The sequence below is a fragment of the Ambystoma mexicanum genome, chromosome 1q, assembly GCF_040938575.1.
Source record: "Ambystoma mexicanum isolate Mex_15411 chromosome 1q, UKY_AmexF1_1, whole genome shotgun sequence".
Lineage (NCBI taxonomy): Eukaryota > Metazoa > Chordata > Amphibia > Caudata > Ambystomatidae > Ambystoma > Ambystoma mexicanum.
In genome coordinates, this window is record NC_090922.1 from 634,159,960 (window position 1) to 635,313,392 (window position 1,153,433).

At 47.5% G+C, this 1,153,433-nt stretch overlaps 1 protein-coding gene across 2 annotated transcripts; it reads right to left on the minus strand.

The window, feature by feature from the left end:
* Positions 1 to 14,345: 14,345 nt before the first annotated feature.
* ABCD3 (ATP binding cassette subfamily D member 3) lies at positions 14,346 to 963,429 on the minus strand. 2 transcript variants are annotated; one of them, XM_069641211.1, is made up of 23 exons: positions 963,247 to 963,429; positions 866,400 to 866,439; positions 818,888 to 818,986; positions 786,490 to 786,578; positions 720,426 to 720,495; positions 648,438 to 648,535; positions 564,348 to 564,471; positions 515,360 to 515,416; positions 439,539 to 439,681; positions 373,771 to 373,840; positions 371,500 to 371,569; positions 314,610 to 314,707; positions 314,432 to 314,523; positions 263,107 to 263,198; positions 262,949 to 263,021; positions 262,752 to 262,815; positions 260,978 to 261,055; positions 229,941 to 230,006; positions 229,757 to 229,846; positions 222,408 to 222,527; positions 124,071 to 124,175; positions 38,280 to 38,336; positions 14,346 to 16,128 (listed from the first exon to the last, which is right to left on the minus strand). In XM_069641211.1, exons 1-23 carry the CDS (start codon positions 963,357 to 963,359, stop codon positions 16,051 to 16,053), a joined length of 1,986 nt encoding a protein of 661 aa, XP_069497312.1. In that variant the 5' UTR covers positions 963,360 to 963,429; the 3' UTR covers positions 14,346 to 16,050. The 2 variants fall into 2 exon arrangements, with proteins under 2 accessions (XP_069497312.1, XP_069497310.1); XM_069641209.1 differs by lacking the exon at positions 866,400 to 866,439 and having other exon boundaries at positions 15,674 to 16,128; positions 963,247 to 963,423.
* Between the last annotated feature and the right edge of the window lie 190,004 nt (positions 963,430 to 1,153,433).

The window sequence follows — 1,153,433 nt, forward strand, 5'->3', positions numbered from 1 at the left end:
ACTAATGCAATGCTTGCTTGCAGGCCAGAGAGGCATCACTGGAATTCCCCATATTTTGGCCACGCAAATAACCATTGCGCTTCTGCAGTACACAACCATGGTTACAATCAGGTGCAATTAAGAGTGCCGGGTACCTGGCAAAGGGCTCAGCTAATGCCCTTGGAACGTGCATCTGTTACTGGATGGGATTACACCAGAATCATTCTGAGGTCAAATAACAGGACAAACTCAAGAAGATGGCAAGTTGCTGTTTAATTAGCAATTATCTAAAATGGGGAGTTACAACGAACATCAACGGACGTGCGCTCATTCTCTGCGATTTCCACATGAAATACAATTATATACTCTCTTTGTGCATAAGAATGACGTCGTGCTACATGGCAATACTAAAAAAAAAAAAAATCGAGGGTCGGGATTGGTTAAGGGACACATCTAGATATACAATCATATAGGAGGTAGATTTGACAACTCATGAGTAGCCTTTTATATGCGTCATTTAATAAAAATCAGTTTCACAGTGTTTTATTGGTTTCTCAAGCTATAAGGTCCTTCGTTATACGCACTAGTACAATTGGTTTGGTATGCTTGTGCCATGTCTGGAACATTTGGTTCAATTAGCAGCACATACGCCAAGACCCAGGTGCAAGTAGATAGTACATGAAGCCACTCTACAACCCAATTAACCCAACATCTCTCATCACCCATGCCTTCTGCCATGAAATTCTCTTTGTACTTGGCCTTACAGAGTATTCTTGTCCTAGGAATGCAACAGGAGTGAGGGCACTCGCTATCGTGTCTGGAACTCCAAGTTCAAGCCCCATTTTCAGCCTCAACTTGCGTGACAAGAGACCACAATTCTTTTCAATCTGCAAGCGTTTTAATGAATTAAGGCTTGGCATCTGCTGAGTTCTTTCTTGCACCTTTCTGAGAGGATTCATCCTCCGCACACATGTTCCTCTTCAGCGTAAAGAGCAGACCCCAGACAGCCTTCCAACACAGTTGCAACAACCTGCTATTCTACTTTTACACAGTCTTTCCTTTGCTCTTCATGATTATTTGACTTAATTATTTCATGATAGCAATGTCCAGTTTCTGTACAATGGAGTCTCTGCCTGCATTCTATTCACTACTTGTAGCTAGCCTATACGATGACTTGATCCATCTTCTGTTTCAGCATATGTACTTCAGATTTCTGTAGCACTTTTCACAATGTAATCTTTTACACTTTTAAGGTTCACTCAATTTTTTACTTCGTCATTTCTCCTCTAGGATTCATACATTTTCTTCCTTCAGTATTTCAGGACTTTGTGCACACTTTATGACGTCATCAGCCCATCTTCTTAGCTCTCATATTTCTTCTTTTCTTACTTTAGGAAACTTGGTTAACCTCACCCTTTGTTTTGGACCGATATTCTGTGATTTCTCATTTACCCCTCCCCTCCTAAAGTGGGTTGTCCCAAAGGTCGTCTATGCATTGGTGCCAAGTGTGAGCACTCATTAACCACGTTCACTGGGGTGAAGGAACATACAAACTTTCTTGCTGCTTTGCTGCCCTGGATTTCCCATCGCTCAGGTGATACATTGGTGGCAAGTTTGGATGATCCTTCTGGGGGTAAACTACTTCAGAACTCATGAATGTGCTTAGAGACATTCTCCATCTATGGACCACCAACTCACGCAAGGGGTGAATAATTCTATCGGTTTATTTTTATGCCAATTGCTCCCGTGATCTATCCAGATTAACCCCAGGTGTGCATGCAACACCGGTGGTGAACAGGGAAAAGAAATGGCTGGATTAATTAGCTGAATTCGAGTTATCCCCTTTAGTCATCAAGTCTACCCGACTCATATTTTACCTGTTCCAACGGTATATATAGCAGTTGTATAGATTTCATTTTTGTTAACCAGATAATCCTGGACCTGCTTCCTGAGCTTCAGACTTGCCGCATCGAAATGAGTGATCATGTAATGATGAAAGTGTAATGTGGTCACAGCACCAGCCTATGAAAGGTTGACTTGTAATCCAGTGATGAATTTATCAGCGAATAGGCTCTTATGGTCTAGTGTCAACATAAACCACCTTAATGATTCATTAATGCATTGTGGGAAAACCTGTGGTGAAATTATGCGGGCCTGTCATTGGAATTTGAACATCATGATGGATAATATATGGCCCTATAAGTATAGGCATCTTGTTACTAGTAAGCATGCAGGTAAAGCGGGGCCTCGTTTGACAATCGGTATTGTGAAAAAGAAGAGAGCCTTGAATACAACGCTGCGCAGGATATAGAGAAGTGGGTTGTTGTCAGACATTGATAAAAAGATAAGAGTAACCAGGGCAAAAATCTTATATAAGCACTTGTTACGTGATCACCAATTTAAGGATTCATCAGCTAGATGGAAGTTTATCATTGTACTGATAAGAACACATGACTCTAAAAATGTCATCTGTTGCGCTCCCTTAGAGCTGGTCCGGCGGCCACAGAAGTCTGTGGCATTGCAGAAGACGAGTGGGGATCTCATCTTCGTGAACAGTACTGGGACAAAAAGGAGATTAGCCTCAGGGGTACAGTGAGATCCATGGCTGGCTCCCCCGTATTGTCTCATGTAAAAGAGGCAGACCTGATGGGAACAATTGGTAAAAGCAAAGCATCTCTGGCTGTTTATCCTGATAGATTGTGTAATGTAATTCTTAAAAAAACATCCACAGTTTTGGGGCCCCCCTCTTAAAAGAGCTCTTTCTACAAATATGTGAGACTGGAATAATTATGTGTAAATGGCGAAAATCTATCCGGATACCAGTATTTAAGCAGGTCTCATGTCTTCAGCCGGCTTGTTACAGCTTACTGCCCATGCTTTATTGCAGTGCCAAAATCTTTGCCAACCTCCTATTAGATATGCTCTCAGCCTGGACTTATGCCAGCCACTTACGACAGGTTTTAGGAAAGGTTTCAGCACCACCCACTCCGTATGGGTTCTCCTCACTTTAATGTCAGATACGTATCACAACCCAGAAACTTCACTGTACCTCTGCTTTGTGGATTACAGTGCAGCATTCGATAGTGTTATACGTTCTAAATTATGGAAAAACTTGGAAATGTGGGGAATAGGCCCATCTTTGCTCTACTTCATAAAATCATTGTATAGTGACACTAAGGTTAGAGTCGGGATGTCACAGGAAGGTACACTTTCCCAGTGCTTTTCTACAAATTTTATGCTTTAGCAGTGATACGTCCTTGTAAACCTGCTTTTTTTTATTTATTTTTTGCCGATTTCGACTTGGTGTTGAAGTTAGTGCCAAACCATCCACCCCATTTTGGGAGTGAGGACATTACCTGTCTAACATATGCGGATAATATTGTAATTTTGGACAGGACCTCAGTAGGTCTACAACATTCACTTAATGCCCTTTATTTATACGTGAAAACGAACTGTCTGCTTCTTAACACTGCTAAAACTAAAATCATGACCATTGACAAGATGGCAAATGGTGGCAGCTCCCACAATTGGTAACTGGGCGATACTTGATTGGAGCAAACCAATATGTATGAGAACCTGGGTATCCATATGAAGGCTTCTCCTTCCTTCACGTACTTAGCAGACATTATACCCCGAATGTATGGAAAAAGTGGATGGCAATTACAAAGGTCATCAATAACTGGGGAGGTTGCTCGACAGAGGCAAAGATCATGGCCTATAAAGTCTCTATTACTCCGGGAATCCTCTACGCATTAGAAGTTTTGCCCGAGAAAGACATCTCTTGGCTGCCTAAGCTAGAAGCTAAAAACCTCCGCTCCTTGCTGGGTCTCCCGTGGTCAGTCCCTGTGGAGGCCATCAGACTAGAATCGGGCTTACAATCGCTGCTCTTCTTATGACAATGTCGGTATGTAAGCTATGGATCAACAGTAACTGTAGAAGTATCAACGACCCATTACTGCACCATTTGGTGGATCACGCTCAGCGCTATTCTTGCAGTTCCTGGTATAAGGTTATGGAGAATTTGGTTAATTCTTTTGTCAGACTATCGACTTGTTTTGCTTATCGGCACAAGAGATGCCCTTGTTCCTAAGTAAGTTGGGTCTAAGAACCGGTATTCATGACTGTATCCATTCCCTAGCGTTTGGCTGAACTACGCAAAATAAACTGCTTACTCACAACAGGGGATGTATTGTGAAGGCACAAGTATTTATTACAACTGTGCACACCAGCTGTGATCCGTTTCATCTTGTACTTGCGCTTTGACATTCTACCAGTGTTAGCAAACACCGGAGCTTGGAAGGGAATCCCCAAGAACGAGCAGATTTGCCGCCTATGCAAGCTCGAAGTGGAAACAAGTGTGCCACATATTGACGCAATGCATTGTTCTCAGTGCGAACTACAGAAAAGGGTATGCCAAATTCAAGCCGCATGGGTCAGACCAGTTTTGGAGCATGCTATTTGGTGCAGAATTGTTTGTAGTGTCACCCGCTGCTTATCATATATGGCTCAACGACAAAGTATTACTGTAAGCAATCCCTAGGTAAACCAGCTATGGGATCTGGCTGGGTAAGGGGTAAACCCCACTTTTTAATATTTCCTTATTAATTTGCTTCTTTTGACTTTTTTCACATAACATTTGTAAAAATTGAGTTTTTATGTTTTAATTGGATGTGAATATGCACATTTGTATTGTTTTAGATGACTAAACGTATCATGTAATTAACTGTTTTGATATTTAAGCATGGGGGAGTGGTCAAGGCTAAATTTCAGGAGAGCGAAGTGGGGGCCGAGGTCCACAATGAGTCCACACCGTGAAATGAACAATGATTCTACTAACAGGTATCAAAACACTCTATTGTAGACCCAAAAACAATCTATAAAAATGAATGAATCGGGTAATATCACACAACCTTCTAAATATAAAACATATGCACAGTTGGTTAATACAATGCATACAATCCGTTTTTGGCATGATTCATGTGCTCCTGTTGAGGGGTTTGAGTGTTTTTTTCAATCATTTTTTGACCAGTGTGCGCTATTCTGGTGGGTTTCTCTTGTGTTTGTGGCTTCTCACCCAGTTTTTCTGAGCTGGCCTGCATCTAGAGTGTGCAGTCCCTGGAGTGTAGTCCTTTGTCTCTGGCTTTCTCCGAGTCCCTGCCCTCTACCCCTTTGCAATTGGTTAGAAAAGTCAGGTGCGTCTCTGCCTTGCTCCTGGCAACCATTTACACTTGCCTCCTGGACTTTTCCATTTCTCTGCCGCTCCTGTGTGACCCCTCCCTTGCCCATTGTCTGTTATTGGCTGTCTCCCTCCAGGCGGCAGGCTCTTAAACACACCCCCTGCCCGTGCAGCCCCATGGCAAAGGTCGGCCTCCAAAGAAGCAGCTCCAGACCATGTTAGCCTGTGGTGCCTGCAGCCATCAACCAGTAGCGACCGACAAGGTAGGAGACCAGCACTTGATGCTCCTCTGTAAATTGGCCAAACTCACCGAAAATCATTCTAACCCCAGCTGTTGGGTCCTATCAAAGTTAGATTCGACCCGTAGCCAAATAGTGCCTTACGTAGTTTGCCCACAATAGCCATATTCTGCATCTGGTTAGCCTGTACCTCTTAGCCATATATTGCTCTAAGAAAGACTATCCAAACATTGGTTTCAGTAGTTTGTACCTCAGCCACATGCACCAGATAACAGCCTCTCACATTTAGCCTGCCTGTCCCAGACAACCTGACAGACAGACGTCTATCAGAACTGGTCAGACTGTGCCAGCTAGCACCATTCAGGAATTTAAAACTGAGTCGTTCTGATTATTACCTGCCTTTGTGTTACTGTTACTACTGCTATTGTATTTACTGCTGTCCCCCCCTTGTTAGGCCCTTTCTCCCTCTATCTAGGTGTCCCAAATCTAGGTGTTTTAATTACTACCTGCCATTGTGCGAAGACTAGGCCTTTCCCGTTGTTTAGGTGTCTCAAATCTAGGTGTTTTAATTATTGCCTGCCATTCTATGAGGACAAGGCCTCTCTCCGTCTATTCAGGTGTCTCAAATCTAGGTGCTTAAATTACTGCCTGCCATTCTGTGAAGACTAGGCGTTTTCCTGTTTAGGTGTCCCAAATCTAGGTCTTTTAGTTACTGCCTGCCATTCTGCTAAGCCTTTCTCCTTTCGTCTAGGAGTCAGGAATTGAGGTGTTTATTGCTTGCCATTTGCCGAAGCCTAGATCCCTCTCCCACCCTCTGATATCCTAAAACTACAAGATTACTATCAACTGCCTGCTTGATAACAAAATGCGTCCAAGCAAACAGAAAAACCAAAAGAGGTGGCGGACTGGCAATAATCCACAAGGAACACCTGGAAATTAAACTGGAAGACCCATTAAGCATCGATAACTGCAAATTTCTAGTCTTTCGCCTATCAACAAACCTGAAATTCATACTGGTATACAGACCACCAACTTACGATGTGACCTTCATAGATACCTTCACCGAAGCAATCACCAACCTAGCCATCGAGCACAATCACCAGGTTATCCTTGGTGACTTCAACATCTGGTTCGATGAAGAAACCACAACCACACAAAAATATCTAGCCAGCCAATTAGCAACAATGAAATGACATCAACTAGTCAAAGGAGAAACCCACACGGCAGGACATACACTAGATGCAATCTTCGCCAACAAAAGAATTACCACAGCGCCACCAATTCGGATTCTCTGGAGTGACCACCTCATCATTCCCTTCATAATCAAACTGGCCACACCAATAATCAAGCAACGGGACAAACCACCAATCATCATGAAAAGTAACTACAGAACCATAAAAAACTACAACATAACTGAACTATTGGAAATCAGCAAACCACAAGCAACAACTATGGACTAAGCTGACCTGGACAAAAAAATAGAACTACTTCACAACAACAATAGACGAGATCGCCAAAGAAAAACCCTTTACCCCATCACGCAAAAGAGCAATGCAAAATGGTTTGCCCCACTACTCAGCGGCATGAAAAAAAAGAAAAATGAAAACTTGAATTCCAACAACATACCTACTCAAGTATTCTGAAGGGTACCTGGTTACTGCCTAGCTCTGCCCAGGTTGGTACAATAATATCAAAAAACGAATGAGCAAGGTCAGGTCAATCTCTGCTGAAGAGTAAGCACTGAGTGGGTGACCCCTTGTGTGGGTGGTCACAGAATTCTCATGAAACTGTTCTTCTGCACAAAAGGGTTTTATTTTGAAGTGCAGTGGTGCAGTAATACACTGGTATTTTTAAAAAAACATAGGACATTCACATTTGAGGACATACAAAGTGTAGTACCTAAGTACGAATGATCAAGTAGTCAATATTTGAGAAATCTACTTGTGCAGTTTGTTCATTCTCTATAGGTTCCTTGGGAAGGAAGCTTAGAGAATTCAGTGGAATCATAAACAGGTGGGGGGGCCCATAGAGTGTGGGCACAATCAAGAGTTGAACAACATATAATACATGTCAACACGACAGTGTTTCGGCCATTTTGCGTGGAGCTAGGTGAGCTCTAATGGTGTAGAAGCATTCCCCTCGTAGGCCTCCTTGATGGCCGAAACCATCCACTGTGCACTAGAGGCCTTGGGTCCCTGATACCCGGGCCTGGATACCCCAAAGGTGACAAACAATGCGTCCCACTTGTGGAAGCCCTTGGTCCTGTCTAGATAGAATTTCATAGAGTGCGACATCCAGACAGTGCAAGACTCTCTGAGCCTCGTCCTTGGGGTCAGCAAAAAATGTAGGTAAGACTATTTCCTCGTCTAGATGGAAATTGTCTTATTTCCAGGACCACTTTATCCGTGTGAAAAGTGGTATAGGGTTCTGAGGCCACCAGAGCCTGGATCTCACTGACTCTGCGAGCAGAGGTGAGGCCCACTAACAAGGCTGTTTTAATGGTGTCCAGCCTGATGTCCGCGGATGCCATTGGCTCGAAGGGCTTGTGCGCCAAGGCGGCCAACTCCACATTGAGGTCCCACATGGGGTGTGGTTTGATGGGCGGGTACAGACTGGATAGGCCCGCCAAATGTCTCCTGACTATTAGTCTGGAAGAGGAGAATACCTCCTCCGAATTTCTGTAGGCCTCTATGGCTGCCAGATAGGTGTGACATGTGTCCACCCGAGTGCGCAAGGTGTGCCGAGAAGCACAGCACATCATCCAGCATGCACTTAAGGGGGTTGGGGAGTCGATCTCAGAGTCCACCCAATGACAGAACCTAGTCCATTTACTCTTGTACTGGCTCCTGGTAGCCTTGCTCCTCGTGCCCGGATTGATTTCCAGGTTAGCCTGTGATAGGCTCAGGTGCTTGAGCAAGACCTGCTCAGGAACCACGCTGCAAGGGCTAACTTTTCTGGGGCAGGGTGGATGACTGCCCTCCTGCTGCACCAGAAGATGAGCTGGCTCCATCGGAAGGTGAATGGGTGGTCTGTGCGAGGCTTAGGAGAACCATGGTCTTGCCGGCCACCATGGAGCTATCCGAATGACACTGAGGTGACCAGATTCCTTTATCTTGCGGATCACGCTGTGGCCCAGGGGTTTGGGAGAGAAGGCATACACTGTCATGCCATCCCACTGAATCTGGAATGCCTCGCCCAGGGAGCCGGGGCCCTGCCCCTGCCAGGACGCACACCGCTGGCACTTCCTATTGTCCCAGGAGGCAAACCGATCCACCTGAGGATGCCCCCCATCTGCTGAAGATCTCCAGCAGCACCTGGTCATTCAATTGCCACTCCTAACTGTCCGCTCCCAGTCTGCTGAGTCTGTCCGCCTCCAAGTTCAACACCCTTGGGAGGTGGACGGCTCTGAGTTAGATGTTGTTCTCCAGTGCCCATTCCCACATGCTGACTGCTAGGCTGCACAGTGGAGGGGACCTGGTACCCCTCCTTGCTGACACAGTACATGCTGGTGGAGTTGTCAGTCTGAATAAGGACCGTCTTGCCCCCAATGAGTGGAAGGAAAGCTTTGAGATCTAGCCAGATTGCCTTCATCTCCAGCAAGTTGATATGAGACTCCTGCTGGGTCCAAACTCCATGAATGCTGTGGCTGTCCAGAGTGGCTCCCCAACCTTCGAGGGACGAGTCCGTAGTGATGGTGACCTGCGGGGCCGGCTGCCGGAAGGGCTTGCCAGTCCGAAGGTTGCAGTCCCTGGACCACCATGTGAGGTCCAAGTGCAGAGAAGGAGGGATGCTGACCGGCTCCGCTTGGGAGCCCTTCTCCTGATTCCATGAGGCTGCAACAGGGCCAGTAGGTCCGCTGCCATGATACCTAATAAGTGTTGTTACCACCTGGCCGAGGTCACTACTCTGGTAAGGAAGTGAGTAGTGGCTCTCTTGAAGGCCGTGATCTTGTCCTCTGAGGGAAAGACTCTCGGAGCTCCTGTCCCAGATGAGGCCCAGGAAGGTCAGGCTCTGCGTAGGCTGCAGCTGAAACTTCTTGAGGTTGATTGTAAACCCCAGGTCATGGAGTGTGTTCATAAATGCGGAGGAAGTGTGGAGAACCGCCTCGGGAGATCTCGCCCTGACGAGCCAGTCGTTCAGGTACGGGAAAATACCCTGGGAGCTGAGTTGAGGCCAAAGGGTAGCCCCTTGTATTGGAAATGGCAGCCCATGATCCTAAAGCGCAGGAAGGAATGATGTGGTTGCCAAATCGGGAAGTGTTGAGAAGCGTCATTCAGATCCAGGGAGCACATCCAGTCTCTCCTGTCTAGTGTCTCTGCAATGAATGCTGGCAAAGTCATCTTGAATTTTTGAAGAGGGAGGGAAGAGGTTGAGGGTGTAAAGGTCCAACACCTCTAAGGCCAGCCTGGTGGTTCTTTTCTATGGTGGATACCCTGGAATAGAAGCCCAATCCTCTCTGGGAGGCTGGGACTTCTTCCACTGTCTGGCTCTTGACGAGCGACCGAATTTCCGCCAACAGAGTTGCCGTCCCAATCTGTGGAAGGGGGGGGAGGTAGGGACCGGTAAGCGGTACCCCGAGGATACTACAGAGAGGATCTAGTGGTCCGAAAAGTTCTGGCGCCAAAAATGCATTTGAAAGGCGAGCCTGCCCCCCCCCCACCGGAGAAACATGGACCGGAAGGGACGCGTTATGCTTTATTTCCCTCTGAGGCGGAGGAGGAGGAGGGAGACTGGACAAAGTACCCCTCCCCTTTTGTTGTTTGCATCAGTGCAGACTCTGAGAACAGTCAGGCTGCCTCGACCTCCATTCCTGGAAGCCCATGAACCTGCTGAAAGCCGACCCCTTATTGGAGCGTTGAAGAGACTGGATGTATGCCTTGGGCGTGGCCTTCGATAGGATAAAGACTTTGCAGTTTGGGAACTGCTCTTCTTTTTATCTAATTCCTCATCGGTGGTAGAGTGAAAGATCACTACCCTCGAATGGAAAGTCCAATATGCATTCCTGGACGTCAGGGTTAAACTTAGTAGGCCGAAGCCAGGTAGTCCTCCTCCTGTCCGTGGCAATGCATATGGCCTGGCCAGAGGTATCAATGTGGGCCACGGTGGACTCCATGATGTCCTGCGCCACCGGTTTTGCCTCTGCAAGCCCTGCCTTGAAGCGTGCTTGGCTCTGCACCAGAAGCTCTGGGAGGAAGTCGGCTGCTTCCTGCCAAAGCCTTTGGTTAACGGCTGTCAGCATGGCATCAGCACTGGATTGACGCAGGTGCAGCGAGGTGTTGGAGTACAGCTTCTTCCTGTATGCCTCCAAGATCTTCTCCACCCAGCCTAGCAGTGCAGAGGACTAGGTGGCCGAGGACGACTGAGGCCTCGAGTAGAGTGATGTCGCAGCAATCACCCAGGAGTGTGTTTGAGGATGAGGCGACAGTAAGAGTAGATCCCCCTCCATCTGCCTATATTTGGCATTGAGGCGCCGATTGACAGGCTGGGCAGAGTGTGGCTTGAGCCACCTCTTCTTGGCCAAAGCAACAACATCCTTCTGCATCGGGATCCCCGTTCTATTAGGGGGACGTAGAGTGAGGACTTCTGCCAAACTCCTTCATCCGGCTGTTCGACCTCTGGTTGAGGAAGCCCCAAATATTCTGCCAAACCTGCAAGTCGTTTGTGGAAGGCCTTGGCTGACGATGGCTTGACAGGGTCCTCCTCCTCATCTGTGTCCACCAGGGTTTCCGGCTGCTCCAGCGCGGGTGGAGGAGTACTGGGCGCCGTGGGCTGCAGTGTAGGAACCGGAGCCGGTGGCTGTTGCGGAGAGTGGTACGGAGTCGCCTGTACTGTGGGAGGTAGGGGAGCCGGAATTGAAGGAGCCGGCTGGGGCAGCAGGAGGTGCATTGCCTCGGTACCCTTCGAAGACCTAGCCTGTTCTTCAATGCGTGTGGAGTAAGTGCAGAACAACCTTGCCAGGTGTGGTTGGAGCCAAGGCAGCGGAGGCAAAGAGTGGGGGTCGGACATAGTGAAGACCGCCTGGCAGGCTAGACACCTGCTGAAGCTTGCTGAAGTCGACATGCGAGGTGGCGGAGCCTGGCACCGGAGGACCGCGTACCTGATTGACAAAAAGATAGGAGACAGTATCCGGGGAAGAGCGTACGGTATTACATAGCAAAATAATAATTTACCTGCTAGATCTATTGTTTAGAAAAAGAAACCCTATTTACATTCACTTATGAACCACATATTTCAAATGAGATGCACATTACGGAATTGAAATCAGTGTCAATTTTAAAATATGTATCTTTTTTATTAAGATGTATAGGATTATGATAAAATAAAATGCATTTTTCTTTGTTTATGTAGAATGTAGTGCTTCAATTAAAACTCCATAGCAACACTTTTTGGAGGTGATGTGTAACACAGAACACCAGTCCTTTGCAATATATTTCCTCACATTTCGCACACCCAAATTCTATAAATGTTATTCTGCAAAATTTTCTTGGTGGAGTCTCAATCATTTCCAGGGTGGCTAGCTAGCAAAGTTTGTGTGCTTTTCAAAGGCTCCACATTTGTCATTTGCAATTGGGAAAAAGTCCACCATATATGAAGAAAGCCAGGCACCAGTCTGACCACCTCAAGCACTGACTTAGTTGGTATTGACTTTAAACCCCTCCTTTGCTGACTGGAGGCTTTGCGCCAACGGGCAGAAGAGTGGACGGCTAATTAGCACCACAACCTCTTCATTGTGGATACTGTTTGCCTGAGGGCGCCTATCCTCTATCAGGCTGGGCGCAGGAGAAAACTCCCCCGCACTAACAGAAGCTCAGGGCTGCTGAACCGCTAGGCCCAAGGACTTAACCGTGGCCTTGAAGGACTGGAATCTCAGTAAGGAGTCGCCAGCCTTTGTCCAAAAAAAGGTTATACTCAACATGCTTGTCCAGGAGCTTCGTCTGAACAAACCCAAGTCCTCCTTACTACAGTTCCAGTGGCCATTCCCTATGTCGCAGGTTGACATGTCCAGGTGGGACTGGAAAAATCTGGCGAGCTGTCTCCAGTCCTTCCTGAGCTAAGGCACAGAAGCCCTCTCTTATGCCCGCAGCTGGCAGCCATTCAGCAGCCTCTGCAATCGTCGACCAGAGGCTAAAAGAAAACTTGGCCAGGGCAAAGGAAGCCTTCGACCATCTTGGGGCAAGGCTGCCAAAGGCAAACATTTTCCTTTCCCCGAGCATCCATTATCTTGCTCTCCCTGCCACAACAGAGTGAAATGTGGACGTCTTTAGCTTGGCTGTCGCAGCCTAGACCACCAAGCTCTCTGGGAGAGATCATTTGCTGGATCTAAAAGCATTGGATAGTGCTGCCAGGCGAGGCCTCAGTCTATTGTGGTGACAGATGGTGGATTCTCCCAAGCCTCCATCACTGGGTTAAAAGGAAGTAAGAGCCCCTCTTGGCGGACTCTCATCATGAAAGTCTTTCAGTTCAAACGGATTGTCAGCTTCTGAAAGGAAGCATGAGGCTTTCCCAAGGTCGGTGTCAGTAAGAAGCCACCTCCAGGGAGGTCGTCTAGGCTGCTGGTATCGTACAATAGGCTAGCTCCAACAGATCCACTCCATCACCCGTAACATCCTCTGGAAAATCCCTTACTTCCTTTGAGCAAAAGGGATTCAAGCCCAAAAAGGTCACCTCCTTGTCGAAGATTGTAAACATCTTTGGCATTCATAGGCCCATAAGGAGTAGAGTATACTCCTGAGAAATTTGGGCACCATCGGTCAGTGCCTGAGGACGGAGTGGGCTGACGGAGGGCCAGATCATAGTCCTTAGGAAACGGAGCCAAGCCCGAAGACATGTGGTTGTGGTCCTGTGGGGGGTTCTTCTAAGCATGGTGGGATCCATTAGCCCCAGGACCTTGGCAAAGAGGTCAAGCAGCTTCAGCCTAAAGGAGTCCCATTGCTTGGAGGAGGAGGATTGGGTGGGAAACTGTACCTGTGGAACCATATTTTCAGAGATGTTCTTGCAGCGGAGGCTACTTCTATTTAAAAAGGAAAAATAATAGTGCTGAAGGGGAACTGCTGAGAGATCTGGACCTATTACAATGCTATTTCTTAGCCTTCTGAGTGGGGACCGGGGCTCTTCTTCCTTGTGCTTCATGCCCCATGATCTTGATTGAGTTCCGTCACACCTTTTGCCAACCTAGTTGCAAAAGGTAAAGCGCTCTGTAGCAAGCTACAAGAATCTCTTCTGATGTATAGACCGACATGACAAGCTATACTGGGGTTTGTGTTCCTGCCCCAAATAGTACTGACATATCCTGTAGGGATCAGAGACAGACATCTGTTGTCCACAGTCCACGCAAGCCTTGAAGCCTTAATGGGATTTGGCATGATACAGTAGCACATTTTCAAAAAGAGCATTCTTGAAGAGAACAGAGTGCACAAAAAAAATGAACTGAGGTAATGGGGTACAGCGCCTCTATATCCTGGCCCTACATTCACCTTTGGCGCTTGGAGGCATCAAGTGGAGCAGACACAGAGCTGCGCTGCACCTCCAGGAAGTGGCAACATTTCCAAAAATCAGCAGGGCTGGAGACAGAATATCAAAGGAGGAATCTGTGGGAGGAAAGAATCCACTAGAAAGAGCAGCGGAAATGCAGCAACCCAATACACATTACTATATAGCCAGGAAATAAGAGGAGAATCTGCGACTGATTCTGGTAGGTGTTCCTTCGAAGGCATAAGAATGACCAATCGTCTGTCATGTTGAGAACTGAGATACTGAATTAAATAAGGCTGATTTGTTTGCAATAATAACGGTCAATCAAAATAACAGAGCCTGGACCATTCAGATCACAGAATCTCCAGTTCCAAGTTAAAGAGAACTCTCAATGTCCAGTTTTGTTAAATAACTTCTGTAAACATACGTACATTTTTCTGATATCTTAATTTCAAATGTAATGACAAGTGATACTAAACTTAAAAGATTCAAAGTACAATTTTATTGCCTATTCAGTGCATGCCTTCATGGAGTGCATTCCTATATTACATCATGTCTGCGACCAGCACCATAGTCTTCATTGTATGGTTTACTACATTTTACAAATGTTTTCCAATTTAACAGAATACAAATCTTAGTAAATTATTCACTTTCTGTAAAGAGTTGTTCATTTCATTACTACAATCATAGAAAAAATATTTCAAGCAGGGTTGGTGGAGATCCGAATGGGGCAGCCCTCCAAGGGCAATAACATTTTAAATCGGCTTGCATTTCCATTTCGAGTGACCATGTATCAAAGGAGTTTGAAATTAGATGAAATTATTATGCAAATAATTATTGGTACCCTACTACATTTATAGCTAATGGATCTAAATGGACACCAGAGACAAGAGGAACGTTAAAGTTGTCCATGGTCACCTCGAATTATTAACGACAAACTGTCTCCTTTCTGAATGTTCGAGTCATACCACGTTGTCCATTTTTTTTTTGGATCTGATATCTTATGGCATAGCAATTATATCACCCTAGCAATGTCATTACCATTTTGAGAGTGGTTTGGCAATACTACAAACGAGAAAGGACAACTGTCATACATTATGTGGGATGAGGACATAAGAGCATTTTACCTGGTCCCAGCATCTTGATAACCCAAGCGTTTATATGTAATGTATATGCACAGACTAATGGGGACAATGCAGGAAAGAACCGTATTGTTGATATAGACACAATGTTTCTCTCAGTCCTCATGCACAAAGATGCTTGGTATGCCAAGACATCACAGATAAAAACTCTGCTCAGCCCCACCCTCCTAAGGGAATCAAGGATTGTATATGCTGCATCTCCCAAGATACCAAGAATAAGTACGAGAAAAAAAAACACATCAGCTGTGGTTACACTGCAGTAGTGAAAAACAATGTGCATACGGCAGTAGTCACTAGTGTCATGTAACAGTCAGAAATGGAACTTTAACTATATGCAATGGGAATAACCCACACAATACACACTGTTCGACTGTCCATTCTCGGCAAGAGCTGCAGGAATATGTTTCAAGTTACCCTACAAAAGTAAGCTTTTAAAAAACAGCATGGGATTAGGACAAAGTTCAATGGAGTAGAAAGAGAAAGAAACAAAGGGAGAAAAAGACATCTGCCACTATGGCAAATTATGGGACAGAAAATAAATATTCAGACTAATGCTCATTGGACAGGACAGTAGGTTAGACTTGCCCACCCATTCCTCACTCAAAGGTTTTCTCCAAGAGCCAATATTCAAATATACTGAACAAAAGGAGACAACCCAGACTCTCTTTCAGGAGGGAAGTAAAGATGTTAATCCAAAGCACATACATGTTCAAGGAAGTAAAATTATTTGACTTTAAACAGTTCACATTCCAAGACTAATATGCTAACAGTGATCTGAGTCCAATTCAATGTAGGCAGGTTTCTGACCATAAAAAATAAAAGACATTCTTAGTACAGTAATAATTAAGGTGCCAACATATACACAAATTAACAGTATTCTACATATTAAACCTTTACAGAACAGGAAATGTTCTGAATTATTCTATATTTAGTTAAATTATTAAAAAACAAGTTTTATTAGATTTACAAAGTGTTCCAGACTTTTAAGTGTTCTCTGCAATGATCAGACTGACTGTTCCGTTTGCATAGTCAGTTGCTTTATTTAGGAGCCAAATTCAATTGTTTCATCAGTTATCTGCTTGAAGTCATAGTTGCCTCTGCCATCCATGTGTAAATAATACTGTACAATGAAAAAAAGATAATTAGAGGCCGTTTTGCATAAAACTATCAGAATAATTTCATAATAGATAATTCTCTATGCCAGCACTTTAGCTCTAACTGATTCCAGCAATGATTGAAGTCACATGGATATCAATCCAAGTGCATGCCCAGCCCTACCTTTCAACCATGCCTAACAACTGTTCCCACCCACAGTTACATATATTTACTCCAACATGCACAGATGGGATGGTAGAAGAAATGACTTACCTCTTGGTAATGTTCATTTTAATGGATGTTCCTGCCACAGATTCCTCATCTATGATATCCCTACCTGGGCACAGCTGTTATCTGGAAACTTTCTGCCGCAAGGGGGCACAGCACGGCTCAGTGTCAGTTCAGTCCGATGCCTCTACGCTCCAGTGCCGGATAGAACATTGGGGCCAGCATATATAGCGGTGCAGTGCCCCATCACCTCAGTTCCACCTTTTCCCCCCCAAGCAATCTGAAGCTGAGGGACCGTAGAACTGATGGTGTACTAGCTTCCTGCAACAGGGGCATCAAGGGAGTGCAATTAGGAATTCGTGACAGGAACATCCATCAGAAAGAACATTAAATTATTTGTTCTTCTAATGGATTATTTCCTGCAACGGATTCATCATCTATGGTAGGCACCCAAAGCAGTACGTAAATCTGGAAGAGAGGAAGTAAGGTCACCAACTAAATCCGAAAACTCTCGAGGACTGCCCTCCCAAATCCAGCACCCTGGCCCGCAAGAGAATCCAAGAAGTAATAGTTAGCGAACATGTGCAGTGATGCCCACTTAGCCACCTGGAAAATGTCCAGGGCAGAGGTGGCAGCCACTCCTCTGGTAGAATGAGCCCTGAGGCCCTCAGACACATCCTTCCCAGCCAGACTGTAGCATTATGAGATGCAGACAATGATCAACCTGGACACGGTCTGTTTGGTCACAGCCCTGCCAGCACGAGCACCAGCGTACGCAACGAAAAGCTGGTCATCCTTCCTAGCCTCTTAGTATGAGAGACTTACAAATTCAGGGCCTGTACCAAGTCCAGTCGATGGAAAAATTACTCTGCATTGGAAGGGTGAGGAGGAGGAAAAAACACAGGAAGATGAATCTTCTGAGAGAGATGGAAATCCGAGACCACCTTTGGCAGAAAGAAGGGTCTCGCTCCCAAAGTCACCTTCTCTTTGGAAAAAAACAAATTGGGAGGTAAAACAGAATGCCTGGAGCTCACTCACCAGTCTCGCGTAAGTGATAGAAACCAAAAAAATCACCATAAGGGGCAGCAATCTTATAGAACTGGAAATAAGAGGTTCAAATAGAGTGCCAATAAGAAGCGCTAAAAACTAAATTCAAATCCCACGCCGGAACCACAAACTGAAAGGGGGGAACTGGTTACACAAACCCCTGAAGAACTGCATAACATTGAGAATAACGAGCCCTGTCCTGGTGACCTCTTGAACACAAAATAGCAGCGAGTTATAACTTCAGTGCTAATCTGCAGGCCCCCGCGCTAGGAAAGCAGACAATCCAGCACAGGGGACAGAGGCCAGGATAAAGGATCCAGTTACCTCTTACGGCACCAAATCGAAAATGTACGCCCCTGCAGGCATAATTGGATTTTGTAGGGGGCCTCTGAGCTGAAAGGAGCACATCGAGCAGGTTGTACAGTCCCACTCCTTGTATCTCAGCCTCTCAGTAGTCAAGCTAGAAGACGCAGGCTGCTGAGGTTCGGATGAAGGACCCACCCCAACGATTGGGAGAGCAAGTCCACTGTCCCCGGAAGGCACCCAGTAGGGCAGATGGACATTTCCAGCAACTCCAGATACCCCGTTTTCTGGACCCAGTCTGGGGTGATCAGGATCATCATGGTTCTGAACAGACACAATCTCCTAGGAACCAGCGGAATGACGCAGTTTGGAGGGAACTCATTAAGGAGGTTGAAAGTCCTCTCAACCGTCAGTGAGTCCCCCAAAGCTCCCTGATGAGGAAATTCCTTGCAGCAGAACAACTCACACTTCCTGTTGGCAATGGAAGCGACGAGGCCCACTTGAGTTCCCCAAAAACAAAGATCACCTCTAGAACCTGCGGATAGAGCTCCCACTCGTGGGAGGCCGAGTTCTCGCTGCACAAGACATCCGCTGTGACATTCTCTCTTCTGGCAGGATGTGCCACCATCAGAAACGCCATTCCTCAGATCCCCAGAACCACAGTCTTCTTGCTTCTCTGCACAGAGGCAAGGACCCCCAAACCACCTTGTGTGATGAGGTAGTGCATGGTCAGTGTGTTGTCTGCAGAATCAGCACAGTCTTTCGCTTCACAGAGGGTAGTAAAGCGACCGGGGGCTGTCTGATCACTCAAGCCCAGCAAGTTAAAAGGGCCTTGAGACTCAGCGGGAGACAACAGTCTGCTCACTGTTGGGTCTGACAGGTGAGCACCCACCCAGTCAGAGGTGCGTCCGTGATCCCAGTCACCTGGGGCCAAGGCTGATGAAACAACGCAGCTCTCACGGCCCACCACGCGAGATCTGGGCCACCTGACTCAAGACCAGCGGAACGATTTAGCATGTGGCCTTGGAACTGCGACCATTGGCAACCGAGAAGCCACTGAAGTGATATCATCCCAGCACCACTAAGATGAAGGAGACCATGAGGCCCAAAAGGCACAAGAAAGCTGAGGCAAAGACTTGTTCCAGTGATTAGAGGACATTGACCATCCGAAAGATGTTCGCCACTCAATCCTCGGGTGGGAAAGACCTGCCCAGGTGAGTATCCAAGAGTGCCCCGATAAATCAGAACCGGAGGCTTTTTGAAGTTCAGGGAAAAGCCCAAAGTGTGCAATAAAGTGCATGTACGGAGCAAATGCTCCAACAGTAGCTCCGGTAAGTGAGCTTGGATGAGCCAGTCGTTCAAGTACGAAGAAGACATGGCTGTCTTCCCTCCTGAAGCAAGCCGCTACCACTGCCAAAACCTGGATGTCGACGAAAGACTGAATGGCAGAAATCATCAAGTGCAGGAGCAAGAGAGCTGATATTGTCCCCAACAGTTCTGGAGGAACAGGGTGAGACCTGTTTGGAGGAGACCTTCATAGTGTAGACAACTCTCATTGGATGTGATGGGGGAGAAGGAGGAGAGGGAGAGGCAGAGGGAGGATGGGAGGCCAAAGGTGGCAGGGGGATGGGAAGAGGGGAGGTGGAAGAGTGCTCAGGATGTCCTGAATTTTTGAAGTGAAGTGTGTGGCAAGTGCATTTCAGAGGACCTGAGGGGGAAGAGGCGAGGTGGAGATTGTGGAAGGGTTGGCTTGTTCCTTGCAGATTTGAAAGAGTTCAGCCGTGTTGTTGGATGCACCAGAGACGCAAGCCTGGATGTGGGCCCTTTTCTTGGAGCGAATGGAGAGTCGTTATTGCCTTTGGAGAAGGCGGCAGGCCAGTTTGTCAGAGGGTGAGCCTCAGGTCTGTCACTTCCGTTCGACTGCCTTGTGTTTCAGGGCTGCAAGTTCAGAATCGTACCAGGTGTTACGCTTGGTGGCATGTTTCAGGCAGATCCTCATGACCGGGGCGAGAATGTCAAGTGTGTTAGTGATTGTAAAATGGCAGTTTCTGGAAGCGGAGTCAGAGGTAGAGTCTGCAGCAGGAGAGGGGGGATGAAGGTGGATGCAAAGGAAGCAGCTGACACTCGCTTCATCGGGCGAATGTCTGAACGAGGTTGGCAGAGCTGGGGAGGTGCAGTCAAAGGACAGAGGAACCAGGTGAGAGGAGAGGAGGGATTGGTCTGACCAGTAGAGTGGGGTGGTGCGTGGGGAGAAGAGAAAAAGATCAGTGCGGTTCAGGGCATCAAGGGTGTCCAGCAGAGTATGTAGGACATGGGGGGAGAATGGAGGGAGAGCGAGGTGCAGAGGTCAGAGAAGAGAGTGGACACTGTGATTGAGGAATCAAGGTGGATGTTGAAGTTGCCCAGGAAAATGTTTAGAGGTGGATGAGAGGAGGAGAAATCAGCCCATTCTGAGATGAGTGGGAGGGATGACCAGCTTGCAGACCAGGCTCTGGAAGGAGAAGTATGGGTGGGTATGAGGGAAGAGGGCACCCACTCAGGAAAGATCAGGGCAACCCCATCACAAGCACGGTTAGGGCGGGGCTTGGAAATTATCTTGTAGCCATCAGGGAGAAGGGAGTCAAAAGCAGTGACTGAGCTGGCATTGAACCATGTCTCGGTAAGAGCGAGGATATTGAGGTCAAGATCTTCAAGGAGGAGGCAGATGAAGGCAGCGTGTTTGATAGCAGAGAGGGTATTAAGCCTGGCTAGATGCAGCAGGCCACCGCCTTTGAAGCTTTTCCAATGAGGGGTACAGGGACATGGTACACCAGTCGGAGGAGGGGGGGGGACAGGGAGAGAGGAGGAAGGAGTAGCAGGTGCAGGAAGTAAGTTCATGAGGGACAGCAAACGCCAGTCCAGGAGGAGGTTGGGTTGAGGATCCTGAGCCATGATAGTACCATTGCGACAGACATTAATGATACACCTGGATGAGAAGCCCGCCAAAAGTACTTCCCATCTAGTGCCACCATTAATGGGAGAGGATGTTGGAGGTAAGAGGTGAGAGTAGAGATAAGACGAGGAGTCCAAAGTTCTGGAGAGGGAACAGAAAAGAGGATATCAGTGACAATCTGTTTGGAAATTGCACTGAACTAGGCGTCTGCAATGGGTAGACCAGGGTTAGTGGTCAGTATGTCATTCTTTATATTTTTCCTTACGAACTTCGTGAGGAGGATAGGTGATACTATAGCAGTTAGAATAGATAGGGGAGATAGTGAGTGCCATATGGGTGGCAGAGAGAGGAGAGACTGCACAGCACCAACAAAAACTCACCAGGCGGCCTAGTAGCCAAAAAGCGAGAGAGCTGCAATAGAGGCACTTTAGTACCAAATACATTACTTTGTGGTAATTTACTTAATTGCAATCACTTTAAAAATCTAAAAATAGAAAATTCAATGTATTTTTTGTTGGGGGCAGGAGGTTCTTTCCCTTTCCCCTTCACTCCCACACCTACTCCCAATCCCCCAAGCTCCCTGTTCTACCCCTTAACCCTTAAAAACATGAACACATTTCAAAGTAATTCGAAGTGTTTGCAACAAGGTAAATCACCAAACAGTAATTTACTTGGTTGAAACAGGCGACCGTTTGAGGCGTGGCGTGGACACACAATGTGGACTCCATCTCATGTCCCACCACCACCGTCATGGAATTCTTTTTCTTTGGCCCTAACAAATAGGCATGGTCAAAGGCTTTTTGGCGGCGTTGTCCTTGTTTCCGAGGACACTGGATCAAGGTTCTTTCTTTTCGATCCCGATGATGACCCAATTTCTGAAAAGCCTTGTAAATATGTTTCTGCTATTTAGTGGCACTGAGATTGGCAGAGCAGAATATCCTCTGGCACTAGGTGACAATTCGACCCATGGTGAAAAGGGAATGAGACCAAAAGGGCCTGATGGCAGTGGAGGCAGAAATCTAAGGAGCGGGCCTACTTGAACTCCATGACTTTTTGGGCCCTTGGGTCTGTGACCGGTAAGAGGAGAAGATGAGGCATTGTGAACAGACTCCGGTATGAGGCAAGACACCCTTGGAGAAGAGGTCCCTGGAACAAGACTTCTGTGGTGTTCTCGGAACGATGTCCAGTCCTAGGGAACGGTATACCTTGGTCCCAGGTTGCTGGATCCGGGCCCTGGGTGGTGGGCCTTTCATTTTGGGGGGCAGTGGGTCTCCCTCCTTTAATCCATCCTCAATGCCACACCAGGTAACACTTGTCCTTGTGCAGATCTCGATAGCCATGTGTCCAGTTCTCCAGCTCGTCGCCACTGTTAAATAGGATTGCCCAGACAGCAGGTACATTGTTGTAGGTTCCTTTTATTCAGATGGTAGGTTCCTTTTATTCAGATGGTACAAGGGTAGGAGCTTAGATGAGGGGCTGGGCCCCAAGAGGGGAGGGGAAGGGAAGGGAGGGACGTAGACCCACTGGCACCCACCACCCCGGGTTACATGTTCAATCAACTGCCAGTGGTGGAACCAGTGGAACACCTTTCACACACACATTTCAAGCACTCAACATTCTGAATGACCTCACGTTCTCAGGCACAAAGGGACAGAGAATGAAACACTTACTCTCTTAGACCTGACATAGGACTTGAGGTGATCCGGAGCCTTCATCTGCAAGATGTCCTACCTCTGCCTCAGTCAACTTTTGAGGAACCTGAAGGAAAGTGCATCCACAGCGCACAGGCGTCCCAGCGATGGAGCGGGCCCAAAATCGCCACACAAAGAGCGTGAGTATCCACCACTGGGAACGACCCGTGACACCCATTCACATGGTGAAACCCAGCTTTGCCCGGCATAAAGCTGACAGTAGAATGAGAAGAAGCAACGATAAAGTATTTAAGCTGTCACAGGAAAGTGGCTGACGAAAAAATAGGAAGAAAGTTGTGCCAGGTGTGTGACCCAGAGAAAGGGACTGAGGAAGGAGCGTGCGTGAGAGGTGGGGCTGTGTGCATAGTCCCGCTATGCGCACGTGATCCGTCCTGCGCGCTAAACTTTAAAGGTGAAGTGCACTGTGCTTGCTAAAGGCTCCAATTCCGTCCCTACGGACAATCCCATAAGTATAGAGGAGAGGTAACAGGACATAAGATGGCAGGTTTTTAGTCATATTATGGCTGATTTGGAATGTCAGTTTGAGAGGTCATTGAACCAGTCTTTGGTTTTCATTCCACTAGGTGCTTTATGCAATTAAGATGATGTGATCACTGAGGCGTGCAGTAAATCTTCTGAAGAGGTGCTCAGTGTCGCATGTGACGAATCACAGGATTTCATCACTTATCCCCAGAGGGGAGCCCTTCCTTGTGAGGCTAGGGAGGTTAGCCCACTACACAAAATTCCCCTTAGGGGTGGAAGAAAGCAGCACCTCACACAGAGATTCCCTCTTGGGGACATGGACTCCCATTCGGTCAAGGAACTCCCTAACCCTCCATCATATGAGCCCCTTGCATCAGCAGGGCCCCAGGACATACAACTCTAACAAACACTCAAATGAAAATTAACCATACTGTGATGAAGAATAGAGGAGTAATGCTGATCAAACCATCATTGAAAATGTAAAATAGTGTGAAGGGGCAGACTAGTAGAGTGCTGAAGAATACTTAATGGACAGTGAAAGAGGACTATGATCCTCCGTTGGGGAGGACCCAACTAAGCAGCTCAAAAAGAGAAGAACTCCTGTCAGAGAGTCAAGGCCAGGAAGGAGAAGCCCAAGACTTTCAAACCTGCTTTGCAGGAACAGCAGAACGAAGCGATAAACCCTTGTGTATAGGCGCGTTACAAATGCCATATCATATCAAGTCCTGCGCCCTGTGAAGGCAACCAGCAGGTGTACGGAGGAAGTACTGAGGGAGCTGGAACCAGGAGAAGGAAGGGGAAGAAAACCTCAACAGACAACCTGTCATGAGTGGTGGTGTGACTCAAGAAGAGTGGACAGTGCTGTCCGTGAAGAGCACCAAGACCTCCACGACCGGGACTAGGCGGAACGAGTGTCGAGAGAGTAAGAGGGTCGGAAAAGACAACAAAGTCTACCTACCACAACAAAAAGAATTCCAGTTCTGAGAACAGGCCCAGTGATTCCAAACCCCTGGAGACAAGGTAACTGGGACAGCGGGAGACCTGGGAAGGATGTCAGAACTAACAAATGTGTAAATCATACTTGTCTCAGTGGATATGCTGATTGGAATTCAATAGTAAACCGTTGCTGGCCCAAAGGGTGAAATTCCAATTATAAGGAATTGAGAGATATCAATGAGAAGAATTATCTTTGTACCAGTGAAGGTGGGGGCAATCAAGCGGGTAGTAGAATAATAAGTGAAGAATACTTGGGGACACCGCCTACTTGTCCCAGTACAAGAAGAAGTGAAGAATACTTGGGGACTCAGATTACCCGTCCCAGTAGAAATATCAGTGAAGCGTGCTTGGGGACTCGGGTCCCAGTTTATCGATAGCAAAAAATGAAAACAGTTAGATAAAGAGTTCACAGAAGAAAAGTTGATTTGGGTCAGAAATAGGAAAACTGGATACAGGGAGAGAAAAAGAGCAAGTTGCCAACAAGGGGAAGGGTCAGAACCCTCAATAACTAAAAGAACTGGTTCAAGAAATCACAAAAAGCTATTTAAAGATGAGCAAGCCTGTCCAGGAGAAGGGAGTCACTCCCCTGGGCCACTTTTTTGTTGTTTTGTTTAGTGGTAGAGTATTACGCTCACCTGATATCCCCGGGGCGTCTGGAAGGCTCTGAGACCTGGAACCATGGATGCATGATATGATATGGCATTTGTAATGCGTCTATACACAAGTGTTTCAAGGCGCGACGAGGCAGGAGGGGGGCAACAAGGGGAGACAGACAACAATCCTACTAGGCCAGGTGTCATTCAGATCGCGCAAGTGCAAGGGTAGGGGGACTGGGAAAAGTGCAAGGGGAAGGGGAGAGGGGAAGTGCAGTACATGGTTAGTATAATACAAGATAAATAATAGGGCCAGCTGGTGGCAAGTGCAAGGAAAGTGCAGTACATGGTTAGTAGAATACAAGATAAATAATAGGGCCAACTGGTGGCAAGTGCAAGGTAAGTGCCGGGAGAAGGGGCTGTAGGATACAGCGACAGTCCCGTAGTGCAGGTAGGCAGTGCAGGGAAGAGTGGCTGGGCCAAGACCGAGATCGGCGAGTGGCCCAGTTGCAGATTCAGTGCAGGTTGAGTGATTTTAGCAGGGGAGAGAGGGAGAGAAAGCAGAGGCAAAGAGGAAGGTTTTGAGGTGCTTCCGGAACCGGAGATGGTTCTCCTCAAGTTTCAGGGAGGCAGGAAGGCTGTTGCAGAGGGAGGCCCCTGCTGCGGAGAGAGATCTACCCCCAGCTTGTTGCTTGGAGAAGCGGCTGACCCTGAGGTAGTTGGAGGTGGATGAGCGAAGAGCTCGAGAAGGCAGATATTCAGGAAGAGAGAGTTGAAGGTATTTTGGCCCAAGGCCCCAGAAGGCCTTGTGGACAATGCAGAGGGTTTTGAACTTAATCCTCGCAGCCACTGGGAGCCAGTGTAGCGATTTCAGTCCTGGAGAGATAGGGTCCCTGGGCTTGAGGCCAAGGACAAGTCTCGCAGTCCTGTTCTGGATAAGTTGCAAAGGGCGGAGAGTAGAGGCAGGAAGCTTTAGATAGAGGCTGTTACAGTAGTCCAGCTTCGGGAGAACCATGGCTCTGGAGACAGTGAGCTTCTGGGGGGGGGGAGGAAAGGAAGGATACCTCTGAGGAGGTGCAGCTGGTAGTGTGACTTCTTAGAGATATCAGATATGTGAGGAGAGAAAGAGTGTGGAGTCGAAGATGACCCCGAGGTTTTTTGCCTTGCAGGTAGGAGCAGGAAGAGGGCCAAGGGAGGCCGGCCAGAGAGCTGCAGGGAAGGAGGGAGTGGGTGTGCCGATAAGTAGAATCTCAGTCTTACTGGCATTAAGGCAGAGGTCGTTGGCGGCACACCATTCCTGGTTAGCAGAAAGACAGTCGGAGATGCGGGAAGGGGAAGAGGAGGCCGAGGGTAGCCTGAAAATGAGCTGGGTATCATCCGCATAGCACTGGAGGTTGGGACAGAGAGCAGCGATGCGGTGAGCAAGAAGTGCCAGGTACTGGTTGAACAGCCAGGGGGAGAGGTTAGATCCCTGGGGGACACCACAGGTAGAGAAAAAGATGTCAGAGAGGAAGGAACCCAGTTGGACATGGGAGGGTCGATTGGAGAGGAAGGAGGTCAGCCACGCCAGAGCTTGACCAGTGATACCCAGGTTATCACGGAGACGGTTGAGCAGGATGGTGTGGTTGACAGTGTCAAAGGCAGAAGAGAGGTCGAGCAAAATGAGAACACATGGGGTGTTAGAGTCAAGGTTTGAGAGCAGGTCCTTCGGATGTTCAGGAGAGCAGTTTCCGTGCTTCTGGCAGCTCTGAAGCCAGACTGATGGTCATGAAGACTACCAACAGATTCAGCCCAGATGGTTGCCCAGTGCTGAATAATGAATCTGCAATTACAGAAGGGAGGATTTGTAAACACTGTCTCTAGTGGGTGAATCTCCCACCTCCCTCTGACCAATCACCTTCCCACTGAGTCTTTCTCACCTTTGTTATTTGTAGGGTGAGCTATCCGTCCTGCGTTTCTTGTGCAAGGGCGCTTGATGTTTGTTGGGGAGCTGCCCGAGTTGCTTCACTGGTGCAGTGCGCCTTCCTTGGGCCCAGGCCTATTGTGACCCAGACTCTGCTAATAGGCAAGTAGGTTTATTTTAAGTCTTTGTTCTGTTTATGGTGGGAATTCGTTAAAGTCTTTATCTCCTTCTTTCAGGTGTGAAGGTCTTGATACTGGCGTGCCGGATGGTGAGGCACGTTTTTTAGGTAAGAGAAAGCGTGGCGCCTTTGTCTTTTAAAGTTAACCTGTGTTTTCCTCCTCTTCTCCTCACAGGCTGCTGTGATGCTGCGAGTGGATGAGTGTGCGATGAACAAACTGGCCCTGGAATCCGTTAAGGTAAGTAAAGCGATGTGCGATTATTCAATATTGCAAGCGAACCTGAACACGTCTCCTTTTGCAAGCAAACCTGAACACGTCTCCTTTTCCTTTGCAGGATGTTGCTGTGGTGCTCCGGATGGCAGCGTGGCTTAGCGTGATGGAATTCAGGTGAGACTAAGGGAATTAGATGTTTTGGAAGTGCGCTCATACTAATGTTTTTTCCTTTTCTCGTTAATGCAGGTCACGATGTTCGAGCAGCAGCTATGGTAGTGGTTCGCCAGAAGTCCTTACGCTATTACTCACAGGTGAGTGATGTTTCTTCTTCTCTTGGTTTCCACAGATTGAAGCCCGGTTGAGATGCTGAGTGTTGGATGGTGAATTCTCAGGTAAGGCAGAATTAACTTGTTCTTGTAGGAAGTTGCTGAAGACCAGGAGCTGGACACGGTGAGCGTCACACTGCTAGATGCAGAATAACGCAAAGCGTGTTCTGCAGCCTGGGTGTGGTTTATATAGCCCCTGTAAAATAGTACCAGGTTAAGTAGTTCCAGGCCCCAGCCACACCCAAGACACTAGACTGCACGGTTTGGTTCACAGGAACGGAGCCATGCGGTTGCATCCATGTTGGATTTAAAGGACCCTGTACATAAATGGGACCTAGTTTGAACAGCCCTTCCTTCCTACATATGAGCCTGGTGCCAAAGGCGCCAGGACTGGCTCCAGGAGCCCTTTTGCAGTGGTTTTAAGGTCCTCAGGGTCCTGGTGGGAGCCTGCTTGTGGCACAATATGTCCCCCCTCACAGTGGTCATGATAGAGTCAGGATAGATTTGTTTGGGACAGAGGACCTACTATTGTTTTTGGACAACTCTATTGACGACAAACACCCTAGTTAGTTTTGTAGGGAATACCCTTAGAACAGGTATAGATAGACCTTTTTCTTATTATTTAAATGAAGTTGTACTACTGAAATGCTGTAATCAGTAATTGGGTTGCCCAGTCCACAGTAGTAGGGCAATAACAATCATGAAAACAGAAAGTGTACCACTGGGATACATAGCATAAAGACGGATTCCGAGTATAATCTTTGGTCATCGTGAATGGGTTACTTAATTTAGTTATCCCATCATTGTTGGTCCGCTTGAATGCACTCAACACCCATATACTGATACAGTGTAATTAGTGAAAAAAAGTCAATGAGAACAAATATTGGGAGATACTGAGATTCTTACCATATATAGGTTTTGGTTTGAATTCTTTTTGGAAGCAAATGCTCTAAAAGGTCAACTCTTGTTCATATAAGGAACAAGTTACTTACCTGTAACTGTTGTTCTCCAGCATGGGTCTGGCATGGATTCACATGCTCATGAATATTCCCCGTCGTCAGGCTGGGAATCCTCGGTAAAGAAAAAATCAGCATCAGTTTCGTTTCTGATCTGTCTTTCTTAGTAGTAGCCAATCACTGATCTCTGGGTCATACTGCCCCCAGCCAATGACTGCCCTCTCCCTAAGCCCCTCCCCTGGCAGCCATCCTCAGATTTGGTAGCACGTAAAGTGGCAGTATGACCAAGTGAAGAGCCGCAGAGGGGTAGGAGGGAGGGTTCGCATGTGAATCCATGCCAGACCCATGCTGGAGAACAACAGTTACAGGTAAGTAACTTGTTCCTTCTCCAGCATGGGGTCTGGCATGGATTCACATGCTCATGAATATAAGAATACATAGGAGTATACACATGCACAACCACGGGAGGTGACAACAGGCTTAACATTAAGCAATACAACAACTCAACATTAAGCATCTCTTACCTCCTCACCAGGCTCACCTTAAGCGAACAGTTTGCGCAGCACTGCTTGGCCGAACCTGGACTCCTCCCTGGAGTCCCGATCGATGCAGTAGAATCTTGTGAAGGTGTGCGTTGACCTCCACGTAGCAGCCCTGCCAAGCAGGGGCACACCAGACAGGAACGCCGTGGTAGCAGCGATCGCTCTGGTCGAATGAGCTCTCGGACGGCTGGGCAGCGGTCGGTTTGCCAACCGGTGACAGTGCATGATGCAGCCAGAGAGCCATCTGGAAATGGAAGCCTTCGAGAGAGCCTTCCCTTGATTCACAGGTCCAAAGTTCACAAACAGCTGTGATGTCTTCCGAAAACTCTTTGTGCGGGCCACGTAGAACTTACGTAGAACTAGCTATGTCCAGCGAGTACAGAGTCCTCTCGGCCTGCGACGAAGGCGACCGGAAGAAAACTGGCAAAACCAGGGGCTCGTTGAAGTGGAAGTCCGATGGCACCTTGGGCATAAAGGAGGGGTGCGTCCTCAGCACCACCCGCGTGTTTTGAAAAGTGAAGTATGGAGGCTTGCAAGATAGGGCCTGGATCTCTCCCACTCGTCGTGCAGAGGTGATGGCCACGAGAAATGCTGTCTTCCACGACGGGAACTTCAACGGCGCCGAATGCATGGGCTCGAATGGGGCCCCCATGAGCCTGGTCAGCACCACATTAAGCTCTCACACCGGGCAGGGGCCTTCACTGGTGGGAACAATCAGAATAGGCCCTTCATAAATTCCTTCACCAGGCGATGAGACCACAAGGACGCCCGTCCTGTAGTTCTGGTGTATTGGGAGATGGCAGCCAGGTGTATCTTGATGGATGCGTGAGCCAGTCCAGCTTTGGCCAGCGACAGTAGGTACGGCAATACTTGAGGGGCCGTAATCCGCAGAGGGTTAATCTTCTGTGCACGGCACCAGACAGAGAACCTCTTCCACTTATGTCTATAGCACTTGAGAGTTGAGGACCCCCTGGCTTTTGCAAGAACCTCTCTGCAGTCAGCCGGGATATCGTATCCTCCAAATTCTAGTGCTGCAGGAGTCAAGCCTGCAAGTTCAGCGACTCCGGGTCGTGATGAAGAATGGCGCCTCCTTCGCTATAGAGAAGATCCGCGTCCGTCGCCAGCTTCATAGGTGGGGACGTTGACAAATCCAGAAGGTCCGGGAACCAGATCTGTCTCGGCCATGCCGGTGCGACTAGGATCATCCTGCACCTGGACCTCTTGTGCTGGTTGATGTGACGGAGCAGCAACGGCAACGTGTACAGGAACAGGCCGTCCCAAGGGATCGAGAAAGCATCGCCCATGCTCCTCACCTGTGTGAACCTGCTGGCGAACCTCTGGCACTTGGAGTTTGTCGCCGTCGCGAACAGGTCGATTTGGGGTTTGCCCCATCGTTGAAAGAGCCCATTCACCTTGTCCTGGCGTAGTTCCCACTCGTGGCACGAGCGCAGCTCCCTGCTGAGTGAGTCGGCGGTGGTGTTTTTTATTCCTGCCTAGTGGAAGGGAACCAGAACATCCCCTGGGCGACGGCCCAGTGCCACAGATCCTGGGCCTCCTTGGATAGGGCTGGGGATCTGGTGCCTCCCTGCTTCCGGATGTAGAACATCGTGGTGGTGTTGTCGGTGAAGATCCTCACCACTTTGTCCTTGAGGGATGGAAGGAACGATTTGAGAGCCCAGAACACGGCTCGCAGCTCCAGGATGTTGATGCGGAGAGACCTCTCCTCCGGGAGCCAGAGGCCTCTTGCGTGGAGATATCCGGTGTGAGCCCTCCAGGGAGGCGTCCGTCGTCACAGTTTCCCGATACGCCAGGGTCTGAAAGTCAGTGCCTGCCATGAGGTGCACACGGGTACCCCACCATAGAATAGCCCGACGGATCTCCTCGTCGAGCGGGATCCTGTCTTCGAAGCTGCCCGCTGCTTGAATCCAGCAGGCGTCTAACTCTTGTAGCGGACGCATCTGAAGTCTGCAAAGGGGCACAAGGTAGATGCATGAGGACATCATCCCGAGGAGGGACTTGATGGACCTCACCCTGGCCACATCCGTGGCTAAAAGGCGCCGCACCTTGCCCAAAATGGCCTTCGTCCTTTCTTCCGACAGAGATGCCAATCGCTCCACTGTATCGAGCTTCGCTTCCAGAAACAGTGCCACCTGCGACGGAACCAGGTGGGATTTGGGGTAGTTGATGGCGAATCCCAGTTCCGTGAGCAGGCGGACAGTCCTCGCGGTGTGTTCGACGGAGAGTTCTCTGGACCTTGCACGATTAGCCAGTCGTCCACGTAGGGGTAGACGTGGATCCCCTGCAGGCGCAGCCGCGCCGCCACTGGTGCGAGGCACTTGGTGAACACCCTGGGTGCCGACTTTAATCCGAAGGGCAGGGCTCTGAATTGGTAGTGATGGCCATGGGCTACGAATCTGAGGAACTTTGTGTCCTTTTAGAATGGGGATGTGGAAGTAAGCATCCTCCAGGTCCAACGACAATAGGAAGTCGCCCTCCTCCAGCTGTCCCAGCACGTGCTGGAGGGTGACCATCCTGAATTTCTGCGCCTTGATGTACTTGTTTAACCGACGCAGGTCCAGGATGGGGCGCCAACCGCCTGTCTTCTTTCTGACGAGGAAGTACCTTGAGTATACTCCGGAGCCTCTTGGGGACGAGCTCGATGGCACCTTTCTTGAGCATCACCTTTACCTCCAACAGCAGTTGAGGGACGTGATTCTCCTTCCTGGACACGGGAGGGATGCGAGGACACTTATTTTGTAATTCTAGCGAGTGTTCGCGGGCCAGGGTGTCCAGCACCCAACGGTCGGTGTAGATGGACTCCCACACGCTGATGAACTTCGTCAGCCGGCCTCCCACCGGGGTGCTTCGGTAGGGGCCCGACACTACGGCCGGTTCAGTCCTGCTTGGAAGAGGCCTTACTGCCTTGGTCTCCTTGACGACGGCGGTGAGACCCTCCTTGCTTGCCGCGACCTCTGTAGGTCTCTGTACGTAGAAGAGCCACCGCTGGATCCCTTGGAGGCTCCCTGTCTGCCTCCGGAGCTCCGAAAGGGGCGCCGTTGCTGAAGGACTCCTAGAGCTCGGGCTGTCTGTGTCGGTCTTGATGGCCTGGAGGGACTCATCCACCGTCTTCTCAAACAGGTTGTTGCCATCGAACGGCATATCCAACACTCTGGTCTGGGCGTCCTGGCAAAAGTCCGTCGCCTTGAGCCATCCTCGTCGTCGAATGCAAACCCTGTTGCCCAGCTGGCGAAATCCGGTATCAGCAATGTCTGTTGCCACCGTTATGGCGTGATCCGACGCCACCTCACCTTCCTGCAGAATCTGTAGGGCCTCTGCCCTCTTGTCGTCTGGTAGGAAGTCTAGCAGGGGAGCTATCTTGAACCAGAGCTCCCTGTCGTAATGGGCCACAATCGCTAAGCCATTGGCCGCCTTAATCGTCGTTGCTGCCAACGAGATGACTCGTCGTCGCTGTCCGGCGGGGAAGTGGAAGTTGAAGCCGCTGCACCCGCCGCTTTCTTCTTGGCCGCTGCCGAGATGACCGAATCTGGCGTAGGCTGGGCCCTGAGGCACAAGGAGGCGGCGTCGGGGGCCCGGTACTTCTTCTCGTACCCGTCTCTTTTGGCGGGTGTCGTGGAAGGGTTCTTCAGGATAGCCAGCCCTTCGTCCCAGATGTCGTTGAGCAACGGTACAGCGAGGACCGTCTTTCTCTTGGCCTCCCGTCGTTGGTAAAGAAAGCCTTCCTTTTTCTGTTCCTCAGGGCAGAGCTGGAAGAGCTTGGATGCCCTGACTATCATGGCGTGGAAAGAGCCAATTTCGTCGGGCAGAGAGGCCCGACGGGGGGCGGAGGGGGTTGATGAAGGAATGTCCGTTGTATCATCGCCACCGTCGTCGTCCGTCCCTGTATCCGTCGCCGTATCATCCCGAGGGTCCGGCGAGGGGGATGAGGGGTCCACAGGCCTTGTGGGCACGAATGGCGGTGCGGGGTGGACTCTCCTCCGCTTGTCCAGAGGGCTTCCCGACGGTCCAGGTTCTGGGTCTTCCGTCGGGGTCTGTGGTAACCTCGTCCTTATCTCAGTACATAAGGATTGGATCGCCAACAAAATGGCCGCCAAGCTATCCTGGGGCTCGGGCAATGGCTGCGACGGGCGGGATGGCTGCTCCACTGGGCCCTCATCGTCGCCATCGTTGCTATCTTCGATCACATCAGCAGGATCCTTCCCCTGGGATCAAACCTTCTCGAACCTCTCGTTGAGGCCTTTGACGGTTTCCACCAGATCCTCCTCGGAGGCTGAATCCGAGTCCGTAATGGCCACCGCCCCCCCCCCTCTTTTTCCAACGGGGCCTTAACGATGGGCTGGAAAGAGGATTCCCTCCACGGTGGCAGGGAAACTCTGGGTCCCGAGGCCGCCTCCACTGGTGTAGTCTCTGCCGGCTTCGCCAGGGCCGCTGCGACAACCTTGATGGAGGCCTTTGCCAGTTGGATCAAGGCCCTCACCACCTTAGGTGCGTCCTGGGCCTTTGCTTTGGGGGGAGGGTCATCGCCTCACTCCCCCTCGGCTCCCTTCGAGATCGACCGGGGCCTCTCCAGAAGCTTACCTGGGTTCTCGGACTTCCTCTTCCCCGAACAAGAGCGCTGGCTCGTGGTTGATCGTGCCGGGGAAGTCTCGCCCTGCTTGGCAGCCAAAGAGCCCAACCTTTCAGTGCTCCCGGTGCCCGCGGACTCACGGTGCTTGGCCTTCTGTTGGGCCCCAGTCGCCGGGGCGCCCTCACAGGACTTAGAAGACCGCTCAGACTTTTTCTTCGCCTTCTCACCTGCTGTGCACTTCTCCAGCCAGGCGGCGAGGCGGGAACGACGATCTTGCTTGGTCCGTTCCGAAAGGTTCTTGCAGAACGCACAGTCCTTCTCCACGTGCGTCTTGTCATCATGAAGGCAGTAGAGACATCTCGAATGCTCGTCCTTGAAAACATTTTGCAATCCACATCCTGGGCAGCTCCTGAACAGCTTGGATCCGGGCGTCAAGCTTCCCTTGTCCTGGGCTATGTCCGCTGAGGTAGGCCTCAGATCTTCTGGAATCCTCCAAGAAGCGTAACTCAACGAAAACTTCACCCTTGAGGGGCGTAGAAGAACTCCGAAACTGGTCCCCGTTATCGGAAGTAGAAACGGTGGAGCTTGAGGCTCGATTAAACCGAAAAAATTTGAAAATCTCCTGAAAAAGCGTGAAAATGCAGTAATAGCTCGAGAGCTAAAGCACCAGGACTCCCAACACTTGAACGTGCGGTACAAATCTGAGGATGGCTGCCAGGGGAGGGGCTTAGGGAGAGGGCAGTCATTGGCTGGGGGCAGTATGACCAAGAGGTCAGTGATTGGTTACTACTAAGAAAGACAGATCAGAAACAAAACTGATACTGATTTTTTTCTTTACCGAGGATTCCCAGCCTGATGATGGGGAATATTCATGAGCATGTGAATCCAGGCCAGACCCCATACTGGAGAAATAAGAATATTTTTATTGGAAGACAAACACCTGTATGAAATAAAGAAAGGTGTATTAAAATTATAAATAAAGTGAATTTCCTATTGGGATGTATACAAGTAAATACATATGCAAATGAATGTAGGTGAATTTAGAGAATGTACAGTCCAGGTATCTTGAAGAAAGGGAAAAAAAAAAATCAGATGGAAAAAAATATAATTGGCTCCCAAGGCATTCCTGACAAACAGTGTTGGCAAGTCTAAGGTAAAAATGAGGCGAAAACGAGGGAGAGCCAGGAGGAAATAAGAGAATAGAGAAATGTAACCAATAACAAGTGGTTGGGCACATAACACTGCCCGTTCTGGCCAAATCGATATGGGTTTTAACACTGGCTAGATGTCAGTTCATGGGGTCTGTTTGTATTATTGAAATGCCACCACTTTGTCCGCCTCCTTCTCTTCACCTACCACAGATAACTGAGATTTTGCTGCAGTGGATGGTTTGGAAAAACGGTTAAAGTTGTTTTTTCAGTAATATGTCCTGGTGTGTGGAAGTTTGTCAGTGCTGAGGTTTAGAAATAGGTGATCTCTTTCTTTCAGGTATTGAATATTGTAAAATGGTCCAGCCCTTGCTTTAGCAGTCCCTGAAAACTACCAGATTCTTAGAGCAGACAGACTAGACGCCAGAGGAGGCGGTATCGCCCTCATTGCTAAATCAAATCTAGCAATTAGATTAGCTCCTTCACCTTCAATTAAATCATGTGAAATACTCACAGCCAAAGTACCCATCTCCAACTCCTGCACCTTAACTATCTACCTAGTAAATAGACCTCCAGGACCCATTGGCACCTTTGAGGAGGACATCTCTTGCATTTTCTCAAACAATACCAAAGACTCTTCACAAGTACTACTGCTGAGAGACTTTAACCTTGGATTTAACGATCCTGCTGACAAAAATGCTCAGACAATATCCAACATTCTCTGAGAACAGGGACTCATCCAAAGAGTGTCTCAGCAGACCCACGTCCAAGGTTGAACGTTAGACCGGGTGGCCCACATGAACTGTGACAAATCTATCACACCACAACCTTGGACAGACCACCTCCTGATTGCCTTCACTTTAGCAATAAATAGGCGAGTGTCCTCAGAAAAAGATAGAGCTCCACCTATCCCTACAAGGAATAAAAGAAATATCACGGCAGACAGGATACTACCTCATATCCTCCCTTCCATGAACTCACTCCTGAGCCCTTCTGACCCGAACATTCTAGTCGAAGCTTACAATAGTACTAGGTTTAATGCTCTAGACATCATCGCGCCGATCAAAATGTGTAAAAGTAAACATAGGGTGCACTTGAATGCCTGGTTTACACCACAACTAAAAGCCCTTATATTAGAAAGAAGAAAACTGGAAGCCAGATGGCGACACACCCCATCCGAAGAAAACAAGACTAACCTGATTAACTTCGCTGACAACTATAAAAAAGAAATAATCTGTACGGAAAAAAAACCCTATACAATGATAGGATTACTAAAGCAAGTTCCAATACCAAGGAATTATTTACAATCCTATGAGAAATGGAAGCTCCCATTCCTCTGATAGACAACGTTGCAAAGGACAAACTCTGGTGTACAAACATACAGCATGCCTTAGCAAATAAAATAGTACTCCTTCAAAATAAGATTACTGACAAGAGATTAACCTTACCTAGCCAGGACACACAAGTCACCATTCCTAATTAATTGACCAATACATTAGATCAATTCAATTTTTCCAAAGTCTCCACTCTTGAAGTTGAAAAAATGATCTCCTCCTTGAAACCGTCAAGGTGCCAGGCGACAACTGCCCTGCCCAGATAATCAAAGATGCAGCTAGAGACCTTGCACCATTCATTTCCAAACTAATCAATGCCTCCTTCTCAACAAATATTGTCCCAAGTAACTTAAGAGTCATGGGTCTTATCTTTGCTAAAACATTTTTTTTTAAAACACTGGACCCTACCATTCCAACCAATTACAACAGTGCCCTTTCTACTTAAAATACTTGCCAAAGTAGTGCATCATCAAATACCTGAAGTACCTCAAAACTAACCATCTTCTAGGTGTCCGCCAATCAGGCTTCAGGCCACAACATGGCACTGAAACGGCACCAATTGACTTAAAAACACAAATTGATGAGCTTAAGGACAGGACAAAGGGAAAACCGCCTTGCTATTCCTCCTTGACTTGTCAGCCACCTTTGACTTTGTGGACCGTGACGTTTTGTGTAGACAACTTGCCTCGGCGGCTCACTTCTCTAAGGACGCAATAGCATGGGTCCAATCCTTCTTAAATAACAGGACTATGAGAGTCTTCTCCGCATCAGTATCAGCAGACCCTATCCAGACAACCTGTGGCAAACCACAAGGTTCACGCGTCTCGCCAACAATGTACAATATATTCACAAAGCCGTTATTCGACAAATTGGAAAGTCTGGTTATCATCTACACTAATTATGCAGATGACACCCAGATCCTCATACCCCTTTCGGGTGATTACCATAAGGACACAGTTCTTGTGAATAAAATCTGCCTTCTCATTCAGGCATGGATGGCAACCTATGGCCTCTTCATGAATGACGACAAAACCGAACTCCTGACTCTTGGAATGAATGCCAACCTGAAAAAAACTCAACACCAACTATTCTGCCTTCAACATTGATGGAAATACTATCAAGGTCGTAAAGAAAGTAAAAACTCTAGGTTTCTACCTGGACTCTACATTAACCTTGAGTAAAAATGGCATCAGCAATAGCCTATACGTGTAAATTAATTAGGGCCTGCAGATCATTCCTCTCCAAACAAGTTGCATTACCCTAGCCAAAGCCCTCATACTCTCGGAATTGGATTACTGCAATGCCCTATCCATGGGTGCTAGTAAGTACATCTTGAATAAATTTCAAATCCTACAGAATAATGCTCTTAGAACTGCGCTAAATATTCCAAACAGAGAGCATATATCTGAGCTAAGGAGACAAAATCGCTGCCCGACGATCAATGACAGAATCCTGCTTAAAACCGTTTCACTTACTTTTAAATGCCTCAACAAAGCTGCATCATTATATCTAACCGAGAGAATAGTCAGGAAAACCTCCAACCGCCCTTCCAGAACTGTTAACGCCTTCTGCCTTAACATACCCAGATTTAATCTAACAACATCGGGAGGTAGCAGACATGGAACACACTCAGACTTGCACTTAGAGAGGAACAATCCTACCTCAGTTTCAGACGCAATACTGTGAATTGGTTGAGAACGAACTATATTTCACTTTGCTGCATTCCATCATTGTACATGGTATGATGTAACATAACTACTACTTGCTGACTACTCTTCTGACTGAATTTTTGTACTCACCACTTCTCTATGCATCACACACGTTGCCACTTTTACCTGTCCTGTGAATTCTTATACTCTGTAACTCAAGCCTAAAGTAATCTTGTATCTCTTGCGCCCAGTTACCTTTGAGTTTGGTGCGCCATACAAATAAACAATACATTTTACGTCATCGGCCCAAAATGCTAACTAATAAATGCTGAATGCGCAATCACTGCGCATTCAGTGGTAAAAAAAATCCCAAATCCTGTTACACCAACTAAGGGGCAGGGGAGTGACCCCATCTTCCATTACATGGATAGAGGGGGACAATAAAATACAAATTAAAAAAAAGGAGGAAAAAGGACCCTGGGGCAGCAGTTACGGTCCACGTTATTGGAAGGGAACTGACACAGCAAGGATAGAAAAGAGTTGGTGGCACACACAGAAGTGTGCCGCCAAAAGGTATATAAGGAGAGAAAGGTGAAGCACGTATGTGGGGTGCAGGCAAAAGTAATGTATGCGATCACTGCGTTTTGCCGTTTTTGTATTCAGCCTTTTATTGGTTGACATTTTCAGCTGAACAGTGATCACATAGATCCAGTTCTACTAGGTCTAATATATTATTGTCTTGAACGTTTAACTGTGCAGAATGTGAATAGTGCCATTTTTGCAACATATCTTTGTATAATGTTAAATAGATAATGAATCTAAGCAGAAATGCAATAACCTCGGTAAACATAAATGCCGGGAATGTGCAAAAATTGCAAACAAACATTTAAAAAGAAGAACATTGTAAATTATCTTTATTTCACAACCATATTTGATCAAACGCATACCACACACAAACACATAATACGACAATATGATCTCAAACACTGAAGAGTATTAAATCTAACCACAACAGAAAATATTTATATTGTGCTAATTTGCCACAAAACAAACGGATGGAATCCATACCTCATGATGCTTCCAAAGGGACTTTCGGTGAGATACAGTAAACAGTGTAATGCCAACCTAAACATACAAAATAATGTTAATGAAACAAATGTGGCCCCGTGAGTTTTCCCCACTTCAAATAAACTCATCTTACATTGTCAACTACAACTGTTTTTCATGGTTTTGATGTAAAAACATTTTTATAGATGTAAGCATGCCTGTAGCACCATGTATGTGTGGCATGCATACGCAGCCACGAGGACTTGAGTGAACCAACTAAATTGATTAATAACATACCATGTAATGCAGCATGTAAAAATGCTTAAAGAGTGTTCACCTCTTTCTCTGCTTAAATATGCTTGCTAAATCAATAAACACAGATCTAAAGGAAAGACAGTTATCTAGTAACACCTGTATTTTGATGCTAAAGTAGGCAAAGGCGATTGATTAGTGTACAAAATCCAAATCACTTACATTTGAAGGTTCTTCATATTTGTACCATTCGCCCAGATTGTGAGTTTGTAAGAAGCAGTTACTGAGTCCCTTTAGAGGTAACACATCTCAGGGGAGTGCATATCCACTGCAGCGAGAGCAAACCAGCATTATGCTATTCGATAAAAATATTGAACTATGAACACAGCAGAAACGCCACTTTCTACTAGGTCAACAGAGTATAGATAAGATGCCAGTCTTTCCTCCGTATTGACATAGAAGAAATTGAAGTTACTCACTGTAGTGACTAGAGTACTCATCGTCCTTCGTCCCCTTCCCTCCATCCTTGTGTGCGTCGCCAGAATGGAGACAGTACCAGAACCTTTAGCAGCGAAAAATGTGAGCTACCGCTTTAAATTTAGTACGCAGACAGGGCGCTGCCCCGGGTGTAGGAACTCCCCGAAGGCCCCGCCCTCCTCACCTCAGGGTGCCTCACTTCAGTCCGCCCATTACATATCGGATGATTGTAAACCTGGCTGTACTGATAATTTTAGCCCCTGGCATACTAGCGGGGGACAGTGGGTGGGACGTACGGAGGCAAGGAGACTAAGGACAATGACACCAAAACATGACAATTGCGTGGAGCTGTGACCACATGCCTCATACTTCGAAGCAAAAAGGTTCCCCGGAACCGCCTGACCAAACTCTGCCTCGTGCCTGGCACTGGTATCCAGAGAATAGTGTTTACAGAAAGCAGATGGAGTGGCCCACATAGCCGCCTTACTAATGACTTCCCAAGAAGCATGCTTCTGAAAGGTGACCCCAGTAGCCCAGACCGCATGAGCATGGATTCCCACGGGCACCACTGGCCACATAAGCTTCTGAAACTGTCTGGACCATCCAATGGGCGATGGAGGCCTTGTAGGTCTGGGTGCCACGCCCCTAAATGTGACAAACAGCGTTTCCGACGTCTGGAAAGATCTTGTCCGGCAGAGATAGAACTTGAGCAGCCTCCACAGATCCAGGGAGTGCCACACCCTCTCAGCCTTTGACTGTAGATTTGGGAAGAACACAGGCAAGCATATTTCCTGGTTTAAGTGGAATGGTGAGAGCACCTTGGGCAAAAAGTTTGGATGTGTGAGCAAGATTACCTTGTCGCTGTGGAAAGTAGTGAAGGGTTCACACGACGACAGCGCCTGCAGTTCACTGACTCTACGTGCAGAGGTGAGAGCCACCAGCAAAACCGCTTTGAGTGTAACCCCACCTGATGTCTTCCAACACCATGGGTTCAAAATGTTTATGCTGTAAGGCGGCAAGAACCACATTTAGGTCCCAGATGGGATAGGGCCTATGCACGGGTAGGAACAGTTTGGTAAGCCCTTGAGGTGGGCCTTAACCACCAGGTTGGTCACAGAAAAAGTATGATCCGGCGAGCTTTTGAACACCCTGATGGCCGGCAAGCATCTACCTGGATCCCTGCGAGGGCCAGGTGTGCAGAAAAAACACCACATCATCCAGGGAGCAGGAGAGGGGGAGGTCAATGCCCTCTACTTGTGCTCAGTGGCAGAACCTGGTCCACACACTCGTGTACTGAGAGCGAGTGGACAGCCTCCTGGCCTCCTGTATGATCCCCCATTATTTCAGAGAACAGCAAAGGACGACATTTCAGCTGATCAGGAGCCTGGCAGAGAGTGCCAGTTTGGCCGGGTCTGGGTGTTCCACCGCTTTGTGCTGCTGAGTGAGGAAGTCCCTGCTGGGGATCAGAAGATGGGCCGGACCCAGTGACCGGAGTTGGAGGAGGTCCGATAACCACCCCCTCGACGGCCAGTGGGGTTGAGGGGGTCAGGATAAGGCTACTGCCCACAGAGGCCTGAAATTTGCAGAGGTTCCACTGGAGCAACGGAGGAGGAGGAACACATCCCCCAGTGACCCCTGGCCTGGCCTCCCATGATGCAAAGAGGGGGCATTTGGAGTTCGGAGGGGATGCGAATAAGTCCAAGAGAGGTAACAAGGAGTTGGTGTGTCATTCCCACTCATAGGTGTTGTACCCCAAGCAGCAGAGCGTGCCCATCCCTGCATTTCTGTCACCTGGGAGATGACCCATGGATATCCAGATCCCCTCCGACAATGCACACTCCCAGATGGACACCGCTTCCATGCAAAGGAGGGGACACCATGTCCCCCCCTGTTTGTTCAAGTAGAACATTGTTGTCAAATTGTCAATCCTGACCAGAACCGCCTTGCCCATGATGATAGGCAAGAAAGCCTTGAAAGCCAGGCCCACTGCTCTGAGCTCGAAAAGATTGATATGAAGGAGGGCCTCTGACCATGAACCATTAAGCGAGTAGCCGTCCATAGTTGCTCCCCCTGGCCCAGGAGGAAGGACTCTTGTCACCCCCATGGTTGGCTCTGGCTGAGAGAAGGGGGCTCCCACTGCTACACTGCTGTCTAGGAGCCACCAGTGACAATTCCGGAAGAAGGCTGGGGGAATCTGCAGCCTGTCTGACGGCCCCCCAGTTTCCTGGACCCAATTGGACGCCCGATGGAGCTGGAGGCGTCTCATCTTGTTTATGTTCTATGTATCATGTTGTTCCATGTACAGCGCTTTGGCGTAAGGCGCTTTATAAATCAATAAATACAAATCTTGAGTCTGGCGTGCCGCACCTAGACACGTATGAAGCCATGATACCGCACAGGTGTTGGAACCACCACGCTGAGCTAGTCGAATTGGCCAGAAAGTGGCAAACTGCCCTCGTGAGGGACAATAGCCTGTCGGCCAAGGGGAAAACCCTCTGCACAGCCGTGTCCCACCTGATTCAAAGAAACACAAGATCTTGGGCGAGGTTGACAGAAAAACCCCAGTTGGTGAAGTACATCCGCTAGCCGGAATGAAGGGCCCCCTAGGTAGAACTGGCCCTCACCAACCAATCGTCCAGATAAGGGTATAGGTGGTGGCCCTCCAAGTGAAGACACGAGGTGCCGAACTGAGGCTGAACGGCAGCACTCTGTATTGGAAGTGGTGCGTAAATCATGCACTGCAGGAATTCTGGTGCGGTTGGAAGATGGGGACGTTTAGGAACGCATCTTTGAGGTCTAAGGTACACATCCAGTCCCCTGTGCACAGTGACTCCACTATGCGAACAGGGGTGATCATCTTGAAGCATTCGAGGGGTAAAGACAAGTTGAGTAGCGAAAGGTCCAGGACTACCCTCAGGCCCACCTGGTTGTTCTTAGGCAGCGCAAACTTCCTGGAATACCTTCCACAGGCGAATTGTGGTTCCTGACCAAAATGTCATTGCTTTTTGCGTTAGAGGCAGGAGTGGAGGAGTGGGTTTAAAAAACAGCACAGCAAGGTCCTTTGCTGCTTCCTCCTATGCTTGCAAAGGTGACTTGTCTGGTTTGCAAATGCTACAGTCGCAAAACTCCTTGAAGGTGCCGAAGGAGCACAGCTTGAAGAACGACATGCCCTAACTCTGTGGAAAGCATTTCCCGGCTTCGTTAGGCTCGCCAATGACTTTGCAGTCTGGGTAGACATCTTTGTTTTGTTATTTAGTCATCTGTTGACAAGTGGAACAGAACAGCTCCCTAGAAAGGGAGTTTGAGGATCCTATCCTGCATATCCAAGGAAAACTGTTGCGTGCATCCCAGCTGTCCACTTCATCTCGACGCCCAAGCAGAGGGCCCGGCTAGTTGTGTTGATATGGGAGATCGGGACTCCATAAGAGCATTTGCAACCGCATGCCTCTCCTAGACCCATATTGAAGGAGGCCTGACTCTCCAGGCGTAAATCATGTAAGAAAGTCCCCAATCTCACTGCCACCATTTCTGGTTTAAAGCAGTAAGGACAGAGTCTGTGTTAGCTTGGCGTAGATGAAAACCAGCGTTGAGATAACATCTCCTGCCAAAAGACTAGAGTGCCTTGTCCTTTTTAGACAAGCAGTTGGAGGTGGCACTGTCTGCAGAAAATTAAGAAGACTTTGAATATAAATATGCAGCCGCAATGAATGAAGAGTGGGGCTGAGAGTGGGACGCTAGGAGGATTCCTCCCCCTCCAGGAGCCAAAAGCGGCCATCCAGCTTCTTGTTGATCTGAGAGCTCAGTCGAGGCCCAAGCCTTCCTGGCCAATGATAGGACATCTTTTTGCAGAGGAATGCCCGAGTGGCCCATGGCGCACAAGGCCAAAACTACCGCCAGCACACCTGGCTCTTGGGGGGCATGTCCAGGGTGAGGCACGCCTAAAAACTCTGCCAAGCCCTGTAGACCGTCATGAAATGCTTTAACAGATGCGGAAGGCTCCTATGCGTCGTCATTGCCCCCGAATCCCTGTTTACATCAGGCAGAGGGGATTCTGGGTTCTGCTGCAGCAGAGACGGAGGACCCCCCCCTTGAACCGCACGCGGAAAAGGTTGCGCAGGAGAAGGGGGGGGGCGGAACTGCCATGGGCTGTGGTACCAGAACCCCTGGTGGAACTGGTGGGGGGCCCAAAGGAGGCCTTGGAGGCAACACCTGGAGGACCACCTCTTTGATGAGCTCCCTGAGCAATCCCGCCATCTGATTAGCACAAACAGAAGAAAGCGCTCAAAAAAAAGGTCCTCGCAGGCCGCCGGTTCGCGTGAGGAAGGAGTATGGCCCTCTGACGCACAGGGCCTTCCGTCAAGCTCAATATGCAGAGGTACCCTGTGGGGACCATGTGCCCAACCCCTGAGGCCTGGAACTGCTCCCCGAAGGAAGAGGACTGAAACCACCCTGCGCCGCCGTTTCTGAGGGTGATGGTGCTGCCGGGGGCCCAATGTCAGAAGCCAAGATGGCCACCCTGGGAGGGAGGGCACATAGGCCCTAAACCCCGTGCTGAGTCAGACATAGCCGAGTACTGTTTGTGCCCTGACCCTTAAGCAGAAGCGCCAACCTCAGAGGGCTCCGGTAAGACTAGGGCTCTCAGCCAGCAGGCTGGAAGTTGATTTGTTCCCCTGTGCTAAGAATTCGGAGTGAGCTCCGGGAGGCATTTTGCCCTCAGCCGCCAGGCTGGTAGACGTATGGGACAGGGCCTCAGGCTTGCACCTGGAACTGAACCTCAAAAGTACCTTGCAGCCCCGGTGCAGAAGAAGCAAAGCTGAAGCACCCCTCTGTGGCTGGCCTTGAAGAACTCCTGGGCTCCTCAGCAAGGGAGCTGGTAGCCTTGCTGGCCTCGAGCCTACCACTGGTGGTAGAGCCGGGGGAGCGATCCCAGCCAGAGGCCATGGGAAGGAGTCTCCAGGTTGGGGTGCCTTCGAGAATAAATGATAAGTTACTCACCGTAGTGACTAACGTAGTCCCCTTTCCTCCATACTGCATGGGCGTCCCTTCGCTTTTCACCAGAAAGAAACCTTCTTCCCCTTTAAATTTAGAGGTGCACAGGGGTGTGGCTCAGGGAGCATGCGCTGCCCTGACTCCGCCCTCCGGCACCACACCTCAGTCCTCATTGACGCGTCGACAATAGATTTAACATTGCCTAAAGATAGCAGTATTATTAGAGGGAGGTTGGTGGGACGTATGGAGGAAAGGGGACCAAGGACCAAGAGTACGTTAGTCACTACGGTGAGTAACTTATAATAACTCTTCCATCCAAGCCCCTTTCCTGCATACTGCATGGGCGATTACAACTGAATGTATCCCCAGGGTGGATAGGAGACCCTCCTTGAGCAAAAAGGTTCCCGAGAACCGCCTGTCCGAAAGCCGCATCAGATCTAGAGCCGGCACCCAAACAGTAATGCTTGCAGAAAGCCAAGGGAGTGGCCCAAGTGGCCGCCCTGCTTATGACTTGCCAAGGGACATGGCGCTGGAATGCAATGGCAGTTACCTTGGCCTTGACTGCGAGGGCATGCATGTTGGCCGGAATTGCTTGTGCTGGCCCTCATACGCTTCTTTGATGGTGGAGACCATCCAGCGGGATATGGAAGCATTGGAGGCATGATCGCCTGGTCTTGAGTCGCCGAAAGTGACAAACAGGGCGTCCGATTTGCAGAAGCCTTTGGTCCTGTTCAAGTAGAATTTCAGGGCACGCCTGAAATCCAGGAAGTGCAACACTCTCTGTGCTTCGTCCTTGGGATCGGGGAAAAAAAACATAGGAAGGACTATTTCCTCATTCAAGTGGAAAGCAGATGGCACCTTGGGCAGAAATGCTGGATGTGTCCGCAGGACAACTTTGTCCTTGTGAAAGGTAGTGTATGGTTCCGAGGAGACCATCGCCTGGATTTCGCTGACTCTACGAGCTGTGGTAAGGCCGACTAGTAAGGCTCACTTAATGGTGACCAGCCTGATGTCCGCGAACACCATTGGCTCGAACAGTTTGTGCGCCAGGGCGCCCAAGACTATATGTTAAGGTCCCACACAGGGTGCAGACTCTTGACGGGCGGGTAGAGCCTTGCAAGTCCCGTCAGATGTTTGACAATAGGATTGGAGGAGGAGAAGATGCCTTCCTCCGAGTCCCTGTATGTTCCGATGGCTGCGACGTATGTACGGCAGGTGTCCACCTGCAAGCAGGGGTGGGCTAGGTGCGCCGAGAAGGAGAGCACGTCGTCCAAGGTGCACAACAGTGTTATCGATTTCCTTGGAGTGTGCCCAGTGGCAGAATCTGGTCCATTTGCTTTTGTACTGGGCCCTGGTAGCCTTGCTTCTAGCACCCTGTATGATCTCCAGATTGGCCCTTGAGAGGCTGAGGTGCCGCAGCGTTACCTGCTCAGGTAACGCACTGAGGGCTAGTTTCTGTGGCGCTGGGTGGATGACTCTGCGCCCCTGCTGTGCCAGAAGATGCGCTGGGCCCTTCAGGAGGTGAATCGGGGGAAACTCAGACTGAGCAGCTCTGAAAACCATGGCCTGGCCGTCCACCATGGAGCTATTACAATGATGAGGAGTTGGCGAGACTCCTTGATTTTGCAAATTACTCTGAATCCGCGGCATAGGCGGAAAGGCATAGGCCTTCATGCCGGTCCACTGGAGGTGAAATGCGTCGGCCAGGGAGCCGGGGCCTTGTCCCTGACAGGATGCAAACTGGGGGCACTTCTTGTTGTGCCAGGTGGCAAAGAGATGCACCTGGGGGTGACCCCACTTGTTGAAGATCTGAATAACGAGGTAGTTTAGCTGGCAATTGTAATTATCCGCTCCCAGCTTGCTGAGCCTGTTCGCTTCCAAGTTGGATTCGCCGAAGGGGTGGTCTGCCGTGAGGTAGATGTTTTCCAGGGCCCACTCCCACATGCTGATTGACAGTCTGCACAGAAGGGGGGGGAATCTGGTGCCTGCTTGTTGACGTAGTACATGCTGGTCGAGTTGTCTGTCTGGATGAGGACAACCTTGCCCCTGAGAAGTGGTAGGAATGCCCTGGGCGCAAGCCAGATGGCGTTCAGCTCTAGCCCATTGATGTGGTATTCCTGCTCCTGTCGAGTCCAGGTGCCATGGACCGGGAAATCGTCCAGGGTGGCTCCCAAGCCCTCGAGCGAGGAATCCATGGTGACGGTGGCCTGCGGAGTGGGCGGCCCGAAGGGCTTGCCCTTCCGTAGGCTGCAGTCTCTGGACCACCAAGTTCGGGTGGAGAGATGGAGGAACGTTGATCATCTCAGATTGAGAGCCCAGCTCATGGTTCCATGAGGCTGTGAAGTGCAGCTGAATCCTCCTCATCCTTAGTCTTGTGTGCGGGACGGCTAATAGGACTGCTGCCAACAGACCCAGGAGATGTTGGTACCACCATGCCGAGGTCACTTCGCTGCTGAGGAAGTGGGTGGTGGCCTTCTTGATGGCCGAGATTTTGTCCTTCGAAGGAAATACCTTCTCGGAGCATGTGTACCAGATGAGGCCCAAGAATGTCAGAGTCTGCGTGGGATGCAGCTGCAACTTCTTGAGATTGAGCGAGACGTCCAGATCGTGCAGTGTGTTCATAAGGGCATGGGAAGAGTGGTGAACCGCTTCCGGAGATGTAGCCCTGACGAGCCAGTCGTTGAGGTATGGGTAGATGTGGAGGCCATGCACTCTGAGGAGGGCCGCCACCGCATTCATGAGCTTGGTGAAGACCCTGGGTGCAGAGTTGAGGCTAAAAGGAAGGACCTTGTATTGAAAATGGTAGCTCATGATCCTGAACCGTAGGAAAGAACGATGAGGCTGCCAAATCGGGACGTGTAGCTACGTGTCCTTCAGGTCCAGGGAGCACATCCAGTCTTCCGTGTCCAATGTCTCAGCTATAAGCTGGCGTAACCATCTTGAATTTGAGCTGGGGTAAAGAGAGGTTGAGGGTGGAAAGGTCCAGCACAACTCTCAGGCCTGCCTAGTTCTTCTGAATGGCAAAAATCCTTGAGTAAAAGCCAAAGCCTAGCAGTGCCGCAGAGGAGGCGGCTGAGGACGACTGAGGCTTGGAGTATAGTGATGCCGCAGAGATCACCGAGGAGTGTGGCTGAGGATGGGCCGAGAGCAAAAGTGTATCCCCCTTCACCTGCCTGTACTTGGCATCCAGGCGTCGATTGACCGGCTGGGCCGAGTGGGATTTGAGCCAGCCCTCCTTGGCCAAGGAGACTACATCAGTTTGCATTGGAATCCCTGTCTTGGCAGAGGGGCGTCGCGTGAGCACTTCTGCCAGAACCCCCCTCTGCCGGTTGCTCGACCTCGGGTTTGGGTAGGTCCAGATACTCCGCCAGCCCAGCAAGACGTATGTGGAAGGCCCTGGCTGAGGATGGCATGTCCAGATCCTCATCCTCATCCGTATCCTGTGGATCAGGGGGATCCTGTGGAGGAGGAGTAGTAGTAGTAGTAGTAGTAGGCAGCATCGTAGGCTGAGGTACAGGGACCGCAGCCGGAGACTGAGGAGGCGACCGAGGCTGGTACGGAGCCACCTGAGTCGTTGGCTGGGGTGCCGGAGGAGGCAGCTGCGCTGGGGCCTGGGGTGCAGGCAGAGGCGTCTGTGATGCCGCTAGCATTGCGGAAAGGACTTCCCTGATGGCGTCTTTGAGGATAACCCCCTCCTGAGGTGACGTCATGAGGCTGAGGAACCTCTCGAAGAAACCCTCTTCACTGGTTTAGGAGGTGGCAGAGGGTGCTGACAGGGTAGCAGGGAACTGCTGGAGCCGCTGCATACCCTGACCATATGGACACAAAGAAAAGCTGCCCTGCGCAAAAGAGGGGTAGGCTGTAGGCCAAGTACTTGGTTAAGGCCAGTCCCACCTTGACACTCGTTCGTCTGCGAATTCCTGGAATGGCATCGGACGGGTGACTCTGGCGCGGTGGCCACTGTCGAGCTGCCTGCCATGTGCATGAAACGTGTTGCTGGGACCGGCCTCCTCCAAGACGCTTGCGTGTGGATCACAAGGTCTACCCTGCTCCTCGGGCCTAGGCCCGGTAGGTGTGACACCCTCGACCCGGTGGTCGGTAGAGCTGCGTTTAGGCGCCCCCTCAGACTTTTTACTGGTACTAGGGCGTAGCCCCTCTGCCATGGTGTTTGTACAAGCGTGGAACCCCTCAGGTGAAGATCCAGTGAATGAGCCTTCCGGTCCCTCAACACTGTCACTGAGAGGATCCAATGATACCTCAGGCCGGAGGCCGGTAGCTGCAGCAGCCTCGGTGCACGTGCTGGTAGATGGACCTGACCGGTCTCTCCCACGCAGGAGAGTCCCTGGGACGGGGTCTCCCTTGCGGGGTGAGACAGAGAATATCGGCCCTACCTTGGTTCGATGTTTCACGAAGTTCATGAGGTCCTCTGGAGGCGATTTCTGGAAGAGCTCCCTCCACCTGGCTAGTCTGTTCTTCAGCGCTTTTGAGGACAGCGAACCGCACGCTGAACAAGCTTGTCAACCGTGGTCTGGGCCAAAGCAACGTATGCAGAGGGCGTGGGGGTCTGAAGTTGGGAAGAGCCCGTTGCAGGATGGACACCTGCTGAACCCTGTGGAAGTCGACCTGCGCCGGGGAGGAGCGCGACACCTGAGGACCAAGTGCCTGAATGATAAAAAGACAAAAAGACCAAGAGAATAAGTATCCACATGTGGAATTACATGGCAAAGCCAAACCCAAGTACTGGTGAATTCGGCCCGTTCCTGTCTATGAGGAAAAGGGGACTGAGGTGTGGCGCCGGAGGGCAGAGTCAGGGCAGCGCATGCTCCCTCGGCCGCACCACTGTGTGCCTCTAAAAGGGAAAGAAGGTTTTTTCTGGTGAAAAATGTTCCGTCTCCCGTCCCTTGGAAGGGATGCCTATGTGGTATGGAGGAAAGGGGACGGGACGTAAGAGTAAGGACCTAGCTTCTTGTGACGGATGGTCTTACCCACAAAGTCAATCATATGACAGGGAGGTGAAGTGTGGAAAATCTCCCTCCAATGAATGAGGACCGAGAGAACTGCAAGACACGCGCACTCACGTCCCAGCGATGGTCGGGCCCCAACCACTCAACACAAAGTGCCTGGCGGTCCGAGGCCGGGACCAACCAATCGCAGGATGCGCATCTCATGGAGCCTCCTACTGCAACATACACTGGGGGAGGCAAGGCACGGAAGGAAGGAGAAGAAATTGAAAAAGAAAAGAATGGCGAGCACGTGGAAAGGCCAAAAAGTGTTGGTGCCAAGCTTCCAGGGCCACCACTGTCCGTGCGGAAAAAGGGACTGAGGTGAGGCGCCGTAGGGGTGTTCGCATGCCCGGGGCATCGCCACCACACGCTATACTAAATTTAAAGAGGTAGCTCACATTTTTTGCTGCCAAAGGTTCTGGTATTGTCCCCGTGTTGGGGGATGCCCACAAGAATGGCGGAAAGGGGACGGGAGAGTATGAATATCACCAGAAACACTTATCACAACAAGCAATAAGAGGGTTCAGTGCTGAACTACACACCATTAAGAAAAACAGTAAGCTACAACAAGTATGGAGGAAACAGAGGAAAATGTGCAATTATCCAGACAATGTAGTACATCAGCGGCAGATTCCAACACTACAAAGCAGAAGTTCAAAAGGCAAACAAACTACACTGAATGCAACTCGCCCCAGAAAGATGTTCACAATCATAAACAGAATGATAAATCCCAACTCACACAATGCTGATAAATCACCCAAAAACGAGATTTTTTATTTTTTTTTATTAAAATGATATGGTTCAAATTTTAAACCTTTCATCTTTTATACATTCCAAAACAGAAAGAAGGTCTCTTTCTTAGACCATTTCCTTTCCTCTATTAGATTCAAATAATACATTAAAAAAAGCTGACAATTGTACAAATGTCTTTCTTTGTGCCACCGTGTAGGAATTTCGCCCATCGATCTTCTGGTAAGAGTTTGATTGTAGATGGGAGATGCATGTCTCTAATTCGGAATTTGGTTTCATCAAGTGCTGGACATAAGGAAACTATGTGCTGTAGAGTTTCTAGTTCTGTTTGTTGTTTACAGAACCGACAGAAGGAATTTCCCTTGGTTAGAAGTTGCCTGGATTGTAGCAGTTCTCGTGTTGGTAGTAAATGAAAACGGAACCGTAGGAAAGTGTCTGTGACAGAGGCAGATGGGAAACATTGTAAATATAACGGGAGACCATTTAATGGGTGCATGTCCAACTTGCATTCCTGGTTAAGTTTTAATTGTCTTTTGGCTTCGATAGCTGCTAGCCAATCGTTGCACGCAAGTTTTTGTTTTGCTTTTACTGGACGTTGAGTTAGCTGCTCCATGGATATGTCTGCCGTTATTGTAGTATTTTCCATATGATTCTTCCAGGTTTGTAGGGAAATTGCGTGAGTTGTGAGTTCTTTTTGATGGAAAATATGTAGCGCTGGAATATACAAGTCAGGGACGATTTTCCTGTAAAGATCTAGTTTTCGTCATGTTTGAAGTGAGGTGAGAGACTGAAGTGCCAGTTCGTATCGGATACGGACCATTGGAAACGATTGAGGTAAAGAGAGCACTTTCCGCCAGAACATGCCTTCCAGCCGCAGCCATATAGATCTGTCGATGTTAATCATGACTTCGCTTCCATAAAGTAAAATCGCAGTGACTTTTTGTCTGTAAAATGATATAATTGGTTTAAATGTGAATCTTCAATACTTCAAGTGTAGAACTCGACCCTGACGGGCTAGAGATAAAGCTTTTGCCAATAGATAGCTGGACCAATTTGATTCAGTGGGTGATTGATTCATCCAAATCCCCAAGTATTTAACTGTTACTTGTTCAAGGGGTTGATTATTAAGGAGAAATGGTTTTGGCTGTTGCGTTCTGTGGGATGGCGCCAGGAGCATTATTTTGGATTTGTGTGTATTTATTTTAAGTCGATTTATCTTAATATAGTTTTCTAGGTTTAACAAGGCTATTGGAGGCCTCCTGGAGTTTGTGAACACAACACAATATGGTCAGCATATATCAGGCACGCAATGGTTGTGGCATTTAATTTCGGTGGATTTGATAATGGCGAGTTTGTCTCGGTTTCGTAGTCTGATGTAAATAAATTGAAAATCGTTGCCGCTAGTGGACAACCTTGTTTGAGTCCATTGTTAGTTGGGATGGAGTCAGTTACTGTACCGTCTTTTGACAGTCGGACTCTAATCGAGGTTTCCCCATAAAGTAACTTTATCAGTTCCAAGATATCATCAGGACAGCCCCATTTCCGCAATTTCGACCATAGTAGTGATCTATTGACTAGGTCAAAGGCGAGCTTCAAATCTATGAATGCTGCATATATTTGTCTTTGATTGCGGATGGCCTCTTGCTTCAGCAAGTGAAGTAGGAGTAGGTTGATGTTGGTTCCCATATATTTAACAAAACCTGTTTGTCTTGGTGCGTGTATGTTGTTTGCTTTGGCCCAGGTGTTCAATTTGTCCAGAAGAGAAGTAGCAAACATTTTTCCTAGGGAGTCCAACAAGGCAATAGGCCTATAATTGGCTGGATCTTTTGCATCTCCCTTTTTATAAATGGGTATCAAAATTGCCATCTTCCAAGAAGGTGGAATGGTCTTGGTTTTGTTAATAGTTTCATAGATGTTGGAGGGAAAATGTGCCCATAAGGTTTTGTTGGCTTTAATAAGTTGGTTTGAGAGGCCGCCCGGTCCCAGGGCACGTGAGGGGTTCAAGTTGGTAATGGCTCGTTCTAGATACTCTAGTTGCCATGTGACTGTCCAGGTGTGATGTTTTGTAGTCTTTAGTGTGTAATTCAGAGTTTATGTTGTAAAGCTTCTGAAAATGTGAAGTCCATCCTTGCTAGTCAACATCAGTTGTCATTTTTGGTAGATTATCTGTTGCTGGGGACAACAGTTTCCACAGATCTCTGGTGTTGCGATTTTTTTAAAGCATGCAGCATTTGTTCTGCATCATTTTGCCCTTGAAGTGCTCTGTTGGATCTCATGCAGTTTTAATACTCGAATTTGGTCATAATCCTTGCGTGTAGTTTGTTGTATATTCTTAATATCTTTCCTCAGTTTTTTTTTCCTTTCTGCTATCATAGTTGAATAGGCATGTATATGACAGTGTTTGTTCAGAGTATTTGTTGTTCTGGATAACTTAAATGGCAGCAAGAGTTGTGGATAATGTAGGCGTTTGTCGTCTGTCATTGTTGACGAGGTAATTTGGTATGCTAATATCACCAGGGCATTTTGAGAGATCCTCGGTCTAGTCTGGTTCGAATTAACTACTAGTTCTGGTAAATTTACTTTTGGTTTCTGGGGGTTGTACATTTCCCACGTAATTATCATTAATGCATGATCACTATGATTTGTTTGTATGCTTTTTTTCTGTGTTATCTTCAATGCAACTTGGTTTGATGTATAGATGTAATCTATTATGGCATTTGATGTGCCACGAGTCCATGTATTGAGCGGCTTATTGGTTTGGGTATCAGGGAAGGGCACTCTAATGAGTCCCCTAGTAGATGCTTCTTTCTGCCATCGTCGAGCTCTTGGGGACATGTTCTGGTTTAGTTCAGTCCCTCCGCTATCATAAATATGTATGTTAAGGTCTCCACATTCTATTGTTTGAATAACAGGGTATTGTAAAGTAATATCGTCGATACATGTAAAAAAGGTGTCAATATATAACTCATCAGTAATGGCCATTGGATTCCAATAGGTATTGATAATGCCAAAAATGTCATGAGTTAATGGTATTTTGGTTTGGACTGACTGGAGTATCGTGATTTGAATCCAGTCATTTATTTTGAATGAGTCAATGACTATAATATTGTTTGACATTTTAATAATGGTCAAAAGACCTGTAGATGGACGTCCTGTTTTGTTTTTTATTGCAGGGACCATCAGAGTTTATATCCGTCACAGATTGGCTGTGTTGTGATCCATGATTGCTGTATGCAGATGATGTCATACTGCGAAAGATCGTATGACTGTTTGCGAAAGAGATGACTATGTCATTGAGTGTTCCAGGAACATAATGAAATTTCAGATCTAATAGGTTGTAATGATGGTTTAAAAGAAGAGTCAGCACTTTCTGATGTTAATTGTGACCCTTCCATTACTCTCCGTATGTGATGCATGGTGTGATCTGGGTATTTATTGCCGATTTTAGGATCAAATTGTTGGGTATTTTGCATCTGCCATTCCTGTGTATTGTACTTTACATCTTCTGTGCTCCTGCGTTTGCTATCTATGTGCTGTTCTCGTTTCTGTCGTTCCCGAGTATTATATTTTACATCTTCTAAGGTCTTTTGTTTGTAGTCTATCCGATGTTCTTGTTTCTTTGAAGAACCTTTCCTCCGTAAAGTTAATTCCACCTGCGCTTCTGTTTTGGAGTCAACAGATTGTATGTCAAATCCCAGTGTGTTTAGATTATTTTTTTCTTTCATGATCTGATCTTTTTCGTTAGCGGAGTTGAGGAGTAGATAGATTTGATCCAGATGCTGTTCATCTACATCCACTGTGAGGATCTCTTTCGTTCTTATCTTCTATAGTTGTGGTATGGCGCTGAATAAACGTAGAACATTTGATCTGTTCATTATCAGCTCTTGGGTATCAGCTTCTACACGTCTCAGTAATACCGCTCGTGAGAGTGTAGGTCTCCTTGGGTTAGCAAAAATTGGCTGAGTTAGTCTGATGGTTAATGGATTTTTATTTTGAGGACTACTTTGCGTCTGTGGTTGAACCGAGTCATTGCGTGGGTTGGTTACTTCGTCGATCCATAATGATGTGTTTGAGATATCTTCAAATGTTAGACTCATTTGAGAGTCTTGGTGGGATTTAGTTTGTTCATATTCATCCATAACGATGAGTGATGCTTCGCTTGGTTGTATCTGGGCTTCTTCTGAAATGTCTAGGTCAGCGTCTAGATGTTGTGATAGGTTTATTAGAGCGTTAATTTGGACATCATCTGAGGTTTCATCCAGCATGTTTGCTCCCTGAGATGGTAAGGTTCTGGTTTCTGCCACAATATCAGTTGGTATAGGGACGACGGCTGGCCCAATTATGTTTTTTGTTATTGATTTTGGCGGCACTGGTTTAGGTTTTGTCAGATTGCGGAGAAAGGCTCTCGATCCAGTCTGTCTTTTTTTTTTGTTTTAGGTTTATTTTGTAGTTTGGTATGAGGGGCGGTTGGCAAAACAATGGGGTAGGTATTAGCTCCTAAAATGGGATTGGGTTCCATAATTTGAGGTTGAATATTTGCTGATACACTTGCGATTGGTGGAATATGATCTGCTAGGATTTGAGGTCGATCCACCCCAATTCCGGCAGTTTGGCCTTTTATCGCCATATCATTCGTGGTTTGTAGGGGCCTTTGAGCCAAGTCATTTGACAGAGGATTGCTTGGGCAGTTCATGGATGACATCATGGTGATTAAAGCCGAAGTGAGCTGTGTGTTGTCTGCCCGATCTTTTCTGGCAATATAATGACAACCAGGATTGAAATATTTGAGTCATTTCGGCTTCATGGTCCAAGCGATCCTGGATCTTTTGAACAAAGGCTTCTATAAAGATTTGTTTTGCGTGGATAAGGGCTAGTAAAGTTGCCTGATCTTTACTCGCATCTACGCACGATTCTTGCATTTTTACGAATGGTATTGTCTGAGATGTCACTGCTATTAACATATTTTGAAGATCTTGCATAGTGGTTGGAATATACGGCATATTGTCTGTTTCTTGCATGGATGCATTGTACTGACAAGGCTGAGGTTTAATCTCTTTGGTTTCAGTAGAGAGATTGGATCAATGGTAAAATTGGAGACGTGATGTTCTGCTTTGGAGGCTCCATGTTAGATGGAACAAAGTTCCTCATGCTATCCAGGTTACATATTGTTGGCAGCGGTAATGAGGTATAATTTGAATGGCCAAAAACTGCTTTACGCTTTTCCTGGTTTGACAAGAGTGCTTCAATCTCGATCATGTCCAAAGAGAGACGGGCTATCTTTGGATTTCGTTGAGCTATGGGAGAATTTGCTATATCGCGTGAAAGACGATTACTTTCGTAAAACGATTGCCATCGTCTTTTAGCTAAGGCTGCTTTATCCCGCTGTGTTATCACCGGCGTGAATTGTGAGTCAACATCCGTATTCCAGGGTGGGAGAGTGGAATGAAGAGCTTGTGAAGTGTCAGTTAGCATGTTTTGAATGCTCAGCAATTGGTGGAAAAATAAAGGCAGGCAACTCACTCTCATGGGTTGTGATGTTCTGTTCATAAGAGGAAGTGTTATTTAGGTGCTGCATTTCCATGCTATCTTTTGTTTGTACCAGGATGGTTCTTGTAGGTGAAGTTGGGCTAGTGAGCTGGATGTGACCTTGCAGTGATTGATCTTTGATTGCCAGATTAGTTATAGGCGTTGCAGTGGGAAGAGTTACCAAATCCTTTGAGCTACTAACGATCAAGTGTGGCAACACCGGTGGTAAATTCTCTTGTGCTTGCAAGGTCAGGATAGCCAAGGGGGAGTGAGAAATGTCAATCTTTTGATTAGGCTTTGTTATTTGTGAAAGCTTTCCTTGTTCTATTTTAGCACGTTGCCTCAAAGGCAACAGCCCGCAGTCCTCAGTGCGTGATGATGAAAAGGGACTGAGTAAGTAGTCACACTGAGTCAAAGGCAACAGCCCGCAGTCCTCAGTGCGTGATGATGAACAGACTTGTGGGATTTTTGCCCCCCTTATTAATGAACTCCACTTAAGGCAAGTCAAAAGAGGTTAAGTATTCGCAGCAGAGGTAGGAGAATGAGTATAGATTGAAATACCTTAATCCTGTAGCCGTCGTTCATAAATGAATGATGTTCTATTGCAAGACGGGACAGCGGCACAGCAAACAGCCAAACGGGCAGCACAGAAAGCTCTCGCCCTTGACGCTTCTCGGGCTTAACGCCGCAAGGGCGGATGGAAGTCTTTTTGATCCTACTTCCTGAAGAGGGCGAGGTCAAAAAAGGGGCGTGTCCTTCGCAGGCGTTGCTTGTAGTGAGCTGTCTTTGGAATTGTGCACGGGTTGAAAGCGCAGCGCTTTCAAAGCCAGTAGACAGACAAATGCAGGCAGCAGGGCAGCAGGGGTTCCAAAGGGCTGCCCTCGGTGAAGACACAGCCAAACAGTCAGCACAGAAAGTTCTCGCCCTTGACGCTTCTCGGGCTTAACGAGATTTGAAAATTAGAAACCCCTTCTAAAACACACCAACTGCATTGCTTAACCAATTCAAACCCAATACCGAAGTGGAATTCTTCAATCAAATAAAGGAAAGCAACTGGACCGGCTTGGCTTGTCAACCAACCCTTGCCTTTCAGCCATCTACAAAGACATTTTTAGTAAGGAAACACCATATATTTTCTACTAGGAAAACAAATTTGTCACTGGCAACCACGATTGAGGTTTGGCGAGATGGATTAATTTCGCTCAGTGGAGAGATTTGCTAATTCTAGGTCAAATCTCTCCACATGCAAAGTGGGTGGAAATTGCCCATTTTAGGTGTTTTCAAACATGTAATTCCGTCCTTGGGTGCTTTTTCCAGAAAATACAGCCAATTAAGGAGCTGTGAAATGAGCAGGCTTCCTAAATGGAAGACATCTTTGCTATAATCACCCAAAAACAAGACACGGATAGAAAAATGAAATTCGCCCAGCAGCAGCAGACAAACTAATCTGCTCCATTGGCGAAGTGGAACTGGAGGTGAATTTCACCTATTTCGCTTTTTCAGCAGCAATTTTGCCCATCTCTAACCAGGACAGTTGAAAGCCTGAAACAAGTACATTTTAACACATCCTTAAACCACTCCCGGATTGAGGCCATTTAACAGAATCAGCACTAAATTGATATGGGACAACCTAAAGTTCAATGCAGACACCACTTGTGAACAAGTGCGGTATAAATAAAATATCAATATCACTTCAGCCCTTATACTTCTAGAAATCTTAGCAGAATTTGCCACAGTAAATCACACATACATAATAAAGAGACAACAGTACACAAGCTACAATTTGATGAGGCAATTCCTTACAAACAGGAAATTCCCATATTGCTACCCCCTAAAGGTAAAACTTAAGCAACAAAACCTGCAGAGCACTGCAAGGATCAAGCTGATCACCTCAGCTCTTTTAACATAACATAACATGCCTACGCTCATGGGACTCAGCAAGACACAGCCTTGCTTACTACAAATATGCAGACAAAAATCGTTTTTAAAATTACAACCAGCAACAACAGATGTTGCCCTCATGGACTGCCTCACTCAAGTGATCAAATGGATTATGAAAAAAGACTCAACAAGCACATCATGATCCCGCCAGCCAACGCTGCCACAGGGGCAACCCTCCCATGCACTACAGAGATGGCTAAACTGCCCCAGAACTGCAAAAAAACAAAAACATAGGAATTAGATTGTACAACGGAACCACAAATTAACTATGTAGTTAAGAAATTCTCCTACCATTTAATATTATTCAGGCTTGTAATGTCCTTCCTCCCCTTCCCAAATAGAACCCTCATGATCATATTCTTGTTCTCATCAAGACTACGTCAACAGCATAAAATGCAACATGCCGAATCACCTCACAAAAACTATAACGCATTCCAGAACACAGTCGCAAGACCACTACTCAGACTAGACAGGAGGGAGCACATCACCAGTACTAAGATCATTCCACTGGCTGCCTGTCAAGAAAAGAAACATTTCAAAAGCACCCTGCATGACTCATGTTGCTCCTCTGATCTGGGGAGCCAAATTCATCCAACAAAATATTTTATACCAACTAGAGGGAAACTGAGATCCAACAACAACATACTTCTAAAAACCAGGTAATACACCAGAAAATACGAGGATCACCCTTCTCCAATATCAAGTTAAAGTTCTGGAACTTGCTTCCACAAGGAATTCACATAATCCAGTATGAACTTACTTTCCAGAAAACAAAGAAGTCCTGGCTTTTTAACACTGAACAACCAAGGCCCATCATTAAGCTCTAACTGGACTGCACACCAAAGTGCAAACACTAAAGCAACACAATGGCATAGCAACAAACCATCGAGGGACCGTGCAATGGACCATGCCATACGCTATCGAGACTACTGCATCGGCGTGTGTAGCAAAGAAACGTATTCCCTGAACTTCAAACCAAGATCCCACCATTAAAGCTAGACATAACACCAAGCCACTGTTCAACAATGTATAGTCAACACTGGATTTTACATCAAGGGAAGATAAGCACAGCGCTGGATTTATCACTAAAACATGGTTACCTCTCCAAACTACAGCACTGGCAAGAATGTATACTAACAAGTCTCCTTTCAATCTCACTACAAGGAAGGAGGAGGTACCTGTGCAAGAATGTTTGCATAGTAATTGAACCCCTCTGACTTGGCTCCTGAAGTTATGTGCTCTGTATGGATCCCAGATGCTCAACTGTGATTTGTGTATTTCGTTCTTACATATGTTACTGCAACCATGCCAATTTTAAGTCTCTCGAGAGTCCCCAGCAGCTCTATGGTCACTGTGATGTGTCTGTTGCCATCGATACTCTGAGCTTGCATGGCACAATTACGACCCCCCGTTTACCGAGTACATACACTTGCAGGCTCCTATGCCTTTCCTCGACTCCATATTTTCACACTTCCTTTCAGAACCAGTGAGTTCACGTTGTCCACTGCCAAATACACCAGCACTCACTAGCGTGCCTCAGGACATCTCACAATTACATTAAGCAATGGCCACTACTGCCGAGACATGGTCGAAGGGGTGACCCTAAAGAGATGGCAACACAACCACACCAGATGGATGTTCCAAGTCTAACATCAGGACCACCACTAACCTCACCTTCAACTGACATTCTTAACCGCTACTCTCAAACACTCTATATGCACACCAACTGGGCAACTCGCACAAGGCAAATGAATACCCCCGCTAACAGACATCACACATTGGCATGTTGCACCTCTCGTACCAGCCTAAATATCAGTCCTGGTCAATGCATCCAAAGGCACACAAGGCTCTCCTTTGGACACAAATGACTGCCCTCAACAAAATGCAGAGAATCAGACATGAACGCAGTAGACGGGTACTTCTGAACTGCACACATCAGCAAAGCTACCTTGCGTTTCCCCTTCTTCCAACTAACCAAACTGACCCCCCCCCTCTTCTTTTGAATTTGCCAAACTGCCAAAAAGTCATTCAAATCAAAGCGCTTTACCGTATAAAGCCCAATAACATACCATCAATAAGATAAAACCTCAGCAAACAACAACCCTTTTAATATATTTATTTCTTTGGTGTTCTATGATAAAGTACCATTATTATGCAAAATTCTTTCGACCACAAAGCACAAGTAATGGTCTGACACGACACCTGTGGCTATACGACATGCCATGAGCAACATTAGAAGAACAAGTTACTTACCAACTGGTAATGTTCTTTCGACTGGATGTTCCTCCAACGTATTCCTCATCGCCCTCCCATCCTACCCCTCTGTCAGTTACTTGTTCTTCAAATGGATTGTGTCCCCCAACATATTCCTCATCTTAGATAGACTGCCAAAGCAGTGTAGAAAGCCCTCTGGAGGAGGGAGTAGATTTTTAATATTATATGGCCGAATATAGCATTGCTTTACCGAAAGCAAGCTCTTTAGACTGGGAAGCATCCAGACTATAGAATTTAGAAAAAGTGTGCAGCGATGACCAAGTTGCTGCTTCACAAATAGATTTTATGGGAACACCTCTTTGAAGGGCTGTCGAAGAGGCTATGCCTCTGGTGGAATTGGCCTTTAAGCCTCCTGGTGGGTGTTTGCCCGTCAATCTGCAGCATTCTGAAATGCAAAGAACAATCCAACGTGATATGGTTTGTTTTGACACTGATTGACCCAATTTCCTTATGGTGTAGCCAATGAAAAGTTGATTATCCACTCTAAGCTTGGAAAGCCTAGAAATGTAAAAGCTTAGAGCTCTTCTCGGATCCAGCCTGTGCAATCTTTCCTGCTCCTTACTGGAATGAGGTGGAGGGTAGGACATGGCCAGAATCATTTTCTGACTTAAATGGAAATCAGACAAACTTTTAGGCAAAAATGAGTGTTTAACCCTCAATACCACTCTGTCCTTGTGGAACACAGTATAGGGTGGCCCAGAAGACAGTGCCTGCAATTTGCTTACTCTTCTTGCAGATGTTAAAGCAACCAGGAAAGCTGTTTTCAATTTTTATAATATTAATGGACAAGTGTGCAAGGGTTAAAAAGGGGCACACATTAAACATTTTAAAAACAGATTAAGGTCCCAAACTGGGACTTGGAAAGGGTAAGGAGGGAACACATTGGTGAGTCCCTTTAAGAATTGTATCAAAGGAATTTTAAAGTAGGCACATTCTTCTGAAGAGCGCTTGAAAATGGAAAGCGCTGCAAGATAACCTTCAATGGTCCCAACATTTAGTTGTCTATGTGCTAGGGATAAGCGAGGACAACACTTCCGGGATAGGACATAGAAAAGGATCAACATTCTTTTCTCTGCACCAATTGCAAAACTTTTTGTTGCTGGCCTTCTTGCCGAAAGCAACACCTCCATGATGTCATCTGGAAGGTCCCAATCCTTGTTTCTCACCCTTTCAGATACCAAGCATGAAGGTTGAGAGTCTTGACCTCTGGATGGAGAACCTGGCCCTCCATTTGTGAGAGAAGGTCCTCTCTCTGAGGAAGACATAACGGAGGGCAGATGGACATGTCTAGAAGGTCCGGGTACCACGTTGTCCTGGCCCAATCTGGGGCAATTAGGAATGACGGGAATCGGAAGAAACGCGTATAGTAGTGGGAAGTTAGACTCTACCACAAACGCGTCCCCTAGGGCTCCTCTCAGGGGAAATTCCCTTGAGCAATACGTTTCGCATTTCTGGTTGATTCCGGTCACAAAGAAGTCTAATTCTGGGGTTCCCCAAAGGGTGAAGATCTCCCGAAGGACTTCCTGAGCCAGTTCCCACACGTGGGATACCGTGCTCTGCCTGCTCAGAGTGACCGCCGTCATATTCTCCTCCCTGGCCAGATGAATTGCCGTTAAGGAGATTCCTTCTTGAATTGCCCAATACCAGAGCCACATTGCCTCTCTGCACAGAGGTAGTGACCCTACACCTCCTCTTTTGTTTAGATAATGCATGGCCACTGTGTAGTCCATCATTATCAGGACATGTTTTCCTCTGATAGATGGCAGAAAAGCCTTCAGCGCTAGTCTGATTGCTCTCAGCTCTAAAAGGTTGATGTGTAGTTTGGACTCCGATGGAGACCAACAACCGCTATTGTCAGATCGTTGGCATGAGCTCCCCACCCCATGAGTGAAGCGTCCGTCACTACTGTAATCTCCAGCCATGGTTGCCAAAAATGTTCTCCTTTTAGGATGTTCTCTGTGAAAGTCCAGTACAGAAGATCCTGCGAACCTTGTTCGGAATCTGAAGGATATCCATCATTTTGCTTGAGAACTGGGACCATTGAGTCTTTAGAGCCCATTGAGGGGATCTCATCCTCAGTCGTGCCTCTGGCACTAGGAAAATGCAGGATGTCTTGAGTCCGAGCAACCTTAAGAAGTCGTATGCCTGGAGATTTTGGGCATTTTGGAATTTGTAAACCATCTGAAGAACGTCTTGAGCCCTCGACTTGGGAGGCAAGCTCTTTCCCAAGGATGTGGCTAATACCGCCCCTATGTACTGGAGCTGTTGGGAAGGTGTCATTTGTAACTTCTTGAAATTGAGGGAGAAGCCCAGTCTGTGGAGGAAGTGGCAGGTGACTTTCAGATGATCCAGAGCTTGTTCAGCACAACGTGTCCTGATCGACTAATCGTTCAGGTAGGGGTAGATGTGATTCCGCACTCTCCGGAGGTGCGCTGCCACCATTAACTTGGTTAAGACCCTCGGGGCGGAGGTCAAACCGAATGGCAGGACTTGAAACTGATAGTGTGAGTCGCCAACTACAAACTTCAGGTATTTTCTGTGCTTGAGATGGATTGGCACATGAAAATAAGCATCTTGGAGGTCTAAGGACACCAACCAATCCTGAAGCTGAAGGACCTTTGACCATCTTGAACTTGTCCTTCCTGAGGAACTTGTTCAAGCTTCTTAAGTTCAACATGGAGGTCAGTCCATTGTCCTTTTTGGGAATCAAAAAATACGGGTAGCACCATCCCTTGTGCCTTTCCGCTACAGGTACTGGTTCTATAGCACCTTTCTCCAGCAGAGTTAAGACTTCCTGCTGTAAGAGCGGATCTGGAAACTTCCAAGAGTGTCTCCTTGGTGGATTGCTTTGAGGTTGCGTTAGAAAAGGAAGGCAGTAACCTTGGGCTATTATTTCTAGAGCCCAAACATCTGAAGTAATGGCTCACCATTCTTGCAGATGCTGTGAGAGCCTGCCTCCCACAGGCGTCTTGTGTTGCAAGTCCTCAAAGTGGTTTTGTGGCGGTTGCTGCAGCCGCTGATGGTTAAGAGGCTGCAGCTGGGGCTGGGGCTGGCTTTGCATGTTTTCCTCGTCCACCACGAGTGGCTTTTTTCTGGCCTCTGTGTCTGGCCATTCCTCTCGCCTTTCCATATGAGGAGTAAATAACGATAGGATGGTCCCTTCCAAGATTGTCCTGATACACGAAATGGCTGAGGTTGCCCAATGGCAGCTCCTAAAGATTTGACAGCCGCTTTTTAGGTCTGCAACCTCTCAAGGCTCTCGTCAGCCTTGTTGCCAAAAAGGTGAGACCCATCAAAGGGCATGTTCAAAAGATGGTTTTGCACATCCGGTGCACAACCAGACTTTCGCAACCATGCAAATCTGCGCATTACTGTGCTAGTGGCCATGGACCTGCTCACACTATCTGCAGTGTCCAACCCAGACTGAAGGGATTCTGCATGGCCTCCTTTCCATCTCCAACAATGGCTAGGAATCCTTCCCTTTCATCCCCTTCTGGTACGTGCTCCGCCGCCATTGCAATGCACTCCCACAGAGTGTATGAAAATTTTGCCAAGGCACATGTGGAGTTGGCCAATTTTAACACCATACCCCCAGCTGAAAATACCTTGCGCGCCCAACCATCCACATGCTTGTGTCCCTATCCGGAGGGATGGAAGGGTATGCCACCGTATTTGAAGCTGTGGCTGTCTGGACCACCAGACTCTCGGGAGTAGGGTGTTTTGACAGATAGCCGGGGTCGCTACTGGAAGAGCAGTATTTTGAAGTGAGGGACTTATTCACCGGAGGAATAGAGTCCGGGGTCTCCCAATTTTTGGCCACCCTATTTTATAAGGCTAAATGGGAGGGTAAAATCGGATCTTCGGTGGGGCCATGATCCAATATATCAGTCAAATCATCTTGGATTAACTGAGTTGGTGGTCTAGCCCATCCTAAATATTCAACCACTTTTGTCATTAATTGCCTGTATGAGGGATTGGCATGTTCCCCTGGTTCTGGCCTGGCAAAATCTGTTTCAGGTGAAGTATCAACTTGCATTATGCAAGGTTTCCACCAGATCCCTCATCCTGCTTTCCTCAGAAATCAGGCAATCTGGGACATTTGGGGTGCCATATTCCAGTCCAAACGGAACATCCTCCTCCTCAGACCTCTCCTGTTCTCCAAAAATTGAAGTTAAGGATTTGAAATATTCTTTCCTCGGAAGAGGTTTAAAAACCTTTTCTGGGAGAGGTGCATCAGTGGAGCCTGAAGGCTTAACAGCGTTTCAGGCCTTTTCTTTTGCTGTTATTTTGACAGCTTCTAGCTGAATTGGAGCCTTTGGGACATTTGGCACCGAGGGCTTCGGGGTCGACGTCGACAAAGGAGTTGATGGTGCCGACAAAATAGTGGTAGTCAATGGAGCTTGCTTCGAGGGCGTCGAGGCGCTCTTTGAAGGCTCACCCTTCGAGGTGTGTCGGGTTCCGGATGGCGTCGGTGACCTCGAACGGTCGACTCAACTGGTCTTTTTCGCTCTCCGTCCTGGAGGGTTCCCGATGCTGTCGTGTCAGAACGGTAACGCTCCCGGCCGGCTTCCAAAGAAGCAGACGACCGAGGCTTAGCCTTTTCAAACACCTCCATCATTTGTATTCTAAATGCTTACCATTCTTGGGAGGAAGAATGTTTTGTGGGGAATTTAATTATTTTGGGGGATTCGTCCGAGGACAAGGTGGAAGGGGACCGGTGGCGTCTTTTCTTGGAGTTTTTCGTCAAAGACGAAGAGTGGTGTGAACCACTTCGGGACCTAGACCGAGGCTTTTGCCTTTCGCGTCGAGGAGATTTCTCCTCACGGGACCTAGACTCGACGCTAGAGGCTTTTCGGTCGAGTTTTCGACCTACCTGCAATTTTCTCTCCCTCTCTCGCAAGGCCTTTCCAGTCATTGCCTGACACTTCGTACAGGCCTTCATGTCATGGCCTTCACCGAGGCACCACAGACATTCTCGGTGCGGGTCCGCGATGGACATTTTCGAACCACAGGATTTACACTTTTTGAACATCGAACGCGGGGTAGTCGGGGTCGATGACGAGGACATTATCATATATCTTCTTCAGTAACTACGTCACAGAACTACTTAAAGCGCGCCGAATCTCCAAAGCAAAAGGTACTGTGGAAAAACAGAACTGAGGCCAATGGGCGCCGCGCGTGCTACTTGTATACCTGATGACGTCACCCTCGACGGAGGCCTCCGAGGGACCTTGACTCAACAACATCGATGCACTCTGCCGAGAAAAAAATTCCAAAGCAGCTAAAGCTGGATGGAATACATCTAAGATGAGGAATATGTTGGAGGACACAATCCATTAGAAAGATTCTTACTACCTTCCTTCCAGTTGTATTTTGCATTTTTTGTATTTATTTGGATAACAAGGAGAACTCCAACAAGAAGCTCTGAACATAAAGTGTTCGGAAAGGTTTTCTTTTTGCCGCTTTCCCTCTATAGACGATGGAACCCCCAACGTTTTTCTGTTTTTAACGTGACCTGACTTTTGAAAGCAAGTAAAGCCTTTTTGCTTTACTTACACACTGTATGCTCATATGTTTTGGGCGGCAATGATCAAACCCTATGGCTATCAGTGCAGAGGCGCTCTGACCTCCATCATGAAACTCCCCGCTTGTTTTGGACTGGCCACCTGAGCTTACACTGAAATTTAGTGGGGATACTTTGTATCCTTTTCTCTTTGTTTTTAGTAACGTTATGGTTATTTGCATGATGTGTCAGGATGAAGTGATGGCAGCAGAGATTTGTCTGTTTTTTCCATTTTAACCTGCACTTTTGCATTTTACTGCATAATGCTTTTTATAGAATCACACTCTAAAATGGTTGGGCCACTTAACAATTTGCGCTGTCAACTGGCCATCTTGTCTTCTGACCTTCGTGTCGTCTCAGGCTGGATTTGCCATACATGTTAAACCCTTTCCCGGGAAAAGCAGTGGTGTGCGTTTGTGGTCTAATGGGGGGGGGGGGGGGGGACTCCCTGGTCCCAGTCCACATCCTGGCAAAGTTTGGTTGTTGCTGGGTAGATGTGGTGGCTGTCCAGGTGGACACTCCCTGAGTGTCCATGGTGCGGATCCTTAGCAATGGTGGGCTCAGGGGTGACTCCTGCTCAAATTTAAGATAAGCGGACTCCTGCAGCCATTCTTCTGATCATCATTGGAGCCAAGACCCCTTTAAAGAGGAGCATTTTGATGAAGACCTGGAACTCGTTACTGCCACCCAGTATTATCGTCAACTGTCCTGGTGAAGTATTGCTCCTTTGCGGATCAGTTTCAACAGTGCATTCACCCTTGGACCTGTGGAAACAACCAATCTAGATCACTGATGGATGTTCCTTCCCTTGGAAGACTTTGGAAGTGTCCCGAGAACTAGCTTGTGGGTTGACCAGCTTCCTCTGGGGCTACCTTGGTGCATCGATCACTCACCAGAGTTCAGACCTGGGACTCTGCAGACGCTAGACTTGTGAAACAAAGGCCTCCCTCGGCAATTGCAGCTCTACAGCATGAACAGGTGCCTTGCAGGACCAGCTTCTTTGTTTCTGACAAAAGGGTCGACTTCTGACGTTTCATAGTGGTGGCCACCTCCATTGGGTCCTGGGGTTACCCCTGAGGTCATTGACAATGTGGTGGTCCTTTCTTCATCATGCCATGAGTCATCCAGCTGTCGAGTTCAGGAATCGTCTTACCAGAGTGTGGAACCGCTGAATAACTGGATCTAAATTCGGAAGCTGAAGACCAGCGACCTCTGGGCCTCCCCAGACAGTACCAAAGCATGAAGCAAGTGGGCACAGCGAACTCGGGAGCCTCAGAAGTGGTCCTTGAGAAAACTGGAGTACAGGGGGTGATTTAACATACCTGTTTCTACTCCCCCTAACCCGAAATCCATACGTTTCCACGGGCATAAAGTGCTTACCCTACTTCTTTCGATCGGTGACTGTCATGGATGCCCCTCTGGGCTTTCCCTAAGGTGGTGGGATTGGGAGAGGGCCTCCTAAAAACTTTGCGTCTACTTTTCTTTACTTCTGAAACTCTTACAAACTATCTGTCGGCTTAGCCCACAATTCTTCAGCCTACTTTAAAGACTTGTTGATTGGGGCTGAAGACGAAGGGCTCCAGGCCCCATGTCTTCTAGCAAGAGGTGGTCTTTCAATGAACAAATGACTTGCCTCAGTCATTTTCTGGCATGAACCGCAATCCTAGACAACATGATCGGTAGAGAGGCACCACAGACAAACATTATGGTCTGTACACTTTTTGAAACCAGAAGGTTTCGGATTCAATATATTTGTCGTGCAGATGAAAATGTATCAAGTGCATCAGAGGAAATTCTCTGAGCTGTCGGAGTTGGTTCCCGAGAAGAATGTGGAGCATGCAATAGACACGGGGCGCTGTGCGAGCTATTTGTGTCAACATCAATGTCACGTCCGGACTAGACGACGAATAGCTCTGAGGAACTTCAACACTCCCTGCTGTCAAATGTTTAGAGTTATGCTGGTGCAGGAAGAACAAATCTAAAATGAGGAATCTGTGGAGGTGCGGGGGCCCAATCCATTGGAAGTGTAGAGCCTTTTATTTCTAAGACTGTCTACAGAAACATTTACTCCTTTTATCGACTACTGTACTTCTAGTCCATGGTACTCTTTATGGTGTCAGTGACACAGGGATGGAGCTGGAGCCTTTTGCACAGCAAAAAACAACTTCCCCTTTAAATTTGTTGCAGGTAAGGGCAAACCTGGGTCAGCCGCCAATGTTTACTGTTCCCACCAGACTTGCACGTCAGCCCTTGAACACTCGACTACTACCGACTGATTTACAGTGTTACAGTGAACAGAGTATGGATCGAAAGGAGGAAAGAGGATCATATACTAGGAGTACAGGAGTCAATATGGCTAGTAACGGTTTTACTTATATATCCCATCCCCGTTCCTCCATAATGATGGGAGATTCCACAGTAATAAGATTTGGGGAGGGGGCAAGATCAATTGGCTAGCAAATAGGTTGCACAGGACAGCCTGTCCAAAACTGGCATCGGCCCTGGAAGTTGTGTCCAGACAGTAATGCTTACATAAAACCAAAGGTGGAGACCATGTGCCAGGTCTGCTGTGCTGATGACATCCCAAAGGGCATCATGCTGAAAGGCCACAGCTATGGCCTTTGCCCCGATGGCATGAGCATGAAAGCCTTTAGATGGCACATGCTTTTGCATGGTGGAAAAGTGATCGTTGCCCGAAACTAGCCAACTGGCAAAAGTGGCCTTGGAGACTGTGAGCCGGGATTTTGGCCACCAAATTTAATGATAAACGGCATCTGATCTCATGAACTCCTTAGTTCGATGCAGGTAAAACTTAAGCTCTCTACTAACACCAAGGGAATTAGGAGAAATGCCTGCTGTAGATTGAAATATTTCCATCTTTTTGGCCGATAACCTGAGCGGGCCTAGCGTGAGCTGCTCATGAACCATGCCGCTAAGCACAGTAGTCGAGGGAACGCGTGGAGAACCCTACCCTGCTGTTGCTGCAGGAGATCATGAGCCACTGGAAGGAGAATCAGTCAGCCCCTCGAAGTTTCCACAAGAGGGGAGAACCAGAAGCGAGCAGGCCAATGCAGGGCAACAGGTGAAAAAAAGCATACAGAAACAGGGGGTGCCATTGAATTGGTAATGAATTGCCCAAAATGTTCCTTCCCACTCCTGCCTGGAAGCAAAGAGGGGAAATTGCCGTGCCTAAAAGGTCTACTTGTGGATGAGCCCCACAGTGTAAAAATGGCCTCCAGGACAGAGTGCTAGACCTCCCACTCATGATACAAAGAAGGCATACTGGTCAGCAGGTCTGCTTCCACAGTGAGCACTCCAAGGAAATGAATGTCTTTCAGGTAATCTGTTGCATGATGCTCCCAAATCCTTATTGCTAGCTGGCAAAAAGGGGAAGACCGAATTCTCACCTGGTTGTTCATGTATAACATGGAGGTGTAACTGTCGGTCTTAATGAGGAATCTTTTACCTCTGAGGACTTGAAGGAAAGCCTTGAACGAGTTGAAAATTGTCTGAAATAGGAGGATGTTGATGTGGAGAAGGCACTGCTGCTGGCATCATAGACAATGGGCTCTGAGAGGTCCCGTGATCATGGCCCCATCCCTGGAGAGAGGTGTTTGTAGAGAAGCATTCCTCAAGGTCCTTTTCCTGAAAGAGCACACTGTGCATCAGATTGCTGAGGAGACTCCACCAAGTCAAGTCCTGAACCAGAGAAGGTGGAATCAGGATACAAACTGTCTGGCCGTGGATTGGTTCTAGGAGCCTGGCAAGTGCAGCTGGAGAAGTATCATTTTCAAGTGTGCCAGCGGAACACAGCTTGCATGAAGCAATCAAGCAGAGGGACCTCTGGAATCAGTAGGTGGAAGTGGATGGTTTGCGCTGTAAGTGGCTTGCTGTTGAAAACAAATCTGTAATCCTTTTCTGGGATGGGATAATCATTGCAGCCTGGGAGTCCAATACAAATCCAAGAAAGGTCAATCTCTGATGAAGGGTCGACTGATGGTTGACAGAAATGAAAGATTGAAAATTGCATTGATGCAGCCGCTTGAGGCGGAAAAAAGGCCTGGACCAGCCAATCGTCTAAGTAGGGGTAGGCATGTATTTTAATGAACGCCATCCTTATGTCCCTAAAGCCAGAAAAACAGTCTCCCTTTGTCCTCCAATCGCTTCACTAGGTTCAAATTAAGTGATTGCCTGAATATTGTGAGGAAAGCCAGTGATTCCAACTGTTTTAATGGCTGTCAGGCTCTATCCCCCTTGGTGCCCATAGACAATTAGTACCTCCCCACTCCCTGCAAGCTTAAAGAAAAGAACAACTAACAAAATCAACCAATAAAACCAGTTCAGACCAGCTTATAGTTCAGGCTATTTAGGACATATTAAGACACATACTGTCCAAACGTGAGCTTTATTGAGTCAGTGGTGGTGAATAGGAGATACATTTCATGTGGGCCCCTTTGGAGACCACTGAATCTAATGAGTTATGTAGTTTTAACATGGAGGGCTGGTATCCTGGACTTAGCTGAGATTCAACTACCCCCTATTTGCAAGATTGAGAGTTGCCTGTTCTTTGATTGGCTGGCAAGTTCTATACAAACTAGGCAGTTCTTGGTGTTTCACTCCCTTATTCAAGACCTGCAGTAATTCCTTGACTTTTGCTCTGCACCTGGAAGACACCAGCACTGCCATCTGAATGCAAAGAGCTTGGAGGACACCAGAAGTCTTGCTGCCTGGAGAAGGACTTCAAAGGAGCACGGATGACTGCATCTGTATGTCAAAAGACTTGCTGAACCTGCCAGGGAAACATGGTGCCCTCCCAGTGTAACCCTGGACTCAAAGGTCCCGATGGACTGGTCACAACCTCCTGGACTAGCAAGAACTCTGCGGAAGCACCCAAAAGGCCCTGAGCTGAACCCTACCAATGGCAAAGCATTAATGAAGAGTCCAGAAGTAAGGATATTGCTTAGTCCCGCTAAGGACTTGAGCTGCTGCTCCACCCAGATTGGAAGTGAATCTCTCTCTGGCAGACAAGGGACTGAAGCATTTCTGAGCACAGTTTCAGTAAGTTTCATTAAGTTTCACTATGCCTTGAGGATCAGTGGAGCAGAGCTGCCTGCCAGCTGATGTTTGAGCCTAGCTACCATTTCAAAAGGATCATCAGCTACATGAGGATTTGGCAGTAATACATCTTGGTACTTGGACTTAAAACATTTTTTTCTGTTTTTGAATCCTATACTTTAAAAAAAAACATTTTTATTGATTTATAAACACAGCCAAACAATACAAACCAAACAAGCAGTGCATATTTCAACAGTTTCATAATGCTTCCTTAACTGCTATCTACTGCTTCCCTTATCCCACCCCCCTTTACAAGCCTATTACATTACACATTCTGTACCCGCATCCTGTGGTACGGTCTCCCTATCTACAGGTTCTACCGGGTCACTTATTGACCCAAACAGCTCAGCTATCAATGATTTCCAGGCCATCAGGGACTCGGTCTCCCCCCCGCCCCCGTGCTGCTCGCTTCTTGCCATACCATGGTTTCCGCTTCCGCCCATTTTTGTAGGTCTCTCCACCACGCCTCCACTTTTGTGGCATGTCTTCCAACCCATGGCAATTCTCCTTTTTGCAAGCACATAAGCCAGATCCTTCAGTTTACTCACATGCTTGAGTTTCTGTGATCTTGGTAACCCCCCCAACAGACGAGCCCACACTGTGTCCACTACAATCTTGACCCCCTTTTTCTCCAGTTTCCCTTTCACTTCCCTCCAGAAGCGTTCTATGACCCGGCAGGACCAGAACATATGCACCATGCCCGCGTTCTCATCACACTTGGGGCATGCTTGCCTTCCTGCGTTCTCAAACCTCGATATCCTCCAATGTGTCATATATGCCCTATGCGTTATATACAGTTGGATCCGTTTCAGTCTCGCATTTCTAAATACCTTCTTATGATACCCCTGCGCCCGCTCCCATATCCCATCCTCCATCGGGGCTCCAACTCCCGTTTCCAAATCTAGTCTCAACTGCGTGACCTCCTTCCCCACTTTAAACATCAGCATTTCATATATTCTGGAGATCTCATGGCCCTCTTCAGCTATGGCGTATATCATATCTATGGTGGCATCTGATTCCTCCTCTAGCAGAGTTTCTGGCCATATTCTTTTAATTCTCTGTAACATTCTATAATATGTAATATACTGGCCCTCATGCAACCCAGTTTCTTCCCGCAACCCCTCAAAAGTAACACTAGAGCCCTCCCGCCAAATGTCACCCATTGTTGCCACCCCAACCGGTTCCCAGCGGTTCCTAAGTGTCATTCGTAGCTGCACATCTGTCCCTGTTAGTACAACCAATGGTACCTGCGGAGAGCATGTGGACGGGTTCTCCATCATCTGACATGCCCTACGCCACATCTTCCACCCTAGTAGCATCATTTTAGGGCGCCCCATCATTTCCGCCCTGGGTACCCACATCATCTTTTTCAGATAAAATGGTGCACAATCGCGCCCAAACAGCCAAAATTCCGAGGTCTCCTCATCAGAGAGCCATTTGGCAACATATTGTAACTGGCTTGCCACGTAATACACCTCATAATTGGGCAATTTTATCCCTCCTTTGTCATGGAAGTTCTGTAGCTTCCATAATGCCACTATTTTGCGTGCCATGCCACAAGAAATCCCTACAACACGCTATTCAGTTTGGTGAAGAATTTCCTAGGGATCAGGTATAGTATATTCCCAAAGTAGTGTAGAAGCCTTGGCAGAACCACCATCTTTAGCATTGCTCCCCGCCCCATCATCGCTAAAGGTAGCTACGCCCAGAATTGCATGCACTTCTCAATTTTTCCAATGGCTACTTCTGTATTGCACCTATGCTCCTCTTGCACTGTGTGGTATATATTTATCCCCAGGTACCGAAATGTGCTGACCGCCCAGGGTACTTGCAATACAGGCAATCGCTCCGATGGATCCCTATGTACCTCCCCAATGGGAACATGCTGGATTTCTGGGGGTTCACCGCTATACCGGACAAGGAACAAGTTACTTACCTGTAACTGTTGTTCTCCAGCATGGGTCTGGCATGGATTCACATGCTCATGAATATTCCCCGTCGTCAGGCTGGGAATCCTCGGTAAAGAAAAAACCAGTATCAGTTTCGTTTCTGATCTGTCTTTCGTAGTAATAACCAATCACTGGTCTCTGCGTCATACTGACCACAGCCAATGACTGCCCTCTACCTAAGCACCGCCTCTGGCAGCCATCTTCAGATTTGGAAGCACATGAAGTGGCAGTATGACCAAGTGAAGAGCCGCAGAGGGGTAGGCGGGAGGGTTCGCATGTGAATCCATGCCAGACCCATGCTGGAGAACAACAGTTACAGGTAAGTAACTTGTTCCTTCTCCAGCATGGGGTCTGGCATGGATTCACATGCTCATGAATAAAGAATACATAGCAGTACACACATGCACAACCACGGGAGGTGGCAAAGGCTCAACATTAAGCATTACATCAAACTCAACATTAAGCATCTTACCTCCTCACCAGGCTCACCTCAGGCGAACAGGTTGCGCAGCACTGCTTGGCCGACCCTGGACTCCTCCCTGGAATCCCGATCGACGCAGTAGAATTTCGTGAAGGTGTGCGTCGACCTCCACGTAGCAGCCCTGCATATGTCCAGCAGGGGCACACCAGAAAGGAACGCCGTGGTAGCTGCGATCGCTCTGGTGGAATGGGCTCTCGGACGGCCAGGCAGCGGCTGGTTTGCCAACCGATGACAGTACATGATACAGCCGGAGAGCCATCTGGAAATGGAAGCCTTCGAGAGAGCCTTCCCCTGATTGACAGGTCCAACGTTCACAAAGAGTTGTGACGTCTTCCGAAAACACTTCATGCGGTCCACGTAGAACTTCAGCGCTCTAGCCACATCCAGCGAGTGCAAAGTCCTCTCAGCCGGCGACGAAGGCGACGGGAAGAACACAGGCAACACCAAGGGTTCGTTGAGATGGAAGTCCGACGGTACCTTGGGCATGAAGGAGGGGTGCGTCCTGAGCACTACCCTCGTGTCGTGAAAAGTCAAGTACGGGGCCTTGCAGGAAAGGGCCTGGATCTCTCCCACCCGTCGTGCGGAGGTGATGGCCACAAGAAATGTTGTTTTCCACGACAGAAACTTCAACGGGGCCGAGTGCAGAGGCTCGAACGGAGGTCCCATGAGCTTGGTCAGCACCACGTTGAGCTCCCACGCCGGGGCCGGCGCCTTCACCGGCGGGAACGATCTGAACAGTCCCTTCATGAACTCTTTCACCAGACGATGAGACCACAGGGACGTCCGGCCCGTGGTTCTGGTGTATCGGGAGATCGCAGCAAGATGAATCTTGATGGACGCGTGTGCCATTCCAGCTTTGGCCAGCGTCAGAAGGTACGGCAGTACCTGGGGAGCCGTAATCCGTAGAGGGTTAATCTTCTGTGCGTGGCACCAGACAGAGAACCTCTTCCATTTGTGTCCGTAGCAATTAAGAGTCGAGGACGCCCTGGCCTTTGCAAGAACCTCTCTGCAGTCGGCCGGTATGTCGTATCCTCCAAACTCTAGCGCTGCAGGAGCCAGGCCTGCAAGTTCAGCGATTTCGGGTCGTGGTGGAGGATGGCGCCTCCTTCCCTGGAGAGAAGATCCGCGTCCACCGGCAGCTTGATTGGCGGGGACGCTGACAAGTCCAGAAGGTCCGGGAACCATATCTGCCTCGGCCACGCAGGTGCGACGAGGATCATCCTGCACCGTGACCTCTTGAGCTGGTTGACGAGCCGGATTAGCAGTGGCAAAGGAGGGAACGCGTAGAGGAACAGGCCCTCCCAGGGGAACGAGAAAGCATCGCCCATGCTCCTCGCCTGGGGAAACCTGCTGGCGAGCCTCCGGCACTTGGAGTTCGTCACCGTCGCAAACAGGTCGATCTGGGGTGTGCCCCACCGTCGGAAGAGGCGATCCACTAGATCCTGCCGTAGTTCCCACTCGTGGCACGAGCGCAGCTCCCTGCTGAGTGAGTCGGCGATGGTGTTTTTTTATCCCTGCCAGATGAAACGGCACCAGAAACATCCCTTGGGCGACGGCCCAATGCCACAGGTCCTGCGCCTCCTTGGACAGTGCTGGGGACCTGGTTCCGCCCTGTTTCCTGATGTAAAACATGGTGGTGGTGTTGTCGGTGAAGATCCTCACCACCTTGCCCTTAAGGGACGGAAGGAAGGACCTGAGGGCCCAGAACACTGCACGGAGCTCCAGGACGTTGATATGGAGGGACTTCTCCGTCGGGAGCCAAAGGCCTCTCGCGTGCAGATTTTCGGTGTGTGCTCCCCACCCTTCCAGGGAGGCATCCGTGGTCACTGTCTCCTGGTGGTCTGGGGTCTGGAAGTCCATGCCCGCCGTCAGATGCACGCGGGTGCCCCACCACCGGACCGCTCGGCGGAAACTCTCGTCGAGTGTGATCCTCTCCTCGAAGCCGCCCGTCGTTTGGATCCAGCGCCCGTCCAGGAACTCCTGCAACGGGCGCATCCGGAGCCTGCACATGGGAATGAGGTAGATGCAAGAAGACATCATTCCGAGGAGGGACTTGATGGACCTCACCTTGGCCGCGTCGGAAACCAACATCCGCTGTACCTTGCCCAGGATGGACCTGGTCCTTTCCTCCGACCGGGAGGCCAGAAGGGACACTGTGTCGAGCTTCGCTCCCAGAAACAGTGCGTTTTGCACGGGTACCAGGTGGGACTTGGCGTAGTTCACGGAGAATCCCAGGTCCGTGAGAAGTTGGACGGTCCTTGCCGTGTGCTCCACGGCGAGCTCCCTCGTCTTGGCTCGGATGAGCCAGTCGTCCAGGTAGGGGTAGACGTGGATCCCCTCGCGGCGCAGCTGCGCCGCCACCGGTGCGAGGCACTTGGTGAATACCCTGGGTGCCGACCGTAGTCCGAAGGGGAGGGCTTTGAACTGGTAGTGACGCCCTTGGACCACAAACATGAGGAATTTTCGGTGCCCCTTTAGGATGTGAATATGGAAGTAGGCATCCTCCAAATCCAACGACGACAGGAAGTCTCCTTCCTCCAGCTGACCCAGGACGTGCTGGAGGGTGACCATCCGGAACTTCTGCGCCTTGATGAACTTGTTCAGACGTCGCAGGTCTAGGATGGGGCGCCATCCTCCCGTCTTCTTCTTCACGAGGAAGTATCTCGAGTAAACTCCGGAGCCCCGAAGCCTCTTTGGGACGAGTTCGATGGCGCCCTTCCTGAGCATCTCCTTCACCTCCAGGAGAAGCTGAGGGACGTGAAGCTCTTTCCTGGCCACGGGGGGGACGCGCGGGCACCTTCTTTGAAACTCGAGCGCGTGGCCCCGGGCTAAGGCGTCCAGCACCCAACGGTCGGTGGAGATGGACTCCCACACGCTGACAAAGCTCGCCAGCCGGCCTCCCACCGGGGTGCTTCGGCGGGGGCCCGACCCCACGGCCGGTTCAATCCTGTTTCGACGAGGCCTTGCCGCCTTGACCTCCTTGGCGACGACGGCGGGGTCCGCCAGACTTGCCTCGTCCTCTGTAGGCCTCCTGAGACGACGAGCGGGCCGCTTGACGGTAGGTGGAGAAACTGCCGCCAGAACCTTTGGAGGCGCCCTTGCCTCCGCTGCTCCGAAAGGGCGTCCGTCGTTGCTGCAGAACCCCAAGGGCCCGGGCCGTCTCAGTGTCCGCTTTAATGGTCTGAAGGGAATCGTCCACTGTTTTCCCAAACAGGTTGTTCCCATCGAACGGCATGTCCAGGACTCTGGTCTGTACGTCTTGACGGAAGTCCGTAGCCTTGAGCCATCCACGCCGCCTAAGGCACACGCCGTTGCCCAACTGGCGAAACCCAGTGTCGGCGATGTCCGTCGCAATAGTGATGGCGTGGTCCGACGCCACCTCACCTTCCTGTAGGATCTCCAGGGCATCCGCCCTCTTGTCGTCCGGTAGGAAGTCCAGCAGGGGAGCCAGTTTGTACCATAGCTCCCTGTCGTAGCGGGCCACGATAGCCAAGGCGTTGGCCGCTTTAATCGTTGCCGCTGCAGACGAGATGACCCTGCGTCCCATAGCGTCCAATTTCTTTCCCTCGCCGTCCGGTGGGGAAGTGGATGCGGAAGCCGCACCCCCCCCCCCCGCTTTCTTCCTGGCCGCCGCGGAGACGACGGAGTCCGGGGTAGGCTGCGCCCGGAGGCACAGGGGGGCCGCGTCCGGGACCCGGTACTTCTTCTCGTACCGTTCTCTTCTAGCTGGCGTCGTGGAAGGGTTCTTGAGGAGGGCGAAGCCCTCATCCCAAATGTCATCCAGTAGAGGCACCGCGAGGACCGTCTTCCTCTTGGCCTCGCGCCGTTGATAAAGGAATCCTTCCTTTTTCTTCTCCTCAGGGCAGAGTTGGAAAAGCTCGGATGCCCTGGCGATCATGGAGTGGAACGATCCAATCTCGTCGGGCGGAGAAGCCCTGGTGGGAGGTGACGACGGTAGATCCTCGTCGTATACCTCGTCGTCCGTACCCGTCGCTGCCGTGTCAGTCCCCGTATCATCCCCTCGGGTGGACGGGGAGGAGGGCTGGACGGGTCGCGACGGCTGAAAAGGAGGTGGAGGGTGAATCCTTCTTTTCTTGGGCGGGGGAACACCCGAAGGTCCCGGTTCAGGATCCCCCGACGGGAGAGGTTCCTCCGTCGGCAACGGTAGTCTCGTCCTTATCTCTGAGCATAAGGACTGTATAGCCAACAAAATGGCCGCCGAGTTGTCTTGCGGCACTGGCAGAGGGGAATCCGACGGGCGATCAGGGGCCCCGTCGGCACCCTCGACGATGTCGTCGTCACCTGCGTCGGGATCCATCCCGACGGGCCGGTCTTCATCCACGCCAAGGCCGTGGCTTAAGACCTCGATCAGCTCTTCCTCCGAGGTTGGAGCCGAATCTACGACGACGCCCTGCCCCCCTTTTTCTTCCCCGCCGGGGATTTCACAGGGGTCCTATCGATGGGCACAAAAGAGGACTCCCTCCGAGGTGGCAGGGAGACTCTGAGCCCCGAGATCGCCACCACTGGTGTAGCCTCCACAGGCTGAGCAAGGGCCGCCGCGACAGTATCGATAGAGGGCTTAGCCGGATGGATTAAGGCCTTCACCACCTTAGGTGCGCTCACCGCCTTATCCTTGAAGGGGGGGGGGACACTGCCTCGCTCCCCCTCCGATGGGGCCTTCGAGCTCGACCGGGGCCTTTCCAGGAGCCTCGCCGGGTGCTCGCCCTTCCTCTTACCCGACCCAGAGCGTTGGCTCGTGGCTGAAGGTGCCGGGGAGGGTGCGCCCTGCCTGGCGCCCGTAGAGCCAGACCGTTCGGCGCTCCCGGTGCAAGCGGACTCGCGGTGCTTGGCCTTGTGTTGGACCCCCGTCGCCGGGGCGTCCTCAAAGGTCTTAGAAGACCGCTCGGATTTCTTCCTCTTCTTCTCGCCTGACGGGCTCTTCCCTTCCAGCCAGTTGGCGAGGCGTTGATGGCGGTCTTTCATGGTCCGCACCGACATATTGCCGCAAAACGCACAGTCCTTCTCCACGTCCTCATGTAAGCAGTAGAGACAAAAGGAGTGTTAGTCCTCCTTAAAGACGTTCTGCAGCTGGCATCCAGGGTAGACCCTGAACAGCTTTCCGGGCGTTGAGCTTCCCTTCTCCAGGGCCATGTCCGGGCCTGAGAAGCTTCTGGAGTCCTCCAAAAATGTAGCTCGACGAAATCTTCACCCTTGAGGGGCGCAGACGAATCCGACACGCTCGAGAGCAATAGCACAAGGATCCCAACACATGAACGTGCGGTAAAAATCTGAAGATGGCTGCCAGAGGCGGTGCTTAGGTAGAGGGCAGTCATTGGCTGTGGTCAGTATGACGCAGAGACCAGTGATTGGTTATTACTACGAAAGACAGATCAGAAACGAAACTAATACTGTTTTTTTCTTTACCGAGGATTCCCAGCCTGACCACGGGGAATATACATGAGCATGTGAATCCATGCCAGACCCCATGCTGGAGAACGCAGTGTATCTCTCCATGACCTCTAGAATGTACTGGAGATTTTCTTCTGGGTATCGCAAGTACAGTAGCATGTCATCCGCATATAGGGAGATCAGATGTCGCTCCCCTTTCACCTCGATGCCTATGATGTCATATTGCTGTCTCAAATATATTGCTAGAGGTTCCAGAGCCAGTATGTAGAGCATTGGAGACCACGGACATCCCTGCCTGGTCCCCCTGCTAACCTGCCACTTTCCCGATATCACAGATCCTGTCTGGTTTGTTATACAATATTTTTGCACACCTTACATATCCAGGCCCTAACCCGTAGTGCTCCAGGGCCGCAAGCAGCCATGGCCATTTAACTAAGTCAAAGGCCTTAATTGTGTCCAAGGACAATTGCCATTTCATCATCACTTTCGCTGCTGCACTCAATTCTTTGAAGTGGTCTATGGTTATTGGTATATTTCTAATTGGGAAATAGGCCGTTTGATCCGGGTGTATTAGTTTGCCAATAACCTTATTTAGTCTATTTGCTAAGACAGCAGTCAATATCTTGCAGTCTTGATTTAGCATCGACAAGGGTCTGTAGGAACTGCAGCTGTGCCCAGGCTTGTTAGGTTTAGGGAGCGGTATTATGACGGCCTCTCTTAGTGACTCTGGTAAGCTTCCCATCTCAAACGCTTCGTTTTAACATTCCTAACAGTGGGGGAAGGACCTCCTCCATGTATACTTTATAGAACTCACTTGGGAGTCTGTCTGTCCCCGGGGTTTTGCTAGTAGGCGACTCCCCTAATTCTTCTAAGGTAATCGGGGCATCTAGTTCTTGTCTCTCTTCCCCACTTATCTTGGGCAGCCCTATGTCCTCCAGCATTTCTCCCATCCCAGTGTCCTGCCGCTTCCGTTTACTGCGGATCGACCATGGACTATGCATTTTGCTCATGCGCTCAATATTCTATATTCCAGTCCGCCACACAAAAATTCAGTGTTCTCTTAGTCCAGTTGACCCTACCTATCCTCATCTGTTCATCACTGCCTTAAACAAACCTCCAATGGAGTACCCCGCAATGCTAGACATCGATATGCAAACAACCCTCCAATCACTTATCGTGCTCCTTCTGGGCCCATGCAGCCTCTTGTTCCGGGCAGCCCTGCAAATCCAACCATGCGGCCGCTTCCTCCGGGGTGTCAAAAAAGAACATTCCACTTTTAACAACACTTTCAGTCTAGCAGGGTACAGTAGCATGTATTTGATGTTGGCCATCCGCAGCCTTCTTTTCACCGCCACGTAGCTGAATCGTTGCCTCTGGACCAGCATTGTGTAGTCTGGGTATGCTGCTATGGTAGCCGCGGCTCTGTCAATTGTTCCGCCTTTACAAAAGTATTCCAAAATCTTCTCGCGGTCTTTATAGTTTAATATTTTAGAGATTATTGCATGGGGTGGGGGGGCTCCGGGCTTCGGTTTTCTCATGAGGGCTCTGTGCGCTCTCTCCACCGTGAAACCTTGCGACAGTTTATCGGCCCCTATTTCCTGTAGGATCATATTTTCTACATAGTCCGTAGGGTCCTGGCCTTCCTCCCCCTCCGGCAAACCGACCACGCGAATATTGTTCCGTCTCGCTCTCCCTTCAGCCTCCTCCGCACGGTTCTCCAAGTTGGCCACTTGCTGTTTCAGTATGTGGACCTCTTTTGCATTTGCAGTTCTGGTGTCAGTGTTGGTTTTGACCGCGCTCTCCAAGCTGCTCGTTCTGTTTGCTAGCGCCCTGAAGTCCTGGCGCAGCAAATTGACTTCTATTCCCACTGCATCTATCTTTGTCTCTAGGCAGGTCCACAGATCCGCCATTGCAATCCCCCATGAGTCTCATAACTCCGTTATGGCTGTTAGTATTTGGCGATTCTCGGCCCCCAGGGGACTTCCAGTGGGCATGCTTGCGCCAGTATGCGTTGGAGCCGCTGGCGACTGCTGAATCTTGGCAAATGCATCCATCGTGGGCTGCTTGCTTTTACCCTTGACCACTCTCTCCGTCATCCTGTGCGTTTGGTCACTTGACGAAATTGCAAGTCTGTTCCTCAAACACGCTGTGGCACTGGTATGTCACTCCAGGTCTGGGCTGTTCCTCTCAGCGTAATCTACATAGGACCTTGTGTGTTGTGCCACGTTTTCAAGTGAGTTATGTCCTCCCACGTTTTGGAAGGCTCTGTTTACCATGGCTCATTGCCGAACTTCTTGGGGCAATCAGGCTTGTCGCCTCTTTATATTATGTGCCCCCTATACCTGGTCACTGAGGCAACACACCTGCCAGCTGCCATCCAGCCCAGCTTTATGCCTCGTTCTTTGAAATGTGAACACTGCCTCAGGCAGGGCTGGGGGCCGCCACCTTTCGCCTTGTCCCTGCCCCTGTGTTTATTCGCCGTAACAACACAGTGTTCAGTAGGGCACTGGGCGCTTCGTCTGGTGTCCACTGATTATTACATGGAAAAGTGCTTCCGGTCCTGTGTTTGAGGTTATTTACGTTGTTATTTATGATGTTATTTTATTCCCCTCCTCCCCACGTGGAGGGAATACTAATTGAGCCTCTCTGTTCTCCCTTCTAATCTTGTTAGCCTCCCGGTGTCCATGTCAGTGTGTGAGCCCCCATTCAGCAAATCAGCTCACACTGGCGCTCCTGCGCACAGCGGAACGCTCAGGGCCCAGTCTCCGGGCCCCTGTCCTACGTTCTCACGGGCCCGGCCACCGCCTTACACACGGGCCGCCCGCACACTCTCCGTCTCCCGTCTTGACGCTCCCCGTCTCCGCAGCTCGTTTCACTCGGAAAGCTCACACAATGAATCCTATACTTACTTGCAAGGGAACCCTCCAACAGGATATACTTAAGCTTCTCTGTTTTTTCTTGTTAATTCCCTTTTTACTTTCTGTTGGCCCTCCGCCACCAGTCTGTCCTTTACCTTTCTGGCACTGTTCTTATTGGCTCTGGTCAGGTTTTTTCCTGAGGCATAGCCTGGACTTCTGATGGACCTTCACTGACTTATTTTGCCCTTCCCCCTTATTTACTATTAAGACCTAATGGGATCCACCAATCCCTGATGATGTTTGATCAACCTGGGACATTGTTGGAGGGCCGTCTCCTTGGAATCAAGTAACATGCCCAATTTGTGCTAGACAGACACATCCACTTGTAATATTATTATACATTAAGCACAGATGCAGTACACGTAAAGCAGAATATCTACTGTCACTAATCAAAAATGTCAATACCAGAACATTACATCTTCAACAACCAAAAAGAGAAAGTAAAAAGCATCATGTTGCTGTATATTTTGGTAAAGAAATGAAATGAGTTTAGGAATAAAGGTTTTCTCCTCTGCAATTTACATGTAACAAATCTGCAAAATGGTTTGTATTCTTAGAAGAGGTGAGTAAAAGAGGTGTTACCAGCCCACCATCTGAAGTGATTTTCAGACGCATGTGCAGTTAGACGTTTGGAAGTTGATGTTAACATGACTAACAGTACCTAAACCTGCAGGTAATGTGTGCTCTATGTCCTGCCGCCATCCCAATAGCTGAAGAAGATGAAGATCAGTTCAGTCACACTACCAATGCCCACAGGCCAGTGCATTAGCTACCTGTCAGACAGGGTTAGAAACGGAGTGTACGCCTCCCAAGTGACAGCCCCAACTTGATCAAATGTATAGAGACAAAGCTGCTCATGAAGACAGTGAGGCTTCTCTCACTCATCCCTAGTCCAATGTACCAGTTCTTCATAAGCCCAGTAATAACTACCCTTGATCCCCATGAAGTGAGACTGCTGTGGAGTTCTGGAACTGCGTTGGAGACTTAATTTAGAGACATTCAGTCATGGAGCTTGGGCTCCAGATGACAAAACGTCTGCAGTGTGAGTAGAAAGACAGGATGGCAAAAGTGTTCCTCACAAGCCTGGTCATCATTTCCTGTCAGGAGCAACTTAAGGAGACATAATGCTGGAGTGCTCGAGGCAGCCCAAGCTGCCAGGGCATCACAGAGCAATTTCAAGACTACAGGGTAAAGAAACGAGAGAAAACCTGAGAAAATAAAGAGGAAAAGCATGGAGGGACCCCGAAAGAGTGCTGAGATACCCTCTAAGACAATGCTGTGACAAGGGGGTCCCAGAGAACAGCAAGGCAAGGAGGGGCTAAGATACAGCAAGGCAAGCGGGGCAAGAGGGAGAGCCGCAAGTCATTTGGGGTCCCCCTGAGAGAGCAGAGAGGCATGGGGCCCTGTAGAGAGCAGCGAAGCATGGGGGCCCCCCCAAAGAGAGGAGTGACGCATGGGGGGGGCCACCAAAAAAAGCAGTGAGGCAAGGTGAGCCCAGAGAGAAGCGAGGCAAGGGGGCCCCTAGAGACAGCAACAAGGCAAGAGGGGATCACCCAGAGAGCAGCAAGGAGGACCCCAGAAAGAGCAGCAAAGCAAGCCCCTGCCCCAAGAGAGCAGCAAAGCAAAGAGCGTCCCATAGAGGGCAGCGAGGCATGGGTGGCCAATAGAGAGCAGCAAGGCAAGGTGGGTCCCAGAGAGCAGCAAGGCGGGCCCAGAGAGCAGCAAGTTAAGAGGGCCCCCAGAGAACGGCAGGGCAAGGGGGCCCAGAGAGACCTGAACACATCTGGTTAGCTGGTAGATGGGTAGTACTTTGATCAGTAAAGTTCATACCAATGGACATCTTTATGCTATCCATTAGTGTCCAATGCACAATTAATTTGTTGTTTCATTAGTGCCCTAGCATATGATAGGTTATTTATAATGCGCTTAATACCCAGAGGTTTCTAAGCGCGGACCCGGGGATCGAACCTGTGTTGCTCGGTGTCGTCTTGCTTTCAAGGTGAGCACGTTGCCCCTGAGCTATCCTCCCAAACAGAGCCCAGGTGACTCGTTCAGAAAATCTGAAAGCTGTATGGGATTCCTTTAGAATCAACATCGCCAAAGTTTGCCCACAAAGAAGACCAGAAGTTTGTATGCAACAACATTGAATGGCTGGCCACCAAACGTTTAAATGGCGCATGGGTGTGTGAATGGAGGTTAAGGTCAACCTCTACCTTCCTTTTTGGGCATAAAAGTTGACCTTCTTAACCAGTTATTCATCAACTCCTACAATTTGATTCTAAGGCATCAGATAAACAACTGACAAGGAAACATAGAAGCTCTGCAATAGTATATTTTGGACCCCAAGAAACCAGACAGTGAAGCTGTTTCTCTGGTTAACAAAAGGAACCTTGTACGGTGCTCCACTCCCTTGACCTGGCATGACCAGTTAGATCAGTTCTTCTGAAGGTGTTTGTTCCTCCAACTACCAGGACAGAGTCTGTGCCGCTTGTAGCCAGAATCAGAACACTGTATCCTGGCACCGCTATTGTAGGACCTTTTGTTTGATAACTGAACAGCACACAGGGAGCCTTGAACTGTCGTCCCAGCATGGAGATCTCCAATGGAGTTTCTTGTTGCACTTTGTCCCACTTCTGATATGTGGCCCCTGGTTAGGATCATTATTCTTTCTCTGATCTGAAGTTTTTTCACCTGGTAATAGGGGTCCCTCTGACTGCATAAAGGCTCTTTGGTCCGTTACTCCTGGATCAGGGTCTTTGTTGCGCACCTTGCTCATCCAGCTGACAACCATGGGCTTTCATGCTGCTACTCCAAGAATTCCTCTCTGTAGGCTCAATAGCATGTCTCTGGCATTTCAGTGGTTCTTTTCAGATTCAGGGGTTTGATGCAGAAATGTTTTGCTATTTTATCTAGGAAATATAATCAATTCCCCACAATTCAGCGGTTCAGTGCTCAACTGTTTTATAATGGTACCTGCAAGGCTGCTACAGTTTGTCTTCCCTTTGTCACTTGTGTCAGCGTAACTTCCTTTCTCCTCTGCTCGTTCCTCTTCCCCCAAGAGGAGATTGCAGGTTTGAGCTTCCCATCTGCGATCTGAACTCTTACTGGTCTCCTGCTTCTTGGTCTCAACCCCACACCCTCTTGAGGATCTGGCTTACACAATGGGAACGACCCGCATCAGTCCCCTTTGAACACATCAGATGCTTAGATACCTGGCGCCTCTTAGTACATATTATCCCTTGGCAAACTAGCGGGGGAAGGAGGGTGGGACATATGGAGGAACAGGCACTATGAGTACTCTAGTCACTACGGTGAGTAACATTAGTTACTCGTACGTCACGTCCCATTTCCCCTGTCACCTTTCCTCCATCCTTGTGGGCGATTCCACCGAACAAGAACATAGGAGGGAGCTGACCGCCTGACCAAACTCTGTACCGTGCCTGAAACTGGTGTCCAGTGAGTAGTGCTTACTGAAGGCCAACTGAGTGGCCCAAGTAGCCACCTTGCTGATGGCATACCAAGAAGCATGTCTCTGAAAAGTGACAGCCATGGCCTTGGCTCTGACCACATGGGCATGAAATCACCTCAGGAAGAGGTTTGCTCATGGCCGTGTATGCCTCGGAGATGGCTTGAACCATACAATGGGTGATGGAAGCCTTGTAAGCCTGAGAGCCAGGGGATAGGCCCCCAAATATCACGAACAATGCCTCAGACTACCTGAAGGATTTCATCAGAGAGAGATAAAACTTTAAGACCCTCTTGAGGTCCAAGGAATGCAGGGTCTCCCTCCCACTCACACTGCGGGTTCGGGAACAACACCGGCAGGCAGATCTCTTGTTTCAGGTGAAATGGAGAGACCACCTTGGGCAAGAAGTTTGGGCAAGTTTGATTTTAGATTTTGAGGAATTTATTACACGCACCAGACAAATTAAATTGTATTCGGGCGCAGATGACAACTAGCAATCAGCACATGATAAAGGAGTTGGATTGTGATCAAAAGTTCAATTCATCTAAATGGAAAGGTTTTCAACCTTTTCCTAAAAAGGTCCAATGTCTCACACGTTCTGATCTGCAGTGGAAGTTGGTTCCAGATTTTTGGCCCGAATACTCCGAATATTCTATCTCCTCTGGCGACACATTTAGATTGTTGAACACAAGTGAAAAATGAGTCTCCGGAGCGGAGCTTCCTACTTGGGAGTGCAAGATGGCCATTTAGTTGTGAAACATGGTGAAGGGCTTGCACGAGGACATGTGAAGCGGATGTCCACAGGGGTCATCGGCTTGAAAGAACAAGTTACTTACCAACTGGTAACTTTCTTTCGACTGGATGTTCCTCCAACGTATTCCTCATCTATCACATGTAATGTCCACAACAGTGCTGCTTCAGAAATTATTTCGGCAGATGGCGCCCTGAGTCGATGCGTCGGGTCGATGTCCCTCTATGGCCTCAGTCGAGGTTGACGTCTTCGGATGTTATAAGTAGCACGCACGGCGCCCGTAGCCTCAGTTCATGTTTTCCCCCTCACAACATGTGGCGCACGTGCCAATAACCCAGCACCGACTGCACTTGGCCTTGTTGGAACGAAAGCTGCAATGGCATGGGAAATTCTTGAGAGGGGTAGGCTGGGAGGGCGATGAGCTGGGGCCCTATTCACGGAGCAGGGAATCAGAACCCGCCAATGGTATTCTAACCATTAGACTCAAACACTCTACCAATATTTAATTTATCCTCATATGTCCTCAGCTCCACCAAAGTGGACCTCCTCTCTAAGGGGATGTCTTATGTACCCGTTACCAAAGCAGACCCCTTAAATATAGAGTTAGAATTACATAATTTCTTCAGAAACATAAGGCTGAAACCTTTTTTTGAAATCTATCTGCCCAGCCAGAATCAGGAAAAACACAGGATGCACCATAGGCAATCCAGCAGAGACTAACATCACGGGCTTGAAGACAAGATCTAACTTCAACCCTCCCGACACGCATGCCCCCGGAAATCATCACTTTTGAGAACAGTCACGAAACAGGTGCTAGCAAGCATGAAAAAGAAGAATTACCATACTGACAATCTGAGTAGAGATGAAAGGACATGTTTAAAAAAAAAAACTAAGCACGATGGAGTCTGACCATCAAGCCGGCAGACAAAGGAGGGGGGTATTGTGATGGACCCAACAAAATATGAAATAGAATGCCTCAGATTCCTGAGTGACACCAATTAATTTAAGAAACTTGACCACGACCCTACTGAAAGACTCCAAGATGAGACTAAAAGGCTTACGGCTCATGCTCTACAAGAGGAGTGGATCTGCACAGAGGAGACACTATTCCTCAACAAACAATATCCTAAAAAAGCAGCATTTTATATATTGCCAAAGTGCATAAGAGACTAGACAACCCACCAGGCAGATCTATTGTGTCTGCCATAGATTCCCTACTGGAACCACTGTCCATTTACAGTGAGTTTTTCCTAAAACCCTTTGTTTTAGCGATGCCATCCTATATTTAAGATACGACAGACATGATTAAGAGCTTACAGGGGCTTAACATCGAAGAGGGAGATTTGCTAGTCACCATGGACGTCGAGTCACTTCATACGTCCATTCCCCAAATGAAATGTCTCAATGCTCTTGCAGAATTTCTGGACATGCGCAATATACCCCATAAACCACCTACAGGGTTTATACTAGAATGCTCCTGAATTGCCATGATGGAGAATTTCTTCCTTTTTAAAAAAGAAATATACAAGCAACAAAAAGGTGTGAGCATGGGGGCAACTTTCGCTCCTCATGTAGCCAACCTGGCTAAATTTGAAGCTAAACATTTAATTGAAGTCCTATACAACACCACCCATGGACACCCCGGAATCAACAATCAGTTAAGAATATGGCGACGTTACATTGACGATGCGTTCATCTGGAGAGGCGAAAACACATCCCTCCTAGCCCTTCATAAGTGGCTCAACACCTGTGACAATCATTAAGTTCACCATCGAATGGAGCCGAGACCAGATTAGTTTTCAAGATCTCATGATCAACTAAAGCGGGCGCACGCTAGCCACCTCACTGTATCGTAAATCCAAAGACAAACACTTTACTACATTACTCTAGCTTTCACCCTGACGGCCTGAAATACAATCTACCATACGGACAATTCTTATGGATCCGACAGATTTGTATGGCTAGAGAAGACTACGATGAACACGCTACACAGCTGAAAGAACGGCTACGTAAGCGGGGCTACCCTAACCAGATAAAAAACAACATGAAGAGAGCTGCGAATACCAACAGGGAAATAAGCCTGACAAGCAAAGATAAAAAGTCAAACGACAGACTGGTGTGTGTTACCACATACAATCCGGTCAGTAATGACATCAAAAAAATCATCAACGGAACTGGGGCCTAGTTAAAAATCCAGGCTCCCTGTTTAAGCAACCGATGTTTGCCTTTAAGCGCAACAGTAACTTACGACAACTAGTATATACGTATCGGGAAAAACCGAAGGAACAGACCATTCTCAACCAATGGGGGTTTCCCCTCATAATTGGACATCACAAGTGCGGGAGCTGCAGCGTGTGTCCCCTTACAGAAACCAAATATGTATTCCATTATGGGAACAAGACATGGACACTAAGAAATCACACCAATTGCCGCACCAAGAACGCAATCTACATTATCTCGTGTCCCTGCAACTTACTCTACGTGGGCAAAACCACAAGAGAGGTTAGAGTGAGAATAGAACACCGATCCTGTATACGCAACCGTGTACCGGACAAACCTATAGTAGACCATTTTACCAAAACAAACTAAGGATGTTGACCTTAAATGGTTTGTACTACAAACTATCAGAACACAAACAAGGGGCAGTGATATGATATGGTGATATGGCAACCGCTCTCCATCGTTTGGAACAGCGTTGGATTTATCCCTTAATACAGTACGCCAAGGATTAAATCTCAGTGGAATGGAACAAACTGAACACCAAATAATTCCACTTACGTCCCATAGGGGTCTGTTGTGTACTTTACATGTCTGACAATTCAGTAAAATACAGGCTCTCTTGGCCGGGTGATCCGCATGGTTCTTTCGTGCCCCGATACAATTTTACATGCTTGATCACTGTGAGATACGGCTTTTAGAGCGGGGCGCAGATTTTACTTTTACTTCCATTTATTGATTCACCATTATGTGATCCCATCCTTGAACTACATCTACCATAATGCTGTGCCACCACGTGACACGCAACCAATCTGCTTCTTACACGGCGCACGCCGTGTTTACATCAACTCCCTTGACGATGGTGCGCGAAACTGACTACACTGCAGTCAGCCTGCACACGCGGAACGTGGCCGCGCGGGGATTAAAGCGGGACCCTTCTAAGACGGTAAGAGCTTTATTCACCTTTCATGTTCCGCGGGGAGGGGGTTTCACACACTTTAGCATGCATTCCTCTACCTGCGAAGAACTACACGGGCAGCGAACTTTACGATACGATCGTATAGGGACAGCGCATTAATACCGCTCTCCTTTTTCTGCAGATCCCTGCCATCTGGGATTTTTGAAAGCACACGCCTATGAAGAGCTTTGTGAATTCTGCACAGGAGCATAAATCACAAGTGAGTGACTGATCCACGTTTAACCTTCACCATAGAGATTTTTTGCTGGACAGCATTAGCAATAGGCAGTATTTATATTTGTTTCTTCATATGCAGGTGGGCACACTTTTCTTTTTCGCTGCTCCACGTATTTATAACATAAAGTGGCCAAAGTCGCCATCAAGTGACCTGGCGCCCGACACAACTAATGCCTAGCTGGATAGATGTTCTCAACTACGGATTACAACACTGGGAGTGAGTACCAAAAACTTTTGGATCATTCTCCTATATTATGATCTACATAACCTTGTGGCCCTGTAACGCTCACCTGGTATCCACGGGGACGTCACTCAGCCTGTTCTGGCGACCTCGAACCCTTCCCTGGAGGCTATTCGACTGGAGACAGGGCCTGAAACACAGGATTGGTAGAGTTTAACTCCCTATTGTCTCTGTGTGCTTGAACCCCTTCTTCCCCAGGGTCCAACCCCTCTCTTTGATCCACAGCTCACCTTGTTTTCTTGGATAGTGTACTCTTGTCCTGCTTTAAGCGCAGGGGCGCGTCGATTGATGCGGGCTCGTTGCTGCCTAGTTACTTCACTGGCAAGAGTCTGACACGTAAGTATAATGAGTCTTTTGAACAGTTCTCCAACTTCGTTCCTTTCTTTCCTTAGATGATGGCCGGCATCCGGGGATGGCGGCATGCTGCTGAGATGAGTAGCGCTGAAGGTGAGTGAGAGCGCTATGCACGATGCACCCCTTTGGTATTTGCATTGAACTGAGTTCTTTTTCTGTGTCTTTTAGGTGCCGCAACGTTTTCAGCGTGGATGCCGGTTATGAAGAACAAATGCGGTGGGTAAGCGCGGTATGCGGCGCCTCTAGATGTTTCCACGCTAACCTGGTGTGTCTTTTGCCTCTTGCTGATGGATGAGAAGTTTCAGAGACAGTTCCCCCAGAGTGGCTGGGATTCAGGTAAGCGTTTGATGCTCGTACAGTATTTAAAAATAAGTGAAGATTTGCAGAATGCTTACTAATGCATTTTTTCTGTTCTTTTCCCTTAGGAAGCGGCGTGCCGGGATGGGAATGACATTGCCGAAGATGCCCGCAGAACAGAAGGAGCGATGAATGATGGGCGGAAGCGCTGCAAGGTAAGGCTGTTCCTAACCGTGTTCTTGTTCTTGCAGGAGCTGAGCGCAGAAGAAAGATGCAAGCCTACTGGAGACCGATCCGAATACGGTGAGTGTCACGCTGCAGGTGCAGAAAACGCAAAGCATGTTTCTCAGCCTGGGTGTGGCTTAAATAGTCTCTGGGTATCCCAAGTGTCTCTGGGCTGAACCACACCCAAAAGACTAGACCGCACATGCAGTTCTGGGAACCGAAATATGTGGGGGCATCCATTTTATCCCCATCAATGCACTACAAGTCCAGTCCCCAATGTTATCCTATGGGAGTGAGTGAGTCTGGTGCACAGGCGCCAAGTCTGACTCCAAGTGGGTCTTTGGAGGGATGGAGAGGCCCTTGAGGGCCATGTAGGTGATCGTGGCCTGGCTCCAGCCGGACATCTTGGAGGGCTGGGGACATGAAGAGCAGGAATCATGACAGGCACTAACCACAGGATTGTGCCTGTTCATTTTCTTTATTCTGTAGGAGTGGGTACAACTTTGCTATACACCACGATTGACAGAACACACATTAGGGATCTCCTCCCACTGCTAAGCCACCAGTTCCTGGAAACCCAGAGGAGGTGAGTTTGCCAAATGCAACAGACAGAAAGGTTGCTTCTGACACCATTAAATGTTCTTTAATAAGGAAAAGATGACAGATTTCTTTACTAAACAATAATTTAGTTCATCTATTATTTTTTAGAGTTGAGGCTCCATCCAGCTTTCTTGAAGAGGCAACGTGCACTCGACAGTTGCACTCCGTCCTGAGGAAGGTTAATCAGAATAATGGGGCAAGGGGTAACCTGCCCATGTTTGAAACTCAACCGAAACACGCGTCGACGATTGCCAATAAACCCCTGGAAACAAACAGAGGGTCACATCTACAAATACTAGAGTGTTAAAGTGACAAGTATCTGCTGGATCATGATATGGGAATATAAACTTGCCCAATTGTTGGAATGTATGTTGGTATGAAAATGGTATGTAGTAATGAGTGAACAAAGTGTGATGGGATAAAACTTCTTTTTTTGTTGAGCCTGTTTTATTAGGATTGTTAACTTTTGCACTGAATACGTGTAATAAATATGATGCATTATTAAGATTTGAAAACTGAATCAGAATACTGTCATCATTGGTCTAGTTGGTCCATATCCTTCCTTTTTTTGTTGGGAGGGCGATGAGTAATACTTTGGAGGAGCATCCAGTCGAAAGAACGTTACCAGTTGGTAAGTAACATTCTTCGAATGGATTGTGTCCTGCAACGTATTCCTCATCTATGACAGACTCCCAAAGCAGTATCCATGTGTGGAGTAGGGAGAATCATTTAGACATAACCAATTCAATGGCAGAGTAAAGCACTGCCTTCCCAAAGGCAACACCCTGAGCATGGGAAGTATCCAGGGAATAATGTTTCACTAAGGTGTGTATGGAAGACCACATTGGAGCATCACAGATGTTCTTTACCGGTACACCCCTCTGCAGGGCCGTCGATGTAGCCATACATCTGGTGGAATGATTTGCAAGCCCTCGGGAGGGTCCTTGCCAGCCAACCTGTAGCATTCCGAAATAGTGAGGATGATCCACCTAGACACAGTCTGCTTGGAAACAGCCTGGCCCAATCGGTGACCAGTGTACCCCATAAACAGCTGGTCGTCCACTCTGACCCTAGACATTCTAGAGAGATAAAAGCTCAATGCCCTCCTACGATCTAACCTATGGAGTCTCTCCTCGTCCTTATTAGGATGCAGGGGAGGATAGAAGGCGGGGAGCACCACCTTCCAACTTAAATGAAATTCTGTCACAACCTTAGGCAGGAAGGACGGATGTACTATCAATACAACCCTGTCCTTATGGAACAAAGTAAAGGGTGGTTTAGAAGACAGCGCCTGCAACTCGCTCACTTTTCGAGCAGAGGTAACTGCAAACAAGAAAACAGATTTATATGTCAACAATCTCAACGGACAAGAGTGCAAAGGTTCAAACGGAGAACCCATCAGAAATGATAAGTTACTCACCGTAGTGACTAACGTACTCTGGGTCCATAGTCCCCGTTCCTCCATACTGTATGGGCATCCCTTCCAATGGACGTGAGACAACCTTTTTCACCAGAAAAAAGCTTCTTACCCTTAAAATTTAAAGGAGCGACCCAGGGAGCATGCGCTGCCCTGACTCCGCCCTCCGGCGCCACACCTCAGTCCCCATCGAGAACAGATCTAACATTGCCTAATGACACCAGTAGTATTAGGGGGGAGGATGTGGGACGTATTGAGGAAAGGGGACTATGGACTAAGAGTATGTTAGTCACTACAGTGAGCAACTTATAATAACTCTTACGTCCCGTCCCCTTTCCTGCATACTGTATGGGCGATTACAACTGATTGTAGCCCCAGGGTGGAGAGGAGACCCTCCTTAAGCAATAGGTTCCTGAGAACAGCCTGTCCGAAAGCCGCATCAGATCTAGAGCCGGCATCCAAACAGTAATGCTTGCAGAAAACCGAGGTAGAGGCCCAAGTGGCCACCTTGCTTATGACTTGCCAAGGGACATGGCGCTGGAATGCGATGGCCGTTGCCTTGGCCCCGACTGTGTGGGCATGCATGTTGGCTGGGAGCAGCTTGTGCTGGCCCTCGTACGTTTCCTTGATGGCAGAGACCATCCTGCGGCATATGGAGGCCTTAGAGACCTGATAGCCTGGCCTAGAGCCTCCGAAAGTGACAGAGCGTCCGACTTCAGGAAGCCCTTTGTCCTACCCAAGTAGAATTTTAGGGCACGCCGGACATTCAGGCAGTTCAGCACTCTCTGTGTCCGTCCTTGAGATCGGGAAAGTACGTAGGAAGAACTATTTCTTCGTTCAAGTGAAATACAGATGGAACCTTGGGCAGAAATGCTGGGTGCGTCTGCATGACTACCTTGAGAAAAGATGCACTGATACTTGTTGGGAGCATACAAGCAAGTTTTATTTCATAATAAAAGCAGCACACTAAAGACCCCCAACCTTCCCTCTCAGTCTCCCAAGCCAACTGTCCTCCTTCAACCACAAACATTCCCCACAAAGAACTAAATGACATCATCCTCTCATAACATTCTAAGCATTGCTGTCATCAGCAAAGGAGCTCTACATAACACATTTCCCTCCCTTGGAGAAAAAAAAATGAACTGCAACAATAGTTCTTTTATGGCTACCTTTCTGTCACTACCACACACACCAGCCAACCTAATGGCATCCATGATGCTGAGGTTCAGTCTCTCAACCATGCCATTGCTTGGAGACTGATATAAGGCAGTACATTTATGTTTCACACCACATCTCTCCAGATATTCTCTGAACAACCCTCCTATAAATTGTGGCCCATTATCAGTAAGTATCGTCCTGGGCAAACCCTCTTTCTCAAATATAGTCTGGAGGAACTCTACCATACATTGACCCGTCACATCCCTTACAACCTTGAACTCACTCCATCGCGAAAAGGTGTCGATCAACACAACCACAAATCTGCCACGTCCTCTCCCTAATTCCATGGGACCGAGAATGTCCATGGCAAGATCTTGCCACACACCTGCTGGCACCTCTACTTTATACATTGGCTGCAATTTTACCTGAACATTTTTTCCCCGAACAAGTGCATTCTCCACACATTCCAACTAACCTCTCCACATCACGATCAAAGCCTGCCCAACAATAATCTGCCCTGATTATTTCCTTAGTTTTAAAAATCCCAATATGACCTTGATGACCTACTTCAATCAATTCGGTACCACTAGGCAATCCCAACGGTACAACAATCCCTCCTTCAAACTCAACTCCAATCTTACTTCCCGCAACGCCCTTTCTTCACCACTTAACAGTCTCTTCTCAGGCCATCTATCACCCACGAATCCTACAATTTGTCTCCACATTTCATCACTCTCCAGTGCTCACCCACTCCTCCCTTGGTTATTACACCTTTGCAAGTGGCAAATACCAGGTCTGTAGTAATCTGACTCGCACTATTCGTAGCTCTGTTACTGTCATCTCTCAACCTCGAAACATGATCTGCCTGTATATTCTCTTTGCCAGGAATCACTTCAATTTTAAACTTATGGCATTGCAATCTAGTCACCCAACAAGAAACTTTTCTTGATACTTTGTCCAACCCTTTACTTTCAAAGATTTATTTTTTAGCAGTTTGTGGTCGGTCCGTAAGATGAACTCCTTACCCCACAAAATAATTCTTCAATTTCTCGATGTCCCAATGGCAAGCCAGAGCGTCCTTTTCAAGAACTGAATCATTTTGCTCAGCCCCTCTCAACATTCTGGAGGCATGCGTTACCACTACTTCATTCCCATCAGTGCCCACCTGTGACAAAACAACACCTATAACCGACTCACTGGCATCAACAGCCAAAACAGTTTTCTTGCGCGTATCAAACATGGACAAAGCCTTCAACATGTCCATTTTCCTTTTAATCTCCCGAAATTCATCCTCACACTCACCGTCGCACTTAAAATCCACACCCTTCTTCAGCAGACTCCTCATTTTACACACACCATCCACAAAATTATCAACAAATCTATGATAGAACTCTAGTACCTAGAAAAGACCTCAATTTAGCTTTGTCCCTTGGTGACCGTATTCTCTTGATCCCCTCCACCAGATCTCTCTTTGGCTTGAGCCCTTCTTCAGAAATTTCATGACCCAAATAGTCTACAACCTTAGTAGAAAACACACTTTTCTGCTTGAAGAGTTATTCCCTCTCCACATTCTTTTCAAGTTCATCTTCATCCTCACCACATATCAAAACGTCATCTTGAAAACACCACACCTTGCTCACCCCACCTAAAATTCTGTCCTTTACTTTCTGGAATACGGACGAGGCGGATATTAAGCCAAAAGGCATGCGTCGAAACTGGAAGATCCCATTGTGCGTAATGAATGCAGCAAGCTTCCTAAACGCCTGATCCAAATCAACTTGATGATTTGCACTAGCCATATCCAACTTAATAAACCGTTTAGCATTGCCAATGCGACTAAGTAGTTTCCCCCATATTAGGTAGGGGGTGGCGATCGGCAACCACACATTTATGTAACTCTTAGGTCCACGCATACCCTCAATTCACCACTGGCCTTTTTCACAACCACCAACGATGAGACCCACTCAACTCCCTTAGCTGGTTCAATAACGCCCGCTTTCTTCAACTTTGAGTTCCTCGTGCACAGCATTCCACATATACAAAGGCACCAACCGTAACTTGGAACAAACAGGCTTACTATCTCTCTTCAACACAATCCTGTGTACCATTCCTCTAACGCAACCCACTATCGGTAAATACCTCCGGGAATTTTTCTATCAAACTCAACCTACCTCCCACATGAAGAACTTGTTCCTCCGTGTTTGGATCCAACCTTATTCTTAAACCTCCTTGCTCCCCTCCATCCCAAAAGCGTTTCACCAATCTTTGTGATATACACCTTCCCTTGGGAAGCTCTACCCTTAAACACAAAGTCTGCAACACAACATCCTATTACCTCTATCTTGCTACAATTGTACCCTCCTGGCCTCTTGTCTGATGGGGCTAGATCCTTAACTTTCCCCTCCAGAACATTCTTGTACAAAGCCTGCAACATCAATGTTATTTTGGAACCAGAATCCGCCATCATCCTCACTGATCGTCCATTCACACCAATCTACGCAAAGGGGTGCTCACAATCATCCTCCTCCTCACACTTCACCATGTTGACAGTTACCACCTCAACCTTTCTATCATCATCGTCATCAGACGAGACCCTACTATCCTCCCCAACATACATCACTTTTCTGCCATCGCCAATCGAGTAATTTTGAAAGTAATTGTCAAAATGACCCCACCTTCTGCACCTTCCACCTAACACCTTCCTCCCAGGGCAAATGGGCGAAGTGGACAAATTCCTAGAACTGCCACATCGGAAACAAACGGTCTTCCCGTTTTGAACCTCTCACACTTGCATCTATTTGAGGTATAGGAGCTCCGCTACCACCCCTCTGGGCCAGTTTAATTTCCCTTCACCCCTTATCTTTAGACGACTTCTTATTGTTGCGAAAATCCTTCCTTTGATCGCCCACTCTCAAAGCCTCACTTACTGGAGGTCTCGCCTCCTTGACAGCTAACCTAGCAACACACTTTAGAGTATGCTCGACTCTTTTCGCTATACTTATAACTTCGAGATCGGGACTGTCTTTTAGCCAGATCTCTTCGCGGATTCTGTCATTTGAACAATGGAATTGATGTTGAATATGCTCGTCGAGCTTCATTCCAAATTTACAATTTATAGACATATGCCTTAAAGAAATGACAAACTCCTCCACAGTTTCCCCTTCCTGTAGCACTCTCATGCCAAAATGATAACGTTCTAGAACTGTACTAATCTTGGTTTCAAAATGCTCATCTAATTTCAACAGAGCCATGTCAAATTCATTTAAACCACCCTCCATATCCAGTTCTGCAATATCTGGCAGTGTGTCAAAAATCCTCTGCCCCTCATAGCCTATGAAGTGCATCAACATTGACAGTTTGTGTTCAGTAGAAATGCCGTTTCCACAGGCTGCCTTCATATAATGAAGGAAACCCTTTTTCCACGGTCCCCATTTGATCTTGGGTGACCCTGGAGTTGGCATAAACATTTGGGGACCTGGAACACCAATCTGTACAGTTAAGAGTCAGAGGGCTACTCCCTTCCGTCTGTACCCTTACATCTGTAACACAATCTAGACAGAAGAGTTTTTGTTATCAAGTTATTGATGTGGCTGAATCCCTATGACTAGCTTAATCACCGTGTGTTTGTACCTAGTTCGCTACCGGTTTGGTCAATCCAGCCCTAGCATATGCTGGTGTAACGACTACAACCGGAGTGTCAAGGTACTCACCCTATCCCCACTCACTACTTTCCCAAGTCTAAAAATCAAGTGCACACTTATTGGTGGTCGGTTCCGAGCTTTATTTTTACTGCCTCCAATTTGTGTGTCTTGTTAATAATTATTCGACCCCTGTGGGGTGGATAATAAATAAAATGGTATACTACTAGCAATCAAGTATACTTTCTACTGTTTGTACCAAAAAGGATGCTATATCTCTGTCGAGCCCTCTTATCAAAGTATAATGGGTATCGGGTTTGGTCATCACCTGCCAAACTTCTTGTGGTTGTCAACCAGTTTCAGCGGTTTTATTAACTGGCCGCTTTCTTCAGGACAAATAATGCCTTTACTGCATTATGTATGCTCTAGACACAATTTCTTCTAAATTCTCCACGTCGTGGGTTCTTGGAGGGTTTCTCCGGGTTTCTAACGGACGGGATGGTTTCTCCTTTCCAGACCCTGTGGGGTTAAAAACGGAAAAAGGGGGGCATCATCAATCTATTGGTCATTCCGATTTTGCTTAGCACTTGTAGGGACATTTTTGGGAGGCATTAACGTGTAGCGGTTCTCCCTCACCTGTCTTCACGTATGCCTCTTCCAGAGCTTGTTTATTACTACTGGATCCTCCTTTCATGAGTCTTTTTTTGTATTGGTAGTTTTGTTCAGTCAGGTGCTTCTCTTGTAACTTGCATCTATGAGTTAATTAAGTTAGTGTTATTTATATGGCCAGAGTATGCCATGTTTTATTAGCTGTGGCTGATAAGTATAAGGGAGATAACCCTTACCTGCTGCTTGCGAGCACCCTTATGCTGTTGGTATTTACGTTCTTCCTCTGTTAATTGAGCCTGGCGCCTGGTGCGTTCTAATCTTCTCGGTGTCTGGGTTCAGGATATACCTATAAAGAACACAGCTCGTCATTCCTCTAGCATCTTGCTTGGGGTTCGTATGTATAGAGCCTTGTGCATGGTGTTCGTACATCGTTTACAGTACATCCTGTTTAGCTACTGGCACCTGCGGTCTAGGCAGACCCGCAGGTTAGAGATTCTTACTGCAGGAATGTCCACGGACACCATTGGCTTGAATGGTTCGTGCGCCAGGGCGCCCAAGACTATGTTAAGATCCCACACAGGGTGCGATCTCTTGATGGGCAGGTAGAGCCCAGCAAGACCAGTCAGATGTTTGAGGATCGGGTTGGAGGAGCAAAAAATGTCTCCCTCCGAGTTCCTGTAAGCCCCAATGGCTGTAAGGTATGTACGGCAGGTATCCACCTGTACGCCAGAATGAGCGAGGTGCGTCGAAAAGGAGAGCACGTCGTCCATTTGCTTTTGTACTGGGCCCTGGTGGCTTTGCTCCTGGTGCCCTGTATGATCTCCAGATTGGCCTGAGAGGCGATAAGGTGCTGAAGCGTTACCTGCTCAGGCTAGTTTCCCTGGCACGGATGATTCTGCCCCCCTGCTGCGCCAGAAGATGTGCTGGGCCCATCGGAAGGTGCACCGGGGGAACCTCTGAGAGGCTGAGTAGCGCCAAAAACCATGGCCGGCCACCATGGAGCTATCAGAATGATGAGGAGTCAGTGAGACTCCTTGATCTTGCAAATTACCCTGTGGATCAGGTGAGTAGGCGAAAAGCGTAGGCCTTCATGCCGGTGCACTAGAGGTGAAATGCGTCACCTAGAGAGCCAGGGCCCTGACCCTGCCAGGATGCGAACTGGGGACACTTCTTGTTGTGCCAGGTTGCAAAGAGATCCACTTCGGGATGACCTCACCTGTTGAAGATCTCCTGAATAACGAGGTTGTTTAGCTGCCACTCGTAATTGTCCGCTCCCAGCCTGCTGAGCCTGTCCACCTAAAGGTTGGAAGTGGACTGCCGAGAGGAAAATGTCGCTTTCCAGGGCCCATTCCCATATGCTGATTGCAAACCTGCACAGAGTAGGGGATCTGGTGCCTCTCTGCTTGTTGACGTAGTACATGCTGGTCGAGTTGTTTGTCTGGATGAGGACAATCTTTCCCTGAGAAGTGGTAGGAATGCTCTGAGCGCTATCCAGATGGCGTTCAGCTCCAACCAATTGATGTGGTATTCCTGCTCCTGTCGAATCCAGGTGCCGTGGACTGAGAGATCGTCCAGTGTGGCTCCCCAGTCCTCGAGCAAGGAGTCTGTGGTGATGGTGGCCTGCGGAGAGGGTGGCCGAAAGGGCTTGCCAGTCTGTAGGTTGCAGTCCATGGACCACCAAGTTAGGTCCGGGTGGAGAGATGGAGGAACGTTGATCATCTCGGATTGAGAGCCCAACTCCTAATTCCATGAGGCCGCGAAGTGGAGCTGAATCCTTCTCATGCTTAGTCTTGTTTGCGGCACGGCTAACAGGACCGCCGCCAGTAGACCCAGGAGATGTTGGTACCACCATGCTGCGGAAGTGGGCGGTGGCCCTCTTGATGGCCGAGATTTTGTCTTCCGACGGGAAAACCCTCTCGGAGCACGAGTCCCAGGAATGTCAGTCTGCATAGGGAGCATCTGTGACTTCTTGAGGTTGAGCGAGAAGCCCAGGTCGTGCAGTGTGTTCATAAGGGCATGGGAAGAGTGGTGAACCGCTCCCAGAGATTTTGCCCAGACGAGCCAGTCGTCGAGGTATGGGTAGATGTGGAGGCCCTGTGCTCTAAGGAGGGCCGTCACAGCGTTCATGAGTCTGGTAAAGAACCTGGGGGCCGAGTTGAGGCCAAATGGAAGGACTTTGTATTGGAAATGGTAGCCCATGATCCTGAACTGTAGGAAAGAACGATAGTGTCATATGCGACTTCTTGAAATTGAGGGAGAAGCCCAGTTTGTGAAGGGAGTGGCAGGTGATGCTGAGATGATCCAAGGCTTGTTCGGGAGAACTCGCCCTGATCAGCCAATCGCCAGGTAGGGGTAGACATGAACCCCCCACTCTCCTGATATATGCTGCCACCACCACAAGCTTGGTGAAGACCCTCGGGCGAATGGCAGGACCCAAAACTGATAGTGCGAGCTGCCAATTGTGAACCACAGGCATTTCCTGTGCTTGAGATGGATCGGCACATGAAAATAATCATCCTGCAGGTCCAATGACACCAACCAATCATGAAGTTGGAGGGCCTGAAAGGTCTGAGGAAGATTGACCATTTTAAACTTGTCCTGCCTGAGGAACTTGTTCAAGTATCTTAAGTCCAAGATGGGTCTCAGTCCTCCGTCCCTTTTGGGAATTAAAAAATACAGGGAATAGCATCCCTTGCTCCTCTCTGCCACAGGCACTGGTTTTATAGCGCCTTTCTCTAGCAGGGTCAAAGTCTCCTGCACAAGGTGCGGATCCGGAAACCTCAAAGAGTGCTTCCCCGGTGGATTGTCGGGAGGCCGGCGTAGAAAAGGAAGGCAGTAGCCATGGGCTATTGTTTCCAGAGCCCACACATCTGAAGTAATGGCTCGCCACTCTTCTAGATGCTGAGACAGCCTGCCTCCTACCGGTGACAAGGAGACAAGGCCCAAGAGTGGTTTTGCAGTGGCAGCGCTTGATGGCAAAGAGGCTGCTGCTTGAGCGACTTTGGCACCTCTACCTCATCCACCGCAACAGGGTTTACGTTGGCCACCCTGAATGCCTCTCGCCCTTCCAAATGAGTAGTAGCGAAAGGAGCCACCCCTCCACTGCTGTCCCCTAGGATGAAAAGGCAGAGGTTGTCGAAGAGCTGAGCCCAAAGATTTGGTAGCTGCTTTGGAGGTCTGCAACCGCTCAAGGCTCTCGTCAGCCTTGCTGCCAAACAGATGCAACCCGTCAAAGGGCATATTGACAAGACGGGCCTGCACATCTGGTGCAAACCCGGACTTCTGCAACCACGCAAACCTGCGCATCACAGTGCTCGTAGCCATGGACCTCCTGACACTATCTGCAGTGTTCAACCCAGACTGAAGGGATTCACACATGGCATCCTTGCCATCCTTCACAATGGCAAGCAAGCCATCCCTTTCTTCCCCTTCGGGAATATGCTCAGCCGCTAAAGAGATGCAATTCCACAGAGTGTGCAAAAACTTTGCTAAGGCACAGGTGGAGTTGGCTGATCTCAACGCCATACTCCTAGCAGAAAATAGCTTGCATGCCCATCCATCCATGCGCTTATCGTCCCCATCAGGAGGGATGGTAGGGTACGCTGCCTGCTTTGAGGGGGCCTTAGCCGCCTGAACCACCAAACTCTCCGGAGTGGGGTGTGTGGACAGGTAGCTGGGGTCGCTACTGGATAGGCCGTATTACTTTGTTAGTGACTTGTTCACCACCGAAATACTCTCCGGGGATTTCAAGTAACAGCCACCCTCTTTTCAACACCACATGAAATGGCAAAACCGGGTCGGACCCTGATCCAAAATATCTGTAAGATCGTCTTGATCAAATTGCATCAGAGACCTGGGCCAGCCTAGGTACTCCACAACTCTCAACATCTATCTCTGATAAGAGGAGTCGGCATGATCCCCCGGATCCGGACGACTAAACTCCATCTCCAGGGAAGTGTCAAGGCCACTGGTGTCATGCAAGGACTTACACAGATCCTCCATCTGACTGTCCTCGGAAATGACACACTCCGGAACACCAGCAGTACCATATGGAAGACCAGATGAACCAACCTTCTCCTCAGACCTTTCTTCCCCATAAATGTCCTGAGTGACTTAAAGAAGTCCTTCCTAGGGAGAGGAGTATACCTCTTCTCAGTCTCAGTCTTCATAGACTTAGAAGTAGACTTCCTCAGAAGGTACAGAGTCAAAGGGACCTCCCCCAGGAAATTGGACCACTCAATGCCTTGTCCGAACGAGTCCTCGAAGGTGCCTGATGTTTATCACGCCGTCCACCCGGGCCCAAAGGCGTGCGAGTATCCGGCCGAGACCTTTGCCTGACGGCTTCGTCAGAAGGCGCGGATGGAACTGTACCTTTGGACTGAAACAACTTCACCATCTGCACCCGGAAAGCATCCCACTCCTCCGGGGTCAAGGATTTGGTGGGGCAGGTCAGCTTTTTCGAGAAGGCGTCTTCCAAAGAGGACGAGCAAGACTAACGGTGATGTCACTTCCTGGACCACCTTGACGAAGTGGCATGAACCGCTGCGGGACCTAGAGCGCTTGGAACTTTTCCGACGGACAGTCCCCTCTCGACTGGCCGGTCAAAAGACCAGTCGACTTAGATGTATGGGCTTGGATACCCTGCCTACCTTTAATTTCCCCTTACGTTCCCGCAAGACCTTGGCAGTCAACGGCTGGCACTTCGAACAGTCATTCGTAGCATGGTCCTTACCCAGGCACCACAGACAAATTCTGTGCGGATCCGTAATCGACATCTTGGAGCCGCAGTCCCAACATTTGAGGCGAGATCGCGGGGTCGTCGGGGTAGAGGACATAATACGGTAACTTAACAGTAACCACGAGGCGCGCCGAGTTTTACCAAGCAAACACGTTTGCGGAAAAACGGAACTGAGGCTACCAGCGCCGTGCTACTTATAACATCCAACAATGTCACCCTTGACAGAGGCCTTCGAGGGACATCGACCTGACGCCATCGACACAGGGTGCCCTATGCCGAAAAAATGTCCCAAGTAGCACGGCTGTGGACATTCCATGTCATAGATGAGGAATAAGTTAGAGGACACAATCCATTCGAAGGCTTGCGCTGCAAAGCTGCAAGAACCACATTGAGATCCCAGATTGGGTGTGGCCTATGCACCAGTTGAAAAGTCTAGACAATCCCTTAAGGTGGCCCGTAACCACCGGGTTGGCGGCAGAAAATTTGCTCTGGGAAATTTTTGTAAGCCCCAAGGGCTGCCAGATAAGTGCAGCACATATCCACCTGAACTAAAGAATGAGCCAGGTGTGCTGAAAAAGACAGTACATCATCCAGAGGACAGGTGACCGGATCCAGACCCTTGTCACTAGCCCAATGGCAGAGCAGTCCATTTACTCTTATACTGGAACCGAGTAGAGGGTCTCAGTTGTCATCTGAAAATGGAGCATGCCGAAGCCTCAGCTGGTCAGGAACCAGGCTGCCAGCGCCAGCTTGCCCGGGTCCTGATGTTCCATCGCCCCGCCCTGCTGCCTCAGGAATCCCCTGCAGTATATCGGAAGGTTGACAGGACCCTGAGAGCACAACTGCAGCAGATCCGAAAACTAGGGCCTTGCCAACAGATCTGGAAGACATCTCCCAGACCCTGTCCTGCACATGAAGCAAACTGGGCACTTTGAATTCAGATGGGATGCGAACAAATCCAGATCGGCGAACCACCAATGCTGGAACAAGGGCAACTCTCACTCGTAGATCTTGAAACTCAAGCAGCTCTGCCGGTCCTCTTCTGCACTGCTGTGCCCCAGGAGGTGGTCTGCTGAAATCCAAACTTCCAATCCTAGATTGAAACCGCCTACATGCAGGGGAGGGGTTGGGGGGGCGTGTGCCACCCTGCTTGTTCATGTAAAACCTAGTAGAATCGTCTGTCCTGACCGAAACAGACTTGTCCCTGATGAGGGGCAAAAACATCTTGAGGGTCAGGCCCACTGCCCTGAGATGGAGCAGATTAATATGCAGGAGTGCTTCTGTCCTGGACCATACTCCATGAATTGCATTGCCTTCCAGAGTAGCCCCCTAGCCCGAAAGAGAGGAGTCAGTCGTCACCAGGAGGGTAGGCTCTGGTCGGGTGAAGGCTGCTGCCACTGAAACATTGGAATCCATCAGCCACCAGTGAAGATTGGCTAGTAGGAGTGGTGGTATTGGGATCCTGTCTGAATGAGACCTGGTCTCCTGATTCCAATTGGCTGCCTTGCGGAGGGACAGAAGCCTCTTGGGTTTAGGAAACACCTGCTGATCGGTAGTATTCCAACCAACGCACCCCTAGGAAGACCAGTTCCTGAGAGGTGCACAACTGTGACTTCCTCTGGTTGAGGGAGAACCCCAGCTGATGGAGATCTGCCAATCTCTGGGAGGAGTGTACCACCCCTTCGGGTGACGGCGCCCTCACAAAACAGTCTTCCAAACAGTCGTAGAAATAAGGGTACAGTTGATGGCCTTCCGAGCGGAGAATAGCCGGTGCTGTGTTCATCAACTTCGTGAAGACACGCGGAGCCGAGTTCAGGCCGAAGTGCAGCACCGTGTGCTGAAAGTGGTACAAGATAATAATCGTGAACCGCAGATGGGAACACGCAGGTACGCATCATTGAGGTCCAGGGAACACATCCAGTCCCCTGCACACAGACTATGTGCACGGGAGTAATCATCTTAAAGTATTCCAGCAGTAAAGACAGATTTATAAATGACTGGTCCAGGACAAGCCTCAGGTTAGCCTGGTTTTTCTTGGGTACCGCAAAAATCCAGGTATAGTACCCGGAGCCCCTGTCTAGAAGTGGAACCGGTTCAATCATCTGCATCTCCAAGAGCGAAAGGATCACCCCCGTAAAAGGACCCTATCTGACAAAGAGGTGAAGAGGATGGTATAGGCAAAGCAAAAGGAAGGCTGAAGCCCATGGAGACTATGGACAGGATCCACAACTTGCTGAAAAGACACTTCTGCTGTCCTGCAACCAAGCCAAATGCCCCCCCCCCCACAGGCGAGCTGTTTTCCCCGACCTGGACGTCAGAGGCGGGGGCAGAAGAAAGGGAGCAGAAAAACCTGTGCAACGTCCTCTGCTGCTTCCTCACGTTGTTGTTGGGCGACCTGTCAGGCCTCTGTGTACCACGGTCCTGGAATCCCTTGAAGCTGGAGAATGTGCAGGGCTTGTCCTTGTTCCTGCCCTGGGACTGAGGGAAGGATTTCTGACCTAGTTTTGTCAGGATGGCCAAGGACATGGCGGTTTGAGTGGAGGTTTCCTTCTTTGTCAACTCGTCATCAGTTGACGAATTAAAAAGATCCACGCCCCCAAAGGGCAGATCCAGGATCCATTCCTGCATGTCAGATGAAAACTTAGTGATGTGCATCCACGCCGTTCTTCTCATCTCAACCCCAAGGCAGAGCCCTTTGCTGGCTGTGTCGCTGTGTGAGACTGAAGACTCCAGGAGCTCCGGGCATTTGCCAGCCCGACATTGAAAGAGGCTTGCTTGTCCGAAGGTAGGTCAGGTAGACATTCCCTGAGCTCCCGGCCACATCTTCTGGTTAGAAACGGCCAAGAGGGCGTCTGCGTTGGCCGTAGATGCAGTCCTGAGCCGCAGATACAGTCCTGCGTTAGAATAACAGCGCTTTCCCAAAAACCAGAGGACTTTGCCTTCCTTGGAGAGGCAACTGGAGGTGACTCCTGTGGAGGAAGACGACAGACGATTGTTTAGAATACAAGGAGGCCGCGGCCACCACTGAGGAATGCGGCTGCTTGTGGCAGGCAAGGGGGATTGGCTCCCCATCCGTCAGCCTAAACCTGCTGTCCAACTTCTTGTTCATCTGGGCGTTGGCCCTGGGCTTCTCCCAGACTTTTCACGCCACTTGCTGAACATCCTCCTGGAGAGGGATGCCAGACTGGACCGTGCTGCACTTCCAAGAACTCTGCTAGCACGCCTGAAGCCTGGGGGAGCTTCCTCAGGCAGAGGGAACCCCAAGAACTCTGCCAGGTCCTGAAGGCTGTTATGAAAGGCCTTAACAAATGCTGAGGGTTCATCGTCCTGGGAGTCATTGTCATCATCAACCCCCCATTCCCCTTTTTCACAGACTGAGGGGAATCTGGGCCCTGGGACATAGGTGCCAGCGGGGTCCTCCCTAGGTCCGGAGCCGCAGACTGATCCAACGGCTGTTGAAGGGAGGCATTGGTGGTACAGGACGAGATGGAGGGGTCAGAACAACCAGTAGGGCCTGGACCAGGGGAGGAACCCGCAGTGCTGGAGGAACAGGAGGTGTGCCCAGAGGAGGAGGAGGTCAGAGCGGTGCCACCTGCGGTATGACCTTCACAATGTCCTTCAGGAGCCCGTTCATCTGAGGGGAAGGCATGAGGAAGAGGAAGCGCTCGAAGAGGCAGTCCTCACAAGCCACTGGGTCCCTTGGGGCCCGGCCCTGCGAGGTGCTGGGCCTCCCAACCTGGTCGACGTGCCTGGTGCGTGTAGATGTATCCCTGAGGAGACCAGAAGCCTGCACCATAAGATCTGCTGCCACTTCCAGAGGGAAGGGGGCTGGGATCATCTTGCAAAGCCCGTTCGATGGGCGAAAGCACTGGCAGGCCCTGACCCTGATCCAAGATGTCCACCGGCCTGGCAGACTCTGCAATGTTCCTCTCTGCAATTTTGAATCCTTGCACCACATCCTGGATGGGAGGGCCCGGAAACAAGAGAGGATACTGCTTGGGTCTTGCACCCGAATCAGAGTCGTCGACCTCAGAGATAGGCACTGAGCCCTCAGTTGGACAGCCGGTAATCATAACGCCTTTACTCATGACATTGGAGCAAGCACCGGTAGGCTGGATGCCCTCTGCACCTATGCCGGTAGCCGCGTTGGATCATGCTGAGGACAGACTCTTGGCGTTGGCACTCAACGATCCCTTACTCTCTGGGGTAGAAGAGGACAAACTTGATCACCCTTCCGAGGGCAGCCTGGTAGGGCCCAAGCCCCTCAGCTTGGGATCCGGTAGCCAGGACGGCCTCAAGTCTATCCCCGAAGCACCCAGAAGAGACACTGTGCACCTCGGCTTGGGAGTTGGTAGCCTGAGAGGCCTTTGGCCTGCCAGAACCTGAATTTGACGAAACTATCTGTGGGAAGCCTGGGGAAGAAGTCGCTGTGCTGTGGAGCCGTGCTCAACAGAGGGCCTACATTGTCTTGACGAGAGGTCCTAGAGACAAAGTATTTAAGGTGGGTAGGAGAAGTATGGAAGATCTCCCTCCACCGCAACAACTGATTCTTCAATACCCTGTGACCAAGAGCGCTGCTAGCCAAACATGTGTCCCAGCAGCGGTCGGGCCCTAAACACTCAAGATCGAGTGTGTGGAGGTCCGAGGCAGGAAACGAGCAGTCCCATGAGGCACATCTTGTGTATTCTCCTGCGGCCGACATGCATCGGGGGAGGCGAGGCACCTAACGGAAGTTAAATAAGATTGAAAAAACAAAACGGGGAGCAAGCGGAAAGCATTGTGCTGGCTTCCAGGTCAGACACCGTACATGTGGAAAAAGGGATTGAGGTGAGGCACCAGAGGGCAGGGGCCTCAGTGGGACATGGCCCTGCCCCTTCATGCGATACTAAATTTAAAGATAAAGCTAAACGTTTTGCTGCCAAACATTCCAGTACCGTCCCCATGTTGGGGGATGCCCACCAGGATGAAGGCAAAGGGACGGACGGGCGTACGTACGGACGGGCGTACGTACGTACGTACGGACGGGCGTACGTACGTACGTACGTACGTACGTACGTACGTACGTACGTACGTACGTACGTACGTACGTACGTACGTACGGACGGACGGGCGTACGTACGTACGTACGTACGTACGTACGTACGTACGTACGTACGTACGAGTATTGCTGTGAAGAGGCTGCCTGCTTTGCTTTCTCAATCACCAAGCGGTACCTCCCAGGGTGGGATGACTTCCTGAGCCAGTGGTTATGGACCCGGGGGCCATATGGGGAAGACCTCTGGTCTCTGTTGCATGGCAGGTAATAGCAACAGATACCCCTTGTATGGACAACTTCCCCAAATGAGACGCACAACTCTGGAAAGGGAAAAAATAAAAACACTTTGCTTGCATTCATACGCCATTAGCAACAATAGTTCCAATACAGTTAGACGCCAACCTGCGCTTGATGCAATATTTCAAGCTTGTGGTTTATTTACACTCCCATGCCACTGTCTCCTGGCAGAGCGCTTCCCTTGCAGGGGGATACAATCATGCAAACCCACCACAAACTGTCAATAACAGTACATTCAGGGAATTTTAAAAGCTTACCAAGAAGGAACCAGAAAGCTACACTAGGGAAAGAGTAATCCAAGAAGGCAAACAGGCCAGATGAAAGTTTGACTATGCTGTCTAGACCCAAAGTGAGACTAGGTGCACCCGGGAAAATAGCCAAACCAAACTTGCCCCATTTATAAAACATGGGTGACGGCCACTAATGAGGAGCCCAAACCCAGGACAGCATTTTAAATCATAGACTCCAACCAGTTGGGGTGGGTTGTTGGCGAAGGTGTTGTGACAGGTGATTGGAGAGCAATGGAGAGAGATAAGAGGGATGTATAGGAGTTGGAGGTGCTGGAGGCAAGAGGGGTATAAGGGAGAAGAGGTGGTGGTAAAGTTTGGAGGTGAAGGTGGTACAAAGGAGGAGTAGTTAACAGGCCATAAGACTGAGAGGGAGGCCAGTCCCTAAACCCCCGGTTGGAGAGGGCAGGCTCCAGAACAGCCCTAATCAGGACCAGATAATGGGAGGAGGAAAGATCCAGGGAAGGAGGCCAGAGGTGGAATAAGTAGTTTGATAACAGAAGGGAGACAAGCACCATGGGAAAAAAGGGGTGGTCTGAGGCAGGATAATTGCCCCTGCGTGCCATCTTATCACACAGAAGAATCTATATCAGCAGTTATGCAAGGTAACCACTCAATTGACCTAGATACATTTGTGGTACGAGAATGGTAATAAGGTTTGGGAACCCTGGGAAACCCACAACACCATTGGGGAGGTGAGACAGTATTACACCCAGCACGAGAGACTTGGTTTGATTTAGTCATTGTTCTGGTTTCCCATTTTTTTGTTCTGTGTACATAAACCTAGTGAACCACACTTCCCGAGTATAGTCATTAGTGCAGCCTTTGTGGGCTTGCTGACACTGCATATGGAAAAAGTCTTTTTGCAGATGCATTTAATTGGGGTGTTGAAGAAATTAACATGGGGTGTGAAGGACAATATAGTGACAAAGATGACAGCCAGGTGTCATGCTTAAAGAAAAGGGGTTTGGGAAGCCCTAGAGCAGCAGGTCAATTGAAAGTATGAGGCGCCAGAACACCTTTCAAGCAATCTGTTCAGGGAGACAATTATTCAACCACAACGAGAATGCTTTGTGCACAAGCCTTCAACTATCTCTGGAATCTTATTATAGTAGGATATGTCGGTGGGTGCTGTCAGCGTACATGTTGAATTTTATGTTTTCGTTAGATTATTTTTGCTAGAGGGACTCCACAACTGATCATTGACACCTGTGGTCCCAGCTTTAATTTGATCAGTACAATCTGCAAGGAAGGGCATAAAAGACGCAAAGGGCATCCCTTTAATTTCACATGTCTTCCAGCCAACCTTGTAAGAGATTGTGATTGCTGTTGAAATACATTGACAAAGCCAGTAACCATTTCAGATATTTCTGTCCAGAACTCAGAAGGAGGGCAGGGAAGAAACTTCAATCATTTCTCTTCAGGGAATGCAAGAGGGAGAGGCAGTTTTGGCTCCGAAGTCTTCAATTTGTTTAGAAAAACTGTATTGAATCTTCACATCAGTGTTACAGTGCAGTGGATGAAGATTTAGACTGAGGTAGATACTTTATTTCTCAGAGGAACGCTAAGGTTTGTAGAGGGTTATCAATATTTCAATTCTGCTTTGCGGATAGGCTTCTTTGGCTCTTCAGACTGCCTTTAACCACAGATGAATCTGGTCAAATGGACATTTGTACAGCACTTAGTTGGGTTGGTTGGATTTTGGTTAGCCCCATTTGAAAGAAGCATCTGTATTCAAAGCCTGGGTGCAGTCATTCACATGCTTCCATGATGCCTAGGGGTGCACATTTTCTATAGAGAACGTGTGTCAAAGACTGCAGATATATTGTTGAAGCAGAACTTCCCGTCTGCTGTACTTTGAGTTTGTCAATCTGTAGACAAAGGTGTGATCAGACCAGGACAGTGCTAACAGTTTGAAGTCCATATTGACGTTCTGGGTAGAAAACATGTGCAGGCTACGCCTGGCCGCAAGTGTGGTTTGTTTAACGTGTTGAGTGAGACCAGAAATCAATCATGTGCTAATGTGTGATGTGATTGGATAACATGCAGAAAATGCCTATGGTACAGAATTGTTTGGATATGGAGAGGAAATGGTGGGCTAATTCTATTTAATGAGAGAAGATTGCACAGGGTGCTCTGTATGGACGAGATCGCACTAATTGGAGACAATGAAGAACACAGTTTTGATGTCAATCTAAAAGCAACGGGGCATGACAGTTTTTCTTTCATCTCATTACTCCTCTGTTTCTTTTCATTGTTATGCCTAGAAGACCTAGAAAGTGACTGATAAGAAGATTATCGGTACAAAGTCCAATACCAAATAACAGATGAGGGATCGAGTCCTGCTGTAAATAAGTTCAGTTGCTGTACGGTTTACCTTTGCTTTACGTGGGCATGTCAGAGATAGCATAAAGTGGAAGGAACAAGTTACTTACCTGTAACTGTTGTTCTCCAGCATGGGTCTGGCATGGATTCACATGCTCATGAATATTCCCCGTCAGGCTGGGAATTCTCGGTAAAGAAAAATCAGTATCGGTTTCGTTTCTGATCTGTCTTTCGTAGTAGTAACCAATCACTGATCTCTGAGTCATACTGACCACAGCCAATGACTGCCATCTCCCTAAGCCCCGCCTCTGGCAGCCATCTTCAGATTTGGTAGCACATGAAGTGGCAGTATGACCAAGTGAAGAGCCGCAGAGGGGTAGGCGGAAGGGTTCGCATGTGAATCCATGCCAGACCCATGCTGGAGAACAACAGTTACAGGTAAGTAACTTGTTCCTTCTCCAGCATGGGGTCTGGCATGGATTCACATGCTCATGAATAAAAGAATACATAGCAGTACACACATGCACAACCACGGGAGGTGGCAACAGGCTCAACATTAAGCAATACAACAACTCAACATTAAGCATCTCTTACCTTCTCACCAGGCTCACCTTAGGCGAACAGGTTGCGCAGCACTGCTTGGCCGACCCTGGACTCCTCCCTGCAATCCGGGTCGCCACAGTAGAATTTCGTGAAGGTGTGCGTCAACCTCCACGTAGCAGCCCTGCAGATGTCCAGCAGGGGCACACCAGATAGGAACGCCGTGGTAGCTGCGATCGCTCTGGTGGAATGGGCTCTCGGACGGCCGGGCAGCGGTCGGTTTGCCAACCAATGACAGTACATGATACAGCCGGAGAGCCATCTAGAAATGGAAGCCTTTGAGAGAGCTTTCCCCTGATTGACAGGTCCAAAGTTCACAAAAAGTTGTGACGTCTTCCGAAAACTCTTCGTGCGGTCCACGTAGAAATTCAGCGCTCTAGCCACATCCAGCGAGTGCAAAGTCCTTTCAGCCGGCGACGAAGGTGGAAGAAAACAGGCAACACCAAGGGTTCGTTGAGGTGGAAGTCCGACGGCACCTTGGGCATGAAGGAGGGGTGCGTCCTGAGCACTACCCTCGTGTCGTGAAAAGTCAAGTACGGGGGCTTGCAGGAAAGGGCCTGGATCTCTACCACCCGTCGTGCGGAGGTGATGGCCACAAGAAACGCTGTTTTCCACGACAAGAACTTCAACGGAGCGGAGTGCAGAGGCTCGAACCGAGGTCCCATGAGCTTGGTCAGCACCACGATGAGCTCCCACGCCGGGGCCGGAGCCTTCACCGGCGGGAACGATCTGAACAGTCCCTTCATGAATTCTTTCACCAGACAATGAGACCACAAAGACGTCCGTCCCGTGGTTCTGGTGTATCGGGAGATCGCAGCAAGATGAATCTTGATGGAAGCGTGCGAAAGTCCAGCCTTGGCCAGCGTCAGTAGGTAGGGCAGTACTTGAGGAGCCGTAATCCGTAGAGGGTTAATCTTCTGTGCGTGGCACCAGACAGAGAACCTCTTCCATTTGTGTCCGTAGCATTTAAGAGTTGAGGACGCCCTGGCCTTTGCAAGAACCTCTCGGCAGTCGGCCGGTATGTCGTAACCTCCAAACTCTAACGCTGCAGGAGCCAGGCCTGCAAGCTCAGCGACTTCGGGTCGTGATGGAGGATGGCGCCTCCTTCCCTGGAAAGAGGATCCGCGTCCACTGGCAGCTTGATTGACGGGGACGCTGACAAGTCCAGAAGGTCCGGGAACCATATCTGCCTCGGCCACGCAGGTGCGACGAGGATCATCCTGCACCGTGACCTCTTGAGCTGGTTGATGAGCCGGATCAGCAACGGCAATGGAGGGAACGCGTATAGGAACAGGCCCTCCCAGTGGAACGAGAAAGCATTGCCCATGCTCCTCGGCTGTGGAAACCTGCTGGCGAACCTACGGCACTTGGAGTTCTGTTCGCGACAGCGACGATCGATCTGGGGTATGCCCCACCGTCGGAAGAGGCGGTCCACTAGATCCTATCATAGTTCCCACTCGTGGCACGAGCGCAGCTCTCTGCTGAGCGAGTCGGCGATGGCGTTTTTTATTCCTGCCAGATGAAACGGCACCAGAAACATCCCTTGGGCGACGGCCAAATGCCTCAGATCCTGCGCCTCCTTGGACAGGGCTGGGGATCTGGTACCGCCCTACTTCCTGATGTAGAACAAGGTGGTGGTGTTGTCGGTGAAGATCCTCACCACCTTGCCCTTGAGGGACGGAAGAAAGGACTTGAGGGCCCGAAACACTGCACGGAGCTTCAGGACGTTCATATGGAGGGACTTCTCCGTCGGAAGCCAAAGGACTCTTGCGTGCAGATTTTCGGTGTGCGCGTCCCACCCTTCCAGGGAGGCATCCGTGGTCACTGTCTTCTGGTGGCCCGGGGTCTGGAAGTCCATGCCCGCCGTCAGATGCGTGCGGGTGCCCCACCACCGGATCGCTCGTCGGAAGCTCTCGTCGAGTGTGATCCTGTCCTTGAAGCTGCCCGTCTGGATCCAGCGAGCGTCCAGGAACTCCTGTAACAGGCGCATCTGAAGCCTGCACAGGCGGATGAGATAAATGCAAGAAGACATTCCGAGGAGGGATTTGATAGACCTAACCCTGGCCGCGTCCGCAACCAGCATCCGCAACCAGCATCCGCTGCACCTTGCCCAAGATGGCCCTCGTCCTTTCCTCCGACGGAGAGGCCAGAAGCGCCACTGTGTCGAGTTTCGCTCCCAGAAACAGTGAGTCTTGCGCGGGCACCAGGTGGGACTTGGCGTAGTTTATGGAGAATCCCAGGTCCGTGAGTAGTTGGACGGTCCTCGCTGTGTGCTCCGCGGCAAGCTCCCTTGTCTTTGCTCGGATGAGCCAGTCGCCCAGGTAGGGGTAGATGTGGATCCCCTCCAGGCGCAGCCGCGCCGCCACCGGTGCGAGGCACTTGGTGAACACCCTGGGTGCTGACTTCAATCCGAAGGGAAGGGCTCTGAACTGGTAGTGACGCCCTTGGACCACGAATCTGAGAAACTTTCGGTGTCCCTTTAGGATGGGGATATGGAAGTAAGCATCCTCCAAATCCAACGACGACAGGAAATCGCCCTCCTCCAGCTGACCCAGGAAGTGCTGGAGGGTGACCATCCGGAACTTCTGTGCCTTGACGAATTTGTTCAGTCGTCGTAGGTCCAGGATGGGACGCCATCCTCCTGTCTTCTTTACGAGGAAGTACCTTGAGTAAACTTCGGAGCCCCGAAGCCTTTTTGGGATGAGCTCGATGGCGCCTTTCTTGAGCATCGCCTGTACCTCCAAGAGAAGTTGAGGGACGTGATGTTCCTTCCTGGCCACGGGGGGGACGCGCGGGCACTTCTTTAGAAACTCGAGCGCGTGACCCTGGGCCAGGGCGTCCAGCACCCAATGGTCGGTGGAGATGGACTCCCACACGCTGACGAAGTTTGCCAGCCGGCCTCCCACCGGGATGCTTCGGTGGGGGCCCGACCGCACGGCCGGTTCAGTCCTGCTCCGACAAGGCTTTGCCGCCTTGTCCTCCCTGGCGATGACGGCAGGGTCCGCCGACTTGCCTCGTCCCCTGTAGGCTTCCTGTGACGACGAACGAGCCGCTTGACGGTAGGTGGAATATCCGCCGCCGGAACCTTTGGAGGCACCCTGCTTGCCTCTGGTGCTCCGAAAGGGCGGCCGTCGTTGCTGGAGAACACCAAGAGCCCGGGCCGTCTCTGTGTCCGTCTTGATGGCTTGTAGGGAATCGTCCACTGTTTTCCCAAACAGGTTGCTCCCGTCGAACGGCATGTCCAAAACTCTGGTCTGCACGTCCTGCCGGAAGTCTGTTGCCTTGAGCCATCCACGCCGTCTAAGGCACACGCCGTTGCCCAGCTGGCGAAATCCAGTGTCAGCGATGTCCGTCGCTATCGTAATGGCGTGGTCCGATGCCACTTCTCCTTCCTGCAAGATCTCTAGGGCCTCCGCCCTCTTGTCGTCCGGTAGGAAGTCCAGCAGGGGGGCGATCTTGTACCACAACTCCCAGTCGTAGCGGGCTACGATAGCCAAGGCGTTGGCAGCCTTAATCCTCGTTGCTGCGGATGAGATGACTCTGCGTCCCATCGTGTCCAATTTCTTTCCCTCGCCGTCCGGGGGGGGGGGTGACGTAGAGGCCAAAGCCCCCCCCCCCCGCTTTCTTCCTGGCCGCCGCGGAGACGACCGAGTCCGGGGTCAGCTGTGCCCGAAGGCACAAGGGGGCCGCGTCCGGGACCCGGTACTTCTTCTCGTACCGATCCCTTCTCACAGGCGTTGTGGATGGGTTCTTGAGGAGGGCGAGACCCTCATCCCAGATATCGTCCAGTAGAGGTACAGCGAGGACAGTCTTCCTCTTGGTCTCGCGCCGTTGATAAAGGAAACCTTACTTCTTCTCTTCCGGGCAGAGCTGGAAAAGCTCGGAAGCCCTGGCGATCATGGCATGAAACGATCCAATCTCGTCGGGCGGGGAAGCCCGGGGAGGAGGTGAGGACAGAAGATACTCGTCGTAAACCTCGTCGTCTGTACCCGTCGCGGCTGTGTCCGTCCCCGTATCATCCCCACGGGTCGTGGACGGGGAGGAGGTGGAGGATGAAGCCTTCTTCTCTTAGGAGGAGGGCTCCCAGAAGGGCCTGGCTCCGGGTCCCCCGTCGGGAGCGGTTCCTCCGTTGGTGGTAACGGCAATCTCGTCCTTATCTCCGAGCATAAGGACTGTATAGCCAACAAAATGGACGCCGAATTGTCTTGCGGCACTGGTTGAGGGGATTCCGATGGGCGGTCAGGAGCCTCGTCGGCACCCTCGACGTTCATCGTCTCCTACGTTGGGGTCCCTCCCGACGGGCTGGTCTTCTTCCACGCCAATGCCGTGGCTTAAGACTTCGATCAGCTCCTCTTCAGAGGTTGAGGCCGAATCCACAACGACCTCCTGCCCCCCTTTTTCTTCTCCATCGGAGGTTTCAGGGGGGTCCTGTAGATGGGCTTGAAAGAGGACTCCATCCGCGGTGGCAGGGAGACTCTGGGCCCCGAAGTCGCCACCACTGGTGTAGTCTCCACAGGCTGAGCTAGGGCTGCCGCGACTGTCTCGATAGAGGCCTTGGCAGGGTGGATCAAGGCGTTCACCACCTTCGGTGCGCTCACCACCTTCTCCTTGGGGGGAGGGTCAACGCCTCGCTCCCCCTCCGATGGGGCCTTCGAGCTCGACCGGGGTCTCTCCAGGAGCTTTGGCGGGTTCTCGGCCTTCCTCTTACCCGAGCCAGAGCGTTGGCTCGTGGTTGATGGCGCCGGGGAGGATGCGCCCTGCCTGGCAACCGTAGAGCCCGACCGTTCGACGCTCCCGGTGCCAGCGGACTCGCGGTGCTTGGCCTTCAGATGGGCCCCCGTCGCCGGGGCGCCCTCAAAGGTGTTAGAAGACCGCTCGGACTTCTTTTTCTCGCCCGACGGGCTCTTCCCTTCCAGCCAGTTGGCGAGACGCAGATGGCGGTCCTTCATGGTCTGCTCCGACATATTGCCGCAAAACGCACAGTCCTTCTCCACGTGCGTCTTGTCCTCATGCAGGCAGTAGAGGCAAAGGGAGTGTTTGTCCTCCTTAAAGACATTCTGAAGCTGGCATCCAGGGCAGACCCTGAACCGCTTTCCGGGCGTCAAGCTTCCCTTCTCCTGGGCCATGTCCGGTATGGGCCTGAGAAACTTCTGGAGTCCTCCAAAAGCGTGGCTCGACGAAATCTTCACCCTTGAGGGGCGTAGAGGAATCCGACACGGGTCCCCGTTGATCGGATAAAGAAACGGTGGAGCTTGAGGCTCTTTTGACCGAAAAAAGAGAATTTTCCTATGAAAAAGCACGAAAACGCACTAAAGCTCGAGAGGAATAGCACGAGGATCCCAACACTTGAACATGCGGTAAAAATCTGAAGATGGGTGCCAGAGGCGGGGCTTAGGGAGATGGCAGTCATTGACTGTGGTCAGTATGACGCAGAGATCAGTGATTGGTTACTACTACGAAAGACAGATCAGAAACGAAACTGATACTGATTTTTCTTTACCGAGGATTCCCAGCCTGACGACGGGGAATATTCATGAGCATGTGAATCCATGCCAGACCCCATGCTGGAGAACATGTGTGCACTGCACCAGTTGTGCATTTATTTTTATTTTAACTGCTTTTAAAGTAGGGTTTCCATGTTCGTGACCACAAAAATTGAAATAAGATAAAATCAGACATAAAAGGACCAAATTCACAGTGTATCTCCGAAAATGTCCATCTGCTGGAGGAGGTGGTGGTGGGAAAGGATGACGAGTGTTGCATTGGCAGGGTATGGCCCAATGTTAGTACTGCTGGCAGAGAGATGCATGGGGGCCAGTGCGGTTTGCTCCCTTCGGTGTTGTCCCTTTCAGAACTGTTAACAGTTGTGTTAGATTTGATTACCAAAGTTTCAGGATCCTGATTCGGGTGCTTGTGGAGTGGTGGCGTGAGGGGTGGGAGAGAGGAAGAGGAGTGAGGGGAAGGGAAAAGAAAACATGTGCCCCCCACCCCCACACCGCCTCTATCCACCCTGCCCCATTCATGTACATTGGTTGTTCTGGGTACTGTAGAGTTCCTCTTCACTATCCCATCCTATATATTTCAAGTTCTCCTTCATATATTGTGGAATCCAATGTCACTTTAGAGCCAAAGAGCTAACATGTCTCAAAAGATACAGCGGGCTCCTTAGAAACATCAACATATGATACCTGCTGAATGTTAAGTGCCAGGATTTTCTTCTCCCATTCTCGAGTCAACATATTGAATCTTTAATTTGAACAGTGGAGTACACTCAGTTTCAATCAATTGAGCCTTCTTGCAGCAATCATTTTTGGATTTGTCAGTAGTGTCATTATGGCCATGCAATACAGCTTTCAAACACTAAAGTGGTGGGAAAAGCTTGATCTTGGACTTGAACTGTGAGGGAAGAGAAAATGTTTGCTCGGATTTCATTGATAAGCTTCCAAATGGGTGACCAGTCTTTACAGATGTCCACCTTTTTGGTGGTCTTTATAGGCGTTTGTTCATCGGGGAGTAGACAGGGTCACTTCAAAGCAACTAAAACATACAAACAAAAAGGAAAACAGGGTGAGGAAAGCAGTATAGGGGCAGAGGAGAGGGGACAGTGGGAGTTTTCAGCACTGGCTTTAAAACAAACACAGTAAAGAAGGTCACTGTAGCACAGATGGAAATGCACCAAAATGGCGCCCTCCGAATTCCTACTCCCGAAATTCCAACCATTTATTTTTTTCGACCCCCTCATACACCACATATATATCTGGGCTGGGGGGTATGGGATACCCCTGCATATGCATCTGGTGTAAAGGGGGTTGAAAACCCCCCCAAAAAAACAAAAAAGTTGGCATTTCCCACCGTTGGAATTATGGCCGTCATAATAATCACATAAATCCGTACAGACCCACTAGTTAAGAAATGGAACCTTGGTGTGCAGGGCAAACCCTCAAGTAACCAGTTTATTCAACCCCTGTCTGATAGTTTTTCAAATGAAATTTTACTAGACTTTGCAGTGAAATGAACCCCCCCAAAACATCCATGCAACTGTAGACATGGCTGTGATACTATTCTGCACGCCAAAGTGGGACAATAGCTGTGCAGTACTGCCTTTTGGCATTGAAAACTTTGCCCCTTTCAAACCATTCTTAATTTATCTTACAATATTTCTCACTACTATGAAATAAGGTTTAAATTACTTACCTGTAACTATTGTTCTCCAGCATGGTTCTGGCATTGATTCACATGTCATGAATATTCCCAGTCGCCAGGCTTGAAATCTTAGGTAAAAGAAAAAGCAGTTTCATTTCTCTTACAAACTGTATTTCTCCTTTAAACCAATCACTGTCCTCTGGGTCATATTGCCCCATCCAATGACAGTCCTCTTCCTAAACCCCTCCTCTGGCAGCCATCTTCAGATCAGGCAAGTACGTAAAGTGGCAGTATGACCAAGAAGAGCTTCAGAGGGGCCGGAGGAAGGGTTTGCATGTGAATCCATGGCAGAACCATGCTGGAGAACAAAAGTTACAGGTAAATAACTTAACCTTCTCCAGCATGGAATCACATGCTCATGAATAACGAATACATAGCAGTACATTACACAACCACGGGAGGAGGCAAGGCTCAAAAGAGCAATTATAATTACCCCTGGAATAGACTCACCCCAAGCAAACAGGTTGCTTAGCACTGCTTGGCCGACTCTGGACTCCTCCCTACAATCCCTGTCGATACAGTAGAATTTCGTGAAGATGTGCGTGGACCTCCAAGTAGCAGCCCTGCAGATGTCAAGCAGGGGCACACCACACAGGAACGCTGTTGTCACAGCGATCGCTCTGGTAGAGTGGGCTCTCAGGCGGCCGTGCAGCGGTCGGTTAGCCAACCGATGACAGTGTGATGCAGCCGGAGAGCTATCTACAAATGGAAGCCTTGGACAAGGCCTTCCCATGGTTCACAGGACCAAAATTCACGAACAGCTGTAAAGTCGTCTGAAAACTCTTTGTGCGCGTCACGTAGAACTTCAGGGCACGAGCAATGCCCAGCGAGTGCAAAGCGCTTTCAGCTGGCAACTAAGGTTTCGGGAAAAAAACAGGCAACACCAACGGCTTGTTGAGGTGGGCTTCCGACAGAACCTTCGGCATGAAGGAGGGGTGCGTACGCAGCACCACCCTCGATTCATGGAAAGTTAGGTATGGTTGCTTGCAGGATAGGGCCTGGATCTCACCTACCCTTCTGGCAGAGGTGATGGCCACAATGAAAGCAGTTTTCTACGAGAGAAACTTGAGCAGGGCCTGATCCCCCATGAGCCTTGTCAGAACCATGTTGAGTTACCACGTCGGGGTAGGAGCCTTCACCAGCGGGAAAGATCTGAAAAGTCCTTTGAGAAACTCCTTGACGAGTTGGTGGGACCAAACTGAAGATGTTCCTGGTGACCTGGTGTAGCAGGAGATAGCTGCCAGATGTACCTTGGAGGAGTGCGCTAGTCTGGCCTTGGCCAAGGATATCAAGTAAGGCAGGATCTGTGGGGCCGTGACCCTCAAAGAAGTAATCTTCTGAGACGTGTACCACAGAGCGAAACGCTTCCACTTGTGACCGTAGCATTTCAAAGTCGACGACACACTGGCTTTGGCGAGGAACTTCATGCAGTCCACTGGCAATGCATATCCTCCAAACACTAGGGATGCAGTAGCCAAGCCCTCAGGTTCAGCGATCCTGGGTCGTGATGCAGGATTGCGCCTCCTTCTCTGGTGAGAAGATCCTGAACCACTGGCAGTTTGATCGGAGGCGACGCTGACAGGCTGAGAAGGTCTGGGTACCAAACCTGCCTCGGCCAAGCCGGGGAGAGGAGTATCATCCTGCACTGACATTGTCAGAGTGTGTTGCTGACTCATAGGAGGAGAGGGAATGAAGAAAACGCATACAGAAACAGCCCTTCCCACGGGAAGTAGAAAGCGTTCCCCAGACTCCTCGTTAGTGGAATCTGCTGGCAAACATGTGGCATTTGGAGTTCGCCGGTGTCGCGAATAGATCGATCTGGGGCCTGCCCCACCTGAAGAAGATCCGGTCCACCTGATCCTGCCGAAGTTCCCACTCGTGGCACGAGCGCAATTCCCTGTTGAGGGAGTCTGCAATGGTGTTCTCGACTGTCGCTAGGTGAAGAGGGACGAGGAACATCCCTTATCCGATGGCCTAGTGCAACAAGTCCTGCACTTCCTTGGATAGCGCTGAGGATCGAGTTCCTGATGTAGAATATGGTGGTGGTGTTGTCAATGAAGATCCTCACCATCTTGCGCTTCAGAGACGGAAGGAACGACTCGAGGGCCAAGAACACAGCCTGTAGCTCCAGGATGTTGATATGGAGATCCTTCTCCTCTGGCAGTCACAGGCCTCTGGCGTGTAGACGTCCGGCGTGGGCTCCCCATCCTTCCAGTGTGGGATCCCCATCCTTCCAGGGAGGCATCCGTGGTGACGTCTCCTGGTGTGGGGGGTTTTGAAATCCAGTGCCTTGGGCGATGTTGGAGCAGATGCCCCAACATCTGATCGCCCAACAGAACTCGTTGAGGAATCATGTCCGTGAAGCTTCCAGAGACCTGTATCCAGAGGGCATCCAGGAAGTCCTGAAGCGGTCACATTTGCAACATGCAGAGCCAGATGAGGTAGATGTAGGACATCATGCCCAGCAATGACTTGTTGGCGCTCACTGTGGCCGTCTTCGGGCACGAGTCAGCCAGTCATCCAGGTACGGGTATACGTGTATGCCCTCAAGATTCAGATGGGCCGCTACTGGCGGTAGGCATTTTGTGAACACTCTGGGGGGCCAACATCAAGGCGAAAGGTAAAGCCTTGAACCGATAGTGCTGTCCCTGCACAATGAAATCTTGTGAATGGGGGCGAGGAAGTAGGTGCCCTCCAGGTCCAACCATGTAAGGAAGTCTCCTTTTCCAGTTGTCCGAGCACGTGTTGCAGCACGACAATCCTGAACGTTTAGGACTTTAGGTAATTGTTCTGACGTTGTAGGTCTAGGATGGGCTTCCAGGCCCCTGTCTTCTTTCTGACACAAAGTATTGTTAATAGAATCGGGAGCCCCAGAGCCATTGGGGAACTAGCTCTACCGGCCATTTTCGCAGCACGGCTTGCACCTCTTCCAGAAGCTGACGGATGTGCTGCTTCTGACGGGAAACCGGAAGGATTCGCGGACACCTGCGCTGAAACTCCAGGGTGTGTCCCTGGGTGGGAGATTCCAGCACCATCTGTTGGTGGTGATCTTCTTCCACTCCATGACGAACTTCATCAGCCGGCCTCCCACTGGAGTGCACGAGTGGGCGTCCGACGTCCTGGCCTGTTCGGGCTTGATTCTGCGTGGGAATCCTGCCCTGCGGGTGACAACAATGCTGTCCTGGAAACGGCCTCTGTAGGCTTCCGGAGTTGAGGACCTGGAGGGCTGATGGTACGAAGTGGAGAAACCTTTGGAAGACCTGTTCGACTTTCCCCTGGAGAAGCGACAAGAAGAGCAATGCTGCTGCAGTACCCATGGAACGGGCTGTCTCTGTATCCGCTTTGATGGCCTGAAGGGACTCGTCGATGACCTTCCGAAATAATTTCTCTCCGAAGGGCATGGCCAGCACATTCGCCTGGATCTCCGGACGGAAATTTGTGGCGTTTGTTTGTTTGTTTATTTATTTATATAGCGCTCTTGACCCAGAGGTATATGTGCGCTTTGAACATCAGGTTACAAATAACAGACAATGGTACAGTAGTAATAAGCCATAGGAGAGCTGAACAAGAAGGCAGAAATGCATAGATAATAGTGGTCAAACAACATAAGTAAAATTGGAGATAGGGTGTGCATACATATGTGGTAGGACAGTTATTTGTTGATTAGCCAGGAGATGACCTTAGTTCTGAAGACCTTAGTTCAGCCTTGGCGACAGAGGCAGACACTGTTCAACATCTGCCGGAATCCCGTATCCACGACGTCCAACGCCACTGTGATGGCATGATCAGATGCTACTTCGCCTTCTAGGAAGAGAGCGATTGCGCCCATTCTCTCATCGTCGGGGGAAGAACTCCAGAATAGGCCCAGCTTGTACCACAGCTCTCTGTCGTACCTGGCTAGGATTGCTAGCGCGCTGGCCGGCCAGATAGTGGACGCCGCAGTGAAAATCACCTTCCTTCCCCTGGTGTCCATCCTCTTCCCCTCGCTGTCCGGAGGGACTGAAGACAAGGACAGGTTGGCCGGCCGTTTCCTCGTGGCTGCCGATACCACCGAATCTGGTGATGGTTGAAACCTCAAGCACTTCAGTGCAGAGTCCGGCACCCAATACGTCTTCTCCAGACTATCCCATTTGGCTGGAGCAGTGCAAGGGTTCTTCATGAGGGACAGGCCCGATTCCCACACAATGTCCAGAATAGGCACAGCCATAATAAGTCTTCCTCTTGGCTTCGCGCCTCTGGTACAAGAAACCATCCATCCTGGTTTCCTCGGACACAAGCTGGAATAGCTTGGAGGCTCTGAAGATCATGGGGTGGAACTATCCCACCTCATCCAGTGGGGACAACCTATGTGGAGCATCCAAATGCAGAGACCCGTCCGCTACGGCGATGTCCTCGTCATCCGTTGTTGTGGCCGTATCCGACCCCTTGCCAGTGTCTGGGTGTACTAGGGGAGAAGGGGCCCAAGGTGGAGGTTATCATGGGGGTGTCAAATGATACTTCCTCTTCTTCGTTGGAGGCTGATCAGAGACCTGGGGGACCACCAGGACCGGGGGTATCCTCCTTTGGATCTCTGACATCAAGGTGTGCAGGGTCGACAAAATGTCCAAAAAAATGGCCCTCGGCTGAAATAGCAGGACTAGGCCCTGCACAGTCATCCTCCTCCTCCTCCTCCTCCTCTTCCACATCCTCATGGACCATGTATAAGGACTCCTGGTCATCGTTGTCAGTGGACCAGATCTCCATGGCTTGGGCCACAGCCTTGGAGGGCTGTTTCAGGACCTCCACGCCCCCCCTTTTTTCTCCCCTGCGGGTCTTGAAAAGGGGCCTGAGCCCATTTCCACACTTCAGGCGTGGCAGCAGACTTTGCCAAAGTCACTGCGGCGGTGTTGCGCCTCGGGGGCGGGGATACCTACTGCACTGCAGGGGCTACCTTCGCAGGGTCAGCGCCCGTAGCCGCCGTGGTAACAAAGTACTAGCCTGTGCTGATTGGGCCTGCATGGGCTGTTCGCTGCTTCTTGGATTTCTCCTGCAGTTTAGCCGGTATAGATTTCGTTTGAGGAGGGGCTCCATTGCCGAGTGGCAATGGAGGCGGAGGGTGATGAGGATCGCACCCTATCCTCCTTGGGAGCTGCTTCCACAGCAAACCCGGTGGACTCAGACTTACAGTTCTTGGCCTTGTCTTGGGCTCCCACAGACGATGCGCCCTCAAAGGACTTCGAAGACCGCTCCCCGAACCGGCCAGTCCTGGGTGAGGCATGACCCTGTTGGGAGCACAGGTCAAAGGCCTTGGCGTTAAGCCACGCTGCCAGTCTACTGTGTCTGTCCTTGGTCTTCTTGGAGAACCAGAGGCGTATCTCGTACTCCCCTTCCATATGGTCCGGATGCAGGCAATAGCGGCATTGCAGGTGCTTGTGTTCAACAAACACATTCCATATCCTGCATTTGGTGCAGGGCTTGAAGAGGGACCTTCCCTCCTCCCCTGTCATGGTCGGAGGGCACGAAGTAGGCCTGATGGCCTAGAATCTCCGACGCTCTTTGCTCTTGAGAGGCGCTGAAATGCACCGACAAAGAGTCTCTGCTGGTGGCAGATGGAGAAAAGAGCACACCGGCTCCTTTGGAACATAAATAGAACCTTTTTCTGTCGTAAAACAAGAAAAAGTAGCTCGAAAAGCAAACGCAAGGCCTCCCAACACTGAAGCGTGTGGTAAAAATCTGAAGATGGCTGCCAGAGGATGGGCTTAGGGAGAGGACTGTCATTGGATGGGGCAGTAGGACACAGAGGACAGTGATTGATTTAAAGGGGAAATACAGTTTGTAAGCGAAAGTAAAACGGTTTTTCTTTTACTGAGGATTCCCAGCCTGACGACGGGGAATATACACAAGCATGTGAATACATGCCAGACCCATATGCTGGAGAAAAGCAGAATTGATTAGCTGCTGGTCAAACTTGCTTTGTTGTTACTTGTTAGTACTGGACTTTATGGCACGATTTCCACCTAATTTCAATGCAACCTCCTGAACCATTTCCTCAGTGAAACTGTGCATACCTGAATCGTCTGCTGTGTCTTCATTCTGCAAAGACAACAATGGGTAAAGAGCTACCAAAAGTGAGGAAGGTGGCGTGGCACTTCATAGTGCATGTACATGCAATGTCACTGAAAGCCACCTTAAGCTTTGTGGCACTCCAAGCATAGCAACCTAATGCAATTGTTTTAAGCATTCTGGGAGGCAGCCAATGCAATCATAAATGGGTGTTGCTATTTGAGAATGTCCCTTTGCCTTGATTGCAAAGGCACAGTGGGTTAAATGTTTTGATACATAGGTGCAGATTGTAGATCATGGGGAATGTTTCTCCCTAAATGCTACGCAGGTGTGTTTGACCAGTCATTTCACTACAATAGGATACGTAACTTAGCAGTGAAATATAAAAAAAACATTTTGAAGAAATGGAACTTAACATGGTCAAATGTAAAGCATGGAAAGGTTTCTCAGCTGACGTTATTAAGACATACCTTCCTGCAGTGGCTGTAAATGTAGCCTTCCACATCAACACTAACAGCACTGGTGCATTCATCCAAAATGGCAAACTGTGGTTTATGGTAGAACAGCCTTGCCATCTAAACACAAAAGAAAAGAAGATCATTGCATGACATTCACACATTTGACAAACACTAAGACTTACATGTGCACTGTTATATGCATAGAGACAAAAATAGTCAAAGGATCATCTACTTACTGGTCAGAAAATGTTTGATATCATTTGCCCCATTCACAGGTGCCCTTTCCCTCAATCCCCCAAGCAGCCTACAAGATGCAGAAGTTGCATTCAGTAAGTAAAAAGCAGAGTGTATGGGCCTCATTATACAATATTGAGCATCCTTGGGGCATGGTAAATCCTCCTGCCAGACGGAGTGTGATGCCAATTGCATTTAACTCAAGTATGGCGATACAAAAAAAGTGGCCTATTTTACCTATAATCACACAATTTGATCACATCGTCCACATGATGGGTGGAAGATTTTGAATTAATCTCAACAACTGGCAATGCTCTTGCCAGCCTTATGAACCACCATTTTTAGCCCGTCTCCACCATTGCACAAGGGACGAACAAGCCATATGCAAATCAGTTTAGTACTGCCACCAATGTGCTTAACGATACGTTGACTCTCCCAAAATGTATACATTTTAATTCTTTTTAAAAGACAGTCATGTTCACTCTTTTCCAACCAAATAAAAACCCATTTCCTAAATGATTGTCTTGCTTTATTAAGCTAGTATTGTCTAATCTATGTGTGAGCAACGTTAACATATTTCTGTTGGGTGCTGCTCATCATACAATGCGGTTTGGAGAATATCTTTCATGTTGCAGTTTATTTTTCTTTTAGTTTGGTCCCTTCACCTCTACTGTGCATGTACTGAACCACTTCTGCATGCTGGGAGCCGCCAGTCATGGGATGCCTTTCGTGCAATATTTCTGCAATTTTTGCATGACTAAAAAGGTGTGCGTTGCTGCCTGCGGATGTTTGTGTACTTTTTGTTGTGTTTTTCATTCCATTTGTCCATGCAGGTCAACTGCATATGTTCGGAAATCTCAAATGTGTTTGGCTTGTCAAAAATCCAGGGAATTTGTCCCCTCTCCACAAGGCGGAGCCACCCCCGCTTGGACTAGGGAGACAAGACTGCTAAATCCAACACCCTCTTGTGGGGAGGGCTAGCGGGATCCCACTGGGGCTTACTCCCCTTACCCACTTTAGCGAACAGGACATGCCTTAACAGGGATTATGTGTTACCCTCCCTTGTCTCAGGAAGCCATTGTCTTTATAGGCTATATGGTGATTTCACAAGACGACTGTGTGAATAGACAGAAGTAGCTGGAATGTTGTCTGACCCCTTTACTTTTTCGACCTTTGCATGGAGCGCCAGACCAATGTAGTGTTCCATCCTCTTGCAGAAAGGTACATAAAGGTTTTGCCAAACCAACATGGCAGAGAAGGAGAGTGAGAAGGAAGCCTACAGGCTAACATTGAGGAGGGGGTACATCCCCCTTCGAGGAGGATCCAGGAATCAGTCGCACGCAGATGGCGTGGAACGCTGAGGAGCGCCATCTCCTGCAAGTAGGACAGGTGCTGGAGAAGTTTGGCCCTGGAGAGAAAATCAACATGATCGCACTGAAACTTGTCGATCAAAGGCTGCTGGAACTGACACCGAAGCCCTGTCATGAGCTGAAGGAAAACGCGGATGCCTGAGAACAGAGCGTAAAACGGGGGCAACTGCCGAGGAGGTTGCCTCCACCGGGCAACGCCGCAGCAAACCAAGTACGCGGTGCGCCCAGGGAGGAGGGCGGACAAACCCTGGCTATACCCCAGGAAGGGGTGAGGAACGCAATAGCACAAGAGAGGCTGAGGAACCAGATAGGCCAAGGTGGGGTGAGAATCCATATACCCCAAGCCTGGGTGAGAAGCTAAATAGTCCAAGCGGGGCTGAAAGGCAAGAAATCCCAAGAGCGAGGTGAGATTTTCGAGACCCCCCCCAGGACAGGGTAAGAATTTGTTGGGCCCCAGAGTGGGCCACAAGCAAACTAACCCCAAGAGGGGGTGCAAAAGCCGAGGGTGGAGTGAGAATCTGCCGAGCCCAAGTGGGCCACAATCAAGCCGACCCCAAGAGGGGATGTGATACAGACATCGCAGGAGTTCCGAATCGAGCCATAAGAGGTGAGCTAACCAGAGGCATTTGAAGAAACTTTGCTTTATACAAGACTTGAACTGTGTAGGAGGTCAGGAGGCACAGATACTCCCTATTACCTTGTAGATCAGGCGGGAGGCCAGAAAGAGTTATTTTACATTCTTACGTGAACTGTGAATAGGGTGAAAAACCCAGAGACATTTGATGGTGATCGGATTGAAACCTTGTTGAGGGCGAAAAGACTTGTCTATTCTAGAGACTGTACATCGGATTTCAGAAACCAGCTAAAACTATCATTTGGCTAAAAGGCCCTCAAGATATTTTTGTGTTAGAGACAAGTATCAGGCTAGGTTTCTAGGCGGCAGACAGACTATTTTGTACAACATCCTGACGTGTTTCAGCGTAGGGAACAGAAGTATAAGTTTAGTATAAGGTTTCGGCACTTGAATAAAACAATCACTGTACAAACCATGACAAATTGTCAGTCGCCTGATTCTGACTTACCACAGCCCTTCGAACATAAATATCTCGAGTTTGGCAGATTCGATTTTCCAATTTTTTTGCAGTATCCACAACTAGGCCTTGATGTGTGTCAAAACTCACAAAAAATCAAACGCAGAACATTCTGAAACATTGTGGGGTAGATGGAGCATTTTCCAGCCCGTGTACTCTCTATACAGAGAGTAACAGATATGCAGGTTTCTGCCACTTTTTAACTCCTGCACTGCTTTGCTACTATGTTCAGACCAGAGAACTCGGTGGATGCCACAGAGAGGAGCTCTACTGTTGTGTCATCTGATTTGAAGAGGGCTTACGATTACAAAATAATATCTTTTAATTCATGGCAATTACTGGCACAAGGAAAGCGAGTTCTACACCAAGAAAACCTGCGTTTTTAAGTGGGATGTATTTTACTTGCCTAAATATAACCCAGTTTTAATTCATAACTACTTTTATTACACCCTAAAAAATGTTTTTACTACCAAGTTGCAAAAGAAGGGAGTAAAAGACTGGATGGTAGCCTGGAAATCGCCATACAAAATTTCATTTTCAGTAATAATTGTAGACATGAAAACGTTTAAGAAACGGTGCCAAATCTCCCTCGATTGTTTAGATTTGACCAGATCAGTTACCTGAATAATTCAGTGATTTATTTGGTTCAGAACAAAAGTTAGAGGCAAAGAAGTGCGAGGTAAACCTACAGCAGAATGATATAAATGATACATTGATATTATGCTATTGAGGCAGTAGAGTGAAGGTCATACCAAACTTGCTAAAGGAAAATGCAAAAATATTTTCCTCAAACATTTGTGACTGTCTATGTAAGTTTACCAAATTTTACAGCCGAAATCTGAACACACTTGACACATTTTGGGTGGAATTAAAGGTTTCTTGCTGAGGTGGAAAAATTCACTATTTAGCCTATATTAGCGTATTATTGTCCACCTGGATTTTTGAGAGATTTCTTCTGGCCTTTGTCTGAGGTAGCGCGTGTCGCAAAAAACTGAAAAACTTCACACAAACAAGGAATGTTAACTTTTAAAAAACGTTTTTTTAAAAAAAATGAAACAGTCATTTGTAAACATGTGCAGAGGGTCTGTAGAGCCAAACACAATGAAGTCCATAATGGCCAAACATGTGCAGTGGATGCAGACTGCAAGAAGATGGCATGTATAGAGCTCAAGTAGTTGCGACAGAACATACTTTAATAGATGAAAAATAAATCTCCCAACTACACTTTGGCATGAGAACTAGTGACCACAAACTGCAGGGGCCCAAAAGGACATCTGAATATGTCACAAAAAAGAATAAGTCCTACAACCATAAACCAGTAATAAGCTAAAACCGCATGCACGTGCGACAAATCTCAGACACGCTACATATACTTACCACACGAGTGTAAGGAACACAAAGCAAAAAAGGAAAACACACCAGTCAATCAAATCAGCATCACATTACAGATCCACATATGCTTTTAGACACGGCCTCCAGACTTCGACTAAGCATCCAATCAAATCCTTTCCTTTTGCAAACTGCGATTAACAAACCAAGTTTGGTGATGCTTCAGACTAACAAACAAGAGGGGCGTGGGAGGGTTTAGATTTCTTAATGGTTGGAACTGCGTTCTTCCCAAGCAATATTTTAACACGAAAAGACAAGAGGGGCAGACCACCCACTAGACTAAAAGTGTGTGTTGGGCATGTATAATGCTATTCAGTGATAAAACGTTTTGAATAGTCTCAAAGGTGAGACAGACAGAGGCAACTAGTTACCAAAGGTCATATCTCTAGGAGAGCAGTGCGTCTTCATGAAAAGACAAACTTTGACTACTCAGCTGTTGTGAGCAAAGAAGGGAAAAAAGGGGGACAGAAGGTTCTATCTAACCCTACATCTCTATACCACTACCCCTTGGCTGCCCTGGTGGGCTGCCTATCTAATAGTGGATAGAGGAAGGAAAAATAAAAAAAGAGAAAAGAGATCTCGATTTCTAGTTTTCTCAGTTATTTATATTCTGTATCTGATTATATATACACACATCTCTAACTGCTATAGCGCTTGCTTTTTCTAAGTAGTTGTACTATTGACAGGAGAGCCAGTGTTGGGCGTATTGTGTTGGTAACTAAAAAAAAAAGGGAAGAGAGACAGAGCCAACCTAAAGGGCAAATCTCTACCAGCACTTTAGCAAGGGTCACTTTATTGGCCACAGGGTGAATATGCCTTAATTAAAAAGGTACTCTCATTTGTGTTATAAGATGCTTCAGACAACACATCTTTATCATAAAACTCACATACCCTTTCTGTTGCAAATCACTAATGGAAAAATTACTTTCCTGAACAGGACTCAGATTTTGAAAAATTGCTGATAAAAAAAAAAAAAAAAGAAGATTTCGATTAACGTAAACATCTCGGTTTGAAATTGAGAGGGCCCGAGATGCTTTTTAGCTCCTGTTTGTAGCCTAGAAGAGCCTGGATAGCTTAAAACCAACAGCTACCAGGAGCTACTTTTGGGACCCCAGTCCAACTGAAGCAGAACAAACACCTATGTGAATTTAACTTTGCGTTTGGGACAATCTATAAACATTAGGGCATATCTATACATCATTTAAAGTATAAGGGGTCACAAATAATAGACAATTATATTTTTGCATCTTATATGCAAGTTAAATTTACAGAAGGCTATGCACCAACTCCTTGCCCCGCCGTGGTAGCTCCTGGTCACTAGTTAATTCTGTATTCCCAGAAGCTGCTTTTGGCTCCTGTTTATCCAATCTTAATTTCGATCCCATAATCTGTAAATCTATTAAAAAAGGTAAAATACATATAAAACAACACTACTAAATAAAACTCATTCACATAAATATTTAAGGTAAAATACATATAAAACAACACTACTAAATAAAACTCATTCACATAAATATTTAATGCGATGAAGGGGCCAAAAGTGAAGCCAAACAATAACAAGTGCATACTAATGCAAACTTTATAGATTTAGTAACCTAGGGAAGTGCAATTATCAAGCTCAAAATGGATACCAGTTTCACAGGGTGTGAATAAGGTACACATTTCAATCTATCAAGAACCTGGCATGATCCATGTACAAAACCAAGCCGTTAGTCGCGGACTAACATTTTCGGATTCAAAAGATAACAACCGAGCCAGACAAATATCACACATGCAAATGGTATCAAAAGTCGCAGCAGCACATAAAACAACGGACCAATATGTAATGCAGGCAGTATAAACTAAAACCCACTTTTCAAATTTTTGGAAAATGACTCATCTACACAGAGGTGACACTATATTAGGAAAAAATAAAATATACCCAAGTAATCCATTTGTGGAATGAAACTGTAGACATTAAATTCATAGCAAAAATCCCTAATAACACACAAGTAACACTTTCAAATAGAAAAACAAATTATTAAATTAAATTGGACTATCATTGCCAAAATTAAACAGTCAAAGAAAAACACTTGCATAATAAAACTAACTTTACATATTTTGCAAAACATGAAAGCACTACTAGTAAAACTGAATGTTTACTCAGTATGTAAGGTGTTGTGCAGCAAAAAGTAAACAGCATGTGCACAGAAATAGCTTGCATTGAATAAAATGCAGCACTTCAACAATTGGATACACCGTTTCAAAATCAAATGAAAAATACCATGAATAAAAAGATGGGAAATTTATTGTAGCCCAATTATAAAACCACAAATGTCCCCATATTAGCTGCAAAAAAAGAATCCACAAACAATAACTTGGTGCAAGCAGTACAAAACTAATATGCATGAAACACATATGCAGAAACAAAGAAGAAGAAGTTACTTCTTACCTGGTAACGTTCTTTCGATGGGATGTTCCTCCGACGTATTCCTCATCTTTGATAGATCATCTCCCAGCTTGCTGGCCTCGGACATCATTTTCAGTAGAGGGCGCTGCGCGTCGACGTCCCTCGAGCCGATGTCCCTCGACAGCCTCCGTAACGGCGCCGTCATCACGCGTATAAATAGACTCGTGCAGCGTCCGTTGCTCAGTTCCGTTTTGACGTTAACAGTTTTAGATGAATTGGTTATTGACCTTGAAGGAGCCTAAACTGCAACCACAAGGGCATGGATGGGAGGGGCGATAAGGAATACGTTGGAGGAACATCCCATCGAAAGAACGTTACCAGGTAAGAAGTAACTTGTTCTTCGAAGGGATCGTGTCCTCCGACATATTCCTTATCTTTGATAGACTCCCATAGCAGTGGTGTGCAATTGAAGGTGGGAGTAAAACGCCATGTTTCCTTTTAGGTATGAACAGAATGTAATACGGCTTTGCCAAACCTAGTCTCTTGACTAGAGGAGGAATCCAGGTTGTAAAATCTTGTGAAGGTATGTGCGGACGACCATGTGGTAGACGCACATATGTCTCGAACCGGAACCCCTCTTTGGAGGGCAGAGGAGGCTGCGATACCCCTGGTTGAATGAGCCCTAAGATTTTGAGGAGGCTCTTTCCCTGCTAGTTTGTAACATTCCAGAATGGCCAAAATAATCCATCTGGAAATGGTTTGTTTTGTTATCGGTAGTCCCAATTTGTGTCCTGAGTAACCTACGAACAGTTGGTCTGCTTGCCTAATCCTAGCAAGTCTGTTGTAAAAGCTTAAAGCCTGCCTTGGGTCCAGCCTATGTAGCCTTTCTTCCTCTTTCCCCGGATGGGGATGCAGATAGAATGAAGGTAAGGTATTTTCTGAGTGATGTGGAAATCAGAAACCACCTTTGGGAGGAAATTCGGCTTCACCTGTAGGACAACCTTGTCTTTATGAAAAATTGTATGAGGGGGTTTACAAGATAGAGCTTGTAATTGGCTCACCCTTCTAGCAGATGTTAATGCCACTAATAAGACAGTTTTAAGGGTGAAAAATCTTAGCGAACAAGAGTGGAGTGGTTCGAAAGGAGTACCCATCAGGAAATTTAAGACTAAATCTAAGTTCCATAAAGGAACCTGGAAAGGTCTTGGAGGGTAGACATTAGTTAACCCCTTTAGAAATTGTATTACTAAGGGTAATTTCAGTACTAGAGCTCCTCTCGGGGGAAATTCCCTTGTACAAAACAGATCGCACTTCCTGTTGGTACTGGTGGCGAACAGATCCACTTGAGGGTTTCCCCAAAGGGCGAAGATCTCCTGAAGGACTTCCTGAGCTAGTTCCTACTCGTGGGAGACTGTGCCCAGCCTGCTCAGAGCGTCCGCCGTCAAGTTCTTCTCTCCGGCTAGATGAACTGCCGATAGAGAGATTCCTTCTTGAATTGCCCAAAACCGGAGCTGCATTGCCTCTCTGCACAGTGGCAGTGATCCTGCGCTTCCTCTTTTGTTGAGGTAGTGCATGGCCACTGTGTTGTCCATCATTATCAGGAAATGTTTCCCCTGTACAGATGGCAGAAAAGCTTTCAGCGCTAGTCTGATTGCTCTCAGCTCTAACAGGTTGATATGTAGTCTGGACTCCGATGGAGACCAACGACCGCTGATGGTCAAGTCGTTGGTATGGGCTCCCCACCCCGTGAGGGAGGCATCTGTGACTACTGTTATCTCCGGCCATGGTTCCCAAAACAGTTCTCCCTTCAAGATGTTTTTCTGGCAGGCCCACCACTGAAGGTCTCGAGCCACCTTGTCGGAACCTGAAGGAGGTCTGTCATTCTCCCTGAGAATTGCAACCACTGAGTTCTCAGTGCCCACTGAAGAGATCTCATTCTCAGGCGAGCCTCTGGCACAAGGAAGATGCAGGATGCCATGAGGCCTAGCAACCTCAAAAAGTCGAAGGCTGGGAGACGTTGGGCATTTTGAAACTTGGTGACCATCTGCAGAATATCTTGAGCCCTCACCTCTGGTGGCGAGGCTTTTCCCAGGGATGTGTCCAGGACCGCTCCAATGAACTGGAGTCTCTTTGATGGTATCATCTGTGACTTCTTTAAATTGAGGGAGAAGCCCAGTTTGTGAAGGAAGTGGCAGACATAATCTAGCTGAATCTGAGCTTGTTCCGGAGATACAGCTCTGATCAGCCAATCGTCCAGGTAGGGGTAGACTTGAATCCCTTCCCTCCTTAGACTTGCAGCCACTACCGACATTAGCTTGATGAAGACCCTCGGGGCGGAGGTCAGCCCAAATGGCAGAACTCCAAATTTTTAATGAGAGCAGTCAATTGTGAACCTTAGGTATTTCCTGCGTTTGAGATGGATTGGCACATGGAGATAAGCATCCTGGAGGTCCAGAGATACCAGCCAGTCCTGGAGCTGGAGGGCCTGAAGGATCTGAGAGAGAGTGTTACCATCTTGAACTTGTTCAATTCTCGTAAGTCCAAGATAGGTCACAGTCCTCTGTCTTTCTTCAGGATGAGAAAGTAGGGGGAGGGGGGAGTACCAGCCCTTGTTCCTCTCCGCTACAGGTACCGGTTCTATTTCCTGCAAGAGGAGCGGATCTGGAACTTTCAGAGAGCTGTTCGCAGGTGGATGACTCTGAGGGATGCGTAGAAAAGGCAGGGCAGGCAGTAACCTTGGGCAACTGTCTCCAATGCCCAAGCATCTGACGTAATAGCCTGCCATTCCGTCAGATGTTGAGTTTACCTGCCCCCTACTGGTGTCTTGTGAGGAGAGTCCTGAGAGCGGTTTGGAGGCGGCTGATGCAGATGCCGAGGGTAAAGAGGGACCTGCTGCGGCTTTTGTATTTTTACCCCGTCCACCTCGTGTGAATTTTTGTCCTCTGCCTCTTCCAAATGCGGAATAGAAGCGAAAGGACTTAACCTCTCCAAGAGGTTCCTGAGGGGCGATATGGTGTCTAACGGATTGCAGCTCCCAGGGATTCGGCTGCTGCCTTTGATGTTTGTAGTTTTTCTAAACTGTCATCCGCCTTCTTAACAAACAAAGAAGAGCCGTCAAAGGGCATATTCAAAAGTCTGCTTTGCACATCTGGAGCAAAACCAGACTTTCGCAACCAAGCAAATCTCCGGGTTGTACTTGCCGCCATGGCCCTGCTGATGCCGTCAGCAGAATCAATGCCAGTTTGAAGGGATTCGCACATAGCACCTTTTACCATCCTTGATGATGTTTAGGAACGCTTCCCTTTCTTCTCCCTCCGGGAGGTAGTCAGCTGCTAATGAAGCACACTCCCAAAGTGTGTGGCTGAACCTTGCAAGCGTACAAGTAGCATTGATGGATTTCAACGCCATGCTACATGCCATTACCTTACCACCATGCCGAAAATTTTTAACAGCTGTGGTGATTACTGTCAAAGATATGGAATACGTCGTGAGACCATCCCATCGAACGAACGTTACCAGGTAAGAGAGTAACTTGTTCTTCGAGGGGATTGGGTCCTCCGACGTATTCCATATCTTTGACAGACTCCTAAAGCAGTACCAAAACAAGGAGGTGGGAAAAGAATTTAGAAGACAAATTTAGCATGCCCAATCAAATTGCGGAATAAAGGACTGCGTTGCCAAAGGCCAGATCCTGTCCTCGGATGGAATCGAGGGAGTAGTGACGTACAAAAGTATGTACAGAAGCCCAGGTGGCAGCATCACAGATGTTACGAATAGGAACACCCCTCTGTAGGGCAGTAGATGCAGCCATACCCCTCGTAGAATGGGCCCGCAAGCCAGCCGGTGGGTCCTTACCCGCCAAGCGGTAACACTCGGAGATAGCCAAAATAATCCAACGAGACAAATTCTGTTTCGTCACAGCTTGTCCCAAACGCTTCCCAGTGTAACCAATGAAGAGTTGATCGTCCAATCTGACCAGGGACATGCGTGAAATATAAAAGCTTAACGCTCTCCTAGGATCAAGCCTATGGAGCCTCTCCTCTTCCTTACCAGGATGCGGAGGAGGATAGAATGCCGGAACAACCACCTTCTGGCCCAAATGAAATTCTGAAACCACCTTCGGAAGAAAGGAAGGACGAACTCAAAGGACTACCCTGTCCTTATGAAACACAGTGAAGGGTGGCTTAACTGAAAGTGCCTGTAACTCACTCACTCTGCGAGCGGAAGTACCCGCAACCAATAACACAGTTTTAAGAGTTAACAGTCTCAAAGGGCAAGAATGCAAAGGCTCAAACGAAGCCCCCATAAGAAACTTAAGAACAAGGTTCAAATCCCAACCGGGCACCAGAAAAGGTGACTGAGGGAACACATTAGTGAGCCCTTTCAAAAACTGAGAAATTAAAGGAATCTTAAAATAGGAACATTCTTCAGACGAGCGCTTAATTATGGACAGCGCCGCCAGGTAACCTTTAATGGTACCCACTTGCAAGCCCCTGTGGGCCAAGGAAAGCAAAAAAGACAGAACCATGGGAATGTCACATTCAAAAGGATCCACATTCTTACCTCTGCACCAGTCGCAGAATTTACGCCAATGGCAACGGTACAGAGACTTTGTTGCCGGCCGTCTGACCGAGAGCAACACCTCCAACACGTCTTCAGGGAGGTCCCAATCCTTATACCTCAACCTTTCAGAAGCCAAGCGTGAAGGTTGAGGGATCTGACCGCTGGATGGAGAACCTGACCCCCCCCCCCTCCCATGAGAGCAGATCGTCTCGGCAGGGAAGGCGACGTGGAGGGCAGATGGACAAGTCGAGAAGGTCTGGGTACCACGTCCTACGGGCCCATGCCGGAGCAATGAGGATCATCCGGGAACCGAACCTCTAACCTCCGCAGTACTTGCGGGATGACGGGGACTGGAGGAAACACGTACAGCAGTTGGAATGACCACTCCACCACAAACGCGTCTCCTAAGGCTCCTTTTGGAGGAAATTCCCGCGAGCAGAACCTTTCGCACTTCTGGTTGACACTGGAGGCGAACAGATCCACTTGAGGGGTCCCCCAAAGGGCGAAGATCTCCAGGAGAATCTCCTGAGCCAGCTCCCACTCGTGAGAGATCGTGCTCTGCCTACTCAGAGTGTCCGCCGTCTCGTTGTCGTCTCCAGCCAGATGAACAGCCGAGAACGAAACTTCCTGCTGGAAGGCCCAGAATTCGAGCTGCATCGCCTCCCTGCACAGAGTAAGTGACTCTGCCCCCCCCCCCCTTTTTGTTGAGGTAGTGCATGGCCACTGTGTTGTCCGTTAGAATCAGGACACTCTTTCCTCGCACAGTCGGCAGAAAAGCTTTCAGGGCTAGCCCGACGGCCCTCAGCTCCAACAGATTGATATGAAGTCTGGACTCCGACGGAGACCAACGACCGCTGACTGTCAACTTGTTGGCATGAGCTCCCCATCCCGTGAGGGATGCGTCCGTCACGATCGTCACCTCCGGCCAGGGCAGCCAAAATGGGGCCCCCTTCATCAGATTGCCTTAGACGGCCCACCACAGAAGGTCCTGGGCGACCGAGGGCGGCACCTGAACAAGGTCAAACATCCTGCCGGAAGAGTGCGACCATTGCATCTTGAGTGCCCACTGCAAAGATCTCATCCACAGATGAGGCTCTGGCACCAGAAGAATGCAGGATGCCATGAGGCTGAGCAACCTCATCCGAACGCCGGGAGCGTCTGGGCAAGTTGAAACTTGTGCACCATCTACTGAATGTGAAGAGCCCTCACCTGGGGAGGAAAACACAGCCCCAGGGATGTGTCGAGCACTGCTCCGATGTACTGGAGCCGCTGTGTTGGCGTCAAATGGGACTTCTTTAAAATGAGGGAGAAGCCCAGCTTGTGAAGGGAGTGGCAGGTGACGGACAGATGATCCAGGACTTGCTCGGGAGAGCTCCCCCTGATCAACCAATCGTCCAGGTAGGGGTAGACGTGAACCCCCCCTTTCCTGAGATGCCCTGCCACCACCACCATGCGCTTGGTGAAAACCCTCGGGGCGGAGGTCAATCCGAACGGCAGGACCCGAAACTGAAAGTGCGAGTCGCCAACCGCGAACCTCAGGTACTTCTTGTGCTTGGGATGGATCGGCACATGGAAGTAAGCGTCCTTGAGGTCGAGAGACACCAACCAGTCCTGAAGTTGAAGGGCCTGGAGGACTTGAGAGAGAGTAACCATCTTGAACTTGTCCTTCCTGAGGAGTTTGTTCAAACCGCGCAAGTCCATGATGGGTCTCAATCCCCTGTCTTTCTTCGAAATCAAAAAATAAGAGGAATACCATCCCTTGTTCCTCTCCGCTACAGGCACCAGTTCTATGGCGCCTTTCTCCAGCAGGGGTCGAATTTCCTGCGCAAGGAGCGGATCCGGACTCTTCAAAGAGGATATCAGGTGGATTGTCGTGAGGCCTCTGCCAAAAGGGTAGACAGTAGCCGTGGGTTATGATCGCCAGAACCCACACATCTGAAGTAATGGCACGCCACTCTACAAGATGCTGCGCCAGCCTTCCCCCAACCGGCAAACCATGGGACCTGGCCTCATGACTGAGTGGTAGCGGCTGCGGTGTTGCCTGAGGGCAAAGAGGCAACTGCCTGAGCGGCCTTAGCACCTCGAGTACCCTGTTTTCCACCTCTGGCACTTTTACGGTGGCCTCTTTGACTGACAGCTCTTCTTGCTTTACTGACGAAAGAGTAATAACAAAGGGAACCTCCCCTCCATTGTTGTCCCCTAGGACAAAAAGGCGGAGGTTGTCGAACTGCAGCTTTAGAGGTCTGCAACCTCTCAAGGCTATCTTCAGCCTTGCTGCCAAAAAGATGTTCACCGTCAAAGGGCATGTTGAGGAGCCGTCACTGCACATCAGGAGCGAACCCCGACTTCCGCAACCACGCAAACCTGCGTATTACGGTGCTCGCCGCCATGGACCGGCTGACACAATCTGCCATGTCCAAACCCGACTGAACGGCCTCACACATGGCATCCTTGCCATCCTGAACCATAGCAATGAAACCATCCTGTTCGTCCCCTTCGGGAATATGTTCAGCCGCTAATGCAACACAGTTCCACAGAGTGTGTGTGAAACGAGAAAAGGCACATATGGAGTTGGCCGCCTGAAGCGCCATACCTCCTGAAGTAAACACTTTCTTCGCCCAGCCATCAAAACGTTTGTTGTCCCTATCCAGAGGGATGGTAGGATACAACGCTTGCTTTGCCGGGGCCGTAGCCACCTGCACCACCAAACTCTCCGGAGTGGGGTGCCTGGACAAGTAGCAGGGGTTGCTACTGGCTGGACGGTATTTTCGCGGCAAAGACTTGCCCACTGCCGGGAGACTCTCCGGAGCAGTCCAAGCCGCCGCCACCTTTCTCTGCAGCGCCATATGAAATGGCAGTACCGGGTCAGTGGGGGGACCAAGATAGAGGATGTCCACAAGATCATCCTGAACAAACTCCGACCATCCCAAGTACTCGGTGACCCGAGACATAAGGCACCGGTGCGAAGAATCAGCACGAGTGCCAGGCTCCGGCCTACAAAACTCCACCTCCTGAGAGGTGTTCAGTCCACTGGCATCATGCAGTGACTGCCTCAGGTCATCAAATTGGCTATGGCCCGAGAGAAGCTCATCTGGCACCGTAACCAGAACCAAGCCCTCATCAGAGCCCTCATCACCCTCTGAAATGTACTCCAGGCGGTGAGAGGAAGACACCTGGGGACCAAAGCTATGCCTGACCTTAGCCAGAGCCTTTCTAGGGGCTACCCCCGTGCCACAGGGCCCCTCCGACACCACCGCCTCGAAAGGCGCTGAGGGCGCTGAACAAGTCGGCGCCGGCGTCGAGAGAATCGGCGTTGAGCGAATCAGCGTCAACGTCAGCCGCAGCGCCGCCAGCATCGGCGGCCTCGACACAGGCCTCGAAGCCAGAGCTCCGAGCGTGTCCTTCGACGACCTAGGCGCCGACAGCGTCGACGACCCCCTCGGAGGTGGAGCCTCGAGAGAGGTTGTCGACGACCTCGGCGCCACAGGCGTCGACATCTTCCGCGAAGACAGCACAGGATCACGCGGTCTTGAGCGCGTCGAGGACCGGGACCTGGAACGGGCATGGCAAGAACGGTTACCTTGTCCGAGCGGGACCTCTCCCGTGAACCGTGCCGACCACCTGAGCCCGAAGGCGTGCGAGCTGTGTCTCTCGACCGATCACGAACGACCCCACTCGGAGGCGCGGACGGACCGGTGCCCTGCGATTCGAGAACTGAGGCAACGGGCGTTGTGCGTCCTACTTATCACATCGGGTGACGTCGACCGTCGGAGGAGGTCCTTGGGGACGGCGCACCGACGCAGGAGCCGAAAATTTTCCAAAGCAGCACAGCTGTGGTGATTACTGTCAAAGATATGGAATACGTCGGAGGACCCAATTCCCTCAAGAAGACTTTTTTGGCCATAGAGTCATATCTCTTATCATCCTTGTTCTGTGGAACAGTAGGGTAAGCTGATTCACTACCTGATGAAGTAGCTGCCTGAACAATCAGACTCTCCGGAGTTGGGTGTTTGGATAAATATTCAGGGTCAGCAGAATACACCCTATATTTAGCTGATAATTTTTTGTTAACCGCCGGGATTACCTCAGTTGTTTCCCAGTTTGCCAATATTCTCCTTTGTAATGCCGCATGAAATGGCACCACAGGATCCTCCTGTGGACCTTTGACCAAGATGTCTGAGGTCGTCTTGCTGAAAAGCAGGTGAGGGTGTGGACCTCCCCATAAACTCTATTATCCTTGCCATCAAGGTTCTATAAGGGGTTTAAGCATGTTCCCCTGGGTCTGGTCTGGCAAATTCCACTTCTGGGGAAGTGTCCAACCCACTTGCTTCCTGTAAGGATTCTTGGAGGTCTTTCAACCTACCTTCCTCAGAGGTAAATTCCTCAGGTACAGGAGTTGAAGATCCCTGCAACTCAAAAGGTCTTTCCTGATCCGAATCCTCCCCTTGTTCATAAATAGAGGATAAGACTCTGGAGTGATCAGGTCTTGAAAATGGTATAAATCCCATTTCCAGAGCAGAAGGGGCCAAATTCGTCATGATTGGCTGAGAAAACGTTGACGTCGTCGACGCGGACGTTAAAGGCTTCGAAGCCATCGAAAAAGGCGTTGAGAAAGGTGGTAGAGGCCTTGATGAACGCGAGAGTATTAGGATTCTACTCGAGGTTGTCGACAACATTCTCATGATCGAGGCTCTGGGTATGGCCACTGGCTGTGAGGTGGCCGTGGGTTTGTCCTTTCTCGGCGTCGAAGACGGTGTCGACTCGACTGACCTTTGCATCGAAGAACCCTTCGATAACGGCGTCAAAGATGCCGATCTATGCGTCAAAGGGATCTTAGACGACGGCATCAAAGACGCGACTTTGCCTTTACTCGAGGGTTCGTGACACTCTCGAGTGGCTTCTTTCGCCGGGTGCTGCAACTCGCAGCGTTTTGATTTTTCGGGTCTTTCACCCAGAGTATCACCCTCAGCAGTCTTCAAGGGGGTCGAGGCTGCTTTCTCGAAGACGGTCAGCATCTTTTTCCTGAATTCCTCCCACTCAGCCTGAGAGCTATGTTTTGTGGGGCAGGAGACCCTTTTTGGGGAAACGGAAGAAGACAATGAAGGGGTTCTTTGACGTCTCTTTTTTTAATGCTTAGATCTCGAAGAGTGATGGGAACTGCTTCGAGACCTAGAACAAGAATGTCTTTTGTGATGGCGAGGAGACGAATATCTAGACTCCGCCGAGGAAACTTTCGAAGAAGTTTTAACTGCCTTACCTCTCTCGAGCTTCCCATTACGCTCCTTCAAGGCTTTCGCCGTCATGGACATGCAGTCCTCACACTCCGAACAATGGTGCTCGATTCCCAGGCACCACAAACAGATCCTGTGAGGATCCATCAACGACATTTTCTTTCAACAGTCTTGACATTTTATGAAGCCGGACCGTGGAGTCGTCTGTTCGGGTGAGGAAGCCATAGAGTACGAGTCGGTATTCACGAGGAATAATGAAGTATATTTGACTGAAGAACTGAGCAACGATATTCCGAGGCCCCACGAAGCGCGGAAAAACGGAACTGAGCAACGGACGCTGCGCGAGTCTATTTATATGCGTGATGTCAGCACCTATACGGAGGCTGTCGAAGGACGTCGACGCGCAGCGTCCTCTACTGAAAGAAATTTCTGAGGCCAGCAAGCTGGGAGATGATCTATCAAAGATAAGGAATACGTCGGAGGACACAATCCCTTCGAAATGATGATCAACATCACACCCACATGCCGAAAATGTGCTGCAGGACATTTTATATGCACATGCATTGTACAGAAAAAAAAATTCTGTTACTATCTAGATCAAAAGAACATAACATTAAGATATATTTCTCTCTCCACAGTATCTTAAACATTGCAATGTGAGATTGCCAATAAGAAAGATATGCAAACAAGGAACCCATATGAGAAATGGAAACAGTACACTGCAACCTGCAGTTTAGCATATGCTCACTCACCCTTGCCCTTCATTCACAGAAACAAGCAGACCACAGTGGAATAACTTTGCTGGAAATGTTGGGGCGGACATGACATCTGATGAAAAGGTTCCCCAGCCAAATGAATAGGCACAAAATGGTGTGCCATGAAAGTTGGGGGCGACAATCACCCCTGTCCCCCCCTAAAATTACACTCATGGCAGACCAAAATGTATTAAATCAAGCTTGGAACACACAACAAAAAACCTTGAACAAAAAAGTAAATTAGTAGCCACGGGACGAAGTACTAGAACTAGTATATATCTGCCAAATAATCCCCAAAAAATGATTATTCACCACTTCCTCCTTCCCAGTACATACAGAGACAACTAGTAAACCAATAACAAAGAAATCAAGCAAGTCATAAATAAAAAGGTATGCACCAAAAAACTCGAAGAAAAAAAAGATTACAATTCAGTTAACATTCACAGCAAACATTTCCCCAACACATACATCAAACCCAAGAAAATCTGGCAAACTCCCCAACTCAACAAAATAACTGCAGATGAACAACAACAAAAAAAGTTACGTACACGCAATACCCACAGCTAACAAGCAAGTCGAAATGTACAACCAATTAGTGTATGTAAAGGAGTCCACCAAAAGCACAACACATGTAAAGCTGTAAAACATATACATTTATGGCAATAACAGAAAATAGGAAACTTAATTAGCATACGCAATACCTGTAAAGGGAAAATTGGGTACATGAAAAAGCTAATTATGTGCAAGTTGCAGACGACAAAGCATTCCAGGCCCAAAATAAATTCCGGTACACAGGGAACGGTTTACTGGGGAAAAGGTTCATCAACTTGGCGATAAGGGCAAGAAAAAACAACTAATGAGATTAGTATTGACCGTTGTCCTGTTCTCTTGGACACAGGGTAAGGAGCTGGTCTGGTGCAGGATGGGAGTGGGGGCAACCAGCACTATTATGTGAAGAGTGCGAGAAGGGGATTAAATCTCGTATTCTTAAATCTAGACAGCTAGAGATGACAAGTGCAAAAATGGAGGCATCGGGATGGTCATGTAATTTTATTTTAACCTTGATGAGTCGAAAGTTCCTTGCAAAAGGGTGGTTGCCCGGAGGGTGGATTAGGTGATACCAAATTATCACTAAAAATGCACTTTCCCACTAGTTATGGGATGGAAAAGCCCATGCTTTCTGTGTTTTTCTCAATTTCATGCAGTAACCCCTTTTGGTCTTGGGGGTATCATAAAATGTTGTGGTGAAGCCACAACAGGTGAGGTCGACCGGTTTCGATGGTTCGTGAGTGATTACCGACCATCTTCTTCAGGACAAGATCGATCTTCATGTGCTACTGAATAGTGTCTGTCCTCTTAGTAGGGCAGCGGTAACAGGCTGCAAGGGGATCCTGGAATGGGAGACACAAAAAACATAATTGCAGAGAGGGCATGAGTTGGCCTCTAGCTGCAATGTTGCAACAATGGTACATCCAGAATACAGCTAAAGAACCTGTTGCAAGGCAAGTGAATGCTAACACAAACAAGGTGCTCACCAAATCAGAGCAAAAGGCCACTGCAATGGTGGCTAAAAACATAGACAAGTCAACCCCGTGGGGGAGGGAAGGAAAAAGTGGCAAGATCTGTGCACGTGAGGGAAAAGGGGGGGGGGGAGGGAGCCGTGGGGTGTGCAGGGGGAGAAAGGGACCTACCTGGAAAGGATGGCTGGGCTGTCCAGGAGATCCACTGGGAGCAATAAATGAGCTCTCTCCAGTGGCGTACCTGCGGGGAAAGCGAAGCTGTGAGGGACTGGATGGGCCTGGAGTGACATAGAAAAGCGAGGGAAATTGCATACCTGAGGAAATTCGAGGCGGGCACAGAAACAGCTGCAGCCTGCTCAGTCCCAAGGCTGTAGGTATACTGAGCGGCTGCAGCGGTGGATATCTGCCGCGTCTGACGCTGCATGGGGGCGTGGCACCGCCCGTGATAGGCACGTGAGCCAATCGGCGGTGAACACGTCACGGCCGTGTCAGTCGATGGATGGCCTATCAGGGCGCAGCCCTGGCGGAAGTATGCACCGCGGGCGGCCAATCGGAGCACACACTACAGAAGGTGTGTGTGCTGCCGGGCTAAGGCTAAAACGGGAGTGGTCACATAGCGAGTGAGACGGCTGAGGAAAAGCCGGACAAGGCGTGGCCCGTGGAGTGATGTGGGCGCGCGCGGAGCCAATCAATGCTCGCGCACCGGTGGGTGTGTGTATGTTGAGGGAACTAGGCTCGTGATGGAGCAGACAGGAGGAAGGGAGAGTAGGAAACCGAATCCTCGCACACTTCCACTGAACAATTCTTGGTTGAAGAAACTTACATGATAATAGCATAGTGTATGCTTCCACTGCAATAGACAATACGTTTCAATGCACAAGTGGAAAATACTAGAAAATAATTTAAAAAAAACACAAGATTGCACAAGATGAAAAACAAACCGACGATGATAGACAGAATTGTAGGAGTCTGCCACGATACAAGAGTTAAATGAATACATGCAGCGCTGGTCATTGGGCCAGCTCTTGCCGGATCCGAGATTCGGCACCAGATGTGTGTCCGGATCTAACGATCCGGCCAGAGTCAGCCGCTGCAAACCCCAAACCCATGCTCTGCGCTGGGTTACTTTGAAAAGAAAAAAAAAAAAAGAAAGAAAAAAAATGCCTGCGACGGCACGGACTTGGGGGGCGGAGCAGCTCATTGCCGCCATAAGCGCTTTGCTGGCTCTGACTCCCTACGTGTACAGAGCAGGACTTTGATACAGGTCACAGCTGCAGGAAAAGCAAACTAACTTCCACTGGTGACCCTGTGCAAGGGGTCACAAGAGGAAGTTACAGTCCTCAGCCACGACCCAATTCTCAGACACGACCCAGTTTATGTATTTATTTATGCAATGTTTGTTAGATACATGGACCCACATTATTTATTTGTTTATGCAATGTTTGTCGGATGCCTGTATCCTACAAACATTGCATACATAAATATACAGGTATCCAACAAACCTTGCATGACTAAATAAATACCCCTATTAACACTTAAAATATCACACACAATGCAGCCACCCAACTGCTTTCAGAGGGGAGCTCCAGGAGCTGTGCCGGGTATGGTTCAAGTAAAAGAAAACGTTGCATATGGCAAACAGAAATCATCCTGTTTGTATTTGTATTTATTGTTTTTATACAGCGCTTTAATCCAAAGCGCTTTATAATTTAACAAGAATAAATTGAACATGAAACAGTAGAAGCAAATAATATATATGAATCAAACCAGTAAAACAGTATGTAGAGCAATTTGCATATGAGGATGAAGAAGAGGAGGGGGTCGGGAAGGAAAGGAAGAGGGAGAATAGTAACCAATTATTTTTTTTTTTAATAAATAAAAAGGGCTGCAAATTAAACATTTTAAAGAATATTTACTCAGCAACCCTGGTCAAAACTATTATCTGCATAGTAAAGTAACTCATCAGCAGTGTCATGAAAGTGGTTTAACGCGGAATTTATAGTTTGGAAAAGAAACAGCATGAAAGAAATACCGCCGTTTTAAACTATTATATTGGACATTTCCTTTGATCGGAGGTCAACTGCCAGCTCCGCCCCTAAAACTTGCCCCCTTGGGCACCGCCCCCCAAAAACTCGCCTCCTTGGGCACCACCCCCCCAAAAACTCGCCTCCTTGGGCACCGCCCCCCCAAAATCCGCCCCCATTCCCACCCCCGTGGGATCCCCCCCCAACCAATTTCTTTCCATTTCCACCACTGAATACATGTAAAACAAAGTGCATGTGTAGGTCTATAGAAACTTAAAAAACTGAGGTTTAAAACAAGTAGTTTCCTTACAAATATTGTAGCACTATGAACAAGAGTAAGCTCAACATCTTTCAAAAATATTGGTATAATCGTGCATGCGACTAGGATCAAAGTAAGCTCACATCGAGTTACTTCCAGCACTAATGAACGATGCAAAAGGTACATTTTCGGAACATTAGGTTAGCTGCTTTCAAAACATTAATATGTGATTTGGTATGCACAATATATTTGCAACGCCAGCCAAATTGTCAGATTAACCAATAGATAATATGGAACAAGTCATAGCAGAAAGCAGGGCTTTAAGCGGGCCAGGGACTGCCGACGCTGGGCCCCGGCAGCCTCCGAAATTTCGTTTTGAGACTGGGCCCTGCGGGGCTCATTTATCTCCCCTGGCAGCCCCGGCCACACTACTCGAAAAGGCTTTTGTCTTCTACTGCCTGAAGCTCTCGCACACGAGCAAGAGCTTCAGGCAGTAGAAAAAAAAGCCTTTCAGCTATAACGGTGGCGCAGCACCTGCGAGGCATCCCTTTAAGCAGGGACGGCCTTAAGGGCAGCAGCGCCCTGGGCGAATTGGCGCACCCCCCCCCCCTGCCCTTTGCACACCCCTGGTTAGCAGGGGGCAGGGCGGAAGGGGCGGGCCACTTTTTTTTTCCCTTAAACCTCCTCGCTCCAGCGAGGTGGCAGTGGTGTGAATAGGGCGTAGCACCCAGTTGTCATTGAATGAGCCCGCCGCCGCGAGTTCATTCAATGACAATGAGGCCTCTGCCACGCCTTCTGCCACCACGCCAGCTCCGAGGAGCCTTTGAAAGACTCCCCCGAGCTGACGTGGTGCGGGGCCAATGGTGCCTTTTTGCTCTTAAAGGCACCCGCGATGGCGGGCACTTTCAACAGCAAAATGCTGCCTGCCGCGCCTTGTCCCATAATGCCAGCCCGGGGGAGCCCTTGAAAGACTCCCTCGAGCTGGCGTGGTGGGGGCTTATGGCGCCCTGGGGTGCGTGGCGCCCCGGGCGGTCGCCCGGCTCGCCCCCGCCTAAGGCCGGCTCTGCCTTTAAGCAAGAGATGCCCTAGGCCGGTGCCACCATTATGGAGAGAAACATGAGGCCGCTGGAAGCAGAGGCCTTGTTTTCAAAATCCTGAAGCTCCCACGCATTTGCAGGAGTTTCACTCTTTAGTTAAAAGGCCTCAACTTCCAGCAGCCTCACCCTTTCAACCTTAATGGTGATGCTGCCCCTCCCCAGCTGACGAGGGGCAGCGCCATCATTAAGGCTGAATAGGCGCGGCGCTATCCTCTGCCAGGCAAGCCTATAGAAAATAAAATGCAGAGATCAGCACCCATGTCTACAAAAGGCTGCCTGGCATGGGTGCCAGTAGCGCATTGAGCCAAGGCTTGTCAGGGGGGCATGGCCTAACGGGCCAGCAGGACTCCACAGTTAGGCCACACCCCTTGATGAGCCCCGGCTCATTTTGTAGTGCCACTAAAGGCACTGATATAAATGCACGAAGGTACTCCAGCACGTTTCCATGGGGTTGAAATACAATAAGTACCCACCGAAAGCACTCGCACATTAAAGGATAGTTCCGGGACTTTTTTTTTTTTATTGTCCCTACAGTTCGGCCATGTGTTTTTAAGCATAACTCGGTAGATCGTAGAAAACTTTCCTATGGACCTTACCCGACTTTTCGTCCATTAACGCACTCGAAATCAGCCGCCATTTTCTGATAATCCTATCATTTCCCCCCATCGCCCTGGCTCACCTGCTTTTGCGGCACTAAATCAAATCCCCCGCCCCTGAAACAGACTTTATCAAAACATTCATATTCCCCGCCTCTATCCGTGACGTGACTGAGCTGCGTAGGCAAACGCGCCCAGGCGTCTTCTACGCGACTCCACACAGAACCCGGAAATCAACACAGATGAGCTCACATAACACAGCGCGCCACAATTGGGAATATGAAACTGTACTTTTAAATTAAACTGCAAGATTGTAAATTTGGTAAAGTACATTTATTTGACATCAAATGTTTTGAGAATATTCAGCGATTTGCATTTTTATTTGCTCACGTTCCAAAAAGTTTGTTTTGAGGCACGCGATGTTCCTTTGCTGTACACAGGGTCTTAGATCATCTCACAATACAGCGCCACAATTCGGAATATGAAACTGTGGTTTAAAAGCAAACGGCAAGATTGTACATTTGGCAAAGTACATTTATTTGACATCAAATGTTTTGAGAATATTCAGCGATTTGCATTTTTATTTGCTCTCGATCCAAAATAGTTCGTCTTGAGGCAAGCAATGTTCGTGTGCAGTATACAGGGTGTTGGTTTACGATAAAATAAGCTCTTCGGTCGCACTGATAATCGCATGGCTGTTCCACAACGAGGCACTAGGCCACCACAACGGTCTGTATGTTGCATCTAGCCGTTAGTACCGCGTAAGGGCATACTTGTACTTGGCGATCGTCCCATAAAATGGTCAGGGTGGTAACGTTGTTCACGCGGAGAAGCAACTGGCGGTTAAAAAACCCATCCGCCGGTGTCTGGTACTCGTGACACATGCAATAATGGATGATGTACCTGTTTGAAAAACATAAAAAATGAAATTAGTCTCACCATCAGATCTTCATTAAAATTATTCATTTTATATATTAGGTCGGGAAATTATTTCATAGCTAGGACAGTGCAACTGGGTATTATACGTCAAGGGGGGGCTTTAGGATACTGAGACAGTCCCCCAGTGCAGGGGTTGACAGGGAGGCAGTGCAGGTGGAAGGGCCCAGGACCGAGGTCGCAGACAGTGGACCAGTTGTAGCAGGGGAGAGGGAGAGAGAAAGCAGAAGCAAAGAGGAAGGTTTTGAGGTGCTTCCGTAAAAGGAAATGGTTCTCCTCAAGATAGTGCGCGGTACAAAACAATATGCCACATAGAACGAACAAGTACAACTTAACCCGTCTTTAAAGCTACTGTATAGTAATTAAATTGCGGTATAAACTCATCTAAAGAGTTACTTACATTATATTTGCATTTCCATTGTGTCTGTGCGTAGGGCAGCCCCGAAATACCACTCCTTCTATGCCGATGTTATTTCTTCTAATGAACGAACATGAAATGGCTTTCGTTTCTGAAATTATATTCATTATCGTTTCTTACGTTATTGCCCCACACCCCCAAAAAGAAGTCTTTCGGGATGGTCCCGGCCTGTCAAGGTCAAATAACAATAGAACCTTATACTGAGTCGTGGGCCATTCCGGCACCCGAGCAAAAAATCAAAGCAGCTGACCTTCACTTTGAACGAGCACACATTCCTAGTTAGCTACATTCAGTGTAAGGCCATCTCACAGGACTTGAAATTTACACTCCATCTTTGAATTTTGTCTGCGTGCTTTGCAGCCCCAGAGAACCATAAATACGGAGACATTCTATATTTTTTGAAAAATGATTTATATTACTGTTTGGTTTAATTTAATGCGCAAATGAACAAGGTTGGATAGACACATTGCATGTACACTGAGCAATCACTTTTATTTACACATTACATAGATACACATATTCAATGGGCCTGCGACATGAGGAGACTCGAGAGAACAGACAATCAAATTACAATCATTTAAACCGTGATGTGTATTTCTCAATGAGCTCTTCTTTAGGTGGACATGGAACAGAGGCAATGTTGGGTGGCAATGCAGTTGTCCCCTGCACAGGTTCGTTCACAACTCCATTTATGTGCCTATCTAGGACGTCAACAATAAGTCTCTCAATAAACTCATATTGCATATCCTCAAACACTGGTTTGATCACCCATTGTTTACTTCTTTTAGTGAAGGCCTTATTGTAGCAAAGCGTCCCTAAAGTTCCGGTCGTCCTACTTTGTTGACGGCCAACATTATGGTTATGTGCCAAGACCGCTAAAAGAGTCCGATTTATCATGCCCTCCATGCCAAAATGCAATCGTTTTGGCCTGTACTTTAGGCACATATTGTGGAACACCTCCAAATCTCCTGTGTGGCAGAATTCCGTGAGTCCCCTCAAATCTCTTGTTATAGTTTTATCAAATACAATCTTTTCAATGGCTTTGTGAGTGGGTGATGAAGGAATCAACCACTTCTTCTTCCGTGCCTCCTCTGTGGACAAATGGCCATGTTCACAATTGTGGAAATGTTGGTTTGTGTTCCAACGGTGAACGTTGGTACAGTGTAGCATTACTGACCGCCATTTTTCCAGTAGAATTTCCAACGACCATACACATGTTTTTGAGCTCCACCAAAGATGGTTGCTGATTGACTTGGACCACTGTGAAATACCTTGCATATCTTTTTTTTTTACCTGCAGCCGACATTTTTTTTATTGATTGTTTTTGCAAGATGCCAAACGTCAAATTGGTGATTTATATTTTTGTACTCTTCTCTCATTGTCTTGGCAATTGAAACGTGTCTGCCCGTGGCTATCAGGTCGATCACCATTCCCCGCGATTGTAGTTCTTGCAATGATGCTACAAAGCCAACTTTCTCCATGGCCACTGAGGATGTACTTTGTGACACCTGCACGACCACCGAACTCACAATTTTCTTACTTTCCATGTCCTGAAAGTGGTAGGTGCAGTACTTGGCTGAAAATCCTGGGCTGTCGCACTGTCCATCACCGGCTAGCCTGAACCGTTTGCCCGCGAATGTACTATCAATAGACATTTTTTCCATTCTCCAAGCTTCGCTAATGGCTGGAAATAGATAATCGGTTTGGTATTTGTAGAACTGAGTTTTCGCAATGAAATGGATGTACAGGGGCCATGTATTTTAAGGTTAGTGCCTCGAATTGCACGAGTCACATTAATCAATGGCTCCCCACATACTTCCCCACCAACCGAATGCCCACATTTCATCCGAATAATAATATCAATCAAACAACTATCGAATACAATGAATTTGGCCTCTTTCCTTATACTGGTACTCTGCATCCCAGCTGGTTCGGCCTGTAACGTTGAGGACATGTCACTCACATGAAAGGTAGAATCTCTGATATCGTCTTCCGCTATGTTCAGTGATATTGATGGTGTTTCATTGTCGTCCACTTCATTCTCTTCCATTGCAACATCTGTTCCTTCTCCGGCGATGGGTGAATAAGACAATTTCTTCAACTTTCTCGCGGTCTTAGTTTTTGCGGGTGTGGATTCTGTGAACTGATCTCCGACTGCATCCGAACTACCAGGAGGACATTCACTATCAATGGCTGGATGTGGTATAGCTCCGTTGTCAATCACTTCATATTCTTCCCATTGGCACGATGCATCTCCAGTCTCAAGTCCCTGCCAAAAGGTTTGACAAGCAACATCTCTCGTTCGCTTCACTGTCTGTGTAGATCTAGTTCGTACACCCACTCGCAACTAGAGGAAGGATTGGAAAAGGGATGTTCAGTTTAAACACAACTTACAGTATTGAACTATTAACAGTGAAAAACAACATAATATAGTGACCAGGACACTAACCTTCTTTTGCTTTCTTTTCTTTGAAACTTTCTTGCCTCGAACTTCAACATCAGGACGCTGTTGCTCCGACTCGTGTGTGCATGTCTCCACTTCCTCTTGCGCTGCAACGACTATATTTTCATGATAAGCACATCCATCACGCACTGACGCTCCATCGACTCCCTGAAACATAGAACTTTCATTAGTATGTATAATAATATCGAAAACACAAAATGTACTTGGGGACCAATACCCACGTACATCTCAATAGCAAAACACGAATGAACGCTTTGTGTAGAACATTCAAACGACAATTATTCACGCATAGTTGATCTAGTTAGATGGAACTGTCAAGATCCATACCTCGGGCACCTCATAGACTTCCATTGATGATATTATTGAAGATGATGCTTCAGTAACTCCCTGAAACACAGTAATTACATTAGTATGGTTTTCTATTTTGATAAAAAGAACAGAAACTTTGTGCAGGCGTCAACGGCTCATCTAAATAGACCTGCACAAATGATCAGTTGTCTAAAATAAATAATGGATATCTAAATATCATTCGATTTGCTCAATCGTTGGAAGTGTCACCACCCAGAGGTCTGCATCAACTACTAGGGGTGATGTTCTTGTAGAAGAAGCTCCGTCATCTCCCTGAAACATAGTACTTGCGTTAATAAAGAAGGAAGTATAGCGGATGTAATCACGTCATATGATTTCGCTTGATCGAACTGTCAGGATCCATACCTCGAAATGCATAAGAACATCAAGGGACGATGTAACTGCGGTGCACACTTCTGCAAGCTGTTGCGCCGACCCGTAACTGCATGCTCCCCCTTCTTCTTGGACTAATGCTCCATCGACTCCCTGAAACATAGGACTTTCATTAGTAATGAACACAATATTGAAAAAAGAAGACACAGGAGGGCGACGACAGAAGGACATATCAATGGCTAAAAACGAAAGAAACATTGTGTGTAACAATCACGCTACAAGAATGCAAGATCTGATGATCTCCATCGATGGAACTGTCCGGAAACGTACCTCGAGCATCTGAGTGACATCAACGGTAGTCGTCAATACGTTGGACTCCTCAGCATCTCCCTGAAAGACAGTACTTGCATTATTTTGGATAACAATAATTATAACTGAAAAGAAAGACTAGAGAACGAGTACAAGGGTGTACCATTAGGTAAAATAATTACACGATAAATTAAAACTATTGATTTACATGCCTAAAACAAGTCAGTGGCAGAATAGCCAAGTAAGATTACCCGATAGGCGCTTGAAGTGGCTGATGACTACAATAACGACACGGATGGAGAATCTTCCGCCTTCATATTGAGTGGATACATAAATGGGGAAATTATTGTTAGCTAATGCTACACACTACCGCAAGGCCGAGAGATAAATACGTAAACTTGACTCACCAGTGGAGGGATGTGGACGAATAGAGTGGGAATAGCGGTTGAGAGCAATTTTCGCGGTGTGTTCTTTATTAGCAATGATGTGGAGTACAGGTCAGAGGTAAAGTGCCAGCTGCAGATGCGGTATCGATCACCCCTCTTGTCCGCAAAGACTTCTAGGACTCTACTTTCAAGCTCAGACGGTGGATATCCGCAATATCGGACCCATTCTCTTATCTGATCTATTGTCTTAGGGAAAACATGCATTATAGTACCTTCAGATTTATTATGGGTCTTCGAAGGGCAACCGCCAATGGAACAGGCAGGCATTGTGGAAAGTTCTGAAAAGTAAAGATCAACAATTCTCTATGAATACGAATGTAAACTCAGAACATGTGACTAGTTCCTTGCATGTACTGTCTTGAACGAAAAGAAATTGGACGCAAAATGATTATGGTACATGGCCTTACCTTGACGAACAAACAGTTAGATGCAGGGATCAGAGTAGTTTCTTGTCGTAGAACAGGGAGCAGTTCACAGGTTGCAAACTGAGGAGTTTCCTCGAAGTGGTCACGGAAGTTCACAGAGACGAAGAGCAGATAACCAGCACCTTCACGGGTTGACTAGCAAAGCGCAAAGAAGTGCTCATTAGAAATATGAAGTGGGTTATAAAGAATTCGAAACAGGGGTGTGTTTGTGAATGAATGACGTGTATATGTCGTGGCATTATGCGGTTTGCAGGGGGCCGTCCAGCGTGAGGGGGGATGCTTGGCAGGAGACACGGGGTCTGGAGGTAGACATGGGAACAACAACCCATGCTCTATAGACCACTTTGAAGTGTACATGGTCTTTGGCACCTCTTGGCCTTTATCGCTCCCTGACAGCTCCACTTGCCAGCGCAAGAACCCCGGTGCGAACTGCCTTTGATAGGGGGGGGGTGTGTGGATTAGGGCGCTGGTCGTGCAGACAAGACTCGTTTGCCGCAGGGCCTCACCAAGGAGAGGCCATCTAACTGCATGTAAGAAGCAGGCTGAAGGATCTAGTACATGGAAGGCAGGGGGTGAGTTTATAAATACCTCAGCCTCCCAATAAACATTACACATTGTAAAGTTCCGGTTGCAGCACATCCAGGGAAAATCCGCGGTATTGTCTAATTGCAAGTACCGCACAGGCAGGTATTACTCTCCGAACGCGGTGTCCGAGCCTCCCGTGAAGCCACCAAGTGAAGCAACGATAGGCCACCAGCCTGTACCACCTGTGAAAATGAAAGATGCAAACTGTATTAAAATGACAAAACTTTCTTATCACTGTCGATTCAGGTAAAAAATGTCATTCTGCTTTGAAAAAAATTCTATCTAGAAAATGCACAATATGGAACCAATTTACATGCATTCGAATGATATGTAGATGTAATTTTATATGTGGGAGACGACCATGACATAGTAGTGGCATCACTGACATCAAAACCAGAGTATACTTACTCGTTACTCGGATTACGCGGACGAACAGTGCCGCAAAGTTCGTGCATAAGCACCATCATCATCCTCAACACGGTCCGTGAGAGGCAGGCTTCCCTGAACTCTGGCAGCTCGGTTATGCATTGCGGACTTGGCTCGCCTTCCGAAATGTAGGCCAAGCACCCGGAATTTTCACGGCAGCAGCAGTTCTCCTCCTCAGTTGGCATTAGCTCGCACCGATTGCACGTGCACCAGGTGGAGACACAGTCCATGCGACATGGTCCATCCGTTGACTGGTCCTCCCAACTGCCGTCCGAATCCCCATCGTTTTCGCGTGCTTGCCTTTCCAGTAGTTCTTGCTCGGTGAACTCGGGCTCGTACATATACGGCATTATTGTAGCCATTGTGTGGTAAAGAAAGTAAAATAATTTACAGAGATGGTACAGGTGTTCACAAGGCCTAGAAGCGGCGAAGGTAGCTGACCAGAGCACAGAAACGAGTCACAGAATACTCAAAGTAACACCGAGAGAGTAATGGAATCGAAAATCTGCTGCTGTGTGTTGTGAAACGGTGTGTTTATACTTATTGAGGAAAGAGGCGTCCTGCCATTTCCATGGCGTCACGTCATTAGCTGAGGCGCAGCGATTGTTGACACGAAACGTGCTTTGGCGTTGGGAAATGGGCGGTACGCGTCTGCTGATGTCAGGCTCAGGGGCGGGGGATTTGATTTAGTGCCGCAAAAGCAGGTGAGCCAGGGCGATGGGGGGAAATGATAGGATTATCAGAAAATGGCGGCTGATTTCGAGTGCGTTAATGGACGAAAAGTCGGGTAAGGTCCATAGGAAAGTTTTCTACGATCTACCGAGTTATGCTTAAAAACACATGGCCGAACCGTAGGGACAATAAAAAAAAAGTCCCGGAACTATCCTTTAAGTGAAAGACTACTAAATGACCCAAAAGGCATAAAATAAAACACAATACCTGCTAGATCTGTGTCAATGTTGTCAACACATATTTTACAGAAAATAAAAACACATTGTAGATGAAAACAAGGTTTATGTGTGTTTGTGTTGATCTCATGCTCTTCAACGTTCTCGCCTTCCAAACGGAGTCCGCCTAATATCTTGCATTCGAACCCGCCCCTTTTATCCATTCCTGCCCCATAGAGCTGGCTGTCCCAGTCTCCTTAATGGGGCTCGACCCACATGCCTCTGTTCTTCTGCAGCCTCGCCAACCCACCTGCCGCACTCTCGTGTCGCATTTCGTAAATAAGTGCCTTACGAGGCAAGGCTGGCTATTCAGCCCAATGCATACATAACAACCTCAACACGTGTTAGTCATAACATTGAGAACACATTATTGCTCATTGTAAATTGAGATTCAACCAAAAGAAAAATAAATCGGCAAGAACAAGGCACTAACATACTTAAAATAACATAATGACAACTAGACTGAAAACGTAAAGGCACACTAACATAACCGTAAAGTAAGAAAGAACAAAACGGGTGCTCAATTTCCAATCAGCCGAAAATGTATATGAAGACTACAGTACCTGCCAAACGTCCGTTTTAATATCGGCCAACACTCTAAGCACCCTTTGTCCCAACGGGAGAGCCATTGTCTTGTTGAGAGACCTCTGATTGTTTGCTATCCCCGCTATGCCTTAAGAGAAAGCAACTCCACAGGGCTAAACGGAAACCCGCTGGCCATGTGCAAGGTTTGCCGCAAGCCAAGCGCATAGTTATATAAGGGGATATGACTGTTAAAGATCATCCACACTTCTGCAGACGTCACTCGCAGATCATTGGTTTGGTAAGTGGATACAGTATGGGTCCTCCAAACGGGCAGTCGTGAAAGCAGGATTTGAATACTACCTTCAGCAATGCCTTTCTGGAACTGGCCTTCTTAAAATGTTATAGATCACAGAACCACAGAATTAAAATAGGTAGACTTCAATAACATGTGTGATGCCCGTCGTAAGTGCTGAAACTGCCCCCCCCTCACCCCTCACTCTTGCTCATCTTCCATCTCTCCAGACCGTTACACTAGAGGTCAAGTGGGACATATGTCAGTCTGCAGGAAGTTAACATGTCCACCAAAACTCAAAATGTAAAGTTCATGTAAGAAAGGCAACACATGCAAGCACATCTCAAAGAGCAGCACACGTTTCAGTGAAGATGTTAAATCAAAAATACCCTTCTAGGTCAAGACTGGAGATGAGCATTATGCTTAAACGTCTTATTTCTCTTCAGCAGATTCAAATTTTCACTCTTTAAAACTATTTTTTCGGTAACCCAATAAAACTGAACTGAACTACACATCAAGGCATCCTGAGTCTCTGGTAATTCATATGCTCATTTCCTTCTCTCGAGGCCCTCTAAGTCACTTCCTGCCCAGGTTCTTGCCTCTTCTTTGTCTGCTCTTCACAAAGTTAAGTGCTATCTTTCCTTGCTCCATCATTTGGGAGATTAATTCAGTATTTATTGCATGTTTTCTCGGATCAATATGGATGCTTGGTCATGTGCAGGGTTGTTAAACTGTTTTATATGCAATTATGGGTGTAGAACAGCACTTTGTGATCTACTACCCTGCCCCCCCCCCCTTCTGCAGGAGTCTGTCCTGATACATTCTGGTTTCACCATCACCGTCTTGTGGCCAATGCTGGATTTGACCTTTATGGACTTCATTGATTCAAGGTGCGTCACTCTTTCTCAACTCTCATTCTGGACTTCCTTTGCATCTTGTACTCATGGTGGCCCTGAATCATGCTGTTTCCATCTTCATCTTGTATCCTGGCTGCAACATTTTGTGGTACTACTGACTTCTGCAATTATATTTGCTCTCCCCTCTTGCTTCTCGACTCTTTTTGACTGCCTACTCTGTTCTCTCCACTTCTCCCTTTCCCATCTCCTCTCCTTACTTTCTTCTACGCACTTACTCTATCAGAATCATCCCTGGACCTAATATGATAGCAACCTCATCTGTCTCCTCCACCCTCCACTTACTTGTTCCCTCCTCCCCCTCCAGCACTAACTGAAATGTCGTCAGGCTTAGGAAAATAGTCGCCTGGCTGTTTCCATTTCCTTCCCACTCTCCCCCTCCCTTCCTTATCTATGTCTTGCTCTTGCACTATCTGAAATGTCGTCAGGCCGAGTAGGATAGTTATTTTCACATCCTTACTGTTCATGGCCTGTTAGAATGTCATTGCATTTTCCCTTGTTCCCTCCCTTGCCTTGAAGCGCTTTGAAACACATTGTGTATAGGCGCTATATAAATAGACTATCATATCATTTGTTGCAGCACGCTTAGTGCAGATTTAATAGACGGGGGCAGTTTTGTCTTGTGCAGCATCAGCTTTTTTCTTTCTGGTTCGCAGCCGGACTTGTATCGAGCCACCAATGAGGGCCTCCGGCAGGCGCTCCATTTCATTTTGTGATCTGAAGCAACATGGCAGAGTGTTGAGGGTTTACCAATAGCTTCTGGGCCGCGCACATCTCCATGTGACGTCCTGCGAGGCGGCGAGAATACTTGTGCAGGCGTGCAGAGATCAGATCCTCTGCTGGAGCAAAGGCAGGAGTACTCCTCAGCCTGGCCTGGCGGATAATTTAGAGACGTTACATACTAAAACCTGAGCCATGTAGCGGCAGGCACCGTCCTGCTTTCGCTGCAGTGGACACAGTTTGGAAAGTGAGTAAAACGGCGCAGCGAATGGAACACAGCGGAGCGCCACCTATATCCAGAACCCCATACTACTCCAGACAGAGCAGACTGGAAACGGGCAAAACGTTCCTGCGAATGGAACAAGGTGCAGTAGAGAGCTACTCTTGCATATGCAGGAGCCCATGCAAGCGCTAGTCAAGGAGCAGCCTGCAATTACAAGATCTAGTGGACCACAAGGAGCTGGACAGCAAGCGTATTAAATCATCCCACTGGCTTCCTTAATCACAGTTGCACAGGGCGTGCCATTCAACCTGCTGTGTTCAGGTTCCCAGGGACATTTGTTAGTTATAATTGAGACTCACACTATGGAATCTAATGACAGCAGTGAACAGAGCCAGGATCAAGTATTGGTTGACGCAGACACAGATCTTACCCTCAGTTTTAAGAGGGTATTGGAGGACTCACTGGTCAATGCAGTAACTAAAGGGGTGCGGCCCCCTGAAGGAGTGATTGGAAGCACTGGAGTGCTGCTTAGGGATGGCCTAAATAAAAAAGGCACTGCGGTTAATGACAGCACATCCTCTAGTCAGCCTCATAAAGAGGCGCTTAAGGGGAGAGGACAGACCTGCAAGATGAAGGCATCTTCGACTCCCCCCGGGTCAAATGGAGGCTACCAACACTTTTGACAAGCTTAGAGATGTTTTCATGCAAAGGTCGACCGTGCCGAGCCTCCTAACCCACTTCCCCTGGGGCACAGAATATGGGTGACACGACTCACTCAGCAGATTCCGATATATCAGATTTACACTCCTTGCTCAGATAAGAAGAGCGGCAAAAGAAGAACGTAGAACAATCCAAAGGAGAGATGGCAGACATTCGACCCAGAACTGATAGTACACCAGAGATCCAACAATTGGTTGCCATCGCCAAGAGCAGCTTCATACATGGCGCAGACGTTGCACAAGCCGATTGAAAAGGAGATAAGGATGTGTTGCGGTCAGAATGTCCCTTGCCGGAACTCCCAGGAAAAGTGACAGATACGCCAGCGCTTGAGCCCAGGATGATTACCTTTGTATCCAAGGCTTCCAGGGATCTCAGGAAGGGCATGGCTTGTGCCTGGAAATGATGTCAGGAGAAGGTGTTGGACCTGGCAGGGCTGGTTGCAAAAATATGGATTTGGCGGAGAGAGCGAGCAACACTTTGGAACCGGTGGATGACAATGCACTGGCAAGCTGAGCTCAGAGAGCCGTGTGCCTTCTAGGCAACACTGAGCCCTTTCGTCCGAAAGGAGGAGTGGCCTATTACTGATTGCAAACTGGGGGAATGGGCCTGACACAAAGCGGGCGACTGCGCAGGGATGGCTATTCACCGAGGCATTTGCCAAAGAGATGGGGAAATTCGTGGGCACATATACAGAAGGAAAGTATATTTACAGCTACTAAAACAAATGTATGTCACAAGAAAAAAGCTCCCCATCGCACTTTCTTATGCAGCAACACATACATCACAACGATTAAGCTTAGACTACGAGCTAGGTAGCATTATCTAGAGTACGAACACCTGAAATTGGAGGGGTAGTTGAAGACGACATTTACGAAGAATACACAAGGCGCGCCGAGTTCTCGAAGCAAACACGTTTGCGTAAAAAACGTAACTGAGGCTACGGGCGCCGTGCGTCCTATTTATAACATCCGGCTACGTCACCCTCGACTTAGGCCTTCGAGGGACATCGGCCCGACGCCATCGACGCAGGATGCACTCTGCCAAAAAAATTCGGACGTAGCACAGCTGTGAACATTACATGTCAAAGATGCGGAGTACGTTGAAGGACACAATCCATTCGAAATTGAATTACTGATGTTATCTACTCAAAAGTAAAAGCCCACATACCATTCTCACATCCACAAATTAACATCAGAGTCTATATATGAGCCACATCTCCCTCCAATTGATATGCACAATACAGCATAAAAAACGAAACTACAGAACAAAAAACAGCATCATCAAATGCCACCAAAAATGTAAGTATCTCTACGCAGAAAAAAAAGCTATCTAAAAGGAAACCAGACATTGCCATGCTCTTACAAAAACAGTATTCATGAACAATACAGTAGTTAACTACTGTGCAAAAGTATCTGTACAGTACTTTCCCCTACAAATTCATCCTTTAGTACAACAAATAAAAAATGCAATGCAACAAGTACAATACTCACTGCTATCGACAACTCCTTCACCACATTTTTACAAATTGTGAACAAGATAGTTATGAATTGTTATTTTCACTAAGCTACTCCTAACAAGTAAACCAAATAATCCGTATCAATTACACCTATGCAAACGAAAACAACTTTTCAAGCAACTCGCCTCCAACCTATAATAAACGAAAATGTCATTTTACTTCATATACTAAATGTTACAAAGATCCCATTTGGATAAATATCGAAAACAAGAGAATGTGTCAACAGTGGCATTGAATTTTAACAAAAACATTCCATTTAGTACAAATGCAAGGAATATGTAACAATGCAAAGAAGACCTCTCTGGCGTGTATATATTTTAAAAAATGTTATACAGTTTTACAAAACAACTTTTAATAATTAATTCCAGCTCTATTTCATAAAACAAAATCACTTATTCAAACAGTACATCAAGAATGGAAACCATTTACCTCCAGAGCATAGAAAAGTGATAAATACAGCCCTCCGAATTGCCTGCCATAAAAAGCTGCCATGCCTCGTCGGGCGGGAGCAACACCTGTATGCCCGCCCTTCTGAGCGCAGTTAGCCATAGGGAATGAAGCACTTCAAAACCCAATAGGTGGTGTCTTGCAGTCTCAACACAATCTTCTCCACATAATCGGCATTGCCATTGATTCCAGGGGATATTTTGCCAGGCCCCAATTATCTTGTGTGTCTTTACGCTGTTGAACTTGATTTTAACGTAGTCCCGGTGTACCAGTTTGTATGTGAGAAAATATTAAAGGAAGCCTGATGCCAGAGATTTAGTCGCAAATTTAATTATGCATTGCTTGTGTGCATCTGAGCACAAAACCGACTTTATGTGCTTCTTAAATTTGCCAAGTGGCCAGCTCAAGGGCTGCACGAGTGCCCTCTACAGCCAGATGTTACCAGCAGCTTTAACATTCAATATATTACTATTTTGCATGCGCCTAGTTCTGGTTTGAGTGACCTTGTGCAAGAAACCCAAAGAGGAGTCGTTTGGTGCATTGCGCATTTTCCAAAAAAGTCACATGCATCCCATTTGCAGCTTTACATTAACAGGTGTTGGGTACAACTCCAGATAGGGCATTTCAATAGACACATGTGGGGGGAGTCGAAGTAGTCTCCTAAGAGACTTTCATTCTAATCTTACAATACCCTCCACGTGAGATAGTGCCCAAATCGCTGCCACATAAAGGATAGATGACACAATCTTGGCCTGGTATAATCCCAAAATAATCTTTAGGGAATATCCACCTCCCTTGCTAGCAAGCGAGCCTAGCAAACCAGCTGCAATAACAGTTTTCAGTCTGAAATTTTCCAGGTGACAGGTCGCCCGCAGCTCTACGTCTAAATAAATCCCAAGATACTTAAACTCAGAAAGCACCTCGACAGTTGCTCTCTGCAAGGACCAAGACACCCCTTTTATTCTCCTGTCCCTCATGCCAAAGACCATAATTTTGGTTTAATCAGTATTGATTACAAGACCATTGTCTTCCGCATAAAGTGCAAGCCTAGTCAGGGTCACCAACAGACCCAGGGGGTAGAGTTGAAGATGACAAAATAGTCAGTGTAACCCAGCCATTGAATTGAAGCATCTCCTAATTTCGGTGGGTTCGCCGATTGATTTACATCCCCCCCCCCCCAAGGTCTACTAGGTGAAGGTTGAATAACATGGGTGCCAGAATGCACCCCCGTTTGAGCTCCTTGCTTGTGTGAACCCAACCAGAAGTCTTCCCCGACTCATCAACGCGAACCTTCACACGCGTGCAGTCCTGTAATTGAATAATCATTTTGAGAAGTCCCGGATATATGTTCCAATTACTCAGTTTATTGCATAATTTAGGACACACACACACACACACACACACACACACACACACACACACACACACACACACACACACACACACACACACCCCCCCCCCCCCCCCCCCCCCCAATTCCACTAGTGATCAAAGTTCTCATAGTGAGAAACGTTCCGCCCATCGCAGCAGACCGCAGAGATCCAAATCTCCACTGCTTCCCAGCCTGAAACATCAGTCACATGGCACAGCCAATTCCTCCTCTGTACCTGCCCAGACAGACCTGCAGAAATCCAACAACCGTGCTCCACAAACCCCGACCCTGCAGCTCCAAACTTGGACCGCCCGTCTGGCAACCCGCATCGTCCAGGATGCATAAATCGTGATGATAGTGCTCGGTGATGCCTATGACCCACAAATCCATGAACGCCAGCAGGCACCGTTCCTAGGTCACCAAGCAAACTCTTGCGTAATAGCGCAGAACACGCAAGGCATTCAAATCCCCTTCTGCGTTCCACCTCTTCACGCTGGAACGTACTACGATGACGGACCAACGTCATCATTCTGCCCGGGACTCCGTAGGAGACACATCGCGGCTTCCGGGAAACACTGGGCACACGCCCCCCAATCCATGGGGACGTAGCATGAGCCAGTCCGGAACCCTCCATTACTTGCTGGCACTGCCTCCCAACAACAGCATACCTATCGCGGCTCGGACGTTGCTGCACCAGTTGCCCACGCTGTTTCCAGCTACCGCACCTCCATGACAGACAGGACGCTGCCACGACCCTGGCTGCCCCTCCTGGCAGCTCGGATGCAGGTGCGCCCCCAGGTCCTGCTCCTTACAGTCCACAGCACCTCCATGGCAGCGCGTACACTGCCGCTCCACCTGCGGGTGCTCCTGGCACTTGGAAGACGCCGCGGCATGCTGAACTGAACACTAAGCAGTGCGATGCCAGGCACCTGGACACCTCCAGGCTGCACCTGTGCTATACAGGACAAGGTTGGACAACAATTTCCAAGGGGCACTCCTTTACCACCAGAGTCCATTATGCGACACTCCTACCAGCACACCGAAATTGTGTGCCGACTCAAACCCCTCATTCAGCAACACCCGGCCTGCTGAAGAGGTGTTAGCAGCCCAAGTAAACAACTCCGGGCACTACTGATGCTAGCTTTAAAAAAAAAAAAAAAAAAGAAAAAGAAAAAAAAAAAGCACATGGATCAATGGAGGGCAATGTTTCCCGGTCCTGAGCTGTCCCCTCCTCGACAGCATCCCATCCTCGTCGCCAGTGTAATATCTTGAAAGCTGATGGAGTACTGATGTTTTACGGATAGACCAAGCCTGCTGAATAATTGGAACCAAGGCAAAGCTATTAATTGTGGTGTCACACCCCTTGTGGAAGTCGGTCTGGTTTAGCGGGATAATGTTTGCCGCCACCCAGTCTTCTAGTTCTACCATAATTACTCAGGCAGAGATCTTTGCTGGAATATACAGCATCGCCAGTAAGCGATCATTTTTTAGGCTCCCCAGGCGTGCCCTTCTTAAGGATGGGAACAATTATGATGTTGCTTCATCACTCCGGGATAATCTGCAGTTCCCCAAACCAGCTAAACAACCAATGAAGGGTTTCTGCCCACACCACTAGGTCCAATTGGAGCAGTTAGCTGCACACCCAGTCAGGGCCCGGCACCCAGGATGATTTACAAGACTCAATTATATTCTCTATGTTGCTGTTTTTCGTGTACGACCATACAGCATCAGTGACGTGATCTGGAATCTTATAGGACCCCTCTCCTGTGAAGTGTTGTGCCACTAACATTTATCAGCCTTCCTTAGAAACCCTGTTTAAATCTCTGTTTTGGAGATTTATCATTTATTGTTTTCCAAAACAACACAGGATCATTTGACTGGGACGACCAAACCAGAAGGCGCAATTTTAGGCATTCCTTTTTAAGTTTGTGTTTCTTTAGCCAAATTGCATACAAACTTTTGCAGAACCCTGTTCACAATGTGGTCTAGAGACTGAAACGGTTATTCATTTTCTGCTCTTTTGCATGTGATGCTGTGATTTGAGGAAGATGTTTTTGTTACCATTGTTCAGGAAAGCATCTGTGAAAACTACGCAAAAATAGATTAATTTATGTAAATCTACATCTGTAGTGAACAATGTATATTTCGTAACCAAATCCATCTATCGTGCCTGGTTGCGTAGGGTGTTGCCTAAGTCAACTGATCAATTCATGTTGGCTTTCAGCTTTTTGCAGGCTCTATAACGATATTTTATGAACTGCATATTTTATATGGATTTTTATCATGAATTGATAATTGTTTATGTAATCCATATTATGATGTATTTTATGTGTGTGCTAAATGCAAATTTGCTGAATAAAGCTTGCCGACTGAATTTATTTGCTATTCTCACTGCCCCAGCATGTACAGCAGCATATTGCTCCCTTTGGGAAATGGCACACTTTTCCTGGCGCAAATATCTTTTCTTGGCCCAAATTTCTTTATCGTGTGTGTGTTGAGGAGTCTCATGATAACACATGCCAGTTCTTTTGAAATGTTTTGGTGGACCTTCCAAGCTAGACTTAATACTCCATACAAGCTTCAAAGTGACTTGTAACGGCAGGATGTTGTAATACAATTATTACCCCAGACTTGACAGAAACCATTAAGTCTAACCCATACCTTAGCTGAAGCCTTCCTAAGATTCTCATCATGCCAGGCTATCTGGCTCAAGGCGCTGTTCACCAACAGCGGGCCAAGATCCACAAAAGCCGGTTTAGCCGGGGTGCAATTCAGTTTCACAAGCAGCAGAGTGATCACTCTCCCTCCAGTCCCCCACACACATATCCAGAATTACATTGTTGGGTTTAGAGACAAATACATAGTCAATTATACTACTCGTCACTTTCCCCACCCTTGTGAAACTCGCGGGAATGTTAGAGGGAAAGCTTCCATTGACCATTTCAAAATTACCAAGGTATAACAGACTGGCCCAGCTGGCTCCACCTTTACAACCTGTGGTCAGTCTGACCAACCGTCCTGCAGATGTAAAATCTAGGAGATTACCAGTTACTGCTTGGAACCTATTCGGGATCCTGGCATTAAAATCCCCGCATATCGCGATCAGAGAGCTGTTACCCAACTTTGTAAGGATCGTTTTAACAGACTTCAGTACGCTCGTATGATAGTTCTTATACGGAGGGTCATATATGTTAATTACATGCAAAACCTTGTTAGGAAAACAGGAAGAGGATTCAGTGAAGGAAAGTCTGCCAACTAATGCATCCTTACATTCAGGTAAATACCAGCTCAATTCCCATATCATTCTAGACACCCAGTGCCAGGCCCTCTTTTGGGCGACCCCGCTGGCCCTGAGATGCCAAGGACGAAAGGACATTCCAGCTGTCTATCACTAGTGGGGAGATAAGCCAGGTCTCTTGTAGGGCAATTATAGCAAATGTATCAATGTAAGTCAGTAATCCTCCATGTTCATATAGGTGGGAGTTGCCCAGAGTGTTCCAGCTGAGTAAAAAAACACAATGTTTCGGGACTAGGCCTGCCATGTTGGTCCACCTAATTGGCGAACCAGGACCAATGCCCCCCCATCACCACGATTTCCGAGTTGCCTATTACCAGTAGGGCGAATATCCTCAGACACTTTCTACTCCATCCTTTTGTAGGGTGACTTGGTTGCCTCAGGATTATCAGAGCTTTCCACAAATGTATGGTCATAGACCCCAACTGCCATACAGTCGTAGACCAATTTAAGCAAATTTAAAGCGGTCCCATGTTATGTCCCTGCAAAAATGTCTCTTGACAAAAAAGTCGCTGTTTTTTGCAGAGACATTATTACATTGAACGTGAACGTGGGGGGCACTGCCCCCAACCCCTGATTTTTAAAAATATTTTTTGCAAGGGGAGCAGGGGATATACCCTCAACCCGCCCCATACATAATGTCACCATATATAATGTTGCCAATGGCTTTTCCCGGTGACGACATGTATGGGGACATTATTACCGGTTACCTTTAAAGCCTAATTTAAGCAAATCTTTACGATTTGTTCCAGAACATAGAACCGTGTTCCCGCTGTATAAATAAAAGACATTGGAAGTTGCAGTTTCACCCCCGCCTACAGTGTCACATATGTCTACAATGCGTATATCATTTGTGTGTATGAATTGGAGGGGTATTACAGAATGGACTAGCTCTAGAACCAGACAACGATTCACATAAACACACTTGCCCCGCCCAAATATACTCCGGATTTGTAGTGCAGCTATCTTGGGCTTAGTTGGCAAAACAGGTGCTGCAGGGGCCAAGCTCACGCCTTTTTGCAGAGAGATACTAGGTCGGTTTGCACTGTAGAGTTGGACACAGCAGCCACTGACCCACCCTCAGATTAAGGCAGATGTACTTGGAACAGCCCTTCCAAATTAAAGGTTATTTCTCCTTTATTTTTATTATTCCAAGCCCCGGGCATCTTGGTATGTTTTTGACTACAATTTTGCTTAGTGTTGGGTTGTCCCCTACAGGTAACTTGGTTCAGATTCGAGGCAAATGCCAGCACTTTTGAGGATGTTACTCTTTCCTCCAGCGTGGCTCTCTGGCAATTGCTCCATTTGCATGGGTGCCATGGCTGCGCAATTTGATAGACATGAAGACTTTTCCAATGCACCAGAAGGACCAGGCATCACAGCTCCAGTAGTGTGTTTCGCAGTTTGTTTTCTTGTGCGTGCAGCATTACAAGCCGCGCTTACAACTCGCTTTTTCTTTGCCGTTGACAGATCTTCATACATAATCGCATGTTTCAGTGACAGCTTCTTTTTGGCAGATAAGTCCAACTTGCTGAATAATGGACTTTCTTACTAGCTCCACTAGAAGAGCAGAACATTTGTCCCGAGCTTTAGCAAGTACACAAACGACATTAAACAGGTTTTCAGCACAAACCACTGAATGAGAGAGAAACCTGGACCTTCGCCAGGGTAGCCGCCATGGTATCACAATTAGAGTGAAGACTGTCTGGTACAGTTTCCAAAATGTTAAACATGACAGCTGAGGACACACTCGCACCACTCACGACTGTCTGGTTCAACTCCTCCATGTGTCTTTCAGTACCCTGGTGTATGCTTATGGTGACTGAACCAAATTGTTCCAAAAACTCCACCTGGGCAAGCTGGACCATAGATGTGTCCTCCGCCGAGGGGGCAAAAGGGGGTGGAGGTAGAGATAGAGTCCTGAATGGAATGAATAAGGTCATCTCCGTTGGCGCTGCCACAGCCATCGACAATGTGCGCTTCTTTAGAGGAGATCCCAGCTTCCATACACTTGGCACGCACCACCTCAATCACCTCCATCGGCACCATATCCCTCATGGTCACCACGATACTTATGGACAGTGTGCAGGGGTGCAGAGTGATGTGCTTGGGTGAGCTATCCAGAAACAAAGGTGGGGCACTAGTACCTAAAAATAACATCTTGGTCCAAGCTAGGAGTGATTAATGCCTTCACAGCATGCTCAATTGAATTGAGCTTAGACATGGGAGAGCTACCAACATCTTATTTAGCAATTCAGATCCAAATTCAACAACCCCCCACCGCGGTAGGTCATTCATATAGTGCCAATCCAGGGGGATGGCTTGGCCTGGTTGTCCAGTTTCAACCGTTGGGAAGAAATCAGTCATTTTGGCAACAGGTGTTGGGGTAGTTAAGGGTCCCACGGGTAAATAAACGTTTGAATTGCATTGCTTTATTGGTGACTGGGGTGACATTGATGTTGACATAATGTGGCTATTAAGCATGAATCCAGTGTAGCTAATGGGAATGAGACATGCATTATTTTTAGTGTTTTGTGTTTTAGTTGATACATTTATTTTTTATTTCATGCGCGCAGCATTATAAATGTCAAAACTGCAGATACAATATAAACGCAGCGAGGAGCTCTACATTTGCATGCAAGATTTGCAATGGAAAAAAACTGAGGGGATGCAGTAGTCCTGAACATACATGTATAGGTACACATACATGGGGGTCTATAGGGAAATAGGTTTTGAGCAGTATGAATACACATATGTGTTTTGCAGCAGAGTTCTCTGACAAGTTAGAAATTGCGCTGGCTAGAAACCTGTGTTGGGCAATTGAACTCTGTGTGACTGAGAAACTAGTTTTACAAGGTTGGGGAAGGGCAGCAGCAGTTGCGATGAATAGCAGATGGTTAGTTTCGGGCAGGCCTTTTTTATGGCCTAGGTGCATTGTGAAGGGGAGTTGTAATCTCTAACTATATAGGAGTCTGTTATGGAACCACGGGCGGATTCCGGCCACCGGCATGTGTTGGAGAGTTTTCTATTGCTCTTGCTGAGAAGCAAGAGACCTCCGTTTGTGACATGGGGTCTATCCATATTGTGATCATGGAGGGGTTCCTAAGTGCTGCCTGTTGGGATGGTGAATTTGTTGGTTGGTTGTGTGTGATATGATTGGATCACAGAGAGCGAGGATGGTTAGAGTGAAAAGTCACAGTGTGCATAAATGCGGTGTGCCCTGCCGTGTGTTGATACGAGCGTGGGATTTTAGCGGGTAGGTTGAGGATGAAGGCATGAATTGTGTCCCGGATCAGTAAATAGAAGTGTTGAGTTTTCGTGGATGCGTCCCAAGGGGCTGTCCGTATGGCGAATGATACCATGGGTCGCCCGTCTGTCGGGTGAGGCGTCACAGAGAACAGTGCGGCAGGTTAAACTAGAACAGACTATCTGAAGATGCCGAGCAATCATCTTGAAACACCAGAATGCTATGTTAAATTGAACAACAATCCAAAAGGAGATCTTCGAAGGCTTGAATGAGCCAATTCAAGAGTGGAACCAGAAGAGGTATCTATGGATCAAACAAACAATTTTGCCTACCATTTACTTTCTACCGAAAGTGCACAAGCCTTTTTCTCGGATACCGGAGGGAAGACCAATAGTATGCAGTATTGGATGGGCCACTGAGAACATGGCCGAATACATTGATACAATTCTCAGACCCAGAGTTACTCAAATCAAGTCATATTTGAAGGACACGACAGCAGTCAATCCCAGAATTGTGGGAATCCAATGGTCCCTTAACTACTTACTAGCCACCTGGGACATTAAGGCCCTATTTACATGATCTGGCCGTAGCAACCATCAGATTTTTTCAAACAGATCAAAGGATTCGCCATGGGCGTGAAGTACGCACCAGCCCTCACTAATTTGTTAATGTCTATGTTCGAGGACAAATACATTTACGCAGATCGAGCATACACCACACATGGGGTGTGGACAAGATATATTGACAATGTCTTTTTGATCTGGAAAGGAACAAACCATGAAACTAGGAGTTCATGGCAGGAATTAACCTCAATCCATCAGGAATCCACTGGTATGAGCAGCAACACAAGTATAAGTAGATCTGACCATTTTCATATCAGAGAACAGAATACTAACCAAAACATATCGGAAAACGACAGAGGTGAACTCCACTCTCTATGCCACCAGCTGTCACCACAAACCTGTAAAGAGGAATATCCCCAAAGGTGAATTTATTAGAGCGCGAAGGAATTGTACTGAGAATAAAACTTTTCTGGAAGAATGCACTTCTGACCAGAAGGTTTAAGGAAAAGGGGTATACAGATAAGTGCATAAAAATAGCACGTAATAAAGCTCGGAAGATTACAAGAGAGGAGACCTTAATATAAAATGGTAAAGAGAGCAAGTACCCATATAAAGTACAGTTCATAACTACTTATGCCAATAATCATCAAATAAGACGAGTTTTGAAAAGGAATTGGCATTTGCTGAAATTGGATTCACAAATTGGAGTTTGTTGAAGACGTTCCTTCCATAATCTATAGGAAGGCAAAAACTCTGAAATCGAATCTTAGCCCTTCAATACTACCGGAGCAGAAAGAAGAACCAACTGATACATGGTTACATCAAGACAATGTTGGGTTTAGAAAATGTGGTACCTGCTCCATGTGTAGACATGCTGTAGAGAGTACACATAATTTCCAAGACCTCTATGGAATTGAAACTAAGATTGTTGGGAACATAAACTGCAAATCCAAATAAGTGATCTATGCAATCATCTGTACATGTCATCAGATTTATATCTGAAGTACAATCCGCAAACTACGGATAAGAATTTGCAAACATTTATCTCAAATCAGCAGCCAAGATGTTTCTTTACCCCTAGCCCACCAATGACAACAGAAGCACCAATTGTGCGACAAGAAGAACATAAGGTGTATTGGTCTCAAGAAGATTACACTAGGACCAAGGGGGGGCGAAAGGGAACGACACCTGAGACGAGAAGGGAAAGTAATCAGTCGATTCAGAACAGTGGAAAGAGCACTAAACACCAACAATGAGATGGCATCTTTTTTGTGAACAAATGTGATTTATGTACTTAACGGTTGCACACATTTGAATGCATTGGCAGTCTTTGTCTGGAGGTCACTTACACATCTGTCACTCTGTGAAACTTACATGAGCATTCTAGGCAATGAGGAATTAGGAGAATGGACTACGAATAAGGAAAACTTACTCTATGCACACTACCTGGGGAATTTGAGCACTATTGCAATAAGACATTCTTTGTATTTTCACGAATAATGTTTGGGACCTCACATGAAAATATGATTGAGTGATTAAAACTGACCCAATTTAGTTAATACTGTTAATATAACATGACTATTGTAACCAAGCAATCTAATAATAGAAGAGGGATGTGCCCTGATAATAGCAATATAACAGGCATTATTAGTGACAAGCCGTACCTAATATATATAGGGACTTGTTTTAGCCACTCTATAATTGTAGGCATTTGCACCCGATTTGATTTCGCGTACATTGGTTTGTTTAAATAATTTCGGGACCAACAATCTAAAAATAAAATTCTCTTCAGTTTATCACTCATTAAACTGTAACAAGGAACCTAGAAAACAATCTCTAGATTTGACTTACAGCTTAAGAATTGTAAATGTACCATAGGAATCATGGTACTATGGCTACAATGGGCTTTAACCCAAAACATGGCGGCCGAAATAGAAACCAATGACGGTCCCCGCCGGTTGCCACAGCAATGGACCACAAACAAAACTATGTGCTTTTCGGCCCCATGTGAACAGAGACGCGTGACCGCTGAGAAGAGACGTTACACTTTCAGTTAAGCGTCACATTTTCCCAAGACTCCTTAGAAGTAGTTACGGTCTTAGAAGCATTAGTGCCTCGGGCCCTTTTAACAGGGGCTTACAACCGTGATGCACAAGTAACATCTAATACGATTTAAATACTCAAAAAACAGAAACGAAAAAGGTTGTATCCAATATACAGGGACGCTTTTGTAAGGCACACCACACATGACTAGGGCGATGACCTATTCACAATGAGTTTTCAAACGAAAGTGGAATGTTTTACGAATTTAGATACTGCTTAAGGCTAAATAACGACTTAAAGTGAAAGTGCGCTTAACATAGGAATCACAAGTTTTTAAAGGAATGAGGGTTCTATGAAGACGGAATTTCGGACATGTCGGCAAAGTAAATAAACAAGGACGTTACATACTCCAATTATACTACAACACGTGTTGCTCCATCACGTACTGTAACTGACATAAGAAATGCTTTCACCTAGGAGGAATTTTCACTTCTGTTCCAAAACTATCAAGGACCACATCAACTCCCTGGCTCCTACCCTGGCTGATTTCTGTAATCACTCCTTCGCCACTGGAGTCTTCCCATCGCCCCTGAAGCACTCCCTTGTGCACCCTCTTCTTAAGAAACCCTCTTTCAACCCCTCCTGCCCGGCTAACTATCGCCCTATCTCCATCACTCCCTTCCTGGGCAAGCTCCTGGAGAAACTGCCCATCTCCCATCTTAATCTCCACACCGAATCTGTTGGTTGTCTTCATGACCATCAGTCTGGCTTCAGGGCTGCCAGAAGCAAGGTAACTGCTCTACTGAACATCCAGGAAGACCTTCTCTCCAACCTTGACTCCAACACCCCGTGTGTCCTTATCTTGCTTGATCTCCCTTATGCCTTTGACACTGTCAACCACGCCATCCTCCTCAACCGTCTCTGTGATAACCTGGGTATCACTGGACAGGCTCTGGCGTGGCTGACTTTTCCTCTCCGACCGACCCTCTCAGGTCCAACTTGGGTCCTTCCTCTCCGATATCTTTCTCTACCTGTGGCGTACCCCAGTGTTCTAACCTTTCCCCTTGGCTGTTCAACCAATACCTGGCACTCCTTGCCCACCGCATCGCTGCTCTCTGTCCCAATTTTCAGTGCTATGCGGATGATGCCCAGCTCAGGCTACCCTCGGCCTCCTCCTCTCCTTCCAGCATCTCTGACTGTCTGCTATCCAGGAGTGGTGTGCCGCCAATGACCTCTGCCATAATGCCAGTAAGACCGAGATTCTACTCATCGGCACACCCTCTCCCTCCTTCCCTTCAACTCTCTGGCCGGCCTCTTGGCCCTCTTCCTGCTCCCACCTGCAAGGCTAAAAACCTCGGTGTCATCTTCGACTCCACACTCTCCTTCTCTCCTCACATCTCCGACGTCTCTAAGTCACACTACTAGCTGCACCTCCTCAGAGGTATTCTTCCTCTCCTCTCCTTCCTCCAGAAGCGCAACGTCTCCAGAGCCCTGGTTCTCTCCAAGCTGGACTAGTGCAACAGCCTCTATCTAAATCTGCCCGCCTCTACTTTCCGCCCTCTGCAATTTATCCAAAACAGGACTGCGAGACTTGTCCTTGGCCTCAAGCCCAGGGATCGTATCTCTCCAGGACTGAAATCTCTGCACTGGCTCCTAGTGGCTGCAAGGATTAAGTTCAAAACCCTCTGCATTATCCACAAGGCCTTCCGGGGCCTGGGGCCGCATTACCTTCAACTCTCTCTTCCTCAATACCTTCCTTCTCTGGCTCTTCGCTCATCTGCCTCCAACTCCCTCAGGGTTAGCCGTTTCTCCATGCAACAAGTTGGTGGTCGATCTCTCTCTTCGGCAGGGGCCTCCTCTGGAACAGCCTTCCTGCCTCCCTGAAACCTGCCTCCCTGAAACTTGAGGAGACCCATCTCCGGTTCCAGAAACACCTCAAAACCTTCCTCTTTGCTTCTGCTTTCTCTTCCTCTCTCCCCTGCTGAAATTCCCTGCCGATTCTGCACTGGTTACCTGGCCACCCCTTCGGATCTTGGGGCCAGGTCCCACCTTTTGCACACCTGCCCTGCCTTCCTCCCCTGCACTTAGGGACTGGTTCTGTATCCCTACAGTCCCCCTCCCAGCACTTATGTCTGCTCGTACCTTGCACTTGCCACCATCAGCCCGTCTTATTTAGCGTATTTATTCTTCTATCCCATGTACTGCACTTTCCCCCTTTTCCTTCCCCCGGCACTCTTCCCTTTTTTCCCTTCCCTCGCACTTGCGCGATCTGAATAATACCTGGCATAGTAGGATCGTTGTATGTCTTCCACTGTTTTCCCCTCCCTTGCCTTGTCGCGCATTGAAACAATTGTGTATAGGCGCGTTATAAGTGCCATATCATATCATATGACGAAATGGGAACTTTTTCCAGAAACTGAGTTTTGCAAGAATGCGATTATGGTAAGAGGGGACACCCCACCACTGATACATATCAACCAAAAATATATTTGTCTATTTTCTTTTTTTCTTTTTTAAGATATAGCCAAGGAGAGCTAATTGTTAAATGCAAGCCTAATACATTTGATACCCTAGGTCCTACTTTTAATACAGTATGTTCAATAACGGAATGAAAGTATGGTCGCACAAAGGATGTTAGAACAATATTAGCAGGCAACATATTAGGGTAACAAGTGTTTTGCTATATTACCTAATATACTAACAGAGATTTCCTGTGTTTTCTTTTTGCATTTTTCAGCCTTTCTTTTCTGAATATCCTTAATCTTCCTACCCTGACCCCCCCTGCATCTCTGTGGACCAATCACATGTGTGCTTGATGGGAGTAGTTTCTTACCTGTAACTCCATTTCTCCAGCGTTGGTATCTTTCATGGATTCACATGCTTTGAATAGTCCCCGTCAGGCTGGGAACCTCGGTCCTTTTTAAAATAGCGTTTTCACGAAAATGGGGCCGTCCTTCGTTAGATCTTTTTGCCACTCGAGAGAACAGAGTGCAAGGAATTTGCCAGCAGGTGGCCTCAGAGGGGGTCTCTGGGGGATGCGTTCTCTTCCCATGGACGGGCAGGTTCGCGTACGCATTTTCACTCATTCGGCAGACCCTCCAGTGGATTCATAAATACCCATGCTGTGTGATTCCGGTGGCCCCGTACTGGGCCAGGCAGCCATGTTTCTCAGAGCTACTCCATCTATCTGTAGCGGAACCGGTTTGGTTGCAATTGACGCCGGACATTCTGTTTCAGGACAAGGGCGCAGTCTGGCACCATGATCCAGGCTCTCTCAGCCTGACGGCGTGGCTCCTGATTTCTGAGTTTGGCCTACTGAACATTTCTGGTGACTGTCGCTGCATTTTGGAGAAAATGCTTGACACCTGCTGTTCCTTCAGCTGCCATTCGTGGAGTTGGTTAATTTCTCTGCTGAGCGAGTCCGCCTGCACATTCATAACCCCGGGCAGATGAAACGCTACAATATTGCTCTCTTGTAACAGGGACCAAAGCCAAAGTTCCTGACCCTCTCTCGAGAGCACCCTGGAATGAGTGCCCCCCTACTTCCTGAGGTAAAACATTGTGGTGGTATTGTCTGTCAACAACCTCTCCACGGAGCCACGTATGCGCAGCAGAAACAATTTTAGAGCCCAATGAACATCTCTCAGTTCCAGCACATTGATGTGAAAACTCGATTCGACCGGAGACCACAGACCTTGAACCTGGAAGCTCCCCAGATGCGCTTCCCACCCTGTCTGAGAGGCCTCCGTCACAATTGTAGCTTGAAACTCTGGCTCCAGCAACGGCACACCTCGATCCAGATTGTCCGAGAGTTGCCACCATCGAAGAGCGTCCCGTAAGTCACTGTTGACCACCACCTTGTCGGACCACGATCCGCGACTGAGCCCACCTGTCCGCAAGAAACTCCTGCACTGGCCTCATTAAGAGACGACAGTTCTTCACCAATGGAATGCATGACGCCATGGCTCCCAATAGCGACATGTATGCCCTGATCGACACTCTTGTTCAGACTTTCCACTCTGCCGCTTTCTGCTTGAGTTTTTGAATTCTCTCAACGGAGGGCTTCACCAGGCCTAGTTGAGTTTGAAATTCTGCGCTCAGAAATACCAAGCTCCTGGAGGGAGATATATATAGGACTTTTCGAAGTTGACGGCGATGCCCAGTTGTTGCAACAGCCGCATGGTAATGTTGAGACTTGCCTGCGTCGCCGCCGGCGACGAGCCTCGTATCAGCCAGTCGTCCAGGAAAGCGTAGACGTGATGAACTTTTCGTCAGAGCCACGCCGCCACACATTTCGTAAATGTCCTGGGGGACAATTTCAGACCCAACGAGAGCACTCAGAACTGGTAATGATCTTGACCCACTACAAATCGCAGGAATTTTCTGTGTCGTCAACGCATGGGTATGTGGAACTATGTGTCTTGCAAATAGAACGCCGCCAGAAATTCCGCTGGCTGTACCGACCGAATGACTTCTTGAAGTGTGAGCATCTTGAACTTCAGGCGTTGCAGAGTCTTGTTCAGTGCCCGAAGGTCCAGAATGGGTCGCCACTTACCGTTGGGTTTCTTCACCACGAAGTAACGGGAGTGAAACCCCTAGCCCCTTTCGGCCACTGGAACCAGTTCTATAGCACCTTTGAGTAGCATAAGTACAACCACGTGCTGTAAGATGTAAAGATGAGGTTGCACAGAATACATGGGAGGAATGGGATCCCCTGTGCTTTTGAATTCTAGAGAGTGGTCCAACCGTACCGTGTCTAGTACCCAATGGTCTGATGTAATTTTGTTCCATTCGTCGACGTGTAGAGCTACTCTGCCCCCCAGCACATTTCTCCGAAGACAGTCATTGTTGTGATTTTGTTTGTTTACCTTTGGCGGAAGAGGCCTGTCCTCTCCTTCGGGATGCCTGAAAATCTTGGCTTCTTCGCATAGATTGCACTGCCAGTCTAGACCCTTGTGAGGTGTATCCAGACCAACCGTAACTCTGGTCTCTGGAGGCAGCAAAACAGATGTTTCCCGACGCTCCACAGAAGGGGCGAAAGGGGTGAAACGACCGCCTGCTTTGCAAAGCTCCCAATGATCTTGCCGTATCGGAGTCCTCTTTCATGCCCTTGAGGGCTTCGCTGATTTCTTCTCCAAATAATTGTTCCCCCTCACAGGGCATGTCCAGTACCTTGTAATGAACCTCCGGCCTAAAGTCTGTGCACTTCAGCCAGGCCTGCCGACGTAGTACCAAACCATTATTAATCTGTTTGAAACCAGATTCTGCTAAATCTACAGCGATGTTAATGCTGTGACTTAACGCTTCCTCACCTTCACGCACCAGCAACATGGCAGCCTTTCGCTGTTCCTCGGGTAGGTGTTCTAACAGAGGGGCCAGCCGATGCCACATCTCCCGGTCGTAGCGCACCATAATAGCCAACGAGTTGGCTGCTTTCACTGTCGTCGCCCCCACCGTTAAAACCTTCTTTCCGAAGGCATCTTGTCTTCTAGCATCGCTGTCATGAGGTGTGGTGCATTTGTGCTTTGTTCTGGCTTTCCGGCTAGCCGCCGCTGACACCACTGATTCAGGGGTGGGTTGTGAAATCAAACACTTTGGCATAGAGTCTGGGGTGTTACATTTTTTCTCTAATCTCCATTTGACTGCTGGTTCTAAGAAGGGATGGTGCATGGTGCGTAGGCTTTCTTGCCCTACATGGTCCAGGATTGGAACGGAGAAAACCACCTTCCTCCGCTTGCCCATGTGGTCCAACAGGAAACATTCTTTTCGTTCTTCCTCTGGGGTCAGACCAAACTTAATACAGGCCTTTGCCATCATGGCATGAAATACCCCAACGTCATCCGAGGGCGACGGTTGCGCTGGACTCCTAGGAGCTTCCATTTCCACATCAGACTCCCATGTCTGGTCTTTCGACGGCAAAGAGGAGACAGTGGAAATAGAATCCCTGGGCTCATGGTCCGCATCAGAGTTCGGTAGCTCACCCTCCTCCGGATGGGAATGAGGAGGCTCTGTGCTCATCGGCAGGGAAGCCGGCAACTCGGCCATAGACGCTGAACGCAGAGGAACACCTGCCGCGTCGTTGATAGGTGTGAACGGGGGCGTACCCAAAGGAGGCAATCTTTAATCTAGTTAACTCAACACAGACTGCAGTGTAGATAAGACCTGGAGGGACAGCATTGACTGTGGGTTCACCAGAGGATAAGTGGATGGACCAGACTGTACTCCCACCGTCGCCGAAGGGCAAACACACTGTAAACCGGGGCCTGTTGGGTTCACCACTGCCTGTCGTTCCTCCTCCATCGACGACACTGAAAGGGCCGACTCTTGCTGTAGCAAAGTGTCTGGTAGAAGGGCGTCATATGCCGAAGGCTGCCACGCCCCACCCGCTGGTAGCAAGTTGTCCGTCGGCGACGAACACCTCAGGCCTTCGTCGACCGCAGTCACTGGGGCCGACGACACAATCGTGGAGGCAGACACCGTAGCCGGAAGTGAAACAGTCGATGACGGGACTCCCGTCGACGGAGCCGACAGTTGTGACGCAGTTTTTTTCAGGCGATCCTGCCTGTTTCGACTCCCTGGATGGATGTTTCGAAGACTCTCTACTGGAGGATGACCTACGATGTTCTCCTGAAGAGGATTGTTTCGAAGAGTCGAAAGTGTCCTGAAGAAGACATTTTTTCAGTCTTTCCCTCCGGCCTCTGGGACTAGTCAGACTGACCATGCTTAGACGACGAAGGGGCCCCTTTCGTCAGGTTTTTGCTTGAAGCGGGGCGACCGCTCTTCTCAGCACCGGAAGGCCGAGACCTCTTAGCCAGGGGTTCAGCCAACACTGACTGACTAGGAACTGTAGGAGAAGGTCTCTCAGATGCTAGGCTGCGAACCGATCGCACCGCAGATGGAGGGTAGGCACCTTCGTTTAACCAAGATACCAACCACCGATTGCGGTCCTTGAGTGTTTTCTGAGAGAAACTTACAGATGTGGCAGGAATCGGCAGAGTGATGAGGGTAGAGGCAATAGAGGCAGTCCATCTGGCCGTCCACTTCATATACTTTCTTCAGCCCGAAAGTCGCGCAGGGCTGAAACAAAGCTTTTCCCGAAGACATTGGGAAAAAAACGCCCACAACACACTAAACGTGTAGAATCAAAACGAGCCCGAGGTGATCCCGACACTTTGGAGATGGTTGAAATCTGAAGGGAAGCCACGGGGGTGGGTCTATTTATAGCCTACATCCTATTGGGTGGTAGCTAAGCACCCAAAAAGACGTTGATAGGACACTAAAGTGTTGCAGTTTTCCAAGTGAAAATGCCATTTTAAAAAGGACTAAGGTTCCCAGCCTGACGACAGGGAATATTGAAAGCATGTGAACCCATGGAAGATCAAATGCTGGAGAACAACAGGTTACTTTCTTACCTGGTAACGTTCTTTCGATGGGATGTTCCTCCGACGTATTCCACATCTTGACAGTGATTACCATAACTGTGCTGCTTCGGGAAACTTTCTCGGCATAGGTGTCCTGTGTCGATGACGTCGATATGCTCGAGGACCTCCTCCGACGGTGGACGTCACCGGATGTTATATATAAGACGCACGTCGCCCGTAGCCTCAGTTCTATTTTTTTCCCCCAGAACGTGTGGCACCAATCTTCTGCCAGTAGTACTACAGAAAACCTTGCAGAAACGGAAGCTGCTATCGCATAAGAAATTCTGTAGATGGCTGGTAGGTAGGGTACGATGTGGTATACGTCTGAGGAACATCCCATCGAAAGAACGTTACCAGGAAAGAAAGTAACTTCTTCAAGGGGATTGTGTGTCCCCCGACATATTCCACATCTTTGACAGACTCCCAAAGCAGTACCAACATAAGGTGGGAAAAGAATTTAGAATATTTTGAATGCCCAATCAAATTGCAGAATAGAGGACTGCCTTGCCAAAGGCCAAACCTTGCCCATGGATAGAGTCCAGGTAATAATGTTTCCCAAAATATGGACAGAGGCCCATGTGGCTGCTTCGCAAATATTGCGAATCGGAACACCCCTCTGTAATGCAGTGGAGGCAGCCATACCCCAAGTAGAATGAGTCTGTAAGCCTACTGGAGGGTCCTTTCCCGCCAAACCATAACATTCCGAGATCGTCAAAATGATCCATCTAGACAAGGTCTGCATGGAAACAGCCTGACCTAAATGCCTTCCAGCGTAACCAATAAAGAGCTGATCGTCCACTCTGACCCGGGACATCCGTGAGAGATAGAAACTCAAAGCTCTCCTAGGGTCCAACCCATGGAGCCTCTCCTCTTCCTTACCAGGATGTGGAGTAGGATAGAATGCCGGAAGAATTACCTTCTTGCTCAGATGGAATTCCGACACAACCTTCGGAAGAAAGGAAGGCCATACCCCAAGGACAACCTTGTCCTTCTGGAACAGGGTGAAGGGTGGTTTGGCGGAAAGTGCCTGCAACTCACACACTCTGCGGGCGGAAGTAACCGCAACTAAAAATACAGTTTTAAAGGACAATAGTCTCAATTGACAAGAATGTAAGGGCTCAAACGAAGCTCCCATTAGGAACCTCAAAACCAAATGGATTTTAAAATAAGAACATTCCTCAGACGAGCACTTAAATATGGACAGCGCCGCCAGGTAACCCTTAACGGTACCTACATGCAGGCCCTTTTGGGCTAAAGAAAGCAAAAAAAGACAAAACCAAAGGAATGGAACATTGGAAAGGATCCACATTCTGTACCCTGCTCCATTCGCAGAACTTCTTCCAACGGCAACGGTACCGGGATTTCGTTGCGGGCCTTCTGGCCGAAAGCAACACCTCCATCACATCTTCAGGGAGGTCCCAATCCTTATATCTCAGCCTTTCAGATGCCAAGCATGAAGGCGGAGAGACTTGACCTCTGTATGGAGAACCCGACACCCCTCCCGTGAGAGCAGACCGTCTCGGTAGGGAAGACGACGTTGAGGGCAGATGGACATGTCTAGACGGTCCGGGTACCACGCTCACCTGGCCCATGCCGAAGCAATGAGGATCATCTGGGAACCAAACCTCCGCAACACCTGCCGAATGACGAGGACTGGAGAGAACGCGTACAGCAGTGGGAAGGACCACTCCACCACGAACACGTCCCCTAAGGCTCCCCTTGGAGGAAATTTCCGCGAGCAGAATCTCGCACTTCCGGTTGACACTGGTGGCAAAGAGATCCACTTGTGGGGTTCCCCAAAGGGTGAAGATCTGCAAAAGAACTTCCTGAGCCAGCTCCCACTCGTGAGAGACCGTGCTCTGCCTGCTCAGAGCGTCTGCTGCCGTGTTTTCGTCTCCGCCCAGATAAACTGCTGAGATCAAAATTTCCTGCTGGATGGCCCAGAACCAGAGCTGCATCACCTCTCTGCACAGTGGCAGTGACCCTACACTCCCCTCCCCCCTTTTGTTGAGGTAGTGCATGGACACTGTATTGTCCGTCATAATCAGGACATTCTTCCCTCACACAGATGGCAGAAAAGCCTTCAGGGCTAGCCTGATAGCCCGCAGACACAGATTGATGTGGAGTCTGGACTCCGATGAAGACCAACGACCGCTGGCTGTCAGCTGGTTGGCATGAGCTCCCCAACCGGTGAGGGATGCATCCGTCACGATCATCACCTCAGGCCACGGTTGCCAAAACGGAGCCCCTTTGAACAGATTTCCTTCGACGACCCACCACAGAAGGTCCTGGGCAACGGAGGGCGGAATCTGAATGGGATCCGACATCCTGCCGGAGAACTGGGACTACTGCATCTTGAGTGCCCACTGCAGGGATCTCATCCGCAGCCTGGTCTCTGGCACCAGTAAAATACAGGATGCCATGAGGCCAAGCAATCTTAAGGACTCAAACGCCGGGAGGCTCTGGGCACGTTTAAATTTGTCCACCATCTGCAGAATGAGCCCTCACCTGGGGAGGCGAACACTGCCCTAGGGATGTGTCTAGCACTGCTCTGATGTACTAGAGCCGCTGGGTAGGTGTCACATGGGATTTCTTTAAATTGAGGGAGAATCCCAGCTTGTGAAGGGAGTGGCAGGTGATGCTCGGGAGAGCGCGCCTTGATCAACCAATCGTCCAGGTATGGGTAGACGTGAATCCCCTCTTTCCTCAGATACGCTGCCACCACCACCATCAGCTTGGTGAAGACCCTCGGGCTGGAGGTCAATCCGAACGGCAGGACCTGAAACTGAAAATGCGAGTCGCCAGCTGTGAACCTCAGGTACTTCCTGTGCTTGGGATGAATCGGCACATGAAAGTAAGCATCCTTGAGGTCGAGGGACACCAACCAATCCTGAAGTTGAAGGGCCTGGTGGACTTGAGAAAGAGTAACCATCTTGAACTTGTCCTTCCCGAGGAGCTTGTTCAAACCACGCAAGTCCATGATGGGTCTCAATCCTCAGTCTTTCTTTGGGATAAAAAAATGGGGAATACCATCCCTTGTTCCTCTCCGCTACAGGTACCAGTTCTATGGCACCTTTCTCTAGCAGGGATAGGATTTCCTGTGCAAAGAGTGGATCTGGACTCTTCAAAGAGAGCTTCCCCCGGTGGATCGTCGTGAGGCCTCTGCCCGAAAGGAAGACAGTAGCCGTGGGCTATGATCTCCAGAACCCACACATCTGAAGTAAGGGCACGCCATTCTACAAGATGCTGCGCCAGCCTTCCCCCAACCGGCGAACCATGGGACATGGCATCATGACTGAGCGGAAGCGGCTGCAGCAGTGCCTGAGGGCAAAGAGGCAACTGCCCGAGCGGTTTTGGCACCTCGAATACCTTGCTTTCCACCTCTGGTACTCCTACGGTGGCCCCTTTGACTGAAAGCTCCCCTCGATCTACCAAAGGAAGAGTACTATCGAAAGGAACTTCCCCCCTCCATTGCTGTCCCCTAGGCCGAAAAGACGGAGGTTGACGCACTGCAGCGCTCAAGGACTTTGCTGCAGCTTTGGAAATCTGCAACCTCTCAAGGCTCTCGTCAGCCTTGCTGCCAAAAAGATGGACACCATCAAAGGGCATGTTGAGAAGCCGGGACTGTACATCAGGAGCAAACCTCGACTTCCGCAACCACGCAAACCTGCGCATCACGGTACTCCCCGCCATGGACCGGCTGACGTCGTATTTTTTCGGCAACGACTTATTCACTGCCGGGAGACTCTCCGGAGCAGTCCAAGCCGCCGCCATCTTTCTCTGTAAAGCCATATGAAATGGCAACACCGGGTCAGTGGGTGGACCTTGGTCCAAGATATCCGTCAGGTCATCCTGCAGAAAATCCACAGGTGGAGCAGACCACCCCATATACGCTGTCACCCTCGACATGAGGCGCCTGTACGAGGAGTCAGCATGTGTACCAGGCTCAGGCATGCCAAACTCAACCTCGGAGAGGTATCAAGACCACTTGTGTCATGTAAAGATTGACGAAGGTCTTCCAATTGGCTATGACCCAACAACAGGTCCTCAGGCACCTCAGGAGGCACAACCCCCTCCTCATCAGACCCTTCCTCTACCTCTGAAATGTACTCCAAGTGTTGGAACAAGTCCACCCTGGGAGGAGGAACAGAGTATGGGCCAAACATAGGCCGCACAGACTTGCTGAGCGGCTTCCTTGGAGCTTCCACAGCTCTCCGGGGCACCTCTGGCAAATTTTCCTCAAAAGGCGTTGAGGGCACCGATGGGAGTGGCGTCGACGTCGACCGAGGCGCTGACGACTTCGACAGTGGCTTTGAGGCCGGAGCCCCGGCCGTGTCCTTTGACGGTCTCGGCGCGATAGCGTCAACGACTTTCTCGGAGCCGGAGCTTCGGGCAAGTCCCTTGATGGACATGGCGCTGATGGCGTCGATGCCTTCTTCGAAGGCCTCACAGGCTCCACCGGTCTTGACGGCGTCGAGGACCGGGACCTGGAACGGGCAATGTAGCGATCATCCTTGTCCGATCAGTACCTCGACGGTGCCCTATGATCGCGCCAACCGCCCGAGCCCAAAGGCGTGCGAGCGGTGGCTCTAGAGCGTTCCTTGCCAACTATTCTCGAAGGCGCGGACGGAACGGTGCCCTGCGATTCAAAAATCACCATCATCCGCCGGCGGAATTCATCCCGTTCAGCCGGCGACGAGTGTTTCGTGGGACAAGCCACCCGCCGTCTGGCGGAGTCCACTGACAAGGACTGGGAAGGCGACCGGTGACGGCGCTTCCGTGAATGCCTGGAAGAGGCAGAGGAATGGCGGGACCCACTCCTAAAACGAGACCCCCTGGACTTACGCTGTCACGGAGAGTTGCCCCTCGAATTGTCGGTCTAAAGCCCAGCGGATATCGACTTACGGGGTTCGGAAACCCAACCTACCGACAGCTTCTTCTTCCGCTCCCGCAAGGCCTTTGACGTCCAAGACTGGCATTCGTCACAGTCATCGGTGGCGTGGCTCTCGCCGAGGCACCAGAGGCAGACGTCGTGCAGGTCCGTAAGAGACATCTTGGAACCGCAGTCCCGACACTTCTTGAAGCCCGACCTCGGGGTAGCAGAAGACGAAGACATCTTACTCAAACAACAATCGAAGAACAGATTCAGCAAGAGAACCGAGGCGCGCCGAGATTCCGAAGCGAACACGTTCGCAGAAAAAACAGAACTGCGGCTACGGGCGTTGTGCGTCCAATATATAATATCCGGTGACATTGACGGTCGGAGGAGCTCCTCGAGGGAGTGCATTGACGCAATACGCCTACACCGAAAAAGTTTTCCGAAGCAGCACAGCTGTGGTAATCACTGTCAAAGATGTGGAATACATCGGAGGACACAATCCCCTCGAAATTATGATTTTGCATATGGACATTAACAAATGAAATGCAATGACTTGAATTGTGTTCACCAAACATTTATATGTCACATTTTTGTGTCTAAGACTTGCCTTGATTCGAAAAAGGCAATGTGTTTGCCAAAAAACGTGTAATCACAAAGGGCTAACAATCACCAATATTACACTTTCCAATTAAATCACGAACTGATCAAACCGAAAAATAGTGTGAGAATACGGATTTGTTATGGCGCATGTTGAACTGCGAAGTATACTTACCTTTGGCAATTCAAAGGAGGTGAGGAACCAAGGCTCCGTTTCCCTTCACTTACAGGCGACAATCCAGGGAAACAAGAAAATAAGTAAGGGTACAGTGGTTTGTAAAGTCAGTATCCCCACAAGAGTAACTCTTTTTTCTCACCTTAAGCTAGAACAAAAGTGCCTGAATTTGAAGTTGCGTCATATAATGGAATGCAGAAAGATTAACTCTGCTGAGGTACGGGACATGGTGATTTGTCTAAGTTAATAAAGAAACAAGTGCCTAGGGCAGCGCTTAACTGTTGCTTCTCGGTCACGGTGTTGCGATAAGGTGAGTGATCTCACTGCCACCCTGTGTTTGGTGACTATTTGTGCACTGTAGCGTTCTGTTACTGCGCATGTGCTCTGCTGTAAAGCTCAAATGTGCCATCTGACACATGGTATGTAAAGCATGTTTTGTTAAGTTCCACCTGGAAAAAATAACAATAGCTGGCCCCAAGCACTTCAGTCGGTGCGGGGGAGAGAAAGTTAATGTATATGTTATGCTTGGGTGAAGATTATCCTACCCGGTTGGGGCTTGGTTATAACAGCATTAAGGTACATTTTTCAGTAAAATCAAGGTGCGTGTAGCACGTAGGCTGAGGGGACCAACAAAGGGGGAAGGGGGTGTTGTTTGCCTATGTTGAGGTAATTGAAAATAGCATCATGGGGAATGAGATGGTCTAAGATTAGGAGGGCAACCCTTGTCTTAGGTGTCAGGAGTATCATATAGGTCGGAGTTATGTGGTAAAGCAGGGATGGTTACCTTAAGGGCTTGTATTCAGATAAAACCAAGATAGCGTCATTCGTGGGGAATGAAGGTCTAATTTAGGGAAGGAAGCCAAGGTCTAGGATGTCTATAGTACCTATTAGGTTGGAGTTGTGTGGTGAGGCTGGGATGGTTGCCGTGTAGGCTTGTATTCAGGCTGGAACAAGTTTATAGGACACAAAGTCATGATCAGAGTTTAGTTCATTTTTAACACATCTGAAGTGACATATTAGTTTTGCTTCGCCCTGGCAGAGCCTGCGTTCTCGGATGCCACCCCTTGGTCCACATTTGATGGTGCGTAGTCCAACAAACCAAATCTTTCACTTTGTCTATTTGATGGTACGTCTGCCAATGGTTGATCAATTGGACACCAGGACACCTTTTTCTGTGAAGTGGTGTTAAGCCGATATGGCAGCAAGGTGCACCTCTAAGGAATTAAATACTATGCCAGAGTCTAGTAAGTAAAGCATGTAGTGTAGAATGTTAGCTGGAGAACATTCTAATGGGCTTAATGATTATGACGTGGACCATATCACAAATCTTCCCACTTAATAACGGTGCCTTTAAGGATATCCCTACACCTTTGTGGAAGGTTTAAGGGCCCAAACTCTAGGACTTCAGGAGCCAGGCTGCTAAATTCATTGATTGTGGGCGTGGGTGGAGGGATACCCCCTTGTGTTGTGTCAACATGTTGTACGGGCACGGGAGCTTGATTGGGTCACACATCACCAGTTTGTGCAGATGTGGAAAGCAAGGCTGTGTCGCCCACATAGGAGGGATCAGGGTTGCTTGTTCCTGGTGCATCTTGTGCTCTATCCTGCTGAGGAGTAGTGTTGGGGGGAAAAGCATAAACAAATTTCCCTGACCAGTTCATCCACAGGGGGGTCCCCTAGGACCCAGGCTGGGGAAACCTGAATGCAAAATCTAGGTATTGTGTGTTTTGCTTTGTGGCGAACAAGTCTAATGAGGGGTAACCCCAAAGTGAGAATATTGTGAGAATATTGTGTCTAGGATATCTGTCAAGTTGCCACTGGTGTTCTTCTGGCAGTGGGTGTCTGCTTCGAGTTTCTGCCAGAGAATTGTGTTTCCCTGGAACGTGTTGAGATGTTCCGTTTGAGTGCCCACTTCCATATATTTTGGGATAGCTTGGACAGACTTTGAGAGAGCGTGCCTCCCTGCTTATTCAGATAGAACATGACTGTGATGCTGTCTGTAAGGGCCTGACCCTGTAGATGTTTATGAAAGGGCTGAAGCGCTTTGAGGTCTGCCAAGAGCTCCAGGAAGTTGACATGTCTGTCGGCAGTAGCACATGTCCACTGTTCGTGGGCTGTGTGGTGTAGGAGGTGTGCCCCCAACCGGCGAGTGGGGCATCTGTAGTTAGGATTGCTTGAGCTGGTGGAGTGCGAAAAGGTTTTCCTTTCGAAAGGTTGTCCTTGGACTATCAGTGAAGAGCGTGAACCAGGGTTAGCAAAACCACCACTAGATCGTCCCACTGTCCGCTTGCCTGAGATCACTGTTTCGCCAACTATTCCTGCATTGGACGCATGCGCAGGAACACATGAGGAACTAAATAAATGCAAGAGGCCATCATCCCTAGCAGGCGCATTGCTTTGCATACCGTTATTTGGCGACCGACCTTGTGTTGAGGTACCTGCAACAGCATATTTTTACTCTCTCGTTTGAGGGGCAAGACAGCTCCTCCTTTGTGTTTAGGACAGCCCCCAGAAATAGCTTTATTTGGCTGGGGACTAGACTTGATCTTTTCTCATTGATAGAGAAACCCAGAATGAAGAGTAGGTTTATTGCCTTTCGCATATTTAACTTGCAAATTTGAGGAGATTCCCCAGTGATTAGCCAGTCGCCCAGATAAGGGTATAGGTAGGTTTGTGTTATATATATATATATATATATATATATATATATACACACATATACACAGTAGTGGCCATGTAGTTATGGTTAAGTTGCTAAACCCATAGGAAGAGCACTTTTTGGGCGGCTTATAACTTTGCTCCCTCTGGACGAATCCACACCAAACTTTGCAAAAGAAGTATATGGCCCACTCTGAATATATTTTTGCAAAGTTTGGTGAGTTTTGGTCCGGGGGTGGGAGGGCCAAAGTTATAAGGGGTGTCACAAAAAATTATTTCTTTTCCACATAGACTGAATGGGGAAAAAACTTTGCTCACGCCTACAGCCCAAACCACTGGATGGATTTTCACCAGGAGCACCGGCTTGGTCCCGAAAGCGTGCTTTTGTAACTTTGGTGAACATCCGTCCAGTAGTTTTTTAAACAATGACCAAAAAGTAGGTCACAAAACATTTGTGATATCTATGTCCACTCCGCGGACACACTTCCCTGCTCGCTCTGCGGACAGGACACCGATTGGTTAATCGGCTTACGTCATTGTCTGCAGACATGCAACGTGTTCGCCGATGGGATGGTGAAGAGTGTGAATAGCGTCAGATTTTTGGAAACGCCCGCCATCTTGGATTTGCGGACACCGGCCGCTGTCCGCAGACATCGCGGTAAAAACAGATTAAAAAACAACATTGCACTTGTCAGACTTAAGGCGGTGAGAGGTGATGAGGATGGGATGGGATATGGCTGCAAGAAGCAAAAAAAGGGTGTTTTTTGTCGCGAAAGTCCGCAAACAGTTCGGATGTTCGCGAACAGTCTTGAGAAGTTTGCGAACACCTCGGCATTACAGTGTTGGTGAAATGCAGTTCTTGGATGGCTTGTAACTTTGACACTACTTATTAGGACTGCATGAAATTTTGCATATATATTTCTGACCTGATTCTGAGTGAGTATGCAAAGCAGGGTGGGATTCTGTCATGAGGGGGCAAAATTAGAGGGGGGTCCCAAAATAATGTAAAGGCTTATAAATGAGGTGCCATTTGACGAATCTACACTTCATTTGGCAAACTGATAATAGATCTAGATATACATGCTTTTGCAAAGTTTTGTGGGATTCTGTCAAGAGGGAGCAAAATTAGAGGGGGGTCCCAAAATATTTTAAAGGCTTATAAATGTGGTGCCGTTTGACAAATCTACACAAAGGTTTGCAAAAAGATTATAGATCTGGATATAAATGTTTTCGTAAAGTCTGAATGGATTTTGTCAAGTGGGGGCTAGGTTATATGACTATTGTATGTGCATCATTTGACACTTTTGAAAAAACAAAACATGGGTGGATTTCCAGCAAACTTGTGTAAGGAGCACTGAGAAGGACCTGAAAGCATGGTTTTGCAAATTTGCCCGTGTTTTATTTTTTGACAAGTGTCATAATGTAGGTGCAAAAAATAGTGATATACCTTTGGTGACTGAGGTGTAGCCTGTGGCCATGTGCAGTGGCCAGATTGTCCGGGTCATGGAATAAGGTAATGATCCAGACAATCGGGCTACTGGCCATGACCACGAGGTACAATACATGGGGTTAAAGTGGCCATGTCCACCTGGGACTGGCTTTGTGTTAAAGTTATTCGAAATTGGGATAGGTTTGAAAGGGAAGAAAAATGTGCTTGTGGTAATATGGTCATGGGGTTCTCTTTCCGCCTTTTGCAGGCTGCATAGAAAGCAAAGAGGGGCCCGGTACGGAACCCCGCCTTCCCTTTATATGGTGGCCATCTTGGAAAAGGATTTTCCTTCCTACACCGGGACGCTGCAGACGTCCCGTTGTAGGAAGAAAAATCTTTTTTTTTAGCACCCCGGGTTCCCACTTTGGGAACATAGGGTGCTAATTGCCTTCATCCCCCATTACATGGGCTGGAATGGGGGGATAATGGTCCAGAGACCTTGTCATCCACCCTCGCTTTGCTTGGGCTGATAACTTGGGCTGCCAGGGCGGTATCCACTGTTCCATCCCTGGAACGGGGGATAAACGCCATAATATTGCCATTAGCATAACACAAAATGCAAATGGAAATGTACGAAAATCTTATTGAGTATGTACTTTACTGAGAAATATAAAGTAGATGGAGTCTAAGTTTTTTTTTTTGTTCTATTTTTTAACTGTGAAAGGTGGTTCCTAAAGGAACATTTCTTTTATTGTTTTTTGGATGCATTTTATTTTGGCAGGAGCGCTTAGAACGAAAGGTGGGGAGGGAAATGAAGGGAAGAGGCACCAAACACTAATATGGAGGGGCAGGTGGACAGGGGAAAATGTTGCACGTGTGTTATTTCTAAGGTAGGGTGCAGTGTTTCTCATGCTCCTTGATTACAGCAGTGGTGGCATCTCTTGGGGAGGAGGGACGGCATTAGCCGATTCCATTTTAAGATAAATAGCAGTTTTGCTAAACGTATGTATTGTGTACTAGATTGTTAATGGATAAGTAGGAATTGGTGTTGGAACTGTGCAAGGCAACTTTGAAGTTGAAAGTTCCTAGATCAGTAGAAAATGCAGTTCCGAACTGTCCGCGAAGCACGGATCTTTTTATGAAGTGCAGACGGGTTCTTGGACACGTCATCATGCCGTGCGCCAGCATATGCTCATGTGGCACTCTCTGGAAGGTCTGCAATGATGTCAGATGTTTGTAGACATTATGGCTAAGTTGCACTAATAATAACCTATGAAATTCAATGAAAAACTTTAAGGGGATGTTATAGTTCCTAGTAAAACTGAAAAACCCCTTAAATTCGCCAGTTATGGTAAGCTAAGCAACCATAGCTCGCGCCACCACCGTGCACTGCTAAGACTAACACCCAGGACATCAAAGATGACATGAACCTTCTCACATCGCACCTCCTTCTTCCACTGGTTCAAGGTTCATGAGCAAATAAATGTCTTAGAACCGCTTGTCCCACTTGTGTATCTGTCTTGGAATGAGTGTCAATGCAGTAGTGCTGAGTGAAGGTATGTACAGAGCTCCATGTAGCTGCTTTACAAATACTGTTTAAGGGGACATTTGCAATGAAGGGCAGAGTGGCTCCTGTATCTCTTGTGGAGTGAGCCCTGGGCATAAAAGGCAGTGTTTTATCTGATAGGGAATAGCACAGTTGGACACATCTGACTATCCACCTAGAGATGGCATTCTTAGAAATGCGGTCACCTTCTCTGCCTGGCGCTATGGAGACAAACAACTGATCGGTTTTCCTTAGCGGTCCGGTCTTGTCTACGTAGTAGAGGACCACTCTCCTCACATCTCACATCTAGTGTGTGGAGTTTTACTTCAGCTGAGCTTTTAGGTTCTTGAAAGAAAGCCGGTAGCTCAATTGACTGGTTTACATGAAATTTGGAGATTAATTTAGGTGAGAACCTAGGGAGAGTATGTAAAACCAGCTTGTGTTTGTGTACAACAAAGAAAGGATCCTGCACTGACAAAGCTTGAATTTCACTGACCCTTCCTTTGGAAGTGATGGCCACTAAGAAGGCAGGTTTATAAGTCAGGTGTTTGAGACTAGACTTGTGCATAGGCTCGAAAGGGGGTCCCATGAGCTTAGCGAGTACCACATTGAGGTCACACCCTGGCTGCGGGTTAGAAATTGGAGAGTGGAGTCTTTATCCCAACCATAAATGCTTTGATGACTGGTACATTCCACCATGAGACTTTATTGTGGGAGGTCGTGTAGGCTGACAAAGCCGCCAGGTGGAACTTTAGGGAGTTCAATACTAACCCCGCATCTAGCAAATGGAGCATATAAGTTAGAATGTCTGATGGAGTACATTCTACAGGGTTGATTTGTTTAGTCTGGCACCAAAATTAAGAATCCTCTCCATTTGTCAAAATAACAGTGCCTAGTGTTTGTTTTTCTTTATTCTTTCAAGATATCCATTGCATCGCTGTGGGAGGTTGAGATGTCCGAACTCTATGACCTCAGGAGCAATGCTGCAAAGTTCATTGAGTGCGGCTGCGGGTGCACTGTTAGTCCCTTGTGCTGGGTGAGTAGGTTATACTGGCACAGGAGTTAGATGGGATCGCACATCGCCAGTTTGCGCAGATGTGGATACCATGGTTGTCTTGTCCACATAGGAGCAACTAAGATGAGCGTCATCGGTTCCTTGAGTATCGTGTTCGCCACCTTCCTCATTAGAGGTGTTGGTGGAAAAGCGTAGGCAAATATCCCTGACCAGTTCATCCATAGGGCGTTCCCCTTCGAGCCTGGCTGGGGGAACCTGGATGCGAAGTCTGGGCATTGACTGTTTTCGTTTGTGGCGAATAGGTATATTGTGGGGAAACCGCACTGAGAGAAGAGGTGTTCTACGACGTCTTCATGTAGTTGCCATACAGGTTCCTCTGGAAGGAGATCTCTGCTCAGAGAGTCTGCTAGCGAGTTGAGTTCCCCTGGAACATGTGGGGCTGACCGATAAATCTTCCATTTGAGTGCCCATTTCCAAATTTGCTGGGCAAGCCTGGACAGATTTTGAGAACTAGTGCCCCCCTGTTTTTTTTATGTAAAACATTGCAGGTGTGCTGTCTGTAAGGACCTGCACTGGCTGGCCCGATATGAGGGTTTGAATGCCCAAAGCACTCTGAATACTGCTAGAAGTTCCAGCAGATTGATGTGGTTCTGAGCAACCTTGCAAGACCAGAGAACCTGAGCTGTGCGGTGAAGGTAGTGAGCTCCCCACACTGTTAATGAAGTGTCTGTTGCGACGACGGCCTGAACCTTTGGGTCGTAGAAGTGTTTTGCTTTCGTTAGATTTTCTCTCGTCCACCAGCGAAGATTCTGTACTAGTGTTGGCAAACGACCACTAGATCGTCCCACTGACCATTTGCCTGAGACCACTGCTTCGCCAACCACTCCTGCATGGGTCGCAGTCGCGCATGGGCAACCAGGTAAATGCAAGACGCCATCATGCCTAGCAAACGCATTGCTTTGCGCAACCTTATTTGGTGACCGGCTTGATAGAATTTGCAGCAACATATTTCGAATTCTTTCCTCTGACGGAAAGGCCAACCCCTCTTGAGTATTTAGGACAGCTCCTAGGAACTGTTTGGCGGTGCTTGGCACGATGCTTGACTTTTTCTCGTTGATGGAGAAGCCCAATTGAAAGAGTAGGTTGATGGTTCTTTGGGTGTTTTGTCTGCAAATTAGGGGGGACTCCCCTGTAATGAGCCAGTCGTCCAGGTAAGGGTACACTGGGATTGCCTCCCTGCCCAGGTGCGCTGCCACTACCGCCAGTACCTTGGTGAATACCCTTGGAGCCGAGGCTATTCCGAAGGGCAGCACCTTCAATTGGTAGTGCTGGTTCGCTATCTTGAAACGCAAGAATCTTCTGTGCACTGGGAACATTGAAATATGAAAATAGGCATCTTTCATTTCCAGTGTTGCCATGTAATCCCCCTTTTTTAGTAGGGGGATTACCTCTTGTAGCGTAGTCATGCAGAACTTTTGTGGCTTGACATACTTGTTTGCAGGGCGCAAATCTAATACTGAGCACTTTGTGAGATCTTGCTTTGGCACAAGGAAAGAAGTTGAATAAATACCCCCATTTACCTGATAGCAGAGTTGAGATCTCCTCGAGGAGGATTTTCCGATGTTCCTGCGAGTGTACTTACTGTCGTGAAGGATGGTCGTGGGGGCGCTCTAGTAACTCGATGCAGTATTTTACGGACACTGGACAGCACCTCTCTGTCCGAGGTGATCCCCCTTCCATGCGTGGGTGAAGTTGGTAATGCGCCCCCCCCTACTGGGGATGCATGGGAGGGGACCTGAAGCGGAACGTCACTGTTTGGCAGGTGGCGTACCACCTCTCACGGGGCTGCCTCTTCCATGCCCACGACCTCTGCGCTGCCCTCTTGGGTAGCACTGGGAAGATTGTGACTGGAAATTCCCCCACGATGAGCCCTGGTTCTGGCTATAGTTTGACCCTCTCTGGGAATTTTGGCCTCGAAAGTTGCAAAAATGACTGTTTCCCCTCTGTCCAGAGGGTTTGTTGGTGAGTTGACCAAGGGATTTTAAGGTGTCGTACTCATCTTTCACCGTTTTGAGTGCATCTTCGACAGCTTTGCCGAATAATACGTTAGGTTCGACCGGCATGTCTATCAGTGTCACCTGAGTTTCCGGCTTGAATACTGATAGTCTTAACCATGCATGCCTCTTAATGATCATACGTTCAGCGATTATTCTACCAGCATTATCAGCAGCGTCGAAGTTAGTTTTCAAGAGGCAGCCCGAGACTGCCCTCTGCCTAGCTGCCACTAGCGCTAACTGGGTCTTTAAAGGTTCAGGTACGGAGGAAAGCAAAGCAGATACTTCCTCCCACTTATGGAAATTATAACTTGCTAAGAGGGGGCACTGTTGGCTATCCTAGCCCGATAAGCCACAGATGAAACAACCTTTCTCCCTACACCATAGATTCTTTTGCTTTCCTTATCCAGAGGAGCCTCTGAGGAAGCAAGTGGGGTTCCCGCTCTCTTTCTAGTGGTGGTAACGACCAGGGAATCTGGTTTTAGTTGTCCCCTGATAGATAAAAGGTCAGAGGGAGCAACGTGAAATAACCTCTCAACATGTGGATTTACTGCACGTGTGAGGTTAGGTATCTGCAAAGGAAGCAGAATTCTGCGCTGAACTGATTTTAGTAATGGGATGGACTGAGTTACTGCCCTTTTGTCTCCCAGGATATGCTCTATGAAATCCCTGTCCTCTTGAACTTCCTGTGTATCTGGAAGTTTTCAGCAGCCTTAGCCAACACCTCATTAAGGAGAGGCTGGTTATCAACTGGAGAATCCTTAACAGGAGGGTACTTAGGAATTGGGGAGTCTAAGGTGTAAGTTTCAGTCTCATCTTCAGCCTCCTGGTCCTCATGAACCCTGTCATAGTAAGGGTCAGCAGCCTGCTCCTCCTCGAATTGAGGGTCAGGTTCTTCATGGTAAGAATATGGATCATAAGGCTCCACTACAAAAGGGGTCTGACTAAATCCTGAAAGGGAGTATCAGAGCGAGCCCTCTTAGGAGGGGGTTGAGGAGACAGGAGTGGCCCTGGAACCAGAAGGAGCTGAGGTAGGAGGGGTGTTCCTATAACCTAAAATAATTTGGATCTTTTCATAAATATCTGCCATAAAGGTCATCCCTTTCATTACTCTGTCTATATCCTGAGAGCTAAGTATGGGGTAGAGAAACCCTCTTTTTTGTTTTCGAGGAGCCTGTGTCATGAGGGATAATACAGTATAATAGAAAGAACAAAGGGTACCTGTCCCTTTCACACTTGCAGGTCTGCTATAAACCATTTCAACAGATTGCTAAATTATTCTGTATTTCTCATTTAGCAGATCACCACTTTTTTTATTCCACAAAAATCACAATTTAATTTGTCATCAAATATTAAAAAAGCCTACTGCAGGCTCTCAGGTTTTTGACATATGCAACATTTTTACTATCAATTCTCTTGGTACCCACAAAGAAACACTATATTGCAGTGTCAGATAATGCTATTGTGGGGTGCTAAACACGCAGTGATAGGTGTTAGTATGTATAGTGACTCAGTGTTGCTGCTATTCCAATAAACATTTCAAGTCGACACTTTGTGTTTCCAGCATGAGGGAAATCTCTACTTTTGTAGTAGCTGTTCTCATGCTTTCCTCAAAACTGGTAAAGAGAAGAGGGGGACCTTGAGGTTGTCTTGCTCATTCATAAACCTTCTTGGTTAAGTACTACGTCTGCTCTTGTATTTTCGGTGTACCGTGACGTGTTTCTTGCGTTAGGTGTCTTGCGTACACAACAACCTATTTGTCTATGCCTTTTCAGGTTGTATCAAACTTCCATATTGCTGATGACTTGGTTTTTTTATCAGAGTATTTCTGTAGAAAGATTACTATAGGGATGACAACCTTCACACGTGACGTCACCGACATCATACCACTGACTGTTGCTCGCGTGAGTCGCGTCCGGCAGCTGCAGCCCACGGTCGAACCAGCGTGTCAAACTGTTGATTCAGGCCACGGCCCCTGTTCTGCTCCATTTAGGTGCTCAACAGCGGACTTACTCTGATGGCTGCATGACCCCTCTGCCCGGCTTCGGTCTGATTGGAACGCTTAACCTTCAACTACACCCCAAAATAGTTTGTGACTTTAAAGAACCTTGAACTACCAGAAGTGTGAGTAGAACAAGTTACTTTCTTACCTGGTAACGTTCTTTCGATGGGATGTTCCTCCGACGTATTCCACATCTATGACAGACTCCCAAAGGAGTACCAACGTATGGAGGTGGGAAAAGAATTTAGAATTTTAGAATGCCCAATTAAATTGCAGAATAGAGGACCGCCTTGCCAAAGGTCAAATCTTGCCCATGGATAGAATCCAGGGAGTAGGCGTTTTACAAAAGTATGGACAGAGGCCCATGTGGTTGCTTCACAGATGTTACGAATGGGAACACCCCTCTGCAAAGCAGTAGAGGCAGCCACACCCCTAGTAGAATTGGCTCGTAGGCCTACTGGAGGGTCCTTACCAGCCAGATGGTAGCATTTAGAGATTGTCAAGATAATCCATCTGGACAAGGTCTGCTTAGTAACAGCTTCACCCAAATGCCTTCCAGCGTATCCTACAAAGAGCTGATCGTCCACTCTGACCTGGGACATGCGTGAGACGTAGAAACTTAAAGCTCTCCTAGGATCCAACCTATGGAGCCTCTCCTCTTCCTTACCAGGATGTGGAGGAGGATAGAACTCAGGAAGAATGACCATCTGGCTCAAATGAAAGTCCGACACAACCTTTGGAAGAAAAGAAGGACTGACCCCAAGGACAACCCTGTCCTTATGGAACATCGTGAAAGGTGGCTTGGTGGATAGTGCCTGCAACGCACGCACTCTGCGAGCGGAAGTAACCGCAACCAAAAATACAGTTTTAAAGGTCAACAGTCTCAAAGGACAAGAATGTAAGGGCTCAAACGGAGCTCCCATTAGGAATTTCAGAACTAAGTTCAAATCCCAAGCAGGCACCTGGAAAGGAGACGGTGGGAACACATTAGTTAGCCCTTAGAGAAACAGAGAAATCAAAGGAATCTTAAAATAAGAACACTCCTCAGACGAGCGCTTAAATATGGACAGTGCCGCCAGGTAACCCTTAATGGTACCCACTTGCAGGCCCCTGTGGGCTAACGAAAGCAAAAAAGAGAACCACAGGAATGGCACATGAAAAAGGATCCGCATTCTTTACCCTGCACCAGTCGCAGGACTTTCTTCAACGGCAACGGTACAGGGACTTTGTTGCAGGCCTTCTGGCCAAAAGCAACACCTCGACCACGTCTACAGGGAGGTCCCAATCCTTGTACCTCAACCTTTCAGAAACCAAGCATGAAGGGTGAGCGACTTGACCTCTGGATGGAGAACCTGACCCCCGCCCCCTCCCGAGAGAGCAGATCGTCTCGGTAGGGAAGACTGCGTGAAGGGCAGATGGACATGTCGAGAAGGTCTGGGTACCACGCTCTCCTGGCCCATGCCGGAGCAATGAGGATCATTCGGGAACCGAACCTCCGTAACCTCCGCAGCACTTGCGGAATGACGGGGACTGTAGGAAACACATACAGCACTGGGAAGGACCACTCCACTACGAACGCATCCCCTAAGGCTCCTCTTGGAGGAAATTCCTGCGAGCAGAATCTCTCGCACTTCCGGTTGACACCGGTGGCAAAGAGATCCATTTATGGGGTCCCCCAAAGGGCAAAGATCTCCAGGAGAACCTTCTGAGCCAGCTCCCACTCGTGAGAGACCTACTATGCCTGCTCAGAGCATCCGCCGCCTCATTTTCATCTGCGGCCAGATGAACTGCAGAGACCGAAATTTCCTGCTGGATGGCCCAGAACCAGAGCTGCATCGCCTCTCTGCACAGAGGGAGAGACCCCACCCCGCCTTTTTGTTGAGGTAGTGCATGGCCACTGTATTGTTCGTCAGAATCAGGACATTCTTCCCCCGCACAGGCGGCAGAAAAGCCTTTAGGGATAGCCTTATGGCCCTCAGCTCCAACAGATTGATATGGAGCCTGGACTCCAACGGAGACCAACGACCGATGACTCAACTCGTTGGCATGAGCTCCCCATCCTGTGAGGGAATCATCGTCACGATCATCACCTCCGGCCAAGGTAGCCAAAATGGAGACTCCTTCATCAGATTGCCTTCGACGGCCCACCACAGAAGATCCTGGGCGACCAAGGGCGGCAATCCGACATCCTGCCGGAGGCTTGCGACCACTGCATCTTGAGACCCCACTGCAGAGATCTCATCCGCAGCCTGGCCTCTGGCACCTGAAGAATGCAGGATGCCATGAGGCCGAGCAACCTCAAGAACTCGAATGCCGGGAGAGACTGGGCACGTTGAAACTTGTCCACCATCTGCAGAATGTGATGAGCCCTCACCTGGGGAGGCGAACACTGCCCCAGATATGTGTCGAGCACTGCTCCGATGTACTGGAGCCGCTGGGTAGGTGTCAAGTGGGACTTCAAGTTGAGGGAGAAGCCCAGCTAGTGAAGGGAGTGGTAGGTGACCGACAGATGATCCAGGACTTGCTCAGGAGAGCGCGCCCTGATCAACAAATCGTCCAGGTAGGGGTAGACGTGAATCCCCCCCTTTCCTGAGATATGCTGCCACCACCACCATGAGCTTGGTGAAGACCCTCGGGCGGAGGTCAATCCGAACGGCAGGGCCCAAAACTGAAAATAAGAGTCGCCAACCGCGAACCTCAGGTACTTCTTGTGCTTGGGATGAATCGGCACATGAAAGTAAGCATCCTTGAGGTCGAGAGACACTAACCAGTCCTGAAGTTGAAGGGCCTGGAGGACTTGAGAAAGAGTAACCATCTTGAACTTGTCCTTCCTGAGGAGCTTGTTCAAACCACATAAGTCCATGATGGGTCTCAATCCCCCATCTTTTTTCGGGATCAAAAAATATGGGGAATACCATCCCTTGTTCCTCTCTGCTACAGGCACCAGTTCTATGGCACATTTCTCCAGCAGGGATTTGATCTCCTGCGCAAGGAGCGGATCCGGACTCTTCAAAGAGAGCTTCCCTGGTGGATTGTCGTGAGGCCTCTGCCGGAAAGGAAGACAGTAGCCATGGGCTATGATCTCCAGAACCCACACATCTGAAGTAATGGCACGCCATTCTACAAGATGCTGCGCCAGCCTTCCCCCAACTGGCGAACCATGGGACATGGCCTCGTGACTGAGCTGAAGCGGCAGTGCCTGAGGGCAAAGAGGCAACTGCCCGAGCAGCTTTGGCACCTCGAGTACGTTTTCCACCTCTGGTACTCCTACCTTGGCCCCTTTGACTGGCAGCTCCCCTCGATCTACCAAAGGTCGAGTAGTATCGAAAGGAACCTCCCCTCCATTGCTGTCCCCTAGGATGAAAAGACAGAGGTTGACGAACTGCAGCGCTCAACGACTTCGCTGCAGCTTTGGAGGTCTGCAATATCTCAAGGCTCTCGTCAGCCTTGCTGCCAAAAAGATGGTCACCATCAAAGTGCATGTTGAGAAGCCGGGACTGTACATAAGGAGCAAACCTTGACTTCTGCAACCATGCAAACCTGCGCATCACGGCGCTCGCCGCCATGGACGGGCTGACACCGTCTGCCATGTCCAGACCCGACTGAACGGATTCACAAATGGCATCCTTGTGTGAAAGAAAACCATACCGTTCCTCCCCTTCGGGAATATGTTCAGCCGCCAAAGATACACAATTCCACAGAGTGTGAGTGAATCTTGCCAAGGCACAAACGGGGTTGGCTGCCTTTAAAGCCATACACCCAGATGAAAACACTTTCTTCGCCCAACCGTCGAAACGCTTGTCATCCCTATCAGCAGGGATGGTAAGGTACGACGCCTGGTTCGCGGGGGCCGTAGCCACCTGCACCACCAAACTCTCTGGAGTTGGGTGCAAAGACAAGTAGCCGGGGTCACCACTGGCTGGACGCCACCCTTCTTTGTAAGGCCATATGAAATGGCAGCACCGGGTCAGTGGGTTGACCTTGGTCCAAGATATCTGTCTGGTCATCCTGCAGAAATCCTCAGGTGGAGCAGACCACCCCAAATACTCTGTCACCCTCGACATGAGACACCAGTATGAAGATTCGGCGTAAGTACCAGGCTCAGGCCTGCCAAATTCAACCTCCGGGGAGGTGTCCAGACCACTGGCGTCATGCAAAGATTGACGCAGGTCTTCCAACTGGCTATGACCAGACAACAGTTCATCAGGAACCTCCTGAGGAACTAGACCTTCCACATCCAACCCTTCATCCACCTCAGAGATATAATCCAGAGGCTGGAACAAATCCCTGGATGAGGGCACAGAAAAAGGCTCAAACACAGACCTCACTGACTTACTCAGGGCCTTCCTCAGTGTATCCACCGGTCTCTCCGATAAAGCCTCCTCAAAAAGCAACGAGGGTGTTGACGGAATCGGCGTCAAACAAGGCGCCGATGGCTTGGACAACGGCTTTGAGGCCGGAGCCCCGAGTGGGTCCTTCGACGGCCTCGGCGCGGATTACTTCCTCGGAGGCGGAGCCTCGAGAGAGAGAGTCCCTCGACGGACATGGCGCTGATGGCATCAATGTCGTCTTAGAAGACCTCACAGGGTCTGACAGTCTCGAGACTGTCGAGGACCGGGACCTGGAGCGGGCATGGCTAGAGCGATCTACCTTGTCTGATCGGGACCTCGACGGCTCCCACTGATGGCGCCGACCGCGTGAGCACGAAGGCGTGCGAGCAGTGGCCCTAGCGCGTTCCTTGCTGGCTTCTCTCGAAGGTGCGGACGGAACGGAGCCCTGCGATTTGAAATTCGCCATCTCCTTGTGAAATGCATCCCAGTCCGCAGGAGAGGCATGCTTGTTGGGCCAAGCTACCCGCCGTCTGGCAGAGTCCTCAGATGAGGACGGGGAAGACGACCGGTGACGGCGCTTCCGTGAGTGCCTAGAAGAGGCAGAGGAATGGCGGGAACCACTCTGGGACCGAGACCCCCTGGACTTGTGCCAATGCGGCGAGTCGCCTCTCAAATCATCGGTTGAAAGCCCAGCGAATTTCGACTTTTGGGGTTTGGAAACCCTACCTACAGATAGCTTCTTCTTCCGCTCCCGCAAGGCCTTCGATGTCAAAAACTGGCAATCGTCACAGTCATCGGTGGCGTGGTCCTCGCCGAGGCACCAGGGGCAGACGTCGTGCGGGTCCGTAAGCGACATCTTGGAACCGCAGTCCGGGCACTTCTTGAAGCCCGACCGCGGGGTAGAAGAAGATGAAGACATGATTTTTCACAAAAACCAAGAACCGATTCAATCAGGAGAAGAACCGAGGCGTGCCGAGATTCCGAAGCGAACACATTCCCGGAAAAAACAGAACTGAGGCTACGGGGACGTGCGTCCTAGTTATAACATCCGGTGACGTCGGCTCAATGCAGGACGCAGACGCTGAAAATTTTCAGAAGCAGCACAGCTGTGGTGATTACCTGTCATAGATGTAGGATACGACGGAGGACACAATCCCCTCGAAGTTCGAGATTCCCTCAAACTGGTTTGAACATTGCTAATTATACTGAGATTTAGAACGGCGGCCGGGCCTGAATCAACAGTTTGACACGCTGGTTCGATCGTGGGCTGCAGCTGCCGGACGCGACTCATGAACAGTCAGTGGTATGGCACCGGTGACGTGACGCATGAAGGTTGTCATCCCCACAGCAATCTTTTTACAGAAATACTCTGCGATGATAAAAAACCAAGTCAGCAACAATACAGAAGTTTGATCCTACTTGACAAGGCAGACAAATAAGTTGTGGTGTACGCAAGACACCTAATGCCAGAAACACGGCCCGATACAACAAAAATAAAAGTCGACATAGTACTTAACCAAGAAGGTTTATGGATGAGCAAGACAACATCAAGGTCCCCCTCTCCGCTTTACCAGTCCTGAGGAAAGCATGAGAACAGCTACTACAACAACAGTAGAGATTCCACTCATGCTGGAAACACGAAAAATGTCCACTTGGACTGTGTATTGGAATAGCAGCAACACAATGAGTCACTATAAATACTAACCCCTCTCACTGAGTGATTAGCACCCCACAAGAGCATTATATGATTGTGTCATGTAGTGTTTCTTTGTGGGTACTTAGAGAATTGATTGTAAACATATCGCATGTCAAAAACCTGAGCCTGCAGAAGGCTTTTTAAATATTTGATGACAAATAAAATTGTGATTTTTGTGGAATAAAAAAGTGGTGATTGCCAAATTATTCTGTAGTTCTCATTTAGCAGATCTGTTGAAGTGGTGTATAGCATAGGGAGGGGTAGCCTGTGTTCTTTCAATCTATATATACTTAATCCTGAGAGCTCAATTCTTTGGAGCTTGGTATAGTAACAGAATGAGGGGTAAGGCCCATGTCCTCATCTGTGGGAGGTGTAACTTTGGTCTCGGAGGCGTGATCCGACAAGGAGCGTTGAATTTCGGGTGTAGGGTTAGATGCGGAGCGTCCAGTTTCAGTAGTGGGACGAGACACAGTGTCTTTGGAGGACCGGGCCTCGGCGGCGGTTTGATGGACAACACCTTTTCCGCCCGAGGACGGGTGGGCCTTGTCATGAGGCAACTGCGATTGGGAATAGCCAGAGGACAAGGATTTGGTGGACCGCTCTCTAGGTGACGACTGTTTCTGATCGCTTGACACGCATGTCGATTCTTGGCTGGGGCTAATGTGCTTGGTGGTGGATGTACGTATTGTGCTTTTGCTGCCGGGTGTGGTCCCCACAAGATGGCCGCCGGCCAGTCCTACAGTCGGGGGTCTGCGCATAGGTTGCTGAAGCCACCCTGTCGCCCTCCGATTGGCGGCGTTGCTGCCATCGCTGACTACGCCCTCTAAGTCCATGGCTTTGAGCTGCCTGGCGTAGTGAGCCCAGCGCTTAGTGGGGAGGTCCTTTGGGGTTTTAGGCTTAAATAGTCAGTAGGCACGACAAGATGCCTCAAAGTGGTCCCAAAGGAGACACAAATTGCTAACAGTATGTTTATCCACCATGGGGAACTTTGGTACATTTGGGGCAGAATTTAAAGAGTACTCTCCATAAGGTCAAGGTATGGCAGCGGGACGAATATATGATACATTACTCACCGTAATCGTATTTCTGATGCTTGTATCTGCTTAGATTCACATGCTGTGCATAGGCCGATATCTAGTGGAAGCTGCGGATTACTACAGTTTGTTTTTTGAAACTCGAAAATGGGTGCCGACACAGACCGTGCCAGTAATACTATCCCTAGTATGACGTCCACTGTACCCATGATCCCTCACGCGTGTAGGACCCTCAGATTGTATTTTTTCTGACATGAGGTAGCATGAGGAGTAGCGCGAGTACAGATTACCAAGCAGATAGATAGAAAGATAAGACTACAAGCATCCATGTGCCTTCTCTCAGAGGGGAGGAAGGGCGGGCGCATGTGAATCTAAGCAGATACAAGCATCAGAAATACGATTACGGTGAGTAATGTATCCCTTCTGAGGCTTGTGGAATCTGCTTAGATCACATGCTGTGCATATATTAGCAAGCAGTGTTAGAAAAAGGAGGTGGGATGTGAGAAGGGTCAAGAGCAAATACATGTCTTCGAACCGCTTGTCCCACTTGAGTATCTGTCTTGGAATGAGTATCAATGCAGTAGTGCTGACTAAAAGTGTGAATAGAGCTCCAAGTAGCTGCTTTGCAAATGGTGTCAAGGGGTACATTTGCAATGAAAGCCAGAGTGGCCTCAGTGCCTCTTGTAGAGTGGGCTCTTGGCGCAAAAGGCAGATTTCTTTCAGAAAGGGAGTAACATTGCTGGATACAATCGACTATCCACTTCGAGATGGCACCTTTAGAGACGCAATCTCCCTCTCTGCATGTAGCTACGGAGACAAACAGTTGGTCTGTTTTCCTTAGCAGCCTGGCCTTGTCTACATAGTAGGGGACCGCTCTTGGCACATCTAGAGTGTGGTTTCACCTCAGCACAGCTTTTGGGTTCTTGGAAGAAGGCCGGAAGCTCAATGGACTGGTTAAAGTGGAATTTTTAAATGAACTTAGGTGAGAACCTAGGGTGTGCTCGTAGAACCAGTTTATCCTTATGTACAGTAAAGAAAGGATCCTGCACTGAAAGAGCCTGAATTTCACTGACCCTTCTTATGGATGTAATGGCTACTAAGAAGGCAGTTTTATAGGTCAGGTGTTTGAGACTGGCTTTATGCATGGGTTCAAAGGGTGGGCCCATGAGTTTAACAAGCACCACATTAAGGTCCCATCCTGGTGGTGGGTTAGAAATTGGAGGGTGGAGTCTCTTTACCCCTTCCATGAAGGCTTTAACCACTGGTACTTTCCACCACAAAACCTTGTTATGGGAGGTGGTGTAGGCTGACAGTGCCGCCAGGTGTACCTTGAGTGAGTTAAATACCAACCCTGCATCCAGCAGGTGGAGCATGGAACAAGTTACTTACCTGTAACTGTTGTTCTCCAGCATGGGTCTGGCATGGATTCACATGCTCATGAATATTCCCCGTCGTCAGGCCGGGAATCCTCGGTAAAGAAAAAAACCAGTATCAGTTTCGTTTTTGATCTGTCTTTCGTAGTAATAACCAATCACTGGTCTCTGCGTCATACTGACCACAGCCAATGACTGCCCTCTACCTAAGCACCGCCTCTGGCAGCCATCTTCAGATTTGGAAGCACGTGAAGTGGCAGTATGACCAAGTGAAGAGCCGCAGAGGGGTAGGCGGGAGGGTTCGCATGTGAATCCATGCCAGACCCATGCTGGAGAACAACAGTTACAGGTAAGTAACTTGTTTCTTCTCCAGCATGGGGTCTGGCATGGATTCACATGCTCATGAATAAAGAATACATAGCAGTACACACATGCACAACCACGGGAGCTGGCAAAGGCTCAACATTAAGCATTACATCAAACTCAACATTAGCATCTTACCTCCTCACCAGGCTCACCTCAGGCGAACAGGTTGCGCAGCACTGCTTGGCCGACCCTGGACTCCTCCCTGGAATCCCGATCGACGCAGTAGAAGTTCGTGAAGGTGTGCGTCGACCTCCACGTAGCAGCCCTACATATGTCCAGCAGGGGCACACCAGAAAGGAACGCCGTGGTAGCTGCGATCGCTCTGGTGGAATGGGCTCTCGGACGGCCAGGCAGCGGTCGGTTTGCCAACCGATGACAGTACATGATACAGCCGGAGAGCCATCTGGAAATGGAAGCCTTCGAGAGAGCCTTCCCCTGATTGACAGGTCCAAAGTTCACAAAGAGTTGTGACGTCTTCCGAAAACACTTTGTGCGGTCCACGTAGAACTTCAGCGCTCTAGCCACATCCAGCGAGTGCAAAGTCCTCTCAGCCGGCGACGGGAAGAACACAGGCAACACCAAGGGTTCGTTGAGATGGAAGTCCGACGGTACCTTGGGCATGAAGGAGGGGTGCGTCCTGAGCACTACCCTCGTGTCGTGAAAAGTCAAGTACGGGGCCTTGCAGGAAAGGGCCTGGATCTCTCCCACCCGTCATGCGGAGGTGATGGCCACAAGAAACGCTGTTTTCCACGACAGAAATTTCAACGGGGCCGAGTGCAGAGGCTCGAACAGAGGTCCCATGAGCTTGGTCAGCACCACGTTGAGCTCCCACGCCGGGGCCGGAGCCTTCACCGGCGGGAACGATCTGAACAGTCCCTTCATGAACTCTTTCACCAGACGATGAGACCACAAGGACGTCCGCCCCGTGGTTCTGGTGTATCGGGAGATCGCAGCAAGATGAATCTTGATGGACGCGTGTGCCAGACCAGCTTTGGCCAGCGTCAGCAGGTACGGCAGTACCTGGGGAGCCGTAATCCGTAGAGGGTTAATCTTCTGTGCGTTGCACCAGACCGAGAACCTCTTCCATTTGTGTCCGTAGCATTTAAGAGTCGAGGACGCCCTGGCCTTTGCAAGAACCTCTCTGCAGTCGGCCGGTATGTCGTATCCTCCAAACTCTAGCGCTGCAGGAGCCAGGCCTGCAAGTTCAGCGATTTCCGGTCATGGTGGAGGATGGCGCCTCCTTCCCTGGAGAGTAGATCCGCGTCCACCGGCAGCTTGATTGGCGGGTTCGCTGACAAGTCCAGAAGGTCCGGTAACCATATCTGCCTCGGCCACGCAGGTGCGACGAGGATCATCCTGCACCGTGACCTCTTGAGCTGGTTGACGAGCCGGATTAGCAGTGGCAAAGGAGGGAACGCGTAGAGGAACAGGCCCTCCCAGGGGAACGAGAAAGCATCGCCCATGCTCCTCGCCTGGGGAAACCTGCTGGCGAACCTCCGGCACTTGGAGTTCGTCGCCGTCGCGAACAGGTCGATCTGGGGTGTGCCCCACCGTCGGAAGAGGCGATCCACTAGATCCTGCCGTAGTTCCCACTCGTGGCACGAGCGCAGCTCCCTGCTGAGTGAGTCGGCAATGGTGTTTTTTATCCCTGCCAGATGAAACGGCACCAGAAACATCCTTTGGGCGACGGCCCAATGCCACAGGTCCTGCGCCTCCTTGGACAGTGCTGGGGACCTGGTTCCGCCCCGTTTCCTGATGTAAAACATGGTGGTGGTGTTGTCGGTGAAGATCCTCACCACCTTGCCCTTGAGGGACGGAAGGAAGGACCTGAGGGCCCAGAACACTGCACGGAGCTCCAGGACGTTGATATGGAGGGACTTCTCCGTCAGGAGCCAAAGGCCTCTCGCGTGCAGATTTTCGGTGTGCGCTCCCCACCCTTCCAGGGAGGCATCCGTGGTCACTGTCTCCTGGTGGCTGGGGGTCTGGAAGTCCATGCCCGCCGTCAGATGCGCGCGGGTGCCCCACCACCGGACCGCTCGGCGGACACTCTCGTCGAGTGTGATCCTCTCCTCGAAGCCGCCCGTCGTTTGGATCCAGCGCGCGTCCAGGAACTCCTGCAACGGGCGCATCCGGAGCCTGCACATGGGAATGAGGTAGATGCAAGAAGACATCATTCCGAGGAGGGACTTGATGGACCTCACCTTGGCCGCGTCGGAAACCAACATCCGCTGTACCTTGCCCAGGATGGACCTGGTCCTTTCCTCCGACGGGGAGGCCAGAAGGGACACTGTCGAGCTTCGCTCCCAGAAACAGTGCGTTTTGCACGGGTACCAGGTGGGACTTGGCGTAGTTCACGGAGAATCCCAGGTCCGTGAGAAGTTGGACGGTCCTTGCCGTGTGCTCCACGGCGAGCTCCCTCGTCTTGGCTCGGATGAGCCAGTCGTCCAGGTAGGGGTAGACGTGGATCCCCTCGCGGCGCAGCTGCGCCGCCACCGGTGCAAGGCACTTGGTGAATACCCTGGGTGCCGACCGTAGTCCGAAGGGGAGGGCTTTGAACTGGTAGTGACGCCCTTCGACCACAAACCTGAGGAATTTCCGGTGCCCCTTTAGGATGGGAATATGGAAGTAGGCATCCTCCAAATCCAACGACGACAGGAAGTCTCCTTCCTCCAGCTGACCCAGGACGTGCTGGAGGGTGACCATCCGGAACTTCTGCGCCTTGATGAACTTGTTCAGACGTCGCAGGTCTAGGATGGGGCGCCATCCTACCGTCTTCTTCTTCACGAGGAAGTATCTCGAGTAAACTCCGGAGCCCCGAAGCCTCTTTGGGACGAGTTCGATGGCGCCCTTCCTGAGCATCGCCCTTACCTCCAGGAGAAGCTGAGGGACGTGAAGCTCTTTCCTGGCCACGGAGGGGACGCGCGGGCACCTTCTTTGAAACTCGAGCGTGTGGCCCTGGGCTAAGGCGTCCAGCACCCAACGGTCGGTGGAGATGGACTCCCACACGCTGACGAAGCTCGCCAGCCGGCCTCCCACCGGGGTGCTTCGGTGGGGGTCCGACCCCACGACCGGTTCAATCCTGTTTCGATGAGGCTTTGCCGCCTTGACCTCCTTGGCGACGACGGCGGGGTCCGCCAGACTTGCCTCGTCCTCTGTAGGCCTCCTGAGACGACGAGCGGGCCGCTTGACGGTAGGTGGAGAAACCGCCGCCGGAACCTTTGGAGGGGCCCCTGCCTCCGCTGCTCCGAAAGGGCGTCCGTCGTTGCTGCAGAACCCCAAGGGCCCGGGCCGTCTCAGTGTCCGCTTTAATGGCCTGAAGGGAATCGTCCACTGTTTTCCCAAACAGGTTGTTCCCATCGAACGGCATGTCCAGGACTCTGGTCTGTACGTCTTGACGGAAGTCCGTAGCCTTGAGCCATCCACGCCGCCTAAGGCACACGCCGTTGCCCAACTGGCGAAACCCAGTGTCGGCGATGTCCGAAGCAATAGTGATGGCGTGGTCCGACGCCACCTCACCTTCCTGTAGGATCTCCAGGGCATCCGCCCTCTTGTCGTCCAGTAGGAAGTCCAGCAGGGGAGCCAGTTTGTACCATAGCTCCCTGTCGTAGCGGGCCACGATAGCCAAGGCGTTGGCCGCTTTAATCGTCGTCGCTGCAGACGAGATGACCCTGCGTCCCATAGCGTCCAATTTCTTTCCCTCGCCGTCCGGTGGGGAAGTCGATGTGGAGGCCGCACCCCCCCCGCTTTCTTCCTGGCCGCCCCGGAGACGGCGGAGTCCGGGGTAGGCTGCGCCCGGAGGCACAGGGGGCCGCGTCCGGGACCCGGTACTTCTTCTCGTACCGGTCTCTTCTAGCTGGCGTCGTGGAAGGGTTCTTGAGGAGGGCGAGGCCCTCATCCCAAATGTCGTCCAGTAGAGGCACCGCGAGGACCGTCTTCCTCTTGGCCTCGCGCCGTTGATAAAGGAATCCTTCCTTTTTCTTCTCCTCAGGGCAGAGTTGGAAAAGCTCGGATGCCCTGGCGATCATGGAGTGGAACGATCCAATCTCGTCGGGCGGAGAAGCCCTGGTGGGAGGTGACGACGGCAGATCCTCGTCGTATACCTCGTCGTCCGTGCCCGTCGCTGCCGTGTCAGTCCCCGTATCATCCCCTCGGGTGGACGGGGAGGGCTGGACGGGGCGCGACGGCTGAAAAGGAGGTGGAGGGTGAATCCTTCTTTTCTTGGGCGGGGGAACACCAGAAGGTCCCGGTTCAGGATCCCCCGACGGGAGAGGTTCCTCCGTCGGCAACGGTAGTCTCGTCCTTATCTCTGAGCATAAGGACTGTATAGCCAACAAAATGGCCGCCGAGTTGTCTTGCGGCGCTGGCAGAGGGGAATCCGACGGGCGATCAGGGGCCCCGTCGGCACCCTCGACGATGTCGTCGTCGTCACCTGCGTCGGGATCCATCCCGACGGGCCGGTCTTCTTCCACGCCAAGGCCCTGGCTTAAGACCTCGATCAGCTCTTCCTCCGAGGTTGAAGCCGAATCTACGACGACGCCCTGCCCCCCTTTTCCTTCCCCGCCGGGGATTTCACGGGGGTCCTATCGATGGGCACAAAAGAGGACTCCCTCCGAGGTGGCAGGGAGACTCTGAGCCCCGAGGTCGCCACCACTGGTGTAGCCTCCACAGGCTGAGCCAGGGCCGCCGTGACAGTTTCGATAGAGGGCTTGGCCGGATGGATTAAGGCCTTCACCACCTTAGGTGCGCTCACCGCCTTATCCTTGAGGGGGGGGGACACTGCCTCGCTCCCCCTCCGAAGGGGCCTTCGAGCTCGACCGGGGCCTCTCCAGGAGCTTCGCCGGGTGCTCGCCCTTCCTCTTACCCGACCCAGAGCGTTGGCTCGTGGCTGAAGGTGCCGGGGAGGGTGCGCCCTGCCTGGCGCCCGTAGAGCCCGACCATTCGGCACTCCCGGTGCCAGCGGACTCGCGGTGCTTGGCCTTATGTTGGACCCCGGTCGCCGGGGCGTCCAAAGGTCTTAGAAGACCGCTCGGATTTCTTCCTCTTCTTCTCGCCGGACGGGCTCTTCCCTTCCAGCTAGTTGGCGAGACGTTGATGGCGGTCCTTCATGGTCCGCTCCGACATATTGCCGCAAAACGCACAGTCCTTCTCCATGTGCGTCTTGTCCTCATGTAAGCAGTAGAGACAAAAGGAGTGTTCGTCCTCCTTAAAGACGTTCTGCAGCTGGCATCCAGGGCAGACCCTGAACAGCTTTCCGGGCGTCGAGCTTCCCTTCTCCTGGGCCATGTCCGGGCCTGAGAAGCTTCTGGAGTCCTCCAAAAGCGTAGCTCGACGAAATCTTCACCCTTGAGGGGCGCAGACGAATCCGACACGGGTCCCCGTTGATCGGATGGAGAGTCGGTGGAGCTTGAGGCTCTTTTGACCGAAAAAAACGAAGTTTTTGAGAAAAAACGTGAAAAAATAGCACTAACGCTCGAGAGCAATAGCACGAGGATCCCAACACATGAACGTGCGGTAAAAATCTGAAGATGGCTGCCAGAGGCGGTGCTTAGGTAGAGGGCAGTCATTTGCTGTGGTCAGTATGAGACCAGCGATTGGTTATTACTACGAAAGACAGATCAGAAACAAAACGGATACTGGTTTTTTTCTTTACCGAGGATTCCCGGCCTGACGACGGGAAATATTCATGAGCATGTGAATCCATGCCAGACCCCATGCTGGAGAAGAAGGTGACAATATTGGAAGGAGTGCAATCAATCGGGATGATTTGCTTATTCTGGCACTAGATAACACATCTCTTCCATTTATCAACAACAGTGCCTAGTGTTTGGTTTCCTAGATTGCTTTAGGATGTCCATGCACCTCTGTGGTAAGTTGAGATGCTCAAACTCTATGACTTCAGGAGCCATGCTGCTAAGTTCATTGAGCTGGGTTGAGGATACACCGTTTGACCTTGGTGCTAGGATAGTAGGTTGTGCCAGCACGGGAGTCTGATGGGTTCGCACACTGCTAGTCTGCGTAGGTGTGGGAACCACGGTTGCCTCGCCCACATGGGAGCAACTAGGATGAGTGTCATTGATTCCCTGTGCATCTTGTTGACCACCTTCGTCATGAGAGGGGTTGGTGGAAAAGCGTAGGCAAACATCCCTGACCAGTTCATCCACAGGGCTTTCCCCTTGGAGTCTGGCTGAGGGAACCTGAATGCGAATCCTTGGCATTGCCGGTTTTCGCTTGTGGCGAAGAGGTCTTTAGCGGGGAAACCCCACTGTGAGAAGATGTCTTCTATGACTTCTCTGTGTAGACACCATTCATGTTCTTCTGTGAGGGGATCTCTGCTTAAAGCGTCTGCTAGTGAATTGAGATCCCCTGGAACATGTTGAGATGACAGGTAAATGTTCCGTCTGAGTGCCCATGTCCAAATTTTCTGGGCAAGCCTGGACAGATTTGGCGAACGAGTCCCTCCCTGTTTGTTTATGTAAAACATTGATGCCGTACTGTCTGTTAGGATCTGTACTGACAGGTTCAACAGGTGGGGTTCGAACACCCGAAGCGCTCTGGAGACTCCTGTTCTAGCAGACTGATACAATTCTTGGGCACTGTGTGAGACCAGAGACCCTGAGCTGTGTGGTGGAGGAGGTGTGCTCCCCACCCTGACAGGGACGTGTCTGTAGTGACTACAGCTTGTACCTCCGGATCGAAAAAGGGTTTCCCCTTTGACAGGTTCCCTCTTGTCCACCAGTGAAAACTTTGTACAAGTGTTGGTGAAACGACCACTAGATCGTCCCACTGACCACTTGCCTGAGACCACTGATTCACCAACCATTCTTGCATGGGTCGCATGTGCAGGCGCGCATGGGGGACCAGGTAAATACATGACGCCATCATGCCTAGCAAACGCATCGCTTTGAGCACCCTTATCTGGCGACTGGGCTAATAGAGGAATTTGCAGTAGTAGATTTCAAATTCATTCCTCTGATGGAAAGGCCAACCACTCTTGAGTGTTTAGTACAGCTCCTAGGAACTGTTTGGAGCTGCTTGGCACCAGGCTTGATTTATTCTCGTTGATAGAGAAACCCAATTCGAAGAGGAGTTTGATCGTTCTTTGGATGATTGATCTATTACTGGGGTCTCCCCCGTGATGAGCCAGTCGCCAGGTAAGGGTACAGTGGGATTGCCTCCCTGCGTAGGTGTGCCACCGCCACCGCCAGTACCTTGGTGAATACCCTTGGAGCCGAGGCTATACCGAAGGGCAGCACCTTGAACTGGTAGTGCTGACTGTTCACCTTGAAGCGCAAGAATCCTCTGTGCGCTGGGAACATAGAAATATGAAAATAGGCATCTTTCATGTCCAATGTTGCCATGTAATCCCCCCCCTTTTTAGGAGGGGGTATTACTTCTTGGAGAGTAGTCATGCAAAATTTTTGGGGCTTGACATACTTGTTTGCAGGGAGTAAGTCTAATACTGGGAGCATTGTCAAATCTTTTTTTGGTACAAGGAAGTAAGTTGAATAGATACTCTTGTTTACCTAGTTGCCCAGGACGAGCTCTATCGCGTCCTTTGCGAGAAGATTGACGATTTCTTCTGGTGGTCCAGTGAATGTATCTTTTGTCGTGGAGGGTGGTTGCGGGGGGCGCTCTAGCAGTTCGATGCAGTATCCTGCGGATACTGTGGACAGCACCCATCTGTCCGATGTATGTGATCCCTTCCCATGCTTGGATGAAGTTGGAAATGTACCCCCCCCCTTACTGGGGATGCGTGGGAAGGGACCCTTAGCGGAACGTCACTGCTTTGCGGTAGGCGTACCTCCTCTGCCGGGGATGCCTCTACCTCTACCACGGCCCCTCTTGTTACCTCGGCCCTAACTTTGGGTAGTCTGCTAGTTGCCACCCCATGATGTACCCTTTCCCTTTGCATAATTGGAGCCCCTCTGGGAATTTTGGCCGCATGAGCGACGAAAATTACTATTCCCTCTTTGATTAGTGGGCTTATTTGTCAATTGTCCCAGGGACTTTAGAGTATCATACTCGTCTTTGGCAGTTTTCAGTGTGTCCTCTACCGCTTTGCCAAACAAGACATTCGGTTCCACCGGCATGTCAATAAGGGTTGCCTGGGTCTCGGGTTTAAACCCTGACTGTCTTAGCCAAGCGTGCCTTTTAATGACAGTGCTCTCTGCTATGAGCCGGCCTGCATTATCTGCGGCGTCAAAGGTCGTCTTCAGAATGCATCCGGACACGGCTCTACCCTCCGACGCGATCTGGGCCAACTGACCCTTTAGTAGTTCAAGGGCGGAGTCAATGAGAGCAGCTACCTGCTCCCACTGGTGGCAATTATAGCTTGGTACTCACAGTATTTTTAGTGAAGTGGGTAGGGATGGATACATCTGTCACTGAACTCACAAATGCAAGTAAGTACACTCCATCGTGCTAAAAAACACAAAGCCGATCCCGACTATATGTGTGTCTGCCATTTTCCGGATGAAATTCTAAAATCTTTAATGAGCTTTCTCCGTTCGGCAGGTGCAGGAATGTCTATAAAAAAGACTGGAGAGTGTGCATTATATTCTCCAGTGGGTTCCTCTTTTGCATCTGAGCATTGAAGAATCTTGTAGGGTCCTTGATATTTGTTTTTCAGGATCCTAATAGGGAAGACCCTGCCTGTGCTGTTTACTGGAGCACTAGGTCAGGTCTCCCAATAGCCGACCGGTTTCTGTGGTATGAAAGTGGTTACACCACATTCCTCAGGGCTTGAGGAGGCACACAGTTAGGTTCCTCCTAGTTTTCAGTGGCAGCTTTGTCTGCATTATTCAAGGCCCTCTCCCTGTAGGGGTGACAAGAGGGGAGGAGAGAAAAGAGGGGGGGTGGGGGGCAGGTTAACATATTCAGTGCCTTACCACCTGGATGATCTGGTCTATAGTTCAATTTCGACATACTGCACGTGTTCAGTATAAAAGGAAGGGGATTCTTACCCTTTCTATGTGGTAAATGATTCTATGCACGGGTGGGTGAGGCAGCCTGAGACCTAGGGGCCAAAAACGCAATGAATAGCGGGTTAGGGTACGTGCTTGCACATGTGTAAGTCAAGTCACAATGTATGCTAACATCGTGTACATTCGTTTCAAACTCATTAATTAACCAACAATTGCGCCAACTTTTTATGCGTATGGCCGCGCGAAGGCGTGCCATGTCCCATTATAGATTTCCACATATAGCCCGGGGCCGGGCATATATCGTGTGTGTCCGCTAATCGGAGGCGAGCGTCTGGTGCTTGTTGTATGAGGTAGGGGCTTACCTACTGCTTTTGTCTGTAAAGAGGTCTGGCGGGCTGCGCGCGGCGTCTTCTCTATGCTGCCGTCCGCCAAACCTCTTTATGTTGACGATTGTCCTGACGCCGCCGCATTGGGCACGCGCGTGTTGGACAACATGGCCGCCTGGGGATGTCTTAGGACGGCCATCTTGAGGTCAGGCTTCACATCGGACTATCTATTGACACACCAGGTTTTTTTGGAAAAGCGAGATCAAGTGTACGCCTAAGCAGTGGGCTTTCATCTTATCTTAACACCAGGCTACGCAGTGTACATGGTGGAGCACATGAATGGCTGGAACTAGAGGTCTAGTCATGTATACAGATACTGTCCTACTGCATTCGCTCGTAGGATGCTATACACTCAAAGGTCCCCATACATCGAGACCATCTCATTCACACACACATCCTCATGGTTTCTAGTCCAAATAGCCAAGGTCATGGGTTGATGTTCACATAGTGGCGAGTGTTTGCCAACTGGTGGGTTTGTTCAGTCCGATCCGGTCTGTTTTCAAACGAAAAATCCACAATTGTTCTCTTCTGTAGAGGAGGTCATGGATGTTACCTCCTCTCGTGGGTATCACCATTTTCTTGATAATGGACCAAGTGAAATCTGCTGGATTATGTTGATGTTCAAGGAAATGTTCCACCATTGGTGCAGTTAACTTTTTAGTTTGTATACAAGATCGATGTTCTGCAAGCTGTATTCCGACTGGTCTTGTTGTCATTCCTACATAGCGCTTGGTACAGGGGCATGTTTTGATGTAAATTACATTGCTGCTGTTGCAGTTTGTGAGATTCTTTTGCGTCCATGGGAAGTGCCAGCCAATATCAATACTAGTTGACCTTTTGGTGCTCGAACATGCACTACATGATCCACAAGGTGTGTGGCCTGTTGCTTGGGACGTGTTCCAAAGAGTATTGGTTCTGGGTGTTGTATCCTTATATGAATGAACTAAGGAGTCTCTCAAGTTCTTCCGTCTTTTGATGGCAAATCTAGGGGTGTCCAGCATTTGGGAGCCGACCCACATCCCTACCCACTTCACTAAAAATACTGTGAGTTCCTAGTGTGACCAGAGTATTGGGCAACCCACAGTCGGAATACCCAAAACAGTCCCTTGTGTTTTACATACAGCAATTATAGCTTGCAGGAAGAGTGGTGGTGTTGGCGATCCTTGCCTGGTAAGCGGAAGTGGAGGCTACTTTCCTTCCTAACACAAATTCTTTTGCTCTCCTTGTCTGGGGGAGCCTCAGATGATAATCGAGGTGTCCCCGATCTTTTTCTGGTGTTTGATTACCAAGGAGTCGGGCTTCAGTTGACCCCTTATGTAAAGAGGGTCTGACTGGGCGGCCCTGAACATCTCTCAATTCTGGGGTTCACAGCTTTGGTGAGATTAGGAGTGAGAAGGGAAGGATCAATTCTACGTGGGATTGATTTGAGAATAGGAATGGCTTGAGCAATGGGTCTTTTGTCCCCCACTAGCTCCTCTGCAAAGTCCCTCTCTTTGCCCCCTGAGTATCTATGTGGAGGTGCTCTGCAGCTTTAGCCAAGACCTGATTTAGAAGGGGCTGGTTATCTATAGGTGAGTCAGTAACCTGTGGTTCCTTGCTAACCGGGGAGTCCATATTGTAGACTTCCACATCGTCTTACTCCTCCTCATCCTGGCCCTCGTCATCTCCATAATACTCGACACCAGTTTGGTCGTCCAGCACCAGTACATCTGGGACATCCTCATACTGTTGGTAAGTCTGAATATAGTAAGGGTCTGAAGACAGTCCCTGAGCTGGAGTATCAAGCCGAAATCTCTTATTAGGAGGCTGAGGGTCCTTGGATCCTGGAGGAGTAGCATTGTCAGGGGTATAGCTAAGAAAATGCTGTGGATTTTTTTCATACAAATTAGCTAAGGAAGACATTCTCCTCATCACCCTGTCTATGTCCTCAGTGCTCCATTCTCTGGAACAAGGGATGACAACCTCCTGTTGAGGTTCATCTTCTAATCCCATATCGTAAGGAGTGGGTGGGATGAGCCTGGGTGTAGTGACAGGGACAGGGGTCTTAGATTTGTCTTTATCTGACAACCTGTGTTTGTCCTTGTGTACCTGGGGTGCAGAAGTTGAATGTGTAGATTTTCCTGCTATTTGTCCCCTTTCCCGTGAGTGGAAGAGTTTTTCCCTGACGGTTTGGCCTTTTCGGAATCTTTCAACGCCTGGCGCCGAGATTCAGGGTTACTCCCTCTCTCTTGAGTGCACACGTCGGGCTGCCGGAGCCGACTTTGGGTGTGCGGCTTGGGGATGTAGGTTGGATTCGTCTTCTGACGAACGTACCTGTGTTACTGTAGGGAGCGAGGCACTCTTGGCAACTGTGGACGGTTGCCGTGTGTCGTGCGGCGATCTCGACCTGGAACGTCCAGAGGACACCGATTCGGTGGACCGCTCTCTTTGTGCCTTTTTCTTCCGTGAACTCGACACACGTGTCGAATCTCGGTTGGCCTTAGTGTTCTTAGGTGTAGAAGAAGATTGGGTAGCGCTCGTGTCGCCGGGTGTGTTCCCCATAACTGCCCTGCCGGACAATCCTCCGAGGTAGGGGACTAGTGCTTGGGTGTCTTTCGACAACCCTGTACCCTCGCCATCCGAAAGGGTGGTGTCGCTGCCATCACTGAAGGCACCCACCGCTTCCATGGCCTTGAGCTGCCTGGCGTAGTAGGCCCAACGTTTGGTGGAGTGGTCCTTGAGCATTTTTGCTTTAAAAAGCCTGCACGCTCTGCAGTTAGCTTCGGGGTGGTCCCTCGGCGAGCAGAGATTACAGGTGGCGTGTTTGTCAACCCAAGGGTACTTGCGGTTGCACTTGGGGCAAAATCTAAATGGAGTACTCTCCATATGTCACCTTATGGCAGAGGGCTAGTGTGTGTAGGAAAATAAAGAGTAGAGTATGTTTCCACCCCCCACTCTCCCTACTTGCAGGGCCGAGGCCAGATGCCTTCCGAGGCCCAGGCCGAGGCCGGAGGCCTTCCGAGGCCCAAAGTCCATCGTGCAGCTCTCAACGGTTGTTTGTTCTTTGGACTGGCGTCGATCTTCGATGTCTCGACGTAGGAGTGAAAGAACGGGGAAATTAATATTGATTTTTGGCAAAATGGCTTAAAGCCAGGGAACTCCGCGCAATGCTTCCGACAAGTATGGCGGAAAAAAACAATCCGAGGGTCCTACACGCGTGAGGGATCATGGGTACAGTGGATGTCACACTAGGGATAGTATTACTGGCATGCCCTGTGTCGACGCCCATTTTCGAGTTTCGAAAAACAAACTAATACTCTGCAGCTTCCACTAGATGTCGGCCTATGCACAGCATGTTATCTAAGCAGATTCCACAAGCCTCAGAAATATATATGACTTTCTGTGCAGGTGTGCTGCCACTAGTGCGAGCACCTTGGTGAACACTGTGCCAAGGCAATACCAAATGGGAGTACCTTGAACTGGTAGTGTACTCCCGCCATCTTGAAACACAGGTATTTTCTGTGCGCAGGGTGCATTGAAATATTAAAGTATGCATCTTTCCTGTCCAATGTCGCCATGAAGTCCCCCCGTTTTCACAGTGGAATCACCTCCTGAAGCGTGGTCATGCAAAACCTTTGTGGTTTCACATATTTGTTCGCAGGGCGCAGATCTAGTACTCTGTGCATGGTTAGGTTTTTTTCGGCACAAGCAAGTATGGTAAATAGATACCCTGGTCTACCTGGTTTGCCGGGACGATTTCTATTGCATCCTCCTCAGCAGTATGGCGGTTTCTGAAGCAACTGGATGCAGTAGCCGCCTACCACTGTGGACAACACCCACTTGTCCGATGTTATCCCTTCCCATGCGTGGGTGAATTTACTGATTCAGCCTTCTACTGGAGTGGCATGGGAGGGGACCTGAAACTGCGTGTCATTGTTTGGGAGGGGCTGAGTCTCTCAGGTGAGGTTCAGCCTCTGCCTCCGATTCCCCCTCCAATAGCTGGATGAGGTACCTTGGCCTTGAGACTCGTTCCAGGACGAGAGCTGTCCTCACTGAGAGTAGCCCTGAGAAAAGTTGTCCACTCTACCCCGAAATCTCTTCGAGTTTGGCAAACCTCATTGGGAATAAGGTCTGTTAGTCAGCTGCCCAAGGCACAAAAGTGTCATACTCGCCCTTGGCACTTTTAGGGCGTCATTTACGCCCTTACCAAATAGTACATTTGGCTCTATTGGAATGTTCAGGAGGGTTGCTGGGGTCTCTAGATTAAACCCTGACTGCCTAAACCAGGCATGCCGCTTAATGAGCGTCCCTTCCACTATGATGCGTCCTGCGTTGTCTGCTCCATGAAGGTTGTTTTTCAGGATGCAGCTTGAGAATTGGCTGCCTTCTGAAACAGTCTTAAGTAGTTGGGCCTTTAGTGGTTCTGGGACGGCTTTTGGTTGTTCCAGGTCGTCCCATTTGTGGCAGCCGTAACAAGCTAACAGAGTTGTATTGTTAGCGATTATTGTCTGCTACGCTCCAGAGGAAGCTACTTCCCTACCAAATGTATACATCTTTTTACTCTCCATGTCTGGCGGGGCTTCTGCTGATGCCAGGGGAGTGCGTGCCCTTGTTCTGGTGGTGGTAACTACCAGAGAATCTGGTCTGAGATGGCCCCTAATGCATAAGGGGTCACTAGGCGCGGGCCTGAACAGCTTTTCTATCCTTGGGATGACCGCCCTTGTAAGATTAGGTGTTGTCAGCGATGGTTGAATACATCTCTGGACTGACTGCAGGAGAGGTATGCATTGTGTGGCTGCCTTCTTGCCCCCCAGGATGTCTTCCACAAAGTCCTTATCGACTTGTGACTCCTGAGGGCCAATGTTGAAATGTTGTGCCGCCTTCAGTAACAATTTGTTGTACTGTAGTTGGTCAACTGGCGTGTCAGCAACCAGCTGGTCCTGATGGTCTGGTGACTACTATGTAGATGTCGTCATCATCGGTCCCCCCGAGACCCTGCTTGGTCATCAGAATCAGTGTCTTGAGATGGGTCTTTGCACTGAGCGGCATCTTGGGATGCCGAGGCTGGAATGCCTAGAGCAGAGGTGCTTGGCTGTGGCTCAAGGAGAGACTTCTTGGCAGTGGGTGACTCTGCTGATGTCCCTGGGTGTGAGGCATCTGTAAGTACCGTTATTTGTTTGGTGTGTTTGTCCATGAGGTCCACGAAACAGGACATTCTCACTAAAATGATATTAAATTGTTGTCGATTAATAGGACATTCTAGTGGGAAGGCTGAGCTGACGGGGCCCTGGAAGGGGTTGACATCTTTAGTCGGGGTGGGCTTTGAGGGAGTGCTATCCTTATGGCGCATAGCCCCAGAGAGGGTGTCTAAGGGAGTAGAAAACTGTCTGGTTGACCTTGGGTGTTAAGGGCGTTGAAATTCTATGTTTTTTTGGCAACCTTGCTTTTAGTAGAGAAGCACTAACGTGTTTTTTAATTAGCGCTTGTATTTCCGGTGCTTTTTTAAGAGACGCTGAGGTGTCTTTCGACACCCGTTATTCAGCGCGCAAACGGAGGGCCTTTTTATATGCAGTGTCTGAACCGACCTTTGCTTTCAGTTTTCAGGAACTGTCATTAGGCAAAAGCATGCGCGATGGCCCAGAGGACAGTGAGGAACCCGAGGTTTTATCTGCGGTCACTGCATGGGCCTCGATGCTAGACTGTTTCATAGAGTCGCCCGTGCGGTAGGTCTTTAGCATAATCTGTTGTGTGTGCCATGACCGCCAGGTGTCTTCGCCTTCACAGGACCACCGGCCTGCTTCACAGAGTCAGGGGCCTGCACTAGGGGTCCCGACGTATTCCCAATCGCCCTTGGCATCACTCATGACTCCGTAACTGCCCTCGCTGGAGTCTTCCGTCACATCTATGGAAGCCTAAGCCTGCATGGCGTGAGCGGCTCAGCGTTTCGTCCGCCGATCCTTTAGGGTTTTAGGCCGAAAAAGTTGACAGAATTTTTCAGCGTGATCCCTCGGGAGACAGTGGTTGCACACTCGGTGCGTGTCTTTCCACAGGAATTTACGGTGGCAGAAGGGACAAAATTTCAATGGGGTTTTTTGTCCATTATATTGTAACAGGGCAGTTGGGCGGAAATAGAAGAAAGGGGATAATGAGATAAACATTCTCTAAAAGGTGTCAGTATAGGGAACCTGTCTCCCTAATGTAATGGACTGAAGCCCGAAAAGGGCCGTAAGGCCGAGTCAGGGCGTCAAAGCCATGGGTGTTCGTCAAGAACCATCGAGTGGATGAGCAGTCGTGCAGCGAGGCGAACAATAAAGGAAAGGAAGAAATTCTTCCATTATAACTTTAGTAAATCAAAGGCATCAGCCTGGAAGAGAACTCTACAATTGCGACCGACTTCGATGGCGGAACAAAACAATCTGAGGCACCTCGACGCGTGAATGACCATAGCTACAGTACACGTCACACTGGGGATAGTATTACTAATCATGTCATGTCGACGTCAGTTTGAGTTTTCGAAAACACATCTTGTAATCCTATGCGACTTCCACTAGATGTCAGACTATGCAGAGCATGTGATTTAAGCAGATCCACAAGCTCCAGAAATATATATATATATATATATATAACACGGATGCCTACTGTGATGAATCTGAGGATATTATACCTTCTTCCCTAGGGGAAAACCTTTCCCATGGGGCTACGGTGGCGCGTCCACAGTACGATAATCCACCTGGGGTGGTGCACCGAGGTAGGATTGCATGGGGAGGGAAGTCCCCTATCTAATTGGGGACAATTGTTCTCAGAGAATGTGGTACTCATCCCCCTTAATACAGAGTCACCTCCCAGATAACCAATTATGCCCCCCCCCCTTTGTAGGCCGAAACAATATACTCTGTTGCATGGTTACAGACTAACATACTTGAAAACCCTCACCTATTAGATTATCCCGAGTGTCCTGCCATTTGATGACAAGGTTGCCTTAGAAGCTTCCCCTTCAACGCGTCTCATTGGTCCCACAAGAGATCCTGAAGCAGTCTGAGACCGAAGTAGGTCTGACATGCTTCTAGAGAAATAAAATCGCCAACAACATAATAGCCACTGAAGTGACCTCATGCCCACCTGAGACCCTGGCACTAGAAAGACGCAAGTGGCCATGAGGCCCACGAGGCCCAGGAAGGCTGGGGTTGGGATGAGAGACTGGTTCTGGAAGATGCTGACCATCTGAATAACGTTTGAGACCCTGTCCTCAGGGGAAGGCCTTATCCAAGCAGGGTATGATTTATCGAGCTCTTGCTCTGAAGAAAGTACTTACCTCCAGGAAAAGATTTGACAAATATATGTTTAGCTGGGACTTTTATCAGTCATTTACGATTTTTGAGCTCTCTGAAGCCGTTGGCTTGAGAGCTGTAGCTTTAAGGTAGGGGTCTGCAAAATGTGGCTCACCAGATGTCTTGGATTACAACTCCCATGATCCCTCAAAATTGACTATGCTGGCTAGGGTTCATTTGAGTTGTCTAAAACATCTGGAGAGCCAAAGGTTGCAGACCTCTGCTTTAAGGCTTAAACGCATAATGTTGCAGATCTTGTCACAATAAAAAATGGGTGTAAGTATACTATGCACTAACATCTATTCCACCCAATGTTTTAAAAGGGAAGCTTGTGGGTTTAATCAGTCTATACGTTATTATGTTATTAGAACATTTACGTTAACAAAGAAAATACTCCTGTAACTCAAGTCCGCCACTGGACAACGAAGGCTTCACAAATCACATTTTATTTATACATTAGAGTATTTCTTGAAACAGTTGGGTTCAACCATTTATTACATGTGTGAGAGTATTCTTAAGCATCACCATTCACTAAAATCTTATATCAATGCTTTGATGTGCTTTCCAAATAAACTTAACATGATCTTGACCTCTCATAACATCGCTTTAAAATAAGTTTCAGAAAAATGACGGTTAAACTACTTACAAATCGAAACATCTCAAATACAAAATATTCTTGCTAGCTGCTTTCTAGGTGAAATACATGCCCACCATTAGTTTATCAATCTAAAAGAAATATTTAGAGCAAACTTGTAGTCTTTCATGCCAATGGTTTTTTAAAAATATATCGGCCTTTAGCTGTATAACTGCTTCTAAATCGTTCACGTCAGCTCTTTTAGAGTGCAGGCTAGTTTGCATTATTTTATGTGCAGCGGTACCTAGTTTTTGCAATTAAAATTACCTCAGGCCTAAACCATCTCATTAAAAAAGACACTGCTAATCTTCAGACAAGCTGTTTTAACACCACATATGCAAACACCTGCCTGTCGTTTTCAAAGCTGCTACCTCAATTATAGATGCAGAAAAAAAACATCCAATTCTCATACTTCAAAACTGAAAGGAACCCATCTTACTTTAGACACAGGTAGAACAGAACCTCATGCTGTAAATTCAGACCCGGGACAAACGTAATCATAAGCCATGCCCCCGTCTTTATAATAGAAAAGCATTATAAATCTTGTGCAGAACCTTCGTGCTACATTAAATTAATGCGACACACCAATGACCTGGGACTCCCAACTAGGCCTTTATCTGCTGCCACTAATTAGCGGCTCCTGCATTCCACACAACCCTTTCGGCTCAGCCTCTCCCTCTGCCAGGCGTCTGAACCTTCAGTGTCGTCCCGTTTTTCAGAATCTTCTCCAAAATAATGTATACCCTGTATCTCCAGATCTTTTACTCGGAATGAAAGTGTTATAGTTTACTTATCCCAGGCGATCGTGTCTAGCGCGATTTGAAAAAGGACCAATCAAAATGGAAATAATTACTGTAGCACATGGTAGTTTGGCATGCAATCTTTTGAGGCGTGACTGGGGCATCCATCTAAATTAACTACACAATGCAGTATTTCATCTTGCATCTTGTGGAACACTGCTATGGCCTTTTCTGTCCGTTTTGCAAAAGTCAGCAATATGCATCGTCTAGCTGACTAGCTCTGCTGCCTGGCGTGCCTTTGAGTGGAGGGATAAAAGCATTCCAGGTTAACCAAGTGTGTTCGTAATGCAGCCTGATTTGATAACATGGGCCTTTCGCAGTCACAATGTGTTCTGCTCTCAGTAAACAATTATACTCCAATATGCATCCACATATCATACAATCAATAAGATTCAAAGTGCTACATGCAGTGAACCAGGGTACACAATGTGTACACACCACCAGCCATTCGCTAGTGATAAATGACTCTTGGAGAGTAAGAAATGATGTGCTGTTCGTATGTGGAGAACTGAAGTAGCGAATACGTTTTTATGGCTGCCTAGTAGCTTGTAATTTGAACGTTCCACCCGAGCAGTGAAGAATGAGGTTATATGTGCTTCTAACCAACGTCTCGGCGGTTTTTAAGTGTGAATGTGCTAATCCTGCTGTTTAAATGAGGCTCGTTAGTCCATCTTTGAGTTGCATATAAATTCACATATGTCTTTTACATCTAAATTTTACTCGGGTGTGATATGCACTTCTGATGTTAAAACAGGGAGTTAGGGGGCCTAGATGTCTTGTTCTACCTCAACGAAACAAAGATACACAACAATCTACATTGTTGGCCCGTAGGACCCTTCCCAGGACAGAAAGGGATGCAATGGAATGAAATGTGATATGGAATAATTCTTCGGCAATGGTCGCGTGATCCGAATCCCTGAAAGGAGTTGTCTGTTCCATATAAAACTGCATGGCATCCTAAGATGCAGAGAATCAGGTAGGGGTTAAACAGGCAGAAGGATTTCCTTAGGACACATGCATACACATCTTAAAAAGGGGCGTGTGGAGGGATAATTTGTGGATGCTGAGTGCCGAGCAATACAGGTCAAAATCTATTTGAAATGTATAAATCTCATAGCAATGAAGGGGTTAAGGTAGAGATCGAACACAATCTGTACTAGAGAAGGGATAGTGCAGAGTTCCACTTTGTCAGCATGCATGCAGGTAAGGTTGTCAAAGAGCAATTAGTTCATCAAGTCTGCAGCTCACTTATTTTCCCAGTTGAAGCAATAGTACCCACCTATGTTGCTTTGCATGCAAGTAGATGTAACCCACAAAGCACCTCGAGTCCAGAGAGAGCGCGCACAATACATTACAAAAGCAGAAGACTATGCCACCGAGGTGTAGGGTCCTGAACTGAGGGGTGATGGTGCAAGAGTCCGAAAAACGGACACATTAATGATTCATTTTTATAAAATCACTAGATCATTTGATCGGTATGAATAGGCTGCAGTGATAAAAAAGTAGTAATTACAAGGATCCTGCATGAAGCCACTGTTCAGAAAACCAGCCAAGGAGGAGATGGCAACCCTACTGGTAGTGAAACAAGAAATACTGCAATTATGGAGACACCACACACGTTTCAGATGCACCTTCTATCAGCAAGTTAACTTAAAATGTAAGTAAAATTAACATATGTAAAAAGACCTACTGCCATCCTCTGTTTTTCCCCTCCACTGAGTACATCCATCCAGTCTTGCACTATGTCCCAGCCTCCTTCACGGTCCAGGATTTGGCCCAACTGAACATTATCCAGGTATTCTTTCAACACCTGCCATAAATAATGTTCACTGTTAATATAATGAACACGAATGAAGCACATCAATGCACATTTTTACTATAATGAAGCATGCCACTCTCCCATCATGACGACAAGGGGCTGCTTGAAGAATTCACACATTCTCCAAACGGCATTTGAACAAGGTTAACATGTTAAAGCTTGGCTGCCTGTGTAGGTATTGTCATGGTTAGTGTCCAATGAGACTGCATTGTGTGGGATGAATGGTTATCAGATTAGTGAACATTTCTACATATTCAGCTTCACATTTTACCTTTTTATTCTACAGGTGGAGGACGCAATGAGTAGTTCAGACAAAAACCAAGTATTGCAATATGTCCTTCCATAGCAGGAAAGACCAGTACATCTTACTATACTGCTGGACCTCAGTGCTGAGCCGCGAAATCCAGATCAAATATCTGCTCATTACAGCCCAGGGGTCAGGTGGGGGTGGGAATTAAAGACCCACTACACTTTATTGGAACACTGCATTTAAGAAAGCAGTGGTCTGCCACCTGCATCTTTCCAAAAGTTTTGGTGTGCAACACCCATGATCTCTCACCATTGACTGTGATGGTAAGGGCTGATGGGAGATGCTGCTAAAACAGCTCCCTTTTGGGATAGGGTTAAGAATAATCGGCATATGGTTGGCGCTCTACTGCAGTGGCACAGAGAAGCTAAAAGAAAACCATGGGATGAAATTATCGAATAATACCCAGTAAGTAAATAAAATGGGTTCTGTGTGATTTGGTCAAGATTGTTTTTCCAAATTCGAATTGAGTCTTTTAAAAATGTTTTTACATTTGGCCCTGCAGTCATGGACTCCCTTGCCCTGACTTCCCCCTATCTTAATCACCACGATGACTCACCGCAACACACATTTTCGGCCAAATTCGATTAAAAAAAACCAACGAATTAAACAAAATCTCCTACGTTGTAATCTTCTTATCCCCAAAACATGTATGTGTCCGCATTGAACAAGTTACTTTCTTACCTGGTAACGTTCTTTCGATGGGATGGTCCGACGACGTATTCCATATCTATGACAGTAATCACCACAGCTGTGCTGCTTCGGAAACTTTTTCGGCGTCTGCGTCCTGCGTCGATGACGTCGCTGCGCCGCCGTCGAGGACCTCCTCCGACGTCCGACGTCATCCGATGTGATAAGTAGGACGCACGACGCCAGTAGCCTCAGTTGTAGTTTTTTCCCCCAGAACGTGTGACAATAGTCAACTGCCAGTCCGACACAAAGCCTTGCGGAACGTAAGCTGCAAACGCAACAGAAATTCTGCAGCGGGGAAGGCAGGGCGGGAGCGATATGGAATACGTCGTCGGACCATCCCATCGAAAGAACGTTACCAGGTAAGAAAGTAACTTGTTCTTCGAGGGGATTGGGTCCTCCGACGTATTCCATATCTATGACAGACTCCCAAAGCAGTACCAAATCAAGGAGGAGGGAAAGAATTTAGAAACAAAATTTAGAATAGCCAATCAAATAGCAGAGCAAAGGACCGCCTTGCCAAAGGCCAGATCCTGCCCTCTGATGGAATCGAGGGAATAATGCCGCACAAATGTATGCACTGAAGCCCAGGTGGCAGCATCACAGATGTTGCGAATAGGAACACCCCTCTGCAGGGCAGTAGATGCAGCCAAGCCCCTGGTAGAATGGGCCCGCAAGCCAGCCGGAGGGTCCTTGCCCGCCAAGCGGTAACACTCCGAGATGGCCAAAATAATCCAGCGGGACAAAGTCTGTTTCGTCACAGCTTGCCCCAAGCGCTTACCAGCGTAACCAATAAAGAGTTGATCGTCCACTCTGACCCGGGACATGCGAGAAACATAAAGGCTCAAAGCTCTCCTAGGATCAAGCCTATGGAGCCTCTCCTCTTCCTTACCAGGATGCGGAGGAGGATAGAATGCCGGAAGAACAATCTTCTGGGCCAAATGAAATTCCGTCACTACCTTCGGAAGAAAAGAAGGACGAACTCGAAGGACAACCCTGTCCTTGTGAAATACAGTGAAGGGTGGCTTAACAGAAAGTGCCTGTAACTCACTCACTCTGCGAGCGGAAGTAACCGCAACTAAAAACACAGTTTTCAAAGTCAACAGCCTCAAAGGGCAAGAATGTAACGGCTCAAACGGAGCACCCATAAGAAACCTAAGAACAAGGTTCAAATCCCAACCGGGCACCAGGAAAGGCGACGGAGGGAACACATTAGTGAGCCCTTTCAGAAACTGTGAAATTAAAGGGATTTTAAAGTAAGAACATTCTTCAGATGAGCGCTTAAAGATGGACAGCGCCGCCAGGTAACCCTTAACGGTACCCACTTGCAAGCCCCTGTGGGCCAAAGAAAGCAAAAAGGACAGAACCATGGGGATGTCACATGCAAAAGGATCCACATTCTGAACTCTGCACCAGTCGCAGAACTAACGGCAACGGTACAGAGACTTAGTTGCGGGCCTTCGGGCCGAAAGCAACACCTCCATCACGTCTTCAGGGAGGTCCCAATCCTTATACCTCAACCTTTCAGAAGCCAAGCGTGAAGGTTGAGGGATCCGACCTCTGGATGGAGAACCTGACCCCCCTCCCGTGAGAGCAGATCGTCTCGGTAGGGAAGACGACGTGGAGGGCAGATGGACAAGTCGAGAAGGTCCGGGTACCACGTCCTCCGAGCCCACGCCGGAGCAATGAGGATCATCCGGGAACCGAACTTCCGTAACCTCCGCAGCACTTGCGGGATGACGGGGACCGGAGGAAACGCGTACAGCAGCGGGAACGACCACTCCACCACGAACGCGTCACCTAAGGCTCCTTTTGGAGGAAATTCCCGCGAGCAAAACCTTTCGCACTTCCGGTTGACACTGGAGGCAAAGAGATCCACTTGAGGGGTCCCCCAAAGGGCGAAGATCTCCAGGAGAATCTCCTGAGCCAACTCCCACTCGTGAGAGATCGTGCACTGCCTGCTCAGAGCGTCCGCCGTCACGTTCTCGACTCCGGCCAGATGAACTGCCGAGATCGAAACTTCCTGCTGGATGGCCCAGAACTCGAGCTGCATCGCCTCCCTGCACAGAGGAAGTGACCCTGCCCCCCCCTTTTTGTTGAGGTAGTGCATGGCCACTGTGTTGTCCGTCAGGATCAGGACATTCTTCCCTCGCACAGTCGGCAGAAAAGCCCTCAGGGCTAGCCTGACGGCCCTCAGCTCCAACAGATTGATATGGAGTCTGGACTCCGACGGAGACCAACGACCGCTGACTGTCAGCCCGTTGGCATGAGCTCCCCATCCCGTGAGGGATGCATCCGACACGATCGTCACCTCCGGCCAGGGAAGCCAAAACGGAGCCCCCTTCATCAAGTTGCCTTCGACGGCCCACCACAGAAGGTCCCGGGCGACCGAGGGCGGCACCTGAATCGGGTCCGACATCCTGCCGGAGGACTGCGACCATTGCATCTTGAGTGCCCACTGCAAAGATCTCATTCGCAGGCGAGCCTCTGGCACCAGAAGAATGCAGGACGCCATGAGGCCGAGCAACCTCAAGAACTCGAACGCTGGGAGCGTCTGGGCATGCTGAAACTTGCGCACCATCTGCTGAATGTGAAGAGCCCTCACCTGGGGAGGAAAACACTGCCCCAGGGAAGTGTCGAGCACTGCTCCGATGTACTGGAGCCTCTGCGTTGGCGTCAAATGGGACTTCTTTAAATTGAGGGAGAAGCCCAGCCTGTGAAGGGAGTGGCAGGCGACGGACAGATGATCCAGGACCTGCTCGGGAGAGCTCCCCCTGATCAACCAATCGTCCAGGTAGGGGTAGACGTGAATCCCCCCTTGCCTGAGATGCGCTGCCACCACCACCATGAGCTTGGTGAAAACCCTCGGGGCGGAGGTCAAACCGAACGGCAGGACCCGAAACTGAAAGTGCGAGTCGCCAACCGCGAACCTCAGGTACTTCTTGTGCTTGGGATGGATCGGCACATGGAAGTAAGCATCCTTGAGGTCGAGTGACACCAACCAGTCCTGAAGCTGAAGGGCCTGGAGGACTTGAGAGAGAGTAACCATCTTGAACTTGTCCTTCCTGAGGAGTTTGTTCAAACCGCGCAAGTCCATGATGGGTCTCAATCCCCCGTCTTTCTTGGAAATCAAAAAATAAGGGGAATACCATCCCTTGTTCCTCTCCGCTACAGGCACCAGTTCTATGGCGCCTTTCTCCAGCAGGGCTTGAATTTCCTGCGCAAGGAGCGGATCCGGACACTTCAAAGAGAGGTTCCCCGGTGGATTGTCGCGAGGCCTGTGCCGAAAGGGAAGACAGTAGCCGTGGGTTATGATCTCCAGAACCCACACATCCGAAGTAATGGCACGCCACTCTACAAGATGCTGCGCCAGCCTTCCCCCAACCGGCGAACCATGGGACAAGGCCTCATGACTGAGTAGGAGCGGCTGCGGCGTTACCCGAGGGCAAAGAGGCAACTGCCCGAGCGGCCTTGGCACCACGGGTACCCTGTCGTCCACCTCTGGTACCCCTGCGTTGGCCCCTTTGACTGCCAGCTCCTCTCGCTCTACCAAAGGACGAGTAATAGCGAAAGGAGCCACCCCTCCACTGCTGTCCCCTAGGACGAAAAGGCAGAGGTTGGCGAACTGCAGCGCCCAACGACTTCGCTGCAGCTTTTGAGGTCTGCAACCTCTCAAGGCTCTCGTCAGCCTTGCTGCCAAAAAGATGTTCACCATCAAAGGGCATGTTGAGGAGCCGGGACTGCACATCAGGAGCAAACCCCGACTTCCGCAACCACGCAAACCTGCGTATCACGGTGCTCGCCGCCATGGACCTACTGACGCATTCAGCTAAGTCCAAACCCGACTGAACGGACTCACACATGGCATCCTTACCATCCTGGACCAAAGCAAGGAAACCATCCCGTTCGTCCCCTTCGGGAATATGTTCAGCCGCTAACGCAACACAGTTCCACAGAGTGTGCGTGAAACGTGACAAGGCACAAATGGAGTTGGCCGCCTGAAGCGCCATACCACCAGAAGAAAACACCTTCTTCGCCCAGCCATCAAAACGTTTGTCGTCCCTATCAGGAGGGATGGTAGGGTACGACGCCTGCTTTGCCGGGGCCGTGGCCGCCTGCACCACCAAACTTTCCGGAGTGGGGTGCCTGGTCAAGTAGCAGGGGTCGCCACTGGCTGGACGGTATTTCCGCGACAAGGATCTGCCCACTGCCGGGAGACTCTCCGGAGCAGTCCAAGCCGCCGCCACCCTACGCTGTAAAGCCATATGGAATGGCAGAACCGGGTCAGATGGGGGACCAACATCAAGGATGTCCGTCAGATCATCCTGCACAAACTCCCCTGGGGGAGCAGACCATCCCAGATACTCAGACACCCTAGCCATAAGGCGCCGGTATGAGGAATCGGCATGGGAGCCAGGCTCAGGCCGACCAAATTCCACCTCCGGAGAGGTGTCCAGACCACTAGCATCATGCAGCGACTGCCTCAATTCGTCAAATTGACTATGGCCCGAGACAATGTCATCCGGCACCTGACCAGGAACCAGGCCAACCGAATCCTCATCCGCCTCCGAAATATAATCCAAGTGGTGGAAAGGCACCTGAGAGTGCCTGCTCTTAGCCAGAGCCTTCCTAGGGGGTACACCCGAGACACGGGGCACCTCCGACACGAAAGGCGTCGATGGCGTCGAGCGAATCGGCGCCGCCGTCGAGAAAACCGGCAACGGCGCCGAGAGGATCGGCGTCGACGTCGAGGAAATCGGCGTCGACGTCGAGGAAATCGGCGTCGACGTCGAGGAAATCGGCGTCGACGTCGAGGAAATCGGCGTCGACGTCGAGGAAATCGGCGTCGACGTCAGATGCAGCGCCTCCAATATCGGCGGCGTCGACACAGCCCTCGAAGCCGGAGCCCCGAGCGTGTCCCTCGACGACCTGAACGTCGACGGCTTCGACGACTTCCTCGGAGCCGGAGCCTCGAGAAAGCCTGTCGACGCCCTCGACGCCTCAGACGTCGATGTCTTCCTCGAAGACATCACAGGTGCACACGGTCTCGATCGCGTCGAGGACCGGGACCTGGAACGGGTACGGCGAGAACGAGCCTCCTTGTCCGAACGGGACCTCTCCCGTGACTCGTGCCGACCACTCTTGCGAGCGGCGTCTCTCGACCTCACACGGCCGACCCCACTCGGGGGCGCGGACGGTTGAGTACCCTGCGACTCAAGAATCGCCAACATTTTCTTCCCGAAGGAAGCCCATTCCTCCGGCGTCGCACGGCTGGTGGGATAACCGACGTGCCGGGCAGAGTCCTCGGAAGAGGACCTGGAAGGCGACCGGTGACGGCGCTTCCGAGAACGCCTCGAAGAGGCAGAGGAGTGGCGAGACCGACTCCTAGAAGAAGACCGACGAGACCTCCGACGATGACGCGGAGAGTCACCCCTCGAATCATCCGTCGAAAGCCCCGCCGACTTCGACTTCCGGGGCTTGGACACCCGACCTACCGACAATTTCTTCTTACGTTCGCGTAAGGCCTTGGAAGTGAGCGACAGGCAGTCGACACAGTCATCCGTGTCGTGGGCCTCCCCGAGGCACCAGAGGCAGGCGTCGTGCGAGTCAGTCACCGACATCTTGGACCCACACACCCCGCACTTCTTGAAGCCCGGACGCGGGGTTGAAGACGAAGTGGAAGACATCGCTGCGAAGGAATATTCACAAACGAACAGGCTCGAAGAACCAGAAAGAACAGAACTCCAAAGAGTCGAGGCTAGAACCGAGAAACACGAAGCAACACGTTCGCGGAAAAAACGGAACTGAGGCTACTGGCGTCGTGCGTCCTACTTATCACATCGGATGACGTCGGACGTCGGAGGAGGTCCTCGACGGCGGCGCAGCGACGTCATCGACGCAGGACGCAGACGCCGAAAAAGTTTCCGAAGCAGCACAGCTGTGGTGATTACTGTCATAGATATGGAATACGTCGGAGGACCCAATCCCCTCGAAATCATTTTTTAGTGTTTTTCTGGCCCATCTAATATTGAAAATCTCATTCAATATAGGGACACTCACGTTGCCTATGACCTTCACGAAGTAGGAGTGGTGGATGTGTTCTCCTCAACTCTTAAATCACAAGGTCAAAGCTTGGATCGCATGCTGTAAATCGAGGAGGCACTAAACCCAAAGACGAGAAATGAACTTGACTGGCAAATAGCATATATGTAACCTTTCTTACCAGATCAGAAATTCCTTTCTTCCTCTGGTCTTCCACTGTATCTGGATAAATCACTTGGTCTCGAAGTGTACCCAAAGTCATGTATGGCCTCTGTTGGAGAAAATATCAACAGGCAGCTATAATTGATTTCCATTCAAATCAGTGACACTATGGACAGTAGACATGCAATTACCACAAGTAGTACCTGAGGCACATAAAATAGTTTTCCTCTTTCAGGTTTGGTTAGACGTCCGCCAAACAGGGGCCAGAGCTGTAGAAACAGAATATTGTTTAGAGTGAAAACATTCCAATGTAAATATCCTGAATGTGAATGCAGAATCACTTCCTACCATTATGCTCTAGAACAGATTTCTATAGAGGAAAAAAGGGGCATGATTATTCATGGTAGCCTATACTTTGCAATTGTGTAACTATTTCACAATTTGCTTGCCATCACAACAAATGCGCAACACATTAATTAAAAACAAACTCTTAGGTTGACAACATTCCGAGCAGCTTCAGTGCAACATCAATTCAAAGCTTAAAAACCTGTTCCTTATTGTGGCAGTTTTATATGACAATGCATTACTTACCGTAAAAGCATTTCTGATGGTTGTATCTGCTTAGATTCACATGCTGTGCACAGTCCGACATCCAGTGGTCACTGCGGAGTATTGCATTTTGTTTTTCGTAGTCGAAAAGGGGACGTCGACAAGGCGAGTCTGTAACACTATCCCTATAGTGACGTGCGTTGTACCCACAATCCCTCACGCGTCGAGGTCCCTCTGTTTGTATTTTTTTCTGCCCTGAGGGAGCCTTCTATACGTGAGTGAGTACAGAAAAGAGAGAGATGTAGAAAGGTGTCTATGTTCCTTCCATCCGAGCGGGGAGGAAGGGTGGGCGCATGTGAATCTAAGCAGATACAACCATCAGAAATGCTTTTACGGTAAGTAATGCATTGTCTTCTGATGTTTGTTAATCTGCTTAGAATCACATGCTGTGCATAGACTAGCAAGCAGTACCCGGAGTTGGCGGTGGGTTATGAGAAGGAACAGTAGAGAAAATATGTCTTAATACTGCCTGTCCCACCTGGGAGTCAGATCTAGAGTGTGCATCTAGACAGTAGTGTTTTGTGTGGGATGTTTTTACCCATGCATCCAAGCCCTACAAGAAAACTGTGCAGTACTGGCATGGAAAACATCATGATGGCCAGAACTCCCCAGGGAGTGCACAGGGAAAACATGAAGAATAGGCTGCCACCCATTTTTGCCTATGTTGTGAGCACAGGAGGGCACTGCCTAAAACCACCATTGGGCTACACACACAGTAGCCTGAAACCATTGGGAATGGCAATGCTGATTGTCAAAAAAAGCAACCCAGCACTGTGGGGAATTCATTTTCTTAATCCCAAAAATGGTTGCATTACCAGTACTCACCACTATCAGAAAGCCAGCGTTTTAAAACCACCAGACTTTGGTGTAAAACTGAACAAATGAAACAAAACCAGACCAAAGACTTGCTAAGAGGTGGATACAATGTAAAACTATATTCTGAAATGACGTGAAGGAAGTAATTATTTAATGTATATGTAAAAATTGTAAGTGATTTAAACTGGGAACAAAAAGTGACATGTAGCTGAAAACTGGCTTAGTGAAACTGGATTCTGCCTGACAACTACCCCCGACAGGAGAAACCTGTTCAGCCACTCTTCCCAGGCTTAGCTGCATCCTGCTGCCCCTTGCCAAAATAAGTTGTCACCTCTCTGATTAGATTAGGGGTGGAGCACCTGGGAACTGGAAGGAACAGAACAATGCAACTCCCTTGACTCAGGCAAATGTTATATTGGGGGCGTCGTAAAGTGGCTTCCTCTTAGGGGAACTGGGAGGGACAGTGCCTCTGCTAGCAGCTGAGCTTGGGGGAAGTGGATAAACCAGTTATTCCACCCTGTGATGTGGGAAGCCACACCCCTTTTTGACTAGGGCATAATTTTAAAAAGATAGATAACTCATAGTGCGGACTTGTCAGAATTATATAAGTAATATCATTATTTTTGTGATTTTTCTGTGAACATTTTGAGAGGCGTTAGGACCCTGTGGTGTATTCTGGGGGGTTGCTAGCGGAAAATAGGGTCTCACCCCAAATGTCTGCATGTTAAAAATCTGACACTTCATCAATTAATGTCCATACTCCTTGCGCACATGTGTGTAATTTTGGGTAAATGTCCGATATTGCAAAACCAGTTAAAAAGCGCAAAATGTTGTCATTTTTGAATGCAAGCCCCCAGGAAGATCAGAGGCGGACAAGCATGGACCATAAGGAATATATAATGTGCACATGTAATTTCAACAAATTGTATATCTGGGAAAGATGTATTTGAATCAAATATAGATTTGTGGGCAAACTGACCAGGGGAGGATCCTCTGACCCATAAACAGACCTCATCATGATGACAATCCATTTCCTTCCCCCAATCATGGGAGAAGGGAGAATTGGGCCAATGACAAGTAGAGAGGGGCAGGCTTAGCTAGGCCCAGGCACACACCCATTTCCAAAACACATAAAAAGACTGCTGGGACAGGTAGAGACATTCAATTCCATTTGCTGCGGAGCATGCTGACCGACGTCTTCACATCCAGAGATCCAGACTTCAAATCCATCAATCTCCAAAGACCAGAACTTTACTTCAGAACGTAAAGCAAGGGCCTAAACCCACAAACTGAGAACTCTTCTCAGCAGGCCGCAGCATCCTTAAAATCATTTGCAAACTATTCCACAACCGGGCGAGCTGTTTGAATTCTTTGGCCAAGAACAATTGCCAGAGACCAGACCAGAGATCCAGAGTGACCCAGACCGCTGTGAGCAGAACCAGAGAGCTGACCCAGATCACTGAAGTGCCGAGACCAGAACCTGACCAGATCTGTGACGAGGCCTAGTTCAAATTTATATTGTGAGTACCTAGCAGAACTGTGCAGAACCAATCTCTTAGTTAAAATAATCTAATCCAAACTATTTTAACCTAAGTAGAACTGCCTCCTAGAAATTGTGTCATCTGTCATTTTTAAAGCTGCACAACTGTCACCTGTCAATTCTGAAGCTGCAAGCTGTCACCTGTCATTTTGAGTTTACTTTAAATCCGAAAAACTACCTTTATTTAATCGTCCATATCTCTGGAACCGTTTGGGCTAGGAACCGACTTCCTACTCCTTATACTTTTTCGGCAATCACGATTTACGCACTCGCGAAATTTACCGCGATTTGCGATTTTGGCTCAATTTCTCCACTTGCCAAAATAGCAGCTCCATTCTTTCTTTTATTAAAATCCGTTTGCAACTTGGTAATAACTCATAGAGCATTGCTAAAGTGAGCCTGAACTAATACCAACACGCATCTCCCACTCACCCTGAATCTCTAGAGGGAATTAAAATCAGTTGGCACATTTTCCCATCCATTGCCATCACATTTAAAAAGCATTTTGGGCCTGTGTTTCAAACTCCTACCTGTTTCCTCGAAGCTTGCTGGGGGGGAACTGAATTTCGTATTGTATTTGATTGCATTCCTGAGAACTGTGTGCTCCTCTTTCCATCTCCTTCCATTTCTTACATTGCATAGGGGAGGGGGGTGAATTGCCAGAGAAAAAGTGATTATCTTATCTTTTGCTAAAATCATATCAAGTATTTCTGTACTGCATTTTATTTCTCATTGCTTTTCCCTTGAAATCCTAAAAGTATTTTTGCTATTTTATCCATCCTATACTAACTCCTCATGGATTATAAAGAAGTGTGCTAGTGTCAGATTACCCATTGTTGATCAACATCATATGTCTAAGTGTACTATCAGATATTAATTTATTATAAAAGTGTGACATACAAAACAAACCTACTTCTTGGGTCAGGAGGTTTCTAAGAGGGGGGTGTTATACAAGGGTTGTCATCCAGAGTACTGAACTGATTATAAAAATACATCAATAAGGGTTTTCCTCAGCATCCCAGACTAGGCATTGACTTAGCTGTAGTGTTGATTGAATATCGTTTACAAAAGTGGGGGCTCGGAGCCGGGGTATTCTGGGTTAGATTTACCATTTGTGCAGATTAAACAGATTTCTGGCCTTGCAGAAGGAGTACCAAGAAGGTTTGGACTCCCTTCTGCAAAGCCAGAAAAAGCTGGAGCAACAACTGGACTTCAACAGGGCATGCACAGAGCAGGTAGCCACCCTACACATTCGATTAGACAGAGAGAAAGAGGAAAGCAATAAATTGATTCTGAAAGACCTGGATACCCAGGCAGAGTTTGATCAGGAGCGCCAGAAAGCTGGTGCCTTCCAAAGGCAAAGGGACGACCTGGCGGCACAGATGCAGGCTCTTAGTCAGGAAAGGGATACCTTAGGCCAGGAAGTCTGCCACTTAAAAAGGAAAATGTAAGAAAACACCTGGCCCTCCAGGGACTGGGTGACCTCCAAAAAGAACACCAGAACTTGTTAGAGCACACCAGGAGGGTGGAGGATGCTCTGGCAAGAAATGATCAGGCCAAAAGGGACACAGCTCAGGGGGTAACCCTCCTGCAGCAGAGACTGGCCCAGTACTCCAGGACCAATCAGGAGGCACAGAGAGAAAATGAGGCTCTCTGTCAGCACAATCATAGGCTCCAGCAACAGGTAGCGATGCAGGAGAGACAGAGTCTAGTAAGGCCTTAACTGAGTAACTGAAAGCACAGGCTCTTGCAATGCAACAGGAAGCAGGGGAGGATAGAGATGAGGTTCGCTGGAAAAGAGAAACTCCTGAGCATAACCTCAGGAGCCCTAGTACCAGAGGCCTTCATCTCTCCCAGTCCCTGGACTCTGCCACCCCCATGTCCCCTGGCGCACATGAGCCCAGGGCCACGGGGATGGCAGATTACTATCCAGCTAGAAGTATGGGGCTCATAGGCCAGTACCTCCCAGGAATGGATGTGCGGGTATCCGGGTATGGGCACCCAAGCACAGTGCAATTTAGTGGGGAACCCCAGGAGAGTAGGCCCATTAAGGGCATCCTGAAAACCTCTGCCCAGTTAGGTCAGTAGGGGGGATACCCAGCAAATCCTGGTAGCAAGGAGGGATCTGAAGACTCCTCTGAGTGTCACAGGAGACCAGGTCCCCACATTCTGCCAGCCATTCCTGGCTCGCAGAATCCGGGAAAACCTGGAAGATCAGACGGGCACCTCTGGGAGCAGTGCTTCTGAGTCAGAGGATGAATGGACCAGGTTTACCCGAACCAAAAAGGCCAATAAGGCAAAAAGGGCCTTGCTTAAGGACCCATTGAAACAAATAAAGGCAATCAGGAGTGTCATCACTCCTTATCATAAGAACGCCAAGTATTCCGTTTGGGAACACTTGGAGCTCTATGAGCAAATGGAGACTTTCCATTTGAAGGACAGCAGTAGCTGCATCCAGTACGTCAAATGGACATTCTCCCCAGAATACTCCAGTTTCTTTGTGGGGCTGGAGGACCAAAATCATTTAAGATGGTCCACCTATAAGGCGGCCATCTTGAAACATTTTTCTGTTCGCAGAAATCCTCAAGAGGCTCGCAAGGCAGCCTATAATTTGCAATGTGGGGAGGATCAGGCCCCACAAGAGTTTGTGCAAGAATTAAAACGTGCTTTTGCGCAGACCACCAGAAGGGTGCGCACGGATAGCAGAGAATTTATCAATAAGTTTTTCCATGCCTTACCCAAATACATAATGACGTAGCTCGTGAGAGATTTTCAAGAGAAAAGATCTTTAGACTGGGTCATTGAACAGGCTACCCGGATCTATGAGGTGGAGAAGCCTATGGAAAATAAAAATAACGCGCCGAAAAACCCCAAAACCAACAGCACCCCTGCTGCTGCCAAGGTGGCAGAAGTAAAGGTAGCCCCCGTTTTAGATTTGGAGATGGGGGGCCTAAAAACCTGCCTGCACCAAATAATTCACAGCCAAGAAGGCCCTCGGGCCAGTCACAGACAGGGAGTCGAGGAGGTAATCCCACAAATGGGGTCACCCGCCCGCCTGACTATGCAAGTCCCCGCTACAAGGGAAACTGACCAATCCTGGGTTATGTGTGGACTCCTCCAGCCCAAGGGGGGGGGATCCAGCCAAGCACCTGACCCGGGGAACTTCCCTCCCAACTTCCCCCAGGAGGGCAGAAATTCACCAAATCCTGGGCAGAACTTTTTCCCCAGGTATCCACCCAATTTCCAGCTCCAAAATCATTCATCCTTCTTTCCCCAATTCCCTGAGCCCAGACAACCTAATCCGGGAGAGGGGAGGCCAAGGGTGGAGGGGTACCAAAATCTTCCCAACCAGGGGTACTACCAGAGAAGGGATAGCTACCCTTCCCGGGATCAGCCCAGGGGAGAAAATAGAGCCCCATAGCAGTCTGAGCGGGTTTCACAACTTGAGCGCCAGGTCCAAAATATGGCACGAGATCTGGGTCACATACTGAGGGCCCAACAGAACCCTCAGATGAGCATGCCACCGCAGAATGCCCCAAACTCTGGACCTGGTGCTCCAGAACAATGACGGGGCAGCACCCCGATAACCCACCGGTTCCCAGGGAGGAGGCACAAGGGGAAAGGGGGTGTAAAGCCTTGGAGGAAGCTTCCTTCCCAACTTGTAAACAGCCCCTGGAAAACCAGGAACCGGAAACAAAATCTCCTGCCCCTGAAAGCCTGCCTCCCAAGGAGCAGAGGGGGGGTAGGAGAAACAAAGGACCCAAACAGACCCACTTTGTGGAGGAGGTACAGGTCTTCCAATTTGAGGGAGAGGGATCCTCAGAAGACCCTGGGAAAAGGATCTTCTCCTTCAGAGATAGGGGAACTCCTCCCAAGGAAAAATGGGTCCCAAGGGATTCCAATCCAGACTGGGGAGATGTGGAGACTGAGCTACCGCCGCCCATCATCTCATCCCAGAACCGACAATACCGAAATCCCCTGGTTCAAACCCATCCTGGTGACTGCCTCCAAAAAGGGGGGGGTGGACCAGAACCAGAACCAGGGGAACCCACAATGGCTCTGATCTCCAGTTGCCAACTTTTTCTTTCAGATTCCCAAGACTCTCCACAGAATCCTGCCCAAATCTCTTCTCCCGCCATGTCCAAAACCAGAAAGTTATCCCACCAGTTGTCCAAAAATGTGCATTATCTGTGCCCCCTTGAGAAGGAGGGAAGGTATTATGCCCCGGTACAAGTACAGGGGCAGGGGCAGGGTACAATGTTGGCACTGGTGAACACTGGATCCCAAGCTACCCTTCTGTCCAAAAGGGCCTTTGAGGAACTAAATGCAGGAAGGGGGGAGGATTACCGTATTCCTCTCACCTCTCTTCCTGGACAACTGCAGAACTTTGACGGGAAGGAAATTCCCGTTGAGGGGACTGCAGACTTTGACATTAAAATTGGGCGACACAAGGTAAAACACCAGGTCATAGCAGTTACTCCAGAAGGCACCCCTTGTTCACTAGGGAATGACCTCCTGAGAAGGTTGTCACCTCTAATAGATTGTGTAAACAAGGTCCTCTGGACCCAGACTAGCCGACCAATAAAATTAAAACAGAGTGTCAACCATGTTAGTTTAAACGGCACCTGCAACATGGTTGAACAAAAATCTGACCAAGTAGAATTTCACTTCCAGAACAACCAAACTCCAGACGTGACAGTAATAGCAGTAGGACAACAGACTGGTGATGGGGGGTCCTCTCTATTTCTGAAAATCAACCTTCCTTCCAGTTTAAGGTGGTATTCCACACTGGAAGGAAACACCCTGAAATTCTTTACCAAACCACAATCAGAAACTCCCACTCTTATAGTCCAGAAAGATATAAAATCAGCTCAGAGCCTGGCTGATATTCAGCAAATTGGAGAGCAGTTGTTCATCCCTGTTCAGTTAAATGATGGGAAGGACTCTGTTCTCGCTCGAGTGTGTGTGAACAACGGTAAGAGCTTCATCAGCGAAGCCATGTTCCGCCAACTCCCAAAAGATCCAGCCATTCCCACATTCAAACTGCTAGACAAATGGGAAATGGACCTGGAAGCACCTAATTCCAAACATCTCCTGCCAAGCAGGTGTATGCTTAAAATCTCCATTGGCAACAAGAGCATAGTCCATAATTGTTGGGTTGTGCGAGACGTCACTGCCGCCTTTTACTTAGGCAGTGACATTCTCAATCGCTTTGCCATTAGTTTGGACCTAATAAACCTCAAAGCTTGGTCCCAATTAGCGGATAATCCCATGGGCTTTGAGGATTCAGAAAAAGCATTTAGGTCAGCTCAATTGCTACCTTATGCAGTTGAAATTCAGATTAAAGAGGAAGTCACCATCCCAGAAAGGACCCGACAATTCTCCCTGGGAGTGAAAGCTAAAAGAGGACAAAAATTGAAAAACCCTGATGCTTATATTCATCTAAATGCTTCTCTCCAAAAGCAAGGGTTGGGGGTAAACCCAACACCATTAGTCAACATAGAACATGACACCATTCCAATAGAGTTGGATAACAGCGACTTAAAGAGTATTACTCTAGCCGCAGGCACCATTATTGGAATGGCGATTGATGACCGACATTTCTCCATTGATTTAGGAAATGAACTGTTAGGACCAATCCCCAAGGACTGTTTTGACAGTGACAGTGAGGACAATACAACACCAGACAGGATTGTCACCCGGCATGGGGGGAACTTCCTGGTGTACACTTCTTGCCCTTATGGTAAGGAAGATGTGACTTGTGACTTCAGGAGGGATCAGGTGATTTTCCAGGTCCATGAGGGCTGCCTTTCCCACCTGAAGCCTCCAGTCCAAATCAGCACTCTGACCAGGGACTTCTCCACCCAGCTGGAGGAGGCCGCTGAGATAGCCAAACCAGAAGTCTTTCCAGGCTTCAGGCAGGTGGTGGAAGAGAGTCAACCTAGCTGATGCCTGTGTGACTCTGGAACAGAAGCAAAAGTTGAAACAAGTTTTCTTGGATTTCCAAGATCTCTTTGCGATAGACTCATATGACTGTGGTCGCACCGACATCCACACCACAACAATTCCCACGGACCCTGGAATGACTCCAGTGTTTGTGAAGCAATATCGCTTGCCTCTCGCATCCATGGAGTCCCTTACTGAAATAATTAAGAACCTTGAGTCCCGGGGAATAATCCGTCCAGTCCACAGCACTTTCAATAATCTGGTGCTGGGAATATTGAAGCCAAACGGCCAGTGGAGACTCTGCGCCGACCTTAGGGAGCTCAACAAACGGGTCCATACTTCCCGATGGCCTCTGCCCTACATTGACCAAGGGCTGGCCCAGATTCAGGGGTCACAGGTATTCACAGCAATAGACCTGACAAATGGATACTGGACCGTGCCTGTCAGTAGGGAGGACCAATACAAACTGGCTTTTACCTTTGGGGGCCAGCAGTACACATGGACCCGGACTCCCTTCGGATACCTCAACTCTGGCAATGAATTCAACATTTTCCTACATAAGGCCATGCCCGACCTGGGTGCGAGGGGTAACCTGGTTTATGTAGATGATGTCCTCATCAAAAGTTCATCTGTGGAGGAACACAGAGATCCGTTATGTTCTGACACAGTTGAGGGCCGCCGGAGCAAAACTTTTCTTTCAGAAAGCACAGTGGTGTAGAACCCGTGTTAATTTCTTGGGGCATGAGATTACTCCTCAGGGTGTCTGTCCCTAAGAAAAGAAAGTGGAAGCACTCCAGAAAATGAAAGACCCCACAACTCTGCGGGAACTAAGGAGCCTCCTTGGACTGACTAATTACAGCAGAAAGTTCATTGAAGGCTACGCAGAGATCACTAGACCCCTGATTCATCTCTTGAAGGGGGGGTCAAGTGGGAATGGGGTCCAGAACAATCCGAGGCGGTAAGACAACTCAAAAGAAGCCTCTCACAAGCGCCTTGCCTAGCTTACCCTGCCAGAAACAAGGAGCTCTACCTGGAGACAGGGTTCTCTAATACGTGCTTGACGGCAGTATTATACCAAAAGCATGACAAGGTCAATAAAGTAATCTCCTATGCGAGCAAAACTTTATCCTCTGTGGAGGAAAAATTCAACGATTGTGAGAAGGCACTCCTGGCAACGGTGTGGGCATTGAAGAATTACCACCCGTTTATCCAGGGGGAACACATCATAGTGGAGACTCCACACCAGTCTCTGCAATATCTCCAAAGTGACAGAATCCGGGCCGGAAATGTGAGTAATTCCCGAATTACTTCCTGGATTCTGTCAATGCAAGGCTTTCCTGTGGGGGTCAGATATGGCCAAAACAAGAAGAGTCCCCTCACACAAGGTCTGGCTGACTTGCATGATTGTGCCAGAGAAAACTGTCTCGAGGACGGAAGTCTAAAAATCAAGGACAACATGGAGGCATACCTTAATTCCCCACACAAAGTCTTTGAAGAAGACAAGTGTGAGGGAATGCCCACTGTCTATGTGGATGGATGCTCTTACCATGTTGACAACGACGGGGAGAAAGAACTGGTGGCTGGTGTAGGGAATGCATGGGTGAAGGAGTTTCCAGAACCCTCCGATGGATACAAAATTGGTCCCGAAGTAGTCAGGTGGCAGAATTGATGGCTGTGCATCAGGCCATCCTCACTTCTGTCCAACATCAACTCCAAGAACTGGTCATAATCACAGATTCGGATTATGTACGGAACGGGTTCGTGGAGCACCTGGTTAACTGGAAAACCATAGGCATGTTATGTGCTAGTAACAAACCCTTGAAAGATGGGAAGTTAATTCAAAACATTGATGATCTGGTCACATCGAATGGGATGACCATCTACTGGAAAAAGATCAAGGGTCATTCCAAAGTAGAGGGACCAGACAAAACTGGAAATGCCTTAGCTGATCAGTTGGCCAAAACCGGGGCCATCCAAGGGGATCTAATCGAAATAGAGTCCCTGTTGGGGGAAATCCAGGTCACCGCTATCACTAGGTCCCAGACAAATGCTCACAATGATCTTTCAATTGCACAATGGAGTAAGGAGACCCCTGATGCTGATTTAATTACAGCTCAGAAGGGGGATCTAATAATTGGTAAGTTTTACCAACACATTGAGGACCCTGAGAACTTTCCCTTGATGGATACCGATTACATTGGGAAAGAGGACCTTAGAGTGTTGATGAAATGTCCAAAGATGTTCCGGATCCAAGACTGGTTGTTGGTAAGGAAATCCCAAGCTGGCCATGATCAGTGGGTGGTTCCTACCTCATTCCGAAGCCTGATGTTAAGTCACGCCCATGATGCGGCCACCGCCGGTCATAGGGGGTTTCATACAACACTTGAAATCTTGAGAGAGGTTGCATACTGGCCACACATGGGCCAGGACCTCAACCAATACTTGAAGGGGTGTCTTGTGTGTGCACAATTTCAGCCATCATCCCTCACACACCGTGCGCCTCTCCAAAAGAGGGGGATGACACTGCCATGGTCAGATTTGCAAATCGACTTTGTAGGCCCTGTGATTCGCTCGTCTAGAGGAAACAAGTACATGTTGACCATTACATGCTTGTTTACCCAGTGGGTGGAATGTCTCCCAGCCCCAAACTGCAAGGCAGAAACAGCAGCTGCCCTGATGATTAACCGCATCTTTTCCCGTTTTGGTCTACCTCAAAGGATTGAGTCAGACAGGGGTAGCCACTTCACCAGTGAAGTAATGACAAAGATGTGGGAGATACTGGGGGTTAAAAGGAAGCTACACATTGCTTACAGGCCAGCTTCTTCTGGAGCAGTGGAGAGATATAACCGAACCATTGTGAGCATCTTAAAAAAGTTTGTGGCAGATTCTGGGCCAAGTTCGGATATCTGATTACCTCTGGTCCTAATGGCCATCAGATCTACCCGTTCATCTGCAACTAAAATGTCACCATTTGAGTTGATGACGGGGCGCAAGATGGTGCTTCCCCAGCATTTGCTCTACAGGACCTAAGAGCAGACACTGATAAATGCCTCCACAACTCATGAGTATGTGGAGAATTTAAGGAAACACCTTCATCATGCTTTTGCCTATGCTCAGGGGAACCTAGAAAGATCAGCCGAGAGCATGAAGACCCACTATGATTTAAAAACTACCCGAAAGGAATATAAGGTGGGTGATCGGGTCCATCTATACAATTTCCAAAGGAACCAGGCCAAACAGCGAACATTTTTGCCTACATGGAAGGGACCGCTTGAAATTATAGACAAAATCTCCCCTGTGGCCTACAAGATCCGCATCCCCAAAGGCGGTTTTGGCAGAGGGGGAAGACAAGTGGGTACGTATAAATCAGCTAAAGTGTTGCCATCCCAGGCACACTCTGCAACAACTGGAGGAATCCACTGGAATCCCAGAGGGGGCCGCTCCAGAGTAATTCAATTCCAACCCTAAAATATTCCACATATAGCATATAAAATTCTGTGATCCTTGTATATATACATGTTCTTGTCTCCTAAGTTAAAAAAGAAAATGTATATGTTCATATCTTCTGTTCATATCTTCTGATTCATAAAATGTATACGTTCGCCACACCATTAATAGTGGTGGAAAAATGTCTAGGAATGTGTATTGCCGCTTTGCTTTATCATCCTAGGAGAGATGAAACCATGGAGACTGACCAAGGAGGACGACCGGGGACTGGGAGCAGAGACCCGAGGGGCCCGGGGTACCGCCCAATATTCCCATCAGGACCGGCGACGAGAACCGATCGATCTAACTGGATGGGGGAAAAGATGCTGAACTGTGCCATCTACCGGAAGAAGATGAGGAGAACATCCCAGATCTTGCGAATTCCATCAGCGAAAGGACAGAATGGCGATCGCAAGAGGGGGGGCTTGTGGGATGTTTTTACCCATGCATCCAAGCCCTACAATAAAACTGTGCAGTACTGGCATGGAAAACATGATGGCCAGAACTCCCCAGAGAGTGCACAGGGAAAACAAAGAATAGGCTGCCACCCATTTATGCCTATGTTGTGAGCACAGGAGGGCACTGCCTAAAACCACCATTGGGCTACACACACAGTAGCCTGAAACTATTGGGAATGACAATGCTGATTGCCAAAAAAAGCAACGCAGAACTGTGGGGCATTCATTTTCTTAATCCCAAAAATGGTTGCATTACCAGTACTCACCACTATCAGAAAGCCGGCGTTTTAAAACCACCAGACTTTTGTGTAAAACTGAACAAATGAAACAAAACCAGACCAAGGAAAGACTTGCTAAGAGGTGGATACAATGTAAAACTATATTCTGAAATGACTTGAAGGAAGTAATTATTTAATGTATATGTAAACATTCTAAGTGATTTAAACTGGGAACAAAAAGTGACATGTAGCTGAAACCTGGCTTAGTGAAACTGGATTCTGCCTGACAACTACCCCCGACAGGAGAAACCTGTTCAGCCACTCTTCCCAGGCCTAGCTGCATCCTGCTGCCCCTTGCCAAAAGGAGTTGTCACCTCTCTGATTAGATTAGGGGTGGAGCATCAGGGAACTGGAAGGAACAGAACAATGCAACTCCCTTGACTCAGGCAAATGTTATATTGGGGGCGTCGTAAAGAGGCTTCCTCTTAGGGGAAACTGGGAGGGGCAATGCCTCTGCTAGCAGCTGAGCTTGGGGGAAGTGGATAAACCAGTTAATCCACCCTTTGATGTGGGAAGCCACACCCCTTTTTGACTAGGGCATAATTTTAAAAAGATAGATAACTCATAGTGCGGACTTGTCAGAATTATATAAGTAATATCATTATTTTTGTGATTTTTCTGTGAACATTTTGAGAGGCGTTAGGACCCTGTGGTGTATTCTGGGGGGTTGCTAGCGGAAAATAGGGTCTCACCCCAAATGTCTGCATGTTAAAAATCTGACACTTCATCAATTAATGTCCATACTCCTTGCGCACATGTGTGTAATTTTGGGTAAATGTCCGATATTGCAAAACCAGATAAAAAGCGCAAAATGTTGTCATTTTTTAATGCAATCCCCCAGGAAGATCAGAGGCGGACAAGCATGGACCATGAGGAATATATAATGTGCACATGTAATTTCAACAAATTGTATATCTGGGAAAGATGTATTTGAATCAAATATAGATTTGTGGGCAAACTGACCAGGGGAGGATCCTCTGACCCATAAACAGACCTCATCATGACGACAATCCATTTCCTTCCCCCAATCATGGGAGAGGGGAGAATTGGGCCAATGACAAGTAGAGAGGGGCAGGCTTAGCTAGGCCCAGGCACACACCCATTTTCAAAACACATAAAAAGAGACTGCTGGGACAGGTAGAGACATTCAATTCAATTTGCTGCGGAGCATGCTGACCGACGACTTCACATCCAGAGATCCAGACTTCAAATCCATCAATCTCCAAAGACCAGAACTTTGCTTCAGAACTTAAAGCAAGGGCCTAAACCCACAAACTGAGAACTCTTCTCAGCAGGCCTCAGCATCCTTAAAATCATTTGCAAACTATTTCACAGCCGGGCGAGCTGTTTGAATTTTTTGGCCAAGAACAATTGCCAGAGACCAGACCAGAGATCCAGAGTGACCCAGACCGCTGTGAGCAGAAACAGAGAGCTGACCCAGATCACTGAAGTGCCGAGACCAGAACCGGAGTCCAGTCCAAAACCTGACCAGATCTGTGACGAGGCCTAGTTCAAATTTATATTGTGAGTACCTAGCAGAACTGTGCAGAACCAATCTCTTAGTTAAAATAATCTAATCCAAACTATTTTAACCTAAGTAGAACTGCCTCCTAGAAATCGTGTCATTTGTCATTTTTAAAGCTGCACAACTGTCACCTGTCAATTCTGAAGATGCAAGCTGTCACCTGTCATTTTGAGTTTACTTTAAATCCGAAAAACTACCTTTATTTAATCGTCCGTATCTCTGGAACCGTTTGGGCTAGGAACCGACTTCCTACTCCTTATACTTTTTCGGCAATCACGATTTACGCACTCGCGAAATTTACTGCGATTTGCGATTTTGGCTCAATTTCTCCACTTATCAAAATAGCAGCTCCATTCTTTCTTTTGTTAAAATCAGTTTGCAACTTGGTAATAACTCAGAGCATTGCTAAAGTGAGCCTGAACTAATACCAACACGCATCTCCCACTCACCCTGAATCTCTAGAGCGAATAAAAATCATTTGGCACATTTTCCCATCCATTGCCATCACATTTAAAAAGCATTTTGGGCCTGTGTTTCAAACTCCTACCTGTTTCCTCGAAGCTTGCTGGGGGGTGGGGGGGAACTGAATTTTGTATTGTATTTGATTGCATTCCTGAGAACTGTGTGCTCCTCTTTCCATCTCCTTCCATTTCTTACATTGCATAGGGGAGGGGGGTGAATTGCCAGAGAAAAAGTGATTATCTTATCTTTTGCTAAAATCATATCAAGTATTTCTGTACTGCATTTTATTTCTCATTGCTTTTCCCTTGAAATCCTAAAAGTATTTTTGCTATTTTATCCATCCTATACTAACTCCTCATGGATTATAAAGAAGTGTGCTAGTGTCAGATTACCCATTGTTGATCAACATCATATGTCTAAGTGTACTATCAGATATTAATTTATTATAAAAGTGTGATATATAAATATATTGTTTAATTTTTCAAATAAACCTTTTAATTTGCAAAACAAACCTACTTCTTGGCTCAGTGGGGTCAGGGGGATTCTAAGAGGGGGGTGTTATACAAGGGTTGTCATCCAGAGTACTGAACCGATTATAAAAATACATCAATAAGGGTTTTCCTCAGCATCCCAGACTAGGCATTGACTTAGCTGTAGTGTTGATTGAATATCGCTTACATTTGTAAAGGTGTGCACAGAACTCCAGGTTGCCGCTTTGCAGATGGACTCAAGGGGAACATTTGCAATGAATGCTATGGATGCCCCAGTGCCTCGAGTAGAATGTGCTCTTGGCTTGAAGGGTAGTTCTTAGCAAGAGAGAAACAGAGAGTGATGCATTGAACAATCCATTTAGATATAGTGGATTTTGAAACTGCTGCCACCGAGACAAAGAACGGATTAGTCTTTCTCAGTGGTCTGGTTGTTTCCATGTAGAACATAGACAGCTCTGCGCACATCAAGTGTATGCAGACTTTTTTCTCCCGAATTGGAAGGGTTTTGAAAGAACGTTGGTAGTTCTATTGACTGGTTTACATGGAATTTTGAGATGAATTTCGGTGCAAACCTTGAGTGTGTGCATAGAACCACTTTATCTCTGCGAACTGTTACAAAGGGGTCTAGAACAGAAAGAGCCTGTAGTTCACTTACTCTCCTAATGGAGGTGATAGCTATTATTTTTTTTTTTTTATTTATTTATTGTTTTATTGGTTGATCATAGGTAAACCTTTAACAAACCTCAAATAACCTCAAATAAGAGTCCGAGAAACAAGAGTCCAAAGTTCCTCTACTAAAGTATTATGTGAGTTCCAATCGGTTTAGTTATCCCTCCAATGGAAGCCTTTTACCGTAACAGCTGCACTCAGTAGTGTTTAGGGCTCCTATCTCTCCTCCATTTCCATTTCTTCCTGGTCCAGATTTAGGGATTCGACAAACTTTAGTGCGTCAATAGTTCGACCCACCTTATCCGCTGTTAGAAGGCGTTCCCAGTATTCTTCTTCTGTTTCCATCGTGATGTTGTTTATATAGTTGCCCAAAAACGCTAATCGCTTTGGTACCAAAACCGGACATGTTAGCATCACGTGTCGCACTGATTCAAGTTGGTCCTTCATTTTGCAGAACCTGCAGAACGCTGATGCTTTTTCAATGAACCGTCTTCTCAGCTTAACCTCTCGGGAATGCCAGATATTTAATCTACATCGTAATAGCAGATCTCTATAATGTTTAGATGGGAATTTCTGAAGATATGGTGGGAGAATATTTAATGCTTTGCGTTCCCAGACGATGTTGTGGGCCCAGTTTCCTGCCAATTTAATGGCCTGGGTTTCCTCCCAGTCTTTTTCCCGCAGGATTCTTTTGGCCTTGTCGGGATTACACTTTAGAATTTCCAGTGAGATACCTAGATGTTCTAAGGTATCCTCACATCTCTTCTTCCATTCTTGAAAAATTATATCTTCATTGGGCATACCCGGTCTTGCTAAAACATTAAATGGCTGTGCCGGTTTGTCCAAAATACACTTCCGAAATTATGAAAGAGATTTCCACACCGTGATTGAAACCATAGATTTAAGTCTAAGTTCCGATCTTATCAGAACTAAGGGCAGTGAATTCGGAAGATGTAAGATCCTTCGCCAAAAGTAGGCCTCGCACAGATTCCAGCTTTCCCATCTCAAAGACAGAAGTGCCTCTGCTCCATATGTTAACACTGCAACCACCTTTTGCTTATAAAATGTGATAATTGGCTGCAGTGAAAATTTTCCATATCTATAGTGCAGTAGGATTCCTTGATTAGTTAGCGCTGCGAGTTTCTCACGAATAAGGGTGTATTGTGCTTGTTCATTGCAATTTTTATTTATCCTAATACCCAGGTAGATGGAAGTATCCACTTCTTCAAGTTTCTCTTGATCCAGCATCCATATCTGTCGTTTCCCTGCAGGTTTTTTTCCACGACTCGATTTCATGCACAGTATCATTGATTTCTTTACATTGATTTGCATGTCATTTTCTTTCAGGTATTTGTTGAAAGCTTCAATTCTACGTTGCAGACCAATAGGGGTCTGATCTGCAAATACCACATCATCTGCGTATAACATCCACGGGACTTCCATACCGTTCACTTTTGGAGGGAACGCACGGATCCTTTCTTGGGATGTCTTCATATCCGCCATATAGAGAACAAATAGAAAGGGAGCCAGAGCACATCCTTGTTTGATTTCCCGAGTGGTATAGATTTTTCTAGATAACCCTCCATTAGCAGTAATTTGGACCTGGATTGAGGTATTAGTATACAGCGCTTGGATTGCTGCCAACAGGGCGTTCGGGCATCCCCAGTTTCTCAATTTCGTCCATAGTCGCTCTCTGTTGATACTATCAAACGCCTGTTGAAGATCAATAAAAGCCAGATAAGTTGTTGCATTGTCTTTCAAAGCCTTAGCTTTCAAAAGGTTTAACAAGAACAGGTTTAGAGATGTCCCCACCCTGCTTATAAAGGCAGTTTGTCTTTCATCTAGGATGTTGATTCTTATGGCCCATTTTTTTAAGTTCATTAGTAGAATGGCCGCAAAGAGTTTCCCAATAGAGTCTAACAAGGCTATTGGCCTATAATTTTTGGGGTTAGATCGATCCCCCTTTTTGAAGATCGGAACTATATACGCCTCCGTCCATGTTGTTGGAATTTGCCTTTTTTTTGCTATTTTTTTGAAAAGGGCATAGATCAAATCAGTCCAATCTCCGCAGTTCTCTTTTAGCTTTTTGTTGGAAATGCCATCCGGACCAGTTGCCCTGGAACTGCTGAGCTTTTTAATAAGCATCCGTATATCTTTTTTGTCGAATTCAAAATCCCATGCTGGACTCGTATTTCTTTTTTCTGGAGGTGTACCCATGGTTTTCCCCTTAAACAATGCATTATAGTGCCGATACCAGTCCTCCTCTGAGACTTGATTTACACCAATTGCCGACTGATTTAGATCTCTATTATTAATTAAGTCCCAGGTACTTCTTGAGTTGTTGGTAGATAGTGCCGCCAGCATTTTTTCCGCGTCTCTTTGAGTTCTTAAGAAGCGGGTCGAGCGCAGCCAGTTTTTATAGGTTTGCCGGCATTTCCGCAGGAGGATCTCTTTCACCGGGGAATATTCTTTTTTAATACGTTTAAGTTCTGCTCTATATTGCTTCCTTTTAGTGACCACAGAATCATCGTACGCATGCTTTCTTTCAATTTTATTCACTTTTGCTGGATCATACTTAATTACAAATGCTTCCAGGAGCCATTTATATTCTACTGTCTCATTGCCTTTCTTACCCGCTTCTTTAAAGTCTTTAACCAGCTTCGGTATAACTTGATTTTTAAGTCTCAGTCGGTTTCTTCCCCAGGATACTTCTGTTTCCTTCCATTTTTTCATCGATGATGGTAATGTGATATTCCATGCTAGTTCAGTTCTCAAGAGGCTGTGATCGCTATTTGCTTGTTTGATTATTGTAAATGTTTTGATCCAGGGTAGCGTGTTGTTTCCGACAAAGCAGTAATCTAAACAGGCCCCTGTTTTACCGCTATGCCATGTATTCACACCCATTAGATCACCTTGGGTCTGACTATTTAACATCCTCGTATCACGAGTACACATTTCCTTTGTCCAGAGACTTTCTTTACCTCGTAGATTTTCTATATCTCTTATTTTACCTTTCTTGTCAAGGAGTTTGATATTCAGATCCCCATTTAGTAAAATTAGCCGTTCTTTGTCTTCAATCATAGATTTATCTATTGCATTCATGATGGTTTTTAGATAATTTTTCTGGTTCGGCATATTTTCACTCCAATAGGTATTGATTAGAGTCATCGTCGTCATTTTTTTTTTGTGTTGATTATTTATAATATTCTCAGAATTCTCCTTAGTGTCTTCTTTAAGGTTGATTGTTAATATCTGCACATAGGGATTTGGGATCACATGTTCCAAAACTTGTAGTGACGAGTCCAATTTCTTTAATACCATGAGGCCTGCATAAGGTCTACCTCTAGGGCCTTTCTTAGCCGGATTAAAGTAGACTTCATAGCCTTCACACATAGGTGCTTCACGCAGCCACGACTCCTGGATCGAAATTAGGTCGTAGTCAGCCAGGAAATCACTTTCCTTAGAGAATAGGTGTTGAAAGCCTCGGGTATTCCATGAGGCACAGGAGACCGATCTTTGCTGGGCCTCCTCACTCTATTGCTTCTTCTTAGTGGTGCTCGTATTCTTTGGTTCAGGCCGCTCATTCGCTTTCAGGCCTTTTTTGTTCAATGTAGAATTACCCTTCTTTGGGTTATCCGAGTTGTCCACCGTAAATCTCAGATTTTTCAAATTCTCATCTGAGAACTTCAGCGAGGTGGCATTTGCTTTCTGAGATTTAGTATCACTCTTTATTTCCACCTCCTTCACTTTGTCACTTAGTTTTCTGGGCCTTTTCCCCAATTCCTCCATATCTCGTCCTTTATTATTATAGTCCTTCACCATATATTTTTTATTATTGCCGTCCTCCCTCCCCACTTCCATGGGTCTCCCTTTGCCCCTTGTTGTTTCTTTTGAATTCTTCAGTTGACTACTGCAATCTACGTCCTCCAGTCGATAGCCCTTTTGTTTAAGGCAATCTTCAGCCTTTAGGAATTTTTGTTTGACTTCCTCTGAAACGAGATGTAATATTACTTGATCCATCCTTCCTTCTTTTGGGAATTCCACAATTCTTATATCGTCAGCTGAAATCGCTCTGAGCGCTGGAGTTTGTTTGCATAGAGACATCACGTAGCATCTATTCAAAAGGACCTTCCTCTGCCCCTTCGATTTAGTTCCCAGTTTCACAAAGTGGTCTTTGGAGGAGGGTGTTTGCTTATCAGTTAACGACTTTCTACTGTTCTTACTGCCCATACGATCTTTTTCTCTACTGTGACTTCTTTGTTTTAGAATATGCTTCCTTGGTTCAAAGTGGACGTTTTTTCCCTTATAAGCCAACTCCCTCCTTTTTTCTTCTAGTGTTTTAAACCTCGAATATTCTATTTCCATGTCATAATCATTCCAAGGCGAAATCGTACTTTTTTCTGTTTCTTCCCTAGGTTTACTATATCGATCCTTTTTCTCAGTCTGCTTGTCCTTCAGATGGCAATTCAGCTCGTCCCTATCCCAGTTGTCAATTGTTTTCCATTCTGACGGCGTGATGTTTCCCCACCCCTCTTCATCGCTGTTATTTGAGAGAAGTTCGATTAAATCACTCAAAACGGCTGATTGTTCCAAGTCCTCCATTTTTTCATCTGCTGATGCCACAGATGTTTTAGACGCAGTTTCCCCCTCGGCTTCTATGCAATCCATGACACCCATCACGAGTTCTCTTCTTGGCTTCTTGGTACACTGTGGGTTTTCCCTTCTCGGTGGTGTTCCTAGATTCCTCAGGAATGCTCTTGATCCATTCACCTTTCGTTTAAGTATTTTGTTTTTGGTTTTTTTCCCCTTTTCTTTAAAATTATTTGCAGGCAAAGTTTCAGGTTGATGTTCCTTGGATTTATTACCCGTACCTGCATAGATAGCAAAGCTCAATTGCTCTTTTATGGGTGAATTGTCTTGTTTTTGGCCCTCCTTACTGCTCGGGGAGATAAGAATTACATCTCCACATCGCTGTTCTGGTTCGATGGGCTTAGTGACTTTTCCTTGTTTCAATTTCATTGGCCCGTTACCTCGGTTAGGCTGTTCTACAACTTGCAGGTCCAATTTACTTTGTTTGTGCTGGGATCTCATCCATTTACAGTCTTCTAATACTGCTTCCATAAGGGGTGATTTATCACTAGCATCCCTTCTGGCCAAGTCACCCAAACGATTTTGCCAAGTCTGAGTTTGTTCTGCTTCTTTATCTACTCTTGAGTTTAAATTCTGTAGAGAGAGACCCGTTTGCCGATTTGCTTCCTTAATTTGCAGAATCGTCGTGGTTACCTCTTGGACTGAATCTTTAATGACTTCATAAAGTTTCAGAAAAGGAGCCAGTGAAATATTCAATGAGGTCATCACCACTTTTTGAATATGTTCACTGTCCTTAGCTCTCTCGATTGCACAGGCCTCACTGATAAGTTGTATTATTTGATCTTTTTGAAGGAAAGCTGGCGGTGTCATTATCTCATCCATTATTGATGTCTGTGTCATTTCTGATGCCCTATTTTGATCGTTGATCATTGATTGTCCCTTAGGGTCTTGATGTCTCTTATCTGAAATGGATTTGGTTTTCTCGAAGCTGGTCCTTTGCAGTTGATTGATGGGTGACTGGGAGTTCAAAGTAGTCTCCACGTCATCCATCATACAGGGTCCCCCTTTGGTTTGATCCCTGTCCAGAGCGGCCATCCTCTCATTTATTAGGGAAAAGCTTCTCCTTTTTTCCCTTTCAATTTTCCCCGTCAGTATCATGATATCATACTTGATTTTATTTGCCAGGCTTAAGTTAGTCAATTTTATAGGTGATTGCATCAAGTTGCTGCTAGTCCCCGGAGTACCTGGGAGGGTCATCCCTTCCGTTTCCATTGGACCTCGCTTATCTAGGCAATTCTGTGGAGGGTAGTTCTCATTATAAACGGGCACTTCAATTGATAACTTTTCAAAGTGCCCGTATGTACAACCCCTCTCGGTGACTTCTTTTCGTTTTGAGTCTTGGTGGGCTACCTGGTTTCCATCTTGTGTTCTCTGAATACTTTTGGCCTTAGTTAAGGGAACACAGTTATCTTCTCTATAAGGTTGAAAAATGTCAAAAGTTTCTAAATTTGACCCCCTTGGGTTCAATTGTGATATTTTCCCCTCCTTGACAGTTATAGGATCGACGTGGGCTTTTTCCCATTGTGCCATTTCATGGTCTTCCCAGTGACCTCCAAAGTCCTCAAACACTTGAGGATCCTTGCTCATGTAATTGGGTGTTTCCCTCTCTACCTCCAGATTATTTGCTGATTCTCTTGGTAATTTAGGGGAGGTACTTATACATGGCTTTTCCCCAACCTCTTGTGAGCCTTCCATACTTACCTCAAATTCAATGCCTGTTTGATTAGATCTTTGTATCGGGTCAACACCTAGTTCACCCGAAAAGGGGGTCTCTTCGCTAGGAGGTCCCGGTAACGCCTCTCTCACCTCTAGGTTGCTTTCGGGAACCTGTCCTTCGATTATTTCCTCAAGTCCCATATTGTCTAGGTTATCCAAGGTCTCCCCTGGTCTATCTTCCAGTGGGAGATGGGGCTCAGCTGGGTTCATAGTATAATCATTAGGAGGAGTGCCCCTCTCACATTGGTGGTTTCCATCTGGCTTCCCACTAAGGTGCGAACATCCTTTTACATGATCTAATGACCTTTTGAGTGTTGTAGGTTGAGCTTGACTTCCGATTGTCTGTGGTGTTGGCTCCCCAAGTGAAGGAACCGTACAGGCCATTGGTTGAGTCGGCGTATTTGGTACTAATAAGAGAGTGTCTAATTTTGATCTTATAGGGGGGCTAATACTCCCCATGTCTGTGATATCCCCCACAGAACCGCTTTTTCGCTTTTTACAGAAAGGTAGGCGAGTCTGTTTCATCATTTGCGATTTTTGGGGATACTCATTACTCTCAGTCACCCCTGGGAGTGACGCCAGTCTTTGCCTTACCTGCAGCCTTGTTCTCAACCCCGTCTCCGGTTTATTTGAAGCTGCAAGGAATGATTTCATCCCAGCAACTATTTTGAGTGGGGATCAGGTGTAGGGGTATGCGCAGTCACCACGCCACCAACGCCGCGAGGGTGCGCTGTCTCTGCTTTTGTGGCAGAGGATGTCACGTGAGCGGTCACGTGAGCCACAAAGCTCTGCCTCCTCCAGGAAGCGAGTAGTTGTCTGTGGCTGCCTGTGGGTGCGCGAGTGATGACAACTCCCAGCGCTTACTCCAGGCACAGGCGCAGCGTCCTGCAGCTCCCAATGGTCGGGAAATGCGCGATTCAAAGGTTCGTTTTCAAGAATGAGAAATGCGCCGATCGGCAGCGCTGTCTCTGCTTTTGTGGCAGAGGATGTCACGTGAGCGGTCACGTGAGCCACAAAGCTCCGCCTCCTCCAGGAAGCGAGTAGTTGTCTGTGGCTGCCTGTGGGTGCGCGAGTGATGACAACTCCCAGCGCTTACTCCAGGCACAGGCGCAGCGTCCTGCAGCTCCCAATGGTCGGGAAATGCGCAATTCAAAGGTTCGTTTTCAAGAATGAGAAATGCCTATAGCTATTAGGAAAGCGGTCTTAAGAGTGAGGTCCTTAAGAGTTGCTTTGTGCATGGGTTCAAAGGGTGAGACCATGAGTCTGGTGAGTACCACATTCATGTCCCAGCCGGGAGCTGGGTTTGCTATCGGAGGGTGTATTCTCTTTACTCCCTCCATGAATGCTTTGATAACTGGGACTTTCCACCACAACACTTTAAGCTGGGAAGTGGTGTATGCAGAAAGTGCCGCTAGGTGGACTTTAATGGATTTGAACACTAGACCTGAGTCCAGTAAATGGGTCAGGTACAGGACAATGTGCGTGGGGGAGCAGTCAACCGGGTTGATGCTTCTTCTTCTACACCAGATGACAAATCTCTTCCATTTGCTAGAATAACAGTGACGAGTGTTAGGCTTTCTAGCCTCCCTGAGGATGTCCATGCATCTCTGCGGGAGTTTTAAGTGTCCAAATTCTATGATTTCAGGAGCCAGGCTGCTAAGTTCATGGTCTGAGGGCATGGATGCAGTGTCCTGCCCTTGTCCTGTGACAGCATGTTGTGCGGGCAGGGAAGTTTCACTGGGGGAGATCGAGACATCTCCATCAAGTGAGCGAACCATGGCTGCCGGGCCGACATAGGGGCCACTAGTATCATGGTAACTTGTTCCTGGGGTATCTTGTGCACAATCTTGTTGAGAAGGGGAGTCGGGGGGGGGGGGAGGCGTAAGCAAATTTTCCTGACCATGGAATCGATAGACCGTTCCCCTTGGATTGGTTCTGGGGGTACCTGGAGGCGTAATCTTGGCATTGTGAGTTCTCCAGAGTTGCGAACAGGTCTATTTCTGGGAATCCCCATTGTGTGAAGTAGTCAAAGACGATGTCTTCGTGCAACTGCCATTCATACTCTGAGGGCAGAGGGAAGTCTCTGCTGAGTTCATCTGCTAGCAGATTGAGTTCCCCTGGTACATGTTGCGACAGTAGGAACATGTGTTTGAGAGCCCACTTCGATATTCTGGGACAGCTTGGACAGTCCTGAAGAGTGGGTGCCCCCTTGCTTGTTGAGGTAGTACATGGCTGTGGTGCTGTCCGTAAGGACCATCACTGTCTTCCTTTGTAGGTGTTCCTGGAAGGCTTTTAGTGCCTTGAACACGGCCAGTAGCTCCAGTAGGTTTATGTGCTTGGATGCTACGCTCGGAGTCCACACTCCGTGAGCAGTCTGATGGGATAGGTGAGCCCCCCATACTGTGAGGGATGAGTATGTGGTTAAAGTGGCTTCCACTGCGGGTGTGACAAAGGGTTTCCCTCTTACCAGGTTTTCCTTTGTCCACCACCGTAGCGAGAGAACCAAGGCCTGCGAGACCACCACTAGATCGTCCCATTGTCCGCTGGCCTGACACCACTGGCTGTTGAGCCACTCTTGCATTGGGCCCATGCGCAGGCACGCGTGAGGTACCAAATAAATACATAACGCCATCATTCCTAGCAAGCGCATCGCTTTGCGCACCATCACCTCTCGACCTGCCACATATTGGGGGATCTGAAACAGCATGTTTTGGACCCTCTCGTTGGAGGGGAAGACAAGTCCGTCCTTTGTTCGAATTAGAGCCCCTAGGAATTGCTTGGTCTGGCTGGGGTCTAAGCTGGACTTCTTCTCGTTGATGGAGAAGCCCAGTTGGAACAAAAGGTCTACAGTCTTTTGGGTATTGGGTAAGCATGTTTCGTAAGAATCCCCTGTTACGAGCCAATTGTCGAGGTAAGGGTATACTGGGATGGACAACCTGCGCAGGTGGGCCGCTGCCACTGCCAGTACTTTCGTGAATACCCTCGGTGCAGATGCTATGCCGAAGGGTAGCGCTCTGAACTGGTAGTGTTTGCCCTCTATCATGAACCTGAGGTATTTTCTGTGCGCCGGCAACATTAAAATATGAAAGTATGCATCTTTCATGTCCAGTGTTGTCATGTAATCCCCCCTGTGCTAGCAGTGGGATCACTTCCTGTAAGGTTACCATACGAAACTTTTGGGGCTTGACAAACTTGTTCGCTGGGCGCAGATCTAATAAAGGGCGCATGGTTAGATCCTTTTTGGGTACAAGGAAGTACACTGAATACCTTCCGTTACCTGAGATAGAGGCACGGCCTCTATAGCCCCTTTTTCCAGTAGCTGGTCCACTACTTGGAGAAGGATGGCGAGGTGTTCTGGTGTCATGCGTCGTCCCTTCGGGGGTCTGTATGTTGGGGAACTGTTGAATTCTATACAGTAGCCGCAGGCTATGGTGGATAGTACCCAGCGGTCTGATGTTATTCCCTCCCATGCTGGAAGAAAGGATGTTAACCGGCCCCCGACCGGCGATGCATGGGAGGGGACCCGAATCTTTGCGTCACTTGGTGGTGTTGGTGGCTTGGGAGCCTCTAGGGGTGGAACCCCGACCTCTCCACTTGCCACGGCATTGACCTCTTTGAATGTACTGGCCACTATTGCTTTGGTAGTTGTTGGCAGAATATTTAAGTTGTTGATTCTGTTGCTGGCGTTGGCCACAAAAAGAACACTTGTTGCCAAATCCCCGCCTGTTAGGGGGCTTTGAGATTTGGTCCAAGGTCAAATTCTTTTTTCGCATTTTCCAGTGCGTCGTCCACTGCCTTTCCAAAGAGGTTAGACTATTCAATAGGCTTGTTAATGAGCGCCGCTTGCGTTTCCGCCTTAAACCCGGAATTGCGAAGCCAGGCGTGGCGCTTCAGCAGAATTCCCTGTACCAAAGAGTGGCCAGCTGTTTCTGCTGCATCAAGGGTATTCTTAACAATGCTTTGGTTGACCAGAGACCCTTCATTAACTGTAGCCAGCAATCGAGTTTTTAGGGGTTCAGGGACTTCCTCGATGTCCTGCTTAAGCTTTCTCCATTGCGCATCAGCGTAGCTTGCCAGCAATGTGTTATTATTGGCAATCCTAGTTGAGAACGCTGCCGAGGTGGTAATTCTTTTGGCTAGGGCATAAAGCTTTTTCCCCTCTTTATCCAGGGGTGCCTCGCTGGTAGACAGTGGAACCCCAGCCCTTTTCCTAGTGTTAGTCACCACTAAGGAGTCCGGGATTGAGTGACCCTTAATATATAGTGGGTCTGACAGAGAGTGAGAACAATTTTTCGATTCTTGGATTAACCCCTCTTACTAGTGCAGGGGTGGCCAGTGAAGGGTTGATTCGTCTCTTAACAGAGGCGAGTATTGGAATTGTTTGGCTGGTGGGGGGGGGGGGGTTTCTTTGATAATCCTTTCCACGAAGTCAGTGTCTGGGGTGACCTCCCCAGTTTCGACCTCAAAATGTGCTGCTGCCTTCCTCAGCAGCGCATTAAAGGTGGACTGATCGTCAACAGGCGAAGGGTTCCTGACTGGTGTGGTCTGAGGAGACCTGATGTCTATAATGTCTGGCTCTGTAGACCCTGATGGTGACTGCCAGGGATTTGGGTCACCCTCAACTGGGTCTTCCTCGTACCCTTCCTCACTTATGTTAGTGTCCTCATGGGAGCCTTCTCCCTCTTGTTGGTTTTCATCATTAATGAACTCCTCTCCTTCCTGGAAGTGAGTGTCCTCTTCGGTGAGGTCGTAAGAGTTCATCTCCTCCTGTAAGGGGTTATAGAACAACTTCGGGTATTTAGCCCTTGGACTTTCTAGGAGTACCTCCCAAGGTCTTTTAGGTGTCCAGGTGTCTGGGGTGACCTCCCCAGTTTCGACCTCAAAATGTGCTGCTGCCTTCCTCAGCAGCGCATTAAAGGTGGACTGATCATCAACAGGCGAAGGGTTCCTGACTGGTGTGGTCTGAGGAGACCTGATGTCTATAATGTCTGGCTCTGTAGACCCTGATGGTGACTGCCAGGGATTTGGGTCACCCTCAACTGGGTCTTCCTCGTACCCTTCCTCACTTATGTTAGTGTCCTCATGGGAGCCTTCTCCCTCTTGTTGGTTTTCATCATTAATGAACTCCTCTCCTTCCTGGAAGTGAGTGTCCTCTTCGGTGAGGTCGTAAGAGTTCATCTCCTCCTGTAAGGGGTTATAGAACAACTTCGGGTATTTAGCCCTTGGACTTTCTAGGAGTACCTCCCAAGGTCTTTTAGGTGTCCTATCTTCTGGAATGGCAATGAATCTGTCTAACTTGTCCATACAGGACTGGAACTTCTCTAAGGTCCACTGAGGTAGGCCAGAGTGGTCTGGGAGTGAAAAAGGAGTTTCTTCTCCTTGCATGATGCCTAGATCTGTCCCATAGTGTCGAAGATGAGGTGCCTTCGCCTTCTGAGAAGTGTTCTCGCTGGCTAGGGCTTTCCGTCGACGGTGGGAGCTGTCCCAGCCTACTTTCTGGCGCCTTCGCTGTTTCTTTGGCCTTGTGCGCGGTTTTCGGCGTGTCACTTGTCGCCCGTCTCTGGCCATCCCTAGAAGATTTACGCGCGAGGCTTTCGGCGTTCATTCTCTCTGCCGAGGGATCGCTCGCCGTCACGCTAGGTACCGTCGAGTCTTTACTGGCAACGTGCGCACTCTTATGAGGCGCGTCGCCGCCTGAGGATTTGGTGTTAGTGCCCTTATTTCCATAGTGCCCGGTCGCCTGTCGCGGAAGCGGTGGCGGGGAGGGCTGGCGACCCTTACGGTCAGCGGAAGACGCCGGTGGGACCGGCGCCTCCGTTGGCGCTATGGCTGCCTTCGTCTTCGACGAATGCGTGCCGTGGGGTATGTATTTATGAGATTTCTTGTGTGCGTCCTTGTCGCCAGGGTGTTCATCCCCATAAGCTGGGCGTGAGCCGGGCTTGTCGGGGCCGGGGACTGACGAAGAGGAGCGAGAACACTCCCTCGAGAGGTCTACAACCTCTTTTACGGGGGCCGTGTAATCACTGTCCTCGTCACACTCGGTGACAGTCGTCCTCCTTGTGATCGAGAGGCAAGCAACGGTTGCACCGTTTGTGCTTGTCCTTCAGGTATATTTGCCTTTGCAAAGTGGGCAAAACCTAAAGGGTGTCCTCTCCATAGCTGAGGGCAAGAAGTGTGATTACGACCTCGAAAGAGAGGGAGGGGAAAGAGAAAGGCATTCTCGGAGTGAGAAGAAAAGATCACACAACCCCACTCTCCCTACTGTGTAAGGCCGGCGAGGCCAGGCCACGTGTTCGGCGGCGCCGAAGGATCTCCTCCACTCGTCCTTCCGTCGAAGATCTTGCTCGGCAGAGAAACAGCTTGCAGCTTCATCGAGGGAGGGATCTATGTGTTAGATATCAATAATAATAAACGACCAAGGGTCAAAGAAATGATTTCGCAATGTCTCTCGAGGAGCTCCGCATAGAGGTGACCAATAACTGGGTGGAAAAAAACAATCTGAGGGACCTCGACGCGTGAGGGATTGTGGGTACAACGCACGTCACTATAGGGATAGTGTTACAGACACGCCTTGTCGACGTCCCCTTTTCGACTACGAAAAACAAAATGCAATACTCCGCAGTGACCACTGGATGTCGGACTATGCACAGCATGTGATTCTAAGCAGATTAACAAACATCAGAAATGTATGTTCCAGATTTTGTAGGTGGGTTTGTCGGTTGTGCAAACCAACCATAGTGATAATAAGCACAGTTGAGGGTCCAAATAAAGAAACATTTTACTGTAAACTTGCAGGAATTGTAAGCACATTTCCTTCTCATGTTGTACTTCTGCTCATCTCCACACAATGGCAGCTATAAATGTTTGAGAACTGATCTGAACTACTGACCTTTGCAAGTGTATTTCAATCTCCCTCGTCACCTTGCACTGTCGCATTTAAAAAACCGTGCCCCACATATAGGCAGGGAGGAGTATCCTCTGTAACCCCCACCCGTTAGACAGCCGATAGCTAATTTGCAGGCCCTCAAATTGCTTCTTGTGCCTTATTTTGGTCAATTTCATTGTGCACATTAACTCACCGGTTGCACTTCACAGCATAACAAAACACAACATTAGGTAGTGATTCTATAAGAACAATGCACATCTGGACCATATAGGTAGCTAACCAGACCGAATAGTGTGGGGTGTAATTAAGGACACAACATGCAAAGAAGAAATTAAATATATGAACCGTACAGCTGAAATTACGTTTTTTGGGATACATGGTCAGGAAGCAGACCTCACACTGCACGGACTACAACATATTGTGCTAAGTGTTTGTGACAACGTTTAAAAACATATCCCAAACCTGTGTGCTGATGGTCTGGTGACAAATGTAAAAACACTTGCTGTTAATGTTTACATTTTGAAAAAAATGGATGGAAGAGACTCCACCATATATTCTTAACCCTACATCAAATTAGTAACTTTCTATTCTTTCCTTGTCTGCCATCAAATCACATAAGGCTTTTCATAAGCACGATTCTGTTGAAGCATTAAACTGACATTCCTATTTGTACCAAATCATGCCATTTGGTTTATGCATGCAAATATTAAATAGATCATCAAACATCACAGACAACCTTTTTTTTTGGTTATGCCACCTATGTCTATTCAGATCTCTGGCAATGGTTGATGCCATTGTCTTTTCCACAGAACTCCCTTAAAAATCTACAGTTTGTGACTAGCGCAACACTTCGTAACTGAGCTATCTCCTAAAAGTTATACACATGGTTCTTAGATTAGGAGGCAGGAATCAGAGCAGAAACTAGCTGAGAGCCATTAGGAATGTTGGACATACCAGCAAATATTGCCTGGAAAGTCTCAATCGTGGCTGGTTCTCAGGAATTCTACGTTCTACTCTAAAGGACTAAACTTTCTTTTATTCTACAAAGGCAAACAAGGGGCGAATGCTGAGATTTACAAATACTAAAATAAAATAAATGCTGTTGGTGCTGATATAGTCAAACATAATGCCGATGGAGGTCTTCCCTCATGCCATTCCTCATTAGTAGTGGAAAGAAAATTAATACGAAGAGGTGAGAAGACAATGTCCAGGGTTGAAGACATTGAAGTACCTGGCCAACATAGAAAGGTTAGACTTGCTATGCAGTTCATGAAGGTATCCAATGATATGTTAAATCTGCAGTTTGAGACCAATCAGACTGGTCAGGTACGAGCAGGAAACGGAATCTTTCAGTATATTAAAAAGCAGATGGTTAGGTTGTCACTTTGAGGGTATTTGTGTAGTATGGGCCCAGAACACCTAATAAGATGTTTGAAGCTTTTACTGCCTGAACTCGGATCCAGAAATTGTATGTGCATTGTCTCAGGGGTTCCTGGTTGATACACAGTGTAGGGTTGCAGTGAAAATAATGTCTTCTGCAAATAATGCTTGCCCTACATTCTCACTTTGTGGTACGCCTGCAGCATTATTAACAGTTGCCTGAATAATTGTTCATGTTCTTAAACATGTTCATGCAGAGCAACTAGAAAATGAAAGATGCTTGCCAGTATGAGACACTTTGATACTGTACATCCTAATAAATACTCACCTCTCCAAGAACACGGAAAAGAGAACTCTTTCCACATCCGTTGGGACCGCAAACTAGGACGTTTGCCCCAGACGTCACCTAAAAACACAAAATTTAAAACCAGTTCATTTTCAGAAATCAATAATGATCTAGTGCATTTTTAGTGCATTTTAAGCTTCAATGAGGGAAACAAATGTAGAATTTAAAACTAATACCACCCATGGCTCACCCACGCCAAAGGAGGAACTGTAGGAATTGTATATGCTGTTTCAAGAAACCTATTTTCAGATAATCTGTTTAGTTAACATTTCTAAGTATCAACACTGTTTAAAAATAAAGATGACTTTCCCACACAGGCAGTGCTGCAATCTCTGCTCTTTAAAGAACACAAACTTTAAAAATATTGTTTTATTTTGTCCAGAGTCAGAATTATTCCCAATGTTCGCAAAGGTGTGCAAGCAACCACTGCAATTCCATAGAACTGGGCTATGTTCAATCACATCCAAAATGGACTACTTGTCTTCAAAGACATCTGTCCAGGATCGAAGAAAAAGTGTCAGAGCACCTTGTATGAATGACATGCCATCATGTAGCTAGATAGGATTACTCCCACAGAACACTAGCAACCAAGCAAGCACCCATAAAAGGCCCATACCGGACATGGAGAGCTTGGGCATACCTTCAACTGAGGCACCAGTCAGTGTTTGCATCAATCACTCGTGACTGCTTGATTCAATGTGTCTTGGAAAACCCTCTCCCCACCCATACCTGCATTTTTCAGTTATTATCTCCTATGTTTTCCATAGGAATGTCATCCTTTACAGAAACTCAAACAGATACTGCTTCAGGTCATAGAACAAAACGTCCAATGAGGCATAAAACTCAGTTAAACAACAAAGCAGTATTGGATGGATAGCATTCATTTGGTCCTATCATTCTGAACTCTACTGGGGTGCTTTCACTGCATCGTTTCTTAGCTGCATTGTGCCAATAGCTATAAGCAAATCTGTTTTGGTCTAAACACCCAAGGGAAGCCATTCAGACTAAAACACTTGACCATGACCCCCTACTGCATGGGAAACCAGGCATGTTTCGGGGCTTGATGGTTCTCCTCAATAAGGAGCTGTTCTGTTAAGTTGCAGTGAGCAAGAGACCAATATCCCAGGAAAACCACACTATTATGTTATAATGGATTGATTAAAATATTTGCAACTACTGGGACCAAGACAGAGTTGAACAATTAGATGATGCACAATCTTATGCACCAAAAGATCCAGCAAGGCTGGCTTAGCATTTCATCTTGAATTAATAAAAATATTCACCAAATATTGAATAGATATGAATGCATAAAAACAGAGCTTCTGATTAAAGAAGCCTCCAATTGGTGAACGTTGGCACCAATCTGAACACAAAACACACTAAGCACTTGGGAAATAAACCAAAAGTGAGCTAAGATGAATGGATGCTTTCTTTTTATAGACACCGAGCACAAGTGCAGTATACTCGCCTACCGACTTGCATACACTGTTAACTTACGAAAAGAAGATTTCCTAGTATCAACAATGATGAAAGAATAAACTCATCTAGGCTACATTTACAAGCAGTGCTACGAAGAATGCACACAACTGAAAAAGTGAAAAAACGATTATGGTTTGACATCAGCATGCACCAATACGTCTACTTTATTCCAAATCACGTGTCTGAGGCAATGTGTCGCTATAGAAGCACCTTAGAAGCGCAGTGCCGCTTCTCGATGCTCAAAGGCACAATTTGAAAAAATTGAGGCAATGCCTACCTCAAAATTAAGATCCCGAATCAAAATGTCTCCATTGGGTGTTGCCAGAGGAACATGATCAAACCTGTTTGCAAAGAAAAGTAACATGTACGTAAGGTGTCAATCATCATTGAAGCATGTTCCTTCTTTATTAGGCTTTGAGATTTAAAGAGTACATTCAATGTTCATATTGCAACGTTTGGGTTTTCTGCACATACTTAATGATATGATCAGCATTGATGATTTGTCCACTGCCAGGTTTCAAAATAATATCCTGCATTCCTTCTGTCTCTAAAAACAAAAATAAAACTAATTTAAAACAGGCAGTTTTGCTCAAGCCAAAGCATGATTCATGAATATCAATGAGAATAATTGCCTTTGTCTTGCTGAGAAACCATGGTGCGTTCGTATTTGCCCCGATTCAAATCTTTCAGTACTTGCGTTAACTCTGTAATTCGAGCTGTAAACCTAAAAACAATTACAAAAAATTGGGTGTCAAATTTGTACTTTTGAGAACCTAACATGAACATGACTAGACTACAAGTTGAACAAAGCCTTCATGTTAAGTTAGTGAGGTAAAGTGTATATTGATCAAGTCTCCTAAAAAACAAAATCTAAGCAACTACAGTTGATGTTGATACATACAGTGAAGCCCAAGTAGCATGGCTTGAAGTAACACTGAATATTTCAGTCCCTCCCATTAACCCACATTGCAGTTTTAGACTGGGTACCTAAAAAATAAAATAAAATAAGGAACAAGTTACTTACCTGTAACTGTTGTTCTCCAGCATGGGTCTGGCATGGATTCACATGATCATGAATATTCCCCGTCGTCAGTCTGGGAATCCTCGGTAAAGAAAAAACCAGTATCAGTTTCGTTTCTGATCTGTCTTTCGTAGTAGTAACCAATCACTGGTCTCTGCGTCATACTGACCACAGCCAATGACTGGCCTCTACCTAAGCCCCGCCTCTGGCAGCCATCTTCAGATTTGGAAGCACGTGAAGTGGCAGTATGACCAAGTGAAGAGCCGCAGAGGGGTAGGCGGGAGGGTTCGCATGTGAATCCATGCCAGACCCATGCTGGAGAACAACAGTTACAGGTAAGTAACTGGTTCCTTCTCCAGCATGGGGTCTGGCATGGATTCACATGCTCATGAATAAAGAATACATAGCAGTACCCACATGCACAACCACGGGAGGTGGCAAAAGCTCAACATTAAGCATCACATCAAACTCAACATTAAGCAATCTTACCTCCTCACCAGGCTCACCTCAGGCGAACAGGTTGCGCAGCACTGCTTGGCTGACCCTGGAATCCCGATCGACGCAGTAGAATTTCGTGAAGGTGTGCGTCGACCTCCACGTAGCAGCCCTGCAAATGTCCAGCAGGGGCACACCAGATAGGAACGCCGTGGTAGCTGCGATCGCTCTGGTGGAATGTGCTCTCGGACGGCCAGGCAGCGGTCGGTTTGCCAACCGGTGACAGTACATGATACAGCCGGAGAGCCATCTGGAAATGGAAGCCTTCGAGAGAGCCTTCCCCTGATTGACAGGTTCAAAGTTCACAAAGAGTTGTGACGTCTTCCGAAAACACTTTGTGCGGTCCATGTAGAACTTCAGCGCTCTAGCCACATCCAGCGAGTGCAAAGTCCTCTCAGCCGGCGACGAAGGCGACGGGAAAAACACAGGCAACACCAAGGGTTCGTTGAGATGGAAGTCCGACGGCACCTTGGGCATGAAGGAGGGGTGCGTCCTGAGCACCACCCTCGTGTCGTGAAAAGTCAAGTACGGGGCCTTGCAGGAAAGGGCCTGGATCTCTCCCACCCGTCGTGCGGAGGTGATGGCCACAAGAAACGCTGTTTTCCACGACAGGAACTTCAACGGGGCCGAGTGCAGAGGCTCGAACGGAGGTCCCATGAGCTTGGTCAGCACCACGTTGAGCTCCCACGCCGGGGCCGGAGCCTTCACCGGCGGGAACGATCTGAACAGTCCCTTCATGAACTCTTTCACCATACGATGAGACCACAAGGACGTCCGCCCCGTGGTTCTGGTGTATCGGGAGATCGCAGCAAGATGAATCTTGATGGACGCATGTGCCAGTCCAGCTTTGGCCAGCGTCAACAGGTACAGCAGTACTTGGGGAGCCGTAATCCTTAGAGGGTTAATCTTCTGTGCGTGGCACCAGACAGAGAACCTCTTCCATTTGTGTCCGTAGCATTTAAGAGTCGAGGACGCCCTGGCCTTTGCAAGAACCTCTCTGCAGTCGGCCCGTATGTCGTATCCTCCGAACTCTAGCGCTGCAGGAGCCAGGCCTGCAAGTTCAGCGACTTCCGGTCGTGGTGGAGGATGGCGCCTCCTTCCCTGGAGAGCAGATCCGCGTCCACTGGCAGCTTGATTGACGGGGACGTTGACATGTCCAGAAGGTCCGGGAACCATATCTGCCTCGGCCACGCAGGTGCGACGAGGATCATCCTGCACCGTGACCTCTTGAGCTGGTTGATGAGCCGGATCAGTAGTGGCAATGGAGGGAACGCGTATAGGAACAGGCCCTCCCAGGGGAACGAGAAAGCATCGCCCATGCTCCTCGGCTGGGGAAACCTGCTGGCGAACCTCCGGCACTTGGAGTTCGTCGCCGTCGCGAACAGGTCGATTTGGGGTGTGCCCCACCGTCGGAAGAGGCGATCCACTAGATCCTGCCGTAGTTCCCACTCGTGGCACGAGCGCCGCTCCCTGCTGAGTGAGTCGGCGATGGTGTTTTTTATCCCTGCCAGATGAAACGGCACCAGAAACATCCTTTGGGCGACGGCCCAATGCCACAGGTCCTGCGCCTCCTTGGACAGTGCTGGGGACCTGGTTCCGCCCTGTTTCCTGATGTAAAACATGGTGGTGGTGTTGTCGGTGAAGATCCTCACCACCTTGCCCTTGAGGGACGGAAGGAAGGACCTGAGGGCCCAAAACACTGCACGGAGCTCCAGGACGTTGAAATGGAGGGACTTCTCCGTCGGGAGCCAAAGGCCTCTCGCGTGCAGATTTTCGGTGTGCGCTCCCCACCCTTCCAGGGAGGCATCCGTGGTCACTGTCTCCTGGTGGCCTGGGGTCTGGAAGTCCATGCCCGCCGTCAGATGCGCGCGGGTGCCCCACCACCGGATCGCTCGTCGGAAACTCTCGTCGAGTGTGATCCTCTCCTCAAAGCCGCCCGTCGTTTGGATCCAGCGCGCGTCCAGGAACTCCTGCAAAGGGCGCATCCGGAGCCTGCACATGGGAATGAGGTAGATGCAAGAAGACATCATTCCGAGGAGGGACTTGATGGACCTCACCTTGGCCGCGTCGGAAACCAACATCCGCTGTACCTTGCCCAGGATGGCCCTGGTCCTTTCCTCCGACGGGGAGGCCAGAAGGGACACTGTGTCGAGCTTCGCTCCCAGAAACAGTGCGTCTTGCGTGGGTACCAGGTGGGCCTTGCCGTAGTTCACGGAGAATCCCAGGTCCGTGAGAAATTGGACGGTCCTTGCCGTGTGCTCCACGGCGAGCTCCCTCGTCTTGGCTCGGATGAGCCAGTCGTCCAGGTAGGGGTAGACGTGGATCCCCTCGCGGCGTAGCTGCGCCGCCACCGGTGCAAGGCACTTGGTGAATACCCTGGGTGCCGACCGTAGACCGAAGGGAAGGGCTCTGAACTGATAGTGACGCCCTTGGACCATGAACCTGAGGAATTTTCGGTGCCCCTTTAGGATGGGAATATGGAAGTAGGCATCCTCCAAATCCAACGACGACAGGAAGTCGCCCTCCTCCAGCTGACCCAGGACGTGCTGGAGGGTGACCATCCGGAACTTCTGTGCCTTGATAAACTTGTTCAGCCGTCGTAGGTCTAGGATGGGGCGCCATCCTCCCGTCTTCTTCACGAGGAAGTATCTTGAGTAAACTCCGGAGCCCCGAAGCCTCTTTGGGACGAGTTCGATGGCGCCCTTCCTTAGCATCGCCCTTACCTCCCAGAGAAGCTGAGGGACGTGAAGCTCTTTCCTGGCCACAGGGGGGACGCGCGGGCACCTTCTTTGAAACTCGAGCGCGTGGCCCTGGGCTAGGGCATCCAGCACCCAACGGTCGGTGGAGATGGACTCCCACACGCTGACGAAGCTCGCCAGCCGGCCTCCCACCGGGGTGCTTCGGTGGGGGCCCGACCCCACGGCTGGTTCAATCCTGCTTAGACGAGGCTTTGCCGCCTTGACCTCCTTGGCGACGACGGCGGGGTCCGCCTGATTTGCCTCGTCCCCTGTAAGCTTCCTGAGACGACGAACGGGCCGCTTGACGGTAGGTGGAAAATCCGCCGCCGGAATCTTTGGAGGCGCCCTTGCCTCCACCGCTCCGAAAGGGCGGCCGCCGTTGCTGGAGAACCCCGAGAGCCCGGGCCGTCACCGCTTTAATGGCTTGAAGGGAATCGTCCACTGTTTTCCCAAACAGGTTGCTCCCATCGAACGGCATGTTCAGGACTCTGGTCTGTACGTCTTGACGGAAGTCAGTAGCCTTGAGCCATCCACGCCGCCTAAGGCACACGCCGTTGCCCAACTGGCGAAATCCAGTGTCGGCGATGTCCGTCGCAATAGTGATGGCGTGGTCCGACGCCACCTCACCTTCCTGCAAGATCTCCAGGGCATCCGCCCTCTTGTCGTCCGGTAGGAAGTCCAGCAGGGGAGCCAGCTTGTACCACAGCTGCCTGTCGTACCGGGCTACGATAGCCAAGGCGTTAGCCGCCTTAATAGTCGTCGCTGCAGACGAGATGACCCTGCGCCCCATCGTGTCCAATTTCTTTCCCTCGCCGTCTGGCGGGGAAGTCGACGTGGAGGCCGCACCCCCCCCGCTTTCTTCCTGGCCGCCGCGGAGACGACGGAGTCCGGGGTAGGCTGTGCCCGGAGGCACAAGGGGGCCGCGTCCGGGACCCAGTACTTCTTCTCGTACCGGTCTCTTCTAGCCGGTGTCGTGGATGGGTTCTTGAGGAGGGCGAGGCCCTCATCCCAAATATCGTCCAGTAGAGGTACCACGAGGACAGTCTTCCTCTTGGCCTCGCGCCGCTGATAAAGGAAACCTTCCTCCTTCTCCTCAGGGCAGAGCTGGAAGAGCTTGGATGCCCTGGCGATCATGGAGTGAAAAGATCCAATCTCGTCGGGCGGGGAAGCCCGGGTGGGAGGAGACGACGGCAGATCCTCGTCGTACACCTCGTCGTCCGTACCCGTCGCGGCCGTGTCAGTCCCCGTATCATCCCCTCGAGTCGTGGACGGGGAGGAGGGCTGAACGGGGCGCGACGGCTGAAAAGGAGGTGGAGGGTGAATCCTTCTTTTCTTAGGAGGGGGGGCTGCCCGAAAGGCCTGGTTCCGGGTCCCCCGACGGGAGTGGTTCCTCCACTGGTAACGGCAGTCTCGTCCTTATCTCTGAGCATAAGGACTGTATAGCCAACAAAATGGCCGCCGAGTTGTCTTGCGGCACTGGCAGAGGGGAATCCGACGGGCGTTCAGGGGCCCCGTCGGTACCCTCGACGATGTCGTCATCTCCTGCGTCGGGATCCCTCCCGACGGGCTGGTCGTCTTCCACGCCAACGCCGTGGCTTAAGACCTCGATCAGTTCTTCCTCAGAGGTTGAGGCCGAATCCACGGCGACCTCCTGCCCCCCCTTTTCTTCTCCGTCGGAGGTTTCACGGGGGTCCTGTCGATGGGCATAAAAGAGGACTCCCTCCGCGGTGGCAGGGAGACTGAGCCCCGAGGTCGCCACCACAGGCGTAGCCTCCACAGGCTGAGCCAGGGCCGCCGCGACTGTCTCTATAGAGGCCTTGGCCGGATGGATTAAGGCTTTCACCACCCTTGGTGCGCTCACCGCCTTCTCCTTGAGGGGGGGGGAACACTGCCTCGCTCCCCCTCCGCCTTCGAGCTCGACCGGGGCCTCTCCAGGAGCTTCGCCGGGTGCTCGGCCTTCCTCTTACCCGACCCAGAGCGTTGGCTCGTGGTTGATGGTGCCGGGGAGGGTGCACCCTGCCTGGCGCCCGTAGAGCCCGACCGTTCAGCGCTCCCGGTGCCAGCGGACTCGCGGTGCTTGACCTTATGTTGGACCCCCGTCGCCGGGGCGTCCTCAAAGGTCTTAGAAGACCGCTCGGATTTCTTCCTCTTCTTCTCGCCGGACGGGCTCTTCCCTTCCAGCCAGTTGGCGAGACGTTGATGGCGGTCCTTCATGGTCCGCTCCGACATTTTGCCGCAAAACGCACAGTCCTTCTCCACGTGCGTCTTGTCTTCATGTAGGCAGTAAAGACAAAAGGAGTGTTCGTCTTCCTTAAAGACATTCTGCAGCTGGCATCCAGGGCAGACCCTGAACAGCTTTCCGGGCGTCGAGCTTCCCTTCTCCTGGGCCATGACCGAGATGGGCCTGAGAAACTTCTGGAGTCCTCCAAAAGCGTAGCTTGACGAATCTTCACCCTTGAGGGGCGTAGACGAATCCGACACGGGTCCCCGTTGATCGGATGGAGAGTCGGTGGAGCTTGAGGCTCTTTTGACCGAAAAAAACGAAGTTTTTGAGAAAAAACGTGAAAAAATAGCACTAACGCTCGAGAGCAATAGCAGGAGGATCCCAACACATGAACGTGCGGTAAAAATCTGAAGATGGCTGCCAGAGGCGGGGCTTAGGTAGAGGGCAATCATTGGCTGTGGTCAGTATGACTCAGAGATCAGTGATTGGTAGCTTCTACGAAAGACAGATCAGAAACGAAACTGATACTGGTTTTTTCTCTTTACCGAGGATTCCCAGCCTGACGACGGGGAATATTTATGAGCATGTGAATCCATGCCAGACCCCATGCTGGAGAAATGAAGTGCCCTAGGTCAGCTATACAATCAATAATCAAAGTTCTATCCTGAAGTATTGATCAAAAGTCTTCATTAGAGTTGGTAACAGAGACTTTTAAATGGTAGCTCATGTAACTATGCTGATAATATGATCAACAATTCGACAGGATTCTCCAACTTTCAGTTTGCTAACAATGATTTTGAAAGACCGACCACAAGGTTCACTTTTCACATACATTGTTTATCTACATGCATGCAAACACTGAAGCTTTCACAAAACTGAAGTTTGCACACAAGTGGAAATATTGTTTACGAAACTCACCAGTTCAGTAAAGAATATCTTAGTCTGTCAACCACACAATATTATAATTAAAAGAGCACAAGATATTTGGAGTGGTGCAAAGTGATTGGGGTGGAGGCAGTTTAATTATGCATAGTCAGATTGCCCATTCATCTTTGTGAGCAAACCCCTTTGATGATTAAAATTCACTAAGCAATAAGAATGTACTGGTTTATCAGTTTGTCAAGGATCGTGAAGAACAAAGTACTTGCATTTCGGTAATGTTCTTTTTGATGGACGTTCCTTCTACATACTCATCTATGATATCTATCTCCCAGTGCCAGCTGCTCTACTGACCCTTTTCGGCCGCCAGGAATAGGCCAACGACTACTCCCACCAGACATGTCGGGGGCAGTATATAAAGCGGCACCAGGATCTCAGTTACGCCCTTTTCCCTAGCACTCCCACGCTGAGGGACTGCAGAACTAAGGTGTACTAACTACCCCAAGAGGGGAAGATCAGGAGGGCGATGAGGAATCTGTGGTAGGAACATCCATCAGAAAGAACATTACCGAAAGATAAGTAATTTGTTCTTGTAATGGACTCCTCCGTCCCATGGATTCCTCATCTATGACAGAATCCCAAAGCAGTACAATGACTTGGCAGAAGGAGGGTAGCAAGGACACCACCTAAACCAGAAAACTCTAAAGGACAGCTCTGCAAAACAAGTGTCCTAACCAGACACAGAATCCAAGCAGCAATGCTTGGCAAATATGTGCAAGGAAGCCCCTGGAGCAGCTTGGCCAATATCCAGAAAAAGCAATGCGTGTTGCAGAGCAGAGTGGCGGCTAACCCTCTGGTGGAGTGAGGACCAAGACCCTCAGGGACCTTCCGAGATGCCGAGAATGGTCCAAAGATGCAGTGTCCGTTTGGTAACAGCCCACCAACTAGGGCACCCGCGTAACCAATGAACCAAGGGTAATCAGTCCTGTTCTCCATCGTCCGAAAGACGTAGAACTTGAGTGTCCGCACCGGATGCAGCCGATGGAAACGCTCCTTTGCCTTGTAAGGATGAGGTAGAGGAAAGAAGTCAAGGAGATGGATATTTTGAGAGCGATGGAAATCAGAGACCACTTTACAAAAGGAAGGAGGTCTAAGCATAAATGTCACGTTTTCCTTAGAGAAAACCAAGTAGGAAGGATTAACAGACAGAATCTGGTGCACACTCACCCATGTAGCTGAACTGATGGCAACCAGGAAAATCAACTTAAGGGGGAGCAGTCTTAAAGAACAAGAATGAAGGGTCTCAAACACAGCATCTATTAAAACTGACACTTCTAGATTTAAACGGGCCGAAGACAGCAGAAAATGCAACACAGAGGAAGAATAGCTAGTAAAAGGGTCCAGATCCCTCTCCAGGCATCAAACCGAAAAATGTTGCCACCTGCAGGCATAAATTGGGTTTGGTGGCGGTTTTTCTAGCAGTGGAGAACATCCAGAAAGTCATCCAACAAATTCCACTTCTTATACCTCAGCCTTGCAGCCAGCCATGAAGGTTCATACTGTGGAGGTTCAGGTGCAGGTCCCTCCATCCCAAAGCGGGAGAGTCGGTGCATTCTCTGCAGTAGACGGCACGGAGGGGAGATGGCCATGTACAGCAACTTCGGGTACCATGTTCTCTGGGCCCATTCGAGAGTGATCAAGATCATTGAGGACCTCAACAGACGTATTCCCCTGGGAACCAGTGGAATGATCAGGATCGGAGGGAGCACAGAGTAGGTCGAAGTCCCTTTGACCGTGAAGGCGTCTCCCAGAGCATCCAGTTTAGGAAATGCCCTGGAGCAAAACCACCTGCATGTCTTGTTCGCACTGGAAGCAAAGAGGTTTACCTGTGGAGAATCGCAGTGGGAGAAAATGTTCTCCAAGCTTCCTGGCAGTGCTCCCACTTATGGGAGGTTGTTGACTGTCTCCTCAGTGCATCCGCTAGAATTTGTGCTGCAGTCAAAGACACGCCATTCTCAGGGCCCCGAAGCACAATCACATTGCTTCTCTGCAAAGAGGCAAGGAACCCACACCAACACTCTTGTTGATGCAATGCATGGCTACAGTACTGTCTGTTTGGACCAATACTGTCTGAGCCTTCGCAGAAGGGAGGAGAGCGACCAGGGCCAGCCTAGATGCCCTTAGCTCCAGCAGATTGATGTGCTTCTGGCACTCTGATGGGGACCACAGTCCACACACCATAAGGTCTTGGAGGTGAGCGCCTAGAATTGGAAATTACAGTTCCCCACTTTGATTCTCAAATACTTCTTGTGGATAGCCACATGGAAGTAGACTAGCCAGCTGTTCATCACATCAGAGGCCTGGAGGATCTGGGCCAGAGTGACCATACTGAACTTGTTCTTGTGCAAGTACAAGTTCAGAAGCCACACATCCAGGATGGATCTCAGACCTGCATCCTTCTTCGAACTAGAAAGTATATTGAGCATCAACCCCAGCCTTGTTTTGGGTAGCTTACCATCTCTATGACCCCCTTTTGCCAGAAGCAGATGGATCTCCTCAAGCAGGAGAGGTTCTGGAGGCAAGGGTTGGCGGTAAGGGGGGTAGTATAGCGAGCGAGAGGCAAAAGGATGGCAGCATCACTGCTGGCCGACCTGTAGGGTCCAGGTGTCAAAAGTGACATTTCTCCATTCCTCACCAAACTAGCATATTGTCCCTCCAACAGGGGATAAATGGCAGCATTCCACCTCAGAGAGGCTTCGCACCGGGGGCTGAGGAGGGCACCATGTACCACAGCTACTATTCCCTGTAGGGACAATGTTGTCCTTGCCTGCCTAATGGTGCTTGGCCTCTATACCTCTCTGGGCATAAGTGGCAAAGGGGTGAAAATCCATGCCCACCGGGCTCGCAGGTCGCTGCATCGCTAGCCCCAGCGACTTGGCGGTCCCTTTGGAGGCCTGAAAGAGCGACTAGTCTGTCTAGACGCCAAACAAGTTCATGCAATCGAAGGGCATGTCTAGAAGTTTCTCATGGACGACAGTAGCTAGCCCAGCAGTCCTCAGCCAAGTAAAACATAGCAGGGCAGTGCTGGTGGCGATCATCCTTGCAACACAGTCTCCAATGACAATGCTAGACTGCAAAATCTGTTGGGAGGTTTCCTTGCCGTCTTTAACAAAGGGTTCAAAACTGTCCTGCATCTCCCCCTCAGGTATGTGCTCAGCCACCTCGGCCATCACGGACCACAGGCCAAAAGAAATGTGGCGGCCAAGGCACAAGAGGTGTTGAAGCTTCGCAGACCCCTATTCAAAGAACCAGAAATCTTGCTGCCCACGCGTCCAATCTCTTGCTCTCCCTATAATGGGGCAAAGACGGAAATGACGTGGTCTTAAGGTTAACCGTATCAGCCTCTACCACCAAACTCACTGGGGAATCATGGGCAGAAAGAAACAAAGGGCCCAAAAGGGGCCGGCCTATGCTTCATGGCCAGGTTGAGGTTGACCGTGAGAACTGACACTGGCTTGCCCATAGTTCCTTCACGGCCCCCTCAACTGCCTGATTCGAAGGCAGCAAAGTCTCACATTCCATTTAGGACCCTCATCCAAGATGACGGTCAGGTCATAATGCACCTCAGGACGTGAATGGGCTGATTGACCTAAGGTGTCAACTATCTTCACCATCAGATGCTGGAAAACTGCCCGTGGTTTGCCTGGGGTGGCAGCAGGAATCATGTCGACCTCTCCAGGAGTCCAGGCCACTTTCCTCCTGTTAGTCGGCTGCCAGGTCCACCAAGACACCCTGTTCTCCATAAAATTCTTCTGGGTAATCTCTCAATTCACTGGGGTGGAAGGGCTCCAGCCCGAAAGGAACAGTATCCCCTTATCATAAATGTCCTCCAACTGGGACATATATGCCCTTCTGGGAAGCAGGAAGAACTCTTCTGCGACTCTGGACCCAGAACCGCTGGGGCTTTGGCAAAGATATCTAAAACTTTCATTTGGAATGCCTCCCAATCCTCTGGAGTAGAGGATTGGGTAGGAAAAGGTACCTGCAGGGCCACTTCCTCACAGCCCTCCTTAGAGTGGTGGCTCCTCTTCTTCGAAGAAGAGTGATGCTGCAATGAACCACCGGGTGTTCTCGTTCTCTTGCAGCGTTTCCTCTTTTGGAACTTTTGGACAGGGGACCGATCCTCAGTTGTGCGGTCCATGCCCGGCGACCTCAAACGGGTCCACTTGTCGCCTTTCTCCTTGTGAAGGGAGGTGAAAGGTTTTCTTCATGTTCTCGAAGCATCTTTGGAGGCATTGATTGGCACAACGTGAAGTTCTGCATGTCGTGGCCTTCAGCAAGGCAGTAGAGGCATTTGCGGCGGGTCTGCCTTACCACTGTTTCAACAATTATATGCAGGCCTGAGTGGCACAAGGTATGCTGAACTTCTGAAGAGGGGATGGGGAACACTCTCAGCCAGAGGTGCCAGACCTGCCAAGGTGGAAGTTCGAGCCGTTCCCAACTCAGAGGGGAAGGTGGCAGTTGGCAGGGTCTCGGTTCCTGTCCCCTCCTTAAATACCTATATGTGCTTGGACAGCAGCACTCTTAAGCACTCCATACATCTGTATTAAGATGCTGGCTAGTCTTTCTTCACATTTCAGGCAACCACAATGCCAGCAATTCCTAGCGGCTGAAATGGGAGTGGCCGGTGGGGGAAGGGGGCAGGTGACCTGGCTGAACGAGGGATTGATGAACAGCTGCATATTAGTGAAAGTGCAGGTGATCAGTTCCCTGCGCTATCTGATGAGGCACTAAAATCGTGTGAAATGGTACAAACATATGAGACAAACTTAGACAATCTAGATGAAACAAATGCCAGTATGATGAGCATCTCATTCACTGCTATGCTTGAGATATTTGAAAATTGGCTGACTAACCTGGTTAGAAAATGCGAGCGAATGGAAAAACTCGATGTCCAGTCGGTATTACTGCATAAGAGTATCAATCAAACCAGAAGAATGTATAAAGATAGTTGCATGAATATTGAAAAGGTGGTAGTTGACAAACAAATAAATGCAAATACTGGAGTTTTACCTGAGTTAAAAGCGCTACTAGAAATGTGAGGTGACCAGGAAAATGCTGTACAGGCACTAGGGTATGGAGTAGTTATGCCTAGCACCATAGCCGAAAAAAATCAGTGGTGATTATAATATAGCAGAAACTAACAAAGATCAAACGCAACATAAAACTCTGGAAAAAAAAAAGGGAAAACTACGCAGAAAATAAAAAAAATACATATCACAAGCGGCCATTTACAGTCTGAAACAAAAAACGAGAATGGTAAACGGGTGCATTACACACAATAATGCAAATTCACTCCATATCGTAAAAGATTTAGGGTGTGATAGGCCTGAAAAATCAATGGTAGTCTCGGACCTTGGTCCCCATAGCATCATGCAATCCAAAGCTGGAGCCACTGCTCACACAGTGATTGAAATACATCATGATGGCAGTAACTACACCAAAGAATCGTCCCAGTCCAATGATATTCACAAATATCTGTGACCTCATAGGCGAGTCTCGACACTAGAAGAGTACCCAAACTACTAGTAACCCAGCTGACCAGACAAAATCTTGTAAAAAGAAAAAAAAAAAAAAGAAATCGGACAACTATAGGTGTAAGACTGTTTTAGAAGCTGTGAAGTGTATGTTTGTAGAGGCAGAAGACCAAGTGAAAAGTGGTACTTGACAGGGCACATATTGTTACTGCATCGATTGAAAATGCCAAGGAAACTAAGGAGAAACACAGCACAAGGACACCCGTCCAGCTAAGCTCTAGTGCCACGAGCAGAAACACGGTGGCAGACAACTTAGCTAAGCAAAAGAAAAGTTCACAAGATCAAAATGTGGTAGTTAAATATGATACAACAAGGGCGCTGCAGATGAGGTCTGTATCCGGTATTGATCGCCATCCGCCATTGAATAGGGTTACAGTGCTGCATATTCCACCTGAAATTGTTCCTCTTCGAGTGATAACGACTGAAGACAATATCAAGATGAGCTATTTAAACTAGGCTACTGTTGCAAAGTGATACATATGAGTAAAGTAAAATATTAAACTTGTCCTAAGGAGACAAGTATAGTTTCCAATGTTGAAGTAACCACAAGAACTACAAATATACCCTCGACTATGAGCGCCTTAATGACCAAGAGAGTTTCTACCGTGCCTCCCAGAAGAGCTGAAAATGTGTTGCAATATGAAAAAGAGTGACAACGCTGGGTATTGTGAATGACTCCCAAAAGTCTCCAAGGCTCACTTCTTAGAAATAACTCGATAGTATAACGTGGTCCTGGAATACCAGGATTTTCGCCCATCTATCTGCAGCAGATGGACTATTTGCAAACATTGATTTGTTTAGTATTGTAGCATTTGACAGAGACCTAGGTGACTGAACTTAGATAGATAATCTAAGTACACTACAGGCTTTAGTAATCACTGTTCGACATCCATGGCGCCTACTAGATACCCAGTGGCTACTTCCATGATACAAGCTGTAATAATTTGCAATTAGCTGCAATTTTTGCAAGGGCATGATAAACTAGTCTTTATTAATGTGTATTACCCCCCCAACCTCTGGACACCCAATGCAGTGGCCACCAAATCCAAAATTGCGACAGTAAGAACCATTCTGCAAATGTCCAACTTCAAGGTGCCCATCTTAGTCTTGGGTGATGTTAATGCAAGAATAGGCATACATAAAGTTCAGAGTGAGTCCTGTCCATATAACGCTGCTGATACAAACAAGCAGGGTAGAGGTTCGATGGAGCTGTTTAATCTCTTTAACATCACTATGTTAAACGGGCACTGTGAGGGGGATGCAGCAAAAGCACACACTCGTGTTAGTGGGAAGAGTGCCTCTACTCTGGATTATGCATTTGCTAATGAGGTGGGACTTAGTATTATTCGAGCTATGGCCATATTACCACAGGAAGAAAGTGAAAACTTTCCTGTCTGTGTGTTGCTGAATACATGCGTCAGAGACAACTGCTTTGAATTGAACTGTGGCATCTTTTTAAATGTGGTTGCAAATCGAATATGCTGGAATCTTGTTAATTTAGAGAAGACTAGAGATGTAGCTGAAAAACTCATCCCTTGCTTTGCAAAAAGATGGCAAAATAAGAGCAAAACTAATGGTGTAGCAATGTTCGGCGGATTTTACTAAAGTGATTGCTTCCATCAAAGCGGCCACACAGCAAAAATGTAGCTTTAAGTCCCATAATGAGTTTTGGAATAGGAACCACAATGGTAGTCAACAGTACAACCACATAATACAAGCAGCAAAAAAACAATTGTGGAAGGACATCGCCCAGGCACTGTATCGAGGAGTGAGAGATATGCCGACTGTTTACATCCCTAAATATATTAAAGCCCTTAAAACAAATTATCATGGATGGTTGAGGCATCATGCAAGGAGCAAGCGTGGGTGCGCCTAGCTCATAATGCCAGGACCAATAACACTGCAGCTATTTGGTCCACCATCTACCAATTTATAGTGTGCATGAAGAGAACTGGTGTACCCATATTAGGAACACATTGGGGGCTATGATACCCAGCGATGAATTACAGCCTCAGATCAATCAGAGCTGGGTCTGTAAACCAACAGTCACCAACATCAAACAGATTATTGCTAAATTACCGACATCTCATGCAATTGGCCATGATGGCACATGTAATGGTCTCCTGAAGTTTTCCCCAAGCATTTGGACCAATGTATTTCATCCCTTATTTGTATCGATTGGGATCCATGGTGCATTACCTGCTTCCAGGAAAGCGTACTATTCTCCAAGTTTACAGAAAAGGTTGTTGGAAAATCCCATCTAACTACCAAAGGTTGACTATGCTGGATATACCAGCGAAACGTTTTGCAAGAGTATTGCTGAATGAAATGAATAAGTGGATCACTGAAAATAATATCCTACCCCCTAATCACGCTGGCTTCCGAGCCAGATCCATCACTACACACAACCTTCTGTCTTTGACGACTATCATTGAATATGCCTCGAATAGATGCCAATTGCCAGTGTATGGTGCATTTATCGATTTTAGCGCACCGTTTGACGCGGTCATGAGGAATAGACTATGGAACAAACTTGTTTCATGGAACATTCCTCGTGGCCTGTTAAATATGATTAGGCAGCTACATACTGATACAAAGGTTAGAGTGAGGCTGAACGGTGAGGGCTGTGTGTGATGACTTAACAACGTGTGGAGTTCAACAGGGTTGTATCCTTGCTGCCACCCTGTTTAATTTATATCTCGCCAATCTAGCTGAAGCCTTAAATCTGATGGAATCATGCTCAGATAAAATTGGGGAACTTAAAATTGGATGGCTTGGCTATGCGGACGATTTTCTGCTCCTTGATTTTACCCCAAAAGGGCTCCAACTTATGTTGGATGCCCTAGGCAAGTATGCCAGTGACAATGGCCTCAGCATCAACATCAACAAAACAAAGATTGTGACATTTAGGGAAAAAACAGAGTAACAAAATCACTAAATCAATATGGAAGGTTGCTGAGAAGGCAGTTAAATGCATATTAATTGATGAATTGAGTTCATTTCAATGGACAGAGAACAAGGCTAACTGCATGAAAATCGCACACGCCCGAGCCATTTCATCAGCAAACAGGGGTTCCGGAGGGGGATGTTCTATTAAAACCATACTACTGCTACATACATATAAAATAGTCCCTTACATGATGGTGTGGAAGTGTGGGGAACCAAATTTAGATCCGAGTTAAATAAATGAGGCCAAAATCATGCCAATTTTATTCAGAATGCTAAATGTTTCACTCACCTGGTATCCACGGGGGCGCCCAACGATACTGGATGGAGGTCTAAGCGCTATCCCGTACCCCTCTCTGCTCGATTATGTGCCAGACGTTTGGTAGCGACCATAACAGGAGAATGGAGGGTTAGGATACTGGTTCTGTGATGGGTGGACTCCGACCTCCCTCTGTTCCCTAACTAGGTCACTTTTTGTTTTCACAGGGATGGTTGAGATCTCGGAGTTGCTGCGCCGATGGCGAAGACTACTGTGAGTTAGTGATGCGCTGAGCGTTACGCTGTTCATTGGTGTTAATTGCTAACCTGTGTTCTCGTCACTTCTTTGTACAGGTTGCAGTGATGAGCGATGAAAGCGCTGCTTGCTAAGTTAAGTGCTTTGTTAATGCTGACCTTGTTCCTTCTCCCTTGCAGGTTTGCTGTGAAACCCGGAGATGGGCGAGGTAAGAGAAGCACAGGGTGCTTCCGGGACTCGCTGCTTGCCCAGGTAAGAATTGTTATTAATGCTGTCCTTGTTTCTTTACCTTTGCAGGTTGCGGCGAACTCGGGAGATGGGCGAGGTAAGTGAAGCGCAGGATGGATTCAAGACCGGTTACTTCACAGGTAAGTGTTCTTGCTTGCTAATGCTGTTCTTGTTCTTCCAGGTTATTAATGGAATCCGGATCTAGAGCTTCAGGATCGGGCCGCCGGAGAAGCAGATGAGCGGGAGCTGGACACAAAGCGTGTTCTGCTGTTTGGGTGTGGTTTAAATAGCCGAGGTAAAGTAGTTCCAGGCCAAGCCACACCGAAAACAATAGACAGCATGGCTTGGTTCTAAAGAACTGAGCTGTGTAATAGGCTTCCATGTTGGATTAAGGTCCAAAACTGGTATTGCTTTATTCCCGATAATGAGCCTGCGCCAAAGGCGCCAGGACTGACTCCATGTATGTTTCTGATGGAGTTTTAAGGCCCTTGGGGCCAGTGTGAAGGGCTTTAGCCCCACTGCTGCCAGGGGGCTTTTATACCTGAGGGGGTGAGGGGCATGGATCGTGACACTAAATTACTGTCAATTGAATATATTCTGCTAGAATTTGATATCATGAAAATAACTGGAGTAATCAACAACAGACTTGCAATGGGTTATTGTTATTGTTATTTTGCATTTATATAGCGCCTTATATACCATTGGTATGGTCTGAAGGCGCTGGTAGGTTGAACGCCCTTGGGAACCGAAGTTCATATCAGTAGAGAGAGAGAGAAGAGAGTCAAAAAGGTGCGTGTGAGCACCAGGTATGTGTACAGCTCGTGCAGTATCAGTGTAATAGCCGCTTTCTAGCGGTAGGTGTGGTGGTTGAGAGGTCAGAAGTATGTGTTCGTTCTGGCAGGATTAATCCAGATCGGATGTGGCTGCGTTAGGCCTGAGGAGAACGCCTTGCTGGGGGGTGTGTAACCAGCAGTGATTATTTAGAATGATGTGGAGTGAGCAGCGAATGTTGATATGAGAACAGTTATACCGAATGGTGTCATAGTATCTCTGTGTTCTAGTTGAGTGGTGATGTAAGGAGAGAGTCAGCGTGTTGGTGAGATATGATGGGTTTCATGCCCTTTCAGAGACTTCTAATTCACAGGGAGGCTATTGGGGACACTTCTAAATTCAACTTCATAGAGAGGCTATTGGGCACATTTCTAAATTCAACATTTCACAGCTATTGGGTGCACTTCTGAATTCAACTTTCTAAATGTACTTCTAAATTCAACTTTCCACAGAGAGGCTACTGGGCACACTTCTAAATTCAACTTTTCACAGAGAAGCTATTGGGTAACTTCTAAATTCAACTTTCTACAGAGAAGCTGTTGGGTACACTTCTAAATGCGACTTTCTAAATGTACTTCTAAATTCAACTTTTCGCAGAGAGGCTATTGGGCACATTTCTAAATTCAACTTTTCATAGAGAGGCTATTGAGCGCAATTCTAAATGCAACATTTCACAGCTATTGGGTACACTTCTAAATGCGACTTTCTAAATGTACTTCTGGTTTCAACTTTTCACAGAGAGGCTATTGGGCACATTTCTAAATTCGACTATCCACAGAGGAGCTATTGGGTACACTTCTGAATTCCACTTTTCACAGGGAGGCTGTTGGGTACACTTCTAAATTCGACTTTCCACAGAGAAGCTATTGGGTACACTTCTAGATGTACTTCTAAATTCAACTTTCCACAGAGAGGCTATTGGGTACATTTCTAAATTCAGCTTTTCACAGAGAAGCTATTGAGCACAATTCTAAATGCAACATTTCACAGCTATTGGGCACACTTCTAAATTCAACTTTCCACAGAGGAGCTATTGGGTACACTTCTGAATTCCACTTTTCACAGAGAGGCAGTTGGGCACTCTTCTAAATTCTACTTTTCACAGGAAGGCTGTCGGGTACACTTGAGAAAATGAGAAATTGCAACACCTCCATAATGGAAAAATCATGGGTGATGTAATAGTGGCATACTCGGCAATACATGAGTACGAGAACTTTGGCACGCTTGGTAGCTTATGGTCAAAACATGACGCCTGAACAAAAGCATTTGAACACAATAAGACAGTACACAGGCCAAGCTGAAAGGATGGATCAAGAAAATATTATACAGTTTGAATCAGGAAAATGATCTTGTTAGCTTGGCATCTAATGTTAACAGTGGCCCCTTTATCGAATAGTGGATAGAGCGAAAAAGCGGTCAGAAATATATTGAAGCCTATCCCAACAGTGCCATTAGAAAAAAATACCTTTTGTTGAAATTCTATCACACACAGGTATTTGAAATAGAAGGAGCAAAAGTGGGCATACCGCAACTATAGCAACCATGATGCATGTGCGGCGAGAGCACAATAGAAACAATAGAACATATCATGTGCTGCTGCAACAGCTTGAACGCTATAAGAGTAAAACCCATGACATCTTATAGCAATGTACTAAATTGTGATAACGTGTTCTCTCTATGGGTCCTGCTACTGAAAGGCAATGATGTTAATCCTATCTCTCATATTATGACATTTTATGGACTATGTATGATGATTCTGGAAGAACAGCAGGGATATGCTGACTTATGTTAAGATGTTTGAAAAATTCAAAATGTTGCATTATAAAGATGAAATCATTTTGTATAAGTAATTTAAGATTTATGTTTTTAGTAATTGTCATAAATGTGCTATATACAAAGTCAATGATGGATGTATGTACATTACATTAAAAAAATGCATCATCGTAATCAAATAACACTGAAAGTATCATTTATCCCAATCACATTAAATACACACATTTTTGTGCCAATTTGTAACATTACGTCAACATTGCCGTCACCCCAACCCCCAATATGGCACATGCCATTCAAACTTCTATCTACCTGTGGGACCTCGATCTAACTACCCCAACATCATTGAAATCTTTTTTGAACAAAACGAGGATTCGATTCTATACACAAAGATTGAATGAGTTATTGAGAAACCCGTTAACAGTTTTTTACGAAATTTGATCGGAAGACAATGAAGCACATCTGCCGGAATAATCTCGGTTTCCCGGAATTGCAAATACATGTCTGGCCAAAGTCCTATGTGGAACAGGTGGCCTCAGGGACTATCACAACAAAACCGGTTATGTTATGATGTTTTTATGCCGTGCAACCTTTGCCAACAAGGTAGCCTCTTCGCACTGTGAATAACAGTCTGCTTCTTTAGATTCGTTTCAGAAAAAGATTTTTTAATGAAGATTCTTCTGATGAATCTTTAATGGGTCCATGTTGGGAATTATTTTTTTAGCAACTTTCCAATCTTTCAATGGGACCTCTAGCATATCTGCTGACTGATTTGTGGTCCTAACCTATTTTTTAGGTTAAGTTACTTTAACTTCTCTCACATGCTTGCTAATCCGATTTTGTGTTGAGGGCAATAGTCAGTCCTTAAGGCAACCAGTGCAGATGGACCCACTCCACATTCGAGGTCTGTGTAGCGCTACTGCTTCCCTTATGGGCAGTAGTGCAGGGAACCTCGAAGGGCACTGTCCATTATTCAGCATAGCATTGAAAGACTAGGGCAGTGGTACCTCCTTTTACACTTTTTAGGGTGCGCTCCTGTTCAACTTTCTTTATGGCAAAGTAGCCATTATATTACTGCAGTGACTAAAATTGCTCACCTCTTGTTTAAGCCATGTCTTTTTGGCTCACTGTTTTAGTTGGCAATCTTCCTTTCGGGCCAGTGGTAAGAAACGGCCATGTTTTTGTATTTCTCACTGCAGGCTCTTATCCGATCCCAGAAAGTAGTCTAAGTGCTGGAAAGTGGTTTGGGCTGGCAGGGAATGCTTAACACTGCACTCCACCTTAAACCCATGGCAAGGTCATGACTGTGGCTGACCTGGCCATCCATGATTGGATAGACTCAGAATTTTAATGTTGCAGATCCACTGATACAGGGCTGCTCTCCATCAACCAGGGGGAGGGGTCTACACAGTTTATCCCTTCATCAAGACAGTTCTAGCAATGGTTTCAATGTCCTGCACCTTATTGGACATCTCCTGGAAGCTGTGGGTCTATAATTTGCCTGCAACGTCTGGAATGGGGACTCCTCTGTGCCCAGACAATGTCCAGCCCCCCCCGTGCTGCACAACTTGCTGAGAAATCTAATCAAGGGACTCCGACTTTGTGGCTCTTCTGTTGCTCGTTAGGGCAAAATTCCATTTTGGAGGGTTTTGAAGTCTGATTTTATGGGACCCCTGATCCATTTGCTTGTTCCTCCCTTGTTTTTTTAGGATTGGCTACTTATATTTGTGGTCAGAATCACCTGTGTTCCAGTTCGGCTCCGGGCCGCTGCAGCAGCTCTCACTGCGTCTAGCAGCTCATTCATCTCTCTGGTGTTTGCTGGTTGAGTTTCTTAGTCACATCCTGTGGCAGTGCCCTGCTGGAGGCAGCTCCAGGCACGGCCTGGACTTCCCTCGACCGTCTAGCGAGGCTGTCGGAATTGCGTAATAGCTTGTCTAACGCACTGCCTGCTGTTGAGGCGCTGGCTGCACGCGTTCCATCGAAAGCATTCATTTTCAGGCTCTTAGATGTGCTGTGTAAACGCTAGTCTACAACTGCTTTCATTTTCCTTATTGCTGCATCTTTTATTTTGCCTAGGCTTTTGATCTGATAAGCAGGACCTTAACTCCCCATATCTGTTTCATTTGCTCTTGATGTATTGTAGCCTACCAATTGCTGTGCATTTTTGTTTTTGTTTTATTTTCTGGGTTTTTATTCCTAGTTTGCATAGGCTCTTGCTTTGAAAAGTGAGATCTTATGTCCCCGTATATTTTTGATTTTGTGTTGATTTAAGTTGGACTTGATCTACACAGCTTTTTCTATGTCTGCAGGGAGCGACAGGACTACTGTTTCCAGAATCCTCTAGGGGGGAGAGGTATTTTATTATTCTGACAGGTGGGATTAGCTTTGGCGTGTAGGTCTTTACACTGACTTTTCTACATCATGTCAAATATAGATATTGCTAACGTATTGGCATTGACTACATGCTCTCCAAGATTGTTCAGCCTTACTGTGCCTCCCACGACACATGTATTTGCTAAAACCCTTGTTTTCAATAGTATTATTAACAAATACCTTGAGGCTGATTATGTGCCAGACCCTTTGATTTTTAAGTATCCCTCTAGTCTCAAACCCTTCACAACTGCCCTAACGTGGCTTCACCTTCAGCCCCATTACGTCCGAGCACTTTCATGGCTCCGACTGCCCTCTTAATATGGAATCTACTGCTCCTCCTTCTCCCAAGGATGATGCAGTTCATAAGCATGATTATACTGTGCACAGTCAGGCTGTGTCAACCCTCTGCAAGCCATTCATGGCTTTTCCTAATTGTGCTGTGCTCAGTCCCCCTTAAGAATACTATGTTCTCTTCTAATAATTTTAACTCGGTGTCTGCGCCAGATACTCTCGCGCCTTGCCATTGTATTAGCCTAGTTATATGATGTGATATTTTATTTATATCCCGCTCATACACAAGTGTTTCAGAGCGCGACCAAGCAAAGGGAGGGGAACAAGGGAGAACAAAAATATGATGTTACTAGGCCCAGAGACATTAAGAACGCGCAAGTGCATGGAAAAAGGGGAAATGCGCGGAGGGGGAGAAGTGGAAAGTGTGGACAGAGGATAGAACAGAATAAATAATAAGTCGGATGAATAAAAAAATGCAGACAAAAAGGTAGTGCAGCCAGACAACGTGGCAAGTGCATGAATAGGGTATATCTGATAAGTGCAGAGGAAGAGTGGGGGACTGTTATGGGTACAGATACAGATCCCAGTGCCAGGGGTGGCCGGAGGCAGTGCAGAAGGAAGGCAGGGTGCGCAGGTACCTGGGCCCGAAGGACAAAGGGTGGCCAGGTGCACGGTGCTGAGAGAGAGAAACAGATCAGCAGGGGAGAAGAGGGGCAAAGGCAGAAGAGGAAGTTCTTGAGGTGCTTCCGGAACCGGAGATGGTTCTCCTCAAGTTTCAGGGTGGCCCGGGAGGCTGTTCCAAATGGAGGCCCCAGCCAAAGAGATCTTCCCCCAGCTCGTTTCCTTGAAAAACGCCCGACCCTGAGGGAATTGGACAGAGGAGCGAAGGGCTCGAAAAGGTAGGTATTTACGGCGGGATAGTTTAAGGTATTTCGGTCCCAGGCCCCAGAAAGCCTTGTGGAAAATGCAGAGGGTTTTAAATGTAATCTTTGCATCCACTGGGAGCCAATGAAGGGATCTGAGAGCTGGAGAGATACGATCCCAGGGCTTGAGGCTGAGGACAAGTCTTGCAATCCTGTTCTGGATTAGTTGTAAAGGGCGGAGGGTGCAGGCAGGTAGATTTAGAAAGAGGCTGTTATAATCTTCCAACTTGGAGAGAACAAGAGCTTGGGAGACTGAGCTTCTGGGGGAAAGAGAGGAAAGGCAGAGTACCTCTAAGGAGGTGCAGTAAGAAGTTTAACTTTTTAGAGACGTCAGAGATGTGTGCGGAGAAGGAAAGGGTGTAGTCAAAGATGACCCAGAGGTTTTTAGCATCGCAAGCAGGGGTAGGAGGAGGGCCAAGGGAGGGCGGGGAGAGAGAGGGGAAAGGATGGTGAAGGTGTCCCAATGAGGAGGATCTGAGTTTTGTTGGCATTTAGACCAAGATCATTGGCAGCAGACCAATTTTGAATGGCGGATAGGCAATCAGAGATGAGGGAAGGCGAGGAGGTGGCTGAAGGAAGCCTGAAAATTAGTTGGGTGTCATCAGCATAGCACTGGTAGTTTGAGCAGAAAATGGAAATGCAGTAGGCGAGAGTTGCCAGGTATTGGTTGAAAAGCCAGGGCGAGAGGTTAGACCCCCGGGGAACACCAAAGGTAGAAAGGGATAAAGCGGATAGGAAGGACCCAAGTGTTACCTGGGAGGGTTGATCAGAAAGGAAAGAGGTCCGCCAGGCCACAGCCTGATCAATGATACCCTGGTTGTCACAGAGACTATTGAGCAGGATGGCATGGTTGACCGTGTGAAAAGCAGAGGAGAGATCAAGTAGGATGAGGACAGAGGGAATGTTAGAGTCAAGGTTAGAATGCAGGTCTTCACGGATGTTCAGGAGAGCAGTTTCCGTGCTTCTGGCAGCTCTGAATCCAGATTGGTGGTCATGGAGAGAGCCAACAGAGTCAGAAAGGAGGTTAAGCTGGGAGATGGCCAGTTTTCCCAGGAGCTTTCCCAAAAAGGGAGAAGTAGAAATTGGGCGGTAGTTAGCCGGACAAGAGGGATCAGTTGTGGGTTTCTTGAGGAGGGGATGCACAAGGGAGTGCTTGAGGGGGGAGAGGGAAAGTTCCAGAGGCAAAAGAATGGTTGCAGATATTGTCAAGGGCCGGAGCGAGGGTATCAATGTGGTCCTGAATGGTTTTAGAAGAACAGGGGTGGACCTGTTTTGACGAGGCTTTCATAGATCGGACATGTCTAGCAACCTCATCCGGGGAGAAAAGAGGAAAGGAGGAAAGGAGGAGACAGAGGGGGGGGGGGGGGGGCTGAAGGAGGGTCAGCAAGCCAGGAGGGAGAGGGGAGAGGAGGAGAGGTGGATGAGAGGGTGGACAAGATGTCTTGGGTTTTGGAAAGTGAGAGGCAAGGGCATTGCAAAGAGCCTGGATGGCAAGAGGGGAATGTGGGTCGGAGGGGGTGGAGACTGCAGCAGGGTTGGCCAGCTCCTTGAACATTTTAAAGAGTTTGGCCGAGTTGTTAGATGCCGCAGAGATGCAGGCTTGAATGGGCGCTCTCTTACTGGAGCGGAAAGAGACGGTATTGCCTTTGGAGCAGGCGGCAGGTCAGTTTGTCAGAGGATGAGCAGGAAGCCCTCCATTTCCTCTCAGCAGCCCTACACTTGCATTTGAGTGTAGATAGGTCAGACTCTTACCACGAATTACACTTGGCTTTGGACTTCAAACAGATCCTCATGACATGGGCAAGAACATCAAGAGTAGAAGAGATTGAGGAGTAGAGCAGGGACAGGGCTGTGTCAGGGTGAGAGTCAGCCTGGGGAGGGGGGAAGGCGGCAGCGAAAGCCTCAATTGACTTCATGTCATGATCTCTGCTTCCAAAAGATCAGGACTTGCCCGACTCCCTTGGAAGCAGACCCATAACCCCGGTTCCGAGTGCCAGCCAGTCCCAATTGGGACCTTTTGGACCCTGTCCTGGCACCAGTGGCACCAGGCTCAAAGATGCCCAGTCCCAGCGCTGGAAGCGCCGGGCTCATAATGCTTGGGTGGACTTACCTGCAGCAGACCATGCTGCTTACTTACCTGCCAGTTGAGCCCCTGATCCTCTTCTGTTTGGGACTACTTTTCCTGTTGGGTGGGGCAGGAACCACTCCCTAGTTTCAGAACACTGGAACTCTTCTGGAAAGCAGGAACTCTTTTCTCACCTAGGCGAGGCTGTGGAAGGAGACACCTAAGCACTACAGGAGGCTATTTAAACCACACCCGATGGATGAATCTTGCTTTGCGTTATTCTGCATTCTCTGCAGCAGAACGCTCATCGTGTCTTCTGCTTCTGATCCTGGGCCTAAGGGAACAAAGGCTTACCATCCTGGAATCCAGTCTTCAGCAGCACCTGTAAAGACAAAGAAAGAACAGGTTAGCACTACGGTCTTCAGTGGCAGCGCATCTCTTACCTGGTCCATCGGCTGTCACCAACGCCTCGCGCTGCATTCCGGCATTTGAAAGACAAAGGCTTACCTACTCTTCGCATGCTCCGGAGGTCTTCGCACTGCATTCCGGCATCTGAAAGACAAAAGCTTACCAGCTCTTCGCACGCTCCGGAGGCCTTCGGCGCTGCATCCCGCATCTGAAAGACAAAAGAAGGTGCTTTTAAAGACATTGGGCAACTTTATTACTCACGTGCCATTCCTCCTTCCCACGCCGAATCCAGTGGGTATTCCAGCACCCTTCAGCTTCTCTAAAGCTCCGAACTTGTACCTGCAAGATAAAAGGGACAGTTAGTGCGCATCGTGAAGCAGGCTACAAGCGCTTACTTACGTGCTTCCAGGCGCTTCTATTCCTCACGCGGGTTCGATCCTCAACTCTCATCAGCCCGCCATCCTCCATCGCCGGAACCCTGCAAAACAAGAGATATCATTACAAAAGACTTTTAAAGACATTTGAAGTGCCCAGAACTTACAGTTCGTGCAGTTAACGACGGACAGCAGTCCTCTGAGGTCAAGAGGCCTGCACCCTTATCCAGTGAAGAAACTGGTTACGGCACCCTGCCCCGAGGCAGATGGAGAGCTCGGCGTTCACTTACCTAAGGTGAGGGCGTTAACCTTTGGGGTTCTACAGGAGAAGAGAAAGGGAAGAGGAGAGAGGCACCCAATAACCCCAGTTCATTAATCCCATATTTTCTATCTGCAGACATCTTACTCTTCGAGTCAGACATACACAGTGCACAGAGGTCCAGCCCAAAGAGCCAACCGTGTGTTACACATCACCTTTGAAGATACGGCATTCACCCAGTCAAGATCGGCGCCTCTGCGGGAATCAGGTGAGCGTTACACTTCATGGGCCAGATGTCTGAGAAGGTGGGTGGCACTCTTGGGGGAGGCTTGGCTTGGGGGGAGGAGATAGACAGATGGGAGGAGAGGAGGCAATGATCACTCCAGGATAGAGGTGTGGTGAGGGGAGTAGAGAGGGTGAGGCCAGAGGAGATCAAGACATCAAGTGTGTGATCAGCAGTGTGAGTCGGGCCAGAGGGGAAAGTGAGTTGCAGAGGTTGTTAAAGACCGCAGATGAAGAACAGGGAGAATCCAGATGGATGTTGAGATCACCAAGAAGGAGGAGTTGAGTGGTTGAGGCCAGGAGGGAGGAGGTGAGGTCTGCCCATTCGGAGAGAAAAAAAAAAGTAATTTGCCCAGCTCTAATAAAGTCCTCCGATATACCATCATCTTCCAGGCAGGAATCCAACAAGGCATACAATAAGCAGTGTTGCATAGCAATTTGCTATGCAATTATGTAGGTTTATTAATTAAATGGACACTTGCGTAGCAAAGCTAGCTACTTCCGTTATCATGTTCAATGAAAACATAGCTCAGCTGGCATTCCTCTCTTGCCCTCAGGGCTCTCACCACCCTCTTTTCTCTGTTAATTGCAAGTTCAAAGGGTCTAATGGAGAGATAGTGGAGCAGTAATAATCTACTCCACTCTTAAGTGTCAAAGGCCTGTATGGGAGTGCTCAACAAGATTGTTTTTTCCTTTTTTACATAATACAAAACAGAGGTAATGAAGGAATGCCCCTGTATGTTCAAACCTGAAAAAATACAACCCGCTACGGAAGAAGACCCAAGATATGCTTGCAAAGTTAACAATTGTTTATTTACACAAAACAGAACAACATCAGCTAAGGACTCTGCTGCACGAGTACGCTCTGGGCTCTGGGAGCATATGCAGTAACTTATAAATACAAACCACATCACTCATGACGTCATACTATACAGTACAATTCTACCATCCCAATTGGATGGGCACTACACATATAGGATCTGCTCCATGTGAGATGCCAGGCCATTGGTCCATCTTCGTCTGTCCATCTCTGTCCACGTGGGTGCTGCTGGGCACGTCACGTCATCTGTGGTGAGTTTGGTCTAACAATTAATTGGCTACTCTGTTATGCAATGTTGCCTTATCATTGTTGCAAACACCTGCCAGACATATCGATAGGCTGTATGAGAGTCGAGATCACACTAACATGCTTCACTCATTCCCAAGCAGCTCAGCAATTCCCAAGGTCCTCCAGCTAGGTTCAGGGCTATAATTCAGTAGCTACCCTGCACCTGACTGTACAAATCATGTGACCCAGTTCTGAAGGCACAATAGTCTTGCTTTCTGATCTTAGTGATCGATTGAGGGGTGTAAAAGGTATTATGGTAAGTGGTCTGCGTTTGGATGATACGGAGGCATGCAGGGGTCTCAGAATAAAAGCATTGCAAAGCTGTATTCTTTGTGCATTGGGGTTAAGGGGTCTAGCTATCCGCCCTGTGCTGCAGTACTGCCAAGAGGCACGCTGGTCCCTTCTCACGACCTTGCAGGGGCATTCTTTCCTGTGTGCGAGGGCCTCTAAATCTTTGGAACAATGGATTTCATGGGCTGTGTGGGACCTGGCTGGGGGTGTTCGTGCTCATGCAAGGGACCTTAATATTAAAGTGCCTAATACTGTTGGGCCTACATTCCAGGATGGCTGCCATTTGTCTAGTATGGCGCTCGCATTTGCGTTTGTTCTTTAGCACCCAACACATGCATTACAGTGATCGTTCACTGTGCGCACCCTCCTCCCGCTGCTTATTTTTTTTTATATATAAAAGTTGTTTATTAGTTTGATTAACAAACATTTTACAACATCTTGAATAACATTACAACTACTTAAAAATTTAATTACAGAATATTCACTTTACATTTGCTTTGCGTAATAAAGGATGTACTTATGGATACTTTTGAGATAGACAAAACATTTCAGTGTCAGAAACTTGGATTTGATTTACATTTCATTCTGTGGAATAATAATTTTAAATACTTTTCAACCAAATAGGTGACATCTTGTCAGTACATAAAAAAATGGTACCTCTTTAGTATTGAGATTCCTTTGAGGGCAATTCCAAAACTAGTTTCTCAAGAAACCTACATAATCATAGAACTATAACCCAACACAACGGTGCTGTCTCCCATTGGATAGTGGTTGGTGCTATACCGTGATCAGATCAACAGGAGACGAGGTGGCAAGAGCAGAACCGTCTGCCAAGAACTCAGTGCAATAGAACCATTGCCCCATACTGCAAGACACTCATGTGGTAGTGCCTCAGACCGCCAGACACACATGCGGTAATACGACACAGGGACTGTGGCAACCCACTGCAACCACGGCACACTGACACTGCAGCCTAAAAATTCTGTACCAATAGGTGTCCAATACAATGGCAACCGACAGTGTCCCAACGGACAGCAGCTTGACAGTCTATAAACACCCTGGGTCGGAGTGCGTCGCCACCAGCTATGCCTACCTACACCCCACTCCAAACAAACAAGCAACGGCATATCCACTATCACTTTTCACCATGGTTAAGTACAAATCGAAGAAGGTATCTACACAAAACATAATAGACCAGTACGCTACACCCACACTGAATACCCCTGTTGACCAGGAGCAATAGGAGAGCATGGCAGAGGCGGACTACAGCATTTCCCTAAAAAGTTCTGAATGCAATCGCCAATTCCCGTGCCTCCATGGAGAAAAAGATTGATAGCATCAGTGCAGATGTTTCACTCGTCCGACATGACCTGCAAAAGCTGACATTGCGCACGGGGGAAGTGGAACAGTGCATTTCAGGGGCAGAAGATGGAATCCAAGGCATGGGACAACAGATGTCCAGCATGCTAGCACGCCTAAAGACGGGGAAAGAAAGAGTGGACGAAGGGGAAGGAAGATCGCGACATAACATCTGCATACTGGTCTGCCAGAGAAAACCAAAGGACCGAACAAGGAACTATTCCTGGAGCAGTGGCTATCGGACATGTTCGAACCCAAAACATTCTGCAAATTCTTCTCAATTGAGTGGGCCCATCGCATGCCTATGGGACGGCCAATGCCTGGCGCACCCACACGCACAGTGATTGCAAAACTGTTAAACTCACCCTTCTCAGACTTCCTCCTGAAAGTCCTCCTCCTTGGAGAACAATGGTTCAAACCCAAGGGGTACCGGGTACCCCTCCTCATCGTAGATAGCACACATCTACATCTTTGACATATAGGGTGTAAACGGAAGAGGAGCATACTACCCGGAGGTTCTAAGGTCCCTGCAGAACAGAGCCGGGGTGAGGACAAAGTCAGATCAGGTCAGGTCTTAAGATCTCGACAGCTGAAGACAGAGTGAAGGAGGGGTACGGGGTACCTTCCCGCTGCTTAGCAAGGCCCCAAATTCATAGGCATGCAAAAGTGGACCACAGTGGGCACCCTGCCAGCCGTGGAAGAATGGGTAGGTCCCGCCAGCTCCAGGGTCAGAGACGCCAAGCCTGCACCTTGTGGCGAATTGGTGCCATTTCTCCAAAGTGGAGGATTGGGTAGATAAAAAAAATGCAACTTATCCGGCTCCGGTGAATGTCTGGACCATTGGTGGTTCTTCTTGGAAGAGGAGGAAGAATGCTGGTTTAATATCCACTCTAAGAGTGGGATCTCTTGCAATGCTTCTTTTTCTTTTCCTTCATCTGACAGGATCTCTCCTCGAACTTTTGCGCGACATCACACTTCACCTTGTGGATGAAAGTAAAAGGTTTTGCTTCATGTTCCCCCAGAGTGCCTTTGGGTGCATGGACTGACACCCCGCAATCCTGGTGTCATGTTCCTGGCCCAAGAGTACAAACAAATCCGGTGTTATCCGAAAAAAACATCTGCCGGCCGCAGTGCACACACGATTTGAACCGCAAGGCCATTGCAGGGTTGGGCTGGCAAGGACAAATTTGGAAACTCAATGTGTTCTTGAAGCAAACGGAGTGCATGGAAAAAAGAACTGAGGTTATGGGGCGTGGCACCTCAATATATACTGGTTCCAACATCCTGTCTGGTGTGTAGGCGTCAGATGCAACCCTTGATGGCAGAAAAGTTTCCAAAGAGCAGCTGCTCTGATAGAATATCATAGATGGGGAATCCATGTGAGGAAGGAATCCATTAGAAATTCATGACTTTTGTGGCTGCCTTTGCAGTTTATTGCTTCCTTCCGAAATCTAAAGTGTGGGTCTGTAACTGGCATTTTCAAAGGTTGAACCACAGTGAATCAACCAGCACTGAGATACAAAATGCATTTCCCGCTTGTCTGGGTTTCTAGACAGATCAGACTTTTCTTAAAGCGAGAGGCTCCCACATTTGAGTCTGCTTAAAACCCTGGAATGATTATTTTATAGTAGTCACCAGGGATAAGGGTCTAGGCCCCTTGCTCAGTGTGGGTGCCCGGTAGGTGTAGAGATTACATGGGGACTACTATGACTTCCCCTTCAAGTATCTATGTTTTGCAAAAGAGTGGCAAGGGCAGGTGAACATCCCTGTGGCTGCTCCCACACCCCTCCTGGTGCTCCTACATATCAGCATGGGTGGTGAGAGGGTGAATGCTGTATTAACTATTCCCTGGGGGTCGCTGGATGCCGGTAGGAGCAGTGGAGGGGTGACCGTTCTTGGGAGTATTCCAGAGTATACCCATCTATGCGGGTGGGAAGGGTACATGTGCTCTAGTGAATGCACCATGCCTTAGTGCAGGGACACAGTTGGTTGTTCTCAGGATACCTCAAACTTCCTTTGGGTCCAGCATTCAATAGCCCGGGGCAGCCCCTGGATCCTTGTACCACCCCCACTGTCCATCCCCAATGTCCGGTAGGTGACTTTATTAAGGGCTATGTTATGAAGACATGTAGTCACACACTAAGGTAAGTACTTTATGTTCAATTAAAAGTACTAAATACAATGGCTAAAAAAGACCCTACCCATGGTTAAAACTAGTAGAAAAAGGCTTGTGTACAAAAGCACAATATGATCTACTTTGAAAGGCTTCAAATGAGAGTTGCAGTGATTAATCATTCAATAAGACACACAAATCCCAGGCAATCAGTAAAATTACACTGAAGGTGTCAAAAACATCTCAAGGCCGAAAGGGGAAGGAACAGATGTAGTTTACATGCAAGTAAAGGTCAATGACTCATTTAGGGGCAAACTGAATAGTTTACTCCCTGTAACAGTGACAATGTATCCACATACTCAGATAACAGAAGTGAAGGAGAAGGCAATCATCCAGCTGGGGTATCTTGGTGACCCACCAGAAGACAAGCAGACCTAGGTCGGATGTTCTGACCCTGCTTTCATCAGAAAGGCTGCCAAAAAGCCTGATGCGCAGTTCTCAGAGATTTTTAGCGCACAAGGGAAACCGGAAAAATAGGCTGCCAATCCATTTTGCCTATGTCAGTGGTAAAACAGGAGACCACACTGCCAAAACCTGTCATTGGGCTGCCCACAGAGTGAAATAGAACTGCTTGAAAAGGCATTGCCAGGAAAACCCAGAAGTGCTTTACAATCCGTTTTTCCTTGGCTGTTGAAATTGCAAAATCCTGTTCCCCAAACAGCAGAGAAGATCCAACATCCTTGTGGAGTGTTCACCATCACCTTATTTAAGGAATCCCCATAAGCACAATGTCAGGAGAAGCACCTTTCATCGCAAAAATATCCCCATTGAAAAGGGTGCTTGCCTGGAAAAACCTGTCGGATACAGGCGCAGTACCGCCGCACGCCTGTGTCAGAGCTGTCATTTACTTAACCTCAAGTTTAAACCTGTACATTAAGATCAAATTGTGGAAAAGAAGAGACTTGCCATCAAAAGCAATATAGGTTGCTCAATTCAATTTCTATGTTTTAAAAAGACTGGAATTAAGAGATCTGTGTGTATATTTGTTGAAAATGTAAGGTTTATTTTAGCAAAAGACAATTTAGAACAAAGTATTTTACAGTGAACTGAGGCCAGCCACACTGGACTTCAAAGGCACATTCCACAGTTTGCCCCAAACAAAGGTGCCTTTCCTTTTGTTCTCTGCCCAGGAAATCTCAGTTGGATGCTAATTAAAAAAGGAGATTTTGATCTGCTTCTCTGGGAAGAGACAATAGGCTTCCTGGACTGAAAGGGAATGCAAATTCAGGTGTCAACAGAAACCAACTGCCAGCAGGAAGAGAGCCCCGACTGCTCTGGGCCCAGCAAACCATGGAGGCAGGACCAGACAGATGTGTATCTGAAACTGTAGAAAATATCTTTTTGAAAAAGACTCAGAAAACGGTGCAAAATTTGTAAAAATCTGTAATTTATAGGTTGTCAATATGAAAATGCTGCTCACCGTTTGAAACTACTCTGAACTGTGTGCGATGTTCAGAGACAGGACTACCGAAATTTTGATGATGTAGCAATTGTGATAATGCTAGGAATATGAAATTTTACAGGATTATGCCCAGATGTCATGCACATGTATGGAGGAAAATGTCGACAGATCTGACACTGGGTACCCAACCAAAAGCACGAAAAACTGTCAATTTTGAACCGAAGCTCTCACTGAGTTGGGACGCCGACAGATACGTGCTCTATTAAATCTGTGATGTGAATATGTAGTATTAGCAAGTTGGTGACATTGTAAATATGATTTATGTGAAAAATAGATTTACTGTACAGAAACAAAGGGTAGGTACTCCCTGGATTGTAAAATACAGCATCACTATAACACTAGATTTCCTTCTCAAATCAGGAGAGGGGAAATACTCTAACCAATAGGATTCCTAGAGGGTGTGCTTAGTATGATTTAGCCTACCCACCCCTTAGGGAAATACATAAATAGGGACCGTTTAGGACCTAGAGACACACAGATTCATCCATCAACTGATTTACTGCCGAAGCGCTCTGCAGGAGGAACCCAGATCCAAGACTCCAGAACTCTGAAAGCAGAAGGCCCAATTCCAAAGCAGAACCCTTCTCAGCTGGCCTTTAACATCTTGAAACCTGATTTTAACCCCAGACTTCCAAGGGGAACACAACAAAACCAATAGAACAGCCGGGCTGTGCTGATTCTGTTTTCTTGCCAAGAACTCTTGCTAGAACCCAGAGATCCAAACCAGTAGAGCAGAGCTGTAACCTGATAGCTGCAACCCAGAACCAACCCGCCAGATCCAGTCCAGAGGCCGTGCAGAGTCCAGAACCCTTTGACCAGATCCTATTCCAAACCATAGTTGTGAGTATCTATAGCATAGAGTTGTCCATAGCCAGTATCTTATCCTTAAGTAATCCTATCCAAACCATTCTATAACATCCAGAACTGCATTGTAGAATCTCTTGTCTTTTCTGAATCTTTCCCTCATCCATATAGTCCTATAGTGATAATGTCATCTTTGCGCGAATATATTTGCTGAAGAAAAGACAAGCGTCTCGGCAGGTAGAACCATCTGGGGGCGTCACTGGATCGGTGGCTGTGCCGTCTTGTAGCTTCATAGACTCCCTAGTGTAAAGAAATCCTTGTTTGTCATTTCAGAAGCGCATCTTTCATTTGTAAATCTTGACTCTTTCTAAGAAAAAACAACCTCTACTAAAACCTTCATAACTTCTGAACCGTGCATGCTAGAAACGCAATTTAAGTTTCAAGTTGAAGCTAACATCCTCAGCTTTCCAACGAACATAACACTGCATTCCAACTCCTTGTAGGTTTTCTGTAATCGCGTGCTGAAACGTTTGCCGCTGATGTTTCGTTTGGCTCAATTTCCTCACGTGTAAAATAGCTATTCTTCGCATTTGACCTCAGAATTCAGTTTTCAATCTGCTAGTTATTCATCATTGCTAGTGTTGACCTGAAACTACACAAAGCGGCTCCCACTAGTTTTGAATCCAATTTAGAGAATGAAATCAATTTTTCAGTATTTTCATTCAAAACCACATTCAAAAGCAATTGACCCGTTTTGAAATCATTCCCGTTTCTCTCTATACTTGCTGGGGGGAATTGGGACTGAAACTGTATTTGTTGTGTTTATTCCTGAAACCGGTTTTCTCTCCTTCCATCTCTTTATACTGCATATTGGGGGGGGGATTGAGTAGCATGCAGGGGGAAAGAGTGATTATATAGCATTTGATTGAACACACAAAAGTATTATTTCTGTGCTGCATTAATTTCCTATCATTGCATTTGACTAAACCCACACAACGTTTTATTCTGTGCGGCATGATTTTTCTCATCCATACTCCTTGTTGATCAGAACATCACCCCTTGGTGATTTTTGTATAAATATTAAATAGTGTGATATATATATATTGTTCAAATCCATAAAATAAACCTTTTAACTTTGCAAAACAACCTGCTTCTTGGTTCAGTGAGACCGGGAGGGGGGGGATTCAAAAAGAGGGGCGTGATATAAGGGTACATTATTCAGAAATAAAAGAACATAGACACAAATATATAATTAAGGGTTCCAGTTGTGCATCACACGCTAGGCATTGACTTAGGTGGAGTGCTGGGTTGAAATCACTTACACCTACATTCGAAGATCACAAGCCTGCTGACTGATGGTAACCAAGTGGATAGCTATCTCACTGAAGAATCCGGTCACTGTCGAGGGGCCCGGAAGATGGATTTCTAACACAGCCCAAAGACCCACCAGAAGAGGACCGACAAACAGAAATGATAAGTTACTCACCGTAGTGACTAACGTACTCTTAGTCCTAAGTCCCCTTTCCCATTTCCTGCATGGGCGTCCCTTTCAAGGGACGGGAGACTGAACCTTTTTCATCAGAAAAAACCTTCTTCCCCTTTAAATTTAGAGGCGCGTGGGGGTGCAGCCCAGGGAGCATACGTTGCCCTGAATCCGCCGCCACACCTCAGTCCCCATTGACACATCGACAATAGATTTAATATTGCCTAATGACACCAGTATTATTAGGGGGGAGGATGGTGGGACGTATGGAGGAAAGGGGACTAAGCACTTAGTCACTATGGTGAGTAACTTATAATTACTCTTACGTCCCGTCCCCTTTCATCCATACTGCATGGGCGATTACAACTGAATGTAGCGCGAGGGTGGAGAGGAGATCCTCCTTAAGCAAATAGGTTCATGAGAACCGCCTGTCCGAAAGCCGCATTATATCTAGAGCAGGCATCCAAACAGTAATGCTTGCAGAAAGCTGAGGGAGTGCCCCAAGTAGCAGCCCTGCTTATGACTTGCCAAGGGACATGGTGCTGGAATGCGATGGCCGTTGCCTTGGCCCTAACTGCGTGGGCTTGAATGTCGGCCAGAAGCGGCTGGTGCTGGCCCACGTATGCTTCCTTGATGGCCGAGACCATCCAGTGGGATATGGAGGCCTGATATCCTGGTCTTGCGCCTCCAAAAATGACAAACAGGACCTCCGATTTGTGGAAGCTCTTGGTCCTGTCCAAGTAGAATTACAGGGCACACCTGACATCCAGGCAGTGCAGCACGCTCTGTGCTTCGTCCTAAGGATCGGCAAAGAACGTAGGAAGGACTATTTCCTCGATCAAGTGGAAAGCAGATGGCACCTTGGCAGAAATGCTGGGTGTGTCCGCAGGACTACTTTGTCACTGTGAAAGGTAGTATATGGTTCAGAAGCGACCAGCGCCTGGATTTCGCTGACTACGAGCCGAAGTGAGGCCAACTAGTAAGGCTGTCTTGATGGTGACTAGCCTGATGTCGGTGGACGCCATTGTCTGAAACGGTTTGTGCACCAGTGACAATGTCCACCTACACACAAGAGTGGGTGGGGTGCGCCCAGAACGAGAGCACGTTGTCCAAGGTACATGTCAGGGGGTCGATTTCCTTGGAGTCTGCCCAGTGGCAGAATTTGGTCCATTTACTTTTATATTGGGCCCTGGTAGCCTTGCTCCTTGCGCCCGGTTTGATTTCCAGATTAGCCTGGGAGAGGCTGAGGTGCTGCGGAGTTACCTGCATGCTGTGAGAGCCATTTCTGTGGTGCAGGGTGGATGATCCTGCCCCACTGCTGCGCCAGAAGATGTGCTGGGCCCGTCGGGAGGTGAATCTGAGGCATCTCAGAGGCGGAGAAGCTCCCAAAACCATGGCCCGGCCGGCCACCAGGGAGCTATCAGCATGATGTTGAGTTGGCGACACTCATTGATCTTGCAAATCACTGTGAATTAGCAGTGAGGGTGGAAATGCATATGCCCCCATGCCGTTCCACTGAAGCCGAAATGTGTCCCCTGCTAGGATGCAAACTGAGGGCACTTCTTGTTGAGATTCACCAGGGGATGACCCCACCTGTTGAAGATCTCCTGAATAATGTTTAGCTGGCACTCATAATTGTCCGCTCGCTCCCAACCTGCTGAGCCTGTCCACCTCCAGGTTGGATTGCCCCGGGATGTGGACTGCCATGAGGTAGATGTTTTCCAGGGCCCACTCCCACATGCTGATTGCTAGTCTGCACAGAGGAGGGGATCTGGTGCCTCCCTGCTTGTTGAAGTAGTACATGCTGGTCGAGTTGTCTGTCTGGATGAAGACAACCTTGCCCCTGAGAAGTGTTAGGAATGCTCTGAGCGCTAGCCAGATGGCGTTCAGCTCCAACCAATTGATGTGGTATTCCTGCTCCTGTCGAGTCCAGGTGCTGTGGACCGAGAGATCGTCTAGGGTGGCTCCCCAGCCCTTGAGCGAGGAATCTGTGGTGATGGAGGCCTGCGGGGTGGGCGGCCGAAAGGGCTTGCCCTTCCTTAGGTTGCAGTTCCTGGACCACCATATGTTAGGTCCGGGTGGAGAGATGGAGGAACATTGATATCGAATTGGGAGCCCAGCTCCTGGTTCCATGAGGTAGCAAAGTGCAGCTGAATCCTCCTCAATCTTGTGTGTGGAATGGCTAATAGGACCGCCACCAAGAGACCCTGGAGATGCCGGTCCACCATGCTGAGGTCACCTCTCTGCTGAGAAAGTGGGTGGTGGCCCTCTTGATGGCTGAGATTTTGTCCTCCGACGGAAATCCCTTCTCAGAGCACGTGTCCCAGATGAGGCCCAAGAATGTCAGAGTCTGCGTGGGCTGCAGCTGCGACTTCTTGAGATTGATCGAGAAGCCCAGATCGTGCAGTGTGTTATAAGGGCCCAGGAAGACTGGTGAACCGCTTCTGGAGATGTAGCCCTGATGAGCCAGTCGTCGAGGTATGGGTAGATGTGGAGGCCCTGTGCTCTGAGGAGGGCAGCCACCATATTCATGAGCCTGGTAAAAACCCTGAGGGCCGGATTGAGGCCAAAAGGAAGGACATTGTATTGAAAATGGTAGCCCATGATCCTGAATCGTAGGAAAGAAAGATGGGGCTGCCAGATCGGGACGTGTAGGTACACGTCCTTCAGATTCAGGCAACACATCCAGTCTCCCTTGCACAATGTCTCCACTTTAGAAGCTGCCGTAACCATCTTGAATTTCTGAAGAGGTAAGGAGAGGTTGAGGGTGGAAAGGTCCAGCACAACTCTCAGGCCCGCCTGGTTCTTCTTCTGAATGGGAAAAATCCTGGAGTAAAAGCCCAAGCCTCGCTGGGAGGCTGGGGCTTCCTACACTGCCTGGCTCTCTACGAGCGACCAGATCTCTGCCAGAAGAGTTGCTGTCCCAAACTGAGGGAGTAGAGGGGAGGAGGTAGGAGAGGCTGGGATAGGTAGGCGGTACCCCGTGCATATTACCAAGAGGATCCAGGGGTCCACAAATTCTGGTGCCAGGAATGTGCATGGAAAGCAAGCCTGCCCCCCACTGGAGACACGTGGACCTGAAGGGGCTTGACATGACTTCTTCCCCTCTGAGGCTGTCGCGGAGGAGGCGGGACTGTAAAAAGCCCTTACTTACCACCCCCCCCTTTTTGTTGCTTGTGCCGGTTCTGAGACAGCGAGAGGTCCGGCTACCTGGATCTCCGTTCCTGGAAGCTGCGATACCCTCCATACGTACGCCCCCTGTCAGAGCGCTGCTTTGACTGGTGTACGACTTGGGCATGGTCTTTGTCAAGATGGATAAAGACTTGGACGTTTGTGACTTGTTTTTCTTCTTGTCCAGCTCTTCGTCCATGGTGGAGTGAAAGAGGACCCCCACCCCCCCTCCCCCATCGACCGGTAGATCTAATATGCATTCCTGTTAGTCTGGGTTGAACTTTGTGGCCGGAGCCAGGCTGTCCTTCTCATGTCCGTGGCGATACAGATGGCACAGCCAGAGGTGTGGATATGGGCCACAGTGGATTCCATGAGGTCATGCACCACCAGCTTGGTCTCTGCCAGCCCCGCCTTAAAACGTAATTGGCTCTGCATAGGAAATTCCAGGAGGAAGTCTGCAATTTCGCGCCATAACCTCTGGTTAGCGGCAGATAGCATGGCATCGGCGTTGGCCTGACGAAGATGCAGGGGCGCGTTGGAATAGAGTTTCTTGCCATACGCCTCCAAGATCATCTCCTCCTTGCCTAGTAGAGCCGCAGAGGAGGCGGCGGACGACTGAGGCTTAGAGTATAGTGATCACCGAGGAGTGTGGTTGAGGATGAGCCGAGAGCAAGAGTGTATCCCCCTCCATCTGCCTGCACTTGGCAGACAGGCGTCTATTGACCGGCTGGGCCGAGTGGGGCTTAAGACAACCCTTCTCGGCCAGGGAGACTACATCGGCCTGCAGAGGAATCCCTGTTTTGGCAGAGGGGCATCGCATGACTATTTCAGCCAGAACCCCCTCTGCCGGCTGCTCAACCTCGGGCTGGGGGAGGCCCAGGTATTCCGCCAGCCCAGCAAGACGTTTGTGGAAGGCCCTGTCTGAGGATGGCATGTCCGGATCCTCCTCATCATCCGTGTCCTGCAGATCAGGAGGATCCTGCGGAGGTGGAGGAGTAGCTGGAGCCGGAGGCTGGGGTTGAGGAGGTGGTGGAGGCTGGTATGGAACCGCCTACAGAGTCCGCTGGGGAGCCGGGACCAGCGGCTGCACTGGGGCCGGGGGCGCTGGTGGAGGCCCTTGTGGTGCTGCTAGCATAGTCAGGAGGACTGCCCCGATAGCATCCTTGAGGATAACCCCCATACGAGGTGACTTCATGAGGCCAAGGAACCTCTCGAAGAATCCCTCTTCACAGGCCGTAGAGGTGGCAGGGGGGGGTACTGACAGGGTAGACAGGAGCTGCTGGAGCCACTGCATACCCTGCCCATATGGACGCAGTGGGAAGCTGCCCTGTGCATAAGAGGGATAGGCTGTAGGCCACGTACCTGGTTGAGACCAGTCCCACTTTGACACTCGTTCTTCGCAGAATTCCTGGGACGGGTGCCTCTGGCGCAGCAGCCATCTTGTTGAGCTGCCTGCCACGTGCTTGCGACATGTTGCTCGGCTCGCTAGGCCCAGCCTCCTCCAAGACTCTTGCGTGTGGATCACAAGGCCTACCCTGCTCCTCGGGTCTAGGCCCGGTAGGCGACACCCTTAACTCGGGGGTCGGTAGAGCTGCGTTTAGGCATCCCCTCAGACGTACTGCCGGTACTAGGGCATAGACCCTCGGCCATATTGCCAGTACAAGGGCAGAGCCCCCCCCCCCCTCAGATGACAATCTGGTACGAGAACCTTCTGGTCCCTCAACAATACCACTGGGAGGATCCCTCGGCCCAAAGGCCGGCAGATGCAGCAGCCTCGGTGCACGTGCCGGTATAAGGCCCTGACCAGTCCCTCCCGCATGGGAGAGTCCATGGGAAGGAGTTCTTTACAGGGTGCGATGGAGAATAGCGGCCCTACCTTGGGCTTGGCTCGATGTTTCACGAAGTTCTTGAGATCCTCTGGAGGTGATTTCTGGAAGAGCTATCTCCACCTGGCCAGTCTGTTCTTCAGCGCTTTCGAGGACAGCGAGCCACATGCTGTACCAGCTTGCCAACCGTGGTCTGGGCCAAGGAAGCCTAGGCTGAGGGAGTGGGGGTCTGAAGTTGGGAAGAGCCCGTTGCAGGATGGACACCTGCTGAACCCTGTGGAAGTCAACATGCGCCGGGGAGGAGCGCGATGCCGGAGGACCGAGTACCTGAATGATTTAAAGACAAAAAATACAAAGAGGAGAAGTATCCACGCGTGGAATTACATGGCCAAAACAAAACCCAGGAGCACTGGTGAATTCGGCCCGTTCCTGTCTACGCGGAAAAGGGGACTGAGGTGTGGCGCTTGAGGGCGGAGTCAGGGCAGCACATGCTCCCTGGGCCGTACCCCTGCATGCCTCTAAATTTAAAGGGGAAGAAGGATTTTTCTGGTAAAACATGTTCTGTCTCCCGTCCCTTGGAAGGGACGCCCATAAAGTATGGAGGAAAGGTGACAGGATATAAGAGTATGGGAAGTGTGCAGGAGGGTCTCAAGAACCAGCAAAGACTATCCAGGCTAGGGATTGCTGCAGTGAAGGCCCAAGGAGCGTGGCTTTGGGAATGGCTAGTCAGCAGTTAAGTAATTCAGTTCAGATGGCAGTGTCTCACAAGGTGCCAGAACCCAAGGAAAAAAAGACCAATAAAAAGGAGGACCTCTTCAGGATGACCCAGGATGAGAAGCAGCAACAGTAAGAGCAATGGTGACCCTAAACAGCAAGTCACAGGTGGCACAGGTAACGAAAGGCTGAGGGCAGGGAAACAGGCATGGTCCTTTGTCGAGCAACAGCTACAGGAGTGAATGGCTCAATACCCTACGGTGGAAGAAAAAGAAAGATCTGATGGAGCAGCAGGTTTTCAACTGAGGTCCAGTGATTAAGAGGACAAGAAGTCTTCAGGAGAGATCCAAACCATGCAGACGAACAAGTTACTTTCTTACCTGGTAACGTTCTTTCGATGGGATGGTCCTCCGACGTATTCCATATCTATGACATGTAATCACCACAGCTGTGCTGCTTCGGAAACTTTTTTCGGCGTCTGCGTCCTGCGTCGATGACGTCGATGCGCCGTCGTCGAAGGCCTCCTCCGACGTCCGACGTCATCCGATGTGATAAGTAGGACACACGACGCCCGTAGCCTCAGTTGTAGTTTTTTCCCCCAGAACGTGTGACACTAGTCAACTGCCAGTCAGACACAAAGCCTTGCGGAATGTAAGCTGCAATCGCAAAAGAAATTCTGCAGCGGGGAAGGCAGGGCGGGAGCGATATGGAATACGTCGTCGGACCATCCCATCGAAAGAACGTTACCAGGTAAGAAAGTAACTTGTTCTTCGAGGGGATTGGGTCCTCCGACGTATTCCATATCTATGACAGACTCCCAAAGCAGTACCAGAGCAAGGAGGAGGGAAAGAATTTAGAATTAAGATTTAGAATAGCCAATCAAATAGAGCAAAGGACCGCCTTGCCAAAGGCCAGATCCTGTGCTCGGATGGAATCGAGGGAATAGTGACGTACAAATGTATGTACTGAAGCCCAGGTGGCTGCATCACAGATGTTGCGAATAGGAACACCCCTCTGCAGGGCAGTAGACGCAGCCATACCCCTGGTAGAATGGGCCCGCAAGCCAGCCGGTGGGTCCTTACCCGCCAAGCGGTAGCACTCCGAGATGGCCAAAATAATCCAGCGAGACAAAGTCTGTTTCGTCACAGCTTGCCCCAAACGCTTTCCAGCGTAACCAATAAAGAGTTGATCGTCCACTCTGACCCGGGACATGCGTGAAACATAAAAGCTTAAAGCTCTCCTAGGATCAAGCCTATGGAGCCTCTCCTCTTCCTTACCAGGATGCGGAGGAGGAAAGAATGCCGGAAGAACAACCTTCTGGGCCAAATGAAATTCCGTCACTACCTTCGGAAGAAAAGAAGGACGAACTCTAAGGACAACCCTGTCCTTGTGAAATACAGTGAAGGGAGGCTTAACTGAAAGTGCCTGTAACTCACTCACTCTGCGAGCGGAAGTAACCGCAACTAAAAACACAGTTTTCAGAGTTAACAGCCTCAAAGGGCAAGAATGTAAAGGCTCAAACGGAGCACCCATAAGAAACTTAAGAACAAGGTTTAAATCCCAACCGGGCACCAGGAAAGGTGACGGAGGGAACACATTAGTGAGCCCTTTCAGAAACTGTGAAATCAAAGGGATTTTAAAGTAAGAACACTCTTCAGACGAGCACTTAAAGATGGACAGCGCCGCCAGATAACCTTTAACGGTACCCACTTGCAAGCCCCTGTGGGGCAAAGAAAGTAAAAAGGACAGAACCATGGGGATGTCACATGCAAAAGGATCCACATTCTGAACTCTGCACCAGTCGCAGAACTTACGCCAACGGCAACGGTACAGAGACTTTGTTGCTGGCCTTCGGGCCGAAAGCAACACCTCCATCACGTCCTCAGGGAGGTCCCAATCCTTATACCTCAACCTTTCAGAAGCCAAGCGTGAAGGTTGAGGGATCTGACCTCTGGATGGAGAACCTGACCCCCCCCCCCGTGAGAGCAGATCGTCTCGGTAGGGAAGACGACGTGGAGGGCAGATGGATAAGTCGAGAAGGTCCGGGTACCACGTCCTCCGAGCCCACGCCGGGGCAATGAGGATCATCCGGGAACCGAACTTCCGTAACCTCTGCAGCACTTGCGGGATGACGGGGACTGGAGGAAACGCGTACAGCAGCGGGAATGACCACTCCACCACGAACGCGTCTCCTAAGGCTCCTCTTGGAGGAAATTCCCGCGAGCAAAACCTTTCGCACTTCCGGTTGACACTGGAGGCGAAGAGATCCACTTGAGGGGTCCCCCAAAGGGCAAAGATCTCCAGGAGAATCTCCTGAGACACCTCCCACTCGTGAGAGATTGCGCTCTGCCTGCTCAGAGCGTCCGCCGTCACGTTCTCGACTCCGGCCAGATGAACTGCCGAGATCGAAACTTCCTGCTGGATGGCCCAGAACTCGAGCTGCATCGCCTCCCTGCACAGAGGAAGTGACCCTGCCCCCCCTTTTTTGTTGAGGTAGTGCATGGCCACCGTATTGTCCGTCAGGATCAGGACACTCTTTCCTCGCGCAGTCGGCAGAAAAGCCTTCAGGGCTAGCCTGATGGCCCTCAGCTCCAAAAGATTGATATGGAGTCTGGACTCCGACGGAGACCAACGACCGCTGACTGTCAGCCCGTTGGCATGAGCTCCCCATCCCGTGAGGGATGCATCCGTCACGATCGTCACCTCCGGCCAGGGAAGCCAAAATGGAGCCCCCCTCATCAAGTTGCCTTCGACGGCCCACCACAGAAGATCCCGGGCGACCGAGGGCGGCACCTGAACCGGGTCCGACATCCTGCCGGAGGACTGCGACCATTGCGTCTTGAGTGCCCACTGCAAAGATCTCATCCGCAGGCGAGCCTCTGGCACCAGAAGAATGCAGGATGCCATGAGGCCGAGCAACCTCAAGAACTCGAACGCAGGGAGCGTCTGGGCATGCTGAAACTTGTGCACCATCTGCTGAATGTGAAGAGCCCTCATCTGGGGAGGAAAACACTGCCCCAGGGAAGTGTCCAGCACTGCTCCGATGTACTGGAGCCGCTGTGTTGGCGTCAAATGGGACTTCTTTAAATTGAGGGAGAAGCCCAGCCTGTGAAGGGAGCGGCAGGTGACGGACAGATGATCCAGGACTTGCTCGGGAGAGCTCCCCCTGATCAACCAATCGTCCAGGTAGGGGTAGACGTGAATCCCCCCTTGCCTGAGATGCGCTGCCACCACCACCATGAGCTTGGTGAAAACCCTCGGGGCGGAGGTCAATCTGAACGGCAGGACCCGAAACTGAAAGTGCGAGTCGCCAACCGCGAACCTCAGGTACTTGTGCTTGGGATGGATCGGCACATGGAAGTAAGCATCCTTGAGGTCGAGTGACACCAACCAGTCCTGAAGCTGAAGGGCCTGGAGGACTTGAGAGAGAGTAACCATCTTGAACTTGTCCTTCCTGAGGAGTTTGTTCAAACCGCGCAAGTCCATAATGGGTCTCAATCCCCCGTCTTTCTTCGAAATCAAAAAATAAGGGGAATACCATCCCTTGTTCCTCTCCTCTACAGGCACCAGTTCTATGGCGCCTTTCTCCAGCAGGGCTTGAATTTCCTGCGCAAGGAGCGGATACGGACTCTGCAAAGAGAGGTTCCCCGGTGGATTGTCGCGAGGCCTGTGCCGAAAGGGAAGACAGTAGCCGTGGGTTATGATCTCCAGAACCCACACATCTGAAGTAATGGCTTGCCACTCCACAAGTTGCTGCGCCAGCCCTCCCCCAACCGGCGAACCATGGGGCATGGCCTCACGACTGAGTGGGAGCGGCTGAGGCGTTACCTGAGGGCAAAGAGGCAACTGCCCGAGCGGCCTTGGCACCACGGGTACCCTGTCGTCCACCTCTGGTACCCCTGCGGTGGCCTCTGACTGCCAGCTCCTCTCGCTTTACTGAAGGATGAGTAATAGCGAAAGGAACCATCCCTCCACTGCTCTCTCCTAGGACGAAAAGGCGGAGGCTGGCGAACTGCAGCGCCCAACGACTTTGCTGCAGCTTTTGAGGTCTGCAACCTCTCAAGGCTCTCGTCAGCCTTGCTGCCAAAAAGGTGTTCACCGTCAAAGGGCATGTTGAGGAGCCGGGACTGCACATCAGGAGCAAATCCCGACTTCCGCAACCACGCAAACCTGCATATCACGGTGCTCGCCGCCATGGACCTACTGACGCATTCAGCTAAATCCAAACCCGACTGAACGGATTCACACATGGCATCCTTACCATCCTGGACCATAGCAAGGAAACCATCCCGTTCGTCCCCTTCGGGAGTATGTTCAGCCGCCAACGCAACACAGTTCCACAGAGTGTGTGTGAAACGAGACAAGGCAGAAATGGAGTTGGCCGCCTGAAGCGCCATACCACCAGAAGAAAACACTTTCTTCGCCCAGCCATCAAAACGTTTGTCGTCCCTATCAGGAGGGATGGTAGGGTACGACGCCTGCATTGCCGGGGCCGTGGCCGCCTGCACCACCAAACTCTCCGGAGTGGGGTGCCTGGTCAAGTAGCAGGGGTCGCTACTGGCTGGACGGTATTTTCGCGACAAGGATCTGCCCACCGCCGGGAGACTCTCAGGAGCAGTCCAAGCCGCCGCCACCCTTCTCTGTAAAGCCATATGGAACGGCAGTACCGGGTCAGTTGGGGGACCAACATCAAGGATGTCCGTCAGATCATCCTGCACAAACTCCCCTGGGGGAGCAGACCATCCCAAGTACTCAGAAACCCTAGCCATAAGGCGCCGGTACGAGGAATCGGCATGAGAGCGAGGCTCAGGCCTACAAAACTCCACCTCCGGAGAGGTGTCCAGTCCACTGGCATCATGCAGTGACTGTCTCAATTCGTCAAACTGACTATGGCCCGAGACAATTTCATCTGGAACCTGACTAGGAACCAGGCCATCAGAATCCTCATCCGCCTCTGAAATATAGTCCAGGTGGCGAAAAGAAGGCATCCGAGAGTGCTTGCTCTTAACCAGAGCCTTCCTAGGGGGTTCTCCCGAGCCACGGGGTACCTCCGACACGAAAGGCGTTGATGGCGTCGAGCGAATCGGCGCCGGCGTCAAGAGAACCGGCATCGGCGCCGAGAGGATCGGCGCCGAGGAAATCGGCGTCGACGTCAGACGCAGCGCCTCCAGCATCGGCGGCATCGACACAGCCCTCGAGGCCGGAGCCCCTAGCGCGTCCCTCGACGACCCGAGCGTCGACGGCTTCGACGACTTCCTCGAAGCCGGAGCCTCGAGAAAGCCTGTCGACGCCCTCGATGCCTCAGACGTCGATGTCTTCCTCGAAGACTTCTCAGGTGCACACGGTCTCGAACGTGTCGAGGACCGGGACCTGGAACGGGTACGGCGAGAACAAGTCTCCTTGTCCGAACGAGACCTCTCCCGTGACTCGTGCCGACCACTCATGCGAGCGGTGTCTCTCGACCTCACACGACCGACCCCACTCGGGGGCGCGGACGGCTTAGTACCCTGCGACTCAAGAATCGCCAGCATTTTCTTCCCGAAGGAAGCCCATTCCTCCGGCGTCGCACGGCTGGTGGGGTAAGCGACGTGCCGGGCAGAGTCCTCCGCGGAGGACCTGGAAGACGACCGGTGTCGGCGCTTCCGAGAACGCCTCGAAGAGGCTGAGGAGTGGCGAGACCGACTCCTAGAAGGAGACCCACGAGACTTCCGACGATGACGCGGAGAGTCACCCCTCGAATCATCCGTCGAAAGCCCTGCAGACTTTGACTTCCTGGGCTTGGACACCCGACCTACCGACAACTTCTTCTTACGTTCGCGTAAGGCTTTGGACGTGAGCGACTGGCAGTCGATACAGTCATCCGTATCGTGGGCCTCCCCGAGGCACCAGAGGCAGGCGTCGTGCAAGTCCGTCACCGACATCTTGGACCCACACTCCCCGCACATCTTGAAACCCGGACGCGGGGTCGAAGACGAAGTAGAAGACATCTCCACACGAAGGATTTGCACAAAACGAACAGGTTCGAAGAACCGAGAAGAACAGAACTCCAAAGAGTCGAGGCGTGAACCGAGAATCACGAAGCAACACGTTCGCGGAAAAAACGGAACTGAGGCTACGGGCGTCGTGCGTCCTACTTATCACATCGGATGACGTCGGAGGTGGCCTTCGACGACGGCGCATCGACGTCATCGACGCAGGACGCAGACGCCGAAAAAAGTTTCCGAAGCAGCACAGCTGTGGTGATTACATGTCATAGATATGGAATACGTCGGAGGACCCAATCCCCTCGAAATATAGTGTATAGCACCAGTGGCTAGCAGGAAGACTTGGGTTGCTTGTGGTCAAGATACCCTAAAATAGAAGGGGAAGAGAAGCTCAACAGTAGGGCCAGTATGGCAGCAGGAGGGTCCTCCGAGACAGCACATTTCCAGCTTCTTCCAGGTAAATTCAGCAATGAATCTCCAGAATGGCCTTGCAGCAAGTTTATGACAATGGACCAGCCAAACTCATACCCACACAGATGTTGCAGCAGCTGGGAGACCCTGACCTGGCAAAATCTGCCCACATATCAGTTACACATTGGGTACCTTGGTATGCTTTATGAAGAGCCAATGTAGGTAAAAAGGAAATGTTGGCCATTACTTGTGGTACTCACAAACACCACAAAACTAAGGGCAGATCACCAGAAAGAAGTTCCAGGGGGGATTTCAGCACAAGTCATTTAGACTGTGAAATAATGCCAAAAAACCATAAAAACTAGCACATGTTTTAAGGGACTCAAGAGATGGCAAAAGGAACCCCAAAATGGAATTCTATCCTTGGCACCTGTAGAAACTTGTGTATAGGTACCATACAAATTTCTAACAAATAAAAATAAAATAAAACCCTGCTCTCACGTGCCAGTCATCCAAACAGAGTAGATGTGTATACCTCTCTGAAAAAAGGAGGCTCCTATCAACTTGGAGAAAACTCTGGGGGCGGAACGGAGCCCAAAAGAGGATGTTGAACAGGTACAAAGAATACAGGGGGGGCAAAGCACAGATACTTGCAGTGCAGAGGCCAAATGGGAATGGGCATATAGGTGCCCCAGAGTTACAGGGTGCAAAGTCACTTCATCTCCTTCCACGGGGGTCTGCTGGATGTCTTGGGGATGGCACGAGGCTCTTTAAAAAGGGATTACAGGGATTGATTTTGATAGAATATAAGATACAGCTTGGGCAGGGGCTGGGGGAGGAGGCCAGAAACAATATTTTTAGTCAAGGGGGGGGGGGGAAATCGGCTGAAAGGTTTGAATACCATTGCCTTAAGTTCTTAAGGTGTTGAGTTCAGAACATGGGCATACTTTTAAGGAGAGAGGGGGAGTTTCCCCCAACCCCCTACTTTTATGGCACACCATTTGGTCCCACTCATTTGCAGGAACCCCTTCCATTTAGATGTCATGCCCCCCACCCATTTTCAGAAAAGTTACTCCACTGGTCCCGAAGCACCACCCGAAGCACCACCCCCCACCATGGCCGTTAGGTGGCTTGGAAGTATCAACATTTGGTTTTTCAATAGAAGAGACCATGGTGCCTCTGAAGAATCTTAGTCCTCTGGAACTTCATCTGTGGGCCCGCGGAACAGTTGCACCAGTCTTAGTATGGTAGCATGCCTGAAACGGGTTTGCCCCCATCTTCATTCTGAAAATAGGTAGAGAAGGTTTGATAGTGAGCTCACTGCCCACAAGTCAGGTGACATGTCATGCATGAAGCTCCAAACACAGGGCATGAGTGGTTTTGTCCAGGTGTCCAGCGGCTAATTCTAGGATATCATGATTTGTAGCTTTAGCCTCAAATCTGAGCCAGGAACTGGTCCTTTCTGTCAGCTGGGTGGTTGTAATGAACTCTACCATCTTACGCCAAAGCTTCCGATTACAAACCCATAGAATGGCATCCGTTTGTCACAGATTCAGCAGAACAACTTGAAGATGGTTTCTGTAGGCTATGTACACCTTCCCCCAATGGTTGAAGGGGGCTGCATCTCCAGAGGACGTTGATGAGAACTTAGGTCAACCCAGGGCTGCTAAAAGCACTGCAGATTGTGCTAAATGGTGCAACAGTATCCAGGACTTCTTCTCTGGCAGGAGACTTCGAGCCTGACTCACAGAGAATTTTTCAATGGGATTGCACTGTTAAAAAAGGATTTTGTGAATCAGGCCCTTAATTTGGCATAGAATACCCTGTTCCTCGGAATCACCAGCTGGGGGTTAATGGGAGTTTACTTGGCCTCCTTCAGCATATCTGACTGAATGGAGAGATTCTGTTTTTGTCCTGTCTCATGCCAATATCTCTGCCAGGAAACCTTCTTTCGACATGAAGGTAGGTGGAAACCAGAGGCTTGGGAAGTCCATAACTCATGAATTATCTCACAAAAAATGTTCATGGACAAGGGAAGGTCTTTTAGGTCTTCCCCCTCCCCAAGTTTGCTTTGGTGTTCTCCAAAATATCTGAGGCGTCTGTTCCCTTACCAGTGCCATACCGGAGATGGGGGGCAAAGGTGCTAGCTGCATAGGTGAGCAGACCAGTGGAGGAGGTCATGGAGGGGCAGATAAGGGTGTGATCACCTGTACCAGAGATGCTGTGGTTGAGGGCAACAGCACCTTGGACACAGAGCATTTGGAGGATGACGAGGGCAAGTTAATGCTGAGCAAGGCACACCCGTAATCAAGGTAATAACCTTCCCAATTAAGTCTGCGAAAAAAGTTTAAAAATACCTCATGGAAGGAAATTCTGATTCTTTCCAGCAGCTGCACATCCTGTTCAGAGCTAAAGTGCATTGGCTAGTCCTGTAAGGGACATCTAGACCAGGCCCAGTAATGAATGCCCAGGAAAAGGTACAAAAAACCTCCTCGGAACAGTGGCATGATGATGCACCAGTCCATGATGCCCGATTAGTCCTGAGAGGGGCCTCTGGATCAAACCCAGGAGGGTAGCAGACCACCTCAATTTAGCTTTGGGGGACCCTTTGGCAAACTGGGGTGGGGGAGGCCTGCTGACCCGTGAAAGCTCCAGAGGGAATGTCTGAATAGTTCCCCCTCTGAATAGTGCCCAGGAACTATGTCCTAGTGGCCCAGGAAAGGGTTATAGGGCCACTCCCTGCTCAGGAGAACGTCAGCAATGTGGTCCCAGGCCTCAGTGTCCAGCTGAAATCAAAAGAGGGCTTAACCTTCTCAAAGTCACTAAGTCCTTGATGTGTAGGACTTCCTCCAACTTTGCAATTGCTTTTTGAGCAACCTATCTGGAAAGGAATCACAAGACACACAAATGGCCCAATCATAGTGTACACTGAGGTATCCAACCAGAGCAAGTGTGGGTCTGTGGTAGAGAAGTACCGTGAACAAGACACATCCCTTAAACCCACATAGACATGGTCCATAAGCACAAAGAAGGTCACCCAAAAAGAAAAATAATTTGAGTAGCTGAGCTAGAGAGGTAAGTGGGAAGGGCCCATATCTTATCCCCCGGGTTTCCTCCCTGCCACATCAACCCTATGCCAACTCACCTAATACACAGGCACAATGACCTAGGAAAGATCTGCAGTAGTGCAGAATAAAACTGTAGGGAGCGGTAGCACAAACAAAAATCTGCACTTGCACAACAGTTTGCTGCTTGTACGCTCGGGTCCCTAAAGAATGAGAACATCATTTGACAGCAGCAGACAGTCTTTTGGCCTGTCTGTACAGACCAGCAAAACTACAGCTCCAGCTGGTTGCCAGAACCATTACATCCACTGGACTTCACAATAGAGGTGCAACATTTGAACCATTTGGAGAGTCCCATTAGTTACAATCACAAACGGGGAATTATGAATATGTCACAATGGGAACCACTTAATAAAGTGAGAAAAACACTGACCAGAGGGAACTTCGACCAGGTTATAAACAAGCAATAACTAATCCAGGGATATGGCAAGGGAGGATGGGAGGGATAACCCATTAGAGATTATACTGGACAATCAAAATCAACAACTTCATATAAAAAAGTACCAGATACTTGAGGAGCATTAAGGAATGGGCTACCATTTTGGAGGTAAGGAGAGCTAAGAAGCGAAGCAGTCCCTGGAAGAGACCAGAGGATGAAAACCTGAAAGAGAACGCCAAGAGCCTTCTGGGGGCTGTGTATCAGACCCTGCTAGAGACTGAACACAGAGCAAGAGGTAAACCAGAGAGCCCAGAGTTATACAATTAAGATGCTGGGACAAGATTAAACATGGCGAGAGATAATAGAGGAGGACCTTGGCTCAGGAAGGAGCACCCAAGCAGTTGGGCTAAAATTAACAACCAGTTTAGACCCTATACAAGGGGAAAGGCATATGTGCTGCTGGATTCTGTACAGGTATTTCAGTCCGGGAGTGAGACCAGCACCTTGAAATTGAGAATATTCATGCAACATTACATCCCGTCAAGCGGGGGGTGGAAAATTAATTGCTGGTAGGTAAGGTCAATAAGCAATCTGTACTATAAATCTGAAAGTTTCCAAAAGCATGCTGGGCGTTATATTGCCGAGACTGTGCCAATTGGGGAATAATAGAAAATACTAACTCCCATAGATATTTCAATGATGCACTGCTATTCCCACCAGACACTTTAGTATTGTTTATGGAGGGATTTCACTAGAGCTTACATTAAGTTAGCCTTAGTCATGCTGTTGTAGTAAACAAAAGTGTTGAATTTCACTAAACATTGCGCTGTGTTTTGTTAATCCTTCAATCACACTAATCTAATTTCTCAGTTACTATTCGATATTTTCAGGGTAGCATTAACCCCTCCGCCCCAATACCCCTATAGATGGGATCAATTTAAGTAGATGCTCTTGAAATAGGAAGACAACAAAGGCAAACAAATGGGCGACCTAACAAGGCCAAGCTACCAGTCAATTTACCAGAACCGTCCCACCTTCAAAGGTAAAGTAGTACATAAAGCTTGCACACTGACAGGAAGCTTCAAGACACATTCACCCCTTGACATCAATGAAGACATGGCCCTCCCCTTTCTATTGAACTCTTGAGCTTCGTGGGCTAGCACATTAGCTTATCCATCAAGGGTTAGGTGGACGTTACTGACTTGTTGAAGCTTGTTGAGTTTTATGATGGTCTCGTGCTCCGATATGGGGAAAAATATGCTGTGGCCTTTAAGCTACATTTGTTTTTTTCAAAGCTGTGGCCCTCAGCAGTGCCTTCCTAGAATTGAGGTCAGTCAGAATCACCAACTTGTTATTGGATAATGTACATGTACAAATCATTTCTTTCAAATGCAGACCATAGACAAAGTTTAAATGACACCTTTTTAGTTCTTGTTAAACTACGCTTACCCAGCCAAGCGAGTCATTTCACGACCTGCCAAGACTATCCTACCGAGAGCTTGTGACATTCTGAGCAACATTCTTCCACTTTGGTAATAATCCTTAAAAGAAAAAACAGCAATTAGTGACTGAAAATACAAATCATCCAAATCATTAGATTATTCAAAGTTCTCAAATATTTGCTTACCTCCAGAAGTTCGGAATGCGTACTTTTTTCATGGCGTGGGTGAGAAAGGCTTAAGAATGGACGGCTTACAACCAGGTAGCCAACCACAGTGGCGAGATCTGTAAATATTAAATTTATAAAGGACAAATGTGGGTGGTACATCAAAATCTGTCTTTCAAGCATTTATGATCTTGCATATGTAAGAAAATGTCAACATCTCCTCATAGTGTCCTGGGCTAGCAGTGAAAACCGGAAGAGTAAAATTTGCAACATATTGGAACACCCCACTTTGAGAAATGTGGAGACTTAACTAGTAACATGAACCAGCAACTTTAAACACTCACATCACAGGGTGGTGGATTGGCCACTGGGTCCTAGGGGATGTTCACAGGAATCTATTCTAATTTAAACTACCAATGGCAAAGAAACGTTTTGGCTTTTGCAAAGTCAATCAAGACAGCAAGGTCCCACAAACCAGCTTCCTATCCTTTTCACTAAGAGCAAGTGCTCACAGATACCAAAGTATTAAGTCATGATAACCCCCTACTCAAAAGAAGGCCGAATAACCATGTAGTTTATCAAACAATATATACATATTTTAATTTTTTAGTATTTTCAACATATTGTACTCAACAATATTGTACTAAAAACAATTATACAACAACATTTGGAATTCATTTCTCTGTTTATATATGACTTGTCTATCTGGACTAGGAAGTCATATCGAAAACCCTTTCCGTGCCCCACTAGGGGTCTGTGTGTTAACCCTCAATGATATTATTTATGCCCTTCCTAATTTACATGGGCAAGGAGAGTGTGCCAACACTGTGTTCATGTGTTTCTAGGACCAGCATAAATCTTAATTGCTACAGAAATATATATACGGAATCATCCCCAATACATATTCAGCTGGTTCTGTCTTCAGGGCACTTGTATTTTCTAGTGTGTCACGTGTAACATTGCGTGGTACCAGCCATGGTTCCAATAATTCTAGAAATGCCTTCGTTCGCCAAAAAGTTGGGCGGTCTGTATACTATATCCGCCCTCAGCGAGAGCCGTTCCTCTGTGTCACCAGAGTGGCTATTCTTGCTGTGTGAATTTGGCCTCAAGCCGTGTAATTCGGTTTAAAGATTTTCAAGATCTATCTGGGTGTAACTAGCTCCACGCGGGAGACTCCACTTTCTCAGTGAGTTCTCGCTTTACGTGTGCCGGTAGTCTTAATGCCTCGTCCGGGAAAAGCGTGCTCGCACTATTCTGTCCGTCAGTGGGTACACCTCCAACGTCTCCAGTGCTGTGTGCACTACGTGATAAACTACATGGTTATTCGGCCTTCTTTTGAGTAGGGGGTTATCATGACTTAATACTTTGGTATCTGTGAACACTCGCTCTTAGTGAAAAGGATAGGAAGCTGGTTTGTGGGACCTTGCTGTCTTGATAGTTAACTGTCCTCACCCACCCAGCCCCTAAAAATCTGTAGCTCATAAGGACGGATTTTGCAAAGTCAAGCCAAAGGGTTGTGCAAGTAATTTCCCAGGTCCCTGGTAAAGGGATCGGGGAGGAGGCCAAACTGGCCAAGGGAAACACAGGAAAGGAGTGCAGTGTCCCTACATGTGCCCTACCCTGCTGCCTCCAGTTGTACTGCCAAATGCAAAGGAGTTTTCTATTGCCTACAATATCACCCAATCCCCATTGCTTGCCATCTAAGGCTAATGTACATCAAGTGCATAGGTACTGGCCTTATTGTCAATGGCTGCCAAGAATGACCTGGCTACCTACAAGGCTACCATCAAAAACAAAACGTACATTTTGAACAACTGCATGAAATTGCTATCAACTGTAGAGGGACTCGTTTCATTACTAGGGATTCCCATCTAATGCCCAGGGACTTAACTCACTGGCAATTATGCCTTCAACCACCTACGTGCTTGCTCCATAATCAGGTATTGCAATGAAATAGCCAACAAACGTTCTATATTTACAAGTACTACCATACACTGTTTGTGAAATCACGAATATCCATGAAATACCCAGCTAATAGCCTCACTTCAGAGGATTACCATGAGATGGCCATTTACACACCCTAATGTCATCAACTTTCTGGATGCTTGCTCTATTGCTAAGGATCAAATACCCAGAAGCTTGCCTCGTTGTCAAGGATTGCAAAATGCCCAGGTACTTCCCACGGTCATGGATTACCAACACATTGCCATGGATTAACTTCAACTGCACAGTTACTTGGCACATTGTAAAGGGATGCATTCATCTTCCCATGTTTATCCATTACCCACTTCACAAACCATCCAGTCCCCTGCTACTCTAAATTGTTTGCCATTACTTCTGAGGAGATTGCAGATTCTCTCCATGCGCCAGTCTCCTCTAAACTGCCACCATTAAAGCGTAAGCAGCAGTGGAGAAACAGGCAAGGTTGCTTCCCTCTTATGGCCCTCACCACATCCCTGAAATGACAGGGAAAGCAGGCATACTGGGGAAGTGCTGTGACAATCATGGCAGTGAGCTGAGAGGCAGGCAGAGATGCTTGTGTGGGTCTCTCAGAATGGACATTGGAATTAAGGTGAAGAACATAAGCCCCATGCATTGGTCATCTTGAAGATGCTTGAACTAGTAAGATCTTGTTTCTCCTGCCAATGGCGTAACAAAATGTGGGGGACCCCTGTGAGCCATGCTGAGGGGCCTCCCCCTCAACTCGGCAACAAATCACGGGTCGTGCCATACTATGGGCTGGCTTAGATTATTGCGCTTGCACAATACGCACAAACGTGCTGCTGAAGGGGTATGCTACCCCTAGGAGAAAGATATAAATGGGCCTCATTAGGGGACTTGCGGTAACTCTGCCGGTGATACCAGCGGGTTGCCACCAGACCCACAAAATATTACAGCCACCTGACTTCCCTGCAACACCGGGGTATTACAACCCCAGCAGCCGTTAATTCTGTAAATCCCCATTCCATAGAGTCTATAGGCACAACAACTCAGGCAGACGCTTAGTGTGCCGGTCCGGTAACTACGGTCCTGGTAGGCTTACAGGCACCGTTGTTACCAGACGGGCACACTTGTAATGAGGCACAATATTTGTTTTAATGCAATATACAGCACACTTGCTGAGAAAAATTGGCTAAAAAGCAAGAGTGTTTGCAATTGTTTTGTAGGGTAACACCAATCCAATACAATAAAGTCACCAACAGTGCACAGGAACATTAATGCTATGCTATAAAAAATGCCATGCACATTGAAAACATGTCCCACTGGCTGCACAATGCAGACCAGTGAAGACACGTAATATTACAGTAAAGCATGCCAAACCACATTTAGACATACCTAGACTGGTTGCACCGAAATGCCAGTTGAAGCAATAATACTAATCAAGAAGAGAGCACACATTCAAGCACGGGTCTCTGCGGCCTCTAACAATACTGCCAAACTCTTTAAAATGTGCAAGGAACTGGTCAATCCTTTTGCGGTCTCTACCTCTCCTGTTCCCTCTCAGGCCCCCTGTATGGCTCTGCCACTCACCTCTCTTCTAAAACTCAGGACATCCTATCCTTCATCTCTTCTTCGTCTCTCTCGGCCCCCCTTTGGCCATCTCGACCTTTCCTCCTCAAGTCAATCTTAAACAGGTTCTCCCCTGCTCCTCCAGAACCATCAAGGACCATATTGAAACCCTTGGTCCAGCCTTGGCCGATTTCTGTAATCACTCTTTTTCCACTGGAATGTTCCCCTCTCCCCTTAAGCACTCCCTTGTGCACCCACTCCTCAAGAAGCAGTCTGCCGATGCTACCTGCCCTGCAAACTATTGCCCAATCTCCATCAGCCCTTTCCTGGGCAAACTCTTGGAAAAAAATGGCCATCTCCCAGCTTACTCTCCACACTGAATCTGTTAGTTGTCTCCATGACCATCAGCCTGGCTTCAGAGCTGCCAGAGGCATGGAGACTGCTTTCCTGAACACGTGTGAAGATCTGCTCTCTAACCCGGATTCCAACATTCCTTCCGTCGTAATCCTCCTCGATCTTTCCTCTACTTTCGACACAGTCAACCACACCATCCTGATCAGTCGACTACGTGAGAACCTGGGCATACTGGATCAGGCCCTGGAGTGGCTGACCTTCTTGGACTGCCCCTCCCAGGTCCAACGTGGTCCCTTTCTCTCCGCCACCTCTCTCTCTCTACCTGTGGCATTCCCCAGGGCTCTAGCCTCTCACCCTGGTTTTTCAACCTCTACTTGGCCCCTTTGGCCACCTGATCTCTACCTTCTCCTCTAACTTTCAGTGTTATGCAGATGACACTCAGCTTTCCTTCAGGTTCCCCTCCTCGCTCGCTCATTCATTCATTCATTTCTGACTGTTTATCCACGATTCAAGATTAGTGCGCCTTCAACAATCTCTGTGTTAACGCCAGTAAGACAGAGATCCTTCTCACTGGGACCCCTGCACATGCTTTCTTTCTCACTCTGTCCATCCACCTTGGGCCCTCTTCTTTTGTCTTCCTGCAAAGCAAACAACCTTGACGTCATCTTCAACTCCACTCTCTCTTTCTCGCCTCAAATCTTGGGCATCGCCAAAGTCCCACTACCAGCGGCTCCTCAAAGGAACTCTTTCCTTTCTCACTTTCCCCCAGAAGCTCACTGTCTCCAGAGCCCGGTTTCTCTCTAGCCTGGACTACTGCAACAGCCTCTTTCTCAATCTGCCGTCCTCTACTCTCTGCCCTCTGTAACTAATCCATAAAAGGACTGCAAGACTTCTCCTTGGCCTCAAGCCCAGGGATCTTATCTCTCCAGCCCTGAAATCTCTCCACTGGCTCCCAGTGGCTGCAAGGATCAAGGTAAAAGGCCCTTTGCATTGTCCACAAGGCTTGCTGGTGTCGGGCCCCACACTACATCCAACGCTCTCTTCCAAAATACCATCCTTCTCGTACCCTCCCACCAGCTACCTCCAACTCTCTAAAGGTTAGATTCTTCTCCAGGCAGGGAGTCGGCGTAGATCTCTCAGCTGCAGGTGCCTCCCTCTAGAATGGCCCAACTGCCCCTCTCAAACTTGAGCGGACAACCTGAAGTTCCGGGAAGCAGCCCAAAACGTTCCTCTTCTCCGCTTTCTCACTCTCCCTCCCCTGCTGACCTACCTGATCTACCTGTCTGCTGTACCGACTGGTTGCTTGTCTACCCTCTGAGTCTCACTGAGTCCAGGCTCTTGCTTGATCAGTCACCCGTGCACTTAGGGGCTTTAACTGTAACCATACAGTCCCTTGTTCTCCTTGCTCTACCCAGCGCTGCGTTGCACTTACTCAGAGCATTTTTGCCTTGTTTTCCCCTCCCCTCTTCCTTGCACTCCCCCCTCCCTTTCCCCTTGCATTTCTCGTTCTCGCACTTACATGATCTGAATGACAAGGCTTAGTAAGATTGCTGGTCTTGTCCTCCTTCTGTCTTCCCTCCCTTGTCTCACCTAGAAACACTTGTGTACAGGCGTGTTATAAATGACTTATATCATTTAATCACAGATGCCTAGAAAAATATACAATGCCGCAGTAAGAAACAGCTAGACTGGCAGTACCCAACTGCTAGTCTAGCCAAGTAATTACACTTAGCAGGACTGTTTTATCAGAAATGTGCAGTAAAAAAAAAAAAAAGTCATACTAAACTGAGGAATGACTAGACTGACTTCATCAAAATGAGTAGCCACTAATACCACATATCATGCCTGCTTAGCCAGGACATGGACAACCATTAGGACTGATCGCAGAATCCCACCCACCCCCACATCTCTTCCTCCCACCCCCTACCCCAACCTCCAAAATCAACTCCTTGGCCCAGAATTACCTTCACATCCCTCTTCCTTGTCCCAGAGCTTAGGTGTGAGGCTCCTTGCCTCATAGGTAAGTACTGGGATGAGGAAGAGTGAGACTAGGAGTAATGAAGATTACAGGTAGCCGAGTCTCATTACCTCCATGCACCTCTACCTCATTCCAGTACTTGTGTATGAGGCAGAGTGCTTCATACAAAATATTGCCTCATACAGAATTACAGGGACGAGGAAGAATAGGGCTAGGAGTAATGATGATTACCAATAAGCAATCAAGGGATTAAACACAAGTAGTGGCGAAACACCATTAGACTGGACTTCAGCACTCCCCCCACCCCCGCCTGTCCCCCCCTGAAATGTTGGGTTATGTTGACTCAAACTGGCTGACCAGAGCAGTTGCCGGACAGAGCAGGACACAGATGTTAAACGGCACCTGGGTTTCGCGGTTAACAAGGGCCCAGCAATTACTAACAAAGCATTTCACACTGATAGTACCTGCATTCAAATACCAAATTGTTTAGGCAATTTAAATCGTGATGTGGGTTTAGTACTTGTATGCCAGGGGAGTGATTGGAAGGGTAGAGAGCGAACAGGAGACCGCTCATTCTCACAGCAGTCCATAAGTGGGTGCTTTCAGACTTAAAGGAGAGAGTTAACTGCTTGTAACATTGAAGTTGCACTAGAATAGGTTCATTAAAATGCGTGAAGAAGTTAGATGTCACCACACAAATAGGTTTGCCCCTCCCCAACTGCCCGTGAAGTTAGCGCCTCTCCCAATATTTAAGGATCAGCCCCCTTGAAATGTAGGTTTTGTAGTGCCCCGGAACACAGGCACACACACACCATATACACACACGCACACCCAACCATCCATACAAGTGTGCACTCTTTCACCATACAGGCACACCTAGTGTGCACCCTTTCACCATACAGGCACACTCAGGCAGCCACCCTAAGTGTGCACCCTTTCACTGTATGTGCATGCACGCACACCAAGCCACACATACATTTGTGTGCACCCTTTCACCATACACTCTCACAGGCAGCCACCTACACTTTTAAGTTTACACCCTTTCAAAATATACACACACACACACATATCATGGGGTTGAGGGGAGCCATATTACTTCAAAAAGAAATCGTTTCTTTTTGAAGTCCCTCTGACTTCTTAAATAAATGATTTATTTTTGAAGTCATAGGGCTCCCTCCACCCCATGACATGGAGGCCTCCAGCCTGGTGTCTTCCATGTCATGGGGTGGGGGTGCCCTCAGACTTCAAAAAGTATGTTGTTTTTTTAGGAAGGTAGAGTGTCTACAAAAAGAAAGTATTTCAGTTACAGAAGAACAAGTAACTTTCTTACCTGGTAACTTTCTTTCGACGGGATTTTACTGACGACGTATTCCAAATCTATGACAGGTAATCACCACAGCTGTACCGCTTCGGAAATTTTTCGGCGTCTGCGTCCTGTGTCGATGACGTCGATACGCTGTCCTCGAGGGCCTCCGTCGAGCTGACGTCACCGGATGTTATAAGTAGGATGCACGACGCCCGTATCCTCAGTTATAGTTTTTTCCCAGAACATGTGGCACCAATCTTCTACCAGTAGGACCACAGAAAGCCTTGCGGAAACGTAAGCTGCAATCGCATAAGAAATTCTGTAGCGGGGCAGGTAGGGAGGGAGCGATATGGAATACTTCGTCGGACCATCCCATCGAAGGAACATTACTAGGTAAGAAAGTAACCTGTTCTTCGAGGGGATTGGGTCCTCCGACGTATTCCACGTCTATGACACACTCCCAAAGCAGTACCAACGTATGGAGGAGGGAAAAGAATTTAGAATATAGAAACTTAGAATGCCCAATCAAATTGCATAGTAAAGGACCACCTTGCGAAAAGCCAGATCCTGCCCATGGATAGAATCTAGGGAGTAGTGTCTTACAAAAGTATGGACCGAACCACTTGTGGCTGCTACACAGATGTTATGAATAGGAACACTCCCTCTGCAGAGCAGTAGAGGCAGCCATACCCCTAGTAGAATGGGCCCGTAAGCCTACCGGAGGGTCCTTACCCGCCAATCGGTAACATTCAGAAATTGTCAAAGTCAGCTTAATAAAAAAAAAACTTCAAGCTCTCCTAGGATCCAACCTATGGAGCCTCTCCTCTTCCTAACCAGGATGCAGAGGAGGATAAAATGCCGGAAGAATGACCTTCTGGCTTAAATGAAATTCCGACACCACTTTCGGAAGAAAGGAAGGACGAACCCCAAGGACAACCCTGGACTTATGAAACACTGTGAAGGGTGTCTTAACAGAAAGTGCCTGCAACTCACTCACTCTGCGAGCGGAAGTAACCGCAACTAAAAATACAGTTTTAAGGTTAACAGTCTCAAAGGACAAGAATGTAAAGGCTCAAATGGATCACCCTTAAGGAATTTTAGAACAAGGTTCAAATCCCAACCGGGCACCTGGAAAGGTGATGGTGGAAACACATTAGTGAGCCCTTTCAGAAACTGAGAAATTAAAGGAATTTTGAAATAAGAACACTCCTCAGACGAGCGCTTAAATATGGACAGCGCCGCCAGGTAACCTTTAATGGTAAGCACACTGAAAGGCACAGGAAAACCCCACACCCTGGACTAGGGTATTAGTGTAACGCAATCTACTGAAAAAATGTCCAGAGGTTGTTTTATTTTTAAAGGTATCAAAAATGTATTTATTAAGATACATTATTTTCAAAAATGAATTAATCATTAATTAATACACACACATTAAATTACATTAACATTGCAAAGGAGCACAAAGCACCAGGTGATAAAAACCTAACACAACCATCATTCGCCAACAGTCAATCCATCATTTACAACTCAAAACAATCAACCTCATTCACTCACAGTAGAAACTTTTATTTGACTAAACTTTTTAGTACAATCCATATGTGGTAGCACATGAATTAGCCCCACATGGTCTTGGATAATTCATCTTGTCCACATCAAATGTGTGTCAGCACAACCATTGACAAAAAATGTGCTCTATTCCACGGAGTGGGTACATTTAACAAAAAATGATGATAAGTCCCATCCCCGGATCTTCTTTACCGGTTTCGACGTTTTTGAGAAAATATGAATGGAATAACGTCTTCATCAGGAGGACCACTTGATACAGTATTACCACAAAAAAACAAAAAAATACCACATTTATATATACAAAAAACTGCTATCTATACTTGCTGTCTTGAGCTACCAACATGCAATTGTTTATACCATAAATGGAAAGAAGACTATTGGGGGCACCGTGTTGTGACGAATCCCAAGGTGTCCCTATTGAGTGTCTAAAAAGGAGGGTTTGTGGGACCCTAGACCAAAACAGACCACTGTATCTCAAGTGGGATCATGCCACCACCATATGAGAAACCAGACACCACCAAGGGCCCAACACTGAAATCGTGGGACCAAACTGACCTGACTCCCAATGTCATGTGCTCAAACTCGTCAGGCCCATTAAATCTGACTCCAGGGGATATCACAAAGTTTCAAGGAGAGCTGAAATGACATATTAAACAGCAAGATTTGAAAAAAACATGAATTCTATGCTACCTAAGAGCATCAAGGTGTCAGTGCTTCGCCACTCACCTCAAGAAACAAGTCGCGCTACTATTGCTGACGTTGGTGTTGCCTCAGTACACGTGACTTTAGATGCATTTTAAATCTGAACAAGAGAAAGTTGCAAGGCAAAAAGGAGAAAGGTCATTGCAGACAATAAGGCGGGCATGGCAAACTGCAGTAAGTGTTTGGTAAAACATGGAACGTAAGGACATTTACCACTTGTAAAAGTAAAAATGTGATATATGCGATTCAATGCCCGTGTAATAAATTTTACATAGGAAAAACAACAAGAGAGGTACATGTTCGTATTAACGAACACCATTCCAAAATTCGAACTCGCAACCTGAATGCCCCTATTATAGACGTTACTCCATTCATATTTTTTCAAAAACGTCGAAACCGGTAGAGAAGAAGATCCGGGGATGTGACTAATCATTTTTTGTTAAATGTACCCACTCCGTGGAATAGAGCACATTTTTTGTCAATGGTTGTGCTGACACACATTTGATGTGGACAAGATGAATTATCCAAGACCATGTGGGGCTAATTCATGTGCTACCACTTATGGATTGTACTAAAAAGTTTAGTCAAATAAAAGTTTTTACTGTGAGTGAATGAGGTTGATTGTTTTGAGTTGTAAATGATGGATTGACTGTTGGCGAATGATGGTTGTGTTAGGTTATCATCACCTGGTGTTTTGTGCTCCTTTGCAATGTTAATGTAATTTAATGTGTGTGTATTAATTAATGATTAATTCATTTTTGAAAATAATGTATCTTAATAAATAAATTTTTGATACCTTTAAAAATAAAACAACCTCTGGACAATTTTTCAGTAGATTGCGTAACCTTTAATGGTAGCCACTTGCAGGCCCTTGTGGGCTAAAGAAAGCAAAAAAGACAAACACAGGAATGTCCCATGAAAAAGGATCCACATTCTTAACCCTGCACCAGTCGCAGAACTTTCTCCAATGGCAACTGTACAGTGACTTTGTTGCAGGCCGTCTGGCCGAAAGAAACACCTCCATCACGTCTTCAGGGAGGTCCCAATCCTTATACCTCAACCTTTCAGAAGCCAAGCGTGAAGGTTGAGGGATCTGACCTCTGGATGGAGAACCAGACCCCCCTCCCATGAGAGCAGATCGTCTCGGTAGGGAAGACGGCGTGGAGGACAGATGGACAAGTCAAGAAGGTCCAGGTACCACGTTCTCTGGGCCCATGCCGGAGCAATGAGGATCATCCGGGAACCGAACCTCCGTAACCTCTGCAGCACTTGCGGGATGACGGGGACTGGAGGAAACATGTACAGCAGTGGGAAGGACCACTCCACCACGAACGCGTCCCCTAAAGGCTCCTCTTGGAGGAAATTCCCGCGAGCAGAATCTTTCGCACTTCTGGTTGACACTGGAGGCGAAGAGATCCACTTGCGGGGTCCCTCAAAGGACGGAGATCTCCAGGAGAATCTCCTGAGCCAGCTCCCACTCGTGAGAGATCGCGCTCTGCCTGCTCAGAGCGTCCGCCGTCTCGTTTTCGTCTCCGGCCAGATGAACTGCCAAGATTGAAATTTCCTGCTGGATGGCCCATAACCAGAGCTGCATCGCCTCCCTGCTCAGAGGAAGTGACCCTGCCCCCCCCCCCTTTTTGTTGAGGTAGTGCATGGCCACTGTGTTGTCCGTCAGAATCAGGACATTCTTCCCTCGCACAGTCGGCAGAAAAGCCTTCAGGGCAATCCTAACGGCCCTCAGCTCCAACAGATTGATATTGAGTCTGGACTCCGACGGAGACCAACGACTGCTGACTGTCAACTCGTTGGCATGAGCTCCCCATCCCGTGAGGGATGCGTCCGTCACGATCGTCGCCTCCGGCCAAGGAAGCCAAAATGGAGCCCCCTTCATCAGATTGCCTTCGACGGCCCACCACAGAAGGTCCTGGGCGACCGAGGGTGGCACCTGAACGGGGCCCGACATCCTGCCGGAGGACTGTGACCACTGCATCTTGAGAGCCCATTGCAGAGATCTCATGCGCAACCTGGCCTCTAGCACCAGAAGAATGCAGGATGCCATGAGACCGAGCAACCTCAAGAACTCGAATGCCGGGAGACTATGGGCATGTTGAAACTTGTGCACCATCTGCAGAATGTGACGAGCCCTCACCTGGGGAGGGAAACACTGCCACAGGGATGTGTCGAGCATTGCTCTGATGTAGTGGAGCCGCTGAGTTGGCGTCAAGTGGGACTTTGTTAAGTTGAGGGAGAAGCCCAGCCTGTGAAGGGAGTGGCAGGTGACTGACAGATGATCCAGGACTTGCTCGGGAGAGCGCGCCCTGATCAACGGATCGTCCAGGTAGGGGTAGACGTGAATCCCACCTTTCCTGAGATACGCTGCCATCACCACCATGAGGTTGGTGAAAACCCTCGGGCGGAGGTCAATATGAAAGGCAGGACACGAAACTGAAAGTGCGAGTCGCCAGCCGCGAACCTCAGGTACTTCTTCTGCTTGGGGTGGATTGGCACATGAAAATAAGCGTCCTTGAGGTCGAGAGACACCGACCAGTCCTGAAGTTGAAGGGCCTGGAGGACTTGAGCGAGAGTAACCATCTTGAACTTGTCCCTCCTGAGGAGCTTGTTCAAACCACGCAAGTCCATGATGGGTCTCAATCCCCCGTCTTTCTTCGAAATCAAAAAATAAGGGGAATACCATCCCTTGTTCCTCTCCGCTACAGGCACCAGTTCTATGGCGCCTTTCTCCAGCAGAGATTTGATTTCCTCTGCAAGGAGCGTATCCGGACTCTTCAAAGAGAGATTCCCTGGTGGATTGTTGTGAGGCCTCTGCCGGAAAAGAAGACAGTAGCCGTGGGCTATGATCTCCAGAACCCACAAATCTGATGTAATGGCACGCCATTCTACAAGATGCTGCACCAGCCTTCCCCCAACCAGCGAACCATGGGAAATGGCCTCATGACTGAGCTGAAGCGGCTGCGGCAGTGTCTGAGGGTAAAGAGGCAACTGCCCGAGCGGCCCTGGCACCTCGAGTACCTTGTTTTCCACCTGTGGCACTCCTACGGTGGCCCCTTTGACTTGCAGCCCCTCTCAATCTACCAAACAAAGAGTAGTACCGAAAGGAACCTCCCCTCCATTGCTGTCCCCTAGGACGAAAAGGTGGAGGTTGGCAAACTGCAGCACTCAACGACTTCGCTGCAGCTTTGGAGGTCTGCAACCTCTCAAGGATCTCGTCAGCTTTGCTGCCAAAAAGATGTTCACCATCAAAGGGCATGCTGAGAAGCCGGGCTTGCACATCAGGAGCAAACCCCGACTTCCGCAACCACACAAATCTGTGCATTACGGTGCTCTCCGCCATGGACCGGCTGACACAATCCGCCACGTCCAGACTCGACTGAAGGGATTCACACATGGCATCCTTGCCATCCTGAACAAGAGCAAGAAAGCCATCCTGTTCCTCCCCTTCGGGAATATGTTCAGCTGCCAAAGAGACAATTCCACAGCGTATGAGTGAAATGTGCTAAGGCACACACAGAGTTGGCTGCCTGTAAAGCCATACCCTGTGAAGAAAACACTTTCTTTGCCCAGCCATCAAAACGTTTGTCGTCCCCATCAGGAGGGATGGGAGGGTACGACCCCAGTTTTGCCAGGGTCGTAGCCGCCTGCACCACCAAACTCTCCGGAGTGGGGTGCGTAGTCAAGTAGCTGGGGTCGCTACAGGCAGGACGGTATTTTATCGGCAAAGACCTGCCCACTACCAGGAGAGTCTCCGGGGCAGTCCAAGCTGCAGCCACCCTTCTTTGCAAGGCAATATAGAATGACAGTACAGGTCAGTTGGTGGACCTTGGTCCAAGATGTCTGTCAGGTCATCCTGCAGAAAATCTCCTGGTGGCGCAGACCATCCCAAGTATTCCGTGACTCTCGACATGAGGAGCCGGTACGAGGATTCAGCATGCGTACCTGGCTCAGGCCTGCCAAACTCAACCTCTGGGGAGGTGTCCAGACCACTGGTGTTGTGCAAAGACTGACGCAGGTCTTCTAACTGGCTATGACCAGATAATGGGTCATCAGGAACCTCCTCAGGAACCATACCATCATCAGACCCTTCATACACCTCAGAAATATAGTCAAGAGGCTGGAATAAATCCCTGAATAAGGGCATGTGTTTGTACTTGGCCAGAGCCTTCCTCGGGGTTTCCACCAGTCTCCGGGGCACCTCCGGGAAATCTTCCTTGAAAGGCGTCAATGGAATCGGCGTCGACTTCAAGCGTGGCGCTGATGGCTTCGACACAGGCCTCGAGGGCGGAGCATCGAGCATGTCCTTCGACAGCCTCGGTGCCGGTGGCTTCCCCGGAGGCAGAGCCTCGAGAGAGTCCTTTGACGGTCTCGACGCAGAAGGCGTCGACGTCTTCTTCGAAGACCTCACAGGCTCTGACAGTCTCGATGGCGGTGAGGACCGGGATCTGGAGCGGGCATGGCTAGAGCGATCCACCTTGTCCGACCGGGACCTCGAAGGTTCCCGGTGATCGCGACGACCGCTTGAGCTCGAAGGCATGCGAACAGTGTCTCTAGCACGTTCCCTGCCGGCGTCTTTCGACGGCGCGGACGGAACCGAGCCCTGCGACTAAAAAATATCGCCATCATCTCCTTTTGAAATGAATGCTTGGTGGGATAAGCAACCCGCCAACAGGTGGGGTCCTCGAACGAGGAAGGCAACCGATGATGGCGCTTCCGTGAGTGCCTCGAAGAGGCAGAGGAATGGCGGGACCCACTCCGGGATCGAGACCCCCTGGACTTACACCGACGATGCAGAGAGTCGCCCCTCGAATCGTCAGTCGAAAGCCCAGGGGATTTCGACTTCTTGGGCTTGCACACCTTACCGACAAAGCTGCTTCTTACGCTGCCGCAAGGCCTTCGAAGTAAACGACTGGCAATCGTCACAATCGTCCATGGCGTGGTCCTCACCGAGGCACCAGAGGCAGGCGTTGTGCGGGTCCATCAGCGACATCTTGGAACCGTAGTCCCAACACTTCTTGAAACCCGGCCGCGGGGTGGAGGAAGACAAAGACATGACAATCTTCACAAACAAACTGGTTCGAGGAACTGATGGAACAACTCAGAAGAACCGAGGCGTGCCGAGATATCCGAAGCAAACACGTTCGCGGAAAAAATGGAACTGAAGCTACAGGCGTCATGCGTCCTACTTATAACATCCGGTGATGTCGGCTCAACGGAGGCCCTCGAGGACAGCGGATCAACGTCATCGACGCAGGACGCCGAAAATTTTCCAAAGCAGCACAGCTGTGGGGATTACCTGTCAGATATGGAATACGTCAGAGGACCCAATCCCCTCGAAATTTGTTTATGAATGCAGAGTGAATTCAAAAAGAAATAACAAAAACTTGAACATTTTTTTTCAAGTTGGGCCCCCTCCCAAGACATGTGCTAGTGGGTTCCCATTACGCCAGTGTCTCCTGCTGCTTCTGACCTGCTAGGACGTGCCCAGGTGGAGAAAACCCATTGCAGCACAATCTTACAAAGACCAAGACTTGCTGCCATTCTTCCTCCAGGACATCAAGGAAAAAGAAAAACAATCACAAGCATGTGTCCTTGCAAGACTGATTAGTGTTGCAAGGAGACCTATACAAGTAAGTGCATTATTAGAAGACAGTAGCTTTCATTACTACATCTTGATGAAAGCCTTGTCAGGTAAAATGCTCCTTTTGAACTCCTCCTCACTCATAACCTCTAATATTTAAATATTTATCTCTTCTTTGCACCAACTATGTATTGCACATTATCCACCTTGCGCTTAATCTCATTCACATTTAACATTAGTTTCCATTTTTTAAATGCATAACTCGCAAACTTAATAGCCTCTAAGATTAACAGTCCCCTCCAAGAAGGCATTTAAAAAAGTTATACAAAATCTCAAATGTCACCAAACATTGAAAGTAGCTCCTAGTGGGATCAGTGAAACAAGGTTGGAACTGGATGCATGCTTCACAACCTAAAGGTCAGCTGCAGCTGTATGCCACATTCCGATACTTTCTAACTGATGTATCAGGTGAGCAGTCCTATTTTAAATCCATCAGCTTCCATGGCAACAATATGTTTTCTATCTGAACAAAGGGCAGCACAAGACATAGTTCACATATCCTGAAAAAGACTTTCAGCCAAAGCACCAATTTGTGCCTCGAGAAATACAGATACCAAAGAAGTTTCACTTTTTTAAAGAATGTGGCATCCAAGAGCTTAATGGGATGGAGTGTTATGTAATGAATTAGAAAGTGAAGCTCAAGAAGCCAACATCCAGCCTTCGATTAATTCAGCTTCAGATAAGAGAATCCCATTGTTCCCTTTACTTCCTGCAAACCTATGGGCATCATGTACTCCAGTGACATGCAAATTAAGTGATAATGCAGGGCCCAATATCTAATCAAGTAAAACAGTGGATGTACAATAAGGTTTAGAGAAGAAGGTGCAGTGGGGTTACTTGTGGCACCAAAATTGTCTGGGTTAGATTTGAAGTTGTCCAGCATCCTCATCTGCCTAACAATATTTGAAGCCAACAATACCCTTTCCGTCACACCAAAGGAACGCCCATCCAGGTTGACTGAACTGGAGCCTTTACTCCACAGCAAAAAGCCTGCTTTACCTTTTTAACATGGCCTGAGTTCACATTTGAGTGCAAGCACCTGGTCCTACAATACCCAGGCTCTGCCCCGCCACTCCTCTTCTATCATGGCCAGGATTATAAATAGACACATTTATCAGGGAAGCAAAGAAGGCATATGGAGACAAGGGGAAAATGGTTCCAAGCACAGTAGTAAATATGGTGAGCAACTAACTTATTCTTACAACTCGCCCCCTTTCCTCCATACTAAGGGGAGATTTCACAACCAGAAGGGAGGTTGGACCAAGCCTAAAGACAGTTTATGCAGAACCACCTACCCAAAATGAGCATTCGCTCTAGAGTTTGCATCCATACTAACACAAAGCCTGCACAACTGCTTTACATAATCGGTACAAGTCTCAGGCAGAGCAGAGGAGCCCCCCTTAACCATAGATGAATGGACAGATAGACCTATTGGGACCAGCGAGTTGTGTAATTTTTTGATATTTTCAGAAGCAGGAGACCACACAACTAGCAAAGAAAGAATCTGCTGCTCTCCTCAGTCGGTGACAAACGTTCTGTCCTTGAACTATATATCTTTAGTTTGGTCAAGAAAGCATTTCAAAGGTCAACTAGGACAGAATGATTAAATATCTAGTTTCATATGGCAAGAAATTTGGATGCGTCAGGAGCACTACCTTGTCTTCATGGAACACAACATAGGACTCACAAAAGGACAATGCTTGCTATTTTCTAAAATGCCTAGTATGAGTGAGTACAACAACACATTCCAAGTTACCATGCCCAACAGGATGTGACAAGCCAGCTACAGAAAGAATAGCCACCTGAATGGAGGTAGGAATCATAATGGATCCCTGAGCCAGTTAAATCTGATTCAAACAAAAGAATGACAGCAAATGTATTTATTTCACTCCTTAAAGCGCTGCTCACACAAGGGCCTCAGAGCGCATATGAAGTCTCAAGATGGTTAGTGTGCTTTTATATGCTCCAATGGAATAATATGAGAAGCTTCCTGCAACAGAGGTAGCATGTCGAAGATAACATAGCCGCTTGAAGAATATCAAAATTGGCTTGCCATAGTTCTGACCTTGAGTCAAATACTCAGGAACCAGGCTGCTAAGTTTAAGGATCAGTAGAGAGGTGAAGGGAGTAGCCAAAGGATCCGCCCACTAATGAATTTGGAGGAGAGAACAAGCAGACAATCTCTAGATTTGTGAGTTTGAGGCAATCTGCATCACTGGTGCTCTTCCTCTGGACAGAACATTATGGGCGGTATATTTGGTGCCCGATGAGCCCTATGACCTCCTTTCTACTCATATCCTCATATTGAGATGTCTGGGGAGCCCAGGAACTGATACAGCTTAGTAACACAGGGAAATTGAATACTGAGAAGTAACATTCCCAAATGTATTTGTTTCCCTTCTAGTGTATTGCATCATCCCATATACTCCTCCTTAGAATGTCTCACAATGCAGTACAGAATCTGGAAGAGGGGGGAGTGTGAGGAACCAACACCTAAACCACTGGGGCACCAGGCAACCAAAACAAGCAACTGATGTGTGCAAAGACGCCCACATAGCAGCCACCTAACAGATGCCAAAGATAAGGACAAAACTCTACCAGGCAAAGATAGTAACAAGGTCTCTGGAAGAAAGAGCCTAAAGAACTGCAAGCATCTAATTCTTTACCATATCACAGCACTCAGAAATTCACAGAACTATCCATTTGGGCAGAATATTTGGCTGAGATCACTGCATGCTGATCACCAGCAAAGCCGGCAAAGATCTGATAGTTATGGAAGTTGTTTGTGTGATACAGGTAAAACCTTAGCCATCTTGGGGTCCAAAGGTTATGATCGCTCCTCCATCTTGTCTAGATGGAGCAAACAGAAGATGAATCTTCTGGGAAAGAAACCTTTCAAAATTGCAAGACTAGCTCTGGCTAAGAAAAAGTTTTCTCTGCTGTCCTCAAAAAGATTGAAACAGCACAGACGAAAGAAAGCAGAAAATCAAGCACTGAGGTAGAGCAAGACAAGGGATACAGACCGGTCTACAAGCAACAGCTGGAAAACCAAAGTCACCTGCAAGCTTACAAAAACTTTATCAATGCACTTGCCAATAGTACCACATCCAGAGCCTCAGATTTGTACCATTCATTGTTCCTTGCCTTTCAGAAACCAAGCATGTATGTTGAGACTGCCCAAGTTTGGATTCAGGACTCTGCCCTCTGGCTGGGAGAGCACGTCCACTCTTGTTGGGAGGCACCATGGTCTTCAAATGAGCATACCCAGATGTTCCCAGGATCATGTCCTCCTGGTAGACCTTTCACTATCTCAGTATCCAGAATACATAGAGAGATTCCAGTTCTACTCTACAATCATGCCTCTGACAGCACAGACAGCAGGGGAAACTTCCTGGAGTAGAACAACTTGAACTTCACATTGAGGCTGGGAGAGAAGACGTCTACCTGAGGGGTTTCATAAGCGACAGATCTCCTCCAGGACTTTGTGCCTTGCTTCATGATGCCTACATAAACAGACAACAGACTTAAGATTCAAACAAAAGATATTTATTAACTTAAATGTCAGGATGGTAGAAGGCCTAACTTGCTAAGATGGGATTTCCCTGCCTGAACAAAACAAAAGGAAAGCCGGAGTCAAAGAATTCAACTGAAAAGTGTGTCCAAAACCTATACTTGCATTCACAACTAAAGCTAAACAATCTGTATGGGTGTCCACAATCAAAGAAATGGTGATCAACGTAAGGTTCTGAGCTTCATCCAGCTCTTTGCGTCCTTTTCATCTCCCTTTCCCCAAAAGTTCCACAACAGTCTCATAATTACCTCTCTCCCACTTAGGGTAATATAGTTACACACAATCCTCGAGATTCCCTTCCCCAAGACTTCAAGCAGCACAGTTCAAATGAAAAGATGGCTTATCTGGACTATGGGCCGGTGTCCTGGATATTCCACAGGTGCCACCATGGCGGCCTCTTTCGAAAACTGGTCTCCTGCTGGTCTCCTTCCTACAGGTCTCCCGGTTTCTTCTGTTACTGTCTATTTTGTCTCCCTTTATACGCCTGCAACCCTTTGACAGGATGCAGGTGTGGACTTCCAATTGGATTTGCCCGACCATGATTAAGAGGACATGCCTGACCTCCACTATACTTTGCAAGCATCTTCCTCTTACCAGTGCTAAAGTGGGGACATGGCATAATGTACATTGTGCTCAGTCTCCTCTTCCTCAGCTCAGTACTGTCAAGTGTCACATGTGGGGAAATGAGGAAAGCTGGTTTAAAAATCGCCCATAAAGGTCGGGGGAGGGTTAGGTTGGTTGTCAATGGGAAAAGGGGGATACCTTATCTTGCCCATCTTACTCAATCCTTTTTCACCCTCTTTCTGGTGCGCTTGGCCTGGTGATAGCTCCTATCATTTTCTTGGTCAATGAGACATGGATAACAATATCCCATAACAACCTCTGAAACAAAGGGTTCTTCCTGGAAGGAAAATGCAGAATACTGCGTCTCGCCTGAGGACATCTCATTCCTAATTCCCAATGACCCTCCACCCTAGTGTCTCTCCCTCACTTCTCCAGCCCCAGGGGTCAGGACCCAAAAGCAATGGCATTTCCCTTGACACTTGAGAGGAGGACCGAGAGGAGTAGATGTGAGGATGCCCTCAGGTTTCTAACAACTTACACACAGCTCCTACTAGTTGGAGATTAAACTGCTACTCCAGTCATCTGCCACAACTTTCTCTGTCCCAGCCAAATGAGTTGCTGACAGGGAAATGCAGCTTTCCTGAGCAACACCACACCACCGTTGCTTTTTGCGGTAGTGCATGGCCAGTCTTATCCATCAGGATCACCATACACCAGCAGTGCACCCATGAAAGAAGAGACACACAAGCTAATCTGGTGGCACACAGCTGGAAGAGGTTGATATGATTCCCAGACTCTATCAGATTCCAAAAGCCATGTACCATCAAATCATCAAGGTGAGCACACCAGTCTTTTCAATAAGGCATCTGTGACCCCTCAACTGACGCAAAGGCAGCAGTAAAGATTCTAATTTCTGCAAGTTGTCCCTAAGAGCCCACCACATCTAGGTTGAGAACTGTAAAATGTCTATTATGCTGTCCGTGACCTTGGACCTCTGGCAGCAGTAGTCACCGGAGCAACCTCAAGTGCAGCACGAACTTCAGCAACAGATAAGTATTTCAAACCATGAGACCCAGGAAGCAGAGAAAAGAGGCAGGGAACCAGAGCTCGGTCTATAATTTCTGTGCCATCTGAAGGATGCTCTAAACACGGTCCTGGACGGAAAGACTTCTGTGGAGGTGCCAAGGACCACCCCAATGACCCAAGGGCTGGGAAAGGGAGAGGTGTGAGACTTTTTGAAAATGAGGGAAAAAGCCAAGCTGTGGAGCAGGTGGAATGTGTGATACAGGTGGTCCAGGATTCTTAAAAGTAACCCTGAATGACAAAGTCGTTCAGATAAGGAAAGACATGAATTCTTTCCCATTTTAGATGAACGGACACATGAGACAGCCACTAGGTGAACATCTTGGGAGTGGATTCTATACTGGCAGTGGGTGCCCCCAAACGTGAATCTCATACTTATGGACTTGTGGTGCATAGACATGCAAAATAAAAAAGCATCCTCAAGGCCCTGGGGCAACAGAATGGGCTCACAGCATGACCTCCTTTGGTACAAAAAGAGAATGGGGGGGGGTCTTTGTCCCTTACCCCCTTTCTGACACCGGTACAAATTCTATGGCTGCCTTCTTTAGGAGTTGATAAACTTCCTCCAATAGTTGTCTCATTCAAGGTGGTGACAGGGTTGTAGTGGGAGGGGGTTGGGGTTTGTCTGAGCATCTTTGGAAGGCATTATTTAGGTGCTGGAGATGGTGTTCAGCCACTAAAGAGGTTTTGAGGCGGGATGGAGAATCGATTCAAGCAGGCACAAATGTTACCTCTCCCTTAGCTAGCAGAGGCGAGGGGCCGGGGTAATGACCCCCCCAAAAAAGGACACAGGAAGGTACTGCACTGCCAAAGTGGAGTGTCTTGTCTGTGGCCTTTTATGCCTAGAATTTAATCGGCCCTGGTATGAAACAAATTTGGCCCCATCAAAGAGCATGTCTAAAAGTATAAAGTGGACGTTGGGGGGTGAACCGCGAGGTATGCAAAGTGCATTCATACAACATCATCTGAGCCCATTGAAAACACTATGCAGTCTGCCATGTTGAAACCAGCCTGTAACATCTGCTCTGTGGCATCCTTGTCATCCGTCACCAGCTTAGTGAAAGGGCTTGGGATCTGTGACCACATCGCACAAGAGTACGGGAGGCATTCACTGTTCACAGGGTCAAACAAGCATAGGGAAATAAAGTCCTCCTGCGAGTACCTAGTTTCCTTGTCTCCCTGCCAGGGGTTAAGTTCGGGAAGGTTGCAGCCTTGTCAATTGTGGGAGTAGCCTGCATCATTTCCAGAATATAGTCAGCATACAATAATACAGGGTCAGAAGGCACAGGCCTATAATTCTTTGGTAGGTCCTCAAAAACAGCTAGGGCCGAAGCAAGCTCTTCCCCCACACAATGAAAGCATGGGTCTAGAGATGGACGAACTGAAAGGAATTTCTGAATTCGGGCTCCTGTAGGGGGACCTATTCTGCCCAGGGAGGCTACTTCTAAACACAGATACAATTGAACAGGTCAAAAAAAAGGGAACACCTTCACACTCTCCTGTGTACCCTGTGGTCTAAAATAAATAAACAGACACTCAAGTGATGGTATCTTACTAAGAAGATTGTTTGGATTGTATTCTATCAAAAATCGTGAATGGCATTGACTGATGCGTCCACATTTCTTTTTACCAAACATTGTTTTTTGTAACACACATATAGACCAAGGAAGCAGACACCAGTGATGCCAGTGAATGCTTGCGTAACAGAACCGAGGACAATTCAGTAATCATCACAACATAGTGAACAACATATTAGCGAGTATAAAACAAAAAGGACATAGTGTTCTTCATGCAAAACAGTGATGTTTACACTGTGGGTAAAAGGTGCGTCTACACCGAGGTGTTTCTGCCGTCTCAGGGGGCTAGATGGGCCTCGTGTCTACTACGGCATTCATCAGGATGTGGTCTGTGTGGGGGTGCTGTAGACAGAGAGAGGGAATATTGTTTAGGAGAGAGTTCCAGTGAAATGATTTCAAAATCAACTTAATGGTTAGCTGTACCATGTATATAATATCATGGAGGGAAGACAGCTTACCTGAGTGGAAGAAATTCCACCCGGTATTCGTATGTGGGGCCGTCGCTGGAACAAGCCAGTCAGGGATCCTAGAGCAAGAGAACGGAGGCATTAGTCTCCTAAAACATGATCATGCGTGAAAAGTCAACACCTGCAGCAATAAGTGGTTGTGCCGCGTGTTACATTAGTGTAATAAAATCTTACCTCACGTGCAGGACTGGGATCCGCGAGGATTTCGTGTGATACACAGTCCTGCAAGAGGTCACTGAGTCAGTACCATGTTATAAATACAAGCACCACTATCAGGGAGAACAAAGTTGCAGCCCTGTGAGTGTACCTGGCGGCAAAGCGTGAGCGATGCTCCGTGCAGGCTGAGTTCTGCAGGGGTCTGCAAGGACTGCTGAGTCACTCCAAGCCCGAAGGAAAGCGAAAGATGCGGCGTAATGGATGCCGTCGCTAGGCAGCCGGTCATTAAATACCGGCGGCCATGTTGGAATGGTTTAATGGCACCGCGGATACCAAGTTTTACCCGGCGGTAACCTAATAATCTAAAAGGTGTGGAAAGGGGGTCCATACCATAAGGGCAATTGAAACAGGTGAATGTAAAGTACAGATACGGGATTAAGGTGGGACCAAAGGAGAATGTTGATAACGGTTGTCATGGTAACAAGTCAGACGTGCTGTAACAGCAAAATTCATTATGCGAAAGCGGAAGAAAATGCAAAATTAACTAGACATATGGCTAGGCATCACTTGAATACATGGAAATACACAGTATTAAATTCCTGACCGTAGTGTGTATAGGTAGAATCCTGCGTGTGTTCTCACATAGCTAGAATATATCCTAACATGTTGGTAACGCATAAGCTGGCGCTCCCTAATGTGTAACAAATCACTGTACGGTGGTGTGTCTCAAAATCTAGCATAGTCTGCGTCCCAGAGCCCTCTGCATATAATCTGGACGGGTGCAGGCATGAAGTAGTACAGACTAACACCTGGGCTACACAACATGTTTGTGTTTATAAGAAAGACCTCCACTCAAGTGAAATTTTGAGTCCTGCTTGCACTGTGTCTAATTTATAGACCCATCTTTGCTCAAGTTGGGTCAGGGTCTTGTTTAAATCCCCTCCCCGTTTGGCTGTGGTCACCTTCTGCAGTATAAAGCATCTGAGGTCTATCTTTGTGTTTCGCTTTCTTGAAGTGTTCCACCAGGGGTTTGTCTGCTATCATGTTCCTAATGCATGATAGGTGCTCAGAAATCCGCATCTTTATTGGGCGAATGGTCTTGCCTACATATAGTAATCCACAGGGGCACTGTATGATATATACCACCACTTTGGTGTTGCAATTCGTGTGTTCTTTCATCGTCCATTTGATTGTATTATGTTCAAACGATTTCTTCTGTAGGGTGAGCGGGCATGCAACACAGTTCCCACATTTGAAATGTCCCTTGGTGGGTGGTAGATCCCAGAGAGTGTTTTCAGTTCTTTCTGGTGTGCCAATGGACGTATGGACTAGGGAATCCCTCAGGTTTTTGTTTTTCTTAAAGGCGAAACATGGTGTTTTGCTCAAAGTACCTGGTTGTTTGACCAAGTGCCAATTTTTCTTTACGGTTTTTTGTATCAAATGGCTCAATGGTCCAAAAGTGGTCACACATACTAGTCTTCCTAGTTCCTTTTTGGGCTTATTTTCAAGACAGATCTCCCTCGGTGTGTTCCTTGCTCTCTTATTAGCTCGCTTTATGGATTTCCGTGGGTATCTTCTCTCAATCAGGCGTCCTTGTAGATCTTCAGCATGTTCCCTGTATCTTTCGACATCGGTGCAGCTTCTACGGATACGCAGGAACTGTCCATTCGGTAGGTTATACTTTAACCCCATGGGGTGGTAACTGCTGTAGTGGAGTAGGGTGTTACGATCTGTCGGTTTTCGAAAGAGTTCTGTTTTGACTTGGTTCGCCGTTTTGTATATGTGCAAATCCAAAAAAATCGATCTGGTGATGGTCCCAGTGGATGGTGAACATTATGTGCGGGCTACGTGGAATGCCTGAAGTTCGTTGGGGGTGCCATCCCAGATGATCAGGATCTCGTCGATGTAGCGTTTCCAAAGTGCAATGTGCCCTCGGAAGGGGTTCACTTCCGACGACACATTCTTCTTCTCGTATTCAGCCATGAAGAGGTTGGTGATGTCTGGGGCAAATGTTGCCCCCATGCTCACTCCCTTGGTTTGTTTATAAATTTGGTCCTGAAAGAGGAAGAGGTTCTCTGACATGGCCAGTCTCATGCATTCCAAGATAAAAGCAGTGGGTGTTGTGTCTACATTTTCTCGGGTGTCAAGGAGGTCACATATCGCCTGAAAGGCCCTCGTCCTGGGGAATGGATGTATATAGTGCCTCAACATCCATTGTGGCAAAAAGGCTGTCATTGGTGAGGGAGATGCCCTTGAGCAAATTGATGGTACTGGTGGTGTCCTTGAGATATGAAGGCATCCTGGCAACAAATGGTTTTAGAAGAAAATCGGTGTAAAGAGACAAGGGTTCCAACAATGACTCACACGCGGATACTATCGGTCTTCCTGGCGGTGTCTGTGTATTCTTGTGCACTTTTGGTAGGATGTAAAAAGCTGGAATTCTTGGGTTTTCTTGATTCAGGAAGGATTGCTCATCCTCACAAATCCATCCTTCAAGAGCATGTTGGGTGAGGCTCTTAATCTCGGCTTGTAAAGTCTTGGTGGGATCAAACTTAAGTGGTCTGTATGACGTAGTGTCGCTAAGGAGACGTAGGCATTCGGTGTTGTATTTGGTGGTGTCCCATACAACTATGCCGCCGCCCTGGTCTGCCGGCTTGATCGTGATATATAGATCTGTCTTGAGTATTCTCATGGCTGCTCGTTCTTCTCGGTCCAGGTTGTCTCTGTAGTAGTTTTGTTTAGAGAAGCCGGCCATCAGGGTTTTGGTGACTATCCTCTCAAATGCTTCAATTTCACATGGAATCAAGTTAGGCGGTGGGTAAAAAGTAGATTTTTGTTTGAGACAAGTGATATTGTCTGATCTAGATTTGGAATGTTGATCTTGTTGTTCCGCCTCTCTCGTTGCAGGTAGGTAGAATTCAAAAAAATGTTTGAGACGTATGTTCCTATAGAACCTCCGAAGTTCCAGCTCGATTTCGAAAGGTTGAGCTTTCTGGGCTGGGACAAAACTGAACTGGACTGAACTGAAAGGAAGCATGATCTCCTTGGGTGGACTTTATTCCACCATCTCCATGAAAGTGTGCTACTACTCTGCAATCTAGGAAGCAGTAATTCCTAGGAATACCACAGCCTTATTCACAGTGTGCTGAAAAGGCACAGTTACATATGTGGAGTAATAGAGAGTGTCTAGCATGAAATCACGCTTCAAAGTAGTGTCTAGACCACTGGTGTCTTGATGATCGGTGGCCAGGTTCTTTAGTCCCACATCCTGGTCATAAAACTCTTCAAAGTCATTGAGTTTTCCCTTTTCCATAAAATGTGGCCAAATCTATCCAGCTATTGGTGCCTGGCCCCCAGAGGAATTTTTTGTCTTCCTGTGCCAATGGCATGCAATCAGCAGACAGGAACGGTACACAGCACCAGGGCTGCGACCCCCAAAGGCTAGCAGTGAAGCAGGGTAGGGGGATGGACACATTTAAGCCCCACACTTAGGACGGAGCTCACTGGTGTGCAATGGCAAGCAACCTAAAGGTACTCCCGTTTTTCCACCAGATCAGAAGCCAAAGTCATTAGCACCAAAACCTGGAAATGATGGCAAGCATCTTTTGTATGAATTCCTCGCATTGCTCGGTGTCCTCCGCTCCTAGGATTAGAGATTGGTTCTTTTGACTCCACTGCCAATTCCCATGTTCGGGAGTGGTGGCGCTGCCTCAGAAAGGACAGAGAAAGTGGTTTTAGAAGAGCACTGAAAAGAGAGATAATGGGAGTCTTTTTGTCCTTATCTGGTTTTTGACTGGGTAGGGGATTTGCCTGATTTGTGAAGGGCACTAAGCACCCTAGTGACATGTTCCTTCACAGCCCATTGTGTGATGGCTGGCAAAAGCTACATTTGGTGATTTGATCTGATCTATGCCAACAAATGTATTACTGGTATGCATTAAACAGCCTTTGCACAGCTTAAAGCCCAAGTTCATGGGGCGAGACATAAGGCTGTCACAAAACGATAGCAGTGGTGTTCCAATAGCACTGTAGGAGCAGATCTGTGGTCATGGGGTGCAGCAGTTTCTGTACAGTTCCCATGGGGTCACACCTGAAAGAATGAACACCAACAACACTGAAAACTCGACAGAGCAGCAGTGCACCACCCAATTGATAAAGAAATGTACACAGCAAGACTTTGGTAAACATTTCTGAGAAGAGTACTCAGAAGAAGGACTCCATTAGGAAGATCTATTCCAGCAAATGGCAAGTCCATAATCGTTCTTGTAGATTCACAGTGAATTTGGCTTTTCACACCTAGACATCCCAACACATGCCCAAACTCAGATATCCCTTAGCCATTGTGACTATTTGATGGAGGGATGCTTGCATTCTATAACCCGCAAACTGCTTGGCTTCTGCTAAGACCACCAAAAACATTAAGGTCTTTTCTCTGGACTGTCTTTATAAATACATTCTCCCCAATTCACTGTTAAGTGCAACAGCATTTGCTGGCCTGAAATCGAAGGCCACATTTTGGTACCCTTTTCTGACCAAGCTCTGAAGCAGCGTGTCCTGCTTAGTCAGAGCTCCTGATGACAATATGGCTGACAAGGCCACAGCTTTACAACAAAGCTGCCACTACAACCGACAGCCAGGACTTAAGTTGCCTAGCTAAGTGGTTCTGGAAGTACTGTTCTGTAGCCAATATCAATTTACTTGTTTGGAGCAGTAAAATTGATCTTCACCCATATTTTATGTACCTCCTTTAAAACATCCTAAAATGCCAGCTCTTGTATTAGCTTTGGACAAGAGCAACAAAGCCAAAATTCCCTAATGTATAGCATGGCCCACTAGTGCAGGAATCCTGTACATTCCATGCATGCATGCAATCATTCTATTGGTGATGGGACCTCTTCCTCTGGATCATCCCACAATGTACCATCATTTTTAAGAGTGTCACCCAAGTCTCTAGTTATAGAGTGGCCAAGTGGAATAGGATGGTGGTTGATGAAGTACCCGTTGGATGAGAGCGCTGTGGCACCACAGGATTAAATGTTCCAGAACTTGAGTTGGAGGCTAGGTGGTAGGAGTTAGTGCTGCTTCTATATCTGGAAGTTCAACAGCAGCCCAATTCTTTGATTAGGTCCATGAAGTTGCCTTTATCCATATATTTCAAGGAAGGCCACCTGCTACTGGTCATTACGATTCTGTGTACATGAATGTATAAGCTCCAGCATGGCAATAGTGGAGGCCATCCCAAGGAGAAGACATGTTTTAAGCCATCACAAAGAAAAGGGGACAACAGGGGGTCAACCAGAGAAAGAACATTCCTTTATGAAATCTGTGGTCCAGTGATACATCCTGTTGTCTCACAAGGGGCCCCCTTGTAACTTCAAACTCACATGTGTTGTCGTTGCATGATCTGGCATCAAATTCTAGATCATCTGAATGGTGTCTGACAAAACCAATGACCCAGCTTGAATCACCATCTTGCGTATAACTAGCAAATACATGATCAGAAAGTGTCAACATTGTAGGCATAGAAGTGCTCTTCGGAATCCGAATCTCCCTAAAAGAAAAGAAAAAGTGAGCCACCCCCCCCCCCACCTCCATTGGAAGCCTTACGCCAGGAGATTGGTACCACAGGCGACTGTCTGAAAGGCTTGAAACACAAGTGCTGATATTAACCTCTGTGTGGGAATCCTCCGAATTGCCCCCAGTACGATGGTGTCAATCCGCCCTATAACCTCTAATGTCCCTACCAGGCTGATGACAGTTAAGCAAGCATCACTAGAGCAAGGTACAGAGAGGAAAAAATAGAGGGCTGCAAGAGGAGGATGCTTGAAGATGGTCTCTCAATTAATCAGATGTTCACCTGCAGCCCTTGCAGAGTTCACGTTGCATATAGCGAAGACATGCCATGTGTCATCTAGCCTCCAATATGAAACAGAGAATGCATAGGTGAGCGGACAAGATCTGCCTCTTGCTGCAGGAGGAAAAAACGCAGCATTAACTGTTGAAGCCAGGACTCAAACGTAGGTCAAAACATGCAAAAATAAAGGAGAGAAGAATTCAAGTTTGCATACACAAGTTATCCACTCCAGCTGGTACAGAAAACAGAGTATGAACAAATAATCAAGAGGGCTTTTTGCTGTTAAATGAAGGCCCTGGTTCGTCCCCTGGGAGGAACAGGGGATTCGACTTAAGTGGTTGACAGAAACCACTCAGGGCTTCTCATGAGACAATAGCAGTAATTTTAAGAATATCAAATTCAACCAAGATTTAGCATGATTAGTAGGCAGAAGGAACCTTTTTCAGCCTAAGCAAGATTAGCCTTACAACATGTCATCAGTGCTATCCTCATCCCATTACTAGGGTGGACACCGGTTGGCAGGCACCAGAAAACCCTTCCAGCTCTATAAAATACCTCCAACTACTTAAACATGCATCTCCAAATTCATGCAGCCAAGGAAGGCTTGTAATATGTCAATTGGAATTGAAAACCGCTGGCTCGAAGGGCAGCTTATTCAGCACATAGAGGTCAGCAGGGACCGTTTCAGTGCTTTGGGGACCTCACCTGTGTCAGGAAAAATTTATGAAATTGGGGGTCAATTGAACTATAATATCAAAGTATTCTTTCCTAGCTAAGGCAGCAATTACTTAATCTATGTCACAGATATGTCGAAGTAGGGCCAAAAGAGGCAAAATGTAATAAAACACGTTGAAACACGAAGGCTTGACGTGTCGCAACTGCTGTGCCAACATCTTGAAGGAAGCAGTTTACCTCATTCTTTAGAGACCAAAAAATAATCAGAAGTTTTAAATAAATACTTTATGCCTAAACTGCTTCTACGTCTTGCTATAACATTTTGTCAACCAGACACAGCTCTTGTTGGATTTTTTAAGTTCGTTGTATGGATAAAAAGTTGGCCACCAAAATACTAACTATCCACAGCTGTGAACTTGCAGTAAAACTAAGACTTGTAATTGTCAAAGTCTACTGCTGAAATGTCAATGTGGCAAAATCAGAATTCTTTGCCATACTTTGTGCCATGGAGAAAAAAGGTCACCGCTCCATTTCGTTCCATTTTACGAAATCATTGTAAAACGATGTGAGCTTTTAAATATGCACTCCATCCCTCTGAAGTTCACCAACTCCACATTTAGGCAAACGTCTAAAAACATTCAGACATCCAGCATCCATGCTTGCCTCCTGACATCTAAAACTTCCCTACCCTTGAAGCTGCTATAAAGCAATCAAATGTACTTAATGTTAGCACTTAACAGCAGCTGTGGGTAAAAATAAGAGAACCTGGTGGCTAGATGAGACTTCATTATGGCTGTTCAAAACAGGTGGACCTTAGAGGGGTATGTTAGTTTATAAGTCTACCTTCCAGAAGACATACAGCCAGTGTTAAAGCACAAGTTACACAAAATGAACTAAAAATGCACATGTTCTCCAAAGAATCAAAATTAAAGTTTCCTTTGTTACTGAAAATTACTCCCTGACAACGTAACTTGTCAAACAAATGGAAATGAATATATACTTTTAATGAACTTCATTGTGTTTGTCAACATTTATTGGAGAAAGGGTTAATGCGGGTAGTCCACAAGCATCAACATAAGATGACATTGTAGTGCAGGACAGAGAGCAATGCTAAAAGGAAATATGCCGATAACGGCCATCAAGAGTCCACCTTTTGATTAAATTGAGAAATTACTTACAGTAATGATCTTTCTATAGATTCCTCTCACACAGATTCCTCATCTGATAGATATCCTCATCCAGATCAGCTGCTTGGAAAAATTTCAACAGGGGCGTAGTGGACCTCGACTCAGCCATCAATCGTTATCCCTCTTGCTCTGTGCTCGATTGCCGGCTCAGGACGTGACGTCAGGCATCATGTATATGGGATACATTACTCACCGTAATCGTATTCCTGATGCTTGTATCTGCTTAAATTCACATGCTGTGCATAGGCCGACATCTAGTGGAAGCTGCAGAGTATTACAGTTTGTTTTTCGAAACTCTAAAATGGGCGTCGACACAGGGCGTGCCAGTAATACTATCCCTAGTGTGACGTCCACTGTACCCATGATCCCTCACGCGTGTAGGACCCTCCGATTGTATTTTTCTGACATGAGGTAGCATGAGGAGAAGCGCGAGTACAGATAATCCAAGCAGATAGAAAGAAAGGTAAGACTACAAGCATCCATGCGCCTTCTCTCAGAGGGGAGGAAGGGTGGGTTGCATGTGAATCTAAGCAGATACAAGCATCAGAAATACGATTACGGTGAGTAATGTATCCCTTCTGAGGCTTGTGGAATCTGCTTAGATCACATGCTGTGCATAGATTAGCGAGCAGTACCTGAAGGAGGTGGGATGTGAGAAGGGTCATGAGCAAATAAATGTCTTAGAACCGCTTGTCCCACTTGGGTATCTGTCTTGGAATGGGTGTCAATGCAGTAGTGCTGAGTAAAAGTGTGAATAGAGCTCCAAGTAGCTGCTTTGCAAATGGTGTCAAGGGGGACATTTGCAATGAAAGCCAGAGTGGCCCCAATGCCTCTTGTCGAGTGGGCTCTTGGCGTGAAAGGCAGAGTTTTTTCAGAAAGGGAGTAACACAGCTGGATACAGTTAATAATCCACTTAGAGATGGCACCTTTAGAGACATGATCCCCCTCTCTGCCTATAGCTACGGAGACAAACAGTTGGTCTGTTTTCCTTAGCGTTCTGGTCTTGTTTACATAGTAGAGGACCGCCCTACGCACATCTAGGGTGTGTAGTTTCACCTCAGCCGAGCTCTGTGGGTCTTGGAAGAAAGCCGGAAGCTCGATGGACTGGTTCAAGTGGAATTTAGAAATAAACTTAGGTGAGAACCTAGGGTGTGTGCGTAAAACCAGTTTATTTTTATGAACTGTAAAGAAAGGATCTTGCACTGACAGAGCCTGAATTTCACTGACCCTTCTTATAGATGTAATAGCTACTAAGAAGGCTGTTTTATAAGTCAGGTGTTTGAGACTGCTTTTATGCATGGGCTCGAAAGGGGGGGCCCATGAGTTTAGATAGCACCACATTAAGGTCCCATCCTGGTGGTGGGTTTGAAATAGGAGGGTGAAGTCTCTTTACTCCTTCCATGAAGGCTTTAACTACTGGTACTTTCCACCACAACACCTTGTTATGGGAGGTGGTGTATGCTGACAGAGCTGCCAGGTGAGCATGTATGTGACAATAGTTGAAGGAGTGCAATCAACCGGGTTGATTTGCTTATTTTGGCACCAGATAACTAATCTTTTCCATTTGTCAAAGTAGCAGTGCCTCGTGTTTGGCTTCCTAGATTCCTTTAGGATGTCCATACATCTCTGTGGTAAATTGAGATGTCCAAACTCTATGACCTCAGGAGCCATGCTGCCAGGTTCAATGAGTTGGGTTGAGGATGCACCTTGTGCCCTTGGTGCTGGGACAGTAGGTTGTACCAGCCTGGGAGTCTGATGGGTTCGCACACTGCTAGTCTACGTAGGTGTGGGAACAACAGTTGTCTTGCCCACATGGGAGCAACTAGGACGAGTGTCATCGATTCTCTGTTCATCTTGTTGACCACCTTCCTGATGAGGGGAGTTGGTGGAAAAGCGTATGCAAACATCCCTGACCAGTTCATCCACAGGGCGTTCCCCTGGGAGTCTGGTTGGGGGAACCTGGATGCAAATCCTGGGCATTGTCTGTTTTCGCTTGTGGCGAATAGGTCTATAGTGGGGGAACCCCACTGAGAGAAGATCTCTTCTACGATTTCTCTGTGTAGACACCATTCGTGTTCCTCTGCTCAAAGCATCCGCCAGAGAATTGAGATCCCTTGGAACATGTTGAGATGACAGGAAGATGTTCCGTCTGAGTGCCCATATCCAAATTTTCTGGGCAAGCTTGGACAGATTTGGGGAACGAGTCCCCCCCCTTGCTTGTTCAGGTAAAACATGGCTGTAGTGCTGTCCGTCCGGATCTACACTGACAGATTCTGCAGGTAGGGCTCGAACTCTTGAAGCGCTCTGAATACCGCCAGAAGCTCTAGTAGGTTGATAGGATTAGAGGCCACTGAGTGAGACCAGAGACCCTGAGCTGTGTGGTGGAGATAGTGAGCCCCCCACCCTGTCAGGCATGCATCGGTTGTGACTACCGCCTGTATCTCGGGATCGTAAAAGGGTTTCCCCTTGGGACAGATTTTCTCTTGTCCACCAGTGAAGGCTTTGTACAAGTGTTGGTGAAACGACCACTAGATCATCCCACTGACCACTTGCCTGAGACCACTGTTTCGCCAACCATTCCTGCAAGGTACGCATGCGCAGGCGCACGTGGGGGACCAGGTAAATACATGACGCCATCATGCCCAGCAAACGCATTGCTTTGCATACTGTTATCTGGCGACTGGCCTGATAATGCGGAATTTGCAGTAGTATATTCCGAATTCTTTCCTCTGATGGAAAGGTCAACCCCTCATGAGTGTCTAGGATAGCTCCTAGGAACTGTTTGGAGGTTCTTGGCACCAGACTTAACGACTTCTCGTTTATTGAAAAACCCAATTCGAAGAGGAGGTCGATCATCCTTTGAATGTTTGTTATGCAAATTACTGGGGTCTCCCCCATGATGAGCCAGTCGTCCAGGTAAGGATACACCGGGATTGCCTCCCTGCGTAGGTGTGCTGCCGCCAGTACCTTGGTGAATACCCTTGGAGCCAAAGCTATCCCGAAGGGCAGTACCTTGAACTGGTAGTGCAGACTGTCCACCTTGAAGCGCAAGTACTTTCTGTACGCTGGGAACATGGAAATATGAAAATAGGCATCTTTCATGTCCAATGTTGCCATGTCCCCCCCTTTTTAGGAGGGAGATTACCTCTTGGAGAGTAGTCATGTGTAATTTTTGGGGCTTGACATACTTGTTTGCAGGCCGTAAGTCCAATACTGGGCGCATTGTCAAATCTTTTTTTGGCACAAGGAAGTAAGTTGAATAAATACCCTTGTTTACCTGGTGTCCCGGGACGAGTTCTATCGCGTCCTTCGCTAGCAGATTGACAATCTCCTCGAGGAGGATCTTCTGGTGGTCCAAAGAATGTATTTGTCGTGGAGGATGGTTTCGGGGACGCTTTAACAGTTCTACGCAGTACCATGCGGATACTGTGGACAGCACCCATCTGTCTGACATGATCCCTTCCCAAGCTTAGGTGAAGTTGGAAATGCGTCCCCCCTACTGGGGTTGCGTGAGAAGGGACCCTGAACGGAGCGTCACTGTTTTGGTGGAGGCGTGCCTCCGCCTCTACTGGGGCTGCCTCTACCTTTACCACGTCCTCTTTTATTACCCCTGCCATAACCCTGGGTAGACTGCTGGTTGTTATTGTTCCATGGTGTACCCTGCGCCTGGGAATAGTTAGATCCTCTCTGGGAATTTTGTCCGCGTAGGCGACGAAAATTGCCATTCCCTCTCTGATTAGGGGGTTTATTGGTTAGTTGGCCTAGGGATTTGAGTGTCTCATACTCATCCTTGGCATTTTTCAGCGCATCCTCGACCGCCTTACCAAACAGATCCGGCTCCACCGGTTTATCTAACAATGATGCTTGGGTTTCAGCCTTGAATCCAGACTGCCGTAACCAAGCTTGTCTCTTGATAACAGTCCCTTCTGCTATCAATCTGCCGGCGTTATCCGCAGCATCAAAGGTTGCTTTTAAAATGCAACCGGACACGGCTCTTCCCTCCGCGGAAACCCGTACCAATTGGCTCTTTAAGGGTTCTGGGGCGGAGTCTATGAGTGCCGCGACCTCTTCCCACTGGTGGCAGTTGTAACTGGCCAACAGGGTGGTGGAGTTGGCAATCCTTGCCTGGTAGGCGGAAGTGGAGGCTACCTTCCTGCCCAACCCATATAGTTTCTTGCTCTCCTTGTCGGGAGGAGCTTCGGACGATGACAAGGGTGTTCCCGCCCTCTTACGGGTGTTTGTAACTACCAGGGAGTCCGGCTTCAGATGCCCCCTTATGTATAGTGGGTCTGATTGGGCTGCCCTGAAAAGTTTCTCAATCCTTGGGTTCACTGCCCTGATGAGGTTGGGATTTACAAGTGAAGGGTCTATTCTTCTCTGAATAGACTTAAGGATAGGGATGGCCTGCGCAACAGGTCTCCTTTCTCCTACTAACTCCACGGCAAAGTCCCTCTCTTCCTGAGCACCCTGGGTGTCAATGTGGAAGTGTTCTGCTGCTCAGGGCAGAACTTCATTCAGGAGAGGTTGATTGTCGACAGGGGAGTCGGTAACCGGGGATTCTTTCTCTGCCGGGGAATCTACTCTGTAGGTTTCAGGGTCTTCCTCTTCTTGGTCCTCATCATCCCCTGAGACGGCTTCCTTTGTTTTTTGCCCCCCTCGCCGTGAGTGGAAGAGTGTTCTCCCTGCCTTTTCGCCCTTTCGGAGCCTTCCGATGCATGGCGTTGAGGTTCGGGGGTAGTGTCCCTATCTTTAGAACGTGGAGGTAGGGACTCGGGAGCCACCGTTACGCGGTCTGCGGGCGCCGACTCCTGGAGCGCGGTCTGGGGATGGAGTCGGCTTCGTCTTCCGACGATCGAACTTCCGTTACCTTGGGGAGCGAGGCACTCTTGGCAACAGTGGATGATTGCCTGGAGTCATGCGGCGATCTAGATCGAGAACGCCCAGAGGACACCGATTCGGACCGTTCTCTATGTGCCTGTTTCCAAGAACTCGATGTGCGTGTCGAGTCTCGGTTGGACTTCATGTGCTTTGTGGAAGTGCTGTGGGTAGCGCTTGTGTCACCGGGGGGTCATCCCCATAGCCGCCCTGCCGGACGACCTTCCGAGGTCGGGGACTTGCGCTCTGCTGTCTCTTGACGCCACGTTTCCCTCGGGTCTGAAAGCACGGCGTCGCTGCCATCGCTGAAGGCGCCCTCCGCTGCCATGGCCTCCTGACGCCTGGCGTGGTGGGCCCAACGCTTGATCGAACGGTCCTTATGTGTTTTCGGTTTAAACCTACTACACGCTCTGCAGTTCGCCTCGGGGTGGTCCCTTGGCAAGCAGAGATTGCACGTGGCGTGTCTGTCAACCCAAGGGTACTTGCGGTTGCACTGGGGCAGAATTGGAAAGGGTATCTTCCATACGCACCTTGTGGCAGCGGGCTGGTAAGTGTAGGAATATATAAGAATGTACCTATATACCAAAAGAGTGTAGAGTATGTCCACCCCCCACTCTCCCTACTTGCAGGGCCGAGGCCAGAGGCCTTCCGAGGCCCAAATCCGTCGTGCAGCTCTCGGCGGTCGATTTCTTCTCCGGACCGGCGTCGAGTGTGGAATTTCGGTGACTCGACGTTGGGGTGAAGAATGGGAAAAATATATATAACCATATTTTGCAAAAGTATGGCTAAGGCCAGGGAACTCCGCAAAGTGCTTCCGACCAGTATGGCGGGAAAAAAACAATGAGGGTCCTACACGTGTGAGGGATCATGGGTACAGTGGACGTCACAATAGGGATAGTATTACTGGCCCGCCCTGTGTCGACGCCCATTTTCGATTTTCGAAAAACAAACTAATACTCCGCAGCTTCCACTAGATGTCGGCCTATGCACAGCATGTGATCTAAACAGATTCCACAAGCCTCAGAAATATGGGATACATTACTCACCGTAATTGTATTTCTGATGCTGGCATCTGCTTAGATTCACATGCTATGCATAGGCCGACATCTAGTGGAAGCTGCAGAGTATTACAGTTTTTGAAAATCGGAAAGGGGCGTCAACAGGGTGTGCCAGTAATATTACCCCTAGTGTGGCGTCCACTGTACCCATGGTCCTTCACGCGTCAAGGTCCCTCAGATTGTTTTGTTTCTGACATGAGGTTGCATGAAGTGTAGCGTGAGTACAGTTGTATTAAAGCAGTTCTATATATTAGCTAAAGCTCAGATAAAACATCTATGCACCTTCTACTCCAAGGGGAGGAAGGGTGGGCGCATGTGAATCTAAGCAGATACAAGCATCAGAAATAAGATTATGGTGAGCAACTCATGCAGTAGCTGTTCAATAACCAACCACCACGGATGAAAGCACGCACTTGTCCGAAGTGATTCCCTCCCATGCGTGGATGAAGTATGATATACTAAGTCCTACTGGAGTGGCATGGGAGGTGACCTGAAGCGGGTGGTCATTGCTTTGGAGGAGTTGCTCCGCTTCTGGAAGAGGAGGATCTCCCCCGGCTGCAAGATCTTCACTGGTCCCTTTGGAAGCCTCAAGAGTCTTGTCCTTGATTGGAACCCCAGGATGACCCCCGATTTTGGCTGTATCCAGAACCCCTCTGCGAATATTGTCCCCTGAAGCAACAGAAATTGTTTCCCCTCTTTGGCCTGATGGTTTGTTAGTGAGCTGGCCTAAAGACTTAAGAGTATCATACTCTTCATTGGCACTCTTTGACGCATCCACAACCGCCTTGCCGAACAAGACATTAGGCTCAGTAGGCATATTGAGGAGTGTTGCCTGCGTTTCCAATTTAAAACCTGATTGGCGCAGCCATGCATTGCGCTTTATGAGTGTACCTTCTGCGATGATTCCAACAAAATGATCTGCTGCATCAAAGTTATTCTTTAAGATGCAGTTAGATGCTGCCTTTCCTTCCGCTACTGCGAGGGACAAGTGAGACTTTAGAGGCTCTGGGGCTGAGGCCATTAAAGTTTCAATCTCTACCCACTTGTAACAGTTGTAACTTGACAGCAAAGTGGTGGTGATGTTGGCAATTCTTTTTTGATATGCCGCTGAGGTGAGCACCTTTCTCAGAAGAATGTAAATCTTCTTGCTCTCTTTATCCTGAGGGGCAGGGGCTTCTGATGTTCCCGCCCTTTTCCTTGTCGTGGTAACTACCAGAGTCTGGCTTTAATTGAACACTGATGTAAAGGAGGTCTGTAAGCGCAGAGCAGAACATGTTCTCAATACAAGGGTTTACTGCCTACAAAGGGTTGAATTCTTCTCTGTATTGATTGAAGAATGAGAATAAATTGAGTTACAGCCTTTTTGTCACCCAATATGTGTTTGACAAAATCCTTGTCGAATGGTGTTTCCCGAGTTTGAATCTGGAAAAAATATGCTGCTTTCATGAGCAGGTCATTAAATTGTAGTTCGTTATCCACCGGTGAGTCTGCCACCGGCAGGTCTATGTGATCTGGAGAAGGTAAGACGTAAACGTCTTCTTCATCTTCATCATAATAATGATGATCTACCTCCCCCAGGGTATCCTGCTCCTTATAGTCTGTATTAGGATCATAGAGATAAAATTGGTCTGGGTTTTGCTGAGGGGTGACTTGCAGGGTGTCTGGCCGTGCCCTTTTTGCTGGGGGTTGTGAAGATGTGGGTAGTTCGTGCCGTGTTTTGTAAGCTATTGCTTGTGGCTTTTTTTCAACAAAAAAAAAAAAGAAAGAAAAATAACCATAAAAGACATGTGTCTCATTACTCTATCGATATCCTCAGCAGACCACTTTGAGGAACTTTGGATAGTTACAGGAGTGGCAGGTAATTCTGGAGCAGGCTGCCCTTTGTGTTTCATAGTTGCAGCCATAGTACCCTCCCCCTGGGATACACTCTCTTTATGTGATGTACTCTCTTTCTCCCTTTGGGAATGGTGACTCTTCGAGGAGTGTTTTTACAAAGTTCTCCCTTTAAGAAGTGTTTCAGGGACATGTTTTTGAACCAGATGAGCCATTTTCGAAGTCAGCTGGCGTTTTGCCGAATTTTACGTTATTGAAGATTGTCGAATTTCAGCAGATGGGCGGGCCTGAACCGCGTCTTTCGACGCTCGGTCTTTGGCTGCTGCATTGGACACAGCGTCAAAGTCGGATTTATCTAGCAACTTTGGGGGCCTGTCGTGAGGCAAACGTGATCTAGAATGCCCAGTGGACATGGAGCTAGAGGACCGTCCCCAGGACGCTGTGTGCAGCCGTGTCGATGGTGTTGCGACTTCTCTCATTGGGATACACACTTTGTGTGAGATGTGTGTGCCAATGCTGCCGGGTGTCGTCCCGGTAACAGCGCTGCCGGCCTGTCTGCTGGGGTCAGGGGCTAGCACGTGGGAATCCGAAGATTCCCTATCGCCTTCATCATCCGAAAAGACATCGATGCCGTTGTCGCTGGAAGCTCCCTCCAAGTCCATGGCAGTCTCGGTCTGCATGGCGTGGTGGGCCCAACATTTTGTTTTTCAGTCCTGTCTTGGATTTAAAAAGCCGACAAGCTTTACAGTGGCCCTTGTCGTGATCCCTCGGAAGACAGGTTGCACACCTGGTGCTTGCCCTTCCAGGGACATTTTTTTTGTCGCAATTTGGGCAAAATTTAAAAGGGTGCATTTTCCATGACTGGTTGGAAAATCAGCTTGGCGAATATAGAGGTGGAAAGGGGAAATATGCATTCTCGTAGTAGCTTAAGATTTAACCACCCCCACTCTCCCTACTATCTGGGCCGAGACCCAGAGTGGCCTTCCAAGGCCGAAGGAGTGTCGTTGAGGCAAGTTCTGCATCAACCATGTTTGTCCTTGAAACCGTTGTCGAAGAACGGGGATATAAAGGACAGAAAGAATAACTAGCTCCAATTACGCTGTTAATCAATGGCGTTAGCCTGAAAGGAACTCTGCATTTTAGCATCCGACAATGATGGCGGAAAAAAACAATCTGAGAGAACTCGACACATGAAGGACCATGGGTACAGTGGACCTCACACTAGGGTAGTATTACTGGCATGCCCTGTCGACATCCCTTTTTAAGTTTCAAAAACAACTGTACAACTATAATAATCTGTAGCTTCCACTAGATGTTGGCCTATGCATAGCATGTGATCTAAGCAGATTCCACAAGCCCCAGAAATATATATATACTACGTCACTAGACCCCATACCTCAGGTCCCCCTTTTTTCCCCCCGTGCCTGAACGCTTCAGAGAAAAATATTGGGAGACAAGACTAACCAGTCTGCTAAATACTTGACAATGGGAAACACCCCAAAGAGGTGAAACCCCAAGAATCAGAAAAAAGGATTTTTTTTTTTGTTATTTTTTTTTATTTTAGTCAAGCGACTAGTTAGAAATGAGCAGTCACCTCAGAGCCAATACCAGGCGTCCTTTTGCTTGGACAGATGCGCCAAGTCACAAGAACTTTCTGAGCAGGGATAGAAGGGCGGGAGCCATAAGGAATCGGTAGGAGAAGAATCCATAGAAATATCATTACGGTAAGTAATTTAAGTCCGGAGGCAGATTTGAAGTGGATGCCGCAGGTCTTGTGGTAATTGTGGCTGCCTCCACAGCAAGCCCTTCTGGAGAAGGGTGAGAAGCCAGGAAAGATGGATCTCCTCTTGCAGGCCTGTACTCCCCTAAAGTTAAAGCTGACCGGGGGAATGGAGCAGGGATGTTGCCAAAAGGAGGCTATGGGGTCTGCAATTGCCGAAGTGGCATGATATGCTCCGTCACAGGACCTTCATCTAAGAGGTCTGTTAATTTGTAGCCCTGCACAGGTGCTGAAGAGGACTTCAAATCCAGGGTGTCTACTACCCTTTCTAGTAAGGCCCTAAACTTAGCATGGATGTGATTGTAGGGCTGACCCTGCTGAAGTTCAACGTTTGGAGACATGTCCAGGCTGCTGGAATCCTGTAATCCTTGGGCTAATACCAACAGATCTGCTTGGTTGTAAAAGATTGACACTTCCCCATCCTGTACACATGGAATCGATGTCCCCCTGGCCATCGTCTTGGTCGGCGTCGAAAAACAATGCCGTGGACTAGAAGAATACGGACCTGTAGAGCGGGTCAAGGATCTGTCGCCGATAGTCAGTGGCAAGGGTTTTTCTTTCGATGCCAATGGAACAGCAGTCACCGCTGGTCTAGGCTTGGGTATTACTGTGACGTTAGGAACAACAGCCTCTCAATGCTCTCAAGAACGCCCGGCGGCCGATGGGTTCTGCCCTTTTTTTGGCATAGAGCACAAAGGCTTCTCCGACGCCGTCAACAGTTTGTCATGCGTGGGGTCGGGAATGCCGAGCCCTGATTTGCAGACGATGCTTGCTGTTCGGGGTGCAGGTGTACCCGCACCAGCTGCAACCTGTTTAAAACATGTCTAACATTTATTTTTTAATATTTTCCCACTCTTCACAGTGGTCGGCCCAGCCGAGTGCTTAAGTTTTACCGACGAGCTGGGCTTGTGTCGATGGCAGTGGCGCCTCTTTTTCTTACACAATGAAGACGAGGAAGAGTGGCTCCCTAGTGTGACAGTTTCTAAACCTTGCGCCAATTCTTTTCCTTCTCCTTTTTGGAGGTGAGCCCTTCTGTCTCGGCCTCGGAGGACCAGACGAGTGACCGCGCCTGGGATTTTGGGGACAGTTAGCCCAAAGCAAGTTTTGTCTCACAAATGGATTTCAAATTTATCTTGGGCACGACGCATATCCCTCCATGTCGTGATTCGTACCAAGACACCACAGACATTTTAGAATGGCGGTCGGTACACTTTTTAAAGCCTGAAATCCAGGGAGTGGACATAGTAGTTGAGGTTTTAGCTCCATCTATCTACCTACCATATTTTTGTATTGCACCAAACACCCATGGGCCTCAAGGCGCTCACAAGATGAAACAACAAAAACGCAGGAAAAAAAGCATTTATCAAAGTGAAGGGAGATCCATGTCAGTGTCAATGGCAGTGTGGTAAAGGAGAGGCCTAGCCCAGATCAAAAAGATGTGTTTTAAGTTGTTTCCTGAACTGGGCAGTTGACTCACAGCTCTTGGGAGCTAGTTGCAAAGAGCCAGGCCCAATCATGAAAGCCTGAGCTGCCAATCCTCTTCAGCGAGATTCATGGTTGCTGAAGAATGTCTTTGTTTGAGTGAAGACTTCGCCGAAAAGGGGACTATAGGAATTGTAGCTGATAGATAGTTTGGAGCTTTACCTATCCAGCAATCGTGGACTAACATGGTACCCTTAAATCTTAGTCTTTGGTTAACTGGCAAGCAATGCAGTTTTCTGCAGACGTCAGAGACATGGGTACGTCGACCAAGGTTGCAGACTGCTCGAACTGCTCCGTTTTGGATCACTTGAAGGCTTTTTAGATTTGTCTGGGGGGAACCAATAAGCAGGCTAGTTTAGCATTGATAATGGCTACTGTAATCATAGCCCGATTCGTCTCTGAAAAGGTAGGGGCCAATTTGCCACAAAAAGTGGATAGAAAAGGAACATGAAGATTTAAGATGGAGAACATGTTTCTTAAATGAAAGATGGGACTCAAAGTAGTCGCCTAGAGTTTTCACGTGATCAGAGACCTTGATGGTATTACCTGCAACACAAAAGCTACCATAAGAAGGATCTAAATGGTTACGTTTGGCTGGTGTACCCAAGATTAGCAACTTGGTTTTCTTGTTATTGAGTGCCAAGGAATTTTTGGCCATCCAGAGTTATATAGAATGAAAAATTGGGTTGACCTTCTCCATGTCCTTACTGTAAAGCCTGATAACCATCACAATCTGGGTGTCGCCTGCATAGTTTACAAAACACACACCCAGTGAGGACAGAAACATTAAACAGCAACGGCGACAAGCAGGATCCCTGAGGGACCCCACAGGTCATCATCACCTTAAGGGACTGTGCATGGTCCTTGGTAACAAAGGCGGTTCGCGGACCGAAGAATGATCCGAGTCAGTTAGCTGCAGAATTAGAGCATCTGCCCACTTCGACCAGCCCATCAGCCAAGATGGCATGATTGACTAGATCAAAAGCGGCTGAGAGATCCAAGAGAAGGGGCAGCGCCTGACCACCTTTATCAATTATCTCGACAAGATGGCTGAAAACTGGCTATGCCTGAATGGGGACAAGACTGAATTACTTCTGCTTGCCCCCACTGACTCATGAATCGCCCTTGATGCAAAATACCAATCATTCACCATCGACAACTTCACCATCCCAGTCTCCCACTCAGTCAAAACACTCAGAGTACACTTAGATACCAACCTAACCGTGTCCAGACAAGTAAGCGCAATCGCTACCTATGCAGCCTACTACTCCAAACTCATCAGTGCCATCAGACCGTTCCTACACACCACCAACTGTCTGACAACTGCCCGAGCCATCATAGGCTCAAGGCTAGATTACTGTAATGTACTATTTACAGGAAGCCCAGCAAAAAACATGGACAAGCTACAAACCATTCAGAAGAATGCCCTCTGTGCAGTATTGGGCATCTCCAAAGTAGAATATATCTCTGCAGCCAGACACAAGCAGAGCACTGGTTGCCTGTACTCCAGCGCATCCTGTTAAAAACAGACCACAACCCCAGAGTCCATCAGGTGGGCAGGAGCCCAGCCTACAATGACCTGGCTGCCTGAGAATTACGGAAACACCTGAACGTGCATCTGGGTAAAGGTGCATTCATTTAGCATTGCTCACTTTAGACCCATCACCCTGCAAGCACATGGAGTTGCCTACTGGGCTGGAAAAGTGCCATTACCTCCATTTACAGTATTGAAACCATGCCGGAGACACGAGGAGCAGAAAGAGCCATCGGAAAATGGCTGCTGCAACATTTGTTGTTCCCGTCGCCTAGCAACAGCAGCATTGCTTACATTGGGCCACCCACTCCATTTCCTGCGGGAGGCTGCACCGGAAGGCATCAGCCGGTCTGCCTACAAAAGGCACGCTACTAAGGCACAGGCCTGTCTGTGCCTGGCCTTCTGCTTCTGCCAAGTTAGGCTGGCTGCTGGACCCTCTGGAGTCAACCGTTACAAACATTAACCATTATTGCCCCCTCTTCAGGGTGGCGTCATCGCTTTAGCCACACAGCACCAGCCCCTGGACTTATTTACAGCAACCGATTCCCGCATGAGAGTTGAAATGTTCCGATTGCTTAATACAAATGCCCTAACCCACTGCTAATATCATTCATTGTTACTCTCACTGTCTGTAAGCTAATGTAGCCTTCGGATGGTATATCCAAATGTATGCTTTCAGCATAGAATCAGCTTTGCACATGTACTCGGCAACCACAACCACGCTCTATGTATGTATCCTATGTACGCCGTAAGCACCTTGTCCTTGATTAGCAGTAACACATACTGTTTAACTAGATCACTATATGTACTATACTAGTGTGCTAACAGCCTATCCACCTTACCTGTTTTTGTACCTACTACATCAGATATCCTATAACATCTGTCTCCTATCCTGACTACCAATGCTTCAGCTTTCTATAGTACTAGATCTAAAGTAACCCTTACATGTTTTAACATAGAACTACTGCCCACACTGCTCAGTAGCAACAGACCTCTGTAATCACCACTGCCTCTCCGACTACCTATCGTATCTCTACCTGACGTGCATCTGCCCCAAACACTGGATTCCACTAGCCTATTCTGCGGTTTAACCCTCTGCACTGAACCGCACCAGCCTATGCCTGTTGATCACCCTTACTGTTCAAGCTGCATCAGCACTTGCCTGGCATATTGTGCTTGCAGCCCACTACTTAGAACTGCATTAGTCTTATACCTAACAACTATCTTACTGTTTTGTTTTGCTCCTGCTCATGCCTGCTGACTAGCCCACTGCTCAGAATTACATTAGCTTAGGCATGATGATCATCATACCGCCTGAACTGTATTAGCCCATGCCTGAGGACTAGCCTTTGGCTCCGCATTACACTAGCTTGTGCTTGATAACTAGCTACTGTCCTGATTTGCATCTGCCCGCGTACTGCAGCATTAACCCCTGGTTGACTACTAGTCCTCTGCAGTCGAGCAACTGAGTAACTGAGCTACTAAGAAATATGCTCCCTAAAAATATCCAGCTGTCCCTACTATTTATTTCTGTAGAAATAATTACCCTGCAGATCACACCATAACAATGACCTACACTAGGTGTTCACCGTGCCCCCTGTCAGACACACCAGACTCCAGCCCAGACTACCTTGCATCTATGAGCATCGGAGTAATAATAATATGACTTCCACGCCACAACTACAACAAAAATACCCCTGGGCTCGCAACCGCATTTAATAGACACCGAGACCTTGCCTAGAACTTTGAATTCAGTATCCCACCGCACTCGCAAAACTAAAACCACTCCACCTAAACCGCCCCTCACTAGATCACAGGATCCTAAAAACAGGACCACGATATCTGGAGCATTAATCAACGCTAGATTGTTAGTGGCACATGCCACCGAAATAGCAGACCTGATCTCTATGGAGGGCCTTGACATCATAGCTGTCACAGAGTCATGGTTGCATGACGCAGCTGGCCCAGCCCTCACGTTAGCAGTATCCGACAACTATTAAATAATTAGAGCAGATAGAACCAATGCCAGAGGAGGCGGATTAGCCCTCATAGCTAAAGTGGATCTCGTTAGAAAACTCATGCCATCTCCTCCTATCAAATCATGCAAAATGCTCACTGCCAAACTCCCAATCTCCAATTGCTGCACTCTAACTATTTACCTACTATACAGACCTCCAGGCCCTATCGGTACCTTTGAGGAGGATCCATCTAGTATTCTTGCTAAACACACCAAAGATTCCTCACAAATATTACTGGGTGACTTTAAACTGGGATTTAATGATCCTGTGGACAAAAATGCTCAGGCAGTAGCCAACAACCTCTTAGAACAAGGACTAACCCAAAGAGTATTCTCACCGACCCACGTCAAAGGAAGGACCTTAGACTGGGTGGCTGACCAGAACTGCGAAACCTCTATCACCACGGTAAACCCACAACTGTGGACTGACCACCATCTGATTGCCTTTACCCTAGCTATATCCAGACAACTGGCTAGAGATAAAGTCATGGCACCACCCCTCCCTACTAGGTGCAAAAAAAAGAAAATATCACAGCGGATACATTACTACCACTTATCTTACCATTGCTTAACTCACTCCCAAGTGCCTCTGACCCTAACCACCTTGTCGAAGCATACAATAATACCATGTCCAAGGCTTTAGACATTATTGCACCTGTCAAAATGCGTAGAAGCAACAGCGCGCACATCTCAATGCCTGGTTCACACCTCAACTCAAAAAGCTTAGACTACAAAAAAGAAAACTAGAGACCTTATGGCGCCACACTCATTCAGAAGAAAATAAACTGCACCTGACCAACTTTGCAAATAACTACAAAAAGGAAATAATCCAAACTAAAAAAGACCTTAACAATGAAAGAATCACCAGTGCCAGCCCCAATACTAAGGAACTATTTGTGATCTTACGAGAAATGGAATCCCCCATTCCTCCCACAGACAACGTGCCTAAGGACAAACCATGGTGCACAAGCATACAGAATGCTTTAGCTAACAAAATAATATTACTTCAAAACAAGATTGCGAATATTAATGCCACCTTGTCTAACCTTGAGCCACAACCTACCAGCCCCATTGAATCCTGCAGCAGCCTAGAACCAGATTTTCTAAAGTCTCCATCTATGAAACAGAAACAATTATCTCATCATTGAAACCTAACTACCAGGGTGACAACTGTCCCGTCCAAATAATTAAAGAGGCTGTGAGAGACCTAGCACCATTTATCTTAAAATTATTGAATGCCTCCTTCACAACCAATACTGTCCAAAGTAACCGAAAAGAGTCCTGGGTTCTACCTTTGCTAAAAAAACAGACTCTGGACCCCACCACCCCAACTCATTCCAGGCCTATTACCACAGTGCCCTTCCTCCTCAGAATAATCGACAAAGTAGCGTACTTGCAAATACAGAACTATCTCGAGGCCAATCATCTCCTAGGTTCCCACCAATCCGGTTCCAGCCCACAACATGATACGGAAACAGCAGTAATGGACTTAAAAACCCAAATTGATGAGCTCAAGGACAAAAGGGAAAATGGCCATGCTACTCCTCCTCGATTTGTCCGCCGCCTTTGACCTGGTGGACCACGAAGTTCTGTGCAAACACCAGGCCTCGGCTGCTCACTTTGACGCAATAGCCTGGGTCCAATCCTTCTTAAATAACAGAACAATGAGAGTTTTCTCCCCATCAGCATCCGCTGACTCTATCCAGACAACATGCAGCGTTCCACAAGGTTCATGTGTATCGCCGACCATGTACAATATATTTACAAAGCCTCTGTTTGACAAATTGGACAGGCTGCGTGTTACCTATACTAACTATGCAGATGACACCCAAATCCTCACTCCCCTTTCAGGCAATTATGGAAAGGACACGGCTTTGGTCAATAAAATCTACCTCCTCATTCAGGCATGGAAGGCATCCCATGGCCTCTGCCTGAATGATGACAAAACGGAGCTCCTAATTCTTGAAACAGCCGCCAATCTAAAAAAACAGAACCCCAACTACTCTGCCTTCAACATAGACGGAAATAAACTCAAGGTATTTAAAGAAGTGACAACCCTAGGTTTTTACCTTGATTCCACCATAACCCTTACTAGAGAGGTAAATTCCTTGGCATCATCTGCCTACATGTGCAAACTAATTAGGGCTTGCAAGCCATTTTTATCCAAGACTAGCTACATTATCCTTGCCACCGCATTAATATTCTCTAAATTGGATTATTGTAATGCCCTATACCTAGGCACTAATAAGTATATCTTAGACAAAATCCAAATCTTACAGAACAATGCGCTACGAACTGCTCTGAACATACTCAACAGAGAACATGCTTCAGAATTCAGAAAACACCACCACTGGCTGAAGATAAATGACAGAATTTTGCTCAAAACAGTCTCCCTTACCTTCAAATGCCTAAACAATGCAGCACCCCCCTACCTAACAGAGAGATTGGTAAGAAAAACTTCTACCCGCCCCTCTAGAGCGGATAACTCCTTCGGTCTGAACATACCCAGATTCAAGTTAAAAAAATCTGGAGGAAACAGCTTCCCAGTGAAAGCTGCCCAGTCCTGGAATGCACTACCCCACTCTCTCAGAGCCAACCAATCCTACCTCAGCTTTAGACGCAACACGATGAACTGGCTGCGATTCCAATGACATTTGATCTCTACTGTACTCATACCTGTAATTCCTTTACTCACCAGATAAGCACCACCTACTGTATAATTCTTATTTATTCCTCCTGAACAATTTACTGTACTGTGGCACAGATTATTTTCTCGCTCACCTGTTATTTGCCACTCTGTATAATTCTGATCTATTCCTCTGAAATAATTCATGCAGCCTTTCTTTCTCTATGTAACCTATCATAGTATGTAACACAAGCTTTAAGTATCCTTGTATTTGTTGCGCCCATTTACCTACAGGTTCGGTGCGCCCTACAAATGAATAAACAAACAAAACACTCGCCATCACGCATAAACGCATCCACCACACTGCACCTTCTTACCTATCCCACAGTCATCCTGCCTCCAGTTGCAAGACCCATCAGAACGCCATATGCTAATCTACTGCCGGTCCCAAGAATCAAACGCGCAAGAGCTAGGGGCGCAAGCTTCCTATTCATTGCTTCTAGATACTGCAACTCACTGCCTCATTCCATCAGAAGAAAATCCTCTCACCTCGCCTTCTGCAAGGCCATCAAAACCAGACTCTCTAAACTGTAGACGAAACCGAGAGGACCTTCACGCCTATAAAATTAATGAAGGGCGATTGAAATGTGCCACTCACCCAGAGAAACACAAACAAGACTTGTTGTTGCGGGCAACTGTAACCTAACCGCCCACCTATGTGAAGTAATTAAGACAAGATCTTGTTACAGCGCCTCAATGACCCTCGGCTGTGTGAGCGCTTTATAAATGCAAATAAATAAATTAAATAAATAAGATAAATAAGATTAGCTTTAAGGTCGAGGAGGGCAGTCTACATTCTGTGATTAGCACGGAACTCAGACGGACCAATGGCGAGGATGTCAATCTGTAGGACCAAATCCTGATATTAGTTGAACGCGAGTTTGTCCAAGATCTTTATCAGTTGCCTCACACTGTTGGACCCCAGTTCTGTCTGCGGATGAGTTGGTTGAGGGGATGCCCATGGCCTTTTCCTCCTCCTTTTGAAGAACAATTCCTGCAGGCATCATGTTTCCGTTGATTGAGCATGCAAGTAGGCTGCAGGAAGGAGCCTTCAGTTCCTTGATCCCAGAGGGAATGTGCAGGAGTGAAGCATAGAGATCCTATATGTTACTCCCTGCTATGTTCAAAATCACATGGGATTTGTCCCCCCTGTAATAGTGGCTTCCAATTTAGTGTTAAACATAAGCAGATGGAACACAGAAGTACCAGAGAGCAACCAAATAGATGAAAAAATGCCAAGCATCAGGTTCTGCGTGATAAACAACAAAGGGCAATATAAACACAGAGTACAACCCTGCCCCCATTTATGGTAGTTTCACGTACCAAGTCGAAAACATGGTATTGTGTGACCCCATCATGATACGGACCTACGAGAGGCAGCATTCTGAAATCATTAACCATTTCCACTACAAATCAAACTGGTGGGGATGCTGCTGTTAATTTGCAATTGACAGTTCAAGTATGCTTTATATAAGTCTCTAATCTAATCCATCCTGATGGCTTGGCTAAACGTCACTCAAAAAGCAGCAGTCCAGCTGATTTGTTGATTCAAGCAAAGCACTCATGAAGGCTCATAAATTGTCCCAAAGCTACCAGTTAAGACCAAGATTAAGGTTAAGCCAAGTTGCTTACCTACAAATGCCTTGAACGCGGCATCTCTGGAGCAGCTAAAGGAAAAGAGACGTCTCATCACTCTGAAGTGCAAGTCCAATTCTCCTGCCGGTCCATAGATTTTGTAACAATCAAAGGGAGAGCAAGTGAATGGGGTTGTGACAAATAAACTTTCAAATTGTTTTAATGGTAGTTAGGATGTGGTTGGGACAAACACAAAGGAACTAGGGGTTTATCTGCAACTAAAGTGAGTGCTCCCATCTTGTTATGCAAAAGGTATAGGGTCGGTCACACTATAAGGTGTCGTGTCGTATTCGCATTATGTACATCTACAATGCCATTGGGCTGAGGTCATCCCTCTCTCCAAAGAATGATTTGAATACGATAGTTTCTGTTTTGATCAGGGTGATCGGGGGGGGGGGGGGGGGTGAAACACCTATGGGGTCCATAGGATCTCTATACAAGAAGAAATGGAGCTCCAATCCTAGAACCAGCTAAGCAAAAGTGGTCAAGCTGCACTAAATATAAGTGCATCAGGGTCTAATATCCAACATGGATACTGGGCACCTCCCGTTGGTTCTCTATTTTAACAGTGTCAGGGATAAAGCACCCAAAATTCTTCATTCTCAAGATCCTGGAAACATGGATACAGTGCCCAGACATTTATTAACTCAAATCACAGTGATCGAGATATAGCGCTCCGCTCACTTACAAGTTCTCAAGCAATCAATGCTATAGCACCTATCGCTTCTCTGCCCAGTTCACGTCACACCGATATAGCACTGAGTCTTCTTTTCTCAATTCAAATTAGTGATATAGCACCCAACTCACCATTTGTAATCCATTCAAGATATTGCTTGGCCCAATTTGTCCCGTTTCACAGATATTGGCCCTCATTACGAGTTTAGGGCTATTCTGGCAGTAAATCCACTGAAATATCACCAAACGGAATTAGCGTTACCGCAACTTGGTCCGGCAGATTTACCGCCGGATTACAAGTAGTGGTAGGCAGAGGAGGAGCCTAAATATTATAATACACTGCCATAAAAGGTTGCAAATATTGGATCAAACCAAAATGAATAATTTGGATTCTAAATAAGGGATATGAGCAACTTCAAAATAGAAATATACAAGAAGCCCAGAGGATCGCACTAGGGACTGCCCATGTGACCTCTACTTCTGGGCTACTTTGGGTATATAAGCACTGTCATTTGGACGCCCAGAGCCATGTGAAGACGCAGCTGAGGGTTGCTGCCAGATCCTTCTCCATTTCATTGTGTTCTCCATTAGCTCCTGTTGGTCACAGGGTGCACACAAAAACCTCACATACAGCACAAAACCAGCCAAATCAAACTCCAATACAGCACTCCATTAAAACTAATTGCATACAACTGCTTTCTTCTCAACTGCCATTCTGCAGCTGCACACACACAGGACATTAATGTACTCATTAGAACACACTCCCAAGATATACTCTTCCATACAGACACATGGCTCAAACCCCACTACACACCTATTCTACATGACATGCCTCCCCGACACTCTCTCATCCACAGCAGAGACCACCCACACAAACAAGGTGGTGGAATTGCTATCATAAATAAAGACACACTCGTACTTAGCAATCCCACACACATCCCATACACATCATATGAAGCACTAAGACTTGCCCCCCCTTCATCATACCCACACCCAACCTTTCTCCACCTCATGTATCAACCTCATACACACAATCCCAACTTCCACACTGAATGTACTGACTGTACTGACTTCACTATTAACAACCATTCCTCCGCCTGGGGGCCTGGCCAGGGTCCATGCTGTGAGGATGTGCCTGGCGTGAGCTCCCGCTCAGATCCACACATCGATCCTTCCAGCGATGCATTTTAGGTTACTGCTGCATGAATGTTCATGGTTGTGGCAGTGATCCGCCAACTTTTTGGTGTCCTTTGAAGACTAACGGAGCTCTCTGGAGACACTGAAGCGAGCTGTTTGCTTTTGTTTGTCGGATCCAAGACAGCAGCTGCGGCTCACGGACTGAAGGAAGAGCAGACATGAGGTGGCGAGGGTGCCGCAGCCTGCTTTGGAGCTGGGGAGAGGAGTGGGCACCAACGGTGGGACCTGGCGACCTGTGCTGGAGTCGGAGGGCCCTCCATGGGAATAAGCTGGAGGAGCGTCTGCAGGTGCGCCCGCTGGGCACCCCATGACGGTAGGAGACCAGCGCTGCTACAATGTCGCAGCCATGAGAAGAGACGTGCTCGGGAGGAAACAGTTGTGCTGCGAGCCGGGCCGTGTGGCGGTGACACACTACCCCGACAGTTTTAGCCCCCCGATATGCTGGCCCAGTAGAGGAGGCCTTATTGATAGTTGAGCACACAGAGATGCTGACCGGTTTGAATTGGGCTGCAGCCCAATTTAGCAAATATTCTAGGAGGGATATTATATATTATCATCTCCAATCCTAGAATATTTTGGAAAAGTGTTGGATTGTCTGGAGGGTACTTTTTAGTAAAATGTCACCACTTGGCAACCATTTTCACAGCGACATTATCAGTGGATACATCTCTTACATGGTACTATCCCCACTGCACTCAAAACTGGAAAAATCTCACCCCTCCTCAAAAAACCATCTCTCAACACACTCCATGAAAACTATTGCCTCAATGCTATCCTACCATACCTCACCAGAATCATGCAACGCTCTGAAGAGTAGCGGTTTCAGTGCTGTGTCCAGGTTGAAAGAGAGATTGAAAGGGGATGAGTAGGTTGTCTGTGGTGATGTTATTGTAGTTTGGTAGTTACAGGTTTGTGGTATTTCGGCAGTAAATCTGCCAAAATACCACAAAAAAAATTTACTATTACTGCCACTAAGTCTGGCGGAATTACCGCAGGATTACAAGTGGCAGTATGGAGGTGTTAGTCCCCATTTATGGGGAATTCAGTGGAATTACCGCCAGTGGTAGTTCTGCTAAAAAGGCCACATTTTGGCAGTAAGATGGTGCAATTACTACCTGCATTTCGCAAGAGGTTTTTCCTCCACCCCATCGCCAAAAACATAGTTGGGCAGTGCGGTAACACTGTTACTGTCACATTGCTGCCGACTTTTCCTGCATCACCCAACTTGTAATGAGGCCCTGTATCTAGAAGAGAGATAAAGTGGGAATCCCCGAAAGCTGTATACACTTTTCCCAAAATCCTAATAGAAAAAATGAAGGCAGAACCCAAACCCTGCGCTGAGCTACAATTAAATCTGAGCAGGATCAAAAGTTAAGTGGGTCCAATGGTGTTAGTAGTGTACACTATTTGACTGTCTGCCCCAGTAAAATTGTAAAATAAAGTTGATTCAATAACGTATGGCTTCAGAATCACCATTTAATCAAACAATAGAAGCTGCGGGTTTTGAAGGAGTCCAAAATGAAACAAATGTACTTAATCAAATGTAGGCCAGTAAGTGTTTGGCAAATTTGTTTTTATTTCAATGCCATAGTATTTAAATATTAAAATAAACATGAATTATTCGATCCTCCAGTTTCACAGAGTTGACAGATTATTCCAAAATCTTAAACCTCAATCTATTTAATATGAAGCAAACTTGGGATCTGCAAATTAGGTATTAATCCGATACCTGGGTTTCAATTTGGGGATATCATTGGCAGATCTATTCTGCAACAGAACATTTTTTAACAATCTCTTGCAAACTCTCAAATGGAATGATTGACTAGTGTATATTCTAAACAAAAAATGAAATCACCCATTTATGTTATTTGTATTTATTTGAAGAGGGATATCAATTTTGTGCAGCAATTACATACAATAACAGATTTACAGATGACTGAAGTGTTCCCACAAAACATTCCTGTTCAATACCACAAAGATGAGAACAGGTGGTGAACCTGCTTATGAGGGTGTAAAAAGTGGCACATATTACAGGGATAAAACAAACAGAAAAATATGCATCCGAAAACAGGTGACTTACGAATGCAACATTCACAAAAGGGGGCAAGTGCTTCAAACTAAAGAAGCTTACTCTTTAAATATACAAAATTACATTGTTAAGCATCACAAAGGAGTGGTGAGGTCAGGTAGGGACGATGGAAGTGTGGAAAGTAAGTGAAGTTTAAACCAAGCTTTGAAGAGATCTAAAGTTGAGCAGGTTTTGATTATTATGATCAGTGGCGTGGAGTGGGGTGACTAGGGAGAGAGCGGAAGCGACAGGGGGCACAGGGATGGTATGCAACAGTGAGGTTGAGTGAAGAGAAGGATTGGAGAGAATATGATGGTGAATAAACAGACAGGTACTGAGAAGCACGGCCAACAATAGCTTTGTAGACTATGAGAAGGAACTTGAAAAGAGTTGTGGATTAAGAGCCAATCAGCACGTTGTCAGTTAGAAGTGGGGAGGGTCTGGGTAGGTTGTAGAGAATATGGGTAGCAGAGTTGAGGCTTTTGTTTAAAAGGAGGAAGGGTTAGAGAGAAAGGCCAATGAGTAGGCTTGAGCAGCAGTGCAGTTTGCTGAGCAGGCTAGTTGAGATTACAGTTTTGTAGAGTAGTTAGTAAGAAAAGGACTAATTTTCAGCATGTTGAGGAGGTCAATTTGAGCAGCACTGGCATTGGTAGTAATGACTTTTTGCAGTGTACGGTTGCTAACAAAGGATCCCAAGATGGCAAGCTTTAGATGAGGGAGCAAGAAAGTTAGACTGGAAGGAGATGGGAGAGGTTAGGGATGGCATTGGAATCCAGGAGAAAGAGGACTTTTATTTTTGAAGAGTACAGCACGATACAGCAGAGAGCCATCCAGTGACAATTTGCAGTGAGACCGTTCAAAATCGGTTCAAAGATGACTGCACTGAAGGAGGGAAATGAGAACAAAATTTGAGCATCATCAGCAACAATGTGATGGTGAAAGCCAAAGGATGAGATGCATCTTTCTGGGGCAGAGGTATAGTGGGTGAAAAACTGCATCTCCAAAGATCAGTCCAGTCGGCAGAGAGCCAAAACAATGAGAGGAATGGGAGGGAGGAGTTGAATAGTGACATTTCAAAAGAGTTGATGTCAAATGGGTTTAGAGGGGCCATGTGGAGGACCTTATTGATATGGAAATCCACACTGCTGCCCTTCCCAACAGGTCAGGTAGAGTCAGAGAAAGTAGAGTCAGTGTGGAGAGCTGCTACTATAGCAATGTCATAAGGGGAGACGCAGGTTGCTGTGATAGCAGGGTATCTCAAATACAGAATTTCGAGAAAAGTAAAGAAATGTTTGGGACCACAAAAGCAGATACATATCCAAGCATACAGCTTCAACACTGAACTGTGCAGAAATCCACAAGACAAGGAGACTCCAGGGAGGACTTTGATGAAGAGCACAAGCATACTCGGGTGAAAAATCGAAACAGAAAAGACTACATATTTTGATAAAATGCACAAAAACATGAGAAAGAGCAAATGGGTCCTTCAATTGCATTTAGCTAAAAGATGATTTGCCCAAGATTTGTTTGAAGTGGCATCTCACACCACAGAGATTTCATAACATATTTACCTGAACAAAACCAGAGAGGATGTCAACAGGTGGGTTCTACTCTACTAAGGGACCCCAATTCAGTCCTAATGGGAGTGGGTAGGGGTCAATGGAGGAGTCAGACAAACAAGTTGTTTACCCAATGAAATCCACAATGAGTAAATTGTATGACGAATCTTCGGATTCAGTCACTTCTCCCTGCTATGCAACATTTCCTCTAGTGGTGGCGGTAAGCGGGATCTCACAGGGAGAGACTCCACTCTTGTGACTAAGAACTCCCTTTTTATTATCCTCAAACACCCAGTGCAACCTTACCAGGTGACGGACAACTAGACTCCTCTTACAAATGTTATTGTAATGACAGAAGAAAAGTATCCGCCAAGTACTGTGAGGAGTAAGAACATAGGAGTGATAAAGAATGCCTGTCAATCACTGAGATGAAGAAACCTAAAGGAGTTCTGAAGAGTACAGCCCCAATACAAAGGAAGGACTATCCTAAGAAGCTGGGGAAGCAAACCCCAGAATTGCATAATAAAAGTGGGAGGAACAACAGAGTGTCGGAATGAAACCCGGGAGTTACAAACCAGATGGAGATGTGAAACTGACTCGGGGGGGTGGGGGGGGCTGCTTTATGTGGCTACAGGCAGCGTGCAAGAAGAAGTGCCTGCAGTGCACGAAGTGGTAAACCAAATGGAGAAAGTAGGTCCCACAGTTTTCAGTTCCAGAAGGGATATCCACGAAGGGGTGAGCAGAAGCCCCAACATCAAGCTGCTTAGAGTAAAGCACAGTGAAGACAGACGCTGGAAGTTCTGCCTACCAACAGAGGAAAGCAAAATTAAGGAAACAGAAGTGCATGGTGGCGTGAGAACCGAAAAACTCGCACCCTCGACTCGCTGATGCCACAAACAGACCAGAAGGCGTGTCCAATGAAGTAGAGTGCGCAGACCGAAGAGCCGTCCTGACTGAAAACCGAAGATGCTGATATGTTGACACAGCCCCAGTACAACAAAGGTAACATGGATAGAGGGAAACACAGGGCACAGGGAATGTGTGACAAGCATACACAAGCAGAGAGAATATCCAAACATAACGATTGGAGTGAGCCTACGCATCCCAGAAGTAAGCAAATCATATGTTAGTAAAATACTCGTCCAAGTGAGTGGCAAAATCCTAAGAAAAGTGAGAATCATTTGTAGATTCATCATACTCGTGCCGGTGAATGGCTAAATAAGAAGAGCAAGTGTCAAACATGGACTCAACCTACTCGTCTGTGAGGAGATAAATAACCAAAGGAAAGAGTTGTTCAGAGAATATAATTGTTGATCCTAAGGAAGAAATTAGGGTTATGCAACACAACACATATTCAGAGACTCATTCAAGAATCAAGGAACGCCGAGAGAGGAGTTTGAAGTGTCAAGGGAGCCAATATAAAAGGGATTGGAAAACACCCTTGAAAGAACTGAAGGACTTATTACGAGAAATAGCAAAAGGCTATCTGAAGATCCCATATGGAGGAGACCTTTGCTGATAAGCAATCCAGGAGAAGGGTGTCATTCTCCTGGTCTTTTGTTGTGTAGCAATAGTGGCAGAGTCAGCATCAGTTAGTTTTGGATGGGGGACAGACTTTTTGATTGTGGACTTCACCAATTACTAGCACCCTAGTTTAGTTGTGTAGGGTAGAGAAACCCTTAGGATAGGGATAGTTAACAATTTTCTTTATTATTTTTCAATAAATCATTTTGAAAATGGCACGTGTTACTCGGTCCCATCCTTCTGACATACCACAACTTGTTAATCACTGGTTGGTGGGGGCCAGGATTTCAATTACAAGAAAGAATACCCACAATTTAAGTGTTCAGGGATCCCTTGCTAGGCTACACTGACAAGGACCAGAATATCTTTTGAAGTGGCAAGTGATTTCGCTCACATGCAGGGGTATGGGAAGTAGGGTGGTCATCCAGGAGTTCACAGACCTAAATGAGATTGTCAGTGGTAGGTGGATGATGTGCCATTAACTGATCTGAATCCCCACCAGCTCCACAACAGATAGAACATATCCATATGCCTTGATAAAGGGTTTGTCTTCCTAAGTGGAGCTCTTTACTTTACGCCCAATGCCCTTTTGTTTCTTTTTTGGGTTATTCTGTTAGTGTGCATTACTTCAGACTTTTTTTATTCTCAGATATACTAAAATTCAAGAGGACCATGTAAATGGCTTTAAAAACAATAAGCAGATATTTCTTGAGGGGGGAGCTGGCAATTACTTTTGATCACTGAATTTGTGATAGTTTTGAAGTTGCTACGTTTAGAATACTTACATTTGGCGATGATGCTATCTACAAAACCCATAGAAAATCGGAATAATATGAATTTATGGAGGTGTTCCACCTGTTGAAATAAAAATGAGAATGTACATTTAGCGGAAGACTGCTGCTCAATTACAGGACATTGACTTCACATATGCAAGCAAGCATCTGTACTTATTACTTTTGAAATGCACATATCCCTATAAAAGGGGAGTGAAAAAGGAACACTACATTGACTTACTTTTTATTTTTAAAGTTTGTTAAGGCAACCAAAGTCAGACAAATGTTGCAATGTACAATTATAGTGTCTCATAACATTCTTTGTGAGTTTGTAATGGGAGCAAGATGTGTGTCCATGATTGAGAATGAGAACAAGTTAAGTGCCCAAGAGTGTGGATCAGTTGAAAACTAAGAAACGGGGTCAGCAATTACCTTGTAGTTCTGATTAAGTTGGGCTTCCTACAGGAACAGCCTTCTTTGGGAGTCTACCACTTTTGTGTTACCATTTGACAAATCAGCATGCAACCTTCCAAAAATACAGACTTGACTGAAAGTCAGAAGGGAGGAGTTGCAATATGTACGTATTCCTATTCAATCTCGATAGAGACACAGGCCAGCAGCCTGAACTGCCTAACGAATGTGCATCAAAAGTTCGGGAGATGCTTTGGTGGTTCAGCAGAATACTACTATTCCCTGGACCTAGTCTGCATGTCACAGCCCAGTCCATTGCTCTTGGCGAAGCGTGGGCCAGTCTGAGACATTGGGCCTCTTACGAGTCCGGCGGTAAAACCGCCTGGTTACCGCCAGACTCGTATTACCATTCCGCCTCTGACTCCCGGAATTACCGGGGCATTACAACCCCGATGTCCCGGGAATTATGTCCCGGGAATTCCGGAGGCGGAATGGTGTTAATCCCCATTCCCATTGAGTCCGATAGGACTCAATGGGGATGGGGATCATGGAAACACCGCCACCATCGTGATGGTGCTAGTGTTTCCTTGTCCGCCTGCAGGCGGGCGGTGTTAAACCCGCCAGGTCAGACCTGGCGGGTTTGACGCCTCCGCCTGCAGGAGTTGTGATCGCCCGGCATGGAAACAACTGTGGCGGTGGGTTTACCGCCACCGTTGTTTACATACTGGGCGAGTTATAATGAGGCCCATTGTCTTGGCCTTCATGGCCAATTTGGTTTCATGATTAAAAATTCTGGACTGTAAATAAACCCCTCATACACCACATTCCGCTCCTCTTCCCCGTCTCCCCCTTCATTCATAGGGTCGTGGATCCCCCAGAATCCTACAAATTGTCTGAGTTTCACTTTCTCAGCTCAGGGTACACACAGGACCCTACTAAATGTTCGCCATCCCCAATCACAGGCTCTTGAAAACATTTTCAAGGCCCCAACTGATCAGATTGACTGTTTATAACTAGCCAATTTGGTTGCCCCTTACTAAATTTGCAAACCACCCAGAAGAATATTTGCAGACCAGAGTCCAGAGTAGCCAATCTGTTTGCCAATATGCTATTTGTTAACAGTCTCTCAAATAGATTTTTGCCTACTTTTAGATATTTATAAGATAAACTCCTGGATGAATTTGCGCCAAATTTGTGAAATCAGTTTTCAGGACTAGACTCCCACTCCGCTCGAAGGTTTGACGCGTATACATCCAGCGGTTCAGCATGAGCAAAAATGGGTCTACAGAGAATGTAAGAAACACATTCCTTTTAGAAACCGTGCCTTAAACTTTGCCACCCACTCTCCTTGCATGACAAAACTGCATGAAACTTCCCCCAAAAATTCAGAGCCAGGTTGATGATATTTTGTCGAAATTATGTGACAATTCATTGAATAGCGTAGTTATAAACTGCCCAAATAGTGCTCTTCCTATTGCAAAGACAATTTAACCAATCTACAGTGTCGCTACTGCCCTGGTACTTGTTCCATGATTAAGACAGCAAATAGACTGTACAGACACAATGGTTCTCTGAATGTATATTATACTGAATGGAAAACCCCATGAATCCTCTGATAGTCTTGTCAACTGAATCTTAAGTATTCACTTGAAACCACACGCTTGCATGACAAACCTAAACTAGGATTACACAACATTTGTCAAGAGGTAAAACGTTTGCTTACTAAAACTCCACAATGTTTGCCTACAATGATTATTTTGTAAAGAATGTGGAATTCGAACCGTAAAGAAAATACACGGTGTCCTGGAAGCACCCTTTATTTACAAACATGCATGCACGGCTCTGTATATACAGTATTGCTTGTTGTCTTACCAATTTATGGAAGGCTGTGTGAATGGTTTGCTTCTCCCTCACATTTCCATTGTAAAAAGCAATTTCTTCACTGAAATAAAAAATAAAACCGTTACCAACAGGTGACATTTTAGCTAGTTATTATTCTATTTTAGCGATTACAAGGTATAGGTAGGGTTGTAATGTTGCCTAGACCTCTGAGCTGTGTTGTTGGAGACTTTATTTGTGATGGTTTATAACGCACTGGTAGGTTTATTGTTATAGTGCATGATTGAATATAATTTTTCTAGATCGTTTGCCGGTATTAAGCACTTGGAAAGGTCATAAGCTATTTTTTGGAGGCTGCACTATTGCATTAGACAATTTTGCATAGTGAACATGTTTGCAGTAGTGTTTGGGAGTGATGTGGAAACACAACCTTTGGTTTTCTGTAGAGTCAATGGGACCACAACCCCAAGTGAGACTGCACTGTGGATTTGCGGTGGGAATGAAGTTGGCTGTTGATGGATACCTAGACTATAGCATTGGCCCCTAAATTGGGAAATTAACCATCTCCCCGAGTTGCCTAGAGTGGGTTTAATGAATCGCTTTCTATAGTCGCCTATTACACAAGGCTACTAGAGATAAAGGGTCAAAATTAATGTTTTCTCTGAACAATGCTTAAGCGAGTTGCAGATATTATTTAATACGAAATTTAGAAGTATTCCAAAATGAGTTACAGTAAACGTTTATTATGAAAAGGTCTGGTCCAACAGTCATGGAGCCACATTGAGGAACACATCTGAAACTTTGCAACTGTAATGTACCGTCTAAATCACCTGTCTTCCAACAAGAAGACCAGTGAATTGGAAGGTGATTTAAATTAATATGGGGGAAAATCCAACAGATTATATGGAGTAGTTGTCACTGAGAAGGAACTATGGCAGGGAGTGCTCTACTGGTCACACAAGAGCCAGTCGCTAGGACACCTTGCACTGTTAAATGTGTAATGTTAAGTATATGGCAAAATAACAATGGAATAGCCCCACTCCTTAATTCTTGCTATCCACACCTTGCTCACACAGAATAGTGTGGTGAGGTCAAACAAATAGTATCTCATAAGCACTCCTTCTGCACAGGTAACACACACATCACTTTAGTTGTATCCTACAACATTTGGTGGTGACAAGGAATGAAGAGACTGGCCAAGTGATGCCACAGTGGTTGCTATAGACTTATTAAATGATAAACCAAAGCTATCTATCCCTAACTCTAAGGGGATTTCCCTACGTAAACTGAAGAAGCTTGGGTGCTTGTCAGAAAGCCTGTGCCAGTTAAAACAAAAAGGTACTGCCCCGGTCACAAAGGCTCCTACTCTATTACCGTCTCTACAACAAAACACCATAAGGTCCAGCTACTGTTTGTAATCCAGGAGAATGACTCACTTCTCCTAGGTGGTTACCCACTATCTTTCACAGTTCTTAATAAAGTTTGTAGCTGCCTAAGGGACGTTTTCATATATCTCTAGGTTTTGCACAATTCTTGATCTGCCCCAACTGGGACGATGTAGCTGTTCCTGGAGTCCCTCTCGATTCTCCAGTACCCCACTTCTGTGGAACTGTATCACAAAATGATTTATGGTTTTCTTCATTTCTTTATAGTTCAAAGTCTCGTAACTTCCAGCCCCCTCCTGGACTTGTGCATGTTCCCTTTACCTTCTCCCCGGGAACTCTTCACTAGTTTTGGCAGGGGTTGCGGGACCATATTTCTTAGTTCAACTTCTTCCCTTAGTAGTCCTCCGCGTCTATTCTCTCTCCATGTCAAGTTATTGTGGACAGCCTCGGCATAGATTGTCAGACCCCTCTGTCCCACCACGACTCGTGTGGTCGTCGTGGTCCTCCTCCTCCTCCCCCCACCCACTCAGCTTTGCTGTAGGCTACAGTAGTTTGTCTTAAAACCGGTGACGGAACCTAACGGTCCAACCACTACAGGTCGTGCCACCACCTCTCAGTCTTTGCAAGTTTATCCCACCGGTTCCCAACTGACTCATAAGACACTTCGCAGCCTTGGATATGAGCCTCGCTGCAGTCTCTGGAAACCCTGTGCCAGCTGTCCAGGCTTCGATGCGGCCTCGTCAGTCGCCAGGTTCTCCCTCTGGTTGTGTCACAGCTTCCAGCTTGCCAAAACTGCATTGGCCAATACCGGCCGGGTCAGAGAATGAATAAGAACAACCTCTTCTTCCAACTTCAGGTTCCCAAGTCGAGTTGGTGAGATGCCCGTCCCTCTGCACAGTTCTACTGGCTTCCCGTCACCAGCTCCCAGGTTTGAACTCTTCGGATGGCAGTGTCCACATGCTGCGCTCTCTTCTCTTTTTGCTTCACACTTTTGTCCCTTCTCTGTCTTTATTATAGATAGCTTGGACCGCCCCGGCATAATGTTTGGATTGACAAATGTGGTGAAAGCCCTCTTCACGCTTCCTTGTACTGGGTTCGTTCTCTTCTTCATCTCAGTCTTTTCAACAATCAACATTTGTTTTGTCACTGCTCTTCTTTCCAGTCCATTGTGTTCCATGGATCGAAGTACTGTTAACAAAAAGGCTAGAATTAGGTAGCCGCTCTACCTTAGGCTTCCCAACAACATCATGAACAGACTTGGAAGAAAGGATAGGGCAACAGTACACATTGGCACTTTTAGAAGCGCTCTTAATCGACCTTATCAACTTTAGGGTTTCAAGGGTGAAAGAGCGTTTAGGGTCCATCATGGTACGAGAATTTTTGCCCCCAGAAGGATCTTGTGTTATCGGCTAGTGGGGTTGGGGTGTTATGAGGCCTCGATCCCAACTTGGCACCTTATCCCCAGGAGGGCAGATCCTCTCCATGAGGTCCTCCCGCTTGTTTCCACCCCTAGGGGAACTATCGGTTAGCAGCCTTACCACCCTAGCATCATGGAAAGGGGGTCCCCTCTGGGAACAAGTGACGAGATTAGGTGAATTGTCACAAATTACCATTTCATTACTATGTCTTTCAGGTGTGATGAGAATATTGTGCAATAAGGGAGAAATGTGTTAGGAAAAACGAAGGGTGCATTTTTTCAGACCTGAAGAGACTACTAGGGTATCGTGATCAGTGCTTGCAACCATTTCTATGTCCCCAAGGAGGGAGTGACACTATTGTTCTGTACCACATTTTCAGACAAGACGAGGACGGTTTTCCATTTCTTTTACATGTATTAATAGGGCTTCTGAGTAAGCAGAAAGGTTGTGTGTGGCAAAGGTAACTGGGGTTTTCTTTATCAGGAACCAGGGACTGACAGAGGTATATACTGAGAAAGATCATTTTGAGTGTACTAGCATCTGCAAAACAATGTCTCCATTTTATAGATTAGGGGTCTGAACCCTTTAGCTCTATAGATGTATTGGACTTCACCTCCCAGCAGCCCTGTCCAGCATAGTCAATGGTGCGGGATCATGGAAGTCAAGTTTCAAAACATCTGGAGAGCCGCAGGTTGCAGATCCCTGGTATAGATGGTTCAGTGCTGTAGTCCTTATGCTGTTTGCCAGGAGCCTTTGGGGAACTGGTTTGAGCCAGCTTTAGTAATCCACTCTATAAAAAGGAGGAGGCATGGAGTGTGCAAAGCTGAACCCCTGATTGGCTGATGAATGAGAAACATGCAAGAGACTAGTAGGAGTTGTATGCTGCAATTCGGCAGTGCTGAACTGAATGATATTGAAGCAAAGGCTAAGCCAAAGACCAGACTGAAGTATGCATTTGTGACCGATATGGAATAGGGTTACTCGGGATAATGTATGTACTTGATATGATATAATGGGTTGTTTATAACATGCTTAATACCCAGAGGTTCCTTATCACAGACCCGGGGATCAAACCTGTGGTGCTCCGTGTCGTCTTGCTTCCAAGACGAGCAAGTTACCTCTGAGCTATCCTCCCGACAACTAAATTCTTAACTATAGCAAGGAACAGATTACTTGGGCTCTATTCAAACGGTACCTATATCCATGGTATTGTCCACCGCACCCATGCATCAAGCCTGCCATACATGATTAGGGTATGCCAGCCAGAAAACACAATATGAGACGGTTTCAGCAATATTACAATGTCAATTGGGGGCAAGGAAACCCAGACAGGAACTGGAGAGCCCTTAATGCCTCATGTACCACAGTATACAAGAAATTCAGTCAGGAAAACTGCTAGAGGGCGTGGAGCAAGATAGCCACGTAGGAACGGAGCTCAGCACCCCACCCCACCAGCATATGTTAGACTGCCCAACCCCCCCTAGCCACCCAAGGTGCAGTGCCGAGACCCTGGTCGGCGGAGAAGCAGGAGCGAAGAGCAGGTTAGCCCTCACCATGTTGAGCAGAGGTTGCTGGAAAAGCAAAACGCTGTAAGGCTTTCAGCAGGCCGCAAGCACTATCCCGAGCCATGCCAGCAAGAAGCGGCTGGAGCGGAGGGGAGCCCCAGGGCTTCGCTGCTCCGGAGTTACAGTGCGCGGAGGGTCCCAGAAGCCAAGAGAGGAGGGGCTGGGGACACGGCAGCGTAGGAATAACAGTAGCGACCCGGTAGAGGTGAGCCCGGGCAAGAGAGCAGTGAGCAGGTAGCATGTCCCGGCAGACAGGGGTGAACCTGGGCGCAAAGACAGTGAGTGCAGAGGCTCCACAACAGTGCTACGATGAGCCCAGGCATGAAGGTGGCACAGGCTCCAAGAACTAACACGCACCAAGGCACGTCCGGGCTTCAAGGGGGTGAATTAGCAATACACTGCCACAAACAGTGGCAAACCCGGGCTAGAAGGCGGTCATGGAAGTGCGAGGTGGAGTGTGGCAAGGAACGGTGCGGATCCTAGGGGGAAAGGTCACCTTACTGGTGCAGGAGGGATAGTTGCACCTGGAAGGCGTTTTAAGAAGCGCTTAGCTGCGTTCTGTGCCGCAGCGAACCAGGGAGGCAGGGAGAAGGAGCCCTGCCTTTGGACCCCAAGGGCAGTGGGGCCCAGACGTGGTACTTAAAGGTGAGGGCGCCATGGCGGGAGGAGGTCTGGGATCCAGATCAAGGAACTTGAGAGCAGGTTAAGTGAGCTCCGAAGCAAACTGGATGATGTGGAAAACCGGGAGAGGCGGAACAATCGACGGATATGGGGCCTCTCGGGCAAGGACTTGGAAGCCACACTGTCAGGGGTGCTGAAGAAGCTCATAGGCGAGACTTTGACAAGAAAATACCTTTTGACCGGGTCCCCCGTGGGCAGGGGGAGCATAAGGGCCCTGTTTGGTCATGGCGAAGTGCCATAACTAGAGAGACAAGGAGGACATCCTAAGGAGGGCCCGAGAGGTGGGCAACGTCGAATGGGAAGGGGCAAGAGTAAGGATTTACCAAGATCTGTCGAATCACACGCTGGAGCAGAGGATAAAGTGCAGACCCCTGACACTGGCTACAGGAAGAGGGGGTGCGCTACTGCTGGCGCTTCCCCTTCGCCCACTCTTTTGAACACAGGGGGAGCAGTAGGAGCTGAAGCCTGGGGAGGAAGCAACATGGATACTGGCGGAGCTGCAAAAGTAGAGGACTTTCAAGCAGAAGGATGCCCAACGTAGTTTGGGAGAAGGAATCAACAGCGCCTTTGCGCAACCAAAAAGCTGTAGGAAGGAATCGGCCTCCAGAAAATCCAAGAAATCTCAGGCGAACCAGTCAAAGGCCCCAAGTAGAAAAAGGGGGCTCACGACGAAATGATTGAATGGAGGTGAAGGGTTTGTCTGGTTCATAAAATTGATGTTGGGGGTGCTCGTTGTCACTCTAGTTACTTGGGGATTCCCAGGTGTCTTGGAGAAATGGGGTTGGAGGCCCCAGTCGGGCGCAATTGTCCAAACATGCTTGAGGGTGTTTACAAGGTGACGGGGGGAGTGGGGTTACATGCATAGCACAGTCGCAATGGCCAAAGGGAGGTGGTGTCATCTTAGGGGTGCAATGGTGGACCCAACTGCAGCATGACCATGAAGGCGGCCACACTTAACGTAAAGAGTCTGAACTCCACAAACAAGGGGTCATTAATGGCTGGCTTGTTTCGTAAGGCCCAGCTACAGGTCCTCTTTCTACAGGAAACCCATTACAAATGAGGAGCGGAGCGGGCACTGAAGGGGTGGATATAGACAGCTGTATTGGGCTTCCCACAGAGGCAGTTAGAAGGAGTGGGTGGGTATTGTCCTAGAGCGCTCTGTGCAGCTGACGGAAATACAGGTACAGAGGGGTTTAGGGGGATAATTTGTGGTGGTGAAGGGTCACCCGATTGGGACTATGATCACTCTGGCGTCTTTGTATGCCCCCAATGTGCACCAGCTGGGCTTTTTTAGGAACATGTTCTTATTATTGGAAGAGTGGGGTGCAGGGCGATCATGGTGGGAGGTGACTTCAATGCTACAGTGGACCCGGCTTTAGATTGGTGGTCAACATGGGGGGACCGAGACAAACCACAAGGGAGGGAGCACAAGGCACAGACACAGCTACTTCAGAACCACTTCTGGGAGGATGTGTGGCGATCCAGTACGCCACCAGGTGGTGGCAATACCTTTTTCTCGTCCCCACATCAAACCTACACTGGAATTGTCTTCCTGCTGGTACCCAGGGAGCAGATGGCCATGGTAGAGTCCCTGACAGTGGAATCAGTAACATGGTTGGACCACGAGATGGTGGTAGTGGGGTGGTGGGTGGAGGAAGAGCAGCGGGGGACCCTAAGTTGAAGGTGTAATGATTGTCTCCTCAAGGACACAGTCTTTAGCGAACATCTCCAGAAAGAGATTGGGCACTTCTTCGGAACCAACACCACAGGGGAGGTGCCGTGGAAAGTGGTATGGGAGGCAGCCAAGGCCATGTTTAGGGGCCTCCCTATACAGGAGGGCGCCCGGAAGAAGAGAGAGGGCTGCTTGAAGGGAATTTGAGGGGTGACCTTAGAAGGATGAGGGTGCAGCTTACGTGACTAAGGGGTGGACCGAGAGAAATTGCTGGCAGGGATGCGAGACGAAAGACAGGAGCTACATTCACGCTTGATCAGGGAAGCGTTAAAAAGATTGTGTTACGCAAAAACAGTGATACTATGAAAAGGGGAACAGGGTGGGGACACTCCTAGCTAACAAACGAACGAAGGGTTGAGAGAAGAGTGGCATGTACACAAGGGACAGAGGGGGACCTTTTGGGAGGTCAGGGCGACATTCCTGAATGTTTTGCTCAGTTTTACAAGGGCTTATACGAGCAGCCCCTGGGAGAAGTGGGGTGGACAATACAGGAATACTTGGGGGGCTTCCGATACCAAGACTGACCGATAGCGAACAAGCCACGTTAGAGGCGGAAATTACAGGAAAGGAATTGGTAGGAGCCATAGCCCACCTTAAGCCGGGATAGGCGCCAGGGGAAGATGGTTAAACCTCTGCCTTTTACAAGCAGTTTCAGGAACTGCTAGCGGGCCCCATGGCTAGTCTCTTTAACTCGATCCAGGACGTGTCGGATATCCCTCTCCTTTCTGGAAGCACATATAGTGTTCATACCTAAACAGGGTAAGGACCCTACATATTGCGGTTCTTACCGTTCCATTTCCCTGCTAAACACTGAAGCCAAGGTATTTGAGGGGATACTGGAATCGCGGATGGAGGTGCTTATGCCACAATTGGTGTATGCGGACCAGTCAGGATTTATTCAGACTAGACAGGGCTCGGACAATCTGTGCAAAACTCTACACATATTACATGCCATGGAAGTGAGGAGAGAGGTGGCAGTGCTCCTCTCCCTCGATGCCGAAAAGGCTTTCGACCAAGTCAACTGGTCTATCATAATGGGGATCCTGGGGAAGATTGGAATGGGGGCCCTTTGGATAGGGTAGGGGTGGGCTGTACTCCACTCTGCGTGCCAGAGTGGCTGTCAATGGAGGTGTCCCGAGAGCGATCAACCTGAACCGGGGCACCAGGCAGGGGGGGGGTCCCCTCTCCCCCCGGTTATATGCATTAGTGATGGAACCTTGGGCAATTGAGCTAAGGAACAATCCTGAGGTAAAGGTAGTCTGCCTAGGGGAAGAGTACAAAGTGAGTCTGATCGCGGACGATTCACTCCTCTTCATTAAAGAGCCAAGGACATCGATCCCAGAGTTCTTCTAGGGTCTCCAAACGTACAAGGAACTGTTGGGGTACACTGTCAACCTTTAAAAGCCTGGTATTTCGGGTTGGAAATGGGATGGGAGAGGATGGGGACTTCCTGAGGGGTATGGGGTTCAAATTACAACAGGAGTGATTTTGATACCTGGTAATTGAAGTCACAAGGAAAGTGGCGGACCTCCGACAAGAACTACACCCCACTCTGGGATAAAATACAACTCGACCTACCTCGCTGGAGGAGGTTCGCGATCTCCTGGGCAGCACGTCTTAATTGTATTAAGATTACAGTCCTTCCCAAATTTCTGTTTTTGTTTCAGATGCTACCAATAGTGGTCCTGGCCCCTTCTTTGGCCAAAATCCAGGCGGCCTTGCTACGTGTCCTAGGGCAGGCGCAAGTCCAAGGGTGGCATATAGAAACACTGGTCCAGCAGGGGAATGAAGGTGGGGTGGGTTTTCCCGACTTGGCTGCATATTACATGGGCGGTGCAACTACGGATCATGGTGGACCACTTAGACGTGGCCGTGGAGAAGCAATGGGTCTACATGGATAGTCAGGCCTTGGCACCGGTCACAATAGGCGAATGGTTCTGGGTGCCGCAAAAAGATATACCCCGAAGGGTGCAGACACATCCAATCTTGGCGGTATTTTGGTAGGTGTGGCGGTACTCGCTAGCTCTCAACGTGGCCATAGCCACTCCGCTGTTTATGGGCATCACCCCTGCGGCTCTAGAACTACCAGGCTTGGTACGAGGCGGGATTGTCGAGAGCAGGACAGTTGTAGGAGGGTGGTGAATTCATGCCCTTGGCCAGGCTGGAGGAATGTCTGTGTATAGGGAACCTCTCAGTCTTCCATCATCTACAACTTGGGGTGATGGGGAGACAATGTCCACAGGGAACAGACTGCCTCTGAAGGGATCCTCCTGCAGGACAGTGGCACCAAAGGGCGTATATCTAGACTATACGCCGAACTGTGGAGGGACGTCTGACTGCATAACGGCAAGGGAAAAGTGAGCCAGGGATTTGGCAATAGACATACAGACCAGAAGTGGGCGACCATCTGTCGGGGGAGTTCAGAAAGTCCACGCGGTCCTTGCAATATAGAACACAGGCCTACAAGATAATCCACCTTTTGCAGTACCCACCGGCACGACTTGCAAAAATTATGCGGGGCAGACTTCAGATGCTGGTGATGCAACACCCGCAGGTTGACTATTAACACATGTGGTGGGGGTGTTCCTATATACAGGGATACTGGACGGAAGTGTTGTCTTGGCTTAAGGGCTTGGATGGGATACAAAGGGAGCAGTCACCAAATTCGCTGCTGTTCGGAGTAGAGGTGGAAAATGAGGATGCGGGGGCGGCGAGTCATATGGTGCGCACTCTGTTGGTAGCAGCACAAAGTTGAGCGGCTCAACAATGGAAAAGGGGGGGCTCCATGAGTGCGGAAGGCAGGAACAATATATGATATGGAATACCTTATGCACCTGCTCGATGAACCTTTCAGACATAGAAGGCGAGTGGCTTCCCTTTTTCACCAAGTATGGACACTGAACTGTTTGTGAAAAGATGAGGGTTAATGGAAGTGTAAGGCTGATGTGACTGTTACAGTGGTTGTTCTGTGTTATGGACTATGCATGGCGGAGGGGAAAAAAGGAGGTGGGCATTTCGAACACTGACATGAACCAAAGGTTTTTCTATTTAGAGTGTAACAGATTAATGCTGATTTGATGTGTCACAAAAATGACAGTAACATTTGATTCTCAAGAAGAAATTCAGTCTCTACTACCTGTGGGGGAAAAGGGAAGCATTCCTGGTAGTTGGTATTAGAAAAGATCAAGAGAGATTGAAGGAGGGGCCTGGAGAGGTGGAGTGATAACAAGGACAACAAGAGCTGGAGAGTGATATGAGGAGGGTCACCGGAGAGCAGAGCCAGTGATGACATGGGTAAGGAAGTAGTCCCGTTGAAGGCCTGAATAACCAAGCCTCCATCAATGAGTGCTAGAAAAATTGCTGAAGCAAGTGATGGGCTCCATTATCCCCTTCAATTATCAATACCATTGTGTATAGACGCATTATAAATGACCAAATAAAATAGTGTGGGGTTCAGATTAGGGTGGCACAGAACTGGCCATCAGCACTACTGCAACACCCTAGATCTAGTACCAAGGAAGGGGTGGGGGGAGAAATCCTATCCAGCCTAGCTTCGGCAAGAGGGTGATGCCTACAGACAAGAGACCCCCTGGGGCAGTAGGGGGAACCAAATACTTGCTCAGTTCAAGTCCACACCCACGAGGAAAGTGGTCTAATTACCACCAGCGCCATATCAGCCCAGGAGGAGACATGGCAGAGGCACAGAAGACAGGCTAAAACCAGGGTCTTGGAGGACCAGAACCCATGATGATGAAAGATGTGCCATGGGATGCTATTTTCGTAGGACATAATAATTTTGTTGAACAGTATCCTTGGAGGGAATCTGGAACCTTTACGTTATAGAACAGAGCCTGGACCTTTCGACTCAGGGCAAGGTTGGTAAAGCAACCCTGCGGTCCCATACATGTTATCATAACCCTGAACTTCTGGTGAGCTCAACCTCTGCACAGAGGAAAGGAGCTTCCCTCAGAGCGAAGATTACAGTAATCCTTGTTATTACCAGAAGTATTTCTATTCCATCCCTCACCCTACCTGAGAGATTTCAAACACTGAACGTAAAATGTTGCAAACCCAGCTGTCAAAAAAATGAGTTAGTCACTGTAGTGACTCATAGTCCATAGTCTCCTTTCTTCCATCCGTGTGGATGTCCCTCAACATGGGGACGGTACCGGAACCCGTGGCAGAGACACATTGAGCTTCCCCTTTAAATTTAGTATAGAGTGTTGGCGCGCGGCCTCGGGCGTGGGAATGATCCAGTAAGGCCCCGCCCTCCGGCACCTAACCTCAGTCCCCTTTGAACATATCGAACGCTACCCGGCAACTCGTAGCACATATTAGCCCTGGTCATACTAGCGGGGGAAGGCGGGCGGGATGTATGGAGAAAAGGGGAATATGGACTATGAGTACTAGTTACTACGGTGAGTAACTTTAATTACTCGTATGTCCTGTCCTCTATCCTTGTGGGCGATTCCACCGAAGAAGAACACATGGTGGAGCTGTGATACCCAGCCTTATCTAGGACCAAGCTAAAAGGTTCTTCAGAACCGCCTGACCAAACTCTGCATCACGCCTGAAGCTGGTTTCTAGTGAGTAGTGCTTACAGAAGGCTGACGGAGTGGCCCAAGTAGCTGCCTTTCTGATGAAATCCCACGAAGGTGGTCTCTGAAACGCGACGGCTGTGGCCTTGGCTCTGACCGCATGGGCATGAATCCAATCAGAAACAGGTCTGCCCATGGCAGTGTAAGCCTCCGAGATGATCTGAACCCTCCAGCAGGTGACTGAAGCCTTGGAAGCCTGAGAGTCAGGGGAAGAGCCCCCAAAGGTCACAACAATGCCTCGGACTACCTGAAGGATTTTGTCCGAGAGAGATAAAACTTGAGAACCCTCTAGAGGGCTAAGGAATGCAGGGCCCTCTCTGCCTCAGACGCAGGTTCGGGAAGAGCACAGGGAGGCAGATCTCTTGTATCAGGTGAAACGGAGAGATGACCTTGGGCAAAAAGTTTGGGTGAGTGCGCAAGATGACCTCATTGTTGTGAAATGCGATAAAGGGCTCGCATGAGGACAACGCCTGCAGCTCACTAACCCTGCGCGCAGCAGTGAGAGACACCAGAAAAACTGTCTTTAGTGCCACCAAGTGGATGTCCACAGAGGCCATCGGCTTGCGCTGCAAAGCTGCAAGAACCACATTCAGGTCCCAGACCGGGTGCGGCCTATGCACTGGCGGAAAAAGCCTAGACAACCCTTTAAGCTGGGCCTTAACCACCGGGTTGGCCGCAGAAAACACATGCTCAGGGAAATTCTTGTAAGCCCCAATGGCTGCCATATAAGTGCAGCATGTATCCACTTGAACTCCAGTAAGAGCCAGTTCAGGTGTGCTGAAAAAGCCAGTACATCATTGAGAGGACAGGTGACAGGGTCCAGACACTTGTCAATAAGCCCAATAGAAGAACTTAATCAATTTACTGTTATAGTGGAATCGAGTCGAAGGCTTCCTGGGCTGCTGAATGATGTTCCAGTTGTCATCCGAAAATTGAGCATGCTGAATACTCAGCTGGTCAGGAACCAGGCCGCCAGCGCCAGCTTGGCTGGGTCCGGATGATCCACCGCCTGCCCTGCTGCGTCAGGAATCCCCTGCTGGAGATCAGAAGGTGGACAGGACACTGGGAGCACAACTGCAACAGGTCGGAAAACCAGGGACTTTAAGGCCTGTGAGGGTCAATCAGGATGAGGCTGCAACCCACCGAAGCCCAAAACTTGCAGAGGGCCTGTTGGAGCAGAGGGGTGGGCGGTAAAACCTGCAGCCGTGCCAACAGATCTGGAAGGCATCTCACAGAGACCCTCGACCCCCCCCCATAAAGCAAACTGGTGCACTTGAAATTCAGAGGGGATGCAAACAAATCCAGGTCAGTGAAACCCCCCCCCTACGCTGGAACAGGGGCAACAAGGAGTTGGTGTGCAAAACCCACTCGTAGGTATTGAACCCCAGGCGGCTTAGCTGGTCTACTTCTGCATTGCTGTCCCCCAGGAGGTGGACTGATGAAATCCAACCTCCCTCCGTCAGGGCCCATTCCCAGATTGATGCCACCTCCATGCAGAGGAGAGGGGAGATGGAGGGGTGAGTCACAGATGGGTGCCACCCTGCTAGTTCATGTAAAACATTGTAGTAGAATTGTCCGTCCTGATCAGAACCGACTTGTCCCTTGAGGGCCAAGCCCACTGCACCGAGCTCGAGCAGATTGATATGCAGGAGGGCTTCCGTCCTGGGCCATACTCCATGAATCATATAGTACTCCAGAGTAGCCCCCCCTACCCCGAAAGAGAGGAGTCTGTAGTCACCATCAGGGTAGGCTCTGGTCCAGTGAAGGGGACTCCACTGAAACACTGCCATCCATCAGCCACCAGCAAAGATCGGGCAGTAGGAGCGGTGGTTTGGGATCCTGTCTGACTGATCCCAATTGGCCACCAGGTGGAGCTGGAGGCGCCTCATCTTGAGGAGAGCGTGCTGTAATGTAAGCACTCAGGAGGTCATCAGGCACAGCATGTGCTGGAATGACCATGCCGAGGTGGTCGTGTTGGCCAGAAAGTGCCCCACCACCTTGCGGAGGGACAGAAGCCTCTCAGGCATAGTAAACACACGCCCCTAGGAAAACCAGTTCCTAAGTGGGGCACAACTGTGACTTCCTCTGTTTGAGGGAGAACCACAGCAGATGAAGGCGATCTACCAATCTCTGGCAGGAGTGTACCACCCCTTCAGGTGACCCCGTCCTCACCAGCCAGTCGTGCAAATAAGGGTACGGATGATGGCCCTCCAAGTGGAGAAGATCTGCCACTCTGTTCATCAACTTTGTGAAGACACGAGGAGCGGAGTTCAGTCTCAAGGGCAGCACCTTCTTCTGAAAGTGATAGGACAATCATGAACCGCAGAAACTTCTGATGCTGTTGGTAGATGAAAACAATCATGTATGCATGCTTGAGGTCCAGGGAACACATCCAGTCCCCTGCACACAGAGTCGGATATGTGCACGGGAGTAATCATCTTAAAACGTTCCAGCGGTAAAGACAGTACCAGGACAACCCTCAGGCCAGCCTGGTTGTTCTGGAGTACTGCAAGAATCCTGTAATAGTACCCGGAGCCCCTGTCTACAAGTGGATCCGGTTCCATCTCCTGCGTGTCCAAGAGTGAAAGGAACTCCCCTAAAAGAGCTGGGCACCTGATCTGACAAAGAGGAGGAGGGAATGGTAGAGGCAAAGGAAGAGGTAGAATAAAGCCCGTGGAGACTACGGATAGAATCCACGGGTTGCTGGAAAGATGCTTCCAGGTGTCCTGGAACAGAGTCAAAAAGCCCCCGACAGGAGAGCTGTGTTCCCAGACCTTGACATCATGGCTTCTTGGCGTCAGAGGAGGCAGAGTGGAAAAAAGTGCGCTATGTCCTCTGCTGCTTCCTCCCGTTGTCGCGGGGTGACCTTTCATGGCTCGGAACCCCTTAAACTCGAAGGAGGCGCCGGGCTTGAACTCGGTCCTGCCCAGGGACTGAGGGAAGGATTTCTGACCTGGTTTTGTCAGGATGGCCAAGGACTTGGCAGTTTGAGCTGAGGTTTTCTTCATTGTCAACTTCATCGTCAACTCATCTGTTGACGAATGAAAAAGGTCCATACCCTCAAAGTGCATTTCCAGGATCCGTTCCTGCACCTCAGACAAAAACCTTGTGGCATGCATCCACACTGTCCTCATCTCGACCCCAAGGCACAGCCCTCTGCTTGCTGTGTCAATGTGGGCGACAGAAGACTCCACACGCAATGGCTCGGGCATCTGCCAGCACGCTTGAAGGACGCTTGCTTGCTTGAAGGGAGGTCAGGCAGAAATTCCCTAAGATCCCATCACAGCTTCTGGTTAGCCACAGCCAGGAAGGCATCTGTGTTGGCCTGCCGCAGATTCAGTCCTGAGACTAAATAACAGCACTTTCCCATTGACTGAAGTTCTTTGTCCTGCTTGGAGATGCAACTGAAGTGGCTCCCGTGGAGGAAGACAATGAAGACTATGGTTTAGAATACAAGGAGCCCGCAGCCACCACCGAGGAATGCAGCCAGGAGGATTGGCTCCCCGTCCGCCAGCCTAAACCTGCTGTCCAACTTCTTGTTCATCTGTGCGTTGGCCTGGGCTTCTGCCAGACCTTTTATGCCACTTGCAGAACATACTTCTGTAGAGGTATGCCAGACCAGATTGTGGTGCGCTTCCCCAAGACCTCTGCTAGCACTCGCGACGCCTGGGGGCTTCATTGGGCAGAGGGACCCCAAAGAACTCTGCCAGGCCCGGAAGGCGGTCATGAAGGGCGTTAACGGATGCAGAGGGTTCATCAACCTGGGCTTCGTCGTCATCTCACCGCATCCCCTCCTTTTTAACAGACCAAGGGGAATCCGGGTCCTGGATCACAGGTCCCAGCGGTGTCCCCCTAGGTCCGGAAGCACAGACAGTAACAATGGCTATTGAGGGGGAGGCGTTGATGGTGGAGGGGTCAGAACAACCGGTAGGGCCTGGAGGAATGGGAGTAGTACCCAGAGGAGGGTGCCAGGGCGGCCCCACCAGCGGGATGACCTTCACAATGTCCTTCAGGAGCAACTTCATCTGAGGGAAACACATGAGGAAGGAGAGGCGCTCGAAGACATGGTCCTTGCAAGCCACTGGGTCCCTAGGGGCCCATCCCTCCAAGGTGCTGGGCTTCTGGTACTGGTCAAAGCACTGAGGCGCTGGTGCGTGTAGCCTTAAGGCTGTGATGGGTAAATGTATCCCTGAGGAAACCAGAAACCTGCCCCATAGGATCCGCTGCTGCTTCCAGAGGGAAGGGGGCTGGGATTATCTTGCAAAGCCCATTCCATGGGGGAACGCACTGGCAAGCCCTGAGCCGGATCCAAGATGGCCACCGGCCTGGCAGCTCTGTCACATGCCTCTATGCCATTTTGAAGCCTTGCGCCATGCCCTGGGCGGGAGGGTCCGGAGGTGCTGAGACAAGAGAGGCCTCAGACCTTGGAGGATACAGCTTGGGTCTTGCACCCGAAGCACAGGCGTTGACCTCAAAGATCCCTCTGGTAGGTGTTGAACCGTGAGCCAGACAGCCGGTAGTCGTAACACCCTTACTCACGACCTCAGAGCAAGCTCCGGTAGGCTGTATGCCATCAGCACCTGTGCAGGTAGCCGTGTTGGATCATGCCAAGGACAGACTCTTGGAAGTGGCACTCGACGATGCCTTAATGAGGACCGCCTGGTAGGGCTCCTGAGCCCCTCTGCTTGGTAGCCAGTAACCAGGGCGGCTTCAGGTCTGTCACCGGTTCACCCCGGAAGAGCCCCCAAGCCCTTCGGGTTGGAAGCCAGTAGCCTATGAGGCCTCGGGCCTGCCAGAAGTTGAATTCGTAGATGAACCCAGATCTGTGGGAACCCGGGGGAAGGAGTTGCCACGCTGTAGAGCCAAGCTGAACAGAGGGCCTACCCTGTCTTGACGAGATGTCCTTGAGATGAATTCCTTACGGTGGAGAGGAGGAGAATTATGGAATATCTCCCTCCACTGCGACAACCAATTCTTCAATGCCCTGTGACCTAGAGCGATACAAGCGGAACATGCGTGCCAGTGGTGGTCGGGCCCCAAACACTCAAGACAGTGTGTATGAGAGTCCGAGGACGGGAACGAGTGGTCACATGAGGCACATCTCGTGAATCCTCCTGCAGCCGACATGATCCGGAGGAGTCGAGGCACCAAAGGGAAGTTAAATAAGATTGAAAAAACAAAACGTGGAGCAAGCAGAAAGCTAAAAAAGTCTCAGCGCTGGCTGCGTGGTCCGTCACTGTCCATGCAGAAATAGGGACTGAAGTGCGGTGCCCCACGTGCTATACTAAATTTAAAAGGGGAAACTCAATAATTCACTGCCAAAGGGTTCCAGTACCATCTCCATGTTGGATGCCCACAAGGATGGAGGAAAGGTGATGGGACATACGAGTATAGAACGTTTCTTTTCGGGAATCAGTGATGTAATTGTGATTTTCTACTTCCTTTCTCTTGTACCTTGATTATATGCTCTTCCTTCTGCAAACACGAGGGGCCTTTCTAAAAAAGCCTGTTCATGAATATTTTATATCTGCACATCTACAACGAATATTCATTTTACTTCAAACAGTAGTCTTTCCAAAAGCAAGGATATCAAGTTGGTGTATAGAATTATTAAAACCAGCTTCACATGTTCTTCAACCATCACCATAAAATCAATGCATCCAAAGCTCTCAACCTTTACAAATCCATTATTTACTAAAACCATTATAAGCATTTACAATTTTACTGCTAACAACTTCAAATTCATTTTTTAAAAAAATCTGCCTGGTGTACGTAATTGGATTACGGGTGAAGTTGTTAATTGTTGTACTACTGTATATGCTGAAGTGAATACAATCACTTCTTCAAAATCAGTTCATGAAAAAATGTTCAGATATAACTTATCTGGCAGGTTAAACCTGAATCCTTGATGCTAAAAAAAACTCATTCTTAGGACTAATTTAATGTACCGGTCAAACAAATGCAGCTCACTTTCTGTGCTTCTACACTAGTTCAGTATACAGGGTAATCATTAATGCAGTGGGTGTGCGGGTAAGGGGGTTCCATGTGTTAAAATCGTTGCAAAAATGGCTGTGGACACAAAATATTGCGACAAAAAGGCTGTGGTTTTGCTGCTGCAATCCATGTAAAGGATGCGGGGGACACCCCTGCAACCCCCGGACCCATTATACCATTCAAGGGTAGCGGGGAGACCCCCGAACTCCTTAAATGGTGTAATGGGGTACACCTTTAATGGGTCAAACCACAACATTTCTTGCGCGATTTTCTGTACAGGCAGCATTTTTTCACTGCATACCGGTGAGGAAGAGTTTCTCATAGTTACATTTAAAGGTTTCCTATGATGTTACCGAGATGTGAGCAACTATCTTGTGCAAGTAAAGAAACCATTGAGAACACCAAATTCCAGTGTCTGGGTTGTTCTGCTGCATCCTATGACATTATACATACAGAAACGAAGGAAGAGAATGACAACAGATACAAAAACCCAAATTTCATATGAAATTATTAAGAATGACAAGATTCTCCTACAGGGGTGTAAAAGAGAAGACTTTATCACAACAGCATTTCCATCCTTGCCTCTTGGTTTCCCATGTCTGCCGGGAGATGGTTTGGAAGGATAGAATAGCAGTTCTATGTGGATGGAGACATTGCTCCATGCCGTTCTTAATTTGTTTGCTCTCATGTGGACTATCTGGGCTAGCGATTCAAGGGCTCAGGCTGCAACTGAAGTGGATCCAGTATCCTGTTACACAAAGCAAATAGGTGGGAAAGATTCACAGAAAGTTTACATTTACTCCTCTGCCATGATCACTGATGTGGAACACCCCACCATGGTCTTGTACAGTGTTGGGACCACCGAGCTGGCCAGTGGGACAGCCTCATGAACGGCAGCAACTTGGTTCACAGCATGTGTCGGCAGGAAGAAACAGAGGGGTTGGTGATATCTTCCAGCTTCCTGAAAGTTTGGCCTGCAGGAAAGGGGGGCTGCTTCTTAAGTTTAATATGACAATGCATTACTTACCGTAAAAGCATTTCTGATGGTTGTCTCTGCTTAGATTCACATGCTGTGCATAGGTCCGACATCCAGTGGTCACTGCGGGGTATTGCATTTTGTTTTTCGTAGTCGAAAAGGGGACGTCGACAAGGCGTGTCTGAAACACTATTATTTTGCTGGGGTGTGGAGCCAGCTGGACTCATAGGACGAGGATGATTGGCAAGCTTCAGGCCAGGCCTAATTCTGCTGCTCCCTGCTCCAGTGCTAGGATAACAGACTAACGCCACCGAAATCTGCTCATTTGCGGTACTAAAGAAAAACATGATCTTTCTTGCATGCCCCATTTGCTGAAAAATGCAGAGTTGTCCACTCATTCACTGTGAACAGAGTGCTAGATTAATATGAAAACTGCCCTGTAGAGCAGACTATCAAGCTTTCCGCCAATGAACGATATCCTTTACGGGTCCTCGTGGTGATAGTATTATATGAAGAGGGACGGATAGTGTCTGAGGATGCCCTGTGTTTACTACTAGCAAAGTGTACAGTGTGTAAGGAAGCAGAGGGTCCGAAGCTTCATGACAGTGCCACGGAGGTGATGGTGGCCAGGCAGTAGTAGCCAGCAGGTGCAATATGAAGGGGATATGCATTAAAGAAACACATGCAAGACAGACTGAGCTGTATCTGGAACACTGTGCTATGATCCCCAAGGTTTTGCAGAACTCACACCATAGTTCTCTTCCTTTAAACAAAGTATCTTTATTGTCAAAGGCTGCAGAAGGCCCTGGAGTCACCCTTTTGGGAAACGGTGCAGCCTCCGCAAAGTGCAAAAACTAATCATGGAGTGAGAAAGTCATGACTACCACAGAGGTAACAGAGCATTGCCTTTCAGTGACAGCACTACAAAAAGGATAAATACTCCCCTTGCCCCCCAACCAACAATACACCAGGGAAATAAATCAAAGGTTTTAATTAAAATGTAAACGTTACTCACCATAGGGACTACTATTCTTGCAGCCCACTTTCCTCAATACTAGTGATCATCTATGGGAGCAGGACCAGAACCTTTGCGCATCAATAACACTCAATATATTTGAAGGTGCCCCAAAGGACCAGTGTGCATACATGGAACAGGCAATGCTACCGTGATCCCACTCTCTGGCTCGATTGAAAGTCCCTTTCCATCTGCCTTCTCATTTCTATCACATGGCTAATCTTAGAAGGGTGGCGGGAGGGTGTTTTGAGGAAGAGAGACAACCTAGGCAGAAGTAATTACAGTGAATAACAAACGTCTTTGCTCCTTTCCTTCATACTTTTGGAAGATTCCCAAAGCAGGAGTTCTGTTATGTTACCATTACTTTCAAAGCGCAGGCTTACTGCAACAAAGGCATCTTGGCGCTAGAAAAAACGCAGAGAACCTAGAACAAATACATTAGCAGGTGACAACGGCACAACAGATTTTCCATAGCTTGAAGAGACCGAGGAAGCTCTTTACATAATATAACTGCGGCCACAGAAAAGCCCTGGCCCCCGATTCTTAAAGCGCGGGACACCAACAGAGCATCTTTAGAGCAAAGAGACCGAGATGGAACATAGGGTTGAAATTTAACCTGAAGGTACTCAGCACCAGTGCCATAAAAGGGTTGGACAATACATCGCAATTTAAATTCAATACGACTTCCAACAGGAAGCCAATGTAGAGAACGCAAGACCGGAGAAATAGAGGCCCCATATGGAGACTATGTGGCTGCTCTAGTAGCAGAATACTACAAAACGTGCAGATGCTGTAACAAATGCTGGCTCTGCCAAAAATAGAGTTACAATAATCCACAATACTGAGAACAGAGGATGCCACAACAGGGACATACAGGCGATCAGGCAAAAAGGCAAGGGCTTTCCAAAGAATCTTTTCTTTACAGTGACCCGGTTGACATGCAGCACTCACTTGTGCTTTGGCCGACAACAAGGCTAACATCTTGCAGCCCAGATCTTTTACCACTGGAGTAAGCGTAGGAAAGGGGTCAAGAGAAGGGAGTCAAAAAGAAGTGGCTGATGGAGGGCCAACCCGCAAAACTTTGGTTTTATCAAGCTGAGTGAGATCTAAACAAACTACAATCGGAGTATCATCTGCATATGAGCAACACTGTATACTATGGAACTGAGGGCTGGATGCAAACATTAAAACAACAAAGGGGAAAGAGCAGACCCTTTGGTGAACCTGGAGGTGGTGGTTACAGGGGCAGATTGATAAGGAGAGAGAGGGAGAGATTGTGACAGAACAGCCAAAAAAACAGAAGCAAGCCGATACAGAGCCAGAGATGCCCGCCTCAGCCCGACGATTATCAAGATGGAATGATCAATGGTGTAAAAAGCAGCTGACAGATCAAGTAAGATCAGTGCTCTGACACGACCCTGGTCACAAAGCCATGCAAGATTATCGATTACAGAGACTAATACTGCCTCGGGAACCATGTCTGGGACAGAAACCAGACTTAAAAGGTCAAAAATAGAAGAATCCTCGAGAAAAGAGCTGAGCAAAGAGGTGACCAATGATTCAAGGAGTTTCATTAGAAAAGGGAGGAGAGACATAAGGTGGTAATTAGAAGGGGAAAGGGGATCTAAAGAGGGCTTTTTTAACAAATCACCAATGCATGCTTAGAAGGAGGATCAAAACCAGTAGTCTAAGAATGATTAACAGCATAAGAAGAAGCAATAGCGGGCATAACATTTTTCAGGACAGAGAGCGAAATCAGATCCAGCAGAGATGCAGATTTCATTCTGTTTGTAGCCACCAAGATGTCGGTGGGACCAAAAGAAGGGAAGGAGGACTACGAATGAAGCCGATCAGCAATAGGAGCCAAAATTGCCAAAGCAATGGTTCAAGAACTGGAAGAGATTTTCTGGCGAATGGCAGACATGTTCTCAATAAAATAAGTGGGGCGAGTGTCAGAAAGCCCGAGAGGGAGAAACCAAGCTAGAACAGGAACAGAAGCGAGCGACCGCACAAGTCTAAATAACTCTTTAGGTTGATTCAAAGCTGATTCAACGAAGCTGGTGTAGAAGGTTAGCCTTAAAAATGGCTTTGTGATGGACAGAAGTAGCCTCCCGCAAGAAAGTCCTGGTGAGTGGACAATGGGCTGCCTGCCATTTCCGTTCAGCCTACCTGTGATGAAGCTGTAAATCAGCCAAATGGGATGTGAACCAAGGCTCAGAGGGGCAACAGCGCGGCTCAGAGGGCTTGAGATGGTCCAAAACGTCAGTTGTGAAAGACTGAAAGCATGGCCACTTCTATAGTAGTCGAAGGAGCACGAGACTCAGTAATTTGGGCAGAAATATCCAGAATGTCAATAGTTTGCCATCTGTACCAGGGAGGGCAAGGAGAAAGAAATTAGGGGAAAAGGAACCTTCATTTGTAAAAGGTATAATAAAATGATTAGTCCAAAGTACATGCAAAAAAACAAGCTGCCTGGTGATCCGAAGGATCATTCGGTCTCAAATTAAAATCTCCAACTATAATCAAGTTGTAGAAACAAACCATCAGGTTGGCCGCCATTACCAAAGAAAGCAGCATCAAAAGAATAATCAAAAGGAAGAGTATGGTGGAGTATCAACAAGTGCAGAGTTTTAGCAGCGGATATAGAAACGCAAACCAACATAGCCTCCATGTTGATGCTATGGGTGAACGGTAGCATTGAACAGGCAAATAAAGATTGGAAAATTAGTGCAATTCCCCCTTCTTGGATTGACAGATACTCCGGCCAAACAAACAATGCTGTAATTAGGTGGCAGAGCCTGAGCCAAGGACCGACCAGAAAAATTGCGCAGCCAGGTTTCGGATAGAGACCAAATCCGGCAAGTACTCTTGCACCAGGTCATAGCATGACCCACCAGCGAGTGTACATTGAATAAAAAAGCCCCTCACATGGTTTAAAGAATAAGCTGGAGAAAAGTTATTAAACCCACGGCGTGCACCGGCCCACAGGAGCAAACGAGCAGCTAGTTGTGAGAAAACAGTTGATGGGAAACGGGGAGGTAGAGCATGGGAAAGTAGTAGTACCATGCAATGGCTGGTGCAATCCAGGTATAAAGCCCTATTGCAGGTGTCCTTGCAGTATTGCTTGCAGAATGATCATTTGGATGCTCAAATGGCAGTCTTCCAATTCTCATCCATTTTAAAATGCATTTGAAAGGCCACATGAGCATCTATGCTCCAACAAAGCAATACTACGTCAAGACTTAGTGGTTAGAAAGAAAGCATCCAATACGGTTGAACCAAAGTCTGATTCATCACACAATTGTCTACACACAACAAGCTACTTTGAAAATGGTTAGCCAAACCAAACATCTGGACCTGATGTAGTGGGACAAGATCCAATTGAACTTTGTAGCTCAAGAATCAACAATGGTCTTCTCTAAAATTCTAACAACCAAATACACAGCATAGTCAACAGGATCACTTTAGACCACCTGCCTCGTCTTGGTCTACCACTAAACCTCTAGGTTTCCACAAGTGGGTCTGCTTTATTATGTGCATCTGTGTCCTTAACTAAAGACCTAGAAATTGGCAACCAACAGAAAGGCACCATTCAACTATCAATTGTAAACAAACACTGCGTAAAAGTTATACATTTCACATGTAACAAAAAAGGTATTTGGGGAGCACCATTCATTTAATCCAAAAAACAGAATCCAGGAATATCTCCCAGCAATAAAGTTTGCCAACATTAGTTACCCATTGGCAACACAATGGATGGAATTACATCCATCAAAAAAGTTTGCAACCATTAAACCCACAGGACAGGATCACCTCTTAAGCAATGGAAGAGGTGGTAAGCTTTAAGGTATTGAGAGAGTGACGCCAAAGGAATCTACCAAATGCAAAAAAATGAAACACAGCCTGACCATTGACAAGAAGCAGTCTACTTTTCTGTAGACAAATTAGTGTTTATACGTTATCTACATGACCTATGCTTCTATACTACTAAGCTAGTAAATACCCATAGATAGTGTTGCCTCCTGGATGTGAATCAAAGTATTATTCTTTTGTCACAAAACCAGCCACAGTTGCATCCCCTTGTGCCAAAATTATTACTGGCAATCTACGTAGAATTCGGTTTTTAAATAAACTAAGGACTGCACAGCTCAACCAATAAAAACACTGATTTGGCTTCACAACACATTTTCCACTAAAGGAAGCCATTATGAAAAATACAGATCAGTTACACACTGTGCCCCCACTCCCATCACCATCACTAACAAAATACGCAACCCTCTCTTTAAAGCATTGCTCTCAAAATGGATGATACAAGCATCAATGCTTTCTCGCAAATCCATCTATGCAATTACAGGAACTTTGAAATGATGCCTTCACTGATGTTGATTGTCAAATAACTCTCGGTCATTTCAAAAGTGTTGCATGTAGAACCTCTGTATCTAAGCAAATGCTGGAAAAAACCAATTATCGTCCCGTACCTAGCCGACGCGCTCCTCCAGTCTCAACCACCTACTTGCCAACTCAGTAAACAACTAACCCCTGACGCCTTTGACTCATGGCTCAATGCATCTCTGATGCGCCTCACACCCTCTTGCAAACCATCAGCCCGCCGTGGTCTCTTCCCCAAATGGTTCACCCCTGAGTTGAAGACCACTAAACAACTATATAAATACCTAGAACGCAAATGGCAGAAAGACAAAACCCAGGAGAGCCGGGACACCCTGGCCCGAAACCTTTATCAGTACAAGGCCGAAATCCAGAAAGCAAAAAAAGCCCACTACAAATCCCGAATCCTAAACTCCAAAAACCCGAGCAAAGAACTCCACAAAATCATCTCCGAATTCACCAAACCGGCTTGTACCACAACCGTCCCGACCGCCTCGCAAGCAATGTGTGACTCACTCTCCCTCCACTTTTACACCACAGCTCTCGAAAGAACAAATACTCTAGCCACCAAACTGATGCTCTTACATCCACCAGGCAATACTCCCCCATACCGACCTGCCAACCAGCTGCAACCACTACGCAACCAACTTTCGAATCCTTTAGTCCAATATCATCAGAGCAATTTCTCAAACTTCTATCTGCCCGCAAACTATCTGGCTCGCCGCTAGACCCTTGCCCAGCAACAACCCTCAAAGAAATCTTCGCTTCCACCTGCGCAGGAGAACACGCAAGATCCATCATAAATGCCTCCCTTTCCTCTGGTATCTTTCCAACTCATTCAAAAAAGTCCATGTCAAACCCCTGATTAAAAAACCTTCCCTCGACCCGGTCGATCCCAAAAACTACCGCCCCATCTCAAACACCAGGTTCCTTGCCAAACTCATTGACCGAACCGCCTACTCCCAACTAAATGCCTTTGTCGAAGCCAACAATCTCCTAGACCCCGCACAATCAGGTTTCAGAGCCAGTCACGAAACTGAAACCACCCTAACCTCAATCTGGGATGACCTTAAAATGACAGCAGACTCCGGGGGATGCGCCGCACTAATCCTTCTTGACCTATCCGCCGCCTTTGACACAATCAATCACTCAATCCTCCTAGACCGCCTCCACTCCATAGGAATTCGTGGAACCGCTCTTAAATGGATAGCGTCATTCCTCAAAGAGGGGTACCAAATAACAATACTCTCCACCTATACCTCCCAAGCCCGACCTGTCGACACGGGAGTCCCACAAGGAGCATGCCTATCCACCCTCCTGTTCAATCTCTCCTTGATCACCCTCCCACCAATAATTCGTTCACACAACATCCTGTGTTACAACTACGCCAACGACACTCAACTAATTCTAAAACTCCTGAACTCAAAACCCAACTCCCGACTTGACCTGGCCTCTTGCCTCCTTGACATAGAACTCTGGATGACCCAAAGCCACCTCTTGTTAAATCCCTCCAAAACGGAAATCATGGTTTGTGGCAGCTCCGATCTTCTTCCGCACCCACTACCCTGGCCACCAGCCATGGGCAACTCACCGACCCCCTCCAACTCAGTGAAAAATCTTGGATGCACCCTAGACTCCGACCTAACACTCTCGCCAAGTCAACAACGTCTCAAAGTCCTGCCACTACCACCTTAAAACCCTTAGGCGCATATTTCCACATCTCTCCTTTCCCAAAAGACTCTCCGCGGTCCAATCAATCGTTATATCAAGACTGGACTACGCAAACCCCCTATACCTCAGAATCCACGCCTACCAACTGAATAAACTCCAAAGGGCACAAAACGTGGCAGCCAAAATGCTACTTCCGCTCGGCCAAGAGACATCTCCCCAGCCCTTAAGACGCTGCACTGGCTTCCTGTAGCACGAAGGGTGACCTTCAAAACCTTATGCATCTCCCATCGAGCACTGCATAAAAGGAACAAGTTACTTACCTGTAACTGTTGTTCTCCAGCATGGGTCTGGCATGGATTCACATGCTCATGAATATTCCCCGTCGTCAGGCTGGGAATCCTCGGTAAAGAAAAAACCAGTATCAGTTTCGTTTCTGATCTGTCTTTCGTAGTAATAACCAATCACTGGTCTCTGCGTCATACTGACCACAGCCAATGACTGCCCTCTACCTAAGCACCGCCTCTGGCAGCCATCTTCAGATTTGGAAGCACGTGAAGTGGCAGTATGACCAAGTGAAGAGCCGCAGAGGGGTAGGCGGGAGGGTTCGCATGTGAATCCATGCCAGACCCATGCTGGAGAACAACAGTTACAGGTAAGTAACTTGTTCCTTCTCCAGCATGGGGTCTGGCATGGATTCACATGCTCATGAATAAAGAATACATAGCAGTACACACATGCACAACCACGGGAGGTGGCAAAGGCTCAACATTAAGCATTACATCAAACTCAACATTAAGCATCTTACCTCCTCACCAGGCTCACCTCAGGCGAACAGGTTGCGCAGCACTGCTTGGCCGACCCTGGACTCCTCCCTGGAATCCCGGTCGACGCAGTAGAATTTCGTGAAGGTGTGCGTCGACCTCCACGTAGCAGCCCTGCATATGTCCAGCAGGGGCACACCAGATAGGAACGCCGTGGTAGCTGCGATCGCTCTGGTGGAATGGGCTCTCGGACGGCCAGGCAGCGGTCGGTTTGCCAACCGGTGACAGTACATGATACAGCCGGAGAGCCATCTGGAAATGGAAGCCTTCGAGAGAGCCTTCCCCTGATTGACAGGTCCAAAGTTCACAAAGAGTTGTGACGTCTTCCGAAAACACTTTGTGCGGTCTACGTAGAACTTCAGCGCTCTAGCCACATCCAGCGAGTGCAAAGTCCTCTCAGCCGGCGACGAAGGCAACGGGAAGAACACAGGCAACACCAAGGGTTCGTTGAGATGGAAGTCCGACGGTACCTTGGGCATGAAGGAGGGGTGCGTCCTGAGCACTACCCTCGTGTCGTGAAAAGTCAAGTACGGGGCCTTGCAGGAAAGGGCCTGGATCTCCCCCACTCGTCGTGCGGAGGTGATGGCCACAAGAAACGCTGTTTTCCACGACAGAAATTTCAACGAAGCCGAGTGCAGAGGCTCGAACGGAGGTCCCATGAGCTTGGTCAGCACCACGTTGAGCTCCCACGCCGGGGACGGAGCCTTCACCGGCGGGAACGATCTGAACAGTCCCTTCATGAACTCTTTCACCATACGATGAGACCACAAGGACGTCCGCCCCGTGGTTCTGGTGTATCGGGAGATCGCAGCAAGATGAATCTTGATGGACGCGTGTGCCAGTCCAGCTTTGGCCAGCGTCAGCAGGTACGGCAGTACTTGGGGAGCCGTAATCCGTAGAGGGTTAATCTTCTGTGCGTGGCACCAGACAGAGAACCTCTTCCATTTGTGTCCGTAGCATTTAAGAGTCGAGGACGCCCTGGCCTTTGCAAGAACCTCTCTGCAGTCGGCCGGTATGTCGTATCCTCCGAACTCTAGCGCTGCAGGAGCCAGGCCTGCAAGTTCAGCGATTTCGGGTCGTGGTGGAGGATGGCAGCTCCTTCCCTGGAGAGTAGATCCGCGTCCACCGGCAGCTTGATTGGCGGGGACGCTGACAAGTCCAGAAGGTCCGGGAACCATATCTGCCTCGGCCACGCAGGTGCGACGAGGATATTCCTGCACCGTGACCTCTTGAGCTGGTTGACGAGCCGGATTAGCAGTGGCAAAGGAGGGAACGCGTAGAGGAACAGGCCCTCCCAGGGGAACGAGAAAGCATCGCCCATGCTCCTCGCCTGGGGAAACCTGCTGGCGAACCTCAGGCACTTGGAGTTCGTCGCCGTCGCGAACAGGTCGATCTGGGGTGTGCCCCACCGTCGGAAGAGGCGATCCACTAGATCCTGCCGTAGCTCCCACTCGTGGCACGAGCGCAGCTCCCTGCTGAGCGAGTCGGCGATGGTGTTTTTTATCCCTGCCAGATGAAACGGCAACAGAAGAACTAGTTACTCTTACCTTGTAACGTTCTTTCGATGGGATGTTCCTCCGACGTATTCCTTATCTTAGATAGAAATCCTTCAGCTTTGCTGGCCTCGGAAAATTTTTTCGCCAGAGGGCGCTGCGCGTCGATGATCGCCGAGTCGATGACCCTCGACGGCCTCCGTGCCGACGTCGACGTCATCCTGCCTATAAAGGCCGCGCGCAGCGTCCGTTGCTCAGTTCCGTTTTGTAGTCCCCAGTAATGTTTTTGGATTAGACTAATCACCTTGAAGGAGCATAGGCTGCAAACCCACAGGAAGTCATACTGCGGGGATGGATGGGAGGGTCGATAAGGAATACGTCGGAGGAACATCCCATCGAAAGAACGTTACAAGGTAAGAGTAACTAGTTCTTCGAAGGGATTGTGTCCTCCGACGTATTCCTTATCTTAGATAGACTCCCATAGCAGTGGTATTGTGACTGGAGGCGGGAGTAATAAAAGTTATGTTACCCTTCCAGAATGGACAGAGTGTAACACAGCCTTGCCGAATCTAGTTTCTTGACTAGAGGAGGAATCCAGGCTATAGAATTTGGTAAATGTATGTGCGGACGACCATGTGGCAGCCGCACATATATCTCGAATTGGCACCCCTCTTTGAAGGGCTGAGGATGTTGCGATACCCCTGGTAGAATGAGCCCTTAGATTTTGAGGAGGCTCCTTTCCTGCCAATTTGTAGCACTCCAGAATGGCTAAAATAATCCATCTGGAGATGGTTTGTTTTGTTATTGGAAGGCCCAACTTATGTCCTGCATAACCTACAAAGAGTTGGTCTGCTTGTCTGATCTTAGCCAATCTGCTGATATAAAAGCTCAAGGCTCGCTTAGGGTCCAGCCTGTGCAGTCTCTCTTCCTCCTTCCCCGGATGAGGGGGAGGGTAGAAAGAAGGTAATATAATCTTCTGAGTGATGTGAAACTCCGAGACTACCTTCGGGAGGAAGTTAGGCTTCACCTGAAGAACAACTTTGTCCTTGTAAAAGATTGTATGTGGAGGTTTACACGATAAGGCTTGCAACTCGCTAACCCTTCTAGCAGATGTCAATGCTATTAGCAAAACAGTTTTGAGGGTGAGAAGCTTCAATGAACAAGAGTGTAGTGGTTCAAAAGGGGCACCCTTTAGGAAGTTTAAAATTAGGTTTAAATCCCATAAGGGAACTTGAAAAGGTTTCGGGGGATAAACATTAGTTAATCCTTTTAGGTATTGTATTACCAATGGAATTTTGAAGTATGAAGGCTCCTCTGCAGTGCGCTTAAAGATTGATAGCGCTGCGAGATAGCCCTTAATTGTGCCAACCTGTAGGCCTGAATTAGCCAGGTAAAGTAAGAATGACAACACCATAGGTGTACCACAAGAAAAGGGTTCAATATTCTTTTCTCTGCACCAGCTGCAAAATTTGTTCCAACGGCAGCGGTATAGAGTTTTAGTTGCCGGCCTTCTGGCCGAAAGCAACACCTCCATAACATCATCCGGAAGGTCCCAATCCTTGTACCTCAACCTTTCAGACACCAAGCGTGAAGGTTGAGGGTCTTGATGGCTGGATGGAGAACCTGACCTTCCTTCTGCGAGAGAAGATCCTCTCTGTATGGCAGTCGAATTGGAGGGCAGATGGACATGTCTAGAAGGTCCGGGTACCACGTTCTCCTGGCCCAATCCGGGGCAATTAGGATCATGGTCTTCCGAAACCTTCTCAACCTCCTGATCATTTGAGGAATGACAGGGACCGGAGGGAACGCGTACAGAAGTGGGAACTCCCAGTCCACTACGAACGCATCTCCTAGAGCTCCTCTCGGGGGAAATTCCCTTGAGCAAAATCTGTCGCACTTCCTGTTGATACTGGTGGCGAACAGATCCACTTGAGGGGTTCCCCAAAGGGCGAAGATCTCTTGAAGGACTTCCTGAGCTATCTCCCACTCGTGAGAGACTGTGCTCTGCCTGCTCAGAGCGTCCGCTGTCAAGTTCTTCTCTCCGGCTAGGTGAATTGCCGATAGAGAGATTCCTTCCTGAATTGCCCAAAACCAGAGCTGCATCGCCTCTCTGCACAGTGGTAGTGAGCCTACGCCTCCTCTTTTGTTGAGGTAGTGCATGGCCACTGTATTGTCCGTCATTATTAGGACGTTTCTTCCCCGTACAGACGGCAGAAAAGCCTTCAGCGCTAGTCTGATGGCTCTCAGCTCCAACAGGTTGATATGTAGTCTGGACTCCGATGGAGACCAACGACCGCTGATGGTCAAGTCGTTGGCGTGAGCTCCCCACCCCGTGAGTGAGGCATCCGTGACTACTGTTATCTCCGGCCATGGTTGCCAAAACATTTCTCCTTTCAGGATGTTCTCCCGACAGGCCCACCACTGAAGGTCTCGGGCTACTTTGACCGGGATCCGAAGGAGATCTGTCATCCTTCCTGAGAACTGTGACCACTGAGTTCTCAGTGCCCACTGGAGGGATCTCATTCTCAGGCGAGCCTCCGGCACGAGGAATATGCAGGATGCCATGAGGCCTAGCAACCTCAGAAAGTCGTAGGCTGGGAGATATTGGGCATTCTGAAATCTGATGACCATCTGCAGAATATCTCGAGCCCTCACCTCTGGTGGCAAGGCTCTTCCCAGGGAAGTGTCCAGGACTGCTCCAATGAATTGGAGTCTCTGTGATGGTATCATCTGTGACTTCTTTAAATTGAGGGAGAAGCCCAGCTTGTGAAGGAAGTGGCAAACATAATCTAGTTGTCTCTGAATCTGTTCCGAAGATACAGCTCTGATCAACCAATCGTCTAGGTAAGGGTAGACATGAATCCCTTCCCTCCTTAGACTTGCAGCCACAACCGACATTAGCTTGGTAAAGACCCTCGGGGCGGAGGTTAGCCCAAATGGCAGAACTCGAAATTGATAATGAGAGCTGCCAATTGCGAACCTCAGGTATCTCCTGTGCCTGGGATGGATCGGCACATGGAAATAAGCGTCCTGGAGGTCTAGAGATACCAACCAGTCCTGAAGCTGGAGGGCCTGAAGGATCTGAGAGAGAGTCACCATCTTGAACTTGTCCTTTCGGAGGAATTTGTTCAATTCCCGTAAGTCTAAGATGGGTCTCAGTCCTCCGTCCTTCTTCGGTATTATGAAGTAGGGGGAGTACCAACCCTTGTTCCTTTCCGCTACAGGTACCAGTTCTATGGCACCTTTCTCTAGCAGGTCTAAAACCTCCTGCAAGAGGAGCGGATCTGGAAGCTTCAAAGGGTTGTTCCCCGGTGGATGACTCTGAGGGATATGTAGGAAGGGCAGGCAGTAACCTTGGGCCACTGTCTCCAGAGCCCAAGCATCTGACGTAATAGCCTGCCATTCCGTCAGATGGTGAGTTAACCTGCCCCCTACTGGTGTTCTGTGAGGGGAGACCTCAGAGTGGTTTTGAAGCGGCTGATGCAGTTGCCGAAGGTAAAGTGGCTCCTGCTCCTGCGGGTGCGGCTTTCTTTCCCCTACCCCGTCCACCACGGGTAAATCTTCCTTGGCCTCTTTGAGCCGGTCGTCCTCTGCCCTTTCCATATGAGGAATAGTAACGAAAGGACCGTCCTCTCCACGATGATCCCGAAGGACGAAAGGTATTCTGACGGATAGCAGCTCCCAATGACTTGGCTGCTGCCTTGGACGTTTGCAGTTTCTCCAAACTGTCATCCGCCTTCTTTCCAAAGAGGGTAGAACCGTCAAAGGGCATATTCAAAAGCCTGGTCTGCACGTCAGAGGCAAAACCAGACTTCCTCAACCACGCATGCCTGCGGATTGTGGTACTTGCCGCCATGGCCCTGCTGATACTGTCAGCAGAATCTAGGCCAGTTTGTAGGGTCTCGCACATCGCATCTTTACCATCCCTGATGATGTTTAAAAATGCGTCCCTTTCCTCTCCTTCTTGGAGGCAGTCAGCCGCTGATGAAGCGCACTCCCAAAGGGTGTGGCTGAACCTAGCGAGCGTACAGGTCGCGTTAATAGACTTTAACGCCATGCTACAGGCAGAAAAAACCTTCTTAGCCATGGCATCATACTTTTTGTCATCCCTATCCTGCGGAGCAGTGGGGTATGCAGATGTGCTGCCTGATGAGGTTGCAGCCTGTACAACTAAGCTCTCAGGAGTAGGGTGTTTTGACAAATATTCAGGGTCAGAACTAGCCACCCTGTATTTTGTTGACAGTTTTTTATTTACTGCCGGGATAATTTCCGGCGTTTCCCAGTTTGTCAAAATCCTTCTCTGTAGAGCAGAGTGAAATGGAACCACAGGATCCTCCTGTGGGCCCTTGTCCAGTATGTCAGTGAGGTCATCCTGCTGAAAGGCAGGAGAAGGTGCAGACCAACCCATAAATTCTATGATTCTAGACATCAGAGCTCTATATGGAGTCTCCGCATGTTCTCCTGGGTCTGGTTTGATAAATTCTGCTTCAGGAGAAGTGTCCAAGCCACTAGCTTCCTGAAGTGCATCCTGAAGATTTTTTAATCCTCTTTCCTCAGAGGCGAAAGTCTCTGGCTCTGGTGATGTGGTCCTCTGTAAATCAATATCTTGGTCTGAATCCTCCCTTTCCTCAAAAATCGAGGTTAAAGGGGGATACTTTGGTTTTTGGAATGGTATAAACCCCATTTCCAATGCAGAAGGAGCCATCATCACAGGCCTTGAAAACGTCGATGTCGTCGACACCGACGTGAAAGTACTCGAAGGCGCCGTGAAAAGCGTCGAGAAATGTGTACTAGGCCTCGAGGAACTCGAAAGGATCGGAGTCCTGCTCGAGAACGACGTCGACGTTCTCGGCGTCGAGTCGGAGGTCTTTTGTCTAACCGTTGGCTGTGGAGTAGCCGTGGTTCTTTCCTTCACCGGCGTCGATATCGGCGTCGACGTCGGCGTCGACTCGATCGACTGATGCGCCGATGAATCCTTCGACAACGGCGTCGATGGCGCCGACCTCTGTTTCGAAGGAGTTTTCGACGATGGCGTCGATGATGCTTTATCTCCCGATGGCTCGAGGCGCTTTCGGGTTGACTTTTCCGCCGGGTACTGCGACTCGCGGCGTTTAGATTTTTTGGGTTTTTTACCCGGGGTATCACCCTCAGCTGTCTTCGAGGGGGACGAGGCCGCTTTCTCGAAGACGCTTAGCATCTTTTTCCTGAATTCCTCCCACTCAGCTTGCGAGCTGCGTTTTGTGGGGCAATGAACTCTCTCAGGAGAACTCGACGAAGATGACGAAGGGGATCTCCTACGTCTCTTCTTCGAGTGTCTCGATGTCGACGAGTGGTGGGAGCCACTTCGTGACCTAGAACGAGAGTGTTTTTTATGGTGAGGAGACGAACGTCTCGACTCTACCGAAGTTAAAGTTGACCTACCTCTCTCGAGCTTCCCCCTACGCTCCTTCAAGGCTTTCGCCGTCATGGAAAGGCATTCCTCACACTCCGAACTCTGGTGCGTGATTCCCAGACACCACAAACAGACCCTGTGAGGGTCCGTCAACGACATTTTCTTCCCGCAGTCTCGGCACTTTTTGAAACCGGACCGAGGGGTCGTCGGGTCGGAGGAGGATGCCATCGATATCGAGGTTAGATATTATATACGTTATCTGACGAGAACTGAGCAACGGTGTTCCGAGGCACAACGAAGCGCGGAAAAACGGAACTGAGCAACGGACGCTGCGCGCGGCCTTTATAGGCAGGATGACGTCGACGTCGGCACGGAGGCCGTCGAGGGTCATCGACTCGGCGATCATCGACGCGCAGCGCCCTCTGGCGAAAAAATTTTCCGAGGCCAGCAAAGCTGAAGGATTTCTATCTAAGATAAGGAATACGTCGGAGGACACAATCCCTTCGAAACATCCTTTGGGCGACGGCCCAATGCCACAGGTCCTGCGCCTCCTTGGACAGTGCTGGGGACCTGGTTCCGCCCTGTTTCCCGATGTAAAACATGGTGGTGGTGTTGTCGGTGAAGATCCTCACCACCTTGCCCTTGAGGGACGGAAGGAAGGACCTGAGGGCCCAAAACACTGCACGGAGCTCCAGGACGTTGATATGTAGGGATTTCTCCGTCGGGAGCCAAAGGCCTCTTGCGTGCAGATTTTCGGTGTGCGCTCCCCACCCTTCCAGGGAGGCATCCGTGGTCACTGTCTCCTGGTGGGCTGGGGTCTGGAAGTCCATGCCCGCCGTCAGATGCGCGCGGGTGCCCCACCACCGGATCGCTTGTCGGAAACTCTCGTCGAGTGTGATCCTTTCCTCGAAGCTGCCCGTCGTTTGGATCCAGCGCGCGTCCAGGAACTCCTGCAACGGGCCCCTCCGGAGCCTGCACATGGGAATGAGGTAGATGCAGGAAGACATCATTCCGAGGAGGGACTTGATGGACCTCACCTTGGCCGCGTCGGCCACCAACATCCGCTGCACCTTGCCCAGGATGGTCCTGGTCCTCTCCTCCGACGGGGAGGCGAGAAGGGTCACTGTGTTGAGCCTCACTCCCAGAAACAGAGCGTCTTGCGCGGGTACCAGGTGGGATTTGGCGTACTTCACGGAGAATCCCAAGTCTGTGAGAAGTTGGACGGTCCTTGCCGTGTGAACCACGGCGAGCTCCCTCGTCTTGGCTCGGATGAGCCAGTCGTCCAAGTAGGGGTAGACGTGGATCCCTTCGCGGCGCAGCTGCGCCGCCACCGGTGCGAGGCACTTGGTGAACACCCTGGGTGCCGACCGTAGTCCGAAGGGGAGGGCTTTGAACTGGTAATGACGCCCTTGGACCACAAACCTGAGGAATTTTCGGTGCCCCTTTAGGATGGGAATCTGGAATTAGGCATCCTCCAAATCCAACGACGACAGGAAGTCTCCTTCCTCCAGCTGACCCAGGACGTGCTGGAGGGTGACCATCCAGAACTTTTGCGCCTTGATGAACTTGTTCAGACGTCGCAGGTCCAGGATGGGGCGCCATCCCCCCGTCTTCTTCACGAGGAAGTATCTCGAGTAAACTCCGGAGCCCGAAGCCTCTTTGGGACGAGTTCGATGGCGCCCTTCCTGAGCATCGCCTTTACCTCCAGGAGAAGTTGAGGGACGTGAAGTTCTTTCCTGGCCACGGGGGGGACGCGCGGACACCTTCTTCGAAACTCGAGCGCGTGGCCCCGGGCCAAGGCGTCCAGCACCCAACGGTCGGTGGAGATGGACTCCCACACGCTGACGAAGCTCGCCAGCCGGCCTCCCACCGGGGTGCTTCGGTGGGGGCCCGACCCCACGGCAGGTTCAATCCTGCTTCGACGAGGCTTTTCTCCTTGGCGACGACGGCGGTGTCCGCCAGACTTGCCTCGTCCTCTGTAGGCCTCCTGAGACGATGAGCGGGCCGCTTGACGGTAGGTGGAGAAACCGCCGCCGGAACCTTTGGAGGCGCCCTTGCCTCCGCTGCTCCGAAAGGGCGTCCGTCGTTGTTGCAGAACTCCAAGGGCCCGGGCCGTCTCGGTGTCCGCTTTAATGGCCTGAAGGGAGTCGTCCACTGTTTTCCCAAACAGGTTGTTCCCATCGAAGGGCATGTCCAGGACTCTGGTCTGGACGTCTTGACGGAAGTCCGTAGCCTTGAGCCATCCACGCCGCCTAAGGCAAACGCTGTTGCCCAACTGGCGAAACCCAGTGTCGGCGATGTCCGTCGCAACGGTAATGGCGTGGTCCGAAGCCACCTCACCTGCCTGCAGGATCTCCAGGGCCTCTGCCCTCTTGTCGTCCGGCAAGAAGTCCAGCAGGGGAGCCAGTTTGTACCAGAGCTCCCTGTCGTAGTGGGCCACGATAGCCAAGGCGTTGGCCGCTTTAATCGTCGTCGCTGCAGACGAGATGACTCTGCGTCCCATAGCGTCCAATTTCTTTCCCTCGCCGTCCGGTGGGGAAGTCGATGTGGAGGCCGCACCCCCCCGCTTTTTTCCTGGCTGCCGCGGAGACGACGGAGTCCGGGGTAGGCTGCGCCCGGAGGCACAGGGGGGCCGTGTCCGGGACCCGGTACTTTTTCTCGTACCGGTCTCTTCTAGCTGGCGTCGTGGAAGGGTTCTTGAGGAGGGTGAGGCCCTCATCCCAAATGTCGTCCAATAGAGGCACTGCGAGGACCGTCTTCCTCTTGGCCTCGCGCCGCTGATAAAGGAAACCTTCCTTCTTCTCCTCAGGGCAGAGTTGGAAAAGCTCGGATGCCCTGGTGATCATGGAGTGGAATGATCCAATCTCGTCGGGCGGAGAAGCCCTGGTGGGAGGCGACGACGGTACATCCTCGTCGTATACCTCGTCGTCCGTACCCGTCGCTGCCGTGTCAGTCCCCGTATCATCCCCTCGGGTGGACGGGGAGGAGCGCTGGAAGGGGCGCGACGGCTGAAAAGGAGGCGGAGGGTGGATTCTTCTTTTCTTGGTAGGGGGAACACCAGAAGGTCCCGGTTCTGGGTCCCCCGACGGGAGAGGTTCCGTCGGCAACTGTAGTCTCGTCCTTATCTCTGAGCATAAGGACTGTATAGCCAACAAAATGGCCGCCGAGTTGTCTCGCGGCGCTGGCAGAGGGGAATCCGGCGGGCGATCAGGGGCCCCGTCGGTACCCTTGACGATGTCGTCGTCACCTGCGTCGGGATCCATCCCGACGGGCCGGTCTTCTTCCACGCCGAGGCCGTGGCTTAAGACCTCGACCAGCTCCTCCTCCGAGGTTGAGGCCGAATCTACGACGACGCCCGGCCCCCCCCCTTTTTCTTCCCCACGGGGGATTTCACGGGGGTCCTATCGATGGGCACAAAAGAGGACTCCCTCCGAGGTGGCAGGGAGACTCTGAGCCCCGAGGTCGCCACCACTGGTGTAGCCTCCACAGGCTGAGCCAGGGCCGCCGCGACAGCTTCGATAGAGGGCTTGGCCAGATGGATTAAGGCCTTCACCACCTTAGGTGCGCTCTCCGCCTTATCCTTGAGGGGGGGGGACACTGCCTCGCTCCCCCTCCGCCTTCGAGCTCGATCGGGGCCTCTCCAGGAGCCTCGCCGGGTGCTCGGCCTTCCTCTTACCCGACCCAGAGCGTTGGCTCGTGGTTGATGGTGCCGGGGAGGGTGCGCCCAGCCTGGCGCCCGTAGAGCCCGACCGTTCGGCGCTCCCGGTGCCAGCGGACTCGCGGTGCTTGGCCTTATGTTGGACCCCGTCGCCGGGGCGTCCTCAAAGGTCTTAGAAGACCGCTCGGATTTCTTCCTCTTCTTCTCGCCGGACGGGCTCTTCCCTTCCAGCCAGTTGGCGAGACGTTGATGGCGGTCCTTCATGGTCCGCTCCGACATGTTGCCGCAAAATGCACAGTCCTTCTCCACGTGCGTCTTGTCCTCATGTAGGCAGTAAAGACAAAAAGAGTGTTCGTCCTCCTTGAAGACGTTCTGCAGCTGGCATCCAGGGCAGACCCTGAACAGCTTTCCGGGCGTCGAGCTTCCCTTCTCCTGGGCCATGACCGGGCCTGAGAAACTTCTGGAGTCCTCCAAAAGCGTAGCTCGACGAAATCTTCACTCTTGAGGGGCGCAGACGAATCCGACACGGGTCCTCGTTAATCGGATGGAGAGTCGGTGGAGCTTGAGGCTCTTTTGACCGAAAAAACGAAGTTTTTGAGAAAAAACGTGAAAAAAATAGTACTAACGCTCGAGAGCAATAGCACGAGGATCCCAACACATGAAAGTGCGGTAAAAATCTGAAGATGGCTGCCAGAGGCGGTGCTTAGGTAGAGGGCAGTCATTGGCTGTGGTCAGTATGACGCAGAGACCAGTGATTGGTTATTACTACGAAAGACAGATCAGAAACGAAACTGATACTGGTTTTTTCTTTACCGAGGATTCCCAGCCTGACGACGGGGAATATTCATGAGCATGTGAATCCATGCCAGACCCCATGCTGGAGAACCGGACCTCAATATCTTGAAGACAAGCTAAAACCCTATCACCCCCCACGCACCCTAAGATCAAGCTCAGCCGGCCTCCTAGTCATACCTAAGACAAACTCAGTCAGGTTACTCGGATCATCATTCTCAGCCTTGGCCCCCATGCTATGAAACTCACTTCCACCGCGCATCCGCCTAACTGAGGATTTAGCGTCTTTCCGCAAACTGCTGAAAACCTGGCTCTTCCCCTAAAATCAACCTATACCAAACTAACCCAAACAGACTAACAGGATCTCAATGACACCAATCCAACAAACTAACTGATGCGAGGAATTGACAGCCAGTAAACCCCTAATATAAACTAAAATGACAATCAGAATTAACCAAATAAAATAGATCAAAACAACAAAGTGGTTAATACGAACAAATCAGTACAGAGACTTAAACTCCTGAAATGGACATAATGCAAGAGGAGTGAACGAAATGAATGGCGTGGGTGAAATAGTTACAATAGATGAAGTGTGTGGACCAGATGAATGCGTTGAATGGAAGAACTCACGAGTAGAAGAACAGATGACACTATAATTTGAATGAGCGTATAGAATGGAGGATCAGGCTGAGCGGTTGCGTATGAAGAGGATAAATGCATAGAGCGCCTGAGCGTATAGAGCGCCTGGGCGTACGGAGCAGATGGGCGTACGGAGCAGATGGGCGTACGGAGCAGATGGGCGTACAGAGCAGATGGGCGTACAGAGCAGACGAATAGATGGCACAGGATTACTGCGTATTAGAGAATGACTTTATAAGGCTGATGAGTGCATATTGCTGTTGAACGCGTGGGGACCGGATGTGCGTGGGGAGCGGATGTGTGCCGGGGGCGGATGCGCGTGGGGAGCTGGTGAGTTCAGGGAGCAGACAAGTGCAGAGAGCATGTGATTGCGCAGGGTGGATGAATGCGTAGAGCAGATGAAGGTATAGTGCATACGAGGGGATAAAGCGGACAAATGCCAAGAGCAGAGGAGTTACTTTGACCGGGTGAGTGCGCAGAACGGATAAGCATGTAGAACGGATGAGTGCGGAATGCATGCAGAGCTGATGAGGGCGTACAATGGATGAGTGTGGTGAACTGATGGATGAGCGGAGCGGGGTGGATGGGCTGAGCAGCAGAACGTATTGAGTGGAGGGCCGCATAGAACAGACTAGAGTGTAGGGCCGACAAATACATAGATCAGACGAGTCCATATGAGCAAAAGAGGGCATATGAAAAAGGGGTGCGTAGAAGGGGATGAGTGCGTAGAGGGGCTGAGTGCATAGAGGGGCCGAATGCGTAGAGGAGACGAGCGCATTGAGGGGGCGAGTGCGTAGAGCCGATGAGTGAGCAAAACAGGTGAATACGTAGTGCATGTGAAGGCATAAAATGGACGAGTGCCTAGAGTGGAAATTACCTGTTACTAGAGCGGACGAGTTGCGTAGAGATACTGAATGCGTAGAGTGGATGGATCGAGCGAAGTGGAGTGCGTGGGGCTGACAAGAGTGCATTCGTGGGGCAGACTAGAACGCGCAGGGCGGACTGGAGGGCGCAGGGCAGACTGGAACGCATGAGTGCGTCGAGCGAACCGGAGTGCGTGGAGGAGATTGGGATGCATTGAGTAGATAGGAGTGCATAGAACGGACTGGAGAGCATAGAACTGTGTGACGTATATAGTATGGTCTGAAATGCAGAGAACGTTTTGAAAGAGCATATAACACATCACACCACCACGCTTACTCTCCCCTCTACACCACCACTCAACTAGAACACAGAGATACTAGGACACCATCCCATACCAACATCTGCCGCATACTCCACAGCATTCTAAGTAAAACACTGCTGATAACACCCCCCCCAGCCAGGCGTTCTCCTCAGGCCTAACGCAGCCACACTCAGTCTGGATAAATCCTGCCGTAACAAACACATACTCCTGATCTCTCAACCACCACACCTACCGCTAAGAAGACGCTATTACACAAATACCGCACCAGCTGCACACATAGCCGGTGCTCACACGCACCTTTGACTCTCCCTACTCTCTCTACTGATCTGAACTTCGGTTCCCAAGGGCGTTCAAACTACCAGCGCCTTCAGACCATACCAATGGTATATAAGGCGCTATATAAATGCAAAAAAACATAACATAACATAATTTATGTTACTTTTTAATGCATTTATAGTGCGTCACAGTTCACTGCAACTTTTCACACTCATGTAAAACTGTCATTAAGCAAGAAAAAATACAAAATACATTATATCGACCTATCTTATAAAACTTATTTCATCCCCATCTATCACCAGTGAGAAATACAGAATAAAAATCAAATTCATCAAATCGAAATGTATTAAAAAGGCATCAAATGTAATTAGGTTCACAAAGAAAAAAGCACATACAAACAAATTGCATCATCTTAAGCTATTTACGATTTCCATTGATCTCTGCTGATGCGACCAATGACTTAAGTCCACAGCCCACATAGTGAATTTGAACACATCATCGATGTCCCTGATATACAGAACAACCAGAAAGCATCCAGTTCTAGATGTTGTGTATGTGCGGAACAAGTTACTTACCTGTAACTGTTGTTCTCCAGCATGGGTCTGGCATGGATTCACATGGTCATGAATATTCCCCGTCGTCAGGCTGGGAATCCTCGGTAAAGAAAAAACCAGTATCAGTTTCGTTTCTGATCTGTCTTTCGTAGTAATAACCAATCACTGGTCTCTGCGTCATACTGACCACAGCCAATGACTGCCCTCTACCTAAGCACCGCCTCTGGCAGCCATCTTCAGATTTGGAAGCACGTGAAGTGGCAGTATGACCAAGTGAAGAGCCGCAGAGGGGTAGGCGGGAGGGTTCGCATGTGAATCCATGCCAGACCCATGCTGGAGAACAACAGTTACAGGTAAGTAACTTGTTCCTTCTCCAGCATGGGGTCTGGCATGGATTCACATGCTCATGAATAAAGAATACATAGCAGTACACACATGCACAACCACGGGAGGTGGCAAAGGCTCAACATTAAGCATCACAAACTCAACATTAAGCATCTTACCTCCTCACCAGGCTCACCTCAGGCGAACAGGTTGCGCAGCACTGCTTGGCCGACCCTGGACTCCTCCCTGGAATCCCGGTCGATGCAGTAGAATTTCGTGAAGGTGTGCGTCGACCTCCACGTAGCAGCCCTGCATATGTCCAGCAGGGGCACACCAGATAGGAACGCCGTGGTAGCTGCGATCGCTCTGGTGGAATGGGCTCTCGGACGGCCAGGCAGCGGTCGGTTTGCCAACCGATGACAGTACATGATACAGCCGGAGAGCCATCTGGAAATGGAAGCCTTCGAGAGAGCCTTCCCCTGATTGACAGGTCCAAAGTTCACAAAGAGTTGTGACGTCTTCCGAAAACACTTCGTGCGGTCTACGTAGAACTTCAGCGCTCTAGCCACATCCAGCGAGTGCAAAGTCCTCTCAGCCGGCGACGAAGGCGACGGGAAGAACACAGGCAACACCAAGGGTTCGTTGAGATGGAAGTCCGACGGCACCTTGGGCATGAAGGAGGGGTGCGTCCTGAGCACTACCCTCGTGTCGTGGAAAGTCAAGTACGGGGCCTTGCAGGAAAGGGCCTGGATCTCTCCCACTCGTCGTGCGGAGGTGATGGCCACAAGAAAAGCTGTTTTCCACGATAGAAACTTCAACGGGGCCGAGTGCAGAGGCTCGAACGGAGGTCCCATGAGCTTGGTCAGCACCACGTTGAGCTCCCACGCCGGGGCCGGAGCCTTCACCGGCGGGAACGATCTGAACAGTCCCTTCATGAACTCTTTCACCAGACGATGAGACCACAAGGACGTCCGCCCCGTGGTTCTGGTGTATCGGGAGATCGCAGCAAGATGAATCTTGATGGACGCGTGTGCCAGACCAGCTTTGGCCAGCGTCAGCAGGTACGGCAGTACTTGGGGAGCCGTAATCCGTAGAGGGTTAATCTTCTGTGCGTGGCACCAGACAGAGAACCTCTTCCATTTGTGTCCGTAGCATTTAAGAGTCGAGGACGCCCTGGCCTTTGCAAGAACCTCTCTGCAATCGGCCGGTATGTCGTATCCTCCAAACTCTAGCGCTGCAGGAGCCAGGCCTGCAAGTTCAGCGACTTCGGGTCGTGGTGGAGGATGGCGCCTCCTTCCCTGGAGAGTAGATCCGCGTCCGCCGGCAGCTTGATCGGCGGGGACGCTGACAAGTCCAGAAGGTCCGGGAACCATATCTGCCTCGGCCACGCAGGTGCGACGAGGATCATCCTGCACCGTGACCTCTTGAGCTGGTTGACGAGCCGGATTAGCAGAGGCAAGGGAGGGAACGCGTAGAGGAACAGGCCCTCCCAGGGGAACGAGAAAGCATCGCCCATGCTCCTCGTCTGGGGAAACCTGCTGGCGAACCTCCGGCACTTGGTGTTCGTTGCCGTCGCGAACAGGTCGATCTGGGGTGTGCCCCACCGTCGGAAGAGGCGATCCACCAGATCCTGCCGTAGTTCCCACTCGTGGCACGAGCGCAGCTCCCTGCTGAGTGAGTCGGCGATGGTGTTTTTTATCCCTGCCAGATGAAACGGTACCAGAAAAATCCCTTGGGCGACGGCCCAATGCCACAGGTCCTGCGCCTCCTTGGACAGCGCTGGGGACCTGGTTCCGCCCTGTTTCCTGACGTAAAACATGGTGGTGGTGTTGTCGGTGAAGATCCTCACCACCTTGCCCTTGAGGGACGGAAGGAAGGACCTGAGGGCCCAAAACACTGCACGGAGCTCCAGGACGTTGATATGCAGGGACTTCTCCGTCGGGAGCCAGAGTCCCCTTGCGTGCAGATTTTCGGTGTGCGCTCCCCACCCTTCCAGGGAGGCATCCGTGGTCACAGTCTCCTGGTGGGCTGGGGTCTGGAAGTCCATGCCCGCCGTCAGATGCGCGCGGGTGCCCCACCACCGTATCGCTCGTCGGAAACTCTCGTCGAGCTTGATCCTTTCCTCGAAGCTGCCCGTCGTCTGGATCCAGCGCGCATCCAGGAATTCTTGCAACGGGCGCATCCGGAGCCTGCACATGGGAATGAGGTAGATGCAGGAAGACATAATCCCGAGGAGGGACTTGATGGACCTCACCTTGGCCGCGTCGGCCACCAACATCCGTTGCACCTTGCCCAAGATGGTCCTGGTCCTCTCCTCCGACGGGGAGGCCAGAAGGGACACTGTGTCGAGCCTCGCTCCCAGAAACAGTGCGACTTGCGCGGGCACCAGGTGGGATTTGGCGTAGTTCACGGAGAATCCCAGGTCCGTGAGGAGTTGGACGGTCCTTGCCGTGTGGACCACGGCGAGCTCCCTCGTCTTGGCGCGGATGAGCCAGTCGTCCAGATAGGGGTAGACGTGAATCCCCTCGCGGCGCAGCTGCGCCGCCACCGGTGCGAGGCACTTGGTGAATACCCTGGGTGCCGACCGTAGTCCGAAGGGGAGGGCTTTGAACTGGTAATGACGCCCTTGGACCACGAATCTGAGGAATTTTCGGTGCCCCTTTAGGATGGGAATGTGGAAGTAGGCATCCTCCAAATCCAACGACGATAGGAAGTCTCCTTCCTCCAGCTGACCCAGGACGTGCTGGAGGGTGACCATCCGGAACTTCTGCGCCTTGATGAACTTGTTCAGACGTCGCAGGTCTAGGATGGGGCGCCATCCTCCCGTCTTCTTCTTCACGAGGAAGTATCGCGAGTAGACTCCGGAGCCCCGAAGCCTCTTTGGGACGAGTTTGATGGCGCCCTTTCTGAGCATCGCCTTTACCTCCAGGAGAAGTTGAGGGACGTGAAGTTCTTTCCTGGCCACGGGGGGGACGCGCGGGCACCTTCTTTGAAACTCGAGCGCGTGGCCCCGGGCCAGGGCGTCCAGCACCCAACGGTCGGTGGAGATGGACTCCCACACGCTGACGAAGCCCGCCAGCCGGCCTCCCACCGGGGTGCTTCGGTGGGGGCCCGACCCCACGGCCGGTTCAATCCTGCTTGGACGCGGCCTTGCCGCCTTGACCTCCTTGGCGACGATGGCGGGGTCCGCTAGACTTGCCTCGTCCTCTGTAGGCCTCTTGCGACGACGAGCGGGCCGCTTGACGGTAGGAAGCGAAACCGCCGCCGGAACCTTTGGAGGCGCCCTTGCCTCCGCCGCTCCGAAAGGGCGTTCGTCGTTGCTGCAGGACTCCAAGGGCCCTGGCCGTCTCAGTATTCGCCTTGATGGCCTGAAGGGAATCGTCCACTGTCTTCCCAAACAGGTTGTTCTCGTCGAAGGGCATGTCCAGGACTCTGGTCTGGACGTCCTGCCGAAAGTCTGTAGCTTTGAGCCATCCACGACGTCGAAGGCAAACGCCGTTGCCCAGCTGGCGGAACCCAGTGTCGGCGATGTCCGTCGCCACGGTGATGGCGTGGTCCGACGCCACCTCACCTTCCTGCAGGATCTCAAGGGCCTCCGCCCTCTTGTCGTCCGGCAGAAAATCCAGCAGGGGAGCTATCTTGTACCAGAGCTCCCTGTCGTAGCGGGCCACGATAGCCAAGGCGTTGGCCGCTTTAATCGTCGTCGCTGCCGACGAGATGACTCTACGTCCCATAGCATCCAATTTCTTTCCCTCGCCGTCCGGCGGGGAAGTTGATGTGGAGGCCGCACCCCCCCCCCCGCTTTCTTCCTGGCTGCCGCGGAGACGACGGAGTCCGGGGTAGGCTGCGCCCGGAGGCATAGGGGGGCCGTGTCCGGGACCCGGTACTTTTTCTCGTACCGGTCTCTTCTAGCTGGCGTCGTGGAAGGGTTCTTGAGGAGGGAAAGGCCCTCATCCCAAATGTCGTCCAACAGAGGCACTGCGAGGACCGTCTTCCTCTTGGCCTCGCGCCGCTGATAAAGGAAGCCTTCCTTTTTCTTCTCCTCAGGGCAGAGTTGGAAAAGCTCGGAAGCCCTGGAGATCATGGAGTGGAAAGATCCGATCTCGTCGGGCGGAGAAGCCCTGGTGGGAGGCGACGACGGAAAATCCTCGTCGTATGCCTCGTCGTCCGTACCCGTCGCTGCCGTGTCAGTCCCCGTATCATCCCCTCGGGTGGACGGGGAGGAGGGCTGGACGGGGCGCGACGGTTGAAAAGGAGGTGGTGGATGGATCCTTCTTTTCTTGGTGGGGGGAACACCAGAAGGTCCCGGTTCTGGATCCCCCGACGGGAGAGGTTCCTCCGTCGGTAACGGTAGCCTCGTCCTTATCTCGGAGCATAAGGACTGTATGGCCAACAAAATGGCCGCCGAGTTGTCTTGCGGCGCTGGCAGAGGGGAATCCGACGGGCGAGCAGGGGCCCCGTCGGTATCCTCGACGATGTCGTCGTCGTCACCTGCGTCGGGGTCCATTCCGACGGGCTGGCCTTCTTCCACGCCTAGGCCGTGGCTTAAGACCTCGATCAGCTCCTCTTCTGAGGTTGAGGCCGAATCTACGACGACGCCCTGCCCCCCCTTCTTCTTCCCCACGGAGGGTTTCACGGGGGTCCTATCGATGGGCACAAAGGAAGACTCCCTCCGCGGAGGCAGGGAGATTCTGGGCCCTGAGGTCGCCACCACTGGTGTAGCCACCACAGGCTGAGCCAGGGCCGCCGCGACCGTTTCGATAGAGGGCTTGGTCGGATGGATCAAGGCCTTCACACCACCTTAGGTGCGCTCACCGCCTTATCCTTGAGGGAGGGGGCACTGCCACGCTCCTCCTCTGCCTTAGAGCTCGACCGGGGCCTCTCCAGGAGCTTCGCCGGGTGCTCGGCCTTCCTCTTACCCGACCCAGAGCGTTGGCTCGTGGTTGATGGTGCCGGGGAGGGTGCGCCCTGCCTGGCGCCCGTAGAGCCCGACCGTTCGGCGCTCCCGGTGCCAGCGGACTCGCGGTGCTTGGCCTTATGTTGGGCCCCCGTCGCCGGGGCGCCCTCAAAGGTCTTAGAAGACCGCTCGGATTTCTTCTTCTTCTCGCCAGACGGGCTCTTACCCTCCAGCCAGTTGGCGAGACGTTGATGGCGGTCCTTCATGGTCCGTTCCGACATGTTGCCGCAAAACGCACAGTCCTTCTCCACGTGCGTCTTGTTCTCATGAAGGCAGTAAAGGCAGAAAGAGTGTTCGTCCTCCTTGAAGACGTTCTGCAGCTGGCATCCAGGGCAGACCCTGAACAGCTTTCCGGGCGTCGAGCTTCCCTTCTCCTGGGCCATCTCCGAGACCGGGCCTGAGAAGCTTCTGGAGTCCTCCGAAGCGTAGCTCGACGAAATCTTCACCCTTGAGGGGCACAGATGAATCCGACACGGGTCCCCGTTGATCGGATGTAGGATCGGTGGAGCTTGAGGCTCTTTTGACCGAAAGAATCGAAGTTTTTTGTGAAAAAGCGCGAAAAATAGCACTAACGCTCGAGAGCAATAGCACGAGGATCCCAACACATGAACGTGCGGTAAAAATCTGAAGATGGCTGCCAGAGGCGGTGCTTAGGTAGAGGGCAGTCATTGGCTGTGGTCAGTATGACGCAGAGACCAGTGATTGGTTATTACTACGAAAGACAGATCAGAAACGAAACTGATACTGGTTTTTTCTTTACCGAGGATTCCCAGCCTGACGACGGGGAATATTCATGAGCATGTGAATCCATGCCAGACCCCATGCTGGAGAAACATATTTACACACGAAATTGGTATACACAATACTCAAAGTAAGGCATTGTGTTAATAAATGTCTAGTAGCTTATAATTCTGATTAAGAACCACATACTCTGCAAAAATGTTCTGCTCTTCAGCTATTTCGTCTGGGGCTCATGCCCATAAGCGACGGCAATTGGTTAATTCTCAACAACATTATGAACCTATGAAGTCTATCATTCGGGATTACACTTAAATGATTTGCGGACACAAAAACTTGAAACATTGCTTAGCATATTCGCCTAGTGTAGCTGTAGTAGCCAAGTAATTGACATGATTCTATGGGTCCCATCAAAATGCCTTAGTTTTTGGTTGCTCACTCAATTGTGTGAATCCAAATACGAAATACACTATCAATCAATGTTAGAGTAAAATGTCTTGCAAGCTTGAGAAAATTAATGGAGGGATTTAAAAAAAAAAATTGTCTTAATAGGCAGCCGAAGAGACTCTTAATTGGGGTCATCAGAAACCGCATTTTAAGATATAGTATACTTCTCAATCTCCAGCATCGTTTTTACCGAAATAGGTCAGAGCTGCAGCCTGTTGGCCTGTATAGGAAAACGTTGTCAGATGGCTAATGAGGATCTCCAAACCTTCCCTTCAAGAGCCACCAGCCATTTAAATTTCACTGTCATATAGGTCCTAGCTGATTGCATTTGAAGGATTATGCTGGTATTATAGAATTGTATTAACCTTGTAAGGGAGAACCCACTGGTAGAACTGATACATTTCTTAGCTGCCATGAATTTGCTCACTGTTCTTGTACTAAAAAGAGTTTGTACATTAGTTTGAGTTGTTATAACTAATATTGGTCCATCAGTACTTAAAGGTTTTTACCTGTTCAATCTTTAGTCTGTGTGTAGACCACATCAGTTTACTTTTCCTGCTGTAATTTCCGATGAACACAATTTACATTTTTTGGTCATTTGTTTTTTATCCGTTAGACAAGGAGTAGGTGGACAGAGCATTTAGCGAATGTTGTAATTCAATCACTATTTGTCCAATGATCACAATGTCATCGACATATACCAACCATGGGATATGCCTTTCCCGTCATTTTCAATGAAAATTGTGAGCCATCATTAGGGCATCATCTAAGTCCGCTGAAGAGGAGGGGTGCCAGCACAGAGACACACATGTGTCAATCCCTTATTAGTTATTATAGGTTTAAGCAGGTTGCCATCATTGTCAAGTCTTACTTTGACAGAAGTTCCAGTGTACAATTGCTGCATCATACTTATTCCTTTGGGGAGGTCCCAAACATTGGTTAACCGTGTCAAGGGTGCCTTGTTGTCCAAGAAGGCCAAGAATAAGGAATGGCCTGGGCAATTTATAGTTGTTTCCATCAACTGTTGTACTAACAAAGATATTATGCAAGGTTCCACAACCTGGTCTGAATCCTGGTTGAAAAGTATACAGCAATCGTTTTTCCTTTACCCAATCTTTAGCTCGTTTAGCAATACATTTGCAATGATATTACTAGGTCCATCTAACATGGCCAGAAATCCATAGTCATTAGGGTCGGACCTTGGTCCCTTTGTGTGATCCGGTACTATATACGTTTCTTCCAAGAATTAGGGATTTCTGTTGTAGAGACAACCCTTTGAAATATCTTATGCAATATAGGGGCCTAACGCCAAGGATCCCTTTTTAGGACTGTATTTGAAAGACCGCCAGACTTGCAAATTCAATTGGGGTAACAATGTCCTTCTCTAAATACTGACAGTTAAACTAAACTTTACGACCTAGTAGAGTCGCCTTATCGAGTTTTGGACCAAAGAAAGTAACACTGATGTGATGCGTCCAGCTTCATTCGGATATAGGATTGATGCCATTTTTATTTGTGCCTCACATATTTGTTATATAGCAACATAGAACAAAGATGCCCCAGATAGCTACCCCTTGGTGTTGCACAGTGGGTTGGAGACCAAAGTTAGCAACACAAAGCGTGGTTATACCATCTTGTCAAACAAATATCAAGAACGGAAAGGATCAGGTGTCTGAAATTATATACAAAGATTTATTTTTAAAAAAACATCATAAAAGCTGGCCAAAAGTGGTCAAATTAAAACATATAGAGAGCACAAATACAGCAAACAAATGTAAAAGGTTTCATAGCAATTTCCTAATCTAATTTGACTGCTCTAGGTGACTTAGCCACAGCCAAAGACAATAGAGGTGATCTTAGTAGCCTAGGGGTGACTTTGTATTTGAGGTCATAATTTTATGCATGTACAAATAGAAAATGCGCCCCCAAATAACAAATGCTTACAATGTCCTCTCCCATTTAGCCCCTTCCAAAAAAGAGGACCTCTCTATGTGCTCTTCGAGTATATACTGACTTTGTTATATAGCAGCCAACATTTTTTGTGTCATTTTACCTAATGAGGTTATACATGAAATGCCATTGCGCTTTGTGCAAAGATGTTTTATGTCTGCATACACGATTCCGATGCCTCCTTTTCAATATGTGTATAGATTCAGCTTGATCAATTTGAGATACACCCTTGTCTTTATCAAGTCTTCTAATTGCACTTCATAGCATTGTTTTGTGAGACAATGATTGCATTATAAGGAACTGATTGCTTTTGCAAATTAAATAATACCCTTTTAATGCCTTTTACTTCCATAATACATGGTCAAGTCTGATATGGTCTCGATAATGCGGTATAGACTTGAACATTCGGCAGATAGCAATAGCATTTGCTGACCTTTCATTAGAGATGTGCTAATCTTTTTAGTGTTGATATTATTGCATGTGATATGGTTGCCATTGACTGATTGCATGAATGCATTGGAAACGTGTCCTCGCCTCAATCGTCCCCATTTCTATTTCGAAGGGCAAGGATACATGATCGCTAAGTGTATTAAATTAATCATGGAAATTGACAATCAAATGCCTAAATGATTCACCAATATAAATATAATCAATTGTACTAGGTTTACAAACGCATCTCAAAGTATAATCTCTGCCCTTGTTCACAGTGGAAAGAGTAATTGTGTTCACTAAATTCTACGAGGACATAAAATCAGCCAATATTGCTCCCTGAACAAGTGTAATACACACACATGGTCTGGCCATGTGACCAATGAGGCTATCCTCACTAATCTCTACTTGTACATCCTTCGGATTACAATGTGCATTTAAGCAACCTCTTATTACAATTACCGCCTTCCGATTATCCCATGTCCAACTGCTGATTGTTTCTGCTACATGGGTCATGGTTTTATCTGTTTGCATACCTCTTGGTGGCCTATAAATGTTGACTACCAACACAGCTTCCCCCTTATTCTGAAAATTGTGTGTTAATACACCACACAGAACATGATAATTATCATTTGTAATATTATACTGACTTCTGAAAATTGTGTTGTAATTATTAGTCCACCCAGGGTCGGCTTGTTGTCCCCTTTCGTGCAGTTCTACATAATGTGGATACTTTGACGAAATCTTGACTATTCGTCCCTTCTCACCAGAGGTGAGCCACCCACTTTGAGGCTATGGCGGTAACTATTCTCAGCAAGACCGTCCCCTACAGGTCTGGGCAAGTGGGACCTCACTGGGAGAAACTCCCCTCTTGGGGCAAGGACTCCCATTCCCGCAAGGAACCCCCTGTGCAGAACACACATCTGCTTACATGGGAATCGGAAACATTTTTGCTAACCCTTTTTTGGGTTCACCAAATAGTGACATTTCTTCAATCCCTTTGGCTTCAGGTAATGCTGGATCTCGCCTGAACTCCACAGGAAGAGGTAGTGAGGAGGGGCGGGGAGAGGCACAAACCCCGACTCCAATTGGGTATTCAATCTCCTTATCCCCACGATTAAAGGAGACAGACCTCCCCGATTGTCTTGGGTAGTTCCTGATAAAGACCATGGGCCTCATTACAAATCAGGCGGTCCGGAAATAACGGTGGCGGTAAACCCGTCGCCACCGTTTACGGACCGCCTGATCCCGACTCCTGCAGGCGGGAGATGATGTTCCCGCCAGGTTTGACCTGACGGGTTTAACACCGCCCGCCTGCAGGCGGACGAGGAAACGCCAGCAGCATTATGAGATGCTGCCGGTGTTTCCATGATCCCCATTGAGTCCCATGGGACTCAATGGGAATGGGGATTAACGCCATTCTGCCTCCGTGATTCCCGAAAAACCGGGGTCGTAATGCCCCGGTAATTCCAGGAATCACGGAGGAGGAATGGTAATACGAGTCCGGCGGTAACCAGGCAGTTTTACCGCCTCGGTTACCGCCGGACTCGTAATGAGGCCCCATGTTTTATGATCAGATGGGATACAGGCAGAAATCTGCTGCGCAAGGGCCCAAAATATTGATTGGCAAGGCCTCAAAGGATTTGCCACAAACAGCCATTTTCCAAACTGCCAAGAAAACAGGTGCATGTCTACCACAAGAATAGTTGCAGATAGTCTTTGTCCGGCACAAAAGACTGAGGAGCCTTCGGGAAAGATCCAGGTACAATGTTTACAGTTTGACTTTCATAAGAGCACAACTGATGTCACCAACATGAGCAGGTAGAAATAGAAAGACGTATGAAATAAGGAACTGGGCACATGTCTTGGCATTTCTTTGTTTGGTTCCTCTCCCCACCCTTGCCTGTATGCCTTTGACATCGGTGGGGACCTGCTCCATGTCGCCACCAGTTAGACAATGCTTTGAGTTCTTGCCCGTTGTCGGGCTTGGTCTTGGATTAGGAATAATAGACAGGATTTACCAGCATGTAATAAACGATTCACCTGCGCTCACTGGCATTCACATACTTGTGATAAATTATTATTTTTCTTTCGCAGTCCTGCACAAACTTCTAGACAGTTAAATATCTCCAACTATTTTGTAGTCTTGCAACAAATAATTAAACTTCTGTCTCAATCATTTATAAACTTGGGCCGGCATGAAAGTTTCCCAATATGCAATGAATGATTTAGTACCTCCATCTTGTTTTTATAGACTAGGGCTGGGAGTTAGACTGTTTCTCATTAGCCAAGAAATAATTCAGGTTTCCTCTCCCAGTGTGCGTTAGACTTTCTGAATTGGCAATAAATGATTCAAAAGCTACTTCAGTCTTTGTTTGGAATGTACTTCATTTCCAAGCATGCAATAAATGACAACTCATCTCTTACAATTCATGTCAAGCTTGGGTTGAGGAATGGCATTAATACCCAAACGTGCAACATGTGTTGTAGTTCCTTTCTGAGTGCCGTTTTCCTTCTCTCCTCTGTGCTCATTCTCTTAATGTCTCTTGTCCGGTCTTCCTTTCTTTGCATTTGGCATCAGGTTTTTGACTTTAGTACATGGCATTCCCACCATGCTGGTTTCATTACTCTTGGGACCACTCTATGCGTCCTCCAATAGATTAGCCATGTCTAATTCACAACCAAGGAGCCTTCCTCAGGGTCTTCGCTTTTCTCCTCACCAGAACACTGAGGGATTTGTGAGCTCTTGCTCTGCTAAACCTCACAGGGATTTTCTCCCCCTGTAATCTCGTCATTCTGCTACATCAACCTAAAGTCTGGACCCACTGAGTGACCTGGACAGTCCCGAGATTGGCAGCTCTCATCCTCCTCCTAGCAAGCAGCTGCTGCTTCAACCCCCAACCTCATTCCTCTTTCCTTACTGCTACTACCTTTGAAAGACATGAAAATATTTGGGTATGGTAACTGTATGAATCATGGAAAACAGACTCCAGAACGTCCTTGCAGAATATATCAGGAATAGGCCTTTTGCTACAGCAGGAAACCTTGTGAATGACCCAGTAAAAGGCAGGGTGCTCAGAGGAACTTGGTCCGTATTTTATTCTTTAGTGCAGCCTTGGGATGCCCAAGTGTCATTGCAGGGTGACCTGTGGTGGAAGACTCAAAAGAGACTAAGCTTGAAGTCCGATGGTGGCCCCAGTAGAGGAGTCTAAGCTGCTCCTACTGTTACAGTGGCCAAGAAAACTGAACACACGGATTGCTCCTGGAGCCAGATACTGCATGGAAGTCGTCTCTGGGGTGTGTTCTTGTGGAAAATGTGGAACTTTGCTTATCTGCTTCAATATCCTTTTTCTTTTGCTTGTATTTGCCCGAAACATCTTTTTCCTGAAAAGAAGGTAAACTGGTGAAGAGGCTGGTGGAGGGCATCAAACAATCAGTTGTCAATGTTTAAGGTGTTCTCTGAGAGAAAGCACCAGCAGTATGTTCCACGGACAGCATTCCAAGACTGCCCATGCCCAAACAATCTGCAGAGCTTGAGGGTACATGCCCGAGACCTCTTACATGGCCTGCAAAGAAAATGGGATTGATGTGGGCATATTGCACAGGGAAGCTTCCACACATCACATGTATCCTCTACTTATGCCCTAAAAAACAGCACTTGGCCACAATGAGGGAAAATAACATCTCCAGGATTGCAACATCTGGGCATGTATAAATGACTTGCTTGCCTGCTCATCGTTTGCCCTTACCTCCATGTTTGGCTTTGAACGGTACTCGGTTTTTATAAAATGGGACTTAAAAAGTAAGGTATTCACACAAATAAGTCCTTACAGTAACAGGTTAGGCAACAATTGTTCAATTGTGGCGTTATGCTTCTCCTTGAATGGACACTACAAATACCAGAATGCAGTTCAGCAGAAGGCAAACTATGGCCTTTGAGTTTTGAAAATGTACTTTCAAGATCTAAGACCATTGTGAGAAAAGGTTACTTACATGTTTGTGTTTCAATGTTTGACAAATAAAGGCTTTATATATGGTGTGATGAAAATATTACATATTACCAAAAATAAATGTTTTGGTGTGTTAAATATGAACATCTGAAAATAATGTAGTTCATTTAAAACTGCTCTGTAAGATATATTTTAAGTGGCTTGGAGGAGGGTGTACATTTAGGCAGCTAACTGATGCTTTGTGTTTGCTTTTAGAATAAAAAACAAACATTTGCATTTCTCAACAGTGAAACGCCTTGCCCCAAACAATGGTCTCTTAAATGAGCCAGGACGTGTACATTGCTGCTTCTTTAAAAGCTAGGCTAGAGCAAAGAACGTGACTAACAGTAACTATGGGGGCTTGCAGGGTCTGATGGGCCAATGGGAAGGGGTATTTGTCTTTAGAGCATCAGAATGGTTTGGGAGGTGACCCCCGTGGCCCCTCTTTAAAATAATGTGGCCTTGCTATAATCGAGGCAGGCACGGGTGCACGCGAGCCTGTTGGGCAGAAACCTCTCCAGTTCCCTCTGGGACCACTGCAAAAGATTTAGGACTACAGGTGTTTGGTAGTAAAGCCACTTGGTAGCAGTCTGTACCACACAGATTCACTTGGTAGCTGTGGCTGAGCAGTCAGACTTCCCTCAAGAAGAGTTAGGCAGTATACAGAGTATTCACAATAGGTCAAGAGCACACAATAGAACAAGTAAACACTGACCAGGGCTTGGTGTAAAAGAGATAATTATTTATTTAAAACCACATCTAGAAAAACATACAGGCACTAATAATAAGCGATTCAAAAACACGGTCACTAAAAGATATACACTCCCTTAAAAGAATATTAGACAAGTCTTAAGTAAAGCCCCACTTATTTTCAGACAGTGGTGAGCGCTTAACGTAGATGGCACTCTAACAGTTCGTTTTAAAAAGGAGGGAAAAGCAGAGAACAAATTGAAACAGATCCCAACACTTTTTCAAGAACACAACAAGGGAGGAAGGCAAAGTAAAACCGTGAAGTTAGAGTTCAAGAGGCCGGATCCACTTTCAGAGGATCCAAACGAAATGTGTCCAAGATCACACGGCTGCAGTGCACAAAAGTCTTGTAAAGGTTCAAAAAGGAGTTGGACCACAGAAAGGGACCAGTTAGAGGGTCAAGGCGGCCAGCCCAGTCCAGAAGGTTAAGGAGTTATTATTACCTTGTAGCAATCTTTAGAAAGGGAGGCCTGGCGGACACGGTACCTTAAAGTGGTGAGAACGCTACAGCGGGGGGGGCAGTTGTTCCTGGCAGCGGGTGCAAGTCCGTGCTTCGTCCGGGGGAAGAGAGGATCTTGTCGTGGAGGAAGACAGGAGTCCGTTGCACTGCCAGGGAAGAAACCAGCCGCGGAGTTTCTCAGGTACAAGGAGCGGTCCGGTGATTCGCCGTTCAGTGGTGAGTGGCTATCCGGCCGCTGGGGTGCTTGGCACGGGCAGTTCGACCACAAACCGGGCTGGGGTGCGAAGAAAGAAAGAAAAACTGGTTGTGCCCATCAATCAGGGGAAGAAGCCTCTCCAGCCGGGAGATCTTCTCTGTCGTCGGGAAGTGGTGAGTTGGTTCTGCAGGGCTCCACTGGTGGTGTCGTCATGGTAGGTCGGCTCAGCTTCTCCCTCGTCGGATTCTCAGGTCCTGTGGCGACTTCTGAAGTTCCAGTCCCCAAAGCCCTGCTTTTATGCAGAAAACCCCAATTCACTCAGCCTAGCTGTCACTCAAACATGCTAAGTGGGGCAATCACACAAGAGTGCGACCTGAGCTACCAATGTAACTCGGTCCAGGGTGCCTAAACCCCCTCCCACGCCCCCTGTGCTACCCAGACAGAGTGGCACCACTTTTGGAGGCTTCTGTGGAGAAGCCTGCCAAAAAAGTGGAACAAAGGGCTCGACTTGGGTTGGAGTCACAGAAGAGAAGGGAATAGTTTCTTACCTGTAACTCCATTTCTCCAGCATTGGTATCTTTCATGGATTCACATGCTTAGAATATTCCCCGTCGTCAGACTGGGACCCTCGGTACACATATATAGCCTTTTCCTATAGGAAAACGTCCGACACTTTTGTGTCCTATCTATGTCCTTTTAGGACCGGCCGTCCCAGTATAAGAGGCCCGCCCCCGCGGCTCCCCTTCAGATTTCGGCCCCTCCAAAGTAGGAAGAGTTAAACTTATCAAGCAAATACATTGCATTCCGGGGAGGCTGGGGGGGCGCATGTGAATCCATGAAAGATACCAATGCTGGAGAAATGGAGTTACATGTAAGAAACTATTCCCTTCTCCAGCATTGGATCTTTCATGGATTCACATGCTTAGAATAGATTGTATAGCAGTAACACCTGAAACGGCGGTGAGAATGTAATGTAATATACCCTCACCATAATACACAATGCATATGTACAGCAGGAATAAGTTAACTCATATAACCTTACCCACAAAGTATACTGTCATCAAAAGGTAGAAAACCGACTCTCCACAGCTTGGAGCTTACCTTACTGAAACAGATGGCGCAGGACAGCTCTCACCATCTGCACCTCGTCCGCATGCTGCCTGGCAAGGCAGTAGTGGCGGGTAAACGTGTGGGGCACTGACCATGCCGCAGCCTGGCATATGTCTGTTAGCGGAATTCCTGCCCATAATGCTGCGGAGGAGGACGTTGATCTTGTAGAATGGGCTCTAGGATGCCCTTGCAGCGGCCTTCCGGCCTTGGAGTGGCAAAACGCAATCGTCGATGAGACCCATCGAGCCAATCCTTGTTTAGAGATTGCTTTTCCCCTCGTCGACGGACCATATGCGATGAACAGTTGTCGAGTAGACCCGAGTTCCTGTGTTCGATGTAGGTAAAATTTCAGAGCCCTCTTAACGTCCAAGGTATGAAGAGCTTTTTCTGCTGCCGATGATGGGGTCGCGAAGAAAGTAGGGAGAACAATGGACGAGTGTTTGTGATACACTGTCGGAACTTTTGGGGACGAACGTAGGATTAGTTGCCAGGACCACCTTGTCCTTAAAGAATCTTAAGTATGGCGGGTCTACGACCAGCGCTTGCAGTTCCGAGATTCTCCTAGCTGATGTGATAGCAATTAAGAATGCCAACTTCCACGATATGAATTTCATGTCCGACGTGGCCATAGGCTCAAAGGGCGGTTTCATTAAGCCTACCAACACTGTTGAGACTCCAAGTTGGAGGGAAACGTTTTACCAGGGGAAAAGTTCGAAATAAACCCCTCATGAAGTGTTTCACCAGTCTGTCGCTGAATAGAGGAGACGACTGTCTCTTCCTCGTGAACCTCGAGATGGCCGCCAGGTGCACCTTTATCGATGCGAAGGATAAACCCCTCTCCGCCAAGAGAAGCAGGTAAGGTAGAACTTGTTCCGGCGTCACCGTCAACGGTTGTAGGCCTTGCTGTCCTCGACAGCATTCACAGAACCTCCGCCACTTATAGGTGTAAGATTTGTTGGTAGAAGGGGCTCGAGCCGCCTGCAGAATTTTTTGACAATCCTCCGAAACGTCTAAAGCACCGAACTCCAAAAAGTCAGGAGCCAGGCTGCAAGGTTGAGACTGTCCGGGTCGTGATGCCACACCGTGCCTTTGTCCCAGGATAGTAGGTTCGCGACTCTCCGAAACGCTATTGGATGTTCCAGCGACAGGTGAAGCAGGTCGGAGAACCACAGTTGCGGCGGCCAATACGCTGCCACTAGAATTACCCGGCAACTGTAACTGCGTATCCACTGTACTGACCTCCATATGAGGGGGAACGGAGGAATAGCATAGAGGAACATGTCCGTCCATGGGAAGGAGAATGCCTCACCCATGGAACCCTCCTGAGGCCATCTGCTTGCGAATTGCTCGCATTTCTTGTTGTCCTTGGTTGCAAAAGCATCCAGAGGGGGGTGACCCCATTTCTCGAACACTTTAATCAGCTGAACTGTGTCCATTTCCCATTCGTGTATCTGGGCCATGCTTCTGCTGAGGGAATCTGCTTGCGAATTCCTCACTCCCGGGAGATGGTGAGCCACGATGGAAATCTCGTGCTTCAATGCCCAATGCCATGTTTTCTGGGCCTCTATGGAAAGAGTTCTTGATCGCGTCCCTCCTTGTTTTCTCAAATAAAACATGGCCGTCGTATTGTCGGTCAGTACTCGTACTCACGATCCCTTGATGTGTGGTAGGAATGCCTTCAAGGCCCATCGTACTGCTCTGAGCTCTAACAAGTTTATGTGTAGGAGTGACTCCGTTGGAGACCAGCGACCTTGCGTTTGAAGAGTATCCATGTGAGCTCCCCATCCGGTTAGGGACGCATCTGTGACTATGGTTCGCTGAAACTCCGGTTCCTGTAGGGGTACACCGTTGTTCAGATTGTGGAAACTCTGCCACCACTGAAGGGTCCGAAGCAGCTTGTCGTCGTCGATGGTTATCTTGTCTGACCACGATCCTTGGGCCTGCGTCCATCGGTCCGCGAGGAATTCCTGGACTGGCCTCATGAATAGGCGACAGTTTGCCACCAGATGGATGCAGGATGCCATGGCCCCTAGGACCGAAACGTATTTCCTCACTGAGAGCCTGGTGGTTTGTCGTAGTCGGCTCGCCAGCTGATTGAGTTTTGAGGTTCTGTCGAGAGAAGGCTTCACTAGCCCTAACTGGGTCTCGAACTGTGCCCCCAGGAACACCAACGTTCTCGATGGCCGTAGAGAGGATTTTTCGAAGTTTATGGCAAATCCCAGCTGTTGCAGAAGCTGCATGGTGGCTTGCAAACTTGTGTTGGTCGACGCAGTCGTCGAGGAATGGGTATACGTGGTGGCCTTGCTTCCTTAGCAAGGCCGCTACTGGGGCCAGGCATTTCGTGAACGTTCTGGGGGAGGTCTTGAGCCCAAAGGGAAGAACCGTGAACTGGTAGTGAGTCCGCCCTATTACAAATCTCAGGAATTTCCTGTGTTTCCGACACATTGGAATATGGAAGTACGCGTCCTGTAAATCCAGGGACGCTAGAAAATCCCCTTCTTGAACGGCGCGGATCACTTCCTGCAGCGTGAGCATTTTGAATTTTAGGCTCTTTAAAGACTTGTTGAGATCGCGTAAGTCTAAAATGGGACGCCATTTGCCGTTCGGCTTTTTTACGACGAAGTATCTTGAGTAGACTACTTGACCTCTCTGTGATGTTGGAACTAATTCTATCACGCCCTTTGCTAACATGAGTGTTACCTCTTATTGCAGTATCCTCAGATGGGAATGAGCGGTGAACGCAGGTGGAATTTGTGGAGGGCTGTGCTTGAATTGTAGAGAGTGCACGTTCCTTATAGTGTCCAGCACCCATTGATCCGTCTTTATTCGTTCCCATTCGTTGACATATGCTGACACTCTTCACCCCAGAACGGTGTGTTGTCTGTCACTGCTGATCTTTATTTTGCTTGTCTCTCGACGACGACGGATAGGATGGTCTCTTCCTGGACGTCTGGAAGTTCCGGCGTCGGTTTGCCGTTTGGGAAGCACACCTGTACCCCTGGGAGGGATAAGCCACCTGCCAAAGGATCTGTCTCCAGACGCAGAGAATCTGGAATTACCTGAACCCCCTCTAAAGGGACGAAAAGACTTGTAGCTTCGGCCACTCTGGAGGGCACCCAATGAACGTGCCGTGTCCGAGTCCTCTTTCATTCCCTTTAGGGCCTCGTCTACCTTCTCTCCGAATAGGAGGTCTCCCTCAAAAGGCATATCTAATACTTTGTATTGTACCTCTGGTCTGAAGTAGGTACATTTAAGCCATGACTGTCGTAATACGACCCCATTATTGACTTGCTTGAAGCCTGACTCAGCGAGGTCCACCGCGATGTTTATTGCGTGATTGGAGGCTACCTCGGACAAGTAACATCGCTGCCTTCCTATGCTCTTCCGGAAGATGATCCAGCAACGGCGCTAGCCTGTGCCACATCTCTCTGTCGTATCTGGCTACAATAGCCAGAGAGTTTGCGGCCTTTACTGTGGTTGCTCCCACGGATAGCACTTTTTTGCCAAAGGCATCCTGGCGTCTTGCTTCATTTTCAGGCGGAGTCGTGCACTTGTGCTGGGCCTTCGCCTTCCTCGCCGCTGCCGCCGACACCACCGATTCTGGCGTTGGTTGGTAGGATAAACACTTGGGGGTAGACTCTGGAGCCTTAAACTTTTTCTCGAGGCGTCCTTTCACTGCTGGCTCCGAAAAGGGGTGACACATTGTCTGCAACCCCTCCTTCCACACGTGGTCTAGTATTGGTATTGAGAACACAGACCTCCTTCTCTTACCCATGTGGTCGAACAAAAAACAGTCCTTTTTCTGTTCTTCCTGGGACAAACCAAATTCCTTACACGCCTTCTCCATCATAGAATGGAATGATGCAATGTCGTCCGGAGGGGACGGGTGAGCTGGGCTTCTTGGGGTTTCTAACTCCACCTCTGATTCCCAGGTTGGATCCCTGGAGGGGGACGAGGAGATATCCAACATGGCTCCCCTGTCAGACTCCGAATCTGGCAGCTCACCTTCCTCTTGGGGTGCCAGTGCTGAGATTGGCGTGCGTAGGTGCGTCGGTGGACAGGACGGGCCCGGCTCGTCGACGGGTGACTGTGGCAGGTTTACCTGAGGTAGTCTCTGGTCCAACGACTGTACCAAAGACTGAAGCGTGGACAGAATTTCCAACGACAAAACAGATTGAGGATTGAGAAGAGGGGCAGATACCGGTATACCGGATCCCCTCGTCGACGACTTGTCAACCACTCGTAGCCCGAGGTCTGCCAGGCCAGCTATTCTCCCGCTCTCGTCCTCCCCCGAGGACAGCGTCACAGCCTGTTCTTGCAATAAAGTATCCGGGGGGATCGGATCAAAAACTTGAGGCCTCCATGGCTTCCTGTAGAACCCCCGTTGACGAGGCCACCGTCGCAGTCGTTGTCAGTGGGACGGTGGATACCACCTGCGTCAGTGGCAGGGTGGAGGCCGATGACTGGACCGCCGTCGACGACGGTGACTTAGCAGGTGGTTTAGGCGGTCCCGCCTTTTCCACACTTGGCCTGCCTTTACTCGACTCTCGACTCGAGGTCGATCTATGGTGATCGCCCGAGGAGGATTTCGGCCTTTCCTTGTCATACTTTTTTGATGAAGATGACGATTTTTTCGACGAGGATTCTGTAGCTGAATGACTCCGAGATGACTTTTTCCGTCGGTCGAGATTTCTTCGCCGGTGGTTCCGACGAGGCAGCACGGTGTGATGTTTTCGCCGATTGTGTGGAGCCTACCTCCGAAGGGGGGTATGCCCCCGCTCCATCATTCAGCCATGCCACCAGCCGTCAATTTCGGTCTTTGAGGGTCTTTTGAGAAAACTCTTTGCATATGTCGCAGTTATCAGCCGAATGATGAGGGTGGAGGCAGTATATACAATCCATATGTCCGTCCCCCTCGTAAACTTTTCAAGCCGCACGTCGCGCATGGACGGAACAGCGATTTTCCTGACATGGAGGAAAATGTTCCTCGAACTCCAACTCCAGGTACACAACCTTGTACAAAATAGTAAGACGACGCGAGGAGATCCCATTACTTTGGAGACAGTTGAAATCTGAAGGGGAGCCGCGGGGGCGGGCCTCTTATACTGGGACGGCCTACGGAGCATGCGTAGGCGGGTCCTAAAAGGACGTAGATAGGACACAAAAGTGTCGGAAGTTTTCCTATAGGAAAAGGCTATATATGTGTACCGAGGGTCCCAGTCTGACGACGGGGAATATTCTAAGCATGTGAATCCATGAAAGATCCAATGCTGGAGAACACAAACGCCATTTTAGAATCGAGTCTTGGCAAAAAATACCAACCGGGGAATTAATATTAATTAAATAAACTGGCGGTATGTTCAAGGCTATGAGAATTAAATAATTAAAGTTGGTAGCCTCGAACAATGGGAAAAATCCCATAGGAAAATATTCGCGGTCTAATATAAAAAGTAGTTTCCACTGCCACCAGCCAAAACTCGATCAGGGGGGACGGGGACGTGCCCCCTTGACTAACAGACCCAGGGGCAATCGAATTGCCCCAACCAGTACGTCCACAATATGATGGTTTGTACTGGTTTCTGTTAATAATGTGGGACTAGCAAAGCCAATGGTGACTTTACATGCCCTGGAAGACAGTAGTCAGTCCCAGGGTATGGAGTCTATGGTGGGGTGTCACTATGACACCCCTGTGTTAGTGCACGGGGGGTGCTGTGTAACACATAGGAAAAACACATGAGACCTTATGGAGTAAAGGACCCCGTAGCCCATAAGACACATTACCAGTCAAAGAAATACCATTAATCATGTCCAAGAGTGGGAGGAAGAGAGTCTGACTCTTGGCAGGAGGAAAAAAAGAAACTCCAGAAATCCAGCAAAGCTGCTGGGGGACTCACTAGGTTAGGAAATTCAGCCTAAAGAGAGAATTCTCCCTAACAGAGCCCCCTCCCCCATGAGAGCAGGGCCCTGTGCCACTGCACATGCCTCGGGCCGGCTCTGGTCAGTAACAATGATAACTGCTTGGCAATCAGCTCCCGGCAGCTTAGCAGAGAGAAAATCAAGTTATGTGGTCCCCCTGTGAGCTCGCAGCCCCGTCTCTTCCAGCCTAGTCAGCTGCATTGAGCATACAGTAACCAGCAGCCCAGCTTCAGCAGATGAAACCACAGCCAACGCCACCGTGCAGTACATTTTGTAAAAATATTTTGTACATTCGCCCTGAGAGATGACAGGTTGAGAGGTATGAGAAGATCCTTCTGTTGGTGGGGGAAGGTTCTGGGTTCGGGGTGACTGTGGATCTGAACGTGATGGGTTCCTTGGGGGGGACTGTTGCAAATGCCTTGTTTGCATGGAGTAATGGAAGGTCTTTGGTGTCTAGTGCAGTTTGCTGGTAGTACAGAATTGATGCAAGGTTTCTTACATAAGGTAAGTTCCTTTTAGTTTGGGCACATGGGTGTCTCAAATAAGCCAAAACTATTGCATTGCAGTACAGATAGGGAGGAATGGCATACGAGGAGGGACACCAAGTTTTTAGTTGTTTATTTGCCCACCCATTGGCTAGGCATGTTGATCCCTATGGCCATTCCCGCCCAGTTCCTACCCCTCCCTGCCCAAAACACCTAATCGTGGGAAGTTGTTGAGCTCGCTTTATTCCAGCTTTACCATCAAACATTGTGTACAAAGTGCCTACCAGTGTTTTTTCAAAGCAGCCATGTGAGAATTAATGGCATAACCTTTAGTTGTAAACCCACTATTGGGGCAATAAAACAAGGTCTGCTTGAGCCACTCCATTTATGAGCACTGCATGTCCTTCTCTGGAGTCTTGTTACCAACACTGACAAACGCCAATAGTTTTGGCTAGTGTAGAAGTATTAGGCATTTGGCAGGTAACAAAAGCCCAAGCTATTGGCATTGGCAATGTTGGTTTTTCTTTAGTTTGGTTGGCAGGGACCTTCTTGTTCGCATAGGGAAAGACGGGCGTTTATCCCATCCTTAATGGCAAACCCATAAGACTTTCCCTTTGTGTCTGTCTCGCATTTCTGACCTCACCCAGTATATACTATAAATGTAAAGAAGTTCTATATACCAACAAATAAATTAATTACTACTGTACGCTTTTCAAATATCATTTCTTTGCTATGCTGGACTCTCATATTGGACACAGGTTAAAAATGTTGTTGGGGGGTGGGAGGGTGGAAGAAGTTTGCCGATTTAGTTACCTCTTGGTGTAACCACATTTTGATCTTTTTATAGTAATATCCAAAAGGTCACTTCAAAGAGTTTCAGTTGTCATACATAAATTGTCACAAATAAGGGAGACAATCATGATTTTGAACCCGTGGGACCACGTCACTTCAGTCCTGAAGCCTTTTCCCTGGCTCAGGTTTCCTCCTGCATCAAGTTTTACATCACAAATAAAACTGTCCATTGATTAGCCACCAGTTCTTTCAGGACAATATCATTTAATAGAGCCCAAATAGGAACCTTTGCTGCTTGGACAGCTTGCTGCAAGAGTGGGATGAAGAAAAGTTGACTTTCCAAAAGAATCTAAAAACTCTTATTTTAACTTCCTCTTACTAAACACCTCAGTCAGCAGCAGGCTCTTCCTTTGCCCATCTGTGGTGCACCTTGCGCTATTCGCTTGAACTCTGAATCAAACAACAAATGGGGATTCAAAGATTGCAAATCTATCTTTATCTGAACAATAGTGATTTAAAAAAGGCAACGAGTATCGTTCATATAGGATTCTGCGTTTGCTAGCCACTTTGCTACAGACACTTGAGATTTTAGCCTCCAAAAAAAGTAGCAGAGCTATTCTAGCTATAATCTTTTTGCTAAAGTGTTTTATCAGCAACATATAGATCAAGAAAATACACAAAGAACTGAACAGAAAGCAGTACTTCTCAATTAATGCCACAGATGTAGAATTACTGAAATTACTTCCCAACAATCAGCCTACACTAAGCAGAACATTCTCCGATATATCCAGCAGGACTTACCCAGATGCTCTCCCAGAACTTCTCCCCTGCACCATTATCCCCATGAATGTGTTCAACACATCCTCTATATACCAGCTACAAGCAATGTAAAAATCCCTGATACTGATGTGAAACACCCTGCTGTTGTTCGGCCCGATATGCACCTGCATGCCACTATGACCATGACTTCTCTTGTGTTCTATGAAAGCAAGTGACCTGGGTGTGTCCATACAATAGCATATAGTAGGAGAGTGAAGTCACTGATTAAGTGAATTCTTCCAATTTTTCTTCAAAGCTCTGCATATAATACAGTCCCCAACAGTGAACTTCACCAACAATTTAAAGTGTAGAAACCCTAGCCTGGTGCATGCAAGCTTGTTGAGATGACCCATTATCCTAAATGAAAGTGAAAAGAGGCCAGAAGGCGACTGGGAGAGCAGAAGTGGGGGAAGCCTTGCGACCGACTAGTAAGCCACTGTGACTGAACACAGTATTTTAGTGTGGGAGCAGAGGATGTTCGACGCAACAGAGTCCACTGGGGATCAGAAAGGCCTTGCAAGCCCCCCCACTTATCAACAGTCTCTACCCTTGATTCCACTGCCTTCGTGCTTCCCCCCCCTTCAGCACCCATCATCTACCCTTCTTCCTTCTTCACAATCTAATTTACTTCAGAGGTTTCTACCATATTCCCACTTCCAGCACTCAATTAGATCATGTGCTCCTTCTCAATACCATCATCACTGTTCTCTAATGTTACCACTTCTTTCATCTCACCAGTATTCGCCATCTCCCTTCCCTCCGACTTAATATCACTTCTGCCACGTCATACTAGAACCTCCTTTGGCCAAATACCAACTGCGCTCTTCTCGTCTTTGCGCTTTACACCTCTATTCACCAGCCTTCTTTCACCCTCTTTATGGTCCCTCGAGTCTACTGTCTCTCCAGGTTCTCCTTCCTACAATCTTCACTCCTTGCCAGCCACCTCCAAACTCCAGTCTTCTTCTCTAAATGTTCTGTTCCATCAACTCTCTCCACACACCCCCAGTTCCTCCAAAAATACCCTTAACTGTCACTGTTTCCTTAATTCTATAGTGCTCCACCACCTCACCCCAATTTGGGCTCTCCAAGTTTTTGCACCTGTGTATAATAGTTTGCTGCTCCTACGATCACCTGTGCTCATTCCGGGCTTTAGGGGCAGGGCCAAGCCTACATCTGGCTGCCATCCTTTCTCTCTCCATTGGTGTGCCGTGCCATGCATGTACAAGCTCCAGTCCATATGTACCTGCAGTGTGTGAATCTGAAGCAAGAAAGCCATCAGTGCATCTTTAATACTACGAAGGGAAAAGGATTTGTAACGCTGTTCCCTCACTGAGGGCATTTTTGTTTGGGCAACAATGGATTGAAACATTTAAGTCTTGTGCATGTGAACAATCTGCAGAAGGAACGTTGATGGCAGCACTGTATCACACAGAAGCAGGGGGTGGGTGGTTTGAACCCTCTGAGGTTTTCCATGCTTCGTCACATGTGGTTTTACACACTTTGCACTGATACTGAAGGTGAACCTATGTTAATGGAAGACCTTTTATAAAAATTGTGTTTTACATTTTTCTGTGAAATTACTTCTTTGTTGGGGAATGCTCAAAGCATGCGTCCATTAACCTTTTTTCTCCCATATTTAATCCTGCATGTTCTAAATTCCCAGTGGATTTAAGGCTGATTAACTTGAGGAAGCTTATGTCTTTGTTGAGTTTCTCTCCTTGCTGAGAGATCCACAAGAGTTCCTCATGTAATTATCCGTTGGTAAGCGATGGAGAATAGGGGACGCTAGCAAGGATACTCCCCAGGCCCATCATGCACCAGAGCACTTGGGCACCTGCCCCACGATTGTCACCTCAGGTCAAGAGTACAAGAAAAGGGACCTTGTTACACTATGGCAAAGAAGTCTCACCATTCTTCACACATTTCATATACAACCAGTTTTCAGGCCATTCCTCACACATTTAAAATGCTGAAATAAAAATGACCTCGTAGTTATTCTACGCAACAGTAAGTATGCTGAATGCAGAAACAGATGCGTTTCTTGAATGTTTGACGCCAGTATCATTCACAAAGACAAAACACTGCAATTAGAGAAACAGCAACATGGTCCAAAACACTATAGGTGTTGAGAAAATATTTCATAGCATCAATGAAATAAAGACATGTTTAGCAGGGCACTGGCAGTAAAACACTCCAGACATTAATACCTGTTTGTAATAAGCCGTGAGTTGACATATCTGTACTCTCCTTCATATCTTTGCTCTGTAATGGTCATTTTCCCAATCGGTCTTCTCAGGTGTGTAAGGAAAAGTCCTGATACAACCAAATAGGCCATCATACTAGCTGGCCCCTACAATAGCAAAAGAAAAGATTAAAGATTTTCATACTCATACACATCATCTAGAAGTGAAAATAGTTAAAAAAAGACTCAGTTAAAAAAAAAATTGGAACACATGGAGATAGTCAGGTTGCGTTAATAAGCAAATGCATTATGCCACTTTCATTTATTATTGCAATAATTGCATTTAGGCTCCTTTCAAAATAAGAAATATAGAAAAATACAATTTATTAAGAAGCAAAGTAAAAAGCCACCAAATAGTGGTCTTCAAAAGACACTTTTGTAGATGTGGGATTTGACAAAAATTGGATTGTGTCGTCCACTAACTATGAACAGTACTGTATCATATGATCAACTGTACAAAAATGAAAATAATGGATGTGTCCCTTATATACTTGATTACACATGAACTATTTGTTTGATTTTCTCCGATTGATCCTCTTTTGAAGACCACTATTTGGTGGCTTTTTACTTTGCTTCTTAATAAATTGTATTTTTCTATATTTCTGGTTTCTACCGTCTTTGATATATGTTAAATCCCCGACTATTGTTACATCCAAGGGTAGCCAACTGGGTCTTTGCCTTGTACTTACATTTTTTGTCCTCTCCCAGGTTGCCCCCCTATACAAAAGAGGACCCCCTTATACATGCTTGTTTAAGCTATGTACTCCTTTCAAAATAAGAATTTGAAAACGGAATCATAAAAAAGTGTATGACAAAGGACTAGTATGTTAATTCAAAATGCAATCAATCGAGCAGCATCTTTTCACATGATGAACAATTTGACACTTGGATGTCTCAGACACAAAGGGAACGTACTTCGCAAAATTGTTAACACTGCTTTTCAATTGAAAGAAAAAGTATAACATTATGGTTAAAATAATTTCTATTAAAGTATGTGGGGCAGAGCCACCCATGCAGCATAATGGTTGCATTCCAAGAGCTACAGCGCCATCTTTCTCTCTCTCCGGGACCCCACAAACCACTGAGAGCATTTGCATGCCTACAAAGGGGAAAGTGAGCACTCCCTTTATGAGCCAGAGATGAAATTTAGAGAGCTGCAAGGGACAGAGATCACCAGAGCTTCACACTTCTACCCCACTCAACCATCCTCCCCCATGTCATTGGGGTTGGGGGTATAAAGTTGATGCCTCTGACCTGTCCAAAGCTCTGAGAACGGCAGCATGCTTGTCATCAATGGCAGAGGTAGGGGTTTTCAGTTTGGGTTCCGGCGTTGAGCAGTCGCTTGGGCCTAGCAGGTGATGTGCTTTGTTAGGACACGATGCAGTGTCAAGCTTGTTTATATGCAGTGCAATACTTCGGCTAGCTGGAGAAACGCAGACACCAGTATCAGTACCTTCCCTATTGTTCAGGATACAGGTAACACAGGAGTGACCGGTTATGTGTGATAAAATGGGACACTCCGGCTGGTCTGGCCCGCTGGTTGCTGCAAGGCCTTCGCTAAGGTCTGAAGGACTTAAGGACTCATGGAAAGGATACTCCTCCAGTTCAGGGTCTGCTTTTCTGGCTCTGAAGATCCATTGCAGAGTGGCTGGTCCTAGTCCACAGCACTGGTCAATCCCGATGTTTCCGGGAAGTGGTTAGGGGACAGATCTTCCTTCTATCTTGGATGGCTCCTTCACCTCAGGCTGAGGGATTTGGACAGTGCACCTGTCCCAATGGTAGTCCAGGTGAGAAGGTTCAGAACATCTCTTCAGCCTTAAAGGATCCTGGAGAAACGGAGGGAATTCTGCTGAAGGGGTCAAAAACCCCTTCAGCAGGGCAGAAGTACACTATGATTTTGGCATGGAGTTGCGACAAAGGGGAGTATCAGGTTAGCAGAGTACCACTTTGGAGAAGGAATCACCCACATCTTTTCTCATACAGGGCTATGCACCCTTGCCAGATGGCAATTCCTTACAGCACCGTGCCCAGTGACCTCAGTTCTACCCTTTTTCCTTAGCACTCGGATGCTGGCAGACCACAGAACTAAGGTGTACTTACTCCCAACAGCGTCAGGTAGGGAGGGCGATGAGGAAACTTTGGGTGGAAAATCTATCAGAAATAACATTACAGAGAGGTAAATCATTTGTTCTTCTAATGAACTCCTTCCTCCCATAGATTCCTCATCTATGTTGGACTCCCAGCAATACAATGACCTGGCAGTGGGAGGGTAGATAGGCCACCATCTATACCAAGAATCTCTGCAGGACAGCTCTGTTTAAATTTGGATCCTGACCATACATGGTATCTAGCAGAACCAGAGCTGTGTATTGCTACAGAGCAAGCCCAAATGCAATCCAAGGGGAAAGTAATCCCTATACACAGGTAAATATCTCAACTGGATTTCTGGGTAATCGAGTACCTGGTTATATTCATACACTTAATATTTAAAGGAAAATAGAAATTTCACAGTAGCTAAAGAATATAACATTTAAAACATCAGTGAAGAATGTAGATATAAATCAGAACCTGGATTATAGACAACTCTTGAATTTTTAATCTGTCAAATCCAACGAATTATTAGAAGTGATAGGATCAGATTTACATAGTGTCCTCTATTTATCCATAGAGAACATATTTGTCCATGTCATATACAATACATAGAACCTTTTCAAACATAGAAAATGCCTTACAACAACTGGCATTGTGTAAATCAGCCACAAATCTCTAAAAATGTATCACTTCACAAATCTAGAATCAATAGTTCGAAACAACAACAACTTCCAGCGGAAAGTCCCTTTTTTGGATGTTAAACAAAGGATGACCAACGCGTTTCGGTTCGAAGAGCCATCTTCAGGGTATAGACCTTCACTGTTCCTATTTCGCACCAATATTTATAACATGGACCCTGTAGGGTAATCGAGAAAGAGCACTATTCAGTATAAAGTCTTATATTCTAAAGAGTCTGTTAGGGGTGTAGAGAGGATAGAATACACTAACCTTGCTGATACGAAAGCGAGGCGTCCAGCCAGCCTTCTGGTGGACAAACCAAAGGACAGGGCGAAGGTAGAATGCGGCCAATAGAATATCTAAAAAAACAGATCAAGGAAGACCCATGTGTCAAAAGCAGTTTCCAACCTAGCAGGGACAATAAAATAGTCGGTACAAAATAGTGAAGGGGGGGAGGCTAAGCATGTAGAATAATGCCATGTGCACGGCAATGCCACGCCATGGGCAGTGGAGTTGTTGGCTGGATACAGCGTAATAAGGAGGCAAAGTGGCAACCTCACAGGCATACGTCCGTCCATCAGTGAGAGGGGCCGGAATTACAAAACGGAAGAAACCCGATGTAAATGCAGCAGCATTTACTTGGGATGGGGGCAAGTGAAAAGCAACGTACATGCTACTCAATCCTTACCTCAGTGTTCGAGAGTCTCTGAGGAGTCTGGCCGCAGCAAAACGCGCGTTCAGACTGGAAACTGGCGTTATGCGTCGTCCTGGCAACCCCGCGCATGCGCGCAGTTCCCCAGGGTGACGTCCATCTTGGAGTGGGCAGGAGGAGGAGCTTAGTAACCACGGCAATGCAGCATACACTAAGAGGGATCTCAACTCAAAGAAGAAAATAACTCTGTAAGTAAACAAAATATGAATGCACAACAAGGGGGCACGGGCGCAGCACACAGGGGACCGCTGGGCGCTCACAAAGTGCAAAAGAAAAGTATGGGGAGATCGCGAGCGCGCATGGGGGCACAACCGCAGCTCAAGGAGAACTGCGGGGTGCCCCATGGCGCTGACAGGTAAACATGGACAGCCACCACAGATGGCCGCCGTCAAGGCAATAGAGTTAAATAACGGTGAAAAGTGGTAAGAGGACCAATAAGCCGGTGAGTGCAGGGGGTCCTGCAGGTAGATCAACCCAGGGAAGCATGGTCCGAAAAGGAAACCGTCCAAAGGGGCATTGGGGTAGAAACTTAAGTAAAAGCGGCATCTAAGCAGTAATGTTTCACAAATGTGGGCATTGGAGCCCACATATCCGCTTTGCAAATATCCAGAACAAGCGCTCCACATTGGACAGCCGAGGTGGTGGCTGCTGGTGGAGTGAGCCCAGAGACTCTCAAGGACCTCCTTGCCAGATCCTAGCATTCTGAGTAGGGATGTAACGGTATAACGGTATACCGTTAAAGATACCGTGAACAACTTTATTGAACAATAATAACCGTCACGTTGTTTATACCGGTATACCGTTAAGTGTGCTTTTCGATCTGATTTGGAAAGGCTGCAGTAAGCAAGTGCTGCGCAGTCTTGGTCTTGCACTGTTGGATGTGCCGTCTGCAAAGGGGGCCTTGTTTGGCAGACAAGCGCATTGGGAAAGTGAGGCCACATTAGTAAATGCAGCTTTGCTGCTGTGACCGCTCTTTCTCTGATTAGCAGAGTCAGGTCAAAGATCAGCCGACTTTGCGCAAATTGTGTTGAAAGCTGCCGAGTGCCTGAACCTTTGTGTTCCCCATGCAAAGCTGGTAACGATGAGCTGACTGACTAGTTCTATAAGCATACCGGAGACTCCAGTTCATAGACTCCGCCAGACCTGGATTTCATGGGCAAACTAGAACAAAGTTATTTTGTTTCAGGCATTATTTGAAAGGATGCATACAGATTTTAAACGTTTTTACAGTCATGCTGCTCCGCGCTACAGGTCAGATCATCTATGGTGATTGTCCCGATTTTCAATTTGCAATTACCAAGACCACAAGGACATCACGAGGGTGAGCTGAGGGCCTGAACTGAAGTGAGCATTTTATTTTTCCTTTTGTTTGTATGTAAACAAATGTAATAAAACGTCAGTGACATGCAAAACAGTGGAGCTAGGAGCACTTTGCTTAGCAACCACTCAACCAGCAGGAGCAGAAATGCATCGATTCAGCCTGGCCCGGCATCATGTGCCATTAGTTCAGGAAGTCAAGGTCCTACTGCACTGATCAAATACACATTGGAACAGCTCTTGCTCTGGCTGTGCAAATTGTAAAAAAAAAAGACAGCCAGTGAAGTCATGCATATCAAATTACTCCCCCCAAAGTTTAGATTCAATGAACTTAAGTTTCTCATAGTCATGGATCGGATAGCCATCCAGTTCTGTTTTAGCTTAGAATTCCGGGATTTGTAGTTTTCCCACCAATTTGAAAGATGGGGAACTACACATCCCAGAATTCGAAGGGGGGAATTAACTGGATGCCCTGCTGATGCATGTCCACAAACAACTTTAGCTCTGTAGACCAGGCATGGACTGGCCTTTAGGGCAATAGGCCCGTGGCCGAACCAAAAACGCAAAATGCTTGTGTGGTCCCGTTTTTTGGGTCAAAGTGGGGCACTTTTTTGACCAAAGAGGGGCAGTTTGATGAGTGACTTCCCTATGCAGCTAATAGTTTTGACCACTTTTGCTGGATAAATATTCTTTTAAATGTACAATTTGCATCACATTTGATCAAAAATCACCCCCTTGGGTACTATTCAAACAGTGTTCCAATATGAATGAGTTCCCATTTGCAACTGTGGGCCTCTTTTATGTTGGTGCCCGAGAATGTTATGCCCCAGTCCGACCCTGCTGTAGACTGCGTGAACACTGGGCCTATCAGTGCTTTCTGCTAGTAAATACACGCCCCCCCCCCCCCCCGACTGTCCTCTGTGTAGATTTGCACATTGGCACTAGAGTTGTTGCTTCACTTTATCCTTCACCTACCTGCCCTCTGCATATGGCACTGGACTCAAGCAGGCAGGACAGATTCTACATTCAATTTGAAGTATCCAGAGCAATGGGGGTGAAATATTTCTTAGGTCTATTCTCAATTTGTGACACCACCCATGAAAGCATTCCTCCCACTGAACTCGCATCACAAGGGTCCTAATGCACTCAGACCTGGAGAAACGGTAATGATGGGGCTGTGGTGAGGTGGTAGCCTAGGTCATATTTGTGCCGATATGTATTTTAACTTTGTCATTTTGAAAGTTTTTTCTTTGCCACTATCTTTAAGAAGGTAAATGAACATTTATTGCAAGAATCAAGACAGAAATCAACAGCGCCCACTGAATGCTGTCCCTTTAGGATTACATGGGCAGTGGTGACTCCGACATCAGACCTTCATAATACACCAGGCAGATGGTAAACAAGCTATAGTGATTAGATCACTATGCAACCTTTCGGTGCATCTGTGTTGGCTATGACATTTTGTCAAAAGAAACACAATGACATGGGCTTTGAGACTGCACATGAGTGACTTTAATGAGATAAAGAGTTGTCAAAACAAACTTTTTGTCGCAGCGAGGGGCCATGATGCCCATGCCATGTAGTTCCAAAAAAATGTAAATCGAGGCCTATTTTCAAAGCGATGACCTGTAACTGAGCAGCAAGCTCATTGCTCAAAATGTGCATTATAACACTTCCACTGGTCACTTTTTCATTCAAGGTGATCACCGAGTGAGCGCCATGAAAGACCAATTCTGCAGCCGCCTTAGATTGCTGGAGGATCAGCTAAATCTGTGCAGAGACAAGTTTCAAAATGCTACCTTGCTACAGCTTGAAAATCCTGCCTGCGTATTCATAAATTAACTATAAAGCACTGACTTAAAGGTAAGTTAAAGAAGTTCAAATGCAAAAAGGCAATGTAAAAAAAGTTTTTTTGGTACAAGTAGTTTCAGTTGGAGCAGTTTTTAATGCCATTCCATAAACCATACGTGCCTGACACAAAATCAATATGTTAGCAATAGGAAGAATAAATACAGTGCCAAGAAGGAAAAGGATTTACTTTGGTATGGTGGCTTTGGGTTTTATATATTTATAATGGATAATGTTTTCTAAACATATGACAATGGGGGATTTCCTTGGTTCTATCATTGAATTTACATATAGTAAGTCACACCGCAAAATTCAGTAATCTCTGCCGGTATTCCCTGCTGCCATACCAAAGGGTAACATGTCCGTGATTACTGAACACCTTTTGGCCCGCAAGTAAACTAAAGGCTGTAATGTAAAGAAAGCGTGAGTGAGTGAGTGAGTGAGTGAGTATATATATATATATATATATATGCGCACAAGCGCATACTATCATCAGCCTCCACTGATCTGTGGCATGCAGATTATCAAGATGGCAACATGTTCATCTTCACGAGTGGGGGAGCTAAAAGCCTAAATGACCTTTTCAGCAAAGCTATTAAGTTTGCTTTGCCAGTCGCAGCAGGGCTCCCCCCTCCCCCTCCTCCTCTCCAAACGTGTGCTTGTGTTTTTTGGTGAAAGCAAGGGGTGGCATTTCAGTGGAAAGTATGTTGAAAAGCCCAATTCTCACCCTGGATGCCTGGTTTTGTTTATGATGATCAATCTGAGAATGTATGACCTTTTAACAAATATTTTCTTAAGATTAGTTAACTCCACCTGCTATACTGCGATAACCATGATATACCGTCATTTGGCAAGAAGGTTATCGTACCGCCATAAAAATAATACCGGGACACCCCTAATTCTGAGATGCATAGAATTATCCATCAAGACATGGTTTATTTACTAGCACCCCTGCCTGCTCTGGAACCCGAGTTACGAAAAAAAAAGAAATGGTGATCATCAGTCCGGTGCATCCTTGCCCAAAAGATTTAGAACTTGAGGGCCTGCTCTGGATCCAGCCAAGAGAAACGCTGCTCTACCTTTGAAGGATGAGGCAGAGGAAAGAAGACGGGAAGATGGATCTTTTGAGATAGGTGTAAATCACAGACCACTTTCGGAAGGAAGGAGAAAACCAAGTAGGGAGGATTAACAGACCAAGCCTGGAGCTCACTCACCAATCTAGTGGAAGAAATGGCAGGCAGGACAATCACCTTAAGGGTGAGCAGTCTTAAAGAACAAGAATGAAGGGGCTGAAACGGAGCAGCCATTACAAATGTCAATACGAAATTTAAATCCCACGCCGGAACAAGAAAAAGAAGTGGGGAAACAAATTGAAAAGACCCCTCAGGAACTGAATGACTGGGGATCGGTTCCATGTGTTAAAATCGTGGCAAAAAGGCTGTGGTTTTGCCGCCGCAATCCATGTAAAGGATGCGGGGGGACACCCCCGCAACCCCGAAACCCATTGCAACCCCCGTGCCCCTTAAATGGTATAATGGATCACACCTTTACCGGGTCAAACCACAGCATTTTTGCCACGATTTTTTGTAAAGGCGACATTTTTGCAGTGATTTTATTACTGCATACCAGGGGATCGTGAAAAGGAGCCATGTTCCGGGGGGCCCTTTTAGACTGAAAGACTACAGGCAGGGCAGGTGGCCATGTCCAGTAACTCCAGGCACCATATTCTCCAGGCACGTTCGGGAGAAATCAAGATCATTGTGCACCCAAACAGATGCAGTCTACTGGCAACCAGCAGAATGACAGGAATCGTCAGGAAAGTCCCATTTGACCATCAATGCATCCGCAGAGCTCCCTGAAGAGGAAATTCCCTGAGCAGAACCACCTGAACTTGCTGTTTACCCTGGAAGTGAAGAGGTACACCGGGAGTACCTGTGAGTGAGAAAATATCCTCCAGAACTTCCTGGCAGAGCACCCACTCGGGAGGCTGATTACTGTTTGCTCAGTGCGTCCACTAGAATGTTCTCCTTGCCGGCGAGATGGGCTGTCAGAAACACACTGCTCAATAGCACTCAGAACCACAAATCGCATTACTTCACTGCACATAGGCAAGTAGCCCACGCCATCTCTTGCTGAGATATTGCATGGCTACAGTACTGTCGGTCAGGATCAGTACCGTCTTGCCCGTCACAAAGGGGAGGAAAGTGACCAGGGCAACCCTGATCGGCCTCAGCTCCAGCAGATTGATGTCCTCCCAGCAGTCCCATGGGGATCACAGTCGGCTCACCGGAAGGTCTCGGAGCAGAGCGCCCCAGCCCTTCAGGCACACAGATGTGACTAGGAGTAACTCGTGGCCACATTTGTCGAAAAAGAAACCCCTTCAAAAGGTTGTCCTTCATGGACCTCCATTGTAGATCTCCAGACACAGTCTCTGAGACAAGTTGGTCTGAATTAAGTCCCTGAAACTGACCATTGTGAGCTCAGGAGCCAGTCTAATGACCTCATGCGAAGGACGAGCCTCAAGATGCATGATGCCGTAAAACCCAGCAAGCACAAGGCTGAACAGTCTGTTGGAAAACCAAGACCATCTTAAAGATGTTCGCCTCTCTGTCCTATTGTGGAAACCCCCAACACAAGCTACATTTTAAGACCACACTGATAAATTGGAGGGACTGGAACAGCGAAACCTGAGACTTCTTGAAGTTCAGGGAGAAGCCCAAGCTGTGCAATAGGCTGCAAGTCCCGTAAAGGTAGTCATCTAGGCAGGGAAAGACATGAATGCCTTCCCCCTTGAAGCAAGCCGACAATACTGCTAGTAGCTTGATGAAAACCCTGAGTGGAGAAGAAAGGCCAAAAGGGAGGCCTTTGAACTGGAAATGACAGTTCCCCACCTTGAATCACAGGTACTTCCAGTGGATAGTGTGTCAATTCCCAGGATCTCGTCATTTCTCACCAGAGCCATTCCCTGTGAAACTAGAGAGGTGTGCCCACTACGCAAAGGTCCCACTAGGGGTGGCGGAATGCACTTGTCACAGCAAGATACTTGCCTCATGGGAACAAGGACTCCTGTTCCGTGATGGAGCTCCCTAACCCCCTTATCTTTGAGATCATGCAATCCTCAGGGTCTTCCAAAAACTAACCTGAGAAGACTGCTGTCTTATTGTAATACTCCCACCTTTCCTTATATAAAACATGACAACAACAATACAAGGAGAAACACACAAAGTGATCATGAGCCATCTCCCAAAAGTATTGAGAAGAGGAAGATTGAAGGAGGGATGCGACTACTTCTTTTCTAAGTATTGATAGTACTGAGAAGAGGTGGGCCCAAGGGAACATGAAGAATGTCTCAGATAAAAAATAGGGACTCTGGCACTCAGCTGAGGACCCAGCTACAGACCAGAAAAGCAACAAGGTACTTACTGAAAAGACAACCTGGGATGCAGAAGGTTCAAACCTGGGAACCTGGGAACGAGGAAGCGAGCAGAAGCAGGTAGTCCTTGGTCATGAGGACGTTGTGGAAGGCTCGGAAGAACTGCCCCCTTGTGGAGCAGAGAACCAACATGTGCAGGCTAAAGGTGGCGTGACCTCAGGGAGGAGGACCGTGCAGTCCTTCAACTACGCAGACACTGAAAAGGCTAGTAAGCCGCAGACGCACGTGGTACAGCAAGGAGCAGTGAGGCACACAGAGCATTCAGCGATAAGACAAGAGACCAACACCCTGGGAAGAGCCGGTGACCTTCCTCATGAGAAGGAAGGGGACAGGAATCACGGAAGATTCGGTAGTGGTTTGGGCAATACTGTTGAGTACTTTGGGAGTAATCTCCCTCGTCACAGTAACTGCCAAAATTACCAAGAGTAAGGAGGGCATCAAGAGTAACATTCCCCATCAGAGTAATCGAAAGGAAGATTTCAAAAGTGAAGAGTTCCTCAGGAGAAATCTCCCTCGTCACAATAACCATAAGAGAGATTGAGAATCAAGGAATTTACAAGTAGTAGGCTCTTTAACAATAGTGCTGTTAAGAATAGTGGAAGAAGCCAAGGACACTTGGAGTGATCTCCCTTGTTTCATTGCTCAAGGTGAGAACCAAGGAAGCCTGCGACTGTACGTTGTATTGAAGAGGAAGAACTGTTGGACAATTGCTCAAGCAAAGGGCGGGCCCTGGGAGGAGCTTCAAGGACTCTTGAAGGATGTCCCCAGAGACTATCCGAAAACAGCCTTTAAGACTAATACAGTTTAACCCAGAGAAGGGAGTCATTCTCTTGGTGATGTTTTGTTTACTGAATACCTTTGGTTAGTTGTAGGGCCATAGTACGAACGTTTTCAGACAGAGGATGGACACTTAACCACCCTGACGATGAGCACAGAGTTAGAATTCAGTTAGGTAGGTCAAACCCTTTAGGTATAGGGAGAGAAAGTCCTTTTCCTTTTTGTTAGATAAAAATCCTTGAGTTATAATGCCACCCATTTGTCTGACTCCTGACTTGCCACAATAGCCACATGGAAGAAGGCATCCTGGAGTTCCAGGAAGATTAACCAGTCGTTCACATCAGGTCTTGGAGGATCTAGACCAGAGTGACCATCTTTAACTTGTGCTTGCACAAGTGCAAGTTCAGAAGCCACAGATCCAGGATGGTCTCAGACCTCCATCCTTCTTGGGCACCGAAAAGAGTACCAAGCCCTGTTCGTATGAGCAGGGTACCACCTCAATGACCCCTTTTGCTAGAAGCGGACGCATCTCCTACAGCAGGAGATGTTTTGCAGGCAAGGAATGTTGGCATAGGAGATGGTCTGGAGTGGGAAGCAAAAGAAAGTCTGCATCCCTTCGGAACGACCTTTAAGATCCAGGCGTCTGAGATGGAACTTCTCAATTCCATGCCAAACAGATATTATGCCTCCCGCAGGGGATAAATGGCAGAAGTCCACTCCAGAGAGGTTTTGCTGCAGGATCTGTGGATGGCACTGTGGATGTGGAAGCGCCTCCTCTAGGTGCATCGCGGGCCCGACACCTGTAGGGACAACTTTGTCCTTGCCTGCCCGAGGGTGCTTGTCCTCTCCCTCTCTGGGAATAAGTGGTGAAGGGGCGAACACCCCTTCACGCCAGACGCACAGGAGATTGTTTGCTGCACCACTAGCCCCAGCAACTTGGCTGTCACCTTAGAGGCTTGACATTTCTGGAGAGACCTGGCAGCCTTGGTGCCCAACAAGTTTATGCCCTTGAAGGGCCTTTCCAGGAGTTTCTCTTGGATGTCAGTAGCGTATCCGGATGTCCTCAGATAAAAAAGAATTATAATAATAAATAAAAACACAGCAGACAGTGCTAGTGGCCATCGTCGTTGCAATGCAGACGGCAGTGTCCATGCCAGACTGCTAAATCTTCCGTACCATCTTTAATAAGGGCTTCAAAGCCACCCAGCATCTTCCCTTCGCTCAGCCCCCTCGGCCATCACTGAAAATGTGGCCACGGCACAAGAGTAGATGCACCAGAGACCTAGGTTCGAAGAGAGGTAAATCTTCCTTCCTCATGTGTCCAACCTTTTGCTCTCCCTATCCGGAGGCAAAGAAGGAAATGAGGTGGACTTGAGGTACGCCATAGCAGCCAGTACCACCAAACTCTGAGAGGAAGTGTGGGCAGAAAGAAAATATGGGGTCTGACTGGACTGGCCTGTACTTCTTAGCCAGGTCACCGACCACTGAGGACGGACGCCAGTTTGGCCCACAGTTCCAGTACAGGTCCCTCCAATGCCGGATTCAAAGGCAACAATTTCTCCCTTTTAGGACCCTCGTTCAATATGTTGGTCAGGTCATAGTGACCCTTAGGCCATGAGGGGGCCTAGGGTGTCGACCACCTTCACCATCAGGCACTGAAAGCTACCTGTAGTTTGCCATGGGTGGCAGCAGGGATACTGCAAGTTGGCCACCAGGTCCACCAAGTCACCCTGTTCCCCATAAAACCCATAGGGAATTCTCACTTTCCTGGTGTGCAAGGGATTAAGCCCGAACCGGGACATATATGCCCCTCTTGAGAGTGGGAGGAACTCAGATTCCGGCATCATAAGCGCCACTGGACTGGGACCATAGGTCAGGGGTCCGAAGACTGAACAGTGTGGTGTGCCCTTATGTTGCATCTCACTGCAGACTTTTAAAATTGCATTATCACCTATCCCATGTGCCACTGTCAGTAAACTTGTACACATCTCACCAGCTTATCTTCAAAAGTTAATGCCATTTACTCACTGCTGACTAAAGTTACAAGTCAACTTTTGTTTTCTCTGCATCCTTCATGGTCATTCAGGAGTAGAGAGTTATTGATGTGGGGCTTTCCTTTTCATACTCGCGCCTTAAATCCCATTGCCACACCTTACAAGACACTAACTGGCTTACAGTAAATGTTTTCTTCTGATCTGCACTCTGCACCTTTGGATTCCTTGCCTCCCCTTTCACAAACGTCTGCTCCATCCACTTATAGGACAGAGTGTCCAGAGGCTGCCAAAATGGCAGACAGTGTAGGTAAGACATATCACTGCACAATTTATAAAATCAAATACATTGTTCATTTACGTCTTTTTTCTTTCCAAAATGCACTGCAAGTTGTATGGCACTGTCTAAAATAGGATTTGAGATCTTCGAGCGGTCTCAACTCAAGCGTTACTGATTTACACATTGAGAAAGGAACAAGTTACTTACATGTAACTGTTGTTCTCCAGCATGGGTCTGGCATGGATTCACATGCTCATGAATATTCCCCGTCGTCAGGCTGGGAATCCTCGGTAAAGAAAAAACCAGTATCAGTTTCGTTTCTGATCTGTCTTTCGTAGTAATAACCAATCACTGATCTCTGCGTCATACTGACCACAGCCAATGACTGCCCTCTACCCAAGCCCCGCCTCTGGCAGCCATCTTCAGATTTGGAAGCACGTGAAGTGGTAGTATGACCAAGTGAAGAGCCGCAGAGGGGTAGGCGGGAGGGTTCGCATGTGAATCCATGCCAGACCCATGCTGGAGAACAACAGTTACAGGTAAGTAACTGGTTCCTTCTCCAGCATGGGGTCTGGCATGGATTCACATGCTCATGAATAAAGAATACATAGCAGTACACACATGCACAACCACGGGAGGTGGCAAAGGCTCAACATTAAGCATTACATCAAACTCAACATTAAGCATCTTACCTCCTCACCAGGCTCACCTCAGGCGAACAGGTTGCGCAGCACTGCTTGGCCGACCCTGGACTCCTCCCTGGAATCCCGGTCGACGCAGTAGAATTTCGTGACGTGTGCGTCGACCTCCACGTAGCAGCCCTGCATATGTCCAGCAGGGGCACACCAGATAGGGACGCCGTGGTAGCTGCGATCGCTCTGGTGGAATGGGCTCTCGGACGGCCAGGCAGCGGTCGGTTTGCCAACCGGTGACAGTACATGATACAGCCGGAGAGCCATCTGGAAATGGAAGCCTTCGAGAGAGCCTTCCCCTGATTGACAAGTCCAAAGTTCACAAAGAGTTGTGACGTCTTCCGAAAACACTTCGTGCGGTCTACGTAGAACTTCAGCGCTCTAGCCACATCCAGCGAGTGCAAAGTCCTCTCAGCCGGCGACGAAGGCAACGGGAAGAACACAGGCAACACCAAGGGTTCGTTGAGATGGAAGTCCGACGGTACCTTGGGCATGAAGGAGGGGTGCGTCCTGAGCACTACCCTCGTGTCGTGAAAAGTCAAGTACGGGGCCTTGCAGGAAAGGGCCTGGATCTCTCCCACTCGTCGTGCGGAGGTGATGGCCACAAGAAACGCTGTTTTCCACGACAGAAATTTCAACGGAGCAGAGTGCAGAGGCTTGAACGGAGGTCCCATGAGCTTGGTCAGCACCACGTTGAGCTCCCACGCCGGGGCCGGAGCCTTCACCGGCGGGAACGATCTGAACAGTCCCTTCATGAACTCTTTCACCAGACGATGAGACCACAAGGACGTCCGCCCCGTGGATCTGGTGTATCGGGAGATCGCAGCAAGATGAATCTTGATGGACGCGTGTGCCAGTCCAGCTTTGGCCAGCGTCAGCAGGTACGGCAGTACTTGGGGAGCCGTAATCCGTAGAGGGTTAATCTTCTGTGCGTGGCATCAGACAGAGAACCTCTTCCATTTGTGTCCGTAACATTTAAGAGTCGAGGACGCCCTGGCCTTTGCAAGAACCTCTCTGCAGTCGGCCGGTATGTCGTATCCTCCAAACTCTAGCGCTGCAGGAGCCAGGCCTGCAAGTTCAGCGATTTCGGGTCGTGGTGGAGGATGGCGCCTCCTTCCCTGGAGAGTAGATCCGCGTCCACCGGCAGCTTGATTGGCGGGGACGCTGACAAGTCCAGAAGGTCCGGGAACCATATCTGCCTCGGCCACGCAGGTGCGACGAGGATCATCCTGCACCGTGACCTCTTGAGCTGGTTGACGAGCCGGATTAGCAGTGGCAAAGGAGGGAACGCGTAGAGGAACAGGCCCTCCCAGGGGAACGAGAAAGCATCGCCCATGCTCCTCGCCTGGGGAAACCTGCTGGCGAACCTCAGGCACTTGGAGTTCGTCGCCGTCGCGAACAGGTCGATCTGGGGTGTGCCCCACCGTCGGAAGAGGCGATCCACTAGATCCTGCCGTAGCTCCCACTCGTGGCACGAGCGCAGCTCCCTGCTGAGCGAGTCGGCGATGGTGTTTTTTATCCCTGCCAGATGAAACGGAACCAGAAACATCCTTTGGGCGACGGCCCAATGCCACAGGTCCTGCGCCTCCTTGGACAGTGCTGGGGACCTGGTTCCGCCCTGTTTCCTGATGTAAAACATGGTGGTGGTGTTGTCGGTGAAGATCCTCACCACCTTGCCCTTGAGGGACGGAAGGAAGGACCTGAGGGCCAAAAACACTGCACGGAGCTCCAGGACGTTGATATGGAGGGATTTCTCCGTCGGGAGCCAAAGGCCTCTTGCGTGCAGATTTTCGGTGTGCGCTCCCCACCCTTCCAGGGAGGCATCCGTGGTCACTGTCTCCTGGTGGGCTGGGGTCTGGAAGTCCATACCCGCCGTCAGATGCGCGCGGGTGCCCCACCACCGGATCGCTCGTCGGAAACTCTCGTCGAGTGTGATCCTTTCCTCGAAGCTGCCCGTCGTTTGGATCCAGCACGCGTCCAGGAACTCCTGCAACGGGCGCATCCGGAGCCTGCACATGGGAATGAGGTAGATGCAGGAAGACATCATTCCGAGGAGGGACTTGATGGACCTCACCTTGGCCGCGTCAGCCACCAACATCCGCTGCACCTTGCCCAGGATGGTCCTGGTCCTCTCCTCCGACGGGGAGGCCAGAAGGGACACTGTGTTGAGCCTCGCTCCCAGAAACAGAGCGTCTTGCGCGGGTACCAGGTGGGATTTGGCGTAGTTCACGGAGAATCCCAGGTCCGTGAGAAGTTGGACGGTCCTTGCCGTGTGAACCACGGCGAGCTCCCTCGTCTTGGCTCGGATGAGCCAGTCATCCAGGTAGGGGTAGACGTGGATCCCCTCGCGGCGCAGCTGCGCCGCCACCGGTGGAAGGCACTTGGTGAATACCCTGGGTGCCGACCGTAGTCCGAAGGGGAGGGCTTTGAACTGGTAATGACGCCCTTGGACCACAAACCTGAGGAATTTTCGGTGCCCCTTTAGGATGGGAATATGGAAGTAGGCATCCTCCAAATCCAACGACGACAGGAAGTCTCCTTCCTCCAGCTGACCCAGGACGTGCTGGAGGGTGACCATCCGGAACTTCTGCGCCTTGATGAACTTGTTCAGACGTCGCAGGTCCAGGATGGGGCGCCATCCCCCCCGTCTTCTTCTTCACGAGGAAGTATCTCGAGTAAACTCCGGAGCCCCGAAGCCTCTTTGGGACGAGTTCGATGGCGCCCTTCCTGAGCATCGCCTTTACCTCCAGGAGAAGTTGAGGGACGTGAAGTTCTTTCCTGGCCACGGGGGGGACGCGCGGACACCTTTGAAACTCGAGCGCGTGGCCCCGGGCCAAGACATCCAGGACCCAACGGTCGGTGGAGATGGACTCCCACACGCTGACGAAGCTTGCCAGCCGGCCTCCCACCGGGGTGCCTCGGTGGGGGCCCGACCCCACGGCCGGTTCAATCCTGCTTCGACGAGGCTTTGCCGCCTTGACCTCCTTGGCGACGACGGCGGGGTCCGCCAGACTTGCCTCGTCCTCTGTAGGCCTCCTGAGACGACGAGCGGGCCGCTTGACGGTAGGTGGAGAAACCGCCGCCGGAACCTTTGGAGGCGCCCTTGCCTCCGCTGCTCCGAAAGGGCGTCCGTCGTTGTTGCAGAACTCCAAGGGCCCGGGCCGTCTCGGTGTCTGCTTTAATGGCCTGAAGGGAATCGTCCACTGTTTTCCCAAACAGGTTGTTCCCATCGAAGGGCATGTCCAGGACTCTGGTCTGGACGTCTTGACGGAAATCCGTAGCCTTGAGCCATCCAGGCCGCCTAAGGCAAACGCTGTTGCCCAACTGGCGGAGCCCAGTGTCGGCGATGTCCGTCGCAACGGTAATGGCGTGGTCCGAAGCCACCTCACCTTCCTGCAGGATCTCCAGGGCCTCTGCCCTCTTGTCGTCCGGCAAGAAGTCCAGCAGGGGAGCCAGTTTGTACCAGAGCTCCCTGTCGTAGCGGGCCACGATAGCCAAGGCGTTGGCCGCTTTAATCGTCGTCGCTGCAGACGAGATGACTCTGCGTCCCATAGCGTCCAATTTCTTTCCCTCGCCGTCTGGTGGGGAAGTCGATGTGGAGGCCGCACCCCCCCCGCTTTCTTCCTGGCCGCCGCGGAGACGACGGAGTCCGGGGTAGGCTGCGCCCGGAGGCACAGGGGGGCCGTGTCCGGGACCCGGTACTTCTTCTCGTACCGGTCTCTTCTAGCTGGCGTCGTGGAAGGGTTCTTGAGGAGGGTGAGGCCCTCATCCCAAATGTCGTCCAATAGAGGCACTGCGAGGACCGTCTTCCTCTTGGCCTCGCGCCGCTGATAAAGGAAACCTTCCTTCTCCTCAGGGCACAGTTGGAAAAGCTCGGATGCCCTGGTGATCATGGAGTGGAACGATCCAATCTCGTCGGGCGGAGAAGCCCTGGTGGGAGGCGACGACGGTACATCCTCGTCGTATACCTCGTCCTCCGTACCCGTCGCTGCCGTGTCAGTCCCCGTATCATCCCCTCGGGTGGACGGGGAGGAGGGCTGGAAGGGGCGCGACGGCTGAAAAGGAGGTGGAGGGTGGATCCTTCTTTTCTTGGTAGGGGGAACACCAGAAGGTCCCGGTTCTGGGTCCCCCGACGGGAGAGGTTCCGTCGGCAACGGTAGTCTCGTCCTTATCTCTGAGCATAAGGACTGTATAGCCAACAAAATGGCCGCAGAGTTGTCTCGCGGCGCTGGCAGAGGGGAATCCGACGGGCGATCAAGGGCCCCGTCGGTACCCTCGACGATGTCGTCGTCACCTGCGTCGGGATCCATCCCGACGGGCCGGTCTTCTTCCACGCCGAGGCCGTGGCTTAAGACCTCGACCAGCTCCTCCTCCGAGGTTGAGGCCGAATCTACGACGACGCCCTGCCCCCCCCTTTTTCTTCCCCACGGGGGTCCTATCGATGGGCACAAAAGAGGACTCCCTCCGAGGTGGCAGGGAGACTCTGAGCCCCGAGGTCGCCACCACTGGTGTAGCCTCCACAGGCTGAGCCAGGGCCGCCGCGACAGTTTCGATAGAGGGCTTGGCCGGATGGATTAAGGCCTTCACCACCTTAGGTGCGCTCACCGCCTTATCCTTGAGGGGGGGGGGGACACTGCCTCGCTCCCCCTCCGCCTTCGAGCTCGACCGGGGCCTCTCCAGGAGCTTCGCCGGGTGCTCGGCCTTCCACTTACCCGACCCAGAGCGTTGGCTCGTGGTTGATGGTGCCGGGGAGGGTGTGCCCTGCCTGGCGCCCGTAGAGCCCGACCGTTCGGCGCTCCCGGTGCCAGCGGACTCGCGGTGCTTGGCCTTATGTTGGACCCCCATCGCCGGGGCGTCCTCAAAGGTCTTAGAAGACCGCTCGGATTTCTTCCTCTTCTTCTCGCCGGACGGGCTCTTCCCTTCTAGCCAGTTGGCGAGACGTTGATGGCGGTCCTTCATGGTCCGCTCCGACATGTTGCCGCAAAACGCACAGTCCTTCTCCACGTGCATCTTGTCCTCATGTAGGCAGTAAAGACAAAAAGAGTGTTCGTCCTCCTTGAAGACGTTCTGCAGTTGGCATCCAGGGCAGACCCTGAACAGCTTTCCGGGCGTCGAGCTTCCCTTCTCCTGGGCCATGACCGCGCCTGAGAAACTTCTGGAGTCCTCCAAAAGCATAGCTCGACGAAATCTTCACCCTTGAGGGGCGCAGACGAATCCGACACGGGTCCCCGTTGATCGGATGGAGAGTCGGTTGAGCTTGAGGCTCTTTTGACCGAAAAAACAAAGTTTTTGAGAAAAACGTGAAAAAAAATAGCACTAACGCTCGAGAGCAATAGCACGAGGATCCCAACACATGAACGTGCGGTAAAAATCTGAAGATGGCTGCCAGAGGCGGGGCTTGGGTAGAGAGCAGTCATTGGCTGTGGTCAGTATGACGCAGAGATCAGTGATTGGTTATTACTACGAAAGACAGATCAGAAACGAAACTGATACTGGTTTTTTCTTTACCGAGGATTCCCAGCCTGACGACAGGGAATATTCATGAGCATGTGAATCCATGCCAGACCCCATGCTGGAGAAAGTAGAACAAATGACTTGCCTCTCACTAATGTTCTTTCTGGATGGTTACTCCAACGGATTCCTCATCTATGAAAGCACACATGTACTTCGGAAACATTTCAAACACCAGGGGGCGCAGCGCAGGTACACTTCGGCTCTGCCCGATGCCTCTACGTGTGTCACGCACCAGACATCCGCCGGGGCAGTAGATATAGGCGCTGCATCATGTGACCCTAGTTTCACCTTTTTACCTAGCACTTGTGACACTAAGGGACCGCAGCACTGAAAGCTCTATTATCTATCCACCAAGTAGGGCAGAATGGGAGGACAGTGAGGAAACCGTGGGAGGAACATCCACCAGAGAAAACATTAGAGGTAAGTAATTTCTTCTTTTAAGGGACAATGCATTCCTTATCTACAATAGGCTGCCAAAGCAGCATGGAGAGCTGGAGGAGGGAACAGAGCAAGGACCCCACCTAAACCAAAAAGGTATAGAGGACCACTCTACCAAAACAAGCGTCATCTCCCAACTGGCAATCAGTCATGTTTGGTGAATGGGTATAACAAGGCCCACGCAGCTGCCTGGCAAATGTCCAGACTAGGGATTCTCCTCTGCAGGGAAGAAGTGGGAGCCAGTCATTTGGTTAAATGAGCTCCGCGAATGTCAGGTCCTTTCCAGCCAGATCGTAGTAGCATTCTGAGATGCAGAGGATGGTCCAACCTGACAGGGTCTGTTTGGTCACAGCCCTGCAAGCATGGACAACAGCATAACCAACAAAAAGCTAGTAATCTTGCCTGACGTTACGTGTCCAACAAGCAACGTAGCCGAGAGCCTGTACCGTGTTCAGATGATGAAATTGATACTCTGCCTTTGAAGGAGTAGTATCAAGATGGAGATGGATATTTTGAGAGAGATGGAAATCCGAGACTACCTTCGGAAGGAAAAAACAGCCTCATGCACAACATCACCTTCTAATTGTAAAAAAACAAATAGGGCGGTTTAACAGACAATGCCTGGGGCTCACAATCGCCCACAGAGAAAGTGATGGCAAATACAAAAAAAAAAAGAAAAAAAAATGGACACAAGTTTGAGCAGCTGTAAAGCTGTAAAGGACACAAATACAAGGGCTCAAAAGCACCCATAAGAAATGTCAACACTAAATTTGAATCCCAAGCCGAAACAAACTGGTGTGGGGGAAACTTGTTGCACAATCCCTGCAAAAATTGCTATGGCTGTCTATCGTAGATGAGGAATCAGAGGGAGAAAGGAATCCAATAGAAAAAAACAATGCTTGCCTTTCAGTTATGTTCTTTCTGATGTATTAGTCCTTTCAACACTAGATTCATCATATTGGATGAACAAATTGCTCATCTTGGGAAAATTCTTTCTGATGGATGTTCCTGCCACAGATTCTTCATCTATGATATTCGGGGGGGGGGGCACAGTGAAGCGCAGTCTTGGCTCCACTTAATACCTCTAGGCGCTGGACATGTCGCGGGGAGCATATATGAAGTGCAGCGCCCCGTGAACTCAGTTCTACCCTTTTTCCATAGTACTCTGGCAGTGACAGTGGAACTAATGTTGAACTAACAATCTGAAGGAGGCAGGTTGGGAGGGCGATGAGGAATCAGTTGGGTGGAACGTCCATCAGAAAGAACATTACAGGGAGAGGAGTAATGCTTTCTTCTAATAGATTCCTTCCACCCACAGATTCCTCATCTATGATAGACTGCCATAGCGTTACACGGATCTGGAGGAGCGCAAGAGGATGCCACTTAAAGCAGAATACGTTGAAGGACCAGCCTGCCGAAAAAGGATGTCCTGCCCTGAAAAGGAATCCAAGCAGTAATGTTGGGCAAATGAATTAAGGCAGGGGGATTATTAATCTCCCTGATTACAAGCAAGAGGAACTGGGTCGAGGAAATCCCCTGCACCAAAAACAGAAGAGTCCAGCCATGTGACAAAAAGGTTACTGTTTATTGAAAAATCATCAACAGGGATCAAGACGTGGACAATGCAGCATTCTCCAATACACTCTCGTCGATTAGAAGCTTGTCTAGGTGTTTTAAGGCACCATGGCATCACAAAACTAAAGATACATCATAAAACCCAACCTAGAACGGGATTGGTTAATAAGGTAGAGTACATATATATGGCATAGGGGATTAGTACATTGATTGGGTAAAATAGATCTGCTGGCTCCTCCGCCGACCACTTCCTAAATGTTGCAACTACTCATATTTCAGGTTAGTGTGCTGTGATTGGGTGATGCAACAAAGTGTAAGCTTAGCGTTGAAGGTGAATAGGGATTGGGCAAAGCAGGTCTTCTCGGCATTGGAGCTTTTGAAAGTGAAAAGGCCATGTGCAACTAATCAAGGTGGTGGGACCCCGCCCCCCCCCAAAGGTGCTAAATGTTGTTTAAGTTACCATCTCCGATCACCTAGGCCTTGAGACATAACATTCAGCTTTGCACCTGGTATTACGTTTATATGATTCTGCCTTTGGTTGGATGGGACCAGCTACCTTAGCCTGGCTCAAATTAATAGTCTCTGTCTTGAAGGATCAAATCGTGTGTGTGTGTGGGGACCACAAGCTTGATTTCTGCTGCTTGCATTGATGAGGATTTGCAGCTTGTACTCTTGCAGGTGTCCCATATCACTTCTGTTAACTCCAAACCTTCCCTCTCACGGTGTCCTTGGCAAGGCTGCACCGACAGCCTGGTCTGCACGTCTCAGTCAAGTCAGCATGTCACGTCTCCCTCTGTGCTCTTGATCCCTTCCAATGTCTTTCCATTCATGTGGCTGTGGCTTTCATCTTTGTTTTCATGGCTGCCTATGTTAATTGCATTCAAGAATCAGTAAGTACTTCATATGTATTCTTGTGCAACTTGCGGTTACTGCATAGCAAGAGTGGGTCTGTCCTCTAAGCAAGTCATAAGCATGTTCTTCACGTCTGCCAGCAACGGCCACGTTTAGGTCTCCCTCTTCAATCTCCCCTCCGGTCGATAGATTTACCGCATTTCCTTGACTGTTCTCCCTGTTCATGTGCAGCTTTGGGATCCATACCTTCGCCATTCCTCCCAAGTGATTGATACTTCACTTGTTCGTCTAAACTCCAGGTCATATAACTGCAGTCTCTTTCGGGCTTGAATCATACCCATTTTCCCTTACAGTTGTGTGGATCTAGGGGAAATGTGAACTTTCTCCCTGGAGGAAAGAGGATATTGCTTCAGGTGTGATTGTAACACGTCAAAAGTCTGACTCTTCGTCTTCTTTAGTTTCTTCGTCCAACAGTGTTTTCACCCCTATTGTCTTCTCAGTGGTCTTCTTGCACTTTGGTATAGCTACTCTAATGACACAGAATGTTAGTAGTACTAGGCATCTATGAGTAACTTCAGTCCGCTAGTCATCTATGATGGTATCCAGGAAAAGATGTAGGTCAGACAATCTTCATCTTCTCCTACTGTACAAGTCACCGCCTCCACCTTGCTATGTAGGTCTGATAATTGCATTATTGCCTCCGAGTGTTCCATTCTTTCCATCATGGGAGGAACATATGTGCAGCAAGACTGTCCCATTTCTGTGCACACGCCTACTTCCATGGCTGTGAGGGGGTCCAGAACATATCTGTTCTGTAGGGTCAGTCAGGTAGCTCTCAGTTCTTCTTTGATAGCATTTAACCCCTTGATTGTCAAATTTGTTGTCTGCAACAGTTCCCATCTGGTGATCTGGAGCCATTTGGCATTCGAGTTTGCCTGGACCCCTGGAACAACTGATGTGAAGAACATTTTAGTTCTGCGTCTTTGTTCTGCTGGCATCAGATTGAGTGCTTTTTCGAGGAGATGTAGTTTCCTCTTTTCACTCGTGAGCTCCACGGATCTCTTCTTCCTTTGTTGCGCCTCCATTTTGGGGAACGCAGCTACTTGTATGTCTTTTCGAGGCACCGCTAATGCGGTTGTGTTCAGCTCTACTAGAGAGCATATTCATCCCCAATTTGGTGGTAGTTGCATGTACGCCTTGGACCCACAGGCCAAATAGTGATCCATTATCACTGCGGTACAGACTATTATACCCGGTATCATCGATGTTAGTTTGCATCCTATGTTCACTCCAACTTTTAACATTCTGGAAACACGGGTAAGCATTCTCATGTGGAATGATTGCCATAGGACCAGCTTCATTCTCCACCCACGTGAGCAACTTCGTGTTGCCCCCCATTCCTTGAGACAATCGAAATTTTCCTTCTGTACCACCTCTGCTGGATATGTCAAAAGTGCATGTGCTTTGCACCCCACTATCCATTCCATCCATCCATCCATCTCCTGTGAATTATTGTCCATACACTAGTAGTTGGTCTCTTCAAGTAAGTATCCTGGCAGTCCTCCGTCTCCATTTTTCCTTTCTTTGGCCATTGCAATTCCTTTTGTGTCACTATTCTGGATTATCCTTTGTTTGAGCCATCCAAAATGTATTTGATTGTTTTGTCTGAACTCCAATAGTCATATATCATTGCTTCAGTCTTGATGTAGCCATCTTCATACGGTAAAGTCTTCTGGGACATCCTTCGCAATGTGACCCAGCTTCCTTGGAATCACCCTCTTGTTGTGGAGAGTGCTAGGGGCATAAGGCATTGTGCTCTGGCTGCTGGAATTTCTGTGGCTATGAATGCTCCAGAAGCACTTATGGCATAGGGGATGAGAAAGCACACTTAGCTCTCCTTCATTGCTTCTCTCCCCACTTTGATTTTGTGTTGATACCACATGTTAGTTACGTGGGCTGAATCAGCTAGATCGGCATTTACATGTTCAAAATCCATGTCTGCGCTTCACCTGAGCAGTTTCACCTCACGGGCAGCGCTGGTGACCTGCTCAGATATGGCTTCAATGGTGACAGGAATGGGGGTTGTGTTAAGATATACGTCAATGTGTGTGTGAGACATAAAACCTTTTGCAATGCAAAGAAGATAAAGAGGTAGAGAGAGCAGAATGCAGAAAATGTCAATACAACAGCTGTGGTTGCAGATAGCTGTGTGCTTCTGACTCTGTTCTTTTATTTGGCATAAAGGCTTACCAAAACTCTTAATGTTCAATATCATTTGTTGCAATAATTAAACTCTTCTGCGGTAATATCCTGCTACAGTCACTCAAAAAGAAACTTCTGGATCACCAAGCCAAGTAATAATGGGCATGTTGCTTCTTGTTAATATTGGATGTGTGTGTGCAACATGGAGAAGAAAAGCATAGACAAAGATCTTTGCTGGTACCATCTACTCCGAGGCCATTATCAGTTCATAATGTGCTTTTCAATGTTCATGCATGTGTGAAATTACTTGTCGAAAGTCAGTTCATGTATTTGCAGCAGCCAGCTTGTGTGAAGAAATAACAGTGTGCCTCATCTAGCTTTCAATATGCTCTTGTCTAACTCTAACAAAGTTCTTCAAGAGAACTTTATCCCTGGATAAAGTAGTGGTTGCTTAACCAGTTAAGACTGTTCTACTGGTGTGTTGATCATTCATCTTCGACCTCCGCACAGAAATGTTGAGATAACAGAGGCACTAGCCATCATCGAAGCAAGATATTCACGCATTTCATCGCGCCGAACAGTGGCAACATTTTGAGAATCTGTCAGCGTTCTAGTGGGAGGAGCAAACGCAAGCTGCATGCATCGTCCTGTCATCACCTCATGGGGAGTAGTCAGATGCAGGTCGATTGTGCAATGCGAATAGTGCCAAGGGCAGGAAATGGAGTCATTACTTTCAGTGTTGATTTGATCTTGGTAATTTCTTATTTGAGCAGGCCATTGAGGCGTTTACAAATCCCATCCACTTTTCGGTGATGAGCGCAGTAAAATGTATGCTTAATCCCCAGTAGGGTTGTGATATCGCTCAAAAACTTCATTTACGAAGTGAGGTCAATTGTCTGAACGAAAGGACCTTGCACACGCCCCACCGTGGGAACACCTCTCTGCTGAAGCATTTCGCCACACTGAGGGCATCGGGATGTGAGCATGGACCAGCTTCGATCCAGCAGGAAAATGGGCGCACTACTACAATCATGCACCTGTAGCCATTACATACTTGAATCATGTGCACGTAATCAATGTGGAGATGTTGGAAGGGTCCATAAGGGCGCAGTTTTGCTCCTCACGCAACGTGTAACCCGTGTTGAACTTCTGGCAGACAATACAATTATGCATAAAGGTGGCAATATATTCCGCCAAGTTGGGACAGAGCCAGTCTTCCCCTATATGTGCTGCAAGAACATCCTTTCTAAGGTGGATCAGGTAATACAGCGGCATAAGAACAATCTGCAACAAATCAAAGGGGATAACTGTTTATCTGGTGCTTTCCTGTCATCACAGTCCATCTGTGGGAGATATTGACCATCCTTTCTTTATCCACAACTCTTTCTCCTCTGCTGGTGTTCATCCCTGAAATTCTGCTATTTGGGTGACAGGCAATTAACAAAATCCCTCTCGCAATGTCAAGGTAAGCGCGCATATGCGTTTATTAGGTGGGTTGTCAAACTCATTTGTTTCTGTTAAGTATGCTGCTCGCTTTGCGTCTGTGGCTTCGTTGCTGCGTGAGATTGCATCTTCCCCCCTCGTGTGGGCGTGGCACTTCACTACCGCTATGGCTGATGGAAGCTGCAACGCATCTATGAGTCTAGCCAATAAGTGCGCGTGCTGTACCTGCGTACCGTCAGCACATCGATAGCCCCTCATTTTCCAACGTGGCAGTCCTGCATGTACTGTAGACGTTGCGTAGGTGGAGTCTGAGTCCACTGATGATCTCATCCTCATGCGCTTCAATTGACATAAGAACTACCAATTCTGCCGCTTTGTGCTGAAAAACACGGGGGCAATTTCACGCTTACCACTACTTCAACTGTCCCGCTCTGCTTTAGCTTTACTACTGCTGTCCCAGTAGGTCTCTCTCCCGTCATCTGGTCAATGGTTGAAGACCCGTCAATATATAGTACCTCCCCTCCTAGAGGGCATTCCTCCTTGCTCTGTGAATGTCATCACAATTTTCTGTGTACGGGAATGTCATCATAATGTTCTGTGTATGTGGTAGAGTCATGTACATAATCTACTGCTTCTGCTATGAATGTTGCTGTGTTTACACTCTAAACCTTAATACCGATAACACCGGATTCAGGATAATTGCCTTGTACCCAGACGCTTGCTGCGTGGTCAATCTGCTTTTGGGCTTTTCAATTATGGCAAAAAGGGCATGATCCACGTACAATGGGGTGCTACAGCCCATTGTGACATTTACTTGACTTCTTTACTGCAAAGGCAGTAGCAGCCAATGCTTGTTTGAAAGGATAATGACCTCTAATTACTGGCTCTAAATGCTCACTGTAGTGAGCTATTGGTTGATAACCTAGGGTCACTTTCTGTGTGAGCACTGCGGTCATCACCACTCCACTGAGTGCGAGAACAAGTACATATTCTGCATTGTAGTCTGGAATCCCCAACACTGGAGCTGTGCATATTGCCCCTTTCAGTTCCTCAAATGCTTCCATCATCCCCTGTGTCCGTGTCAGTTTACCGTCCCCCCCTATGGGCCTTCCTGAGCCTGCTTAGAAGAGGTCTAGTGTATGTGCTGTAGTCAAACACCCAGGCCCTGCAATAATTACAGAGACCTATAAATTGCTGCATTTCCATCACAGTCTTTGGTGGTGGTGTTCCACCCTGTCACCCTTTTCTGATAGTACTGTCAGCAACTGTACCAAGTCCTTCCGACAATGCTCTTCTGACCTGCTACATATCAAAATGTTGTCTACATACTGAATGATCATGCTGTCCAAATGTATGTTACCTAGGTCCATTTGAAGGACCCTATTGACATAGGAGGTGATTCACAGTGCCCTTGAGGAGGTCTTGTATGTTTCCACTTTTTCTTTCTATATAGAAATGTCAGATCCTGTGACTCCTCGTGAAGTTGGATAGAGAAAAAAGCTATCAGCGTGAAATGAGTGGCTTCCGGCGGGATACTACACAGTGCTGTCGCCATTTCGGGAACTCTGCTTCAACAATGTTGTTCAGAGGGTTCAAATCCTGAATGTAATGCCACAATCCCCATGTCGCCATCCTCACCGGCTACAGTCGTGTTACGCTGATTCTGATGGCACCAAAATCCTGTGCTGCACCAGTGCAGAAATTGTCTCGAAAATGGCTTTGTCGGCTTCCCTAGATAAAAGATATTGTTTTCCCATTGGTAAAATCACCCCTTGCTTGAGCTTAATTTTGATAGCTGCCACCCCTGTCAACAAGTCAACGTCATACAGGGGCTGTTGGTCCATAATATTTCTAGGTACCTGCTCTAGGTCTTCAAGAAATGGCGCTGGCACCTTTTTCCATTAGTGCCATTCTCTGCGGGACTTCCCTGTAATGAATTCTCACCCAATAAGTAATTGATAGGATATCTATAATGCGCCTATACACAAATGTTTCAAGGCGCTACCAGGCAGGGAGGAAAAAACAGGTGAGAACAAGAAAAACGATTTTACTAGGCCTAGTATCATTTAGATCATGCAAGTGCGGAAACAAGAAGGGAAGGGGAGAAGTGCACCCAGTGGAACAGTGCCCTGAGTTAGGTGCAGGAAGACTGGGCCTTCAAGGGGAACATGCCCAGGAAGATCAAGGAAGGAAAGTGCTAGGGAGCAGGCGGAGGGCAAGGGGCGGGGGGGGGGCAAGTGTGCGATATGACTCAGAGGGGCACCAGGAAGCCAGTCAACATGACAGCGGAAAGAAGGGCAGGATAGCAGAGGGAAGTGTGAGAGACCTCAAGGTGTCTCACCCACTAGACACCAGGGATCTGTCATCCAGGTCGCCAGGACACGGCCATCGCTATTGGATCCGGTTCCTGGGGGTGGACCAGTGCAAGAGGATCACCTGGATGTGTGGGGGGGGGGGTCCTCAGGGAGTGGAAGTGGGACACCACTGGTGAGACACAGTATCCCCTTTTGTATAACCTCTTTTCCCCGATCCTACCCTGTAGGATATTTTGAAACTCTACCCCTCCCCGCTTTCCAACACAAACACTTTTTTTACACCACAAAAGACAACCGACAAACACGCAAGCAGTTTACCTGACATGGGTAAAATCTCTCTGGGCTCAGTCCGGAGCGATCAAAATCATTATGACCCAAACAGGTAGAGTTTCCCCGAGAATCGGCAGTCTGACCGGGATCGGCAGGAACACAGTAGGTTGAATGCCCACTCAACCATCAGTGCAGCCCCCAGAGGTCCATGTCAGGGATAATTCCCAGGCCCCAAACCACCTGCACTTCCTGTTCACACTGGCAGCCAAGAGGTCTAGCTGAGGAGTCCCCCACGAATATCTCCTCCAGAATTTCCTGACAGAGTGCCCACTCATGCTAGGTGAGCTGCCGTCAGACACGTTTAGTGCCCAGCACCACAGTTGCATTGCTTCTCTGAACAGAGCCAAGCATCCCACACCACCCTGCTTGTTGAGGTAGTGGCATGGCTACTGTGTTGTCCAGTAGGACCAGCACAGATCTGCTCTGTACCGAAGGAAGGAAGATGACCAGGACCAGCCTGATCCCTCTCAATTCTATGAAATTGATGTGTCCTTGGCATTTTGACGGAAACCAAAGGTCGTTCGCCATCAGGTCTTGTAGGTAAGCATCCCAGCCTTTCAAAGACAAGTCAGTGACTGGCGTCAGTTCAGGCCACAGTTGTTGAACCAATGCCCCTTTGACTTGCCTCCAATAGGAAAACTCAACAGGAGTTTGACACAAGCAAATGCTCAAGGTTTCTAGCTCTTCCTCTGGTTCTTCCCATTCTTCACCCTTCAAACATCCTATTTCCATGGGCTCGGCTTTTATATTCTTTGGACAGTAACTAGCTAGATGCCCTGTTTCACTACAAAAAAAACAGATCAGAGGAGGTGATCTACATCCTTTGAACTCCTTTCTACTTTCAGCCTTAGCTTTTGGATCAATGTTCCTACTTTCTATTCTTTCTCGTGGTATTCCTTCTTTGATCCGGTGTCCCCCCCCCCTGTTAATATACTCCTTGAGGTTGAATTCGATGGATGGACTTGTGGTCCTTCCGTTCATCCCATCGATTGGTCAAATGGAAGTGTTTAGCTGAATCCGAATGGTTCTGGGCAGTCTCAATGGTCGTGGCTAGAGTAGGCCGATTTAACTGGAGGACAGAATTTCTAAAGGACTAGTTATTAATCCATAAGGCCACTGTGTTTTTAATGCGTTCACCTAGTACTAAAGAGGTTTATCCTGGGTTTAACCTTATGGCCCGTAATTTTTGTCTGTAATAATGACACGTCTGCACCACTCTTTTTAGTAACCCTTCTTTGATAAATAGAAAGGTGACTCCCTGTGCAAGGTTAAGTAGCTGATAGGAAGTTTGGAGTTCGCCTTTCAATAAGTGTCCCAAGTAGCATCTTTGCAGGTTTTCTTCCCATCCCAGATGGTCGGCCAGGTATTCAAAATGTAGGGAAAATATTTCCTAAATCTTCACCTTCAAGATATAGCTGAAGTACACACTGTGGTAGTAATGGCCTGAATTGTAATTCAATTAACAGTTACAATTTCTTGGAGCCCATTTTCTGCCTATATCTGATGGGCCGCTAATTGGGCAATGACGTTGGCTAAGTTTACCATTTCTCCCAGACGTGTAAGGGTTCCTTCTGTGGAATCTGAATTTGAAAAGAAACCTGTCTTGATTCCTTCAAATAAGGTTTCAGAATCCTCAGAATCGTCTAAGTCTGTCGAAGGAGTAGGCTGGGGAAGATTTGTTGTTAACCCTGTGGGTCCTGCAACAAATGAAGATTGGGCCCCAACATAAAAAAAGGTTCGGCGGAAGGGGGATTCAGAGCACTAGGTCAGATAAAGAAAACACAGGTCGAACTTTCAGTATTATTCGGTATCAAGGCTATGTGTTGTAATGGGAGAGAGGAAGCGTATCTAATAACACTTGCGTTTTAAAGAATAGATCTTGTTGACTAGGTGGAATGCACAACTGAGAGAACAGCACTTCTTTCAGTGTGGATACGCAGTCAGATACTAGGAGATCAACTACTTATTTTCCCCTTCCAGAGGTACCACAATTATCAGCATGGGTTTACATTTTTATCAGTTGGATCCTAACCCATGCCCGACACCATATGTAAGGAACGCATGGTGGCAACAGAAAAGACAGACAAGTGATCACAGTTCAAGGGTGTTTATTACACTGTATAGGAATGTTGGGAAAACACCTAATCTAAACCTAAATTTAAGATGGAAGCCAGCTACAACCATCAAATAATAATAAGGAAGTCCTAGTGGCGTCTTGTCAAACAAAAAGGGCCTATACTAAGAAAAATCTATTGCCAATCCTTACGCTAAATACAAAGAGTGAGATGGTCACAAGAAAGAAAAGAAGTGTTCACAAATAAAACTTCAGGATGCGGTAGGAAGGGTCTCTCTTCCCCACTTTATGAGCACGGGACAAGGTGGGATTCCAGAGCACAGAACACGCTTGAGCTTTCCCAGCACGAGACAACAGTTCCACTCTCAACCACCAAAGGCTCTAATAGTGAAGTCTCTTTCCTACTAAAGGTTTCTTTCCTCCGGGGACCTGATGTTCTCAAAATAATAAACAAAAGAGTTCCTTTCCATATGGTTGCTGGTTGACACCCCCGAGTCCCCCCTCTTCCGGGTTCAGATCCACAAACTAGTTCCTTACGAGATCGGGTCCTTTGGTGTTTAAATCTCTTCTTTCCGAGGGCCTGGTATATTAAAAATGTACCAAGAACAGTTCCTTTCTGATTGCATTCAGTGTGATGATGCTTCACCCCTGGGTCCCCTTCTTCCGGGCTCAGACCCTTCGCGAATTCAAGCCTCCCTCGGTCAGGTTTACTGTGGCTTGTATTCAAAAGATTGTCATATTCACGTGTCGTTGAGTGATGATTTTTCCTATCTGGGCCTGCCCCCTCTTCCGTGCTCAAACCCTTCTCACATATCAGCATCCCCTCCGTCTGGCTCACTACGGCCTTAACACACAATCTCTTCTTTGAGATAAAAAATCTTAATGTCTTTTTAAAGAGTTGACTGTGGACATCCCTCTGCCGGTTTCACTTGTCAACACACTGCACATGGGGAATTCAGACTTTGCCCCCCGTTTGTTCATCGACATCCCTCCATCGGGTTCACTCTTGCCAACTTTTCAATCTCACACAGTGCTGGATTCACTTCCCTTAGTTTTACCTTTATTGCCGGTCAAAGACTTTAGACTGTACAGTGGATTTTGCTAGACCCCTGTATGACCACTTTGAGCCTCTTCGAGCCTTTTCCAAAGCCTTCGGTTAAAAGTAGCTTCAACAATAGGGTAATTGCCCAGAGTTTCCCAGATTGAGCACCCATGTAGTACCACACTCCTCCATAGCTGGTTTTCCCCTTTCACATTAACAGTTCCTTGTACTTTCTTCAATTAGCCGTTTGCTACTTTTGTTCAACACAGTTTGGTTTGTTATAGGCTCTCAACTCGACTCAACAGCTGTGATGTACCCCTTGGCTTTTCTTGTCTCTGGAGACGGTTTGCGATCGTACGATTCCTTCAGTGGAGGTTTCACAGGCCTGGCTCGGAAAGGGCAAGGTCGCTTCTCTCCGGGTCAACCTCTCGGTTTGCGCCATCTTTCTCCTCCTCTTGAACTGCCGTGCTGCGTTAGTTCTCATTGTGTGGTCTGCCTTGCTTGTATTGTGCTCTCGTGCTCCACCTTTTATCCCTGTGGGGAAGGGAAAGGGCTGTCAGGTGTGTGTTATTCCAGTCAATTGCCCGACTTTGCTGGACCCTTGCATTGGGACATGTCAGGTGAACGGCTTTGGTGTTGGTCCATCGTCTTTTGCGGTGTGAAAACATTTGTGTTGGAAAAAGGGGGATAGAGTGTTAGTGTATTCTACGATATAGGATGGGGAAAAGGTGTTATAAGAAGGGGGATACTGCATCTCACTCGTTGGCGTCCCACTCCCAGAAGACCCCCTCCCCCCATCCAGATGATCCTCCCTCACTTGCCACCCCCAGGAACTGAATCCAATAGCAATGGCCATGACCTGGCCACCTGGCTAACCCATCTCCGGGGATTAGCAAGCAAGACACCTTCAGGTTTCTCACACTAGCCAGTCCTGCAGACTGAGGGCTTGAAGGATCTGAGCAAGAGGAACCATCCTGAATGAAAGCCCCCAACCTTTTTCTGCACCATCAAGAATTTTAATTATCTCAAACGCCACCTTAGGTCTTGAAGGGGCTGACAACTAAGGTTTCAACCACCTTAGCCATCAGGCATTGCAATGAAGCCTGAAGTGTTCCTGGTGGTAGGTGAAGGGAGCATGCCAAGCTCTGGAGAAGTGTCCAAACCACTTGCCTCATGAAAGATAGCAACAAGATACAGCAAGTCTCCATTCAGCAAGTCTCCTTCCTCCCACTAAATTTCCTCAGCGAAGTCCCTTACTTCTCTGGAGTAAAAGGGGTTCCAGTCTAACGTTTATGGGATCACCTTCCGAAACGCAAATGTCTTCCATTCGAGACATAACTGTCCCTAGGTAGCGGGGCATATGCCCGACGAATTTCAGCACTGGTGGCGTTGTGGTGTGATGCACTAAAGCCAAAAGACAGACATCAGCAGAGAAAGCAGTGCAGCATATTTTATGTTTGCATTTATAAAGAGCGCTGGCAGCCTGAAGGCATCGAGGCGCTGTTACAGGAAGATGACTTAGTTACTTGGAGCATTACAGGTGTTGCATGAACGATATTCCTTGGGATTAGGTATAGACAAGTGGTGCTTTGCATGACATGTTATGTACGATGGCTAAACAGCCGGCAGGTTCATACAAATAAAGTTTTGATCGCTTTGCAGAAGGCTAAGTGGGGTGTTACTCCTTGAAGGTTAGGTGGCAGGGAGTTCCACTGAGTGGCAGCGATGAATGGGAAGCTGGATCCTCCAGCCCTAGCTCGTTTGAATTTGGGCACAGAGTAGGTTTGCATATGGAGTTCTGGTTCAGGATGAACTGCTAATTCTTTGAGTTGGGTATTGGGGGCAGCATGGTTAATGCATGACATGCATTACTTACCGTAATAGCATTTCTGATGATTGTATCTGCTTAGATTCACATGCTGTGCATATGGTCCGACATTCAGTGGTAACCGCAGAGTATTGCATCTTGTCTTTCGGGCACCGAAAGGAGACGTCGGCATAGACGCGTCTAACACTATCCCTATCGTGACGTGTAGTGTACCCAAAATCCCTCACGCGCACTCTGATTTTATTTTTTCAGCCATGAGGGAGCCCAAGTCTATTGTGAACGAGTACATGGAGAAGAGAGAAAGTAGTAAGACGTCTATGTTCCTTCCACCCAGAGCGGGGAGGTAGGGAGGGCGCATGTGAATCCAAGCAGAAACAATCATCAGAAATGCTATTACAGTAAGTAATGCATGTCTTCTGATGCTTGATAATCTGCTTAGAATCACATGCTGTGCATAGAGTAGCGAGCAGTACCCAGAGTTGGAGGTGGGTTGTGAGAAGGGACAGTAGAAAAAAGATGTCTTAGTACTGCTTGTCCCACCTGAGAATCAGACCTAGAATGAGTGTCTAGGCAATGGTGTTTTGTAAGGGTGTGTACAGAACTCCAGGTTGCCGCTTTGCAACTGGACTCAAGGGGAACATTTGCAATGAATGCTATGGACACCCCAGTGCCTCAAGTAGAATGTGCTCTAGGCTTGAAGGGTATTTCTCTCTTAGCAAGAGAGAAACAGAGTGATGCATTTGACAATCCACCTGGAGATAGCTGATTTAGAGACAAGATCCCCTTCTCTACCAGCTGCCACTGAAACGAAAAATTGGTTTGTTTTCCTCAGTGGTTTAGTTCTTTCCAGGTAGAACATGACTGCCCTGCGCACTTCTAGTGTGTGTAGGCTTCTTTCAGCCCTGCGAGTGGGATTCTGGAAAAAGGTGGGTAGTTCAAATCGATTGGTTCACATGGAACTTTGAGATGAATTTAGGCGCAAATCTGGCGTGAGTGCGCAGAACTACCTTAACTCTGGACTGTAACAAAGGGGCCTTGAACAGAAAGTGCCTGTAGTTCGCTAACCCTTCTAATAGAAGGGATAGCCACTAGGAAGGCTGTTTTATAAGTAAGGTCTTTTAGACTTGCTTTATGCATTAGCTCAAAAGAGCCTGGTCAAAACCACATTTAGGTCCCACCCGGTAGCTGGGTGAGAAATGGGAGGATAAATCCTCTTAACCCCTTCCATAAAGGCCTTAATCACCAGTATCTTCCACCACAACACCTTTTGTTGTGATGTGGTGTAGGCTGAAAGAGCAGCCAGATGAACCTTTAGGGAATTAAAGAACAACCCAGTGTCTAGCAGATGGGTTAGGTACAGCACAATGCGTGTATGTGTGTGTGTGTGCAATCAATGGGATTGTTGCCCTTGAAATTACACCAGATGACAAAACGTTTCCATTTGCTGGCATAGCAATAACGTGTGTTGGGTTTTCTATCTTCCCTGACTATGTCCATGCACCTCAGAGGGAGCTCTAGGTGTCCAAATTCTATGACCTCAGGAGCCAAGCTGCTAAATTCAGAGTTTGTGGGCATGGGTGTAGGGTCTCCCCCCTGTCCTGAGACAACATGCTGTACGGGCAGGGTAGTTTTACTGGTGGGGAGAGGGACATTTCCATCAGACGGGCGAACCAGGGTTGGCAGGCCCACATGGGGGCCACCACTATCATGGTAACTGGTTCCAGGTGCATCTTGTGCACTATCTTGCTGAGAAGAGGAGTCGGGGGGGAGGGGTTCGGGGGGGTGAAGCGTAGACAAATTTCCCTAACCATGTTATCCAGAGACCGTTCCCCCTGGAGCGGTTCTGGGGGCACCTGGAGGCATAGTCTTCGCATTGGGCGTTCTCCTGTGTTGCAAACAGGTCGATCTTTGGGAAGCCCCATTCTGCAAAGACGTTGGACACAATGTCTTCATGCAGATGCCATTCGTATTCTTCGGGCAGAGTAAAATCTCTGCTGAGCACGTCTGCCAGAAGATTGAGTTCCCCTGGAACATGTTCGGACAACAGAAACATCTTGTGCCCGAAAGCCCATATCCAAATGGTTTGGGACAGCTTGCATAGCCCTGGAGAGTGAGTGCCCCCCTGTTTGTTCAGGTAATACATGGATGTAGTGCTGTCTGTTAGAATCAGCACTTTTTCACCTTGTAGTTGCATCCGAAAGGCCTTTAATGCCTTCAACACCGCTAATCGCTCCAGCAAATTTATATGGTTGGACGCTACTTGAGGGGACCACACTCCATGTGCTGCCTGATGAAGCAGCCAGTCGTCGAGGTAAGGGTAGACCGGGACTCGATCATGAACCTTAGATAGATATTTTCTGTGCACTGGCAACATTGAAATATGAAAGTATGCATCTTTCATGCCCAATGTTGCCATGCAGTCCCCTGGTTCAACAGTGGGATCACCTCCTGTAGCGTTTACCATGCAAAACATCTGAGGTTTTATGAACTTGTTCGCTGGGCGCAGGTCTAGAACAGGGCACATGGTGTGGTCCTTTTTGGGTACAAGGAAGTACACTGAATAAATACCCTTGTTTACCTGAAGAATAGGGATGGCTTCTATGGCGTCTTTTCCCAGCAGCGCTTCCACCTCTTGATTCAGGATCTCCAGATGGTTCGATGAAAGGTGCCATGAGCGCTGTGGTCTGAATTGTGGAGGTCGGGTGAATTCCATGCAGTACCTGTGGGCGACCGTCTTTATGACCCACTGGTCTGAAGTTATCCCCTCCCATGCCGTGAGGAAAGATGTTAAGCGCCCCCCGAACGGGGCGACATGGGAAAGGACCTGGATCTGATGGTCATTTCTGACTGGAGGCTGCGGCTCCTCTAGGATTGGGGCCTCTACCTCTGGCTTTGCCATGTCGCTGACCCCTTGGAGGGTATTATGCGGGGCTTTCTGATGTTTGTCCGGCAATAAGGTTTCCCATGCCATAGTTGTTCTGACTTGCACGGGACTGCCCTCAAAAGGACCGCCGAGAATTACTTTGTCTCTGGGGGGGGGGGGGGGGGGGGTCTTTGAGTGATTTGTTGCAGAGAGTCTCATGCTCTTTTCTGGCTGTCTCTAGGGCCTCATCAACCGCCTTTACGAAGCGGTTAGCTTCTTCAATTGGTTTATTGATGAGAGGCCTGTGTTACAGGCTTAAACCCTAAGGTACGGAGCCAAGCGTGCCTTTTGAGTAAGGTTCCTTGGGCCAGAGACCTGCCTGCTGCTTCAGCCATGTCCAGAGTGTTCTTTATTACATTCTGGTTCACTTGCCTGCCCTCAGCCACAATAGTGAGAAGCTTTGACCTGACAGGCTCTGGGAACTCGGAGACCTTCCTGTACAAGGTTCCATTGAGCGTCAGCATAACTCGTCAATAGCGTAGTGTTATTCGCTATGCGCGTGGTATATGCGGCAGCCGAGGTAACCCATTTACCTAGGCCATATAGCCTCTTGGATTCTCTATCTGGAGGCGCCTCCCCCGTAGCAAGGGGTACTGCTGCACGTTTCCAGGTGGTAGTCACTACCAGAGAATCAGGGGTGGTGTGCCCTTTAATGTATTGAGGGTCCGAAGGAGCTGGCCGAAATAACTTCAACTCTTGGGTTCACTGCCCGGGTTTGAGCTGGTGACACCAGGGAGGGAGCCAATCTCCTCTTAATAGAATTAAGGAGGGGAATGGCCAGGCTAAAGGGAGGTTTCTCCTTAAGAATATCTTCTACAAAGTCCTGTACAGGCACTGCCTCTTGAGTAGAGATTTGAAAATGCTCTGCTGCCGCCTTTAACATGGTATTGAAGGCCATCTGGTCGTCTACAGGCGAGGCCAGGCGAGCCGGGGTGGACAAAGGGGAATCCAGGAACAATACATCAGTGTCCTGATCTTGATGGGGGAGAACCCATGGGTCCATCCCCACTTGCTGGGTTTCTTCCCAATTGACTGTAGCATCCGCCTGGTCCTCATTGTAATTCTGTAGGAAGGAAGGTTCTTCATCTTCATTGTAAATGTCCCTATAAGTATCCATCTGGATGATGTCTTCATGATAGACGGGGACAGAAGGCAGATCATCTTGATGTGAAGCAGATTGAAGGTTAGGCTCTCCACAAGATCTTGTTGGGGAAGGATGATCAGAAAAATTGATAATTCTTTCAAGACGGTCCATACACCCTTCAAATGTATCCCTTGTCCGTTAAGAGGACCCAGAAGGGCCTATGGGTGGAAAAGCGTTGTCTTCTGCTCTTTGGCGTCGAAAATTGTCCCTAAGGGTGTTGAAAAGAGGATCTTGACTGTCCTCAGATATTGTGAGAATCGGGGAAGCATGGCGTATCTAAAGATTTGTCCGCGGCCTGCCCCATGTTTTTCGGCAGAAAAGGAATAAGCCCAACCGCCAAAGTAATTCTTGCGATGCTGTGTTCGATTACTGCCGAATATGCGTGAGTTAATGGGTCCGAAGAACTATCAGTAGACTTATTGCCTTCCACAGTGTTAGAGGGCCTAGCGGTCGGTTTTTAGCCTTGAGGCCTAGTTGGATTTTTTCGCCGTACCGCAGCCTTCGGGACCGTTGTAGCATCGGATTTCCACGCTTCGACGTGTAAGCCTGATTTAGGGGTAGCGCCCTTCTTTGTTCTGGAATGCCCAGTCGCAATACGCTGCTGCGGATGCGGGGAAGGCTTCAATTCTGAACGATCTGTGGAATCAGCTGAAATTTGCGACACCCCTGCTGGCGCTTTCACCTTTTTCGACATACCCGTCGAAATCGGTGTAGGGGCTGTGTGTTTAATTTAATGTGATTGTACGCCCTTTTTGCCGGGTGTTGTCCCTGAAGCGAGACCAGAGTCAGGTCTTAAAGGGTCGAGGACAGGCATGGTGGACCTAGAAGTGTCCGTCTCGAGGTCTATCACATCCGCAACTGATGCACCCGCGACATACTGTACTCGGCCTACCGCTTTACACTGCGCTCCTTAAGGGTCTTAGGCCGAAGGAGTTTATAAGCCGCACACCGCTTCACGTCGTGATCTAAGTGGAGAAAGGAGTTGCACGTCCTGTGTAAGTCCTTCCACGGATATCTGACTCTGCACTTAGGGCAGAACCTAAAAGGAGTCCTTTCCATAGCAAAAGGGGAAGATGACCAGACCTACAGGGTAAAGAGGGGGAAAGAGGAAATATGGCCACCCCACCCCACTCTCCCTCCTGTAAAGGCCGGCCAGAAGGCCCGGCCACGTGGATGCTTCAGCCCCGGGATCGCAGGCACCGAAATCCACCGCTGTAGACAAGTCCCCCATAGTCTTCGTCGAAATTGTTCTTGGCTTCGAAATGACTAAAGGGGGTTGGGGGGGGGGGGGATAACCAACAAGTCGGTTTAGGATAAACAATGTCTCTTATGTAAGAGTTCCACTATAGGGCAATCAGTTATCTGGGCAGAAAAAAACAATCTGAGGGACCACGGCGCGTGAGGAATTTTGGGTACACTACACGTCACGATAGGGATAGTGTTACAGACCGTCTATGCGACGTCTCCTTTCGATGCCCGAAAGGCAAGATGCAATACTCTGCGGTTACCACTGGATGTCGGACCATATGCACAGCATTTGATTCTAAGCAGATTAACAAGCATCAGAAGAACAAGCTACTCTCTTACCTGGTAACGTTCTTTCGATGGGATGGTCCAACGACGTATTCCATATCTATGACAGTAATCACCACAGCGGTGCTGCTGGGGAAAATCTTTCGGCGTCTGCGTCCTGCGTCGATGACATCGTCCTCGAGGGCCTCTGTCAAGCCGTCGTCACCAGATGTTATAAGTAGGACACACAACGCCTGTAGCCTCAGCTGTAGTTTTTTTGCCCAGAACGTGTGGCACCAAACCACTGCCAGTGTGACCACAGAAAGCCTTGCGGAAACGTAAGCTACAATCTCGTAAGAAATTCTGTAGCGGGGCAGGTAGGGAGGGAGCGATAAGGAATATGTCGTCGGACAATCCCATCGAAAGAACTTTACCAGGTAAGAGAGTAACTTGTTCTTCGAGGGGATTGGGTCCTCCGATGTATTCCATATCTATGACAGACTCCCAAAGCAGTACCAACGTATGGAGGAGGGAAAAGAATTTAGAATATAGAAATTTAAAATGCCCAATCAAATTGCAGAGTAAAGAACAGCCTTGCCAAAGGCCAGATCCTGCCCATGGATAGAATCAAGGGAGTAGTGACGTACAAAAGTATGGACCAAAGCCCAAGTGGCTGCATCACAGATGTTCCGAATAGGAACACCCCTCTTCAGGGCAGTAGAGGCAGCCATACCCCTAGTAGAATGGGCCCATAAACCTACCGGAGGGTCCTTACCCGCCAAGCGGTAACATTCAGAAATTGCCAAGATAATCCACCTAGACAAAGTCTGCTTAGTCACAGCTTGTCCCAAACACCTTCCAGCGTAACCAATAAAGAGCTGATCGTCCACTCTGACCCGGGACATGCGAGAAATGTAGAAACTTAAAGCTCTCCTAGGATCCAACCTATGGAGTCTCTCCTCTTCCTTACCAGGATGTGGAGGAGGATAAAATGCCGGAAGAATAACCTGGCTCAAATGAAATTCCGACACCACCTTCGGAAGAAAGGAAGTACAAACTCTAATGACAGCCCTGTCCTTATAAAACACAGTGAAGGGTGGCTTAACTGAAAGTGCCTGCAACTAACTCACTCTGCGAGCGGAAGTGACCGCACCTAAAAACACAGTTTTAAGGGTTAACAGCCTCAAAGGACAAGAACATAAAGGCTCAAAGGGAGCACCCATAAAGAATTTCAGAACAAGGTTCAAATCCCAACCAGGCCCCTAGAAAAGTGTCGGCGGAAACACATTAGTGAGTCCTTTGAGAAATTAAAGGAATTTTAAAATAAGAACACTCCTCAGACGAGCGCTTAAATATAGGCAGCGCTGCCAGGTAACCTTTAACAGTACCCACTTGCAGGGCCCTGTGGGCCAACGAAAGCAAAAAAAAACAGAACTACAGGAATGTCACATGAAAAAGGATCCACATTCTAAGCCCTGCACCAGTCGCAGAACTTTCTCCAACGGCAACGGTACAGGGACTTTGTTGCAGGCCGTCTGACCGAAAGCAACACCTTCATCACGTCTTCAGGGAGGTCCCAATCCTTATACCTCAACCTTTCAGAAGCCAAGCATGAAGGTTGAGGGATCCGACCTGTGGATGAAGAACCTGACCCCCCTCCTGTGAGAGCAGGTCGTCTCGGTAGGAAAGGCGACGTGGAGGGCAGATGGACAAGGTGGGAAGATCCAGGTACCACGTCCTCCGAGCCCAAGCCGGAGCAATGAGGATCATCCGGGAACCGAACCTCCGTAACCTCCGCAGCACTTGCAGAATGACGGGGACTGGAGGAAACGCGTACAGCAGTGGAAAGGACCACTCCACCACGAACGCGTCTCCTAAGGCTCCTTTTTGAGGAAATTCCCATGAGCAGAACCTTTCGTACTTCCGGTTGACACTGAGGCGAAGAGATCCACCTGAGGGGTCCCCCAAATTGAGAAGATCTCCAGGAGAATCTCCTGAGCCAGCTCCCATTCGTGAGAGATTGTGCTCTGCCTGCTCAGAGCGTCCGCTGTCTCGTTTTCGTCTCCGGCCAGATGAACTGCCGAGATCGAAACTTCCTGCTGGATGGCCCAGAACCAGAGCTGCATCGCCTCCCTGCACAGAGGAAGTGACCCTGCGTCCCCCTTTTTGTTGAGGTAGTGCATGGCCACTGTGTTGTCCGTCAGAATCCGGACATTACTTCCTCGCACAGTCGGCAGAAAAGCCTTCAGGGCAAGCCTGTCAGACCGCAGCTCCAATAGATTGATATGGAGTCTGGACTCCGAAGGAGACCAACGACCGCCGACTGTCAACTCATTGGCATGAGCTCCCCATCCTGTGAGGGATGCGTCCGTCACGATAGTCACTTCCGGCCAGGGTAGCCAAAACGGAGCACCCTTCATCAGACTGCCTTCGACGGCCCACCACAGAAGGTCCTGGGCGACAAGGACGGCACCTGAACGGGATCCGACATCCTGCCGGAGGACTGTGACCACTGCATCTTGAGGGCCCATTGCAAAGATCTCATCCGCAACCTGGCCTCTAGCACAGAAGAATGCAGGATACCATGAGGCCGAGCAACCTCAAGGACTCAAACACTGGGAGACTCTGGGCGTGTTGAAACTTGTGCACCATCTGCTGAATGTGAGGAGCCCTCACCTGGGGAGGAAAACACTGCCCCAGGGATGTGTCGAGCACTGCTCCGACGTACTGGAGCCGCTGAGCTGGCGTCAAATGGGACTTCTTTAAGTTGAGGGAGAAGCCCAGCTTGTGAAGGGAGTGGCAGGTGACAGACAGATGATCCAGGACTTGCTCGGGAGAGCACGCCCTGATCAACCAATCGTCCAGGTAGGGGTAGACGTGTGTTAGGGAGAATTCTCTGTTTAGGCTGAATTTCCTAACCTAGTGAGTCCCCCAGCAGCTTTGCTGGATTTTTGGGGTTTATTTTTTTCTCCTGCCAAGAGTGAGACTCTTTTACCCTCACTCTTGGGCATGATTTGAGTGTGTTTCTTTGAATCTAGATGTGTTTAATGGGCTATGGGGTCTTTTACCCCATAGGGCTTCATGTGTTTTTGTGATGTGTGTTACACAGCACCCTCAGTGCAGTGACACAGGGGTGTCATAGTGACCCCCAGTATAGACTCCATACCCTGGGACCGACTACTGTCTCCCAGGGCATGTAAAGTCACCATTGACTTTACTAGACTTAAATTCTAAACAGAATCAGTACAAACCATCATATTGTGGACGTACTGGCTGGGGCAATTCAATTGTCCCGGGGTCTGTTAGTCGAGGGGGCACCTCTCCGTCCCCCCTGATCGAGTTTTGGCTGGTGGCAGTGGATACTACTTTTTATATTCAACCGCGAATATTTTCCTATGGGATTTCCCATTGTTTTAGGCTACTATCTTTATTGAATTATTTACGGTAGCCTCGAACATACCGCCGGTTTATTTAATTAATATTAATTCTCCGGTTGGTATTTTTTGCCAAAACTTGATTCTAAAATGGCGTTTGTGTTCTCTTCTGTGACTCCAACCCAAGTCGAGCCCTTTGTTCTACTTTTTGGCGGGCTTCTCCACAGAAGCTCTCCAAAGTGGTGCCACTGTGTCTGGGGTACTTAGGAGGGGTGGAGGGGAATTTAGGCACCCTGGACTGAGTTGCCTAGGCAACTCAAGTCGCACTCCGTCCTGATTGGCCCAAGTGGTGAGCCGGCCATGTTTGAGTGACAGCTAGGCTGAGTGAATGGGGGTTTGCTGCACAAAAGCAAGGCTTTGGGGACTGGAACTTCAGAAGTCACCACAGGACCCAAGAATCCGACGAGGGAGAAGCTGAGCCGACCTGCCACGACACCACCACCGGTGGAGCCCTGCTGGACTGCCTCACCACTTTTCCCAACGACAGAGGAGATCCCCCGCCGGAGAGTCTTCTTCCTTTGACTGGTGGGGATAACCAGTTTCACCGTCTTTTCGCTTTCCCAACGTATCTCGTGGCCGCCTTGCCCGTGCCAAGCACCCTGGCAACCGGGATACCACGTTTTACCACGACCGCGAGACAAAGGTACCACCTTTAACCGGAAAACTCTGAGGCTGGTTTCTGCCCTGGTAGTGCAACGACCTTCAGCTTTCCTCCAAGTCGAGATCTTCTCTTCGACGACGCAACTTGCAACCACTACCAGGAACAACTGCCACCGCTGGAGGATCCTTCCCACTTAAGGTACCGTGTCCCGCCTGGCTTCCCTTGCTACCGACTGTACGGGGTAGATTTAGCCCCCGGCTTTCGAACCTGGGTTAGCGTGGGACACCTTGGCTAAACTTTTCTAAGTCTCTCCCAACGCTTTTCTGAACCCTCTGCAAGACTTTCTAAGTCTAGTGTAACTGTGTGATCTTGGGCGCATTTGTGCTCTGCTCTCTCTAAGAGTGGGCCCAGCCTTTGGACTTTGACTCACCAGTGACTTTTTGCTCTCTGCCTTGCTAACAGTGTTCTGGAATCGTAGAGTGGTGTGCCTCTTCCTTTTCTGTCTTTTTCCCTCCCTTTTTCACAAACTTATTAAAGTGCAATCTAGTTAAGCGCTCACCTCTGTATGAAAATAAGTGGTGTTTTACTGTGATTTTCTAATAGGGAAAAAGGGGTGTATATATCATAATAGTAATTGTGTTTAGAATATTTTACAATAAGAGTGCTGGAGTGTTTCAACTGTGTGTTTTTAAATAAATAATTATATACTTTGATACCAAAGCTCTGGTCAGTGTTTGCTTGTATTATTGTATCTGAGTGCCTATTGAGTATACTTTGCATAATGCCTAACTCTCTTGAGGGAAGTCTGACTGCTCAGCCACAGCTACCAGGTAAACCTGGGTGGTACAGACTGCTACCAAGTGGGTTTACTGCCAACACCTGTAGTCTTAAATCTTTTGCAGTGTTCCCTAAGGGAACTGCACAGGTTTCTGCCTAACAACGTGAATCCCCCCTTTCCTGAGATACGCTGCCACCACCACCATGAGTTTAGTGAAGACCCTCGGGGCGGACGTCAATCCGAACGGCAGGACCCGAAACTGAAAGTGCGAGTCGCCAACGTGCTTTGGATAGATCAGCACATGAACATAAGCGTCCTTGAGGTGGAGAGACACCAACCAATCCTGAAGTTGAAGGGCCTGGAGGACTTGAGAAAGAGTAACCATCTTGAACTTGTCCTTCCTGAGGAGCTTGTTCAAGCCGCGCAAGTCCATGATGGGTCTCAATCTCCCCCCCCCCCCCCCGTCTTTCTTCGGGATCAAAAAATAAGGGGAATACCATCCCTTGTTCCTCTCCGCTACATGCACCAGTTCTATGGTGCCTTTCTCCAGCAGGGATTGAATTTCCTGCGCAAGGAGCGGATCCGGACTCTTCAAAGAGAGATTCCCTGGTGGATTGTCGTGAGGCCTCTGCTGGAAAGGAAGACAGTAGCCATGGGCTATGATCTCTAGAACCCACATATCTGAAGTAATGGCACGCCACTCTACAAGATGTTGAGCCAGCCTTCGCCCCAACCGGCCAACCATGGGACATGGCCTCATGACTGAGCTGAAGTGGCTGCGGCAGTGCCTGAGAGCAAAGATGCAACTGCCCGAGCGGCCTTGGCACCTCGAGTATCCCTTTTTCCACCTCTGCCACTCCTACAATGGCCCCTTTGACTTGCAGTTCCTCTCGATTTACTAAAGGATGAGTAATATCGAAAGGAACCTCCCCTCCATTGCTGTCCTGTCGGATGAAAAGGCGGAGGGTGGCGAACTGCGGCGCTCAAATACTTTGCTGCAGCTTTGGAGGTCTGCAACCTCAAGGCTCTCGTCAGCCTTGCTGCCAAAAAGATGTTCACCATCAAAGGGCATGTTGAGGAGCCGGGCCTGCACATCAGCCGACTTCCCCAACCACGCAAACCTGCGTATAACGGTGCTCGCCGCCATGGACTGGCTGACACAATCTGTCATGTTCAAACCCGATTGAACGGTCTCACACATAGCATCCTTGCCATCCTGTACAATAGCCAGAAAACCATCCTGTTCCTCCCCTTCGGGAATATGTTCAGCCGCCAATGAAATACAATTCCACAGAGTGTGCGTGAAACATGACAGGGCACACACGGAGTTGGCTGCCTGTAAAGCCATACCCCCCTGAAGAAAACACTTTCTTCGCCCAGCCATCAAAACGCTTGTCGTCCCCATCAGGAGGGATGGTAGGGTACGTCGCTTGCTTTGCTGGGGCCGTGGCCGCCTGCACCACCAAACACTCCGGAGTGGGGTGCGTGGTCAAGTAGCAGGGGTCACTACTGGCTGGACAGTATTTTCACGGCAAAGACTTGCTCACTGCTGGGAGACTCTCTGGAGCAGTCCAAGCTGCAGCCACCCTTCTTTGCAAAGCCATATGGAATGGCAGTACCGGGTTAGTTGGAGGACCTTGGTCGAGGATGTCCGTCAGGTCATCCTGCAGAAAATCCACAGGTGGCGCAGACCACCCCAAGTATTCCGTCACCCTCGACATAAGGCGCCGGTATGAGGACTCGGCTTGGGTGCCAGGCTCAGGCCGACAGAACTCAACCTCCTGAGAGGTGTCCAGACCACTGGCGTCGTGCAGTGACTGACGCAGGTCTTCAATCTGGCTGTGACTAGACAAAATCTCATCAGGCACCAAACCTTCCTCAGATCCCTCATCCCCCTCAGAAATAAAATCCAGAGATCGGAAAGAGGGCACAGAAAAAGGGACAAAGACATTCTTAGCCTTGGCCAGAGCCTTTCTGAGGGGTTCCACTGTGCCACGGGGTACCTGACAAAGCAGCCACAAAAGGCATCGACGGAATCAGCGTCGAGCGAGGCGCCCACAACTTCGACGGTGTCGACACAGGCCTCAAGGGTGGAGTCCGTGTCCTTTGATAGCCTGGGCGCCGATGGAGGCGGAGCCTCGAGAGAGTCCCTCGACGATCTCGGCGCCGCAGGCGTCGATGTCTTCCTCGAAGACTTCACCGGCTCACGCGGTCTCGAGGAACGGGCATGTCTAGAACGACCATCCTTGTCCGACCGGGACCTCGAAGGTGCCCGGTCGTCACGACGACCGCTCGAGCCCGAAGGCATACGAGCGGTGTCTCTAGCACGGCCGGCGTCCTTTGACGGCGCGGACGGACCGTAGCCCTGCGATTGAAAAATCGCCATCATCTCCTTTCGGAGGAATCCCATTCCTCAGGAGTGGAATGCCTGTTGGGACAATCAACCCGCCGACGGCCAGAGTCCTCGGAGGAGGACGGGGAAGGCGACCTGTGACGGCGCTTCCGTGAGTGCCTCGAAGAGGCAGAAGAATGGCGAGACCGATTCCTGGACCGAGACCCCCCAGACTCACGACGACGATGCAGAGAGTCGCCCCTCGAATCGTCCGTCGAAAGTCCAGTGGATCGCGACTTCCGGGGCTTGGCCACCTTACCCACCGACAGCTTCTTCTTACGCTCCCGCAAGGCCTTCGACGTAAGTGACTGGCAGTCGACACAGTCATCCATATCGTGGTCCTCCCCGAGGCACCAGAGGCAAGCATCGTGCGTGTCCATCAACGACATCTTGGACCCGCACACCCGACACTTCTTAAAACCCGACCGCGGGGTAGAAGAAGCCGAAGACATCATTTCAATACACAAACAAACAGGTTCGAAGAACCGAAAGAACAAGATACAGTAGAACCGAGGCGCACCGAGATCTCCAAAGTGAACACGTTTGTGGAAAAAACTGAACTGAGGCTACGGGCGTCGTGCGTCGTGCGTCCTACTTACAACATCTGGTGACGTTGGCTCGACACAGGCCCTCAAGGACAGCGTATCCACGTAATCGACGCAGGAAGATTTTCCGAAGCAGCATTACTGTCATAGATATGGATTACGACGGAGGACCCAATCCCCTCGAAATGTGATTTAGGGCAAGTGTTTTAAAGATCACAAGTTATTTGATGGGTAGCCAATGGGCTTGTTTCCTGCCAGCTGATATGTGGTCATGTCTAGGAATGCCGATGGTGGCATGGAGAGCACTGTTTGTGATGGATTGGAGTTTTTCAAGATTTTTAGTAGATGTGCCAGCAAAGAGGACGTTGTAGTAGTCAAGATGGGATTTAGTTATGACTCTGGCTATAGTGAGGCCATTTTGCTTAGTCAAGAAGGGTCTGGCTGCATTAAGCAGCTTAGATTGGTATGCTGTGGAAGACTCAATAGCGTTTACCTGCCTGGACATGGAAAGGTTAGAGTCAAGGTAATCGTCAATGGTGAAAACTCAGTATTGGTGGTTTCTTTAGAGTTTCAGTGGATCCAATTAGGAGTAACACTGTTTTGTCTCAGTTCAAGCACAACCAGTTCTCTGCCGTCCAGGCTTGGATGCTAGAGTAGGCGGCGTTGAGGGATTTAGCATCAGACTCAGTTATCGGATAATAGAAGGAGAGAAGGAGGACTGGTGTGTCGTCAGCGTACTTCGTATATGTGATGCCTGGCGAATCCTGAATGTTTAAGATTGGTCTGGTGAAGAGGTAATATAGGGTAGAAGATATACATGAACCCTGTGGCACTCCACATTGGATGAGGTCAGGTTTTGCGCAGGCTTGGTCACAGAAGACTCATGGCTCTGCCTTGCAGGAATGAGGCGATCCATGCTGTGGCGACATGGGAGAAGGGAGCTGATGAAGAGAGGTGGTGGCAAAGGGTTTTGTGGTCAACAAGGTCAAAAGACGTTGATAGGTCGAGGAGGAGTAGGGCTGGTTTGCCAGAGTCCCTGACGTCATCCATTTGGTTTTTTAAATCAAGTAGGGATGTTTCTCTTCCGTGGCCTCGGCGGCGGAGGCCAAGGAGGCTATTGGCTTTGAGGAACTGTTGTACTTGTAGGTAACCTGCCTTGTCCAGGATCTTTAGCAGGAATGGAACCGTGGTTATGGGTCTGTAGTGGGTGGTCGGGTCAAGTGTTTGATTCTTTAGGAGGGGACACACCCACGCTTCTTTGAGGCAGGCTGGGACAGACCGGCCCAGAAGGAGGCGTTTATAAAGGCAGTAAGGAAAGGAGCGAGAGTGGTAGCGGAGTCTTTGATGAGAGGGGCCAAGCACAGATCTCCTTTACAGTTAGAAGGTGTAATGGTAGTCATGAGGGCAATGACTTCCTGTTCATTGACATCCTTTAAGGAGAAGAGGGGTATGTCGCTGGTGTTATGGGGTGGGAAGATTGGCATGGGTTGACGCATTGTTTGTTGGTTGGATTTGATTTTGCTGTACAAGGTGTCTAGTTTGTTAAGCATGGCTAACTGAATACCATTGCACCAGGCTTCATCTTTGGTGTTAGCCTGTGGGGGTGGGGGGAAGGAGTAGGCGATTCTAATTTCCTGAAAATGGAGAAGATCTCTTTGGTATCTGATTTGGCGTTCACAATCCTTGTATTGAAGGAGTCAGCTTTCGCTTTGACAATTGCTCCTTTGTAGTCTTTAGCAATTTTGCTAAACTGTAGCTCGGCTGAGTCGCAGTGATTTGCTTTCCAGGTGGATAGTGCAGCCCATTTTTTGGCACAGAGTTCTAGTAGCTCAGGGGAGAACAAGGCGCTAGTGTGCTTGGTAGGTTTGGCTTTCCGGGATGTAAGATGGGCAATGGTGTCAACTGCTACTTTCATGGTGGTGTTAATGTTTGTGCTAGTGTTTCAGGGTCTTTGGAGAAGGGTGGCCTGAAGGCAGGAACTAGCAGGTGAGGTAGGAGCCCATCTTTAGTAAGCTGACGAGAGCTCCTAGTGAGAGCAGGAGGGAGGAGCATCGCAGGCTGGTGCACTTTCTTATGGGTGGCGAGGTCGAATAGGATGATGTGAAGGTCTGTCAATGGGAGTGAGGCGGCAGTTGTGGTGGGCTAAAAAGTCAACGGTGCGGCCCTTGATAGGTGTGGGGTAGGTGATAGCATGTTCGAAATCTAGAGTTACAAGCGTTTTATCAAGTTATTTGGCAGAGGAGTCTTTGAGGCCAAGGTTGAGGGCTCCTAGGAGGATGGACTTTGTGTATTTTTCTAAATTGTCGGAGGTGAGGTGCATCACGGCTGCCTGGAAGTCAGATATGGGTCCAGGCGGGCGATATACAATATGGAGTGTAATGGTAGAGATTGGAGAGGAGTTAAGTTTGAGAAGTAGGTAGTCACTATTGTTCTCAACTGTCCTGTCCACCTTTTTGATGGGGATGGATTCTTACGCTATGCGGGCAACACCCCTTCCTTTCATGTGCGGGCAGTCCTTTCTGAATATGGTATATCCTAGGGGGAGTGCTAGGGATAGGGCCATGCCAGAGGCTTCTTGGAGCCAGGTTTCAGTGATTTATGAGGAGATCAAGATTTTTGAGTGGTAATAAGGTCATGTATATCAAGGGCGTGTGCAGGGAGGGATAGTGCATCAATAAGAGCGCAACTGAGTGGTGTGCTGTGCCCTCCTGGTGTGGGCGGAGTAGGGTGTTTTGTTGGGAAGGGGAGTAGTAGTTTCATTAGGCTTGTGCCGGGTCGCTAGCACTTGTGGGTGTCAAAAGGGTCCCAGCAGCATGGGGAGAAGCCAGGGGGCAGGCATCATAGGGCAGCGACTTAGGGGTGCTAACAGTGTGCGGTTGAAACTGGTAGAAGCAACATGGGTTATGTTCACCACATTGGTCGACATGGGAGCACTTGCATCATTCAGCATGTTAGTTTCAAGGGATCCCTAATAAGGTGCATCAGGGGATCAATTACAGCACTAGGCATGTTAGGAGCAGAGTGCATAAGAGGGGCACCTGCATCATTAGACAAGTTGCCAGCATGTTATATCAAGGAAGCAGGTGATACATAATTTGGCATGTTGGCAGCATGGTGCTTCAGGGGATCACTTACATGATTAGGCATGTTAGTGGCGTAGTGAAGCAGAACACATATCTTTAGGCAGGTTCACAGTAACATGCATCAAGGGAGCAGCAGTAACAGCATTATGCGCATGTCCAGCAGTAGGCATAGTCTTGGAGCAAGCTGCGACAGGCGTAGGCGTGGTGTCGGCATTGCAAAAAGGCACCATGGGTGCGATATTGATATTTTATTTCTATCACGCTCGTACACAGGTGTTTCAGAGCGCGACAAGGGAGGGGAACAGGGGAGAACATAACAGCGATCTTACTAGGCTCAGTCACATTGAGAACATGCAAGTGCATAGGGGAGGGGAAAAGTGCGTCCAAGGTGAGAGAAGTGGAAAGTGTGAAGCAAAGGAGAAACAGATGAATAATAAATAAAAAAATAAATAAGGCAACAAACAGTGGTAGTGCAGCCAGCAATTTGCACATGCTAGGTTTAAGGCAGCAGACAGGGTAGGTCTGTTAAGTGCAGGAAGAAAAAGCGGCGTGGCTTTATGGGTACAGATACAGCCCCCAGTGCAAGGGGTGGCCTGGAGGCAGTGTGGGAGGGTGGCAGGGTGAGCAGGTACCTGGGCCCGGAGGACAGAGGGTGGCCATGTGCACGGTGCCAAGAGAGAACAGATCAGCAAGGGAGAGGGGGATGAAGGCAGAAAAAAAAAAGAAAGAAGGTCTTGAGGTGCTTCCAGAACCGGAGATGGTTCTCCTCAAGTTTAAGAGTGTCAGGGGTGCTGTTCCAGTGGGAGGCCCCAGCCAAGGACATTTCTACCCCCAGCTCGTTTCTTTGAAAAACGCTTGACCCTGAGGGAGTTGGAGGTAGAGGAGCGAAGAGCTCGAGAGGGGAGGTATTTTTTTTTAATTTATTTTTGTATGGTTTTTACAAACCTATAAAAAGAGAAAAAGTCTGATCAATTTAAGCAATCACTTCGGTATGTCCAGTTCATTCAAGAATTTACGTTTAAAATATGTGCCGTTTTTAAGGATAGACTATCCTTTAGGACACGGAGAAAGGAAACCAAGGCGCATAGCATGGCTCTGTTTGAACCATCAAACAGTATTCTCCACCAATCTTCCGTGTTTAGGACCTTAGATGTTTTGATTACGGGCCCAAAAATCGTGTTTCTAAGTTGTTCTAGTCAATGGCATGTCATTAGGTGCTTAAGAGTTTCGTTAGTGGTTCCACAAAACCGACACAGTAGATCTGACTGATCGGAATGAGCCCAGAAACTTAAACGCTCTTTTGTGGGTAGTGCGTTAAGCCTGAACTGCATGTATAGTGATCTAGACCACTGGTCCGGGAAGCAGGTCAAAAAGTCAGAAAGCAGGCCATATGCTCTCGCCTCTGCCAGAATTTCCTTCATTGATCGTGAGTTAGTTCTTAAGGTACATGTATTGATCCAGTCAATTCTCCACATCTTTAATTTTGCAGCGTCTGGATTGTCAATCAGTATTTGCGTCGAGATATCGTATGTATTTAATACATCAAGGCACAGGGCGTTCCATTGAAACAAGGTTTGTAGGGTTTCGGTCTCAGGATTTTGAAGTATTGCAATTTGAACCAGCGTGTTCATTTGGATCGTTTTTCTGTAGAGACTTAGGAGATTCCAGGCGATTCTTGCTTGGATTGAAATATATGCAAGTTCATATCTTATACAGACCGTTGCGGTTCCCTTCGGTAAATGTAAAACTTTTGACCAGAAGATATTTGAGAGAATTCCACACTTCGTGGCCACAGCCAAACACATTTTCTCCGCCGTATATCAATGCAGGCACAACTTTTTGTTTGAAAAAAGTTATTGTGGGTTTTAAGGAGAATTTTCCATATTTTTTGTTGATCAAAGACGCCCGACATGCTAATTGCCGACATTTGCTCTTCACTGCTTCGACCCAAGGTGCGTCATTTCTACTAGCGCTAATTCGCATCCCCAGGTACGAAGTGTTCTTCACAATCTTAATTGGTTCCTTGACCAAATGCCAGTTGAATTTTTTCAGATTCCCTTTATTACCCTGTAGTTTTTTAAAATACCAGGATTTCACATTTGGCCTTGTTGATGGTTAAGCCATTCGAGGTTAGATATGCTTCAACAGAGTTGAGTTTCCGTTGAAGACCTATCGGCGTTAAATCCAAAAGGATCAGGTCGTCTGCATAGACAAGGTAGTCAATGTGGGTGCCGTGTATTTTTGGCAGGAATGTGATTAGGTCCTTGAAAATCTCTCTGATATCAGAAATAAACAGGTTGAAAATGCTTGCTGCCAATGGGCAACCTTGTTTAACGCCCCGTGCGGTGTCAATTGGGGCTGAAAGAGTGCCCTTACAGTCTAATCTGACCCTGATTGGGTGTTTGTGTGTAACTCGCGGAGGGCAGCTAGCAGGCTGGGTGGGCAATTCCATTTACTCAACTTTCGCCAAAGTAAGTTTCTATTTATACTATCAAAGGCTTGTGACAAGTCTATTTAGTGCCAAGTAGGTCTTAACTTTTGTCCGATAAGCTTCCATCTTTAATAGATTTAACAGAAAGAGGTTAATGCAGCACCCAACTCCCTTAACAAATCCTGTCTGACGTGGGTCGATTCGATTGTATTTTGTAGCCCACACCATGAGTTGTTGCAAGAGGGTGGCATACACTTTCCCCAGCACGTCAAGAAGTGCAATAGGTCTGTAATTTTGTGGATTTCTTTTGTCACCTTTTTTAAAGATTGGTACGATCACGGCTGTTTTCCAAGAGGTTGGGGTGTGACAACACTTAGTAATTCTTTCAAACAAAGTGTTTCAAAAGTCTGACCATTCTTCCGGGTGGCGTTTGAGGGCACAATTCGTGAGCCCGTCGGGTCCAGGTGCCCTAGACTTGTGCACATTTTTAATTGTTCGCAAAATGTCTTCTTTGTCGAATGAAATCTCTCAACTTGTTAACTCGAGGTTTCTATTCTTGAGTTGATTCGTCTTTGTGGTATAGGTCGGAATAAAAGGATGTCCATTCCGCCTCCAAAACCAAGTTTGCTTGCAAGGCGTGTTGTGGGGCGAAATTATTGTGAATTAGTCTCCAGTAGTCCGCTGAGTTATTGTTTGCCATTTTCGACAGCATGAGCTCAGCGTCATTCTGTAGCATAATGGCTTTATGAGATTTGAGACAGTTCTTATAGGCTTGTTTGTATCTTCGTCTTTGTTCATAAGCGTCTACAGTAGTATTTACTTTCACTTTCCGCAGGTTCTGGCGAAGGGATCTTTTCTTTTGCAGAATTGCAAGGTCAAATGTGTTTAGAAGTAAATTCAATATTTCTTAAATTGTGTTTCCATTCCACATATTGGATTAACAGATGATCATATTCCAGGTTTCCAGAGTTCAGGAATTTTGTAGAAATGGAAGTTACTTCATTAGTGTCTAAATGAAGACGAACACGACTGGCCCCCGTTCTAACTTGGTGCGCCCAATGCTCTTGATTACAATAAGGGGAGGAGTTAAGTTCCAATATTACCATATTATAGTCACTGTGAGACATCTTTTTGACTTTTAAAGAGGTCGTTCTCAGATGGATAGATCTCGCTACAAACATGTAATCGAGCATGGAACTGTAAACTCCTCTACTCCACGTTGGGGCAGCCGGGATGAGGTATTTGAGGAGGGATAGCTAAAGGTATTTTGGACCCAGGCACCAGAAAGCCCTGTGGACAATGCAGAGGATTTTGAATTGAATCGTTGCATCCAGCGGGAGCCAATGAAGAGATTTCAGAGATGGAGAGATAAGATCCCAGAGCTTGAAGCCAAGTACACGTCTTGCAGTCCTGTTCTGGATTAGTTGCAGAAGGCAGAGAGTAGAGGCAGGTAGGTTTAGAAAGAGGCTGTTACAGAGCTTGGGATACCACGAGCTTCTGGGGGAAGGAGAGTAAAGGCAGAGTACCTCTGAGGAGGTGCAGTAGGAAGTTTGACTTTTTTTAGAGACCTCAGATCTGGGCGGAGAAGGAAAGGGTGGAGTCAAAGAAGACCCTGAGGTTCTTAGCCTCGCAGGCGGGTGTAGGAGGAGGGACAAGGGAAGTCAGCCAGAGAGTGAGGGGAAAGGCTAGTGAAGGTGTGCCAATGAGGAGGATCTCCGTCTTGCTGGCATTTAGACAAAGATCATTTCCGACACACCAATAATGAATTGCAGTTACGCAATTAGAGATGAGAGAGGGAGAGGAGGTGGCCGAGGGCAGCCTGAAAATGAGTTGTGTCATCAGCATAGCACTGGAAATTTGAGCAGAAAATGGCAATGCAGTGGGCGAGAGTTGACAGGTATTGGTTGAAAAGCCAGGGGAGAGGTAAAACCCTGGGGAACACCACAGGTAGAGAGGAAGATATATGATAGGAAGGATCCAAGTTGTATCTGGGAGGGTCAATCAGAGAGGAAAGAGGTCAGCCAGGCCAGGGACTCATCAGTGATACCCAGGTTTTCAAGGAGACGGTTCAGCAGGATGGTTTGGTTGACCGTGTCGAAGGCAGAAGAGAGATCGAGGAGGATGAGGACAGAGGGAATGTTAGAGTCAAGGTTGGAGAGCAGACCTTCACGGATGTTCAGGAGAGCAGTTTCCGTGCTTCTGGCAGCTCTGAAGCCAGACTGATGTGCATGGAGATAGCAAACAGAATTGGAATGAAGGTTAAGCTGAGGGATGGACAACTTTTCAAGGAGTTTGCCCAGAAGAACAAGTTACTTACCAACTGGTAACGTTCTTTCGATTGGATTTTCGTATTCCTCATCTTAGATGTATTCCACCCAGCTTTGCTGCTCTTCGGAAATTTTTTCGGCAGAGGGCACTGTGCGTCGAGTCGATGGTCCCTCGAAGGCCTCCGTTGAGGGTGTCGTGATCGGGTGTATAAGTAGCACGGGCGGCACCCGTTGGCCTCAGTTCTGTTTTTACCCCTTTTTTTGCCCGTGATCTTGTACTGTGTAGATTGTGCCGGCAGACAAGTATCAGCCTTGCGAGATTTGAGATGGCAATAACCCGGAAAAATCTACAGAGGGGTAGGTTGGGAGGGCGATGAGGAATACGTTGGAGGAACATCCAATCAAAAGAAAGTTACCAGTTGGTAGGTAACTTGTTTTTCGAGTGGATTGTGTCCTCCGACGTATTCCTCATCTTAGATAGACTCCCAAAGCAGTATTTTGCATACTTTCTGTGGAGGAGGGGTCAGATTTTTTCCCCACCAATGCCTTTAGATGGCGGAATAAAGCACTGCTTTTCCAAAGGTCAGCTCCTTAGACTGAGAAGCATCCAGGCTATAGAATTTTGAGAAGGTGTGAAGTGAAGACCAAGTTGGTGCTTCGCAAATGGACCTTATTGGGACACCTTTTTGAAGGGCCGTGGAAGAGGCGATGCCTCTGGTGGAATGAGCCCTTAACCCTTCTGGTGGGTCTTTTTGTGCTAGTCTGTAGCATTATGAAATGCAAAGTACGATCCAGCGTGAAATTGTCTGTTTTGTTACCGATTGACCCAGTTTCCTTCCTGTGTAGCCTATAAACAACTGGTTGTCCACTCTAAGCTTAGAAAGTCTAGAGATGCAAAAGCTTAAAGCTCTTTTTGGATCCAGTCTGTGTAATCTTTCTTCCTCCTTAGAAGGATGATGTGGAGGTTAGAATGAGGGTAAAACTATTTTCTGACTTAAATGAAAATCAGATATTACTTTTCGTAAAAATGAAGGTTTAACTCTCAATACAACTCTGTCCATATGGAACACAGTATAGGGTGGCACAGAAGACACCCTATACTGCAATTCGCTCACTCTTCTTGCTGATGTTAGAGCAACTAAAAAGGCTGTTTTCCAAGTTAGTAATCTTAATGGACACGTGTGAATAGGCTCAAAAGGGACACATTAAGAATTTTAGGACTAAATTTAGATCCCAAATCGGTACTTGAAGTGGGTGAGGAGGAAACACATTAGTGAGACCTTTTAAGAATCGTGTTATCAAAGGAATTTTGAAGTAGGAGCATTCTTCCGATGAGCGCTTGAAAATGGAAAGCACCGCAAGGTAACCTTTTATTGTTCCGATGTTCAGACCTCTATGTGCTAGGGTCAGAAGGAAAGATAGTACTTCCGGAATAGAACCTATAAAAGGATTGACATTCTTTTCCCTGCACCAGTTGCAAAACCTTTTCCAACGGTATAGAGACTTTGTTGCTGGCCTTCTTGCCGAAAGCAACACCTCCATATCATCATCTGGAAGGTTCCAATCCCTGTATCTCAGCCTTTCAGATATCAAGCATGAAGGTTGAGTGTTCTGACCTCTGGGTGGAGAACCTGACCTTCCATTTGAGAGAGAAGGTTCTCTCTCTGAGGAAGACATACTGGAGGACAGATGGACATATCTAGAAAGTCCAGATACCACGTTCTCCTGGCCCAATCCGGGGCAATTTGGATCATGCGGTTCCCGAAGCGTCTCAGCCTCCTGATGACCTGAGGAATTACTGGAATCGGAGGGAACGCGTACAATAGTGGGAAATTCCACTCCACCACGAACGCGTCCCCCAGGGCTCCTCTTGGGGGAAATTCTCTTGAGCAATACCTTTCACATTTTCGGTTGGTACTGGTTGCGAATAGGTCTACCTGGGGGGTTCCCCAAAGGGAGAAGATCTCTTGAATGACTTCCTGAGCCAGTTCCCATTCGTGGGACACCGTGTTCTGCCTGCTCAGAGCATCTGCCGCCATATTCTCTTACCCGGCTAGATGAATTGCCGTTCGAGATTCCTTCCTGAATCGCCCAATACCAGAGCTGCATTGCCTCTCTGCACAGGGGTAGTGACCCCACACCACCACTTTTGTTTAGTTAGTGCATGGCCACTGTGTTGTCCGTCATTATCAGGACATTCTTTCCCCTGACAGATGGCAGGAAGGCCTTCAGCGCTAGTCTGATTGCCCTCAGCTCTAAAAGGTTGATATGTAGTTTGGACTCCGATGGAAACCAACGACCGTTTATTGTCAAATCGTTGGCATGAGCTCCCCACCCCAGGAGTGAGGCGTCCGTCACTACTGTGATCTCCGGCCATGGTTGCCAAAAAGGTTCTCCTTTTAGGATGTTCTCTGTACAGGTCCACCATATAAGGTCTTGTCTGACCTTGTTTGGAATCTGAAGAAGATCCGTCATTTGACCCGAGAACTGGGACCACTGAGTCTTCAGAGCCCATTGAAGGGATCTCATCCTCAAGCGTGCCTCTGGCACCAGGAAGATGCAGGATGCCATGAGGCCGAGCAACCTTAAAAAGTCGTAAGCCTGGAGATTTTGGGCATTTTGGAATTTGGAAACCATCTGAAGAATGTCTTGAGCCCTCGTCTTGGGAGGCGAGCTCTTTCCCAAGGATGTGTCTATTAAAGCTCTTATGTACTGAAGCTGTTGGGAAGGCGTCTTTTGTGACTTCTTGAAATTGAGGGAGAAGCTCAGTTTGTGGAGGAAGTGGCAGAACGCGCTCTGATCAACCAATCGTCCAGGTAGGGGTAGACATGAATCCTCCCCTCTCCTGAGGTGCGCTGCCACCACTACCATTAACTTGGTGAAGACCCTTGGGGCAGAGGTCAACCCGAATGGCAGGACTCGAAACTGATAGTGTGAGTCGCCAACTACGAACCTCAGGTATTTTCTGTGTTTGAGATGAATCGGCACATGAAAATAAGCATCCTGGAGGTCCAATGACACCAACCATTCCTGAAGTTGAAGGGCCTGAAGGATCTGAGAAAGGGTAACCATCTTGAATTTGCCCTTCCTGAGGAACTTGTTCAAGTTTCTAAGTCCAAGATGGGCCTCAGTCCTCTGTCCTTTTTGGGGATCAAAAAATACGGGGAGTACCATCCCTTGTTCTTCTCCGCTGCAGGTACTGGTTCTATGGCACCTTTCTCCAGCAGGGTTAGAACTTCCTGCTGTAGGAGCGGGTTTGAAGACTTCAACGGGTGTCTCCCTGGTGGATTGCTTTGAGGTTGCTTTAGAAAAGGAAGGCAGTAGCCTTGGGCTATTATTTCTAGAGCCCAAACATCTTAAGTAATGGCTTGTCATTCTTGCAGATGCTGTGACAGCCTTCCTTCTACAGGTGTTTTGTGGTGCAAGTCCTCAAAGTGGTTTTGTGGCGGATGTTGCAGCCGCTGATGGCAGAGAGGCTGCAGCTGGAGCTGGCTTAGCATGTTTTCCACCACGAGTGGCCTTTCTTTGGCCCCTTTGACTGGCCATTCCTCTCGCCTTTCCATATGAGGTGTAATAACGATAGGATGGTCCCCTCCATGATTGCCCTTGTGCATGAAAAGGCTGAGGTTGCCTAATAGCAGCTGCTAAAGATTTGGCCGCTGCTTTTGAGGTCTGCAACCTCTCAAGGCTCTCGTCAGCCTTGTTGCCAAAAAGGTGAGACCCGTCAAAAGGCATGTTCAGAAGGCGGTTCTTTACGTCTGGTGCAAAACCCGACTTCCGTAACCACGCAAACCTGCGCATTACCGTGCTAGTGCCCATGGACCTGCTTACACTATCTGCAGTGTCCAACCCAGATTGAAGGGATTCCAGCATGGCTTCCTTTCCATCTCCAACGAAGGCTAGGAAACCTTCCCTTTCTTCGCCTTCTGGTATGTGCTCCGCCACCATTGCGATGCACTCCCACAGAGTGTACGAAAATGTTTCCAAGGCACATGTGGAGTTTGCAGATTTTAATGCCATGCTCCCGGCTGAAAATACCTTCCGTGCCCAACCATCCACACGCTTATCGTCCCTGTCTGGAGGGATAGACGGGTACGCAAGTTTGTTGGAAGCTGTGGCTGCCTGTATGACCAGACTCTCGCGAGTTGGATGTTTTGACAGATAGCCGGGGTCGCTACTGGCTGGGCGGTATTTTGATGCGAGGGACTTATTTACCGGAGGAATGGAATCCAGAGTTTCCCAATTCTTGGCCACCCCGTTTTGTAAGGCTACATGAAAAGGTAGTACTGGGTCTTCAATGGGACCATGGTCCAATATGTCTGTTAAATTGTCTTGGACGAATTGGGCTGGTGGTCTAGCCCATCCCAAGTAATCTACCACCTTGGTCATTAACTGACGGTAAGATGGACTGGCATGCTCTCCTGGATCTGGTCTACCAAAGTCATTCTCAGGAGAAGTGTCAATGCCACTTGCATTATGTAAAGACTCCACCAAATCCCTCATTCTGCTTTCCTCCGAGATCAAACATTCCGGGACATTTGGCGTGCCATATTACAATCCAAAAGGTACATTTTCCTCATCGGATCTCTCCTGTTCCTCAAAAATTGAGGTCAAGGATTTGAAAAACTCCTTCCTAGGGAGAGGCTTGAAAACCTTCTCTGGGAGAGGAGGAGTAAGAGGTGTAGTACCAGGCTCTTAACTTTCTCCTTCTCTTTTTCTGGTTTCCCTGGCTTGGCTGGAGCCTTTGGCGCCGAGGGTTTCGGCGTCGACATCGATAAAGGCGTCAATGGCATAGTGGTCGTCGACAGGGTCTGCTTCGAGGGCGTCTAGGCAGTCTTCGACGATTTTCCCTTCGAGGTGTGATAGGTCTCGGACGGCGTAGGTGACCTCGAGCGGTCGACTCGACTCGAGCGTTTATCGCTCTGCGTCCTGGAAGGTTCCCTATCCATCCTTTTACGATCACCCGGGCTCGAGGGCGCGCGAGTGTCGGAGCGATGACGCTCCCGGCCGGCTTCCGAAGAAGACGCGGACCGAGGCTTCGCTTTCTCAAACACCTTCCCAATCTTCGGAAGACGAATTTTTCGTGGGGCATTTCATCCTTTTCGGAGACTCGTCTGACGATGAGGTGGAGGGAGACCTGTGGCGTCGTTTCTTCGATTTTTTTGATGAAGACGACGAGCGATGAGAATCACTTCGGGATCTAGAGCAATGCCTTTCGCGTTGAGGAGATTTCTCCTCATGCGGTCTCGACTTGACGCTAAAGGCTTTTCGATCCTTCCGACCTACCTGTAGCTTTCCACTACTTTCTCGTAAGGCCTTCCCCGTCATCGCCTGACACTTCGAACAGGCCCCCATGTCGTGGCCTTCTCCGAGGCACCACAAACACTTGCGGTGCGAGTGGGTGATCGACATTTTTGAGCCGCACGACTTGCATTTCTTGAAACCCAATCTCGGGGTCGTGGTCGGCGTCGATGACGAGGACATATTTCTTATTATATTATATTTCTTCACAGAACTCGAGGCGCGCCGAATGTCCGAAGCAACGTACCTGCAGAAAAACAGAACTGAGGCCAACGGGCGCCGCGCGTGCTACTTATACACCGATGACGTCACCCTCGACGGAGGCCTTCGAGGGACCATCGACTCGACGACATCGACGCACGGCGCCCTCTGCCGAAAAAATTTCCGAAGAGCAGCAAAGCTGGATGGAATACATCCAAGATGAGGAATACGCTGGAGGACACAATCCACTCGAAAGGGAGTAATGGAAATTGGGCGATAAGTTAGCCGGACAGGAAGGATCAGCTGTGGATTTCTTGAGAAGAGGATGCACAAGGGAGTGCTTCGGAATAGAGGGGATGAATCCTGAGGCAAAGGAGTGGCTGCAAAAAACAGCAAAGGCCGGAGCGAGGGTGTCAATGATGGTTTAAGAGGAACAGGGATGAACCTGTTTTGACAATGCTTTTATAGATCAGACTTGTCTAGCAACCTTGTCAGGGGAGAAAAGAGGAAAGGACGAGAAGGATGATGGGGGGGTGGCTAAAGGAGGATCAGCAAGCACAGATGGAGAGGGGAGAGGAGGGGGTAGAGAGTGCGGACAAGATGTCCTGGGTTTTTTTAAATGAAGTGAGAGGCAAGGGCATTGCAAAGAGCCCGGGAGGCAACATGAGGGGTAGTGGCTGCAGCAGGGTTGGCCAGCTCCTTGCAGATTTTAAAGAGTTTGGCCGAGTGTGCACCGGGATCCAGCACTGGCGTGCTTAATTGTACAGGTGAGGGATAGGCTTACACAGCGGCGTGAGGGAGTATGCGCTGGGCGCAAGGTAAGCAAGAGGGTGGGACCAGAGGTCAAGGTTTGGGATCTCTGGCCGACCTGGTAGTTTCGGGCGCTAATGGGCTTGGGTGAGGATGCGAGGAGCATCGGGAGGGTGAGCGCACAAAGGCGGGCCAACCTGATGGGGAGTGAAGGGGCCATGAGTGTGGGAGACAGAGCATGCCTTGGGCTCCATTGGAAGGGGGGTGACTTGTGGAGCCAATGCCTTGCAGGGCAACATGTGGCTTACCCGATACATGACAGAGCTGGGGGAGGCCAAAGATGGTAGGCCGCTTTGGCGAGCAGCTGAGAGTCTAGAAGGCCTTTGCCCACGGCCTTGGCTACACGGCTTTGCCTGCCGGCCAAGGTGCCATGATTTTATTGGCTGGTATGTTGAAGGCCAAACCAGGCCTGCGGCAGCGAGTTTCATGTTGCAAAGGACACAATGTCCATGCGGGTGGCCATCTTAGGGGGGCTTTGGTCCTCTGGGAAGCCGCTTGCTTTCCTGGATGCAGGGAAGCACTCCTGTGCTCCTGAGGTCAAAGATGTGTGCAGCGGAGCACAGACTGTTCCTCGCCCGTTGGAGCCGTGGGCAGGCTTAAGGGCGTACAGAAAAAGGATTTTGCAGGGTCTCTTTTGGCTTGTTTGAGTGCAGTGGACCAAAAGATTTACCATTCCTCTGGTGTGGAGGATTCGGTGGGAAAGGGTACCTGCATCCCGAGAGGGGAAGAGGAGCGCAGCCGAGAAGTTTGCTCTGGTCAATGGTCATGAAGCCTGACCTGCCCTCGTCAGATGGGGCGCTGAAAGAAAGAGGGGAGCTCTAGCATGCCAGACAAGGAGTGTGCTGCGTGCCCCCTGGGCCACGCAGACAGCAGAGGAGAAAGAGCAGGCCTGGCCCCAGCTGATGCGTGCTGTAGTGCAGCAGCGACAGTGGTGTCCCCATACCAATGGGACAACTCCAAAACAAATGATGTGCAACAGCCCCGCAGGCCATCGTTAAGAATGAATAGTGTGTAATAGACGTGCAGCAGTGTTGCCAGTCCCCTCAGAGGAAAGTCACGCCAGGAGAACAATGATTAGAAGGGTGAAGGGGTTCTTGGATTTAGTGTTTTATGGTTATGGTGTTAGTTAAAAGAAAATAGGGGTTCAATTTCAGGTTCGTTGGTGTCTGTGTCCTGTTGTGAAGAATAAGGGAACTCACGGCGTATTCCGACTCCTGGCCTAACATCTTTTCATTGCCGGTTGCATAGCACCCCTTTCTCTCCAGCAGGTCTGGGGGTGGTTACAGGGAGGTTCATTCCAGGTCTAGGGAAAGGAAGGTTCACCCTTGCCCCGGACTACGGTCAGAAAACCTAGCAACTACAAAGACGTTGCGTAGCTCCCTTGAAAGCATTGAGTATAGCACAGTTTAAAAAAGAAAAGCAGGATTTGAGAACAGTCAGTCAATTTGAGGTCAATTTCTTATCAAACTGAATTCCAAGACTTCAGACGTTGGCCATCAGAGTAGATACAATTCCTAATAACTACAAAAAGGAGACAAAACTGTTGTGTCACAAATTCCTACTTCCATGTTCTTGCTATATAATTTCAGGTCATTTGCCAGCACCAAACTATGAAAGGTTGCCAGAAAGGAGTTGACATCGGAGGTGATTACAGCGTGGCCAACAAACAAAGTGGTGTCCACATAAGGAAAAAAAAGAACATGCTATGCTGGACACAATCTCCTTCACACAAATCACTCATTTGATGCAATAGCTCTCAAGCAGAAGCCTCACTGCAATATGGTGCCAGACTTGTCACACGCATAAAGGGAGGAGCACAAGCCTCATGACCTCAGTTCCACCTAATTAACCTGATATCATGTGACATGGAATGGTAGAACTGCTACAGGTAACTTGCTATCCCTAAGAGTGGTGGTATAAGAGGGTTGGTGAGAAATCTGTGGGAAGAAGATATCAATTAGAAAGCTAAAATGAGGCACCTGTATTAATAGCCCTGGCTGTGAGTTGTTAGAAGGGGCGCTATGCTGACATTTGAGGAACTCAGCCGCAAGGGATTTATTTAGTCTGGCCTCTTCCCCAAGTGCACACTAGTGGGTGGAAGGAGTGGGATCCTGCAGGCTTGCCACCCACACCAAGGTGTCATATTTTCCAGCCATGGGTTATAAAATCTGAACTCCCCAATGGAAGTATCAAACAGAACCCAGTATGCACTGCTCGATCAGTGGATATGTCAAGCAGGAGGAATACCTGAACATGCTATGCACTTGCTCAGAGAAGCAGAGCTAGTGGATTCTCTCAGAAACAGTTGTCCAACTTAGCGGTTGGCAGAAAGAGGAAAGCAGGTGACAAGCAATGCAATCAGATGAGGCTGCTGCAGTTTAAGTCGGTGGAGAATGTGGAAGGCCACATACCAAAGGGCTGCAAGTTGCAAGAATCCAAGATGGCATGGACGTCAAACAATAATAAAGCCATAAAGTCACAGAAATTCCAGGTGAAAGTAATAATTAATCGATGTGCAGAGGCGCATTATCACAGATTAAAAAATCCATTTGGAGAAGCCAAACTAAAAGACCAACCCAAAAGCCCAAGACAAATCCTGAACAGGCCCAACCAACCGCAAAAGCTGACACAGTTAAAGTCTTTTAACCGCTATAAGAATGGTTGGATGAGCCCAGTGAAGGCAGTAGCAGAAGTTAATTCCACAGCAGACCAGGAGCATAGAGACGTGTTCCCTGCCACTTCTGCCTGGAGCGGGAAGACAGCAGCCTGGTAAAAGGTGGCAATTTTGCTGGTGAAACGGTGTCCCAGAACCGGATGCAAGAGTCTAGAGCTTACCAGAGGGCCCATTTGAAGGGCACTTCAAGGGCAACATTAACTGTTCACAATGTGGGTACTTTTGTTCTAGCATAGGTACAAACACATTTTTACAACAGCATCAATACGACAAGACACAGGAGTTTTTTTTTTTTTATAGATTAAGTACATAGATCAGTAGCAGTATGAAAAAGGGACACAAATCCCAGAATGGATTTTGAATTTTAGTTAATCACATGGAAAGTACATATAGCAAAGCATGCATTTTGATTCAAGAGTTTAGAAGCTACAAGGAAGGTTCATGCCGCTGGGGCCAAAAGAGCACTGACTGGAAGCCATGAAAAAGGTGTATGTGCTCTAGCACAAACACAGTTTAGGAATTGGAGAGAATGAGGACAGTAATCACAGACCTATCAAAAAGGTAAGACCGATATTAGCAATCTCACAGAATGTACCAGTGCTCAAGCATTGATTCAGCCGACAGATTAGAAGCAACAAGGAAGGCACACATACCACAGCATAGGTGATGTTATGGATTATAAGCTGCCAGAAATGTGCAAGTATCCTAACCGACAGATTTGAAGAAGCCATAGTATTCAAGCAGTGTTTGCCATGAACAAGCCAAGTAAAAAAAAAGGCTGGGGTCTTAATATGAATGGTGAGCATTTACTTAACGGTGTTTTAAATTTCTTGCAGTACGGCAAGAGTCACTTATTGTGAAGGTTTGATTTTCCAGAACTAAAATACTATTTCAGATCTAAATTGGAAAATACACAAATTGCATATTAAACCATCATAATATATATCACACGGCCCGCTTATGGTTAAATTGCTAAATTCATGGGAAGAGCACTTTTTCGGAGGCTTATAAGTTCGCTCCCCCTGGAGGAATCCTCACCAAACTTTGCAAAAAAGTATATGGCAGGATCTGAATTTTTTCACCAAGTTGGGTGAGGTTTCGTGTAGGGGGGGGGGCGCAAAGTTGTAGGGGGGGGCGCAAAGTTATAGGAGGGGGGTCCCATTTTTTTTTTTTTGGTTACATAGACTGAATGGGGAAAAACTACACATGGCTACAGTCCAAACGGCTGGATGGATTTTTACCAAATTTGCGGCAGGAGCAGGGGCTTGGGTCAGAAAGTGTGCTTTTGTGTGTTTGGTGGAAATCGGACCAGTACATTTGCAAAGGACTGAAATGTACGTCCCCAAATAATTAGTGATATCTGGGTGTGCTCTGCGGACCCATTACCCTGTTCGCTCCGCGGATGGAAGCCTCATTGGCCTGCGGGACGCCGTGCTCTTGGCGAACAGTAGACGCAGCCAGTGGTTGACTGGAGGGAAGCGTGCTGTGCGTTAAAGGTTTTCAGGAACACCGCCATAGTGTATCAGAGGAGGGTGCGCCGGCGGAAGGGTCTGGAAAATATACTGTACGACATGTGTTGGCGGCAAGAAGGGAAGGACAGGGTGGGGGATTGAGAAGTGATTCATGTGAGATATGTGAATAGGTGGAGGAAGAGGGAGGAGTGGCTGGAATATTCGTGCGTATTGCGCCAAATCGCGGGTACCTAGACAGGCAACTACTTTGTGTGTTGATTGGAGGCAGCTGTCATAACAGCCCGATAGCTTGTGCCGCAACCTGTTTGCGCCGATCTCTTTCCATGGCGAGTGGTAGCAGGTGATTTTCAGAAGGGGAGTGATGTCCACATGACATAGGTTGGGTGGTAGCGTGAGTGGCTGTGCGGATGGATTGCGGTAGTTGGGCACATGGTGGCATGCATGGGTGCATGAAGTTGCGGTGGTCTGTTGAAGGGTTAGACTATTGGGTGCATGGCCCAAGGCCGTAGGCATGCAGTCAAGAGCCCAAGCCTTCAGCACACCCACTGCAGCAATCATGTCTTACTCTGCATTCGGTAGAGTGTGGTGCTTCCATAGTGGGGTGTGTGCAGATAGGTTGGAGTAGGGCCAATGTTGCAAACAGTATGTGGGTAGGGTGGCAGTGACAGAATACTTTGTGAATGGAAGTGGGTACGGCCATAGTATGTGAATGAAAGTACACAGGGGGGCAGGTGACCGTTGTTTCTTTCTAAATTATGGTAACGGTCCCACTTTTTTGCTGCATAGCTCCACGGCTGTGCAAATGTTGGGTAGGGGTGCTGGTGGCAGTGGTGTGTATGTGGATTGTCGTACTTGGTGACCTGGTGCATCCCTGCCGAAGGCCATGAACTGAAGAGCTTAAGGCTTGAGCACACTCATGGCAGTAATGCGTTTGTGACGGTGCATCAGTTAGAGTGTGGCAACTTGTACGGAATGCTTGTGGAGCACATTTCAGATGCACTAGAGCACCAGAAGTGAGCTGCCATTCGTGTACGTTTGGTTTTGCAGGTGAGGTCACTGTTAAAACATGGTAACGTTTTTCCTGTGTGGTTGGAGATGGTGCAGTGAAACGTCACAAAGTGTGGGCACTGGGTGCAGTGTTTGCATATTGACAGTATGGAAGAGGGTATGGTTTAAGTGTAGCTTATATGTGCTTGGAGAGTGTGCTGTGTGCAGATTGCTTGGAGTAGGGGCAATGTTGAGAACAGTTTGTGGTTAGGTTGGCAGTGACAATACTTTGAGTGGCAGTGGGTAAGACTATAGTATGTGAATGAAAGGGTGTAGGGTTGCCGGAGACAGTGTAATGTTTGTAGAATATGGTAACTGTTGCATTTAAGGCTGTATATATCCATTGCGGTTCGGAGGTTGGGTAGGAGTGCTGGTGCCGGTGGTGCGTATGTGCACAGTGGCAGCACACCCACTGCAGCAATGCAGGCTTGACAGTGCATGAGGCACAGGGTGGGGATCTTTAGAGAATGGGTGTGGAGCACATTGTAGGCATGCTACAGCAGCCTACAAGAGAGTTGAAAAGCGTTTATTGTGCGTTCCATGGTTGTGGCGATAGTTGCAACATGCTACAGTATTTGGTGTGCGGTAGGAGATAGTGCACTGAGAAGGTGTGTAATGTGGCCACAGGGTGCAGTGGGTATATAATGTGAGTATGGAAGAGTGCAGCTTAAATGTGCTTGGTTAGTGTGCTGTGTGCAGATTTGTTTAAGTAGGCCCGATGTTGTGAAGCTGTTGTGCTTAGGTTGCCAGCGACACAAGACTTTGTGAGCGGCAGTGGGTAGGGGTGGTGCAGGCTGTGGTATGTTTGTGGATTCTGCTAATTGTGACAGTTTCGTGAATGGATGTTCTACGGTGTGGGTCAGTTGGGTACAAGTGCCAGTATGTATGTTACGTTTGTCATATTGTTAGCTGCCCACATGGTTGGTTGCATGCATGTATCCATAGTGGTGTGATGGGTGTGGGCAAGGGCTGCACTGTTGCGTGCATGGCCAAAGGTGTGCTGGGTGTGCCGCAGGATCTTTGGTGATGCTGCAATCGTGCATTCGTTAGCAGAAGTTTCTGGTGGAGGGGTTCTAGAATTAAACGGAATGTGCACTGACAGTGTCTAACGGTAAATATGGAGTGGTGTACAGAAATGATAGTGTGCAATGCAGAGGTTTTTTATGTGATAGGTGCATGCGTGTTTGATAATTTGACAGTATTCAATAAGGGAATGCTGCAAAAAATGCCACTGCAAAGGGAAGAAGTATTGTGCCTGCTTTACTGCGCCGTGGCCCTCACTGTAGATGGGAATGCGCACGTGGCACATCCTGCTATTATGACCTTTATACATCTACGATGGAAGACTCAATCCCCTACCCAGTTTGATATTGCTTCCCCCGCCACCCCGCCTCACTATCACGAAAAGGTAGCAGATTCACTTGTACTTTCAGGATTACACGTGCCACATTCTGCGGATGGAGAAATCGTGCATACCTTTACTGAAGTTTGCAGTGGACGTGCTCTGGATTGGCACACTTGTACTGTAATCGTGTAACGGTATATTTGAAGTGTTGTACAGGACTGACAGTGTTGGATGATGGCAGCGTGTGTCCCTATGTAAGCATAACCCAATGAGGTAGTGCTGCAGAGAAGATAGTGGAACGGGAAGAAGGACTGCTCCAGTTTTACAGGGGTGCGACCCTCGCTGTACTTTGGGAAGCGCACGTGCTACAATCTGCCCTTCACACCATGTTGCCCAACTGACATGGGACTGTGGGGATTGTCGAATCAGATGATTAGGGTGTGCAGCAATAGAAAGGAGGACTCCTGCTTCACTCGGGCCCGGCCTTCGACGTTCTTGGGGAACCACACGTGCCACATTCTGCGCTTCTCGCCATGCTGGCGTATGGGAATGGGACTGTAGGGATTGTCCTATCAGGTGCTCAGGGTGTACGTCATTGGAAAGCGCACCAATAGGAAGAAAGACTCCCGCTTCACTGGGGCGCAGACTTTGCATGGTTCGGAAACTGCATGTGCAACATTCTGCCCTTATAAGCATGCTGGTCAATGGGAATATGATTGTGGGGATTATCCAATTAACTGCTTAGGTTCTGCCTCACAGGCAGGGGCGGTAACAAATCCTTACTTTACTTTGTGTACTCAGACTGGTAGAAATGGAGAGACGCAGAGTGCTGTTATTGGGTGATGCCTTCGTGGAACATTTGCACAGGTATGCCCAGGAAAGAGACTTGCATGGCAATTTCGGGTCAGAAAGTGTGGAGTAATGCTGGTGCGCTGTCAATGTCTGCATGTCATGATGCCTACCCCCGGAGCACCAGGCCAGGCCCAGCACCCCCGGAAGCAGGCATCATGCCCTCGGGTAAAAGCTCAGCGGCCCCTTATAGGGGGCCTTTGGACTCAGTTCTGGCGCATTTGGCGCCAGGCTCATGTTGGACATCAGTCCTGGCGCCATAGGCACCAGGCTCATAAAGGGAGTTTTGTGCACTTACCTGATGCAGACCATGCTGCATGCTTCAGGCCTCCCTGAGACCTGTAAGGGACTATTTTTTCATAGGGACTATTTTTTCACTCGAGCGTGGCCAGGGAAGGATACATACCTAGTTGGGGAAGGATACATACCTGGTACTTCTTTGGAGGCTATTTAAGCCACGCCCAGACAGCAGCTCAAGCTTCGCGTTGTTCTGCTTCCTGCAGCTTAACGCTCACCGTGTCTGCTCCTGCTCCTGGACTCCAGTCACACCCGCCTCGAACCTGGAAGACCTGCAAGGAAGGAAGAGAAGAGAAAGGTGAAAACCAAGGACTATTTCAAACTTCTTACCTGCATCCGGAATCTTCTCGCCAGCATCCCTGAAGAAAGACTTCCATTTAAAATCATCGCGTTGCTCGCTGCAGCACCACGCTTTACTCACCTGTCCTCGAGACATCTCCCGGCTCCATCGCGGCTGTCAGCATCGGACGCCACATCTATGCACCTAGGGGAGAGAGGAAGAAACAAAAGGTGAGCAGAAGGAACACAGAAGGAAAGCCTGATTAACAGCCATAATACTTACCGGCTTTTCTTCCACATTTCGGGTCGGCGCCGCCCCGTTGGCAGGTACCGTACCCCGGCCCCTATGGGGAAAGGACAAGAGACATTTCTGGGGAATGATAAGGACATTTAGAGGGATCGCCCTCATCACTACTCACCTCAGCAGTTTAACCCCTCGACGCATCGCCTTCATTCTGCACCTGAAATAAAGGACAGATCACAGGTTAGAAAGACAACATAAAGGGGGCCTCACTTGAACTTTGAACTTTCATACTTACGGCGCATCGCTCAGGAAAGTCAAGTGGATTTTGCCAGCGCCATACTGAAAACCAGTGAAGTAACTGGACGAACGCGCGCCCCTGCACCAGAAGCAGGATGGAGAGTTCATCCTACCAAACCATAAGGTGAGCTTAAACCGGGGTTTGGAGGAAGTTAGAGAGGAACGAAGGGGGAAGGGGGGAGCTAGCACACTATTCTGCAGACTGTTAATCCCCTTTCTCATCTGCAGAAGGATATTCCTACGGGCCAGGCAAGCACGATTTGGAGGTCCTGTCCATTCGGTGTTCCGGGTCCTGCGCATCAAGCTAGAAGAGGCCACAGCAATCCAGACTAGACCAGCGCCCCCGTGGGAACCAGGTGAGCGTTACACTGCAATTTCGGCGTGGTCATTGACCTTTGCAAAGAAGTGGTCACTTTCGTGCCTTTTCATGTTGTCTTGGTACAGTATGGAGCTAAACATTTGGGTTACACGCCTTGTTCATATGTGTTGCATCAACTCAAGAGATTGATGAAAGCAGTGAAGCGTTTATTTCCCACTCCGATAATTCTACCACGAAGAAGAGGATGGGACTGTTCTAATGCAGTTTGTTCACACCCAGAGGGTGGAAGGTGTATTAATGGAAAAATTGCTACATTTTTATGCAATTCTGGAATGTTCTCCTGCAACACTGACATCATTGCTTGTAAAAATGTGATTTTCTTCCATGACAATGGCATTTCTTTGTCCAACATTGGCAATGGTATTTTGTTGCTCCATCTACAAGATGCGTTGAAGAACTTACTGTAAGAATGCGTGGAGTACAGGATAAGAAAAATCTGTGTAAAAAGCGAAAATCCTTTTCTTATCCATACCACTAAGAAGGAGTATGCGCCCGTTGTAATGCAGTTTATTCACAGCGAGAGGGCTGAAGGTGTATAATCAATGGAAGCATGTCTACGTTTTAGTATGATGCTGCAATCTTCTTCAGCAACAATGACGACATTGATTCCAAAAATGCAGCCTTATTCCATGACAATGGCATTTCTTTCACCAATATTGGCAATGGTGTTTTGTTGCTCCATGTACAGATGCGGTGAAGAGCTTACTTGTAAGGTTGGGCAGAGTGCAGAAAAATAAAAATCACCACAAAAAGCGTTTCCTTCATCTAAAAAACAAAACCACAAAATGCTCCGTTTAGAGCCACCACTACATATGAAATCCACTGTCCGGGTTGAAATGTATTCCGCCACGCCCGCACACAGCAGGTAAAGTGCACGGACACCGCATTACTTCAGGGATTCCATGTGCCAGATCCGGCCCATTTGCAGAATGGCGCGCATGGAAATGGGTCTGTGGAAGCTAAGAGATTGTGCAATAAGACTTCTGGGCGTGGTGGGAGCAAGGATGTGTTGGAAGCGTAACGTTTGCAAAATAGTCACCAATTAAATATTATAGCCTTCAGAAAGTGTTCCGGGACTACCCTGAGGACAGACCAGCTCATACATGGGCTACCTAGATGCACAAGTGCTGTCCCTAGACCACACCTGGGACTCCACAGACCCTTGCCTAGTGTGACAAGAGCCCTTCCCCAGCAGTTGCAACTTTCTAGTACTAAAAGGGGCCTTGCAGGACCAGCCTGTGTCCTGTGGTTATCCTCCGGTCGTCAGTAACTTAGTGGTCGGTTATTCATCGTGCCAAGATCACACCACTGTCCAGTGCAAAGCAGACCTAAATCCGGACCCCAAAAGTGAACCCTACATCAGCGACCCCTAAAACCCTTCCAATGAAACCAAAATACACAGTAAGTGGGCCTAGCAGATTCAAAAGCCTAACAAGTGGCTTCTGACAGAATCGGAGTACAGGGAGTGTGATAACATATCTGTCTATCCCCCACCTCATAGGGTTTAACAGTGTAATGTCCTACACCCAACTCTCCCTTCCCTAGTTGTGATCGGTAGAGTTGTGGTCAATGACACTCCCCCTCCCCACGGGCTTCCCCTAAGGTATTAGGAGAGGTCCTCCTAAAAACCTAGCATGCTTTGTTCTTCACTACGAAAGACGCGTACACCTACAAGAAGACTCCCAACTCCCTGCAAAGGGTTACGTTTGGGACGGGACTCTTATGGCAGTAGGCCCCATTTCCTTTTACAAGTGAAGGTCTGTGTATTGTATTTCTGAAATCTTAACATTACTACCTGTTCTCTACTTTGTTTTTTTCACATGCTTTACTATTACTATACTACAATGTTCTATCACACTGATCTAACTGTATGAAAAATAAAGTGTTTGTGCTGTTTTGCAAGTTGCAAGAAGACCCCAAGGTTGATGTGCATATGTTGACAGTGAATGTTTACTTACCTATGAATTTAACTGCTAAGAGTTTGTCCAAAACCTAATAATTAGAGTGTTTCATATACTCTGCCTAACTTGAATTATTAAAAAAGGGATATCTGTGTTCTTAACTCAATCTTATTACCCTCACACACTCTTACGTTTCAGTCACACTGCTAAACCGCACAACCTTTCTGGAGTTTGGCTAGATATTAGTGTCTTTTCCAATTTACCAGAATAGGTGGCCTCTTAGAATTGATCCCGGCAGCAACTAGGCATGTGGAGAAGCTGCCCATCATATTTGGATGGCATTACTTGAGCATTTGAGGCTGTTCTTGCATTTGATGGCAGCACCTGCCTGGTGCTATGTGAAATTTTGGAATATTGAAGGCTGCACACAAAAAAAGAGTTTTTTTCTGGCCTATTTTGGTGCAGCTTTTAATATTCTGAAATTTTCACTGACCTCCCCGACAACCTACCCTCACTCATTAAATCTGGGAAGGGAGATCCCAACAAACCCCCTTTTGTTCTCCCACCCCGCCCACTTTAACATCCTCACACACCTCGCAGACAGACACGCACATACTAACAGAAGCCAACACACTTACTTGCTGCGCCCTTTGCTTCAGTCCGGCCTGGATGTGCCCGCCAATCCCTGCGGAAACTCGCGTGCAGCAGGGCCATGACCGTTTGTTTCAGAAAGACTGCACGGAGCAGTCTTTGAATGGTCTTTCTAAATCTATGTTTTGTATATTTGATTAAGTGTAAAAGGGATTTTCACTTAACACCCACCTGTCCATGTAATACAGTGCCTATAAAATATAAAATACTACTCCAGTGGCAACCCAAAAAGAATAACCAATTCCAAGAGGTACTGGAATGATCCCATACAATCTGTTGTAGATTTCAGAGCATACATCGAGGTTGAATCCGTCCTGCCGACGAGTCCTTCAACGTTGATGCTGGGGCGACTGAGGGATGGAGAAAGGGTGCTGCCGGTTAATTGAGTCGACGTGGTTTGGAGGACCTTTCAAGGCAAGCTTCATAGTGGGTCTCTTAGGCACCGAGGTCCTGCCAGCTTTTTTGGTAGCACAGCATATTTTTATTTTCTTGGAGAAAATTAAAATATTGGCAAAAATAATTCTGAGGTGGAAAACAATCGTTCTGAAAGGGTGCCGAACATGTGGAAAGAAGAAACCATCATGGTGCATGGTATGGGCTATTATACAGGTGCCAAAGTCACATCCGGCCTCAAGGAAGTAACACACCGAGGGATCTCGACATCAAGGTTGCATGAGGCCCCCCCGCTGTCGAAAAGGTTTCCCAGCTATCTAAAATGAGGAATCTGAGATAGGGCACACTCCATTAGAAGCTCTAAACTCATCAAGACGGCCTGTTACAATTCTCAAAAATGCAGTGCCTGGCTTTGCAGCAGAGACAGAGCAAAGGTGAGGCCAGGGCAAGGGAACCACAGAAATGTGTCTGCAGGGTTAGACTAGTATCCTTGGCACAGAGGATGACCTCTGAGGTGTCGGAAGTAAGAGACTGAGCCTTTATTTTGGTCAAGGTCTACTACTACTTCTACTTCCGTAGACTTCAACAGGTACTCAACCCTAAACCACTGGCTTCCCCCAGTTCCTTATGGGTCTCCTACTCTTATCTCTGGTTTGTAATGCTACACTAGGTGTTGGTTCTACCATAGACTTCCAATGGGTTTTTGTGGTCTCCCTGCGCCTTCCCAGTCCACCTCATGCCTTGGTGCTTGGTCCATGAGGGTCCTGGTTCTCGGCCGCTATGGTAAGCATCTACAACTTCTCCTGGGCTCTCGGGTCTTACTTTGATGGCTTTCCCAGCTGCTATCTTCCAGAGCGGATGTCTGCTGGCACCCTCATTCCTTTGCAGGGTGCACTCAGATTCCAGGCTTCCTTAGATCGCCACAGACTGCTGGAGACCAAAGGCTCCCTTCTCTCTGGATATGGTAGTATCCACAGCACCTTCTGCTCTTGCACAGGATTCCAGTTTCATGCTCTTCTAGGGAAGGCTTGAAAACACTTCCTGTTTCTCGTCCTCTATTTCTATTGGGAGGGAACCAATAGGAAATCAGCCACCACTACAATGTTTAAAGTGGTTCCTGGAGGTAATCCTTATTCCTCTGTTCTTCTCCCCCATGCCAGTATCTACAAGGTAATCTTCAGGAAGTCAGGTTACTTTCTTCCTCGCATCAGTTCCTTTTAGGGTAACGTCAGGGTGACCACTACTCATACGTTTATTTGTGAAGAGGTTTCTAGGGTCGGGAAAAGAGCAGGGATACTGCTTCCTTTTCGGGATACCATAGCAAGATGTTCCTACCCTTTTCAGAGTGGCAATGCCTTGCGCTTCGTCACACCTCCGGCCACATTTAAACAAAGCAGAAGATTACCTCTTTGCCACCTTTTTTGTAGTTAAATGCCAATTCTACCATGGTGAAGATACGTTAAACCTTTAGCAGCTGAATTTGAAATGCTATCAACCGAAGTATAGGGCAATCATTACATTTATGCTTTGTAAACAAAATGTGTTCAGACTTCCTTGCATCAGGCTGCCAAGTGTCAGCCCTTCCCAAAGGGGAGGTGCAGCAGCTGCACCGTTTGCCCACTTGTTAGGATGTTTCTGCTTCCAGGTTTTGTTCAATCCCTAGTTTAGCCACAGGACTAACCAGTGAAGGGGTCCCGCCTGGGCATTCCAAGTAACAACTTTCAAGTCAGCATCCTCTGCACCTTGCTCTTTCTATCCCAAGTCTATGACAACAGCTGAGCCCTGAGCTCTTATATAGTGCCCTCTTGTTCAATAAAGATTGTGATTGGTTACACTGTGGTTTTGTGTCTTCCCTCTGAGTGCGATTGGTTATTCCCATTTTGTGCTGGTTCTCCTGTTCTCATAAGGGCTATCTGGCTGCTGAGGACTGTCACCCTGGGAGTTATAGAACCAATTCTGGAGCAGTGATTGGCAAGGGTTTCAGAACTGCATCTGTCATCTTGAAGTCAGGTGTAAGAGGAGCATTGAATTAGCAGCACTGCAACAGTTCAAAGAGCCTCCCTGCCAAGCTTGTACTTGAACACAGTGTTGCAGGCATTTTCCTATTTTTCATCCACTATTTAGACTATAGGTGGGTGGCACTCAAAGGCAGGTGTTCCTAAACCAGCACCAATAGTCATGCTTGCCAAACGCCCTATGAGGGCCATTATGTGTGGAACAGAACACTAGGTCAAGGAGGATGGGAACAAGCCTCATACTCAAGTAGGAAACATTGAGCACAATCTTCTTTTGAAACCAAAATATATATATGAGGAAATGGGACCTGCGTAGCTCTGATGAATCCCCCATTTACTTCCTACAATTGAGATGTTGCGCAACAGGTGGGAATCTTTTGTCCCTGGAGCCCTTCCAACTCCGAAATGAGTAGGCCCCATATAACTATCACGGCTGCATGTGTTGCTGGTTATCATTCAAAACTTTCATTGATCTCTTTGTGCAGGGTTGGCCCTAGTCTTAATTTCCCCTAGGGCCTGGCAAATAGACCTTTATTTGCTATCATTAAGATGATAGGGGGGGGGGAAGATAGCTAAGGGGCAAAGCATTTGTCTTGGAAGAAAGGCAACAGTGCAACACAGGTTTGAATCCTGATCCCGCGCTTAGAAACCAATCTCTGGTTTTAAGTGTGTTATAAAAGAAGAATTCATTTAAAAAAAGAATTATTATGATCAAAGTTTACTAGATGGTAGACAACTTACAAGCATGAATTTGCAACATATTTGCGTATACATAGTCATGTTTTCACAACGGCTGGAGTGATGGGTTAGATTGGCAATTTGAAAGATTTATTTCCAATGGCGTTTAGACACCAAACATTTTAATATGTTACTTATATGGATTTATAAGATCCTTTGAATGATACAAAGTCTAAAGAAAAGATTTGCAAGTTGACCTCAAATTTGATCACACATGAACACGGATATGTTTCTAATTAGATCTAACATTAAATAAACAGGTTTTACTTCTTGGAAACAATGTTTACTTCTAGAATAATGTTAGGCTTCCAATAATATCAATGCTATGAACTTCTAATGTAGAAAACATACCTGAGCTCCTATGGCACTTGTTAGCTTGAATATATACAGAACAATATCGAGAAAAGGCTGAAACAAAGATGAATAAAATAAGCAGTCTGTATGTACATCTCAAAAGGATTACAGCATATACCACAATGAATTCTGGTACAATAAAATAGTCATTACCGCAGTTCAAAGCAACAGTGCAGCTATTAGTCTTGTGTACCTTATCTTCTTTATAGCAGACATGTATCAGTAAGGTTCCATATATTTGCAAATGCTTTATTTCAACCAATCTGTACGTTTATGCAATTGCTTTTAATGTATATTGTTATTAGAATTATTGTATGCCAACACTTGGTCTGAACATTTCAGTAGCCTTTTGTTCAACAGAAGCCTGGTAATAATTTGAGGTCAAACACGTGTTCAGTCCAAGCAATGGGTAAACCTAGCGCAGGTTTAATTATCCAAAGGAGACCAAGCCCTCATTCCCTTCCAAATGTGGTTAAGGACAGACCACCACTCAAGAAGGGATAGTGGGATCAACCCAAACCCCCCCACCCCCAAAAAAAAAAAAAAAAAAAAAAAAAAGTACCGTTGCAATTTTTATATTTAAATAATACTTTACAGTAACGCCATGACTTAGTTGGAAGCTCCTTCAAAATTATATTTCAGAATATATAGAGGATATGTCGGATTACAGTTGAAACATTTACATCACTGGGTGCTATTTTATAATTGTTTACCTGGAATCAAATAACAGAATAAGCATTGGGAACAGTCTCACGATGTACCACACAAAGCAACTGTGCAAGCACAGGATACAATTCATCAATATTCAACATCACATGAAATTCACTAATCCCCCTCCTCCCTCAGAATCTACCCCCCCCCCCGCAATCATCAAACCTATGGCTTAGCACTGGCAACATGATTTGCACCTCCCCCCGCGCTACCCGGCTGCATTTAATGCTACCCATCTGCTCTATTACTCGCATCGCCAGATTGATCCGAGATGGTTTGCTGCAGCTGTGCCTGTGCCCTTATGTATTAAGCCCACAACTGCCACCTGCTTGAACTCATGAAATATGTTTCAGCACAAGGATGTTCCAGTATGAACAGTATTTCATGTGCAGCCTTTGTCGTGACTGGCATAGGGGCACATTCACATGAATGAAAATACATTTATCTGCAATTCTTAGTCAGTCAGAGCCAGCAGCTCTATGAAACTATTCACATATTTACCACATAAGTCTCAAGCTAAAATGGTTACCCCCGATATTCACGGTCCTGTAAAACCAGAGCATCAAAATGCACAAATCTATGCTGCAGGTCAAACTGGAGAGTGAGTTTAAAGGCATGTTTTGAATAATAGTAATTTTTCATGCTGAGGTCCGGCCTGTCCACCTGCCAATACAGATTATCCCTCCATAATGTGCAAGGAGTCTTGATTCTATTAAAGACACAGAGGCAAGCATTATGCGTCAACTTCTTTAACACTACTGTTCAGCAGTTTCAACAAAATAACTGAAAATGACTCCATCTTCTCTTCCATCTCTTCTGTTTTCTCTTTCTGAACCATATGTCCCTCTCATCTCACTCCTTCTGCAGTTCCTGGTATTCCCTGCCTCTGTCTATAGGTCACTTACCGTCCTTTGCGCCACCTCTTTTCCTACTCTTCAGCAGTGTATTCGCCACTCTTTCTGTAGAGCGACATAGCATTTGCATAACGTACAAGTGTTAACAGAAGAAATGTTCAGAATGCGTTGTAGAGTGTTCATTTTCTAGTACACTGGCATCTCTAGCAGAAAGAGTGCTGTGTTCATTTATTTACAGAGCGCGGCATTGAGGGAGTTGCAGGCAGCGCTCGTAAGTGAGGCAATGAGCGTATTGGAGGAAGCATGGCTGGCGCGCAAGTAGCAAATCCTGCGGGAGTCTAACGGGACACGCCTCTGTCTATAGGTCACTTTGTGTCCTTTGCTCCACCTCTTTGGATGCTCTGAACTGATCCACAACAGTAATTCCAACCAACTCGAAAAATCAAATGGTTCCTGAAACTTTCCAACTCCACTTGGTATAACCTGGTATGGTCATTCGCGCCAGCTCCCCTGCGCTGTAGCTGTCCCCCTTTCCTTGCTCACTCAGTCTTCTGGTCCTCTCTGTGAACCAGAAAGAAGGGATTGGCATTAGGGTGGAGAAATGCACTGTCCTATGCATTATAACAATAACAGTTCTTGCAGTCTGTGAGACAATACATGCGCAGGGCGGGAAAGTAATGCTTGCCTCCTCTTTAATAGAATGAAGACTCCCTGCGCAGTATGCAGAAGTAATCTTCTTTCTATTTCAAGACCAGAGGCGGGCATTATGCTTGTTTGAACTACTGCTTCCACTATTGACGGAATCGGTTTAAAGTAAAATGTTTTAATTGCGCCATCACTAGCTCAGTCTGCCGCCTTTAACATATCCTGCAACGACACCTCTGTTGCAAAAGCTTTAGAGGCCATAGCGCCTCTCACTCAATGTGCTCCAAAGTTATCCAGAGCAATCGCTGCCAACTGCATGATCTTGCGACCCCATCTGGCAATGGTGGCTGTTGCTACTGCTTTTTAGGGCTTCCAGCGCACGATTAAGAGCTGTGAAACCCCTGGCGGCCACATCTCAGCTGTCCAGAGTTCATACTCCTTATACATGCTGCAATGCACAATTTCGTTTGTCCGGACAAATAGGGGTAAGAAATCGACACAAAGTTAGTCTTCGTCCTCCTAGAGAGCGTGAAGGTAACTCCATCCCGACCATATGCCTTTCTGTCCACGTCTAGGGCCTTAACGTCCGAGACTCGGCTGCATGACACTAAGCATAGGAGCATAGCTAGTTTACCCGATAATTGCTTCAGGGACAGACATCTGTTCATCGGCCGGCTTGTCAGGAAACAACACTATGGTTATGTCCCATAGCTGAGAATATTTCGGACTCTGAGGCAATCTAAATCAGGCTCCCTTCATGAGCCTGACCACTGATGGGTTCTCACCCAGTGGTGCCCAGTCTACGTGCGAATGCCCAGCCGAGATCGCAGACATATACACTCCAATGGCCTGAACGCCTTACTGTCCTGTAACAGAGGCCAGGAAATTGAGGACTGCTACTACAGGGGCAGAAACAGGATGAATACTACTCCTTTTGCACCAACCGGACCATTTGTTCCATGCTGTGTCGTAGAGGGGGCCTACGATTCTGCGATAAGCTCAGCAGCCTGCTCTGAAATCCCTGGCAGTGGCCAACGCTCCCAGATACGTTGCACGCCATCAGGGGAAGAGTTCCCCTTCACTCTCATAGGGTAAATCGACCCATCTGGGTCCGTGAGCAGGTGCTTTCCTGACGGGAGAATCTGTGGGAAATTTATGGAAAGTTCCATCAGTCGGAAACCACACTTGTGACTTCCTAATGGGGGCCACCACTATCCGAGTCATTTACTCTCTGTGTATCTCTTTGCTAGTACCCTGCTTAACATGATGAATGGGGGAAATGCATAGTGCAGCTTCCCGCTCCAGTTCCGCAGGAATGCATAAGAACCCAGAGCGGTCGGATCTAATCTCCAGCTGAAATATCTGCACTTCAGCGCATTCAGTCTGGAGGCGAACAAATCTGTGTGTACTGGCCCCCAAAGTTGCTCTAACTGCTGGAATACCTCCCTTCAGTTTCCAGCCACTGGAGTCCATCAGGTGACGAGAATTCCAGTCTGCCGCTACGTTGAGTGTATCTGCCAGATATTCTGCCATTACTGCGGTCCCTGTCGGCAGGCAGTAATGCCAGAAATCTTTTGTTAGTTCTGCTAGGAGTCTGGACTCCCACCTACACGATTTATTAGACTGCCAACATGTTATCCATTTTCAGCAGGAGGAGGCACAAGTTCACCTCGCCCTTCGTGAATGCTTTGATAACAAAGGACCCAGCTAAGAGTTCGACAGTTTTTGTTATGCTGTAACTCTTCTGCACTCCATTTCCTGCCTGTCTCTAGAGCGCTGCATCAGGCACTTCAGCCTAATCTGCTGGCGTCTGATTCCATCACTAGCGCGGGCCGGTCTCCGAAGATGGCACGCCCTTTCCAAGTATCCATATTCTGCAACCACCACTCTAGTTCTGTAATGGACTTGTGATCTAGGGGGATTGTTTGATGGTACTTCAGCCCCTGCTAAAGGTGTCTGATCTTCAATCTCTGAAGGGCCCGGTAATGCGAGGGCCCGGAAATATGACCCGAATGTGTGACGCCAATGTGCCCACCACTCTCGCTAGAGCACTCAATGAGATTGCTTGCTTATCGAGACATACTCTGATCTATCTTTTGATGTCTTGTATCTTCCTTGCTGGCAACTATAACATCGCCTTCTAGGAATCCACTACGAAGCCCAGAAAATCTAGCCTTTTCGTCTGGTCATGTCAGATTTCTCTTGATTGACTAGGAATACTAACAACCTCAGGAGCTCTTTCATCCTTGTTGTCCCATATACTAGTGTTTCTCTGTCATCTGCCAATAGCTGTAGATTTTCTAGATATGCGATTATGCAGATGCCTTTCCCTCAGATTGATGCTACCACTGGTCTCATAAGCTTGTTGAATGCCCGTGGCCAAGATGCTAGCCTGAAAGACATTGTCTTGAACTGCCAAAACCGCCCGGCCCAAGTTAACGCCAGAAACAGGCAGAATTTGGCTTGCACAGATAGTGAGGTACGCGTCCTTCAAGTCTATCCTGGCTAACTAGTCCCCTTGTCTCACGATATCTCTCAGCTGGTGAATACCCTCCATCTAGAAATGTCGGTATATCGCCCAGCCGGTCAGTTCTTTCAAGTTTATAACTGTTCTCACTTTCTCTTTCCTGTGAAGCAGAACATACTGCTCACGAACCTCTGAGTCTCTGTGCATGGCTCGACAGCCTCTTTCTCCTCTGGCTGCCTTAGTTTGTTGTGAAGACTCTCCTTCTCTGTCTGCACCATATAAATAGGGTGCAGGATTCACTCTTGCTTCGGCTTCTGCATAAAATCTATCTGTAAGCCTCTGGTTGCTTGCAGCACCCAAGCATCAATGGAAAGCGCGTGCCTGTTCTGCTAGAACTGCAATGTCCTCCCCCCAATGGTGGTTAAATAAAGGGTCTCACATGTGTTAGGGCCCTGCGCTCTTCCTGCACCCCTGCGACCTCTGGGGAATCTTCCTCTGGAGAGTAAGAAGGAGTCTGGTTTGTTTTCCCAGCGGGCTCTGCTGTTCTGAGGTCTCCTCGCTGACTGGAACCGACCGACCGCTCGACCCCTATAGCGACCGTTCCTGGCAAAAACTCTGCCCAGAAAGATTTTCCTAATGGAGGCTTGTGCCTTCTATAGGGAGGTGTAGGACCCTACAAACCTCCCCATTTCCTTGCCCAAGGTCTCTCCGAAGAGGAGACCTTGTGCTGCTTCGCCTTCTTCGTAAGTGGCTAGGTCACTCAGTTTGCATCTATTTTTATTAGAAGGCTTCTTCTTCTCTCAGAAGAGATTGCACAGTTCACGTTACCGAGCCGACAGACTGCTCTCTGTGCCCAATTTTCTAGTGCGTCTGCGTCTATCTTCTCGCCGGCGAGCTCCACCAGGTCCATAATCTTAGCTAATGGGCCCGTGAGGCCTAGCACCTTCTCTTGACAGCTTCTGCAAGACCCATCCATGCCTTTGCGCAGGTCTTTAGCTGTTTTGGTGATGAGTTCTAGCATCTTGGGATCTAGTTCAGGTGCCTCTGCCACTTTACCTACCAGGTCTGGCCGTGGGCACTCTGCCCTCATGCAGTGTCTTGTTTCTTTGCCTAGTGCCTTCCTAATTCTCTGTGCCATATACTTAAACACCCTAGGTGAAGGCTGCCAGTCCGCAAACCTGGGGTTTCTGATATTGTCCGGATTGAACATGTCCTCTATTTCCCCTTCATGCCCTTCAAGGTTCTTCTCCTTCCGGGCTCTTTTGCTCCTGGTGGGCTCTTCCAAATCCTCCTCAGGCGTGCCATCCTCATCTTGCAAAGACGTTGTGGCTTCTGGTGACTCTTCTTCTGAGTCTATTGCCTGCATCTACCATACGGTCTTCCCCTGGGGAAGGGGGGCAGGAGGCCTGGCACAGCCGATTTATGCAAGAAAGCATTTTGCAGCTTTCCAAAAGCATCAGCTGCCTCTGGGAGTATCCTTATTCGCCCCGTAATCACGTCTCAAGGGGTTATTAGAGGGTTTCCTCTTGTGGGTTTGGTTACTCCCCTGAAGGGCGTTGGGCCTGGCGGACAGGATCTTACTCTTTTCAGTGCTTTTTTGCTTTTTTGGCATGGGAGGGATTCTAGGTAGCCAATTTGTCTTGCAAGGGCTTTACCCCTTGAGCCATTGCATCCACCAATGAGCTTCCCAGCACCTCTTTGAAGCTGAGCGCTGGGTCTTGTGCCTGCTCTCCCTCGCTCCACTCGTACTCCGACATTCTTTAGAAGGTCTGGGTGCTTTGAACCAATACCTGAACTAGCAGGTTTAATTGCACGTCCACCACTATGTTGGTTATCAATACAGTCTAGTTAAATAGATTTAGTAGAGCTTCACTGCCATATGTGAGAATAGCTATTTTCTGTCTGTAAAAGGCAATGATTGGTTTCACTGAAAATGTAACAAACATTATGGAGTATCAGCCCTTGTCCTGCCAGAGACTTCACCTTAGCTTTTAAATGGTCCACCCATTCTTTTTCAGATTGATTGGTTTAAGCAAATTCCCAAGTATTTGATTGACTTCACCAGTTCTAGTTTTTTTTCCTTATAGAAAGATTACAGAGTTTATTTTTTGCCTTTTTTTGGTGTGTCAAGGGGATTTTTTGGTATTTATCTTCAGATCATTCACCACTGTGCAGTTTTCAAATTCTTTCAGTGGCCCTCATTAGGACCCTGGCGGTAAGGGGTTTACGCTAGCGTTAGCTGCGCCGACCCCTTACCGCCAATTCCGAGTTCCCAGAGCGCCATGGTCATTTTTCCGCCCGCTTTTTGCGGGCGTAAAAATCCATGGCGCTATGGGAACTCGGTGTTAATTACGCCACCGTAGTGTACGGTGGCGTAATTAACACCTTCCCCACTCCCATTGAGCCCTATGGGGCCGAAATGGGAATGGGGAAGGGTAAATGGGTCAATGGGGAATTACCGCCCCGCCGACCTCGGAATGGGGCGGTAAGTCCGCCATCCGCCATGGCGTAAAGGGACTTTGCGCCATGGCGGAAAAGTCCGCCGATGGCGGAATAAATCCGCCAGGGTCGTAATGAGGGCCAGTGTCTTTTGTAATCCCACTTGTGTTTTGTCCAATATGACCAAATCATCAGCATACATGATGTACGGGATTTGCGTGGCGTTCAATTTTGGTGGATTTGTTAGTATGACTCGTTGATTGTCCAGTAAGTCTGAGGTGTATAAATTAAACGGCGTCGCTGCCAAAGGATAGCCCTGTTTTAGGCCATTCCATGTTTGTATCTCTGTGGATATGACTCCCGTGTGCAATAGTCTAATTTTGATCAATGTATTTGTATACAATGCCTTAATCGGTTCAATGATGTTGGATGGGCATTGCCATTTCGCTAAATTAACCCACAATTTTGACCTGTTACCAGTGTCAAAGGCAAGTTGCAGGTCAATGAACGCTGCATGAATAGGTGTTCTCTTTTATGGCCTCCAATTTAATAAAATTAAGGAGCATCAGGTTGATGTTAGTACCTACATTCCTAATGAAGCCAGTTTGCCTTGGATCTCGTCTTCCATTTTCTTTTGCCCAATCTGTTAATCTCCGTAGCAATAATGCTGCAAATAATAGGGCTATTGGACAATAGTTGGTAGGCAGTTTCCTATCGCCGTGTTTGAAAATGGGTATTCTTACTGTTTTCCAGGTTGTCGCGATCACATTAAGTTTCAGCAATCATCACGAATATCTGCATAAACAGGTTCGCGCCCATGCTTCAGGCTTCTGTTCAAGAACTGCATTACTTAGGCCATCAGGGCGGGGGCCCTTGATGTGTTTAGATGTTGAATATGTGTAAGAAATTCTTTGTATTCCCAAGCAATGTTCCAATTCAAATTTGTATTTGGAGACAGATCTTTCAAGGTCATTTTGTTTCTTGTATTAGGCAAAGAAGTGTGCTTTCCAGTCTACCTCTGAAACATCAAGTATGAGACATTGATATTGATGGTTTCCATACAAGAGGTTCCATAGATCTTTGCTGTATTTGTTTTTCAATGCTAATAGCATATGCTCTGCATCGGTCTGTAGCATGGTCGCCTTTGTTATATTGATTCAAGTCTTGTGATGCTTATTTAGAAGTTTGGTCCTTTTCTCTGTCATCTTGGCCCAATTTTGCCGCAACTTTTAGATTTTTCTGCAGTTCTTTTTTTTGTTGCTGCTATTTGTGCATCATATACGTGCAGATGCTTCCCATCTATTGGTTTGTCTGTTCGAATTTAATTGGTTAAATGGTTTCAGCAGCCATTCACATTACAATTTCTCCCTCACAGTGTGAGATGTTTTGCGGAACGTTTCCTTTAAACCAGCCAGTTGATCGGAAATCCTCAATCTGGAGTTTGTTTCAAGATGTGCAATTGGGGCCTTAGCTGTCAAATATGAGTTAGTCATCCATTTGATTGAAATTTTGTAATGGTCACTATTTCTGAATGAACTGTTAAGTTTATGATGTCATCCTTGATTCCAACAGTTGTTTAAATATAATGCAAAACTGGGCTTGAAGTACCCCTCGGCCAGGTTGATTTAGGTGGTCTATCATCTGTCAGGGTACCATTGATTATTGTCCTGTTTCTTTTGTCACCACTTGGCCCACATTTGGGCATGCATTGGCAACTTTTCACAAGGGATTTCCTTTCCATTCCGATCAAGCAAATTAATGTTCAGATCTCCACAGATGATGAATTCTGTCTGTTTTATCTTTTTCCCATGAGGCATCCATAGATGTTACAATGTCAATGAATAGATCATTCATGGCAACGGAGTTCCAATAGAAATTTATAATTCCAAGTTTCTTCCTATTCCTTTTTCGCATTAATTCATTTTTCTGTTGATCATTCTTGGTTTTATATTAAACAATGGTCATTTGACTCCAGGGATTAAGATTTCTTGTCTCCACTAGGTCCAAACTGCCATCCATTTTCATCAAGGTTAATGGGCCAGACAAAGGTCGTCCTTTTGTTCGATTTATTGCAGGGTTCATGCATCACAAATACCCATTGCAGACTGATTGATTGTATAGCCATGTTTCCTGCAGACAAAGTATCTGATGTTCTGCTAATCATCATTTTCAATTCCAAACAAATTAGCTGATCCTCTGGTATTCCAAGAGCAGAGGCTGAACTTTGTATTTTTTTTTGTAGTTTATGGTTACAGTTGTCTGTGTTCTTGTAGATGATTTCCGAACCTTTGATTGTCGTAATATTTGTCTCTTAATTACGAATGATCTATCTCCTTTTGTGTTTGTTCTTATTATTCGACTTCTCGTCAAATTATTTTCGTAGGACTCGATCTCTGTTAATATAGAGTGCTGGTTGCATCTTCCTACTGATGTCATTTCCAAATGATCATGAAACGAAATATCAGATAGATCCATCCCGGCAATATTCTCTGCACACTCCAGTACAGCCAAATCCCAGTTTGAGAAAAAGGCATGAACTATCCATCACTTTTTCTAGACTTTGTTGGTCTCTAAATTGAATCCATACTTTATCTGCGATTATTTCATGAATGAACTCCAACAAGTTAATATCCTCTGATGTGATGTGTTGTAATTGCGGTATCACATGGAAATTAGTTCTATTTAATATTAGACCGTCATTCTTTTCTTCAATTCGCTCCATCTTTATTGTATTCAATGCCTCATTATGTCGTGGATCGACATAAGATGGTAATTTAAGCCAATTTTTCTCCTCCTCCGATGATGGTCTATCCGGATATTAGGTTGGCATCCAGATCTTGTTAGATACTGTCTGATGCACTGCAAGATTCTTCACTAGATATGTCCAATTCATTGTCTGAAATATATTTGCAAGACAATTCGAGTGGCTCATTTTCTAGTGCATGTCCTTTATATTCATTGACAATGAATAGGGAGGCTTTATCTTCATTTAGTGATTTTATCAGAGAGGTTTCTAGATCTTCCTCTACATATACGGAAAGATTTATCAGTATTTCATTTTGGACTCTTTCCTCCAATGTCATTCTTTCAGTGCAATCTCTAGCAGATGTTTCTTGTTGCTTCATTAACAGCTGTTCTTTTTTCTGGGTCACCTTGTTTTTGGGTTTATGTTGGTGTTGTGATAACCGGTGTAAAATTTATCAGGAACGCCCTTGAAACTCTCTTCATTGGTTTCAGCCTTTTGCCAGGCATGGACCCTCTCTTAGATTGACTGCTATCTGTTTTGAGTTGCATGTTTTTTTGATCTTTTTTATGATGTTCGAAAATCAGCAAAGTTTAATTTCCTTGTGCAGATAGACGCACTTTCTGCTTTATTCTTTCCTGTATTTTTCCAGGGATTCTCCGGTTTGGGTCATCTTTCAATTGAATTTTTTTAGATGCTTTTATATTTCCTTATTGTTTCGGGACAAATTCGTTTTTTTTTTGCATACTCAATTTTGGATCCTCTATTACACTTTGTTAATTTTCTTCTGTTTTAGATTCAACAGCTGCCGACGGGGCACTGCCTCTCCTTTGTCTGCAAATTAGGTTCCTGTGTGGTGGGGCCTTGCTTTAAGTCAGTATCTTTGTCGCACATATTTTGCGGGTGCGTGTTCCAGATCATCTTAATCAGTGCTGATGTCATCAGTGCTTTGTCCGACCTATCATTTCTTGCAATATCGAATAATTTAGTTTGCCGCTGGTTGCCTCGGCTTCAGTGTCTAATCTAGCTTGTAGTTTGGTGGTAAAAGATTCCAAGTATATTTATTTAGTATGAATGCGTGCCAATAATGTCGCTTGGTCTTTCATCGTTTCGCGAATTGTTTCATATAATTTAAGAAATGGCACAAGTGTGTGGCTTGAGGCTGCCATCAGCATGTTTTGTAGTTCAATCATTGTAGTTGGATCTACTTCCTGTTTGTCTGGTGTCGGCTGATCCTTGCGCTGTTTATTTGATCGCCTTCTATTGTTCTGGTGTCATTCGCGTCTCCATGATATCAGTTTCATCTTTTATTGGGCCCATATTCAGCAATAGCAGATGCCTGCTCGGTGGTATTCGTGTCACACAGTTTCCTATGGGATGCATAGGTGTCGAGGTCATAGCAGAGTTCGGGAGCTTTCATTTGGATGATAACCGTTTGCCAAAAACATAATTACGTTTTTCATGGCTCCTCATTAAAGCTTCAACCTCAGTAATATCAATTGACAGTCACGCCAATCCCTGTTGTGTAAGGCTGGTGATGGAACCAAAGAAGGAGCAGTCTTATTCCTTTCGAATTTTTGTTGCCATAGTTGTTTCACCTGCGTGGCTCTCATTTTCTGTGACAATTGAGGTGTTGCAATGCTCTCCATCATATGGCCGCTTCTGTCATTATCAGAGATCTTTCTCTTCTCATAGTCGAGACATAATTGAAAGTTCTGTTTTTGCGTCAATATTTCTGAGTCACTCTTTGTGGTTTTGTCCACTAGTTGTAAAGAACGTGCAACCTTTTTGTTACTCTTGTCATTCTTCATCTGTTTAACCGTTACAGCCTCATTAAAGAAAGTCTGTACCGATTGTTGTGTATCAGGAAGTGAATGGAGAAACACTTCCTCTTCTGCATTCCCTTCAGTCACTTTGGATATCCCTCCACCCTCCTCAGCTGGCTAACCCATTGATCGCGCATGGACTCATTTTGCAGCGGCGCGTATGCACGCAACTGGTTGTGCAGTTGCCGCTCCGAGATCACAGGAGACTTCAGTTGCCTCTGTTTGCATTTGGAACAGGACGCTTCCAACAGGGCGGGAGAAGGGGTGTTTGATGGAGGTCCGTTACCAAAAGAGTCTTTGCTCTATGTTTTGTACGTGGGCCGGTGGAAGAGACCATGTTCACACAGACTGAGGCGCTAGATTCCGCCGCCAAGATCATGATTGGTACAGAATGAGTATGGGATGAATAAAGAGTCTCACGGTGCTAATGCCTCCTTCAGCCTCCCAAAGACTCCCAAAAACTCTTGAAGGCTCTGCGCCGTTCCACACGGCAGCTGAGTTCTTGAACATGTAGCCCTGCCTCCAAGGGGTAAACAAGACAGACTTGTTTCAGCTGCAAAAGTTAAACACTCGTGGAATAAAGCTGGTCTCCTCAAATCTCCTCAAGACTCTGCTGACTTCGCAGAAAGGCCTTAACGGATGCCAAGGGTTCATCAACCTGGACGTTATAGTCCCCCCCATCCCCCTTTCTAACACTTGCGGAATGGCGGGGACTGGAGGAAATGCATACAGCAGTGGGATGGACCACTCCACCACGAACGCGTACCCTAATGCTCTTCTTGGAGGAAATTCCCGCGAGCAGAATCTTTCACACTTCCAGTTGACACTCATGGCGAAGAGATCCACTTGTAGTGTTCCCCAAAGGTCGAAGATCTCCAACAGAACTTCCTGAGCCAGCTCCCACTCGTGAGAGACCGCGTTCTGCCTGCTCAGAGCGTCCGCCGCCACGTTTACGTCTCTGGCCAGATAAACTGGCGAGATCAAAATTTCCTGCTGGATGGCCAAGAACCAGAGCTGGATGGCCAAGAACCAGAGCTGCATCGCCTCCCGGATCAACGGGAGTGACCCTGCCCCCACTTTTTTGTTGAGGTAGTGTATGGCCACTGTATTGTCCGTCATAATCAGGGCATTCTTCCCCCACACAGACGGAAGAAAAGCATTCAGGGCTAGCCTGAGGGCCCACAGCTCTAACAGATTGATGTGGAGTCTGGACTCTGACGGAGACCATCGGCCGCTGGCTGTCAACTCGTTAGCATGAGCTTCCCCAGCCCATGAGGGATGCGTCCGTTGCGATCGTCACCTCCGGCCAAGGTTGCCAAAACGGAGCTCCCTTCATCAGATTGCCTTCGACGGCCCACCACAGAAGATCCTGTGCAACCGAGGGCGGAATCTGAACGGGATCCGACATTCTGCCGAAGAACTGTGACCACTGCCTCTTTAGAGCCCACTGCATTAAAGATCGCATCCGCAGCCTGGCCTCTGGCACCAGGAAAATGCAGGATGCCATGAGGCCGAGCAACCTCAAGAACTCGAAAGTCGGGAGACTCTGGGCACATTGATGTGGTGCACACTGCTCCAATGTATTGGAGCCGCTGGGTAGGTGTCAAATGAGACTTCTTTAAATTGAGGGAGAAGCTCAGCTTGTGAAGGGAGTGGCAGGTGACGGACAGATTATCTAGGTCTTGCTAGGGAGAGCGTGCTATGATCAACCAATCGTCCAGGTGGGGATAGACATGAATCCCCCCTTTCCTGAGATATGCTGTCACCACCACCATCAGCTTGGTGAAGACCCTCAGGGTGGAGGTCAATCCGAACGGCAGGACCCGAAACTGAAAATGCGAGTCGCCAACCGCGGACCTCAGGTACTTCCTGTGCTTGGGATGAATCGGCACATGAAAGTAAGCATCCTTGAGGTCGAGAGAAACCAACCAATCCTGAAGTTGAAGGGCCTGGAGGACTTGAGAAAGAGTTACCATCTTGAACTTGTCCTTCCAGAGGAGCTTGTTCAGCCCACGCAAGTCCATGATGGGTCTCAATCACCAGTCTCTTTTCGGGATCAAAAAATAAGGGGAATACCATCCCTTTTTCCTCTCCACTGCAGGCACCAGTTCTATGGTGCCTTTCTCCAGCAGGGATAGGAGGGGATCCGGACGCTTCAAAGAGCTTCCCCGGTGGATTATCGTGAGGCCTCTGCCGGAAGGGAAGGTAGTAGCCGTGGGTTAGGATCTCCAGAACCCACACATCTGAAGTAATGGCACGCCATTCTCCAAGATTCTGCGCAAGTCTGCCCCCAAACGGAGAACCATGGGAGATGGCCTCATGACTGAGATGACGCGGCTGCGGCAGTGCCTGAGGGCAAAGAGGCACCTGCCCGACCGGCTTTGGCACCTCAAGTACCTTGCTTTACACCTCCTGTACTCCTACGGTTGCCCCTTTGACTGGCAGCTCCTCTCGATCTACCAAAGGAAGAGTAGTACCGAAAGGAACTGCCCCTCCATTGCTGTCCCCTGGGACGAAATAGCGGAGGTTCATTTACCACAGTGCTCAAAGACTTTGCTGCAGCTTTGGAGGTCTGCAACCTCTCACGGCTCTCATCAGCCTTGCTGCCAAACAGATGGACCCCATCAAAGGGCATGTTGAGAAGCTGAGATTGCACATCAGGAGAACACCCCGACTTCCACAACCACGCAAACCTGCTATCACGGTGCTCGCAGCCATGGACCGACTGACACAGTCTGCCGTGTCCAAACCCGACTGAACGGCTTCACACAGGGCATCCTTGCCGTCTGGCACGAGGGCTAGAAAACCATCCCGTTCCTCCCCCTTGGGGAACATGCCCAGCTGCCAAAGATGCACAATTCCACAGTGTGAGTGAATGTCGCCAAGGCACAAACGGAGTTGGCTGCCTTCAAAGCCATACCCCCAGATGAAAACACCTTTGCCAACCATCAAATCCCTTATCGTCCCCATCAGGAGGGATGGCAGGGTACGCAGCCTGCTTTGTGGGGGCCGTAGCCGTCTGCACCACCAAACTCTCCAGAGTAGGCTGAGTCGACAAGTAACAGGGGTCACTACTGCCTGGGCAGTATTTTTTCGGAAGCAACTTATTCATTGCCGGGAGACTCTCCGGAGCAGCCCAAGCCGCTGCCACCCTTCTTTGCAAAGCCATGTGAAATGGCAACACCGGGTCAGTGGGTTGACCTTGGTCCAGGATGTCTGTCAGATCATCCTGATCAAAATCGACAGGTGGCGCAGACCACCCCAAGAATTCAGTCACCCTCGACATGCGACGTCTATAAGAGGAGTCGGCATGAGTCTCTGGCTCAGTCCTGCCAAACTCCACCTCCGGAGAGGTGTCAAGACCACTGGCGTCATGCAAGGATTGACACAGTTCCTCCAACTGACTGTGCTCAGACACAGTCATGAGGAACATCAGGAGGCACAACCATCTCCTCCTCAGACCCTTCCTCCACCTCCGAAATATAATCCAAAGGTTGAAACACATCCAATCTGGAAGGAGGAACAGAGTACGGCTCAAAAACAGGCCTCACAGATTTACTGAGAGCATTCCTCAGAGGTTCCACAGCCCTCCTGGGCACCTCCAGCAAATCCTCCACAAACGGCGTTGAGGAAATCGGCATCTATGTCGACCGAGGCGCCGACGGCGTTGACAACCTCTGTGAGTGCGGAGCCTCGAGAGAACCCCTCCACGGACACGACACCAATGGCATTGACGCATTCCTCAAAGGCTTCACATGTTCCAACGGTCTCGATGGCGTCGAGGACCGGGACCTGCACCTGGCACGGCTATGGCGATCTCCCTTGTCCAAGCGGGACCTCGATGGCTCCCGATGATCGCGCCGATCACCGAAGCCCAAAGGCGTGCGAGTGGTGGACCGAGCCCGTTCCTTTCCGGCTTCTTTCGAAGGCGCGGATGGACCTGTGCCTTGCGATTCGAAAATCCCCAACATCTGCCAGTGGATTGAATCCCATTCGGCCGGCGACAAAGACTTGGTGGGACAAGTTAACCGTCTAGCGGAGTCCTCCTCTGACAAAGACAGGGAAGGCGACCGGTGACGGCGCTTCCTAGAATGGCGGGAACCACTCCTAGACTGAGACCACCTGGACATCGCCGACGCTGAGAGTCGCCCTTCGAGTCATCGGTCAAAAGCCCAGCGGACTTTGACTTATGGGGCTTAGACACCCTATGTACCTTCAATTTCTTCTTCTGTTGACGCAAGGCCTTAGACGTCAGGGACTGACACTCCTTGCAGTCGTCTGTCGTGGCATTCGCCGAGGCACCAAAGGCATAAGTCGTGCGGGTCCGTGATGTACATCTTTGACCCGCAGTCCTGACACTTTTTAAAGCCCAACTTCGGGGTAGCAGAAGAAGACAGACATATTTGCACAGAAGAATCGAGCGTGCCGAGATTCCGAAGCAAACACGTTGCAGAAAAAATGGAACTGAGGCTATGGGCGCCGTGCATCCTATAAATAACATCCGGTGACATCAACCCTCGACAGAGGCCCTCGATGGACAACGTATCGACGTCATCAATGCAGGACGCCCTCTGCCGAAAACATTTCCGAAGCAGCACAGCTGTGGACATTACCCGTCATAGATCTGGAATATGTCGGAGGACACAATCCCCTCGAACTGCCTTTTTTAGACAGATTCCCTTCTCTCTTAGGGTGGGAAATCCCAAGAAGTGAAATGGGAAGCATGAATATAATTGGCAAGATCTTAGTCTCCATTCATTGTTGACTGGGATCTTTGGCAGGAGGAGATCAAAGATCAAGGAGAGAGGAGGGGGAGGGCAAAAGGGGCAGACAGAGAGAGAGACACTCACATAGGTTTAAACCAGCTAGATTGAGTGTTTGGTATTGAGCAGAGAAGGAAAGAAGTGAGTTGGTTATATATTTGATTTGCGTGCATTACATGTAAAGAAAACGGCTTGAACAAATAACATCTCTCGGTAATGTTCTTTCTAATGGATCCCTTCCTCCCACAAATTCTCATCTGTGACGATATCCCTATCCACAACATAGCTGATCTATGGAAACCGTTCAGCCACCACAGTGCACCACACAGCTCCTCCCGACACCTCTTCAGCAGACATGATGTCAGCACTAGTACGTACCGCGGCGCCATGCCCCGTGACCTCAGCTCCACCCTCCCCCCCCCCCAAGCACTCTGATGCGGAGAGACCATGGAACTGAAAAGGAGTACCAGCGATATGCCAAGAGGAGCAGTTTGGAAAGGCGATGAATCCGTGGGAGGAACATCAGAAAGAGTGTTACCTGGAGGTAAATAATTTGATCTTCTAATTGAGTCCTTGTTCCCTTGGATTCCTCTTCTATGATATACTCCCATAGCATAATGTGGATATAGAGGAGGGAGGAGAGCACAAGGCCCCACCTAGAACAGAAAACTCTGAAGGACCGCCCTGCAAAAGCGTTTTGCCCCAAAGTATTGCTTAGCAAACGTGTGCAGAGAAGCCTAGCAATGTCCATGACAAAGACTCCCATCTGCAGGGCAGAGGTGGCAACCACCCCTCTGGTAGAATGAGCTCCGAGCGGCCCTCATGCATATCCTTAGCGGCCCTCAGGCAGATCATAGCATTCCAAGATGCAGAGAATGATCCACCTCGGCAGGGTCCTTTTAGTGACAGCGCTATCACCCTGGGCACCAGCCTAACCCACAAAAAGCTGGTCATGTTTCTGGACGTCCCTTATCGAGAGACGTAGTTGCTGAAAGCCTGCACAGGATCCAGCAGAAGGAACTGTTCCTTTGCCTTGGAAAGATGGGGCAGTGGAAAAACACAGGAAAATAGATCTTTGGAGAGAGATGGAAATCCAAGACCACTTAAAAGAAAGGAGGGGGGGTCTCATGTTCAACGTCCCCTTCTCTTTGGAGAAAACCAAATAAGGGCTTTGAAATGAATACCTGTAGCTCACACACCAGTCTATTGGAAGTGATGGCGACTGGGAAATTTACAGTAAGGGTGAGCAATCTTAAAGTACAAGAACAGAGGCTCAAACAGAGCTTCCATAAGGAATGTCAACATCCATTTCATATCCTACGCAGGAACCACAAACTGGCGTGGTGCAAACTGGTTATACAAACCTCACCAAGAACTGCATGACTGTGGGGATTATTAAGAATGAGCCCTGCTCCGGGGACCTCCTAAAAACCGAAATAGGAGCGAGGTACCATTTCACAGTGCCGATCTGCATGCCTGATTGGGCCCAAGACGGCAAACAAATCCAAAACAGGAAATCAAGCACAGGATAAAAAGGGTCTAGATCCCTCTCCTGGCACCGAGCTAAAAATGTACACCATCTGTAGGCATAAATAGACTTTGTTGTGGGTTTCCAAGCTGCTAGCAGTACATCAAGGGTGCTGTCCAACAAGTCTCATTCTTTGCATCTCAGCCTATCAGCAACCAAGCGTAAAGGTTCATACTGCACAGGTTTGGGTGGAGAAATTGTCCTTCCGACTAGGAAAGTAGATCGTGGCGGCACCAGGAAGGGCAGATGGACAAGTCCAGCAACTCCAGGTACCACATCCTTCAGTCCCAGTCCAGAGCAATCAGAGTCAACATGGTCCCCACCAGGGGCAATCTTTTGAGAACCAGCGGAATGATCAGAATCGTCAGGAAAGCATAAAGGAGGTTGAATGTCCACTCAACCGTATATGCGTCCCCTAGAGCTCCCTGACGAGAAAATACTTTGCACCAGAACTTGCACTTACTGTTCACACTGCAAGCAAAGAGATAGACATGAGGAGAAAAGCTCCTCTAACATTCTTGGCAGAGCTTTTACTGGTGGAAGGCCGAGGTTTGTCTGCTCAAGGCATCCGTCATGACATTCTTTCCGCCAACAAGATGGGCCGATGTCAGAAGAACATTGTTTCTCCAGAGTCCAAAACAGCAGTCGCATTGCTTCTCTGCATAGCGGTAAGGTTGCCACTCCACCTCTTTTGGTGAGGAACGGCATGGACACTGTTGTCCATCAGGACCAATACAGTCTAGCCTGTCACAGAGGGGAGGAAAGCAACCAGGGCCACCTTGATCACCCTCAACTCCAGCAAATTGATGTGCTCCCGATACTCAGAGTACAACAAAGTCATCAAAGCAAAGTCCGACAAGTGAGCACCCCAACCCACCAAAGATGTGCCAGTGACCACCTTCACTTCGGGTAAGGGTTGCAGAACCAATGTACCTCTCAGCATATTGTCTCTCATGGACTACCACTTAAGGTCTTGAGCCATCTGGCTCGGTACCTGCAGATGGTCTGGTATACAGACCTGAAACTGCGACCACAAAGGAGCCACTGTAACGCTCACCTGATTCCCGTAGAGGCGCCGGTCTTGACTGGGCGGATACCGTATCTGCAAAGGTGATGTGTAACACACGGCTGGCTCTTTGGGCTGGACCTCTGTGCACTGTATGTCTGACTTGAAGGGTAAGATGTCTGCAGATAGAAAATATGGGATTAAGGAACTGGGTTATTGAATGTCTCTCTCTTCTTCCCTTTCTCTTCTCCTGTAGAACCCCAAAGGTTAACGCTCTCACCTTAGGTAAGTGAACGCCGTGCTCTCCATCTGCCTCGGGGCAGGGTGCTGTAACCAGTTTCTTCACTGGATAAGGGGAGCAGGCCTCTTGACTTCAGAGGACTGCTGTCCGTCGTTTACTGCACGAACAGTAAGTTTCGAGTAATTCTAATGTCTTTAGAGTCTTTAGTAATGATGTTTCTTGTTTTGCAGGGTTCCGGCGATGGCGGATGACGGGCTGAAGTGAGCTGAAGATGGAGCCCGTGTGATGAATAGAAGCGCCTGGAAGCACGTAAGTAAGCGCTTGTTGCCTGCTTCACGATGCGCTCTAACTGTCTTTTTATTTTGCAGGTACAAGTTCGGAGCGGCTGCAGGGTGCCGGAATACCCACTGGGTTAGATGTGGAAAGGAGTAATGGCACGGGAGTATTAAAGTTCCTCAATGTCTTTAAACGCACCTTGTTTTGTCTTTCAGATGCGGGATGCAGCGCCGAAGGCCTCCGGAGCGTGCGAAGAGTTGGTAAGCTTTTGTCTTTCAGATGCCGGAATGCAGTGTGAAGACCTCCGGAGCGCACGAAGAGTAGGTAAGCCTTTGTCTTTCAGATGCCGGAATGCAGCGCGAGGCGTTGGTGACAGCCGATGGACCAGGTAAGTGAAGAGCTGTCACTGAGGACCGTAATGCTAACCTGTTCTTTCTTGTCTTTATAGGTGTTGCTGAAGACTGGATTCAGGATGGTAAGCCTTTTTCCTTAGGCCCAGGATCAGATGCAGAAGACACGATGAGCGTTCTGCTGCAGAGGATGCAGAATAACGCAAAGCAAGATTCATCCATCGGGTGTGGTTTAAATAGCCTCCTGTAGTGCTTAGGCGTGGCTGTGGAAGGAGACACCTAGGCAAGAAAAGAGTTCCTGCTTTCCAGAAGAGTTCCAGTGTTCTGAATGTAGGGAGTGGCTCCTGCCCCACCCAACAGGAAAAGTAGTTCCAAACAGAAGAGGATCAGAGGCTCAACTGGCAGGCAAGTAAGCAGCATGGTCTGCTGCAGGTAAGTCCACCCAAGCATTATGAGCCCGGCGCTTCCAGCGCTGGGACTGGGCATATTTATGAGCCTGGTGCCACTGGCGCCAGGACAGGGTCCAAAAGGTCCCAATTGGGACTGGTTGGCACTCGGAACCTGGGTTATGGATCTGCTTCCAAGGGAGTTGGGAAAACCCTGACCTTTTGGAAGCACAGATCATGACAGCCACTGGCGTGATCTCAAGCTCAGCCGGGGCTGTGGAATCACCAGAATGCTAGAAGGCCCAATAGGCTCAGAAAGGCTGAAGCAGGAACCTGCCCCTTTGATTGCAGGAAATGGACCTTCCAGGATATGTTTGCCACTCGGTCCTCAAGTCGGCATGCCCTGCCCAGGCGAGTTCCAAGACCACCCCAATAAACCAGAGGGACTGGGACAAGGAAACCCAACACTTTTTGAAGCGCAGGGAAAAACCCAAGCTGCGCAATCGACTGCACCTGCTCTGTACAGGCATCGACACCAGGTCGGAGGTGCCAGTCGGCCAGGTAGGGAAAGACATGAAGGCCCTCCCTCCAGAGGTGAGCCACTACAACTTCCAGCAGTCTGGTAAAAACCCTGGGAGCTGAAGAAAGACAGAACAGCAGGACTTTGAACTGGTAGTGATGTTGGCCCACCACAAACCTTCAGTACTTCCTGTGCTTCCCATGGATAGGCACCCTGATGGTTCAGTGATACCAACCTGTCTGGAAGATTGAGGAATTCCAGGATCTGAGCTAGATTAACCATATTGAATTTGTTCTTGCATAGGAAGAAATTCAGCTGCAGCAGATCCAATATTGGACCCCCACCCTGTCATTTGGCAATAGAAAGTAGGTGAATATTCAGAGTGTGGCACCAGCTCTATTGCGCTCGAAGAGGTTGGGCTCTGAAGCCAAAGGGTGTGATTGGGGGTCATTGTCTATGGTGTGTTGCACGGAAGGGAGACAGTAGCATCAGACATTATCCTGGACCACCACAAGCTAGACAGGGAGAGCCTCCCCCTAACAAGGGATTTGGGGCAGAAAATCACAAGGGGTTTGCAACTTGCAATTCAGAAGGGAGAGTGGCTGACGCTGCTCCTCCTCTGAGGGCACCTCTTCCTTAATGAATCTCCTGCCTTGCAGTTTTCCCGGGGCTGCCTGGCCTCCTCTATGCAAGGCATATGAGGCCGAGGTACAAAACCGTGGTCCCCCTCCACAGTAAGAGCAGAGGGGTGTTGCACAGCCAGATCCAAGGACTTTGCAGTAACCTTTGACGATTGCAACTGCTGGAGGGTGTCATCAGCATTAGCCTCAAACAGGTTATGATGATGGGATAAGATATTTATAACGTGCCTATACACAAGTGTTTAAAGGCACTACGAGGCAAGGGAGTGGGAACAGAGGGAAGACAAAGACAACGATCTTACTAGGCCAGGTAACATTGAGATCACGCAAGTGCGGGGGAGGGGGCAGGGCAATAGAGATTACAGGGCATGGCCCCTCAATAAATACTGGCCCCAACGTCATGTCGGACGCGGGGCGCATTAAGGGGGCGTGACGGAGCCAATGCAGAGCTGCGCTGCGCCCCCTGGCTGCAGAAAGGTTTCAGAAGAGCAGCTGTGCTGAGCAGGATATTATAGATGATGAATCCATGGGAGGAAGGAATCCATTACAACAAAGAATGTGCATAGGGACCTAGGGACCGAGCTCGAGCTAGAAGAGTGACAAGCTGTTTGACACTGACCGTAGGTCGGAATGACTTGAAAGAAAAGCCTTCTAATGAAGACAGGAATTATTTAATGAACATTAAGTTGTCATTTGAACATTTGCTATACAAGAAGAGGACACTGAACATTCTCCCATTGGCACACCGAACAAACCTGTGGTTTAAAGCAAGGACCGATACAAATCCCTCCAGCATTTCCTGATTGTTTGACCCGTCTATTCCAAGATTCGCCAGCACAATTTGAATCACTGCATCATGAACCATGGAGTAAGACTGTTGGCTGATGCAGTAGCACTGTGCAAAGGTACCTCGCATCTGGATGTGGTATTTGCCACGTCAGGGCCTGGAGACGGAGGAATTTAAAATTGTCTCAAATAGAATGATGGTTTGAGAGGGTTCTACTGAACTCTAGGCCTTTGTGGAATGTAATTAGTGATGACCGTCCAATATTGAACCATGAATTGTATACCAGTTATATATGTGCTGTACTTATTTTAGGTTTACTGCTTTTATGGCCTTTGAGCAGAAAAAAAGGATTCTTTTTGATTGATTAGAAAAAAATCTCTCTCTCTCTCCCTCTCTCTTTTTTTGAAGGGCAATAGGACCCTGCACTTTCATTTATGCAATATATATTACAATATATTATAATAATATATATTTAGGCTCAAATATTAGTATACACAGGATTTCTGTGATGCTTACAGATTTCTCCAAATGAGTTACCTATAGGGCGACCCTGCCGTGGGATCTCCTAAAGTTCTCCAGGAAAGACTCCTACCCCTCACGTGGTGTGATCTCAATCAATCAGCACTGTTGACTGTGGGGCATCACCTCTTCAAATCAAACAAGGAGCATAAATCAAAATACACTTGGACCCAAGTGACAAGCTGCCACTAATAGTACTAAAAGTAATAGACTTCACCTCACTATCTGGTTCCTGTCACAATTTGCTTTGGGAGGCACTGGAACGCCTCTGGTTACAGGGCGATTGCCACCCCTAAAATCCTTTCTTCATACATTATCCGTTTAATTTTTAACACTGCATGCCCTACTTGTCAGTCAGTATTTCATCAATACATAATGAGGACCAACACCTTTTCCCAGTTGTCTCACCCATGCCAAAGCATATCAGGTAGCCCCTCTCCAGACATCGCTGTCATTATGTCTTAACCCACAGAATCCAAGTTGTCTTGACATTGTGTGATATTTTCCTCCTGCTCAATAGCAGATTGGACTGTTTACAGCACCATCTAGCAGATAAAACAGTGTTCCCCTTCTCTGCCTCACCCACTCTCTTCACAGTTAGCCCCCGACTCCCTGTACTGTCACAAGTCCTTGCAGTCATTGGCTGAGTCAACCGTCCGACATGAAGTCACTAAACTGGCCACTCCCTTCAAACCTCCATGTTGCCACCTAGAGTGCAGAGTCACACAAAGAATGAACAATGAGCAGGCCATCACATCTGGAACTACTGATCTGAACAGTTAACCTCAGACCCCAGGCAGCATTTTGCCCATTGACTGGTCAGGTAAACAGCCTGCCGATCCTACTGACATGGATGTAACACTAACTTAATGTTTGTAATGTGTTTTCAGGCCATCTGCTGCCTCTTAACCAGCCCAAACAAATTCAATGCACACAAAGGCTACTTCCAGTTTCTGGCCAGGTCCCACGACAAGGAAGGCCCATAAAAGGCCATTTCCATTCCCTAGTCAGGAGAAAGACAGACAGACACATTCACAGTGAAGGTTTTCCAACAGCACCAAACTCCTAAACAAAGTAACACCATCAACAGAAAGACAGAGGTTGGAAGAGACCCTTACCGGAAAAATATTGGAACACGAGACAGGTGAAGCATTACAAATGGGTACAGCACACGAAAGAGGATAACAAAAATTAAAATTCTATGACATGCCACATTTACCGCATTTAGGTGCTGCAAGAACCTATGAGAGAGCCATAATGGAATAGCAGAACAAGTTACTTACCAACTGGTACTGTTCTTTCGACTGGATTTCCTCCAAGGTATTCCTCATCTTAGATGTATTCGTCCAGCTTTAGCTGCTTCGGAAATTTTTTCTCGGCAGAGGGTGCCGTGCGCCAAATTGAAGCCACTCGAAGGCCTCCGTCGAGGGTGACGTCATCAGGTATACAAGTAACACACGCAGCGCCCGTTGGTCTCAGTTCTGTTTTTCCCCTCTTGCTCTGCTGCATAGAGAGTGTAGGTAGCCAGGTGTCAGCCTTGCGAGAGGTGAAGTGGTAATAACACTGGAAAATCTACAGAGGGGTAGGATGGGTGGGTGAAGAATACGTTGGAGGAACATGAAGTTGAAAGAACATTACTAGTTGGTAAGTAACTTGTTCTTCGAATGGATTGTGTCCTCCAAAGTATTCCTCATCTTAGATACACTCTCAAAGCAGTGTAAAGGTTATTTGGAGGAGGGAGTAGATTTGCAATATTATATAGCTGAATACAGCACTGCTTTACCAAAAGCAAGCTCTTAAGAGTTGGAAACATCCAGATTACGGTATTTAGAAAAGTGTGCAGCGATGACAAAGTCGCTGCTTCACAAATAAATTTGATGGGAACACCTCTTTGAAGGGCTGTCGAAGAGGCTATGCCTCTGGTTGAATGGCCCTCAAACCTTCTAGTGGATCTATGTCCGCCAATCTGTAGCATTCTGAAATGCAAAGCACAATCCAACGTGGTAGGGTTCGTTTTGACACCGATTGACGCAACTTCCTTCCGGTGTAGCCAATGAGAAGTTTATCCACTCTAAGCTAGGAGAGCCTAGAAATGTAAAAGCTTAGAGCTCTTCTCAGGTCCAGCCTGTGCAATCTTTCCTCCTTGTTGGGATGAGGTTGAGGATACAAAGCGGGCAGAATGATCTTCTGATTTAAACGGAAATCAGACACAACTTTAGGTAAGAATGAGGGTTTAACCCTCAATACAATTCAGTCCTTGTGGAACACAGTATAGAGTGGCCCAGAAGACAGTGCATGCAACTCGCTCACTCTTCGTGCAGATGTTAAAGCAACCAAGAAAACTGTTTTAAGCGTTAGTAATCTTAAGTGTGCAAAGGTTCAAAAGGGGCACACATCAAAATCTTTAGAACCAGATTAAGGTCCCAAACAGACTTGGAAAGAAGGAGTAAACACATTGGCGAGTTCCTTTAAGAATTGTACTATCGGAGGAATTTTAAAATCGGAACATCCATCCGAAGAGCGCTTGAAGATGGAAAGCACTGCAAGATAACCTTCAATGGTCCCAACATTGAGACTTCTATGTGCCGATGATAAGAGGAAGGATAATACTTCTGGAATAGAATACAGAAAAGGATCAACATTCTTTTTCCTGCACCACTTGCAAAACTTCTTCCAGCGGCAACGATACAAAGGTTTTGTTGCTGGCCTTCTCGCCGAAAGCAACATCTCCATGACGTCCTCCGGAAAGTCCCAATTATTGTATCTCAGCCTTTCAGATACCAAGCATGAAGGTTGAGAGTCCTGACCTTTGGATGGAGACCCTGGCCCTCCTTTTGTGAGAGAAGGTCCTCTCTCTGAGGAAGATGTAACGGAGGGCAGATGGACATATCTTGAAGATCCGGATAACAAGTTCTCCTGACCCAATCCAGGGCAATTAGAATAATGTGGTTTTTGAACCCTCGTAACCTCCTGATGACTTGAGGAATGACGGGGGATCGGAGGGAACGCATGTAGCAGTGGGAAATTCCACTCCACCACGAACGCGTCCCCTAGGGCTCCTCTCAGAGGAAATTCCCTTGAGCAACACCTTTCACACTTCCAGTTGATTCCAGTCGTAAACTGGTCTACTTGAGGGGTTCCCCAAAGGGTGAAGATCTCTTGAAGGACTTCCTGAGCCAGTTCCCACAGTACTCTGCCTGCTCAGAGCATCCGTCATTCTTCTCCCCGGCTAGATTAACTGCTGATAAGGAGATGCCTTCCTCAACTGCCCAATACCAGAGCGGTATTGTCTCTCTGCACAGAGGTAGTGACCCTACACCACCTCTTTTGTTTAGGTAATGCATGGCCACTGTGTTGTCCGTCATTGTCAGGACATTTTTTCCCCCTGACAGATGGCAGAAAAGCATTCAGCACTAGTCTGATTGCTCTCAACTCTAAAAGGTTGATGTGTACTTTGGACTCAGATGGAGACCAACAACCGCTGATTGTCAGATCGTTGGCATGAGCTCCGCACCCCACGAGTGAGGCGTCCGTCACTACTGTAATCTCAGGACAACATTTTTGGCAACCATGGCCGGTTAGGATGTTGTCTGTGCAAGTCCACCACAGAAGATCCTGCCGAACCTTGTTCGGAATTAGGAGATCTGTCATTTGTCCTGAGAATTGGGATCCTTGGGTCTTTAGAGCCCATTGAAGGGATATCATCCTCAGGCATGCCTCTGGCACTAGGAAAATCCAGGGTGCCATGAGGCCAAGCAACCTCAAGAAGTCATAGGCCTGGAGATTTTGGGCATTTTGGAATTTGGAAACCATCTGAAGAATGTCTTGAGCCCTCTATTTGGGAGGCGAGCTCTTTCCCAAGGATGTGTCCAATACAGACCCTATGTACTGGAGCTATTGGGAAGGTGTCATTTGTGACTTCTTGAAATTGAGGGAGAAGCCCAGTCAGTGGAGGAAGTGTTGGTGACTTTCAGATGATTCAGGGCTTGCTCAGCAGAACGCGCCCTGATCAATTAATCGTCAAGGTAGAGGTGGACGTGAATCCCCCCTCTCCTGAGGTGCGCTGCCACCACTGCCATCAACTTGGTGAAGACCCTCAGGCAGAGGCCAACCCGAACGGTAGGTCTCGAAACCGATAATGTGACTCGACAACCGGGAACCTCAGGTATTTTATGTGCTCGAGATGGATTGGCACATGAAAATAAGCATCCTGAAGGTCCAATGACACCAACCAATCCTCAAGTTGGAGGGCCTGAAGGATCTGAGAAAGAGTAACCATCTTGAACTTGTCCTTCCTGAGGAGCTTGTTCAAGCCTCTTAAGTCTAAGATGGATCTCAGTCCTCCGTCCTTTTTGTGAATCAAAAAATATGGGGAGTATCATCCCTTGTTCCTCTCCGCTAAAGATACTGGTTCTATGTACCTTTCTCTAGCAGGGTTAATACTTCCTGCTGTAGGAGAGGGTCTGGAAGCTTCAAAGAGCATCTCCATGGTGGATTGCTTTGAGGTGGTGTTAGAAAAGGAAGGCAGTAACCTTGGGCTATTATTTCTAGAGCCCAAACATCTGAAGTAATGGCTCGCCATTCATGCAGATGCTGCAATAGCCTGCCTCCTACAGAGGTCTTGTGATGCAAGTCCTCAAAGTGGTTTTGTGGTGGTTGCTGAACCTGCTGATGGTAAGGAGGCTGCAGCTGGGGCTGGCTTAGCATGTTTACCTAGTCCACCACAAGTGTTTTCTCTCTGGCCTCTTTGACTGGCCATTCCTCTCACCTTTCCATATGAGGAGTAATAACTATAGGATCGTCCCCTCCAAGATTGTCCTGATGCACGAAAAGGCTGAGGATGCCTAATGGCAGCTCCTAAAGATTTGGCTGCTGCTTTCGAGGTCTGCAACCTCTCAAGGCTCTCGTTAGCCTTGTTGCCGAAAAGGTAAAACCCGTCAAAAGGCATGTTCAAAAGATGGTTTTAGACATCTGGTGCGAAACAAGACTTTCACAACCACAAATCTGCGTATCACTGTGCTAGTGGTCATGGACCTGCTCACGCTATCTGCAGTGTCCAATCCAGACTGAAAGGATTCCTGCATGGCCTCCTTTCCATCTCCAACGATGGCTAGGAATACTTCCCTTTCTTCCCCTTCTGGTATGTGCTCCGCTGCCATTGCAATGCACTCCCACAGAGTGTATGAACATTTTGTCAAGGCACATGTGGAGTTGGCCGATTTTAAATGCCATACTGCCAGCTGAAAATACCTTGCGTGCCCAACCATCCACACGCTTGTCATCCCTATCCGGAGGGATGGAAGGGTACGCCACCTTCTTTGAAGCTGTGGCTGCCTGGACCACCAGACTCTCAGGTGTACAGTGTTAGGATAGATAGCCGGGGTCGCTTCTGGAAGGGCGGTATTTTGAAGTGAGGGACTTAGTCCGGGGTCTCCCAATTTTTGGCCACCCTATTTTGTAAGGCTACATGAAAGGGTAAAATCGATCTTCGGTGGGGCCATGATCCAATATGTCAATCAGATCATCCTGGATGAACTGAGTTGGTGCTCTATCCCATCCTAAATAATCCACCACCTTTGTCATCAGTTGTCTGTATGAAGGACTGGCATGTTCCCCTGGTTCTGGTCTGACAAATTCTGTCCCAGGTGATGTGTCAACTCCACTTGCGTTATGCAAGGTTTCCACTAAATCCCTCATTCTTTCTGCTTTCCTCAGAAATTAGACATTCTGGGACATTAGGGGTGCTATACTCTAGGCCAAAAGGAACATCCTCCTCCTCAGACCTTTCTTGTTCAAAAATTGAAGTCAAGGATTAAAAAAATATTGCTTCCTTGGTAGAGGTTAATACATTTTTTCTGGAGGAGCTTTTACAGTGGAGGCTGAAGGTTTTGTAGTCTTTGCAGCTTTTTCTTTGCTGTGATTTTGTCAGTTTCTGGCTGAACTGGAGCCTTTGAAACATTTGGCACAGAGGGCTTTGGTAGAAGTCGACAAAGGCGTCGACGAAATAGTTGTCAAGGCTCGTCCTTCGAGGTGTGTCGGGTTCCGGACAGCGTCGATGACTGTGCGCGTTCGACTCGAGCGATCTTTATCACTCAGGGTCCCGATCTTTCCTCCTACGATCACCCAGGCTCGACGGCACGCGAGTATCGGAACAGTAACGCTCCCACCCGGCTTCCGAGGAAGGTGCGGACCAAGGCTTAGCCTTTTCAAAATTCTCCATCATTTTAACTCTAAATGCTTCCAATTCTTCGGAGGAAGAATGTTTTATGGGGCAATTAATTTTCTTGGGGGATTCATCAGAAGACGAGATGGAAGGGGACCGATGGCGTCTCTTTTTAGGGTTTTTCGTCAAAGACGAAGAGTGGTGGGAACCACTTCGGGACCTAGACCTATGTTTTCGCCTTTCGCGTGGAGGAGATTTCTCCTCATGGGATCTCGAATCGACGCTTGAGGCTTGTCGGTCGGGTTTTTTACCTACCTGTAGCTTTCCCTTCCTCTCTCGCAAGGCCTTGCCCGTCATTGCCTGACACTTCTTACTGGCCTCCATGTCGGGGTTTTCACCGAGGCACCACAGACATTCTTGGTGCGGATCCGTGATCAACATTTTGGAACCGCAGGTTTTACATTTCTTGAACCCCGAATGCGGGGTAGTCGGGGTCGACGATGAGGACATCTCAAATATCTTCTTCACAATAACTGCGTCACAGAACTATCGAGGCACGCCGAGTCTCCGAAGCAACACGTACTGCGGAAAAATGGAACTGAGACAAACGGGCACTGCGCGTGCTACTTGTATACCCGATGACGTCACCCTCGGCGGAGGCCTTCGACTCGACGACATCGACGCACGGCGCCCTCTGCCAGGAAAAATTCCGAAGCAGCTAAAGCTGGACGAATACATCTAAGATGAGGAATACGTTAGAGGACACAATCCATTCGAAGCTCAATGTTGCAAATGTGATGGTCAAGTTTATAAAATCACACTTATGTGCTGCAAGAGCATATAGGATGCTAAAGTATGATGTGATGTTAGGAAAATAATCACTGCCAATTTGATTTCCCACGTTTACTAAATGAAATTAAGTTTTGCAAGTGCCAATAACAGACTAGTAAACCTGAAGCAAAGCCTTGTTCACCAACATGAGGTTGTATATTGTGAACCACAATGAAGTGCTTCAAGAGCAAGGCTAGAGAAACTGAACGAAGAAGAGTGCCAATATAATGTGTTATGCAACACAATGAAGATACCAATGAAATATCATAAAAATTGAATAATATTTATGCCAACAATAAATGAAGAGAGATGCCTGTTGTGGTAAAGGCGGTGTGCTATATTGATATATGTTATCTATAACCCGCTTAACACCCAGAGGTTTCTAAGCGCTGACCAGGGGATTGAACCTGTGGTGCTCTGTGACGTCTTACTTCCAAGGCAAGCATGTTGCCCCAGAGCTATCCTACGGAGACAATGTTTGATCTTTAACACCAAATGTCCCGAGTCCCTGAGATTTAATACAAACTCCCTAAAAACTGTTTGATATAAAAGGGGCCCACTTAATGTGTAAAAGACTTCTGGCTTGTATGCAACACAATCCAGTCTGTGTGAGACTATGAAATTACCACCACTGTTGTGGCATTTCCAAAGCAGAACAATTTAAAGAAAAGATATTTTGCCTTGATTGCTAAAGCAAGGACTATGGCCCTAAAACGGGAAGCAGTAAAGAAGCCACTAGCTTAGAAGACCAATGGGAAAAGACCACTGTGGCCTATCAGAGACTACTATGTTAGTTTTGCTAACATCCAGACTTCAACCTTTGTTTTCAATATAAAAAGTTTCTTTTGGAACATATTTAGTCTCCAGCTTGATATTTACTCCGATCACAGAATGGGGTCACAATTGGGATCCAATCAAACTGACAGCACTCCACTTCAAGATTTTAAAAAATAAAATCAGAAGATTGACAAATATTGCAGTTGCAGAGAAAGCATGCTTCCCTTCTCCGGGGTATCTTCTAGGAACTAGATTCAATCTTTAAAGCTCTGTATTCTATAGAAGACTTCCACAAGAACGAGCACTAGTCAAGACTATCCGCCAGATAAGCCATTAGGGTATTATGCCAGGATAGCCCTTTGGTCAGGTCTTTTCTTTAAACGCTTTTTGGATGCAGAAGCAGGGATAATGGTTCAGGCAGTTGAGAAGATGTGGGAGTACTTCATCTCAACTTGGTAAAAATCCCATCCCAGTAGAAACAGCAGAGGAGTTTGCACAACTAAGAGAAAGCGGGTTATCAGTTGGTGTAAGAAGTTGTCACGATCAATTATGCACAGCGTAATCCAGTGTTTGGATCTATATGGCATACCCAAAGTACTCCTTCACTGCAACCCAGACCTACCCAGGATACTGAATTAAGGCAAAGAGGACCAACTAAATTAACAGATTTTCCTACATTGCCTCCTCACCAGATGTTGATACATCTCAACATGAAGACTCATTCAAAAGAATGCATTTGAAAACATACTACCCAATGATGAAGGGTGTGTGAGGAGCCAGGAATGAGACACGGACACAAGTATTTATGGTTATAGACTTATTAAATGACAAAGGGGTTGGAAAATATCACTGTCCCTACTTAAGAGGTACTTCCCTGCCTCAACCAAAACTAAGGGTCTTTCCAATGTCAAGATGTCCAAAGCAAAACAGTCCTGTGTTCGAAATCCTATCCTTGCCCTTAGATTCTAAAGTAACTCTAATGTGCAAATGGGTAATATCTCTAGTCCTGAAAGGTGCAGAACTGTTCAAGTTCAAAAGAAATATAAATGTATTCCAACCCAAACGTTCCCAATGGATAAGGTTTACAGTTCAACAGGATGCTCCCTTCCCCACATTGCTGTTCAAGGATGTTTGGAGTCCTAGGAAATCTTGGAGGTTTCTTGGTCAAACACTATGTATTCCAAAACTGTTTTAAATAAAGGTAACTTCCTTCATAGTCTTGGCGTGTTCCTGTGAAAGGACCCCTTTGTGTGGTCTATTTTCTACAGTTGTAAGCTTTAGCTTTGGCCTGGTATACTCTCCTGCCAGGGCTTTCAACATGGTTTACTTTACACACACTTGCAGTTATGACAAAAGTTCCCAAGGTAAAGACTCTTGTTCCCTCCCTTTAATCTCTCTCTGCTTTTGTTTCCCTTGGGTACGGGTCCGGAACTCTTACCCGTTATGCTTTTGCAAAAGTTTACAATGTCAAGGGTCCCCTCCCTGACCTCCCTCGACCTCTTTCAAGCTTTGCCTCCCAATTTGATTTGCTTTCATTCCATTCACAATTATTTAGTGTTCTTCAGTATCGTTGCAAAGTGCCCCGGTGTCGCACTCTCTCTCCATGACTCATCGGCTTTTTGCAGGACGCTTCGGTTTCCTTTTGGTAAGCAGAGCAGCATTTTGGTGCTCCGCCTACAGCTCACAGGTCCACGTCCTCACTTGCTGTCTTGACTCACCATGGTTTGCGGTTCCCACCTTGCGGTTAAGCCTCTCTCTGTGGCTGAGGTGATGCACCCCAGTTCCCGCGGCCACCAACTAGACATAACTTCTTCCTCTGGTATGGTCCCAGCACGGCGCACCGTTTGCTGCAGCCTTCCTCCATCTTCCTTTAGCTGCCTGGCTCCACGGATTCCTCTGCAGCGGTTTGGCAGTCCCTCGATTGACCTCAAGGGAATGAGGCTTCCCCGGGTAGCTCACACTGTGTTCATTTAGGTTCTGCCTTTTAAATCTCCCGACACTTATCAAACGCTCTTATCTACTAGAGCACATTCTGTAGTTCCCGGAATCGTGGATCTGCATTGCTCCTTTCAGGATCCTCGTCTCTGTATTCTTATATATATGGAAACGTTTGGCTTTCCTAGGTTTTCTTTCTACATTATTACTGGAAGGGGTAAAAGGAAGGAACTTTTACAATAAGCAATAAAAGCTTGAGACACAAAGGGGACATCCCTAAAAGGGAAAAGGGTTTATGTGTCGATGATGCCATAGTATCGCCCCCCACACCCCACCCCGAGGGTCACCTGACCACATGTGTTTCTCCCTCATATAGCAGCCCTCAGGGTCAGGATCACGTAGCAGCTGCCATTCCCCAGCCACATGCACACCTGGTTTTCACAGAAACGCAGCAATTATAATATTGAGTCGTCCAAGAGCACAAGAGGGATAGATGCCCTTTTCAAAGGCTGTAATCAAACTTGCCCATTCACATTTAACAGAAACTCATACAAGGGTGATGAAAATATTGAGCAGATTCTAATGATTGCACTTGAAAATCTGCTTCTGTTAGACACGTGGAATCTGTCAAAAAGAAGCGATGCAAATGTTTCAAAACACCCTTCCACATCACCAAGGTACGCTCAGGTTGCTATGGACCTCGTAGGTCACTGGGAACCATCGATAACGGTGAAACACAAGAGCAGAGAGTTTTTCTCTTTTCCTGCAATTCTTTGTATGGTATGCAGCAAGTGGTATGACCAGAACATCATGTCTTTGTTCAAATTTTCATTGTACAACTTTTTAGAGTGTTTAAAATCACATATTGTAGTTACAAAAGTCAGCACGTTTCATCCCTAAACACTGCAGCGTTATGTTAAATATAACAATCAATAGAAGACACAACTAGATGAGTCAGTGTGTTTCTGAAAGTTGAAAAAGAAAATAATATAGGCATCAACATCACCAAGGTATTTTTTGTTATTACATCTGTCCTATTTTGGACATTATTTTCTCCTTTGCACCGCTACATTCGTAATGCAATGGTTAAAGGTAACATGCGTTTCATGACTAAACATTTCATCACAGCTTTATATTAAATCTTACAATCTGCAGGTGGCGCAGCCGGGCAGTGGATAAGATGGCTGCAACTCTGAGGCTCGCATCCCGGAGAGTTATACATGTACAGCTGACATATTGACTGGAGATTTCACGGATGCACCACTGCAGAGCAGTTGGATGGTCCTGGTGATTGGGAGGGAGCGAAGGGAAGTGCGAAGTGCCATGTGTGAACGGCCTGGAGCCTGCACCCAACGCTGGATACAACTGCAGAACTGGACTTTTCCCTGTGTTCCCGACCGCTTGCCATTTACTTGTTGACATTACTGGGCCCCCACCCCTGGACCGTGACTGCAGCTCCTGGTCTTTGGACTGGTAAGGAGCCGAGTTGGTGCCTCTAACTCATCTGGTGGGGCACATTGCGGGTGTGCACTGGTCACTGTTTGGCTGTGTCTGGGAGTTTCAGCCTCTCCTGGGGCAGTGATGGTGCACTACAGGGTGTGTGCAGGCCCAGGCAGTACAGTTTAAGCTGCCCTAGTCTTATGGATTGCCTCGAGGGGGTGGGGGACCGGGTCAGTGGGGACGTGGCCGGTGCCCAGGCGGCTTTGCATGTGCCATGGGGTTTCAAGACTGGGATTCCTGTCGTGCAGATTAAAAATAAAAAAACACAACCACCACAGTCTGTATTCTTACACAGAGGAACCTGGGTTGATGGTACTCACCGATAGTGCATGCTACGCAGGCATGGCTGTGCTCCTGTACCCCCTGGGCAACTCTAGATGCCAAACTTCCTGCTAGTTTCTGAAACGCTCCCGGAGCTGATCCTTCTCCCTAGCTTAAGGTATACTGGAACACCTCTGGGGCTAAGTCGAGTAGGATGCAAGTTTATTATTTACAGCCTACCATCTTATTTAATAAAGGTCCATGAAAACCGCAGCGAAACAGGACTGGACATCCCAGTCGGCTCCTGGGGACTGTCTACAGCAGACTCTGCTCTCTTTGGAACATCAGTTACACCATAAAGAATTGGTTAAGCCACTAAATCAGAGAAGAGATGACCAAAATGTGCCACAAAGAAGCAGGGCAGCAAATACGTCTTTCCAAAAACAGTTCCTAGAGCAGCGGCTACAGATAAACATGGCGGGCAACGACTTAACATCAACAGGGAAAACATCCGAATTACAAAGGGTTCTGGTTGGCTTACAATAGGGATTTTTCCACCATTAATACTCAATTATATGATAGAACAGCAAATATCAACTCCCTTAACTCGAAACTCAAGAAAGCCGGAGAGAGAATTACAGATGCTGAGACAAAGATAGGTGTAATGGAAGACTGTTACTAAACCGAAAACCGACTTGACAGGTCTCATGAAAGAGGTGAAAATATCCCAAGCAAAGTGTGACTAAATTGACCCGATGTCACACTGCACCATTCGCATAGTGGGAGTCACTGAGAACATAACGAAAGGTAATAAAAAAAAAGTCTACATAGAGGAGCTGCTTGACAATTCTGGAAAACCAAAAGTCTTGCAAAACTTTGTAGAGGAACAGGCCACGAGATCACTGACCCCACAACCTAAACCACGAGCAGCATCAAGGACCATCATTGAAAGAATCCTTAAATACAGGGATAGAGATGTTCTCCATGCAGCAAGAAATAAGGGTGAAACCAGACTTGGATTCAACAGAATATACATATACCCGGGTTTCTACATTGTCGTCCAACAATAATGCAAAACATTTGTGGGTGTGAAGAAACTGCTTTGCGAAAGGTCGATAGCCTATACCCAGTGAAGTTAAGATTTGAGTTTCAGAATAAGACCTATTTCTTCACCATAACAGAGCAGGCAACTTAATTTATTGAAGCGAATATCCCAACACCTGGGGTGCAGGCAAAACTGCCCTCTATGGTATGATGCACAATGTTTTGGTAATATTAAGAAATGTTTTTCTGTTGCTTTGCCTGCAATAGAGTGGTCTTATTAATAGGAATATAAATGTTCATTAGGGTGCAGGTTTTCAATATCTAGTTGTTCGTATATGTTAAGCTGAGGGAAAGAAAACCTGGCCAACTCCAAGCTTTCAGGAGACCCCATGAAAAACTGCCTGTTCATTCATGTTGGAAGGGTGGGAAAGAACACTGCCAGTGTTTCCAAGGCCGCGAGGATGAGCGAGGGGATACAAAAGGGAATTTATAGGCAAAACCCATACTTGGCTATTTCGGATTATTTTTGTATTGTGTACAGCAATGTTATTGCACTTCAGGGTGTAAAAATCTGGTAAAACCCCAGACTACATAGTCACTCCGAATCACAGCCTAAATAAAAAAGGTGTGGTGATTTTTGTAGGAGTTGGAGCATTCAGGGCATGGGTAACCCAATTATAGTATGCAAGATGCTAACATCCATTGACTGGCATAAAGATAAAATCCCTTTTTTACAGGTAACACATGCAATGGCTATGGTTAATTTGAGTTTTGCTAGAACATGGGGAAACAACAAATACTATACCACCTATTCTTCACAAGCTAGAGGTATTCTGGCAGTTATACACAAATACATCCCATTCCAATTAATCAAATCCTTTATTGATCCCTTGGGTTGGTTTATTATACATGGACAGTTGGAAGAGATTAAAAACCTCCTGGCTAACACCCATGCTCCATACAGAAGTCTTTATTTTCCTTCTGTGCACTTTCAGAATCTTTTATGGATCCACAAGCAGATCATCTTCTATTTAGAAAGTAAGCTTTTCCCTTCCCATCTTATTATGCATGCCTTAACAACTGAGACACAGACTCCATTTCCATCATCTGTTTTCTTGTCTTGTGGGTTCAACAGAGAGTTATGTTGATGAAATTGCATGCAGTCATGAAACACATGCATACTTTACCATATGTGACTGCCTGGTATGATTTTACAAATTGGAATACATTTTATTTAACAACATCAACTGATTGGAAACATATAGAAACCACCTAAAATGGTGTTGCCATTATAGCCTAGCAATTCTGAATTATGCAACTGAATATCGCAAATAATTTCCCCTAAGAACCAAGTACTACTCTTCTACTTCACTCTGCTCAAGGAACAGACTGACCGACCAAGGAGCTCCTTTAATCTCAAACCTGATCAGTGTTATGATGTATCAAGAACTTATGTACCTCCTTCCATTCCCCAAAAGGACAGATTAGTGTAATGTTTGGTTAAAACATTGTAACACACTCAGAATGTCTGTGGACAAGATGGCAAGAACTGGTATATAGTATGTCCCTTGGTCCCGTTTGCTCAAAGTAAATTCCACAAGATCTGCTGGATATGTTTAAAGAAGAATGGAAAGAACAGGATCAGACAGTCGACAATCTAAAAGAGTTCATCACAGAACACAGAAAAGGATACACCTAGTATGAAATATGGTACAAGAAAACCTGGAAATTAAGCAATCCAAACCAACATGGTTGTGTAACCCTGGGGAATTGTAAGATCTTTCCCCGGGATCGATTCAATGCCCATTATACTGCCCACCAGTGTACATCAAATGACCCCACGCCATTATAGAAGTAATTGCTGAATCACAAGACAAAATACATCAAACTGATGAAACAGAATCATGTACATTGGTTAAAGACCTGGCAAGCAAGGGAGGAAGAAACAGCATCTGTGTTTTCATCACCAGAAAGAAGAGGATCTGAAAGCCCCGTGGAGCCCATCTTGCAAAGGCTGGCCAAAAAGTATTCAAGACCATTTACAAGACCATTTAGGAAGGTTTTCATTACTTCTCTTCTGAGATACTGGGGAAAGTTAGTATCTTGTGTCATCAAGTCAGAACAAAACCAAGAACGATGGTTTGCCATAAGCCCTACATTTTGCCTGAGGTTATAAAAGAGGTAGTCAGTCATAAAATGTAAAGTTAAAAATGGGGGTTATTGAAAAGTCCTTCAGCAAGTGAGCCTTCAATTACTTTAGTGTCCAAGTCTGATGGATCATTGCATTTTTCCCTCAGTTTGATGCTTGTCCTATACGTACGATTCAACCAACACACTCATGGACGCCAAGTACATTACCACTTTAGGTCTCACCAAGGGGTAACAGCAGGTTCTGCTAAACCACATGGAATTAGAATAAACTGTCTTTGTAACACACGCGACCTATTCCAATGGATGATCCTGCCAATCAAGGTGTGTAGGGGGGAACTTTGCAGCACATACTGGTCGATCTTCTATACCCCAACCAAGAATCTGAAGGGGCATATCTTGAGAGCATTATCCGTAGTAAAAACTAGGTGGGGAGTTCAATTGATCAAGTTGGGTATGGTTTGCAAGAGAGTGGATGATGCTGGCATATCTGCTACACTGCTTGAAAAAAAAAAAAAAAAACAATTTGATGCAAGAGTCAAATACCTTCAAAGAGACAATAGACCAATGTCATTCACTTGACCTTTAAGTTAAAGGCAAACAGAAATCTAATTTCGACTTTTTAAAATAAAGATGGGTATTTGAATATTTTCAAATTAAATGCAAACATTTTTTGCAGCATGGGGTTTTGGGCGAGTCAGCCACACGTGGGCACATACAATAAGGGTGAATGCCAAAGCCTAATTTCACCAGTGAGAGGCAAACCTAACATGCAAATATGTCACAGTCTGATCTACCTGTCACTCATGTTGCCCGAGCCCAACAATCATGGTGAGGTAACAATGTCACAATTGTCTATCAGCTAGCGCGTGATGAATGAACAACATTTATATGAAGGTGAAACATTGGAAAAAATAAAATCCTTTAGCATGGTTCCTCATTTCTCAAAAGGTCATTTGAGGTTTGGCAATCAGAAAAGTTAGGCATAAGCTTCCAAGTAGCTGAGAAAGTAAATAGCATTGGCGTGGAGTTCAAGAACTGGCTTTAGCCGCTCAGGTTGGAGAAATCTCAAAGGTTTATTCAATCTTGAGTGTACAGATAAATGTTCTTGTTTTTGTCCTTTTCTGCAAAGGTGAACGTAATGATTAAATAAGTCATGTCCCACCTAGACTTTCCCAACAGCATTTATCAAGGTCTCTCAATACAAGATGGGTCCTAAATGCTGCAGTACATCTCAAAGGACTCTGAAGAGGGTTTGGGGGGGATGTAGCTGAATTTCCAAACTGCATTGGTTCCTGCTGTAAGCATATACCCCCTTTAAATCCTGCTGTATAATGTAGAGAAGCTATGATCCACCAGAAGCAAGGACATGTGCAGACTTGAAATATCCACCAGTGCAGGAAGTAACGAACAGGAAGTCTGAATCTGGAACCTCCTTCACGGCACCACCAGACCTGCCCCTTTGCTATGCATTACAGGAAGGAATTGAAGACCCTCCTCTTCAAGAAATGGTTCCTACCAAATACATTTGGTCCATACACCCTGCAATCCTGACCTAATCTGAGAATGGGCAATCTGCTAACCCTACAGTTCCCTCCCCTACTGGCTTGTAGATCCCTTACAGCCAAATTGCCCACCCTACCCATTCCCATTGTTAGCTTGTATTGATCGCTTGTGATTTGCTTCCCCTGCTGCGTTTTTTCCCCCTATTAATTGTAAAGCACGCTGTTGTATGCCGTAGCTAGGTCCTCGCTCAAATACCAGAATAACAACAACACGATGAGCAAACCTCAGATTTTATAGCTCTGAAGCTCATCTTTTGCTGTATTTATGTAAAAATGAAGCATCCCTTTCCTGCTCTGGCTTCAGTACACTGGCTTCCTGTTGGGTCAAATAATGTGAAATATAGAACCAACATCCCACATTCCATTCAATATAGATCTCTACACTCTCCACAAGCTCCTTCCCTCATTCTCCAAGGATGTTTTATCACGTGTCCATGAATGGGAGGCTGAACATTCTCTGCCTTGGCCCTCAAATTATGGAATTCTCTCCTTACCATTCTGCACTTATTCCACATCGCTGGAAATGTAGGAAATAATGAAAACATTCCTCTTTGTATGCTGATTCAGTAATTCCGAGGCAGTAATCTCTAGGGCTGAGGGGCCACACTGTGTTGACTGTCCCACTCTACGAAGGACCATATAACAATGTTTCTGCAGTCACTAGCAAAATACGTGACTGACACTGCAAAGCACTTGTCACTTGGGAAGCCAGATCTGGATGTGAGCCCAGTCATAGAAGCACACCAAGAAAAAAATATAACGGCATGAGGGCAAAAGAGGTCTAATGCAATGTGGATAGACCCACCGGTAGACAGGAACAGGAAAACACCGGAGCAGACCAGAGTGCAGCAGGGGAGCCCAGCGGAACTGCTCACAGTAAGTACAGGGGTAAAAAAGTGAAGTTGCAAGCTATTAGCCATTCATAAAGTTCTCCACATGCACACCGTGCACCATTTCATACTCATCAAGAGTAAATGATTACTCACAACTGGTTAGTGGCAAGTCCAAATTCTGACGTCTGCCAAGTGTGTGGAATGCCAGCAGAAAAAAGAGGGAGACACAGAGCGCCATCCTGCCTGTGAAGTAGAGGACAGACCACAAATGGTGTTTCCCAGGATGCAGAGGTCCAGCAAGAAAGACGTGAGTGAAGAAGACATAAAAAAGGCGTGCAGATGGAGAGGAACCACCCCCCTAGAGTCCTTAGCAATAGTAATTAAGTAATGCGTCATGGGATGCAAAGCCGAGGTCAGAGAGAAAATATTTTGGAATGGACCCCTGAATGGACAATAAGGAACAAGTTACTTACCTGTAACTGTTGTTCTCCAGCATGGGTCTGGCATGGAGTCACATGCTCATGAATATTCCCCGTCGTCAGGCTGGGAATCCTCGGTAAAGAAAAAACCAGTATCAGTTTTGTTTCTGATCTGTCTTTCGTAGTAATAACCAATCACTGGTCTCTGCGTCATACTGACCACAGCCAATGACTGCCCTCTACCTAAGCACCGCCTCTGGCAGCCATCTTCAGATTTGGAAGCACGTGAAGTGGCAGTATGACCAAGTGAAGAGCCACAGAGGGGTAGGCGGGAGGGTTCGCATGTGAATCCATGCCAGACCCATGCTGGAGAACAACAGTTACAGGTAAGTAACTTGTTCCTTCTCCAGCATGGGGTCTGGCATGGATTCACATGCTCATGAATAAAGAATACAGAGCAGTACACACATGCACAACCACGGGAGGTGGCAAAGGCTCAACATTAAGCATTACATCAAACTCAACATTAAGCATCTTACCTCCTCACCAGGCTCACCTCAGGCGAACAGGTTGCGCAGCACTGCTTGGCCGACCCTGGACTCCTCCCTGGAATCCCGGTCGACGCAGTAGAATTTCGTGAAGGTGTGCGTTGACCTCCACGTAGCAGCCCTGCATATGTCCAGCAGGGGCAAACCAGATAGGAACGCCGTGGTAGCTGCGATCGCTCTGGTGGAATGGGCTCTCGGACGACCAGGCAGCGGTCGGTTTGCCAACCGGTGACAGTACATGATACAGCCGGAGAGCCATCTGGAAATGGAAGCCTTCGAGAGAGCCTACCCCTAATTGACAGGTCCAAAGTTCACAAAGAGTTGTGACGTCTTCCGAAAACACTTTGTGCGGTCTACGTAGAACTTCAGCGCTCTAGCCACATCCAGCGAGTGCAAAGTCCTCTCAGCCGGCGACGAAGGCGACGGGAAGAACACAGGCAACACCAAGGGTTCATTGAGATGGAAGTCCGACGGTACCTTGGGCATGAAGAAGGGGTGCGTCCTGAGCACTACGCTCGTGTCATGAAAAGTCAAGTACGGGGCCTTGCAGGAAAGGGCCTGGATCTCCCCCACTCGTCGTGCGGAGGTGATGGCCACAAGAAACGCTGTTTTCCACGACAGAAATTTCAACGGAGCCGAGTGCAGAGGCTCGAACGGAGGTCCCATGAGCTTGGTCAGCACCACGTTGAGCTCCCACGCCGGGGACGGAGCCTTCACCGGCGGGAACGATCTGAACAGTCCCTTCATGAACTCTTTCACCAGACGATGAGACCACAAGGACGTCCGCCCCGTGGTTCTGGTGTATCGGGAGATCGCAGCAAGATGAAGCTTGATGGACGCGTGTGCCAGTCCAGCTTTGGCCAGCGTCAGCAGGTATGGCAGTACTTGGGGAGCCGTGATCCGTAGAGGGTTAATCTTCTGTGCGTGGCACCAGACAGAGAACCTCTTCCATTTGTGTCCGTAGCATTTAAGAGTCGAGGACGCCCTGGCCTTTGCAAGAACCTCTCTGCAGTCGGCCGGTATGTCGTATCCGCCGAACTCTAGCGCTGCAGGAGCCAGGCCTGCAAGTTCAGCAATTTCGGGTCGTGGTGGAGGATGGCGCCTCCTTCCCTGGAGAGTAGATCCGCGTCCACCGGCAGCTTGATTGGCGGGGACGCTGACAAGTCCAGAAGGTCCGGGAACCATATCTGCCTCGGCCACGCAGGTGCGACGAGGATCATCCTGCACCGTGACCTCTTGAGCTGGTTGACGAGCCGGATTAGCAGTGGCAAAGGAGGGAACGCGTAGAGGAACAGGCCCTCCCAGGGGAACGAGAAAGCATCGCCCATGCTCCTCGCCTGGGGAAACCTGCTGGCGAACCTCCGGCACTTGGAGTTCGTCGCCGTCGCGAACAGGTCGATCTGGGGTGTGTCCCACCGTCGGAAGAGGCGATCCACTAGATCCTGCCGTAGCTCCCACTCGTGGCACGAGCGCAGCTCCCTGCTGAGCGAGTCGGCGATGGTGTTTTTTATCCCTGCCAGATGAAACGGCACCAGAAACATCCTTTGGGCGACGGCCCAATGCCACAGGTCCTGCGCCTCCTTGGACAGTGCTGGGGACCTGGTTCCGCCCTGTTTCCTGATGTAAAACATGGTGGTGGTGGTGTTGTCGGTGAAGATCCTCACCACCTTGCCCTTGAGGGACGGAAGGAAGGACCTGAGGGCCCAAAACACTGCACGGAGCTCCAGGACGTTGATATGTAGGGATTTCTCCGTCGGGAGCCAAAGGCCTCTTGCGTGCAGATTTTCGGTGTGCGCTCCCCACCCTTCCAGGGAGGCATCCGTGGTCACTGTCTCCTGGTGGGCTGGGGTCTGGAAGTCCATGCCCACCGTCAGATGCGCGCGGGTGCCCCACCACCGGATCGCTCGTCGGAAACTCTCGTCGAGTGTGATCCTTTCCTCGAAGCTGCCCGTCGTTTGGATCCAGAGCGTCCAGGAACTCCTGCAACGGGCGCATCCGGAGCCTGCACATGGGAATGAGGTATATGCAGGAAGACATCATTCCGAGGAGGGACTTGATGGACCTCACCTTGGCCGCGTCGGCCACCAACCTCCGCTGCACCTTGCCCAGAATGGTCCTGGTCCTCTCCTCCGACGGGGAGGCCAGAAGGGACACTGTGTTGAGCCTCGCTCCCAGAAACAGAGCGTCTTGCGCGGGTACCAGGTGGGATTTGGCGTAGTTCACGGAGAATCCCAAGTCCGTGAGAAGTTGGACGGTCCTTGCCGTGTGAACCACGGCGAGCTCCCTCGTCTTGGCTCGGATGAGCCAGTCGTCCAGGTAGGGGTAGACGTGGATCCCTTCGCGGCGCAGCTGCGCCGCCACCGGTGCGAGGCACTTGGTGAACACCCTGGGTGCCGACTGTAGTCCGAAGGGGAGGGCTTTGAACTGGTAATGACGCCCTTGGACCACAAACCTGAGGAATTTTCGGTGCCCCTTTAGGATGGGAATATGGAAGTAGGCATCCTCCAAATCCAACGACGACAGGAAGTCTCCTTCCTCCAGCTGAACCAGGACGTGCTGGAGGGTGACCATCAGGAAATTTTGCGCCTTGATGAACTTGTTCAGACGTCGCAGGTCCAGGATGGGGCGCCATCCCCCCGTCTTCTTCTTCACGAGGAAGTATCTCGAGTAAACTCTGGAGCCCCGAAGCCTCTTTGGGACGAGTTCAATGGCGCCCTTCCTGAGCATCGCCTTTACCTCCAGGAGAAGTTGAGGGACGTGAAGTTCTTTCCTGGCCACGGGGGGACGCGCGGACACCTTCGAAACTCGAGCGCGTGGCCCCAGGCCAAGGCGTCCAGCACCCAACGGTCGGTGGAGATGGACTCCCACACGCTGACGAAGCTCGCCAGCCGGCCTCCCACCGGGGTGCTTCGGTTGGGGCCCGACCCCACGGCCGGTTCAATCCTGCTTCGAGGCTTTGCCGCCTTGACCTCCTTGGCGACGACGGCGGGGTCCGCCAGACTTGCCTCGTCCTCTGTAGGCCTCCTGAGACGACGAGCGGGCCGCTTGACGGTAGGTGGAGAAACCGCCGCCGGAACCTTTGGAGGCGCCCTTGCCTCCGCTGCTCCGAAAGGGCGTCCGTCGTTGTTGCAGAACTCCAAGGGCCCGGGCCGTCTCGGTGTCCGCTTTAATGGCCTGAAGGGAGTCGTCCACCGTTTTCCCAAACAGGTTGTTCCCATCGAAGGGCATGTCCAGTCTGAACGTCTTGACGGAAGTCCGTAGCCTTGAGCCATCCACGCCGCCTAAGGCAAACGCTGTTGCCCAACTGGCGGAACCCAGTGTCGGCGATGTCCGTCGCAACGATAATGGCGTGGTCCGAAGCCACCTCACCTTCCTGCAGGATCTCCAGGGCCTCTGCCCTCTTGTCGTCCGGCAAGAAGTCCAGCAGGGGAGCCAGTTTGTACCAGAGCTCCCTGTCATAGCGGGCCACGATAGCCAAGGCGTTGGCCGCTTTAATCGTCGTCGCTGCAGACGAGATGACTCTGCGTCCCATAGCGTCCAATTTCTTTCCCTCGCCGTCCGGTGGGGAAGTCGATGTGGAGGCTGTACCCCCCCCGCGCTTTTTTCCTGGCCGCCGCGGAGACGACGGAGTCCGGGGTAGGCTGCGCCCGGAGGCACAGGGGGGCCGTGTCCGTGACCCGGTACTTTTTCTCGTACCGGTCTCTTCTAGCTGGCGTCGTGGAAGGGTTCTTGAGGAGGGTGAGGCCCTCATCCCAAATGTCGTCCAATAGAGGCACTGCGAGGACCGTCTTCCTCTTGGCCTCGCGCCGCTGATAAAGGAAACCTTCCTTCTTCTCCTCAGGGCAGAGTTGGAAAAGCTCGGATGCCCTGGTGATCATGGAGTGGAACGATCCAATCTCGTCGGGCGGAGAAGCCCTGGTGGGAGGCGACGACGGTACATCCTCGTCGTATACCACGTCGTCCGTACACGTCGCTGCCGTGTCAGTCCCCGTATCATCCCCTCGGGTGGACGGGGAGGAGGGCTGGAAGGGGCGCGACGGCTGAAAAGGAGGCGGAGGGTGGATCCTTCTTTTCTTGGTAGGGGGAACACCAGAAGGTCCCGGTTCTGGGTCCCCCGACGGGAGAGGTTCCGTCGGCAACGGTAGTCTCGTCCTCATCTCTGAGCATAAGGACTGTATAGCCAACAAAATGGCCGCCGAGTTGTCTCGCGGCGCTGGCAGAGGGGAATCCGGCGGGCGATCAGGGGCCCCGTCGGTACCCTAGACTATGTCGTCGTCACCTGCGTCGGGATCCATCCCGACGGGCCGGTCTTCTTCCACGCCGAGGCCGTGGCTTAAGACCTCAACCAGCTCCTCCTCCGAGGTTGAGGCCGAATATACGACGACGCCCTGCCCCCCCTTTTTCTTCCCCACGGGGGATTTCACGGGGGTCCTATCGACGGGCACAAAAGAGGACTCCCTCCGAGGTGGCAGGGAGACTCTGAGCCCCGAGGTCGCCACCACTGGTGTAGCCTCCACAGGCTGAGCCAGGGCCGCCGCGACAGCTTCGATAGAGGGCTTAGCCGGATGGATTAAGGCCTTCACCACCTTAGGTGCGCTCACCGCCTTATCCTTGAGGGGGGGGGGGACACTGCCTCGCTCCCCCTCCGCCTTCGAGCTCGACCGGGGCCTCTCCAGGAGCCTCGCCGGGTGCTCGGCCTTCCTCTTACCCGACCCAGAGCGTTGGCTCGTGGTTGATGGTGCCGGGGAGGGTGCGCCCAGCCTGGCGCCCGTAGAGCCCGACCGTTCGGCGCTCCCGGTGCCAGCGGACTCGCGGTGCTTGGCCTTATGTTGGACCCCCGTCGCTGGGGCGTCCTCAAAGGTCTTAGAAGACCGCTCGGATTTCTTCCTCTTCTTCTCGCCGGACGGGCTCTTCCCTTCCAGCCAGTTGGCGAGACGTTGATGGCGGTCCTTCATGGTCCGCTCCGACATGTTGCCGCAAAACGCACAGTCCTTCTCCACGTGCATCTTGTCCTCATGTAGGCAGTAAAGACAAAAAGAGTGTTCGTCCTCCTTGAAGACGTTCTGCAGCTGGCATCCAGGGCAGACCCTGAACAGCTTTCCGGGTGTCGAGCTTCCCTTCTCCTGGGCCATGACAGGGCCTGAGAAACTTCTGGAGTCCTCCAAAAGCGTAGCTCGACGAAATCTTCACCCTTGAGGGGCGCAGACGAATCCGACACGGGTCCCCGTTAATCGGATGGAGAGTCGGTGGAGCTTGAGGCTCTTTTGACCGAAAAAACGAAGTTTTTGAGAAAAAACGTGAAAAAAATAGTACTAACGCTCGAGAGCAATAGCACGAGGATCCCAACACATGAACGTGCGGTAAAAATCTGAAGATGGCTCCAGAGGCGGTGCTTAGGTAGAGGGCAGTCATTGGCTGTGGTCAGTATGACGCAGAGACCAGTGATTGGTTACTACTACGAAAGACAGATCAGAAACGAAACTGATACTGGTTTTTTCTTTACCGAGGTTTCCCAGCCTGACGGGGAATATTCATGAGCATGTGAATCCATGCCAGACCCCATGCTGGAGAATGGACCATTAGAGCGGAGTGAAGCCTCACAGATGGGTACACAGTACGAATGACAGAAGCTCAAAGAAACTAAAAGGACCATTGTTGCAAGTGCGGTATGCCACATTTATGAACAGCTGCCAAGTGCTTTGAATGCTCAAGAGAGGCTAGAGAAGCTGAAAGAAGATTTCTCTCATGAACCATGATTTCAAGTGTAATGTAACATGGTCAAGATAGCAATTAAATATTTTGAAAAAAACATGAACACTTATTACAACTAAAAAGAAAGTAGAGAGCTTCCAGTTTTGGTGAAAAGTGAGACAAGGTTTGCCCGGAGTTGTCTCACTGATCTGTGATATGCAATAACGAGGCTTCCTGAAGTGTAAAATACTCTGCTAAACTGTGAAAGTCAAATTACTGGGAATAGCCCACTTTTAACCAGTGAAATGTTAGCAGCTTGCATAACAAAGTCCACTTAGTGAGCTACTGTATGAAATAAGAGATATTGTTCTGTTTTCAGATCAGAATAATTTAAAGTAAAGACATTATACCTTGACAAAGACTGGAATACTAACTTCTTCAAATGAGAACCAGTAAAGAAGCCATTTGCTGAACACCAATGAGAGGAAAGCATCACGGCTAATCAAAGAGCACGTTGCCCAATTTTGTCAGTATCCGATTTACAATTTGGTTTCCGGCTAGTTTCTTACTCTGATCGCCTGACTATGTTACTGCCACTGGAACCATCTATATTTGAGACCTTCTCCTGGAATATTTCCACGCAGTTTGCTATATTCTGAAGTTCCATGGTGGTGTTAATGGGATGGGGCTGGGGAGACCCTGGAAACTGAGGAGCAGTTAATGACAGGCAGTAGTGACCACCACAGTCCGCACTGTAATGTCAAAATAGATCGTTAAATAGTCTACGCTGGCAGAGGTGAGTCAGGGTCCACCAGCCAGTTAGTATTAAATGCTGAATACTTCTCTGTGTCCTGCACTCAATCAAAATGAATGCGTACACGTGGTGCATAACCTAGGGTCCTTGAGAAATCATGCATCCCCAAAGGTCATTTAGATGGAGTACAAAAGGAAACTGGAATCAGGAAGACAGGGAACGTAGCGAGCTGCAGCGAATAGTGTGCGACCGTGCAAATAAAAAAAGTGAAGAGAGGAAAGTGGCGGGCGGGGGGAGGGGGGGAGCCAGAGTCAAAAGGGGTGGAGGGAGAGCCAGAGTCAAAAGGGGCAGGGGGGCCAGAGTCAAAAGCGGTTGGTGGGCAGAGCCAGAGTCCAAACAGGGCTGTGGGGGGAGGAGCGGGCGCTAGAGTCAAACAGGGTGGGGTTGTGGGGGGATTTTGTGTTGCAAGTCAAAAGCAGAGGTGGACAGTGCTAGAATCAAAAACAAAGGTGAAGAAGCAAGTCAAGAGAGGAAGTGGGGAAGAGAAAAGAGTGGCCATGAAAGGGGGGGGGGTCAGTCAAGAAACCTAGAGTGAAGGTAAAGTTTAGAGAGGGGGACTTGGAAAGTGAGAAGCAGGTGGATCAGGAAGGATCCAAGAAAGGGGAAAGGAAGAGTAGGGGCTCGTCAAGCCCTAGGATTCTGGAAACCCTCCCCACCCCACCCCATATAGGAGTACAATCAAGCACAGAAAAGGTCCAGACAGCCTGGAGGAGGGGTTCGAGTCGGACCCCCCCCTCCACCCACCCAAGGTACAACACTTACGTCGGACATCCAACCCACAACCAGCCAAGTATTCAAGAAGATCTGGCGATCTACCGACATCTGGATTGCACTTTAACCTCAGGGACTAAGTGACTGGTCTCCCCGCTGAGAAGGTGGCGTTAAGGGAGTGAGGAATGAAGAACCTATTCCTAGGAAAAACGAATCAACCTTCACTTTATGAATCCCATCCTGTGATCTCAATTGAAAATGCACCATATTTTAAATTTCGAATAAAATAGGTTAAGCTTAGTCTCTTTGATTTGAGGGTTTTAGTGATCCCTTTAGTTACAACTCTTAGATCCAGAGAATTTCAAGCCTGTACTTCACCTTATGCCAACCTATCTAATGAGCATGCCTCCTTGATTTACTACCATGGCTGTGATACCCAATTAGGTCTAATTATGCTCAGTACGTGTCAATTTCCCCTTCAGCCAGACTCCCCACAAATCTTATTCGTTTGCACTCTTGATTTATGATTAAAGAACTGCATCAATAAAACCATCTCCTAGTATACCGTGTAAAGCCATTTTAGATTATTCAGTCTTGTTTTTTTTTTTATTGTACCCTAAGAAAAAGCCCAGAAAACCTGTAAGAATTGATAGGCAGACCATAATCAGTTGGGTAGTAATAGAACTTCAATTCTGACACGCAATGTATTGTCTCTGCTATTATAACCTAACCAGGCACAACACTTCTATGCATGTTTTTCAGAGGTAAAATACTATACTTGCAAAAACAGGAAAAAGATGTGCCCTACTCCCCTCAAATATAAGGAGGAAGTTAACATGAAAGGTATTTGTAAGTATGCACGGGCAAAGGAAATATGTGGGTATAGCGCAGTGCAGTGGTGTACATATAGCTGTATATGAGATTATCCATTTATAACAATGACTTTACTTGTGAACATCAAATAAACTGTCATATATAAATGATGTGGATCACTGTACCATATTAGCAAATAACAAAACATCGAGACTTATAAATTCACTCACCTTGCTAAGGTTTGAATACACATCTACTACACTGTTGCAGAACCTTTCTACATCTTGTGTAAGCAGCTGATCCGCATTGGCTATCCTGTTGTCCAAATTTCCCATTTTGTAATATGTATACGATCTAAAGGGAAAAATTTAAAATGCTTTTAAGTGATAATCTTAAATACATCATATTTGCACATTACATTTGTACAAAAAGGCTTGCAAAGAAACATTTTCTGGGTAAAGGATGGACCAGAAGGCCCTTAAACATGCAAAATAAGAACTGTCCACTTCACTTACCAACATTTCTATTGTATTTGTGTGTTAGTGTCTAAACATTTTCTTTTAAAAAAGACTCTAGTTCGGGTTATGCTGGGCCCCTAAGAGGAAGAGCACATTCAGTTGCTCAAAATGTTGGCTTTTTCGCTGTAACTACGTGAAACTGGAATCAAATATGTACATCCAATTCTGGAATGTTTTGTTCCATTCAGGGATGGGTTACGGGTTAAAAGTTAAATTCCCTAGAGCAGGGATCAAAATTCAGATTCAGCTAAAAGCTACTCTTGGGCATCCAGCATTAATTAGTGAACATGAGCTACCACGGAGCTATTACATAGGATTCCGCAAATTGAACTTCCACCCACATCATACGCATAAATATCATTATGTCCATTATTTATAACCTCTTATGCTTTAAATGTTGTATAAATGTGTTCTAGTGTTTATTTATTTACTGTCCCAAATACAGCACAAACACACCTATGTAATTTTAACTCTGCATCAGTTGGCCATGGGAGCCAAACATTGCTCCTTGTACCGATTGGTATCAAGCTAGCCAGGCTCTTCTAGTCTGCAAGCAGGTTAAATAGCTCCCAGCTCCTCTCCATTTCGAACCCTGCTAGACTACATGTTACTGTCGCACAAAGGAAAAACAGAGCTTATGGCCCTTAGGAACGTGCATATGTTAATGGATGGATTACACCAGAATAATTCAGAGTCCAAATAACCGGACAAATTCAAGAATATGGCAAGTTCTGTTTTATTAACAAGTATCTAAAACAGGGAGGTTACAACAAACATGCGCTCAGTCTCTAAATGATCTCCACACAAAATATGTTCCTTATACACAGAAATGCATCAGAGTGACGTCATACTATGTGGCAATAGTGAAAAACCTATCAATGGTCGGGAATGGTTAAGGGAAACATCCAAGTATAAATTTCTATAGGAGCTAGGTTTGTTATTGGCTGGCCGTTATCAGATGAACAACTTATGCCTACTTCGAAAAACATGTAATTTCAGAAACATTAGATACAGTTTCTCATTGGTTTTCAAACTAGAAGGTCCTTCGTTTTACAGATTATAATTGGTTGGCATGCTTGTGCCATGTCTGGAACATTGGGTTAATTTAGCAGCAGGTAAGCCCAAACCCAGGTGCAAGGAGATAAGACATGAAACTACCTCACCGCACAATTAGCCCATCATCTCTCATCACCTATGCCTTCTGCTATGAAATTGTCTTTGTACCTGGCCTTGCAGAGTATCCTTGTCTTAGAGAATGCACGGGAGTGAGGGAACTTGCTATCGTGTATGGAATTCAAGTTCAAACTCTATTTCCACCCTTGGCTAACGTGACAGGAGACCACAATCTGATCTATTTTACAGCTTTTAAATGCTCTAAACAAATTAAAACTTGGCATCCTTTGTGTTCTGTCTTGCACCTTAACGTGAGAATGTTCATCCTATGCACACTCCTTTAGAGTAGATAGCTGACCTCGATTTCTAGAATATGGACTTCAGACCAGGCAGCCTCGCCACGCAGCTCTATGAGCCGGCTATTCTGCTGCAACACAACTTTTACCTTCCTGCTTAATGGTTTCTGGCTTACTTAATTCATGTTACCCATGTCCAGATTCTGTACAATGGCGGCTTCACCTGCATTCTATTCACTACTTATAGCTAGCTTCTATGATGACTTAATCTACCTTGTGTTTCAGCTTCTGTACATTTATTGAACGTTTGTTTCCTACAACACTTTGTGCACATGTCATTTTCTTCTTTTACACTTGAGAGTTCACTCGATCCTTACTTCATCATTGGTGTTCAAGATGTATACATCTTCAGCCAGTATCTCAGGACATTGTGCACACTTATGACGTCACTGGCTCCTCTTCTTTGCTCCATCTCATTCTTTCACGGAGTTCCTCTTGCAGGTTGTGGTCACTTCAGGAGCACATTCAATAAGGTTCTCTCAATGGGTATCTTCTTCCAGACACTTGCTGCGGTATTGGGACAACGTCTGGTGTAAAACACTGCAGTCTGTCTCCAATACAGATGGACTGGGGGGGCAGGATCTCCTACAGATGAACAAGTTACTTCTTACCTTGTAACGTTCTTTCGACGGGATGTTCCTCCGACGTATTCCTCATCTTAGATATCTCCTTCCAGCTCTGCTGGCCTCAGAAAATGTTTTCTCTCTAGAGGGCGCTGCGCGTCGACGTCCTCCGAGTCGATGTCCCTCGACAGCCGCCGTATCGACGTCGACGTCATCCTGCCTATAAATGCCGCGCGCAGCGTCCGTTGCTCAGTTCCGTTTTGTAGCCCACAATAATACTTTCTGGACTAAACTAATCACCCTGAAGGAGCGTAAGCTGCAACAACAAGGGAAGTAGAACTGCGGGGATGGATGGGAGGGTCGATGAGGAATACGTCGGAGGAACATCCCGTCGAAAGAACGTTACAAGGTAAGAAGTAACTTGTTCTTCGAAGGGATTGTGTCCTCTGACGTATTCCTCATCTTAGATAGGCTCCCATAGCAGTATTCTATTATCGGAGGAGGGAGTACTGACTTCACGCTGTCTTCTATTGATGAATAGAATGCAGTACAGCCCTTCCAAACCTAGTCTCTTGACTGGAGGAGGAATCCAAATTGTAAAAACGTGTAAAGGTATGGACAGACGACCATGTAGCGGCCGCACATATGTCTTTAACCGGCACGCCTCTTTTGAGGGCCGATGAAGCTGCAATACCTCTGGTCGAATGAGCCCTAAGGTTTTGAGGGGGCTCTTTCCCTGCCAGTTTATAACATTCCAGAATGGCTAGAATGATCCATCTGGAAATGGTCTGCTTAGTTATTGGTAACCCCAGCTTGTGACCTGTGTAACCTACAAACAGCTGGTCTGCCTGTCTTATCCTGGCTAGTCTACTGATGTAAAAACTTAAAGCCCTCCTAGGGTCTAGCCTGTGTAACGTCTCTTCCTCTTTCCCCGGGTGAGGAGGAGGATAGAAAGATGGTAGGGTAATCTTCTGAGTGATATGGAATTCAGAAACCACCTTTGGGAGGAAATTAGGCTTCACTTGCAGGACAACTTTGTCTTTGTGAAATATTGTGTGAGGGGGTTTACAAGAAAGAGCTTGTAATTCGCTCACCCTTCTAGCAGATGTAAGTGCTATTAATAAAACAGTTTTAAGGGTAAGGAATCTTAACGAACAAGAATGGAGAGGTTCGAAAGGTGTACCCATCAGGAAAGTTAGTACTAAGTTTAAATCCCATAGGGGAACTTGGAATGGTCTTGGGGGATAAACATTGGTTAACCCCTTTAGAAACTGTATTACCAAGGGTCATTTGAAATAGGATGGTTCTTCCGCAGTACGCTTAAAGATGGATAGCGCTGCGAGATAGCCCTTAATGGTGCCAACTTGAAGGCCTGAATTTGCCAAATATAGTAGGAAGGACAAAACCATTGGTGTACCACATGAAAAAGGGTCGATATTCTGTTCTCTACACCAGCTGCAAAATCTGTTCCAACGGCAGCGGTATAAAGACTTTGTTACTGGCCTCCTTGTCGAAAGCAACACCTCCATAACATCATCAGGGAGGTCCCAATCCTTGTACCTCAGCCTTTCAGAAGCCACGCGTGAAGGTTGAGGGTTTTGATGTCTGGATGGAGAACCTGACCTCCCTTCTGTGAGAGTAGGTTCTCTCCGAGTGGAAGTCGAATTGGAGGGCAGATGGACAAGTCTAGAAGGTCCGGGTACCACGTTCTCCTGGCCCAATCCGGGGCAATTAGGATCATGGTTCGCCGGAATCTTCTCAACCTCCTGATCATTTGAGGAATGACAGGGACCGGTGGGAACGCGTACAGAAGCGGAAACTCCCAGTCCATTATGAGCGCGTCTCCCAGAGCTCCTCTCGGAGGAATTCCCTTGAGCAGAACAGGTCGCATTTCCTGTTTAGGCTGGTGGCGAACAGATCTACCTGAGGGGTTCCCCAAAGGGCGAAGATCTCTTGAAGGACTTCCTGAGCTAGCTCCCACTCGTGGGAGACTGTGTTCTGCCTGCTCAGAGCGTCCGCTGTCAAGTTCTTCTCTCCGGCTAGGTGAACTGCCGATAGAGAGATTCCTTCTTGGATTGCCCAAAACCAGAGCTGCATCGCCTCTCTGCACAGGGGTAGTGATCCTACGCCTCCTCTTTTGTTGAGGTAATGCATGGCCACCGTGTTGTCCGTCATTATCAGGACATTCTTCCCTTGTACAGCTGGCAGGAACGCCTTCAGCGCAAGTCTGATGGCTCTCAGCTCTAACAGGTTGATATGTAGTCTGGACTCCGATGGAGACCAACGACCGCTGATGGTCAAATCGTTGGTGTGGGCTCCCCACCCCGTGAGTGAGGCATCCGTGACTACTGTTATGTCCGGCCAGGGTTGCCAAAACTGTTCTCCTTTCAGAATGTTCTCCTGACAGGCCCACCACTGAAGGTCTCGAGCCACCCTGCCGGGAACCTGAAGAAGATCTGTCATTCTCCCTGAGAATTGTGACCACTGAATCCTCAGTGCCCACTGGAGGGATCTCATTCTCAGGCGAGCCTCTGGCACTAGGAAAATGCAGGATGCCATGAGGCCTAGCAACCTCAAAAAGTCGAAGGCTGGGAGACGTTGGGCATGTTGGAACTTGGTAACCATCTGTAGAATATCTTGAGCCTTGAATATCTTGAATATCTGGTGGCGAGGCTTTTCCCAGGGAAGTGTCCAGGATCGCTCCTATGAACTGGAGTCTCTGCGATGGTATCATTTGTGACTTCTTTAAATTGAGGGAGAAGCCCAGTCTGTGAAGGAAGTGGCACACGTGATTTAGCTGGATCTGAGCTTGTTCCGGAGAAACAGCCCTGATCAACCAATCGTCCAGGTAGGGGTAGACGTGAATCCCTTCCCTCCTTAGACTTGCAGCCACTACCGACATTAACTTGAAGACCCTCGGGGCGGAGGTCAGCCTAAATGGCAGCACTCGAAATTGATAGTGAGAGTTGCCAATTGCGAACCTCAGGTATTTCCTGTGTTTGAGATGGATAGGCACATGGAAATAAGCGTCCTGAAGGTCCAGAGATACCAACCAGTCCTGGAACTGAAGGGCCTGGAGGATCTGAGAAAGAGTGACCATCTTGAATTTGTCTTTTCTGAGGAATTTGTTCAATTCTCGCAAGTCCAAGATGGGTCTCAGTCCTCCGTCTTTCTTTGGAATGAGAAAGTAAGGGGAGTACCAGCCCTTGTTCCTCTCCGCTACAGGTACCGGTTCTAGGGCACCTTTCTCTAGCAGGTCCAAAATTTCCTGCAAGAGGAGCGGATCTGGAGCTTTCTGAGAGCTGATCCCCGGTGGATGACTCTGAGGTATACGTAGGAAAGGCAGGTAGTAACCTTGGGCAACTGTTTCCAATGCCCAAGCATCTGACGTGATAGCCTGCCATACCGCCAGATGTTGAGTCAACCTGCCTCCTACAGGTGTCCTGTGAGGGAAGTCCTCAGAGTGGTTTTGGGGCGGCTGATGCAGATGCCGATGGTAAAGAGGCACCTGCTGTTGCTGCGGCTTTTGAATATCTACCCCATCCACCTCGGGTAGTTCTTCTTTGTCCCCTTTGAGCCGGTCGTCCTCTACCTCTTCCAAATGCGGAGTAGAAGCGAAAGGACTTGCCCCTCGCAGAGGTTCCTGTGGGACGAAAAGGAGTCTGACGGATTGCAGCTCCTAGGGATTTTGCTGCTGCTTTTGAAGTTTGCAGTTTCTCTAAACTGTCATCCGCCTTTTTCCCGAACAAAGAAGAGCCATCGAATGACATGTTCAAGAGCCTGGCTTGCACATCTGGGGCAAAACCAGACTCTCAACCAAGCGAATCTCCTGGTTGATGTACTTGCCGCCATTGCTCTGCTGATACTGTCAGCCGAATCAATGCCCGTCGGGAGGGATTCGCATATAGCGTCTTTACCGTCCTGTATAATATTCAGGAACGCATCCCTTTCTTCTCCCTCCGGGATGCAGTCAGCCGCTGTAGAAGCACACTCCCAAAGTGTATGGCTGAACCTAGCAAGGGTGCAAGTAGCATTAACAGATTGTAACGCCATGCTACATGCTGAAAAGACTTTCTTTGCCATAGCATCATATTTTTTATCGTCCCTGTCCTGTGGGACGGTAGGATAAGCCGCCTTGACATCGGTAGAGGATGCTGCCAGACTTTCTGGGGATGGGTGTTTAGACAAAAACTCCGGGTCTGTAGAAGATACCCTGTACTTTGTAGACAGTTTTTTATTTACTGCTGGTACTACATCTGGGGTTTCCCAGTTTGTCATGATCTTCCTCTGAAGAGCTTTATGAAAAGGCACCACAGGATCCTCCTGTGGGCCTTTGTCAAGAATATCCGTGAGGTCATCTTGTTGGAAAGATTGTGAAGGTGCAGACCACCCCATGAACTCTGTGATCCTGGCCATTAAGGCTCTATAGGGGGTTTCAGCATGCTCCCCGGGGTCTGGCCTAGCAAACTCCACCTCAGGGGAAGTGTCTAACCCACTTGCCTCATGTAAGGAATCATGAAGATCCTTTAACCTGCGTTCTTCGGAGGAAAATTCCTCTCTAATTGGGGTTACAGGTCCCTGCAACTCAAATGTGTCTTCCTGTTCAGACAATTCACCCTCTTCTAAAATTGAGGACATAGTTCTCAATTGTTCTGAACTCATTAAGGGAGTAAATCCCATTTCCAAGGCAGAGGGTGCCGAACTTGTCATTATCGGCCTCGAAAACGTTGATGTCGTCGACGCCGACATCGAAGGCTTTGAGCGTGGCGTCGAAAACAAAGGCGGAGGCCTCGAAGACCTCGACAGAATTGGAATTCTACTCGACAATCTCGAAGCCATCGACGTCGGGGACCTGGGGATAGTCACTGGGTGTGTCGTAACCGTGACTTTTCTTGGCGTCGACGCCGGTGTCGAAGCTGGCGTCGAGTCGACAGACCCGTGTGTCGAAGGTCCCTTCGACAACGGCGTCAAAGACATCGACCTCGGCGTCGACGGAACCCTCGTCGACGGCGTGCACGGAACCTTCGAGGAAGGTTTGGAGGTCATAGTCCTACTCGAGGGTTCGAGACACGCTCGAGAGGTTTCCTTCGCCGGGTACTGCGACTCGCGGCGTTTTTGACCTTCGGGTCTTTCGACCAGAGCATCGCTCTCGGCAGTCTTCGAGGGGGTCGAGGCCGCTTTCTCGAAGACGCTCATCATATTTTTGCGGAATTCCTCCCATTCAGCCCGGGAACTATGTTTCGTGGGGCAAGGGATTCTTTTTGGCGAAACAGAGTTAGAGGAAGACGGAGAAGGGGATCTTCGACGTCTCCTCTTCGAGTGCTTCGATCTCGAGGAGTGAAGAGACCCACTCCGAGACCTGGAGCGCGAATGGTGACGAGGAGACGAGTGTCTCGACTTCGTCGACGAAGAAGAAGCTTTAAAAGTCTTACCTTTCTCCAGCTTCCCCCTACGCTCCTTCAGGGCCTTAGCTGTCATGGACATACAGTCCTCGCATTCCGAACAATGGTGTTCAGCTCCCAAACACCACAGACAAACTCTGTGAGGGTCAGTCAACGACATCTTTTTCCCACAATCTCGGCATTTTTTGAAGCCGGATCGAGGAGTTGTCGGTTCCGACGAGGAAGCCATCGAGTACGGATCGAATGACTCGAGGTAAATAGGATTAATCTAAGAACTGAGCAACGGTATTCCGAGGCACTGAGTAAGCGCGGAAAAACGGAACTGAGCAACGGACGCTGCGCGCGGCCTTTATAGGCAGGATGACGTCGATACAGCGGCTGTCGAGGGACATCGACTCGGAGGACGTCGACGCGCAGCGCCCTCTAGAGAGAAAAAAATTTCCGAGGCCAGCAGAGCTGGAAGGAGATATCTAAGATGAGGAATACGTCGGAGGACACAATCCCTTCGAAATATATAGCTGCTCATCTACATTCCCCGCCCTGGTCGAGTCCTTGACCACCTCAAGTTTTTCTGCCCCCTTGTATCTTCTCTTGAAGACATTTTTCTTGGGTGTCCTTATCTTCATCACCCCCCTCAGGGTGCCCGCTGTTTTGATGTGTTCATCCACACGCCAGGTCATTTAACTACATTGTCCATTCGGTGTACAGTAGACCCAGTGTCCCACGTACCTTTTATGATCTTTTGGATACCAGAACTTTGTTCCTTTCGGCGCTACAATGATTGCCTTTATGTAATCTCTAATGGCATTGTCAGTTAGTTTTTTGGCTTCTGGCTCATCCTTGGTATCAATCATGATCTTCATTCCTACTACTTTCTTTGCCGTTTTCTTACATTGTGCCATTATCCTGATTATACAGAATCCAAACATGATCAGTACCAATATTGCTCCAAGAAACTTGAATAGATTTGCCATCCAATGAGGAATCCATGACAACAAGAATGCGAATCAACCGTCATCTTCAATGCCACGGTCTCTTCCTCCATCTTTGTATGCAGGTCTGTCAACATTGATATGGCATCAATCAAGGTCCCATTCTCACTGTCGTGAGAAAACATAGGAGCTCTTCGTTGAGAGCATTAAGATAATCAAGACCTCAAAAAGAAAAGTAAGATACAAAAAAATAAAGAGAATACACATGCATATGAATATCAAGCATAGAAGTCTGGAGAAACATTTGGTGTGCCATCCCAACACTTGTTGAATTTGCGCTCTCTCTACAATCACATTAACCGCCCCGCGAATCATTTTTAATACAAATTCGATTGATGTCTCTTCTGACAAGAGTAGTGTAAGACTGAAGTATCACCAGAAAGATAGCAACCACAAGTCAATGTTTGTCACTGTAAACAGGTATCATGTATTTATCAGATTGTCCATGAAATGTTACGCTCACCTGGCTCCCACAGGGGGGGCGTCGATCCGAACTGGACAGCTGCGGTCTCCACCAATGTGACTTGTAGTGCCGAGATGACAGACTGGACTGGACTGGCCCACCCAGGTTGGTTTGCTTGGCCCGTAGGAGTATTCTTCTGATGGCTTGGAAGGATGAGCTCTCCATCCTGCATCGAGCGCAGGGGCGCGTAGATAACCAGTTGCTTCACTGGTTGAAGGAATTGGTGAGTTTCAGAACATTGTAGTTCGTAAGAGTTCGAATGTCTGACTTTCACTCTTGTCCGATTCCTTGCTGTTTGCAGCTTGACCCCAGCGAAGAGTTCCTCGTGGTAGCTGACGAAGTTCAGGTAAGGATTTGTCTTATCCAACACAGTTTCATAAAATAAGGCCAAAATGTAACCTGTTGCTTTCTCCCTTATTCAGGTGCGGAGAGAAAATATGGAGTTCGGTGAATAATGCCTCCGGCGGTAAAATTAGGTAAGTCTATTGTGGTGAGAAGGATTCCCCTTGCTTGTCCCTTTGTCTCACCTTGTTGTCCTTTTGTTCCCCTTAGGGGCCGGGGTACGGCGAGGATGCTATGGAGACTGCGCCGACCTGTGAAGAGGAAAAGTACCCCCGGCGGTAAATCAGGTAAGTATATGGTAAGTATATGGGGGTAGTTTCTATTGCCTCCGTTTATTCTCTTGGCTCACCTTTGCTGTTCTTGTGTTCCCCTTAGGTGCCGGAGTGCAGCGGGAACGTGCAGAAGGATGCGGTGGATCGTGAGAATGCTGTGAAGGCCGGTAAATTCAGCGCGGCGCTGCAGCAGGTGAGGCGGCGCGCGTGAAATACTTCTTTCTTCCAGCTCGAAGGCACAGTGGATCCGGAATTCAGGTAAGGATCGAAGGTATTGCTCTTGTTCTAACCTTTTCTCCTTCTGTTTCCCCCTTTTTTCTAGGAGCTGCAGACTCGAGGCGGGCATGGCAGAAGACTGGATGCAGGCTTGCAGACACGGTGAGCGTTACGCTGCTGGATGCAGAATGACGCAGAATCTTCGGGCGTGGTTTAAATAGCCTCCAAAGTAGCCCCAGGTAAGTATTCCTCCACAGCCCCACCCGAGTAAAAAATAGTCCCAAGGTAAAAAGTCCCTACCAAGCCTCATTTGGCTTGGAGCTCTTGCAGCATGGTCTGCATCAGGTAAGTTCTGATCTATGAGCTTGGCGCCTATGGCGCCAGGACTGACTCTCCATAAGAGCCTGGCACCATAGGCGCCAGGACCGCACCCAAACAGCCCCTAGCAGGGGTTTTTGGGCTTGCTCAAAATGACTTGATGCCTGCTTCCGGGGTTGCTGGACCTGGTCTGGGTCCCCGGGGGTAGGCATCATGACATGAAATGAATCTGAATACTGATCTTTCTTCCAATTTCTAATCAGGAACTGACGGTTAGGCATAATACTGATGCAATTTTATTCCTTCAACGAATTTCTAAAAGTTTGCTTCAGCCTCTGCAATTTCTCTGCAAGTCTATGCACGTCCTGCTAACATATACAAGAAGTAGTAGTATGTGCTAATAACTCGCTGTTTTATCATCTTTCTTGGTCATTGATCGAGTCTGCACATGTAGAAATTCTTCTGGTTTTGCTTCTTGGTCAGCAACCACTGGAGGGAGGGTCTCGCCTTTGAAGATTGTTACATCACATAAATGTAGCCATGCTCGTCTTCCCGATATCTTAACTGCAGAAAGGGAGACTTCCTCAACACTAAAGGGACCATTAAATCTCATTTCATGCCCCTTTCGAGTAACATTTTTAATGAGAATTAAATCCCCAACTTTGGCAGTGGCAATAGTTGACTTGAATTAGTTGCTGGACTGTCCTTTTCCTTGTTCCTAGACCCCTTCCTCCGATGCTGGACTTGATCTGAAAGGAAAGAAACACTGGTAGGCATACATGTCAAATAATAGTGCATCTCATCACCTAGAGTCTTCGCTACACACTGGGCATCCACTCCTGACTCTAGATGGAGGCGTAAGAGATGTTCTCATACAACACCCCATCACTAACTTGTGAGGGGTGAGGTGGTGGTCAGAACCTGGCTGATTCCAAAGGGCATATAAAGCTAGGGGTAGGCAATATAGCCATCTCTTCTTGAAAGTCCATTTAATCTTGGCAATCCTCTCTTTGAGGAGGCCATTACGTCTCTCACATATTCCGTTTGCTTGTGTTTGATAAGCAGAAGAAAACATATGCTTTATGCTCAATAGAAGCCCTATTTGTTCGAACAACTTATTGACAAAATGTGGCCCATTATCGAATCTTAGTTCTTCGCACACACCCCAACACAGGAAGGTCTTCACGCACCAAAATCTTTTCTGCACAAGTGGCATCGGGGTGTGTACACTGACCAGCTTCGATCCACATAGAGAAGGGACACACCACCACTAATAGATAGCTATATCCATCACATGTCTGCAACATAATCGATATGTAAATGATGAAGGACTGCTCCTCCGATTGTTCTCAGTGTATGCCCAGCAGTAAACTTATGACATACAATGCAATTCTCCATGAACTGTGCAACGTGTTCCAGTAAACTGGGGATGAACCAGTCTTCTGCAACTGTGCCAGTAAGACTTTCTCTGGTTATATGCGCGGGGTAACGCAATTGCTCAAGTGCGACTTTCAATAATGCCGCTGGCATTGCTGGCTTTCCAGAGCTTTCCTGTCTCCATAATGCTTCCGTGGGGGATAAAAACCAACCCCTACGTTTCCATAGTCCTTGATCCTCTTGCAGGGTTCTTCCCTGAATTTCTATCAGTTGCGTAATCGACAGCATATTAAACCCTTCTCGTACTAGCATGCTTCTAGTTAATACTTCTTTAGTATCTTCAGTGTCAAAACTCGAAATGTCTGGAGGATATGCAACCCTTTTGACTTCTACGCCTGCGGCTTCGTTTCTGCAAGAAATAGTGTATTTGTTTAGTATGCGTTGCCCATTTTATGATCGCTATGGGCAGTGGGAGTTCTAGTGCCTTAATGAGCCTGTCCAATAATGGCACATGTTGCACTGGAGTGCCATCTGCGCAGAGATAGCCCCTCCTTTTCCAACGTGACAGCCCTGCATGTACGGTTGATGTCAAATAGGCAGAGTCACTGTGCACCGTCACTTCCTGCCCTCCGTGTTTATCTAGCGGGATAATAAGCACTAGCAATTCTACTGCTTGTGCTGAAAAATGAGATGGTAGTCTTACACTCGCCACTAGCTCAAATTCACCATTTAATCTGTGTCTTACAACTGTGGAGCCTGAATGCCTCTCCACAATAGTCTGGTCAATTTTTGAAGACCCATCAATGAAAAGAATTTCCCCTGCCACCAAAGAATTTTCTTCACATGGGGTATGTCATCATAGAATTTAACATAATCTGCACAGTCATGCACATGATCACCTTCTCCAGGTGTAGCTACATATGTGGCTGGGTTCATTATTTTGCACCCAACCATTTTATTTGCTGGGTTAGAAATCATTACTTCATAAGCTGAAGCTCTTTGTGACATCAATGTACCCTTGGGTTTCTTTAAAATAGCAAATATGTGCTCCACGTGGACTTCTAAATAGCAAACGCAGCAGAAAGCCAAAGATTGTTCGCATGGAAAATGTACTCTCATACATGGGGCTAAAATCCCACTGTAGTATGACAAAGGCTTGTACCCAAAAATTGCCCTTTGTGTGAGTACTGCTGCCATTACTGACCCATGTGTGTGTGAAAAGTAAATTCCTCGCTATAGTTGGGAATCCCTAAAACTGGAGCTGTAGAAATTGTTCTTTTTAACTCCTCAAATCCCTTTTCCAATTCTTCATTCCATTTTTTCCTTACCAACTTGAGCTTCTTTAGTGCTTTCAACAGTCGTTTAGTGTACATGCTGTAATCAAATACCCAGGCCATGCAATTATTGAATAAGCCCAACAACTGCTCCATTTGTCTCACTGTGTTTGGCTTTGGTATTTTCATAATAGCCTCAGCTCTTTCCGGTGTCACCTTCTTGCTCTCAAGTGAAATTTACTGACCTATGTTCAATACTTCTTCCTGACAATACTAATTTCTCCTGGTCTACCTTGTATCCTTTGTTTGCTAATATAGTCATTAACTGAATAGGGTCTTGTCTACTGTCATGATGCCTACCTCTAAGGAGCCAGGCCGGGCCCAGCAACCCCAGAGGCAGACATCATTTTCCCCAGGGAAGTCTCAGCGGGCCCGAGTCGGGGCCCTTTGGACTCAGTCCTGGCGCCTTAGGCGCCAGGCTCATAGCGGACCCCAGTCCTGGCGTCTTAGGCGCCAGGCTCATAGAAGAGGATATGTGTTTAAGTGCTTGGGTGCACACTTACCTGATGCAGACCTTGCTGCTTCATCCAGGCCCTCTTGAGGCCTGAATGGGACTACTTAACCTGTAGGACTACTTCACCACCCGGGTGTGGTCGGGGAAGGATACATACCTGATTGGTGGAAGGATACATAACAGGAACTTCTTCCAAGGCTATTTAAACCCCACCCGAACAGCCACACATGCTTCGCGTTGTTCTGCACCTAGCAGCTGGACGCTCACCGTGTCAGCTCCTGCATCCTGACTTCAGCCACGCCTGCCAGCACCCTGGAACACCTGCAAGGGGAGAAAGGAAGAGAATAGGAGAAGAAAAGCCCTTACCTGCTAAATCTGCATCCCGGAGTCATTTCTCCAACGGCCCTGAAAAGGAAGACATCATTTTAAAGGCATTTCGTTTCGATCGCTGCAGCGCTGCATTTTACTCACCTTTGCAAGGCGCTTCCATCTTCAGCAGCGATCTTCCGGATTCAGCTACGCCCCGGCGCCTAGAGGAAAAAAGACTAGAACAAAGGTGAGAGGGAGAAAAGGAATAAGGAAAGCTCAGTTTCCTTTTAAGTCTTACCTGTTGGATTATTCCCACTGCATTTCGGGTCCTGCCACTTCCTGGCATCTCCGGACCCCGGCCCCTATGGGGAAAAAAGACAAAGACATTGAATGAGCGAATGCAAAGACATTACCTGAGCGCTCATCCAGAACTGTTTCACTTCGGGTCGGCGCCATATCTCCGGCACTCCGAACCCCGGCCCCTAAGGGGAAAAAGACATAAGCATTAGCGCTTGCTGCAATTAGACAACAAACATTATTATTAAGCTTGAACTTTTGAACAGAACTTTTACAGCGCCTTACCTGAACAGTCAAGCTTACCTGAACTCTCCTCAATCCAGTGAAGTAACTGGGTTTCAACGCGCCCCTGCATCAGAAGCAGGATGGAGAGCTCATCCTTCCAAACCCTAAGGTGAGGCTTCACGGGGTATCGTGGAGGGTTGGAAGGGAGTGGGAGGCTTGAGCATTGTTCCACAGTTGGTATTACACCCTTTTCACGCACAGGAGGGTATCCAACGAGCCAGGGAAGCCAGAATAGAGGGGCCCTTCCTGTCCATCTTCAGAGTTCTGCGCCTTCGACGCCGCGCCTCCGTGGGAACCAGGTGAGCGTTACATCTACACTCATCCTCTGTTTTTGATGACCTACTACAGGTTAGTAGGTCATCTCTGTATTGAATCATTGCACGAGTTCAATGTTACCAAGATCCATCTGTAGGACCCTGTTAAAAATCGATGAGGACTCACTATACCCCTGAGGTGAACGAGTATGTTTTAGTCTTTTTTTTATCTTAACGTAAAGGAAGTAGGGTCTTGCAAGTACTTGTGCAACGGGATCGAGAAAAACGCATTCTTAAAATCAATCACTGTGAAATACTTAGCTTCAAATGGGATACAACACAATATTGTCGCAGGATTAGGAACTAATTGAAACGCTGATTAAGAGGGCACGCATCCTGGATAAATCTCCACGTCCTTCGTTTAGATTTTTTAATCGGATACACCGCAATGTTGCACAGGGATTCCGATGGTACTAGAATTCCCCGATTCATTAGTGCTGAAATCAGCTTCTCGGGACATAGCGTACTGTTTTGCTCGGGGTAAAATTGCTCCTGGCTTCAGTTACCTCCCCTATTCCCTTCAATAGACTACGTCAGAGGCCCCTAGTCTAAATAACACTTTGCACCTTTTCTAGGTCTTCCTGAAAGAATGCGGGTCGTTGCTGCATTATCGCCATTCGCTGTGGGATCTCATTTTTCGATCTTTATCCAATATGTAAAGCTCATGAAAAAAAAAGACCTTACTATTGATACTTTCTTCTCTGAACATATCTTCATCTGTTAAATCAGTCAATCTGTATCCCTCTTCAAGAGCTATTATCGTTCTCCATGATCTACCTTGGTCATCCACCACTTCAAGCATTACTATTTCTCCTCATACTTTAGCTGCTTCCAGTTCTATAGGAATAGTCTGTCTGCCTTCCTCATTCATAGGGATTTGTGGTCTAAATAAGAACTCATCAGGTATCCTCACTCTTCCCTACAAGCCCAGATAGCCAGGTCAATAAAATGCTCACCCCATACAGGAAGACGGATTCGTGTCAACACCATCTTCGGTCGCCAGCGTCTGCAGATAAGATCGGCAGGGTGGCCATATGTCCTGGGCCTTGCAACCGGATATCTGCAGAGAGGTCCAAAGCTCCTCAGTATCTGATGCGCATGCGACATCGCTGAGCCATTGCTGTATTGTGGGGGAGGCCAGTATGAGCCACAGCAGGAGCATACAACGTACTGCAAGAAGCATACAGAGACTTGCAAGTTTACGACCGACTCCGTGAAGCGACGGGAATACATGGAATAGGCAGTTAATGGGGGTCTGGTCTGTAGTCAGAGTGACACCTGGGGCAAAGTGGCGAGTGGTCTCAGGACATGATGTGAACTCTGGAAGGGGTGTAGTGAAACCTGTGCAAGACCTTGAACTGAATCAGGCGAAAACTAGCATTTAAGGAAACCTCACTGGCGCGTCCACACATGGCCTCACAGTACACACTGGTTATGTCGACACTTATGTCCCTGCCCCATGCCTCCCTGAGCTTAGTAAGTAGTTTATTGATCCAATCTTGGAGTTGTCTATAAAGAAATGACACCACCCCTGCGGGTTCCACGTTTCCCAATACCAGCGCTAGCAAAGGTTTGTCTGGGGCTGAGCGGGGAACTTGGGCCATGCCATCTTGACTGCACACCGAAGCCCTGCGTACTGCAGCCATCTGGAGGACCACCTACCTGGCTGCCCATGTAGGTCTGGCCAAGGCACAAAGGAACCCTTTGTGTACAGATCACCTAAGGTAGAGTAGCCGTCGGCAGCCCAGCTGGCCACCGCGGACCTGCTTATCCTGGTGAACCCGGAGATGTGGTGCCACAGAGGTAGGTCACTGTGAAAAGCGTGGGGGCGCCAGTCAGCCGCCTGATTTTCTTCCAAGCCAGTGCAGTGATGGCCGCTGGACTGGGCACACCAGAGTACTTCAACAGGGGGCGGGGGTAAGGGCAGGGAGCAGAGTCCTCTGGGACTGGTACCAAGCCGCTCAATTTCCACATGTGGCAGGTGTGGGCCCTCTGTGGCCAATTATGCCGTGCATTGGGCCTGGGTTGCCAGCCAGTATTTCTCAAAATCAGGGACTGCTATTCCACCAAGATTATCTCGGGAGAGCCAATTAGCCGTATCCCCCTGTGTGAGTGTTTATGCTGCAGCAGGTCAGTTAAAGGTTCCCCAACTACTGCAAAGATAAGTGGAGAAAACAGGCACCACTCTGTAGTACCCCTGCCCTGTCGTGAGAATCGGCCATTAGTGCAGCCACTGGCCACAGGCCTGGTGTAGAGTAGTTGTACTGTACCCATGACACAAAGCAGGGACCAAAGGTGCATTTCCTGAGCAGCACCCAGAAGAAGCACCAGGAAACAGAATCAAAGGTCTTCTGAACATCCAGCAGAGCAGCCACACCTCTAACCTCAGGATCAATTTGGGCTAGGATGTTAAGTGTTGGAGATTCAGGGCGTGCAGCGGCCGGGAACGAATCCGGACTGATCAGCATGCATTAGGTGTACCATACATGGAGCAAGTCAGCAGGCGAGCACTTTAGTGAAGATTTAACGTCACAGTTGATCAGGGATAAGGGTAGATATGAGCCACATTGCGTGGCAGATTTACCAGGCTTGAGAAGGACCGTTATCACTGCCTCTCGAATCCGCTGGGGCAACTCCTTTTTAATACAGGACTCATCCCATAGGGCAGCTATGTGGGGAGCAAGGATGGATTTATAACATTTGTAAAAAGTCTATGGTGAGTCCGTCAGGGCACGGGGCCTTGTTGGAAGGCAAAGCATTGATAGTACGAGATATCTCCACTACTTCCATGGGACAGTCAAGAGCATCTCTGGAGCCATCTGAGAGTACTGACAGTGGTAAGCAGTCTAGGAATGCATCTATGGCTGTGTCAGGGGCCTCGTCACTGTTAGTATAAAGTGTTGCATAGAAGTTACGGAATACCTCATTCCCTTCTGCTTCCATGTGGACCAGCCTCCCACTGGGATCTTCAACTAATGGGATGTGGCGACCACCGTCCTCATCCCGCACCTACCTAGCTAGTAGATTGCCCAAACGCTTGCCCTCCCCATATTGCCTAGCAGCTAATGGATTAGCAAGGAATTCCTGCTCCCTCTCTGCTGCCTCTCTGAAGCCGTCAAGCAACTCCTTAATTACACCTGGCCCCGGAAGCCGGCTCCGTAGCATATGTTTGAGTTTGCTTAAGAGTGGCCTCGCGATTCCGAATGTTCCTACGTATTGCCGTCAGGATCCCCACTTCCTTGTCCAAAGCCATACCCCGACTAGATGCGTTAAAAGCATCCCATAAAGTAGCCAGGGAGCCCACAGAGCCTGTATTGATTTTAAAATAGTCAATCACACATTCCCAAAGTTCAGCCTTGAATACAGTGTCTAGCAGTGCATGAGGCTTAAGCCTCCAGGGTCGCCTAGGGGCCTGTCGTTCATACCAGATTAGAGACAAGGTGATAGAAGAGTGGCCCGAGTATGTCCTAGGAAGTAGGTCTATGTCTACAATGTGGTTAACCAACTTCCCAGCTATGAGTCACAAGTCTATTCTAGAGTGTGAGTCATGCATAGTAGAGTAAAATGTGGATACCGGGAGTGGGGGTGTAGTAGTCTCCAGGCATCAACCAACCCGAGGCCGGCCTGCTTGTCCAGGACATGCGAGCAGCTCCCAACAGCATACAGGCGTGTTCAGAGTTCTGTATGGATTGAGGTCCAGAATGGTGTTAACATCGCCTCCACACAGGACCGGTATTAAGGGGTACCTGGCAAGCATGTCTTGTCTGCGTTTAGAATTCAGATTTGTCAGTATCGAGCCCATATATATTGAGTAATACCACCTCTAGTCCAGCCAGTATGCCATGCGTCAGTACGTAGCGTCCCAGGGGGTCAACTTGTGTGGCTATAGTTGAATAATGGAGCGATTTGTGAATCAGGATCATCACACTCTGGCTTTGGGTTGAGTATTGTGTATAGAAGTGCTGTGTTCCCCAGCTCTTAGCAAACCTTTCGCATGTCCATGTGTCTCCTGCAGGAAGAGGATACACGTACAGTTGCAGTCCACGCATCTTAGCATAATTGCCCAGGGCTCTAGTATTCAAACTCATGCACTTCACCGTGTCAGCCGCCATCTGAGCCCTGAGAGTAGTAATAGGCCACGGACCCTTGGCGGGCCCATGTGTGAAACCCCATGAATTTTACTACAAAGTGTTGTAGCCATCTGACAGTCTTGCTACCCAAGTCAAGAATTTCTGTACACTGTAACCCATCATGCCCCCTCGAAATATGGAGATAGTTTGGGGCTCTCCAGCAGGGAGAGGAGAGCGCGTGCCACGAAGTCCTCCATGGGACAGGAATGTTGTCCTCTGGGATCCCGATTATGCATATGTTGTTACGTCATGACCTAAACTCCAGGTCCTCGTTCTTCTGGTTGACCGCCTGGACCTGTTTGGTGAGGGCAGTCAGGTTGGATCTGAGAGAAGAAATGTCATCCTTCTGCCGTTCCAACTCTGGTTTCCTCCTCAGCAACACAAGCATCGGTTTTCTCCATGCAGTCCTTTTATGGTGCTAATCGTAACGCTCATGTCATCTATCTTGGTATTAAGCGTAGTCAACCCACCCGCATGTAGTCCATCTTCTGCAACTCTGTGGGTTAACCAGTAGTAGGGGGCAGGAGGTTCTGACACAGCCACAACGGCGTCCCCAGGCTCCCTGGGTGTAGTTTTTGCAAACCTATTCATAGCACTCTTTTTTGCCTCCTCCCTTGGTCATGGTAGTGCACCCAGTCAGAAGGGGAAGAGGATTCAGCAGGGTAGCGCTGGCAGGCCGAGGAGGGGGAAGGCACGAGCCAGAGGGCATATCCGTCAGGTTGACCCCACACTTCACCACAACATAGGAGGCAGTCTGTAGAAGCGATGCCCTGGTCGCAGCTGTTACGCTCACCTGGTATCCACGGGGACGCCACCCAGCCAGCTGGTCGCTGATGCCCTTCCTGATGGTTCCCCTGTGGTCTCGGTGTCAAGGGAATTCTGCCTGGAAAATTAAGACTGTCAGGACTGGGCGACCAAGGTAAGCAGTTTAATCCCCACCTCCTTGTATTTCCAGCCCCTCCAGGTTCTCTTCTCACCTGGTTGCCGGAATCGGTGGGCTCTCTGTCCTGCTCTCTGGGCAGGGGCGCGTTGGCTTTTGTGGGCGCTGGCGGTCCAGTTACTTCACCGACTGCGGCCCTTGTGTCTTTCAGGTAGGTCTTATTGCAATTAATGGCCTTGTATTTTCTGCATGCCTTTTGTCTGTTCTAATGTCTCTTCATCTCCTCTAGGGGCGTGGAGTGTCCACTCGGAGAACGGGATGTGCTGGTTCTCACCGGGAGATGATGGCGCGCTATAGCGCTATGATGCGGTAAGGAGGCGCTTTGCGAAGCGCAGCGATGCCTTTCCTCACTGACCTGCGTTTTTCCCTTTCCGTAGGTCGCGGAGAGTACCTAGGGCAGATGGGGTTTCCGGAGCAGTGCCGGTCAAGAAGTAACCAGCCAGGTAAGTCTTTAAGCGCTTTTATGGTTGTAATGTCTCTAGTACCTCCGTTAATAATGTCTTTCTCCTTTTCTCAGGTCCCTCGATCCGGGCGGCAAACTCCTCCAACAGAGATGCCCAGGGTTCGCGAGAAGCTGAACACGGTGAGCGTCACGTTGCTAGAAGCAAAGTAACACGAAGCGTGTGTTCCTGTTCAGGTGTGGTTTAAATAGCCACTGTAAAGTAGTCCAGGTAAAGTAGTCCCTAGGCCGCCACAACCAAAGCACTAGACTGCATAGCTCGGTTCTAGGAACCCAGCTATGTGGATGCCTTCATGTTGGCTGAAAAAAAGGCGCCAGGACTGGCCCCAAGAGGGCTTGAAAAGTGGAAGTTTGGTCTTATTAAAGATCCGAGCCCGGATTCCACCTGGCTTGTGGGCTTGCCAGTGGGGGTCAGGGCTGAGGGTCGTGACAGCAGCAAAGACACCACGGGGTGTCTGGGAGAATACAGCAGCAGTATATTAGGAGCTGCAGGGCTCGTATTATGCCAAGATGAGAGGCCAAGGCAATCCAATTCCACCCAGTTGTAGTGACACAGCTCGGGAATCCGCCCCACCAGAGTATGGGTCAGGAGACAGAAAGGCTGGGGACCAGCTGAGTGGGAAATGGGGAGGGGGGAAATGGTATTCACTTGGCAGGAGTAGTTATGTGTAAGTGGATCAAGGCCACAAGGCACATCGACACTGACCTGGTGCCCGGTGAGTGGGTAGTCCGACAGATCTGCTGGCGAGGGTACCCGCCACGAGGCGCTTCAGTACCTCAAATCTGGGAGGCGTAAAGGCGGTAGACAAAGTCAGAAACGTGACTTGTACCAACTACTTGATGGGCACCAGCAGTTCCAGCCGAGGGACACCACACTTCCCGGATGCTGCCGGCTGTCCCCTGCAGCAGGTAGGAGTTGAGTGTTAACAGTAGAGAGTGAGACAGTATCCCAGTTGCATACACACAGCTGGCCAGTGAGTGTACAGCTGGGAGATAAAGGCTGCCAGGGATGTAGTCCACACCATCAGCAAGCGAAGCGAGCAGCCGGCCGCCACAGAGCAGCGGGCCACCAAGAGCAAGGGCAATGGAAGTTGAGGGTGAACCAGGTGAATTTGCGCCTACGGTGCCAGCACAGGGTTGGGGAGGAAAGCGGGAACGGATGGCGCAATCCGCTCAGAAGAGGCACTCATAGGCACATCTGTATCAAGGCTCAACAGCACCGCAGGACAGAGCTTCCTTGTATCCGGAGCCCTGCATGTGTCAGTGCAAGGATCGGCAGAGGGGGGTGTCCCTACAGTGATATGGGGCAGAGTGCAGATCGGCAGATGTTGAGCTGCATTTCAGTCTTGCCTGACCCAGTAGTGCGAGGGCATCCCCAGCATCAGCAGAGATCGACTATCCATCTTCACTTGCAACACGGGCACTGTGGGTCGGGTGTAGAAAACACTGATCCAGGGATCACGGCACATGCCATAGCTGCTCGGAGGAGCGCCGGGGTAGGCGGCGGATCAAATGAGGCAATACGCCATCTCCTATGGCCGGCGGACACAAAGGGTGCACATCAAGCACTTGGAGCGGCGGCCAATGCCAGGAACGATGGGTGGAGGTGTGCCTCAATAAGAGGACCGCAGAGGCGCAGGCAACGCCCCGCTGCACTGCAAGGCTCTGGTCTGGTCCCTCAGCGCCTGCCCCCAGAACACCACCAGTCCTCAGCGCTCAGGTGTATCATGCAAGCCAGGCAGTCACAGCACGCTCTCATGCATCCCACAGTGGCTTTATGGGCGCTGTGGTCACTAGGGTGCTGCTCCAGCATTAGTCATGTCAATGCATGCCAGGAGGTGTGCAAATGGTGCCGTGATGGAACCTCGGGCTGTGGAGCCGAACGCTCAAGCAGCCATCTTCTTGGCACTCAACAGCGCCCCCCCCTTCCTAAGATATTATCTGGCATCTGACCTGAATATAACAAGGGGACAGTCATGTCACATTGCTCTATAAAAACAGGCAATTTATCAGTAAAGAACTAAATTTGTAGCTCCAGAGAACCCTTGAGCATTCATGGCGATACCCGACAATTGGATATTTTCCCTCCCGTATACAAGAGCGAGTCGCCTCAGTGTCTACAAGAAAAGAAAAAGATTTGCCTCCTATCGTTACATCGACCCTTGGTTTCTCTTGGGGGCCTGGTGTCACAGATAGTACTGACATCACATCACCCAGTGAGCTGTCCTATTGAGGGTATAAACTCATCCCGTCTCCGTGAAAGGATTTTCTCCTACCACAGTGACACCCCTACCCTAGGTGTCAGTATATGCCCTGTATTTGCATTTTGTTGTGTTTGCATAGGTGCTTGTTGTGACTGCCCTTGTGGTGGGTGCATTTGCACCAGTCCCTGCTGTTGTGCTTGCTTTATTTGTAGTGCCTGTGCCTGATCAGATGTGTGATCCTGGGCAAACCCCTCTCAAGTTTGTGTACTTTATGGTGGTGTATAAGCTATCCCCCCAAACCCTCTTGAAGATTGTCAATTCTGTTGCGTTTCCTCGGCTCCTACAAACGTGCGCAATATGCCCTGTCATTCCACAAGTCCAACATGCTGGGCGTGACCCTCTGGCAACCCCCATTTGATTATATCCTCCTCGAGCGTTCTAACTCCCATTCTGAGGGTTCTGAAATCCACCTTGGGTGCTGTGAAATCCAGCAATCGCCTTCATCTAAACCTTGAGCTCTACCTCGTGGCCAGAACCCACACCCACTCTGATCCATCGGGTGTGCATTATTCACCGGTGATGTACCCATGGCTTCTTGCATTCCTACTCCTCCACTTGCCAATACTTCCCCCTCTATGGCAAACTGACAGTTTTTTTTAACTTACTTGGCTTCCTCAATCTTTCTATTCTCATCTTTCTTTTTATTCTTCTCTTGTAGTAACCGACAATGATGCACAATGGTTAACTGTAGCTCAGCCCATGGCTTAACATCCATCCCCACTTGTTTTTTCATCTGTCTCTTTACCGGTTCTGGCAATCCCCCACACAAAATCTGATAAAATAGTGCCACTGTTTTTCCCATGGCTCACGCGTTTCAAGGTGCCATTTCATTGAATATCCTGAATATAAGCAATATGGTCTTCATTGTCCTTCATTTTACGTGTCATAATTGCACCCATATTTGATATGTCACGATACTGCCCCGAAAGCCCTCCAAACATCTGCCCTGCAATTATTAAATGGCGCTCCATCATGTGCTGTGTTTTGTGCTGTCACACCTCCATATCCCGCTCGTCTCCAAAAGTCGTCAGCTCTCTCCCCAAGAACAACCACCAATAGACCCTTTATATCTTCTATGGCCAGCGTATTTCCTCCTGTTATTTATTCTAATTCCTATATCCATTTCCCAGCCCCCGAAATTAAATTAGGGAGCTTGCACTTTAAATTATCCTTATCCATCTGGGGCCATGGAACATATTGTGGCCTTCTTCCCCTTTCTCTAGCAGGGGGAACTGTGAGAACCCCATCGCGTAGTCAGATCCCGCTATTCATGTAACCTAAAGCAGGGGGTGATCGTTCCTATCCGTCTTTGTGCTGGTAATGATCTTAAACTACTCACATAAGGTGGAGATCCTCCTCTCTCACTACACGATAGTCTTCGGGAAGCTCAGGATATATGGTATAGGATCTGGGGTTCTTTCCTTAGGGTGCTCCAGATCTGACCATTTTACCCACTTATCCACGATTGGTTTCTCACCCTCTCGCTCTGTCCCATGACCTGATTTCTCTTTCCACATCCAAGATTGCTAATCCCCAACTGTGTGACTATCCTCCTCTTCTTGGTCTAAATCTAGCCTAGTTAAGGACAATGCTCTATGTTTGCTATTGAGCATATTTTCCTCCTCAACCCGTGATTTCGGTATTGGGCATTGTCCACTGCTTCCTCTGATCCCATACTCACTATCCTGTCTCAGTTGTTGGTATACATTGATGCTTTCTGCATCACATCTTTCTTCTTCCCATGCTACTCTAGGTGTTTGACGTTATTCCCTCCATCGGCGGAATCTCTTGTTCTATCCCACTGTATTTCCTCGCTTTGTCTCATTTCTTCCTTAAGAATGAAACTAGCATCCAGACTTTGTAGCCTTCTATTCGGTTTTATTTCTTCGTCTACTTCCCTTTGGTTTCTCTCATCCCTTCTTACCCTCTCTTCCTCTTGCCTTAGTTCCTCCCTCATCACTCCGTCTTTGTTCTTTTCTGTAATCTTTTGTCCTTCACCCTTTGTGCTTCTTCCTCTCTTTCCTTCCTGTATCTTTCGTCAATCACTCTTTGTCTATTGTCATGCTTTGTTCCTGCACCCAGTTTTTTTCATCCTTTTCTTGTTCTCTATATATCTGTTCCCGTCTTTCCCTGCTTTTACTTCCTTCCTCATTATTCCTTAATCTCTTCTCATTCCCGGTCCTTTTCTTGCTCGTCCTGGTCTTCTCTCTTCCTAACATCCTTGATGCTTTTCTCATCTAACATGAGTAGTATCTGTCCTCCCATCCATTTGTTCTTCATGAGCATTACTTCATCAGCCCTATCCTTTTCCCCTTTCCAGCTCTTGATTTCTCAGTCTACATCTGTGCCGATCTATTCAATCTCTCACCTTGTTCTTCCTTATCTCGTATGGGCTTACAGGCATCGTCCTTCCTTTTGCTGTCTTCTGAACTGTCATTGCTACCGTTAGCAGGGGGTTCACATATTGGGTTACTATGCACTACCGCCGCTTTCAGTTACTTTAAAGGATAAACTCCCATCTTTTCTGCATTTACACTCTTAATCCCTGACAAGGTGATAGAAGCCGAGGGCTCAAGGCTCTCCCCCTTATGCTGATTAAGCATCCACTTCTCCGGTGGTGGATCTTTTTTCTCCTTTTGGTACATTTTCCAAAGTCCTGGGTACGCAGCGTGCATGTATGTGGTCATATGTTGCAATACCGCTTTTGACAATTATCCCCTTGTGGCCCTGGCATGAACATTTGATCAGCACTAGCCTTTACCCATTCTGCATTGTACTGTTTCAGCTTGGGAGCATGTTTTGGTAGTGTTTTACGAAGTTGCACGAGAGGAGTGTCCTCCATAATGACAAGTCGCAATTGACTATCAATACTTACCAGATCGTTAATAAAATCTCGATCTCATGGCTAAACCACCACCACTTTTAATCTTAAAAACAACAAATATGAGCCAGTACCATCAACCGCCACACAATCTTCTTGTTTCAACAATCTGTATTTTTATTGGCGCCAATCGTTTACTACATCTTATTTAAACCAACATCACTTCTAACCTTCACAGCTTGTTTTTTCGTAAAACTTCACACAACAAATACTCAAAACAATAACACAACACATTAATATCCCTCGTGATCACCTTCCCTTATTTATAACTGTTTATAATAAGAGGTATACCTCTCTCGCCTCCACTATTTTTACCTTCCACAGGGTTTAAGACGTCACCTTTCACAGTACTGACTGTGTGTATTCCCTTTCTTAATACTCACGTTGGTGTGAGAGGTCGTCTTCCATCTCCCTCGAAATAGAATTACTTAGGCGTTATTTTATATACACAAGATTTCCCGTTAATCAAAATATCACAATCCCGCCCGTTTATATTGCCATTTCCCTTAGTCTACTTGCATCCATTAATCAACTCGAGGCCTTCGGTATTGTCGACTGCTCCAATCCGACCATTTTGCCTTCCCTAAGCGCAGCGCCCGTGGAAACAGAGCAGGGATTTCTTCAAAGAGGGACCTGCATACCGTCTCGGTTCTTCTTGAAAGTTTATTTCTATTGGCCGCTCTCTGCAGGAAACTCCACGATCTTCCAGCTAATGGCAGAACTCTGCATTCAGACTCATTTGGATGTGAAACAATCCTTTGCTACCACGTGAGTTTATGCCCCTTAGGAACGTGCATATGGTAATGGATGGGATTACACCAGAATAATTTGAGTCCAAATAACCGGACAATCTCAAGAATATGGCAAGATCTGTTTTATTAACAAGTATTTAAAACAGGGAGGTTACAATGAACATCAACGGACATACACAGTCTCTCAATGATCTCCACACAAAATATGGTTCTTATACAATAAAATGCATCAGATTGACTTCATACAACGTGGCAATAGCGAAAAACCTATCAAGGGTCAGGATTGGTTAAGGGAAGCATCGAAGTATATATTTATTTAGGAGTAGGTTTGTTATTGGCAGCAGGTTATCAGGTGGACAATTTATGCCTACCTAATTTCAGATACATTAGATACACAGTTTCTCAATGTTTTTCAAACTATAAGGTCCTTCGTTATAAGGACCAATATAATTGGTTGGCATGCTTGTGCCATGTCTGGAACATTCGGTTAACTTAGCAGCACTTACGCCCAGACCCAGGTGCAAGGAGATAGGACATGAAACTACCTCACCACCCAATTAGCCCAGCATTTCTCATCACCCATGCCTTCTGCCATGAAATTGTCTTTGTACTTGGCCTTGCAGAGTATACTTGTCTTTGCGAATGCACAGGAGTGAGGGCACTTGCTATCGTGTATGGAACTCAAGTTCAAACTATTTCCATCCTTGTCTCACGTTTGCAGCTTTTAAATGCTCCGAATGAATTCAAGCTTGGCATCCTTTGTGTTCTGTCTTGCACCTTAACGTGAGACAGTTCATCCTCGGCACACTCCTTAAGAGTAGATAGCGGACCTCCATTTCTAGAATCTTGACTTCAGGTCAGGCAGCTTCGCCATGCAGCTCCATGAGGCCGCTATTGTGCTGCAACACAACTTTTCCATTCCCGCTTCATGGTATCTGGCTTAATTCATGATACCAATGTGCAGTTCTTGTACAATGATGGCTTAGCCTGCATTCTATTCACTACTTCTAGCTAGATGACTTAATCTACCTTGCGTTTCAGCGTCTGTACACCTATTGAACGTTTATTTTGTACAACACCTCGTGCATGTGTAATTTTCTTTTTTACACTTGAGAGTTCACTCATTCCTTACTTCGTCATTGGTGTTCAAGAGCAGCAACATCAACTTCAGCCAGTATCTCGAGACGTCGTGCAGACTTTCATGACGTCACTAGCTCCTCTTTTTTGCTCCTTCTCATATTCCTTCATGCAGTTCATCTTGCAGGTTGTTACTTCGGGGGTACATTCGATAAGGTTCTCTTAAAGGGTATCTTCTTCCAAACACTTTCTGCGGTATTGGCACGACGGCTGGTGTCAAACACAGCACTGTTGCATGTCTCCAGTACAGGGGCGGTACGGGGCGGGATCTCCCGCGGATGTATTCAGCTGCTCCTCTACAACAGCTTGCTGGACGGATGTAGGTCATATCTGCACAATCAGCTTGAATTTGATCAAACTTTGTATTTTCACTTGGTTCAGTGAAAATCTGGCCAATTTTATTTAAAAAATGAAAAAGCTGAAATATAGGACAAAAAGGGTTAGTGTTAGTGATATTTCGAAGCTCACAGACTAATTACAGAGACTCCCATACCACCAAAGCTGAACATATTTGATATGGACCCATGGGCTCAAGACTACCAAAAAGAGGAATTTGATTGGTTAAGAAAGGAATATTGATTGGTTAGTGAGAGGGTGTGAACATTGTTCAGTTGGTTGTCATGGTGGACTGCAACTTATGTGCTGAAGCAATTTGGAAAAGGGGTATACTCCTCACCATAACAAGGAGTGGTTTAAAATTGAATTGTTCGATTAAGTCTGCAGAATCATCAAATTGATTGCATTGTAGGATATTTTGCAAAGAAAAAGGCATTTATGGTATGGGATCGGGACAACTTGTGCAAATGATCTGAGCACAGTCTAGCACTGAGATTATGTTTGTCACAATGTACAACAAACATTGTAGGTCTGTACGAGTTGCTTGGCTCGTGGGCAAAAACCACGCCTCGGGCCAAATGTGAAACGTGGACATCTTTTCTGTGCACGGGAATGGTTTTATGCACTGCCAATGCACATTTATCACTGGTTCATGTCTAGTAGGCACTGTGGGAGTGATCACTGTTCCCAGGAATTGCCTAGGCATCTTGCCTATGGAGCATCGCCAAGGGTAATTCCTAGTTGCCACAGTGTTTTTCAAGGGTGCCACGCAGAGTGGCCGATACAACCCCTAAAAACAGCCACTAAATTACACCCTAATAAGATACAAATACTCCCTACAAAAACCATTGGGGAGCAAAATCACTGTCAAGAAAAATAATTGGAAACAAAGCACAGTCTTCCATGAACTTCCATCCAAATAGCTCTACAGATATGTTCAGACCATTGCCACAGGAAGGAAATTCACATCAGTGTTGTACCTGAAGAAGAATCCTAGAATACAAATGCATCTTAGTTTCTTCCATGAATTAGAAGGTACAAAGTAGTATGAATGATCAAAAGATAATCAATTTAGAGTTAAAATATGTTTTTGCATGCCTAGACAAATACCCAATTTGGGAATGGGAATTATTTTAGGAAAATAATTGTATTCCCAACTTAACAAACAAGGTGTAAAATACTCACCTCAAAATCCTATGTTCTGTCCTGGCCTTAATCCTGTCAAGGAAAAAGGTTAATGCCCTCCTGGCGTCATAGCCATAGAATTTGCTCAGTGCATTTCTAGCAGAGTTTGGAAAGAATGATTGAAAAGTGGGCATTATTGCAACCCAACTCAAAAAACAATTTTTCCTCATGGCTTCAACATTGGGTCCCTTTGGGGTGCCCTGGAGATTTCGTGGGAGGGCATGAGCATGTCTGCATTGCCCTCCATCCATGTGATTGCCCAAGCAATTCTGAAATGTCTTGGTTGTCAAGACAAACGGATGGGTCCTGAGCACCACTGTGCCTTGTGAAAGACTGAAGGACTGATACCAGACGGCCTGCAGCCCTTAATATAACCAGTACCAAAAGTGCTGTCTTCAAGTACACTAGTTTGAGATCCGACACAATAATGGCTCTAAAGGTTTATGAGCAAGAGCAGTTCGTACTAGATTTAGGTTCAAGGAAGGTTGCAGGACCTTCCGCAGAGGGTAGAAATGCCTTTTTACCAATGTATTGCATAGAGAAAAGGAAATTGTGCTGAATACCTACATATGTCCAATGCAGATTGGTGTGCTTGGCAGGGATCTACTAATAAGTCTTTGCTTGCTAGTTTGTAAACAAAAAGCATGTTGTGAGAGGTAGCACAATCGATTAATGGACATTTGCAAGCATCAGTGGCAGAACTGTGTACATGTATTCATGTAATGTGTCCTGGTAGAATCCATCCTAGCTTCTTTAATGAGTTCCAGGTTTTCCTCAGAGCAACCCAAATGGTACACTGGTGTGGTGTAGCCGCCAAGGCCGCCAAGCACAGATTATGAAGGTAAAGGATCTGATGCCCCAGCTGTGTCCGTAGATCGCGTCACTCTTGAAGCTGAATCAGGGGGAAAGAGCACCAGGTTCATCAGAACAGAGAGCCTGATCCTGGCTGGCCACCATCGGGTGACCGTAATCATTGAGCAAGACATGGTCTCCTAAAATGTTAGAATTGCTTGGGCAATCAAAGGGATGGAGGGCAATGCAAACATGCTCATGTCCTCCCACAAAATCTCCAGGGCACCCCACAGGGACACACTGTTGAAGCCATCAACAAACATTGGTTTTTGAGTTGGGTTGTAATAATGCCCACTTTTCAAAAGCCAGACTCCTGAAAGAGCAAGAGGAACGTTTCCAGATGAAGATCTGACTCATGATTCAACCCGAGAAATGACAAGTCTTCCTCCTCATTTCAGTTCCCTCGCGACGATGAAGGGGCAGTAGATGAATATTGTGTTGGATAGCCCATTCACTGATGTCTAATAGTAGAAGCACTAGCCTCTGGGGTTTTATCATTCTCTACCTATTCAGGGAAAATATAGTGGTTGTGTTTTTCAGGAGTACAAACCGCACCAGCCCTGCTATATTTCAGGAGGAATGCCATGAGGGTGTTATTAAGTTCCAGCACCTTTATGTGCTGGAGTATGTTCAGCGAGGACCATAGGTCAAACATGGAAGTTGCCCAACATCGCAGCACTATCTAGAAGGCAGGCATACTTTGTTATTGTGCGTGCTTTGGGGCAGTAAGATATGGCAGCCTACTAGCAGTTTGACTTCCTGACACAACCAATTAATTCCAGTTGGATATCTAGCCTTCCAAACATAGAAGAAGCTGGTGCATTTTGAGAGAGGCATGTAGAGCTGCTAACACAAAAAAAGCCAGCAGACCTAAAGGTCTCTGGAACCTCCAGGCTGACAAGCAGCTGTTTGATAGTTAAAAACTGCAGGTTTCTGGAAGGTCTGCCACACTCTCCAGTGTAGTAAAAACACAGCCTGCTGGTGTGTTACACTTAATGCCAATGAAGGTCAGGGTCTGTGAGGCAGTCAAAGAGGACTACTTCTGGTCCACAGGGTGGTGCAAGTAGAAAAAAGTTGCGAGCAGGAGGGTGTAGCTCTACCAGGGAGCAAAAGTCTGGATCAGCCCATCAGGAAATTACGGTAGATGTGGATTTTCTGCAGGTGCAGAAGTGGCCCACTGCTGCTATTGTTTTGGTAAATACTTGAGGTGCTGGGCCCTAAAGGGAGAACTTGTTACTAAAATTGTCCATTGTAAAGCAGAGGAAGCAGTGGCATGACTTCCTTATCAGGATGGTGAGGTGGGCATCCTTTGGTTCTAGAGTGTATATTTAACCCCCTGAGAAAGGGATGGCCTGATCGGAACAGAGTGATTATTCTGCTGAAGATTCAACTGGAAGAGGTCTAGAATGGCATGCAGTCCCACCTGGTTCATTTTCGGCCCAACAAAAAAACCTTGAAAAGAAGCTAGATTCTACCTATGGGGAAGGGCAATGGCACTGGTTTCAGTCCACATGAGCTTAACTAATTTCTGAAATAGGGATGTGGACCCTACCTGAATGAGGGGGCGGTTGGAGGAAGAAGGAAGACTAGCCACAAGCGATGAATAGCTCTTTTTGAAGGACCTGACCCCAGCAGAAGTAAAAGACACTTTGCGATTCCTTTAGTGAAAAAATCTTTGCTGGATTCCTCTATGCCAGCAAATGTCTGCCCTATTTTTCATCCTCCTTTTCTCATGAAATTGCTTGAATCTTTAGTTTGCCCTCTTCTCACGTAGTTTCTGGAGGAATATTCCTTCATTCATCCATCCATCTCAATCTGGGTTCTGGCCAGGTCATGGCAAGGAAGGGATTCTGGTCTCAGTTGTGGATGACCTTGTTTGCCTGCATGATCAGGGCGGCATGGGAGATTTTATTTTGCTCGCCCTCCCTGCTGCCTTTCATACCATCGATCAGGCTGTCTTGCTTGGTCGCCTCACTGGGGCCTGTCTCTCGGGTGCTGTGTTGTCCTGGTTCACTTCTTTTCTTTCTGATAGATCCCAATCTCTTTCTCTTCCACCCTATCAGTCTCCCCCACCCCCACTACTCTATCCTGTGGTGTTCCTCAAAGTCCTGCTATCTCCCCAGTTCTGTTTAATGTATATGTTCAGCCACTGACTAAGCTAATTTTCTCCCACGGCTTCTTCTGTTATTCTTCCATGGATGATACCGGTGTCCGGACATTTCGTCAAAAGACATTTGGTCGACGGAATTTGGTCAAAAACCAAATGGTCGAATTTTTTTTTAAATTTATCTATATATATTTTTTAGGTTTTAGTTTAGGGAAAAAAAGGTTTTTTTTAAAAAAAAGGGGGTTGGGTGGGACCCCCCCCCCCCTAACCCCCAAAAAAAAAAAAAAAAAAAGTGAAAATAAAAAAATCAAATAAATTCGACCATTTGTCTTTCGACCAAATGGTTTCGACCAAATGTCCTGTCGACCATTTTTTTTTCGACCAAATGTCTGGTAACCGATGATACCCATGTTCTGGTCTGGTTAGATCCCTCTCTGCCTGAAACGGCATCCAGACTTGGGGCCTGCCTTGAAACCATGGGGAATTGATGTGCAACAACTGGCTCAGGTTGAACGAGTTGAAGACAGATTCTGGTGGTGGGTTCCTCGGCTGCTGCTGCTCTTTGGTCACCTCCCTTTTGGCCTTCTTTGTTGGGTTTATGTCCCACTACAGTTCCCATGGTTAAAGATCTGGGGATTGAAATCATGTTGTCTTTGCCATGGCTGCTCAGATTCGTGGGGTTTGCCCGTCGGCCCTTTTGAAGCTGAAAACTCTTCGCAATGTTCTTCCTTTTTTACCTCCCCCTCTTTGCGGTTTCGTCTCTGGCTTTGTCCTCTCTCAACTACTGCAACTCTTTGTTTCGGGCTCAGCCAGCTTACCTAATCCAGCATCTGCACATTTTGCAGAACTCTGAGGCTCATGTAGCCACATCCACCCCTCACGGCGCTCATGTTTCTCCAATTTTGCGCAGCTTGCACTTGCACCCAGTAGCAAAGCTTATGAAGTTTAAAGCACTTTGCCTAGTGCATCAGGCTTTGCATGGTTCAGGAGCTGTATATCTTCAGGCTAAATTTGGATTCTACATCCCTTGCCGTGCCCTATGATCATCTGAGGCCTTTTTGGTGGGGGTTCCACGATTTAAACTGGTTTGAATTGGCAGGCTGACCTCTGTGGCAGCCGCCTCATTGTGGAAATCCCTTCCTCGCGCCCTTCAGGCGGTCGATGAGTATTTGTATTTTAAGCATTCTATCTATTTTAGTGTGTCTTTTCCATCTTGCAAAGTTAGCAGCAAGATGCCTTCGGACACACGCCGCGCTTTACAAATGTTGATAAAAATAAACCATGTCCCGTCATGGAATCCACCTATGCATCTGAAGAAATGGCCCTCCAAGATTCCAAGTGGTGTGTCACCCTGCCCCCACACAGCAGTGTTTAAGGTCCGAACCCCCAAATCATTCTTTGGGCTTTTCAGGATACAAAGATGGGAAGATTTGATTGAAGAACACCTCACAGGCAAGTCCTTTGCAGTATCTTCCTGAAAGAACTTGGAGATCGGCATGGTTGGGATTAAAGCCTCTCAAGGAGCCCTGAACAATCTAAAAAGGAGGAGAATGCAACTCCCATCATTTCAGCAATAGACCTCTAAAGAGCTTGAAGGAAGAATTAGTGTAAACACATTTTGTGGTTTGAGCGATTTCTGCAGGTCAGCTTTTAATACATATATTTGTGGAAATATATATAGATTTTTCTACTGCGTATACAAGTTGAATGTTGTTGCACACACATCCATCCTTGCCACGTAGCTTTCGCATTGAGCAGCATTCTTATGTTAGGCGTATCGATGTGATTAGCCTCAAAGCCCCAATCTAAATCACTCTTGCTTGACCACAGGTTTCATTAGTTTAAAATCTGCTAATGTCTGCCACCGTTTTTATTTAATGCTGCCTGCAATCCATCAGAGTTAGCTCGGCATTGGTGAAGGGCTGCATTCTGGCAATGGCCTCAATAAGTAAAAGTGCAGTTAACACAAAAGTAGACAAATTCCATCCTGACGGATGAAGTGGAGGTAGTTGAAGTGATACAGGCGTTGCCGAGGAGGCCATCAAAGTTGGTTGCAGAGACTGAACTCTGTGTTAGGAGCACCATTGGTCCACAAACTAAAGAGGAGGAGCAGGCTGTGGAGCAGCCATGAGTGGAAGAAACATCCTCATGGGAAGGGAAACATTCCATCCAAAAACGGGTCCCTGTCCAACGAGGCACTATGAGAAAAACAGCGAGTCATCCCTCCCTGCATGCCAACAATAGAGGCGTCCCTGCCAGCTCTAAAATGGCTCCTGAAATTTCCCACTCTAGCGTCATCTGCCATTTTCTGTTATAAAATAAGGAACAAGTTACTTATCTGTAACTGTTGTTCTCCAACATGGGTCTGGCATGGATTCACATGCTCATGAATATTCCCCGTCAGGCCAGGAATCCTTGGTAAAGAATAAATCAGTATCAGTTTTGTTTCTGATCTGTCTTTCTCAGTAGTAACTAATCACTGGTCTCTGGGTCATACTGCCCCCAGCCAATGACTGCCCTCTCCCTAAGCCCCGCCTCTGGCAGCCATCTTCAGATTTGGTAGCACGCAAAGTGGCAGTATGACCAAGTGAAGAGCCGCGGAGGGGTAGGAGGGAGGGTTCGCATGTGAATCTATGCCAGACCCATGCTGGAGAACAACAGTTACAGGTAAGTAACTTGTTCCTTCTCCAGCATGGGGTCTGGCATGGATTCACATGCTCATGAATATAAGAATACATAGCAGTACACACATGCACAACCAAAGGGAGGTGGCAAAGGCTCAACATTAAGCATTACATCAAAAACTCAACATTAAGCCATTCTTACCTCCTCATTAGGCTCACCTTAGGCGAACAGGTTGCGCAGCACCGCTTGGCTGACCCTGGACTCCTCCCTGGAATCCCGGTCGACGCAGTAGAATCTCGTGAAGGTGTGAGTCAACCTCCACGTAGCAGCCCTGCAGATGTCCATCAGAGGCACACCAGACAAGAACGCCGTGGTAGCAGCGATGGCTCTGGTCGAATGGGCTTGGACGGCCAGGCATGGCCTGTTTGCCAATTGATGACAGTGCATGATGCAGCCGGAGAGCCATCTGGAAATGGAAGCCTTCGAGAGAGCCTTCCCTTGGTTCACAGGTCCAAAGATCACAAATAGCTGTGATGTCTTCCGGAAACTCTTTGTGCGGTCCACATAGAACTTCAGCGTTCTAGCCACATCCAGCGAGTGCAAAGTCCTCTCGGCCGGTGACTAAGGCGACGGAAGAAGAAAACAGGTAACACCAAGGGCTCGTTGAGGTGGAAGTCCGACGGCACCTTGGGCATAAAAGAGGGGTGCGTCCTCAGCACCACCCTTGTGTCGTGAAAAGTCAATTATGGAGGCTTGCAGGATAGGGCCTGGATCTCTCCCACTCGTCGTGCGGAGGTGATGGCCACAAGAAACGCAGTCTTCCACGACAGGAACTTCAACGGTGCCGAATGCAGGGGCTCGAATGGCGCCCCCATGAGCCTGGTCAGCACCACGTTGAGCTCCCACGCCGGGGCAGGGGCCTTCACCGGCGGGAATAATCGGAACAGTCCCTTCATAAATTCCTTCACCAGGCGATTGGACCACAAGGACCCCCGTCCTGTGGTTCTGGTGTATCGGGAGATCGCAGCCAGCTGTATCTTGATGGAGGTCTGAGCCAGTCCAGCCTTGGCCAGCGACAGTAGGTACGGTAGCACTTGAGGGGCCGTGATCCGTAGGGGGTTAATCTTCTGTGCATGGCACCAGACAGAGAACCTCTTCCACTTATGTCCGTAGCACTTGAGAGATGAGGACGCCCTGGCCTTTGCAAGGACCTCTCTGCAGTCAGCCGGGATATCGTACCCTCCAAACTCTAGTGCTGCAGGAGCCAGGCCTGCAGGTTCAGCAACTCCGGGTCGTGATAAAGTATGGCGCCTCCTTCTCTGGAGAGAAGATCCGCGTCCGTCTGCAGCTTGACTGGTGGGGACGCTGACAGGTCCAGAAGGTCTGGGAACCAGATCTGCCTCGGCCACGCCAGCGCAACGAGGATCATCCTGCACCGGGACCTTTTGAGCTGGTTGACGAGTCGGAGCAGCAACGGCAACGGAGGGAACGCATATAGGAACGAGAAAGCATCACCCATGCTCCTCGGCTGGGGAAACCTGCTGGCAAACCTCTGGCACTTGGAGTTCGTCGCCGTCGCGAACAGGTCGATCTGCGGTTTTCCCCATCGTCGGAAGAGTCGATCCACTTGATCCCGACGTAGTTCCCACTAGTGGCACGAGGGCAGCTACCTGCGTAGTGAGTCAGCAATGGTGTTATTTATCCATGCCAGATGAAAGGGCACCAGAAACATCCCTTGGGCGACGGCCCAATGCCACAGATCCTGAGCTTCCTTGGAGAGGGCTGGGGATCTGGTTCCTCCCTGCTTCCGGATGTAGAACATCGTGGTGGTGTTGTCGGTGAAGATTCTCACCACCTTGCCCTTGGGGGACGGGAGAAAAGACCCGAGGGCCCAGAACACTGCAAAGAGCTCCAGGATGTTTATGTGGAGTGTCTTCTCCTCCGGGAGCCAAAGGCCTCTCGCGTGAAGTTCTCCGGTGTGCGCTCCCCACCCTTCCAGGGAGGCATCTATCGTCACCGTTATCTGGTGGGATGGGGTCTGAAAGTCTGTGCCCGCCGTCAGATGAGCGTGGATGCCCCACCACCGGATCGCTCGTCGGAAGGTCTAGTTGAGCGGGATCCTGTCCTCAAAGCTGCCGGTCGCTTGGATCCAGCGGGCGTCGAGGAACTCTTGCAGAGGGCGCATCCGAAGCCTGCACAGGCTCACGAGATATATGCAGGAGGACATCATCCCAAGGAGGGACTTGATGGACCTCACCCAGGCCACGCCTGTGGCCAGCAGACGCTGCACTTTGCCCAGGATGGCCTTCGTCCTTTCCTCCGACGGCGAGGCCAGACGCGGCACTGTGTCGAGCTAGGCTCCCAGAAACAGTGCGACTTGCGACGGGACCAGGTGGGATTTGGGAAAGTTGGAGAATCCCAGGTCCATGAGCAGCTGGATGGTCTTCGCTGTGTGATCTACGGCGAGCTCCCATGTCCTTGCTCGGATGAGCCAGTCGTCCAGGTAGGGGTAGACGTGGATCCCCTGCAGGCGCAGCCGCGTCGCCATCGATGAGGCACTTGGTGAACACCCTGGGTGCCGACTTCTATCCGAACGGGAGGGCCTTGAACTGGTAGTGCCGACCTTGGACCACAAACCTGAGGAACTTTTGGTGTCCTTTTAGAATGGGGATATGGAAGTACGCATCCTCCAAATCCAACGACGACAGGAAATCACCCTCATCCAGCTGTCCCAGCACATGCTGGAGGGTGACCATCCGGAACTTCTGTGCCTTGATGTACTTGTTCAGTCGTCGCAGGTCCAGGATGGGGCGCCATCCTCCTGTCTTCTTTTTCACAAGGAAGTACCTCGAGTTCGATGGCACCTTTTTTGAGCATCACCCTTACCTCCAATAGCAGTTGAGGGATGCGATTTTCCTTCCTGGCCAAGGGTGGAATGCGGGGGCACTTTTTTAGAAATTCGAGGACGTGCCCCTGGGCCAGGACGTCCAGCACCCAACGGTCGGTGGAGATGTACTCCCACACGCTGACGAACTTTGCCAGCCGGCCTCCCACCGGGGTGCTTCCGTGGGGGCCCGACATCGCTGTCGGTTCAATCTTGCTTGCTTGGAGGACGCCTTGCCGCCTTGGCCTCCGACGGAGCGATGGGTGACTAGGACCCTCGCCGGTGCCGCCATCACTCTCGTCGTCACCTTCGTTGGGATCCCTCCCGTGGAGACGGGCCTCTTCGACGCCCTCGTCGAGGCCCTCCAAGACTTCTACCAGCTCCTCCTCGGATGCTGTATCCGTGTCCACAATGGCCACAGCCCCCCCTCCTCTTTTTCCACTGGGGTCTTCACAGGGGTCTTTTCGATGGGTCTGAAAGAGGCTTCCCTCCGTGGAGGCAGGGAGACTCTGGGCCCCGAGGTCGCCTCCACAGGCTGCGCCAGGGCTGCCCCGACTTCCTCAATAGAGGCCTTGGCCGGGTGAATCAAGGCCTTTACCACCTTGTGTGGGCCTGTGGCCTTCACCTTGGGGGGAGGGTCACTGCCTCGCTCCCCCTCAGCCGGATCCTTCGAGCTTGACCGGGGCATCTCCAGAAGCTTTGCCAGGTTCTCGGCCTTCCTCTTCCCTGATCCAGAGCGTTGGCTCGTGGTTGATGGCGCTGGAGAGGGTGCGTCCTGCCTGGCAGCCGAGGAGCCTGACCGTTCAGCGCTCCCAGTGCCCGCAGACTCATGGTGCTTTGCCTTCTGTTGGGCCCCCGTCGCCAGGGCGCCCTCACAAGACTTAGAAGACCGCTCGGACTTCTTCTTCTCACCTGACGGGCTCTTTCCTTATAGCCAGTTGGAGAGACGAAGGTGTCGGTCCCTGATGGTCCGTCCCGACATGTTCCTGCAAAACGCACAGTCCTTCTCCACGTGCGTTTTGTCCTCATGAAGGCAGTAGAGACATTTCGAGTGCTCGTCCTCCAACACATTCTGCAGCTGGCATCTAGGGCAAACCCTGAACAGCTTTCCGGGCGTCTTTCTCCTGGGCCATGTTCAGGTAGGCCGCAGAAACTTCTGGAATACTCCAAGAAGTGTAACTCGACGAAATCTTCACCCTTGAGGGGCGTAGAAAAAAATCTGACACGGATTCCTGTTAATCGTATGTAGAGATGGTGGAGCTTGAGGCTCTATTTGACCGGAAAATGAGAAATCCTCTTTGAAAAAGCGTGAAAACGCAGCAAAAGCTCGAGAGCTAAACACGAGGATTCCCAACACTTGAGCGTGCGGTAAACATCTGAAGAAGGCTGCCAGAGGCATGGCTTAGGGAGAGGGCAGTCATTGGCTGGGGGCAGTATGACCCAGAGACCAGTGATTGGTTACTACTGAGAAAGACAGATCAGAAACAAAACGGATGCTGATTTTTTCTTTACTGAGGATTCCCGGCCTGACGGGGAATATTCATGAGCATGTGAATCCATGCCAGACCCCATGCTGGAGAACATGTTTTTCACTCTCACTAGATGGGGGTTTTGAGCCTTTTGTGTTTGGGTCCTCTAGTCGAAGAATCAACCCAAAGTGTGTTAGCTATAGGCATATTTAGGCTTTCTGCTGACCTAGGCCCAACTATGTGCATGCACCTCCTCTTCAACTTTACTCCACCTCTGCCAGACTCTGCACCTTCAATAGATTCAGCCAGGGCCATTGTCAGCCCCTTTAGCTCCATTTTGTGCCCCACATTTTGGCTTCAGAACAAAATAAGGGCATTTAAGTCCATGTAGATTAAAAAGTTATTGCTTCCACGCTATTCAAGTCTGTTATCTTCTAGGTTATGTTAGTTGATGGGGTTTTCAGTTCTCTGATGCTTAAGATTTGGAGAAGGCAGTGTGTTCCACAGCCGAGTACACTAGAGGTACTGTTTAGGTCAATTGTCTACTTTCAGTTGCGTCAGATGGCAATCTTTAATAGAAAGCGATCAGAACACATGCAGTCTAAACTGGACAGAGGTGAGGGAAGGTTGGAACGGGGAATTTCGGTTTCAGCGCTAATACCTGGTTTATCGTGTGTTGTTGCAGTCAACATACATTTCTACATCCGGTCTTGTCAAATGGTAAAGTTTACACATGACACATGAAAGTAGTACACGTGCATCTTATAACATTTTTGAAAAAAAAGCAACTCTTCATGCTTACAGCTCTTGTTTTAGCAGGTGGCAAATGGAAATAAGGCAAGTTAAACACCCATGTATCTCCAATCCCTTGGGCTGTAACAGTAATTAAAAGATGGCAAAATCACAAGTGAAATTTGGACACATTGCCTGGGCATAAACACTTCAGTAGAGTAGAGACAGTTGGAGAATTTCTTGGAACCTTTGGCTATGCATCCTCATGGTGGAGTAATGGAAAAGGACGACCCTGAACATTCCTAGGTGGAAAGCAATCGCATTCCTGTTAGCTGCGCAGAGCAGGCATCTTTTATATCAAATGAAGAGATCCATACTGTTTACATGAGTGCCGTTTGTGCCTGTGTCCAAAATACCCAACACTCCAACAGTAAAACTGAGTCATGGGTTGGGCGTTGCAGTACAACATTACCTTTGTGGGTGTTCTTTAAGCTATGGCTGTTACCAGCTTGAGTTTATGGTAATTTGAAATGTTTTATTTACTCCTTGGTTGGACTGAACAATACACAGAGAAACATTTTGAGATCTGTGGGTTATAGATCAAGATTTCCTGCTATTGTTAGAGGTACTAACAGCACAAATCCTACCTTGTATTTAAAATCGAATCGAAATAAAGGTTACTTATAAACATAACGTATGCACTGTACGCAATACTTTGCAGTTGGTTCTCCTGGTAGTACAGAGTGTGCATCTGAATGTCAAAGACATGTGACAAACCCATCACCTTAGTACTCGGAAGCTAACAAAGAAAGATGAACGTACATCTTGACGGGACACCACAGACCTTTCTTCTTCAAAGCTGTAAAACAGAACCCTCTCATCCTACTATGTCTTTGGGTATCCTTTTGCAGATTTCTTGGTGCACTTGCGCATATAGATTTAATCTTCACTATTTTAATTTTTGTATAATCTATTTCATGCCAGCACCTGTGGGTCCAAGGAGGGGAGCATCATTTTTAACCTTTACGTTTCTGAAGGGAAATTCCTTATTTTTTGCAAAGGTTTGAAAATTGCAGGTCATGTATTTGAACATAAAAATGATTGCTCAACACAGATGTGTGTCTTGATTAGAAAGAACGCCAATGATGATGACACCAGTAAAACCAATTGAGTTTGCCTGTTTTGCTTATTAATGAGCATTTTGGAAACATGAATGACCAAAGAGCTTTATATCAGTCATATGTATGTGAGAGATCTATGACTAAATCACTAAATACCTAATATATGCCGAAATTGGTACGCATTTCCTTGTTTTTTCAGTTAAACAAAAGTTGCCCTAACAACGCTTTGGCAAATATCAAGCATATATACAGGGTAATTCATGGAATAAATGTGTACCGAAAAGGGGAGCGCAAGCGTGAAAATCGCAGCGCACGCGTGCCAAAGCCACGCACACAGCCGTTCATTGATTCATGGAATGCGCTGCGCAAGTAAAACTGGGTACTGGCACCAAATCTGTGGGTGGCGCACACGTCACTAAACATTGTGCGCCACGCGCACAGGGAAAGCACACATTTTGTAGCGCACACAAGAAAAGTGGGCGGAACATGGGGCGGAACACGCGGAATGGGGAACAGCGCCGTGAAAATGTGGGCGTTACGGGGAGAAGTACAGGAGGTAAATGCTTGCAAAGCCAACACGCGCGCTAACACATATTCATGGAATCGAACAGGGGAAATCTGTGCACCAAAAAAGACGCGCTAATCCGGAAACATTTACGCCAGCAGGAAGCAGGCGTAAGCGGGCCCGGGCAGCATAAAGGTGCGCGCAAACAACAAAAGCTCAGACGCTACGATGGATATACCGTTCCTAGCAGCAGTGGTCGTGGGACACCGCAGGAGGTGGAGGATAGTCAGGCCCCGCATTTTTTCACCCAGGACCAGCCTTTTTGCGATGCCTGATGACCAGGTGTATGCGAGGTATAGGTTTCCACCACACAATCCAAGAACTGGTCAGGGAGTGGGAGGATGACCTCACATCACCCACCCTGTGCTCCCAAGCACTGAGCCCCTTCGAAAAGGTGCTCAATGTACTGCACTTCTTGGCTACTGGTTCATTTCAGCGGAAAAGTGCCGTAGTGGGGGGTGTGTCACAGGCCACGCAGTCACGCTGCCTACACCAGGTGTTGGCCATCATGACTGCCCTCAGTCCGCAGGGGCACATACATGCCCAGACACCTGCAGAAAGGCAGGGTGCCACACTTACCAAAGTGCTAGGTGCCATTGATTGCACCCATGTGGCTCTACGGCCTCCCAGGGCCACTGAGCATATCTATCGAAACCGCAAGCACTGGCATTCCATCAACGTGCAGGTTGTATGTGATGCCAAGGAAACCATCACCTCAGTATATGCCAACTATCCAGGGTTCAGCCATGATACTTTCATATTCAGAATGTCACCCCTAGACCGGGGACCTGGAAGCTGGCCGGCATGGCGAAAGATGGCTAATTGGTGAGTATAAATGCCTCTGCACATGCATGCATGTCAGAGACAGAGAAATGTGAAAACCCCACTAATGACAACCATTATCATCTCCCCGGGGGACAGTGCCTACCCTCTGAGCACCTACATGTTAACGCCAATTCGGAACCCCACCACACCACCCGAGGTAAGATACAACACAGCCCATATTGCAACCTGGGGCATAGTGGAGCGCACATTCGTCCCTGGACCGCTCTGGGGGGCAGCTACTATATGCACCCCCAGTAGTGTGCAGGATCATAGTGGCAGCATGTGTCCTGCACAACGTTGCAACCCGGTGGGGCATGCCGGTGGACATGGTGGTGCCCCTGCATCTCCAACCACATGCACGCCCGCTGCGCATGGGAGGCGAAGGGGCATGTGGTGCGGCAGCCCGTACCCAGCTTGTGGCAAATTACTTCACCTAAAATCCCCACCCCTACGGAGTGCACACAGGCCTGACACATACCAGCTCAAAAATCAATGATGGTGACAAAAGGGACAGTCGTCTGTCACAACCATACCAGCCTGAGATTGTTCACATCGAAGTGCTAGATTGTGTGCATCCCTAGCTACTCAAAGACGCCCAATGCTGTGTCAGAAAAAGGCACACATTCTTGCAGCATGAAGGACTACCCCCTTGCAAAATACCACATCAAAATAGTTCCATGTCACCAAACCCCTCCCAATCTCACCTACCCAACACACCATGGCATGGCATGCAATGTGAAAGCAACCAAATGAATGCACAACACATGACGAGTGTCACAAAGTGCACTGTCCCAAAAGGAAACAGGCCACAGACAATTTGCTCTCAATAATGAATAAAAAAAGCACACATGAACAAATACTTAGCAGCAAGAGAAAACATCAGTACATGATTAACCAGGTTACTCACCGTAGTGACCACCTTACTCCTAGTCCATAGTCCCCTTTCCTCCATACTTATGGGACATCTCTCCATCCTGTGGGACGGGACCAGAGCACTTTGTAAAAAGCATCCAAACTTTTTTTTCAAAAATTGACTTCCTCTCTTTCTTGCGCGGGGCCTGGCACGCTGCCGTAACCCCGCCCACCTTGGCTCCGCCCCACGCATCAACCAGCAGTCCTTTTCTATCGCTAGGTCAAAGACCTATTAGCAATAACAGAGGAACCTTATTAGAGGGGACGGCGGGTGGGCGTATGGAGGAAAGGGGACTATGGACTAGGAGTAAGGTGGTCAACTACGGTGAGTAACCTGGTTATACTCCTACGTCCCGTCCCCTTTCCTCCATACTTATGGGAGATTCCCAAGCACTCCTAACAGGAACTACGGGTGGATGGAAATGTCCATTACTGAAAAAGGTTCTTCAGCACAGCCTGACCAAACTGAGCTTCAGCTCTTGAGCTCATGTCAAGACAATAATGCTTACAGAAAGCAGATGGAGAGGCCCAAGTAGCTGCCCTAGCAATGGACTCCCAGGGGACATATTTCTGAAAAGCAACCGCGGCTGCTTTGCCCCGCACCAGGTGTGCATGAATACCTTTAAGAGGTTTCAGCCCTTGGACGGTGAAAGACTCCGTAATGCAGGCGGCGATCCACCGGGAAATAGTCGCCTTAGACGCCTGCTTACCCTGAGGGTTACCAAAAGTCACAAATAGTTGAGAAGAACTCCTAAGCTCGGATATTCTGTCCAGATAGAACTTAAGGGCCCTTCTGACATCGAGACAATGCAGAACCCTTTCTGCCTCCGAGGTAGGGTTCGGAAAAAAGACCAGAAGGGAGATCGACTGGTTCAGATGGAATTCAGTTACCACCATTGGCAGGAAAGCAGGATTTGTCCGTAGGACTACCTTATCCTTGTGAAAAGCCAAGAAGGGATGCTCCACCGACAAGGCCTGGAGCTCACTCACCCACCTTGGTGACGTAACTGCGACCAAAAAGGACACTTTCCAGGATAGGTACTTGAGGTCCACCGTGGCCATTGGTTCAAAAGGCTTATGGCACAACGCCGTCAGGACTACATTTAGATCCCACGGCGGGTGCGGACTACGAACTGGAGGGTAGAGGCGTGTCAAGCTTGCAAAATGCCTCTTAACCACTGGATTACACAGAGAGTAAGAACATTGGTCCATAGAAAGATAAGCGGAGACCGCTGAAACGTAAGTTCTGCATGACAGAAAGTGAACACTCTGCTAGGAAGGATACGAAAGACAGCACCATGTCAATCGTAGCCCCCATTGGGTTCAACTGTTTTTCCAAACACCAATGACAGAACCTGAGCCATTTACTTCTGTATTGGGATCTAGTGGAAGATTTCCTGGCTGCCTGGATAATGCACATGTTATCCGCAGACAAGTTAAGATGTTCTAAAGAGTTGAACTCAGGCACCATGCCGCCAAACTGAGCGATTGTGGAGAGGGGTGCCACAGCTGCTGTTCCCCTTGATGAAGAAGATTGGGGGTCACTAGTAACCTGATCGGCGGACACATCGACAGGTGTTGAAGTTCTGAGAACCAGAACCTGGCCGGCTACCACAGGGATATCAGTAGGAGGGAACAGTTCACTGAGCTCTTCAGCTTCCAAATTGCCCGATGGACTAGTGGCAGAGGCGGGAAGGCGTAAGCTCTCATTTTGTGCCATGGAATCTTGAGAGCATGCCCCAGAGAGGCGGCTCCCAGCCCCCCTCTGGAGGTATACTGAGGAAGCTTGTTTGCCGCCGTAGCGAAGAGGTCCACTTCCGGTGTGCCCCCACGCAAGAAAATCCATGAGAGGACCTCTGCCTTCAACTCCCACTCGTAGCGGACCACTGTCCGCCGGCTGAGGGCATCCGCTGTGACATTCAGCTGGCCCGGGATGTGCACTGCAAGCAGCCAAACACCATGAAGCACCGCACACTCGCAAATCTGGATGGACAGGTCCACGAGGGAGGGATACTTGGTTCCCCCTTGTTTGTTGATGTGGTACATCGACACCACATTGACCGTGCGTATGCTGACCACCTTGATGGCAATGATTGGTCTGAGCGCAAGGAAGATCGCCAGAAGCTCTTGATGATTTATGTGGAGGAGCTTGCCCTGAGGCGACCAGAGATCCGAGACCTGAAGAAGATCTAATGTCACTGTAGGGGCAGGGTCCTGAAACCCTACACCCACCGACAGGTTGCTCAGAGTCGACCACCACTCCAGGTCCACTCTCATGGAAGCCAGAATCATTATCAGTTTGGAATCCGGGTCCACAGCCTGATGCCAAGAACTCTGAAGAGCCATTTGGGTCCGCCTCATCTTGAGACGAGCAAGAGGAAGAGCCAGCACGAGGCCATGAGGCCCAGAAGCCTCTGGAACCACCAGGCCGACATGCTCTCCGACTGCGCAAACATCTGACACGTGGCTAACAGATCTGCCATCCTGTCCCAGGTCAGGTACACTCTGCAGTCGATCGTGTTCCAACGAAAACCCAGGAAAATCAAGTCCTGCGAGACCGTCATGGATGATTTCCACCAGTTCACCGACAGCCCAAGATGGAACAGGAGCTGAAGGAGAGACTGAAGATTGCCCGCTGCTTTCAACGGACAAGGGCTGCGTAAGTCAATCGTCCAAATACAGATACACATGGATACCCTGCAGACGAAGATAGGCTGCAATCACCGACATCATCTTCGTGAAGACACGCAGCGCCGAGCTGAGGCCAAAAGGAAGCACTCGAAACTGGAAGTGCTCCTCTCCCAAAGAGAAACGGAGATATCTCCTGTGTGGATTCCAAATCGGGATATGCATGTACGCATCCTGAAGATCCACCACACTGAGCCAATCACCTATCTGCAAGGAGGACCCTATCTGGTTGGGTGTGATCATCTTGAATTTCTCTTGGGGTAGGAAAAGATTAAAATGGGAAAGGTCTAGGATGGTGCGCAGGGCAGCCTGGTTGGGTTTGGGCACCGTAAACAGCTGGGAGTAGAAGTCCTCCCCTCGCTCCCCGAGGGGACCGGGTTCCACAGCTCTGAGGCCCAGAAGTTTTGGAACCTCGGCTTTGAGAGAGGGCGAGCCAGACAGCTGAAAAGGAGGGTTGAGGGGTGGGGTAGGGGGTAAGCGGAAGCCCGCCCGAGCGACTGACAAGACCCATCTCTTCGGTGATGGTTTGCCACGCCTCCCAATGAGACACAATATGTCCTATCACCGGGGTCGCGTGCGAGCACGGAGAACCCTCATTTAGTAGGTTTTTTGGTGGTGTTACCACCTGAACAGGAGGAGGAGGCTGAGGAGCAGGAGAAAAACCGAGTCCGTTGTTGCCTACGGCGGTTATTCCCTGAAGGGGTATACACTCTGCGAGATTTCCGGTCCAGGAAGCCCCTAAAGCCAGAGGAGGGCCGGCTTTGGGACAACGGTCTCTGGGTTTTGAAAGGGGCCTTAACAAGGACCGACAAGGACTTGGCTGTCTGAGTGCTATCCTTCATCTTGGTGAGCTCTGCATCCGTTGTAGAATGAAAGAGCTCCTTACCATCGAACAGAAGGTCCAACACCTTGTCCTGCACTTCTTTTGAGAATTTGGTGGCATGCAGACACGCCTGCCGTGAGGTATCAACCCCCAGGATAAGGCCCCGAGCCGAGGTGTCTACATGATGAGCCGCAGCCTCGAGGAGATCCTGGGCCAAGACCCTGGCGTCAGATAAACCACCCTTAAAGTCCTCCAACTTCTCGACCGGGATGAATTCCTCAAGCTCCAACAGACCTTTCCACATCCGCATTTAGGCCCCCGCTAACACCAGTTCGGCAGTGGCCTGCCTCAGCTGCAAGCCCGAGTTAGCAAAGATTTTTCTCCCAAGGGAGTCAAGGAGCTTGTCCTCCTTTCCCAGAACCTGCGTAGCCGTCGTGGAAGAGGATGCTGCAGGCCTGGACTGCAAAGTGGCCGCAGCCACCACTGTGGAGGAGGGGGGGGGGGGGGGGCAGACAAGATGACGGGGCCACCTCTTCCGAAGAATGCAGCCTGTATCTCGCGTCAATTTTCTTATTGACGAAACGTCCAGAGTGTGGCTTTTCCCATACCCTGCAGACCTCGGCCAGCACGTCCTTCAGCAAGAACAGGCTGGTACGCTCCAAAGGAAACAGGGTGAATGCCGCAGAAAGCACGCCCTCCTGCAGAGCGGGTGCCTCGGGCACCGGAACATCTAAGAAGCACATCAGGTCCAGTACCCGGTCATGAAACGCTCTAATAGTGCGGGGCAAGTCCTCGTTGTCCTGATCGCCTAGGGCATCATCTGACAGGTCAGGATCCTGCTGAGACGTGTTAGGCGCTGCCTTGTCCACGGAGGACAATGGGGCACAGGCGGAAGAGTCGGGGAAGGCGCCGTAGGCAAGGGAGGCGCCGGCAAAACCACTGGAGGAACGGGTGGGGCCGGAGGCTCAGACGGACAGATCTCCCTAAAAAGCCCTTTGAAATATTCCCTCATGGGGTCGGTACGCATGAGCGTTTGAAATTTACCGAAAAAGGGGTCCTCCAGGGACTGCTTTGGAACCTGAGGAGGCCTCTCATGAGGTGGACAAGTCCAGGGACGTAACAGGGACAGGTGCCAAAGTGGCCCCTCCACCGACAAGTCCACGTAAATCAAAGGCACCGACCCCGCAGGCAATGAAACATTGTGCAGAAGAAGCACACGGGCATTCCAATCATAAACTGGCCGATAAGGATGCGCACAAGGGACTCTATGTTCACCCAAGGAACCAAGCCCTACACCTGAGGCCGATGGCATAGTTGCAGGGATAGCACCCACAATGTCACTGCGGTCATGGCGGGAACGGGCTCCATTTTGTCATCGCCTGAGGGGAACTGCGGCATGTGAGGAAGTGAGGCAGGGGTCCCGGTCGATGGATCAGGGGTCTTAACTTTAGCCTTAACATAAGGAACCTCAGCAGAGCCGGTACTATGAGGCCTGGAATGTTTCTGCGACATACCAACCGCCAAATTAGCCTTCCCAGGAAGGACCTCGGCACTACCGGTAAAAAGAAAGAACGTTCCTTCTTTGCCCCCTCAACAGATCTGGCATCGCCGCAAGAGCGGGAACGATGAGAAACAGCCTTCACCGGTAAGGCCTTGTCAGGCCTCTCAGAAATGTTGGTAGCTTTAGCCTCTGAAGGAGGGACCTCGGACCCACGTCCGGTGACAGCCTTATCTGCGCAGGCCTCGAACATCCGTTCAGTGACAGCAAGCCCCACCAAGGCCTTAGGGCACAACCCGGTCTTATTTTTGAGGGAAGCCAACAGAGAGGCCTCAGAGTGAGCTCCGGTATCCCACGATTCAGTAGAACTGGGTCTATAAACAGCCCCCTAACGGAGACCCTCGGAGAAAACTCCGGTACAATTATTAGGCCCAACAGGCACCTCAGGGCAAACCCCGGTGACAGAGCGATCAACGCTCCTCCCGGCCCGAGAGGAACCGGAAAGGTATCCCCCGGCCGGGATGCTCTGAAAAGTAAAGAACTTACCGGGCGTTGTTTCTTCTCATCGATGAACGCCTGTAAATGCGAAGGAGGAGTTTGTCGGAACACCTCCTCCCACCGCTCCAACCGACGAAGTGCCCGGACCGAAAGGGAGTCGCAGTAAAAACATAAGTCCCAACGGTGATCTGGACCCAAACACTAAGCAAATATGATGGGGATCCACCCTCGCGAAACGACGGTGGCACGATGAACAATCTGGAAAGTCTAGTTTGAATGACAGACAGACTAGTACACGATCGCTAGCGAGAGCCAGAGAGGAAAAAGGGGAAGAAAATCTTTGAGGATGCAAGTGCGGCCAGTCCTGAACGAGCGGAGAAAAGGTCTGATGGGCGATGCCTGGGCCGGAGCCAAGGTGGGGAGGGTTATGGCCGCGTGCCAGGCCCCGCGCAAGAAAGAGGAAGGACAAATTTTCCAAAAACATTTTTTGGATGCTTTTTACAAAGTGCTCTGGTCCCGTCCCACAGGACGGAGAGATGTCCCATAAGTATGGAGAAAAGGGGATGGGACGTAGGAGTACAAACAGTGGCAATATATGAGAATAAAAAATAAAAGTAATGCAAGTGTCACAACCGGACTAAGGCAGCACATCGACCCCTTCCAACTGCAGATCGTCGCAGGAAGGCAAATGTATCAGTGTACTGCATACAACATGAACTGCATCTGCAAAGTAGATGGGCTTGTTAAGACATGAAGAAGGTACATGCATCTAAGGAAAAAGTCATGGATGTAGAACCATACATAAATCCACCATGCAGTGGAGATTTCTACAACAATACCCACTAGGGATGTATACACAGTTTTGACTACTGACTGTCCACACAATTTGTGGGAGCCCAATGTCACTGTGTAAATTACTGTCACTTGGTCACACCCTTTGCAAGCCCATGGAAAAGGGAAGCAGGAAGAGTGTGTGTGTGTCAGGAACCCAAGTATCTAACCCAAAGACGGGACAAGCCTGCATGTGCCCAGCTGGAATACACAGTGGATGCCTACGGAGCCACACAAAGCAACACACTGTAAAAAAAAAAAAAAATACTAAAAAAAAAAAAAAAAATGGCCATGTGTGGTCCGGGGAGGGAGGGGGTGGTTGGGTGGGGGAGAGGGCCACCCAGGAGGGACGAGGTACAGGGTGCACCCCAACATCCACATGCGTGGATGAGAAGAAAAACCCTCCATGGGCTCATGGCCTGCACGGCTACGGTACAGTGGGAGAACTGCCGTTGCGGTCATCACCCTCTGGTGGTACATTAGAAGGTGGCCATGATATGGGAGGCAGACCACGCAAAGCCCTGGCATGCTCCTCCATGGCAGCAAGCATGCAGGTCTGAAAGGTTTGGTTCTGCAGGATGATGGTACGGAGATCCCCATGCAGCGCCTCACGGGTAGCACACATTTCTGTCTGCATGGCCTTGCGTGATGCCCGGATCTCCTGTGCGTGTCAGCTGCTCCAGCTGTTCTGCCCTTGTACTCCGGGACACCACAAGTTCACACAGAGTATCTCTGAGGGACCCATGTTTCAACCTAAGGGCTTCCCGGTGGGCCTGTGACTCTACAGATCTGGCTGTGCGCAGAGTCTCCAGTCCAGCCTGTCGCTCCCTGTCGGACGCCAACATGTCCTCCCTGTGTGAGTGGCAAATGGACTGTTGCCTGCTGCTGGAGCTCCATCTGCCTTTCAGGGGGGAGAATGAAGTGGCCACCCTATCCATTGCCTGAGCCATCATTTCACACAATGCACCCTGTTGTGCTGCTATAGTGTAGATGGAGTTCTCCCACACAGTATTGCCTGGTGGCGCACGGCCACCGCGTTGGCGGGCACCACACCTGTTTGGGGCAAGGTGATGTGCACCTTGCTGTGCTGGCACTGCCCGAGGCTGCAGGACTGCATTCCTCCTTTGATCTGCTGGCCCAGGAACAGGAGCAAATATTGTGGAGTGTGACCCTGCATCCGTAACCGCCACAGCCATAGGCAGACTTTCCAACACTGAAATCCCCATAGAGGTGTCTACCCCCGGTGCAGGTGGGTTGGACAGAACAGGATCCCTGCCAGAAACCCTCACCTGCGATGGAACATATGTCTCAATGTCCGATTCAGCACCTGATTCATAGAGGTCCCTGGAGGTGTACCCAGAGACACCTGTGGAAAGTATGGTCTGTAGGAGTAGTGGGTTTTCACCCACCACCACCCCATGTCCTACACTGGTGCCCAGTTGTGGCTGTGAGTCCTCCTGGCTCTGAGCCATCTCCACCTCAACAGCATCACCTGCAAAAACATAAAAGAAAAGTAATGAAAACAGGCATAAGCACTATAGCTAACAGACATAGGTATAACGAGGCAGACATCCAGTACATAAATGACACATGTCACATGACAATAACTCTGGCATGCATGCACTGTCAATGAGTTGGAAGGGGAGGCAAAAAGCAGACACTGAGGACTCCAAGATGGAAAAACACCACATGTGCTGCATGCTGGATAGCACTGGCATCACACATTAGCCTGTGAGTGGCATGGCCAATACACATACATGACACATGCCAGCACACAGATGGCACATAGCATAGCCATGGCAGATTTCACAAGGACACCCTGATGGTAGCAAATCAGTACTGCCACCCATCCATGTGAGATGGACATAATGAAATAAAACATGCAAAATAGTGTGACAAAACATGCATGTGCCACACGCTGCAACAAAGCCAGTGTTCACTGATGCAGTGATGTCAGGCACATGGATACATCAATGGTTGTTCACTTCGACATGACGGAAGACAATTGTCATGATCAACATTCAAACAGGGCCCCAAGAAGATTGTGTGCAGGCTATGTGTAGGTGCACATTACTGAATCAGCCTGATTGGTCTAATCATTCCCATAATAAGGTAATAAATGTGGGCCATTGTGGGGTGTAACCTATGACTGAAGTATGTTACGTTTGGGGCAGTAAGGTACAAAAATGTGTGGTAAAAATGGTAAGGATTTCATCGATCAGGCAGAATGAACAGGAAAACAGTATGAACAATGTTGTGGCAAGATGACAGTCGAAGGGCAAGGGCAGTAATCAAGTGCAAATTGTCAACTGCGGTCAGAAGGGATATGTTGAAACCCAAGGCCAGGGAATGGTTTGGAGGGACCACATGGGTGACCCATAGCAGTCATGACTACACAGCCTCACCTGGCACTCAATCAGAACACATCACCCAAGCAACATACACATAGATTGCACACACATGCATGGGCACTCACCTGAAATTGCTTTAAGATCTGGTAGGTCTCCCACGTCTTTGATCCAATCCTCTGTGATGACGGCTCCAGCGATAGACTCATGTTGAGTGAGTTGTTCCTCCTCTGGTGGAGACCCACCTGCAGTCACTACAGTAGAGGCATGATTGGAAGCCAGCTTGTTCTTTGCTCTAAGCGGTGGAATGACCTGAAACGCAGAGCAATCAGCTGTGCGCCTCACAAATCCAAGGGAACTAATGTGGTCCGTGATGGTCTGCCAGTGGACCCTACGTTGAGCAGGTGTAGTCTTGCACCCTGCAGTCACCACCATTTTGCGACCATTGGCCAACACGTAGCCCACAAGTGCATCTAGTTCGGCATCATTGAGACTAGGCTTCCTTGATGTGCCGGAGTGGGTAGCCGTGCCTCGGGTCCCTGCCTGTACCGCAAGAGCACCCTTCTTCCTCTTGGAAGGTGGTGCGGACCATGAGTGGCTTATGCCACTCTGGTTGGTATGGGCTGAAGCGCGGGTGGACTGGGCACTGGAAGTAGCCAAAGGCACGATGACCAAAGGTCTCAATACAGGCATTGGCTGCTGGGTGATGTTGGCAGGACCAACATCGGTGTGATGGACTTGGACGAACACTGTCCCAGCTGGGAGACTGGGAGCTGGGGTGGATTGAGCTGCAGCTGCCCCTGCAGCCTCCTCACCCTGCCTACCTGGGGCAGCAGATGACATTGCTGCCCCAGATCCATGGGGCCTGGTGACAGCAACTTTCACTGCCACATGTGGCTTTGACTTGGTGACACGGAAGTCAGCCTGGGAGTCATCCTGTGCCGGTTCAGTTGACAATATTGGGGGGGGGGTAACTAGGCCTGAGCTGGGATGGTGTCAGCTGCATCTCCCCCTCCCATTGGTGGGGGGGGGGGGGGCATAGGTGTCCCTGATTGGTCCTCCACACACTGGCCTCTTGGGCCACCCTGCACATCCTGGCCACGTCCCCTACCGCGCGCACCTCTTGCAGGTCGGCCACCTTTGCCTCCCTTACCGCTTGGTCACCTCCCAACCATGGCACTGATGATGTGCGAATGGGAGTTGCAGTAAACAATTGTCCTGGGTAATTGGGGTAAAAGGGGTAGGGTACTAGAAGGAATACGTCTTAGCACCTTAGTGCTCTAGCAAGGCTGTCTGACCCCTGGGGGAAGATGATGGGTCACGCAACGCACAGGCACCCTGAAAACAAAAATTAACCTGCATGTGACCCCTGGTAGACCACGTGCGTGGAATAAAGAACCCGCACTACGCTGTGGCACCCAGAAACACAAAAATAAGTGTACGCGTGGTACACGCAGCCTGCAATGACCACTGAATGGGTACGCGACACACAGGGGCAACCACAGTTGGAAAAATACAAGCGCGACTCATCGTCTGCCTGGAAAAAGAACGTGAAAAATACATCCTACGCGTACCTTTTGAAACAGCCCATACTTGCAACGTCCCTTAAGCGTGTACGCGCTAAGGGACTTTCCTCCAATTACACGCATTAAGACGCATACGTGCTGTTTCTTCATGTGCTGATTCACTATGCACTTGTCACGAGGGAAACGCCTGCGCACGTAACGTCACAGATGCGCTAAGGGCCTTTCCTCGAAAAACACGCTGACATGCACTCTTTTCACGTGCCAAGTCACTCCGTATCAAGCTGGCCATGCGACAACATACAGAAGACCACGCTCCCGCCCTGACGGCTATTTTCCTGCCCCCCAGAGCCGCGAACACGCTCCCACCTGCCATCTGCTGCTGCTGCTGCCTGCCTGCCTGCCTGCTGTCCACGTGCCCTGCTATCTGGTGCCTGCACGTCAGCCATCTGCAGGGGTCCAGTTGCTGTGACCACCCCTGCTGGAACAGAAGACTCCCGACTGGTGTACCATTGCTCCACAGCCCAGCCCCAGGACCCAGTTGCCCACCCACACCCGCCTCGGGGGTTGCCATGTCCAACACAACACCATCTGGCACCCGTGGCAACTCCCCCAGCAGAGAGGTAGAGGGCTGCCAGCTTCAGTGCCAAAGAAGTTGGCATTCTGGTGGAGCAAGTCCTGGGGCATTATGATGCCCTCTTTGGAAGTTCACGCGCCAACAACGAAGGACAGAAGGGGATCTGGAAGGACATTGTGGCTGCCATCAACGTGGAGGGGGTGGCAGCCCGCGACCTGCAACACGTCCGGAAGCGCTGGGAGGATTTCAGGTCCAGGCCCCTCAAGTCCCGGCACCTCTTGAAGACAGAGGGGTGCCGGGTCCGCCTGAGCAACATCCAGATGAGGGTCCTGGAACGCACAAACCCAGCGCTCCACTGCCAGATCCTTCAGAAGCAGACCCCATCCTGAGTGAGCGGTAAGTGTACATGCGTACTGATTGGACGCAGTGCATGTTGAGGCATATCAGGAGTGTGCAGGTTGGACATATGTCTTGAAAGAGCCATGTATGGATGTGTATGTACAGAGACATGTGCCTGCTGCATGTGAGTCCAGTCATGTGTGAGGCACATCAATAGTGTATGTGTTGAAATGCATGGTGGCCAAATACATGTGTCAGTACACACATGCTTTGGATTATGTGTATGTACTGTGGCATGTTTGTCGTGTGACACATGGAAGCTGGTTCCACCTTCATGTATGTTCACAATGTACATGTGTGTGTATTTGACATGTGTGCCACTGTGATACACCATGGATGCATGTGACACCGACATGTAGGAGGCTGATTGGCAGATGTGACATGGATGGCAATGATTTCACTGCGACAGGTGGTGGAGATGTACATATGCATGTATGTCTGGTGGCATGTGTGCATGTGTTCGGCACTCCCCGTGTTGCATGTGACGTCAGGCTAACCTTTGGATGCTCAAGCTGTTGTATGTGTATGGATGCTGCTGCCAGATGCAACAGTCCTGCTAACTTGCGCATGTGTGTGGGTCGAAATGATGTGTGTTGGTGAGTGCGATGCCATCTGTGTAGTTTGACACTGCCACACATGTGCAAATGTCATGTGTGTATCGGACCATTGTAGAGTGCCCTGATGCCTGTGTTTTGTCTCTCCCTGTCTGCAGCGTCAACTGATGAAGAGGGCGGAGACGGTGCTGTGGAGCAAAGCGGCAGGGATCCCACCGCCAGCCAGAAACGCAAGGCCCAGCTCCCCTCCCAGGTTGTCATCTCTGTGGGGAGTGAGGAGTCTGGTGCCGCGTCCGCAGCTGCCGAGGGGAGGTCCAAGAGGGGGAGGTCGGAGGTGGTCTCCTCGGCAGCAGTAGGGGCAGCTGAGCCCTCACAGGGGGCTATGGAGTCATCCAGGTTGGTGGAGGGTTTGGTTGAGGAGGACGCTGTGGAAGGCCCACGCACAGGGCCTGGAGGTGAGGATTCCACCGGTGGTAGTGGTGCAGTCCAGGGGCAGGGACAAGAGGCAACACAGGCCACCGCGGAGGTGCCTGTGTGTAATCCTGTCCCCAATCCTGTGACTGCATCATACCGCACCACCAGGGATGCCTACATCCAGACCCGTTCTCAGGGAGGGGATCCGCAAACAACAACTGGCCTTCCTCTCCCTGCAGACGTGGCAATTCGTGACTGGGTTGAGCCTGTCCTAGCTGGGGTGGCGTTGCGTCAATGTGGATTACGGGATGACTTGCAGGCTTCTCGTGAGGAGAAATCAAGTAATTTCGAAATCCTCATTGACCGCATCAACCTACTGGGACAGGTCACCAGCACTGGGTTCCTCCATGTGCTGGGTCTTCACCCGACTGCCTCCTCAACTGAACCCCCTATGCTCCAGTCGTCCTCTCTGCCATCTACCTGCCCAAATGTCACCGGGCAACCCTGTGGAGCTGCCCCCGAGCATGCAGCCAGGCTGGTGGAGGACACATCCCAGCCACAGTCGGGAGTCGGAGGTCCAGCAGGGGTGGCCACCCCAACAACTGGACACCAGCAGGACGACGACATGCAGGTATCACAAGGCAGGGCACATGCATGGCAGCAGCAGGGTCAAGGTGGGAGCGATGATGGCTTGGGGCCATCAACATCAGAGGGGCAGGCATCGGCCCAAGGGCAGGAGGACCCTGGATTGGGAGTGTCTTCCGTGTGGCAGCGGTTGGGCCAGGCAATAGATGCAGAGCGGCGGCAGGCCTAAGAGGCACGGCTCACTATGGTCACGGTGGAGAACTCCATGCGCAGGGCGCTGAGGCGGGCTGAGTGCCTCGAGGGAATTAGCAGGGATTTGGAGGTGAACATTGAAGAGGAGTTCGATGATGCTCTGGACCGGGACATCAACAAGTGAGCCGTTGGACTTGTCTTCCACCATTGTATATAGTTCATTAGTGCCAAGTTTCCTTTCTATTTTTCTTTCATTCGGGGTGCATGGACTATGCTCCACATTTTTGTATATAGTTATTTATTATTAGGTAGGGTTTTTTTGTAGGTTTCCTTTGGATTGTTGGGCTCATGGACCCTGGATTTTTCAATTGTACATAGTTCCGGAAAGGATTTGAATTGTTTGCATTTTTTTTTACCCATGGAGCAATGGTTTTCTAAGTTTTTTTTTTTACCTTTGGATTTGGTTTGATGGATGTACCCTTTGGAGCCATTTTCATTTGGATTTATTTGCATTCTGCATTCATATTTTTTTTAATTAATTTTGGACATCCAGCCTTTTTTTTAATTTAATTTTTTTCTTGATTTGATACTTAATTTGTGAGGTACTCTCTCATTTGTTTTGTGCATGTCCCGATGTGGGTTTTCACATTAAATTGCCCCCATTTTGTGTGTCTGACGGACATGTATTTATGTGCTGGGTGTTTGGACTGGGGTCGGGTGGGGTGGGATTTGGGTGGCCTTGAGGGCCATGAGTGTGGATCATGACGACGTGTGGGAGGTGGGGGGGACATGAGTCGGGGCCTGCTGGCAGGTGCCCATCACTGCTGGGTGGGCGAGTGGCTTGGGGGACATGAGTCGGCCTGCTGGCAGGTGCCCATCACTGCTGGGTGGGTGAGTGGGGGGGACATGAGTCGGGGCCTGCTGGCAGGTGCCTGTCACTGCTGGGTGGGTGGAGGTGCAGGGGGACAAGTGTCGGTGCTCACTTCTGCATGGTGACATGTGGGCTGGCTGGGAGGCATGGCCAGGGGTGCAGGGTAGCCCCTGTGTTGTGGGCGGCCTGCAGGGCCTGGGAAGTGGGAGGGGGAGAGGGCACACCTGGGAGGACACACTGCCAATTTGCGTTGGTGCACCCTTCAGAATACACGTACCCCGCTCGCACAAGGCCTATCGTGTGTGTGATCCTTCCCACGCACCACCCCAAATACACTGTACTGGCCCTGTGAACTGGTACAGGGTTAGCACGGCCCTTTGCGCTGCATTGGGGATTTCAATGCCTTATCCTTGCGCAATGGGCATTCTAGTGGGCATAACTGCCACTGCGGAATGTTCTGTGCCAGCACTCAAAATGGCTTTGATATTCCATGAATACGCGGTGCGCCAGAATGCTGTTTAGCGCACATGGCTGGCGCACGCTACCTCTCTGCTCTGCTCGCGCTGAGATCTATGAATTACCCCGATAATATATACAAGTTTGGCTAGCAAAGACTTTAGCTGGCAGGTTGGAATGACTGCTCACCGCTCTAAATCAACCATGCATTGTTGTGAATCAGCGAGACTCCAAGAAACAAAATGAACCTCAAATTTAAAAAATGAAAACAAGCGTCTAAATGTCTGCTACACTGCGAGTAGGTATGTTACTGACCAATTTTCCAGACATAAGGCACATTGCCATGAATAAAACATTTTTGAAAATAGGAATAAGCAAGTACTATAACATTACTGATTATGTGATCTCTCGCCAGAGCACAGATACAGAAGTCTCCAACCCCCTCCAGACCCACTCAGAACGGATGTCAGTTTGGTAGCAGATCCAAAAGTGGAGTTGTAGAACACAACCACAGAGACTTGCGTCTGTTTTACTAATCTTAGATTTCTTGTAAATCATTAGCATGATGTTCAGAGATTTTAAATAAATGTGATTTAATCCATCCAGTTTCCGGAGGGTGGAATTTGACATGAGAAAGATTTCCAATTTTCGTTGAAGAAAATTCAAGATGGAATTATATTTAAATAGGTAGGCATTCAAATATATGATTTAGAACGACAGTGAATTGAAATTGGACAACTGTCACAAGTCATACTATAATTCCATTATAGGCAGTGATCAATATACCCTGACCACGATTATTGAAAAAACAATTGAAAGAAGACCCATGTCACATCCTAGCCAGGTGAAATAATTCTTATATTCCATATAAGGAACAGACATACATGTACATATTGTGTGATATTAACACTATGAAAACAGAATGAACTTGTTTGAATTTACTCTGCAGATACTATTTGAAACTTTTAGAAGAACTATTAAACAGCTCCCGAAGAAGGGATTCTCCCGAAAAGCCAATTTTAGGTTTGAATTATTTAGAAAACTGAATACCATTTTATTTTATAATTAATTAAATAAGACTGTGATCTTTTGAACATTATGCTTTAAGATAGTTTGATAAGAATTAACACTAACAATTACAGGATCGATATCAGAAATGTTGACTGCCATTATAGACAGTAACATAAGTGGGAAGGGGACGGGAGTGTCCATCCAAATAGGACACTGTTCAAAGTTGGTATCAAGGTGAAAGTGTCAGTCTACGACAGTCACAGGTGCTCAGTGGGAGCATCTAATAAGGATTATAAACATAAATATCTAACCCTTGTGAGAGAGGAAGAGAAGTAACTAAAGATAAGCCTTGACAAAACTATATGGGGTTTGCCTTTTTCTTTTGTGTTAGCACCAAGGTAGCACTTCTCCTTTTAAAGCTGCAACACTGCATGTACAAGTGTTGCCATCAAATGCAATGCAAAGCCTCAAACACCTCAATAATACCATCCAATTCCAGTTAATGCCTCACATGCAAGGTATACAAATGTGTGTTCTTATGTGTAGTTCATGTCAGATATCTCCTGCTTCTAAGCCAATAGTTGTCATTACTCATTTGAGAATACTCCATTTACCAGCTTTTAAAGGATGAAAAGCTAAGTCGGCTCTGCCGGGGGAAGCAGCAATGGGCAGGTTGGTTCCATTTGAGAGGCAAGCTAATTTACACCCGAGTTATCCACCAGACAGCTCTGATGGTTATGCATGAGGAACTGTACAGCCTTACGCTGGTGTGTGCTTGCACCATTTGCCAAGAAAAGCACAGCCTCTAAAGCAATGCAACCCAAAGAGAGTTAATTCCTTATATGCATGGCACTGACCCAACGTGCCTTAACCTGCATGGTATTAAAAAACCCATCATGTTTTTTATCAGTGTAACTGTCTGAAGGTATTTCATTATTTGGCAGTTTTCTTTCACAATTAGTCCTTGTGGCACAGCTACCAAACATCCTAACATCCGTTTAGAAGCTTTCTTTCAATAAAAATGTTTGCCATACGATTTTGTGTACCGAAGTGTGCTCTACTGACTTTCTGCTGGTGCAATTTACTTTAGAGTGCCCCCTCTCTGAGGTGAAAGTTCTCTTCAGTCTCTCCAGTGTTTCACCTGCTGTGAGTGATTTATGAAGTGATCAGATTACAGGTTGATGCATTTTGATTAACTCTCTTTGGAACACAGCAGATGCTTTGCATTTTAAGTGGAGTACAGTTTGTCAGAGTTTTTTATTGGGACAGATTTGAAGTAATGTACTTAATTGTTTGCGAGTGCGACTTGATATGATATTTCAGTCCATGAAATGTTATTAATTACCAGCAGTTTACATTAAAAATAAGTTGAACCAATTCCGCTGAAATGCCAGAGTAAAATGGTCAGTAAAGGTGCAGAGGAACATGTGAAAACTGACATCTGCAAAGTGCTTATTTCCAAAAAAGCTCTTCTGAAATGGAAAGTTCAAAGTGTAGGTATTCTATGGTAATGTACATAGTGTGCATGTACAACTATAGATTGGGATTAGTAGTGTTTGAAGGCACAGTTCATTCACAGATTGCCATTGTCACACCTCACCCATTAAGGTTTCTGTTTTCTCACACATACCAAGTGACACAGAGCAGCATCCACAAATGCCCTATTCTGGGGGTAATTGTAGTCTCTCAATGTGTTTTGAAAGAAAGGAGGGAGACCCAACGAGCCATATATTTGGTTTCCAAACCCACCACAATAAGGCTACATTCGGAAAGTAGGGGGAGCTGAAAGCTTGCACCCGTTTGAACGTAAGCAAACGGGCTCCAAACAGCCCACACCCATTTTGATGGGTTGAAATAAGGAATGTTCAGTGTTAATCTGCTTTCAAGCTGGCTGTGCTTGGAGCATATCATGAGTTGTGTCAACATAATATGCTAAAGGCCTCTCCCCATCATGCTGATCGAACACAAATAAGATCAAGTCTGTTCCAACAAGGTATGCCACTGCACGTTCTCAGTGAAAAGATGTTTTTTTTTTAAAGATCTTTACCCTGAAAGTTCGATTTAGAAAGACAGCTCAGTGACCACGTAAAATGGGTTTTCGAAATCACGCCCCTACCAGGCATCAGTGCACATAGAGGCTGATAGGCTCTGTGGGACCAGGAAGCGGAGGATGAGGAGAACGGGTGAGAGTGAGAGAGTGAGAGAGAGAACTTTTTTGGATTAGGGGTGGGGGTGGGGGCTGGGGCTGAAATCCCATGGTAAGGGTGGAGGGGACAAAGAGGGGATAAGGGGGTGAAAACCCCCAAATCTTTTTTAAAAAGCAGCATTTTAAAGGTCTCAAGAGACAAAGACCTTTACATTGCCGTTTTCACCATCAATCGTTTTTTTAAAAACATTTTTAAAACAACAACAAAAAAGCAGACATTGCAGATCAGTCTTTTTCTTGAGACCATTAAAATGACTTATTTTCACATAGATCCATGCCAGTATAGTCACAGTAAAACAAATGTTCATGTTAATGGTGCCTAAAGCAGATATTTAGGGCTAAGACAATTTAACTTCAGTGTTGCCCCCCCTCCCCCTTCTCCCTCATGCTGGTGGGGCCAAAGGAAACCATAAGGCTTGTCTAAACCATATATGCCAGAATTTAAACTGTTAAGCACATTTGCATGCGTGAACAAAGCAGATCATGATGCCTGTCAGCACAATGCATTAGATATTTAAAGCAAATCTATAAAATATCATTGGACGATGATGGTGCACTACAAGAGATTAACCATATAAGGGGGAATCCTAGCAGAATCGAGATCCCACCTCAGCAATGCTGGAGTCAATCTTGTTTAACTTTGAGAATTTTGAAGTTCACACAAATGTAAGGAATTTTTATAACTTCAAAAATTGGGGATAAGGCCCATCGGCAGCAAAAGAGATGTCTGTCCCATGGATATGGGAGACATCTCGGTAATGGAAATGAAGGAATCAAGGGCTCTTGAGTTAGCACCTTCTCAGAACGCAGCTAAATCGAGACCGATTGATATTCCATAGCCTTTGGCTCCTATAGAACTGGAGAAGGTGTTACCGAATGTACCAGGCGTGTTGAATGTAAGGTCTAATGCACGGCTTGGCTTGGTCTCCCGCTTCGCCTCCAAGGTTGGGAGTGGTAGATCTATCTGCTGCAGGGGTATTGGTTGTTAATGAGGTAGTTAAAAAGGGTAAGGTTATCCAGGTGAGGAAATCCAAAAATAGAAAAAAAAAATTCCTCCTGGAATAGGCCTAAACAAACATCAAGAACATGCTTTTACACACTCTAGAAGCAGCCTTCTATTAAAGCTAGATTAGGAAAACCAGCTGTTGCAATTCGTTCTATTTGTTGGGTTTCTAATTGGAGTGTGGCTGGTGCAGCTATAAATGAGGACTGGGTTAATCATGATCCTAAAGCTGGTTAGGAAACAAAATTAGTAGGGACGAGTGCTTTGAAGAAGCCATGGGCATCTTCCTCAACACAATCTGATCCCTTGGTTAGGACTCATGAGGACAATGATTTGGCTATTTTGAAGCAGAAATCAGTTCAGTCAGCAGACCTGGGGAAACTATACATTCTGCATTCTATCCAAACAGAGCACCTGACAGATCTCTATGTGGCAGCAAATTCTTCAGGCGCCAATCATTGTATGCCTCCTTGTTGTGACGTAACTTAATTCAGGTCTTTATCGGCCCTCTTGTGGCTCAAATTGTACTGAGAGACTAATGCGATCAGGGGAGCCTAGAGATAATCACTGGATGACATGATCAGGGTTCAAAGAAACCCAGGAATGAAACATAACATATTCTTAAGGGTTCTAAGCGCTCAGAGATAAGCAGTCATTTATTGTTTAATAGACATCCCAAAGGTCCTTTGCCTAAATATGATTTACCCCAGAACTATGATATTTCAGGATATGGTTCCACCCCCCCAAACCACCTTTAAAGTACTGGTGGAAAGTATTCTGCCTGATAATCGCCATTTGTGTTAAATAGAACAAATATCTTGAGATTTTTTGGTGAAGTTCCGAACTTGAGGGCTATCTCAAAAAAGGACATTGAAAGGTTCGACTTCTGTCCAGTGTTTGTAAATGATCAGGCTGTTATGGACATTGGATACAAGGTTATTCTTGGTATCATCTTAAAAGGAAGCCCAATGTTTACGACCGGTGGGCTCAATATCACTTTATACTCGCACAGAAGGAATACTAGGGGGGGTTGCTAGGGAACGTTGGATGGAATCCCTGTCCAAAAGACTTTACTGTCTAGGTTCATTTGGGAGTACAAGGACCCAAAGCGATGCAGACAATACAAAGTTAGGTCCAGTTACCTGGGGCTGATCTTGAAGATGTGTCAGACTGGTCTTGGCTCGCTTGAACTCTTCAACAGTCCGGACCAAAAATATACATCTTTAGTGAAGCCATTAAGCCTTGTCGCTTGGAATACTAGGGGCAATATACATCTCTTTACTAATCCTGGTGTTGGTACATCTTTGGTGAAGCATAATATTATTCCTTTTCAGGAAACATGCATGGATTTGGGTTGTTGTACCGTAATGGAAAAAACTGCGGCTGGAAAAAAGTAGTGGTTTTAGCTGAAAATACGGTTGCGTCGTTACAGTAAAACAACCCAAATCAAATACATTACCTGCTACCACCCACCCACCCCTTAGTTACCTTGCGGCGGCACACTTTGCTGTGTGCAGCCGACTCGCTGTGTCCCTACAACACCTTTTTTTCCCATTCACTTCTGTGATCGGGAACCAGCGCTGCAGGGTTCTTTTCTTTTAAAAAAATGTTTTTACTTTATGCACACTATAGTGAGCAAGGTTGCAGGGGACACCCCTGCAGCTTCCAATGCCCTTGTTCACTACAATGCCACTGAATGGGGGACATTTTCGGCCGTGCAAACTTTTCGTACGCCTGAAATTCGACCAAATCTCCCATTCGGGTAATTTTAATTCAGTCATTTTGGGTAAACCCCTTGGGAGTGGTCCTAGTTGCCTCTGGAATTTATTGTGAAGATTCTGGAGGGCGAACTTTGTGGGTTTTAATTGTCAACCCTGATGGTAATAGACTGTCATGGAATTTGAACAATTCAGGCGAGTTAATTATAGGCTGGTTTTATATCTTAAAAGGTACCTCTTTTAATTGGAAATATTTTACTTTTAGTACTAATCATTTTGAAAAAAGTAGTAGGAGATACTGTACAATACATTTTAGGTAGGCCTAAGAGTGTTTTTAGCTTAACGCTGTAAACATTTACACGCTTATGATTCTATTTTATGGTGGCTGCTAAAAAGAAAAAAAAAAAAAAAGGGGGGGGGGATGCGTGAACCAATATTAGAATTCAGTTAACGGCTGGGCGTCGCTCTGCAGATATAGTTGAGAAGATTATTCAAGTTAAGAGGTCATTTAAAAATGGGTTAAGACTAAATTAGGCCTCTAAGGTACAGGGTGATCCTGAATATATTTTTGGACTTTGGGGAATAAAAACTCATTGTCCTTTAGGAAATTAATAAAAGTAGGTAATCCCCAGTCGGATTCTCAGCTTAATGCCGAGTCTGAAAAATAATGGCGTACATACAGGGCTTAAGTCGAGGGTACATGCAGGTAGACAGCGAGTCCCCACACTTTTTTCAGGAGTCCCCACACTTTAAGAGGACACCTTAATATCCTAATTTCTGGTGATGGCACATTCAATTAATATGTTAAGAAGTCCCCCCCACTTTTGTTAGGAGTCCCCTCCCTACCCCAGCACCCCAGAGCCCCCAGAGTACACACCTTGAGGCACTGTATGTCAAGTGTGACATGTAAACTTACCAGGCAGATGAGGGACTGTCGGAAGTGTCTGGCAGTTGCAAACTGCGTATTGATCAAAAATTCATGGAAGTCTTGCGCCCTGGGTCCAAACAAATTGTCAAATGCCCTTTTTTAAGAATACTGCAGTATGGTCAACTATACTAACTTTTCTGCTTAGGAAAATGGCTGACTCCTGTACTTGTCCTTTGTTTTAGAGAACTGTGTTTGGGCCCATTTTCAAGAAGGGTCGTCGCTCAGATCCAAAGAACTACCGCCCTATATCTAAAGTGGATGCGGACAGCAAGGTGTTTGCTTCAGTGCTGCTGTCTCATCCAGAAAGCTGGGAGAAAGGTTGGAAGACTTGGAAAATGGCAAACTGGCTTCAGGAGAAACCATGCAACAACACTCAATGGTTGCATCTTGAAATGTATTCAGAGTCAGGCGGTTTTTGTAGCAACCATTGAGTTAAAAGGGGACTTTTATGGATTAATTTGAGTGGATGGGGAATTCCAACTGGGCTGCTTAGGTAATTGTGGGCCTCTATGAACATTGTAACATTCAAATCAAGCCTGATCAGAATGGGGCTTTGCCTCGAAAGATTCAGACCTATGTGGTAGTTAGGGAGGGGCGTATTTTGTCCCCCTGTCTTTATTGCATACGTTTCAGACGTAGGAGATTATCTGGATCAGTTGTATTTGTCCCCCCGAAAATGTGGCCATGTTAAATTTATTTGGTTGGCTTATGCAGATGACTAATTCTTGACTATACACAAAAGGGACTTCAGAAATTGATTGATACTTTTGCTAACTATGCCTCGTCAAATTGTCTGCAAATCAATCCTAAAAAAACTAAGATCAAGCAAAAGAAAGCTATCAAAATTAAAATGGCAAATATCGCCCAATACATTGGAAAGAGTTGATAGCTTTGTTTATTTAGGCTTTCCGATTAATGAAAACTGCACAAATCACAGTTAAAAGATAGGTTTTTGAATAACATGGTTACTCTTACTAATCAAATGTGCTGGATGGAATCAAAATTCAAAATTCAGGAACTTTTCCTTAGTTCCAACCCTTCGATTCTATGAAGGGAAACTGGTCGCAAAAATTCCTTATTGTGTGGAATTGAATAAAATTGTGTGCGTTTGATTTACCTACATTGTAAGGATTGATCTAGTGTAGACCTGAAGATCGTGAATATGGTTCCATTATCTGCTAGAAGATAAAAATTGGTGATAAGATCACTTGTTAGCATGGCGCAGTGCAAAGTTTTGTAATTGTATTATAGAATGCTTTCTCCTTTGCCAGGTCCCCTGTATGAAGATTTGAATGATATTAATAGGCTGAATGGTGTTCTACTTCGGAGGGACCTACCTGTGTTTTGTCATAATCTATTGAGTCAACTGGAGTTCACTGAGAAACTTATTAAAAATCCTTTAACGATAAAGAAATCTTTGTATAGGATGAGATCTTCATGGTTATAGGTTCTTGGTTCATCTGAGTTCTGACCATAAAAAGAAGAATTTCGGCTCTGTATCTGTAGATACACCAGAACAGATTTGCTCGAGGCTCCTTCCTCAGAATTAGATGGAACCGGTTTCATATGAAGCAGATTCTAGTTGGATATGGCATGATAAGTGAAGATAATCTGTAGACTCCGTGATGCCAAAGAAATGTAAACTGAAGCATCTTTTAGTTTTTTGCCCTGCTTTACATGGCAAGCGAATAGCATCTTTTAAAAAATGTGTATATTCTAATGTGTCAATGGATTGTGAAGAATTTTGAGATATTTGTATGAAGGGGCAACTATTTCGATTGTATTGGCTGTGGTGGATTTTATGAAATGTCTTGATTTGGAATTCATTTTATTAATCTTTTTCTAATTTTATACAATTGATTGTATGCATTGGATATATTCTTATTGGATTTGTGCCCGTTTGCTTTTATCGGTGTAAGATGGGCAATATGCTTGGATCTAATTATTGGGGGTATGATGGCTTTGTATTTTATTCCATTTTTCTATTGATCTGTTTTTGTTTCAGCTTTTCTTGTCAAAGGTTTATTAGCGAATGACAACAACATTAAAAAAAACAAAAACAATCAAGGTTTCAGGAGAAAGATTCTCCACACGTCAATGTTTGTTATTGTAATGTCACACTAGCTCACCATCAGACAAACATACTGGGACTAAGATGATTGAGCGAGTGAGGAATAACGCTCATAATGAGAGAGACAAAGGACTACGAGTCTCTGCTGGGGAGGGATCAGTACTTTCCCTTAAAACCAGAAGAAGCACCAACGTATGTTGTTGGTGGAACCCGGTAGGTTCAAAGCCGCAAGAGACCAGGGAGCTACGGGAAGTCCTCGGCTGAGAGAACGCTGGCAACCATGAAGCAAAAGAAGCACTAAGAAAGCACAAAGAGCCACATTGTGCATGGCCAAGAACAGGAATTGAGACAGTGGAATGACCCTGAAGAGGTGGACTGTCTGGTTCTCAAACAACGCTCAGACCGCAAATGGAAGTGGTCAGCAGAGCCATAAACTGGTGCTAGGAGAGAGAGAAGGCACACTGGATGCGCAGAAGACACGAGAGACAGCCTGATCCCCAGAGAAGGACCAGTGATGCCAATCCATCAGGATCGTGGTAACAAGAGCAGCGGGAGACCCGGGAGGGGAACACTGTAGGTAGAGCCTCAGGGGACTATTCATACTAGTCCCAGTGGTTGTGAATACCTTAAAGAGGTTGAACGACAGTTCATTAAGTGAACGGAGTGATTGAGATACAATCCAAAATTAGAAAGCCATTAGAAAGCCATCTAGAGGCCGTCAAAACCCTAATGTAAGAAACCAAAGAACTCTGTTGAAAGATTAAAGGATTTGATTCACATGGATACCAAGAACGGTTTGAAAATAGACTATTAAGGCCGGAAGAAACCTGTTCAAGAGAAGGGGGTCATTCTCATGGGCCCCTTTCTTTTCCTTGGTATGTAATTAATGGTATAGAATAATGGTAGAAAACGAAAGATTTTTGATGGATCATTACTTTGAAACTTTGAACTGCCATACTGACAGCCAGGCCCATAGTTATGTTATGTAGGCCAAACCTTTGCGATAGAGATGGATAGGCCTTTTTCTTATTTTAATCAAAACATTTTAAGACTACCCACATTGTGTCTGCTTCCTTCTGACCTATTTGCAGATGGGCCTTAAATCACCTTATTTCAAAGCAGACCCACCACTTAAAAGCTAGTGCACCTTTGTACATAAAGCAAGTTTATTGTACAATCAGCCCAGAGGAGCAAGATGATGCTGTAGAGTCAATCTAACCAGAGACTCACTGAACTACACAAGTTGACACATTATATACCTTTTTGCAACAGTTAAAACACTCCCATTTATTTTATTACAAACCACCCCCACACATGATTGGTCAAAATATATACCAAAGAAATCCAATCTTTCTTCAATTCCCCCATTCTCATTGGTCACAATTATCTAAACTACCATCTTCAGCTCATGTGTACAGCATGTCTCATTTTAGGATGTGTCTGTGGTAGGTCATGACATCACACAGTTAAACATTCACAAACAAACATAATTCATTACAAGTCCCAACTGGCCCGAAACCTCCTAACCCAAGAGGTAATTGCACATGGTTTGGAAGAGTACTTAAACAATATGGGGAGGGGAAGAATAAAAGGTTTCTCTTTGTACAGGTAATAACTATCTCATCCACTCTGACTTGCTGGCATCCTCGAACCCTGTAATCTAAATGACTACCAATTCAACACGCATGTCACACACCGAGAAAACAATCTAAGCACATGATGTATCTGTCAACTCTGGACTTGGGCGTCCTTCCCCCCCCCCAAAGTTTTATTGCTGGTCAAAAGCAAATAGCCGGACCCCCTGAACGACGAACAAGCTCCCATGCACTTAAAAGATTGCATCTTCTTTCTGTGATACTGCCAAGCAATAAAAACCCTGTGCCGGCCTGTTGGCTGGCCATCTGCCTAATGTCACGGTTTCTTAATACCTTTCCTTTGGCCTCCAAACCCTGCAAAACCAGTTTTTCCCAGTCACTCAGAATTCACCTTGCAAACCCGGCCTGCAGAGTTTAACAAATGTATGAAAAGCGCAAACTGCATATAGATTTGTAAATTCCCCATGTACGTATGTCAGTGCATGCATGTTTAATAACTACTGTGTCTTCACAGTGGGTTCTTTGTAACAAATCCCCTTCCTTGCACGCGCATTACGAAGCTCCTCGTTGCCCAGCTTCTAGGCGGTTCGTGGCACACCATAGCAGATGGTATTTATATTTCATTGGCGATTTTGATATTTATTTTGCAGAGCGCATGCAAATCTTAAATTTATCAACTAAAACACAAAGTAACTCTTAAAGGAACACCTATCCCATTCTCATTAACTACGCTGGATACATATAAAATTGCAACATTGGGCCAACGTCACTGCTCCTCCAATCACAAGTATGGTGCTCGCAACTTGAACCCCTCTTTCTCATTGGGACCTTTCCCGACCACCCAAACACCTTCCACAGTGTACACAACTAAGGTTATGATTGCTTTTATTTTCCCAAATGGTTTTTTCAATATTCAATTTAGCACATGTTCACTAGATTGCATAGGATTCCATTGGCTTGTTGCAATTCATTAATGTCTTTAATGTCCACTTTTGTTGGGCATCAGGTTCACTTGGTTAGCATTTAAGGTATATATAGAAGCTACACTGTCTGCATGAGTAACATCAGTCTCTCCATTGTTTTGTTCCAATAGTGCATCTTTGTTAATAGTTCCTTTTGCTAGACCTCTTAGTTAGCTACTTTGAAACTGTTCCTTACAAATTGAACCTGGTCAATTTATTAGTCTTGTAGTTAAAATCTTGTCTTACTTGAGTTTGTTTTCAACATTGTCGAACCTGAAAAGGATCCCTCGGTAGCTTCAGATGGCTTGAATTATACCTCAAAAAGCTCATTTCTTTTTGTTTGTTTAAAGTAAACCTAAGTATAAAGACGCCCATCTTGTTGGCCAATAGTGACATCCAAAACGTAACTGTCAATCACAGCAGAAATACATTTCACATGCAGATTGGGGGTATTGATCCACTGATGGCACTTTTCCATTGTTTTTTCTTTATCCCTTTTCCCAGGTCAGGGATTTCATAATAAAATGAGGCCCTGGATAAATACAATGTTTAAGGTCTTCATGGCAGGGCAAGAGAACCATTATACACTAACTATATAACTTGTTGGTGATTTCTGCCTCTTCCTTGCTGTCACAATCAAAAGAACACTGGTCAGACTGATCATTTTGCTCACTATCATGTTCAAATAGAATGCCATTACATATGGTATTTCAGCCATTTGTGTTTTTATGTGCCTAAACAAATCCAGCACAGGAAATCAAAAAAATTACAAATGTGTGACAGAAAACTGCATGTATTTTCTAGGACTGCAATATTTAATTTACCTAAAGACGAGAATCAATGTTACAGTTTAATTGTTTATTTGTAGAACACTTATACACAAGTGAAGTGCTTCAAAGCGCTTTAAGGCAGGAACAAGGGAGTACAATCATCATTCTTAGGCCTTGAATATTCCGAATGATTTACAACTATAGCTAGCATGCTAGGCCTGAGGCCTATATACAAGTGAAGTGCAGAGTGAGGGGGAGAAGTAGAGGCGCATACAGGGCAATAGAACAGTACTGACCTGGCCATCATTTCGGGATTGCTTGGTAGTTGGTCATCAACGCTCCTATGCATGAGTATTTCAAGCACGTCCCAGCTAGGGAGGGGAGACAGAGGGGGGTCCAGACAGTCTTACAAGGTCTAGAACAATCAGGGTCAAGGAATGTGCAAATGTGCAAAACAGGACGTCCAAGGGAGCGGAAGGGGGGGGTGTGGGGCTGGGGGGTGGTCGGACAAGCGTGCCCCGTCCAGCAGGGGCCCGGGTTAAGTGCAGAGAGGGTGCCCCTCTGATGGAGCATATTGCAGCAGAGGCCCAGAAGCAAGTGCAGGACTGGCGGGGGAGCCTGGGACCTGAGAGGTTCTGGAGGTGCACCAGGAGACCACTCAGCTAACTGAGCAGGCTGGGGAAGAAAGGAGGGAGGGAAAGAAGCGAGGATAAAGGATTTCAGCATGGAAGAGTGAGAGAGAAGTACGAGGAGAAGAGTTAGGTCTTGAGGAGTTTCCGGAACTTAGGGAGGTCAGACTCAAGCCAGAGAGCGGTAGGTAGGCTGTTCCAGAGGGAGGCACCTCCAGAGGATAAGGATCTACCCCCAAATCTCTGTTTAGAGAAATGGTTCACCAGCAGAGAGTTGGAGGAGGCCGAGCAGAGGGCTCTACAAAAAGAGTATTTGGGAAGAGAGTGTTGTAGATAGTAAGGGCCCGAACCCCAGAAAGCCTTGTGGACTATGCAAAGGGACTTGAACTTGATACTTGCAGCCATGGGGAGCCAGTGGAGTGATTTTGGCACCAGAGAGATTGGGTCCCTGGGCTTGAGGCCAAGGAAAAGTCTTGCGGTTCTGTTCTGGATAAAATGCAGAGGTCGGACAAAAGAAATAGGAAGATTGAGAAAAAGACACTTTTGCAGTAGTCCAGTCTGGAGAGAACCAAGGCTCTGGAGACAGTGAGCCTTTGGAGGAAAGTGAGAAAAGGGGCCATGTAGACATTGAAAAAACCAGGGGATAGATTAGATCCCTGCGGGACACCACAAGTAGAGAGAGAGTGATGGTAGAGAGAAAGGAACAAGTTCCACCTGGGAAGGACAGTCAGAGAGAAAGGATGCAAGCCACGCTAGGGTCTGATCTGTGATGCCCAGAGTATCCCGGAGACGGGTGATCAGGATGTTGTGGTTTACTGTATCTAAAGCAGAAGGGAGGACAAGGAGAATGAGGACAGAGGAACAGTTGGAGTCGAGGTTTGAGAGCAAGTCTTCAAGGGTGTTCAGAAGAGCAGTTTGTGCCGCAGAATGCTCTAAAGCCAGACTGATGGTCATGAAGAAAACCAACAGATTCAGTGTGGAGGGTGAGATGAGAGAGCCAGCCAGGAGTTTGCCCAGGAAAGGAGTGATGAGATCAGGCAATAGTTAGCCAGAATAGAGGGGTTGGCAGAGTTTGTTTTTAGCAGAGGGTGCACAAGAGAAAGCTTGAGGGAAGTGGGGAAACCCCCAGTGGCAAAGGAGAGGATGCAAAGGTCTCCCAAAGCCGGAGCTAGAGTGTCAATGTTGTCCTTGATGGTTTTGGAGGGGCAGGGTTCCACCTGTTTGGAGGAGGCTTTCGTGGACCAGACTAGTCGAGAAACCTGCTCTGGTGTCTCCTCAGGTGTGACAGGTGAGAGGGAGGAGAGAAGAGGGGGCGTGTTCGGGGCAGCCCAGGGGGGCCCAAGAGATGATAGTGCATGAATGGGTGCGGAGGAGAGAGAGGAGAGAGGATGTCTTGCATTTTGGCTGTGAAGCGCATGGCAAAGGGCCTGGGTGGGTGCAATAGAGGATGAGGTCACAGTAGGGTTTGCCAGCTCCTTACAGACTTTGAAAAGTTTGGCCATGTTGTTGGATGCCGCATAGCTACGGGCTTGAATATGGACTCTATTCTTGAGCCGAGTGCTGCGTCTATATTACTTTGCAGAAGGCAGCAGGACATCTTGTCAGAGGGTGCACCTGAAGTTCCCCATTTCTGTTCCGCTGCCCTGCACTTGCGTTTAAGGTCAGCCAGATCAGAGTTGAACCAAGAGTTGTATTTTTTGGGAGGCTTCAGTCGGACCCTCGTGACAGGGGCAAGGAAGTCTGGACAATTGGAGCTGAAAAGGCATAAATTAGAGAGGGCTGTGTCAGGGTGGGACTCAGCTGCAAGAGTGGAAGGCGGGGAGAATGCAGAGGTAAAGCCAGCCACTGACATTTTTCATGGGTTGAAAGACCTTGAGGTGCGAGGCGGTGCCAGGTGTGCCAGTGCTAAAGGAGAAGAGGGCTCCAAGTGAGAGAAGAGAAAAGAGTGGTCAGTCCATGAGAGTGAAGTAGTGAGAAAAGTAGAGAGAGGGATGTCTGGAGATGAGAGCATCCAAGGTGTGTGTTGGGCCACAGGGTAGAAAGGCGAGAGGGTCGCATAGGTTGAGAAAAGCTCTTGAAGAGTCAGGAGAGTCAAGATGGATGTTAAGATCCCCCAGCAGGACGAGTTCTGAGACAGAGGAAAGGAGAGAAGATGCCAGATAAGCCCATTCCGAGAGGAAGAGGGTGGACTGGCCTGGCGGCCGATAGAAGGTGGCCTAAGAGAGGAGATATGAGAGAGAGAGCATGCAGACCAGGCATTCGAAAGAGGAATAGTCGTGAGTCGGAAGTCGGAATAGTAGAAACAGGGAACCACCCTGGAAAGATCAGGCCAACCCCCACCCCACCCCAGGTCTGTTGGGCCTGGGCTCAGAGAGGATCTTGTAGCCTTCAGGGAGAAGTGTGTCAAAACTTGTGACAGAGCTGTCCTTAAACCAGGTTTTAATGAGAGCAAGAACATCAAGGTCCAGGTGTTCAAGGAGGTGGCAGATGTCAGAGGAGTGCTTGACTGTGGAACGAGAGTTAAGTGTGGCAATGTGGAGCAGATTACTATTTTTGAAGGACTTATTGGGGTGGGACAGGGGTCCCCACCGTAAGCAGTGAGTGTGCCAAAGAGATAAGGGCAAGAGAAGCCAAAGAGGCCGAAGGGAGTTTAGGCAAGAGAGCCTGGGCAGTAGTAGATGGCAAGGGGGCCAGTGAAGGAGGGGCTGCAGAGGGGAAGGGAGCCCCAGATGACTCGGCAGTGGGTGGCAAAGGGACCAGCGTGGAAGAGGCTGATAGGGATGTTAGTGATGAGTGTGAGGGCCAGGGAGCCAGGGTAGTAGAAGACGTCAAGGGTGCCATAGTGAGACAGGCAGTGTGGCCAGGTGCAGGCAAGGAAGCCAGGGAGGCTGTAGGAGTAGTTGGCAAGGGAGCCAGTGGTGAGGAAGGTGGGAAGTTGATAAGGCGATGGAAGAGCCTATCAAAAAGAAGGAGGTTGGGTGGAGGCCCTTGTACCAAGACATGACATTTCGATAGACATTAATGATGACCCTAGGGGGCAAGAAGGACCTCCCAGCAGGTGCTGCCATTGATGTGTGAAGAAGAGTAGGGGGAGAGAGAGCAAAGCAACCATATGAAGAGTCCATTGGTCGGGATACAGAACGACGAAGAGGATACTGGTGAGAGTCTTTCTGGCGCAAACACAGACGTAGGTGTCAGCGATAGGAAGGCCTGTGCTGGAGCCAAGTGTGTCCTCCTTAAGTTTCTTCCTGCCAGACTTGGTGATGGGTGAAGGATATGAGAGAGAAACCTTTGGTGAAGACAGGAGAGATGGGGAGTGCCGTGAGGGGGCAGAGAGCATGCTACACTTAACCCAGATGAACAACTGAGGCACAGGGGAGGGAGTTGCGAGGAGGGCGCAAGTGAACAAGGAAACACAATAGGAATGGGAAGAAACAACAGGAGCTAAAGGGGGGTGGGGCTACAAGGGAGCAAGATACAAAGAGCAAGTGGAGTAAGTAGGATTTTAGCTAGCAGAACAAACAAATGCAGGATGTGAGCACACCTACATTTTATTTTTTAACAGTCACAATCAATGCAAGTGGAAAGCACACCTACATTTGATTTTTAACAAACAGTGACAATCAATGTAAGTGGAAATGAAATGTATTCTAAAATATATGTGTACTTGCAGTTCTTTCATTGGAGATTTAAAATGGCATTCCAGAATCTGGTGATTAACATTATTCAAAACTGCTGAGAAATAGAACTGGAAACACTGTGTCCTTAGATTTCTAAACATGGTCAGATTTCAAATCAAACCGTCTGGTTGAAACTTGTTAGAAAATTCTCAAGGTCAGACCATTTAGTTTTTAGCCACCCTGCAACATTGAATTGAAGGCTGATTTTCAAAGCATACAAGGACAATACATTTGCTTCAGGTACTCCTTATTAACACAAGGCTTCAGTTTCAAAGAGAATCTGTAACCCAGTTTACCATTCATCAAAACTGAATTAGCCATGAAAGGTAAATAGAGGAGATGAATGACATTCAGATGCCTGGCACCAGATATCTGCCTTGGATTAGTCCATGGTGAAAGGTCATTGAGAATATGCACACCAAGAAAATTTACATTGAATAGTATAAACATAGAAGGCAGGGGTCAGAAATTCAAATTCAAGAAGCAGGAGCTGAAAGTAGCTCCTGGATGTCGAGGATTTCCCTCTGACCAGGAGTTATCCACCCGACACAGGAGCAGTTGAAGTCTACAACGTGGTTTTAAAAATATCATGAGCTACACAAATCTGCAGAAGATCATAAACTATTCAGGAAAAAAAATCTTCACAGGTGAAGGCCATCACTCACTTTGAAGTGCCTGAAAGACGGTGGAACTTGCTTTTATTTAATCTGTGATAAGCACCCAAAAATACATGCAACCCACCCAACTTCTTCTATTGTACTCTATTGCCGACTGTATGTGGATTGTGGCCTCGAACCAGGTTTTACTTTTCTTCCACTTTGATTTATTCTTAAGGCAGCTTCTCTCTCTGTTGTTACCTTTCTCCTAGGCCTTTATTTATGTCTGCCATGACTCTGCCACTAGATCACCATTTCTGTTTGTGCATCTGACTGGCACAGCTGTCTTTCTGCTGCTGTCTTTCTCTACTTCCTTGCCCTCTCCGGCCGCTGCTGTGACTTTTTGGTGAAGGTATAGGGTAAGGTTTTAAAAGTAACTCTGGTTGCTCTTCTGTGTAATACTATAACGCATGGGTTTATGGTGCAGGAACTGAATGTAAAGTTAGTGAGATGTGTGCTACAGTATATGGAGGTACTAGATGACTCGATCCAAAATCTATCGCAAGGGTTAGTCAACCAACTAAATAACAGTGCATTTTTTAAATGAACTTGGGAGAATGAATGGCTGAGTCATACGTGTTGTGTTTCCAACCTGGGACACATGGATTATTCTTCAGACTTCTGTATAAGATGCATTAACCAACTAAACAAAATCTCCTGCTAACACAATGTATGCAAATTAGTTTATCGCTCAGCATGTAGCTGCAGACAAATGGCAACATCATGTATAAAAAGGCACCAACATATTTATTTAAAGTATTTTGATTTTAAAAAGGCAAGTAAGCTAATTTAATTATGCAATTTCTCTGTGGGGCTAGATACAGCATGCATGCAATGGAAAGTTTTGTGGATCACAGACAACCTGTTGGAACATGTTGCTCCAACATTTAAACTCCGGTTCCACTTGACATTTTTATGCCATATATTGGACTGAATGCATATTTTCGAGAGGCACAGAAGTACAAAGGCAAAGTGTTTTAAAGCAGCTGCAATGCTTTTCAGGCTAGAACACATATCTACAAAGGGACAAAGGGGAAGGCAACTTAATTACCAAATCATTTCTAATGTTATAGTGAAAGCTCAAATTAAGGCAACTGCATGGCTGTAAAAAGAGTCTTAGTTTGTAACTGGTTTGAAATGTATACCGTCTGAAATTCATGGTGAATTAAGATAATCTAAAAGTCGATGTACATTGGTAATGTTCTTTTTTTTAATCTTATCCATTTTAGCTAGAGACTTTTACAAAGAAGCGCAATATGGCTGCTTGCAGTATTACTTGCAATGCCTTTTGTAGCAGTTCAAGTTCTAATTTTAAAGCCTTAAGAAAGTGTTGCATGAAAATGTTATAATAACTTCTAATAGCTCTACATGAAATCTCAGTATTGCCACTGCTTTCCTGCGAAAGAAAAAAGTGAAACTGACTCCACTTTCGAAAGCAGAACTAAAAAAGGAAAAAGGTTTTAAATTGTACAAGCATTTTAGAAAGGAAAATGTCACCTATGCAGGAGCTGTTACTACAATTTGTGCAGTGTTTTGTGATGCTTTTAAAAAGAGTTCAGGTGGCACACTTGTTCTGTTTAATTTAGAAGTAAATTTTGTCTTAACTCATGAGTGAGGCTGACTGGAGTGATGTATGCACATTTCCATGGGGCTAATCAAGCAGGAGCTGAAACCAGCGCCTGCCTTGGACTTTCAAAGAGATTTCCAGGAGCACTCTTAGCGTGGCCAAGAACGAAATGGGGCTCAGCGACCCTCAATTTCGATCCATGGAAAGGGAATATCTAGGGGGTCATATTGTCTTGCCCTTTGGTGGAAAACTGCTGCAATTGCACACCAAAGAAATAATTGCATTTAAAATTAAGAGAAAAAAATGTAAACTCTGTAAAACAAAAATCTGATTGACACCATATTTGGACACTTTGTAGAGAAGAGTAAACTATCAGAATCTGAGAAATTAATTATATGTTGCTGCATTAAAAAGTGACATAAAATAAAAAAAATATGTAAAAGCTTTAAAAAATAAGAAATCAGAATTTAATTATCCAACATCTCAAAATGTTTTCCCCGAATCACAGAATCTAAAGATAAACGTTTTTTCAAGGTACACATAAGATTCAGAAATAGTATAAAATCTAAATTAGCCTTACTTCAGAAAGAGCAAGCTCCATCCCACCTTTAGTCAGATGGCTGGCAAACCACACCTCTGAAAACCCAATGGTCGGGTTAGAGTCCATAGAAGGACAACCAGCCAGCACAGAGGAATTGATTCCCCAATAGGTCAATGCCTGCCTGACTGGGTCCCTTGCTCGTCCTCCCAAAATCAGAAGTTACATGTAAAGCTCCATCCCCCAATTGTCGAATTTGCTCAGGGTAAAGGCTGGGAAGAGAAAGGAGGCGGCCATTTTGAATACAGGGACACAGATGCTAATATCCCAATGTTCTATGTTCCTTATATACCCTTTTTTTTAAAAAAAAATCTGAAATGCAATATTCACCCTTCTGGGTTCTGGATATTAGAGCTACATTTTTGGTTTTCCTGGGCCTGTCTGCTATCCTTCATTTGACCCTGAGGTAGTAGGGGGCCAGTCTCCCATGGGCGCTCATCAGTTGCTTTCAGAACTTCCATAAATCAGTCGGGTTATTGAAATATTTGGACAGTCCTTCCGATATCATGCTGACCATCTTTGCTGGTTCAATGAGCCCATATCGCACACCCCTTCAGAAAAGCTTCAGCCTTAAGTGGAGGAATTCCTTCCTTCTGGACATCAAACACAGAAATCACAGTTAATGAGAATCTATCTCCTCTCAAAGCTTAAGGTTTTTCCTTTTGATTTAGCTGCATCAGTATTTGAGCCACCTGCAGATACTTGCCTAGATTGCTGCAGCCTGCACGAACTGGACAATGCAATAGGAGTGCTCAGACGTGCCAATACTTGCCTTTATTGGCATAGCTTGCAAGACATGTTTTTCAGCTGTATTATTTCAGATATTATGGGCAAAGCTGATATTTATATAACGCTGGAATGTAGGAGCACAGCTAGCATTACTGGCATTATGGGCAAAGTCAACACAAGTGTTCTTAAATGCCGGGAATACTAGCATTTATTGGCACAGCCAGCATGATCTAGTCCTTTTCCAATGGCAATGCCTGTATTAATGGGCGCACCCAGCATAAAAATGTTTTCTTGCACAGGCAGAAAACTGGTGCGTTATATGGGCAAAGGCATCAAGTAAATAGGTTGGGAAATGTTGCTGTGTACAGCTAGTGACCGGACCTTTTTTTTCTCACAAAATGTGTGCAGTAAAATGCATCATTTTGGCGCAATTAAAAACAATTCTGAAGAAGGCTAAAGTGCAACCCTTGTTGCCTGGAATTCCCTAGTTTTTTGTGTGTTCTCTTGCTGTGCTTGATTGCTTGTGCAGATTTGCGGTAAAAACATTCATGCCTCCAGTGAAAATTCACCAACCACCACTACCCAAGTGTCTATTCCATCTTATGACAGTGTAGCCATTTAAACTCATTTAAAAATAAGCATTGCCAATGCCAACTATTTTGGCTTTTGTATACGAATGGGAAAGTCAGGCCTGTGAAGGATATGCATTATTGCAGATAGACCAAGTCGCTAAAGGCAGACCCTTGTTAAGACATTTTTATTACGACCTGCAGTTTGTTTACAGCTCCAATGAAGTCATTGGGCCTCATTACGACTCAGGCGGTAAGGGTTTTACGGCGGCGTAAACAGCGCCAACCCTTACCGCCTGATTCCGAGGTCCCTTAGCGCCATGGAGGTTTTAACACCTGCTTTTAGCAGGTGTTAAAATCCATGGCGCTAAGGGACCTTGATGTTAATTACGCCACCGTAATTTACGGTGGCGTAATTAACGCCTTCCCCACTCCCATTATGCCCTATGGGGCAAAAATGGGAATGGGGAAGGGTAAATGGGGATTGGGGACTTACCGCCCCGCCAACCTCGGAATGGGGCGGTAAGTCCGCCAACCACCATGCCGTAAACATAGTTTACGCCATGGTGGTAAAGGTACGACCCAGGCGGTAATTTACCGCCTGGGTCGTAATGAGGCCCATTAACTCTCAGAAGAGTGCTTTGAAAAATCACTGGCAAGCACTTTGAGCACACAGTTTGATGGTAAGGCTTTAGAAGCCTAGCTCAGAAATCCCAGGAGGTTATCTTCTCGGCAGGAAGTAAGTGAGAACAGCCATAGAGATTAGCATGCTATGGGCAATCAATGAGTGGGTAGATTACCAAACACCACCTACAAATGTTGTGTCCATCCTCATATGCCATTACTCCCTAGCTGTACTCCAATGTAAGTTCCGGCTTATAGGTGGTTCTTTAGCCCCACCTAATAGCCAAAACTAGTTAGGTGACCCCAAAAATTATAAACAAGAGAAAACAGGCATATGTATCCTTTGCAATACTTGCCCCAAGAATCCTGACGTGTAAGGCCTGCTGGATGCAGACGAAGGCCAGTGGGGCCAGCAAATCTTACTTCCATCAATGGATTGTTCCTGGGTAGCGAAGCTTCCCTTACATTATTTTTTCACTCCCAAGAATCCTTTATAGGACAGAGGGGATGAGGGAACCTAGTCACCTACTATGTATGTTGGGCGGCATATGAGTGCCAGGCACCCAGCTCCTTTGAAGGTGTCTAATTTGTGAAACTGGTAGCCATCGAACAACGTGGGGGCAACAGAAAGCTCTGCTGTAGTTTTCCCAATGATATAGACCGGGACCAAGGAGCAGGCAGGCAAGCTGTATGAAGTGAAGTAGCTCTGAATGATGGCTGCAGTATGGGCTGCTTTTGCGTTGCATGTAAGGCTTAACAGAATGAGAGACACGCAGCAGAAACTCAATGCCCCCTCGTTGAAACTTTCTGGTGTGTTCTTTTTTCCCTCTTAGTTAGTTTTGGCTAGTAGGTGGCGCTGAAAACGCCATCTTAAGCAGAAACCATCGTCATTAAAATAAGAGAGCTTTAACATAAGAGATTCAAATAGAGGCTTTGAATGAGGGTCTCTAATGCTTTTCAATGCAGATGACATATGAGGATTGATTTGTGTTTTATGTGTCCCACCCATTTAACGCCCATCGCTAAGTTAAATGGATATGATTTTACACCCATTCCCACTCATCCCCACTTAAAACCACACTCCTTTGGCACTAAGCATTTGTATTATGTGCAGAGGTTGTTAGCCATTTTTACTTTGAAAATGGCTACCGCTATAGGTTGTTATGAAAAAGTTATTTGACTTCATTGATGCTTTAAAAAATATTTACTACAGTTTTGAAGATATGTTACACATTTTTATGTTTTTTGTATTGGAAATAAACAAGTTACTGTAATAGTTACGATTTGGTCGAAAATGCCTCTAAACATGTTCAAATACTGATTTTTGGTGGGTTGGTCTAGTGTTTTTAATTTAGGCAGCACCAGATTGCTGTGCAGTTAGTGATGTCAGTATGTTGTGATTGGGTCTCCAGTCTGTGTTTGTTTGCCCAGGGAAGCCATTTTCTTTCAGCATTGGATATTTATTTTGTTACAGCATGCGTGCACTCAATCTCGCCGTGCTCTGCACAAGTATGGAATTCTGAATAAATGTACATTTTGTTTATCCAGCCCAAGGCCATTCCTATGTAAAGTAAAGTTCGACCAGTGCCAGCATTTCATGCAAGAAAGCCTTTGTTACAACAACGAAGCCATATTGAAGGAAATGATAATTGCACTTTATTTTTCAAACTCGCAGAAGCATTGCAGGAATGTACCACACATTTCGTTCTGCGACTTCAGTGCGATAATATTTTGTCTTTTTTTTACATCATTTTTCCTGGGGTGGACATGTGAGGGAGGATCACCTGAGTGGAGGGTCACAAGGGATTGGGAGGAGGATACCCAAAGGAGAGACGGGGTATGCCCCCCACTCCCAATAACACTCCAACCTACTCTCCCTCAGCGTTCATGGGGTATTTTCAATCCCACCGTCCCCATTTCCAACAAATACTGAGACGAGGAGGAGGCAACTAAGAGCAGTACATATTAACCATAGAAACAACATGGGGAAAGTAAGGGAAACCTACCATAGAGAGAACTCAAGCTGCCCCACTAATAGAGTCAGGCAGGATCAGGCATATAGTAATGACCACTCACACCCGACCCCTCTGGACTATTTTCTCCACTATAAAAAGTGTGGTTTCACACAAAAAAGTGAACGAGCTGGGGATGCAGTCAAGACGCGAGAAGCCAGGGTGCAGGGAGCAGCAGGAGAAAGAGCCTGGAGGAGAACAGCGTGCAGAGACACTGGCCCGGTGTTTGAGAGGGGTTGCAGCATGGCTGCCTCCAAGGAGCCGGAATAAAGCAGCCTGTATCCTGCTGGTGGCCTATGGGAAAATGTTAATTCCCTTGCAACGTGTGCTGTTCCCAAAGGTGTCTGAGGGGCAGGTGGTGAGACCCTGACCTCAACCCAGTGTAACCAGTGGAACAGCTTTGTCAACGCGATGCTACCCAGTGAGTTAGAGAAACTCAGGAGTGCATTTGACTGAAATGAAGCGGGAGAAAGACAATTGGAAAGCAGCACGGAGCTGAAAGGTTTGAAAGTGTGCAAAGGACAGAATGTATCAGAAATAAGCAGGAGAAAAGAAAAAAAGGGAGAAAGTTGTGCTGGCGGCGGGGAAGAAGAAAAAAGCAAAAGAAAGACGTGAAGAGTTTAAAAGCGTTTACAATGAAGAGAAGTACAAAGCGTGCACAGTAAAGAAAGGACAGTGCGTTACGCATGCAGGAGAATGATAGAGAAAGAAACAGACAAGTGCAAGAGTACACAGGGAAACAAAAGGATGTGAGATATGCAAGAGGCACGATAAGAAAGTAAAGGAAAGTGCAAGAGTGGACAATTAAATAAAAGGAACACAAAAGGGAAAGTGCAAATGTGCACAAGCAAGAAGCAAAACGAAAACAAGAAGGGGTGCTGGAAGGTTTAAGATAAGAGCAGGAATTAGAGGGGGGTTGCAGATCAGAGTGGTCACAGTGTAGTGCGTGTGTGCAAAATGAGCTAAAGAGAACATGCCGGTGATGCGCAGCCATTTTAGACATTCACTTCCATTACCGCAATGAAAGCCTGTGGTTTTGTGGGCTCAGTAAGTAGACGTGCATTTCTGCAGCGGAGGCAAGGTCACATAATGATGTCAGCTGAACTAACTGTGGAGATAGTTGTTGCATTGTCCGCTGAAGGAAGAACCAGAAAGGGAGTCCGAGCATTCTGCAGGTGCAGTGATAAGGGGTACAGGGAAAGAATGCAATGCAGAGAAGCTGGGTTTTTCCACTTCTAGCTGGAATTTTCCACTCTTGGCTCCTCATGCTTATTGTCTGCACTTCAGCCGAGGGCAGTCTGGTAACCAATGAGGGGCGGGGATCCCCCCACAAAGAGATGCCATTCCTCTAGGAAAGCAGATAGAACTGGACCCCCGGGTGATGTAGTCTCGATGAGAGGGAGGACACTCGGCTCCGGACCATGTTAGTACGAGTGATCTCTTTGCCTACATGCTCTGGGACTAAGCAGTTCTGTGGTGGCCGATATGAAGGCATCTTTCTATGTTTTTGTATAATTGACTATATGTTATGTGTCTATATACAAAGAGTGAATAATGGGCCTACAACAAGCCTTTTTGTTTTCATATAACTAGTGGTCTAAGTGTAATTCCTTGCCTATCTGAGTCCAATAACGTGTTTTGCTAAGGTCTAGCGGGATGTAATTCTGAGGTCGCTACACATGGCCAAGAAAAAGCAAGACACATGCCTAGGAGGAGCAAAGAACCAGGCGGTTTCGAAGTGTGTGTGAAACAATTGTTTAAAAAGGAAAGGTGCATCCTGAGAAGTTGAACTTGTATTTGAAACCAAAAAGGGGCCTACGCTTGGGGAAGCGATCCCTGCGAGGCCTACCAAATAAAGCAAAGTGCATCCTGACAAAACTGAATTTGTGTTGGAAACTGAAAGGGGCCTGAGCTTGGGGAATGGAACCCTGAGAGGCCCAACCAAGTTGGAGACTTATTGTTTGGTAGTGTTGAAAGGATTGAAGCTTGGAGAAGGGAACCCTGAGAAGCTTCAAAAAGAACTGCGTTAGATTTCTTTTGTGGTGTTTGGAACTTGAACAAGTTGAAGCTTGGGGACGGCAAACCTAAGGATCCCAATGGCACTGAAGGTATTTGAAACAACTGCAGGGGCTCTGTGGAGAAGGTCTTACGAACAGCTCTTTTTGACTGAACTCATTTTTGTGACATTGACCAAACTACACCTGGGGAGATGACCACCTGAAACAGACCTTGGTTTCCTATTTTCTGTTGAACCACTATTTTCTTTTTTTAAAGACTTCCCATCACATTTTTGTAAAGAGTGAGGGCAAGCATACGTTTAGACACAGACTGACATTTATTTTGGACTATTAGACATCGACAGCATTTAGAAACATCAGTTAAGGGAACTATCCCTTTAGAGTTGGGATCAGCCAGGCATTACACCATCCCAGGAACCTTAGTAAATAAAGGTTTTAATACCAGCACCTTTTTTTAGTCTGTGTCTCTTGATACCATGCCTGTCTCACATGCCTCTACTTCTCCATCCACATTGCCCCATCTCATCGCTCTCTCGCTCCCTCCCTCCCTCTCGCCCCCCCTTGTCCTTCCTCCCTCCGTCCCTCCCGCTCGCCCTCTGTCTCTCACCACCTCTCTCTCGCTCGCCCCTCACCCCCTCTCTCTCGCTCGCCCCCTCTCAAGACTTCATAACAGACATGTTTTACTACAGTGTTCACCCCATAGTGTGTGGTCATCCCAGCACGTAGAACTTCATTTTGTATTATATAGACAGGGGCGCTAATGGGAAGAGGGGCCTGAGGCACCCCGGCGCAACCACAGAAAGAATGCAGTTCTAGAATCAGAATTGTTTGAGCAGTTGGGTAAATAAAGCCCTACAGACATTAGAAAAAAATGCCTACTACAACGCTAGATAGATAATGATGTAAACGTACATGTACAGGTACATTGTTTTTAACTACGTTTCCCAGAGAGTCCCAAACGGTAATCAGTATAAAAATAGGAATTCAAAAAAAGTTCCAATGCTGTGAAACTTGCACTTACTTTCAGATATAAAGCAATACCACAGAGCACAAATATTTACGTTTTTGTGGATCTAAACGTGGCGATTAGAAGTCCGGTTTCCTGCAATCATTTGTACAGGAGATTAGCCATACCAATGGTACAGCAGGAAAAACGTTTTTTTAGCTGGTACATATACAAGACTTGGCAGCGAGGGAACTATCATATTTTATGATAGTTAAAATAATTTTACACACAGATATATACAATTCTTTTATGATATACAAACTACAAGAAATGTAAACGGTTTAAAAGGATACACTATTTATACAACAATGTAGTTCTTTTGAGCTCTTCCAACAAACAAATGGAGCAAGTGGAAGGATTCATTTGGAGAAAAGGAGAGGGGAAGGGAATGGAGAACAAGCAGCTGGATATTTGCCCAATCAGAAGGTACAGCACCTTGCTAGCCAGCTGAGATTCCCAAATGTTGGTGCCAAAAAGGGCATTAGAGAAACCTGTACATAACATGCCATGCAGGATGTATTCTCCGAGAAAATGTACAAACAATTTCAAGCAGATCCAAGTTCACTTCATTAAGAATTGTATTACAATAAGATAGGGAATGATACTTACTGCAAATATTCATCATATAAGTATTTTGTCAGTCTTTCACGGAAACACAACTTCAGTTCATTTAGCCCGAATTTCAAAAAATTATTCACCAATGAGATCTAAGAGATCAATAAAAAGAAACAAAAACACTCTGGTTATTGCTATGTAATCCGAAAATGATAACCAACACCACAAGCTGATGACCATTTGAAGTAATAGACATAACTGATAATTTCAAGCTGCTGTAAACTGCTTTGTTTTCCACTTCCAACTCATATTTAACATAAAACCAGAATGTATTTGTATAGCTGTTAATGCAAGTTAATTGATATACCTTCTTCAAACACTATGTACAATTAAAACGTGTGGATTAGTCTTTAAATAAGACACAATAGCACAAATAGTAGATTGTATGGTAAAACTAAGCTACTGACTTAATATGTCAATATTTCACTGTTTTTTGTTTTGTTTTATAAGGCAATAATCATGCACAGAGCAGTTTAGTATCATCCCCAGAACAAAGGAAGAGGGGAAAGGGAATTCGATATTTCCTGGCCTTGTGGAACATTAAGATCGGAGTAGTAGAGGGGGGCAGAGGGTTCAAGAAGAGATTAATTCAGTGTAAGTGCCAAGCCATTACAAGTGCATGGAACATGCGCACAGGTTAGTGCACAGTAATGCCAAACAGTAGATCACAAGCGATTAGAGGTTAGTACCTTTCAGGTATAATAGTGCAGACATTTAAGGGCAGTTCTAAAAGGCGTGAGGCGGGGACGGGCCAATATTGGCTTATCAATTTAGGCACAAGGATTTCTTGAATAGAAAAGTCTTCAGTCTTTTAAGGAAGTGGAGATGCTTTTCTACTTCTTGAACGGTTGAAGGAAACATTGTCCGAATCCTCCAGCTCAGCGAGTTCCCAAAGCCAGTGCACATATAGGGACGCCTTTTCAGGCTTTTTGCAAGAAGCCAGGCAAGGTGCATGAAGAAAGTGGACTCCACACAACCTGACAAGGTAAAAGGACAGCCAACAAAGGACACGCCATCTTGAACAGGACTTAAAATGTGCATAGAGGCCATTTTGAGTATATGGTCCTCCAAAGTACATTATTCCAGCTAAAATGGCAGTGCGGGGCAATATACCCGCAAAAAGGGCATACACATAATGAATGCCACCAGTATATAAGGAGGGTGACATCAAAATAGCAATATGGTACTTAAGTGTAAACATAAAGGGGGGGACACAAAGTATCCCCAGAGCACTCCATGTAGGATGGCTTGTAATACAAAGGTAAAAGCACATGTCATAAAATGGAAAGGATTGCTCCTGCACTGACAGACCTATGGGCTACCCAGTGAACCAAAACGACATTGCAAAAGGGGCCGTTAGTGCCTTGGGAAGCACAACAAGGTGGGTGCGGCTGCCATAGGACAAATATGGATGCTGAAACCAAATGGAGAGCGGTCTGCCCTCACTGGAAACTTAAAAATAGAGGGTCCAGTTACACAAAAACAAAAGTGAATGCATAAGGTCAATTAAAAAAGTCTTGATTGCGTTCAAAGTCAATGAAACGAACTCACCGAGTCCAGCTGCAGCGCCGAGTCTCAGGACAGAGGATAAGATTTGCAAACAGAAAATCTGCCTAAGACCGCAAAACAGAATTTTCCTGCCAAAAACTCAAATTTGGGGGTAGAGCAAGCAAACATGCGAAGAGGGTTGGCGGGGGGCCTTCGGCACACATTAGCTGCGCCCACCTGCAACACTGGTTGGTCCCTTTTTTCACAAGCGTTAGACTATATCTGCATCTTTTTAGGAGGATGGACGGTAGAGGTATGGAGAAAAAAGGGGAATATAAACTAATAGTACAGAAATCACTATGGTAAGCAACTTTTATTTACTCTTATGTTCTTAAGGAAGATTACCAAGCACAAATCTCATTGGAAGAACCGAGTTACATCAAGCAAAGAGATTCTGCAGAACAGCCTGACAGGCCCTTGTGCCCAAACCTCAGCTAGTGTACATACAATAATAATATCTGCAGAACGTCGACTGAGAAGACCATGTAGCCACTTGTACAATCACATCCCAAGGAACATGCCTCGGGAAAGCCACTGAACCAGTCTTAGCTGTACTTGCACAGGCACGCACGCATGCCCTGAAGGGGCAATTTGACGATTAGCGAATAAGACCCATAGTCTAGCTATAAGAGATGCAAATTACTGTGGAACGAGCAATGGATGCCTTGGCGGCCTTAGTCCCTGGCTGCAAACATACAAATAAGAACACAATCTTTACTAAAACATCTAGGCTATGCTGTACTGGGACCAAACTTTCTTGCCTTGTGTAATGCTGGCACTACCTTTGGCAACAACTGTGGGTGACCCCTGTCCTTGTGGAATACTGTTTAAGGTTCTGGAGAAAAAGCCTCTGTCTGATTCTTCTAGCCGAGGTGACCACCACCAGGAACACACCATTCCAGGTTACTAGACAAATAACTACTGAGGGTATTAGCTCACAAGGCTTATAAACAATGTGTAAGGAAGGCATGGTATCAAACAGTAAGACAGACAAAAGTGATCATAGTTCAAATATGGGAGCAAGTTACGACCATCAATAAAATAAACCAGTCCTATTGGTGTCTTTTTTTTTTGACAAAAGGGCCTATACTAATAAACCTATTGCCAATCCTTACTTCTAAATACAAATCGAGTGGGAAACAATTTTATGCAAAAGAAAAGTGTACAAGAAATGTCGGGACAAAGGAGCACACTCAAGCTTAGCAAGGTCTCGGGCTTCTCGAGCATGAGGGTGCAGTCCAAAACTTCATCATGGCCTTCTGTGCCAAAGACCCTTTGCCATTGAAAGTCTCTTTATCAGAGGCCCTGATGCAACACAACAAACACCGAAGTTCCTTTCTTCTTAGGATTTCACATGTACAAATTCTCAGATGATATTTCTGTTCACCCCGGGTGCCCCTCTACCGGGCTCAGACCCACTTTAACACAAAGCTTTCAATTGATCTCCCTCTGCCGGACTCGGGCCAACTATCTACGTTGCCACAAACATTATTTACTATATCAACATCGAAGACTTCCGATTGTGCACAGGATTTTGCTCGACTCGTCGCAGGACCACTTTGATTCACAATTCTCTACAACTCATCCACTCCTACCTCACAGAGACATTCGATTGAGAACATACGCGATGCCGGACTGTCAAAGGTATCATATCTTGGGTTCAAAGTTCAATAACTCATCAGCAGTTCAACTTTACTTGTGTCTATCATCACACATATTTCAAACTAGGTTTGTTACAGCGCTCACAATACAATGTTGCCGCTTGCAACCTTTGCTTGAACACAGACCAGTCTTGTATCGGTCTCCCCACCTCACCGGCTGTGTTGATTTTTGCTGTGCTCAAGTCAATGGGTTGCCCTAAGGCTATCTTGGGGGAATTAAGGGAGTTACATACAGACAACAGAGCCAACGTGCGATATGGACGTGGAGGAAGGTACACAAGAGTATTTCAACATATGGTTGGGTGTCCAGCAGGGGTGTGTGCCCGCCCCATTACACTTTACGTTGTATATAAACAGCTTATTGCAGGCCCTGCTGAATACTGGTGCAGACATTTTGACACTGGAGGGTAGGCCATTCCCAGTATTAGCATATGCGGACGACAGTCCTATTGGCCAGAACCCCCAGGGCTCTACAAATTCTGGGCGATGCTTATGCCTCTTTTATGACAAAAGTAGGTCTTAAAGTCAATACGGCTAAATCGGCAGTGATGGGCTGTAAAGAGGGAAGGAAGCTCATCAAGATGCATCTGATAGTGTGTTGTGGGGAAGTTATTCCAAGAGTTACTGAATATGACTAATTGGGGGTAAGGTTTTCCGAGACCATGTCGGGCAGTGCTCATGTGAAAAAACAGTCCCTGAAAAATAGCCAATATTTGAGGGGCCGACAATGCTTTTTAGCAAGGTGTAAGGGACAGCACATGCAATCAGCTCAAGGTGTATTCCTCACGGATTAAGGCAGCTACTCAATATGCATTGTGGGGCTATTGTAAGCCTGGTGAGTTACAGAGCAAGGAGAACAGGTTTTTTAAAAATCTCTTGGGGTTTCCAGCCTAATCATCATGTGCCTCAGTCCACAAGAAACTGGGGATGGCTTTCTGGGAGGATGATTGGGACGCCACCCTGAGAAAGCTATGGTTGAGGCTTTGGGGAAACAAGAATGCAGCTATGCCGCTTTATTATAAGCGGCATGCTGAACAGAGACAGATGGTCCAAAATCCCATGGTTAAGGGTGGTTATGGACCTTCTGGGTCAGTGTGATGTTCCTACTGAGTTTCCCCCCGGCAGCAGGGTTACTGCTGGCAAAAGTAACAAGGAGGCAGTGAGCCGAGGCATTGTTGCTAAGCGTGCCCTGATTGCACAGGTGACTCATGCTGAATTTACAACTGTATCTTGTCTGGGCTGGGAAGAAGTACCATAGCTGGCTCATTACCAGGGCCAGAATCAGTGCTGAGAGGAAACACTGAAATGGCCTGGCTATCCAAATGACCGCAGCTGCCCTGTGTGTGAAGCCCCCAATGAGAATCTGAGTTATTTTATTTAATTTTGCCCAGGCTATCGCGAGATAAGGAAACGGACACTATTACAGATTTTAGGGATATTCGACAGTATAGACCAGCTATGACGTTCCTTCGGTCAGCAGGAACCAAACTGACGGCATGGGCCCTTTTGTCCTACTTGAAGGCTGCTATGAACAGAAGAAAGGTTTTTTTTTTTTGAATGGAGATAGGATGCTGTATTTTTTAATAAAATGTATGTGAAGCTTTTAAGTTTACTTCATGAGTTTTATGAACATGTTATGGTATGAGTATTATTCATTATGCATACTATGTTTTATGTATGGCATGTGCTCGTTAAATTGATGTTTACTACATCCAAATAAACGTACTACAACAACAGTCTCCCCAACTGTGTTGATTTTAACTCACGCTGCTTTGTTCTTGGAGCCAAGGACTGTACCACTGCGGCTCGTGGTGCTCCCTGCCTTGATATAGACGCAGGAGGGCCCCAGGTATTTCCGACAGACCATGCAGGATTCTTCAGCCCGTTTTCCTGGTCTTACGCTTTCCAATCTGGAGGGCTCATGAAAGAAGCTGTTGCTTGTCGAAAAGGTGAAGGAACTTCCCTCCTTGCAATCCCCTTCGATTTACCAGTCCTTCTCTCAATAATCTGCCATCTTGGAACTGGCGTTTCCTTGTGTGCTTTGCCTCGCTCAGAGTGTGCTCTCGTGCTCCACCTTTTATCCATGTGGGGAAGCTTAATGGAAGTCAGGTGTGTGTGATGGTCAGTAATTGCCTGACCATTGTATTGAGACACGTCCGGTATACAGCTCGGGTGTTAGTCAGTTTTTTCTCATAATGGGCTGTCCGTGAGAAAGTGTGTTGTAAAGGAGAGGGGGGTGTTGAGTTCCTAAACATCCTATTTGGTAGGATGGGGGTAAAGGTGTTACAAGAAATGTAATACCACGTCTCACCATCTGGTGTCCCACTCCCCGAAGACCCCTCACCCAGTTGATCCTCCCGCACTGGTTCACCTCCAGGAACTGGATCCAAAAGCGATGGCCATGTTCTGGCCACCTGGATGACAGATCCCCGGGGACTAGTACGTGAGACAGCTTCTCGTTTCTCACAAATGACGGACAAGACCAAGTTAGGGTCACACAAAGGGTGTAGTATCTTCACAGGTGGAAACAGCCAGAGCAGGCCCTCAATATGTCAGACAACTGGGTTAGAGTTCGAAAAGGACAGGTCAGTAGCGTTTCTGCATGCCCCTATAGGTAGTGCAACAAGATTCCACCACAACTCCCATCTCTGCTAGATGAGTTACATTAGGGTGGTTTAGAATCTCTGTAAAGACCATTGGCAACATCTGAGCCACTTGCGTATGTACTGAGATAGTTGAAGGTTTTCTTGTTGTCTGGATAATTTTTTTTTTAATTACTGTCCAAAAGCCGGGTGACAGCTCTTCAGGAATCAGCTGATCAAGCTCAATGATTGAGGGAATGGATGAAGAACACTCCCACCCTGCTGAAATACAATCTCCGGAAACACCAGAAGAGAGAACGGACCCTCTGAGATCAGTTCCATCACATATGAACCTTGTCCTGGCTGGCCAATGTGGTCATCAATATCATTGAGGATTTCGATGTTATGCGCCATTTGGCTACCACCTTGCAGATGAACAGAATGTGGAAACAACTAAATTAACAAATTTCTCAAGAAATTGCAAGAGCATCGCCCAGCAATCTGAAGTTTTCCTCCGTTTCCCATGAAACAGTCGTTGCACTTTTGGTCGCAGCGGTGAACATACCTGTAAGCAAGCGACTGCGCCACTGATAAAGATGTGGACGAACCAAGTAAGGGAATTACCATTCATGATTGGAGTTGCAATCTGCTTTGCTTCTCTACCTCCATATTTTCCACTCCGCCAAGGTGAATGGCTGTGAGGGAGAATTAGTTGATCAAAGGCCCACTCCCAAATGTCTACTGCCAGCCCACATGGGGTTGGAGATCTAACACCTCCCAGTTTGTCTTTATAGTACATGTAAGTCAACTTGTCTGTCTGAATCAGTATCAGATTGTCAGTGATTGAAAAGAGGAACTCAGTCAGGACCAGGAAAATCACTGAGTTCCAGCATATTGATACGTTCCATCTTTTCTAGTCAGGACCAGAGCCTATGAACCCAAACAACATTCAATAAAGCACCCAATCATGTAAAGGAGGAGTCTGTTAGAACCGTCTTGTGGGGTGTGAAGGGGAGTTCTGAAAAAGACACTCCCTTCAAGAGATTCTCCAGTCAGCTCCACCATATGAGAACTTGAACATTGGAAATCTGAATATGAGCAGAGTGCTTGTCCAAAGCATTGTTCAAAGATCATAACAGATGTAATTGGAGGAGCCTCATCTTTAAACTGGCCAGAGGCAATGACTGAATGTACCAAGCCATAAGCTCCAGCAGCCACGGAAATCAACAAGTTGAAGATTGGTCTTGACTAGAAACAGCTGAACAGTCGCCATGATGTTTTTTTTTTACTCTTTCTGCTGTAGGGAATACAATGGCTTTGTTGAAGTCTCACTGAAAGACAACAGTGAATGTTCTGAGTAGAGATCATCTGGGCTTTCTCTTGATTGACTGAGAATGCCAGGTAGAGCAGCAATTGTAGCAATTTTTGGAAAGCTGCTGAGGCTTCCTTGGCTAAAGGTCATGGAGAAGCCTATCGTCTAGGTACTAATATATATATATATATATATATATATATATATATGCCCTCCTTTGCTGAAGATGAGCTCCAATGACAGACATGGGTTTCGTGAAAATTCTCTAGCTGCATTTTGTAAAGAAAGTATCACCCTCTATTGGAAGTACACATCATGTAGAGACAGGCAAGGAACCTCCTGTGAAGGCATCATTAGAGGAAGTACATGTATGCGTGCTTCAGGTCCACTGCACATAAGGCATGGTCATCATGATTTTCTTTTATACAATACTGTTATCAGTGCTGCGCGGTTCCTCTTTGGAACTGTAAAACACCATAATGTCTGGGAGCTTCTGTACCTCCTGCAGGCGCACAGAAGAGCAAACCTGTCAGAGGGAGAGAGGGGGAGAAAACAAAGAAGGTAGAGTAGTCTGTAATCCGTGGAGAAGACGATGGAATCCTCTGAAAATTGGAAGCATCCTGCTGCAAATTCGAATACTGGACAGGAGCTTTGTGGGCCTGGGCTCCAGCCTCATTTTTTCTTCTCCTGCATCTGGGAGGTGCTGAGCAGGATTGACTGAAGAAGCCCTTAATTTGAATCCTCTGTTTCTCACTGTGAATACTTGAAGAGCAATGAAATGGTCTCTGCCTCCTTCCAAGAGACTACCTAAAACCTCCACAAGTTCTTGACCTAAAGTCCTGTCTTGCAACTGATGACTGGAATTGTTTCCGACAGGCCTTAGTAATAATAGCTAAGGATTTTGCCATAAGTGTGGACATTTGCTTTTTCAAAGGGGAGGTACAAGATATTGTTCTTGTACAAAGTTAAGAGGGTCACAACCATGGCCACGAGAGGAGCTATGTCGTAATGAATACAAAACCCCTGAAATTCAGCTAAAGGCACCTTAACTTCACACCGCCTATTGTCCAACCTATGACCACAATGATGACATGACAGTTGACATCCCAGATGACATCACTGATGGAACCACTGGTGACATCACTGTTTACATGACTTCGAACACCACTGATTACACTCGTACATAGCTACCCACAGTAAGTCCCACACCGGCATGCTCTAAAATGAAACAAGGCACTTACTGAAGTGCCTTGTCCCGTTTGGAAATTTGGCCCGGCATCTTGCGTTCCTCGTGCTGACTTATTCAAATCGCTGCTTCAGTAGCTTCAGAGCGACGGGGAATGGAAACGTGTACAGGGTCCGAAATGCCCTGTAAACAATAGAACGGCGTGTGACCATCGTGCTTGCTTCTGGAGCAGACAATGGTCGCCCGCACCTAGGGGTTTGAGCCATCCACCTTGCCAGAGCCTTCGTTTCCCTTTGACTGGCTGTGTTACATTTGCCAATCGTTATCAATGGGAGGAGGGAGCCAGCCCCACCAATCCAAGGCCTGCATCAGGCCCTGGACGAAGTGCGCATACATCACGTTGCCTGCAAAAAACAGCTGGTTGCACCGGAGCTCATTTCCGGGAATACAACTGGCAGTGCAATAAGTCTGCCCCTCTCCAGGCAGCTTCAGGAAGTTAACAACCTCAGTGGGCAGAAGATCGCCTTGCAACGCACCCTGTTTGTCCTGATAAATTATCAAAGTGTTTTTTGGGGGAAATCGCTAGGGCTTTCCGTGCACAAAATAATGCTGAACCTTGTCTGGCTAATGGCTTAACATCTGCCCTCCATCGTGATTTACCAGGGCTGTAAAAACTGTTTGTATAAACAGCTCACAACCTCATTTCAAAAATAAACATTTGATCTTTTCAGAGGTGGCCGTACACACCTAGGACTTCGAGACATCGAGATTGCCAGAGCCTTTGTTCCCCCTCGATTGGCTGGCTGCACTACATTTGCCAATCGTTATCACCGGGAGGCGGAAGCCAGTCCGACCAAAACAAGGCCTGCATCAGGTCCTGTCTGTTCCCATGTCCATTGCGTGGCAGGGTCTGGGGGCCATCCAACCCTTCACCATTATGAAAAATGGAGACCAAGCTAAAAACGCATGCCTTCCGAGTCCACTGAACACTATTGGTTCTCTACTTGCCTGAAGATTAGCCTCCATAACTACTCATTCACCACTCCTCCTCCTCCACCCCTCTCACTGTTTCAGCATTCACTCTGCCTCACCTATACTTCTGCTCAGATTACCCCAGAAAAATCGAATTTAGCTGTGCCCAGTTGCAGCATTGTGCCTCACGCCGTTTCTGCTAAACTCAAACTTAGCTGTGCCCAGTGGCTGAATTGTGTCTCACCCTGTTTCTGCCAAAATCGAATTTAGCTATGTGCACTCCCCTCTATCCTCCGCTCCTTGTGTTTCAGTCCAGCACCCCCCATCCTCCCTGTGCCTCAGAAAATCATTCTGGGAAGTGTTCTCCTCAGCACTGCCACTAGCTATGAGACTATCTCTCCTATCTTCTCCAACTACTTCTCTATCTCCAATCCCTCTCCTATCACTAAATCTTGCTGGAAGAAACTTAAGGACATACTGGGCTCCAAGCCATGCCTTCCTATTGCAGACACCTATGTCACGGGTTCCGCCAGAGAAACTCTGCAGACATCCTCTTACCTTAACTCACCTGACCTATGGACTCGCTACATGGTCTGCTTTATCTCCCCCATCGCCTCTTCTCCCAATAATCATGGCACTCATTGGGAGGTTATCGTTGACCACTTCGCGATTTCCAGAGTCATCATTAATGTCTATTGCAATGAAACCATAATGGTTCAGGGTCCTCAACCCAACCTTCTCTTTGACAGGCTTCTGCCTCGCCTCTCTAACCTTACCTCTCCCCCTCTGGCCATGCTCCCTTGCCTTCTGTGCTCACTTCCTCCTCTGCACAGGCTCCCTTGCACACTGGCTGGGCTTCCCTCCGCCTCTGCACAGGCTCCCTCGGCCACTGTGCCTTCCTCCTCTGCACAGGCTCCCTTGCCCACTGTGCCTTCCTCCTCCTCTGCACAGGCTCCCTTGCCCAGTGTGCATCCCTCCACCTCAGCACAGGCACCCTTGCCTTGCAGCACTGTCCCGGTTCCCTTGTCGGCCTTGGCACCACTGCCATCCTCCACTATCCCTCTGGCTCACCTGCCACCCTCGGAAGACCTTAAAAACGCGTGTCTAACATCTGCACCTCCTTGAACGTATGGACCTTGATATGCTCACCATCACAGAGTCATGGTTCAGGGACAGCTCTGTCATGAGCTTCGACACGCTCCTACTTGAAGAATACAAGATCCTCTCTGTGCTCAGGCCTGAGGGATCAGGGGGGGGGGGGGGGATGGGGGGATAGTGGCGTTGATCTTCCCAGACTGGATACCTGTGTCCATCATCCCCTCTCATGCCTACCCCTCCTTCGAGTTCCTAGTCTGCAGGCTCTCACTCTCCTAAAGGCTCACTCCAAAAATCCTCTCTCCTTATGGCCACCTTCTATCGATCACCAGGACAGTCCATGCTCTTCCTCTCAGAATGGGCTGACCTGGTCTCCTCTCTACTCTCCTCCGCCTCCTAACTCATCCTGCTGGGTAACCTCAACATCCATCTGGACTCGCTTGACTCCTCAAGTACTGTCCGCAACCTATGCAACTATATCTCCCTCTCGGTCTTACCCTCTGGCCCTATGCACATAGCGGCCCACACTTTGGATGCACTCACCTCCACCGACATCCCTCTCTCTATCCCTCTTACTACCCCTCTCTTGAATGGACTTCACACTTCACACTTCACACTTCCCTCAACTCTTGCATACTCATGAGGGTCCGTCTGAAGCCTTCCAAAAAGTGTAACTCTTGGTACGCTTCGGATTTGGTTGCCCTTAAACGAAAGTGTAAGACAGCTAAGCGGAAATCAAATTCATCAGGCATACACTCGGACAAACTGGCCTGCAGCCTCCTTCAAAGGCAATATCAACTGTATCCACACCAAGAAAAGTCTTTATTCAAGCCTGCATTTCTGCTGAATCAAACACGACCAAACGTTTCAAAGTCTGTAAGGCACTGGCCAATCCTGCAGCAGCCTCCTCTACTATCAGACCCTCCAGGACCTTGGGTCCTTTCTCTCTACTATCACTCTCTCAACCTGTGGCGTTCTCGACCTCTCCTCCGCCTCTGACACGGTAAATCATAACATCCTGATCGCACGTCTCCGTGACACCCTGGGAATCACAGGTCAGGCTCTTGAGTGGTTAACCTCCTTCCTTTCCGACCACCCATCCCAGGAGGAACTTGGGTCCTTTCTCTCTACTATCACTCTCTCAACCTGTGGCGTTCCCGAGGGCTCTAGCCTGTCCAGCTGGTTGTTCAAGGTTTACATGGCTGCCTTGGCAGGTGTGATTGCCACTTTCATCTCTAACCTCCAGTGTTATGAGGACGACACGCAACTATCCTTCAGGATACCCCCAGCCACCTCGCTCATATACGACTGTCCCCAATTCAGTCATGATGTGCTGCAAAAGACCTCTGCCTCAACGCCAGTAAGACAGATTGTTCGCATTGGGACTGCTGCTCCCGCTTTTCCACTCTCACTCTGGCCGGCCTCCCTTGGACCTGCGCCTGCATCCACCTGCGAGGCAAAAAACCTTGGGGTCATCTTCGACTCCACTCTCTCCTTCTCTCAGATTTTGCACATCTACCAGCTTCACCTCCTCAGAGGTACTCTTCCTTTTCTCACCTTCCCCCAGCGGCTCACCATCTCCAGAGCCCTGGCTCTTTCAAGGCTGGACTACTGCAACAGCCTCTTTCTTAACCTCCGTGCCTCTGTGCTGCACCCTATGCAACTAATCCAGAACAGAATCGCAAGACTTATCCTTGGCCTCAAGCCCAGGGACCGCATCTCTCCGGTGCTGAAGTCCCTCCACTGGCTCCATATGGCTGCAAGGATCAACTTCAAGATCCTTGCATTGTCCTCAAGGCTTTCTGGGGCCTGGGACCTACCCATCTACAACAATGCCTTCCTAAATACTGTAGTTCCCTAGCCCTCTGCTCCTCTACCTCCAACCTCCTGCGAGTGAGCAAGTTCTCCAAGCTGAGATTTGGAGGGAGATCTTTAGCCTCAGCAGGCGTCTCCCTCTGGAATAGCCTCCCTGCCAAAGTCCGTCTTGAGCCCGATCTCCTTAAGTTCCGGAAACTCAAGACATTCCTCTTCGCTTCCTTTTCTCTCCCTCTACCCTCCTAACCTTTCTCTCTGCACTATCGCTCTCTCCCTCCTTTTCCGTACAGCTTGCTGACTGGCTGCCTGGTGTACCTCAGTCTCACAGTTCCCCGGCACCCTCGCCAGTCCTCTCACACTTGCCAAGAGAGGTCATCTCTCTGCACTTACCCCAGCCTTCACCGACTGAGTGCCCTTGGTCCCCCCCTCTCCCCCTGGACTTGTCCCCCATCCTCCACCTTCCCCTCCCCTATAACCATCTGTGCACTTGTACGATCTGAACTGTACCATGCCTGAAGATGGTATGTCTGCTTTCCCCTCGTCTTTCCCTCCCTGCAGGATGGCAACATATGCACTTTAAAAACTGCAGAATCGTCGTCAGACCATATTGCTGTTATCTCGACTGTCAATCTATTATATGCACTTACTCTGCCTGCGCAGACTTGTATTGTTTCAGAATTTCAAGGGCTCTGAACGACTGTTTTTCCCCCTTGCTCCCCCCCCTTGAGTGCTTTGAAACACTTGCTTTGTGTATAGGCGCTATACAGATGAACAATACCATGAAGACCTGCAAGTGTTTGAGGAACAGAATGAAAAAAAAACTGCTCCCAGCACAAAACGTTTTTCTTCAACGTCCAGTGCGACAAGGAAATCGCAGGCTGTGCATGCATCGGAGTATAGCTGTGGTTGCGACCCAAACACCCCAAGCACAGGGGAGTGTGGATCTTACCCTTGTACTGCACACTGAAAACTCTGTCTTTAGACTCAACATAAACTGGGGATGCCTGGTGAGTACTTGGAGGACATGAAAAGGGCGCTGTGATGAATCATGACAATTCATTCCAGAGGAGAGCCAGCCCCTTTGAGGTGAGGGAGGTGAACCCACTATGCAATACCCTCACTAATGGCTCTTGGGGACAAGGACTCCTATTCCAGAGCAGAACTCTCATAAATGGATGTGGAAAAAACTTAAATATCTCCTTAAAAGACGGTATTCTACGAAGATCCTGCTTTACATGTTTTGGCTACTTCCAATGCTGAACACAGCCAGAATGCCATTGTCAGCGAAGGACATGGTCTATTTACTCCTGTGACGTGTACAAGAGAGGAAACTCCTACAGAGGAAAGGAAACCACTATGCAGAGGTGTGCCTTCCCATCATTGACATCCTGGAGGGGCAGAGCCCTGCTGGGTTGTAGAGCCAGTGGGAGTAAGAAGGGCGGGCAAGCTGCGAGCCAAATGCCTGAGAGTTGGCGTTCTACCCGACCGAGGAGCTGAGGCGGGAGGGGGGTGGGGGGGAGAGTAGAGGCGGGAATCCCCACATCTCATCTGGTGGCACGACCACGAACGAGCAGTGGTGGGCCAGTAACGGAAGACGAGACCGGATCGTATGAGGGAGCCAGAATCCCAGAGTTCGGCACACGCCAGACTATGTACAGCAACAAATAGCTGCTGGGACAAGTAACCGCGGGGATAGCCAATGAGGTTACGGGAGCTTGAGAAACCTGATGGAGGGCATATCCTTAGAAAGTATAGACATTGTGAATAATGGCTGGAAAAGCCATCAACGTTACAAGAGCCTAAAAAACAGTCTGCAAATACCCTACGAAAGATGGAATCGGGAAGAGATATGAACCCTTTGAATTAAGGCTGAGAAAGCAACAGAAGGTATAGAACTCTGATAGGTGAAACAACTTGGGTGAAAGAAAATAACTTGTATGAGAATAACAGGACTTTGGGGAAGACCCAACGCCTGGAAGAAGGACTTTTTTGTTAGTTTACAAGAAATACTGGAAGAATGGAAATGCTCACAAGATACAGTTTTCTTTATTAAAAGGAGAGAGTGAAACCCATACTTTGATACAAAGACTGGGAAAAAAATCCTGTTGTGTAAAAAGGAATTTTGAAACCCCAGAACAAACCAAGTATAAATTGGCCCAGGCAGATGCCCTGCTGAGTCTATGGTACTTTCCCTTTTAGTTAAATGGTTTTTCTCAAGTGGTAGGACCAGCTAGTTGGATAGCATTTGGACCAAAGAACTTTATTTTAGACTTTAAAGTGCACCCTAAATTTGACTAGGTAGGGAACGTCCCCATAGTTACAGGTCTAGATAGACATTTTTGTTCTTTAATTTTTATAAAACTCCTTGAAAATTACCTCTAATTGTCAGACTACTCTTTATGGTTCACCACAGCACGTAATGCTATACTGTTACTGGCCCCAAAAAATGAGAACTGGCAGGCTTTGCCGGTGGGCAGAGCTACCATGCACAGAGGTCCTACCATAGTAGAGCGTTGCCCCTACATTTTTATATTTTGGAGGACAATATGCAAAGGTGTGCCAGACAAGTCCCAATGGGACTGACCCCCCACCGCCCATAAGTATGGCAGAAAAGGTAGATAAGGGGGTGAGAAGTATAAGCATTAATTGCATCCATCCAGATAAAAATAAAAGGTGCTGAACTTTCAAATTCGGACACTAGTGTGTTCCGTTGATCAAGTGTCACAACTATTTGAGACCTAATGCCATCTCTGATCAATGTTAATATTAAAAGGTATTTATATAGCGCACCGTCACCAACGGAGTTGGTCTCCAGGCGCTCAGGCAGATCTGTAAACAAAGAGGTGGGGTTCGGTTAGTGGGTGATGCGGGCTTAGGAAGGTGGGAAGGTGGTGTCCTGTTGGCAGCGTCAGTTCGGTTTTCACCATGCGCTGAGCTTTGGTGTGAATATAGGATTGAAGCGAGTCCTTGTGTGCTCTTATTGCGATCTATGTGTTGGATGTTTGTTGTTGCGGTGCGGTGAAGTGCGTGCGATTTGCTGCGAGAGAAGTGGTTGTGTAGGTTTTTGTGTGAAGTATGCAAAACTTTGAGGTTTGGTGTGTGAGTTATATGTCTCTTGTTCCTGGTTTTGTTTAATGCATCAGGTTGTAATACTGGGTAGGTATATTCTTTCTTTTCCCTTTCGTGACTGTCTGGTTTCTAGGGAAATGGCGAGGTTGGTGCCCAGCTAGGTTACTGAGCTTAGTACACTCGGGTGGGCGAACATTATCCCTACTTGGCTAGTGGTGTTATTTGATCATTCCCCACTCCTTCCTCTCCATATACTGGCGGTGGCCCCTTGCTGCCGTTGAATATACCTTTGCTTCCTTCCCGATTGATCACTCTCAAAATGCTACAGGGGTCAGACATCTGGTGTATATACAAGGAGCAGACCTTAGATCAAAAGGCCGAACTTTGAATTGGTAGTGCGGTCCAAGAGTTGACTAGTTTTGGAGGTTTGCCACTTTTGGTTTTCAGGAATTCGTTTTGGGCAGATCAGGGAGTGACAACGGTTCCCCAGTTTTTCTTTCGTAGGACATGTGGTATCAATGCCATCACTTTTCTTGGCATCAGGAACTCATTCAATGATGCGTCTGAGGGGTGATTATTTCACTTTCTTTTTGAAGACTGCAAGTTGTTAGTTCAAGGCCAGCAAATGTGAAGCACTTGAGGACTATAGGTGAGCTCTAGCATATGTCCACAATGAAGAATGAAATGCACACATTTGTTTTCTTTGCCCATTGATGTCTGCTAGCTATTCTCCCCCAAGCTAGGTTCCAAATAGGTGCATAGTTACACTCTTCAGAGTCAGGCCTGCTTTGAGGTCATGATTTTGATGGAGGCAGTTGGTCTGGGTTTGTCTGTGAAACAGCAGACAAAGACCTTTTCTGCATCCTTGATGGAAGTGACCTAAGCTACGATGATTTATCTAAATGCCACTGTTGTGGCTTTGAAGTGCTGTTTGGCATACCGAAGTCTGACCAGATGTTAGGGAGAATTCTCTGTTTAGGCTGAATTTCCCTACCTAGTGAGTCCCCCAGCAGCTTTGCTGGATTTCTGGGGTTTAATTTTTTTCTCCTGCCAAAAGTGAGACTCTTTTACCCTCACTCTTGGACATGTTGAAGTGTGTTTTCTTGGTTAAACCTTGTGTTGAATGGGCTATGGGGTCTTTTACTCCATAGGGCCTCATGTATTTTTGTGATGTGGGTCACACAGCACCCTCTGTGCCGTGACCCAGGGGTGTCCTAGGGACTCCCCAACATAGACTCCATACCCTGGGACTGACTACTGTCTCCCAGGGCATGTAAAGTCACCAAAGACTTTGCTAGTCTTGAATCCTGAACAGAACCAGTACAAACCATCATATTGTGGACGTACTGGCTGGGGCAATTCGATTGCCCCAGGGTCTGTTAGTCGAGGGGGCACGTCTCCGTCCCCCCTGATCGAGTTTTGGCTGGTGGCAGTGGAAACTACTTTTTATATTCGACCGCGAATATTTCCCTATGGGATTTCCCATTGTTTTAGGCTAACACATTTAATTATTTATTTACGGTAGCCTTAAACATACCGCCGGTTTATATATTTATTTTTATAACTCCGGTTGGGACTTTTTGCCAAAACTTGATTCTAAAATGGCGTTGGTGTTCGCCTCTGTAACTCTGACCCAAAGTGGAGCCCTTTGTTCCACTTTTGGCGGGCTTCTCCACAGAAGCCCTCCAAAGTGGTGCCACTCTGTCTGGGGTACTTAGGAGGGGTGGAGGGGGATTTAGGCACCCTGGACTGAGTTACCTTGGTAACTCAAGTCGCACTCCGTCCTGATTGGCCCAAGTGGTGAGCCGCCCGGCTCACCACTTAGCATGTTTGAGTGACAGCTAGGCTGGGTGAATGGGGGTTTGCTGCATAAAAGCAGGGCTTTGGGGACTGGGACTTCAGAAGTCGCCACAGGACCAAGAATCCGACGAGGGAAGAGCTGAGCCGACCTGCTTCGACGACACCACCCGGTGGAGCCCTGCTGAACCGTCTCACCACTTTTTCCCGACGACCGAGGAGAACTCTTAACGGAGTGGCTCCTTCCCTTGACTGGTGGGGACAACCAGTTTTCGCCTTCTTTCCGTTCCTTTGAGGTATCTCGTGGCCGCCTTGCCTGTGCCAAGCACCCCGGCATCCGGAATACCACACTTTACCCCCATACCGCGAAAGTCGGTACCAACCCTTTAACCGGAGGACTCCGCGGCTGGTTTCTTCCCGGGCAGTGCTACGACCTTTCTCTTCTGCTCTTCAGCGAGATATTCTTCTCCCCTGACCGACGTCGAGCCTTGCTGTCACTGCCTGGAACAACTGCCCCCGCTGGAGGATCCTTTCCGCTTAAGGTACTGTGTTCCGCCTGGCTTCCCTTGCCACCGACTGTACGGGGTAGATTTAGTCCCCGGCTTTCGAACCTGGGAGTGCCTGGGACACTTTGGCTAAACTTTCTGAGCCACTCTAAACTCTTTTTGACTCTTTGCAAGACTTTGAATCTCTAACTAACAGTGTGATCTTGGGCACATTTTCGCTCCGGCTACTCTAAGAGTGGGCCCTGCCTAGTGACTTTTGCTCACCTGTGACTTTATTCTTCTTTAAGCCTATTGCAAGTGTTCTGGACCTTAGAGTGGTGTGTCTAACCTATTTCTGCTTTTTCTCTCCCTTTCTTGGAAACTACTAGAGTGTCATCTAACGTTAAGCACTCACCTCTGTTTTAATTAAGTGGTGTTAACCTAGAGTTGTCTAGATAGGAGAAAGGATTGAATTTACTTTCATTATAACTGTGTTGAAGTGTTTTTACTATATTTTTGCTAGAGTGTTTTTAACTTATGTGTATTTTGAATAAATAACTATATACTTTTGAAACCAAGCTCTGGTCAGTGTTTGCTTGTGCTATTGTGTTTTGGTACATATTGTGTATACTTTACATACTGCCTAACTCTTCTTGAGAGAAGTCTGACTGCTCAGCCACAGCTACCAGGTAAATCTGGGTGGTACGGACTGCTACCAAAAGGGTTTACTGCTCTACCTGTAGTCTTAAATCTTTTGCAGTGTTCCCCAAGGGAACTGCACAGGTTTCTGCCTAACACCAGAGAAACAAGAAACAGCATTACATTGCATATGAACAGTAACATTTCAAGAGACTATTAGCAGACATTAGCAGCGATGACTAACATGTTGGCATTATAAATGCTGAAGTTAATGGAGGATTCAGGTGTCGTGTAGAGTGCTATGTAAGGGATTATCCAGCAGCTAAACCAAATTGCTAGCCTGCTTTATGTTGCATTATATAGGGTGCAGCACTAAAGGTGACCTGAAGGCTAGTAAAAGTCCATCAACCTCATGGGTGACTGCCTAGAATGGAGGGCTCCGATCTACTTTACACGTACACAATAAAGTACATGCAGTCACATCCAAATTGCACACACATTTTTCAGATACATCAAGATACTTTCAATGCATGGCAACTTATCAGGCAGATGCACAATCCCAACATCGTGTGAAAACCGTCAGACAAACTCAAGAGACATAACAGTTTTACACATGGTAGAGCTTGTATGGTATGATCGTTTGAGGGCCTGGGGTTAACTTTTATCAGTGAGCTTGGGGCGAACCCCACTAACAGGCTGAATATCTAGGATTGGCAAAAAGAACTGTAGCAAAATGATAGATTTTAAATTTTTTTTTTATTTTAATTATTTTTAAATGTCCTTGTAGCCTGAATTGCTGGCTAAGTGTGCCTGGCCCCAGGGCACTCAAAGGCTCAGCATGGATGCTACTGTTTCTTTTCATTCTTCGCATGCACTGACTTCCTGAGTCTGCCTTCTACCTCTATCAGGCAAGACAGCAGATTGGCTAACGTAATACCATGTGCCCCTTAATTGGACTGCTCACCCGACAGCGCAGCAGGCGAGAGCAACAGAAGAGGGCCTCACGTGCCGAAGTCGCGCTAAAGTCAAGCCTGTGTGCCCGTCCGGGCCGGTCACTGCAGCATTCGCGTAAAACCATTCTGGATCTGGCACCACCTACCACAGTATTTCCGGAGGGATGGGATGTGCTTCTCATCAGCCCTAAACACGTGGATGTTGACGACTGTGATGTGTGCCATGCTCCTGAATACAAGATCTTTGCAGGCGCATGCACTCTCCATCGACATCTTATTGAGCAATCGCTCACCAGATTTTCTATTTCTAACGGAAACCGGGTTGACAGATTCGTCAGCACCCACACTAGCGCAAGCTCTTCCACCTGAGTATACAATACTCCATCTTGACGTCCCTCCGCGCATCTTGGCGCAGGGGTGGCGATAATCTTGAAAGCTATCTATAAGGTGTTACAGATTGACTTACCGGAAGGAGTGAGCCGGCCTACCTCTGAAGGAACTCCTCAAAGGCGCAGGCAGTCCGCTACCCCACTCTGATGCTTGGTTTCCCGTGGGAGGGCTGGAGCCCATCTCGCCTCTTCGTTACTCAGAGATTGCCTTCTGGAGAAGTATAACACCTCGCCATCTGGGTCCATCTGAAGCACCTTAATTGCAATGTTTCCAGCCACTTGCCATCTGAGGTATTTGTTTTGCCCAGCTGATCTCCATGCTCCTTATGTCGGAGCATTGAATAATATGAAAATGTATCTTGCACTGTGTGCAGCCTGGAAAATGCCTGCCGTGACTTTGTTTAGCTGCTGCTAAGCAACCAGCCGCACCGTCCGATTGGAGGAAGCCCTGCATTTCTTTGCCCAGCCTCCACCGGAAGGCTGAGCCGGCCTGCCTCTGAAGGCACCCCTCAAAAGGCACCCCTCAAAAGGCACAGGCCTTTGTGCCTGTCCGGGCCGCTACGGCCACTCAGCACCACACTCTGTCCATATCCCCGCGCATTGCTCCATCTGGAACACTGGACCCCCGCCCTACATGACTGCTGTGGAACCTTTGTATATGAAAACCATTCCAGGAACTGTTGAACTTTGCTGTTCTCCCAGGAGACTATAGTACTTGGTAAGCGCACCAGTACCATGCTGCATCTTTTGTTACTCTGACGTTACATTTCTGCACCAGTTTTAAGCAAGAACATATGCAACCCTCGATTCCTTTATGTTTAGCTAGATGAGGATTTAATTTTTGGTACCCATAATTGAAACCGATTTGCCGTGCACTTTGTTCCTCACTGCTCCTACTTGAGCTAGCACAATTGCAAGCCCACTTGGGTTGATGAATAGCCCTTGCTTAAGCACCAACGGTATAAATGTCAATTACTGTATGTCATTAAAGTAGAAATATTAGATAGCACATTACCCACCCACGCAAGTGCTGCGTTCTCCGCTCCAATGTTATGCCACGCCATTTGTACGCGGTCTAATGCTTGTGCTTACAATAAGATGCTGTCCAACCATGCCCATAATTTCCCTCTGTTATATTTGTACTGACTTCTTGTGCTAACATCTGTTATACTTGTCTGCTATACTTCTTTTACACTTATCCAGACATCTGTCCCCCTGCACCTTAGCTCTTCACTTAGCCAACAGGCCGTACCTCACTATTATTTAATACGGCGCTGGACTTATCAAATCATTGCTTAGCAGGCACCTTGTACTACCAATTGTGGGCTTACTCCGGCTTTGCCGCACTGTGGGATTACAACGCTTTTTGCTCACTCCATTTCATTTTTGCTTAGTGCCAATATCTACCCGGCTTCGCTACTTAACGCTATTTAACACCATTTTGGTGGCAACGCCCCCTTGAAGGTCATTATTTCAAGAACACTGTGCCGCAGTGTACTATTACGGCTCTCCTTTCAGCATTATGTATGCTGCTGCTCACCTGTTGACAAAACTATGGTTTGCCCTATTGGTTGCAGGCCTCCAGGCTACAGCAGTAGGCTCATACCACATTGACCATCAATACCCAACTATCGAGGAGTAAAACAAGGGTGTCCCCTGACCTAGATCATCTTTAATCTTTTCATCTCAGACCTGGGCGATGCATACAAAAACGCAAACAGCTTTTTGCCAAAAATTACTGGAAAGGAATTTCATTGGCTATTGTACACGGACGATCAAGTCCTCCTGGACTTGACCCCAATAGGTCTGCAACGAAAACTTGACATTCTAGCCCAATACATCCGCCTAAATGGCCTTCAAGTGAACACGAAAAAAATCAGAAATTCTGATATTGCAAGATCTGCAAAAGAACAAAGAACTTGTTGAAAAGAAAAAGTTCACTAGGAAAATGGGTGAAGGCACGATTCAACAAAAAAACAATCAATGTACCTAGGTATGCTTTTGAGTTCAAACATCAATGACGCCCCATGCGTGGAAAAAGTCAAATCTAAATACAGGCAACTGACAGCGCAAGCCTGCATTGTAAACATGAAATATGGGAAACATTCATTAATACCAGTTTTGACTTTCTATAAAACGAAGGTCATTCCAGCCCTAATTCACGGAGCCGACTGTGCCTTTGGATGTCCTGCAGAAGTCTGGGCCTCAATCGAACACTCTTTTGGGTCCAAGGTATTGCGGTTACCTCCAGGAGTTCCAACCGCCTGTATAAGATTTGAGCTTGGCCTCCTATACATTAATGGGAGAATCACGTGGAATATGCTAAATGAATATTGCAAGGCCACAGCTGAGAAGCCACAACTACAATACAACATCTTAAAAGATTTAGCCAAAGAGTCTGGCGATAGTGTCCTCTCATTGTGGGTCCATCGTTGCGAAAAAACCTTCAGCGACATTGGAGCAGACAAAAGTATGCTCCTAAAAATCCAAATAAGGTCAAATCATTGTTTTGGACACAAGACTGGATCGACACTGGTGATACGTGCAAAAAACATAGAATTATGACACTGATGCCTAATGAAGAAAGAAAATTGAATGGGATTATGCCATATCTACAAAAATTCCCAGACAAAAATCGAAGGACAATTTTCATGAAATATCGCCTTAATCAATTGCCCACTCGAGAAAATTTGACCTTATGGAAAGCTGTTTGCCCAAAGTCTCAAATGTGTCGCCTTTGTGATAGACATTGAAACCTTGAAACATCTAAGTTGACACAGGAACGCACAAAGCACCTACGAAGATTCATTTTAGCAGGACCAACGATGTCCATTGAAGACTGGTGGAAACTACTTTCTCAAGATTCGGATCAAAGTTTAACGTTTGAGCTAACCTTTTTCCTGGAAGCAATGGTGGAAAAACTATTAAAGGCAGAAGCGAATCCAGAATCCAACAGCCAAAGACACTAGAAATGGCTAAATCATGTAGCGCATGCCGAACATATTGCTGACTTCTACCTGTTTTGGGAAAACATGCTATGAACTTCATTTTCACTATTTGGTGGAATGCTTAACTATCTTGAAAAATGTTTCCTGCAGGGCTTCTGGCGCACGGTAGATGATGGCCTTACGTTTGTTTCTGCCCTTTTCCTAAGCTGCTATTCAAATTTTGTTTCTTTTTGTACTTTTGTAACTTTACTTTTTTAAAGGTTTGTAACAAACCAATAAAAATAAAAAAATAAAATAAAAATACCCAACTATGGCTAATAAAACCTGTAAACGACTGGAAATCAAACCCACCACATTCCTCCCACTGCTTAAGTTATACAGTCAGCCTTTAATTATCAAACCCACTAGATTCTTACCTACGCTGAAACTAAATTTACCCAAACACAATATACTTATGTCATAGGCCCTAACCACCTGCTAACTACCAACCCAAAGACCAAGTGTGCCATTATCAAAACAGATATACCTTGTTCTACTACCGTCAGAAATAACAGACTTTGCGCCATGTTAACTAGACGTCATGAACTACCGAGCAGCACCTCAACCAAAAAAAGCCTTCCCAATATGGAGCACAACAAGAATACAATTAATGCCAGAAAGAAAAATAATCCCACAGCTACTAACCGAAATTCAAATGTGAGAGTAAGTCAGAACAATACCTGCTGCCATTCGGACTAACGCCAATACCCCAAACATCAAGGCTTCATTAGTTAATGCTAGATCATTGGTGACGCATGCTACTGGAGATAGCGGACCTGATCATAACTGACAACCTTGACTTTCTAGCAATAACGAGTCATGGCTACATGCAGCTGCAGGCCCTGTGCTTCTACTCGCAGTTCCCGACAATTACAAAATCTTGAGAGCAGACAGAGCTGACTCTAGAGGCAGAGGCATAGGCATAGCTATCATTGTTAAGTCTAACTTAGCTATGAGGATAGCCCCTTCTCCAACTATCAAATTATGTTAACTACTCAGTTAAACTACCGATATCCAACTCCTGTATTCTAACAGCCCACTTAATCTACAGACCACCCGGACCAATTGTCTCCTTCGAAGAAGACATATCCATAATACTATCTGATAAGTATCGTCCCAAATACTACTGCTCTGGGATCTCAACCGTGACTTCATTGATCCCAATGACCCACATGCTTTAGCAGTATCCAATGTGCTCACCGAATTTGGACTCATCCAACAAGTGACCCAGCTACCCATGACAAAGGCAGAACCTTAGATTGGGTGGCCGACCTCAATTGTGAAGCATCCATCTCCTCCATTACTCCTCAAACTTGGACAGATCACTTCCTTCTGTCCTTCACCCTTTCAATCAACACCGCTCCCACCAAGGCTAATCCCATAGCACCTCCACTCCGCACTAGGAATAAAAGGAATATCACAGTGGACAACATCTTACCATACATAATCCCTAACCTTAACGCACTGCCAGTTTCATCTGATCCAGACACCCTAGTAGAAGCTTACAACACTGTTATGACTAAAGTGATAGATGTAATTGCCCACTTAAATTGTGGAAAAGTAAACCAAGGGCTCACCTGAACTCTTGGTTCACTACTCAATTAAAATCCTTGAGAACTGAAAAAAGGAAACGGGAAGTCCTTTGGAATAGGGATGTAACGGTAACGGTATGCCGTTAAAGATACCGTGAACAACTTAATCGAACAATAATAACCTTTACGTTGTTTATACCGGTATACCATTTATACCGTTAAGTGTGCTTTTCAATCCGATTTGGAAAGGCTGCAGTAAGCAAGTGCTGCAGTGTGTTGGTCTTGCAATGTTGGATGTGCCGTCTGCCAAGGGGGACTTGTTTGGCAGACAAGAGCATAGGGAAAGTGAGGCCACATTGGTAAATGCAGCTCTGCTGCTGTGACTGCTCTTTCTCTGTGTATCAGTAGAGTCGGGTCAACGATCAGCCAACTTTGCGCAAATTGTGTTGAAAGCTGCCCAGTGCCTGAACCTTTGTGTTCCCCATGAAAAGCTGGTAATGATGAGCTGATTGACTGGCTCTATAAGCATACCAGAGACTCCAGTTCATAGACTCCACCAGACCTGGATTTCATTGGCAAACTAGAACAAAGTTATTTTGTTTCAGGCATTATTTATTTGAAAGACAGCATAAAGATTTTAAACGTTTTCACAGAATCCTGCTGCTCTGCGCTACAGGTCAGATCTTCTACGGTGATTGTTCCGATTTTCAATTTGCAATTAGCAAGACCGCAGGAACATCACAAGGGTGAGCTGAGGGCCTGAACTAAAAGTGAGCATTATTTTTCCTTGTATTCGTATGTAAACAAATGTAATAAAACATTCAGTGACTTGCAAAAACAGTGGAGCCAGGAGCACTTTGCTTAGCAACCACGCAGCAAGCAGGAGCAGAAATGTATCGACTCAGCCGGGGCCGGCATGTGCCATTAGTTCAGTAAGGTACGGTCCAACTGCACTGAGCAAACATACATTGGTCTGGCTATGCAAATTGTTTTAAAAAATACATAAATAAAAAAGTACAGCCAGTGAAGTCATGCATACTGAATTACTCTCCCCAAGGTTTAGATTCAAGGAACTTAAGTTTCTCATGGTCATGGATTGGATAGCCATCCAGTTCTGTTTCATCTGAGAATTCTAGGATTTGTAGTTTTCCCACCAATTTGAAAGATGGGGAACTAAACATCCCAGAATTCAAAGGGGGGATGGGATGAACTGAATGCCCTTCTGATGCATGTCCACAAACAACTTTAGCTCTGTAGACCAGGCATGGACAAACCAAAAAATGCAAAATGCTTGTGTGGGCCAGTTTTTTGGGTCAAAGTGGGGCACTTTTATGGCCAAAGTGGGACAGTTTAATGAGTTACTTCACTATGCGGCTAATAGTTTTGACCACTGTTGCTGAATAAATATTCTTTTAAATGAACAATTTGCATCACATTTTATCCCATTTGCAATTGTGCGCCACTTTTATGTTTGTGCCCGAGACAATTTTATGCCCCAGTCCGCCATGCTGTAGACTGTGAACAGTGGGCCCATCATTGCTTTCTGCTAGTAAATAAACTGCCCCCCCCCACTGTCCTCTGTATAGATTTGCATATTGGCACTAGAGTTGTTGCTTCGCTTGATCCTTCACCTACCTGCCTTCTGCATATGGCACAGGACTCAAGCAGGCAGGATATTCAATTTGAAGTATCCAGAGCAATGGGGGTGAAATATTTCTTAGGCCCATTTTCAATTTGTGACCCCACCCATGAAAGCATTCCTCCCTCTGAACTCACATCACAAGGGTCCTAATGCACTCAGACCTGCGGAAAACGGTGATGGGGCTGTGGTGAGGTGGTGGTCTAGGCCATATTTGTGCCAATATTTATTTGAACTTTGTCATGTTCAAAGGTTGTTTTGCCACCATCTTTAAGAAGGTAAATGAAAATGTATTGCAATTATCAAGAAAGAAAACAACAACAGCACCCACTGACCGCTGTCCCTTTAGGATTACATGGTGTTATGCTTGAACTAAAATGGCGCTGGTGCGCAGTGTATTCTGGGAGCGCTCGGAGCCATGATGGATATTTATCATGCCGCAGTGAAAAGCTGCACACATTTTGCCGAGTGTTAGATTCACGTTGCTGAGAAAAACATGCTTTCCAAACCTGGTATGCGGTCAAGGACATTTCTGCTGGGAAAGCTAACTTTGTTATGGTTTGCTACTGTTCTCCGTGGAGCGTGTTTTTAGAGAAGGGAGGCACTCTGCTTCTTGGGGGTAGCTCTCGATTGACCCAGCTGGCAACCGACGGCTGCTCATCAACTGCGCAAGTGCAATTTCCAGAAGGTTCGAGAATTGACACCCCTTTGTGGAGTGTGTATATATGCGGAAACCCGGAGTTGGTCAGGTGAGACTTCAGCCGGAGAAGGACGCTTACGTCCGGCACTCCTGTGAGCTGTGGTGCTCTCGGCCTGGCTGTTCCCGGGGTCTTCCAGCCGCTTCTGGGCGAGATGAGGAATCCTGTTACGCTCACGGTGATGTATTTCCTTTTGAATTCTTTACTTCTTCTGTGTTTTATGTCTATATTGCTTCTGTGAGTTATTTCTATGTTATTAGTTGCTTGTAAGCTTTGAATAAATAGCCGTATAAGAGCCAATTATCTTCTAAGAGTGTGTGGTTGTGAGTTATTGCGTCTGTCTACGTTCAAAGTATTTGCTCTGTAATTGCATTGGTGATTTATGTTTTTCCATGCACTCTGGGGAGAGCAATACACATGGTCAGTGGTGACACCAACATCAGACCTTCATAATACACCAGGCAGATGGTAAACAAGCTATAGTGATTAGATCACTATGCAAACTTACGGTGCGTCTGTGTTGGCTGTGACATTTTGACATAAGAAACACAATGACATGGGCTTTCAGACGGCACATGAGTGAATTTTCTCCCTTTCATGGGATAAAGAGTTGTCAAATCAAACTTTTTGTCGCAGCAAGGGGTCATGATGCCCATGCCATGTGCTTAAAAAAAAAAATGCAAGTCGAGGCCAATTTTCAAAGTGATGACCTGTAACTGAGCAGCAAGCTCATTGCTCAAAATGTGCATTTTAACACTTCCACTAGTCACTCTTTCATTCAAGGCGATCAACGAGTGAGTGCCATTAAAGACCAATTCCGCAGCCGCCTTAGATTCCTGGAGGATCAGCTAAATATGTGCAGAGACAAGTTTCAAAATGCTACCTTGCTACAGCTCAAAAATTCTGCCTGCATATTCGTAAGTTAACTAAGGAACAAGTTACTTACCTGTAACTGTTGTTCTCCAGCATGGGTCTGGCATGGATTCACATGCTCATGAATATTCCCCATCGTCAGGCCGGGAATCCTCGGTAAAGAAAAAAATCACTATCAGTTTCGTTTCTGATCGGTCTTTCTCAGTAGTAACCAATCACTGGTCTCTGGGTCATACTGCCCCAAGCCAATGAGTTCCCTCTCCATAAACCCCGCTTCTGGCAGCCATCCTCAGATTTGGTAGCACGTAAAGTGGCAGTATGACCAAGTGAAGAGCCGCAGAGGGGTAGGAGGGAGGGTTCGCATGTGAATCTATGCCAGACCCATGCTGGAGAACAATTATTACAGGTAAGTAACTTGTTCCTTCTCCAGCATGGGGTCTGGCATGGATTCACATGCTCATGAATATAAGAATACATAGCAGTACACACATGCACAACCACGGGAGGTGGCAAAGGCTCAACATTAAGCATTACATCAAAACTCAACATTAAGCATTTCTTACCTCCTCACCAGGCTCACCTTAAGCGAACAGGTTGCGCAGCATTGCTTGGCCGACCCTGGACTCCTCCCTGGAATCCCGGTCGATGCAGTAGAATCTCGTGAAGGTGTGCGTTGACCTCCACGTAGAAGCCCTGCAGATGTCCAGCAGGGGCACACCAGACAAGAACGCCGTGGTACCAGCGATAGCTCTGGTCGAATGGGCTCTCGGACGGCCGGGCAACGGTCGGTTTGCCAACCGATGACAGTGCATGATGCAGCCGGAGAGCCATCTGGAAATGGAAGCCTTCGAGAGAGCCTTCCCTTGGTTCACAGGTCCAAAGTTCACAAACAACTGTGATGTCCTCCGAAAACTTTGTTCAGTCCACGTAGAACTTCAGCGCTCTAGCTACATCCAACAAGTGCAAAGTCCTCTTGGCCGGGAAAAAGACTGGTAACACCAAGGGCTCGTTGAGATGGAAGTCCGACGGCACCTTGGGAATGAAGGATGGGTGTGTCCTCAGCACTACCCTCGTATCGTGAAAGGTCAGGTATGGAGGCTTGCAGGATAGCGCCTGATCTCTCCCACGCGTCGTGCGGAGGGGATGGCCACCAGGAACGCTGTTTTCCAAGACAAACTTCAACGGGGCCAAATGCAACGGCTCGAATGGCGGACCCATGAGCCTGGTCAGCACCACGTTGAGCTCCCACGCCGGGGCTGATCGAAACAGTCCTTTCATAATTTCCTTAACCAGGCGATGAGATCACAGGGATGACCGCCCTGCAGTCCTGGTGTATCAGGAAAACGCTGCCAGGTGTATCTTGATTGAAGCGTGAGATAGTCCAGCTTTGGCTAGCGACAGTAGGTACGGCAACACTTGAGGGGCGGTAATCCGCAAAGGGTTAATCTTCTGTGCCCGGCACCAGATGGAGAACCTCTTCCACTTATGTCCGTAGCACTTGAGACTTGAGGACACCCTGGCCTTCGCCAGAACCTCTCTGCAGTCGGCTGGGATATCGTACCCTCCAAACTCTAGTGCTGCAGGAGCCAGGCCTGCAAGTTCAGCGACTCTGGGTCGTGATGAAGAATGGCGCCTCCTTCTCTGGAGAGAAGATCTGCGTCCGTGACAGTTTGACTGGTGGGGACACTGACAAGTCCAGAAGGTCCGGGAACCAGATCTGTCTCGGCCACGCCGGTGCGACAAGGATCATTCTGCACCGGGACTTCTTGAGCTGGTTGATGAGTCGGACAGCAACGGCAACGGAGGGAACGCACATAGGAACAGGCCGTCCCAAGGGAACGAGAAAGCATCGCCCATGCCCCTCGGTTGGGGAAACCTGCTGGCGAACCTCTGGCACTTGGAGTTTGTCGCCGTCGCGAACAGGTCGATCCGGGGTTTGCCCCATCGCTGAAAAGAGTCAGTCCACTTGGTCCTGGCGTAGATCCCACTCGTAGCACGAGCGCAGTTCTCTGCTGAGTGAGTCGGCAATGGTGTTTTTTATCCCTGCCAGATGAAACGGCACCAGAAACATCCCTTGAGCAACGGCCCAATGGCAATGGCACAGATCCTGGGCTTCCTTGGATAGGGCTGGGGACCTGGTTCCGCCCTGCTTCTGGATGTAAAGCATTGTGGTGGTGTTGTCGGTGAAGATCCTCACTACCTTGCCCTTGAGGGACGGGAGAAAGGACCTGAGGGCCCAGAACACTGCCCGGAGCTCCAGGATGTTGATGTGGAGCGGCTTCTCCTCCAGGAGCCAAAGGCCTCTCGCGTGAATATCTCCAGTGTGCGCTCCCCACCCCTCCAGGGAGGCATCCGTCACCGTCACCTGGTGGGTGGGGGTCTGATCATCTGTTCCTGCCGCCAGATAAGGGCGGGTGCCCCACCACCGGATCGCTTGACGGAAGGTCTCGTTGAGAGGGATCCTGTCTTCGAAGCTGCCCTTTGCTTGTATCCAGCGGGCGTCGAAGAACTCCTGTAGAGGGTGCATCCGAAGCCTGCACAGACGCACGAGATATATGCAAGAGCACATCATCCCGAGGAGGGACTTGATGGACCTCACCTTGGCCACGTCCGTGGCCAGCAGACACTGCACCTTGCCTAGGATGGCCTTTGTCCTTTCCTCCAACGGTGAGGCCAGACACGCCACTGTGTTGAGCTTGGCTCCCAGAAACAGTGCGACTTGCGAGGGGACCAGGTGCGACTTGGGGAAGTTGGAGAACCCCAGGTTTGTGAGTAGCTGGACGGTCTTCGCTGTGTGTTCCACGGCGAGCTCCCTTGTCCTTGCGCGGATGAGCCAATCGTCCAGGTAGGTGTAGACGTGGATCCCTGTAGGCGCAGCCGCGCCGCCACTGGAGCAAGGCACTTGGTGAAAACCATGGGTGCCGATTTCAGTCTGAACGGGAGGGCCTTGAACTGGTAGTGCCGTCCTTGGACCACGAACCTGAGGAACTTGGTGTCCTTTTAGAATGGGGATGTGGAAGTACGCATCCTCCAAATCCAATGACGACAGGAAATCGCCCTCCTCCAGCTGTCTCAGCACGTGCTGGAGGGTGACCATCCGGAACTTCTGTGCCTTGATGTACTTGTTCAGTCATCGAAGGTCCAGGATGGGTCGCCATCAAGAACCTTGAGTATACTCTGGAGCCCCGCAGCCTCTTTGGGACAAGCTCAATGGCACCTTCTTTGAGCATCGCCCTTACCTCCAATAGCAGTTGAGGGATGTGATTTTCCTTCCCGACCACGATTAGAATGCGTGGGCACTTTTTTAGCAATTCGAGAGCGTGCCCCTGGGCCAGGGCGTCCAGCACCCAACGGTCAGTGGAGATGGACTCCCACACGCTGACGAACTTCGCCAGCCGGCCTCCCACCGGGGTGCTTCGGTGGGGGCCCGACACCACGGTCGGTTCAATCTTGCTTGGAGGATGCCTTGCAACCCTGGCCTCCCTGGCGATGACGGCCGGGTCCATCCGACTTGCCTCATCCTCTATAGGCTTCCTGCAACGAGGAGCGGGCCGCTTGGCGGTACATAGAGGAGCCACCGCCGAATCCCTTGGAGGAACCCTGTTTGCCTCCGGTGCTCCGAAAGGACGGTCTTCGTTGCCAGAGAACACCTAGGGCCTTAGCTGTCTCCGTGTCCCCCTTGATGGCTTGGAGGGACTCATCCACTGTTTTCCCCAAACAGATTGTTCCCGTCGAACGGCATGTCCAAAACCTTGGCTTGTACGTCCTGGCGGAAATCTGTCGCCTTGAGCCACCCTCGTCGTCTAAGGCAAACGCTGTTGCCTAGCTGGCGGAAACCGGTGTCGGCGATGTCCGTTGCCACAGTTATGGCGTGGTCCGACACCACCTCGCCTTCTTGCAAGATCTCCAGGGCCTCGGCCCTCTTGTCATCTGGTAGGAAGTCCAATAGGGGGGGCAGATCTTGTACCATAACTCCCTGTCGTAGCGGGCCACGATCGCGAGGGCGTTGGCCGCCTTAATCGTTGTTACCACCGATGAGATAATCGCTGTCCCATTGCGTCCAGCTTCTTACCTTCGCCGTCCGGCGGGGAAGTTGACGTTGAGGCCGATGCCCCCCACCCGCTTTCTTCTTGGCCGCCGCTGAGACGACCGAGTCAGGGGTCGGTTGTGCCCTAAGGCACAAAGGGGCCGCGTTGGGGACCCGGTACTTCTCGTACCAATCCCTCTTGGCAGGCGTCATAGACGGGTTCTTGAGAAGAGTGAGACCCTCGTCCCAGATATCATCCAGCAGAGGCACGGCGAGGACCGTTTCCCTCTTGGCCTCGCGCCGTTGGTAAAGGAAACCTTCCTTCCTTCCTTCCTTCTCTTCGGGGCAGAGCTGGAAAAGCTCCGATGCCCTGGTGATCATTGCATGGAAAGATCCGATCTCGTCGGGCGGGGAGGCCTGGGCTAGGGGCGATTGGAGCTCCGTCGCGTCGTCACCGCCGTCGGTACCCGTCGTGGCCGTGTCGTTCCCGTGTCCTTCCTGTGTCATCCCCAAGAACGGGGGACGTGGGCAAAGGTTGAGTAGGCCGCGAGGGCTGAAAAGGCAGGGCTGGATGGATCCATCTTCTCTTGTTTGGGGGGCTTCCCGCCGGGCCTGGCTCTGGCTCCTCCGTCGAGCCTGGTTCCTGTACCTCCGTCAGTGGTAAGGGCAATCTCATCCTTATCTCCAAACATAAGGATTGTATTGCCAACAAAATGACCGCCGAGTTGTCCTGCGGCTCCAGAAGCGACGCGAGCGACAGGTGACTAGGACCCTCGCCGGTGCCACCGTCGCTCTCGTCGTCCCCTTCGTCGGGATCCCTCCCATGGGACCGGGCCTCTGACGCCCTCATCGAGGCCCTCTAAGACTTCTACCAGCTCCTCCTCTGATGCTGTGTCCGTGTCCACAATGGCCACCGCCCCCCCCCTTTTTCCGCCAGGGTCTTCATGGGGGTCTTTTCGATGGGTCTGAAAGAGGCTTCCCTCCGCGGAGGCAGGGAGACTCTGGGCCCCGAGGTCGCCTCCACTGGTGTAGCCTCCACAGGCACAGGCTGCGCCTGGGCCGCCGCAACTTCCTCGGAAGAGGCCGTGGCCGGGTGAATCAAGGCCTTTACCACCTTCTGTGGGCATGTGGTCTTCACCTTGGGGGGAGGGTCACCACCTCGCTCCCCCTCGGCTGGATCCTTCGAGATCGACCGAGGCCTCTCCAGAAGCTTCGCCGGGTTCTTGGCCTTCCTCTTCCCTGAGCCAGAGCGTTGGCTCGTGGTTGATGGCGCTGGAGAGGATGCGCCCTGCTTGGCAGCCGAGGAGCCCGACGGTTCGCTGCTCCCAGTGCCCGCAGACTCGCGGTGCTTTGCCTTCTGTTGGGCCCCCATCGCTGGGGCACCCTCACAGGACTTAGAAGACCGCTCTGACTTCTTCTTCTCACTTGACGGGCTCTTTCCTTTCCGATGAAGGTGTCGGTCCTTCCTTCCGACATGTTCCTGCAAAACACACAGTCCTTCTCCACGTGCGTTTTGTCCTCATGAAGGCAGTAGAGCCATTTTGAGCGCTCGTCCTCCTTGAACACTTTCTGCAGCTGGCATCCAGGGCAAAGCCTGAACAGCTTTCCGGGCATCGAGCTTCCCTTCTCCTGGGCCATGTTCAGGTAGGCCGCAGAAACTCCTGGACTCCTCCAAGAACCGCAATTCGACGAAATCTTCACCCTTGAAGGGCATAGAGAAATCCGACACAGATCCCCGTTAATCGGATGTAGAGACGGTGGAGCTTGAGGCTCTATTTGACCGCAAAAATGAGAAATTCTCTTTGAAAAAAAGCGCGAAAACGCAGCAAAAGAGGATGGCTGCCAGAGACGGGGCTTAGGGAGAGGGCAGTATGACCCAGAGGCCAGTGATTGGTTACTACTGAGAAAGATCAGAAACAAAACTGATTTTTTCTTTACCGAGGATTCCCGGCCTGACGACGGGGAATATTCATGAGCATGTGAATCCATGCCAGACCCCATGCTGGAGAAAAAGCATTGTTAAGTTCTTTTTTTTGGTATAAGTAGTTTCAGTTGGAGCAGTTTTTAATGCCATTCCGTAAACCACACGTGCCTGACACAAAATCAATATGTTAGCAATAGGAAGAATAAACACAGTGCCAAGAATGAAAAGGATTTACTTTGGATTGGCGGCTTTTGGGGTTTATATATTTATAATGGATAATGTTTTCTAAACATATGACAATGGGGGTGATTTCCCTGGGTCTATCGTTGAATTTACATACAATAAGTCACCCTGCTGCCATACCAAAGGGTAGCGTGTGCGCGCGTGTGTGTAAGCGCATACTACCATCAGCCTCCATTGATCTGTGGCATGCAGATTATCAAGATGGCAACATGTTCATCTTCACCAGTAGCCGGTGGGGAGCTAAAAGCCTAAATGACCACTTAAGAAAAGCTATTAAGTTTGCTTTGCCAGTCACAGCAGGGATCTCCCCGCCCCTCCTCCTCTCCACACTTGTGTTTGGTGGAAGCAAGGGGTGGCATTTCAGTGGAAAGTATGTTGAAAAGCCCAATTCTTGCCCTTGGTGCCTGGTTTTGTTTGTGATGGTAAATCTGGCAATTTAAGACCTTTTAAGAAAATATTTGTTAAGATTAGTTAACTCTACCTACTATACCACGATAACCATGATATACCGTCATTTGGCAAGAAGGTTATCGTACCACCATAAAACTAATACCATGATACCCCTACTTTGGAGACACCTACCCACTATGGAAAATAAAACAAACCTTACCAATATTGCTGCCTTCTACAAAAAAGAAATAATTTGTACTAAACAAGAAACCTATAATAAGATCCACAAAGCCAGCTCAAGCACCAATGAACTCTTTTCCATTCCAAGAGAAATGGAAGCCCATATACCTCAGACTGACGACTGCCTGAAGGACAAACTTTGGGCTACTAACATCCAGAATGCCCTTACTAACAAAATCACCCATCTTCAGAACAAGATTAAGGACAAAAGAGCTAACCTACCTAACTTCGTGAAGCACGCCACTATGCCGGCTCTATCCTCTAAACCTCCTCAACGTTTCAAATTCTCACAAGTCTCTATTCATGAAGTAGAAAAAAATGATTGCCTCCCTTAAACCGTCAAGGTGTCAGGGAGATAGTTGCCCAGCTCAGTTAATTAAAGATGCTGCTAGAGACATGGCGCCTTTTATCTCTAAATTAATCAATGCATCCTTCTCATCTGGTATGGTCCCTAGCAACTTAAATGAGTCTTGGGTCCTACAAACTATCCTTGGACCCCCCCCTCCATTCCCTCCAATTACAGGCCGATTACTACTGTACCATTCCTACTCAAGATACTAGATAAAGTGCCTTACATCCAGATACAGGAGTATCTACAGTCTAACCACCTCCCGGGAGTCCGCCAATCTGGTTTTAGGCCACAGCACAGTACTGAAACTGCTCTGATAGATCTAAAGACCCAGATTAATGAACTTAAAGATAAAAAGGAAAATTGGCTTGCTACTTCTCCTCGATCCATCCGCCGCCTTCGACTTGGTGGATCACAAAGTATTATGCAAACACCTCGCCTCAGCGGCACACTTCTCAAAAGATGCCATCAATTGGATCAAATCCTTCTAGAATAGGACCATTAGAGTTTTCTCTCGTTCAGACGCCAATGACCCGATCCCAATAACTTGTGGTGTGCCACAAGGCTCCTTTATCTCAAAAACACTGTATAATGTCTTCACAAAGCCACTGTTTGACGATCTGGACCATCCTGGTGTCACCTACACTAATTATGCAGATAAAACCCAGATCCTCATACCCCTTACCGGGGATTACAACAAGGACATGGCCTTAGTGAACAAAATGTACCTAATCATTCAGGCATGGATGGCCACCCACGGCCTATGCCTGAATGAAGATAAAACTGAGCTCCTGATACTTGGAACTGCAGCTAACTTGAGCAAACTTAGTACAAAATACACCTCTTTCAATATTGATAGGAACAATATTAAAGTGTTAAAAGAAGTAAAAACCCTAGGCTTTTACCTCGACTAAGCCCTCACACTAAGCAAATAAGTAAATGCCATGGCCTCCTCTACAGATCAGGGACTCTAAACCTTTGCTCTCCGAAGAAAGCTGTACTAGGTTAGCTAGAGCCCTCAACTTTTCCAAGATGGATTACTGCAACGCGCTGTACCTGGGTGCTAGCAAGGCAAGTACATTATTAATAAAATCCAAATGCTCCAAAATAATGCTCTCAGAACAGCACTCGGCATACCCAGAAGAGAGCATATATCGGAGCTGAGGAGACAGAACAAATGGCTTTCCATTAACGACAGAATCATGCTTAAAAAACGGTCTTCCTTACCCAAAAATGTCTTAACAAAACTGCCCCTCTTTACCTGTCGAAGAGAATCGTCAATAAATCCACTGCACGCCCGACTAAAACAGTCAACTCATTCTGTCTGGTCGTTCCGAGATTCAAACAAAAAAAAGCAGGGGGGCAGGGGGGTAGCAGTTTCCCCTGTTATGGCACGTAGTAGTGGAATGCCCTCCCTCTCTCCTTGAGAGGGGGCCAACGATTCCCCAACTTTAGGCAAAACACCATAAACTGGCTCATGGCCAAAGACCTCCGACACACCTGATGGTCTAAACCTGCTCAAAAGTCGATATAGGAGTCTCTGGCAATGTAACCACTGCCACTGACTTATTGCATACTCCGCTGCACCTGCATTGTATTATCTTGTGTATTACTGTGTGCATACTTACTGGTTTCATTAAGTATAAATGTGTTGTAATTATTCTCACTCAATTGTAACTACTGTAACTAATGCTGAAAGTATACTTGTAACCATTTGCAAATGCGCCCGGACACTGGTTTGGCGCACAATACAAATCAATAAAACAAACATACTTATAGTTCCTAAGGAGGCACTGTTGGTACGATATGTGGCCTCGGCCTCCGGGTCTTGGCATTTTTTTGTCTGTTATAGACCCCCTGAATCAACTACCGCGTTTCTTGATCCATTTGTAAATCTTGTTGCAGAGCTGCAGGTGAAATTTGCTCGCCTTGTGATTTTAGGTGATCTCAATGTCAAAATGAACGCCCCACGAACTCCAATCGTTAGCCAGTTTTTTTTTAATGGTATGTTAGAGAAGGGTCATAATCAAATTGTAGAAGAAGCTACTCATAGATTGGCCAACATATTAGACCAGTTCGCAAAACTTGACAATTTGAGGATTCTATTTATTGAGCCCGTCCTATGATCAGATCATTATCTGGTCTCTTAAGATTCAACTCCCTAAGCCACCACCTAAGATTCCCTTACAGATATAGTTGCTCCTTTGAATAGTGTTCGGACATGCAAGCGTCTATCAGAACCATGGTTCTCTGCTGAGTTAAGGCTGCTCGCCTTGTCTGGAGGCAAGCAGAGCGACAATGGCGGGATGCCTATGGAGAGGCAGAAAAAATAGCCTGTAAACAGTGTATTAGGGACTATCATGCATTAATTGGGGAAACCAAAAAAAGCTTTTGACTCACAAGATTGATAAGGCACTTGGCCAACCCAGAGAGCTTTTTGCAGTGGTAAAATAACTCTTCGGTGTCAAACTCGGACAACCCAGCGATTTCAACTCAGGAATTCTGCAACATGATAATTTTTTTACCAGCAAAATTGAAAATATTCAGTCTAATATTAAGGCTAATCTTGTAGACGGTGATCTCCCGACCAAAGCCCAGGAGGAGATCAGTCTTGAGCCCCGTTCTACTTGGGCGCATCCCTTTGTCTCTGAAGAGATTGTCAGCAAGGCCACTGAGCGCCTAAAGTCAGCAACCCCCTCCGACCCTGTTCCCCTAATGATCTTGAAAGATATTTCCTCTGGCATTTTACCTTGGATCTGCAAAGCAGGTAATGTCTCTTATCAGACCGGCTATATTTCTGACGAGCTAAAACAAGCAATTATCCCACTGCTTAAAAAGCCATCCCTTGACCATTCACTTACCTCTAGCTTCCGGCCTATCTCTCTCCTACCTTCCTTCATGAAGTTATTGGCAGCACTGGTGTCTCCCCTTCTGTCCTCTTTTCTTGAGTCTGTTGGTTTCTTTGACCCCGTTCAGTCAGGTTTCCAGCCTGGCTGGGGCACGGAGAGGATCCTGGTCTCAGTGATGGCCGACATGACCAGACTGGTTGATAAACGTGGTGTCGGGGCCCTGATATTATTAGATCAGTCGCCGGCCTTCGACACAGTCGATCATCCTACCCTCCAGTCCTGGCTATCTTCTGCTGGCCTGGAGGGAACTGTCCTGGCCTGGTTCATTTCCTTCCTGGCTGACAGGGGCCAAACAATCTCTTAGCCTCCATTCCTCTTACCCCTCTTCACTTTCCTGTGGTGTTCCGCAGGGTTCTGCCTTGTCTCAGATACTTTTGAACATCTATATTCAGCCTCTACAGGGACTCATTCGCTCTTGCGGCCTCAGGTGCTGTTCATATGCCGACAACAGACAGATCCTGGTCCGTTTAGATCTTGACCATGCAGAGATGTCGTCGTGCCTGTGTTGGCAGCAGTGGGAGTTTGGATGAACCAGAACTGGCAGAAGCTCAACGGGGACAAGAAGGAAGTGTTGGTAGTGGGTGCACTGGCGGGTTTTGGCCATCATCGCAGGGAAACCTCCCTACTCTAGCTTCTGTAGTGAAAAATCTGGGGGTGACTTTCTGCCACCCTGTCCATGACCCAGCAAGTGGCAGCAGATTGTAAATTGGGGCATTTCCAACTCAGGATTTTTCATAAGGTACTCCCTTTCGTTCCTCCCCATCTTCATCCACCAATGGTAGCTGCCCTTATCTTTAGCAAATAGACTATTGTAACTCGCTCTATGTAGCCCAGCCAAAGGGTGTGATCCAGCGACTACAGCGGCTGCAAAACCTGGCAGCACGGGTAGGCACTAGCTCCCCGCTTCAAGCCCATATCACCCCCATCGTTCGAAGCTTCAATTGGCCGGTGTCCAAGTGCAATGACTTAAAATCACTGTCTGGTTCACCGGCCCTGCTGGGTCTTGGGGCTTGTTATTTGCAGGAAAAATGTGCTCACGGAAAGCAGGCCTTCTGGTGATCCCTGCTTAATGACGTGCTAGGATGGGGGTGTGAGGGCAGTAGAGCATTCTTGGCGGCAGCGGCCAGATTGCGGAATGCCCTACCAACTGCATTAAAACAGATCAAGGATCATCTGGAATTTAGATGGTCCCTGAAAACCTTTCTATTGTAAAGCAGAATGAGGTGGACTGTATTGTGGTTTCCTGGCGCCAAGATGCTTGTAGCGGTAGTGTGATCTATAAATCCAGGCATGTGAACATTCATGGCGTATTAATGAATTTTACTTTGGAGCTGGTAAAATTACAGAAGTGTGGTTTGTTCTGGTGGGTACACTGATATCAGGCAGTATCATTGGATGTCACCTTCATTTGGCCTCACTCTGAAGAATGTACACTTTGGCTAACTTTGTCTCCCAAATACAGCTCCATAAAGCAACTGTTTCAAGCCAATCTGGGCATCACCGCAGCGATAACAATAGCACGGTGAGCTAACCTACTTTTAAGTTATCACAGACCTCATTTTCTTTCTTTTTCGCCAGCAGGTATTCTAACAATGTGGTCACCCTTTTCCACATTTTCCATTATAGCGTGACAAAATGACTACAAAGTGACAGGTTTTACCATCGTTACTCCCGTAGAGAGCACCTTTTTACCAACACCTTTAAGCCATGTTGCCCTTACTGTCCCGTAGGCACCGAGAATGGTGCTGAAGGGCAGACTTGACTTCAAATGTAGACCATCTTAAACATTTAGTGATATTGGGGGGGGGGGGGGTGAAGAGTTAAACTTTTACACTTTAAGATGAGAAGGGAAAGGGTGTATTCATACTAGGAAGCATCCTTCGCATTTCTGCTCCAAGACAGAAATGGTTACAGTCTTCCACGGCTTGTCTATGAAATTGAACAGGAAGTTGTGTTTTCCAGTGGTGGAATTTAAAGGATCAGATATGACACCCCCTTCCTTAAGGTCTGTGTCTCCCTGGCTGAATGTTCTGTTGCTGTTTCGTTCAGAGTTTGAAGTCCTCAAACTCATCACTATCGGAGTTCTGTAAAGCTATACAGGAGTCACATGGGTCCTGACCAACTCTACAATCATCAGATTCAGCAGCAAGTATTACCGTTCTTCATATTGTGCATTGACAAGACATTTTTTGTGTCAACTCAAGGCCTCGCAATGGAGCTGGCTGGGATAGACTGGTGTGTTGGAGTCGGATGCCATTGACGAGGTTGCCTTTTGTCCAGGTTCATCACAAGTCTGTAACAACCTTACTAAGGACCAGATCTGCTAGCAGCTTGGATATTTGTGGCACACACCAGAGAGAGATTTAGCCAAAGGCACAGGGCTAAATACCAGAGTTTAACTCAGTGGTGTAAGACCTGAGCCCTTGCCATGGGTGTCTCATGAACATTTTCATTTCATACATTGACAAGTCGGAAACACTGGCAGGATTGTAATCCCCCTCGGAGAACACTCCAGCAGCCCTTTGAAGTGTATGTAAATATGATACTCCAGAAACTCATTAAGCAAACACCCACTTTCATAATAGGAAAAAATGAAAGTTATGACAGGGTCCATGACTGTATGCCATCTGACTGCAACAGGGAACCCTCCAGACCTGAGGTAGGGGGCCTACTACGGCTAACGTCTACGCCAGAGGTGGGGCGAGGATATACAGGGCCCACCCCTGAAATCCCCCTTGCATGCCTGGGGTGTAAAGTGGGGGTACCACTTGATCACACAATGCCTCTTAGTAATTGTCGTAGACAAAGTTTTATTTCGTATTTTTCATGACAAACTTCTAGAATGAACCAGGGCATAACCAAAACAACCTATACTGGAAATAAGGGAATGTAATCGATATCAGAAATGGAATAGACTGGGAAATTTCTTGTCAAACAGAGATGAGATATCAAACACCTGACCTCTCGATCCCAGGGAAACGGTGGGGCCACAGAAAACAGAGCAGAAGGGATTTTTATTTTGTTTAAAGTGCAAACCTAGCTCGAGAGCACTGGAGTGCTGTACAGGGTGAGGGGTACCCAGAGTTTGGGTTACCATTTATTAACAATAGCGCAGTACTGTGAGTTACGGTATGGCAGTCCAATGGGATTAGTCCTTGGCTTTGAGAGATTTGAATAATTGGAGAATTGAGGAGGCATTCCAAGCCAATACCTAAATCACATTTCAGAGAGTGGGTATGTAACAAGAGAAGGATTGTTTGCTCAGAGGTGGAATGGGAAAGGGCACTGCTCTACACCAAGCAAGTATCAAGCAACACCAGGTTCAAACTCACCCAATTGTATGTCCCTCACAGAGCGTATATGATTCCATACAGTGCGTCTCGTGGCGAAACGGGGTGACCAGGCCTGTCCAAAATGCACACAGGCGAGAGCGGACCTGATGCACATGTTTTGGGTGTGCCCAGTAATGCAGACATTTTGGGGGGGGGGATGTAGCGGGGAGGATGGCATCTAGATGCAGCCGTGGACCCCAGAGTACTATCTATTGGGATTGTTCCCTAGGGCCAGGAGACAAAAGGCTCACTTGACCCAAATGAAGGATCTGGTATGTGTATTAGCAAAAAGAAGAATTGCCAAGGCGTGTAAATCATCCGAAGGTCCTAAAATAGAAGCCTTGTGGGCGGATCTGAGGCGATGGTCACAAGCAAAGTCAGCTGTAGGGTATAAAGCGCTTAAGGGCATGCATGAAGGGAATGAAGCAATCGAGGCGTGGAATGCCCCGGTAAAGAACATGTTCAACCTGGGAGAAGATTAGAGACTGTATATGTCCCCGGGGGGGTGGGTTAATGTAGGAGTTGGGAGGTACTGACGTGATGGGGGAACATGAAGTTCGGTGGGCAGGAATTGTGGTAGGTGGCTGACCTGCCGGAAAGCTGAGACTGAGGAGGAACGATTACCCCCCCCACACCCACACTCCCCGGGGAAACGCCTGAATTGATATATGCCTGTATCACTGGAATGACATGGTGAAGCTGGTCTTTATTTGTTTGTTGAATAAAATAACATGTAAAAAAAAAAAAAGTATTGTTTGCTGGTTCTTTCTTTGCAAACTAATTGTGACTCAAAAGATGGTTTGTCGATTTTCGGCGTGAGGAGCAGGTGCCACCAGATGTGTAGCTTAGTCACCAGGTACTTGTGACTGCTTTGCAGACGATGCATGCAGTCTTGAACAGTATCCTTGCTTGAAGAGGAATCCAATGTAGTTCGCGTAGGATAGTGGGTGGTTCGGTCATATTTCTGCACATCGGTAATAAGAAGTTATGCAGTGGGGTAGACTGCTTTTAGGGGAGACAAAGAAGCAGCTGGGAGGCTTGTCAGGAGAGCATTTCCCCCACCAATAGGCGGGACCACAATGGCCTACACTATAGTCCATGATGAGCTGCAAAGGCATAAAGGGTTTTATTTGTCTAAGGGCGGAGATTTTGAACCAGCCCATTTGGGCCTTCTTGGCTATGCGTTTCCGGAAGGACAAACAGTTGTCAATGGTGAAGCCTAAGGATTTTGCTGAAGCCGAGCGATGCAATCCTTCTAGGCGCATATCATTGGACCACTGTTGGAAAAGTTGTTGTTTAGCGGGGGGTCCGATGAGGAAGAATTTGTACTTGGATGGGTTAAGTTTGAGGTAGGCAGTTGACATCTAGGACAGGATGATGGCGGAGACGACGGCTGTTCCTTGGGCTTTCTACTCAAATGCACAACTGAGTAACATCCACGTATTGGTGGATGGATAGATCAGGATCTTTGAGTAGCTCCATGAAAAGGTTGAAAATTATCAGTGAGAGGATGGAGCCCTGGGGGACTCTGCAGGAGGTTGGGAGTCTGTTAGAATACAAAAGGCTCATCTGGATGACCTGCTGTCTGCCCAAAAGGTAGTAGGCATACCAATTCGGGACAGTGTCAGATAATCCCATCCTGTCAGCGAGGAGGAAGGGGAGGATACAGGGGTCGACAAATTTAGCAGGGAGGCCAGCAAGGCATGAATTGCCCTCATCTGTGATTTGGAGGACATTGTCCACCACCTGAATGGTGGCAATCCCGGTGCTACACCTAGGATAGGACCGCAACGGATAGTTGGTTAGGAGGTACAGTTGTTAGATTATGGCTAGTAGTTGTGTAGCAACTACTTTTTCCAAGATTTTGCCAATACATGGGAGGTTCATAATGAGCCAGTAGTAGGGCAGGTCCATCTGGGTCTAGGGTCTGTTCTTTGAAGAGGTTCTATGAATGAGAAGAATCTTGAGAGGGTCCAAGAATGACCCTTCTGTGATGGAGGCATTAATGATGCATGCATATGCATTGAGCACCCAGTCCATCAATTGATTAATGATCATGATTAAGCCTGGGATGATCTTGTCAATAGGAAGTAGGTTTGAGGGATGTGATTGTTTTAGGTGGTCTGAGGGAGGAGAGTATTCAGTTCAGAAGGGCAAGGTGCATGCTGGAGTGCAGGGGTGACAAATGCTGTTGGAGGTAGATTTTATCATTTATTGTATTTGGTCTATTTTTTTCAATAAACTAGTTGTTTATTCTGTTGCATTTTTCCCCCAGGTGGCTGGCAGCTAGGGGGGGGGCAGGGGGGGTGGGGGTTTGGTATAATGCTTTACCACTTTTAAGAGGGCTTTGCTCCTGTTAGAGGCTGCTGCGATAGAGGTGTGGTATTAAGCAGCTTTGGCCTCGGTAATCAGAAACCTATGGTTGAAGCAGAGAGATGAGGTTGGCGAGATCTCCTGGGTTGGGGTTTTTGACCCACAGTTTCTATAGAGGTCAGACTGAGCATTGTTGGAGGAAGCCTTGAGTGTACCAAGGGGCAGATTGTTAGGTCTTAGCCCGGCTGGTTTTGAGCGGAGCATAAGTGTCCACCAAATTCATGTTGGAGCGGCTGAATAATTCTAGAAGGAGCAAGGCATTCCCTGTGGTGGGGGATGTCTGCAAAGGTTGCTTCTAGCTCATTGACCGGGAAGGTTTTGAATGAGCAGGGTTGAGTGTGGGCAGTGGACGATTGGGTGATCAACAGTAGGCTGTGCATGGTCAGTTCAGTGCGGAAACATCTGCGCAGGTCTTGGGTGGCGGGGGGGGTGATGTACAGACTAAGTTTAGGGTGTTGCCGTTGTGCGTGGGAGAGTGCACAATTTGCTTGTGGTCCATTGATCCAGTCAGTAGAAAAAACATGCTTTGAGTGTGGTTGTCTGTTTAAGACTCAGGGTTGTTAACATTTTTAATAAATGCATTATTAGTGTGAGCCAATTTGGCCGAGGAGATGTTGGCAATGAAAGTCACTCCTGTGAAAAGGTCTGTAGATGAGTTGGAAGGTTTGAGATGAATGGAATCGGCAGGCGAGTGATCCGAATGAGCTAGTTCTAGAGAGGGGATGATGGGAGTATGGTGATTGCTTCTGTGGAGGATTGCCATACCAACTCCTGCCCTTTCTTGCTGGTTGACTGTAGGACTGATTTTCTATACTCTGGCCTGGTGGACAGATGTATAGAAGACCAACCTAGTTTAGTGACGGGGATAACTCCAGGGACCTGTAGTCGAACCATTTCAAAGTAGCAAGGAGAGTGATCGAGGCGAAGTCTCAAGATGTGGTGAGCCTGTAAGGGGTCCTCAACAAGTACACAGTGAAAAGCCAAAGAACACACGCAGACAATCGGTTATAAAAATATATTCATTTATGGCCATATAATACTACGAGAAAGGACTACTACGATGTAATATAAGGATTAAATAAAAGATGAAATGCATTAGTAACCGTAATAGCATTTCTGATGATTGTATCTGCTTAGATTCACATGCTGTGCATATAGTCCGACATCTAATGGAAATCACAGAGTATTGCATCCTTCTTTCGAAGATAGAAAGGGGGCGTGGACATAGGCGTGACTAACACTTGACGTGTAGTGTACCCAAGATCCCACACACGTCGGGATACTTCTGGTTGTGTTTTTTTCTGCTGAGGAAGCCTTATAGTAGCGTGAGCGAGTACAGAAGAGAGAAGGTCTATGTTCCTTCTAACTCCACGAGGGGTGGAAGGGTGGGCACATGTGAATCTAAGCAGATACAATCATCAGAAATGCTATTACGGTGAGTAATGTAGGTCATTTGATGCTTGTGAATCTGCTTAGAAATACATGCTGTGCATAGACTAGCAAGCAGTACCCAGAGATGGTGGTGGGATTTGTGAAGAAACAGTAGCAAAGAGATGTCTTAGCACTGGTTGTCCCACCTGAGAATCAGACCTAGAGTGTGTATCTAGGCAGTAGTGTTGTGTAAAGGGGTGTACAGAACTCCAGGTTGCTGCTTTGCAAATGGAATCAAGAGGAACATTTGCAATGAATGCTATGGTAGCACCTATGCCCCGAGTAGAGTGTGCTCTGGGCGTGAAGGGTAGATCTCTCTTGGCAAGAGAGAAAAACATTATGATGTAGTTTACGATCTGTTGACAAGGAGAGGAAATTACTGACGGGCCCGTTGGTCAGTACTCCCCCTCGAAAACTAGTAATACAAGATAGCTGCACCATGCGAGGACAGAGTGCAGGATTCACATACTCCAGCAAGGTTCAATAATCAGGACTCAGTAAATTGGCAAAAGGAAGTCCATTTAATGATACATACATCAGTTTATGGAAATCAGCAACATCCCGAACACCTGCCTTACCCCGACTTCCCCGAACTTTAGTCAAACAGCCTCTTTTATGGGCAAAATCCGTCATCATTGACGTCTAATTCTACAAAAAATCATCATGCAATACAATTGGTTGGGAAAGGTGACTTAAGTATAGGTGCTATATCTGTATATGGAAATAACGCAAGTGGATTGGATAATTCTTATCGGGTGGGCGTCTATGCCCTTCCCTCTACAACACACGTGATTGACGTCACTACAAGTACGATGTCTCATTGGTTCCAGTGTCTATAGGACCCTAGATTACATGATCCCTTGTGTTTGGGCAAGTTACACCCCTAAACATAAATCTCCATTTTAATTAGCAGCATGCAGAGTAGACACACGGGTGCCTAGTGTCCCAAGATTCACCTTTCCTCCCTTTCATCAATCAGTGTTTTAGGGCTATGTGTCAATTAGTTGGCTGGGTATGGCCTCGGATCTGTAGTCTCTTATCAGTAACAGTTATGGCACCCTTTGGTTCTGGATGACATCAGGCGGTGGTACATCTTCACTCCTGTCTGGTCACGTGCTGGTCCACAGTGAATCTGCTTCAGTTTCCAACCTTTTGTGCATTTAATTCTGTGTGCGCTTGGCCACCTGCATGGGCCTCTCTTATCTTGACCTTCACGGGCGGGCTGGTATTCTCTGTAGTTGGAGTCTCGTGAGCTCATGCTCACCTCCCCTTCCCTTCTCTGGTTGACCTCAATCACCCCGGCATAAGCCTCCCTTTGTTGAGTTTCGATTCCGCTCCTTCTCTGGTCTTTGCTGGGTTTCTAAACTCGGCCTGTCAGGCCTTTGCCCGCCTGGGTACATTTCAGCTTTCACAAAATGGAGTTGCACGTGTACATTGTGCAGTATTGAGGTAGATATATGGTTGGCGCTTGCCGCTCTACTCTTCTACTAGGCATTTCAAGCAGTATCGATTTCTTAGCCTCTTGCATTTCAAGCTTATTTACACACATTCAACAGGGAGGTTGCTTCCATCTTGTTTTATGGCACCATTCTCTTACGTTTTAACAGTGTCTCTCCCCTGCATCCATTATCATTATCCTTGCAGTTACTAGTAATGGCATTTGTGCTTTCAGTAGCCAATTCTGTTTGTTCTCGGGGCTGCTCGGGCCCTTGGTTTATTTTCATTGGCCTTCCATTAAGGCTTTACGGGTCTCCTCGTGGACCGTGTGCAGGTATTCCTCATTTCGTATCAATGGCTGGTATGGCTGTCTGATAGGGTATCGTGCTGCTCAGGGTTGTCGTGTTATGGCTGCTTCAACCGGTATTGATCTCCTTACGTACAAGGGGCAGAGTCCCAGTGCGGCTCTCTGTTGGTTCATTTGCTCCTCATACATCACGTACCACGCCGAGTACCTTACTGGCAACTCGCAATGGGGGGGCAGGGGTGCAGGTCATATCTGGGACCTCCTCTACAGATCCCCTTGGAGATAGCCGATTTAGAGACAGTGTCCCCTTCTCTACCAGCTGCCACTGAAACAAAGAACTGGTTTGTTTCCCTTGGTGGCTTTGTCTTTTCCAGATGGTAGATAACAGCTCTCCTTATATCCAGTGTGTGGCGGCTTCTTTACGCCACGTTAGTGGGGTTCTGGAAAAAGGTGGGTAGTTCTATGGACTGGTTTACATGGAACTGAGATACATGTAGGCGCAAAGTGAGGGTGTGTACGCAAAACTACCTCGTCTTTGTGAATCGTGACGAATGGGTCCTGAACTGAAAGGGCCTACAGTTCACTAACTTTCCTTATAGAGGTGATCACCACCAAGAAGAGTCTTGTAGGCAAGTGCTTTAAGGCTAGCCTTGTGCATTGGTTCAAAGGGAGGCCCCATTAGTCTGGTAAGACCATTCAGCTCCCATCCGGGAGCTGGGTTGGAAATTGGGAAATTAAGTCTCTTTAGCCCTTCCCCAAAGGCTCAATTACAGGAATTTTCCAACATGAAACCTTGCTCTGGAATGTGGTGTACGCCCAAAGTGCAGCCAAGTGGATCTTTAGAGAATTGAAACCCAGTCCTGAATCTAACAGATGGGATAAGTACAGGACAATCTCTTTAGGTGAACATTCAATAGGATTGATGCCCTTGCCATTACACCAGATGACAAAGCGCTTCCATTTGCTGGAGTAGCAATGCCTGGTGTTAGGTTTCCAAGCCTCTCGGAGTATATCCATGCATCTCTGAGGGAGTTGGAGGTGCCCAAACTATGACCTCAGGAGGCAGGCTGCTAAGTTAAGAGTTTGCGGGCAAGGACGTAGCATTTCCCCTGGTCTTGCGACAGCATGTTGTACAGGCACGGTAGCTTCCTGGGAGGCGAGAATGACATTGCCATGAGATGGGAGAACCAAGGCTGGCGGGTGCACATAAGGGCCACCAGAACCATCCTGACTGGGTCTTGGTGCATCTTGTGCACTATTCTGTTGAGCAGGGGAATCGGGGGGTGGGGGTGATGCATAGACAAATTTCCCAGACTTTGTTATCCAAAGACCGTTCCCCTTGGAACAGTTCTAAGGGTACCTGAAGGCATAATCTGAGCATTGTGCGCTCTCCAGAGTGGCAAACCAGTCTCTCTCTGGGAAGCCCCATTCTGTGAAGACGTTGAGTATAATGTCCTCCTGTTATCTACATGTAGGGGGAAGGCTCTGCCGAGTATGTCCGCCAGAAGATTTGTTGTGAAAGGAGGAACATGTGTGAGAGCCCTCTTCCATATATTCTGGGACAGTTTGGACAGCCCTAGAGAGTGAGTGCCCCCTTGTTTAAGTAATACATGGCCGTATTACTGTCCATGAGGACTAGAACTGTCTTCCCCTGGAGGTGCTAGCAGTTCCAACAGGTTGTTGTGATTGGATGCTACTGCTGGGGATCACACGCCATGTGCCATCTGTTGAAGGAGCCCACCCTGTCAGAGATGTATCTGTGGTGAGAGTGGCTTCCACTGCGTGGTGGTGAAGGTTTTCCCCTGCAGAAGGTTTTTCCTTGACCACCACTGCAGAGACAGAATGAGTGCTGCTGAGACAACCACTAGATCATCCCACTGGCTGCTGGCCTGGCTCCAGAGACACTCTTGCATGGGGCGCATGTGCAGACGAGCGTGAGGAACTAGGCAGACCCAGGAAGCCATCATCCCTAACATTCACATTGCCTTGCGTACGGTCACCTGGCGACTGGCTACATAGTGAGGGATCTGGAACAGCATGTTTTGGACCCTCACGTTGGAGGGAAAGACAAGGCAGTCTTTGGGCTGGATTAGAGCCCCCAGAAAATATGACTTGATTGGGGTCTAGGCTGGATTTACTCTCGTTGATAGAGAAACCTAGGTTGAAGAGCAGGTCTACCGTCCTTTGGATATTTGTTTGGCATGTTCCGTACGATACCCTTTATGAGCCAGTCGTCAAGGTAAGAATAGACTGGGATGGACTATCTGCGCAAGTGAGCAGCTACTACCGGCAGTACCTTTGTGAAAACCTGTGGCGCTGAGGCAATGCCAAAGGGAAGAACCTTGAACGGATAGAGGGGGTCCTCTATCATGAACCTGGGGTACTCTGTGCGCCGGAAACATTGAAATATGAAAGTATGCATCTTTCATGTCCAATGTGGCCATGTAATCCCCAGTGCAGCAGGTGGATTACCTCCTGAAGTGTTGTCATCCTGAATTTTTGAGGTTTGACATACTTGTTTGCTGGGCACAGGTCTAATACAGGGCACATGGTGAGATCCTTTTTGGGTACAAGGAAGTACACTGAATAAATACCCTTGTTTACCTGGTGAATGGGGATGACTTCTATGGCGCACTTTTCCAGAAGGACCTGAACTGGCGTCTGCTCTTTGGTGGGTGGTATCTAGGTGGTCAGTGAAACTCGATGCAGTAGCTGAGGGGGACGGTCTAACACCCACCGGTCTAATGTGATCCCCTCCCAAGCGTGAATGAATGACAAGCGACCCCCGACTGGGAGAAGCTTGGGAGGGGACCCGAACCGGCGAGTCACTTTGAGGTGGAGACCGGGAAGCATGTAGGAATAGAGTTCCTGCCTCTAAGAGGACTTGTTGATATTGGTTGTTAGAAGAGCCTTGGCCGGAGGACCAGGGGGTACTCCTTGAGCCATATTATCCATGGGAAGAGCAGGAAAAAGACTGGCCACGAAAGGACCAGCAAGAGTTAGAGCACCCACGCTGGTCGAAGGGCTTAGCCATGATCTGGCTGAGCGACTAATATTTTGTGCTCTTTTTTCACGGTCTTCAGGGCGTCATCAACAGCTTTCCAAAAAAGGTTGGGGGTCCAAGACTGGTTTGTTGATAAGGGACGCCAGAGTTTCAGGTTTAAAGCCGGTGTTCTTCAACCAGGCGTGTATTTTAAGTAAAGTCTGCTGGGCTAGGGTGCGTCCAGCGGTCTCAGCAGAGTCCAGAGTATTATTTAAATTTGCTTTTATTGGTTTTATCATATACAGCAAAGAAAAGAAACAAGAAGGAACAATGAAGAAACATCAAGATACATACGAAATAATGCACTGGTTGACACAATTAGGTACGGAAAAGAAAGAAAAAAAAAAAAAAGCTTAATGTCAGCTCACAGTGTCTTACAGTTATCTCAGTACTCAATGAAGGTGCATTTCCTAATACTCAAAAAGAAAAAGAAAAAACAACTCCCCTTCCCTCCCCCCCTCACTTAACTAGGCACCAGTTTGTTTTTCGCAATTAGAGCGTCGAGACGTTGATAGGGCAATGTTTCCGACTCCAGTGTCTGACCACACAGTGCTCGCTTGTATCAAGAGATTTTCCCTTTTTTTTCTTTTTTCTAGTCACTGCTACCTGGGCACTGGATTTCCATTAGATCTCCTCAGGTTCATCTAATAGGGACTCATTATCTGGCGTTAGGTGTCAACTTTTAAAGTCCATCCATAGGGTTTCACATTGGGCTGCCCTTCCATGCAGAGCGGCCGTTATGGTTTCCATCAGGTAGATGTTGGTGGCTAGGGCAATCCATTCACTCTTCCTAGGGACTGTACTGGATTTCCATTTGATCGCCAGGAGGGCCCCGGCGGCCAGGAGTAGATTGGGGGTCAGGCACGTCACTCTGTTCCACTCGTCCGCATCTCGTTCCAAGGCAAAGAGCACCAGGTAGGGGTCAGCATCTCTCCGAATACCATCAATTTCCTTGATCCACCCCAGTACTTTGTTCCAGAAAACATTGATGCGCGGGCAACCCCACCACATATGCCAATAATTAGCCGTTTGCCCACATTTCCTCCAGCATGTCGGACTCATTGACAGACATTTTGGATAGTCTGAGGGGGTTGTATTGCCACCTATGCAGAAGTTTGATGGGATGCGATTTGTACTGACACGATAGCGATGTTCTAGAGGCAGCCTTGCACATTAGGTTCCATTGCTCGAGGTCTATTTCTTCCCCAAAGTCATTTTCCCCACCTAGCCTTCAGAGGATCCGTGGAGCCGTCTCCCGCTGCTATTAGTTCCTGGTACATTATTGATATGAGACTTTTCCTCTCCACTCTAGAGTCCAATATTTTCTCGAATGGGGTCAATTCTCTGTTCAGTTTGTCCTTCCATTCAGCCTTCGTCAGGACCCCTTTCAGTTGGATGTATTGGAATGTGGATAGTGTACCTATGCCCAATGCTTCTGTCAGTTCCGGGAGGGAGATATAGGAGTCCTTCCTCTGGAGCTGGCCCACTCTCTCTAAGCCAGCCTCATACCAGGATTGGTATCTGCCAACCTCTGGTATGCGATTGTTCATGCCAGGAGACCATAGATGGCTGAGAGGGGATGGCCAGGTGGTGATCCCGTGCATCTCCCGTTTCGCATGCCATACACTCCAGATCGTGCTCAGTATAGGATGGCCCTTGATTTTCCGTAGTATCCTTTTGTGCGGGGTCCATAGCAATTTTGATACTGTGGCCGGTGCAAAGTAATGATTGTCCATTTGGACCCATTGGAGGTCATTGTGTTCTCTGAGGTGGGGAATCATGACTCGTAATTGGCAGGCGATGTAATATGATCTCAAGTCCGGGAGCCCAACCCCTCCTCTGTCCTTGGGGAGTATCAATGTGGTGTATGCAATTCTAGGTTTCTTACCCTGCCATATAAATCTCATCAAGATCTTCTTGGCTTCCCTGAAGAACGATTTGGGTATTTCGATTGGTAGCATTTGGAATGGGTACAGGAAGCGTGGAAGGCATGTCATCTTAACCGCGTTGATGCGGCCAAGCCAAGAGATCGTACGATTTCCCCATTTCGTAAGGTCTGCAGTGAACCGCTGGAGGAGTGGAGGGAAGTTAGCTTCAAATAAGTCATTCAGGTTCCTAGTGATCTGTATACCCAAGTATTGTAGTGTGAGGTGTTCTAGCTTAAGACCTAGCGGGCGAAACTTTGGGTCATTTTCTGTCCTAGTTCCCTGAAGGGGGAATAGAATGGATTTTGCCTTGTTTACTCTAAAGCCGGAGAATTGGCCATACTTGTCCATTAGTCTAAGGACTTGGGGAATTGACTCTGTGGGATTGGTCATGTGTAAGAGAATGTCGTCCGCATATAGCGCTATTTTATATTCCACCGGGCCTAGTCGGATCCCTTCTATCGCAGGGTCAGATCTTATCCTTTGTGCTAGGGGTTCTAATGAAAGGGTGAAGAGGATCGCGGAGAGGGGACATCCCTGTCTAGTCCCTCATAATTCAAACCAACGGGCCCATTTACGGCTATCGATGCTGTAGGAGATGTATATATCGCCCGTATGCCCCTCCTAGTTTTGGGGCCTATTCCAACCTTCTGCAGAACAGCTCCCAGAAAATCCCACTCGACTCTGTGAAAGGCCTTTTCGGCATCAATTGATAGCAGGACGGGGTCCCCAGGGAGGTCGCGGGCCACATGAATGAGGTGCAATGTTTTGCGCATGGAGTCTGCTCCCTGTCTCCCGAGTATGAACCCAACTTGATCTGAATGGACCAGGCGGGGCACTAGCGTTTCTAATCTAGCCGCCAATACCCTGGAGTAAATTTTGGCATCTAGGTTGAGAAGGGAAACAGGGCGATAAGATCCGCAGCTTTTTGGGTCCCTACCCTCTTTGGGAATCACTGTTATCAAGGCTTTTTTAAAGGAGTCTGGGGCCTGCCCTGTCTCTAATATTACATTAAATAGAACCGAGAGGAAGGGGGCTAGTTGTTTGGCAAAGGTCTTATAGAAACCGGCGGTATAGCCATCTTCACCCGGGGATTTACCTAGCGTTAGCCTTTTGATCGCTTCGTGCACTTCCTGTTCATTAATCGGGGAATCCAGAAACTCTGTTTCTGCGTTCGTTATCGTGGGCATAGGGATTGAAGATAGGTAAGCTGATGGGTCAGGTTGGCCGGGAATTATCTCAGACGTGTAGAGTTTCTCATAAAATTTGGCAAAGGATTCTGGGATATTGGGCGGGGTATGGGGAGGGGGGGACAGGGTCCTCGATTTCGTTCACTCTACGATCAGCTCTCTGTTCCCTAAGTCTGGCGGCCAATAAGGCGTCGGCCTTATCGCCTTTCTCATAAAATTTCTCTTTTAAAAATTGCAATTTACGCACCACTTGATTGTGCTCCAAGAGCCTCAATTCTTCCCTTTTCAACTGCTCAGTTCAATTTGTCAGGGTCAACTATGCTCTTTTTTCATCTCCGCTTCTAATAGACCTATATCGGCCCTCAACTTTAGCTCTATAATTTTACGTTCCCTTTTCTTTGCGGCCCCCTCCCGTATTAGAGTCCCTCGCCATGTGGCCTTCCCTGCCTCCCAGATTACTTGTTTGGAAACTTCCCCATCGTCATTAATTTTAAAGTACTCTTCGATTTCGGTCTCCATAGTCGCTTTGAAAACCGGGTCCTTCCAGAGGGTTTCATTGCACCGCCATTTCCCTCCCATGGTGGGTAGGTCCGCCCAAGAAATGTCAGCCTGCACCATGTCGTGGTCCGACCAGGTTATTGGAATAATATCTGAGTGCTGTGTGGTTGGTATGAGGTCGTTCGACATGTATATATAGTCAATGCGCGTAAAAGTGTGGTGGGGATTTGAATAGGTGGTGTATCCAGCTACACTGGGATGCATTATTCTCCATATGTCCCCCATGTTGTACAGGTCCATTATCTCGACAAGGTTGGTACGTCCCTCTTTAATCTGACTCCTTGTGTCTGGATTCCCCGGTTTCCAATCAATACCTGGGTCTGCCCATTGGTTGAAGTCACCCCCCAGAATTACGTGCCCCGTTGCCTCCATCATTATTTTTGGGATTACTCTCTGTAGGAATGCAGTCTGACCAATGTTTGGGGCATATACAGTGGCAATAGTCACTTTTACTCTGGCTATTTTCCCCGTGATCAGGAGGGCCCGACCTGCCACATCAGACCATGTCTTTTCTACCTCAAATTGGATGCCCCTCTTGAGCAGGATGCCAACCCCACCTTTTCTCAGCGGGCCTGAACCCCAGAATTCCAGACCCCCCACTTCCGGATGATGCTCCTCTCCTCCCCCTTGGCAAACTTGGTCTCTTGCACGAGCATTATGTCAATGTTGGATCTGCGGAATTCCCTTGCTACTAATGACCTCTTAGTTGGAGAGTTCAGCCCTTTTACATTAATGGACGCCACTCTGAGTGAGTCTTTCTTTTTTGGGTCATCAAAAGACGCCATCTTCGAGTGTCTCTGAGGTGTCTCTCAAGACTGTTGGCCAGACAATTGCTGCTTTCATTATTCCCACATCCCTTTCCCTCATAAGTTGTTGAGGCTCAAGGAAGCCCAAGAACTGAGGGTGCTGCATCAGCAGCTTTTGGCGGCGTCCGAAACAGACTTGGTGACAGTGTTCCGTCCATTGTCGGACCATCAATGGGGACCGTTACCTCACGGTCCCATTCAAATTTTCCATTGCAACATAAGGGTGAGCCCCCTTCCCACTCCCCCCCCCCCCCCTCGCTTCATGTAATACAACAGTGGAAACAACAATAATCATACAAAGCTATAACAATAGAACGTTACATGCATTCCTGGGGTCGTCTCACTCGGGTTCCTACCCCCTCTTCCTTCAGAGGGGTGTTCTACTTCCATCGTCCCCCGAGCACTTGACATCCCAGCTCTCGGTCTCCATACGACCAGCGTCCCGTGCTTCAACCATGGGTACTAGTGCTTCTGGTCATGGCATTCAGGAGGAACATCCTCACTTTTCGTTATCGGGTGTGTTATTGGGGCGTCAGTATTTTCTGGATCCTTTTACTCTTTTGCACCTAGGTCCCTGTTGTTCCCATTGCATTCCGTCTCGTCCGTCATCCCCATTTTCGTTGTCTTTCGTGCCTGTATTCAGAAGGTCGGCGATGCATTCTTTTATGTCATCCTCTGATCTAAGGACGATTTTCCTACTTCCGAGTTCAAAAGTTAGTGAGAACGGGTAGCCCCATCTGTATCGTATGCCCTGTTCCTTGAGCCATTTTGTCAGGGGGCTGCAAAGGCGTCTAAGTGCTAACGTAAGCGCAGATAGGTCCTGAAAGATCGTAATTTGAGCCCCTCCCATCGTGAGTGGGCCTCCGGATCTGGCCTTCTCAAGAATCCTAGTCCTGTCCTGGTATCTATGAAATTTGGCCAGGACCGAGCGGGGGCCACTGGGGGGTCCACCAGCTTGGTGTATTCTTTCAGTTTTGGGCTGATCGATTTCTTCATCGGCCGTTAGAATTTTTATGATATCGTGGATTGTGTCCTTGAGATCCTTTTCTGTTTCCCCTTCACGTTCCGGGATTCCAAAGAAGTGCAGGTTATTCCTTCTTTCCCTATTTTCTAAATCGTCCATTTTAAGGCGCATCTCCTCTTCCTTTTTCTCAATGTTCCGTATCCTCATGTCCATTTGTATCTCAAGTGTATCGATCGACGTCCAATTGTTTGACACCCTCCAATCTTTCTTCGAAGCTGTCCATTCTCTGGGTGATCTTATCGATTTTGCCACCAAGGTTGGAGCCCATGCTTTTGATCTCACTTAGTAGTGCCGCAATGTCCCCTCCTAGTGGTCGCGGCTACCGCCTCAGAGGCCTCCAGCGACATGGTGGAGATGTTTCGAACAGTCGGAGAGGATGGGGTGTATGCGAATCTGGAAAGTCTATGTTGCACGTTCATAAGATGAATCCACCGTCAGAGGAGGCACACGCACCTGGATCGGGGCCTTGCCCTCTGTGGGGTCCTAAGAACAGGACAAATTCGGATGCTTCGCTTGTGATGTCGGGATGGTCTTCAGTGCGGCTTGGGTTCTGCGTATCACCAGGCCGCGGTTCCTCTTCCTCAGGCCGTTGACTCAAGCAAAGGGCGCTCCTAACGCGTATTCAATGTGGGGCCTAATAGTGTCTGGGTTCGGGGGTCTAAGGCACAATGGTAGTGTGGTGCCGTAGATCTTTGTGCTCCTCGATCGGGGCTTGGGTCCGGGGTGAGAGGAGGCACACACCCCTGAGTCGGGGGCCTTACCCTCTCCAGTGTGTCACCGGCGATTAAGTTCCGGGGGCGTTCATACACTGATACAAGGCTGTCATTCTAGGTGGCAAGGCAGGGTGCCAACTACTAACTCGGATCCTCACCCTGTAGCCTGATGTTAGGGTTGGGCCACAGTCTATGACCGGCAAGAACGAGGGTTTCTGCTCGGGATTCTGACGGCACGGTGTTCCTGGGGAACGAGCGCGCTAAAGTGGCTGGGCCCTCTTTAATTACTACGTTCCGTACCCGAGGGGCACATCCATCCACATTCAGCGGGGGCTGGGAGATTCGCCTTCCAACCACCGCCCACATGATTAGTGGGCGCAGGAAGTCTTCTGCCGGATTTCCATGACGCGAGGGCGCGGTCTCACTGTCGCTGCAGGGCCGCCTTCGGGCCTAGATGTTCACACGGTGGTATCTCCGCTTCTACGGTCCGATTTTGATCGCGTTTGCTCCCAGGTGAGGGGGGGGCCCTCATACAGCACCTCAGCACTTCTCAACTGGTGGGGGGGGTCGTGAGACGGGGGCTCAGGTCGCCTCAGGGACCATGGGTGCTGGAGCTCACGCGGAGGTGGTGTTCATCGGCGCGCCCCCTGGTGGCCAGTTCCCAGAGTATTATTTAATATGTTGTGGGTAACCTGTCTGCCCTCAGCCACGACCGCCAGCAGGCATGATTGGGTGGGCCCGGGGACATCTTGAAGGCCAACCTGGACTAGGCCCCACTAGACATCACTGTAGCTTGCCAGTAGAGTAGTATTGTTTGCGATCCTAGTAGAGTAGGCCGCAGCGGCAGTGACCAGTTTACCCAGGGCATAAAGTTTCTTACAATCTTTATCTGGAGGGGCTTCCACCGAGGACATTGGAATGCCCGCCCTTTTCTGAGTGTTAGCAACCACCAGGGAGTTCGGTGTAGCGTAACCCCTTATGTATAGTGGGTCAGAAGGTGATGGGTGGAATAATTTTTCAACTGAGGACTGCCCGTGTGAGAGACCATGACAACAAGGAGGGGGCTAGGCGTCTCTTTATAGATTCGAGTAAGGGGATGGCTTGATTAGTCAGAGGCTGCTCCTTGAGGATATCCTCAACAAATTCAGAGCCTGTAGCTGCCTCGTGTGTTGCAATCTGGAAATGATCACCTGCTCTATTTAAAAAAGCATTGAACAACATTTGGTTATCCATAGGTAAAGAATCACTCTGTGGGGGTGAAGGGGGATTTAGACAAATTATGTCCGGGTCAGGTTTGTGTGTTGGTGATAGCCAAGGGCCCCGATCCCCTGACTGATCTGGATCCCAGTCTGGGTCTTGATCAGCTGTTTAGTTTAGTTTCCTTATTTGTACCGCGCAACGAACCCTCAGGTAACTGTGTCCTGTGCAAAGGGATTAGCCTCATACGTCTCCTCCTGTGATGGGTCCTCTGGGACATCCAAGATATCCTCGTGGTGTGCCTGGGCAAAGATGGGGAATTTCTGCTGTTTATAAGGAATAGGGAAGAAGTCCTATTCCCTGGGTCTCTTAGGAGTAATATACCAGTCAGAAAAGTCAATAAATTGGGCCATTTTGTCCATATGTCGTTCAAATCTCTCCCTAGTCCATAGGGAAGATTTAGAAGGGTCTGGAGATGGAAAAGGTTGCCCAGAAGGGGGAGAGTTTCCTAATACGCCCTTCAAGAGAGGGTTGGGGGCTTCAAAATACTCCTCTTGATGAGAGGGGGTGCCCTTGTGCTCTGTAGCTGCTGAAATGATAGCCATAAGGCTTTTGTGGATTTTCGTCGGTTGAAGGACTCAGCGCAGGCCGTCACAGTCGGCGACTCCACCGAGGCCTTATGTGCTTGAGCGCCCTTGGACGGTGTGTCGACAACTATTTTTTTTTTAGGACGAACGCCCTTACCAGATGAAAGCCCAGTCGCATGCCGCGAAGGCGGTTGCGTGGAGGGCGTCAAACCACGAGTTCTGGAAGGCACTGAAGTTTTCGAAGGCCCGGTTGGCGTGATGTGCTTCTTCGACGACTCTGTCAAAGAGGCGTTAGGGGTTGTGTGCTTTTGTATTTATGGTGCATGGGTGCCCTCGTCGTCACCGGGGTGTGAACTCCCCATAACCGAGCCGTCAGCCTGTCTGCAGGGGACAGGCATTTGGGAGCCTGAAGACTCAGCTGAAAGGTAAATGGCTTCCAAATCTGAGCCATGGCTGCCGATGGATTACTCGTCGTCCGAAGCGTCGGCACCATCAGGGGAATGGCTTTCGGCCTGCATAACTTAGGCCACACAACGTTCAGTCCACCTGACATTCAACGTTTTTGGTTGAAAAAGAGCTTACAGGACTTGCTTGAGCGCTCGTCTTGGTTTCGAGGCAGACACCGATTGCAACGCCGATGGGAATCCTTCCAAGTAAACTTCCCGTTACACGACAGGCAAAATTTAAAGTGCGTGTTCTCCATAGCAAAGGGTAACGGCAGCCAGACCAAGAAGAGAAAGAGAGGGGGAAAGGAAATACATTCTTAGAGAAGAATAAACCCAGGGCCCCACTCTCCCGAATGGAATGGCCTGGCCGGAGGGCTGAGGCCACGCAGTCGCTATAAGTGCAATAAGCGTGTTCCTTTTTCTCGGCTTCTTTATAGAAAATGTAACCATTTAAAACCATCTGTTTTCCTCCTTTTTGTGAGGTGATATATTCCACCTTGTTCTCCATGGTTTACTCTAAAAATAAGGAGAAAATAAACTGTTTTATCATTCCTGTCACACATTTTCTTTATGGTAAGATACCTTAATGTTTAGTTACATGTTAGTTATGCTAATATTACCTGTTTTATTCTGAAGTAACTCTATTCAAGTTCCTGCAGTCCGATCTCAAGTGTGGTTCTGTCAGGTAATGACGGTTTTCCACAACCGTTATTCGTTCCTTGGTACCAAGGCAAGGTTTTTACTCGTGGTTGTCACCTATGTGCTTAACCCTTTCTACCTTTTTGTGTTGTGTATGAGGGGTGAGAGGGTGGTCCGGGGGCACAGGGGAGGGTTGGGGGTGGGGGGGAACCCCCCCTTTTAAATGGTACTATTGATGACATTTTACATTGGTACATTACTATTTGTCGACTTTTTTTTCGACATTTCTTTTTCGAAAAATTGATTCTGTTATATGTATATTTTTTCGACATTTTTGTAGTTCGACATTATTTTTTCGGTATTATCACTATAAACCTTGGAGGATAACAAGGTACATCAGAAAGGCAAGTGGGTTGAGTCCATCTTAGCAGGACAGGGTTGGGAGTCTTCCCTCACACATGTGGTGTAAATGCAGAAAGAGCTGGGAAGATAACGCTACAGTGGAACATCAGTGGGTCTAAATAAGAGGTGAAGAAAAATCTGACTTTTCTGCAGAGGCCAAAACTCACCAAGGTGGACAGTCCGCCTGGTGGCTAACACTGCGAGACGAATTCTGGAGACAAGCTGGAAGGTCTTGACGGACGTTGCAAGGGCTTAACCGTAAATATCAGCAGTCACAAGTAACAGACTGGCACAGGTGGACTAGGTCTGGGATCATGACGGCCAACGTGATACCAATGACACTGAAGGCGGAGACCGCGAGAATGGGGCCAGATTTTGTAGATAGCAATTTACATAGGTGGGCTGCATCTTCTGTTGAAAGGGGCACATGTGAAAAAACATGCAGAGCCGATTCCCGATAAGTGCAATTTTGAAGATATTGATAGACTATATCAGGACAGGTAATATTAAAAAGGTATATGAAACTATGAAAGATCCTGTGCTGGAGAAGAGAAGTTTCCTATGTTAGTGCCTAAAAGCTATTTTTCTTAAGGCATTTTAAATTATAATTACAATTTAGCCTATGCCTTCCCTTTCTTCTTCTTATTCTCTTTGTGTGGATGGTTTCCACTTTTAGTACTGTTGGAAAGTAGGCCCGGCTAGGCACTGAGACCTGAAAGTTAGCCCAGTGACGGTTCTACGTGTGTCCGGTTGGCAAGTGGACAGACACGTATAAACATCAGTAGGCTAACTGCCAGGACTCAATCCCCAGCCGGTCCCACTTCCCAACAGTCCAATAGGACTAAAAGTGGAAGCAATCCACCCCAACCAGCCATCCAGATTCACCCAGCCCACCGGTCTATGTGAACTTACTTATTGGCCTTGGTAAAGACCCCGAGAGGCCGAAACACGTGTTGGATGACAACCAAAATCACCAACAGAAAGTAAAAAACCTATAACAAAGATGTAAAGAGTAAACTAGTACTAATCCTAACAGGAGGTGTGGAAAACACCTCCACAACCTGTGACCTCGCAGCCAACTAGTCTTAAAAACTCAACAGAAATTACTACTGCAACACAAGTGGATTTAAAACTCAGTGCCCAAACATCTCTAAGTATTAAACAAGGTGCCTCATTTAAAAACCCCAGGACGCCAAAGGGAAAAAACAGAACATAGGCAGTTTACTAGTAAGAAAAAGTCAGGGGGCGTGGCCAGCAGCAATCGGATGCACACTTCTTGAATCTGGGCTCCGAGGCAGCCAGTTTAATTTCCTGAGAACCATCCTTTCTAGAGTACTCAGAACTACGCTCTCCTACTGATCAAAAGGTTCATTGTCTGTTGCGAGACCCAATATCCAGCCAAGATCAAGGTGTGACAGCCAAATCTAGCAAAGTATGGCATTGGAGGGGTGGGAGGCGCCATTTTCATTGACGCGGTGTGGGGCGTCCTGAGGCGGTCCCAAACAGTCCTGGAAAGGGACGGCCCAGGGAAGTTGAGCTAGAGAGACAAGGAGAGCCGCAAAAGCTGGGCAACCAGGCGGGAACGAACGAGCGGACCAGATACGCTCAAACAGTGTTGACACTGGGGACGAAGCAGCAGTGCCCGTGAGAGGAGAGGAGATAGTGGATATGGGTAGGAGATTAGGCAGTAATCAAGGGGCTGGGCCGGGCAACACCTGCAGCAGTTTTGAGAACCCCCCACACTCCAACATCAGTGGTGAAGGGCAGAACAGTGGAGGGTACATGCACCTGGGAAAAGTAAGCGGCAGACATTCAAGCGCTCAGGATGACCGTGGATGCTTGCACTACTTTGGTCCAGTGAACTGCAGCTGCTGCACGGCGGAGCACTGTGGGATAAAGACACTGGGCTGTGGGTCCATACAAGTAGGCATTGGAAGTAACTAATTCAGGGTGCATGGCGGCTTAGCAGAGTCAGCCATGCAATGCAGTATAGGGATCCCGGTCTGTGGCGCTCTTTTGGAGCTCCTGCCCTCATCTGGTGGGATCCAGGTGCCGCAGCAGTATAAGCAGCAACTGAGCTACCGAAATTAGTCTTGTTGGAAAAGTGTGCAGGTGTTGTCACCTCTTTCCTCTGCATATTTATACGAGGAAGGGACAGCATGGTGAAAGGGCAGCAAAGGATGGAACAGTATGTGGGCGCCAAACCCAAGCAAGGCAAGCATGTGATGGTGGCAGCGGGAGATATAGGTCACAGCACCACTGGTGGAGTCACGCTGAAAGGTTTGGTGACCAATTCAAGACCCAGGACGCCTCTGGAAGGCTAAATCAAGGAAGTGGGGGGTGGACGTCACATTAGTGAGCCGATTTGCAGGATTGCGAGACAGTATCAGAGGTGTAGCAAAGAGTGAGCATGATAGAAGACGAGCTGACGGAGTTTTAAAAAAAGAATTACTAAAAAATGAAAAGAAATCAGTAATAAGGCTGGGTGGGAGCGATAAAGACCCTAGAGATGAGGGCAGAGGACGCAGAGGGTCATTCACGCAGATGCAACGTTTGGTCGTAGTGCCAGAGGGAGAAGAAGGTCAAAGTGCAGAGTTGTATGTTGGAAAATTGATTTTGGAGACACAGCAGCTCAGAGGCTATTCCAAATTATTCACGGTGGAAAGGGCACAGAGTACCAGGGAGGCCCCCACTTCCACGGGGTCACCCAAGAGTGATTGTGGCCAATTTGCTGATGTTTCAAGACAAGGATGCAATCCTGCAGGAGTCTCGCAAAGCAGGTTGCTCTGAAGTGGGTAATTCCAGGATTCTCATGTTGGCACTCCAGAAGCAGAGGAAATCATTTGATTCAGTTCATAGTCGCCTACGTGACGCAAATTTGAAAAACAGGATGATCTTTCTTCCAAAGCTAAAAGTACTTGTTGATGGGAAATCAAATGTGTTCACATCCCCACGAGAAGCATTGAGATGGTTAGAGAATAGATCGCAGAACTCTGCCGTGCAGAATGGGCAGAATGGGGCAGATTGAAGGTCATCACTGTACCGACATGTGCTGTGTCCCATGAGACGGGCACAGACAGTTTGGTATCAAATAACCAGGATTTTGATCTTGTTCTGAGTATGGCAGGGAGAGAGTACAGATAGAGATATTAAACGGGTTGGCGGGGAGCACAGACTGGCTTCCTTCCGGGGGCCTCATTCCAGCATCCAGGATTGGAGTGATGGGGTTGGATGGAGGGACCGGCTGGTCATACAAATGAGGTAGTTGGGTGGTATGGAAAGGACTTGGATTAAGGATGAGTAGGAGTGTAATGGAAAGGGGGACTGGGACGGGGCAGAGTGACAGTTGAGGGAGGGGATGGTTTGAATCGTTGGAAGTTTGCAAACGGTTGTAGTTATCTTCATGTCTGATCGAAATGAGAGGAGGTATAGGTGGAACAAACCCACTGAATGTGCACAACATACTAATGTTCTCACAGGGTTACCTGACAAGATAAATGGGAAGTAGCTGCTTATAAAAGGGTATGTTGAAAGTGCAAGGTGTGGGAAAATGTTGAAGGTGGGGAGGTTTCTGAAACATAGGATGCATATAGCGTTGCTCCAGGAGACACTTGCAGGGAAGGGATCTGAGGTGTCTGAAGAGCACATTGGGGGGTGGGGCAGGTGTTTGGTTCCTCGTACTGCTCTTTTTCTAGATGGGTTAGGATATGGGTGGCTCCAGGTGTACCCATCAGCATCCATAAAATAATAGGGGACGATGAAGGTAGAACTATTGCGCTGGTGGGCAACTTGGAAGAGAGAGACATATGCATGATGAAGTCATATGCCCCTAATGTGGACGATGGAAACTATTTTCCCCTCAGTGTCAAGATTAGTGGGACAGTATAGATCCAATGTTTAATTGGGGGTGGAGGGTTGCACCACAAACAAGATCAGACAGGGAAACCGGGCCCCACTAAGTAACATGCTTCAACTTCATTGTCAGGTCGCCACAGAACTGGATCTGGTGGAATTATGGATGGAATCACAAAGACAGGTGATGGGTTACTCATACCACTCTAGCGTTCACAACTCATACTCCCCACCATATTTGTGGGAAGGAAGCACTTTCATTGGTCTGTAAACACAGAATATTTAGGGAGGATCAGATCACTCCCCTCAGGTGACAGTCCTTCACGGTCCATTTGGGAGACTGGCAATCTTGTTCTGGAGGCTTCGGGCAGACCTTCGAAGATGTAGCCTTTCATACAGCGTTACGGGAGGGCAAATCCACATTCTTTTAACTAAACTGAGTTGTCTCTGGAGGATATAGGGATACAGTGGGAAGTGTTTAAAGTGGCTATGAGGGGACAATGCATGTCCAATAAGACATGAGTTAGGAAATTATTAGGCGACTCCCTGAGTGAGTGTGAATGAAAAATTGATTCAACATTTAGAGGGTGAGTTGGCGAAGGGGTTCTGAGTGGGGAAATTACCTTGCGAGGGCATGTAAGGTCACACCAGGAGACGCAAGACTCGCCATCAAGGTTTGAGCGAAATTAATATACTCACAGGCTACATGGGGAGGGTGATAAAGCGGGTCGCCTTTTGGCATGGCTCATAAGACAAGAGCACCAAAAGACAGTGATTACTCAAATTCAGGACCAAGATGGAAAAAAAGGTAGTGTCTCAGCAAGGGATAAATTAGGTGTTCCAGGTCTACTTTAAAAGGTTATATACAAGCAAAGGTACTTATTCAGAACTAGAGTGGACAAACCTGGTGGACTTGGTGAAGTTGCCGAGATTAACCGGTGAATTTAAAGAAGAGCTAGTTGCATCGATTGAGGAAGCAGAAATTCGGCATGCTATTAAATCCACGCAACAAGGCACCAGGGAATGATTGGTTCACAGTGTGTTTTATCAGAAATTCATAGAGATCCTTGTACCCCAACAGAAGAGAGTCTATAATGCATGTCAGACGGGCATTACGCCGGAGGAATTAAGACAGGCAGTGATTAGGCTCCTTCTAAATAAAGAGGGACAAAGGTCATACTCACTGTGATTCGTATTGACCCATCTCATTGTTAAATGTGGATGCTAACATGTTAAGTAAAGAGTCTGAGACTAGCTAGGATAGCGCCGGGTTTGCTACACCCAGACCAATGCGAGTTTGTGGGAGGACGTAATGCAACAATGAACCTGTGATGCCTGCACCATGTCTTGGATCTAGTGAAGCGCTCCCAAGAGGATCTGGAATTCACTTCGCTGGATGCGGTTAAATTGTTTGATTCATTAAAATGGCAAATCCAAGGATAACATCCCTTTTAACAGGCAAGCAAACACTGCTCCCTTGGTAAAACCCTACTCTAAATACTCATGGCATATCAACTAGGGTACTTGTGTAAATCTGAACCAGTGACATGTGTATATAGTACTGGGACAAGGAGGTCCCTTGAGGATGTGATGAAGAGACTAGGGAAGCACCATGAGTGCTCTAGTCTTCATCCTACAGTTGAAAGTGGAACAAAAAAAAAAAAGGGAAGACTGACGTGAGTCAGGGTGAAGCATTAGTTGGAGCAGGATACAAAGTGAAAGCAATAAGACACTACCGAGAAACACAAAACTTGTTCAGTCGGTCCACGGCCACTAGAGAGGAGGAAATATCCAGCTGAGAACAGAGAACAGATTCCCCACATGCCGCCGATGTGGGGGAACATGACGAGACTTCCCAGCAAACAAAAACCTGGGGGACTACGTGGGCACGACGGGCAGCTCTGGGCAGGAAAGTAAACCTAGACTGCCGAACGGAGAAACAATAAAAGTTGTATCCCGGCAAACTAGAGTTCAAGAACCTCCTTGTGATTCTAGTGAGGGGAAAGGAGGAAAAGATGACTTTGCAGGCGAGTAAACCAAGTAAAGCCATAAAGCAGAGGACGAATGATGGTTTCTGCATGTGTTCTATGAAACCCATTTATGAGAAAATACCTGAAATACAAAATTAGTGAAACTTTATTTTTACTTTCATTTTTTAATTATAAAGCAAGGATGCAGCTGGCCAGTTAAGAGACAGGTTTTCAATTTTTTCCCCTTTTATTGAGTTTAGTGAGTAAGTGTCAAATTAGGTTTTGGACACAGGAAGGAAGGAGAACAACTTTTTCAGATTCTGACCCTAGTTCGTTCTGACACTCTGGCATTAGTTTGTTTTATTGAGGCAGGGGAAACCCCTCTTCGATTTAGTAAAAGATAGGAGTTTCCCCAACCACGTTTTACATTTAATAAAAATGTAAAACAACCAATTGACCACTCGTGTCTGTCTCATACTTCCACACCCTTGAGCTATTTAAAGTTCTAGAGGCCTTAGGGTTGGGTAGGAATTATAAATTGGCTAAAGCTCCTATATAATGGCACAATGGCACACGTGAAACACTGAGGATTGGTTATTGTCACATTGTTAGTAAGAGGAAAAATAAAAGGTGTCACATACATTACATTATTCTCAATGTCACTAATACCCTTAACCTGATATTTCTGAACACATTCGAGCCCCGGGAATTCAAGTAGGAGGCGTGATGCACATCATTTCATTGTACGCAGATGGCATTTAGCTGTACCTGAACGATCCAATGGAAAATGTTGCAATCATTCTGGAGTTTCTGGACAACTTCAGGAAACTGTCAGGGTTTTCAAATTAATAGGGACAAATATGTTTCCCCCCCTGGGGAGGTTATGTACTAAAAGTACAGGAGCCCTTCCAGACTGGGGTGGGAAATGTGAACTGGAATCGTTGAAATACTTGGGGTTCCATATATTTAATGAGTTAGAGGTGACATTTGTGTATAACACAGGTCAGGCACTGGCAGGTATTGTGTTGCCTCTCTCTCGGATGTGTAGGGTGGCCCTATCCAAGATGGTGGTGCTCCCCGGGCTATTGAATTTTTTTTGCAAATATACCATAAATGATAAAGGCATTCTTCACAATGTTAAATGAGAAGCTAGGTGAATTATTATGGAATACAGGAAGGCATGGGGTAACACAGGGGGGACAATGCAACACACCCATGAAGAAGGGGGTTAAACTTACCGGACTGAGCTATACTTTATGGTGTGGCAGTTGTAGTCAGTGGACATGTGGGACACATCCCCGGAAATCAAGTGTTTGTTGTGCAGTATCCCGACTCACAGACAGGGAATTGAATTGCTGTGGAATCCCATAGGAGGAAAAGGCACCAGAAATGTTTTTCAGGTGGTGCGGGAGGTATGGAGGAGGTTATTGACTTAACTGAACGTTAAGGGTCTGTATCGTGCAGACTTGCCATTTGGATTCGATTCAAAGGTTCTGGAGGCATGGCAGTGTTTGGGGTAGGCTGCTCTAGGGGAACGGAACTGTAGGTTACTGGAAGACTTCTTCGTGAGAGGGCAGTTAATGTTTGATCAAAGAAAGATATCATACGGAGTCTCGAGTGGTCACATTTTCACATATGCCAAAATGGTTAGGAGACTGGCTGAACTACGGGGCTGGAGCCAGAGGCATGCTCAATAACAAACAGTACTGACGTCAGGGGTGGGGAGAAAGAATTTCCAGGTTATATGGTGCCCTGCAGATTGAAAGACAAATTGGTAGTCAGACTTGTTCACTAATCTTGATTCCAGCTCTCCTATCCTCATTCTTCTTGACCTCTCCTCTGCCTTTAACATGGTCAATCATGCCACCCTGATAAAGCAGCTCTGTGACACCGTCGACATCACAGACCTGGCTCTGGACTGGTTGGCCTTCTTTCTCTCTGACCAACCATCCCAGGTTCAACTGGGCTCTTTCCTCTCCACCATCTCACTCTCCACCTGTGGTGACCCTCAGGGCACCATCCTCTCGCCCTGGCTCTTCAATATTGTCTCTGGAGGATACCTCAGGGGCAACACATTTGCCTTGGAAGAAAGACGCAGAGAAACACAAGTTCGGTCCCCTCTGGGTATTAAGCATGTTATAAATAACCAATTACAATATCTGCCTGGCCCCCTAGCCCATGTGATCTCCACCTTCTCTCCCAATTTTCAGTGTTCTGCTGATGACACAGCTTTTTCAAGCTGCTCTCCTCTACCGCCTCTCCTTCCTCTCCCATTCCTGACTACCAGTCTGCTATTTAGGCATGGTGCACTACTAATGACCTCTGCCTTACGCCAGTAAGATCGAGATCCTTCTCATTGGGACCCCTGCTCCCCTTTTCCCCTCCCACACTCTGGCCACCCCCCTTCTTGTGGTATGCAATGATAAAATCGCGGCAAAAATGTCGCCTGCACCAAAAAAAAATTGTCATGGTTTGACCCAGTAAAGGTGTACCCCATTATACCATTTAAGGGTCCGGGGGCTTCGGGGGTGTCCACTGCTCCCCTTAAATGTTATATGGGTCAGAGGGTTGCAGGATTGTCCCCTGCATCCTTTACATGGATTGTGGCGACAAAACCACAGCCTTTTTGCCACAATATTGTGCTAACTGCTATTTTTGCCGCGATTTTAACACATGGAACACTTCTTGGGCCCCCTTGCCCTCGCGCAAAGCCCAAAAACCTTGGCGTCCTATTCGACTCCTCACTCTTTCTCTCCTCATATCATACACCTGGCCAAGAAGGCCGACATTCAGCTACACCTCCTCGGAGGCATTCTCCCCTTCTTCACCTTCCTCCAGAAACGTAATGTCTCCAGAGCTCTGGTTCTTTTCAGGCTGGACTACTGCAACAGCCTCTTCCTCCATCTGAAAAACGCCTCTTCACCCTACAACTAATCCAGAATAGGACAGCAAGACTTATCCTTGCCTCAAGACCAGGGACTGCATCTCTCCAGCCCTTAAATCCCTCCACTGGCTCCCGGTTGCAGCGAGGATTAAATTCAAGACCCTCTACATCATCCACAAGGCTTTTCTGGGGCTTGGGAGCACACTATATCCAACTCTCTCCCTAAATACCTCGGCAGGCCCTTCGCTCATCTAGCTCCAATTTCAACTCTCTGCAAATAAGACCATTTTCTGAGCATAGAGTCGGAGTTAGATCCCTGTTCTGCAGTTGCCTCCCTTTGGAATGCCCGCTCAGCTAGATCTTCTTAAGTTCTGGAAGCTCCTCAAGACCTTCCTTTTCTCTTCCTCTTTCCCCTGCCCACTCCCCAGCTAATGTCCCCTCTGCCTAAGACTGGTGGCCTGGTTCCTTCAGAGTCTTACAGGTCACCAGGCCCTCCCCTGCCCAGTCTACCATTGCACGTGTTCTCCCGTGACCCCGCCCTACCCTCATCCTGCACTTGACCTCACAGGCCCACTTGGCTGGTTGGCTTTCACCTCTGGGTGCCATCCCATCCGCTTAACTAGCACTTAGTTGTGGGCCCCCCGCCCCTCACTCATATCCTCCACTTGGCCCGGTCAACCTGGCCTTCCTGGCACACTACTTAAGGGTGCTTCCTCCCAGTTCCAGCACTTCCCCACCTCCCCTCACAGATGCACTTCTCACTGCTGTTCTTGCACGATCTGAATGTTGCAAGGCCAAATAGGATCGCTATTTTTCTCCTACCCGTCCCCCCTCCTGCATTGCTGCGCCTTGAAACACTTGTTTAAAGGCGTATAACAAATGAACAATAAATAAATTAATACAAAATAAAGAAAAGGATGTGGGATTTTCCATTTCAGAAACAAGAAACACAATGGTTCGAGGTGGGTGCAGGAAAATAAGGTGTCACAGAATGCACAGTTTTCAATTAATTCAGTTTAACTATCTACATAAGAGTGTATATGACACCAGCAAAACAGCATATCATAAATCCTTCCATATCACATGACTGCCCACGATGTGGAATGGGTTTCGCAGGCTTCTGGCACATGATTTGGGAGTGTCTGGTTATGATCACGCATTGGGAGGGGGTGGGAGGAGGTTATGGAGCGTCTTAAGGCTTTACCAGGCAGCAATTACACATGCACTCTGGCAGTCTGTCTATGGGGGTTGATCCCAGGGAAGAAGAAACACAAAAAGGATTGCACAATTTATGATGGCCTTAGCTAAACGAAGAGTAGTGATATTCTGGATTAGGTCAATGGCTTCAGGATATACAACGATGGGGGCTTGCAGAAGTATCGGTTTTGACGACGTTTAGGAACCCAGGGGAGGAAACGTTGGTAGAGTTGGATTGGGGACGGTTGTTGAATGAATTGGCTTCCTCCCCGGACTTAAAACCCCATGAAATGGATGGACACTAGTAATGACAGGAATGGACATTACACAAATGATTGGTGGGTAAAGAGACTGTGTTAAGGGGAATGACAACGAGGGATATGAACTGCTGACTGGGGATATTCAGAACAGTACTACTCTGAGGACTCAGATGGGAGGGAGGGGAAGGGGAGTCATGGAATGGGAGGGAATATGGGGAAGACTGTATACATTTGTATGTTGCTAGAGGACATGTCACGTTTGGAGAACTATTGAGAGCAATACGTTTTCCAGTAATGATTGGACATGGTATGTTTATGTTCAGCCTGACGACGGGGAATATTCATGAGCATGTGAATCCATGCCAGACCCCATGCTGGAGAAATACAAAGCTTAAAAACAAATATCAAGAAAAAGTCAAGTCAATGTTATTTTTAGAGAATTTTAAAAGTGCAAAAATGTTTGTCCATTGGACTCACGGGGACAAAGTCAATTGTTACTATGTGGTTATTGTGAAAGATCAGAAGTTTACACTAAAGGTCCCAGGAGTCTGCAATGATCCAGCTGAGAACCCTTGGGAAGCGCACCAAAAGCAAAGAAGATTCAAAATAGATGAGCAAAGACTTGTTGAGGGATGGGTGCAGTATGGACCACTGAAAACAGATTGCACACAGCCACAAGACCCCCACCACCAGAAGAGGACCATCGGCAGAATGGGGGTCAGAAGAAATGAGGGCTGACCAGCACAAAAGGTACCTGCAAGGATGAGCAGCGAGCATGGGTGCAAAGGTCACCTTAGATGTCAGGATTGGGTTTGACTAGTACATAGTTCTGTGCTCTGATTTGGTTTTCAGAGTCCCAGGATGTGCCAGGATCAGAAACAGAGCAACCAGGACAAAGGAGGTCATCATTCAGGCGACACAATGAGGAAGGCAGAGCAGCAAGCATAGAAGTCACACAATGCACAGGCAGCACAAGTGGGGGACAAAGAACTTGGCACAGGCAGCAGTTCTGTCCCCTGAATAGGAGCTGCACGTAGGTGAGCAGAGACATCCCACAACAGAACCAAAAAATTGTGAGAGCTGCAGCAAGGAATAGTTGATTTCAGCACAGCAGCAGAGCTCCCACTTCTATCTGCTTTATTGAACGAGGTACAAAGCACTGTAGTGAAGGAGGATCCCAGAGGGACAGGATCGCGTAGCTAAGCCTTTTGAACATATCGAGTAAACAGTACAGGGCCCCAGTAAGGATCTTACCATCTTCCTGCTGAGCTGCAAGGACGTGATTCTACATAGAATGTAGGGAATGGCCAAATGTGTGGTAGCTCGTCTATTGAGAATTGACACGGCCAGATATGCTGTTCTACGGGGAGGTTCCCACTCAGAAGTCTCTACAATGTCATTTTAGATCACTGTATTTTTCCCAGGAAAAAAATATCCATTTGCTTATCAGTGTGGTCCCACACAATAGTCCAGCACGGAAAGGGAATGCCATTTTCTTCTGAACAAGACTACCATCATTAACTGCAGACACATGTTTCTGCTTCGTTGGGCATCAGTGTGGTGAAGATGAGCCTCTCTATGCAAAGTGAGCAAGAGGTCCAATTATCCAGGTCTGTATGACCCTAGGTAATATTGCCTCCTAAAAATTGCATACATTCTGCCTTGCACCTGTTACAAACGGAATTATTGAAGGCAACAAGTCTCTCTAACCATAGGTATTACTGATTATTTTGGAAAATGCACAGTGCCCCATTAAGCTTTTGGCTGGTTTCATGCTGCATGAATAGTTTAAAGTACAGCTTTTCGTTGTAAACAAATAATAAAAACCAAAGATGCACAATTCTGCAAGACTCCAAACAAAATACAAAATTGCATTGGTCCTACCTTCTTTTGCTCTTAGAGCCATGCATTGAGAGTTCATTTTTTAAAACTACAGAGGCCTATAAAAGAGGAGAAAAACTGGGACATATATAAATATTGTAATACACATGCTTAGAGGGAAACAATTACATTAATATGCAAAACATCAGAGCCTAGGCGTAAGGTGGGGGGCGTCCTGCTGAATTATTAAAAAATACAATATGCATTTCTACAACTAACAAAAGAGTTGAGGGGTATTCAAGAGGTTTCTGAAATAATCAAATGTTATTTCTTTCTTCATGAATAAACCTATATAAGATACTAATCTAAGAGATGGTTTTGTGCTTTTTACTCAACATTTACAATAGTTAATTGGGACTGTAGATGCTTCCAGATCACCATGGCAATATGCAAATTGAACTACATTTTAGCAAAACTGGTACATTTCTCATCAGCCTACTTAGTGGAACGGTGAAAACATTTAATGAAATTAGCAAAATGGTCATGAAAACAAATTCTTCCACAATTAAGCTTTTTAAAAGGTGCTTTACGGCTTGGTTTTCAGGCACAAAACAATTACTGATTTGTTATGGGAACAGGACGATGACAGGTCATATGTGCTCGATACCAGGTTGACGGCTTAGATGCTGGAGGAATCTGGCATGAAGAACTCAATAAATCACCAATCTTGGACATTTTACTTCTCTGATTTCTATGCAGTACACATGTACAACAGAGTTACAGAATAGCCCTGCACAAAAGTCATCTTTGGCACAGTATCTTCTCCAAACCTTTACATTCATGCCGAAGGCTATACCATAAAAACGACCTGTAAAGAGTGTAAACCAATTTGAAAATTCTGCAATTTCATGAAAGGGGGAACCCGTATTCGGCTAGGTGAATTAAAATGTGACAACACATTTAATTAAAACAGGGCAGTTGGCCTGTTCATCTAAATATTGACTCATCTTGATGTGGATAATGTATTTATCACTTATCTGGAAAAATCTTTGAAAAACACTGCTTTGTCAAGGAAGAAAAAGGTATTCACAAGGTCGAAGCTGCAATACAGAAATTCCCCAATCTCTGGTACATCACTAAATAGTGCTGCAGCCTGGGGAACAAGAAAACTGCAGACCTCTCTTCAATGCATATCAACTATGTATTTCATTTACATAAAGCACAATACATTCAAATATCAACAGTTACAAAAATACAATAACAAAAACACTTACAACTGGCATTGCCGCGATGAAGTTGAACAAGTATCTTGTGAAATCTTTCCTGCTGCGACCAATGATAGCACTGCAACCACATGCATAAGGAGGTTAGTAATGAGACATGCTTCAAGCCTATTTGTATGTCACTTCAAAACTCAGCATTCACGTCACATCAGGAGAATTACAACAACACAAAAGCATGGCAGAGTAATCTATGTCAAATCAATCATTTAGGTTTTAAAAACTGTCTGCAAGTGACACTGAGAAATCTACTCTTTCAAGAGCATGCTAGATTAGCGATATAAAAGCCAGGTGCAAATAAAGCAAAGATTACTAGTTGTTTCTAACTTAAACGGCCACTTTCATGTTCAGTGACACCAAGATGTCGAACAATCCTAACATTGGTCAAGGTAAAAGAACCGACATGCCATTTAAGAAAATAAAGTTATGCCATTTCCAAGACTAATTTTTCATTGTGCAAAAAGATCAATTGTATACAGAAAGGAAGCTTTTGAGATTATGGACCATAGATTCAAGGATTGAGGGGTGTTCAGCAATGTGACTAGGGACATCTTCGAGGACAATCCTCCTTCACAAATCACCTATGCCTTTGGCAATTGCAGAATTGTCGCCAACAAGACAGCACTGGGAACAATACATTGTAGTAAAGTTTAGCAACCACCAGTTTTATTGCAAAATGCGGTGCTGGTTATTAGCTTTGAGCGGTCGATTGGCACAGTTTCCAAGTTGTAGTTGGTATCATCAAGATCTTCAAAATGGTAAGCACCAGAACAACCATGGCTGTTCCTGTAGACTTACCCAATTTTTGAAGTCCATCAGTTTTCTCATGATATATGCAGAAACAAGTACACCTAAGGAATCCGTGAACATCTTTATTCTGAAAACTTAGATACTTAGTGGGTAAATAATAATAATAATAATACTAATAATCTGGCATTTATATAGTGCTACGAACCCTCAGGTATCTGCTTATTATTACCCACGGTGTGTGGTGCTCATTTATCGACCTCGGAAGGATGAAAGGCTGAGTTTGGCCCTGCCGGGATTCGAACCTGCGTTAGCAGGCTCTGCACTGATGTCAAAGCGAGCGCTCTACTTGCTGTGCCACTTGACCGGCTTTCCTGCAGGCTCCCCTCAGCCTCCTCTCCTCTCTCGCTCATTCCCATCTATCTGTGATTCAGGATTGGTGCACCTCCAATGATCTGTTGGTCGTCTCCATGACCATCAGTCTGGCTTCAGAGCTGCCAGAGGTACGGAAACAGCTCTCCTGAACACCACTGAAGATATGCTCTCCAATGGTATGCAGTGTTTATATCGAATATTTTATAACATTTTTTATAGGGAATGCATTTAGGGGTGGGGTAAAGGGATAAATATATAGTGCATGCTCTATAAAATGTTTTGTTAGAAAATACCCTATATTTGTTCATTCTTTATTAAATATTTAGGTATAAAGACATGTAACCCTCTCGAATCTCGATTCCAGCATTCCTTCTGTCCTCATCCTCGATCTTTCCTCTGCTTTCGACATGGCCAACCACGCTTCCTGATCAATCTACTCTGAGAACCTTGGCATCACGGATCAGGCCCTAGAGTGTCTAACCTTCCTCTTGCACCGCCTTTCCCCAGGTACCTCTCTCTCTTTCTCTCTCTCTCATGTTCCCCAGGGCTCTATCCTCTCGGCCCATTTTTTCAACCTCCTCTTGGCCCCTTTGGCCCACCTGATCTATACCTTCTCCTCGAACTTTCACGGTTATGCGGATGACACGTGGCTTTCCTTCAGGCTCCCCTCAGCCTCCTCTCCTCTCTCGCTCATTCCCGACTGTGATTCAGGATTGGTGCACCTCCAATGATCCCTGCCTTAATGCCAGTAAGACAGAGATCCTTCTCATTGGGACCCCTACCCCGGCTTTCTCTCACTCACTTTGGCCGCCCAACTTGTGCTCTCTTTGTTCGCCTTTCTGCAAGGCAAAAAACCTTAGCGTCATCTTCGACTCCACTCTCTGTCTCTCCTCACATCTCGGACATCGCCTAGAAGTCCCATTATCAGCTGCATCTCCTCAAAGGGACTCTTCCCTTTCTAACTTTCCCCCAGAAGCTCACTGTCTCCAGAGCCCTCGTTCTCTCTAGGCTGGACTACTGCAACAGTCTCTTTCTCAATCTTTCTTCCTCTACTCTTCACCCTCTGCAACTAATCCAGAACAGTACTGCAAGACTTAGCTATGGTCTAAAGCCCAGGGAAAGTATATCTCCAGCCCTGAAATCTCTCCATTGGCTCCCGGTGGCTGCAAGGATCAAGTCCAAGACCCTTTGCATTGTCCACAAAGTTTTCTGGGGCTGGGGCCCGCACTACATCCAACGATCCCTTCCAAAATACCTTCCGTCTCAAGGCCTTCACTCAACTAACTCCAACTCTCCAAGGGTTAGACGCTTTGCTAGGCCGTGAGTGTGGGGTAGTTCTCTCTCTCTCCTCAGCAGATGCCCCTCTCTGGAATGGCCTCCCTGCCCCCCCCAAAACTTGAGCTGGACCACCTGAAGTTCCGGAAGCAGCTCAAAATCTTTCTCTTCTCTGCTTTCTCTCCCTCCCCTGCTGAGCTACCCGTCTACCTGTCCGCAATACAGACTCGTCTCTTGGCTACCCTCCGTGCCACACTGGGTACCAGGCTCTTTCTTGATCAGTCACCCTTGCACTGCCTCCAGGCCTACCACGTACTTTGGGGCTGTAATTGTAACCCTACAGTTCCTTATTCTCCTTGTACTACCCTGGCTGCACTTACTCAGAGCATTGCTGCCCTGTTTTCCCCTCCTCTCCCTTGCACTCCCCCATCCCTTTCCCCTTGCACTTCTTGCTCTCACACTTGCACGATCTGAATGACGAGGCTTAAAAAGATAGTTTGACTTGTCCTCCCTCGGTCTTCCCCGTCTTATCACACCTAGAAACACTTGTGTGCAGGCGCGTTATAAATGACATACCACATATCATAATCTAGTCCACATGTGCAGCAACGGATACCTTTGTATTATGCTTAACCTTCTTTATTCCACTCTTTCTACAGAAGCCACCAAGCACAAACAAAAAAAATCCAACATTCAGTGAAAATACTAACATTTCTATGTGGCTTTATGTTTTGGAGTAGCTCAGTGTGTTCAAACCAATCAATCAGTGTCCGAGGGAATAGCCAACCCCTGTGAAGTAGACCATATCTCCTACACCCACGAAAGGGGGCACGGCCAAACTGCGCCAGGTGTGGCCTAAAGGAGGGGTAGGTGAAAGGCAAGGTGTGCCTGCCCCAAATAAACATGGGGTCCTGCAATCTACTATGGGCCACTCAGCATGGCCTCAGATCGTCATTTTTGGACGCAGTCTGCATTTATTATATACACACATTTGGAGAGGGCTATCATTTAGGAGTTAGGTGCCGACTGTCCACAGAAGGCATGCCAACAACACTCCCAGGCTCTCGACTTAAATTGCGCCAGGTGCTACTCATGGGGAACTGAGCAAGCCCCTGCAGTGCCCGGGAACAAGGACAGTTTTTGGACACTGTACGAGTGCTGCCCAGGCTAGCACTCACAAACTTAAATCCCTGCTTCTACACGGACTAGAGTCCCTACTACTTCCTTGCTGCTCCAGCAAGATACATACGTCCATCTAGTGCTTACTACTTGGTCTGTGCCTTCAAGGGTATCAATGGAGTTGATGGTACTTGGATTATATTCCTCGACAGGGAATTATGTTCTTGCTCAATTGTTTCCTTCCTTCAAATATGGTAATGGGAGATGTGCCTTTTTCAGGTGCGTAATGCATAGTTTTCTGCTTGTAAACATTTCACTTCCAGAGATATTCGTTATGTCCAGCATGTATTTTTTTCTTTCTCTCCTACGCATAGTATCTTTCGATCAGCACTGGCAGGGCCGGTCATAGGAGTAGGACCCAGCAATAATACAAAGTACTGCTCAGAGGGGTGAGAGCATGAGCATCAGAAACTCCCATCAGTTTTCTTCTTTTGCCTGCTGTAGATATATGCAGAGCCCCGCAAGTAGTTTGGTGTCCACGGAGAACCTCCTGCCCCCTGGCAGCATAGATATCAGGTGGCAGCACCAGGGCACTGATTACCCAAGAGACCTGCATCTTAAAAATGGTCACTGCAGAACTAGCTGTACATGCAGCAATCAATGTTGTAGTAACACCAATAATTAAAAAAAAAAAAGTTTCTACAAGCTGGACACGGAAATAAGAAAGGGATTCCTTTACAAAGGGGGCATAGCTTGTCAAGAGCTTGAATTGTGGCATCAAGGTATAAGCTTAACAGCTTAGTTCAGTTTATCATTCACTGAACAGCTTGGTATTCAAACACAAATGATATATGTACAAGAAGTTCATAAACCAAATACAGTATTACAATATGCTGTCAACAAGACCCCGCAAAGACCTTAAAATCATAGAGCAAAGTTTAATAGGTGGTGCCTTCTTAGCCAATGCTCTGTGCAAATATTGTGCTACCCCATGGACTCTCAGTTCGTCATCAGTTCTGTCACACATAACCATAGCTTCAGTGGTGGTTCTTATCCTGGCTCTTAAGCAACTAGTTCTCAAACAAATTCTTCTTAAATCGATGTACACAGGGCATATAAGAAATAGGATTCCCTTTCTTGTAGAGATCGACAATGGTAGTATTAATCGGAGGCACCAGTATCCCATGCTAGCCGAAGGTTACCTATCCTGAACTTAATAGTGACGGCATGAATTTGGGTTTTAGCTCGTCCAGAGACCCTTCCTATCCTTTCAACACTTTCTTATTCTAGAACCTTTGAAGTAACGCTGAATTCTGTGTTTTCTGTAAAGTCTTCGCCTCTTCAAGGGTATGGAATGCCTTTTTATTAATTGCTTTTGTCAACCAATTAATTCCTTGAGATTTGTAATATGCACACACCACACTAGTGATTGCCCTTTCTCCTGGGACAGTATGTCACTCACAGCATCTCTATGTTTTTAGCTCCAGAGTGCCCCACACTCTCACCCAATACAATAGAGATGTAAGCTTAATTTCGTAAGCCATACCATGCAGATTGACCTCATTAAGCAGTGGATTGTGGTAGAAGTTACTGGTAGACCTAATATGTTTTTAAAGAAGCCATTTTTAAATCGTAGAATGTGCATTTGTTTTCATAAACTCCCACAGTTCAGCACCATATAAGGCTGCCTGTCTGGCTTGCATCTTATAGGCCCCCAACTTGCAGCACCAGGCCCACAGGATATCTCAAATGTTGATATCGACTCACTGTATCTAGTCATAACCACTCCATGTTTCTCAATATGAATGTTGTAGTTACCTTTTGAAGATTCTCTCATCGATTACCTTGCAAAGGTGCAAACCTGCTCTACGGTTTCTCCCTCAACAGAGCATGTTAATTTGGGGATCTTTCTTCTCCTCGTTTAGAGCACCATTGTTTTTGAATAGTTAATGTGGAGCCCATTGTCGTTCAAAAAGTCTTTAAATTCAGAAAGGGGCCCAATTCTCACAGTTTTAAGTACCGAAAACGTTGAAAGGGTTTGCGATATTTTCAGTGCTTAGCACCTATTCTGATGCTGGCGCATTATTCATAAGTAGGAATGAATGCACGACTTTTGGAATATGTGCGCTGGTTGCTAGGATGCAAGGAAGTCATAAAGTGGCACGCATACACAGTACCTCTTTGGTTCAAGTGTGGGTTCGGTGGTGTGGAGGAGTGCCACAGATAGCACTGGTAAGTATACCCACGCACCATTGTGCGTGGTGTGTGTAGCACACAAATCTATCACGCGAGATATCTATATGCATGTATATCACACAAGATACATATATTTTACTGTTGCTTATATCACACGTGATATTTTACTGTTACTTTTATGCTATTTAGGCAAAAAAATAGGGCTGTTAATGTAATGCCTAAATACAGGTTTGAAATGTGAAGCTAATGCGGGTAAACTATGGGTGCCGCTATCTAACAGAAATGCTGGTGAGACTTGCAATCCACCAGTTATCTGTGAAAACAGGCAAATTGCAGACAATACACTAGTGGACTGCGCTGACGCTCAGGCCCACTTTAGAATAAGCATGGTGCATGGGCGTCAGGAAAAGGTGCAGCGAAGGGCGCTGTTTAGCATGCTCACCGCCCTTAAATGAGAATCGGCCCCTGGTGTTATAGAAATAAGGACTGCATTGAGTATTTATCCTTACCCAGGGAAGGCGTGTCCATGTCAATGGTCAGCAGTTTAGCTATAACTTGGGGTACACCTTTATCTATTTTGAATAGACCCAAGTTCTCACCGTTGACCCCACCCCCCCCCCACACCCCTCACCGATCTTACTGTGGGCTTGTTATTGCTGTACAGTAGTAGGATAGCAGAAAGTAATGCTGGTGATATACGCAAGCTTCTTAGAAAATTCCATTCTAAGATCTACAAACATTGTGTACAAATTAATTTTCTGTAGGGTTAAGTATTTATCTACAAGTAAATGTAAACTTCGGTATTGATCTATAGTGCTGATTCCCAAATGGAACAATCCCACTGTCTCCAACCCATGCCTTCAGGAGTTTTAGGACTGACCTCGCAAATATTTTATCCCCTGAATCAAACACTGAGATGGGTCGAAAATCTGCTGGATCCTTGTGTCCCCCCTTTTTTATATACTGGAATTATTTCTACTCTAGTCTCTGTGGGAGGATCTATATTAAATACTAAAATTGCATTAAACAAATGGGTAAAATATGGAGCCCATATTCCTGCCTCAGTCTTAAATAGGTCCAATTTTGAACCTATATCCTTCAGGGCCTCATTAATTCTAGATTCCAGAAGGGGTATGGTCTGTACTCAACCTTACCTAATGTGGGTTAAACATAAAATCATTGCTACATTCCAAGATGTTGTTTCAATCACTTGGCAAACTACAACTTGTAAGGGTTTAGTCAGCAATAATTGGATTATTTCCATATTAGCTATACATAGTTCAAAAATCTTTGTCTTGGCTGGTTCCCCCACAGATTAGATTTATATATAAAACTTTAAGATGATGGGTGATTCTCTCAAAGAGGCAGTCTTAGAAGGGCTTGAAACCAACTCGGGCTAGAAGCCTTGTAGTCTCTTCTATGGAGCAGAGGGGGCAAAACAACAAGGAAAGAAGGCTATGCTGCCCTGGATGAGACACTTGACCCCACCCAAAGCGAAAACAATATGGGTCCACAAGTACCGCAGTGCAGACATTAATCGCAGAGGTGGGCACCACGTCTGAAGGCAACATTTCTCCTTCAGAAGGAGAATTGTCAAGTGGCAAAAGACAAATGACAAAAAAAAAAAGAAAAGAAAAATAAGACAAGAGGGACATGTATGATCAATCCCATCATGCACCCCAGATCATTGGAATGTAAACCCTTCTCCAGGGTTGCAGAGTACAAGAGGTCAAGGCCCAGAAATCCTCTGGAGAAGTGAGATGGCGCATGAGGGAACCATGTCCTAGGACTGTACTCTAAGGCAGGGCTTCGGAGGGTCTCCCTCCCCCCCATCCTGAACTACAAATGTTTAAGTTTGTAACAAAGACACAAAGTCCTGAAGAAGGGAATGATCCATTCCTGTAAGTTCTGCTAGGACAAACACCTGGACATCACCAATTTCATTCTGCCAATGAAAATCCTAGACCTGGCAGAGAGTGTCAAGGAGATATTGGTGCTGGTTTATCTGGAAACCTGTGCCTAAATTGAGCACAAGAAAAGCCTGCTACTTAAAATGGACCAAGTTGGGGGGGAGGGGGGTCTAGTTTCCTATGAACACTCTTTTGCAAGGCAGTCTCTTAAGAACATGCATTCCTCTGGATAAGGGGCAGCCCTCTATTCAAGACATTCTCAACAACGTTTTTTAGAGGGAGTAGTGAGGCACGAGGAGGGGGGTCCATTGACCAGTCGATTCAACGGTCAGCAAAGCCCTCAAGAAGGAAGTTGTGACACTTAACGGGTGGGGGAGGAGGGTGTGACATGTTTTTACACCAATTAATGTATCTTTGTGCATTTGCCACAGTTTGTCTATTTTTTGTTTTAGGGCACAAGAAAACCGGTGTTAAAAAAACAAAAACATATAAAGGGATATACAAAAAAATAAAGGAAGCGCATATCGAGAGATTGTTCCCTTTTAAAATAAGTATGCTTTGCACAGATGTAAAGACATGGAACCGTACTAGATTTATGGTCAACGCAATACATTCTTCCCCGCTCATGGACACAAATGAGGATGAAGATGGAGCCCTAGCCAGAAAATCACCCTTTACCTCGGGTGAGAAGGGGCACAGTGAAATATCCTCCAGTGGTAGGTAGAACAGCACTGTTCTGCAAAACCCAAGCCTACCTTGATAGTTTTGCAAGGGAGTAATGGGATTTGAATTAGAAATTCGGCAGTACCCCTATAGAAGTTAAGCATCCACTTTTGTACTTCTATTTCAGCAAAGAAAAAGCGCCTCTTCACATAAGTGGACAGCATAGTGAGGGAAGGACCTTGACAGTAGGCCATCATAGGTCTGGAGAGTTGTATTGACCACAACCTTTCTGGTACACAGGTAGGGAAAAGTTCAGCCTTTGATAAAACAGCAAAATGAGTGGATTTTGTACCATCATTTGAAAATGTAAGAAATTCACCTACTCAGACATAATGAAAGGTGGCATCTGTCTAGTGAAATTGGATCTCGAGGGCACCACATTAACGTGCCTATTTTTAAAGGGGCACAGGACATTCCCGCTGTTTGCCTGGAATGGGCAGTTTGTGAAGTCTGGCCAGCCAAGACAGTGTGATCTGCTCAATCATTCATAAGCGGAGTCGGAGTAAAAGTTGTGCCAGCAAGTCTTTCCTGGTGAGATTTTTCTGGATCCATTTACTTTGTTCCAGAAGGCCCGCGTCATTTTAAGACCACATCCTAAGTTCCTCCCCAAGGTGCTGTCTGAAATGACACTCACTGAGTGCATTGTTTTGCCAACTTTTTTCCAGAATCACGCTTCTGAAGCAGAAAGAGCATTACATTCTCTGGTCGTTTTATCATAACCAGCACATGGAAAATTGCAGCAGACGAAACAGATGCAGGTGCTGCAATAAGCTTAATTATTAAACCTAGCCCTATGGCCCCAAAATGGCTGTCCTTAGAACCCTATTCAGGCATTATCGACCAGGCCAAATCATTGAAACATCCCATTGTCAGTGAAAACTGTATGAAATCTTAAACACACTGTTGATTCTGACTCCAGTAATGAGAGTTAGTGATGCAAGGGGAGCATTAACTGCTTCAATAGTCTTTCTTTGTTCTTATGTGAAGAAAATGATGCTCGTGTGCACTGCATTTTATAATGAACTCGCACTGCAAGCAGTATGGTTTTGGTCTGTTCATTCCATGAAAAATAATGCAATTGGATAAACAGGGCTTTACCATCAATCAAGGTCTTAATAAACTGTCAGGGCAAGGCCCACCTTTTGTCCCTGAGCAATGGCCATCCTGGAGTGGAATATGTGAAATACGCCACAATATGTTGGGATATTGTGTGTACCATTTCAATACGCATCAAACACGAAACGTTTAAAGCAGTGGGGCTGTCACTACGCACCGCCCAAAGGGGGGCCTGAGGGTTATTCAGGAAGGGGGCACAAAGCTCTTTAGATAAGGATTGAAATGGCTGTGTTTAATAGAAAATATAAGCAATTATTCTTTTTGGGGGCCTGGAAAAATAGTTGTACTCATGGAGGGGGCTGGGGGAGGGGTTGGTATAAAATTTTTTGAATACCTCAGTTTTTTCAAATAAAAACTTTATTTAATAGCACTGTGAACTACATTAGTAATCATGGAAGCATGTCTTAGTTACTTAACTGTAACTGTATTTATCCAGCATTGGTATCTTTCATAGATTCAGATGCTTGAATATTCCCCGTCGTAAGACTGGGAATCCTCAGTGATAAAAAATAATTATTATTTTTTTTTAATACACACATTGCTACATAGCAATGCATTAACATATCCCATTATGGCCTATGAGCCATTCTATTGTGTAGTCCCTCCACCTCCCTTTGGTCCTTTATGGCCCCAACCAATGAGGTGGCAGGACTTAAGCTCCGCCACCGGCAGCCATCTTCAGATTTTGAACCGTAGAAACTACAGTGTGATGTATGCTGAGCATAGGAGCAGCCTCGCAAGAGGCAGGCGAGCGCATGTGAATCTATGAAAGATACCAATGCTGGAGAAATACAGTTACAGGTAAGTAACTAAGACTTCTCCAGCATTGGATCTTTCATAAATTCAGATGCTTGAATAGAATACCAAGCAGTTAAAACATGCCACCATCATACATATATGCATAAATACAGAAACACCATATTTCTCAAACCTTTACCATGCAGCAACACAACGGTTACATACTCTGGGAAAGGTGGGAAAAGGAGGTTGGTCCTACCTTATGCAAAGAGATGACAGAGCACTACCTGTCAAACAGCAGTTTCTTTGTTGGCATCTTCAGCCAGGCAGTAGTTTTTCGCTAACATATGCAGAGTGCTCCACGTGGAGGCTCTGCATATGTCCTTCAAGCCAACCCCTGCGTGGAATGCTGTTGACGCCGCCCTCCCTCTGGTGTAGTGTGATGATGGTGGTCTAGTCAGAGGGTCGCCTTTCATCTGATGGCAGTGGGTGATGCAAGACAAAACCCAGCTTGACAGACTTTTTTTTAGAGAATGCTGTCCCTTGGTACGCCAGAGAAAGCAATGAACAGTCGGTTTGAGGAGCGGAACTCCTTGGTTCTCTGCAAGTAAAACTTCAAAACTCTCGCAACGACCAGAGAATGTAATGCTCTTTCTGCTTCAGAAGCGTGATTCTGGAAAAAAGTTGGCAAAACAATGCGCTCAGTGAGAGTCATTTCAGACAGCACCTTGGGGAGGAACTTAGGATGTGGTCTTAAGATGACGCGGGCCTTCTGGAACAAAGTAAATGGAGGTTCAAATGACAAAGCTTGCAACTCACTGATCCTTCTGGCTGAAGTGATGGCTATCAAAAAGGCTGTTTTCCAAGACAAGAACTTCACGTCGCATCTGTGTATGGGTTCGAAGGGAGGTTCCATGAGGGCTGTTAAGACGGTGCTCAGGTTCCAGTTCGGGACTGGTGTGGGCGTAGGAGGATAAGTACGCATCAGCCCTTTCAGAAAGGCTAACCGCTGACAAAGAGCAAGGATTGCATCTCCGGAGTTGTTGTGTAAGTCGCTATGGCTGACAGATGGACCTTAATTGAGGACAATGAAAGCCCTGTCTCAGCTAGGCACAATAAGTAGGGTAGAACATGGTCAACCGAAACAGTGAGGATCGATGGCAGATCTCTCGCACCACTTGGAAAATCGAGTCCACTTCCTGGTGTAGGTGACTCGTGTCGACGGGGCTCTCGTGGCCCTGATGATATCCCAATATTCTGAAGGTAGCTTAAGATTCATCAGTTTACGCTGCTCAGGAACCATGCCTTCAGAGATAGGCTCCTCGGGTCGTGGTGGAGGACCTTGCAGTTCTATTGCGTCAACAGATATTGATGCGCCTTGAGGCAAATCGGGGGCCGTCGGGATAGATACTTCAGAGTCAAGTACCAGACTTGCTGCGCTCAATCCAGCACAATCAGGATCATTGAACAATTCTGTTCCTTCAGCCTGCTTAGTACCCTCGCAATGAGGGTAATGGGGGAAAGGCATAGAGGAACTTTCCTGTCCAAGCCACTGATAAAGCGTCTCCCAGTGATTGATACTCCAGGTGCCCTGAGGCGAACCTTCGGCACTTCTGGTTGTCCTTGGTGGCAAAAAGGTCGATCTGCGGATGGCCCCATAAGGCAAAAATCTGTTGGGTTTCCTTTTTGTCCAGCTCCCACTCGTGAGACAACGTGTATTCTCTAGCTTGTCTGCTAGGACATTGTCCACTCCCGGAGGATGCTCTGCTTTGATCTGCACTCTGGAGCAAGGCCCATGCCCATAGCTGTTGGGCTTCTTGCGACAGGATCTTTGACCTCGTGCCTCCCTGCTTGTTTGTGTAGTGCATGGAGGTCGTGTTGTCTGTCTAGACCGTAAGTACCTGTCCAGGTACCACCAGCAGGAAAGTCTTCAGCGGCCACCTTATGGCCCTAAGCTCTAACACATTGATGTGGAGTTGGGACTCTTGTGACGACCAAGTGCCCTTGGCTTGGAGGTCCGCAAGGTGAGCGCCTCAGCCTGATAATGACGCGTCCGTCCTCAGCAAAAGGGTCGATGTCGGTGCTTGAAACGGCATCCCTTGTAGAAGATTTCGCTGAACATTCCACCATCGAAGAGCCTTGTGTAACGTCAATGGAATCTGGACGACATCCTCCCAATATCCGAGAGCTTGTTTCCATTGATGGTCCAGGGCCTCCTGAACCAGTCTCATGCGAAACCTGCAATTTGGTATGAGGAATATGCACAAGGACATCATGCCCAGAAGGGATTTGTAAGAGCGTACAGATGTTGTCTCTCTCCAGGAAGCACGAGGTTGAGAGTAGAATCGCGGCTAACCTTTCTGCCAATGGTCTCACTGGGGAATGCTGGTATCGAACTCGGCGCCCAGGAAGAGAGCTGTCTTGCTGGGAACTGGGCAGGACTTTGTGTTGTTAATGCATAAACCTAACTCTTTTAGGAGGTAGATCATCCTTAAAACTGCTGAGTGAGCCCTTGCTGCGTAACATGCCTTTATCAACCAGTTGTCCAAGTATGGGAAGACTTCCGTTCCTGTCCTCCCGAGTTTTACAGCTAATGGTGCCAAGCATTTTGTGAAAACTCTCGCTGCCGATTTCAGCCCGAACGGGAGCACTCTAAACTGAAAATGAAGCTGTCCCACCGTGAACCTGAGGAACTACCTGTGAGCTGGATGGATCGGTATATGGAAGTATGCGTCCTCTAAGTCTAAAGTGGCCAAGAAGTCATGCTTGTTTAACCACAGAAGCACGCCTTGCAATGCTATTGTCTTGAATGTTATGCGTTTTATATATTACTTGAGTGCCCTCAGGTCCAAGATGGGTCTCCATTGAACGTTTTTCTTTTTGATGAGGAAGAAGCGGGAGTAGAAACCCTTTCCCCTCTGGGGGTATGGGACCAGCTCTACCGCTGCTTTCTGGAGCAGTTTTTGAACTTCAGACATGACCTGCCTTAACATATGCACCCTGCACAAAGTTGGAGGCAGGGACGGAGGTTGGTCTAGAAATTCTAAAGTGTGACCCTCTCGGATCATCTGCAACACCCATTTGTCCGATGTAATTGACTGCCAGCGTTGGAAGAACTGTATTACCCTTCCCCCCCCTCACCGGGGAGTGACGTTGAGGGGGAAAGAATTGGATAGTCAGTTTTGTTTAATTTGTGACTTCCCCTGGACGGAGCCACGCCTGCATCTATGGGAATATCTGTTGGAGGATTGGTACTTGCTGTCTTGGTACGAGCTACCTTGCGCCTTCTGACCATAAGAGGGGTGGCCGTACCCTCTGTACGAGATGAGCCTCTAAAGCGGCGAAAAGAACGGCGGTCCTTATCCTTGTCCTTTAAAGAACGGATGGCTTGGGCTGTGTACGTGTCTGACTTAATTCCCTTCAAGTGGTCGTCTATTTTCTTTCTGAAGAGATCTTGTCCATCAAAGGGCATGTCCAATATCTGCACTTGGACTTCAGGCCTGAAATTAGTAGCCTTCTTCCAGGCCTGTCTTCTGAGTACTGTGCCATGGGCCATCTGTCTGAAGCCCAATTCGGCCACATCAACCGCTGCGTCGATCAAATGATCTGAGGTTGCTTCACCATCTGCGATTATCGATCTAGCCTTTTCCTGGAGCTCTGGTGGTAACTGTTTAGCCAAATTGGACATGTGGAGCCAAAGCTCTCTATCAAATCTCGCAGTCATGGCCAGCGTATTACCCGCTCTGATAAGCGACGTCCAAGCAGATACCTTCCTGCCCATGGCTTCTAGCTTACGTCCGTACTTGTCCGGTGGTGCCGACAGCAGCGAAGCGGGATTGGCAAGCTTCTTCCTAGCTGCAACTGTGATAACCGAGTCTGGTTATGAATGACTGTAAAGACTGGTAGGGGGTGTCTGTACTTCCGCTCTCTAGATGGTAGAGGGGAGGCACAGAGGACCCCAGCCAAGATTCTCTATAAGGTAGCAATAGACGAGCAATCAAGGCCTAGCTTCCCAGTAGCTGATGCGGGCTTGTTCTTAAGTACAGTGTAGTCCCCGAACCCCCACAAAGGGATGTCCACACACTATTACTGAAAACACAGTCTTTATATAATTAATATTCAAAGGTATGTACACGATCACAATAACGCACTTTGTACTCGGAAGTCAATAATGATAAATATATACAATTCTAAAGTGGTACCACTAATGTTATCAAATCTCATTAAAGTGCATCAACTGTACGATTAAAATGTCACACAGATTAATAATGAGGAAACCAGCAATAGAGAGAGGCAGGAACGTAATATGGTTGAAACAATAGGCAGAATGCTGGCCCCGTTACCTAGACACAGTTCTGTGTGGCGATCCCGCCACCTGGGCAACCTGTAAAATAAGATATATCACACAAGCCCAGTCCATATGTTGAATAGTCTCACTTCTTCCTATTAAGGTTTTACCCCCCTCCCCCAATGTACCTGGTGGAGTAGAGTTCTCCGACGATGCGTCGACCGATCCTTCTTGAGTGCCTCCCTTTCAGGCGGGAGCCACGGATCGTCGAGAGGTGTCAGGGAACTTGGTGTTCGGTGTTGGGGAATCGACGGCCCTTCTTGAGTGCCCTCCCTTTAAGGCAGGAGTCACGGGTCATCGAACGCCCAACGGTGAACAGGGTGAACTACGGCAGGGAAGTGGCAGCTTCGTTCCTAGCGGTGCTCGTCGATGACAGAGCGTTAGCGTCCTGCAAGGAAGAGGCGTGCGGGGCACGTTGGTGACAATAGTTCTGGACGGCAAAGAGATGATGAAGAACTGTGGCCCAGCAAGGGCGTCGAGTCGTCGGCGTCTCTGTGGTCTTTAGGTGGCGGGAAACCCACCGGTGGATACTCGTCGACGGTCGGGCCTTCTCCAGCGGGAGACAAGCAGATGAGACGATGCAGGCGAGAGCGTCCGATGATCAATTGAAGTTCTTAGGCAAACGGGAGCATGGCGGCTCCGGTCAGCGACGGCGGTCGTCGACCGTGGCAGACAACAGTCCGAGTGCTTCTCCTTGGAGTTCCGCAGCAGTCCCCGTATCGGGTCGGCAGCCTGTCGAAGGTCTGTCTACCAGGGAGCGTTGGCAAAGATCAGCTGTGCACAATGGTCCCTCGTAGCTCGGGAAGAGGGCGCCTTACCAGGTCCTCTCTGGGTCAGTTCTTGCAGGCACAGCAGCTTTCAGATTGCGAAGGAGAGCAACAGCAATTCTTCTCGTCCAGCAGGGCTTCAAGGTCAAGCTTCAGTTACTCCAGTTAGTCGTAGTGGACTTCAGCTTCTGAACACGATTCCTAGCAGTGAGAGGTCCCCAGATATACTGTTGATCTCCCATTCATTCCGCTGGGTCACACTCAAGCATCCAATCACGACTAAGGGCATTCAGGCAGGCAGGCAGCCAGCCAGCCAATCAGGCACACGAGGTATTCAGGCCATTCACTTCTCTCCAGACACTCACAAGTTATGTGTATTGGGACAAGTACCGAGCCATTCAACACTCCAAGCTGCATTCATACCTGTTTCGGGAAGGGCTGTCTCAGTCATTGTGTCAACCACCAGATACTAGACACCCACAACACAGAATGCATATTCGTCACACACTCTATTCACCCAGGTCCCACCCACAGGAGGTACCCACAACATAAATCACCGGGAAGGCTCCAGCTAGTCTGGCCGGGCCTTCAGAACAACACCATATATGGCATTTCCACCCAACAGCCAGTCAGGGGGAAGGGACAGAGTCAGGGCTTCCCAGGACTTTGGGAAAACAAGGTAATGGGTAATAGAAAGCAAGAGGCCAGGGGCCATCTTGTTTTCCATCAGGAATCAACGGATCCCAATGGCAGGGCCGGGGTATCCCAAAATGGAGGATACTCCGCACACCTGTCAAGTTCAGCATGGAGCTGCCACCAGCCCATACCCTGCTCTGTGGGCCACCCACAGGTGCCCAAAAACATACACTATGGGCAAAGGGTTTTACCCCCACCCATGGGTGCCATAAGGGTATCCCAGGGGTCTGTTCACCAAACCAAAAGAGCTGCACCGCCAGGAGTCCCATGTGAACTCCTGCGTGGAAAACACGACAGAACACACGATAAAAAGCATTAAAGGACAAGGATACAGAGGCCCTGTCCCTCCGATGCATTTCCAGCATCACTATGACCTCTCAGACAAAGTGGTGCAAACTCGGGCGCTTTATATTTCTTCTCTGGTCTGGACACCAGAGCCGGAGTAGACGAGGGTGCAGACAAGATCTTGGATCCAGACTCCGAGATGGGTGTCGAGGAGAGGAATGGTGGTCACCATCCTCCTGCATTTGTCCCTGTGTTCATAAAGCACCGATTTCTTTTCTTCTGATGTAACCTGAATTTTGAACAATTCTGCAGCCTTGCCTATTATGGTGTGGAAAGAAACCAGATCATCCGGAGGTGAAGCATCACCTGGGGAATCTCTCTTCCTGGGCTTCTCGACGATGTACTCGTCCCACTCACTGGCCGCGTCAGGCTCCTGTGTAATCTCTCCTTCTGAATCAGAGAATTCTCTAAAAGGATCCTCCTGCCAATCTGAGACTGAAACGGAGGACGGCACCATTGTTGGATCCCTATCCGGAGATCGAGGTGGTGGTGATGGGACCCTTGTCTGTGAAGCACCGAGTCTTGCTCTTAGACCTTCGAGCAGGCTCAGGTAATTGTGTTCTCTTCTGAGGTCTACACTCCTGTGAGGTGAACTTCTTGATGTGCCTGGAATTGGAGACGTGTCTCTCCAACGGGTTTCCGGTTCTATGGAATCAGCCGGCCTGCTTGGTTCCCTTTGACGCCTGTAGAACACATCCATGATCCGCTGTATGGACAACATCAGTATTGGGTCATGATGATAGTCAGCCTCTCCTGTAGAAGGCTGCCAAGGGGGACTGTGTTGCTTAGGGGAAGGACAAGGTTGTTCCATTGGTTCAGCAGCTTCAGCAGTCTCAAGGAAACCGTCCTCAATGACAGGCGTCACCCTGGTGTGAGCAGAAGGCGCCTCGGGCACCAATTCCTCCGTAGATGCAGGAACTTGCGGTGTCGCCGACGGTGTTGTAGTCGATGGTACCTTCGTCGACAAGCATCCCGCCGACGGTAGTTCGTCGGCGAATGTGTTTTGGATCCCGTCAACGAATGTGTCTTGGGTGGTCGCTCCCCTGTTGATGAGTGCTCTGTGGACGAGTGTTTCATGGACGAGTGCCTCGTGGACGAATGGTGCGTTTCCTTCGTCGACAACCGTTTCATGGACGATAAATCAGATGACAAGGATCTTGCCGTAGATGATGTCTTATGGGTAATCGTCGATGAGGGTTCCGTCGACGGTCTGGCCGACGACGGGCCTTTATCCTTCCCATCCATCGTGGACGGTTTTCCCCCCCATCGACGAATGCTCCGCCCCCTGGTTTTTTGCAAACTCCTCCTTACCTTTGCAGGTAGATTTTGCCAACGAATGTGACTTCTTCTGGCTCGAGGAGTCCAGTGGAGGTAGAAAGGGTATTAACTCCAGCTTCCTCTTACTTTTGGCAATGTGAGAGGAACTCCTTCACACTGAAGAGGACCTTCTCTTCGAAGTTCGCCTCTCAGATGGAATGCTGGAGTGGAGAGGAGCTGTTCTGACAGACTCTTCGCCCGAAGATTGATCCCTGGCTTCCAGATATAAAAAGTCTTCTGTGCCTGTCCTGAAGGGTCTTGTTGGAAAAGGTCTTGCAAATATCGCATTTCTGAATGTCATGCGGATACAAGCAGTAAATGCAATGTTCATGGGGGTCCTTCATGTCAACTAACTTTTTGCACCTTGTGCAGTCCCCGAGTAGAGAAGGCTTCTTGATAGCTTGAAATACAGCCACTCTTAAGGTTTACAATATGATTTTGGGTCAAAAACAACAGCTATTTGTCCCAAACATTATTTGAGGCCAAAGCCCCTTAGCAGGGGAACAAAGTAGAATATATTTGAAAAATATATTCCACACAAAAAGTAGAAAAAGAATTGAAGAGCTCAGAGAGCTTGAGGATTCCCTATGTCTGTTAGACTGCGGTGAACAGTCTGAAGATGGCTGCCAGGGGCGGAGCTTAAGCCCTGCCACCTCATTGGTTGGGGCCATAAAGGAGCAAAGTGAGGTGGAGGGACTACACAATAGAATGGCTCATAGGCCATAATGGGCTATGTACATGCATTGCTATGTAGAAATGTGTGTATATTAAAAGAAATGTAATAATCATTTTTATCACTGAGGATTCCCAGTCTGACGTAACCATTCGCCCATAGCTCCCCCCTTTCCTTCTACATTGTCATTCAAGTTCATAACATTTTAACGGTTATCTAACCAAACCTCCCGTTCTTCCCTTCTCTCCTCCCCCTTCAAACCCTTCTTTCATTTGGGTGGTGTTTCAGGGTTCTCCCATCATTATTTAATATCCAGTTCTCGGGTTTCATTTCCCATTTGCAGGGTCAGCGACATTTCCTTCTGGTTGCCTTTACAGTACCAAGTAGTTACGGAGCATCGTGGGCCTTAAGTAGATCTGTTGTTTATCTGCCACTAATTTGTTAAATGGGATAAGTTGCCATAAACCTGTGGTATGTCCCATTAGCCAGGTTTGAGTAACCAGAAGGTGTCTCAATTACTTGTCCCTGGGATCTGTCATCCAGGTAGCCAGGACACGGCCATCGCTATTGGATCCAGTTCCTGGGGGAGGACCAGTGCGGGCGGATCACCTGGATGGGTGGGGGGGGGTCCTCGGGCAGTGGAGGTGGGATGCCGACGGTCGAGAAGCAATATCGCTCTTCTTAGAACACCTTTCCCCATCCTACCATGTAGGATGCTCAAATACTAACAACCACCCGCCCCCATTCTCCGACACAAACCCTTTTGGACACCACGAAAAACAATGGACTAACACCAGAGCCGTTTACCTGCATTGTCCCAACACAAGGGTCAGGCAAAGTCAGGCAATTAACCAGAATCACACCCAACGGTCCTTTCCCTTCCCCACAGGGATAAAAGGTGGAGCATGAGAGCACAATACGAGCAAGGGAGACTGCACGACGAGAGCTATGCAAGCAAGGCAGTTGAAGAGGAGGAGAAAGAACCAAAAGGGTGACGAGAGAAGCGACCTTGCCTTTTCCGACCTATGCCTGTGACACCTCTGTGGAAGAAATTGTAAGACCGCGAACAATAGCCAGCGAGTGTTGCAGCAGATGTCAACGGTAGACAGGAACCTCCACCGCTGATAACCTAGCCAGGGAGAGACACCTGCTACTGTGGCACCGTCCTCTACTCCAGAGACCTGAAAAGCCAAGCGGTTCATCACAGCCAGTGAGTCGAGGGGAGAGCCGATAAGAAACCGAACTGCTTTGAACAATAGTAGCAACTAGAGGGGAAAACCAGCAACAGATGGGTCCGGCACCAAGAGGGTGTGGACACTCGAGAAGATCTTGGTGAATACCCTATTGATGAAACTACTGTTACGAGAAGGCATTGGAAAGGAGCGAGAAAAGGGCCAAAGTGGTCTACAGGAGTCTAGCAAAATCTGCCATACAGTCGAAAGTCTTTGACCGGCAGATGAATGTAAAGCTAAGGGAAGTGAATCCTGCACTGTGCGACTGGCAAAAGTTGGCAAGAGTGAACCCGACGGAGGGAGGCTGATAGAAAGGGGTGAAGCCTAAAGTCCAAATGAACAGTGTGTTAACAAAGGTGAACGTGTCAGAGGGATGTCCACAGTGAACGGTTTAAAAAACATTAAGATGTGAAGGCCATAAGTGGAGTGGATTTGAGGAAAGCTGTAGTGAACCCGACAGAGGGAGGCAACAGTCAAGAAGGGTCTGAGACTGGAAGAGGGGGGGCCCAGGGGTTAAGCATCATCACACTAAATGCAATCGGAAAGAAACTTTTGTTAGTAATTTTGAATATATCATTCCCTCGGAAGCAAGAGATTTAAACACCAAAGGTCCCGATATAGCTAGGAACATTTTGGGGATCTAGCCCGAAAGATGGGGGATCCAGGGGTGAGAAGTCATCACCCAAAGTGCATATGGAAAGGAACTTTTTGTTTATTATTTTGAAACACAAAAGGTTCTCAAAGGCAAGAGACTTTTGTGAGAAAAGAGACAACCACCGAAAGTCCTGATAGCTGAAAACTGGAACTGTCGTCTCATGCTGGGAAAGCTCAAGAGTGTGCTGCTCAGGAGTCCTGCCTTGTCCTGTGCTCAAAACATGTGGAAAGGAGAGCCCCCCGCTAGCACAACCTGACTTATTTTGCAAACACTTCCTTTCTTGTGAACACTATCCCACACTCTTAGGATTGGCAATAGGTTTTTCTTAGAATAGGCCTTGCTATGTGACTAGACGCCACTAGGACTGCCTTATTAACTGATGGTCAAAACTAGCTCCCATCTTAGATTTAGGTTTAGATTAGGTGTTTTCCCAACCTACTTATACAGTTTCATAAACATCCATGAACTGTGATCACTTGTTTCTGTCTTACTATTGCCACCATGAGTTCCTTAGATAGGGCAGTCACTTTCTCCATTGCCATAATACTACACATTCTTACCCACCACATGGCCACAATGGGACCCTGTTCATTCTTCCACCCATGGGCTAGCATGATCCTTGCTGCAGCGAGCAGGTGATTGATGAGGGAAGCGCGATTCCCCTGGTGTCATATATACCCTCCGCAGAGGCTGAACTCTTTCCTCTCCAATGACCCTCACAGGTCCAACTTGGGTCCTTCCTTTCCTCTATCTCACTCTCTTCCTGTGGTGTTCCCCAGGGGTCTAAACACTGTCCTTGGCTTTTCAACCAATACCTGGCAGCCCTCGCACACTGCATTGCTGCTCTCTGCTGCAACTTACAGTGCTATGCGGATGACCCTCAGCTCGTTTTCACACTCCCCTCTGCCACCTCTTCTCCCTCTCTCATCTCTGACTGTCTGCAATCCAGGAGTGGTGAGCCGGCAACGACCTCTGCCTTAATGCCAGTAAGACAGAGATCCTCCTCATCGGCACTCCTGCACCTTCCTTTTCTGTCACTCTGTCCGGCCTGCGTTGGCCCTCTTCATTCTCCCACCTGTGAGGCTAAGAACCTCTGGGTCATATTTTCCAAAATACTTTCGACTCTCCCTTCGGAAATACCTTCCTACTCAAGCTCTTCGCTCCTCCACCTCCAACTCCCTTATTGTCAATTGCTTCTCCAAGCAATGAGTTGTGGTAGATCTTTCTTAGGATGGGGCCTCCCTCTGGAACAGCCTCCCTGTTTTTCTGAAAATTGAGGGGAACCATCTTCAGTTCTGGGAGCACCTCAAGATCTTCTTTGATTTTGCCTCCTCTCTCCCACCCCCCTGCTGATTTGTCCATTTCTGCACTGGGCACCTGGCACCTGGCTACCCTCTGAATTCGGGCCCAGATCGCTGCTCACCCAGCTGCATGCCCACACTGCCTGCTGGCAACCCTTGCACTTGGGTCTGTATATGCAACCCTACAGTCCCCTTACCTGCACAGATTAGACACCCGTTGTCTGCCCCCAGTTCTTGCACCTGCCACCTGCTGGTCGCACTACCTATTGTTGTTATGATCACATGTTCAGCACTTCCCACTCCTCCCCTTTCGCTTGCACTTTACCCCTTCCCTCTCCATTGCACTTGCAAGTTCTTAATGTCCCTGAGCCTAGTAAGATCGTTGTGTTGTCCTCCCTTATCACTGTGCCTTGAAACACTTGTGTATGGGGGCACTACTATAAATAAAATATATCATATCAATAGTATTACTGCTGGGTTGAGGGGCAATTGAACATTTATTATGCCCTTAATATGGCTCAAAATGTCTTTCCAGAAGATGCTTGCCTTTGGACAGGACCACCACATGTGCCCCAAGTCCCCAACCTGCCCACATTTCCGCCAGCATAAAGGAGAAGGAACAAGTTACTTATCTGTAACTGTTGTTCTCCAGCATGGGTCTGGCATGGATTCACATGCTCATGAATATTCCCCGTCGTCAGGCTGGGAATCCTCGGTAAAGAAAAAACCAGTATCAGTTTCGTTTCTGATCTGTCTTTCGTAGTAATAACCAATCACTGGTCTCTGCGTCATACTGACCACAGCCAATGACTGCCCTCTACCTAAGCACCGCCTCTGGCAGCCATCTTCAGATTTGGAAGCACGTGAAGTGGCAGTATGACCAAGTGAAGAGCCGCAGAGGGGTAGGCGGGAGGGTTCGCATGTGAATCCATGCCAGACCCATGCTGGAGAACAACAGTTACAGGTAAGTAACTTGTTCCTTCTCCAGCATGGGGTCTGGCATGGATTCACATGCTCATGAATAAAGAATACATAGCAGTACACACATGCACAACCACGGGAGGTGGCAAAGGCTCAACATTAAGCATCACATCAAACTCAACATTAAGCATTTTACCTCCTCACCAGGCTCACCTCAGGCGAACAGGTTGCGCAGCACTGCTTGGCCGACCCTGGACTCCTCCCTGGAATCCCGGTCGACGCAGTAGAATTTCGTGAAGGTGTGCGTCGACCTCCACGTACCAGCCCTGCATATGTCCAGCAGGGGCACACCAGATAGGAACGCCGTGGTAGCTGCGATCGCTCTGGTGGAATGGGCTCTCGGACGGCCAGGCAGCGGTCGGTTTGCCAACCGGTGACAGTACATGATACAGCCGGAGAGCCATCTGGAAATGGAAGCCTTCGAGAGAGCCTTCCCCTGATTGACAGGTCCAAAGTTCACAAAGAGTTGTGACGTCTTCCGAAAACACTTCGTGCGGTCCACGTAGAACTTCAGCGCTCTAGCCACATCCAGCGAGTGCAAAGTCCTCTCAGCCGGCGACGAAGGCGACGGGAAGAACACAGGTAACACCAAGGGTTCGTTGAGATGGAAGTCCGACGGTACCTTGGGCATGAAGGAGGGGTGCGTCCTGAGCACTACCCTTGTGTCGTGGAAAGTCAAGTACGGGGCCTTGCAGGAAAGGGCCTGGATCTCTCCCACTCGTCGTGCGGAGGTGATGGCCACAAGAAAAGCTGTTTTCCACGATAGAAACTTCAACGGGGCCGAGTGCAGAGGCTCGAACGGAGGTCCCATGAGCTTGGTCAGCACCACGTTGAGCTCCCACGCCGGGGCCGGAGCCTTCACCGGCGGGAACGATCTGAACAGTCCCTTCATGAACTCTTTCACCAGACGATGAGACCACAAGGACGTCCGCCCCGTGGTTCTGGTGTATCGGGAGATCGCAGCAAGATGAATCTTGATGGACGCGTGTGCCAGACCAGCTTTGGCCAGCGTCAGCAGGTACGGCAGTACTTGGGGGGCCGTAATCCGTAGAGGGTTAATCTTCTGTGCATGGCACCAGACAGAGAACCTCTTCCATTTGTGTCCGTAGCATTTAAGAGTCGAGGACGCCCTGGCCTTTGCAAGAACCTCTCTGCAATCGGCCGGTATGTCGTATCCTCCAAACTCTAGCGCTGCAGGAGCCAGGCCTGCAAGTTCAGCGACTTCGGGTCGTGGTGGTGGATGGCGCCTCCTTCCCTGGAGAGTAGATCCGCGTCCGCCGGCAGCTTGATCGGCGGGGACGCTGACAAGTCCAGAAGGTCCGGGAACCATATCTGCCTCGGCCACGCAGGTGCGACGAGGATCATCCTGCACCGTGACCTCTTGAGCTGGTTGACGAGCCGGATTAGCAGAGGCAAGGGAGGGAACGCGTAGAGGAACAGGCCCTCCCAGGGGAACGAGAAAGCATCGCCCATGCTCCTCGTCTGGGGAAACCTGCTGGCGAACCTCCGGCACTTGGTGTTCGTCGCCGTCGCGAACAGGTCGATCTGGGGTGTGCCCCACCGTCGGAAGAGGCGATCCACCAGATCCTGCCGTAGTTCCCACTCGTGGCACGAGCGCAGCTCCCTGCTGAGTGAGTCGGCGATGGTGTTTTTTATCCCTGCCAGATGAAACGGCACCAGAAAAATCCCTTGGGCAACGGCCCAATGCCACAGGTCCTGCGCCTCCTTGGACAGCGCTGGGGACCTGGTTCCGCCCTGTTTCCTGATGTAAAACATGGTGGTGGTGTTGTCGGTGAAGATCCTCACCACCTTGCCCTTGAGGGACGGAAGGAAGGACCTGAGGGCCCAAAACACTGCACGGAGCTCCAGGACGTTGATATGCAGGGACTTCTCCGTCGGGAGCCAGAGTCCCCTTGCGTGCAGATTTTCGGTGTGCGCTCCCCACCCTTCCAGGGAGGCATCCGTGGTCACGGTCTCCTGGTGGGCTGGGGTCTGGAAGTCCATGCCCGCCGTCAAATGCGCGCGGGTGCCCCACCACCGTATCGCTCGTCGGAAACTCTCGTCGAGCTTGATCCTTTCCTCGAAGCTGCCCGTCGTCTGGATCCAGCGCGCATCCAGGAATTCTTGCAACGGGCGCATCCGGAGCCTGCACATGGGAATGAGGTAGATGCAGGAAGACATCATCCCGAGGAGGGACTTGATGGACCTCACTTTGGCCGCGTCGGCCACCAACATCCGTTGCACCTTGCCCAAGATGGTCCTGGTCCTCTCCTCCGACGGGGAGGCCAGAAGGGACACTGTGTCGAGCCTGGCTCCCAGAAACAGTGCGACTTGCGCGGGCACCAGGTGGGATTTGGCGTAGTTCACGGAGAATCCCAGGTCCGTGAGGAGTTGGACGGTCCTTGCCGTGTGGACCACGGCGAGCTCCCTCGTCTTGGCGCGGATGAGCCAGTCGTCCAGGTAGGGGTAGACGTGAATCCCCTCGCGGCGCAGCTGCGCCGCCAACGGTGCGAGGCACTTGGTGAATACCCTGGGTGCCGACCGTAGTCCGAAGGGAAGGGCTTTGAACTGGTAATGACGCCCTTGGACCACGAATCTGAGGAATTTGCGGTGCCCCTTTAGGATGGGAATGTGGAAGTAGGCATCCTCCAAATCCAACGACGATAGGAAGTCTCCTTCCTCCAGCTGACCCAGGACGTGCTGGAGGGTGACCATCCGGAACTTCTGCGCCTTGATGAACTTGTTCAGACGTCGCAGGTCCAGGATGGGGCGCCATCCTCCCGTCTTCTTCTTCACGAGGAAGTATCTCGAGTAGACTCCGGAGCCCCGAAGCCTCTTTGGGACGAGTTCGATGGCGCCCTTTCTGAGCATCGCCTTTACCTCCAGGAGAAGTTGAGGGACGTGAAGTTCTTTCCTGGCCACGGGGGGGACGCGCGGGCACCTTCTTTGAAACTCGAGCGCGTGGCCCCGGGCCAGGGCGTCCAGCACCCATCGGTTGGTGGAGATGGACTCCCACACGCTGACGAAGCCCGCCAGCCGGCCTCCCACCGGGGTGCTTCGGTGGGGGCCCGACCCCACGGCCGGTTCAATCCTGCTTGGGCGCGGCCTTGCCGCCTTGACCTCCTTGGCGACGACGGCGGGGTCCGCTAGACTTGCCTCGTCCTCTGTAGGCCTCTTGCGACGACGAGCGGGCCGCTTGACGGTAGGAAGCGAAACCGCCGCCGGAACCTTTGGAGGCGCCCTTGCCTCCGCTGCTCCGAAAGGGCGTCCGTCGTTGCAGGACTCCAAGGGCCCGGGCCGTCTCAGTATCCGCCTTGATGGCCTGAAGGGAATCGTCCACTGTCTTCCCAAACAGGTTGTTCCCGTCGAAGGGCATGTCCAGGACTCTGGTCTGTACGTCCTGCCGGAAATCCGTAGCTTTGAGCCATCCACGACGTCGAAGGCAAACGCCGTTGCCCAGCTGGCGGAACCCGGTGTCGGCGATGTCCGTCGCCACGGTGATGGCGTGGTCCGAGGCCACCTCACCTTCCTGCAGGATCTCAAGGGCCTCCGCCCTCTTGTCGTCCGGCAGAAAATCCAGCAGGGGAGCTATCTTGTACCAGAGCTCCCTGTCATAGCGGGCCACGATAGCCAAGGCGTTGGCCGCTTTAATCGTCGTCGCTGCCGACGAGATGACTCTGCGTCCCATAGCATCCAATTTCTTTCCCTCGCCGTCCGGCGGGGAAGTCGATGTGGAGGCCGCACCCCCCCCGCTTTCTTCCTGGCTGCCGCGGAGACGACGGAGTCCGGGGTAGGCTGCGCCCGGAGGCACAGGGGGGCCGTGTCCGGGACCCGGTACTTTTTCTCGTACCGGTCTCTTCTAGCTGGCGTCGTGGAAGGGTTCTTGAGGAGGGAAAGGCCCTCATCCCAAATGTCGCCCAACAGAGGCACTGAGAGGACCGTCTTCCTCTTGGCCTCGCGCCGCTGATAAAGGAAGCCTTCCTTTTTCTTCTCCTCAGGGCAGAGTTGGAAAAGCTCGGAAGCCCTGGAGATCATGGAGTGGAAAGATCCGATCTCGTCGGGCGGAGAAGCCCTGGTGGGAGGCGACGACGGAAAATCCTCGTCGTATGCCTCGTCGTCCGTACCCGTCGCTGCTGTGTCAGTCCCCGTATCATCCCCTCGGGTGGACGGGGAGGAGGGCTGGAAGGGGCGCGACGGTTGAAAAGGAGGTGGTGGATGGATCCTTCTTTTCTTGGTAGGGGGAACACCAGAAGGTCCCGGTTCTGGATCCCCCGACGGGAGAGGTTCCTCCGTCGGTAACGGTAGCCTCGTCCTTATCTCGGAGCATAAGGACTGTTTGGCCAACAAAATGGCCGCCGAGTTGTCTTGCGGCGCTGGCAGAGGGGAATCCGACGGGCGAGCAGGGGCCCCGTCGGTATCCTCGACGATGTCGTCGTCGTCACCTGCGTCGGGGTCCATTCCGACGGGCTGGCCTTCTTCCACGCCTAGGCCGTGGCTTAAGACCTCGATCAGCTCCTCTTCTGAGGTTGAGGCCGAATCTCCGACGACGCCCTGCCCCCCCTTCTTCTTCCCCACGGAGGGTTTCACGGGGGTCCTATCGATGGGCACAAAGGAAGACTCCCTCCGAGGAGGCAGGGAGATTCTGGGCCCTGAGGTCGCCACCACTGGTGCAGCCACCACAGGCTGAGCCAGGGCCGCCGCGACCGTTTCGATAGAGGGCTTGGTCGGATGGATCAAGGCCTTCACCACCTTAGGTGCGCTCACCGCCTTATCCTTGAGGGAGGGGGCACTGCCACGCTCCTCCTCTGCCTTAGAGCTCGACCGGGGCCTCTCCAGGAGCTTCGCCGGGTGCTCGGCCTTCCTCTTACCCGACCCAGAGCGTTGGCTCGCGGTTGATGGTGCCGGGGAGGGTGCGCCCTGCCTGGCGCCCGTAGAGCCCGACCGTTCGGCGCTCCCGGTGCCAGCGGACTCGCGGTGCTTGGCCTTATGTTGGGCCCCCGTCGCCGGGGCGCCCTCAAAGGTCTTAGAAGACCGCTCGGATTTCTTCTTCTTCTCGCCAGACGGGCTCTTACCCTCCAGCCAGTTGGCGAGACGTTGATGGCGGTCCTTCATGGTCCGTTCCGACATGTTGCCGCAAAACGCACAGTCCTTCTCCACGTGCGTCTTGTCCTCATGAAGGCAGTAAAGGCAGAAAGAGTGTTCGTCCTCCTTGAAGACGTTCTGCAGCTGGCATCCAGGGCAGACCCTGAACAGCTTTCCGGGCGTCGAGCTTCCCTTCTCCTGGGCCATCTCCGAGACCGGGCCTGAGAAGCTTCTAGATTCCTCCGAAGTGTAGCTCGACGAAATCTTCACCCTTGAGGGGCACAGATGAATCCGACACGGGTCCCCGTTGATCGGATGTAGGATCGGTGGAGCTTGAGGCTCTTTGACCGAAAGAATCGAAGTTTTTTTGTGAAAAAAGCGCGAAAAAAGCACTAACGCTCGAGAGCAATAGCACGAGGATCCCAACACATGAACGTGCGGTAAAAATCTGAAGATGGCTGCCAGAGGCGGTGCTTAGGTAGAGGGCAGTCATTGGCTGTGGTCAGTATGACGCAGAGACCAGTGATTGGTTATTACTACGAAAGACAGATCAGAAACGAAACTGATACTGGTTTTTTCTTTACCGAGGATTCCCAGCCTGACGACGGGGAATATTCATGAGCATGTGAATCCATGCCAGACCCCATGCTGGAGAATATTTGGAGTTGGAGTGTAGGCAGTATGGTGTCATACCACCTGAAACATACTTTATACACAGATTCTTTAATAGCCACACATTTAGAGTTTATGGCAAGATGTCCCCCAATATCGTACAATCCAGCAGGCGATATCATTTTGAGACCTCCTCTTTTGAGACCCCCTTCTCTTATCGTAAGTTCCAACTTCAGCTGCTTCCTTAATCATACTATTCGAGATCCAATGCCTAATTTGTACATAATGAAATAGTTCTTGTTCCGGGACCTGGAATTTCGTTTTACACTATTCGAATGTTAACAGGTCCCCACCCTAGTAAAACTCTTAACGTCAGTGTTTGTCCAGCCCAGTGTGTCCAGAAGTGAACGAGTCTCGCCGGAGTAAAATCAGTGTGTATGGACCCCCATCCCGGTTGTAGTTTCTTACCCTGTATCGCTCCAACCCAGTAAGATAATGGTCTTTGTGGTGTTTAACAAGAGGCCCCTGGCTCCTCTGATCGATTGTTTCGAGAAGCCCACATTTTCTAAGAGAATTTCAGTAACTCCCCTTTCTGACTCGCTCGACCCGTTTGAACTGTCTTGTGGAACCCATTGCAACATAGGGGCCACCTACGCAGCTATTAAATAACGCTTAATCTCTGATCACCAGGCCCCCCAATGCAGGGGGTCAAAACAAGAACCTTTGGGGTACTCCACGTTACTTCCGCACCCCCAAATGAAGTGTTGGATCGCTCTCCGCGCATTTGTAACCAGTATGGCTGGAATCCAGATAGAAAGTGAACACATTGTATAGAGGAATCTAGGTAATAAAAAAAATGTTATGGCTGTTATATGTGCAAACAAGAGTTCCTGCATGTCCCACCTCTTGAGATCCTCCGATAAAGCTCTCAGTAATCACAGCCCCATACAGGTCTTCATATGTGGGCGTTGGCTTCACCCAGAGATATTCTATTGCCTCCTGTTCCCAAGCTAGCGGTAGTTTTTACTCCATTTTATTACCTGTTCGGTGTCCTCCATGATGTTAAGTGCCTTAAATTTAATATAGTTTATGCGAAACCCAGAGACCTCTGAAAAATTATCTAGGAGGGACATCACACTTGGGAGACAATTTGTTGTATTCCGAAGGAATAATAATACGTTGTCTGTACATAATGCCATTATGTGTGTACTCCCTTTAGTCACTACCCCTTGAATCTCCAGATCTGCCCCGACCACCTGTGCCAATGGATCATTAGCATTGTGAATATCAATGGTGATAGCGGACACCCTTGGCCAGTACCCCTCCTTATTGGAAATGCGTTTGAGAGTAGGCCATTCACCTGTTGGAATACAGAAGTTGGCGAAGATCATGTGAGTAAAGGTCGGTCCACACCCAAATCTTTCCAATGTTAACATTAAGAAGGTCCAGTCCAAGCTATCAAATGCTCTAGTGGCATCTAATGCCAGCAAGGCCATTTTTTGTCCGGACCTCCTTCCCTAAATTGCTACATTTATCGCTCGCCGTATATTATCCTGGTTGTGTTGCCCTAAGACAAAACCAGCTAGGTCAGGGTGTACGATTCTCCCTGCAGTACCTCATTAGCATCTGGGTCAGAATCTTCCATAAAGTTTAGCATCCTCATTGAGTTATGAGAGAGGGCAATAGCTGGTACAATCTGTAGGATCATTCCCCAGTTTTATTATTAAGACTGTAGTTGAGAGTCCCATATCTCTAGTGACTGTCCCAGTGTGTCCCTTATCGAATTAAACAATTTGGCCAGAGGGCTGACTAGTATGTTCCGGAACGTTTTATAATATGCGTTCCTGAACCCATCGGGCCTGGGGTCTTATTGCCCACCGAAGATCCTATAGCCCACCCCACCTTTTATTCAGATATTAGAGCTTCCATTAGTAGTCTATTGTTCTCCGAGATCTGGGGTAATTCCATGCCTCGCCATCAAAATTTTCTTTTTCGAGATTCTGCGAATGATGGCATAATATCAGCTTTCTCAGTTTCCTCTCTTTAGCTCACCCATCAAGTTTTTTCAATTGAGTAATATAGTTTTTAGCCCTCTGTTTTCTTAGCTTCGCTACGAGGGACTGATTGGCTTTGTCCCCTTTTATATAGTATGTCTGCTTCGTCTGGATAAGGAGTTGTGCAGATCTATCCCCGAGATGGGATTCCAATTTGGCCCTTGCCTTCATTAGCACCCGCCAAGCCTTCTGAGACCCCTTATTTTAGTGATGCGTCTCTGCTTCTTTCACCTCTTGTTCTAATCTCACCCCCACAATCTCCCTTTCCCTTGGGAAGTGTGAAGTTTGGGTGATAAATTCTTCTCGCAGTACAGCCTTGCTGGCATCCCAGACAATGCCCCAGTCTGTCCCTGGTGTATCATTACCCTTAAAATAGTTTTCGGGGGTAATAAATATTATACCTGCAGCGTCACCAGTGCATGATCTGTCAGATACCTTACCCCAATCTCAAAACCCATAACTTGAGGGATGAATGTATCGGAGAACAGGATCATATCTATGCGTGAGAAGCCTGTGTCCTGCAGAATAATGAGTCTATGATCGATCTTGTGAATGGAAGAAGCGCCACGTTTCTATAAGGTGTAATTCTCTAAGGAAGTGAGCCAGCATTTGTGTTTGTTATTGTTGAAGGTGGGAGGGAGGGTTTTGTCCAATGAGGCCTCCATTACACAGTTAAAATCTCCCCCATCAGCACCTGGCCCCCACACAACCTCGCCAGCAGATCGATTAGGAATTGTTCCGGTCTCTCGTTGGGGAGTTTATCATGACCATAGTAACCAGTTGCCCCATCAACTGCCCCCCTAGAACCAGATATCGCCCATCAGGGTCTCGGCGTATAAACGGTTTCTCAAATCGCACCACCTTGCCAATTATGATCCCCACACCCCCCTTTTCTTTGAACCACTAGATGCAAAAAGTTGTCCAAGGAACGCCTTATGTCTCAGGCGGATTTCATCCCCGCAAAGCAGATGGGTTTCTTGGACTTATATCACTGAGGCTCACACTTCTATCAGCCGTCTCAACATTGAGCGCCTCTTAACTGACGAGTTTAGACCCTGGGTATTCAACAAGATCAACCGGATATCAGCCATGATCATTTCCCATTCCCATATATTTTATGGGAGCCCCATCAACACTCCATTTCCGGGCATGAAAGAACCTCTTAGTGATCACCACCCCAATCAATTTGTTAGCACCCAAAACCAACTTCCCCCCCACCCCCTTTCCAACTATAAATTCCAACATTATAAACTTCACTTCCATCCTCTGGGTTCTGTCCCCTAACCGGGTTAGGAGGCTCGATTCCCACCCACTCATGTTTTCTCCCCCAGGCTCCCCCTTCCCCTTAAGTACCTTCTGAAGATAGATATTCCCTTAGTTCGACACGGGCCGTCCCTATTATTCGTGCAGGCATATCTCCCATATATCAGTCTCTCGAGTCATTTCAAATGACGCCTGCTCCCTTTTACAGAGTTTTTCTTTCCATACCCTTTGTCAATCTCCTCAGGTGGGGTCTATACTTTTGCTGCCCTTGTTCCTTCCTTTTGGGTATGGGCAACCCACCTTCCATTTCTCTCTTTGGAATCACTGCTGTAGTTGAATTCTCGTCCTGGCTCTCCTCTTGGTCTCCAGGTCTCCTATCTTTACCTTCTCCCATTAAATTGGCGGCCTCTTCCTCCTTGGAGATTGTGTATCGCTGACTCTTCCATTGGAAATTGAGTCTGCATGCGAAAGCCTACCGGTATCGTAAATCCTTAGATTTAAGACAGCTGATAGCTATCCTTAGTCGCTTCCTCTTTAAAAGTGTGGTCTGGGCCAGGTCTTGGTAAAGCGACAGTGAGGCTTCCTGAAAAATCGCACTGGCTCCTGTTTAAGCTGCTTGCATGACTTCCTCTATTAGAGGGTACAAATGGAACCTGGTTAGTATGTCTGTGTCAGGTTCTTGCTCAGTTGGTATGAGGTGTACACCCTATGAGCGCGATCCAAGACAGTCTTCTGTTCACTTGAAGGCTCCAGCAGTTGACACAACAGTGCCAAGACATATTGTTGCAGTTCTGTCTTGTTAAAGATTTAGGGATCCTGCGAATGCTTATGTTTCGCCAGGATCTATTTTCTGCATCCTCCTGCTTGGTCGGAACCTGCTACATTTGTTGTGCCAGAGAGGTAGCTCAACGTGATAATTAATCTTGTTCATGCCCCTGTTCGCTCACTGCAGTTTCCACTTTGCCCATCCTTCTCTGCACCGCCAGGACATTTTTATTGAGGTCTGCGATTGATTTGACCAGATCGGCAGCACTATGTTTGGTGTCTTTTTTTTAGCTCCTGTAGCATAGCCATCATGTCCGATCTCCTTGTCGGGGAGTCATCATTTACGGATTGTAACGGCAGATGTGAATGCATTTGTGCTGCTGCCAGTTGTTGGGAGCGTGTGTGTGTCGGGACCCTGCATGAAGCCTCAAAGTCCCCAGAAATGAGACCCTTTTGCTTTGTTGCTTGTTTCGACATCTACGTCCAGGGTGCCCTGCCAGGCCAGGCAGTTAGCGGTAGCAAACTTTACTTAGTTGCTAGGCTGGGCTCCCGACCCTTTACCAAAACTCACTCTCTCCTTACAGTAACAGACACTGTCCTATAGTCACAATATGGGAACCCACTAGCTGACCGCCGCCAGAATTCTAACCTTGTTAGTGGGGTAGCTGTGCTCAGTTCATCTGCCAGATCAAGCGAGCCAGAGTTTAGGTGTCGGGAGCACGAGGGGCCTGGATCCTTTAAGATCCCATGGTGAGGGGGAAGTCCATGGGCCTCATTACGAGGTATACCGGTAAGGTAATACCGGCATCATTTTCTGTCCTGTTGCATTCTGACCCGCAAACCCGGTATTAGCGGCACACTAAACAACGGTGCCACTAATAGCGGCATAGGCGCGTACACGCGCCCCTTTGGGAGCAAATACCGGCATGCCGGTAATAGGGGGTAATTCCAACCCACGCATACATGCAAATACCGGCATTGCGAAGCCGGTAATCATGGGCTGCACGATGCCGGCCATACAGGCATCGCGGACCACCCGCAAACAGCAAGCAGGATACAAGGCAGTTGCCACAGGTGCACACAATCCCCACAGGTGGAGTCAATGGAGGCTGTGCCAGTATAAACTGAGCACACCCACACACCACAACCCCCCCTCCACAGGTGTAGGCAATGTAGAGTGGCCCAGTACAAAAGGAGCACACCTAAACACCACACCCCTTCCTACACCAAAATGCTACCACTAGCAGTTGCAATCATGGCGCTGGAGGACATGCCTATACTGCTACAACTACAGCAACAACAGCAACAACAGCATCAAGAACAGGCAGCACAGAGGAGACGCAGGAGGAGAATGAGGGCGAGACAGGCCCAGCAATTACCACCAGCGCAGCCACCAGTGCCTCGTAGGCAGCCACCAATCCCTCACACCAGACCCGGCCCATTCAACCTAACCCCTGAGCAGATCCACACCCTGTACCAGTTGGACAGTGACACCATCACCACCATAGTGGACATGATACAGAACGACATTTCCAGCCACATAGAAATACGCACTGCCATCCCCCCCACTACTAAAGGTGGCGTCTGTGCTACACTTCCTGGCCATAGGCACCTACCTACACACAGTGGGCCAGCTGCATGGCATTTCACAACCACTATTCTCACGCATGCTGAACCAAGTGTTGGATGCCCTCCTGAAGCACACAAGCACCCACTTATATCCCTACCACGGACTGCCCAGGAGATAGCCGAAACCAAAGTAGGCTTCCATGCACTGGCAGGCATGCCCAATTGTGTTGGTGCCATCGACTGCACCCATGTGGAAATGGTAGTCCCCCATGCCATAGAGGCGGTGTACCGCAATCGCAAGCAATACCACTCCATCAATGTGCAAATGGTATGTGACTCCAGCAAGATCATCACACATTGCTGAGCCCGATTTCCTGGATCCACACATGATGCCATGGTACGGTGCAACTCCACGCTACCCAGTCACATGGAGCGACATGCTGGACCACGTGCCTGGCTGCTCGGTGAGCTGCACAACAGGGCCATGGCCATGCTGTGGGGTACTGATGTGTGCGGATGCAGAAGGGGGGGCCTACTGCACCCGGGTGGTAAGGGGGGGGGGAGAAATAGTGCACCTGGGTGGGAAGGGGGGGGGGGGGAAATAGTGCACCTGGCTGGCACTAGCCAGTGAGCGGAGAATGCATGCAGAGATAAACACTCCTCACCTGAACCAGCCAAACGGAGCAGAACACATCACTGGGCCAAATATCACAAATATTGCATATGGATGACAACAAGTAAGAAGCACAACCAGGGCACCATGGTGATCGCAAGCAATGCATGACTGAATAGGATGGCAACAGTGGCAATGCGGCTAGTGTGACCATGCATAGTTAAGAATATACAACATGATTTGGAGGCCAAAAATGTTCGCACTACCACAGCACATCTGCCAGAGTATGCATGATTACACCCTGCATCATCTATTGAACCCCATCCAGTGTACCACACTTCATTACAGTATACATTGCATCTAGGTGACTATTTTGTACACATACAGGGACATGTGCATGCCCACACCAAATTGCTGCTGCCTTGACTGTGCTCCCTGAAGGTGGCAGTTCAGAGTGACACACCTATATGTATCTGCTTGCAGGTGACAGAGGATATCCCTTGAGGCCGTGGCTACTTACCCCTGCGCGGAACCCGCAGAACAGCCATGAAGAGGAGTACAATCGTGTGCACACTCGTACCCGTGTTGTGATTGAGCAGACCTTTGGACTGTTGAAGGCGCGGTTCCGCTGCCTAAGCAGGTCTGGTGGGGCACTTGTATATAGGCCTGAAAAGGTGGCGAAGAACACCATGGTCTGTGTCATGCTGCACATGTGCGTATGAAGGAATGTACCACTGCCACCTGACATTGACATGCATGGGCCGGGTGAGGATGAAGGGGATGGAGACTGAGGCGAATGAGCCCGCCTGCCAGTACGTGATGCACGGGATGGCCATGCTGTACGCCAAGCACTAATTGACGAATACTTTTGAAACGCAGGGACCATAAATGTAATGTGCCTGTGACACACTGTCTGCATGTGGATATGCACACTTGTTTTGTTAGAATTGCCCCACTGTACACCATCACAGATTAAATGTACATGCACAAAAATAAGTATGTCCAGCCATAGCTTTTCTTGCACACAACGGGTGTATTTTCCAGACATGTGATAATGTGAACAAAATCCCCTCACAACCCCCAGTGAACACCCTCACCCAACCTACAAACCTCAAAAATACCCAAGTAAACTCCCTCACCCACCCTACAAACCCCAAATGTCCCCATATGTCCAACAAACACTGGTCCCTTCACCAACGTACATTTTCAAAATGTCATTGTCTGCCCACTCTATTTCTTTGCAATTTTGGGATCCGGGGGTGCCATGGTCAAGCGCCGTGCACTCCTCCGCGTCAACCGCACGGGGCTCGATTGGGCCGAGGTAGAAGGGGTTGTGGCAGTGGAGGTGTCGATCAGTCCCATCCCTGCCCCAGGGTGTGGGCACTGCGTTTGAGGTAGATTCGCAAGGAGGGCCTGTGTAAGTGCCCCCATACACTCCCTCATGGCACGTGTCGATGCCTCAACAGCAGCAGTGTTGGCTGCAATGGCTGTGGCAATGGCCCTCATGGAGTCATTCCCATTGGATATTTGTTGCCGCATGAGTTCAAGCATCCACTCCTGTCGGGCCTCAACCCTTGACAGGCGAGCCTCGAAGGAGTCGTTGGCTGCAGGAGTACTGGTGGGCGGAGTGGTGGTGGGCGGGGTGGTGGATGGCAGGGTGGTGGATGGCACCTGGGTGGGGCCCATGTCCAGGGCACAGTCCTCCTCCAAGAGGGCTATGTCTGAATCTCCAAGGTCCGAGTCGTGGAGGCAGGGATCGTCCATGCTCTCGGCCTCTGTAGGGTGGGGTAGGCTGGTAATGGGGCTTGGGGTGAGTGTGCCAGACATTATGTCACCCTCATTCTCCACTTCTGTATCCACAACGTCCGCGGTGGCTGGCGGAGCGGGAATGGAAACTCCTCCCACTGTTGTGGGTGGCTGCTGCTGTACTGTGACTGCAGGTGTCTCCTGCAGAGTTACTGCCCGGTGTGGCACACTGCCTGCTGCTCTGGGCAGTTTCTTGGGCGGGGGGTGGCGGTGGCCCTGGTCCCTTGCCGTGCAGTGCAGTGGATGAACTTGCACCCCTGTCCTGCATTCCATCTTCCTCATCGGTGCCTGGGGGATAGAAGACATGCAGGTCATCAGTGATGGTGTCACATGGCAGCTATGGCTGCGATATGTTCATACATTCATGCATCAAATTATTTCTGGGTGTGGCATCCGGTGTTCTGAGGGGGCATGTGGGCAATTAATACATGGCTGGTGGCATGGCATTGGTATGGTGTCTGTGTGGTGAGTTCCATGGGCACGGTTGGGTCATGTTGCACTTGTGTTGGCATTGGGATTGGCACTCATCATGCGTGTGTTGCAGGGTGTGCCACACATTCTTGATTGGATATGTTGATGTGGGCCTGGGGCATGCAGTGCCTAGTCTCACTTCCACATCACTTGTGCCGCATCATGATTTAGCCTACATGGATGTGATGGGTCACTCACCTTCTGTGGATGATGCAGCGCCCGCCTCCTGGTCTCCAAATCCCTCGATGGATTCAGGGTCAATGAAGGTACTGGCGGTCTCCTCCCATGCCGTCAACTTGACTGGGGAGTGTGGGCCCCCGCCTGTCACCATTGCGGCCCTCCTGTTCTCTGCCAGGATCTTCCTCACCCTTAGGCGGAGGTCATCCCACCGCTTCCTACAATCACGCACACTCGTTGGGGTGGTTCCCACTGCCCACACCCTCTGTGCGACCTCCTGCCAGACTTCTTTTTTTGGTTTGAGCCGCATGCTTCATGTCAGTGCTCCTGATAGTCTCCGCATGCTGGGCCAGGGTGTCAGCAAGCATGCTTAGTTCAGCGTCTGAAAAACACTGTTTTCTCTTCCTTTGGGTCGCCTTCTTGGTAGCCTTGGACATCCTGCTTCTATTCTGCCACAGAACAACATGAAAGAACTGGTGGTTGTGGAGTATGGCAATGGATTGTGTTTTTAAAGATGGCCGCTGGCCCATTTCCCATTCCTGAGCAATGACGTAATTTCCGGGTCTGTTTTTTGCGAACACGGTAATACCGTGCCGGTATTTAGGGGTTGTTATGAGGCGGTAACGCTATGGGAGGGCCCCGCAATGCCGGTATAGGGGGGTTGGTGGCCCTTTACCGGCAAGGCGGTATTGCCACTACCGGCATGGGGGAATGCGCATGCTCGCGCACTTGTAATCACCCGCTGTTAGCTGGTTTATACGAGCACGGACCCGTTCATTCCGGCATGCCGGTAATGAACCCGCTTTTACCGGGCAACTCGTAATGAGGCCCCTTGACTTATTGGCATGGGCATTTGCTTTGTATACCATAGCCCCTCATATGGCAGTAGCTCTCTTTCGGGAGAGGTGTCAGGGCACTGGGCACAGGGGAGGAGCACCTCAGGAATAAACAGTGTGCATGGTGTTCTCTGGTGGTCCCCCGCCCTGTATCCAAGTTAGTATGTTCTTTTCTCGCTGTTTCACACCCTTTGCCCCCTGACCTTGAAGTGCTTCAGGTTGCCTTTGAGAGCCATCAACGAGCGCAGGTTTTCAAGAGAGGTGTAGCCCTCCCTCACCATATGCCTCTCCGCTCCAGCCAGAGTATCTCAGAGGCGGTAAGTAGCCTTCAGCCCAGGGTTTCTAGCAGTGGGTGCGCTCCAGTGCCGTGTCCCTCATTATTATGCTTGCTTACAGGGCTGCAGTGTTGGCTCCCGGCTCGTCCCACTGCGGTTGGGAACGTGTTTTCAACCCCTCTCCGTACTTCGGATCACCCCCAGGCAACGTACCGGAGAGGTTGCCGCTGTCAGATGGACTCCCTGGTCCCACGTATCCCGGCTGCCATTTTGTCCAACGCTTGGCAGGTTCCACAGAGTGTTGGTTCTCGCCACTGAAACGGACGATTTGTGCCAGACTTTCAGGGAAAGTGCCTCGTTCAGGGAAATGTGTCCCAAACAGGGAACCGGGTTAATAGGAAATGTCACAGTTTGAGAGATGTTTGCTTGTCTACCCTAGAATACAATTTCAAATGAGCACAGGCCTAGTGTGAGAAACGCCACACTTCACATGTGTAATAAAATAATGGAAAAAGGACAGGCATCCCAGATAGCATCAGTTCTAATGAGTAGACTCATGACAGTGTCATGCTAACTCCACCTAACACATTTTAAACATTAATGTGCAATGAAGAAATTTGATTATTGTGTGGGAAACATTATTTGGTAGGAAAGGTAATAAAAGCAGTAGGTGATAGTGATTTGCCAAAGATCAAACCTTTACTGAAGAAGGGAAGCTGTTTAAAATATCAGACTAGTGGGGGTGTTTTGGATGCCATTCTCAACATTGTACAGAATGGTTTCTTCTTGGTTCAAAGACTATGAGACGCAAACCAAATGTTTCCAAACTTGTCTCTCTGGGTATCAACCAAACATTTGAGTCTCAAACAAAGGTTCCTGGGATTCTTACTCCTCAGCTCAATATCTCTTCCCTGGGTGATCTCCCTTCTTGGATAGTGTATCACATGCATCTCTACCCCTACAAGGGGGTGCACAGCAGGTCTTGGCACTAGCAAAAGCGAGCACAGTAACAGCATCATATTACACCAGAGATCTGGAAAACCAAGCTGCTCTATAAGTCTGGTCAGTTTTTCCATGCAACCTACAAGTCTTCGGCTAAATATCCCAACATGAGGTCCCAGTCTACTTCCTATACATGTTGCAAATGAGTATGGGGATGTCTTCTACATTTCCATTTTGTCCGTGCTACCTACTTGACGCACTGCCACACCTCGTATCTCCATCCAACCTTGATTCATAACCCCTTCATTCAGGTTTCAATTTCTTTTCCTTCCTCTTGGTTCTCCGCCACCTTTGACGTTCAATCATATTCTCTGTCTTTACTCTTCTTCCATCTCCTCCTTTACTTGGAACCATCTATTTCCCTCTGGGACTTTGTAAGAATACCTTTGGTGCATTGGACAACCTGATGTCACCAGGCTTAGCTTCCAGTCTCTCCTCTTCTCACTCACTACCTCTCAGTGTATTCCCATCTCTACTCTCCCTTCTCCAATCTTACCAATCTCCTTCTTTCGCTCGCTCCTCTTTCCCACTCTCCTAGCTGTTTCCCACTCTCCTAACTTTCCATCAACCTCATTCTACCTGCACCTCTCCCCTCTTACCTCCCTCCCTCAATAACCCCGTCCACTCCTGTCTCCTGATCTTAAACACTCTGTCAAGGGTTTTGACCCATGTTGAATCAATAGACTGGGTAGATGTGGGGATGAGCTGTCACCGCCCACATTCACGCCAGAATCCAGGAGAACTGCGCAGTTTGCGCATACCAAAATGGTCACCTAATCTGCCACCCACCAGAGCAAAGAAAGGTGGTTCTGTTCAAAATCCGTTTTTTTTTAATGTCAAAAAGTTGCTAAAATCATGGGCACAAGACCACTCTAGAGATAAAACCTTCTTGTGGGGGGTTCCACATCACAACTCTACTGTAAGGATGCCATCAAAACAATGTTAAGCAAGGGTCCTATACCATCAAGCAAAAGACCACTCTATTGAAATGCATTAATTCAAGACAGATCCCAAAAATGGGTGCGGTAACAGCTGTGTCCACAAACCGGCGCTAGCGATCTAAACTCTGACAGGGAAACTGTATTTAGGAGTTGCAAGAGGGGCAGGGACTTCAAAGCCTGTTGGTTAATTAAAAATCTTAGCCACCTGCTGTTCCCAGAGGCCAAGAGGCTGGGAAACCTTAACACCCCAGAAGGCCCACCCCAGGAGGCAGGATATCACATGGCCCTTCTGAGTGAGTGGGAGGGGGGTTTCCCCTTCAGCCTGGAGGAGAGAGACAATAGCCCCTTTCAGTTGAATGGGGTATGTTAATTTTGAATGTTGACTGTAAACAGAGCGCTGCCTGGGAGCAGAGACATGTGATCCCTGACCCACCCAGCTTCAATGGGCGGGCCAGACTTGAGTGTGGATTCCTATGGCAGCAAATATATATTTTATAGAAAGATTGATAACTTACTGTAACAAAATGACAGGAATGTACAACTTTGAGATTCTTAGTATGAAAAATGCCCTCACGATTTGAGTCCAAACTCCAATTTCTACGGTGTTCTAGGACCAAACCCCGTTATTTATTGATATTACAGACACCGGGTTTATGATAGAAACCTAGTAAATAGCTGTAATGTGTGTAGAAGGAGGGTGTACATTGGTGTAATTTTTGATACAGATTTAACATTGGTAAACCAATTAAAAACGAAATTAAGTTGTCATTTTTTAATGCAAGCCCCCAGGAAGATCAGAGTCGGACAAGCATGGACCATAAGGAATCTGTAATATGTACATGTAATTTCAACAAATTGTGTATCTAGGAAATATGTATTTGGGTCAGAAATAGATGTGTGCAATTTGACAAGGGGAGGTTCCTCTGACCATAAAACCTACAGCATCACTCGGACACTCCATTTCTTCTCCCCAATCAAGGGAGAGAGGAAAGCTTGGCCAATGATAAGTGAGAGGGGCAGGCTTAGCTAGGCCCAGGCACACACCCATTTTCAAAACACATAAAAGGAACATTGAAACCCAGGTAGAGACATTCACTTTCCACTTTGTGGGACGCTTTGCCGGGAGACTTCAGACTTCACATCCAGAGATCCAGACTTCAAATCCATCAATCTCCAGAGACCAGAAATTAACTCCAGAATTTGTAGCAGAGAGGCCCAAATCCACAAGCTGAATCCTCTTCAGGAGGCCTCAAAACCAACCAACTATTCAACAGCCAGGCGAGCTGTTTGAATTCTTTGCCAAGAACTTTTGCAAGAACCTGTAGCAGTATCCAGAAAGCAGTGCTGTATCCGGAACCAGAGAGAACCAGAGACCAGACGCTGTGAGCAGAACCGCCAGAAGTCCCGTTCAACCTGTTGACCAGATCCGTGACTAGGCCCATTCCGGTCCAAAATCTAGTGTGAGTACCCAGTTAGCACTGTGCCAAAACCAATCTCTTAGTGTAAAATAATCTAATGAAAACTATTTTAACCTATTTAGAACTACCTCATAGGAATCATGTGTGTCATTCTGTCCTTTTTAAAGCTGAAAACGGTCATCTGCTATTTTGAACTTTTAAATTTGAAATCCGAAAAACTACCTTCACAAAATCGTCCGTATCTCCGGAACCTTTTGTGCTTGGAACGAAATTTAACTTTTATCTTAAAGCTAAGATTCTAGGCTTTCCAACAAACCTAGAACCGACTTGTACTCCTTATAGGGCCTCCGTAATTACGCTTGACGCACGCGATTAAATTTGCCGCGATTTGACATTTTCCCCAATTTCAGCCACGTGTAAAAATCAGCAGCTCCTTGCTTTCCTTTGCTAAAATTCGTTTTAACCTGCTAGTTACTCATAGAGCATTGCTAAAGTGAGCCTGAACTAATATAAACTAGATATCACCCACCCTGAACCTCTAGAGGGAATTAAAAGCATTTTTAGCACATTTCTCACTTCATTGTCATCACATTCAAAGCATTTTGGGCCTGTGTTTCAAACTTCTACCTGTTTCCCTCTAAGCTTGCTGGGGGGGGGGGGGACTGAATTTCGTATTGTACTTGATTGCATTCCTGAGAACTGTGTGCTCTGCTTTCCATCTCCTTATATTGCATAAAGGGGGGGGGAGTGAATTGTCAAGGAAAAGTGATTACATTGTCTTTTGTTGAAGCCATATCAAGTTATTTTCTGTACTGCATTTCATTCATCATTGCATTTTCTTGAACCATATAAAGCATTCTTTCCCACCTTATTCGTCTGTTCCTATTCATAAGTAACCAAGAACTGTCCTAGTGTAGGATTACCTCTTGCTGATTACTGCTCATATTCACAAGTGTACTATCCATTATCAATTTATTTATAGAAGAGTGATTATATATATATATATATATATATATATATATATGATACATTACTCACCGTAATCGTATTTCTGATGCTTGTATCTGCTTAGATTCACATGCTGTGCATAGGCCGACATCTAGTGGAAGCTGCGGAGTATTACAGTTTGTTTTTCGAAACTCGAAAATGGGCGTCGACACAGGCGTGCCAGCAACACTATCCCTAGTGTGACGTCCACTGTACCCAAGATCCCTCACGCGTCTAGGATCCTCAGATTGTATTTTTTCTGACATGAGGAAGCATGAGGAGTAGCGCGAGTACAGATAATCCAAGCAGATAGACAGGAAGGTAAGACTACAAGCAATCATGCGCCTTCTCTCGGAGGGGAGGAAGGGTGGGTCGCATGTGAATCTAAGCAGATACAAGCATCAGAAATACGATTACGGTGAGTAATGTATCCCTTCTGAGGCTTGTGGAATCTGCTTAGATCACATGCTGTGCATAGATTAGCGAGCAGTACCAGAAGAAGGAGGTGGGATGTGAGAAGGGTCATGAGCAAACAGGTGTCTTAGAACCGCTTGTCCCACTTGTGTATCTGTCTTGGAATGAGTGTCAATGCAGTAATGCTGAGTAAAAGTGTGAATAGAGCTCCAAGTAGCTGCTTTGCAAATGGTGTCGAGGGGAACATTTGCAATGAAAGCCAGAGTGGCACCAATGCCTCTAGTAGAGTGGGCCCTTGGCGTAAAAGGCAGAGTCTTTTCAGAAAGAGAGTAACACAGCTGTATACAGTTGATAATCCACTTCGAGATAGCGCCCTTAGAGACGCGATCCCCCTCTCTGCCTGTAGCTACGGAGACAAACAGTTGATCTGTTTTCCTTAGCGGTCTGGTTTTATTTACATAGTATAGGACCGCCCTACGCACATCTAGGGTGTGTAGTCTCACCTCAGCCGAGCTTTGCGGGTTTTGGAAGAAAGCCGGAAGCTCGATGGACTGGTTTACATGGAACTTGGATATGAATTTAGGTGAGAACCTAGGGTGTGTGCGTAAAACCAGTTTGTCCTTGTGGATAGTAAAGAAAGGATCTTGCACTGACAGAGCCTGAATTTCACTGACCCTTCTTATGGAGGTAATGGCTACTAAGAAGGCCGTTTTATAAGTCAGGTGTTTGAGACTACTTTTATGCATGGGTTCGAATGGGGGTCCCATGAGCTTAGCTAGCACCACGTTGAGGTCCCATCCTGGCGGTGGGTTCGAAATAGGAGGGTGAAGTCTCTTTACTCCTTCCATGAAGGCTTTAACTACTGGTACTTTCCACCACGAGACCTTGTTATGGGATGTGGTGTAAGCCGAGAGGGCTGCCAGGTGTACTTTCAGAGAGTTAAAAACCAATCCTGCGTCCAGCAGGTGGAGCATGTATGTTACAACATTGGAAGGAGTGCAATCAACCGGGTTGATTTGTTTATTCTGGCACCAGATAACGAATCTTTTCCACTTGTCAAAGTAACAGTGCCTTGTATTTGGTTTCCTGGACTCTTTTAGAATGTCCATACACCTCTGTGGTAATTTGAGATGTCCAAACTCTATGACTTCAGGAGCCATGCTGCTAGGTTCATAGAGTTGGGTTCCTGATGCACTGTTTGACCCTGTTGCTGGGACAGTAGGTTGTACCAGGCTGGGAGTCTGATGGGCTCGCACACCGCCATCTTGCGTAGGTGTGGAAACCATGGCTGTCTCGCCCACATGGGAGCAACTAGGATGAGCGTCATCGATTCCTTGTTCATCTTGTACACCACCTTCCTGATGAGAGGAGTTGGTGGAAAAGCGTACGCAAACATCCCTGACCAGTTCATCCACAGGGCATTCCCTTGGGAGTCCGGCTGGGGGAACCTGGATGCAAATCCTGGGCATTGTTTGTTTTCGCTTGTGGCGAATAGGTCTATAGTGGGGAAACCCCACTGAGAAAAGAGATCTTCTACTACGTCTCTGTGAAGGACCCATTCGTGTTCCTCTGGGAGGGAGTCTCTGCTTAGAGCATCCGCTAGGGAATTGAGCTCCCCTGGAACATGTTGCGATGACAGGAAGATGTTCCGTCTGAGTGCCCATATCCATATTTTCTGGGCAAGCTTGGACAGATTTGGCGAACGAGTCCCCCCTTGCTTGTTCAGATAGAACATGGTTGTCGTGCTGTCCGTCCTGATCTGCACCGACAAGTTCAGTAGGTGTGGCTCGAACGCCCTTAGCGCTCGGAATACTGCCAGAAGCTCTAGCAGATTGATGTGGTTCTTGGCTACTGAGTGAGACCAGAGACCCTGAGCTGTGTGGTGGAGATGGTGAGCTCCCCACCCAGTCAGGCATGCATCTGTAGTCACCACTGCTTGTACTTCGGGATCGTAAAAGGGTTTCCCCTTTGCGAGATTCTCTCTTGTCCACCAGTGTAGGCTCTGTACGAGTGTTGGCGAAACGACCACTAGATCGTCCCACTGACCACTTGCCTGAGACCACTGTTTCGCCAACCATTCCTGCATGGGACGCATGCGCAGACGCGCGTGGGGGACCAGGTAAATGCATGACGCCATCATGCCCAGTAACCGCATAGCTTTGCGTACTGTTATCTGTTGACCTGACTGATAATGCGGAATCTGCAGGAGTATGTTCCGAATTCTCTCTTCCGAAGGGAAGGTCAATCCTTTCTGAGTATCTAGGATAGCTCCTAGAAACTTTTTTGAGGTGCTTGGCACCAGACTTGACTTTTTCTCGTTGATAGAGAAGCCTAATTCGTGGAGGAGGTCGATAGTCCTCTGAATGTTTGACCTGCAAATTCCTGGGGTTTCCCCCGTTATGAGCCAGTTGTCCAGATAAGGGTACACTGGGATTGCCTCCCTGCGTAGGTGTGCAGCTGCCACCGCCAGTACCTTGGTGAATACCCTTGGTGCTGAAGCTATCCCGAAGGGCAGTACCTTGAATTGGTAGTGGCGACTGTCCACCTTGAAGCGCAAGTACTTTCTGTGCACTGGGAGCATGGAAATATGAAAATAAGCATCTTTCATATCCAAGGTTGCCATGTAATCCCCCTTTTTTAGGAGGGGGATTACCTCTTGTAGCGTGGTCATACGGAATTTTTGGGGCTTGACATACTTGTTGGCAGGCCGTAAGTCCAATACTGGGCGCATTGTCAAATCTTTCTTTGGCACAAGGAAGTAAGTTGAATAGATACCCTTGTTTACCTGGTGTCCTGGGACGAGTTCTATCGCGTCCTTTTCTAGCAGAATGGCGATCTCCTCGAGAAGGATCTTCTGATGCTCTAGGGAGTGCACTCTTTGTCGTGGAGGATGGTTCCGGGGACGCTGCAGTAGCTCTATACAATATCCTGCGGATACTGTTGACAGCACCCATCTGTCTGAGGTGATCCCTTCCCAAGCCTGGGTGAAGGTGGAAATGCGTCCCCCTACTGGGGTTGCGTGAGAAGGGACCCTGAACTGAGCGTCACTGCTTTGATGGAGGCGTGCCACCTCCCTTGTTGGGGCTGCCTCTGCCTCTTCCACGACCTCTCTTGTTACCCCTGCCGTAACTTTGGGTAGACTGCTGGTTGTTATTCCATTGTGTACCCTGTCCCTGGGCATAGTTGCCTCTTTGTGAATTTTGGCCGCGTGGGCGACGAAAATTACTGTTCCCCCTCAGGTTAGGGGGTTTGTTGGTAAGCTGGCCAAGGGATTTGAGAGTCTCATATTCATCCTTGGCATTTTTAAGTGCGTCCTCGACCGCTTTTCCAAACAATAGATCGGGTTCCACTGGCTTGTCTATTAAGGAAGCCTGTGTTTCTGTCTTGAATCCCGACTGCCTTAACCACGCATGTCTCTTGATAACAGTTCCTTCTGCTATCAACCTCCCTGCGTTGTCAGCGGCGTCGAAAGTTGCTTTTAAAATGCAACCAGACACGGCTCTCCCCTCTGCCGAGATCCGAGCCAGCTGGCCTTTTAACGGTTCTGGAGCAGAGGCAATGAGCGCCGCGACTTCTTCCCATTGATGGCAGTTGTAACTGGCCAACAGGGTGGTGGAATTCGCAATCCTTGCTTGGTAGGCGGACGTTGAGGCTACCTTCCTGCCAAACCCATAAAGTTTTTTGCTCGCCTTGTCGGGAGGAGCTTCTGATGAAGATAAGGGCGTGCCAGCCCTTTTTCTAGTGTTGGTAACCACTAGGGAATCTGGTTTAAGATGTCCCCTTATATACAGAGGGTCAGACTGGGCTGCCCGGAAAATCTTTTCAATTCTGGGGTTGACGGCTCTGGTGAGGTTAGGGTTCACCAGGGAAGGATCTATTCTTCGTTGGATGGATTTGAGGATAGGGATGGTCTGAGCGACCGGTCTCCTCTCTCCTACAAACTCCTCTGCGAAGTCCCTTTCCTCCTGTACACCGTGGGTGTCGATGTGGAAATGTTCCGCTGCTCGAGCGAGAACCTCATTAAGGAGGGGTTGGTTATCAACTGGAGAGTCGGTAACTGGGGCTTCGCTTTGCACTGGGGAATCTACTCTGTAAATTTCGTGCTCATCTTCTCCCTCCTCCAGGTCCTCATCATCTGCATAGTAATCCGCCCCGGTTTGTTCTTCTGAGATTTCAAACTCCAGGTCCTCTTCAGGGAAACCCTGTCCCTGATAACTGGGGTGTGGAGTAGAAAATGGAGTGGAGTAAGGCTGTACCTCGAAGGGTTCAGGTCTTTCCAACCGGGGTTTTTTACTTAGAGGAATAGGATCGGAGGAGCCTGAGGGTGTGGCCCCTTGAGGGTTATATGAAAGAAAATGATCAGGGTTCTTATCATAAAAATCAGCCAAGGAAGACATTCTAGACATAACCCTGTCTATGTCTTCACTGGAGCATTCCCTGGAACAGGGTATAACTTTGGTAGGTGATTTAGTAGGAGGGGTAGATTTGTGTTTGCTTGTCTGCCTAGGGTGGGAGGATGGCTTTACAGGAGTGGAAGGCTGTGCTTTCCGCTGTTTTCCCCCCTCCCCGTGCGTGGAAAAATGTTTTCCCTGTCCCTTGGAGGCCCCAGAGACTTTCGACGCCTGGCGCCGAGGGTCTGGAGAGCTATCTGTGTGTTTCGAGCGTGGGGCCTCACTGGTGTTAACCGCGGTCTCGGTATCTTGGAGCGCGGCCTGGGGGTGGAAGTCGTCTTCGTCTCCCGACGATCGAACTTCCGTTAATGTGTGTAGCGAGGCACTCTTGGCAAGAGTGGATGATTGCCTTGCGTCGTGAGGTGATCTCGATCGAGAGCGCCCAGAGGACACCGAGTCGGACCGTTCTTTTTGTGCCTCTTTCCGGGAAGTCGACATCGTCGAGGTCCGGTTGGTCTTAGTGTGTTTAGTGTGTGTTATGTGTGTAGCGCTTGCGTCGCCGGGGGTCTTCCCCATAGCCGCCCTGCCGGACGACCTTCCGAGGTCGGGGACCTGCGCTCGCCGGCTGTCTTTCGACGCCGTAATGCCCTCGCCGTCCGAAAGTACGGCGTCGCTGCCATCGCTGAAGGCGCCCTCCGCTGCCATGGCCTCCTGCCTGGCGTGGTGGGCCCAACGCTTTGTCGAACGGTCCTTAAGTGTCTTAGGTTTAAACCTACTACACGCTCTGCAGTTCGCTTCGGGGTGATCCCTCGGCAAGCAGAGATTGCACGTGGCGTGCCTGTCGACCCAAGGGTATTTGCGATTGCACTTGGGGCAGAATTGAAAAGGGGTACCCTCCATACGCACCTTAAGGCAGCGGGCTGCTAAGTGTAGGAATATATATAATGATGTAACTATATATCAAGAGTGAAGAGTATGTACCACCCCCCACTCTCCCTACTTGCAAGGGCCGAGGCCAGCGGCCTACTAGGCCCAGGCCGAGGCCAGCGGCCTTCCGAGGCCCAGATCCGTCGTGCAGCAGTCGACGGTCGATGACTTCTCCAGCCGTCGTCGAGGTGGAGGGTCGACGTTGGGGTGGGGAAGGGAATGAATAAGAATTAATTTTATAATAACAGCAAAAGTATGGCTAAGGCCAGGGAACTCCGCAAGATGCTTCCGACCAGTATGGCGGAAAAAAACAATCTGAGGATCCTAGACGCGTGAGGGATCTTGGGTACAGTGGACGTCACACTAGGGATAGTGTTGCTGGCACGCCTGTGTCGACGCCCATTTTCGAGTTTCGAAAAACAAACTGTAATACTCCGCAGCTTCCACTAGATGTCGGCCTATGCACAGCATGTGATCTAAGCAGATTCCACAAGCCTCAGAAATATATATATATATAGTTTAATTTTTCAAATAAACCTTTTAAATTTGAAAAACAAGCCTACTTCTTAGCTCATTAGGGTCAAGGGGGATTCTAAGAGAGGGGTGTTATACAAGGGTTCATCATCCAGATTATAACTTGCCATAAAAGTACATAAATAAGGGCTTCCTTTGGGCATCCCAGACAAGGCACTGATTTAGTGGGATTGCTTAATCAGTTTCACTTACAACTCTCTCTGCAACTCTTCAAACTACTTTACTCATATTTGCCCTCTCCACTATTACTACATCCTTTCACTCTCCCCATTTTACTGTCATACACCTTCCAATCACTTGCTCCCTCTCACCCGCTCTAAACCCCTTTAACATATCCTCCTCTCCCATCTTTCTTTCACACACCAGTTACACCCTCGCCCCTCTCCAAAGTACACCCATATGGTACCACTCTCTGCTACACACAATACCTTACCTGCACTCTTTAAGAACACTGCCACATTCTCCTCAACCATCCACTGCGATTCCTGATCCACTCCTTCACCTAATCTCACCCAAACACCTTCGAATCTCGTCTGTACTGGCTGGGCTTTTATAGCCCAGCCTTCCCCATATCAACACTCCTCCCAACTCCCATCGGTCCCCTGGTCATATGCTCCCCATGGCAAATCTCTGGCTATGCTAACTCTCGAGCACTTCAAAAAGGCGTTTGGCCCAGTCCCCTTTTCAATCTTCATTTGCAGGGTAGTAGCTATGTGTTCAGGTTGCTTGTTTTCTGTGTGGCTTCCTTAATGTGTTGGTGATGTTTGCTTCTAATTCAGTTTGTGGAGAATCTCTGTCCCTCTCCTGCTCCTCTGCAGTCCCTTCTCAGACTCGGATCATTTTCTTTTGCCCCACCATTTGCTTGGGGTCTTTCTTGGGCGAGTAGGTTGGATACCTCATCCCTGTTAGCAAGAATAATCCTAGTCCTGCCCATTTCTGTTCTTTGGTTCCATTCCCCTGGTTCCAGTCCGAAAATTCTTTTTTTCGCACAGGTGCATTCCGAGAGCTGCTGTCAGACAAAAGAGAACTCTGGCCAGAAAAGAGGCTTACCGACCTTGTGGAAGGGACAGAACTAGAAGCAGACATATACAATGCATACTCAGATAGGGTAGGGATAGGGACGTCCCCTCCGAGCCCCTTACCCACCATCCAACCCCTTCACCCTGCCTCTGGGGTAGGACTAGCAATGGCATACGTCTTGGTAGGCCTCCCATCCCAAGTTGGGAGGAGTTCCTGTTCCTCCCTAAAGTGGGTCATGGCCATTACTCTGTCATATTTAGCATAACAAAATCCTTGAAAATTTGCGATCAGAAACTTCATTTAAGAGACAGTTTAAGTGAAACAGTTTATTACAACAACCCCCATGAAATTCAGCAGGTCTTGGTAGTGACAACCACCTTAACTTCGAGCCCCCGCTTTTGTCCAGTCCTGAGTACAAGGATATCACATCACAGGTGCCTTCAGCAGTGGCATTAGAAATGACTTGAACTGGGAACTCAGAGCTAATGTTGTTCTCACAACACCCGCCGAATTTCATGGGTTTTGTTGTAACTATAGCAACAAGAACTCTTACAGAAGGGGACCATCAGAGGAGCTTAACAGTTGAGCACATCACACCCCCTGCTAAGAAAGTTTTCCAGTGCCAACTGCCAATTGTGCATCTAAGATGAGGATTTTGTGGGTGGGATGACAATCCATTAGAATTTCAATTTTAAAAACGTCATACTTCTTTATCTGAAATGTAGGCATTAAAGCAAGAAGTTAATTCCCTTTCTTGTCCCAGGGATCATAGGTTTTTTGTGCAAAACAAGGAAACACTTCCTACAATTTGTGCTAGTGTCAAAATAATGTGTATTTATTAGTTGAAACCAGCCCCCTGAGAGACATCCATTGCCTTTTCCCAAAGCAGTTACTTTTCAGAGAGTAAACTAACACCAGGCTTACTTGCTCAACCTGCACGAATTGTCTCAACACCCCCAGATTTTGCCTCCAAAGAGCTAGGGGAGCAAGCTTCCCGGTCATCGCCAAGAACTGGAACACTTCCCCATCATCAGACTTGAACGCTCTTACTGGTCATTCCGCAAGCAGCTTAAAACCCTGCTCATCTCCGAAAATACGTAGAGACGACCCTCAACTCGCCGCTCTAACCGCTATCCTTACGCCATACTTTTACCATCCAAGTCTGTCAATGATTTCTTGTACAGGTTAATCTGACCTGCTGTTTGTACCTATGTACCTTGATGCCCTCGGGCCTACCGCACTCTATAAAATACCAAAATAAATAAATCCATCTTCATAGTTAAATGCATTCCTAAGGTTTCTTTAAGTATAAAAATCCATTCTGGTTTTGAATTCCTTATGGTTTAGCTTACTTTGGTTTACTACTAGCATTTGATGTATTAAAATCATCTCCACTGACATTCATTTTACATGAAATGTTCTTATGCAGTACTTTATCGACAGTTGTACGGCTGACATGAACGGTGCATTTGACTACCATATGAAACCTTGCATCTGCATCTTGGAGAGCCACCTCCCATAGATGCATTTCTTTTTTTAGACCTAATCATTACGCCTAAAATAAAATTTCCCCCCCATTCCATAACGTGGGGTTAGGTACAAAACGCACAGTACATGCACATAGTCTAGCCATAGCCAAAATGTTGCATAATGTATTGTACACCTAGCAGATAGTTAAACATATTGCTGCATTATGTCCTACATAAAAAACACAGTGTTTGATTTCAATGTGCAATACTTCTTTTTTTAAGACAAACTGGCGAATACAAAACAAAGATATAAAATAATTGGTTTTTCACAAGGAAGCATTAACATGGAGCGGCAAAGGGAGCTGGGTTTGTGCTTTACTTTGTCTATTGTTTTATTTTTCCTGCACAATAACCACAGCTAAGTCACCCTGATTATGCAAATCATCGACACTCACCAAATCAGTTTATTGTTGAAGAAAATACCCTCCCCCGGGGTGCTTTGGCTATTCCACAGACCTCTGACCCTTTACATAGTAATAGCACCAGGTTTGAAGCTGGATGGAATCAGTGCATCAGCAGCGAAGTACTGATGAAAGCAGTGGTGATATTCCATGTCCTCAGAGGCTATCCGCTGCAGCTGAGGTGTGCGGAGAAAACTAGAGGAATGGACGAGGGGCAGTAAAAGCATGTAGACAAGCAGATTGTCAAATTACCACTAGATTTAAAAAAATAAAATGGGCATAGCTCTCTACCGTAAAAGATGGAACGAATTGGGTAAATGTACAACGAGCAATGTACAGTTGAGTAAACCCACTCATGATCATTGGTTGTCTAGGGGGATGGAACTAGGTATATGAACAGTTTAAACTGATGGCATTCAACAGTCTCCACCAGCTTCCTTAGATTATAATCCCTACTCAAATCTGCACAGCAGGTTTTAAATACTTATTAAATAGCGTTTCTACTCAAAATAAAATTTAAGGGGCAGCGTTTCACTGTAATGGTGCCCAAATTTTATATATTGTTAAAGTTTCATCACAAAAGTAATGTTTTGGAGAGATTATGGAAGTTATCATGTTTATGAGCCAATCTACAGGCAAAATTGGAGCACACAGAAAAAGTAAACCGCTTTTTATATTTCACAAAAACTGTATTAATTAAAAATCACTGGAGGCAAATTAATGTAATTATTGGAAAGGAGGGTCAAATCTGCTCTCGTGCAGTGGTTTGTTTCCTGGAGAGTGCCATAACCTCTAATCCATGCTCAAAAGCCAATGCTGCTTCCCTGTGGGCAAATGTACCTACTTCCAACACAAGATGCCTCAGGCATTGTGGTCTGAGTATGCACGTGCCGGTACCATGACTCCCTTCTGAAAGAAAAGGAGAAAGGGAGAAAAGGCGCGATACCAGGGATAGCACCTTCTGTGGCTGTATTTGAGATCTTTTGGAGGCTAAAATAGTGACAACTGTACAATCAAACAATGTCCAAACATTGCTCTCAAATACTGTACAGCTTCAGTTACTATATCCTCAAACTTTGAATAGATTTTACTATTCATTGAGTTGAAAAGCTAAGCCCTACTTTGCTCTGATGGACATACAACAGTGATGAAGAAAATAATACAGTCTTCCCTTTTCTACATTGCTTTAAGACAGAACCTCAGGAGTTTACATATAGAAGACAGAGGAGCACATAAAAGAATTAATGTGCATGGGAAATCCATGTAAATCAGTGGACAGCACGAGGACAGAGCAATCATCAAATGTCAGAATATAGGTGCAATATAAGTGCTCCAAATTGAATTTTGTCTGATGGAAAACCACCAACTTGAATAATGGTGGCAATATGTTTACAAAACAAGTGTGTAGATGTTAGCAGTTTTTAGTAAGAATCAGAATCCTAAAAATAAACAACACAAAGAGAAATCCTCCCTCAACTCCACGGTTACTTGTATTCACAGTCTGTTGAGACACACACTGAATTAGAGATACATCTCCAGTAAGGCTACGACATGACTATTTTACACAAGTAAAAAAAAAAAAAAAAAACTCACGGTCACAAGATTTGCAAATGGTGGTGTAAGAAATGGTTTGCAACTCAAACTGATGGGAGCAAAACATTGGACAAGCACAACAGTAAAAGGAAAATGAAAGATGCATTTGTAACAACCATCTTTTCCAGGGAAGTATAGAATTGGCTGTGGATGCTTAAAATAGCCACGATTTCTTCCTTCATATGGCACAAGGGGAAAGCAAACAAAACATTCTAACGAGGCCACCACACCTGGGAGGCCTGGGGGTTCCGGATGTGGAAAAATACGCCCTGGCTGCACAAATAGCACCAGTGTTGGCCTGGATGAGAGAGGACATATCAAAGGGATGGATGGGAATTGAACAGGGTGTGACCACGATCCCGCTGGGAGCCTTGCACGGACTGCAGAAGGGTGACAGGAAGGCGGAGGGGCGCCTATTTGAAGCAACAAAGATCTTGCTGAAAGGTTGGGACCGGGCATTGAAAAGACAGAACGTTACCCCAGGGATGGGCCCCTACACCCCAATGGTGCATAATCAAAACTTCACACCGGGCAAGCGGCCAGGTTCTGGAAGAACTGGGGACAAGAGCAGTCGCTGTATTTGAAGGACTTCTTTCGGGAGGGAAACCCTCTACTCTTCGAGGAGTGCAAACAGAAATTCGGAGTAGGAGAAACAGACCGATATACCTACATCCAGATCCGGCACTGGATTACATATAAGGAAATCAAGAAAGCTGCCACAAGTGATCCGGTGGGTCTGGAGCTAACTCTACATGAAGAGGACGAAGCAGGAGCGGTTTCCAAACTATATAAGCTGCTGGACAAAGCTCAAATCAGTGACACCTTCCTATATATGGACAATTGGGCGAAAGACATAGGTGAACCCATTACTGAGGAGGAATGGTCCCAAATATGGACATGGGCACGAAAAGTCTCCACATACACAGCTGTCAGAGAAACCACACATGATTTGCTTTAGGTGGTATTTGACTCCCCGCAGACTGCATTAGATGAACCCTAATTATCCTCCCACATGCTGGAGAAACTGCGGAGGCAACAGAGATCTATATCATATGTGGTGGTCCTGCCGAAGGCGGCAATGTACTAGAAGGAAATCCCGGCCACATAAAGGATATCACAGGGAAGCAGCTGCCAGCAGCACCTAAAGCTATACTCCTGGGCACGACGGTGGAAGACATATGCGGCAACAGGAAACAACGCAATGCTTATTACCCATCTGTTAATGGCAGCAAAGATGACCCTGGCACAAGCATGGAAAAGCCCTGTTGGCCCAATAACAGCTTGTTGGTGGGTAAAGACCTGGAACGTAATTGTCATGGAGAAGGTGGGGGCCCTGAGGGACGGCAAAAACCTGAAATTCGGAGCCATCTGGGACCCCTTCTTTGATCACGTCAGAGACAGAGAGGCATACTTATTCAGGCCAAACCTGCTAAGAGCAATTCACAATTGAACACGGATAAACCAAGCACAGGAGCCACGACACTACGCGGAGTCCCTCCACTTAGAACATAACAATCCTAACCGATGGCAGAAGAACTGATCCATGCCAATGGGGAGCCGGGAGGGGGGAGGCAGTTAGGGGAAGTGTTGATGAACGGTTGCAGTTAAAGTTAAGTTACTTCCTGAAACAATACCAAAATTGTAATTTCTAAGGTCGATAGGTGGCCGCAATAATCGACTCGCACTAAGATACACCACTGACCCAGATTATATCTGGGTATGAATTCCCCCCCTTTTTTTCTTCTTTATTTCCTTTGTTTCTCGTTCCTCTTTCTTCTTCTCTCCTCCTTTTTCTTTATCCATTTTACACCCACTCATTCGAATGAGCTACAGGAGCTTAAGCTACTCTATTTTTCTCCCAGAGTAGGCTTAAAATACTTAGAAACCTGATGAAATCACAAAATATTAAATGAAACGATGTTTGCTAAAGCGATCAATTGCTGAATCACTTATAGTGACAAACGATGAACTTGATCACTCATGAAAGTTACTTAACTCGCCACAGCTAATGAATTGTGGACAATACCGAACTAAACTGTGGATGTATAGAGTTAAGATGAACAATGTTGTCACTTACAAGGTCTTCTGATGTAGTCAATGGTTTATTAATACTTCAATAAAATATTGACGAAGTGAGGGGGAGGGAGGGAGGAGGAGGGGAGGGGGAAAACAAGGAAACATCTACAAGGCGGAAATCTATGCTAAAATTCATTGACATCAGCGAAGTATTTTCTGAATGCTCCCTTATATGATGTTGGTATGATTTTAAGTTGGACTATGAATTGGGTTTATTAAATGAGGTGGGGGGTGGGTTGATTACTGTTTAATGAATTGTAGGTTTAATGAATTTAGGATGAGCTTTACTGAACTGTTTAGTAATGTCTAATTAATTCATGACATGCTTTATTGGACGGTTTATTATTGCTGGTCCCTTTGTTTATACACTGAAACAACTAATACAAATATTTGTTTTTAAAAAAAATAGCCACGATTTTCCACACTTTCAATCTGGCAGATATGGTGGGTTAAGAGACACCCTACGAAGGATAGAAGTCATGAGAAAAGTTTCTAAAAGTTATTTTCATGCATACAAAGATTAGTCTTTGGAAATGTTACTTTGATGAAGCATTGTCCCATTATGGATACAAAAGTAACTGCTATTAGTTAGCATGAACAAAACAGCAACTCTTAGTAAAGCCAAAGCAAATTGGGCCAAAGTATGCACATGTCCAGTAACAAGTTGCATGCAGCTTCATTGTAGCATTATTTACCAGAGGAATGACGGCTATATACTGAAAAAAGTATTTCTTGAAGAATGCCTTATTTCTGCTTATGATTCCACTGTGAAAAAGTCAAATTATTATACATAATTCAATACATACACAGTAAGTATTTATTACATGATTACCCTGTTCATGTCTAGTTTTCAGTGCTAGTAGGCACATCCATCTATTCTCGTTTAATAGCAATACTTCATGTGTACATTTTATCAACATCAAAACCACAAGACTCCATTTACAACATATATTCCTTAACAATAATCACAAATATCAAATAAACTGCATTTAGTTTGCATTAAAAAGAAAGAACATTTAACACTCTAAACTAGAATGGTTCCATTTGGGGTACTATTTCACTTGCCATCTTCTCAGTAAAGCGATGACAAATATCAGAGCATCGTACTTCCATGCATGAACCCTAACCACTTTGGTGGGCTAACTCTGAAACTAGCTTTTACATCCACATGTCAATAAGTACTGCATTCAATTCCCCTTATCAAAGTGAATATGTGTGTAGGGGGAATAGCAGGGCATTAAGAATTATGCAGCAATCCAAATCTACCCCCCTTCTCCCTATCCTGAGGCCTTCAATTTCAAGCTTCACTAGTTACTGCTATTAACTCTGCCATCTAACTCTCATAATTGGGGCTATTCGATTTCTATGCCATTGCTATTTTTCTATTTGCCAAAACAAATGCAAAATTGTTGACTTTTGACCCTTGCTTTCTCCATTTTAGGCCCAACAAATCTAAAACAAGTTGCGAAAGCCTATTCTTTTCAATTATCCCACCTACAAGCCCTTTAACCTTTGCCCAGAACTGCTGCATGATTTAACACTCCCATACTAAATAATAAAAGGTTTCATCTGGAAGAGCATCTTGGTACATTTTTGTCAAATATATGGAGAACACATATATAGAGAAGTTCGATGTGGGTATTGATGAATCAAACTTTTCATTTTGGCCAATTGATTTTGATAACCCACATTCAGGTTCGCAATGTCTTTCCATTGTCTCTATTCGGATATCCCTAAATCCACTTCTGCCTTGCCTTTCTTCATCAGCTGGGAGGTGGGTAGGGGGGTGTACTTTCTATAAAGGATCTAAAGAGGAGTGATACAAGAAAGGTTAGTCACCTTAGTAGGTACTGTATTTCTAGTTCAATGTATGCATACCTCCATCATTTTGGCAGTTAAAACACAGCTGGACGGAGCCTGAGCCATAGCCAGTCGAAGCATGCTTCCCCTAAAGAATTATGAGGGCAGAGGTGGGCCGCTTGCACAAAACAAGACCACTCTCTAAACCCTGCCCTCCTTCCCCTCAGTCCTTGAACCGCTGAAAGGACTGGGAGGACCCATCTGACTAGTTTTAGAGTGATAGAGGGCGGGCACACGGAGGAAAGAGGACATTGGACTAGGAGTGCAGTAGTCACTACAGCGAGTGCATTTCCTTACTCCTATGTCCCATCCCCTTTCCTCCATACTTTTGGGAGAGTATGAAGCAATACTTTAACCCAATGAGGGTGGAATTCAAACTCATTCAAAACATTCCTTAGGACTGCTTATCTGAAATAGGCGTCAACTCTGGAACAGCAGTCCGAAGCGTAAAGTTCGCAAAAAGTTGGCAGAGAGGCCGGCATTGCCTCTTTGCATATGGCCTCCCAAAGTACAGGACACTGGAAAGCTATTGCCATGCTCTTCAAATGAGCATGAAGGCTTTGAGGATAATTCTTGCCTTGCAACGGATGTGTGAGAAATACATGATGGTATTGTCTTGCAATAGTGTTTTTTGCAGCCTGCATGCCAAGCTCTATCCCCAAGGTGATGAACAGTCAGTCTGAGGACCTATGAGGCTTAGTCCTCAAGCTAAAACCTCAAGGGCCTTCGAACGTCCAAACAATGGAGTATCCGATCAGCTTTGTTTTGTGGGTCTGGGAAGAATGGTAGAGTGATTTCCTGTTTATATGGAAGCCTGAAACTAACTTCAGCAACAATGAAGGGTGGGGCCGTAAGGCTATTTTGACTCTGAAATAAGTAAAGCTCCTTGATAAGGCCTGTAGTTCCCCCCAGCCACCCCAAACAACTAGCCGATGTAATTGCCACGTGAAGGGCCTTTTTCAATGAAACCAGGTGAAAGTCTACCAACGCCATCAGTTCAAAGGGCATATAAGCGTGGAATGAAAGGACTATATTAAGATCCCAGTTTGCAAGTGGCCGCCGTGCTAGGGGAAAAAGATGGAAAAGTGCATCAAATTATCGCTTGATTATAGGATTGACAAACGAAACAACCCCGTCCTTATTTGAGCGGTATGCCTAGAGAGCCACCAGGTATGTCCTCTATTATGAGAATTTAGTGCCCAAATGTATCAGACCTGTCAAGACGGAACGATTGTCCTCTAAGGATGCCGTTAGGGGATCTCTTGGTCTCCCAAACATCCAATGGCAAAATCGAAGCCATTGTCCTTTGTGTTGTGCTTGAGTAAAGGCTTGAGGTGCACCCTTCACCTCAAGGTTAATATACGATAATCCCATGTGACTACAAATTAATTTTCAGGGGTCAAAGTGCCACAGTTAGCTACTGTGGGCATCGATGCAGGACCGCATCCTGCCCAAGCTGGTGATGGAGGTAAAGAAGGAAGGGGGGGGGGTTTGGAGGAGAGAGGTGGTGTACCTGCCATAAGCAGAAAGCCGGAGAACCAGTGCCTCCGAGATGAATGGGGAGCTATAGGGAGAAATTTGCAATGATTGGAGAGCCTGCATTTCTGCAATAGCCTCAGAATTAGAGGAAGAGTGGGAAACTTGTAGACAAACAGGTTGTTCCACAAGATCAATAATGCATCCTCACAGTGCACCATTCCCTTTCTACAAGGGAAATGCCCAAGGTGAGACGCAGCATTATACCAGGGGAAGAAGGTGAGTAGGACGAGATTCCCCCGAGACGTTTGTAGGCTGTAACACATCTGCCTCCTTTCTCCCACTGAATCTATCCTGTCTAGATCCAACGACCCCTCGGTAACAAATCCTAAAAGCCGAAGCCCTGTTGCATTCGGAAACCACATCTCCCAGAATCCCGTTTCCCTGTTTTTTACCCGAACACTCCCAGTCATTCTTCTCTTTCATCTGATTATTATTTCCCCGAATTCCCAGTTTGCTTTGACAAAACACTACCATTCCCACAACCCCCCTGTTAATTTCACGATAATGATCCTGGTTATTCCCTTTGGTTTCACCAGCCGTACAATACCTTTTCCCCATCCTACCCCGTAAGGATATTTTGAAGTTCTACTGCCCCCCTTTTCCAACATGAACACTTTCTTACACGGTAACAGACAACGGACTAACATCAGAGCAGTTTACCCGACATTGCCTGACACAAGGGTCAGGCAGAGTCAGGCAACTGACAATCTTGCACACCTAACAGCCCTTTACCTTCCCCCACAGGGCAAAAAGGCAGAGGTTGAGAGCACACTATGAGCAAGGCCGGACGCAGGAGGAGACCGCTACATCCAACCAGCAGTTCAAACGGAGGAGAAAGGCGTTGTGACCTGGAAGGACGACTAAGGGGGAACCGCCCTTGCCCTTTTCAACTCAGACCCGTGAAGCGTCTGAAAAGTGAATTACAAGACCAGGAAGTGCAGGTGACGTGTAGTGTGACCAGGTACCACAGGGGTGCTCATACAAAGTACTCTTGCTGGCCCCTTTTGCATTGAGACCAATTATTAGAAGGACCTAGGAAAGGGCGGTGCGAGTTGTCTGAGTGGTCCTACATGGGTCACGTCAAATCCCTTGTACACTCGAAAGACTCTGACCAAATATCAAGAGAAAGTTCAGGGAAGTGAATCCAGCATTGTGAGAAAATAAAGTGAACGTATATTTGCCAAGTGTGAACCTGAAAGAGATGCCCAAAGAACTACGGAAACGGAATCCATGCTTTCTGACAAAGCAAATGACAAACTGTAATAGGAAATCATGAACTGTGTTGGAGGTTCTTAAATATTGCAGGCTGCATTTGAAAGGCCGTAGTGAACCCAACGGAGGGAGTCCCATTTTGCAAGAAGGATCCAAGCCCAGCAGAGGGAGATCTAAGGGGCGAAAGAGCAATCGCCCGAGGTACAAGATTACCAAAAGAACTTTGGTTTATTGCCTTCTACGAGCAGGGGTGAAGAATAACACCTGGGGACAGTGCGTTGGAGAGAGTTGTCAACAGCGTTCTTTGTTTAAAAAGAAATTAAAGCTAGCGAAGGTTGTGAGCGATATTTGAGAGGCTGTAGAGAACCAGATGGAGAGAGACCCAGTGCTGTAAAGAGGATCCGAGCCCGTCGAAGGGAGATCCTAAGGGCGAAAAGCAGTCGCCCAGAGGTGCAAGAATACTGAAGGAACGTACGTTTGTTCGTTGTTTGATCCATCAGGCCTTCTAAGGCAAAAGACTTTGCAGAGATGAGTCTTGGCCCCTGAAAATTCTGATATCGTTGAACTGGAATTGTGAACCTCATGCTGGGGAGAGGTCCAGAAGTGTGCTTTACTCAAAAAGTCCTGCTTTTTCTGGTGCCAACAACATGGGGAAGGGAAGCCCAGCAATACCATCCTGACTTCTTATTTTGTGAACACTTTTCTCTTCTGGTGAACACTATCCCACACTCTTTTTGTAACTTAGGGGTAAGGATTGGCAATAGGTTTTTTATTATAGGTCCTATTTATTTGACAAGACGCCGCTAGGACTGCCTTATTATTATTTGATGGTTGTAGCTTGCTCCCATCTTAGATTAAGGTTTACATTAGTTGTTTATCTCACCCATTACAAAGTTCAATAAACACCAATGAACTGTGATCACTTGTGTGCGTCTTTACTGTTGTCACCATGAGTTCCTTACATTGAACACTGTCCACTCCTGCTAAATGAGCCACCTGTGGGACTTCGTTGTTATTCAGTGCACACTCCCATAAGCATACCTTCAAGCGCACATAATTTCACTGGTCGGGTGCCTTCCTAATTGTTCCCGTAGAACAGTTCACTACATTATCTCACAGGATGAAGAGATTGGAATTCTTTATCACTGGCGAGAATGCTTGCAATGCCAGGAATTACACCTAGAACTCCAAGAAGTCTGTGTTGCTGCGAGTCATCCTTGTCCCACTTGTCGTGGACTTAGAGATCCCCCAAGGTTGTACCCAACATGGAGGAGTCTGTTGTGATGGTGAACTGATGAGGAGAGTCCTGGAAAGGCATACCTATTCGAAGGTTCCCAAGGTCCATCCACCAGAGGATATCTTTTTGGAGCCAGGTCAGAATGGGGACCACTCTGGTTAGGAGCTCGGAGGCCTGAGTCCAGTTGGCTGCCGAGTGTAGTTCGGTGCAACGCATTCGATAACTGGGTACCGACGAAAGACAGGCCACCATCAGATAAAGAAACTACCATGCAGTCGATTTTGGAGCAAGACAAGAACAAAGCTATCTCCAGAACATCTTTTCCTTGTGTTTCCATAGGAAAAACCTGGCCTAATGCTGAATTCCATTGGAGTTCAGAAGCTTCCTATCTTATTCAGAATGAGGATGGATTTCTTTACATGGACGAAAGATCCAGCGACTACATTAGATCGAGCAGGGTTTGCAGGTGGTATAAGGCTTGAACTGGAGGCTCTGCTCTGATCAGCTAGTGGTCCAAGTAGGGATATATATATGAATCCCTTTGAGGCGCAGGAACTACCATAAGCTTGGTGAAAACCCTTGCGGCGGATCTGAGGCCGAAGGGTAAGACTTTGTAGTGAACGTGGTCATCAACTAAGGAAAACTGCAGGAAATTACAGTGGGGAGGTCAAAAGGGAATGTGTGGATATGCCTCTTGCAGGTCCCCAGCTATCAGTCCATCGCCCGGCTGAAGGGATGATGGGAGAAGAGCAGGTGCAAGAAAAGACAAAAGTGGGAGAGGTTCAGTACATTCTTCTTCAAAATGGTATTGAACCTTGAATAGAGCCCTTGAGCCTTTCCTGAAGGATGACAGTTTAACTCTTCCACAAGCAATCGCTTGGCTAGCTCTTGCAAGTGCCAGTCTGATCCTTTGAAGGTGGGGGTGGAATGCCGAAACGACACAGCTGTGACCGGTTATGTTCTTCCACTGCGCAGTGGGATAGTGCACTCTTCCGCCAAAAGGTGAGTGTCATGATCTCTGCTTCCAAAAGATCAGGACTTGCCCGACTCCCTTGGAAGCAGACCCATAACCCCGGTTCCGAGTGCCAGCCAGTCCCAATTGGGACCTTTTGGACCCTGTCCTGGCGCCAGTGGCACCAGGCTCATAAAGATGTCCAGTCCCAGCGCTGGAAGCGCCGGGCTCATAATGCTTGGGTGGACTTCCCTGCAGCAGACCATGCTGCTTACTTACCTGCCAGTTGAACCCCTGATCCTCTTCTGTTTGGGACTACTTTTCCTGTTGGGTGGGGCAGGAGCCACTCCCTAGGTTCAGAACACTGGAACTCTTCTGGAAAGCAGGAACTCTTTTCTTACCTAGGCGTGGCTGTGGAAGGAGACACCTAAGCACTACAGGAGGCTATTTAAACCACACCCGATGGATGAATCTTGCTTTGCGTTATTCTGCATTCTCTGCAGCAGAACGCTCATGGTGTCTTCTGCTTCTGATCCTGGGCCTAAGGGAACAAAGGCTTACCATCCTGGAATCCAGTCTTCAGCAGCACCTGTAAAGACAAAGAAAGAACAGGTTAGCACTACGGTCTTCAGTGGCAGCGCATCTCTTACCTGGTCCATCGGCTGTCACCAACGCCTCGCGCTGCATTCCGGCATCTGAAAGACAAAGGCTTACCAGCTCTTCGCACGCTCCGGAGGCCTTCAGCGCTGCATCCCGCATCTGAAAGACAAAAGAAGGTGCGTTTAAATACATTGGGCAACTTTATTACTCACGTGCCATTACTCCTTCCCACGCCGAATCCAGTGGGTATTCCAGCACCCTTCAGCTTCTCTAAAACTCCGAACTTGTACCTGCAAGATAAAAGGGACAGTTTGTGCGCATCGTGAAGCAGGCTACAAGCGCTTACTTACGTGCTTCCAGGCGCTTCTATTCCTCACGCGGGTTCGATCCTCAACTCTCATCAGCCCGCCATCCGCCATCGCCGGAACCCTGCAAAACAAGAGATATCATTACAAAAGACTTTTAAGACATTTGAAGTGCCCAGAACTTACCGTTCGTGCAGTTAACGACGGACAGCAGTCCTCTGAGGTCAAGAAGCCTGCACCCTTATCCAGTGAAGAAACTGGTTACGGCACCCTGCCCCGAGGCAGATGGAGAGCTCGCGTTCACTTACCTAAGGTGAGGGTGTTAACCTTTGGGGTTCTACAGGAGAAGAGAAAGGGAAGAGGAGAGAGGCACCCAATAACCCCAGTTCATTAATCCCATATTTTCTATCTGCAGACATCTTACTCTTCGAGTCAGACATACAGTGCACAGAGGTCCAGCCCAAAGAGCCAACCGTGTGTTACACATCACCTTTGAAGATACGGCATTCACCCAGTCAAGACCGGCGCCTCTGCGGGAATCAGGTGAGCGTTACAGTGAGCTGTGGATCAGCATCTTCACATTATACTGTCTTCTATAGTGGGGACGGTTGGGAAAAGAACCCCCAGGGGACCAAAGTGCTTTTATTTTCACATAGCACTCAGGATTTGTATTGTCTGTTCTGCAATCGTGGAAGCCTCTAAATCCTCCTGAATTCTTAGAGGTGAAGGACTGTTTTTGCAAGCCCGAAGGTCCAGGTTTGGCTGGTAGTTTAGTCAGCAAGTTTAAAAGACAACCATCTGTGCACTGTTTTTCTTTATTTAGCCCCTCGTCTGTGTCAAACAGTAGATCCAGAATTCGCTCCTGCACATCTGTTTGAAACTTGGTGACTAAACAGCACTGGATACCTAAAAGCCGCCCCCATAGCCATGCCCCTGGTTACTGTGCCCAAGTTGTGATAAGAGGCCTTGAGAGGTGCCACTGCCAAGCCTGAGCTGAACTCTGCTTGAAATTCTGGGGGCAGGAGGGAATCTTAGTTGCCCAGCTCTTTCCAATACATGAGATTGGCGGCCGTCACAACCACTTCTGCATTTGCCTGTCTAAAGCTTAAAGCAGAGTTTTAGTAACCTTTTATCCTGCATTATTCAGGAGACAAATCTCACGCCTTTAGGCTCTATGAGGGAGTGGTGGAAGACCATGCATGGCTTTTGCCAGAAAGAGTTGCAGCAGCAACTATAGTGGAGTTAGTTTGTTTATTTTATTTATAATGCACGCCAGGGCCAGAGGTATCAGGGCGCAGAGGAAATAATATTTTCAGCTTAAGGTTACACATTTACATACAAAGCAAGACAGGTATTTGCAGAAGGGTTAGCATCTGTCAGTTATTTGGGAGATATATATATCCAGGAGTGAGCTGAGGAGTGGGGCATCACACAAAGCTTTTCTTGCAGCAGGGACCTGTACCATATGTCGACTTTTCACGACTGGTTGCATAGATGCAGATTTCTCACAAACTTCATGCCTTTCCCACTATGTCAGGCTGAAGGTATACGCCAAACCTTTCAGATGCGTTCCTCGAGAAGACAGATGAAACAACTCCTTGGTATGACAGGGATTTCTAGAACCAGAATCCCGAGTATTCCATAAGCTCTTGCACTGGGTAATGGAATGCCTTAACTCCCACTGCAAAAACAAGGGGGGTGTTGGGAGTTTCTCTACTACCGGCCAATATGCCGGGTTGGAGTCTCAACCAGAGTCTTTAGCTCACCATCCTTTCACAAAAGAGAAATTTCCACTACATATCAGTCTTTGTCCTGCCCAAGGGCAGTCCAGCAGCAAAATGCTTGGCAATTCTCTTTGGAAAACAAGAGTACCAACAGCAACCCCAGACACGTGTTTCGGCCTGGTTGGGCCTCGTCAGTGAGGTGGAGCTGTGCCTCTCTAAGAACAGTGAGCAAGGGTTCCACGTCTGGATTACCCTAGTAACTTAGGGTGAAGACCCAAAGCTACTTAATATGCAAAAACAAGGGGGGGCGGGGGGTTTCTGGGACTGCAGACTTCTCTCACACCGTTTTTGTTGTACCTGGGTCATCGCCTGTAGGGCATGGAGGTAAAGGTGGGCAAGGAATATCTTTTGGCAGTGGATGTGAGAGGGCACATCATTTTGAGGAACCCCCATACCCCGATTAGCCCACTGAAGGCGGTGGCAGAGCCTCTGCTGTCACTGTCTTCAACATGGGAGGCCAATCCTGTGGAGCGGCCGGCTGAGGTGTAGGAGCAGGCACTGGCATCATGAGGGACATGAAATACTGCCTCATGGGCCCGGACTGCATCAGGTCCTAGAAGCTCTGAAAACATCTGCCCTCCCTTGGGGGTTCATGTCTACTGATGTCCGCTGGAGATTCCCCAGAGGATAAGATGCTGAGAGGCACAGCAAGGAGGGAGAATATCCCCTCATAATGGGCGACCATTCAACCGGTGGAGAAAAGGTATACTGAGTGGTGGTGGAGGAGGAAGCAATCTGTCAGAGTGCTCCGACATGGCCGGAGATGTTTCCCATGCAGTTTTGGATAGAACCTGACCCACAAACAGAGTGTTAGGAACCATGGCCTGCCACGGATGTGTGGCCGGGCTCACAGTATCGGTCACATAGCTCACAGAGGTAAGGAGTGGGACCAACCTCTGCTGTAGGCCTTCGAGTGAGTAAGCAGAGCGGGAATGGCTTTGGACTGGGGTCCAGTGTGAGACAAAATGCCCTTAGGGACAGGGTCCCTGGAGTCTGCCTTGACAGGAAGTAAAGTACCCTTGTGCCGTACCCCGGTATGACAACATGGAAGAAATTTGTAAACAGTAAAGAGTCAGACAGTCTCCTCTAAAAGCTTATCCAGCATGGCTTCCAATAATCATTTTGCTCTAATCAAGTATTTTGCTTTTGGAAATGTATGATTTGCAAGCAAGGACTACAAAGTGAATAGATCCGATACAGCAGTTCCGAATTTTAATGTAGCAAACATCAGAAAATCAGTGAATACGTGGCCCTCTTGACAGCAAAGCAACCTTTTCTTAAAGATAAATTTGAAAGTACCTTTCAATCATAGTTCCATTCTGGATCATCCAAACATCGCAGTATGTTCGGGCTATTAGCATCACAGCAATCAGCGTTAAGTAACCTGTCTAAACGAGAGATGCAAAGCAGTTAAAAGGGAATGCAGTATGATTATCACACACATTCTGAACTTCGAATTACTTAAGAAAATTCTGAATGGTGGGCAATGTTTTAAAATAGGAAGTGCACTTCAGGTAATTACAAATATACATCTTAGGCCTAAAAGCTACGAAATACAAAAAGATCAATTACTCCTGTGACGAATCCCAATATGTAGTCACTTCTCCCCAAGGGATAGCCCATTCCCACGAGGCCAGGGAGGTGAGGCTGCTACCCCAAAGGTCCACCTGTGGGTGGTATCATTTGGGAGGATCTCATGGGGAGGGACTCCCCCCTTCATGGATGAGTATGCCTGTCTAGGGTAGTCCTTGTAACATCAACATACTCCTGCACACCCTAACCTCTCCTGCCTTAACAAACCTCTTTGTAGAGAGTAGACCTATGTACTGCTATCAGGAACCTGAAAGTACTGTTTAGAAGAGGCATAGAGACAGAACGATCACTCTCCAAAAGCAAGAACAATAGTCTAGCTTCCCACGAGGAAATGAACATTTGAGCACTTTAAAAACCGAAGCACGATAACCGAACGAGAGCCCGGCTGATAGTCCATACAGAGCGTAGACGCTGTGAGATGCGGGAAGTTCCAATCCTGAGACCGGAGGACACTGGCAGAAAAAGGAGAAGAGCTCCTTCCGATCCTGGAGGAGAAGGACTGTGCACAGCTCTGGCCGCCGAGAGGAACGGCTGCTCCGAGAAGTCAGACCAGCGAGTCCTTGGTAAGTGCTGAGACCAGAGTCAGCAGGAAGACGCTGACCTGCCGGAAGAATGCAAAACAACAGGAAAGACCAGCAAAGTCAACGAGACTCCGCTTCCAGTCCCATCAAGGTCTGTAAACAATCCGTGAGTCAAGGGTCTTCCGGTGGGGACGAGTTGAGAGGGTCTTTGTGTGGTCCCTGTGAGAGAAGAGTCACAAATCCCAAGAGTCAAGATGACTATTTATGCAGCAGAGGAAATTCTCCTTGTGTCAGTGGTGGAGTCATAACCACCGACCACCAGAGACCCCGAAAGTCCAGAGGACTATTTGAGCATCAGAGGAAAACCTTCCTCGTGTTAGTGGAAGGAACATAACCACTGACTATCACAGAGACCCAAATCATCTTCCTCGTGGCAGCACTTGGAAAGTTAGTGAACCAGGTCTGCCGAAACAAAAAAGAAGACCCTGGGTCTGGGACCCGAACACAAATGGAACTTTTATTTTATTGTAATAAACAGAGGAGACACTGGAGTATCCAGGGAAAGCAAGTCACACCCCCCCCCTTGAGTCTATGGTAACTGGTGCATTATGAAGAAAAACACCAGGAGGAGGGCGTCATCCTCCTGATATCAAGTGTTGAGAAAATCTTTCAATAAGAGAAGGGAAGCATTCCCTCTGATTCAAGTGGAGAAAGTAAGGAGAAGCATCAGCCAGGGAAAGGGAGCCATTCCCCCTAGCCTTGACTACAAAGTGCACCTTTCAATCAGGGGAAGTGAGGCATTCCCCCTGGAGAAACTTGTTTGAACTTTGCTGTGTTGAGACCAAGTCAACCAGGGGAAAGTAGTCATTCCCCGCGTGAAAACTATTGAATTTCCTTAAGGTGAACTGTGACCACAAACCCAGGAGAAGGGAGCCATTCTCCTGGGAAACGCAAACTTTAGCCTTGTCTACTTTAGTTATAAGTGTGAGTGGCAGAACTAGGGATTTTGACACAGAACAGTGGACATTTAAGTTAAACAGCCATTCTGACACATTCTTTTTAGTCTTTCGTTGAGGCAGGGTCACCCTTCACAAATAGGGACAGTTCAGACTGACTCATTCTGTTCAAGAAGAATAAAAGTATTTTCCAACCATCATGCCATCTTTGTGTCAGTCTCCTTCTTCTGCACCCTTATACTATGTGGATGGCTTAGCTAGCTCTATCGGGTTAACTATTATTTATTTATTTTATTTATTTGTTTATTTCTACTGCGCCATGGCCCGCAGGCATCAGGGCGCTCAACAGACAAACGTAACAGCTAATGCGAGGCCTAGTTTACTTGAACAGTGTTGCTTTCAAATTCTTTTCGGGAAACACTAACTTTTCTCTGATCGCATGGATATGGGGAGTTTGTTCCAGTTACTTGCTGCTTTAAGAGGGAAGGATCTACCTTTTCCTCAAGCTCATTTGGCTTGTGGTACAAGAAGGTGTGCGGCACTTGAACGCAGGGTCCTACTTGGGGAATATTTTATCAAAGTTTGCTTTAGGTAATCTGGTGCCTCTCCATGTAGGCATTTGTGAGCCAGTGCAAGTGTCTTAAATTGAATCCGTTTCTCTACAGGCAGCCAGTGAAGTTCTTTTCTGTAGTGTGAAATACGTTCTTTCCTTGTAGCATTATAGATTATCCTAATGGTGTCATTTTGAACAGTCTGTAACCTTTGGATGTTCTTTTTGCTCGCTCCAAGTAGTAGGGCTTTGCAAAAGTCCAGCCAGGGCACGATTATGGCTCGAACCAATTTCACAGTTTTTACGTGACACAAATGGATTTGGCTTAAGAGTTTGAGGTGGTAGTGTGCATTTGTAATCACATAGTTAACGTGAGCATCCGCATTGAGGGATGCCTCAAATATTGTGTCCAGTGTTTTCACTTTCTCTACCATTTTGATGGCGCAGGTGTCTAGTAAGAATTTGGGAGTCTGCTTGGTCCAGCTTATTTCTGGCTTGACTAGTCCCAAAGATCATGAGCTCTGTTTTAGAGCTGTTTATACACATCCAATTTTCAATCATCCACTCCTGGATGATTGAGTAGATGTGGTTAAGGGTTTGTGTGTCTTTAGCATGGAAATCATCAGCGTAATTGGTGAAGTGAAAGCCTATATTTTCAAGTTTTTCACATAAATACCTTATATAGATGTTGAAAAGAATTGGGGAAATACAAGCTCCTTGTGGCACTCCGTATTTGATGGAAATGGGGTCAGAGCAAGCAGTACCCCAGCATTTTCCCTCAGACTATTATTCAATTACAATTTACATTCAACACATGGATCAATTGAAAAACATGCATTGTGTGAGCAGACGTAAAGCATACAAGAGTGGACATCTGTTCTCAAATGGCTGCTTGGGTTTCACTCCAATGTACCATACAAATAATTAGTTCAACTTCAGTATTGCAGAATAGACTGTCGTCCAAGCTAGAAAAAATATTTTTGGATATTTCTTTGTATGGCAGCCTTTAAAAAGAGGGAATAGAACAGAGGGACTAGAGATCAAATAAGCACAAACCTTTCAGAAAATGTAATTCTATAGTTTAGACCTTGAAAGACTTGGTGATATTTCATCTTACTTTAGCAAGGTAAAAATGCTGTTCTGATACAAACGTGCAAACCATAATAAGCACAAGTTATTCAACAATGTCAAGAAATCCTATCTAATATTCAGGAAACCAAGGACGATAATTTAAGACTGCGTTTAGCACAAAGATATTGTCATAAGTGACATATATGCTAACAAATGGTATTTTATTTAAAAACAATAGACCCACAAATTACGTGACAGACTCGATTTTTCTATCGCAGTGTTTTAAGATTAATGAGTCATTCAAAAACAGAGGTGAAATGAACTGAAACAGCCACACTGGCTCTGGAGGCTGCAGACAATACTCGTTCCTTATTAGGAACCATATTTTATAGCATTATTACAAACATCTACATTTCTAGGGTTCCAGGTCAGTTTTAGACCGCCAACTTGGGGCATCAATGAGTCCAGGGGATCCGCAAGAAATAAACATTCTTCTGGAAATGACAGCATCCTGCACGGACTGCATTTAATTTCGAGGAGATTATGAGGTACCGGGCTACCCTCGGGACATAGTAGGTCATCACCGTTCTACAATGCTAACCATACATTTTGAGTAAGGTAAAAAGCAGTGTTTGAACTGGCCAACTGCGTTTGGTTTTTGGAGACATATTCACTTATTTTGATTGGACCCTTTTTGTCTATTTGGACCTGGGGATAACGATGCTGCAAGATCTCAATTGCATCATTTGACATCTCTAGGGGCTGTCTGAGGAATACCCTTGGTATGCTCTTTCTTCATGAGCAATGCTGTTGCAGGGCAATCTGAGCGACATGTTGTACCTCACCCAGGGCAGGGTTGAAGTTGTGAAGGATGCTTAAGAGACCAGCAGGGCACTGGCATAACACAGCTCTCATCAACTCGCACAGACGGGGAGATTTTATGAAGGTGCATGGTACCCATCTTTTTCGCATTATAGGAACGTTTAAAACTTGACATGTATTACAAATAAACTTCGTTTTCAGAAAATGACAAATTAAAGTTTCACTGTGCGTGATTTATCTCTGGGTGGCAGCAGTGTGACAAGTATTAAGTGGGCTTATCGTGACATTCACCATTTTACAGAAAACTCTGGCAAAACATTTCCCTATGGGTCGAATGCAGGTAAACGAAGTAAATCTACCTGCAGGTCCAGTGGGATTTTAAAGAATTTTGTAGGCCTGTGACAGGATGCATAGCAGACTTAAAGAGTTCTGGCGAGGTGCGAGAACCTTGTGCTCCAGGCTGTAATGACCATGACTTGCTGCGAGTATAATGAAGGAACACCAGTGGAGAGGAGGTGGATGAACACAATTTCTACGTCATGGAAATCCAGTGTTGCATTGGAAGTTTTTTACGGATCACCTTGCTGGAGAAAGCAAAATCTCTTACTACAGCCCAAGTAGTTTTTGTTTCATCTAGATAGTGTTTTATTTGAGAAACTACTAAACAACGAGGTGTGGAGTGTATTTATTGAAATTACATGTGACGTTATGTAACACAAATAACACTTTTGCATACAGTTGTGGTGTTAAGAACGTTATTCTAGCTCATTTTATATTGTTGTGCTATTCATGTTTGGTATTCATTTTTTTCTGTCCATGATTCCTAGAGGCGCACATTTATGTTTTACCTCTCTCTTCTTTGCCTGTTCCAAGAAATTAAATTGTGGAAAGAACATTGAGAAATATATAGGGGACATACATGACTACCACTGATGATGTAAAATGTTCACTTTTTATACGCAAGCTACATAATAGAATAAAGTAGGTGAATTTATGATACACTTAGAGGGGGGCAAAATGGTAGTGAGTTTGCCTTGAATTGACTAACCTTTGCAATGTTGGACTTGCATTTTGGGTCTAAAACCAATATGGTTTCTAGAGAGACATACGTTTAAAAGAACCTAAAGAAGTCGAGGGAATCCTGGGATCTATGTAGTAGAACTATGTGAGCGAGTATATGCCCATTAGGGAATGGACCTACTCCTTTATGTGAGATGCACTAACAATTTCTACACTCCTGAAAGGTTGTTAGCAACACATCCCAGCCCAAGGAAGAGGTTGTTAAAGGAGTTGCACACACTGCTTAAACAGAGAACAATGCAGTGAATGATAAAGATAACACTTTGGGAAAGTGTACGAAAGGGAAAATACTGGCTCAGAGTGTGATTTGAAGCTGTATTATAGCTTTGCAAGGATGTTGGTTCATGCTAGTTCACCAAATACTTGTGTATGAAAGATCTAAACAAAAAGGGGTAAACTATTCTTACCTCACTGCGAGATGACAAAGGAGTATAATATGTAGGACATGCATGGTGCTAAGCCTCATGTTTCCAGAGATAAAGAAACAAATTACAAGTCTATCCCATAACCAAGCTCACTTGATATCTATCCACTGATAAACCTCTGCAGGGCGCTGAAAATATGGAATCCTCAAGCCTCTCAATAGACTCTTCACCAGCTTCTTATAGTTTGCAACACTTCAGAATGTTGGCTCTAGATATTACAAAGATCCTAAGCTCTTCACTGGGAAGAGGAATATGTAACAGTTTCAAAACTGGGACCCCAATGGATGTATTGAAATATGAATGCATGGCTAACCTCAGGTACCGTAGTAAAATCAGAATAGGCGATTTCCCAAAGCAATTATAACACGTTGGGAAGTCCCAGCATCTGCTAGAACTCTAGAAATCAGTCTTCATGCCTGGGAGAGGCCCATAATTAAATGTGATGGGCATGTAGGAAGCTCTGCTTGATCTGCTCGATGAAGACCTAGTAGCAAGCCCTGATCAGGTTGAACCCTGCAGCAACCTAGGATACAGTGAACCATAAGTTCCCACTAGGAAGGCTGGACACATGGATGGGGATTATTAGGTGTGGCCTAGATACGAATCCACTTTTCTTGCCAACAATAATAAAAGAATTCGGATCAGCAACTCTTTCCCCACACTTCGAAAGGTCTCATGTGGACTAACACATGACTCAGCATTCGTATCACTCTGATTCAACACACACTTCAGTACACCCAGTAGAGGGTTATAAATCTACACCAGATCCTACAGCAAATTTATGCGGATTAAAACCCACTTCATATCTACCTGGTAAAACAATAAGTGACGTACAGAATATCTTCCATATCAACACCATACACATTGGCATACCCAAGTTGACCATGTTAACATACCGCCTCCCCAATACATTGCATGTCCGCCAGCCTTTTCCCCTACCATCGTACACACCTGGAACCATCCTTCCATGTTCATAACTCACATAACCCAAAACACCTCTTGCCCCAACCCATCTATGTACCATCAACCTCACACACCCCCTTAACTCGCTCCTTCACATCACAAATATCCCCATATCCGCAATTTCTCCCACCAATGCACATAACACCTTCAACCGGTCTTCTGGTCCAGACACCCTACGACCCCTCAGTCACATACCACAACCCCTTTGACTCAACCTTCTCTCTTGCCTCCCACACTCACTCACCTAATCAATGCATTGTCCACACCCAGCTTTACCAACCCTTCCACTCTCAACCCAAACGCCACCATACCATGCCACCTTACTTACGCGTACTATCTGACCACACTGGACAGTCAGCAAAACACATCTTAGTCTGGCCACAAACTGACATCCAAATTCATAGATGCAGGAAACCATTCACACACGAACACCCAGGTCTCAAAACAATCATTCTGACATATGCAATCTAGTTCAACTGCCAGAGAGCCAAACAAAGACAGTAATAATGCCATCCAAGTGTACTCAGGGCATCAAAACCTGGGCAAACTAGCCGCATTCACCCTCAACTGTGGTGTGTTGGGCAAGCAACACAACTACACTGTCTCAGATTGAATTCCTCTCAGACAGATCTTGCATTCATCTTACATGCAGATACAATCATCAGCGCATCAAGAGGCTATGAAAATGGCAAACATCCCATTTTAAAAATACTGCATAAGAACAGGCTATCTAAACATGTGGGCTGGAAGAAGGAACATAACCAAATCCAGAACAGAAATCCAACAGCTTGCAGGGACTCCAAACCCACCTGTATCATTTGAAATGGCACAAAACCTGGGAAAACCCACAAATAAAGTTAAAAAGCTTGGATTTATGTTTGACAGATCTAGGTCCATGCTTTTACCAAGACAACAGTCTCAACTAGTGATGCTCTGAAAGTATCCCCCCCCCTCCTCAGAACCAACCACTAAGCACACATTACTTGAGTGCTAATCCTTTCCTGCCTACTCCAACTGTGTCTGTGGCGGTACAAAAAAAGGGCAATTGGAAATCAGGAATCCAGAAACAAGTGGCGCGGACTACTTACATTTAAAGAAGTCAGAAAAAGATTTTGTGGGGTGTTTAAAATCTCACCTTATCTCTCCCTCCCGGTTTCCAACAAATACCGAGACGAGGAGGAGGCCACTAAAGTCAGCAACGATTATGCATATGAATAACATGGGGAAAGGGCAACCTACTTTCGAGAAAATAACTGTCCCACTAAGAGTCAGGCAAAGTCTGGAATTTGTAGGTAACAATGTACACCTCACTACACTTGACTATTTGTTCAGCTATAAAAAGGTGTGGTCATTCACAAAGAAATGAGCGAGCTGGTGATGCAGTCGGGACCGGTGGGGCCCAGGAGCAGAGAGAAACAGAAGCTGTAGGCAGGAGGAAGACAGCGTGCGGAGACGCTGGCCTGTTGTGGAAAAGGGGTTTTAGCGTGGCAAGTTAGCCGTGTCTCCAGGTAGACAGAAAATCTCAGGTCCAGGAAAGTGCTTGTTCCCTTGGGGCCAGTGCCGACCCAAAGCGTGCCGGTGGGGAGACCTCAGACCTCAACCATGCATTGCCTGAAGGAACCGCCTCTCAGCGCGACGCTGGCCAGAGAGTTTCATGAAGAATGTGAGAAACCCGGGAGCGTGCTTTTGGACGAGAGCGCAGCGGGAGAAAGGCACGGACCGAAAAAGCGGCACAGAATATGAAAGAAAAGAAAGGGGGTTTTTTTAAACTTTATTTTAAAATTTTCCACAAATCCATACACAAACGGACTGAACTGTGTGCGTTCAAAACCGAAACATCCCAGTGTAAGCCTCCCACACAACCCACCCTCCACCCCTAAAGTTCGCCTGGCCCGGTACACAACCACTGCACAGTTCCAAAATCATTGTAAGTTCCAGAATGCTGCCGCCACACCCGGAGCCCACCATCTCCATGGTTAGGAGTCAGAGTTATCCGAGTCTGGGGATTCGGTGTTATTAAGCAAATATAGCACGTAGGGTCCCCATATATCTCGGGGTCGAGCATGGAAAGGTAGAGTCTTAGTAAACTCATTGTCCACATCCTGACAATACAGTACATCTTTTTGCCAAACCTCTACTGTGGGCAGTGGGCCTCGCCCCCAAGACATAGCGACTCTTCTGCGAGCCACTACTATCAGGAGAGATGCCAACCTACGAGATGCTGGTTGTAAGTATGTAGTCAGCCCAATAAGGGCCGCTAAGGGCAGTGGTGTCACAGTCTCACCGATTATATCAGATATTATTTGAAGGACCTTGGTCCAAAAGTGAAAAACCCCCGGGCAGTCCCACGCTAGATGAATAAAATCAGCGTCTGCAGCGCCGCATCTCTCACAGCTGGCGGACTGTTCAGGATGATGTTTGTGTTTTTTGACAGGTGTGTAGTATGTTTGATGTATGAAGTTGAAATGAATTAGTTTGTAGCGAGAGTTCAGAGTGACTTTTTGCATCTGAAGCAGAACGTAGGACCAGTCTTCATCGGATATAGAATCCTGGACGTCTGTTTCCCATTTTCGTTTTACCCGGGAAGGAAGCTACGTTGTATCGTTTATAAGAGTTTTATACAGGTTCGAGACTAATCTCCCTTCACCCTGTGCCTGTATCATCCCGCGTAATAAGGCCCACGTTGGGGGTTGATTGGGAAAGGATGTGAAGAGTTCACGCAGTGTGTGTCGTAATCTGAAGTATAGAAAAATATCTAGGTCAGAATTCCCTCCCCGCTCCCTGGCCATCTAAAGAGTGAAAAAGGTGCCCCCAGGGAAGAGGTCGCCGAAGGACTGTACTTTAATTTTATCAATCCAGATCAGAAACACTTTCGTTCGTGAGGGGTATGCCTGGGATAAATTTGATCGGCAGTAGTGGGGAGTATTGTATTTCCACCTTGAATTTGCGGGCAATCCTACTCCAGATCGCGTATGTGGACAAGACTGTGTTAAGCGTGTTGTAGGGTACAGGAATACGGCTAATTATTATTGATTTTAGCAAATTGGGGGATGCTAGGGCCCGTTCCACCTGGATATGTGGTCGTACGAAGTTAGTAGTATACCAGTGACTCAAGAATTGAGCTTGGGCCGCCCAATAGTATTTCTCCGCGTTGGGAATTGCTAGGCCTCGCCGAGAGGCGGCAGCGTTAGTGTAGAGTAGGCCACACAAGCGGGTTTCCCCGCCCATAGCAGATCTAATACGAGACTCAACCTTTTGAAAGAAGGACTTTGGAAGGAGTAGCGGTATATTCGTGAATAGATAAAGGAGTTTGGGGAGAATGACCATTTTAATCAATGAGGCCCTGCCCCATAGCGTTAATCGGAGTAATTTCCATCTTTGGATGCGTTCCTGTAATGTGCTCAGCGTTGTTGCGAAGTTATCTCTATAAATTCCACCGTGGTTTAGGGACATATAGATGCCTAAATATCGGACTCTTGAATGCTCCCATTTAAACCCATGCTCATCTGGAAACACGGTCGTGGCCTGTGTCAACGGGAATATCACCGATTTCGTAATGATTCGTCTTAAGGCCTGATACCCTTCCAAATTTGATCACCTCCCGAATTATAGGGTTAAGGTTATTTTGTGGGTCAGTCATGAGTAACATCACATTGTCGGCGTAGAGGGAAACTATTAGTTTGTGCGGGCCAAATCGAAGACCTCTGTGTATGTGATTGGCTCCCAGCCGCGAGGCTAGGGGTTCCATAGCTAGGACGAAAATGAGGGCCGAGAGTGGGCACTCTTGCCTGATGCCACGCTGTAGCTTGATGCCTGCAGATTTAGTGTTCCCAATGATTACGGAGGACCTTGGGTCGTTATATAACAGGGACACTAGCCCTATGAAGAATTTACCTAAACCCATGAGTGTTGCGAAAATGTACGGCCATTCTACAGAATCAAACGCTTTTTCTGCGTCTAATAAAGCTGCTATTCCTGTTGAGTTGGGTCGAGGACTGCAATAACCCCAAAAAGCCTCCCAATGCCATATGTTGTGGAGCGCCCCGGAATGAATCCAGCTTGGTCACAGATTACCAACGCCAGCATCAAGGGGAGTAGGCAGGATGTGAGAATCTTCGCTAAGATCTTGTTGTCTAAGTTAATTAGGGAAATCGGTCTACATGACACGCAGTCTTCTGGGGGTTTGCCTGCTTTGTGAAGGACCACGACGTTAGCTTCACGCATCGTGGGAGGGAGATACCCACGCCCAATTGCTTCTTCATAAACCCAGAGGAGGAGGGGAGCTACAATATCTATGTGGGCCTTGTAAAACTGTCAGGGCCAGGTGCTTTTGTGTTGGGGAGGGATTTGCTGGCTTCTTGGATTTCTTCTAATGCTATTGGTGCATTTAGGGGTTCTCTTAAGTGGTTTTCTACCCAGTAAAGTTCAGTGTCATTTCGAAATTCTTATATTCCGTCTGGGCTCATGCTACCTTTGGTGCTATATAGGTCCTGATAGAAATCACGAAACACGTTGGCTATCCTTTCTTCTGTGTAGTGTGGTTGACCCTGTGAGTCTCTAATCCACTCAATTCTGGGGGGGGTACTTGTCGATTCTCAATAGGCGCGCAAGTAGAGCGCCCGGCTTCTGACCTTCTCCGTATTGACGAATCCGATTTTTATGCCCCAGGAATTTCAGTTCCCGTTCTGCTGTGTCATGAAACACAGTTAATTCTTGTTTTAGTGCTCCCAGGACGTGAGGTCTTCGGGTGATGGAGTACTCACGCTCTCACTCCTTTAAACGCTGTTTGCTGACGGTTAACTCTCTACGTATTGTTTTTAGCAAGCAACCCTCTTTTGCCATGCATATTCCACGGATGTAACATTTAAGCGTTTCCCATAAAATCCCGGCTGAGTTAACTGAATCTTGGTTGATTTCAAGAAACACTGAGCTCTTGATGCAGCTCTTTTGCAAATGCTACGTCAGTCAGTGAGCCCGGTTTGAACCTCCAGTTGAGGCCAGGCAACATGGCATCAGTGAGTGAGACCTCCAGAGTCACCATTGAGTGGTCAGAGAGAGTTTGCGGTAATATATGACTAGCTCCCCACTTGAATGGGCCGTGCACAGAGGCCAGGATGTAGTCAATCCGCGAGCTGGTGTTATGGACAGCCGAGTGGAAGGTGAATTCCCTTGCCTCCTTGTTATATTGTCTCCACATATCGGATAAATCGAACGTGTGGCATATCTCTCACTTGGAGGCATGCTTTAGAGGGGTTCGTGCCTGTGGTCTGACTTATACCTGGGGTCTAAGGTCGTGTTAAGATCAGCTCCCCAGATAATAGTTGCAGCGTTGATTTTCCCAAGTTGAGTCATCACCCAGTTAAAATTGTTTGGCCGGTCGGTGTTTGGGGCATATGAGTTCACCAGTACTACCTCCCTCCCGGCCAGCAGCCCCCTCACCAGTAGAGCTCTTCCCTCGGAGTCTCCTCTTGACTCTAGCAAACTAAATTGAGCTTTTTTATCAATGAGGATTGCCACCCCTCTTGTGTAGGAAGAATAGGATGAAAAGTATCTGTGGCATCCCCATGATTTGGCCCAGTGTTGTTCTGAGGATGGGAGGAGGTGTGTCTCTTGTATGATTGTGATGTGGATTTTGTGTCTACGCAAGTATTGCAGTTGTCGCCTGGTTTTCCCTGGCTGGTTGCCTCCGCGGATATTCCAAGTAGCGATTTTCAGCTGTGCCATAGGTTTCTAAAAGAAGGACTGGGCGCGGTGCTGCCCGGGAAATTGAACTGTGACTGGTGAGTGGAGGCTTGTGGGCAGCTCTCCGGATGTGGATGCAACAGCAAATCTTCCCTATGTGGACCTGTTGTGCCGTACAGCTGCGCAAGTGGTGGTGGTCTCATGGGTGTCAGTGCAGCACTAACTTCCCTCCCTTGAATGGGCAACCCCCAACAGACCCATGAAGTACCCACCCAAATGAACAAAACTAAGAACATTGCAGCGCTTGGGGCACTAGTGATCCTCCGGATTGGGGAAAGCTCCCTGTCGGGTAGGAGATTGTTTCCGTGGTGCATGACGGCTGAAGGTCCTAAGGTGGATCTAGCTCCTACCTATAGTTTAAGGTTCCCAGTGGTTATGGCGGGTCTCATCTCGGTTGGTCTTGGTGTCTCGGGCTCAGATTATTGGGTGCATGTCTACAGCCGGCGCTGTCCAAGTATGCATTAGCTTCATCAGGTGAGTTGAAGAACTGGGCCTTCCCTTTGTGTTGAATACAAAGTTTCGCTGGGAACAGCATTGAATAAGGAATCTGGTTCTCGCAAAGCCTCTTTTTGACGGCCATAAATGAGCGTCATTGTGTCTGGACAGCCGGGGAAAAGTCGGGAAAGATTTGGATTGAATCACCATCATATTGCTATTTCCCCTTCTGTCTGGCCGCTTTCAGTATTGCATCGCGATCCTTGTAGTTTAGCAACTTTGCGATGATCGCACGGGCGGGGGGGGGGGATTGCGCCTGGAAATGGTCTTGAGTTTGTGACCCTGTGCGCTCTTTCAACAACGAATATTTGAGAGAATATTTCTTGCCCAAATAGTGCAGTGCACAATTGTTCAACATGGTCTTCCATTTTGTTCTGAAGTAGTTGCTCTTACCCCGAGAATTATTATTGCGCCTGGAGCGCCCTTCTAAGTCTTCATTTTTAGCACAGACGGTCTTCATCTGTGCTTCGATGGTAGCAACCCTAGCATGGAGGTTCACCGCTCCGTCGTCGTCAGCTACTCGCTGCTCAACATCATCCAACCTGTCAGCACGTTTGTCCAGACGATGTTGGATTTGGTCCACCTTGGCTGCCAGATTGTCAAGTTTACTACCCAGACCTCCTATACCGGTTTTCAGGTCCAACAGGATTTCCCGTAAGTCAAGACTTGGGGCGTCTGACTCAGCCGAGGCCACATCCGGTGCTGGATACGAAGGTCTGCTGTGTGATACGGGTTTGGTAGAGGCGTTGACCTCGAAGGTTAGTTTTTCTGAGATTTATCAGCCTTCCCCATTGTAGTTCGAAGGCCAAGTCACAGTGAGCGCACGGTGAGAGGTGGATCCAGCGGTTGTTGCTGTCGTCGGACGTGTTACACTGTATGGACGCCGACGTGAGCCGCCCAAAGGACCTGTCGCTGCAGACCACTGGGTCCCGCGTGACGCTTCTCCTGATGCTGCATCTCAGCAGCAGTGGTGGTGGTGGTTGGTTCACGGGGGAAGCGACTGGATCTGGGCGCCCAGGCCAGTCTGGTCTTGGCTGGGGTTGTGTCCCTTCCTAGGCGGGTCTTGAACGGTCCCTGGGCGACACCGCGCTGTGCAGTGGGCACCCCACAGGGGAGCAGCTGTCCGTCTTGTCTTAATCGCCACCCGCAACGGCTGTTTGGCACTGTGTTATTGTCTTGGCTGAGCAGGAGGGGGAGCTGGTGTGTTATGACCACAGAAGACTTTGGGCTACTGACTCACGAAAATGCCGCTTTCGGGTGCTGTCCAACGAAACCATGGTATTTCGGGTTTGTTGTCAGGCAGGAGACGGGCGATCTCACCGGATCTTCCTCTTATTTGAGTGCTAAACGCACTGCGGAGCCCGGATGACGGGGTTGGTTGGGGAACTGGTGGTTATATCTCAAGTGCTCAGATGGAAGTAATCTTGCGGCATCCACGGCTGCCGTCCTTCACCGAGTCAGGTATACGCCCGGGAATAGAGTGTCTCAGATCCGGCTGTTATGGCTTGTGGGATGGCAGCAGCGTAGATTTGGGCCGAGCAGGCCTTTCCTGCAAGGGTAGCTGGATGAAGAGCATGGAGGTTTTGAAGAAGGCAGTTGTCTCATCAGAGCGTACTTCACCAATGATCAGCGGGCTCTGCTGCCAAACTTGTAGCGGAGTTCCAGGTCGCAGTGTGAACGCCAGCCAGGGGAAATGCTTGGAGCTGGAAGTTCTGTGAAGATGCTCACCGCTTACGAGCAGCGCATCAATGTCGCGTGAAAGAAGGGCACTTTCCCAGGTGTTCCTCGTAGAGGAGTGACAGGCTGCTTACGGGAATGCCCCACGGCCGCCGTGGCCAGCCGCCCCCGCTCTGGGTCACGGCACCGCAGCCAGCGCCTGCCGCGAGAGCTCCGCGGGCGCAACCCCGACTGGAGGCACTCGTTGTCCGCCGCAGCCCCAAGACGAAGGCAGGGGAAATGCGGGGCGGAGCACACCACGAACGCCACCGCCCGCCTGCCTCTACAGCGGCAGACTTGGGAGATCAGCCGCCCGCGGGATCCGCTCACACAGGGCGCCGGGCCGGCCCACAGCACTCACTCCTCCTACCTGGACGCCGCTCTTGAAGGCCGTGCGGGGCCTGACCGGTCTCGCCTCCTGCTCAGGGCCGCCGCGGGGACTGAGACCGCCCTGTCTCCGGCAGCGCCCCCAGGCGCACGTCCACCCACTTCTTGAGGCGGACCAGAGCTGCCCGTCGGGTCCTCCGCTATCACCGGGCACACGCTGGGGGTGGCGGCCCGGTCCTCGGCGTCACTCCACCTCCACTGTCGTCCGCCGCGCAGGAGAAACAGAGGCCACGACCCAGCAGATCCGCAGTCGATGGAGATGAGCGCAGATTCAAAGTGTTCCAGGGACACACGGGAACCAGCTTGTTAGGGTTTCGGGACGATTTACCACCACGGAAGCTGCGATGTAACAGGATTAATTAAAGAGCTGCAGGGAGCTTTTTAGAGAACCGCCATCTTGGATGGCCCTCTAGCGCCCTCAAAAGAAAGGAAAGTTTAAATAAGAGTGAAAAAGAAAAGTCTGAAAGTGAAGAGCGAAGCAGAAAGCATAAAGGTTGAAGGCACGGCAAGTAGAAATTAAGAAAAGCAGAAGGTGGAAAGAAGCAGAAAGTGGCCCGTGACAAGAGAAGGGCACGAGAAAAGACAAAGAAAGGTACCAGGGTCACATTAAAGAGTGCAAGTGTGCACAGAAAGGAAAGCAGAAGAAAAAGGGTGCAAATGTGCACGGAAAGCAAAGTGGAATAAGGGGTCCAGGAAGCATCCAAAGGAAACAAAAAGGAAATAGGAAAAGTGCAAACAAGGAAAACAAAGAGGGGCAAAAAGGGTCACAGTGGTCGCACCTAGGAAAGACCAAGAGCCTGGTGTTTTCAATAGCCTCTGGATCCTACCCCATGAAAGGATGGGATGTGAAAAAGATTTTTAAGCAGAAATACATCCTAACCAATGGAACTCGTGTTGTATATTGAAGGGGCCTAAACCTGGAAAAGTGCACCCTGTGAACTCAAGACTGAACTGTGTTAAGTTATGTTTTGTGTTTGAAAGCTGGAAGTGGCCTAAAGCTTGGGGGAAAGGAACCCCGAGACGCTAATCAAGGAAAGCATCCTACTAACAATAACTTTGTGTTTAAAGGTTCAAAGGGGCCTGAGAATGGGGAAGGGAACCCTAAGAGGCCTAGCCCAGTTAGAGGCTTGTTAAGATTTGTTGTACCGTTGAAAGTATTGAAGCTTGGGGAAGGGAACCCAAGGAACTCAAAGACAGCGAAGGTAGTTGGGATTACTACAAGGGACCTGTGGAGAGGGTCTTACGAATATCCCTGTGGATTGAACTTATTTGTGCAACATTGACCAAACAGCATCTGGTAAGAAGACCACCTGAAACCAGCTCTGGTACCATTTGTTAGGCAGAATTGCATGCAGTACCCTCTGGGACCACCACATACAATTAGGACTACAGGTGCAAGCAAAAACCAACCTTATTTATGGATAAGTCTGTACTACACAGTTTTGTGGCAGCGAGAGCAGCCATGCTCATCTCAAGAAGGAATGTGAGCAGTACAAGTTATTACACAGAGGTCTTTCAATCACAGTGGTTCAAGTAGACACTTATACTCAAGGTTTCTTGGTAAAACACTTATTAATTTATTACACAATCATTTAGAAAACATTACTCTAGAAGGAGGCAACTTAATATTATATATCAACACACTACAATACGTTTTTGAGACAGTTTGAGCTCCCCTAAAACAGGAGTCAAATGGCAGTTCGGTTACTTAGAAGCGAGCAAAAGGCATAAGGTAAGTAGAATAGATCACAAATCCTTGTTAGACAGTGCAAATAGTTTCAGTTCACCAGAAGAGTTCAATTCAAGTAAATAGGCCTAGGCCAAAGTCACTAGCCCATTGTTCTGTATAGGAAAAAGCAGTTCTGGTATCAAACGTTAAAGTCTTTGCATAAGTTTTCAGAAGTAGTTTAGGTGAAAAAGAATCATATGTTGGGTCACAAGCTGATTAGGCCTGCAAGTTGAGAAAGTTTCACAAACTTTCATCCCAAGAGTGGCGTTCTCTCAAATCGGGTTGGCACAGTACCTTAGTATGAAGAAACAAATGCAGCTGAAGTCGTTGGTTCCTGGCAGTTCCTGGATATCTCACTGTTCCTGAGCCTCAGTCGTGAGGACAAGAGGGAGGACGTCGGGGGACTCCTGCACTGCACAGGATCGTCGGAAAACACAAACAAAATGGAGTCACTTCAGTTCCAATAGCTGTAATTCAAGCACACAAGCTGGTGTCCCTCTTCCTGGTTAATCCTAACCAGCCTTGAGAATAGTATCCAGGTGGCTTTCAAGTTGATTGGTCCCACCAACTCAAAAGGGAGAAGTCGTCCTTGAAGGGGCTTTTCGGTCGAGATGAACTTGGCAATTCGGACCTGCAGCAGGGCTTCACCGGGCAAACCAACGGTCCAGGAGTTGCAGCAGCCGTCCTCTTCCAGCTCTTCTTCGATTCTTTCGTTCCAGTGGTCGACTGCTTTCCAGTCCAAGAGACTCGCCTTTTAAACAGTTCTCTCCCTTTGATTCCAGCCTAGCTGTCACTCACCCAGCAGGGTGGCTGTCCTTGCCGGAGAGTCAGCCAACTAATCACGCCAGAGTGCATTTGGGTCTACTAGGAGACTAAGCACACAGAGTTTTCGGGCACCTCCCTCACTTCCTGCCCACCACAGACACTCAGACACCAGAGGCAGTCTTCAGTCCTGAAGCATGCCAAAAGGCATACTAACAAAGGGGCCACACCTGGTTTGGCACGCAGAGACAAACACTAGAAGAACTTTTCCAAAAAGAAACGGCGAAAAATGAAGACCCGGGACCTGTTTAAACAAAGGGGCTTAAGGCGCCATCTTGAAAATCATGGCTCCTGTGATTTTTAGCTTCCAGTGTTCGACGTCGGGAAAAATCATGGTAGTTCATTGTAAAACCACTGCCACCAGCCTTTTCAATAGGAAAGGGTAGCTGCTACATGAGTATTTAGATACAGGGGATACTATGTAACCCCTCCAGCACTCCATTGTAAGATGGTGTGTGCTGGGTCTAGCAATTTTGACATACTAGCCAATTTCACTTTACATTCTCTGGGAAACAGTAGTTTATCCCAGAGAAGGTATTTAAACCTTTGTGAAGTCTAAAAGACATCCCTGTGTCACTGCACTGAGGGTTCTGCTGTGTAACACACATGAAAAGATGATGCCTATGGAGTTATCTAAAACTCCATAATCAAAGAAGAAAGTGTAAACACACACATCAAAATACATGCGAGTGGGAAAAAAGGCTCACACTGTTTCCAGGTTAAAAAAAAAAAAAAAAATCAAGTCCTCAAAAATCCAGCAAAGTTCATTTAATTTATTTATTTGCATTTAAAGCGCGCAAGCGGCCCAGGGGCGTTGTGGCGCTGTTACAGAACACTTCACTTGGGGGTAAACACAGTAATGAAACAAGTACAATCAAGTATGCATTGTTAAAGAGTGGAATATACAGTGGTAAGTAACAGTAGATTATACTGTGGCTTTAGTTACATATTGAAGCCAATTACCATTTGACAGAGTATTAGTACATATTGTTAGGGCTAGCAGAACAGTACTGTTTTGAGCTTTTTGCGGAAGGTGGTGTAGGAAGTTTCATTCCCAAGTGTGGTGGGCAATGCATTCCAGCTTTTGGGTGCAAGATGCTGAAAGCTAGTCCCTCCTGCTTTAGTTCTTTTGAAGGTGGGAACGTGACTCTTGGTGGCTTGATGGGATCTAATGGGCCTTTTGGAAGGGTTAAGGGTAATTCTTTCAGATAGGTATGGTGGTGCGTCAGAAGAGGCACCTGTGAGTAATGGCCAGTGATTTGAAGAGTATTCGCTCTTTTACTGGCAGCCAATAGACAGCTTTCCTGGCTTGAGAAATGTGTTCGCGTTTGGGTATGCTCAGAGCGGCCCTAAGAGCCTTGTTTTGTGTGACTTGGAGTTTGTTGAGGTTTTTTGTAGAGATGCCTAAGAATAGGGCATTACAGTAATCCAGTTTGGTACCTACTGTGGCTCTGGCGATAGAGAAGCAGTTTTTTGCAGAGAGAAAAGGCTTGACCGCGTTGATCATCTTCGTAGTGAGTGCGGCGGAGGAGGAGGCTACTGCATTGACCTGGCGGGTCATGGAAAGAGGAGTCGAGGTAAACTTCTAGAGTTTTTACCGCGGTGGACACAGTTATGGTGGAGTTGTTGTTAAAGGTTTTGTATTGTGGATGGAGCTTATTGACAGTTTCAGTCGTGCCTACTAGGAGGATCTCAGTTTTGTCACTGTTTAGGCAGCGGTCGTTTGCAGCCATCCACATCTGTATCGCGGAGTAGATTTTGGATAGTGCTGCTGCATCTTGTTCATAGGTGCCAGATAGGGGGAGTAGTACCCGAGTATCGTCCGCATAATTGGTGAAAGCAATGTTGCGACAGTCCAGATCTTTAAAGAGTGGGAGGGTAAAAATATTGAGTGTGGAGGCAGTGCATGACCCCTGTGGGACCCCGCAATGAATGGTGGTAGGGGATGCGCAGGGAGAAGACTTTCATGAATCTTCCTTTTAGGAAGGAGGCCACCCAGGCGATGGCTTCAGGTGAGAAGTGGGCCTCTTTTTGATGGGGGTCTCTAAGGTGAAGGGAATAAGCACATGAGCATTCTCCCTAACACCATTTATGTTGAACCACTACTCTTATTTTTGAAAAGACTTCCTATCACGTCACATTTTTGTACCGAGTGAGGGCAAACAAATTTAGACGGACAGATTTGCAACGACAGCCATTAGAAACATCAGTAAGTAATTACCCCTTTAAAGTTAGGGCCAGTTAGGCATTACACCAACCCAGGAACCTTAGTGAATACGATTTTCAAATGAACCCTTTTGAGTCTGGGTCTCTCTTGATGCCATGCCTGTCTCACATTTGACAACCTCCAAGTTCCATCATGCAGAATTGCTCCTGCAGCTTCCACATTGATGCTATAAATCAATAAATTACTTCTTCGTATAAGCATTGCATAAACAGGTCACCTTTGTGAATAAAATGAGGCACACTTTATAGAATGAAAGGCAGTATCTGCAAAGAATAAAATTTGATCAGCTCGATCAGTTTTTTCAATAGGCTCAATTGCTCAGACAGCATTTTGCTGCCTGAAGAGGGCCAGGTTTGACAGTCTCTGGCTGTTAAGAACCATACACATACAGTGTTCTTTAGTACTTCCTCAGCAGGATTTAGTATGCAGGGGAACCCCAATGTATATCATTTATCTCAATGTGTCTAGGATCCCAGACTGAGTTCTTAGTCTCGGGAAAGCTCCAAAGAGGTTTTGGCAGATCCACATGTACAGCGAGGACGATGGGAAAAGGCATCTCTCCTTGGATCAGATGTCTTCACCACTGTGGAAGCACCTTTGACCAATGCAAATCTCCATCAGGTAACCAACAGAGAGAGGACGAGTGGAAGGTAGGTGAAATAGTACCACATTTAAAGAGACATAGCAGGTAACTGGTAGCTTCCAAGCACCCTGGTGGGATCCAATGAGCACATCTTCATGTGAAGTATCCTCCCGCTTCGACAGCAAATTCCAGAGTGTCTTGCTACTAAAGGAGTTGCTGTTGGGCCGAAGCTAGGCATGCTAGATTACAAAAAGGTGGAAGGGATCTTTATTACAGTATTATACAGACAGACGTAGCTCAACCCATGTCCTAACCCCAAGAGAACAAAGGGTCACTACAGCAAATGCATTTTGTTGCCTAACCACCTCTGCTACGCATGACCCAAATGCCTGTTACGGGCTCAACCACATTTTGAAGCTCACCTAAAATGTGAATGAGGTGTGAAATTTAAATTGTGGGCGAACAAAAAATGCCCCAAGCTCTGCCTAGGCCATGTGCTGTGGGCTTTTTGAGAAGTGGGTACAATATGGGTCATTCCCACACTATCTCAGCGCCAATCACAGGCAAGCAAGTTCCTGCACTTTAAAAAGATAAACATTTTCATAACCTAGGCCGGTAGATAACATGGTACTAGCCACCGGCAATAAGCTGCTGTTTCCTCAAATCAGTCTAGCATCCACCCTTTAAGCTGCCAGGACACCCCCCCCCCCAAATACAACAGAATAAAGCAGAATGACAATGTATGTGTGCCATGGGCCTGAATGCTGAAAATAAACCCTTTTCTGCTAAGCGTGGCTTTGGGCCTCAACTGTCATTTTGATGAATACTACTTTTTCAGATTAGTAATGTTGGTGCTAGCAGGATCAGGGGGCAAATGGCAATTACATAATATTGATTCCCCCATCATAAACCCACTATGCTTTAATGTACATGTACACTGCTATTCTGCATGCATTATCCACTTTTCTCTGCTGTAAGGTGTCCATTTTCTTCAATAGCTGCTTGTGTGTCAGGAGACTGCACAGCAGAAAGTATACATTTGAGTCATACATGACACAATGAGCCAGCAGATGCCCCTGGACAGAAACACCACAAACACCACTTTTTAAGACACGAGAGAGTTTGATGAAATTAAGACTGTTTGGCAGACCTGACCTCAATGCAAAATGCATTCTCTAGAGCGCCTAATATATGAAAATACCAGGAAGGTTTACTCTGCCAGATAGATCTTGGTACAGAATGGTGCTAAAATTAATTGATGAGCAATTACACCTTTAGCCGGTCAAGTGGCACAGCGAGGAGAGAGCTCACTTTGACATCCGTGCAGAGCCTGCTAACGTAGGTTCGAATCCCGGCGGGGCCAAACTCAGCCTTTCATCCTTCCAAGGTCGATAAATGAGCACCACACACCGTGGGTAATAAGCAGCGCTCAGATACCTGAGGGTTCGTAGCGCTATATAAGTGCCAAATTATTATTATTAAAGTTAGAACTCAAACTTTACTGGGATCTTTGCAGAATTAAAACACATGAAAAAAAGCAAGTTGATCACAGAACACTGTCACAGTTAATTTATACATGATCAGGACAGTTCTGCTACTACATCCTTTTGAAGCTATGAAAGAAGAAAAACAAACCCAGCTAAAATAATTTTCATTCAGGCTAGCAAAAGAAAGACCCAGTCTTCTTAGAGCACACCACAATCAACTACTCCTTTATAGACAGAAAAAGTTACTTACCTGTGGCAACGTTCTTTCCACTGGATGCTACTCGCACTTATTCCTCATCTTTGATATAACCAAGTCTGCTTGCAGCTTGCTTCGGAAAACATTTTTATAGGGTCGAGCATCGTGCTGCGTCGAGTCATGGCACTAGACTGCCCTAGGATTGCGTCCTTCCACATATTCCTCATCTTTGATAGACTCCCAAAGCAGTTTGTTTTAGGAGGGGGGTGCCAGGACTTTCTATTTGTTGGTGTTATGGAGAACAGCCTTGCCATATGAGGCTTCCTCTTCTGATAGAGTCTATAAAGTAAAATGTACTAAAAGTATGCAGGGAAGACCAGATTGCGCTCTGCAGATGTCCTGCATAAGCACACCTCTTTCTAGAGCCGAGTAAGCAGCCACCCCTTTAGTAGAATGCACCCTCAAACCTTCGGCTAAATCTTTTCCTGCCAGAGAGTAGCATTATTTTAGTAACATGACAATCCATCAGGAAATAATTTGTATTGCGACGGCTAAACCTAATCTTTTTCCAGCGTATCCAATGAAAACCTGGTCATCTTGGCGAACATTTCCTGTCCGTGTAATATAGTAACTTAATACCCTCTTCGGGTCCAGACAATGGAGTCTCTCCTCTTTTGATGGGTGAGGAGGATAAAAGGTTTGTAATACTATACACTGCGAAAAGGTGAACCTCCAACACAACTTTAGGAAGAAAGGATGATTGAACTCTTACTTGAAAAAGGACGTGAAAGGAGGCTTTGAAGAAAGAGCTTGTAGCACACTTACCCTGCAGGCAGATGTGATAGCTACTAAAAAGGCTGTTTTTATTCTAAGAATTCTCAACAGACAGATACAAATGTAAGGGCTCGAAAGGAGCTCCCATAAGACATTTCAATACTAGGTTTAAGTCCCATGTGGGCACAATAAAGGGAGTAGGCTGGAACACATTTATTAGACCCTTAAGAAAATGTACTATGATCGGCACTTTAAAGTACAATCCCTCATCAGGAGATATCTTACAAATTGACAGTGCCACCAAGAAGTCATTCTCTGTAGCCACTTGTAGCCCAGAGTGGGTCAAGTGGGGCAAGAAAGATAGAACAGTGGGAAGTTTACATGTAAATGGATCAAGTTTCCTTTCCCTGCACCAGCTGTGAAACCTATTCCAATGGCAGTGGTATAGGGACTTCTTGCCGAAAGCAACACTTCCATCACTTCTTCCAGAAGGTCCCAATCCTTGAATCTCACCCTCTCGGACATCAGGTGTGAAGATTGAGGATCTCGATCTCTGGGTGAAGAATGAGACCTCCCTCCTGCGAGAGAAGGTCCTCTTTTTAAGGAAAGATGAATAGAGATTGTCATCTGCCCCCCAAGACGGTCTGGGAAAAACATTCTTCTGGCCCAATCTGGAGAAATAAGGATCATGGTTTTCCCGAACTTACTCAACCTCCTTATTACATGAGGAATGACGGGGAATAAGGCAACGTGTATAGCAGTGGAAACTCCCAGTCCATTACAAGCGCGTCTCCCAGAGCTACTCTTGGGGGAAATTCCCTGGAGCAGAACAGTTGGCACTTCTTATTGACACTTGTTGCGAACAGAGCCACTTGAGGGGTTCCCCAAAGGGCAAAGATCATCAGAAGGACTTCCTGAACTAGCTCCCACTCATGGGAGATCGTACTCTGCCTGCTCAGAGCATCCACTGCCATGTTTTTAAACTAGTTTTACTGCTAAAAGAGCAATTCCTTCTCTCAATGCCCAGAACCAGGGCTGCATTGCCTCTCTGCACAGGGGCAGTGACCCCTACACCCCCTCTCTTGTTGAGGTAGTACATGACCACTGTGTTGTCTGTCATTATCACTTTTCCCCCATATGGAGGGCAGGAAGGCCATCTGCGCTAGTTTGATTGCCCTCAGCTCTAAAAGGTTGATATGGAGTCTGGACTCCCGACTGAGACCAGTGTCCACTTACTGAAAATTGTTTCATGTGCACTTCATATCCAGTAAGGGAGGAGTTTGTCACAACTGTCATCCAAATGACATATGGTTGTCAAAAAGGTTCTCCTCTCATCACATTCTCTTGGCTGTCCCACCACAGGAATTCTTGAGCGACCTCTGTCAGGACCTGAAGAAGGTCTGTCATTCTGCCCGAGAATTGAGACCACTGGGATCTGTGAGCTGTGAGAAACTAAGGGGTGTCCCCGTCTAGTCCCCAGGTATCTGCCAGTCAGGTGGCCTGGACATGGCCATCACTTTTGGATCCAGTTCATGGGTGTGGACCAGTGGGAAAGGATCACCTGGATGGGGGTCCTTGGGGAGTGGGACACCGACGGGTGAGACGCGGTATCCCCCCTTCTTCCAACACCTTTTCCCCATCCTACCACGTAGGATATTCCAAAACACTGCCTCCGCCCCCCTTTTCTGACACAAACACTTTCACTAACACCGGAGCCATTTACCGGACATGTCCCAATACAAGGGTGAGGCAAAGTCAGGCAATTGACTAGACTCTCACACCCCCGACGGCCTTTTCCCTTCCCCACAGGGATAAAAAGTGGGGCACGACAGCACCCTACGAGCAAGGCAGATAGCACAAAATAAGAGCTAACTCAGCAGGGCAGTTCAAGAGGAGGAGAAAGACAGCACAGACCGAGAGGGTGACCAGGAGAAAGTCAGCCTTACCCTTTCTGACCAAGGCCTGTGCAACCTCCGCAGAGGGAATGATAAGTCTACGAACAACAGCCAGCATGTCTTGCACCAGATGTCAACTGTACACAAGACCCTCCTCCGCTGATTGTCAAACAGGGGAGAGATGCTGGTCTCTGTGGTACCAACATTGACTCCAAGAAGAAAGAAAGCAAAGCAGGTCATCACAGCCGATGAGTCCAGGGGAGTATGGATAAGAAACTGAACTGTGTTAAACGAAAAGTAGCCAATGGCTAAATTGAACTTAGAAAAACTAAAGAAGGGGAAAACCAGAAAAAGGAGGCTGGCACCACGAGGGTGCTCAAGCAGGATTACACTGGTCGATTACCCGATGGTAGAAAGACTACCGTAACCAGAAGCCCTTGGGAAGAGGCAAGGAGGAGGTCAAAGTGGTCATGCAGGGGTCTTGTAAAATCCTCCGTACCGTCGGAATCCCGCATGGTAAAATGAGTATATGAACAGTGTTGCAAAGGTTGGGAAGAGTGAACTCAATCGAAGGTTGACCACAATGGATTGTTTGAAAATACATTAAGAATTGTGAATACAAGAAGTATTAGAAGACCAGGGGAAGTGAACTGTCCTTGTCATTTGGGTCCCAGCCAGACAGTAGCCGATCCAGGGGTGGAAAGTTACCACCCAAAGTTCATTGAAAAGTAACTGCTGAGTTGATTTGATGAATACGATTTTGTGAAGGGTTTGCGCCCGGAAGAGGGGGACCCAGGGGTGAAATCACCACTCAAGGTATACGTGAAGCAGAACTTTGCGTTTTTTGGTTGCATCAGGCCTGGAAGGCAAGAGAGTTTTTATTGAAAAGAGACTGGCCCTCAAAGAACCAGACAGCTGATGCGGAACTGTTCGCTAGTGCTGGGAAAGCTCGAGTGTGTGCTGTGCTCAGGAAACCCACCTTGTCCCATGCTGAAAAAGTGGGGAAGGGAGAACCCTGGCAATCACATCCTGACTCACTTGTGAACACTTCATTTATTTATTGAAACCCAATCCCACAATCTTTCTGTAATTAGCTGTCAGGAACTTACAATACTTTTTTTTATTAGTGTAGGCCTTTTTATTTTGACAACGCCACAGGGACTGCCTTATTTTTCATTTGATGGTTGACACTTGCTCCCATCTTAGATTTAGGTTAGGCGTTTTTCCACCATGCATTTACAGTTTAATAAACACCCTTGAACTGATCACTTGTGTGTCTTTACTGTTGCCACCATGAGTTCCTTACAGAGCCCACTGAAGGGATCTCATTCTCAGACAAGCTTCTGGCACCAGTAAAATGAAGCTTCTGTGAAGGTGTCAAGTGGGACTTCCTGAAGTTCAGGAAGAAACCTGGCTTGTGGAGGAAGTGGCAGGTGCAATTGAGATGAGACGGGCTGTTCCGGAGAACCTCCCCTGATTAACCAATTGTCCAGGTAGGGGTTGATGTGAATACCCTTCCTCAGACTTGCTGAGATCACTGCCATAAGATTAGTGAAGACCCTCGGGCTGAGGTGAGACGAATGGCAGAACCCAAAACTGTTAATGAGAACCGCCAACTGTGAACCTCAGGTACTTTGTGCTTCTGATGTATGGGCACATGACAGTAAGCATCCTGAAGGTCCAATGACCCCAACCAATCCTTGAGTCGAAGGGCCTGAAGGATCTGCAAAACTGAACCTTCCTGAGGAACTTGTTCAAGCATCTCAAGTCCAAGATGGGTCGCACAACTCCGTCATCCTTGGGAAGTAGGGAGAGTACCGACCCTGGTTTCTTTCCGTCACAGGTACCAACTCTATTTCACCTTTCTCCAACAGGATGAGACTCCTGTTGGAGGAGCAGATCTGGAACCAAGGTAGATCTGGCTTTCAGTGGGCAATCTGGGGGTTTCTTTAGGAATGGAAGGCAGTAACCGTCGGCTAGCGTTTGTAGCAGCCATTTAAGGGATGCTGTGACAGTCTGCCTCTTACCACAGACTTGAGAGTCATTTTGCTGCACCACTTGCAGCAGAGGGTAATGCAGCGGGTGTTGCATGGGGAGTTCTACTCCCCCCCCCCCTCTGCCTCTGGCTCCACAAGGAGATCTCCTCTGACCCGTCAAAGAACTGTCTTCTTCTAGAGGTTGAAGAATAGAAACGAAAAGGGGTCCTCTCCACCCTTTTCGTGAGGGTTGTGGTTGTCTGATTGCTGCCCCTAAAGATTTGGTTGCCGTCCTTGAAGCCTGCAGCTTTTCCAAGCTGTTGTCAGCCATTTTGCTAAAAGAAAAGTACCATTGAAAGACATGTCCAGCAAACGTGTTTGGACATCCGCCAAAAATCCTGACTCTGAGCCATGTCACAAGTCATAGCACAGTGCTGGAAGCCATGGATCTACTTCCGGAATCCACAGTATCCAGACTGGACTGTAAAGATTGCTTCATGGCATCTTTCTCATTTTGGACTAGGCTTAAAAAAAACATACTTTCTTTTCCCACCCAAATGTGGTCTGCTGCAAGAGCAGCTACACCCCCAAAGGGTGTGTGTACTTCGCAACGCAATTTTAGCATTAGCCAATTTCAGTGCCATGCTTCCTGCACTAAACATTCTCTTTCCTAATGAGTCAACCTTCCTATAGTCCTTGTCGGCAGGAGTTGAAGGGTAAACCGCAGACTTGGGAGGATACAGTTGCAGACTCTCTGGTGTTGGATGCCTGCTCTGGAAGGGAGGATCTACTGAAGGCTGTTCTGTACTTCTTAGTTAACAGTTTATTAACAGGGGGTATGGAATCTGGCTTCAGCCAATTTTCCATTACACTCACTCTTAAGGGATCATGAAAGGGTAACACAGCTTCCTTTACTAGATCAATATCTAAAAGATCAGTAAAGTCATCGGTTTCTACAATTGCAGTTGGTTTTGATCACCCTAAATATTTAGAAACTTTACTTTTCTCTGACCTATAGAGAGGATCAGAATATCCAGCAACCTCTGGGTTCTCGAAGTCAGTTTCAGGACAGGTCTCCCTACTGCTGGTCTCTTTTAGTGTCTCCGCCAGATTTTGTATTTTAGATTCTGGAGATAATCTCTTCTGAAACATTGACTGTTCCGAACTCATACACAAATGGAGCTTGGTCTTCCTCCTCATCTTCCTCGAAGATAGAACCCATAGACCTGAAGAAATCTGTTCAAGGTGGGGGCTGGTTAGACTCGGTTTTAAAGTCTTTGAAGGGACAGAATGCCCCAATGACTTTGAATGCGCGGAGGGTCTCAATGACTTTGCAGAAGCGGTTGGTGATTGAGCCAACGGCTTTGAATGCTTCATCAGTTTCAAATGAATGACAAGCTCGACAGCTTTAATACCTTCAATAAAGGCTTCAAGGAGGAAGATGTTTTGTTTATGTGTCGTTGAAGACTCCTTCGACTTGTGTCAAGGAGCCGCTCTTCCTGGGCTCTTAGGCGTGCGGGAAGTAGACAAATGACACTCCCTACTGTATTCATAGATGTGGATGGGTGGCTTGACTTCCTCGACTCCTTAAGAGGGGCAGTCGGTGGAGCCTGCCTCTGAAAAATGTCAACCATTTTTAAGTGGAAATCTTCCCAATCCACAGGAGTTGAAGATTATAGGGAAAGACTAATCGGGAGAGGAGTCGAACAGGATCTGTGATGTCGCTTCTTACTTGTTTTGTGAGAAAGCAAGCAGCGTGATCTCGAGCGCCTCCGATGTTAAGGATGCTTTTTCTCTCAGGGATACATCTCTCGAGTCAGATGACTATTTTCGTTTGGACAAGGTATTGCCTGGTTCAAGTTTCTCCAACCTTTTCTGCAAGGCCTTGACTGCCATGGATTGACATGAGCCACAATCGTCCATCTTGTGGCCTATCCCCAGACACCACAGAAAGACCCAGTGGGGGTCTGTTATGGACATTTCTGCTTCACAGTCTGCACAGCGTTTAAAACTAGTCTTTGGAGTTGTAGAGGAGGTCCCAACCATGGCCCGCACTCAAACCGTCCATTTTGAAGTACCAGGAACATTCACGCCGAAATATGCGACGGATGATGGGCAAATAAACCAGCAGAGAGCTGCAGTGGGGCTCTGTCCAGTACCTATCAAAAGAACAGCACCTTTTGAAGTACCGACACCTAAGAAAACCTGGACAATAAGGTACCCATTGCAAAAGCCATATCGACAAATGAAACAAAATGATGAGTGTCAGAGCACAGTCCCTGAAGAAGCTAAAAAGATACTGAAGGAAGACGAATGGTGACGTCACAAGAACCCAGTGTAACGCTCACCTGACTCCCACGGGGGCGCTGGCCTGGTTCACGCTGCTGTGACCTCGTCTAAGGTGATGCGCAGGGTTCGGAAGACGGACTGGACCGGGCCCCAAATCTGGCTTGTCTGACTCGCAGAAGTATCCTTCTGTAGGTGAGAATAGGGGGTTAACTGTCTGCGGGGTAATGCAATCGGCCTCCACTTACCCCTCTCACCCTCCTCAAAAAACTTCTGTGCTTCCCCGTAGCGTCTCACCTAAGGGTCTGGAAGGACAAGCTCTCCATCCTGCTTCTGATGCAGGGGCGCGTTGGTATCCAGTTACGTCACTGGATTTTCGGATGGGTGAGAACCAAACTTGCTTGGCTTCCAGGTAAGTTTTTCTATAAGTGGTTCCCCTTGTGTCCATGCATTAATGTTCTAATGCTAGTGTCTTTTTCCCCATAGGGGCCGGGGTACGGAATGCCGGGGAACAGGCACCGACCCGAGGTGAGCGGTGAAATCTTTGTGGAAATCAGGTAAGTCTTTAATGAGTGTTTTGGTAATGTCTTTTCATTCACTCATTAACGCTGATGTCTTTTTCCCCTTAGGGGCCGGGGTCCGAAAATGCCTGGATGCGGCGCGGACCCGAAATGAAAAGGGGATGACCCAACAGGTAAGTCTTGACATGGAGTTTTAGCTTTCCTTTTCCCTTCTTTCTCTCACCTTTGTTCTTGTCTTTTTCTTCCTAGGCGCGGGGGCGCGACTGCGAATCCGGATGGTCGCTGCTGAACATGGAGGCGCCCTGTAAAGGTGAGTAGAATGCGGCGCTGCAGCGATCGATGCGATGTGCTTTTAAAAATAAATGTCATCCTTTTCAGGATTGTCGGCGAAATGTCTCTGGGATGCAGATTTAGCAGGTGAGGCCTTTTCCTTCTTCTGTTCTCTTGTTCCCTTCCTTTGCAGGTGATTCAGGATGCTGGCAGGTGTGGCAGAAGTCAAGATGCAGGAGCAGACACGGTGAGCGTCCAGCTGCTAGATGCAGAACAACGCGAAGCACGTGTGGCTGATCGGGTGTGGTTTAAATAGCCTTGGAAGAAGTTCCTAGAATGTGTCCTTCCTCCAATCAGGTATGTATCCTTCCCCGACCACGCCCGGGTGGTAAATGAGTCCCACAGGTAAAGTAGTTCCTTTCAGGCCTCAAGGAGGCCGGGGTTCTGCAGCATGGTCTGCATCAGATAAGTGCACCCAAACACTTTCATAATGAGCCTGGCGCCTATGGCGCCAGGACTGACGTTTTCTATGAGCCTGGCGCCATAGGCGCCAGGACGCTGTCCAAAGGGCCCCTATAAGGGGTTGCTGGGACCTTCCCCGGGGACTTGAGGTCCGCTTTCGGGGACGCAGGGCCTGAGCCGGCTCCCCGGGAGCGGGCATCGTGACACCCAGACTGACTCACACATACGATATGACGACCTGTGCATGATGAAAAGAGAAACACCATGGATAAGGGACATCATGAACCTAAAAGTGAAAGAACGATGTCAAAATGTTAGAATCTTATGCCATGAGCACGATGAAGATATTCAGTTATTTTATACATGTACATATGCATGGAACTGCAAGAAGCAAATAATCGTGAGGCTTGCTTATGCTTAGTAAGATAGATTGCGGCAAGTGCCACCTATACATATCTACCTCAAAAGGAGCACTTTATAAAAGTATGCTTCCACTATGCACAAGAACAGAATCAACCAAAGGTTACTAAAGGTCTCAGTAGAAGAGCCCCTCAGTAGGCAAATCGAAAACTAAAGACAGAAAAAAACTCAGACACATGCAAATCGTGCCAAGAAGCCAAGGTTGTATCGGCTGAAATAGACCAACAGTGGATACAATTAATGAAGCGAAGAACAGAGCATCCTATTCTGAAAGGTCAAGATAAGCCACAGAAGGCAGATGGTTGGAAAAATTAAATCAAATACACGAATTGCATGAAGACAACGACGATTTCACAGTGTCTGAATCACGTGACCAGCCAAGCAAGAAGGAATGAAACTTTCACACCTATGTGTGGCCTCGTGCCATGCACAAATATCTTAACTTTTCCAGACCTAGAAGCAGTCTCGAGGCCACCCGCAAAGAAATAATTGACACATGACCACTGAGGTGATGATCGATTGTAGCAATAATTGAAGGAAGGCTGGGGGTGCACACAAGCTCCCTGCACCTGGCCGGCTATTCTGCACGCTGCTAAGCTAGTGAAAAAGTATGAGTGGGGTTGTTGCTAACCCAATCATAGTGGACCAAGTAATCCAGGGTCATATAGTTAGTAGAACCAATGAGACATCGCACTTTTAGTGACATCTACAGTAGCCATTTTGAAGGAAGGGCTTAGATGCCGCACCTGACACTGTTTATCCAATCCCCTCACTCCGTTACCATATACAGATATAGTACCTATATTAAAGTTACCTTCCTAGAACCATAGAATTGCAAACATTTTAAGCGTTACACGTCAGTGATGGTGAGTTTTTAGTATTAAAGATGTGGGTTTTATTAAGTTTGTTGGAGTTGTTGAAGTGAGACGGATGAACGAGCGATTGCTGATATTCATGAACTCCCCGTTTTTTGTACTTGTCATTAAACAGACTCCCTTTGCCAAACCATTGAGTTGTCATTATTGATTTGATGCTAGAGTATTAATCTGCATCCCCAGCCATCTCACGGGGGCTGCTACTCATCTTAAAGTGCTATTGGGCAACCCCCAGCTTTATGGGCCAGTTGGGGTCCTAGGGCACAGAGGACATTTTTGAATAAATATCGAATCGAACTTAATTGAAATGAAAAAAGCAATCAAAATTATGCAGAGGCAATACCTCCAAAGCACGCAGCAATGAGGAAATAACAAAACTGAGGTAATGGTCACTGCATGTGCGTCATATATCAGTGTCAACATCGTAGCAAGGAAAGCTACGGAGCCCATTGAAGGCCCCGACTATGCCGCACAACGCTAGAACCTATAAAAACTAATTCTGCTGCAAGCAGACTTGGATATTTTAAAGATGAGGAATACGTGGGAGGACACAATCCATTCAAATGATACAATTTAACTATAAAAGGGACACTGCAAAGTTTAAGACATTCAACAAGGTCACATATTTTTAACTTGCTCGATTCCAAATAAAGAGAAGCTTAGGAAAACACAACATAGCAAGAAGAATGAAGCATCTTTGGGCCAAATGATCTGAGTGCATTTCGGGTGAAATAAAAATGAGCCATCATATGGATTCCAACAACTTAAAGCAATTTTTATAATTCCCTCATCAGCCTTAGGATTAACATTTAAAACTTGTGAAAGAGTAGGAAAGCTAAGAAAACAAACTTACCTCTTTACAAAATGTTTTAGGAACTAATATTTTCAAGATTCGCCCAATTCTTGCAAAGAACACTCTGTCGACCATTGCTTTTTCCTTCTTCGCATCTTTCTGTTTAACAAAACAAGGAGGGACAAATTTAAGTATATTGTTCCAAAATTATATTGAAACATATGCTGAAAATCACTCATTCTTGGTAGACATTTTGTTTTGCAAACTGCTTCTTGTGATCTTAATATATGTCTTTGCAGTAAAAGGCAATGGTTAAGAGCTATACGTTAACAGCTGACGTGAATAAATTAATAAATAAAACAGAGCTCAGCCCTCACTTTCAAGTAAGGGACTGTTTACAATTGATAGAACGGAAGTGTGAAGCTAATTCTTTAAACATAAATGTTTCAAAAAATGGAATTGAAACATCAGCACATTTGTGGATTCCTCATCATGAGATCCCCATTGTGTGATTTCCATCAGTAAAAGTAATATATGCTCAAACAACTCAAACCCTACTTGACAAGCCAATCAAGCAGCACAAACCCAATCTTGTTTTTTTGCAACATTACGGCATCAGCATTAGATCTCTCGCACCAAGAACAAGGTTCTTTGGCTGCATTATTAACTGAACCAAAATACTTAGGACAGATGTAAAGTATAACAAAGGACATCCTGCTTTACAGCCCCCAGTCATGGTCAACTTTAAAAACCATCCCACACATGCGTTGCAATCCTACCAGGAAAATATTGGTTGAGTGGTCAGGTTCTTGCTTTAAACGTAACTGCTGAAATGTATTGCTGGTGTCTTGCAGTTTTGGTCTTTCCAAAAAGCATGGAGTAATGGCGCAACCAACTGGTAATACAATATACAAAATAAAAAACGTCCTCCAGCAACATCAGTATCCGGACTAGGAAAAATTGTGCCATCCTTCAGCAGAGATATGCCCCTCAGACACCAAACCTGATAGAACCGGGGCCACAACAAAAAACAATCTTACCTCAACAATTTAAGGGTGGTAATTTCTTTGGAGTGAAGAGAGCACCATGGATCCGGGTCACTAATACAATTACAACAGAACACGCCAAATACTAGGTGAAGGAGTGTGAATAGCTTGGCAATCTAGCATATATAGACAGACAGACAGACAGACACACCCGCCCCCCCCCCACACCCCTCTTGCTGGCAGAAAAAGAATTCACATTTTGTGAACATACAATTGTTTGTGGATAATGATCAGGATATTTAATGATGAAGTGCAAAGACTTTCAACACAGACATGCACACACGAGACAGTGTGCAATCGAACACTATCAACAAAGCACAATAGCCAGGGTTAACACCTGTTAGGGCAAACGGTTCCTAAATAAATGAACAGCAGATCATATCTGGGCTGAGGGTGGCCAAAACTGTTTTTTAGGCTGTAATTATATTATGAAGTGCTGGGGTTTCTTAGTTCATAAAATCCAGGGCTTGCCAGCCTACAAATGTCTTTTGGTCAATGCCTATTTGAGAAACTACACGAAATAAATAATAAAAGCAAAATTGATCACACATGGGCGATATTCCTGAACCAAATCCTATATTGCCTTCCCCAAGCCCCTGGTGATCTCCATGAATGGTTGCTATAAAGGAAACCTATTTACATTTACCTTTGCCCCTTCTTGTTTGCCCAGAGATCTAAATGAGCCTACACTCCAACGACCTGAAAGTGCTGTTCAGCAAGAACTGATGCCAAGGTCAACGGCACTCATGTGATCAGCTTAACAAGCCCAAACTAGAATAGTCTCCTCATAAGAGAGCAAAGGCCGTCAAGCGGGTTGATGTCCTACGTCCCACAGCAGGAAACAGCTGACTGGAAGTTGTCAAATGATGCAGTAACAAGCAATAAACACTAGTGAGAGACTATAAAGTTGTTAAAAAGTGAGTCTGTTGTATTCAGCTTGATGTGTGTGCAGGCCAAATGATGGTTCTGAAATATCCTTAGGTTTCCAGTTCTGTCCATTGGCCAGTGTCCAATAAAGGCAAGGTGTCTAGAGGACGGGTCAGATTATAGCACACAGTTTACTTTAGATGTAGGATGCTGTTTTTTCCTTGACTTGTAAGATAATGAATAAAGATGCTTCTGTCATCTGAAACCGATGCATGAGCCTGGTTTCTCCGACATGTCCCAAGCTTGCATTATAGGTTCTACTCTGTAGAGAACTCATGGTGGCAATAGTAAAGACAATACAAGTGATCACAGTTCAAAGGCTTTTATTAAACTGTAAATGCAGGGTGGAAAAACACCTAACCTAAATCTTAGATGGGCACAAGCTTCGACCATCAAATGAAAAATATGGCAGTTCTTGTGACATCTCGTCAGAGTAAAAAGCTATACTAAAATGAAACCATTGCCAAAGTCTTACAACTAATTGCAGAAAGAGTTTGGGTTAGGGTTTTCAATAAAGAAAAGAAGTGTTCACAAATAATATGTCAGGATGCGATTGCCAGGGGTCTCCCTTCCCCACATTTTGAGCACAGGACAAGGTAGATCTCCTGCACACCGTGCACTCGAGCTTTCCCAGCACAAGTCAACAGTTCCTTTCCAGCCATCAGGTTCTTCGATGGTTAAGTCCCTTTTAACAAAAGCCTCTTGCCTTCGAGGGCCTGATGCTATCACACAAATACAAAGTTCTGTTCCACGAATACTTTGGGTGATGGCTTCACCCCTGGGTCACCCTCTTTCAGGCACAAACCCCTCTCAAGTCGTATTCAACAAACCAAATAAACAGTTCCTTTCTCAATGAACTTTGGGCTGATGACGTTCCACCCCTGCATCTCCCTCTTTTGGATTCGGACCCCTTTCAAACGTCAGCCTCCCTCCTTCAGGGTTCACTACGGCTTTTCTTCCCTTTACGACTCAATGGGCCTCATTACAACCCAGGCGGTCCGGAAATAACGGTGGCGGTAAACCCGCCGCCACCGTTGTTTCCGGACCGCCCGAGTCCGACCCCTGCAGGCGGCGATGTTCCAGCCAGGTCTGACCTGGCGGGTTTAACACCTCCCACATGCAGGCGGACGAGGAAACACCGGCAGCATTAAGAGATGCTGCCGGTGTTTCCATGATCCCCATTTCCATCGAGTCCCATAGGACCCAATGGGAATGGGGATTTACACCATTCCGCCTCCGTGATTCCCAGAAAACCGGGGTTGTAATGCCCCGGTAATTCCGGGAATCACGGAGACGGAATAGTAATACGAGTCTGGCGTTAACCGAGGCGGTTTTACCGCCTCGGTTAAAGCCGGACTCGTAGTGAGGCCCAATGTCTTTTTAAACAATTCTTCAGGCTTTCTCAAAGTTAAGTTTGGGGTGAGGACTTTCCGCCCCTGGATCTCCCTCTTTCAAATTCAGACCCTTTTCAGACATTAGCCTCCCTCCTTCGGGTTCACTATGGCTTTTCTTACTTTCACAAGTCTTAATGTCTTTTCAATCAATTCTCTGTGGACATCCCTCGGCTGGGTTCACTCCTATCAATGCAATGCTCATGGGACTTCAGACTGTCCCTTCTTGTTAGCATCCCTGTGCCGGGTTCACACTTGCCAACTTTTCTATCACACTGTTCATTTGCTAACTTCACCATGCGGGATTCATCTCCCTTTTCTTCACCATCATCTGTCGATCAAAGACTTGACAGTGCAGAGGATTTAACAAGACCCCTGTATGACCACTTTGACCTTTCTTCACCTCTTCCCAAGGCCGTCTGGTTACAGTAGTCTCTACCATCGGGTGCTCGCCCCGAGGTGACTGCGTGAGCACCCACGCGGCACCGGACGCCTCCATTGCTGTGGTTTCCCCCCCACCCCTTTCATCAATGGTTACTTTAAATCCTTCAAAGTTTAAATTAATTAGCCGTTTGCTACCTTTCGTTCAACACAGTTCAGCTTCTTATCGGCTCTCCCCTCAATTCACCGGCTGTGATGAACCACTTGGCTTTTTTCTCATTGGAGTCAAGGCTGGTACTCTCCCCGGCCTGATAAATCAGCAAAGGAGGGTCTTGTGTACCGCCGACACCTGCTGCAACACACGCTGGCCAATGGTACCGCCCACACCTGCGGCACCACATGCTGGACAATGTTTGCAGTCTTAAATCTCTGTCTGCAGGGGTTTCACAGGCCTTGATCGGAAAGGGCAAGGTCGCTACTCTCCTTGTCACCCTCTCGGTATGCGCCGTCTTTCACCTCCTCTTGAACTGCCATACTGAGTTAGCTCTTACGTCGTGGGGTCTGCCTTGCGCCACCTGTGCTCTCGTGCTCCACCTTTTTTCCCTTTGGGGAAGGGAAAGGGCCATCAGGAGTGTGTGATTTTGGTCAACTGCCTGACTTTGCCCGATCCTTAGGTTGGGACATGTCAGGTGAACAGCTCTGGAATTGGTCTGTTGTCTTTTGTGTTGTACAAAAGCGTTTGTGTGAGAAGAGGGAGGAGGTTCGAGTGTCAGAGTATTTTATGGGATATAGAGGGGAAGAGGTGTTGTATGGGATTATAACCCTCATACTAGAGGGATGTGTGGTGATCTCAGAAGGATGATTTTTGTAGGATTTGTGGAATGAATTAGAGGGTTTGTGGGAACTGTAGTTAGTCACATTTGACTGGGAATTCGTAAAGTGCTAAGAGGGACGGGCTTGGTAGGGATTATGAAGCAAATGGAGATAGCCGGGATTGTGAACTGAACAGAGGTGATTGTGAGAAAGGTAATGTTTTGTCATTGTAGATTGGGTGTTCAGAAAAGAATTAGAGGGACGTGAAGTAGAATGATTGGGAATATCCAGGTAGAAGACAGGATAGCCGGGATTCTGTGAGTTGTGGTTTTTGATGAGTTTACCAGGTGTGAGGGGTCGTTGGTTTCAGATGAGGAAGATTGTTTAGGTGGAAGGGAGTTTGAGTTGATGCAACCTATAAATGCTTAAAGACGATAATCTTCCTTGTCCCTTTCTCCAGTACAATACTGTGCATCACTTATGGAATTCCCCTGAGCATAACCAGGGCTCCCATACCCAGGTGATCCTCCCTCGCTAGTCCACCCCCAGGGTTGGTATCCGAGAGCACAAGCTCTTCCCTGGCCACCTGAATAAGAATACCCTCAGGTTTCTCACAACTCTCAGGTCATGGTTGGTGTGAATGAATAAAGGGCCATGGCATCACACTATAATCCATTAGAGACCACCATTTGCAGTGTCACGATGGCTTAAATGGTGTAAATGCCCATTTAAATGACTCATCCTCCTTTTCAGGTTACTCCAAGACATTTGCAGGGATACACTAGGACCGCAGGACAAGACGTATTGAGTTGTGCACACTCAATGGGTTATCTGGCAACTCTGGAATTCTAGGTTTCTTTAGCCCAGATATTATCACTGTCCTATCGTGGATAACCTTCCCAGTCTTTTGGACCCGATATTCACTCTCCTACCAGAAATGATTTCTTCCTTCTTTGCCAGGGCAGTTGTCTGTCTGCATTAGTTTCAACCACCACACTAAGGGTTGCCTTCGTAAGCAAATATTTTTAACCTCAACATGCTGAGATCTAATCATTTGAAAGATTGCAGCAGCTTGTCCTACAATTTTCCTGATCACAGCCAGTGTTTGAAACAGTCCTCGGCATGGAATGCGGTTCTCCTTTAGTTCCTGGATTTCTCTAGCATCAGACATAAAGCCCTCAGCAATCGTGTGGCGCTCTCTCCCTCTCTGGTTCCTTGTTCACTTTTCCACCTTCCAGAATTACATTCCCCGACTCAGCTTGCCTTCCATTAGGATGCTTTATAGGGATTCTGATTATCCTGATAAAATTAAACATTTGGATTGGTTTTTGTGTAGTCTCATTCACTGTGTGGCTCGGAGTAGGCTCTGCTCAGATTTCCCAGTGTATATTTTAGGTGCCTCCGTTTCCCCTATTGAGGTACTTAGGTGCCAGCCCGCATCCCACCTATCCTGATTGCCCACCTAAATTCCACACATGTTTTTCACTAATGGTTTAACGGCCCTATCTGCAATTTTGTTGCCAGGCAGAAAGGGGTTGAAGATCACCCGCTCTGCTACGGGGAAATGAAAGGAATTTTAAAATAGGAACACTCTTCAGACGAGCGCTTAAATATGGACAGCGCCGCCAGTAAATACCCACTTGACGGCCCCTGTGGGCCAAAGAAAGCAAAAAAGACAGAACCATGGGAATTTCACATGCAAAAGGATCCACATTCTTAACCCTGCACCAGTCGCAGAACTTCCTCCAACTGCAACGGTACAGGGACTTTGTTGCAGGCCTTCTGGCCGAAAGCAACTCCTCCATCACGTCTTCAGGAAGGTCCCAATCCTTATACCTCAACCTTTCAAGAAAACAAGCGTGAAGGTTGAGGGACCTGACCTCTGGAGGGAGAACCTGACCCCCCCCCCCTCCCGTGAGAGCAGATCGTCTCGTTAGGGAAGACGACGTGGAGGGCAGATGGACAAGTCGAGAAGGTCCGGGTACCACATCCTCCGGGCCCACGCCAGAGCAATGAGGATCATCAGGGAACCGAACCTCCGTAACCTCCGCAGTAGTTACGGGATGACGGGGACTAGAGGAAACGCATACATCAGCGGGAATGACCACTCCACCACGAACGCATCTCCTATGGCTCCATTTGGAGGAAATTCCCACGAGCAGAACCTCTCGCACTTCCGGTTGACACTGGAGGCAAAGAGATCCACTTGAGGGGTCTCCCAAAGGGCAAAGATCTCCAGGAGAATCTGCTGAGCCAACTCTCGTTTTTGTCTCCTGCCAGATGAACTGCTGAGATCGAAACTTCCTGCTGGATTGCCCAGAACCAGAGCTGCATCGCCTCCCTGCACAGAGGAAGTGACCCTGCCCCCCCCCTTTTTGTGGAGCAAGTGCATGGCCACCGTGTTGTCCGTAAGGATCAGGACATTCTTTCCTCGCACAGTCGGCAGAAAAGCCTTCAGGGCTAGCCTGGCAGCCCTCAGCTCCAACAGATTGATATGGAGTCTGGACTCCGACAGAGACCAACGACCGCTGACTGTCAATTCGTTGGCATGAGCTCCCCATCCCTTGAGGGATGCGTCCGTCATGATCGTCACCTCCGGGTTGCCCAGCCAAAATGGAGCCCCCCTCATCAGATTGCCTTCGTCGGCCCACCACAGAAGGTCCTGGGCGACCGAAGACGGCACCTGAACAGGGTCCGACATCCTGCCGGAGGACTGAGACACTGGAGCTTGAGTGCCCATTGCAAAGATCTCATCCGCAACCAGGCCTGTGGCACCAGAAGAATGCAGGATGCCATGGGGCCGAGCAGTCTCAATAACTCAAACGCTGGGAGAGTCTGGGCAAGTTGAAACTTGTGCACCATCTGCAGAATGTGATGAGCCCTCACCTGGGGAGGAAAACACTGCCCCAGGGACGTGTCGAGCACCGCTCCGATGTACTGGAGCCTCTGAGTGGGTGTCAAATGGGACTTCAAGTTGAGGGAGAAGCCCAGCTTGTGGAGGGAGTGGCAGGTGACTGACAGATGATCCAGGATTTGCTCGGGAGAGCGCGCCCTGATCAACCAATCGTCCAGGTAGGGGTAGACGTGAATCCCCCTTTCCTGAGGTGCACTGCCACCACTACCATGAGGTTGGTGAAGACCCTCGGGGCGGAGGTCAATCCGAACAGCAGGTCCCGAACCTGGAAGTGCGAGTTGCCAACCGCAAACCTCAGGTACTTCTTGTGCTTCGGATGGATCGGCACATCAAAATAAGCGTCCTTGAGGTCGAGAGACACCAACCAGTCCTGAAGTTGAAAGGCCTGGAGGACTTGAGAAAGAGTAACAATCTTGACCTTGTCCTTCCTGAGGAGTTTGTTCAAACCGCGCAAGTCCATGATGGGTCTCAATCCCCAGTCTTTCTTCGAAATCAAAAAATAAAGGGAATACCATCCCTTGTTCCTCTCTGCTACAGGCACCAGTTCTATGGCGCCTTTCTCCAGCCACTCTGCAAGATGCTGCGCCAGCCTTCCCCCAACCGGCGAACCATGGGACATGGCCTCATGACTGAGCTGAAGCGGCTGCGGCGTTGCCTGAGGGCAAAGAGGCAACAGCCCGAGCGTCCTTGGCACCTCGAGTACCTTGTTTTCCACCTCTGGCACTCCTACGGTGGCCCCTTTGACTGGCAGCTCCTCTCGCTTTACCAAAGATGAGTAATAATGAAAGGAACCTCCCCTCCATTGCTGTGCCCTAGGACGAAAAGGCAGAGGTTGTCGAACTGCAGCGCCCAACGACTTTGCTGCAGCTTTTGAGGTCTGCAACCTCTAAAGGCTCTCGTCAGCCTTGCTGCCAAAAAGATGTTCCCCGTCAAAGGGCATGTTGAGGAGCTGGGCCTGTACATCAGGAGCAAACCCCGACTTCTGCAACCACGCAAACCTGCGTATCACGGTGCTCACCGCCATGGACCGGCTGACGCAATCTGCCATGTCCAAACCCGACTGAACGGCCTCACACATGGCATCCTTGCCATCCTGAACCATGGCAAGGAAACCATCCCGTCCTTCCCCTTCGGGAATATGTTCAGCAGCCAAGGAAACAGTTCCACAGAGTGTGCGTGAAACGAGACAAGGCACAAATGGAGTTGGCCGCCTGAAGCACCATACCCCCTGCAGAAAACACTTTATTCGCCTAGCCGTCAAAACGCTTGTCGTCCCCATCAGGTGGGATGGTAAGGTACAACGCCTGCTTTGCCGGGGCTGTAGCCGCCTGCACCACCAAACTCTCCGGAGTAGGGTGCTTGAACAAGTAGCAGGGGTCACTACTGGCTGGGCGGTATTTTCGTGGCAAAGACTTGCTCACTGCCGGGAGACTCTCCGGAGCAGTCCAAGCCGCCGCGGGTCAGTTGGTGGACCAATGTCGAGGATATCCATAAGGTCATCCTGAACAAACTCCCCTGGGGGAGCAGACCATCCTAAGTACTCGGTGACCCATGACATAAGGCGCTGGTATGAAGAATCGGCATGAGTGCCAGGCTCAGGCCTACAAAACTCCACCTACGGAGAGGTGTCCAGCCCACTAGCATCATGCAGGGACTGCCTCAGGTCCTCAAACTGGCTATGGCCCGAGAGAATCTCGTCAGGCACCGTGTCAGGCACCATGCCATCATCAGAGCCCTCATCCACCTCTGAAATGAATTCCAGATGGCGGTAAGAAGGCACAGAACTGGAACCAAAGCCATGCTTGACCTTGGCCAGAGCCTTTCTAGGTGGTTCCCCCGAGCCACGGGGTACCGCCCCCCCCCCGTCGACACAGCCCTGAAAGGCGTCAAGTGAATCGTCGCCGAAAGAATCGGCGTCGACAACAGCCGCGGCACCGACAGCATCGACACAGGCCTCGAAGGCGGAGTCCCGAGCGTGTCCCTCGACATCCTGGGCGCCGAAGTTGTCGACGACGTCCTCGGAGGCGGAGCCTCGAGAAAGTCCGTCGACGACCTCAGCGCCACAGGCGTTGACATCTTCCTTGAAGACTTCACAGGTTCACGCGGTCTCGAGCGCATCGAGGACCGGGACCTGGATCGGGCATGCCAAGAACGATTTCCCTTGTCCGAGCGGGACCTTTCCCGCAAATTGTGACGACCACCCGAGCCCGAAGGCGTGCGAGCGGCGTCTCTCGGCTGATCACGACTGATCCCACTCGGAGGCGCGGACGGACCAGTGCCCTGCGATTCGATAATCGCCAACATTTGCTTCCCAAAGGAAGCCCATTCCTCTGATGTTGCATGCTTGGTGGGGTAAGCGACCCGCCAACGGGTGAGTCCTCGGATGAGGACGTGGAAGGCGACCGATCACGGTGCTTCCGGGAGTGCAGAAGAGTGGCGAGACCGACTCCGGGACCGAGACCCACTGGACTTCCGACGACGATGCGGAGAGTCGCCCCTCGAGTCGTCCGTCGAAAGCCCCGCAGACCTCGACTTCTGGGGCTTGGGCACCTTACCTAGCGATAACTTCTTCTTCTTGAGCTCCCGCAAGGCTTTCGACGTGAGCGACTGGCAGTCGACAGTCATCCGTGTCATGGACCTCCCCGAGGCACCAGAGGCAGGCGTTGTGCAAGTCCGTGACCGACATCTTGGACCCACAGTCCCCGCACTTCTTAAAGCCCGGACGCGGTGTGGAAGACGAGGTAGACATCTTCACGAAGAAATATTTCACAAACAGGTTCGAAGAACCGAGAAAGCAACAGAAACTCCAAAGAGTCGAGGCGCGCCGAGATTCCCGAAGCGAAAACGTTCGCGGAAAAAACAGAACTGAGGCTACGGGCGTCGTGCGTCCTACTTATAACATCCAGTGACGTCGGCCATCGGAGGAGGTCCTCGAGAGTGGCGTATCGACGTCATCGACGCAGGACGCAGACGCCGAAGATTTTCCGAAGCAGCACAGCTGTGGTGATTACTGTCATAGATCTGGAATACGTCGGAGGACCCAATCCCCTCGAAATAAAGGTACCGATGGCCTTTTCCTTTTGGACTTTTGTTTGAGTGGGAGGGGTGGCAACGCAGGATTGCTACATGCGAGGAAGAATTGTGAATAATGGAACTTGGGAGGAAGAGGATCATGGGGGATCCCAAAAGCCACCAAGAGAACCGGTACAGAGGAAACTGTGGGAATGGTCCAAATACACTTCGGAAAATCCCAGGAAAAGAACTCTACAGTTCACCGAGGTCCCCTGAAGAGAGATCCGAGGAGGGAGTGAGCCCATCAGCAGAGACCACAGGAGCTTTAAACAGATAAATATTTTCCCAAGGGATCTTCATCAGGGCCTGCCCTGGGAAAGGTGTCTGACGGGAGGTAGCAGGGAGGGAAAGGGGATAAAGGCTAGATTGGAATCGCTCACGCGTCTGGGGGGGCCCGCACAGGAACTTGCTGGGCGGATGCAGGGGCTCAATTCCAGAGATGGAAGTCCCAGGGGTTGCGGGGGAGGCTAGAGGCTGGTTGACCCTGCCCAGTATGGGGGGTAGGTGGGGAGAGGTGAGGAATAGGGGAGAAATGGGGGGGGGGGGGGGGGGGGGGGTTGGGTCCTACCTATAGTCCCTTCCATGCAATCCTACAGGGGAAGACGCACAATGACCATGGCTAGGAGTAAAATGCTCAAGATTGTATCCCTAAAATTAGGGGGAAAAACTTGCTGGTGAAAAGGAAGACATTTGAAAGCTTCCTGGGAAGGGAGGGCCCCAGTATAGTAGCCCTCCAAGAAACACACATCTGACACCAAGATAGGAACAATGTAAAGATAAGGGTCTACCGTCAAATTTACCAAGTTAAAGCGACGGAGAAGAGGGGAGGAATCCTGATTGCTTTACAAGGTAACTTGGGTTTTCAAATCACTGCCATGGAGAAAGACTGAAGGTCAATATTTAGCAATAGGATTTCAAGGGGTGGGGGGGGGGGGAACGGCATACACGCTGGCATCCTCCAAGGCAAACTCTAAACAAGCTGGAGATCTTCACGAAGGGCCACATAATACTGGTTGGTGATTTCAACATGGCCTGGGACCCCGATAAGGACAGGAGTGCAAGGGTATTCCATAATCAGGGCAAACCTGGGAATGAGTTAAACGACAAAATGTCACTGGTGGATGCGTGGAGGGAAAAGCGTGGGACCACAAGAGGATACACATTCTACTCCCATGTGCATAGAACCTTCTATCGGATCGACTACGCCTGGGTGTCAAGGATTCTGCTGGGAATGGTGTCTGACAGAGGTTGGGGCAATCTCTCTAGCAGACCACGCTCCCATAAAATTAACTTTGGCCTTGGGAGTTGGCGCACCCGGGCTGTGAAAATGGCAGTACCTGGCCTATATCCTCAAAGACGAGATCCGAAGAGGGGAGGTCAGGGGCGAAATAAGGAGTACTTCCGAAACAATAAATCGTTAGGGACAAGCCAGCAAATTATCTGGGATGGATTCAACGCCACCCTGAGGGGATCGCTGACAGCATTGAAAGCTCGGAGGTATAGAGAAATAAGGCAGTTGGAAATTGATCTGGAGAGGAAGCTAAAGCGAATAATGGCTCGTATGGCAGAAGGTGCCGGGGTGGGGGGAGGGGGGGCGGTTAGAGAAACTATCTGCTAATTAACGGCCAGCTTGAGGTTGTACAAACCAAAGCAGCCGAGCGCTCACAAGCAGATCGCCTTCTGGTTCGGATGTTGAGGAAGAAAGAAGAGTCTTGAACCATACTAAAAATAAGGACAGAGGGGGCGAGGAGAGTTCTGTGAATCCAGATATTATGAAGGCATTTATAGGCTATTACTCATCCTTATACAAAATGGATGCCCCGTCAGAACAGGTCCAAAGTTAATACCTAGAGACATGCCCATTAAAAAGGATGACAAGTGGGGAAAGGGAGGAGCTAGAGGGTGACTTAACATCAGACAAAGTTAGGGCAGCCATATAAAGCTTGCCGAAGGGAAAAGCGTCGGGCCCCGACGGAATCTCGAAAGACTTCTGCATAAGTTATGGGGAGGTATTAATTGCACACGTGATACCGCTCTAATTTGTTTGGGAGCAAGGGATAACTGGGGAAAGATAGTACTCTTTGTGGGTCACATAGACCGATTACACTTAGCAATATTGACGCAAAGATCTACACAAAGAACCTGGACAATCATTTAGAGAGGCTCCTCCCAAGCATTATTGAACCGGACCAGTCCGGATTTATTAGAGGCAGGCAGACCTGCGACATCACCTGGAGGCTTAGCCATCTTATTGAAAAGGTCAACAAGACAAGGACTCCAGCCCTTATTTTAGCTCTAGACGCTGAAAAAAAGCATTCGATAGAAGTCGAGTGGCAATTTCTCTTTCACACTGTGGAGAGGATGGGACTTGGGGAAAAATGACTAGCCATGATAAAAGCAAATTACTGCAGGTCCAGTTTGCGGTTGGCAATCAATACCTAGCTTTTCGAGAAGGTCCCGTTCTCGAAAGGTACGAAACAGAGGTTCCTTCTTTCCCCGCTCCTTTACACCATTCTACTAAAGCCCCTCCTGGCCACTATAGCAATAAAAGGGATCCCCTTTGCTGGTTCTGAACATAAAGTTGCTGCATTTGCAGATCTACTGCTAATGCTCACAGACCCAGAATAGACTTTCAGGACAGTAGACAGGGTTTTAGGACAATTTGGGGAGATGGCAGGCATGAAAATAATCTACCATAAATCAGAGGCGCTGAACTTAACGGTCCCGCGAGATGAGATCAAGGCGCTGCAGGAGGCCCTCCCACACAGATAGACCGATATGGGCACAAAATATCTATTTTCTTAGATCATTATTCCCAGATAAGTCTTATGGAGCTAATTACCCGCTCCTGTTGGAGTCAATCCGGAAGTTGCCCAATGATTGGGGACCCCGAGCAATTTCATGGCTGGGGAGTGTCAATATCTTGAAAATGGCAATCCTTCCGAAACTATTTTATTATTTTATGGAGCTCCTAATACGGGAACCTAATACCTTATTTCGCATTGCAAAAGCATATAGGGACATTTATAGGGAACCACAAAAAACCTTATAGTCTCGAGACAAGTGAAGTGCAATGGAGGCTTGGGGGAACCAGATGTCAGTGCATGTTATCTTGCTGCACAGTTCAAAGTGATATGCGATTGGTTTAGGGACGACTGGGGTAAGGTATGGAGACCCATGGACAGGACAGTGGCAGGAGCACCAGTGGAAGAGGTCCTATGGCGACAGTCTGATGATAGACCAAAGAACATGGGATGCAGTGGCATTGTGGCTCTGGTAGGAGAAGCAAGGGATGAGGCTGTGAAACGGGCAGGGTTGAGTACCTTTCCCCACTCCCCGCTCTAATCCATATTCAGAAATCCTCAAATTACACTGGTTATGAGGGGTGGAGTCTTTGCATGTGCCAGGAGGGTGGCTGCAGGAAACTGTGGGACATGTTTAGCGGACAGGAAGTGAAATCCTTTAATCAGTGTAATCAGGACTTCCAGTTAGGAGAGGGATTCAGATATCTTCAATTGAGACACGGGCTGCTTCACCCCACGGTTAAGAGGGCTGCTACCAGGGATCTTACCCCCTTTGAAAAATATGTCACAACGAACTCTGGGGTTACACATATTGTGGGGCTATTTATGATATCATTAAAAAAGGGGAGCTACCAGGAAGGAAAAATTACATCAAGAAGTGGGAGAAGGTTGGGCATCAGAGAGGTGGAGCACTGGGCCGCTCTTTGGGCACAAATCCCCAAGATGGTAAGGGCAATCCAAATACAAGTAATGTAGACGAAGCCGATAGCCCAATGGCACCACACCGCAGAGAAGTTGCACACATTTTACATGAATGTTTCCGGAGGGGTGTTGGAGGTATTGTGGTGGGGTGGGGACTTGGGAACATATTTGGTGGGAATTCCCGTCCAGCCAGACGTTATGAGTGGGTCTTCAAGCCACATTGGCTTAAATCTTTGGGGTGCAATGGACAGGGTCTCAAGGAATGGCCATCCTGGGAGTGGGAGAGATTTCGGAAGAGCTGCCACCAAGAACTCAAAGAAGAGCGTTTTTAATATTGATGATAGCAGGAGCATTGGTGATAGCCCAGAAATAGAAAAGAAAGGAAACCCCTACTGAGCATGAATGGGTGAGGAAAAGTGTGGTCCTTTGTAGCACTAGAGTGGGCAATGTGCTCCCTCCTGGGGGAGCACCAACACTTTCTCACAGATTGGGATGTCATTTTGAAGTTCCTCCAACGGGATGCTAGGGAAACGTGGTGTCTGAGGAGAATGAAACCTTTGGAGGTAGTCTGACTGCAAAATCCAAGAGGGTCGGACGGGGGCTAGGACTGCCGAGGCTGTGTACAAGAAAAGATGCAGAGACATGGGTCTCAGTCAGACACAGCGAAAGGGGCAAGTGGTCAAAGGGCAGAGGGGAGTCAAAAGACGGGAGCGGGAAGGAGACAAGGTTTGGTATGGGGAGAGTGCTTTGGTTGGGACAGGAGTGGGAGGGGACAGGGGTAGGGAAAGGGGTGTTCACAATGTTTTGTTCTATGGAAAATGTCAATAAAAACGTGCTTTCAAAATAATAAGGAATTGTGACAAATCAAGGGAATTCCTCCTCTCTACCCAAGGGGTAGTCACCCCGTTTGGCAGTAGGGAGGCAAGAACCCCAAGCTTTACACCCCTGGGTGACAGGGCAAGTGGGATCCCTCTGGGGGTGACCCCTCCCCCATCCGAGGACAGACAATTCCTAAATATTATCCTCCCTTGTCTCAGGAATCAGATTTGTTGATTACATGGGAACTAACTTGTATAATGACGATTTACCACTACCCACACCAATGGCTGGTATGGTTTCTGAACCTTTTCAGGCACTGTCCTCAATGCTGAACCAAGAATGGGATATAATCCGACCACTATGTTTCAGAGAAGATAAAGATCCAATCTGCAGCGGATCAAGAGAAGATGCACTCGCTGAGTGGCAGAGGAAAAGAGGTCTCCTCCTGGAAGGTGTGGCAAAGAGGTGCAGCGCACACCTGGCGTGCCGGATCTAACCACAGCCAAGCCCGCAGAATGATCTGCAATCTTGCCATGCCTGGACCTGAGAAGCCCGTCCCACGAATCTCCCACAGCAGAAAACTCTGGAACAGCAGAGGAGCGATGCAATTCAGAACAAGCACCTAAACCCCACAGGAAGACAGTGGGAGAGGAGCGCCAGTCCCATGAGATGAGGAATGCCTAGAGGAAGCTAAAAGGAAGAAGCCATGTTGGCCTATGTGACTGCCTGCCCGGAAGAGCACCGAACAGGGACAGAAGGTCCGCGGTCGCTCCAGGGAGCTGGCCAGAAAGACCAACAGACCCAAACGCGGAGTGTGAGCAACCAGCCCCAAGGCTGGGTAAGAAGAACCAGACCCTGAGGTCGGGGTTAGAGAAACATACACCCCTCCACCCCCACAAGGTGAGAGCAACCTGAACCCCAAAGCAATGGAGGGGTAAAGACCAGGATGCAGCCGAGTGGAGAAAACACCATGAAATTCCATGATGAGAAGCCCAAGTAGAGTACCTCATGTAGACTTACCAACCAGGGGGTTTCAAGGGCCAAAGACAAACTGAGACACAAAGTGCCTGGCAACCCAGTTGGAGAGAAACTAATCAAAGACTGATACGCATAGACATGGGATCCGGTGGTGAACTGGAACAGAGGATGCCCACAAAAACAAAAACATTTGGGGGGGCTGGGGTTGAGAGGCGGGCGGGAAGGAAGGCAACAGGGGAAATATTGATAAGGAAGAAAGATAATGGGGAAGTGGGGAGAGACAGGTAAGAGGGAGGGGAGGGAAGCAAGGCCAAGGCGGCGGGGGGGACTGGGGTCCAGGAAAACTGTGCAATGGGGTAGTAACACCCTTTCTGATAAAGAGACATCAAGGTGGGGTGTGAAACCAACCACCATTACCATTCTATTGTTTGGGTAAATGCCCTTATTGTGCGCTGGTTAAAGTTAAGTTCTTTTTAGCTTAAAGTGGTAGGGATAGGTATCAGGCTATAGTAGGTTACTGGACTGCAGACATTGATTTTGTAGAACATCCCGACGAGCACTCCGACTTGGGGCCAAGGCACATAGGCACACATTAGGTTTTAATGTTCAAATAAACTACTAAACCCAAAAAGCCACCTTGTCCGTCTCCCGATTCCAACTTACTACAGAATATAAAATTATACAATATCTTCACAAAGTGACTGACTTGTAACAGAATAGAAGCCAAGTAAAGTATTTCATCATTTTCACAGATATTCAGATTATGCAGCAAATATATACAAGTCTAAGGTCCAAATCAACTGTATCAAGGAAAAACGGAACTGACAAACACACCTTAAGTACAGTCTAAAATGCTATCTTTGCAGCATTGCGCGAGGACTGTTAATTTGTACCTATAAAGGAGAGAAAGGCATCCAAAACTCTTGACATTTCTGTGTCTGGTCATGTGATCTATAAATTATCGTTTCATAGGAAGCCATCATAGGTAACTAGTCAGACATGTTTTATGTTTGAGCATCTCTTCCGCATTACAATTAACAGACATTAAAGCAGCGAACACCCAACTGGTAATTTGTTTACTCATTTTCTATATTGGAGAAATCATGTAAAATTGTGACCAAATGAATCTTAGGAAATGTTATCCATGTCAGTCTATGCAATACTTCCAATATAGAATTTCAGAAAGAACACAAATATGGGCATGTCCATAGGATGTAGACTGCAAAAAGGATGGGTGTCCCCTAAACTGTGGACCTGGGGGACAATGTGATTCAAACCAAGCAAAGGGGTCACACGGATCAATATACCAATTATTCAATTAATTATTGACTCAGGTAGGTATGGGAAGGAGAAAAGGCACAGTCAGGTAAATAATGATATCATATTTTAATATGTATCAAAAAGGATCACAATAGAATTATAAAATGTTTTCATATCACAATATCATAAAATGTATATAAACATCAAGGAAGATCTAAAAGCAACCTATCAAACACTTCTAAGTATAATTCATTTCATCTATAAGAATAAAGCAGTGTACTACAATCAACGTAGGAGGTGCCATCTATAAAGTGCTATGTGCCAAGGATGTAGACAGACACACACACACACGTTGCAAGCTACTAGCTAACCATAAAAAAAAGTCACTTGTCAACTGTATTCTATGCATACACACAGCACACAATTTCTTACTCGCCAAGAGTCGAATATCACTCAGTGACCAATGGTTATTGTTCATTTTGGAGCCGGACATTATTTACCCCAATCGTACATCTGATGCTTGGATCTGCTTAGATTCACATGCTGTGCATAGGCCGGCATCTATGGTAGGTGCAGAGTATTGTATTCTTGTTTTCAATGTTCTGAAAAGGGACCTTAACAGGGTGTGCTTGTAATACTTTCCCTGTGTGACATGTATTGCACCCATGAACCTTCACGCGTCTAGTTGCCTCGGATTGTTTTGTTTCTGACAAGAGGGAGCATGAAGTGATGTGCGAGTACAGAAGATAAGTTGTAAGACATCTATGTACCTTCAACTCCAAGAAGGGGGGGGCTGACGCTTGTCAATCTTAGCAGATACAAGCATCAGAAATATGATTACGGTAAGTAATGTATGCCTTCTGAGGCTTGTGGATATGGTTAGAATCACATGCTGTGCAGACTAGTGAGCAGTACCAGGAGATGGGGGTGGGGTGTTCGAAGGTACAGCGGCAAAGAGTTGTCTTGGCACCGCCTGACCCACCTGTGAATCACTCTTAGAATGTGTATCTAAGCAGTAATGCTGTGTAACGCTGTGAAAAGAACTCCAGGTAGCTGCTTTGCAAATGTCATCTAAAAGAACAATGAAATCTAAAGTAGCTCCTGCGCCTTGTATAGAATATGCTCCGGGCGTAAATGGCAAGGTTTTCTTAGAAAGCGAATATAATTGGATGCATTTAACAAACCATTTTGAAATCGCCGCCTTGGAGACAGGATCCCCTTCCTTTCCAGTGGCTATTTAGGCGATCCAGTACAGTTCCTCGGACATCTAATGTATGGAGGATTCGCTCTAAAGAATCTATATTGTTGTGGATGAAAACCAGTAGTTCTATAGACTTATTGGCATGGAACTTCGAGATCAATTTAGGAGAGATGTGTGCGTAAACCTACTTTGTCTTTGTGAATGGTTACACATGGATCTTGAACTGAGAGCGCCTATGGTTCGCTCGGCCTCCTCATAGATGTAATGGCTATGAGAAAAGCAGTGTTATCAGTGAGACACTTCTGAATTGGCTCCAAAGGCAGGCCCATAAGCTTAGTAAGGACTATATTCAAATCCCATCCAGGAGTGGGATTCGAAATTGGAGGATGTCATCCTTTGACACCATCAATGAAGGCTTTAATGACTGGGACTTTCCACCAAAAGCATTTCATCCGAGTGGTGGTGCAAGCAGAAAGAGCAGCAAGATGCTCTCTTAGTGAATTAAAGGACTGGCCCTGAATCCAAAAGGTAAAGCAGGTATAGAACAATGAGAGTGTGTGCAGTCAATAAAATGGATGCTACATGATCTACTCCAAATATCACAGCATTTGCATTTATTGAAATAGTGTCTAGTATTACGCTTGCCTCCTTAAGAATGTACATACATCTTTGAGGTAAGTTTAAATGCCCAAACTCTAGTCAGGAGCCAAGCTGCTAAGTTCAGAGTTTGAGGATATGGATGCAGTGTTGATCCCTTAACTTGGGACACCATGTTGAACGGGCATGGATGTTTCACTGGAAGATAAAGAGACCTTCTCATTAAGTGCGAGAACCATGTCTGTCGAGCCCACAGAGCTATTGGGACAAGCTTAACTTGTTCCTGGTGCATTTTGTGGACTTACCTGTTGAGGAGAGGAGTCGGGACGGTCGAGGGGAGGGGGATGAGCATTTCCTTGACCAATTCATGCAAAGGGTATTCCCCTTGGATCCTGTTTGGGGATACCTGGAGACGAAGTCTGGGGACTGCGCATTTTACAGTGTTGCAAAGAGGTGGATATGTGGATGACCCCATTCTGTGAAGATGACCTGTAAAATGTTGGCGTGCAACTGACGCTCGTGTTCTATGGGAAGTTGCAAGTTTCTGCTAGAAGATTGTGTTCCCCTGGAACATGTGACAGGGGAACATGTCTTAGCACGCAGTTCCATATGTTCTGGGCTAGTTTGTACAGACCTGGAGTGTGTCCCCGTCCTGTTTGATTATATACAACATGGCTGTAGTGCGGTCAGTTAGGATTAGAAACTTTTTCTCTTGCAACTGGTCTCCAAAGCTTTAAGAGCTTTGAACGATGCTAAAAGCTCTAACTACTAGTGTCTCAGTCCACACGTCATGCACTGCATGATGGAGCTAACATGCTCCCCAACCTGAGAGGGAAGGAATGGCCTCTATTGCTGGTGTGGTGAATGATGAAAGGAGTGCAAATTACTAAAATGAAAACAATAAATGTTTGAGGAAAGCCAAGCCGAGAACAAACTGGTTGAGTGCATTTTTTAGAAACCTGCCCACTCCCCAGCCACATAATAAACCATATGAAAGTATTAAAGGAGGTGCTCATCAGAAATCCCTTAAGTCCTCAGTGCAAAAGACTGGCGAAGATCTTACCTCAAGCATGGCTGCAGTCTCTGCAGGAAAACACTGAGCACACCCTATTACTGCGCCAAGAAAATGATGCTCGAGCCAAACGTTCTTGGTGATTAAAGTAGTGTTGAATTTTACTAGTGGCCCTTTTGCGGTAACACATGTTTCGGCGTACTGCCTTTCTCAAACCAGGGCTATTTCCTGTGGTGTCATTCTCAAATGTTGCGATGGTGACAGAAGCGTTGGATATTACTGGGGTCAATCCCAACTAGTACTGCAATGATTCAACTTCTCGCGTCTCTCGCGTCTGGGGAAGACGCTGCAGTCTGTTGACGCCTGTGGAAATGTGACAGAAACTTCCATCCAAGGCATTCAGGAATGAAATAGTATAGAAGACCATCATATACTGAAGGGTGTGTCCCAATATTTGGAAGAGAATGAAAACACACCCATTAGTCGTCAGGATTTCCCCAACACATCGGACGTACAGGAAATGCCTTGCATCACAACTGCATCAGTGCCAGAAAAGTTAAAAGAATAGAGAGTGCAATATATATTGAAGATGACATAGTATGTCACAGGAGTAACTTAGTTTCCTGACACTATTGCAAAAACGAAGGCAGATACAAGATATGTTCAAACCAAGTCACTGGAAAAACCGGAAGACCAACAAAGTGAGTAACGTAAATGCTCTCAACCCCACAAAACCATGTGACAGAAACCAAAAAACTGGGCACAAGTTGATGCAACCGGAGGGACCCACAAAGGGACCAGTCACTGATTTGAGCAAAGTTAATTTGGAAAACATTTTGACTGTAAACAATTAAGTGAATCTAAACAGGAGAAACGTCATGCAACTATTGCACTGTGTACCAGCACTAAGAACCATCTCTTCGGATGATAATAAGATTATAGAATATGCGAAAGTCTAGGCTTGACTGGGTAATTCTGCATATGAAATAGTAACTGGCAAAATAAATGCTACTGTACGCCAGGGCGACAATTCTGCCATTCGGCTTTGAACTATGAATACAACTTGCCGACAGAAAATCATTACACGTCTAATCAGAAAGAGTCCACAATCATACGCAGAAATTCCCCAATGATACCATTAAGAGAGGAAAGAACTTCCTACAAGAACCTCTGACTGTTACTTTCAATAACAAAATGGTCCAAAATAAGCAGGCGGCCCAAAGTCGATCTGTAACACTGAAAATGAAGCAGACAATTCGAACTGGCTATCCAGGGTCTTAGCAGCCAAGACGAATCACTACCTAGAAGAAGGGAGTATTTTCTGACCTGTAACTCCATTTCTCCAGCGTTGGTATCTTTCATGGATTCACATGCTGTGAATATTCCCAGTCGTCAGGCTGGGAACCTCAGTCACTTTAACCTAGCGTTTTCCTATGGAAAACTTCGACACTTTAGTGTCCTATCAACATCCTTTTTGGGTGCTTTCGTCCCCACCAATAGGGCGTAGGCTATAAATAGCCCAGCCCTCACTGCTTCCCTTCAGATTTTAACCTCCAAAGTAGAGGAAACCCGAACCAGGTTTGCCTGCAGGGGCGGCCGGAGAGCGCATGTGAATCCATGAAAGATACCAATGCTGCAGAAATGGCGTTACAGGTAAGAAACTAATCCCTTCTCCAGCATTGGATCTTTCAGGGATTCACATGTTGTGAATAGATTACATAGCAGTACCAACCATGCATGGCGGAGTGTAAAGGCAAACAAATACAGAAAAAGAATCACATACATGAGACAAACAAACCCATCCAGTGATCAAGGTCAAAATAAACACCCTGAAGCTGCGGGGCTTACCTTATTGAAATAGTCGTTGCAGGACCGCCCGTCCCACCTGCATATCATCACCATGCTGCTACCCCAGACAGTAATGTCGAGTAAAGGTATGCTGCACCACCCAGGAGGCCGCTGGGAAATGTCTACCAGCGGAATCCCCGACCATAATGCCGCCGATGCCGTAGACCTTGTCGATTGTGCCTTTGGAGTCCTTCCCAAAGGCTTCCCAGCTTTAGTGTAGCAGAACGAGATAGCAGAGGACACCCAACGAGACAGTCCTTGTTTGGCGATTGCCCGTCCCTTCATGGACGGCCCATAAGCCACAAATAGCTGTTTAGATTTTCTGAAATCATGAGTATGATTCAAATAAAACTTCAGTGCCCTCTTTACGTCCAGCGAATGCAGAGCCCGTTCTGGAAGTCCTTGGAAGGCAACAGAAAGGATTTCTCGAAGTTTATGGCGAAGCATAGCCGTTGCAACAGCTGCATGGTAGCAGCTAGACTTTCCTGTGTCTCCCCTGGCAATGAACCCGGCACCAGCCAGTCGTCTATGTACGGGTATACAGGACGACCCTCCCGTCGTAGCCACGCTGCCACTGGCGCCAAACATTTTGTAAACGTCCTTGCGGGCGACTTTAAACCAAACGGGAGTACCCGAAACTGGTAATGATCTTCTCCTACGATAAACCACAGAACCTTGCGGTGCCGTCGACGCATGGGAATGTGAAAGTATGCGTCCTGTAAATCCAAAAGACGCCAGAAACTTGTGCGGCTGTACCGACCGGATAACTTCCTGAAGAGTGAGCATCTCGAATTTCAGGTGCTGCAGAGTCTTGTTCAATACCCGAAGATCAAGGATAGGTCACCACTTGCCGTTGGGTTTCTTCACTACAAAGTAGCGGGAGTAAACTCCTTGGCCGCTCTATGCCACTGGAACCAGTTCTATAGCCCCTTTCTGTAGCACAAGAACTACCTCCTGCTGCAGGATGTGAAGGTGTGGTTGCAAGGCATACACCGGAGGAATGGAAACCGGGGAACACTTGAACTCCAGCGAGTTGCCCAGACGCACCGTGTCCAACACCCAATAATCCGACGTAATCTTGCACCACTCGTCCACATGCATCGCCACCCTGCCTCCCAGAAGATGGCCCTGAAGGCAGTCATTGTTGGGGTTTAGCCTGCCTTCCCTTAGAGGTGGAGGTCTGCGTGCCCCTTTTCCATTGGGCCTGAAAGTCCTGACTCTTCTGCCCCGATCTCCGATACCCCTGGGTGGAATAACCCGACTGACCATAACCCCAGTCTCTGGTGGATGCAAACCAGGGCATTACCCGAAGCCCCCCTGAATGGGCGAAAGGAGCGAAAAGAGCACCCACTCTGTAAAGCCCCCAATGATTTAGCAGGCTCAGTGTCTTCCTTCATCCCTTTAAGGGCCTCCTCAATTGTTTCGCCAAACAAATGCTCCCCCTCACAGGGCATGTTGAGAACCTTAGAATGCACCTCTGGCCAAAGGTCTGTGCACTTCAGCCAGGCTTGGTGATGCAGCACTACCCCATTGTTAATCTGCTTAAAGTCGGACTCCGCTAGGTCAACAGCATTATTAATACTGTGATTGGAAGCTTCCTCCCCTTCACGCACCAAGAACATGGCGGTCTTGCGGTGCTCCTCCGGCAGATGTTCCAAAATAGGTGCTAGCCGATGCCACATCTCACGATCATAGCGTGCCATGATCGCTAAGGAATTGGCCGCTTTCACTGTCATCGCCCCAACAGTCAAAACCTTCTTCCCGAAGGCATCCTATCTCCTGGCCTCACTGTCTGGAGGAGTAAGACACTTGTGCTGACTCCGGCCAGCCCTCGCCGACACCACCGACTCAGGAGTGGGCGGCGATATTAAACACTTCGGCTAGATTCCGGGGCCTTGAACTTTTTCTCCAGTGTACCTTTGACAGGTGGTTCTGAAAAGGAATGCTGCATCATGCTGCATGCCCTCCTGCCACACGTGGTCCAAAATAGGCACAGAGAATACAGCTTTCCGACTCTTGCCCATGTGATCGAACAGGAAGCATTCCTTCCGCTATTCCTCAGGCGTCAGCCCAAATTCCACACACCCCTTCGCCATCATGGCGTGGAAAGCTCCAACATCATCGGGAGGGGAAGGCTGCGCCGGTCTCCGGAGCTGTTCCACCTCCCCGTCCGTATCCAATGCATCGTCCCTCGTCAGAGACGATAAACTAGTAGATATGGTGCCCCGAGGCACACTGTCCGACTCCGGCAGTTCACCCTCCTCAGGGTACGAGCGCGGACGATCTTCTCTTACCAGCAGCGCCCACATTCAGTGGGGGTAACCTTGCATCCAGCTGGCCTAACAATGATTGCAGCGTGGACAGAACCTGGAGCGACAACATAGACTGCGGGTTCACCAGTGGGTAACTAGCCAGACCAGCCCCCACACCCACCAACATCAAAGGTCCAACACTCTGCAGCCCCAAGGCAGACGGCCCCAACACCTGTTCCCGGTCATCGTCCACCTCCGAGGACACCGAAAAAGCTGCCGTCTCCTGATGTAGAATGGTGTCAGGCATAAGCGAGTCAAAGGCGGAAGACTGCCACGCCTCACTCGTCGGCAACCATCCTTCCGTGTCCATCCTAGATGACGAGAAAAGCATCAGGCCTGTATCAAACACGGTCATATCTGGAGCCGATGACACAACCGTTGAGGACTGAACGATAGATTAAGTAACCGTCAACGATGGGACCCCTCCCCCCCCCGTCAGCGAGGACATTGTCGGAACCGCCACCTGCGGTGTAGATTTTCCAGACGACCCGGCATGCTTGGCAGCGCTGGACTGGTGCTTAGACTCCCCCCCTGCTAGAGGACGACCTGTGATGGTCCCCCTGATGAAGGCCAAGAGAAAGATTTGTCAAAGCGCTCCTCTCCTGTGGTGTCAACTTCTCGGGCCTACCATCAGACCCTTGGAATGGTCCGACCAACCATGCTTGGACGAAGAAGCCCCCTTCAACAGCTGTTTACCCGAAGAGGATCTACCGCGCTTTCCCACCTCAGATACAGGAGCAGGACAAGGTTTCCTAGCCGGAGGCTCGGCCGCCGCAACCCGGCGATGATCCGCTACCTGCACAGGCCGCTCAGAGGAGAGGCCCCAGACCGACCCCACCTCAGAGGCCGGGTAGGTACCCTCATTAAGCCAACAAACCAACTGCCTTTTGCGAAACCCCTCTACAAATCTTGCAAGAGTCTGCTGAGTGATGAGGTTAAAGGCAGTAATGGCAATCAATTTGACCGTCCCCCTCATATACCATCAACTCACAAGTCGCACAGGGCCGGAACAAAGACTTCTTCGGAGCCCCAGAAGCCATGGCAATACACAAGAGCACAAGCATGTGCAAAAAACACAACGAACATGAGGTGATCCCAACACTTTGGAGATGGTTGAAATCTGAAGGGAAGACCATGTCCTATTGGTGGGGACTAAAGCACCCAAAAAGGACGCTGATAGGACAATAAAGTGTCGAAGTTTTCCATAGGAAAACGCTAGGTGAAAGTGACCGAGGTTCCCAGCCTGACGATGGGGAATATTCACAGCATGTGAATCCATGAAAGATCCAATGATGGAGAAATATGGACCAAAAAATGCTGACCCCTACACCAGAGGGTTCAAACATTTGTTTGGAGATAAATCAAAGCTGAGAGATCAGAACGTGATATACTTACAAGAGACATGGCTGCGTGAAACTCCTACAAGGGAAGGCTATGCAACTTTCCTAATTCTTAAAGGCCAGCGTGGAAGAACATATGCAGGGCTACCGACGATGATCAAGCACACTGCAGGCATGACGATTGTGAAAATCAAAAACCCAAACCCCTTCAACCAGTTAACGATCTTACAACATATGCATAGGGATATCGACTAGCCAGTGAATACAGGGATTCTAAACATGTACTGGAACCAGACTATGATCACGACAAGAGTTCCTCTTAACTGTAAGCACCATGTTAGACAAGTGCTGCATGGACCTAACAAATCCCCATTTTCTCATCTGTGGTGAAATGAATATAAAATGTCTGCATCAGAGGAAACCCTAAAAGGTTTACAGTTTACAGCTTTGACTTCCGTTCAAAGAAGTCAACTGTGGCATCAAGGAGCTCACCCAAAGAAATTGTTACATGCCCAATGGACAGACTACTGGGAATATGCCAGGGAAAACATGGAAGACATAACACTTCTTCCCCCATAGACTATATATGGAGTTTGCGCAATTTAATGCACAACATTGAGCATTAGACATCTCACCTATGGATGAGAGTGACCACCATGCACTGTGCTTCACATGGAAGTTATGGAGTAAAACCCCAAAAATCCATTTGATGGGTAAAGTCTCAGTAAACCAAGTGAAAGGAAAATAAAACAAATCATCCACAAGAACATAACTGAACTACAACAAGGCAACACAGGGTTATGCTATCTCCCGCTATTAGCATGCTACGAGGTGATTCAAACTGGTTTCAAACATCCCCATATGAAACAGTAACATCAATGTAGAACTGCCATAGTAGAACAAAAAAGTACTGTTGAAAGACGAACTCAAGAAGTTGCACACACCATTAATGACCGAGGCTATAAAAAAGAAAAAGCAGACGGCCCAACCGAAAACCGGGTTATTGCATTTAGAATAACGTGCAACCAAGATCAAGGTGAGGCAATGCTTAAGGCAATTTGCCAGTCGAATTCAAAAGTCACCTGGTCACTCCTAAACCAGATAACCTCAAATCAACAAGCCATCCTGAGGAGCGGAGTTACTGAGGGCAACGGCAGAGCACTTCGCTAGAGTTTTCAAAAAGCCAAACAGAAAGATAGCGAATGGCAGGAAAAGATCTCACACTGCATGGCCAATCAAAATTGACAAAACAGGTATAAGTGATGCAATTAAAAACCTGAAACCATCGAATGCAGCTGGACCAGATGGTCTAACAACATTTTTTTTTAAAAAAGGCCACAGAAACTTGGGCCCAATTTATATCCATAATGTTTGAACAAATAACAAAAATGTGTGAGCTACCTTCTTCATGGACAACAGCCATCATCGTCCTGTAACGCTCACCTGGTATCCACGGGGACGTCACTCAGCCTGTTCTGACCTTTTACGACCTCGAACCCTTCCCTGGAGGCTATTCGACTGGAGACTGGGCCTTGTTTTCTTGGATAGTGTGCTCTCCGTCCTGCTTTCAGTGCCGGGGCGCGTTGATTGATGCAGGCTTGTTGCTGCCTAGATACTTCACTGGCAAGAGTCCGACAGTTAAGTATAATGAGTCTTTTGAACAGTTCTCTAACTTCGTTCCTTTCCTTCCTTAGATGATGGCCGGCGTCCTAGGGGTGGCGGCGTGCAGCTGAGATGAGTAGCGCTGAAGGTGAGTGAGCGCGATGCGCGATGCACCCCTTTTGTATTGAACAGTTATTTTTCTGTGTCTTTTAGGTGCCGCGACGTTTTCAGCATGGATGCCGGTTATGAAGAACAAATGCGGTGGGTAAGCGCGGTATGCAGCACCTCTAGATGTTTCCACGCTAACCTGGAGTGCCTTTTCCCTCTTGCAGATGGATGAGAAGTTCTGGAGACAGAGCTCCCCCAGAGCGGCTGGGATTCAGGTAAGCGTTTGAAGCTCGTACAGTATTTAAAAATAAGCGAAGATTTGCAGAATGCTTACTAATGCCTTTTTTCTGTTCTTTTCCCTTAGGAAGCGGCATGCCGGGATGGGAATGACACCGCCAAACATGCCCGCAGAACAGAAGGAGCAATGAATGATGGGAAGAAGCGCTGCAAGGTAAGGCTGCTCCTAACTGTGTTCTTGTTCTTGCAGGAGCTGAGCGCAGAAGAAAGATGCAGGCCTATTGGAGACCGATCCGAACACGGTGAGTGTCATGCTGCAGGTGCAGAAAACGCAAAGCATGTTTTTCAGCCTGGGTGTGGCTTAAATAGTCCCTGGGTATCCCAGGTGTCTCTGGGCTGAACCACACCCAAAAGACTAGACCGCACATGCAGTTCTGGGAACCGAAATATGTGGGGGGCATCCATCTTGGCCCCATCAATGCACTACAAGTCCAATTCCCAATGTTATCCTATGGGAGTGAGTGAGACTGGTGCCACAAGCGTCAAGTCTGACTCCAAGTGGGTCTTTGGAGGGATGGAGAGGCCCTTGAGGGCCATGTAGGTGATCGTGGCCTGGCTCCAGCCTGACATCTTGGAGGGCTGGGGACATGAGGGGCAGGAATCATGACATGTCCCTATATTCAAACAAGGGAACAAAGCGGAACCAAGAAACTATAGACCCATTGCACTGTTTGATGTAATTGGGAAACTATTTGCTTCCAACATACAGAAACGACTTGTAAATTGGGCCAACAAATCAAACATTATGGACTTAAGACAGGCAGGCTTTATAAGAGGGCTGGGGACGGAGCTGAATTTATTGATTCTAAACTTATTTAAGATCTAAACAATTAAAACCAAATCTAATCTACATCTGTTATTCATTGACCTACAGCAGGCATTTGAAAGCGTGAACAGAACTGAACACTGGGCAAAAAAATTGTCTGCTTGGAATTGTCCAGAGGAGCTACTTTCGGCAACCAAGGCTTTCATATTAACACCACCATTCAAATAAGGCAAAACAACAGAGGAGAACTATCAATAAAATTCAAACAGACAAAGTTGTTAAACGAGGTTGTCCAATGGCATCCACATTGTTCAACCTTTATCTAGCGGACTTACAAATTGCACTCAAGAACGTTAATGATTTCAACGTCCAACACAATGCATGGATTAGATAGGCTGACAATTTGGTGCTCATAGCCGAGACGCAAATTGTACTTCAGGGTAAACTAAATCAACTTCAAAAATACATGCGAACTAACAAGCTGGTGATAAACAGCAATAAATCCCAAATCATAAGCTTTTTACACAGACCTAGGAAAAAAAGATCTCAGTTCAAATGTAAGCTATGGAATGACGTGCTTAATCAAGTCGACTCCATCAGATAGCTGGGCATTCAATTAAAAAAACATTTGGAGAAGCAACATGGATAAACGCTCTAAAATAAAAAATGAAACTGCTTGCAACACAAGTGGCGATAGTGCACACAAGTTATGGGAAATTCACAATGATACCCATAATGACCTTTTACAAACAGAAAGTTGTACCATCTGTGACATTTGGCGGAGATACATCTTTAAGCAGGTTGTGGTCCAGTCCTTAAACTCAATGTTACAGAAAAGCATTTCCCTTCTCAGGAAGATTTGCATGCAAAACTCGGCACCTCCTTACCGAATTTTAGTGCAACCCACAAATGTAATTTATCCCTGGTCTCTAAACAAATGGCAAAAGATTTGTATGGACCACTTGACACGTCCTTAGAGGTCCCAAATGTGAACCCTGGTGCAGTGAAACAAAAACTGCAAACCAAAGACTAGATTGAAACTCGGAATCAAAGATTGCAATATAAATCACTTTTGATGTTTCCAAATGAGCCACATATGCTGAACACGTTGCCAAAATATTTAAAGAAGTTTCCTAGTCGATACCATTGTAATCAACATTTACAACTAAGGTTAAACTTATAACTAAAAAGATTTAAAAAAAAAAAAGGAGTGGCTAGACAATCAATGTCGCTTCTGCAAGCAAGCCAACACCATAGAATCGATCAAACGTCTGTTGACTTTGTGCCCAGGGTTAGAGAGAACAAGCTACTTTAAAAGAAAACACATCAGCAACACCAGTACGCTATCCACGTACTAATGGTCGAGGCTGTTCTTGCTTGGCGAAAATAAGGCTTGCATGTGTGCATCGTAGACTTTTTGGCCTAAATACTTGAAACGTCTAATGTGACTGAGGAAGTCGAATTTGAATGAGACAAGAAATGATATATGAATAAGATATGAGGGGGGAGTGGCTAGCTGGCCATGTAGGAGGCTGGGGAACTCCGGAGCTTCTGTCGATCCGGAATATATCCTACCAAATCCTGCCTTCCCAGCAGCAAAAACCTGGCTCCAAACACAGGATGGAGGATGGGAAGACAAGCGGCGCGTAATGCGAGCATCGATCACTTAAAGGGCAGATTACTGAGGAAGATATCCAAAGTTCTCTTTTCGGCAGACCGATGGAGCGCCACTCAAAATGGCCGCTGTGCCCCAGGACAGGCTCTGGAAGTGGGGTGCAGCGGTGAGGAAGCAGTGGCACCCCGCGTCCACCGATTCCGGACCTGACGCAAGGGGAAACTCCTGCAAGGAGATTGCACGGTGCTGCAGAGGAAGTGCGCACGGAAGAGTGCGAGCGGGCGGCTGCGACGGTGTTGTGCCCAGAGCGTCCCTGGAGGAGAAGGAGGGACGGAGACGGGCACGGCAAGGGTGCCAGGAGCTGCCAACCCCCCCCCTCCTGCAGCCTCGGGGCGTGCAGGGCCCGTGGTCGCTGTCGGGACTCTGCTGCACAAGTCCCCTCACTTAGGATGCGCAGCGTCCTGGTGGCATTACCCGAATTGTTCGTGGAAGCCCATGAGGAGGAGGAGCAGCGCGGGACAGTGCCAGCGGTCCTCCGGAGCACAGGTGGGTTGCGGGCTGCTTGCGCGACAAGTGAGCCGGGGGCCCAGATTGCGGCTTGGTGCGGGGCCCAGAGAGGCCCCCCCAGCTGGAAGTGGGGGGAGAGTTAAAGTGCCTCAGGTGCGGCCCTGGGCACCCCTGCGAGGCAGGCACCCACATGATCTGGAAAGGAGCGAATCCTCCTAGTTCACCATTGTTAAAGTCACATAAGGGTTGAGCGCAGCTATGCTCTGGCCCATAAAGGAGTACCCAGCCCCCACGGGAGGCGGCTACTACGAGCCAAGGCAGACAGGCCGGGGGACGCTGATGCACTGGCCACAAGCACGCATGAGTTGGGACTGTGAGGGCCATCAGGCTATGAGAGCTGGGAAGCTACAGTACTCCGAGAGGCCACAAGGTGGTAGGAACTGCGGCTCTGAAGCACGCCCAAGGGGCACACTCCGGGCCAGCTGAGCCGGGACCAGTGGACAGATCCTGTGCCCTACACGGGTCAGAGCCCCCCCGCATGCAGACACGGAAGCGTGAGGCCCAAACATAAGCAGATCACATGAGAACTGCACGGGAGTTTCCCACAAAGTAACCCTGCTGGAGAGAATAGCAATTGGAGATGATCCCTGCCCTGGGGGCGGGTTACTTGGCCACCCACGCTCACGAAGCTAAGCCCCCGACAGCGGCACTGCACCGCAACGCCAGAAGCAGGCAGCCGGCTTGCCTAGCTGAGCGATAGACATGGCGACCAAGCTCAACAAAACCAAACAGAAACAGCCCACGATGGAAGATTACACCAAGACCACACAACCTACGGAGGGCACTAGAATAAAGGACAGCAGCATCCGGCAAGCAGTTTCCCCAGCAAGGGAAGACCGGCATATCCTGGAGGCTATTGCAGACCTGAAAGCTTTGTGGGAGACAAAATTGGAGGGAGCGCTGGAATCAAAGATATATGTAGTGCAAATAGACCTGAACCTCCTTCGACAATATGTAAGGTTGATAGCTGATCGCACAGGAGAACTGGAAAAGGGAGTGAAGGCCAACACTGTGGCTTGTGCTTCGCACGCCCTGGAGATCCACGTGTTGCGGCAGCAGGTGGGCAACCTGGAGAGCAGAGCTGAGGAAGTGGAGGGAAGAGGGCGAAGGAACAACATACGCATCGTGGGGCTTCCCGAAGGAGAGGAGGGAGCGAACCCCACAGAGTACATGGAATCCTTGCTCCTGCAAGATCGAAGGGGGCACACTGTCTCAGGGATTTGCGGTGGAGAGGGCGCACAGAGCCCTGGCAAGGAGACCCACCACCGGGATCACCAACGCCTCCCCCCCCCCCACCGAGACCAATCTTCGCTAAAACATTAAACTACCGCGACAGGGAACGCATACTGGAATACTTCCGCAAGGGAGGCACAATCCAGAGGGCATCCGCCTCAATAACAGCATACCCGGACTACACTCTTCAGGTGCAACGAAGGAGATAACATTTTGGTGCAGTTAAGAGGAGGCTACGGGACTCGGGTCACAAGTACATGCTGATGTACCCAGCGAGACTGAAGATATTTCACAAGAACAGAACACTGTTTTTCGACACCCCAGAGGAGGCGTCAGACTGGCCGGATGCACAAAACTGCCCAGAAGGAAGGGAAGATCAGAAGGGAAGCAGCACGGAGAAATGATGCAGTGATTCAACGAGTGAGATGCGCCAATGGGACTTGATTATAGTTGTACTAAATAATTGGAAGGCAGAGTATGATGATGCATGAGCGGGAGCAGAAGAGCACCCGACCTCAAACCCCCTTAGATAGGTTAATTTGGTTGCCAGTAGTGTAGTAACCTCCTGCTGGGTGCCCGGTACCGAGTAGCTGGACGGAACCAAATGCGGGATCGCCTGAGATCCAGGGATGGAGCTGGACAATGGTTGGGATGGGGAAGGGGAGGGGGGATCTAGGGGGGGGGCGTTGGAGTGTGTTGGGGTAGTGGTTAGAGAATGAGCATGTACCCGCGTGCCTCCGCGCATAATCCAAGATGAGCATCCCTGGGCTGGGAACCTCGGAGCAAGGGAAAAGAGGAGAGACCGAAAAGGGGGTGGGTGACCTTAGAATGATAACCTGGAATGTCAGGGGGCTCAATACTTATCTGAAGAGGAATAAAGTGATGATGTACGAGGGGGCAAAAAAAATAGATGTAGCCCTGTTGCAAGAGACCCACCTTACGAAGGAGAAACAGGAGGTAATTAAGAAAAAGTGGAAGGGCACCACTGTGGGAGCCACTTACTCAGCATATCCCAGGGGGGTGATTATATGGGTTGCACCTCGGGTGCCTCTTCAGATATTACAGACTGTGGTGGAGCCTGATGGGAGGATGGTGGCACTTCGGGGACTCCTGGAAAACAGGGAAATAAGCATCATAAACACATACGCTCCTAATCAGGATACTGTGTCATACTATAAATCGCTAAACGAGATGGTCATTTGGGGGCGAATTTTAACTGCACATTAGACCCTACACGAGACAGATCGGACTCGAAATATGATAAACCCACACCCGCAGCAAGAGCACTACGGGCCCTCCTGGGGGATTTTGGGCTCGAAGACACATGGAGGCAGCAGCACCCGACAGCAAGACACTATTCCCACTACGCGCCCCACATAATCTATACACAAGGTTGGATTACATGTTCACCACCCCCGGAGTATCTAGAGAGGTGGTGGGCTCAGAATACAAAGCCAGGATTCTGTCAGACCACTCCCCTATGGTCCTGGAGTGGAGACATCAGCCCCCAAGAGCCAGAGTCCCCACATGAAGACTTAGAGCTGAGGCCCTGAGAGATGCTACATTCCGTGAGGACCTTCGGGAGGAGATAATTAACTATTTTGAACTTAACACGGGAAGTGTGGAATCAGAAAGGACCCTGTGGAAGGCCTTCAAGGTGGTAATCAGAGGGGAGGCCGTTGCCAAATCTAAAGGGCTCCAAAGAGACAGAGCGGGAGTTGAAGGATGTTGAAAAGAGATTGGAAATAATGGAGAAGGAGGAGTCCTCGCAGGAACACTCCGAAGGGGCGAGCCAGTTGCAATTGGCAGGAGGAGAGCTATGGGACAGGCTCAGCAACCTAAATTATAATAAATATATTGAACGGCAACATGCGGGCAGGGACAAACCAGGGCTGCTGCTAGCGTGGCTGTATAAAAAAGAGGAACAAAGGCCTGTGATTAGGGAGATAGTGGGGGAGGCGGGACAGATCTGCAATACCCAGGAAACGGTGAACGAGAGATTTCTCAAATTTTACAAACAACTCTACGCAGAAGTGGGGGAGGACATGGAAAGTGAAGCTCGCGAGGTCCTTGAGGACACAGGATTGCCCCAACGAAGCACAGAAGACAGAGAGAACTTAGAAGCCCCGGTCACGCTGGAGGAACTAGAGGCAGTGGTGACGCATCTAGCCACGTGCAAGAGGTCCTACCCCCAACTGCTGGCCATGTTGAATGAGGCATATGAGACTGGAAGACTGCCGGCGTCCCTGAGAGAGGCGATGATCATGCCCCTTCTCAAGCCAGGCAAGCCCAGTGCGGACTGCGGGTCGTACAGACCACTGTCCATGCTGAACCAAGACAGTAAGATCCTTACCACAGTACTCGCTAAGACTTAAGCCAATGATAAATAAACTAATACACCCTGACCAAACAGGATATGTTCCAGGTAGGAGCATATCCGACAACCACAGGAGGCTCCATTACATCATAGAGCAGGCAGAGGGCGACCCAGATGAAATGGCAGTAGTCTCACTGGATGCAGTCAAGGCATTTGACTCGGTCCGATGGCCATGGCTGCCTTAAAGGGATTCGGGATGGGACCTGGGTACTTGTGGTGAGTGAAAATGCTTTATAGCTCCCCCCACAGCCAGACTAAGAACGGGGAAGATCATATCGGAGTGCTGGCAGTTGGGCAGGGGCACGAGGCAGGGCTGTCCATGGTCACCGATGTTGTATATACTAGTACTTGAGCCCCTGGCCATCTACCTTAGACAGCAATACGGTGAGATAGGGGTGCGCACCAAAGGGGGACCGCACCTAATATTGCTATATGCAGATGATATGCTTTTATACCTGCGCTAACCAGAGGAGAACCTGCAATATATCTTAGAAGTGATGGAACGCTATGCTGCCTTCTCCGGGATGAAGGTCAACCCCGATAAATCAACCAGGTTTCCCCTGGGCAGATAGAGACGCTCCACAGACAAACCTGCCCACCCTGAAAATAGCATGGCAGACTGAAACGTTTAGATACCTGGGGATTAAAATCTTTCATACGGCAGCGGCTGAGCACAAACACAATACAGAGGAAGCGGTGGAAGGCGTTAAAAACAGAATGGAATTTTGGACCAAGCTTCCCCTGGCTATGGTAGGACGGGCGGCCCTGCTGAAGATGGTGGTTCTGCCCAGGCTACTGCACTACTTTACAAACATCCCATACATGGTGCCCAAGCGCTTTTTTACTAAACTACACAGCTTGTGCAGGGGCTTCCTGTGGCATAAAACAAGAAACAGAGTGGCCCTGTGGAAGCCCCAGAACGCATATGATAAAGGGGGGATTAAGTTACCAAACTGAGATATACTACTTAGTGGCCCAATTACAATATGTAGCCAGGTGGCTAGCGGAAAACGAGATGGCAGAATCCAGGCTGCTGGAGGAAAGTACCCCTTATTTTTTACGAGAACTAATATGGCTTCCCAAACCAGAGATGCGAGGGAGACCAGGATTGCTCAGATTGGGCTGGGAGGTCTGTTACAAAGCGTGCCGGTCCATGGGGGGCCTGGCCCCGTGCTCCCCCGCAGGCGCCACTGGTGGAGTAAGGTGGTCATTACGGTGAGTAACCTGGTTATACTCCTACGTCCCTCCCCTTTCCTCCATACTTATGGGAGATTTCCCAAGCACTCCTTACAGGAACTATGGGTGGATGGAAAAACTCCCTCACTGAAAAAGATTCTTCAGCAAAGCCGGACCAAACTGAGCATCAGCTCTTGAGCTCATGTCAAGACAATAATGCTTACAAAAGGCAGATGGGGAGGCCCAAGTAGCTGCTCTCACGATTGTATCCCAGGGGACATTTCTGAAAAGCAACCGCGGCTGCCTTGCCCTGCACCAGGTGTGCACGAATGCCTTTAGGAGGCTTCATCCCTTGGACGGTGTAAGACTCTGTAATGCAAGCGGCGATCCACCGAGAAATAGTCGCCTGCTTACATTGTGGGTTACCAAAGGTCACAAACAGTTGAGACGAACTCCTAAGCTCCGATGTTCTGTCCAGATAGAATTTAAGAGCCCTTCTGACATCGAGACAATGCAGAACCCTTTCTGCCTCAAAGACAGGGTTCGGAAAAAAGACTGGCAGGGAGATCGACTGGTTCAGATGGAACTCAGATGTCACCTTCGGCAGGAAAGCAGGATTTGTCCGTAGGACCACCTTATCCTTGTGAAAGACCAAGAAGGGATGCTCCACCAATAAGGCCTGGATCTCACTCACACGCCTTGCTGTCGTAACGGCGACCAAAAAGGACACTTTCCAGGACAGGTACTTGAGGTCCACTGTGGCCATTGGTTCGAAAGGTGTATGGCACAACGCCGTCAGGACCACATTTAGATCCCACGCCGGGTGCGGATTACGAATTGGAGGATAAAGGCGTGTCAAGCCTGCAAAATGCCTCTTAACCACTGGGTTAGACAGAGAGTAAGAGCATTGGTCCGTAGAAAGGCAAGCGGAAACCGCTGAAAGAGAAGTTCTGCATGACAGGACGTGAACACCCGACTCTGCTAAGAAGGATACAAAGGACAGTACCGTGTCAATTTTAGCCTCCCTTGGGTCCAATTGCTTGTTTAAACACCAATGAAAGAACCTGAGCCATTTGCTTCTGTACTGGGACCTAATCGAGGGTTTTCTGGATGCCTGGATAATACTCATGTTATCCGCAGACGAGTTGAACTCAGGCACCATGCCACCAAGCTGAGCGATTGTGAGGAGGGGTGCCACAGTTGCTGTTCCCCCGGTGAAGAAGATCGGGGGTCACCGGTAACCTTATCGGAGGATACACCGACAGGTGTTAAAGTTCTGAGAACCAAAACCTGGCCGGCTATCACGGGGCTATGAGTAGAAGAGAACAGTTCACAGAGTTCTTCAATTTGCAAATTACTCGGTGAACTAGAGGCAGAGGCAGGAAAGCGTAAGCTCTCATGTTGTGCCATGGAATCTCGAGCGGATCCCCCAGAGAGGAGGGCCCCAGCCCCCCTCTGGAGGCATACTGAGGAAGCTTCTTGTTTACCGCCGTAGCGAAGAGGTCCACTTCCGGTGTGCCCCAACACAGGAAAATCCATGAGAGGACCTCCGCCTTCAACTCCCACTCGTAGCTGACCATTGTCCGCCGGCTGAGGGCATCTGCTGTGACATTCAGCTGGCCCGGAATGTGCACTGCAAGTAACCAGACACCATGAAGAACTGCCCACTCCCAAATTTGGATGGACAGGTCCACGAGGGTGGGGGGGGGGGGGGGAACTTAGTTCCCCCTTGCTTGTGGATGTAATACATCGACACCACATTGTCCGTGCGTATGCGGACCACCTTGTTGGCAATGATCGGTCTGAACGCTCTGAGCGCTAAGAAGATCGCCAGGAGCTCCAGATGATTTATGTGGCGGAGCTTGACCTGAGGCGACCAAAAATCCGAGACTTGAAAAAGATCCAACATCGCACCCCACCCTAGAAGGGAGGAGTCCGTCGTGACCGTCACCGTAGGGGCTGGGTCCTGAAACCCCGCACCCACCGACAGGTTGCTGAGAGACGACCACCACTCCAGGTCCACTCTCATGGAAGCTGGAATCATTATCAATTTGGAGTCCGGATCCACAGCCTGACACCAAGAACTCCGAAGAGCAATCTGAGTCCGCCTCATCTTGAGATGAGCAAGAGGGAGAGCCAACACGCACGAGGACATGAGGCCCAGAAGCCTCTGGAACCACCAGGCCGACATGCTCTCCGACTGCGCAAACATCGGACATGTGGCTAACAGATCCGCCATTCTGTCCCCAGTCAGGTACACATTGTAGTCGATCGTGTTCCAGCGAAAACCCAGGCAAATCAAGTCCTGCGAGATGGAAGATTTCTGCCAGTTCACCAACAGCCCAAGATGGAACAGGAGCTGTAGGAGAGACTGAAGATTGCACGCGGATTTCAACGGGCAAGGGCTGCGTAAGAGCCATCGTCCAAATACAGACACACATGGATACCCTGCAGACGAAGATAGGCCGCAATCACTGACATCTTCATGAAGACGAGCAGTGCCGAGCTGAGGCTAAAAGGAAGCACTCTAAAGTGGAAGTGCTCCTCTCCCAAAGAGAAACAGAGATATCTCCTGTGTGGATTCCAAATCAGAATATGCATGTACGCATCCTGAAGATCCACCACGCTGAGGCAATCGTCCATCTGCAAGGAAGACCAGATCTCGCTGGCCGTGATCATCTTGAATTTCTTTTGGGTTAGCAAAAGATTGAACTGGGAAAGGTCTAGGATGGTGCGCAGGCCAGCCTGGTTGGGTTCCGTAAAGAGCCGGGAGTAGAAGCCCTCCCCTCGCTCCCCGAGTTGACCGGGTTCCACTGCTCCGAGGTTCAGAAGCTTCTGCACCTCGGCGTTCAGGGAGGGCGATCCCGACAGCTGGAAGGGAGGGTTGGAGGGTGGGGTAGGGGGTAAGCGGAAGCCCGCCCGAGCGGCTGAAAAGACCCATCTATCTTCGGTGATGGTCTGCCACGCCTTCCAATGAGACACAATGCGTCCTCCCACCGGGGTCTCATGCGAGTGCGGAGAACCATTATTTTGTAGGTTTTTTGGTGGTGTTGCCACCTGAACCTGAGGAGGAGGCGGAGGAGCGTGAGAAAAACAGAGTCCGTTGTTGCCTCCGGCGGTTATTACCCGAAGGGGTATCCACTCTACGAGATTTCCGGTCAAGGAAGCCCCTGAAACGAGAGGAGGGCCGACTCTGCGACAACAGTCTGAGTTTTAAAGGGAGTTTTAACTAGGACCGACAAGGACTTAGCTGTCTGAGTGCTATCCTTCGTCTTGGTCAGCTCTACATCTGTTGTATAATGAAACAGCTCCTTACTGTCAAACAGAAGGTCCAACACCTTGTCCTGTACTTCCTTTGAAAATTTGGTAGCATGCAGCCACGCCTGTCGGAAGGTATCAACCCCCAGCATAAGGCCCCGAGCCGAGGTCTACGTGGTGAGCCGCAGCCTCCAGGAGATCCTGGGCCAAGACCCTGGCGTTGGATATTCCTGCCTTAAAATCCTCCAGCTTTTCGACTGGAATGAGCTCCTCAAACTCCGACAGACCTTTCCAGATCTGCATATTAGCCCCCGTTAACACTAGTTCGGCATTGGCCTGCCAGAGCTGGAAGGCCGAGTTAGCGAAAATCTTCCTCCCAAGGGAGTCAAGAAGCTTGTCCTCCTTTCCCAGAACCTGAGTAGCCGTCATGGAAGAGGATGCTGGAGGCCTGGACTGCAAGGTAGCCGTAGCCACCACCGTGGAGGAGGGGGGCAGACAAGACGACAAAGCCACCTCTTCCGAAGAATGCAGCCTGTATCGCGCGTCAATTGTCTTACTGAAGAAAAGTCCATAGTGTGGCTTTTCCCAAACCCTACGGACCTCGGCCAGAACGTCCTTCTGCAAGAACAGAAGGCCGGGCCCCGCGCAAGAAAGAGAGGAAGGACACATTTAAAAAAAAAAAAAAAAAATGTGCGCTGCTTTTTACAAAGTGCTCTGGTCCCGTCCCACAGGACGTAGAGATGTTCCACAAGTATGGAGGAAAGGGGACGGGACGTAAGAGTATTCCTGATATCCTTAAATCCTGTATGGAATGTCCAAGTTTAAAATAAAAAATTTAAAAAATAAAATCAATGTCTCTCAGCCTTCCTTTTGAGTTCCTGGTCAAGAGTAAAAAAAACAAAAACAAAAAATAAATAAACAATTTAAAAAAAAAATACAAAAAAAAAAAAAAAGTTGCTCGATCCACTTTCCTAGGTAATCGCCTCTGAACATGGAGAGGTCAGAACTCACAGCTAAAAAAAGTTAACACGTGCTTGTTAAATGGTTCGCTTTCTCTGCCTAATGCAGGCAGAATGTAGGCCGTGGACATGCTCAGTACGCTCTGTCGTAGTATAGCAAATTCCTCAGTCCCTGGGGGGCTATGGACCTGCTCTGCCCGGCTTAGTAGCTTGCTTTCCTTAAGCCCTCCTGGGGTACTTGTCCATTCAGCCAGACCTGGGCTGTTCAGCCCAGTTTGATAACCCTCCTGGGGCACTTGAGTGCTCAGCCTGACAAGCGATATAGACACGGTCAGTATGGTTGCTTATCCTGCTTCACTCAGGCCCCCCCCCGCCCTCCGTGGTATTTGTGTGCTCAGTCTGCCAGGGGCTATGGGCCTGCTGAGCCCAGTTTGATAACTGGTTTTCTTAACCGCTCCTGGAGTACTTGTGTACTCAGCCCAATGAAGGCTATGGGACCCAGTCAGCCAGTTTGCTTATCTTGCTTCTTTCAACCCCTCCTGGGGTTCTCATATGCTTGGCCCGACTTGGGCTATTGGTTTTCTTGACCTTCTTTTCCTCATCTCGTAGGATGCGGGGGCTTCTAGTCATACGCAGGCTTGTAGTTTGCTGGGCACAGTTCCCGATTGTGGTTTATGTAAAAATCCATCTAGTGGCCTCACCTCCCTGCACCTGGTTTCATTATGAAGGTAGTGTACCTCTTCTCCAGCAGCAGTGCTTCTGCAGAGCTTCGGGATCTCTGGTGAGCATGGTTCTGCATCTCAGAACTGGCTTTGAACTGCGCGGCTGTGATTTATGTGGCTTCTCCACTTCAGACAGGCGGGTTCTCTGGGTTGACGCTTTAGTGGGATGCCAACCAGCTTGCTCCCGGCTCAGCTTCCTGTTTTTTCCACTTCGGCAGGAACAGGTCCTTCGGGTCCTCCACCTTAAAGCAAGCAGCAACATTTTGTGGGCTTAGTGGACTCTCCGCACACCACGTTAGTGGTGTGGCTCTTTATTCCGGTCTAGCAGCACACATAGCCGTCCACACTGAAACCCCTGACTTACCTCAACACCCCTTCCATTAGTATACAGCGACAACCAATGAAAAGAGATTCGGTCTAGCTTGGCACACATCGAATCTTCAGCAATCGCACTCTATCCTAACCCACCTAACCTGGCAAAAATGCACACAAGCCTCTTCCAATTTAAACTCTTAGAGCCTCCTACACATGGACTGCGGTCACCGAGGGCGTTCCAGCCACAAATCGGGTTGAGGCCATACAAATGGGTAAAGGGCGCTATATAAATAACAAATACAATACATATTTTATTACAGGTTTTCAACACTATTTTACATCCTCCCTTATCACTTTGCATCAAAATGAATCACTTGAATTTTCAGAAACAGACATGGCTGCTCAATCGGTTTTGTCTTGATCATTGTTAAGGATGAGAGGCCATGTCTGGTAGTCACGCCTTCTACAAGCATCCTAATAGAAAACACGTTTCGTGGCAGTGTCCTAGTAATGTGCAATTTGTGCCCTAACCAAAACTATATTGTGAAATTGAACACATTGTGGGAAATAGTTAATGTTCATATTCTTTTGGATTCCAGAGTTCAAAGGTGAACAATCAGCAAAAGGTGAAATTGAAAGCCACAGGACGATATAGGTCTTCCTAGGGCAGAGCTTTATAGGGTGAAGAGCAGAGGTCTAGGATCAATCCTTGGGGAGCGATGACAGGAAACAGATTAAGATAAGAGGTTTGCAAGTTCCAGCAAATTTTAAAAAGGATCAACCAATTGAGTTTTGCAAATCTGCTCATCGTCTCATGGTCTTGGAGAGCAGGAAGGAGAGCAGAGGAGTGAATGTAGAAAGCAGAAGAGGTTAAAAAGGACCAGTATAGAAGAGAGTTTGGAGTGGTACGCATTAGAGAGAAAGTTGGAGACATGAATGAGTGCAGTCTAGGTGGAGTGTTTTCTACAGAATCCAGATTGAAGTGGATCTCCAATGACATTATTCTCAAGGTACTTTGTGGCCCGGTTGGAGACTACTTGCTCAAGGACCGTTGAATAATGGAGGAAAGGGGGCTAGGAGGGACCGGGCCATCATTTCCCCGAAACATTTGGGTTAGCAGAGGGTTTCATCAATAGGAGTAAGATAGTTGCAGATTAGAAGGAGGGATGAAGAGTCTAGTGGGCCGAGGGACTAAAGAGTTTCAAGATATATGAGCAGGTGACAGACCAAGTCTATGATCATTTGGGGAGCCAAAAGGTAGATATGATCACAAGATGGGTTGGTGCTGTGAAGGATTGGTGCTAATGCAATAGGAGGTTGGGGAGAACTAGTCAAGAGAAGAGGTAGGGGTGAGCCGATGAACAGAAGAATGGTTGGTGAAGGAGGAAGGCTCAGAGTCAAAAATGTGAGAGATTTTAGAAGACAAGTAGTGATCCAAGTCATTAGCAGAAATGTAAGGCAAAAGGTACTGGCTTGGGAGGTGTGAGCCTTGTGAATTAAGAGGATTTGGTAGAATCCTGTGTAGGGATGAGGCAGCAAGGGGATTTTTGTAGTCTCGAAGTAGGCTTGCGTCAGGGTCCATAATTTGACACAGCGTCGTAGGTCATGTGCATATTTATTTAGAGGGGTTGAGTTTCAGAAATGATCCAGTGTCGTGGACAAAGATAGGAAGGTGTGACTGTGCGAACAGGATGGTGTTGCTCAAATGGAGTTACAAGTACATGGTGTAAGTTAGAAAAAGCATGGTCAATTGAAAGGGCAGGAATAGGGCAAGAGACACAGGAGAGAGGTCCTTGCATCGAGCTAAGGTGCAAGAGAGCCCTCTCTGAATTTTCTGTTAGTCATTCAAAGAAGGGACAGAGCAGAGGTGTAGGGACCAAAACGTTAAAATGAACAATGGAATGATCAGAAGGGATGGGGAGGTCAATGGAGAGGTCAGAGGAAGAGAGTGAATTTGAGAGAAAGACAAGGTCAAGAAAGTTCCCACCAGAGTGGGGAGGCTGGTCGTGGAGTGAATAGAGTAAATGGCCAGATAGGCGTGAGATGAGTTGGCTGTAGAGGGCCTGGGAAGTTTAAAGCCCCCCCAGCAGGACAGTAAGGATGTTGGTAAGAAGTGAATAGAGGAGAATGTTCAGTTCAGGGAAGGAGTTGAGGACCAGGGGGTCGATAGAGAGCCAGAACGATGAGAGATAAAGGAGGGAGGAGTTGAATAGTGGCATATTCAAAACAGGAAGAGGTGATGCCAGATAGGGGTACAAGAGCAGAGTAGTGGGCCGTATTGATCAGCAACTCCAAACCATGACCCCTCCCAACAGGTGAGGAAGAGTGAGAAAGGTTAGCACAGCCAGCGTACAAAGTTGCTAGTGTAGCAGTCATCAGGGGGGGGATCCAGGTTTCTGTGACAGCAAGCAGTGAATGTAGAGGATGTTGAGTCAAATTGGTCAGTGATGTAGGAAGACTTGTTGCAGAGGGATTGTGCAACCAAAGGCCAAGTGGAAGAGTGATAGGAGGTGGAGGAGACAAGCAGAAGTTGTGCATTAGGAGAAGGGGATAGACGAGGTTGGAGATCCTATGAGAAGGGGACTGTTTGGGTGGTGTGGTTGCAGGGGGAAGGAGGGAGATGGGGAGGTCAGAGAGGAAGTTAAAAAGAGTTGTGGCTGAAGGCTACGAAAGAAGGGAAGGAGAAGAGTGACTAGAAAGAGGAATGGAGCAAAGTCCAGGTGCATAATGGAGGATAGAAGAAATAGGCAAGTGAAGACAATGAATAAAGTGTGAAGCCTAGGAGGGGAAAGCGGGTGGGTGGGTGGGTGTTAAGGGATACATGGTTGGCTGAGAACAAGTATGTTTAAGTTCTGAGCTGGGATAGAATGGGGCTATAGGGAAATAAATAGGCCCAAATCAGTAATGTTCCTTTGTCCAGCGAGTTAACTGAAGCTCTGCTGTGCATGGATCGTCAATGGGTCGAAGGATCCATATGCATGGAACCAGGACTCCGGTAAAAGGGCGATCATGCAGAAGACCTGATTTCAGCAGGGATTCTGGTCCTGGGTCCTTTCCAGCCCAAAACGGGAGTTGGCCTATGATGGTTTTGGCGATTTGTTGCAGACACCTGGGCTGGTTGCCCAGGGGAGACTGAGTAAGGGAGGCATTGTGTCACTTAACCCTCTGGAGCCAATCACAGGGCTTCAGGTGGCTTTCGTCAAGTCTTGCAATCTGATTAGATTAGGGGTCCACAATGTACAGTTCTCCAGATGTTCAATTAGGACACCCAGAATCCTCCACAATGGACTATGTTGTCAAGGTCTAATGGGAGATGCAGTCCACAACATCCGAAGAACAAAAGGTTGAAGACCCCCGGACTAGACAGACCCATGGAGTAGGCTCAACCTCAGGATTCTGGCAAGTTGGAAAACCCAATAGAGAAACCTTTAGGGCGAAGCTGTGTGGTGAGTAAAATGTTAAATCGTGCAATTTCCTTGGTTGGAAGTCAACGAAGGGTGTTGAATAATGCATGCACTAATTGAATGTGGCACCTCAGGCACCTATGAGCCGCCAATTGATTGGTTTCATCTGCCCTTTGGATTGGGAGCCCAGTTTCAATGCTAATGCATTCAATTAGTTTGGAGAATACAGCGTTCTTGTGGAGTATTTACTTTACAGATAAAGGAGGGGTCACTGTGGAACAGAAAGCTCAAGTTTCAAAACTCTTAAAATACAGCTCAAATTCCAAAGAGTGTTGGGTGTTCAATGGTCCAATCAGCAGAATTTCAACCAGTTGCGCTTTATCAAATGCTTAAATTCTTTCACCAGTTTGAAACATGTTCCCTATAACTGTCTTAGCTAGAGCCAGGCATCATCAACACTGAGATTGTGACCTGTGTGGTAGGCTTCTACTATGAATGCCATCAAGACCAGGTAAACATTGAAAAGTATCCCTGAGAGTGGCAATCAGCGAGACAATCCACACATGTAAAAGGTTCCCCAGCGCACAATCCTTTATAGGCATAGAAAGGGAGCAAGCCTCGATAGCTGCACATTACACAAGTCACAGAGATTTACACTGTAGACAGAGGGCGTTTATGGTGGAAATTGAAGACCTGGGGCATCCCAGAGCCCCTTTTGACTATTCTCATAGAACTTCACCATAACTCCACTCTTCGAGTGAGGTTGTCCAGCGCTGTTGATTTATCTCAGATGATCCGCATCCAGAGAGGGGTTCGCCAGGGTTGCCTGGTGGCCCCCTTTCCCTTCAATCTTTATTTATCTGATCTGTTTCACTGTTTTCTGACTCTCTTGTTGGCCAGTCCTAAGATCGGAGAAACTAGGGGAGAGTATGCAAACCCAAATGGCTTGAAAATCAACCCAGACAAATCCAGAGTTGATATTCAAGCGCCCACTGACTAAAACAAAGCCATTTTCCGGGAAAATTGAAGGTGGCTCGGTGCCGCAGGTAGAGGAACTCTTCCATCTTGGTTCCTTGGTTCGAAGATCACTCCTTTTCCAACTAAACTGGACCCAACTAATGCTTTAGATCTCGAAGCAGTAAAGTGAGGATCCCATATGATCAAGATCCATTCTAAGTACTGTAAATTCTCACTCATCCCGCTTAATAAATACTATGTGGGAAAGGTCATACCAACTCTATTGGGCTGGAGTGTAATCCAAAGTTTTGAAATAAATTGGGAACGTACGGAAGCAAGGTTATGGAAAAGAGTTCTGAACTTCCCGAACTCAGTACCGATGGCTTTCATCCATTATGAGTTGGGTTGGTCTTCACTCCTACTTTGGATAGAACTTAGATGGGTCTCTCTATACAGATTGATTAGTGTCCCCCAAATTGGTTTGCTTTATGAAGACATGCAAACTCTACTGCTTAAGGGGGACAATATCTTTCTAAAAACTATCAAATCCAAGTGTGTTGATATCCTCGCTACAGCTGTAGATATCCTGAACTCTAATCCTTTAAGATCTAAGGAATTTATCAAGAGAAGAGACTGGACCAGGACAATAGATCGGCTAAGATCAGCTAAGCTATCTACGAACTTCTCATCTTATGATAAGCCGAGAGCTGTGTTACCCACCTATCTAAAAAATTTCCTGATCCTAAGGCTCGGATGAACTTCCTGCGATTTAAATTAAATATTCTTACTACCTTGGAAATTCTACATATTCGGGACAAGACTAGCTACCCATCAGATATATGTCAGCACTGTGAGTTGAAGGTCAAACATACAGTAAAAAAAAATCTTCTCTTAGACTGTTCAGGGCTAGGTGAACTTAGACAGGGGAGATTGCAGAGGTTTTTTCGCAGGGTGGAATGGCTGGTTGCCGATTACCTTTGGGAGAGGATTATTTCAGTCAATTAAGCATTTTTGACAATGAAGTGGTTAGACTTCTGAACGATTTAAAATTGGTTGATCATGTTCTTATTTGATCGATGATGTAAGTGAAAGCTAGATATTTGAATAAGGAGGCCTGCGCCTTTCACATCCTAACTCCTCTCCGCTTATCTATATTCTTGGTATAGAGTACGATGTTTAGCTGTTGAGACCATGGTTTATTTTCCCTTATTATAACTGGTTAGTGTTATTTTTCTTTCATTTCTAGGTAGTTGAGTAAGTTTTAAAAATGAAAAATAAATTACATAAATGTTCTTTTCCTTTGTGGATTGCTATGAACTGACAATTTTATGCTTTTATCATGTTTGTGATCTGTGTAAAAAGTTGCATCTTTTTGGCTAATATGCACAAAAAAAAACTAAAAAAACTAAAAGAGCGGTATCCTCCAGTCAAATTGGCTAAAATATACCCAGGGAATAATCCACTGTGCTGGAGGGGGTGCAGGAGGAGAGGGGGGGGGACATATCAGCATATGTGGTGGTCTTGTCCTTCTGAGCAGGTGTATTTGACAAAGGTGTTGTCTTGGACACATGATGGACCCGTTTTTGATTATTTTTGGCATGTGCACAGATGATTGGGGGGAGAGGGGGCAGTCTACAGAGTTGGATCGTGTGACACATAACCTTTTGTTGGCTGCCAGAGCAAACCCAACTAGATGGTGGAAACGTTCAACCTCCACCCCCCTAAAAAACAGAGTAGGTCATTACAGCTAGAGACATACTCCTAATGGTTCGCCCTGAATTCCCACAAGGAACCATTGTATTAATGAAACCGGGAGGTGGTTTCAATTTGTTGAAAAATATGTGTCAAAGGATGGGGTACCAGTTGAGGATCATGGGCAGAGAAGGTGGTGCTCCTAGTGCTGAAAAGGTAATGAGGCAGAAAGCTATTGACACTGACTAAGGACCAAGTGGAGTTAGTCTGCTGGGGTGTTACGCCTGGCAAGCTTTCATGTAGCTGGGTGGGGATTTTGACTTCATGGGTTTGGGGTACACATGTTTCCCCCCCCCCTTCTCTTTTGGACACTGGGTACGTTGAGCACAAAATACAGAGGTGGTACTGTTTTTTGTTTTAAACCAGAGAGATATGTTAATTGATGTGGATTCTGAAAAATAAATGTGAATTGACAGACACACTTTGTACTTGCAAGTTTTTTCTGGTTATCAATACAAGCAGATTTGGGGGAAAAGATAGCCTAATAATTACAACAAAATATGGGCCATTTCGAGAACCTCCGCATCTAAATGTCAGGTCCCTGCTCCAAGTTAAACCATGGCTCACATTACTAACGATAAAGGTGCCCTCTTTGCAACACGAGACATTAAAACTGCATCAGGCAAGCATTGGTTCTACAGCTCTTAGTAATATCAAAAGCAACTGCAGGCACACAAACGAAAATCAAGCACTCCGAGTTGGCATGCACGCGGGCATTAAACGTGCCCTAGGGAGAGAAAAAATAAATAAAAATAAAACACTTGAGAACAGGTTATTTGGTTCAATGTAACACGGGCATATAGATTTGCAATATAAAATGGGGTTTACCTCATTGTTCAGTATTAATGATGGCTTCTGATTTTTCTTACTGTAGAGAAAAGAGATTGCATTTTACTATGTGCACGAACATTGTATAGGTCTTTTTATTTCCATACGGTGACATTAAAACCCTAGACTACAGCTGGCGTATTAAGGAACACAGGGCATCATTGTAAAGTGCAGCGACACAGGGCAGGTCCACTTTCAAAGCTTTGGCTTGCCCGCCTTGCCATCACTGACTGGCAATGGCGCAGAGAGCAGTATTACTCCTAGAGCATTGGAACATTCAATAGCACCAATCAACGTCGGCACAAAGGACCTGCATATCATCACCCCATCCACAAGAGACTGCTCAGTCGAGAGCCAGAGCTCCGCGGAACATGGGCCAAAGGTCAAAGCTGCAAAAAAAAGACCCATTCTCCTTCGTATAATACGCTCAGGAAAAAATAGCACAAGCTGTACGTGAAAAGATTAAAATGTGCAACCCTCGTACAAGAAAAACCAGCAGCACGTTTTCGGAAAATAAAGATTTAAGGACTCTGGAAAAACACTTGCACGCTAGATCCTTACTCAAGTGGCACAGGGGGAAAAGAAGTGATTAACAGTTCCCTACATTACAAAACGAGTCAATTTGTAACGTGATGGAGAAGGTGAATATTGCATTCATTTAAATACTACACCGCCATCGCCTAAAAATGTATCTCTAGTATAGGTGCCAAAGCTGTCGGTATAATACGTTCCCTCGTGTTCGTCTCAATGGTTGAAAAGTGAGATTTTAAACGGCCCTCAAAGATTATCGTTCGAGATCACGTGTTTCCGGGCGTTTGAGGCTCAACAGGCATTACGGCATTAGACCCGGGTTTCGGTGAAGTACTGGTTCAATGGACATTAGTGTTCACGCCCACTATTTTGACTAGGCTACTAGAACATGTATGCAATTAAAACACACAGCAATGGCAAATGATCATGGTTTACTGTGAAAAGCATGTGTGCGGAGCATGAGGTTTCTGTTGCTTTTGTTTGGGATAAGCGGGATGCGCTATGCTAGCTTTGAAAGGGATATTCAGTCCAATATGTGGAATTGTAAACGTGCCTTCTGCCGTAGGAGAACGGGCAGCCATGGAATGCTACATTGTGTCATTCAGATATTTAACATATTTTGCAGCTTCCCTTCATTGAACGCATACAGTTGAGGTACTGGGACTCTGGGCTGCACTGTACAGCACGTATGCCCGTGTATATGCCCAATAATCCAACCTCAAAGATTCAAACCGCACGCGCGGAGGCTCCCCAATAAGAATGAAACTTGTATGCAGTTGTCTGCACCCTGGAGAACTGTCTTGGGTTTAAAAATGCCATGTAAAGAAATAGTATGCAAATTAGCCCAAATGTCAAGCCCTTGCTCCAGGAAAATCTCAGTGCATTGCCCATCTGGCACTGGAGGTGAAATTCCCATGATGATTACTAGGTGGTGCTGTGCGTGACTTTCACTGAAATTGATAATATATCAATTATTTCCATGGGAAAAAATAATTATTATAATAACTAGCTAAGAGTTAAGACCCTCCACCTTATTGCAACACACCCCGTGAAATTCAAAGAATGTGGGAAGTGATGACAATTAACATTTGAGTCACCCGCGCTGCGCAATCCATTAACATAGGCAATCCGAGTAGGGATCAACAAGAGTTGGCAAAGCCAAAAGTTGTGGCTTGTGTACAAGTATTAGGCATTTGCTAGGCACTGCGATTAGACGCCCAGGTACTCGCAACATGTTGCACCTGCTACCATCAAAAGACAGTTAATATTACTATGACAGTGCCTGGCAAGTGCCTTTATCATGCCAATGCAAAAGCCCAAACTGTTGCCATTGCCAATTTTTGTTTTCATATTTATTTTTACGCTGGCCTTTAAGTAATATGCATGCGTTGCAAAATCAAGGTCATCTGACAATGCCTTTGACATTCTATAGTTTTGGAACTGCTTGGAGCAATCGACTCAACATAGCCTACTTCTTTCCAGCTTCTACAAAAGGCTGCTGTTGCTGAGGCAATCCACACTCCAGCATTGGACCCAGTCAGACTCACAGCTGAATCACCAAGTCCAGGCACTTGAGCCTTAGAACCAAGAGGATCCACACATGACTTGTTCTCAAGCTTCTTGCGAACCTCGAGTCCATTACCACTGGGTTGAAGTGCAACTGGTCTGCCCCAGCAACCCAGCTCGACCATCTGGATTTGAATTTGCTTGTTGGCCACATGATCGACTGTCAAAGCAATCCAGCACTCAGCGCTCAGCGCTCCCACCTTGAGTGATATTTCTAGCACAGGCCAGTGCAGTAGGCTCTCAATATGTTGCTTTTGGAAGCATTTAGAGGTTGGTGGCTGCAGACACGGTTGTGAGTGGGTCCTTGGGAAGGATGACTGCCACATAAGAGGTATGAATGCTGGGAGATGAGACATGGGCAGGATACACAATAGTGCGGACTTGTGTGAAATAAGAGCTACAAGCAGAGGCCTGATCAGGCATTTCATTTTCTTTCACAGAGTCCAATTCTTGATGATACAGTTTTAAAATCCAAAAGGACATTTTTAAGGGCCACATTGTATTGCATAATGCATCTCCCATTCCACATGAGGAAAATAAAGCAAACAATGTATGCCTTTAACTCGACAGGTGTCCATCATTTAATGTATATATTGTCAGATTTGGTTGCGGTTTGTATACTTGTAAAACCATTAATTTAAAACGAGTTATTTAAACGCTTGAAACGCTAACAAATATTTGTATTAACTAAAAACTAAAATCCTAGTGTGATCAATAAAATCCCAGTGTGATCAATCAAATCCTAGTGTGATCAATCATTTAATTTCGAAGTGTCCTATCTGCCACATGGTTCAGTGCATAGCTTTATTAAAAAAAAGTTTTTTAAAAGAAAAAATGTTTAACGAAAAGATATAGTGCTGCTCCACATAGAAGAATAATGGCCATTCATGTACTGCATACCGCAAAGTTATTCTCTTGATTTACTCATGGTAACTCATTTTAATTTCGCTTCCCATGATGCCCTCGATAATGATCAGACTGAGGACACGTCTTGTAATGTCCTTTTCTGTGACGTCACTTTTGATGTCAATACTTATGCAAAAGGAGGGTCCCAAGTGTATTTTTGGTGTAGACGGCCTTGGAAAACCTGGGAGCAGCACAGCATGCCCCAATAACAGGTCAGTGCCATGTATGTACAACTGTGTGGTGACATGCCATTTGTCACGTGTTGCCCAAAAAGTAGATTAAAGGGGAAAAGAGGGGCACATATGCCGCTGTAGCACGAGACACACACTGCCTTTGATATGCCTCCAAGTTTTAAGTCCCATGCAAAGCCATTTTGTAAAGCTGGCCACCATACACCCAGAGGGCCAAAAGGTCACAAGAGGGTAAGAGGCTGTAGGGGCCACTCAATGTCCTTGTGCCCCAGGTCTTCAACCTGTGAAATCTCTCAGACCAGTGTTAGGAATCTGCACTGCTGTAGCGTGTCAGCGCGTTCTTTTGAAACCTGTGGAGTGATTAGTGAACTGCGAGTTTCCAATAGCTTAGGCTCTTCACACTCTTCTCTGCACAAGGGTAATTTTCCCATGGTGCCTGAGCAACCAACACATGGAGTGGACAGCAGTTCAGTATCCAAAGACACGTCAGACAGATACGTTCCCTCCTGCGTATGTTGTATATTATACATGCCGTCCCATTTAACTTAATTTCAGTTTTTAATATAGTATTAACAGATTGTCTATACACTTAGAAATATCGACACATACTGCACCGGGATCAATCCATGAGATTTAACTTTGAAAACGTGCACCTCCAACGATGAACAAAGGGAAATTAAGGGGGCCACTGTAGGAAAGAGTGATGGTTCAAATCAAGCTGCATAATAAAAAGATCTATGTGCTAGCAAGGGGCATACACATCCTTTCTTATTCTGCAGTCGTTCAAGCAGAAGTACGAGGCAAAGCCATCACATTCCCGAAAATACACAACTCAGCAAAATAAACTGCAAAGATCGTCACACACTGAAACAAATGAGCAAGCAGTTTCCAATGATAGAACATTCTTCCCAATACCATTACAAGTGCAGAAAATATGACTGTCAGGACGCATAAACCGCTGCTGGATCATTATTGTTCTGCACACATCTGGCAGGTAGGGCATGTCCCTACCCCTGCAGTGGGGGCTGCACCTCGGCATCGAGTCAAAGCTCAGAAGGATGGGAATCCTAATGCATTTCGCCTGTTTGAGGAGACAGGCAAACAGTCACCAGAGCCCCTTTGCGCTATGCGCTGTAAGCGCAGTGGATCAATATTCTAGGAAAGAGCTCAAGCCTCTAATTTCCAAAGCATCCGCACAAATCTGGCAGGCAGGGCATGTCCCCGCCCCTGCAGCGGGCCTGGACCTCGGCAGCGAGTCAAAGCTCGAAAGGCAAGGAATGCTAATGCGTTTCGCATGTTCGCACAGACTGGCAAACATGCTCCGGAGCCCCTTCGCGCTACATGCTGTAAGCGCAGCAATCACCTCCAGAGGAGGGCACAGACTGTAGCAGTCTAGACACACGCATGTGAAACAGCAGACATGGTTTCTGACTTAAATAAGACACATGGCAAGTCGTCCTCCCACGTGTCATGTTTAAATCACAAGACACTAGAACACAACCCACAAATCAGTACATGAACAATTTGAAAGATATTTTACAAAACACGTATCTTTAACAGTAACTTCTTTATTTTGAAAACCAAAATACATTAAACTAACAAATTAAAAGCTGCAGTAAATATTTTTAAAAGCATCAAGTCAAATAACTTTAATAACATGAACACATTGTGGCCGCCATTTTGGAATTAAAAATGGCTGATAAATTCAGTACACAATACAAATACAGTTATAGTGCAAAAAGGGGTGTGGTTTGAGGGAAGATGGGAGGAAGATCATACAGATTTCAGTTAGAGATGGGTGTTAAATGGGTGGGACACACAGCCAAACATAAATCCATTCTCATAGGATATCTGCATTGAAAGGCAAAAATAACATGGGTGACATCTACAGGGTGACTAGAATTACGATGGTCATTTCCAGAGGAGGGGGGGGGGGGCGGCTGTTGGGTGCTGAGCTGCATGCAAATCTCTGGGTGAGCTCCGTATGCATCCAGCAGAGTACGGCATGAAAACTCTGAAAACATTCTGGTTCTCTGCCAAACTGTAGGTAGATCATCATGAACTGAGGGATTCAAAGATCGTAAGAATCCATCATGGCAACACGACGAAGATTGCTGCCCATCGGGCCTGCGCTCTACAGTCCTGAAAGTGGGCGTGCCTTCATTATAGAGGCAGAATAAAGCAGTGCTTCGTGCTCAAAAAGAACGGAAGACACCAAACTGTCCCCGCCCTGCTGGCGATGCTGTGACCCGGACACCGCGTGGCACCTACAGCAAGCCCCGGGTGAAAAGAGGCACGGGTCTGAGCAGTGACCGTGTGACGAGATTGGGTCCCTTAAACATGCCGAACCGCAAACCCTATAGCTCCTGGCCCTGTGCGCTGCATACAGCGCGAGAGCTGACTATCGCTGGAAAGGTGCGGGGAATTAGTGCAGGGGCCGCGGGACCCATCTCGGCGGAGTCACGGGAGGCCTGGAAGCGGCGCTCATAACAAAGGCTCCCCGTGCTGAGAAAGACGGTGAGGAGGGAAAGGGGCCTGCGAAGCAGCGGCCCTCGCCTAGAAGGCCAGACACGGAAGCGCGGACAGAGGTGTGGCGACCTTGTACCCCTGCCAGCAAATAACTGCAAACCTTGCGGAGGGGACACGCAGCACTCCTCCCAACTGGGGGACTATATGGGCTACAGAAATGTCCATTACAGCTAACACGAGGTAAGGTGACTACGTCGCCCACCCCACCTCCCCCGGCCTGAACATTAATCCGCCTCACTGCAGGGGAAGCGCCACTTAACCACGGAACCCAACAGGGCGTGAGACTCAGTGCGGAGAGTGGGGTGTTGCTGTGCCTGTCCACCCCTTGGGATGGGAAAAAACAATCTCTGAAAGTTTGAATACAGACGCCTCATGCAGGGTCAGCGGGACGCAAGCAGGACGACATATTACAGGCACAGCTAACGTATGAGCCCGCATCCAGACTGGTATGAACTTATCCTCTGCTACAATGAGGAAACCACCCTCGCTATACCTTTCTCAAGTGTATCACAGCCACGCACCGGCACCAAGTAAGAAGCTACAGGAATGGAGCAAAACGGCGCCCCTATCACACGTGCATGTCCAGCAGTACCGGTAAGGAGATCCTATTACACACTGTTGTGGGGTAGGTATCTAGAGGGTTCCACCCATACGACCAGCGAGAGTCACACTCACACTGTTTTGAGTATATGTAGGCATCGCCTAGCAGGGCCCACGGTCTGTTGGCACTATTGCCTGGGATTAGCCACCGAGTCCAGACGGGACGAGTTCATCTACGCCCCAGGTTCATACTGCACTACATGAATAAGGCGCGCAAGAGGATAACGTGGGATACTTTCGCTCACCACCTCATCTGGAATAGTGTGTTGCCATACCCCCCGCACTGGCGAAGGGACAAGGACATTGCGACACGGACACCAATGCAAGGACAGCGCAGACTCTGTCGTACTTCCTCCTCAACTTTGAGCCCCAGCAGCACGTGTGGGGTCAGGTCTGGACATCTTACATATGAAAGTAGCACCACAACGCGATACCACAAAACAAGCTTTGGCCCTAATTTCATCCACTGGGCAAGGCTCCTATACACACTACCGCACGCTAGGCTACTGGTGAATGGCGCGCTATCAGAGTTATTGAAGCTAGTGCGATGGACTAGGCAGGATTGCCCACTTTCCCCATTGTTCGCTCTTGTAATCGAGCCTTTAGCGGACTATGAGGAAGCGGCATGCCATAGCGGGTATCACTAGCAGGGCGTGTAGAACGGATCACTCTATACGCTAATGTCATAGGTTAGAAATCCTGAGCGGTCCAGGAGTTTGGGAGGTACTCTGGCCTGCAGCTGAAAGTAACCAAGTCTGAAATGTTCCCACTGGCGGATGGTTTGACTCCTCCGAGGGATCTGTGCTGCCTCTGTTGGGTGCCGCAGCAGATTAAATACCTGGGAGTGGAAATGGCACAGACTTCTGGCTTAGTTTGTGCCCTTAGTTCGAGCCCTCAATTACAAAGCATTGGCCACGGCCCTATGCACTAAACTGGACCGGTGGAACAGGCTACCTATCTCGCTCATGGCCCAGGTAGCTTCGGTCAAAATGATATACTACCTAAAGTATTCTACCTCTTTGATACAATACCGCTATGGCCGGGCAGATCCTTCTTCAAGAAAATCTCTATCGCCTACTCCGCCTTTGTGTGGAGAGGCAGCGTGTGGGCCAGCTGGCGTATCACCCAGACATATGAAAAAGGGGGACTTTCGGCACCGGACTTCGAACTATACTGCCTAGTAGCACAAGCACAATACGCTATGCTCTGGGTTGCAGGGGCACCACGCACCTCTTTCATGGAATTAGAAACGCAAGGGAAGCCTGGGGCCACATTGCTACATGGGATAGCGGCTGGGACATGGGGGGGGGGGGGGCAGGGATCATTTGAACCCAAGACTAGCTACGCAGCAGGCACGGGCGAATTGACAACATACCCGAGGCACAGTACTGTAAGCCCCTTCATCCCGATCTGAGATGCTCCTCATCTGACCCCCCTTCCACAGATACTGCACTCTCTATGCACTGGAAGGTGGCGGATCTCACAACTTGGTGACCTGTATCATGAGGGTGTGCAAGTTGCCGACACCCCACTTTGAAAATTGCAATACCTCAGGCTTCGATCGGCAGTGGCTGCGGCATGGGAAAGGTTCCCGAGTGAGCCGAAGTCACACCCCTGCCTCAATTAAATAGCTTCAACAGGGGCAGCCAAGAAAACAGCCTCAGGACTCTAAAATAGCACTGGAAACAAGGAGGGTGCAACTGCCGGACATCAATGGGGAATGGGAGAAGGACCTGGGGGTTGAGTTCTCAGCTGCACATTGGACACAGCTATGCCATCTCACGAAACAGGTGTCTTTCATTTCTAGGTTTTGATTAATCCAATTTAAAATAATGAATAGGGTATACCTCACCCCTGTGCGGTTGAAGCGAATGTATTCAACACAGGAAAATGTCCTAGATGCGGAGAAACAGGCAGATCTATTACACATGCTGTGGTCCTGCAGGAGAGACTCTGAATATTGGTCTGGGATCTGTGAGGCACTGGACACTATGGTGGGGCAATCTGTGAGGTAGGATAAAACTGTGTGTGTATTGGGATGTATACTTAAAATGAATACATTGAAAGGTAAACTTGTAAATATTGGAATACTTGTAGCTAAGCGCGCCATTCTGATGAGGTGGAAAAGGGTGAACCTCCCACAGTGGTGGTCTGAATGCACAATATGGTATGGGCGAATGATCACATACTCCTGCCTACTTCCTAGCACTAATAGAACGAAAGACATATAGGAGGGCTTTCCCCATACCTAAGTGATAAAACCGTTACTGTCAGCAGTGAAGATGAAGTGTTATGAGTGCTCATTGTAAGATGTCCGTGACCGGCACACTATATGCTACCTGTATTCCTGTGAAACTATTGTGATTATGATCAATGTTGTTTACGGTGCAACTTAAATAAAGTTTTTTTTTTTTTTAAAAAAAGTGATGTCATTTCCGAGGGACGTGGCCAGCAGCAGAGCGATGCAGATGTGAACCTGCGGAGGTCCGAGACCAGCCTGGTGAAATCCGGAACCATTCCTTTAATAATTGCAGGTTTATGGACATCTACAAGGCAGTAGATGGTGCAGAGGGCTGGATTGCTGCTGGAGGATCCAGAAAGCAGCGTGGAGGCGTGAAGGCCATTTGCCGGCCCCTCTTACACTTCCGCTGGGTGCACTTCAAGCATGTATCCCTCCACAGAAGTTTTTCAAATGTGGCCACCTGCTCCACATCGCTACTCTCAACTCCCGCTCTGCTATCAAACACTCCTCCGATATCTGTCAGCTCCTCGAAGTACTTTACCGGAATGTCCTCGCTCTCACAGAGACATGGTTCACGGCCAGCTCTGTCACAAAATTTGGCACTCTCCTACCTGACGGCTACAAGAGTCTCTCCGAGTCCAGAACTAACAGACACGGAGGTGGAGTAGCTCTGATTTTTCCTGAGTGGCTCCTTGCTTCCGTCATTCCTATGCAGGCCTACTCCTTTGAATGCCTGGTCTGCAGGCTCTCCATCTCTCCGGGCCTCTATCCGACTGACCATTATCTACAGACCACCTGGCCAGGCTGCCCTCTACCTTCTCTATCCTTGCCTCTCATCCTCGGGGACCTCAACATTAATCTGGTTGCTTCCAATCCCACCTCTGGTTGGAGGGGGATGGGGTAGAGGGGTCTCAGACTCTCTCGGGGACAGGGACACACACACACACACACCCCCCTTTGGACATTCTCACATCCTCAGACATCCCCTCTCTAATCCTCTCACCACTCTTCTCTTGGACCGACCACTTTCTACTCTCGTCTCACCTGAAACTATCCCTCAGGCAAAGCCCACCCCAAAACTGCCACCTACCTACGCGGTCATTCGGCCCATGAGCATGCGTCAGTGGATTCCTTTGCCTCCACTTTCTCTGTTCATCCTACTCCTGTGGCTCACTGACACAGCCCTCTCTAATCTGCATCTTTCTATCTCCAACACTCTGGACATCCTTGCCCTGGTCATGAGAATCTGGATGAAGCCTACCTCCTAGTGCATCTCTTGGTATGACTCCGACCACACTGTCCTGAAACACTAGTGTAGGGTGGCTGAGGGGAAGTGGAGGGCTTCGGGCACATCCTCTGACAAGCCGGCCTGCCTCCTGCTCAAAAGGCAATACAGACTCTGTCCTGTCCAAGAAAGGAGCCCACATTCAAGCCTGCGTCTCTGCAGCCTCTAACACAGCCAAACTCTTTAAAATCTGCAAGGAACTGGCCAATCCTGCTGCAGTCTCTACCTCTACTATTCCCTTCCAGGCCCTCTGTATGGCCCTGACCTCTCACTTCAGCACAAAACAACTCAGAACATCCTGTCTTCCTTCTCCCTCTCCCTCTCCCTCTCCCAGCCCCCACGTTAGATGAGGAGGTTTCTAGACAAGTCCCATCTGAATGCCTCATCCAAACAGGTGCTCCGCTGCTCCTCCAGAACCATCAAGGACCATAAGGACCATATGGATACCCTCGCTCCAGCCTTGGCCGTTTTCTGTAATCACTCTTTCACCAATGAAAGGTTCCCCCTCTCCTCAAGCACTCCCTTGTGCATCCCCTCTTCAAGAAGCAGTCTGGCGATCCTACCTGCCTGGAAAACTATCACCCAATCTCGATCACGCCTTTCCTGAGAAAACTCCTAGAAAAGCTGGCCATCTCCCAGTTTACTCTCCACACTGAATCTGTTGCTTGTCTCCACGACCATCAGTCTGGCTTCAGAGCTGCCAGAGACAGGGAAACTGCTCTCCTGAACACCTGTGAAGATCTGCTCTCTAACCTGGATTCCAGCATTCCTTCTGTTCTCATCCTCTAGCTTTCCTCCTGATCAATTAACGTCATGAGACCCTGGGCATCTCGGATCAAGCCCTTCAGTGGTTGACCTTCCTCTTGGACCGCCCCTCCCAGGTCCAACTTGGTTCCTTTCTCTCCACCACCTGTCGTTTTCCCCAAGGCTCCATCCTCTCACCCTGGTTTTTCAAACTCTACTTGGCCCCTTTGGCTCACCTGATCTCTACCTTCGCCTCTAACTTTCAGTGTTATGCGGGTGACACTCCGCTCTCCTTCAGGCTCCCCTCAGTCCTTTTCTCTCACTCACTCCTGACTGTCTATCCGCAATTCAGAATTGGTGTGCCTCCAATGATCTCTGCCTTAATGCCAGGAAGACGAGATCCTTCTCATTGGGACCCCTGCTTGAGCTTTCCCTCTCACTCTGGCTGCCCTAGTTGAGCCCTCTCCCTTTACCTTCCTGTGAGGTTAAAAACCTTGGTATCTTGGACTCTGCTCCCTTTCTCTCCTCACATTTCGGACGTCGCCAAGGAGTCCCACTACCAGCAGTGCCTCCTCAAAGGTACTCTTCCCTTTCTCACCTTCCCCCAGAAGCTGTCTCCAGAGCGTTGGTTCTCTCTAGGATGGACTACTGCAACAGCCCCTTTCTCAATCTGACTTCCTCTGCAACTAATCCAGAACAGGACTCAAGACTTATCCTTGGTCTCAAGCACACGGACAAGGACCATGCCTCTCCAGCCCTGAAATCCAAGACCATTTGCATTGTCCACAAGGTTTTCTGGAGCCGGGCCCACACTACATCCAATGCTTTCTTCCAAAATACTTTCCTTCTCGAGCCCTTCGCTCAGCCACCTCCAACTCTTTAAGGGTCAAGCGCTTCTCCAGGCAGAGAGTAGGGGGTAGATCTCTCCTCTGCTGGTGACTCCCTCTGGAATGGCCTCCCTGCCCCTCTCAAACTTTAGCCGCACCACCTGAAGATCCAGAAGCAGCTCAAAACTTTCCTCTGCTCCTCTTTCTCCCTCTTCCTCCCCTGCTGACCCATCTGTCTTCTATACCAACTGGCTACCTCAGAGTCTCACTGGGCACCAGGCTTATTTCTGATCAGTCGCTCATGCACTACCTCCGGGCCTACCACACACTTGTGGGCTGTACACTCTACAGTCCCTGCCTCCTTGCACTTACCCAGAGCCACTCTGCCCTGTTCTGCCCTTCCCTCTCCCTGGCATGAGCCAGTCGCAGTGGAGTGAGGAATGTTTCTATTGCATATGTAACTTGGGGATATTTCTAATGGGAGGGGGGGTGAAAGTCAGAAGGGGAGGTAGTGGGAAGATTTACAGCAATGGAGGGTGGGTGTGCCTGGCTGGGGTGGGTAGTTGGGGAGAAGGTAGGGAATACAGGGATAGGTTGATCGCAACAGTTTCATTGCATAGTAGATCAGGACTTGCCCACTTATGGCAGGGGCATGGAGCATATCCAGGGTAAGTGATGACACCCCATGGAATTGAGTGGAACCTGGGGTCTGGCAGATGTCAAGAAGGGCAATGATGCCGATTAGAATTGGGATGTGGAATGTAAGGGGCTTGGGCAACAGAGTTAAAAGGGCTAAAGTCTGTACGTTTTTGCAAAGACATAGAATAGAGGTAGCACTCTTGCAGGTAACACACATAAAAGGCCCTGATGTGAAGGAGGTTCACAAAAAGTGGGGGGGGGGTTCTGATTTGGATAGCGGGTAGGGTCCCAATGCAGATTGCAACAAACAAAGGGGACTCCGAAGGACGGACCTTTATGCTGAGCGGGAGGTTGTAAGGCCAGAGCATTTGTATAGTGAACACATATGCGCCCAATAAAGACAATCAGTAATATTTTCAATCAGGGCTGGCACTGTCTGGAGGGGACAGAGTGGCTATTTTAATTTGGGGTGTTGATTTCAACTGCTATCTAGACCAGGACAAGGGCCTATCGGGTACGGATCCAACAACTAGGTGGAAGTCAACAGGATCCTTGACCAGAGTGGTGTCTGGGTTGGGCTTGGTTGAACTATGGAGAGGGACACATTGGGACAACAGAGAATATTCCTTTTACTCACCAGTACACCGACATGCTCCTGACTAGAGTACCTATTTGTGAGCAGGGAACATACACAGATTCAAACATACAGAATATCTGGGGAAGATTCTGTCAGACTATGCCCCATTAGTGACAACGTTCAGGGGAATGGCTAATCAGACAGTAGTGGAGACTGAGGGAAGATTCACTGGAAGATGGGGCGCTTAAAACCACAATACGGGCAGAACTCACCACATTCTTAGAACATAACAAGGGGTCAGTGGCAGAAGTGGGGACCATGTGGGAAGCCCCTCAAAGTGACGATAAGAGGGGGGTCTGCATTTCCAAGGCGGTGGGGGTGCGAAGGACTTTATCAGAAACCACGAAGGAAAACGGAACAGTAGATGAGGCAATTGGAGAATGATATGGGGGTGGGGCACAACGTATGGTCGGAACTGGCAGAGGCCCTTTGTGACCAACAGGAGAGTCAGGGAAGGTTAACTAGGTTTGGTAGAACCCAATATACGAAGAGGGTGCATGGAGAGGGAGAGAAGGCAGGGCATCCGTTAGCCTGGTTGATTCAGAGGGAATCTCCATGAGGAGACATTGCGCAGATATATGAGGAGTTTGGGACACGGAGTCACACAGCAACATATAAATAAAATAAATATGAAGGAGGCATTCCAGGTTTATTATAAAAAGCTGTACACTAGCAAAGGCACCTACACGGAGGAGGCAGAGGATTTGTTAAAGACTGCACAGATACCAAAGCTCTCTCAACTACAGAGAGAGGAATTAGACACACCCATAGAAGTGGAGGAAATTGAGAAGGCTCTGGGTTCAATGTAAAAGGGGGGGAAATCCCGGGGCACAGACGGTGTGCTGGTGGAATTCTACCTGAAGTAAGCAGACATACTGGTCCCCCTTCTGAAACAAGTGTATGATGCAGCCTATGAACAAGTGGTTCTTCCTGCGACCACGAGGGAGGTGCCAATAATGGTGCTGTTGAAACCCTGCAAAGATCTCAATTATTGTAACTTGCATAGACCGATCTCCCTTATCAATGTAGATGCTAAAATATTGGGGAAAGTGCAGGCAACAAGGCTGACGGGTGGTTTTCAGTGTGGATTTGTGGGTGGGAGAAACATCTCAATGACTATCAGAAAGGTGCATTATATAATGGAACAGGGGCAGGAATCAAAAGAGGATCTCGCACTAATGGCCTTGGATGCAACAAAAGTTTTTGATTCTGTAGAGTAGCGTTGGCTATTTGTGATGTCCTGGGTGTTAGTGTAAGCAGTGCACAGTGGTGACAGGAGGTATGGTTGCTTAGCTTACCATAACTGGCAAATTTCTAGGGGGTTTCGGTTGTACTAGTTACCATAACGTCCCTTTAACAAAGATTCTTCTGTGAAATTATATATATATATATATATATATATATATATATATATATATATTGACTCCAATCAAGCAATTCCACTAAGTCAGTGCCTTGTCTGGGATGCCCAAGGGAAGCCCTTATTTATGTATTTTTATGGCAAGTTATAATCTGGATGATGAACCCTTGTATAACACCCCTCTCTTAGAATCCCCCTTGACCCCACTGAGCCAAGAAGTAGGCTTGTTTTCTAAATTTAAAAGGTTTATTTGAAAAGTAAACTATATATCACACTTTTATAATAAATTAACGTTTGATAGCACACTTGGGAAGATGATAGTGATCAACAATGGATAAAGTTACAGTGGTACACTCTTTTTGATGGCTTAGAAGTGATATAGAGAGTGTAAAGTAGCTGAGAATGCTTTTATGGCTTCAAGGACAATGCAATGATGAATAAAAATGCAGTACAGAAAATAAACTTGATATGGCTTCAACAAAAGACAATGTAATCACTTTTCCTTGACAATTCACTCCCCCCCCTTTATGCAATATAAGGAGATGGAAAGTAGAGCACACAGTTCTCAGGAATGCAATCAAATACAATACGAAATTCAGTTCCCCCCCAGCAAGCTTAGAGGAAAACAGGTAGAAGTTTGAAACACAGGCCCAAAATGCTTTGAATGTGATGACAATGAAGTGAGAAATGTGCTAAAATGCTTTTAATTCCCGCTAGAGGTTCAGGGTGGGTGATATCTAGTTTATATTAGTTCAGGCTCACTTTAGCAATGCTCTACGAGTAACTAGCAGGTTAAAACGAATTTTAGCAAAGGAAAGCAAGGAGCTGCTGATTTTTACATGTGGCTGAAATTGTGCAAAATGTCAAATCGCGGTAAAATTTAATCGCGCACGTCGAGCGTAAATACGGAGGCATTATAAGGAGTGGCAAGTCGGTTCGTTGGAAAACCTAGTATCTTAGCTTTATGATAAAAAGTTAAATTTCGCTCCTAGCACAAACGGTTCCGGAGATACAGACGATTTTGTGAAGGTAGTTGTTCGGATTTGAAATTTAAAAGTTCAAAATTTTAAAGCTCAGAATGACAGATGACAGTTTTCAGTTTTAAAAATGACAGAATGACACGATTTTAGGAGGCAGTTTTAATAGTTTAAAATAATCTAATCCAAACTATTTTAGCCTAAGAGATTGGTTTTGGCACAGTGAGTACTCGCGCTATATTTTTGAAATAAGCCGTCAAGGTCTGGTCAGGTTGGACGGGACTTCCGGCGGGTGGTTCTGAAGTCTCGGCTATCTGGGTCAGCTCTGCTCTCTGGGTCTGTCAAGCACCGGTTCTGCTCACAACAGTCTGGTTTGTGGTTCTCTCTGGTTCCAGATACAGCACTGCTTTCTGGATACTGCTACAGGTTTTTGCAAAAGTTCTTGGCAAAAATTCAAACAGCTCGCCCGGCTGTTGAATAGTTTGGTTGGTTTTGAGGCCTGCTGAAGATTATTCAGCTTGTGGATTCAGGCCTCTCTGCTACAAATTCTGGAGTTAATTTCAGCTACAGGTTCTGGAGATTGATGGATTTGAAGTCTGGATCTCTGGATGAGAAGTCTGAAGTCTCCCGGCAAAGCGTCCTGCAAAAAACTGCAAAGTGAATCTCCCCACCTGTCCTGCACTGTCTGCTTTTATGCGTTTAGAAAGTGGGTGTGTGCGTGGCATAACTGAGCCTGCCACTCTCTACTTGTCATTTGCCCAATTCTCCCTTCTCCCATGATTGGGGGGAAGGAAATGGATTGTCATCATGAGGTCTGTTTATGGGTCAGAGGATCCTCCCCTTGTCAAATTGCACACAAATCTATTTCTGACTCAAATACATATTCCCCAGATACACAAGTGGTTGACATTACATGTACATATTACAGATGAATTAAGACAGGTCTCTGTTCAAGCCCCATGTTCCTGCGAGCTGGGATTCAGAAATGACAACATTTTGCGCTTTTTGGTCGGTTTACCAATATCGGACATTTAACAAAAATTACACAAATATGCACAAGGAGTATGGACATTAATTGATGAAGTGTCAGATTTTTACCATGCAGACATTTGGAGTAAGACCCTATTTTCCGCTAGCAACCCCCCAGAATACACCACAGGGTCCTAACACCTCTTAAAATGTCCCAAGAATAATGATATTTATATAATTTTGACCTGTCCGCACTATGACTTATCTATCTTTTTAAAATTATGCCCTGGTCAAAAAGGGGTGTGGCTTCCCACAAGCACATGGTGGAGTTTCTGGTTTGTCCACTTCCCCCAAGCTCAGCTTGCTAGCAGAGGCACTGCCCCTCCCAGTTTCTCCCAAGAGGAAGCCACTTTAGGGCCCCCCCCAATATAACATTTCCCTGAGTCCAGGACAGGGCTTTGTTCAACTTCCTGCAGTCCCCAGGTGCTCCTCCCCTAACCCAATCAGAGAGGTGTCATCTCCTTTTGGCAGGGGCAGCAGGATGCAGCTAGGCCTGGGAAGAGTGGCTGAGCAGGTTTCTCCTGTCGGGGGTAGTTGTCAGGCAGACTTCAGCTTAATGTCACTTTAGTTCCCAGTTTAAATCAAACTTACAATTTTTACACATGCAGCTAGAAAGCTGATTCTAAGTTCAAAACCATGACATTTAACAGTTGCAACTATGTGACACTCAAAAGTAGGTCACTCATTTAATTTAAACATTTCGATTTTAGTGGTTTTAAATCCAATTTCAATTAAGCTGCTGACATCCACAGCTCAGCCAGTTTTGTTATAAACATTGTTTTGGGCTCTTCATCTTCCCAGATTGTGTATGCATACAACACTTCATTCTGCCAGATGTCTGCTGGTGTTCAGTACGATTTTTGAATATCTTGTGATGTTTAAAATAGGCATTTTGAGCTTGCATTCAGGGAAACAAAGGTGATTTTAAAGCGCTTTTAAGCTAACAGGCCTGTTATTTTTCCTTTGACACCACCTTTCACCCCTGGCGCTTCCGGTCCATCATGCTGGCACTGGTGGGTGGCAGGTTAGACAAACATTTTGGTGTGCGCACAACCGCACGGTTTTCCTGGTTCAGGGATGGAATGATGGGCGGCGACAGCTCATCCCCACATCTACCCCGTCTAATAATTCAACATGGGTCAAAACCCTTGACAAAATATATATATATATATATATATATATATATTCAGTGACCACTGGATGTCGGACCTATGCACAGCATGTGATTCTAAGCAGATTAACAAACATCAGAAATATATATATATTTTCATATCAGGATCCTAATGAAGCGGTTCATCGCAACAATGCATTGAACAAATAGCACTTTATTAAATAATTTTTGCCTCTCCTATCCCAGACGCCAACACGACCACTTGCAGGACTTTAGAAACTTTATGAGCAGTCCTCTGTTGGGCTGATCCAGATTAACAGATATGAGAGTAGATGCAGAAAAGCACTCGACATAAATGTTGAGTGATTAATTGTTCATGCTACATTGTTATCCGATGCACTTACAAGAAAGTCATGAATGCCATCTGTAGCTCTCCTAAAAAGGCATTATCTGCGTTCCCTCCCTTCCATGTTGCTCCACTACGGCATTTTCTTTCCATTTACCAGTTATTACCGGTTTGATTTAGTTCATGTTTCTGATGTTCAACTTCCTTCTATGCACTCACAATCTTGTGCGATATGAAAATAAGAAATGGGATAGCATAAGATCACCATATGTTGGGTATGGGTGACGACTGGCATCAGAACTGGTTTATCCTTTTTTTTTTATGATATATTTCTCTTAATAAAAAAAAAAAAAAGTTAACATACAAACATAGAAATAAAATACCAACACGCCAACCAATGCCATATCGGTGGAGCATAACACAGATCAGAAGAATCACACATTGGGGATACAAAAAGAAGGAGACAGGGTGAGGGAGGGTCCACACCCAACTGGACCACACTGCTTAAATTGCACTTCCAGAAGGAGTACAGCCAAAATCCCCAAAAACACCTTGGCAGGGAAATAAAAGAAAACAACAACACATTCCCAGCACCCCAAACAAGGGACCCAGTCTTCTGGCCCCCCCACACCCCCACCGACCCAATCGCCCTCTCCACCCCCCACTGCAACCAGGCCTAGGAGGTCTACACAGCAGTCAAATGTATTTGTCGAAGAACTCCCAGAGCTTCTGTGCCCTCTCCATTCCACGTCGGTCGACCAAAGCCTGCCTCTCATGCCTACAAAGGCTGGAAACCACCACATCCCAAACATTCAAAAGCAGTCCACCCAGGGACAGAATGGCCTTTCTAGCTGCTAGCAGCATCGTGTGCAGAAGCCGAAATACATTAGTGTCGTCAGGCTGTTCCTTCACCCAAACCCCGAACAGCATGGGCCCAGGCTCCAGTCCAGTCACCATCCCTGTGATCCCACTCACAGCAGCCCATACTTGGCTCCAGGGCCTTTGAACCACTGGACAAGCCCAGAATAGATGACCCAGCATCCCCCACTGCCCACAGCCCCTCCCTCCATCAATCCACTGACGTCCGTAGCTTGGTCGTTGCTAATTTAGAACCTGGTTAGTCAGACAATAAAGTTGAGCAATGGATCCAGTTTGCACCTGCATTTGTTGGTTTCATTTTGGCCTTTATATTGGTGCCCACTTTTTTTAAAATGCCCATATTTCAAGATGAGAAAAGTAAAGCATAGGTAAAACATCACATCATATTAGCCAGGCGGGGAACCATACTTAAAACCCAAATGTTCCAATTCCAAAATTGGCACTGTAACCAAAATAAATGTTTTCCTTTCCTTCCTTTACCCCTTTTCACCCTATACTCTCCTCCATCTGAGGTTGGTGGGGTTGTGGATAGATAGCGATGAGTCTATGGATGTGGGCATAGCATATGGGAAAGATCCTAAAAAGGATTTAAAAAATGCATGTGTTTTACAATTAAATTACAACCTGTCATTATGCCCTCTGCATGCAGACCCACAATTCTGGTTAAGAAAAGAATGGTATTCTCAAACAAATAATTTATGTCAAATCCCAAATAAGGTGAGATCTAGCTTCATACCAAGGAAACCACCACAATGGTACATGCACAAAAACGTCAGCAAAACGAAACTGTACCTACCTTCATTAATCTCTCCATTTCACACACAAGTATTAATCATGCACATCAGCCATTCTAAATACATTAGTGCGCACTATCCTCAACATGTATGCATTCTTCTCAGAATATGCATGCGTCACTTTCAATGTAAATGTGGGTGCACAGCTTTTAATCAACTTCTATTTGTTTGCCTTCCTACCTACAAGATGTAGGATGGAGATCTAATATTCCCCAGCAAAAGGTACAATATTAAAAGCACCCTTGCCTTTTCATATCGCCTAGAAGTGTACCAGTGCATTTCAAGACAAAGGATTGCAGTGGGAACAGAAATAATTCTCTTAGCTACTTTTAGTTGTGCAATTTACTGACTAGGCTCCCACTGGCCGCAATCTTAAATGGTTCTCTGTTCAACATTAGTGTTTGATAAAGACAATATGGTCCACGTGATTCTATACCAGCATGAGCCACATATTCCATTTTAACTTGGTATAGTTCTACAAAAACCATCTGCATTTCATTTGCTCAAAATGCTGTCAGTTTTAAACTGTGCCCCTGAATACACAAATACATTGACCTTTAAGGAAAGGACATCTCACTTACATTCAATGTCAAATAGAGAACACAGTGCCATTCTATCTTACACTGCCGCTGTGTCCCTGTTAAAGCTAGAATCCCACTGTGCTTCCAGCCCCTTTACCCTGGATTTACCGTGGAAAGCACTATAGGACTGTGTGGAGTTATATCAGGGTTTTCTTACGTACATTTTAAATGTGGCTTCTCATTTTGGGATATCAGCTGATGCACTCTTTCTGGAGTTTCTGCATCAGCAAGGTCCTTTTTTCAGCTGTTTGGAAATCATTCTACAATAGGCTTCAGTTCTTCCCAGCCTTCTCCTTCCAGATGGATTCAAAAATATTCTTCAATATCTCTTTTTTAATCCAGCTGTGTGCATGCTACTTTATTATCCAAATTTCCTCCCCTCATATTGTATCTAAGGTGTGGCAATCCACCCTTAGCCTTATGACAGAAAAATCGATTTCTAGCCTTGTGACTGATGAGGGAATGGGAAACTCTCCTAATCTCATGGTCATAGAGAGGCCTTTGTTTTATACAACTTTGGAAGTGAATGTGCAAGTTTAATAAAATGGAGCCCATGCATAGACAGGGTTGATCAAATGAATCTGCCCCATTTGTTAGCCCATGATTAGTCTCTCATCCAGGTATTGCTTGATAATGGATCCAAATTGTGCACAAACCAGGCGTCACAACCGCCTTCTATTGGCACTGCATTTTGCTAACCCACCTCCTGAAGGTGGCTGCCATCTCTTTGCTCTCATTTAGCCCTCTGCCTTGCTTGCCTCACCCTCAGGAAGGAAAGAAGGTGCCTTGCCTCTGCTCGTCAGTACTAGAGGGGACCCTCCTCCCCCAATTTGAGTCTGTCCAGGCAATAACTGCCGCCAGAGAAGAGTCTACTACTTCTTCTGGCTTAAAGTTACCAACTAACTTTGCTACCTCTTTCGCAAAAGCCTCTCAGAGTAACAGTCCTTGTACATCTGGGCCTGCCTCGAGGGTGCCAGATCACAGAAGGTTGGACTCGATTCACTGGAGGATTTATTTTCATCACTTAGTTCATGTTCCTTAAAAAGGCAAATAGCTTTTTTCCACTGGGTCCATCAGCAGAGTGAGAGCGACAGGTTCACCCATATCTCTTGCTCTCTTGGCGAGGTCCAAAATATAAGCACTGATGAAGCCCCATTTGGGATCCCTCCTGGTTTTCCCCAAGAAAAGGTCCTCATCTTCACGTTTATGTCCAGGGTCATCCTCCGAGCCAGAGAGTCTGGCGGTGGGATGTTCTTGTTTTTCCATTTGGGAATTGCCTTTAGGCCAGTCAGAGATGGCGTCCATTAGCTCTGAGCTCTGCGTGGGCAGATTCTTGGAATGGCACAGGGTGTGGAAGAAGGGAGTGGGGTGGGGTGGGGCGGTCAAAAGGTCTGCCTTTTTGCAGGCCAAGTTGTATCCCCCTGAATCAATCTCAGGCTAAACCGGCTCACCCTGTATGGTGGTCTTGCACAGCCTTTCACCAGATGCCTCTCCATGGCCTGCAACACAAGGTGGACTGGGGCTGAAAATGCCATGACCGCAGAATGAATTATCTGGTCTACGGAGAAGCCAAGAACTCTCGTAAAACTTGCAGTTAACTTTGTGTTTTGGCCATGTTCCTGGTCTGCCCAGTCAGTCCTGCTTCTCACAGCCTGGCATGGTGACCAACCCTAATGCAACTAAAGACTAGATGACAAAGAAAATAAAAGGATACCAATATGTTACTAAGTGGCAGGCAGGGACCAGACAAGTCTGGCGCACCAGGCAAGCTAGTCTCTCTTCATAATTTTTATTTACTTCTTTCTCCTTTTTTTAGTGCATAGCCTAAAAGTGAAACTCATGATGCTTCTGCTCTTTCACTGCCTAGGAGGAAGGCACCGACTGCAAACCTAGGGACGAGTGCTTTGTTCGGACTGTGGCCACTGTGAGCAAGAAGCACTTCCTCACCGAAGTCAGAGGGAACTGATGCTCGGACGGGGAGTGCAAAAACACACCATGCCAGACCTGTAGAGTAAAAGCTCCAGCAAGGTCCTGAGAACAATGGCAGCCCTTGCACTGAGCGCAAAGGGAAATGTGATCAGCTCAACAGCGGCCACACTAACGAAGTGTGCAGCCCAAGCTGGCATCTCTGTTCTGGACATTGCAAACTTGGTTTTCAGTTCATCTGGAACTTTTTGAAGATTTTCTTAACAGTCTTCCCCAGAACAGTAGTCTTCTGAGAAATCCACTAGGATCGTCCCATCTGGTAGTGTGGGAGAGCAGTCCGGTATTCAGTTTGGATGATTTCAAGGCACGTTATGCCACCCCAGGCCTTTCGGCAAGGCTAGAAATCTCATCCTAGGCAGTTGGGCCCTGGCTATTAGTAGGAGTTAAAGAGAAGCAGGGGCGGTCGGGGCAGCAGGTGTTGAGTAGCGTTCATCCCCTGTAGAAGAGGTTTTGATTTTCTTATCCTCCTTTGCAGAATCGGGTAAGGCTCAATCCGACAGAGTTCCTACAGGACCACCATATCTGCAGAGCACGACTCCGTGGAGGGTAGGCCAGTGGAGAAACAAGTGTGCTGGATGCCAACAGGGCTCAGAATAAGGGCATTGCCCTTACTGCAGTAATTAGTCTTTTAGGATGTTATAGGGCCTTGTCGTGAGTTGGGCGGTATACCGACTGGGCTATGGCCCAACTTTATTCGCGTTAGCGCCCACCCATCCAGCAGTATTACCACCGGATCACCGGTTGGGTGCTAACCATTACTCCCCATTCCCCATTGGGCCCACTGGACCCAATGGGGAATTTTCAGCACAATTACCACACGGTAATACCGCCGGCAGTAATTGCACCGTAAACTAATTTTTGCAGCCGGTTTACCCCCAGCTCCGAGCTGGGAGTAAACAAGCCAGACTCAAGGTTGGGCACAGTTACCTCTGCATTTAAAGGCTACCGCCCAAATCGTGATGAGACCCATAGTGTTGAATCCGATTCATTCATGGCTTCCGAACAAATCCCTCTTGGAAATGGTTCAGGCCTGTAAACCTATTGTCTTGTGTCCAATATCCTGCTGAGGGTTTTCGGAAGTCAGAGCACTTGATCCAACAGGAAGAATCTTCAACGGTTGGAGTACTTGGACGATAATAAACAAACTAAGTGGGACTATGGATACCTTGTATGCCCAGCTTTCCAGATCACCAGAAGCTCTGCGTCATACACAACTTGAGGCTCATGAATAAGTGACGGTGAAATGCAAACGCCCAGATCAGAGGTATTTAAGAAAGTGTATTCCCCACGCTGGCCCGGTGTGTGTTGGATCATGTTGACAGCGGGAATTGATATCTTGCATTTCAGAGCTTATTTGGTTAGGGGGGGTCACAGACTCTAAAGCATTTCAGGTGGGAGCTTGTCTAAAAATAGCGGATTAGTCAGGTGACTCGATTAAGAACCTTTATCTGAAACCAACGACCAGACAGACAGCTTCATTAGTGGTAAGCTTTGAACAAGCCTCCAGGCTTGGCATAAACTAGAGATTTTCCAAGCCATCAAATAGGAAAATCTAGATTCTATTAGAGACAAAGAGGTGCGCAGTGTCCCACCCTAGCGGAAAGTATAACAGACTGAGTGTTCAAGAACCTTTGACAATTAGCGTGCAAGTGTGCACTTAGGGGCTCTGTATGTTGCCAGCTAATTTTATAATTGTGTTTCTATGGTTTTGCATTGCGCTTTTGATTGATTGATTTATAGAGCGCTTTACACCAAGGCTGGTTCACGGTTTGGGAAACAGACCTACCTAGAAAACGAGGGATGGATAGAATGATTTTTTGGTTAGGTTATTCCCTCCCGATCGATGCTTCACCGATTATCTTTTTGCAGGTGCAGAGGTGAAGTTGACCTGAGGTTTGGTGCACCGGACGATTCTGGCAGTACGAACGTGGCAGGAAAGGGAAGAGGAGGTGCTGTGCATGCACCTTATGCTGGGACAAGGACCTTACCAAAGTTGTCAAAGGTTTGTTTGATTAAGGACTGCCTTTTTTCACCATAGCATGTAGGGAAATGTAGTCTTATATGTTTTAGCCTTTTAATATGTGCTTCTTCAGTAGAAAATAAAGGAGATAGAAGCACAATGCTGGCCTCAGTCTTTAATAGAAGCGACTTTCCTACGTAATAGTTTAGAAAAGCTCCATTCATTCGGCTTGAAGATTATTCATAGTACGGTTTGATGTTGCTCTATAAGCGGCAGGAATGGGAGTCTTATGGGCCAAAGCACTTACAAACGTGCTTGAAATGCGGAGCTTGTGACCCAGTTTAAAAATAAACTTTGACAAATCCTGTTAAGCTGCCTTAAAAATGGTAATGCTTGCTTGCTTAAAGGAACAATACTTTGTCTGAAAGTGAGAAATACATTTCGCAGTGATCCACGGTTTATGGGAAATATCGTGTGATGGATGATTTTGCAAGGCTAGTATAAAACGGTTCAGTGCTGCCAAGGGCCTTGTCAGACACCTAGTAGCCTCAGTACCAAACAGAAATGCCAATGTCAAGCAAAAGCACTTTCATCTATTTGATTGATGTCAACCCCCCCCCCCCCCAACAGTTATGAATTTAAAAATGTCATTTGAAGCGACACAGGCTTTAAAGAGTCAATGAAATTGTGCTGACGGACCCAGATAGAACGGGGTGGACACCAAGTCGCTACCCACTGAGTGGCGTCAGTAAGCCTTTGGATAGGTAGGCGTCAAGAGCGTGCCTGACATTTAGGGAAGCACGAAGAGTTTAGTGGACACAGCCAGCCATCCAACAGCTTCAAACTCCCATCTATAAAACAGGGGCTGCTTTCAGAGATGCTGGACGCAAAGAAACCACCATAAATGTGGAGCAGTTCTTTTGTGAATAGGCGCACCTCAGAGGAAAACAAATGTATTTTCTTCATGTATAATGACATCAGTCTCTTGCCGCGAGTTATAAAACCTGTGCAACAAACTCAAAAGCCAAATGTTTCATTGGCACTTTTTAGGCAGGGAATGAATGGACCAAATAGTTTAATCTCCCTGTGCCTGGGTTCCCTTACCTGCCAATATGGGCAGATGGCAAAAGAGGAGGTTTGCCGGTATTAAACACTGCACAAAAACGGAAAACTTAGCATTGACCAGATCTATTAACGCCCAACTCTGAACATAATCTTTATGGTTTAAAAATGCACGCATACAAAAAAATCACACGCTACAAAAAGTAGAGCAAGCCAATCTCCCAAAAATGGCCACTAAAAGTCTCACAGTTGCCATCTGTGTTACTGTGCTAGTCGCCGATCAAAAAAAAAAAAAGAAAAGAAAAAATCTCCAGGAAATGCGAAATTATAGCATTTCTCATCAACTGGAAGGCCAGAAGAAAATGGTGCCACACCTGGTGCCACACCGTGGGGTACGCCCATTAATCTCAGGAGAGATTGTTAGACTAAGTTTACGATGACCCATAAAAATCGATTATTTACAGAGATAGGTAAATAAGGCTGGATCGTGTACTGCAGCGCTCAAGCAAAAAGTGCGCGGTCATTCCTCTTTCACCTGCTTGTAATCTAGCAAACAATACCTTTGCCCTCTGAAATCATTGCACAAACGAGAGGAAAGGTCATCCCGAGCCTAACGGGCTCAACTAAAAGGAAGTCGCGAGAGAAAACTGAACAGAATTATTACATTGTGCAAATAAAATGTTATGCAACCGTTCCACTATATTAAAATGTTTTCACATTCAGCATCCGCTGGAATTTAAAATATTAAAGGAACTGTTGATTTGCAAACCTCGGGTTTAACATTCCGCTGGGCGAAAGCAAACCGTAGGTATTTATTTCATATTTCTATGGACCTTTTCAGGAGCTCTTCTTAGGGCCACTTCAAAGCACGGGACAATCAAGCAATGATCAGGTAGGTACACATTGGCTATTGGGCGTCCCAATGATCTGATTGCCTGATTAATTATTTTGTGTGTGGTGACCTTTAAATTAAGCAATGAAAGTAACAGGTCTTTGAAAGCCAATCCCTTGTAAAGTTTCTTCTAAGATAGTGTCTAGAGGCACACACTTGGGTGGTGATCTGGCCTAAGCCATCCACCCACGTGAGCGCTGCTGGCAAATGTATATCTAGGTGCCGGGCACATGCACAACATTTTTTACAAGGATGGACAGGTTGCGAGACACTTGCACTCATGGCCCTGCCCAGCTCCTGTATACAAATTACCTCAGTTAATAAGGGAACTGCATATAGAGGCTGGTGGCTGTGACAAGCAGCTTACTTGTGGGACGGCAACGTGTGACGATTTACCACTGGGCATTGCTGTCCTCTTGGCCAAGCATCAATTAGCACTGAAGGACATCCTCAAGAAGAGAACATTTTCAGCCCTTCCCTGAGAAGGATCCGACCCAACCTTACAAGAAGGCTACCATTTTCTGATCACACAGCCAAGTGCCCAGTGCAGTAGGTAAAAAAAAAGAAGAAAAAAAACAAAAATGAGGGCGCCCCACCCCCAAATTGCGATGGGGGTGACCTGATTGAGGAGCGGTAACTTAGGCAAGCCACCTACCCCGAACTTACAATAGATCATGAGGCCCTGAAAACATGTTCTTTCACCCAGCAAGGTCTCCGTCTTGTTTACATCTAGTCTGCATACTGTAACAAACTCCCCCTGGTTCAGTGTCTAAATAAATGTCTGTAAATGCATCCAAATGTGTTTAATAGCTCTTCCTAAGTGTTCATTTAGGGATTCAGCTCCCCCGATATATGCCTCTCCTGTGATAATCTGTAACTATTAATCCCCTGAAAGGAATAATTAATAGTATGCACATGTTCCATAGGGAGGCACCAGTCTTCTCAAACTAAAAGCTGCATCACTTTGAATGTGCTTTGGCTGGCCAAAGACTAATCTCAGGTGTCAATTTATCCCGACATCTTCCAAATGGTCCTAAATATCACTGAGGAAAACATGCGCCCAAGGAAAAAAAAACAAATTGCACCAATGTAAACTCTCCTTGGGTCTGTGCACAAAATCAAAGAGCACTTTGGGAACATAACACACACATTTTCATAGGACATATCTGTGACAGTGATTCATCTTTAAAAACATTTTTATTGTGCATTTAGTCTCACAAAAGGACTTTACACATTGTACAACCAACAAGTTAACAAGAAAATAATTATTACAATATAGAAAAAGGATAAAAAAAATGTACTTCCAAATCAGTTAACTCATCTAAATCATACATCATATAAAATAATTAAAATAATAAATTGTCACATTTAAAAATTACATTTGGCTAGATCACACAAATCCACAATATAAAATAATACATTCTGACAAATACGTGGTGAAGTCATAATACTTAGCTGACTTTACTTTATTAAATTTATATTGTGCTGCAATTGACCCTTGGGCTTAAGGGCGCAACAAGACAGACAACAATTAACGGATAAGCATGAGTAACGTGCAAGAGAAGAAGAGGCATTCTTGCAGTAGCTAAGCAAAAAGTAGGTCTTGAGTTTCCCTTTGAAAATATCAAGGGACTCAATGCAGCGTATTTCTAGGGGGAGGTCATTCCAAGCTTTCGGTGCGATAGCATAGAAAGCAGCATTGGCGACTTTCACCGTTCTGCATCTTGGAATAGCCAAATGTTTCTGCTGGCTAGATCTAAGTAGTCTAGTCTGAGTTTTGCAGGCTAGAAGTTCTCGCAGGTATAGCAGCAATTTTCCCCGAATGCATTTCTGCCTAATAGTGAGGATACAAAAAAAGAATATGTGAGTGAATGGGTAACCAATGCATGCTCCTCCTTGCCTCAGTGACAGGATCTCTTCGGCCGAGCTTCTTAACCACTCGTACCGCACCATTTAGGACTACTTGCAGTTTATTACATGTGGTTTTATCAATGCCTATCAAGAGGCTAGAGCAATAGTCAATCTTTGCGCCTATAATTCCTCGCGCAATTGTTTCTGCACTCTTTTGCGATATGAATGGTCTGAGGTGGGTAGGTAGTTTTATATAGTAGGCACATGATGATATCAAACTGCTTACAGGTGGTTTCATGGTAAGGTGTTGATCAAACACTACTCCCAGAGTTTTTACCTTGTTAAGAGGGGTAATTTTTATATCTCCTAGTGCTAAGTTCTCATAGTTGGGGCCCAATTTCTGTATAGTAGGAGGAGAGCCGATGACTAATAATTCGGTCTTCCCTCTATTAAGCGCCAACTTATTAGAGATCATCCAAGACTCTACTAGGGAGTAGATCTTATTGATCAGGAGAATGTCTGCATCATAATTGCCAGTTATTTGGATGACACACTGCTTGTCATCCGCATAGTTCGTAAATGTCACTCCCTCTAGGGTCAGCATAGCAAATAAGGGAGCAGTAAATATGTTGTACAGGCATGGTGATGTGCAAGCACCCTGTGGTACTCCCATTGCAACATGAACAGGGGCTGATTCGGCCTCATTGAAAAATACCCTACTTTCTCAATAGCTAAGAAAGGGCGGGATCCAATTGACCGATGAAGGTGAAAAATTAGCTACTTCCCTCAGCCTGGTGGACATGATGGTATGGTCCACCAGGTCGAAGGCGGCCGAGAGATTGAGTAGCATCAGCAGCGATGCTTCGCGTTTATCCAAGTGTGTAAGGAGCTTGGATTTAAGCTCTAGGAGAGCCGTCTCAGTGCCGAAGTCCACTCAAAAGCCCGACTGATGCTCCTGTAGAACTGAGTATTAATTAAGATGCATAGCTATTTGGTATTTACTCATAGGCTACACGAGAATTTTCAAAAGAAAGCTGGTGTTAGTAACAGGCCTATAATTTTGAGAGATATTCACATCGAGGCCAGGATTTTTTAATTTATTTTTTCATTTTTAATCAGCATAACCCAGGTGTCTTTCAATTCATGAGGGACACTCCTGGTAACCAAGGAAGCACTGATAAACATGCAAATCGCATTAAGCAGTGTGGGTGGGCATGTTTTAATCATCATGGCTGTGTGAATATCGTTTTTGCATTTAGGAGTTCTGAGGTGTTTAATTGGTGAGAAATCAAAGACCGGGATATCAGGACATCTTGTATGGGACTCCCGAGTTCCTATGGTGGTATTGTTTAAGTTGGATTTTTTCATATTTATGTCCTTAAGGATATTAACAAGTTTGTCTTGCATAGCTTTTTGCATGGTGTTACACCGGGCACTGTCCTTGTTGATCATGTCTTCATTCATGCGATCAGTGCATTCCTGCTCCTTCAATATTAAAAAGTTCTTTAGAGTCTGATTGGGCTTGTGTTATTCTATTGTTGAAAGAATCTTTTTTTGCCTCAATAATGGCACCTCTATAGTTTTTGGCTGCTGTTTTATAATCTATTAGGGAGACTTGAGTTTGAGTGGATTTCCAGATATGGAAACATTTTAGAGTGCAATTTTAAGCTTTGGAGTTCAGGCGAAAACCATGAATTACGTTTAATACATTCCTTCCATTTTAAATTTTTGATGGTACTAAAGTATTGGCAGCTATGCTCGATTGTCTGATATGGCTTTAGCCAATGTTTCTGGGGTATCCTTTTCGGAAAGTTTATTTAATGGCATGAGTGAAGGATCAAGCTTGATGGCAGAAATGTTTTCAAGATTACGGGCGGTGAAATCCTTGCACTCATTAGGTTTCTTTTGATCAATAAAACTAGACATAATTGTGAATTCCACAAAGAAGTGGTCAGACAGGGACATGGGGATACTACTACGTCACTGGTTTCCTCTTTATGACTGGCGACCCAATCAAGAATGTGGCCTAAATTACGAGTCAGATCATGGACGAGTTGTTCAAAGCCTAGTTCGTCTAATGCAAGGCGTGCAGAGGGATCATGATTGTAGTCTAACCATAAGTTAATGTCCCCCATAATCATGCATTTAGAGCTAGATTTCAAGGATGAAAGTAGAAAACTCAGAAGATTAGCTGTGAAATCTCCAAGTGAATTTGGAGTTCTATAAATTATGAGCATGTTTAATGTGGCTTCAGCATTCATGCTAATCTTCACGCGATTCAATTCCTTCCATGATAATACCATTGGTTTCCCAAATTGAGAGAGATCACCTATAAATAATGGCAACACCTCCACCTTCTTGACAGTTTTACTGAGATTTTTCTTTTTTAATTGAACGATTAAGGAGGTAAAGTTATGAACTGTAATTCATTTAGTAATTTCAACAAAGCAATTGATAGAGATATTTTTACAAGCTAAAAGTCTAAGCCAAAAATCCTGTGTTGAAATCCAAGAAGGATGGTACACAAAATTTGTGAAGTATTTATCACGAGAGATAAAGTGGCAGAACAACCAATTAGTAAGTGGCACATATCTTGATTAAGACCCTCTCCACCTACATTAAATTCTCCCCTGGAGGCATCCAATTTATTCCAGATATGATCAGTCTCGTCCCAATCGAAAATGCAATAATTCTTGGCACCAGCTAGGGTCAGCAAACCTAATATAGAGCAACAGAAATTAGCTCAGTTGTTCACATATGGAAAAGTGTTTGAGATTTTTTTAAGATGCTGATTGAGGCTCTTGCTTTTATCCAGTCTGTGCACATTGCGCTTTTAAAAAAAACATTTTGGATTTTCTATTCAGGTCTGATTGCTCCAATTCCATTGCATTAGAATCTTTACAGAGCCATCATGAATGTTAAGAACATTATTTTTACAAGAATTAGTATATTCACTAATATCTTCCTATAATGTATGTTCTGGGGGAGCCAAAATCAGCCTAAACGAGGTTAAAGCTTTCCAATGATAGTGAGCTTGGATAGAGTGTAAACCAAGCTCATATCTCAATCTAGCAATTGGCAACGATTTAAGTGTTTTCTTCTATATGAGAGCCTCTAGGCTGTCCCAGTTGATCACACGTGAATAAGGGGTACATTCCATAGCATATAATAAAGCTGGAATTATTTTCCCTTTATATAATTAAATTTAGGGAACCAATGAAAACTGGCAATTTGTGCCAAAATGTTTTTTTAGCTGGCACATATTGAAATGCTTTTCTTTCGAGTTCTATAGTAAGATCTTTAAGGATTGGACGGATTTAAGATCAAGTCCCAAGTACTTAGCTTCCGTGACGCTAGGAATGGGCTGATGTGTCAAATGGCAATTGGATTTATGAGACTTAGTCCTGGGCTTTCCAAAAAATTATGTTTGACTTTGTTGGATTTACCTTTAGATAGTTTTCCAATCCATACGTTTCTAAAGCGGCTAGAAGATGTTTTAAAGGAGTCTTGTCTATTATGGCTATATCGTCGGCATCGGCAAAAAAAAAAGAAAAAAAAAAAAGACTAAATCAGCAAGGTATAGATTAAATAAAGCAGCTGCAAGGATTAAACAATTAACCCTGGTCTCACTCCATTACCAATCAGAATATTTGAAGATAGTTCACCTTGAAAGTTAAGTCTGACTCTAGGTGGTCTGGTTATGCAAATCAATTATTTGCAATCACCTCTCGGCTCGGGTATATTCCAGGCCTTCAGTTTTTGGCCAAGTATTGACCTATTTATCGAATTAAATGCTTCTGAAAAGGCTATGTAAATTGAAAGAGATTGAGCTTTCTGACTTTATGCTTGTAAGGTATTAAGAGAGGCCGTTCACAATAGTTGAGAGCCCTTTTCTATAATGGCCGTTTTCCAAGAGTTGGAAATTATTTTGGTTGTTATGATTTTCTTAAACAATTTTGTGAGGATTATTGACCAAGTATGAGGATCTGATTTGAGTATCTGATTAGTTAGATCATTAGGTCCAGCCTCTCGAGATTTTGAGACTGTCAAAATGAGGTTTGTAATTTCATTTATATCAATCGGTAAGGACCATTCAATACAGTTGTCAATGTAGGATTGAATTGGAAAGCTAGTGGTTGTCTGGAAGACTCCCAGTCTGCAGTACAGAGAGTATGGGTGGTTTGTTGTGTAGTGTGCGTTTTACTTTGGTGATTTATCAACGCCCAGAAATTATTAATTTCTGAAGGTAGTAGCATTTTTAACATATTCTGCCCATCGTTGACCGTTCGGTTCAAGCGATGGCCACAAGACCAATATTTATAGCCGTTATTTAGTGTAGTTAATTTGACAGACATTGCTGGAGTCGAGATTGTTTTTTTAAAGGCTTTTTGTCTCTGTTCAATAGTTTTTTTTTGTTTTAATTGTATGTTAATTTGTCAGTCTTTTTGGTTTGCCGGGAGTTAAGGTCCCACAGAAATTCAACATAAGTTCCAGGGCAACACAGTATTTCAAGCTCTTCTAATGAGCCATGCAGAAGTGTTTTTTCTAACTTCTTGTTAAGATTCTTCGCTTTATTTACATACCCAACAATGCGATTACCTCTGGAGTTAAATTGTAGATTGTAATCAAAAATTGAATTAGTTTTATAGTTTTCTAAATGAAAAGCAATTTGAAGGGCATCGTGGTCACTTTGTCTCCAGGGAACAACCTTGAGCCATTTGCACCGAAGGAACAACTCATGAGAGACAAAGTAATATATCGTGGACAACATTTTGCCATTAGACCAGGTAGCAGCAGGGGTGTTCTCGAAACTAACATTCCCATTTACTATATGCCAATTGCATTGCGAGAATATTTGTTCCCAAAGTTCACCATGATTTTTACTTGTGAAAAAATTTGAAAGAGATCTTGCAAAGGGTGAACAACATGCATTTAAATCTCCTCCCAAGAGGATTTGATCATAGGGAAAGTTTACATTCAGCTCAGTGAGAATGTCAGAAAGGTGTTCCAAAAAAAGTATTAATTGGCAAGAAATTGGGTTCCAGTGAAAAGTGAATATTAAGAGACCTCTTTCTGAACTACCCCAATTACAAATTCACCTAGATACTAATATGCCATGGATAGTGTGGATAATACATTCTACGTTCCAGCCAAATGTGTTTTTTTGACTGCTCACAGGAGACCACCTGAAGGGCGCCCGCAAATAGAACTAGATGCTGTTTGGGAAACAAATGGTATAGCCGTCTACAGCCAAGTTAGATGTGAGCCAAGTTACTTGGAATAATAAAAAAAAGGTCATATTCCTTGAAACCGACCACTTCCTAATCGCCTTCTCTGCCTCTCTGGACCTTATCCGCCCTAATACTATAGTCATGGCACCCTCCCTCCCTACTAGGAGCAAAAAGGACATTACAGCAGAAAAGCTACTACCACATCTGCTCCCTGACCTCAATAACTCACCTAACAGTACAGATCCCACCCTACTAGTTGAAACATTCAACTGTACCATGACCAGGGCACTAGACATTATTGCACCGGTCAAAATCCGCAAAAGCAAACAGAAAGCCCACCTCACTGCATGGTTCACACCCCAATTGAAGGAATGAAGGGCACAAAAACGAAAGCTACAATCCACATGGAGCCACTCGCCCACTGAAGAAAATAAGCTCAGACTAACTAACCACTCTACAAAAAAGAAATTAGCACAAAAGAACACATTCAACAATGGAATATCAAAGGCTAAATCAGACACCAAAGAACTCTTTGCCATCCTTTGCAAAATGGAATCCCCTATACCTCAGGTGGATAACATTCCCAAGGACAAGCTATGGTGTACTGACATTCAAAATGCCTTATCAAACAAAATTACATCCCTCCAAATCAAAATTGCTAAAAAGAAAGACTCTCTGCTCCTTCCAGCAGAGACTCTACCCCAACAACAACCATCTCCTCTGATACAGGACTACACCATCCTCCCTTTTAGCTTCAGGAAAGTATCGATTATTGAAACCGAAAAAAAATCATACTCCTCGCTCAAATCCTCCAACTGCAAAGGAGATAGCTGCCCACCCCAAATTATAAAGGACGCAGCCAGAGATCTAGCCCCCTTCATCCCCAAGCTCATTAATGCTTCGTTCATGACTAACCTAGTGCCAAACAACCTTAAACACTCCTGGGTACTCCCGCTACTCAAAGAACAAACTCTGGACCCCTCCATCCAGACTAACTACAGACCGATCACTACGGTCCCCTTTTTACTTAAAATTGTAGACAGAGTAGCATACTTACAAATACAGGACCACCTTGAAACCATCAAATTACTAGGAATACGTCAGTCTGGATACCGCCCCCTCGACGGCACAGAAACAGCCTTGATCGACCTGAAGACTCAAATTGACGAGCTAAAGGACAAAGGGAACTCAGCTTCGTTACTCCTTGACCTATCGGCGGCTTTTGACCTAGTGGACCACACAGTCTTATGTAACCACCTCAGGTCAGCCGCCCATTTCTCAAGTGATGCCATAACTTGGGTTCAATCCTCCTTAGCGAACCGCACCATGAGAGTCTTCTCCCCTCTCGCAGCTGCAGACCCCATTCAAGTCCCCTGCGGGGTACCTCATGGTTCTTGCGTTTCCCCTACTATCTATAACATCTTTACTAAGCCCCTGTTCCACAAGTTGGACAGATTGGTGTCCCCTACACCAGCTACGCCGATGACACCCAGATCCTCATCCCCCTTTCGGGCAACTACCTGGAGGACTTGGCCTTAGTAAACAAGATATACCACCTCATTCAGGCATGGATGTCCTCTGCCTGAATGACGACACAACTGAGCTCTTAATCCTAGGCTCCGAGACGGCAATCAAAAAACATGACCCCAACTATGCCACCTTCAATGTCGACAACAATGACATTAAAGTGGTACCTGCAGTTAAAACTCTTGGCTTCCATCTTAACTCAGCGCTCTCCCTCAAGAAGCAAGTCAACTCACTAGCATCGTCCTCAGCATACACCTGCAAACTGATCCGAGCTTGCAGCCCATTCCTCTCTGAAACTAGCCTCATCACGCTAGCAAACGCACTCATATTATCTAGACTGGACTATTGCAATGCACTCCATGCAGGGTCCAATAAGCACATCATAGACAAACTGCAGAGAATCCAAAACAACGCCCCAAGAGGAGCTCTAAATATTCCCAACAGAGACCACATCTCTGCCTTCAGAAGAAATGTTCACTGGCTCAAAATAAAAGACAGGGTCCTCCTCAAAACACTATCCCTCACCTCCAAATGCCTTAACAACATAGCACCTCCGTACCTTAAAGAGAGAATAAACAGGAGAACCTCAAACCGGCCCATGAGATCAGCTAACGCCTTCACCCTGGAGGTTCCTAGATACAAACTAAACACAGCTGGCGGCTCCAGCTTCCCAGTTACGGCTGCCCAATCCTGGAACAAACTCCCATTAGAGCTTAGAACAGACCAACCCTACCCTGCATTTAGGCAAAAAATTCTAGCTTGGTTTTGGACCAATGAGGTCTAATTTGAGCTGCGGATGAATCTCCCCCCACCCAGACAGCTCCTTCCCGACCACCACGCCAATTGTATATATGCCACTGTACCACCTGCGGGCACCTTGCAAATTGTATCTGTAATATGTCCACCCACTGTAACACTGTATAGATATCTATGCCTGCATATATCTATGTATGTATATAACTTCTGGTAACTAAGCTGATAAGTATCCTTGTAATGTTTGCGTCCAACTACCTTCGGGTCTCGGCTGCGCCATATCAAATAAACAAAATTGTTGCAGCAATTTCTTTGTGATAAATAACGAGGTTCCTTGTGTATTCCAACTCAAGAATTTGGTACAGTTGGTAGTCCAGCGATTCAATCCTGCAAACCTAAGCTCATAATTCAATCTTGCATTTTTGTTTATTGAGGGTAAGATAACCTACCAGTAAAGTGACTGCAAACTACAAGTCATATATACATATTTGGAGTTATTCCTTCGACATCAGGTGCTGGCTGGTCTTGCTTTACGGGACAGACTGCTTCCTTCAACAGCTCTTTTCAGCTCTAGAATGATACACAAATTACCTTCGATGCAAGGACACACCTTCGATGCAAGGACACCCATCCGTTGCTCCCAGCATGATTTCCTCCAACCTTTCGCACCCAGGCAGAGACGTTCCACAGCAATGGGTGTCTTAATGCAGCCAAGACTGGAAGGAAAAAAAAAATACTCTACCATCCATTTCTCCCTAGCTTTACAGTTGCTGCCTTCTTTGGGCACCAGAGTTCCTGCGTCAAGAAATCCTGATAGTGCACTCTTCTTCAATCCACACGTCCGTGAGACATAGGAAATCCCAGCTACACCTCATTGGAAGCATTTTCCATTTTTGAAACCTCTCTCAGAAGGTGAGAATGACCCGAGCTCCAGTGGTCTAAAGACTGGACTACTGCAACAGCCTCCATCTTGGCCTCCACAGGTGTTCCAAAATAAGGCAGCCAGCCACATTCTGCATCTTAAAACTAGGGCCCACATCACTCTACTTGAAATCCCTGAATTGTCTGCTGTTGAGGCTCGGTTATCCTTTAAAGCCCTTTGCTTTATTCACCAGAAACCACAAAAAATAAAGTGACTGTCAATTGGCCACCCATAATATGGAGATCATCCACTTCCATGTTTTTTGTGGTTTACTCTTCCAAGGAAAATGTTTGGCGGCAGGACTCTTGATGCTGCTGGAGCTGGCTTATGGTACTCCTCTCTTCCTCACCTCAGGAATGAGAAGAGCCATTGTGGCTTCCGAAAGGTTCTTAAAACACACCTTTTAAATAATCTTTTGACCCCTTAGCCGAGGAGGTCGGGGAGGGTGTTCTTCCGATGTGCACCTAGTCTTACCAGTTGCAGTTTGGGGGCCACACTGGCAGCTGTTCACCATTTAGGACACTATTCCCATCTTTAAGCCGATGCCCCCTCTACCCACTTTGGCTCAGTACTTACCTGTATCTTCTCTTACATGGTAACTTGGCTGTTGAGGGGTCATTACCATTGCTTCAAGTCACTGCCCTTCCTGCAGCATACTTGTCTGTGTTGGCTTCCTATGGGTTATCTTCTGCAATTACCGAATCCAACACCTATCTGTCCCAGCTGCTACAAGGCTCTGAAGGTCAATTCTTCTCCCCGCTTAGCCACACGTGATGCCATGAAGTGACCCCTCACCTTGGGCGCATTTAAAATTGTAAATAAAATGTAGAAGTTGGCATACAAATAGTTTTCAGGGATCAGCAGTACAGAGACAATGCTGCCTACACCTCTTTAGTGCACCAGTAGAGAGCTGGTTATTAAATGCCAAAAGCACAACAGCCAATGCAACAGCACCAATCTGTACATTTGTGGGCAACTTACCCAATGATGCCATTTAACTATCTATGCAAGTAGGTTATTTGTATAGTGCAACCCTATCTATAAAAGCACTAGAGGACTGTAGATCAAAGAAGCGGAGAGGCGGGGTGAGGTTCGCCACATCAGTCTGTGGCCCTTATTTGCCAGTGAAGTGATCCTTGAAGAGCAGGGTCTTCAGATCTTGTTTGAATCGCAGGAGGGAGAAAGCCAGCCTGATGTTAGAAGTTTTCTGGTCTTCTCTTTTGTGACCGGGTCAGGGTCTTGGCCCCGTCAAGGAGGAGCAGAGAGCCCTCCCAACCTGGGTAAAGCTGCCCATCAGGATGTAAGCCAGAGCCAATCCTCCCCTAAAAGTGGGTGAGTTGGGGATGGGGGTGGGGGTATATAGGGGAAGAAGGAAGGGGGTCACCGTCGCAACCCCTTGAATGCACCTTTCGCTGTTCACCTACTTCTGGATCCACTGTCTTTTCCACCGTGCTTACCTGCCTTTTATCCAATCCAGAAGTATTGCTCCAGCAGACCAAACTGAACAGGTCTAGGATAGCAGCAGGGTGCGAGGTGGGAGGGCCCCAGTCTGTCCATTCTACTTGTACCTGGTTAAGTGAAATAAGTACCAACTTTTCTTGTCCCATACCGGTGATACACAATGGTGGCTAGTCATCCTGAAGGCCTGGCGGTGGAGGAAAGAGCATCCATCCCAACCAAGAGACAGCTGGCGAAGAACTACAAGATTGTGGCATGTTCCACACCTCAAACTTGTAACCCAGACACTCTGTGACATGGAGTGTGAAAATTGCCACACCGTCACTAGAGCAGAGGAGTCAGCATTCCAAACCTGCAAGCTAGACGCTCTGTGCAGACCCGCGGTTTGAAATTGAGGGGAGCCATTTAGCTCCTGCTTGTGGTCTAGAAAAGCCTGGTTAGCTGGATCCCAAAATCTACCAGGAGCTACATTTGGCTCCAGGACAACGGATTTTGAACAAACACAAGTATGCGTTATAAACGATGTTATGTCCAATTCCATTATTGATGTAATCAGGTACATACAATGTAATTCGTGTTATAACTAGTGATGGCACCAGAGATGTGATCTGTAATGCCATCATTTTGGTCATGGGCTGCGCAACAGGGGGCGTGAAGTAAAGTGGCTTTAGCTGAATTTCAGGGTTTTTGTTGCATTACATTCTCACATTAACGTATTTGCAATTAAATCTTTTTCCTCGAATTTCAAGGGTTTTGTTAATGTATACATAATTGACATCAATAATACAGACAATTTGGCTAATGAAAACAATGCATCACGTCTACAAAGTAAAAAAAACTAAATAAAAAATTGCGCAACCACATTCCCCCTCAGAAAAACTAGCTCATAACAAACTTTGTTTGCAAATGTACTTACATTTATATGCAATCTTGAAGAATAGAAAGTTATTAAAGTGTTCCCATATCTGTGTACAAAGACCACTCAATATATCTTAAAATAAATCTTTGCAAATATATATATACACATATATATACATATATATACACACACACACACACACACATATACATACACACAAGCTAAAATAACAGAAAATGGCAAAGTACAAAGCACAAGACAAAGGACAAAAATGTATGAAAAGAATAAAATGGTAAACAAAAAAAAAAAAATTGCCAAATCAAGGTACTTCTTTTAAAAGTTCCTAAAGGCTTACAAAGAAGTTTTAGCCGCGGTTATTTATCCATGTTTTAAAAAAATATATGCTTATAACTAAAACAATCAGGTAGAAAACACACTTTAACACAATTTAATATGCAGGTTTTTATGACCCTCATATCTTGAATGCAATGCATCACGTACACTATATAAGATACATTTGTGCATTCCAACACTGTTTTCTTTCCACATACGAACAACTGGAAAAACAAAATCAGACTTCAATTAAAAATAAATACATTTAAAAAAACACTAAAAAGCTAGGTGTCAGCAGTGTTTTACGCATAATCATACTCCACACATTAAAGCTGCTGCCACCAACAACCAGAGACTTGAAACACCTACACCACTCAATTTCAAGAATCAGAAATGCTAGAAAGAATCAAAAAGAAGGCTTTTCATAACTGGTCTACAAGTGTACTGCTCCCATCTCCAGCAGGATCACTATGTTTTGAATATAGGTTGACCTTTCATAGAAGTTAACCGTCCAACATCTTGTGCAAACCCCATGGGATGATCAGAACGAAACAGCTAAAATACAATGCAAAAATAAAAAATGACTAAAATGAATTTACAAAACACCATCAATTGTACTACCTCACAGAAAACTCAAAACAGCTAAGAGTACTGCAGAGCTGAAACTGGATTAAAATTACAACAAACAACAAATAAACCTTTAAGCTCACCAACATGAATACAAAAACGAAATAACTTGCCACACAATTAGAGCAGATGGAAAAACATAACACCATCTGATAACAGTAATTAGTAAAACTAACCCACACAACACTGCAAATGAACCTTCAAACATATGACAATGCATTACTTACCGTAAAAGCATTTCTGATGGTTGTATCTGCTTAGATTCACATGCTATGCTGTGCATAGGTCCGACATCCAGTGGTCACTGCGGAGTATTGCATTTTGTTTTTCGTAGTCGAAAAGGGGACGTCGACAAGGCGTGTCTGTAACACTATCCCTATAGTGACGTGCGTTGTACCCACAATCCTTCACGCGTCGAGGTCCCTCTGTTTGTATTTTTCTGCCCTGAGGGAGCCTTTTAGCCGTGAGTGAGTACGGAAAAGAGAGAAATATATATGAAAAGGATGTCTATGTTCCTTCCATCCGAGCGGGGAGGAAGGGTGGGCGCATGTGAATCTAAGCAGATACAACCATCAGAAATGCTTTTACGGTAAGTAATGCATTGTCTTCTGATGTTTGTTAATCTGCTTAGAATCACATGCTGTGCATAGACTAGCGAGCAGTACCCGGAGTTGGCGGTGGGTTATGAGAAGGAACAGTAGAGAAAAGATGTCTTAATACTGCCTGCCCAACCTGGGAATCAGATCTAGAGTGTGCATCTAGACAGTAGTGTTTTGTAAAGGTGTGCACAGAACTCCAGGTTGCCGCTTTGCAGATGGACTCAAGGGGAACATTTGCAATGAATGCTATGCAAGCCCCCGTGCCTCGAGTGGAATGTGCTCTTGGCTTGAAGGGTAGTTCTCTCTTAGCAAGAGTGTAACAGAGAGTGATGCATTGAACAATCCATCTAGATATAGTGGATTTTGAGACCGCATCTCCTTCTCTTCCTGCTGCCATCGAGACAAAGAACTGATTAGTCTTTCTCAGTGGTCTGGTTCTTTCCATGTAGAACATGACAGCTCTGCGTACATCTAGTGTATGCAGACTTTTTTCTCCCGAGCTGGAAGGGTTTTGAAAGAACGTTGGTAGTTCTATAGTTTGATTTACATGAAATTTTGAGATGAATTTTGGTGCAAACCTTGGGTGTGTGCGTAGAACCACCTTATCTTTGTGAACTGTTACGAAGGGGTCTAGTACAGAAAGAGCCTGTAGTTCACTTACTCTCCTAATGGAGGTGATAGCTATTAGGAAAGCAGTCTTAAGGGTGATATCTTTAAGAGTTGCCTTGTGCATGGGTTCGAAGGGAGGGCCCATGAGTCTGGAAAGTACCACATTTAAGTCCCATCCGGGAGCTGGGTTAGCTATCGGAGGGTGTATCCTCTTTACCCCCTCCATGAAGGCTTTGATAACTGGTATCTTCCACCACGACACTTTAAGTTGGGAAGTGGTGTATGCAGAAAGTGCCGCTAGGTGGACTTTAATGGAATTGAACACTAAACCTGAATCCAGTAAATGGGTCAAGTATAGAATAATGTCAGTAGGAGAGCAGTCAACTGGGTTGATGCTAGTACCTCTACACCAGATAACGAATCTTTTACATTTGCTAGAATAGCAGTGTCGAGTATTAGGTTTTCTGGCTTCCCTGAGGATGTCCATACATCTCTGTGGGAGTTGTAAATGTCCAAATTCTATGATCTCAGGAGCCAGGCTGCTAAATTCATGGTCTGAGGGCATGGATGCAGTGTTCTGCCCTTGTCTTGTGACAGCATGTTGTACGGGCAGGGAAGTTTCACTGGTGGAGATAGGGACATCTCCATCAAGTGAGCGAACCATGGCTGCCGGGCCCACATTGGGGCCACTAGTATCATTGTAACCTGCTCCTGATGCATCTTGTGCACCACTTTGTTGAGAAGGGGAGTCGGGGGAAAGGCGTAAAAAAATTTCCCTGACCATAGAATCGACAGACCGTTCCCCTTGGACTGGTTCTGGGGGTACCTGGAGGCGTAACTTTGGCATTGTGAGTTTTCCAGAGTTGCGAACAGGTCTATTTCTGGGAATCCCCATTGAGTGAAGACGTCTAAGACGATGTCTTTGTGTAATTGCCATTCATACTCTCCGGGCAGGGGGAAGTCTCTGCTGAGTTTGTCTGCTAGAAGATTGAGTTCCCCTGGTACATGTTGTGATAGTAGGAACATGTTGTGTCTGAGAGCCCACTTCCATATATTCTGGGACAGTTTGGACAGTCCTGGAGAGTGAGTGCCTCCTTGCTTGTTGAGGCAGTACATGGCTGTGGTGCTGTCTGTGAGGACCATCACTGTCTTTCCTTGTAGGTGTTCCTGAAAGGCTTTCAGTGCTTTGAACACCGCTAGTAGTTCCAGCAGGTTTATATGCTTGGATGCTAAGCTCGGAGTCCAAACTCCGTGGGCCGTCTGATGGGATAGGTGAGCCCCCCCATCCTGTAAGGGATGCGTGTGTGGTTAGAGTGGCTTCCACTGCGGGTGTGGCAAAAGTTTTCCCTAATAACAGGTTTTCTTTTGTCCACCACCGTAGCGAGAGAACCAAGGCCTGCGAGACCACCACTAGGTCGTCCCATTGTCCGCTGGCCTGACACCACTGGCTGTAGAGCCACTCTTGCATTGGGCGCATGCGCAGGCGCGCGTGAGGTACCAAATAAATACATGACGCCATCATCCCTATCAAGCGCATTGCTTTGCGTACCGTCACCTCTCGGCCTGCTACATAATGGGGAATCTGAAACAGCATGTTTTGGACCCTCTCGTTGGAGGGGAATACGAGGCCGTCCTTTGTTCGAATTAGAGCCCCTAGGAATTGTTTGATTTGGCTGGGGTCTAAGCTGGACTTGTTTTCGTTGATGGAGAAGCCCAGTTGGGACAAAAGGTCTACGGTCTTTTGGGTATTGGAGAAGCATGTTTCGTAAGAATCCCCTGTTATGAGCCAGTCGTCGAGGTAAGGGTATACCGGGATGGATAATCTGCGCAGGTGGGCCGCTGCCACTGCCAGTACTTTCGTGAATACCCTTGGTGCCGATGCTATCCCGAAGGGTAGTACTCTGAACTGGTAGTGTTTGTCCTCTATCTTGAACCTGAGGTATTTTCTGTGCGATGTCAACATTAAAATATGAAAGTATGCATCTTTCATGTCCAGTGTTGTCATGTAATCCCCTTGTGATAACAGTGGGATTACCTCCTGTAAGGTTACCATACGAAACTTTTGTGGTTTGACAAATATGTTCGCTGGGCGCAGATCTAATACAGGGCGCATGGTTAAGTCCTTTTTGGGTACAAGGAAGTACACTGAATAAATACCTTCTGTTACCTGTGATAGGGGGACGGGCTCTATAGCTTCTTTCTTCAATAGTTCTTCCACCTCTTGAAGAAGAATGGAGAGGTGTTGCAGTGTCATGCGTCGGTTCCGTGGGGGTTTGTACTTCGGGGAACCGTTGAACTCGATGCAGTATCCGTGGGCTATTGTGGATAATACCCAACGGTCTGACGTGATTCCCTCCCATGCTGAAAGGAACGATGTTAGCCGGCCCCCGACCGGTGATGCATGGGAGGGGACCCGAATTTTCGGGTCATTTGCTGGTATTGGGCGTGGAACCTCTGGGGCTGGAGCCACGACCTCTTCCTTTGCCACGGCGTTGGCCACTTTGACTGAACTGGGTGTTACCCTGGTTAGTGGGCCAGTTGGAGCCAGAGTAATATTGTTGTTGTTGGTTCTGCTGCTGTCTTTGGCCACGAAAGGAGCGTTTATTACCATAGCCTCGCCTGTTAGGGGGCCTCGAAATTTGATCAAGAGTCTTGATGGTATCAAACTCTTTTTTAGCATGTTCTAGGGCCTCATCTACTGCTTTCCCAAACATATGCGTCTGTTCAATGGGTTTATTTATGAGGGAGGCTTGGGTTTCGGGCTTAAAACCTGAATTACGTAGCCAAACGTGGCGTTTGAGAAGTATTCCCTGCACTAGGGAGCGGCCAGCCGCCTCAGCGGCATCTAGGGAGTTCTTAACGATGCCCTGATTTACCAGTGTGCCCTCTGATATTATAGCTAGCAGGCGAGAACGCAGAGGCTCAGGTGCTTCCTCTGCTTCGCTGCGCAGCTTGTTCCACTGTGCATCTGCGTAGCTAGCTAAAAGTGAGTTGTTATTAGCAATTCTAGTAGAGAAGGCGGCGGAGGTCGTGATTCTCTTCCCCAGTGCGTAAAGTTTTTTGCCTTCTTTGTCTGGAGGTGCTTCACTAGTGGATAGTGGCACCCCTGCTCTTTTTCTTGTGTTGGTAACCACAAGGGAGTCCTGAATAGAGTGTCCTCTGATGTATAAAGGGTCAGAGGATGAGGGGCTGAAGAGCTTTTCTATTCTAGGGTTGACCCCTCTTACTAAAGCTGGGTTAGTAAGGGAAGGAGAAATTCTTCTTTTAATAGAAGCCAGGAGTGGAATAGATTGGCTAACAGGGGCTTTTTCTTTGATGACTTTTTCTACAAAGTCAATGTCTGGAAGAGTTTGCCCTGTATCAATTTCAAAATGCGCTGCTGCCTTGCGCAATAGTGCATTGAGGGAAGGTTGGTCATCTATGGGAGAGGAGTTCCCATGTGAATCCTTGAGAGGAGAAGGGAGAAAGGCATCAGGGTCTGAATGTACTGATGGGGATTGCCAAGGCTGCACTGACGGTGAATGCCAGGGCTGCGAGGTAGCTGTATCCTCTTCAAAACCTGTAGCAGTGGTGTAAGGATCTTCTTCCAACTCCTCTTCCTCAAGTTCTACCTCTTTCTCTCCACCCAAACACTCCTCATCTTCTTGGAGGTATTGCTCCTCCTCAGTGAGGTCAACCAGCCTAGGAATCTTGACTCTAGGGTCATCCTGTGGCCATTCTCTTTGTCTCTTGTGAGTGGGTGGGTCTTGGTTTCCTAGAAACCTTTCCATTTTCTCCATGCAAGAATGGAGTCTTTCAAGAGTCTCATGGGGTACCCCTGAATAGTCTAGAGGGGGGAAATTAGTGTTTTCGCCTTCGAATCGTTTCGAACGCTACCACAACGTCGACGAGAGGTTCCCGTCTCCTTCTGAAAAGCCTTCAGGTAGTTCGGAAGCGTCCTTTGGAGAAAGGGGCAGTTCCTTGCTACTTTTATGTTTTTTCGACGCGGTATTCGACGTTTTTTTCGTCGTCCGCGTACGTTTGTCTTCGGCGACAATTCTCGCTAGGCTCTCGACCACGATTTTGTCCGTCGAGGGCTCTGTTGTCGACGTTGTGCGTTGTACCTCGACGGTCGCTCTATGGAGCGCTGCGTCGGATGTTTTTGGGGTAGCGCCCGTGTTACATGGAAGCCCAATCGCTGGTCGCGGCTGCGTTTGCGGGTGGGGCTTGTGACCTTTACGGTCTGCGGTAGACGCCGGAGTGCCCTGCGTCCCCTTCGGCGCTGATGGATCCTTCGTTCTCGACGAAGAAGAGCCGTGGGTAGTGTGTTTAGCCTTATGGGGTTTGTGTGCGTCCTTGTCGCCGGGGTGTTCATCCCCATAAGCAGGGCGTGAGCCGAGCCCGTCGGGGCCGGGGACGGACGTCGAGGAGCGGGAGCGCTCCTTCTGGGGGTTCATGACTTCCGTAACGGACGTCGAGTTATCGCACTCCTCGTCACTTTCAGTAACAGCGGCAGCGGGTGAGGAAACTGACTTCGACATCGCGTAGTCCGCCCACCTCTTAACCCTACGTTCTTTAAGAGTCCTGGGTTTTAAGAGCTTGCAGGCTGCGCAGCTGTTCCCTATGTGATCGAGGGGTAAGCAACGATTACAAAGCTTGTGCTTATCTTTCCAAGTATATTTGCCCCTGCAGCGTGGGCAAAACTTAAATGGTGTCCTCTCCATAGCTGAGGCAATAATAGCTGGCGATAACAACCCCAAGGGAAAGAAAGGGGAGAAAGAAAGACATTCTCAAAGAGAAGCGACCAAGTTTTAACCCCCACTCTCCCTACTGTAAGTTGGCCGTCGAGGCCAGGCCACGTGTTCGGCAGCGCCGAAGGATCTCCTCCGCTCTTCCTCTCCGTCGAAAATCAGTTCGGCGGAGAAATAGCTTCACAGCTAACGTCGAGGGGGAGGGATCGTTATCAGTATATTAAGTTATGACAAAAGGACCGAGGTCCGTGGCAAGTATAGCAATGTCTCTCTAGGAGCTCCGCGAAAGGCGACCAGAAGCTGGGCGGAAAAAAACAATCTGAGGGACCTAGACGCGTGAAGGATTGTGGGTACAACGCACGTCACTATAGGGATAGTGTTACAGACACGCCTTGTCGACGTCCCCTTTTCGACTACGAAAAACAAAATGCAATACTCCGCAGTGACCACTGGATGTCGGACCTATGCACAGCTTAGCATGTGATTCTAAGCAGATTAACAAACATCAGAAAAATATTTATTAACACTTACTTTCACATCAGCCACACTCCTGCCATGTGCACAGTGAATTCTGGAACCAGACGGATACAATTGCAGAAAATGGTGGCCTTTATACTTTCCAAAATGAATAGGAAACAAAAGAGGATTATGTACCAATAAAACTACTAAAATGGATGACACATTTTCACTACAACCAGTCACAAAGATTTACACAAATAGAACAGCAACAACCACCAAAAGAAAAAACAATACAACTCACAGAAATCTATTTTTTCCCCACCCAGCCTCTTTCATAGCTGAGACCATTTGACGCAGGTGCAAACCTTTCTTTGCATTTGCGGCTACACGTACATTTTTCTGCATGCCCAAAATCAAACTAAATTGGCCTTCAACTGTTGGAATGGAAATGAGCCCATCTCTCCCCACCCCCCACGCCACCCCGGTGCTTACAAATAAGGCAAACCCTGTATGAGGCGATTATAACATACAAAGGGGGAGCAATCCACATTATTGGACACCATGTAGAGGCCCTGCAGCGCTTAGAAGTAGATGCCTGGCACTAGAAAAGCTCATAGGCCTCAACACCATTTTGTATTAGGCCAAGAAGGGATAAAGCTGCAGGCCCGCGCTGTTCACGCCACTGGTCCACAAGGCCCAGTTTCTGTGCAAACACACTGACTATGCATGATCCCTGTTCCCACGGAAGTCCATTTCCCTTTGTCCCTCCAGTGTTGCAAACATTTAGTATCTTCTAAAATAATGTGCGCTGCAAGAACGTGAGACATCAGGCTCTGCGCTGCGTCCATTCATCTACACTAAACTGCCATTAGGCCTCTAACCCCCACCCAGCCAGGCTGGAGCCGGCCTCACACCACTGACTCGACACCCCCCCCCCCCCCCCCACCACCACCACCACCACCACCACCACCTTTGCATTCCTTGATAAGCAAGAGACCCTCTGGTCCCAACCCCCATCAATGTCCACAAAAGATCTAAGCATGCACAACTATTTCTTCCTAGCAGCAACACACATCCCTTGTAACACGAGGTACCAGGAGGGATCAATTAAGGATCAAACCCCATGGGGGAGACCTTGAGTGTGGGAACTGCGGTATCAATGAAGTCCTGAATATGTGGGTCAGCATGACTGTATTTTATCCTCCCTTCCCCTGGCACCATTCCCTAAGCCGCCCAGGTGCCTGCCACAATGAATTAATATTCAGTCTTATTATGTTTAGTTTAGATAGGAACAATGTATTTTATGCGTACCCCGACCTTCACCATGAGGATGAGCCCAGCTGACCCAGACCAACGGGGAAGAGTCAGCCAATTACTGCTTGGCATCCTCTATGGAGCAAACCCATGTCTAGGGTGCCTTTAATCAGTGGTCCCGAATTGTACTAAATGGCGTGACATATTTTGAGCGTATAAGCCATGGTTTGTAATTGTACTAGTTAGAGCGCTCTCGAGCAGCAGAGTCCTTTGCAGATATTTGTATTCTGTAAGAATAAACCTCATTCTTACAACTCTATCTCCTGGCCTATTTCCCTAGCGGGTTGTCTATTTTGGAGTGTGCGTAAAAAAGGGAATTGCCTTCAAAACCTTCAAATAAGTGCACAAATAAGTACATAAAATAACAACGAAATAAAATTCTGTACTGAATCATCTACATACAAATATGATTACTGCACAGAAAAGTTAGGTCTATAGACGCGGCTTGAAATATAACCACAGTCCCAGCCACAACTTATAAAACGCTGAATAGTATTGACGCGCCTATGCACATGCTTTTTAATAGACAGCTACAAATCCACGACATCCCATTTGCCTTAATATAGCTGCGGCTGCTAAAATGTGGCTGCTCCATGGCTGCATATAAGCACAACAGTACCATCAACCAATCAAACTTCAAAACACACCCTGCTCAGGCATCACCATTAGAAAATTCAAACTAGGAAACATTTTCCTTGAAACAGAGAAAGACTGAAGATATGATTGGTTTGGAAACACTGTGGCTAATTAGAGACGGTTGGCCGTTTTGGTAGCTGGCTTTTTGTGAGAAGCTAAATATTAACATGGACCTTGGTTTGAGAGATTTTACAATAAAATGGTTTTGGTTGCAGGGAATTAGTTGGTTCCAAGTTTTTCCAAAATTGTTACGTTTGAGAAGTGCAGGGCAGCCAGACATCACACTAATTCATTGTGGAGGTAATGATTTGGGGAATGTACGAGATGTGGACTTTACTTTAAAATGATGAAACAAGACATGGTAAAACTAATGCAACTATTTCCTTACACCATCTTTATCTTTTCCAATATGACTCGAGTAAAAAAAATGGGGATGGACGACCAGATTTAAAGATAAAATTGAGACATCACAGAGAAATGTTAATAAAGCAGTTTCAGCTTTCATGAGAGACCACAAGCAATTATGGTGACGAGTACACCTAACTGATGAAGGAAATGCAGTGTTCCTTCAAAACAGTACTCCAGATATACTAAAATACCACTGTGTACCCCAAATCAGTCCTTTTAAGGAATATATGATTATGGACTTCTCATACCCGCAGTTACTAAAATTGGTTTAAAAGGGGGCTCACTTCAGGTTTTATACTACAATACAACTTGAAAGATCAATACATTACACCACTTATGTAAAGTAGCTAAAGATAAAGCAGACAAAAATACAAAACAGTAAACTAGGTAGGCAAACATTTGACAGCTACACTATATAATATGGTAAGTGAGAACCCTGCAGTACAGCTCAGGATAGCTGCTCCATCACAGCAGAAAACGAAATTCTATCTGAATCAATAAGGTAAGCCCAGATGGGCTACAATCTGAGAAATTGCTTATTAATGATGTACTGGAAAATTCTGATGAAGATACTAGATTCGAATTTGCTTATATCCGAATTTGGCCTTGCTGAAATGGCTGCCGTGTTTTCACCAAGCTGCTCTTCTGTTGTCAGGTAGGCCCTGAGCCCCGCCTCCTGCACAAGCCGATTGGCCAATTCCTGATGATTTGCCCAGGACCTATGTGAGCCGGCTGGTGACGCCGACCGCCTGCAAAGACCAACTGCTAAGGCCCAAGACTTCTTCTTTCTGACCCATTCTGGTCGTGGTTGGCTGCAAAACTCCTACCTCCACCATACGGTAGGTCTGATCGTGCAGTACCGACCGTTGTATTTCGCTCACTATGTCCTTACAAGATTTAATCCTCTACTCTACGCCGCATGATGCGATCCACTACTGTAGTCCTGCCATCAGCTACAACATGCAAACTCCTCTGCCTGCACCGACACAAAGTAAGTGAGCCCTATTTTGTCCGCACACAAATCCCCCCTTTAATCATCATCCTTCCGTACCATACCATACCATGTATTGGTCAGCTAAGGTTACATCACAGACTGTGGGCTCCCTGTGCCTCAGAATCGTGCCGCTTCATTAAAATAGTAGGCATAAGTACCTTCAACCCTGTACACCATTTCACATCACACGGATGGGTAACTGCCCTCCTCCCACTAAGAAACTGTTAAGGTCCATCACTAAAAATCAACTATCTCAAGTGTTGCGCAGTGTTTTCTCGTAGGGAGCCACACATTGCAAAATCACCATGTATTTAGAAACAAGAGGCTCAAGTCGCGTCTCTCCCAACTTGTCCATGCTTTATATACCACTCATACCCAACAGGGCTTATACATAGCTCCTAATATCCCAGTGCGGTCCACTCCTCGATATTGTCAAATGACCTTTTTTTCCAAAAGAAAAAAAAAAAGAGACACAGATTGGAAAGACCGCTCTGTGACGGCACTGAGCAGTCTTTCCAAATTGGACTGTCAGCCTCTGCGCCACACACGAGACGGGGGCGGGGGGCGTGATGGGGGGTGTGGGTGTGTTGAAACCCCCTGGCACCCCCGCCCCCCCCCCCCCCCAACAATGCAAAAATAAATAAAAAGTAAAAAGAAAAAAGCAGTGATGTCCCTTTCCCGTTTTCAGGGAGGATGCACGAAAGCAACGACAAAAATAAAATAGATCAGTTTTTTTGAGATGCGACCTCCAGAAAACGGGAAAGTGACATAAAACCCACTTCTCAGGTTAACTAAGCAGCATCGTCTCCTTAGCCAGCTGTAACATCCTACTCGCAACCCCTACCCCTGGACCTCCCTCTGTCACTACCCTCACCACGTCAGCAACCTTGCCAACCTCTAAAATGCAACCTTCTTGCCGACACTGCGCTTAAAGCAGCCTTCATCAATGCTAGATCACCGACTGCCCATGCTCCCGACATTCATGATTTGCTTACTGCCATGGACTTGGATTTATTAGCGATCACGGAAACGTGGCTGCACTCAGCCTCTGGCCCTTTGCTATCCCAAAACACTGGATCTTTTGCAAGGACGGACTGGATTCTAGTGGGAGAGGGGAGAGGCCTTCATTACTAAAGACTCACTTAATAGCAGAGAAAACATCACAACCACCTTCCAATCAGCTGAACTCCTCACTTTAAAACTTTCAATAACCCAAACTGCTACTGTAAACATTTATTTTATTTATCGTCCTCCTGGCCCTGTGCAGTCTTTTAAAGATGACATTACAGACCTCCTCTCTATCAAAACTAAGCCTTTCTCCAAAATCATCCTACTGAGGGATCTCGACCTTAGAAACAATGATTGCACTGACCCAAATGCTCTAGCCTTCGTCAAAACCATTGAAACCTTAGGCTTCACCCAATATATACTGCACCCTACCCATAACAAAAGGTTGAATACGAAACTGGTTGGTAGAATGGAATTGCAATATTACCATAGTTTCTAATTCCAACTGTCCCTGGTCAGATCACAATGTCATTTCGTTCACCATCTCTGCTGCTAATCAACCACAGGCCCCCACAGCCACTTTGCCAGCCTTGCTCACCAGAAATTCTAGGAATAGAAGCTTGCATCCTACCATTACTAACTGCCCTCACCAACCCTCCAACTGACCTAAGCAACCCTAATTCCTTGGTCGAGACCTATAACCTCTATAAACCCGCTGAGAACACGAAAAGGCAAACCCCAATCCCACCTTAATTCATGGTTCACACCAGCCCTCAAAATGCTCAACACTAATAAACGTGCAGCTGAAGCCACCTGGAAAATTGACCCTACAGACTAATAAATCATACTTTACTAAGCTAGCAAACAACTACAAAACGTGCCATAATGGAAGCAAACAGCTCCACATACAATGCCTGAATCGATAGCGCCAAATCTACCAGAGAAGTCTTCAACATACTAAGGGAATTTGAATACGCTGCGCCCCAACAACAAGACTGCACTAAGATACCACCTGGTGCACAAACATTCAAACTGCTCTTCAGCACAAAATACTGTTACTCCAAGGAAAGATCCTACTCAAGAAAAACAATCTGACCATTACAGATGATGCCCCAATCCAGGCCTCCTCAACACCACAAGCACCCGCTCACCTTCAAACCTGTCTCAGTACTGGAGGTAAAAAAAAATAAAGATGATAAAAGGCCTCAAACCTTCCAGATGCCAAGAGGCCGTATGCCCGGCCACAATCGTAAAAGACTGTGCAGAAGTACTTGTTCCCTTTATAATGAACTGATCAATTCTGCATTTGCGACCAGCCTAGTTCCTACAAGCCTAAAAAAACACATGTGTCTTACCCTTACTTAAGAAACCTATGCTAGATCCCGTTAAGGATTACAATCGGGCGTCACACACCAGCCCAGGACTCTTGCCAGTTGCCTAGGAGGCAGCGCACAGTTAAAACAGATTTTCTTTATTTCCTAAGAATTCAGATTGAGATGGCGCCCAACCCGTCTCACCCCCACTTCTACAAACACCCCCGGTCACAATGGACCATGAACCAGGCCGGTGGATAGTAATACAATATTTATTAATTTCAAATGAAAATCACCCAAATTTAATATTGGGCAGCAATCACCAATGGGGTGATAACTGCAAGGTAAATTAATGAAATGCACTTAGTTTGAGCTTCTAATATAACATAGACAAAGTACAAATGATTGAGAGCAATATATTTCTTTTTGGGTAGATCTCCCCCCAGTTAAGCAGTTAGGCAGTTAAGTGTTCCCCCTGCAATACTCACTCAAACCCCTATTAACCGAATTGTGTGGGTAGCAAGGAGTCAGGTATCCTAGGCAACACAAATAGAAGTAAAATCTGACCTTCCCCCCCCATGAAAATGGGAGGATTTAAACCCTTTGTAATTGAACAAAATAGCACCCAGAATTAGTAAAGATTTGTTTTACATGTGCGGTTGAATGAATGAGGTAAAGATAAGTTATAGCAGTATCAGGGATGTAAGAACACTAGCAAACTTCATGGCAATGTACCAACAACGGGCATGCAGTTCCAAAAAAAAAAAAAAAAAAAAAAAAAAACACCACTTGGAAGTGAAAACACAGTGCAGTCAAATCGCACACGTAGAAATTGCATTTGCTCATTTACACAGGTTTAAAATGTCAAAACGCAAAACGGTTTGAAAAACGGGTTGAATTGACAAAATCGGAATGCGGTTTTTATGCTGAGTGACAGATGCACATCACAGGGATAATATGAAAGTGAAAGATTGACTCTAAATTGACAGGATGAGAGTCTCAATAGCAAGGGAAATTCGGTTTTAAAAATGAAAGCAGTGGACAAGGCAAAATCGGTTTGGGAAGGAAATTCGTTTTCACTTAAACTAGAGGTTAGTGGCTAGAAAAGAGAAATGCTACCCCTGAATAGAAAGGTTAAGCTGCAGTTTTAACCCCTTCATGCTGTGTGTAAGTACTTTATTTAATCAAAAACGTACTAAGGACTTACACCAGGACAGAAATTAGAGGAAGAATGGCACCAACACTTGGAAATCAATGAACAGGTTAGACAGAGACTTCTGATAGTTTTAAGGATTCCTGCTAAGGCAGTGATGGGATTTCTATGGGATTGGACCTAATATAATGTAACAGAGAAAGGGATGCAGTTTGTGGTTGTTGGGGAAGGTAAATACTCACAAGCATTTGAATGTGGTATTTTGGACAGCGGACCGAGTTTCTGGACAGCGAGACAATATCTGGTCACTGGTCACGGCACAGCGGCACCTCAGCGGATAGCAGGGCAAGCAGGCAGCACTGGATAATCCCAATGAGGATTCCGCCACCTTTCCCCTTCCTCCCTGAGTTATTGGGATTTTTAGTGGGGGTTTTCTGGATCAATGGTCCTGTCTGGATAGGGTCAGCTATGCTCTGGCCTGGCAGTGGAATCTGGAATCTTGTAGAGTGAAGCTGGAAAAGTCATAAGAGAGTGTCCTTTGTCTCTGTGAGCTTCCACCTTTTATAAGGTGGATGACATCACAGGATTTACTATGGGGGCAGGTCTTTGGCTTGACATACCTCCAACAACTGGATTGGTCAGGGTTTACTGTTACCGCCTTCCTGTCAGCTGGTTGGACTTCAGGGACATGACATCCGGTTTATGGTGTGGGTTTACAATGCCCATGTCCCTACCACAGTTCTTTTAGCCAAAATCAATTATGACATAAAGTTCACATTTTTGTACAGTTATGGCACTTTTGAAAAATATATAGGCAGATTCCAGATTTTACACTGAACCCGTCATTCCAATTCCACGATTTGAAGGATATTGATTCGCTGTTCTAATAATCTGTCGCCATTTGTAGTGGGAACCGCCTCACCTAAAATTCTACAATTTTGGATGTGTAGCTATTATCACAAAGCATGTTTGCATTAAATTTCAAAGTTATACCATGTATACCTTTCCCACGATTTACATTTTTCTGCCGTTTGTGTCCTCCACATGTCAGAGAAAGCTACAATGTCTTGTTTAAATGCCACCAAAATTACATTTAAACTGTTAAACTGTCATATTATTGCGTTTTCCGGTTGCAAAAATAAAAAAGTCTTAAAGTTAATTAATTCAGAACAGTCTTTTGCCCCAAATGGGCCAGCATTGTCTTCCAAATAATGGCATACTTCCCAACCCACACCTAAACGTCAGGCTTTAGCCAGCCTGAGTCCAATGCTGCAATGGAGTTGCCTTTGAAGCTCCTCAGTTTGAGTGGGGGGCTGGGGGGCTGCTAAAAAGTTACTCCTATGTGTCCCAGAAATCCATTGTACCAGGCTGGAGCACTGCCACAGAGTCTGACGAGGGTGCGAGATCCACCACCCTTGCCTATTCATATGCTCCAGGGGCTGGTCCACTTGAAGGGAGGCAGATCCTGTTCCAAGGAAGCAAAGTTGTTTGAAGCCAGGCCAAAAAAAATAAAAAATAAATAAAACCCCTGTTCTGTGGCTTCAGATTTATTTATTTCCTGAACCAGAAAGCAAAACTGTTGGAATTATATCCTACATCTGTTTTAAAACAAACTCCCCCTCACCTTTCTATGCAAGTACGGGGCCTTAATTCAACAATTTACTTTTAAACAGGCATTTCCTTGTTTGTAAAAAGCACTGTTTGTGGTTCATTTTCCAGATAGACAAAATGCACTAGCTGCCTATACGCGACCGCATACTATTCAAAAGACTCACTATCACCCATAAGCGCATCTTAACAATGCCCTTAAATATCTGTCACTAATGTTCACCAAACACCATTCTAATAGACCTACCCGTTCAGCCTCCATGTGATGTCTTAACGTATCCAGATTTAATCATCAAAGATCAGGAGGAATCAGCTTTCCTGTGATTGCTGCCAAGAATTGGAATGCCATGCTTCCATGGTTATAGGATCTAAAAGGATTGAATGCCTTCCCCCCCCCCCCGACACCAAAAGGACTTTGAAAAAAAAAAAAGGGTTGAATTTTATTTATTATTTTTTTTTATGGGAGGGTTAACCCCCACCCCCTGTTTTCTTTTTTTAAAAAAAACTTTTTTTTGCTTCCCAAACTAAAAAAAAATATATAAATGAATAAAAAATTCATTCAACCCTTTTTTCGGTCCTTTTGGATTTGAAAAAAAGGGCATTCAATCCTTTTCCCCCCTTCCCACCCCTCGATCCTTTGGCTGGACACCGCTTCCATCACTATAATCTGAACTGTTTTACTGGGCATTCCGCAAGCAGCAAAAAAAAAAAAAAAAGAAAACTTGGCTTTTCTGTGAAGACCGCAATCACACGACCACCTTATTAAAACTCCTGACTTATCTAAATGCTAAGTTTCCTATGAAACTGTCTAATGTTCCATATTCTTATGTAACCAGCGCCTAGATGCCTCAGGGTTCAGTGCGCTTAACAAATGCCAAAATAAAGAAATACACAACCTAAAATACATTGTAGGGGGCGTCTAAAACAAGAGTATGATTGCTCCTTTTTATATTACATTTTTTCAAACTATTTTCTTTTCTTTCCCCAAGTCTCACATATACAAAAGTCTAAAAACACACAGCCAAAATAAAATAAAAAATAAAAAGATTCTGAAATACCTGCCAGTCACTGATCATGACCTATGGCCATGGCCAGTGATCCTTCACCCAGTTGTCACTATACCTATAAAAATAAGTTAAAAAAAATAAAATACTGAAACCCCAAAATATATAGTCGTAGGCACGGAACTACTCCTACCAGTGTTGATCTTTAGTCCTTCGTAGCCTCCGATATAGCTGCAAATATCACCTTCCCTGCATTCTCCCTTGCCCCACACAACAGACGCAGTTTCTGTGACACATTTTGCTTTCAGATGTCGGCTATTTGTGGCTATAGCCGAGGCTACGGCTAGCTTTGTGATGCAAATTCGGTCCTTGGACCCCACCCCCCCCCTCAACTCCCAAATTTCACTAGATGCCCTCTAGCCACCCCCCACTTCTGGCCTGATGCCAGTTGTATGTTTTTGACCTGCAAATATTTTTTTTCATGCGTTTCATTTTCCTCTATCCTCGGCGATAGCCGTGGATATTGCGTACATCGAGAGAAAAACAATATGGCGGGCGTCTCATTTCTAAAAAAAAAAACCTGGGGTCGGGTAAATCCCCTAAATATCTTTATTTTTGGGAAGGGGGTATCCTCCTCTACGTCAAATATTAAAAAACTACTGCATGGAATAACACCAAACCAAAACCTAGATCGCTAGTCCCAGGTTGTTTCGGACATGGTCCGAATCGGTCCAGCGGTTTGGGCAGTGTGCTTGGGCAAACATTGACCTCATTGGTCTATGGGACAATGGGCCTCATTACAAGTTTGGCGGTAGCCTTGCCGGTAAAACCAGCAGGCGCTGCCAAACTTGCAATTTTTTCTGGCGCCCGCAAATGGGCAATTACCGGTTCATTACGGCCCTGCTGGACCGGTAATTGCCCATTTGTGAGTGCCGGTAAAAAGATGCTCCCCATTACCATTCGGCCCCATAGGCCGAATGGGAGGTCTGATGCACTGGTACTGTATAACAGTGCCGGTGCATCCGACATGCTGTGCTCGCGGGTGCCTTTCTGCCCGCCTTGTCCGACCTGGTGGACTGAAACGGCACCCGCGAGCACAACTCTTAGTTTGCCTGTCCAGGAACTATGGTACCGGCATGCTTACCGGTACCGTAGTTCCCGAACTGGCAAACATAGAATGAGGCCCAATGAATGAAAAGTAGGCTGCACTTGGAGAAAACCATTTTGTTTTACGCTTAATAACAAATCTTTAAGAAACTTTGCAGTCTGGGGGTGGGGCCACAGGTTTTTAAATCACTTTCAAAATTTCGTCCAAAACCATTACTCTAATCAAAAGTAATTAACAATAGAATTTTTAGGGGTTCCTATGGGAGTTCGACTCACCTTAACTATAGGGCAGCTATAGCGCTCCATCATATCTCGATGTTAACGATATCGTGTCATCCTATAATCGATTTTGAAAATACATAGATATACCTACAAAACTCAATATAGATCGCTAAACCCTATATCCTGACACTGCAGCAACCACGTGCATTTATAAGAAGGAAACATATGAAGAGACTCCTTCAAGCCACAAGGACACAAAAGCAGCTGTGCAAACTTGGTAACTAAATTTGCGAGAAATCTCAGACAATGGGGGAAATATTTGATGGTTGCCGCCACCCCCCACCCCCCTCTACGGATGATAGGCTCCAAATCAGCACAGGCCAGGCCAAAGGCGCACATCCAATTATCTTTGCTCAAATTAATGGGATGTTCAGTACCAACACTTTCATGGATTCACCATCTATCCGTCAGACCCTAGTTCACTGGTCTCCAAACTGTGGGGCTAGCCCCCTTGGGAGTGCCCGAAGGAAGTCCCGGGCCGCAAGGCCCTTTTAAAAAACGATTATAGTCACTGCTTTTAATAGAAAATATAAGCAACTAGAGCAAGCAGATATAGCTTGTGGGGGCCCAAAACAATATTTTTACTTTTTTGTGGGGAGGAGAGGCAGAATAAACAGGTTTGAATATCACTCCCTAGTTAGTAACCGAAACGAAAAGTAGGTTATCTTCACTCAACTACTTTAATGAGCCAATGTGTACCGCCTTTATGTTTTAAAGTTCTCTGAAGAAAACCATTTTAACATGGAAAAAAAGAAGGTGGCAACTGTGACGAAATTCGTCCCTTCTCCCCATGGGGCAGCCAACTCCACCCTACCATTTTCATCAGCATTGCAGAGGATGCCCGATGGTCAATATTGCTACTCCCATATAATCTGTCATTGGGGCTGATCAAAATGTAAAGTTCTGCCCACGTCGGAGGACACCTTAGTTAACTCTCTCTGATGTCATTGTTGCTTGTGCAGGTAAGTGTGGTGGGCCTCGCGGTACAATGCATTTGACGAAAACGTGCTTAAAATTCAAAAGGAGGAAACACCCTTGAACAGACTTGGCTTAGCGACCACATACAGTGGGAATAATTTCAGTGATCCAGGGTCTGTGGACATTTGTTGGCGTTACCGGTGCATTGAACAAACAGATGTGCCCTTGGCAGACCATTTACAACCCCACCATGAACCCAAAACGTTCACTCATGTACCCCAGTTTTACTTAAGTCCAAATGAAGCAGTAATCAGGGAGAGAGGGGTGTGCAACCATGCAAACTAAAATCACACACAAACTCTGCCTCAATCTTTCCCTCCCTCTCTAAAGTGCAGTGCACCAGCGATTCAGATTATTGCCCGCTGCACGTTCAAGCAAAATGAAAGCCCATAATATTAACAGGACCAATGAAGCATCTGGTGAGAAAGACTGTTTTGCGAGCGAGCTAGATTGTGTACCATCCCCTGGGATTCTGTTGGCTTAAAAAAAAAAAAAAATGATCAATCATTCCTTGAATTCACCTTCTTTCATACCCGTTTTCTAGCATCGTTTTATACCAGTTGTCCATGACTAGAGTTGGTTACAAATAGGCCTCAGCCCTAGATACATTTTTAAGTGCTCCTTTAAGGGCGTCAACTACATACACCTACAACCTTCTAGTATGGGGCATTTATTAAGCCAGTTTTACAAACAAAACTTTAAGTTGCTCAATTAGGGGAGAAGGCACCATCTAATTAGAAGCACCGGAAGGCAGGCTAAATGGACTCCATAAAGCTGGTGCCTTCCTACCAAGCCTTCCCATCTCAGCTCTGCCACCAGGCCCTGCTGCCTTCCTTGTTCTCATCACCAAAGACCTCAACACCTCCTCGAAAAGCTGCCCTTGCTATAAAGTCCAATTTCTTCCTACATCGAAAGAAGGGTTCCGTGGGGATCCCCCGATCCCATTTCCATGTAAGACAATCTTTTATACAAATCCATGGGTTGCACACTGACCGCAACCTTTGGTTTCTTCACCCACCCCCTTGTTTCTTTAAACAGCCCTTAGCACCAGAGGGATTAGGTCAGAAGTTATAACAGCTATAATGCATAATGGCTTAATTGGGACAAGACATTCCTTCTCCATCAAGTACATTCAACACAGTCTGCTGGCACACATACACCAGGCACAGGGTATAGAGCTGTCCAATTGTTAGTGCAAGACCCTCCTTTCTTGGACGATATAAAACAGCTTACTAAACAACTTCATCTACTGTAATACTCTAGTTTCAAGTCTATGGCAAACTAATGCTTATTTAATAGTTTAGGTCTGCGTTGTAGGTGTACCATACCTTCATTGTATTGCAGCCTTCTTTTTGGTGTCGTGCCGGGATCCATTGGCTGACAAACAGAATTTCCCCTATATCAGTTTCTGAAGTCATAGCATTGCTCTGCAAGGGAATGTGTTTGAAGCCCGTGCCCTGCTGAATGTAATTTGGAAAATGGGAATTTTACAATAGAGATAGTGAATAGTGCTGCTACAAGACATCTCGTGCAATAGAAACCATAAAGAACATAGCATTCCTGATCAGGTTTCTTTACATGTCAGGGGTCAAGGTTAACATGACAGACCAGATGAGGGAGGAGGCACATTGGTACATAGACATGGGACAGTACAGGGTTTCGGAGAATAAATGTAAACTATTTACAGAGAAACAGCTGACCAGGCAGCACATTCAACACCAATCCCAAGACACGAGCACAGAGTACCTTAGAAAAATTAATAAAATACTGAGAAGTGATTTCCGCATCTAACGCAGCTTCCTTTTTTGGTAATTTGTCGGGAATTTGTCTTCATCTTGGAGAGTTTTTACTGCATCGAGTGCACTTTTCACCAAAAGCAGTTACTCTCAGTAATACTGTGTAACGGTGCTGCAACTAGTTCTCAAAGGTTACTTATCAGCCGGCTGAATTGGTGGCAGCTAGAATGGACATATTTCTTAACAACATTAATGTCTGTGGGTTATAACTGGGTTAAAATCTGCAAGGAACTCTCCAATCCTATTGCAGTCTCCATTTCTCCCCTGCCATCCCTGACCCTCGGTACTTCACTGGCCTCCCACTTGGCCAAAACTCAGGACAGCCTGTCCTCCTCTCCTCTACTGCCCTGCCCTCCCCTCTGTCCCCAGCTCTCAGGCCTCCCTTGTCCCCCCCAATCTCCCCTTCCCTCCTACTCTCCGCTTTCTGGCCCATAGTACCGGATGAGGACTCTAGACAAGTGCTCTCTATGAAAGTCTCCTCCAAACAGGTTCTCCCCTACTCCTCCAGAACTATCAAGGACAACATTGCTTCACTTGTGCCAGCATTGGCAGATCTCTGTATTCACTGGTTTCTTCCTGCTACCTCTTAAGCATCCTCGCCTCAATAATCCCTTTGCCGACTCACCCTGCCATGGCTAACTACCGCCCTATCTCAATTATGCCCTTCCGGGGCAAACTCCTGGAGAAGCTGGTCATCTCCCAACTGATCCAGCACACTGAATCGGTTAATTGTCTCCACGACCACCTGGCTTCAGAGCAGCTAGAGGCACGGAAACCGCTCTACTGAACACCCGTGAAGACTTGCTCTCAAATCTCAATTCCAGCTCTCCATCCATCCTTATCCTTCTGGATCTTTCCCCTGCCTTCAAGGTCAAATCATGCCAACCTGATTTAAAAAAAAAATAAAAACCTCAGTGACACCCTTGGCATCAATGGACTGGTTGACCTCAGTCCTCTCCGACTGACCTTCCCAGGTTCAACCGGGCCCTTTTCTTTCCCCCCAATCGCACTATCCACCTGCAGCGTCCCTTAAGGCTCCATCCTCTCGCGTAGCTCTTCAATATCTACCTCGCCCCTCTGGGCCACCTGATTTCCTTACCTCTTCACTTTGTGTTATGCAGACGACATACAGTTCTCCTTCCAGATTCCCTCTACTGACTCCTCTTCCTTCTCCCTCATCCCCAACTGACTGCTATTCAGGCATGGTGTGCTGCCAATGATCTCTGCCTTAATATCAGTAAGACAATCCTCATTGGAACCCCAGCTCTCTCCTTCCCAACTACCCTCTGGCTGCCCTCTATATGTCCCCCCCTCACCCTCTTTTGAGGCAAGAAACCTTGGTATCATCTTGGACTCCTCTCTCCTTCTCCCCTTACATCGCAGACCTTGCCAAGAAGGCTCACTATCAGTTGCAGCTCCTCAGAGGCATTCTCCCTTTTCTCACCTTCCCCCAGAAACTCATTGTGTACAGAGCTCTGGTTCGCTCTAGGCTGGACTACTGTAAAAGCCTCTTCCTCAATCTTTCTTTATCCTGCCTTTGCCCCCTTCAACTAATCCAAAATAGGACTGCAAGCCCAAGTATCGCATCTCTCAGCCCTAGAATCTCTCCACTGGCTCCCGGTTGCTGCTAGGATCAAGGTCAAGGCCCTCTGCATCAACCACAAAGGCTTTCTGGGGCCTGGGACCCTGCTACAACCAACTCTCCCTCCCTAAATAGCTCCCTGCTAGAGACCTTCGAACTTTTAGCTCCAACTCTCTGCAGAGAGCATGCTTCTCTAAGCAGAGAGTTGGGGTTGGGGACAGGGGTCGATCTCTCTCCCCTACCCCCACCTGAGCCTCCCTCTGGAATGCTCTCCCTGCTCCTCAGGCTTCAGCCACATCGCCTTAAGTTCCGGAAGCTCCTTTAGAACCTCCTTTTCTCTTCTTCCCTCCCTCTACCCTTCCCCTGCCAACACCCCTGTCTGCCCAGTGACAGGCTGCCTGGTTCCCTCTGCATTCTACAGGGGCACCAGCCCTCCCCCCTCCTCCTCCTCGCACTTAACATGTGGATCCTCACCCCATATAATCCCTGTCACTAGCTCTTCTGGCCTCCCCTTAGCCCTCTCCTCTCCCACCCTAGCATTTCATGCAGACCGGCACGCCGCCCGCCCCCGCCCTACTCCCTCTCCCGCACACTTCTTTTTATTGCACGATCCGAATTTTACAGGGCCTAGTAGGACCGTTATTGTTATCTTTCTCCCTTATCCCCCCCCAACCCCTTTTTTTTTCGTATGGCACCTTGAAACATCATTTGTTTTATAAGCGCCTTACAACCATCCAATAAATAAATTGTGCTATTTCTTTAAGAGTGGTCCCAGAGGTTTGTCCAAGTCCACATTTGAGATCAGGAAATTGGTACATCACTAATAATCGCATCCAATAAATCTATCATGTCAGCACAGCTCACAATGACACAGCTGTAAAGTAGCCTTAGTTAAATCAAGCCTTGTGAATATTTAGGGAACAAATCTGGGAAATCATGCTTTTAATGTGCCAATTGTCTGTATTGTGCCCATTTAACCTTGCCATCTCATCACTTGTGAACGAAAAAGGTATACTCACTCGATTGCTAGATAAAACACGCCTTGGTTACTTTGAAAGCCAAAGGATTTTGTTTTCTACGGAACCATCAATGCATTGAATTAACAGGATTTCCTTTGTGGGGCTTCCCTACATACCCAACCATTCACCCTCTGACTCAAGGTCCGCAACAGTCATCGCAATAGTTAAGGGAACCAACATAAACTAACTGGGGAACTGCTGAAATATTGACATGGGTATGCCAAATCCACCTATAATTCCTTCACCGTCCACCTGGAGTCAAGTCCAATATGACAAACGGTGCAGTGCTTCGAGGTTGCAGCGTGTGGTGGGACTGTTGGGGACTGCCTCTGGTTGTGACCTATCTAGGGGACTGATTATTCTGCAGCCAACACATTTTAGGAGTTCAGATTGTCTCTGTGCCTACGGAAATTCTCACCATTTCACTTCCAGGCAGAAAGAGCCAACAGGTACGGTTGCAACTGCAGACGGAAACCAGAGGCTAGCGAAACAGCGAACACCGATTTCTTAATGCACAGAAACGTTAAAAATGTATAGGAGTGCAGTTTGATGCTGCTTGTGCATTTTTGGTTTACATTTAAAAATAATCAAGCACATTTTTAGGTTTTGTCTCTCAATTTAACATAGCCGAACACGAATGGTATGAATAAGAAGATGGCATTCTCAGATGTATACACATACATCAGGGTTTAGCCATGTCCCACCATCTCCACACATGCCTTGCCAGCATTCATGGCCCACATCAAAATAAGGCATGCCACTAGCAGTTTTATCCTGCGATTTAACAAACAATTAGTTTCTGACGTGACCTTCTTTAACTCACTTGCCTACTTGATTTTTGTCTTATCAGAAGCTGGGTCTGTCCATTCCAACTGTAAACGTTGCAAGGAACACAGGTTGAATATGTCAGTAAACGTTAGGAGAAAGGAATGGTGCATGGAACAGCAGGTCTACAACCTTGTATTCCGTCTCCATATTCTTTCCCACACCCTGCTCTGTTCCGTTAATACCATGGCAGGACTTGCATAATCTTTAAAAAAATCCCACTAGACCTGCAGCGCAAGTTCCTTAGTTTACATACTCGACCTAAAAGAAATGCACTTGCCCTATGACGTCTGGTGACACAATATTGACCAGTGCTTTCTGTAATATGGGGCATGTCACCATAAGCACACTTCATATTTGGTGCAATGCTGCCAAATAAAGGGCAGCCATGTACAGCAAAACAATTTTGCCATTTACTGCAAACACCCCATACTTGCCACAAAGCAGAGTACCTTACAAATGGTACTTCACCTGCATACAATCTCTGTGAGTGGGCTAGTAGATTTTGTGAGTCCTGCATGGAAGTGGCGATTGCAAGGTTATTCCTTTAGCTGGGGTTTGCTTTGAGATGGTCTAGCCATGGTGATTTCCTCAAGCAATAAGCCCCACCTCCAGCGTTCCAGCTTACCTGCCTTCCAGCCTTCCAGCACGTCTCCGGTAAGTGGTCTGTTTGTGTGTCAGGTCGGTTTTGCTGTATGTTTGTGCTGTGTATGTTGGGGTGGGAGGGGTGTCGTGTGTGTATGAATGTTTGGTTTTGAATCTTTTTTTGTGTATGTTGAGATGCGGGGTGGGGGGGTTAGGTGTGCATGAATGTTTGTTTTGGAGTGTAAGTGCGGTGTATGTTGAGATGCAGGGTCTGTATGTGTGCATGCTTGCTAGTTTGTATGCTGATTTGGGTGGGGGGTTCGGGTCTGTATTGGTGCATGTTTGAGAGTGTGCTGATTTGGGGGCTGGTGGTTGGGGTCTGTATGGGTGCATGTTTGAGAGTGTGCCGATTTGGGAGGTGGGGGGGAGGGGTTCCAGGTTTGTGCCTGATTGAGAATGGGCTCCAAAGGTTTATAGGAACACGAAGGAAGTCCACACATTCAGAAATGTCTCACAATTCCAAATATAAGGGCCTCAAACATGGTACACATCCATAGCAGAAAATACAAGTGAAAGATATATTTCATTCCAATTCCATTGTAAATCTGGATGGGAGGAGAGGGCTGTTTGGCTTGTGAATAGGCATTAGACAGGCATTTGCTAGAAACTGCTATCATATACCCAGATAGTCACACCATTTAACAGCGGGTGGCATGCTACTGCCAGGTAGAATTGTGGTAGTGCCTGAGAAATGTCTATCCCCTGCCTACACAAAAAAGAAACCTTGGGGCATAGCGTTTGGTTGGGGGCGAGGGGGGGGGGCATGGGGCATAGTGTTTGGTTGGGGGTGGTGAGGGGGCCATGGGGCATAAAGTTTGGTTGGGGGTTGAGGGAGCCATGGGGCATAGTGTTGCACTCCAAGAGTGAACCCAATAATAAATCAAACAGGCAGAGTTAGGAGATGCACATCCTTTGCTTTTTGAGGAAACCTGACTCAACGAAGGCCATACTCCTCTTGGGCAACCCAAATAGCAAACTGTAGCAGTCCAAAATAACGGCATGTCCAATCTAGGGTCAATAAAATATATATATATATATAAATAATTTAATTAAACAGACGATATACAATAACTAAATAGAAATAAATTATAACAATGGAAAATGTGTAGTACAAAATGTAAGTTTGAAATGCAAATAAAAATCGTTACCCCTCAAAAACATATTCTTTTTCCATGTGTTTAATACAAATTGGGGATTGAAAAAGCCTCCTGCCACGCCCCGCCCACCGCCCCGCCCACATTTACTTTTCGGCCCACTATAGCCCTCATGTAAGGTACTTTCGGCCCTCTATCAAAATCAGTTGTGCACCCCTGCTTTAAGGTCTATGCACCATGGAACGCTGAAAACTTGGAACAGTTGCAGATTGTGTGTAAAGTATGAGTTATCTGAATATCCTTTGCCCTAATGCTATACACGAATAATGCCAGGCATAGCCCATACCCAGTATTCCATGCAGGCCAAGTACATGATAGTGCAATGCTGTTCTCCAGTTATAGGGTAATGTTAGCAATGCTAAAGTAGGAGACGCTGAGCCTAACATTTTCCTACGCAAAAGCCTAAGAGGGGAAAATACATTTTTGAGTTTTATAATGCGTTAACCTGCAAGGTGGCTGCTACAAAGTGAATGTGCAACATGCATACAAAAAACAGGAAGCATGGGATGAGATCCACATCCAAGTAGCCTGCTTACTTACAGTCAATCTACAATATTTGAGATGACAGTTGGGTTACACAGTCTGGGTGACACGTTTGCTAAGGCACCATGAGTAACCAATTCTTGTGCTTGAACGTCATTCATATTAAAAACAAACATAAAAGAAGTGGATGTAGGTACTAGTCCTGTAACCTTTTGCAGAGTCAATGCTGTCTGACAATATCTGAATGTCGTTTAGGGTGGAGGTTCGAGTCATAAGGTATAAGTGTGGTAGAGTCCAGTATAGGAGTCATGGGTGGGGAGGGAAGATCATTTGGTTAATGTGTGCAGACATATCTTAGTTGTATTATCTGCTCATCAAGCCACATTTTCATATTAGTTTTTAACCTCTTGTGGGTGTATTATACGTTTAGGTTTTTATGGTCAAGCTTGCATTTGCATTGTTGGGCAACGTAAAATAGGCTACACCAAAATATCAAGACTAGTTAGTATAATTTAGATTTATTTTGAGAGAAAGCAAATGTTGGGTACTTGCTATGGCTTGTGCCTTGTTAAATCTTTTGGAATAGGTGGGAATGGCTATGTGCGCTGCTAAACAACTTCTGAGCGGCACCCAGAAGGAAGCTGGGCAAGCGCACATGCGCACAGCTTAGAGGGAACATTGGTTGAGACCCAGTTCATTCAGTATCATAGTATTTGGTAAGGAAGTTGGGAGTCCCCGTACAACTTTCCAAATCCTTCCTTGTAATTTATTCAGTTTTTAGCAGTTATAGATCCAAACCATAAAGTTTTTTTCTTGTTTTGGGAGTAAAACTCAATAATCGGGAGTAACAAAAATTTAGAATACTTATGATTTCGCAAAAGAAAATCTATTATATGAACCTTTTTTTTTTTTTTTTATTTGAATTGACAGCGTACCAGAGAAAAACAGGGGGAGCCACATGCCGCCATATTCAAGCAAACATCAGGTCATATACACATCAGGCCACACATAATGAGTAGATTGTGTATTGCTTGATTCCGATATTGTTTCAGAGTGTTAACCGCTGAACCAAAAGGGGTATGCATCTAGGGGAAGCCCATCAGAGAGGAGGGCGACGAATTGGATGGGGAAGACATGGCTGTCACATATTCCCAGAATCTACGCCAGATGTCCCTCGGCCTGGAATGTGGGTGTTGCATTGCATTCCAGGACCGTGTCGTGAGCCCATATGACTGATCTGGGCCACTGTGTGTAGGTTGGCGCCCTGGGGCGGAGCCAGCTTAGTAATATGCAACGAACTGACAGCAGCATGCATAGGCCTGCCAGTTTCTTAGAGTCACGGGGAAATTGAGGGAGGTCATGGAACAAGCAGTGCAGTGGGGTGGAGGTGATAGTGTGTTTCAGGATGTCAGATAGTGTGGAGCAAATATTGAACCAGAAATGGGTTAAGAGGGGCAGTCCCATAGCATATGGATATAGGAGGCTTGAGCAGTGCCGCACCTGGGGCATGTAGAGGGGGTGGCGTGGAACATGCGATGCAGTCTCATGGGTGTGTGGTGGAACCTGTGCAGAACCTTGAATTGGATCAGTTTAAATTTGGTGGTGTAGGACACTTCATGGGTTCGGGCACACATTCAAGACCATCTCTCGTCTGTAATTTCAACCCTGAGGTCCCTCTCCCAATTGTGCCTTAGCTTGGCGAAGGGGGGGGGGGCGCCCTATTCAGTAGCAGGGAATAAAGTCTCGACACTTTACCTCTAAAAGGAGAGATAGGAGCAGAGCTCGCCAACTATAGGCTCGTCAGGCGGTAGGGCAGGGAAATCGGGGTACCTGGATTTAAGACTCTCCCGGAGTGAAGAGTATTGTAGCCAGACCGAGGGTCGACGTTTGACTGAAAGGGGGAGGTCAGGCCACTCGATAAAGTTTCCTTGTTCAAATGAATCGCGATGCATCAGAAAGCCGGCGTCCGACCAGGGAGACACTACTGAGCGTGGAATATCGGGAAGGAAGTTCCATAATGGCAGATCCCTGTGAAATGGGTAAGGAGTGTCGACCATTGCCCAAAGTTTGGTTAGTGCCAGTGACGTGCTAGCGACAGGGTCTGCAGAGTCTAAGTTAAGGGGGGGGGGGGGGGGGAAATCGACCTGGGAGGGGTGGTTTGGGTCGATGGTGTGGAACCAGTGTGCAGCAAATTGAGATTGGGCCACCACCCAGTATCTCAGAAAATCTGGTGCGTTGAATCCGCCCAGCGCTTTGGGGGCAGTCAAGGTGGATAGTTTGAGGCGGATCGTGCCAGAGGAAGGTGTTGCTGAGGGAGCGCAGTGTTTGGAAGAAAGCATCGCCGAAACAGGCAGATTGGTAAATCGATAGAGCAGTTGGGGTAATGCCACCATTTTAAGTATTCCAATTCTGCCAGCCAGTGAGATGGGGAGCCTAGTCCAGTGAGAGGTTTTTGTCGCCAGATTAGTGAGGTAGCTCTGGAAATTGTCGGCGCGTAGTTGCACCGTATGTCGGGAGACCACCACTCCCAGGTAGGTGAAACTAGACGGGGACCAGTTGAATCCATGGAGGTCTGAGGGGGGGGTTACGTTGAATCTGTGAGTGGGAATAAGGTAGACTTGGAACAGTTTACTATCAGACCGGATATGTCTCCAAAATGGGCTATATCAGTCAGTATGGGGGCGAGGTTGATTTTGGGGGAGCGAATGTATAGGAGGGCATCATCAGCATAGAGGGAGACTATGTCGGATTGTGCGAGTGTGATTTCAGAATCATGTCAGCAAAGGGCTCCATGGCTATGGCGAAGATGAGTGGGGAGAAAGGGCATCCCTGGCGTGTGCCTCTAGATATCTGGAAGGGGGCAGAGCATCGGTCTTCAGTACGGACCCTGGCCGATGGACCGGTGTAGAGCAGCTTAATCCAGGATCGGAATTTGGGGCCGAACTTGCATTTCTCGAGGACTCGCCATAGATATTTCCACGAGACCGAGTTGAATGCTTTCTGCGCGTCCAGCGTGGCCGCAACCGCTTGTGTAGTCGGAGTGATCCTGTTGAGCACATTGAAAAGCCTTCGTAGATTTAGAGAAGTGGATCTACCGGGGACAAATCCCGACTGGTCAGGGTGGATGATGTGAGGCATGTATGGAGCTAGGCGGTTGGCTAGCAGTTTCGCATATATTTTGACATCACTGTTGATCAGCGAGAGAGGTCGGTATGAAGTGCACCAAGTGGGGGGTTTGTCTGGTTTGAGGAGCACTGTAATCAGTGCCTCACGGAGAGACGGCGGTAGTATTCCTCTGTCGCATGATTCCTCCCTTAGGGCCAGGAGGTGTGGTGCTAGGTGAGATTTGTATTGTTTATAGAAGTCCATAGGGAGCCCATCAGGGCCAGGGGCCTTCCCAGAGGACAGTGACTCAATGGCTTCGACAAGTTCCTGCAATGTGATGGGTCCTTCAAGAAAGCCGCGTTTGTCGACTGAGAGGACAGAGATGGGAAGAGATGGGAAGATTATCTAGGTAAGAGTCGATTTCCGGCACCTTGGGACCGTCGGCCTCTGAATACAAGGAAGTGTAGAACGAAAGGAACTCAGAGTTGATGTCTTGTGGGGAGGTGGCAAGTGAGCCATCGGGCCTAGTTATAGCCGGGATGTTGGGAGCACAGAGCTCACGGTGCACTTATCTAGCCAGCATTCGACCAGACCGCTCTCAGTCACCGTATTTCCTCGCCAATTGGGGGTGGGGGGAGTCCAAGAACTTAACCTCACGATCAGCAAGGGCACGGAACCTGTCCAGTTCTGCTCCGAGCGCTGCCAGGGTGGCTGGGGAGTGATCTGAAGCATATTGGGATTTGTGGGTAGCAAGGGCCGATTCGCTAACGGCGATGTCGGTGCGGATGCCCCTCAGGATTCCACAGTTTTTTTAAGATGGCAGTCCCTCTAGTGTGTGCCTTTAAGGCTTCCCAGAGCACAGCTTGTGTTGACACAGAGTTTGAATTGATCTCGAAGTATTCCTCAATGGAGGACTCCAGCTCGGACGCGAAGACCCAGTCGAGAAGTGAATGAGGACTCATCCTCCACTGCCTGGATCTGTTGGCGTCCGGACTCCAGTTCAGGGTGATAAGTACCGGCGAATGGTCCGATAGTGTCCTGGGGAGGATAGCCAGGTGAGATCGGCATCGGACCAGCATGTCTGTAATGAGCCATCTGTCTATTCTAGAGTGGGAGTCATGTACTGAGGAATAAAAGGAGTATGTGCGAGAGTCAGGGTACATCAGACGCCAGGCATCCACCAGTGCAAGTCGGGAAAGTGTGGTAAGTACAGTATATGCTTCTTTAGACAGTTGGCGTGGTCTGGAGCCCGATCTAGGGTAACATCCTGAATCGTATTAAAACCCCTGCCCCATAAAACAGGGATCAGGGGGTAGCTTGCGAGTAGAGTGGTCAATTGTAGATAGAAATCGGGGTCGTCCACATTGGGGCCATATATATATTCAGAATGACCACCTCTTGGCATTGTAGTGTGCCAGTGATCAGCACATATCTGCCAAGTGGATCTATGTGGGAGTGGTGACAGGAACATTTCAGGCTCTTGTGTATTAATGTGAGGGTGCCACGGCTTTGGGTGGAATAATTGGTATAGTACCTCTGGGATCCCCATCGTCTGGCGAAGCGCTCGCATTGTTCAGAACGAGCGTGGGTTTCCTGTAGACATAGGATTTTGACTCCATGGCGCTCGGCATAAAGCTGGATCTGTCGTATCTTTTGTAATTGCCCAACCCCCGGATGTTCCAGCTCATAAAGGTCAAGTCGGAGTTAGCCATTACTCGGGGGGTAGTGGTTGAATTACTGTGAAGGGGTTATTAGTGAGTGGAATATGTACGAACTGGGTGTGCGCGGCCTCATGACTGTGGCGCGTGTGGCGCCTCCGGTGGCTGTCAAAACTTTTTTTTTATAACTAGAACGTCCCATTCTCCCTCCCCCGCCCACATCCCTCCCCCAAACAGAGGGACAAAACCCAACCCACAACAAAGCAACAACAAACAACTCGGCATGAGGGGGCTGTTAGCAGTCCTAGCCGTGGCGCGACGGGCTATGAGAGGGCAAGTAGAGTGCGAATACAGTTAGAGTAACAAGCGTGTTCAGTTCAGGTTACATGTGTGAATGATTATGGTGGAGACCAGTGGACTGTACCATCACGTTCATGCATTTTCGTAGCCTCCAGCCCCGAGAGATCTCAATTATAAACATCTCAACTACAACAGGTCTGCATTAGGGGAGACTGGCCTAATCAGAGAAAACTAGAAACTGGTGCAATTGTAAAGTGCTACTGAAATTCAAACATAGCAAGAACCCGCTCCTATAGTAGGGCCAGGAGGACGGAGGAGCAAAACAGGAAACGAAGGAGCCAGGTGCATAAACAGAGGTGATGCGAATGGCGTGACACAACGTGAACGGGGCAAGAGGGGGACCATCATTGATTTAAAGTAATATAATTGGTATCATGACGGAGTGTCCGTGGCAGTCGTGGGTCGCCGGGGAAGTGTTCGTCAAGGAACTTTGAGGCCTCCTCAGGGATAGTGAAGACAAAAGTTTTGTTGGAATGTTCGATACAAAGTTTTGTGGGGAATAACATGGAGTACTTGACTTCCAGGTCGCGAAGTCTCCTCTTCACAGCTGTGAATGATTGCTGCTCCCGTTGTACTGCCACTGAGTAGTCCGGATAGAGGTGGACTCTGTTCGCTCCCAGGAGAAGTTCTCCCTTGATCCTGGCCGCCCTCAGGAGGGCATCCCGGTCGCGGAAGTTTAAGAATCTGGCAATAATGGGCCTTGGCGGAGCACCCGGTTTAGGCTTCGCGGTCAGGGCTCGGTGAGCTCTTTCGACGGCAAACTGTGAGGAGAGTTTAGGGGCATCCAGAAGTGTCATGAGGATGCGTTCCACATAGTCCTCCATGGGCTCAGTGATGTCCTCAGGAATTCCAATAATGCGCAAGTTGTTCCGCCTCGAGCGGGATTCAAGGTCGTCATTTTTCCTTTTCCACCGCTGCCACACGGTTAGTGAGTGTAGATACTGCAGCCTGTAGCGAGCCCAGGTCATCCTCTGCGACTCCCAGTCTAGTTTCAACCTCAGCTACTCTACCATCAGTCCTTTCGATATGGGCTTTTATGGAGGAGATTGTCCCATTCATATCGTCCAATTTAGTATGGAGTGTGGTAAAGCCATCCCATATGTATTCCAGCATCTTCTGTGAGTCCTCGGAAGTTGGTGGAGCAGAGGCGGAAGGTTGTTCCTCGGGGTCGTCGGGGGGGGGGGGGGGGGTTTGGAAGGTGTTTTAGTAAACCTATTCAATGAGCTCTGTTTTTTCCCCAATACCAGCTCCCTTGGTCATGGTGAAGGTCGGGTTTGGGGACCGGGGTCCAGAATAAGGGTAGTTGTACAGAGGTAGAGAGATTCCCCCAGCTCCAACCACAGTGTAAAGACACCTGGGGCTATAGTATGAAGGCTTCCGGGGCTGTGGAGCGGTGTCAAGGTTACAGCCAGGTCATGCTCTGCAATAGCGATTCAAGTGATTTTCGTGCTCTCAGATGGAGAGGATCCGCTCCGGCGGTGACTGCGATGTGTGTAAGCCCCTTGGGGTGGGGTTTCGGGTATCGGTGGTATAATACCGCTGGTTCGATGTAGCGTGGAGTAGGTGTTGGAGCCCAGGGGGGGCTACGCATCCGCCCCGTAGGCGTACGTAAGTGCCAAGTGAAGTACCGATGAAAGTTTTCAGGTTTGGGTTTGGCAGGTTGGCAGACACACAGTATTGAAGGGGGTGCCAGCGACAAAGACAGTATCGGGGGAAGGGGGTCGCCACTGCCCTCAAGGTCTTCAACTGGGTAGTCTCTGTAAGGCGATGATTATGGGATCAGTTGCAAGAAGACTGGGTGAGCTACAGGTGCTTGGAGGTGGTGCAACTCCCCAGGTAGTGGACCCTGACCAAGAGTACCTGGGTTTATGACTGTCTGGCTCCTGGCGTCAGATGGGAGGTAGTCGACTTGGAAGCAGGTTAATCTTCGAGCCACCTACCAAGTCACATCCATGTTTTCACGAGGTGCAGGGATCATTAGTGGTAACATCAGCGGGGGTGTCCTAAAAAGGTGGAGATGGCGGGGGTGGAGAGCGGCAGCGGCGCAGTTCCAGCGGCACCTCGAACCACCAAGTATGTTTGAGCTGGGAGGAGAGGGTTAGGTTTGTGGTTCTGCTCAGGAAGAGTCCACCGGCCCACCAACCATGAGGTTCCCAGGCAGGGAGAGGGTAAGGGGGGGGGGGAAGGGAGAGGACTGGGGGGGGGGGCGGGAGTGCCTGCCAGACAGCCCCAACGATCAAGTTGTAGCGTGCTGTTTCGGTCTCTTTGAGGAGAGAGAGGGGGGGGCGCACAACAAGAGGCCCCCCGACGTGTCCCAGATGGTGCGGGATTCGGGATCAGGGCAGCTTCCACAGGGCGCCTGGGTAGTGCGTAGCACAAGTCACAGCGGGCAATGAGGGGCGCGCACCTCGGCAGGGTTAGCTCCTTGGTGGGGGAGGAGGTATTGTGGGCCGGTCCATGGCCGCAGTGTTTGAGATCCCAGCGGCGGGTGGATGGCGGCTCGCTCCCTGCCCCCGGCCTCCTTACCTCAGTGAAACTGTACTCGGATAGCCTCTGGAGGGGGAGCAAGGGAGACGAGCCGGCGTAAAGCGGCGCCGCGTAGAGTCAGCCGCAGCGGATCAGATTTCAGGAGGCTCCAGAGCATGCAGGCAGGTCGTCTCCGATCCTCGCCACCAGCACGAATAGTGCCGTCTAGGCGAAAGGGCGTTTGGGGGGTGGAGGGGGGGGGGGGGTGGGGTGTGAATCCAGGCAGGGCACGCGGCGGCACGGCGCGACACGCGCGGCTCATTGACGTGGCGCCGCCCCCCCCCAATACAGGCTGCCGGGGTGTCAGGCAGCGCCAGCGATCTCAGCCTCACGGGGCTCTGGCTCAGGGCAGTTCAGCAGCTCGCCACGCCGCACAGTCGGCCAGCGCTCTGCAGGTCTCCCAGGGGGGTCTCCGACCTCCAAAGTTGGCTCGATCGCAGCCTGGAGCCTAATATCACGGTTGCCTCAGTGTCGGACGACTCAGCTGTACTAGCGAGGTAAAGAAAGGATGGTATGTGCCCTCGCAGTCCAGAGCTGTAAACTCAGGCGGCCATCTTGCTTCGGCGCAACAGCGCCCGCATTCATATGAACCATTTTTAAATTTAAAGTCCTACTCCACATTTCCGTGGAAGTTGAATCGCAAAGATTGTATCCCAAATAACTAGTTAACAATACCTGTTGAATTTTGCAACCATCTATAACCCAATTAAATCCAACCGTTTCTTTCATTACAAATATACTAGTATATTAGATTTGGAGAGATTATTGGCCAGGTTGTGTAGCTCAACATATGCAGAAAATAAGATTGTTTCTTTTGGAGACCATAAGGTGTTTGATCAAATAAAATAATATCATCTGCAAATGCAAGCTAATGAATCCTGGCACCTCCCAACTTAACTGGAAAAGTCTCTAAATTGTCCCAAATCTTATCTATGTCACAGATATAGAGATTGAAGAGAATAGCTGCGAGCTGGCAGCCTTGTTTCACTCCAATTTCTGTTAGAATGGAATCAGTCTCCCTGAACGTGTAATACAAACTTTATAGCTGGTCTGGTTATGTAGTAAGGCTATCAACCCTACAATATGTTCTGGGATACCATAGGAGAGCAACTTCCGCCACAACACTGCCCTAATCATGCTATCGAAAGCAGTAGATATGTCTAAGAATGCCATGTAGATTGCTCCCGATCGCGTATGAGACGTTTCTAAGAGATGTGCCAGAATTGTAGCGTTAACCGTGGTTCCCATTTCTTTCCTAAAACCCACCTGACATTGAGACAGTAGCTGGTTAGCCGTTACCCATTGTTCCGATTCATGTAGATTCAAAGTTGCAAAAACCTTAGCTGGGACGTCAATTAAAGAGATCGGTCCATAATTACATGGATCCTCAATAGGTTTCTTTTTGTGTATGGGTACAATGATAGCAGAAAGCCATGATTCCGGTATGATTTTAGTTAAAAAAAATAAAGAAAACTGGGTTTCAACATGTTGGCCCAGAAACATGGTTTGTCTTTTAAGAGGAAGGGTGGTAGCCAATCTGGTCCTGCGGCCTTCAAATAAGTTAGTTGCTGCCATGTTTGGTTCTTCCCTTCTGGCTCTTCTAATCTCAGAATGGCACTGTTTTCTGAGTTCAGCAATCCCAGTTAGGTGTTTATTTGGGGGTAGGGAGTTTTGTATAGTGCGTTTGTGTTGAGTAAGCTGATCCAAATGATCTTCTATCATAGCGGTATTCCACTTAACAATACTTTGCTTAGATAGGGTGGTAAGGGGCTGGAGACAATAGGTCTAAATGTCGCGATTTACCAGAAAAGTCAGTTGTCTACACAGTTTAGGATTCCACCTGATCGAGTGTGCATGTCTATCTAGTTCCACTATAGACAACATATTAGCTCTCAAAAATACTTCTACTGAGATAGTCAAGTTCAATTCTAGAAGCATGTGATCACTCAGCCCAAGTTAATTAAATGAGTCAATCTACTTACTCTATCCAAATTGTTAGATACAGCAATGTAATCAAAGATTGAGAGGTACCTCTCCTCCAAGTGTGATCTAGTTGATCGTTGGCGGAGGGGATTATATGAATATTCCAATCAGCCGGAAAGTTTGCCCAACTATGGCCTCTCATACGATATTGCAGTGGCATTATGCCTAGGCTGGCGGGGGTTTATAATACCACAGTCTTTCATAATGGAGTTCAAATCTCCTCCAATAATCGTCTCATAGTAGGGATTTTGTAGGAAGGCTTTGCGCAGGATCACATCTAAATCACCTCTGATGGCTTCTTGAGACCAGGTGTTAGGGTTCCAGTACAGGTTAATAATTAAGAGTAAACACTGTTTGCCTATCAGCTCAATGACTAGTAGTTCATCAGAAGCAGAGATATTAGAAGTCATACGTAAGCTGTTATGAATCAGTATAGCTAGTCCACCTGATGGTCGACCTAGAACTCCACGTTTGGCTGCTTGACAAAAATAAGTGAATCCATCTAGTGTCACATGCTGGAGAGCCATAATTTCTTGTAGAAGGGCTGTGCATGCCCTATTTAGTGCCAAGCTCATGGAGTGTTATTTAATCAAATTTTTAAAACCACAGCAATTTCAGCTAAGGATGGACAATTGAGAAAAATTATGACTGTTCGTGATTGGTATAAATGTAATTTGAGTTTTTAAAATAAGTTTCTAACCATGCTAGTCCTTTTATAGTATTTGCAAATTATGCTAATTGTGTAAGCACGTCTTTGTTCAAGGCAGGAATCGTGCCACCTTGCAAACCAAAATTTGTTGCAGGTCAGCAATACCGGTTGAAATTGGAGAAAAGACATTGCATCTTGAACATTTGCAAATGCATATAATTCACATCCCAGCATGTTGAAGTTTTCGCTCTGTTCCCACGGCATTTTGGCAATTAGGAGGGAGGTGACCTTACACAACATCCTATTATTGTTGCCTACCGAGAGTTTTATCCATTCAAGATCTGAGTTTAAACTACGCACGCAAGGAGGAAATTTGTCGAAACAGTTTTAGCAAGTACGAACGATTAATTCGATCATTGCCATGCTGAGTTGCATCGCTGCTCCACCTATATAAGTTTATCTCCTCAGGTGAATCCTCATAAGTCGGAGCTAGGTCAGGATCACAAAGAGTGACATTTTCAGCACCCATAGGGTGCTGAAATCCCCCCATTCCACCCCTAAATCATCTACTGGAGTGTTTGTATCTTCACAGCTCCCCAAGTTGTGAGCAGAGTTGGTGATTGTATTTATGAAAATAGCTTAATTTTGTCCTCGATTCTAAGGTGAGTGTACCCAAAGAGTCTCCATTGCAGGAAACAGAGCTAGGAGTGCTTTTATTACTAGGGTTGCTATGCTTTAGACAGACATAAGCAGGTTTAGCTTCTAGTAGCTTAGTTGGTCCTAAAAATGTCACTGTTTTAGCTTGTTCTCCATCAAAACTATCCCTTCAAAAAGATTTTGTTTTTAGTGGTTTGATAAAAATTGGCCATGTTAGATTGTTTTAGAAAAGCACCTTGAACAACAGGCGGAATGACTGACTGAAGGCTCTCTTGATGGTCAATTGATGGTCAATCTGCGTGCCCCGAGAGGACTAGAGTTTCTTTGATACCTTATTGAAGGAGATCTTAGCCTTGCTGGCCACTTTTTGTGATTTTTCCCCCGACCCACCTGCAAATGTGATTTGCACTTCAAGCTGTTCTAAATCCAGAACAGGTTCATCAGAAGGCAACAAAGATTCCATTTTGATTGCCTTGCTAATACCGTTTACTGCAACTTTACACTTTTGTTTGTCGTTTTTTAGTGTTGATGGGTGGTGGTTCATGTCCTCATTCTTCTTTGGTACCTTCTGTTGAACCAATGAAACAATCATGGGCACCCCACCAACAATCTTCTGTTATGCGCGAGGTAAGTACCAGAGGGTTCTGTAACAGGAAACGTAAGGGGTGACAACATATCTCCTAAGTCTCAACCATCTTCCTGTCTGTTGTAGATCAAGGTATCTCTCTGGTTAACTGAGCCTTCTGTGACTCTTGATCAAAGTGAAGGTCTCCTTTGAAGTTGGTGATGAGAGCAGACTTCCTGTCTCACTTAAATCACATACTTCTCCCTCTGAAAGGGGTCCACTCTGCAGGAGTTGCCTATGTTACTAGTGGGCCCAGACATGCCATTCTCTGTTCTTCATACAGAGCGGTGGGAACTAGCTTCAAGTTAACACATTGCATATCAAAGAGGTGTTAGCCTGACTTCCTGTTGCCTGTCCTGCGACCAAGCCCCTTCGCAGGCTTGCCTTAATTATTTCTCATTAGTATGCACTGCCACCAGCCGAACTAGACAATTGGGAGGCAGCTCCATGGGGCCTTTGATATTTGAACTAGGCTGCCCATGACCGGAGGAAGGTATGCCTTCCCCCTTCTTGAGATGCTTTGATGTACCCGAGGCTGTCAAATTCCAGCTGAACATGACAGGGGAGGGTGACGCTTGTAGGCTGTGTCCTCCCGGAGTACACGCAACTATGCATTTTGTGCAGTGAGCAGGGAAAATGTGTGCGGAATGGCCTCACACACATTCGGAGATTGATAGCCCATCATTCAGTTCATTATTGTTTTTGATTAAAAAAATAAATAAATAAATAAAAAAGCCCAGGCCAGCGCACACACCGTGCGGATGATCGAATTCCTCACAGAACGACACATAGGTGGCATGCTTTTGGCTACAGACTCATTATAATGAAAAAAAAAGAAAATTTAAAAAAAAAAAGAAAACCTAGCTATCCCTATTAGAAAGGGGCGTTTCCCTGCCTCAACTAATAAACTATAAACTAAGAGTTGTCAGAATGTCCAGCAAATCATTAAAGTACACCGTCATTCAAACCTACTTTTGTCCCTAACATTTATATTCAACTAAGGATAATGTCTCTAAGAGGTCCAGAAGGGTGCTTCCCTCCTGGTCAGGAGATCTTGGCAGTTCATAGCATGATTTGCCAGAGAAAGATTGTGCCAGTTCGTAGCATGGTTTGCCAGAGAAAGGGTTCCCGTTTCACTGTTTGCAGCAAGTATAGGGGATTACGCATATGTATGTTGTTCAGTGGTCACAACTACCAGAGGGGAGGTCTCCCCTCCCCTGGTTTATACTGCTCTTCCACAACTGCGCTGAAGAGGTATTTGTCTTCTCTTGCTTCTTCACTTTGTTGATTAGTTATCTGGGTGGCCTCACTGCCAGATATTGAAATGATAACTACTCCGTTTGTTCCACCTGGTACATTCTCCTTCCAGGTGCTATGATTATTATGAGCACTCTTGTTGCTTTGGTACCATTTTAAGGGTGCGAGTCCCAGACTCGCATATTCTGCTGATTCGGGTTGTCTACCTGCTGTACTCTCCCGGCAGGTACTGTGACTAAGATGAGCAGTCTTGATGCTTTGGACTTTTGGGTGCGGGTCCCAGACTTGCATATTCTGCTTTTATTTGTAGTCCACCTGATATACTCTCCTTCCCGGTACTGGGACTGATCACTCTTGATGCCTCTGCAATTCAAAATTTTTCTTGCGATGTGGTCCCAGGCCCTATATGTGGAGCCTTTTTTGTGTTTGCCCACTTGTATCCCACTGGCTTGGGACCTCTGCATCTCCCCAGCCACCTACGTGCCCTCTCCTCTCATCTGGGGCATAGTCAGGGCTCTTTGGACGCCAACTGTCAGCTGTGTGGTTTCCTTGCCGTGGTTCGCCGGACTTCGGTCTGCAGTAGCTCCGCTGGGACAGTGTTGCTCTGGGTGGCTGAACTCTGCTTCCCACTCTCTATGACCTCCCGATTTGTTGCGAGTTTCTTGCTCAGCTTCTCCTTCATGTTTGTTTGACACCGGATCGTCTCTGGACTAATTTCCCTTATCGCGACTTCCTGGTCCATTCTCCTTCTCCAGCTTCCTTGAATTTAGCTGTTCCTCCCGGAAAGGTGGGTGGTCAGACAAAGCTAATCCGTCCTTTTAAAGCACCCTGTGCGATTAATTGTCCATATGGACTAGAATGCGCGTATTGGTTCTAGGCGTATTCCTCATCACTCAGCACATCTTACTCAATGCGGTACTGATGTTCTGCCTCATCTCAGCTAAAGGATTCACATGGTTAGTCCCTACTCTTGTGCATCCCATTACTTGCTAAGGAGGTGAAGGGTCTACCCTGCATGGTACATGGAAGTGTAGGCGGGCTACGGGATGTTTGATGGGATAAGAGGGTGAGGAAGTTTGAGAAGGAGTGGGTATATACTAGGTCTCCCTACTGCATGGTCCCTCATCCCATGGTACACCACCCCCTGGGGGTTTATTGGACTGGCTGCATTGCCTTGGCCCCATGAGAAGGGATGGCATCCAAGGATTTGTAAAAGAGGTGCAATAATTCAAGTTACTAACCACCTCAATTATATGCATACAAACAGCACACAATTTCTTACTCGCCAAGAGTCAAATATCACGTGCTAGTGGCAAACTCTGATTTTGCTCCCTACTGTAGTATACAATTTGACACCAATCTGTTCCATTAAAAAAAAAATATATATAAAAATTAAAAAAAAAAAATAAAAAAAAAAAAATAAAAAAAAAAAAAAGATGCACCCTCCCAGGGCCATCTATATGACAATTGCAAGGGAGCTCAGTCAAAAGGTAACGTAATGGGTATTTAGGGAGGCATTTCGAATTCATACCAAGTTATGATAAAGCAGAACACAAAATGGAATAATTTGAAGTGCAATCTTAGAGATACCTAGATTTGAGGTACATTGGAGACAGTGTACAATGTAATGAGTCTTTACGGGTTACCTAGATGCGATTTACAATCTGGGTAAACAAACTAACAAAAAGGACTGCCGAAAACAGCTCTGGAAAATGCTGCTGCAATCACAAAATACAAAAACAGATGCTGCAGAGCCTGCTATCTGCTTGTAATAATTGATTTTACCCAAACATACTAACAACCAGCCACCAACCGAAACCATTCACATAGATTTTTTATTCATAACAATAATTTACAAACAATTCAGATATAGAAATACAACGTACAATGCAAAACCTACAGTACAAAATTCCTACCCAACTCTAAAAACATCAATTCAAAATAATCCTAGCCTTTTAATTCATCCTATTTATATGAACATCTACATGTGCAAAAGGGGTAATACACAGGCGACCATGCACAGTACAAATTGCATCAAATTAGTACTTATACATACTTCCAACAGGACTAATAGAAACATAATTCACAGATCCCATTGTCTCCCAGCTAAATCAGGGGGATTCACCAACGTATTACTCATATCATAGAAAACAAATACAGGGCACCTTAGTTATACTGCTCACACTCCTTAGACACTCAGGTAGAGCAACATTAAAAGTCTGCCCAAAATCCCTGGCATTTCAGGCGACTTTACATCTGAAGAGCTTATTTATATCTCGGGTGGAAACTGGAGGTTTTTCCAATCCTCACCCATCTCACCAAGGATTAGCCATAACACTTTTACCAGCACCAATACCCCTTGGTTACAACTCTGTAAAAAAAAAAATAAGAAAAAAAAAATGTATCTAAAATCCAGAGATCTCATGTATCTAGACTCAAAGAATTTAATTCGCCATGCATTTCAGCAATTTTGCTCACCTGCAGTGGGCCCCATCTGCTTACTTCCGCTGGTCTGTGGAAGGGCTGGAAGAAAGTGTTGTCCATATAAGGAAAGCCCATTATACAGTTGGGTCTGTAACCACATGGGCTACACAATGACTGGGAGCTGTAGTTCACAAAATAGGCTAGATCCGTTTTCTATTACTTGCAGCGTGACTCTCACAAGATTACTCACACATACTACAGTGATGTAGAAAGGTGTCGCCTTTCACTACACTACTTTTTAACCTCGTCAATTCCATATCGCCTAACGTTTGTGGACCAGAACAAGATCCTTTAGTCTTATTTGTTATTTATTGACGCCAAGCAAGATCTCCTATCACCAAGAGATAAATAAGGAGTACACAACTATACAAACACTGGAAGTAATTTAACATCAATCACATCAACTAGATTTGCAATTGCTTACAGAGGGACACTCACTGTTCCCACAAGAAACAGCGATGTTGGAAGTTGTAGACTTTCACTATGATATATTTTATCTAGCAGTTTCTAAGTCACCCAAAATATATGAAACACACACAAGTATCTCTTGCCTCAGTCATTATTTGTTGACAGCAAACAATGTCTAATATTGCCACGCAACAGGTCCTGTGGGAATACAAGGACTAAAAATGGTAATCGTCCCTGCCGATTGTTGATGCAATTATCGTTTATGCATTGCAAAGACTGAGAATATTGTTTAAGATCTATATATAAAACCACACATCTTATTTTGACAAGGGTTAAGAATACATAACCAGGTATACAGACTTCACTCTTGAAACCAGCATGTGGTTAATTATGTAGCAAGATTCCCTATTGGATATTCTCATTTAGAACCTCGTCACTTTTTCTGCAGAAAATAATCTTCTACTCGAAGTGTCAAGAAAGTTTGGTATTTTGATGGGGAACCACTTTAATACCATCCATTTAAACGCTTCAAGTTCATGATCGAACTCCAAGCTTTCACCAGTGGGGCCAAATTCACTGGTTTCCTCTGGAAACGTTGATGCTCCGTCATCCTTATTTTGGCGACTCTTTAGGCTTTACCTATATGTCTCAATCCGAACAGGCAGAGGATTATGAATATAACCATTTTGGGGTTACAATTGGTCAGCTCTCTTAGGTTCCATTTTGTCTGTAAACCAATGTCACATGTATTAGTTCTAATTGTATGAGCACATACAATACAATTCCCACATGGAAAGTGTCCCTTCACCACACCTATGCCCCATAGCTCTGCAAATGTGGGTGCCCCTATGACTATAATATTGTTTCTGACAATCTGATCTCTAACACTTGAACTCTTTCTATATGCAAAAAGGAGGTCCTCAAACCTAGAGTTACCACTGTTGAGGATCTTCCAATTGCTCTCAATGCAATTTTGTATGAAATGTGTGATATATATAAACTCAAACATATTTGGTTGTTTGAGTCTATAAGACTAGCCGGATGAAGTCCCTGTGACAGGACGGAACGCATGGCACAAAATCAGTGGCCTGGAAGCTTTACATCTAGATCAGTAAGTCCATGCTGACTTTTATCGTTTTAATGGCTGTGTTGTATTACTAATAAAAGTTACGTTTTAAGCACTATGTGTTAAGCTTGTGTTTTCTGGAGCTGTGTGGAGTAGTTGGTGCCATTCATCCTGTCACTTGCTTCTCTTAACACAGCATTGTTAGTGTATAATTATATATATATATATATATATATATATATACACACACACACACACACACATACACCTCTTCTTGCCCTCTTGTTCACAATGCCATCTAAACGTCCTGGTCTGTTATTATTTAAGCTTGTTTAGCAGTCCTTCTCAACTCCCTTTTACAATAGCCTATTTGTTCCAGTTTCATTATTAGTCTAGTCACCTCATCTTCATATGTAGGCTTATAAATTGGCCGAAGGGTACAGTCCCTTCAACATGTCCCTGATGGTGACTGGAAATATTGGTGAGCGTATGGCAAGGTTTAGCTCTCAAAAATTCCTTCCTTCTCGTAGATTGTCAAATTGAGAAAGCTGATGAATTCAACACTAACGTGAAGTAAATTATAGATGTTTATCCTGCCTATTAGGTCATTCAATGAAACACCCTGCAAGAGATCTAGAGCCCTCCCAGATCACAATTATGTAAACTGTATATGTTTTCCAGGTTTTGATGTTCTCCTTGTATAGGGTGGTTTCATTGCAGAGATCTATATCCTCAGAATAGTTCACATACAGATCTGCAACACTGAGGGCCACGGTTGACCTCATCACAATGTCTTTAATTTGTTTAAATAGCACTCCCTGGAATTTAAAATAATGTTCTGTTAAGACTAGCTCTGTACACCAGCATACACATAATTTGTGTTATAAACTCTGTGCCATTATCAGCATTATCTAGTTCAGCTCTCCTACTTTGTTGCCTGTTGAGGTTTGTTAGTATATAGTGATACAATAGCCAACACTATTACAGAATTCCTGCCTAGATTACAAGGTTTGTTGTCAAACAAGTTAATGGCATGCGTATTATCATGGATATGGGAATTCATTCTAGCCATTTTTTTTTAGCCAGATGTCTGCATGCTTAGCTAAGGTTTCAAGAACCAAATTCACTCCAAAAACTATGGGTCCTACTGGAGGCTTGTTTTTACATTTATGGATCTTGGATAGGATGTCAAAGACAGCCTTCCTTGGATTAACCTGTATCAGATGACCAGCTTCCTGTTGCGAGATATGCTTTAAATAATGGGTGCATATTGTTTTATATTGTATATGTTCTTGTAGTCTTTCAGTAGGATCCAAATCCAAACAACAATATGCTTGATCGTCTGCCAAATGTCTCATACATTCATCTATGTAATCCTTGTGATTGAATTAAACATCGCTCCACCCTTGTCAGCCTTCCTTATGATGATCAATGAAGTATTAGCTAAATTAATCAGGGCCTTTTCTTCTGCCTGGTATATGGTTCTAAAACGTCAATGACAGAGCACCTTATTTTAGAATACTAAGGCTTCAGCTCTCATCAGTGGATCAGAATCTGATCACTTTTTCAAACCTGTAGTTTTCCATTGGGGTATAATAGTCTCTAGTCTCAGAAAAGGGGGTAAATAAATCTCTCACAAGTGCTTGAAATTCTACCCATTTTTCCAGAACTTGACTCACTAGGGGTTAGTTCATAATCTGAAAGATTTTCTAACAGGGATGGCCACTCATCACCTAGGGGTCCTGGTCCCTCCATTGGTTTGTTCTGCCTCTGCCTATCTCTAATAAAAGTCTGTTTTCTTGCGCCTCTATCACTTCCCCTGTAGCTTCCTCTGCCTAGATGCTCAAAATGACTTAATGAATGAGGTTGCCATCCCTTTCGCTACCATCGCCTGGTTCTCTTTCTGTGCTCCCCTTACAACTACTATAAGAAATATGTCTAAAGCAGATCCTGCTCGTCTGCCTTCTCTCTCTCTCTCTTTTCTTTTTATTTTATTTTTTTAAGTCTATCCGAGTGGGAGACAAGATTATACACCAGTACAAAGGGAAAGACCTTCTCATGCACAAAACTCTTTACAATTTATTTCAATTTCTTTATTCTCTCAGTATTATGTGAATTCTTTTTAGTGTCTCCAGCTTACTCTTAAAAATCCCCAATACGACTAGCTTCTTTAAATATTCTGCTTCATGCAACTCCTGAATCTGTTTCTCCACTTCACTAATGATGATTAATGCGACGCAGTCTCGACCACATTCATTAGCAATGCAACTCCATTTTAATTTTCATTATTGGTTGTCTAAAAACAAACGTGGTTAATTTCTCACCACCAACCCTTGTGGTATTGCCCTTCTCTTGAGGTATTCTAGCATAACTACTCCATGCAATTGTTCCAATTAAGCTTTTCTTTAACTGAGAAATGTCCTCCCAATTGCTCAAAGTATTCGGGAGTTCTACCCCCTCAATATCCATCAGACAACAATTGCAACATGGAATGACAAGGCCATGTATCTTTCTTCCTCCATGGTAATACAGAAACAAACGCCCATCACTCTATCCTAATTTCTTGCTAAAATAAATACTTTCTAATTTTTAGTCCTATGGCCAAGATGCCACCTTTCTGGAAAAACAAACTAATAAAGTATTATCGGCAAACAGCTCCGCAAAACATAGCTGTTCTTTTTCAACACAAAATACAAAACAGAAACTGCAAAGCTTAGTTGGCCTTCTGTTATCTGCTGCTTGTAATCTTTGATTTTATCAAAACATACACTCATCACATATAGAAATACAATCCAATCATTGGCAGTTTATTTGAATTACACTTTTTGCATATGTAGATGTTCCTATAAATTGGATGAATTATATAGCTACGAGTATTTGGTATTTTTAGAATTTTGTACTATAGATTTTGATACATGAATGGTTTGTACATTTTTATGAATTAAAGATTGATGTGAATAGTGTCAGTTGGTTATTCTTATGTTTGGATAAAATCAACGATTACAAGTAGTAGATAACAAGAATGGCCACAAAGCTCTGCAGTTTCCGTTTTGAATTTTGCGATTACAAGTTTGGGTACAACATGGAGAGAATGCAATGCACTTACCCAGATGAAGAAAACAATAAAATAATAATTGAGCCGGACTATGAACTAATCCGAATGGATGCACAGAACGTAATTCACAGTACTGAGCTATTGTTAAAAGATGCCTGCCCAAACGCGGACTACCCAAACCTTACATAGCAGTAAGATTCTCTCGAGCTAGGTCCGCGCTTCAAACAATAAAATATAGATCAAACAAATGTGTTTTGTTGGGCTACCTAGATGAGGTGGGGGCGGCTCTTGTGGAAATTTAAATGTGAGAAATCATATAGAAACAGGTAACAAACTTGGGACAGATGGTACCTGGATACAGGCAGCTCAAGCCAGGGCTAGAGGGATATCGCCCCGAACGTGAAGGACCGGGACGCTTTGTAGGTCTTATGCTCCTGCCAAACATGAGGCACCATTATCTTATGACGACTGCCCGAGATAGAGGCTGCCCTGGTAAGCTCAATTCATTGTTCCCATCAGAGTGGGGGGAGGGGGGAAAACAAGACCAGAATGTCCTTCAGTGTAGCAAATGCGTTATAAACAAAAGATGGCCTTACAGGACTAGACCCGCTGAATGGCTGCTCCTTTTTCAGAGAGATGTGACTGGAAAAAGGTTTAACTAAGAGAACGGACAGGAGCATCAGCTATGAGATTTTTCCGATACTATCTTTGAAAGCAACAGACCATCATGGGATCATACAGCCAGTGGTAAAATTGTCATATGTAATATTGGAAACAATCTTTACACATGTTCATGTGCCTGGTTTTTGATGAGATAATAGGTTTAGAGTTTGTGACATTACACATTGCTCCCGGTGCACACCATGATGTGAAGCCTCCAAAACCTTGCTCATTTACATTCATTGATTACCATTACATTTAGGTATCATTTTCCAAAATAGTCTTTTCTACTTTTCAATGTGTTGTTTTTCGGTGTACAATTTTTGCAGCCTCCAACACACGTACCAGAAATGCTAGTATTGCTTTAAAAAAAATAAAAAATCTATTTAATGCAGTGATTTTCCATACTACCTCGCATAATCACACCACATACTCTCCAACCCTCCATCCGGGAAATTAACAATGCCAAGATTGGCTGGTGGTGGGATGTGGGGATAGCTAAACATTTGGGACCACTTTGCTAGAGACACATACTTTGCAGTGTATAAGCGATTGAAAACCATGTTGAAGTACGAATTACCCATAATGGTGTGTACACAGATTATTTGTGAGCACTACCAAAGCTTTGACGCGGTCACTACAATGATGGTGTGCATTAGCAATGGCTATAGAGTGGAAAAGCAACTTGTCAAATGTGTCAATACCAGATGTAAATTGTAAACAAATGTGTAAACCAAGTAAGGCTTCAGATAGTATGACTTGTAATCAAAACATCAACCAGATAATAAATACTTTTAAAGTATAGAAAACACACAGAAAGTGGAACATATTGTCCAAGTGTGATACATTTTAAAATCTTTGGTATTCAGTGTGTTTGCTACAGTACACCACAACAGCTGCTAGTTTCAAATATCATCATCAGGGCTCAAAACTTGCACTCACCACGAGCCACCGGCTGTTGATCATTTACCCTTGGCTAGGAATAAAAAGGTGTTGTGCTATGTGTATAATTTAGGTGGCGAGTTACTCTTTTTGGCTTGCTAGTAACCTGCAACTTGATTTTGGATAAATGGACTCTTTGCACGTGAAACACACATGCCACCAGATTAGCTTTTTCCATTTTCAAGTTGTTACTTTATAGTTTATACGCATTTCAATTTTTAAAATCGCGTTTCAGAACAGCAGGAACGAGTTGAGAGAAAACAATGCAAGAATAACACAAAATCGTTTAATAACCATGTGTCTGGAGAATTTCAGCAGTCAATTCTTTTAGTAGCAAAAATACAAAGAAAACATTTTAAAACTGAAGCCTATAAATTCCAAGCTGTTTGTATAGGTTTTTTGCTGCTAAAGCCAACGTACTAATAGAATTTAGAAATTGATAGCGGATAGAAGGTACAACCATGCACGATTAACTCAGCGCACTTTGATGTCTAGACTTATGTGAATCCATCAAGCAAATGCCATGTATGCTACAAGACAGTGACATCTGTTGAGAGAATATAAAAAGGTCCAATTGAAGGGAAGTGCAATGTGCATTGCTTGAAGCTCATTTTAAAAAATAATTTTGTACGAGACATTTTGAGCATCCATACCAGACCTACATGCCTAGGCCTCCCCCCCATAAACGTAGGATGCAAACCACAAAACAGCATCAGGCCTTGGCCGGGAACTAGGATAACAAGACAATGAAGAAAGTGCAGGGCTAACATGCCTACTTTGCCTTTTTTTTTGGTCAACGGGTACAACACATTACTAGAATAGAAAGAATGTTTACCTACAAAAATCCACATTCTCAAACAAAGTATCTTTAAAAAAGAAAATGGAAGATTTAACATTCAGAAGCGTGCGACACTACACTAATTTAGAGAAAAATTATCACATTGGATTCCATGCTAAAGACAGATATATTCATATAAAAGGGGAGTATGGATGGATGGATAGATAGATGAAGAGAAGTCAAATCCTTGTGTCATCTAATCAAAAAAAGGTTGTTGGGGGGAGGGGGGAATACATCCCGTCGGTCTGGTAGAAGTACAGTATTGTCCAGCAAATATTTGCAATAACGTAATGCTATACTCAAAGTTCATGAATCAAGGCCATGATTATTCTAAGAACCGATCAGTTAAGACATGCTGCTCCATATTCACTTTACAGTGTAATGGAGTGGGAGAGCGTTGAGTGGAGGAGGAGATCTTAGTTGGAGAGATAGGCCCTAAATGCAGAAATCTCCTGAAAACAGGTGTTTTCAGCTGGTGTAGGCAACAGTTCCATTGGCACAGTGGAGACATCTTCCAGTTGACTGGGTTCCTCTTTCACTGGCTGCCAGGTTAGTTCTTGGACTTTGTCTAGCTTCATTGCATCATCTGTGTACTCATGTTCAAATAAGAATCCATGATGACCGGCCATTGCAAATGTGATTTGCACTCTGTAGATTCAAAATATAATGATGACAGTCCACCTAACTGACCAGTTTGAAAAAGTATAGATAAAACATGCATGCTCTTAAAAATACTAGTTAAAAACAGATTTGCAAAAGGTATTATATATGGGGCAACATGGTAAAACGGTTTTATTGAAGTAAGTTGTCAAAAAAAGATAAGTAAACGATTTTGGGATACTACGGTTGATAAACCTTGATCAAGCACAGAGCAACAAAGACAGATTAGCAGAGAGGTATTAAAATCAATGCTGGCGTAAGAGGTAAACATTCTATCATTGTTGGTCTACAGATGCCTACATGCATTCCTCCAAAAAACAACATGCGGCATCTGTAACATAAAACGCGCATTTCAACTCATGTAGCGGATGTTCGAGTACGCTGTAGTTTTACCAAGATCTAGAAAGGTATTTGCAAAGCTAAAAATTAGTTTAAAGCAAAGACCAAACAACATATGCACAAAGAAAATGAAAACTCGTAAAGACTGTATATGTATTGCAGGCGAAAGAGTATTCAGCGTTTCCACGGAAGCCACATGATTGGGTGAATTTATTGAGACTGCATTTTGCAGTGGCAGAATTCACCAGAAGGGGAGTTTGCTCCGGTTGTGATGCCAGAGCATTTAAACCTAAGGCAACTGCGTCAGACTTCTCATTATCACAAGATGAAGGTGGCAAACATGTTTAGGTCACAGTGATAAGCTCATCAAAACGTCAAAACGTAAGTGAAGGTCTACAAAAATACACTTAGAAGAAAGCTCAAAATTTGCACTCGCCCCCAACCATTGGCTAGTGATAGCTAACTCTTCGACATAACACACTTATGTTACTACCTAATCATGCCTCTGCATTATTTTTTATTAGGTCATCCTGCATAAGAGCCTCATTACATAGGTACACTAAACACTTGACATGGCCAGTTTACTGAACTGTACTGACATGAAGAGTATTGCTTTGATGAAGGTATTCCTTGGATAACCCTTGCATTTACTGCCAGAGATTCCAACAGCATTCCTATTATTCAATTTGGGGCCTGCGATACCACTACATATACACACACACACACAGAGAGAGATCCTTTGGCTACAGCCGGAGAGTGTCATTGCATAGGTTAACTTATCTTGCCACCCAATGAATTAAACTGCTTGTCCGGGATTATACTAGTCCTAGCAATTAGTATACACAGCTAGACTGATCCATCTTACTAGCCGACAACCTTAAGCCATATCTAGAGAAATGTAGATTTTTCTAACTATCTAATTTTCAAAGAAAACCCTTTGCCCTGCAGCTAACTATTAAATCATATACAAAATTAAGTATTAACCACCACCCCACCCCGTTTTCGGTTTTATCTAACCCAAACCTAGAGAGCTCCTCCCCAAAACATGTCAAAGATGCCAACAAATCGCAAAGATTGTAGACTCAGAATAAAAGAAAAGGCAAGCAATGGAACACACCTTCGTAACTCCATCAAATCAGCTGACAGAAAAGCTCAAAGGGAACCCAGCGCCACACATTCAAAACCCACTAACAAGTAACGTATTCAAGAATCTCCTGAAACACCCATCCAAGCCAAGATACTTTGCAAACACCACACCAACCACCATGAAGGACACAACCAGAACGCTCTCCTGCTTATTCACAAGACAACCACCAACAGTGCTAAAGCCTCTCTCACCCTAAAATCAATCTCCAAGACATCATCACCAAGCTTCCTTCACATCTACAAATCACTGTCCAGCTCTTTGCAGTAGATGCACCGATCAGCCGCAAAGGACTCCTTCCCTTCACTGCCCCTCTCCCAGGCTGACTTCCCCTTATGTGCCATCAGTCCTAGAGGACCCGACCAAGCCCGCCCAGGACCAGGAGGCACCTTCTTCACCACACCAGTAGGGTGCAGGAACACCGGACAGTGCCCAGATGACTGGGGCACTCCTATATGCGGGATTAGCGGGTCAGACATGCCATAATGACCTTTGGCCCAGAGGCTCTCAACCACAATACATTCAGAACCAAAGAAAACCCAGAGACAGGAAAATCAACAGTCTCCCGACACTGCAGCACCCCCACTCTGCACCTTTATCAGCCACGGGTCTCAAATGTTTTAGTCGATCTTACTAGACACACAGCTTGGCCAACTTAGAGCGATGAAGAGGCCTACCTATGACTTTTTCACACCCCAGGATGAGACAACCATCGGGGGGGCCCCACAATAGAAAATAAACAGGGTCCTGGGGAAGGCAACGGTTAAAGTTATAGATACCTGCCGAAACATCTTATTGCATGGACAGAAAGGCTACCAGCCATTGCTGCATGGTTATAGGGGGCTGGCTAAAAATTATAAAGCCCTCCAGAATAAAGAAAGTTTATTGATTATTGACGTAGACCTGCCAGTTGATTTAATCACGAATCAGCCTATACAAGTAGTGATCCATATCTGAAATCGCTGGATGGCTAGTCTGAAGAAAGACAGAAAATGTCACATGAGTCGCACTGACTGTATCAACACAAGAACCTCAGTTAGAAAATGTGTTGGACTATGTAGGTCACGGAGCCCTCCAGATAAGGGGCGTATCGGGCCCTTTTATGCATTGAATTCTTGCCAGTACGTCACATTTCACTTTTAAATGCGTACCGTTTACTCAGGATTGTCACTGTAATTCTTTTCTTTAAAAAGTCCTCTGCCAGTAGATGGCACTGCAGTATGAAATTAATTTCTACTTCAGTGGGTTACAGGCAAGTAACAGAGGGGCTCACAACTACAGCATTTTAGAAAAGTCAGCCAATGGAGAAGTCCACCTGTACTGCTGGCCTAATCCAAGCACGCGAAAGGCGTTTTACAGGTCAGCTACAAGGGGATCGTGGGAAGATGTAAAACGCATGGCAGGTGGCTCTCATTTGAATACATGCCTGCTCAGCGAGTAACCTCAGAGAGACATTCAAACCATGACAACTCCACTCTATGCGCGGCGGAGAGGAATAGCCAAACAGGACAATGTGAATGCATGCATCTAGGGGTTTTCAGGCTGAAAAGAAGAAGCCAATGTATTGCGCTGCAGTCTGTTTGAAGCACTCTCTATTGGGTGTAAAGGAAGGAATGGTCCAGAATCACACATTTGTAGGTCAAATAAGGAAGCAGGTGGTAGAATCCAAACATGTGCGTTTCAAAGTCACCAAGTAGCTATTAGATGCCATCTCCGCCTTGGAGCAAAACTAATTCGGAGACAGCAAAACCTCCCTCCAGCCCCCCCCTCCCCCCACACACACACACACACACACACACGATAGCACTGGATGCATACGAAAAAGTTCGCATCACATTTGTGACACACTGGAAGAGATGTGGTAGGTTCAGCCGCAAGAGTTTTGCCAAAAGAATACATTTTCTATGGAGTGCCTTTACAAATTGCATAACATCCCACAGAGTTAGTTGGCATTATTACCCACAAAAACATTGTTGGTTAAAACAAACACGAAGTGCCAGCAAAATAGAGCAGTACACAGAGGTGCGTTATCAAACATTTTCAAATGGATAAGAATACACTTCATAGAATTATAGTGCAGGAACTAACAGGTGTCTTGTCGAAGCGTGGACCCTTTTGTTCCTCCACTATAATTCTTGTTCTTAGTTGGCACACAAAACCTTTTTGAACACCTCTGGTGAAAAGACTTGAAAACAAATCTATATGAAATCCCTGTAGTGCGTAGGACCCCAAGAGCTGATGGTATTTTATTCTACTGTGCAAAGCTTGGAACCGCGTGCCTTTAATACAATCTCGTCTTTCCATCATATTTACTAGCAAAATTGCAATGTTGTTACCAAGTCCCAGCATTCAGGGGTTCTCTCAATGCTTGCCATCGCCTTTTTGGAGAGCTCACCCGACTCCCCTGCTTATTGCCCAACATGTTTCACATGCACGTTGCTAATGCATGCAACATACACAAGGCTATCCTGTTGTCCATAAATCCTGCATTGGCTTGTTAATTTCATGACAAAAAGACAGCAGTGCTGAGGCCTGAGTGTGGAGTGGGCTTGCTACGGTGGAGATGTGCCTTCTTCGTTCCCCGAGGAGATCCTATTCTGCACCCCGTTGGGAGGCCGCCGGCAGGGAGCACCAGTCATTTATCAGTGCTCGAGAGGCCTGGTACGCTGCAGCTTGCTCCGGGCTCAGGTGATGGGATCTGAAGCCCGTGGGAGCGAGAGGCCATGCAGGTGTGATCTTGGCCAGTGATTTGCCACATGATTGGAGGTGCCCTGGGGTGAAGCTGAAGGTACAGTGTTTTGGCTAAATTACTTATTTTGAGCCCAGGTCTGCAGTGGTTATTATTGCGAGGTTTTGATCTATGCCCATATATGTAGCTGAATTACTCCTGGCACGCTACTTGAGGGACAGGAATTTCTGTTTGTGGGCCACCTACCCTTTTGCAGAGCTGAACAGTACCCTTGTGGATGAAGTGGGGAAGTCTGTAACCTTTATATTATGGGTTTGATATACTGCTCCTGGCGGTAGGTACAGGTAGTGGATTGTGAACTGGATCCAACATGGAGAGAGGGTGCCTGGCTGGATTTGCGTGGTGCGGTGCAGATTCTGGCCTACTGGGTACGCTTCGACATCCTAGCTGCTGGAATACTTGGGGGGGTGCTGTCATTACCGGAGTACATTGCGTGTTGGAGAATGACGAAGGGGGCTGCCAAGAAACATGGGCTGGTGGATTCCTTTGCTAGCACTCCTTGCAGGGAGGTGCCTACTGCATCTGCTGCAGAGATTGCCCGGCATGTGCAATGGCAGCGCCTGCGGGGATGGAACCCCTTATGGCAGCCAGGCAGTCTGGAGTTGGTTCTGTTAACACTAAGCTGGAAAATATTGTTGCCAATATAAGCTCCTTGAAGGCTAGAATGGGTACGGAGAGTGGGCACATTACAGAGACTGAGACGAGGATGGGGCACAGAGGACTTTCTCATGATCAGGGGTCACAAAGGAATTTAGCGCTGTTAGATCGAACTGCAAGGATTTGGAGTTGCGATCTCGCTGGAATAATATTCATATTGTGGGAGTTCCGGGGGCGCCAGTGAATGGGCCCATGTTGCAATTTGGTGAGGGTCTGCTTAAGACATTGTTTGAGGAAGCTGACAGCTCACTTCCTTGTGCCTGTCCCCAAGCCTGGAGTGCCACTGCGCACAATTATCGCTTGGCTGTGGAATTACAGAGACAGTAAGTTTGCCGCCACTCCACCATCTCTGAAGTTAGTGCCTCTCCCAACATTTGAAGGGTTAGCCCCCACCTAAATTTTAGCCTGGGTGCACCCCTGGATGAGCACACTTGCATTTTGTTAGGCAGAGAGAGGAGGGAAGCCTTTCCCTGAAACTGGCGATGTTAAAGTTTTACTGTGTTCGTTTAGAAAAATGTACTTGAAGAAACAGTAAAACTTTAAAGCTGTTCCTTTCAAAAAACACTTCCATCACCTCTCTGCATATTGTGCTTAAAAATATACTATTCGATAGTATGTGGATACGTTTTACTCTCTTGCAGGGGAGAAAACTCATTTTTACTCTCTTGAAATTGCATTTACTCTCTAATTTGAAAATGCATGTGTAAAATACTCCCACCTCAAAATCTTATCTGGAGCACTGAGGTCACGCATTGTTGCACATAATCCTTATTGTGCTAGTTTTCATTTGTGTTACTTAGTTTTATGTGTCGCCATTTCACCATTGAATTTAGAACCAAAAAAAAAGTGGTTTTACTTTTTTACTGCTCCATTATGTGGTTTCAATTCCAAGGATAAGTGTTGATTTTGACAAACATCTTTGCAATAAGGAGATTTCTGCATTGCAGGCCCTCCACTTTCCACTGGTTCTTGTTACGTATGCCGTTTTCTTCATATTTGTGTTTTTGTCAGACCAGAAATAAGATGATGTTCTAAACAGGACATCAAACGTTGGGAGCCCACCAATGTATTCCTGCTGGCCAACTATTACAGATGCAACCCAAATCTATCAGCGGAGGATAATCTTACCACAAGGTCGCCTAAATCAAACCTTGCCACGCTAGATCTTAGAAAAATAATTACGGTCCCAAACAGATGGCTGGTCACACACTGGATGGCTTTTTTTGTAACCATAACCGTGGCAAGATCACCCCAACGCTTACAATTTGTACATAGGCAAACCCCAGCCCTACAGAGAAGGATGACCCATCCACTTTTACCCCCTAAACACAGACAGGTAATCCCCAAAAATAAAGGTAGGAAGTAAAAATACACCCCAACCCGGAAAGAAAACACAAACAAGAACACAGGAACCCGGCATATAGGAGCCTCTCCATCTGCTTTCATCCACACAGCTCCATGGAACTGTTTGCACCAGTAGTACCACAGGAAGACACGTATGATAACTGCATCTTTTAATGCGTAAGAAAAACTAGGTGCAAAGTAATATTAATTACAAAAACATTTCCATTGTACAATTTAAACGTTTTATGGACTTACAAAATGCTCCCATTGGCAATGGGCATTAATAGGTTACTTAAAACTTAATGAAATATAAGTCAGTTGGCAAGATTTCCACGCATTTCTCTGCACTTTGTAATGCAGTTTTAAGTTGTTTGTGGAGGAATGAATGGACTGTGGCGACAGGCTCTACGTGATGCCACAGAGAAAATGATATATATCACACTCATGTAGGGAAACCCCTACTATAAACGGTGCCCGTCAGGCGAAGGCTCATCAATAGCAAAAGGTTGTTCATGCAATATCTTGTTCCTTCCAAATGAGATATTTGCTGTAGGTCATGAGCATGAACAACCTTTTCAGTTCACCCCCAGATGTTATGAGGGTGTTTTTTTAGAAGAGCTCTCTCCCAAATCTTGGCTCCATGGCCAAAGAAGTCTCCCCTGTGTTTTAACTCTTGTGCATCTCCAAACGGCCAACACCTCTGACTCTCTGTTACCCACGGGAACCATTAAAGAAACGACACAGAACTCAGAAAATGAACAGCTACTCCGATCTATATCAGACCATCATCTCACAGTTCCAGAATCTAATCCCCAGTTCTGAACAGTGAAGCACTTACCCCCTTTGGAGTTGCTACTCTCCTGAATCACCTTGCCTTTGTGAACTAGAGGTGACCCACCTCCAGTTGTTTTGCCTCTAGATTTTTTTCAAGTATTAAAAATATTTTTTCCTACTAAACCGTTGCTATTGTGCTACTAACGTCGCCTGCCAGCCAGCCCTTTAACTAAGAGATGCAGCGATCGCCCTACATCTCTTAAAGGGATGCCTGGTGGAGACATTTGCCACCGTTATGGAAGAAAAGGCGATGCTGCTAGAAGCCAAGGCCTTTTTTCCTAAACAAAGTTGCTATTTTTATTTTAGGTCATCTTGATAAATCCTGTTGTATATGTATTAATAGTTAAACAAAGCCTGTACTCATATGTCAAACTCCGTAAACCATAATACAGGGATCAGGATGAAGATTTGATCAGCAGGACCTAAAAAGCAGGTCCTGTAGTCCTGATATCAAGAATCAAACAGCACATAGAAGCCAGTGCTGGAGAAAGGGGGGCCAGCCTAGGACGTGCAACAAGCATAACTTCTACATGACACCTCACTGCTCCACCCTACCTCTCTGAGAGAATTCACCCCAATATATCCACCAGACCGACTAGAACACCTTATGCAAACATGCTCACCATTCCCAGGGTCAAGTGATCCCAAGCGGGGAGGTGGGAGCTTCCCATACCCATCAGCGTTGCATTAAAACGCCCCTTCTACCATCCCTGCGAGGAGAAGTCTCCCAACTAGCATTCCACAAAGCTGTGAAAACTATGCTCTTCAATTAAAACCCATCCAGTGTCTGAACATAACATGGTACCTGCCTCACACCTAGGATTAGCATATTGTATGCACCTGCATAATGTAGTTGAAATTCAATTTGTATCTGTATGTATTTGAATGGGGATACTAATATGCCCCAACACCCATCTCAGTCACATGTATGTAACTCCCTTGTAACTAAGGATTGCCATAAGTAACAGTGCCGCAATGCCTTTGCGCTATATAAAAATAAACCATAAATAAATACAAACTAAACATTTGAAGTCCATTGTATATGGCCTATTAAACGTCTTCAGAGTGTCCCGTATCCACCCTTATATAAAATTCCCAAACACACAAAGTGAATGTCATAGGTGCACACTGCACTACTCCAGTCAAAAATATCTCCTTACAACAGTTTGTGTCAAACTAACTAGGTTCTTGTAGAGTACAAGCCGGACACATAAAGCTTCCAGCAATTGCGATCCCCGTGGCACACAGTTCAGTAGCATTCAACCTTGGTACGCCCTAAACTGCATGGTGGCAGGCAAGAGTACTATTTAAATATTAGTTTAATCCGTTGCTAAAACGTGTGCGGTACTGGGTTTACTCCAAATCTCAATCGGTGGTATTCCACAACATGCAAAAAAAATCAACAAGGTCGATGCCGGGAGTCTGGCAAAGGGCAAGGTTCAATACGGTCAAGTTCTTGCAGAATCACTTGTAATGGGTTGGGTACGATCGGAAAGTGGCAGAACGTTGCTACTGGTGAGGGCAGATTCCAGGGCTGGCAAGGGCAATGTCTGTGGCATGCTGAGGACAGAGACCGGGTTGGGTCGTGGGCTGCCAGAGGATGTGCGACTGCATGCAATGGTCTAAGGATGGAAGTGTTCGGAGCGGACTAGAGCTGGCAGGTGCCCGATAGTGCTTGGCTGCCATCCAGCCTAAAGTGCTTCTCCTGAAGGCCACGCCTATATGCATTGCAAAAGACTGTCGCCAAGTCTGGGAAGTGCCGTTCCTGTGCCTTGTCATCTGTGTCAAGGTGCCGCACATACTTCTAACATTCTCCCTCTGACAGGTTAGTGTCCTCTACATCTCCCGAGCTACCTTGCTTCCCGGTGCCCATCTTGGATCCCTCCTTAAAACCCCGGCTTCTCACCGGAAGGCAGCAGCAGCCGCCCTGCGCCGATGGTTCAAAATGTACAGCAGCAGGACGCCGGCGCCGGCCAGTGCAGAGTTGCGCGGAGTCAGGTACTTGCTGTAACCCGCCATGTCCGGCCTTTGCTGCTGTCAGGAGATGAAGGAAGATTCGGCGGCGCATAGCATGCTGGGAGCGGCGGCAGCCCCGCCCACGTCACGCCCCTCGGCACTCGGCCCGCCCCCTCCCTCCCTAGCTTTGCGTTGATCCTGCCGTACTTTCCTCTTCTCCTGCGCACCCTTTAACTTCCGCGCGCAAAGACGGCCAGCGTTCTCTCCTTGTCCTTCACCAATGTGGCGGCCTTTGGTCTGGCACAAAAATTCGTGTTAAATGATAAGCTTCTTAACATTTTATAACAGCAAAAGAGGACGTTGTATGTTATGTCACTGGATTTACCGCGCACGTCTGTCATTTTCATAATTTTCAGGCGCTCGCGTAGTGAATCCAAAAGATAGAGAGTTCAAGAAATCCAGAACTCCAGTGTTCAGTAGCAGATTTTAAAAAGCAGTAGTAAAGCCAAAAGTTTGGGCTTTTGTGTAGGTAAGGAATATACATTTGATTGGCACGAATATAATAGTACTACCTGGGCGTAAGAGCGCAATAGCTGGAAAATAGAGTTATTGTTTGTTTGTTTATTTATTTATAATGTGTTTGAAGTCCTGGCCCGGCACTGCGGCGGCCGGGGAACAGGGTGTGCGAGTCCGCGGTGGTGGACCTCAGTGGTGCAGCTCTAGCGGGAGCTAATAACACACACACATACGCTGCCGGTTTCTCTGCCCCGGAACTGCCTCCTGTCCGCGGGGGCAGGGCTTTTATTTAGACGCCCTGCGTCACCGCGTAGCGGGACGCAGGGTGGATACAACATTCCTCCTTTATTTTAACTTAAAACATATTAACAAACATGTCACCTACATTTGCAACTACTTAAACTACAAACAGGGTGCCTCCCCTTATTAGAGTCCTCGTGGGGCTGATTACCGCACATAGTCTTTGAGCCGAGCTGGTGTCTGGGTGGCGCTTCTCAAACCATATCCCCCACCCCTGGACCTGGGCCCCACTGTCTCATAGGGTGTCTCACCTTCAGTGTCCGGCTCACCCATTGCTGGTGCATTCCCCAGCTCCAACGTTCTGTCAGCCGCTTCTTCTCCGCCATGCGGGTGCTCAGGTTCTCCATCACTCGGCAGGTGGCCGTCGTCTTCTTGGGGACAGTCACCGTCAGTCCATAGGTTTCTTGGCACAGCCTTGAACCACAACGCATTTCGTGTCACTTGTTGCTGTCCTCTCTTTGTACGGTTATCATGGTCCCTTGTCTCTTACTGACGGTCCATGGGACGGCCTCATAGCGAGAGTCCAACTTGGATTTCGTCAGATTCCGCAGCACGACTACCTGGTCACCCACCTGGTGGTTGGATTGTTTCGCCCTTCTCTTGGCACTCATGTTTGCATTGGCTCCAGTTCTCCTTTCTTCTGTTCGCTCATTGTCAATCCTGTCCGGGCTTCTGCTGGGGTGGTGCGGTATGGAAGACTTTATGACCGTGCCAAACATCAGGTCTGCCGGCGGGACGCCAGTCGTGCTGTGAGGTGTGACCCTATAGTTTCGCAAAAACTGATATAGGTAAACTTGCCAAGGACTAGCATTGGCCCTTGATAGCCTCAGGACCTTGTTGAGTGTCCTCATAAATCGTTCCACGTTCCCATTCGCCTGTGGCCACCTTGGCATAATGTGGTGGTAACGTATGCTCAGTTCTTGTAGATATTGCTTGAACTCCTCCCCTTGGAATGGTGGGCCATTGTCACTTTTGATTCTTGTGGGCAGTCCATGTGTCGCAAACATTTTCTCAATCGCAGGAATAACCACCTCCGCTGCCGTGGAGTTTACAACCTCGACTTCTGGGTATCGGGAGTGGTCGTCAATGGCCACTAGGAGGTGGAGGCCTTCTTGTAGCTTACAAAAGTCGATGCTTATTGCGTCCCATCTGCCAAGTCCTCGCACCGCTGATTGAATCGGCTCTGGGTCAGGTGGAGCTCCGGTTATTTGGCATGGTAGACAGGTGTTGATCAGTCTCTCGACTTTATCGTCTAACTGCGGGAACCACACTCGATGCCGAATGCGAGCTTTTGTCCATACCATTCCTTGGTGGCCCTCATGTGCTAATGCCACTATTCTGTCCTGGAGGCTTGGTGGGATGATGATTCGATTTCCCCTGAGTAGTAACCCCTGTTCCGTGATGGATAGGTCCTGCCGTATGGTGAAAATCACTGTGAGGAACGCCTTTGCTTCCGTTGTCCTGTTGTGGGTGTTCTTCATGAATGACCTCCAATCCCCTGAAATAATGGTGTCCTTTATCAGGTTGCAGCACGGGTCTTTGTGTGTTTCTGCTGCAATGTCGTCGATGCTGACGGCCTTTGGTCTCATGGCTGTCATGATCTCTGCTTCCAAAAGATCAGGACTTGCCCGACTCCCTTGGAAGCAGACCCATAACCCCGGTTCCGAGTGCCAGCCAGTCCCAATTGGGACCTTTTGGACCCTGTCCTGGCGCCAGTGGCACCAGGCTCATAAAGATGCCCAGTCCCAGCGCTGGAAGCGCCGGGCTCATAATGCTTGGGTGGACTTACCTGCAGCAGACCATGCTGCTTACTTACCTGCCAGTTAAACCCCTGATCCTCTTCTGTTTGGGACTACTTTTCCTGTTGGGTGGGGCAGGAGCCACTCCCTAGGTTCAGAACACTGGAACTCTTCTGGAAAGCAGGAACTCTTTTCTTACCTAGGCATGGCTGTGGAAGGAGACACCTAAGCACTACAGGAGGCTATTTAAACCACACCCGGTGGATGAATCTTGCTTTGTGTTATTCTGCATTCTCTGCAGCAGAACGCTCATCGTGTCTTCTGCTTCTGATCCTGGGCCTAAGGGAACAAAGGCTTACCATCCTGGAATCCAGTCTTCAGCAGCACCTGTAAAGACAAAGAAAGAACAGGTTAGCACTACGGTCTTCAGTGGCAGCGCATCTCTTACCTGGTCCATCGGCTGTCACCAACGCCTCGCGCTGCATTCTGGCATCTGAAAGACAAAGGCTTACCTACTCTTCGCATGCTCCGGAGGTCTTCGCACTGCATTCCGGCATCTGAAAGACAAAAGCTTACCAGCTCTTCGCACGCTCCGGAAGCCTTCGGCGCTGCATCCCGCATCTGAAAGACAAAAGAAGGTGCATTTAAAGACATTGGGCAACTTTATTACTCACGTGCCATTACTCCTTCCCACGCCGAATCCAGTGGGTATTCCAGCACCCTTCAGCTTCTCTAAAGCTCTGAACTTGTACCTGCAAGATAAAAGGGACAGTTAGTGCGCATCGTGAAGCAGGCTACAAGCGCTTACTTACGTGCTTCCAGGCGCTTCTATTCCTCATGCGGGTTCGATCCTCAACTCTCATCAGCCCGCCATCCGCCATCGCCGGAACCCTGCAAAACAAGAGATATCATTTCAAAAGACTTTTAAGACATTTGAAGTGCCCAGAATTTACCGTTCGTGCAGTTAACGACGGACAGCAGTCCTCTGAGGTGAAGAGGCCTGCACCCTTATCCAGTGAAGAAACTGGTTACGGCACCCTGCCCCGAGGCAGATGGAGAGCTCGGCGTTCACTTACCTAAGGTGAGGGCGTTAACCTTTGGGGTTCTACAGGAGAAGGGAAAGGGAAGAGGAGAGAGGCACCCAATAACCCCAGTTCATTAATCCCATATTTTCTATCTGCAGACATCTTACTCTTCGAGTCAGACATACAGTGCACAGAGGTCCAGCCCAAAGAGCCAACCGAGTGTTACACATCACCTGAAGATACGGCATTCACCCAGTCAAGACCGGCGCCTCTGCGGGAATCAGGTGAGCGTTACAGAACACAAAGCCTACCGCAAAACTCCCACCCAGGCGCTATGGAAACCTCGGATACCGACCAGCTAGCCCAGTTACTTGGGAAACTAAGAGCAGAAGTGCATGCAGCCCGTCAGGAAACGAATGCTCTAAGAAGGGAACTGATTATTTCCAAGGAGCGAACAGACGATCTCGCTAGACAATTGCTACAGTCACAAGCCGGACAAACTCCGTTACCCGCATCAGGGGCAAATCTTCCTTCAACATCCTCTACGAACCCAGTGCAGATCAACCTACCTGGGAATGTACCTCTGGCTCCGCCCAAACGATTTTCTGGTGACCCAAAGAGGTTTGCAGTATTTATTAATCAGTGCCGGTTGCACTTCTTATGCCGGCCAGCAGCCTTTCCAACTGATCAAGCTAAGGTAGCTTTCGTGCTTTCGTACCTTAGTGGCAATGCGGCAGACTGGTCGATCCCTCTAGTCAATCAAGATGATCCGGTTCTCCATGATTTTCAAGCTTTTCAGCTCAGTATGGAAAAACTGTTTGCAAGACATTCACAGGGGCAGGCCTTGGACAATGAGCTCCTTTCATTGCGACAAGGTAATCAAGACCTTTTGGCTTATATTGTGTCTTTCAACAGACTGATAGTGGAAACTCGATGGCCTGAGAACAAAAGGATTACGCTGTTTTATAGAGGTCTACGTGGAGAGCTCAAAGATGTGTTAGCCCAAGTAGTGAATCCCCCGCAAGACTGTTCGGACTATATTGACTTAGTCGTTCAAATTGACCACAGACTGCAGAACAGGAAGGCCGATCGTTCCAAGTTTGATGCTCGAGTATTTTCCAAACCACCAACTCCTACCAAAGGAGTAGACTCCGGGGAACCCATGCAAATAGGGGGCCTGAAAGGACCACTAACACAAAAGGAGCGGGAAAGGATAAAACAGCTGCAATTATGCCTCTATTGCGGAAACTCGGGACACTTTCTTCGAGACTGTCCGGTGAAACCAGCCAAGAAGGCAGTAGGAGCTGCAGTTACCAGGGTCACAAACTCTGAGCAGGGAAACGACCTCGCCCGACAAGAATAGAGGTCCTCTTGCCGAGCGTTAAAACCAGTTCCGTGACCTCGCATTTCGTGATACCTATGGTCCTCATTAGCCCTGAACATCCGGATCGATTACATGCGATTGAAGCTTACGTCGACAGCGGTGCCATCGGCAGTTATGTGGATTATGAAATGGTTTTGAGGATGAATCTGACTCTTTGTCCAAAGGCTGTAAAGGACGTCATTACTACGGTGGATGGTACGGAGATAGCCTCCGGACCAGTAACGCATACCCACCAAGAAGTGACGCTAGTAAGTCAAGATGGACACCATGAGAAGATCGTGTTCGATGTGATCAAGGCCCCTCAGTTCCAGATTATTCTAGGAATTCCTTGGTTAGAGAAGCACAATCCTCAGATCGATTGGCGAGCAAGAACGGTTCAGTTTCCAGAATGTGTCTCTACTTGTCACCCTCGACCTGGTGTTGCACTGGCAGCAATTTCCTCGGAGGCTCCCCAGTTACCTCCTGAATACCTAGAATTCCAAGATGTTTTCCGGAAGGATCAGGCTAACTCTCTACCTCCTCATAGGTCTTATGACTGCCAGATAGACCTGATACCTGGATCTACTCCTCCTTGTAGTAGAATGTATGCCCTCACCGAGCCTGAGAATCTTCACCTCCGACAATACCAGGATCAATACCTAGCGAATGGGTTTATTCGTCCTTCCAAGTCCCCTGCTTCCTCAGCTTTGTTCTTCGTTCCAAAAAAAAGAAGGGGACCTTAGAACTTGTATAGATTATCGCGCCCTGAACCAGATCACCGTTAAGAATAGATATCCGTTACCTTTGATCCCTGAACTCCTGGACCAAGTCAGAAAAGCATGCATATATACAAAGCTGGATCTTAGAAGAGCCTACCACTTGGTACGAGTAAAAGAGGGCAATTAATGGAAGACGGCCTTCCGCACCAAGTATGGGCTATTTGAATATCAGGTCATGCCCTTCGGACTTTGCAATGCCCCGGCCGCCTTTCAATATTTTATGAACAATGTCCTCAGAGAGCTCATAGATGTGTGTGTTGTTGTTTACATTGACGACATCCTCGTTTATTCTTCATCGGAAACTGAACATCGGAAACACGTGAAAATGGTCCTCGAGAGATTGCGTCAACACAAACTTTTCGCTAAGTTGGAAAAATGTGTTTTCAACGTGACTGAAGTTGAATTCTTGGGATTCATATTATCACCTAGCGGAGTGCGTATGGATTCAAAGAAGGTCGATGCAATTCTCAAATGGCCATCGCCATCCTCCGTAAAAGGTGTTCAAAGCATGTTAGGCTTCGCTAACTTTTACCGCAGGTTTATCCCCGAATTCTCTCGAATAGTCCAGCCCATCACCGCCTTGTTAAAGAAAAACAAACGTTTTGAATGGTCTACCGAGGCGGAACAAGCTTTCCAGAATTTGAAGACTAGATTTATCTCTGCACCGATCTTAAAACATCCTCGCCCAGAACTCCCCTACATTGTTGAAACTGATGCTTCGAGCCTTGCCATGGGGGCAGTTCTATCACAAAAGGACCCAGTAACCAATCAGTTGCATCCCGTGGCATTTTGGTCCTGCAAATTCTCGCCTCCTGAAATCAATTACACTATTACTGATAAGGAACTTCTAGCTATCAAGTCCGCCTTTAAGGCTTGGCGGCATTATCTTCTGGGGGCCCGACACACCGTTACTGTGATTACAGATCACCGAAACCTGCAATATTTGAAAACCGCAAAAGCTCAATCCTCTAGGCAACTCTGTTGGGCACTATTCTTTGCCGAGTTTGACTTCATAATTACCTATCGACCTGGTACAAAAAACGGTAAAGCTGATGCCCTTTCTCGGATGGGAGTGGAAGAACATTTGATTAATCCTAAACCTGTACCTATCATTCCCGAACAAAGAATTCTAGGTGTAATCGCCACACAATCCATAGAGGATGTTAAGGATAAAGCCAGGCTACTGGTAACTCCAGCAGACATACAGAATTGGCATCTGCAGGGAAAGGACTTTACGGTGAAGGACAACCTATTATATTTCCAAGAACGGTTATACCTGCCCAGCACAGATTTACAGAAAAAGGTAATCTCTTGTTATCACGATTCTTTAATGGAAGGACATCCCGGTATGACCAAGACCTCGGAAAAGATCAAGCGCTACTTCTGGTGGCCGTCTTGGAAAAAAGATATCAGAGACTTTATAATGTCCTGTGGAGTATGCGCCCAAAACAAGAGTCAAAAGGAAAAACCAGCCGGCCTCTTACGCCCTATTGACATCCCGCCTCGCCCTTGGCATACGCTTTCTATGGACTTCATCACTGATCTACCTCCATGCTCAGGATACAATACGATCCTAGTAATCGTGGACCTATTCTCCAAGATGGCGCATTTCATTCCACTCAAAGGCTTACCAACAGCAGCAACTCTGGCCCGAGAATTTCTCGAAAACATCGTCCGACTGCACGGTTTTCCTTCAGTTCTAATTTCGGATCGAGGTAGTCAATTTATTTCTCATTTTTGGCGAAGTTGCTGTCGGTCGGCTCAAATTGATGTGAGACTTTCGACCAGCCACCACCCTCAAACCGACGGACAAACCGAGAGGACCAATCAAACTCTGGAACAGTATTTGCGCTGCATGCTACAACAAACTGAAAAAACTTGGAAAGATATCCTTTGGATAGCCGAATATGCCTACAATAACTCTGTCCACTCGGGAACTGGGAAAACCCCGTTTTTTCTTTTATACGGTAGTCAACCTCGAACCTCGGAGTTGGATCCACTCCAAGATCTTGGAACACCAGCAGTAGACCACCTGCATTCTACAATCACCCAAGCCTTTAAGGAAGCCGTTTCTCACCTTCAAAGGGCTAAAGAACAATACAAGAAAGGAGCAGACCAACATCGGAAGGAAGCCCCCCAATATCAAGTAGGAGATCAAGTCTGGTTATCCACCAAATATCTACCTCTAAAAGGACCACGTACATTCAACCCAAGATACCTTGGTCCCTATTCCATCACTACCATAGTAAATCCAGTAGCGGTCAAGTGGGACTTTCCCCCTCACATGAAGATACATCCGGTCTTCCACGTCTCTCTATTAAAACCCGTGCAACCTCAAACCCGACTAACTACATCTCCAAAACCTATTCTAGTTGATGGAGAACTCGAGTTTGAAGTCAAAAGCATCCTGGATTCCAAGATCTCCAAATCTAAACTATTTTACCTGATTGACTGGAAAGGCTACGGTCCCCAAGAAAGATCCTGGGAACCTGCAGAATATGTCCACGCGCCTCGTCTAATCAAAAGATTTCATTGAACATTTCCTAACAAGCCCAAACCCCCGGAAAAGCCCGGTTTGGGAGGGGCGTTGAGGGGGGGTGCTGTCATGATCTCTGCTTCCAAAAGATCAGGACTTGCCCGACTCCCTTGGAAGCAGACCCATAACCCCGGTTCCGAGTGCCAGCCAGTCCCAATTGGGACCTTTTGGACCCTGTCCTGGCACCAGTGGCACCAGGCTCATAAAGATGCCCAGTCCCAGCGCTGGAAGCGCCGGCCTCATAATGCTTGGGTGGACTTACCTGCAGCAGACCATGCTGCTTACTTACCTGCCAGTTGAACCCCTGATCCTCTTCTGTTTGGGACTATTTTTCCTGTTGGGTGGGGCAGGAGCCACTCCCTAGGTTCAGAACACTGGAACTCTTCTGGAAAGCAGGAACTCTTTTCTTACCTAGGTGTGGCTGTGGAAGGAGACACCTAAGCACTACAGGAGGCTATTTAAACCACACCCGATGGATGAATCTTGCTTTGTGTTATTCTGCATTCTCTGCAGCAGAACGCTCATCGTGTCCTCTGCTTCTGATCCTGGGCCTAAGGGAAGAAAGGCTTACCATCCTGGAATCCAGTTTTCAGCAGCACCTGTAAAGACAAAGAAAGAACAGGTTAGCACTACGGTCTTCAGTGGCAGCGCATCTCTTACCTGGTCCATCGGCTGTCACCAACGCCTCGCGCTTCATTCTGGCATCTGAAAGACAAAGGCTTACCTACTCTTCGCATGCTCCGGAGGTCTTCGCACTGCATTCCGGCATCTGAAAGACAAAAGCTTACCAGCTCTTCGCACGCTCCGGAGGCCTTCGGCGCTGCATCCCGCATCTGAAAGACAAAAGAAGGTGCGTTTACAGACATTGGGCAACTTTATTACTCACGTGCCATTACTCCTTCCCACGCCGAATCCAGTGGGTATTCCAGCACCCTTCAGCTTCTCTAAAGCTCCGAACTTGTACCTGCAAGATAAAAGGGACAGTTAGTGCGCATCGTGAAGCAGGCTACAAGCGCTTTCTTACGTGCTTCCAGGCGCTTCTATTCCTCACGCGGGTTCGATCCTCAACTCTCATCAGCCCGCCATCCGCCATCGCCGGAACCCTGCAAAACAAGAGATATCATTACAAAAGACTTTTAAGACATTTGAAGTGCCCAGAACTTACCGTTCGTGCAGTTAACGACGGACAGCAGTCCTCTGAGGTCAAGAGGCCTGCACCCTTATCCAGTGAAGAAACTGGTTACGGCACCCTGCCCCGAGGCAGATGGAGAGCTCGGCGTTCACTTACCTAAGGTGAGGGCGTTAACCTTTGGGGTTCTACAGGAGAAGAGAAAGGGAAGAGGAGAGAGGCACCCAATAACCCCAGTTCATTAATCCCATATTTTCTATCTGCAGACATCTTACTCTTCGAGTCAGACATACAGTGCACAGAGGTCCAGCCCAAAGAGCCAACCGAGTGTTACACATCACCTTTGAAGATACGGCATTCACCCAGTCAAGACCGGCGCCTCTGCGGGAATCAGGTGAGCGTTACAATGGCGCGCACCACCTGGCAGATATGTTCCTCTGTCTCCTCTGCTACCTGAATTTCCTGTTGAGTCGCCGCCCGAGAATGCCTCAAGAGAAAATCTGCCGGATTTCAGCTTCCTGGCCGATAGGCCAGTTCAAAATTGTATTGTTGGAAGTGTAATAGCCATTTGGCAATTCTGGCGGGCGGGTGGAAGGATGTGCCCATGAAAATGTGCAGTAAAGGTTTGTGGTCAGTATATGTTGTGAACCTTCTGCCATACAGGTAAAGATGGAAATGGCGACACCCCCATAGTACAGCTATCGCCTCCTTCTCAATGTGGGAATACCGTTGCTCTGTCAGCGTGAGAGCTCTGGACGCATATGCAATTCGCAATTGCTCACCCTCTTTTGTCACCTGTGTGAGGATGGCCCCTAGGCCTACGGGACTGGCGTCCACATATAGTTCCGTTGGGAGCGTGGTGTCATAGTACGCCATTGTGGTGTCTGTTGACAGTGACTCTTTGATGTTTTCAAAAGCTTCATGGGAAACCTGCCCCCATACCCACTTTGTGTTGATCTTGGTAAGTTCTCGAAGGGGTTCCGACAGTGTGGCCAAATTTCGGATGAATCTCCCACAGTACGAGGCCATCCCCAAGAAACTGCACACGGCGTGGTGGGTGGACTGGCGGCCTGGATGTCTGCGACTTTCTGGGGGTCCGGTGAAATGCCAGTACTGCTGAAAGTGTAGCCAAAAAAAGATATCTCGGTTTTGAGGAATTCACATTTCTCTTTGTGAATGGTTAGCCCTGCCCCTTCTAGTCTGCCAAGGAGCATGTGAACCCTCTTCATGTGTTCTTCTCTGTTGTTGGCAGGTTATAGGTCAAAGGATCGACAACCAAAGGATCGAATGGTGAAAGGGTCGACACCAAAGGACCGAAAACAAAAGGCTCGACTTTTTTTTGTGTAAATTTTTTTTTTCTTCAGGGGGGTCCGCCCGCCAACTCCTGTTTTTTGTGGTAAAAACCACTTTTTTTCCATAAATGAAAACCCCCCAAAAAATGTAATTTAAAAAAAAAATGTGATCCTTTTGTTTTCGGTCCATTGGTGTTGATCCTTTGACCATTCAACCCTTTGTAGTCGACCCTTCGACCGGACACCTCATTGGCATGGATCAGGATGTCGTCACTCACATTTAGGACACCCGGTATGCCGCGAATGACTTCTTGAATCGTCTGTTGAAACACCTCAGCAGCTGAGGAGATCCCAAAACTCAGGCGCTTGTATCTTCGCAAGCCAATGTGTGTTGAAAAAGTGGTTATGTATCGGGATTCCCTGTGTAGCTTCAGCTGATGATAGCCAGCTTTTAGGTCCACTTTAGGAAATATCTTTGACCCGTGAGGTCGGCCACGATTTCGTCCAGTGTCGGCGTGATGTGGCGTTCCCGCTTGATGGCAGCGTTTGGTAGATGCATGTCTATGCAGATTCGAACTTTTCCAGGCTGTTTTGTTTTTTTTGTGACCACCATCGGGGAAACTCACGGCATGGGTCCTGTTACTTCTTGTATTATGCCAGCCTTCTCCAGCGCTCTGACCTCTTTTTCTACTTGTTCTCACATGTGGAATGGGGTCCTCCTGTGTCTTACGGCTCTTGGCTGGACCGACTCGTCAATGTGGAGTCTGATCGACTTTCCCTTTAAACATCCTATTCCTTTTTGCAGGTAAGGGGACTCTGCTAGGAGCCTCTCAACTTCTTCTGAGTCCTTCACTTCGCAGATGAAACTCACCAGCCCCAATTCTTCTGCCTCATCACCACTCAGGAGGCATTCGATGCGCGCGTTTACCACGTAAATCTTGGACGGTAACATGGTTTCGCCGTAACTGAGGGTGGTGCAGAATCTGCCGACCACGGGTAAAGGTTTCTTGCACCCATATGCGAACAGTCTCCTTCAGGTTCGGTCGTGGCTGCAGCATCTGAAATGTGCTCATGGGCATGACATTCACGGATGCCCCCGTGTCTATGGTCATCCAAATTAGCTGGTTTTGGATTGTGACCTGGCATTTGCGTCTCCTGAGTCCTTTCCTTGGCGTGGCATGTCCATGATTAAGGGCTGACACAAAGTAGACTTTTCTCCACTGTTCCTTGACAGACTCCTGTTGGGCCCCGGTCATGTCATCCCCTTCTTCCTCAGTCGAGGAATTTGTTGTCTCCACTCGTCGGGCACTAGCTTGTTTATTTTTCTTGCCCCCACCCTTTTCTTGGGCAGCTTGCAGTGTTTGTTGTTGGGCACCTGACGACCGGCAACACTTTGGCATAGTGGTCCTTTCTGCCACATGCGGCGCATGTGGTCCCTTGTGCCGGGCAGTTCCGCCGTCCATGTCGTGGTCCACCACACCATCCACATTCCATGGGCCCCGGGATTCGTGGCTGCCATCTGGCATGTTTGTGGTTTCCACCAGTCTCATCCCTCGTTGATGGTCGATTTGTGACTTGGGCTACCATGGCTGTCGTGAGGCACTTCATCCCCCACATTTAGCAACAGGTGCAATCTCATTTTTCTGGCGGTAGTGATATCCTTACATTCCATTGCCATTTCAAATTTTTGGATCCATAGTTGCCAACGGGGGCCAAATGACGATGGATCAGTAAATGGGTCAAACGGCTGTATCATTACAGAGGAGCCACCTTGGGGGCGGGCATGCGGTGTGGACAGCGATAAGTTTGAAGCAAGTCTAGATGGCGTGCCGGGCCTGGGGGTGGATGTGCGGTTCGCCATAGGAGGGCCACACTTTCCACTAACAGGGTGTCCTGCCTCACCTTGGTGCGGTGCTGCAGGGGTCTGTAGTCTTCTTTGTGTGTGTATTCACGTGCTAGGCGTGGATGGGTCTGCTTCCTTTTCCAAACTGCTTGAGAAATGCTTGTTTTCTATGACCATCCGTACATGCCACGTGTTTGGGGCCTTCCAGTGTCGTGCCGTGTGTTCTTTTTCAGACCCCTAGGTGTTAGGGGTCAATTGGCAGTTCCCTGTGGCCATGAAGTGGAGATGGCACCTTCGCTCAGCAAAACGAGCGCGTGAAAAAGAAAACATTTTTTTGGGGGTTTTTTTTGTGGGTGGGTGGGGTTTTGTGTGTGTCCCCCCCCCCCACCGGGATTCCAAAAATTGTATGTGTCGCTGCCGCAGCAAACAGCTGATGGTGCGTCGTACAAGTGCCTTGGGTCTCACGTCCCTCGTCGCCAATGTAAAGTCCTGGCCCGGCACTGCGGCGGCCGGGGAACAGGGTGTGCGAGGACGTGGCGGTGGGCCTCAGTGGCGCAGCTCCAGCGGGAGCTAATAACACACACACACACGCTGCTGGTTTCTCTGCCCTGGAACTGCCTCCTGTCCGCGGGGCTTTTATGTAGACACCCTGCGTTACCGTGTAGCAGGACGCAGGGCTGATACAACAATGCGCACCAAACCCGGAGGTAACAGGGCGCAACAATAAGAAGATGCAAAGCTTACAGGGTTTCAAAAATTCACAGTCAAATCACATAAATGTACATTCAAATCACACAAAGTGCTTGGATTATATACAATTCAATCTATACAGAAGATAGGACAAAATGTTCTGATTATATACAATTCAATCTATACAGTACAGTGTGGGCTGTTGTTAGAAACTACCTAGCCTTCAGTCTGATTGAGATTGGTGATATATCTCTTTCTAAAGTGTGAGTAAGGTTGGTCTACCCTTATCTCGTGAGGTAGGGAGTTCCAAAGTTTAGCAGCCTTCACAGGAAAACTGTTGCCACCAATCATGGTAAGCCTAAATCTTGGTACCACGAGGCAGTTGGAATTGCTGACTCTTGTTGGCCTGCTAGAGGTTCTTCTCAACAGTTTGTCTATTAAGTAGCTAGAGACAGTATTATTTAAGGCTTTGTGGGTGAGGGGGGCCATTTTTAACTGTATTTTATTGTATGTGGAGAGCCACTTGTGTTAACGTCTACTCGAGGCAATGTGTACTCTTTTGCTCATGCCTAGTGAGGCTCTTAGTGCATTATTTTGCAAAATTTGTAAACTCTGGATAGTTCCTTTGTTAGCACCACTATAGAGAGCATTGCAGTAGTCTAACCTGGAAAGGATTAATGCTCTAGCCAGGATAATGCAGCTGTTATTAGAGAGAAATGGCTTGCCAGCTCTGATGAGCTTACATGTGTAAGCTGTGGTAGAAGCCAAAGATTTCAGTTGTTTATCAAAGGACATAGTAGAGTCCATGTAGAATCCAAGAGTTTTTACCTCCTTGGAGACCTTGATAATGTTTCCATCAATGGTGAATGATGAGTATTTGTGACCTAGTTTGTTGATGTTAGAGTGAGTACCTAGGATTATCAACTCTGCCTTGTCATCATTCAGGCCTAGACAGTGGGTGGCCATCCATGCCTGGATGATGAGATATACCCTATTCACCAGCGCCAAATCCTTACAATGATCCCCAGAAAGCGAGAGGAGAATCTGTGTATCATCTGCGCAGTTAGTGTAGGTGATACCCAGAAGATCCAAATCATCGAACAGAGGTTTGGTGAATATATTGTATAAAGTAGGGGAAACGCAGGAACCCTGAGGTACACCACACAGGATAGGGGTAGGGTCCGCCGCTGCCAAGGGGGAGAACACCCTCTTAGTTCTCTCGTTCAGGAAGGATTCTATCCATTTGATGGCCTCTGTGGAGAAGTGGGCTGCTGAGTCAGGTGCCGACAGAGGACCTTATGATCCACCAGATCAAATGCAACTGAGAGATCGAGTAGTAAGAGCAGTGCTGTCTTCCCTCCATCTCTCAGCTCATCAATCTGTGTTTTCAAGTCTATCAAGGCAGTTTCAGTCCCATGTAAAGGACAGAAGCCAGACTGTCTGGCCCCTAGAAGTTTGTGCAGCTCAAGGTACTTTTGAATCTGCGTATAGGCGACTTTATCAAGTATTTTGAGTAAAAATGGTACCGTCGTGATGGGGTGGTAGTTAGTGGTGATAAGTGGGTCTAAGGTTTGCTTCTTTAGGAGTGGGAGAACCCAGGATTGTTTTAAATTGGCCGGGATAGTACCAGAGGAGAATGAAGCATTGATCAGTTTGGAGCTGAATGGGGCCAGGTCTCTGGCAGCGTCTTTTATGATCAGTGCTGGGCAGATATCTCCTTTACAATTAGAGGGCTTAAGGGATAGAATAATCTTTTCTACCTCTAGAACAGATGTTTTCGTAAAGCACAATCTATTGATCTGGTCAGTGTGTGTATCACTAGGTGGAATGGAATTAGTAGAATGAGATATGTTCAGAGAATCTTTCTTTAGTTTTATTTTATTTTGGAGAGTATTTATTTTGTTAGCTAGTGCCTGTTGAATATCTGAGCGCCAGATCTTATTTTTGTTACACACCTCAGGTATAGGGATCGGTGACTCAAGTTCTTTTAGAATGGAGAATAATTTCTTCATACTTGAGTTAGATTTGGCAATGTGTTCATTGTAAGAGTTCCGTTTTGCCAGGCAGACTTCATTTTTATAGTGGGTAGAAGCAATTGTTAGTTTCTTTTTGTTCTCAAAGGATGGGAAAAGTCTCCAGTCTGTTTCACACCTTCTCTTCAGAAGGCATAGGTCCTTAAGTTGTGGAGTGAACCACTTGTTAAGGTGGGCTTTAGCTTTGCTTGGTCTTAATTTAAGTGGGGCAATTATTTCTAGTGTGGTAAGCATGATTTTGTTATATTCATGCACCAAGGTGCTCGAGTCAAGGTTGTCTGGCAGAGCGTTAAGAGTGGGGAGGATAGCGGGAATCACTTTATCTGAGGTAATGTTCTTTTTATTTCTAGTTAGACAAGGTGGAGCCTTGTGTGAAGTCAGTTGTTGGAGTCTGATGGTTGATAGTGTGAAGGACACGAGAGAGTGGTCGATCTATGGTTGAGGAGTGATGGCGGTAATGGTACCTGTACAGTTATAGTCCGCTATCCAATCTAGGGTTCTGCCCTTTATATGAGTGGGTTTGTTGACTTTTTTGCAACAGTCCAAGTGCATTGAGGGTATTAGCTATTTCTCGGGCATGCTTGTCTGCTGGATCATTATAACCTAAGTTAAAGTCACCTAACAACAGTAGTTGAGAGGTAGTTTTCAAGTTGTTGGCGAGTATATTGTGCAAGTCTTCCTCGAATGACCCGAGGGGCCCAGGAGGTCTGTAAATTAGGTGCATGGTAAGTGATTGGGAGTTTACTAGAGGGAGTTTTTACAGTAAGGGTTTCACATGATTGCAGAGTTGGATGGGGGACTAGTCTCAATGATAAGCTCTCTCTAGATATCATGGCTATTGCTGCCCCTCGGGTTCCATCCCTATCTTGTCTGGAAATAGTGTATCCATCTGGTACAGCTAACAGAAGCATGGGTCCTGCGGCATTATGTAGTCAGGAGTTTAAAGTTAGATGTCCTAGAGTATTTCGCTGAGGCACAGTGATCAGATAAGGGAATAGGCCGGTTGGTAATATTAGATTCCATACTAGTGTGACAGTTTGTTCTCTTATTTGTTGATGGTTGAGATCTTGTAGGTGCTTCATACAATTTGGAGAGTCTGGCACAGAGTTTGAGATTTCTATTAGTAGTAGTACATGGTCTAGCATCATGATCTCCTGAACCCATATCAAGTAGGTATTTAGAAGTATCAAGGCAAGGGTTATTAACACTGAACTCACAAATGCAAGTAAATACACTCAATCGTGCTAAAAAACACATAAAGCTGTTCCCGACTATATGTGTGTCTGCCATTTTCCGGATGAAATTCTAAAATCTTTAATGAGCTTTCTCCGTTAGGCAGGTGCAGGAATGTCTATTAAAAAGACTGGAGAGTGTGCATTATATTCTCCAGTGGGTTCCTCCTTTGCATCTGAGCATTGAAGAATCTTGTAGGGTCCTTGATGTTTGTTTTTCAGGATCCTAATAGGGAAGACCCTCCCTGTGCTATTTACTGGAGCACTAGGTCAGGTCTCCCAATAGCCGACAGGGTTCTGTGGTATGAAAGTGGTTACACCACATTCCTCAGGGCTTAAGGAGGCACACAGTTAGGTTCCTCCTAGTTTGCAGTGGCAGCATTGTCTGTATTATTTAAGGTCCTCTCCCTGTAGGGGTGACAAGAGGGGAGGGGAGAAAACTGGGTGGGGGGGCAGGTTAACATAATCAGTGCCTTACCACCTAGATGATCTTGTCTATAGTTCAATTTCAACATGCTGCACATGTTCAGTATAAAAGGAAAGGGATTCTTACCCTTTCCATGTGGTAAATGATTCTATGCACGGATGGGTGAGGCAGCCTGAGACCTAGGGGCCAAAAACGTAGTGAATAACGGGTTAGGGTACGTGCTTGCACATGTGTAAGTCAAATCCCAATGTATGCTAACATCGCATACATTTGTTTCAAACTCATTAAGTAACCAAAAATTGCGTAAACCTTTTGTGCGTATGGCCGCGCAAGGGCGTGCCATGTCCCATTACAGATTTCCACAGCTTACCTGCTGCTTTCGTCTGTAAAGAGGTCTGGCGGGCTGCCATGACCATGGCTACTTGGACTAGAAACCATGAGGATGTGTGTGTGAATGAGATGGTCTCGATGTATGGGGACCTCTTCGTGTGTAGCATCCCAAGAGCGAATGCAGTAGGACAGCATTTGTATACATGACTAGACCTCTAGTTCCAGCCATTCATGTGCTCCACCATTTACACGGCATAGCCTGGTGCTAAGATAAGATGAAAGCGCATTGCTTTGGCGCACACTTGATCTCGCTTTCCAAAAAAACCTGGTGTGTCAATAGAGAGTCCGATGTGTAGCCTGACTCCAAGATGGCCGTCCTGGGAAATCCCCAGGTGGCCACGTTGCACAAAACGCGCGTGCCCAATGCGGTGGCGTCAGGATAATCGTCAACATAAAGAGGTCTGGCGGGCGGCGGCGTAGAGAATATGCCGCGCGCAGCCCGCCAGACCTCTTTATAGACGAAAGCAGCAGGTAAGCCCTTACCTCATACAACGAGCAACAGACGCTCGCCTCCGATTAGCGGATACACACGGCACATGCCCGGCCCCGGGCTAGATGTGGAAATCTGTAATGGGACATGGCACGCCCTCGCGCGGCCATACGCACAAAAAGTTTACGCAATTTTTGGTTACTTAATAAGTTTGAAACAAATATATACAAAGTTAGCATACATTGGGCCTCATCACGACTTGGGCGGTAACCCATAAAATCGGCGGTAGCGCTCATAGCGCCGATTTTAAGGGTCCGTCGGATCACGACTCCTAATACAGCCGGCGGATTAACAGCCGGTGCAAGGACAGCCGGCTGTACAAGCGCCGGCCATAACAGTGCCAGGAACCCTTAGCACTAAAACATCATCGATCAGGAGTCCGGTGTAAGCGCTAATAGCGCCATGAAAGCAGCGGATAATCCGCCAAAAATACCTCCAGCAAAAAGCTGGAGGTAACAGTACACAGGCCACAGCAATGAGGGCCCAGGTGTAAGCAATGCAATCCAGAGGCCTACAAAGGACCCACCCATGCACAACACCCCCTCCCCAACACCATGCTGCCATTTGGAACCGGGAGCCTTGATGTCGACTACTACCTGCTGCTCCTGGAGCTACAGAGGCCAGTCAACCAGGCCAGGGCCCTGGGAGTGCAGGGGGTAGTGGGGATGAGGAGAAGGAGGAGGAGAGCAGCAGCAGCAAGGCACCCAACCATCCCCAGGGTCAGGCCAACACCCTGGGCCCTAACTGATGGTCAGTTGGTGACAGAATATCCGCTGGACAGGACAACCATCACCCAGTTGCTGGACACAATCCGGGGGACATATGCAGCCGCATATCCAGCAGCACGGCAGTACCTCCCCTAGTGAATCTCGTGTCTGTGCTAGTATCACTTGGGACTGGCAGCGACCACCATACCGTTGCCATGATGCATGGAATGGTCCAGTCCACAATCAGTGCCATGCTGGTACCGGTGCTTGATGCACTGTTGAATCACACAGGCACAGGTGCACCAGCCGAAGGGCCAATCCCATGCCATTGCCCAAGTACCGAATGTAATAGAAGCCCTGGACTGCACACATGTGGCCCTTGTACCACCCCAGGCACATGAGGCTGCCTACAGAAACCGGAAACAGTACCATTCCCTCAATGTGCAGGTGACATGTGGCCCTGACCTCACCTTCAGCCACTGCTGTGCCCGCTACCCAGGATCCACCCACGACTCCATGCTCCTACGCAACAGTACCCTGCCAGCGTACATGGAAAGGCACCAAGGGCAAAACACATGTTTACTGGGTGAGTACAAATGTATACCACAAAGCATGTCAATCCACAACTGATGTTGCCTGACACCGAATCCATCATTCCCAAAAAGTCAGTAGCATCACAGCAGCATACACATACAAGCAGAAAGCACGATCAACCTTGGACATGTCCAACACAGCAGAACACACCCATGCAGGATATAAGTCATGTAGCGGCACCGTGACATATGGAATACCCACCACAACAAAGCCTCCAGTGTGAGTAGCACCATGTTTCCCAACACTGACACACTCCAGACATCCCACCCTGGCCACCCGACAGCAAAGAAATACCAAACCATCACCTGGCACATCCACGAATGCTCCACACATAAGTAGGCCGAGTGATGACAATGCACATCCCACAAACACTGTCCTCAAAATGGCCATGGGAATGCATTGAGAACAGTACAGAATAGTGAAGAGCAGCAAATGCAACTGTAGGCCAATGGATTAGCAATGACACATGAGGTAGCCACTTCTTCAAGCAGAAGTAGATGGAAGGGCCCCCTCATCCTGCGACATGTGAATGAGTACTGTTACATATCGAAACATAGGCGTACCAAGTGGAGACTACCCCATTGATTCAATGGTGCCCATAGGACAGCGCACTCCACAATGTCATAGGCCAAATGAGAAATATGGCAAAATCACACTGATGACAGGGCTCTGTACACCCACTGGACTTACCTTGTCCCCATATGGGCTTTCTCTCCCCTACAGATGAATCTGGATATCCCCAGTACGCGTGGCTCATTACCCCTGTGCGTCACCCACACACGGCTGCGTAGCGGGCATGCAACCTTTGCCATGCCCGTACACGGATCTGCGTGGAGAGGGCATTTGGACTTTTGAAGGCACGCTCCCGGTGCTTCGACCGCACAGGAGGTGCTATGATGTATGCTCCAGAAGAAGTCGTGAAATTTCACTGACATGTGCCGTGCTGCACATCTGCTGTTGAAGATATGTGCCACAGCCCCCTGATGCTCATGTGCAGCCACCTGAGGATGGCAGTGAGGACGATGAAGTTCCAGAAGGTGTAGCACATGCACAAAGGGTGGTCTTGAGGGAAGAGAGGTTGGCCAGACAGGGATTGATTGATGGATTATTTTCAAAATGGGTAATAGGTAAATACAGAATATGTCACTTCTACATTGAATTGCATTTGTAACAATCACCACTGTCCATGCATTGTGATTTTTGTAACGTGATTTATTTTTCCCTCAAAAAAAAACCCCTCCCCCAGTGAACACCCAACAATCCCCCCTCCCCCCAGTGAACACACAACAATCCCCCCTCCCCAGTGAACACCAAAAACTGTCCTGTTGCCTAATCAGGCCAACACCAATGATGCCATGCACCCCTATGATGGGCGCGGGCGCTTCCCTCTCCCAGGACCCTCCAGTGTGTGTGCCCTCAGGTAGCGCAAGGACCGGCGCTTTGGAGATGGGTCCCGTGAACCCTCTGTTGGTGTTGTTGAGGTCGAGGGCACGGAAGCACTGCCCATCATGTGTTGGCGCATGAGGGCATTGGCCTCACGTTGTTGCTCTGCTAGGGCAGACACAGCCTCCGTCAATTCACGGACCCTCTGGCCAAAGCCTGTGAGGGCAGCAGTGCATTGTTGCACGACATGGCGCGTGCGTGCATTGTCCCGGGCAATGTACTTGCAACCATGCCGGATTGAGTTGCTCACAGCCTTGATATGGCGGCTCTGGACTTTGGCCATTGCTTCAACACGGGCCTGTTTGGCTTCAATTATGTCCAGGCGGCCCATTACTGCTGCCCCAGTGACAAGGCCCTCTCCTGGCGCGTCAGGTGGTGGACCGCGAATTGTGCGCTGTTGGGGGGGGGGGGGTGGCTGCATGGTGACATGTCACCAGACCGGACTGGGCTGCTTGGCTCGCAACGATGGCCCTCAGGGCTCCCATGTGACGGGGTGTCGACATCGGGCTGGGGTGTGCTGCAGCGGGGCACAGCCACATGCCGACTCCCTGCCTGCTGTCTGCCAGTGCTTGGCCTTCCATGGGCTGTGGATGCCCCTTCCCCATCACTGCTGCTGTGGGTGTGTGCTGCGGTGGCATGATGCCCACGTGAAGGTGTCACTCCCACATCCGGCTGCGAATCCGGCCTCTCTCCCTCGGCGTCAGGGTTATCGATGTAGGGTTCTGGTGAGCTGCCGGTAGCCTCCCTGCGGCCATATGGCTGCCGCTGCTGTCTAGCGGGGCTGAGTTGGGGTGAGGAGGGTGTTCCACGGTGTTCTCTCCCGTGGGTGCGGCCTCGGGGGGGTGCTGGTGGAGGCATGGTGTCGTGGGCGCATTGCTGGTGTGGCCTCATCATCATCATCAAGGGCCTCTTGGGATTGACGTGTGCCTGTGGGGTACATAGGGGGTGGTTTGAGTACAATGCTACATACATTTGTGTGATGCAGGTCATGCCAACAAGTGTGAATGAACATAGTGACAATGACGCATTCAACTTGCATTCTGTTCAGTCAACATGTGGGGCTTGTTGTGGATGTGCATGGAGGGACACAGCATGGGTAAGCGTGGTTGGGGTGGACTGCGCTCAGGCTTTTGTGGTTGTGTTGATGCACAGTACCACTCTACGTAGCTGTCCTATGGCTATGGGAGTCTATCCCCTGCCCCTGTCATTCATGCACTGCACGTACAGGGTCGTCTAGGCAGCACTGACGTTCTAGGGATGTGGCCCTCAATTACGGGTGTATGCAGTGCCTCAGACACATGTCTTCACTCTCATTCAGATGCATGTATTCGGGGATGGGACTCACCTGCCGTTGGATCAATGCCAGTCCCTGCCTCCGCTCCACCGATGCCCTCAATGGTCCCAACATCAATGAGGCCCATCAGTTTCTCCTCCCATGGTGTGAGGTCGGGGGGTGGTGGGCCTCCTCCTGTGGCCCTGCTTGCACTCCTGTGCTGGGACAGGATGCCTCTCACCCGAACCCGTAGGTCATTGAGCCGCTTGCGGCAGTCTTCACCATCCCAGGGCACGCGGCCAACTGCACTGACCCTTTGTGCCACACTTCTCCAGATTTGCCCTCTGCGCATTGCGCTTGTTTTGCGCTGCTGCAGCTCGTGGTGGTGAGTCAGTGCCTCATCCACAAGGACCTCAAGTTCTTGGTCGCTAAACTTAGGTTTTCTGACCCTATCCATGGCAGACTTGCCCCTGGTGCGCTCCTGACTCATTACTGCCTTCGGATGGAGTGGATGGCTTCCAGTGCCTGAGATATCCGACGGATTGTGATTTCCAAAATGGCCGCCACTTTATTTCCTGTTCCGGCAGTGACGCGTTTCCCGCGCGCTATGAGCGCGACCTGGCGGTTTGCGCTAATCGCGCTTACGCCTTGGATGGGGCGCGTGCACGATTAGTCGTGATCTGGCGGATTATCCGCCGGGTGCCTTGGCGTTAGTGCTATTTAGGTCTGGCGGATAATCTGCCACATTTACTGCCCAGTTCGTGATGAGGCCCATTGTGATTTGAATTACACATGTGCAAGCACGTACCCTAACCCGTTATTCACTACGTCTTTGGCCCCTAGGTCTCAGGCTGCCTCACCCATCCGTGCATAGAATCATTCACCACATGGAAAGGGTAAGAATCCCCTTCCTTTTATACTGAACATGAGCAGTATGTCGAAATTGAACTATAGACAAGATCATTTAGGTGGTAAGGCACTGATCAAGTTAACCTGCCCTCTCCTCTTTTTTCTTTCTCCCCTCCCCTCTTGTCACCCCTACAGGGAGAGGACCTTAAATAATGCAGACAATGCTGCCACTGCAAACTAGGAGGAACCTAACAGTGTGCCTCCCTAAGCCCTGAGGAATGTGGTGTAACCACTTTCATACCACAGAAACCGGTCGGCTATTGGGAGACTTGACCTAGTGCTCCAGTAAATAGCACAGGCAGGGTCTTCCCTATTAGGATCCTGATAAACAAACATCAAGGACCCTACAAGATTCTTCAATGCTCATATGCAAAAGAGGAACCCACTGGAGAATATAATGCACACTCACCAGTCTTTTTAATAGACATTCCTGCACCTGGCTAACGGAGAAAGCTCATTAAAGATTTTAGAATTACATCTGGAAAATGGCAGACACACATATAGTCGGGAACGGCTTTATGTGTTTTTTAGCACGATAGAGTGTATTTACTTGCATTTGTGAGTTCAGTGATAGAGATGTATCCATCCCTACCCATTTCACTAAAAAACTGTGAGTTCCCAGTGTGACCAGAGTATTGGGCAACCCACAGTCGGAATACCCAAAACAGTCCCTTGTGTTTTACATAAGGGTTATTAACAGTCATATTTTGTTGACTATGCAGGACTATTTCCGGCTTGGCAGGCAGGGTCACGTTAAGGTAATCTAAGGTCCTAGTCGCATGCAGTATAGTCGCCACCAAAATAAGATAGGTCAACATACTGGGGATAGGCTAGGAGCTCGATACCGTGGTCAAGTGGTGTGGCACAGAGGCGATAGGATGTTGTGGTACAGGGACTAGACGCAAGTTGCAATTGTTGAAGCACAATAGGCTATGTGCAAGTCTCGAAAGTTGGGCCCTGTTCTAAGGTGCTGCTCTCAATTGTTGATGTACAGTAGGCTAAAAGCGAGTCACCAGTATTAAGGCATGATAGGCCGGGTGCAAATCAGTGCAGATCACAAATGTTAAGGCAAGGCAGGCTAAATGCAGATCGCAGGAGTTTGGGCACAAAGGTTTGCTCGGTGCAGCTTTTAGTTATAAGGCACGACACAATAGGCTAAATACAAGTCACAAATGTTGAGGCATTTCAGGCTAACTACAAATCTCAAAAGTTTGGGCACAGAAGGCTGCAGTGCAACTTTTAGTTATTAAGGTACAATAGGCTAAATACAGATCACAAATGTTAAGGCTGGACACACATCACAAATGTTATGGCATGGCATGTTCAGGCATTGCAAGCTAACTACAAGGTTTAGGCACAACACAATAGGCTAAATACAAATCACAAATGTTAAGGCATGGCAGGCTAGATAAGAGTCTCAGGGGTTTAGGCACAGTAGGCTCAGTGCAACGTTCAGTTATTAGAGCACAATAGGCTAAATACAAATCGCAAATGTTAAGGCATGGCAGGCTAGATACGAGTCTCGGAGGCTTAGGCACAGTAGACTCGGTGCAACTTTCAGTTATTAAGGCACAGTGGACTAGATACGGGTAACAAATAGTGGGACACAATGGGCTAACTGCAGCTCTCAATTGAGACAGTGGGACACAGCTCCCACTTGTAGGCACAGGTCTAGGGTCTCAAATGGTGAGTAGGTTGATTGCATCAGTCAGGTGGTGAGGTAGCACCATAGGAGAGAACAGGATCAAATAAAGAGGCACAGTGAGCTAAATAACATGCAGTGCATCAGGGGGCAGGGCACTGTGGTCTCTGGTGCCACATTAAACAAAGATAGGCGATAGATTAATTCTATGGTTGAGGAGCAGATTACAATGTGGAATCCGGATGAAAACACGTGCAACTCGATTATAGCAGTAAACTGGGTGTTTGGCTAATGTCATAGGTGCAGATGCTACAGATAAGGCGGTATACAGTTTTACTCCAACAGCGACATATATAGTGTGCCAATACAGTACGTCCGGGCAGCATAGGACACCGTGGGTATATAGTCCATAGCAACAGGTTTGAACATGGACACACCACAGTATTGTGGGTGCACAAGTTGGCACAGGTTATAGTCTTGCGTAAAAGAGTGGATTGGTGATGTGGGCAGTATAGCAGCTTGGGTGCATATGAGATAGCAGTATAGGCCTTACCTGGGCCAGGTGTTCAATTAGTGCAGAGGATCCAAGGCAAGTTCTCGGGTCGACAGGGCAGCGTTCCTGTCCCAAGGCTCTAACAGCTTGCGACACGCTCCGGACAGGAGACTGCCTTGTTGTGTGGCCTTAGTGGGTGGGCCTGCATTCGCCTGTTGGATGGCCGTACCTGGCAAATACCTAATACCTCAAGCCCAAACTGTTTTTACAGGACTTCAGTGAATGGAAAAGAAATAAATAAAAGTGCCTCAGGTAACACTTGGTGAAAGGGAATTTTTATTAGACCAGTAGCCATTTACAGCTGCAATTTTAAATCTCAGCAGACCTCTTAGAAATAACGCTGACCGGTGTGGTGGCCCGCCTCCGGTCACCGGGACGGGCCACAGATGGTGTCGGTATCACCCGACACAGGTCCTGTAACTGCGGGCACACAGTGGGCTTGATGCAGGGGTCACCCTGCGCGGACCGGATCACCGGACGGGTTACCTCGGCTGGGGCGCACCCAGCACTCAGTGGTCTCGGCCGTGGGGCCACCCAAGCTGGACCAACACGAATAGGCCATGATCACGTGGCGACACCCAGTCCCAGTAAATGAACACAGACACGAGTTGCCACTTCCTGGGGCTCTGCTGCATTGACTCGTGCGTGCTAGCAGAGCCTCTTTTATTAGAGAGGCCTCATGACAAGGTCATGACGCTCTCTCTTGTGAAAACACTAGACCCACATATAACATCCCTCCCTTATTATAACAAAAGAAAATCACCCCACACTACAGAACAGCGACCCGATGCAGGGTTTAAATGTGGTGCATTCCAGTCCGTGCACCAATTCTAATCATACAAAGCTACTGCAAACATGAGGTGCATTCCAGTCCGGGCACCACCTCCTACCTAGTTAACCCGGCAACTTTAAACACCACAACCAACAGGTGTGTTCCAGTCCTCACACCATGGGGCCCGACAGCAGGCTGTTTCCAACTCCAACTATTCCGGAAACAAACTGTCCGTCGGTGCCACCGCAGGACAAGAAGAATACGTTCTCTTCATCATCCTCCTCGGCAACATCATACCACACCCTCTTCTGGTCATCAGCCACGTGGATGGCTGCCACTCTGGGGATCTTCTTCCCTGGGCTCCCCTTCAACTCACTTCCCCCTGGTGTCCCCACCATGCTGGCCGGCTTCAGGGCGAGGCACACCCATGCAAAGTGATCCACCTTCCTGCACCTCCCACAGATGTGTCCCTAAGCCAGGCAGTCCTGTGGATGTAGAAGGTCCTACCCGCACTGATGCCGTATGGTGGCACCGGGGTCCCTCTGTGGCCAATCCCCTCTCCTCATTGGCCTACTTCCTTGCCATTTGATACCATCTCCTCCAGCTTGATCTATTGCATGGGGGCCTCCAACTTGAGGTGTTGTCTGGAGGCGTCCATGGCCGATGCCCGCACCTCCGCCAGCTCCTGGGCCCGGCCAAGTGCCAATATGCGTTTGAGAGTTAGCGCTGGGTCCCTCAGGACTTGTTTGCGCAGCTTCGAAGAGCTGCAGCCGTAGATGATCTGTGCCCTAATCTCATCCTCCTCAAAATTGCCCAGCGCACAGGACAGCGCAATGTCCCACAGTTTTCCATGAAATGCGTTGAGACTCTTCCCTTCCTCCTGTTTTGCGCACCTCATCCTGAATCGTTCGTAGTCCCTGTTGACCACGGGTCTGAAATATTCATTCAGTGCTGCGATGGCTGTGCCATTGGACTGGTCAACGGGCTGTAGGGTCCTAAACAGCTTCTGGATGGCCAGTCCAGAAGAGTACAGGAGGGTTGGACGTTTTGCTCTGTCCTTGATCCCCACCGCCTCAAAGTACAACTCCAGGTTCTCTACCCAGGCTGTCCACCGGGTCCTAAACTGGCAGGCACACCCACCACGTCAAACTGCGGTAACGGCGCCAGCTGCGCTCCTTGTCAACCCACCAACCCATTTTCATCATCCTACATGATGAATGCTTTGTGCAGCGCACAATGTTACTAGCTGCCAGTGGGTCTCAGGTTATCTGCCCCCTTGTGGATGTCTTTGAGGGCACACAAGCACTCCTGAGGAGCCGCTACCCTATTGGTGATTTGTCGCTGGCAACACTTTGACACTGTCTCCTTGAACCCGCCAGGCTCAGGTTCCAGAGGGCGCACAAGCACTCCAGGTGGAGCCGCTACCCTCAGGGCCTGGGGCAGATGTAGAAACCCCAGAGGGGTTAATGGCACACCTTTGTAGAAGGGAGAAGAAAAACCAACATTGTTCTCCCCTCCCACCTCCTTCTCGGTTGGCCCTTGTGGAAAGGGAGAGAATAGGACAAAATGTTATTATTATATTTTTCTTCTCCTCTCCCTCCGTGTCGTTTATGGGCTGCCCCTTGGGCTCTGTCAACCGGGGCCGCTGCCTCGTGTGTTCAGTTCCATTCACCGCCGCAGACCGGATCCACAGGCCACGCCCCTTTCCTTTGTCTCTGTGGGGTAAACGTCCGTGTAGGCCGCACCCCGCTTCGGGCATACCACTGGCCTGGGCAGTCTTGAAATGGTTGTCCACATTCACCGTGCGGCCTGGGTCTTTATGGGACCACCCGCCCTTTCCAGGGCTGACCCCCGCCTGCGGGAGCCCAACAGAGTATTGGCCCGCCCCCTTTCCTTTGTTCTGGGGCTTGGGGACGTACCTCACCACGCAGCGCAGCCGATGGTTCTTCAGTTCCGCGGCTTCCACCGCAAATGCTGGAGCTTCCTTCACGGGCTGGAGTCGACCAGCGCTGGCACCTGGTCTTCGGGCCACTCGCCGCGCTGCCAACACCGCTTCTTCAGTACGCACGGCCACGGGCTATGACCGCACACGCGGATCCGTTGCTCTGCCAGCTCCATGACAGAAATTAACGAAACTCCCGGGATCCCCTTACACGAGTGGGTGGGGGGGGGCGAGAATTCCTCGTCGTCAATGTGGTGGCCCGCCTCCGGTCACCGTGGCGGGCCACAGATGGTGTCGGGATCACCCGACACAGGTCCTGTAACTGTGGGCATGCAGTGGGCTTAATGCAGGGGTCACCCTGTGCGGTCCGGATCACCGGACGCGTTACCTCGGCTGGGAGGCACCCAGCACTCAGTGGTCTCGGCTGTGGGGGCACCCAGGCTGGACCAACACGAATAGGCCACGATCACGTGGCGACACCCAGTCCCAGTAAATGAACACTTCCTGGGGCTCTGCTGCACTGACTCGTGCGTGCTAGCAAAGCCCCTTTTATTAGAGAGGCATCATGACAAGGTCATGACGCTCTCTCATGTGAAAACACTGGACCCACACATAACAACCGGTAAGCGTTTGATGTTACTGATTGAAAGTGTTTTGGGCAGAGAGGAGCAGGTGGTTGGTGGGAATGGCCATAGGTATGGCCTTGGTCAGTCATTCGGTGGGTAACTACCCAAACGACACCCACAACTTGCGTGTCCCTCCTCACATGCCATCTCCTCCTGCTGTTTGTTTCTGCAATGTATTTCTATCTGCTTAGGTGGTGCTTAAGCGCCGTCTAATATCCCAAACTAAAAAGGGTCATGGTACATTTCAAGATTGGACAGGGTGAATGGTGATTGTATGTCAAGACCGGAGGCTCAGATTATGCTTTCTTTCCTTTAAACTCGAGCAGCAGTATAACCATTACAATATATATATAAAACATGCACACGATAAAAACTACATTTCCCAAGAAAGTCTTTTTTTGTAGTCCATTTTTGATATGATAACTTAGAACATGTGACATCCTTAACCAATCCCCTCCACTGTTACTCCAATATCTTCCTCTCCTTTCTCTTGTCCTTCCTCTTTCTTTGCTGCTCGGGCAGCAGTTAAGTACCTTTTATTACTACTTCGTATTAATATGGGTATGAGTGTACATATTTAACAGAATGTTTATTTAGCGCACGCGCAGGAACGAATAGTGTGTTTTATTTTGCGCTGTGTGGGGCATCTAATCGGAGCATATCCGACTGCCCGATAGGTAAGGGTCGCAACAGGCCTCTACAGGGGTCCGGTGACTCAAGGAACACACCACTTGTGGGGGCGCTCTCACAGAAACACAGAGGAGCAACGGAAATCATCTGGCGCCGATCTGTATCATTTCCGTAGAGTCCCGCCTCCTAGAAGTAATCGAGCGTAAAAACTGAGCGCTCGAAATTGAAAAGATTATACGGATTACACCGGGCACACATGAGATAACAAAGTATCGTGAGGGGCTGCCAACAGCGCCGTTAGCTGAATTGACAGCAGCACTTTCACATGGCACAGCACCACCTTGTCATGCAATATTACTGACACAAATTGTATCAGGAAATACAATCACCTGCAGTGTAGGCAGGGAAGGCAGCAGCTATTTCATTGGAAAGTGCAAAGCACTACAGGCACAGACCCAAGTCAAACTGCAACAGGCTAAGCCAACCCAGATCCACATAAGTTGCATTTTGACGGGTACAGGCCCAAGAACCCTGTAGAGACCCACCAGTGTTAAAAATGCACAGCTCCAGAGTAGAATATGAGGAACCGCATACTAGCAGAAAATGGACAGTGTCCAACAAGGGCCAGGCAGTACAAAGAGTACTGGGCGCAGGATTTGGCCCATTGTCCCAGGGAAGGAGCTTGGTGGAGGAGCAAATCACTTTCTCCCAAGGGATGGAGGCCCTGAGAGGAGAAGCCCCAGAGAGATATCAAGGGGGAGGAGGGGGAAGAAAGAAAGCCTGAAAGGCTCGCAACAGCCCACCCCCCAAGCCACACCACCCAGAAAGAGAAATGGTGAGAAAAGCATGAGGTCCTGGGTGAGGAGAGGTAAGGGATAAACAGATCAGGAGTCCAATTCGGAAGAGTTGGACGAGGAAGAGTGGGAAGAGACATCCAAAGAAAGTTCTGAGGAGCACGATATATCATCCCGAACCCTCCTAATAAGCGTAGGCTGCCAAGAAAAGGAAAAGGCAAAGGGAGGAGGAAGGGATGAGCAAGGTATTCGACCCAGACTCTCTTATTCATCCCAGGCCGATGGAGTGGGAGCCCCCCGCCAATACTGCCAATTATATAAAGAGGAGGATTCGAAATCCTCTGTCAAAAGAGGCCAGGAACAAGCTCCGGGCAGAAGCCCATAAGTGCCAGAAGGTATGACGGAGGTGCCAGAAATCGATGAAAAATTGTTGTGGGACGGTACGACAGTGACATCAAGAAGGGCAAAGATAGATCCTGGCGATCATGCCAGGTCAAGCTCCTTGATGACCTAGGCCCTCTAATAAAAATCTGTCAGATGGCGGAAGAGGCGAAACAGCCAGAACAGAAAGTGGACCCGGAGATACTAGCTGGATTGGCGCAGAGGGCAATATGCCTATTCGGCAATGCTGACAATGCCCTGACAACAGAAAGACGGAGGTCTATCCTAATCAAAGCAGACCCCAAAATGAGCAAACTGGCCACAGCAGAATCAACGTCTAACAGTAAAGGCAGCCTCTTTGGGGATGCCTTCATTAAGGAGATGGTGAAGTTTGCCAATTCCTACGCCGCTATAGAGAAAGCACAGGCATCATGTCTTTGGGCAGAAGGTTTTTGGAAGGGCTGGCAGAGGAAGGGGCTGCTTGGCCAGCCGCTATTCTTCATACACGTCCAACTGCAATAGCAGGAATGATTGGAGAAATCAGGAAGAGCGCAAACCCAACCCCTTCTTTCAGCCGAGAGGAAGGGGTAGAGGCAGAGGCTTGAGATGCAGTAACAGAGGCCATCCAGCAAACACAGGTGAGACTGATCACAGAAGTACTGATTCAACCAGCAGATACATGGACCCCAGTGATAGTGGGGAGGACTGTACTATTCTTAGAAAGGTGGAAAGAGTTATCAGGAGTTGTATGAGTTGAACAAACGGTACAGGGTTTCCAACTAGAATTCTGGCAAGAACCAGTACAAGTAGAGTACCCGAGACTTAGAAGGTTCCAAGAGGAAGCCAAATTGTTGTTAGACAAAGAGATAATACACCTAGAGAGAAAGAGTGCCATCACACTAATGTCCGATTCTTCGTTCAGGTTTGTAAGCAATATGTTCTTGGTAAAGGGCAAAAAGAAACAGAGACCAGTGATAAACTTGAGAAGTTTGAATGCATTCATCACATAGACATTTCAAGATGGAGGGTATCCATCTTTTGAGAGACGTGTTAGAAGCAGGGGATTGGCTAGTGAGGATAGACCTCAAAGATGCCTACTTAATGTTCCCAATTGCGAAGGAACATCAGAGGTTCCTTCAATTTGGGTGGGGAGGTCAGAAGTAGGAATTCACATGCCTCCCATTCAGTCTAGCCTCAGCGCCTTGGGCCTTTAAGAAACTAATGAGGACAGTAGTCATTCACCTGAGAGAACAGGGCATCAGGTTAATAGTATACCTAGATGACTTTTGTCTGATGGGACAGGACAGAATAAGGCTGGAACAGCAGGCAGAGACAACAACCCAACTATTGCAGAACTCTGGATTTCTAATAAATTGGGAAAAATCTGCGTTGGAGCTGGCCGAAGCATTAGAGTTCCTGGGTTTTGTGGTAGACACGAGAGCGGCTATGCTCAGCCTACCAATAGCCAAGGTGAATCTTATCAAGAAAGAGATCAGCTCAATAATAGCGAGGGAAGAGATATCGCTCAGAGAGCTAGCCAGATTGGTAGGGAGAGTAGCATCATCCAATCAGGTGATCTTCCCGGGGCCACTACACTACAGAGCAATGCAGCGCCTAAAAATCCAACACCAGCTTGCAGGTTTATCATATGTACAGAAAGTACCGATCTCCTCGGAGGCGAGGACAAAACTATGGTGGTGGTTCAGGCAAATGGAGTCCTGTAACGGGAGAGCGATATTTGGCTTAGAATCAGATGCCAGCCCTTGCGGTTGGGGGACCCGTTGCAGGGAGATGACAACGGGAGGCAGATGGTGAGGGAAGGAGCTAGAGCTCCACATCAGTTGTCTAGAGCTAATGGTGGGGTCCTTCACAGTAAGGTGTTGGACACAGGACAAGGTGAACTGTTGCATATTACTGAAAATGGACAATGTCTCCGCAGTATGCTACTTAAACTGGCTGGGCGGTACAAAGTCCAGGATGCTAACAGAACAAGCAAAGGAGTTCTGGCACATGTGCCTAAAGAACAAGATCAGCATCACAGCCGAATATCTACCAAGCCTGCAAAACGAGGTGGTAGACTACAATTCGAAAGACCTGAGAGATTCCAGCGACTGGCAACTAGACAGAACAGTATTTCTAACCTTAATGGAGATGACGGGACCATGCAAGACAGATCTTTTTGCATGCAGGTTGAATACTCAACTAAATCACTTCTTCGGCTGAAGGCCGGATCCAGCAGCGTAAGCAACGGATGCATTTCTACAGAAGTGGAGTCCAGACAGAGAATATGCTTTCCCCTCATTTGCAATGATTCACAGAACAGTAGCTCAGGTCAGGAGGCAACACGCAACAATAGTTTTAATGACGCCAGAATGGAGGAGTCAGGTATGGCTCCCGGACATTCACGAATTGTCATTCAAGAAACCACTGGTACTTCCCCAGTTCAGAGAACTGGGGGCAAGTCATCCGCTGAGTCAGGAAGGCAACCTGAGACTGATGGCATGGGCGATTTTCCAGGGAGCATGACAGAAGTCAGGACTTTTAAGAGGCGCTGAGAAATTCATTGAGGAAGCTTGGGCACCAGGTACCAGGAAGGCCTACAAATTATCCAGGACACATTGAAATAGCTGGTGTGTGGAACACACATACATCCCACTAGAGCAAATGTGCATTTTCTAGCGGCCTTGGCAACACAAGGCAAAGCATACAGAACAGGGAACATGTATAGATCAACCATATCTGCCGGTCATCCCAAGATAGAGAATGTGCTAGTAGGTGAACGCCCCCTGGTATGCAGATGCCTCAGAGGAGTAAGACTTTTGAGACCGCCATTACCCAAATACTCACAGGCATCGGAAATGAATACAGTCCTGAATTTGATTTAATAACTGGCCGGACAATGAAGAACTGGCAAGGAAAGCAATATCAGCAACGCTCACTACACTGCTTTGCCTCATATCTTGTAAAAGAGTGTCTGATGTGAAAGCACTCTAAGTAGACAGGAGATCTTTTAACACTTTGTGGGTCCCATTTTGCGTTAACAAGAGAACTAATACAGGTATCAGAACAGTTACCTACTCAGCTTTGCCTGAACAACCCAAGTTATGGCCGGTCTGCTGTTTGAAAGCTTATGAAGAGCTGACAGGTAACTTTAGGTCAGCAGGAGTAACGCAGTTGTTTATCGCACTAAGGAAACCTTTCAAAGCTGGCAACTCTAGCCAGATGGGTTAAATGGTGTGTGCTACAGGCGGGCACTGACATTGGAACTTATGGGGCTCAATCAATTAGAGGAGACATGGCATTAAAAGCATATAACGCATGGACTGGGTTAGAGGACATCTTAAAAGCAGGGGACTGGCGAAAAAAGTCAACTTTCAAAAAATGTTACTTTACACCGATAGATCACATGTCTACGGTGGTGGTGAGTAAGCTTTGAATAAGCATAATCCGAGCCTCCGGTCTTGACATAGAATACTAATGTTGTATACTAACGTTATAGAAAGTCAAGATTCTATTAAAGACATGGAGGCAAAGGATTATCCCGCCCAATCGTTATATGAATTAATTGGTAATGGGATGTAATGCATATGGAATAATATTGTTGTGAACATCTTTGGTGTCGTAACGATTGCCCACCGTATCGTAGTTAGCTTCAGCTTGTTGTTTGATTACTTAACAGGAACGGAATCAAAGGCAGCAGGATCCTGAGTGAAGCAGGAGGAGGCCACTCTATGGTTCAGCATCTACCGGTTGGGGCGCAGGACTTAATGTTTGAGACAGACAAAGAAAGAGGTAGGACAAGAGAAAGGAGAGGAAGGTATTGGGGTAGCAGTGAGGGAATTGGTTAAGGATGTCTCATGTTCTAAGGTATCATATCAAAAATGGAGTACAAAAAAAGACTATTTCTTGGGAAATGTACTTTTTACTGTGTGAACGTTTTATAAATATTGTAATGTTTATAATGCTGCTCGAGTTTAAAGTAAAGAAATAAAGCATAATCCTTTTCCTCTGTGTCTTTAATACAATCTTGACTTTCTATAACATTAGTATGGAAAATCAGTATTTATTGCAATGAGGCGGATGTTAATCAGAGCTATCAAGTTTTCAGTGACCGTGCGCGAGAAGGCTATCAAGTTCTGATTTTGCTTGGAATTTTGGAATGCACGCGAGTCCTGTTGTGGGGCACTGCGCCCGGGTGTAGGCCCACAGTGCAATAAGGACATGGACAACGTGTTCACAGTCCGGGCTCCGTCACTGCACTAACTTGTGTGCCGCACAGGCTGCCCATTTATTCTCTGTGCTGTGACATGGTGCATCACCAGCACCTTAAAGGCACAAACATTACACTCATCCTTTTTCATAACAAAAGAAACAAATGCAAACCAGTACCACAAAACCTGTGGTGATCATTTTTGTTCAAACTATTCTATTGTTCTCATGGGACATCCACCTCACAATCTTGGATGTAGTTGGGATGACGTTGGGAATCTTGCATCGGATATCTTCTATCCACGGGGGATATGAGGATGAGAATGGTCACGACCAGGGTGGAGGCACAAGCTGGGATGGTCGGGACCATTCTCATCTTTTTCGGTTTGAGGGGTTTCATGGTTCTCCCTGCACATCCCCTGTGACAGTGGCACATCCAACCACCGTTCTGGCGTCACTCCTCTCCAGTCCGGTGATTCTGTCACTTTTATTTATGTATTTATTTATTTTTACATTTATAGCAGCGCACGAAGCCCTGAGACATCTAGGCTAGTTACAGTCCACAGTGGGCAGGAGCGAGCATAAAGTTACATTATTGGGCATACAAGAACATTTGAGTGAAATGCACAGTCCGGCAAAGCCTCACCTCATGGTACGGAGGACAACATCAGTGTGCCAGTTAGAGGTGGGGGAGCCAGAGCTTTCATGAGTAGGGCCGACTCTTGGGTTCAGGCCTGGCTCTAGGAGCCCACCACGGGCCAAGCTCGGGAAATGGCTGCCCAAAAAACGCTTTCTCCAAACCATCTCCCTTGAGACGAGATAGAAACGCATATTGCTTTCTTCATGTGAACACCAGAAGGAAACTGCTGCATGCTGGCTTTTCATCAGATCATAATGCCAGAGTAATGTACACTGAGTTCCACCAGCCATTCTTGAGTCATTCCTGCTGTAAGTCATCTTGCAGCAATTCCTGCGTGTTTGCTTGCCACATTATCATTGCAATATGTAAAGGCGCCCTATGTTAGCTAGTGCCAGGTCAGGCAAATTTATGAGTGGTGGACGACAGCCAAATGGACTCTGTTCCACTAAATATTAACTCTGAATGTGATGTGTTTTGTCGCATTGGAAAGAGCCCTTCAGAACAGAACTAGCCCACAGCAATCCAAGTTGTTGTCTACGGACAGTTTGATGGGTTTGGTGTGTGATGCTGCCTGGCTTGTTGAGGTTACCAATAGCTACCTTATGGAGACATCACTTAACACCAACCTTCGTTTTCACACGTTAGATTGAGAGCAAGCACAATATATAGATGTTTTATTAAACCACAGAATTACAAGGCACTATTTTTGTGTAAAAAACCTGACTGTATTATATGAGCTGCAGAGATGGTCAAGTTTAATATTTGTTTAGGAACACAGGAAACAGACATCTTGATTTACATATAATTAACACAAGAATTTCCATTATGAACCCCCAGCTAATCTGTGACTGCTCCATTGCCGGCTCCAGGTCTGGCAGCATGAGATTTGTGCGCCCCCACCACAAATGCAGAACAGCCAGGCTCAGACTGGCCTAAAGAGCAATAGGCCCATGGCCATACCAAAAACACAAAATGCAGGCGTGGGCCAGTTTTTTGGGGTCAAAGTGGGCCACTTATTTTACCAATTGGGGCCAGTTTGATGAGTTAATTCACTCTGCGGCTAGTAGTTTTGACCAAGTGTTGCAGAATAAATATCATTTAAAATGCACAATTTGCATCACACTTTATCAAACAATTCCCCATTGGTTACTATTCAGACAGTGTCACAAAAGGAATGAATAGCCATTTACAACAGTGGCCCACATTTTCATTGGTGCCCGAGACAATTCTATGGTCCAGTGGGACCCTGTGAACAGCTGAGCCTCCTGCTGTTGTTTAAAATGTGTTTAAGCACTGCGCCTGGCGTGATTCTTTAAAAGGTGCTGGGCAAGACCTTGCCTCCAGCTCATTGTCATGTAAACTTAATTACATGACACTGAGCTGCTGGAGGCAAGGTGGCCTTCTGCGGCCACACCTCCTAAGCCGGCACTGCTCTACTCTATATGCTGGCAGTCAGGCCAGAATAGAGGAAAACAGGAGTGCATCTTTGTTTTATTTTTTTATTGAAGAAATGGGCAAGCAACCAGTGGGGCTCGTGGCCAGCCCCAGCTTTGGGCAGGCACCGGGGTGGGAGGGGGTCAGGCCAGAGCCCTAGGTGGGGCTCTCGCTGGGCTCGCCCAGCTCTAGTGCAAGTAGGCATATAAGAACATTTGAGTGGGATGCAAAGTATGGCAAAGCCTCGCCTCATGGTACGGCAGCTACAGCAGTGGGCAGGCAGGAATACAAGATGTGAAGGCTTCAAGAAGCAAGACACAGAAAACAGGTTCACTTTTCTTAATAAAAGAAAGTATTGGTCTTTGTGTCAGGATGGAGTAATGCCTAACTTGCCTGCCCTAAACTAAGGTGGGATTTCCCTACCTAAAGAAACTAAGACCAGTCTGTGTTATCAAGTTCAACTCAAAAACCTGTCTGTGTCCAAAACCTATACTAGCCCTCACAACTAAAGCTTTACAATGTATATGAGTGTCAGCAATAAAAGAAACAGTGTTCGAAGAAAAGTTCTGAGCTTATTCCAGCTCTGGCTAGGTTTCAGCTTCACCTTTTCCCAAGTTCAAAATAGTTCCAAACAATCTTGGGGTTCCCTTCCCCAAATTCAATACAGCGCCGACGTTCTCAGGGTTCCCTGCACCAAGCTCAACACAGTTCCAGAAACCTCAGGATTCCGTTTCCCAAATATGCACAGTTCACAAAAACCTTGTGGTTCCCTTCCCCAAGTAGGTAGCTCCTCCAACAGAACTGCAATGAGCCTCTTGAATGCTTCCAGGTTTAACTTTTTAATCCTCTAGGCTATTTTGACAACTCAAATGTCTACTTCCATTATTTTCAGCAATTACCATGCAGCACATCCTTTATTTTGTGGCTTCCTGGGTTCTTTCTCCAGTAGGATTTACTTGGTCTAGGCGCAGTTGTCGGACCACACGGTCCACCCATTACAGGTCATGCAACCGATAACCCTTGGCACTTTGTGTTGCTCTTGGTTTTCCTTGGCCAACACCAGTCTTCCTCCCTGCACCTGCAGCCGTAATTCACATTCATTGTAGCTTTCACAATGACAGTCTCTTGGCTTTGCCACAACTTGTATTCAAGTCACTCTGTCACTCTCTGGTGTAAATCCTTTTCATACTTGGCTTTCTCAAGGTTCTTATCTCTCACACTTACTTTTCTGCTTGATTCAATAATGCTTACCATAAACGTTCACTTTGTTCATCAAAATACTTCTGAAGGTGTTTTCACAGCATTCACAATTGTACATCAGGACATCATTCGCTTTTCACTTGTGCAATATTTTCATCTTATTTTCTTACCTTTCTCTTGAATTTGGTAGTCAATAAATCTTGGGACATTTCAAAAGGTACTTTGCAGTTTTTTCGGTATTCAATACATCTTGTGTCTTTTCAAAAAGTACTTTGCAGTTTGCTCGATATTCAATATTCTTTCCTGACTCTAGGTTCCAAACCCCACTCTTAGGAGTTTTAGCTGAATCGCTACTTGCAAATGTCCAATTCCCACCCCTGGAGCGTCCCGGTATGAGTGTTCCCACTCTCACACTCACTGGTACTCGGCAGCTTTTGCGGGCATCTCCGCATTCTTCTTCGACTTCGACTTTATAATTATAATTTATAGTTGTTCTTTTATAACACGCTTAATACCGGGGACCAGTTTCTAAGTACAAGCCCAGGATTCGAACGTGTATTGCTATGCGCTGTCTTGCTTCCAAGACAAATGTGTTGCCCCTGAGCTATCCTTCCCAGTTAAGCGTTGGGTGCTCCAGCAGGCAGCCCTCGCTATCGTAAAACCTTGCTGCTGCGGCCTGCGGCGGCTGGAAGTCTTTGGGGTTCTCCAGCTCCAGCTAGGAACACACAGCTCAGGTAATTGCAGGGGCTCTGACGGTCTCCAGGCCTGCTCGGGTCACGGCACCGCTCTCTCCCCTTGGCAACACACGGTGTCCTAGTAAAGTCTGAGGTAGAGGTGCACTCAATCTCTTGAGGACTTCCTTTAGGTAAGTAATGTGAATCGTTGAATGAATGTAAGGTCAACCTCACTGGGAACAGAAAGATTCAGGTGCTACCTGCTGAGATCTTGGCTACAAGATCAGAAATAAGTACAGAGCAGAGGTTCTCCGTAAGCCACGGAGAGCAAACAGCAGGGCACACTTTTGTACAATATAATTGTTAAGCCATTCGTGTTTCAATACAATAATTCAATGATTTACTGAGGTCCTAGGCCTCAAAACCTATTTATTTAACTCAATAGGTAAAGGGTAAAAGCAATTTTATCAGAAATATAGCTTCATACCTTTCATTTGTTCAAACATGGTTTACATATATTAACATTAATCAAAAATCAAAACATATATAATCAATTTCAAAAATATGTTCAAATCACATATCATCAGATTAGTTGCATGTTTCTTTCTAATCTTAAATGGTCAGATATCATAGTGGGCATTCAACGTTGCAGTTCTTTATGTATGGTTTTGATTTCCTTTAGTTGGCAAGTCTCTGCTGCTGTGTATTAACTACGCATTTTGGGATTCACAATCCCTTCTTCAGGTTTAGATGTCTGGGGCTGTCAAGAGGTTTCTTTAGGATTTGTGTGACCGGATTGGATTCTATCCTGCATGCATTTTCTGTGTCCTTTGGATGTGGTCCTAAGGGATTATTGGCCCTTCTTTGTATATGAGGCTTCTGTGTGTTTTACTAGTCCAGACAGGATTGACGTAACTCTATGAACGGTGGTTATGTATGCCGAAACTGTCACGTTGTGGTCGGCTGGTTGAGGCAGATAGGATTTCACTCTGTGTGTCCAAAACGCGTAGTTAATACACAGAGGCAGAGACTTGCCACCTAGAGAAAATCAAAACCCTCCATAAAGAACAGCAAAGTTGAATGCCCACTATGATATCTGACCATTTAAGATTAGAAAGAAACATGCAACTAATCTGATGGTGTCCTCTCTGCCGGTCCTGCTACAGCCTGCCTCTTGCCTCACAGCTGCCTCCTTCACACCAGGAAGATTCCATTTTCTTCCCTCTCGGTCTACCATTTTATTCACCTGTGGCCTCTCAATTGGTTGCAGGTGCAAGTCCTTTGCCTGACCACAATTGCAATAATTAAGGGGACATGCCTGACTTTCTATAGTTCTCTTCCTCATCTCAGTACCGTGCTGAAACTGACTAGAAGTGTGAATTACTCCTAGTTGCTTCGTCCTCGTCCCAGTTGTAAAGGCTTGTGAATGTGGGACAGGGAGGGTGTAGGGAAAGGAAAGGTTCTTACAATTCCATTTGAAGGTCAGGGAGAGTAAGACTCATTCTTAACAGGGAAATGGGAATACCATGCCTCACCTGCAGACATCCTCTCCCCACTTCCCAAGGTACCTCCACCCCAGTGATCCTCCCTCGCATCTCCACCCCCATGGTCAGGATCCAAGAGCGATGGCCTTTCTCTGGCCACATGAGAAGAGGATTCAAGTGTGTCATCAGTGTGAAAATCAGCATACAAGAACATTGAAGTGAAATGCACAGTCCGGCAAAGTCTTGCTGCATGGTATGGGGGGGGCCACATCTGTGTGCAATGAGGCATATCGGAACATTGGAGTGGGATGGGATGCACAGTATGGCAAAGCCTCGCCTCATGGTACGGGTGCTACATCGGTGTGCAAGTAGGCACACAAGAACATTTAAGTGAAATGCACAGTGCGGCAAAGACTCGCCTTTTGGTACGGATAGGCTACATCAATGTGAAGGTAGGTATTAAGATAAGGAGTTACGAGCAGAGCATCATCAATCCAGGCTGAGTAATCAAGTAAGCAAGTAAGGAGTATTGTTTTTGTGCAATCGATGATGGGAAGGTAATAAAGTGTCTTAAGTTAGCAGTGTTTCGAGCTGAACAGTGTCCAATAGAGCAACCGCCTTGACTAGCCAGCGGTGATAGGTAAAGGCAGTGCACAGTGTGAGCAATGAAACCTTCGTGTCAGTTATGAGACACCACGTAGGCAGCAGTAGGGGGGGGCAGAATGAAATGGGAGGTGGAATGAGGGTGGAAGGTAGAAGGTGAGACCGATGAGCTGAGAAAGGCATCAGTATGCTGGCTTACCTTATTTGGATGTTTCAAAGTTCACAAGCAAATGTTTGGGTCGGAGCCTCCCACACCATGCAAGCATTGGGAGAAACTGGCAACCACCGAGATCAGTAATGCAGCAGAGGTGTGCAAGAGTTAGGGCAGGATCCAGGTGCCATACCTTGGATGCTCCCAGACAGGACCTGACAGGGGTAGTTGGCCTTAGACAGAGGCCCTCTAAGGGGGTCGGCTTGAAGGCTTCACCTGCTTACACCCCACAATAGGCTCATTCATGTCAGTGGCCATCCAATCCGCAAGATGTGCAGGCGGGACCAGGGCTGTACAAAGCCCATTCATAGAAACTGGCAGAGCGGCAGCAATGTTAAATAAGAGCTGATACTCCGTTCTCAGTGCTGGGTGTATGTCCAAGCCCTTCATGCAGGGCTCCCCTGCCATGAGGGTGGGTGCTGCAGTTGTAGATGTAGAGTGTTGGGAGGGTGGAAGAGCACACCCGGACTATCTATGCTTCGAGAAAAAATATTGTGGGGTAAATGTGGATAATAGAAGCGCTTGGGTAGTAACCTATTGGATTGTAGTAGTCAATGTGTTGGACAGCTGCACATGTGTGAAGATAGAGATTTACCCTCTAAATCCCTATTATTAATCATGAGGTACATGTACACTTCCACGGTTGCTCACTTGTCCCTATAAAGATTCTAACACACAAAATAATGCATATTTCCTATTTATTAATTGCTTGACTGTTTCACTGTTGCCGACACGTGTTTCGACCTACTGGTCATTTTCAAGGGTTTACTATATACAGTCATTTCACATTATCAAGTATTACAGATTTAAATAATAATGTCATATAGAATAATAAAACAGTAATAAAATAAAGCATTTATAAATTCATCCAAATTAGCATTCCGGATCCAAATTTCATAATTTCACAGAGGTTGAGAAGGTTTTGGAAAATGAAAACAGATCAAAATAAACAAATTAAAATAATAAAGAAACAAAGAGCTCCATTAGTCTTTGCATGTTTCTTATTCTACATCTAGTTACACCCGGGTGCTACATCTAGCTACACCAGGGTGTTACAGGAAACTGAAATCTAACCCTACCAAGACAGTAGTGAAGGAAATGACAGAACTCATTTCTAAATGACATAGCAGAGGGCTTTTGACAGAAGATGAGCTTTTTTTAATATCAAAGATCCTGTTATGCCCACAATTTACCTTTTCCCCAAAATAAATACAAAAAGTGATTGATTACCAGAGGTCAGACCAATTGCCAGTGGAATTGGCTGGGCCACGGAAGGACTATAATACATAGACACTTTAATTAAACAACAAGTGGTCCTACTAGCCTCTTATATTAGAGACTCGACTCATGTTTTACAGAACTTAACTACTATCAATCGGGAACCTGAGTATTTACTAACAACTCTGGATGTGAAATCATTATACACCTCAATAGACCATTGTCTGGCGATCAGAGCTATTGACTTCACTTACACACAATGTTCTGCATCCAATAGGCAACATATAGAAATAGTTAAGGAATTTTACGGTTTACATTGGATAATAATTATTTTCTATTTGACCAGAATTACTATCTCCAGACTAAGAGGGTAGCTATGGGTGCAAAATATGCACCATCGTTAGCTAACCTATTCATGAGCAATATGAAAATACCTATGTCTTGACAAATTTGAACTACAAACACCAAATCATCATGTGGAAACACTTTATAGATGATATAATCATAATTTGGAACGGAACCCCAGATACCTTTCAAGAATGTACTACTCATTTAAATGATAATCTCTTTGAATTGGAATTTATAGGACACATTGAAAAAACAAGCATTTACTTTCTTGGTTTGAATATATATATATTCATGAGGGTAAAATAGAAAGCAAAACATTCAGGAAAACTACAGAAGTCAACTCCACCCTTTTTGCCTCCAGTTGCCATAAAAAATCAACCATTCGCAACATTCCGACTGGGGAATTCTTCCGTGCTTGCAGAAATTGCAGTCTAACTAAAGACTTTGAGTTAGAATGTGACTTGTTAAGCAAGAGATTTCAAGCAAGAGGTTATAACAAGGACTGTATGACTGCAGCATATAGTAAGATCAAAACATGAACAGAAATGATATGCTAAACCAAAACCACTGAAAGAGACTAAAGAGTTTATTCAGGTCAGTTTAGTGACCACATTTTCTGAGGATAGCAATTTGCTATTTAAATTGTGAACAAACACTGGCAACTTTTAAGGATGGATCAATACTTAATTGAGTATATAGACAAGAAACCAATATTTATATATACCTGGGAAAACACTTTAAAAAATAAATTAAGTCCTTCCTTCCTTAAACCAGTGAATCCCCAAATCTCGGGTGACGTGTTCCTGGATGAATCCGCGCACACAAGATTTCTACACATGTGGTTATTGCAGTATGTGCAAGTATGTGCATATGGATACCAAGAAATACATACATAACGATTGCACAGAAATACAAATTTTAGATTTTATTAATTGCAGAAGCAAATATGTGGTATACGTGATCATTTGTATATGTGAGCAGTACAATCCGAGAATTATGGATTCGTAGACGTGACCATATGGCAAGTTTGAGCTCACAAGATTGTAACTTACCTTTGCCAAATCATTGGCAAGAACATTGTCAAATAAGTAACAAAGATGATGTCCACTTTATTGGATTAAGCAAAGTACAATTTGGTTTACGTGCGGGAGATCAAAAATTAATGTTGAGATGGGCAGAATCCAAGATGATTTGTAAACTACGTTGTGTCACAAATGGTTTAAATTGTGAACATAAAATGAATGTTTTCTTATGAGGAAAAATTTACTTGAATTTTGTCTATAGTATCAAACCACTTAGTATATACCACGTTTAAAAGAAAGAACAAATGTTATCATCTCTGAAGATGATGTTGTATAGGATACAGATCAAGAACAGTTGCTTACCCATACTGTGGTTTGATTAAATGGGGCTTTTTATTTAATGACTTGAACACTTGAAGATTTAGAATTCGAACATGGATCAAGTGAAGATGTTAATTACATGGGCAATTGTGAGATATCACAAAACAAAACATGCAGAACATTGGTATTCATATTAGAAACTTCAATCCAATATTAGAGATGTCATTAGTCAAGTTTCAATCATGTAGAAAATTTGATCTAAGTATCTATTCAAATTGAATATCAGGGACATCTTTTACTCTCTACTGCAATTTTCAAGGAAAACTGAAAGAGGGACATACGTATGCTGAACGCTACACATTGCAAACAAGTGAACAAACACAAGTTTAGGCAAACAAATACACAAGTGAAGACAGACTTACAAATGCAATGCAGCTTTGTGACAATGTGAATTTAAATTGATTCCAATAATTTTACTGCTGGATGCACTGAGATTATATACTTATTAAGAGAGACACTAGTACTAAAAAATATTTAAAATTGAATTGTGGAATATTATTTATTTTTTGCTGCTAGTTTCTAGTACAACTGAAAGAGGGACTTTAGTATGCTGAACGCTATACATTATAAGCATTTGAACTAACTAAACTTTAGACAAGCGCACATCCAAGTCAAGTGAGGACAGACCCACAAACACCATGCCATTTTGTTATAAGGTGAATTTAAATTGATTTCTGTCAAGAACCAAGAGAGGTGAGGGTACCGACACCCTGCCCGAACCACAGAAGCTGCATAGTTTGACCCTCCCAGTGTGGTGGGCACAGGCCCCTGGATGTTAGCTAAACAGGTAACCACGTGGCAGCCAATCGGGGGAAGAGGGATTAGGGAGTGGTTGTGGATAGTTAGGGGGTGATAGGGAACAGTGGAAGAGGGTAAACATAACATAGCTTGGCTAGGTTTGAGGGAGTTTAGAGAAAAGAAAGATACATAAGCATATATTAACACTCCTGACCTACTGTTACCGTTACCCATGCCTGTCATAAGTTCCTAAACCATAACCTAGTAGTGTCCTATCTGAACCTTATACCCAACTACTGCAAGGTGGAGTTTCCACCATATAATCGTGAATGTGGCATAGAAGTACTTAGACTGGAAGCATAATACATAAAGTGTGGCAAAACATGAAGCATATAACATAAACTCAAAGCCACGTGGAAGCACATAGCAGCAGACTCAGTGCAACTTTGCAACATAGAACATAGAATGGGTTTCAGCATATGTAACACATATTGGCACAAGAGCAAGTATGATGGTACACACAAGGGTTTTCCCCTCCATGAATGAACAAACAAATGTCCCGGAAGCCAGAAGCGAACATGACTGTACATAACATTCAAGGGCTTACCCTTCTCCTCATGCCATGGCGTTGAACGTAACTTGACACCTCATAGCCTAATCGTAAGGAGCTTTTTGCGTGATTCCACCAGCTCAGTAATGTCCCATAAGTAAAGGTAAAGCTTGCCACCTCAGTGTTCAAAACACCCTTCTAACTGTGGAGCGATAGGTATGCCGACATAGTCCCGTGCCCACTAGGAGTTTGAAATGCATCAAAAGAACGTTAAATGATTTCCAAGCACTTAACTGAGTGTCCGGGACCCTGCGATGCGACTGGACCTGAAGTAGTAGAACGTAGCACACAGCGGGCCGTCTCCTTGCTCACCGCTGCGGCCTGGGCTGAAAGTACTGCAACGTTCCTCCAGCGTCCCTCTCAACTCCTGAATTCCCCAAACCAACCGCCGTGACCGCCCGTTCTGGAAAATCTTCAATACACCGCACCTGAGCATGGGAGGCTGGCATGTTAAACAGTCCAAACCTAATTATACTCAGCTGGTTATGCGCGCAAAGCACAAAGACTACAACCCGTCCACAGGGCTGCTGGGAAGTGTAGCTCTCCTGCCAATCTAGACCTATATGTGCACTGCACACCTTTTTCTGCCCCAGCCCCAATACCTGACAGTACCTCCTCTCCCAAGCCTCTTCCCAGGCCCTGGCTTCTAAGGGTGCCTCAAGTAAAATTGGCGCATCAATCTTGGCGCATGAACAGCACTTTCCGGCTCCCACGATCTGTCTTCAGGACCACACCATTGAATCGAAAGCCACAATACTTCTTGCCTTCTCTTTGAGTCCAAAATCCGCTTCACCTCATATTCTACTTGTCTGTCTTTAATAATCACAGGTGGTCTCTGCGTGCAGATACCAGGAGCTGTGGGTTTAAGCAGAGACACATGGAATACTGGATGTATCTTTAAGTTTGTGGGTAATCGTAATTTAGCAGCCACTGCAGATACACAATCTGTAATTTCATAGGGACCAATAAATCTGGGTGCAAATTTGCGAGGTCCCACCAGAGGCAGGTTACGTGTTGACAACCATACTCGATCCCCCACTTTGTACTTTAGGGCTTGCTGGCGTTTCTTGTCTGCCTGCTTTTTATTGGCCGCTTTGGCCTTTTCCAAATTGAATCGTGTCTTCCGCCTAATGTCCAGAAGCAACTGTTTCCTTTTTTGTAGAACTAGAATCAGTTCTACCTCCGATAATCTCTCGGGTAGCATATTTTTCTCATGCCCTTACAGAAATTCATTTGGGGCCATACCCAGCGAGGCATGTTCAGTATTGTTGTACATACATTTTGCTAACCACAAAGCTTGTACCCATGACTCTATTCCATCTCCCAAGTAACTGCGTAAATACTGCTCCAATGTCTGGTTGACCCTCTCAGACTGCTCATCCATCTGTGGATGATAGCTCATAGATAGAGCACAATTGATTCTCAAAATACGGCAGAAGGCACGCCAAAATCTGGAAGTAAATTGAAACAATACTTTGAGTAAGTCCATGCAATCTGATGATATGTTGTAGAAATAGCTCTGCCAGTTGCCCAGCACCAGGAATACCAATACATGGTACAAAGTGAGCCTGTTTGGATAGATATCTATCACCACCCAATTCGTGTCATATTGATTATCAGGAGGAAGATCGGTAATAAAATCCATAGAAATGTGTGTCCAAGCCCTTTCAGGCGTTGGTAAAGGCTGGAGTAACCCCACCTTCCTAGAATGGTCCGCCTTGTTGCGTACACACATCTCACATCTTTGAATGTATCCAATCCGATAGTATCTTTCTTCAAGTCTGGCCACCAGCAATACTTTTCCAACATGTTTTGCGTTTTCCTACTCCCTGAATGGACTGCTAGCAGGGAATTATGGCACCAATACAGGGCTTTCCTTTGTAATTCATGAATGGGTAAGAACAATGTCCCTGCATAATAAGGAAGCCCATCTCGAATAGTTTTCAATGGGTCCCCCACTTCAACACTTCCTGTTGTCTCATACCTTTCCTTACTTGTCTGACTAATTTCTCAGTAATAGCCTCAACAACCTTCTCAGAGGGAATAATCACCTTAACTTCCCTTACCACATTCTCAAGTTTGTGCTGCCTCGTCAGAGTGTCAGCATTCCCATTTCTCTTTCCAGGCCAAAAGCTTGCCAGAAAATAAACTCATTGAAATACTGTGATCAATGCAACTGCCGCAGACTAAGAGTTTGGGCTGTCTTAAAGTATTGCAAATTTTTATGGTCTGTCACCACCACCACCTGATGCCTAGCTGCCAACAAATAATGCCTCCATTCCAGAAAGGCAGCCCGAATGGCTAACAACTCTTTATCCGTAATTTAATAATTCTGCTTGCAGCTGGTGAGTTTGCGAATATAGAAAGCTACTGTATGCCGGATACCCTTCTCATATTTCTGAGCCAATACTGCACCCACTGCCATGCATCTGTCTCAACTTGAAAAGATTTCCCAGGATCTGGATGTCTCAAGAATGGGGCCGAAGTGAAAGCTCCATTCAACTCTTAAAAAGCCCCTCCCACTTCCTTATTCCAAATGAAACTTGTGACCTTCCTCAGCAACTTCATTATAGGGGTAACAATCTGAGAAAAATTAGAAATGAATCTCTGGTAAAAGTTGGCAAAGCCCCGGACGGATTGGATATCTTTGATACATTGAGGCGCTGTCCACTCAGTGACTGCTTTACTTTTTCCTGTCCATGACAATGCCTGTAGCGGTCAAAATGAACCCCAAAAACTCGACCTGCCTTGAGTGAAACGCACATTTCTCCAGTTTTACATACAATTGATATTCCTGCAACTGTTTCAACACCACCTTCACATGTTCTATATGTTGTTCTTTTGAGGACGAATGAATCAGAATGTCATCAATATGCAGTATGACAAACACATCAATGAACTTGCTCAACTGCTCCTGCATGAAGTATTGGAGAGCGGCTGGAGCATTACAAAAAACAAACCTTTCTGGTGCCACCAACTGCACACTGCCTGGTGGTTGTACAATGACGGCAGAGGCCCTGCCCGCCGCAACCTTGCCCGAGGGACCGGCAACGGCTGCTTCCAATGGAGTACCTTGCGCCACCAACCCCTGCACTTGTGCTTTCAAAGTGTTAGATTCCTGTCTTGCATGGGCTAACTCAAGCTGAATGTCTTGTAAAGCCTTTAGCACTTTGGCTAAAGGGGGAGGATTTGACTTGATTTGGCCTGGGTGGTCAAATATCCCAAAGTCGGGGGCAGCTTATTCTGTCAAGAACCAAGAGAGGTGAGAGTACCGACACCCTCCACCGAACCACAGAAGCCAAATAGTTTGACCCTCCCACCTTGGTCGGCATGTTAAATAGCCCAAACATAATTATTCCCAGCTGGTCATGCGCGCAAAACACAAAGACTACAACCCATCCCCAGGGCTGCTGGGAAGTGTAGTTCGACTGCCAATATAGACCTATACGTGCACTGCACGCCTTTTTCTGCCCCAGCCCCAATTCCTGACAATTTCAAAACTATACTTCCAGATGTATTCAGATAAATATCAATTATGAGAAAGATTTGTAAAAAAAAAAAACAATTTTGTTTGGTAATAAATTCTACTTCATGTGAAGAGAGACTTTAAAATCATAGACGCTTTTCTGAGGAGAGGCATAATAAGTCCATATAAATTGTGAGAAGCATTGATTGATCATTTCTTTTTTAATTTGTGAAAAACTGTTGGTTTAATTCAATGAGATAAATAATATATTTGTTGGCAAAACATTTGACAGGAAGTAAAGACAGACTCAGAATTCCTGATGCCATGCAGCGTCATGAGGATGTCTGTATAAATTAGAACCTAAAATGGCGGCCGCGGGAGATTGCCGCAAATGTTGCTGCCTGGACAGGATTACAGTCCATTTCGGGAACATTGTAACAATGCACAGGTAAGAGTATTCACAATTTCTGGACTTCAGAAAATAGACCTCTGTATAATGATATTGTACCATCTAAAATGCCTTACATATTTGGGCCATTTTGTTTATACTCAGTTGCTGATAGAAGTCATCGGGATATTTAACACAACCAACTTGATGTTTCAAGCTTCGTGCTCATGACTTCAGATGACTAGAACAATGGGTGAGAATAATTGTAATGTGTTATATCATAATGTAACAGATTTAGATCTCAACTAATCAGATAGCTATTACATATTAATGGTCTACTGACATTTAAGGCCATATATTCTCTTTTACGATGAGAGATGAAATGGACATAATTGGTGAGTTAAATTTGAGAAATTTTATATTGACAGAATACACCAATGATTATTGCACTAACACAGTATGGGAAATATCTTAGCTAATTATCAATCACTCTATGAATAGGAGTCTTGCATTAATCCCTATTGATTGCATGAATCTTGAAAACGTATATTGTAATAATTAGCTGAATAACAGAATAAGAAACATGCAAAGACTAATGGGGCCCTTTGTTTCTTTATTATTTTAATTTGTTTATTTTGATCTGTTTCCGTTTTCCAAAATCCTCTCAACCTCTGTTAAATTATGAAATTTGGATACGGAATGGTAATATGGACTAATTTATTATTGCTGTATTTCATTACTGTTTTATTATTGTTTGTGACATTATTATTTAAATCTCTAGTGTTTGATAATGTGAAATGTCTGTATATAGTAAAGCCTTGAAAATGACAAGTAGGTCGAAACATGTGTCGGCAACAGTGAAACAGTCAAGCAATTAATAAATTGGAAATATAGATTATTTTGTGTCTTAGAATCTTTATAGGGAGAAGCGCGCAACCGTGGAAGTGTACATGTAACTTATCTATGCTTCTATGCTTCATGACAAGTGGGCTGATGGTTTTTCTAAAGAAACTGGAGATTCTTGTAACAGTGTCCTGCCCATCTGACACCGTAACCATCAATCCTTTTACGTCGACCACAATGAACGGACAAGGCTCATGTGGGAGAGTCAATTTCCCTCTGGGTGGGTCAGGAGTGCACCAGAATCTCATCCCCCACTTTAAGATAATAATCCTGGAGACCTATCTGATTAATCTCCTTCACGTTCACCAATTTCCGTTGTTCAAACACTTCCTGGTCATCGATCACCCCTGGATTACAAAGTGTATGCTCTGGGGTCAATCCTCTCAGGCATATTTGAAACAGTACTTCAGACAGCTGGGCATCACTTTCCGATGACAAACTCCCCGGGCGTGCAGGAACTCTGAAAACCCCCCGTTCTGGAATGGGGGCCATTGTCGGAACACACTTCAAAGGGTAGCCCATGAGTGGCAAACATTTTCACTAGCACTGAGATGACATCTTTGAGGGATGTAGACTCTACTAAAACTACCTCGGGATTACATGACCACTGGCACACCAACACCAGAAAATGTTTGTCACGTCAGGTGGATCCAAAGTTCATATGCACTAAGTCCAATCGCAGGCAACCTCTGTCCATGGTCTCAATCTGTGGTTCTTGATGGTGGTGGGGGGGCCTGCAGCCTGACACCAGACACAACCTTTGACAAATGCATTCCCTGTAGTAAATAATCCTGAGGGCAAAAAAGATAAGAGGTGTTACCCTCAATGTTCTTTCTGACAGGTGGAGGTCAAGGGAAGAAATTGGATTCCCATTGTCTGTTTCATGGGTGGGAAGGGTGGTATTATGTTCTCCATAGACGTCCTCTGTTGGTGGAAAAACGGGTTTGCAGGTTGGAAAATCGCCTAACCTAAACCTAAATCTAAGATGGGAGCAGGCTTTGACCATCAAATGAAAAATAAGGCGGTTCTTGTGGCTTCAGGTCAAAGTAAAAAGGCCTATACTAAACAAAACCTATTGCTAAATCCATACAACTAATTATAGAAAGAGTGTTGGATAGGAATTTCAAAAAGGAAAGAAGTGTTCACAAATAATAAGTCAGGATGTTTTCATCACGGGACACAATGGGTATCCTGAGCACAGCAAACATTTGAGCTTTCCCAGCATGACCCAACAGTTTCGTTCCAGCTATCAGGTTCTTCGATGGTTCTTCAATGGTTCAATCTCTTTTCAATAAAAAGTTTCTTGCCTTCGAGGGCTTATCGCAAGGGATTACCCTCGATCGACAGTTAAAAAAGCCCATAAAAGGGCCAAAAACAATAATAGGGAAGCCCTTTTAGAATACAGATCTAAACCAAAAAAGAAGGATAAGATCGTGCTTGTGAGCACTTTCAATTCTCTATCAAATAAAGTGAATGCTATTGTAAAGACAAACTGGCATACTTTAGAAGGTGGAGAGTGCTCTTTAGCCCAACCACTTTGTGCCTTTAAACGAGGAGCAAACATAAAAGATCTTGTCACACAAAATGATGTGTTTATTCGAAGAGAGTAGTTCACTCTAACAGAATCGTGGGGTCTATCAAAATCAACAGGACACTCCCCTTGCGGTATGTGTACCTGTTGTGCATCCACGAAAAGATCTAAAGAGGTCGATTTAGATCTTAAGAGACCGTGGAAACAGTTCCAATTTACCAACTGCAACTCATAGATGGTCACTTACGCAATATGGTGCCCTTGCCATAAGTTGTATATTGGCATGACCGAGAGAAAAGTTAAGATTAGAATTTCAGAGCATAAGAGTTGTATAAGAAATTCAGTACTTGCTGCTCCCATGGTCTGCCATTTTCTAACAATGGGACATACTCCAGAGTCATTGGTTTGGTCTGTATTGGCACAAGTTCCAATTTTGGGGGACGATTAATTTATCTATGCAATAGCGTTAAAGTTGGAACGAAATGATCGATTGGTCCACAATTTGAAATAATGTGCTTAAGATTTCAACAGATATAATGCATGTTGTCAAGTGGTTGGCACATTTGCGCAGAAAAATAATGTTTATTCTTTATAGTTGCTATAGGGACAGATTCTGACATAAAGAAAAACACTGGACCTGTTTTTAAACACTTAGGGCCTCATTACGACCCTGGCGCTAAGTGAAAAACGATGGCGGTAAATGGTTACCGCCATCGTTTTTTGCCAGGTCCGATCATGACCCGTGACCGTTAACTACGATGCCATTAGCGACATCGTAGTTAACGCTGCCGCTAACTGCGCTAAGGGTGCGTGCACGCGACCGGCCACACTGTACTTAGCGCCATGGCGGAAAGGTACGCAAATGCCGACCCAAGCGGACATGCACCTTACGCCATCACCCAGCCCGTTAAGTACCTTACCGCCATGGTGCTAATTACGCCATCGCGAACCAACCGTAAAGGGCCATGTAAAGTGAATGCAGCTGCCACAGGTGCACAGAAACAGCACAGGTGAAGGCAATACAGACTCAGGAAGTACAAAAAGAGCACACCCCACCCCTTCCCACACCCAGTCACACTCCACAATGATACCAATACGACTAGCAATGTTGGGGCTGGAGGACCTGATAGCAATGCATGTGCTACAACAGCAACAACAACAACAGGCAGCACAGAGGAGACGCAGGAGGAGAAGGAGGGCAAGGCAGGCCCAGCAAGCCCCACCAGCACAGCCAGTGCCACCACGCAGGCAGCCCCCAATCCCACGCATCAGAGCCAATCCATTTAACCTCACTGCTGAGCAGATCCACACCCTGTACCGTTTGGACCGGGACACCATCACCGCCATCGTAGACATGATACACAATGACATCGTCAGCATGATCGAAACTCCAACCGCCATCCCCCCCCCTACTGAAGGTAGTGTCTGTACTCCACTTCCTGGCCACAGGCACCTACCAGCACACAGTGGGGCACTTGCATGGCATTTCACAACCATTATTCTCACGAACACTCATCCAAGTGCTCGATGCCCTCCTCAAGCACACAGACGACCACATCTCATTACCACGGACTGCCCAGGACATTGCAAACACCAAAGTGAGTTTCCATGCACTAGCCGGCATACCCGGTTGCATTGGTGCCATCGACTGCACCCATGTGGAATTGGTGGTTCCACGTGCCATGGAGGTACCGTACCGCAACCGGAAACAGTTCCACTCAATCAACGTGCAAATGGTCTGTGACTCCAACAAGATCATCACACATTGTTGTGCCCGATTCCCCGGATCAACCCATGATTCTATGGTCCTGAGGAACTCCACAATACCACGCTACATGGAGCGACATGCAGGCCCAAGATCCTGGCTACTCGGTGAGTCCAATGTCATGGAAGTGGGCAGGTGAATGACGTACCGATGCATACTCCACCTGGCTGAAAGGGGGGGGGATGATGCATACTCCACCTGGCTGAAAGGGGGGGGGAATGACGCATACTCCACCTGGCTAAAAGGGGGGGGGGTGATGCATACTCCACCTGGCTGATAGGGGGGGGAATGATGCATACTCCACCTGGCTGAAAGGGGGGGGGAATGATGCATACTCCACCTGGCTGAAAGGGGGGGGATGATGCATACTCCACCTGGCTGATAGGGGGGGGAATGATGCATACTCCACCTGGCTGAAAGGGGGGGGGAATGATGCATACTCCACCTGGCTGAAAGTGGGGGGGGAATGATGCATACTCCACCTGGCTGAAAGGGGGGTGATGATACATACTCCACCTGGCTGATAGGGGGGGGGGGGAATGATGCATACTCCACCTGGCTGTCAGTAACACAGAGAACGGAGACAGAGGATGGGCACTCACAATGCACTCAACCCCTCTGCATACATTGGGTGATGGCATGCAAAACAGGCCATGGGAGCCATGAGCATACACTGGTTGCATTGTGTGAATCAATTAGTGCATGTAGAAGTGAGCCGAAGTAACAGTTGGATGCAAGCCATGGTGGCACATCATGTTCTTGATCAGACGACATGACTGACACATACATTCTCGCCTACATACAGGTGATGCAGGCTATCCCCTGAAGAGGTGGCTCCTTACACCAGTCCGGAACCCGCAGAACCAGCACGAGGAGGACTTCAACCGTGCACATACACGTACTCGTGTGGTCATACAGCAGACATTCGGCCTATTGAAGGCACGGTTCCGAAGCCTCAGCAGGTCTGGTGGGGCACTCCTGTACCACCATGAGAAGGTGGCAAAGATCGTCATGGCATGTGTCATGCTACTGTCATGATCACTGCTTCCAAGGAGCCAGGACCAGCCCAACGTCCTTGGAAGCAGGCCCCTAACCCTAATCCTAGGCACCAGCCGGTCCCCACTGGGACCTTTTGGACCTTGTCCTGGCGCCGGTGGCACCAGGCTCATCAAAACCATTGGTCCCGGCACTGGAAGCGCCGGGCTCATATTAGGTGTGAGGATGCTTGGGTGGACTTACCTGCAGCAGACCATGCTGCTTACTTACCAGCCACTTAGAAGCTATCTAAGAACAGCAACTACTTTCTTACCTGGGTGGGGCAGCTCCACTCCCTGGATACAGCACTGGAACTCTTCTGGAAACTGGAACTCTTTTTTTACCTAGGCGGGGCCGTGGAAGAAGACGCCTCATCACTCCAAGGCTATTTAAACCACACCCGATAGATGAAGCGTGCTTCGCGTTATTCTGCATCTGCAGCAGAACGCTCACCGAGTCTGCTCCGGCTTTTCTTCTTCTGATCCTGGACCTGCAAGAATCCTACTTACCATTTCAGTATCCAGACATCATCAGCACCTGCAAAGAACAGAAACAACAGTTTAGCAAGGCGAACTTTACACGCAGTACTCACTCACCTGATCCATCGGCTGCGGCCGCTTCTTCACGCCGCATCTCCACCTGCAAAGGTAAAAGCATTGCCATACTTACCGGCACGCTGTGAATTCCGGATTTCTTCGTTCTGCATCGCCGCCTGTAAAGACAAAGTATCGTTAACAACTTACTGGCATTCCGCGGACTCCGGCGCTGCAAACCAATATCTGAAAGGCAAAAGAAAAGACATTAAGCAGGTATTTACTTACGTCCATCACACTCGTCGCAATCAAATGCCTGCAAATACTCCGGCGTCTCTTTAACACGAACTAAGCTGCAAGGAAAGAGACAGTTAGCGCGCTTGCCATACTTACGAACTTCCAGGCGCTTCACTTCATCTTCCATCTCAAGAGCCCTGCAATACATAAGGGAAAAGCATTATATAGAGTCTGCATATAAACGTGCCACGCATTTAAAGACTATAAAGACAAAAGGTGTCCAGAAACTCACCGCTCGTGCAGATAACGACGGTAACCATCCTCTGAATTCAAGAGGCCTATGTTTCACCAGTGAAGGAACTGGCAACGGCACCCTGCACCAGACGCAGATGGAGAGCCCAGCATTCACCTATATAAGGTGAGCACGTTGACCTGGGGGGGCTCTACGAAGAAGCTGGGAAGAGAGAGAGAGAGAGGGACATTCAACTACCCAGACCATTAACCCCCATATTCTTTCACCTGCAGAAACCTCACTCTTCCAGTCCGACACACAGTGCGAAGAGGTTCGACCCCAGAAGCCAATCGAGTCCTGCACATCACTTTTCGAGTCACAGACAGCTTCCTGCCAAGACCCGCGCCTCCGTGGGAATCAGGTGAGCGTTACAGCTACACAATATGTGCGTCAGACGGAATGTGCCCCTGCCCCCTGACGCAGAACTGCAACCACCTGACGATGAGGAGGGTGCAGATGGGGCGGCACCCCATGGAGGAGGCGACGCACACCACAAAACTCCTACCCAGGCGCAATGGAAACCTCAGACACTGATCAACTAGCCCAGTTGCTCGGGGAATTAAGAGCAGAAGTACATGCAGCTCGTCAGGAAACGAACTCTCTAAGAAGAGAACTGATAATTTCCAAGGAGCGAACAGAGGACCTTGCTAGGCAGTTGTTACAAACGCAGGCAGGACAGACACCTTTGCCCGTTCCAGGAGGGAGTTATCCTTCTGCATCAGCTTCAAATCCAGTGCAAATCAATCTGCCCGGTAATGTGCCCTTGGCTCCGCCCGAACGCTTTTCTGGTGATCCAAAGAAATTCGCAGTGTTCATCAACCAGTGTCGCCTACACTTCTTATGTCGACCAGCTGCATTCCCAACAGACCAGACCAAGGTGGCTTTCGTGCTTTCTTATCTCAGTGGCAGCGCTGCAGATTGGTCGATCCCTTTAGTCACCCAGGATGATCCGGTTTTACATGATTTTCAGGCCTTCCAGTCCAGCATGGAGAAACTGTTCGCAAGACATGCACAAGGGCAGGCCTTGGACAATGAACTTCTCTCATTACGACAGGGTAGTCAAGACCTCTTGACTTATATAGCCTCCTTCAATAGACTCATAGTGGAAACACAATGGCCCGAGGACAAGAGAATAACGCTTTTCTACAGAGGCCTGCGTGGAGAGCTCAAGGATGTGTTAGCGCAAGTTGTGAATCCTCCACAAGAATGTTCTGACTATTATGACTTCGTTGTCCAATTGGACCATAGACTACAGAACAGGAAGGCAGATCGTTCCAGATTTGATACCCGAGTGTTTTCTAAACCACAGACCTCGAATAAGGGAGCTGACACTGTGGAACCCATGCAAATAGGGGGCATGAAAGGACCTATAACCCAGAAAGAGCGGGAAAGAAGAAGGCAGCTGCAATTATGCCTCTATTGCGGAAACTCAGGACACTTTCTTCGGGACTGTCCAGTGAAACCAGCTAAGAAGACTGTAGGAGCCGCGGATACCTGTACCACAAAGTCTGAGCAGGGAAACGACCTCACCCGACAAGAGTAGAGGTCCTCTTGCCGAGCGTTAAGATCTGTCCCGTGACCTCGCATTTCGTGATACCCATGGTCCTCATTAGTCCTGAACGTCCGGATCGTTTGCATGCAATTGAAGCTTACATTGACAGCGGAGCAATCGGTAACTATGTGGACCGTGAAATGGTATCAAGGATGAATCTACCCCTCGTCCCTAAGGCAGTAAAAGACGTCATCACTACTGTGGATGGCACGGAGATAGCCTCCGGACCAGTAACGCATGCCACCCAAGAAGTGACGCTAGTGAGTCAAGATGGACACCGGGAGAGAATCGTGTTCGATGTAATCAAGGCCCCTCAGTTCCAGATCATTCTGGGAATCCCTTGGTTAGAGAAGCACAATCCTCAGATCGATTGGCGAGCAAAGACGGTTCAGTTTCCAGAGTGTTTTACCACTTGTTATCCTCGGTCTGATGTTTCACTGGCGGCAATCTCTTCTGAGGAGGTTCCCAAATTACCTCCCGAATACCAGGAATTCCAAGACATCTTCCACAAGGATCAAGCTAACACCCTGCCTCCTCATAGGTCTTACGACTGTCAAATAGATCTGATACCTGGAACAACTCCTCCTTGCAGCAGGATTTATGCCCTCACCGAGCCAGAGAACCTTCACCTCAGACAGTACCTGGACCAATACCTAGCTAACGGGTTTATCCGTCCTTCAAAATCTCCAGCTTCATCGGCTTTGTTCTTCGTTCCGAAAAAGGAAGGAGACCTTAGGACTTGCATAGATTACCGCGCCCTGAATCAGATCACCGTTAAAAACAGATACCCGTTACCTTTGATCCCTGAACTCCTGGACCAAGTCAAAGATGCATGTATATACACGAAGCTGGATCTCAGAGGAGCCTACCACTTGGTACGGATAAAAGAGGGCGATGAATGGAAAACGGCCTTCCGCACCAAGTACGGGCTATTCGAATATCAAGTGATGCCCTTTGGACTGTGTAATGCTCCTGCTGCTTTCCAATATTTTATGAACGATGTCCTTAGAGAACTCATAGACGTGTGTGTTGTTGTCTACATTGACGACATCCTCGTCTATTCATCATCTGAAGAAGAACATCAGAGACACGTTAAAAAGGTTCTCGAGAGATTGCGTCAACATAATCGTTTTGCTAAGCTTGAGAAATGCGTTTTCAACGTAACGGAAGTCGAGTTCCTGGGATTCATATTGTCACCTAACGGAGTCCATATGGATTCAAAGAAAGTTGATGCAATTATCAAGTGGCCATCACCAACCTCTGTAAAAGGAGTTCAAAGCATGTTAGGATTCGCTAACTTTTACCGCAGATTCATTCCTGAATTTTCTCGGATAGTCCAGCCCATCACTGCTCTGTTGAAAAAGAACAAACGTTTTGAGTGGTCTTCTGAAGCAGAACAAGCTTTTCAGGACTTAAAAGCTAAATTCATTTCTGCACCTGTTTTAAAACATCCTCGCCAAGAACTTCCTTACATCGTGGAAACGGATGCTTCTAGTCTTGCTATGGGGGCAGTGTTATCACAAAGAGATCCGGTCACACACCAACTACATCCTGTTGCCTTTTGGTCCCGCAAGTTTTCGCCTCCCGAGATCAACTATTCAATTACAGACAAGGAACTTTTGGCCATCAGATCGGCCTTTAAAGCCTGGCGGCATTATCTTCTAGGAGCCAGAAACACAGTCACCGTAATGACTGACCACCGCAATTTACAATATCTAAAGACAGCCAAAGCTCAATCTTCCAGACAGCTTCGCTGGGCTCTGTTTCTAGCAGAATTTGACTTTATAATTACTTATCGACCAGGCAGTAAGAACGGAAAAGCAGATGCCCTCTCCCGGATGGGAGTAGATGAACATTTGACCAATCCAGAACCAATACCCATAATTCCAGAACAAAGAAATTTGGGTTTGGTCAGCGCTCAATCTTTTGAAGACATCAAGACCATGGTTAAATCACTCCTAACTCCGGGCGATTTACAAGATTGGCAAAAGGTGTCCAGAAACTCACCGCTCGTGCAGATAACGACGGTAACCATCCTCTGAATTCAAGAGGCCTATGTTTCACCAGGAGGGGCGTGCAATGCGCCAAAGTATCATCGACCACTGCTTCTAGCACACACGGCTGGTGTCAATCACATGGAGACTGCACTTGGGGCACTGTGTGTCTCTGGGACATGCACACTGTGGACTGTACACCAATAAAGCACACATACGCAATGAAAATGTCCACACATTTCATTTTGGGAAAGAAAAAATTGTATTTAAACTATGAAACGTCGTGACACACCCCCTCCCCCCTGCTCACCCCAACACACCCCCTCCCCCCTGCACACCCCAACACTCCCCTCCCCCCTCCCCCCTGCACACCCCAACACACCCCATGTAGGTGTCAATAGATGCCTGTGACAGTGGCCACAGGCTGTTACAAGCCCCCTCTCCCGGCCCCCGGGGCACCCCTGGCTGTGGTGCGCAGGTTACGTCCGGAACGTCGGACGGGGCTGCTCTGTGCAGAACTGGCAGTGGAGGATGTCCCTGCCTGCCCCCGTGCATACACGTCCTGTAGGGTGTGGGTGAGCTGAGTGAGCGCACGACGCAAGCTGGCAAGTTCAGCACAGATGTCCCTGGACATGGCCTGCATGGCATCCCTCAGGGTGGCAGTGCTCTGCGCTACTTCGGCCCTTAGGGTCTCCGTGGCCTGTTCAATGGTTGCCCTAGCCCCCACACATTCCGCGGCATGCTCAGCCAGCATTGTGGACAGTTGTTGCTGCCGTTCTGTGATGTCCTCGAGGGACTGCTGCCCCTGCTGGCCCATGGCCAGTGCTGGTGGTGTGATGGAGTGGCTGCTCCCCTCCTGTGGACTGAGGACTGGGCATGGGGTAGAAGGCCACTCCTCTACCTCTGTGTGCCCCTGTGTGTGATCCTCATGGGGGCTGGCGTCTGACAAACAGGGGGAATGTAGTAGGTCAGTGGGGCTTCTGACTTCGTGCTCCTCAATGTCTGAGTCTGAACATGCAGCTATTGCAGCTGTCTCACCCATGTTGCTGCTGGCCGCTGACCCGGTGCCTTCTGTGGCAGGCAATGTTGGTAGAGGTGGAGCAGCTGCTGCTGGCCTGCTGACTACAGGGGTGCTTGCCGGTGGGACGTCCGGTATGCTTGCAGTGGGTCCTGCTTGTTGTGGGGTCTGCCTCACTGCAGCTGAGGTTGAGGGTGCGGGACGGTATTATTGGCCTTCTTGGCTCTCTTCGTCGCAGGGGTGTCCTGGTCCTCGGGGTGTGAATCTGTGCCTGTGGTGGAGCAAAGGAGGGAGGGCATTATTGATGGGTCTGCGGACTTTGGAATGACAATGATAGACATTATTCTGGTCAGTAGATGAGGCAGATTTCAGGCAGGGCCATGCAGGTTGTCTCCTTTTAGTGTGGAATGTGGATGCAGGTATGCGGGTGCCAGCAGTGTATACAGGGTGGTGCTCGCATGTGGCTATGGGCAGTGTGGAAATGTGTTGCATTTACACTCTAGGGCAAACTTGTGCTACACATGAATGGACTGCAGTGACTATGGCATGTCTTGTTTGAGGCACCTACCTTCATCGCCTGATGTCGGAGCTCCCCTTTCCATCCCTCCGACGCCTTCAATGGCTTCCATGCCAATCGTGGTTGCACAAATCTCCTCCCACGGTTGGAGTTTTAGTGGGGATTCCGACCCTCCACCGGTACCCAGGGCAAGGTTGCGGTTCGCAGAGATGACGGCTCTGACCCGTATGCGAAGGTCATCCCAGCGCTTCCTGCACTGCTGTGGGGTGTGGGGTACGGTCCCCACCCCGCTGACGCGCTCGGCCACCAGGGCCCAGATGGCCTTCTTTTTCCCTATCGCTGTCCTGGTCATTTCCGGGGAGAAAACGACAGCTGCGTTGTCTTGCAGGGTCTCCGCAAGCATGCAGAGTTCCTCCCGGCTGAATCTTTCCTGGCGCTGGCGGTCACATGCCTTCTTAACAGCTTTAGGCATTTTTTGGTAGTTGGATGGGTGGGTGATTGGTTGGGGCAGGTGTCAGGGTTGGATCTGGTGTTGTTCGGTAGGATGGCAATGGATTGTGTTTTTAAAGATGGCCGACGTGCTGTTTCCCGTTCCGGCGCGATGACGCTATTTCCGGTTCTGCTTTTTACGGCCACTGCAAATTACGGTGGCCGCTAATTACGGTGGACGCTAATTACGGTGGCCGCTACTTACGGTGGCGGAAGTGCACCTTGCTCGCTTTACGATGCCGGTAGGGGCCTTTTCCGCCATGGGGTTAATTGCATTACCGCCATGGCGTAATGCTCGTGCGCGATGGGTCGTAGTGTGGCGCTCTTTACGCCATCGGCCCACGGCGTAAACGCTCATTACGCCATGGCGGTAATGACGGAAGATTACCGCCTGGGTCGTAATGAGGCCCTTAGTGTTAGGTATAGAAAAAAGGTATGTTTACCCTACACTGTTGCGTTAAGAAACAAAAAAGATACAGGAGAAAGCAAAAAGAAAGCAAAAAGAAAAAAGATAAAAAGAAAAGATGAAAAAGGTAGACGGCCATAGGCAACAATCTGTAGGATTATTTTTTTTTAAACAATTTTTATTGGTTTTTACAATCTACAAACACCAAAACACACCCGACAGTGCAAGTTATAAGCTTCCAAACATCATGTACATTAATGTGAATTTACCACTGCCATCCCCTTACCCTCCCCCCTTAACCTGAGCCTAATCCACTACACCTTCAATTATCATTCCTCCGAGGGCACCCCTCCTTCCGTGCTCCCAGAGGTGTCGTGTTCGCTTGGACTGGCCTGGGTGGACCCAGATAATGTGGCCAGTAGTTGTGCCAGGCCACCAGCGATCCCACTTCATCGACCTCCCACCTGTTGGCTGCTTCATACCATACTGCCGTTTCCGCTTCAGCCCATTTCTGAAGATCATGCCACCACACCTCTATCCTGGATCTATGGCATGCTTTCCAACCCATAGCTATTCTGCGTTTGGCCAGAATGTAGGCCAAGTTCTTAAGTTTGCTCACGTGTTTCAGGTTACGTGATCTAGTGAATCCCCCCACCATGCATGCCCACACAGATTGCACATCTAGCTTAATTCCTTTCTCAGTTAAGCGATGGGAGACTTCACCCCAGAATTTCCCAATCCCTGGGCATGCCCAGAACATGTGTATCATCCCTGCATTCACTTCCCTACATTTGGGGCATGTTTGTGTCTCTGCTCTTGAATCGGGCGATCCTTTGGGGGGTCATGTATGCCCTATGGGTTACATATAGCTGGATCTGTTATAGTCTCGCGTTCCCGGACACTTTTTTATGGTACCTCTGTGCTCTTTCCCATTGCCCGTCTTGCATGGGTTCACCAACGTCCTCCTCCCACTCCCGTCTCAGCTGGGTTACTTCCTTTCCCACCCTGGACATTACCAGTTCATAGATCCGGGATGCCTCATGCCCCCTTCCAAGATATCAATTATTGTCTCTATGGCCGAGTCTGGTTGGTCTTCTAGTTCTATTTCAGCCCATGACTCTCTTACCTGCCTTACCAATCTAGTGTAGGTGATATATTGTCCCAGGTGTACTCCAGTTTCTTCCACTAGTGTTTTGAATTCCAATGCCTTCCCATCTCGCCACACATCTCTCAGTGTTGCTATGCCCACCGGATCCCAATGTCTACGAATCATCTTTCTTAGTTGCTCATCTACTCTCCGCAACGCCACTAGCGGCACTTGCGGGGAGCACAGAATCGGATTCTCCATGGCCTGACATGTCTTGCGCCATGTCTTCCATCCCAGTTCTAGCAGCTTCGATCGCCCTTTTAACTCTGATTTGGGCAGCCATATCAGTTCTTTCAGAAAGAGCGGGGCGCATTCAGTCCTCAACAGTCTGGACTCTGCTGTTGTGTCTTCAGTTAGCCACTTAGCCACATACTGTAGCTGCCCGACCAGATGGTATATCTCGAGGTTAGGCAATTATATGCCCCCTCTATCATATGTGTTTTGTAGTTTCCATAAGGCAAACCTATTCCTGGTATTGTGCCAAATAAGGCCTCTACATAAGCTCTGAAGTTTACCAAAGAAGCTTCTGGGCAACAAATATGGGATATCCGCAAAAAAGTGTAACAGCCTAGGCAATACAACCATCTTCAACAATGCCACCCTCCCCACCATTTCCAGGGGAGTTTAGCCCAGAACCTCATGCTGTTTTCGATGTTTGCTACTGCTTTCTCTGTGTTATACTTGTGTTCATCTTCTACCACATGATAGATATCGATCCCGAAGTATCTAAATGTTCTGGTCTCCGAGGGTTTTTATAAAACTGGTAAGTTTTCTTGCAGGATTCCTTTGTATCTCCCTAGGGGAAATATACACAACTTTTTGGGGTTGACCGCTATGCTGGAGAGTGACGCAAATCGCTCCATTACTTCTAAGATATATTGCAGGTTTTCCTCCGGATACCTCAGGTACAGCAGCACGTCCTCTGCAGACAATGATATTAGGTGCGGGCTCCCCCTTAGTGTAGACCCCTACTGTCAATCTGGAAAAGTGAATACCCTTCATTTGAATGACAGACGTAACTTGATGGCCGTAGGTCAACCATTTTATGCACCGAATTATAGAAATATAGACTGCTATGCTTGACCAACAAGCGGCCATTTTAAACGTAGCAAGAATCGCCATTTTGCTTGTTAACCATTGCTCATTGCTTTCTGTCTAAAACTGCTTTGCAGCTTGCAATTCTTGCGGATTCTGCTTACTCTGCTCAACTGTTAACATTGTTGTCTGAATATGAAAGGGCAAGGTCGTGGGACTGAGGAGTTCGTTGAAAACTCCTCATGAGTAGCCCAGAAAGGAATGCCCACGCTCCCTCTCTGTAGCCTTGAGGGAGAGCTGCAGGGCATTTAATCACTTCACAGCTGCCAGCCAGTCTCGTACGATGGTAGAATATGTTAGAATAAAACAGCTAAAGGCTTGAATTATGCTCTTCCTACGGCCCCCCTTCGCAATACCCTGTAGAGCGTGTCGGCTCCCAGGACACGAATAGCACCTCATAGATAGCAAAGCATGGAATGTGGCTCTTCCCCCGTGTGCAGTTTGCTTCCAAGAACAGAACCACCGTGTTCTGTTCAACAACTAAAAGATGCCTCCGCACTTTCTAAATTGCACATTGTTACTAGAATAGACATTGAAAGTGTCATAATTGTCATACCCGTCGGAAATGTCCATCGTCATCCCGAGTTCAAAGAAACTTAATAAAGGAGGGTGTTAAGCATGACATAGCTGATTGTATGATATGCATTTTGTATATATGTAACTGATGTACATAATTCGCTCTCTTGCGTCCCTCGAGGTCTAGGAAACTCACGTCGCGGGGCGTGAGACCAGAATTGGCCAATTGGGACTATTTTTGCTTGCAATAAACCCTAGCATTGGGAATTTGAACCTTGTGTCTGGCTCATCTTTTTGTGTATGGTTATTGCCTTGTTTCCATATCACGGGGGACCCCTAGGGGCCCCTTTCAAGATGGCGCCCGAATAGGGACCCTCCCCCACTTGCCCCATCGTATACGTTGTAACGGAGTAAAGGCGGAAGAACGGCGAAGACGGGACGATCGAGCCGGGATCAAGAGGTGTACGGGGCGCCCTGTAGAAATGAGGAGAGATTCCTTTGCAGATCTGCACACATCTGATCCCTGATCGACGTACCGGGCCAGAGGGCAAAGGAGGCGAGGGTCCCGAGACGAGGCAGAAGCCAGAGAAGCGTAGACACGACGTTGGGAGAGGTTGCGTTAGGACAGGCGACTTGTTTTATCAGGTGAGTCATTCCCCGATTCAAATAAAAACCTGATTTTTGGTAGAGTGATGATTTTGCAAATTCAAACGTCCAGGTAAAGGTTAGCTAACCAAAGGGGAAGGTTAAAAAAACATGCCTGGAGTACTGTCCACTTTAGCGGGGCTTTTCAGCTGCGGTAGACAGTCTTTGGAATATGGCCAAAGTGCACTGCCTGGGGGAACGCCTGCTTATGACATGTATGCAAAATATGGTGTGGGTGCGATAATATTTTGTGAAATTTGGCATAGGCAAACTAGAAAGCAACCCGCCCATCAGTGGCCGATTAATGGTAGCTTTGAGATTGCGAGGATAGATAACCTAGAAAGGGTGCTGATTAGGAAAAAAGCGCGACCCACAGCTTTTGAGACTGTCAAAGATTGGAGGAGGGAAGCAATGCTCCGACTTAGGAGTAGAGAGAAGCATGCGCTTAGGCACAAATCGAAGCTTGAGGTAGCAGAAGAAAAGGAGGAGGAGGAGTGGACGGCAAGTCTAAGACGAGAAGGGAGACGTGAGCAAATGAACATAGAAGGAGTATACCCACAGCGGGAACTACACATAGCAGACAAATTAATGGAACATTTGTTAACTAATACGGGTCGAGGCCCAAAACCAGAATCGAAACCAAACACGCCAGTAGTGACCGCACAGGCCCAACCAGTAGCTCTTGTACCCCCTCCCGTAGCCCAAGCACTTCCCCTCACGCAAGCATTAACCCAAGCCCCACCCACAGCTCGAGCCCTCACACAACCGCAGACCGCAGACACACAATTTCCCAGCACCCAGGAAGGCCCTTCACAGATGCCACCTGTGTCACTTGTCCCATCCGCACCTCCCGCTCCAGAGACAGATTCAGCACCATCCGCCCCTCCCGAAGTCGAAATTGAGACCGGGGAGGCGAGAGGCGGGGCTGAAGGAACAGGATTTGGACGGGTAACTCGAAGCGCGATCAGTAAAGAAAGAAAGATTGAATTACGGCAAGAGGCAGAAATGTACATAGAAGGAAACGATGGGACGGCAGCATTGGCCTCATTGTATGGGTAGCGAGAAGCAACGAGAGACAGGTAGTGTTGGAATGCATGAGGGAAATTTTGGTGGGAGAATGGAAAAAGTTACTTGACAAATTACCGCCACAACGATTGTTAGATTTGAACCAATTAGCATGTTGTAGAATAAAAGATGAAGAAGTAAAGGAACATGCGAATGGACTTTTTGATCTTAAAAATGAGTTGGATAATGAGTATGTCGAAATGTTTGCTGCACCTGGATACAGGTGTTGGGATATTAGAAGAGATGGGAGAGGTACGGTAGAATCATACATACAGCGGAGACATTCAATGTCATCTGTACAGAGGGGAGACAAGCTGAAAGTGTGTATACGAGAAGCAATAAAGTGGGTGTCGAATCCTAGTATCCCAACAATGGTCATACATGACATATTTGACGAATATTCCATGCCAATGAAAAGAAAGGCACTGCAATCGATGGCTGAACATTTGATAGAAAAGGATATAAAAAATAATAAGGCCAGCCCACCTGAGATACTAGCGGTATACAAGAGAGCATTTGAACGAAGTACAGGAGAAACGGGCCTATCACTGGACTTAGGAATACTATTGAACCTAAGAGAAGGGGGAGGGATCGTGAGTGGGGCATTTCCAATGAGAGAGGTTCCGCCCACGTTTGTACCAAAAGTAGAGATCCCTGCGACGGGTACAGTAGGAGCGCAGGTAACACCAGCCCATTTCACCGCCCAGTATGTGCATGTCCCCTTTTCCAGGCAAGAGGTGAATACTATAAAACAGACGATTACTGATATAAGAAAGAATCCAGCAGGTTTCTACAAGGAAGTAGAGTCAACCCTGAGATCAGCAGTGCTTACTATGAGCGATATAAATTTGATTTTCCCAGTCATTTTGCCAGCAGACATATGGAAACAGATGAGGACGGTAGATGACGTGGGGGCTTTTGGCGCCACATGGGCAGAGTTACTATTGGAGGACAAAAATAGAAAAGTAGGGGAAAATCCGGGAACCCGCATGGCAGATCTACCAGAACGGATAATGCGGAGATTGAGGGAAATAATTCCAGAAAAAAGGATTCAGTGGGACAAATTAACTACATGTGTACAGGGCAAGGATGAGCCAGTAACTGATTATTTCAATAGATTTGAAGGAGTATTCACAGACTTTAGTGGGCAGGATGTGAGCACAGAGTCGGGGAAAAGGCTATTTGTTGATAAATATGTGAGGGGACTAATATCACCAATTCAAGATATGTTAATGACGTCGGAAAGTTCCTGGGCAGCAAAACCGGTGAGTGAGATATTACACATAGCCCAATATCACAAGAACAGGGTAAATGTGGCGAAAGAAAGAGAGGTGAATGATAGAGTAAATTTAAAAACGAGGGTGTTACTGCAGCAGGTCATTGGATACAATAGAGGTAGAGGAAATGCACAAGGCAGAGGAAATTTGAATAATATGCACGGGGTGTCATTGGGAGTAAATCAATGTGCGTACTGTAAGGAGGAAGGACACTGGCGAGCGCAATGCCCGCACCTACAGAATAGAGGTGGGTTTGGTCAGAGAAGGCCTCATAGAGGACATTAGGGGTCAAATGGCCCAAGCAGAAATAGCATGCAGCAGCAGCAGGGATATACCAATGGAGGTACTCAAAACCAATCCTATGGTCGAAACCAAGCGCAACAGAACCAGGCATTGAACCAAAGTGTTTCGAACCACAATCAGGGCGGGCAGGGCCAACAGGGAAATGATCAGAGTGGAGGACACCGAGGGGGAAATGGGAATATTTTTGATACACAGCCAAACACATATTATAGCAGCAGCGGTGACTACACATCGGACGATGTGTTATTTTCGCGATAGGACAGCCCACGGCAGGGGTCGGACCAGTGTCTATTCCCGTAAATCAGAGAGGACCCTACGTAGAAATGAGAGTCGGGAATAAGGAGCACCGTTTCCTTGTAGATACAGGGGCACAGAAGTGTTCGATAGACCATCACTTGGTTCCGGAGATCCCACTGTCGGGGCAAAAGAATGTCTCTGTAGGGTTCGCAGGTACACCAGTAATTAACCCCATGTCCGAAGCTGTCCCAATTACAATAGGACCATTTACGGAACAATGTCCATTTCTTCTGACAGAAAATTGTGGGGAGAACTTGCTAGGATTAAATTTGTTGAGAAAATTGGGGGCAGTTATACATTGTACGGCAGACGGGGTGTTCCTCACGATGTGGGCTCACGATGCACCGGTGACGGAATTTATGTCAAAAGCGTTACCAGAAGAGCTAAGTAAAGTACCAACCTGTCTGTGGGCAATGCATGATAACGATGTAGGATGCTTGAAAATAGAGCCAGCAAAAATAACTTTGAAAGAAGGTGTTACATTACCACGAATTCCCCAGTATAAAATTTCTGTTGAAGGTGAGAAGGGATTAAAAAGTATTGTTACTGACCTGGTGAGCTTGGGGGTGGTTGAAGAAATTGCAGGTAGCACGTGCAACAGCCTGATTCTTCCAGTTTACAAGAAAGGAGGCAATGAAGTACCCTATCGTTTCATAATTGATCTGCGCGCATTGAACAAAGTGGTGGACCCACAATTCCCTTTGGTCCCAGATGTCACAACAATACTAACAATGATACCGGCCACTGCAGAATACTTTAGTGTAGTTGATCTGAAGAACGCGTTCTTTAGCATTCCAGTGGATAAAAGCAGTAAAGAGCTTGCAAGAACACTCCCAATACGATTGCAATCGCCAGCTTCAATTACCTCCACTGGAGACCGAAAGGGCTTGTCCCTTGGATCCAGTGGATACTAGCTTTACGTCAACCACCTCATCCACAAGAGACCAGAAGAGCTTTGACTCCCGAATCCTGCGGCTGGCTCCAACATCAACGGAGCTCATCTTCCCCTGGAATCAGCAAGTACCGCTGAGTGACTGATAGACTACTATCCCACGATAGTCAAAAAGGAGACCGAAAGGACTAGTCCCCTGGACCCTCTACCCAGTAGCATCATCAACGGAGACAAAACCTCTCTGAAAGAACTCCTAACCCGGGAGACCAGAAAAGCAAACTCCTTGCATTCCAACCGTGCAAGCCTGATCTAACTGCCCTCCTTCAAACCTTTCACTTACAGGAGACCGAAAGGAGTGTTCCTTGGATCCTGCATTTTCCCTTCAACCTTAAATTAACATTTCACAGGCATCCCGCGAAGACAACTGTATCATTCACCCAGAACCAGGCAGTATACTTCTTACGTCCTGCTAGCAACTCTGCTACCCCCAACACAGAATTTCATTCCTCTCGCGGGTCACTTACTTAAAGAAGAAATGACATCAACTAGACCTAAGCAACAACCAGCTGTGCGGCCAAAAACAAGACTAAGAACCAAATTAAGCACAGCAGCCTTGTCTGTCCTCGACGCATCACAGCTGACGCTAGAACAATCACTTTTGAGAGTCCAGCCAGCAAAACTCACACGGAACCATCAGATACAGAATACCACTCATGATACTGAATATCACCCTATGGAAGATGACCTGTTTGAAGCAGAAACTGCTACAACAACCCAAACAAACGCTTACCCAACCCCTCAAGCACAAACCAACCCAAAAGCACATCTTCATCACAGCGCGCTGACACCAGAATATTCTACTCACGACTCTGACAACAATTATGATGAAGGGTCAAGCGCGGCCCAAGCAGAAACCGTCCCAATCAAACCCCTAAAGGAAACCTACTTAACTGAACCTAAAATCTCTGACGAACCAGCCCTGTCAGAGCCCATCTATAATACATCACACTACCCAGGATCGTCAAATATGCCTGAAACTTCAGTAAATGAAAACATAGCGCCTAAAAAAAATACACCTGACAGTGCAGATAATGCCAGAAAAGCGCTAAGAACGAAAATCAGTCCGCCCATGGAAAACACAAACCAAACCGACGAAGAACATTTCGATGGAAAAGAACTAAAAAAAAACCGCGTTGAGCAGTTAAATGAAACACATGATCCTTTGAACATGAGCTTAAGACAAGGCCAATCTGAGGAACTAAATAAATCACCTCAAGCGTCAACTGGCGACCGACACCATGAACTGCCTATGGCTCCCCAACGGCAGACGCACAACAAAGAACCACACACACTTACCACGAACGCTGCCTCTAATCATCAGTCCACCATAGAATATACGCAAGCTGCCGATGATGAAAAGAAAAGCCAAGAGGCTCCAAGTTCCACAACAAAAGGACAACAAGCAAACAAAGCCACTCAATATGCGCTTCAAGGAAAGGAATACACAAGAGAGCCCAATCCAAGAACAGACGAGGCACAGGCTATTACCACAGTCCATTCAGATCTAACCCCCATTGGAATTGGACCACATGAACCTCTCAACGGAAGTGGACCTCACGAACCTTTTAACTTGCAACTAGATGAACAATGGATTTCTACAACATCACGTAAATCACAAACAAATGCAACTCAACAAGTGAAAAAGGAGAAAGCAAGACTAGCTAAGCTTGCATGGCTGCAAACTCACAATTCAAGCAAATATCCACAAGTGTCTGAAAACACCAACAAACAAACTATAACCAAGGCAAAAAGATTATCAATGGATATAACAGAAATCGAATCCATCATGCAAAATCTCGACAAACGAAAGGAAATATTCGGCACAACAATAGGAACCCAAAACTCGCAGCTGACCTCAACGCCTTGTCTATTACAAGAACCTGGAAACAGAATAATTAAAAAAGAACACGAGAAGCTCCAACCAGGAAACCAGAAATTTCCCAACCACTTTAACTACGATACAGATGAATCATTCTACACGCCTGACACTTTCAACAAAAATGAGCAGCCAAAACAGGCAGCATATGTTTCAGAAACCAAACCTCCAATCTCACCACCTAAGGCATAACGAACAGGATGAAAACAACATCCCCAGGATTCCAACCACGATGCTCGACCTGCAAAACACGTTGATTGCAGTGCTCTCGCAAACAATGATACCTTTCATTAAGATCCAAGAATCAATGAAGGATAACATAAAGGACCAAGCAACTTTGTTAGCCATGATCCATTCAAAGCAGATTTACATCGAGAATTTCATTAATACAATAGAAGTCCGACTGAACTCAGAAGCGGAGCAATCAATTCGCTGGCAACAACGACTAGCAGATATGGCTAGAAGCGATCGACAGGAAAAAACAAACTTAAACTCCGAACTACTAACCCTCCTTAAAGCACAGCGGGAACAACAACAAAACCAACTGGTGGACATAAGAAACAACCAAACACTAGTTCAACAATCAAATGAAAACCTCAGACAAAGTACGGCACAACTACAAAAACCTGGTGTAAACACTAACCAACAGAGCACCGCGTCTGTTGCAACTCTACACCCAGAGACACAAGGCGACGGTCATCAAAAAGAGAATAAGACCGAACAATATAAGATCTTCTCGAAACAAAAAGAAATTAATGCTGTAAAATCAACACAGCCAAAAGCTATCAAAAAACGACAAACAGGCTCTAGAGCGTTTCTCAGAGCAATCAGACCCACTGAACTAATCCCACAACCAAGAACAGTGGACCTGTTGGAAAATACCCAGGCAAGAACCGCTGAGAAGAAATCAGCAGGTACGATCAATGCTACTGCTAAGCAGTTACAGAACGGAACACCACCATTATGCCCTCAATTCACATCAGACTCCGCTTCGCAAGAGGATGACCTACTAAACTGCACAACTCACGAAGATCATGTACCAAACGATACGCCTCCAGATATACAACATGCAACATCCTCAAGTTACATAATAATTGATGAATATAATAGTAACCGAGACCAGCAGACAAGACTACCATACGAAGATATCTCAGAAAGTTCACTACAGGAAATTTCAATCACATCGTCTGTTAGCGATGGCTCCTTATCAGTGGAATACTATGATCAAGTCATGGATAATTCTTGCTCCTCACACACAGCAACCACATCTGACTGCAATTTGCTTACGTTTATAAACCCACTACAACAAAGTCAAATCTATGAAATCCATATTGAAAACCGAATAAACAGAAAAGAACCCCTTATACTGAACAGAACAAACACTCTCCGCCTGTTAGGAGCAATACCTCAACTACAACATATAACAACAACTGAGATTGACTTAATCAGCTTCAAAGATCATAAGTACCTAGACAAAATTGTCGCTGAAATCTCGAATCAGGATGACCAGGAACTGATTGCATCAAAAGGCGCCCAATTTCTCAACCTTGGATTCAAGTGCTGGGCCACCACAACAACAAAGAAACACTCAGCAAGAAACCATAGGCCCGCTCGCACAAATAATCATCACGTTAATAACGAAAAAACGATCCGAGATAAAAGAGCAGAACAATGGGAAAATCAGGATCGACCCTTCCAAAGGATATACGATCTAGAGTCTTCAACTACAGAAACCATCTCTTCAAGAAGCTCAGTTTACTCATATTCATAACAATTAACCAACACAAATTTTACATGGTCACTTTGTTCATGGAACTCAAGAGGGAATCTTCATTTATACACCCAGCCATCAGCTGACCTTGAGGACATTCAAATTATATGCCTACAAGAGACCTGGATCACTGATACACCAGCATGCGACGGTTTCCTTGCATTTCTAAATCCTGCCATCAAAAAAAAACAGGGAAGGCCAGCATCAGGTCTCCTTACCCTAATCAAAATAAATCCCTATTGGCGGGTTCTGACCACCGAAAACATAAACCCTTGGATTCAGATGACCATAATAACAACAAAGACCCATCAAGACCAAAAAGATAACGATGAAACAACAATCGCCATACTGAATCTCTACTGGAACCCTGCAGCCATCACAACTAACGAATTCATTGACGCTGTATTCATCACAGTCGACAAACTAGCTGACACTCATCGAAACTTGGAACTAATACTCTGTGGAGACCTAAACATCAATCTCATCACACAAACCGGTACTCCACGATCACCTGAACACCTATCGGCTAAAGCGTCAAGATGGATGAAAGAAATCCATATTCGAGATCTCAGCCTGCTAAATCATGCAAAAAACAACTCTACGCCCTTTATGCCAACATGGAGTAGAGCCTCCTCTGTAGCAATTATCGACTATATTTTTCTCTCTCAAACTCTGCAAGATTCGGTCGACATTGCTCAAACCATAGTTTGCGACGACAGTGATCACAACAAGCTAACAGTTCAGTCATATTGTACCAGACAAGAAGAAGCATCTCTGGCTCAACCTTTACTTGAACTGGATGGTACATCATCAAGACTCCGCATTCCACAAACAGCACTACCATCGCTTCCAAAGAAACTATCAACCTCGCAAAAAGCAGACCTGGAAAAATTGAATTATGAATGGATTCTGCTCCCGTTCCAGCAAACAGTCGGAAATCGCCCACATAAAACTCATCTACACAGTTACAATGAGGAAATAGCAGCAAAAAAAAAGGAGCTAGCGAAACGGATAAGACAGCTCAAGAAAAATAGACAACCTGAAAACATCAGTCAGATTGCTAAACTAAAACAAACCTACAACAACTGGAAAAAATCTCAAAAGGCAATATTACTACAAACAGACGCAGAAACAATATTGAAAGCATATCGGACAAATAATACCAAAGAACTCTGGAATCTCTTGAATGAAAACCATCAAAAACAACAAAAGCTAACAGCCAATGTAACAAAGGAGACATGGGTCAGTCATTTTTCAAACATCTACGCAGCTCCTCCTGGCTCAGCTAAACAAGAGGAAACTAAAGATAACACAAAATGGTCAGTACCTATCTCATATGAAGATCTTCTATTCATGATCAACCGACTTAACACCTCAAGAGCTCCGGGCCCTGACGGACTTTCGAATGCCATGCTCAAACAAGACCCCTCGGCATGGGCAAGCTTTCTGCACAAGATAATTGACATTATAAATGTACACAATCAAATTCCTACTACCTGGAAAACGGCAACAATAGTCCCTATACACAAGCAAGGCTCGCGCGACAATCCACAAAACTTTCGCCCCATCACCTTACTGGACCCTTTAGGGAAACTCTTTGCATCAGTCCTATTAAAACAACTTACTGCCTGGGCTACCTTGACCGGCAGATTCTCAACACGACAAACTGGATTCACTCCTAATCTTGGAACGAACATCAATCTCCTTCTACTCCATCTCATTAAACATGAAGCGATTAACAGCAAGACCAAGATATACGCCGCGTTCATCGATTTAAAGATGGCCTTCGACGCGATATCTCGACAAAAACTATGGGCGAAGCTTAAGGCATGGAACTGCCCTCCGAATATTCTTGAGCCCATCAAATTACTCTACTCAGACACTTCAATCAAAGTCAGGCTCACAAAACAAGGATTAACCACTGAAGCAATTCCAACATTTAACGGACTAAAGCAAGGATGTCCCCTAGCAGCGACTCTTTATAACCTCTATACATCAGATATTGAACACCATCTGGAAAACACTAAAGTAAACCCCCCAAAAATCAATTCAAACCCTGTCTCCATAATGGCATACGCAGACGATATCGTCTTAATGGACAAAACTCCATCTGGCCTGCAACTTTCACTCACAGCCCTGAGCAACTATATGACCCAAAATGATCTCACAATCAATATCACTAAAACAAAATCTATGCAACTGACGAAACCACAATTTAAACCAAAACATCAACCTACCTTCAACATCAATGGAAACAAGTTGGAAAATGTGACAACATTCAAGTACCTTGGTATCACGATCAACCAATCAAATACAGAAGCAGAATGGTTGGACAAAATTGAACAGAAGGCGCAAGCATTGGCACGCCAAGGCTGCATCCTACACAGAAAATTTGGAAAGTTTTCATTTAAACCGATAATTGCATACTACAGGCAAAAATACATCCCAATAATAACTTATGGCTCTGAAACAATGTTGAACGCACAAGAAGTAAACTGGATGAAATTTGAGTCCATATTCTGGCGCAAGATCCTATCCTTACCGAAATCGTACCCTATGCCACGAATAAGGTACGAACTTGCAACTCAATCCATCGGCTCCATGGTACGATGGAAACGTCTGGACATCTATCGCAAACTCCTGTCCGATGATAAGACACCGGCAATCCAAATTCTCAAAACTAAACCAGCGAGCTTAAATAACACAGTTCTATCAAAATGGAAAAAATCTATTACCAAGGAAATGGAACAAGAAGTAATATCTCAAGAACTTTTAACGAAGCGTCCCCAATACGCCAAAGCCAAACTCTTGCAAAATGACTGGATCAAAACCATTGAACAGAAAAATTCCTATAAACGGACGCTACACTGTAACAAGGACAACAGAAAACTAAAAGAACCACAACCATACCTGCGATTATTTCCTGACCCAGTGATCAGAGCAACATTTCTGAGAATTAGATTGAATATCCTGCCGACAAACTCCTACTTAGCCACAACAAACCGGATCCCTAAAACAAAGAACTACTGCCGTTTCTGCGAAATTGAAACCATACCGGAGACCATATTCCACCTAGTCATGGAATGTCCGGTGCTGGCAGCTCAACGCACGCAATTTGGTTCCCATTTCGATCTGGCCTCACAACAAATGAACACAGAGGAAAGATGGAATACTATCCTCAGCGGAAACATCAACAAATACATATTCACAGTTGTTCTTTTCCTGACTAACATTCTTGACCTCAAGCGAAGAAAATTGTAAAGCCCTTTTTTTACATCCGCTCCACTCTCGTACAAGATACACAATGATGTAAAAGTTTACCACTAAACTAAAACATCAAAAAAAAAAACAAAAAAAAAAAAAAAAAGTAAATATCTGTTCACGTTCACTCTAGGAGGTCGATCATTCACATTCACACCCATTCCACAAGGATACACAGAAAGCCCGAGCATTTACAGCAGAGCGCTAAAAGAGCAGCTAGACATGCTAGAATTACCCGAAGGTTGCGTACTCTTGCAGTACATAGATGACTTGTTATTAGCTGCTGACACAAAAGAGATCTGCAAAGAAAGTACTATATTACTATTGACACACTTAGCGACCCATGGTCACAAGGCAAGTTTGAAGAAATTCCAGTATAATCAGAAGGAGGTGTCTTATTTGGGTTACCTACTTTCGAAAGAAGGGAGAAGATTAACACCAGAACGCATAGAAAGTATTTCTAGTATGCCTATTCCAAAAACTCAAAAAGGAGTGAGAGCTGTAATAGGCATGGCCTCTTATTGTCGGCAGTGGATCAGTAATTTTGCATTGATTGTGAAGCCGATGATGAAGTTAACTAAAAAGGATGCAGTGATGCCTTTACAGTGGGATGAGGAATGTCAGAAAGTGTTTGAGCAATTGAAAGCTGCATTGTGTGCTGCGCCAGTTTTAGGCACTCCTAACTATAAAAAGATCTTTAGACTATTTGTGAATGAGAGTGAAGGATGTGCATTGGCGGTTTTGACACAGGAACAAGGTGGAAGAAATAGGCCGTGTGGCTATTATTCTTCCGCGCTGGACCCTATAGCGCACGCACTACCACGATGTTTGCGATCCGTCGCAGCGGCTGCTGCATCAGTGAAACAAACGGAAGGAATGGTATTGGGGCACACTTTAATTCTGATGGTGCCACATGCTATAGACGTTCTATTAAATAGGAAACAGACGCAACACCTCACCTCAGCTAGACTAACAAGATATGAGCTCATCTTGTTTGCACCCCACATCCAAATTATGAGGTATAGCGCACTGAATCCTGCAGAATTAATGCCACTGCCCATAGCAGAAATTGGTGACAACGAATCACCACACCATGATTGTTTAATGGTCACTGAAGAAGAAACAAAGGGAAGAATTGACTTGAGCGACATCCCACAGAAAGAGCCAGATGGGGAGTTATTTTGTGACGGCTCTTGTTTTAAATTACCTGATGGCACATCAACGGCCGCATATGCAATTACTACCCTAGAGTGTGTTGTAGAAAGCAGCAGAATCCCCTACAATTCGGCACAAGCCACAGAAATAATAGCACTGACCCGAGCCTGTGAACTCTCTGAGAATTTGAACGTGAATATTTATACTGACAGCCAGTACGCCTTTGGCGTGGTTCATAACTTTGGCCGACTCTGGGCTGAGAGGGGTTTCTTGACATCACATGGGGCCAGGATTCAGCATGGCCCTTAGATTCTGCGATTGTTGTCTGCACTCACGTTTCCAAAGCGCCTAGCTATAGTGAAATGCGAGGCGCATAGAAAAGTAACATGTAAAGTGGGAGAGGGAAACGCATTTGCAGACAGGATTGCGAAGCAAACAGCCACAGATTTGGGAAATAAAATGATGACAGTACAGACTGAGGAAGTATCTTGTATGATAGAGAATGGAGTTGCCACAGTCAAAGAAATGCCGGCTGAGGCCACGACCGAAGAGATTCAGGCTGGGCTAAGGGCTGTGCTGAGTTAGATTTGGAGGGATGTTGGGTGGACAAAGAGACCAAGAGCTGGATGTTGCCAAATTGTTACGTAACCGCAATGGTTACAATGGCGCATAGCCCTACCCACATTTGCGCGAAGAAGATGGTACAGCATTTATCCACAGTATGGAAAAATGAGCACATAAAAAAAGAATGCAGAAAGGCTAGTGCAGAATTGTATTACGTGCCTGCAACACAATGTAGGGAAAGGAACCGTGACTCCAGTAGGTAGTTTTGGCCCACCCTCTATGCCATTTGAGGTGATCCATTTTGATTTCATAGAAATGGAAAGGTGCCAGAACTACAAATATGTGTTAGTGGTGGTTTTTGCATTCAGCAAGTGGGTGGAGGCATATCCTTTAAAAGACTGTACTGCCATGTCAACAGCAAAAGTAATGTTGAAGGAGTATTTCTCCCAGTTTGGGTTGCCCCGTGTCCTGTGGTCAGACAATGGCCCACACTTTGTGGGTGCAGTAGTACTACAGATCTGTGCAGGTCTGCAGATAGAGAAACGATTCCACAGTTCCAGGCATCCCAGTTCTGCCGGGCTTGTTGAGAGACATAACGGTATCTTAAAGTCAAAGATAGCTAAAATCTGTGCTGGGAGCAAGTTGAGTTGGATGGATGCATTACCCCTAGCACTATTGTGCATGCGCACGTCTGTGCAGGCTAAAACTGGGCTCTCCCCCTATGAAATTATAATGGGGAGACCGGCAAATGTATGGTGCGCACCGCAGCCCAAAAGATAATGTGAGGTCGAGCATCCTATGTTAAGCACGTACTGCGGCCTTTTAATGAAGAAGTTGCGTTGAATTCATCAGCAGGTGCAGGAGGCGTTACCAGTGCGATACACTGGACCGGGGCACGCGCTGGAGCCTGGAAGCTGGGTCCTGATTAAGAACTTTGAGCAGAAGACAGCATTAGCACCCAGGTGGCACGGCCCCTATCAAGTGTTGCTGGTGATGCAGACGGCCATACGGGTGTATGGCCGCAAGGCATGGATCCATGCTACCCATGCCAAAAGGTTCCCAGTTTCACTGAAAACTTTGCCTGATCCAGACGACCAGAAAGAGACAACAGTCCTGAAAAAGAAAGAAACTGTTGCCAGTCCACTGCCACAGCATCAGCCTGAGTGAGAAGTGAAAGTTGAAACAAAGCCTAAGCCAGAAGTGAAACTCGAAACAGAGCCTGAGGAGGCTGCCAGGAAGGGGAAAGGGCAAAAAGTGTCCCAACGTTGCTCAGCAGAAACAACATCACTGCCAAGCGACACAAACCCTACATTGCAAACACGAGCAGAAACAACGCGTGTAGCCCTTTGGCGCCGACCAGTTTCTGCAAACGCACCAAAGCCAAAGAAAGAAAGTACATCATTGCCACGACGCTCATCGCTACCCATCATTGTGCCACAGGCTGACACTGAGCCTGATACTGGAAGTGCAACGGCACTATTCACGGATCATACAATACCAGGAGTGAAACGGTATAATTTGCGGCCTCGACAGGCAAAGTAATCCACAGATCTTTGGTGCTTTTCTTTTGCCTTTGGTTACTCACGGACGGAGTAGGAGCCAGGGGCGTAGAGGAGAGAAGTGTGAGAGTTGTGCAAGTCGGACAATTCAAGACTCATAGCTCCTTGGTGCGCTTATAAAAGTACATGTGTCAGGAGCCAGAGCAGGACAAGCTGGACGCACATAAGTACTAAGGCTGATAGAGTGCATGTGTCCTAAGCCAACGCAGGACAAGCTGGATGCACATAGTACTCTATCAATAAAGAACTGTTCAGAAATCGTCTGAGCAGTGGGAGAAAAAGAAAACACAACTAATCTTGCTCGGAGTGGATAGGTGATCTAGGCTGTGAAAGGGCTGGCAGAATTGAACTGTGACATTTTCGTTGAACTTTTCTGGCATCAAGAATGAGAGACATTTTTGCGACGAACTTTGCCAGCAAGAAGAAGGACGATGAAGAACAAATCAAGACCGGTTTCAGCCTCCTCCTGCACCCCTGCTGAAAAGATGATAGATTTAGAGACTGTAAATTTAGGGAAAAAGCATGGTAAAAGGAATAAGGTACTGATTTGGACATTAGTCCTGTGTTTCTTAAGTATGGTAGTACCAACAATAACAGCTATTACACTATGGTTCCTGGAGTCCGTGCACCCATTAGAAACACTTTTGCCAAAAGCAGCTACTGAAAGCCCGGTTCATGTAATCACTGGTACTTTGCCCCCAATGGAAGAAAGACATAGAGAAGGATACGGCAACAATACATTGTTGCTCATCATGAACATGACCCATGCGGTTTTAAAGAAAAAAGATTGCTGGGTTTGTGCCCATTTACCACAGCACGGTGGGAAAGGGATAGGCTGGTATGTACAACCGTTACCATTGGTTTATTTATGTGAAGTATCATTGAGTGCAATGTTCTTTGGGAAATGGAACAAGAGTAATACGGGTCAGCTAGAGGAGACCAATATGAATGAATTTGAGGAAGTGATCATGAGACCTGTGGGTTGTTCCATATTCCACAAAGCTCGCGTGTTTTCACCAGATCCCATGAGGAAGAACACACGAAAGACAACAAGACTAGATAGATTACATGGGCAGAATAGACCAACCCCGCCAGCAGAAGAAACATCAGTAATGACATTTCGAATGAGGGATGAGTGGAATAAAGATGCTGTGCCCCCTGTCTACACAGTGGATCACAGCCCCGAAACTGCTCCCCTATGTTTACAGAAAAAGGGTTCTTATAAAGTAGGAACGTTTAGCAACTGCCTGAACACAGTGGTTGTAAAGCACGAAGTAGAACCCGTGTACGTCGGGGACCCTGTTTACTTTATATGTGGAAAGAAAGCATATCCATGGTTACCTAGGAACTGGGGAGGTACATGCTACCTAGGTCTACTGTTTCCAGGAGTGTTCCTCTTGGAGACAGCAGAAGTAGCCAGACGAACAAAAGGTAGAACTCAAAGGAGTAGCGAGGATGGAATGATAGCAATAGATATAGCCAAATCATTGATACCATTCTTGTCCCAAATAGAAAATTCCTACAATATAAGAAAACTGTCTAGAACATTAAAAAAAACAATAGATTCAACAACGGATATTTTATTGAATATGACGTTAGAAGAAAAAGGAATAAGACTAATGGCACTCCAAAACAGGATGGCTCTCGATATAATATTAGTTGATCGTGGGGGAGATTGCAAACTCGTAAAAACTGCATGCTGTGTGTATATAGATGATTACTCCCATACGATATTTAAAGCAATCCGGAAATTACATGTCCTAAGTTCCACACTCTCTACTGAAGAAGGGGGTTGCGGGATAGGATCCTGGTTTTGGGGATTATTGCGGTCTTGGGGATGGAAGTTAATTTTCGATACTAATGGTGGTACTTGGTATATTCATAACATGTTGCTGTTGCATACAATGCTTACCAATAGTTTGCACTGAATTAACTGATGGATGTACTAAGGGATGTATGCACATGGTGTCGAGAGGAAAACAAACAGATGGCCGGAATAACAGAGACACTGATGAAACAAAAACAGTAAAACAATTCATGGCTATAGACATTAATGATGAAGATGATGCTCATGATAGCATGAAAGGTTCAGACATAGATACCCCAGACTTATCCTCATCGGAGGAGGATACAATGAATGAATAAGACGTTTGGCATACGGCCAAAAGGAGGGTTTGTCAATCTGAAAAAGTGAATACCCTTCATTTGAATGACAGACGTAACTTGATGGCCGTAGGTCAACCGTCTTATGCACCGAATTATAGAAATAAAGACTGCTATGCTTGACCAACAAGCGGCCATTTTAAACGTAGCAAGAAACGCCATTTTGCTTGTTAACCATTGCTCATTGCTTTCTGTCTAAAACTGCTTTGCAGCTTGCAATTCCTGCGGATTCTGCTTACTCTGCTCAACTGTTAACATTGTTGTCTGAATATGAAAGGGCAAGGTCGCGGGACTGAGGAGTTTGTTGAAAACTCCTCATGAGTAGCCCAGAAAGGAATGCCCACGCTCCCTCTCTGTAGCCTTGAGGGAGAGCTGCAGGGCATTTAATCACTTCACAGCTGCCAGCCAGTCTCGTACGATGGTAGAATATGTTAGAATAAAACAGCTAAAGGCTTGAATTATGCTCTTCCTACGGCTCCCCTCCGCAAAACCCTGTACAGCGTGTCGGCTCCCAGGACACGAATAGCACCTCATATATAGCAAAGCATGGAATGTGGCTCTTCCCCCGTGTGCAGTTTGCTTCCAAGAACAGAACCACCGTGTTCTGTTCAACAACTAAAAGATGCCTCTGCACTTTCTAAATTGCACATTGTTACTAGAATAGACATCGAAAGTGTCATAATTGTCATATCCGTCGGAAAAATGTCCATCGTCATCCCGAGTTCAAAGAAACTTAATAAAGGAGGGTGTTAAGCATGACATAGCTGATTGTATGATATGCATTTTGTATATATGTAACTGATGTACGTAATTCGTTCTCTTGCGTCCCTCGAGGTCTAGGAAAGTCACGTCACGGGCGTGAGACCAGAATTGGCCAATTGGGACTATTTTTGCTTGCAATAAACCCTAGCATTGGGAATTTGAACCTCGTGTCTGGCGCATCTTTTCGTGTATGGTTATTGCCTTGTTTTCATATCACGAGGGACCCCTAGGAGCCCCTTTCACTACCCCTTCATATTGTTGTCTCAGATATATCGCTAGGGGTTCTAGTGCGAGGATGTACTGCATCGGGAACCATGGGCAGCCTTGTTTAGTACCTCTGCTGAGTTGCCATTTGTCAGAAATAATCGCTCCCGTTTTGACTCTGGCTAGTGACGAGCTATAGAACAGTTTCACCCACTTCAAGTACCCAGGCCCCATTCCATATTCCTTCAGGGCCGCTATTAGCCAGGGCCATCTTACAGAAGGCTTTCACCGCGTCTAGTGAGACAATTGCTACTTCATTCGCGTCTCCTTCTGCCTTTTCTATGACGCGGTGGAGCCTTCCATGGGTGTCGGATATACTTCTGCGCGGAACATATCCAGTCTTATCAGGATGTATGAGTTTGCTTATGACCAGTCTAAGTCTGTTTGCCAGCACTGCAGTGAGTATTTTACTATCTTGGTTTAGCATGGATAGAGGTCTATACGACCCACAGTCTGTGTTTGGCTTATTAGGTTTGAGAAGCGGGATAATTATTGCCTCTCTCAGGGATTCCGGTAGTCTCCCTGTCTCGAACGAACAATTGGTAAAATATGGTGGATCCATTTATCTTTATGAGAAACACTTTGGAACAAATTCCTGTAAGCTTTTGTTTGAACGAAGGATATAACGTTGCGTTGGAACTAATATGTACTTTTGACGACATAGTAGAGAGACAAGCCACTTTGTACGTACTGGTGTTCCGTGAACGATAGTAATTATGGCTCTGCCTCTTCCAGACCAGTCGACAAGATAAAGAAAGGACTGACCGTAACATGTTGAAGGATTGAAGTCGACAATGCGAGATCGTAATACTACAGATGTCGGAAGATCAGATTGATAACCAAAATAAAGGTGAGCTTTGGAGCACTGCTTAGATTGTAGAGAGCAATATGTATATATGCTCAGTTCTCACTTCGTATTAAATCAAAACAAACTGAAATAGAAGACTGTTTAGCGTAACATTCTGGTTGGATATCTGACTTCAACTGATTTCTCCATGCGGAAAAGAGCACATTGTGTGCGGATAGTAATAGATGCGTTGTTTTGCATCCCCAGAGCCAATCATGACTTTTGCTTGCTTATTCAGTAATCGACACATTCGTGACATTGGGACGAGTTTGTCTAAGAGGAATTGAGCACCTTCTGAAATGGATGGGAGACTGGTAGTAGGTGCTGTATTGCTTCAAATGGGACACACTTTCAATTAAAAGATTCCTGCATTAGGTGAGTAGACTATCCTCCCTAGTTTCGATACTTAGTCATGTACAGTGTAAATGAACTACTTAAAGAAATACTGATGCAGAGTTAGTGCATCAAACAAGCATAATGATGACCTGTTTAAGGTTACAAACAATATTGAGTAACCTTAGATTTAAATAAGATAGTCGAGTTGTTTTTTATATGTGCTCGACTGAAGAAATTGTGGTAATCAGGTGAAGTTTGAAGTTGCAAGTTACATGCTAACATACGTGGTTTAACACTCTAGGTGGAATGTAGGTCAGCGATTCTAACCACGGTCAACATAGTTGTTGAATATCTTTTAAATGGGAATTGGTTGAACTGTTTTTAATTTAATTTAATATTTAGACCAAATGTAGTTGTGGTGAAAATCCTGGTGGTTAAGTTTTCTTTGGGAGATTTAATTAGCTATGTACTAAATGGATACTGTCCTTCTACATCTTTTTAGGTCCGGTTCCTAATTATTAGGAATTCCACTCTCCACATCGTATTAGCGATACTCATAGTAGTGTGGTAAGCCTCGCCAGAATTATTAATTCATTGTGGCTGAGAAGTTAAATGATTAAAGGTAATACAATTCAACCTATACTAAGTGTTGTGCTATTCCCTTAGGTCACTGTCTACACAGACAGTTTACCCTAGTGAGGAGCAGTCAGAAGTGCGTACAAGTGGAAGACGGATGACTATCAAGTCAATGTTATGACACATTGTAATTAACTTGATTCCCCTGAAGAATTTCCCTATAATAATTTTGTTTCATAATATTGGGAATGAAACATGTTGGGAGTGTTTTCACTGTTAGATTAACCATTACAGTTGTATTAAGGCATTTATAGCCATTGAAAGATATGCCGATAGAAGAACCTGACTTTCACTAAATACGGCGTGTAACTTGACAAAGGTATTTTTGATTGAGACCAAGTGCTGGTATCAAGTAAATGTGTCATTTTTTATTCACTTTTTAATTAATGTATTATGTATTTTTATGTATTGTGTTTATTTGGAACTGATGAGCATACTTTTGTAAAGTCTGTGGTGCTATCACTTTGAGTATTTTTGGAGCATTTTGTTTGTATAATTGTTTTTTCCCACATTTTTTTTCAAATATTTGTTGTGTAGTATATGAGTGTATGAATTTTTGAATTAAAGTATTAATAATTCATTTCTTTGGGCCATGTGTCTCTCCCCGGCTTGGCTGTCAGCGGAGGTGGCGCCCGGGCACCGTTGACATCTGCTGCAACACATGCTGGCTATTGTTGCTATTGTTCATGGTTTTACGATTCCTTCTCCTGAGGCTTCACGGGTCTCTGTCGATAAGGGCAAGGTCACCTCTCCCCTTGGCATCCTCTCGACTTGCGCCGTCCTTCTCCTCCTCTTGAACTGCTGTGCTGAGTTATCCCACACGTCGTGCGGTCTTCCTTACTCGTAAGTGTGCTCTCTTGTTCCACCTTTTATCCCTTCGGGAAAGGAAAGGGCCGTCAGGTGTATGTGATTCGGGTTAATTGTCTGACTCTGCCTGACCCTTGGGTTGGGACTTGCCAGATAACATTTTTTAACATTCGTCTGTTTTTTATCACAGTGTAAAAAAGTATTTGTATTGGTTAGGCAACTCAGAGAGGTAGGATTTGTAGAAGTTATGAAACGAATGAGAATGACAAGCATTCTTATCATAAAATAAACCGAGGGAATTGTGGGAATGGTAGGGTTTAGTCAAAGAGGACCACGAGTATTCGGATAGGAACCAGGAAAACAGGGATTCTGGGAGTTGTGGTTTTTAGCAGGTTGACCATATGCAAATGGGTTGTTGCTTTACCTTTGGGTAACGGAGATTCAATGGGTGGAAGGGATGATGAGCAGGAATAGCTTATAAAAGTTAAGGGGGCTTCATTCCGCTCACCATCCTCCCCGTGATGGTACCGCGTCTCACCTGGGATATTCTCCTGAGCATAACCCTGGCTCCCCAACCCAGGAGATCCGCCTCCACTTGGTCGACCTCCAGGAAATGGATCAAACAGCAATGGCCGTGTTCTGGCCACCTGAACAAGGGATTCTTGGGCTCTACCTGGGGAAGTACTCTCAGGTTTCTTATAATGGAAAACAGGGATTGCATGGATGGCAGAAGAGTGTGTGTTGTTGTAAGGTAAAGGAGAGTTATTTTGCTTTTTAATTACACATGTTTTAAGAGGAATGATAAGGAAGGAAACTAAAGGAGTGTAGAGAGCCTTCCAGAGTGAGAGGAGATGATGGTACCATTTCTTGTGACACATAGGTAAACAAGTAGGGGCCCTGCATAATTAGTGGGCTCCGATGTAGTAGTGTCTGTTGTTTTCGTTTGTAGGTTAACTGTATTGCGATTGGTAGAGGGTTAGAGTGAGTCGTTGTTGACATGGTATTTTAAGTTTATTGGATGAGTGTAGGGTGGTATTTTCTTATCATAACAATTTATTGATTTTATAATCATAACCCTAACAACATTCACTTGAAGTCATACATAGATGCCATTAGTATTGTAATATCCCGCACCCATTTCAAACTTTCCATATACCCGTTCATCTTCCGAAAGCCAAATCACGCATAATGTGGTACTCAATTCCCCTCTTCCCATTTACCCCAGATCTTCCCTGCTTTCTCGGGAAACCCTCTCGTCATGTAAATATGCTGTTCCATACCCAGGCAGATAGCTACATCAGCAATCCATTGTTCATAAAGAGGACATTCACAGGATCCCCAAATGTTTTGCAATATTATGCTTAATCAATCCCGTTGTTGTAAACAGAAAAGGTTTTTCATAACAAATAGCAAGTCCTTCCCCATCAATTCCTAACAGTAGTATTCTGGGGTCCATTAAGACCTCCAGGCCCAACACTCCCATTAGTTTATCACAGCATTGCTACCAGAAACACTGAATCTGAGGGAATTCCCATAGGTTATGGATAAATGTGCCCACCCCTGTGGGACAGCATAGACAGTTTGGGCTAGTAGCTTGTTTCCATTGATACAATACAAACCTGGGATAATATACTCTATGTAAGATCTTGAGTTGTATCAGACGTCTAGAGGAGTCTAGAGGAGATTTCAGATTCACGTGGGTACATCAGTGCCAGTATCCAGTCCTCTGGTTCAATAGTTCCCACATCCATCTCCCATTTCGTTTTGAGTTTGGATAGTTCTGGTGTTGCGAAAGCAGTTATAGCATTGTACATTGTGGAGGTGACCTTAGTGGATATGCGTTCTATGAGGACGTTTTGTTTCAATGGTGTGCATTGAGGCATATCAGATAGTAAAGGAAGATGCGCATGTAGTGCATGAGTGAGCTGGAGATAATGATAGTGTTCCGCCTGAGGGAGACCAAATCTAGACACCAGATCTTCAAAAGGAATGATATTTCCATTTGCAATCCTGTCCCCAACCGTTATGACTCCGGCTTCTATCCACTCCGTCCAGATCGGCAGTTTGTTTATTTCTGGAAGGTTCACATTCCTCCATAGGTGTTGTACCGGGGTCACCCTTCTATTTCAACCTATATGTTTATGGACATCTCTCCATATTAATGCTGTGTGTGTGTTGCCATTGTCCCTGGGAATGATCTAGCGAGGGGTTGGTACAGATTAATAAGTGGCGACATATCTCGCAGCCCTCTGATTTCAGCTGGAACATGAGGTAGTTCCCGGTCGCCATGAAGGACATCGTTGACGACCATCATTTGGCTCACCCAGTAGTATGATTGTAGATGTGTCAGCCCTAAACCCCTCTCCCAAATAGAGCGTTGTACTGTGTGAAGAGCATTTCGTGGATGCCCCCCTCCCCACAGGAGACCCCTAACAATACCTTCTATTTTTCAGAATTCCAGCTCTGGGATACGTAGAGGGGCGTTTTGCATAACATGTAAGAAGCATGGTAACGCATTAATTTTGAAAAGGACCGCTCTCCCCATGAGGGTCTGTGGAAGCTGTGTCCAGTGTCAGACGTCCGCAGCAAACTGTTCCGTAACAGGGTGAAGGTTGCAAGTTAGATATTCCGAGAGATCCACTGACACCTGAATCCCAAAAATAACAGTACTGGTCATGTGCAATACGGCATGGGCAACCCGGCGAGAGTGCCTGACTCAAACCTTTAATTGGAAAGAGGATCGATTTATTCCAATTTACACGTAAGCCACTAAATGCACCATATTGTTCTAATATTTGTGTGATCATTGGGCATGAGCAGGCCTGGTCACTAAGATATATCAAGAGGTTGTCCGCATATAGCAATACTTTATCTTCCCCGCCCTCCGGCCATCGAAATCCCACCCATGAATCCGTCTGCCAAAGCATCGCGGCAAGGGGTTCAATAGCCATTGCAAACAACAATGGGCACAGGGGGCATCCCTGATGCGTCCCCTTCCCCAGCGGGAAGGTTCTATAGGGGCAGCTATTGACCTTCACCTCCGCAAGCGGAGATTCGTATGATAGTTGGACCCAACCCAGAAACGATTCCCCAAATCCCATCCTTCAAATGATTTCCCAAAGGCTCTCCCATAGCACTGAATCAAAAGCTTTTTCAAAGTCAATATCTAGTAGTGCAAGGGGTTCCTGTAGAACTGGTGTCCTCTCCAGCATGAAATGTAACCTCCGAATGTTCATTCGTGTTGACCTATCTGGCATAAAGCCACATTGGTCCGAGTAAAATAAGAGGGGGAGCACTACCAGCAGTCTGGCCGCTACTACCTTCGCAAGGATTTTCGTTTAGCTGTAAATCAATGAGATCGGTCTATATGCTTTACAAAGTTCAGGAGGCGTCCCGGGTTTGGGAATGACTGCTATCATAGCTTTAGGTATATCTGGGGAGGGGGTTCCATGCTCCTTGCAATGGAGGAACATTTTTTGTAGACGGCCAGCTATATTTTCCCCTCCCAGCTTTTTCCACATTTCGATGAGGAAACCTTTGGGACCTGATGTCTTTCCAGACTGTAGTTGGGAGATTGCTGCAGCAATATCCGCTTCCATAATATCCGCATCTAGTTGCATTTTCTGAGTCCCGGAAAGATAGGAAAGGGTAATACCTTCCAATACAGCACAGTTTGTTGGTGTAGTCGGGCTCTTATATAGCACAGCATAATAGTCTTTGAAAGCCTCTGCAATCTCCCGGTCTGATTGCACCAGTCCGGTTTCCACAGTTTCTATTCCCCTAACATGACAGTGTCCCTCACCTCGTTGTTCAAGCCAGGCCAGCATCTTGCCAGCCTTGTCCCCAGTTTCATAGATACGCTTAAGTGTTTCCCAATGGGCCTGATTGGCATTGTCCAGGGCTAGGTTCCGAAAGGCGTTCCCTAGCCGTTAGAAGGGATTGATGCATTTCGGGTGATCCCTTAAGTATGTATTTTGCTTCCCACTCTGCTGCTTCCTTTTCTGCATCTATTAGTTTCTGCAAATGTGCCTTCCTTTTTGCGGCTAGACCCTAGAACATTTCATCCCGGAGCACCACCTTATACACCTCCCACACCACCTCTGTGTTTTCTATGGTGTTGCTATTATTGTCAAAGTAGTCAGTTGTCTTATCCCGGATGTGGTTGACGAATTCCGTGAAGCCAAGTTATTAGTTACTCTATCGCCATGAAGGGGGCGGAGTGGGCCTATTCATTTTTACTTCTAGCATTAGGCGTGAATGATCCGAGATTCCTCGGAGAAGCAGGTTCGCAATGGCTGCTTTGTAAGCATCCATTGTCGGGAGTAAAAAATAGTCTAGTCTAGACATGGAGGAATAGACCCCAGAGTGATAGGAATAACCACGTTCTTGTGGGTGGAGCTCCCGCCACACGTCACTCAGGCCGACTGCTGAGGCAAAGGCTGTCAGTTTCGTGCATGCTTGGGGATTTAGCCCTTGCATATGTATGTGATCCAACTTCACATCCATGACATCATTGAAGTCCCCACCAAGGACCCACAAATCTGGTTGATGATTTGCATTTATGGGGACTATGTCGTCAAGCAACTCAAGAGTAAGTGGCAGGGGGGCATAAACTGCTAGTATCCCTAAAGCCTCCCCTCATAGTGCACCCTGCAGCAGTACAAACCTGCTTCTGGGGTCTTGTTTGACCAAGACTTATTTGAAGGGAAGCTGTTATCAAAACCCCCCAGGAGCCCATGGAGAAGCCTGCATGGATTGTGATGCAGTAGTTTGTTCTGTGAAAGAGGGTGCATGTCGTACCAGCAGGGTGTGTCTCGGTGAAGAGGGCAATATCGGTGGAGTGTCTGTTGTGGAACCGGGTAACCAGTTGTCCCTTAAGCCCAGAACCCATGCCGTTAGCGTTCCACATGAGGAATTTTAGAAAGCTTTTGTTATCCTTACTCATTCTAAGCCTGGAGATAGAGGTTTGGGCTACTGATCAGAAGGTATGCAGAAAGTATCCCATCTGTGTGTATATTGGTGTGGGTAAGCAAATGTATGGCCAAGTCGTCTAGACTTCAGTGAAAACAAAAGCACAAACATAATTATCTCCCCCCCACCCAACACTCCGTCCCAACCTGAAGCATCTGTCGCCCGAACATTGATGATAGCCCAGCCAACCATTAACTGTAGGGCATATTATGCCTGAAAAAATGAACTACTGCATATCTTAACTAAACCAATAGATTGTATTAACTTGATCAATCAAACAAACATGGTGGGGTGCACTTAGTGGCACAACAACTGCCAATGCTCCGGCAGCTCCATAGTTTGCCAGTCATCGAGCATTAGGATTCGTCTGTCCATCATCCAGGTCATTATCTGCATTCCATGTCTTTGCCAGTTTGGTCTTCTACCTTTTTACTGTGCTCAGGTGTTGTCCGTGGGTGGGACGGGGTCCAGTTCCCTCGTACATAGCACCTGTTCTGGCGGGGGTTGTCCTGGGGGCCGACCAAGGTTTGTTATTCACGTTGCTTTTTTCTGGTCTCCAGTCACCTTCTAAGTGTAGTTCGGCCCATTTCCAACCTTCCCGGTAATCTGTGAAGTGTACCGTGGTACCTTTGTGGTATATGTTCAGTTGCGCCAGGAACAATAGATCATATTTGACATTCATGGATTGTAGGCGTTTTTTGAGTTGATCGAAAGAGTGTCTGGCACGTTGCACCTCTCTGGTATAGTCCAGGAAGAAAGCGATTCGGGATCCATAATAAGTGATTGATCGCTTCGCTCGGGCCGTTTGCAGTAATGTGTCACAATCTCTATAGTTTAATAGCATTGTAATGACCTTACGTAGTGGTGCCGCTGGAGTAGGTAATCCCGATGGCATACAGTGAGCTTGTTCAATAGAAAATAAATTTGAAAATGTTTTAGGGGCAAACATGTCCATCAGCCACTGTTCGAGGAAGAGCTCCATATTTGGCCCCTCAGACATCTCAGGTAACCCCAAGATGCGTACGTTGTTGCGCTGCAATCTACCCTCTCCTTCTTCAATGCTGTCTTCCATTGTCTTCATTCGCGCCGCCACCTGTGCCATCTGTTGTTCCATTGCATGGAGCCCATCCTCTGCCTCAGAAATGAGGTGTGCTGCTTCTCCCGTATGGGAGGATAGTTTTTGGAGGTCATGGCACAAGAGTGAAACATCCGCGCTGATGCCATCCATCTTTCTGTTCATGGAGGAACTGGAGGTAGCTATGGCAGCCATCATATCTCTGAAGGAGAGGTCCTCTTCCATTGTCTCAGCATCACATTGCGAGGCTTGATTCCTGTGAGTAGCAGTGATATTCGTTGCATATTGGTCCACCCTGCTCTGGGTGGAGACCCTTTTCTGTTTGTCCTTAACTATTATGTGTACGCACTCAGGAGGAGTCATGCTGATGTTCTAGTGTGCGCTATCAGCGTGGGCGCCTCGATGAGCACAAGAGCAGTCAATCACTAACAGGATATGAATTGTGAACTGCAGAGAGCACTACAGGTTTAATATAGTAAAAGACACTGCAGCTCATGCCCTGTTCTCGGCCAATCTTAAGAGGGATTTGCAAGGGGCCTCGTGGTTGCGCCGCTACTCAGATGGCCCTCCCTCGTGGTCAGCATAGGGCCAGCACATGCGTGGAACCTGTTGCAGTGAGTCACACTGAGTGTTTAGGTTCCTGTTCCACGTGTGTGGTTGTCGTGTATCACAGGCCGCCAGTTGCGGTTTACTTGCACGCTATGGGAACTGGCTGGCTGAAGGCAATGTGCGGAGACGGGAGGCGAGATAAAGGGATATCCAGCATCTGCCCATTAAAGGATGGGACTTCCAATAACGAGCAGATTAAAACCCATCAAAATGCCTTGAGAATATGCAGACAGGCTTCAAGGCGCACATGAGACAGACAGACAAACAGTAAAAAAACAAGCAAAAGGCAGGAAATCGAAGACCAGAGGAGTTGACAGAGAAAACGTAACAGGCTCAGATAGCCTTAAAAAGACTCCCTTGTGGCATTTGTGGAAGTTCAAGGATAGCGTCCTGTGGAGGGGTTGCACAAGTGGTCTTTAAATAACCCTCAAGTCTACTAGTGTTGTGAGGCAGGATGGAGCACCCACAGAAAGAAAAGTGGGCAGCAGGCACAGCCGAAGAGCAATGGCAACACTGCGCTGATTGAAGCTCCCAGCGATAAGCCTTCACCTCGAAGGGGAAGATACCATTATGAGGAGCTGTAGAGTCTGCGTAAGTGTCTGACACCCTTAAACACAACGGGTTGATCTGCAAGACTGTGCAAGTAGTAGCGGTCTACGTAAAGAAGCAAAGTTGTCCTTATTGAATACTGGAATGAATGAAAGCAACAAAGTTACATCCATTGAATACCAAAGTGAATAAAAGAAGCAAAGTTGCTTATATTGAATACTGAAGTGAATGAAAGAAGCACAGTTGTGTTTATTAAATATCTAATGGAATGAAACAAGAAAAGCAGCATTTTTGGAATACTGAATTAAATGAACTAAGCAAAACTGCATTTATTGAACACTGAATGATAGGAAATAAGCAAAAAGGCATACATTGAATATTGAACTGAATGGAATAAGCAAAACATTCACCTGTTGAATGAAAGTGAAAGGAAAGAACAACCGTGTTGCACAATGGCATAACTAACTTCAAGCAAATAGAAAGTTAAGTTGAATGGAAAATCCTGAGTGCAAAGGTGAAGTCAAGGTTGAGAAACCATTCATATGTGAAAGTCAAGTAACTGCATTTGACAAAATATTTGTTTGACGGAATATTGCACTACTCAAGGAGACCTGGAAGTTCCCAGTTGCGTGACCTGTCATGGGTGGATGGTGTGGACTAAAACTGCGCCTAGACCAGAGAACTACTAGTCATTGAATCAAGAACTGGTGAAGGTGAATGATAGTTTCCTGGTTGCGTGATCTGTGATGGGTGGACTGTGTGGTCCAAAACTGCGCCAAGGCACAGCAAACCCCTATATGCTAACAAGGAAAAATTGGGCCCCACCTAGGACCATTGCATCTAGCCTATTTTATGCCTCAAATGGGACTATTGCATCTAGCCTATTGGTGTTTTACATGTGACAATTGTATTTAGCCTAAATTGTGCCCCACCTAGGACTATTGCATCTAGCCTATTTTATGCCTCAAATGGGACTATTACATCTAGCCTATGGATGTTTTACATGTGACAATTGCATTTAGCCTAGTTTCATGTCACGCCTGAGATCATTGCGCCTAGCCTAGTTGTGCTTTGCCAGGGATATCTGACTCCAGCCTATGTTCAGGCCCGCCTTAGGACCATACCAGTTCTATATGGTGACTGAACACACACCTGCTTATTCCCTGCCTATTCCTAACCACTGCCCATCTTGACTGATTAAGCTAGCCTAGCCTCGCCTCACCCCACTTCTACGTTCTTAGTCATGATAGGTTGGATGTTGATCATCATGTTCCCCTTCTGCCTTGTCCAAGTAGACACCCCCTGCACTGGCAACCACTTCCTCACCCTCAGTAACGGTCTCACCAAATTGGCCTGCCAAAGACACCACCCAATCCCTTGTCCCACTCCCTTCCTCCCAGCCACACCCCCTTCCCGCTCTGTTCCAGTCACACTCTAAGCCCCAAGGACCCCTGCGCAACCAATGAGGAAGACCTCTCGACCTCAACCCACCTTAACAATCTACTCTCACTCCCCAAACTCTCAGTCAACGATAAAACATACCCCATCTCAAGGTATGAGAGAACGTCCCGTCTAAGAGCACGCACCAAAGTACCCCACCATAATCCCACTCCCATGACCATGCCACCCAGACCACCCAAACCCATGGCCCCCAGAACAAACAAAAAGCTAACTCACCTCATAGCAACAAAAAACCTGAGAAATCACACAGAGCCCAGTAGTCTACCTACTAAGAATGCGCCCATAAAGAATACCAAACCTCCCCTTAGTCTCAAAAATGCACTTATCAACGCCCACTCCTTAGGAGCCGATGCTATCGAAATTCATGACCTTATCATCAAACTTGACTTAGATCTGTTAGTAATCACAGAAACCTGGCTTCATCAAGCTTCAGGTCCTCTGTTAGCATTGGCCATCCCACCAGACTACACTATTCTCAGATCTGACAGAACCACCTCCTGTCATGATTCCTGCCCCTCATGTCCCCAGCCGTCCAAGATGTCAGGCTGGAGCCAGGCCACGATCACCTACATGGCCCTCAAGGGCCTCTCTATCCCTCCAAAGACCCACTTGGAGTCAGACTTGGCGCTTGTGGCACCAGACTCTCTCACTCCTTTAGGATAACATTGGGGATTGGACTTGTAGTGCATTGATGGGGACAAGATGGATGCCCCCACATATTCCTGTTCCCAGAACTGCATGTGCAGTCTAGTCTTTTGGGTGTGGTACAGCTCAGAGACACCTGGGATACCCAGACACTATTTAAGCCACGCCCAGGCTGAGAAACATGCTTTGTGTTTTCTGCACCTGCAGCGTGACACTCGCCGTGTTTGAATCTGTCTTCAGTAGGCCTGCATCTTTCTTCTGCGCTCAGCTCCTGCAAGAACAAGAACACCGTTAGGAACAGCCTTCTGCCCATCATTCATCGCTTCTTCTGTTCTGCGGGCATCTTCGGCGGTGTCATTCCCATCCCGGCATGCCGCTTCCTTAGGAAAAGGGAAAAGAACAGAAAAAAGGCATTAGTCAGCATTCAGCAAATCTTCGCTTATTTTTAAAGACTGTACAAGCTTCAAACGCTTACCTGAATCCCAGCCGCTCTTGGGGAACTCTGTCTCCGGAACTTCTCATCCATCTGCAGGAGGGAAAAGACACTCCAGGTTAGCGTGGACACATCTAAAGGCGCCGCATACCGCGCTTACTCACCGCATTTATTCTTCATAACCGGCATCCATGCTGAAAACGTTGCGACCTAAAAGACACAGAAAAAGAACTCAGTTTAATACAAATACAAAAGGGTCGCATCACGCATCGCGCTCTCACTCACCTTGAGTGCTACTCATCTCAGCATCACGTCGCCATCCCCGGACGCCGGCCATCATCTAAGGAAGGAAAGGAACGAAGTTGGAGAACTGTTCAAAAGACTCATTATACTTACCTGTCGGACTGGGCAGTAACTGAAGTAACTAGGCAGCAACGAGCCTGCATCACTCAACGCGCCCCTGCGCTGAAAGCAGGACGGAGAGCAGACTTTCCAAGAAAACAAGGTGAGCTGTGGATCAAAGGGAAGGGTTAGACCCCGGGGAAGAAGGGGTTCAAGCACACAGAGACAATAGGGAGTTAAACTCTACCAATCCTGTGTTTCAGGCCCAATTTCCAGTCGAGTAGACTCCAGGGAAGGGTTTGAGGTCATAAGAGGTCAGAACAGGCTGAGTGACGTCCCGTGGATACCAGGTGATCGCTACACCTCCCCAGGAGGCGGTGTTGCCATCATAACAAAAAACGCCCTCAAATTAAGATCAAGCTCTATCGAAATAATCGCAGGATACGAACTACTGCTCGCTAAACTAACCTTGAATGAAAACACCACAATCAACATAGTGGTTATCTATAGAACCCTCAGCACCAATAGCCACCCAGAAACAGACATCCCACTAATACTGGCACCCATCCTTAAACCCAAAACGAAATGTATCATCATTGGGGATTTGAATCTTGGCTTCAATGATGACCAAGTCACTAAAGCAACCTCCCTTCTCTTGGGACTTAAAGACATGAACTTCTGCCAACACGTCACTCAATGTCCCCACCCATACCAAGAGCAGAACCCTGGATTGGATCCTCACCCTCAACACCAAAATCACCATAGGCCCGATTACCCCGATTAGCTGGACAGGCCATTATTGCATAGAATTCACTATCACCAGTGACGATCCCTGCCCGCCTAAGAACAAAATTATGGATACCATTGAAAGTAGAAATCCTAAAAAGCTCACAGTAGAGAATCTTGACCCCACCTTGAATAAAATTGGAGATACCCACTCAATCCTTAGCAACGATCCTACTACCATCGTTGAGTATTACCACAAATGCGTCTCCACAGCTATTGATACTATAGCGCCAGTCACCACCAAACTAAGACGTGTCAATAAAAAATCTAACTTCTGGTTCAACGAAGAACTAGTCGCCCTCAGAAGGAAAAAACGCTCTCTCCAGCATGTCCATAATAAACACCCCTCCCCTGACTCGGCCAAAACCTTCAAAGGCGCTAATACCATCTACAAAACAGCTATCATTACCCATAAAGCCAACGCCTACAATGCTCTCATCAGCAATGCAGCATCAGATTCCAAAGAGCTCTTCTTTATCCTCAGAGAACTTGAAAATCCCCTACCGACTGACACACCCACCAACGCGAGTAAAGAATGGTGTACTACCATACAAGATGAACTTGCCTCTAAAATTGCTGTGCTGCAAAATAAAATCAACACCAAAAGACTACTCCTAGCAGATAAAAACTCCCCCACCCTTAACCCCACTGCCTCATCCAGTGACAACACCAACCTCCCTTTCCAATTCACACCCGTCACCCAAGATCTTGTATTCAACACAATCTCCAAACTAAAAGCGTCCAATTGCAAAGGAGACACTGTCCCAGACAAACTAGTCAAAGCCTGTGCCTCTACTCTGACCCCCACCATTACCAAATTTGTCAACGCCTCTTTTAACTCCAATATAGCTCCAACCTGCATCAAAAAAGCCTGGGTTACCCCGCTTCTAAAAAAAACAAACCTAGACCCCACCATTCTGACTAATTATCGCCCCATAACCATGGTTCCGTTCCTACTTAAAATCATTGCCAAACTAGCCTATAACCAAATTCAAACCCACCTGGAATCCAATCAGCTCCTCGGCACCAGACAATCAGGCTTTAGGCCTAATCATAGCACTGAAACAGCTCTCTTGGACCTCAAAATCCAGATGGATGCTATCAGAGATTCTGGGAAACTCTGCATTCTCCTGCTGTTGGACCTCTCTGCTGCGTTTGACCTGGTGGACCATGGCAAACTTTGCAACTCACTTGCCCTAGAGTTTAACTTCTGCAGTGAAGCCACTGCATGGGTGAAATCCTTCCTATCCGACCACACCTCCAGAGTGTCCATAGGCAAAGAAGCGGCCAACCCCATCCCAGTCCCCATAGGAGAGCCCCAAGTCTCTTGTCTCTCCCCTACGCTGTACAAAGCGTACACCAAACTCTTGTTCTCAGCACTAGACGATATGTGTGTCATATACACAAATTTTGCGGATGAAACCCAGATCCTCACACCTCTCACAGGTAACTATGACCAGGACACCGTAACAATCAATAAAATATACATCATCATACAAAATTGGATGGCACTAAACAGCCTCTGTCTTAATGACGAGAAGACTGAAGTCCTCATCGTCGGATCTCCAGCCAAAATAGCAACCCTTCACCCAGAATACTCAACCATTAACATCGATGGTACTGCTATCCCCGTGCTAAAGGAAGTCAAAACACTGGGCGTGTAAATTGATGCCAGCCTGACTATGACTAAACAGATTAACGCGCTCACCTCCTCCACAGCGTACACCTCCAAACTAATTGCTCTCAGCTGATAATTTCTGAACCCAGCAAATTGCCTCACCCTAGCCAGAGCCCTGGTTCTTTCGAAATTGGATTATTGCAATGTATTACTACTAGGCACATCCAATACCAACCTAGCTAAAATGCAACTACTGCAAAACAAAGTCTTGAGGGCAGCTCTAGGTATAAAAAAATCAGACCATATCTCCAAGACTAGGAAGGACGCTCATTGGCTCCCTATAAAAGCCAGAATCATCTTTAAAACATTATGTATCACACATAAATGCCTGACCAAAAAAGGACCTATCTATCTCAACAATACTCTTCACCCAAAAGATGACAGGAGATCACTAAGATCTAACGACAAACTCCTTCTGGCTCCCCCCGCTTCAAAAACCACTAGAGCGGGGGGTAACAGCTTCACCTCTCTAGCCCCCAAACACTGGAACACCCTACCCAGTAACATCAAAAAAGAATCCTCCTTCACAGCGTATAAGAAACTGATAAAAACCTGGCCATTCAACCAATATTAGCACCTAAAGATAGGTCTCTGCACTGCTGCATTTTGTTGTAAATTTGTGTAAATTGTATCTCTGCACCAACTGTCCAATAATGATGTAATGTAACCAATGTAACAATGTATTATTAATTTCTAAGTTGTCTTGCAACCACACTGTGACATCCGAGGGTCTGGGCGTGTAACAAATAAATAAAATAAAATAAAAATAAATAAATGGGAGAGTTTGGATGCGGGTCCCCCAAGCAGAGTATTCTCTCCCAGTACAGCATGGTAGTTCCAGCTAAGTATGCTCTCCGTCCCGGCCACGGCAGACTTTACCGGGATATTGCAGTCTTCTTTGTAGTCGTACCCCGGCAGTCGTAGGTGATTGCTGGACCATCAGTATTTGCCTCCTCACCTTGTTGGTCTGTGGATGCCCAGGCCCAGCGGTGTGGTGTAGGTTCCCACAGTCGGGCAGGGTTCCCCTCTCTTGTCTGGGTGCGGCAGGCAAGGCTGCAGGGATAATATCCGTGTATGCCTGGGTCCTCGAGTATTTGGAAACACGGACCATTGTGCAGTTCCAGGCTTTGACATGCGGGCGCAGTGTAGCACGCCTCCTGATTGGAGGCTGTATGAACGTTGTTCCACAGATCGTCAGTCTGATGTAGCCTCCGAATATCATTTCTCACCCAGTGGGATTGGGTGTCCGAGGCGTGGTATATTTCAGTGTTCCGGGCACCAGTATCGTCCACCGGGCGAGTGCAGGCAGCTTGGCAGCTGCAACCCGGCCATTACTTTCTGCCACCAGGCTGGGGTTCTCCTTTGTCACTGCAGCTCACTTGCCCTTTGTGTTCGGGCTGTTTATGTGGCGTTCTCGATTCCAGTCATAAGCCACGAAGCGCTGTCCAGGCTGCCACTCAGGGTCGTTCTCGCAGCCACATCAGCCAGGCTTTGGTGTGTCGCTGCCAGGTGGCGGCAAGATGGCAGCTTACGCGGTCTGTTCTCCTCGTCCCGAAAAGAGGGTTTTCCATCCCCGATCCAGACTGGGGACACACCATTTCGCTCCTCGAGAGGAGTCTCTGCACCACTCGCCAGGGTATTCATCGATAGTCCAGAAGAAAAGACAGGATATTAAGCAATTTGTATCGGCTCCAAGGAGCTGCCGGCACACATGTCCTTACCTGTCATCGCGCAACAGTGCCCTCTGAGTGTACTGTGATATTGAGTGTGTGTGAAGGCAAAGGGGAGGGAACTTTGACTGGGGCAACTGAGAGGAGGAGACAGAACGCTGTGTTTGACTATTACAACTGCAGTGTGAGCAGCGAGCGTAAGTTTAGGAGGCCTGAGCGCGTTCTTTGCTAAAATGGGATGGGGGACTCCTGTAGAATACATGTATGGTGCGCTGCCATTGTACAGGGACAACATTTAACAATATCACAAGCAATGTGTGGTAGAGACATAATGGGGCATGCCCCATTAATGGCCAGAGCAGGACAGCCACAGTAAGGGAGTGCTAGAACATATGAGCACATTTTTAGCAGCAAAGTATAAAGGCAAGCAGCTGCTTGGTGCCCCGGTCCAATGCATTACACAGAGCACACATACATGCACCTAATGGCGTACCTAATGGCACCATTGCCCCTTTTCGGGGGGTCAGCGTCATGGGTGGCAACCCTTTTTCATTTCCCGGTACAAACACCTACCCTGATTAGGATAGCCCACAGACAGCTCTTGCATGCCCGGTACTATCCATGACAGTCCACCCTGATGAGGAACCCTTGGTGGGTGCTCAGATAGGAAGCAAACACTTCATCTTTATGGTTAACACAGGTGTCACTAAATCATGCATCAGTGAGGGAAACTTCCTGCTATCCGGTGAAACTCTTACTTAGGGCTTCTCTGGGGCTGTTGCAACGGTTCCATACACTAAACAGGTTGACATTAAAATAGGCAGAAGGTGGTCCGGGCTCCCCTGTTACACTCTGAAAGTTCCCTGATAAACTTGTTGGTCCGTGACATGCTTAGCAAATTGAACATGACTAGCTCCTTTATAGAGAGCAGAATTGTCTGTGCCTCCCCTAGTAATTTGCGCAATGAGGAAAATGGTTATCATATATACAAGAGGGGGAGAAGTAGTGGTTCGCGGAATTCCTGTGCACCCAGACATGTTCATGTATGGGATTACAGTGCCTCTTGGGGCAGTGCCCCACAATGGCGAGTGCCAGCTGATTTCATTTTATGCCCTGTGGTGACCCCAAGTTAGTGGCAGAAACGATATTGTACCTAGATTTGCAAGGTCTGGTGGTTTCGGCAAAACAAATTGTTGTTATAGCGATTAACCATGATGGGTGTGAGTGGCGCACAGTGCTCTGTATTCATCCTACAGTACATCTTAGAGAGGTAACTGATGTGGAATGGTTTGAAGACAAACCTAACAATGGCGAAATTGTATTTGTTTTTTGTTTCTCCTGTGAAATTATGGTACAATACCGGAAAGTTCAGTGTCCCCTCATTTCCTTTGCCGCCCCACCCCACTTCACTGACAGAGACTTAGAGCAGGTACCCGAAAGACTTTGGACCGCGATCGCCCATGATATAGGGCTGTTACAAGGAGTGACCCTGGTGTGAAAAACACTGAAGCCAGGTGCCGTTTAGCTGCGAGTACCCATTATCAAGGGAGGTGGAGGAAGGGATTAGGGACACCATCACTGCCCTATTAAACCAGGGAATAATAGTGCCATACACCTCCCCATGCAACATGGCTATCTATCCTATAAAAAGGTAAAGGGGGGCAGTTGGAGGATGATCCAGGACTTACACCGCCTAAATGATAGTGTACAGGCTGGATTTCCTGTGGTTCCAAACCCTGTGACGATATATTGTAACATCCCCAAGGCAGCGACCAACTTTATTGTGGTGGATCTAAAAAACGCTTTATTTTCCATTCACGTGTGTATAGGCGTGTTATAAATACCATATCATATCATATCATTCCAGTGTTTCCTGACTCACAGTACCTTACCGCTTTTACACATGGGGAAAATTGAACATATAAAACTGCCTCAAGGGTTCTTCAAATCCCTGGGTATTTTTAACAGAATTCTCCATGCAGACTTGGGAAACATCCAGGTACCCAGCACAACCATCCAGTACGTGGATGATCTGCTGGTGTACAGTGACAACGAACACCAGTGTAGGAAAGAATCGATAACACTCTTACAGCTTTTAGCCCGCGATGGGTACAAAGGTGACAAAAACAAAATTACAGTATTTCCTGCAGGAAGTAGTCTACTTGGGGCAATTAATATCTGTGAACGGAAAAAGAATAATACCTGATTGTGCTGCATCTGTGCCCAGCACTCCACGGTCCACCACAGTAAAGGAAATGCAAAAGTTCCTAGTGTGAAAAAGCAGAGGGTGTTTCACTCCCCAAACCCTGGGGATCCCTTGCTCAGCTGGCCAGGGGAAAGCCATTGTCTTTGGATACAGACCCTGTACCTGGGGTTGGACAAGTGCGGGAGGATCACCTGGGTGAGGGGTCCTCGGGGAGTGGGGCAGGGACACCCAATGGTGAGATGCGGTATCCCCCTCTTTCCAATACCTCTATCCAATCCTATTTCTTGGGATATTCCAACTTCCCAGATCCCCCCTTTCCTACACAAACACTGAGCCGAGGAAGAGGAGGATTAAGGCTGAAAGGATTACCACCCATGCAATACATTGGACATGTCCCTCTAACAAGATCAGGCAAGGTTAGGCACTTGGCGTAAAAGGTGGAAAACACAGACACACATCGAGCAAGGCGGTGCAAGAGAAGGAGCAGTCCCTCCACGGCTATGGTGAACCAGGTCAAGGAGAGCGACAAACCGAAGGATTAGGAAGCTAGAGAACCCCCACACCCGAGTGAGAGATTATTTCCGAAAGGCCGTGAGGATTGTGCACGACAGCCTAGCTGGAAGGGAAATAGAGTATTCCGAGTGCTACAAGGTTACCAGCCACCCTGCCGGGTGAACGAGAGAGCTGGGGAGGCGCGGAAGTGGTAGTGGTAACAAACCTGACTAGATGCGAAAGACGGAAAGCATGTTAACAAGACCAGTGAGTTAAAGGAAGCAAAGAAAGCCCAGTCTGTGTTTAATTGAAATGCTTGTGACAGTATCCGCGGGATGAAGCCTACGCGAGCGCCGATAAGCTGCAAGAATATGGGAATTGAGAACTGTGAATACGAAATACAAAGTAGCAGAGTGATCCGGCTAAGTGAGATTGTCCAATCGAAAGTCTGTGTGGAATGTTTAAAGTTGTAGAGGCAGGGAGAGAGATGAGCGTTAAGTGAAAAGCTCACAAACTGTTGAACTTTGTTTTGTTGAATTTGGCAAGAGAACGGAAGGAGGGTTCAAGCACGACTGAGGGAGACCTGTGTGGAAAGCAAGAGAAGGATCCAAGCCTGACTGAGTGAGACCCATGTGTGAAAGAAAAAGGAGAGTCTGAGCCCGACGGACGGATACCCATGTGTGAAAGTAAAAGGAGGGCCCAAGCCCGACTGAGAGACACCCCTTTGAAAAGGAAGTCATATGTAAGAAGTACATTTTCCAAAAGACATTGGAATTGAGGGAAAATATGTAAAGTGTAATTAAAGAAAGAAAGGAGGGTTGAAGTGGTCATGTGGAGGTGAGAGCAAAAATCCTCTCTGTTTTGAAAGTCTTTGACAGCAAAGTCAAAATACGAAAGGAGCTTTGAGCCCAACTGAGGGGAACCTATAGTGTGGAATGTGAAGAAAGCTTGGGGAATGGAACTCTGCCAAGGAGAAAAGGTTTGAGCCCGATTGACGAGAACCTATAATGAACTGTGATCAAATACTATACTTAGAAACTGTTTTTCTGAAACTGTATAGAAGCTTGAAGGATGACCTGGACTTGGATGAGACGAACCCGAGAGGTTAAACCCCTGAACGCGTGACTCAGACTTGAATGGGCAAGAAGGCTCTGGAGGGCAGAGCAGCCACCTAACTGTGTTTGCAAGACAAAGTGTGTTCATCCATCAAGTGTTCCACCTAACCCTGGGCTGTACTACATGGGGACGAGAATTAATACTGATTTATATTGCCATTCTGACATTTCGTTTCATCCCTGATTTTTCCTTTTATGCATACTGTTAGGCAGAATTATATGCAGGACCCTTTGGGAACACTACCCACAATTAAGACTACAAGTGACATTACAATTTCACCTTTGGTACAAGCCTGTACTACACAGTTATAGTGGTAGCAGTAGCGGAGCAGCCAGACTTATCTCAAGAGTAAGTGAGCAGTACAAATAGTTACACAAAGGACAGCAATTACTATGATTCAGGCAAACACTGACTCAAGGTTTCTAAGTAAAAGAATACATACTTATTTACTCAACAATTGTATAACATTTCACTATTCTAAGCAAGTCAAAAATCACAATCTTAAGTACACCACACGACTTCCCTTAAATTCTAGACAAGTTAAACTCACAAAATGAAGTGGGAGAAAAATGGCACTCCAGCAATTTTAGAACGGAGGGAAAGACAAAGTTAACAGCAATTAGGCAAAACCAACAGGTAAGTATTCTGAGCAGTTGAACAAGAGAGACTACAGTGAGGAGATCGGCTAGAAAAGGCTTAGGGCCGAAGTCAATAGGTCAAAAGACTTTTGCTCAAGATCACACAGTTCAGGGTAGTTTGTGGTAAAGTTTGTGGCACAGATTCCGGACAAGGTTGGTTGGTAGAAAAAGAGAAGAGAAGGACAAGCCCTTGGATTGGAGAAAGATTTCAAACACTTTCACCGCGGCTGAGCGAAACGCCCAACCGGATTTGCACAGTACCTTAAAACGGAGAGGGGGCTGTAGCTGAGGCAGACGTTCCTTGTAGTTCCTGCAGGATCACAGTTCCTGAAGCGACTGTCGGACTGATCAGAAGTAGGAAGACTGGAGGGTCCTGCACTACCCAGGGAAGAAACCAGCAGCAGCGCCAAACAACGAATAAAAGGTGTGCTCCTTAAAACCCAAGCAGGGTCCGACCTTCCTGGCTATCCGGCCCACTGTAGCTCTGTACAGCGAATTCGACCAGAAGAGGGGTCTTGGCTTGTAGTTTGGGCGAACTGGTTGGTCCCACCAGCTCAAGGGAAGAAGTTTCCTGGAGGATCTTCTCTGTCATCGGATTTGGAGATTCGGACCTGCAGCAGGCCTTCACTGGGCAGTTAAGTCATTGTTGGTGTCCTCTTCGTCAAGTTCCTCGTTGGTTCTTTCATTCCAGTGGCAACTCTGTCTTTCCAGTCCCAGAGATCTGATTTTTATGCAGTTTTCCCCCATTCATACGGCCTGGCTGTCAATCACACAGCAGGGTGGCTGGCCTGGCAAGGCCAGTCCCCTTAGCCAATCAGACAAGAGTGCGACTTGGGTTACCAAGGGAACCCATGGCAGGGGTCCTAAGATCCCTCCCTCACATCCTGCCTACCTAGACTATCAGGCGCCTTAAGGATGGCTTCTGTGCAGAAGCCTGCAAAAAGACAGCGAACAAAGGAGTCATTCCCGGTTTGGCGTGCAGAGAAAATCACGAGAAAGACTTTAACAAAAAGAAATGGTGACTAAACCCAGCCGGAACCAAAATAAAATGTATTTGGTCAAGCGGGTTTATGTTCGAGGCTAATATAATAGCCTGAAACATAACCACTTTATGTAAGATAATCGTGGTAGGAAAGTTAGGGTAGATACCACTGCCATCAGCCAAGTCATAATGTTAAGGGAGCGAAACAATACCCCAAGAGGTACAGACAAAAGGGGATAAGAGTTAACCCTTTCCAATACTCCATGTAAGATGGGGTGTACTGGGTCTGTGGTTTAAAGTGACTATATAAAGTTACTGGCAACTTTACCTGTTTCTGGGGGACAGTAGTGAGCCCCAGAAAAATTGAGTCAGTGGGAAGTCTTAAAGACGACCCTGTGTCACTGCACTGAAGGTGCTGTGTAACACACACAAAAAGTGGTGCACATGGAGTAGGTGAGGCTCCAGTGCCCAAGATCACACAGAAAGTAGAAATACACATAGCAAAACACATGTAAGAGTGGGAAAAAAGGCTCACACTCTTACCAAGTGAAAACAAAATCCTAGAAATCCAGCAAACCTGCTGGGGGACTCTTTAGGTAAGGGAAATCAACCATTTATGATAATTGTCACTAACAGATACATATCCCTATATCTCATTAGAGTGTATTAGAATGAGGGCAGGCATTAGGTTTTTGTTAGGATAGGCCTTTATTTTTTGACTAAGACTGACTAGGACTGTTTCTTTATTATTTTACAGTCGAGATTATTCCCATCTTAGTTATAGGGCCAGACAGGAGTTTTTCCAAACCGCTTGAATTTAAGGATAACGGTTTTGAAACTTGCAACACTTGTGTTAGTGGGCCTCATTATAAGTTTGCCAGTCCAGTAACAACGGTACTGGTAAGCTTGCCGGTACTGTTGTTACCAGACCGGCAAACTACAAGTTCTGCTCACGGGTGCCTTCTCGCCTGCCAGGTCTGACCTGGCGGATGTACCGCCACCCGCAGAAGAGCATGTCGGATGCACCGCCACCATTCTGAATGGTGCCAGTGCATCCGTCCTCCCCATTCCCATTGAGCCCTATGGGGTTCAAAAGGGTATGGGGAGCATTTCATTCCGGCGCCCGCGAATGGGCAATTACCGTGTCCAGCAGGGCCGTAATGATCCGGTAATTGCCCATTCGTGGTCAAAGAAAAATTTGCAAGTTTGGTAGCAGCCTGCCGGTTTTACCGGCAAGGCTACCGCCAAACTTGTAATGTGGCCCAGTGTCTACTTGTGATACCATGCTTCTCTTACACTAGGCTTTTGTAACTATTGTAGGGCCTGGATACTCGACTATGCATTCTACACTAGGCTTCTTTTGTAGGGCCTCAAGGAGGCCCAAAAGACTGATAACACGATTGTATGGACAGAAGACATGCTTGTCAATTTTGATGCCCTCAAGGAAGTAATATCTACTGTTCCAGTTTTAGCCACCCCAGACTACACTCAGGAGTTCTACCTATTCTCTAACTCCAATGGCCAACACATGACTGCAGTAGTAATGCAAAAAAGCACAATAGACCACAAACTGTTGGCTTACTACAGCGGCATGCTAGACTCAGTAATGCAGAGACAATTTGCATGCGAACAGGCACTCACTGCTGCGGCATGTGCAATTCTACCTATGAGATCATCCTATCCAGCACAAATATCCACATTGTAAGATGTAAAACAGTAAACCCTGCTGTTTTTCACTGAAATGTGCACAGATGAAGACAAGGCCAACATGATTGTGTGTCTTATGAGGGGGAGGAGGATGATATTCCCAAAGCAAAAGATATCCCACTCGAGGGGGGGTCCTCTTCATTGATGGGCCAGCGACAATTGAAAAAGGCATGGGCTTGAGACACACTGGGGTGGCTGTAGTGCGCGTGGTAGACTGTGAATATGAAACATTAGTGCAAAAGAGATTGCCAATGCACTTTTCAGCTCAGGCGACAAAGCTCAGAGGGCTCACAGAAGTGCTACAAACGTCACAAGGGTGCAACGTTACCATCTATTCAGAGTCAGCATACGTCACTGCAACAGTGCACGCTGGTCTTGCACGTTGCAAGAGGAGGGGGTTCAGGAAGGCTGACGGGTCCCCAGTTCAACATGCTGCATTATTAGATAGGCTCATTTTTGCGCTTTCATAGCCATCCACAGTTGGGGTCGCATAATGAGTCGTGCACACCAATAACACAGACAAAATCTCCCTCGGAAATGCCGCCGCAGGTGCAGCGGCCAAAATGGCTGCATATCTTCCAGTACCTCAACCAGCAAAATACCCTGTGTTAATACCCAACATCGAGCATCCCCGTTCCCTATAATGCACTACCAACCGCAGAGATTTTTGACTTACAGGGACGAGAACTTGAAGCGGAGAAACAACTGTGGGTAAAAAGAGGATGCAAACAGTGCCCAGCTGATTTAATACGGAGATAGCAGGTAACAGGGAAAGCAGTTATGCCACACAAGTTATTCATGGTAGCATTTGATCAGCTTCATCACCCATCCCATGTCTGTAAGCAGCACATCACTGCGGACATCCAGGATGACTAGTTCGTCCAAATCTTCAGGAGCATATAGCAACTATGGTTATCCACTGTGTCACATGACTGCAAACAATATCGCCTACGTGGATATGGGTGAGAGGTGTACCGGCTCACGATATTCGATCATTGTTGTCTGCCCCTTCTCCCAATGGGTGGAGGCGAGACCTTGTGCAGATGCCTCAGATGCCAAATGTGCAGCAACATTTTTAGTGCGTAAGGTATTTCATCAATGGGGTGTGTGCGATATATTAAGATCAGACAACGGCACACACTTTTTCAATAAATTGTTTAAGGAGATTACAACATTACTTGGTATTAAACATCGAATGTGCACCATTTACCACACCCAGGCCAAAGGAGTTGTGGAGAGGAATCAACAGCCTACTGCAAAGCAAGCTATCCAAGCTTTGCACCACTTTAAAAAAGAAATGGGTGCAGTTTTTGCCATTGGCACTTTTCAGTTTGCATACAGAGCCCTGCAAAGACCACCATTTATCACCTTGTGAGATGGTCACTGGTTGTCGGATGCACACAACCCTGTCTCCTGTTAGAGGAGCATCTGATGCACATATGGTGGCATCTGTGTTAGGAGAAGAATTTAACAACTACTTAACCATCCTAACAACGTGCCATTAAATTTGTCTCTCGGCAGATCACACCACCCCGATCAGAGGAAACACCGGGCGCCGCAGCTGCTGCACCTCCCGGCAAACTGGTCATCGTGCAGAATTCCATCCTCAGGTGGATTGACCCCATGTCTGACAGGCCCTACCAGGTCATCTTTTCCACTCCCCTTGCTGTTAAAGGAATTGTTCACCCAAAAAATGTTATTGCCCAAAAAGATGGGCAATAATAAAAAAAAATATACTGCCACTTTTTTTTTAAGTCCCTATGTAAAATTCTGAGCAAATGAAGCTCAAGGGGAAGCACATGGGGGCATCCATTTTGTGAAATGGATGCCTGTCTGTGCTTGCTTTTGCTTTTGCTGCACTAATGAAGGAAAAGCCAGCCAGCTGTAGTAAACAAAAGCTACCACTGGGTGGCTTTTCCTTCACTGGTGCCGGGACTCGCAGGACGGAGATCAGAGACTACAGCCAGAAAAGCTGCAGCTGCATCTCGGTAAGTGCTATTTTTTTTTAAAAAAAGGAGGAGGAGGCTGGAGGAGCCCGGAAAACTTAGAAATAAAACCGCAGCTTTAAAAACGTTGTATTTATGTTTGCGGTAGCTTTTGAAGCTACCGCAAACATAAATACAATGTTATTGTGTTTGAAAACGCTGTGGTTTTTCTTTCTACGGTTTTCAGGCTCCTCCTAGCCGGAGGAGCCTGAGAAACTTAGAAAGAAAAACAGCAGCGTTATTGAAACACAACCGCGTTGTGTTTCTGCCTGCCGTGGCTATCACTTTGAGACCCAAAGTGAAAGCCAAGGCAGGCACAAACACAACGCGGTTGTGTTTCCATGCTGTGGTGTTTCTGCCTACAGCAGCTTTCCCATTTGGGGCTCGGGCTCCCCGTGGAGATCCCGAGCCCCAAATGGGAAAGCAGCTGCAGGCAGAAACACAACGCGGTTGTTTTCAGAAATGCTGCAGCATTTCTGCCTACAGCAGCTTTCCCATTTGGGGCTCGAGCTACCCTTGGAGCCCGAGCCCCAAATGGGAAAGCAGCTGCAGGCAGAAACACAACGCGGTTGTGTTTCCATGCCGCTGTGTTTCTGCTTACATCATCTTTCCCATTTGGGGCTCCCGGGCTCCCCGTGGGGAGCCAGAGAGACCCAAATGAGAAAGCAGCTGCAGGCAGAAACACAACACGGTTGTGTTTCAAAAACGAAACAGTTTTTCTTTCTAAGTTTCTCCGGCTCCTCCGTCTCGGACGAGCCTGAGAAACTTAGAAAGAAAACCCAATGAAGGAAAAGCCACCCAGTGGTAGCTTTTGTTTACTACAGCTGGCTGGCTTTTCCTTCATTAGTGCCGCAAAAGCAAGCACAGGTGGGCATCCATTTCACAAAATGGATGCCCCCATGTGCTTCCTTTTGTAAATTTTGAGCTTCATTTGCTCAAAATTTTACATAGGGACTTAAAAAAAAAGTGCCAGTATATTTTGTTTATTATTGCCCAATAAAATGTTTTGGGCAAACCATTCCTTTAAAGTGAAGCAGCTCTGCTACTGGGTTAACTTATCGGACGTCCTGAAAGCACCCCCAAGAATCCCACAGTTACAGTAACAGCATATTTCTACTCCCCGTGGCCCTGAACAATTGTGTTCTGGCACAGATTAACTACCTCATTTTTCCACAACCTCGTAACAGTACCACTGCAACTTAATTGCTAAACACAGCACTTTGCACTTTGCAGAGAGGGTGTGCTCTTACACCCACCCAAGCTCTCTCTTTCTTTCTCGCTCTCTTCACTGTGTATAATATCATTTCTTTTCAGAGACAGCAGAAGATAGAACTAGTGTGTCAAACTATTCCTTGTATATAAAGAAAAATGTAAATTATGGTAGTGTGTCTAGATGTTCATATTCATAAGTGTGAGCCATGCAGGGTTGTTTGCAATTTCTATGTTTGCATTAGGCATTTATTTAGGGGCTGCATGGGGGTCACATATGAAAAGGGGGCATGTCTATGATGCCTATCAAAATACCACTCAAGCCTATTAAAAAACCACTGGTGGGCCTCATCATGAGTTGGGCCTTAGCCCTTAAATGCAGCGGTAATGCTACTACTGACACATTTAAGGGTTGGCACAATCATGAGTCTGGCAGTAAGTGGGATATTTACCTCCAGCTTTTTGCTGGAGGTACAAAATGTCACTGTACCACCTGTTTCTGTAACTTTTCAGCACTATTACCACTATTACCGCTGGTGCAATTACCATCAGCGTTAATAGTGCCCTCAACCCCATTGAACCCAGTGGGGAATGGGAACTTGCCGCTGTACCCCTACTCATGATCTGACGCTAATAGCACCGGACCGAGTAGCGGAAATGCTATTTTCACTGGTGGTAACCCGTCGGTTTTACCGCTGGGATACCGCCAGACTCGTGATGAGGCTCTATGTCTTTACTGTCCCTAATACACAACACCAGCACCAGGAACATAACTTTACATGCCAGCATCAACAGTTCTGTCTCTGTTACAGGCACACCCACTGGTTCAGGAGTTTTAGAATTCAAAGCCAGGTCCTTATTATTTCCCATTGTTTTTCACAATACAAGTTTTTTCAATGACACTAGTAGTTGTAGAATTATTAATGGCTATATGCAAGATTCTAGGCGCACAGAAATATGTGTTTTTGTTGATACTGCATGCATCAGGGGTCCCCAAGGTCTTAGTGCCCCAGGGAGAACCCATTCTAGAGGCTCAATGCTTGTTCCATCTAGCGTTATGCAGGATACGAGGCACGTTCGAGGCACATACCGTGAGGCTCGACGTATCGGATCCAGACCAAATTTAATGCAACAACAATCCTAAAAATATCCTGTGTTTGCTGAGACCACATTTGGTGTTGGAAGGACTTAATTACATGGAAAAAACAAATGGCAAGAGACGTTGCTGAGTTGTATGGTGGGTGGCTTGATAGGGCTTGAAGACAAGGTCCTGGCCCAGGTGAATACAGTAGGTGCACCATTCTGGATTGACCATATCGCAAAACAAACATGGATAGAGGCAGTGGAAAATCCAGTGAAAGTGCACAGAGAAGTAACATATGAACTTTGCTTTTCCAATAAAGGAACTGTGTCCGTACGGGCCAAAGAACACTGTAGTAAGACTTTGCTCGTCCCAGACCTCAAGAAAGGCACGGCTGCAGTTATGGACCATTACTCGGTGTGTGGTCAGCAGGTGTACTTGCACCTCCCATCATCATGGCGGGGCTACTGTTCGCTAGCTACCCTGTACTCAGCGCTGCTTGTAATACCAGAAGAGCATCTCCAAGCGGGGCCAGCAAACTCATCACCACCAATAATGGCAGTTCACACCTTTGATGTGCCTACCAGTAAGCCATTGCAGGCCCGCAGTTCCACATTCTTCCTGAAAGCAGAAGAAAAGAACAGTTGCAGTGAAAGAAAAGATCATTCTATTTATCTCACGATTCTTTCGAACTTCTCAGTGAAATACCTGGTGAGTACAGGCTATTCAGTGAGGCGGAAACTTTCTTTTCACACTGTTACTACCTAGGGTCCAAGCAGCTGCTAATGCCAAATGGCTGAAAATTATCTTCTGGGAACTGATACAGCTGGCAAATGACACAGAACAAGGGATCAACACAATAAAATTAGAGATGCAGGTCTTGAGATTGATGACAATGCAGAACCACTACATTCTTGACCTCCTCATGGAGGTTGCACATTCGTAGCCTCCTAAGGATGAAGAGGACGGCTCCCTCACGCAAATAATAGGAGCTGTACACGCCCTGGGAGTGCGCATGAAAAAAGAAGGTGGAATACAAAGTCAGGACTGGTTGGATAACATTATTTCCAGGGCCCCTTCATGGATGGGAGAAATCGTGAAAATGTTGGTGCCTGTGATCATGTTCGTGTTGGTCATATTCTGCACCTGCCATCTGGGCCTCATGTCAGTACCTCATTGGAATCCCAGTGGCCAATTGGGTATCTTCTCTGGTCAGCCACATAAGGGCTCTCCTCTGTGAGGGCGGCCTTCCTATGAAGTGCAATCTCACCCGGTAATTACTACTGGTGGGACTGTAATTCACATGAAAGAGCAAAAAATACAGTGTCAGTGCTAATACCTTGACAGAATCACGATATACATGAATTAGAAATACACTAACCTATGGAATACTTGGCGAAAGGCTGGTGCCAAAAAAGCTCTGGGTTCAGTTTTGTTCTGTAAGCAGTGAAACAAACAATATTGTGGAAAACATAGCAGAAAACAGGATAAGGACATCCCAACTATGGTAAAGCCTACCTCGTATTTATGGAGTAAGGATCCTGAAACACTGGTGGAGTTACGTAAGTGAACAGGGAAAAATGAAGGAACCTAGATGCAGAAGGGAAGGGATGTTAGTAGGGTTAGAGGAAGCTTCTTCACCTGAGTGGAACGAGGACGCTCTAACAATGGCACATTTTCACAACAGTTTACCAAGGCAGCATTGCATCTAAAGTCATGTGCACAATACTATACAGAAAAAAGGACAGAGTCCAACAATAAATCCAAGAAGCAAAAAAATGGCAGAGAGGAGCTCGCAGATATAGTCATGCAGAAGTTAACAAGCCAGGGGGAATATCCAAGAGGCAATCCGAGGGACGAAAATGTGTTCATAAGCCAGTTAGTCTCGAGAAAGAGGTGGCAAATGTAATCCTAAAGAGAAAGCCGGGTCGAAAGCATCGGTCAGGAAAAGCAAACAGCAGTCATGGTATCACAATAACACCAGGGACTTACTTCAAAAAGATGCGCCGGCGCCATGGAATTGCTGAGGTTTGTGCACTGTGGAGTCGGCTGTGATGTGCCGACGCACCGCCATATGCCGGATTTCCACTGCAACACGGGACACTGCCCAGCGTTAGAGCACAGCTGGAGATGCGCAATGCTCAAGTTCCCGGTGTTGATGTAGACGCCATGGCAACTGCCAATGGTGACGGGAAAGGATCCTAAGACTACGCGGTTTGCGTTGTGGACGGCTGTGTCTCCCGCAAGGCATAACACCTCAGATGCTGTGCCAAAGCAGTACCTAATAGTGCTATGATTATGGTCTCAATTGGGGTATCTAACACACCTTGCGGTACCACAGAGGAGGGTACCCAGACAGACAACCCAAATAAACCCTGCATGGTTTGACTTGAGCGTCGGTTACACCCCTATGTCACTGTTACTATACCCCCACCAGATCCTGGGAACTATACAGAGCATTGGGTTGATTTAGCTGGGGATGGCAGACGTGTGTATATATATATACCCCTCAGCAGTATGCCCGATGTGGAGCAAGTTTGCGCAGTGTGTGTAGAGCATTAGAAAGGGCACATATATTGGATTAGAACGAGTATTGGGGGATAAGCAGGGGTAACATTGTGGGGGAGTTTGTTAATATAGAATTAACGAAAGGGGGGAAAGTTGGGAAGGAGAGAGGGTCTTCCCACCCCCCTAGGTGATTCCGAATCAGAAACAAACAATAAACTTCACTTTGAGAGAGCTGGTGGGATGGGTGCGCGCAAGCAGGAAAGTGCATAATTGCGTAGTGCATGCATTAGCAGCTACATAGTAGAGGCGTGTGTAAACACCATCTTATTAATTGGCAGCAATTTTGGAACGTGGGCCGAAGCGCAGTGAAAGCACCAAACGCGTTTGTGTTAGGCTTGCATCATATTGCCACAGACATATCCCACACCGCCAGTGAGCGTTTTTTTAAATTTATTTTTTTAGGGAGTTACAAGCCTTCCATTGTCTCAGAGGCTGCAGGCCTTCTCGTCCGGGAAGAATGTGCTCTACAATGCCATGAGAAAGGGGCAGAGCGCCTCTTAGCAGTTCCCATCCCACAATACAGATAACATGGCCCTTCTGCTCCAAAACCCCCTTACCAGCAGAGCTATAGCCCTCCTATGCTTTCATCCCAAGACCCTCACATACCACTGTGCCAGCCAGGCCCAGACCACCGACCATAAAACTGTAAGACCCCCGATCGATCAGAGAGATAAGAAAGCGAGGTGATCTTTCCTTCACATTTGGGTCATCTGATTTGTGCTGCAAAGTGCCAGGGAGGGATAAAATTACAGTTTAAAATGAGGGTAAAAGACTTTGGGAGGTTGCTCACGCATCTGAGAATGAGTGAAGTATGCAAGTTAATGTGGCCTTGGCTCTCACCCCTGGGCCCATATCTGTGTCTGCTAGTCTGCCAGGTGCACCATTAATAGTGATGGAGTATCATTGTTTTCAAAAGTAACTCATTGCTTATTAGGTTCTGTTTTTCTGCAGATGACGAGCCCAGCAGCACCCACATGGACGAAGATGGACAAGAAGGCTGGGACCAATGGCCTAGCATCCCCTCTGGAGTGGGCCGTCTATGTATAGGGTCCTACCAACCAGCCACGTGGGTTTTCACTGTATGTAATGATGTCACTGATGACAACTTGTACCCTCATAAGGTTCTGTCCGTGCATATTTTTGGCAGAACGTTCCATGACAGCAGAGTTCTTTGCTGAAGCACTTGTTTTGTGTATGAATAAAACTTGTTATCCATGCAATCGGGGACTTGGGCCTTTTCCCTAGCGTGTTATATTTTTTGGTGTGAGCGCGTGCCTTCAATGGCGCCACTGATGTTAGCCAAAGCTCCCTTCACAGAATTTTGAAAAACCTCTGCGGCAGATGAAATCGCAAAATTCAAGCGTTCATATCTGTACAATCCCCTGTGGGTGCTGAACGTGGTTATGTATTGGGATGCTGGGTCAGGTACTAACAGGTGATAACAAGCCCTCAGGTTGAGTTTAGAGAAGTACATTGCACCCTGCAGGTATGCCACAATGTCATCTATTGTCGGGTTGATATGTCTCTCTTGGTGCCCCGATTCGGGAGGCGCATATCCACGCAGATACGGACAGAGTCTGGTTGGTTGGTATTCTTGTGATGACAAAGGGGGAAACCTGGGCCCTTCAACCTCCTCGATGATGTTGAGGTTTACCAAATTGTCCAGTTCCTGTTCCACTTTCTCTCACAGGTGGAATTTGGGCACGCCTTTTGGCTGGACAGTGGTATCATGGTGGAGGCAGATGGGGTCTCCCTTCATCTTGCCAATTCCTGTAAATACCTCCTGAAAATGATCCAGTAAAGACTGTACACCCCTAAGGTAAAGTTCCTTATACGGAGCACTTCTGCTGCTGCGCAGCCCAGCAAGGTTGCGTCGCTGACTTTGGTGATGAGCAATCGGGTTTTGACTGTCACTCCTCTGTGCCGGACCGCGGCCACAAACACACCCTCCAGGGGTAGGAGGGATTTCCCTCCAAACATGAATATTCAGACATGTTTGTCTCTCAGATGCAGCACTCCTTGCAGTTGATGATGGTGCTTATCCACCATTACACTCACAGATACACCTGTGGCAATGAGCACTGGTATTGTGGAGCCACACATTTGTACCACGCACTTGGGCTAACGTTTCCTAGACTTTCCCAGCTCTCCCACGCTTCAGATGAAGAAGATATCCCCCTCATCCTAATCTTCCTCAGGTTGATCTTCTTCTCTGCTATGTTGGTCAATTTGAGCAACCTTCTGTGGTGCTTTCTGGAATGTTGTCTTGATGTGGCTTATCCTTGGGAATGGCTCAGTGGCACTGGGGCCAGCTGACTCTTGCAAAGTGGTCTGCAATACCACACCTGCCACAGAGATGACCTTTTGCTAGGCAATTTTTTGCATGGGGATGGTCGTAGCCACATTGGGTGCATGCAGGCGTGTTATTTCCATAGCTTTCTCTCCTTGTATGGACTGTTTTTTTTTAAAGACCTCTGAGGTTATTGTCTGCTAATAGCACATGCCTTATTTAGTTTGATCGATTTTATGGCTGCATCCATCTTGGTTGCCCAGCTCATGTGACCATCCTAGCTCCATGATCCGGGCTAGAGGTAGTCCTGGTTCTCGCAAGATCTGCTGCCTCATTTTCATGGAGGAACAGACTTGCATTAGCTGCTGACGTACCTCGTCTTCTTTGATAGGTAAAATTGTCCTTTTGCGTGGCCGATCTCATCACGATCTCATCACAAACCTCTCAAAGTTCAAATTGATCACAGGTGTAAAGTAATCCTGGAGCACAAACTTGGCTGGAGCATACGTTTTATCAACAGGACGCAGGATTTTGAAGATTCTATGTACAGTGGTGCCTGCTGAATAGAGTAGGATCAACCTCATCACATGGTTATTTGTCTCTCCTGTGGCATCAAGGAACATCTCTAGATGCTCAGACAGTACATCGTGGGCCTAGGGTCGACGGGGCTATAGATACCTCAAATTCCTGAAACGGGAGATTGATCCCCGCTGGCGTGTCACTCTGCTGCCAGCAGACGCATCCGCTGGTTCATTTGCTATGGTTTACCTATGGAAAAAGGCTGTGCCAACTTTCCCTTTGATGGCTATACCACAAGTGCCAATTGACACCATGCCGGGTCAACTTTGGATTCCTGGGCATGAGCGTGGACATGTTAGATGCCCCTTATTGGTCTGGGAGAAAGGGGGGCATCCACTGGGGTGAATCACAATTGGTGGAGGGTGCACAAGCACTCCAAATAGGAACTGCAACCTTCCACGTACTACCAGGCGTACCTGAGATGAATGATGGCCCAGGGTAGGGCTGGTATCCCTGTGCCGCTCCGCACTGCATGTGCGCATCAAAAGCTTTGCTGGAGGATCCGAGCCCACACGGGCTCAGTTGGCTGGTGAATGTGGTCACCGTCCAGGCAACTGCCTCCTTGCCATTGTTGTGGAGCCCTATGCCTTGGTGTCGGCACATAGCGCAATAAGGACTGGAGCAACATGTTCAGTCTGGGCTCCGTAGTTGCACTAACTTGTGTTGCCATTTATTCTCTGCGCTGTGATGTGCTACGCGAATCTGCCGATTGGCAGTTTTGCAGTGGTGCAGTTCTGCAGAAAACAACTGATGGTGAGTGGTGTGAGGAACCTGAGGGTGGCCAGGGAAAGGTCATGGCTTTTGGATCCTGACCCTGGGGTGGATATGTAAGGGAGGGTCACCTAGGTGGAGGGACCTCGGGGAGTGTGGAGAGGATGTCTGCAGGTGAGACAATGGAATCCCCCTTTTCCCTATAAGAATGAATCCTTCCCACCCCCTTCCTTCATAGGGTTTTGTCAGTCCCTATCCCTTCCACACACACACCATGTCCCACAATCATATGCCTTTAAGACTGGGACAAGGAAGAGGCAACTATAATGCACACTTCTAGTCAGTATCATCACTGTGGTAGTGAGACGAGAAAGATGCCTATGGAGATTCAGGGATGTCCAGTATGAGAAACCTGAGGGCGTCCTCACATCTACTCCCTTCGGATCCTCTTATGAGGTGGCCAGGGAAAGGCCATCGCTTTTGCATCCTGACCCTGTGGGTGGAGATGCGACAGAGGATCACCTGGGTGGTGGGTCCTTGGTGTTTGGGGGGAAGATGTCCTCTGGTGAGACACAGTATTCCCCATTTTCCATTCAAGATGAACCATCAGTCCCTGAAGCCTTCATAGGGTATTTTCAACCTCCCTCCCTTTCTCCTTGGGAAAATGGACCTCAGATAGATCATTCCAATAGAAGGACAATGAAGAATACAAGAAGGAGAACACCTCCTTATGTGGATAGACTAGCCCCACATTTAACCCCTCGAATACAATCTAGAACCTGTCGGAATACAACCTCCCCTCCCCCGAGGAGAGATCGAGATTGAGATGCAGCTGGGCAGGAGAGTGTGGCAAACCGAGGTGGAGCAGGCAGAATATGGGCCGGTAAAAAGGACACAGACTACTACAGAAAGACACTGAGGCGAGAGCGGGCTGTGAGAAGGTCAGAAGCTGTGCAGAGCTCAATGCTGTGTGTTCCCCATTGGGAGTGGGGAACACAGAGACCTCCCAGACGCCACTGACTGCTGCAGGAGATTCTGGAGGAAGTGAGCGCTGCTCGCCAGAGCTCCCCAGGAGTGAAAGGGGAGCCAGCGAGTACCTGAGAGAAAAACCTGAGCACCGGAGGAGCGGCCGCACACCAGTGAATGACAGGCAAAGATCATTTGGGCCAGGGCGCTTCAGGGGCATGGTGTGTGTAATGACAGATGCCGGTTAGGTGAAAATGCATGGTAAATGGGTCTGGAGACCTGAATACTGAACAAGTTGCCAAGCACGTAATGAGTTTTGAATGCTGAACTGTGAAATAGATATGAGAATATTGAACAAATGAAACAGCAATTGATGTGCATTTTACTTTTCCTTTATTTTTTTGTATTTATATAGCGCACAATGGACCCGGAGGCATGATGGCGCATACAGACACACAACAAGCTGTAAGAAACATAAAAGGCGTGCAAAATGCATAATAGGAAAGGCAACATATCGCCAGTATAGAAGAACAAGCAGCTCCAATGGTTAACACATATCAGTCCAAGACAATGTTTAGGTTAGAATGCAATACCAAATGCCTCAAATTGGGGATTCTGTTCAAGAATAAGGGTAAACTGCTAGAGTCACATCCCACCACAATACAGTTGGTGTTATTGGAACTGCACCAGTTGTCAATCTCGGTTCTGCGTAGGACCCTAAAGTCCTGAGATCTAACGCAGTTGGGCCCCACTTTTGATTTGAGCTAGGCTAGAACTTTATTCCTGAGGGCCGCCCTGGATTCAAACTGTCTCGGTTTCTCCACATTGGTGATGATAAAGTTTCTAGGGCCCAGGGCAAAGCTCCTTTGCGACCGAGATGAATTTAAAGAGACAACATTTGCGAACAAAGTGAAACAAGTAAAAAGCAAAATACTATTGTCTAGTGTGAAAGCAAAGTGGTAAGCAGGAGAAATGCCATGAAGAAAAGTGTGTGAGAGTCAAACGTTGGTAAAGTGTTGCGCACTCACGATTGCCCCGGGTCTGGAGTCAGGCTCCTCTTCGACGCTCGCCTCTGCTCTGGGTGTGAGAGTCACAAGTTGGTAAAGGCAATATGCCCTTAAAGTGGAAATCTGTGTTGTCAAGGAAGTCCTATGAGAAAGAATGAACTGTTGCAAAGTCTCAAGGGTTATTGGTTGTGCGACCTGTGATGGATGGACCGTGTGGTCCAACAACTGTGCCTAGACCGAGGAACCCTTACTTGGAGTAAACCAAGGGAAGTCAAGCAGTTGAAGCTGATCGTCTTCAGATTGTTCAAGTGACAGAAAGAAAAGGAAATTTAAGCTAGTTGATTTGACTGCAAATTTGAAGCCAGAAGAGCTGCCTAGTTGGGAAGCAAACCCCAAGACCATTGTGTAGAACTGTGTTGAACTCGGGGAAGGGAACCCCAAGACCATTGTGTGGATCTGTGTTGAAATCGGGGAAGGGAACCCCAAGACCATTGTGTGGATCTGTGTTGAACTTGGGGAAGGGAACCCCAACACCATTTTGTAGAACTGTGTTGAACCTGGGGAAGGGATCCATGAGGCCTTTTGGTGTAACTGTCTTGAACTTGGTAAAGGGGGCCAAGAGTAAGCCACTAACTGGAAGAAGCTCATAACATTTGTTTGAACAGTGTGGCCCTCATTACAAGTTTGCCAGTCCAGAAACAATGGTACCGGTAGGCTTACCAGTACCATTGTTTCTGGACAGGCAAACTACGAGTCTGGGGGTGGACGCCGTTCCAGCCGCCAGTGTCAGACCTGGCGGGCAGAACGGCACCCACCAGCAGACTTTCACGGAAGCACCGGCACCGTTATTAACATTATTAACGTTATTCCATGGTCCCCATTCCCATTGAGTTCTATGGAACTCCACGGGAATGGGGATCAGCATTTTACCGGCGTCTGACTTACCGGATCGCTGGGGCTGTAATGCCCTGGTGATTCCGACAAGTCAGGCATCAGTGAATCATTACCGGTCCGCCAGCTACCAGACGGTTTCACCGGCACGGTTTCCGCCGGACCCGTAATGAGGGCCTGTATCATTGGTTGCTGATATCCCTGCACATTGTTTAGCTTTAGTTAAGAGGGCAAGTATAGGTTTTGGACACAGACAGACTTTTAAATTGAACTTACTGACTCAGACTATCCTTAGTTAATTTAGGTAAGGAAATCCCACCTTACTATAGGGCAAGTTAGGCCTTAAATCATCCTGATATTTGAGTTAATAAAGATCTTTTGTTTGAACTTTGAATCTGTTGTCTGTGTCTTGTTTCTTGATGCATTCACAAATGGTGTCAGATGGGGATACCACCAATTGATACAAACTGAGGGAGCCCTATGTGGTTGGTAATTCAACAACCTCATAACACAATGAGACAGGAGGGTAATTTAAAGACCCAATGTACCAACCCCACTAGAGGATATTATTCTCATAAAGAGTGTCAGCACAAACAGAAAAGTGCCCAACCCAAAGAAATACACAATTTATTAGTACACTGTATGTAATGTACACTTAATACAATTAAAAAAACATCAATAGCAGCATTCCACTCTCAATATAGCAGCAGACAGATATTGGAACAAAACAATGTTGTTCCTAAAAAAATCTACAAACAGTGCTCTTATCAATATCAGAAAAGCTGTCCTCAGCACTTCACCACCGTTTTGTTGTTAAAGTGCTAGTGCTCGCAATACAGTACAATTCCCGAAGCTAAAAATAGCCGTTCATTCACTCTGAAACCTAATTCAATCATTCAAAATGCATACCACATTCACCCTACATGTTTCATTCCTCTCTACACATTCAAAACCATAAACCGGAATTTCTTGAGGGGCACGCCGGTGTCACAGTGACGTGCTGGTCGCTGTGGCACAGGTGGAGAAGGATGTCTGGCTTGCCGTGATGTTCCTTTCTCAAGCGTGGAGTGCCGGTCTAGTGTTTTTCAAGATGGCACCGCGCACGCAACCTTATCTTACCCCGTGGAACTGATTTGCTGCATTTCAACCTTCCGGATTTTGCTCTTTCCTCGCTGGTGACACACTAGTGCTTTCTTGCCTCCTATCTTTGTTTTCCCTCTTGTCCTGCCCTTCCTGCCTTTGCCACATTGCTTGCTTGCTTGCTGCCTCTCTCCTGGATTTCCCTGTGCTCCCTCCTAGCTTCTATTTCTCTCCCTTGCTGGCTCGCCATTGCTTGTTGCTTGCTCCCCTGGCTTTCCCTGTGCTCACTCCTGGCGTCTATTTTTCTACCTTGTTGGCACGACATTGTTCAGTGCCTACTTCCATTTCTACTGGATACTTTACTACAGCTGACGAGTGATCACTACAGGTTTTCTTTTTTACACCAGATTACCTTTTTTCGCTGTCTTGGAGGCGTTGCTTCCGTTTTGCCTCTGTGTACCTCCTGCACCGATTACAGGATACACTGTGGTGGAGGAGGAGGGTTGTCCTTTTCTCCATTCTCAAAAACCTTGGGGTAAACAGAAGGGGAAGACCGAGCTTGCGGCAGAAATTGACGTGAGAGCCAGCTCCTGCTTTTCCCAAAGTTACTATCTCTCTAAACTAGAGGCTGCACAACGTTACAGCTGCCAGCCCATCACGTCTTCTGATCAGTATAAATCTGTGCACCGATGCAGTAGCTTCAAGACGACTCTTTTTTCTGAAACGACATTAACATGGATATGAATTCCAATGTGGCCATTTACCTTACTGGACCAGTTTGGGCTGAAATTCCCTGTTGTTTTACATTCAAGTGACTATTGACTAGGCATGTACACCACCCTTATTCTTAATTCTACCTCATCGTGCTTGTTTCTAAAACATTTCTCACTTACAACCAACCCATTTGCATAGTCCAGGGTACCAAGTTCCCCTTTAGTACCACCTACGTGAGCATTTTAGATGTCACCTCCATTTTAAACAGGATATTGCAGGACGCCACACCATTTTACTGAAAAAACTCACTCATTTGGACCCCAAATTACATTCTGTCTGGCTGCTTGATAACATATTCACCTCTCACGACAGAGAAAGCTCATTTACTTCTTTCTTCCTATGACTTGCTCATAGGTTATCTTGGACTACTCTTCACATTCCGAAAGTGTCTAGAATAAGAAGCATACAAGAGCCAAAATCACTGTTAATGCATGATTGTCCTTATGGGCATAACAATATTACCAGCCCTCTTTATTCAGATTCATAACTCCTTAATTACCTTCTGTTGCTTTCGGACTTGCTTCCACGTTAGCTGTCTCTTGTGTAATTCAGCACATTCATTCTTGCTCAGCATGATTCCCAGGCCATTAGTACACTGGAGTACCTATTCGGGACCCACGGGGCAGCAGATCGCACTTACTTCCCTGATTATATTATCTAGCACCTCTTTCAGAAACAATATTACTGTGTTATCTCCAATACATCAAAAGTACCTCACGTGGTCTCCAAATGCCATGCCTGTGTTCGGTACTTCTACCACCGGACTTCCTTCAATGGGGTCGTATTTTATCTCAAGCATTCAATGTGCACCGCCTTTTATCTATAAGTCAACCACAGAAAGTGGGCATTACTGTCATAAGCGGTTCCTACCGTTGTACTGCCTATGTGGCTCATGGAGTCCTTGATAATTCAACAAACGTCAGGGAAGTATACAATTGTAAAGGTTCAGGATCAAGATCGATTTTCTATCCCTAAAGAAATAAATTTCCTTCCAACTAAATATCCCAGTTAAGTCTCAGGATTGATTCTATTGATCTGAGGTCCTCCTTGATACCCTTCCCTTGGCCACCTATCATTTGAAGCACAGAGATATTTTATTTATCAATTAGAAAATCCCAAACCTTCATTAGATCTGGGTCTTTAGGTACCATAAGTCTAGAACAAGACTACTCCTCTGCCTCTTCCCTTCCTTCTTCCTTAGAACTAGTAAGAGAGGGAACTGGAGAAAGGGCTCTAATGTACACCAGTTTAGAGGGGATTGAAGTCAAATCTGATGCCACTGAAGACCTGGAATTGTTTTCTATGTTTGATTCTGAAGGGAGTTCAATTGACACCATATCTTCTCCCAGCACAATGGCATCTTTAAAGGAGGTGTTAGCCCAACTAGCCACCCACCAAATCCAAGCTGAACAAAGATTTCAAACAGTGCTAGAATGGCTGATTTCCGCTCAAGAAAAACTAAATATTCCCCAAGGAGTGCTTCAGCCATATAAAGAGGAAGACGATCTGGGAAATGTCTTCCTGTATTTTGAAGCACTGACAGCCCAATTCCGATGGGGGGGATGAGTTAAAACTATGCTATCTGAAACCCCTCCTGAAAGGGTAATTACAGACATCTTACCAACTGTTCAACCTTCCAAGAACCGCCTCTTTTTCTGACATCAAGGAGGGGCTCCTGCAACGGGTAGACCAAACCAGCAACTTCTTCTGGCAAAAATTTAGAAGCCCAAAATTAGGTCCTGGGGAAACCCCAGTTGAGCTAGGAGAAAGGGTTAAGAACACTCTGTCACAATAAACCTACATCGCACAACAAGGTCACACAGATCTCACAGCGACATCCGTTTAGAACCAAAACCATACAACAAAAGAAAATTTGGAGGATCCTCTTTCTCTCACCTCGCCCCAAAAACCTGTAATGATCTACCAAAGAACACATGTAACAAAACAGAACACCTCCTATTCAGAAAGCTCTTGGCTCTTCGCCCCATAACTAAAAAGAATGCCTATGGGGACATATACACAGCTCAAATAATGCTGAGAGAGGAAACCGATCCTCTCTATCCCCTGAGCTATTGCCCATCAACAGAAGGTAGGGAAGAACAATCTACGGCATATCAACTTACCTATTGAAAGTTAGATAAGCTAGAACCACACTAAAGACCGATCATGGAGAGATCGAGATGGAAGGGTAAGGATGATATATCATTAACTCCCTGGACTTCAAAGTACACACAGGCAGAAATGGAGCACCGACAGTAGATAGGAAGGGAGCGGGTGATTGTTACAGTACAGAACCAACACCAGAGTGGGGGACAATGCACACCCAACCCGTCACACTAAGGTCGAAAATAACACAGCTGGGAACTTGCCACGCCATCACTCCTAACAATTAGTTGGACAGGAAAGAAAGAGAAAGAATGCGCCTACCCATAGGAATACAGGATACATAGAACAAGAATTACAAGGACTAAGAGTCATATAACCCACTAACCCAAAGCTCAAATTTCCGCATACTTAACTAACACAAAAATCCACACAACCACCTTCTCACTCAGCAAACTGCACGTACTTCACCACACCACAACGACAAACAAACAACACATAAATCGCACCAACAGCACACAAGGACTCACATTGATCTGATATTCACACCCAAGCTCAGTGCACAGTGAAAACTGAACTGAAGCTGCCAACAGCACACCTCCTTTCTCACTTTCCTATTCCCTCTTCACCTGACTAACCCACCCCACCTTCTTGTTTGCAGACCTACCTAAGCGTCTCGGGACCAATTCCGTTGGTGACGGTGCACTGTACAAATACCTTTAACATTAACATGAACACTGTGGTCAGGTAGAACAACATTGCCTGAAGAACTGGAAGCATTGATCCTGGGATAATTTGTTAATACCTTGCCTCCATCACTCCAAAGATCAATTTTGCAATTGAATAAACACACCCTCTCCCTAGCAATTGAAACAGCCCAACATTTCTCCAGTGCAAATAAGTACTTCCATTTGCTTTGTATTGTATTGTTTATTTATTTATAGAGCGCACCTGGCCGTTAAGCAACTGGGTGCTTACAGAAAATAAATCTTGGGTTGCAGGTACATAAATAAGTTACATTTCTTATGCTACAGGATCATATATCAAGCATTTCTTTTTTTTTGTTTTAAACTTTAGTTTTTATTAGCTTTTTTAGAAATAACAAACACATTCAAGAACCCAAGAGAAACCCCCCCTACCCTGCCAACCCCCCACCCCAACCCCCTGCCCTCAGCCTTAACCTGTGTCCAAAAACCTATATTTGCCTTGAGAGAAAGTCAATGGTCAGTCCATCGTCTATACCGTGGAGATGATGCGAGTTGTGGCCTTTCATTTGACGGCCAGATGCCGCTTTTCCCTGGGTCGTGGGCTCCCTGGCACGTAGTCTCACCTTTCGGGGTCCGTCTTGGCTCATTCAGGCCAGAGGCCTGGCGTCAATATCAATGAACGTCCCAGCCCCAAGACTGCTGAACACCATACCAGTTTGTGAGGAAAGTGCTGCTTTCTTTGTTCACCATCGCAGTTAGTTTGTCCATCAAGAACATGTTTTTCACTTTTAGCTGCCAGTCCTCTTTGGAGGGGGGCTCGGGGCTTTCCACTTCGGGGCAAGAGCCACTCTGCCCGCCCTCAGCATGGTTTCCCACATCCTAGGGTATCGATATAGCTCTGTTTCCTCTGGGGGGAGACCCAACAACATTGTTAAGGGATTCAGTGGCAAACGCTCTTCTATTTCCTCTGCCATCCAACCCCGCACTGAGCCCCAGTAGTCCTGAATTTTCGGGCAGAGCCACCACATGTGTCCTCTGATGCCCGGCTGTCCACAACCTCTCGGACACCTAGGCGAGACCCCCGTGAACATCCTCGACAACTTCGCGGGGTCCCTGTGCCACCCCTATAGCACCCTAAAGTTGTGCTCCATGTCCGAGGTGAACAAATTTCCATGAAATGCTATTTTGAAGATTCTGGTCCAGGCGTCCTCGGAGATCTCCTCATCTGCTAGGTTGTTCCAAAATGTACGAATGTTTCTTCTGCCTTGAAGGTCAAAGGTGTTTAAGATCTTGTGCATGTTGGACACCGCCCCTTTCCTTGAGGTCGCCAGATCGAGGAGTTTTTCGAAGGGGGTCAGCTGTCTCCTCAAGTTCGGGCCCCATGACGGGTTGCAGAGGATGCCCTTCAGGCGGAGGTATTCAAAGATGGACAGCGAGTCTCTTCCGAGAGCCTCCCTGAGGTCCTCATATGTTAGGAATTCCCCTTCTCTGAACAGCTGCCCCGCCCATTCCATTCCCTTGTCCGACCATTCCTGAGAGTGCTGGAACCCCCTGCTTCCCAATCTAAGGGGGTGGCCCCATAGAGAGGTCATTGGAGATGGACAGGTGGTGAGGTGAGTGGTCCGGGGGCCCTCTCTCCAGATGTCCCAGAGGACTCCCAGGGTCGGGTGGGACCTTAAGTGTTGAGGGATCGACCCGCGAGGGGCCCACAAGAGGTCTCTTACCTTCAGGGGATGGGCGTCCATGTCTTCCAGGTATGTCCAATACGTTCCCATTCCCTCTTTCATATGCTCCAGAAGGATGCGTAGTTTGGTGGCACAAAAGTAGAGGTAAAAATCCGGGAGCCCAAATCCCCCCTCCTCCCTAGGCAGAGACAGAGTGGTCCTCCTTATTCTCGGGGTTTTCCCCTGCCACACAAAGTCTTGGACTCCCTTTTGTAGCTCTCTAAAAGTCTGAGCGGAGATGTTGGTTGGGAGAGCCGTGAAAAGGTAGAGAAGCCGTGGTAAAATATTCATTTTTACTGAAGTCATTCGGCCATACCACGATAGGGTCATCTTGTCCCATCTCCTCAAATCTGACTTGATCTCTGCCATCATGGGGTCATAGTTTGCGGTGCTCAATTTTCGAAATGTCTCTGGTGAGGAGAACACCCAGATACCGTACAGCGGCCTTCTCCACTTTGATCCCATGAAACCAGTCTAGAGGGTCGAGCCCCGGGTCTATTGTCCTCATAGGGAGCAGGACAGATTTAGCAGCATTTATCTTCAAGCCTGAGAAACGACCAAACGCGGCGACCAGCGCCAGGAAGGGGGGAAGTGATGCACCAGGGTCCACCAGGTATGCCAGGATGTCATCTGCAAACAGGGACAGTTTGAACTCAACGTCCCCCCTTCTGATCCCCTTGATGTCCGGATGAGCTCTAATTGCCATTGCCAAAGCCTCTATCGTGAGGACGTATATCAGGGGGGAGAGAGGGCAGCCCTGCCTTGTCCCTCGGGAGAGGGGAAATGGTTCAGACAGGCTCCCATTCACCTGTACCCTTGCCGTGGGTGCCCTGTAGAGGGCGGATATCCAGCTCATAATGTGGGGCCCGAAACCCATCCTCTGGAGGAGGAGCCCCATGTATCGCCACTCGACCCTGTCAAAGGCCTTCTCCGAGTCCAGGGAGAGGACACTCGCGTTTAGCCCCGACCTCTGGGCAAAGTGGAGGAGGTCTATTGTCTTGCGACTATTATCCGACCCTTGCCTTCCCGTAATAAAGCCCACTTGGTCACCATGGATTAGCTTTGGCATAATTCCCTCCATCCACCTCCCCACCACCTTGGCCGGAATCTTAACGTCAATATTTAACAGAGATATGGGGCGGTACGAGGAGCATTCCGTGGGTCCCTCCCCTCCTTGGGCAGGACTGCTATTATGGCCCCCATCATGGACTCGGCGAGGATGCCGTCTACCAGGACAGCATTGAAGACTCTCGCCAAGAACGGGGCCAGGGTGGAGCGTCATCCCCAGGGGAGGTTCCCACCTTCATCCCGCCTATTACCTTATCAATCTCATCCTCTGTCACCGGGCCCTCTAACCCCTCTGCCATCTCCCACGAGAGGGATGGGATTTATATGGAGTTTAGGAAATCCTCTATCTGGGAGTCATCCACCTCGTACTACGAGGAGTAGAGGGTTCTGTAGTATTGGCGAAAGGCCTCTCCTATGTGAGAGGAGTCGCGGCCGAGATGTCCCTGGGTATCCCTCACCTCTTTCACCCTTCTACTTCTCTGGACTTCCCTTAGCTTCCAGGCTAGGATTTTCTCAGCTTTGTCCCCTTCTTCTAGTATTTATGTTTTACCATTAAGAGGCTCCTCTCGGTTTTGTGTAGGAGCATATCTTTCAGTTGAAGCCTGTAGTCCTCCAGTGCAGCCACCCGGTCCTGCTCTACAGTTTGGTCCGGGGAGCCCCCCGGCTGGAGACAGGCTATTTTACCCTGCAGGGCTTTCTCCTGAGCTTCCCTCTCCTTCTTCTTCATGGAGCCTATTTTTATGAGGACTCCCCGTAGGGTTGCCTTAAAGGCGTCCCAAAGTGTGTGCATGACCACCTCCCCGTTGTCATTAAACTCTAAAAACTGTGTTTTGGAGTCGAGGATTTCCTGGGCCAGTACCTCGTCTCTTAACAGGGCATCATTGCATCTCCACCACCCCCTACGTTCTTCACCCCAACCCAACGCTAAGGTGATTTGGAGTATGTCGTGGTCCGACCAGGGGACTGGGTCTATCCGGTAGCCCACTACATATGGGGTGAGGACCTCGTCTACCAAGATGTGGTCCATTCTCGAGAATGAGTTATGGATAGTTGAGTGGTAGGAGAAGGAGGGGGTCCCCACCCTGGGAGATGGGATCGTATCCGACAGTCCCAGGTCTCTGTTAACCCTTTGGAAGTGTTGCGCCATGACCTCATCTGTGTGTCTGAGGTGCTGGGGGCCAACCCGTCTTCTATCAATAGTCAGGTCTAGGACCATGTTGAAGTCTCCCCCCACCACCACTGGGCCCTGAACGAACAGTCTCAATTTGTCCCCTATCTCCTCTTAGAATTGGGCCTGGCCTTCGTTAGGACAATACACTACTGCTAGTGTCAAGGGGGACCCCTGCAAGGAACCCCGCACCATCAAGTACCGACCCTTGGGGTCTCTCTGGATGGCCTCCTTTTTAAAGACTGTATCCCTTGCCACCAATATGGCCACCACTCTGTTTTTGGTCTTGTGGGAGGCATGAAAGACTTCTCCAATTCTGCCCCCTCGCATTCTGGGCTCTTTTCCTTTTGCCCAGTGTGTCTCCTGCAGAAAGAGCAGGTCAAGATTCACCCTCCTGAACTCCCTATGGACCAGGGATCTCTTCGTGGGGGTGTTCAGCCCCTGCAAGTTGAGGGTGCCCACACCCAGGGCCGGCCGGACATCAACCATGATCTGTGTTTTCCTCTCTATTAGCCACTGTCATTGCATCATTGCTCCCTTCTTGCTCCCCTTGTTTCATCTTTTGGACACTTTCGGGGCCTTCCCCCAACTGCCCCCTAGACCCTTTCCCCAACAAACAAACCCCAACTGATTCGTACTCCCCCACCCCCCACCCCGGCGTCCAGCCAGATAGTTCCGCCATTTCTGGCATTTTGGCCAGACCACCAGCCCGCCTTCTACGGCCAGGCAATCTTTTCACAAGCACCTAATTTCTTGAGCCCCCCCCCTCCCTTCGTCCCCCCGGTCGGCCCCGCCTTACTTGCATTGCCCGGGGATTCAGGGCACCTCTTAGACTGCAGTTTCTCGTTTCCAGACCACCAGGTGGTCATGCCCCATTTCACGTCCCCATGGTCCGAGCTCCCATGCCGAACTCGGCCGGGATACCCTGCGCTCATCCCTCGGAGTCATTCCGTTCTCCCTCCTTTGCCGGGGAGGGAGTGTTCATCTTCCTGAATTTCCTTGGGCCGGATTTCTTCCTCCTTTTACTCGACGGGGCCTGGCCTTTCGCTCTACCCAGGTCGGGTCCCGTTGGCCGCCTCCGAGGGGCCGGGTCCGTCACGTAGTCCTGGATGGCACCCTTGGTATCCTCTTTGGTGGTCAACGTCGTCCGCTGGCCCAGGTATTCGAAGGTTAGAGAGAAGGGGTAGCCCCATCTGTATCGTACCCCCTTCTCTTTTAACAGGTGTGTGAGGGGGCGGCACATCCTGCTCTTGGCTAACGTATATGCAGAGAGGTCCTGGAAGATGGAGACCTGGGAATTATTATATGTGACTTCCTGAGCTTTTCTGGCGGCCTCCAGCAGCCGAGTCTTGTCGGCGTAATAGTGGAACCGGACCAGAATCGATCGAGGTCCACCCGCCCGTCCTCCCGCTCTGTGCACCCGGTCAAATATGAGTTCGGTGGTCATCTCCTCTTCGAAGAGGAGGGCTATAATATCTTGCACCACTCGGGTGACCTCTCGCTCCGTCTCTCCCTCTGCCTCAGAAACCCCAAAGAATCTGAGGTTGTTTCTCCGTTCCCTGTTTTCAAAGTCGTCCATTTGTCTCGACCTCTCCCCCTCCCATCTTTCAAGGGCGGATAACCTCATGTCCATCTCCACCTCCAGAGTCGCTGAGGATGACTGGCTAGATTCCACCTGAAGGAGCCTATCCTCCACTTTGTCTATTCTTTGGCCCATTTTATCGAACTTTTGGGCAACGTCTGAGCGCATGTCTCTTATCTCCTGTAAAATGGAGGCAAAGCCCCTTTCCATTGCCTCCGCCGAGGGCGCCGAGGCTTCAGACTGGGCCATTGAACTGTAGTGGGGTGGGCTGAGAGCGCGGGGCCTGGATTCTTGGTAACGGTATTTTTGAAGCTTCCTCTGCCAGCCCATCCGTTTGCCCGTTTTACCGTTAAGTGTGCCTTGCTCCTGCGGGGGCTACAGAGTCGCCTGGCGGGTACACTGATAACTCGCTCTCCCCTCCCCGGGCATCCCAGGTGATCGAGCAAATGCTGTCGGGTGGGCACACGCCCCGCCAGCCCCAGGCGGGGGCCTCACACCCAGAGCGGGGGTCTTCGGGGGTCCTCTCCGCACTCCAGGGGGGGGCACCACGTTCTCTCCGGGGGGCGGATGCTCTGATCCGCCTGTGGTGGTGGTGGTCGTCGGGCCCGGGTAAAGGCGGGTGGGACCCCTCCTCCGTGGGTCCTCGGCGGTTCACCCCGCCCAATCGGGGGCCGCAGGAGAGGGTCGTCGCCGCGCCTGCAGGATTTGAACTCGGTCAGCGGCGGGAGACAGCTTCGCTGTTCTTCTGGCCTCTCGCGTGGGGCTCCAGTCACGGCGCGGAGGTAGGCCTCTGGATTAGGCGGCCTACGGCTCCTCCCTGCCCAACTCTCCGGAGACGGTTTTGCCGCCGAGGGCGCGGCACTGGATCTCAGCCTTCCGGAGGGCTACCGAAGCCGCTGTTTTTCTCGGTGGGGGCCCTGGGGGTTAACTGCCCGTGTCGGCTCCTTTGTTCTCAGCGGAGGGGTCTCGGGGGGGGCTCAATCCCCAGTTCGACCTGGCCATTGACGGAGCGCGAGTTTCAGGCTACCATTGCCTCTGCGCCCCCTGGTGGCCTCCTCATATCAAGCATTTCTTATGTTACAATGTCGGAAGACTTACATGTGAGATATGTTACATATATCAAAACATTTCTTACGTTACAATGTTGGATGACTTGCATGAAAGATATGTTACAGTTATAAGTGTTTACAAAAAATATACAGAGTATTTGGTACAGTTGGGGCATTTAGCAGTAGTTGGTGTTAAGCCAGAGTTTAACGTTAGCTTTGAACACATGGAAGGAAGGGGTGGCTCTAAGTGCATCTGGGATGGAGTTCCAGAGATGAGCTGCTAGAACCGGGAAGCTGGACCCACCAGTTCTTTTCAGTTTAAAGTTGGGGACTTTGATGCTGTTTGAGAGGGCCTTTCTGATGGGAGGTTCAGAAGTGTGCTTTGTGAATTTTTCTGTGAGGTATGCAGGAGCTTTGTTGTTCAGACAATTGTGTGTAATGTTCAGAGTTTTAAATTTGATGCGGTCATTGATGGCCAGCCAGTTGACGGCTCTTTTATAGGCAGATATATGTTGCCCTTTGGGGATTCCTAGGGCTGTTCTAAGGGCATTGTTCTGCAGGGTTTGGAGTTTGTTGATGTTATGTTTACTGGTGTCTAGGTACAGTGCATTACAGCTGTATCGACTAAAGAAAGAAAAGAGAACAAAGGACCTCTTAAATCAATCTTTTTTATCCTAAAGAGGGAGTGGAGTGTTCCTATTGATTTCGATATGCACTTAGCGGGTAAAAGGAGAAAAATAGTGAGAAAACCAGAACCCAATCCCAGAGAGAAAGTGAAGAGGGAAGATAGTAGACAAGCAAAACCCATGATTACGACCTGTTTTTTTCCTGTAAAGGGCACGGACATGAGGCTAGAAACTGCCCACAAAAGAAAAGAGAGGAACCCATGGAGATCGGGTGTATGGTAGGAGAGGAATGGGACCATCCCAAGTATGATGGAGAAGTAGAGGTTCAAAGTACATTTTTTTGTGGAATGTCCTCTGAGTCCACCTATGAATCAGTCCTGGTTAACAGGATCCTCTGCAGGCCATAGTGGATTCTTGTAGTAAGCAGACCACGGTTAGGGCTGACCTAATACCAACTGAGAAGTTAAAAGGGGCTTCCCTAGTGAAAGTAAGATGTATTCATGGGGATCCGGAAATCTATCCCAAGGCAGCTATGTCCATTCAAGTGAAAGGAAAAACACCAACTTTCCTTCTGTCACTATCCCTGGGTTACCAGAAGAGACCATTATTGGGATTAACTTTCCCCATTTTTCATCACTATTAAAGAAGTTACCTCCCACCGGTCCGCTTTTTCACCATTGCAAACCTGGGAGACAGAACCTTTTGAGTCAAGCAAGCCTGTGTGGAAATGGACTTTGATCCAAGAGAAATCACAATATGAAACACTTTCTGAGAGACCAGCAACATTTGTACCTTGTGCGTGAGGCCATCTTTATAGGGGAAAGGTATGTGAAAAACCTGAGGGCATCCTCACATCTACCCCATTTGGATCTTTTTCTCAAGTGGCCAGGGAAAGGCCATCACTTTTGGTTCCTGGCCCTACGGGTGGAAATGCAAAGGAGGATCACCTGGATGGAGGGTGCTTGGGGATTGGGGGAAGATGTCCCCAGGTGAGACACGGTATTTCCTGTTTCCCTTCCACGATGAGCCATCAGTCTCTGAAGTCGGCATAGCGTATTGTCAAACTCCCTCCCTTTTTTCCTGGGACAATAGACCCCATATAGATCTTTTCAATAGAAGGACAAGGAGGAAAACAAGAAGGAGAACCCCTATTTATGTGGATAGACTAGACCCACATTTAACCCCTCGAATAAAATCTAGAACCTGTCAGAATACACCCTCCCCTCCCCTGACCTTTACAGTTTGTTATCCCTCTTACCCTCTGTTACATACACCCACTGTCCCACATTCATATCACCATAGTACTGGGATGCGGAAGAGGCGACTAGGAGTAGTACACACTAACATTTAATTTCAACACTCTGGTACTGAGATGAGGAAGGGGCCTGAGGACTGTTGTGAGGGTCAGGCGTGTCCCAATAACTATGGTCAGGCAATTGGAGCTAAGAGCTCACACATGCAACCTGTTAAATTGTTACAGGTGTATAAAATGAGAAATCAGAAGCAGAGGAGATCCAGCTGAGCAGGAGAGTGCAGCAAGTCTGAGGTGGAGCAGGTAGACTATGGGCCGGTGAAAAGGATGTGACTACTGTAGATACAGAAACACGCTGAGCCCAGATCAGACCGTGAGAGGGTCAGGAACTGTGCAGAGCCCTATGCCGTGCCTTCACCATTGGGAGTGGGAACACAGAGACCTCTCCGATGCCATCGACTGCTGCATGAGAGTCTTGAGGAAGCAAGCGCTGCTGGCTGGAGCTCCCGAGGAGTGAGAAAGGAGCCAGCAAGAACCCATGAGAGAAACCAGAGCACCAGGAGGAGCGGCCGTACAGCAGTGAGAAGAAAGAAAGATAGAGAAAGATCACTCAAGCCGGGGACCTCCAGGGGCATGGTGTATGTAAGAGCGGATGCTGGTTAAGTGAAAATGCATGACAAATGGGTCTGGAGACCAAACATGAACTATTGAATGGCAAACAATGTGTCAAGCACGTATTTTGAATGCTGATCTGTGAAAAAGATATGAGAATATTGAACAAATAAAACAGCAAGTGATGTGCATTTGTGATCGAGATGATTTTAAAGAGACAGCATTTGCGAACAAAGTGAAACAAGTAAAAAGCAAAATACTATTGGATAGTGTGAAAGACAAGTGGTAACCAGGAGAAATGCCATGAAGAAAAGTGTGTGAGAGTCACACGTTGGTAAAGTGTTGCGTACTCACCATTGCCCCGGGTCTGGAGTCAGGCTCCTCCTCAGCGCTCACCTCCGCTCTGGGTCTGGTGCTGTCGTGCTTCCTGCCCACTTCGACCGCAGGGGTTGCTGGGGCGCTTTCGGGTCCCTGCTCTGCTTTCCTGGTGTCACAGGCTTCCCTGACATGTTTCTGGGTCTACTCCTGCACGGGGCTCCACATGGCGTCATTGGAGATTGCCATGGCGCCATCTAGATGCTCGGCTGAGGTGACGCTGTTCTCCTGCTCACGTGACCTCTACCAGTCACTTGACTACATAACAAGGAAGCAACCTATAAAAGACCCAGCCAACCTTTTGTTATTGCTTCTCAGCATTCCTGTGAGTGCCATTCTGGTTGTTTCCTCCTTGTGATTCCTGTTTTTGGTGTATTTTGACTTCGGCTTCATTTTCCTGCATTTGCCTTTTGGATTTTCCCCTGGATTTCGCTGGCTTGTGTTTTTTCTACTGGTTCTTGGCCCTGGATTTGCTCTCCTGGATTGTTACTGGAATTTGCTTGTGCTCTGGGGACCTGGACTCTCTTCTGGATATTTAGGGAACTTTGGACTTTGGCTTTTTTTGGATTTCTTTCGTGGAACTTACTATTGGAACATTGTGCCTCATTACAACTCCAGCGGTAGTCGTGCCGGTAAAATGGGCAGGCTGCCGCCGGAGTAGTGATTTTCTCCCGCGCCTGGCTCCACGGAAGCACCAGGGGATTACGATCCCAGTGTTCCTGGAAGTCAGGCGCCGGACAAATGTAAATCCCCATTCCCATTGAGTCAAATAGGACTCAATGGGAATGGGAATGACGGAAGCACTGGCACTGTTAATAATGGTGCTGGTGCTTCCCGGAAAGTCTGTGGTTGGCTGCCGTTCCGCCCGGCCAGCAACCGCCCACAGACTTGGAGTGTGCCGGTCCGATAACAACGGTGCTGGTAGGCTTCCCGGCACCATTGTTACCAGACCGAGACACTCGCAATGAGGCCCATTGACTTTGAACATTCTTCTTTTCAACTCTGAGACATACTAGTCACATAAATGTTGTCATCAACAGCATCCTTTTACCCTCAGGAAAGGTTTTTCCCATTCCTGGGTTTTTCCTTTCCATCCTTCGATCTACTGCTGGTGCTCTCACTAGGTAGGTTACAAGCTCAAATAGTGTTTTGCAGATTGCTGGTGTTTTAACCTTGCCTTTTCCTTCTTAGATACCTGGGGATACAGTGCTGCAGTTCCAGTCTACCTAGGACCCCAATCACTGGTTAGGGAGTTGTTTTATCTTCTCTGACCGGTGCTTGTGGAACTGTGAGAAACCTGAATGTGTCTCACCCGCTAGTTCCTGGGAATCTGTCATCCAGGTGGACAGGACACGTCCATTGCTTTTGGATCCAGTTCCTGGGGGTGGACCAGTGCGGTAGGATCACCTGGATGGGAGGTCTTCAGTGAGTGGGAGTGGGACACCAGATGGTGAGATGAAGTATCCCCTTCCCAATGACTCCATTTCTCCATTCTACCAGGTAGGATACCTAGGACTTCAACCCCCGGATCCTTTTCCACACAAACACTTTCTCACTGAAAGTTCACCATGAGCGACAACAGACTAACACCAGAGCCGTATACCTGACATGTCCCAACACCATGGACAGGCAAGGTTAGGCAATTACGGATTATTAAACACAACTGACTTCCATCACTCTTCCCCGCACAGATAAAAGGCGGAGCACGGAAGCACACTCTGAGCAAGGCAAACCACACAAGGAAACTGCAGTACCAAAATGTCAGTTTAATACAAGGAGAAAGACGGCAAGACCAGAGAGTGTTGCAAGGAGGGAAGTATCTGTGATCTCTAAAGACTGTTATTTTTGTGAGCCTTGGAAAGTAAGAAACCGAAGACCAGGAACTAAGGCTGATCAAACCTGCACAGTGTGTCGGAGGCACCCAGGGCTCTCTTGTGTCGATAACCAAGGCAGGGAGGAGCAATTGTCACAGCGGTACTGTCCTTGGCTCCTACAACAAAGCAGCATCAGAAAAGATGACACAGCCGGTGAGTCTGAGAGACTGATATCAAACCATTGTGTGTTTTGAACCAAGGGTGCAAGCTGCAACATTGTATAAATAGAACAAACAGTGTGTGAGGTGTTTGCAAAGAGCGGCGCAAGGATAATTGGAACCTAACGAGTAATTGAACTTTACATTTTGAACTTTGGGAGGCCAACAAAAGATACCAAACGCAGAGTGGTCCAGCGCCATGTGGACACTTAGTCGAAAGTCTCTGTCAGGTATCCAACAGATATTGAGTGTGAGAAAAAGGAATAACGAAATCAAAGTGGTCACTCAACGGGTCAAGCTAAACCCTGTGCACATTCAAAAGACTTTAATAGTTTAAGGTAAATCATAGTTGGTCCGAACTTGGCTAAGGGAGACTAATTGACTGAAAGAAAGGGATCCAAGCCCGGCAGAGGGGGATCCAGGGTGATCCGTGAGTCACCCAAGAAAGAATTCTCAGAACATTGGTTTAAAGGGATCTGAGCCCAGAAGAGGGGGATCCTACTTGGAACTTGAGAAATGATCTGAGCCCACCTGAGGGGGATCCAGATTGAACAACCAAGTTTGATATGAAAGGAAGAGAACGTTTACATATGGTTTTTGCACACTAGGCCCTTTTGAGTCTAGAGACTTGCAAGTAGTAAAGAGGCAGACGCCTCGACCCAGAAGGTCCTGAAATATGAAGATTGAAGTGTATCCTCGTGCAACAGAAGCCAGAGTGTGCGCTTTGCTCGAGTGAACCGCCTTGCCTAGTGCTGAAATCGTGGGCATGGGAGGCCAATGGCCCAATTATCCTGACATATAATTTGGTGAACACTTCTTTCTTTTTCATGAACTTCACCCCACACTATTTGTAAATTAGAGAAGTAAGGATTGGCAATAGTTTAGTATAGGCCCTTTTATGTTGACAAGACTCTACTAGGACTGCCTTCTTTTTTTTTGGATTGTCGTAGCTTGCTCCCATCTTTAGATTTAGGTTTAGATAGGCATTTATCACACCCAAGCAAACGTTCAATAAACACTCTTGAACTGTGGTCACTTTTGTCTGTCTTACTGTTGATACCATACCTTCCTTACATGTGGTATCAGCAGTGGGATGTGACTCAATTGAAACAAATTGGGGAACCCTACAATTTTAGAAGCTTAGTCATAGAGCCTGCAACCCCTAGCTTTCCACAAAAGAATCAATAGGCTTTGATATCTGTAGCAGTAGAGACTCTACTATGCCTCCTGGGAAAAGAGGAATGAGTCCCACAGGCTTAGTTTTGATTCCCCCTTCTGGGTGTGATATAAGATTGGCCCCAAAATCTGACCTGGCTTGGAAGTTCGGCATAGACTTTTTAGCAGGCATCATCGATACCGACATCCGGGGAGACGTAAATGTTTTCTTACAGATCCATGGTGAAATCCCATTTGAAGTACATTGTGGGGACACAAACGCCCAAGGGATTCTTTAAAAGGCTCTAGTTCCTTGTTTTAAAGGGAGTGAACCAGATGAAACATAGAGAGGTACCTTAGGCTTTGGGGAAGCTGATGAACCATCTACTACTGAAGTGAAAAAGGGAGAAGAGCTTACCATCCATCCCGACCTAACCTTCGCCCAGTGAAATGACCCAGTCCTCGCTGAGGCGTTCTTACAAGCAATTCCTGAAGGAGAAGCTGTAGAGAAGGGAAGTCCTTTTTTTCTTCTTAAAGCAACAAATGCTATAAAGAAAAGAAACATTCACAAAAGGCTTAAGTAAAACTCAGTTAGTAATCCCCAAAACCCACCAGAAGATCAGACTAAAGATTGTGCATCCCCATCTGACAGGGGGACACTTAGGACAATCCAAAACCCATGCACACATCAGTGGGAAGTTTTACTGGCCATGTATCCATGCTGACATAAAAACCTTTATTCAGACGTGTAAAATATGTCCGAAAACTAGTACTTACATCCCATTGCCTGCCCCTCTGAATCCTTTACCAATAATAGACGTCCCTTTCTCAAGAATTGGGATGGGCATCATTGGACCTTTAGATACAGCTAGACTGGGTAACAAATATGTCCCTGTGATTGTTGACTACGCAACAAGATAGCCTGAGGCATTCCATGTGCGGAACAACACCACCCAGCAAATTCTAAAGCACCTCCTACCATATTTTTTCAGACTTGGCTTTCCTAAGGAAATCCTGATGGACCAGGGATCAAATTGTATGAGCAAGCTCATGGGTGAAGTGAAGGAGCTGCTCCATATTACCACCTTACGAACTTCAGTTTACCATCCCCAAACAGATGGTTTGGTAGAGAGATTCAATAAAACACTTAAAATGATCCTAAGAAAGTTGGTAGATAAGGAGGGGAAGGACTGGGACTGTATGATCCTCTGGGCACTATTTGAAGTGAGAAAAACCCCTCAGGCATCCACTGGATTCTCTCCTTTTGAACTACTTTATGGAAGAGAACCTAGAGATGTCCTGGACATGCTCCTGGAGACCTGGGGCACCCATTCCCCTTTTGCAAACTGCTACCCGATTGCATGAGCATATGAGACTTGTTCGAAATCTAGTCTATACTCATATGGAAAAGGCCCAAGTCCACCTATGACAAAAATGTAAACTTAAGATTATTTTCCGTAGGTCAAATAATATTGGTCCTCTTGCTGACCTCGGAAAAAAAGCTTATCTCTAAGTGGCATGGGCACATACGAAATACTAGAATGAACAGGAACCTGCACTTATAATGTTGCACAACCTGACAGGAAACAGAAGGTTCATCTATATCATGTAAATCTCTTAAAAGGGTGGAAGGAAAACCCATCTGCCACCAATGCCACAATACTATCCTGTTTGGCGCCAGAAGAAATAGACAACTTTGAATTAATTCCTCAAGAGCTATCTAATTAACAAGAAGATTTAAAGGATTTAATTGTATTGTTTCCCAATGTATTTTCGTAGAAACCAGGAAAAGTGAAAGGCACCTATCACTACATTGGAACACCAAAGGGAAAAGTGGTTCATCTGAAACCATATAGACTCCCGGAAGCCAGTAAACAGATAGTGGTTGAGGAAGTGAATAAATTGTTAAGAGCAAATATTATGGAACCCTCTTGAAGCCCATGGTCCTCCCCTATCGTATTAGTCACTAAACCTGACCATTCCTGGAGTTTTTGCATAGATTTCCGCCAAGTTAATGCCATTTCCAACTTTGATGCCTATGCCATGCCACGCAGGGGCGTAGGAGACACATGAAATCTGGGGGGCACAGGGGACTTCTTGGGGTCTTTGCTTTATTTATTTATTTATTTATTTATTGTATTTTAGTCAAAGAACTCAACTTTTCACAAAATTAGAATTAAAATAGCAGTACGTATTAAATTACAAATATCACTGTATAAAACAAGAGAAAAGAAGAAAAGAAAACAGAAGAAAATTAAAGGCTATAGCAGCAAAGAACATGTCTTTGTATGTTGCATTTCTGGATTTATCATCTGACTATGAGCTAATTATAAGAGAGAGGAAATAACAATTACTTCCAGTGGGCCACAGCTAGGACTCCAGCTTGTTAAGAGGCAGATCACCTGTAAGTGGACTCCTGCCAAATAAAGGAGTTGCAGCCTTTTCTACCAACTGCAAGTTGCTACTTATTTTGTGTGGGGCAAGGAGACGTGTGTGTCTCTTGGAATGGAAGAATGGGGGTTTCAAAGAAAGAGTAAATCTTGTTTGTACCTCTGCCTCTGAGTAAGCCCTGTTATGGGAGTAGAGGGACCAGGTGTGCGATGTTGCTGCTTTGACTGTCCTCCCGGGGGGCGGGAGGGTACAGCAAACAAGGAGGATGAGCGATCGCAAGCCCACTCCCTTATAAGCACTCCCGAGGTCCGGATGTGTCGGATCCGGAGGATGACTAGTAGGTGGGGTGTATTTGGACCCAGGGGGGTGGCCAGAGGGGCAGCCCACTATGTGGGCTGCCCCTCTAGCGCCCCTGCGAGGACCGGGCCCGCCTCTCACGATGAGTCTGGTCCCTTTTATTCCATCTCATGCTGGCTTCAGAGCCTAGCCTTTCTTTGCCTTTGTTATTCTGAATGCAGAGCTGGACTCTGTTGCTTTCTCATTTAACATTTGGGGAGGGAGGAGTTGTTGTCAATGGTAAACTGGAACACCAGGGGTTTTTCCCACCTCATAAATAACGATCAAAATTAGCTGTGTAAATATGACATTGTAGTTTTACAGGAGACATGGCTCACAGATGCCCCAATTTGGGATAACTGTGATCTACATCTAAACTCCGCAGTGAAACCCCAAATGGGTCGCCCGATGTCAGGACTTGTGATAGCCGTGAAAAGGGGCAGAGGAATAAGCTCTGAAATCTGGGCCATTCCAAATAGCTATATGATGTTAGCAAAATTAACGGCTGGTATAGAGGTGTATGCTCTTGTGAATATATACTGGAACCCCATTGCCATGTCGGATGACACCTTTTTTAAAGATCTAAATAATATTCTAGATCTCGCGGTGGTCGAACCAAAGATAAGGGGAATTGTAGTGGCGGGCAATTTAAATTTAAACTGCTTGAGTATGGCAGGTAGTAAAAACAAAAATAGAAGGAAAAGATGGGACTCCTTTGTAAAAGATAGAAGCTTGATAATCCTTAATGGTGCCTTCCCATCTGATATACCTCTGGCCCCGACATGGCAAAAGGAGACAGTAAATCGGTTATCGATTATATTTATGTAAGCATGGATCTCTGGCCTGCGGTAATGAACTTTTGTGTGACAAAAACAGAGGCAAGTGATCATAACAAACTAGAAACCCAATGGAGATGGGATCCGGTTAAGGGTGCAAAAGTGGATAAACACAAGGGTTCATCCTGTAAAGTCTATGCAGGGGGGAAAAAACTATTATGGTCTGAGAATGATGTAACTAGCCTTGATTGTATGTTAGAGAAAGGACATCACGATTATACAGTGTTGCTGAGAAACGATATGCAGGAGCATTCAGATTTTATACAAATGCCCCATAAACAAGGCAACAAATCAAAGCAATCATTGTTACATCTTCATGTCTTTGATAAAGATGTAAAAGAAATGAAATCAAGACTTCGTTATGAACTTAGAGTAGCCCGTAATGCACCTCCCCTGTTCAGGAAAACGCTGATCACGAGTGCAAAAACAAGGTATAGGAATTGTGGTAGAAGACATCGAGCAAACCTGTATCAGGAGGATGGGGCTAGCATGCTGAAAACTTTAGCAAGTAAAAACATAGCGAAAATATGGTCAACCATAAATCATGCAACCACAGGCTCCCAGTTAGGCTTACAGGTGAATGGAGTGTCCATCCAGAAATGGATTAATTACTTCTCCCTTCTTTATGCCTACCCTTTCCCCGCGAGCACCAGTGAAGTTACCAGGCCTTTAGCGACCTTTCATTTGGCATTTGACTTAGACGATATTATTCATCTTATTGTTACTGCCTCTAACTCAAAAGCTTGTGGTCCTGATGGCCTGTCAAACTTCGAGCTAAAAAAAATTCCCAAAATGTGGGCGACAGTCCTGTATAAAATCTTCAAGACCATGAATGTATCGCAGAGCCTCCCAAGCTCGTGGACGCAAGCAATTACTATCCCCATTTATAAAAAAGGGGATAGACTGGAACCAAGCAGCTATAGGCCAATCTCGCTGCTCGACGTCCCGGGAAAACGATATTGTCGGCTAATCCTGAAGGAATTACAAGCTTGGGTGGCGACAAAAAAATTGGTCAATCCATTGCAATCTGGCTTTGTAAAGGGTTTAGGAACAATACCTAACATAATGATACTCAATCTCCTCCAGGCACAGCAGCTAGAGAGATCTCAACCCTTATATATGGGCGTTATAGATTTTAAGGCAGCATTTGACTCTGTGGATCGCGATCTGCTGTTTAACAAAGTGGAAGCGCATGAATGCCCGTCATCTCTACTCTCCCTAATCATCTTGTTCCATTCCAATACATTGATGCGGGTCTGCATGACCTTAGATGGGAAGCTGTCTCCAGAAATTGAAACATTACGTGGCTTGAAACAGGGCTGTGCGCTGGCCGCATTTTTGTTTAACTTCTTTATCTTAGACCTTGGGAATGAATTTCTGTATTGCAACGGTGATCCGCCAAGGTTTGGGGCGCAGCAGATCCCGTATCTGTTGTATGCAGTCGACCTTGTCCTCTTGTCCCAGACCCCACAAGGCTTACAACGGTTACTTGTAAGGCTTGGGGAATATGCCTGTAAAAACAGATTGGTTATTAATATTAGTAAATCGCAAGTAATTGCCTGTCCACCCAAGCCAGGTCACAGATGGAGGTCCCCTCTTACACACTCAAGGTTGATTCAAGACACCAAGCTGGAAAAGGTGTCTGAATATAAATATCTGGGGACAGAAATCTCAAATAGACAATCGAAGGGCCACATAGGAATAATGCGACAGAGTAAACTGCTCCAATTGACCTCACAGTCTAGAATAATCATAAAAAAATTTGGTAAATTCTCCTTGAAACACGTAGCCGATTTCTACAAAATGAAAGTTGTTCCGATTGTATTGTATGGTGTGGAGAGCATGGTGTTAAACAAAGGCTCGCCATGGGGGGCCTTAGAGGCGAAGTATTGGAGGGCGATCCTAGGCCTACCGAAAGCAACACTGATCGCTATGATGCGGTATGAGCTGGAGTTGGTGTCTTTGTATGCACATGCAAGATGGAGACAGTGTGCCCTGCTACGGAAGTGCTTGTTGGGTATAAATAGTGGTACAATTCTAGAGGTATTGGCCTCCGCCTTGTTAAAATCATGTAATACATACCCAATGAATTGGCTGAAGTGTGTATTTAGCCACATGAGCGAGGCAAATGTCACATTAGAGCTGTTACTCCAGAACCCTGATCGTGCTAAAGTAAAATTCTATTGCGCTGATTGGGCAGGTACTTTAGCAAAGTGCTCCCTTTATAAAGACTTTAATGTCTGGGTGTTTGGTGTAAAGCCTTGTGGTATCATTGCTCATTACCTGCTGAAATGTCCATCTCCAGCTATACGATCCGATTTCCAACGGTTTAGATTTAATCTATGGGGTACGAGAGATGTACTATATTGACGGAAACTGATCCTACAGGAACAAAACAACTGCAGATATTGCATTGATGTCCAGCAAAAAGAAACGCTGCAACATCTGCTAGTAGATTGTCCGTCACTAATGTTGGTGAGAGAAAGATATTTTCAGAATATTATCACCTTTCACACTCGCACCTCAAGTGACTACAAATGGCAAATTATGTTTTCGACCCCAAGAGAAAAAGTTCAGATTGTTATAGTCCAATACCTAAGAATGGTTTTGCCTTTTGTAGCTGCCTCAAATTAAGTCGTATGGGGTCCTTATGGCCCTTGAGAGGTGTTCAGTTTGGTTACTTTTCCTTTTTACTTTGCCCATTGATATTGTATTTAAACTATCCGGAAGGTATAAGTAATGTAAAGTATTTTGTTTTGATTTATTGTTTTTGTTTAAGATGCTTAATATGTTTAATATGTTTTTCTCTTGTACCCTTGGTATTTTAATCCCTTGTTATTTTTTTTGATGTTTCGTATTAATGTGTATGTTTGTATAGATTTGAAAAGTTGTGTATCAACTAAACCAAATTAATTAATAAAAAATGTTTTTAAAAATTTGCTACAAAGCCTGATCTATTTGATTCTCTCATATGTTACTAGGACAGCAGAGCATTGGTCCTCTGCCCAGCTACATTATTCAAAGAGCCCCTCTGGCCTTTCTTTGCCTTTCCGTTGTCTCACCGCTTGCTTGCTTAATACATACCGCCTTGCTTGAACTCTGAACATATTCTCCCTAACACAGCAATGGCAGCTACAGCCTGTCTTAACTTCTATTTGTTCTGTATCTTGAATTGGCCTCTTATTTCCGCTTTTCTGTCTGCAGGGGAAAGGAATTTGCCAGTCACTGCCATGATGGTCTACCTGGCCATAAGAGGGCAACAGCTAGCCAATATTGGAAGAACATGGGCATATTATGCCAGAGGCTGGCAACTTCCTTCCCAATGCCTACACAAGAGACAACTCTTGCCTTTGTTTCTAACAGTAATTCAGTGGATGAAGAAACGCGAGAACACACATATTGCTTATAAATGAAGGGGATGATGTCACACTTGGTTAAGGCATTTTGATCACACCAGGAGCTAATTTCCACCTCCAATTAAGCGATTATCTTTTAGACCTCTGGCTTTAAATAACGTTAGTATTACCTGGAAAGCACTGAGGTTGCTCAACAGGGTTCCTGGAGCACGAGGGGTACCCTACTCGGGGGCATGGATGATTAGAGGGCATTCTTGCCCTGGTTTGGAGCCTGGCCCCTACAGCCATGATGGGGGGAGGGACCTATTACTTTTGGTTGTATGTACCCTTTGAGGGTGGGAAGACATTGCCTCCTGCTTTAGCCCACTAACAGCTCTGCTTTGCAACTTTATCATACATACCTGTCAGGTGGCATGTAACTCAAGGCTACTAATGTTATCAGCCTCAGAAGTCTGGAATCCTTTGCCACATCAACTAGGGTACAGGCTTGCTACTTGAGACTTACCTATGTCTGATTTGGCATCTGTTGCCCTGTGGGGAAGACACGCGCAGAAAGAGCAGGGCACAGAATGTATTACCCACACTCCCCGGCAAAGTCTGAAATTTAGTGAAAAAAATACAATTTTCAGTCATTTCCCTCTTGCCACCCACCGAAACACGCAGCCAACTCAACATGTCCTACCTTCTCACGTTCCCAGAGGTGTCCCGACGAAAACGGTACCTTACATGTGTGGATGCACCTAACTCGGTGCAATGGGAAAAGGCTAACCCACTGATAACCCCAAGCCTTTCGGCAAAGCAGATTTTGCTCATGTAGACAACCTACAGATTTGGGTCTAGGGTGTCAAAGCCACAAAGGAAAACAGAGAACCCCATGCATTTACGAAAAGAAGACACCCATGGACACCCCCTTTGCACTAAAAACATCCATGGTGATTTAGTGACCCCCACACCCACCCAAAACAAGTTATAATTTTTTTTATTTTTGTTTTTGTTTTGCCTCTTTCCTAGGGGCAGATTGTGCTAGCAATCTGCCCCCAGGGAGGGCTACATGAGATGCCCCCCATCCATTTGGGGGGGAGAGGAGAGGGCCACCCCCCTTCCCACTAAAAACATCTATGGTGGTTCAGTAGCCCCCCACACCCACCCAAAACAAGTTATAATTTGTTTTATTTTTGTTTTGCCCCTTTCCTAGGGGCAGATGGGCACATGTGTGTGGCATCTGTCCCCGGGGGGTGGAGGGGTGCAAAACGTACTGCCCCAGGCTTGGGGGGTGGCTCTGCCAATATTTGCAGTGGCCTCCCCCCACCCAAAATGGATGGGGGCATCTCATGTACCCCTTCCTAGCGGCAGAAATCTGCCCCCAGGGAGGGCTACATAAGGTGCCCCCATCCACTTAGGGTGGGGGTAGAGGGCCACCCCCATTGCAAAAATCCGTGGTTACTAGTGGTCCCACCCACACCCCACCCAAAACTATGTTTTTTTAAAAATATCTTTTTTTTTGTTTGCCCCTTTTCCCTGGGGACAGATGATCACCCTTCCGCCCCCAGGGTATTGTCTCATGCTTTGGGGGCCATGAGGGAGTGGCCAGCTTACATAGTAAGCAGCCCCTCCCCCCACTTCAAAAACAGATCCCTGCACGACACACCAAACACATATTCTGGGGGGGATAAATGACATTACATCCCCCCCACTTAGAATTGTGGGGGGGGATTTGTTCCCCCTGCCCCCCATGTCCTACGCCCATGATGCCACGCCACGCATCGATTGCCTAATTGATAAACTCAGAAACACTACTTTTCTATCAACCTGAGACTTAACAAAAGGGTACTGGCAGGTCCCAGAGTATGGACCTGATAAGGAAAAGACAACTTTCCCGACGCCCCTGGGACTGTTCCAGTTCAAAGTCCTACCTTTTCGCTTACATGGGGCCCCAGCCACTTTCCAACGATTTATGGACAAAATATTTCAGCCCTACTCTGTGATTTCTGTGGAGCTTATATTGACGATATCATCAGTTATAGTAAAACTTGAGAAGACAATCCTTTCCATCTTTTTGCTATTATGAGAGCCCTCAGAGAAGCTGACCTAACTGCCAATGTATCCAAATGCAGACTGGCCCAATCAGCCATGAAATACCTCAGCTTCTTTGTAGGGAATGGCAGTGTACAACCTCAATGCGAGTAAGTGAAGGCTGTCCCATATACCCCTACACCTAGAACTAAAAGAGATCTCAGAGCATTCCTAGGGTTAACAAGTCACAAACTTTTCCCATGTGAAAATAATACTGTGTGCTGGAATTAGAGGCCCTTGCCATCAACTGTGCCACTATCCATCTCATATACTGCCTTCTAGGAAGAACGTTCACACTCGTCATGGACCATTCTCCACTAGTTTGGATTAGCCAGTGATAAGATTCTAACCCTTGAGTCATGCAATGGTTCTTAGACCTGCAACCCTACTGTTTCACTGTGTAGCACTGAAAAGGCAAAGACCAAAGGAACATGGATGACCTCTCTTGGTTCCGCTGTGAAACAGGTGTGGCTACATCGCATAGGGGAAAGGTATGTGAGAAACCTGAAGTGTCTCACCCATTTGTCCCCAGGGATCTGTCATCCAGGTGGCCAGGACACAGCCATTCCAGTTCCTGGGGGTGGACCAGTGCGGGAGGATCACCTGGATGGGTTTGTCTTCAGGGAGTGGGAGTGGGACACTGGATGGTGAGATGCGGTATCCCCTTCCCAATAACACCTTTCCTCCATCCTACCAGGTAGGATACCTAGGACTTAAATCCCCCCTTTTCTGACACAAACACTTTCTCACAGACAGTTCACCGTGAGTGACAGTGGACTAACACCAGAGCCGTATACCTGACATGTCCCAACACCATGGACAGGCAAGGTCAGGCAATTACGGATTATTACACACACCTGAAAAGGTGGAGCACCAATTCACACTCTGAGCGAGGCAGACCACACGAGGAAACAGCAGTTCCAAGATGGCAGTTTAATGCAAGGAGAAAGACAGTGAGACCAGAGAAAGTCACAAGGAGGAAAGTACCTGTGACTTCTAAAGACCGTTATTTTCATGAGCCTTGGAAAGTAAGAAACAGAAGAACAGGAACTAATGCTGATTAAACCGGCAGCACCTGGGGCTCTCCCGCGTCAATAATCAAGGCGATGAGGAGAAACTGCCGCCATGGTACTGTCCTTGGCTCTTACAACAAAGCAGCATCAGAAAAGACAACACAGCCGGTGAGTCAGAGAGACTGATATCAAACCAGCTTGTGTTTTGAACCAAGGTTTTACAAAGAGAACAGTGTGTTAGGCATTTGCAAAGAGCAATGCGAAGATAATTGGAATGTCAGGAGTAATTGAACTTCACATTTTGAACTTTGGGAGGCAAACAAAAGATACCATACAAAGAGTAGTCCGGTGCCATGTGGGTGCTCAGTCGAAAGTCTCTGTCAGGTATCCAACTGATGCTGAGTGTGAGAAAAAGGAATAACAAAATCGAAGTGGTCATGCAACGAGTCAAGCTAAACCCTGTGCACATTTGAAAGTCTTCGATAGTTTAAGGTAAATCACAATTGGCTGAGGGAGCTGAGGGAGACTAATTGAGAGCAAGAAAGGAATCCGAGCACGGCAGAGGGGGATCCAGGGTGAACCGTGAGTTACCCGAGAAATAATTCTCTGAACATTTCTGGAGCTCCTGATGAGTACCTGTGAGTAAAGAGGATGGAGGACAGCCAGAAGACGCCTGGCAAAGCAGAGCAGCCTTGGTGAGTGCGACACAGGCAATACTCGAAGCTGGGCACTCCCGGGGCGGGCCTTGGCCATTTCATGTTTGCAAACGAAAGCTGATAAAAATGGGGTTTAAACCTGAATGAAGAAATAATGAATCATGAGCAAGTTGTGTGTTTTGGGAAATACTACGAAGGAAAAGTGAATCATGAACAAGTTGCCAAGTATTTTGGGAAATACAAGATCATATATTGAATAACAAAAAAAAGAGACGATATGAAAATCATGTGAAAGAATAGCACCAGTGGAAAGCAAGTGATGTGCTATTATTAAAGGAGTGAAACTTGCTAAGAAGCATTGAGGAACAAAGTGAAAGCATGTCATGAATACTTATGAACTAAGTGAAAAGCAAGTGTGAAAAACAAGTTGTTGAACTTGAAGAGACAAGGTAAAAGCAAGGTGGTGGAAGAAGATATACACCACAGAATAGGTTGTATGCAAGTTGTGGCAATGGCAAAAGATTGACAATATACAAGTTGTGAACAAGCCCTAAAGACTGCCTAAGAGAACCCACAGCACTTGTTAAGTACTGACACTGGTGCTAGGTGGAAAACCAGTGTTAATCAAGAAAAACTAAGAGCATCACAAAGCACTAAGGGTTATCGCTAGCAGGACCTGTTTTTGGTGGACCGTGTGGTCTGACAACCGTACCTATGTCGAGTAGCCTGATTTGGGAAGGAGCCAAGAGAAGCCCAAAGACATTAAATCAAATGTCAGCAAGGTAGAAGGACTAACTTGCCCAATGCTAAGGTGGGATATCCCTACCTGAACAAAACTAAGGAAAGTCAAAGAGTTCAATTTAAAAGTCTGCCTCTGTCCAAAACCTATACTTGCCCCCACAACTAATGTTGAAAAATGATCAGGATTATCAACATTAAAAGAAATAGTGTTCAACTCAAAGTTCTGAGGTTCTTCCAGCTCAGAGCTCTCTTTCAGCTCCCTTTCCCCAAGTATAAGAAAGATATGTGAAAAAGTCTCAAGATTACCTTTCTCCAGTTCAAGATGATAGAGTTCAAAACCAATCCACAGGGTTCCCTTCCCCAAGTTCCAAGCAACACATTTCACAGAAAACAAAAGGTCTTTAGGCTTTGTTCTTGATACCACACATGTAGCTCCTCAAGTCTCATGGTTCCCTTCCCCAAGACTTTAACTTCATCATCATAATTTCTTTGGGTTTTCAACATTTAGGGCTCACTGGTCTAGGCGCAGTTGTCAGACCGAATGGTCCACCCATCACAGGTCACGCAAGCACAATCCCTGACTCTCGGCCTCTTGGCTTTGAAGTTTGAGGGTGTTTTGCTCACACCCACCTCTTATGACTTTATGTCACACTTGTGCCCTTTTTGTAATTCGTTATCACATGGGCGTTTGGGTTATTCACTGTATTTGCTTGGCCCATGAAGGTTTTTATGCCATTCAATACTTGTAATGCTTAACCTCAGGGTCCATTCAATTTAGTATTTAATAAGCATTGGTTTAGCATAATTTTAAAGTTCCATTCAATTCGGCATTCACCATGTATTTGTAGGAGCGCCCCAGTGTTTGGGCATCCTCCCCGACACTCACCAGCTCATTGTGTCTCCTTCCTGCGGTTCCATCTGCTTCTCCTTCACAGCTGAAACCAGGAGGCTCATACTCTTGTGGTGCGCTCGCCTGCTGCGTGTGTCTTTCTGCACGCCGGCAACCGGAATGCTTCTTTCCAGACACGGACGGCGTCCTTTCTTATTGGTGCTCTCTCGCAGCTCCTGCTGCTGATGCTCTGTCACGGAGGCTCCCAGACTTGCAATAAGTACACGGCTCACCGGCTATGTGCTGTGCAAGTCCTCTGGGGAGTTTACCAGCGTTCTGGCTTCTTGTGCACTCCCACCATGGCTGCCTCCTCTAAAGCAAGGTCAGCTGCTGGTCTCTCCCACTCAGGCCTCACTGTTACTCTGTGCTCTGCTCCACTGGTCTCCCTTTACACACCTACAGCCCCTTGACAGGCTGCAGGTGTTGATCTCTAATGTGACTTGCCTGACCATAATTAAAGGGACATGCCTGCTCCTCATAGCTCTTTGTAGACATTGTCCTCATCCCAGTACTAAAGTGTTCATTTTTAGTTTTGGCTATTAGGTGGCGCTACTTATAAAGCCACAACTATTATCCTTAAAATAAGAGCTTTACAGTGAGAGCTTGCAATAGGGGCTTTGAATGCAGGTTTTTAATGCTTTTCAAAGCAGGATGACATATGAGGATGGATATATGTAGTTTGGCTATGTGTCCCTCCCATTTAATGCCCATTGTTAAGTGAAATCTATAGTATTTGTCTCCCATTCCCACCCATTTTCCCTCCAACCACACCTCTTTTTGCACTCTTTGGCTTATTTTCTACTAAGTGGTGAATTTGTCAGCCATTTTTCCTTCCAAAATGGCGGCCGCCATGTATTAATGTTACTAAAAAGTAGTTTGACTTGATTGATGTTTTAAAATATATGTCAAGTTATGTTACATATTTTTCTTTATTTTGTATTTGAAATAAACAAAGTACTGCACTAGTTACGTTTTGGTTTAAAATGGTTCTGAAAATGCCCATTTACTGATTTGTGGGGATTGCCCTTGTGCTTTAAAATGTAAGCAGTAACTGATTGGTTGTCCAGTTTGTTAGTGATGTCACTATTATGTTATTGGCTCTTCAGCATGTGTTTTTTTCCCACACAGCAGCCATTTTCCCTTCCCCAAATGGTCTGAGCAGGTGGCAGCACTAATGTTATAATAACCTAGCAGTCTTAAAAGTGCATAACAAACGGTGGTTTCCAAATCGCTTTGCTCTACTTTGTGGTTGGTACACTACACTACGGAATAACATATCCCCACCCACCCAATAATATTTACTAAGCTACACCCATGAGTATGTTCAGATCCTCAATTTAACTCAGAGCCTCCGTTGACACATACAAGGAGTCGGGTGAATGCTACCTTTGTCCGGTGGGGAGGGGTGTGTTGATGCCAGCCATGCAAAAGTATAGAATATGCTGCCACTGGACTGGAGGTGTGGCAGGGCAGAGAGCATGCTACTGCTAGGTCAACATCAGTGCCACTGACTACACCAGGACATCAGCACCCTTAAGCGTTGCCATGCCCTAAAGGAAGGTAAGGGTCTATTGTGAAGGAGTCACAGCGTGTGTTTCGGAATTGGTTGGGCTATTTCAGAGAGCGATAATACATAGGTCATTGCTGCCTGTTTGGGAGACTAGTAAATGCTGTGGACTCTGTGTACAAGCGAAGCTAGGGCAGTGAAAGATGGCTAAAGTATGCTTTCACACTGTGATCCCCACCACAGGTCTCCCCTTCTAGCTTCCCACTGGGGGACCTGTATTTCTCCCACTGATCCACCACCAAAGGTCGGATCATTGCTCCTTTCCATGTAAGCACAGAAGCTATGAGTGTGTGTGTCCTCTCCAATGAGCTCCACAGACGATTATGCAAGTCCCCAGCTGATATCACACCCCACAGCGCGCAACCGATGGTTGCCTTAAAAAAGAATCGTTGGTGCCCCCAAAGGCCAGGTAGTGAGTGGTTGGAGCTGAAAGGCATCAAAAAGCCTTGCCGCCAGAGCAGAGATGTACAACGCGACTTCAACTTTACATGTTATCTTAAACATATGTGTTTCATCTATCTCCAGAAAGCGCCTAGTTTTCGTGAATGTTGTCCGCCATTTATGCATAATACTGCCCTACTATGTCCTTGCTATAAAACATGTATAACACATACTGTTGTCTCACCTGTTCCGCTAGACTACAAAGAACACAGTATCTGCTCCGTCAGTCGGTTAGACAATGTATTGTTTTTTAGTTTTGGCTTAACTGACAGGTAGCTTGCCAATCGCCCCCTCAGCGTAAGACAAGAGGGCACTTCCCTATGGGTCAGACAAAGGGTACCAACCACCACAGCCAGCCAACAAGGACCACGACCCACCACCACACACTCACAAAGAGTGCACACAAGCTCCAGAACCACCACTCTCTCTACTCCACCCAGCCTTTCCCCACTCGCTACACCCACCCTTTCCCCACTTGCTACACCCACCCTATCCCCACTTTCTCTACACTCAGCAACCTACCCTACTCTCTCTACCCCCACCCATCCTACCCACACTCTCTACCCCACTCTCTCTACCCCAAACAGCCACTCTCTCTACTGCCACTCAGCCTTCCTACAGTCTCTCTAATCTACCCACTCACCCAACCTCTACTCTCTCTACCCCCACCCAAACCCCACTCTCTATACCCACACTCACCCACCATTCCCTCTCTACCCTACCCACCCTACCCCCAGTCTCTCTACAAATACCCACCCACCCCCACTCTCCACCAACACCCACCTTACCCCCACTCTCTACCCTCACATACCTGCCACTTTGTACCCCACCCACCCTACCTTGTCCCTCTCTACCTGCACACTCTCTACCTCCACCTACGCACACTACATCACTCTCTCTAACCTCACCCACCCACGCTACCCTCACTCCCTACCCCATCCACCTTACCTCCACTCTCTCTACTCCCCCCGATCCACCCTACCTCCAGCGTACCCCCACCGACCCTACTCCCAGTCTCTCTTTCCCCAACCAACAACCCTATCTCTATTCCCCCACCCACCCTACTGCTACTGTCTATCCGTACTATACCCCTGCTCTCTCTACCCCACCCAACCTCTCCACTCTCTAACCCCACCCAACCTCCCCAATCTCTTCCCTACCCAATCTCCCCCACTCTCTCTACCCCTGCCCGCACTCTCTTTACGCCCTCCACTCTGTGCCCCACCAGCCCACCCCTCTCTGCCCCCACTCAAACCTACTCTCTACCAACACCCACCATACCCCACTCTCCCTAGCCTACCCACTCTACCTCCACTTTCTCTATCCCCACCCACACTAGCTCCACTCTTTCTACTCCCACCCATACACCCTACCTCTGCTCTTTACCTCCAACCACGGTACCCCCAATCTCTACCCCACCCACCTGACCCACACTATCCCCACCCACCCAACCCAGAGTCTCCATGCTCTCTTCCTCATCCACCCTACCACTACTCTGTCTATCCCTACCATACCCTACCGGCACTCTCTCTATCTCCACCCACCCTACCCCACTCTCTCTATCTCAACCCACCCTACCCCTGCTCTCTCCCACCACCCAACCTCCCCACTCTCTGCCCCCACCCAAACTTCTCCATTCTCCCCACTATCTTCACCCCCACCCTCTCTACCCACACCCACTCACTTCTCTATCCCACCCAACTCTCCCTATAACTCACTGACCCACCCCCACTATCTACCCACATCCTTCCTCTCACGCTCTCGCTTTATATCTTACCCTCTTCTCACTCATATTTCCTCTTGCTCATCGTCGATGGCACCCTCTCTCAATCGCTATCTCCCTTGCTCTATTCCCCTTCTTTCTCATGCTCTTGTACACCTAATTGCATCCTTCTTTGAAACTTTGCACTCTCCTCCTTGCACCCTGGTGCCTACACATGCAAAAATGAACAGCAGTAAACGCCAAAACAATTGGCTTTGCCAATGCTTGTTCTTAGTTACCGCTTCCTCGTCCCAGTACTAAAGTAATGAAATTGTGTACTGTTCATTCCTCTTAGTCGCTTCTTCCACGTCTCAGTACTTTCAAGAGTTATATGTGGGAATAGGAGGGGAACAGCTTTACAATAACCTATAAAGGTCAGGGGAGGGTTTGGTTGATTCTCAACAGGACAAGGGGGATATCATTGCTCTCCTAAGGGTATCCAACTCCCAGTCCCCAAGGATCCTCTACCCAAGTGATCCCCCTCACTTTTCATCCCCCCAGGGTTGGGATACAAGAGCAATGGCCTTTCCCTGGCCACCTGAGAAGAGGATCCTTAAGCGTCGCCATGCCCTAAAGGAAGGTAAGGGTCTATTGTGAAGGAGTCACAGCGTGTGTTTCGGAATTGGTTGGGCTATTTCAGAGAGCGTTAATACATAGGTCATTGCTGCCTGTTTGGGAGACTAGTAAATGCTGTGGACTCTGTGTACAAGCGAAGCTAGGGCAGTGAAAGATGGCTAAAGTACGCTTTCACACTTTGATCCCCACCACAGGTCTCCCCTTCTAGACTGCTAACTGTTCATCTCTGGTATGCCAGCTTCCCACTGGGGGACCTGTATTTCTCCCACTGACCCACCACCAAAGGCCGGATCATTGCTCCTTTCCATGTAAGCAGAGAAGCTATGTGTGTGTGTGTCCTCTCCAATGAGCTCCACAGACGATTATGCAAGTCCCCAGCTGATATCACACCCCACAGCGCGCAACCGATGGTTTCCTTAAAAAAGAATCGTTGGTGCCCTCAAAGGCCAGGTAGTGAGTGGTTGGAGCTGAAAGGCATCAAAAAGCCTTGCCGCCAGAGCAGAGATGTACAACGCGACTTCAACTTTACATGCATTATCTTAAACATATGTGTTTCATCCATCTCCAGAAAGCGCCTAGTTTTCGTGAATGTTGGCCGCCATTTATGCATAATCGCTGCCCTACTATGTCCTTGCTATAAAACATGTATAACACATACTGTTGTCTCACCTGTTCCGCTAGACTACAAAAAACACAGTATCTGCTCCGTCAGTCGGTTAGACAATGTATTGTTTTTTTAATTTTTGCTTAACTGACAGGTAGCTTGCCAACCGCCCCCTCAGCGTAAGACAAGAGGGCACTGCCCTATGGGTCAGACAAAGGGTATCAACCACCACAGCCAGCCAACAAGGACCACGACCCACCACCACACACTCACAAAGAGTGCACACAAGCTCCAGAACCACCACTCTCTCTACTCCACCCACCCTTTCCCCACTCGCTACACCCACCCTTTGCCCACTTGCTATACCCACCCTAGCCCCACTTTCTCTACACTCAGCAACCTACCCTACTCTCTCTACCCCCACCCATCCTACCCACACTCTCTACCCCATTCTCTCTACCCCAAACAGCCAACTCTCTACTGCCTCTCAGCCTACCTACACTCTCTAATCTACCCACTCACCCAACCTCTACTCTCTCTACCCCCACCCAAGCCCCACTCTCTATACCCACACTCACCCGCCATTCCCTCTCTACCCCACCCACCCTACCCCCAGTCTCTCTACAAATACCCACTCACCCCCACTCTCCACCAACACCCACCTTACCCCCACTCTCTACCCTCACATACCTGCCTCTTTGTACCCCACCCACCCTACCTTGTCCCTCTCTACCTGCACACTCTCTACCTCCACCTACGCACACTACATCACTCTGTCTAACCTCACCCACCCACGCTACCCTCACTCTCTACCCCATCCACCTTACCTCCACTCTCTCTACTCCCCCCGATCCACCCTACCTCCAGCGCATCCCCACCGACCCTACTCCCAGTCTCTCTTTCCCCACCCAACAACCCTACCTCTATTCCCCCACCCACCCTACTGCTACTGTCTATCCGTACTATACCCCTGCTCTCTCTACCCCACCCAACCTCTCCACTCTCTAACCCCACCCAACCTCCCCAATCTCTACCCTACCCAATCTCCCCCACTCTCTCTACCCCTGCCCGCACTCTCTTTACGCCCTCCTCTCTGTGCCCCCACCTGCCCACCCCTCTCTGCCCCCACTCAAACCTACTCTCTACCAACACCCACCATACCCCACTCTCCCTAGCCTACCCACTCTACCTCCACTTTCTCTACTCCCACCCATACACCCTACCTCTGCTCTTTACCTCCAACCACGGTACCCCCAATCTCTACCCCACCCACCTTACCCACACTATCCCCACCCACCCAACCCAGAGTCTCCATGCTCTCTTCCTCATCCACCCTACCACTACTCTGTCTATCCCTACCATATCCTACCGGCACTCTCTCTATCTCAACCCACCCTACCCCACTCTCTCTATCTCAACCCACCCTACCCCTGCTCTCTCCCACCACCCAACCTCCCCACTCTCTGCCCCCACCCAAACTTCTCCATTCTCCCCACTATCTTCACCCTCACCCTCTCTACCCACACCCACTCACTTCTCTACCCCACCCAACTCTCCCTATAACTCACCGACCCACCCCCACTATCTACCCACATCCTTCCTCTCACGCTCTCGCTTTATATCTTACCCTCTTCTCACTCATATTTCCTCTTGCTCATCGTCGATGGCACCCTCTCTCAATCGCTATCGCCCTTGCTCTATTCCCCTTCTTTCTCATGCTCTTGTACACCTAATTGCATCCTTCTTTGTTTGAAACTTTGCACTCTCCTCCTTGCACCCCGGTGCCTACACATGCAAAAATGAACAGCAGTAAACGCCAAAACAATTGGGTTTGCCAATGCTTGTTCTTAGTTACCGCTTCCTCGTCCCAGTACTAAAGTAATGAAATTGTGCAGTGTTCATTCCTCTTAGTCGCTTCTTCCACGTCCCAGTACTTTCAAGAGTTATATGTGGGAATAGGATGGGAACAGCTTTACAATAACCTATAAAGGTCAGGGGAGGGTTTGGTTGATTCTCAACAGGACAAGGGGGATATCATTGCTCTCCCAAGGGTATCCAACTCCCAGTCCCCAAGGATCCTCTACCCAAGTGATCCCCCTCACTTTTCAACCCCCCAGGGTTGGGATACAAGAGTAATGGCCTTTCCCTGGCCACCTGAGAAGAGGATCCAGGGGATCTAGAAGTGAGAATACCCGCAGGTTTCTCACAGGGCAAGCATAGGTTTTGAACACAAACAGACTTTTAAGTTGAACTTACTATCCTTAGTTTCTTCATGTATGGAAATCCCACCTTAGCATAGGGCATGTTAGGCCTTAATCCATCCTGACATATCAAATAAAGTCAGTTTTGTTACGAAAGTGAATCTGTTGTCTGTGTCTTCTTCATGGCGCCTTTCTAGTGGGCGCAAGCTATCTCTTCTTGACAAAGCTATCTCTTCTTGACAAAGTTGAAACAAATTGTGATTAGGCCGGGGAAAGCCAAGGCAAAAAAGCTGGCATACGAATTGCGCTCCAAGGGTGTTAAGGCCCATTGTTGGCCATGTGAAGCTAGCAGTGTAACATCAGTGGAACCTCGGGTAACATGTGGGGGCCGATGAGGCACCCGAAAGCTCTGCTAGACCCTCTACCATTACTAATGGTAAAATTACAGATTTTCTTGGGGCCTGGCAATATAGTTTTAAATGCAGAAAAAAACAGTGATGACGGCGACACTGGTAGGGATCTTCAGTCTACGAGGTTTACAGTGAAGTATTGGAATTTTGTAACTCCCTGGGGCATCTGGTGCCATGAGCAAGAGTGAGAGGGCCCACAGGGGCCACTATTAAACCGTAGTTTGACTGTGACGCTTGACCGGTTTGTCAATAGAGGTAGTGTACAATGGGATGGCCCTACAATGGATAGTTTAATGGAGTCATATTTGACAATCACAACCTTATAGTTCGCTGTGAAGATATTACTGAAGCTTTGAAATAAAATCCATATAGATCTTTGCATGCATGGAGCAGTGTTACAGCATATGTTATGTTATGTCATGTTAAAGGATACTGAAACTGCACCTTATCCCTACCGTACTGGACCCTGGTGCTCTGGTGGATCTGAGAAGGGAAGAGAGTGGGATGGGTTAGTAAGGTTGAGCAGGAAAAGAGCAAGAGAGCTGTGATGTGCTGTTGGCAGCCTTAGTTCCGTTAACACCGATCGCTGAGCTAAGGTGTGCTTTTAGGTTGGTAGCCGTCATGTGTTGTTGTGCAAGGCTATGTGTGTTATGTTTTGTTGTTGCGATGTAGTGAAGTGCATGCGCTTTGTAGTGCTTTGGATGTGTGCTTGTGTTTGTGCAGAGTGTGAGAGTTGTATGATGAGGGAAGAGATTGTTTAATGGGGTTGGTTAGTGGCATCGCTATTTAGAGGGCAAAGCATGCTAGTCTTCAGAATCTTGTTTTTCTTTCTATGGTCTTGCTGTTTGTTGGAGCATTCCCCTGCAGTTCATTCGCCAAGTTCTGCGTAAGGTGGCGGCCTATATCCGAGGCTGTCTAGTTTCCGTGGGAGGGGCAGGAGGTGAGGCCCTTCCCCACCCAGGTTTGAGATTGCCACGGGTATAAGTTGTTTTTTGGTCGTGAGAGTGCTCTGTCTAGCATTCTCTCCCTTTGTTCCTAGCGGGTGGTCCCCTCACTATGAGTTCTAAGTGCCCCCTTTCCTGTTGAGTGTTAGTATTTAATCCTTATTCGTCTCTAGCAGCGGTCCTGTCCCTTGGATTTAGCCTGGCGAGGGGGCTTGGCTTTGGACGTACCAGATTTATTTTGGTTCTGTGATGAAGAGACAGGTTTTGAGTAGTGTTCAGAATTTTAGGTGGTCCTATGTCTTTCGGGAGCATGTTCCAGGTTTTTGCTGCCAGTTGAGGGAAGGAGGATCTCCCTAGCTTTTTCTTTATGTAAGGTTTTGGTTCAAGGCGGATATCGTTGCATGATCTGAGTGTTGTGGTCGGTTGGTAAATTGTTATTTTCTTTTGTAAGAATTCTTCTCCTTGGCTGTGGATTGCTCTGTGTGTTATGCACATTGTTTTGAATGTGATTCACGTTTGACTGGAAGCCAGTGTAACATTTTTAGTGCTGGGGTGATGTGGTCTCTTTGTGATAGTTTGAGGAGGAGTCTGCTGTGTTTTGGATACGGTGCAGTTTCTTCAGTAGGTGTTCTGGCATTCTGAGGTAGAGGCTGGTGGCGTAGTCAATTCTTGACATGATGAGGGCGATGTTTGTCATTGTCTTGTGGATGAAGGACAGAATGGTAGGATTCTTTTTACCGAGTGTAGGAGGAAAAACATTTCTTGATTATTGCATTGACTTGTGGTTCTAATATTAGCGCTTTGTCCATTAGGGTTTCCAGGTATTTGACTATTTTCAATGGTGTGGGTGCTGTTCTTATTTCTGTGGGCCATGGGACATAGGTGTTATTTTCCATGTTTTTGGCTACAATCAGTATTTCTGTCTTGCCTGGGTTGAGTTTTAGGCTGTTTGTGTTCATCGTGTCGTAGAGTTCTTTGAGACATTCTCCCAGCGTTGTGTTCTTTTCTTGTGTATTTTTGATTTTATAAATGATTTGTGTGTCATCTGCGTAGTTGTAGCACGTAAAGTTGTGTTTTTTAATGATCTTTATTAGCGGAGCCAGGTAGATTTTGAAGAACAGTGGGGTTTGGGATGATCGCTGTGGTACTGCACAGTCGGTGTCCCGGGGAACGGATTTGTAGGGTTGTATCCAGACATTTTCCGTTCTATTTGTTAGGAATGATTTTATCCAGAGTAGGGCTAAGTCTGTTATTCCTATTTCTGCTATTCTCTTGATGAGGATGTCATGGTGGAGTGTGTCAAAAGCTGCGGAGAGGTCGAGTAGAATTAGGGCAGAGTTTGTGCTAGACTCTGCATTAGTCTTTAGGTCATTCCAGATGGATAGGAGTGCCGTTTATATTCCCCTCGTGGGTCTAAAGCCAACTTGTGCTTCGTCCAGCAGCTGGTGTATTTCTACATGTTCTTGTGTTCGTTTGTAGATATAGGTTTCTAGTAGTGTTGCTGAGTAGGGAATATTTGAAATCGGTCTGTAGTTGGAGAGGTCTTCCACGTCTCCTCCTGTGTCCTTGAGTAGTGGTTTGATGTGCGCCGATTTGAATGATCACAGTACTTTCCCTGTTGCGAGTGACAGGTTAAAAAGGTTTCTGTAGTGTTCCAGCAGTGCGCCCTGTGTGAGGATGTATTTGTAAATGTTTTGGAGGCAGGAGTCCATGGGCGATCCTGCTTTATTGATATGTCTTGTCTCGGTATTGGTTGTCCTAGTGCACTCCAATTTCGCTCTTAGATTTTCAAAACATAAACTCATTAAAGGTTAAGTAGTGGGGTGGCGGGGGAAAAAACAACCCTGACACTGGGTTGTGCTACTAGTCTACAAAACAACAGATGTCCACAATCTTGTGGATCTCTCCCGTCCCCTGCACACCCAATGATAATTGTATAGACAATCAAACGTTAATTATTTCTTATGTTTAGTTTGTATCTCTAATTAAATAATAATGTAATTCGCACACAGGTCGTGTTAATAAATCAATTTTTTAGTAACTAAATAATGTGCTCAAATATACTTTCTTAATCAACAATTGTACATTTTCGGGGCGATTCATGGAATAAATGTGCGCCGAAAAGGGGAGCGCAAGCGTGAAAATCGCAGCGGACGCGTGCCAAAGCTGCACACATCGATTCATGGAAATCAGTGCGCGTGTAAATCCTGCTATGTGCGCTAAAATCGTGGGTGGCGCACACGGCCGCACATGTCATTAAACGGCGTGAGCTATGCGCACAGGGAAAGCACACATAGCACAGCGCACACAACAAAAGTGGGTGTAACACGGGGTGTAACACGCGGAATGGGGAACAACGCGTGAAAATGTGGGCGTTACGGGGGAAGTACAGGAGGAAAATGCTCACAATGTCCACACGCGCACCAGCAACATGTATTCATGGAATTGAACAGGGGAAAGACGTGTACCAAAAAAGACGCGCTAATCCGGAAACACGTACGCCAGCAGGAAGCAGGCGTAAGTGGCCCCGCACAGCATAAAAGTGCGCGCAAACAACAAACAAGCTCAGACGCTACGATGAATATACCGTTCCTTGCAGCAGTGGTCGTGGGACACCGCAGGAGGAGGAGGATAGGCAGGCCCTGCATTTTTTTTACCCAGGACCAGCCTTTTTGGGATGCCTGATGACCAGGTGTATGGGAGGTACAGGTTTCCACCACAAATAATCCTCGACCTGGTGAGTGAGTGGGAGGATGACCTCACATCACCCACCCTGTGCTCGCAAGCACTGAGCCCCTTGGAAAAGGTGCTCAATGTACTGCACTTCTTGGCTACTGGTTCATTTCAGCAGACAAGTGCCATAATGGGGGGTGTGTCACAGGCCACGCAGTCACGCTGCTTTCCAGGTGTTGGCCATCATGACTGCACGCCCCTCAGTCCGCAGGCACATATACATGCCCAGCACACCTGCAGAAAGGCCGGCCATGGTCCAGGACTTTTACGGGTTGGCACACTTCCCCAAAGTGATAGGTGCCATTGATAACACCCATGTGGCTCTAATTCCTCCCAGGGCCACCGAGCACATATATCGAAACCACAAGCACTGGCATTCAATCAACATGCAGGTAGTATGTGATGCCAAGGGAATCATCACTTCAGTATATGCCAACTATCCAGCGTCAAGCCATGGAAGTTTCATTTTCAGAATGTCACCCCTAAACCGGGACCGGGAAGCTGGGCGTCATGGCGACACATGGCTGATTGGTGAGTATAAATGCCTCTGCACATGCATGCATGTCAGATACTGAGTAATGTGACAACCCCATTAATGATAGCCATCATCACCTCCCCAGGGGACAGTGCCTACCCTCTGAGCACCTACATGATGACGCCAATTCGGAACCCCACCACACCACCCGAGGTAAGATACAACACAGCCCATATTGCAACCCGGGGCATAGTGGAGCACACATTCGGAGTGCTCAAGTCACGCTTTCGCTTCCTTGACCGCTCTGGTGGGCAGCTGCTATATGCGCCCCCAGTAGTGTGCAGGATCATAGTGGCAGCATGTGCCCTGCACAACGTTGCAACCCGCCGGGGCGTGTCGGTGGACATGGTGGTACCCCCACATCCCCAACCACATGCACGGCCACAGCGCATGGGAGGTGAAAGGGCGCATGGTGAGGCAGCCCGTACCCAGCTTGTGGCAAATTACTTCACCTAAAATCCCACCTCTGCAGAGTGCACACGGCCTGGCACATACCAGCTGACAATCAATGATGATGACTAAAGGGACAGTCAACTGTCACAACCATACCAGCCTGCAATTGTTCACCTGGAAGTGTTACCTTGTGTGCATCCCTACCTACTTAAAGACACCCAATGCTGTGTCACAAAAAAACACACATTCATGCAGCAGGAATATCTACCCCCTTGCAAAATACCATATCAAAATAGTGCCATGTCACCCAACCCCTCCCCATCTCAGCTACCCAACACACCATGGCATGGCATGTAATGTGAAAGCAACCAAATGAATGCACAACACATGACACAAGTGTCACAAAGTGCACTGTCCCTAAAGTACACAGGCCACAGACAATATGCTCTCAGTAATCAATAAGAAACAGCACACATGAACAAATACTTACCAGCAACACAAAACATCAGTACAGGATGAAACCATGGCAATATATGACAGCAAAAAATTAAAGTAGTGCAAGTCTCACAACATGAACTCCATCTGCAAAGGAGACGGCCTTGTGAAGACACTAAGAACCTACATGTATATAAGGAGAAATACATGGATGTACAAGCACATATCAATACACCATGCAGTGTAGAATCCAACAACAATCCCCCCTAGGGATGTACACACAGTTTTGACTACAGACTGCCCACACAACTCATGGGAGCCCAACATCACTGTGTAAGTTACTGTCACTTGGTCACACCCTTTGCAAGCCCATGGAAAGGGGAAGCAGGAGGGGTGTGTGTGTCAGGAAACCAAGAATCTAACCCAAAGACAGGACAAGCCTGCATGTGCCCAGCTGGAATACACAGTGGATGTCCACGGGAGCCGCACAAAGCACCACACTGTCTAAATAAATAAATAAATAAATACAAAATGGCCATGTGTGAAAGGGGGGAGGCCACCCAGGAGGGACGAGGTGCAGGGTGCACCCCAACACCCAAATGTGTGGATGTTGAGAAAAAGAAAATACCTCCGTGGGCTCATGGCCTGCACGGCTACGCTACAGTGGGAGAACTGCTGTCGCTGTCATCACCCTCTGCTGCTACATCAGGAGGTGGCCTACATACAATAATATGTAGTACACTGGTAACTTGTAGTATCCTAAGTTGTCAGAAAAAGAACATATTCCAAATAGTTCTGAAAATGCTTGAGAATGAAATTTGAACACGTGATTCCCCCATGAAGATGTCTTGTAATCCTATCCTAGAACAATCCACTATGGAAGATATGAAGTCACTCTCAATTACCCTATGTGTTTAATAATGACATGTCTTTTGCACAAGTAATTATGAAATGAAGAATATGCTCACATTATAATGTTCTATAGAGACGTAGATGATTGACAGAATTCATGTGTTACATCAAACCTAATGATGATCATTTCTGCATGGTGGTTTGCTTTATTTTTAGAGAAAATCTCCCAAATTGTAGTCCTCATTCATGTCCCTAGGGGATAAGCTGCTCAATTTTTCTACCCAGTACATTTATCTCTGATTTTGCCTTTTTGTGTGAATTCCAGCCCTTGGTGCTCTTTTCACTACTTCTGAGACATTGGGCCTCATTCCGGGTTTGGAGCTAACCATGGAGTAATTAGCTCCATGGTTGCCTCCGAAACCGCCCCAAATCCAGCATGGTGAATGGAGTAATTACCGGTCCATTCCAGGGTTGGAGGGACCGGTAATTCCCCATTCACCTTTTGCCCTTCCCCATTCCCATTTCTGCCCCATAGGGCTCAATGGGAATGGGGAAGGAGGTAATTACGGCACCGTAAATTACGGTACTGTAATTACCTCCGAAGTACCTTTGCGGGTCCTGTACTTAACTCCTGCTAAAAGCAGGAGGTAAGGAAGGACCTGCAAAGGGACCTCGGAATACGGAGGTAAGGTATTACCGGCATCGGCACCCTTACGGGTGCGGGTAATTCCTTACCTCCAAACTCAGAATGACCCCCAATTACTTTTAGTTGTGATATATTATGTTTCTTTTCATCAAAATGTGTTACGCACACCTGGTATCAACAGGGACGCCTACCAGCCGGGTTACTCGCTGGTATGCTTCTCAGCTTTGCCCTGATGTGGTCTGCGGGGAAGGTTCTGCCTGGAAATACAGGAGGACTGTGTTCAAGACTGACCGACGGGGTTAAGTATCCTCCCTCCACCCCGTATGATTTCAGTTCCTCTGGCGCCCTCTCCTCACCTTGTGGTAGAATTAGGTGTGTTCTCCGTCCTGCCTTCTTTGCAGGGGCGTGTTGTCTTTCATGGGCGAGTGCGGTCCAGTTACTTCACTGACGCCGGCCCGTTTGATATTGTTCAGGTAGGTCTTATTGCTGTTCTTTAGTTTTGCTGCTATCCTGCATGCCTTTCTTTGTTTAAAATGTCTCTTTTTTCTCCCTTAGATATGCAGAGCTTCAGCGCGGCGAACTGGCTATGGTTGAGCCCCGCTGGTAAATGATGGCGCATTAAGAGCACTATGATGTGGTAAGTAAGCGCTATGCGCAGCGCTGCAAAGTCTTGCCTTTGCTAACCTGTATTTTCCTTCCTTGTCGGTTGCAGTGTTCTTCAGCGCGAGTGGAATGTCCGGAGTGGTGCCAGCCGAGAGGCGACCAGCCAGGTAAGCCTTTTGAGCTGTTTGTAATTTGTAAATGTCTCTACTGCTTTCTTTAATGTTGCCTCTATTTTCCTCTTTCAGGTCGTTTTAAGATTTAAGGAAGCTGTTCTCAGTAGCTGCAAGTGTTTAAAGATTAAGACTGCAGGTAAGATGCTACTGCTAATGATGTTCCTTTTGTCTCCTTGCAGGTTCTGCTTCTCCGAGGTTCGAGGGAATAGCTGGACACGGTGAGCGTCACGTTGCAAGCTGCAAAGTAACCCGAAGCGTGTTGTCTTGCTCGGGTGTGGTTTAAATAGCCCCAACAAAATAGTCCAGGTAAAGTAGTCCCTAGGCTACCACACCCAAAACACTAGACCGCATAGCTTGGTTCTTAGGACCCAAGCTATGTGGATGCCTCCATGTTGGCTGACAATACAATAAAGTAGTTCCCAAGCACATTGTTTTTCATGGTGTATGAGCCTGGCTCCATAGGCGCCAGGACTGGCCCCATAAGGGCTTTTGAAGAGGATGCCAGGCTCTAGAGACCCGAGTCCTGACTCCACCTGGCCAATGGGTTTGCCAGAGGGGGTTTTGGGTGAGGGTTGTGACAAAATGACGGGCCACCAGTGATCTGATATTCTTCGTCCTGATATTACTTTTGTGTTCATGCCACCTTTCTTTTGCTTTTCTGTTTGTCTGTCCCACGTAAAAAATGTCAGAGGGGCCACTTAGTCCATATATGACTGATTTTGTATCGCATGTGGCGTAATCTCTCAATTTGATTTTGGTTCCATTGTATGGATGTCTTACCTGGGTACCTTTCATTATGTTGTTACAGTGAGGCATGCAAATGTGCCTGTTTTTCTTGTCCTTCGGAGGTCTTTCTGCTTTGACTAATTCATCCTTGAAGTTACAGCACCTCTTGTATGCTATAATAGGGGATTTTGGGAACAATTTCTTCAGTTGAGGGTCCATTCCAATTATCCTCCAGTTTTTTTGGATCATCCTTGAGATGTGGTGACTTTGTCCTGAGTATCGCAGGGCGTATATGAAAGGTGATCCTTCTGGCTTGTCTTTGGGAGTTAATAACACATTTTTTGTTAGTCTCTCTGTCTTCTCTCTAGCTATTTCAATGATGTTTGTCGGATAACCTCTCCTTCTGTATTTCTCGGTCATAGTCAGATTTGCCTCTTCAAGTGTTGTTGATCATGATATGATCCACTTCAAGCATAGAAATTGACTGTAGGGTAAATTGTTACTTAGGTGTTCCGGGTGATGACTCAAGTAGTGTAAAGAGTTGTTGACGTCGGTCTTCTTGTGGTATATGGTGGTTATTATACCTGTTGGCCCGATCTCCAGTTCCACATCCAGGAAATGTAGTCTCGGTGTACCAACTTCAATTGTGAATTTTATTCTTTTGTGTATTGAATTGAGATATTCCAGAAATGTGTCCACACCTGTCCTTGTTCCTCTCCAGATTACAAAGACGTTGTCTATGAATCTTTTCCATATGATCAAGTTTGTTTTCCATCTTGGTTCAATCAATATTTGTGTACTTTCCAAGTAGTACATAAAGAAGTTGGCATATGCCGGGGCCATGGATGACCCATCTTGATGGGGAATAGACATATAAAGGCTTTGAACATCAAATGACACTAAGATGTCCTCCTCCCTGATTTGTGGTAAATTGGTCAAAATGTTTAAAAAATCTGTTGTATCTTTCAGATATGTTGTGGTGGCTTGTACTAACGGTTGCAGGGCTTTGTCGACGTAAATTGCAAGAGGGTTGAAGATACTGTCCGTCCCAGCGACAATTGGTTTTAATGGTGGCATTTGTAGATTTTTATGAATTTTGGGTAGTCTAAAAAATACTGGTGTGATTGGAAATTCCTTAGTCTTACCAGCTTGACAAATGTCTCTTCTGGTATTTGTGGGAAGCTTTGGAGTTTATGCTGTGCTTCCTTGTTTGGCGGGATTGCGTGTGGGCTGATTGGTCTGCTTTGTATAATTTGATGGATATCCTTGATTTTATTTTTGAAGTGATCTGCTGGGTCTTTGCATATTTTCTGGGAACGTAACGGTGTGTTGTTGCATCCCGGTGGTTTTCTCATTTCATTTATAATGCTAAACAGTTCTTTTTGGGTTTTGGCGGCTTTGGTGATTCTGCTGTTGTAGTGTTTCTTTTTGGCTTTTTGAATTTCATTTTTGTAAGATCGGATCTGCCATTGGAATTGTGCTCTCTTTGTTTGGTTTTATTCTTTCCTCCATTCCAGTTTGAGTTTCTTGTTGTTCTTTTACTTCCAGGAGAAAGACTATGGGCTCACAGTTTTTGATGATTAGTGGTTCATCTGTTTTTATTTTCAGGTGCTTCTTGAAAGCTATTGCAAGACCTCCTCCTTGTTTTCCTTTTCTGCACTTGAAGTTGTTGGGTAGGCAGCTGTGGAGTGTGATTTTGTAGTTGTCATCCAACCATGTTTCTGTGATGAATAGGACATCAACGCCGTCGTTGCAGAACAGGTTGCATATCTCAGTGGCGTGTTTTGACATTGACCTTGCATTGATTAGGTTGCAGTGGATTTTTGCGGCTTGGTTTTGTTTGTCTTTCAATATCGGTTTTGTCTTGTGGTTGTTGCATTGGTTTGCTCCAATCTTGCTCTCAGCGTGCGATGGTGGTTCAGTCGTGTCTGTGTCATCGTTGAGTAGGTCTTCTAGGTTAAATATTGGGTTCTTTTTTTTCTTCAGGTTCCTCTTCTGTATTTTGTTGTAGTTGAAGGAGGTGTCCTTGTGTTTTTGTGATAAATGGCGTGAGGGCGTCAATTTTGTTCATATTCCTTTTGGTTGTTTCTGTTTGTTTTCTGCACGGTTCTGCTTTGTTGTTTTTCTGTCTCACTACGTTCTTAAAATTGACTTGTTCCGGCCAATTGTTGGTCCTGAGGTATGGTGTTAGGTAAAGAGATTTTTCTCTTCTCTTGGCATTTGTTCTGTTGTCGACCGTGTTTGTGGGGGTGTGTTCCGTGGTTGTGATCATGTGGTGTGGTTCCATTTGGTTCATTCCTACGCCTGGTTGTCTTTTTTGTGGTCCTGTTAGTTTTCGTGGCATGTTGCGTTCTTTAGTGGTAGGTTATTTTAGGCGTTTCTTTGCGTTTGGGTTCTCAGTGTTGTGAACATTTGGGTTTTGTTGGTTTGTAAGTTTGTTTGTGTTTATCTTTCTTTTTTGTGATGGTTCTTGGCTTCCTTGCGTTTGCGATTGTAGGCGTAATTGTTGAGCATCCGGTGGTCTTATGGCTTGGTATGTCGGGTGGTTGTGGGGGAGGGTTTAAAGGCTGTTGGGGGGATCCTTGCCTAACCGTTGGATTTACTAGGGGAGGTCCGGGGAGGTCCTGGGCTTGATGGGACTCAATGCTCATTGTTGATGTTTCTGGTTATCTCTATATGGGTTTGTCTAGTTTTAGATATAAAGACTCCCCTTTTTTCTGGACACTGGGGAGAAAGCTAAGTTTCAGAGCATAGTAGTTATAGCGATAGTGACACTCCAAGATCCGTGTTTTCCCAGTAATTGAACTATAGCTATCAGGCACGGATGGGCTACCCAGTACAGGTCAGGCTAAATGGCAATTGCGGCTCTTTGGGTCAGTCAGGCTCAGTTTAAGGTAGGCTCTCTGGCACAATCAGGCTGAATGCGAGATGAGGCTATCCAGCAGGCTATCTGGATGAAATCTGGCTGGACGTGGAATGCTGCTATTTGGCACAATCAGGCTAAATGTGAAATGCTGCTATCTGGCACAATGGTGCTTTCTGGCACAATCAGGCTACCTGGCACAATCAGGCTAAATGTGAAATGCTGCTATATGGCACAATCAGGCTATCTGGCAAAACCAGGCTATCTGGTACAATTCGGTTACCTGGCACAATGAGGCTAGGTGTGAAATGCTGCTATCTAGCACCATCAGGCTCTCTGGTACAATTAGGTTGCCTGGCACAATCAGGCTAAATGTGGCATTCTGCTATCTGGAACAATAGGCTATCTAGCAAAATCAGGCTATCTGGCACAATCAGGCTATCTGAAACAATTAGGCTATCTGGAACAATCAGGCTATCTGGCACAATTAGGCTATCTGGCACAATCAGGCTAAATGTGAAATGCTGCTATCTGGCACAAATAGGCTATCTGGCACAATTAGGCTATCTGGCACAATCAGGCTAGATGTGAAATGCTGCTATCTAGCACCATCAAGCTACCTGGTACAATTAGGTTGCCTGCCACAATCAGGCTACGTGTGGAATCTGCTATCTGGCACAATCAGGCTATCTGGCACAATCAGGCTAAATGTGAAACATTGCTATTTGGCACAATTAGGCAATCTGGCACAATCAGGCTAAATGTTAAATGCTGCTATCTGGCACAATCAAGCTACCGGGCAAAACCAGGCTAAATTTGAAATGCTGCTATCTGGCACAATTAGGCTATCTGGCACAATCAGGCTAAATGTGAAATGCTGCAATTTGGCACAATCAGGCTGAATGTGAAATGCTGCTCTCTGGCAAAATCAGGCTAGATGTGAAATGCTGCTATATGGCACAATTAGGTTAAGTGCGAAGTTATAAGGTGGGTTTGGGTTGGAAAGTTTAGTGGGGGGCAGTAATGGCTGCACCCCCTGCCCGTAACTGCACTTACTAAGCCAGTTGCTGCTGGGTGACGGTTTCAGGGCCCACAGGCCAACACGGGTCAACACGGTCCAGAGCTGCTTCTTCCATCGGTGCTGTCCTTTGCATTGCGGTCCTTCGTCTAGATGTGGCTGCCCGGGCAGGAAGCTGCCCTACGAGTGTTGAAGATGAGGTGTTCCAAGTCACATGGCAGTTCCAAGGGCCAATAGGCAGACCGTGGGCAGGGAGAGGGAAGCACAAAGGACGGAGAGGGAGAGGAGGCGGGGAACAGGCGCCGAGTGTGCAGTCGGTTTCAATTAAGAGGTGTACTTAAAATGGTGTCAGAGTAAACAAATTTCGTTTACCTCTAAACGAAAAAGGGAGCACTGGTGCTCCTGCACTGCTCTCACCCTTTTTGCATGTTGAAATGGGTATGGAGAAGAGAGTCCATAATGGTACAAAGATTGATCTGAAGGCTAATCAAGGCGATATTGGCACTAAGCGCAAGTGCCAATGTTCTGAATGATGACAGATATATCTCACTAGTAGACGGGGGTGAAGACTCGGATTGGTACATTACTCATAAGCAGGGATGCCATTTCACCAAAATGCCAGGGGTAGTGGAAGTGACATCACATGACCCTTGACCCCTGATGACATCACATGAAGTGATATCGCGGGAAACGATGGAACACAACCTTTCACCCGTTGACAAAACAGGAAGTGGCATCGCATTGTTAGACCAGAAAGGTAACCCTATAATCAAATGATATGTATAGTATGTTGGGCTAAAACCAATTGCATCATGTGACAAACATCGCGACAAAAGAATCATCAACGTAACCAAAGGGCACCCATTGCATATAAATGTCGGCCATTTGCTTTTTTCCTTTCTGTCAAAACACTTTGCAAATATATTCTATGCTTCGAACTCACACACAGTGCGATGCCACGGCCTGAATGCTGAAATACTAACACAGACAGGAATGTCAAACTGTGCAGAAATACATTGTTTTTCTCTCTCACTAAGTCCTTGAAGGCGACCAGAAGCCGCATCTAATCAGCAGACCAGGTGCCGGGTTGTCTTGAAAATGCTGTAGTAAAAGGCAGTTAAAACATGAATTATATTTCTCTAGCGGTGCTCCTTCGCAGAGAATGGTGTTTTCTGCTTCAGAACTATCTGACCCTTAGCTCATGACCCAAGTCATACAGATAACGTAGTAAGGAATGTTTCCCAGCTAAGAACACGATATCCTTGCTCAACCATAGCTCCATGTTCCCCATAACAGAAAGCTGTCTCTGCTGCCTTTGCTAGAATAACTATGTTTAGGCTGAATGAAGACTTGTCATAACGTGCCATAATTGTCATAATTGTCAATCACTGAACCCTAGCCTGTACGGATCAAATTGCCTTCACAAAGATTATGTCTAATGTATATATATTGCTGCTTGAGGGCTGCTCACTCTCTCTCTCGCATCTCACGGTGTTTGGGAACACACTTTGTGAGGCGGTGAGAACCGGTCGGTCGACTGAGAATACTTTGAAATAAACCAGACTTGTTTGGAAAACGAACCTCGTGTGTGACGTGTCACTTTAGTATATGGTTATTGTGCCTTAATTTCCATATGCGGTCTTTATGGCCTAGCAACATAGCATTGTAGACGACAAAATATATGGTCACGATATCACTATAATGTGATGTACATTTCATACAAGAATGGATCGCCATATCTATCGTTAAAATCAGTGTGTACAGGCACATATTACCAAATTACTGTGAATGCAAGCAGACGTACATGACCAAATGGTAATGATGTGTTATTATATAGCACTTACTCTTAAAGGAATAGTGCGCTCAAAAAAATTATTGTCCCGAGGGTTCGGGCATGTGTTTTTAAGCATACGTTGATTGATCGTACAAACATTTGCTATGCACCTTACCATAGGTTTCCTCATTTTTACACATGTGAAATCAGGCAGCCGGGCGCGGCCATCTTGTGCTAATCGCATCCGTTGCCGCATCGCCCTAAGGTGAACTGCCGTAGCGGCACTAATTCATATTCCCCGCCCCTGAGGCTGAGGTCACTAGACGCGTACCGCCCATTTCACAACGCCAATGCACATTTTGTGTCAACATTATCTGTGCTTCAGCTAATGACGTGTCTCCATGGAAATGGCAGGACGCCTCTTTCCTCAATAAGTATTAACAGGCCGCTTCTCATCAGGCAACATCAGATTTGCTTTTCGAATCGTTTCACTGTCTTTTTTTGAGTATTCTGTGCCTCGTTTCTGTGCTCTGGTCAGCTACCTTCGTTGCTCGTATTCCTTGAGAACAGATACTAGTACTGTCATTACTATCTATTTTTATTTTGTACCATGATGGCAACAATACAGCCCTACCAGTATGAGCCTGAGTATTCCGAGGCAAAATTGCTCGAAAGAGAAAGATGCAGAAACAATGGGGCTTTGGACGACAGTTGGGAGGACAAATCAACAGATCAAGAGCCTGAGCCTAGTCGCATGGACGACGTTTCCACCTCGTGTACCTGCAATCGGTGCAGGCTAATGCCAACCGAGGAGGAGAACTGCTGCTGCCGAGAAAACTCTAGATGCTTGTCCTACATATCGGAAGGCGAGACATGGCCGCAATGCGTTACCGAGCTGCATGACTTCAGGGGAGCCTGCCTCACACGGTCCGTGTTGAGGATTATGATGGTGCTTATGCACGAACTTCGCGCGACAGTTCTCCCTCGCAATCCAAGTAACGAGTAAGTGTACTCTAGTTGTGATGTCACTTTGGTCACTACTGTTTCATGGTGTTCTCCTATATTGTCGTAACTTTGATCTATCACTGCCAAATGAATGTAGTCTTGCCATTCTATACATCACTAGCAATTTGGGGAAATCATGGTGGTCTTCTTATGTTTATTTCATGTACAACCATGAAGCAATATTTTTTTGTGTCCCAAATGTAATGGATTGCATAGTCGTTCAACATTGTAATGTGTCTACACTTTAAAGCCCAAGTGTATTGATCCGTGAAGTAACATTTGTACTGGCAACAATACCATTGGATACAAGATTGCATTTTCAACTAAGGTTTAATACACTTATCTTGTTCATTTAAGAACAGTTTTTATCTTTCTCCTCCACAGGTGGTACAGGCTGGTGGCCTATCGTTCGTTTACATGGTGGCTTCATGGGAGGCTTGGACACTGCGTTCGACAAGTAATACCTGCCTGTGTCGTTGGTGCCATTAGAGACACATTCCCCAGTGACAGCGGTCAGTACAGGGGATTTTCCCACACTATGCTGCAACCCAAAGTTTATAATGTGTAGTACATTTGTGCCATCAAAATCAGCAACAAAATAAAATGCAACTGAACTTTTATGAATGGTTGTTTCAATTTTTCAGTGAATCAAGTGTGTCTCCATTCAGCAGTGTTCCGGCCCATTTCTGCATGCCTCATGCCCCTCCATCCCCCCTCCAGAATCAATGACAGTTAGCACCTGTGGCCGTGCCCCTCCAAGGTGACTGGCAGGGTGGCACAGGCCAAGGTGCCATACACCATGTACACTTCAAAGGTATCTTATGCGCAGGGGCCATTGTTCACCTGCCCTCCTCAGACCCAGTGTCTCCAGGCAGGCTCCTCTGAAGCAGGCAGCGCCCCTGCAATCCACATAAGTGTATCTCTGTTCAGCAGTGTTCCGGCCCTTTCCTGCATGCCTCTTGGCCGTCCGTTCCCCCCTACCCTATCAATGGCAGTTCACACCTATGTCTGTGCACTCCCAAGGGGGCTGGCAGGGTGGGAACGGCCAAGGTGCCAAACACCATGTACACTTCAAAGGTATCTTACGCACAGGGGCCATTGTTCACATGCCGTCCTCAGACCCATTGTCTCCAGGCAGGCTCCCCTGAAGCAGACCATGCCCCTGCAATCCACATAAGTGTGTCTCCATTTAGCAGAGTTCCGGCCATTTCCTGCATGCCTCTTGGCTGTCCCCCCCACCCAATCAATGGCAGTTCACACCTGTGTTCATGCACTCACAAAGGGGCTGGCAGGGTGGGAACGGCCAAGGTGCCAAATACCATGTACACTTCAAAGGTATCTTAAGCGCAGGGTCCATTGATCACATGGCCTCCCCAGACCCAGTGTCTCCAGGCAGGCTCCCCTGAAGCAGGCTGCGCCCCTGCTATCCACTTAAGACCACGCCATATACATGTCACTCATTCACATACACACCCACTTTTCTAATTCTTTATAAACCCCTTGATAGTTATCATGAGAACATCTGTGAGCACTGCAAGTCAACTTCTGAACGTGCTACGTGAGTACTTCTGTGACCACTGAAAGTCAGCTCGTCATTGTGTACCTGTGAACATCTCCCTGTTCTCTTGCCACTAACTACCCTGCTTGCTGAATCAAACTGTTTGTTGGTCAAGGTAAGGGCAGGTCACCTAATCATATCTTCTTAATCTTTAAATTTCTATGTATTTCAAACTAACGTACCCAGTAGTGTAATGTTCATTCATCTCATTGCCATTACCATTGACTTGAGTTTAATTTGTTCTGTTCTCGATATATAGCAATTGTCATCAGTGTCAATTGGGATTGAATTGAATCTTTCGCGGACTGTGTCTATAAGCATGTTTCCTTTTGATGCATGATAGTACATTCAAGGGACGAGTAACATATTACGATTTGTGCCACATCAATCAATTGTGTATGAAAGTTATCCTAGAATACATTCGGCTACGCTACACAGGTTTTGCTTCGGTGACCAAAACATAGATTGCATAGAAAAATGTATGATATAATTCCATCTTTCTCACGCTTTTATGCAAAATATTTTTTTAACGATGTGGACATTTTCTTTACAGAATTTCCAACAATGCCTGCATGTATGGTTTACGGTTGCCGTTCTAAGACCCATAACAAACCTAAAGGCACAATAATGCATATATTCCCGAGGAATATATATCTAATAAGAGAATGGGTCATATATTGCGGATTTGCTCCAGACAAGCTTGAAAGTAGAGCCCAGGATGTCTTCGGGGACTTGAGGGGTGTTCGAGTATCACGAATATGTACGACCAATCACAGTACACAAAGAAGCATTGACTCAAAACGTCTCGTAAATTGCTTCCAAATGCAATTCCAACTCTATTCATGCACACGCTGCCTCTGGTGAGTCACGGTTCATGATTTAGCTGTAGGCCTTGGGCTACTGAACAGGTAACTACATGGACGGATTGGTGTTTTAGGTTTAAATGTCCCTTATAATACTTTTCATATTTACAAGATTGTATTGCTTTATAACTAAACCCCATTTTGCTATACATCTGTCCTTGGTTTTAGGAGCATCATAGAAAACTATTTATGGGCACAGAAAACTATGATATAGTGCCCTTGGAAATAAGCATAATCTTTTCGTAATCGGTTGCTTTACATGTAAATTATTTTAGGTTAGCATTTCTAATTCAAATCAAATGTTCCCTTCACAACTCCATGACAATGCACTGAATATGAAGGAGCAAGATTCTGCATCCATGTCTTTCCCGGAGTCAACAACAACTTTGAGCACGTATCAGGTAGTTTTATTTTGCTATTCAGTTCTGGAAATGTATTATGCATGGAATTAGAGATAATATGATAAAGTTTACGTATCCTGTCGTTTGTTTACATAATGTTTCATTTATGGGTTTTTATTGATATGTACAATTGTCTGCATCCCATTGTGTGTGTGTTCATTTTTGCTTTTGTTATAGGGTGATGCTGGTACTTTGACTACAATTACATCATCCTTTCAAGCTGATCCAGAGCCTGAGGTATGCGTACTGACAGTTCCCTTGAATGAAAGAAAGTATACGTACATCTGATACTATTCAACAGTGACATTATTATAAATGAGCATCTTTTGCAAAACGCTTGAGTGCAACATTACAATCAGTGGGTTTGATTGAGTACACTAGCCATTAATCAGGTGCAATCCGAAATGTATATTTTGACTAAATGACATAAGCAGTGTCCAAGGGTATCTATGTAAGCCATGTGTGCGAGGAAATAATTAGATTTCAAATACGATTGACTTTTTTTTAATCAATATTCTATTCTAGGGATGTATACAAGAACGGGAAATAGAAGAGGAGGCACGTGGATCTGAGGTGGTGCACCAACTTGCTGTGCAGTCGTTACAGTGAAGAACACGGTTTCAAAGAAAATCAATGAAGCAAGGGTAACTAGCAAACAATTGCGATTACAAAAAGTGCTTTGGCTGGTGTCTTCATAACATGCTTTTTTTTTTAATCTAAAGTGCTGTATACTGTATGTTGGTTTTACATTGAACATGTTTTCACAACCATCTCCTAGAGGCCCAGAAGTAAACAAACGTTGATGACACAGATAGCTGCTAAAACCAGAAATGCTGCTTGCCAAACTGATTTCACCATGGAGCAACTATTATTTGAGGCGCAGCGTGTTCAAATCAATAGGCAGACTCAAGATGCTTATGCCCAATGGCCAGAAAATGAATTGAATGTGACCGGAGAAGCCAGCAAAGCGTTGTTGGACCATTGCTACAATGCGAGAACTCCACAAGATGAAGACGAAATTGAATATAATGATGATGCTTTTGAATTACTGGCAGACCACTTGACACAATCGACACCAGAAAAAAAGGGCCATCCAAACAAACAATCGACATTGATGTTTTCTCCCATTCGTGTTCAAATAACAGAAGCTGAAATAACAGAGACTGAAGCCTCAACACAATTGACTGAGGAACTTGCAAAAGGTCTCGACTACAGTGTGCCCTGTTCGGCCGATATGTCCACCACAGTTGAGTCACAAACCACATTCATGCAGGAAGATAGTTTAATACATGAGCCCAAATACATTGTATTCGACAGCTGCCTGATGGAGATTATACTGATGCTGAAATGTGTCCATCCAGTGAGGGGGGAAGTATGTGGGAAGCCATTGTTGAATGTGACGTGTGTATCACAAGGCACTAACTTGAAAATACCCCCACCCCCCAGCAGTGCAGGGCACCTGCCAGCAGGCCCCCACTCATGTCCCCTTGCACACCCACCCCCAGCAGTGAAATGCTGATCTCATGACACAAACCAAAAGTCAACTATGTACATCAACACATGTCCGTCACACACATACACTGGTTGGCATTGCTTGTATAAACCCACATTTTCACATGCATCAACCCAATGAGCGAATCCCACATGTGGAACTAAAAAATGAAAATGTATTATGTACATGAAATCAAAAATGAAATGAAAGCATACCAAAATATGAAACATGAGATGAAAAGCATGTGAAAATGATGATTGAATGAAAATGATAACCAATCCATATAAATTTGAAAGAAAAACAGTCCAAAGTCAGCCTCCAACAACGCAAATCCAAAGGAAATGTAAAAAAAAAAGAAATCCATTGCTTTATGTTCATAACTAAAAAAAAGAGAAAAATCAATCCATAGTCAAACTATTTACAATCCATTGTCCGGGAAAAAAAAATTCTGTTGCTCCATGTCCATAATGCAAAACAAAAAAAAAATTAAAACATGATTAAACGATATACAATCCATTGCCCAAGGATGTAAAGGGTCCATGATCCCAACCAAACAAATGAAACCTACATACCTCACTACTTAAAAATATAACTATATACAAATTTGGGTGGCATTGTCCATTGACCACAAATAAAAGGAAAACCTAACTCTAAAAACTATTTACAAGGGCAGCGGGCTAGTCCGACGGCTCACTTTTGGATGTCCCGGGCCAGGGCATCATCGAACTCCTGCTCAATGTCCTGGTGGCGGTCCTCTTCCATGGCCCGAGGGTTCGCGGGGACGACAACATGTTCTCCTCCAACTCCCTGCGAATTGCCTCGAGGCACTCGGCCCGCCTGAGGGCCCTCCGCATGGAGTTCCTCTCCCTGACCATCCTGAGCTGTGCCTCTTCTGCCTGCTGCCGCTCCGCATCTATAGTATGACCTAACCGCTACCACACGGAAGACACTTCCAGTCCTGGGTCCTCCTGCCCTCTGGCCGATGCCTGCTCCTCCGATGTCAAAGGCCCCGAGCCATCATTGCTCCCACCTAGAGCCTGCTCCTGCTGCTGCTGTCCATGTGCCGTGTCTGATGGTGCCTGCACATCCTCCATCAGCTGGTCTCCAGTTGTGGTGTCCACCCCTGCTGGGCCGCCAACTCCTGACTGTGGCAGGGATGTGAGCGCCACCAAGCTGGCTGTGTTGGTCGGGCCAGGTCCACAGGTGGCCCTGGTGGAATCTGGCCCGGAAGACGGTGTGGAGAACGACTGGCGCATAGTCTCCACAGAGAAGGAGAGGTCCGCCAGAATGCGCGACACATGTAGGGACCCACCAACCAGGACAGAGCCCATACGTTCGTGGGACCCCTCGTCCACAGGTAGTGGAGAGGCAGATGACATGGCACTCTCCCCTACCTGCGGACGGGCCTGGGACGGGGCCTCCCTGCTGGTGCATGGTGGTGCAGTCACAGGGTCAGGGACAGTGACATGCACAGGCCCCTCCGCGGTGACCTGTGCTGCCTCCTGACCCTGGCCCTGGACTGCACCACTTGCACCAGTGGTACTACCCCCACCAGGCCCCATGTGTGGCTCAGTAGCGGGCTCCTCCTCCTCTGTGGAGACCACCAACCTGGATGTCTCCACACCGTCTTCCGCCATTGGAAGCCCCTGTGGGGGCTCACCCGGCCCTTCCGCCACAGCCGTTGTGGCAGACGCAGCACCAGCCCCCTCGGTCTCAGATGATGGTAATTCCTGGGAGGGTGGCTGGGCCTTGCGTCACCGCCCAGTGGAGGCATCCCTGCCGCTTGGCTCCACAGCGCCGTCTCCGCCCTCTTCTTCACTTGACGCTGCGTAGAGGGAGACATAGAACACAAGCATCAGGGTACAGTACAAAATACCCTAGACAGGAAGCAATAACACATGAGTGGCACTGTCAAATGTCACTTCCATCCTGTCCTTCCACAACACATGGGTCAATGCATGCAACACACATGCAGAAACACTCCCAGCGCCTGCAATCAACATCAACACCCATGTACAAGGGCCCCTGTAAACCAAGATGTTGCCTTCAAAGTCACATGCAGCCATGGCGTTTCAAAGTCACACACACACTTCTCTGGCACACACACACATGTGCATCATACAGGTACATGACATCAGCACCCATTCCTCACCCCCCCTTCATGTCCAGGAACAGAGACAACCATGCTTTCATGTGTGCATTCTGCATAGAGCTCCCCATGTTGCATTAAACCATGCACCAACCATGTGGTTCACACATAACTGGTCTCACATGCATGACCATGATGTCCCTGCACACACACATCCATACATGGCCTATGCCAAACATACAGGCAAGCATCAGACTAGCAGCACACTGCAACATGCCCTGTCTCACAAAGCAATGCTTGGCCACTTACCACTCAACTCCGGATGGGTCTGCCTCCGAAGGATCTGGCCGTGGAGCGCTGGGCCTACACGTTCCAGGACCCTCATCTGGATGTTACTCATGCATGCCCGGCCCCCCTCCGCGAAGCGCCGGGCCTTGTGGAGGGTCCTGGACCTGAAGTCCTCCCAGCGCTTCATGACGTGCTTGATGTCGCGGGTTGCCACCCCCTCCGCGTTGATGGCAACCACTACGTCATCCCAGATCCTCTCCCGTCCTTCCTTGTTGGCACGAGATGTTCCGAAGAGGGCATCATAATGCCCAGGATATGCTCCACCAGGACACCAACTTCGGTGGCAGTGAAGCTGGTGGTCCTCTGCCTCTCTGGCTGGGGTTGCCAGTGGTGCCAGATGGAGATGTGCCCGACATGGCAACCCCAGAGGCAGGAGTGGGTGGGCAACTGGCTCCTGGGGCTGGGCTGTGGAGCGATGGTATCCCAGTCGGGAGTCTTCTGTTCGAGCAGGGGTGGACACAGCAACTGGACCCCTGCAGATGGCTGATGTGCAGGCACCAAATAGCAGGGCACCTGGGCAGCAGACAGGCAGCAGCAGATGGCAGGTGGGAGCGTGCTCGGGGCTCTGGGGGGCAGGAAAATGGCCTTCAGGGCAGGAGCGTGGTCTTCCGTGTGTGTATGCGTGGCCAGCTTGATACGGAGTGATTTGGCACGTGAAAAATGTGCATGTCAGCGTGTGATTCGAGGAAAGGCCCTTAGCGCGTAAGCGGGTCAGCACACATATGCGATTTCATTGGACCAAAGGCCCTTAGCACGTAAGCGCATCTGTGACGTATCGCGCACAGGCATTGCCCTTTCGTGTGTAAAACTTCACGCGAACCCCAGGAATCCACGTACCCCACTCGCACAGGGCCCTTTCGCGTGTAAAACTTCATGCGAACCCCAGGAATACACATACCCCACTCGCACAGGGGCCTTTCGCGTGTAAAACTTCACATGAACCCCAGGAATACACGTACCCCACTCGCACAGGGCCCTTTCGCGTGTAAAACTTCCCGCGAACGCCAGTTATACACGTACCCCACTCGCACCGGCCCTTTCACGTGTGAAACTTCCCACGCACCCCCAAAATACACATACCCGGATCCAATCGCGTGTGTGACTTCCTGCGAACCCCCGTAATACAAGTACCCTGCTGAAATCGCTTGTGAAACTTCCCGCGAACCCTAGTTATACACGTACCCCACTCGCACAGGCCCTTTCGCGTGTGAAACTTCCCCGCCCCCCTGAAATACACGTACCCGGATCCAATCGCGTGCGTGACTTCCCGCGAACCCCCGTAATACACGTACCCTGCTGAAATCACGTGTGAAACTTCCCGTGAACCCCAGTTATACACGTACCCCACTCGCACAGGCCCTTTCGCGTGTGAAACTTCCCCCGCACCCCTGAAATACATGCACCCAGATCCAATCGCGTGTGTGACTTCCTGCGAACCCCCGTAATACATGTACCCCACTCGCACAGGCCCTTTCGCGTGTGAAACTTCCCACGCACCCCCCGAAATACACGTACCCGGATCCAAACGCATGTGTAACTTCCCACAAACCCCCGTAATACACGTACCCCACTCGCACAGGCCATTTCGCGTGTGAAACTTCCCGCGAACCCTGTAATACACGTACCCTGCTCCAATCGCGTGTGAAACTTCACGCGAACCCCAGTAATACACGTTCACCGCTTGGCTTTGCTGTTTGGCAGCCCTGTAAACTGGTCCAGGGTTAGCGCAGTCCTTTGTGCTGGATTGGGGATTTTGATGGCTTTTCCTTGCGCGAAGGCGTTCTTTGGGGCGTAATTGGCGCTGCTGCAGGGTCGCTGCACCACTCTGCACCACGGCTGGTTTTGGAGGCTAAAATCCATGAATACGCTGTGCGCGGAAATCGATTTTAGCGCACGCGGCTGGCGCAGACATTCACACACGCACACTGTGCGCCAGCCGCGTGCGCCACTTTTGTGCGAAATTCTATGACTTACCCTGTTAATTTGAAACAAAGTGAATACAATCTTCCACCAGGACGAAATTGAATACCTTTTGAATACTGAACTGTTAATTTGAAGCAAAGTGAATGTAATCTCCCCACAGGGAGGTACCAAGTGGGAGAACATTACATCCAGCAATGCCCAAGCCAAAAGGTGGCAATATTTCCACAAAGTGAATATAAATTACAATAAGGGGAATATCCAAAAGACAAATATTGTGAGACTACATTGTTACCAGTCAATAGATTGTACACAAAAAACTGACCAATTGCAGGAGAAAAGCCCTTCTTGTGGAAAGGTTAAAGAGGGAGAGAACTGTAACCTGCATTTCCAGTGGCATTTACATCAATGCAAGAAACTTTCTTCTGTGCATTATGTTGTGGAAGAAGTTAAAAACTAATTGTGTTGCAAGTTAAAAGACTTACCTAAGAAGTAGTGGATGGTTCAATTTCCTTCAGTGAGAATTGAAGTGTGACAAGGTTGCAACAAGCCTCACCCAGAGTACATGTTATAGTGTTAGTGTTTTCCCTGGCAGGCGAGTATACCAGGAAAGGGACGAGTAGTGGTTAGTCCTGGCAGGCGATTGGACCAGGAAGAAGATAATTCAAAGTACTGTGACTGTAGTGGAAGGTTGAGAAGGTTATGGTGGAAAAAAGTGGCAATTCCACTAATGTTTTAAATGAACTGTTATATATCCATTCTGACTAAAGAGTATCTTTCTGAATGAACCATTTTGAGTAAACTGTTGGTGGTAAAGAAGAAATACAAAGTGATAGAAAGTGTTTTTGGTCTTTTGAGAGAAAAATTCTATACATTGTCTTTTTAACTTAATATATGAAGAGAGCATCTTTCTGGTTTACCAAGTAGAAGATTGTGAAAGCCTTACCAATTGTCTTAAGAAGGAAACACCTTATTTTGCCAAGTAAAGGACCTCTTGGCTGGAAAGAACTGTGTATCCTATTTGGATTGGAATTTGGCTAGAGAAGAGGACTTTACTGAAACTGAACTTTGGTGTGAAACATCGGGAATTGATCCAGGGGAAGGGGATCCAACAAGGATTCTTGTTTCTAAATGTTATGTTTGAAAGTTATTCTATGAAGTTTAACTGCCAAATAATGATTGTATGGTTTTGTTGTATGTATAAGTGTGAGGGTCAGATATCTTTGGTTTCTTTTAGTACTAGTTTAATAGGTGGGATATCCTTATCAAGTTTGGGAAAGATAGGCGATTGTCTCATTTTTATGATTTAATAAAATGGCAACTGGTGAGACTAAACTCAACCTATTTGTCCTATTCAACGAAGAATGTGCAGTGGCAACACATGAGAAAAATATTTACCAGTGACAATATTTCACAGACGTGGAACTAATTTAAGACCTTTAGAAATACCAAGACTGAAACAGTCGTAAACCCAATTGGGGAAAAGGACTGGGTCGTCTACATACACAAAGGTCAAGCAACTGAAGGTTTTATGCCCACTGGGTATGTTGATAAACATGGTGTGGAGATCAAATTGTATATTAATCGAGATAGTGTTCCAGTCCTTATCAGTAGACGGAACAATTCTAGGACCCCTGGTCTTGATTCGTTGGCCAGTGTATTGTTAAAAAGTGATATTGACTCATGGGCCATCATTTTAACCCTACTATTTGGTAAAGTATGCAAGGAAGGGAAAATCCAGGAATCCTAGAAGCAGGGCATCTTGATACCGTTCTTTAAGAAGAACTCTAGGCTAGACACTGGCAATTACAGGTTCTTGTCCCTGATGGATGCAACAAGCAAAAGTTTTGCCAACTTTATTTTAAAAGAAATAAAAACTTGGGCAGCGACACAAAAACTTGTTTGTATGTTTCAGACAAGTTTTAGTGCAGGCTCTTCAACAGTGCATAAAATCCTTGCCTTGAGTATTTGGATCAGGGAAGTATTAATGGAAAATAGAAGTTCACATTACGTGGTTTATGCTGATTTTAAGTCTGCCTTCAACTTGTGATAAGATCATTGTTGTGGCAGAAATTGGCTAGTTGGAGAGTTCCACCACACTTGTTGAACTTAATTAGGCAATTGCATGAAGATACTAGTGTATGGGCCTCATTGCAATCTCGGCGGTAGCCATGCCGCTATTGGCGGCATGGCTGCCACCGAAATCGTGTCCGGGTCCGGGTTTGGATTCCCAGAATGAGGAATTACCGGGCCATTCCGAGTTCGGAGGGCCTGGTAATTCCTCCTTCTAGGAACCCAGGCCTGGACCTTCCCCATTCCCATTTCAGCCCCCATAGGGCTGAATGGGAATGGGAGAGGGAGCAAACAACGGGCTGATTACGAGCGGCCCGTTGTTTGCTCCCTCCTCCCCTTGCGGGACCCGCTTTGCAGACGTGCAGAGCGGGTCCCGCAACCAGACGTGCAGAGCGGGTCCCGCAAGCGGACCTCGTAATCAGGCGGTACGGGGTTGACGGCGCTGGCACCTTTACCGGCGCTGTTAACCCCATACCACCTGGGTTATAATGAGGCCCTATGTGTTAGATTGCATAGCATGGTGCTTGCACCAACTATATTTCGATTAAGAAGGGCCTCAAACAGAGCTGTGTGCTTTCACCCATGTTATTCAATCTGTACATGGCTGATCTGCTGGGCAGGCTGTTGGGGGTGAGGACATTCCCTGAGAAGATCAACGACAGACATGTCATCTGGCTTTCTTATGCTGACGACATTTTCCTGGCAGACCATACCTATGTTGGGCTATAAAGAATAATGAGCGAGTTAACTGAATATTCTCAAGAGAATGGACTTGCATCGAACTTGGATAAAACCAAGTACATGTATTTTGGTCACAAAAGACGTATGATTCGACCAATGCCTTTACCTTGGGGGAGCATAGAGCAAATGGCAAGTTGTTGCTACTTGGTCATTACTGTTTGTTGCGACTACGGCACATTTAATGATGATTATCTTCAAGAAAAATAAGACATTGGTACTTACCAAAACCATTAAAAAGATGGCGGTACAGACAGCTGGTTACAGCATGAAGGGGATACTTATGCTGTATAAACGATGTTTTTGTCTGGCTGTGTTATACAGACTGGAAGACGTAGCCTTTGATTTGGAGGCTTATCGTTTGAAGGAGGGGTTTGAAGGCAAATTCTGGAGAGGGATATTGAATATGCCACAACGTATACCCATGGCTGCATTAAGGCTTGAATTGGGGCAAGGGAAATGCAGGTGTACATAAAATTGCAACAAATGCGACAGGCCCGCTTCTGAGACAAATGTAGGTTGCAATGAATAGTGCCATGAGGAGATTGTTAAGAGAATTTAAAACTTGTCAATAAGGATGTGTTTAAGGCTACAGGTTGGGATCCTGATTGGCACGAAGATTTCCTAACGTTAAAGCAAAGTTTTGTCAAAAAGTAGCATTGATTGACTGGTATGGGAATCTTAAGCACTTAGCCTCCTTGAAGTCCTTAAAGTTTTATAGCGCAATTGTAAGGCTAAGGTTGCATTATGGTAAAATGCAAAGCTATTTGGTGGTAGGCCCTTCTCTTGAACTATGGCGGTTTGAAATGCTGTTGAGATCAAATCAACTGCCAACATTAACTGTGCGTTGCCCCCAGATGGTACTACTTGAGGGTAAAAGAATGTGTGGGCTATGTAATTGTACTCTGGGGACCAATAGGCACGTGCTGACACCCTGGAAAAATCTGAAACACGTAGATTTGCAATATATAGAGAGATTTGAAATGTAAGATGAAAACAGACAAGGGTTTAATACTCAAGGATTTGTGGCCACACTGATAGGAGGTGGTGTGAGTCAATAGGTGCCAGTGGTATGACTATTTTTAGGGATAGGAGTAGGTGAGGTGATGCGATGTTCGTGGTTTTAAAGATTATTTTGAGGAGAATATTTATCAGTAAAGTTCATCAATGAATATGTATTTTTAGGTGAACATTTAACTTCATGTTTTAACTGTTAAAGAAATCGTATGGAAGTGTTAGTAAATTATTTATTGTGTTACAATTGAATAATTGATTGATGTTATGTGAAAAGTTCGATAAGAACTGAAACACATGAAATTAAATTTAAAGAAAATAAGAAAAAGGACAGAACGATTAATTTAATGGAAAGATTTTTTTTACCCCCTATTGGCCTTATAAAAAAGGCCAAGAAATATGAAATGTGCCTCATTCTCCACAATCATATCAGAACATATGCACCCACACATATCATTGCGCAATTTGCTCCATTTCTTGTTTCATATTTTAGTGGGAGCATACTCAGTCTATGTTTTGTCATCAGCGAGCGCCCATACCTTTCTGTGGCCTATAATAAGCAGGGCTCACAAGTTCTGTTAGATTTCAGCGATACATGGCGTTGCACCCTCGGCTTTGATAGTTCCTCTTCGTCTCTCTTTCTTCTGTACAATCCATAGAAGGCATGTTCAAGCAAACCATAATAATTGGAGTTCAGTGACCTTGGGCTTTCAAACCAGTCCCCCAAACCCAGGATAGCTATTGGTTTTTTGACATACCCAAGCCATGGGATCCTGGATGCTACATTCCTTTTGCAAGTATCTTCTAATATGCTTTTTGTTAAAAATGCCTGAGGGTAAGACCATATTGAAATCCATAGCAGAAGAGGTTTTAGGCACAGATAATATTTTAAATTAATGACACATAATTCAAAATGGACAGAGAATGTTAGGGCCCCCTGGGAGACCACAATAACTTTCTTTGAGAAATCATTTTCACACACTTCCATTGGGGGTGAGCTTACCGTAACCTCAAACACCAGCCCCATAAGAAACAGTTTCCACAGATGTTGCCCCATATACATGCAGCATGTGCTTCACTGGGGAATACCCAATGTTTTTGGCTAAATGAAAGATAGCACAACTCATCTGCCTCATGCAAGTGGATGCTTTTCGTTATCAGGCCCCCCATGCTAGAGATTTGGAAAAGGTGATACCAAGATAACTAACATTCTCTACCCATTCCATCTAATCCTTTTTGCACCAGATACCCATAATGTTCTGCATCGTCCCTCCCAACATCAGTTTAGATTTGGAGGTATTCACGGTCAGGCCACGCTCATCCATAAAGTCCACAAACCTTATGGGTGCACGCAGAGGAGTTGCTAGGTCTGGAAAAGACTCGGGCTAAGCTGATGTCAGAACTGTTGGGACTGGGTGCTAGCTAGTCTTTTAGCTGTAGCTCCTGAGATTCTATCCGGGGCTACAACCAAAAGATCAGGGGCTATAGCCCCTTAGCCCCCCCTAGCAACGCCCCTGGGTGCACGGCAATAGTACAGCATCGTCTGCGTAGAGCAGTACTGGATGCAGGTGACCGGCAACCCATGGCACGTCCGTAACTCCAGTGAGATTGGATTCTAAATCATTAAAGTGTAAATAAATTAAAAATAAGTGGAGTTAAAACACAACCTTGCCACACTCCTCTGGCCGGTGGAAATGGAGCTGGCAGCTCACCATTAAAGCAATGTCCCAGCATTAAGCGTGAGAAAGTGCAAAGCCATCCAAGATTTAATGGCTGAAAGACAAGAAGTAAGAGTGTTTATGAATTTCAGGAGTAAAAGAAGAGACAGAAAGGAAAAGTTGTGTGTCGTCAGCGTAAAAGCGATGAGAGATGCCAAAGGAAGGAATCACAGTAGCAAGTAGAGAGGCATAGAGTGAAAAAAGAAACTGATCCAGGACTGAGCCTTGGGGAACGCCGTGCTCAAGAGGGAATGGATAAGAAACCTTCTAGAAAAAGTTCTATTAGAAAGATAAGAAGAAAACCACGAAAGAACTGGACCCCTAAAACCAAAAGAGGAAAGAGCGTCCAAGAGCAGAGAATAGTCCACAGCGTCGAAAGCGGCAGATAGATCAAGAAGAATAAGAAAGGACGAGTGTTTGGAGTGATACGTTGACAGAAGAGAGTTGAGCACACACATTAAAGCGGTCTCGGTGGGGTGACGAGGGTGGAACCCAGATTGAAAACGTGGTAGGAGAGATAGTTTATTAACAAAGGAAGATATCTGAGAATAGACAAGGTGCTGCAGAAGCTTAAAGAGGTAAGGAAGAAGACAAATAGGGCGGAAATTAGAGACAACAAGAGGGTTTGGTGAAGGTTTTGTTAGAATTGGAATAATGATAGCGTGTTTAAATGTTGCAGGAAAGGTAGATGTAGAAAGACCGATGGGAAAGGAGACAATAAATGGTACAAAAGAAGGATGGATGATAGGAATAAGAGTGGAATGAATAGGATCCGAAGGGGCTAATGTCGGATGGACTTTGGCCAACAGTAGTGTTATGTCTGAATTGGACGCGGGCGCAAAGTCGGAGAAAAAGTCAAGAGGTTCAGGTGGAGGAGAAAATAGACTATTGGAAGCAGGGGAGTTAACAATAACTTGATGTAGAGAAGGAACCTTAGAAGAAAAGAAGGAAGCAAAACCAAGAGCCGAGAGAGTGGAGTTAATAGAGGGATCAGGAAAAGGAGGAGAGAGAAGACGGATAAAGTTTGGAATAAGCGTCCCGGATGAGCCGAAGGAGTATGAAGAAAATTTGAAAAATAATTGCGTTTAGCAGAATTTAAACAATTGTCGCAAAGAGCACGATAAGAGAAGTAAGCAGAGTGATTAGATGGAGAACGAAATTTGAGCCAACGTCGTTCCAAGCGACGTAGAAATCACTGCATGGAACAAAGATGGGACGAGAGCCAAGGTTGGGCAGGTTTATGGCCCAGTCCGACCCTGGTATCAAGTCATCTAGACCCTCCACTTAGCAGGATCAGGCAGCGAAGAAAGTTCTTCCTCATCTGTCATCTTGAGGCTGCTATGGGAACTCTTCAGTGTCGAAGGTGAAGGTGGTTTGTTTTCTAATATTTTCCTAGTTTATAATCTGTCAGGAGTCAATCCGATTCAAAGTGGCCGTTTTGCAACAAGGTATTCCTCTGGTCATTGAGGGGGCGTTTTTATCACTCCTTTGACAGGCAAGACACCCACCATCAGGTCTTGAGGAGGGCCTTCACTTCTCACTATTAGCTGGGGGGAGTGCCACTTTAAGCTGTGTCCTTGTGGCCTCAAATGGGCCCAATGGGTTTTCTGAAGGTCTGGTTATCAATGGTGGCCTGGATACACGCCCGGGCCATTATGTGCCATTGCAGCGTGGATGAGTGGATGAATCGACTCCCTGCCTCTCAAGGAAGCAGACAGCAGCACAGCAAATCAGCCCCGAGGACATTGCAGCCGTTTTAGCTGCTATTGAACTTGAAGAAGCCTACACTCCTTCACAGACTCTGCCCAGTAGTATTGTCATTAAGTCGCATATATGAAAGCCTCCAGCCTCGTGTTTGAGCACTTAGCATAATATATTCATAAGAGAATGGTGTCATGAGTAGCACCCTATGTAGAACTGCAGGGTCTGATTTGTGGTTCCGCTGAGCTTATAGTTCACCGTGAACCCAAGTATCTTTGCCATGAGACAGGTCTTTAAGTGAGCCATGGCTAGTCGGGGTTGAACATCAACCCGGGGTTCTGCGGGTCTCCACGAGCTGTCTCCTGATTTGATATCCTAATAGACCAAAGTAAGTGAACTGATGATGTGTGACAGTCCTGCTCTTCCCAGTAGATGTCGCTATCGGCCAAGTTTAGAATCGCATCCGTTACAGTCTTTTTGAATTAGATTGTTTCCTGACACTGAAGGGAAAGGAAGGCGTAATGTAGAGAATGCATTGCTTGATTTTTGCAGCATATTATATTAAAGTGTTGTCGTGAATGATGTAATATAATACATGAAAATCATGGATTAGACCTATTTTATTTGCTCGTTATTTTATATTATATTTCAATGCCTCTATTTGAGTCGGTTTTTTTAATTGCACATTAGTAGTTTTTCACACACACATTTCAAAATAGAGTATTCTCTCTTGCCTTGCAGGTACGAAAACTCTGCCACGTGTGTTGGGCCACTCCTTTTATTACAAGTACCCCAAGTCTTTCAAACGCTCCTTAACTACTTGGGATTCTGGGGCTCCGCTTCCAAATGTTGGGCAACACGTTAGCCACCCCCCTCACTTCTTAGCCTACTTTGAGACAGCATAGGAGTAACCTTCAGCAGCATCGCGTTACAAAAATCCCCTTCTGTTTCGAGTACATTTAGTATTTATCCGACAGATGGCGCAAGAGGACTATCGCCGATTATTACCTGAAAAACTCTCTCGCTGGGATGACCAGCCTGTGGGTCGACTCTAAGCTGTTCATTTTTTATCGTGGAAGGTCGGTCTGAAGTATTGTGGGTACAGTCTCGCAAACGTTTTTGGAGACCCATCTAGCATGCAAAGCAGTTAAAAGCGTGTTGCTATGTATTGAGCATTGCATAAATGGTGCAACCACTTGTTGCTTCTCTGGTGTTGGTTCTGCTTTGCGTTGTTTCCTTTCAGCGTTGTTTATTGAGATCTTTGTTACGCCTCCGTACTCTCTTGTGATCTGCAGGTCACCCACGCCCTGTGGACCAGACACTAGATAGTAGGGCTGTGGGTTTCTGTTTTGCTGCCATTAGCTGATAGATTTTCAAAATGAGTGGCATCGACGCTCTGTGGAGGCTGCCAGCCGGTATTAAAGCGCCAAATGCACACATACATTCAAACATGTGGGTTCCCATGCAAAGAATGCTATCTAAATGCGCCGTTATTTTTATAGTACCTGCATTTGGTCTGTTTCCCCAAACGTCCATCGATTAAGGGAAGTGTATTCTAGGGAGGGAAAGTATTCGTACTAGCCACAAGGTCACGCATGTGGTCAGTGGGGAAGCCGAGATTGGAACTCGGGTCGCCCGATTCCACACACAATAACGCAACTCCCCCAAAGGTTCTGTTCTTTCCCATATCTATTAAACAATTGGAGTGCTCCATTTACTAAGTTGTCAGACTGGATGTGTTGAAGATGTTTTACTTACAGCTCGGCGGTTCCTTTGAAAGCAAAGCTGCGTGCTACGTACAGGAGTCTACCAGCAGCCAGGCTTATTCTGCACAGCGGTGCCTTACATACCCGCGGGTTAAAGCGCTCTACAAACACCACATGCACAGTGTTTCTGTGGGGGGCTATCTCTGCAGCTCCGCCTCACTGCTTTCAAGGGCCGCCACCCTGCTGCTGCCGCCTTTTGTCTGTCTCCCCCCCCCCTCGTCCCCCGTTAACGTTCCTTTGGGTGGCCCCCACCCCCGCATACCTCGGCGTCTTCTGGTATTCAGCTGCAAAACATTGGGGGCTCATTCCCCCTGAGGAAGGGGCATTTGTCAGGCTTTACAAAACCGTCACTAATGAGGCCATTAGGTCCATGGGCCTGAGGGTGGGCGAGGGGCCGTCATCCATGCATTGCTAAGCGTTTGAGTGGATGTTTTGCCTGGGAAGGTTTGCATATAGAGATCATGGCCCATCAAATCATGAAGCCTGCACAGCCTGTGCTGGGGAGAGGGGGGGGGCTTCCTTGGTAGATAAGAACCACCCAGCCAGTGTAAGGCTCACCCAGTCTATCAACTTTCTGCCGACTCTTACCAAAGAGGCCTTGCGTGCTCTCTCTCTGTATTTACTCCTTATTATTATGATTATCACCTTGTGTCTGTCTGTGGCGGCCATTTTGTAATTCATGCGATGATTTTGCTGCCTGTTTGAGCCATGTGTTGAGTTCACGTGCTAGTATCCACTATTGCACTTCGTGTGTATTTGCATATGTTTTATGAACAATGTTTATAAACACGATATATAGACGCCGTGGGCTTCATCGTAGTTTGCAATCTGTCATCTGGAAGCAGCAGGGACTGCAGTGCAGTATGTTTTGCAGGAGATGAATAGTAAAAACGGAGTCAGTGAAACGCGCTCTTGGCTTTCAGCTAAAACATGTATTATTTGAATGTTTGTGTTCTTCCGGTTAAAAATCAAAGCGGGATGGTCACTTCCATAACACCTTTCCATTTTTCTTATGCTGAATGAACGCTATCTCAAGAAAACATAGGTATTGGACGTTAAGTTTCTAAAAAGCCTGCCAAAAGTAGGAAATGAGGCCCACCTAGACCCAGGTAGATTCCCCCCAAATGTGACTAAGAGATTGGTCATGTTCCTGAAGGCAGTGGAGCGTTCTTAGTAGATAAGAACTGCTGGAGGTACATCCAGATGGATACAACCAACTTCCTCCTGAGCGCAGGATTATGAAAGAAGGCAGACAGCACCACTCCATGTGGCATGTGACATTTTGACACAACTTTATGGAGGAAGGAAGGGTCACAGCGAACAAAGCAAGCACAATCCTGAACCAGCAAATACAGGGACCTACAGGTAAGGACAGGTATTCCCGTAACCATCTAGCTGAAGTAATAGCCACGAGCAGGCCATTTTGATGGTCAAAATCTTCAGGAAAACTTCCTTCCAAAGTCCAAAAGGAGTGATCTGGAGAGACTTTGTGACAAGGGGAGGATCCCACGGGGGCAACCCTGAAGCCATTACTGGTCCAACAAGTGATCAACTCTTCAACAGCCTGGACGGCGGCGAAGAATCTGCCAGAGAAAATCCCAGCAAGCCCCAAAAGGTTCTAATAGCTGCTCGCTGAGTCCTTAAGGTGGAAACAGACAACTCCAGATTGGAACCATCCTGAACGAACTGGAGCACCCCCAGAGC

Excerpts from the sequence above, each read along its gene's own strand:
- ABCD3 (XM_069641209.1), bottom strand. The coding sequence starts at position 963,408 with ATGCGCCGCCGAATCTTCCTTCATCTCCTGACAGCAGCAAAGGCCGGA. Across the intron at positions 564,472-648,437 it reads TTATATGATGAATATTTGCA|ATCGTATACATATTACAAAA; the intron begins GTAAGTATCATT and ends TTTTCCCTTTAG. Across the intron at positions 124,176-222,407 it reads GGGAAAAACAGAGGATGGCA|ATGGCAAGGCTGTTCTACCA; the intron begins GTAGGTCTTTTT and ends TTTTGTGTTTAG.